This window comes from Anabrus simplex, chromosome 1 (genome assembly GCF_040414725.1).
Source record: "Anabrus simplex isolate iqAnaSimp1 chromosome 1, ASM4041472v1, whole genome shotgun sequence".
Taxonomy (NCBI): domain Eukaryota; kingdom Metazoa; phylum Arthropoda; class Insecta; order Orthoptera; family Tettigoniidae; genus Anabrus; species Anabrus simplex.
The window spans coordinates 1,688,533,392-1,689,681,187 of record NC_090265.1 but is presented as its reverse complement, the minus strand read 5'-3'; the positions used below and the strand labels follow the sequence as shown (position 1 = coordinate 1,689,681,187).

The 1,147,796-nt window shown below is 41.5% G+C and overlaps 1 protein-coding gene, 2 non-coding genes and 1 pseudogene across 9 annotated transcripts; 3 read left to right on the top strand and 1 right to left on the bottom strand.

The window, feature by feature from the left end:
• Positions 1–191,056: 191,056 nt before the first annotated feature.
• Positions 191,057–191,175, top strand: LOC136859418 (5S ribosomal RNA; annotated as a pseudogene).
• A 728-nt stretch (positions 191,176–191,903) lies between these two features.
• Positions 191,904–191,976, bottom strand: TRNAS-CGA (transfer RNA serine (anticodon CGA)). Its single transcript has one exon. It is a non-coding gene; the product is annotated as a tRNA-Ser (tRNA).
• A 125,293-nt stretch (positions 191,977–317,269) lies between these two features.
• Positions 317,270–1,065,869, top strand: LOC136858688 (uncharacterized). Of its 7 annotated transcripts, none has more exons than XM_068225668.1 (12): positions 317,270–318,710; positions 902,563–902,673; positions 959,053–959,151; positions 989,027–989,218; positions 1,020,694–1,020,911; positions 1,045,515–1,045,641; positions 1,053,757–1,054,037; positions 1,055,633–1,055,840; positions 1,055,925–1,056,196; positions 1,056,353–1,056,675; positions 1,058,107–1,058,345; positions 1,063,371–1,065,869. In XM_068225668.1, exons 1-12 carry the CDS (start codon positions 318,351–318,353, stop codon positions 1,065,042–1,065,044), a joined length of 4,104 nt encoding a protein of 1,367 aa, XP_068081769.1. In that variant the 5' UTR covers positions 317,270–318,350; the 3' UTR covers positions 1,065,045–1,065,869. The 7 variants fall into 7 exon arrangements, with proteins under 7 accessions (XP_068081769.1, XP_068081768.1, XP_066994521.2 ...); XM_068225667.1 differs by having other exon boundaries at positions 989,024–989,218; XM_067138420.2 differs by lacking the exon at positions 317,270–318,710 and adding an exon at positions 743,871–744,104 and having other exon boundaries at positions 989,024–989,218.
• On the top strand, positions 861,332–861,438 carry LOC136859300 (U6 spliceosomal RNA). The gene has a single exon (XR_010858946.2). It is a non-coding gene; the product is annotated as a U6 spliceosomal RNA (small nuclear RNA).
• Positions 1,065,870–1,147,796: the final 81,927 nt, after the last annotated feature.

The window sequence follows — 1,147,796 nt, the reverse complement described above, 5'->3', positions numbered from 1 at the left end:
TAGTACTACCACAGATGTTTATAAACACACAAATAACACCAAGACAAGACAGACCATACCCCGCAAGAGACGTACTCAGTAGTATAAACCACTGTATAAATAAATAGTAAATGATGTAACCTGTGAAATACAAAATGGATCGTATTACCTAACACATATGTTACAAATACAAAACAAAATGGACCTAAAAACTATAGCCAAGCAAGAGGCACCACGAAACAACAAATTTACCTTTAAAAATGTGTAAAATATATAACTTGTGCTTGCTATGTAATTATTGTAAATTAGTACATATGTAGTGAATACGATCAGCAAGAAGGACTTAAAGACTCTAACCAAAGAAGAAGCTCAAGGAAACAATTATCAAATGTAAATATATGTAAATACAAATGTACAAAGAAAGAATTCAATAAACGGGGTCTAGCGGGGGAAGACTATGGGGGGGGGGGGTGTGGTGCGGGTCCTCTCCGTGGGTTGGTTCCCCTTGGTGGTCCGTCGATTTCTGCGCCAAATCAACAATAAATAATGACGTATGTACAACAAATACAACCACGTTTAAAGCCAAAGTATCAATAAATCAAAAATCAAAGGCCAAAGAGCTACTAGTTTAGCTGACGGCCCGCCTGTCAAAGAACAGGAATGAAATAACCTCAGCAGCAGCAACAGCAGCTACTTCCCAGGACTCCCCAGTGTCCAACGCTAGATTACACTGAAAGTCGAACACGGAGGCTATCCCTCTTAAACATGTGTATCGAACAGGTGGACTGAATTCTGGTTGTGAGGTTTCACCTCTGGCACTGCCTCACCTCCCGCTTCCTGTAGTCACGTCGAGCTCCGATGCCAGTATTTTACTCATCCCTCAGTCCTCACTTATGCTCCGACATCAACATTAGTATTCTACTAATTGTGAATATTTATGTCAGTTCCTGACAAGCCTGCAGCAATTACTAGCATTCTGTTAGTGCGAACTTTCATTGCAAGTTACACTCTTAATTCTACAAGGCAGATAGTTTTCGACTATCTTGAACTCTCCTTTATTTGACAGACTATCTCCTCAAGATAGATTCGTGTGTATATAGAACTCTCATGTGTATAAGTGTATATTTCAACAGATCCTCAGTCTACTGTTAATACCATCATTAATTGCGTGTAAGTTCATCCAGCTTCAAGAGAAGTTTAGTTATATTTATGTACATATTGTGTAAAAAAACTTATTGAAGCAATAAATTTATGTTGTGTTTCTGTATACCGAATCCTTGTATACAACATCAAAAAAGATAGGATTGTCATCTAGCTCCGAAGAAGTGCACTGATACATTGTATCATATATCATTAGGGTTCCGAAGTTGAAGACCTATAAATTTCCTAAAAAAAGACTTATCAAAATGTGTAAAATATCAAAAATTAGGACCTAAAAATTTCTAAAAGTCGTAAACATGCGATCCAAATTCATTCATAATTTTAGTTGTAACTACATGTAATGTAATGTTTTAAAATGTAAAATTCTGGTGTTATGCAACAGAGTGCAGACATATCAGTGAAATACTTTTTTTCTTTCACAAGTATATATTTTTAGGTTATCATAATTTAAAACAAGGTGGTGGTGGTGGTGATTATTGTTTTAAGAGGAAGTACAACTAGGCAACCATTCTCTATATAACACTAATCAAAGAGAAAAAGTGGAAAGGGTCCGACACTTCAAAAAATGAAGGTATCGGCCAAAGGAAGACAAGAGCCGCGAAGGGCATGAAAATTAAATACTCCCTAGGTCTCGCAAACCTAATACCGTCGGGGTCGGAAAAGAACAAGAATTGACCAAAGGAGGTCGGATAGGTTAGATGAAATTGAGGAGCCTGGCACAAGTAAGTGGAAGCAATGCCAGGACTCAGCTAAGCGCCCCGTGCTCGTCATCCCATGCTCCAAAGTTCAGAGCCCCTGGGGTCCCTTACGACAGTCAGTTTTATCAGGCGAATTGGACGTGCGGTTAGGAGCACGCAGCTGTGAGCTTGCATCTGGGGGATAGTGGGTTCGAGCCCCACTGTCGGCAGCCCTGAAGATGGTTTTCCGTGGTTTCCCATTTTCACACCAGGCAAATGCTGGGGCTGTACCTTAATTAAGGCCACGTCCGCTTCCTTCCCATTCCTAGGCCTTTCCTATCCTATCGTCGCCATAAGACCTATCTGTGTCGGTGCGACGTAAAACAAATAGCAAAAAACGACAGGCAAGGGATACCGTGGGTATTATTCTACCGCCCCCACTCACAGGGGGATTTAAAACAAGGAATTTCGCGTTTGTTAAAAAATACTTGCCCGCAATGGACGTCCTGGAGAAATAAATTGAAATTAGTATAACAAGAATCATATTTTCTTTAACCACACTAGGGTTACAGAATGGAATTCGGAAACCTTGACTCAGTTCGCTTTGCAGAATATCACAAGTTATCTCCGGGTTGTTCGGTGTAAAGTATCGTCAGTTTTCAAACAGCACGTTGTGAAACATCGAGAAATCTCCCTTCACATCAACGGATGTTAAGGGTTCATAGATGAATCACATCACAATTTTCTCCTTTCAATATTTCACTTATCTTGCACATAATTTGATACCGCTGGATATTTTCGAGCACTAGTTTCATTTTTTGCATTTCATTTCATTCCATTTCCTCTCTTTTCACATATGGTTCAAATATATGGATTTCTTTTTCCTCTTTATCTGCTTACCCTCCAGGGTCGGTTTTTCCCTCGGACTCGGTGAGGAATCCCACCGCTACCGCCTGAAGGGCAGTGTCCTGGAGCTTCAGAGTCTGGGTCGGGGGATACAACTGGGAAGGATGACCAGAACCTCGCCCAGGCGGCCTCACCTACTATGCTGAACAGGAGCATTGCGGGAGGGATGGGAAGTTTGTAAGAGATAGACAGGAAAGAGGGAAGGAAGCGGCCGTGGCCTTAAGTTAGGTACCATCCCTGCATTTACCTGGAGGAGATGTAGGAAACCACTGAAAACCACTTCGAGTATGGTTGAGGTGGGAATCGAACCCAGCTCTACTCAATTGACTTCCAGAGGCAGAGTGGACTCCGTTCAGCCCTCGTACCACTTTTCAAATTTCGTGGCGGAGCCCGGAATCGAACCCGGGCCTCCGGGGGTGGCAGCTAATTACGCTAACCACTACACCATAGAAGCGGACATATGAATTTACTATACAAAAGATTTTGAACAGATTGAAAAGATGTGAACACATGATGATTCGAATAGTGATATGTATGGACTCGGCTTAATCATGTCCGATTTACTCCACTGCTAGGCTTTTTCTGATATCGAATAAACTCTCTGAACTCTTAACTGTCTTCGGCAAAACTCTACATTGTTATTTTGCTGTTACATCTTTTTTTTTCTTTATAAATCATTTTAAAACGGTATATCCGAGTAATCCTCTCTTTCTTACAAAGTGTTAAAACAGGTTACGAATGCACAATTTCTTCATCCTGTTGGTACGTGCACTGCTTGGCGCTGTTTATGACCAACTCGGCCTTTAAGCGTTTGATAGCTTCGCATTAAAACTGTTGTTGGCGCAGGCTTTGTGCTTTGTCTTGAGGCCGTTCGAGGCCAACCACTACTCTACTAGTGAATATTATTAAATAATAATATAAAATACCATCTTAATGTGGGCCTCCGTAGCTCAGACGGCAGCGCGCCGGCCTCTCACCGCTGGATTCCGAGCTTCAAATCCTCGTCACTCCATGTGAGATTTGTGCTGGACAAAGCGGAGGCGGGCAGGGTTTTATCCGGGTACTCCGGGTTTCCCTGTCATAATTAATTCCAGCAACACTCTCCAATATCATTTCATTTCACCTGTCATTCATTAATCATTGTCCTAGAGGAGTGCGACAGGCTTCGCCAGCCGGCACAATTTCCTATCCTCGCAGCTAGATGGGGGCTTCATTCATTCCATTCCTGACCCGGTCAAATGACTGGAAACATGCTGTGGATTTTCACCATCTAAATGTCTTATCGACAAAGCACAACAGTAACAACTAAACCCAAAAATTGGAGAATTCAGAACATGCAGATTGTGCTCAGACATCAAACAGTTTCTAGCAAAAGTGGGTCTGCACATTTCATGACTTCAAAAGGTGCCTAAGATTCAGTTGATCGCGAATCACTAAGGTATATGCTAAAAGAACAAGCTTTGGTCCTCAAAACCCTTGCAGTAACAAAACAGACACAAAGTCCAGTGCAAAGTTCAATGGAGAAGTGTCAGAACTCTTCAAAAACAAAACAGGAGTTAGACAAGGAGACGAACCGTCTCCAGTGCTCTTCAGATGGGTCCTCGGATAACTAATGCAAGAATGGCCGAAACTGAAATTATTTCACGAATCACGTTAAGCAGAGGAAAATTAGAGATAACCCGTCTAGCATCTGCAGACACAACAGTCCGTAAACAGTTCTTTTTTGCTAGTTGCTTTACGTCGCACCGACACAGATAGGTCTTATGGCGACGATTGTCAGGAGAGGGCTAGGAGTGGGAAGGAAGCGGCCGTGGCCTTAATTAAGGTACAGCCCCAGCATTTGCCTGGTGTGAAAATGGGAAACCACGGAAAACCATTTTCAGGGCTGCCGACAGTGGGATTCGAACCTACTATGTCCCGAATACTGGATACTGGCCGCACTTAAGTGACTGCAGCTATCGAGCTCGGTCATAAATAGATCAAACTCCTAAAAGAAAACAGCGGAAACATTCGGTGTCCGGATATCATTCGAAAAAACAGAATGGATTGCCATCAATAAAGATATTCCGAAATACTAACAAACAAAATACGATAAAATCAGAAGAGTCCCACAACCTCAATATCTCTGTGAAACAATCCAGGAAAGCAAAACTTAAACAAAGACAAACGAAATTAGATACTAGCATATCGACTCACACGGAATATGTGCCAAAAAAAATGTGTATTTGCCAACACGCAAGTACGGTAATTCAACCACCGGGGTGAATGGCTCAGACGGTTGAGGCGCTGGCCTCCTGACTCCAACTTGACAGGTTCGATCCTGACTCAGTCCGGTGGTATTTGAAGGTGCTCAAATACGTCAGCCTCGTGTCGGTAGATTCACTGGCACGTAAAAAAACTCCTGCGCGACAAAATTCCGGCACCTCGGCGTCTCCGTAAACCGTCAGAAGGTAGTTAGTGGGACGTAAAAAACAATAATATTATTATTGTCATTAAACAAGAATGTCTATACGGATTGGGAACACTAACATGAATGTAGAAATCGAAACGATTCAGAATAAAGAACGCAATATTTTGAGGCAGACATTCATAGAGACATTGGAAGCGCATGCATCAGAAGAACGAACCCTGACAGACTCACAAAACTAACAGTCGAATTCTAATGAAAGCAGGAATAGAACTATTACAGACATTAGCATCCGGGGGATAGTGGGTTCGAATCTCAGTGTCGGCAGCCCTGAAGATTGTTTTCCGTTGTTTCACATTTTCACACCTTAATTAAAGCCAGCCGGGCTGAGTGGCTCAGACGGTTAAGGCGCTGGCCTTTTGACCCCAATCTGGCAGGTTGGATCCTGGCTCAGTCCGGTGGTATTTGAAGGTGCTCAAATACGTCAGCCTCGTGTCGGTAGATTTACTTGCACGTAAAAGAACTCCCGCGGGACTAAATTCCGGCACCTCGGCGTCTCTGAAAACCAAAGTAGTAGTTAGTGGGACGTAAAGCCAATAACAAAAAAAAAATTAAGGCCACCGCCGCTTCCTTCCCATTCCTAGGCCTTTCGTATTCCATCGTCGCCATAAGACCTATCTGTGTCGGTGCGACGTAAAGCAAATGGCAAAATAAGAAAGAAAACAAAAGTACAGACGTTATGAAATAGATCGGTGAAATCAAGAACGACCTTAAATTGGCAGGAATCGCACAAAATGGCATCCAAAACAGCGCAAGACCTGCAGTTCCAAAATTTACACACGGCAATTTGACCGAGAGGTCAAGCCGAACAATGCGATCGGAACGACTAGGACCAAAGAGAGGAAAGATCGACAGTAAAAGAATGAAGGAAATGTGAGTAGAAAGGAATTGCCAAAATTAGGAGTACTATTTTTCTTATGGAATTAAGGTCTAGTTATGTTAACTCACAGAAGTCGCAGGTATCTTCAGGGAATATTATTCTCTGATAGGATTATGAGATCTAGTAGGGCTCCTTGGCTCAGTTGTCCGTTCAGAGAGCCCCGAGCTCGATTCCTGGTCGTGCGTGTCGGGGATTTTAACTTCGTATGATTAATTTATTCCTTGCTTGGGAACTGAGTGTACGTTCGTTTCAATTCCCATCTGAATATAACACAACACACCACACTACTAACCACCACAGAAGCACGTAATAGTGAATACGTCCCTCCACATAGGGTTGGCATCAGGAAGGGCGACCGGCTGTAAAACCAGGCAAAATTCGCACACCAAGCCGACCGCAAGAAATTGAGAAAAGTAGAAGGAAAAATATTATTTCTTCCTTTTTTTTAAGTTTCGATCGTCGAGTAAAACTTCTGCGTTGGCCGCAAGGTTTCTAGCGTAGAGTATGTCTTTCTGACAGAAATGAACTAGACTGAGTAAGAATTAACAACTTAGTGGTAAATCCTTTCAAACTGGCCCTTCCGATGTGCCTCCTCTTCTCGGGTCTGGTCATCCTTCACGAGTTGCTGGTGGCCAGAAAAGGTTTGCAAAAGGTCCTCAGCGACTTCTTTGTTTTCTACAGCCGACTCCCAGTCCACAAACTCTATTGGTGCCGTAGAAGTGCCTAGTTGTACGTCCTGTAACGCGTATACCTCGACTTTCTTGCGCTGTCGATAGTCTCTGGTGCATTCTTCTGCAGACTTCTTGGGCTTAATCTATTCCTCAGAATTCCCTCTATCATACTGAATCATATGAGTAAAGGAGTGGAATCGGAGGTAAGGCTTTTTGCGGATGATGTTATTCTCTATAGAGTGATAAATAAGTTACGAGATTGTGAGCAACTGCAGCGTGACCTCGAAAATGTTGTGAGATGGACAGCAGGCAATGGTATGTTGATAAACGGGGCTAAAAGTCAGGTTGTGAGTTTCACAAATAGGAAAAGTCCTCTCAGTTTTAATTACTGCGTTGATGGGGTGAAAGTTCCTTTTGGGGATCATTGTAAGTATCTATGTGTTAATATAAGGAAAGATCTTCACTGGGGTAATCACATAAATGGGATTGTAAATAAAGGGTACCGATCTCTACACATGGTTATGAGGGTGTTTAGGGGTTGTAGTAAGGATGTAAAGGAGAGTGCATATAAGACTCTGGTAAGACCCCAACTAGAGTATGGTTCCAGTGTATGGGACCCTCACCAGGATTACCTGATTCAAGAACTGGAAAAAATCCAAAGAAAAGCAGCTCGATTTGTTCTGGGTGATTTCCGACAAAAGAGTAGCGTTACAAAAATGTTGCAATGTTTGGGTTGGGAAGAATTGAGAGAAAGAAGAAGAGCTGCTCGACTAAGTGGTATGTTCCGAGCTGTCAGCGGAGAGATGGCGTGGAATGACATTAGTGGACGAATAGGTTTGAATGGCGTTTATAAAAGTAGGAAAGATCACGATATGAAGATAAAGTTGGAATTCAGGAGGACAAACTGGGGCAAATATTCATTTATAGGAAGGGGAGTTAGGGATTGGAATAACTTACCAAGGGAGATGTTCAATAAATTTCCAATTTCTTTGAAATCATTTCGGAAAATGCTAGGAAAGCAACAGATAGGGAATCTGCCACCTGGGCGACTGCCCTAAATGCAGATCAGTATTGATTGATTGATTGATTGATTGATTGATTGATTGATTGATTGATTGATTGATTGATTGATTGATTGAATTCGTTTACAAAACTGAGCCCGACAGCTCAGTCCTGAAGATGGTTTTCCGTGGTTTCCCATCTTCACACCAGGCAAATGCTGGGGCTGTACCTTAATTAAGGCCACGGCCGTTTCCTTCCTTCCTTCCTTCCTTCCTTCCTTCCTTCCTTCCTTCCTTCCTTCCTTCCTTCCTTCCTGCTCCTAGCCCGTTCCTGTCCCATCATCGCCATAAGACCTACCTGTGTCGGTGCGACGTAAAGCAACTTGTAATTTTTTTAAAAAAATCGCATAGAGTCGTTTCTGATCCACTTACGCCGAAGTTATTGAGATGTTCTGTAAGTTTACCGCAATTCTCCGTGTTTAAACTGATCTACTTGAAATACCGCGTCAAAAAAGAAACGTGGCCCCTACAGCCCATGGTGGGCCTTGGTAGCCTACGAAAATGATTACTACACATCTACATTGACTACAAATGTTTGGGAGTACCACATCTTCAGGATGGCCACGACATTGTTACAAGAATCTCATGCATAAGGTGGAGGTCCGTTAGGGAAAATAACCAAACGAAGAAATAGATCTACCAAGCTGTTACGAAAATCTGACAACGTTCATTCTCGTCAAACGTGAGAGATACGAGGAATATGGCCGGTTGGTTTGTCATGCAGTGGCGGGTTTCGCTTACGGTTTTTTTTTGGGTTTTTTTTGCTACTTGTTTAAAATCCCACTAATACATCGAAGTTTTTGGGCGACGGCGGGACGGGAAATGGCTAGGATGGGGAAGGACGTGACCGTAGCCTTAATTAAGGCACAACCCCCAAGATTTCCCTGGTGAGAAAATGGGAAGTCATCTTCAGGGCTGCCGACAGTGAGATTCGAACCCAATATCTCCAGAATGCAACCTCACAGCTGGGTGCCCCTAACCTCACGACCAATTCACTCGGTTTGCGTACTATTATCGCCGTCTTTTACCAGGTACGAATATCTAAAGGAGCAGATGTATTAACAGAAATTAAATGTAACAAACAAGCCTAGGAAAGAATAATATATCATTACATTCAACTTTGTTGTTGTTTGTACGTCGTTAGATTGACACTATGCGACATTCGAGTCCTCGGGACGGGAAACAGATCATTGACTTTCTGCATTCGTGTGCGTGGATATAATGAAGCTTGTCCTCAATAATTAGGTGTACTTGCAGCTTCCAGCGCCCCTAGAGCGATAGTAGGGGGCTTTGGCCAGCAAGTAACTGACTTTCTCAACAGGAAATTCTCCGCTAACAAGAACATTGCTCTCATATTGCAATATATACTAATAATTAATGGGTAGATATCTGACATGATGTTTACTGTTTCTAGTGCAGTTTTCCATGCTGATTTCAAATCTGGAAACCGTTTACCTCTATCACGTCAGGTTTTGAAGATGTTGACGAAGTTTTTTATGTTTCACGGAACAGCGTCCATCGAAAATGGTTTATATTGTTTTTCGTCATTTTTTCATTTGCTTCTTTTTATTGTCATTGACAGTGGATATTAAAGCGTCCATAAGTCAGCGCCGGCGACAAGGAGGGCATAGTGGGCCCGGGACCAAAAAAAATAATTAAAAATAAAAATGTAATTTCATTCAACAGTGTTGACTATAAGGAGGGTTGAAAGAAAAAATTCAGTGTATTTTGGGCGCGAACTTGGTGCAGAAATCGTCTGTACTTCATTGTTGGTGTAACTATGGTTTAAAATATCACTTCTCTTGCACCAACTTCGTTCGTGTAAAAATGGTGTAGGATGTGAAAAAATATGTAGTATAATTATAGTGCAGTTTTGATGCATTTTTCATTGGTGTTAAATCGGTGCATCCATTGTCGCTTTTGCATCAAATTAGCACCTCTGATACACCACGTTTGCTCTGATAAAAATTTTGCGCTAATTTTACACCATTGTTGCACCTATGTTTGGTGTAAACTCCGCTGCCAGGGGCTGATAATCAGGTACGACCTGGTTATAAAATAACCTGTAAGTTCGCAGTTGCCCAGGGGCCCGAGAATCCTGTCACCGGGCTTGCCAGTGGTTGCATACAGTTACCAGATCTGTTTTGCTACGTGTGTAACAGACAAATCCAGTGAGTGGCATGTGATGCATTTACGCTAATCTTACCTAAAGCCATGTTCATCTGTATGCCATGTAGCAAAATGCTACACGTTAGAAAACCTTTGTTTATTGCATTCGTGGATTTAGAAAAAGCTTTTGATGATGTGAACTGGAATATGTTAATGAAGATTGTGACTAGTGTTGGTCTAGATTTTAGAGAGAGACGAATAGTATATGAACTCTATAACAACCAAAGAGGCATCATAAACATAAATGGTGAAGTACGGGAGGCTTATATAAACAAAGGGGTACGACGGGGATGTAATTTGTCCCCAGTGCTGTTAAACCTGTATATTGAGAAAGGCATCGAGGAATGTAAAGAGGATATTGAAGGGTAAAGATAAATGGAGTAGAAATCAAGATGATAAGATTTGCTGATGACATAGTTGTCAGAGAGGAGAACGAAGAGAAACTACAAAGTGCATTAATAAGAATGAATAAGATATTGAGAGGTAAGTATAATACAAAAAAAGACCGAAATCATGGTATGCAACCGCCAGCATATTGCAGTCGACATCAGAATTAATGATATACAACTAAGGCAAGTAAATGTCTTTACCTACTTAGGAAGTAAAATCATTCCAGATGGCAAAAGTTCAGTCGACATAAAGAGCAGAATTCCCCAAGCAATGATAGCTTTTTACAAGAAAAGGATACTACTTACATCAAGGAATTTAAATGTGGAGATTTATTAAGTGCTTTGTCTGGAGTGTGGCCTTGTATGGCTCAGAAACGTGGACTATTTGTGCATGTGATACGAAACGTCTGGAAGCTTTTGAGATGTGGTGCTGGAGGAGGATGGAAAAGATCTCATAGACAGCAAAACTCACCAATGAAGAAGTTCTTAGACGAATAGGTGAAAAAAGATCCTTTTTAGCAACAATAAGAAAGAGAAGATACGAATTAATTGGCCATCTCCGTAGGCACAACGGTTTCATAGTTAATGTCATGGAAGGAATGATTCAAGGTAAAAGGGAGAGGAAGACCTAGACTGCAATATTCAAGACAGATCAGCGATGACGTAGGAACAGGCTCATATGTGGAAATGAAGAGATTAGCGGATTACAGAGAAGAGTAGAGAAGACGAATTGCTGCCAACCAATCTTAGGATTGAGAATTGAGAAGAAGTAGCAATAAGCGCTCTAGTGAAACTTCTGTCGACCGAGCAAGTTGGCCGTGCGGTTAGGGGCGCGAAACTGTGAGTTTGCATTCCGCTTGTTTCTATAAGTATTCTCACAGAAACCACTCAACTGATGTAAGTAATTTTTCACAATTAGAAAGCTTACTTATTACGAGGTATTAAGGGCTATATACGATAATGGTAGCTTCTGGGCATGTATGTTGGGTATTCAGCCCAAAGGCTGGTTTGATCCTCCACAGCTCCACCAACAGCTGTCATAGATAGCCTAGGCATCACTGAAGAGGCGTACTAGGGAAATGAGTGAGGTGTTTTCCCGTTGCTTTCCTCACTAAGCCAGAAGTTGCTATTACATAACAGTCTACCAATCCCACTGAAATGCATGCACCAACCGACACTATGAGTGATATTTTCACACCATTCATAACAGGGACTGGCTGCATAATGAATGGTATTACTAGCATCGCTCATACCTCGGTCACTTTCATATTGTCAAAGTCCGGTTTCATGGCTAAATGGTTAGCGTGCTGGCCTTTGGTCACAGGGGTCCCGGGTTCGAATCCCGGCAGGGTCGGGAATCTTAATAATTGGTTAATTTCTCTGGCACGGGGACTGGGTGTATGTGTCGTCTTCATCATCATTTCATCCTCATCACGACGCGCAGGTCGCCTACGGGAGTCAAATCAAAAGACCTGCACCTGGCGAGCCGAAGTCCTCGGACACATCCCGGCACTAAAAGCCATACGCCATTTCATTTTTATTTTATTTTTTCCATATTGTCAAAGCCAAGGATGAGACTGAAACAGGTCAATGAAAGTAACAAATTCATTCTAGCCCATACCAGAAGACATAGTGCACTGTAAATACTACATCTCGCCACCAAAGGCATCTTCTGGGAATATACAATTTAAATTTTTAAATAGGGTAGTCGATAAAATTCCCCGCGGTATAGTGGTAGCGTGCCTGCCTCTTAGCCGGAGATCCCGGGTTCGATTCCCGGTCAGGTCAGGAATTTTTACCTGTATCTGATTGCTGGTTCGAGGTCCACTTAGCCTACGTGATTACAATTGAGGAGCTATCTGACGGTGATATGGCGGCACCGATCAAGAAAGCCAAGAAAAGCGGCCGAGAGGATCCGTCGTGCAGACCACACTACACCTCGTAACTGCAGGCCTTCAGGCTGAGCAGCGGTCGCTTGGTAGGCCATGGTCCTTCGGGGCTGTTGCGCCATGGAGTTTGGGTTTGGTGTAGTCGATAAAATTGCGTATCTGGATACCTTAACCCTGGAAGCGTACACCGGGGCACTGAGTGCCGCAGGGAATTTTTAATTCACAGTAATTTAGTGTCCGCAACTCGTAAGTTATAGTCTCCCACCTTCATGATCTTTGTTTGGCCTACGCACTCCCTCAGCTCGTGCACTAAAACTAACGAGTGACGATTGCTTGTATGTTTGGGGCATACCGTTACCCTTATACGGCTAATGAAACTTTATTTCTATGTATCCAGTTTGTTTTTCCATAATTTGTTAACATCTACCTTTTGTACTTTGTGTTAAGAGTGTTTGAAATGGATTGCCTTGAAAGCGGTGAACATACTTTACCAGAATCATATAGGTCTGAGCCTGGTATCCTTGATGACTTTTTCGATGCTCTACTGTAGTCTAGACAACGATGGAAATAAATGTTGAAGAAGATGAATGATGATAGAATATATATTTTCCCTTCGTGCTTCAGATGAACTTACTTTTACGTTAGCAGAAGAAATAGTGAGGCCCTGGGAATGACAAGGACTGGAAACCCCAACAACATGCTGAGGAATCCTCCTTTCTTTGCGTAAACTATGGTACTCACGATACCCAGTCAGCCAACACCAGTCAGACTGAGGTCTGGAATATGTAGTAACAACTGTACAAAGAGTCTAAAATCACTATTACCTGCAGTGAACAAAATATATTTGTATGCAAAAACTATATGCTGGAGTTGTGCCCAAATCTTCCACCTTATAGTAATACCGAAAACCAACAGGTAGATTTTTCAAAGTGTCCTTTTTATTTTATTTCATTACCAGCGATTACTATGCTGTTCTAATTTGCAAGTATATATTCACATATTGAAAATAATCCATTTCTCTGATTTAATGAGGTTTTAAAATAAATCAAGTTTAAATTTGTAAAATACATGGGTTTTTTCTGGGGTACTGAGAGCCCCAATGTACGATTTCAGGGTTAAGAGCGAATCCACTGCTTAAAGTGTTTCAGATACATCAAACTTAAATAGCTAACTTTTCATTAAATCCACACACAAAAAAGAAGAAAAATCCCGCTTCTGTTCACTATTGATTACTGAATTAGAGACATCTAGACTGTTACAATGCTTATTACACTTATCCCGGGGGATAACAAGATGAGTCAAAAAATTGAAGTTGTCAGAGGTAGTATTTTATTCTTTTTAAACAATACGAAATCACCGATTCACCAAATGCTGTCAAACCATTCTACGTAATATGAAACAATTTTTCTTAATAATAGTTTTGGTTTGATTTTGTTTAATTCAAAATATTAATTAAGTGTCTGTTTTGGATCTTGAATAAATGTGACTTGTTATATATTGACCAGGAATTTTCTGATGTGGACCAGTCAAAACCAAAGTGGTGTAAGTCACATTTGTGTATTGTTAGCTAGTAAGATTTAACACCTCTCTTTAACACAGGCAAATGTGTAAATTCACTACCAATAATTCATTTACAACGCAGTAATATACCACACACAAGCCAAACTGCTTATCTGGTTGAAGCCTCTTCTATATAAATAAAATCGTAACCATCGTGTGTCCGTACATTGACTACTTTGGCGAAATTTTCGTGCACTTATCCGTTTCAAGTGTAATAATGACCATCTGAATATTTTTTAGCTTTGCTGTCTTTTTGTTTGTTTGTTTGAGTTCTTATAACTAAAAAACTACTGGATATATTTCTACCATACTTGATATTTAGAATCCACTTGTCGTTGGGTAGGTTTTAGGGCCAATATTATTTCTGATTCCCTAAATTTACTGGGAGTTTATACGAAACCGAAACCGTGATCTTGCACTCTCACAAAATATGCATGACCAACATTAATGGAAATCTATCAACCTTAATGGAAATCAATTTCAAAAACGTTTTCCTCATGTGCACCTTTCGATGGGAGCAATAATAAGGGCTGTTTTTCACTCTAAGTCCCAGTGGAATTAGCCCAAAAGTGGGTGAAATTTCTAATTCAGGATTGTGTTACCAGGTGCATATGACGTCATCGCATCATCTGGAGTTGGCGTTTATAGAAATAATATTCCCAGTATCTATATATATAAAATAAGAGTTTTGTCTGTACATTGCTCAGAATGTTAAAAAGACGGTATTTCTCTATCAGTCGTGTCCACAGTAACAAGGAAATACACTTTTTAATTTTCCGTAATGTCTGTCTGTCTGTCTGTCTGTCTGTCTGTCTGTCTGTCTGTCTGTCTGTCTGTCTGTCTGTCTGTCTGTCTGTCTGTCTGTCTGTCTGTCTGTCTGTCTGTCTGTCTGTCTGTCTGTCTGTCTGTCTGTCTGTCTGTCTGTCTGTCTGTCTGTCTGTCTGTCTGTCTGTCTGTCTGTCTGTCTGTCTGTCTGTCTGTCTGTCTGTCTGTCTACACACATCACGAGAAAACGGCTGAAGAGAAATTTAATGAAATCGGAATACAAAGTCGGGGAATAAGTCGCTACAATCTAGGCTGTAAATAATTGATTTACGCTGAGTGAAATGATAGTTTAAGGGAAGGCCTAAAATTTAATTCTCAAATATTTATGTTATTATTTTTCGTATCTTAATGAAGATCGGTATGCGAAGTCGGGCAATTAGTCACTATAATCTAGGTCATAAATAATTGTATTCATGCTGAGTAAAATAGTAGTTTAGCGGAAGGCCCAAAAATTTAATTCTCCTAAAATTTAATTCTCAAATATTTATGTTATTTGTGGTCGTATTGATAAATACTACTACATAACTAAAGTTATATAGTATTAAATTTCCGATCATTTATGTCTTATACATTGTTACCGTACCGGCGATGATCACAGAAATATTCATGAATTTGTATTTTTCTTACTAAGTCCATATCAGCGCCGAGTCACAAGAAAATGGGTAAACAGAATTTAATGGAAATTTGTATGTAAAGTCAGAGAATAAGGAACTACAGTCTACGCTATAAATAATTTTATAAAACGCCCTAACATCACAGAGTCGAAAAAAAAAAAGGTTAATGTGAAGGCCTACAGTAGGCGGATAAAATTGATCAACAATAACATTACATTGACCATTGTTTGTTGTGATGTGCCTTATGTATTCTGTTGCGACTCATCTCCGACAGAGAGGATTATTGCTGAGAACCAAGTATTTTTTCAAATTTGTTTACCGCGCACCGAAACAGATAAGTCTTATTGCGACGATTGGATAGGAAAGGGCTATGAGTGTGAAGGAAACGACCTTGGCCTTAATTAAGGTACAGCCCCAGCATTTGCCTGGCGTGAAAATGGGAAACCAAGGAATACCATCTTCAGGGCTGCCGATAGTAGGGTTCGAATCCACTGTCCCCCGGATGCAAGCTCACAGCGGCGCGCCCCTAACCACACGGCCAACTCGCCCGGTCGTACCGAGTGTAACAGCCTGCCTGATTATTAGCAGGAAGTAGCTGGGGAGTTAAGATAACTTTCTTTCTTATCATGACAATCCTCTGGTTCATAAATTGCCTGATACTACTGGTACCGGTACGTAACACACTGGTTCATCATAGCATTCGAGCTATTCAATCCCTTTTGTGAGGCACTGATTGGAATGAGCAGTGTGCAGAGGAGTGTCCACGACTGTCTGCGGCCTGGTCGTTCCAGCTCTGGAACTTTGGACTATTAGATCGGCACCGTAGTTCTGTTCGTTAAAAGTGAGAAAGTGTGCGGTTTTTCATTTGATCGAGTATTTTATATGATAACATTGCTTTCTATCGCTACATTCCTACTGACGTTTTTGTAATGACCTATGTTACAAACTTCAGTTAGGAAAACCACAAAGTCAGTCTTTCTGAAATTCCCGTAGCGAAGCAGGGTACATCAGTTAGTATATATATATATATATATATATATATATATATATATATATATATATATATATATATATTCAATTTGGTCCATCAAAAGACAGTATATAACGTACGTTTAAGAATATGTTACTTCCGTTATTTTACGCTGTCTACGTAGTTGTCGTACAACGGTAAATAATGGAGATGCTTATGAAATTTCTGATTTTTAATCCAAGTACCGTGGAACATTTATTGCACATCACTTCAAGTTGGGTTAACGGGAATAACTAAAGAGCCATTTTACTGTTTTCGATTGAACGGATAATAAGAGAGGTTATCATTAACCGTGGGTTTCATTAGTTTTCAGCCACAGCGCCACTCCAGCGATCAGAGAAACAACAATATGTAACCGAGAAGCAAGGAGAATTTCGCACGACTTCGTACCAAGAACTTCACCGTACAATAAACTCTGTAATCGTCCTCATTCTTTCTCGACTTCGTTCATCTTGATCGTAATTCACGTTACGTTCCCGTTTAACATGCCGTGTAAAACGTTTGAATACTGGCATCTAAATTCGCATAAATTCATGAAAACCTATATCTTTCTTTCTTAATCTGTTTACCCTCCAGGGTTGGTTTTTCCCTCGGACTCAGCGAGGGATCCCACCTCTACCGCCTCAAGGGCAGTGTCCTGGAGCTTCAGACCCTGGGTCGGGAGATACAACTGGGGAGGATGACCAGTACCTCGCCCAGGCGGCCTCACCTGCTATGCTGAACAGGGGCCTTGGTGGGGGATGGGAAGATTGAAAGGGATAGACAAGGAAGAGGGAAGGAAGCGGCCGTGGCCTTAAGTTAGGTACCATCCCGGCATTTGCCTGGAGGAGAAGTGGGGAAACCACGGAAAACCACTTCTAGGATGGCTGAGGTGGGAATGGAACCCACCTCTACTCAGTTGACCTCCCGAGGCTGAGTGGACCCCGTTCCAGCCCTCGTAGCACTTTTCAAATTTAGTGGCAAAGCGGGAATCGATCCCGGGCCTCCGGGGTGGCAACTAATCACACTAACCACTACACTACAGAGGCGGACTAAGAAAACCTATATTCCATTACAAATTCCCATGCGAAGAACGGGTACAAATGCTAGTTTATTAACAATATTCAAAATATTAACAAGATAATTCAAGTTATCTGGTTCTTACCGGTTACTGTTTTGTATTTTTGAAAAATCTGGAAGTGAAAAAATTGCTATTTCTTCAATATTATGACGAAATGATTTATCTTGTTAGTGTCAAAAGATAGAAAGCAATGACCTTTGTAGGTTACTGCAAAAATTTTTTAAAAAAGAGAGTGAATACAGTTTATAGAATAGCGTGAAGTCCGTTCTTCCTCGTTCACAGTTTGAGCAGCCCTGAGTGACGCCAGACAAGCGTCTTTATTTGTGCGACCAAGAGCTATAGAAGTAAGGTTACAATGTATGTATCTGGACGGCATGAGCTTTGTAATCTGCAAACTACCATCACTGCTTTATATGGAGTTAGCTATTAAACCAGCTTTGCTAAAGCTCTTGATTAACATTAAATTATTTTTAATTGCTCTTTCTAAAGAATGATACATTTTACTATCTCATTCTTCACAACAAGTTTTTAACCTGATTTGTCTGTGGAAGGAGAAAAAGCCAGGGTTCATCTCTTCGCTCTTCTTCTTCTTCTTCTTCTTCACCGTCAACAACTTCAAGGTTGATTCGATTTTCCAGTTAGTCCTCATCAACCAGTATGGCTGCAGTTCATCGCCTTTGTGCGAATTCATGTCATTGAGACTTCACTTACAGATGATTTCCACGAAATAGTTTCAACTTGTTTCAATGAAATTTCCAGTTATACAGTAAAACATCGTTAATCCGTACCTCGATAATTTGGATTTCGTATAATGCGGAAAGAAGAAATAAAAAACATCCCAGGGATATGAGCTACGAATTTCAGGTGAATAATATGTAATAAAGTATGAGAATATTTTCTTTATTTATTCCTGAACATTACCATTTTTTTCTTAATCATCGTTATCCGGTCGATTAGATCAGGCATCGTCAGTCGAGAGCGAAATGCCTTCGGAGCCAGTTTGCTCCCCGCTATCGAGGAATGAGAGCAGCTTAGCGAGCAAGCAGGGGAAGAAGTAGGGGAAGTGCATGACGTAGTACGTACTGCAGGCCAGTGGCGCAAAGGTATAGTACGGGCGCGGTATGCAACCCGCCTGTCCGCTGCTCTCTTGTCACGTGACAAACAGCCGTCCCGAGCGGAGCAAGTAACACCGGCTCCCTAGAGCAACTACGTGATGACGTCTGGATTAGATTAGCTGTTTCTTTCTACCATCATGTATGTATGTATGTATGTATGTATGTATGTATGTATGTATGTATGTATGTATGTATGTATGTTCAGTCTTCAGCCCTAAGGTTGGTTGGATCCTCAACAGCTCTGCCATCAGCTGTCATAGATGGCCTAGGCATCACTGAAGAGGCGTAGTAGGGAAATGAGGTGTGGGGTAGTTTCCCGTTGCTTTCCTCGCCGAGCCAGAAGTTGCTATTACATATCAGTTTGCCAAGCCCACTGAAATGCATGTACCAACCGACCCTATGAGCAACATTTTCACACCATTCACAGCAGGGACTGGCTGCACAAGGAATGGCATTACTAGCATCGCTCATACCTCAGTCACTTTCATATTGTCAAAGCCAAGGATAAGACAGCGACAGATCTATGAAAGTAACAAAATTGCTCTAGCCTATACCAGAAGGCATAGTGCACTGTAAACACTAGGTCCTGCCAGCAAAGGCATTTTCTACCATTAGGGCGCCTAATGTGCGTCAATGCAAAGTTTCACTTTAGATTTTGTAACTACACTCGGTGGGGGCATTTTTTAAAAAATCGAAAAACGCTTCACGGTACACATTACAGAAATAATTATGTAAATAAGTTAATTTGGCTGGGGTTTGAATAAAAAAGAAAACTAGTAAAGAAACAAGCGATTTTAGGTTGTTTTTCCGTAACGGCATTTAGGCCGGAAATGTTCTTCGATTTTCTTTTTGTTGTTTGATAGAGATATCCAAGATTCAAAGTTTGAAAGCTTTCCAGACCATTTAGCCCTTCAACTTTCGGCACAATTGAGGAAATTGCTTAATTTTACGTTGTTCGTAGTATGGTGGGGATCATTACTTTGCTAAGAAGTGTTTTCAACAATAAAAAGAAAGGAATAAATAAATGCCTTAAAAAACGCATGTCGGCAGCCCTGAAAATGGTTTTCCGCGGTTTCCCATTTTCACACCAGGCAAATGTTGGGGCTGTACCTTAATTAAGGCCACGGCCTCTTCCTTCCCGCTCCTAGCCCTTTCCTGTCCCATCGTCGCCGTAAGACCTATCTGTGTCGGTGCGACGTAAAACAACTAGCAAAAAAACCGCGGAATTTGTAAAAGAAGGCGTAATTCAACAATAGCATTCATCACATAGCTCCGTGGTGTTATGATGGTTTGCCCATTGTTATGGATAGGCTACGCAGTAGTCAGTTATTTAGCTGTAGCCTGAAACGCAAAGTTAACGTGTTATTATTCCGTCATTCAGTAAGCCCTTTCCTGAACAGAACCATAAACACAAGGGCCTTTCTATTCACGAAAAATTGGCAATGATAGAAGAACTTGAAATGGGTCCATGCCTGATATCTGTGCTGAGTACAGAATTACAAACCAGACTGTCTCGAATATTGAGAACGAAATTGAGCCGTTCACGTTTTCGCTAAAATAAAAATGAATGACAAAGTTTGCAGAGCAAAACCTCCAAGGTAGCAGCCCCGAAGGGCCATGGCCTACCAAGCGACCGCTACTCAACTCGAAGGCCTGCAGATTACGAGGTGTCATGTGGTCAGCACGACGAATCCTTACGGCCGTTATTCTCGGCTTTCTAGACCGGGCCCGCATTCTCACTGTCAGATAGCTCCTCAATTGTAATCACGTAGGCTGAGTGGACCTCGAACCAGCCCTCAGATCCGGGTAAAAATCCGTAACCTGGCCGGGAAACGAACCCGGAGCATCAAGGTATGAAGCAGGCATGCCACCCGCATACCGCTGGGCTGCCATGATATGTTCTTATACATTATGCAATTTAATTTGGCTATTAACTCCATGCAAATGCCATTTCAGTTTCATATTAATGTTATCAGAATCAACTCACATTCTATGTTCTCTTCAAACCGCTACAAAACGCTAAATTACAAATGTATAAACGTTCCAGAATGCTAAATTTCTGATCTCAAAACGTTAAAATTAAACACCCCTAAATGTATCTTGTCTTTCACCCAGCGAGGAGAGGGCAGCCCCTAGGAAGGCGTTAATTGTACGCTTTTCGCGATCCTTTATTTCCATTCCACGAGCTTGCCTAGGAACTTTAGAGGTGCTTCCGTCAGTTGTCAGTTTTACATTATCGTAATAAGGCTGATGATTGTTTCGTAGGCTATGCATTCTTCCTCCGCTTGTTTTGCAAATGGGAACATAATGATAAGTTGTTTGAAAATGTGCTAATGAGTTTCCTGTCCCTTGGCAAGTCTTTTCTTGATAATATGCCCAAGGACAAATATTGTCCATAGGTAGCAATGAAACCTGCTTGTTGTCCACTGGCTTCTTACTGCTCGCAAAATACGCACACCTGAAGCAGTGAGGTTTACCATCGCGCGCGCACAAAACAAGAAAACACTTATTAGCTATTAGAGAAAAAGACACCAGAGCACCAGGTGTAAGAGCTCTGCTCGTTAAGGCAACGAGACTTCCGACTTATTCCCAGAAACAGTTCCTTTCATTGGCAGTCTTATGGCCAAGAGCTCCTGGGCGGTCTGCATTAGCATGTCTGCTAAATAGATCTCGGATTTTTAGGTCCTTAAAAAATAAACTTTTAGACACCTAAAATGCCATTTCAGGCAGCCAATAAAATAGCATTTTACACACTTGAGATGACAATGACTTTTTAAACAGCTTGGATATCGAACCCTGGACCCTCGGAACAGAAGGCTGCTACTTTGACCATTCAGCCAAAGAGGTAGACAAATTTATTTATTTATTTATTTATTTATTTATTTATTTATTTATTTATTTATTATTTACAGTGAAGGCACAGATATATGAAATGAAATCATCGAACACAACAATGTAAATTAAACAAAGTGTTCTGTTCCTGCTGGTCACGTGGCCCGGAAAGGACTTCTCATTGGCTGCATGGATACGTTATATTCTGGCCGATTCACCTCGTGAATTAATCGTGATCTTCAACGCTCTGTTTGACGTGGATTGGGGCCATTTTCAATGTTTCCCTTTCTTTCACATTATAGAGCTTCCTACCAACGTATGTTTCCTGTCATATTCTCAGTTTGGATTTTTTCTAATTTGGTACGTTTTGGAGAAAAGCTTCTCAAATATGCGCATGATGTAAAGTGATTTGTTAGAATCTGATGATGTCCTTGTAGAACGAAACATGTCATTCTTTGTTTAATAGTGTGGATTTTTTTTGACAGGTATGGTATAGTTATATATTATACTAGCTTGTGCTTCGCTACGGATTGTATACAGAATTCTAGATGAAATCGTGTTAACGTTGTGAATAAGATTTTATTAAATTGCATAATAACATAGGTATTTAAAATTAAATTTTAGGCGCCTTCCACTAAACTACCTTTTCATCCAGCGTGAATAAAGTTATTTATAGCCTATACTGTAGCGTTTCTTTTTTCCGGACTTTACATATCGGTTTTCATTTAATTCTCTTCACCCATTTTCTCGTGGCTCGGCATTGATATGGACTTCGCAACAATAATCGAAATTATTGAATATCTCTATTGTCACAACTGGTACGGTAAAAGTGTGTAAGACATAAATTATCGGAAATGTAATTCTATATAACTTTGGTTACGTAGTATTGATCTATAGCACCACTAATACCATAGATATTTGTGAAGTGAATTTTAGGCTTTCCCCTAAACTACCATGTCACTCAGCGGAATAAAATTATTTATAGCCTAGATTTAGTACCTCATTCACCGACTTTATATGCTAATTTTCATTAAATCATCTTCAGGCATTTCCTCGTGATGCGCGTACATACATACATACATACATACATACATACATACAGACAGACAGACAGACAGACAGACAGGTCGTAAAATTGCAAAGTGCATTTCCTTGTTACTGAGGACATGACCGATTCAGAAGTACAGTACCATTCTTTTTAAATTCTACACAACGTATAGTCAGCACTCTTATTTTCTATATATAGATTTTAAACTGGTGTGTTCAATAGACTGAAAAATCTTTTAAGTTAAAATAACTAAGACGACACTGGAAATTATGGCTTCTTTCTTTTAAAAAAATGTTTACTACTATACATATTTACCTTTAAGCCTGACATTAAAGTTCAAAATTTAAGTAGGTACAACATAAAATACAGTATTAAATTTAATTAAAAGAGGGAGGCGGGGTTTGTCTGCAGCAGTTTCCGAAGGACGATGACTGAAGGGGGGAGGAGTTTTTGTAAAGGCGCCAAATCCGAACCCCGACTAATAAGTGTTCCAAGCCACAATAGCGGTCGGGGTTCGTAGAAAATCTTCATTCAAACTGAGATTTTAAGTCTCAAATGTGGAGGTGAAACTTGATGTACGTAAATGGTGAGGTACGGCCAAGGCTGTACATATTCTAAATGTATTTGAAAAGACAAACAAAAAAGAATTGGCGGTAGGTTGTCACTATAGCAACGGCCGCAGGGTTTTGAGAATTTCGTAGACTTACTTATTAGAAATAAAAGACAAATATTATGCGGGTAATGTATTTTGTTCAATAGAACGTGGTGCACTCGGAATGTGGTAATCACTCGGTGTTGTAAGGGTCTGTGATACGAGAAATAAGAGATATAATTTAAGAATTTCGGGAGTAATATTACGAATAAAAGTAAGATCAATAAATGAATTGCCCAATGTGCTGGGATAGTTGCTCGACACAACTTTCAGATTAAAGTGATGTTTGAGAAAATCAAATGCCTTTTTATTTATTTGGATATCTATATTAAAATCGGCCATCGTGATGATTGGCACATCAACATCAATATCAAACTCGTCGTCAATCATTAAACTTGATTCAGAGTAACGCACGAGTGCACTAAAGAAAAACAGTTTCAAATCGCCAGAGTTGATGGAAGGATGAATATGGAGGCAAATATAAGTCCAGGTTAAATTTGATTGTGTGAGTTAAATCTTTCTTTTCCGTGATTAAATTTGTTATTTCTATACAACTGACCACGATGTATTCACAACGAACTATGCGCGTGAGTCAACACAGCGCCATCTTATAACAAAGTATGCGTGTGACGTCACATATTTAGCACAAATTTTGCCTTACTTTGAAGCGCTCTTTCATGAAAACTACGTATCAGATTTGTGTGTGTGTGTGTGTGTGTGTGTGTGTGTGTGTGGCAACAGCAAACAGCAAAAGCGTCTTAAAAATCGTTCTTCTCATTGTTACCCGTTGTCGAGGAGCGTAAGTCTACATTAACATTCACAGCGACACATTCAAAAGTTATTACACAGCCCATATGAATGTGTTAACAAATCTGGTATGATTAATGAACAGAACGGTACTCTTCCACCGAACTTGAGAAGGAATTGCATGATCCCCAAGGATAATAATGTTCATCCTAAAAGATACAGATTTTTCTAAAATCTATACTGAGGAATCAATATCAAACCCTAGCAGAGTCGAAAAAACAGAAATACGAAACAATATTTTGACTTTCTTTGATTTCACAAGCGATGAAAGTACTTCACAATCTGTTCTCTGTACACTCCCGTCGAAGAAGGAAACGGCATTTTTGACACACTGGAGGGCTGCAAGCTACGCAGTACAGTATTGCTTACAATTTGTCCCATTCTGCTTCAGAATTTCCTAATTGAATCTCAGGATCCACCCATCTCTTGCATTGCTCCCATCGTAATAACTGTTCACAAAGTCTGGATCAGTGATATAAACCTTTCCTCGAGATCTAAACATGAATAGAAGATGTGATCTTCAATATTTCCACGAAAAGTTGAAGTTTATGGCATCGAATACGTAGTATGTAATAAGTAGATTTAAATACATTCTACTTACACAAACGATGAGTTGTGATCAATAATGGCAGCAAATTATTTCAACAGTGGATGGAACGAAGGCGGACAGCAGTAAACAGCTACTTCGGGAGGGTGAAGTACAAGGAAAAGTCGATCTGAAGGAAGACATCAATTTGCATCGGACGACGGCCTTTATGACTGGGTACAGTTTATGGTTCCACCAACAGCCCGCAAGCGTTTACAGGAATAGGATTCACTGTCTCGACAGTTCTGATGATTTCCTTTGAGGTACAAAATGTTCTACTATAATTTTTGGCAGGTGACCCGTTATCATTTCATCTCGAAGATTCCATCCACAGTCACCACTAAGCACCTCAAATCTCCCCTTTACCAACTCTACCAAGTCAGATACCAATATATGTCTTTTTCACGAGACTTTAATCCTGATGTAAACACGGTATGTCCACCACGCCTTCGCTAACGAAAGAGTTGTGATTAATTTTCCTGAGCGTGTAATACCTACCTCCATCCCGTCAACGTCTCGTGTTCGGACGTACAGTGGCATCGCACAGGACAACAGTGTGAAGATCTGAAGTTCTAAATAAACGACTAACCCTGGATTCTGTTCACTTAGTTTATTGAACACATGCACGATGCACTGCCTGTGGTCACTTCTGAACGGTTTTCCTCTTTTGTGCTTCATTACACGCCTCTTGCTCCATTTCTCTCACTAAGAATACCGTCTCACTGACTGCTGGAAGATGCAACACCTTGTCTCCACACTGTACAGTTTGGGACTTTCCCCCACTACGAGACGACTTCTTGTAATAAACCACGCCTTGTGCCTTCATTTCTCGTTATTTAATCACTATTTTATAAAAGAAGCATATGTATATACCGGTATATATTAAAACCATATTTTAATTTCATTACGCACTCTTCCAAACTCTCTAAAACTCTACTAAAATAAAAATAAAAACGAGCTCGCATACCGTCTAGTGAGTGCGACGGTTGCTTCTCCAATCAACTGCGTGTATGTCCACATGCAAAGGCAGGGCGCTCCGCCTATTTGTTTACATCAGGATTAAACTCTCGTGAAAAGCGGTATAGTCTCATCCATCATCTTCACAAGTACACTCCAATATGCGCCTCATTTTCTCGACGCACTATCCCTCACCCCCACCCCCACCCCCACCCCCGCCACGACAATCCCCTCCCTCCCAGAAAGAAGTACATCGCCTCCTACCGTTCGCACTTTAATTAGCAGCCTTCTCGCTTTCAATTAGCCACTCTTCCTTTCAGCCTTCCGAAGAACTAGAAGCAAGGATCGCCAAAGCGGTGCACATATAACATGCTCTTATACCCCTCCCCCCCTTTCCCTTCACTTCTTTCAAACAATGGACGTTACCATTGGACTGCCCGTAAAGTAGAGCTTCACAATGTGATGGTGGTCTGTCTTCTAAAGAAAGGGAGGTATGAAAATGTAAATCAATGTAGACTTCGAACCTGATACAGCTTAATTTGAAAGAGATCAAGAAGGTTGGATAGAAAAGATGCAAGTGGGGAGCCTACCACAAGCAAGTGGAAGCATTACCATACTCAGCCACAGGGCCAATGGTTGCCCAGTCTTTGCTATAATCACGATATCGACATAAAGCAGAAGCGTAGTGTTCGTGCCTCTCCTAGGACTTTCACTCTCGCACCAAGTAGTCAGTGGGAATGACCGTTCGTGTAGTAATAATTGTTCTTCAACGGTACACTGATCGCACTTGTCACTTTCTCTTGTTTCCGGCATCTCCATTAGAACTTTTTCTTGCTTTCAGCTCATGTTGTTACCTCTGTTCTCTGTAAGTCAACTCGTCTACTTACACGTTGTTATCTCTTCCTGACCAGTCTGTCCTGGTTATCCGAAGAGATAGCTGATTTGAGTAGTACCGATGCCGGTGCGCCCTTGACACTTCTCTGTCGGTCTCCTTTGTGAGTGGCTGAGGTTCAGCTTGAGCTATTTTGATAGTAATAAAAAGTTCAAGAGAGGTGTTAGTTTCGAGTGGTTTTATATTAATATGTTCTTATTATATGTGTAGTGTGGCAGGGCAGTCGGCTTGTTTCGCAGCAACGGTGGCATGGCTGACACTGTATTTGAGTGAGCCTCTATGTGGTAGACTTGGACGGTGGCCCATCCGGGTACTGACCACGCCCAGTGTTGCTGTAGAAGTGCAAAGGGAACTGCGTGTAACTTAATATTGAATAAGTTGTTAGCGGGTGGTAAGAATTTTGATAAACAGCGTAATCTTACCGGTGGTTAGCAGTGCACCGCCTCGGCTTGCCGGGGTTCCATTGCTTCTGATGGTTATGTCAGCTTGTGTTGATAAAAGAAGTGAGATTTGGTACGCCATGGTAGAGTACTTGGTGGGATGTTGTTTGGGCTTGATGGGGAGGTGGGAACGTTCTTGTATGCCCTGGCTACGTCATTGTGTAGAGGAGGGAGTTGGTTGGATGGGATCTGGGATGTGAGGAAGTTTAGCAGTAGGGGGCTGGGGGAGTGGTGACTGATCAGACATGGAGGTGGGGACAGTTGATTTTAATGTTGGAGTCCTGGGTTCGGGTGGAAGAGGTTTTGAGGTCTGAGAAGAGGAGGGAGATTTGTGGTTGCGAATGTGAGGTGAAGTGCCCGACCAGTTTGTCCATTGCTCAGGCAGATTTGGAGCTCTAAGTGCATGGGACTATTGTCTACGACTTCCCAAACCTGTGATTCATTCCAAAGTTACTGGACAGGTTAACCAAGCGAAATGTTAACCGATAAATGAAAATATGGCAAGCACACATAATATCATGATATCTTAGGACAAAAGATCCAGTCACCTGAGCTGGACATGTGCGTTAAACACTCCGTTAGGACGAACAACAAGAAGAAGGATTGTCACGAAAAAACTGCAAGTCCACATGAATCTTTTAAGATAAGAATATGTTCTGTTTTTGTTTAACAGTCATTATGATCCTACGAGAGTACGGCGAATAATGTTCGTTTCTTCAATTTTGACATAAATATGACTTATAGCTGGGGCTTGTTAAAAATGAATTCATACTTTCCAGTGCCGACTCAGGTCTTCACTCTGTCGAACACACAATTTCAATTTAAATATTACACAATAGCTGTAAAAAGACAACTTATTAGACAACGAATAAAAATATACACTATTATTTTTATGACTTTTAAGTTGCGTTTACAGCACAACGCTATATTTATATATTTCCAACGCCTCAACGATGTTGAAAGCCAGAACGAAGGTCACAGTATGCAATATTACTGCGTCCGGTCCACTTGAGATGAATGATCTCACTGACTGATGCTCCTTGGTCACACTCTTATGCCAACACTGTGCCATTTGTACTCGGCACATTCCTACGCCTTATGTTGCACCGGTTCTAGGGCTAGAATTAGCTTTTTATGTAAGTCAGTGATGGATCCAGAACACATTTAAGTTGGCGGGGGGAGGGGCGGCAAGGAACATATTTCAATGTTCAGTTTTGACATAAATATGTCTCTTTTTTTTTTTTTTTTGCTAGTGGCTTTACGTCGCACAACACAGATAGGTCTTATGGCGACGATGGGATAGGAAAGGCCTAGGAGTTGGAAGGAAGCGGCCATGGCTTTAATTAAGGTACAGCCCCAGCATTTGCCTGGTGTGAAAATGGAAAACTACGGAAAACCATTTTCAGGGCTGCCGACAGTGGGATTTGAACCCACTATGTCCCGGATGCAAGCTCACAGCCGCGCGCTCCTAACCGTACAGCCAACTCGCCCGGTATAAATATGTCTAACAGGTGGGGTTTGTTAAGAAGAAAGCCATACAATCAATCAATCACTACTTTTAATATTTTTTAATTTCGTGTGGCTATTTCTAGCCGAGTGCAGCCCTTGTAAGGCAGACCCTCCGATGAGGGTGGGAGGCATCTGCCATGTGTAGGTAACTGCATGTTATTGTGGTGGAGGATAGTGTTATGTGTGGTGTGTGTGTTGCAGGGATGTTGGGGACAGCACAAATACCCAGCCCCCGGGCCATTGGAATTAACCAATGCAGGTTAAAATCCCCGACCCGGCCGGGAATCGAACCCGGGACTCTCTGAACCGAAGGCCAGTACGCTGACCATTCAGCCAACGAGTCGGACAATCAATCACTACTGATCTGCATTTAAGGCAGTCGCCCAGGTGGCAGATTCCCTATGTGTTGTTTTCCTAGCCTTTTCTTTTAGATTCCACAGAAACTGGAAATTTATTCAACATCTCCCTTGGTAAGTTATTCCAGTCCCTAACTCCCCTTCCTATAAATGAATATTTGAACCAATTAGTCCTCTTGAATTCCAACTTTATCTTCATATTATGATCTTTCCTACTTTTAAAGACACCACTCAAACTTATTCGTCTACTAATGTCATTCCACGCCATCTCTCCGCTGACAGCTCGGAACATACCACTTAGTCGAGCAGCTCTTCTTTCTCCCAAGTCTTTCCAGCCCAAACTTTGCAACATTTTTGTAACGCTACTCTTTTGTCGGAAATCACCCAGAACGAATCGAGCTGCTTTTCTTTGGATTCGTTTCCAGTTCTCGAATCAAGTAATCCTGGTGAGGGTCCCGTACACTGGAACCGTACCCTACTTCGGGTCTTACCAGAGACTTACATGCCCTCTCCTTTACAGCCTTACTACAACCCCTAAACACCCTCATAACCATATGCAGAAATATGTACCCTTTATTTACTTTCCTACTTTTAAAGACACGACTCAAACTTATTCGCCTACTAATGTCATTCCACGCCATTTCTCCGCTGACAGCTTGGAACATACCACTTAGTCGAGCAGCTCGTCTTCTTTCTCCCAAGTCTTCTTGGACTCTCTGTATGACTTCTGAAATAAAATGGCATCCTATTCCATCCTGACTATTCACAAATAAAATATCTCCACGTATTTGACATGCCATAAAATACCTCGATGATAGGATAACTGTTGTCTTATTGACTCCCTCTAATATTTTATAAATGCGGCTTCGGTGTCCCAGTGACTATTAATACTATCTCACTGAATCAAAACCGCAGACCATTTCAGCATTCATATGAGCATACGATGCGTGGATCGGTACTATTCTTTCATCATCATGATCTTATTCTATCGTTCCTCAATTGCATCACTATCATCCGTCGTAGATTCCTTATTATTCTTTCTTTTATTCCTTATACGTCGTCGATTCATTTATTATTTATCCTATAGTCACGTAAATATTACCCCAATGAAGATCTGTCCTTATATTAACACCTACGAGCTTACAGTGATCCCCATTAGGAACTTTCACCCCATCAACGCAGTAATTAAAACTGAGAGGATTTTTTCTATTTGTGAAACTCACAACCTGACTTTTAACCCCGTTTATCATCATATCATTGCCTACTGTCCATCTCACAACATTATCGAGGTCATTTTGCAGTTGCTCACAATCTTGTAACTTATACAGAATAACATCATCCGCGAAAAGCTTTATCTCTGATACCACTTCGTTACTTCCCAGTGTCGACTCACTTAAATGCAACTCAAAAGCTTTTCATTCTGTCGAACACACGATATCAGTATAAATATTACGCTATAACATATCTGTAAAAACGCACTATTAAACAAGTTATAAAAATACAACTATAATTTTTATAACTTCTAAGCAGCATTTATAGCTGGAGGTCTTCTAAAAGTAGCGATACTAAATGTGAAACGCGATGTTACCTAGCAACTGTTGATGGATTGACATGACCAACAGACATATGAGATGATGTTGGTGGTGATGATAACTGTTTTAAAAGGAAGTGCAAATGGTAACCATCTTCTATTTACACGAATCAGAGAGAATTAATTAAATATGTGGATAGTGACAAAGCTATTGGTCAGACTGGTTAGGTCTGGCTAAGGACAAAACAATTGGTCAGGATAAGTAGGGCCTCGCCGAGTTCAAGGCGGTGGCCAATGTCGTTGGTTTATTCGTGGGCGGAAAAACTCGTTTCTTGCCGATTCAAAACAGTTATTGTATGATATATGTTACTTTGCGGTCCTGTGGTGTATTCTTCCAAAACCCCTCTTCCCTATTGCAAAACTGCAAGCGAGCTGTAGCCTTCACTTCATTAGGGTGGGATTCGTAGCAAGTATTATTGTTCTGTATTCCAGAGTGATTCCTTTACATCTTTTATTTACTTGTGTTTATTATACTGCGCGCGTTGGTAACGGAATCTGTGAGTGTTGCTTTCTGGGAATGACGTCATATCCCATTATAAGTCAGCCAATGGCATTGCTAATAGGCGCTCAACTAATTGTCAATGCGGCTAGGGGCGCACAGTTACCGGGCGAGTTGGTCGTGCGGTTAGAGGCGCGCGGCTGTGAGCTTGCATCCAGGAGATAGTGGGTTCGAATCCCACTGTCGGCAGCCCTGGAGATGGTTTTCCGTGGTTTCCCATTTTCACACCTGGCAAATGCTGGGGCTGTACCTTAATTAAGGCCACGGCCGCTTCCTTCCAACTCCTAGGCCTTTCCTATCCCATCGTCGCCATAAGACCTACCTGTGTCGGTGCGACGTAAAGCCAATAGCGAAAAAAGGGGGCACACGCAGCCATGAGCTTGCATCCGGGAGATAGTGGTTTCGAACCCCACTGTCGGCTGTCCTGAAGATGGTTTTTGCTGGTTTCCCATTTTCACACCGGAAAAATTCTGGGGCTGTACCTTAATTAAGGCCACGGCCACGTCCTTTCCACTCCTAGGCCTTTCCTATCCCATGGTCGCCATAAGACCTATCTGTCTCGGTGCGACGTAAAACAAATTCTGAAAATGAAAATTCACAGCCTGTTTCGAGTCATCTGAGCGGGTCAGGAATGGAATGAATGAAGCCCCCTTCTAGCGGCGAGGATGGAAATTGTGCCGGCTGCCGAGGCCTGTCGCACTCCTCTGGGACAATGAGTAATGAGTGATTAATGAAATGAAATTATATTGGAGTGTGTTGCTGTAATGGAAGATGACAGGGAAAACTGGATTACCCGGAGAAAAACCTGTCCCACCTCCGCTTTGTTCAGCAAATCTCACATGGAGTGACCGGGATTTGAACCCAGCGGTGAGAGGCCGGCCCGCTGCCGCCTGTGCCACGGAGGCTCCTAAAACAAATTCTGAAATATATATAAGTATTTCTTGGGGCGGATTCGGTGTGTCCCTGGCTATCGCAATGAGTACATCTGTCCTCTAAAAGCAATTCCAGGGAACATTTGCATCATTTAAACTTCCTTATAATGTTTTGTTCTTTTTCCTCTAGTGGTTTAACTTTGCACTAACACACTGAAAAATTTTGGCGACGCAAGGATGGGGTAGGTAGTGGCCGTGGCATAATTAAGGTACAGCCCCAGCAAATCCTGGTGTGAAAATGGGAAACCTCGGAAAACTATCTTCAGGGCTGCTGACGGTGAGATTCGAACCCAACATCTCCCGAATGCAAGCTCGCTGCAACGCCAGTAAAACCGCATGGCCAACTCGCTCGGTACTTTATAATGTTATTATGGTTGGTCGACGGATGGTGAAGTTCTACCAGACACAGTACAGCAGCAGAGGACACAACTAGAGTGTGGGTCAGCTTCTTTATTATAATATGAAAGAATGGGATGAAATTCCATAATCTATTACTTCACTAGTTTCCTTTTCCCCTTAATGTCAAGAACAAACGATAGGGAGTTGGGAAATAATAACATTTAATAGGAGGGAAGAATTTTGAATTGTTAATTATGTTTATTTATTTCATTTTTATTTATTTCATGTCTATTTATTTCATTTTTATTTATTTATGTATTCATTCATTCATTCATTTATTTATTTGTAACAATTATTGTTGAACACGTTTTAGATATAATTGGTATAGGCTAATGCGAGTTATAATGTAATTACTTTGGTTGGTGAAAAAATCCACAGCCTGTTTCCAGTCATTCGAACGGATCAGGAATGGAATGACTGAAGCCCCCATCTAGCGGCGAGGATGGGAATTGTGCCGGCTGCCGAAGCCTGTCGCGCTCCTCTGGAGCAATGATTAATGAACGATTAATGAAATGAAATGATGTTGGAGAATGTTGCTGGAATGAAAGATGACAGGGAAAACTGGAGTACCCGGAGAAAAATCTGTGCTACCTCTGCTTTGTCCAGCACAAATCTCACATGGATTGACCGGGGTTTGAACCCAGCGGTGAGAGGCCGGTGCGCTGCCACCTGAGCTACGGAGTCTCGCTACTTTGTTTGCTACTGAAAATATTTCGTATTCAATCAATTAATTCTATACTGATATGTCCCTAATATTCCATGCTTTCATTTTAAACTTCCCATCTTGATTAAATTAAATAGTTCTTGTTTTGGTTTCTGGTTCTTATCGAGGAAAGCACGTCAGTTTAGTTTTCGAGGGGGATGGCCAAAACCACTGCTGATGGAATTTTACGCACCATCTCTAAATTGACGTATTTTTCCTCATTAAGGACCCAGAAAACAAAATAAGATCCATTAAACTTATTCAAGTTGGGAAGTTTTTAAATGAGCGTGCGGTATATTGAATGTTAACATTAGTGTAGGGTTATTTGCTGATGTATGAACAACAACTATCACAAATGCAATGGGCCTGCACTGCTAATGTTATCGTCCGCACAGCGCCCACTCCAGGATATCGGGCGCCAGAGCACTCTGTTATGGCGTCATAGGACGCTGAATTGAAGCTGCTTTTCTTAAACGATCCAAGGTATTTTACGTGTGCACACAAGGCGGTACATTCGGAAGAGAATTTTTCTGTAATAAAATAGTGGTGGTGGAGATTGTTGTGTTGGTTTTTTTTTTTTTTTTTTGCTAGGGGCTTTACGTCGCACCGACACAAATAGGTCTTATGGCGACGATGGGACAGGAAAGGCCTAGGAGTTGGAAGGAAGCGGCCGTGGCCTTAATTAAGGTACAGCCCCAGCATTTGCCTGGTGTGAAAATGCGAAACCACGGAAAACCATTTTGATTGTTGTTTTAAGAGGAAATGCAACTGGGCAACCATTCTCTCTTAACAACAGTCACAGGGGAAATAGGAAAAGTTCTGACAGTTCGAAGAATGAAGGTATCTGCAAATGAATGCGAGGGTCTAGGAAGAACGTGCCAATAAACTACTCCTTAGACCTAATTCCGTCAGGATCGAAAAAAAGCAGGAATTTAAATGAAATCGGGTAGGAAAGGTGAAAGCGAGGAGGCTGTCACGAATTATTGGAAGCAATTTCTGACTCAGCTAGCGCCGCCGTGGTCGTTAACCCACGCTCTCAAGTTAAGACCACCTCTCAGTTACCCCTTACGACAGACTGGAGATACAGAGAATGTATTGTGATGCCCCCGCCCACATGGGAATAATAAAATAGAATAGCCGGACTCAGTGGCTCAGGTTGAGGCGCTGGCCTTCTGACCCCAACTTGGCAGGTTCTATCCTGATTCAGTCCGATGGTATTTGAAGCTGCTCAAATACGTCAGCCTCGTGTCGATAGATTTACTGGCACGTAAAATAACTCCTGTGGGGTTAAATTCCGGCACCTCCGCTTCTCAGGATACCGTAAAAGTTGTTAGTGGGACGCAAAGCAATTATTATTATTATTATTATTATTATTATTATTATTATTATTATTATTATTATTATTACATTAGGCCTATTGTCCGGCTCCTTGACTAAATGGTTAGCGTGCTGGTCTTTGGTCCAGAGGGTCCCGGGTTCGATTCCCGGCTGGGTCAGAGACTTTAACCTTAAATGGTTAATTCCCTGGGCTCGGGGACTGGGTGTTTGTGCTGTCCCCAACATCCCTGCAACTCACACACCACACATAACACTATCCCCCACCACAATAACACGCAGTTACCTACACATGGCAGATGCCGCCCACCCTCATCGGAGGGTCTGCCTTACAAGGGCTGCACCCGGCTAGATGTAGCCACGCGAAATTCTTATTATTAAGCCTATTAACAAAATTAAGAAAAGCCAAATCTCATATAAATATTTCATTTGGGAGTTTAAGTGCTACATCTTGACCTTCAAAACCGCATGCCGAACTTAACACGTTTGTGATATTTTGTGCTAACAAAAAAAAAAAAAAAAAAAAGATCAACTGTAACGAAGGTTACTATCTAGCGTAGAGCTGTACAGTCTCTCTTGATAAAGTGAATTGAATCTTTTCCACTCCAAGGTGGCCGAGCTGAACATCGATTGGACGAGGTGTTGGCAGGAGTGACTTCAATCTTGGAGTATCAATGTCAATGTATCTTATGTACGCTTCATTACTCGGCTCACATTACCAGGTGTCTCTTCTAATGATATGGCCCGCTGAGTAGCGCTCACTGTGCCGGATCGAATACCTCAAATCTTAGCTAGCATTTGAAACTCTCAAACAGACCAGTGAGTACCTTAAAGAACCCTTCTTCTGCATTCTTCTGCACTGCAAGGAAATGTTAGGGCTGCATCATAAACTAATTTCGTTATTACTAAGTTTCGTCTAGCTCGCTCTTACATAATGTAGCGAAAATAACATAAATTCTGGGGCTTCTTAAGGGCCGCACCCCTAAAGTTTATGCAGCACTCATAGCGTAACCATTCTGCAGGCTAGACTATATTTGTTACTCGCTTTAGTAAGCTTGCATTCTAACCTATTACTGCCTAAATGTCCGCTCTCTGATTATAATTGAGACCACGGTCGCTTCCATTCCTGTCCTAGCCATGCCCTATCCTATCCCATCGTCGCCAAGAGACTGGTCTGTATCGTTGTGACGTTATAATACATCCACAGTATTCCCCGCTTGTTGTAAGAGGCTATCTCCAGGAGCTCGTATTTGCGGAACTTGGTTGGTGACCGCGGGACCTCTAGCTGAATCTGGCATTGCTTCCACTTTCTTGAGCAAGGCTCCTCACTTTCATATTTCCCATCTGACGTCCCTTGCCCTTTTCTGGCCCTGATGGTATTAGGTTTGCGAGGTCTAGGGAGTCTAATTTTCACGCCCTTCGTGACCCTTCTCCTTCTTTTTCCGAAACCTTCATTTCTTCTTCCCTTTTGATTAGTGTTGAGAAAGAATGGCGGCCTAGTTTTACTTCTTGTGAGAACAATAGTCACCACCACAACTACGCTATTGACACAAATATACTCAGAGACTAGAATGAATGATCAAGCAAGAAGCTCTGAGTTAGTGAAACTGGGTGGCTAATATTTTCAAATGAATATTTTTAAGTTTGCCCGAGATAAAGAATACGCTAAGAAGAAGAATAAGAAGACGATGAAGAAGAAAAAGAATATTATGGTCTCAACTTTTGTAACGTCGAATACATAATCAGGTCTTTAAAATACTTAATGGATAATATCTTCACTGATACTGTATATCCCTTGTTGGCAACAGCTGCAGAAGATGCAGTGAGACTGAAACTTCACATCAGCTTTTGGGTTCTTGTTCATTCGGTAAATCCCTTCGAAACACAGACATCTTCAGGTCGTCCATTGCGCAGTCGCTCCGTCAGAAAGGATTTCAAGTGCATAAGGAAGTCCATGGCGTCGGAATAAATGGCAGCACGATAAGGATAGACATGATTGCCATGAACGGGAAAAAGTATTTATATTAGATCCCACAGTAAGATTAGGAACAGGGGCCGATGACCTAGATGTTAGGCCCCTTTTAAAACAATCATCATCATCATCAAGATTCGAAATACACTCTGTCCAACCAGACGAATTAAACAGAGAATGGAGGTCCATCTGCCTGCCTACAGTGCCGTATTATAAGAATAAATACGAGCAGGTCGACGTGGAATTGAGAGGTTTCATGATACGTGAGAGAGGGGCAGTCCCTTGAACAGAAGATGATATAGTTGATAAGACCTTCAACATCGGTATCAAGGACTTCTTCGACTGGGGGCTGAAAGCGCTCCGATGTTCTCATCTGTTCCTCAGACTCATTTTCATGAGATCGTAGACTTTTAAATTACTTTAAATTAATTACTTTTGAAATGAAATATTGTTTTAGCGTATTCTTTAGCTCACACTGTGGATCGGTGGTAGAGTCTCGGCCTCCGAACCCCAAGATAGCGGATTCAAACCCGCAGTTCTAGTCGAATTTTTGAAGGGCGGAAAAAAAATTATTCGAAATTCCATGTCGTACGATGCCGGCATGTAAAATATCTGTGGTGACACATTTGGTGTTCACCCGACAAAATTTATTTAAACTCAGCCATAGACTCCCAAGAGAGATTCGATTTACTCGGCCATCTAGTGGGCCTAGAGTAAAACGAACGTCGAAATTGACGAGCAAGCAGCCAGATGGCGTCCAATTAAAATGCTTGCTCACGGTAGCTGAGGCCATACTATTCTTCTTATTATTGTTAGCGCATTCTTTGACTTGCGCAACCTTTGAAATATTCATTTAAAAATATGAGCCACCAAGATTCACTAACTCAGGGCTTCTTGTTTAATCATTCATTCTAGCCTCCGGGTATATTTGTATCAATAGTGTAGAAAAATGTCGAGTGATGGGGAACAACGGAGATATTTGCGTATGTGGTTTGAGTTACGTTGCTGTAAGCTTGAATTGAAGAGATGTTAGGTTCGAATCCAACCGTCGGTGGTCCTGAAGATGGCTTTGGGAGGTTTTACGTTTCGACATCAGGATAACGCTAGGATTGTATCTTAATTAAGGCTACGGCTACTTCTTTTCCCCTTCCTTGCATTACCGAAAACTTTCTCTGTGTTAGCGCGACGTTAAACTGCTAGCAAACAGAGGAAATACCAAGGTGAAAAACTGAGAATAGCGCCTGTGGAATCGGCAACCCACGTTGCAGTTGTCTGCGACCTACTTTAAAACAAACCGACATAAAATATCTGCTGTAATTAAGACAGCTGGAGGTCGTGGCTCCAGTGGTCCTCTCAGTTCAACATTTCAAGTCTTCGTGTTTATTTGTAGAGTGACGGCAAAGACTTTGTGGGTTTACACGGGTCATAGACCTCCGTTCCCAGTTGTAGCTCCTTATGAGTGAAATGAAATACTCTGCAGCAGGTGATGTACTGCCTTACCTTATCGTAAAGGTCGGTATATTCATTGTCTTGGAAAGCGAAATGGAGTGCGAGAAATAGAAGTATTCATAGCATGCTAGCTGCACAGCCTCCTCTTACAGCGATTAATGCTCGCAAGTATTTGCCGTACGTGTTTAAAGAACAACGACCTTAAGGGTTCAGCAACCTGGCTAACTAATGTATTCACATATCAGTTATGTCTCTATTGGGAGATAGCACACTGTCAACACTAGTACTCATAAGGCTGCTGGTTTTTTTATTTTTTTATTTTCGCACGAGACGAAGACATTCCATATGTAACTACAGCTCTAGCTTCAAAGCCGACAAGTTCATGCTCAGCGTCCACTTCTTCAGTGACGTTGATATGCAAGTATTATCTGCACCCTCCTCTTAGGCTCAGCCGGTAGAGCGCTGGCTTTCCGAGTCCAAATTGATGAGTTCAATCCAGGTCAGACCGGTGGTATCAAAGACTGCAACTAGCACGCGGGAGACATGTCACCCAGTTCAGTTTGGTAATGTATTGTTGTTATAAGTAGAATAAAGATTGAGAAAGTATTGTAAATATATATCTGTTTCCAGTCATATGAACGAGGCAGGAATGGAATGAATGAAAACCCAATCTAGCGGCGAGGATAGGAACTGTGCCGGCTGCCGAAGCCTGTCTCACTCCTCTGGGGTAATGATTAATGACTGACAGATGAAATGAAATGACATTGGAGAGTGTTGCTGGAATGAAAGATGACAGGGAAAACCGGAATACCCGAAGAAAAACTTGTCCCATCTCCGCTTTGTACAACACAAATCTCACATGGAGTGACCCGGATTTGAACCCCGGAACCCAGCCGTGAAGAGGCCAGCGCGCTGCCGTCTGAGCCACGGAGGCTGTTTGTGAAAAACATCAACTTTATTTATCAAAATAATACATACCGATGAAGCAAAAGTAATATAAAATGGGGAATTTTAAGGCACTGCAGTAACTACACCCCCGTTATTACTGCTCGTACGTCATGGGAAGACGGGGGGGGGGGTTCAATCAATCATCAGTGATCTGCATTTAGTGCTGTTACTCAGGTGGCATGTTCCCTATAAATTATTTACCTAGGGTTTTCTAAAATGTTTTCAAATAACATTTCCCTTGATAAATTACTCCAATCCTTTTACTCTTCCTCCAAAAATGAATATTTTCCCCTTTTTGTCCTCCAGAATTCCAACTTCACCTTCATATTATGACCTTTTCTACTTTTAAAAGCTCCACTCAAGTTAATTCGTCTACTGCCGCGCCAGCTCTCAACTGAAAGCCTGAAACGTACCATTTAGTCGAGCATCTCGTCTCTTTACTCCCAAGACTTCCCAACCCAAAGTTAGCAACATTTTCGTAACCGGTATCTTCCTTGATGGAAACAAACACACTTAACACGTAGGCTGCTAAGCGTTACACCGCTCACTCACATCTCGAATCTTCTTCTTTATCTGTTTTCCGTCCAGGGTCGGTTTTTCTCTCGGATTCAGCGAGGGTTCCCACCTCTAGGTCAGTGTCCTGGAGCTTCAGACTCTGGGCCGGGGATACAACTGGGGAGGATTACCAGTACCTCGCCCAGGCGGCCTCACCTGCTACGCTGAACAGGGGCCTTGCGGGTGATGGGAATATGGGAAGGGATAGACAAGGAAGAGGGAAGGAAGCGGCCGTGCCCTTAAGTTAGGTACCATCCCGGCATTTGCCTGGAGGAGAAGTGGTAAACCACGGAAAACCACTTCCAGGATGGCTGATGTGGGAATCGAACCCACTCATTTGACCTCCCGAGGCTGAGTGGACCCATTTCCAGTCCTCGTACCTCTTTTCAAATTTCGTGGCAGAGCCGGGAATCGAACCCGGGCATCCGGGGGTGACAGCTAATCACACTAACCATTGCACCACAGAGGCGGACTACCTCGCGATTCAATAATAAAAATACATAACATCGCGATAATGCTCAGCAGTTGTATTGAAAACATTGTAACAAGAATGCTCGCGTGGATGATTATTGTCAGCCAGCCGACATTTAAGACGTACCTGAACGAAAATGGGCAAGCTAATAATTAACACAAACCAATAACAGTATTAGGCGTTATGGTTGTGCCGGCCCCGCGGTGTAGGGGTAGCGTGCCTATCTCTTACCAGGAGGCCTCGAGTTCGATCCGAAACCAAGTCGGGTATTTTTTTATTTTATTTTTTACCTGGATCTGAGAGCTGGTTCGAGGTCCACTCAGTCGACGTGGTTGCAATTGAGGAGTCATCTGACGGTGAGATGGCGGCCCCGGTCTAGAAAGCGAAGAGTAAGGGCGGAGAGGTTTCGGTGTGCCGACCACACTACACCTCGCAATCTATAGGCCTTCGGCTGAGCAGCGGTTGCTTGGTAGACCCGTTCGTTGCTGTTGCGCCATGTGGTTTGGTTTAGTTTGGTTATATGTTTGTGTAAGATTAGCTGAAATTTGGGGCGTTTACCGCACCTTCGTTAAGAGCTTTGCACTTGGGAATATACCAAGACAAACGATACCACACTGGGTCGGTAGATGCAGAGTGGGTCTTGGCCCATACGTGGCCACGGATGGTCCTTGGTTCAACAGCTCTGCACTCTGACCGGCCAACCAAGCTGAGGAGGGGTGGCCACGGCTCTACAGTGGCTCTACACCTCTGCATTCGGGAGACGGGACAGGGTTGGACCTCACCGGCTGGCCCCAATCGTCGGCTGTCCCGAGAATGGTTTTCCGTGGTTTTCCATTCTCCTACCGGGACAGTTCCTTGTATAGGCCACGGCCGCCAACCCCCTCACCTTCTCTGTGCATCTCCTTTGCCGTAACAAATCTCCCGGCCTGAGAGACGGCGTCACCGTCTAAGAGGCCCCCCTCCCCCTTCAGGGAAGGAAAGAAAATATTTTAGTAGCAGTAGTAGAACCACACTGAACTTAGATACACATACAGTTTCGCCTTCCGATCGACCTGAACAGTTCCGCATTGACAGGCAAAACTGACGCGCATGATGTCTCCGGAACGGAAGGACAACCACTGACTGACTAGGGGCGGGCCACCTAGAAGGTTACGCCTTCTTTCTGGCCAGGTGATTTGGCGGGGTTTGGGGATTTAATGGGTTGGAAGATAAAATGAGGGTGCTTTTTAATTTTGGTGATGTGGGGGATTGGCCTCTTGGCTAAGGGTGCAGTCTCTGCTCTTGTGCTTTTTATTAGATATACTTTGATACATACATTACAAGTTATTAAGTTTACATTTATAAGATACATTGCATATTACAATTGGTGTGATGATTGGGTTACAATTGGTGTTTGTTCAGCTGTTAGGGAGTAGTAGGTTGAGGATTTGTTGGTAGAAGAGGGTTATGTTGGCGAGGGATATGAGTAGGAGGTGTAGGAGGTGGGATTTGTTAGTTGGATTCGGTAGGTGGTGTTGGGGGGGGGTTGACCGGGACGGTTGCGAGGTGGGTGGGGGCGGGTGGTAGGTTGTTGAGGTGAACGGGATGTTTCCATCCTGTGGTGCCTTCCAAACAGTTGTATTCCTTGTTGAATAAGAAGTTGGGCGTCTTCTTGAGGTTGGAGTACAAGGCGCACCATGTACGTGGGCCCGGCTGAGTTGTATATTCTTGTTGCCTTCTTCAGTTGTGTTCCTGAACGTTGAATTTCGTTGTTGCTTGCAATTGTCCGAAAGGTGCTGCTTGTCTCGCATGCCAGTCCCGTAGTTTAGAAGCAGCGTGTTTGTCTTTTTCCCATACGGTGCCAGACGGGTGATTTCCGACAACAGAGTAGCGGTACAAAAATGTTGCAAAGTTCGAGCTGGGAAGACTTGAGAGAAAAAATACGAGCTTCTAGACTAAGTGGTATGTTCCGAGTTGTGAGTGGAGATATGGCATGGAATGACATTAATAGACGAATATGTTTGAGTGGTGTCTTTAAAAGTAGGAAGGTTCACAATATGAAGATAAAGTTGGAATTCAAGAGGAAATGTTGGGGCAAATATTCGTTTATAGGAAGGAGAGTTCGGGATTGGAATAACTTACCAAGGGAGATGTTCAATAAATTTCCAATTTCTTTGCAATCTAAAAGAAAAGGCAAGGAAAACAACAGATATGGAATCTGTCACCTGGGTGACTGCCCTAAATGTAGATCAGTAGTGATTGATTGATGATTGATTCATGAACTCCCGATTCTCCAAGAATTTTACTACGAGTACTCGATCAAGTGCTGGAACGGGGTGCGCTGAGACACATGAGAACAGTGTATGAGATGACTGATACGAGAGGCTGTGGACTTGGTCATGAAGTCAAACTGTACGGCTAGGCTGTGACAGTCTAGAATCAATGGGTTATGTGTGAGCAATAAATATAGTACCCCGCACGTACACTTGCTTGCAGAAAATAAGAACTGCGATGAAGTTTGGTAATGAAGTGTATAACAGACCCGCCTTCCCTAGCGTCCACCACATTCGCCGGGCTAAGTGGTTCAGTCCGATGGTATTTGAAGGTGCTGAAATACGTCAGCCTCGTGTCGGTACATTTGCTGGCACGTAAAAGAACTCATGCGGAACTAAATTCCGGCACCTCAGAGTCTCCGAAAACAGTAAATGTGGTTAGTGAGACGTAAAGCCAATAACACTATTATTCCACCACATTCTCCCTGTTGATAATTCCAGCAACATGACTGACAAGTTCTTAACACCCCGCCCAGTTGATGAGAACTTCACCCTCTTTCCTCTAAAAGATCGAGTCTATAATCATATTACACACGGAGCGAGTGGCAGTGCAGTTTGGTTCCCGTAGCTATCAGCTTGCATTCGGGAAGTAGTGGTTTCGAAACCCACTGTCGGCAGCTCTGAAGACGGTTTTCTGTGGTTTCCCATTTTCACACGAGGCAAATGCTGGAGCTATACCTCAATAAAGGCCACGGCCACTTCCTTCCCACTCCTAGCCTTTTTCTATCCCATAGTCGCCATAAGACGTGTCTGTGCCGGTGCGACATAAAGCAGATAGTTGTTAATCATATTACATCGTCGATCATTCAGTCATTCATCTGCATTTAGATCCGTCGCCCCGGTGGCAGATTCCCTATCATTTGCTTGCCTAAAATGATTTCGAAGGACTTGGGAATTTACCCAACATTTCCCTTGGTAAATTATTCCAATCCCTAATTCCTCTTCTTATAACTGAATATTTGTCCCATTTTGTTTGTTTGTTTGTTTGTTTGGGACAAAATGCCTGCTACAGAGCTTTTAGGAAGAAACAGGCTACTATGGATTGGACATGCAGTCAAGATGGACAGAAGAAGAACAGCAAGAAGTGAGAGAGAAGAGACCAGTAGGGAGGCCAAGGAATCGATTGATAGATACAGTGAAATCGGAGGTCAGCAAGAGGAATGTTAAGTGGAAGGACATAGAGGAACAGAAACTATATTCTGACAGGAAGAAGTGACGAGCACTTGTACACCACACCGGGGAAATTGGAGCTGGAAATGATAATGATGACAGTGACGATGATGATGATGATGATGATGATGATAATGATGATCATGTGAAACAAAACCCACTCAGCCAGTTAACCTGTATAAGAGATTCGTTTATTTATTTTATATGTTAATGGGAAACATGAGAAATGGTCCATCTTCTCTCATAAGGTGGTGGTGGTGGTGATTATTGTTTTAAGAGGAAGTACAACTAGGCAACCATCCTCTATATAACACTAATCAGATGAAAAAATGGAAGGGATCCGACACTTCGAAAAATGAAGGTATCGGTCAAAGAAAGACAAGGGCCACGAAGGGCGTGAAAATGAAAGACTCCCTAGCCCTCGCAAACCTAATAGCGTCGGGGTCAGAAAAGAACAAGAGTTGACAAAGCGCGGTCGGATAGGACAGATGAAAGTGAGGAGCCTGGCACAAGTAAGTGGAAGCAATGCCAGGACTCAGCTAAGGGCCCCGTGGTCGCCAATCCACGCTCCAAAGTTCAGAGCCCCTGGGGCCCCTTTTAGTCGCCTCTTACGACAGGCAGGGAATACCGTGGGTGTTATTCTACCGCCCCCACCCACAGGAGGGTCTCTCATAAGGCCCTTCATAACTTAGTGTGGTAGGCCATGGCACAAAAGGAGGTAGGAGCGGAATAGTTTTGGTATGGTAAGATCGATGCTAGTTACAGATGTTAAATATGCAAACCAGTATCAGAGAGAAATGCGCATAGCTCTAGGCAGGCAGACTGGTCAGTTTTGTGGAAAAATGACGTGAATAGGCGGTGATTTTTATTAGACAAGCAGTGCGAGAAAAGTGGCGTGGACATCCAAAGAATATGTGATTAAGGTCTGCGACTGCATTAGCTGAACATGAACAGCACGGAGATCGTAGTGCTTGAATTTTGTGTAGGTGCTGAGGGAAACCACCGTGATGAAATGTCATACTTGCGATTGCTGTAATGAATTGGCGCCAGTAGGGACTTTCAGAATATCTGAATGAATAGTGGAATAGTGTTTTCCACGTTGTTTGGAGGTACCATGCCACTCGTTGTTCCACGCCGTTAATTGACTTCAACGAAGCAAGGAGGTGTAATCCGATGCTGGAACTGTAGTGTATAGCTGTTGCCCGTCAGCAGCATCTCATCACGCTGCTTTGTTTGCTAGTTCATTGCCTGGGATTCCAGCATGGGCTGTTACCGACACAAATGTTACTTAAATTTGTCCTCTTGAATTCCAGCTTTATCTTCATCTTTACTACCTTTAAAAGCTCCACTCAAGCTTATTCGTGTACTAATGTCATTTCACGCCATCTCTCCACTGACAGCTCGGAACATGCCGCTTAGTCTTAGTCGAGCAGCTCTCCCCATCTCTCTGTATTTACTCCCGCTATAACATTCCGACCTCTCTTCATGATACATCAGAGCATAGCATCGTTCAGTGGTTTATCTTTGTTTCTCCTGATTTTCTACAAGCCAGTCAATGAGAGCCGGGCTGAGTGGCTCAGACGGTTGAGGCACTGGCCTTCTCACCCCAACCTGGCAGATTCGATCCAGTCCGGTGGTTTTGAAGGTGCTCGAATACGTCAGCATCGTGTCAGTACGTAAAAACTCCTGCGGGACTAAATTCCGGCACCTCAGCCTCTCCAATACGGAAAAAGTAGTTAGTGAGACGTAAAGCAAATATCATTAATTATTATCCACTCATTGAGAGAAGTGTCTGGTTCCTTGGCTGAGTAATCAGTCCAGTGGCTTTCTGTTCACAGGGCCCCAGGTTTGATTCCCGGCCGGGTCAGGGATTTGAATCTTAGATGATTAATTTCTTTGGCTTGCGGACTGGATACCTGTGCTGTCCCCAACATTACCACACACAACACTATCATCCACCACAATAACACGCAGTTTCCTATACACGGCAGACGCCGCCAGACAGTCTGTCTTACAAGGACTGAACCAAACTACCAATAGCCATACGAAATATTATATATTTAGAAAAGTGGTAAGGGAAGATTGGAGGCAAGTGTTAAATGTGACAACCTTACGGAAGAGAAATAGTTATTTACGCAACTGCTACGGAATATATATTTTTCAAAAGAGGTAAGGTAAGGTAAGGTAAGGTAAGGTAAGGTAAGGGTGTATTCTTCTCAAAGGCAGGTCCGAACCTCCGCAGAGGTGTGCCTGAGCCGGAGTTTACGTACGGTAGGGTGGCCATTTCCTCCTCCATTCTCTTACCCCCACCAACGGCGCGTGGTAAAGCCATCCAGATATTGACCACGCCCAGTGTTGCTTAACTTCGGAGATCTCGCGGGATCCGGTGTTAAACCACGGCTACGGGCGTTGGCATCAAGGCTAGGAAAACAACATATAGGGAATCTGTCACCTGGGTAACTGCCCTAAATGCACATCAGTATTGATTGATTGATTGATTGATTGATTGATTGATCGATGATTGATTGATTGATTGATTGATTGATTGATTGATTGATTGATTGATTGATTGATTGATTGATTGATTGATTGATTGATTGATTGATTGATTGATTGATTGATTGATTGATTGATTGATTGATTGATTGATTGATCAGTTCACAAACCGTGAATGACCACAAGGATCGTGAATGTTTACAATTTACGCGATGATAACCCAAAATATTAAAATTATCGTACAGAAAGGAAACACTGAATGATTTATCATTTAGGAGTAGTATAAGTGATGCTTTAAAATTGTCACCGAAACTTTAAAATGTCCACTATAATTTTTTCCAAAGTCGTGTGCTGGATTTCAAGCTTTTTCAAGATTTCCCACGTATGCTTAGCTACGCTGCCTCTGCTTCCAAATAGCAGACCTATCATGGACCAGTTTCCTGGACGAATGTTTATCGCTCACTCAGATATGGGATGCATGGATTATAAATGCTCTTCTCTTTCTGGTCAGCTTCCTTGGCCTCGGATAAGTCTCTTTTGAACCGGATGTTTGGATCGAGAATAACAGCTGTTCAAGTCTGCTGGTGGATGACAACAATATCTGATCTTTTGTTGGACCCCGTGGAAGAGATACAGTGTACTTCTTCATAAACTCTCCACTTGAGATCGCTCAGTGAAGTGGCTAAGGTTGCTCTCACTCTGTGATGACGGGTGTTCCTGAACACTTCTGCTTTGCGGCAGTATCCTAACACATGACCAAGAGTTTCATTGTCATGTGCCAGCACATCTACCAGTACCTGCTCGAACCGCTGAGATGTTGCACGAAATTTAGAGAGCATTTGCCTATGCAGAGTTTGCCAGATCGTTCTTATTGCTTATCCAGAAGTTTGCTTTAGAGTGATCAGTATAAACTTCAATGCCTTTCCTCTTAAAGAGTGTAGTGTCCAAGTGCGGAAGCTTTATTCTCATAGTTGTTTACGGATTCGCCGACCAGTCAGTGGATTATTAGTATCATCAACTTCTCTGATACTGACGTCTTTTACGTTACGAGTAAGATGTTAACGTCGGAATGTCGAAACGAGTAGCGTAAACAGTACTTCAGCGGCTATTGTGTTAAATGACGATGCCGAGAAATAAATATTATATGCCAGAAAACTGAATCTTAATGAAGCTCGTTATAGTTCAAGTTTTATTATAATACAGGTTTTCCACCAATCAGAGTTCAGTTTTCATTATTGCGCCCATCCTGCGTCCAGGTACGACACAAATAAAAATACTCCGGTAGCTCGTTAATCTCTCAGGGTAAATCTTCATGAAATAACTCGGCTTAACGTGAATTCCGAAGAGAAATCCGACCGCGTGCGAAATAATTCAGTTCCGGATGAACGTGTCCATCCTACCGCATGTATCATCAACGCAAGTGCCATAAGAAATCGTAAAAGTCAACTTAAGACTAGGTTATCCTTCGACAATTATCTACAAATCACTTACACATATAAAAAAGCTATGATAAGAAATTTATTAATCTAAAGCAATTCCAAAGAAAAAAGAAAGTTATGTTTTCAAATATTCATCCAATAAATCACAAAATAAATTAACACTATGCATGCATTTCATTTATGTCAGCGCTGGCTTAAAAAATTGAATTTCAATCCGGGCATGAGCTAACATCTCGTTTCACATCTCCATTTGATATTTAAATATTAAATTAATCAATCAAATTATTTCAATAATAATCAAATTTAAAAGAAATAAAATCAATCATATCACTGATTAATATAACATTTTATTCATCTTCAAATATTTTCTTTCAAGTCACGCAATCTAAATTGTTTTATGAATATTGCTTCATCTCCGTTGCTTTTGTTGAATGACATGCTAAGGTTACTAATCCCTATTGCCACTTATAATCTTGGCACCTACCATCCTAGTCTTACTATGTTTACGTATTTGTAAAATCATCAAGTGTCTTTCAAAAATAATCTAAACCTCGTTACTAACTCCACTAGTTCTTAATTAGCCATAATTTCATCCTCATATTCCATGTTTGATTTTACATGAAGCCTTATTTACGATGAAAAGTTAAGCTAAGTGACTCCTCTCAGTTTTAATATGATAGCTCAATATTATCTCTGACGTCTATGTTATTCTACGCAGCTACACACTCATCTCATATTTCAATTCATGTATTACCTCTGTATGATATTTGCTATGGATATTTCCTTACAACAAAGCTTTATTTTAATATAGCAGAAACCATCTACTCTGATATAAGCGTCTGAGTTTGTCATGCCTACCTTGTCTTACGATATTCCCTCGAAGTATTACTCATTCCATGTATTATCCGCACACTTTATGTTGGTGCATTTACACCCTAGTGCTGAATCGGTCGACCTCGGCGATCTTCGAGATTCGTACTGGCAACCTTTGAAACACAAACTATGAATCGCTTAAGCATCGTTGTGCGACATCTGGCGTACACTTTACGTACTAGTACTGTTGTTGTTTACACAACAAAGCCAAAGTATAGAATTCATGCTAGGAACAAGATTCGCATCGAGAAATGTTTTATAATGTTATATAATGTGTATGTGACATAGTTGTTGGCTTAAGATGATAACGGTTTAGAAACTTCGTATCGATGGATCATATTCTCGATTCAATTCAGATTTCATTTTCCTTCGGTTGGTAGCACTATCGATACCGGGACACCTCCCTCCTTACTCCTCACCCCCGTACACAAATGCACCAACATAAAGTGTGCGGACTATACTTGCTTCTTATAATTGATCCATAATATGAATATTTACATTTAGCATCCCTCATTACATCTTCATTGCAACTATCTTCCTGAAACACTTCATTTCAATTCCTTCATGTAACTCCATTCACTTCCATATATCGCTCAATTCAATCAGTTATAAACATCAACATAACAATTTTTCTTCATATCATAACCTCTTCATATGTAACACAATTCCTACGACGTGTTAGGCTTCGTTGCATCTCTATTTACTTCATTGGATCATAATTCATCTCACAGAATAATATTTAACCTCTAGTATTTCATAATACCATTTCATGAAGTACATCGGCAAGGAATAACTCATATAATCTACACTCCCTTTTCATATCATTTCATTATGACGCTTAATTAGCATACTCGGCTTCCAAACCCATTTAAGAAATCTAATACACGTACACACTCTCATTATCCTGGGAGAAATCTACACTCCTTCTCGCAAATAATCATAATTTAATTAGCTACCACAATACATTTAACATATGTATAATTAATTCTTCGAGATATATCGATTTTATCACGACTTAATATTGTAAGATATAATTCAAACATTGCGCTTCACTGAGTCACTTGTTATCTTAAACACTTCACAATTACTATAAATTTCATTCGATTACTACATCTAACTTAATTAAGAACCATTATATAGCAAACTTAGCTTGTCATTCAGCGGGTATGGCGACTTTGTAGCGCTCAGCGCTACATCTATAGTCCTTGGCGAGCTGAATACTATGGGTCAGCCGGAGCCCTCTCCTTCATCAGGTTTGGTCGGTTGGCTGGTTACATATTCACCTCCAGGTCAAAATTAGCAAGTCATAATCATCTTCTCTCTTGAGCTGGTGTTAAAATATAATAATCCCGGCAAGTAAGAGTTCATTTTAGAGCGTCTTAAAAATCAAAATATATCGTCAGTACTCTTGTACTTTGATTATTAGTAATGACTTTTGCCAAATATTTGACAGTGGGTTCAGTGTATGTTCGATTTTATCTTTGCCTTACTTTTTATATATAATTTGAAATTATAATTCAGTTCTTGAAGGCTTAATAATCTCTGAATTTTGCTCCTTGGCAATGATTCTTGGTTATTTCTCTGTCCTCCAATCTTTATTCTTAATAAATTTCGACGTGTCGTATCGCTCCTTGTCTGTCCAGTTGCTGTACGTATTTAATTCAAATCTTCTTATTTCACGCCGCAGCTCCTTTCTTCTGCGCTATATAATGTGCACTGCGCCGTATATTTTCGTTTACAACGCGTAATAAATGAGTATTTCGTTTTTCTTCTTTTCCGACGCATTTCAAATGGTTCGTGTCCGTCCAGTATCTCGGCAGATTAGTAAGTGTAGTAATAATATATTAATATTTACTTGTTTCTTTTCAAACAATCCAGTTGATATTTTTATGTTCTCGACTCACAGCCCTTGAAACTGTGCGCTCTTTACTCGGTCTTAGCCTCCTGTGAACGTTTAAAGTATAGTTCACTTTATATAATTCTGGTCTATGTGGTCTCCACTTTGGCGCCATTTTGGAACACGTCAGGAAATGCAATGGGCACATTATGATGCAGGTTCTCCACCAATCAGACTTCAGATGTTCATTATGATACAACTGTTTGACCAATTGGGTAAGGATAGCATCGCACCTGCGCTCAACGCACTAGCTTCGCACTTGTTTCCAAAATCAAACATGTCGGACAAAAACATCAGTGCACCTTCTACTTCCAATCTTCTACAACCACACGGCACATTCCCGCAAATTCACTTCACCAACTGTACAATAAAAAAATTATATTTGAAATAAAGCTAGATTATGATAACATTCCTTCTGGGAGCCTCTGTGGCTCAGACGGCAGCGCGCCGGCCTCTCACCGCTGGGTTCCGTGGTTCAAATCCCGGTCACTCCATGTGGGATTTGTGCTGGACAAAGCGGAGGCGGGACAGGTTTTTCTCCGGGTACTTCGGTTTTCCCTGTCATATTTCGTTCCAGCAACACTCTCCAATATCATTTCATTTCAGCTGCCATTCATTAATCATTGCCCCAGAGGAGTGCGACAGGCTCCGGTAACCGGCACAATTCCTATCCTTGCCACTAGATGGGGGCTTCATTCATTCCATTCCTGACTCGGTGGAATGTCTGGAAACAGGCTGTGTATTTCCATGATAACCTTCTATCAAACCTCTGAAAACATGTGACATTGTCAAGGTCTCTGATCCACTCACGGAAAATCAATAACCTAGCGCATGGCTCTGCGCTCTGTTCAGTAAACTCAACTGTCAAGAGACATCTCGACAGAAATTTATGAATATTTAAAAAATAGAGTTATAAATTTATAATTATCGTCTAGCATAATCAGCCGTATGTAACTCGCCTATAATGGTATGTACTGTAATTAAAGACACTCGTATGGAAATTATAAAACTCGCTTCGCTCGTTTTATAAACACACTCATTTCTTAATTATTACCATTATAGGCTTGTTGCATAATGTACTATAATTCATACTGTAATTAATTCACTTATCTTAAATTAAATTAATTATAAATAATTTTTATTCGTCGCGACGGAAATCCTCCATATTAGGTCCATGCATTGATGTTTTCTTGTTTTGTTGTTCGTGTCTTGCTAAGGAAGATATAAGAGGTGTGTACAGGTGGTTATGTTGTGAACAGTCCACTAAGCTACCAGAGTCGTAAACATGGTCCTCAGGTCCATGAAGGCAATTCGAACTAATGATGTATACGATACTTATCTGTAGGAAATGGATTAACCTACAGTATACATTAGTCAGTATTATGATGGCGGCAGATTACTTGAGGTGGGAATGTAGAGACCCCTACTTTTGTGTAGATGAGTATGGAACCACAGTGCTGCAGTCAGGTGGAGAAACAATTTAACAAGGTTAAGTTTGGTCATCGCCGTCTCGATCCTCATACTGCCTGCTCTGTGCCGCTGGTTTAACCGAGTTTAACCATCGCCCTCTACTATGACTGCGCTAATACACCTTCTCATTCGCCCGGTCACACATATAAACGAGCGAACACGGCGTAGTTACCAGTTCAGGCGCGTGGAGCGCTGAGAAGCTGGCATTAGTCTACTTGATGAGACACGCTCAGTGATTATTACTAAGAGTACTTGTGTAATTTTGAGCCTGTATTTACCTTATTTGGTTATTTCTTTGGTCGTGAACCGTTTTAATGTTTATGTACACAATATTGTTTACTGTTGTGTGCCTTAATGTAAGATGAAAAGTAGATTGGAAAGTGGGATTTTGTTTCATGAATTTCCTCTCAACGAACAACGTCATAAATGGCTAAATGTTATTTCAAGAAAGGATTCTTGCCGACTTTCAATTCAAAATCATCGAAACGATATGTTTGCCACGCCGAATAAATCCACACTTTCACGAAACGTAGCAGATATAAACTGCGAGACTGGAATGGTGACTCGTTGGCTGAACGGTCAGCGTACTGGCCTTCGGTTCAGAGGGTCCCGAGTTCGATTCCCGGCCGGGTCAGGGATTTAAACCTTAATTGGTTAATTCCAATGGCACGGGGGCTGGGTATATATGTTGTCTTCATTATTTTATCCTCATCACGACGCGCAGGTCGCCTACAGACGTCAATTAGAAAGACCTGCACCTGGCGAGCCGAACCCGTCCTGGGATATCCCAGCACTAAAAGCCATACGACATTTCATTACTGGAATGGTAACACTCTTAGTAAAGGAGTGTCTCTTAGCAGAAAGTCGGTGCCTAAATGGAACAGAGAGATTGTGATTGTTGGTAGTCCTTCGAACAGCAGATGTTATATGACAAGAAACTCGACACCTTCTTTCAACAGAAAGACGCTTCATTCCACGTTGAGCGAATAAAAACTACTCAAGATGACCGTCATCCAAGCGAAAGTAGAAATCGAATTAACCTAGTTAATAACTTTTTCTGTTTTATAATTTCTGCTGTGTCTACAAAATAAAGGTTACAGCAGCATTTTTCTTCTTTAAGAGGCTTTTAGGAACGGAGCTGCATACTTTAACACTCAAAACAATAAAGGAAGTCGAAGCTTGCGGTTTTTTCGTGTTGCGCATTTTGAGTGACAATCATAAGACTAATGTTAGCATGATAAGAAGAATATCTTCTTCAAAACACATTAAACTGATGATCTGTCATCCTGTTGACAGTGAAATGCCTCTTCTTGCTTTCGACAAATGGCACATTCTGAAAAGTAAAAAATTATTTAGCCTACTCGAAAGATCTATGTTTGATGGTTCCCAGGATATAAATTGTGATTTTATCGAGAAACTGTATCAGATGCAATCAAATGAAACTGTGAAACCGGTTCATTTACATACAAAAACATCGATCCGTCTAAGTTTAAGAAAATGAATGTCCTCCGCGCGAAATATATTTTTATGACTGAAGTAATAACAGCCCTATAATATTTAAAAGACGATTCGTATACAGATATGCACGAGTTTTTAATGCAGGTACCACTGTCAAATACAAGTTATCGATAAAAGAATTGATTCGACATACGTGTCAGTAGCACAAATGTAGCAACATTGCAGCCGGACAAGATGCTTGATTTTTTTGAGAAGACCCGCAGACCAACAGTGCTAATGGACTTGATTTACTCGTATAAAAGAGATTTTAAAACAGCAGGCTGCAGCACACATCTGATTTGCCACTGTGGATTTTGAAAGTTATTCATGATTTTGTATTGAAAGCACAACCATTTGTGCATAAAAATCCTGTTGCGTCTATGAGTGACTAGTTAGTGCCTGTGTTGCGTGAATTTCCTCACTTCACTTTTCCTGAAATCGGACATTCATAGTTGAGTGAAGTTATTTGCAAGTGTGCTATTCCTGTATTCTTAAATAACATAGCCACATCAATAACAGAGATCTTTGGAAGATTTAAACGCGAGAACGGGAAACACTTAAACAGAAAAGTGTGTGAATATATTTATTTCCTACAGTATTTACTACCTACCGTTAACATTATTTTGTACTGTTTTTCCGCTGCGGAAGGGTACGTTCTTCAAAGAAATTAACTTTATTAAGGTGTAAGGTGCGATTCAAATATGTTTATTGAGTGATTGGCTTTATATTTTAACAGAAATATACAAAACACTTCACGTGTGCTGTTATGAACAATCGTGTTTCAATGCCAGCGAAACAGCGCTCGGTGGTAGAAATGGGAACTAGGCCCGTATCGCCACGGCCGACTTGATGCGTCGCTCTAGCTAGCTCCTTACCGGCCTTGACAATCGGGTCCACGCACTGTAATCGGAGTAGTTACACAACTCGACACGTGGCGCTGGCGGCCGACCTATTTGCTGTAGAAATGCATACTTCTTTATGGAAAATATATTGACTTTGGTTGCCGATTTATCGTAATTTAGAGTTATGGAGAATATTACATGGATTAATACTGTTAAACTGATTAATCCTAAAGGTTACTTTCCTTGATATTTTCCAAAATGATGTCGTGAAATGAAACTGCGGGGAGATGGCTTAGTCGAGCTGACGTTCTGATATTGACTCTGGTTGCCGATGTATCTTAATTTAGGGAATAAAATAGTATGTTACATTGACTAATATTGTTAAAATGATTAATCCTAAAGGCTACTTTCATTGATATGTGCCAAAACAACGTCGTGAAATGAAACTGCGGAGGATGGAGTAGTCCAACTGACGTTCCTTAATTGTGAGGAATAATAGTAATCGTTTTTATTATCATGGCATTTAGATACATAGCAGAAATTACCACAATGCTTTTGTCTTCTGATGCTAATATTGAAATTAAGAGTCATTGTTCAATTAGAGTTTTAAAATTCTTCAAGCGCTGCTCTCAGGAAGGGGGCTGGACAAAACATAAGAGTCTTACTTTTCCATATTCGTTGTATGCAGGACATAAATATTTTGACTCAAACATGTTTAAATGTTAATTTCAATATATATAGTTTCAGATTACATTTCATTCATACCTTTCACTAGAATATTAAATACCGGGCAAGCTGGCCATGCTAAATGCAGAAAATAAATTTTACTTGAAATGCAGTAGGGTGGAACAAGTTGGCCGCGCGGCGTGGAGCTGTGAGCTTGCATCCGGGAGATGGTGGGTTCGAACCCCACTGTCGGCAGCTCTGGAGATGGTTTTCCGTGGTTTCCCATTTTCACATTAGGCTGTACTTCAATTAAGGCCACGGCCGATTCCTTTCCACTGCTAGCCTTTTCCTATTCCACCGGCGTCATAAGACCTGTGTCGGTGCGACGTAAAACAAATAGCGAAAGAAGAAGAATTTTAAATAAAAATTCAGTGAGATAAAAGTATTTTGAGTAAATAAAATGTAAACTGTTCTCTGCTCGATGATGATGATGATGATGATGCTTGTTGTCTAAAGGGGCCTAACATCTCGGTCATCGGCCCCATTGCTCAGGTAACAACACTTCATACGCTGGCCTTACCGTTATAGCAGTAGTGATTCTTACTTGTCAATGTTTAAATGTTAAAGTTCAGATTATCTTGAACAAAAATGTGTTGTGTTGCTGTCATATGGCAAATACGACACCGCCTAAAGGATTTTCTATGAAAGAAAATTCATGGGTAAAAATACCTGATTAGCGTGATTAGCGGCCACTCACGGAGGCCCGGGTTCGATTCCTGGCCCTGCCACGAAATTTCAAAAGTGGTACGAAGGCTGGAACGGGGTCCACTCAGCCTTGGGAGGTCAACTGTGTAAAGGGTGGTATCGATTCCCACCTCAGATATCCTCGAAGTGGTTTTCCATATTTTCCCACTTCTCCTCCAAGCAAATGCCGGGATGGTAACTAAAGGCCACGGATGCTTCCTTTCCTCTTCCTTGGATATGCCTTCCAATCTTCCCATCCCCGACACAAGGCTCTGTTCAGCATAGAAGTTGCGGCTGCCTGGGCGAGGTACTGGTCATCCTTCCCAGTTGTATCCCCCGACCCGCAGTCTCACGCTCCAGGATACTACCCTTGAGGTGGTAGAGGTGGGATCCCTCATTGAGTCCGAGAGAAAAGCCAACGCTGGAGGGGTGAACAGAGTAAGAAAAGAGAAAGAAAGAACGAAGGTAAATACCCGACATAGAAACGGAAAACTAAGACGAGAGTGTCACCTGCTTTTAGCCACTCCGTAGTTTTGTCCTGGTCTACAGAGAATTTGTAAAATGATAGTGTCCCTTTGCTTTTATTTCCTGTTCGAAATACAAAAAAGGCACACAGCAATATATATTCGAATATTTCCTAACACAGTTAAAGAAAAGCAAATCAACACAATATTAAAAAACGAATTAGCACATAAATTAAAATCCTTGTTCAGGACGAAGTTACAGCGAGAAATCACGTTGTTCTTGTTTCCATAAAATTTCTGCTCGAAGTTCAAAAAGGTGCACAAGAATGTCTCAAAATCCAAGATTTGTAAACACAATTTTAAAAATATAATCACCACACTACACAATAAAAAATAAACTCACTAGCGCATAACTATCAGAATTCACTATCAAGCCAATAAGCACCTCACTGCGAACACATTGCCAACATTTACGACAGCAAAACCAAAAAATAAAACTGGAAATGCGGCAATTTGCGGTATACAGCTTCCTGTCAGTGGGTAGTAGGCCAGCGCTCCAGCGGCATTATAGTGAAACTTTCCAATTACAGCTTTATGCTGGGCTTCACAAGCGATTGTCAAGGCCGGTATAAGGAGCGCAGTGAGGTATCCAGTCGGCCGTGGTATCGCTCATATTGCTGTATTGGGAAGGCGTATTAGCGCAGTCATAGTAGAGGGCGATGGTTTAACCGTTGCCTACGAGATATACAAGGCCGGGACATAGCTACTAATTTGTCGCTGAAAAAGCAGCCCGACCATGTTCACGCTTTGGCCGCTAGATGTCAGGTTTCCGTTCTGTTCTTCCCGGACTTTAACATTGTGATACGCGGAGTAATTGTGATGCTGTGTTGATTTTGTCAATATTGTTTCTGTCGGTGAGTGTCTGTGAGGTTGAGAAGAAGGTGCACTGTTGTGTACCTCTCTGTATTTCGGATGACACTAAAAAAGCATGAAAACTGACGTTCCATAGTTTCCCTTCCGAGTGCGGTTTAAGGGAGAATGGAAGCAAACTATTTCTAGGCAAGGTGATATAGTAGGATCTCTTTAGGTACCTAGCAATTCTTATGAAACAGACTTCAGAGTAAGCACATCAATCAAACTTCCTTTTGCTTTCATTGTGTATCCTGTTCACAAACAGGAAAATGTCAAACGCAGGAAGTGTCCAGCTCCCAAAAATGATGTATTGCTATCACAATTTAGTAAAAGTTCCGATTCAGATAACGATGAACATACCATATCTTCATACGTCAGACACAAATGAAAAAACGAGTACAAGTCTCGTTTCTGTATCAAGGAAAGTCTACGAGTATCTCTGTTAAATCTAAAAAATATACGGATGAGAAAATTAAATGCCAGATTACAGAAAACAATCTGTAAATTGAGAAGTAGGATACGGGTAATGAAATCAGAAAAAAACGTTTTACGGTATCTGAACTTGACCAAAAAGCAAACCAAATTGAAAAGCATGCTAAAATTGGTCATTTAGGAGCTTTATTCTTGTTAGAACGAATTTAATTTTCTTGTTTCTTCATCCGTTTACCCTCCAGGGTCGGTTTTTCCCTTGGACGCAGCGAGGGATCACACTTCTACCGCCTCAACAGTAGTGTCCTGGAGCGGCAGACTTTGGGTCGGGGGATACAGCTGCGGAGGATGACCATTACCTCGCCCAGGCAGCCTCACCTGCTATGCTGAACAGGGGCCTTGTGGAGAAATGGGAAGATTGGAAAGGACAGGCAGGGAAGAGGGAAGGAAGCGACCGTGGCCATAAGTTAGGTACTATCCCGGCATTTTCCTAGAGGAGAAGTGGGAAACCACGGAAAACCACTTCGAGGATGGCTGAGATGGGAATCGAACCCACCTCTACTCAGGTGACCTCCCGAAGCTGAATGGACCCCGTTCCAGCCCTCGTACCACTTTTCAAATTTCGTGGCAGGGCCGGGAATCGAATCCGGACCTCCGGGGGTGACAGCTAATCATACTAACCACTACACCACAGAGGCGAACACAAATTTAATTTTACGGGAAGAAAAAAGATAAATACGGTGAAACGACGCTAAATATTTGCGTCCTCTGGCATAGGAAAGCACTTACCAGTTACAGATTTCTGTGATCCTCGCACTGCCTAACTCTACCGTATTATCAGAAGACGCTAAAAAATTACATAGGATTTTCTAATGGCGAAACGGGCATAACATCGCGCACCAAACAGCGGCTTCAATACGAATGTCAAAACATCAGATGTACGGAGGAAAAGATTGGATCGCTGATAATTGGTGAAAGGGCGATTAAACCCAATGTTATTTATGACCGCAATCTCGATCCGTTTATCGGATACTCTGAGGTACAATTAAAGGAATCGGTAAGAAGTGACAAACTCGCTATCAAATTTCTCTGCTTCTTTCGTGAATTACTTATTTCGTTTAAACATATTGTAAGAAATACGTTGTAGAAAATAAGTCAAACAATTGCTCTTGGTCTATCTTTGATCTCATATCTGTTTGCTGCCTTCTGAAATGACTAGTTTTAATGATTTTTTATAGTTTTTCATATTCGAACGTGTTAGCGCAGTCATAGTAGAGGGCGATGGTCTAGTGTGCTGTATTTACCGGCCGTGTGTATCTCGTAGGCAACGGTTTAACACTGGAAGAGGCGAATTACGGCAGACTTGATGGGTCGCTCTAGAAGGAGCGCAGCGAGGGATCCAGTCGGCGGTGGCGCGAATACCAATGTTTCTTAAAGTCACCGTAAGAGTGCAGTCATGGACGCACAATCTTCGCAGTCAGTGTGGGCGTAGCGTTGTGTTACCGATACATGTATGTGTGTGAAAAAATGAGTTATTTCCTACAATGAGTAAACTTGCCTGTTCACTTCCGTTTGTACAAGCGATATTTTGTATAGAACTGTGAAATGAATTATCTTGTGCTCATATATATTTTAAAAGTTATTTTAAAGCGTACTTGTTTTCTTGCGTCTCTGCAAGTTATATATATTTTTCTTTGTAGAACTGAAACCAGATTTTCCCCCCGAAATATTCAGTGGTTGTGTACCACTTTGCAAATCTCGGCAAAGTGGTTTGCAGCCAGAATAGATACGATTCCATAAAATACCGTCTAAAAGGGTATAAAGAGAAAATGTACCCTACAGGGCACATTAATACTGCAGGATGATACCTACCTGCTCTTCTTGTTCTTGCATACGGGCTCCAGCTCAGCTACCATCGGCAGAAAAGGGTCGTTGATTTTGGGTTCTTATGACGAGAGGATCATGGGGAACTCTATACTACATTAAACTACTAAATGAGGAACACATTCGCTATGATCAGAGTTTTGAGCATAAGTTTGTATTCATAACACAAGTTAATTACAAGGATTGCACCTGTAGTGCCGAAATACGTGCGCCGAAGGCTCACCTCTACAAATTAAAATGACCACAAGCAAATACAGACTGGATGATGACGTTATGCTGAGATTTATCGATCCGTGAACCAAGGAAAGGAAAACCGGATGTGTTCTTGGAAACTACATCCCTATGTCTGCGACATAACATGATATAATGGTAGAACCAGGATACCTGCAGAGATTTCCACTATTAAGAAAGTTCCTCCCATACAGGGATATTTACATACACAAAAATTAGCAGCACAATAGGTAAATAAAAATAAACTAAGATAACCTACTCTAGCGCCCTCAACATTATATTTACATGGACGTGAACCCACGTCCACCAGGCAGAAACATGTGCCAACAGGGCAATCATACTAGTGGTATAGTGCCAAGATCACATTAGTAGACTACCCAACTCTAATAGTATGAATCAAACAAGAAAGGAAATACAAGGTAAAATGGATAAAATTAAATGACGCATGGTTTGGCAAATTACTCCCTGCCAAAGGAGAATGACCGACCTCCAAAGCACTTTAAAAATGGCCGAGCGCACCCCAATACATAGCAGGCGAACGTTGACCTGAAGTCAGGTCTGGAGCCCCCTTCCACACACAAAAAAACGTAAACAAACTCCCGCTAGACGTCTTACCCTGCATTCTTTCACAAAGGGACTTTCAAGCTTCTACACATACCATCCAATGGCATAAAATAAGTGAGGAAAAAACACATCTCACATCACGCTCCTGACTTCAATTAACCACCCACTCGGGTCGCAGTCGAATCCCATAAAGTGTTCTACCATTCAATCATATCAAACCATCACCGCCAATATGCGGCGTGACAACAGTAATCTCGGGAGTCAGAGGTTCAAGCCCCACATTTGGCAGAGTAGCCCAGAGTCGAATAGCTTTAAAACCTGCGCCTCCGCTATAGTTTACGCCCGTCTAACACACGTAAGTAGAGCCCCTTTACTAAATAGATGTCATCAGCCTGCACACCTTACACAGCGCATGTATATCGGCCCTTCCCCTAGAATATAATGGGAATTACCTATATTGCCAAATCCTATAAGTAACATGTATTTCACGATCGACCCCAAGGAAAAATATCCGGACAATAATACGCAAACAAATATGTATCACAAGGCACCTCACATCTTGCCGCGATAACAAATATTACCTCATTGTCCACTGTGTATAAAGATACAAGAAACAAATCTAACTACTCTTACCCGTAGATATCAAACAATCTTAATATGCAGCCTGATGGGCCGCCATCAAATCCTATATGAATATTTACACGTTTAACTCTACTATCTCTGCGTGATACCTTAACTCTACCATACATCTAATAATTCATTGATTCACTTATCTTAATTAGTCTCCTCGTCTCTCCCTCCGGGTATGGCTAGCATGATTTAGCACATCATGATGGATGTCTCATCCAGGTTCGATCCTTGGAGTCCATTCTTCCTGTCCCACTGGTCCATAGTGCCGCCTTCTTTTTGAGGGATGCCTCGTTCAAGGTGACGTCTTTGCAGCCACGTTCTGAAGTTCTAGCCGCTCACTCCCCTCGGAATACCTCGACTTCTTACTATAATGAGAGATTCACTTTAACCACTACGCCACATTCTGGACATTTACTTAGGTTGAGCTAGCACACAGCGCTAACACCTTGCAATGCACACTCCTCGTCCTCCCTTCACATATAACTGCGTATTCGCTAACTTGTGTACTGTACCACAAACTATTTTCTGCTCTAGAAACTATCCACTCAGTTATTGTTTTACGCCCGCTTAATTTGGATTCAACACTCTATCAGAGAATAAATATAGACCTCCTCAGTCTATTGTCTACACTTCCTCTGCACCTCGGGAGCTTCGCCCCTACCGCTATTTCATTGAGTCTGCAAGTACAGCTTTCTATGGTTACTGATAGCATTAAGCACACGCGATCTCATTGATAAGTATCTGAATATAGCGCCACTTACAGATCCACACCTGTCTCCGTAAGTCTCCTATTCACTGGATCAAAGTTATCGCACTGTAATAATTAATCGCACTGAAAAATTATGCACTGTCTTTGTTCTGAACAAAGGGTTTCTGGAGCAATCTAGGCAGACGTGCGACGCGTGCCGGCAGCAATATGATAGTCAACTGGCTGATCTCCCCCCATATCACACAGCTTTTATATGAGGACGCACACCTAAGGACGCCAGGGGAAGTCCCGAGAAACAACTTGAGTCTGGAATGTGGCCACTACAGAGTTTCCCACGGTGGTTTTGCGTGGAGCATATTTATTGATCTAATCCTATGTTAATAATCTTAGAGGTATCTACCGTTTCGTAAAATTCTAGTAACCATTTCCATCTTTTTATTTTCTTGAAAAACCTTCAATTACGGGAATTACGTCTCAATTTCCGTAATGTGGTGGGCCTGTCTGCTCCCGCTAAAATCTCTGTTAACATGGCAGGTCTCTCCCTCCGACAAAATCCCATCTCTCTTCTCTCTTCCTCATATGTTCTTTCTTCGTCACACCTGACGCCGCCTTGCCTCGGGAAATCACCTTCTCGATTCCCGCGCTCTGTATAGCATCACGCCCTCACAACGGCGCCCTACTGAAAAAATTATTACTGCGTTAAATATCCATGCTTGCGGTCAGATATAATGGTACAGAAAGTGGCTGTCGGCTATATTCGGGGAAGGTCCTAATAAAGGATATCCTCAGATTACTCTCGCATCTGTAGTCTTTACACCTTTACATCTTATTTCAGAAGGTGATTAAAGCCGTGGAGGATAGTGGATTCCTTGTGATAAGAATTGTGACGGACGGACGGACGGACAATCACAAAACAAACTTCGTCATGTTTAAACATTTTGGACAACCTCAAATATCCAAATGATAATGTCCCAATTAATCTAGAAACAAAAAATCAATTCCTAATTGGTTCATGTTGCTGGAGAGAGGATGGAGTGTGACATTTGCATCAGCAACATCTCACTGCACAGAGCTTCGACACAACTGAATGGAACGGATTATGCATAAGGGCAGAGGAGGGCTTTTATACCCGAAACCTTGTTTTGTTGCTCTGATGAAGCATTGCAGGAGTTTGTTGAAGCTGCTATGCCCTATGGTCGGAAGTCCTTCAAACTTACCGTAATACGAGGACAGGTAATATTATCATATTTAATATTACTGACGTAATTCACGAGCTTCAGTGAACATATCACTATACTGCATAGTGTTATGTAGGCCGTCGTCCATAATAACGCGTTAAGAACTTTGTGCCTCTATGCCTGCCATCTAGCGGAGAATTTTTGTCGCAGCCTATTCGCGAAAAGCCTTGCGTAGAGCAGGCACTAGGAGGGTTGAGATGGCGGTGAGTTTGGTGTTCCTTGATTCATGATCTCACTGGCTATCGGTGTTTAAATTACCCTGAAGTGGAGTTCAACCAATCAGAGTCAATTTGTAATAACACATTGCCAGTGCGGAAAGTAATTACGGTACGGTAGTGTAATTTTCCGTACTCCTTTGAGTGCAAGAAGAAGAAATTACGACATAGTGAGAAAAAAACATTATTGTCATTTGCAGGAATAGACCTGATTCTCTGCACTTGTCTCACCTGCAGTTTTGTGTTACATGGCATGACTAGTTCAGTGCAATGTGCTTGTAATAATTCGACATTTACAAACACTTACAGCAACTATCCAACGTTAGTTACTTTAGTTCTTCTTCCTCTTCTTCTTCGTCTTCTTCTTCTTCTTCTTCTTCTTCCACCGCTTTACTCAAACCCTGGTGAGGTCACGGGTGTGAACTGTGGTGCACACGTGGACTTGAAACTGTGTGAAGCGTCATTTTCACCATTGCGATTCCCTGTGCCAATGGGTGCGACTTACAGTTTCTTGATGGACGCTGTATTTTTTCACCCCTCTCTTGGCTCAGATCAGAACAAAATATAGCTTCCACGAAAGTCTCAGTCTCGTGTATGGCAGTGACAGTATGGGAGCTGCTGTGGTGGTGGTGGTGATCATTGTTTTAAGAGGAAGTACAGCTGGGCAACCGTCCTCTATTAATGTATCCGGATTTCCAAAAATGAAGGTATCGGCCAAAGAAATACATGGGCCACGAAAGGCCTCGAATGCTCTAATACCGTCGGGGTCAGAAAATAACAAGAGATGACCAAGGGAGGTTGAGAAGAAAGTGAGTCGCCTGACACCAATGTCAGAATTCAGCTAAGGGCTCCATGGTCGCCAACCCACGCTCCCAAACTGACAGCCCCTCGAGGCCCTTTTAATCGCCTCTTACAACAGGCAGGGGATATTGTGGATATTATTCTACCACCCACGCCGACAGGAGGATGTGTTCACTGACTCTGTTGTTTGGAAATGTTTTCGAATTATTTAAGAAAATACCAGATAAACAATTGTTAGGGAATCTGCTGATTGTAAAGCTGTTCGGTATTCAACCAGCCTGCAGGCTGTGAACTTACAGAGGAGCTACTGAAAAAAAAAAAATTTAATTTCAAATTTCATAAAATGCGTAATAATAATGTTATTTGCATTACTTTGGGGGCCGGCCCGGAGGCCCCGGGTTCGATTCCCGGCCAGTTCAGGGATTTTTACCTGCATCTGAGGGCTGGTTCGAGGTGCACCCAGCCTACGTGATTACAATTGAGGAGCCATCCGACGGTGAGATGGCGGCCCCGGTCTAGAGAGCCAAGAATAACGGCCGAGAGGATCCGTCGTGCTGACCACACCACTCATCCCGTGATCTGCAGGCCTTCGGACTGAGCAGCGGTCGCTTGGTAGGGCATGTCCCTTCGGGGCTGTTGCTCCATGGGGCGGGGGGGGGGGCATTATTTTGGGGCAACGACCCGCCCACTGATAATTGTTATACTTGTGTGTTATACTGCTGCGCCAGTGTAAATAAGCTGAACAATTATTAGTTTCATGGTTAGGATGTAGACGCCCCGTCACCAGTAATAATAATAATAATAATAATAATAATAATAATAATATTAATAATAATAATACACCGAGCCGAGTGGGAGTGCCCGCGCACCTTAAGACGCTACGACTATGGAGCCAAACACCCCATTTCAGAGACCCGTGGGTTCGAACCTCACCGTCGGATGTCCTGAGAATGGTTTTCTGTAGTTTCCCATTTTCACTTGCAGGCAAATGCCGAGACAGTTTCTATTCATAGGCCACAGCCAATTCCTTTCGTCTTCTTACCCAATACCATTCACCATCATTCATTTCATCTTCATTAGCTCCTCAACTGAGGCTGGTTGTCAGGAAGGGCATCCGGCCGTAAAACTTACCGTATGAATTTCAACTCCGCTCATCCCCCACCCCGTATCAAGAAACGGGACTAAGAGCTGGACAGACTATACACAATAATAACGTATAATCCCGTTTCTCTATCGGCTCAGGTATGAAGCGAGATACATCTTCGTAACGAGATTTTACGACCGGATGCCCTTGTTAATGAGATGAAATGAATGACTGGACATACTGTGTGATGGAAGGAAGTGGGAGGGTAAAATCCGGTGCTGGCACAGAGCCTATTCTGTCGAATAACACCAAAATGTCTGCTCAAGGCTTAACGTCTCAATCCTATTGACGAACCGCCATCAGCAGCGTCGTATGCCCCCACTCCATATGAACACGGGGGAGAGGCTTGGAATTAAATCCAGACTTGTGGTTCGCAAACTAGTGATTGGAAATTGTATACTTCCACTCTCCTATCCTGCCGCCCGGCTCCATTGCTAAATGGTTAGCGTGCTGGCCTTTGGTCACAGGGGTCCCGGGATCGAGTCCCGGCAGGATCGGGAATGTTAACCATCATTGGTTAATCTCGCTGGCTCAAGGGTGGGTGTATGTGTCACCTTCATCATCATTACATCCTCATCACGACGCGCAGGTCGCCTACGGGAGTCAAATCAAAAGACCTGCACCTGGCGAGCCGAATATGTCCTCGGACACTCCCGGCACTAAAAGCCATACGCCATTTCGTTTATCCTACCCTGCCGGCCAACATCCTGATGGTGATTTTTGTTTCCACCAACGGCACTCCAACCAGCCAACCACGGCCATTTTATTGACTTAACGCCTTAACAATCATGACCATCAGGTGGGCTAATGATAATAATAATAATAATAATAATAATAATAATAATAATAATAATAATAATAATGGCCGCCTCTGTGGTGTAGTGGTTAGCGTGATTAGCTGCCACCCCCGGAGGTCCGGGTTCGATTCCCGGCTCTGCCACGAAATTTGAAATGTGGTACGAGGGCTGGAACGGGGTCCACTCAGCCTCGGGAGGTCAACTGAGTAGAGGTGGGTTCGATTCCCACCTCAGCCATCCTCGAAGTGGTTTTCCGTGGTTTCCCACTTCTCCTCCAGGCAAATGCCGGGATGGTACCTAACTTAAGGCCACGGCCGCTTCCTTCCCTATTCCTTGCCTATCCCTTCCAATCTTCCCATCACCCTACAAGGCCCCTGTTCACCATAGCAGGTGAGGCAGCCTGGGCGAGGTACTGGTCATACTCCCCAGTTGTATCCCCCGACCAAGAGTCTGAAGCTCCAGGACACTGCCCTTGAGGCGGTAGAGGTGGGATCCCTCGCTGAGTCCGAGGGAAAAGCCGAACCTGGAGGGTAAACGGATGATGATGATGATGATGATGATGATGATGATGATGATGATGAATAATAAGGCTGCATCTGCCGTGTGCAGGCATTTTAATTTGACACTATTCTGGCTGCCGGCGAGTCAGTTTTGACGTTCTGTTTTGCTCTACTAGATGGCATACAAGCGGTTATTTGATTGGCTGGGCTGCAATTACTTTTGTTGAGTAAACATCAAATATATCACCATGGATCTTTTGCATGTCAGCACACGTCATAGAGTGTCGAATGGATATATATATATATATCCATACTCCCCAGTTGTATCCCCCGACCAAGAGTCTGAAGCTCCAGGACACTGCCCTTGAGGCGGTAGAGGTGGGATCCCTCGCTGAGTCCGAGGGAAAAGCCGAACCTGGAGGGTAAACGGATGATGATGATGATGGTGATGATGATGATGATGATGAATAATAATAATAATAATAAGGCTGCATCTGCCGTGTGCAGGCATTTTAATTTGACACTATTCTGGCTGCTGTACTTCGGAAGTCCGACTACCTATGCCTGGTTTGAACTAGCGATCTTCGGATATTTACCTCTGGTCCACAGAGGGAGCTTGTCATCACCACTTGTAATCTGTGTTGAACTTGGAAGAACTTGTCTCGCCTTTTGAAGTGGGTACGCGCGACGGGAAGTGATCATATACTGGTGCTGAAGGTCGGATGGTACTGCTAGTGACCTCATTACAATAGTAGAGTATTGTGTTGTTGTGGGGTCACGCGCGCTGGATTCGCGCCAATCTGTAGGCCATCGTTAGGCGTTGTCGTCACACACTGAACTGGATAGGGTCCTCGAGCCTCTAGTGTCTTGACACCTCCGGTGCCCGCAAGGACGCGAACGTTACCGTACTCGCAGCGAGGTGCGATTATTGCACTCACCTGCCGGAATGACTCACTAATGTGCTCTCGTATCCATAACGAGACGTGTTCTGGAGATCCTTAACAAGTGGACTGATCGAGTGTTGAACCAGGAGGCGGTTAAGGGCTTTAACAATCTCCATCAGTTAAAAGCATGGAAGCAGAATCATTTTGCAATATGTATCGTCCAAGTGTTTGAGCTCGTATAACAACTACAATTACAAGAAATTGAAAGATACATGGTATGTCGTCGCAACATACAGATTTCGACAAATGAGAGCTTGTAGCAAGAACTGTTAGTAGATATGATATCATGCCAAAAATACGGGTCGTGAAAACATCAATCTAAATATTAGGACTGTCTTAATCCATAAGCAATCTTGTACGTGTATGTAGAAGAGGGCTGTTTCGTGTGCTGTAATTTTGCATTCAATCTAAAACAATATGCTTTTAATAAATATTTAATTTTTTCAATGCGTATTCAAGCCGAATTATTTTTCAAACATACGCATTGAAACTCCACTCTTCTATGCTGTAATATAATCATTCACTGTCCGAATTTAAAAAAAAAAAAATGCCTGAGCTTCTGCATTAATCTGTGGCTGCTGAACTTAATATACGATAATAATCTTTTTGTCTTCATGGCAGCCTGCATTTTATGTAGGCAGTATTAAATACAAATAACCTTTGGAAGATACTTTGCTAATAGACTGTACTTGGCTTGTAATTCGCGACAGTTGTCTGGTATTTGTGGTGAAATGGATCGTACGCGCTCTGTGGACGATGTGTGAACTTTTCAACAATGCAAGTGTCTCAAGAATGAGTGACGTGCAGTGTCTTGTAGTTACGAGGTGTGAGATGACAGTGTGTTCAAAATGATGTCCCTGCTCGTCTTCCTGAGAGGGAATAAAGCCAGAACGGTGAGTTCATCAGTTCTATGTACTTAATATTTGCAACTGTAAATATTAGGTGTGCCATGACTTAGTCGTTATCAATGCCACTGCATTCCAATACGGAGGTTTCACTAAATTTAAAATTCTCCTCCTCCGTATCGCCATCAGTGCTCTGGACAATTGCAGGTCCAATGTGTTAACTTATGTCTTCTTCCATTCCTTCCTATCTTGTGCTGTTTTTTCATCTTCTGATTAGTTATTTAATCGCCAGCAATACAATTACGCTATACAGATTAACGGTGAAATGGATAACAAGCCATAGAGAGAGAAAATACCTGTCATATCAATACTTGAGCTCTTCCTCATTCAGTCGCTTCAGTAAAACTTAAATGGATGACGATCATGTCCTAATATTTCCGAACGTTAAGCACTTTTTAGCACTTGGAGTTATTTGTTGAATACACAATACAGCTGTCATTCCATATCTCTGAGGAACAGACCTTACGATAGCCGACTTCTAATTCTTCTTGGAGATGATGACCGGTATCAAGCTTGTAGTAAACTGATCTTAGCCCTCGTTGGAGCTTAGTGAATAATTTTCTGAAGGGATGAACTCGTTACTTGTGCTTATTTCTAGTACATGACGTATTACGAACTAGGGGGCGTTGACTGCGATGCGGAGGAATTTGCTGATTTTTTCTTGTTCTCGTAACTTCATTCTTTCAAGTCACCTATGAATTTCGTGCAGGTTGTGAACTATTCAGGTCTTCTTTTTTGACAACTCCTGTTTTCCCATATTAGAGCTGGAACCTTCTTACCACGTCCAGTTTACTAGTTTTTCTTCTCCATATCCGTATCTGAAAGGCTACCAAACACTGCATTTCACTTTTCTTGATGGTCTCTGATGGCGAGGAATGACTTTTTTTTAAATAAAATAAAAAGGTATTTGTTCGTAGCGTCGACCTCTGTAGATCGTTTGCCACTACTTTCACATTTGAGAGGAACCTGCGTGTAAAGGGAATTGCGGAAGTGTAGAGTGTTGAGTGTGGGGAAAGGGACGTTAAGGACGGCATAAACAGCCAGTCTCCAGGCCAGGGATATTAATCATTTAGAATTAAAAACCCCTGACCCGGCCGGGAATCGAACCCGGGGCCGCCGGGTGACAGGCGGACGCGATGCCCCCTACACCGCGGGGCCGAACAGGAATTACATTAGTAGACGAATGAGTTTGAATGAACCTATTAAAGGGAGGAAAGATGTAGTTGGAATTAAAGAGGACAAATTGGAGCAAAGATTACTTTATAGGAAGAGAAATTAAGAATTGGAATAATTTACGAAGAGAAATGTTCGATAAATTTCCAATTTCTTTGACATTATTTTTAGAACTAGTTAAACAATTGATAGGTAATCTGCCTCCTTGGTGGCAACCCTCATTGTAGATGATTGATTGATTGATTTATTTATTTATTTATTTATTTATTTATTTATTTATTTATTTATTTATTTATTTAATTAATTAATTATTTAATTATTTATTTATTTATTTATTTATTTATTTATTTATTTATTTATTTATTTATTCGTACAACAGCACCCTCCTTTTTGGGGAGGGGGCGAGTAAAAGGAGAGTCCCGGCCCTCTTACTCATCTGTTTTCTAGGGTTATCCGATGAGTCGGAAAAATCTCTATTTTACTGTACTGGCGGGGAAGAAAACAATCTGGCTTTGAGGCGGTATTTTTCCTCCAAGCCGGAGCTGAAACCCCCTCTTCGCTGAATGAATTTGGATATGAACGGTAGTAGCCTAATTTAGTGAGTGTGAGGGGTGGCCAAGCTACCGAAGAAACGATCCTTTTCAGGGTCAATTTTGATTTTATTAGTGAGGTAGGGTGTCAGTTTGCAATAGCCCGAGAATTAACTTGAACCAGGTCCAAAGTGAGCCAAGGGCCGGGGTAATTGAGTCGTGTGTTCGGCTTCTCGGTTCTTAAGACGTGTTTAAGAATGGAGATGCCCTGGTCGGTTGACTGAGCTTCCAAGATTCTAGACTTGATCATCTTGGCTAGCTCTTACTGCAGTTAGTCAGTAGCTTTTGGAAACTTATTTTGCCATTCGAATCCTTGCTTTTATTTATTTGTCATGTGTCCAGTCCTCTGACACAAGAGTATCAAAAATATATATTCTACCCGTCATATGTTTTGGTCTTTAAGGTTGACATAAGGTATAAGGTATATTATCTTCTCAACCTTAATTCCCACCACTTCGGATTTCTTTCCGCTGATCAACAGCCAATTTTTTCTGGCTTCTAGAGCATATCTTGTTATTGCTGGGTGCTATTTTCTATGAACCTATGTCGTGTAGAATGAAGTAACTTATTGATGAACGAGTGTAGCTCTGGCCTGTGTAATTAATGATTGGTATAAACCTCGGTTTTTGTGTAAATATTTAGTTCCTTTAAATGGTGGTGTAACTAATAACGTATGTTCAAATTTTTGTCAACTAAGAGCTACTGGAAGCTCCCTGTAGTCCCCAAAATGACCAAATTTGAGAGCTTAGTGTAACTAAAAAAATGACACTTTTCGGGTTTTACATCAATCAATAGCTTCAAAGCATCAATTAAGAGGGGAATTCCTCAAGGCAGTATTAATGGACCTTTATGTTTTCTTATATATGTCAATGCTATGTGTAAAGAAGTGGAATCAGAGATAAGGCTGTTTTCAGATGATGTTATTCTGTACAGAGTAATAAATAAGTTACTAGATTGTGAGCGACTGCAGGGTGACCTCGATAGTGTTGTGAGATGGACGGTAGGCAATGGTATGATGATAAACGGGGTTAAAAGTCAGGTTGTGAGTTTCACAAATAGGAAAAGTCCTCTCAGTTTTAATTACTGCGTTGATGGGGTGAAAGTTCCTTTTGGGGATCATTGTAAGTATCTAGGTGTTAATATAAGAAAAGACCTTCATTAGAGTAATCACATAAATATGATTGTTAATAAAGGGTACAGATCTTTGCACATGGTTATGGGGGTATTTAGGGGTTGTAGTAAGGATGTAAAGGAGAGGGCATATAAGTCTCTGGTAAGACCCCAACTAGAGTATGGTTCCAGTGTATGGACCCTCACCAGGATTACTTGATTCAAGAACTGGAAAAAATCCAAAGAAAAGCAGCTCGATTTGTTATGCGTGATTTCCGACAAAAGAGTAGTGTTACAAAAATATTGCAAAGTTTGGGCTGGGAAGACTTGGGAGAAAGGAGACGAGCTGCTCGATTAAGTAGTATGTTCCGAGCTGTCAGTGGAGAGATGGCGTGGGAGGACATCGGTAGACGAATAAGTTTGAGTCGTGTCTTTAAAAGCAGGAAAGATCACAATATGAAGATAGAGTTGGAATTCAAGAGGACAGATTGGGGCAAATGTTCGTTATTAGGAAGGGGAGTTAGGGATTGGAATAACTTACCAAGGGAGATGTTCAATAATTTTCCAATTTCTTTGCGATCATTTAAGAAAAGGCTAGGAAAACAATAGATAGGGAATCTGCCACCTGGGCGACTGCCCTAAAGGCAGATCAGTAGTGATTGATTGGTGATTTTTTTCCTTCTGCTCGGTGACAAAAATCGTAACTCAATTCCGAACAGTCTTGTACGTAATACAGACCGTAACTACAAAATATGATGGTATATTTCATGTTAAATAAACGTATTACCAGTTAAGAATTTTGTTGTGAATAAAAACCTCGACATTTTAAGGTGAAACAAACGCATGGACCCAATACAATAACTTATTCATGTCAGTTAAACAGAATCAAACAGGTGAGGAAGAGGATATTATGGCTTTCTTTTTACAAGTTGCTCTACGTCGCGCCGACACAGATAGGTGTTATGGCGACGATGGGACAGGAAAGGGTTAGGAGTCGGAAGGAAGCGGCCGTGGCCTTAATTAAGGTACAGCCTGGTGTGAAAATGAAAAACCACGGAAAACTGTATTCAGGACTGCCGACAGTGGGGTTTGAATCCACTATCTACCGATTACTGGACACTGGCCGCACTTAAGTGACTGTAGCTATCGAGCTCGGGGGGCTTTCTTTTAAAACCTCATATGTCCCTATGCTCTTCCTACCCATTATATTCCTTAAGACTGGTCACGCCTCCCAGCCATATGCTGTCCATCAGAATAATTGTCGTTGCGTTCATTTTCCTATGCTAATGTATAAAGGAAAATGGACCTTACCATGCCGTATTGTAGGAATGTTGTTTGCATGGCGAATTTACACACTTCTGCAGTATATTGTATATCGTGATGTACAGTATTGCTGATATTCCACATATGAATGAAAGCAAATGTACTATTTCTTTAAGAAGCAAAACAATCACATATTAAGAAACGCAACTTTTTCTTAACTATTTTCTTCATTATTATCACTACAACATACATTTTGTTTCAGCTGTAGAGTATAGTAACGTTAGTTTCACGTCCAGTAATTTAGCTTTCGCTGAATAGTCGGAGTACTCACCTTCGGTTCAGAGGGCCCCAGGTTCGATTCCCAGCTTAGCCGAGGATCTTAATCGCATCTGGTTAATTCCTGTAGCTCATAGGCTGAGTGTTTGGGTTCGTTTTAATATACTTCTTCAAAATACTTACATACATACTACTGCCACAGAAACACATAATAGTGAATACATTCCTCCGTACAGCGCTGGTGACAGGAAGGGCATCCGGCCGTAAAACTATACTAAATTAATTAAAGTGCCTAACCAAGATAATTGAGAAAAGGCCAGGAAGAAGTGCATAACATTCCTAAATTTCAAACTCTGTGATGTGAAGAGTTATAATTTATTACTTTGTACTCTCCTTAGGAGAGAAACCCTGTTTAAGATTTCTTTTTCTATAATGCAGACAGTATTACTTCAGTAGTACGTATTTCACCCGAATAGTACAAAACTATAATAATACCGAGGGAGTTTGGCCGTGCGGTTAGGGTCGCGCAGGTGTGAGCTTACATTTGGGAGCTAGTGGGTTCGAATCCCACTGTACCCCTGAAGATGGTTTTCCGTGGTTTACCACTTTCACACCAGGCAAATGCTCGGGCATTAGGCCTACATTAATTAAGGCCACGGCTGCTAACTTATAAATCCTAATCCTTTCCCATCTTTGCGTCGCCGGAAACCTTCCATGTGTTAGTGCGACGTTAAACAAGTAGCAATAATAATAATAATAATAATAATAATAATAATAATAATAATAATAATAATAATAATAATAATCGAGGTTGTGGTATACAATTTGCAATCACTAGCTTGCGTGCCAAATGCCTAGATTCAATTCCAAACCTTCCCCGGTGTTGATACGGAGTGAGGACATAAATGACGCAGTTGATGGTGATTCATCCGTCGGATGGGGACAGTAAGTGATTAGCATACTGGTCGATGCTATTAGACGGGAATTGTCTGTGTGCCGGCGCCAGGTTTCACCCTCTGGCTTCCTACTATCATCTATCACATCATTCGTTTCATCTCATTAACTAATCTGAAGATCTTGACGTCAGGAAGGGCATCAGACCGTAAAAACTCGCCACGAAGGTTCATCTCACTTCATACACTATCCCGTGGAGGAATGCGACAAGGATTGGACATGCAATAATAATAATAATAATAATAATAATAATAGTAATAATAATAATGTATGTTTAGTCATCAGCCCGAAGGCCGGTCGGATCCTCAACAGTTCCGCCATGAGCTGTCATAGATGGCCTAGGCATCACTGAAGAGGCGTACTAGGGAAATGAGGAGTGAGGCAGTTTCCCGTTGCTTTCCTCACCGAGCCGGATGTTGCTATTACATATCAGTCTGCCAAGCCCACTGAAATGCATGCACCAACCGACCCTATGAGCAATATTTTCACACCATTCATAGCAGGGACTGGCTGCGTAAGGAATGGCATTACTAGCATCGTTCATACCTCAGTCACTTTCATATTGTCAAAGCCAAGGATAAGACAGACAGATCAGTGAAAGTAACAAAATTGCTCTAGCCCATACCAGAAGACTTAGTGCACTGTGAACACTAGGTCCCGTCAGAAAAGGCATAATAATAATAATAATAATAATAATAATAATAATAATAATAATAATAATAATGAAGTGTCGTATGGCTTTTAGTGCCGGGATATCCCAGGAGGGGTTCGGCTCGCCACTTGCAGGTCTTCTATTTGACTCCCGTAGGCGACCTGCGCGTCGTGATGAGGATGAAATGATGATAGAGACAACACATACACCCAGCCCCCGTGCCACTGGGATTAACCAATTAAGGTTAAAATCCCCGACCCGGCCGGGAATCGAACCCGGGACCCTCCGAACCGAAGGCCAGTACGCTGACCATTCAGCCAACGAGTCGGACATCATAATAATAATAATGCTATTTGCTTTACGTCCCACGAACTACTTATTTACGGTTTTGAGTGACGCTGAGGTGCTGGAATTTAGTTCTTAACCGTCTGAGGCACCCAGCTCGGCAATATTGATATTGGTTTCTCATCCTGCTAAATACTTTTTATGGATTTCGGAAACCCCGAGTTGGTGGAAGTTTGTCTCGCGTAAGCTCTTTTATGCTGCGGCAAGACTTCAGTCGTGAGTCTGACGTATTTGAGTACCTTCAAATACCGCGGGAATAAGGCGGGTTCCAGCTTATGCTGAGAAGAGCAGAATTCCACCGTCTAAGCCAGTCACAGAACTATTGCGAACAGACAGACACCAACAACAGTATGCTGTATTATATCGTTTGGAAGGAAACGTAACAGGCCCTGTCCGTCTGTACTGTAATTCACACCTTCAGTTTCGTTTGACTAGCGGCGTCACTTTGAAATACTATCTTTCCCGTACTTTTACTGGTCTCCCAAGGATATCAGTTTACATATTTTGCGGACGACGCTGGCGGTACACAGCAGATAAATACTGAGAAACAGTCCAGGTAGCAAGGAATGAAGAAATATGTTCAACTGTTAAATTGTTTCTGGCGATGTAAGCGATTTCAAATTACCAAGCAGGCTATTCATATCACCATACCAAGAATTAACGCTATCATTAAAACAAGATAAGTAGACTACTAAACCAAACGCTATGATGAAACAGCACCGAAGGGACCGATTCTAAACCCAAAAGCCTGCCGATTACGAGGTGTCGGTGGTCGGCACGACGAATCCCCTCGGCCATTATTCTTGGCATTCTAGACCGGGCCGCTATCTCACCGTCAGATAGCTTCTCAGTTGTAATCATGTAGGCTGAGTGGACCTCGAACCAGCCTTCAGATCCTGGTAAAAATCCCTGACCTTGCCAGGAATCAACCCTGAGGCCTCCGGGTAAGAGACAGGCACGCTACACCTACACCATGGCACCGGCATGAGTAGACCAATAATACTATAGCTCTTTTTTACTTCGTGTAATTGCAGCACTGTCTCCATGAGGGGCAACAGAGACAGGAAACACCTCACTAAAAACCTAAATTCGTGAATTTCTCTACAGCCCGTACGATAAAAATGTTTGATATAGCCTACATGATTGCAAATTGTACTTTCTGTAACATTTTTATATGCAAGTTTTAAGCTGAGCAAATATATTCAGAGATATTTGGTGAAGCGGTTAGTGTGAATAGCTGCCACCCTCGGAGGCCCGAGTTCGATTCTCGGCTCTGCCACGAAATTTGTAAAGTGGTACAAGGGCTGGAACGGGGTCCACTCAGCTTCTGGAGGTCAACTGAGTAGAGGGATGTTTGATTCCCACCTCAGTCATCCTCGAAGTGGTTTTCCCTGGTTTAATGTAATTATTAAATTAATGTAGTAATGGTCCACCTTTCAATACTGTAATATGTAATATTCTAAATTACATTAATTAGGGACTAGTTTCGGCCTGGGCTGGCCATCTTCAGCCTTAATGTAAAACACCTAATAACTAAACAAATGTACATGCACACAATTGACATAAAAACAAATGAAAACAAATATATACAAAGTGACATTAAAAACTGGGATGGAATATGAATAAATTTGAAAATGAACTAGGTTCTAACATCTTGAGTATGTTCATCATTGAGAATAATTTCAAGTATTAAGTATTAATTTATATACACAGAACTGTTAGTTCTAATACTGCTGATCATTTCAATAGGAACTGGTAAATGTTGATCCTGTAGTTTGTCATCAAATCCATATGTGTGGTGTTAGCTATATGTAATCCATTGGACACTGTTGTAAATAACCACTAGCTGACAGGGAACTGTTAGATGTTGTTTCATCTTCAATCAAAATAATAAATGAGATGCTCTCATGGTGCTTGATTGAAGATGAAACAATTAATTAATGTAATTTAGAATATTACATATTATAGTATTGAAAGGTGGACCATTACTACATTAATTTAATAATTACATTGTACTTGCAATTCAATACGGATCAGAACCATGAAGTTTATAACCTATGATTTCCCTGGTTTCCCACTTCTTCAGTGAAATGCCGGGATGGCACCTAACTTATGGCCACGTCCACTTCCTTCCCTCTTCCATATCTATCCCTTCCGAAATCCCCCCCCCCCACAACGCCCCTGTTCAGCATAGCAGGTGAGGCCACCTGGGCGAGATACCGGTCCTGCTTCCCAGTTTCATCCCCCAACCGAAAGTCTCACGCTGGAGGACACTGCCCTCGAAGCGGTAGAGAGGGATCAACTAGGAAAATCCCTCCTCAAGTGAAAGAGTAAATAAATAAATATACTGTACATTTTATATAGATATTTATTATCATTATAAACCGATTCGAGTGGCTGTGGAGCCAGCCCTGTATTCGGGAGACGAGTGGGTTCTAACTCCATCGTCGATTGTCCTGAGAATGTTTTTTCTGTGGTTTCCCCTTTTTACTTCCGGCAAATGCCGAGGTAGTTCCTGTCCATAGACAAGAGGCGATTCCTTTCATCTCCTTACCCACTGTCATTCATTTCGTCATTAGCTCCTCAACTGAGGTTGGCGTTAGGAAGGGCATCTGGCCGTAAAACACGCCATAAATATTTCGTCTCACTTCATCCTCGACCCCATATCATGAAACGGGAAACATGCATTTATAATCATTATAAAAACAGGAAAACACCCAATGGATTTTCGTAGTCCAATATTTGAAGACAAAAGCCCATCCAAAGAAACATGGATCGGACGAGTTGGCCGTGCGGTTGGGGCCGCGCAGCTGTAAGCTTGCATCCGGGAGATAGTGGGTTCGAATCCCACTGTCGGCAGCCCTGAAGGTGGTTTCCCATTTCCACACCAGGCAAATGCTGGGGTTGTACCTTAATTAAGGCCACGGCCTCTTGCTTCCAAATCGTAGCCCTTTCCTACCTATCCCATCGTCGCCATAAGACCTATCTATGTCGGTGCGACGTAAAGCCGCTAGCAGAAGAGAAATGTCCGCCTATGTGGTGAAGTGGTTAGTGTGAATATCTACCACCCGCGGAGGCCCGGGTTTGATTCCCGGCTCTGCCACGAAAATTGTAAAGTGGTACAAGGGCTGGAGCGGGGTCCACTCAGCTTCGGGAGGTCAACTGAGTAGAGGGGCGTTTGATTCCCACCTCAGCCATCCTCGAAGTGGTTTTCCGTGGTTTCCCACTTCTCCTCCAGGCAAATACCGGGATGGTAACTAACTTAAGGCCACGGCCACTACCTTTCCTCTCCAAGTCTCTGCCTTCCGAAATTCCCATCCCCCCACAAGGCCTTTGTTCAGCATAGCAGGTGAGGCCACCTGGGCAATATACTGGTCCTTCTTCCCTGTTTTATTCCCACGACCGAAAGTCTCGCGCTCCTGGACACTGCCCTTGAAGCGGTAGAGGGGGACCCGTCACTAAGTTCGAGGTAAAAATCAACCGTGGAGGGTAAAAAGAAATAAATAAAAAAGGAAGGGAAAATGTAGCCTAATACTATAGTCCAATGTTGCCAATTCGTTTCTCACTATGGCCGTACAAACCAATTAGAATGACCCCACATCTACTCTGAAAATTCCTCCTCAAGTGAAAGAGTAATTAAATATACTGTACGTCTCAAAACGTTAAGAATTTCACCTTATTTTCGTGACCCGGCATAAGCCCAAAACCCTATATCATGTCTATAAGGACGGGCCGTGGAAGCATCAATAGCAATAGACCATAGTATGCTGCTAATTAATAGATAAAACATAATACCGCGGAAAATTTAATCCAAGTCTTCTGTTGTTTTTGAACATAACGAAAACCATGTGTGAAGATTTAAATTACAGAAAATGAGCAGTAAACGCATGGCAGTGTGTCGTACCGAGTGATATGTGTTAACATTTATAATTATTAATTTAAACACTTTTTACCAGAAAAAAAGAGACAAAGAGACACGTGAAGGTGTTTACTCCATTCTGTCTAACATGATGATAAACACTGAACATTTCTTACAACAAGAACTGCGAGCTTGCATTCGGGAGATGGTAGGTTCGAACTCCACTGTCAGCAAGGCTGAAGTTTCTTTCCCGTGATTTTCCATTTTCACACTAATCAAATGCTGGAGGCTGGTCCTTAATTAAGGCCACAGTCGCTTTCTTCCCATTTCCAGCCCTTTCATATCCTATTGTTGCCGTAAGTCCTGTCTGAATTTGTGCGACGTATAAACAATAGAGAAAAAACCTGGTAGGTCTAATCAGAAGAGCTGTTGTTCTTTCCTTTGTCGTGGAGATTGAATCGTTAGACTTTTGAGCCTAGCAGCAAAGCAGATAAAAGTGCTATAAGCATTGCCCGTAGTATGGATCACGAGTGAAAAGTCTTTATTATCTGCTGGTCTACGCTCTTTGTCCTTAACTTGATGTAATAACTCGCATTGTTTTACAGTTTCTGTGAAGAAACTTCCAAGACGCAATACCACCTCACTGGATTTAAACAGTGAAACGGTTATCTGGTGTGGAACTCTTCATTGTTAGCATTATTGATGAGCATTTGAACAATATAGGTCTTATTGTGGCAATAATAGTACAGTAGGTTCGTTAAAATACTGTAGGTGTTTCCATAGCTCAGGGCTGGAGAAATCAGAACAAATTCTTGGAGCCAGTAAAATTTGTTAGGCGTCAGACATAAACTATAATTTGCGTACCTCTATAACATTAAATAATGGGCTCAAATGTACTAAACCACGAACAGAGCTTACCACATAGCAGTGCAGTACACAAAGAACATAACTTAGAAAATCTGGCCACAGACCAGCCAAAACTGAAGGTTTAGCTTGTCGACGTAATGGTTACAGGCGATCATGAGATATGTCGAACACTCATATCGATTCGAGTCCATTATTATTTTTATTAGGCTATCACTCGTTGACAAGTGTTTTTGTCTTATAGAGGTAAATTTCAAATCACAGGAGTTCTCTGATGGCTGTATACTATAATCCATTTCTGGAATCACAGACTTCCACAATGTTGGCACACGGTATCTTGGGTAGCTATTGGTCCTTGAGGGCTGATACTTCTGCTATTCATACGCTCTTTCCTAGCATTGCGTTTGTCGGCCAGAAGTTTCCTCCGTTGTAGTTAAAAAGGATAGATGCCCTTGTTAGACGAGGCAACGCCATTCTGGACGAGTGGATGCCACAACCTCCCAATTTTCAGTGTCAGTTTGACGTTTCTTTAGATTCGCCTGCAGAACGTCTTTATAGCGTTTTTGTTACCCACTTTGTTTTCTCTGTCCGCCCTTCAACTGACAGTATATGATTTGTTTTGGGAGACGTGACTCAGGCATGCGAATTACCTGACCTGTCCATCGAAGCTTGTGTTTTGAGTGCCTCAACGCTGATTGTATTAGGTCTAACTCGTTGGCTGAATGGTCAGCGTACTGACCTTGGGTTCAGAGGGTCCCGGATTCGATTCCCGGCCTGGTCGGGGATGTTAATCGCTTCTGATTAATTCTTCTAGCTCGGGGACAGGGTGTTTGTGTCCGTCCCAACACTCTCCTCTTCATATTCAGACAACATACCACACTACCAACCACCAGGGAAAGACGCAATAGTAATTACATCCCTCCATACAGGGTTGGCGTTAGGAAGAGCATCTGGCCGTAAAACAGGGCCAAATCCACATACGTGTGACGCACAGGTGTGGGGAAAAAGCGGTAGGAAAATAAGAAGAACGCTGGTTGTATTAGCTTGCGTCAGAGCACTTACGTTAGTGCGTCTGTTTTGTCATTTTATTCCTAGAATTCTCCTAATGTAGCGTTGATGTTATTTTCCGAGGCATAGTAAGTGCCTTCTGTATGTCACCCAAGTTTCACAACCATAAAGTTGAAACAACAACGAGTACTGGTGTTATGGCTGTCAAACACCCTAATTCGCATACGATCATAGGCTGCGCTGGCACATTTGAAACGATATTGAATTTCAGCATCAATGTTCGCATTTGTTGAAAGGTGACTGCTCAGACAGGGGAAGTGTTCAATATTTTTTAAGCTAGTTCCGTTACAGGTTGGTGCAGGATGATATAAAATTTGCGTTTTACTGGTGTTTATGTGTACACCAATGCTCCTATATGCCTCGTTAAATGCATCCAGGGTATGCTGAAGATCAACTTCATAGTTTTTTCAATATAACATTATCGTCTGCATACTGGAGTTCAGGAATAGAAATAGTAGATACATACCTTAACGACAGTGGACCTGGAGAACCATTTAAGATGCAACGGGTGTAAGACAGGGCTGTGTGATTGGCCCCACACTGTTTTCAATATACAGTCGATCGCATAAGTATTCGTCCATATGTCCTTTTCATACACTGAACTCCAAAACTGCATTACAAGTCTTCGGATATGTTCAGAAACAAATACGCAGTGAATATGCAATATATATGTACCATAATACCGGCAGAATATACCTCTTGCACGTCAGTACTCTTTGATAATAAAGAATGAGTGTGGTTGGGCTAGGAAATGGCAACGCAAAAGTATTCGTCCGCCTTGTGCATTATCTTGTGTAACGAACACAGCGTTGAGGAAGGGGGTCACATCACCAAGCTCAGTCCATCAGTGATACGGACAGTGTCGGTGAGACAACATCTAGTGCATGCCCCGAGTACGATGGGAAAGATAAGGAAACGAACTGTTGTTGAACGCCAGCGAATTATCCAACTCCACATACTTGGTAACTCGTGAAGAGTAATTGCTGAAAAACAGGAATACCGCGAACTACAGTCGCAAGTATCATTCAATGATACAAGACCAGTGCAACTTAATCAATAGAGCAAGAACTGGGCGGTCGAGGAAGCTGACAACACGCGAAGAGCGAAGCATAATACGCACTGTCCAGAAAAATTCCCATGTGTCTGGACCTGTGCTTCGAACAGAAGTACAAACCTCCACTGGGAAGAACATCAGCACCGACACCGTACGACGTGTGTTACACAGAGCTGGTTTACAGGGGCATACAAGCCGGAAGAAGCCCTGGATAAGTGAGGTGAACCATAAGAAGAGGCTGGCGTTCGCCAAACAGTACGTTATGAAGCCACCAGCATTATGGAAACGCTTGTTGTTTACGGACGAGAGCAAATTCTGCTTATTCATTTGCTCTGGAAAGCGACGTGTATGGAGAAAGAAGAACGCCGAGCTCCAAAGTAAAAATCTGCAACCAACCGCAAAATATAGAGGAGGTTCCATAATGGTATGCGGGTGTATGTCAGCGGCTGGGGTAGCCAACTGCCATATAGTACCTGAACGGATAGATAAGATGGTATATTTGAGTATATTAAAGCAACACTTAACACCTAGCGTGGCAAAATTAGGTCTTAGTTGTGGGTACTTCTTCCAGCAAGATCATGACCCTAAGCATACTGCTCGTGTTGTTAGGGAATAGCTACTCTACAATTCACCTCATGTGCTGCAGACACCACCCCAGTTCCCAGGCTTAAACCCCATAGAGCATTTATGGGCGGAATTAAAATGTACACTGAGCAAGCAGCGTATTCCAAATAAAAAAGCTCTGAAGCAATACTTTATGGAAGAATGGCACGAAATAGGCCCGGAAATGACAGAAAAACTGGTGACATCCATGCCGAAACGCCTTCAAGCCGTAATTGGTTTCAAAGGACGTTCGACACACTACTGATATTTAGAAAACGATTGGACATTCCTTGACTTCTTATTGTGGACGAATACTTTTGCAACGTTGCTTTTCTGCAAGCAGTGAGATTGTTTTTTATTTGTTCCAAATGCCAGTGCTTGGGGTGCTATAAATTATGTCCTCAGATGTTCAGGTGGCAAATAAAACATACGATTACTTGTTTGCAATTAAATTCTTTATTATATTGGTGCTACTGGCTATTTTCCTCACATGAAGAGCGCGGACGAATAATTTTGCGAGCGGCTGTATATTGGTGTCTTACTTTATTTGGTCAAAGACAAATTTCCAAGGGGGGAGTAGAAATTGTTTGTAGGACAAAAGGAGGACTATTCAATCCTAGCAGACTGCGAGCAAGAAATAGTATATAGGACAAATGGAGGACTATTCAGTCCTAGCAGACTGCGAGCAAACATTAACCCTCTAGCGCCAACGTCCTGTTGAAAGCCCGTTTGGTTTTCGTTTCAAAAGGACATTCAGTATTTATTTTTTATTATTAAAAGTAACAGTCATTTCCTTTCAGAATTCCCCAATATAATTAGTTATAAAGAAAGGAAATCCACAGTCTGTTTCCAGTCATTCGACCGGGTCAGGAATGGAATAAATGAAGCCCCATCTAGCGGCGAGGATGGGAATTGTGCCGGCTGCCGAAGCCTGTCGCACTCGTCTGGGGCAATGTTTAATGAATGACAGATGGAATGAAATGATATTGGAGGGTGTTGCTGGAATGAAATATGACAGGGAAAACCGGAGTACTCGAAGAAAAACCTGTCCTGCCTCCGCTTTGTCCAGCACAAATCTCACATGGGGTGACCGAGATTTGGACCGCGGAACCCAGCGATGAGAGGCCGACGCGCTGCCGCCTGAGACACGGATGCTCTATAATTAGTTAAAGACTTACTATTTTTGCAATAAACAGCCTATTTTATTTTCAAAGCCATAGTTTCAGTATATCAGTCAAATCAGTAGGCATATTGGTTATTTCATTTAGTGTGCAAGATGTATGAGACAGGAGAAGTCCCATCCGATTTTCAGAAGAATGTTGTTATACCTATTCCCAAGAAAGCCGGTGCTGACAGGTGTGAAATCTACCGCACCATTAGTTTAGTATCTCATGCCTGCAAAATTTTAAAACGTATTATTTACAGAAGAATGGAAAAACAAGTTGAAGCTGAGTTGGGAGAAGATCAATTTGGCTTCAGAAGAAATGTAGGAACACGTGAAGCAATCCTGACTTTACGTCTGATCTTAGAGGATCGAATCAAGAAGGACAAGCCCACGTACATGGCATTCGTAGATCTAGAAAAGGCATTCGATAATGTTGATTGGACCAAGCTATTTATGATTCTGAAGATGATGGGGATCAGATACCGAGAACGAAGAATTATCTACAATCTGTATAAAAATCAGTCTGCAGTGATAAGAATCGAGGGCTTTGAAAAAGAAGCAGCAATCCAGAAAGGAGTGAGGCAAGGCTGCAGTTTGTCCCCTCTCCTTTTCAATGTTTACATAGAACAGGCAGTAAAGGAAATCAAAGAGAAATTTGGAAAGGGAATCACAGTCCAAGGAGAAGAAATCAAAACCTTGAGATTTGCCGATGATATTGTTATTTTATCTGAGACTGCAGAAGATCTCGAGAAGTTGCTGAATGGTATGGATGAAGTCTTGGGTAAGGAGTACAAGATGAAAATAAATAAGTCCAAAACAAAAGTAATGGAGTGCAGTCGAACGAAGGCAGGTGATGCGGGAAATATTAGATTAGGAAATGAAGTCTTAAAGGAAGTAGATGAATATTGTTACTTGGGTAGTAAAATAACTAACGATGGCAGAAGTAAGGAGGACATAAAATGCAGACTAGCACAAGCAAGGAAGAGCTTCCTTAAGAAAAGAAATTTGCTCACTTCAAACATTGATATCGGAATTAGAAAGATGTTTCTGAAGACGTTCGTGTGGAGCGTGGCATTGTATGGAAGTGAAACGTGGACAATAACTGGCTCAGAAAGAAAGAGAATAGAAGCTTTTGAAATGTGGTGTTACAGAAGAATGCTGGTGAGATGGATAGATCGAATCACGAATGAAGAGATACTGAATCGAATTGGTGAGAGGAGATATATTTGGCTAAATTTGACGAGAAGAAGAGTTAGAATGATAGGACACATCTTAAGACACCCAGGACTTGTTCAGTTGGTTTTTGAAGGAAGTGTAGGGGGTAAGAACGGTAGGGGTAGGCCAAGGTATGAATATGACAAGCAGATTAAAGCAGACGTAGGATGCAATAGTTACGTAGAAATGAAAAGGTTAGCACAGGATAGGGTGGCATGGAGGGCTGCATCAAACCAGTCTATGGACTGATGACTCAAACAACAACATTGGCGCGCTTTACTTGGCGTGGCAACAACACCAGCAGTCTAAGGACTGCACCATTCATATCATCACGCAGTAATCGAAGAATCTGTTCAGGTGTAGCCGATGCTTATAACCACTTCTAAACCTTATAATATCCGTATTTAGATACGCTAGAGATATAACAGCAACAACAAAAGGAAACCCGAGGCCTCCAGATAAGAGGCAGGCACGCTACCCCTATACCACGGGGCCGGCACAATTGATAAGTACTGCATAATGAAAAATTTAATAAAGAATATGCAGGAGCTCGTATTGTATCTTACAGCTAATGTTTGTAGCTAATAGTGTACTATCTGTTACCTACAAGCTGCTGCGACTTCTCATCAGACGCAGATAGTACTTTTACGGTTTTCGGAGACGCCGAGGTGCCGACATTTTTTTTTTTTCCTGCATGTGTTCTACCGACACGTGAATGGCTTACTTGACCACCTTCAAATTCGACCCCAACTTAGCCCCCCCCGCCCTTAATAATACTGAAGAGAAATATGATTTTGCGTTTCGACAGTACAGACCTGAAGTGTGACCGTGACAAAGGGGTGCCACCTGGTGTTATTCTGTTGGCAGTGTCCCAGAGCGCGCTGCCCAGTAGTTCAGTGGAACACTCCTCTGGAATTGGATATTGCTCATTGCCAGGGCCATATAACTGTCTACGACATTCCTTATTGCCTGACCGAAGTGACGACATGACACTGGAGAATGTCAATGGGCTCACATCGTGTATTCTGAGTCTGGCATGTCATCCTATCCTCCCAACTTCTGTTGTCTTCCAACCTCGATGGTTCTTTCAGGCTTTGTTATAGCTCTTAGCCGATATAGGGTATACAGTGAGTTGGGGTTGTGCTTATAGTCGCCCCTAATGCCAGAGCTCCTTAACAGTCTGGTCATCCAGAGTCAGGACGGAACTCCGGAAATGGTGCTGGCACCGGTGCTGGAATTGAGCTCCTCTAGTCGTTGTGGTTATGTATTCTTCGTTGTGCGTCGGATGAGGATTATTCAAAAGGGGGGATTTTTTAAGATCGCGATGTATTCTCAAAGGTTTTGATTTAATAGGGATTTGTTTTCAGTGGGAATGTTTATCAGGGTCCGCCTGTGTGGTGTGGTGTAGTGGTTAGTTTGACTAGTTGCCAGCCCTGAAGGCCGGGGTTCGATTCCCGGCTCTGCCACGAAATTTGAAAAGTGGTACGAGGGCTGAAACGGGATCCACTCGGCCTCGGAAGGTCAGCTCAGTAGAGGGGGGTTCGATTCCCACCTCGGCCATCTTCAAAGTGGATTTCCGTGGTTTCCCACTTTTCCTCCAGACAAATGCTGGGATGGTACCTAACTTAAGGCCACGGCCGCTTCCTTCCTTCCTTCCTTCCTTCCTTCCTTCCTTCCTTCCTTCCTTCCTTGTCTATCCTTTCCAATCTTCCCATCCTCCCCCGCAAGGTCCTGTTCAGCACACCAGGTGAGGCCGCTTGGGCGAGATTCTTGCCCTACCCCAGTTGTATCCCCCGACCCGAAGTCTCACGCTCCAGGACACTGCCCTTGAGATGGTAGAGGTGGGATCTCTCGCTTAGTGCGAGGGAAAAACCAATCCTGGAGGGTAAGCGGATTAAGAAAGAAAGAAAAATGTTCATTATGAGGTGTAAGGATTCATGTAATTGTTTTAAGCTTTGAATTAAGGGAGGTCAGTCCCGCGTTCTAAGGGTAGCGAGCCTGCATTTTGCCTGGAAACCCTGGTTTCGATTTCCGAACAGGTCACGGAATTTTATCTGAATCATGCCTGGAACGAGATCCACCCATCCTACATAATTCCATTTGAGGAACTATCTGACGGTGAGATAGCGTTTCCGATCTAGAAAGCCGAAAATAACGATCGCGAGGATTCTTCGCATTGACCACGCGCCACTTCGAATCTGGAGACTTTCCGGCTGAGGAGCGTTACGCTTTTGTACGGCTCGTAGTCGATACACTGATTCAGGTAAGTTAGGACCATATTAATATTCATCCCGTAACGCTACCCTTGCTAAGAGGGGCTTAGTGGAGCGTTAGGTGACCGTTGGACAGTCGTAGTCAGTAGGGGTTTTCTTGCCATGTGACTCTTAGGTTATTATTATTATTATTATTATTATTATTATTATTATTATTATTATTATTATTATTATTATTATTATTATTATTATTATTATTATTAGCGTATGGCAAAGTACACAAAACAACATACATAAACAGTAAGTCCTTATATGCAGTACATGTATACATTATAATACACACATTATAACAGCTGAAACAATCATGCAAGCCAAAGGGTGTTCAGAGATCTCGATCTAAATTTTCTAACCATCGTATGGTCTCAGTAGAAGTCCTGTGTTGATGCAGCAAAAGCCCTGCCAATACATTCGGTGAAAATATGGTTGATAGTCTGCTTAACTGTACCACAGTCACAGGCTGGGGAAGATCTCATACGCCACTTAAACATCTTTGATCTGCATCTCCCGTGGTTAGTGCGGACTCTGTTGAGTGTAACCCATATATTGCGGGGCAAATCAAAGCAAGCTGGAAGATTCTTAATGGTGAACAATGTCTGCCATTGAGTCGGAGCTACACTGTTCCACTCTGTTGGGTGAGCGTTAGGGACGACTATGAATATGGGACATTTAACTCCTTTTCGAAGTCTATTGTGTGTTTTCCATATTATCCAATTCTCCCTTGGTTACATCGAGTTTAGGGCGCACCAGAAAAATCCTGGGCTGTACGTTAACTAACGCCGAGGCCGATTCCTTTCCACTCCTAGCCCTTTCCTATTCCATCGGCGCCATAAGACCTATCTGTGTCAGTACGATGTAAAGCCAATTGTAAACAAAAAAAGGACATATTAATAATAATTTCACGTGGCTATTGCTAGCCTGGTATATTTCTTGTTTCCTGTAAGTCAGACCCTCCGACGAAGGTAGATGGTATCTGCCTTGTATACAAAACTGCATGTTATTGTGGTGGGGGGATAGTGTTGTGTGTGGTGTGTGACTTGTAGGGGTGTTCGGATGTTGGGGACAGGACTAACACCCAGTTCCCAAGTCAAGTGAATGTAAGATTACAATCCCCGATACGACCGGGAATCGAACCCGGGGCTCTTAGAACCGACGGCCACTACGCTGACCATTCAGACAAGGTGCCGGGCATGTATGAAAGGATCAGTTCTTTCCTTCATCCCGGTACAAATGGACTTTCTCCAAGTTTTTGAGCTTGGTTAGAGAACGATACCTTTCACAATCTCCTCTCCTACTCTCACTTTTGTGAAGGAAGCATAATAATACAAGTTATTAACCTATTCAGCTCGCAAGTTAATGAGGGTGAAAAACTCGTGAATCTTCAGATATCTTTAGGATGACTATATTTTCTCTGGCTGTGGTGGTGTTTTTTTTTATTTTTTATTTTTATTATTATAGAGGAAATGAAACTGGGCAGTCACTTTCTCTTAACGCTAAATAGAGGGATAAACTTCGCACTCTTACATTTTCTCTGTTACACGAAAAAGGATAGAATCATGGATATGTTTTTGGGCTTAAAGGGGTCTAACATCTAAGGTCATCGGCCCTAGAAGACGAGAGAGCAAGTCCAGATGCACAGTTCTATGCATTTCCGTGTATGAGTATCTGTAATACAGAGTGTGAAAATTATTAGAATCATTTGAAAATTTTGTATCAAATCGCATTTTGTCCCTGATATTTGAAATCAATTGTATGTTTAGTGTTTGTATGCGTGTCCTTCGTGGTTTTTATGATGAATTCTGTGCGATTTGGCATGCTTTACGCAAGTTTCTTGCAGAAAACTTTAACCATTCGTTAGAATAACTGAATCAATAAAATCCACGACAATTAAATTAAACAAATTAGATTAAAATAAACAAATTAGGCAAGAGAAATCACTAGGGAAACTATAGTAGCATCTAGCAATACTCGTAACATTACTACAACAATGACTTAACCTCACCTATGAATTCAGCTGTTCAAACACACAGTTTCAAAAAACGTTCCATGTGTTTTGAAATTAGTCTTGAGTAAGTGGATACATATGCCTTAGCTGGCAGGACCTAGTGATTACAGTGCACTATGTCTTCTGGTATGGGCTAGAGCAATTTTGTTACTTTCATTGATCTGTCTCTGTCTTATTCTTGGCTTTGACAATATGAAAGTGACTGAGGTATGAGCGATGCTAGTAATGCCAATTCTTATGCAGCCAGTCCCTGCTATGAATGGTGTGAAAATGTTGCTCATAGGATCGGTTGGTGTATGCATTTAAGTGGGCTTGGCAGACTGATATGTAATAGCAACTCTGGCTCGGTGAGGAAAGCATCTATGACAGCTGATGGCAGAGCTGTTTAGGATCCCACCAGCGGCATCGCTGACGGACTGAACATACATACAAGGGGATACATAACCCAAATCACATTTAAACTCATAATGAAAGTGAATTAGTACACCTAATTAGGAGATATAACAAACAAGTGATCTTAATCACAATAATTTTTACACCTCTATAGAGAAGGCCTATGTGAAGGTAGTCAATTACTTCAGCCTTATGTCGGTAGATTTACTGGCACGTAAAAGAACTCGTGCGGGACTAAATTGCGGCACCTCGGCGTCTCCGAAAACCGTCAAAGTAGTTAGTGGGACTTAATAGCATTATTATTAGAAATAAGCTAACACATATTTCGGCTTATCCGTGGACACGCGACCGTTTTCAAGAAAATGACGGTCGAAGTTCTCGACGTGCTTTCAGTGCCCTTTGCAGCGTAAAAATTTCAACTGACGCAGTGGCTATCGCCGCGGCTTCACACTTTTGCGATTCTGCTTATGTCCATTGACGATTATTACATGCCATGTATGTTTCTTATCGGGTTAGTGGATTGTAAAATTACAACTCAGTTTCACAATATCTAATCCGTTTACCATCCAGGGTTGGTTTTCCCCTCGGACTCAGCGAGGGACCTCACTTCTACCGCCTCAAGGGCAGTGTCCTGGAGCGTGAGACTTTGGGTTGGAGATACGACTGGGGAGTAGACCAGTACCTCACTCGGGCGGCCTATCTGCTATGCTGAAAAGGGGCGTTTTGGCATTTGCCTAGAAGAGAAGTGGGAAACCACAGAAAGTCATCTTCAGAGCTGCTGTCAGTGGGGTTCGAACCCACTATCTCTCGAATGCAAGCTGATAGCTGCATGACTCAAGCCGCACGGCCACTTGCTCAGTGCATTACTTAACCTTGTCGCAGCCGCGTTACGCGAAGTGCTCCCCCCCCACCTTAGACCTAATAAAAAGGACCTCTTACCTTACGACCTTTACTTTAGTATCTACAGTTTTGGTGCCACTTCTTTAGCCTATGCAGACACGAGGAAGTATATTATGTAAAGTATCAACTACGACCTTTTAGGCGACTGACCTGTGTAACCTGCTCTTCCAGATCCAGGTGTCGTCATGAAGGTCTGTGGCCTATGGAACTCTAGTTCTCGTTTGTAAAGAGCAGCTTAATGTATTTCGGAACATGAGCTAAACTCGCGTACTAGATTTATTTCAACCTGATTGTGACTTCTTGACCCTTTCGATCCGTGCTATCCTGATTCGAGGAACTTCGATCCACATTTGATGTTCGTCATGAATTTGGTCCTTTCTTTTGAGTTATTATTATTATTATTATTATTATTATTATTATTATTATTATTATTATTATTATGTTTCACTTGCATACGTTGCCTCTGGTTTGATGACGGAGTTATAATGGCGACATTTAGCATTAATAGAAAGAGACTGTTTCTAACTTGGCCGTGTAATTTGTTGGGCTCGTCTCAGTTTTCGAGTTCTGTTATCTATAGATGCTTTTTCATTAGCATCAAATGTGACAGTTTCACCAAGATATTTAAATTTATGTACAACTTTTATTTTCTGAGTATTATGTAATAATATGTGGAGTGTCCGACTCGTTGGCTGAATGTTCAGCGTACCGGCGTTCGGTTCAGAGGGTCCCGGGTTCGATTCCCGGCCGATTCGGGGATTTTAATCGCTCCTGATTCTTTTTTTTTTGCTAGTTGCTTTACGTCGCACCGACACAGATAGCTCTTTTGGCGACGATGGGACAGGAAAGGGCTAGGAGTGGGAAGGAAGCGGCCGTGGCCTTAATTAAGGTACAGCCCCAGCATTTGCCTGGTGTGAAAATGGGAAACCACGGAAAACCATTTTCAGGGCTGCCGACAGTGGGATTCGAACCTACTATCTCCCGAATACTGGCCTGATTAATTCTGCCGGCTCGAGGACTGGGTGTATGTGTCCGTCCCAACACTCTCCTCATCATATTATGACAACACGCTACACTACCAACCACCATAGAAACACGCATTAGTGGTTACATTCCTCCATATAGGGTTGGCGTCAGGAATGACATCCGGTCGTAAAACAGGGCCAAATCCACATGTGCGACACAGTTCGCACCCGCGACCCCAGGTGCGGGAAAAAGCGGTGGGCCATCTCTGGACCACGTTTAGCCTATTCTTTTCTGATTCCTGTCCCTTCCGCTTCTAATACTGTACATCTTCATGTTTTGACTTCTGGCATATTTTCTTCATCTACGTGTGAGGAATGCGTTCTAAAACTTTGGCCGTACCTCATTGTTATATCCTAATTTCACTAATTGAAAAGTTCTCTCAGGTTTAATTACTGTTTTGATGGGGTGGAAGTTCCTTATGGGGATCACTCTAAGTACCTAGGTGATAATACAAGGAAAGTTCTTCATTGGGGTAATCACATAAACGGTATTGTAAATGAAAGGTACAGATCTCTACACATGGTTATGAGGGTGTTCAGGAGAGGGCGTATTACGTCTCTGGTAAGACCCCAACCAGCGTATGGTTCCAGTGTATGGGACCCTCACCAGGATTACTTGATTCGAGAAGTGGAAAAAATCCAATGAAAAGTAGCTCGATCTGTTCTGAGTGATTTCCGGCGAAAGAGTAGCGTTACGAAAATGTTACAAAGTTCGGCCTGGGAAGACTGGGGAGAAAACAGACGAGCTGCTCGACTAAGTAGTATGTTCCGAGCTGTCAGTGGAGAGATGGCGTAGAACGGCATTAGTAGACGAATAAGTTTGAGTGGTATTTTTAAAAGTAGGAAAGATCACAATATGAAGATAAAGTTAGAATTCAAGAGGACAAATTGGGGCTAATATTCGTTTATAGGAAGAGGAGTTAGGGATTGGAATAATTTACCAAGAGATATGTTCAATAACTTTCCAAATTCTTTGCAATTATTTAAGAAAAGATTAGGTAAAAACAGATAGGGAATCTGCTACCTGGGCGACTGCCCTACATGCAGATCAAGTGGTGATTGATGATGAATTGAACTGAAATGAAATGGCGTATGACTCTTAGTCCGCCTCTGTGGTGTAGTGGTTAGTGTGATTTGCTGCCACCCCCGGAGGCCCGGGTTCGATTCCTGGCTCTGCCACGAAATTTGAAATGTGGTACGAGGGTGGAACGGGGTCCACTCAGCCTCGGGAGGTGAGCTGAGTAGAGGTGGGTTCGATTCCCACCTCAACCATCCTGGAAGTGGTTTTCCGTGGTTTCCCACTTCTCCTCCAGGCAAATGCCGGGATGGTACCTAACTTAAGGCTACGACCGCTTCCTTCCCTCTTCCTTGTCTATCCCTTCCACTCTGCCAATCCCTCCGCAAGGTCCCTGTTCAGCATAGCGGGTGAGGTCGCCTGAGAGAGGTACTGGTCATCCTCCCCAGTTGTATCCCCCGACCCAGAGTCTGAAGCTCCAGGACACTGCCCTTGAGACGGTAGAGGTCGGATTCCTCGCTAAGTCCGAAGGAAAAACCGACCCTGGAGGGAAAACAGATAAAGAAGTAGTAGAAGAAGAAGTGTGGCTTTGGTGCCGGGAGTGTCCGAGGACATGTTCGGCTCGCCAGGTGCAGGTCTTTCTATTTGACTCCCGTAGACGACCTGCGCATCGTGATGAGGATGAAATGATGATGAAGACAAAACATACTCCCAGCCCCCATGGCAGAGAATTTAACCAATCTTCTTCTTTTCTTCTTTTTCTACCGCTTATCCCACACCTGTGGGGTCGCGGGTGCGAACTGTGTCGCACATGTGGATTTGGCCCTGTTTTACGGCCGGATGCCCTTCCTGACGCCAACCCTATATGAAGGGATGTAATCACTATTGCGTGTTTCTGTGGTGGTTGGTAGTGTAGTGTGTTGTGTGAATATGAAGAGGAAAGTGTTGGGACAAACACAAACACCCAGTCCCCGGGCTAGAAGAATTAATCAGAGACGATTAAAATCCCCGACCCGGCCGGGAATCGAACCCGGGACCCTCTGAACCGAAGGCCAGTACGCTGACCGTTCAGCCAACGAGTCGGACGCAGAGAATTTAACCAATGGTGGTTAAAATTCCCGACCCTGTCGGGAATCGAACCAAGGGCCGCTGTGACTCAAAGGCTAGCACGCTAACCATTTAGCAATGGAGCCGGACATTGAATTTAACTACTTTTACTCAATGTTTTCATTCCTCCCCTGAATGGGGAGGTGAGTCTCGTGTAGGTGACACCGTCTCTTAGGCCAGGAGATTTGTATCGGAGATGATGTGCAGAAAAGCTGAGAGGGACAGGAGTTGACTAACAAAGTGAAAAGAATCTGGATCCAGTTAAATGGAAAGTTCTTTTGAGCGTTCCTTGGGGAAATAGCATCGTTATCGAGGGATACCAAAGTAACCTGCCCTGAGATAAGAATAAGCCATTCCATGAGACGTTTTCTTCTTAAAATTTGATCTTTGCAAGCAATTGCCTTTGTGTTGCGTTTGTTGCTGTGCGGCAGCGGTTGTTCTGGAGATCACAGCTTTCATGAATCCATCTTCCAGTGAATTCATTGCTTGACACGTCAGACAGGAGCATCTACTTAATGTGCTACGCTTCCCATTAATACTCGCAATTAAATCCCGGAAACATCCGTTTTTCTGCCGTTTATTTCTTAGAGGCAAAAATGTGCTTTCATTGTTTGTTCTTGAGAATTATCCAACTCGTCAGCTGGTGGACATTGCGCCATAACTTACGGAGCGAGGTCATCGCTCTTGTCATATCTACACAGCTCCGCGAAATACTCGTCTTACACTTCTTTATTTGGAGTTAGTTTTCAGTTACTTCATTAATTTTCAGCCTCTGTTAGAGCGCTTGTTTTGTACAGTACGAACAGGATTTCAAGTAAATCTTAGTAGGTTTCTTTGTGTTGTCATTCCTTCTGAGTTTCTGCAACAAAAATTAGAAACATGTAAATTAACGAGAATCGATCGAAAGGTGATGGAAATGGTGAATAAATATGCATATGGTGAGGATGACCAGGTGCAAGTAGACAAAAAGAAGACGACAAAACTATTTAAAAAAGAGGACACAAAAATCCTCCAATGAGAGTCTGAATTTAGACATATATTCTACATTTCACATACAGTACATAAAACATGTTTATCCGGTGACATATTATACACTAAGTTCTTATAAAATTTAAACATGAAACTAGTTTACACGCCTTACTGGTACTTCTCTGTAGATTCAGTTGCCATTAGGAATTTTTGAGTGTCTAACATATAAAAAGATACACGTGTAAATTCAGTAGCAGCGATTAGGAAGGGGGGCAAGTTCTGGGAATTTCCCCGCCCCCCCACTTTTTGGAGAAAATATTACATTTTATTCGTATTTTAGTCGGCTGAAACTAGGAATTATAGGAATTATTTTTTAAAAAGCAATTTGTACAAGCCCTGTTGTCTTATCCGCTAATTCTTTCCTTTATTTAACTTAATTATTAACAACATTATTAGTGGAAATACGCACAAAATGTCCTTCGTCCCGGCTAACCGATTTGTATAGCGCCACAGCAAGTAGTGGAGACTTCGCACGTGCTGTGAGAAAGGGTAGCAGTGTATTATATTTCTTTATACCAAGGCCATGGACACCGGTATGATTCATCCGCTTGCCGCGCGCATTCATCAGTCTGGCATTCTCTTTAGTGTCTAGTAGAGTGTAGTGCAGGGCCTCTCAAACGCCCAAAGTCTCACGCGTGCAGATAGAGGCGCAAGAGCTCCGTGCACTGGTCATCGCTGCCGCTCGGCATGGCTCGGATCAACGCTTCGTCTCTGGGCTACTCGGCTAAGCTCGACTCAACTCGCCTATACTCGGCTCAAGTCAGCCCGGATTTGGAGCGTTACGGCGCAAGTGGGGCAGAGGGAGACAGGCGGAACGAGCGAGACAGGCGTGAGGAAAGAGAGAGTAAGCGCTATTGCTCCAAATCAAGGAGTGGGGGGTCTGCACTCTGGTCAACCAAGCCAAGTCGTCTTTTGCACCGTGCACAGTGCATGCACCACGCGCATGCACCCTGAGAGGCCCTGGTGTAGTGTGTAGTCAATTACTAAATTATTTTAATTGTATATTCACGTCGTACTTCTATTTAATTGTAATAAATGCGTAATAATGTTCCTATGGTGAAAGTTTTATTGTGTAGAAATGAATCAAAGTCTTAAAAAAACTATTATTACCGGAATTAAATTGGTAAACTGTCAACCTTTACCTTTTCTTTCTTTCTTTATTTCTTTCTTTTTTTCTTTCTTTCTTAATCTGCTTACCCTCCAGGGTTGGTTTTTCCCGCGGACTGAGCGAGGAATCCCTCCTCTACCGCCTCAATGGCGTCCTGGAGCGTGAGACATTGGATCTGGGAATACAACTGAGGAGAATGACCAGTACCTCGCCCAGGCGGCCTCACCTGCTATGCTGAACAGGGGCCTTGTTGGGGAATGGGAAGATTGGAAGGGATAGACAAGGAAGAGGGATGGAAGCGGCCGTGGCCTTAAGTTAGGTACCATCCCGACATTTTCCTGGAGGAGAAGTGGAAAACCACGGAAAACCACTTCCAGGATGGCTGAGGTGGGAATCGAACCCACCTCTACTCAGTTGACCTCCCGAGGCTGAGTGGACCCCGTTCCAGCCCTTGTACCACTTTTCAAATTTCGTGGCAGAGCCGGGAATCGAACCTGGGCCTCCGGGGGTGGCAGCTAGTCACACTAACCACTACACCACAGAGACGGCCAACCTTTACCTCTCTGTCGAAATTCGCTCAGAAAGCATCAGAAAACTTTTTTTTTGCTTGTTTTTTCAGTTTTAATGTATACACCTCACCACCCCCACCCCCGTCCTCTATATACCACAAACCGGGGTTTATTATTTAGCGTATGGCTTATACAGACAATGTCAGTTATATACATAGAGTTAGTAAATAATACATTAGAGGTAGCATTGGCGCTGCAGTCGCGTGCGAAGTTGAACGAGCGCGCTGTTTGGCAAAAGCTGGATTGTTTGGCACTGTCAGTACTGGAGCATCCCGCTAAATTTTAGTATATACTTCTCTCAAGGAAAATGCCAGTCTCCTGTGCAGCTTAGGGCTGCATAGAGAGGTTCATGAAGGGCAGTGGCGTATCATTTCACAGGTACGTTTCCTTGAAATTCATTTGCGTGCGTATAAAATAATACTTTGCGTGACACTTATAGTCATATGAATTGGCCTTCGTGGGCTGACTTAATGACTGATTCCCCTGTCGGCGTGAATGAGATTCTTTGGATCTTTCCTTGAAGACTGAAATTAATGTTTTAGGAAATATAAGGGATGACATTTTCCTTTCAATGAAAGCGAATATCCAGAAAAATCGTGTGCATGATACCGAGCGAGTGGCTGTAGGCTTTAGGTCACACAGCTGTCAGCTTGCATTTAGGAGATAGTGGGTTTGAACCCCACTGTCGGGAGCCCTGAAGATTGTTTCCAATTTTTACACGAGGCAAATGCTGGGGCTGTACCCTAATTAAGGCCACAGTCATTTCTTAGCCCTTTGCTGTCCCATAGTCGCCGTAAGACCTATGTGTGTCGGTGCGACATAAAGCAAATTGGTACAAAAAAGAAAATAAGAAAAGATGTGCATGATAGCCTGGAATTGTGCTTCTTTTTTCACTTTCTGTGTGTATTTATAGCATTCAAAGCTATTGATTATATTTTCTGTATATACAGTTTGTTGCTTTCCCTTCGTACAATACGTGTAGCAGTCCCCATTCATAACTTACCAGATTTTAAAATGTAGACACTATTATAGATGTCCTGCACCGTGTGAACATCTGAGTCCTTTACTTTAGTCAATATTATTCCCTGAAATATCATATAGAGAGATAAGCATAATAAAATATTGACCAAGCGAGTTTACCGCGCGGTTAGGGCCACGCAGCTGTAAGCTTGCTTTCGGGAAATAGTGGGTTCAAACCCCACTGTCGGAAGCCCCGAGGATGGTTTTCCGTGGTTTCCCATTTTCACACCAGGTAAATTCCGGGGATGTACCTTAATTAAGCGCACGGGCGCTTCCTTCCCACGCCTAGCCTTTTCCTATCCCATCGTCGCCATAAGGCCTATCTGTGTCGGTGCGATGTAAAATAAATTGTAAAAATCATTATAAGTATTTTTTCAGTTCTCTTCAATTTCAGTTCCATTAACGGAAATCATTTTATAAGTTAAAATCTCAAAGCAATTCATGCATTTCTGGAAAAGCTAAATAAAAACTCCATAATAGTCTGAAACTACAACCGAGTGTCGTATTTCCACTTGTAATCGCGTTTAGAAAATATCGACAATAATAATAATAATAATAATAATAATAATAATAATAATAATAATGGATTTACGTCCCACTACCTACTTACACGGTTTTCGGAGACGCTGAGGTGTCAGATTTTTTTCCCACGGGAGTTCTTTCATATGCCAGTAAATATATCTACAAGAGGCTGACATATTTGAGATCTTCAAGTAGTCTATCATCGGACTGAGCCAGGCTCGAACCTGCCAACTTGGGTTTACAAAGCCAGCGTCTGAACCAGCGATAACAATATTTTGTCTACTTTACCCCAAAATCTCACCAACGCTTTTAGACCTAAAAACTCGCTCATCCGCTTCGTACGAGAGAGGACATTTTCGGTCGTTGGGCAGAACTATGCCAAAGTCCTGGTCATTTACACAAAAGATAGCGAAATATACGTGCCCTCCTTCTAAATCTATGTTGTTAGAAGACTTAATATGAACAGTATATTGATTTTGTGTTTCTTAACTGCACCTGAACACCGTGCTCTTTTATCACGCATTTCTCCTGTATTTATGCTTTTAGGGCTTTCTTTTTTACTGGAGAGAAGCATCGCAAGGATACTGTGAATATCTGAGAATGTTTACATGTAAGAATTTTAAACCATATCTGTATCCACACAGTTTTAAAAGTCCCTTATTTACATTGGTGAGTACAGCGGAGTGAGCTTTTTGCCAAACAGCTGCAATTTCAACATGCTCCGCTCGCTACAGTGATTCTCTCGTGGACGGTGGCGCCAATGCTACCTCTAGTGTATAATTTACTAACTCTATGGTTATATACAGAGTGTTTCCGTAAGAGCGTGCAAAAATTTTACAGGACCTAGAGCACTCTCCACCGAACAATTTGACGTAGGGAACCTGGGGTCGAAGAAGCCAACATAGGCCTAAGGATAAATTATGTAAGTAATCTTGTCTACCGCTTTGTCTCGCATTACTGTTTTCCAGCCACTTGACCTGAATCTCCTTGATTATTTCCTATGGGGATATCTAAAGTCACTTGTATATTCCCAGTGGATATGGAGATGAAATTAGTTGCCAGAATTGTAGCTGCTTGTCATGTGATTCGAAATACACCAGGGATATTTGTCAGAGTGCGTCAGAATCTTGTTCACCGATGTCATGCTTGCATTGAGGTTGATGGCCGTCAGTTTCAGCACATTCTGTAAGATACAGTGCAAATGGTACGTTCATTGTTCAGTGATGGTATTTGCAGTTAACTGTAAGGTAAGGGTGTATTCTGCCCGAAGGCAGGTCTGAACCTCCGCAGAGGTGTGCCTGAGCCGGTGTTTACGTACGGTAGGGTGGCCAGTTCCTTTCCGCTCCTCCATTCCCTTACCCACCAACAACAGCGCATGGCAACCCATCCAAATCTTGACCACGCCCAATGTTGCTTAACTTCGGAGATCTCACGGGATCCGGTGTTTCAACATGGCTACGGCCGTTGGCGCAGTTAACTGTAACTAATATAAATTTAAAAAAGTACACAGTAATATGATTGTATTCCTATTATCTCCTGTTGACTTGATTAGGTCTGGGCTGTTCATTTCTATACATATTTCTTCAGTTTCATGCCGAGATTATTGTGAAATTACTAAGAATGACAAAAAGACTGTTAACAGCACTTCAGAGAAAATAAAAACATATTGAAATTGAAAGAAATGGTACGAATAATTAAATAAACTAAATTTGTTCCTACTTGTTTTACGTCGTAACGACGGAGACAGGTCTTACGGTGACGATGAGATAGGGATTCGAACCCAACGTATCCCGAATACAAGCTCATAGCTACGTGACCCAAACCGCGCGGCCAATTTGCTCGATACTGTAAGTTTCAGTCTGATATAAATATTAAGGCATGTATTAATAAACCGCACTATGATTTCAACATAATAATAATAATAATAATAATAATAATAATATAATAATAAAATAATATAATAGTATCATTTTGAAACGAAGTTTATGTCTGCCTCTGTGGTGTAGTGGTTAGCGTGATTAGCTGCCATCCCCGGAGGTCCGGGTTCGATTCCCGGCTCTGCCACGAAATTTTAAAAGTGGTACGAGGGCTGGAACGGGGTCCACTCAGCCTCGGGAGGTCAACTGAGTAGAGGTGGGTTCGATTCCCACCTCAGCCATCCTGGAAGTGGTTTTCCGTGGTTTCCCACTTCTCCTCCAGGCAAATGCCGGGATGGTACCTAACTTACGGCCACGGCCGCTTCCTTCCCTCTTCCTTGTCTATCCCTTCCAATCTTTCCCATCCCCCGCAAGGCCCCTGTTCAGCATAGCATGTGAGGCCGCCTGGGCGAGGTACTGGTCATTCTCCCCAGTTGTATCCCCCGACCAAGAGTCTGAAGCTCCAGGACACTGCCCTTGAGGCGGTAGAGGTGGTATCCCTCGCTGAGTCCGAGGGAAAAACCGAACCTGAAGGGTAAACAGATGATGATGAACGAAGTTTATAAGTTGTAGAATACGAGCCCGTTGATTTCCTCGATCGCACATCTGTCCCGTATTTTGATTGCAGGTGTCTGGCAACACTGCTGAGAGCTTGCATTCGAGATATGGTGGATTCGAACCCCATCTGTGTCGGTGCGACGTAAAACAAATTGGAAAAACAAAAATCCACAGTTCTTCAGACAAACAACTCAGTGTTGAAAACATCCTAGGGATATAAGCCACGAATTTTAGGTAAATAAAGTGTGAAAATATATTCTTTATTTATTCCTAAAAAATGACGATCCTTTTAGATATGATACTGTATTGGCTTTTGGGCTTATGCCATGTCAAGAAAATTGTCTATAAATACGGGCTGTGAAAGCATCAATGGCAACATTACAATCCTTTTCTTAATCATCATTATCCAGTCGATTAGATTAGCAGTTTACCGAGCTCGATAGCTGCAGTCGCTTAAGTGCGGCCAGTATCCAGTATTCGGGAGATAGTGGGTTCGAACCCCGCTGTCGGCAGCCCGGAAGATGGTTTTCCGTGGTTTCCCATTTTCACACCAGGCAAATGCTGGGGCTGTACCTTAACTAAGGCCACGGACGCTTCCTTCCCATTCCTAGGCCTCTCCTGTCCCATCGTCGCCATAAGACATATCCGTGTCGGTGCAACGTAAAACAAATATCAAAAAATAAAAAGATTAGCAGTTTACCTTCTCCTATCACTACGAGCGCTAATGTGAGTCTGTGCAAAGTTTCACTTAAGCTCCTATAACTACACTTGGTGTGAACATTTTTCAAAAACTCAAAGAACGCCTGAGGGTATTGAACCAAGGAACACATTACAGAAAGATTGATTTAAATAAGTTAATTTGACTAGGATTTGAATAAAAAAGAAAGCGGGTAAAGAAACAGGCGATATTGGGCTATTTTTCCGGAACTGCATTTAGGCCGGAAATGATTTTCGAATTTTTTTAGTTTGATAGAGATATCCAAGACTCACAATTTGAATTCATTCCTGACCCTTTAGCCCTTCAGCTTTCGGCACAATTGCGAAAATTGCTTAATTTTACGTTTTTCGTAATATGAGGACCCCTATTTTGGTAAGAAGTATTTTCAACATTAAACAAGTATTGACGACCGTCATGTCCTTAGCTCTGGTCTACAGTAGAACAGTGCCTTCTCTAATTGAAACATCAATCATATTCGCGCATAACTGCGAACTCGCTTTGCTTCGCCTCTTTCTGCTTTTTGCATTCCCTGCAATTAAAGCGGCTGTCGCAAAGTCAAATACTTGTAACGGGATTTAAGTGAAAACAGTTTGCCTGGTATGAGGATTATATGCTTGTCATCAATGACCTTAGCTCTGTGGTATGCTTTCTTATGAAAGGAATTCCTGGCTTTGAGTTTGCGAGTGACAGCTTGTAATAGACCAGTTCTCAACTCGCTCACTACAAGGCAAGAACAGCTTGTAGCACCGGGGATATGTAAGAACAATGAAAAATTTTCGTGAAAACGTCATAAGTAAAATATGTTTTTAATTACAATTAAACGACCCAAGAATGTCATTTTTTAAAGATGTTATTATCCAACTTTACTTCCTATTTAGAGGAACTTTCCCTTATCCCAAGAATGAACTACCAAGGAATTAGGCTCTGGCTGGGTCCGGTAGACCCAATATAAGAAATTTATGTAAACCTTTTCAGTGGTTCATTTTCACTAAAAGACCGGCATGATATCAACATCCTCAAAACATTTTTTAGAATCCTTGAGTTCATAACAAATTCAAAAATGTAAACTGAATATTAACCTAACATTTGGGGTTCAAAACACACACGGATATGAACATTTTTGGCGAACAGTATGTACTAAAAATATCTGTTAGTTTTAACAATTTTTTCAAAAATGAACACTATGATTCTCAATATGTTATTATTATTATTATTATTATTATTATTATTATTATTATTATTATTATTATTATTATTATTATTATTATTATTACCCTCCAGGATTGGTTTTTCCCTCGGACTCAGCGAGGGATGCCATCTCTACCGCCTCAAGGGCAGTATCCTGTGCGTGAAACTTTTGGGTCGTAGATACAACGAGGGAGAAGGAACAGTACATCGCCCAGGCGGCCTCACCTGTTATGCTGAACAGGGGCCTTTGTGGGGGGTGGGAAGATTGGAAGAGGGAAGGAAGTGTCCGTGGCCTTAAGTTAGGTACCATTCCGGCATTTGCCTGGAGGAGAAGTAGGAAACCATGGAATACCGCTGTGAGGATAGATGAGGAAGGAATCGAACCCCCTCTAGTTAGGTGACCTCACGAGACTGATTGACGCCATTCCAGCCCTCGTACCACTTTTTAAATTTCGTGGCAGAGCCGGGAATCGAAGCCGGACCTCCGGGGCTGGCAGCTAATCACACTAACCACTGCACCACTTAGGTGGACGATCTTCAATATGTCGAATATATTGTAACATTTAAATAACACTTAAAGATGTTCCAGCCGAGTCAGATCCCCCCCCCCCTTTTTTTCTGTCGTTTTCAACAAAATAACGAGGAAACCTACCTCCATTTGAATTCTCTGTAATCATCTTAACACTGGAACCGGTTCTAGTGGCATCTCTGATGTCTTCTTCTCCACCTTCAATAAATTCACTGTTGGTTTTTATGATCACTGGTTATCACAAAATCCGGGCCAGCGTCTGAATCGTTAAATTCATCATCATATATACATTTCGTACATATATTTCACATATTGAAATCTTTCCACTTTATATCGCCATGTTCAAAACTTCATGGAAACACTAATGTTATTCAGATTCAGGTTAAAATCCCTGACCTGGCCGGGAATCGAACCAGGGGCCCCCGGGTAATAGGAAGGCATGCTACCCCTACACCTCGGGGCCGGCACTACTACCACTTCTACTACTAAATGTTTTCATCCCTCCCCTGAAGGGAGAGGCGGGTCTTCTAGACAGTGACGCCGTCTCTCAGGCCAGGAGATTTATATTGGAGAAGGAGATGTGCGGAGAAGATGAGGAGGTTGGCGGCCGTGGCCTATGCTAGGAACTGTCCTGGCATTCATCTTAGTGCAGGAGAATGGAAAACCACGGAAATACATTCTCAGGACAGCCGACGGTGTGGACCAGCCCTCTCCGTCTCCCGAATACAAAGGTGTAGAGCCGTGGCAACCCCTCCTCTGCTCGGTTGGCCGGTCGGAGTGCACAGCTGTTGGAATATCAACCGGTCGTGACCACATGTGGGCCGATACCCACTCTGCATCCGCCGACCTACAATGAAACGACCCAAGAATGTAAATGTACACTGACTGACAGAGCAAATGCAACACCAAGAAGGAGTGGTCAGAACTTTATGCCAATTGCAGGGTAGACTGACGTCACTGAGGTATGCTCATGATGTGAAATGCGCCGCTTGCTGCGCACGTAGCGAACGATAAATGGGACACGGCGTTGGCGAATGGCCCACTTCGTACCGTGATTTCTCAGCCGACAGTCATTGTAGAACGTGTTGTCGTGTGCCACAGGACACGTGTATAGCTAAGAATGCCAGGCCGCCGTCAACGGAGGCATTTCCAGCAGACAGACGACTTTACGAGGGGTATGGTGATCGGGCTGAGAAGGGCAGGTTGGTCGCTTCGTCAAATCGCAGCCGATACCCATAGGGATGTGTCCATGGTGCAGCGCCTGTGGCGAAGATGGTTGGCGCAGGGACATGTGGCACGTGCGAGGGGTCCAGGCGCAGCCCGAGTGACGTCAGCACGCGAGGATCGGTGCATCCGCCGCCAAGCGGTGGCAGCCCCGCATGCCACGTCAACCGCCATTCTTCAGCATGTGCAAGACACCCTGGCTGTTCCAATATCGACCAGAACAATTTCCCGTCGATTGGTTGAAGGAGGCCTGCAGTCCCTGCGTCCGCTCAGAAGACTACCATTGACTCCACAGCATAGACGTGCACGCCTGGCATGGTGCCGGGCTAGAGCGACTTGGATGAGGGAATGGTGGGGCGGAACGTCGTGTTCTCCGATGAGTCACGCTTCTGTTCTGTCAGTGATAGTCACCGCAGACGAGTGTGGCGTCGGCGTGGAGAAAGGTCAAATCCGGCAGTAACTGTGGAGCGCCCTACCGCTAGACAACGCGGCATCATGGTTTGGGGCGCTATTGCGTATGATTCCACGTCACCTCTAGTGCGTATTCAAGGCACGTTAAATGCCCACCGCTACGTGCAGCATGTGCTGCGGCCGGTGGCACTCCCGTACCTTCAGGGGCTGCCCAATGCTCTGTTTCAGCAGGATAATGCCCGCCCACACACTGCTCGCATCTCCCAACAGGCTCTACGAGGTGTACAGATGCTTCCGTGGCCAGCGTACTCTCCGGATCTCTCACCAATCGAACACGTGTGGGATCTCATTGGACGCCGTTTGCAAACTCTGCCCCAGCCTCGTACGGACGACCAACTGTGGCAAATGGTTGACAGAGAATGGAGAACCATCCCTCAGGACACCATCCGCACTCCTATTGACTCTGTACCTCGACGTGTTTCTGCGTGCATCGCCGCTCGCTTTGGTCCTACATCCTACTGAGTCGATGCCGTGCGCATTGTGTAACCTGCATATCGGTTTGAAATAAGCATCAATTATTCATCCATGCCGTCTCTGATTTTTCCCCAACTTTCATCCCTTTCGAACCACTCCTCCTTGGTGTTGCATTGTCACTGTCAGTCATTGTATTTATTATATTTTACTATCGAACTTGACTTGTTTTTAAAGGAACTTTCCCTTGTCCCAAGTTGTTTTCTTAATATTGCTTAAATCCCACCACACACAGGTGCTATGTTATGAAACCCAACGGAAAAATCGCTCCAATAATGTTATATGGAATGGCACACACAGACTGCTAAGCTACCCTAAATGCAAAGCAAAATTGTACAGATCACCAAGGAGGCGATTTTTATAGCTGTAGCTGGCTTCGCGAATGCGCCCTTTTTTTTTTCTGGCCCGGCTTCTAGCAAACAGTCGTTTTAAGTATGTGGCTTTCGTGAATTATCTCAATACACAAGCCATTATATTACTTAATTGTTTCTGTGCTTGTTGAAGAAATACAACAATATACTTGTCTCAAATTGTTAAAGAGATATAACCATGAATGCAACTGTTTTCAAGAAATAAATGAAACTCTGGAAATTGATTGTACGTATCATTTGTTTTACATACTGTACATTTTTACCCTATATTCTGTAATTTGGGTACTTCATATTCATTTTTTCTTATATCATCCTTAGTACCAGCAGCAAGTTTATGAAACTGTTTCTGATTTAAATGAAAGTGATTTTTCATTATTCATCATTTCCATGCAGTGCTCCAATCAAATGATGGAATTCACCTGGAATTATTCTCCCTTCTATTTCACGTATACAGAATCTTCTATTTCTATTACTTTTTCTTTCTTCGTCTTCCATGACAGCGGCCAATAAGAAAATCTTCTCTTCAATCAATCCGCCATATTTCAACGGCTGCCTCGCTTAGTTTAGCTTAGCTTTTTATTCGTGACATAGCACAACATAGCTTAGCATTGCTTAGCATAGCGTAGCTTCAACGTAGCTTAGCTTTCTATGTGTGGTGGCCTTAACGGTCGCTTACCAATGCTAAGTAATACACCGATGCACACCAATGGCGGGGGTCAGCACTTAACCCTACGATTTTTATATATATATTTCGTTTGCTAAGCCATACAAAATATACATTTCTTTGATATTCGTGATCTGGAAATCCAACATATTACCTTCCCGGTTAACAGACTTGGTTCAACTAAAATGTGATATGAGTAAAGAAGTTTTTCAATGAACTTTTCGTCATTAGCAAGCATTTATTAACAAAATTTAGTTCTGGTATTACGTGCTGGCTACCAATGTATGGAATTACTTGTTATTATCAACAAGGTATAACAGGTGTTTTTATGCCATAAAACCTCAGTGAAATCCAAAAAGAATTAGTTGAAGGAATAAGAACAAAAAATGTCCATACATTCATCAGTTTCACAGGATGAACTTTTACGTAAGAAAAATTAAAGAAAAAACCATGACGCAATTGCCCCGAAGGGCCATGGCCTACCAAGCGACCACTGCTCCGCCCGAAGGCCTGCAGATTAGGAGGTGTTGTGTAGTCAGCACGACGAATCCTCTCGGTCGTTCTTCTTGCATACCTGCCAACTTTACAATACTAAAAGTCAGGAGATTTTAATATGAAAAGCAGGAAAAATCAGGAAATACAATTGGTCAAAACTGCTTATTCTACATTTCTTGCGCAATATAGGAGTACTATGTTTATATACTACAACACTTATTGTTTCAAAACCTACCTGTTGGTATACATGGCTAAAAGGCCAAATATTACACATCTTTATTTATTACCCCACAGGAAGTATGTGAGTCTCTGATAAGCCTTCCGGAAATAGAATGAAATCATGATTCACACGTGCGAATCAGTCATGCACTTAGTAAATGCACAGATTAATATATTGTATCACGTGCCCGCGCGATTAGTATATGCGAAGCGCAATGCTATTTTTATCGAGTAATAAATTAAACTTCAACAGAATTGTCTCCAAATAGCTCATAAAATCTCTAGAAAAGTCACTAGTCGCTATCTTTGAAATTCCGTCACTAAAGTAGGTCGAACTAAAAAAGACTCCAAATCTAGCAACTAGTCTCTACAATCGACTAATATGAAAGAACACGATATACAGGTTTCAGTAAACATCGCACGTTCACGCGCATTTCTCGTGTTAATAAACGTCGATATTTCATTTGAAAGTGACCAATGAGCGAAGGACTTCCGCCCACTGGTGTACAAAGCTGAACTGGTGAGATTTGGGAACAAATATTTGAAGTTCACCAAAAATTAAGCTAAAATCGGGAGAAATAATGGAATATTCGGGACGCGGGAAAAAACTATCGAAAGTCGGGAGTCTCTCACCTAAATCGGAAAAACTGGCAGGTATGTTCTTGGCTTTCTAAATCGGGGCCGGTATATCACCGTAATATAGCTCCTCAAATTGTAATCATGTAGGCTGAGTGGACCTTGAACCAGCCCTCAGAATTAGGTAAAATTTCTGACGTGACCGGGAATCGAGACCGGGCTCTCCGGGTAAGAGGCAGGCATGCTACCCATACTTTCAAGTAAACTGCAACCGAGTTTTCGAGTCCCTCGCGAATTTCTTCCTCAGTCTCCGTCTATTATACATTTTTGGGCTTACGATGTAAACAGAACTACTTCTTCCAGCACTGCACTATTTACTGACTGTTCCAGCTGCACATTCAAACACAACAGTAGCAGTAACGCAACAAATAAATGTTACCGGATGCTTTCATTTTTGTCACCCCACAGAATATTCGTATCCCAGCTACAATACACATCCAAATACAAGAATAGTAATAACACAATAATGAACTCTCATCTAAGGCTCTCGTTCTCATTATCCCAAACCAATCGTACGAGAGTTAAGACCAATAAATGTCATTGAGATCAATGGCTGTCACCCTCGTTTGGTATGCGACTCTTTAACTGTTTATAGTTTGTTTTCCGTCGGCCGGAGACGTTAAGCCTTGAGTAGGCTACATCCGTTGGTGTTATTCGACTATTATAGGGTATATGCTGGTATCGAGTTTCGCCCTCTTTCTATCTGGTTATTATTATCATATTTCCATATCCAGACGCGCAGGTCACCCATGGGTGGTCAAGTGGAAAGACCAGCGCCAGACGAGCCGAATATGTCCTCGAACACTCCGGGCACTAAAAGCCATAGGCCTACCATTAATAAATAGTTACACCAATGGCGGTTTGATTGTAACCTCAAAAAAGAGGCTTCGCTTCTCCTATGATGTACTGTACGTTCCACCGTTTCTGTTGGTGCCTTCTTCACCTCGTATACCTATTCTCCGTATCACCTAGAGTATGTTTCAAATCTACCAAAATGAGCTATATTTTGTTTTATTAATAAGGGGCTGCCTAAATTAGGTGGTAAAAGCATTTTCGGTTCACCCAAAGGTCGTGAATTTGATTCCCTGTCAGTACGTCGAAAAATTTAGAAACGACATTCTCGCTTATGGAGAGCACGGGAGCCTTACAATGGACGTGTTACACGTTTGTGCTTAAACCTAACTTGAAACTTTGGCGACATAATCGATACACTACGAGAAAACCGTCATTCAAGAAGATAGCTGCCTATTTTCGCTATTAGGCCCCGAAATAAATCCTTAAACTACGTATTTAATCAGTAGAAAAGTGTTAATAGTCATTACTGGGGTTGACAGGTTCTTAAAATGCCAATAAGTGACACGACAAAAAAGGAAGACATATGCTTACAATAATTTGCTGTTTCATTTTCTGCACAAAAGTTTTAAAAACCCCGTATTTGGTTTCGCTGTTAGCTTTTTTTCATTAATGCTGAATCTTCCTAATTAGCACATGATAACAACACTAGTATGAACTCTCTTACTTTCCCCACCACAATACAACACAAATTGTCAGCTTTAACAATTCTGCTTAAAAACATTTGAAAACGAAAGATTGCCGTGTTTCACACCAGATGTCCCTGTGTCTCGTTCCCGCTCCTGGAATCGGCGCTGTTGGTTCGCTCGTCTACTACACGTTTTGGTCACAGTGTAGAATCGCTTGATGAAGAATAATGAACCGAAATGCAGGATCGGTAACTGCTACTGCAATAGATAATTTTAACCATGGCAGAAGTGAGATGTTTAAATATGGGAAAAAAGGGCGTCTCGTATGCTGTTAAAACGGTTGCCAGATATTTGCTGTCACGGACATTTGCGGCCACTTAGATATACTTGTGCCCACTCACAGACATTTCCCGGCAGTCACAGGAGATTTGCGGTTATTGCAGCATGGGGTGGGCTTTATTAGCTTAATCTCGGGGTATCCTCGCTATCCTGCCTGAGATCCTGCTCCCTCGTTCTAGATTAACATTCTGGATAAAGTGTAATGAGAATCAGCACTTTAAAACATACAATTTACTGTCGACCAAATTATATGTACTCAGTTTGGTGGTTGTTCATTACATAACCAATAGGCCTACCGTAAATTGAATGTCGTCATCATTTTCCTCGCTTCATTTTAAGTTTCATTTTACGTTAGGTTTCGAATTCACATTTTTTGTCGCAGGTGCCCCTTTTTTAAATGTGTTTCCCCCCCATGACACTACATCCCTTGAAGGGCCTTGGCCTACCAAGCGACCGCTGCTCGTCCCGAAGGCCTGCAGATTACGAGGTGTCGTGTGGTCAGCATGACGAATCTCTCGGCCGTTATTCTTGGCTTTCTAGACCGGGGCCGCTATCTCACCGTCAGATAGCTCCTCAATTCTAATCACGTAGGCTGAGTGGACCTCGAACTAGCCCTCAGGTCCAGGTAAAAATCCCTGACCTGGCCGGGAATCGAACCCGGGGCCGGCTTAAATGTGTTTCAGTCATGCGTCAGTTATAAGATATTGTTACTAAAAAGCACGTCATGTGATCGAATCTACTTTTCAACATACATTGGGATGCTTTATACTTCGTTTATAAATTGCAGAATTGCATGTTTCCAAAAACATGACATGACTTGGTTTTCTCCTTCAAACACACCCAGGTGACAATTCTACGTTTACTTTTTCTAAGCTTTCTGTACATATAACCTTTGTGCACAGTGATGGCGGAAGGTGTCAGTCTCTAAATAATGCGCGCGAAAGAAAAATGTTGTTTTTGAAGCGAGCGAGCAGGAGCCCAGGCAGGTTAGTGGTGATACTCCGAGATTAAGCTAATGAAGCCCACCCCTTGCTGCGTTGACTGCAAATCTCCTATGGCTGCTGGTGAATTTCAGTGAGTGGCCACATGTAGCCTATACCTCAGTGACCGCAAATGTCCGGACACCCTTCAGACATTCTAACACTGAAAATCCCTTATAATACGGGACACATGGCAACCCTCGTCGTTACAGATTGATTCTACAGACCCCACTTCCCACTGTGGACAAGCCAGAAAGTAGAGCGGTGAGCACAGTAAGACAGGACTGGCCAACTTTGCCCCGTTACCGTCTGGCCATGTGGGATTCCAGCTTCGATTTTGGGGTTTTGCCGTGGAAATAGGCAGCTGATTTCTTTGTTTGAATGTTATCTTCTCGTAGTAAATTGGCTATTGTACACACAAAAATGAGTAGCGGGTTAATTCTTAGTAACAAAGGCGGTTCTCTTAATGTCGAGGTTACGGGAAGTGGAAGCCTGTATCTTCCACTTCTCCAACAGTCTTACGAGACTCCCGTCGTGCCCCCAGCTGAGTGCTTCACAAATTAATGATGGTTCCTGTATTGCTCCTATGTCAAAAGTGAGCTGTATTTTCGCACCCTTGCCATCTTTCTCATTCCTGTGTACGCAAGCTACTGCCTGTGCTTGTTGAGTGTGTTCACAATCTGTTCGGCTCACTGTCAAGCCGGTGGCATCACACTGAAGAGCTTCTGGGAAAGCATCGTACATGTATAGGATTAAACTTTGAACTTTGTATGTAATTGAAATGAGTTATTCGTTTTGGTGTTATCTACATACTAAGAAATGTTTAACGTTGTCATTACTACGGGATAAGTAGCCGAGGAAAGTATGCCATATATAACACAGTGACTGGCATGTTGGTATTAAACTCGCTATAATCACTAATGTCTGAGTCATTCCGCATTCATTAAATCTTCTGTACTGGGTGAACAGGCTATGCGATTCGCTCGTGTAACCGTAACCTTGTATTTGGGAGATGGTGGGTTCACACCCAACCGACGCAGCGTTTCAGATTGCTTTTCGTTGTTTCCTATTTTCACACCAGGTTGTATCTTACTTGTAGTTAACACCTGTGTCTTAAATATGTTTTTTAAATGTTCTCTATTATTTTAAATATAAGTTCGGATATATCCATGTATGTCACTTGTAACGTTACATTCTATCACAAATGTTCGTTCGTAATTCGGAAACTATTGACGACCTTATTTTGCCATAAAGATGTCTTATGGCTGGAAGTTGTCTGAAAATTTACGTTACGAAATTACCGTCACAAAGTGTGTGATGGAAGTGTAACCCTAGCAATCGTGCAGGGTGTGATGTAAGGTACGGATGAATGGCCTGATCTCTATATCTATAGCTGGTGGTCATCTGAAATTAGCAACCGGTGATGGATGGCCATGACCGACAGATACATGTATGATCATTTTTGCGTACCAAGCGAGTTGGCTGTGCGGTTAGGGACGCGCAGTTGCGAGCTTGCATTCGGAATATAGTGGGTTCGAACCCCTTTGTCGGCAACCCTGAATATGGTTTTCCGTGGTTTACTATTTTCACAGAGGAAAATGGTGGGGCTGTACCTTTCCGGAGGTGCATATGGCCCTGAGGTTCACTCAGCCTACACCAAAAATGAGTGCCAGGTTAATTCCTGGAGGCAAAGGCGGCCGGCCGTAGGGCTAACCACTCTACCCCATCACGTGCCGAGGTTAACAATGGTGGAAGCCTTTACCTTCCACTCCTTCAGGGCCTATACGGAGGTGACTTTGCTTTGCTTTTGTCACCTTAAAACCTATCTGTATCGGTGCGACGTAAAGGGAAAAATTGTTGCATTTGTTTCTTCTTCTTCTTCTGCTTCTCCCCAAATATTTGGAGTCAGCACTCTGTGCGGATCAAGCCCAGTTTTACGACCGGGTTCCTTCCCTGACGCTAGCCTTATGTGAGTATATTCAGTGTCGCTTTTATAACTACCGAACAAGTTGGCCGTGCGGTTAGGGTCGTGCAGCTGTGAGATTGCATTCGGGAGATGGAGGATTCGAATCCCACAATCGGCAGCCCTGAAGATAGTTTTCCGTGGTTTCCCGTTTTTATACCGGGCGAATGCTGGGGCTGTACTTTAATTAAGGCCACGTCCGCTACCTTTGATGTGTTGGTGCGACTTTAGACATGTAGCAAAAAAAAAAAAAAAGCTTTTATGACTGGGCAGATGCCCCAGGGCGCGTGAGGTTTGGGGGCACATTAAAAGGAGAAAGTTGAAATTAAAGCCAACAGCGGGTTTAGTGAAATCGGAGTTTTTAATGACCTACCGATCAAATACCATAATACCGACTTTTGGAACACTAATGAATACAGCTTAATAGTTACGTAGCTAATTTAATTTTCCATGGCGGTCGAAACTGAGAATTGGGCATTTGTGATCACATTAAATATTATAGAGTTCGCGGAATTAATAGACAAATCAAGATAACATTTACGAGTTGAGATTATTATTATTATTATTATTATTATTATTATTATTATTATTATTATTATTAGCTGACTGGAATTAGCTCAGCAATAGGACCGCGGGTAACGAATCCATACTCCGGAGATGCCGTGGGCTCGAATATGTATGACTGAATTTATTACATTTGTCATAATAATAATAATAATAATAATAATAATAATAATAATAATAATAATAATGTTACATTGCTTTACGTCCCAATAACTACTATTAAGGTTTTCGGAGACGCTGAGGTGCCGGAATTTTGTCCCGCAGGAGTTCTTTTACGTGCCAGTAAATCTACCGACACGAGGCTGGCGTATTTGAGCACCTTGAAATACCAGCGGACTGAGCTAGGATCGAACCTGCCAAGTTGGCGTCAGAAGGACAGTATGAGCAGCTCAGCCCACCTTTAAATTTGTAAGTTTAAATTATTAGCGTAGACAATTTTGCGTGGATGGAAAACCGACACCGTCGTAACCAGGCAACCAGTGTTCGTCATCTGTCTATATTAAGTCTTCGCGTTGCCTACGAGATATACAAGGTCGGGAAGTGGACCAGTAGAAATGCAAGTAGTTTTAGGAACGTCCGCTAGAGGTCTCGACATTGTGCTATGCTGTTCGCGCGAAATACATTCAATTAATAGTACATGTTGGTTTTTAAAGACGTAAAAACTACAAATAATCAAGTTAGGACCACCTAAATGTGATTTAGAGCGATTTGATGTAAAGTAAAGCACATTTAAGTGAGCTTTTCAACACATACTAAATGTAGGTGCGTAACACGACCTAATAAGTGATATTTGGAATTATTTTAGGTGAAGTCAAGTGCATTTAATAATAAAAGCAATACATTAAAATGACTTACGATGATCACTGCTCGTATCACTCACATTTTTAAGATCTTCCAACTTAAAGCTTTGTCCTGAAGTTCTTTTCCAAGTCAAGAGCATCTGTAATTTTATGAGCTTCATTGTCGAGTATTGGTTTTAAAAGTTTTGTAATGAGAGTTGCAGTCAGTGCTCTCTGATCACACTCGTCACATTTGAATTCCTCACTCAACTTTGAAACAACAAAAACGTTAAGCTTTTTAAACTAAATTCGTATTGCCCAGATGACGTAAGGAGTGACGCGTAAAATTCAACATATTTTGCAGAAAGTAAACAAATTTGCTTGAGGGGTAGCTTAATGCTTCACGATCTTTCATCCTAATAATGAGGCACATCAGCGGACTGTTAGTAGTGGCCGAGGATATCTGTCCCAAGAATGATTCACAATTGGAATTTTCTTCCGCAACTCGAACAAGATAACCACCTATCATGGTCAAGGAAGACAACTCCAGAGTGACAGTTTTCTCTGAAAAGGCATGGTGTCATTCTTAATATCAATAGCGTCTAAGATAATATAAAACTTGCAGATATCTTAGGTCTATTAAAAATAGTACATCTGAAAGAAAATACAATAATCGCGAATTGATTAGTTAGTTTACCTTCGAGCGTCTCATCAAATAATTCCAAAACTATTGCTGGTCAAGATTACGATTATAGTATACTCTGGGCTTGATAGCCATTTCATCTATGAGAAGGGATCCTAACGTTTCCTCCACGCATGTCAAGTTCATGGCTTCGTAATGGAGCCTTCCTTTAATGAGGGATGTTATTCAGTTTCTTCATTCGTAAAGCCGGCATAATTCTTAAGTGTCTTTTGATGCAGAAGTCGGAGGCAGTGAAGTGATCTAATGAATCTGTAGTCCATAAACTGAAGTTTCAATATTTAAAATGTAAATTACAGACTCTGGATGACATCCCAGACGACCAAAGGGAATCTAATTTGCCCCTTGTCTGGATATAGCAATTCTCCACTTCTCCTTTAAAACTGGATGGGGAGGAAACGATTAAAAACTCCAATATTCTCCTTTCTTTGACGAATTGGATTTACAGTACGATATACAATATGTATAGGTGTATATTAAATATACTTGGAGTTCATTTGAACACTAACAATAAGTGAAATGTATACGTAAACGTATTAAAAACACTTTTCTCCATATGTTAATACACTACAGCACATGCAAACTATAGCACGGTGTCGAGACATCTGGCGGCGGTACTACGAACCTGGTTGGGAACGGTTTTTATGCTCGGAACTAGCGCACACTTCCCGGCCTTGTATATCTCGTAGGCAACGATCTTCGTCATCTTCTTCCTCACGTTATTACTGTGTGCCAGAACTATCTCTGCCTTCTACAGGATAAATACAGTCGGTACAAATCGCTCCGTGTTTTAAACGTGGTTCCACTGTATTGGACTTGCGTTTCGTCTACGACACAGCAAAGCCCCTTAAACACGGTAACGTCACCAAAGGCAGCAGAATTATTCTAATAATACGTATCCTGTGAATATTTATGGTCAGAAAATTGTGTGCTAAATGAGCGACCAGTTTGTTGGACGTAGATCTTGATAGGTGGGGCTTACCTTGTGACATGGCATGAGAAGGTTTTGTGCCGGATCAGCTGCCGTATTGTTGGACGTGGATCATGATGCTACATATTTCATTCGATTTAGCGGAACTTTTTATCTCCCCTGTGGATAGAGTGAAAGGATGCATTATCTGTACCTCTGCATGTCGTAAGAGACTACTAAGAGGGGACCAACCATAGAATCCGTACTCGTTCTCTCGTCTTCTAAGACCCAAAACATATCCATGATTCTATGCTTCTCTGTGTAGCAGATAAATGCACGTATATCTTATGACTGAAATCATGGACACCTTATTTTGATCAATAGGGACTGATGACAACGCGAGTTTGTAATCTGGCGAAGTTAACAGTGGTCACGACTCAGGGAACATTATTACCTGAGAATTGTGTGGCTCCAACGCCGACTGGGTCACGTCTGTTTGCCGTTTTACCTCACACGAAGGAGAGAGAGACTTCTCCTGCATATTAATGAGTACTTCTCCTCGGACAGCTTAATTACTATTTAAAGCTGAACTTCTCTAGAATTCCATTACCTTTCTTTTTTAAATGCCGAGTGGCTAGATTGATAATCAACTTGGAGCAATGTCTTCAACTGTTGGAGCGCCCGAAGAGAGCTACTGTCCCAGGTATCAAGACAACAAATTGTGTTTCAAATCTGCCTGAGATATTGACATAAATCTGTCTTATGGCTGGTGATAATCTGAACATTTGCGTCACGAAATGTGTGACGCGATGTTACCCAGCAACCGTACAGACTATGATGTGAAATATTGATAATGTCCATGACTTAAATAAATTTCGTGTGGCTATTTCTAGCCGAGTGCAGCCCTTGTAAGGCAGACCCTCCGATGAGGGTGGGCGGCATCTGCCATGTGTAGGTAACTGCGTGTTATTGTGGTGGAGGATAGTGTTATGTGTGGTGTATGAGTTGTAGGGATGTTGGGGACAGCACCAAACACCCAGCCCCCGGGCCATTGGAATTAACCAATTAAGGTTAAAATCCCCGACCCGGCCGGGAATCGAACCCGGGACCCTCTGAACCGAAGGCCAGGACGCTGACCATTCAGCCAACGAGTCGGACATGTCCATGACTGAGAGATATACAGACGGTTCTTTTTATCAAAGAGACCTCATCTCATTATTCTCTAGAGGGGTATAGTGCGCATTCGTATCCCTGAAATATCACTATAAAATTTGTCACAAATGGAACATAATAATTGCTTTTACACATATCAAGTGAAAAATCTGCGGCAAATTAAGAAATATTTGATTTTTGGAGAATGTTATGTATACGTACTTTACCACTTTATAAGTACATTTGGTGTTACGCTCACAGTGACACACGTATGTCTTTTGTCTTACGCTTTCAACAATTTCGTGTATATCTGTGTTCACTGAAGTTCTTTGCTTTCGTTTCATTGCTTCAGTTGTCAATGACATCATTTCCTGAATTGTATCGCGATATGCAATACTTAATAGGCGACAAAATGGTATGGCCAGTGTACATAAGAATAATTCTGTGGACTAGTGATTTATTGGTCCAGGGATCGAGCTACTTTCGTTCGAACCAAAAATAAAAATATTTATTGGTCCAGGGATCATGCTATTTTTCTGTTGACCTCCATTTTGCTGTTTGAACTGGCCGCTCTAGTCATATGGACAAAGATAATGAGAATCCACAGACATAGCACTCCCATTCCACGGTGCTAGCCCTGGACCTGAAGAAAGTAACAAAAGACGGCACCAGCAGCGGAGTACGACATAAACCAGTCCTGTCTACAAGCCTTAAGTATGTTTTCATATTTCTCAAATAACGACGGTATTTCTTAATTTGCCGCAGATTTTTCACTTGATATGTGCAAAAGCAATAATTATGTTCCATTTGTGACAAATTTTATAGTGATATTTCAGGGATACGAATGCGCATCGTACCCCCCCCGGACTCTTTTCAATTCATTGAATCCTACACTTGTCGACTCCAAATTCTATACACATGTCTCTCAAAAACGATTCTTAAGATGAAAATAAAATGAATCGTTATCAGTTTGAGTTCAATTAATTGAAAGACATATTTGTGATCATTTGATTATCACGAAGGGAAATTTGACACTATTTTTTCTCATGTGAAATTTACACGAAAGAGAAAATTCGGAAATAGAAATGGATTTCGTGCTCAGAGCGCATTCCATTACTCAGTTCTGTAAACTTAATATTTCTCCGTCGGAGTTGGATGAGAACAAAAGTTGGCCAGTAAAGTGGGATTAGGAAGGCGAAATCGAGGAGCCTGTAACAAGTAAGTGGAAGCAATTCTAGTCCCAACTAGGGAACCCATGTTCGCCAGCCAATGCTCCCAACATGAGAGCCCTTGGGATTCTCTTTTACAACAGATAGGAGACACTGTGTATATATTACACCGCTCCCACCCACAGTGGGATACGTTAACCATTCGGCTATGAAGTCAGATATTATACAGCATGTATCAAAATTGTGCCGACAAAAAAAAAATCAGGGAAATATTTCGTGTTATATAAAGAATGATGGTGCAATCCGGCAGCCTCCGTGGCTCAGGCGGCAGCGCGACGGCCTCTGACCGCTGGATTCCGTGCTTCAAATCCCGGTCACTCCATTTGAGATTTGTGCTGGATAAAGCGGAGGCGGGACAGGTTTTTCTCTGGGTACTCCGGTTTTCCCTGTCATATTTCATTCCAGCAACGCTCTCCAGTATCATTTCATTTCATCTGTCAGCCATTAATCATTGCCCCAGAGGAGTGCGACAGGCTTTGGCAGCCGGCACAATTCTTATCCTCGCCACTAGATGGGGCTTCATTCATTCCATTCCTGACCCTGTCAAATGACGAAACAGGCTGTGGATTTTCATGATGCAATCACATTGGCGGAGAATTTTTTTTCCTTTCGAGAACATGGGGCTTCATTGAAATGGACAAACTCGCCGTATTTGCTGTGCCAGAGCGCAGACCGCTGCCCGCTGCTGTGCTTTTGGGAAGAAAGGGGAAATGTAGTGATAATGCTCCGCGCGAATGCACAAGTTTCTCGTTCGTTTAGCGCAGGCCCTTCCCACCCCCAGCAGGCTGTTCTGTCCATATTGTCTACTAAATTTGCGGTATAAATTGATGAGAATGGTTCCGTTTCGGTACATCAACGAAACAATGGCGGATATGCACCAAGCCTATGGCGCAGCAAAGAGCAACGGGAGAGAAGCCGCACGGATTTGTGGCGTCCGAAAGCCCCATCGCCGCCAACCTCATCATTCAAACTTCGCGTCTATTAGAAGGTGGCTGCTTGAAGGAGAGGAAGAAACCCCTCATGTGACAGTAGTGCAACATTTCAGGATCGGTTTAGTGTCAATATTTGGTGACTACTTGCGCCGCATGTCCTTCCTCCTTGCCTGAACGGTGAGGAATGCTACCGTTTCTTGGTGGTAGAATCACTGCTGGATTACTAGAAGATGTTCCTCTGGGTATTCGGAAGTGAATTTGACTGCCATAGTGGCACTCCACCGCATTTCACTCGCCGTGCCATACAGGACTTAAATGATCATATTCCAGCGACATGGATAAGCCGTGTTGGGCCTGCTAAATGACCTCCGCGCTCGGCCGATTTAACTCACTTGGACTTTTCTTGTTGCGTGAAGATCGAAGTAGAAGGGGAAAGAACATTTACTGTAATGAAACCATTGGGGGTATTTTTTCTTTCGTTCAGTATTTCGTTCCTTTTACAATGTTGTGAGTAAAGGAATGCACCATCGTGTGGCGGCAGCGATGTATCTTCGCGCATGTTAAATAATAAAGAATGTTACTGAGACCAACAGACGAGAGGAGAAATAATCGGGTGCATCGTGTGTCTTAATTACAATTACGGCTGTTTAATAAAATTTTAATTTTAAAAGTGACGTAGGCTATACATGTATTTTTTCATGTTGCTTTACGTTGGACCGACACAGATAAGTAGGTCTTACGGCAACAATGGAACAGTAAAGGGCTAGGAGTGTGATGGAAGTGATCGTGGCCTTAAGTAAGGTACAGCGCCTGCATTTGCCTGCGTGAGTTGATCGAAGAAATTTGTGCATTCGCGCAGAGCATTATCACCCCATTTCCCCTCCCTTCCCTGAAGCACAGCAGCGGTACAGTATGCGCTCTGGCACAGCAAGTAATGGTAAGCTCGTCAATTTGAATCGCGCGCCCTGAAGTAACCAAGTAAGCTCAATTTCAGGAAAAGAAAAATTTTCTTCGCTAATTCTATTGCGCCATCGTTCTTTGTATAACACGAAGAGCACCCCTGATTTTTTGTCGGTATAACTTGGATACGTCCACCTCTGTGGTGTAGTGGTTAGGGTGATTAACTGCCACCCCCGGAGGCCCGGCTTCGATTACCGGCTCTGCCGCGAAATTTGAAAAGCGATATGAGGGATGGAACGGGGTCCACTCAGCCTCGGGAGGTTAAGTGAGTAGAGGGGGGTTCGATTCCCTCCTCAGCCATCCTCGAAGTGGATTTCCGTGGTTTCCCGCTTTTCCTCCAGGCAAATGCCGGGATGATATCTAATTTAAGGCCACGGCCGTTTCCTTCCCTCTTCCTTGTCTACCCCTTCCAATCTTCCCATCCCCTACAAGGCCCATGTTCAGCATAGCAGTTAAGGCTGCCTGGGCGAGATACTGGTTCTCCTCCCCAGTTGTATTCCCACGACCCAAAGTATCGCGCTCCAGGACACTTCCCTTGAGATGATGGAGGTGGAATACCCCGCTGAGTCCGAGGGAAAAACCAACCCTGGAGGGTAAACGGATTAAGAAAAGAAAGAAAAAGATCATTTGGATACACCCTGTATATTTTTCTATTTAAATAATCGAAAACCTGTTCTGAAAAGTTGAGGCTTATGACCACGCGGGTTCGTGTCTGAGGATAACGAAAGGATAGTTGATCATTTCACTCAGTCCATCTCTTTCCTCTATACGTCACAGATCTGTTTATATGCAGTATTTTAAAGCAGTTCTTTTGTCAAAGCTCGTCAAACGTCTTTTTGTTCTTACTGACACAGTTTAGAACCGGTTACAGTTCATAACTAAATTCCTTCTTAGTATTTGATGTGCCTGAGCAATGAGCATGTCTGTGATGTCACTTCCATGTCTTGCTGTAGACTGCTTCATTGTTACGAGCCTGGATAGTCTCCTTGCTTCCCGTGATTGCTCTTCACCCAAGAGCAGAACAAGAGGCGCTGTGGACACTAAATGAAAAGTTTCCATTCCTTGAAGAATGAAGGCCCACGAAAATAAAAGGCTCCATAGGCCTGGTTAGTCTAATGTCGAAAAAAAAAAAGAACAACAGTTTATCAAGGAGGTCAGATGGGAAAGATTTATTTGTTTATTTATTTAACTAATTTATTTATATAATAATAATGGTGTTTCGTCCTGCTAACTACTTCTGGCTATTTTCGAAGACGCCAAGGTGCCGGAATTTTGTCCCACAGGAGTTCCTTTACGTGCCACTAAATATACTGATAAGAGGCTGACGTATTTGAGCACTTTCAGATACCACTGAATTGAGCCAGAATCGAACCTGCCAAGTTAGGTTCAAAACGCCAGAGCTCTACCGTCTGAGCCACTCAGCCCGACATTTATTTATTTATTTATTTATTTATTTATTTATTTATTTATTTATTTATTTATTTATTTATTTAGTTAGTTAGTTAGTTAGTTAGTTATCGTGTGATGAATACGATATTATCTATCTATATTATTAATAAAATGATATTTTGTTTGTTTGTTTGTTTGTTTGTTTGTTTGTTTGTTTGTTTGTTCGTTCGGGATATGCTGGAAAACTACTAGACCGATTGAGCTGAAATAACTGAAATTCAGAGTCATGCAAGGAATGGTTTTTATTTTGATATATTTCTCCGTTTCGAACTAGTGGAGAATTTTACACGGGCATGTCCCAAATTTGGGCAATTTATGTCCTACATCAACTAAATCTTCTTCTTCTTCTTCTTCTTCTTCTTCTTCTTCTTCTTCTTAATCTGTTTACTCTTACTCTCCAGGGTTGGTTTTTCCCTCGGACTCAGCGAGAGATACCACCTCTACCGCCCCAAGAGAAGTGTCCTGGAGCGTGAGACTTTGGATCGGGAGATAAAATTGGGAAGGGGGACCAGTAAACTTACTTCTCCCAGGCGGCCTCACCTGCTATGCTGAACATGGGCCTTGTGAAGGGATGAGAAGATCGGAAGGGATAGACAAGGAAGAGGAAGGAAACGGCCGCGGCCTTAAGTTAAGAACCATCCCGGCATTTGCCTGGAGGAGAAGTGGGAAACCTCGGAAAACCGCTTCGAGAATGGCTGAGGCCGGAATCGACCTCCCTTTACTCAGTTGACCTCCCGAGGCTGAGTGGACCCCGTCCCAGCCCTCGTACCTCTTTCAGAGCCAAGAATCGAACCCGGGCCTCCAGGAGTGGCAGCTAATCATGCTAACCACTATACCATAGAGGCGGACATCAACTAAACTAAAGGGTAAAATGATGGCCCTATCAAAAAATGAAGTGCACCATGTTGCCTTGAAATTACATGTTCTGCAAGAAACGTCACGTGCATTTTCTAACCCTTTCCTATTCCTGCGTCGCCGAAAACCTTCGATGTGTTAGTGTGACGTTAAACCACTAACCTACCAATCTGTGGTCGGCACTTTGTACAAGTAAATAGATAATACAGTACTTCAGTTTTTTTAGAATTCTATACATAGTGTACAAGCGGTGGAGCATCTTGCAACAAAATTTCGTGGCACACAAAGCTTGTAACTTTCAATAACCTGCTTTCATTATTAAAACATAGCACTTTACCTATTTAAACATGCTGTAAGATTACAAAATTGCATAATAATAATAATATAATAATAAGCTTTATTACATTTCAGTGCAAATCGATCTTTATAGAGTAAGAATACGCAGGTTTTACAAAAAATATTTTAATAAAGAAAACCCTTTGCAAATCAAAGTCTGTTAAGCTGTTATGAACGTAAGAAAACAATGTATCGAAGACAGTATTTCTCTGCAACAATACACAAGGAATGAATGAATTAGTGATTCTTATTAAAACATTTCCACACCAGGCAAATCTTGAATGTATTAGGACTACGTTAAACTACTAGCAAAAAGAAAACTATAACATAGTCACTAAAGGGAATGAAATTGCCGCGTGATTATCAAATGCCGTCCTGTGCCACCGGTGGCGCAAAAAAAGAAATTGCATCACTGAGCATTGATCATAGGGTTTCATGTAAAAGAACACGTTGCTTGTATGAAAACTGGATGTCGGCTTTTATGGAATACAATGCTAAATACAAAGCAATTATTGAGAATTAAAAGTTTTAAATCGTGTACCATCTGGATAAACGTGTTATGGCTAGTTCACACTAAAATTAATAAACAATGTTAACAAAACAAAGTTAAGAAACAATGTTAATGAAAACATTTCTCAGCATAGTTAATAGACATTTTGTTAATAAACTTCTTCAACATTATGTCCACCCCAGAAAAGCTGTTTGTAAGGTTACGAAGAAGAAAATAGACGCAAAGTGTGGCGAAGAAAAATATTGGAAAGGCGTTTAGAATTAAGTTTGAAGAGAACGCTCATGTCAGAACTTTTAATTAATGATGCAGCAGGCTTTCAAAATTTTCCTGTAATGCCCCCACATGACTCAGTTCTTGTTGACAGTAATTGGGCCTGAAATTGCAATAAATGATACAGATTATCGGAAAGCCGGCTCCACTAATGACAGGCTACTTTTTTATAGTAAGATTCCTAGCAACTGGTGACGCGGGACATATTTGTCTAGAATATCAAAACAAACCATTTCAGTTATTGTGCCTGAGGTGTTTGAAACTTTATACAACAATCTCAAGGAATTGGTAAAGGGACGAAATAAAGAAAATCTCCACTTAACATAGTTAGGATAATATTATTTTCATTATATACAAGTGATAATGGAAGGTTAGGTTCTTCAGCGAGGAGCGAAGTTGGGAATGAAACTACGTTAGAACACAACTAAAAGAATATCATACAGAAATAACTCTCTCTCTCTCTCTCTCTCTCTCTCTCCAGTCGTTCCACTCATGACTGAGTATCGTGACCCAAGGACTTTGTTATGTCTTTTATAAGCTTATACCATTCTTTACGTACTTGCGTTTTCAGGACAGTAACGCTCCATGGTAAGTCCATGATCTCTCTTACCTGATCAACCCATCTTTTTGCGACCCGTCCTCGTCTCCTTGTGCCAGAAACGTTTCCTTGGACAATTAATTTTTCCAGGTTGTCATCCTCTCTTCTCATAATGTGACCAAAGAATTGCAGGATTCTCTGGTATACAACCTGGCATAAACTTTCTTGTATTCCAATTTCCCGGTTGACAGAATCATTTGTTCGCCTGGCTGTTCACGTTATTCGCAACATCCATCTCCAACACCACATTTCAAAGGCGTTGATTCGGTTCCTGTCTTTAGCTTTTATGGTCCAAGTTTCGCATCCATACAGGAAGATCGAGAACACAAGCGAATGGACTAATCTTTTCTTCGTATTCATAGATATTGCTCTATCTTGCCAGATCTTCTTTAATTTTGCCATAGCTGTACGTCCTAGAATGATGCGACGTTTGATTTCTTTTTCGCAGCTAGTTTTACCCTCGATTATTGAACCAAGATAAGGAAACTGACAGACTATATGGAGATTTGTTAAGGTGCTGTGGCAGCTGAATCTCTGCACCTTTGTTGACAGTCATTAGTTTTGTCTTGTTCCAATTAATTTCCATGCCAAGTTTGTGACTTTCCTGTTGTACACGATCCATTATCTCGACAAGCTCCTGTACACTGCTGGCTACAAGTGTGGTGTCGTCTGCAAAATGGAGGTTATTAATTCTCTTCCCACCAATCGAAAATCCTCCTTCCCAACTGTCGAGGGCATGCCTGATGATATATTCACCATAGTCAGTTTTTAGAGGAAATAAGAAAGCATCGTATTCCGCGCTACGAAATTGCGTGCTCTAATTGCGTCCTTGTGCATGTGTGGACCGAAATGTTAACGAAAATGCGATACGTTAATGAAAAGTTATATTCACAAAAGTTAAAGATTGTTTATCAACATGCTGGAAAAGTTAATCAACACGTTATTTCGTTTATTAACAGTCAAAAAAAAAAAAAAAAAAAAAAAAACCGAGCTCGATAGCTGCGGTCGCTAAAGTGCGGCCAGTATCCAGTAATCGGGAGATAGTGGGTTCGAGCCCCACTGTCGGCAGCCCTGAAGATGGTTTTCCGTGGTTTCCCATTTTCACACCAGGCAAATGCTGGGGCTGTACCTTAATTAAAGCCACGGCCGCTTCCTTCCCACTCCTAGCCCTTTCCTGTCCCATCGTCGCCGTAAGACCTATCTGTGTCGGTGCGACGTAAAACAACTAGCAAAAAAAAAGAAAAACAGTCAAAAATGTCCATGAACATTGTTAGTTAAGTGTTTATTTACAAAGTTACCGAAAACATCTTGGTGTGGACGCACCTTAAATGTGCTTGTAATGAAATTAACGTATAAAGTGCACGTTGAAATAAACGGAGATCAGATCAGATCAGATCACGAACTTTTGAAGAAGAAAGCTGCACGTTCGTTGTAGGAAAGTGTCGCATGCTGGTCTGGTGAAACATTCTCGAAATATTTAAATTCAATTTTCTAGGAATTGGGTTGGAGTTGCGGCTTGTAATTCGAACCGGTGAAAGTTTTCACAATGGCCCGCCAGTATACTGGAAATGGATTAAAACTGGAAAAGACCAGCATCTGACTGCTCCGTATCGTAATAAAGACCTGCTCTAGTTCATGAGAACCGTGTAACGGTCTCTTCACTAATCATAATATTGTTTTAACGGGATCCTCAGCTGAGTCACGCCCCAGTACATTGTCATTGTTTTGTGGACTTTCTTTCTTATTCATATTATACCACTATTATTACAAGGTATATACCAAGAGTGTTAACGCCTATCAGATGTTTTCCTCAGAGGCCCGCCCAGCTCATCGGAGTGGAATGTAAGTAGTGAAAGCTACAATATTTTGTATGAGGACTAGGCTAAGAGCATGGACAGTTTTCAAATTCGCTCCATGGGTCCATTCTTGGAAGGACTAGTTGATACTCGGATTTACGACCAAGGATTAAATTGGTTGAAAGTCCACAGCCTGTTTTCAGTCGTTCGACCGGGTCAGGAATGGAATGAATGAAGCCCCTATCTAGCAGCGATGATAGGAATTGTGCCGGCTGCTTTCGCAGTCCTCTGGGGCAACCAACGATTGATGACTGACAGATGACACGAAATGATATTGGAGAGTGTTGCTGGAATGAATGATGAGAGGGAAAACCGGAATACCCGGAGAAAAACCTGCCCCGCCTCCGCCTTGTCCAGCACAAATCTCACGTGGAGTGACCGGGAATCGAAGAGCGGGACCGAGCGGTGTGAGCTAAATTAAATTTGAATTATTAAGTCGCTAAATATGAATCCTAAATGTACATAATATTAAAAAGATAGAAACAAGGGATATAAAAATAATGTCATGACGATGATAATTGCTGCATAAATAAACTACAGCCCACAGCAGTTCTCAAATATGGATTAGCACGCTTAACACTGTCAACAATACAACTGTAGCCTAGAGATGTGTCGTTTCTGACTGAACTGCTCCTCGGGATGAGTAACTCTTCAAGGAAGGACTAGCTACGGAGTTGTAGTTCTTTAAGTCCCAACCGACCAATGAGACTCTTGCATGCGATATGAGTGGGACATGGTGGAACTAAGAGGAGGAGTAAGACTAATCAGAACAGAAGGTTGGCCAGTGATTAGTGAAATATAAATTTACTTGTGTTGATTGATTGTATTATGTGATACCAGATGCGAAACCATAAAACTTGGCGTATATTTATGTGTCGACGTAATCTTTTTTATTTTCGTGTCGGGACAGTAGCTACGTACTTGTAGTTCTTTTAGTCCCAACCAACCAATGAGAGGCTTGTATGCGATTTGAGCGGAACGTGATGGGACTAGGAGTAGGAGTTGGAGTTGGAGTAAGACTAACCAGAAGGTTGGCCCGGGACTCTTCTACAGGAGTGCGCGGAGAGAACTTTGTAGTGAAATGTAAATTTACTTGTGTAGATTGATTACAATACGAAACAACAGAAGGGAAACCATAAAACTTGGACTAAATTTATGTAAATATCAATACAATTTTTTACATTTTTGTGTTCGTGGTGTAAAGTACTCAAAGCTAAAGTAGGCCTAATTTTTAGAGGGTTTGACACTATGATCGTTAATTTTTAAAGGTACATTCGGCTGCTGTAGTGTGAAGCGCGAGCAGGTATAACATACCCACGTGCCGGTCACGGGCCATTGTCAGCAGCCCATCCGCCTGGGACTCTTGCGAGCGAAGTTACTGAGGAAGAATAGGAAGTAAAGAACTGTTCCCAAAGAACTATTCACTTCAGGCACTGAGCAGTTCTGACACTACTCCTTCCGGTGAACTACTCTTACCCATCTCTACGTAGGCCTAGCCTCCAAAAGCTTTCCGCAAAATGGCGCGCTCTTTCTTCAGCCGTTGCCTACGAGATTCACAAGGCCGGGAAATACAGCACACTAGACTCGTCCTCGAGATACTTCCGACAAGTGCCGCTAGAGTTCTCTTTACTGATCTGTCTCGCCCGCTCATTGCAACACGTTCGAATATGAAAAACTATAAAAACTCATTAAAACTAGTAATTTCAGAAGGCAGCAAACAGATATGAGATCAAAGATTGACCAAGAGAAATTGTTTGACTTATTTTCTACAACGTATTTCTTACAATATGCTTAAACGAAATAAGTAATTCACGAAAGAAGCAGAGAAATCTGATAGCGAGTTTGTCACTTCTTACTGATTCCTTTAATTGTACCTCAGAGTATCCGATAAGCGGATCGAGATTGCGGTCATAAATAACCTTGGGTTTAATCGTCCTTTCACCAATTATCAGCGATCCAATCTTTTCCTCCGCACACCTGATGTTTTGACATTCGTATTGAAGCCGCTGTTTGGTGAGCGATGTTATGCCCGTTTCGCCATTAGAAAATCCTGTGTAATTTTTTAGTGTCTTCTGATACGGTAGAGTTAGGCAGTGCAAGGATCACAGAAATCTGTAACTGGTAAGTGCTTTCCTATGCCAGAGGACGCAAATATTTAGCGTCGTTTCATCGTATTTCTCTTTTTTCTTCCCGTAAAATTAAATTTGTGTTCGCCTCTGTGGTGTAGTGGTTAGTGTGATTAGCTGTCACCCCCGGAGGTCCGGGTTCGATTTCCGGCCCTGCCACGAAATTTGAAAAGTGGCACGAGGACTGGTACGGGGTCCACTCAGCCTGGGGAGGTCAGCTGAGTAGAGGTGGGTTCGATTCCCACCTCAGCCATCCTCGAAGTGGTTTTCCGTGGTTTCCCACTTCTCCTCCAGGCAAATGCCGGGATAGTACCTAACTTAAGGCCACGGCCGCTTCCTTCCCTCTTCCCTGTCTGTTCTTTCCAATATTTCCATCCCTCCACAAGCCCCTGTTCAGCATAGCAGGTGAGGCTGCCTGGGCGAGGTACTGGTTATCTTCCCCAGCTGTATCCCCCGACCCAAAGTCTGGCGCTTCAGGACACTAGGTACCCTTGAGGCGGTAGAGGTGGGATCCCTCGCTGAGTCCGAGGGAAAAGCCGACCATGGAGAGTAAACGGACGAAGAAAGCAGAAGAAAATTAAATTCGTTCTAACAGGAATAAAGCTCCTGAATGACCAATTTTAGCATACTTTTCAATTTGGTTTGCTTTTTGGTCAAGTTCAGATACCGTAAAACATTTTTTTCTGATTTCATTACCCGTATCCTACTTCTAAATTTACAGGTTGTTTTCTGTAATCTGGTATTTAATTTTCTCATCCGTATATTTTTTAGATTTAACAGAGATACTCGTAAACTTTCCTTGATATAGAAACGAGACTTGTACTCCTTTTTCGTTTGTGGCTGACGTATGAAGATATGGTATGTTCATCGTTATCTGAATTGGAACTTTTACTAAATTTTGATGGCAATACATCATTTTTGGGAGCTGGACGCTTCCTGCGTTTGACATTTTTCCTATTTGTAAACAGGATGCACAATGAAAGCAGAACGAAGTTTGATTGATATGCTTACACTGAAATCTGTTTTATGAGAATATTTGCTAGGTACCTAAAGAGATTCTGCTATATCACCTTGCCTAGAAATAGTTTGCTTCCATTTCTCCCTTAAACCACACTCGGAAGGGAAACTATGGAACGTCAATGTTCATGCTTTTTTAGTGTCATCCGAAATACAGAGAGGTACACAACAGTGCACCTTATTCTCAACCTCACAGACACTCACCGACAGAAACCATATTCACAATAAATTGTTCAAAATCAACACAGCATCACAAATACTCCGCATATCACAATGTTAAAGTCCGTGAACACGGTCGGGCCGCTTTTTCAGCGACAAATTAGTAGCTATGTCCCAGCCTTGTATATCTCGTAGGCAACGCTTCAGCTTCACACGAATGGTGGCGAATTATGACGAATATGGCTTCACGTAACCCTCTCATAAATGCACGAAATGAGTAGCATATTTATTAGGGAAGGCGACCACAGCGAAAACATAAGAAAGCTAAATTTTCTCAAAAACGGTTAAAGTTACGAAGAAAATGTATGTGACGTTACTTGTCGAAAATGTAATTTCAAGACCACTTGCAGCACTTCGTTTTTCGATAGGGCCAACAGTTTACCCGTTATTTTTATTGGTATACGACTTCAGGCCATACCCTAACCAAATTTCAGATCGATCGGTCCAGCACTTTTCGAGATTTTTGCGAAATAGTTGGGCTGAAACCAGGTATTGGTGGCCCGCGAGGGAAGTCGCTAAACTCACAGCTCACTGTTCTCTGGCGGATAGGCGGTATCTGGAGGTTAAAAATGTTATTTCTCAGCTCCTAATTAACTGGCTGAGATTTAAACTAAGTGAAGGGAAGTTCTTGGCGTGTCAACTTCAATACTGACAAGTTTCCTGAAAAAATTGCTTTTATTTTGTAAATAGAACAATAGGCAGGCGGACAGATAAAACTTTCAAAAATGATGGGTATCGTGTATATTATTGGCCCTCTCAAAACAGCAACAATGAAACGAATGTAGACAAACAGTACCACACATTATTATGGTTAAAGCCTGGCTCCATGGCTAAATGGTTAGCGTGCTGGCCTTTGGTTATAGGGGTCCCGGGTTCGATTCCCGGCAGGTTCGAGAATTTTAAGCATCATTGGTTAATTTCTTTGGCACGGGGGCTGGAAGTATGTGTCGTCTTCATCATCATTTCATCACCATCATGAGGAGCAGGTTGCCTACGGGAGTCAAATCGAAAGACCTTCACCTGGCGAGCCGAACATGTCCTCGGACACTCCCGGCACTAAAAGCCATACGCCATTTCTTTTTCATTATGGTTAAAAAACCTAGCGAGTTGGCTACTCGTTTTGGTTCACGTAGCTGTGACCTTGCATTCGGGAGAGTGTGTTCGACCCCCACTGTCAGCAGCCCTGAAGATGGTTTCTTTTTGTTTCCCATTTTCACATAAGGCAAATGCTGGAGCTGTACAGTAATGAGAGCCACGGCTGCTTTTTCCCCACCCCTAGCCCTTTCCTATCCCATCGTCGCCATAAGACCTATCTGTGTGGGTGATACGTAAAAAAAAAAAAAAAAAAAAAAAAAAAAAAAAAAAAAAAAAAAAAACCTTTTCCCTTTGCGACAATAATATAATCATAAATATGTCTCCCGATCAACAGCTCCTAATTTCAGCTGGCAACCAGCCATAAAACATAGCTTACGCGGTTGCTCGGTAACATTGTTTGGCCATCCGTCCATAGCTTACATCACAGCCTGCACGGTTGCTATGGTTACACTTACGTCACACATTTTGTCGCGTTACGTTACACAAATTTTTGGATGACCTCCAGCCATAAGACATATTTATGTCAAAATATTTGTCCTAGAAATAAAAAGACAGCTGAAAGCTCCAGACAAAACGTAAACAACGGGATAATTTTTTTTTTTTTGCTAATTGTTTTGCGTCGCACCGACACAGATATGGGACAGGAAAGGCCTAGGAATGGGAAGGAAGCGTCCGTGGCCTTAGTTAAGGTACAGCCCCAGCATTTGCCTGGTGTGAAAATGGGAAACCACGGAAAACCATCTTCAGGGCTGCCGACAGTGGGGTTCGAACCCACTATCTCCCGAATACTGGATACTGGCCGCACTTAAGCGACTGCAACTATCGAGCTCGGTCGGGATAAATTAAAGACACGTGACTGTCGAATTCATCACTGCCTTCTGAATACTACTTTGAATTGCTTTCAAGGGGAATAGTAGCGGGAAAAACGAGCGTCAAAAATCGCTGTTTCGAAACGAAGGATTAGTAATGGTATACATGTTATATTACAATACCACGGTAAGAGTTTCACCATGATTTCGTAAGCTTAATATTTACCGAGATTGGTGCATCGTGGCAGAAATATAATCTCCGTATGCTACCATTGTTTCTAGCTATTGTCCGTGGACTGACCTTACTTTTTTTCAAAATTTAATAGTTTTATTCAGGGTTTTATATTTTAATGTTGTCTGTTTCTTGAAATTCTCTCCGTCACTTGATATCCGCGTATTTCAGTTGTTGCTACTGCACTTGTAGAGATAACGGTTACACTTTCAATAAAACTGATCTAAACCTCCATAACTCGCTAGTCTGAGTCTGGCTGGACCTTGGGGTTATTCTCCGCGTACATCACGGACAAAACCTGCTATTACTAGTGACAGGGAAGGTTTGAACGTATGATCTGTGGTTGGAAAGGGGAACTGCTCTCTTGAATTCTTGCCCAATAAATTGAATATCCTACTTATCGACCGTACTTTCATATTCGAGAGACGATGTTCGGGTAATAAATGTGCTTTCCAAGCAGTGTCTCTGATGTAGGCTACTAATTATAGTGTTCACTTGGTGAGAAGGAAGGGGTCGGCGTCCTATTGCTCTCAGAGATGGGGCGGTTCTTCCCCCACATTATAAAGTTACACTTATGATTGCTATTTTATTTTGTGTACAGTTATTTATTTGTTTATCGTATGGCTTTTAGTGCCGGGAGTGTCCGAGGACATGTTCGCGGCTCGCCTGGTGCAAGTCTTCGTATTTGACGCATGCTGGAGAAGAAGGTATACAGAAGTTGAAAATTGGATCAGTTCAGTTGTATTTGAGATTTATTGATTGACTATACTGCTAATAATAAGAGTTGGCGTCTGGCATTTCTTAGAGGCAGGTCCGTTTACTGCCTGCCGAGGCGGGATAAAGGGAGTGGCTGTGTGGTTGCCATGGAAACGAGGGTGGGGCGACTGCGGTTGCCATGGAGATAACACTTCAGGGCAGCTCGTCTTGCTAGGAGTTGCCAAACCTGTCACTGTCACTGATAAGAACATGATTGTTTGTATAAGAGTGATCGCAAATGGGACGACACCGCCTGGCCAGATAGTCTACAACAGATCACAGCGGCCAGAATGAAGGAGGGAACAAGTGAGCCGGAAGCGAGGGGTAAGAGTATGTAGAAAGGAATGCTGGAATGTGGCAACATCGTGAAATGGCACGTGCAGTGCTCCTCCTTCCAACCTTACCTGTCAGACACCAACTCTTATTATTAGCAGTATAGCTGATGTATCCGTGTTTCGCTACGGAATTCTACAATGTATACAGAATTCTAGGTTAAGTAGTGTATACGTTGTGGGTAAGAATGTATTAAGATGCACAGCTCTCAACGTTACAACAGAAACGCAACGAGGAGTCACCATACGTCTTTTCTCATGTGAAGACTGGGTCAGGAATTAGTCAGTGTAACGGCAGCCCCTTTTGCCTATTATCAGTCGCTATCAAGTTGGGGAAGTTTCGTTATGATGGTAGGCCAACTTGCCTACTGCCAGTCAGAACCGAGTTGGGCAAGTTTCATTATAACGGCAGACATTCACTCTCTACCTGCCTTTTCACATCCTCAGAAAAACTGTCTTTGACGTTTTCCCAACTGAAGTCTACATAGGTCATTACAATGACGTCAGTAGGAAGGTCACGATTAAAAGCAATGGTGTCATGAAATACTCGATCAAATGATAAACCGCACATTTTTTCACTTTTAAGGAGCAGTACTACACTGCCGATCTAACAGTCCAAAGTTCCAGAGCTGGAATTACCAGGCCGTAGACAGCCATGAGCACTCCTTTGGCATTATACCGTTAAGTGTGCACACTGCTCATTCCATTCAGTGCGTCAGAGTAGGGATCGGATAGCTGGAATACTATGATGAAACGGTGTGTTACGTACCAGTAGTTATCAGCAAATTTATGAACGAGAGGAATGGCATGCTAAAGAAGAGAGTTATCTAACTCCCCAGCTACTTCCCGCAAATACTCATGCAGGCAGTAAAAAATGAAATGGCGTATGGCTTTTAGTGCCGGGAGTTTCCGAGGACATGTTCGGCTCGCCAGGTGCAGGTCCTTTGATTTGACTCCCGTAGGTGACATGCGCGTCGTGATGAGGATGAAATGATGATGAAGACGTCACATACACCCAGCCCCCCGGGCCAGCGAAATTAACCAATGATGGTTAAAATTCACGACCCTGCCGGGAAGCGAACCCGGGACCCCTATGACAAAAGGCCAGCACGCTAACCATTTAGCCATGGAGCCAGACTGGCAGGCTGTTATGCTGTTATACTCGGTACGCAGCAGCAATCCCATCTATCGGAGATGAGTGGCAGCAGAACACACGCAGCTCATCACAAAAACCAATGGTCAACGTATTGTTATTGTAGACCAATATTATGAGCTTTCTATATTATAGGGCTTCACATTTAGTTTTCTTCCGATTCTGTGATATCAGGGCATCTAATAAAAAGTGAGTCCTCCTTTCTTTCGAAGTATCGGACCCATTCCATTTTTTTTCACTCTGATTAGTGTTAGAGGATGGTTGCCTAGTTGTACTTCCTCTTAAAATCATAATCACCACCACCACCACCACCAATCTTATCCTAGTCGGTACGGTAAAACAGAATAAGACATAAATGATCGAAAATTGTATTCTCCATGGCATATGTAGTACTATTCGACAGGACCAAAGTTAATTTTTAAAAATTTGGTGCCTCCCCCTAAAATATCATTTCAAGCAGGGTGGATAAAATTATTTATTGCGTAGACTGTAGTTCCTTATTTCCCGACTTTATATACCGATTTTCATTAGATTCTGTTTACCCATTATTTTGCGGCTCGGCGTTGATATGGACTTACAACAAAAACCCCAATTCATGAATATCTCTGTTATAATAGCCGGGACGGTAAAAATGCATAAACCGGGTGAGTTGGCCGTGCGCGTAGAGGCGCGCGGCTGTGAGCTTGCATCCGGGAGATAGTAGGTTCGAATCCCACTATCGGCAGCCCTGAAGATGGTTTTCCGTGGTTTCCCATTTTCACACCAGGCAAATGCTGGGGCTGTACCTTAATTAAGGCCACAGCCGCTTACTTCCAACTCCTAGGCCTTTCCTATCCCATCGTCGCCATAATACCTATCTGTGTCGGTGCGACGTAAAGCCCCTAGCAAAAAAAAATGCATAAGACATAAATGATCGGAAATTGTATATTATATAACTGTTATGTAGTATTTATCGACAGGGCCACTAATAATATAAATAGTTGAGATTTAAGTTTTAGGCTTTCCTCTAAACTACCATTTCATTCAGCGTGAATAAAATTATTTATGGCCGAGATTGTAGCGACTTATTCCCCGACTTAACATACCGATTTTCATTAAATTGTCTTCAACCGTCTTCTCGTGATGCGCGTACATACATGCATACATACATACATACATACATACATACATACATACATACATACATACAGACAGACAGACAGACAGACAGACAGACAGCCATAAATTACGGAAAATTAAAAAGTGCATTTCCTTGTTAGTGTGGACACGGCCGATACAGAAATACTCTTATTTTATATATATATTGATTGATTGATTGATTGATTGATTGATTGATTGATTGATTGATTGGTTGATTGCTTGATTGATTGATTGATTGATTGATTGATTGATTGATTGATTGATTGATTGATTGATTGATTGATTGATTATTAGATAACGGGAAAACAGCTTAGGAGAATTTCTCGAAACTATCACTAGTAGCTAAATACTGTATATTACACAACAAAAATTATTTACTGTGTGCGTGTTTTTAAATTGTTTTACTCTCCAGTCATTATGATGAAGGTTAAACAACGGCAAGTCTTGACAAAGAACATATCCAAAAATGTATGTTGTTGATTCTGCATAAGTATATGTTGCTAGATGTTTGAAAATCCAGTTAGAAAGGTTCCGGATATGCGCATTTAATCTCTAATTATCAGGAATGCAGTGAAAAGCATGCCTACTGCAAGAATTTCCCACAACTTGCCCAGTTTTCCCGCTTTCTTCATATAACAGTTTGTTTCAAAATGAAGTAATCAGTTGGTACTAGTGATAAACAAACTGAGCTAACTAAAGATATTGTATTTGAGCCTTAAAATATTTCTACTACTGTATATTGCAAAGTTTCTTCTGTCGAGGTAGTATTTTTTTCAATACAAGACAGGCTTTGATTGGACTTAACAGTCCCGGATTTCACCTGAAATCCCAAACTCCCCATGACTATTAAGTTCCTATGTGACGGAGTTATGTGAAATTAAATAGATTATTTTTTCAAAATGAAGTTAAACACAGTGGTAGGAAGTTATAAGTACTTCAACAGACTAAACTCTACGATTTTCGCTGGTGGTATGAGTGCAACTTCTAATTCTAATTCGTGAACAACACTTTGTTGTTATTTTATTTTATGTTATGTTATGGAGCGACCATTTTCCACTTCGTAAACTCGTTTCTTTTGCCATGTTTTTTAAAGCAGTTCTTTTTCTTTACAGGTAAGTTCTCCTTTTCCTCATCTCTGTGGCGAAACGTTGTATGAGGTGAGTACAGGGCCAGTAATTAATGAGTCTAACGCATTCTTTCAATCAATATTCCTGATTTCTATCCTTACTTAGGTGTTTTTCCTATCTAAATTTTGAGGACTTGAGATTATTAGAACAAGACAATTGTTTCTTCTTCTTCTTCTTCTTCCTTTGTTTACCCTCCAGGGTCAGTTTTTCCTTCGGACTCAGCAAGGGATCCCACCTCTACTCCCCTCAAGGGCAGTGTCCTGGACCGTCAGACTTTGGGTCGGAGGATACAACTAGGGGGAATGACCAGTACCTCGCCCAGGCGGCCTCACCTGCTATGCTGAACAGGGGCCTTGTGGGGGCGATGGAAAGTTTGGAAGGGATAGACAAGGAGGAGGGAAGGAAGCGGCCGTGGCCTTAAGTTAGGTACCATCCCGGCCTTTGACTGGAGAAGTGGAAAAGCACGTAACACCACTTCCAGGATGCCTAAGGTGGGAATCGAACCCACTCATATGACCTCCCGAGGCTGAGTGAAACCCGTTCCAGCCCTCGTACCACTTTTCAAATTTCGTGACAGAACCGGGAATCGAACCCGGGCCTCCGGGGGTGGCAGCCAGTCACATTAACCACTACACCACAGAGGCGGACCCAATTGTTCCTTGACTGAAAATGAATTCGCAACTGGGGAAAGCTGCAGTCGCTTAATTGCGGCCAGTATTCAGTATTCGGGAGATAGTGGGTTCGAACCCCAATGTCGGCAGCCCTGAAGATGGTTTTCCATCGTTTCCCATTTTCACACCAGGCAAATGCTGGGGTTGTAGGCCTACCTAATGAAGGCCACGGCCGCTTCCTTCCCACTCCTAGCTCCTTCCCGTCCCATCGTCGCCATAAGACCTGTCTGTATCTGTACGACGTAAAGCAACTTGCAAAAAAAAAAAAAAAAAAAAAAAAAGAGGCATTTAATACTAAACATTCTAAATTGTAGTGCAATATCCATTACGGAGAAATCGTTCGTTCGTTCGTTCGTTCGTTCATTCGTAACCTGTTTACCCTCCAGGGTCGGTTTTTCCCTCGGACTCAGCGAGCGATCCCACCTCTACCGCCTCAAGGGCAGTGTCCTGGAGATTCAGACTTTGGATCAGAGATACAACTGGTTAGAATGACCAGTACCTCGCCCAGGCGGCCTCGCCTTCTATGCTGAACAGGGGCCTTGTGGAGGGATGGGAAGATTGGATGGGACAGGCAAGGAAGAGGGAAGGAAGCGGCCGTGGCCTTAAGATAGGTACCATCCCGGCATTTGCCTGTAGGAGAAGTGGGAAAGTACGGAAAACCACTTCTAGGATGGCTGAGGTGGGAATCTGACCCACCGCTACTCAGTTGACCTCCCGAGGCTGAGTGGACCTCGTTGCAGCCCTCATACCACTTTTCAAATTTCGTGGCAGAGCCGGGAATCGAACCCGGGCCTCCGGGGGTGGCAGTTAATAACGCTAACCACTACACCACAGAGGCGGACGATATCAAACCCCAATACGGTATATTCAGTTACTTTGTAAAGAGTGAAGCGGGTTAGTAGAATTAGTGATCTCGGTGTTCCGGTTACTAACCTAGATGATTTATCATTATCTTTTAATAAACATGTGTTTAATACCATTAATAATGCATTCCAAACATTACGCTTCCTTGGCGGTAGGCTGTCATTATTGTAACAGCCGAAGGATTTTGAGGGCATCTTAGACTTACGTCGTAAATTATTTTCACTGTTTCGGTTTCTCATAGTAACGCCTATTACGCTCTTTTCGTTTCATTTATTTTATTCCTTCATCATTCACTTTTCTCGTTTCAACTCTTACTTTTTCCCCTTTTTGCCGAATCCTAATCAAATAGTTATTTTCTATTATTAAATTTGTTATTCTATACAACTGACCACGATGTATTCACAACGACAGCTAACTTGCAACTGAGCACGCGAGTCAACACAGCGCCATTTTATAACGGAGTAGCCGGGTTGAGTGGCTTAGGCGGTTAAGGCGCTGGCCTTCTGACCCCAACTTGGCGAGTTCGATCCTGGCTCAATCCGGTGGTATTTGAAGGTGCTCAAATACGTCAGCCAGCCTCGTGTCGGTAGATTTACTGGCACGTAACAGAACTCCTGCGGGACTAAATTCCGGCACCTCGGCGTCTCCGAAAACCATTTAAAAAGTAGTTAGTGAGACAAAAAAGGTATTATTATTGTTATTATAACAGAGTATGCGTGTGACGTCAGCCTTTCTTTTCCATTGACCGGGCGAGTTGAGCTCGCATCCGGGAAATAGTGGGTTCGAATCCCACTGTCCGCAGCCTTGAAGATGATTTTTCGTGGTTTCCCATTTTTACACCAGGCAAATGCTGGGGCTGTACCTTAATTATGGCCGCGACCACTTCCTTCCCATTCCTGTCCCGTCATCGCCGAAAGACCTAATCTGTGTCGGTGCGACGTAAGGCAAATATGTATATTCCATTATTACAATCTTATTCTATACAACTGACTACGATGTATTCACAACGACAGCTAACCTCCAACTAGGCCTATGCGCGCGAGTCAGCACATCGTCATCTTATAGCAGAGTATGCGTGTGACATCACATATTTAACACACATTTTGCTTTGAAGCGCTATTTCATGAAAACTACGGTTTTCAACACTTTTTTAATGCAACAGGTAGCTTCGTCATTTATCTGTTAATTGAGACATTAGACATAAATACTCTCAGCAATATGCGTGTTCTACCCACACATCAAAAGCGACTTAAAATATTTCTTTCCTTGTACCCGTTGTCGAGGAGCGTAAGTCTACGTTAAAAGAAATTCAGGTATTTTCATTGAAAACTCTATATTTGTCACTTGTGCGGGTATATTAATAATAATAATTGTTCCGGAATTTTGGTGGACCAGCAGAGGTGAAAGAAGGTGCTGGGTGGAATGGGTCTAACTTACGAAATTAAAGTTAATTTAAAACTTTAACAAAGGTTATATTTTCTTTTCAAGATCAAGAAATAACAAGTATGACAGGTACTCAGTAGCATATCAACAAATTAAGAATGTACAATTGCAATTTGTTAATGGATTTGGGCTTCGAGCCCCCAGACACGCAATCCTTGAGCAATGAGCCCAACTTTACATATGAACAAAGTTCAACAAAGGGGCAGAAAACCCCAATCATGCCAAGGAGCACTACCTCCCAATTACCCAGTTAAGCCTGCTCGAGGCACACAGAAACCAAATTTAAGAAAGAGCAACCTGCTCACAAAGTTCAAGCCTATTCAAAGGCCACACCAAACTCAACCTTCAAGCTGCCCTCCAGGCACATAAGAACAGGGGTAAAAATACCCAACCTACTGAGGCCTATTCAGTAAAGAAACAGGACAATTACGTGGCCCCAAAATACCAACTTGAGTGGAGGCGTAACTTGCACTCCTAATACACCTTTTTAAAACCTATTTGGCACTAGGCCGCTTATGCAAGGGCTAATCCCATACTACGGAGGTGACACGATAGGAAAACTTTATTACATTACGAAGAGAGGGGAAACTGTTATGAAAACGTAGTCACCTCAAAACAATATGAGTGGGAGCTCGAGAGGGTTAGGCACTCTCTATCCCAATTTGTAGTTAAAGAGACAGAATTTATACCAAGTGTCTTTTACATTTTAAAGGAAAGTTTCATGATAAAAGTTTCGAACCTGCCCCGAGGGTTAAACTGCTGAGCTAGAGAGCAAAGAAGTTATTAAAAGGCCATTACCTGATGGATGAACTGCTGCCCGAAGAAAGAGGCGCTTCCCGCCCCCTGCTACATAATCACACTGGGATAGATGTTACTGAAGTGGCCCGGAGACCAGAAAATCAGCAGTTGAAATACCCTCGTGGAACATTCGAGACCTTTCAAGAATGAGAACCCACAACCCCCTCAATTTTATTGGGTAGCTTAAAGCAACATCTCCATATCGGAAAAGACATACTGTACGTTATTGGTCAAAATTTAATAATGAAATACAGGATTGGCTAAATTCAAAACAGGCGGAAAGAGAAGGGTTATACTGCCAACCCAAAAAATAACTGATGACATTTAACAAAGAACAAACTTAACTACAAAATTTCTTCAAAAAAAGTTCCTTCACTTCGCACTAGGGTGCACAATTGTAGTTCTTAAGTAGTGCCATCTAGGAGAGAATGTTCACACTTCCTACTACAAAGCAAACAAATATAAATCGAAAAAGACACAGTTCAGAACTCTTCAAAATTTACAATACCGACATCTTCTGAGAAACTTTAGAATTAACATGGTTGTTAAAGTTCAGGCTTCCTCCAGTAGAGGAGGTTCAACTGGCGCAGTGTTTGAATTAGCGGCGCGGAGGTGTACCGCCCGGTACAATAATAATAATAATAATAATAATAATAATAATAATAATAATAATGAGGGTGGGCGGCATTTGTCATGTGTAGATAATTGCGTGTTTTTGTGGTGGAGAATAGTGTTGTGTGTGGTGTATGTGTTGCAGGGATGTTGGGGACAGCACAAACACCCAGCCCCCCGAGTCATTGGAATAAACCAATGAAGGTCGGGAATCGAACCCGGGACCCTGTGAACTGAAGGCCAGTACGCTGTCCATTTAGCCAACGAGTCGGACACTCGTGCGGTGGAGTATAGAATACTAATTTAAGGTGGACTCCTACATAACAATACTTAACAGATGCCTTAGAGCGAGTGCAGATGATATTCTGAAAATGGATATGTGCGAAGTGTTTGTGTACGAAATTGTCCTCGGTAGATCATGATCTGCTCTGTTCGGAAATCTAAATTGAGTCACTTAGAACTCGATGTAGGTATGTGATTGCCCGTTTCATTCACAAATGTGGAGGTGACTTGCTAGATTGAGGTAATTTACTGCATTTACTACCAATTCATATTCCTTCCCGTAACAACAGACAAATTGCCACCTTTCGCTTACCGATGTGTAGATCTGAAACACACCGGAACTCTTGATTTATGCAGGCCCTAAGGTCTATGAATGAATTAGTTGGATGGTGGACATACACTATTCCACTCGTCAGTTAGTGAAATTCGTAGATATCCTACAGTTACATTCTAGTCCTCTATGTTGTTGTTGTTGTTGTTGTTGTTGTTGTTTGAATCATCAGTTCTTAGACTGGTTTGATGCAGCTGTCCATGTCACCCTATCCTCTGCTAACCTTTTCATTTCCACGTAACTACTACATCATACATCTACCCTAATCTGTTTATCATATTCATGCCTTGGTCTAGCCCTACCGTTCTTACTGTCTACACTTCTCTCAAAATCTAACTTAACTAGTCCCGCGCATCTTAAGATGTGTCCTATCATTCTGTCTTGTCTTCTGGTCAAGTTTCGCCAAATCGTCTTCCCTCTCACCAATTCGATTATCTCTTCATCTCACCTTCAACATTCTTTTGTAACACCACATTTCAAAAGCTTCTATTTTCTTTCTTTCTGAGCTAGTTACTCTCCATGTTTCACTTCCATACAATTCCAAAAACATATTTCTAACTCCTATATCAGTCTTTGCAGCGAGCAAATTTATTTTCTTGCTATTTGCTTTACGTCGCACCGACACAGATATGTCTTATGGCGACGATGGGATAGGAAAGGCCCTGGAATTGGAAGGAAGCGGCCGTAGCCTTAATTAAGGTACAGCCCCAGCATTTGGCTGGTGTCAAAATGGGAAACCACGGAAAACCATCTTCAGGGCTGCCGACAGTGGGACTCGAACCCACTATCTCCCGATTAGTGGACACCGGCCGCACTTAAGCGACTGCAGCTATCGAGCTCGGTAACTTATTTTTTTAAGAAAGGCCTTCATTGCTTGTTCAAGTCTGCATATTATGTTTGCCCTCCTTAGTTCTTACATACTTATTTACTTACTTAATCTGTTTACCCTCCAGCGATGGTTTTTCCTTCGGAATCAGCGAGGGATCCCACCTCTACTGTCTCAAGGGCAGTGTCCTGGAGCTTGAGACTTTGGGTCTGGGATAAAACTGGGGAGGATGACCAGTACCTCGCCCAGGCGGCCTCATCTGCTATGCTGAACAGGGACCTTGTGAGGGGTTGGGAAGATTGGAAGGGATAGACAAAGAAGAGGGAAGGAAGCGGCCGTGTCCTTAAGTTAGGTACCATCCCGGCATTTGACTGGAGGAGAAGTGGGAAACCAGAATGGCTGAGGTGGTAATCGAACCCACCTGTACTCAGTTGACCTCCCGAGGCTGAGTGAACCCCGTTCCAGCCCTCGTACCACTTTTCAAATTTCGTAGCAGAGCCTGGAATCGAACCCGGGCATCCGGGGCTGGCAACTAATCACACTAACCACTACACCACAGGGACGGCCCTCGTTACTTCTGCCGTCGTTAATTACTGTACTACCCACGGAACAATATTCATCTACTTCCTTTAAGACTTCATATCCTAATCTATGTTGCATCACCTGACCGTTCAACTGCGTTTCGTTATTTTTTATTTAGATTTATTTACCTTCATCTTGTACTCCAAGACTGTGTCCGTACCATTCAGCATTTTCTCCAGATCTTCTGCAGACTCAGATAAAAAATCATCGGCAAATCTCAGGGTTTTGATTCCATTTCCTTGGATTGTGATTCCCTTTTCAAATTCTTCTTTGATTTCCTTTACCGCCTTGCCTCACTCCTTTCTGGATTGCTGTTGCTTTTTCAAAACCAAGATTCTTATCATTGCAGACTGATTTTTGTGCAGATTGTAGATAATCCTCCTTTCTCGATATCTGACCCCAATCACCTTCAGAATCTCAAATAGCTTGGTTCAATCAACATTATCGAATGCTTTTCTAGATCTGCGAATACAATGTTTGGGAGGGGGGGGGGGGGCGTACGTGGGCTTGTCCTTCTTAATTCGATCGTGTTCTATGTAGAAATTGAAAATTATATTTCCTTCTTTGTCCGTCATTTCGTATTCATATCCTCTTCTTCCATATCTGTTTTGTAAATGTGTGTATACTGTGCATTATTGTGTTTTTTATAACACTAGCACGTCGTTGAAGGGACAATGACTTGCCACGTGTATGATTATGATCACATTTTTGTCGACCCCTGATGTTTCTGAGGCTACTTAGGCGGCTTGTGACATACTCGCTCCCTGGCGTTCAGTCCTTTTGCAGGGTTATTTGTTTTCGTTTTTTTGCCGTACCGCGCTTGGGGTCAATCGTTAAAACTTCGGAACTGTTAGTCCGATTTTTACAAAGAGAGTGTCGTTCGGAAGCCTATGCATTAACCTATATGACGACTTAAAATTCATTTCAGTTTATGAAGCCGATAGCGACGGACATTTCCTTGAAGAAAATAGTTTGTGGTAGTTTCTACAAATGTTGTCCGGCTCCATGGCTAAATGGTTAGCGTGCTGGCCTTTGGCCACAAGGGTCCCGGGTTCGATTCCCGGGAGGGTCGGGAATTTTAACCTTAATTGGTTAATTTCGCCGGCACGGGGGCTGGGTGTATGTGTCGTCTTTATCATCATTTCATCCTCATCATGACGCGCAGGTCGCCTACGGGAGTCAAATCAAAAGACCTGCATCTGGCGAGCCGAACTTGTCCTCGAACACTCCCGGCACTAAAAGACATACGCCATTTCATTTTATTTATTTCTACAAATGTTACAAATGAGATATGTGTGTCTATCAACAAGGCGTGACTCACGCAGCATGCCCTCTACATCCCAGCGAGTGGCGTATCGATTTCTGTCTTATGCCAACACATATGAAACCCTTTCATATCTCAAAAAGTTCTCGTTGTATTTGCAAAATAATCACATCGCTGAACCTGTCCCTCGATTCTTAGTTGTTCTATTGGGTAAAATGAGTATAGTCCCACTTAAGAAACAAAGTTACTACCGCTTTCTAGGTAATTACGTACGTTATGGTGATGAATTGGACAGTGTTTTATGAGCCCTTTGATAACATTTAGGAACTTAAAAACAGAATGTTTATATTTTTAAAGGATGAGAAGGTGTTTGGAGCGGACTAGTTGAATATATCACCGTCATCATTTCTTCTTCAGACCCTAAATTTATATTTGAAATGATTCACTGTCTAATACAGTGTTTCGGGAGTCGATGGTGGTGATTATTGTTTTAAGAGGAAGTACAAGTAGGCAACCGTTCTCTCTGAACTGTAATCAGAAAAAGATGGAAGAGGTCTGATTCTTCGGAGAATGAATGTATTGGCAAAATAAAGGGAAATGCCACGAAGGCCGTGGAAATGTAAGATTCCCCAGACCTCGCAGACCTGTTACCGTTGCTGTCGGAAGAGAACAAGAATTGCCCAAGGGAGGTCGAATAAGAAAGATTAAAGTGAGGAGCCCAGGACTTTTTTTTTTTTTTACATTTTTCACGTCGCATCGACACAAATAGGTCTTATGGAGACGATTGGATTTGGAAGAGCTAGGAGTGCGAAAGAAACGACTCTGGCCTTAATTAAGGTGCAGCCCCAGTATGTGCCTGGTGTGAAAATGCGTAAACCGGGCGAGTTGGCCGTGCGGTTAGGGGCGTGCAGCTGTGAGCTTGCATCCGGGAAATAGTGGTTCCGAGCCCCACTATCGGCAGCTCTGAAGATGGTTTTCCATAGTTTTCCTTCTTCGCACCAGCTAAATGCTTTGGGGCGGTACCTTAATTAAGACCACGGCAGCTTCCTTCCCACTCCTAGGCCTGTCCTATCCCATCGTCACCGTAAGACATATGTGTGTCGGTGCAACGTAAAACAAATGGTAAAAAAATGGGGAAACCACGGAAAACAATTTTCGGGGCTGCCGACAGTGGGGTTCGAACCACTGTCTCCCGAATGCAAGCAACGTGACGCAAACTCACAGCAACTTGCTAGGTAAAAGCCCAGGCCAAGTAACTGGAAGCAATGTTACGCTGAGCTAGGAGTCCCGTGGTAGCCAACCCATGCTCCCTATTTCAGATCCCCTTTTACGACAGGCAGAAGTTACTATGGATGATTTTACAACCTCCCTCCCCACATAGATACACAGAGATTGAGTCGAATCCTGTACCACTAGGATGGAAATATTAGAGTTCTCAGAAATAATGAAGTGTATGATGACATTGATGACTTTCACTTGTTAAGGGAAAGTGTTTGACTGATGTACATAACTGTGTGATGGAACGATATGTGATTCATTATCTCAAGAGCAGCTTATACCGTGACTTCACTCAATGAAGAAGTCTGGAGATGGTTATTGCAATCCAAGAAGCTACGGTCGTTCTTACTGTATAATGTACATTCTCTCTTTCAGATAAATCGATTACAATGCTTGTTTCCTTATAGAGAAATAGTGAGTACATCAACTGTACTTCCTAGAGAACGGGATGGTCGCACTTCAACTTTCACCTGTACTGTATTGAGACAGTTCATAGTTGTTGAACCTTGGACTGTGGAAACACACTTACGAACTCGGTGCCTCTCGTAACACTTCAGAAGTGCGAACAACTCTCAATACCTGAGTAGTGTAGGCTTGGACTTTCCGGCTTACAAGGCTCTACCATGGCATTCGGGAGATGGAGTGTGGCTGGTCCACACCGTCGGCTGCCTTGAGAATAGTTTTCCATTATTTGCCATTCTCCTCAGTACGACGAATGCCGGTATAGTTCTTATTATAGGCCAGGGCCGCTCCGCTCTCACCTTCACCGCACACCACACTTCCGCCACAAATCTCCTGGCGTGAGAGAGGGCATCTCCCTGTTGATGGCCCGCCATCCCCACGGGAAACCTCACCAGGCCCTGCACCGGCAGGATTGACAGACTGAGAGCTCTTTCTTGATTCAGTGGGTGGTGGTGCATGGCCGTTCTTCGTTGGTGAAGCGATTTGTCTGGTTAATTCCTACAACAAACGAGACACCAGCCTGTTAAAATGTCGCATCCGGTATCCGTTCATGCTAATGGCGGAAGCGTTCATCTTAGACAGATAGGCGGCTTTTAGCCGCACGAGATTAAGCAATAACAGGTCTTTGATGCCCTGGATCAGGGATGGCGAACCTTTTCTAACTAATATGCCATTTTAGGTCTGGATTATTATTCTCAACTGTCTACTGTGCCACTTGTTATTTTCGTTTGTAACGGATACAATCCCCGCTCTCACTCACCGCCGCCACCACCACCGACTTCCATCCCTAATTCCAAATTATGTTTCATAGTATGTTATTACATATATATATGCATATTGTAAAATACCAAATACATGTGATTGCATGTTTCATGGTCGTATTTTGCGAATATCGCAAAAATACTTCGTAGCTTTGTCATTTATGTTAGGTTCAAAACTTGTCTTCACAACGTTCATTGTAGAAAATAGCTGCTTGCAGGCAGTAAGTAGCGCTATAGCAAGTTTCTTCATGGCCGAAAACTTTTGTGGGAGACCGTTCCACTGTTCAAGTATTAAGTTCTCTGGCTTCTGGAGAGAGTATTCACCATCAACAGCACACTCGATTTTCACTAATGCTTCATCAAGTTGTATGAAATGTTTCACCCATACATGCTTTCTTAAAATGCAGTCAACTCCATTTCTAAACTGTCAATATCTAAATTTAAAAAAACCACCTCATTTGTGCAATATGAGGTTTTGAAATAAAGTGCGATAGTTTCTCCAAATCTCGAAATTGGGATAGTTTCTTGGCAAGTATTTATCTTACAAAATTCACAACAGTAAACAGTCGCTAAGAACAATTACGCGATGCTGGCAACCACACACAAGCCAAACTTCACTAATTCACTGATGTGGGTGAGCGAATGGCTCGTCGGCCGCATCTGACATTTATTTCACTTGACTTCCGGACCTACTAGTGTTGTAGTGTTACCATAATGCACGTTGGAATGGAACTAGAATTTCGATTTTCGGTATTTATTTCTTAAAACTGAAACACTATGACTGTACGATGCACGAGCTATGTAAAGTCTACAGTATAACACGTACGTAAAAATTTTAATATGTGCATGTGGTGTGCCACCAAAATCATGTTCGCGTGTCACCTAATGACACGCGTGGCATAGATTCGCCATCCCTGCCCTAGATGTTCTGGGACTCACGCGCGCTACACTAAAGGAATCAGTGGCGACCCGTCGAACTTCCTCCGTGGTAGGGATTGGGCTGCAGTTGTTCCCCTTGAACGTGGAATTCCCAATCAGTGCGTGTCATAAACTCGCGTCGAATACGCCCTTTCCCTTTGTACTACCGATTGAATGATTTAGTGTGGTCTTCGGACCGGTGCGTGAGATATCCTCCGCGCAGTTTGCGATGTGTCGGATGTGTTCCCATCAGAGACGGAATGAATGAAGTCTCGTATTATAGTACTCTACGAAGTGCTCCCATTTAGTAAGGAAGGGAGTCTGCGTTTGATGGAGGTGGTTTGTTTCAGGCTGAAGTACAGCTGGACAACCATCCTCTCTTAGTACTGATATGAGTTCTGAAGATGGAATAATAATAATAATAATTTCGTGTGGCTATTTCTAGCCGAGTGCAGCCCTTGTAAGGCAGACCCTCCAATGAGGGTGGGCGGCATATGCCATGTGTAGGTAACTGCGTGTTATTGTGGTGGAGGATAGTGTTGTGTGTGGTGTGTGAGTTGCAGGGATGTTGGGGACAGCACAAACACCCAGCCCCCGGGCCATTGGACATAACCAATGGAGGTTAAAATCTCCGACCCGGCCGGGAATCGAACCCGGGACCCTCTGAACCGAACGCCAGTACGCTGACCATTCAGCCAACGAGTCGGACTGAAGATGGAATAGGTCTTACCCATCGAAGAATGAAGATATTGGCAAAAGACGGGGAGGGACCAATCCCTAGGCCTCAACAATTCTAATACCGTCGGGGTCGGAAAGAACAAAAGCTCAAGTTGAAGTTCAGTGGTCAAACGGGAAAGAGGAAAGCGAGGAGGTGATACAAGTAAGTGGAAACAAAATGCCAGACTCAGCTAGATGCCCTGTGGACGCTACCCTCGCTTCCAGATTGAGGTCATCCTTTAGTCACATTTTACGACAAGCAGAATACCCGTGGATGTATTCCATTATACCCACCCACAAGGGGCTTTTATATATACCTTAATATTAAGGCCACAGGTCCACAGCGTACTCCTGTCCTCGCGTCGCTGACATCCTGTAGGGTTACAGCGTCGTTAAACACAGAGCGAAAAATAAGAAAATATCAATATCATCATCATATTCATCATAATCGGAATTGGTTCCTTCCGCTAGAAGCGCATGGGACTGCAAGCTTTCGCCAATGAGTCCCGTTCGAAAATGTGTTCTCGATATCTTAGGTCTTCTTTGAATCTTTGGCACCCTGTTTGGCGTGGTCTGCTTGCCTTCCGCCCGCCTCCTGGTGGTTTTCATCGTAGTCGGCGGTAGCAGAGTAAATAATGGTCCGTGGTCCGACAGCTCTGCACTCCGACCGATCAACCGAGCAGAGGAGGGATGGCCGCGGCTGGCTCTACGGCTGTGCATCCGGGAGACGGACAAGGGTCGGTCCCCACTGTCGGCATTCCTGAGAATGGTTTCCCGTGGTTATCCATTCGCTTGCACTAAGGCGAATATCGGGACAGTTCATAGCATAGGCCAAGGCCGCCAGCCCTCTCACCTCCACTCATCTCCATTACCACCACAAATCTCCCGGCCTGAGAGGCGGCGTCATCGCCTAAGAGGCCCGCCTCCCCCTTCAGGGGAGGAATGAAAACACTTTAGTTTTGTTAGTCTCATCGTATAGCAGCTTTCGTGTATCAGCTGTCTGGTAAGCGAAGAATATGGCCTGTTGGATGCAATTAAGATTCCGCCACAATATCTTGTAATTTCATGGAGCCACTCTGTCTCAAAATGTCCTTACTGGTAAGTCGATCGTGTCAAGTGACATCCAAAATTTTGCGTAAACTACGTAGATGGATCACATTGAGCCTTATTGCTGTCCGCGCCGTAATTTTCCAAGATTCGCTGGTATAGATCGCTGTTGGTACATTCGATGTTTTAAAAAGTTTGAGTTTCTTCTCTGTATCGATCGTTGAAGCGGTCCAGACGGGTCGCAAGCCTTGAAAGACTATTGAGGTTTTGCCAATTCTGTAGCTGACATCGACATCTACACCGCCATCTATATATATATAAAATAACTTGTACTGACTGACTGACTGACTGACTGACTGACTGACTGACTGACTGACTGACTGACCGACCGACCGACCGACCGACCGACCATCGCCGAGCCAAAACTACTGGATATAAAGAAATGAAATTTTGGGGATATATTCATATTAAGATGTAGGTGATCGCTAAGAGAGGATTTTTGGATATTCCGTCCCTAAGGGGGTGAAAAGGGGGGTGAAATTTTAAAATGAGTGTATCTATATCTCAAAACTATAAAAGTTTACAGATGTAAAAATTGGTATTTAGAATCTTCTTTAAAAATAAGGAAACACGTATTTTTTTGTTTTCAGAAAATCCCAATAGGAGGGGTGAAAAGGGTGAAAAGGGGGTTGAATGCCTTTAATCAGGATACCGGTACTTATATCTCAGAAACTGAAGATATTACAGACCTGAAAATAGGTACTTTTGATCTTAAAAATAAAGAAACACCTTTTTTTTTGTTTTTGGAAAATTCAATTAATGGGAGGGTGAAAAGGGGGTTAATTTTTAAAATGAGTGCATCTATATCTCAAAACTTTTAAAGTTTACAGATGTAAAAATTGGTATTTAGAATCTTCATTAAAAATAAAGAAAAACGTGTATTTTTGTTTTCGGAAAAATCCAATAGGAGGGGTGAAAAGGGGTGAAAAATGGGTTGAATACCTTAAATGAGGATACTTATATTTCAGAACCTGAAGATATTACAGACCTGAAAATTGGCGTTTGGGATCTCCTTTAAAAATAAAGAAACATGTATTTTTTGTTTTTAGAAAATACAATCAATGGGGGGGGGGTGAATTTTTAAAATGAGTGTATCTATAACTCAAAACTTTTAAAGTTTACAGATGTAAAAATTGGTAGTTAGAATCTCCTTTAAAAATAAACAAACACCTATTTATTTGTTTTCGGAAAATCCCAATAGGAAGGATGTAAAAGGGTTAAAAGGGGGGTTATATGCCTTTAATGAGGCTACTTATATTTCAGAACCTGGAGATATTACGGACTTGAAAATTGGTATTTGGGATCTACTTTAAAAATAAAGAAACAGGTATTTTTTGTTTTTGGAAAATCCAAATAATGAGGGTTGAAAAGGGGGATGAATTTTTAAAATGAGTATGTCCACATCTTAAAACTTTAAAAGTTTACAGATGTAAAAATTGTTATTTAGAATCTCGTTTAAAAATAAAGAAACACGTATTTTTTTGTTTTTGGAAAATCCAATTAATGGCGGTTAAACAGGAGTGACAAATTAGGGTAAATTTTTGAAAGACTATACCTACAGAATAGCTGAGAAACGTAAAATGTTACAGACGTAAAAAGTGGGTATTTGGAATCTCCTGTAAATGTAAAGAAACATAGGTGATTTGTTTTTGGAAACACTACTTAAGGGGAACTAAAAAGGGGTGAAATTTTAAAATGAGGATTTCTACAGTATATCTAAAAAACTTAACATGTTACAGAAGTGGAAAATGGTATATTTTTATCTCTATTAAAAATAAGGAAACGTGTATTTTTAGTTTTCAGAAATACCACTTGGGTGGAGGGGGGGTGGAAGTGACTGAAAATGTTGATTTCTTTTAATTAGGCTTCTGATATCTCAAGAATGAAGATGTCACAGACGTGAAATCTGATATTTGGAATCTGCTTTAAAAGTAAAGAAACACGTATTCTCGGAAAATCCAATGAATGGGGGGGGGGGGGTTGAAAGAATTGAAAAATTAATTGTATGAGAATACATACATCTAATAAAAACTAACGTTGTTACAGACGTGAAAATTGGTATTTGGATCTCCTTTAAAACAAAGAAAAACGCGTTTGGCGGGGGGGAACCATCTTGGGGGCGGGAGTTAAAAGGAGTTGAATTCCTTTCTGAGGACACATAAATAAAAAACTGAAGAAGTTAGAGTCGTGATAATTGGTATACAGAAGATCCTTTACTATTAAAGAAACAAGTATTTTATGCCGCAAAATTCACTTGGGGGAGGGGGCGAGGAGTGTGAAAGGAAGTGAAAAAAGTGAATTATTTTAATGGGGATACTTATATGTCAAAACTGAAGGTAGTAGACGTGAACATTGGTGTTTGGAATCTCCTTTAAATATAAAGAAACACTACTTCTTTTAATTTCTTTGGTGGGGGGTAAATAAACTTAACGGCGGGGGGGGGGGGGGTTGTGTAAAAGGAGGCGAGACCAATTGATTTTACTGTTCATAAATGTACTTAAAAGGAGCCTCCGTTGCTCAGGCGGCAGCGCGCCGGCCTCTCACAGCTGAGTTCCGTGGTTCAAATCCCGGTCACTCCATGTGACATTCGTGCTGGACAAAACGGAGGCGGGACAGGTTTTTCTCCGGATATTCCGGTTTTCCCTATCATCATTCATTCCAGCAACATTGTCCAATATTTCATTTCATTTGTCATTCATCGATCATTTACCGCTAAGTAGCGGCCTAGCATCTTGCTGTGGGGTCAGAACATCTATAATAATAATAATAATAATAATAATGTTCTGGAGCGTCGTCAAATGTACGGACCACGCTGGAAACGGGTCCTGGACGGGTAATGACTAAGAATGCAGTCCGGCCGCGGGTTCAGTACCGCCAAGGCACCCAAGACGACAACACCACGCCGGATCTCCTGAAGGATTTGATCCATATTAAAAATGCTTATAGGAAAAGATGGCAAAGATTTAGGGACCCAACTGACCGGGTGGAATACCTGGACCTAACCCGGGAAGTACGAAATCGATTGCTGGAAAGAAAGATTGAAAATGGGAGGAAACTCGCCGTAATCTAATAGAAAACGTGTCAGATCGCGAATTTTGGCGGATTCTCGCAGAAAACGAGTCAGATCGCGAATTTCGGCGGATTACATATCTATAACAATAAGCATTCAATTATAAATTTCATTATAATACCGTAGCGAAGCGCGCGTATCTTGCTAGTATTGCGATAAAACACTACCAAGGTAAGTGAATTGTTTTACTTGTTTCGACTGGCTGCTGTCCGAAGGTGACCGATGTGTTAGCAGCATGATTACTAATCAGGACGACTTTTGTCTTATTAACACTAATACCTAGTCCAGCTTTCCCAGCCTCGGTGTCTAAGCTGCTAGTCATGTTTCGTAGAAGAGTATTAGTTTCCGCCAGCAATGCGACGTCATTGCCAAAAATCGAGGTCAGTGAACTGTTTGTGATTATTCCACGAAATTCCAGCGCATGGCCCATTCAGTGTCTTCCACATAATGAAACAGATGGTGAAGAGAAACAGAAAGGGTGACAAAATATAGCCTTGCCTGACACCTGTATCGATAAAGAAGTTCATTGTCCCTCTATCGGTCCTCATACAACAGCTGCTGTTACGATACAGGCTTTTGAAGACGTTGATAAATCTATCTGGGATACCATAGCTTCTTACGATGTTCCACGACGAATCCCGATGTATGCAAATAAAAACTGTCTTAAAATCTATAGAATTGAGAGTAAGTGGTCTTTTTGGGAACATGATACACTGTTCGATAATGTTAGGCAGCGTGAAGATTTATTTGTGCGGTACCTAGTAGCCGTAATTCCGCCTGTTTCTCTCTCAACAGGTCATCAACTGCTTTTTCAAAACGCCTGAGTAGAATGATCGAGAATACTTTACCAGGTACCGAAAGAAGGGTAATTCCGGGCTGTTATTGCTGTCAGTGGGATGTACTTCCTTGGGAATCTTTACAATAAGAATAATAATGTCCACCTCTGTGGTGTAGTGGTTAGTGTGATTAGCTGCCTTCCCCGGAGGCTCGGGTTTGATACCCGACTCTGCAGCGAAATTTGAAAAGTGGTACGAGAACAGGAACGGAGTCGTCTCAGCCTCGGAAGGTCAACTGAGTAGAGGGGTTTCGATTCCCACTTCAGCCATCTCGAAGTGTTTTTCCATGGTTTCCCACTTCTTCCCCAGGCAAGTGCCGGGATGGTTCCTAACTTAAGGACACGGATGCTGCCTTCCCTCTTCCTTGCCTATCCCTTCCAATCTTCCCATCCCCCTCCCAAACTTCCCATCCCGCACAAGGCCCCTGTTCAGCATAGCAGGTGAGGTTCCAGTCGTCCGTCGCAATCTCACACTCCAGAAGGCGGTAGAGGTGGGATCTCCAGGAGAGAAATCAAACCTGGAGGTTAAACTGATAATAATAATAATAATAATAATAATAATAATAATAATAATAATAAATACAGTAGTACAGGCTATTCTTTTGGAAGAGATAGCCAACAGAACAGGTTTAAGAATTTCTGTAGAAAAACAAATTTAGGGCAAATATTTAAAAAAATGCTCCAGGTTTTCTAATAACAGAAATTGGTCGAATAAGGAAGGTAAATAAATACAAATATTGGGAGGGGGGGACAGTTCAAGAAAGAGATTTCGACAAATCCACTGTAGAAGAGAGGATACACAAGATGGAAAGAGCATACAGTAAAACTAGAAATATCTACAACAAAAAGTGTTTATCTAAAAACCTCAAATACAACACTGCAACACAGTAGCCAAACCGGAATGTCTATACGCGAGTGAATGTCTATATATTACCGAATTAAAGTTGAATAAATTAGAAGTACTAGAAAGAAGAATTATACGGAAAATACTCGGTCCGCTAAGAACTATGAAACTCTGGAAGTTAAGAAGTATTGATGAAATATATCGGAACAGAGAAAAAAACAATGCGAAAGAGGCGATTGATAGTTTGTGGACATTTATACAGAACGAGTGACAGTAAGTTAACCTAAGAGATCTTCAACTACCGTTATGTTCGGGACGAGAAGTCAATAACAACCTGGATTCATGAAGTCGAGAAAGGTTTGGAAAGAAACTATATAAGAGAGGAAGAAACAACACAGAGAGAGAGAGAGAGAGAGAGAGAGAGAGAGAGATTTTTAGAAAGAAAGTCTTGAAAATGGAAGGATTCCATTGTTAAAAGGTACAGAAAACAGGCTCAAAATGGTCCGAGAATAGGAAAAGGAGACATAGTGAGAAGATGAAGAAATATTGGAGGAAGAAGGAAGAACAACAAAGGATGAAGCATTGACATTTGCACAAGGTCTCTAACGGAGAAATAAATAAATAAATAAATAAATAAATAAATAAATAAATAAATAAATAAATAAATAAATAAATAAATAAATAAATAAGTATTATTATTATTATTATTATTATTATTATTATTATTATTATTATTATTATTATTATGATAAGTTGAATCTCCAGCCTATACAAGGAAGGAACAGGCAGGAATAGTGTTAGGAGCGTGTGCTAAAACCACCTATGAGACCAAGACAAAGTGACAGACTTGTTGTACTGATGATCGCTTCACTGGAGTGTCATGTGTGTCAGAGCGCATTAGTAGTCTGAGGTTGCGCCGCGCCGTGCTCTTCTCGTATGCGCCGAGGTGTTTGCTCGTAAATGTGAGGAACAGGCGTACAGAATATTCATGACGTGCTACCTGGCCTTTAGGAAGTAGCCGTTCCCAGGACGCTAGGTTTCATCCCCATAGCAGTGTCTTTCTTTCTTTCTTTCTTTCTTTCTTTCTTTCTTTCTTAATCTGTTTACCCTCCAGGGTTGTTCTTTTGCCTTGGACTAGGGGATCCCACCGTCCTGGAGCGTGAGACTTTGGGTCGGAGGGACAGAACTGGAAAGGAGGACCAGTACCTCGCCCAGGTGGCCTCACCTGCTATGCTTAACAGGGGCCTTGTGGAGGGATGGGAATATCAGAAGAGAGACAAAAATTAGGGAAGGAAGTGACCGTGTCCTTAAGTTAGGTACCATCCCGGGATTTGCCTGGAGGAGAAGTGGGGAAAACACTGAAAACCACCTCGAGGATGGCTGTGGGGGGGGGGGGGATAATCGAAACCCCCTTCTACTCAGTTGACCTCCCGAGGCTGAGTGGACCCCGTTCCAGCCCTCGTACCACTTTTCAAATTTCGTGGCAGAGCCAGGAATCGAACCCGGGCCTCCGGGGGTGGCAGCTCATTACACTAACCACTACACCACAGAGGCGGTTACAAATGTTGTGGTGTAATCCGTGCACTGAAAAACGTGTTCAGTGGATCTCAGTTCAAATCTTCAACTGAAGTCATAGCCGCCGTAGAGTAGAACTCCAACCATATGAGTTTCTTCTTCTCTTTCATCTATCGCAATATTGCTTCGCTCTGTGAATTAGATGGTAACATCATCATGGATCTCAACTCTTCTATAAAGAAAAACTCTCTCGGTAACTCATAAACCAGCCTCGAAGGTGAATATTTGGAGATGCAAAGTAGTGTCTTTAAATCCCGGCTAGTGCCCATAATCGTTAAGGCGTTGAAGTCTATAAAGTCTGGCACTGTGGTTAGCGGCTTCGAGTCCTGTTGGTCGAAAACATGTTCACCGTCAGAATGTTGGCCGACAAGGTAGTAGAGGTGATGGTATACAATTTCTAATCACTTGATTGCGTGTCAAAAGCCTGGACTAAATTCTAAACGCTCTCCGCAGTGTTCATATGGAGTCGGTGATTTGTCCGTCGGATGGAGACGTAAAGCCTTGAGCAGACCCCTTGGTGCTATTCGACAGGAGTAGGCTATGTGCCAGCACAAGGTTTCTCCGTCTCCCTTCCCACTATCATACATAACGTCATTTATTTCATCTCATTAACTCAGAATTCATCTCAGTGGATGAAGATATGCTCTAAATAACAATACTACAGAAACTAAGTTCTTGGTATTTGACAGATACAACCATGGACGTGTCTCCATGTCATTAAATAGTAAAAACATTGAACGAGTGAGTTATTTCACATACCTTGGGAGCACCATAACAGACAATCTGGACCATTAAAAAGAAATCAAGCGCCGTATTGAGACTTCCAGATCATCTTTCCAAAAGATGAGGTCATACTTTTGTGACGATAATCTAAACCGCAAACTCAGGCAAAAGCTGTTGTGAAGTTACGACTGGTCAACACTGCTTTATGGAGTAGAGATTTGGACTCTCAAAGCTTCCTCCATGGACAGGTTAGAGGCCTTTGAAATGTGGATACATAGGAGAATGCTCAGAATAGCCTGGACAGATTTTGTAACCAATAATGAAGTGTTAAGACATGGCAGATGACATGGTACTGATAGCTGATTTTCTTGAAATGGCAACAATGCAGGTAAATTGCCTCAGGAAACAGGCTGCCAAAGTAGGTCTTCAAGTGTCGCTGGAGAAAACAAAATTATTCTCCAACATCAAAGAAGCTAACAGAGAGATGTTACTAGAGGAGGGAAACATCAAGAGGACTGAGAAATGTAAATATTACGGCGAATGGATTGAACCTAACTTATCAGAAAGAGTATCACTATCCATGAGAATCAACAAGTTGGAACTAGCCTATCGACTAAGAACACCTACAACAAGAAATGCCTGGCGCGCAACCTGAAACTTAAACACTACACATCAGTCATACGACCAGAAGCCTTGTATGCCATGGAATGTCTCTCCTTGAACCGAAGAGGTCTGGTAGAGAAATTGGAAGTCAGAGAGAGGAGAATCCTCAGGAAGATCCTAGGCCCGGTAAAGGAAGATGGGAAATTCCGAAGGCGACATAACTCTGAGCTCTACGAACATATTGAAAGGTTCTCTGACTGTACAAGGAAAAGAAGGGTAGCTTTCTATGGCCATATTGCAAGATTGCCTCCAAACCGACTAACCAACCGTCTGTTCACCTTCTTTCAAAATAAGAAGATTCGTACCACTTTGTTGACGGAAACCGAGAAGGATATTAAAGAACCGGGAATTAACAGATCTCCAAAACAGACAGTCTGTGAGATGCACCGTGAAGGAAGTCCGTGGATTTCAGGAAAAACTCCGAAAGAAAGGTGCACCCTGGACAGAAGAGAGAAAGGAGTTACACCAGCAGAATAGGCGACAATACTGGGTAAAGATCAAAGCCCAACAGTTGAACAAGCGTGGTCCAAACTAGGCCCATTCAAAAGAAGAAGAAGTGTTAAGAAAAGCTAGAGGTTAACGTGAGCTGGCTAGCGTTTAGTTCCGCATTGGTGCATCATCAAAGCCAGAAAAGCAGCTCATTTAGACCATGTTCTACGAGGTAGAGGGCACGGGCTTCTACACCTTATATTACAAGGAAAGATAGAAGGCAAGAGAAGAGCTGGTAGACCACCGATGTCATGGCTCCAAAACATCAACTTGCATCAACAATACCGAACGACTCTTCAAGTTAGATGAAGAAAGGATTGCTTTCTCCTGGGTGATCGCCAACGTCCGGGGGACCGGATATGGCACTTGAAGAAGAAGAAGAAGAAGAAGAAGAAGAAGAAGAAGAAGAAGAAGAAAGAAGAGGTTGGCTTCAGGGCATCCGGTCGTAAGAACTCGCTACGAAGATTCATCTCACTTCATACCCTACCCCGTAGAGATACGGGACAGGGGTTGGACACTCATACAAATTTTCGGATGACTCCCAATGTCAAAATGTTAGAGGGAGAATCAAAGCATCCTGGAGGAAATGGAGAGAGGAGAAGTCTTCCTCGTGAACAGTCGACATTTTCTTCTGAAGATGCGGAGCAAAACTCTCTGCGAAGCGTAAAGAATTTTCTTGACACGGCAAAAGCCCAAAAGCGTATATCATGTCTAAGGTAAGATAGAAGATAGTCCGACTCCTTGGCTGAATGGTCAGTGTTGAGGTCTTCGGTTCAGAGGGTCCCGGGTTCGATTACCGGCCGGATCGGGGACTTTAGTCGCTTCTGATTAATTCTCCAATGTGTGAATGCGGTGAGGAGGAGCAGACCATGGACCATGCCATCCTGCGCTGCCCTCTTCATGCCTACTCCGGAAGCCCCAGCGACCTGATTCATCTTTCAGAAAGTGCTGTAGAGTGGCTGAAACACTTGGACCTGGACTTATATATGTGTGGTTATAATCAGCATACGATTAAAATAAATAAATTCTTATGGCTCGGGGAATAGGTGTTTGTGTTCGTCACAACACTTTCCTCTTCATATTCGGACAACACATCACACTACCAACCACCACAGAAAGATGCAATAGTGATTACAGGCGTTAACGTCAGGAAGAGCATCCGGCCGTAAAACAGGGCCAAATCCATATGTGCGACACGGTTCACACCCACGACCCTACAGGTGTGGGAAAAGCGAAAAAATAAGAAGATGGATACAAATATATAGTTTTTATTGGCGGTTCCGGGCCCCATTTTAAACTTAATCACTGTTTCATAATTTGACTAAAATGCTACAAAATTAAACAATACAACTAATAATAATAATAATATTGGTTCTACGTCCCACTGACTACCTTTACTCTTTGCGGAGACACCAATGTGCCGGATTTTGTCGCTCAGGAGTTCTTTTACGTGGCAGTAAATCTAACGACACAAGGCTGACGTATTTAAGTAATTACCTTCAAACCTGCCAACTGGGGCTCGGATAGTCAGCGCTCTATTTGGAAGCCCGGCTCTCAATTAAGACTTTGGCTGTATCTTTCCCGGTACTACCCTTTTCCTAGCCCGTCGTTGCAGAAAATCAATGTGAGTTAATTCGATGTTTGATGACGAAAAAAAAAAAAAGAAAGAAATAAGGCGAGACGGTTTTTCTTTCTGATTTTGCTGTCCAGATCAAGCGCCCGGCAGGTGGGTTCCTCTTTTCTTTGACTCCGTTCTTCGCAAGGAAGTTTTTTCACCCACTCGCGAAAGTTCCGGTTTCTCTGAAACAAGCCGTAGTAGTTCCACTCATTACAAGTATTACACGACGATCCATCAGTCCGCTGATTAACTTTCACTTTTCTCGTTACACCTTCACCGTGAACAAGTCAAGTTCAACACGGCACGCCCGTATGCCACGTCTCGAGCCTCAGTGCGACATTTCAACAACTACTCGTACTAGAGGCGTTGTGTCGTGAGCGACACCCAGATCTGCTAACCGTCAATATCAGCAAAACTCTTTGAAGCTAATAGCTTTGAAATCCCAGGGACTGATCTTTAATCTTCGGTCTTAGTAATGGTGTCGCCACGTGTCAGCCAGTTACCGAAGCATTCAAGCATAATTGCGAACAACTGTCTATGATGCCTCATTCATCTATCCATGTGCTTGTTTTGTTTTGTGTAAGTCGTGTTGTTGTTACGGAAATTTGAATATGATTAATCGTAAATTTTATTTCTTTATAGTCTTGAAAAAGGCTATAGAGCCTCTGTCAGCGCCGTAAGAAGCTGTTTATTTTTAAAGAGCTCATTTATTCGAACAATGTCGGTAGTGATTAGGTTATCAATCAATCAATCAATCAATCAATCAATCAATTAATGATCTGCATTTAAGGTGGTCGCCCAGGTGGCAAATTCCCTATCAGTTGTTTACCTCATATTTACATGCTATGACTCGTTGGCTGAATGGTCAGCGTACTGGCGTTCGGTTCAGAGGGTCCCGGGTTCGATTCCCGGCCGCGTCGGGGAATTTAACCTTCATTGGTTATTTCCAGTGGCTCGGGGGCTGGGTGTTTGTGCTGTCCCCAACATCCCTGCAACTCACACACCACACATAACACTATCCTCCACTACAATAATACGCACTTTCCTACACATGGCAGATGCCGCCCACCCTCATCGGAGGGTCTGCTTTACAAGGGCTGCACTCGGCTAGAAATAGCCACACGAAATTATTATTATTATTATTATTATTATTATTATTATTATTATTATTATTATTATTATTATATGGATTTATAATTGTTTCCCAAGCTTTTTTAAAATATTTTCAACAAACTTGGAAACTGATAATTTCTTCCAATTTATTCTTATACTTATGTCATTCGAGGCCAACTCACCACTGACAGCTCGAAACATACCGCATACTCGAGCATCTCGTCTCCTTACTCCCAGGTCTTCCCAGCCCAAAGTTTGCAACATTTTAGTAACACTGCTCCTTTATCGGAAATCTGCCAGAACAAATCGTGCTGCTCTCCTTTGGATGTTTTCTAGTTCTCGTATCAAATAGTCCTGGTGATGGCCCCATACACTAGAGCTATACTCTATCTGCGGTCTTACCAGAGACTTATACACCCTCTCCTTTACATCCGTACTACAACCCCTAAATACTCTCATAACCATGTGAAGAGAGCTGTAACCTTTCTTAACAACCTGTTAATATGATTACCCCGAAGAAGATCATTCCTAAGTACTTATATTGTTCCACATGATGTACTATCACACCATCAACACAATAATTAAAACTGGAAGGACTTTTCCTCTTGGTGAAACTTACAACTTGACTTTTCATTCCAAATACATTCATACCATTGTCTGTTGTGTCACTACATTGTTTAAGTACCACTGCAGTCGCTCACAATCCTGCAATACATTTACTACTCTGTATTTAGGGCAAAAACATCATCCGCAAATAGCCTTATCTGTGATTCCTGATCTTTACTCATATCATCTATGTATATAAAGTAGGAGTTTTATTTGTACGTTGCTTCAGAATTTAAAAAAGGTTGGTATTTCTGTATCGGTCATGTCCACAGTAACAAGGAAGCGCACTTTTTACTTTTCCGTAATGTCTGTCTGTCTGTCTGTCTGTCTGTCTGTCTGTCTGTCTGTCTGTCTGTCTGTCTGTCTGTCTGTCTGTCTGTCTGTCTGTCTGTCTGTCTGTCTGTCTGTCTGTACGCGCCTCACGAGAAAACGGCTGAAGAGGATTTAATGAAAACCGGTATGTTAAGTCGGGGGATGAGCCACTATAATCTAAGCAATAAATAATTTTATTCACGCTGAGTGAAATGGTAGTTTAGAGGAAGGCCTACAATTTAATTCTCAAATATTAATTAGTGGTTCTCTCGATGAATACTACATAACTGAAGTTATATAGAATTAAATTTACGATCATTTATGTCTTATATTTTTTTACCGTACCTGTTATGAATCAGATATATTCATGAATTTGTATTTTTGTTGCTAAGTCCATATCAACGCCGGGCCACGAGAAAATAGGTAAATAGAATGTAATGAAAAGCGGTGTATAGAGCCGGGGAATAAGAAACTACAGTCTAAGCTATAAACAATTTTATTCATCCTGGACGAAATGGTAATTTAGGGGAAGGCGCCTAAAATTTAATTTTTAAATAGCTATGTTATTGGTCCTATCGGAAAGTACTGCATAACAAAAGTTATCTGTATATATAAAATAAGAGTTTTGTCTGTACCTCATTGGCTGAAAGGTCAGCGTACTGGCCTTCGGTTCAGAGGGTTCGATTCTCGGCCGGGTCGGGGATTTTAATCGCTTCTGATTAATTCTTCTGGCTCGGGAACTGGGTATTTGTGTCCGTCCCAACACTCTCCTCTTCATATTCACACAACACAACACAACACAACACAGCACACTACACTACACTACCAACCACCACAGAAACACGCAATAGTGATTACATCCCTCCATATAGGGTTGGCGTCAGGAAGAGCATCCGGCCTTAAAACAGGGCTAAATCCACATGTGCCACGCAGATCGCAGCCGCGACCCCACAACTGTGGGAAAAGCTGTAGGAAAAGAAGAAGAGTTTTGTCTGTACATTGCTCAGAATTTGAAAAGAATGGTATTTCTGTATCGGTCATGTCCACAGTAACAAGGAAATGCACTTTTTACTTGTCTGTCTGTCTGTCTGTCTGTCTGTCTGTCTGTCTGTCTGTCTGTCTGTCTGTCTGTCTGTCTGTCTGTCTGTCTGTCTGTCTGTCTGTCTGCGACAAATTGTGTGATGGAAGTGTAACCATAGCAAGCGTGCAGGCAGTGATGTAAGGTCTGGATGGAAGTGAGACACTGTTAACTGGCAACGGTGCAGGCTATGTCTTGTGGTTGGTTGCCATCTGAAATTAGCAGCCATTGATAGATGGCCATGACCGGGAGACATATTTATGACGAAGGGAAATGTGGTTTCTTTGTATATAAAATAATTCTTCGTTTAGATTAGTTAACTAACATATATACCTTACGACTGGTCACCTATCTGGTGTTCAAATAAACTTTGTTTTTCACATCCTTCTTCCTCGTCTGTCACTGTTCCAGATATTTACAGCTGTCCACTTACTTTAGCATGTTTGATCTTCTCTGTAATTCGATCACGTTCAGATATCTCTGGACTAAGCCGGAATCGAACTCGTCAGCGTTCTCCCGTCTGAATCGCTCAGTCTTTCAGATCTATGATAGTAAAGCTACTAACATGTTCAAGAATCATTTTTGGAAAAAAAAGTCTAATAATCAGGCGTCCATTAAAATATATACGAAGCGACGTTGAATGCATAATAATAATAATAATAATAATAATAATAATAATAATAATAATAATAATAATAATAATAATAATAATAATAATAATAATAATAATAATAATAATAATTGTACCGGGAGGTACACCTCTACGCCGCACATTTAAATCTTGCGCCTAAAAGAACTCCTCTACAGGAGAAACAGTGAACTTAAAAGCTAGACCTACTTAAACTTTTTCTCAGAAGATGTCACTACTGTAATTCAACGTAATTTTGTTATTGTGAAGTTTCCAATACTGTGTGAATTTCAACTTGTTTTGTTTTCCGTTCATCAATAAGTTTGGACATTCTCTCATAGATGTCACTGCTAGAAAACTATGATCATGGACCCTGGTGCGAAGTGAAAGAACTTTTTTGAAGAAGTTTTGTACTCATAAGTTTGTTTTTTACTAATAGATGTTGATTTATTTTTGGGTTGGCAATATTTATCTTTTCTTTCCGCCAATTTTGAATCCAGCCAGTACCTAATTTTTGTAATTAATTTCCAAAAATCCTGTATTTCTTCTTCGATTCGGAGGGCCACTTATAAATTTGACCAATAAAATTGTGTGGGTGTGTCTTGATTATTCATGAAAGGTCTCGAACTTTCCCCGAGGGTTTATAAACTGCGGATTTTCACACCTCTTGGCCATTTGATCAACATCTAACTTAGTGTGTGTGTGTCAAGCAGGAAGCGGGAGGTGCCTCTTTCATCAGGCAGCAGTACTCCGACAAGGTATGGCCACTTAACATCTTCACCTTTTGCTAGCTCCGCAGTTTAACCCGAGGGAAAGGTTCGAAACTTTAACTATGTAACTAACTTCTTTAAAATGTAAATCTCTTTCGGCTCATGTGAAAATTTCATAAATCTTTAACTGTAAATCGGGGATAGAGAGTGATGCACCCTCTCGAGCTCCCCTTCATGTTGGTTTGAGGTGACTGCGTTTTGTAACTGGTTTTCTTCCTTCCGTAAAATCTTAATCTTTTTTTCTTATACGAGTCACCTCAGTAGTTTGGGAATTGCCCCTGTGTCATCGGCCTCGCCTCCATTCTATTTGTGTGTAGGGCCATTTACTTAACCATTATTCGTGTTCCATGAAGGCCCAGTAGGTTGGGTACAAGATACAACTGTTTCATTTTTTTGTAAGTTGTGCCTTGGTGGCAAGTAATTGTAAGTTTTCTGATATTGCCTTGAATAGGCTTGAAAAACTGAGAGCGTGTCAGCTCTTTTCAAGTGTTGTAAAAGTGCCTCTGGGAGGCTTGATATTTGAAATTGGGAGCAAGTGCTCCAGGTATTATGGGCTTTCTGCCCTTTGAACAAATTTGGGCTCGTCTGTAAAATTTGAGCTGGGAACTCAAAATTGTAATACTAGGGGCTTGTAGCCCAAGAATGTTAAAGTCTGGAAACTTGGATCTTTCTAAGTCTTGTTTCTAAATTGCTATGTCATTGTTATCTCACTAAGTGAAAAGTTGCTAAAGTTTTGTTGTTTTTCGAAAATATAACCTTTGTTAAAATTTTAAATTAACTTTGACTTTGTAGTTAGACCTATTCATGCCGGCACCTTCTTTCACCTCTGCTGGTCCACGGGTAGCCCCGTAACAATAATAATAGTAATAATAATAGTTAGAAATCCCATCGGATACGATGTAAAACATACTTATTGACCCACTGGAAGTTGGACCCATTCATCTCGTTTTCAGTCTCTCAGCTTTAATACTTCATACATGAAAGTCCACAGCCCCATTTCAGTCATTCGATTGGGTCAGAAATGGCATGGATGAAGCCCTCGTCTAGCGGCAAGGATAGAAACTGCGCCGGCTGCCGAAGCCTGTCGCACTCCTCTGACTGACAGATGAAATGAAATGAAATGATGTTGAAGAGTGTTGCTGGGATGAAAGATGAGAGGGAAACCGGAGTGCGTGTGGTGGTAGTGATTATGGTTTTAAAAGAAGTACAACTGGGCAACCATCCTCTATTATCAACACTAACCAAAGGTAAAACAAATGAGAGATCTGACTCATCGAAGATACACGGCATCGGCAAAAGAAAGGTAATTGCCACGAAGGCTGTGAAAAAAGCAGACTCCCTAGGTCTGGGAAACCTAATTCCGTCGGGATCGGAATAGAACAAGAGTTGATCAAGGAAGGTCGGATAGTTTGGATTACGATGAGGAGCCCAATGGAGAGTAATTGGAAGTAACGCCAGACAAAACTAGTCAATTAGGGAGCCCCGTGGTCGACAGCCCACTCTCCCAAGTTGAGAGAAAACTGTGAGAGGGGGCGGTAGAATAACACCCACGGTATTTTGAAAAAAAAATATAATTTAATATCTAGCAATATCAATAAATTGTTTTGATAATGTCGGCATATCGATATTTTCATTAAGTGTCGATATCGAATGAAATGTCGATATTTTAGTATATCGCAATGTCCTGTACCACAGTAGCTGACGTAGGATGTCCACGGGGTCAGTAATATTACAGCCAGTGGAACAAAACGTTTAAGTGCCGTTTCACCTGTACTGAAGTGGCAGTGACCCTCAGTAGACAATGCCTTGAGCCACACCCGCCCGACATTCCTCTCTGTAACCGACTCAGTGCGGGGGAGTCTACGGCTAGTGACGTCAGCTAACGGAGACGGCGCTTCCACCCACTGCAACTGCACCCTCAGTCGCGGAGACAGAGCTAGGATCTTCAGACACTCATTCACCAGACCTCAAACAGATGTGCACGTTACCGAATTACGTCATCAGAAATGTATTTATTTTTGTATTTATGTATTTATTTTCGATGAGGCCTGCTAGGGACCACATGTCAATTTCAATGAATCCTTCCTAGTTATTACGTTCTTTCCCGCATTCCTTCATCGTTGCACTGTGCTTTATTCTCCCTTCCACAGACCACGTTGGACCGGGTTTCCATTCCATTCTTCCTTGGAATACTTCCATTCTTAAAATTTCCGTATTTTTAATCTCTCTTTCTATAGTGTCTTCGTCTCTTAATGTGTTCCTTTCTAAAACTGACTTGACCTATTTTATCTAACTCGTTGTTGACTTTTTCTCCCAAAGGTACTTGAATATCTGTTTCGTCAATCTGTTATCGTCCATTCTATAGACATATTAAAAAAAATAGCAGTCTTCTTTTTCTCATTGTTTCTGTTATATTTTCAATGCTCTGGTTTATTTATTTATTTATTTATTTATTTATTTATTTATTTATTTATTTAATAACTAGCTATGAAGCGTGATTAGATCAGCAGCTTAGCTGCTGGCTTCCCACCCAGAAGGCTTAGATTTTAATCCCGGTCTATCCTACGTTGAGATTTTCACCTTAAAATATCACATGTTGTCAGGAATAGCATCCGAGCTTAAATCATCGGGCAAAACCAAAACTGGGTGGGTCGGCCATGCGGTTAGGGTCGCGTAGCTGTGAGATTGCATTCGGCAACCCTGAAGATGGATTTCCGTGGTTTCACATTTCCACACCAAGCAAATGCCGAGGTTGTACCTTAATTAAGGCCACGGTCACTTCCTTCCCAATCGTGGCCCTTCTTCTTCTTCTTCTTCTTCTTCTTCTTCTTCTTCTTCTTCTTCTTCTCCTTCTTGTTCTTAGGGCACCCTCTCCCTGCGATTATGATTATGATAACTCTCGAAACAGCGGCTCGATAGATTTCTGTATAAATTCGTCCATACCAGCGGCGCAGGTCTTTAAGCCAGGAATTTTTTCCGTCTCCCAACAGACCGTTTTCTTTCAATTTTCCCCTGGATGATGAGTTGCAGACGTTCATACCGTTCACCTCTCACGATGTGTCCGATGTGCCTGAGCTTTCGCTCCTTGATGGTTGTTGGAAGCTCTTTTATTTTAACAAGTTGAGGACTTCCTCATTGTTCTTTCTAAATCCGTTGACCGTCCAGGGTTGGTTTTCCCTCGGACTCAGTGAGGATTCCCACCTGTACCGCCTCAAGAGCAGTGCCCTGGAGTGTGAGACATTTGGGTCGGGGATGCAATTGGACAGGAGGACCAGTACCTCGCCCAGACGGCCTCACCTACTATGCTGAACAGGGACCTTGTGAGGGACGGGAAGATTGGAAAGGATAGACAAGGAAGAGGGAAGTGGCGTGGCCTTAGTTAGGTACCATCCCCGCATTTGCCTGGAGTTGAAGTGGGAAATAACGGAAAACCACTTTTAGGATGGCTGAGGTGGAAATCGAATCCCCTTCTACTCAGTTGACCTCCCATGGCTGGTGGACCCCATTTCAGTCCCCGTACACTTTGTTCTTTTTTTTTTTTTCTATTGGCTTTACGTCGCACTGACACAGATAGGTCTTATGGCGACGATATGGGATAGGAAAGGCCTAGGAGTTGGAAGGAAGGGTGTCCTACGAACAAGAAGAAGAAGAAGAAGAAGAAGAAGGTACAACCCCGACATTTGCTTGGTGTTAAAATGGGAAACCACGGAAACCATTTTCAGGGCTGCCGACAGTGGGATTGTAACCCACTATCTCCCGGATGCAAGCTGACAGCCGCGCGCCTCTAACCGCACGGCCAACTCGCCCGGTGCAAATTTCGTGGCAGAACCGAGAATCGCCGGCCCTCCTGGGCTCCGGCCAATCACACTAACCACTACACCACAGAGGCGGACTACAGCTAATATTAACGAAGGAATTTGAGATTTCCTATGTTGGGCCACACAATATTGCTACGTCACAGTGCATTAATCAAAAATAATGTATGGCCTATGTGTAGTGTGACTGAGTAGAGATCACGCGAACTGTTATAATTGTGTGTACAGTAGAGATAGGCAGAAAGTAACGCAAAACTTATTTTGGAACTGTTCCGGACTCGGAACTGTCTTAAAGTGAAATGTATGCCGCAGCACCGTGTTCCGAAATAACAGTGCTCCGTATCGCCTGCACTCCAGTGGGATTGATCTAGCAGCGCCGCGGTCTAGGTGTTTGAGAAACTCGCAAGCACCGGTGATTGGCTGATTGTTCCGACTATGCCAGAACATAAGTGCTAGTTCTCTACGTTATTTTCGGTGTTATTTGACCAGAAAAGGGAACCCGAAAAATATGAATATGTAAGAGGCGCGGTCTTCGTAAGCAATTCGGCAGATAGCGAATTCGCGTAAATATCAACGACATGACACTGATTAATTATGAATACTCACTCCTTTTAATTGCTTCCGTGGCTCAGGTGGCAGCGCGCCGGCTTCTCAGCGCTGAGTTCCTTGGTCCAAATCCCGGTCACTCCATGTGAGATGTGCGCTGGAGGAGGCGGGAGAGGTTTTTCTCCGGGTACTCCGGTTTTCCCTCTCATCTTTGATACAAGCAACACTCTCCAATATAATTTATTTAATTTGTCAGTCATTAATCATTGCCCCATAGGAGTGCGACAGGCTTCGGCAGCCGGCAAAATTCCTATCCTTGCCGTTAGTTCGAATGACTGGAGAGAGGTTGTTGATTTTCATTCATTTTAATTCTCACTGTGGTAAACCACGAACATCGTCAACTACCAACTACTCTCACCGTAACTATTCCCCTCAAGCGGACACCTTCCTATCTTGAGGCCTCTGTACTGTATCAGCCTGAGTTTTGTGCTGGTGTGCTTGTTTAGTTGTGTAAGCAATTAGTAGTTAGTTAACCGGGCGAGTTGGTCGTGCGGTTAGGAGCGCGCGGCTGTGAGCTTGCATCCAGGAGATACTGGGTTCGAACCCCGCTGTCGGCAGCCCTGAAAATGCTTTTCCGTGGTTTCCCATTTTCACACCAAGCAAATGCCGGGTTGAACCTTAATTAAGGCCACGGTCGCTTTCTTCTCACTCCTAGGCCTTTCGCCATAAGACCTATCTGTGTCGGTGCGACGTAAAATAAACAGCAAAAAAAAAGTAGTTAAGAAATCCTCGAATAAACGCTACCAGTTGTGTTTATTTTTTTATTTACCCCCTTCCCCTGGTCCGCCATGTTTAAAATACAACTATCGGTATATTTCTTCGGTGTGTACACAAGGCCATTTTACGTCAGTATTAGAAACCGCATGTTTAAGGCATGTTTAGGTTAAAATACAAACTTCCTGAAGCGAGTAACAAGTATACGCTAGCCCGGACAACGTTTCTGCTTTGAGAGTTGCATAAAGAGTAGGGGCCTGGCGTATTAGATTCCCTAGAATTTATGTTACTCTAGTTTCGTTACGAAAGAGCGAGCTAGGGGCACTTCCAACTACCTAAACATTCATTAGCTGCTAACTGACCTCAGTCGCCACAGCAATTAATTATGACACTACTGTTGATTTTACGACAAGGCGATTATTACCATAATTAGTTGATCATTGACCCAAGCTCCATTGACTTCTGTCAGTTCCGCTGTGAGTGGTAGAAAATGCTGCCTATTACGTCAATTGTACTTCGGACATGAAGTACCGTGTGGTGCTGGGAGAACACTGATGGCAGTGTGGCAATGTGCTCATTAGCTCTTAATGAATCTCTCTGAGTGTTTTGACCTTCGATGGAGATAGTAGTACAGGTGAAGGATTTCCGGATGGAGGTAACACAGGTGCTGTTACGTAAAGAGTCCACACCTCTGGAATTAGTGACCCTGTGGGAGAAGATGAGCTCTCACTTTCACTGCGCAGTGTAAAGGTGAGCCCTCAGGGGACTTTGAGCCTTTCTTTATTGTTGTTAGCTTGGAAAGTTCCCTATCGTGGTACTGACTTCTTCCTATTTCTAAAGCCCGTTATATACCCTTGGCCAGGTGTTTTCATCCCTGCGCTGGCATGGCTGTTTTGTTATAGAAGCTACTACTACTACTAGGCGGAAATTCTTCAAAAAATAGCTGCTAAAACAGGCTCGTGAAAAGTCCGACTATATGGATTCGGAACAGACTCCACTCACAACATTGAGAGGGCCTATGGGATTATCCGGAGCACCATAAGATTTAAATACCTTAGCGAGATTTTAACCCCCAATGACAGTTACATTGAAGCACTCTAGTGAGGGTGGGGGGAGGGGTAAGGAAGACGGTATTAGTATTAAAAAATGAGCCATGATGCTTAACCATCGTCCGACTCGTTGGCTGAACGGTCAGCGTACTGGCTTTCGGTTCAGAGGATCCCGGGTTCGATTCCCGGCCAGGTCGGGATTTTAACCTTAATTGGTTAGTTCCAATGGCACGGGGGCTGGGTGTATTTGTTGTCTTCATCATCATTTCATCCTCGTCACGACGCGCAGGTCGCCTACGGGAGTCAAATAGAAAGATTCCAAGGATTTAGTTTCTCCTGTATTTCTGCTTCAGTTTGTCCCCAGATGAGAACATCATCTACATATATTAGATTTTTTGGCTTCTTGTAATGCACTTTGACGAATTTTATGATCCGATCCATGACAATGATGAACAGGAGTGGTGACAAGGCACTGTCTTGCTGGACTCCTCTCTCGGTTTCAAACCACTCTGATCTTCCATCCGATACTTGGACACAACTAAACCATTTTCGATAGAGCATTTTTACTTTATCAGTCAGGAAATTTAGCACACATGTGCCAATTATTACGGATTGTCCGTAATTATTATAGATTTCACCTCACGATTACGGCATTAAGTCAAAGGAGAATTTATTACGGAAAAATATATTATGGCGAAAAAATAAATTTCTGCGGGGAAAGATATGTTTAATCCTTTTGAGCATTACTGCTCAACCCTCCTAGTTTCAGTGCTTGTGAGTTGGCATCTATACTTATTCAATCGTTACTTCCTTTGGCTATCCATGAGCGTTGTGAAATTAATTGTGAATGAAGGAGCTTTACTTTGATCTTCTTCCCTATAAGACCTTAAGTAATGTTGTATTTGCAGTGTTAAGTGTACCTGACAGTAACTCTCCCACAGAAGCAGTTTTCAGTGTCGATGGGAAAAATCAGGCATTTCAGGCCTACATTAAAGCACATCTGCATTGGAATAGCATATAATTGAGAAGGTGAAAATGTCATCATAAGAGGGAGGACGTTTCAAGGAAACCTACACTGAAAATTCAGCTAGTAACTGAGAAAGCAGTACCACGTACTGTTGGGAGATCACAAGAATGCACATGCCCGGTGAGGCACGGGGCGGAGGGCTTTTCACCAGGAGAGCCAGTGACGCAATGGTTACCACTGCAACTCCGCTACTACCACGGCGACTTTATTTTATCTTCTACTGGCAACTCTTCGCTCTTGTCAGCTGTAATCCAGCAAAGTGCAAAGTGTGAGTCAATGTTTTCGTGTAGCAGATACGAGTAGATAAGAGCCGATCTGTCTGGGCAGAACAGGAAGTTCATGCTTGCAGGCCACATTCCTCATTCTTGCATTCTTCTCATCTCTATTTGACAATGCTCTTCCTATACATTAATTCTCACGAGGCTGGTCACGCCTCCCAGCCACATATGGATATGCAGTCCATCAGAACAACGTTCGTTGTGTTATTTTTCTATGCACAAGTGTAGAGGAAAATGAATCTTACCGTATCCCACTGTAGGAATGTATGTTTGGATGACGTATTTACGCACTCCTATAGCATAATGTATTTAACGTTGGGTGCAAAGCAAGCTATAAAGGATCTTTTTTTATCACAGAACTAACAGGCAATGTGCAAATTTATTATGTAATATGATATAATTAAGAATAGATTGCTGTCGGGAAGCGCAAGCGGGGTGCCATTATCGAGAGGGGAGAAGCATGCTTTGGATTTGACACCATTTCCTGAGGAGGTGGGGGATTACTGATGACCCACTTAAAAGGTTCACACCTTTGCTTCTAGGCATTCCCAGGTCATCTTCCTTGTGACACTGTCGTATTAGTAGTAGTAGTAAGTACCTTTTTCAGATGTCGAATTTGCGGCAATGTGGAGACCAAGACGTAGCCTGCATGCCGGTACATGAGACAGCCGTGACAGAGGTGCGTCTGCATGGCACGTGCGTGACTTCCGCTTTGTGTACCTCAACGATCAACATGCTGTTGTTGACAACAGTTTCAAACGAAGCTTCGTTATTTCTCGTTATCATTCATAAGTCATAGCACCGCTGTTGTTGGCGGTGAATGCCAAGAGGGGGAGTTGACACTTGAGCCTGAATGAGACTCGACTTCCATCATTCCTTCCCTGGTCATCCCTAGAGGCTCTTAACTTGGGAGCGTCAGTTGGCGATCACAGGGCCCTTAGCCGAGTCCTGGCATTACTTCAACTGACTTGTGCCAGGCTTCTCACGTTCATCTATCCTACCCAACTTCCCTTGGCCAACTCTTGTTGTTTTCTGACCCCGACGGTATTAGAGCATTTGAAGCCTAGGGAGTCTTTCATTTTCATGCCTTTCGCGGCCCTTGTCTTTCCTCAGCCGATACCTTCATTTTTCGAAATGTCTGACCCCTTCAAATTTATCTCTCTAATTAAGGCAAATGCCTCTTTTGTTCCTTAAGAAATAACATGCAAGTTAAAAAATATGTTGACGTTTCGTGATGAATCCTTTACATTCATAGAGTCTTATAGTGCCCTAAAATGCCTGTTTGGACCTTTAGAGCCTATTTTACAGTTTTAGTGCTTAAAGTGCCCGTGTTGTACATTTAAAATAATATTCAACATCTGTAATTTTTACAATCATATAATGTACATCCCTGAATGAAGAGCAGAGCAGGAGAGTTTGAGTTTTATGGGATGAAGTAAGAGACAAGTGGGCAAGTCTACTGCGGAAGAATCCAGGTTATTCAGCGTTGAAAAGGGTACATCAGGTAATGGGTGGAGAAACGGTAGACTTACGCAGTGAAACTGAACTGAAAAATGTAAGTAACTTTTCCAATGCCACTTTAACATCTGTGAGTGTGGAGTATTCTTTTTCTGATTTCAAAATAACTTTTACAGACAAAAGACACAACCTGGATCTGGAAAATTTGTAGAAGATTGTTGTTGTGTATTGTAAAGCAAACTACGAATGAAAGTGCTGTAGGAATGTTCCTCGCAAATAAGCAAACACATACTCCATTCGCGTTTACACCGTTATGGGATGTTTACAGTGCTGTAGTTGTGATCAGCGATTTTAGTATTAGGGTTTTAGTTCAGTACTGATTATAATTTTTCTTATAATCGCTAAGCGTTTTTGACAAATGTCTTTTCAATTCTCTCTTAATTGTTTAGTCATTTTTGTTACGAAAAGGTACCCCACGTTTCTTAAAGTAATATAAAGATCACTTTACAGTTTAAGTGTACTGTATATTGTAATATTTTAAAGTCTACTTTCTGTCTATTTACACATTTTAAAGGATTTTCTTTTTAAAAAGCCTATTTTAGGTGGCTAAAACTAATTATTTTAGAGCCTAAAACCCCAGATCTAGTAATTACATATTTTCTTCCTTTACTTGTAGACAAATGAAAAAGAAAAAATCGGCGAATTGTGGTTCTGATTTATACCTATGTTTCATTTTACATAAAAACCAAGCCCCATGGCGCAACAGACCCGAAAGGCCATGATCTACCAAACGAAGGCCTACAGATCATGAGGTGTCGTGTGGTCAGCACGATGAATCCTCTCGGCCGTTATTCTTGGCTTCCTAGACAGGGCTCATTTTATATATTTTTACATATTATGTGAATAAAGTTTTGTACATATCTAAGTAATTATTCAAAAATGTTTAAAAAATTTGTCAGCTCGTTTAATATTTATACTATATTAAAATAAGTGGCGAATTTCGTCTCGTGTAGAATATATTTCAGTAGCTAAAGTTGGCTTTAAAATTCCTTTAAATGGGTTTTCTAACCCTTTGCCTGCGAAATACAGTAGGACCGAGTTCCTACAACAGCACTAGTCCTTTCTCAGAATTTGAGATGGGTAGGTGCCTTTCATTGGCCAGAGTTTGTAACAAACTTCATCTAGTCTTGAAATGAAATCTAGATTATTGAAGCTCTCTGTCTGTTTGCAAGATCATTAGTGGTACACGAGAAGAGATCCGGGAATATATTCCTACCAGCGTGTTATATATATATAGAATACTGTATACACCGGTGACATCCTGCTATGTTGAAAGGTCCTTCTCAGCCTGCAAGAAAATTTTATCGGATCAGCGCTAAAACACTCGTTGTCTGAATGGTCAGCGTACTGGCCTTCGGTTCAGAGGGTCCCGAGTTCGATTCCTGGCCGGGTCGGGGATTTTAACCTTCATTGGTTAATTCCAGTGGCCCGGGGGCTGGGTGTTCGTGCTGTCCCCAACATCCCTGCAACTCACACACCACACATAACACTATCCTCCAACACAATAACACGCAGTGTCCTACAAATGGCAGATGCCGCCCACCCTCATTGGAGGGTCTGCTTTACAAGGGCTGCACTCGGCTAGAAATAGCCACACGAAATGATTATTATTAGCGCTAAAACATCACAGTGGGGAACATGGGGAAGTACTCGGTGACGTGACACACTGCACATCATGATAAAAATATTACCGTACTAATTGTGTTACTTAACAGGGGTTTAAAGACAGATTTTATATTAACTTTATTTAGTAATATTTTCTTGTTTCATTTTCAGGGCATGAGGGTAACAGAAAATTAGATATAACAATATATTGTGTAATATACTCCGCGATTTGCAGTTCATAATATTATTTTTTAATATTTGAAGTAGTTTAATTATGCCTTTAATTTGGTTATTTAATATTGTCAAAATTAGAATATAAATTATATAAATTATATAAAACAAGGTATTTAAAAAAAATTATTGTCACACATCGCAACCATAAGTCATAATAAAAGGAATATGCAAACATATTCGAAAATTTAGTGCGGTAATACTATTACATATTTTTAGAATATTACGTATTTCATTATTTATTTCCCTGATATTTACTACATTTTTATGTAGGCTACATATTCCTCACTTTGATATTAGAAAAAACAGAGCTCGATAGCTGTAGTCGCTTAAGTGCGGCCAGTGTCCAGTAATCGGGAGATAGTGGGTTCGAACCCCACTGTCGGCAGCCCTGAAGATGGTTTTCCGTGGTTTCCCATTTTCACACCAGGAAAATGCTGGGACTGTACCTTCATTAAGGCCACGGTCGCTTCCTTCCAATTCCTAGGCCTTTCCTATCCCATCGTCGCCATAAGACCTATCTGTGTCGGTGCGACGTAAAGCAAATAGCAAAAAAGATACTACAAAAAACGCCATACCATACTGATTAGTGTTGATAGAGGATGGGTGCCCAGTTGTACTTCCTCTTAAAATAATAATCACCACTATCACTGTTCCCTGATCAACTCTTGTTCTTTTCTGAAGTTTGCGTGACCTTTATGATAAAAACATAATAATGGCATCGTCGCCCTAAGATCTATTCTGTGTCGGTGCGACGTAAAGCCAATTATAAGATGATAATAATAATAAGAAGAAGAAGAATATAGTTTTACCGACCAAGAGGCTGCGCGGTTTGGATAACGTAACTATCACCTTGCATTCGGGAAACAGAGGGTTTGAACCCCACTGTTGGCAGACCTGAAGATGATTTTCCGTTGTTTCCCATTTTCACATCGGGCAATTGCTGGGAATGTACAGTAATTAAGGCCACAGTTTCTTCCTTCTCACTCCTCACCTTTTCCTATCCCTCCATCACCATTTTATACGAAAATCTGTTGCCATTAGAGACTATAGTTTAAAGGTAGCTCTACCAGTTCGCAAAAGAACGCAGAGTTTCATGGTTTATAACTTTCGAGTCCTTGCAGAGTCAGTGACTCAGGACCTTAGTGCAAAGAATGGCTGATAAGAGAAGTTTGAAACATGTTTCCACGCAAAATGTTGCCTCACACTCTTTCTGGAATGACCGGTTCATTTATAGGTTAGAATGCAAACTTCCTTACGCGAGTAACGAGTGTACTGTAGCCCACACAATATTTCTGCTACGAGGTTTGCATAAACATAAGAGGCCGGCCTTAATAGAACTCCTAGAAGTTATGCTACTTTCGCTACCTTACGGAAGTGCGGGCTGGACAACAATTCATTGTAGCCAAGTTAGTTTGCAATTACTGCCTAAACATCCAGGCTCTAATTATCACCCCCTTAATCCACGATGCAGCGGCTGATTTGAAACGTTGAATTAGTCGGAAAAAAGGGATTTCTAAACAAGGAACAACTGCCTTCCCGGGTAGAAATGTTTTATTCATTTACGGAACCGTCCCTTAAAACATGGGACGCGTGGCAACCCTGCTGAGAAGTGTCTAATGGTATGTCAAGTGGTATACATGGGCTTTAACGGGAAATAAGTCTTGGCGGGACCATCCTATTGGTTCGTGACCCTGGTAACGGCATTGTGTCGGAGCGCAGGCATGGTAATAAGGTCTAGCAATTGAAGCTCATTAAATAACACCAGTCGGCTCCACCCAACCTACCCTTCCATTTTGTAGAAAAGCCTTGAGGCAGTGATGTAGACATTACAGGATAGAATGATTGAGGATATTAAATTACAAGAAAGCTCGATACATCAAACTGATGAATAACAGATGTTACTGAGACTGCTATGAACAGTTACGGTAGCTTCCAGCGCTCGTATAGTTTATTGTCGATATTATTGTGAACCCGTCTCTCTTGGAGGTCAAGGAAATACAACGTTGTTCACATCGTTGAAGAAGCCACGCAATGTCTTGTTTGCATACTCAATGTAAGCTGATAATAGCGCATATTTATTTATTCATTCATTTAGTTAGTTAGCTAGTTAGTTAGCACTGCAAAACTCGCGCGAGGGACAATAGTCAACCACAGTTAGTCTATATACAGGGTGGTCGAAAATAACGTGAACCGAGTATATGAGCGTTAGAGCTTCAATCGTATTGATAAGTAATTTGAAAAAAAAAAAAAACGTCGATATCTCGCGCTGTTGTCATTTCATCAGTTGTTGAAGTTAGCCAATCAGATCGCTTCGCGGGCGAATTCAAATGGGCTTTACAAGGCGGTGTTGTTAAATCTTCATGTGGCTTAGTCAGGCTAGAGAACCATGCCGCTAAATGAATATCAATATGGCTTCAGCCAATGCCAGTGTCCTTGTTCAAGTCCCTCCCCTGGAGCAGTTTATTTTTGCTATTGGCGCTACCGTAACCATAACATTTAAGCTCTGTACGAAACACGTTTGGAAAAGTTAAATCTGTCCATTTCACCATTTTTCTATTGCACAGTTTTCTTCTAGATGTCGTTCTTTGGTTTTCTTGGCAGTTTTTGGTTCGGAGCCAGAGTCGACATTATATGGCCGAATGTAAGAGACTCCTTGTACTGTTCTCAAGAGGGATGTCATGAGTGTGATTTCTCACGTGCCTAGACGAAACATGATCAGTGTTAAAAGTCTGGCATTACTTTTCTCCTTCTTAGAGCATCGCCAACCCTGATCACCAGTAAATTTCACTTTCCTGTAATGTCTGAATATTAAATTTTTATAAAGTACGAGTGTCTGACCCCTTTCACTGCACATTAGTTTTACACTGTTCTCCATTTCAGTATCACTCTCCTACACATCTAACAGGATTTTTCAGTACATCTGTCAGCAATAGATTCACCTCTGCTATGCACTTCTCTGCCACCAGGTACAAGCTAGCCGGACGTAAAAGGCAAGTTGCGGAATTTGGGCAGGGGGATTAGTGGACACTTCCTCGACCTTTTCTGAATTGCGGAGTTCGTGTCCGTCCCAGGCATCACTGAAGAGGCGTACTAGGGAAATGTGGAGTGAGGTAGTTTTTCCTCACTGAGCCAGAAGTTGCTATTACATTTCAGTCTGCTAAGGCCACTGAAATGCCCGCATCAGGTGACCCTATCATTAACATGTTCACACCATTCATAACAGGGACTGGCTGCATAAGGAATGGTATTACTAGCATCGCTCATACCTCAGTCACTTTCATATCGTCTAAGCCAAGGATGAGACTGAAACAGGTCGGTGACTGTAACACATTTGTTCTAGCCTACACCAGAAGACATAGTGTACTGGAATCAGTAGGTCTTGCCAGCAAAGGCCTAACTTAGCTTACAAACTCTAATGCTCTGGTCTTCACGACAGTGTCAGAGTAACATCCTGCCTAGTAGCGAACCTTGTGATTTAGCATGATGTTATTTTATAGCGGCGTTTGAATAGATGCAAGAAATACTTACTGGCTTTAAAATTTGGAATGTCAACCGAGAGAGTTTCTTCGACCACTTCTTTAAATGCCAGTTCTGAATTCAACATTTCGGGATTTGGTGTGCATATGCTCGCGAATCGAATGTTTTAGCGTCCCACTTCTCTCCAGCGCCTTTACTATTTGCCTCCAGAGGACACGAACATTCGTATGGCAGACTACGTTTTTGAAACGTAAGGAAGTATGAATATAAAGAGCATTGTTTTACAAATGGCCATAGTAATTTCGGTCGCAGTAATGCCTAGGGTTGCCATGATTCTAGAAGCAATTACGGACTTCTTTTCCCCGTTCCGAAAACTAATAAGATCCGACCTCGGAAATTATGTTTATTTATTTATTTATTTATTTATTTATGTATTTATTTATTTATTTATTTATTTATTTATTTATTTATTTATTTATTTATTTATTTATAAAGTGGCAAAGTTAGGGCTCTTGGCCCTCTCTTGGACTTAACCACATACAAGTTTTAGTCTTTTACAGCATTAATTTAACATATCTTGGTAATCACTTACGGTTTATGAGAGAAGATAAGACGAGTAAGTCGGATAAAGATTAACAATAATACAATTAAGATTACTATTGATGAAAAAATCATGAGATAAATAGAGATTGGACAATAACAGGAAGATATCTAATTAATAAGTAAATTATATACCTACTAACTAGCTTAGAGGAAAACTTATTCTAATATGGGACCAAAAGAAATTAACTGAATATTACTATGATACAATCTGAGTTCACTAAAAACCATGTTACTGTGTTATCTATTTCTAGGAATAGTGCATAGTCTTAAATGAGAAGAGTAAAAAACGTAAATGGGATAGCCTAAGATATCTAATACGTAATTTTTGGTTTTCATTCGCACGTCATTCCCCCATACATTCTTTCGAGTCAATCATAGGTACTCTGGAGGAATTTACGGTAGGCTGTTTTAAAAGTCCTAGACGAGCAAGACTTTTTAATATCTACCGGGATCGTATTCCAGTAACCTGTTATGTTTCCGCGAAAGGAAAGTGCGCGTTCAGTATTGGACGCTATAGCCGACAGAGTTCGGGCATTACGCATTCCTCGGAATAAATTCCTTCACTGAGAGAGAACGTCCTTCCACAGAACTTAACCACGTACTGTTTAGCATATGACAGCCATCCTATTGTTTCATTCTCAACATTTCTTGATATGACATTTCCGAGAAATGAAACACTACAATGCGCACGTGTGGGTAGCCAAAGACCGCACAGTAAGTGGAGCGCGGCTATGTCCTAGCTACTCACAGGCATCTTCAGGCCCCATGACCTGCACTACGAGAACTATTCCATAAAGGAGGTGCCAATCTGAATGGCACTGTTCCCAAGAACGCGGTCTCTATTTCGGCTGAGGTAGATGATAATAATGTTATTGGCTTTACGTCCTACTGACTACTTTTACCGTTTTCGGAGACACCGAGGTGCCGGAATTTAGCCCTGCAGGAGTTATTTTATGTGCCAGTAAATCTGTCGACACGAGCCTGGCGTATTTGAGCATCTTTAAATACCACCGGTCTGAGCCAGGATCGAATCTGCCCCTTTGGGTCACAAGACCAGTGCCTCAACCGTTTGAGCCACTCAGCGTAGCAAAGGGGTAGATGAGAATTGAGGGTATTTAAAGGAGACATTTCAATGTCGGCGTCTCCGAAAACCGTGAAAGAAGTTGATGGGCTGAACAATCACGATGGTACGGCTGCAATGAGTTACCAGGTTTGTGTCTTCTGAGATTGCACCCTAATGTCTATATTGAGGGGAAGGGCACAAGAAACCGCATTTACACTTTATATCGCACATAGGAAAAGTTTCCACAATTACGTATCTTTTTCTATAACATTGCAGACCAAAAGAAGCGTAACACTTGGAAAAAATATTTGCCTAAAATAGTTCGGTTTTACAAATACGTTCATTATAATTTGTTTTTATTAATTTTTATCTTTATTATAATTCATGCCAGACTTCTTGGCTGAAACAGTCAACATTGTTGTCTTCGGTTCAAAGGGTTCCGGTTTCGATTCCCGCTCGGGTGGGCATTTTAACCACACCTGGTTAACTCCTCCGACTTGGGGACTGGGTGGTGGTTTTTGTCCTTATACACACGTCTTCGTTTTCACACAACAGACAACACTACCAACCACTACAGAAACAAACAATACTGAACACATCTGTCCACATAGGATTGGTGTCCAGAAGGCCATCCGGTCATAAAACAGCGCCAAGACCACTTGTACGACACGATTTGTACCCGTGACTCTATCAGGATGTGGGAAAACCACTAGAAGGAAATGTCTTGATTGTATTATTTATTTATTTATTTATGTATTTATTTATTTATTTATTTATTTATTTATTTATTTATTTATTTATTTATTTATTTATTTATTTATTTATTTATTTATTTATTTATTTATTTATTTATTTATTTATTTATTTATTTATTTATTTATTTATTTATAACTTTGGTTTCAATAAATTCATATTGTTTGAAAACATCCTAGTGACACGCTTTCTTTTTGGTGACAGTGTATCTAAAAATCTATACTGTCGCGATGAATACTTTAGGTGATAAAACAGGGCGAGTTGTCCGTGCGGTTAGAGGCGCGCGGCTGTGAGCTTGCATCCGGGAGATAGTGGATTCGAATCCCACTGTCGATAGCCCTGAAGATGGTTTTCCGTGGTTTCCCATTTTCACACTAGGCAAATGCTGGGGCTGTACATTAATTAAGGCCACGGCCGCTTCCTTCCAACTCCTAGCCTTTCCTATCCCATCGTCGCCATAAGACCTATCTGTGTCGGTGCGACGTAAAGCCAGTAGCAAGAAAAGAATTAGCTGATAAATGAAAGGCCAAACAATACGTACATTATTATTATTATTATTATTATTATTATTATTATTATTATTATTATTATTATTATTATTATTATTATTATTATTAATCATTTACTACATAGAGAGGCATCGTTGTTCCTAATATAACACAATAAAGCGAGTTTACAGCTTTACGAGACTGTTACTATCGTTCTCATAGCCGCTCAGTTTTACTTGCCGTCTAAACCATGGGTAACCCTTTTTCGAAACACACAAATCTCGCGTGTATGGACTGATGTTCAAACCGGGACTGTCGAGGTGAAAGGTTGATTACCATGCCGGCCAAAAGTGAGACTTCATGACTAGACCTCGGATTTTAGGCAACAACCTATTTTATTCCCTTTTTATTCCCTAAGAGATACCCTAGTCCGCCTCTGTGATGTAGTGGTTAGTGTGATTAGCTGCCACCTCCAGAGGTCCGGATTCGACTCCAATCGCTGCCATGAAATTTGAAAAGTGGTATGAGGGCTGGAACGGTGTCCACTCAGCCCCGGGAGGTCAGCTGAGTAGAGGGGTTCGATTCCTTTCTCAGCCATCCTCGAAGTGGTTTTCCGTGGTTTCCCTGTTCTCCTCCAGGTAAATGCTGAGATAGTACCTAACTTAAGGCAACGGACACTTCCCTCTTTCTTGTCTATCCCTTCCAATCGTCCCATCCCTCACAAGGCCCCTGTTCAGCATAGCAGGTAAGGCCACCTGGACGAGGTACTGGTCCTCATCCCCAGTTTTATCCCCTGACCGAAAGTTGTGCTCTTCAGAACACTGCCAATGAGGCGGTAGAGGGGTATCCCTCGCTGAGTCCAAGGAAAAAACCAACCCTGGAGGGTAAACGAATTAAGAAAGAAAATTAAAGCTGTCTGAAAGATATTTTAGAACCTATTTTTTTCACATTTCAGTATCTATTTTTGGGTACCTACTATAATAACATTTTAATCGCCTAAAAATCCGAGGCCTATTAATGATTATATCCTGTCCGCCGTGCCTGTACGAACCCACTGAGTGGATGGAGCTTCTTGTTTGAAGACATTCCTCCAGTAAATTGCGAAGACTAATGTGGTGTCGGGGAACACAGAGTAAGTAGATATTATGGTGAGATGACAGGAGATAGGCCGGCTCACAGAGCGACCCGGAAACCGAGCTACAGTCATAATGGATGTTGGTTCCTCATCTTCGTTCTAATCAATCTCACAGCTCATTTGATATCATCTGTTTCGGCTCTGGACAAGACTGCTCAGAGATCGTAGTTCTCTCGCCAAGTGCACATGAGATTTCATCATATAAGTGGCTTGTGAAGGAAGTTATTGCTCAGGAATAAATCATGCTTCCGAGATAACGAAGTATGACATTGAGAGGAATAACTTGACACAGAGGAATACTGTTAGAAAACCCTCTTTTAACGTGGTTGCCTCTCAATGAAATTGCCCGATATTATCTCTAGCAACATAGAATGCTTGCATTAGTCGCAAATATGATCCATTAAACTTGCTTTCTGAGTGATGATAGTGGTACGTTCCCACGCGGGGTCGTCTCAAGGGGTATGCAAATGTATCGTATTTGTTTTCAGTGAGCGGTTCCGGAATGAGTTCAGCCTGCCCATCTTCAATAACATATTGTTTTGATTTAGTGTTTTGGTCTACCACTACACAGTCCCCTTGACCGACTCCTGCCAGGTCGGGATGTTGATGGTACTTACATTAGGCTATTGTTACGATGAGGTCGCCACTCCCAAAGGTATTTTAGGGCTACTGACAGCAATTATTCATACATGAGAGACAAACGCTGATAGTAGTGTACTCATACTATTCCCCAAGTTCTAGTCTGCCTCTTCCGCAATCTCCATAGTTCCGAAGTCCATCTTCTCCGCTGGATGAGGTCTTCACTCGTAACCCTGAGCTGGTACCCTTACCAAATGCTACATACCGGGTCAGTGTGCTTTGGGACATAATTTGTACCTCCCATTGACTAGGTATGTAAAAATGCTAACTTATACTGCATTGCTCTTTTTTAAAGTTTTTGTTTCGACATCCACTCATTCATGTCCAGTTTTTCGGTAGCAGACTATATAGAACAAAATAGTAATTGTTGGATTAATAATACTCGTATAATATATAGCGATGCTAGGCAATGAAAACCTCGTAATTCTACTCACGAGAACCACGTTTCTCTTGTAACGGCTTGCCGCGTTGCCGGAGAAGGCAACAGAAGACTCGAGTGGTCGAATAATTGGGCTATCCTTAAGCAATGAAAATTCCAGGAATAGTTCTCCTCTGTAAACTTTACTCCGAAGGACGTATCCCTTGCCCAGCCACGATTATGTATAATACATTACTGTTATTTTTTGCAAGTTGCTTTACGTCGTGCCGTCACAGGCAGGTCTTACGGCGACGATGGAACAGGAAGGAGGTAGGAGTTGGAAGGAAGCGGCCGTGGCCTTAATTAAGGTACAGCCGCAGCATTTACCTGGTGTGAAAATGGGAAACCACTGAAAACCATCTTCAGGGCTGCCGACAGTGGGGTTCGAACCCACTATCTCCCGAATACTGGACATTGGCCGCAATTAAGCGACTGCAGCTATCGAGCTCGGTATTACTGGTATGATTGGGGAAGAGAGTGGTGTAGTGTCATAGCCGCTTGCATGTCATTCTTGGTGTTGCTGGGGTGGAATTTTCAACTGAAAATCCCGTGGTGTCAGGAAGGGCATGCGACCTTAAATCAGGTGACGATGATGATGATGATGTTGATGATGATTGTTGATATTATTTGTCATCCAGCAACAAGCATTTCTTATTTTTGGTATAATCGCAATATACTCGTACTTCGGGGTACGAAAGTAAAACAAATGGATTGGGGGGTTTGAATACCACTGACGAAGCAGATATGGCAGTGTATTTACCTGTATATTAAATTTTATGTAGCAAAGGTAACTCCATAAAATCTTTACTATGAAGTTTCAAGCCACAGCTCCCCCTAGCGACTTCTCACTACTGTTTGAAGCTGGCGATTCTCCCGGTATCTATATACAGCTCTTGCAGGAAAATTGTATATTAAAAATAATGAATAAATTAGTGCATAGTAGCCTACGGTATATGACCCTATGTAAGTAACTGTTAAGGTACTCACAAGTAATGTTCGCAAGAAAAATCGAGTTCATTTCGCTATCCCTCAGGGAAACGAAAGTGCCTTGTCACTTCTCTGCCAACTGTATTCATAGTTTTATAAACTCAGCGTTGACTTCGGATGTTGCAGCAAAACTTTCTGAATTATTTAAGGCGGTTATCATTTCCTGGCGGCTTGGCGGAATTAGATCATCGTCCTGCCACATTAAGAATTCCTGCTTATTTAAAGAATCTGTATATTGATGGAATTACAAATAGCCTATATAAAGCAGAATGCCTGTCTGTCTGTCCATTTCTTATACAAATTTATACCGTTTCACCAATTTGAACCATTTTTTTTATACCTGTCCTTTAGGACCCTGCGGGTAACCCTGTATACAAACAGTCCTCTCCATTCCCTCGATTTATGCCCTTTGGTACATTAGCATAGGCTAATATAGGCGAAATATCGTATTTGTAGCACAAGGACGAGACAAAGCTCATTTTAAGCCTCACGACGCGAATAACAAAACTTGCTGTGACCGGGACACCGCGTTTTAAGGCCCTAAAACTATCCGTTTTTGAGGTAGTGGCACCACGCTAGCTCTCCTGAGGAATCGTATGAAGAAATGACCGGCTATAACCATGCCAATGTCACCTGAAGGATTCTACAGTAGAATACAGGCCCGGTGTTCAAAGTAGACACGTGCGAGGCCAAGGAGAGATTCTGTTACGTTTTAAACTCTTGGCTAACGTTAATGTACCGAGATGCTTACGGCTTCTGGATCCACACTTGCATATTCTTATCAGCATAATGAAATGATTGTGAATAGCACCAAAAATATTTTGAAACTCATACTGTAGGCATCGTTAATCTACCGAGATACTCTTACCCCCTGTGGGTGGGGGCTGTAGAATAACACCTACGGTGTCCCCTGCTTGTCGTATGAGGCGACTAAAAAGAGTCCCCAGGGGCTCTGAACTTTGGAGTGTGGGTTGGTGACCGCGGGGCGCTTAGCTGAGTCCTGGCATTGCTTCCACTTACTTGTGCCAGGCTCCTCACTTTCATCTATCCTATCCGAACTCTCTTGGTCAACTCTCGTTCTTTTCCGACCTCGACTGTGTTACGTATGGAGGCTTAGGGAGACTTTCATTTCCACGCCCTTCGTGGCCCTTCTCTTCCCTTGGCCGATACCTTCATTTTCGAAGTGTCGGACCCCTTCAGTATTTTCTCTCTGATTGTGTTATACAGAGGATGGTTGCCCAGTTGTACTTCCTCTTAAAACAATAATCACCACCACCATCACCACGATATATTCTTACGGTTACTGGATCCACATTTCCATACTCTTATTCGATAATGATTGCATCGAAGTATTACTTTCGCTATTTACAAGGCCGAAAAATAGAAGGAATTCTCCCGTCACACACATTAATGTATGAATAGAAGTTTTTATTCTGCGTTGTCGCAATTCGTTGCCTCAGTCTTATTTGACCTTCTTCTCTCTTCGATCATTTCTATTTTAATTATTTCCATATGATCCTGTGACCTATCTTTTGAAGTATATACAATGTAATTCGACAAGATATGTGCTATGTTACAAGCGGTCCCGCAGTGTAGAGGTAGCGTGCCTGTCTCTTACCCGGAGACCTCGGGTTCGATTCCCGTCCAGATCAGGGATCTTTATCTGCATCTGAAGGCTGGTTCGAGGTCCATTCCGCCTACGTGATTACAATTGAGGAGATAACTGACGGTGAGGTAGCGGCACCGGTCTAGATAGCCAAGATAACGGCCGAGGGGATTCATCGTGCTGACCACACGACACCTCGTAATCTGCAGGCCTTCGGGCTGATAAGCGGTCACTTGGTAGCTCGTGGCCCTTCGGGACTGTTGCGCCATAGGGTTTAGTATAAGTTCAGTCCGGATGTTTAGCGAGTAACAAGTTAAACGGCAAACTAATGTGGGTAGTAGGAAGTGTCGCCTATCCTGCTCTTCCGTAACGTAACTAGACTAACATAACTTCTAGGGGTTCTAATAGGCCTAGCCCCTACTGTTTATACAAGTCTTGTAGCAGAACTGTTGTGCGGGCTAGTATTTATTATTTATTTAGCGTATGGCAAAGCAACTAAAAACAGGAACACAAAAAATACACAAAATATACACACACAAAAATACAATATATACAGAACAAGAATGTTGGTAGGATTCACATTCACAGAGCAATGTTCAATTGAGCCAGTCAAACTAGGAAAGGAGGTTCAGCGTCAATGATATCCTGGAATGGTCCATCGTATTTTCTTAGCGTATTTTCTTCACGATGTGCTCCACAGTCTGTGAAGGAGCTCCACAGTCACAGGCAGGAGAATCCCGTAGTCCCCACTTATATAACATGGCGTTAACTCTGGCATAGCCTGTTCTTAAGCGGTTTAGTTTAGCCCACTGATGTCTTTTTAGATGGAATCCTGGTAGGGCAGTAGTAGGGTCTTTGACCATTTGATGTTCTATAGGTGCATAATTTCAGCTTTCACGCCATTTTTCTTTGATGTTGAAGTCAGTTACGCCATACCATATTGGGTTCCTTGAGCTAAGACGAGTTGGTGGTAGGTTTTTAATGACCTCAAGAATTGGGAGGTCTTGGAGATGGTTAGGATGGTGTAATTTTTTCTCCACTCACGTACTGTTGCTTCCTGTCCTCTTAGTTCTGGTGGAGGTATGTTGCTGATGGTTTGTAACCAGGGTATTGGGGTGGATTTTAATGTGCAAGTTACGATTCTCATGCATTCATTCAGGTGAAGATCGATCTTTTTGTGTGAGCGCTACTGTCCACACTGGAGCTCAGTCTTCAGGTGAGGGCGGTTGTGCGCAATGAGGTTGCATCAGCTCCCCATGAAGTCCAGCTAGTTGCTTCATGATGGGCTAGTGTATATTTGTTATTCGCTTCAGTTTGTATTCTGACCTATAAATGCCTAAACATTCAATCTCTGGTTATAAGGTGAGTCTGGTAATCTCTGAAAAACAGTGATAAAATCCCGATCATTTGGATATCTTCAGGAATCGAACCTGGGACCTCTTGGAGCCTTTGTAATCGTTAGACCGAGCGAAGTCAGGTACAACAGCTAGTGTTCTTATGAAAATGAAATGGCGTCTGGCTTTTAGTGCCGGGAGTGTCCGAGGACATGTTCGGCTCGCCAGGAGCAGGTCTTTTGAATTGACCCCCGTAGGCAACCTGCGCGTCGTGATGAGGATGAAATGATGATGAAGACAACACATACACCAGCCCCCTTGCCAGCGAAATTAACCAATGATGGTTACAATTCCCGACCCTGCCGGGAATCGAAGCCGGGACCCCTGTGGCCAAAGGCCAGCACGCTAACCATTTAGCCATGGAGCCGGACAGTGTTCTTATAAATGTGTGAGACGATGTCATCGTCCCGTGAGAGGAGTCGGCCTTGTAAAGGACGCTGCCGCTGACAGGGTATCTTCATTACACCTTGTTAATAATGCTGGAAGAATAACCGGAAGTGGCCATCAACAGGGATGCTTCATCTGTATTCATGTAGGCTTGGTATTTCTGAATACCACTGAACCGAGCCGCTCCTCGTGCCAACACTCTTTGTTCCGGTGCTGGCAAGCGCCACGAGTTTGACAGGACATGTCCTCTGAGTATTTCAGATGGTGAGGTGCTACAAGAACGAGTCAGCTAAGGATTTGGAAATTTCTTAACTCAGGAATCAGTCATCTCCAAGAACTTCCAGACAATTGATTTGTAGTCTCTGAAGAACAGTGATAAAAGCCCGATCACTTGGATATCTTCAGGAATCGAACCCGGGACCCATTGGACCAACGCCCAGCACGCTAACCATGGAACCGGACATTACACCATGTGTATTCACAGGGCAGTCGGAAACAACGTGAACCACGTATGTGAGCGTGAGAGGACCCCCTGTGGGTGGGAGCTGTACAATAACACCCACAGAATCCCCTGTCTGTCGTAAGAGGCGACTAAAAGGGGCCCCAGGGTCTCTGAACTTGTGTGCGTGAATTGGCGACCACGGGTCCCTGAATTTTGGCATTGCTTCCACCTACTTGTGTCAGGCTCCTCACCTTCATCTAGCCTATCCGACCTTCCTTGGTCGACTCTTGTTCTTTTCCAACCCTGACGTTATTACGTGGCGGTAGAATAAAACACACGGTATTCCCTGCCTGTTGTAAGAGGCGACTAATAGGGGCCCCAGGGGCTCTGAACTTTGGAGAGTGGTTGGCAACCAGGGGACCCTTAGGTGAGTCCTGGGATTGTTTCCACTTACTTGTGCCAGGCTCCTCACTTTCATCTATCCTATCCGACCTGCCTTCGTCAAATCTTGTTCTTTTCAGACCCCGACAGTATTACGTATGGAGGCCTAGGGAGTCTTTCATTTTCTCGCCCGTCGTGGTCCTTCTCTTCCTTTGGCCGATACCTTCATTTTTCGAAGTGTTGGATCCCTTCCATTTTTCTCTCTGATTAGCGTTATATAGAGGATGCATGCCTAATTGTCCGACTCATTGGCTGAATGGTCAGTCTTGAAGCTTTCGGTTCAGAGGGTCTCAGGTTCGATTCACGGCCGGGTCGGGGATTTTAATCGCCTCTGATTAATTCTTCTGGCCTGGGTACTGCGTGTTTGTGTTTGTCCTAACACTTTCTCCTTCATGTTCATACAACACACTACACTACCAATCACTACAGAAACACGCAATAGTGATTACATCCCACCATAGAGGGTTGACGTCAAGAAGGGCGTTCGGTCGTAAAACAGAGCCAAATTCACATGTGCGACGCAGTTCGCACCCGCGACCGCACAGGTGTGGGAACAGCGGCAGAAAAAGGAAGAAAGATAAAAAAAGAGGATGTTTCCCTAATTGTACTTCCTCTCAAAACAATAATCACCACGACCACCACTCCCACCTGAGAGTTAGAGGGTTGGTCATACTAATAAATAATTTGAAATATATACTGTAATTTGATATCCCGCGCTGCTGTCATTTTATCAGCTGCTGAAGTTAGCCAATCCGATCGCTTCGCGGGCGAATTCAAATAGGGATTGCGAGGCGGTGTTGCTAAATGTACACGTGGCTTAAGGGCACCAATCGAAGAAAAAAACTTGGTCAGGGTTGGAACGAACACGGACCTGCGAGGTGACAGGATCGCGCCACACACCAGTTGAAACTGACGGTGTGTTTGTGTTCGATGCTGATATCTCGGAATGGCTCTCAAGACGGTCTTAAGCCATGTGTAGACTTAACAACACCGTTTCGGAAAATACTTCAGTTGATAAAACGACGTGAGATATCGAATTGAAAAATGTAAATCCACAACCTGTTTCCAGTCATTCGACCCGTCAGGAATGGAAAAATGAAGCCCCCACCTAGCGGCGAGGATAGTAACTGTGCCGCCTGCCGAAGCATGTCGCACTCCTCTGGGGCAATGATTAATGACTGACAGATGAAATGAAATGTTAGTGGAGAGTGTTGCTGGAATGAAATATGGCAAGGAAAGTTGGAGTACTCGCCTTGTCCAGCACAAATCCCACATGGTGTGAACGGGATTTGAACCATGGAACCCAGCGGTGTCGGGCCAGCAATTATTTATCGGTATGACCCTCTTATGTGTTTCAGACCTTCCTGTATATGAATAATTAAAAGTAGAATTTTGTTTGTACATTTCAAACTTTAGCCTCGTACATAGCGCTCTTATCTCGGATTAGATATTTTTAAAAGTGGAATGAGTTCCAGTTCATTTTTTTTTTTTTTTTTTACAATTTTGCTTTATGTCATATCGGCACAAGTAGGTCTTATGGCGACGATGGGATAGGAAAGGTCTAGTAGTGGGAAGAAAGTGGCCGTGGCTTTAATTAAGGTCAGCCCCAGCATTTGCCTGGCGTGAAAATGGGAAACCACGGAAAACCATCTTCAGGGCTGCAGACAGTGGGGTTCGAACCCACTATCTCCCGGATGCAGGCTCACAACTGCGCGCCTCTAACCGCATGGCCAACTCGCCCGTTTTTTTTGTTTTCTGTCTGTTGATTTGTTTGTTTGTTTGTGTGTTTGTTTGTTTTTGTTTTGTTTGTTTGTTTGTTTGTTTGTTTGTTTTTTGTTTGTTTGTTTCTTATATCACGGAAAGACGGCTCACATATTATCTTGAAACTTAATGTATACGTATGAGATCAGGTATAGCCACGTTATGCACTAGGCTGTATGTTCATTGATTACTATACAGTAGCGTAGCAATATTAATGGAGTCTAAAGAGGAAATGCACCGAGTGAGTTGGCTGCGCGGTTTGGGTCACGTAGCTGTCATCTTGCATTCGGGAGATAGCGGGTTCGAACCCCAGTATCGCCAGCGCTGGTTTTCCGTGGTTTCTCATTTTCACACCTGGTTGTACCTTAATTAATGCCACTGCCGCTTCCTTCCCAGTTGTAGCCCCTACCTATCATCGTCACCCTAAGAAATATTTATGTCAGTCCAACGTAATATAAATTGTAGTTTTTTAAAGAGAAAATATCAAATTTATCCGTAAATATTAGCTGTATCTAAAAACTGAAAATAATACAAGTTGCAAACAATACATTTCAGAACGGTGCCGTATTTACTTTTCTTTCTTTCTTTCTTTCTTTCTTTCTTTCTTTCTTTCTTTCTTGATCCGTTTACCCTCCAAGGTTGGTTTTTCCCTCGGACTCAGCGTGGGATTTTGGGTTCGGGGATACTACTGAGAAGAAGGACAAGTACATAGCCTAGGCAGCTTCACCTGCTATGCTGAACAGGGGCTTTGTGTGGAATGGGAATGGGAATGGTAATATCGGAAGGGATAGACAAGGAAAAGGGAAGGATGTGGCCGTGGTCTTAAGTATCATCCCGGCATTTGCCTGGAGGGGAAATGGGAAACCATGGAAAACCGCTGAGGTGGGAATAGAACCTACCTCTACTCAGTTGACCTTCCGAGGCTAAGTGGACCGCGTTCCAGCCCTCATACCACATTTCATATTTCGTGGCAGAGCCGGGAATCGAATCCGGACTTCCGGGGGATGACAGCTAATCACACTAACCACTACTCCACAGAGGCGGACGTCCGTATTGAGTTACACTTCTCAAATATTAATTTTTAAAATAATTTATGTGTCAAGGACCCACCTCTTCAATACAACTTAAACTAAGGACTAAAATTGAGTGTTGAATTTACTCATATATTAAAAAAATCAGAATATGTTTCAACACTTATTGGGCCAATTTAAATTTAAAGACACATCTTAAAACCTACACGAATACATAAAATTACGATACAAATGATGATTGATAAAGAACATGGCTGCTTAAAAAGTTATTTTGAAATGCAACTTGAATCTTAAAATACCTTATTTTTTCAGACTTAGCAAAAGTTGGCAATATTGTTATGGAACATTCCGGTCATAAAGCTGGTCCGGATATTTAAGAGGCTAAGTTTGGGGGTGGGACTCATCTTGTTCATACGTCGTGGTAGACATAACTTATTTTATTTTTCCTGCGAGTCGCATTATGTTTCCTGCAGCAGTGTCCGAATGCAACCAGCTCAACAGAGCACCTTGCCGTGTTGCTTGATTGGTAGGCACTACAGGTAGTTTCTGCTGAATGTAAAATGGATTAGAAGACAAAAGAATAAGCAATATACAATTGAAATACACACCTTCTTGCTATTCTATTGTCAACTCTTCTGTGTTGATTTAGTTCGTACATCCGGGAAGGTTGCGTTTACATTGCTACATTAGGCGGAGAGCGGCCACGCACTGATTTATAAGCGAGGTAAATCCACTTTACGGTTCATGGAAATTCACTGATAATTCTAAGGGCGGTGTCGCACTAAGCTACCATGGCATTGACACCAACTGCGATGCCACGGCGCTCCAGGTACCGGTAAAGTCGCCACATAGAGTGTCAGAGAAGCTACCACCTTTGACGCCGGTCCAGCGAACAACAGATTTAAAATAGGTGTTGATGAGATGGTAGCAGTAATTGTATAGGAAACAAAAGTTTTAAAAAAATGTATCGGAACAATTTTTTGACGTAAGTATGCCATGCGAATGGAGGGATTTCAAATAAAGATAGTTCTTTCAATCAACTGTGTGGAATTGAGCTTCCATGGGTTAGGCGGCCTCTCACGCGGGGTTCCGTGGTTCAAATCCAGCCACTCCATTTGTGATTTGTGCTGGTCAAAGCGGAGACGTAATAAGTTTTTTCCGGGTACTCAGGTTTTCCCTGCCATCATTCATTCCAGTAAAAAAATGTCGTATGGCTTTTAGTGCCGGGATATCCCAGGACGGGTTCGGCTCGCCAGGTGCAGGTCTTTCTAGATGACTCCCGTAGGCGACCTGCGTGTCGTGATGAGGATGACATGATGATGAAGACAACACATACACCCAGCCCCCGTGCCGTAGGAATTAACGAATTAAGGTTAAAATCCCCGACCCGGCCGGGAATCGAACCCGGGACCCTCTGAACCGAAGGCCAGTACGCTGACCGTTCAGCCAACGAGTCGGACTTCATTCCAGTCAACACTCTCCAATACCATTTCGTTTCATCTGTCAGTCATTAACGATTTCCCCAGAGAAGTTCGACAGGCTTCGGCAGCCGGCAAAATTCCTTTCCCCGCCGCTAGGTGAAGGCTTTACTCATTCAGTTCCTTGCCCGGTCGAATGACTGGAAACAGGTTGTGTAGAGAAGACATCCGGCAGTCGCACTCACGACCCTGCAGATGTGGGGGAATTCGGCAGCAGAAGAAGAAAGAAGGAATAAAATATTGAATGAAATAGGCTACTGTAGTTTTATATAATCCTTGAAATGCTCGCTTCGAGGCCAAACGGCGTTTTCGCACTTACATTGTTGTCTCTCCCTGTAGAGTCTGCTCCGTTCGGCGATGGTAAGTGACGCTAGGCTCCATGGCTTAATGTTCAGCTTAGTGGCCTTCGGTTTAAAGGATTGCAGGTTCGATCTCTGGCCGGGACACGGATTTTAACTGTGTATGGTTCATTTCTCTGCCTCGGGAACTGGGTGTTTGTGTTCGTCTCATGTGTATAGGCCTAAGTTCATATAATCAAGTCGTTTCACGATTAACAAAAGTAGTTAATGAACGGTCTAATAGACTTAATGTCGAATTTTTTTAAATGGAACGTTTTTGGAATGGCCGCGGACTGCTTTTTTCTAACGGTCGTTTCCTGAAATTGCGCTTCTATAAATTTGTCATATGCCTCGACATCGTCAATTTTTTAAACTATTTTTTAACTCTGTCTGTACTCCAACAGGATTCACTACAATTCACTATATTGCAGTAGAATTCATCCACGGTATCCTCTGCTTGTCAAGGACTACTGGAAAGTGTCCCTGGAGGCTCACATCTTGGGAGCGTGGATTGGTGACCACGGGGCTCTTAGCTGAATCGTGGCATTGCTTCCACTTACTCGTGACAGGTTCCTAACTTTCATTTATTATATCCGAAATTTCTTGGTCAACTCTTGTTCTCTTCCTATCCCGACGGTAATAGATCTGTGAGGCCTAAGGAGTCTTTCGTTTTCACACCCTTAGTGGACCTTCGCTTCATTTTGCCGACACCTTCACTCTTCGAAGGATCGGACATCGTACATTATATCCTTCTATTTTATTGTCAATAGAGGATGGTTACCGAGTTGTACTTTCTCTTGATAGAATAATAACCACAACCATCAGTTTCACCATGTTCTGCGGAAAAAAAAATGTCTCATTAATGCGTTGGCTATGTACCCTCAAGCCAACGGCCATACCATGTTGAATACACCGGTTCTCGTCCGTTCACTCCAGTTAGGCAACATTAGGGGTGGTCGGTACTTGGATGGGTGACCGCTTGGGAACACCACTTGCCATTGACTGAGTTCCCATTTAGGTGCTGCCTGACCGAGGCGGTAAATGCGCGCTCGGCTCACATGGAGGGACATGGATTCGCTTCCCCGTCAGGAAGTCGAATAATTCAAGAAACTAGATTTCCAGTTCCGAAGGTGCACATGCCCCTGAGGTTCACTCTGCCTACACCAAAAATGAGTAGCAGGTTCATTCCTGGGGGCAAAGGCTGCCGATCGTCTTTCGATCAATGCGTGATTTAAATTAATCATTTGTTGGCCATAGCGTTGTGCATTAACGGTTTCGCCGGGCTTCGAGAGTTCATAATACACAATACCGCTATCAGAGCGCGCACTGGCTTTCACATTGAAACCACTCTACGCCATCAAGTGCCGAGGTTACGGATAGTGGAAGCCTTAACCGTTCACGCTTCTTAGGGCCTATATGGCTTGTACGGAATGACTTCGCTTTTCATACACTCTCAAACTAGACTGGCCGCCCGGAACTTTCGTGAAGTGCACCGATTTCTCTTCGTGACTTTGGATATCTTCGAGAACTGTTATTCCTGGCCTCTTGCTCTACATACAGAGTGGTTGGAAACAACGTGAACCGGGTATGTGAGCGTTAGAGGGTTGGCCATCCTGACAAATAATGTGAAAGAAATACTTAGATCGAAACCGACTTTCAACCTATTAGGTCGTGTTACGTACATTTAGTACGTCTTGAAGAGATGTTAAGTACAGAACAAAAATGGCCAACCAGACACCAGTGGGATCCGAACCCACAACCTCCCGATTTCGCGTCGGTTGCTCTACCAATTGAGCTATGGTGTCTGGTTGGCCATTTTTGTTCTGTACTTAACATCTCTTCAAGACGTACTAAATGTACGTAACACGACCTAATAGGTTGAAAGTCGGTTTCGATTACAATGCGGTCGTGAAAATTCAATATTCAAATACTTAGATATTTCTTACCGTTATCATGCTATCCGCTGCTGAAATTAAGCAATCGGATCACTTCGCGTAATTTAAATGGGCTTCGCGAAGTGGTGTTGTTAAATCTGTACTTTGCATAAGATCGGCTTGAGAGCACCATTCAAAGAATAAAACTTCGCCAGGGGGCAGGTTTGAACACAGTCCTCCGAGTTGACGGGATCGCGCCGGAGCAAGTCCGCTACGGTGGCACCGGCTGAAGCCAACGGTGTGGTTGTGTTTGATGGTGATTTCTCGGCGTGGCTTTCAAGCTCTCAAGTCACGTGCAGATTTGGCAACACTGCCGCGCAAAGCCTATTTGAATTCGCCCGCGAAGCGACCTCATCGGCCAACTTCAGCAGCTGATAAAATGACACCCGTGCGAGATACTGAATTATTTCTTTCAAATAATTTATCAGAGTGACCAACCCTCTAACGCTGATAAACCCGGTTGATGTTGTTTCCGACCACCCTGTATATGCATGCCCAACTTGACTGTACCGTGTGCGGATTGTATCTTATAACGTTTTCAATTTATTTTCGTTTTGCTGATCTTTAAAGCTGACCTCCCGATTTATAAGATGTATTCACGTCAGAAAGAAACAGTACTTGTGGGTGCATCCGTGTTGGACTGGTAGACTTGATTTCTGGCTCTATTTAATGTTCATTCATTCAACACTGTCTACATGTAACGCTGTCGCCTAGGTGGGAGATTCCCTGCCAGTTGTTTATTTATTTATTTATTTATTTATTATTTAATGTATTTTATTTATTTATTTATTTATTTATTTATTTATTTATTTATTTATTTATTTATTTATTTATTTATTTATTTATTTATTTATTTATTTATTTATTTATTTATTTATTTTATGCCTTTGTATGTGGCGAAGTTAAGGCTCACGGTCCTCTCTTACACTTAACCACTACGTACAGTACATAATCCCACACTTTGATAAAATAACATTAACAGTCCCTAGGAGCTACCTAAATTTATGGAGTACCGGTAATATTATAACAGATTATAATTGTTATTTTTAATGATTAATATTATCTAGCCTATCTACATCACCTAACAATAGTTCTAAATCATGCTTGCACTCATACACACTAACATTCACACACGCTGATCACGTATTTAAGAGGAAATCTCGACAAGACCGTTTAAATGAGACTGTTGAAGTGCTATTACGTATACTGACAGGGAGTGTGTTCCATAGCCTTGCCCCAAACACTTGGAAAGAGTGGCTGTATACATTTTTTTCTTAATCGATTTCAGAGAAATTTATTATAGATTTCCTTTGGTAAATTATTCGAATCCCTAATTTCTCCTCCTATACCAGCCGTATGCATAAGGTTTTGCCGGGTTTTGTGGTAAAGAAAACACATAATTTTCAAGGGAAAATCTTGTTTGTTTATTCAAAATATTGACCATCGGCTTTCTAGACCCTTCGCCCATCTTTCAGGTAAGTCATGAATACCATGCAAGGGAAACTGCTTGTCTTTTGCAGCAAACCATTCATCGAGCCATTTTCCAACTTCCTCGAAATTGTTGAAGTGCTGCTCTGCGAGTGCGTATCCCATTGATGCGAAGACGTGATAGATGGTGCCAGGTCGGGGCAGTACGGCGGGTGCGGAAGGATGTCCCATCCAAGCGATTTCAAGGTGTCTTTCACTTGTTTTTCTGTGTGAGACGGCGAATTGTCGTGTAACAAAATCACTTTGTCATGTCTTCTGGCCCATTCCGGTCATCTTTCGATAAATGCGTGATTTAAATTAATCATTTGTTGGCGATAGTGTTGTGCATTAACGGTTTCGCCGGGCTTCAAGAGTTCATAATACACAATACTGCTACCAAAGCGCGCACTGTATTTCACATTGAAATCAAAACGAATAAATTGTCGAAACTATATCTGACATGTTCTAATCGACGGAGCGTGTTCACCATAAGTTTCTGCCAGCAAACGGTGACTTTCCACAGTCCTTTTCTTTTGATTAAACAAGAAAAGCAATTCGTGCCGCAAATGTTCTTTTTCAGGCACAAACGTTGACATGATCACTGACCGATACAACATAGACGCTAGCGTTTGGCGGGCTCGACTTGTGTGTGTTGGTAGATTAATGTCAGACGAACAAACTGACGAATGTATCAAATTCATACGCTGCGTACTGTTCGCTGGCGCCATCTATTAGTGAAACGGAAGTAAACTTATGCATACACCTAGTAATCGAACATTTGCTCCAACTTACAGTCTTAAATTACAACTTTATCTTCATATCCTTATCCTTCTTCTCCTTCTGATTAGTGTTAATAGAGGATGGTTGCCCAGTGGTACTTTCTCTTAGAACAATAACTACCACCACCACTATATTTCCTCTCTTTGCATATGCATTTCCCCTTACAGCCCTTCGGTTCCATCATATTATAAAATTGATATCACCGAGCTCGATAGCTGCAGTCGCTGCAATGGCCAGTATTCGGGAGATAGTAGGTTCGAACCCCACTGTCGGCAGCCCTGAAAATGGTTTTCCGTGGTTTCCCATTTCCACACCAGGCAAATGCTGGGGCTGTACCTTAATCAAGGCCACGGCCGCTTTCTTCCCATTCCTAGCCCTTCCTTGTCCCATCGTCGCCATAAAACCTACCTGTGTCGGTGCGACGTAAAGCATCTAGCAAAATTGATCTCTGTAGATTACGGGCCTCGTACGAAAAAGGATCACTGCCCTAACCAGTTCCAAGAGGCACGCGGAGTGAAGCCGCTCTCACAGATGTAGAGTATTATATATGCAGACGGTGACTAATTGCACTCTATCTGTAATACCGCACTTAACATTTATAAATATACCGAGTGCTATAAATTTTAGACTTAGGGAGCTCTTGACGTGCTGCCCACACTTTCACAGCCTGTCCTCTGTTCACTTATCAACGGGGCATCTCGCTCATCAGTCCATCTTGCTTTTGATTTCCAACTTTATCTTCATATTCGGGGTGCGGGCCAAGTGTTGGTATTATTTGTGGCGATTATGGGAGTGTTTAAGATGTGGGGTGTGAGTGTACTGATAGCGGGAGTTTGGAGGATAGGGGAGAGCGCTGAGACACCATTGCAAGCCTCCTATGTAAGGCAAAGCAGTACAGTGCCCTTGTCTTTTATAATTGCGAGATAGTGAGTTCGAACCTCACTGTCGACAGTCCTGGAGATGGTTTCCTGTGGTTTCCCATTATTACACCAGACAAATGCTGGGGCTGTAGGGCTGTACCTTAATTAAGACCACGGACGGTTCCTTCCCACTCCCAGCCCTTTTCTGTCACATCGTCGTCATAGGACCTATCTGTGTCGGTGCGACATAAAGCACATTTCTTTTAAAAGAAAACGTTCCGAGGAGGGAACCATAATTTCACCAGTCGTTAACATCAAACTATGCAAGCTCTTTGAGCTTCTTCTTGCCGGGCTGAGTGGCTCAGACGGTTGAAGCGCTGGCCTTCTGATCCCAGCTTGGCAGGTTCGATCCTGGCTCAGTCCGGTGGTATTTGAAGGTGCTCAAATACGTCAGCCTCGTGTTGTTAGATTTACTGGCACGTGAAAGAACCCCTGCGTGACCAATTATTCCCGGCATCTCGGTGTCTCCGAAATCCGTAAAAGTAGTTTGTGGGACGTAAAGCAAGTAACATTATTATTATTATTATTATTATTATTATTATTATTATTATTATTATTATTATTATTATTATTATTATTATTTTAGCTTCTTCAATCTTAAAATTACCAGCGTTTCGCCCCATTGTGGTAGTGGGCTGCTCAGTTGGATTACCACATCCTTCCAACCAAAGGCACCTATTTATACACTTATGTCCATAAGTTAAGAGATATTGAAGTTTCACGAGAGATCGTAGCATCATGGCGATGATGTACGGAGTAAACTGTCGCTGTACAACACGAAAACACGTGGCAAACATGGCAGCTGAGTACAAGACCAACTAGTGTGCCTGAAACAGTGCGTGTCGGCAGAGTTCTTGTGTACAGTGGTTCTAACTGCGTTTTGTGTGCGTTTGCCACACAGTATTCGAGTCGTTGGGAAGCAGGATGCCATTACTCGTGGTCGGATCATCGGCAGATTAGAGACTGGCCACAGTCAGCACCAGGTGGGCCAAGAAATGAATTCCGCCCGTATCACCACTCAACGGCTGTGTAGATTCCAGTGGGGGAAGAAAACATTCAGTGGCAGTACGGGCAAGGTCGACCACGTGTTGAACCCATCGTCAGGATCGTTATCTCTCTCATCAGACTGTGTTTTGTCGGCTTTGTCTGTATGCTCGGCGACTTGCCAGATGCATTCCCTTCACACAAAGGCACCGCGTGGCTCGTCGAATGTGGTGTCTTGCTCGTCGTGACTGGACTCAGTAACAGTGGGGTAGTGGCCTGTTCACGGATTAGTCTGAAGAGTTTTTCTCGCCGTCTGTTCATCTGGCGTGCCTCTGGGACACGTTCGAACCCTGCCAATCTTATAAGGGTGCCAGTGTTCTCATCTGGGTTGGCATCATATTAGAAGCACCTACCCTACTGCACTTGTTTCCTATGGATACTTTGACGTATGGCGTCTATAGGGATGATATCCTGCAACAGTGTGTGCGGTTGTTTCGTGATGTATATGGATCTGGGTTCCATTTGATAGACGATAACGGCCGCCCACATAGTGTTGGCCTGGTGGACGAGTACCTGCAAGATGAGGACATCACACGTCTAGAGTGGCCACCTCGCTCCCCGGACTTAAATCTGATTGAACATGAATGGGATGCTCTAGGCCACCACAGACCATTGTTATCCTCCAAAGAACGCTTGGTCGGCAGTGGGATGCGTTACTGCAAGCCATGCTGGACGGCCTGATCCACCGATGCAGTGCCTAAAGACCTAGAAACCTTAATATACGCAATCGGTGAAATTAAATTGTGGTTTCCTCCTAGAAATTGTATTTTTCTGTGATGAAAATGAAAATCCATAGCCTGTTTCCAGTTACAACCCGGTCGGGAATCGAATCGAATAAATGAAGCCACCATCTAGCGGCGGGGATAGGAACTGTACCGGCTGCCGAAGCCTGCAGTCCTCTGGGCCAATAGACTATCGAAAGAAATGAAATTATATTGGAGAGTGTTGATGGAATGAAAGATAACAGGTAAAACTGGAGTACCCGTAGAAAAACTTGTCGCGCCTCCACTTTGTCCAGCACAAGTCTCACGTGGAGTGACCGGGATTTGAACCACGGAACCCAGTGGTGAGAGACTGGCGCGCTGCAGCCTGGGCCATGAAGGTTTATTTCCTCTGATATCTATTACTTTAGTAATGATCATGCAGCTGATCATAGCAATCTTCTTCATCTTCCAGCCTGACATTTATTCTTGAATACCCATATCCCCAGGGTTCGGTATGGTACACCTATCTCGAGAGATAGGTGTTAGTGTTGTGCCGATGCCGGTGTCTCTTCGAGACTCCTCTGTCGGCCTTTAATGTTATGTTGCAGTTGTGTGAAAGCTCGTATGTTTGATTTATTTGTTGTGTGTTATTTTCAGTAAATGGTGTTGTTAATGTATGTGTTTTGTTGATGTATGTGTGAGTGTACTTGTTGTGGTCACCCATCCACTGGGTGGCCATTCCCGATGTTGCTTAACTATTTGTGTAAGTAGTATGTATGTGTGTTGGTACCTAGGAGAATTTACATTCAGTAACCATGGCTAGCACAGCTGTTTTTGTGGACGGTGTGGCTCACCCTGTTGGAGCAGGGTTTGCCTAGCATATGTTACGTTTGGAAGTCTGTAACGCTTCACCGTGTCAAAGGTTCGCAACTTGCACTTTTACTTTAAAAGTGCAAGTATCTGCGGATGTTAAGTAATAATTTTACAGCATCTGTAGGTGTTAAGTTTGAAAGTACAGCATTGTTAAGTAGCAGTATTTATGTAGTGCTCCCGCCTCGGTGTCCGTGTGTTCCAGTGTTTTAAAGGAAGTGAGAAGTGAGGTCATTACTTGATCTGGGCGGGACGGTTTGCTGGGCGGGATTTAATTAAGGATTAGTTGCTTGGCTGGCATGGGAAGTAGAGGCTGATCCGGGGCTGTTGACATGGGGGGGTGGGGGTTCTGGTTATGGGTCGTGAGGAGGTTTAGCAGTAACAAATTAAGTATGGTGGAGGTATCTTGACTGATTAGGTTGTTGGGTTGATGGATGTAGGGTCCAGGGTTTGAGTGAGGTAGGGTATTGGTGGCTGTGTGTGCTGTAGGTTTAGTAGTTGAGTGTAAGTGTTTGGAGTGTTTGTAGTGTTCCTTCACTGCCTTCTTGATAAAGGGGCAACCAGGGAATGAGGCGGCATGACTGCCTTGGCAGTTTGCGCACCTCGGCTGGTCCCTCGGTACCGTGCAATCAGTGTGTCGGTGTGAGCCTCCACATCTGTTGCAGCGGGTAGCTGCAGAGCAAGCAGCTGCTGAGTGATGGAGTAGAAGGCAGTTGAAGCATTGTGTAACAAGGGAGGGGCGGGTTGGGTCATGGGTTCGAGTCACTGTTTTGGTGGGTGTATGCGTTGGCTGTCTGGTAGGCCCAAGGGCGGGTTTTTTACGTCCGCGCCTGGTCTGAGTGTATTTGTTTGCTGTGTCCGTGCCCGGTTGTGAGACTAATGAGATCTCAGTCCCGGGCTCGGTTGCTGGTGGGGGGGGGGGGGGAAGGGGGGAGGTGGGAGGTGCATCAATTATAGTGTCATCTGTTTGTGTTTCTGTGTGCTGTATGTCAGGTTCTGTCTGTGCTGATGTTTCCGTGCCTGTGGTGAATTTAGAGCAGACTCTGTATTGGATGTTCACAGCTCTTAAGTGTGCAAAGATTGCATTATGACTTTGCTCTCTGTCAAGAGGGAAAATGACAATACATCCATTACAGAGCTCTTGCGCCATTTGAACATGTTGGATGACTGGTTTTATGGCAATGTATGTGTTTTTTCGGTGGTCGTACAACCGTTTTGGTGTGATGTCCCTGTATGGGTCGTATGGAACTGGGAAGATGAATGGATAGGAGCTAGAATAGCGTTCCTTGGTTTTGATTTCAAAAGGTTCATTGAAGTTGGGTGGGTCCATGGTTTGTAGTGGGAAAGGTCGGTGTCTCGGCTACTCAATCCACCGAGGTGGTCCCGACAGGGCTGGGTTAGGGCTGAGGAGGCTTGAGTGTTTGTTATAAAACACTGGAACGGTCAAACTCTAATGAGAGGACCGGCGCGCTGTTAGGTGCTCACTCAGTGGGCACGGTCGGAACAAGTGTAGTTTTACCGTGTCGCAACGGGACGAGTTCCGAACCAGTGACCACACTGAGGGCTCTGACAAATTGCTCAAAACAGGGCTCTGACAAATTGCTCAAGGGTTGCTTGGTTCTGCCTATTCTTGGCTGGCAGTTGGCGATTGTTGGATTCAAACAGGCTGTGTGGCAGGTGGCCTGTTCTCCGTGAGCTAGGGGCTATCTGGTGGCTGGGCTTCGTTGCTTGGTTGGTACTGAGTACCGTAGTTTTCGCAGTAGACGGAGTGAGCTAGCTTTCAGGGTGCTAGTCTCTCTGGAGCTTGGTGCTGGGAGCGTCTGCACAGTGCGAGCGCTGGACTGCGAATCGCGAATGTGAATGTGCGAATGTGCGAATGTGAATACCCATATCTTCCATTTATATCTTTTTTTTTTTTCATACAGCTCGGTCAGCTATCAAGGGCGACAAATTACTTATAGTAGAATTCTAAAAGTTGTGTGATTCAGTATGTACATGCATCATCATCGTATTATTATTATTATTATTATTATTATTATTATTATTATTATTATTATTATTATTATTATTTCTGTGTTATGCCTTATTAAGGAGCGCGATTGAGTTTGTTTAGCTGATGTCGTTGCATTTTGTTATCCCAATATCTCTTCATCTTCTCGCAGTGGCTATTAATCCGATCTTCTGACCAGACGTTGTTGGTGTAGTGCTTGGATGGTCTGCAAAGCGATAATAGTCGACTAATTTTCTGAACAATTTTTGAAGATATTTTCCAACTTCGAGCAGCCAATAGCTTTTTTTTAAACTTTCATAGATAGGGCAAGGTTCAGAATACTTTTGGTTAATCTCTGATTACTCATTCTTTGAATATGCCCGTAAAATTTCAAACGTCTTTCCCTAAATATGTCTGATATTTTCTATGAGTGTTGGTATAAGACGTGATGAGATTTCCTTATCATCCAACCAGATTCCCGATGCCCCTTTCTTTTTTTTTGCATCTTTAATCGCATCGTATTCTTCTTTCTTCTTCGTTATGTCCATTCAAAGACCATGTTTGAACTTGTTCCTTGGCCGGATGGTTTTCGCCTTCTTATCCTCCTAAAATCTCATGAATGCTCTGTGTTGCTGTATCTTGCGTTCAGTGGCCCACTTGCTACCAGTTTTCTTTTTAGATTTCCCCGTGAATTTGTGCTTGGCTACCATTGTGCTAAAAGCTCCACGATCTTCTATTATGTCGCCCAGATGTTTATTTCTTGGACCGAGCTCGATAGCTGCAGTCGCTTAAGTGCGGCCAGTATCCAGTAATCGGGAGATAGTGGGTTCGAACCCCACTGTCGGCTGCCCCTGAGGATGGTTTTCCGTGGTTTCCTATTTTCACACCAGGCAAATGCTGGGGCTGTACCTTAATTAAGGCCACGGCCGCTTCCTTCCCATTCCTAGGCCTTTCCTATCCCATCGTCGCCATAAGACATATTTGTGTCGGTGCGACGTAAAGCAAATAGCATTTCTTGTAGGTCGGCCTTATTTTTTCTAGCTATTTTATTTTGACCTTCTTTGAGTTTATTACTTTAAATAATCTTTTAGTGAGTATTATTATTTTTAATTGTCTTTTCGGCCTCCTACGGACAACTTTTAACAATATTTGCTGTATATTTTGTCTTTTCTGCCTTCACTCTCTGCCATTTCTGCTCTTCTGTAGAAGACCTCCCTTTCCTCCTGGAATTCGCGGCACGTTTTGACGAGTTGTCTAAATTGATTTCTGTCCATGATATAATTTTCCGGAACCCCATCTTCGTCAAGTCCAACCTAACAACTCGAAACTACTACTACTATTATTATTATTATTATTATTATTATTATTATTATTATTATACCATAAATACGACCAGATTTCTTGTCTTTAAGTCATGTTTATTTTTATTTGCACTAAATGTGTTTTATGAGGTGTGTGTGTGTGAATCCCAGTTTAACAGGCTCACTTTTACTCTCTGTTCACAGGTAAGTTCCTGCTGCCCACTCTGTGTACATTTACGGTAAGATCTTCATTATCTATTACATTTTTTTTTTTGTTCGACGTGTTCTTCATGTCGGCTGCCGCTCAACAAGAGAATAAACAACTTTCTCTCATACTCCTCACTTAGCTCTTAGCTGAAGAAGCAGCTACTGACAAGGAAACCCTTTTCATCTGTAAGTCTTCGATCTGATTGAAATTTGGTACAACGATTTTAGTAGAAATGTTTTATTCGTCCATATCGAAATTAGATGCCTGGTCATATACACTGACTGACAGTGACAATGCAACACCAAGGAGGAGTGGTTCGAAAGGGATGAAAGTTGGGGAAAAAACAGAGACGGCACGGATGAATAATTGTTGTTTATTTCAAACCGATATGCAGGTTACACAATGCGCACGGCTTCGACTCAGTAGGATGTAGGACCACCGCGAGCGGCGATGCACGCAGAAACACGTCGAGGTACAGAGTCAATAAGAATGCGGATGGTGTCCTGAGGGATGGTTCTCCATTCTCTGTCAACCATTTGCCACAGTTGGTCGTCCGTACAAGGCTGGGGCAGAGTCTGCAAACGGCGTCCAATGAGATCCCACACGTGTTCGATTGGTGAGAGATCCGGAGAGTACGCTGGCCACGGAAGCATCTGTACACCTCGTAGAGCCTGTTGGGAGATGCGAGCAGTGTGTGGGCGGGCATTATCCTGCTGAAACAGAGCATTGGGCAGCCCCTGAAGGTACGGGAGTGCCACCGGCCGCAGCACATGCTGCACGTAGCGGTGGGCATTTAACGTGCCTTGAATACGCACTAGAGGTGACGTGGAATCATACGCAATAGCGCCCCAAACCATGATGCCGCGTTGTCTAGCGGTAGGGCGCTCCACAGTTACTGCCGGATTTGACCTTTCTCCACGCCGACGCCACACTCGTCTGCGGTGACTATCACTGACAGAACAGAAGCGTGACTCATCGGAGAACACGACGTTCCGCCATTCCCTCATCCAAGTCGCTCTAGCCCGGTACCATGCCAGGCGTGCACGTCTATGCTGTGGAGTCAATGGTAGTCTTCTGAGCCGGCGCCGGGAGTGCAGGCCTCCTTCAACCAATCGACGGGAAATTGTTCTGGTCGATATTGGAACAGCCAGGGTGTCTTGCACATGCTGAAGAATGGCGGTTGACGTGGCGTGCGGGGCTGCCACCGCTTGGCGGCGGATGCGCCGATCCTCGCGTGCTGACGTCACTCGGGCTGCGCCTGGACCCCTCACACGTGCCACATGTCCCTGCGCCAACCATCTTCGCCACAGGCGCTGCACCGTGGACACATCCCTATGGGCATCGGCTGCGGTTTGACGAAGCGACCAACCTGCCCTTCTCAGCCCGATCACCATACCCCTCGTAAAGTCGTCTGTCTGCTGGAAATGCCTCCGTTGACGGCGGCCTGGCATTCTTAGCTATACACGTGTCCTGTGGCACACGACAACACGTTCTACAATGACTGTCGGCTGAGAAATCACGGTACGAAGTGGGCCATTCGCCAACGCCGTGTCCCATTTATCGTTCGCTACGTGCGCAGCACAGCGGCGCATTTCACATCATGAGCATACCACAGTGACATCAGTCTACCCTGCAATTGGCATAAAGTTCTGACCACTCCTTCGTGGTGTTGCATTTGCTCTGTCAGTCAGTGTATTTAACTCCTGTTTTGGGGTGCCAGCTTTGCTCATTTGAGCATCGCATAGCCAGGAGTGTGTGTCGGGAACCCAAGGCTAGGGAAGTAATGTGTGTACTGGTGACTGCCCTTGAATAAAGCTACGAAACCTGACCAACCCAGCAGGCCACGAATCCCGTCCTGTCTACAGGTTGCTGAGAGTTGTGATCTAGCCTAGAAATGAAAAATGAAAATCCACGGCCTGTTTCCAGTGATTCGAACGGGTCAGGAATGGAATGGATGAAGCCCCATCTAGCGGCAAGGATAAGAATTGTGCCGGCTGCCGAAGCCTGTCGCACTCCTCTGGGGCAATGATTAATGACAAACATATGGAATGAAATGATATTGGAGAGTGTTGCTGGAATGATCCGACTCGTTGGCTGTATAGTCACCGTACTGGCCTTCGGTTCAGAGGGTCTCGGGTTCGGTTCCCGGCCGGGTGGAGGATTTTAATCGCTTCTGATTAATTCTTCTGGCTCGGTGACTGGGTGTATGTGTCCGTCCCAACACACTCCTCATCATATTCAAACAACATACCATACTTTCAACCACCACAGAAACACGCGATAGTGATTACATCCTTCCATATAGAGTTGGCGTCAGGAAGGACATCCGGCCGTAAAAACAGGACCGAATAGATATGTACGACGCAGTTCGCACCCGCGACCCCACAAGTGTAGGGAACTGCGGTAGCAAAGGAAGAAGAAGAACAAGGAGAAGAAGTGTTGCTGGAATGAATTATGACAGAGAAAACTGGAGTACCCGAAGAAAAACCTGTCCCGCCTCTGTTTTGTCCAGTACAAATCTTACATGAGTGACCGGAATTTGAACTACGGAACCCAGCGGTTACAGGCCGGCGCGCTGCCACCTGAGCCTCGGAGACTCGTTTAAACTGCTATGATACCGGTACGCGGCTAGTCAAACAATACACTCTGACTAAAATATAGAGGTTGTTTATACTTATATAAGGAATATTCTTTGCGGTCGGCTGAGGATCTGTTGCCCGTCCCAACTACGGTATACCTAAGTTCGCTTTTATCTCGTCATTCCCAGTACCCTCCTATTATTGTCCCATCTGTTTACTCTCGCTACTTTCATGTTTGTTACTTCCAACTTATGAATAAGATACCCTGCGTGCACCCAGCTCTCACTCCCGTACAGTAAAGTGCGTCTGAAAACAGACTGATGTAAGGTTAATTTCATCCGACAATTCACTTCTTTGTAACAAAATTCAGTTGATTGCAACTGCGAGTTCATTGCCATTAACTTTCTTGCGAGAATACACATGTTAGATACTTGAAGTGATCCACATGTTCAAATTTTGTATTCCCTACGAGAAATTCCGTTAGATTTCTCCCCAGTTGGCATCACTTTATTCTCGGAAGTACTCATTTTCAAACCATACTCCCTTCACCTGTTTCCACTCTCCAAGATAGCGGACTTTCAACACAGTCTGCCATTTACTAAACTGTCCCCGGCCCTCCGAATGAGTGGCTCGGACGGTTAAGGCGCTGGCTTTCTGAGCCTAAGTTGGCAGGTTGGATCATGGCTCAGTCCGGTGTTATTTGATGGTGATCAATTACGTCAGCTCCATGTCGGTAGATTTATTGGCACGTAAAAGACTTCCTGGGGAACAAACTTATCCCACCTCGGCACGGGGCGTAAAACCAATTATTTTGTTTTTGTTGATTCATTATGCTCAACTACGGAGCGCGTTTGTATTTATTAGCACATTTTTATTTTTCTTCTTCCTTCCCCACCATCTCTTCATCCTCTCGCTATGTTCCTTTTCACGATGTTCAATCCATCCTGTAAGTCTCGTAGCTTTACAGAATTAGTGAATTATGTTTCTGAATATTATTCTATCTTGAATGGTTTCTTCGTTAATGCCAATTTCATTTAGGTCTTCACTAATTTCTCTTAGCCAGTTATTGCAATTTTTCATTGATAAGGCTAAGTTTAAAATTTTCTTTGTGATCCCGTTATTATCCATTCCATATAAGTGACCATAATATTGTAATCGCCGTTTCCTGATTTTGTCTGTGACTTTTTTCTGTAACTCGATAGATTTCATGTCATTTCTTTTTCATCCAAATTCCATCTTCTCATTTTGGTCCTCAGATTTTTCTGACAATTTTCCTTTGTTGTTTTTCATGTGACTCTTCTAACTACTGTAGGCCTACTTTGAGACAAGAACTCGTTCTACTATTATTTATCACTCAATTAGTCTATGAGGATGTGGTCCTATTAATGATTTCTAATATTGAAGATATCACAATCACTTAGCCCCCGAGCCAGACAAATTAACCAATTACCATAAGGTTAAAATTTCTGAGTCGGTCTGAATCGAACCCAGGACCTTATGGTGGACCAAAGGCCAGCGTGATAACCATTTAGCCATGGAGCTGTAGGGTGTGTTTAACAAAATGTATGGCTTTTAGTGCCGGGAGTGTCCAAGGACGAGTTCAGCTCGCCAGATGCAGGTGTTTAATGAACTCCTGCAATAAAAAAGACATTACCATAATGTTTGTACACTGTTACATTTAGGAATAATCAGTAATCACACCAAGTTGTGTCCGGCTCCATGGCTAAATGGTTAGCGTGCTGGCCTTTGGTCACAGGGGTTCCGGGTTCGATTCCCGACGGGGTCGGGAATTTTAACCATAATTGGTTAATTTCGCTGACACGGGGACTGGGTGTATGTGTCGTCTTCATCATTTCATCCTCATCACGACGCGCAGGTTGCCTACGGGTGTCAAATAAAAGGACCTGCATCTGGCGAGCCGAACTTGTTCTCCGACACTCCCGGCACTAAAAGCCATACGCCATTTCATTACACCTAGTTGTAGTATTTTCGCCAAACAGTTGTATTACGCACGCATTATTAATACATAATTAGAATGTTATTTATTATTTTAATGCAGAAATAGATCGTCTTCGTATCAATTTAGTAATTAATTGCTTAATCGCTAGTTATATTAGGCGATAAATTAATGGGATTTTAAACTTAAGCCTAGAAAACATCGTAATATTACAGCTTGGTGGTACGGCGAAAATATGATTATTGGTTTAATGGTATTATACGCCAGTCTAAAGTTTGGGAACCCCTGATTTATAGCGATGTGAACTTGCTTTGCGTGAGCGGAATTTCGCCAATCTGAGAACGTCACGGTACTCGAGGCTCTTAAATTCTGAATGTGCTCAGTATATCTGTTTCTCAGATGTCTTGGGTTCACGGTTGAAAAAGAAAAAGGAAAGCTGGACCTTCCTTGACGTAGTCGAAACGGAATTTGTAAATCATGGACTGTTAATGCTGCGAAAGAGTTTCCTTCCTCTTGTCTTTGTTCCACTCCTTGCACCTGACGTGCCACGCCCGCAGAGCAGCCCACACGTGTCTCTGTACGCAGCCTGGCTCGTAAACTAGCCAACAAGTACCGAGCTGTTCTCGACTGTATCTGAAACTGTGGCTACCGGACCTCAGATATCGTGGCTTCAGTTTCTTTAGAGTTAAAGATTTTCCTTTTACTTCAGTTGTCTGCAGAAAATTTCCAAGTTTCTGAAAGTATGTACGCCAGAATAATTCCAAATCACTACAAGAAACGGTAAGGTTGAAGGTTTATGCGACTGTTGATATCGTGATCATAGCCACAGGAACTCCAGTTCTAAGTGACTGTTGATATCGTGATCATAGCCACATGAACTCCAGTTTTACATGACTGTTGGTATCGTGATCACAGTCACAGGAACTCCAGTTCTGAGCGACTGTTGATATCGTGATCATAGCCACAGAAACTCCAGTTCTAAGCGACTGTTGATATCGTGATCATAGCCACAGGAACTCCAGTTCTAAGCGACTGTTGATATCGTGATCAGAGCCACAGGAACTCCAGTTCTAAGCGACTATTGATATCGTGATCATAGTCACAGGAACTCCAGTTCAAAGCGACTCTTGATATCGTGTTCATAGCCACAGGAACTCCAGTTCTAAGCGACTGTTGATATCGTGATCATAGTCACAGGAACTCCAGTTCTAAGCGACTGTTGATATCGTGATCATAGCCACAGGAACTCCAGTTCTAAGTGACTGTTAATATCGTGATCATATCCACAGGAACTCCAGTTCTAAGCGACTGTTGATATCGTGATCATAGCCACAGGAACTCCAGTTCTAAGCGACTGTTGATATCGTGATCATAGCCACAGGAACTCCAGTTCTAAGCGACTGTTGATATCGTGATCATAGTCACAGGAACTCCAGTTCTAAGCGAGTGTTGATATCGTGATCATAGTCACAGGAACTCCAGTTCTAAGCGAGTGTTGATATCGTGATCATAGCCACAGGAACTCCAGTTCTAAGCGACTGTTGATATCGTGATCATAGTCACAGGAACTCCAGTTCTAAGCGAGTGTTGATATCGTGAACATAGCCACAGGAACTCCAGTTCTAAGCGACTGTTGATATCGTTATCATAGTCACAGGAACTCCAGTTCTAAGCGAGTGTTGATATCGTGATCATAGCCACAGGAACTCCAGTTCTAAGCGACTGTTGATATCGTGATCAGAGCCACAGGAACTCCAGTTCTAAGTGACCGTTGATATCGTGATCATAGCCACAGGAACTCCAGTTCTAAGTGACTGTTGATATCGTTCTCAATAGACGTTTATTACTATTCACTAAATTAGAGTTGCGAACTTTGAAGAAAATAGAGACCTAAGACGTTGTCAAACAAATCAGTTACTAAAAAGCAACTTCAGTCTACACAAAAGTTAGGGAGCTTAGAGTAAGTGTATTTTGAGACAAAGTTTGCCTCACCAAACATCTTTCCGTCATGTTTAACAAGATGTAAATATTCCTTGCATGAGTAGTTGAGTGGTGATTATGATTATAATTTTAGGAGTAAGTAAAACTTGGCATCCGCCGAGCGAGTTGGCCGTGCGTTTAGGATCGCGTAGCTGAAAGCTTCCATTACGGAGATGGTGGGTTCGAATCTCACCGTCGGCAGCCCTGTAGATGGTTTTTCGTGGTTTCCCATTCTCACACCAGACAAATTCTGGGGATGTACCTTAATTAAGGCCACGGCCACTACATTCCCAGTCCTAGCTCTTTCGCATCCTTGCTTCGCCAAAAAACCGTTGATGTGTTAGTTTGACGTTCATGTACTAGGAAAATAAAAGAACTGGGCAACCACCCTATATTAATACGAATCAGAAGAAGAATGGAAGAGATCCGACACTTCGGATGACCATGGAGTGCGTGAGTGACCCGTCCAGAATTACGTTGTACTTTATCTGTTAATTTACATGTTGACCCACCCATGACACCTTCAGTTTCCGTCTTGCCAATTTTGAATGTAGAAGCCTCCTCGAATATTGTGAACATAACGTGAAAATATGAATGGCAGTTGGCCGTACCATGGTATTGAAAGTACCATTATGAATGTTGTAAAATTACTTTAGCTCTAATAACTAGACCTCGGATTGTTGGCAGTAATAAGTTAGAGTGGGAAGCCTCCGTTGCTCAGGCGGCAGCGTGTCGGCCTCTCACCGCTGGGTTCCCTGTTTCAAATCCCGATCACTCCATGTGAGATTTGTGCTGGACAACGTGGAGGCGGGACAGGTTTTTCCCCGGGCACTCCGGCTTTCCCTGTCATCTTTCATTCCAGCAACACTCTCCAATATATCATTTCATCTGTCAGTCATTAATCACTGCCCCTATCCTCGCTGCTAGATGGGGCTTCATTCATTCATTCATTCCATTCCTGACTCGGTCAAATGACTTTAAGCAGGCTGTGGATTTTCAGTAAGTTAGAAAGCAAACTATTTGTTTATTAGGAAGTGTTGACCAGCCCGTTCTTCCGTTATGGAGCGAGAGTAACATAAATTCAAGGGGTTCTGATGGGCCGCATCCCTAACGTTTATGCGAATTCCATAGTATAACCGTTGTGCAGGATAGACTATACTTGTTACCCGCTTCAGCAGGTTTGCATTCTAACCTGTCTGGGCATAAAAATTCGGGCTGTAGTAATAACTGTGCGCATGGCAACTACTACTACTACTACTACTACTACTACTACTACTACTACTAAATTGTTTTCTCCAGTAATCGGAAGATAGTGGGTTCGAACCCCACTGTCAGCAGCCCTGAAGATGGTTTTCCGTGGTTTCCCATTTTCACACCAGGCAAATGCCGGGGCTGTACCTTAATTAAGGCCACGACCGCTTCCTTCCACTTCCTAGGCATTTCCTATCCCATCGTCGCATTAAGACATATCTGTGTCGGTGCAACGTAAAGCAAATAGCAAAAAAAAAAAAAAAAAAAAAGTTTTACGCCGTCTCTCAGGCCAAGAGATTTGTGGTGGTGATGGTGATGTGTGGGGAAGGTGAGGGGTTCGGCAGCCGTGGCCTATACTAGGAACTGTCCTGCTATAAGCGTTAGTTCAGGAGAATGGAAAATCACGGAAAAAAACATTCTCAGGACAGCCGACGGTGAGGGTTAGCCCTTCTCCGTCTCTCGAATGCAGAGGTGTAGAGCCAAGGTAGAGCCGTGCCCACCCCTCCTCTGCTCTGTTGGTCGGTCGGAGTGCCGAGCTGTCGGACCACGGATCAGCCGTAGCTATTTGTAATCCGAAATCTACTCAGCAACCCGGATAGCAATAACCCTATGCCACGGCTGACGAAAACCTGTGCGTGTTACAGCGACTTTGAACTAACAGGCAAAAGAAAACAAATATGTGCCAGCAGAAATGAAAACCCAACATTAAGTAAATCGGTCCCTTGGTAGAAATGATGATGTTTTATAATTAGAGAATAAGTTAAAAGCACTACCAATTGCTGTTGTAAGTATGGAGAGACTTGCTACAACAGTCGATGGGAACATGGAATGCTGTCGGCTCAGTCACACGGAAGATGTGAGTCAGAGCCAGCGCTAAAATACGCCCAGTTTTTATCATCACACGTCTTAATGTGTTTGAGCGCTTCAAGTTTAAATGTGGCCGCGAACGAGATCACGTAGCGGAAGAAATCAGATACTAATCTTATAAATTCGTCCAGTATCCATCTGTGGTCTTGAACCAGCTCTTAACTGCAAATAGTGCAATTAGATGTGAGAGAGAAACAATGTTTCTCCTCTTTGCAAATAGATTTACCAGCTTATTATCCGTAAGCGTTTAAGACACTATCAGCCCTTTCATATGTAATAACAACGCTGCAACAACGCGTTGTTTGCTTCCTTGTAGCAGAACGATGCATTTTATTTCAAATAACCGTTTCATTAACTTTAAAAAGATTATTATTATTATTATTATTATTATTATTATTATTATTATTATTATTATTATTATTATTATTATTATCAAAGCGTTGTCCCAAACTAAGGAGCGTGATTGAATTTATTTAGAAGTTGAATATACTCTCTTCTCTTCCAAGAATATCTTCATTCTCTCGCTGTGATTTTTTTTTGCCGTCCATGCAATGGTAGTTTTTCACCAAAATTATGTTTTTTCGCCACCGTCCTGTCCCCATATAATTTTACCTCTTATGATGATTTCTGAAGGTCATTTTTAATTTAGAATATCCAATTATTCTTGACTTTCATTGAGGACGCATGATTAAATATCCTTTTAGTAAGTCTTTTATTGCCCATTCTTTGAATATGGCCATAAAAATTCAGTCGTCTTTTTCTAATAGAGTTTGATATTTTATCAATATGCTAGTATAACTCAGGAAACCACCTTTTCATCCACACTCTTTCTATACATACTGGGCCAAACATATTCCTAAGGATTTTCTTTTCGTGTTTTTCTAAATTTTTATTTAGTGACCTGTCTCCAGTGTCCAGTCTTTCTGACGGGCATAATGCTTCAGGCTTCATCACAATGCTGTCGTGTAGCGTTCTGAGATATTGATAGCCTATTTTGCTGTATCTATTCCATGCGATTCTATAGCCTTTTTATAATTTAGAAATTCTCTCTTTGTTTACACGGGTTAATCCGGATGGTTGGATGACTTCCCGTAATCACACTGCATGACAAAAAAAATTGAAACTCCCCCAGAAGGGAACGAAATGGAACCTAACGTGTTGAGAAGGTATGTGATGCTACTTGAGTGATTACAAAATTGAATAAAATTTACAAAGAACTTGGCAATACGATCCTACTTATCAGTAAGTCGTTGCACCCCATCTGGCCTGGATGCATGCACTGAATCGATTGGGAAGGGTGTCATAAAGTAGATGTATCCTCTCCTGAAGCAAGCTAGCCCACAATTGTTGTAACTGATCCTTGATATCCTGGATATTGGCACTGGGACGTAGTTGACGTCCGAAATGGCCCCATACATCTTATGTCGGGGACAGATCTGGGAATCTTGCCGGCCACGGGAGTACCTCATGATCACGCAGACAGTTCATAGAGACACGTGCCGTGTGTGGACGAGCATTGTCCTGTTGAAAAATTGTCCCAGGATACTGTCGCATGAGAGGGAACACATGAGGACGCAGTATGTCCGTGACGTACCGTTGTGCCGTAATATTTCACTGGATCACTACCAGCCGTACCTAAGGTCATGCTCGATGGCTCCCCAGACCATGACACCAGGAGTAACACCGCTGTGCCTCTCTAAAATATTGGAAGAATGGGACCTACACCAGGTCGCCGCTATACTCACAGATGAAGGTCATCCGAGGTAATGCAGAACCGCGATTCATCGCTGACAACAATGCGGCGCCATTCGATGTGATTTGGAGTCCATTTTTAAATACAGTTGTATCAACTTAACTTTCAAGGTGGTGTCAGTTTCTGTCTGATCTTTCTTCTTGATTCGTTATATGCCCACTCATAGAGCGCGTTGGAACTTGCTCAGTGGCTTGATGACTTTCGCATTCATATTCTTCAAAAACCTCTTCATGAACTCACTGTGTTGCTTCTTGCGTTCTTCTGGCCACTTTGTACCAGTTCTGCTGCTAGTTTTCACCATAAATATGTGTTTATTAACTGAAGACCTTAAAGACAACGCAATTACTCATGATATCTTCCCCGATGTTCACTTCATTTAGATTTCCTCCAGCCAGCTTATTCTTCCGTTTTGAGAATTAATTACATTGAATAATAATTATCGTAATCTTCTTGTTAGTCTATTATTATCCATCCTAAAAATGTGTCCAAAAAATGTCAAACATCTCCTCCGTACTGTATTGATGACGCTAGCTGTGTGACTATAGAAGCTGCAGTTTGCCTTTTGATCCAGATTCCATTTTCTTGTGTGAGGCCGAAAATGTCTAAGAGTTTGTCGTTCTTATTTTTCAATATCTGCAGTTTTAGTTAAGGTTTTTGATGCATGTAGAGCTTCAGATAGGATAACTATTTTGTTATGTTTCAATTTAGCATCACGTGACATTCGTTTATTGTAGTGATCCCATGTTAGTCTAAATGCTCCCTGAAAGTTTGAGTCCCTTACTGTATTGGCCAAACTGCCTAATCACGAAGGAAAAATTATGTCTTCGAGGTATTTAAAAAAGTTATATCTGTGAAAGTGTACCATATACCGTTTCAGTTTTATCATTCTTGCACTTTTGCTGAAAATTCTGCATATACTCGGTTTTTTAATGATATCTGAAGGCCTGCCTGTGATGCTATTCTGTGTGATGTCTCGATAGCATACCTAGTTTCCTCCTTTTCTTAGTGATGATCGCTAGGTCATCTGCGAAAGCCAAGAATTTCACTCGAATTTTGTTCGCAGTAGTCCCGATGTCTATGCCTGTGATATCCTTTTCCTACTCACTGACGACTTTATCTGAAATCATGTTAAACTGAAGAGGAGAGAGATCATCTCCTTGCCGAACACCCGTGTATGCTTCAGAAAAATCTCTACTTATTTCTTATCTACTTTATTATTATTATTATTATTATTATTATTATTATTATTATTATTATTATTATTATTATTATTATTGTAAATTGTTAGAGTCTAGGAGCTTCAGATCCCCTGTTCTCCCCGACTAACTGTGCCCCGGACTCTAGCGCTTCGCTACTGATCGGAACACTGCCCTGTGTCACTGTCTCCTAGATAAACTCGCTACCCATTAATAACCGTAAGGCCAGCTATTAGCTATGGAGATTTGTTTCGTTCAAGAGCATGACATTAACCGAGACTAAATGTTTTCACATCAAGTGCACATTAACATGTTTAATGAGTTTCGTAATGTAATAGTGCTTCTTTGCATCTGATTGTCATTTCAGAAGTGCATAATTGATGGCGTTCTTGCTGTAAACAAGTGGTTCTTAACAATAAGAAGGTGCCTGCAAATTGCAGTCACGGAGATTAGTGCTGTGCGATCGAACTCGTTCTGAAGGACGACGCTGAAAACTGAAGGGCGTTCTTCGCTTCTAAGTATAAAGATCAGTTTGACTTCAGAAGAGTGACGTGAAGCAATTCTGATTTTACGTCCAATCTTAGAGGCATTCGTAGATCTTGGAAAGGCATTCGACAGTGTTCATTATACCAAGCTATTTGACATTCTGTAGGAGATCGGGATCAGATACTGAGAACGAAGAATTACATACAACCTGTATAAAAACTAGTCTGCAATGATAGGAATCAAGGGCTTTGAAGAAGAAGCAGCACTCTGGAAAGGAATAAAACAAGGCTGTTGATTGTCCCTCCTCCTTTTCAGTGTTTATATGGAAGAGGCGGTAAAGAAAATAAAAGAAATTGGAAAGGGAATCACAGTCCAAGGATAGGAAATCAAAATACTGTTATTTTATCTCAGTCTGCAGTAAATGTGTAGAAACTGCCGAATGGTATGCACAAAGTCTTAGAGAAGGAGTACAAGATGAAAATAACTCCAAAACAAAAGTCATGGAGTGCAGTAAAATTTAGATTATGAAATGAAGTCTTAGAATAAGTCGATGAATATTGTTGCTTAGTAAAATAACCAGCGATGGCAGAAATAAGGAGGACATAAAAAGCAGACTAACACACGCAACGAAGGTCTTTCTTAACCCTTTACTGCATACTGTTGCCCTCAGGCAACATACAACTTTTTCACCTGTATAAATGGATACAGATTGTGGACAGAGGTAGTTTTCCGGCACACCTTTAACTGTACAGTCATTTAAAGACATATACCACTGATGCTTTTTTTTTTTTTTTTTTTTTTTTACATAAGACAAAACAGCCCTACAACCAAAGGTACTTCTTCCACCCCGTCAGCATCCACGCGAACCAACCACCGTTTATTTTACGTGGGCCCTCCCCATCACATTACCACAGGCTTCAGAAGTACCTCTGGCTCAACCTCAAAGGCATTACTGACCTACGGTATACTTGCGCCCTGCAATACGTACCCATGGCCAGTAGGCAGTAATGTTCGGTCTTTGAATGTTAAAAGCTTAGCGTGAAATCGTGAAAAATCGTATATATACCCCGTTATGGCAATCCACATCACATACGAGTGTTAAGTTATTAGCCCCAGTTAAGAATTGCTGGTAAATCTAGAACACTGAACGTAAGTTGAACATTGAAGCTTGAAATTTTCTTCACCAAACGTAAACGAAAAATAATTCATGCAGTAAAGGGAAGAAAAGAAATTTGCTCACTTCGAACAGTTATATCTCGGAATTAGAAAGATATTTTTGAAGACTTTCTTGTGGAGCGTGGCATTGTATGGTACTGAAACATGGACAATAACCAGCTCAGAAAAAAAGAGAATAGAATATTATGAAATGTGGTGTTACAGAAGAATGCTGAAGATGAGATGGTAGATCGAATCATGACTGAAGAGATACTAAATCGAATTAGTGAAAGGAAAATGATTTGGCGAAATTTGGCCAGAAGAGGAGAGAGAATGATAGGACACATCTTAAGACACCCAGGACTTGTTCATTTACTTTTTATGGGAAGTGTGGGTGGGAAAAACGGCAAGGGTGCACCAAGGTATGAATATGACAAACAGGTTGGAGTATATGTAGGAAGTAGTAGTTACGTAGACATGAAAAAAGCACAGGGTCGAATGGCATGGGGAGCTACATGAAACCAATGTACGGAAATGTGAACAGAACAATTCTGTTCAGGGTTAGTATGAAACTAACATACCTACAAAACTTAAACTTTTCAGGAGAGAGAAAAAAATTGTAAAATACTTACAAAATTGTTGATATTTTTCATTTCTTTACGGAATCAGGACATCACATGTAAATTAAACATTCTCTTTATAAAACATATTTAGAATGTTGTTAGACATAAGCAAAGACAAGCATGTGAAACACATCGTTGTCATCAAACAAGACGAAATAAGAAATAATAGTACGTTATGCAACAAGCATATAATGGCAATTATTAAGACACGAGTATGTTTATAAAACGAGATGTCGCTGGGTTATTGATTTTCCGTGAGTGGATCAGAGACCTTGACAATGTCGTATGTTTTCAAAGCTTTGATAGAAGGTTATCATCACCTACCTTTATTTCAAATACGAATTGTTTATTGTACAGTTGGTGAAGTGAATTTGCGGGAATGTGCCGTGTGGTTGTGGAATATTGGAAGTAGATTGTGCACTGATGTTAATGTGTGTCTGGTATGTTTGATTTTGGAAGTGCGAAGCTAGTGCGTTGAACGCAGGTGCGATGTTTTCCTTACCTAATTGGTCAAACTGACGTATCATAATGAAAATCTAAACTCTGATTGGTGGAGAACCTGTATCATAATGAAAATCTGACTTCTGATTGGTGGAGAACCTGTACCATAATGATACTTGAACTATAATAAGCCTCATTAAGATACAGGTTTCTAGCATATAATATTTATATTTCGTCATCGTCGAGCATAAAGTTACATAAAGTTTTGTTTGAATTTACAAAGAAATAGCTGGTCCCGTATTCGATTCCCGGTCAGGTCACGGATTTTTACCAATTTCTGAGGCCTGGTTGGAGGTGCACTCAGCCTCCTCAAACAAGTTCAACTCGGGACACCCAATCTACCACAGTAACGTACACTTTTAAAAGATTTTGCTCGTTCACTATACGTAGTAGGCCTATGTTCTCATTTCTTTATAATGCTATTGAATGCTGAAATCCTCAGCTGTGAATGGCCCTTCAACGCAGCCATAGAAAGTTCTTCAATCTCCTTGCGATAACCGCCGAGCATTGTCCCGGTTCCCAAGACATTGTGGATAACGGGGAGCTCCTTACTTTCAATACCTCCTTTCCTTTTTTTTTTACGTGGCCTAGCGCCACTGCAGGAGGAGAATAGAACTGTTGTAGTTCATTGGACTCCCGCTGAGTAGCGTCTCGGTCCGCCTGCTTTCTATGTAATGTTTGAATTGTCGTGTTAACTTCTATTGTTGTGAATTGTGCAGTTCCGTATCTTTTTTTAAAAAATACGAGTTCTGCCTCAAGAAGCGGCAGGCAATCACTTGAAATTATATCGTCAACGGAGGTTCCAGTAACGTAACAATGTTGCCACCTTGATCTAGTATAGTCTGTGCTAGTGCGGTCTCTGTATTTGGAGCCACAAACGGCCATAACTCGGAGTAGAAATGGGACTCTAGGACGCAATGTTAAAAAATTTCGAATGCAGCCCTTGTAAGGCAGACCCTCCGATGAGGGTGGGCGGCATCTGCCATTTGTAGGTAACTGCGAGTTATTGTGGTGGAGGATAGTGTTATGTGTGGTGTGTGAGTTGCAGGGATGTTGGGGACAGTACAAACACCCAGCCACTGGAATTAACCAATGAAGGTTAAAATCCCCAGCCCGGCCGGGAATCGAACCCGGGACCCTCTGAACCGAAGGCCAGTACGCTGACCATTCAGCCAACGAGTCGGACATTTTAATGTTGAAAACATTTCTTAACAGACCAAGTAGGGGACCCCATACTACGAGGGCCGATGACCTTGCTGTTAAGCCGCTTTAAACAGCAAAATCATTATCAACAAACCATACTAGGAAAAACGTAAAATTAAGCAATTTCCTCAATTGTACCGAAAGTTGAAGGGCTAAAGGGCCCGGAATGGTTTCAAATTGTGAGTCTTGGATAGCTCTGTCAAAATAAAACAAATTTCGAAATTCACTTCCGGCCTAAATGCAGTTCCGGAAAAGCAGCCTGAATAGCTTGTTTCTTTAGGCCCTACTCGTTTTCTTTTTTATTCGTATCCTAGACAAACTAACTTATTTCAAATCTAATCAAATCTCTTTATTTGCAAATGAGGTGTCTACCTCGGTGGCAAATGGTACACTAAAATACATTATTGTCAAGCACTAAATTTTAAATTAACAAGAGAAGAATTTTTTATTCTAGAATACAATAATATACAATTTATGCCAACATTTTTTTCTATTAAACACACAGCTCATCCTTAATAAATTTATATTGTTTACAAAATTCTACTTATAATATCTCCTATCCTTACAAACATAGTCAACTCATATACCGTATGTGGAATTACTTCAAATAATACTATGCAACTGGTATAAGATTAAAATTTACATTGCATTTATTTACTTTTTTTTAACCCATTTTGGAACCTAAGTAGCATAACGACCTGCTGCGTCTTAACCAGAGCCCCCTTTTGCCACCACTTTTCAGAGTTTACACAATTATTTCTGTAATGTGTTCTTTGGTTCAGTCCACACCGAATGTAGTTATAAGGGCTTAAATGAAACTCTGCATTGACTCACATTAGCGCTCGTAGTGGTAGATAGAGTAATAAATAAGTTACAAGATTGTGAGCAACTGCAACGTGACCTCGAAAATGTTGTGAGATGGACAGCAGGCAATGGTATGTTGATAAACGGGGTTAAAAGTCAGGTTGTGAGTTTCACAAATAGGAAAAAGTCCTCTCAGTTTTAATTACTGCGTTGATGGGGTGAAAATTCGTTTTGGGGATCATTGTAAGTATCTAGGCGTTAATATAAGGAAAGATCTTCATTAGGGTAATCACATAAATGGGATTGTAAATAAAGGGTACAGATCTCTGCACATGGTTATGAGGGTGTTTAGGGGCTGTAGTAAGGATGTAAAGGAGAGGGCATATAAGTCTCTGGTAAGACCCCAACTAGAGTATGGTTCCAGTGTATGGGACCCTCACCAGGATTACCTGATTCAAGAACTGGAAGAAATCCAAAGAAAAGCAGCTCGATTTGTTCTGGGTGATTTCCGACAAAAGAATAGCGTTACAAAAATGTTGCAAAGTTTGGGCTGGGAAGAATTGAGAGAAAGAAGAAGAGCTGCTCGACTAAGTGATATGTTCCGAGCTGTCAGCGGAGAGATGGCGTGGAATGACGTTAGTAGACGAATAAGTTAGAGTGGCGTTTATAAAAGTAGGTGCCAACGGCCGTAACCGTGTTGAAACACCGGATCCCGTGACATCTCCGAAGTTAAGCAACATTGGGCGTGGTCAGGAGTTGGATGGGTTGCCACGCGCTGTTGGTGGGGGGTAAGGGAATGGAGGAGCGGAAAGGAACTGGCCACCCTACCGCACGTAAACTCCGGCTCAGGAACACCTCTGCGGAGGTTCGGACCTGCCTTCGGGAAGTATAACCCTTACCTTACCTTATAAAAGTAGGAGTGATCACAATATGAAGATAAAGTTGGAATTCAGGAGGACAAACTGGGGCAAATATTCATTTATAGGAAGGGGAGTTAGGGATTAGAATAACTTACCAAGGGAGACGTTAAATAAATGTCCAATTTCTTTGAAATCATTTAGGAAAAGGCTAGGAAAACAACAGATAGGGAATCTTCCACCTGGGCGACTGCCCTAAATGCAGATCAGTATTGATTGATTTTGATTTGAAAAAGGCAAACTGCTAATCTAATCGAGCGGATAACGGTGATTAAGAAAAATATTGTAATTTTTAGGAATAAACTAAGAATATATTCTCATACTTCATTATGTTTTATTTACCTGTCCCTAGGATGTTTTCAACACTGAGTTGCTTGCCTGAAGGACTAGAACTGTGGATTTTTGCCTAGTTTGATATTCAACTCCGCAACACTCCTAAACATACCGAGAACATTCTCAAAAGATTAGTCCGCTCAACCATTTCCAGTAGTGCTGCGATACCGGGAAGGACTGGTTATGAATGAGAAAAGGCATAGAAAAATTATATGGAACTACGTCTGATGTAGCGGAGAGGAGATACACTTCCTTTATATTTGCCATGGACCCACTAACCCTTCTCAAGAAGTATCTCCTCCTGGGTGGGGAAACGGTAGAACTGCACCCACAGTGTCCCTTGCCTGTCGTAAGAGGTGACTTAAAGGGGTCCAGGGGCTCTTTACTTGGGAGCGTGGGTTTGCGACCACGGACCCCTTAGCTGAATCCTGGCATTGCTTCCACTTGTGTCAGGCCCCTCACTTTCGTTTATCCTATCCGACCTCCCTTCGTCAGCTCTTGTTCTCTTCCCATCCCAACAGTATTAGAGCATTCTAGGCCTAGAGAGACTTATTTTCACGCCCTTCGTGGCCCTTGTATTTCTTTGGCCGATACCTTCGTTTTTCGAAGTACCGGATCCGTTCCCTGTTTTTTTCCCAGTGATTAGTGTTAACAGAGGACGATTGGCTAGTTGAACTTCTTCTTAAAACAATAATCATCACCGCCATCACTCTCAAGAAGTATTCTCACTCGTATAGAAGAATTAAAGCCAAGACTATGTAAATGTGCGAAATGCAACCTTTGCTGTGTTCCTATTGGCCCCTGCCTGTCGTAAGAGGCAACTAAAAGTGACCCAAAGAGCTCTTAATTTAGGAGCGTGGGTTGGCGACCACGGGGCCCTTATCTGAGTCGTAGCGTTGCTTCCACTTACTTGTATCAGACTTCTCACTTTCATTTATCGTATCCAACCTCCCTTCGTCTACTCTTGTTCTTTTCGCATCCCGACGGTATTAGAGCATTCTAAGCCTACGGAGACTTATTTTCACGCCCTTCATGGTCCTTGTCTTTCTTCGGCCGATACCTTCATTTTTCAAAGTGTCGCATCCCTTCCATTTTTTTTTCTCTCTGATTAGTGTTATATAGAGGATGGTTGCCTAGTTACATTTCCTCTTAAACAATGATCACCACCATCACCATCCTATTGGCCGGCTGTGATGAAGACGAATTTCCTATTGGGTCGACCACATTCGATAGAAATAGACACACCGGGCGAGTTGGCCGTGCGCGTAGAGGCGCGCAGCTGTGAGCTTGCATCCGGGAGATAGTAGGTTCGAATCCCACTATCGGCAGCCCTGAAAATCGTTTTCCGTGGTTTCCCATTTTCACACCAGGCAAATGCTGGGGCTGTACCTTAATTAAGGCCACGGCCGCTTCCTTCCAACTCCTAGGCCTTTCCTATCCCATCGTCGCCATAAGACCTATCTGTGTCGGTGCGACGTAAAGCCCCTAGCAAAAAAAAAAAAAAAAAAAAGAAATAAAGACACTTTGTGGGAGTGTCCAGGCCAGTTTGTCACCATACTCTCCCAACAGCAATGAAAGAAAATCATTGAGTAGGCGTTTATGGATTAGGGATAATGCGCCGATGTTGGCAAGCCTTGTTTAGTGCATTGTGACGTCTTCCCAGCATGTTGGATTTCTAAGCTGTCTTTCGCCTTCCGGGTATCAAATGGTATAGTTCTTATTGAGCCACATTTCATCAAGTCATGCCCGCTCAGCTTAACCTCCTGGTGAGTGTAAATAAGGCAGTTAGTAACCAGGTTTCGAGATCGCACTCTGTCCATACAATCCTGCGTGAATGGCAGCTTGGGATTGGTTAGATGTCTCTTTAGCTACCCATAGCCACTAGACTAGAAGGCGCTGAAGTGTCAAGTTAAACTCTTGCGGACCTAAATTTTATCTTCGGTTAGAAAGAGATATTCTTGTATTAAATGTGACCTCTTTAACAGACACGAGTTGAGAACTTACTTGACTTATTTCATGTTGCTCCTTTGGGAGCATAGGGCCTTGGCGATATATCTCTGCACAGTACGGTTCCTGGCCATTTTCATAACTTCACTCCAGGTCTTGTTCACGTAGTTATCCTCTTCATGCCAAAGGTCGTCATTAGGTTATCCGTCCGGTTTTGTAATTGTGCTTCAGTTTCTATAATCAGATTATTTAAGAAGAACAAGTGATTAACCCACTGCTTCCGAGTGCCTTGATGAGGCTGCTATCTTAAGCCTGAGGCACCAGGCTGATTTTCTGTCAGGGTTTCTTCCCTTAGCCTTTGAAGTTCCCACTTCTACTGCAAAGCAGCAGAATAGGAGGATTGCCTCTTCCGCCAGTTCCACCGTTCCGAAGTTCCTGTTCTCCGCCTTCAATGCTGTTGAGATCTTCACAGCAATCCTGGCAAGGGACCTTTACGTAGGACTACCAGGCGGATCGGTTGGACCAAGGTTTTTTAAAGAGGTGTTACTCCTCTACCACTCCCCACTTTGTCCTGACTTGTGACAGGCAGAGCTTTACTTCCCAAACATTGGGCCCAGGTTGGTGGGGTTACGAGATGAGAAACATCCTTTAAATATCAAACGAATAGGGGGGGGGGGGAGGGGGATCTGTGTGGAAGACATAGCCGCAGGTCCTATGGGCGTAGAATACGTCTTGCTAGTGTTGGATGGATATTAGAAAGAAGTGAATGCCCAGAGTTTAGGTTTAGAGAGTTTTGTTTTTGGCAACACTTTCTCTGCGAATACTGCAAATATTATAAAGTCACACAATTTGCAATCCGTCCGACTCCTTGGTTGAATGGTCAGTGTTAAGGCCTTCGGTTCAGAGGGTCCCGGGTTCGCTTCCCGGCAGGGGGCAGGGATTTTAATCGCGTCTGATTAATTCTTCTGGCTCGGGGACTAGTGTTTGTGTTTGTCCCAGCATTCTCCTCTTCATATTCAGACAACACACCACACTACCAACCACCGCAGGAACACGCAATAGTGGTCACATCCCACCGCATAGAGTTGGCGTCAGGAAGGGCATCCGGCCGTAAAACAGGGCCAAATCACCATTATGTGACACAGTTTGCACCAGCGACGCCGCAGTATGGGAAAAAGCTGTATTATTATTATTTATAGTAGTAATAGTAGTAGTTCAACACACAGTTTGCAATCTCCAGCAACTCGATTACATCCTGTTGTTTGTTTTAGCGCTTATCTATCTCCAGAGATATTTAGATATAGATTTAGATATACTCGTTTGCGGCCAGGTATTTACTTGGACCGTATTAGTATAATTTATTTCCCACAGTTATGAGCAGAAATATTGAAGCTTTAGAGCAAGGGTTTCCAAATGGCGGCCCGCGGGCCACATGTGGCCCGCGAAGCCATTTTTACGGCCCGCGAGAGCACTGTAAGAAATAATGTGAAGAAAAAAGTCATAAAGATATTTATTAGCTCGATCAAAAACGTATTAATTTCTATACACCTTATAGACCCACGTCAGAACTAATTATTCTTTAATATTAGGTCTTCTCTTCTAGTATTCACTTGTTCTCAACAGATTATTTTGGATTTTAAAACATTTAAAATCCAAACTTCAGGTAGGGCCTAATGTTATTATTTTTGCATCCTACTGACTAATTTTGATGGTCTTCAGAGACGCCGAGGTGTCGAAAGTTTGCCCCACAGGAGTTCTTTTACGTGCCAGTAAATCTACTGACACGAGGCTGAAGTATTTGAGCACCTTCAAGTACCACCGGACTGAGCCAGGATCGAACCTGCCAAGCAGGGGTCAGAAGGCCAATGCCTCAACTGTCTCAGCCATTCAGCCCGGCTCCGAATTTCGCTCTTTTATGCAATTTTAAAATAGTTTTAAACAATTAAAATGATCAAACCCTCATTTCAATTGAAGTATGCATATTATTTCATAATGGTGCTTCTGTACTATTTGCAGAATTTTACGAAAATTGGCCTATTCAAGTGCGGCCCGCGAACACGACTAAGGTTTCCAAAATGGCCCTCGAGCCCACAATTTGGAAACCCCTGCTCTAGCGAAAAGGGGTGAACCACATGTACATATAAAGTGTTCCCTAGATCTATCTTAAGATGAGATCATATTTGTAATATTTACAAGATTTACAAAACACTTAAATAGTACTGTGTATGATATACTGTACATGTATACTTAATTTATCACTGTACTCACATGCTTCCTTTAGCCACGCCTGCCTACCCATACCCACAAGACCAGAACGCACCGAAATGTCAATTCACTTTATCGGACCTAAATATTATCCACGCTGTCGTTCACTCATTTCCGTTCACATTCACGGACACATGCAGCAGTTCCATTAAATAATATTTTTCTTTACGCACATCTGACATTTGATATCCCCTGATAGCGAATTCCATAGCTTTGTGGAGTGCTAGCAAAAAACCCTTCTGAAGGGCAAAGGTACGGGTGAAAGGCGCGAAAGAGGTAACTCCTTTGCCTCTCTGAGCTGAGCGGTAAAGAAGTGATAGACTTTGGAAGGGATCACCATCTGTAGAGGCAGAAAGGGACTTCCGGAGAAAGATCAGCGCAGTTTGTTTGACTGTTGTTTCAATGGAAGGTTACCTTATTGCACGGAAGGTAGAACGGCGCGGCGGTTAATTAGCCTTTCCCCACAGCGCTGTACTCTCTGCACCAGTATAGGTAACAGTCTTATCGGTACTCCATGGAAACAGACAAGAAGAGCATAGTTTTCGCTCTGGGGCTCACAACCACTTGTCCAAAACAACAACAACAAAAGCAACTATCTCGGCCTAACAATGGACAAATATATAACATGGAGAAGGAATATAGAGCAGGCCCTGCAACGAGCGTCAGCACGCGTAGCTGTCCTAAAACCACAGATTAAATATATACTTTCCGCTATTAAGAGAAATATTGATTTTTCACATACTGTTGTGCGGGTGTGGGGCCTGGTGCTATATACCTAAAACTCCTTTTTTAAATTAGAAGTTTTCCAAAACAAACTATTAAAAAGAGGAACCAAAGCCCCTCGCCTGAGATCTAACAGAAACATACGATCTCATCTTTGTATTCCGAATCTTAGAACGCAGGTAAAATTATAGCTAAGATGACCAAGTCTAGAATATTGCAAGCTCAGTCAACCAACCAGGGCTATCCATTCTTCAACAGGTCATAAGGACCAAGAAGCCGAACACGTGACTCAACCCTTGGCTCACTTATGACCTGGTTTAAGTTACCTTTCCAAATTTGCACCCTCACTAATTTATAACAAACATTGACCCTTAGAAGGACCGTTTCTTCTTCAGTTTGGTCACCGCTCATATCCACTAAACTTATTAATTCATATTTTCGAAATTCAAGTAGAGAATACGGGGTTTCATCTCTGGCTTGGAGATAAATACCGTCTCCAAGTCAGATTGTTGTTTTCCCCGCGAGTGCAGTAAAATGGAGATTTTCCGACTTATCGGGTAACCCGAGGAAACAGATGAGTAAAGGGGCATAGTCTTCGCCCTGGGACTCTCCCATCTACTCGCCCCCAACAACAACAACAACAAAAACAAAAATAAAGTACTCTCTGCAGCTTGCTCATGTTCTCCGGAGTTGTGGGGTGCCAAAGAGGCAAGCCACACGTCAGTAGGGGTCGAACCATGTAAAGAAACATCCTAATTTTCATTGCTTTGCACCTTGACTCCCCACACTGCATGTTCCACTTTAAATTGTCACAAATAGTAGTTTGAACATTGAAACATAATACTCACTACACCGAGCTCGATAGCTGCAGTCGCTTAAGTGCGGCCGGTATCCAGTAATCGGGAGATAGTGGGTTCTAACCCCACTGTCGGCAGCCCTGAAGATGGTTTTCCGTGGTTTCCCATTTTCACACCAGGTAAATGTTGGGGCTGTAGCTTAATTAAGGCCATGGCCGCTTCCATTCCTAGGCCTTTAGTATCCCTCTTCCTCTTCACTTTTATTAAGTTCTACATTCATTTTATTCAAAATTAGCAGTGAAGTGGGGGTTTCTCCTCTGGCTTGGAGGAAAAAACTCAGATACATTTATCCGCCAGTGTAGTGAATTGAGGTTTTCTGACTCATCGGGTACTCCTAAGAAACAGATTAGTAAAATGGCATAGTTTTTGCCCTGGGACTCTCCACTACCCGAAGCTCCCTCCGATAAAAGACTACGAGGGTTCACGGATTACGGCTGTCTGCGGCCTGGTCTTTCCAGCTCTGGAACTCTGGACTGTTAGATCGGCAGCGTAGTACTGTACTGTTCGTTAAAAGTGAGAAAATGTGTGGTTTTTCATTTGATCGAGTATTTCATGTGAAATCATTGCTTTTGCTCGCGCCATTCCTACTGACGTCATTGTAATTACCTACGTTCATTTCAGTTGGGAAAACCACTAAAAAAGTCTGGATGTAAAATGGCGGATGGAGAGTGAGTGTCTGCCATTATAATGCAGTTCCCCAACCCGATTGTGACTGATGGTAGGCATAGCGGGCCTGCCATTGCAATGAAAATTCCCTAACGCAGTCTTCATATGAGAAAAGACATGTGGTGATTTCTCCGTTGCGTTTCCAGGGTAACGTTAAGAGCTATGCAATTTAATACAGTCTTGCTCACAACGTGTACTCTACCTAACCTACAATTCTGTATAAAATGTAGAATTCCGTAGCGAAGCTCGGGTACATCAGCTAGAATATGGAAAGTAACCTATGTCACTTGTCAAAAAGGAAATGAAAATGTATATGGAGAATATATGGAGTATTCTATGGTTAACTGGCACAAAAAGGTCAGCGTTCAAGGAATTTGTTCTTTCCGAAGATACAAGATAGGATGAAAAGTAGATTAACACATAACCGCATTTTAACACAGTTTATGCCATGACATGGGCAATTTGGATCATATTTTGAGAGGTTTAAAATTAATATCCAGAATCCCTACACTTGTACCTGTGAAATGCCACAATCTGTTTATCATCTCCTATTTGACTGTCCCATTTATGAAAGAAGTGGATATGAATTCGTAATTCACTTAAATATGTGATACACAATATTAAAATCTTTATTTTTTTTAAAAAAAATTGCTGTTATAACGCATTTACTAAATTTCTCCATTCTATATACTAGGCCTCCCAGTTTTAAGTTTTAGTTTTAATTTCATGTACCTAGGTATTAATCTAGTTTTGTTATCTATAGCCCTAATATGCCATGTGCAAAATAGTGTTTGTAATTAGATAATCAATTATTATTATTATTATTATTATTATTATTAATACGATAATAGGCGAAACGCTGCGCGGGCACATAGCCTACTCCTGTCGAATTACACTAAGGGGTCTGCTCAAGGCTTAACATCGCATCTGACAGACGAATCAGCATCAACAACGTCATATGCACTCACTCCATATGATCACTGTGGAGAGGTTTGGAACTAAATCTAACATTCTGATGATGACAGTGTTTTCGACCAGGGAGTCGGACCATATAGACTTCTCGCCTTAACGATCATGGCCATCAGGCGGGCTGTGACTGTGTATGAATCTAGGGTTAAAATGCTCATGCAGGACAGCATTGCTACACGTTGGCCTCTCTTAAAATATATGAGTGAAGGGTTAAAAATCGGGCTCATAAATGACATCTGGACTCTTAAACGAGGCCTCAAGCGTTCTGCTATAACTCCGGAAATGCTGAAAGCAAGAAATATCAATTAAAGCAGCAGGACTCCAAGACTTGCAAATCAGTGTTTAGCTACCAGGATCAGGAGAGGAAGGAAAGGCTTGACAAATTCCGCCTCTCTGTACAGGAATTTACAGGTTCAATGGAGGATTACAAGCTAGTTCTAGAAGGATGAATTAATTGTATCAAGTAAGTACCAGACATGACATGAGAGATCTTTTGCATGGTGACATCCTACCACATAAGCTGCCTCGATGGATCAAACTTAGTGTGCCCGATTCACGATCGCAATTTCTAGGTTCTTTCCAGGCTGAACGGTAACGAGGCTGTCTCTTACAGGGAAGTGCCGGGTTCGGTTCCCGGCCAAGTCAGGGATTTTTTCTACATTTGAGGGCTGGTTCGAAGTCCACTCTGCATACGTGAGAACAACTGAGAAGCTATCTGAACAGTGCGGTGGCTGCCCCTGTCTAGAAAATCAAGAAGAACGGCCGAGAGGATTCGTCACGCTGACATGAGCTACCTCGTAATCTGTAGGCCACCGAACTGAGCAGTGGTCGCTTGGTAGGCCAAGGCTCGTCAGGGCTGTAGCGCTATGGGGTTTGTTTGTTTGTTTGTTTGTTTGTTTGTTTGTTTGTTTGTTTGTTTGTTTGTTTGTTTGTTTGTTTGTTTGTGTAGGAATCGTGCAGTAAAATTTGGAACCACACTCTAATTGTAGTCTTACCAGAGACTTACAGTACATGCCCTCTCCTTTACATCGTTACTACAACCCCTAAATACCGTTATAACTAGAGCCCGGATTTTCATGCATTAATAGGTTAGAATGCAAAGTTTCTCAAGCGAGCAGCAAGTATAGTCTACCTTCACAACGATTATGCTATGGGGTTTGTATAAACATTAGGGGTACTGCCCGTCAGAACTCCTATAGTTTGTTACTCCTGCTACATTATGGAAGAGCGGGTGGCGGACACTTCCTATTAACCACATTCAGTTTGCAATCTAACCTGTTACGACATGAAAATCCGGGCTTTAGTTATAACTATGTGAAGAAATATGTACCCTTTACGTACAGTCCCAGTGAAGATATTTTCTACCGGGCGAGTTGGCCGTGCGGTTAGAGGCGCACAGCTGTGAACTTGCAGCCTGGAGATAGTGGGTTCGAACCCTACTGTCGGCAGCCCTGAAGATGGTTTTCTGTGGTTTCCCATGTTCACACCAAGCAAATGCTGGGGCTGTACCTTAATTAGGACCGCGGTCACTTCCTTCCCACTCCTAGGCCTTTCCTATCCCATCGTCGCCATAAGACCTCTCTGTATCCAAACAGAAACCAAACCCCATGGCGCAAATGCTCCGAAGGGCCTGGGCCTACCACGCGACTTGTGCTCAGCCCGAAGGCTACGAGGCTCCGACTACGAGGTACCGTGTGGTCGTCACGACGAGTCCTCTCGGTCGTTATTCTTGGCTTTCTAGACCGGGACCGCTGTCTCACCGTCGGATTGCTCCTCGGGTGTAATCACGTAGGCTGAGTGGACCTCGAACCAGAACCAGTCCTCAGTTTCAGGTAAAAATCCCTGACCTGGACGAGAATCGAACCCGGGGCCTCCGGGTAAGACGTAGCCACGTTACCCCTACACTACGGACCCGACACTTATATGTATCGATGCGACGTAAAGCAAATTATATTTTTTAAAACCTAATACCGTCGGGGTCGGAAAAGAACGAAAGTTGACCATGGGAGGTCGGATAGGATAGATGAAAGTGAGGAACCTGGCACAAGTACGTGGAACCAATGCAAGGACTCAGCTAAGTGCCCACGTTCCGAAATTAAGAGCCCCTGGGGCCCCTCTTACGGCAGACAGGGGATACATTTGGATGTAATCCTACCGCCCCCACCGACAGAGGGACTCGGTAACTGAGGCCATACAATGTTGTTATTATTTTACTAGTTACCAATGTTATCGAATGAGCACCAAATTTATCACCAGAGATCATCGTACGACTTGGAACTAGAGAGTCAACTGTTTTCTGCCCGTTAAATATTCAACTACGTCCACCAAATTTAAACGCGTGATCTTGCGGTCCCACTGATCCACAGTTGAGGACCTCGTGGCCATCAGCTCCGTTTCAGCTATCAAATTGCCTGCCACAAGCGATGCCGTCGCGTCCACTTCCTAGTTCGCTCGGCCATGGAGGTTCTTGCGGTCTCATGTCAAGCTGAGTGGGAGAGTGAAGACTACTCGGCGTGGGTGTTATTTGTCCAGGTAGCAGAGCGGAAAATGAAGCCGAATGCTGGCTGACGTTTTCGAGTTGAAAGTACCGTTCGGAACTCTCTTTTATCAACATCAAGTAGTGAAGGTACGTGTAACACTGGTGTCCGTAGCGAATCGGCTGTGAAATTAGCTTCTCTTTTTTTTTCTTCTTCTCATCATTCATTTTTCAGGAATGTGCTCTTATTGGTACAAGCACTAGAACACGATTCCCTTCCGGTTACATCGCCCAGCACGCGTGCGTACATGACGTGAGGAATGTTCTGATTTATGATACGCGTGCTGCAAGAAATGTTCTCTCTTATTAAGTTATAAACAACGGTTTCCTTGAAACATTTAGACGTGGAATATTTCATGGCGTTCTCGACTACAAGAGGAACATTTAAGAATCGCCACAGCATTATTCTATGCGGCGTAGTTTTTCTCTCCGTGTGACAGGATTGAGCTAGCATCCTTTTTATCCCTGACATATGGTCGATGGCCATTGAATCCACAACGCTGGGAGTGTATGTAAACTCCTAGAAATTGTGCGAGATAGATAATTTGGAGGCCGGCTCCGCGATGTAGGGGTAGCGTGTTTGACTTTTACCCGGAGGGCCGGGGTTCGATTACCGTCCAGGTCAGGGATTTTAACCTCTACCTGAGCTTTGGTTCGAGGTCCACTCAGCCTACCTGAGCTATCTGACGGTGAGATAGCGGCCCCGGTCTAGAAAGCCAAGAATAACGGTCAAGAGGATACTTCCTGCTGACCACATGACACCTCGTCATCTGCAGGTGGTCTCTTGGTAGGCCATGGGGTTTGGTTTTGGATTCTTAGACAATTTGGAGATAAAAATATACATCTTCATTATAGGATGTTATGCCTTACAGCGTTCAGTCTGCAACCCTCTGTGAATTAAGTGCATCCCTCCACAATTTCCTATTTGTAACCAGCTCCCTGGCCTTGCCTTTAAATAATTAAAAACTGAGCCTAAACATCGTCGCCTGGTTCTACCTGTACTTCTCTAACCCTTCATGACTGAGTCGATTATTTTCCTTGGTAACCTTTCATCCTCCATTCGTATCACATGACCCCACCACTGAAGCCGATTTATGAGTACAGCTTCATCCATCGAGTTAATTTCTAACTTACCCTCTATTCCCTCATTCCTATTCAACTCCTGCCATTGTTCCCATCTATTTGTACCAGCAATCATTCTTGCTACTTTCGTGTCTGTAACTTCTAACTTATTCATAAGTTATCCTGATTCCACTCAGCTTTCACTTCCGTAAAACGAAGTTGGTCTGAAAATAGACTCCTGTATAGATAGTTGCGTCCGGAAGCTGTCTTACAGAATAGTATTGGTTGCTGTGCTTCATCATGATTGAGTGTCACTTACTGTACTACCATCCTAGGAGAATACACACCCTAAATACATGAAATGATCTATCAGTTCCAGTTTTGTATTCCCAATCTGACATTTAATCCTCTTAGGTTCGATTCTCGTCCGCATCGGAGATTTTAGCTACGTATAATCAATTCCTCGGGCTTGGGGACTGGATGTCTTCATACACATCTTAATTCACTTACAGCATTCCATACTACCAACCACCACAGAAACATGCCATGGTCAGGACATTCCTCCTCAGGGTTGGAGTCAAGAAGGGCATCCGGCCGTAAAACAGGGCAAATCCACCTGTGCGACACAGTTCGCACCCGCGACCCCACAGATGTGGGAAAAGAGGTAGAAGAGAAGAAGAAATGTAGCAATAAATGAGACAGACATCGGTGGAAGCCACATGTTGCTATTACTTATGACGATATAATCCATTAACTATTTATGTCCGGCTCCTTGGCTAAATGGTTAGCGTGCTGGCTTTGGTCCAAAGGGTTCAATTCCCGGCCGGGTCGGGGATTTTAACCTTAATTGATTAATTCCAGTGGCTCGGGGGCTAGGTGAGTGTGGCGTATTCAGCATTAGAAATCATCCTAGGTAGGACCCTCATCTTCACAGACATGCAGGTCGCCTAATAAGCCGTCTACGAGAAAAAGACCCTCATCAGGCCTCTCCGGAGGCTATACGCTCCACCTGGACCACACTCAACAGGATACGCTGCGGAGTAGGAAGAAGTGCTTCTGCTCTGCATCAGTGGGGCTGCAAAGACTCCCAGCTTGTGACTGTGGTGCTGAAGTGCAAACCATCCTGCACATTCTGAAGGACTGCCCTCTGCGAGCTTTTGCTGGTTCCATCGAAAACCTTCGCCGAGTGACCCCTGAGGCACTTTCTTGGCTGAAAGAGCTGGACATTCGTCTCTAAGAGATTGAAAGACCCCCCACATTAACTTTTTTTAATGTGGAGTTTGTAGACTATAAATAAAAGTCATTTTTTGTGCCTGTTAAGAACTTGTACATAATAATAATAATAATAATAATAATAATAATAATAATAATAATAATAATAATAATAATAATAATAAACCCAGTTACGTCTAGTGTTAGTATTTTTCTTGTGACAGTCCGTACTAGGTTTATAGGGCACGGGGAGTCCCATCACACTTTCTCTACCCAAATATTATCTTTTTTGGTGGAGGAGGGAGTAGGGGCGGGGATAGTCTCCTCATCAAGAAGCTGATAATCGCGCAGTCCCACAGCTCTGCAGCTGAGTGCTCGCACTAAGCACCAGGACCAGATAGCATCACGGAAGACCAGCCCTGCCTGCGGTGACAAGAACGGCCAAAAATATGACCGCTCGTTACATTAGCGAGCAATAAGCCTGCCCACTGGACTGAGTCGAACTGACGGTCTTTGGAAGGAAGAGCTTGAGGTGGGTCGATGTCTTCACTTGTAGCTCTCTTCATATGTTTAGTGTCGCTTAGCAACTGGCACTGTGCAGGCTTGAGACATGATGAAGTGAAGTCAGACACGTTAGTTTCATTTGAGCATAGTTCGTCCTGACTGCAAATAATGTGCGTGAAGAATATGTGTTTTGGCTTTTATTAATAACGATCATGTATGCCGGCCTGGTAGCCATAATCGTTAAGACGTCAAGTTTTTATGGTCTGACATTGTGGGTAGCCGGTTCGAGTCCCGTTGGCCGAAAAATGAATACTATCAAAATGTTGGCCGGCAGGGTAGAGGAGGTGTTGGTATACAATTTCTAATCACTAGATTGTGTACCAAAAACCTGGATTCTTTCCAAACCTCCCAGCAGTGTTCATATATAGTGAGGGCATACTTATGAGGCTATTGATGGCCATTCGTCCGTCGGATGGCGAGGTTCAGCCTTGAACAGACACTTTGGTGTTATTCGACAGGAGTAGACTATGTACCGGCACCTGATTTCACCCTCTTCCTTTCTCATTATTATTATTATTATTATTATTATTATTATTATTATTGTTACCGTGTTTTAGCGGTAGGTAGAGGCGTAAGAAGGTGCGGGCGTGAATGGGTTTCAAACTACGGAATCAAAGTTAATGTAAAAGTAATTTAAAATTTAACTAGGTTATATTTTCTTTTCAAAAACAAAGCAATAACAGACATGGCAGGTACAATGTAGCAAAACAAGGGGAGATACAATATTTACAGGTTTTGGGCTTCACGCCCTGACTTCTGCGATCAGCTCAGTTTTACCACAAACACAAGTTTTAACAGAGGGGCAGAAAACCCCATTCATCCCTAGGAGCCCCTGGCTCCGAATTACACAGAAAAGCCTCCACGAGGCATATGACACTCCATTTTCAAAAGAGCGATCCGCTCTTAAAATTTAAGCCTCTCAAAGGCCACACCAAACTCTACCTTCAAGCTGTCCTCTAAGGACGTATTCACAGGGGTAAAATACCCAACCTACAGAGGTCTATTACATGAAAAGAAGGTTGATTACATGACCTCTAAAATAACAATTTGAGAGGAGGCGATCTTGCACTCCTAATACACTTTGTTTTTTTTAAAACCTAATCTGGCTCTGGGCCGCTAACGCAAGGGCTAATCCCATACTACAGAGGTGACTTAAAGGCAATTTACATTACATTACGGGAGAATTGGTTGAGAAAAATAAGTTCACCTCAAGACGATGTGAGTGGGAACTCGAGAGGGTTAGCACTCTCTATCCCATAATGTAGCTTTACAAGAGAATAGAAGAAAAGAGTAGTTACATTTTAGGAAAAGGTTACATGATGGAAAACGCTTCGAACCCGCCGCGAGAGTTAAACTGCCGACCTAGCAAGAAAAGAAGATATTAATAGGCCATTACCTGGTAGTAGATCGCTGCCGAGGAAAGAGGCGCTTCCCGCCTCCTGCTATGTACTTAATACACTGAAAGATGGAACAGAAGTGGCCCGGAGACCCCAAAATCAGCAGTTTATATCCTCTCGCGGAAGATTCTAGGCGTTAGGGGAAATAAAACACCCTCCCTCAAAGTTTTTATTGGCTAGGGAAACGAAACCCCTACATAGAGGAAGAAGAAACACATTATTGGTGGAAAATTAATTAAAGAAATTCGGGATTGGCTAGATCCAAAATAAGGGGAAAAAGAGGGGTATACAGCCAACTTAAACCATGACAGAAAGAAATTTAACAAAGAACAAACTCTTGAAATAAAAATTTCTCCAACAAAATAGTTCTTTGATTTCGCACTAGGTTGCACTATTGTAATTCTTCAGTAGTGTCCTCTAGAAGAGAAAGTTCACACTTCTTACTTCAAGCGAAACAAAAACACATCAAAAATGACACAGTTCACAAACTCAAAAATTTCCAGGTAGTGACATCTTCTGAGAAATTAGTAGATTAATAGTGTAGATAAAGTTCAGACTTCCTCCAGAAGAGGAGTTTCAACTGGCGCAACTTTTAAATAAACAGAGTAGAGGTGTACCGCCCGGTACAGACCTCCCCCCCCAAAAGTTCCTCCAAGGGGTGACACATGAAATCAGTTTGAAACAAAGTCCAAGTAATGATGTTGATACGAAGATAGATAGCAGAAGCATTTACAGGATTTCTTAATTCAGTTTCAAAATATTGTTGTTGCAGGTGAAAGTCTTTATGTTTGTAGAATTTGAATTTCTGAAGATAAACTTTTAATGCTTAAAAGTGAAGAAAAGTTTTGCGATGTCCACCAAATATTGTTGTTAAATTCCCAAATGTAATTATTGCTTATGGTGACTGTCCATGTAGTTGATGTAGATTGAGTCGAATGGCCGGACCGGCCGTTGCAGCTTGCGTCCAACGGAGGCCGCTCGGACCCCTCAAGTACCCTGAGATACCGCTCGCCCGCACTATGAGGGGAGCAGAGGTGTTGAAGTACGCCGCGCCCGCGGTGAACAGATACAGGCTGCGGGCATGTAGTAGGTCGTGCGCCGCACATCAGCCTTGGCCGGGAGGAGAGCTCCGGCTCGCCGTGCACATGTCGTCCTCGCTGGAGAGGAGGGGGCCCATCCCCCTCCCCAGTCGCTGCACGGTGCTGCGCGGCTGCGGGGGCGCTGAAACATTAAAGCTAGGCGGCAGAATTGTGTTGGACAATCATTTTCTTTGAGGGCACAGGCTTGTAGAGAGAGTGAGGGGCCAGCGGCGTGCAGATATTCATGGTATTCATTAAGCCACTGTGTAGAGTGGAGCAGGAGACGGGAGCGTGGTAATGGCCGTGGCAAAGACAGGATGGCAGTTTAATGGGTCGGGGCAGGTTTCACAAACATGCTTACATAAGAAACAAAATCCTATAGAAGGGGCAGAATGCCTTAAAAGTGAAACTCAAAAAAAAATATAACCTTCATATCCTTTCAAAATAATATGGAGCAAGTTAACACAGAAATTACACCGGTTTCACCTGGGACAGGTGAACTCTAAATATCCGCTCGGTGGCTGGATTACTTAGCAATAAGGTAACCGGCGTAAGAAAATCGAGAATGATACAAGGCCCATGAAATCTGGGGGCAAGCTTGCCCGCGGGAACAAAATTTTTGACCATGACCTGGTCACCTACCTTCAAAGTGGTGGGTCTCCGTCCACGATCATACCTTTCCCTAACCTTTTCATGAGACACTTTAAGATTGGCTTTAGCCTTCTTCCAAAGATCTTTAATGTTGTCCGGATCTATTGTCTCGGGCAGAATGTCATTCAGAGACCAGAGGTTAGAGAGCGGCGTGTTGGGAACGAACTTAAACATCAAAGAAGCTGGAGTAAATTTGTGAGATTCATGAACCGCCGAATTCAAAGCAAAAGCTAACCAATGCAGGGACGTGTCCCACCTAGAATGATCTTCATGATGATAGGCAATAAGTGCGGACCTGAGATTACGGTTAACCCGTTCAGCCAGAGATGGTTGAGGGTAATAAGCAGATGTAGTTACATGAGAGATGGACAAGTCAAAACAGAATTTACGAAATAAATTAGATGTAAAAGCCTTAGCATTATCAGATACAATATATCGACACGGACCAAAAGAAGCAAAAATAGAATTTAAGCAAGTAATGGTTGACTGAGCGGTAGCCAGCTTAGTCGGAAATAACCAGGAAAATCTTGTAAAACCATCTACACACACAAAGATGAACTTGTTGGCATTGCCCTTTGACTGGGGGAAGGGTCCCACATAATCAATATACAGGCGTTCCATGGGGCGCGACGCTTGATGAGAAGACAAAAGGCCTACTTTAGTGGACATGGTTGGTTTACTAAGCAAACAAGATTTACAGGCTTTTACAAGTTCACGAATTTCACCGTCCATACCTTTCCAGATGAACCTTTCACGAATCTTTTCACGGGTTTTAAAGATTCCAAGATGCCCCCCCAATGGGGTCTCGTGATAGTATTTGAAGATCATAGGCACGAGAACAGCTGGAACGACAACTTTCATCATTTTGTCATGCCTCGAAGGGCAACATAAAACACCATTCCTCAGAACATAAGGGACGACATGCTCCCCAGAAGAAAGGATTTCCATTATCGGAGCCAGCGTCGGATCTTCACGTTGGTATTTCTCGATATCCCTAAAGAGCATGGGAGCATCTGTTAAGATGGCATTAACACCAGATAGTATGGACTCGGAAGGTGATGAACTGTCGACCGGTTCGTGGGTCTCTACGTCGTTATGAAACATACGGCTGAGTCCATCGGCAACAACATTTTCGGTACCTCTGATATGTCGTACATCAAATTGGAAGGCAGAAATACGGATGGCCCAACGGGCTATACGACCAGTACGACGCGGCCTACCTAAGACCCAGCTTAAGGCTTGATTATCTGTCTCCAGGTCGAATTTGACATGTTCCAGATAGAGACGGAACTTTTCTAAGGCGAATAAGACTGCCAACCCTTCGAGCTCATAGATGGAATACTTGGCTTCTTGAACCGATAGAGTCCTAGATGCATAGGCGATGGGACGCCTCCCTAGTTCAGTCTCTTGAAGAAGGACTGCAGCTACAGCTGACGACGACGCGTCCGTTTGGACGATGAATTTCTTCGAGAAATCAGGCATAGCAAGTACAGGGGCATTACAGAGAGCTAATTTAAGATCTTCGAAAGCGGCTTGTTGAGAAGGTCCCCACTCGAATTTGATGCCTTTCCTACGAAGAAGGTTTAAGGGCGCCGCTCTATTAGCAAAATTAGGAATAAACTTCCTGAAGAAATTCACCATACCAATGAATCTAGCGATACCTTTGATGTCCTTAGGAGGTTTAAAATCACGGATGGCCTGTGTTCTAGAATGATCGACAGCTACCCCATCGGGTGACACAATATGCCCTAGGAATGACATTGAGGGCTTAGCAAAGGCAACCTTGGACAACTTAACAGTTAACCCAGCCTTACGAAGGCGATCGAGAACTTCTCGCAGATGATCTAGATGTTCTTCAAAGGTCTCGGAAAATACGACGACATCATCCAAGTAGTGATATAAGTACTCAAATTTGATGTCGGAAAAGACCCTATCTAGTAGCCTAGTGAGCACAGCTGCCCCCGTGGGGAGCCCGAAAGGCACGCGGTTGTATTCGTATAAGTTCCAGTCCGTGGCAAACGCTGTAAGATGTTTAGACTCTTCGGCAAGGGGAATTTGATTATAGGCCTGATTCAAGTCCAAGATGGTGAAGAACTTGGCCTTACGAAACCATGAAAAGCAAGAATGAAGGTCGGGAAGGGGCACAGATTGCAACACCACCTTCCGATTGAGAGCCCTGTAATCAATGACAGGCCTGAAGCCTCCTTGGGGTTTCGGGACTAGAAAAATAGGCGAAGAATACGCTGACTTAGAGGGCCTAATAATACCATCCTTCAACATCTGATCGATGATTTCTTTCAGAGCCTTCATTTTAGGTGGAGATAGCCTATACGGTGGAAAACGGACAGGAATCGAGTCCGTGACCTCAATTTTGTATTCAATAAGGTCAGTAACACCAAGAGTATCAGAGAACACCTCGGGAAACGACTGACACAGTTTGCGAATACTATCAGCCTGCTCCTCAGGTAGATGTCTAAGGTCTAACAACATCTCATCCTGGGTAGGCGAAATAGATGAACATGATACAGAATTACACTTTAATAGTGGGATTTTATAACTAGAAGCAAATTTGAATGTGCACGACCTAGACCGGAGATCGAGCACAAGACCAGTGTGAGAAATAAAGTCAGCTCCCAATATAATGGGGCAAGACAATTGCTTGGCCACAAACAATTTAACTTTCCATGTAAACTTAAAAACACGAATTTTGACCAGTAAGGAACCTAGAATTTCTAATGGAGATGAATTAGCCGAAACGTATTGAACAGGAGAAGAGACATAGTCAGGGAGTTTACAAACAGATTTCAATTTAGAATACCAATCAGCCGAAATAATGGAGCAAACACTGCCTGAATCTAAGAGAGCTGTTATAGGCTCGTTATTTAACTCAATCTTAAGAAAAGGAACAGGTGCGGGGGTATCCGCCGCAATCCTAAGACACTCTCTGGGGCATTCAAAAAAAGAATTTGAAGATTGCTCATTCCCTGAATTCTCGACCCTTTTGCCCGGGGCTGAGCCTTGGAAAGCAGAATTAGTCGACTCAGCCGAAGCCGCTAGTCACTTTTTATTATTGGAATAGCTGGAATTTGCACCAGAAGTTGAGCAGGAGGGGGTGCTATTTGAGTTTGGGCAATTCTTGGCGATATGTGAGAAAGCCCCACATTTAAAGCAGCCTTGTGATGAGCCAGCTCCATTCCTAGTCCCACTTGGCTTGATCAGTGGACACTTGTTGCGCAGATGGTCAGGCGACCCGCAAGCATAACATTTACGGAGATTGACTGATCGGCGAGGTGGAGGCCGAGTGTTACTAAAGGAAGGCGGGGGTTCTTTCGCTACACGCAAAGAATCGGCGTATCTAACTCCTTCCGCTGAGACGGCCAACGCTTCAAGTTCAGAGAAAGTTTGCGGGCATGCCGCAAAACACAAGTATGATCTATAAGATGGTGATATGCCTTCCACAATAGCTTGTACAATTTGATCCTCAGGGAAGTGAAGAGCAAACACCCTAGTGTAGAATTTGATATCTTGTATGAAATCAGCCAAGTTTTCATCCAAGCGCTGTACACGGTAATAGTACTTCTGAATCAGGGAGGACCTGGCCCTAGCCGGGATGAAGTTAGCTAGCCAATGGGCATGGAAATCCTCAATAGATGATTGCTCGGCAATGGCTCTTACGATTTTATCAGAGAGAATACCAATAGCATACGGATAGATAATTTGCAAAATTTGACATGGCGAAAGAGAAAAAACAAGAGCATGATCCTGAAATTCCACTAGAAATCTTAAAAATGAAATTACGTCACTGGTGGTGTTGACGGAAAACTTAGAGATACCTCTAAGCAACATTGCCAATGGATGAGGCAAGCTGCTGAACCCAGGTGTCATAGTCGTTAAAGGTTTCAAGGGCAAAGAAGTTAATTCAGAGCGGATGTTACTCAATGACGCACGGCGTTCAGATTCGTTGTTCGATGGGGCAGAGATAGTTTGAGCAGCAACGGTTATCCTATTGACTTCTCCCTGAGGAGGCTCTTCCTCGTTACCTACATTCACCGTGGCGGGTTGATCAGTTTTGGGAGGAGCTTCGCCGGTTAGCAATTGAGTGACCTTATTAGACAATTCAGAAATAGTTTCAAGGAGCGTATTAGCTTGCTTCCTCTGAACGTCATTCACCTTTAGAGACAATAGATCATTAACTCTATTTGCAAAGTGATACAGCCTGCCTTGCACACGCTTAATTTGATTAGGAGATGGATCGTTTTCATCAAAAAAGCTGACTACCGATGCTAGCCCAGTAATATTCTCGACAATCGTGGAAAGAGAGTCATCAATTTCTTTCTCTCCCAAATTGGGGATGGAAATGGGCAAATCAAGGGACTCTCTAAGCTTGTTAGTATCTATTGCAACCGTGCCTCCAGATTGAACATTTCTGATAGTTAACTCATATATCAACTCCTCTTTGCGCAAGTAGTTAAGGAGGAGAACATCGCGAGGGCCGGGCATGATGACAGAACAATTTTGAAAAACTCAAAAAATTCCAGCAACTGAGAAAATTGTTAGAGTTCGAATCAAAGCAATGTTTAGCCGTCAAAAGGGGCTAAATTGAGACCCATTCAACCACGCTCTGCTACCACTTGTTACCGTGTTTTAGCGGTAGGTAGAGGCGTAAGAAGGTGCGGGCGTGAATGGGTTTCAAACTACGGAATCAAAGTTAATGTAAAAGTAATTTAAAATTTAACTAGGTTATATTTTCTTTTCAAAAACAAAGCAATAACAGACATGGCAGGTACAATGTAGCAAAACAAGGGGAGATACAATATTTACAGGTTTTGGGCTTCACGCCCTGACTTCTGCGATCAGCTCAGTTTTACCACAAACACAAGTTTTAACAGAGGGGCAGAAAACCCCATTCATCCCTAGGAGCCCCTGGCTCCGAATTACACAGAAAAGCCTCCACGAGGCATATGACACTCCATTTTCAAAAGAGCGATCCGCTCTTAAAATTTAAGCCTCTCAAAGGCCACACCAAACTCTACCTTCAAGCTGTCCTCTAAGGACGTATTCACAGGGGTAAAATACCCAACCTACAGAGGTCTATTACATGAAAAGAAGGTTGATTACATGACCTCTAAAATAACAATTTGAGAGGAGGCGATCTTGCACTCCTAATACACTTTGTTTTTTTTAAAACCTAATCTGGCTCTGGGCCGCTAACGCAAGGGCTAATCCCATACTACAGAGGTGACTTAAAGGCAATTTACATTACATTACGGGAGAATTGGTTGAGAAAAATAAGTTCACCTCAAGACGATGTGAGTGGGAACTCGAGAGGGTTAGCACTCTCTATCCCATAATGTAGCTTTACAAGAGAATAGAAGAAAAGAGTAGTTACATTTTAGGAAAAGGTTACATGATGGAAAACGCTTCGAACCCGCCGCGAGAGTTAAACTGCCGACCTAGCAAGAAAAGAAGATATTAATAGGCCATTACCTGGTAGTAGATCGCTGCCGAGGAAAGAGGCGCTTCCCGCCTCCTGCTATGTACTTAATACACTGAAAGATGGAACAGAAGTGGCCCGGAGACCCCAAAATCAGCAGTTTATATCCTCTCGCGGAAGATTCTAGGCGTTAGGGGAAATAAAACACCCTCCCTCAAAGTTTTTATTGGCTAGGGAAACGAAACCCCTACATAGAGGAAGAAGAAACACATTATTGGTGGAAAATTAATTAAAGAAATTCGGGATTGGCTAGATCCAAAATAAGGGGAAAAAGAGGGGTATACAGCCAACTTAAACCATGACAGAAAGAAATTTAACAAAGAACAAACTCTTGAAATAAAAATTTCTCCAACAAAATAGTTCTTTGATTTCGCACTAGGTTGCACTATTGTAATTCTTCAGTAGTGTCCTCTAGAAGAGAAAGTTCACACTTCTTACTTCAAGCGAAACAAAAACACATCAAAAATGACACAGTTCACAAACTCAAAAATTTCCAGGTAGTGACATCTTCTGAGAAATTAGTAGATTAATAGTGTAGATAAAGTTCAGACTTCCTCCAGAAGAGGAGTTTCAACTGGCGCAACTTTTAAATAAACAGAGTAGAGGTGTACCGCCCGGTACAATTATTATTATTATTATTATTGCCATCATCGCACACTCAGACGGGCAAGGGTGTCAACTAAAAAAATAGAAACATGCTTCAAGCCTCTCCGGAAGGCACACATCATATTACGCCCTATCTTCTTCTGGAGCCATCTCCTCACAGAAATTTGGTGACCGTCGTGAGGCTGGGTTTATTTTCTTCCTATGTTGTGTTTCCCTAACAGAAGTGCCGTATCGTGGTTGTCAAACGACTGTGGTGGTGATGTCTAGTATGAGAAATAGTATAACCGGGCAACCAACTTCTCGTAACTCTAATGAGAGAGAAAGTGGAAGAGGTTCGACACTTCGAAGAATGAAGGTATCGGCAAATGAAAGGGAAGGGCTACGAAGGAAATAAGAATGAAAGAATCCCTAGGGAACAAGAGTTGGCAAAGGGATATCGGGCAGAAGCCTGACACAAGTGGAACACTCGAGTACGGGCGCTATGGTCGTTAACCGATGCCTCCAAGTTAGGATCCATTGAAGGGTAAAAGCTTTCACCCGCCTCGTACGATAGGCAGGGGATACCGTGGGGGCATTCTGCTACCCCTCCCACAAGGGGTTGCTACTTGATCTGCCGGTGGTCGTGTCATTTGATGGCTCGATTCCGGCATGCGTAGGAGGGTTTTAGAAGACGTGTAATCCATAGCACAATATTCTAGAGGACTCATTACGACTGAGCAGGTGGCTGTGCGGTTTGGGGCACGTAGTTGTTAGCTTGCATTCGGGAGATAGTGGGTTCGAACCCCATCGTTAGCAGCAATGCAGATGGTTTTCCGTGCTCTCCCATTTTCATACCAGGCAAATGCTGGAGCTATTCCATCGTCGCCGTAAGGCCTATTTGTATCGGTGTGACGTAAAACAGTTTGTAAGAAAGAGAAACCCTTATCATGTCGCCCTGGTCTGTAGAGAGTTCTCTGTTTCTAACCTACCACACAGACTGTGAAGTGCTTTGTTGCAGAACACTCTCGATTGTCCAAGTGGTCATCCCACTGCCAAACGTCCCAAGCACTTGGAGAAAGTAAACGTACTTGTTTTCAGAGAGCTTTTAAGAGAAAAGACCAGAATTATTTTCTGCGCAGCAGATTGCATGGTCAATATTTACACTGTGATGGGTAGTGAGATCATCTGTGGCTTTCATTACAGCGGTAAGTCCCTTCTCTTTATCTCCGTTCTATTCGCCGGTCCCGCTGTCTATGGGTAGCGAACCTGCCTCTTATCCGGAGGTTCCCGATTCTTTCCCGTACTGGTGAAGAATTTTTAACCTGAATCTGAGGGCTGATTCGAGGTCCACTCAGCCTACGTGATTACAGTTGAGGAGCTAACTGACGACGAGATAGCGGTTCGGTCTAAAAAGCCAAGAATAACGGCTGAGGAGGTTCGTCGCGCTGACCACACGTCACCTCGTAATCTGTAGGCCTTCAGGCTAAGTAGCGGTCGCTTTGTAGCCGATCATCAGGGCGTGATGGGTTTTTTGTTGTTTTTATTTATAAACTGGCGACCAGCCACGGCTTCACACGGGAGCGAACTTGAATGTATAGTTATAGTCAGACTCCTTGGCTGAATGGTCAGCGTTGAGGCCTTTCGTTCAGAGGGTTCCTGGATCGATTCCCGGCCTGTTCGGGAATTTGATCGCGTCTGATAAATTCTTCTTGCTCGGGGACTGGGTATTTGCATTTTCCCAACACTTTTTCTCCTCATATTCAGAGAACACACCACACTAACACGCAGTAGTGATTACATCACTCCATAGGGTTGGCGTCGGGAAGAGCATCCGGCCGTAAAACAAGCCCAAATCCACATGTTCGCACAGGTGTGGAAAAAAGCGGTAGAGAAAAAAGGTCGTAAAAGATTTCCTTGTAGACAACATTCGTAGTTTTAACATGGATACGTTTGTGGGCTAGAGATCTATCAGGAATTAGTCATCAATTCCCGAAACCGTTGTAACCATGGCAACCACTGTTCGTCTATGTACACTAGATCAGTAGCGTCATCTTCTCACTGTGCTCGTTCTTCTTGTAATTAAGAGCTTGAGAAATCTCGTAGCAAGTGAACCCCGTTCTACTCCTTAGTCCAGAATGCAAATAATCGAACTGGCCAGAAAACGATCCCAGGGCCTTGAATAAGAGACAGGTACGGTGTCTCCACACCACACGGCTGCTTAATAATAATTATTATATGAGAAAACCAGTCTGCAAATTACTACAAAATAGAGGCGGGATTCAGAGGGGAATTCTAAGTGTTTCTTTTAACACAGTTATACAAGAGTTCATATAACAGAAGTTGTAAGGAATGAGCGAATATATTTATTTTCTGCTAGGATGAGCGATATCGGAGACGTTTTTTCACAATGAGAGACTGTCAGGTCTGTTTTGAAAGAAGCACAGACAGCTGAGGGACTGGGAACATGAGGGTACGGCTATTGTGAGGCAGCAGCTGTTCCGCCCGCATTAGTCAAGTACACTCGTGTCTGTCTTTCTTACCTCTAATTTTCTCTTTTTTTCTGGACTTATCGTCATCATGTTGTACCGACAAACAGTCCGAAAAGAAAAAAAAAAGATCGTTATCCCTTGAGCCATTGTAGCCGTACAGTAACGACAGTAGTGACTGAAAATAAAACTCTCACAAATGAATCACGGCATTACGTACCTTAATTCCTGTTTTACCGAGCTCGATAGCTGCAGTGCGGCCAGTATCCAGTATTCGGGAGATAGTAGGTTCGAACCCCACTGTCGGCAGCCCTGAAAATGGTTTTACGTGGTTTCCCATTTTCACACCAGACAAATGCTGGGGCTGTACCTTAATTAAGGCCACGGCCGCTTCCTTCCCACTCCTAGCCTTTCCCTGTCCCATCGTCGCCATAAGACCTATCTGTGTCGGTGCGACGTAAAGAAAGAAAACAACAACAGCAACAACAACAACAACAATAAACCTATTTTCGTTTCTGAACGACTCGTCGGTAGATGCAGAGTGGGTCTCGGCCCATTAGTGGCTGCGGCTGGTCCGTGGTCCAACAGCTCTGCAGTTTGACCGGCCAACCGAGCAGAGGAGGGGTGACCACGGCTCTACCGTGGCTCTACGCCTCTGCATTCGGGAGACGAGACAGGGCTGGACCTGAAGGCTGACCCCAGCCGTCGGCTGTCCTGAGAATGGTTTTCTGTGCTTTTCCATTATCCTGCAAAAACGCGAATGCCGGGACAATTCCTAGTATAGGCCACGGCCGCCAACCCCGTCACTTTCTCCGAGCATCTCCTTCACCGTAACAAATCTCCCAGCCTGAGAGATGGCGCCACCGTCTAAGAGGCCCGCCTCCCCCTTCAGGGGAGGAATGAAAACATTTTAGTAGTAGTGGTAGTAGTCTGAACGACTTCGTCGCCAGCTCATCACTAGACCCTGCGCGGATATACAAAATCTTATCCGCATCCGCGCTTCCTTCATCCGCATCCGCGAAAGGTTATCCGCGGATATTGCAACTATTTATTTTTTTATTTATTTATTTATTTATTTATTTATTTATTTATTTATTTATTTATTTATTTATTTATTTATTTATTTATTTCAAAAGAGGCATCTGAGCCAAGGCTCATAATAGTGCAGTACATTAATTGCATTTCACAACAAAGATGAAATGTGAGAACACAAGCTTTTAGGACAAGAATATTGTACAATGAATTCGAATATTGAAGTGCCATAGTGATAGAAACGAAATACTGTATTAGTGGGCCTACTGTATAGGCTAAAAGTTTTCACTTTTAGAAAATTAACATGCTTGGTTTTAAAGATTGTTTTTTTTTTTTTTTTTTTTTTTTTGCAACTGGCTTTAAGTCGCAGATAGGCCTTACGTGACGATAGGATAGGAAAGGGCTGGGAGTGGGAAGGAAGCGGTCGTGGCCTTTATTAAGGTACAGCCCCAGCATTTGTCTGGTGTGAAAATGGGAAACCATTTTCAGGCCTGTCAACAGTGGAGTTCGAACCCATGATCCCGAATACAAGTTCGCAGCTGCGCGTCCCTAACCGCACGGCCAACTCGCTCGGTATTTTGGCAATTTAGTAGCTTCTCGAATATGCTCAGGAAGGCTATTTAAAAGCTTTACAGAGTAATGCCATAAAGAATTAGTGCCATACTTGGTAGACTTTGATGATTTACATTGAATTTTTGTAGATTGTCTTGCACTGTATGATGTATATCAGAATTCAAGTTGCATAGAGTGTTGGAATGAGCTCGTCCATTTTTCAATGTATACAGCATAATAGCTGAAGCTATTTGACTATATTACACCTATGGTATTGAAACGGATAGATCTGTCAACGTAATAAAATAGACCTGATACCTGAACACAGCCCCCTACATTGACACGTTTATGAGGGATTTCCTCTTACAACTAGTGACATATTGAGCGGTTCACTTTCGGAAACTTTGTTCCTTCCTTTCACTAATTCCGGTCCAGACCCAGTTTGGCTTAGGTCAGACTTACGGCTTTATGGACTCAAGGCTCTTTATAACGTACATCACTTTTTTCCCATACCAATGTCAATCAATCAATCAATCAATCCATCCATCCATCAATCAATCAATCAATCAATCAATCAATCAATCACTACTGATCGACATTTAGGGCAGTCGCCCAGGTGGCAGATTCCCTATGTGTTGTTTTCCTAGCCTTTTCTTAAACGATTGCAAAGAAACTGAAAATTTATTGAATATCTCCCTTGGTGAGTTATTCCAGTCCCTTACTCCCCTTCCTATAAACAAACATTTGCCCTAATTTGTCTTCTTGAATTCCAACTTTAGCTTCATATTGTGATCTTTCCTACTTTTAAAGACACCACTCAAACTGATTCGCCTACCAATGTCATTCCACGTCTTCTCTGCACTGACAGCTCGGAACATACCACTTAGTCGAGCAACTCGTCTCCATTTTCCCAAGTCTTCCCAGCCCAAACTTTGAAACATTTTTGTAACGCTACTCTTTTGTCGGAAATCACCGAGAAAAAAATCGAGCTGCTTTTCTTCGGATTTTTTTCCAGTTCCTGAATCAAGTAGTCTTGGTGAGGGTCCCATACACGAACCATACTCTGGTCGGGGTCTTACCAGAGACTTATATGTCCTCTCCTTTACATCCTTACTACAACCCCTAAATACCCTCATAACCTTGTGCAGAGATCTGTACCCTTTATATACAGTCGCATTTATGTGATTACCCCAATGACGATGTCACCCCACCACAAGCAAAAATAACTGCATGAAATGTAGGAAGGGCTCACTTGTCGAGATGTCTAGAGTATACCTGAGTGACAATCAATAAACATAATTATTTAGAAATTATCAGCAAAATTATCCGCACTGCCATACAGTTTTCATCCTCCAAGACACTAACTTCGCAGTTTTCCGCTCCGTTCAGAGCTCTACGTATCTTATTGGTTGTATGACATCTTACGCGAGGTACTGGCCAGTGCTCTCCGCAGTGAAGGATGAGTCGTCTGGGAAGAATTACATTGTATGCCTAATAATGGAAGCAGTAGACGAATATACAGTATTGCCATCAATCATTGGATTCACACCTATTCAAAATGCCGTGACAAAAATAAAGGACATCAATCGTGGGAAGAAGATTGGAGAAATATGTAGCAGGGTTAGAAAGAATGAACGTGTCTCAGGTCTGTATGGGGTACTTGATAGAAATACAGAATTTGAGATCCAAAAGGGGCTGACACATTCGAGCAAATAGACATAAATATTAAATCAAAATTTAAAGTTGCTACGGGTTTATCACCCTTTCTCTTAAACAAGGATTTCAAAAAATACACAAAACAACACTATATCAACTATATTGTCTACTTTAGAGATGTTTTGTTATTGCTAGTGGTTTAACGTTGCACTAACAGATCAAAGGTTTTCGGCGACGCTAGGATTAGGAAGGTACAGCCCTAGCATATGCCTGGTATGAAAATGAGAAACCACGGAAAACCATCTTCAGGACTGCCGACTGTGAGATACGAACCCGCCATCTCCTGAATGCAATCTCACAGCTTCTTCTTATTCTTCTTCACAGTACCATATCAGGTCCCCCTGACGTTGGCGATCACTGTGGCGAATGCAGTACGATCTCTTGCAAGGTGGAAAAGTCTTTCAACACTGTGAAACTGTCCATTCTTGGACGTTTCCATGCCATGATGTTCACCTCCTCCAGACACCTCTTTGACCCTGTATTTTGCCTTGTACAATCCGCTGTAAGATGAAGTAACGGTCATTTCTAAGGATGTTGCCAAGGTAAAAGATCTGACAGCTACACGACGCTAACCGCACGGCCACTCCCTCGGTTTAGAGCTACTAAATAAACCTACAGTATCTTGAGCTGGAAGATCCCCACTAGAATAAATGCAAATTTTTACTATTAGGCCGCAGAAAAAAAAAACTCCAATGTATGATAATTCAATTTAGACAAAAAAACATAAAAAACAAAAGGCGAATTCATTTAAAAAAACTGAACTACAAAGAGTGAACCTAAACACCTGCTCAGTTGTAATGGCCCAATTTCACATGGGCCAATCCCATGTTACCGAGTTACATGGAAGTCAATAGAGATGCCACGAAATATACAGATGAAGGGGCTTTCGAGGATAAAATACTCATCAACCCAAGCTTAAGACCACAGCACAACAAATCCTAAGTGGGCACACAACCCGTTTATTCAGGTGCCAGTCTCAATTCAAGAGCAAGAATTACACATTTTTTTAAACCGGAGAACATCCATTGACAACAATATTTCGACAACATTCCGCAAACATAGTAGTTTTTATGGATTGTATGGTTATCGTTAACTTTTTTATTAGTATCAGTACGAATTAGACGAGTGAACATTTTTCAATTTTTGTTAAGTTTTTGCCGGCCCCGTGGTGTAGGGGTAGCGTGCCTGCCTCTTAACCGGAGGTCCCGGGTTTGATTCCTGGCCAGGTCAAGGATTTTTACCTGATCTGAGGGCTGGTTCAAGGTCAACTCAGCGTACGTGATTAAAATTGAGGAGCTATCTGACGGTGACATAGCGACCCCGGTCCAGAAAGCCAAGAATAACGTCCGAGAGGATTCGTCGTGCTGACCACACCACACCTCGTAATCTGCAGGCCTGAAAGCTGAGCAGCGGTCGTTTGGTAGGCCAAGGCTAGGGCTCTAGTACCATGGAGTTAAGTTAGGATAACCATTTCACTGTACTTTGTCAACACTTCTGCGATGCTCTTCACCACTTCCCAGATATCCTAAGGGATGTCTCCAAGAATGCAGAACTCTTCATATAGCACTTCCATTTCAACCTAATCGGTTAACTTTTATTTCTTTTATAATATGTGCTTTACGCCCCATTAACTACTTTTAGGGTTTTCAGAGACGCCTAGGTGCCGGAACTTCGTCCCACAGGAGTTCTTTTCCGTGCCAGTTAATCTACTGACACGAGGCTGACGTATTTGAGCACCTTCAAATACCACTGGACTGAGCCAGGATAGAATCTGGGGGTAGAAGGGCAGTGTCTCAACCTCCTAAGCCACTCAGTCCGGCCTCGGTTAACTGAAGACATTCTATTGCACTTTCCAAACAAGAAGAACGAGTGTTTTTTCTTCAAACTGAACTCTTGTAGATTTGTTTGAACGTAGTCTTCATAAAAATTATGGGGCTGAAAGTGATGTTTTAAGAGCTTCATCATAAAATTGCATGAAATTCCCTCTAGTTTTCTCCTTTCTGAAGAAGTTATTTCTTATATTTTATTATTGAAAAATAAAGGGCAACAGGGGACACGTCAGTTTTGCCTAAATCACGGGCTATTGTCTACCGTACATCAACATATATCTCATTCATGTTAAACGTAGCGTTAACTCAAAAAGTCGGTCACTAAAACATGGAACTTGTTTATTACGAACAAGATGTGTAGTTTCGAGCAGGCCAAATGAGTATCATGTTCACAAATAGAGCCGCGAGGACACGGCTGTAATTCGAGCCGTATCGATTTTCATCTGCTGCTCAGTGATCGCTCTTCGGCGGCTCGAGATCTTTGGGAACAAGGCAGCGGTGCTTTCGTCATTCCCTTGGAGAGAGAATCAGGAATACAATCCGCAGCCCTTATTGCAGAAATGGGGAGAAGGCGTCGAGTGACAGCAGTAGACGAATTAGCTTGAGTGGAGCTTTTACAAGCAGGAAAGATGATTTGAAGGTAAAGTTTGAATTCAAGAGATCAAATTGAAGCAAACATTCGTTTATAGCAGGGCCTCTCAAACGCCCAAAATCTCATGCGTTCAAATCGAGGCGCAGAGACTCCGTGCACTGTGCATCGGTACGACTCGGCTCAACTCTGCTTGACTCGGGCGGTGTAGTGTGATGAGAGCGACGAAGCGTTCGGTGATAGACGGCTTGTTTATCAGCGAAATATATAAGCGCAAGACAACGGCGTAATAATCGAGCAACCTGTTTCGAAGAAAGCAAAGACTTCCGAAAGTTCACTTCAATCGCACTGGGAACTTTTTATTGTTAGTCGTGACGATAAAGCCAAATGCTTAATCCGTGGGACAATAATTATGTGATAAGTTAATCAAAAAGATCTATTTTCTAATACAAAGGCTTTGCTCAAATTCTACGAGAATTTATCGAAGGAAGATTTTCCTAAGCTGCATCGAGAAGCAGCTAAGATTATTTCTATGTTCGGCTCCACATACGTATGTGAAAGATATTTTTTCTTGTGTTGACTTGTATGAAAACTAGATTGCGTACGAGTAGGCCTATTTCTAATTGTAATTTAAAGAAGGCTCTCAGAATTGCTGTCAGCCGGTCCCTTGTTCCAGGGATAACTGGTATCATTGCAAAGATAAAGGAAAAAAAGAGCCAGAGAAGATAAATTGTCTGCTCATACCAAATTGAAAGAAGAGTATTTTAACACTGGTAACATTGTCCCATACAACAGTGTCACCGCTCACCGGGGAAGGTGGAGAAGGCGAAGACAGGCCGAACGGGTGAGACAGGTGTAGGGGAAGTGGAGTGGGGGTTTGCACTCTGGTCAACCTAGTGAAGACGCCTCCTGCACCTTGCACCGTGCAGTGCACGGGCGCATGCACCCTGAGAGGCCCTGGATTATAGGAAGAGGACTCAACGACTGGAATAATTTACCAAGTGAGATGTTTGATAAATTTCCAACTTTTTCGAAATCATTAAGGTAAAGATTAGGTTAGGAACTGACAGGGAATCTGCCAGATGAGTGAGGATCAATGGTGATGAATTTTGAACCCCACTCCCCAAGATCAGTAAGAAACGAAGGTTTCTCTTTTTTATGTTTCCCATATCGTGGTTGTCGAACTACTGTTGCAGGTTCCTTGTCCAGGATAATCTCCCTCCATGTCCCCGTTTCCCTTCTACGTGGATAAATTGTATGAGGCTGTACTTGTCATTTCGGAAGACGTGACCGAGGTAGTCGTGCTTTTCTGCCGAGAAATCAGCATCAGACACAGCGTAGGTTTCAACTAGTGTCATCGTAGCGTACTTGCTTTGGTGCTGATCCTGTCAGCTCGGAGGTCTGTAATCAGAACCCTCACCTCAAGCCGGTCTTAAGCCCCGTGGGCTACAGATTTAGCAGCACAGCTTCGTGAAGCCCATTTAAATTCGCCCATTAAGTGATCTGATTGGCTAACTCCAGCAGCTGATAAAATGTGAACGGTGTGCGATGTCGTATGATTTCCTTTAAATTATTTATGAGCGGAGGTGTGACAGGTTTTTCTCCGGGTACTCCGGTTTTCCCTGTCATATTTCATTCCAACAACACTGCAGTATCATTTCATTCCATCTGTCATTTATTAATCATTGCCCCAGAGGAATGCGACAGGCTTCGGCAGCCAGCACAGTTCCTATCCTCGCCGCTAGACGGGAGCTTCATTCATTCCATTCTTGACCGGGTCGAATGACTGGAAACAGTCTGTGGATTTTCATTTTTCATTTTCATGAGTACCACGAACCCTCTAACGCTCATATACCCGGTTCACTTTGTTTCCGACCATTCTGTATATTTATTTATTTATTTATTTATTTATTTATTTATTTATGCCTTTTTTTCAGTGGCGAAGTTAGGGCTCGAGGCCCTCTCTTCCATAATATAGGTTTTTGGGCTTATGCCGTGTCAAGAAAATAAGGTGAAATTCTTTAAGTTTCGCAGAGAACTATGCTCTGCGTCATCAGAAGAAAATCTCTACTATCCACGAGAAAGGCTTCCGAGACAATGAGGTTTGAATTTAGACGTTACACAATAGAAGTGGAAATGGTACGCTTATGCGTCACCAGATGGCTCCTCGGACGCGGTACAGCGCTAGCGTTCGAAGCGGAAACTGGCGGAACCATCAGACTCAGTCTGAGAGGGTCAGATAACATAAAAGGCGTACGCACATATGAAGATATGACCTTGACAAGCCTGCAATGAAACATCTGGCGATGAGGTACGTACAAATTTACGGACAAGACTTCCTTTCCTTCCTTGTAGTGTAGACATTTCCAAAGATCCCGCGCGAGAAGATGCTTTCTCTCAATTCGTAATCTGTAGCTTGCGGAAGTCGAAGTTTGTTAAAACGTGGAGTTGAATTTTTTCCTTGGAGAATTTTGGAGTGAAATTATTAATTAAGCTAGTGTATTATTTAATTCTAAAGTAGTAATGAATAGCCTGGTGAAAATATTTGTAAGTAGATGTATGTCTTTCATAATAATATTAGCCATCTTTAGGATGTATGTTTTTTTGTTGTTTTTTTTTTTTTTTTTTTTTGTTGCTGTACGTTGCACCGACACAGATATGTCTTACGGCGACGATGGGACAAGGAAGGGCTAGGAGTGGGAAGGAAGCGGCCGTGACCTTAATTAAGGTACAGCCCCAGCATTTGCCTGGTGTGAAAATGGGGAAACCACGGAAAACCATTTTCAGGGCTGCCGATAGTAGAGTTCGAACCTACTATCTCCCGAATACTGGATACTGGCCGCACTTAAGCGACTGCAGCTATCGAGCTCGGTTTGAAAAGCTCAAGCAGAGGGAGAGTGTGGCTAAATATCGTATCACGACGATGATGCACGAACTTAGCCCATGACGGTTCCCGAGTGTCAGGCGCTAGAACAAAGTGTTCTACAGTGATAGGCCGTATCTCTAACGTTTAATGAAATCTCATAGCACAACCGTTGTACGGGCTAGTGTATACTTCTTATTTTCTTCAGTAAGTTTGCATTGCAGCTTATTACTGCCTAAAATGTCCGGCTCCATGGCTGAATGGTTAGGTGCTGGCCTTTGGTCGCAGTAGTCCCAGGTTCGATTCCCGGCAGGGTCGGGAATTTGAACCATGATTGGTTAATTTCACTGGCACGGGGCTGGGTGTAGGTGTCGCCTTCATCATCATTTCATCCTCATCACGACGGGCAGGTCGTCTACGGGGGTCAAATCAAAAGAGACTTTCATCTCTCGAGCGGAACTTGTCCTCGGACACTCCGGACACTAAAAGCCGTACGGCATTTCACTTTTACTGCTTAAAATTCAGGGTTCTAATTATTACTGTATCACGGTGCAGCATTATTAATAGGACCAAAAAAAAGGTATGTCAAATTTCTCCATTAATATTTGCTGCATCGAACAATCTACAAAGTTATTTACTCATTCGAAATAATTCGTCTCTTAGAATAACGTGTTCATCATCATCATCATCATCATCATGTTTACCCTCCAGGTTCGGTTTTTCCCTCAGACTAAGCGAGGGATCCCACCTCTACTGCCTCAAGGGCAGTGTCCTGGAGCTTCAAACTCTTGGTCGGGGGATACAACTGGGGAGTATGACCAGTACCTCGCCCAGGCGGCCTCACCTGCTATGCTGAACAGGGGCCTTGTGGAGGGATGGGAAGATTGGAAGGGATAGGCAAGGAAGAGGGAAGGAAGCGGCCGTGGCCTTAAGTTAGGTACCATCCCGGCATTCGCCTGGAGGAGAAGTGGGAACCACGGAAAACCATTTCGAGGATGGCTGAGGTGGAAATCGAACCCACCTCTACTCAGTTGACCTCCCGAGACTAAGTGGACCCCGTTCCAGCCCTCGTACCACTTTTCAAATTTTCGTGGCAGAGCCGGGAATCGAACCCGGGCCTCCGGGGGTGGCAGCTAATCACGCTAACCACTACACCACAGAGGCGGACAGAATAACGTGTTAGTCGACTGAAATGCGCAAGTTCTTCATACCTAAGCTTCTCAACAGCCTTGCCAAATGTTTCCCATGAAATTTTGCCGTGCAAAAGAGATAATGACACCATGATGGGCCCAAGAAGAACACCGGAGAGGAACGAACGGTTAATTGCTACGACAGACTCGCAATACTGGGGACAGAAATTTCGCAAAAGCGAGATGAATTGCGAGTTAGGAACCATATTGCAGTTGTTCACAGTAATCAGTGAGACGTGGAATGAGGGTCAAGACGTCATCTATCAGTAATACAGACAGCGTTGCGAAATGTCCACTGTCTGCCGTCTGCCTTCCATCAGTACACTTTAAATGATTGGCTCGTACTTCATCTTTACCTTAGAGTGTTGTTGTTGCTGCTGCTAGTGGTGCTAGGGTCATCAGTCTATAGAGTGGACTGATGCATCTCTCCATGCTGTCCTATCCTGTTCACTTCAACACAGTTACTACATATTTCATCTATAACTCTTTTTTCTTGTTCGTGGCGTCGACCTATGAAGATCTTTTGCCACTAATAATAATAATAATAATCGTATGGCCTCAGCTACCATGTGCAGACATTTCAATTTGTCGCCATCTGGCTGTCTGCTCGTCAATTTCGACGTTCCGTTTTACTCTCGGCCACCCTAGATGGCAGACCGAGTTAACCGAAACTCTCTTGGGCGTCTATGGCTGAGATTTAATGAATTTTGTCGAGTAAACACCAAATGTGTCACCAGAGATCTTTTACATGCCGACATCGTACGACATGGAGTGTCGAGTGGACTTTTTCCCGCCCTTCAAAAATCCGACTACCTCTGCCGGGTTTGAACCCGCTATCTTGGGATCCGGAGGCCGACACTCTACCGCTGATCCACTACTTTCACCATTTGAGAGGAACCTGCATGTAAGTGGAATTTCGAAGAGTGTTGAATGTGAGGCAAGGAACGTTAAGGACGACACAAACACCCAGTCCCCAGGCCAGGGATATTAATAAATTACAATTAAAAACTCCTGACCCGGCCGGGAATCGAACCCGGGGCCCCTGTGTGATAGGCGGACACGTTGCCCCCTACACCACGGGGCCGGCCTCATCTAAAACTCTATTCTGCTATATTCACTTCTACCGTTCTAACCTCTATACTTCCTCAAATACTAACTGAACCAGTCCTCCGTGTTCCTGTATGATGGTCGCCAGTCTTTTGTGATCATAAATGAACAAGTAAGAGTTTCAACCCTTCGAAGTTCGAAAGTATCGGTAAAAGAAAGATGATGGTCATGAAGAGCGTGAAGAGGCCTCTCAGGCCGCGTTCAGAAAAAAATAAGACTTGACGAAGGGAAGTCGGATAGCAAAGCTGAAAGTGAGCGGTCTGACACAAGTGGGGACAATATCAGACTCGGCTAGAGGCCTCGTGGTTACCAAATTTTCATCCCAAGTTGAGAAAACCCTACCCCCACCCTGGGTCACCTCTTCTGACTGAGAGGATGTATTGTACCACCCCCTCTCACAGAGGGAACATTAATAGAAGAAGTAGAAGAACGAAGAGGTCCATGTATTGAGAGTTTGTAGAGAGACGGAGGCAGTTAGAGTAAAATATCTAGGAACAGAATATTTTTTTTGTTAGGGGCTTTACGTCGCACCGACACAGATAGGTCTTATGGCGACGATGGGATAGGAAAGGCCTAGGAGTTGGAAGGAAGCGGCCGTGGGCTTAATTAAGGTACAGCCCCAGCATTTGCCTGGTGTGAAAATGGGAAACCACGGAAAACCATCTTCAGGGCTGCCGATAGTGGGATTCGAACCTACTATCTCCCAGATGCAAGCTCACAGCCGCGCGCCTCTACGCGCACGGCCAACTCGCCCGGTGGAACAGAATATAAAGAAAAACTAAAAAGAGATAAAGAATTCTGCACAATCGTTAAATCATTGCGTAAGGAATGGATTACACCGGGAAGAACTGCAATTTTTTTTGTATTCTAAAAAGTATGTGGCAAAAATAAAAATAAAATTTTTATTTTTTTTATTTTTGCCACGTACTTTTTAGAATACAAAAAAAAACATTAACGAAAAATAATTACTAGTAGGTTTTGAATAAATGTAGCAATAGATAAACTGTTGTGCTGTAGTATCCTTATTCTGTTTTCTTAAGTGGGGAGACCCAGCCTAACACGGGGAAAATAGGCCAATATTCATTCGATTGTTATATATGCCACAAACGTTGTTGAGAAATGCTGCTCCTATACCAGTATTGGAATACTTCCTAGCAATCAGAAGCACTTCAATAATGTCAAAATTCTAATGATAACCCTTTTAAATAAAATGTTCAACATTTCCCGCCTTTTTAACAATATATCACTGTTTCCTATATAACTATCGTACTGTTTCATGGATAATTACGATTTTTTTCAGGGTTTCCTCTCATAGTGTTGTACTGCAATCTGTACCTCATTCAGATCAATAGGATTTATATTAGATTTTATACAACACATTTATTTTTAAAAATATTATATTTCAGGTGCTTGGAATAAAAACTCGACAAAAATATATAAATCACAGTCTATGTTAGTGATTGAGGTTCATTTTGTAGGTGGAGGTTTGATACACTAAAAAAGGAAAAGTACGAAAATTCTTATAAACTTGGAATTTATAAGGGAAACAGTGAGACATTGTTAAAAAGGCGGGAAATTTTGTACATTTTATTTTAAAATATTATAATTATTAGAATTTTGACATTATTGAAGTTGCTTCTAGTTGCCAGGAAGCATGCCAATACTGGGATATGTGCAGCAATTATTGTCAACAACAATTGTAGCATATTTAACAATGAAATGAATATTAACCTTTTTTTTTTTTTTTTCCTTCGTTAAGCTGGGTCTCCCCACTAGTTCTTTCTGAATATGCTTACCCTCCAGGGTTGGATTTTCCGCGGACTCAGCGAGGGATCCCACCTCTACCGCGTCAAGGGCAGTGTCCCGGAGCGTGAGACATTGGGTTGGGGGATACAACGGGGGAGAATGACCATTACCTCGCCCAGGCGGCCTCACCTGCTATGCTGAACAGGGGCCTCGGTGGGGGATGGCAAGATTGGAAGGGATAGACAAGGAAAAGGGAAGGAAGCGGCCGTGGCCTTAAGTTAGGTACTATCCCGGGATTTTCGTGGAGGAGAAGTGGGAAGCCACGGAAAACCACTTCCAAGATCGTTGAGGTGGGAATCGAACCCGCCTCTACTCAGTTGACCTTCCGAGGCTGAGTGGACCCCGTTCCAGCCCTCGTACTGCTTTTCAAATTTCGTGGCAGAGCCGGGAGTCGAACCCGGGCCTCAGGCGGCCGCAGCTAAACACACTAGCCACTACACCACGGAGGTGGAATATTTTAATTTTTTAAAATGGTTTTTTATGGTTCATGTTTGTGGGTTACTGTAGTCACGTCCTAGTTCGTGAACCATGGGCAACGGCTGAGTGGCCTAGTAAGTGGTCCGGAGAGTCGGGATACCAGTTGCTATGGAATGGGAGTGGGCATCTCGGACATATTCTGAGTCGTGGCCCTCCTTGTGCTCAGGCGGCTAGGACTATACAATTCACCGGTGGTCCATAACCCGTTAGAGGAGAGATCCTCACTTGGACTATGTGCAAGTAGGGCAGCATCCTGCTTCATGAATTTACCGAGCTCAGAACACTTTAAGCAAGCCTCGGACCTATGGGAGTAATGGAGTCCCACTCCCATTTGACAGGCGAGGGACTCCTTGGAAACAACTTGGCGAACGAAATGGAATTCGATGGGGAGCTATCAATATTAATGGGGCTTATGGAAGAAAGAAGGTAGAACTGGCTGAGTCAGCAAAGAGGATGCATCTGGATGTGCTAGGAGTAAGTGATATTCGGGTAAAGGGAGATAAGGAGGAAGAGATAGGAGATTATAAAGTGTACTTGACGGGTGTTAGAAAGGGAAGGGCAGAGTCTGGGGTAGGGCTCTTTATCAGGAATACCATTGCACGCAACATAGTTTCGGTTAGGCACGTAAATGAGCGAATGATGTGGGTAGATTTGTCAGTGGGAGGAATTAGGACAAGGATTGTGTCTGTGTATTCACCATGTGAGGGTGCAGATGAGGATGAAGTTGACAAGTTTTATGAAGCATTGAGTGACATTGTGGTCAGGGTCAACAGCAAGGATAGAATAGTGCTAATGGGCGATTTCAATGCGAGAGTTGGGAATAGAACTGAAGGATACGAAAGGGTGATTGGTAAATGTGGGGAAGATATGGAAGCTAATGGGAATGGGAAGCATTTGCTGGACTTCTGTGCTAGTATGGGTTTAGCTGTTACGAATACATTCTTCAAGCATAAGGCTATTCACCGCTACACATGGGAGGCTAGGGGTACCAGATCCATAATAGACTATATCTTAACAGACTTTGAATTCAGGAAATCTTTTAGGAATGTACGAGTTTTTCGGGGATTTTTCGATGATACAGACCACTATCTGATCTGTAGTGAACTAAGTATCTCTAGGCCTAGGGTAGAGAAAGTGAAATCTGTCTGCAAACGAATAAGGGTAGAAAATCTCCAGGACGAGGAAATTAGACAGAAGTACATGGATATGATTAGTGAGAAGTTTCGAACAGTAGACAGTAAGCAGGTGCAGGATATAGAAAGTGAATGGGTGGCATACAGGGATGCTGTAATAGAAACAGCAAGGGAATGCCTAGGAACAACTGTGTGTAAAGATGGGAAAAGGCGAACATCTTGGTGGAATGATGAAGTGAGAGCAGCCTGTAAACGTAAAAAGAAGGCTTATCAGAAATGGCTCCAAACAAGGGCCGAGGCAGACAGGGATTTGTACGTAGATGAAAAAAAACAGAGCGAAACAAATAGTTGTTGAATCCAAAAAGAAGTCATGGGAAGATTTTGGTAATAACCTGGAAAGGCTAGGTCAAGCAGCAGGGAAACCTTTCTGGACAGTAATAAAGAATCTTAGGAAGGGAGGGAAAAAGGAAATGAACAGTATTTTGAGTAATTCAGGTGAACTCATAATAGACCCCAGGGAATCACTGGAGAGGTGGAGGGAATATTTTGAACATCTTCTCAATGTAAAAGGAAATCATCATGGTGGTGTTGCAAACAGCCAAGCTCATGGGGAGGAGGAAAATGATGTTGGTGAAATTATGCTTGAGGAAGTGGAAAGGATAGTAAATAAACTCCATTGTCATAAGGCAGCAGGGATAGATGAAATTAGACCTGAAATGGTGAAGTATAGTGGGAAGGCAGGGATGAAATGGCTTCATAGAGTAGTAAAATTAGCGTGGAGTGTTGGTAAGGTACCTTCAGATTGGACAAAAGCAGTAATTGCACCTATCTATAAGCAAGGGAACAGGAAGGACTGCAATAACTATCGAGGTATCTCATTGATTAGTATACCAGACAAAGTATTCACTGGCATCTTGGAAGGGAGGGTGCGATCAGTCGTTGAAAGGAAGTTGGATTAAAACCAGTGTGGTTTCAGACCACAGAGAGGCTGTTAGGATCAGATTTTCAGTATGCGCCAGGTAATTGAAAAATGCTACGAGAGGAATAGGCAGTTGTGTTTATGTTTCGTAGATCTAGAGAAAGCATATGACAGGGTACCGAGGGAAAAGATGTTCGCTATACTGGGGGACTATGGAATTAAAGGTAGATTATTAAAATCAATCAAAGGCATTTATGTTGACAATTGGGCTTCAGTGAGAATTGATGGTAGAATGAGTTCTTGGTTCAGGGTACTTACAGGAGTTAGACAAGGCTGTGATCTTTCACCTTTGCTGTTTGTAGTTTACATGGATCATATGCTGAAAGGTATAAAATGGCAGGGAGGGATTCAGTTAGGTGGAAATGTAGTAAATAGTTTGGCCTATGCTGACGACTTGGTCTTAATGGCAGACTGTGCCGAAAGCCTGCAGTCTAACATCTTAGAACTTGAAAATAGGTGCAATGAGTATGGTATGAAAATTAGCCTCTCGAAGACTAAATTGATGTCAGTAGGTAAGAAATTCAACAGAATTGAATGTCAGATTGGTGATACAAAGCTAGAACAGGTCGATAATTTCAAGTATTTAGGTTGTGTTTTTTCCCAGGATGGTAATATAGTAAGCGAGATTGAATCAAGGTGTAGTAAAGCTAATGCAGTGAGCTCGCAGTTGCGATCAGCAGTATTCTGTAAGAAGGAAGTCAGCTCCCAGACGAAACTATCTTTACATCGGTCTGTTTTCAGACCAACTTTGCTTTACGGGAGCGAAAGCTGGGTGGACTCAGGATATCTTATTCATAAGTTAGAAGTAACAGACATGAAAGTAGCAAGAATGATTGCTGGTACAAACAGGTGGGAACAATGGCAGGATGGTACTCGGAATGAGGAGATAAAGGCTAATTTAGGAATGAACTCGATGGATGAAGCTGTACGCATAAACCGGCTTCGGTGGTGGGGTCATGTGAGGCGAATGGAGGAGGATAGGTTACCTAGGAGAATAATGGACTCTGTTATGGAGGGTAAGAGAAGTAGAGGGAGACCAAGACGACGATGGTTAGACTCGGTTTCTAACGATTTAAAGATAAGAGGTATAGAACTAAATGAGGCCACAACACTAGTTGCAAATCGAGGATTGTGGCGACATTTAGTAAATTCTCAGAGGCTTGCAGACTGAACGCTGAAAGGCATAACAGTCTATAATGATAATGTATGTATGTATGATTTTTTTTTTTTTTTTTTGCATGTGGCTTTACGTCGCACCGATACAGAGGTCTTATGGCGACGATGGAATAGGAAATGCATAGGAGTTGGGAGGAAGCGGCCGTGGCGTTAATTAAGGTACAGCCCCAGCATTTGCCTGTTGTGAAAATAGGAAACCACGGAAAACCATCTTCAAGGCTGCCGACAGTGGGATTCAAATCTACTATCTCCCGGATGCATGCTCAAATCCGCGTGCCCCTAACCGTATGGCCAACTCGCCCGGTCTTAAGTTATAATTATTAAATTGCATGCGAACTGAATGAGAACATTCATCCATTCGTTCAATCATGAAACTCTCTCGCAAGTTAGTGGTTATTCGTGACTGGGAGAGAGGACCTTTTATTTTTTATACAGTTCCTACATTAATTCGTCCACTCAATAATGGACTCTCTTCCTAGTTGGTGACTATCCGTGACTGGGTGAGAGGAGTGTTTATTCATTCATTTATGAATGAACACGATTCAATCATGAAATCATTCAATCACCGATTCATATAGTATAGGCACTCACTAATTGTCCGGCCCCATGGCTAAATGGTTAGTGTGCTGGCCTTTGGCGAAAGCGGTCCCGGGTTCGATTCCCGGAAGGGTCGGGAATTTTAACCATCATAGGTTAATTTTGCTGGCACGAGGGCAAGGTGTATGTGTCGTCTTCATCATCATTTCATCCTCATCACGACACGCAGGTTGCCTACTGGAGTCAAATAAAAAAACCTGCACCTGGCGAGCCGAACATATCCTCGGACACTCCCGGCACTAAAAGCCATCCGCCATTTCATTTCATTTTTTACTCACTCATTCTTTCAGCCGGGCTGAGTGGCTCAGACGGTTGAGACCTTGGCTTTCTGACCCCAACTTGGCAGGTCCTGGCTCAGTCCGGTGGTATTTGAAGGTGCTCAAATACGTCAGCCTCGTGTCGGTAGATTTACTGGCGCATAATAGAACGCACGTGGGACAAAATTTCGGCACCTCGGCGTCTCCGAAAACCAAAAAGTAGTTAGTGGAGCGTAAATCCAATAGCATTATTATTATTATTATTCTTTTAGTCATTCATCTCAATCGAAATGTATGTTGTAATGGGATAACTCTATAAAGACTGATACGACTTATACAACTTCGGGAGGGATAGATACATGTTTGTCCTAGACTATATAACACTGCTAACTTCTAGGACAAAATAAATAAACTACAATTTAAAAACTGAATTGAAATAGTAAGTTTAGTTGTAATGTTTAATGTATTAATAGGGAAAATAATTCTTGGTCCGCCTCTGTTGTGTAGTGGTTTAGTGTGATAAGCTGCCACCACCGGAGGCCCGGGTTCGATATCTGATTCTGCCACGAATTTGAAAAGTGGTACGAGGGCTGGAACGGGGTCCACTCAGCCTCAGAGCAACTGAGTAGAGGTGGGTTCGATTCCCACCTCAGCCATCCTGAAAGTGGTTTTCCGTAGTTTCCCACTTCTCCAGGCAAATGCCGGGATGGTACCTAATTTAAGGCCACGGCCGCTTTCTTCCCTCTTCCTTATCTATCCCTTCCAATCTTCCCATCCCCTCGCAAGGCCCCTGTTCAGCATAACAGGTGAGGTCGCCTGGGCGAGGTACTAGTCATCCTCCCCAGTTGTATTTCCCGATCCAGAGTCTGAAGCTCCAGGTCACTACCTTTGTTGCGGTAGAGGTGGGATCCTTCGCTGAGTCCGAAGGAAAAATCCCTGGAGGGAAAACGGATTAAGAAAGAAGAAAATCACCAAATAATGACGTATCATTTTGGAAAATGACAAAAAAAGACCCAATAAATTAGCAATGTGAGAACTTTTATCAGGATTTCTTCACGACTTAGCAATGTCTGTTGTGAACCAATTAAAAGATCACATGTTATCAAAATCGTAGCCCCGGTTATCACCGAAGTGATTTTTGACGGTAGGCAGACGAAAGCATTCAAAATGTGTTGATATCCTGCGTTTACAGTGCCATCCATACAGTCCTAAAAGAGGGCATAGTCCATGCCATGAGAAACATCCCCACACGATAATGCCACCTCCTCCAAACTTCACTGTTGGTACAAAACATTCAGATCGGTAACGTTCCCTGGAAATTTTCTGTATCCATATCCTCCCATCAGATTGCCGCAATGTATAACGTGATTCATCACTCCAAATTGCCTGTTTCCACTGTTCCAGTGCCCAGTGGTGTTGTTGTTTACAAAACGAAACCTGGAAAATATTTGGTTTATGGTCACCTACTCGACGTTGAAACTCTATTACTTTTAATTGCCGGTGCACAGTTATAGGGCTGGCTATACTTTGCGTAGCGCTTCGAAATTCTCCGTTGATTCATCCTACAGATAACCGACAATTTTCTCACACCACACTCTTTAATGTTCGTTGGTCCCTGGGTGTCAGTATACAGTATGTGGCCGACCAGATGATGGTGCTGTGCTTGAACCTTTACGTTTACAATTATACGGGACAGTCAATTAAAAAGAGAACACCCACCATAACACACATTCCGCGCGAAAGGTGGCAACACTGTTGTTACGTATCGATACTGCCATCGCTGCAGTACAGTAGAACTGCATAGTCACAACTCACAAGTGCACGCAGTTGTTGGATTATGTCTTTGTTGGTGCGCGGACTGGTCTAGAGTGTTCGTCCAGCTGTAGAAATGGAGGCAAGCAAAGAAGTGCAGAGAGAAAAGTGGTTTGTTTTCTGGTGGCTGAGGGTGCTGGAATACGCAAAACTCGTCACATATCTGCTGTGTATGGCGAACACTGCATGTTCATGACGAGTGTGCACGAGTAGCATAGGAGATTCAGACAAGGGCGCACGTGGTTGCACGACCATGCGTGCCCAGGACAGGTCCATCGAGCCATTACTCCTGATGTGATAGGGCCGATTGATGGCCTTATCCGGGAAAACCGACGTATCACGGATGAAGAAATTCGAGTTCAGTTCGGCATTAGCCATGGCTCTGTGTATGCCATTATCAAAGATCACTTGCCCTGGAATGCTATCGGATAGAGTCATCCAGTTGCAAGATAATGTCGCCCCCATACTTCCAATCTGGCAAAGGCTACGGTTCAGTGATTTGGTTGGGAAACACTTCAACATCCTCCATAGAGCTCGGATCCTCCACCTTGTGATTTTCATATTTTTGGCGATCTGAAGAAAGATACTCGTCGACGTCTGCTTATTCGGACGAGGAAGTGCTGGATCCGTCAGCGATCTACCTCTTTCTACAAAACTGGAATTGATCATCGCGGCTCCCAGTGCAACAAATGTATTAACGCTTTTGGTAAATACTTTTGAATAAAACCATTCCATTTTCACGTTGTAGAGGGTATTCGTTTTTCATTTGACAGCCCCTTATACATCAGATAGTCGATTTGGGTACATTCATACGGTTAGAAATGTTCCTTACATATTTTTTGCTTAGGTGGCAGCCATTGATATCCCATGTTGAACGTCACTAAGCTCATCTAACTTACCCATATTGCTATTCCGTAGTAGACGAACAAGATAAAGTTGGAATTCAAGATAACAAGTTGGGGAAAATATTCGTTTATAGGAAGAGGGATTAGAATAATTTACTAAGGGAGATGTTCAACAAATTTCCGAATTCTTTGCAATTATTTGAGAAAAGATTAGATAAACAACAGATAGAGAATCTGCCATCTGGGTGACTGCCCTAAATGCAGATCAGTGTTGATTGATTGATTGATTGATTGATTGATTGATTGATTGATTGATTGATTGATTGATTGATTGATTGATTGATTGATTGATTGATTGATTGATTGATTGATTGATTGATTGATTGATTGATTGATTGATTGATTGATTGATTGGCAAGACAAGTCGGGGAGGCTCTCTTCTTGAAGACTTCCCTCATGTACAGTTACTGTTTGTTCTGTTTTGAAGTGATTTCTGTGAGGTTCTTTACAAATTCTAGGGTTTATTCACCGAACCACGAGGCCCTTTGTTGTCAAGCTCTGGAGGGCTCAAGAGCTGGTAGGGATCTTCTTGCGCAGGTCAGAAATATTCCACTTAACATTTTTTTTTTTTTTTTTTTTTTTTTTTTGCTAGTTGCTTTACGTCGCACCGACACAGATAGGTCTTATGGCGACGAAGGGATAGGAAAGGGCTAGGAGTGGGAAGGAAGTGGCCGTGGCCTTAATTAAGGTACAGCCCCAGCATTTGCCTGGTGTGAAAATGGGAAACCACGGAAAACCATTTTCAGGGCTGCCGACAGTGGGGTTCGAACCTACTATCTCCCGAATACTGGATACTGGCCGCACTTAAGCGACTGCAGCTATCGAGCTCGGTATTCCACTTAACATACCAAATCCGAAAACTGGAGATAACTCTTATAGCACAGTGTGATATAAAAGTAGCAAGATTGTAAAAAGAGCGTCAGAATAAGATTTTTTTTTATTTTTGTTTTGCATTTAAGTAAGAGATTTCCATTAAGCGGGTCGAGAAGAAGCCTGGATGTTCAACAGAACAAAAAGATACTCCCATGGGCTAGAGGTCTGGTGAACCTTGGCCTACCAAGTGACCGCTGCTCAGCCCGAAGGCCTGCAGATTACGAGGTGTTATGTGGTCGGCACGAAAAATCCTTTCGGTCATTATTCTTGGTTTTCTAGAATTAACTGGTAATACAAATCCTAAAATTAAACATTCAAAAAGGCGCGAGTATTACAGATAATTTCAGATATAATAACTGATGCTGTCCACAAAATATCGGCCACACGTGTGTGGTCTTCAACGAACAGCAATTCAGATGATCAACGAAGGATTCTGTTCTCACGCGGCGCACGCACGTTCCTGAGCGAGCTGACACTGTGCATTCCTTTCGACTGCAATGGAGCGTACTGAAGCGTCTTGTTCCAGTGCCAGCAATTGCGTAGCAGGAGCGGCGAGGGGGTGTGCGTTAGTTACCAAAATGATGGTAGAACACAATGAAGGCGCATGAGTGACTGAGAACACTGATACTAATGAATTACCGAGCTCGATAGCCGCAGTTGCTTAAGTGCGGCCAGTATCCAGTATTCGGGAGATCGTGGGTTCGAACCCCACTGTTGGCAGCCCTGAAGATGGTTTTCCGTGGTTTCCCATTTTCACACCAAGAAAATGCTGGGGCTGTACCTTAATTAAGGCCACGGACGCTTTCTTCCCACTCCTAGACCTTTCCTCTCCCATCGTCGCCATAAGACCTATCTGTGTCGGTGCGACATAAAGCAACTTGCAAAAAAAAAAAAAAAACTAATGAATTGCATATCTTTTGGTTCTACAATAATGACTCTGAATGTTTATTTAGTTTATTGTTTATTGTCAGTTTCTGATTATTTTCTTTTTGTAAAAGTTCCATGGGAGGGGGTTGTTCTAGGGATTTCTAATCCCCAGTAACCCCCCCCCCAGCTACGCCCCTGAGTGCTAGCAAGCTACAAAATTCACGTTCGTACTTCACCCCTGCAGGCAGTCCTTTACTTCATGGCGTTGCCCGTCCCCTACGACCTGGATGTGGGGTGGAATTTATGGGAGACTATTTCTTACTCTTTCCTGCATAATCTGCATTCCAGGTTCTTTTTTAAAATTCCCATTTTATTGAAGTGCTTCTTCACTGGTGCATGTCAAGTCAGGAGTTATACTGGACTCTATTCCAGTTAACTAGTGTTTCAGTTGGTTTCTTACATGATTCTACAGTGATGGTGGTGCGTGCCAAGTGAAAGGTTAGAGCTGTCAATCAAGAATACGGAAGAGTCGCCCGTTCCAGGTAGATGCCAGCGAACTGAAGACATGCTGTGAGGACTAGAGGCTTTGTAAATAGATTCTAATTAGTGAACTTTAGTAATTCATTTTCAAGTGTGTGTACTGATTGTGTCATCGTAGATTAAATTAGATCAATAAAACGGAGAGTGTGGTCCCCGGCCTAACTCGCTCATTCATTTCTTCCTGAAAATACCGAAGAGAGAGCTACAAACAGTGCTGACAGTTGAATCCCTTAGCAGAATGAAGACACCCAGTCTCCAAATCAGGATTTTAAAATTCTCCACCCGGCCAGGAGTCGACCCTGGGACTGTCTGAACAGAAGGCTTATAATTAAGTTGGCTATTCAGCCAAGGAACCCAACTGGCTGGTATTGAATTGTATTGATATTGTCTGTATGTTATTGGTCAGTATTTTCACAGTGATGGTCCCATTTTCTAGTTTCAACTGTCTCTGCACTGGGAGGGCTATGAGTAGATACGGTGTGTAATGGAGGAGCACGTGTCTGAAAGGAAAAGACGATGAGAATATTTGAAAGTAAGCTTCTGGATTATTATCTTGTGAGACAAACCACTTTGTGGCGACTGCTCCAGCTGATCGCTTTAATCGCGATGTGAACTGTGTCATGAGAGTAGAAAGTGAGAAACTAGAACTTGCTCATAATGAAGTCAATATGCATGGCTCTAAATATTTATGGTTCTCCTTCAGCGCCCTTCAGAAAAGTAGCTGCATTCACAGCAATCAGCGAACAGAAACTCACCGACGCTGCCATCACCCTGGGCGAATACACCACTCAAGGCTGTTGGCTAACTCAAGAATGAGATGCTGAAGCAGAAATCAAAACTAGAGTCGGCAGTACAAGAGGTCTTCTTCTTCTTCTTCTCCCTCCAGCTTTTCCCCAGGTACCTGAGGTCAGCACTTTGCGTGAATTTAACGCAGTTTTACGGCTGGATGTCTTTACTGACACCAACCCTGTGTAGAGGGATGTGTTCACTATTTAAAGGAGCCTCAGAAGCTCGAAACTTGGAAACGTGACTTGGCGACCACGGGGCCCAGCTGAATCCTGGCGCTGCTTCCATTTCCTTGTGCCAGGCTCCTCACTGCCATCTATCCTATCCGACCTCTCTTGGTCAGCTCTTGTTCTTTTCCAACCCCGATTTATAAGGCCTAGGAAGACTTACATTTTCATGCCTTTCGTTGCCCTTGTCGTTGTTTGGCCGATACCTTCATTTTTTCTAATTTTCTGGCCTCTTCACTCTTTTCCCTCGGATTAGTGCCCTTCCTAACGCCACATGATATTTGAGATAAAAGTGTCCACCCAGAATTGACCAGTATTCGAACCTCATCCTTCTGGATGGGGAACTAGCGGCTAATCCACGCCTCCCATGTGCTGTATGTAAATGGAGAGGTTTATTAAGACGAACACAAACTCCAAGTCCTCGAACTAGAGGAATAAACCCGACGAAATTGAAATCCCCTACCCGGCTGGGAGTCGAACCCGGGACTCTCTGAACCGAAGGACATGTTACCTGACCCCCTCCCCCCCAGGCGAAGATTTTTTTCTCGCTTAAGGATTGTCACTATATTAAAGCTCAGTCCTGTTCCGTTCAGAAGATTCTCGCCAAGTAGACCAGTAAGATGTGTATCATATTTCTTATCGTCCTCGATTCTCACACAAAAGAGAAATCTAATTAGCTATAAAAGTGAGCTTGTCGTACACCGTAATTTGGACTCAAGTGACCCACTGGTGAGCAACAAACCTCAGTGGGAAATGGGAATTACATTCAAACAATAAAATACTGTATGTATGTCCAACCCTTGCCCCCCTTTTCTCTACGGGATCAGATATGAAGTGAGACCGGATTTTTAAGACTGGATGCCCATCCTGGCGTTAATCCCATCGGAAGAGTTTATTTTTATATCCGACTCCAAGAACACTACAATACAACACGAAATGCTACATTTTGTGTGTCCAATATTCAGCAGCCCGAATGGCAGCGTAATTCGCTTTGAACAAGTCTTCGATATCACGCAGCTTCTTCAACTTACTGGAAACCAACAGGTCTTCTCTCCACTCACACAGTTCACCATCACTGAAACCCCACTTCTTCAAATTAATTTTTCACCGTGTCACTCCAGTTCTCAGTCTATTGAAGGTCCTCTATAGAAGTCCCATATTGAAGATCCTAGCCTGCTAACAGATACTGTTTTGCTGCCCGCAACCTTCCAGGGGACTTCGTTCTCCACAGCTCAATTCGACGAGCTTCGGCTGAAGCTGGAGGAGTTAATGAGATGAAATGAATGTCAATCAATCACTACTGATCTGCATTTAGGTTAGTCGCCCAGGTGGAAGATTCCCTATCTGTTGTTTTCCTAGCCTTATTGGTCTACTAATGTCATTCCACGCCATCTCTCCACTGACAGTTCGGAACATACCACTTAGTCGAGCAGCTCGTTTCCTTTCTCCCAGCCCAAACTTTGCAACATTTTTGTAACGCTACTCTACTCTTTTGTCGGAAATCACCCAGAACGAATCGAACTGCTTTTCTTTGGATTTTTTCCAGTTCTTGAATCATGTAATTCTGGTGAGGGTCCCATACACTGGAACCATACTCTAGTTGGGGTCTTACCAGAGACTAACATGCTCTCACCTTTAAATCCTTACTATAACCTTAAATACCCTCATAACCAGGTGCAGAAATTTGTACCCTTTATTTACAATCCCATTTATGTGAAGATCTTTCCTTATATTATCACCTCGGTACTTACAATGATCCCCATGTGTAACTTTTACCCCATCAACGCATTAATTAAAACTGAGAGGACTTTTCCTATTTGTGAAACTCACAACCTGACTGTTAACCCCGTTTATCATCATACCATTGCCTACTGTCCATCTCACAACATTATCGATGTCCTTTTTACAGTTGGTCACAATCTTGTAACTTATTTATTATTCTGTACAGAATAACATCACGCGCAAAAAGCCTTATCTCTGATTCCACTTCTTTACTCATATCATTTATATATATGAAAACATAAAGGTCCAGTAATACTACTGCCTTGAGGAATTGCCCTTTTAATTATTACAGGGTCAGATAAAGCTTCGCCTACTCTAATTCTCTGAGTTCTGTTTTCAGAAATATACCCATTCAGTCACTCTTTTGTCTAGTCCAATTGCACTCATTTTTGCCAGTATTCGCCCATGATCTACCCTTCAAATGCCTTAGATAGGTCAATCGCGATATAGTCCATTTGACCTTCTGAACCCAAGATATCTGCTATATCTTTCTAGAATCCTGTAAGTTGAGCTTCAGTGGAATAACCTTTCCTAAACCCGAACTGCATTCTATCTAACCAGTTATGAATTTCGCAAACATATCTAATATAATCAGAAAGAATGTTTTCCCAAAGCTTGCATGTCAAACTGACTGTCCTGTAATTTTCAGCTTTATGTATATCACCCTCTCCTTTATACACAGGGGCTACTATAGCAACTCTCCATTCATTCATTTGGTATAGCTCCTTCATGCAAACAATCGTCAAGTAAGTACTTCAGATATGGTACTGTATCCCAACCCATTGTCTTTAGTATATTCCTAAAAATCGTATCAATTCCAGCTGCTTTTCTAGTTTTCAACTGTTGTATCTTATTGTGAATGTCGTTATCATGAGTAACTGTTAATACTCCTTTTGTATTAGTCACCTCCTCTATCTGGACATTGTGATATATGATAGCAGAAAGGAAAAGGGTGAAACCCGCTGCCGGCACATAGTCTACCCCTGTCGAATATCTCCAAGGGGACTTTTCAAGGCTGAACGTCTCCATCCAACGGACCATCAACATTTTCATATGCCCTCACTCCATATGAACACTGCGGAGATATTTGAAATCGAATTCAGGCTCTTGGCACGCCATCTAGTGATCAGAAATATGTACCACCACATCTCCTACCCTGCCCACCAATATTCGGATGGTTTTTTTAACCAACAGGACTCGAACCGGATAACTGATGCTTTAAAAATCATACCCATCAGGCGGGCTTCAGACAGTAAGATAACCCTTTTTTAATATTCTTAGAGTATCAAGAGAATATTCTCGTATTTTCTGGCTATCCAATCTTCGTACCAGAGTGGATTTTTTTCTCAGGGCTGGATTAATTGTTGCAATCTCACGCACTCTCTCGGTTAACGGTGGAGTGTCCACCTGTGTATCCCCAGCTCGCGGATTATGAACCCAAGTGTTAGAGTACCATTTCAAGGGTGAGGAAAGGAGAGGTCTATTAGACACTCCATGTCGAACGATGTCGGCATCATCCTTCGCTGCGCTGCCACGCCAGAGTGCGCTTCGGAGAGACTGAGCCCGGAGACTCACCACCGGAATCCGGAAACCCAGTCCGCCTTCCTCCAAGAGCCCAGCGCCGCCGACAATCGCCGACCGCCTCACACGGTCAGCTGCGATATACTGCAGCTACGAGCCACCTAGGTGGCAATAGAGCATTTGTCAAGCAGCTTGTGTCCTGAGATCGTGACTTGCCCGTGGCGAAATCCACGTAAAAATAACTAGCCTGCCAAGTGCATACAGACTTAATTTCCATTCGCTCGCTTAGCCTTCACCCAAACCAAGCAAATTCCTAAAGAAAATCTCAAAAAAATGAAACACAAAGAAAGTCAAACAACAACCAAAAGAGGCCATCTCTATGTCTCTCAAAATACCCAAACTGACTCTACAATGTCAGTACCCCTGCTACAAACTCCAAAAACCATCCAAACAGACACTCAGTCACCAACAATACCAACAAACCCACTTGTCGCTAATGCACCAAACGTCTCCTCTTCCGGCAATAAAAGTGCAAGTACCGAAAATCAAACTGGTACCCCCACACCCAAGGCTCGCCTGCAACCTTCCGTGGTATTTATGTGCTATAAATGCCTCCAATTAAATCACACAGCAGCAAATTGTACCAACGAGACCCGCTGTAATAGACGCGGGGATTCTCACTACCATTCCGTATGCCCAGTACCACGTGACCAACCAAAATGTGCAAATTGCTCCGGAAAACATGCAGCTTCCTACCCTGGCTGCCCTTTTAACAAAAAGGCAGTCAGGGTTATACCAGAAACAAACACCTTACTTCTCAACCTACAGGAACAATTACCCCGTCTCTCCACAATCTTAACAGAAATCCCAGTCACCCAGCATCTATACAAACCCCACTCACCTCAGAATTAATCAAACGTCTTCTAACTCTCCTCTCCTCTCTAACCAATGTTAATCAAGTATCCAACTGGCCGGGTGTTCGGATGCCGGCACCAGAATTACGTTTGTGTGGCTCCCCAGCCACATGGGCATAGAGGGAAACGAGTTAGCAGATCAGGCTGCCAAGGATGCAGTTACACTGCCCCCGTTGCCTTTCAAGGTTCCAGCAAGTGATATTCGCTCTCAGCTGAGACATCTGGTTATGTCTCATTGGGAGATGGAGTGGCAGGCCATCCCACTTCCCAATAAGCTGAGAGCTATAAAAGGAACAACGAAGGTATGGAGGACTTCCCTTCGGGCTTCGCGGAGGGAAGCCGTGGTATTATGTCGCCTTCGGATCGGCCACGGTATCTTGACGCACTCCCATCTACTGAAAGGAGAACCCCCTCCGGTGTGTACCTGCGGCGACCATCTTACCGTGGTACACATCCTTACGGAGTGTGTGGACCTGATCGATCTGCGCCGTAGTCTTAACCTTCCGAGTACTATCTCCCTTATCTTGCGCGATGACGAGCAGTCAGCAGACCTCGTCATCCGCTTTATGAGGGATAGCGGTCTGTTTTATCGTGTGTGATGATGTCCTTTGTCCTAGTGTTGTTTATGTCAGTTGCGCTTTTATCTCATTTACTTCATTTTAGTTTGTGTTGCGCATTTTAATGTGTTATTTGAACGTCTAACGTAAATTATGTGTTAATATCTGTATTACTGGGCAATGCCTTATTCCTTCGATTTCCTGTACTTTCTCTTATTTTAATAGAACATAAGGCATTGCGTATTAGATCCACTGACTGTTTTAATCTCACCCTCATTTTTCTTCATCACCATTCTTTTTTAACTCTAGTCAGTGGATACTTTTTAAAATTTTAACTTCATGTCTCATGTCATTCATTTCGTTCCATTAGGGGCCGATGACCTTCGATGTTAGGCCCCTTAAAACAACAAGCATCATCATCATCATCATCATCAAGTATCCAAAAGCCAAGTCGCACTTCAGACCAACCCAGCAACCCAGAAAAATACTGTATGCTGAAACTGCAAAAATGCACCCACGGTCTCCTCCTGTAGATCTAACTGCCTGCATGACAGATGGCAGGTGTCTCTTGTGTGTCATCTAGCTGGCAAATCCCAACATGCTAAAATCCCTTATTCCCAAGTCTCCCAACTAGGTCAACATCCCATAGTTCACCAAATATGGTCAATCTATTGCCGAACACCACATTTCAAAATCGCCACCACCATATTTCAATATCTCACGAAATGCTGGAATATTGCAACAAAATGCCGAATACAATAAGTAGCAACATGCAAATTACCACCCCTAGGTAAGGGACATAGGACCATATAGGTCGGAGGTCCCACCTTACAATTCCACTGGCGGGGCGGCGCTGGAGGGTAGCAAACGAGTTCGGATCGGATGTCGGCATCTAAATAATCTCTGTTAGAGCAAGCCGTATTAACCCGACAACATTCTTTAAAACTCAGTAGTAGGTTGTCTAAATCAGTTCCTATTTCTCTGTTTTCAGAGTAAAATGGAGCAGCAAAATTGACATGAAGGTAGTCCAAATAGTCCCAAATGATAATAGATTTATATGGTAGCTAATGACAGATATATGGCGAAAATCGAATGTAGAATGAGGCATATGTATGGCGAATATAGAATTTAAAATGAGACAGATATAAGGCGAATATCGTATTTAGAATGGGACAGATATATGGCGAATATCGAATGTAGAATGAGATAGATATATGGCGATAATCAAATTTAGAATGAGGTAGATACACTGACTGACAGAGCAAATGCAACACCAAGAAGGAGTGGTTCGAAATGGATGAAAGTTGGGGAAAAAACAGAGACGGCACGGACGAATAATTGATGTTTATTTCAAACCGATATGCAGGTTACACAATGCGCACGGCATCGACTCAGTAGGATGTAGGACCACCGCGAGCGGCGATGCACGCAGAAACACGTCGAGGTACAGAGTCAATAAGAGTGCGGATGGTGTCCTGAGGGATGGTTCTCCATTCTCTGTCAACCATTTGCCACAGTTGGTCGTCCGTACGAGGCTGGGGCAGAGTTTGCAAACGGCGTCCAATGAGATCCCACACGTGTTCGATTGGTGAGAGATCCGGAGAGTACGCTGGCCACGGAAGCATCTGTACACCTCGTAGAGCCTGTTGGGAGATGCGAGCAGTGTGTGGGCGGGCATTATCCTGCTGAAACAGAGCATTGGGCAGCCCCTGAAGGTACGGGAGTGCCACCGACCGCAGCACATGCTGCACGTAGCGGTGGGCATTTAACGTGCCTTGAATACGCACTAGAGGTGACGTGGAATCATACGCAATAGCGCCCCAAACCATGATGCCGCGTTGTCTAGCGGTAGGGCGCTCCACAGTTACTGCCGGATTTGACCTTTCTCCACGCCGACGCCACACTCGTCTGCGGTGACTATCACTGACAGAACAGAAGCGTGACTCATCGGAGAACACGGCGTTCCGCCATTCCCTCATCCAAGTCGCTCTAGCCCGGCACCATGTCAGGCGTGCACGTCTATGCTGTGGAGTCAATGGTAGTCTTCTGAGCGGTCGCCGGGAGTGCAGGCCTCCTTCAACCAATCGACGGGAATTGTTCTGGTCGATATTGGAACAGCCAGGGTGTCTTGCACATGCTGAAGAATGGCGGTTGACGTGGCGTGCGGGGCTGCCACCGCTTGGCGGCGAATGCGCCGATCCTCGCGTGCTGACGTCACTCGGGCTGCGCCTGGACCCCTCGCACGTGCCACATGTCCCTGCGCCAATCATCTTCGCCACAGGCGCTGCACCGTGGACACATCCCTATGGGTATCGGCTGCGATTTGACGAAGCGACCAACCTGCCCTTCTCAGCCCGATCACCATACCCCTCGTAAAGTCGTCTGTCTGCTGGAAATGCCTCCGTTGACGGCGGCCTGGCATTCTTAGCTATATTCGTGTCCTGTGGCACACGACAACACGTTCTACAATGACTGTCGGCTGAGAAATCACGGTACGAAGTGGGCCATTCGCCAACGCCGTGTCCCATTTATCGTTCGCTACGTGCGCAGCACAGCGGCGCATTTCACATCATGAGCATACCTCAGTGACGTCAGTCTACCCTGCAATTGGCATAAAGTTCTGACCACTCCTTCTTGGTGTTGCATTTGCTCTGTCAGTCAGTGTATATGGTGAGGATCGAATGTAGAATGAGATGTATGGCGATAATCGAATTTAGAATGAGGCAGATATATGGTAAAGATCGAATGTAGAATGTCTTCACTATTGAAGAGGTGGATATTGAGACAAACACGAACAACCAGTCTCCGAGTCAGAGAAATTTGCAACCCGCGAGAAATCAACCCAGAACCCTCTGAATCGAACACGTCGACGCTGACCGATAGTCAAGGAGCAGGACCGTCCTTTCTTAACACCAACATCAAGATGAATGGAAGAGGAATGACAGTATAAGAAGACGAAGGGCGTGAAAATGAAAGACGCCGTAGGTCTCACAAACCTAACACCGTTGAGGTCGGAAGAGAACAAGAGTTGACCAAGAGAGGTCGGGCAGGAAATATGAAGGTAAAGATCCCGGCACAGCCCAATATGTTGAGAAATTATGGAATGGGACATATATGCAGATCTTCGTCCGATAATATGAAGACAGCTAGGGAAGAAGGAACCACGGGGCCGACAAGGCACACCCATACGGTAAGTGCGAGCCAGTGAGAGTCTGGTCCGGACCCCGGTTATGATTTCTACCAACGTCCTGGTTTACTAATCGAAACTAGAACGACAGCGAGATGTGTCGTTGAAAGCAAGAGCAGTAGTACGCACGTGTGCTACTTTCCTCTAATAAAATCGCACGCCACAGGCACAACCAACAATTCATTTCGAACTGGGACCGCTTATTAGTATGAAAATAAAACATGCAAATGGAAGGCTAGGAAGAGAACAGAATTGGCCACGAGCCTCACGTGAATCAAAACTGAAGTACAACTTACGTTCAAATTGTTCGCAATTACTGCCTTCCAAACCGAGCGTTCGTGTTCGATTCCCGGCGAGACATCGGATAGGGTTTCCAGGAGGACCTGCCCACGGCGGAAGCAAACGCATCGTCCTGAAAAACCTGGCCAAGTCCCACATTAAGAATTGAAATATATAGGTGGACGTGATAAACTCATTTGCTTACCTGATTGTTTCCCACTGGGAAGACTGAGATTCGAATCCTTGTTGATCCTGCGTCGAGATTTTCATCTCAAAAATTCAGGTGGCATAAGGAAGGGCCCGGCCTGCACCAAAATGAGCGTCGATGGCTCCGACCTCGGAAATAGCTGGGATAAGCTGAAGAAAGTAATTACCGAGCGGACTGACTATGGAGCCAAGCTCTGCATTCGGGAGACGCGTGGGTTCGAACCCTACCGTAGGCTGCCATGATAATGGTTTTCTGTCGTTTCCCATTGTTACTTCCAGGCAAATACCGGGTCATTTCCTATTCACAGGCCACCACTGATTCCTTCCACCTCCTTACCCAATTTCATTCACCACCAATCATTTCATTTCCATTACCTCCTCAACCGAGGTTGCCGGCCCCGCTGTGTAGGGGTAACGTGCCTGCCTCTTACCCGGAGGACTCGGATTCGATTCCCAACCAGGTCAAGGATTTTTACCTGGATCTGAGGGCTGGTTCGAGGTCCACTCAGCCTACGTGATTACAATAGAGGAGCTATCTGACGGTCGCTTGGTAGGCAAAGACCCTTCGCGGCTATTGCGCCATGGGGTTTCGTTTCAACTGAGGATTGCATCAGGAAGGGTATCCGGCTGTAAAACATGTCATTTTCCGGGAGATAGTGGGTTCGAACCCCACTGTCGGTAGCTCTGAAGATGGTTTTCCGTGGTTTCCCATTTTCATACCAGGCAAATGCTGGGACTGTACCATAATTGAGGCCACGGCCGCTTTCTTCCCATTTCTAGGCCTTTCCTTTCCCATCGTCGCCATAAGACCTATCCGTGTCGGTGCGACGTAAAGCATCTAGCAAAAAAAAAACAAAAAAAAATGTCATTTAAATTCATCTCACCTCTTCCCAGACCTTTTATCAAAGAACGGGACTAACAGGTAGGCATATATAACTATGTAGTTTCTTGGACCCTTTTCTTTGCTCTAAGCCTAGTTTTACGGCCAGATGCTCGTCCTGTACGTGGAGAAATGTATTCACTTCTGCGTGTTTCTCTGTTGGTTAATAAGGTGATGAGTTGTGTGTAGACGAAGGTGTAAGACTATCACAAATACCCAACCCTAGAGTTAGGGAAATTAAGCAAACGCGGTTAAAATCCCTATCGCGACCGGGATCTTACCCGCGGTCCTATGAACCAAAGACCACTCCCCTTTACATATAGCCAAAGAGTCGGACGTTTCATATATTTTTTCATCCGAGGCAGTGACCATACGGCCAAACCAGAACCAATGAACTTCTTCACATTCCCCACACTCAGTACTCAATACTTCAACACTCTTTAACAATATTAATAGGAGATAAGAGCTTGATATAGCATCAGATAAAACCATATTCGAGAGCGGTGTAAATAGTCTCGTCGAGATAAGTTGATGTGAAGGGATTATACCGTCATCTTGACCCACGACGACTTGGCTATGAACATGGACATTCTCATGGTTTTCGATTTGGACAGTTGTTATTAGTAGGCTGTGTACCTGTATCTTGTGCTTCCTGAATAAATAAATAAATAAATAAATAAATAAATAAATAAATAAATAAATAATAACATCGACATTTACAACCATTTTGATTTATTAATACACATACAGGATCTTATTTATTTATTTATTTATTTATTTATTTATTTATTTATTTATTTATTTATTTATTTATTTATTTTAATTTATCGAGTGGCAGCACTTTAGAATATTCCAGGAAGAAGAATCAACTCTCTGAAATGTATCGGTAGTAACTTTCACGATAGAATACAAGCTCTACAGCATCCACGGTTTTGTTTAATAACAATAGTAATAATAATTATAACAGAAACCTTGATCATTGGAAGCAGATCACTAACTAAAACTTTAGGAATACAAGAAACAAAAAACTTTAGGAAAACCTTTGGCCTATATGCATAGAAAGAGTGTGGGTGAACAGGGAGGTTTCCTGAATTATACCAGCATTCTAAGAAAATATCAGATACTCTTTGAAAAAGACGACTGGAATTTTATGGCCATATTCAAAGAATGGACAGTGAAAGACTGGATAACTGGATATTCGAAATTGGGCACAACGGTGTGAAAATAAAATAACAATAGAGAATTGATGATCTATTTTGAAGGCAGAATATTTTCCCACACCAAGTGCCCGTAATATCTTGGGGTCACTTTTTGAACTCTGTCAACAGAAAAAGGCTTCGTTCTCATCACCCTCCACTCAAAGCTGCCAGTGAACAACGATTTAACACAAACGGCCGATGGAAGTAAATATGGCAAACAAAAGCTACACCTGAACAGCTTAAAATGTACTGCATTTGATTTAAATCGTAGAACCTTGTCTGCTCTCAATTCGGTAGGACCAAATGTGGCTGAGTCATTGCATAAATGGAGCACATCATCCTCTCCAAGTTGCGATTGTAGAGCAGAAAAACAAACAGTCAGCAGATAGTTTATGAATGCTCCTTTAGATCCTTTCTTGGTGACTCAGCTAAGCGCCTGAGAGGCATCGTGCAGGTCTTTCGAGCTGGCGACCTGCGCGTCTATGAGGATGGTGCCCTACCTATGATGGATTATAGTGATCAAGACGTCACACACACCCAGCCCCCGAGCCATTGGAATTAGTGAATGGGGGTTAAAATCCCCGATCCGGCTGGGAATCGAACCCGGGACACGCTGGACCAAAGACCAGCACGCTAACCATTTAGCCATGGAGCAGGACACGGCCATATAGCAGTAGGAAGGAACACACCAACGAATAACAATTAAACAAGACGAAACTGAAGTCTTGTACAAATGAATTAACATTTTAAACCAGACCTACAGTACGTAATGCACACGGTCCTAAGGCAGTTGAACTGTCGCTGCAGTGCTCCGGATGTAACCCGGGAGTCAATTCCAACGCGAATTAGTTTTCTTGGGAGCTAATTCGAACGGTACATTTCATTCTGGTAGCCAGCTCGCATCCAGTCGAAAGTTTCAACCAGGTGAGGTGTAGACCTGTAGATGTTGCTACACAATCTAACTAACTTTTCATGCTTATGGGCTACCATTAACGCGATATTCGCCCTGAGAGCTGCACTCCTCGTGAAGACAGCCAAAGACACGCCACGCCAAACACATTACGCCATCCGCGAATGTGGATTCCAACCGGACCCTGTCGGCCAGGTGTTAGCTTGTGGGGGAAGAGAGGAGGGAATGCCCCTTGATCCCTGCTATAAGCTAGACCTTTGTCTGCTGTCCTCAACTCAGTTCGTTCTTCGTTTTGGACCAGTCAGTGAACTGTTAAGAGTCTGCTGTAGGGGTAATAGAGTTGCCGCCCGTCCCATATTTCAGACAAAAATGATTTCTCCCGTATTATCTGTTGTTATTATGTCCGGCTCCATGGCTAAATGTTTAGCGTGTTGGCCTTTGGTCACAGGGGTCTCGGGTTCGATTCCCGACAGGGTCGGGAATTTTAAGCATCATTGGTTAATTTCTCTGGCACGGGGCTGGATGTATGTGCCGTCTTCATCATCATTTCATCCTCATCACAACGCGCAGGTCGACTACGGGTGTTAAATCGAAAGACCTGCACCTAGCGAGCCGAACATGTCTTCGAACACTCCCGGCACTAAAAGCTATACGGCATTTCATTTCATCTGTTATTATTCTTTATTTTTCAATAACAAAATTTAAGATATTTTCTAATAATGGTCCTTGGAGAAATTTCGTAAGATCTTTGATACATGGGGAAGCTCACGTACTTCACTCTAGAGAAAAGTAACATATTAATTTTTCTTGTCTGGAAGGTGACGGCGAATATCTTCAGTTAACCAAGATGATTGATACGGAAGAGCTATGCACTTCTGCATACACCTTGCAAAGTGGTGAAGATGTATCACAGAAGTGGTTAAAGTGTTTACAAAATATAACGAAGTGCATAAACATGTTGTTGTTGTTGCTTGGGTCATGGGCCCATAGACTAGTTTGTTGGAGCTCTCCATGTTACCCTAGCTTGAGCTAACCTCTTCATTTGTACCTAAATGCTACATCTTACATCTACTCTAATCTGCTTACCATTCTTACCGCCTACTTTCCTTAAAAATAACATGATGATGATGCTTGTTGTGTAAAGGGGCCTAACATCTAGGTCATTGCCCCCCCCCCCCCCCGAAAGTCATCAGAAACGTCTTCCTAATTCCTATTGTACCCGATGCATTTACTGGACATATTCCAAAATGGCGCCTACGGAAGGTAGAGACCAGCCAAGGTAAAGGAATGTGTAGCAGAGTATCGATATTTAAGTATGTTAGAAGGCCATGACTGATTTAAACCTACCGCACTATGAAGGCAATGTGCAACAGAGTAGAATCGACTGAATTGTTTTAAAAAAATAAGAAGGATCGAACGGATTATTAGAAAAATTTACTTAAAAAATTGACTTCATAACGACAAGACGTGCTGAACATTGCTCTGAAGAATTAAGCAAGATTGATAGTTTCTAACGAAAATATTAGGTTGAGACGACGTTAATATTGAAGGAAACAACGTGCTAATCCCTGAAATACTGTAAGGAGGATATAAACCCCGGAAATTCTGGAAATTTCGTCTGGATACTTATACGCTAATCGTCTTGAAGCATAAGGTTGACGAGACGCGAGAGCTGAAGATTGAACTACAACAGGATAAAATAATAGCAACGATATCGTAAATAGAGAGGCGATCATTGGAAAATTATACTTCCCAAAGGAAAATAAGCTAACTTTGAATATACGATTAAGACGAGGCAAATAATCTTCTACTGGCCTCAAGGAATAAGAAAATATTTCTGCAGAGGAAGGCTAGCAAAGATATATACAGTTATCAACGATAAATACTAAGATTTCAGAGAACCATGATGAATACATATGTTTCAGAATTGATGTATATTATCCACAGTATTCCTGAGGAAATGATGGCTTGCTAAATCGACATAGACCGACCTGGAGAGAGATGTCGTCCTGGCAATTAAAACCACCCGACTCGAGAGGAGGAGGTCACTCAACCTGAGCTACCAGAGATGAGGATCCGTCCAGTTGTCGATCCATGGTCTGTGACCAAACCATGGAGCAGTTGAAGAAGAGCAACTAAGGCCCGAGATATTGAATGGCGAGCTAAGTAATAGTAATAAGTAGTATAATTTCTTATGTAAAGTATTACCAGTATGTGCAATAGAACTGAATAGCCTAAGCGTGAAATAATTAAGTGTGCAATTAATATAAGGAAGTGCAGTGTGAAATATCTAAGATGATATTAACATATATTAAGTCAGTGTGAACTTAAGATGATATCTCGTGGCATAATGGTTACATATTTATTATATTATCTTAACCAGAGGAGTGAAAATACGATTTTTTAAAAAGTGACATAGTGTAACAGATGTTTGCAAAGAATCCCAGTTAGCTAAAAAGATCTGTGAATGATATAGTACCATCCGAACCCAGATTACGTCATAGAGGGACGCATATTTTGAATTGTTTAATTTAGGTTACCATTCACTTTGCCGAATGATTATATTGGAAGAGTGGACACCGTATTTGGGGTTATGTGTGGAATTATACGATAAATCGTGTTCTGAGGGATGAATTCTGCGCTAAAAGAATGTCATGTCTCGTTATATTTAATGATTATTGGAGGCTAAACGCGTTAATTGCAGATGTTGAATAAGTTAAATATAAGTTGAAATGAAGGTTATACATGAAATAATGGAAGTATATGTGATGTTTTAAGTGAAATATTGCGCAGATTGGTAAGAAATGAGACGTATATGATATAAATAATATGCGGTATGTGGGCAAGAGTATGGCAACTACGGAAAGGAAATATGCCCGAGGGAAGAACTATAGCAAGGTATGGTTAGTAAAATTATATATGTATTTAGATGAAGTTTGAGAGTGATTTGACAGTAGTAACAACTGGTGATGGGTAGATTTATGCATGATTATGTCGTATTCTGAATGAATGTTGATTGCATGGAAGATGAAACTATTATGTAACCAGTATGATAATATAATACAGAGATATCGTAATGCAGGCACTTGCACACATGTATATGATAAATGCTTATTGGCTGTGTGCACATTGAGCTGAGATACGTTACATAAGAAATTATCTAGCTAGAGTAGGGAAATAATATGAGATTTACATAGGATATCATCGATGTTTTTAATTTGAAATACTATAAAAGCGAATATTAAGCTAGGAGCCGTATTTTAAATGGCAATAGGACCAAGAAACTTAGTACGTCATTCGATTTCTCATTTTCTTCACTTTATTCAGCACCAACGAATTCAGATAATTTTTAATATAATTCAGATCACTGATATTAGAATTCAGGACACTTTTATTGAAATTCAGATCATTCTTACAATAATATGAATACTGTAATGGTAGCAGTTTTGATGATGATGAATATTTAACACCGCAAGTGATAGAATTATTTATTGAAATACTGAACTTTGACTGTGGTCAGAAGATTATGATATATCTGTGTACATAAATGACCAGACTTAAGTTTTGATAGTAAGATGAAACAGTATTTGAATTCATTTCAGGAATACTCGACCCAGAGTGTGGTGATATGCAAATTTAGATTAGAAATAAGCCAGCGCTGACTTGAAATAACTGATTCAGGAGTTAAAATATTTGTTTTATTAGGTTAATGACTGAAAGTTCATGAACTTGTTTTGACACTTAACCATTTCTTTCGCGATTCTCAGTAATTTAATAAATATGTTTTTAGATTATGTTTGATATAATTGAATGAGTTCTCATTTGTAGTGATAGATTGTAGTTATATTTAGTGAATAAGGTACTCGATAAGCGGACATGTCTTAGAAAATGTCAATTGAATTATGCGTATGCGAAGTTCATGATTGAGCGTTGAATTACGGAATTTTGAACCGCGTAGGGTGTCACTATCTCTCTTTGGACGCACGTAAAATGGAATTGTAGAAAAATTAACCATTTTTCTGGAAACATGGATACCCTGAGACGTTTATCTGACTAGTTGGGGAAATAACTGTGGTCACCCTGACCCGAAGGGTGCACTATATCAATGTTCGAATTGAGCAAATTCCTTTTCTCAAGAACGCCTTCCTTGCTTATGTTAGTCTACATTATCTACCCTTCTTACTTTTGCCAAAGTTGGTAACAATATTCATCTATTTCTTTTAAGACTTCATTTCCTAATCTAATATTTACCGCATAATCTGACTTCATTCGACTGTATTCCATTACTTTTGTATGGGATTTATTTATTATAGACTGTGCACATACCATTCAAGAATTTATCCGGATCTTCTACAGGCTGAGATATAACAATATCATCGGGAAATGGTTTTCTCTTCTCGGATTTTGACTTCCTTTCCAAATTCCTCTGATTTCCTTGTCGCCTGTTTTATATAAACATTGAACAGTAGAGGAACAGACTGTATGTTTGCCTCATTCTTTTCTCTGGATTGCTGTTTCTTTTTCATAGCCTTCGATTCTTATCACTGCAGACTGATTTTTGTACAGGTAGCAGATAATTATTTTTTCTCGGTATCTGATGCCGATCACCTTCAGAATCTCAAATAGCTTGGTCCAATCAACGCCATGTGCGTGGGCCGCATGAGCCAAAGGCTCTTATTTTTCGCTACCTGTATGGTGTTGAATGGTAAATCTTTTATCTGCTGCCATTTTTATTTCATATAGTTCTCAGAAAAAAAAAAAGTATCCTCCAAAACATTTTATTATTTATTATTTAATCCCTTTTACCGTCCAGAGTTGGTCTTTTCCTTGGACTCAACGAGGAATCCCACCACTACTGTTTCAAGGGCAGTGTGCTGGAGCGTGAGTGAGACATTTAGTCGGGGATACAGCTGAAGGGGAGGACCAGTACCACGCCAAGGCGGCCTCACCTGCTATGCTAAACAGGGACCTCGAGGGGGATAGGCAAGGAAGAGGCCGTGATCTTAAGTTAGGTACCATTCCGGCATTTGCCTGGAGAAGAAGTGGGAAACCACGGAAAACCACTTCGAGGATGGCTGAGGAGGGAATCGAACCTTTACCTCCCGAGGTTGAGTAGTTAGTGACTAGTTACGCATGTTAGGTACCAAAATGGGTAAAAAAATATAAACGTAAATCTTATTGCAGTTGTAGCAGTATTATTTGAAGTGACCCCACATGCTGTATATGAGTTGATAATGTGTGTAAGTATAGAAGATATTATGAGTAGAATTTTGTAAATAATACAAATTGATTAAGGATAAGCTGTGTATTTAATAGAAACATTGTTAGTGTAAATTGTACAATATTGTATTTTAGGAAAATGTCTTCTTTTCTTGTTAATTTAGTGCTTAATATTGTATTTTTGTGCATCATTTGCCATCGAGGTAGACACCTCATCTGCAAATAAAGTGATTTTGACTTTGATTTTGAGACCCCGTTCCAGTCCTCGTACCACTTTTCAAATTTCGTGACAGAGCCTGGAATCGAACCCGGGCCTCGGGGGGTAGGAGCTAATCACACTAACCACTATACACAGAGGCGGACAATAACAAAATAATTAGATAAAATAACAAAAACTGAAATTTAAAATGACAAAAAATAACGAAAAATAACTTCAATAAAGACAGGGGGTCATGATGAGGAATTATTTGTAAGTTAACAATGTGTATGATGGGCCAATTAAAAGATGACATGTTATCTCAATCCGGGCTCTGGATATGACATAAGTCCGAGTAATACAACACATGCCAGCGACGGGTATTACCCAATAAAATAGATGGTAATGACAACAGTGGAAACTCAATAGTCTTTCACAGGAACAATAGTAAAATGAATACAAAACAACGTTTAAAATTATTCCGTTGTCCATAGAACAAGAGAAGTGCTATGTAGGTTGCTTATCATCTCAGCCGCAAGTAGGTGTCAATATTTGAGGACATTCGTGAAGAGAGTAGGAGAAACTCGTGTTATCTCAGACGTAGACTACACCCGGATCCTGTGTCTAAGGGACCTTGAACCAACCCGGCCTGTCTGTTGCGAGGAAGATTCCTGCGCTGCCAGACCTTCTTTTATCTTCAGAAAAAATATTCCGCATCTAGAGTCGCCTTTAAAGTTTCAAGGGAATGTGGGGCGCTGGCTGTGGAGTAGGGTGAGCCGCAAGTTCCTTCCCCTTGTCTCAAGACCAGCTGCAGCGGTCAGTGGCGGTCCCACAACAATAACGAAATATTTATAAGCAGCTTTGAGGTGGTATTTTGAGAAAGGATAGTGAGTTCTAGGTATTCCAGGTTCACCTTGGCGTAGGGAGTAGAAATTTGATGGGTACTGGATATCTTGCACGCGATTGCTGGACATATCTCGCTTGTTTTCATTTGTCCGTATGTCCGGTACGAATTTAATTTTTTTTTATCTTGTTGCTGCCTATAGTATTTTTGTAATTGCGGTGGTATTGCCACCTGACAGAGTAGAAGCACCTAACACTAGTCATTCAGTAATTGTTACTGTTTGCAAGTTTTACGAACTTAGGACATAGCGGGTATCACATTTTGTTGGGCTACTGAGGATTAAGCTTCCAAAATACTACCCCCCCCCCTCCCCCCACTCTGCCGCATTCACTATTCGAGTGATCGTTCCTTTACATTTTTTTCCCGTTTGGATAGATATATAATAACCACGTAGTTTTGACATTTCAGTCGCTACAACAGTCATCACCATCACCTACCTTCCCAAGCGAACCAGTCAGTTCCTTTGCTTTACGTCGCACCGACACACATAGGTCTTATGGCGACGATGGGATAGGAAAGGGCTAGGAGAGGGAAGGAAGCGACCGTGACCTTAATTAGGGTGCACCTCCAACATTTGCCTGGTGTGAAAATAGGAAACCACGCAAAACCATCTTCAGGGCTGCCGGCGGTGGGTTTCGAACCCACCACCTCCCGAATGCAAGTTCGCATTATTCCTTTAACCCCTTCTGCCAAAAGAAGTAAGGGACACTCTCTCTCTAGTCTTTTCACTCATGACTTGAACCCGAATTTTTAGGCAGTAATAGGTTAGAATTACTTGTTCCGTGGTTCAAATCCCCGTCACTCCATGTGAGATTTGTCCTGGACAAAGCGGAGGAGAGAATGGTTTTTCTCCGGGTACTCCAGTTTTCCCTGCCATCTTTCATTCCAGCAAGGATTCCGGCGAGAATAGGAAATGTGCCAGCTGCCGAAGCTGCTGACTGAATACTTCTCTCTTCTGTAGATCCTCGCATACACACTCCCCATGGGCTGTAGTTCTAATTTGCTGCATCCATTGTCGTTGCAGTGGCAAGTTTCTACCAATACTGCTTCCTTAGCAGCATACTTCATCATTGATATCTAAAAACTATATCAACAGTAATATTACGCTTCTCCTTCTGCCAATTTTTCCAACTCGCTGATGCGGGCGCGAGTGCGAACCATGTTGTATGTGTGGATTTTGCCCTGTTTTACTGCCGGATGCCCTTCCTGACGTCAACGTTATTTATTCTCTATTGGGCGTTTTGTAATGATTGGTGACGTGATGTAGGTACAACAAGAGGTGTGTATTGAGATTAACATAAGCACTCAGTCTCTGTGAGAAAGGATTTAACCGGACGCAACTAAACTCCTCGACCTGGCCGATAATCGAACAGGGACCCTCTTCTCTGAAGTCCGTGACGATGATCATTCATCCAAGGAACCAGACAGCATTACTCTGACTATTTTTAATTGACTTCCTGCCACTTATCGCTTCTAGATAGCACTAATTATACCATGACGGGTAGGCTACAGCAGCTGGTAGTACCTATGTATGAAGTACACTTGTGTTGACCGTGATATCCCAAGCAGTCGAAAGTTGCTCGCCTAATGGGTGAGGAGAAGTCCGTCATGACTCACCTGGAAACAATGGACTCCTGTTAAAACATTCTTGAAAACTGGTTTCATCTCACAGCAATGATAGAGTAGGTTTTTTTACTGGAAAACTTGTTTTAATTGCCCCTAATAACTTTCTGGGAAGTGACAGTGTGTTCTGAAATTAACCTTGAAATGTTCAAACCGACAGAGCAAGTGAGATATGCTACTAGGACTAGGACAGCTTCTGGAGACAGGGGATATTAAGGAGAGTTCTTTAACGACACTGAGATGTCATAATATTTTAACAGAGCGCAGGCAGGATGAAATCCACGAATCTGGGAACAGAAGGTGTCTGTAGTGTGATTAACACCGATTTTGTCAGCTATCGCGAGGTTAATCTACTGAAGGGGGATCATACAGTAGAAAATGCACAAAAATGTCCAATTTTTTTTGTGTGTGTGTGGGGGGAGGGGTGTCATATGAAATGTTATGGCTTTCTGTATGCACAAGCAAAATTTTAAGGAAGACGTGTACGTTTTAGTAACAGCTTGCACATTGCAAATGGGCGTGGCAATGGATACCAATGACACTGAAGTCGGCAGAGAAAAAGGCAAGAGAGTTAATTTGGATGTTAGATGATTCAGAAGACGACTTACAGTAGATTGGAAGAACGTGCTATGAATATTCTAACCCATGCCAGTGGGGCCTTGTAGGATAAAATGTGAGTGAAAATGTATTCAAAATGTACAATCATTCTTTTTATATGTAACTTTTCTCACACGCGAAACATGATGTCTTGAAAACTGTTTGTCTGATTTCAATGAAACTTTAGCAAAATTTAGACATTAAAAAAAAAAAACAGAAATTTGCTTAAATATATATAACTCTGTATTTCTAAAATAAGTTTTTTTTTACCAGTTGATTTACGTCTCATGATAGGAATGGGAAGGAGGCGGCCGTGGCCTTAATTATGGTACATCCCCATCATTTTCCTGGTGTGAAAATGGGAAACCATGGCAAACCATCTTGAAGGCTCCCGACTGTGGGATTCAAACCTACTATCACCTGACCGAGCTCGATAGCTGTAGTCGCTTAAATGCGGCCAGTATTCGGGAGATAGCGGGTTCGAACCCCACTGTCGGTAGCCCTGAAGATGGTCTTCCGTGGTTTCCCATTTTCACACCAGGCAAATGCTGGGGCTGTACCTTAATTAAGGCAACGGATGCTTCCTTCCCATTCCTAGCCCTCTCCTATCCCATCGTCTCCATAAGACCTATCTGTGTCGGTGGGACGTAAAGCAGCTTGCAAAAAAAAAAAAAAAAAAAAAAATGTGAATGAAGTCTCCGTGGCCTTTAAGAAGGTGTGTGTATATATGTTCAGTCCGAGGCGTAACACGAATGCACAGTCGGTATTTACTTGGAATTGAAATGAGAAACCACGGATGGCCGACGGGGGATTCGAATCCATGTGTCTCTCGAGTAGAGAGCTAGTAGCCATAACTGGCCGTGGAGCAACGCGCTGAGCTACCCTGTTCGGTGCATACAAAATATGATCGGTGTTCGTGTAGAGCTGATGGATTCTTCTATACAAAAAGTACTCAAAAGTATTTTTATTTGTCCAATACTGGTTTGAGCTCTCTGTGGGCACTTTCTCAGAAAGGTGCCGAGTGTGAGGAAGGAGACGCGAGTTACGCAATATAAAGTGGGACAGACCCTACTTTAGCTCCGCCGACTAATTAAAGTCTTGTAAGGTTGCTTTCAAACAACATCCATACACAGCTCGGCAATCTCTTTCCTTTCTAGGAACATCTGCGGAATATCTGCACGTCTCCGATGGAGATCGGGACTGCGTGAACAAACGTGAAAATATTGAAATCATAGTTGGAATAGCAAGGAGAGAGGTCACACTACTGAAGATACGTTCTAACTTTCGAGTATTAACGTTGTTTTTTTTTTTTTTTTTTTTTTTTTTTGGAAGAAATGCTATTTTTTGGAGCGTCGAGCTATGAAGATCTTTTGCCCCTACTTGCACCATATGTGAGGAACCTGCGTGTATTATGTACATGGCGGAAGTGTAAAGTGTTGAATGTAGGAAGGGAACGTTAAGGACGACACAAACACCCAGTCCCCAGGCTAGGGATATTAATCATTTAAAATTAAAAACCCCTGACCCGGCCGAGAATCGAACCCGGCGCTGCCGGGTGACAGGCGGACGCGTTGCCCCCTACACCTCAGGGCCGGACATTAACGGGTATAAACAGCGTTGAAACATAAACGTTTCTGTATTTCTAAACAATGTTCGTCAATTAAATAAAATAGACTAAACAGCGTTTAAACATAAACGTTTCTGTGTTTCTAAACAATGTTCGTCAATTAAATAAAATAGATTAAATAGCGTTTAAACATAAACGTTTCTGTGTTTCTAAACAATGTTCGTCAATTAAATAAAATAGATTAAACAGCGTTTAAACATAAACGTTTCTGTATTTCTAAACAATGTTCGTCAATTAAATAAAATAGATATTATTTAATAAAATACGATTATATTCTTTCACGGACGACAGATGTTTCATAGTGTGTTCTTTTTTATTTATTTATTTATTTATTTATTCTTCTTTTATCGATTTTGGTCATCTGTGGACCACGCAAATAACTCCTCATGATTTAAGTTTCCTTTGGCGCCAGTACTCCTTCATCCTCCTACTTGCTGCTACTTTCCTTTCAGCCGTCCACTGTTGCTTCTTCTTGGTCGCTGTTTCTGGCACTAGGAAACTCTTAAATGTGTGTAACTTATTTTCTGAAGGTGGTTCTGTTGTGGATGTCTTGATGTTCATTTCTTGCAAATCCTTCTTCGTGTTAACAAACCATTTTTCATAAGAACTGCCTTTCCTATTGGGCTTATTGAAGTGGTTAAATATTTTCTTAGGAAGTCCGTCATCAGGCATTCTTGAAATATGTCCAAAAAATTTAACTCTTCGCTTTCGAATGGCATATGAAATTCTACTGTATGTTTTATACATTCCTTTGTTACTGCGTAATCGATATGTGTTAGTACATTTCTTTGGACCGAGGATTTTTCTTAAAATCTTTCTTTCCTTCTTTTCAATTTCTTCAATGTCTTTCCTGTTTGTTAATCCCAGGCATTCTGAAGCATGCAAGCACTCTGATTGAATTACTGCCTGATAGTGGCGTAGTTTTGTCCTAATAGAGATCGTTTTCTTCTTGTATGTGTTTTTTGTAAGGTGGAATGCAAGCTCCATTTTTCTGGCTCTCTCGCGGTTTGCTTCTTTATCAAGCCCATTAGGTTGTATTATTTAACAACTTTATTTACCTTATCATTGTTTGTTGTTACTATGTATCTTGGGGCTTCTTTTATGTTGGTCATGAAATGTGTCTTTTCAAATGATATCTGCAGGCCGATTTTCATTGCTACGTCTTTTAAAGTGTTAACTTGTATTATCGCTGATTCAGTATTTTCTGATAACAGCACAAGATCGTCAGCAAATGCTAAGCAGTTGATAGTGATGTTCTCTTTCTTGTATCCTTATTTGGTCTTTAATGCCTTTTTCTGTGAGTTCTTTTACCCATTCTTTGATGACCTTATCCAGGACACAAACAGCAGTCTTGATTTCAAAAGGTTCAGATATCTCTCCCATAAACTTAACATTTGAGTACGTGTTTGTTAAAGTCTCCTTTATTAGCTGTAATGTCTTGTTATCTGTACCCATTTCTCTAAGGATGTTAAACAATGTACTCCTATCAATTGAATCATGTGCTTTTCGAAAGTCACAAAAACTGCTACATACTTCTTGCCCGTGGCAACTCTGTCCTTCAGTATTGTCTTGAGGTTTCAAATTTGTTCCATACACGATCGTCCCTTCCGAAAGCCTCCCTGGTATTCGCCGATTTTGTGTTCATATTTATTTATTTATTTTATTTATTTATTTATTTATTTATTTATTTATTTATTTATTTATTTATTTATTTATTTATTTATTTATTTATCTTGTTTAGTAGCGAAGTTAGACTCTAGGCCCTTTCTTAGACCTAACCACATTTGGACTATAATCTGAAATAATTAAAAGTGGTTAGTGTAATTAGCTGCCACCCGCGGAAGTCCGGGTTCGATTCCCGGCTCTGCCACGAAATTTGAAAAGTGGTACGAGGGCTGGAATGGGGTCCACTCAGTCTCGGGAGGTCAACTGAGTAGAGGTGGGTTCAATTCCCACCTCAACCATCCTGGAAGTGGTTTTCCGTGGTTTCCCACTTCTCCTCCAGGCAAATGCTGGGATGGTACCTAGCTTACGGCCACGGCCGCTTCTCTTCCCTATTCCTTTTCTATCCCTTCCAATCTTTCCATCCCCCGCAAGGCCCCTGTTCGGTATAGCAGGTGAGGCCGCCCGGACGAGGTACTGGTCATCCTTCCTAGTTGTATCCTAGACCCAGAGTCTGAAGCTCCAGGACACTGCCCTTGAGGCGATAGATGTGGGATCCCTCGCTTAGACCTTCGAGAAATCAGCATAACGGATGAAATTATATCGGAAAAGACTACATTTTGAACGTTGGTGGACAAACATCATTTTGCTGAAAAACCCAAGACGAGAACCAACACTGCAAGGGCGCAAGAACGGGAGAATCATTATCACATCCGACCGCTCTTAGGTCTGCTATTACCGAGCTCGATAGCTGCAGTCGCTTAAGTGCGGCCAGTATCCAGTAATCGGGAGATCGTGGGTTCGAGCCCCACTGTCGGCAGCCCTGAAGATGGTTTTCCGTGGTTTCCCATTTTCATACCAGGCAAATGCCGGGGCTGTACCTTAATTAAGGCCACGGCCGTTTCCTTCCACTTCCTAGGCCTTTCCCATCCCATCGTCGCCATAAGACATCTGTGTCGGTGCGACGTAAAGCAAATAGCAAAAAAAAAAAAAAAAAAAAAGTCTGCTATTGCTCTCTTAATCTCTTCCGTAGTTATCTTAGAGCCTCTGTTATCCTCATCACGCCCTCCTCTGTTATCGGTCTGTTATCTGAGTCGTATAGTTCTTGTATGCACGTGTTCTACGCAGCCTTCATTCCTTCTACATCATATGTGTTCATCCACGATACCCTTCTTGCTTATTGCAGAAGATATTGTTTTGTTTGGTGAATCATGTCACGAGATTGAGGCAGTCCTGGAACTATGGTGAGTAAAACTAAAGGCAAATGGATTAAGAGTAAGTCGCAAGAAGACAGAGTACATGTTCGTCAACTTTGCGCAGCCAGGGCAAACGGGCCCACACAACACTGTCTTCCTTGCTGGTGAACCACTTGATGATGACCGACCGATTTGTTGGTTCAGTCATTACAACTGGTGGTAATATCGATGCAGGTGTCAAGCACCGCATCATTGTTGGTTGGATGAAATGGCGGTCTCTTACTGGAGTTCTGTCTGATAAGCGGATGTCAGCCAAATTAAAGGGCAAAGTATACAAAGACACTGTCCGGCCTGCCCTCATGTACGACTCCCAATGTTGGGCAAGGCAAAAAAAGCATGACCAGCGAATGCATGTCACAGAGATGTAGATGTTGCGATGGTCGGCGGGAGTCAGTCACTCTGCATGAGAAAGTGCGCAATGAACATCTCTGAGGATCCTTTAAAGTTGTGCCCATCGGCGACAAGATGGAGGAGAAACAGCTTCGCTGGTATGGTCACGTCAGAAGAAGAAATGAACACCATTTAGTATAGAAAGCTCTTGCCATCAAAGAGACGAAGAGGGTGTCCTAAGGCAACATGCAAACGAACTGCTGAGGCTGTTTTAAGGAAAAGTGAAGTGCCATTAGATCTGGTACAAGGACGTCGGACATACCCTCTCCGAGTCACACGAGATGACCTTGAGTGAGCTTGGGAGTGCCCGTTTTATGGATGCATGTATGGCCAGGAAAGGAGAAGAAGAAGAAGAATAAGAATAAGAAGAAGAAGACCCTTCTTGCTTATTTGTCTTGAGTTTCGTTTACTCATGTTCTTTGCTAATCTGTACGTTTCATGCATTTTGCCAGTCTTCTCAAATTTTTCTTCTACTGCCCAAAAAATGCATCTCAGAATTGTTCTCCCAAAGCTACCAAGCTATCTTTCATCAGATGGTGGCAGAGGCCACGTTTCAGAAGCATTTGATATTAATGATCACTGTATCCCACTGTCGGCAGAACTCAATATGATTTTCCGTGGTTTCCCATTTTCACACCAGGCAAATGCTGGGGATGTACGAAAATTAATGGAGTACAGTCGAATGAAGTCATGTGATGCAGGAAATATTAGATTAGAAAATGAAGTCTTATAGGAAGTAGATGAATATTGTTACTTGGATAGTGGAATACGTAATGATGGTAGAAGTAAGGACATTAAATGCAGACTAGCACAAGCAAGGAAGGCCTTTGTTAAGAAAAGATATTAGCTCACTTCGAACATTGATATAGGATCTACGAAGACGTTTTTGAAGACTTTGTCTGGAGGGTGGCATTGTATGGAATGAAACATGGACGATAGCTAGCTCAGAAAGAAAGAGAATAGAAGGTTTTGAAATTGTGGTATTATAGAAGAATATTGAAGGTGAAATGGATAGATCGAATCACGAATAAAGACATACTGAATCGAATTGGTAAGAGGAGAACGATTTGGTGAAATTTGACTAAAAGAAGAGATAGAATGGTAGGACACATCTTAAGGCACCCAGGACTTGTTCAGTTGGTTTTTGAGAGAAGTGTAGGCGGAAAAAACGGCAGGGGTGTACCAAGGTATGATTATGACAAACAGATTAGAGTATATGTAGGATTTAGTAGTTACGTAGAAATGAAAAGTTTAGCACAGGATAGGGTGCCATGGATGGCCGCATCAATTAAGTATATGGAATGACGACCCAAACAACAGCAATTATCATGTTTTATCAGAAAGTATCGGGACAGTGATCATACAATATCTTAGGATCAGCGATGGAGTTGTTGGCGACGGACTGGTCATGATACTAGAGTAGTCAGATTCAGGAATGAGCCAAGCGAACGTATGGTGCCACTACAGAATTTATTTGACGTAAAGGGAAATAAATCAAGATTTTATGACAATATCACTCCCTGTGTTTCCTTACTTAGACTCAGCTCCGTGGTTATAAGCCCCGGTGTGTGATATCGTAAACACTGGTGCCTACAGTGGACTCAGCTCGAGGTCCGTTACTAAGAGTCCTGAGAATAAGGAATCCAAAGATGATGTTCATACAGTCTCACTTGTACGTACTAGTGTTGGTTAAGTGCCTGGGAGAAACTTTCTTTATAACGAGGCCAGGAGAACTCTCCTTCCGTCAATATTGGTTAGACCAACTTACGTAAATGCGGATGTACGTCTCGAGTATTACTTTAATTGCATTTGTGTAATTCTTGACTTGACATAACCAGCTACGAGTGCCTGATCATCGCGGGCTTGGAGATCATTACATCGCTTCAGAAGTGACACAACTCAAAATTCACCAATCTTCAGTAGAAGGCAAAACAAAATAGCTTGATACTGAAATGCCTGAGGTGAAGAAATGCATTCACATACAATTTTCATTCAGCTTCTGTAGCGTGAGTCTAACATTGCTCATTGCGAAACGACTGGTTCAGGTTCATCAACCTTATGGAGGGAGTGGGGGAGGCAAGTTGTGTCATTTCTGAACTGATACTTCTTGAACAAAATGTTGAGTTGTGACACTTTCAACTTTTTACCAACTTAGAAGTGTGTCTATCCACCTCTGTGGTGTAGTGTTTAGTGTGATTAGCTGCCAACCCCGGAGGCCCGTGTTCGATTCTCGGCTTTGCCACGAAATTTGAAAAGTGGTACGAGGACTGGAACGGGGTCCACTAAACCTCGGAAGGTCAACTGAGCAGAGGAGGGTTCGATTCCCACCTCGGCCATCCTCGAAATGGTTTTCCGTGGTATCCCACTTCTCCTCCACGCAAATGCCGGGATGGTACCTAGCTTAAGGCTACGGCCGCTTCCTTCCCTCTTTCACGTCTATTCCTTACCATCTTCCCATTGGCCACTGCCCTTGAGGCGGTAGAGGTGGAATCCCTCGCTGAGTCCGAGGGGAAAACCAACCCTGGAAGGTAAACGGATTAAGACGAAGAAGAAGAAGAAGAAGAGTGCCTAATCCTGAAATAAAAAACCAATGGAACGAAATGACGATAGTCAACTTGAGAAGGGAACTGTATCCGTACCTCCGTTCTGACATCTTCAGTTTTAATATAGTAACACAAGCCGGAAGGTATGTGGAACTGGGTGATGCAACAATGGGTTAGGTACTATTAGTAAGCAGAGGCATTTACGGAAGAATTGCCGAGCAATTGGTTGCGTGGTTTGGGTCGCGTAGCTATCAGCTTGCATTCGGGAGATAGTGGGTTCGAATCCCACTGTCGGCAGCCCTGAAGATAGTTTTCCGTAGTTTCCCATTTTCATACCAGGCAAATGCTGGAGCTGTACCTTAATTAAGTCCACGGCCGCTTCCTTCCCATTTCTAGGCCTTTCCTGCCCCATCGTCGCCACAAGACCTATCTGTGTCCGTGCGACGTAAAGCAAATAGCAAAAAAAAAAGTAAGGAGGAGAGGAAATGAGGTGATGTACAGTACCGGTCAAAAGTTTAGGACCACATTAAAAAATCACGAAGTTCCATCTAGAACCTACAATTGTGCTACTAGACCTCTATATATTTTTCCCTGAGCTCTTGCATCTAATATGATATACGTCGCCTGATTTTAATGATTTACGCTAAGTTTTGTATAAGTTATACATTTTTAATTGTTGGAAGGTCACATCAGAAAGTCAACATTTTTGGAAATATTATGTACTGTGTCCTCTAATTGGTTTTAAGTATCACCACCAAGATTCTTTTATAAACTTAGCAGTAGTTTGGGGGTCATTTTGGTGTAAATATAAAAATTCCGTAAAAATGCGGCGCCGATTTTTGTGCGTTTATTTTTTTCAAACCAGTACTAAAAATAGTCAATTTTTCCTTGTTCTTGTCATAGGTGTCAGTGGGAGCTATCGGCATCAGAAACGTGTTCTTGGATGCCATACGCAGAGTGCGAATCAAACTATCAGGGCAGATAAGTTTACGCCGATAGCTCGTCCTGACACCTTGGGCCATACACGACAAGGCAAAGAAAAATCAACAATTTTGGCCCCGGTTCAAAAAAAAAACACGCAAAAAAACCAGTGTCGCATATTTTCGGAATGTTTATATTTATACTAAAACGGCCCCCACCTATTCCTAAGTCTACAAAAAAATCTTGGTGATAGTTGCAACCAATCAGAGTATTCAGTACATTATCTTACCAATTTTTTTGATTTTTGGTGTGACCTTCCAAGAGTTAAACATTTCTTTATGTGGTCCAAAACTTTTGACCGGTACTGTAGGTATTATCTACATCTGACGAGAAGTCCCTGCAGCTTATAGGTACGCCACGAGTAACACACTCTTAGCTACAAACATCAGTCATGACAGACAATGCGAGCTGTCTGAATAAATGCATATTCATCATCAAACTGTTCATTGTGCAGTACTTGCAGTAAATGTGTAATTAAAGCACTACCACTTTGAAACTTCACGCCAGCCCCTCAATTCGCAAGAGTCATCGCGAACGGAACAGATGTTCATTGTCAGGCCTTGAGACTTGATATAGACGCATGCGCGGCAGCGAAGCTTACCCCTCGCACCTCTCACCCCGCATGCGCGTGACTTCTCGTCAGACGAGCACAGTACTCACACAATCAGAAGGATCTTGCTCAGCACTTATCGGAGCAAGTAGGGATACACATACAAAATTTGTATTTTATTGATGTTCCATTGAACACACTGTCTTGACAAACCTTACAGTTCCGTGTTCAAACTGACACGAATTGAATACGAAACAATTAAGGGTTTTCACATGCGGCTTCAGAACTGTCACAACTCGAAATGAATGTCATTCCTACAATTTTATTCACTCTAAAACCATGTTCACCGCAATTGAATTTAATGTGTAGTCATTATTAACAAAAATAACACCTTAGCGAACAATCTGTGTGACACAATTTGCATAATGACTCCGAAATAGTGTGCAGAAAGGTACACAGCTCAAAATAACGCGCCAACCCTCTGCGACTTCTCGCGCGCTACTGGTGTATTCAAAGATGTGTTGGTTCAGCTGGCGAAGAACACCTCTATTTCGCGTTGCTCAGAAGTGACACTATTGCCACTTGTCGGAATATGCTGGAGGTTGCTGAGATATGTCGTTTTACCTTAATAAGGAGACCGCTTTGCCTGTTTCGGGTACGTCATTAACAACAAAACAACAAATTTTGCGTAGTGTCACTTCTCAAGCGGGGTGCGACCAAAATATTTTGTGCATTCGAGTTTAGATGTTGTTTATGAAATAACTAATTGGCCTACAGAAAATCCATTAACGCAATAATTTTTCTCGTTTCATTTCACATTATTTCATGTTGGTTTGCAATTTTTAATGTATTTTAAATATTTTTTACCTCAGGTGGAACGTTAAAGGTGTTCGTTGTTAAACGTGTTTCAACGGTGCGTCAACTTTAAGAAATTGTTTCTCAAAAACTCGTCATTTGAACGAATCTAAATTTTAAAACAATGCATTTTGGAATATGTTATAATTTGTTTATAAATGCTAGAATTTTATGTTTCCGAGAATAAAGCCGCTAGCAATTTTGTAAGGTAACTTTCTATCGGTTCGGGGTGGTTGAAAAATCGCGTTCTTAGTCGCGTTGTAATCTTTACATATCCAATGGTTATGCTGTATGACTGTGAAATACCTAAATGAATTCACTTGTTTATATTAGTTTCTGTTTGTATTGGGTAGAATGATATGGATCAGTAGCTGGCCAGTGCAGAGAAAGCCGTGTCCAGCGCGATCCCTATCTCCTGCGGTCATTGATTTTTCGAAAACGATAATACTATAGTGAAAGACAACCGCTGATTGGTTGTAGTTCCTGACATTATATCAGATTGGTCATTGGAGCCATGAGCTAAACAGTCCATAAAATTTTCTCCAAAACTGCGCATTTAAAACTTTCATTGACGAAGTTGTGCAGAAAATTATGGCACTATTCTTTATTTTGCGATTTAAAAAATATCGTATGGTTTTTATTGGCGGGAGTGTCCGACGGTATGTTCCGATCGCCTGGTGCAAGTCTTTCTATTTGTCACCATGGGTGACCTGCGCGTTTGGATGTGGGATGATGATGGTGATATTGAGGTAGGGTAAGGGTGAAACCCGGTGTCGGCACATAGCCTACTGCTGTCGAATAACACCAAGACGGGTTTGCTTAAGGCTTAATGTCTCCATTCGACGGACGAATCACCATCAACAGCATCGTATGCCCTGACTCCATATGAGCACTGTGGAGAGGTTTGCAACTGAATCCAGGCTTTTGGCACGCAATCTAGTGATTAGAAATTGTATACCATCACCTCCACTACTCTGCCGGCCAACATTCTGATGGTGAACATGTTTTGAACAACGGGACACGAACCGGCTAACCACAGTGTCAGACCGTATAGACTTGACGCCTTAACGATCATGACTACCAGGTGGGCTACCAGTAATTGCCATTGAACAACATTAATAATAATAATAATAATAATAATAATAATAATAATAATAATAATAATAATAATAATATCCGATTCTTTGGCTGAATGATCAGCTTTGAGACCTTAGGTTTAGAAGGTCCCGGGTTCGATTCCCGGCCGGTTCGAGGAGTTAAATCGTGTCTGCTTAATTGCACTGTCGCAGCGACTGGGTGTTTGTGTTTGTCCCAACACATAGGGATGGCGTCAGGAAGGGCATCCGGTCTAGAACAGGGCTAAATCTACATGTGCTACACAGTTCGTACCCACGACCTCACTAGTGTGCGAAAAGCTTTAAAATATTATTATTATTATTATTATTATTATTATTATTATTATTATTATTATTATTATTATTATTATTATTATTATTAACCCCAACAGCATTGTACGTAAGAGTCCAATGCCGCAGGATAACCCTAGGCTATCCACGCACTTGTCCAAGTTATGCTGTAATTGATTGCTCTTCTTGAGAAGATTCGCAAGCAGTATTGTTACATCTTCGCCTCGCAGATGACCCCGATGTTTGAAGGTGGTAGTAGCGGCAGGGAAAGCAGTAGAAAGTAATAGGACCAAATCAACCGTTACACTGTCACATCATAATTAAAAACCTGAAACACTCGTGAGCCGAGAATTATGAGCTAGTGGGTCGTCTTCCTTCCGTGTTCTCTCATTTCACATAATCAGATCATAAAGCTCTTATTTTCTTTTGTACCTCTTAAGAAACTAGTTTAAGCGGCCGACATTCAATTTACTCACATCTCGGCCTCCTAAAGCCATGTAGCGTGAGCTGGGCTCATCCGTTGAGGAGGATGATTGAATTAAAGTGTAGTTTACACTTGTCAGATCTTAAGAGAGTTAATTTTATGTGTTTAAAGAAACAGTTAGAAAAATTAATTCATGGTAATCAGCAGAATTGGGAAGTAATTGATTAAAATAATCGGTACTAGTAATTAACAACTACTTATTTAGTAATTTTTACTTGTAATCGATAATTTTTTTTACTTGTAATCAATACTTTTCGCAAAAATGTATTTTTTTTACTCGTAATTTACTTCTTGAAATAGAATTGTGATCGTTAGATTCTAGTAATCGGTATACATCGCATCGAGTTTTCGGCAAATTTGGAGCCCCATCACTTGCAAGGCGTCGAGCCAAAGATATAAAACCAAATATACGAGGCGTACGTGTTCATTTATTCCCAGCTTGTTTGTGGTGACGATACCCGTAATATTAAAAGAGACCGAGCTCGATAGCTGCAGTCTCTTAAGTGCGGCCAGTATCCAGTATTCGGGAGATCGTGGGTTCGAACCCCAATGTCGGTAGCCCTGAAGATGGTTTTCCGTGGTTTCCCATTTTCACACCAGGCAAATGCTGGGGCTGTACCTTAATTAAGGCCACGGCCGCTTCCTTCCCACTCCTAGCCCCTTCCTACCTCATCGTCGCCAAAAGACCTATCCGTGTCGGTGCGACGTAAAGCAAAAAAAAAAATTTTAAAAATTTAAAAGACGCATTTTGACAAATAGAGCTGGAGGGAGGAGCATTGCACCTTCCATTGCACGGTGTTGCCACATTTCTGTGTTCCTTTCTCTTTGCCTTCGCTTCCGGCTCACTTGAATGGCTCATTTCAGAAACTATATAACTCATTAACAACAACTTTCGGGGAAAGTAGAAAAAACTGTATGGTTTCTAGAAAACTTCAATAAAAATTATGAAAAAATATAAAATTGGTATATGCTATCACTCTTAAGATTATTGTCATTTATAATGATTAATGTTTTTTACAACGTGGCAAATTTAACTTTTTAAAACTTGACTTATGATGTTTCTAAAATGGACATGGATTTTCAAAATAAAAGTCATGTTTTTTAACATACATATATTTGCAATACAAAATAGGTATAAAACCTGGTTACATCAGCACTTTTTTAGTTCTCCATGTCAACTTCTTCATTTTTAAATTTTTGATACGAGTTGCTTTACGTCGCACCGACACAGATAGGTCTGCTGGCGACGATGGGACAGGAAAGGGCTAGGAGTGGGAAGGAAGCGTCTGTGGCCTTAATTAAGGTACAGCCCCAGCATTTCCCTGGTGTGAGAATGGGAAACCACGGAAAAACCATTTACAGGGCTGCCGACAGTACGTCAGAAGGAAAACCCGCAAGGAAATCTTACAAAGACTCCTTCTTCCCTGGCCATTTCGCAATTTCCTACGGTAGACCCGAATGTGGATTAAACACAGTTTTACGACTAGGTGCCCTTCCTTACGCCAACTTTATATGGAAGGATGTATTGTGGTGCTTTGTAATGTGGTGTGTTGTATGTAGATGTGTATTGAGACTATCACAAACACCCTTACCTCGAGCTAGAGGACTTAAGCAATTAACCAAATACGACTAAAATCCCTGGCCTGGTCGCAAATCGAACTCGACGCCATCTAAACTAAAGACCACTACGCTGACCATTCAGCCAAGGAGTCGGACAAATCTTATGAGCTTGCATTCGGGAGATAATGGGTTCGAACCCCACTGTCGGCAGCCCTGTACATGGTTTCATGTAGTGTTCCATTTTCACACCAGGCAAATGCTGGGAGCTGTATCTTAATTAACGGCCACGACCGCTTCCTTCCCACTTCTAGCCCTCTCCTATTATATCCTATACTAGCCTATCCTATAGGCCCTATGTGTCGGAGTGACGTAAAGCTAATTATAAAATATACAGTGCGGGACATAAGTATTCGTACAGATGGGTTTATATGGAAACAACATATTATCAGATTTAATTATACAAGAGAACGTAGTTAAGTAACGAACATCTGTTTATTACCATCTTGACTACCGGGCGAATTGGCCGTGCGGTCAGGGGCGCGTGGCTGTGAGCTTGCATCCGGAAGATAGTGGGTTCGAATCCCACTGTCGGCAGCCCTGAAGATGATTTTCCTTGGTTTACCATTTTCACACCAGGCAAATGCTAGGGCTGTACCTTAATTAAGGCCATGCCGCTTCCTTCCAATTTCTAGGCCTTTCCTATCCCATCGTTGCCATAATACCTATCTGTGTCGGTGCGACGTAAAGCCACTAGCAGAAAAAAATCTCGACTTAAACACATATATATACAGAAAATCATCACAAAATGACTCCTTACTAAATCAAAAATACAATTCGTTGGAATATCAATTTTACGTAGGACATAAGTATTCATACAAGAACAAAGGTAGGCCTATGTTGTTTCTATAGGTAACACCTGCACCAAATCGCTTCTTAATTCTTTGTATGCATTCCTTTGTTATGGATAACTTGTGCAAGCCGTTGTGGCATGGGATATACCAATTTCCTTGTTATTTCGGAATCAATTGCGTTCCATTCTTGTAGTAACAGTTCCTTCTGGTAATGTCATGCTTCCTTACACTTTTCCCCAGCTCGTTCCACAAATGCTCGATTGGATTGAATTCTGGGTACTGAGCTGTGGTTTTCAGGGTGTGTGATGTATGATAGAGCAGCCTGAGACAGAAAATTTCCGCAGTACGTTTGGGATCATTATCTTGCTGGAAATAGAAATTGTCCCCAATGTCCAGTTTGTCCACACTCTTCTGAATATTTTCCTTTGGTACATTCAGGTAGGCCGCCTCTGTGGTGTAGCGGTTAGTGTAATTAGCTGCCACCCCCAAAGGCCCGGGTTCAATTCCCGGCTCTGCTACGAAATTTGAAAAGTGGTACGGGGGCTGGTACGGGGTCCACTCAGCCTCGGGAGGTCAACTGAGTAGGGGTGGGTTCGAATTCCACCTCAGTCATCCTGGAAGTGGTTTTCCGTAGTTTCCCACTTCTCCTCCAGGCAAATGCCGGGATGGTACCTAATTTAAGGCCACGGCCTCTTCCTTCCCTCTTCCTTGTCTATCCCTTCCAATCTTCCCATCCCCCAACAAGGCCCCTGTTCAGCATAGCAGATGAGGCTGCCTGGGCGAGGTACTGGTAATCCTCCCCAGTTGTATCCCCTCACCCAGAGTCTGAAGCTCCAGGACACTGGCCTTGAGAAGGTAGAGGTAGGATCCCTCGCTGAGTACGAGGAAAAAACCGACCCTGGAGGGTAAAGAGATAAAGAAGAGGAGAAGAAGAAGAAGAAGACATTCAGGTAACCAAATCTGTCTATAATTCCATCAATGAAAACTAGTTCTACTCGTAAAGCTGCCATGCAGCCCCATACCATTACTCTACCTCCTCCATGCTTCACAGTAGCCTAGATTTTGTTAATGTTCAGCTCAGTATTAGGGCTTTCTCCAGACCAACACTCGTACATCGTTGTAAAATATATTAAATCTACTTTCGTCACTAGATAAAACCGGGTGCCAAAATCCATTATATTTTCCTACATACTCATTGGCAAACTGCAACCTGGCTATTTGATGTTTCTTATTAATGTAGGGTTTCTTCCTGGGGACCCTAGCTCTATACACCGCGCGATGAGGGATTCTTCTGATGGTTCTACTTGTGACTTGTTTACCGTAATATTCTTCCACATGGGCTTTAATTTCCGTCATACTTATCTTCGGATTCTTCATGACTGTTTTCACTACTTTCCTCCTTTCTCGAGTCGTCATTTTTTTATGGTCGGCCTGATCTGCTGTTTAGAAGCGTTCTGTTTGTTTTTAATAGCTGTATGATACTTCGGACAGTAGTACGGCTTATTCTTACTACATTTGCGATTTCAGAATATGATTTATTTTGATTATGAAGCCGTGCCATGATCTCTCTCTCTCTCTCTCTCTCTCTCTCTCAGCAACCGTAGTTTCCTTGGTTTGGGCCCCATTCGGATAACAGTACCAGCTTTTACTCTGTACTGGTGCTGTGCACTGCTCATCGACGTCTAGTCAACAAGTTCAGGGCACTAAATAGGGAGGAGGACGTATCCACATCCTGTATAGTTGCAGGACAAACCAGGTGTACCGGGCGGTACACCTCCACGCCGCTAATTTAAAATTTGCGCCAGTTGAAACTCCTCTGCTGGAGGAAGTCTGAACTTTATATACGCTATTAATTCGCTACCTTCTCAAAAGTTGTCACCACGTGGAAAATTTTGAGTTTTTGAACTGTGTCATTTTTGATGTGTTTTTGTTTTGCTTGAAGTAAGAAGTGTGAACTTTCTCTTCTAGAGGACACTACTGAAGATCAACAATAGTGCACCCTAGTGCGAAGTCAAAGAACTATTTTGTTGGAGAAATTTTTATTTCAAATGTTTGTCTTTGCTAAATTTTTTTCAGTTATTGTTTAAGTTGGCTGTATACCCCTCTCTTTCCCCTTGTTTTGCATTTAACCAATCCGGAATTTCTGTTATTAATTTCTGACCAATCGTAGGTATCTTCCCCCAACTTGAATATGTTGCTGTATCATATCCAATAAAAAGTTTGTGGGAGGGTGTTTTCATTCCCCTGACAACTAGAACCTTCCGCGAGAGGATATAAACTGCTGATTTTAGGGTCTCCGGGCCACTTCTGTTCCATCTTTCAGTGTATTAAGTACATAGCAGGAGGCGGGAAGCGCCTCTTTCCTCGGCAGCGGTCAACAACAAGGTAAAGGCCGATTAATAACTTCTTTCTTTGCTTGCTCAGCAGTTTAACTCTCGGGGCGGGTTCTAAGCGTTCCACCATGTAACCTTTTCCTAAATGTAACTACTCTTTTCATATATTCTATTTTAAAGCTACATACTGGGATAGAGAGTGCTAACCCTCTCGAGCTCCCACTCATATTGTTTTGAGGTGAACTTATTTTTCTCAACCTATTCTCGTTAACGTTAAACAAATTGTTCTCTTCTTAATTCACCTCTTTAGTATGGGATTAGCCCTGGTATTATCGGCCTAGTGCCAAGTAGGTCTTAATCAAAGTGTATTAGGAGTGCAAGTTCGCCTCCTCTCAAATTGTTACCTTAGAGGTCATTTAATTAACCTTCTTTTCATTTTATAGACCTCAGTAGATTGGGTATTTTACCCCTGTGTTTATGTCCGTTGAGGACAACTTGAAGGTGGAGTTTGGTGTGGCCTGGGAGAGGCTTAAATTTGAGAGCGAGTGGCTCTTTTGAAAATTGAGTGTTGTATGCCTCGTGGAGGCTTTTCAGTGTAATTTGGAGCTAGGGCTCCTAGGCATGAATGGGGTTTTCTGCCCCTCTGTTGAAACTTGTGTTTGGAGGTAAAACTGAGCTGATTGCCCAGGCATTGTGTTTTCAGGGCTCGAAGCCCAAATCCTGTAAATATTGTAACTACCCTTTGACTTGCTACTTTGTACCTGCCATGCTTGTTATTTCTTTGTTTTTGAAAAGAAAATATAACCTGGTTAAATTTTAAATTAATTTTACTTTAGTAGCTTGAGACCCGTTCACCACCCCGCACCTTCTTTCACGCATAACTACCACAAAAACACGGTAACAAGTGGTAGCAGAGCGTGGTTGAATGGGTCTCAATTTAGCCCCTTTTGACGGCTAAACATTGTTTTGTTCCGAACTCTAACTATTTTCCCAGTTGCTGGAATCTTTTGAGTTTTTCAAAATTGTTCTGTCACCATGCCCGGCCCTCGCGATGTTCTCCATCTTAACTATTTGCGCAAGGAGGAGTTGATCTATGAATTGACTATTAGAAATGTACAATCTGGAGGCACGGTTGCAGTAGACACAAACAAGCTTAGAGAGTCCCTAGATTTGCCCATTTCCATCCCCAATTTGGGAGAGAAAGAAATTGACGACTCTCTTTCCACGATCACGGAGAATATTACTGGGCTAGCTTCTGTAGTTAGTTTCTTTGATGAAAATGATCCGTCTCCGAATCAAATTAAGCGTGTGCAAGCTAGGCTGTTTCATTTTTCCAATAGAGTTAACGATCTGTTGTCTCTAAAGTTGAATGACGTTCAGAAGAAGGAAGCTAGTACGCTGCTTGAAAATATGTCTGAATTATCTAGCAAGGTCACTCAATTGTTAACAGGGGAGGTTCCTCCCAAAAGCGATCTACCCACCACAGTGAATGTAGGTAGCGAGGAAGAGCCTCATAAGGGAGAAGTTAATAGGAAAACCATCGCCGCTCAAACTATCTCTGCCCCATTGGACAACGAATCTGAACACCGTGCATCGTTGAGTAACATCCGTTCTGAATTAACTTCCTTGCCATTGAAACCTTTACCTACTATGTCACCCGGGTTTAGCAGCTTGCCTCACCCATTGGCAATGTTGCTCAGAGGTATCTCTAAGTTTTCGGTTAATACCACCAGTGAAGTAATTTCATTTTTAAGATTTCTGGTTGAATTTCAGGATCATGCCCTTGTGTTTTCTCTTTCTCCATGTCAAATTTTGCAAATCATCTATCCTTATGCAATTGGTATTCTTTCTGACAAAATAGTAAGAGCCATAGCCGAACAGTCATCTATTGAAGATTTTCATGCACACTTGCTTGCAAATTTTATTCCCGCCCGCGCGAGGTCTTCTCTGATTCAGAAGTACTATTATCGTGTACAGCGATTGGATGAGAACTTGGCTGATTTCATACAAGACATTAAGTTTTATACTAGGGTGTTTGCTCTTCACTTCCCTGAGGATCAAATTGTACAAGCTATTGTGGAAGGTATTTCACCATCTTATAGGTCATACTTGTGTTTCGCGGCGTGCCCGCAAACTTTCTCTGAACTTGAAGCGTTGGCCGTCTCAGCGGAAGGAGTTAGGTACGCCGATTCTTTGCGTGTGGCAAAAGAACCCCCTCCTTCGTTTAGTAATACTCGGCCTCCACCTCGCCGACCAGTCACACCCCGTAAATGTTATGCTTGCGGGTCGCCTGACCATCTTCGCAATAAATGTCCATTGGTCAAAACTAGTAGGGCAAATAATGGAGCTGGTTCAGCACAAGGCTGTTTTAAATGTGGGGCTTTCTCACATATCGCCAAGAATTGCCCAAACTCGAATAGCACCCCCTCCTGCTCAACTTCTGGTGCAAATTCTACCTATGCCAATAATAAAAAGTGACTAGTGGCTTCGGCTGAGTCGACTAATCCATCTTCCCGAGACTCAGCCCCTGGTAAACAGGTTGTAAATTCAGGGAACGAGCAATTTTCAAATTTATCTTTTGAAGGTCCCAAAGAGTGTCTTAGGATTGCGGCGGATTCCCCCGCACCGGTTCCTTTTCTTAAGATTGAGTTAAATAACGAGCCTATTACAGCTCTCTTAGATTCAGGCAGTGTTTGTTCGATTATTTCGGCTGAATGGTATTCTAAATTGAAATCTGTTTGTAAACTACCTGACTATGTCTCATCTCCTGTTCAATATGTTTCGACTAATTCATCCCCATTAGAAATTCTAGGTTCCTTATTGGTCAAAATTCGTATTTTTAAATTCACTTGGAAAGTTAAATTGTTTGTGGCCAAGCTCTTGTCTTGCCCCATTATATTGGGAGCGGACTTTATTTTTCACACTGGTCTTGTGCTCGATCTTCAGAGTAGGTCTTGCACTTTCAAATTTGCCTCTAATTGTAGCATCCCTTTATTAAAGTGTAATTCTGCATCATGTTCTTCTATTTCGCCTACCCAGGATGAGATGTTGTTAGACCTTAGACATCTACCTGAGGGGCAGGCTGATAGTATTCGTAAGCTGTGTCAGTCGTTTCCAGAGGTGTTTTCTGATACTCTTGGTGTTACTGACCTGATAGAATACAAAATTGAGGTCACGGATTCGATTCCTGTCCGTTTTCCACCGTATAGGCTATCTCCACCTAAAATGAAGGCTCTGAAAGAAATTATCGATCAGATGTTGAAGGATGGTATTATTAGGCCCTCTAAGTCAGCGTATTCCTCGCCTATTTTTCTAGTCCCGAAACCCCAAGGAGGCTTCAGGCCTGTCATTGATTACAGGGCTCTCAATCGGAAGGTGGTGTTACAATCTGTGCCCCTTCCCGACCTTCATTCTTGTTTTTCATGGTTTCGTAAGGCCAAGTTCTTTACTATCTTGGACTTGAATCAGGCCTATAATCAAATTCCCCTTGCCGAAGAGTCTAAACACCTTACAGCGTTTGCCACGGACTGGAATTTATATGAATACAACCGCGTGCCTTTCGGGCTCCCCACGGGAGCAGCTGTACTCACTAGGCTGCTAGATAGGGTCTTCTCCGACATCAAATTTGAGTACTTATATCACTACTTGGATGATGTCGTCGTATTTTCAGAGACTTTTGAAGAGCATCTAGATCATCTGCGAGAAGTTCTCGATCGCCTTCGTAAAGCTGGGTTAACTGTTAAGTTGTCCAAGGTTGCCTTTGCTAAGCCCTCTATGTCTTTCCTAGGGCATATTGTGTCACCTGATGGTGTAGCCGTCGATCATTCTAGAACACAGGCCATCCGTGATTTTAAACCTCCCTAGGACATCAAAGGCATCGCCAGGTTTATTGGTATGGTGAATTTCTTCAGGAAGTTTATTCCTAACTTCGCTAATAGAGCGGCGCCCTTAAACCTTCTTCATAGGAAAGGCATCAAATTCGAGTGGGGACCTTCTCAACAAGCCGCTTTTGAAGACCTTAAATTAGCTCTTTGTAATGCCCCTGTACTTGCTATGCCTGATTTCTCGAAGAAATTCATCGTCCAAACCGACGCGTCGTCGTCAGCAGTAGCGGCAGTCCTTCTTCAAGAGACTGAACTAGGGAGGCGACCCATCGCCTATGCATCTAGGACCTTGTCGGCTCAAGAAGCCAAGTATTCCATATATGAGCTCGAAGGTTTGGCAGTCTTATTCGCCTTAGAGAAGTTCCGTCTCTATCTGGAACATGTTAAATTCGACCTGGAGACAGATAATCAAGCCTTAAGCTGGGTCTTAGGTAGGCCGCGTCGTACTGGTCGTATAGCCCGTTGGGCCATCCGTATTTCTGCCTTCCAGTTTGATGTTAGACATATCAGAGGTACCGAAAATATTGTCGCTGATGGACTCAGCCGTATGTTTTCAAACGACGTCGAGACCCAAGAACCGGTCGACAGTTCATCACCTCCCGAGTCCATACTATCTGATGTTAATGCCATCTTCACGGATGCCCCCATGCTCTTTAGGGATATCGAGAAATACCAACATGAAGATCCGACGCTGGCTCCGATAATGGAAACCCTTTCTTCTGGGGAACATGTCGTCCCTTATGTTCTGAGGAATGGTGTTTTATGTTGCCCTTCGAGGCATGACAAGATGATGAAGGTTGTCGTTCCAGCTGTCCTTGTGCCTATGATCTTCAAATACTATCATGAGACCCCATTGGGGGGGCATCTGGGAATATTTAAAACTCGTGAAAAGATTCGTGAAATGTTAATCTGGAAAGGTATGGACGGTGAAATCCGTGAACTTGTAAAAGCTTGTAAATCTTGTTTGCTCAGTAAACCCACCATGTCCACCAAGGTAGGCCTTTTGTCTTCGCATCAAGCATCGCGCCCCATGGAACGCCTGTATATTGATTATGTAGGACCCTTCCCCCAGTCGAAGGGAAATGCCAACAAGTTCATCTTTGTATGTGTAGATGGTTTTACCAGATTTTCCTGGTTATTTCCGACTAAGCTGGCTACCGCTCAGTTCACCATAACTTGCCTAAATTCTATTTTTGCTTCTTTTGGTCCGTGCCAATATATTGTATCTGATAATGCTAAGGCTTTTACATCTAATTTATTTCGTAAATTCTGTTTTGACTTATCCATCTCTCATGTAACTACTTCTGCTTATTACCCTCAACCATCTCTGGCTGAACGGGTTAATCGTAATCTCAGGTCCGCACTTATTGCCTATCATCATGATGATCATTCCAGGTGGGACACGTCCCTGCATTGGTTAGCTTTTGCTTTGAATTCGGCGGTTCATGAATCACATAAATTTACTCCAGCTTCTTTGATGTTCAACTTTGTTCCCAACTCGCCGCTCTCTAACCTCTGGTCTCTGAGTGACATTCTACCCGAGACAATAGATCCGGATAATATTAAAGATCTTTGGAAGAAGGCTAAAGCCAATCTTAAGGTATCTCATGAAAAGGTTAGGGAAAGGTATGATCGTGGACAGAGACCCACCACTTTGAATGTAGGTGACCAGGTGATGGTCAAGAACTTTGTTCCCGCGGGCAAGCTTGCCCCCAGATTTCATGGGCCTTGTATCATTCTCGATTTTCTTACGCCAGTTACGTTGTTAGTAAGCAATCCAGCCACCGAGAGGATATTTAGGGTTCACCTGTCACAGGTGAAACCGGTGTAATTTCCGTGTTAACTTGCTTCATATTATTTTGAAAGGAATATGAAGGTTATATTTTTTTTGAGTTTCACTTTTAAGGCTTTCTGCCCCTTCTATAATATTTTGTTTTATATGTAAGCATTTGTGTGAAACCTCCCCCGATTTGTTAAACTGCCATCCTGTCCTTGCCTCGGCCATTACCACGCTCCCGTCTCCTGCTCCAATACACACTGTGGCTGAATTATATTAAATGCCATGGACATCTGCACGCCGCTGACCCCTCAACCTCTTCACCAAGCCTGTGCCCTCAAAAAGATGATGGTCCAACACAATTCTGCCGCCTAGCTTTAATGTTTCAGTGCCCCCGCAGCCGCGCGGCGCCGTGCAGCAACTGGGGCAGAGGACGGGCCCCCTCTTCTCCAGCGAGGACGTCAGGTGCACGGCGAGCCGGAGCTCTCCTCCCGGCCAAGGCTGATGCGCGGCGCACGACCTGCTACTTGCCCGCAGCCTGTATATGTTCACCGCGGGCGCGGCGTGTTTCAACACCTCTGCTCCCCTCATAGTGCGGGCGAGCGGTATCTCAGGGTACTTGAGGGGTCCGAGCGGCCTCCCTTTGGACGCAAGCTGCAACGGCCGGTCTGGCCATTCAACTTAATCAACATCAACTACATGGACAGTTACGATAAGCAATGACTACACTTGGGAATTCCACAGCAATATTTGGTGGCAATTGCAAAATTTTTCTTCACCTCTAAGTATTAAAAGTTTATCTTCAGAAATTCAACTTCTACAAATATAAAGACTTTAATCACCTGCAACAACAAAATTTTGAAACTGAATCAAACCAAATTAAGAAATCTTATAAATGCTTCTGCAATCAATCTTCATATCCACAGCATAACTTGGACATTGTTTCAAACAGATTTCATGTGTCACCCCTGGAGGTACTTTTGGGGGGGGGGGAGGTCTGTACCGGGCGGTACACCTCCACGCCGCTAATTTAAAATTTGCGCCAGTTGAAACTCCTCTGCTGGAGGAAGTCTGAACTTTATATACGCTATTAATTCGCTACCTTCTCAAAAGATGTCACCACGTGGAAAATTTTGAGTTTTTGAACTGTGTCATTTTTGATGTGTTTTTGTTTTGCTTGAAGTAAGAAGTGTGAACTTTCTCTTCTAGAGGACACTACTGAAGATCAACAATAGTGCACCCTAGTGCGAAGTCAAAGAACTATTTTGTTGGAGAAATTTTTATTTCAAATGTTTGTCTTTGCTAAAATTTTTTCAGTTATTGTTTAAGTTGGCTGTATACCCCTCTCTTTCCCCTTGTTTTGCATTTAACCAATCCGGAATTTCTGTTATTAATTTCTGACCAATCGTAGGTATCTTCCCCCAACTTGAATATGTTGCTGTATCCTACCCAATAAAAAGTTTGTGGGAGGGTGTTTTCATTCCCCTGACAACTAGAACCTTCCGCGAGAGGATATAAACTGCTGATTTTAGGGTCTCCGGGCCACTTCTGTTCCATCTTTCAGTGTATTAAGTACATAGCAGGAGGCGGGAAGCGCCTCTTTCCTCGGCAGCGGTCAACAACAAGGTAATGGCCGATTAATAACTTCTTTCTTTGCTTGCTCAGCAGTTTAACTCTCGGGGCGGGTTCTAAGCGTTCCACCATGTAACCTTTTCCTAAATGTAACTACTCTTTTCATATATTCTATTTTAAAGCTACATACTGGGATAGAGAGTGCTAACCCTCTCGAGCTCCCACTCATATTGTTTTGAGGTGAACTTATTTTTCTCAACCTATTCTCGTTAACGTTAAACAAATTGTTCTCTTCTTAATTCACCTCTTTAGTATGGGATTAGCCCTGGTATTATCGGCCTAGTGCCAAGTAGGTCTTAATCAAAGTGTATTAGGAGTGCAAGTTCGCCTCCTCTCAAATTGTTACCTTAGAGGTCATTTAATTAACCTTCTTTTCATTTTATAGACCTCAGTAGATTGGGTATTTTACCCCTGTGTTTATGTCCGTTGAGGACAACTTGAAGGTGGAGTTTGGTGTGGCCTGGGAGAGGCTTAAATTTGAGAGCGAGTGGCTCTTTTGAAAATTGAGTGTTGTATGCCTCGTGGAGGCTTTTCAGTGTAATTTGGAGCTAGGGCTCCTAGGCATGAATGGGGTTTTCTGCCCCTCTGTTGAAACTTGTGTTTGGAGGTAAAACTGAGCTGATTGCCCAGGCATTGTGTTTTCAGGGCTCGAAGCCCAAATCCTGTAAATATTGTAACTACCCTTTGACTTGCTACTTTGTACCTGCCATGCTTGTTATTTCTTTGTTTTTGAAAAGAAAATATAACCTGGTTAAATTTTAAATTAATTTTACTTTAGTAGCTTGAGACCCGTTCACCACCCCGCACCTTCTTTCACGCATAACTACCACAAAAACACGGTAACAGTTCTACTTGTGACTTGTTTACCGTAATATTCTTCCACATGGGCTTTAATTTCCGTCATACTTATCTTCGGATTCTTCATGACTGTTTTCACTACTTTCCTCCTTTCTCGAGTCGTCATTTTTTTATGGTCGGCCTGATCTGCTGTTTACAAGCGTTCTGTTTGTTTTTAATAGCTGTATGATACTTCGGACAGTAGTACGGCTTATTCTTACTACATTTGCGATTTCAGAATATGATTTATTTTGATTATGAAGCCGTGCCATGATCTCTCTCTCTCTCTCTCTCTCAGCAACCGTAGTTTCCTTGGTTTTGGGCCCCATTCGGATAACAGTACCAGCTTTTACTCTGTACTGGTGCTGTGCACTGCTCATCGACGTCTAGTCAACAAGTTCAGGGCACTAAATAGGGAGGAGGACGTATCCACATCCTGTATAGTTGCAGGACAAACCAGGTGTATGAATACATATGTCACTGGGTTAATCCAGACTAATGACGTACTTCGTTATTACTTACTAAATTTTTTCGTTTATTCACGTTGTGTTGTTTGCGATGTTTAGTGATGACGCATTCTGCGTTTATACTCTAGTGATCTGAACTGTGTACAAAAGACAAGTTGTAATTTCGTGTCGATATCAGGCTGTGTGAATACTTAATGTCCCCTACTGTATGTATCTTATGAGGCCTACCACTATAAAATCAATTTTTCTCCCACGCAAAGCCGGGGTGAATCGCTAGTAAATAAATATCGTAAATAGAGGATATCTCAGAGAGTAGCTTGGTAACTGCGAGTGTCTTCGAACAGTAAGAGTTGTCTTTACTATTGATACCGTACTGTAAATGTGGCGTGGAAGGTAAACAGCAATGGAGAGCTGATGTTAAAACAGAAACCTGTAGTTCAGTTTCCCTCTTGACCGACATCGGGGAATACAGTACATACAAACTCTACACATCGCCCGACATGTGCGTGCCAGATTCACCCTTTCCAGGTGTTTGGTGTCTTTCTGAGCCACTCTCTCTCTGTGACTGAAACATTCGAAATGAGGAACCCGGCTGTCAAATAAGACTCGTCACGTCTGATACAGCATGTCTATATTGGGTGATTCAAAGGTTACGCATGAAGTGAAGTAGCCCATAGAGAGGTAAAAACACAACTACTTTCGAATAGGAATGTATCGTTTATTACGGAACCCTATGTCAGCGCAAACCTAGGAATGTCAGGAAGGCCATATAGGCAATATTGACATAAATATCTCTTATAGCTGCGAGTTTTCTGAAATTAGCGATACAAAATGTGTAATGCCATGTTACCTAGCAACCGTGCAAGATGTGATGTGAAGTATTGATGGATGGCCATGACCGAGAGACATATAGAAGGCGCTTTTATCAAAGAGACCTCGTATAATCCTACTTTATAGAGAACTGATTATTTCATTGGTCGTAGTTCCATAGGCCCTGAGTGAGTTTCCCCCTTTCGATGTACAGTACTGAATTCTACACTTGCCGACTCCAAATTTCATACAGGTGTCTCTTGAAAAAGATTCATTAAATGCAAATAAATTCACCTTTATCAATTTGAGTTTCATTTTTTGAAAGACTTATTATGAACATTTGATTTTCCCAAAGGGTAATTTGAAATTGAAAGAATACCGTATTCAGTGTTCAAGGTTCACGCGACTATAACTTCACTGATTGCCAGTTCTGAATTGTATAGGAATACAGCAACTAATACATCACTAATCTAAAACCGGTGATATTTCGAGGCGGTTTTCTAATATTTAGAAATTATTGTACAATATAGGCCATTAGATTCTATAAGGAAAAAATAGTGAGTTCTCTGGAGAAAAGTTAAGGTTCTAGGTAATATTACTGGTTTTTGAATGTGGTCTAAAACTATTAACCAGTACTCTAGTCCTCAGGTTTCTGATAGTAGTTTCCACTCCACCATGGGCTTTCATGCCCTCTCCTTCTGGAGATAGCTTTGGTTTGTGCAGGCCTGGATTTCGCAGTAGGCCACCAAGGCTCGAGTCTAGACCGGCAGCATTATTGTCTCCGTCTAAAGAATAAGTAACCTTTTTGATGTCCAGCCCCGCGGTGTAGGGAGCAAGGCGTCCGTCTGTCACCCGGCGGCCACGGGTTCGATTCCCGGCCGGGTCAGGGGTTTCTTATTTGTAAATGATTAATATCCCTGGCCAGGGGACTGGGTGTTTGTGTCGTCCATAAACACGTTACACTTTCGCCATTTCCAAATACACGCAGGTTCACAACATATGGTGCTGCTTCTGCTGCTGCTGCTGCTGCTGCTGATGATGATGATGATGATGCTTGTTTTTAAAGGGGCCTAACATCGAGGTCATCGGCCCCTAATGGTACGAAATGAAATTTTAAAAAGTTCAAATTCATCCACTGATCAAAATAAATAAAAATGTCATGAATAATGAATGGATGGACATGAACCCAACAAAAGCAAAAAAAAAAACTAGTGGATCAGACTTTAAAAAAAAAAGATCGTAAATAATAGTATTACTGACCAAGGGACCACTTATAAAGAACAATGATGCTTGATGTCTAAAGGGGTGCAAAATTCGGGTCTAAGGCCCCACAGAATGGTACATGTCGCGAGTAAAGCAGAACCATGGTATTTGTCATGTTGGGGTACTAATCAAAAGTAGCGAAGACTCACGGTGTTCCACACAAGATGGTACTACTCACAAGTATTGCACTTCGTACAGGGAACGCAGACCTATGGTGTTTCTCACACAATGGCGCCACTCATAGCCAACGCAAACCGATGAGGTTCCTCACCTAGGTGTACTAACCACAGGGACTCGTACTATCCCGTGGTGTTCCTCACATAGTGGGTACTAATCACAGGCAACGCAGACCCACGGTGTCGCTCATATAGCGGTACTACTCACAGGTTACGCCCAGACCCGCGGTGTTGCTCACATGGGTACGACGCACGGGTACTGGAAACCCCCAGGCCAGCCTCTTTACTGCTATTAATCACAAACCTATTTCGTACCTAATTTAGTGGTACTACTCGCAAGTACAGGCAACCCATGGTGTTCCCCGCATGATGGTACGAATCAAAAGTAGTTTCATGGTTCTAATTCTATCAACCCTTGGTCGCCCCTTTTAGTCGCCTCTCACGACAGGCAGGGGATACCGTGTGTGTATTATTCGTCTGCGTCCCCCACCCACAGGGGTGTAACGAGAGAGAAAAAAGAAGAAAGAAGGGATCCATCACTTCGAAAAAGAAAGGCAAGGGCCACGAAGGGCGTGAAAATGAAAGACTCCCTAGGCTTCGGCTCTAATACCGTCGGGGTCGGAAAAGAACAAGAGTTGACCAAGGGAGGTCGGATAGGACAGACGAAAGTGAGGAGCCTTGCACAAGTAAGTGGAAGCAATACCAAGACTCAGCTAAGGGCCCCGTGGTAGCCAATCCACACTCCCAAGTTGAGAGCCCCTTGGGCCCCTTTTAGTCGCCTCTTACGACAGGCAGGGGATACCGCGGGTGTGTTCTACATGTGCGTCCCCCACCCGCAGGGGGTAACATATGGTGCAAAGTAGGGGCAAAAGACCTTCTTAGGACGACGCCCCGAATAAATAACATTTTTAAAAACTTATACTTTTATCATCTATAATAACTTCACAGTTACAGATTAATTTCGTCGAAGCTAGAAAAGAAATGGCTTGCATTATAAGAAACAAAACCCGTTTGTTTTAAACGCATGAATGACTTCATGCAGCGTTCTAAACATCATGAGGAATATTGTGAAGAGATAGGTTTGCAACACTCGGGTCCGACTCCTTGACTGAATAGTCAGCGAGGCCTTCGGTTCAGAGGATCCGGGTTCAATTCGCGGCGGGTCGGGGAGTTTAATTGCGGCTTATTAATTATTCTGGTTCGGGAACTTGGTATTTTTGTTTGCCCGAGACCGTCACAACCATCACAGAAACACGCAACAGTCCACATAGGGTTGGCGTCAGGGAGAGCATCTAGCCGTAAAACAGGGCCAAATAAACATGTACGACACAGCTCGCACTCGGTACCCCACAGATGTGGGAAAAGCGGTAGAAAAGGAAGAAGAAACAAGGCTACCAAAAATAATAGCTGCAGTCTGCTTAGTTGTCAGGAACTGAAAAGTTTAATGGATCGTGACATAATTTTGTTCGATGAATGTTTTGGTATGAAATTTTGTCTGCTTTTTCTAATGGGGATTGAGGGGAAGGGTGCGAAATTGTCTTATGTCAGCTTCTTCTTTCTGGAAGTTCGGTATGTCATAAACATAGATATTAAAAGTATTTTTTCGGACAGTGCAAAGAAATCCGGTCACCTACTGTTTGTGTATAATAATAATAATAATAATAATAATAATAATAATAATAATAATAATAATAATAATAATAATAATAATAATAATAATATAATAATAATAATATCTTGTATCTTAATTAAGGCCACGGCCGCTTCCTTCCCATTCCTAGCCCTGTTCTACCCCATCGTCGCCATAAGACCCATCTGTGTCGGTGCGACGTAAAGCAGCTTGCAGAGAAAACACGTATAATCTTATACTGTAATAAGGTTATAATCTTATATTACAAATTCTGTAGTTTTATAGTTTAGGAAATAATTTCGGCATGTAGACCTAAAGGTCTCCAAATTGGTAGATTTTCTAATGTTTACTGGTATAGAGTTCCAGAGTGTGGCACCCGACAGTTGGAACGACCGGTTGAAAATACTGTAGTAGGTTGTTGGGAATGGCAATGGTGTAGTGGAACGCTCTTTCACAACTTTGAAGCGCGAAAATACCTATCCGATTGTGAGGTCATCGATGGGTGAGGGCCAAACTTCGGTTTACGCACTCATCATTGAAGGAAACTTGAAGCAGAAAGTGGAATTTGATGACTGGAATGGTAAGTTTGAACGCTATGAAGTAAGGAGGAAAGGAAGTCTTTACGTTAACATACTTGTTGCAGTTCTTCTTCTACCGCTTTTTCCACAAGTGTGGGGTCGCGGGTGCGAACTGTGTCTCACATGTGGATTTGACCCTATATTACGGCCGGATGTCCCTCCTGACACCAACCCTATATGGAGGGATGCGTTTTTCAGTGTCTGGTAGTGTAGTATGTTGTCTGAATATGAAGAGGAAAGTGTTAGGACAAACACAGACACACAGTCCTCGAGTCAGAAGAATTAATCAGATGTGATTAAAATCCCCAACCCGGCCGGAAATCAAACCCGGGACCCATTGAAGTAAGGCCTCACCGCTGACCATTCAGCCAAGAAGTCGGACACTCGAAACAATTAAACTATGTATTTTATGTTGTATCGCCCTGCTACATTTTTTAAAATCTTCCATGTACTATCGCGATTGCACGCCGTTAATAAAATTAATGACTTTCATTTTTGAAAAACATGGTAGTGGGTGACAGGGGTTGTTTGGCCTTGGGGCGGCAAAGAGGTAAATCCGGTCCTGACATTGTCGCAATATCGCACTGGGGCACGATGGACCATTTTATGTCCCATTAAAAATTGATGTGTCAGTCGAGCATAGTAACAATAAATGAAGCGTGTGTTCACAGACGTCCTAGTTTTTGGCTTGTTTGGATGTCGCAAGCAGGTGGCGAATTTCGTTATTAAGAAAGCAAGTGGTGCTAACTGCAGGTCCCTGTTTCGAAGTAGGGTTCGGCCCGGACATGCCTAAGATACCTCCTCCAGTGCTCGGAAGTCTAACCGATGTTACTCGAAGAGTACCGACGTTGGTATGATGTACCTGAAGAGGGGCGCACGGCAGGCAGGAGAGTGTTTGTGGAGGGGGAAGGTCTGCAGTGAAGCAAGCCTCTCTGACGAGGCCAAACCAGTCCGTCGAGTTTGTTAGTTGCTCTCAGTGGGTTAGAGACATGGCGGACCAGCGTTGTCCTCCTGCAGCAGCTTGTTGCTAGTTCACGAAACAAGTGTTTGTGATGGTAAACACGCGCTTCACTTAACCTAACACCTGACCATCGCCTGCGACTTGTACTGTGTACTAACCGTGTGGATACTGTGTATGGCTACGATTATTTGAAAAATGTGTAACCAATTTGAGATGTGACGAGGAATCTGTGTTACACAGTGGACTTAAAAAGCCCGAGGGCACGTGCTTGTGTTACGGGGAAGGTGGCCAAGTTTGAAAGTTCTGTGTTGTGAGTGGTTTTGAGGTTAAGTGATGGCTGGTGACATATTCGAAGGGACTGTTTCTGTTCCACAGCAATAATTACCGATGAGTTCTCGTATTATTTGTGTGTTTTATTGAGACGTGTGCGGTCTTGTAAATGAAGCGAATAATGACAGTACCAGCAGTGGATTATACGAATCATTAACCTGAAAAGCAAAGTGTGTCAGTAGTGTTTATTAATGCATTGAATATTTCAAAGGCTTTGCTATAATTATATTGACAAAGAGAAAGTTAGCGGTTCGAATGGGAGAATGAGACACGGATCATTTAACAGTGAGTAATTTGGTTAATTAAGTGGTTGTGCTTATTGACTGGGTCGTGATTTAACATTCAAATCTGGATTACGCTTTCATTCGGTGTTTATGAAATTTGTTTCGGGACGAATTCGTGAATGCCCTCAGGTATTCCATTGGTATGCCAGTGTCTTAATGTAAATGAATCGAACCAATATTTGAGTTTATAACCGTAGAATTCAGCGCATGGTCGCTCTTGGCACGAAGTGATTTTTCATTGGTCACCACGTCAAATGATAACATTATCGACAATAATGCGTTTTGTGGAAATGTGTTGTTGTGTATGACAAGCAGTACGGTTAACTTTCGGCAGTGTAAAGGTGTTGTCATCAATTGAATTGTTTTCACCGACTACTATATATTATTTTTGACAGTTGTGCGGCTGTGAGGAATGTTGATGGTACGATGTTCGAGTTGTAAAACACAATGTTCGGTAGTTTAGTTCAGCGCCTTCAGTCTCTGAGTCCGTTGGGTTCCCCAGTGACAAGCCCTGTCAGTTCACCCAAATCATCCCGACGACGGTTTAAGAGCCCGCGGCGAGGATCGAACAAAGAAGAGTTCAGGGAAGTGCAGTCTGACCCCGAGGGGGATGAAGCGGACGCCAAGAAGGGAGGGCGGACTAGCAGACACCTGTTGGATAAGCGGAAAGGCAAGTCGCGAGGGAGGAATCTCAACATTACGGAGCCTATACTGCAGACTACTGTAAACACTCCTACCAAGTGCACTCCTGGTTTTGCACCGTTACAAGGATCCAAGTCCCTTGGTCGACTGGATGGTCTCAAAGAGGTAGGATTCTGTTCTTGCATGTTACAATTCACAGAGCTTAGCAATTTTGTATGTTGTGAAAATGGATTGATATTACTAATTTTCCACAGATTTTTTGTGTGTGGATTTTTTACACGTAACACCCACTCAGAGAATTCTCATGGCGACGATAGAGTAGGACTGGGAAAGAAATGACCGTGGCCTTAGTTAAGGTGCCTTGTGTGAGAAAGCACCCCACCCATTCGACAACAAATACAGAAGCTAATTAGTATGACGAAATCTCTGATTTTTCTCCCCCAATCAAACGAAGAGGTCATCGCCCTGCAAAAAACGGTTCTCACGACTAAGAAGCTCAGTACACGTTTCAGATACTGTGGCCCTTCGCTCCTTTATTATTATTATTATTATTATTTAATCCATTTACCCTCCAGAGTTGGTTTCCCCGCGGACTCAGCGAGGGATCCCACCTATACCGCCTCAAGGGCAGTGTCCAGGAGCGTGAGATATTTGGTCTGTGATACAACTGAGGTAAAGGACCAGTGCCTCGCCCAGGTGCTAAACAGGGTCCTTGTAGGGGGATTGGAAGGGATAGACAAGGAAGAGAGAAGTAAACGGCCGTGGCCTTAAGTTAGGTACCATCTTGGCATTTGCCTGAAGGAGAAGTGGAAAAACACTTCGAGAATGGCCGAGGTGAGAATCGAAACACCCTCTACTTAGTTAACTTCCCGAGTCTGAGTGGACCCCGTTGCGGCCCTCGTACCGCTTTTCAAATTTCGTGGCAGGGCCGGGAATTGAACCCGAACCGTACTTTTTCCAAGAGATCGAGTACATGGGAGCCCCAGAGCGATGGTTAAATACCATTTTAATGAACGGTTTCCGAGGTTTACCTGATGAGACAGAAAAAATCGCTTGTTACCCACACTAGCGAAGGAACATCACTGTCCTGGCGGTGTTTAGCAGGTAAGAATTGAAACTCCCCCCGTCGCTGGGTCAGTGGTAACTTGGAGGAAATCGGTCTTTTTAAGACACGAAAACTTGTGCCTTTTAAGACGCTGTTCTATAAGATTTGGAAAAGCCGAAACTTTCATAACTTACTAATATAGGAGGTCCGCCTCTGTGGTATAGTGCTTAGTACATAATTAGTTGACACACCAAAAGTAAAATGGAAACCGCGGATATGCACCTTCATGGCTGCAGATAGTGGGGTTCGAACCCACTATTTCCCGAATACAAACTAATAATACCAACACAGATAGGACGATGGGTTGGAAAGGCCTAGGAGTGGGAAGGAAGCGGCCGTGGCGTTAATTAAGTTACAACCACAGCATTTGCCTGGTGTGAAAATGGGAAACCACGGAAAGTCGTCTTCAGGGCTGCCGACAGTGGGGTTCCAACCCACTATCGCCCGAATGCGAGGTCACAGCTGCGCGCCCTTAACCGCACGGCCAACTCTCCCGGTAAACTAATGATAGCTACACGCCTCGAACTGCATAGCCAACTCGCTGGGTAGAAATATTTTTCCCTCATAAGTACATGGATTACCGAAAGGTATGGAATGCTAGGGAGAGATAATGAAATGAAGTGGCGTATGACTTTTAGTGCCGGGAGTGTCCGACGACAAGTTCGGCTCGCCAGATCCAGGACTTTTATTTTGATTCCCGTAGGCGACTTGCGCGTCGTGATGGGGATGAAATGACGTCGCACCGCCATAGAGAGGTTTTATGGCGACGATGGGACAGGGAAGGGCTAGAACCTACTATCTCCCGAATGGTTACACTTTCATCACACGTTTTGTTAAATGACACTATTTCGTTCCAAAAATGTTCGGACGACCCTCAGCCCTAAGGCATATTTGTATCAAAATAAGGCCTTCTCTTACCCTGGAATGAAAAAGAAATTTAAAGAGTTTTACTTTCCGATGTCGAGTACTATCATCTGCCTCTAGTTGTGAAGTTGATTTGGTCTGCTCTGCGGTACGCTCCAGTCGTGCCAATTTGGTTGAGAACATATTGTGGTAAGGTATAATCATGATAGCATTCTTTCACACGCTTTAAGACCGGCACATCAGTAAGGAATGAATTCACCGTGTTGGTTTTAAGGCTATTTCTCAGGGTGGTTTTCATGGTGTTCAGGATACTTGAGGTGTAATTCGTAATAATTTCCGCCAGAAAATCTGTCAAAGACTTTTTCCCCGCCGTCTACGTTGAAATTCCGTCAAATTTGATGGAAATTTCGCCAAGTTGGCAATACTTACAGGAAATGCAGAACAGCTAATGGAGTGCGCCTGCAGTTGCGGTCAAGGATATTCTGTAAGAAAGAAATGAGTTCTTTGACGATACTATCGGTTTGTTTTCAGATCGAATTTTCTCAGGATGTCTTATTCATAAGTTAGGAAGTAACATATAGGAAATTAGTGAGAATGGTTACTGTTATAAACAGGTGGGTTGGAATGGCAGAAGGTACTCGGAATGAGGTGTTAATGACTAGGGTAGAGTTAAACACGGTGCATGCATGAACCAGCTTCAGTGGTTGCGATCCTATAATACGATTGGAAGAGGATCGATTGCGTATGAGGATAATGGACTCGGCCAAGGGGGTAAGAGAGGTAGAGGGAGATCATTGTGATATGGTTAATCTTTTTTTGTGACAAAAGTTCTGGAACTAACTGAGGCCATTGAGCTAGTTGCAAGTAAGAGAATTGTGAAAGTGCTTATCAATTAACAGGGGCTTGCAGACTGAACGCCGAATAGCATAACAATCTATAATGAAAATGCATGTATTAAGTTATTTACCATCCTCCTGACAACAGAAATAAGGAAAGCCTTGTGTGCAAAAGAACATCCACCACATAAGTTAGGTTCTAAGAAAACTTCCTAGACCTGGGTCGGGATTCGAAACGTGGTCTCCAGGGTTACAATGAATCTGAGCTACTATATCCCTCTCCATCCTCTCTCCCCTTCCCGTATCAACGTAACGTATACGAGCAGATGCAGTCGTTTTTGAATGGTTATATTATTATTATTTCTTTTCCAGACAGGGCTCTAAATTAAAAAGTTGATTCAAATAAAGGATTTTTTAGCGCTATCGCTTACACGCATTACTGAACACTGTAATAAGGTTTTACCTGTCTGTATATTAAGGCAGAAAATGAAAATCCACAACGTATTTCTAGTCATTCGATCGGGTCAGGAATGGAATGAATAAAGCCCCCATCTAGCGGGTGAGGTTAAGAATTGTGTCCGCTGCCGAAGCCTGTCGCACTCCTCTGGGGTAATGATCAATGAATGGCATGAAATGAAATGATATTGGAGAGTGTTGCTGGAATGATATATGACAGGGAAAACCGGAGTACCCGGATAAAAAAACTATCCCGCCTCCACTTTGTCCAGCACAAATCTCACATGGAGTGATCGGGATTTGAACCACGGAACCCAGTGGTGAGAGACCGGCGTGCTGCCGCCTGAGCCACGGAGGCTCTCATATTAAAGCAGAAGTAAATCTCTAAACCTAGAATTTGGTTTGTTTTCACCTACGGTTTCAATGATCCCATTTATTTCATTCAGTATATGAATTGTTGATAATGATATGCACTGCTAGTTACTCCTTTTCCCGACGAGAAAGTTGTAGCGTCCTTGTCTCAGCCGGTACTAGCCTGCATGTGGCCTGGCAGAATGCTCCGGTGGGCTGCGTATGGTTACCTTGGAAACGTCACCACCAGCCGGAACAGTCAGCCAGGGAGGGATACTTGCACGTATGAAAAGCAAGTCGCGGTGTGAAGGAGTGGCCACGCAGATATCTCTTGAGGCCTCAGGTTGTCTACCTCAAACCTGTGCGCAAATAATTTAAACATGGAGATGTTTAAGGGCTGGGGGTCTATTTGGAAGTAGCGTCATCAATTTTGCGTGGAGAGAAAAAAGACACCGTGGTAAGCAGTCAACCCGTGTCCATCAATGCAAAGTACCTTACACACAACGTCAGCGAAGGTAGCAGAATTGTTCTCATAAAACGCCTCTTGGGAATATTTGTTCTTAATCCGTTTGCCCTCCAGGGTTGGTTTTTCTCTCGGACTCAGGGAGGTATCCCACCTCTACCGCCTCAAGGGCATTGTCTTGGAGGGTGAGATTTTGGGTCGGACGGATACAACTGGGTAGGAGGACCAGTACCTCGCCCAGGCAGCCTATCCTGCTATGCTGAATAGGGGCCGATGACTTAGACGTTAGGTCCCTTTAAACAATAAGCATCATCATCAGCTATGCAGAAAAGGGCCCTTGTGGGGGGGGGAGGAGATTGGAAGGGATATACAAGGAAGAGGGAAGAAAGTGGCCGTGACCTTAAGTTAGGTACCATCCCTGCATTTGCCTGGAGGAGAAGTGAGAAACCACGGAAAACTGCTTCGAGGATGGCTGAGGTGGGAATTGAACCCTCTCTACTCAGTTGACCTTCCGAGACTAAGTGGACCCCGTTCCAGCCCTGGTACCACTTTTCAAATTTCGTGACGGAGCTGGAAATCGAACCCGGGCCTTCGGGGGTGGCAGCTAATCACGCTAACCATTACAATACAGAAGCGATCTTGTGACATGGCATGGGAATGTGGAGTACTCGATCAGCTGTCCTATTGTTGGACGTAGATCATGGTGCTACGTATTTCTTTCGATTTATCGGAACTCTTTACCTCCCCTGTGGGTGGAGTGCATGTCACAATAGGTTACTAAGTGAGAGAACAAGCAAAGAATCTGTACTCGCTTTCTCATCATCTAAGCCCAAAAACATTTCCATGATTCTATGCTTTTCCTTGTAGCGGAGAAATTTACATATGTCTTTTTGACCGTCTGCTTCTGAGTCCCAAGATCGCAGGTTCAACGTGGCAGAATGAGTCCAATTCTCGAAGGGAGGATTTTTTTTCGACACTTCATGAAAAAAGCCAACGGCCGTAGCCGTGTTGAAACACCGGATCCCGTGAGATCTCCGAAGTTAGCAACATTGTGCTGACACATTTCTTTGCCTACCCAACAGAGTTAACCCATCTGCTTTTCGGTTTTCGGAGACTACGAAATGCCAGATTTTCGTTCCATAAACGAAAGGTCAAAGTGCCGCGCAGGCAGCCTACATGGTGTCCAATCAGAAATCTTGCACTCAGTAGCGAGACCTTACAATTATAGTTTTTACGAACACTACGATGGCAATGTAGTGACTGCACTCTGCTATTGACTAAAATGTTTTTGTGTGTCCGAAAAGAAAGCAACAAATTCTTCGTCCTTTGAAGCCGCTTTCAGAGTGAAATGTTGGTGGTGAATATTGGTTTAAGGGGAGATATAACTGAGTAACTACCCCCTTGTGAACTCTAATCAGTGGGAAATTGTGGAAGATATCCCACACTTCGAAGAAAGTGTGGAGTCTCAAAGGACATCGTACGCCTTGTAAATTTTATATTGTCGGGATCAGAAGAGCACGAGAGCTCGACGAGGGAGGTCGAATAGGAAAGATGAAAGTGGGGAGCATGGCACAAGCAGGAGGCTTTGTGGTCACCAATCCTCGCGTCCAACTTGTCACTCTCTTTTAGTAGCGTCTTTCGATGGACAGGAGGATACAGCAGGTGTATTCTCCCGCCTCTACTACATTGGAAAAGAGTGAAATCGGCCGTGTTACTAACGTACGGGTATTTACACCTCTTGGCAGAAATAACTTACGTTGTCACTTGCTTTTCCATCATGAACTGGAGTTGTGCCCTAGGTGTTGTCTAGGAGTAATAATAGGGTTCTAGAATTTTGCAATTTTGCTATGAGAATGGATCGTTCACCACTAATTGCATGATTTATTCTTTCAATATTTAAATGTAGTTATGCCAGTTTATTTTAAATATTGTTGGGCCTGTGTGACGTGATGTGATGTACTTGACGACTTTCTCATTCATTCATTCATTCATTCATTTGTTAGTGATCGTGTCTTGCTTTTGCCATAGAGGAGAGACTTCGCCGTGCATTTTGAAAAGGTTTTATATCCCACAATGCAGGAGCAACATAGGGAAATACACGTATTTTCAAAACAGAGATGAACTGCCCTGAAATTCAGAAGTAAAGCATTCCCCATACGTTTTTTGAAGAGCTTACTAAAATCACCGCATTCGTCTGTACATTGCTGAACATGTAACTTACCTTTTTTAAATCACGCCCAACCCTCATCGATAGAATACCCCAACAGTCTCGTGCGATCTGTGGGTGATAACGGTAATACGAAACTTCGATACCGAGCAAGTGCCTGTGCAGTTTGGGTTACATATCTATCAACTTTCATTCGGAAGACAGTGGGTTCGAACCCCACTGTCGGCAGCCCTGATGGTTTTCCGTGGTTTCTCATTTTCACAGTAGGCGAAGTGTTCAACACCTGGAGTCCACATTGTATCTCAGTTACTGTCCTACTTCTGAGTGGGGCTGTACTCTAATTAAGGCCAGGGTCGCTTCCTTCCCACTCCTAGGCCTCTCCTATCCCATCGTCACCATAAGACCTATCTGTGTCGGTGCGACATAAAGCAGACTGTAAACATTAAAAAAATTGATGACTTCATACACGATTCTTCACATCAAACTGTAGAAGAGTCACTTTATAATGATAGTTTGGATGTGGGGAAGTGTGTGGGCGGGGAGGAGTGAATGGTTGTGTTATTTTTGTTTCTTGAGATCCACCAATGGAATTATCTGGGACTTCATATTGGGTGAGTATATTATTACTGAACATTAGGCTATATGATGTGGGGCCTTGCATTTCTCTTCTGGCCTCTGACGTTCACATTGCGTTATAGATCCGCAGCAACAGTACCTTTGCGAGATCTGTTGTTGACCTCCCAGGCCCGCAAGAAGATCGGTGTGCCTCGGGACAAGAATTACAGAGAATGGCCTAATCAGTCCAAGACCACATTTGGGATTCTCTTATTGGAGCATATTAAACGTAGTTTCACAGCATTGTATGAAAATCCTCCTCCGGTAAGAATGAAATGGACGAGCTTCTAGCGACGGTTGGTCTGAGACATACAGTATCTGTCCTTGAGGCTCCCAGCGGGCCACCGGCCTAGACAGTGCATTGTCCTGACGAGTGTTCAACACCTGGAGTCCACATTGTATCTCAGTTACTGTCCTACTTCTGAGTTTATATATCTAATCTAAAAGCAAACTAGCCAAGGGACCTACAGTTCAAAGTGGAAACTGAACCACGTCAATATGACTTTCCTAGTCATATTCAAAGTTTGATCGATTTGGTCAGAAGCTACATCAATCAATGTCATGTGTGTCGATCAGAAGTGAAATGAAATGGCGTATGGCTTTTACTGCCGGGAGTGTCCGAGGACATGTTCGGCTCGCCAGTTGCAGGTCTTTTGATTTGACACCGTAGGCGACCTGCGCGTCGTGATGGAGGGGATGAAATGATGATGAAGACGACACATACACCCAGCCCCCGTGACAGCGAAATTAACCAATGATGGTTAAAATTCCCGACCCTGCCGGGAATCGAACCGGGGACCCTTCTGACCAAAGGCCAGCATTTAGCCATGGAGCCGGACTGTCGATAAGATATTAATTGTTGACAGGTTAAAAATATTTTGCCGACGTTTTACCTACGGATTTCATGTATCAATTGTGATAAGAACTTTTTTTTTACATAATTATGTTTTAATGGCTTGGAGTCATCTGGAAATTTGCGTCACGAAATTAGTGATACAGTGTGACGCGATGTTACCTAGCAGCCGTGCAGGCAGCGATGTGAAGAATTGATGGATGGCCATGACAGGACTAGCGAACCTGTCTCCATACTTATCTTTGTGAAATGATGCAAATAGACAATCGTGGCCTGTCATTATTGAGGACCAAACATTTTTATCCGTTCGAGCATCAGTAGACAGATAACTTCAGGAAAAAGCGAACCTGTCTGCCCAGCCTCAATGATAGACAGCCTGCTTTCAGCTTTAAAGAACTGTTCATCGTGAAAGTTGTTTGTTTACCATGATGATTCTCTGTTCAAAATGCATAACGTTGCGACTAATGACAGGCATGTTACGACTTTCCAGCGTTTCCTTTCGGTACTTGAGATGTATTTATTTATTTATTTATTTATTTATTTATTTATTTATTTATTTATTTATTTATTTATTTATTTATTTATTTATGCGTTGACTCACATTAGCGGTCGTAGTGGTAGAAAAAGGCAAACTGCTAATTTAATCGACCGGTAACGATTATTAAGAAACGGATTGTAATTTTTAGGAGTAAATACAGAATATATTCCCGTACTTTTTATTTATTTACCTAAATTTCGTAGCTCATACCCTAGGATGTTTTCAACAACCAAACACCTTAAGAACGAATTTTATTGTCGAGTTTTAAAATGCCATTTCCAGAGTGAAAGTAAATTCTGAAAATATTGGTTTTCCTCAGATTGTAATTTAGCAGTAACAATTTGAAAATTTTAGGCGTCTACACATTTGTTTCCGTCTCCCTGGTGACAGACCGCCTTGGATTTGTGATGGTACAAATATCTCAAAACCACCAGTTATGTGGCATGTTTCTCTTTTCCATTGGGCTCAACTGCACAGATATTTACAGCATAAGCCAGCAATTAGCCAAAGTTAAGAGCTACAAATTTCTTTCATGAAATAAAAAATAGGGTTTTTTTCCTTTTCCTTTCTGACTTGCACGGAAGACAGATCAGTTAATTACTGAATGAGACCTTGACGGAACTAGTTATTAATAAGGCAGTATCACCGAGTACCAGCACGTGGATTTATGTGTTGCTCTTTGATGGACGGGAGTGCAGCGACCAGAATGGAAGTAACCGGTTTGTTATATATTCCTAGCCTGATATGTGTCAGTGTATCGCTAATACGAACTGTGATCATACAAATGTTACGCTATTGTTATTGAAGCTCGGCATTTTCTACTAGAGCTCGATTCTAAACAGCGCTTCTCTCTCACTCTCCAAGGAGTGGCATGAGTCGTACACACAAACTCTTATTCCTCACGTGTTTTATCATGGATATGTTTTCGGGCTGGAGGATAGACAAACATTCTCGAGCCGGTGGTGAACCCAAGAGACATGTTACTGGATTTAACCCCTAAACCGTCCGACTCGTTGGCTGAATGGTCAGCGTACTGGCCTTCGGCTCAGAGGGTCCCGGGTTCGATTTCCGGCCGGGTCGGGGATTTTAACCTTCATTGGTTAATTCCATTGGCTCGGGGGTTGGGTGTTTGTGCTGTCCCCAACATCCCTGCAACTCACACACCACACATAACACTATCCTCCACCACAATAACACGCAGTTCCATACACATGGCAGATGCCGCCCACCCTCATCGGAGGGCCTGCCTTACAAGGGCTGCACTCGGCTAGAAATAGCCACACGAAATTATAATTATTTTTATTACCCCTGAACCTACGAACTTCTCTTTTTCAACTTAAATATAAAACAACGAATACTAAACCTTATTACATTGACTATATTCTTTATAATCACTAGACTGCGTGCCAAAAGCCTGGATTAAATCCCTAACCTCTCCGCCATATTCATATGGAGTGAAGACATATGGCGCTGTTGACTGTGATTCGTCCATCGGATGGGAACGTAAAGCCTTGAGTAGACCTCTTAGTGCTATTCGACAGGAGTATGCTGTGTGCCGGCACCGGGTTTCGCCCACTTCCTTCCTATCGAGAATGTAAGCCAATAGCTGTTGGGGTTATAATACCGTAACTAAGATTGGCGGGAAAGAAAATGCATGTGCTTGAAGGGTTTTGATGCTGGCATTCATTTACTAGGTGTAAGTTTGCTATACTTCGTATTTGAATTATCATTACTTTATTTTTAGATGTGTCTTATAATAAAGTAAATTAAAATGAATTACATTAAAGGTATGCCTGAGATGGTAGCCAGTAAGAACACCATTATAACTGAGCTCCAAATACTAGCCAATGAGAGCAAGAAGAGACGCTGGTGAGTCTGTCTACTGGCAAAGTCATAGTTCCACAGTCAGCATCTACAGATAGCATTAGCGTTGCTCTATCTGAAAGCTTTGAAAATCAAAGGGAACATACACAGAATAGACAGCGTCTACTTTCGCCTGCGTTCTTCGTGAAACTGACGCGAGCCCTAGCATTGCTACGAAAGTGAGTGAAGCGGGGAATACAATAATGTCATGAATGAGGAAATAATGAATGTTCTAAAAAATAATGGAATTAACTAGACAATAGTTCGTTCACAAAATATTAAGGGTACACGCTGTCTACCCCGTGTTCCCTGACGCTTCGCTCCTGGTGTCAATCGCTCGCAGCTTAAAATGTGTGACAATCACTCCCAGTCCTAGTCCAGTCCGGCTGTTCACCATGGACAATCTGCCCTAGAAGGGGCCGTTCTCATTAAAGAGTATTCCTAAGGGTTTTACCACCACCTCTCTTTACTACTATTTAAATCCAGCTGTGTTCGGCAGGCCAACTACGTACGGGAAAAGTGTTACGCTGACTCTGCGAGTCCATCATATGTGTTCAGGTTAGGTTAGCGCTTCCCGAGACTGTTCATTGAAACTTCCATATCAAGCACTACTAAAATACACTGAACGATTACGACCAAACACTATGACACTCGGAGCGAAAGTGAGAGGAAGCGGGTCTAAAAGGCAAGTGCAATTTTTTTGAGTGAAAGGGATAACAGTCCTGTGGAATTTTCCGTGGTTATTCCAGTGGTCATTGTCTCAGGGGAGGGACCCGGACAGTAAGTGACGCGCAGGTGTAACCAGTTAATGGACTATAGGTGGGCCGGCATAAGGTTGCACTTGACAGTTGTAAGTCATGTTGGCACCACTACAAAAGTGAAATGAAGAACGTCACCCGTCAGTCAGAATCACCAATCCACAACTTTTTATGTCAGGTACAGTTGCGCATTTTATTCATGTTAATTCGTATTTAATTCCGTATAGTGTTCATAATATTTTATTTGCCTACACAAATATGATCATTTAAAATATATTATAAGGTTTAAACGAGCTACAAAACAAATACGAACTATTTTCAGTTGATTGTTGTTGGCAATATAGGTAGTATAGTGGTGCCATCTATAAGTAGCTTGACTACTGTATTGAAGTGTTGCCGTTTTGTCAGTCGCCGCTAGCACGTGGTCGGGTGTGATTCGCGCGTTTATGAAAGTTTTGTTTTCATTTTGAGATAATTGTGAAATTTTATTTTAACGAATGCAGTGCGATGTCTCGGAAATGACAACATAGTCATGAAGCGCGAAGTGATAATCCTTTGAGCCGCGGAGTGTCCCTTAATACTCAGGCATTAGAATTAGTGCGGAGAACTCGTGAGTTTTACGAGAGGGAGACGAAATTCGTACGCATGTATAGCCGTCTCTCAGTTCCTGTAGATCATGTTGTGGATCGCATATCTCAAACATTAGGGCTTTCAAAGCGTACTGTCATTCAAACAGGTGTTCGCCTCCAAGAACAGAAGGAAAAAGTGACTGGGGTACATAGCAATAGCGAAAACGAGGCTGATAGTAGGGACTTGTTTCACAGCACTCCGGGAAAGAATCGAATTAAGCTATCGCCTGTAATAGGAATTAATTCTTTCCAGGCTGATGCAATACGAAGACACGAGTACGATTTTTACAGCTCAAAGTCCCATCTGTCATTGTTATGGACAATGCACGTTACCACTCCGTAATAATGGACAAGACCCCTTCTTCGAGCGCCCGTAAAGAACTGTAAGTGGAATGGCTGCAGTAAAGAAATATCCCAGCGCATATGTGTACGACTAAATTAGTCGACACCGGGCGAGTTGGCCGTGCGGTTAGGGGCGCGCAGCAGTGAGCTCGCATCCGGGAGATAGAGGGTTCGACTTCCACTGTCGACAGCCCTGAAGATGGTTTTCCGTGGTTTCCCATTTTCACTCCAGGCAAATGCTGGGAGTGTACCTTAATTAAGACAACGGTCGCTTCCTTCCCATTCCTAGGCCTTTCCTGTCCCATCGTCGCTTATAAAACCTATCTGTGTCGGTGCGATGTAAAGCAAATAGCAAAAAAAAAAAAAAAAAAAAAAAAATAGTCGACGAGGTAGCGAAGGAACAAGGGCACGAGGTTATTAGGTTGCCGCCGTACCACTGTCACTTCAACCTCATTGAGTTGGTACGGTATGGGGTGAAGTAAAACATTACGTACGCACTTATAACAAGTCCTTCACAGTTACTGAAGTGGAAGGACTGTTCCGGGAGAGTATTGCTCCAATGGATGCGGCTTTGTGCAGGAAGAAATTTAGCCATGTCGCAGCATTCATTAATTCGGCAATGGCAATACATGGCATCATCAGTGACTCTCAGGAGTTGATGATCTGTCTAGACGATGATGACAGTGACAACGAAGGCGACGGTAGTGATGGCAGTGAACTGGAGGGTATCGAGCCTCTGCCTTTGTGAATCAGGTATGAAAATAAGGTTTCTGAATTTTCGTAAATTTTATAGAATTTACTTGAAACATTTTGTGTTAGCACCGGTGTATATTATTCTAACATTTATTGGTGAAGGTGTATATGAAGTGAGATCCTTGTCGGCCGATTTCTTCCGTGTTTTCTAACATCGCGACAATAAGAACTTCGTAGTATATTTATCTCGTATAATTTTGTGTGATGAATAATCGGCGAGTTGAAAGTTCAATTTTTGTCGGCAGATTTCATTTGTATTGTGTATCATCGCGATGACATTAAAAACATTTCTCCCATGTTTTTAAAAACACATGTGTCGTGCAATCAGCTGTTGTTACAGCGGCAACATCGCTTCGTGCGCCATTGCAGTGTGACCAACATTGTGCGCAGCTGTCATGTGCAACCTTACGCCGGCCCACCTATAGTAGCGATTGTCACTGGTGGCGAATGGCATATGGTATATTCAAAATACCCTCGATCACCCTTGACAAAAGTCTGCGTATGCCACTCTATCCATCTAACTCTGATGACCAACCAATTCAGGAGATGGCCGATGCTGAAATGTACAGTATTGATAAATAATATAGCAATTTTACATTTGATCCCATTATTTATGTTGCTAGTTGTTTAATGTCGCAGTAACTCATCGAATGTTTTCGGCGACTGAAGGATTGGAATGTAGTGGCCATGGTCTTAAGGGATATACCCAGCATTTGGCTGATGTGAAAACGGGAGACCACGGAAAACCATCTTCAGTGCTGCCAACAGTGGGATTTGAATCCACGATATCCCGAATGCAAGTTCACAGCTACGCGACCATAACCGCGAAGCCAACTCGCCGGTTTGTGACCATTAAATGAAGCGTCCAGAGTAGTGAATGTGATTTAACAGTGATTAAGATAGAGATCGAACTGGTTAATATTATAGAGGCAAGCAAATTATTTTTATTTTTTATGTTTGGCGCCTAACATTTTTTATTGGTTCGTACACATTTTTATGCCGGGCTGAGTAGCTCAGACGTTTGAGCGCTGGCCTTCTGACCCCAGCTTGGCAGGTTCGATCCTGGTTCAGTCCGGTGGTATTTGATGGTGCTCAAGTACGTCAGCTTCATGTCAGTAGGCTTACTGGCACGTAAAAGAACTCCTGCGGGACAATTTTTCGGCACCTCGGCGTCTCCCAAGACCGTCAAAAGTAGTTAGTGGAACGTAAAAACAATAACTTTTTTTAAAAAAGTTGCTTTACCTCGCATCGACACAGATAGTTCTTATAGCTACGATGGGATAGTAAAGGAGTGGCAAGGAAGCGGTCGTAGCCTTAATTAAGGTACAGCCCCAGCATTTTCCTGGTGTGAAAATGAGAGACCACGGAAAAAAATTTTCAGGGTTGCCGACAGTGGGGTTCGAAGCCACTATCTCCCGAATGCATTTTTCTGATTTGTCCAGCCCTGACATGCCCGTACCATCAGTTACGAACTACAACCACGTAGCTCATGCTCATTTCCTGTAAATATAGAATGTCATAGTTTTGATTTTCGGACACCCGTAGTGGAAAAGAGCCCCATGCCACATGTGTTGGTACTGCTATGAGTCAGCGTTTCTTATTAGTCAGTATGACTGAAATAAAGGCTACGGAGTTTAGGGATTTGCAGAGCTTACTGCAGTTTGTACAACCTATTTATCCTTCTTTTATCAGTCACTGAGATGTGATAATAGAGCAGAAAGACTTGCTCTGGAAAACATATGTGTGGAACTGGTCTTAATCAGCGAAGCCTTAATTAGTCAACAAACTGCAGTACCCACCATCATCATAATATGTATTATTTCGGTAGTATAGATCCCTTTAGCGGCGCTTACAAGTAACCGATCGTAACAAATGAGCATTCAAAAGAAATAGAATAGACATTAGCAGTGACGAATTGCACTCTCATTTCATAAATATAGATAATTTACTTAAAATACGAGTTTAAAAAAGTGTACGAAGTGTGCGATTTGCAAATACTGTTGCTGTAGGAAAATACGCTCCATCATTGCTGTCCACTTCACATTTTGGCCGCTGGGATGCCTGTTTTATGTCATAATATGCTGTAATTATCAGTTAAGAAAAGAATGATCGTAAAAGCAAAAATTACTTCCGGAACGTTCGTCTGTATGCAAATGCACTTGCATTTGCTTCCATTCAAGTTGTTACCATAACTGTTAAAAAAAATCTAAGAGTATGTCTGTCTGTTAGGTCATCAGCCCAGAGGCTGGTTGGATCCTCAAATAACACCACCAAAAGTTATGCGGTTATAAGGAAACCGCAGTAAGACTGTCTAATACTGTACTGATTTGTATATTCCTTTGTTCACCAGTAGTTCACCAGAGGGCTACTCCACCACATACTTTATGAACATGCGAGATTTCTCGCACGGGTTTCCTGGTTTATATAAATAGAATAAGAGTTTTGTCTGTACTTTGGCAGGATTTTAAAACTGGTATTTTTGTATCATCATGTTTAGAATAAGAAGGAAATATAATCATTAAATGTCCTGAGCCAGTCCCGTGATGTAGAGTAGCGTGCCTGCCTCTTACCGGGAGGCTCCGTGTTCGATTGCCGGCCATGTCAGGGATTTTTTACCTGGATCTGAGGGCTGGTTCGATGTGGACTCAGCCTTCGTGACTATAGTTGAGGAACTATCTGACGTGAGATGGCCGCCCTGGTTTAGAAAGTCAAGACTAATGGCCGAGAGGATTCGTCGGGCTGATCACGTGTCACCCCCTAATCTTCAGGCTGAGCTGTGCAGTGGTCACTTTGTAGGTCAAAGGCCCTTAAGGGCCGATAGTGCCATGGATTTTTTTATTTATTTTTTTGGCGCTGGAGGGTCTAAGAATTAGCGTTGTCAGTTTCCCGACACCATTGTAACCATGGCAACCAGTTTCTTCTTTCTTCTAAAAGCTAGACCTACCTTGTATTTCTAGGGTTCCCACCCCCTGTGGGTGGGGTAGCAGACGAATAATACACTCACGGTATCCCCTGCCTGTCGTAAGAGGTGACTAAAAGGGGCGACCAAGGGATGATGAAACTAGAAGCATGAGACTACTTGCGATTAGTACCACCTTGTGATGAACACCATGAATCTATGATACCTAGTAGTAGTACCCTTATGTGAGGAAAACCACGGGTCTGGGCGTTGTCTCTGATTAGTACTATCGTGTGTATCCCCACCAAGGCGGAGGGGTGGGCACCCGGCTGCGCGGACTGATGTCCATGCGAGAAAAGGTGCCGTACGCTGCGCTGCAATGTGTCGGTTCCCCTGTGTTCAGAATGGGTCTGCGTTACCTATTAGCAGTACTACTATATGAAGAACACCACGGGTCGTGTTGCCTGTGGGTGGTACCATAATGTGTGATACGCCGTGAGTTTGCATTGCCTATGATTAGTACCACCAGGTGAACGGCACCAAGAGTATACGTGGGCTGTGATTAGTTTCACTACGGTATGTGAGGAACACCACGGGAATACCGGCGCCCGTGATTAGTTCCACTGTGTGAGGAGCACATGGGTCTGCGTTGCTTGCGAGTGCTGCCCTTATGTGAGGAACACCATCGGTCTGTGTTACCTGCGAGTGGTGCCATTATGAGTGACATACCATGAGTCTGCATTACCTGTGATTACTTCCACCATGCGAGGAACACCATGAGTCTACGTTACCTGTGATTAGTACCACTACAGGTTCTGCTTTACCACTGATTGGTATCTATTATTATGAGGGGCAGGTGACCTGGAATTTGGATCCCCCTTTTTTAACAAGCATCATATCAGAAAAAAGAAGGCATAATGAATTGAATCCACTGATTGTTTTGGATTCATGGTCATTTTTCTTCATGGTTTTATATTTTAGTCAGTGGATACATTTTGAAGTTTTAATTATCGTTTCATTTCGTAGCATCTCGTAAAATTAGGGACCGATGATCTATCTGTTAGGCCCCTTTAAATAACAAGCATCATCATCATCATCATCATCTAGGGTTCCCTGAAAGGAAACAAAATAAAATAAAATTGTGAAACACTGGTATAACCACTGAATTCTAGCGTTTCGGCCCAATCACACTGTTTGTTTTGCTAAGGAAGTGGGGGAATTGAAATAAGACTGCACGAGGTCGAACATCTCTTACGATATTTCATCTCGCCGGCTATTAAACATAGACTACGTGCTAAAATGAATACAGTATTCTAAACACGCCAGGCCGAGGCCTACGAGCGATTTTGGAGTTACTACTCAAATTCACTGAAGTAATGTAAAGCAGTTCTCACGGATACCTTCGCTACTGAGCCACGCTCTTGAAATTTAAACAACAATATGGCTTGTGTCTTACTTGTTTGTACACAGCGCAATTAAACAATGACTGTCAACTCGCTTGCGTCACAAGAGTACGTCTAACCGCCGTCAGAGAAACAGCATGATACGTAATAAACATTTTCGAGTAGAGCTGCGAATATCCAGGAAGAAAGTAACAATGGTATTTAGATTTTAGAAGATCAGAATTTCCAATTCATCCTTCATTGTTACAAAATAATTCTACTTATACTTCCGCGTTTAGTATCTTTTTTCCTGATCGCCTTGCGGTATTGTCTCTATTATCTTCTGTTGTGAGTTGGCAGTATTTAGCTTGTGTTCGTTTGGTGTTGGTGGTTACTGGTTTTAGAACATCTGGACAACCATCCTTTTTTGAATGGAAGAGGTCCGACACTTCGAGAAAAGAAGGTACCGGCCAAGGCAAGTATAGGCCCACGAAGGACGTGAAAATGAAAGAATCGCTAGGCCTCGTAAACCAATACCGTCGGGGTCGGTAAAGAGCAGAAGTTGGCCGAGGTAAGTCGGATAGGTCAGATGAAGGCAAGGAGCCTGACACAAGTAAATTAAAGCAATGCCAGACTCAGCTAAGGGAACCGTGGTCGCCAGCAATGGTCATAGGTTGAATACCTCTGGTCCCCCTTTTAATCGCCTCCTACGACAAGTAGGGGATACCGTGGATGTTATTCTACCGCGCCCACCCAGAGGTGGTTGTAGTCATGAGTAAAACTGATTAGAAACAGCTTTTCAGGGTGGCTTATTCCGTGGTATTCCCATTTAGTGCAGGGGGGAAGTACGTTTTTGTGACATGCCATTATTGATTTTACATTTATGCTGTGCTATTTTGTCGCGCCTGAATCTTGTAGATTTCTTTTTTTTTTTTGGAAATTGGCAGGTGTTAACTAGTATTGCTCATACCTCAGCCACTTTCATATTGTCAAAGCAACGATGAGCCAAAGAAAATTAGGGGATGGGAATTGTTCTAGTCTGTACCAGAAGATCAGCATTTGTTGACAGGCCTAAGACTCATCAGTTGCCATAAAACATTCCCGGATTATCTTGTGATTTGCCGCTTCCTTCATTGAAACATAATTCCGTGCCTGGCTGTCAATTAGAATCTTTAAGGGAGGTATTTCTAGGTCTTCCTCGTGGATATTTTCCTGCATTGAGGTCTTCTGCCTCAGATCTCATTAAATTGGAATGGCACATTATGCGACTCCCCACCTTGCAAGAAAAGGTTACGGATAGTACAAAGGATTGATTTCCGTTGGTTCTCAGTCTCTAGAACCCTGGTGTTTGACACTTTATCTCTCCACCTCACATTTATCATCTTATATCTCAGAGACTTCAGGACGGTTCTTTTATTATTTATTTAGTATCCACGTTTCACAGGCATGCAATGCAACTGTCCATGCAAACGCATATAGTATTTTCATTCGGAGGGAAAGACTAATGGTAATTTCCTCTTCTGCATTAAAGTTGTTTCGCCTGAGCAGTACGGCATTCGATTATAGCCTGGTGCTGACCTTGTAAGGTAGACCCTCCGAAGAGCCTGGGCGGCATAGGAAACTGCGTGTTATTGTGGCGGAGGATAGTGTTGTGCGTGTGATATATAAATTGCAGGAATGTTGCGGACAGCACAAACACTCAGTCCCCGAACCAAGGAATTAACCATGACGGGGAATCGAACCTAGGGCCCTCTCAACCGAAGGGCCATTCAGCCAAGGAGCTAGACGGAATGTAGCGTACAGTGCACTGTAAATACTTTTATCTCACCAGACTGTATGTTCTTCGTAAACGCGATAATAATGGTACGAAGATTTCGATAAGTACTGTAGGTCTCCTGTAAGTTACTTGTTGACATGACGGACAGGGCTGGGATCGAAATGGTCACGTACGGTAAGGGAAAATGAGTAACCTGCCTGTCTGTCAATAATATTAATACTAATTATAATTTAGTTATAATATAAGTTGATGTAATGAAGGAGATAGAGTAGAAGGTTTGACAACACTTTCCTGAAACGCATGGCTAAAGCCCGTGTTTTTTTCCCTTCAATAACGAGAGAAGTAAACCAAGAGAAGCGATCATATCGAAGCGGAAATATTTGCGGTGTTTTATATAAAAGTAAACAGACATAATGCCGATTATCTTTTGAGTTAGCCAAGCATTCAAAGGGAGCCAGTCTTACATTAAATTAAGTTTTCTTTCTTCAGTCATGTATTGTTTCTCGTCACGGTGTTAAACCTCCAACAGGTGTCCCCAATCTTCAGCCCCTTTTTGATCCCACAAGTGGCATAACCTTCGATAGATACCATAATAGAACCCCATTGCGTGCGTAATAAATTACTTCTCACCTTCTTTTAGAAAAACACTGCCAGGCTAAGTACCTTATACTGTAGAGCGCTTGCCTTCTGAGCTCACATTAGCGGGTTCGATCGCGGCTCAGTCCGGTGGTATTTAAAGGTCCTGAAATACACCAGTCTCGCGTCGGTAGATTTACCGGCACGTAAAATAAATTTCTGTGTGATAACATTCTGGCACATCAGCGTCTCCGAAAGCCTTGCAAGAAGTTAGTGGGAAAGATATTGTCCAGTACGAGCAGTGTTTTTTGTTTGTTAGCTGCTTATAGTAATGTTTTTAATTTTGCGTCCCGCTAACTACTTTCTTACGGTTTTCGGAGACATCGAGGTGCCGGAATGTTGTCCCTCAGGAGGAATTTGACATTTCCTGTTTGACCCCAGAAATATGATACGCCACTGTATACTAACTAAATAATATGTTGGCTGATACACAACCTGGCTATCGCTAAACTTGCTCCAGAGGAGTGCGACAGTCTTCGGCAACAAGCACAATTCATATCTGGTGGGGGGCTTCCATTCTTGACCTCGCGCGAATGACTGGAAACAGGCTGTGGATTTTTTTTTTTTTTTTTTCTGTGATAAACTTCAGGTGTGTCATTTTTTGGATACTGAAGCTTCCGCATTTAGGGCACTTGGAAAGCATGAGTTTGCAGGTTGGCAACAGTTTGGGAAGAAGGAATATGGACGAGACCTACTTGAGCTGAATATGCCAAGTAACGTCCGGTCGGTGATGATGCTGCCACAGACTAACGAACACGTTCTGATTGCTCTGGTCAGTGACTGAACCCTGCTAAGTATCTGGAACGTGTTTTATTGTCATTTTTCGCAGCCCCAGACCTACCTAAGAGATGTTCCTCCTTCATCAAACTCTTGGAGATAGAGGTCGTTTCAACTTTTGGAAGTTCCGAGTTCATTGTTTCATTTCTCTTCTATGTAACATGAATATTAGCTCTGTGCGTAAGTAAAAGTGTAATTAATTAATTATCTTAGCCGGAGATCTCGGGTTCGATTCCAGGACAGGTCAGCGATTTTTTCTTGGATGAGTGTTGGTTCGAGGTCCACTCAGTCTACACGAGATGGTGGTGAGATAGCGGGCCTCGGTCTAGAAAGGCAAGAATAACTGAGGATTTTTCGCAGTCAATGCCAACAGCCGTAGCCGTGTTGAAACACCGGATCCCGTGAGATTCCCGAAGTTAAGCAACATTGGGCGTGGTCAGGAGTTGGATGGGTTGCCACGCGCTGTTGGTGGGGGGTAAGGGAATGGAGGAGCGGAAAGGAACTGGCCACCCTACCGCACGCAAACTCCGGCTCAGGAACACCTCTGCGGAGGTTCGGACCTGCCTTCGGGCAGAATAACCCTATATATCTCACAGTCAATCACCTCTTCCGGGCCGAACAGCGGTAGCTAGGTAGGCCGAGGCCTTTCAGGGCTGTAATACCATGGGCTGTGAGTGGTTTAGGGCATACCTTTAGCCACGATGCGAGTAACTCATAAATTCGACATCTCGCTATCGTCGAATCTTAGGCTTATTATGATATGTGTTATGATTGGCCAGTGTTTCCTACTGACGGCCCCTGAAGCTTTTTCTTTTAAAAACACATGAATTTAGGTAATAGATATTTATATCATTGCCGAAGAAACGATGATTTGTGGTTTGACGCTGTGAAGAAAAAGATATTACAGGCCTATTTATTTTGCAGTAAGTGATAACGTCAAGGAAACCATGTTTTAGATATAATTTATATCAGCACATTATCCCTGTATCGTTCCGCCACTTCTCTACATGGAATGAATCCGTCGACCACTGCTGTACAATTCAATGTTGTTTTTTTTTAAATAATCACCGATTTACATCTCTTTTAGTTCTAATGTTAAATGCAGTTGTTTTTCTACTTACTACCTACGTTTTAATTTGAAGGATTTCGCTGAAGCTAAAATGGTCTCTTTTAAAAACTGAAATTCTGGTACTATCTGGAAAAATCTAATCGTAGGTCTACAAGATGTAAGCAAAACGAGTAACTTCTAAAATTAAGAAATATAAAGGAATGTAAATGTTTACATGTATCTATATATATTACAGTTCTGTTCATAATGTCCTATATTTGCTCATTAAAAGAATTCAAACCATTCTGCGGCGCTACACTTAGTTGCTACTGTAGCTCTCTGGCCTTTTGGAGTTGGAAACACGTTTCCCTGAGCACTGGGAAGTAGACTCACCGTACTCTACCGGGAAAACAACTGCACTTACAAGCAGTTAAACACTCCATGTGCTGTCGTAATAATATTCTTGCTGGAATTTTTCTTTTTCACCTGCGATTTCATCATATTTCACGTGCGAATTATTTCGAATTACGTTTGTTATATTTTCCGAACGATATCCTAGCCATCCAATATACTGTAATTCTTGGGTGATTACTGGTTTGTATTCTCTAGTAGCGTAGCCAGGATCGGCCGATGGGGGGTGGGTTATAGTTATGAAGTTATGATAGAGCACAATGAAGGTGCTTGTGTGGTGCGCGCATGCAAGACTTGTCATTATAAGGACACTGGTGCAAGTTAATTATGTTGATATTCGGATTGCAGTGCAATATAGAAAAATACGTACAATGACAACAGTTTTACAGTGATGGGCATGTTCAGTTTACAATCTAACATCCACCTTTCGAGGCTTCTTAGAAAATACACTGACTGACAGAGCAAATGCAACACCAAGAAGGAGTGGTCAGAACTTGATGCCAATTGCAGGGTAGACTGACGTCACTGAGGTATGCTCATGATGTGAAATGCGCCGCTGTGCTGCACACGTAGCGAACGATAAATGGGACACGGCGTTGGCGAATGGCCCACTTCGTACCGCGATTTCTCAGCCGACAGTCATTGTAGAACGTGTTGTCGTGTGCCACAGGACACGTGTATAGCTAAGAATGCCAGGCCGCCGTCAACGGAGGCATTTCCAGCAGCCAGACGACTTTACGAGGGGTATGGTGATCGGGCTGAGAAGGGCAGGTTGGTCGCTTCGTCAAATCGCAGCCGATACCCATAGGGATGTGTCCACGGTGCAGCGCCTGTGGCGAAGATGGTTGGCGCAGGGACATGTGGCACGTGCGAGGGGTCCAGGCGCAGCCCGAGTGACGTCAGCACGCGAGGATCGGCGCATCCGCCGCCAAGCGGTGGCAGCCCCGCACGCCACGTCAACCGCCATTCTTCAGCATGTGCAAGACACCCTGGCTGTTCCAATATCGACCAGAACAATTTCCCGTCGATTGGTTGAAGGAGGCCTGCACTCCCGGCGTCCGCTCAGAAGACTACCATTGACTCCACAGCATAGACGTGCACGCCTGGCATGGTGCCGGGCTAGAGCGACTTGGATGAGGGAATTGCGGAACGTCGTGTTCTCCGATGAGTCACGCTTCTGTTCTGTCAGTGATAGTCACCGCAGACGAGTGTGGCGTCGGCGTGGAGAAAGGTCAAATCCGGCAGTAACTGTGGAGCGCCCTACCGCTAGACAACGCGGCATCATGGTTTGGGGCGCTATTGCGTATGATTCCACGTCACCTCTAGTGCGTATTCAAGGCACGTTAGATGCCCACCGCTACGTGCAGCATGTGCCGCAGCCGGTGGCACTTCCGTACCTTCAGGGGCTGCCCAATGCTCTGTTTCAGCAGGATAATGCCCGCCCACACACTGCTCGCATCTCCCAACAGGCTCTACGAGGTGTACAGATGCTTCCGTGGCCAGCGTACTCTCCGGATCTCTCACCAGTCGAACACGTGTGGGATCTCATTGGACGCCGTTTGCAAACTCTGCCCCAGCCTCGTACGGACGACCAACTGTGGCAAATGGTTGACTGAGAATGGAGAACCATCCCTCAGGACACCATCCGCACTTTTGTTGACTCTGTACCTCGACGTGTTTCTGCGTGCATTGCCGCTCGCGGTGGTCCTACATCCTACTGAGTCGATGCCGTGCGCATTGTGTAACCTGCATATCGGTTTGAAATAAACATCAATTATTCGTCCGTGCCGTCTCTGTTTTTTCTCCAACTTTCATCCCTTTCGAACCACTCCTCCTTGGTGTTGCATTTGCTCTGTCAGTGTAGATTAAACAGATGTGTTGGTTCTACACTTATGTCTCTGGATGTTTATTTGGTTTATTGTTAGTTTCGTCCGCCTCGTTGGCTGAATGATCACCTTACTGGCCTTCGGTTCAGAGGGTCCCGGGTTCGATTCCCGGCCGCGTCGGGGATTTTGTTAATTCCAGTGGCTCGGGGGCTGCGTGTTTGTGTCCGTCCCAACACTCTCCTCTTCATAGTCACACAACACACTATACTACCAACCACCACAGAAACACGCAATGTGATTAGTGATTACATCCCTCCATATAGGGTTGGTGTCAGGAAGGGCATCCTGCTGTAAAACAAGGCCAAATCCACTTGTGCGACGCAGTTCGCACCCGCGACCCTACAGGCGATGGAAAAGCGGTCGGAAAAGAAGAAGAATTGTTTATTGTTAGTTTCAGTTTATTTTCTTTTTGTAAAATTTCTATTGGGGGTTCTAACCTGTAGTAACCCCCCTCCCCCTCCCGGCTTCGCTCCTGTTATTCTCCTAAACGATCTGTTCTTCTGATCATTTTACAACATCGATACCAAAATTCGATCTTACCTCCCTGATACGTATTTTCATAAAAACTAGGAGTCCATCTTCCTACTTCCCCTGTGGGTGGGGACGGTAGAATAACATTCGCGGTATCCCCTGCTTGTGGTAAGAGGGGACTAAAAGGGGCCCCAGGGGTTCTTAACTCGGGGGCGTGGTTTGGCGACCATAGGAACCTCAGATGAGTCTTGGCCTTGCTTCCACTTTGTGCCAGGTTCCTCATTGTCGTCTACCCTATCCGATTTCCCTTGGTCAACTCGTATTCTCTTCCGACCCCAGCGGTATTAGGTTTCGAGGCCTATGGATTATTTCATTTTCACGTCCTTCGTGGCTCTTGTCTTTCTTTTGCCGATTCTTCGAAATGTCAGACCTCCATTTTATCCTCTCTGATTAGTGTTACCCAGTTGTTCGTCTTCTTAAAATAGTAATCACCACCACCGTCTTCTTACAAACGATCTCTCAGATTCTCAGGAGGTCGCTCTAACAGGATTGGTGAAAATTACATGGCTCTTACTCAGTATGATAAAATAAAGCATGGAATTAGGGTAATCCCTCATTATGGTCTTATTCTACTCTTTAAAATTATTGCTCGTTAATTCCGTGTAAACCGTCGGTTGAAGAGGCACATTTCCTGTAATTGAATGCAGGCCACTGAAAAACCCCACTTACATACTCAACTCATATTATGTATTTTTTATGGCAGGCCGCGTGATTTTGCAATCTGTTTCATGATGGTATCAGAGTACTTGTAATATTAATAGGTCGTCATAATCCTTATAACCGGTTATGTGGGGTTCAGTACTTTTACGTGTGCGATGAGATCTCCTCTGACTAAAACATAATATTCCTTTCATATTAACAAGCCCGTCTCGATTTGTAATTATATCTGACAAGGCCATGCAAGCGGTCGCGTGGTAGTACAGAGAGAAGAATCCTTTCATACCTTAGGCTAGAGAATATGATAATGTGTTTCGTCTGTATGCAGAGGAGGTTGTATCAGGGGGCTCTTGTGTTTTGTTTGCAGGCTGCAATATGTTATCAGCGCACAGCCAGACGTGTTGCGCGCTATTCTCCTTCAATTGTTCTGCTTTATTAATGAGGTCATGTGGGAGTTAAGCGGTGTCTTACATTTTTAATTGAGGTGTTGCTTGCTACTAGTATGTAGAATAAATACCAGGCTTGAAGTGGTCCGTAATTTAGACGTTGAGAAACGTGTAAGTCTTGTAAACCATGCTTTAACTGTCGTCTCGTTGATTTCATTATACTACGTTTTATGGGGTTGTTCAGCTGTTACTTTACACGCCCACTATTTCCATCTGTCTGATCCTGCTTTTACGACAGGTGATGCTTTTCTATAGTCTCATACAACTCCCACTTGTGTTAGCGAGAAGACCAATAATCATCCTACTGGTGGAGATAGTTCTGTCGTTACTCATTTGGACAGCCAGTAGGAGTAGCGGCGATTGGTAATTAGAAGGGCATCAAAACTGGAAGGAAAAAAAAACTACAAAATGCGGTTTTTAATGCTATCTGCGCGAATTTTGACAAAGAGGTAAAGGTGTTCATTTTTCCAACTTAAGTGCGGTAATAATAGTTTCTTGAGATTTTTATTCAATACCGTACAATAAAACTTTCACCAAAGGAAAAGTATTACACATTTATTACAATTAAATAGAAGTAAGGCGTGATTGTAGAGTTAAATCATTTAGTATTCGACTACACACTAAGAATCTAACAGTGTCTAAAGGGACTGCCAGACTGATGAATGACCGGACGAGTTGGTGGCCGTGCGGTTCCTTCCAACTCCTAGGCCTTTCCTATCCCATCGTCGCCATAAGACCAATCTGTGTCGGTGCGACGTAAACCCACTTGCAAAAAAGAAGAAAAAAAGGACTGATGAATGCGCGTGGCAATCGGGTGAATTATACCTTAATCTTCGCAAAAAACAAAAAAAGATCTGCTACCCTTCCTCACAGCACATGCAAAGCTTCCACTATTTGCTGTGGCGCTACGCAAATCGGTTAGCTGCGACGATCGACATTTGGTGCCTATTTCAGATAATAAATTTAGAATGCTGATCAGAACATCCGACACTGTCCAGTCACTGACAGCCAAAACACTACGTCCTGGAGTGGGAGTGAACTGGACTCAGGAAAGGAATGCAATCCACAGCGCAAAGGTGAAGGAATACTGGGCTAAGAAGAAAGCTCACCAGACTTAGGAACCACGTGGTCCAAAGGGCTTAAACGAATCAAGAAGAAATTAAAATAAAGGAAAGAGGAAAGAATTACCTGATAATACAACAGGGCTTGAACAAATTGCTTTCTTAATAATTCCTATATTTCTTAGTTCCGGGCGGCTAAAATGGAATAAAAGTGTAATGTTGAAATGTTTTCTCCACAAAGTAGGTGGGTTGGGGGGGGGGTGCTCTCCCCTCGCCACCCCTAATCACCGCCACTGGCCGCTGTATGTATGTTTAGTCCTCAGCCCGAAGGCTGGTTGGATCCTCAACAGCTCCGCCATCAGCTGTCATAGATGGCCTAGGCATCACTGAAGAGGCGTACTAGGGAAATGAGGAGTGAGTTAGTTTCCCGTTGCTTTTTTCACCGAGCCAGAAGTTGCTATTACATATCGGTCAGCCAAGCCCTCTGAAATGCCTGCGCCAACCGACCCTGTGAGCAACATTTTCACACCATTCATAGTAGGGACTGGCTGCGTAAGGAATGACATTACTAGCATCACTCATACCTACGTCACTTTCACTTTGTCAGTGCCAAGGATAAAGCTAAGACAGATCAATGAAAGTAACACAATTGCTCTAGCCCATACCAGAAGACATAATGCACTGTAAACACTAGGTCCTGCCAGCAAAGACATTAATTAACTCTAATCAGATGTGAGATAGAAGAAATCCGACATTTCGAAGAATGAAGGTATCGATCGGTAAAATAAAAGGAAGGGCTACGAACTGCGTAAACCTAATACCGTCGAAGTCGGAAGAACACAGTAGATAAACAAGGGAAGCCTGACAAGAAACACGAGAGCGAGGAGCCTAACACAAGTGGAAGCAGTGCAAGAGTCGGCTAGGGGAAACGTGGCCACCAACCCTCGCTTCCAAGTTGAGAGTTCCTGGTTTCCCTTTTAGTCTCCTTTTACGACAGGCAGGTTGCAACGTGAGTGTATTCTATCACCCCTCCCCCTCGCGGTCAACTCCTTATCATGCTTCTGTAACCTCAGTTTCCATCATGAGAATAATATATAGGCTTCTTGCCGAAATACCGTGCACAGTGCTGAAGTCTTCACACAAGCTTGTTCTATACATAGTTATGAAAAAGTCAGCCGCTCATATTCACTCCTGTTATTTTATGATAACATCCGGTAATTCCTCAGTAATTAAAACTTGTTCATCTAATTTTATATTCCAAAACTATCTGCTCTTCCAGTCATATACAATATCGATACCCAAGTGCGAACAGACCTCGTTGGTTGCGCACTTTAATGCAGCTAGAAGACCATGTTTTTACGTCTGGTTTTCGCACGTTTGTAGTAAACTTTTACGAAAACATTCAACGTACGATCCGCCCCTGCTTTGCAGTAGGTAGTGATTAGCTGCCACTGCCAAAGGTCCCGGTTGGATTCCCGGCTCTGCCACAAAATATGAAAGGTAGTACGAGGACTGGAACGGGGCCCGCTGAGCATTTGGAGGTCAGATGAGTAGAGGAGGTTCTATTCCCACCTCAGCCATCTTCTAAGTTATTTTCTGTGGTTTCCCACTTCTTCTACAGGCAAATGCCGGGATGGTATTTAAGGCCACGGCCGCTTCCTTCCTTCTTCCTTGCCTATCCCTTCCAATCTTCCCACCCTCTCCTCAGGGTCCCTGTTCAGCATAGCAGGTGAGGCAGCCTGGGTGGATGTTGGTCCTTCTTCCCAGTTGTATCCCCGACCAAATGTATCACGCTCCAGAGGTGGGATCCCTCTCTGATTCCGGGAAGAAAACAAACCTTGGAGGGTGAACGAATTAATTGAATAAACGTTCTGCTTACAATAAATCATCTCGTATTTATATTGGATTTATCTGAACAGACGTTAACTACTTTCAATTTATTTTGATGAATAATTCGTTTGTAGTACCGATTGCCAGTTGCTCCTGACGATGCCGATTAAGGGCACCTGGAAGTGAAACTTTTATGTTTTAAGGCCCGTTTTGTAGGTTTATATCTAATACATTATCTGTTTCCAAACTCTGCTGACAGTTTTACATCAAGTAGGGCAAAATGCATGCATATCAACTACAGTACTTTGTCTCCCTTAGTTCATAAACACGGATGCAAATAGTAAGACATCACATTTAAAAGTTCAGATATCTGACACAGCTGTACAAGTATCACCGAGTATGTTATTTTATGAATTATAATTATTTTTGTTTTTATGCAAATTAATAACACAAGTGCCTACAATAACGACAGATGTATCTTAAAAGAATGTTAGCCTATTAAAGTGGGGTCTTAAAAATGGACGGGGGTTATTGTTTTATTTTATTTTTTGTTAGTTGTTTAACGTCGCGCGAACACATCGAAGGGTTTTTCGGCGACGCAAGGATGGCAAAAGGGCTAGGAATGCGAAGGCAACGTCCGTAGCCTTGTTTGCATGTTTTGAAAATGGGTAGCCGCGGAAAGCAGTCTTCAAGGCTACCAACAGTGGAATTCGAGGGAGGGGGTTTTAGTGTGATACCACAACTTATATTTTATGCAGCTTTTAGTTTATTAAAGAATTGTATCCTACTGAGTTTTATTTCTCTAGCTGTTATGGTGCCTGAAAAGAGAAATTCAAGATTAAAAAATAATCATTTTCTGAAATGCAATGCGAGAAGTAGCGGTTCTGCCATATTTAAATAATAATTTAAACTACGTTTTTGATTTTTGGATTTAGCAAAGATTAGTAAAAACCCGAAAAATATTTCGGGTTTTGTTAATCTTTCTTTTGGGTGTCTATAACATCTACATAAGTGCCCTTAATAATCATACGATAATACGGTGCAAGTTACTACCCGTGACATACGTACTGCATCATTGTAGTCGTCAAACGAATACGCGCACGATATTTGCTGAGGTATGTACGAAACGTTGAACTACTGTTAATGGTGTGCTGTGAGCACGTTCTGAACATTGATTTGCTTCGGCGGCTTAAATTCACCGTGTTAGAGAGCTGTTTAGAGAGCGGGGTTTGATATTCTAATTAGTCTTGTTACTAGCGCAGGTTCTGTATGAATATTACATTGAGAAGTGTGGAGAAAACGCTGGTAAAAGTATGTCAACTGACGAGACTGCCTCACAAAGATGGAACAGTTGCAATTAAGCTACTTGGTTGCCCTATAAATAAACTATATCTGGTAAAAATATCATGCAAGTCAATTAATTACATGGCTCCACATATTGTAATTGTTTTGTCCACAAGTTGCTGTGGCGGTTAGCGCCCCCTTAAATAAATCCTGCTGGACAACATTGAGGTTAAATTTTGCTGTATGTTGAACAATAATTGTTGATTTGAAATGTGGACTGCTGATCACTCAAATGACCACTTGAAATGAAATGGCGTATGCCGGGAGTGATCGAGGACAAGTTCGGCTCGCCAGATGCAAGTCTTTTGATTTGACACCCGTAGGCGACCTGCGCGTCGTGATGAGGATGATATGATGATGGAGACGACGCATACACCCAACCCCTGTGCCAGGGGAATTAACCAATTATGGTTAAAATTCCCGACCCTGCCGGGAATCGAACCCGTGACCCCTGTGACCAAAGGCCAGCACGCTAACCATTTAGCCATGGAGTCGGACAAGAGAAAAATTAATTCACCGAAATGATGTGCATTTTATGATTGGAGGGTGTACAGCCAGAAGTTTAATAATAATAATAATAATAATAATAATAATAATAATAATAATAATAATAATAATGCTATTTATTTTATGTCCCACTAACTACTCTTTTACGGTTTCGGAGACGCCTAGGTACCGGAATTTAGTCCCGCAGGAGTTCTTTTACGTGCAGTAAATCTACCGACACGAGGCTGACGTATTTGAACACCTTCAAATACCACCGGACTGAGGCAGGATCGAACCTGCCAAGTTGGGGTCAGAAGGCCAGCGCCTTAACCGTCTGAGCCACTCAGCCCGGCAGTCAAAAGTTTGATAACTGTTTATTACCTATGCTTTTGAAATATTGTGAGTGATCCCATATTGGTGTAAATGTTATTGGAAATAGCGTCCTTTTTAAGACGAGGAAGTCGAGGATCATGATCAATGAAGAAAGCAACAGGAACAGCGGTAATGATAATTATCATATGGACTCATCTGCCATTTTCATGTGGAGTGAGGGCATATGGCACTGTTGATGGGGACGGTAAGCCTCCACCAGCCCTTTGGTGTTATTCGACTGGAGTAGGCTATGTACCCATATCGCCTTTCGCCCTGATCCTCTCCCTGGCTCAACCTTCATCCCCCAACCCGCGCACGCGCGCAGGTCTATGGAAGCCAATTAGATCTTCACCAGACTTCTCCGGCGGCTGCAAGCCATCATCATCTATCGTCTACAGGCATTTTGATTTGATGCCATGTAGGCTACCTCCGTGCCAATTTCAATGTATCGTTTTACCCTCGTCAGGAAAACTGGAACGCCGTTGGGTGACCTGTGGCTGTATTTTAATTAATTTCGACGGGTAAACACCAAATGTCATCAGAAATGTTTTACAAGCCATCATCATAGGACACGGAGTACCGAAAGGACTTTTACCCGCGACCTTGGGATCCGGAGGCATACGCACTTCGATAGATCCACAGATATCATGATTACATTAGGTCGAAATTGGCGCGGAAGTAGACCAAGTGGCATCAAAATAATTCCGACAGTTGGAACCATATACCATATTGTTGTTGTTATCATTAATAGTTCTATCTACTCCTTGGCTGGATGGTCATCGTACTACCCTTCGATTCAGAGGGTCACGAGTTCGATTCCCGGCCGGGTCAGAGATTTTAATGGCTTCTGATTAATTCTGCTGGCTCGGGGACTGGATGTTTGTGTCTGTCCCTACACTGTCCTCTTCATACTCAGATAACACACCACACTACCATCATAGAAACACACAGTAGTGTAGTATAGGGTTGGCGTCAGGAAGAGCATTCGGCTGTAGAACAAGGCTGAATCCACATGTGCGACGGAGTTCGTACCCTTGCCTCCACAGTTGTGCGAAAAGCGATTATTATTATTATTATTATTATTATTATTATTATTATTATTATTGCAAATTGCTTTACGTCGCACTGACACAGATAGGTCTTACGGTGACGATGGGACAGTGGGAAGGAAGCGACCGTGGCCTTAATTAAGGTACAGCCCCAGCATTTGCTTGGTGTGAAAATGGGAAACCACGGAAAAACATATGCAGGGCTGCTGACAGTGGGGTTCGAACCCACTATCTCCCGAATACTGGATACTGGCCGCACTTAAGCGACTGCAGCTGTCGAGCTCGGTATTATTATTATTATTATTATTATCATCATCATCTTTTATCAAATACAGGTATGTGTGTATCGTAAGCTACATACTGTTAAACTCGCATTTTTGTTCTTCAAATGTTCTCCCGAGCGAATTTGAAATATTGTAGTTGTCCAGCCTTCATAATTTCCAGTGATCGCTCAGCGAATTAATACCGTTCATTCTGCAATCCAAGTTTTCTTGTTTGTTTCCTGAGGCCTGAGAATTGATTTGTGCAGACTTCGAGCTAATATATTGGAGTGACATAGTAGAAAGTACATTGTTAACTAGGTCATATTAGCAGCTGGATGCTCGAGCATTGTATGTTAACAATTACTTGGAGTATTACGTCAACTCTTTAATGTGGTCGACCTGCATTGTTTCTTTTTAATTGGCTATGAGAACTTCATACATGAATAGTAATGGTAATTCCTTAACAATATACTGTACCGGTATTGTGAGATCTCTTTCAAGCCATCTCTAAAGTTGCTCTGACGGTGGAAGGATTTATTTCGTGACCGAGTTTCCGTTTGTTCTGAAATTCATATACGAGGGTTGATTCAGAAATCATGGCAACTATTTTGTGTCTCTCGAAAAAAGCTTCAACAACGGAAAAGTAGTAAGTTAATTTGAAAGTGTATGACTCTTTGACGTGCCAGCCCCGTGGTGTAGGGGTAGCGTGCCTGCCTCTTACCCGGAGGCCCCGTGTTCGATTCCCGGCCAGGTAAGGGATTTTACCTGAACCTGAGGGCTGGTTCGAGGTCCACTCAGCCTACGTGATTAGAATTGAGGAGCTATCTGACGGTGAGGTAGCGGCCCCGGTCAAGAAAGCCAAGAATAACGGCCGAGAGGATTCGTCGTGCTGACCACACGACACCTCGTAATCTGCAGGCCTTCGGGCTGAGCAGCGGTCGCTTGGTAGGCCAAGGCCCTTCAAGGGCTGTAGTGCCATGGGGTTTGGTTTGGTTTTTTTATGACTCTCTTACAATTTGTTTTACGTCGCATCGATTTATGCCGACTTACGGCGATGATGAAATAGGAAAGGGCTAGGAGTGGGAAGTTTTTTTTGCTAGGGGCTTTACGTCGCACCGACACAGATAGGTCTTATGGCGACGATGGGATAGGAAAGGCCTAGGAGTTGGAAGGAAGCGGCCGTGGCCTTAATTAAGGTACAGCCCCAGCATTTGCCTGGTGTGAAAATGGGAAACCACGGAAAACCATCTTCAGGGCTGCCGATAGTGGGATTCGAACCTACTATCTCCCGGATGCAAGCTCACAGCCGCGCGCCTCTACGCGCACGGCCAACTCGCCCGGTGGAGTGGGAAGTGACTGTGGCCTTAATTAAGGTATAGCCCCAACATTTGCGTGGTGTGAAAATGTGAAACCACGGAAGACCATCTTCAGGGCTGCCGACAGTGGGGTTCAAACCCACTATCTCCAGAATACAAGCTGATACCTTCGTGACATAAACCGCACAGCCACTTGCTCCGATGAGGGTGGGCGGCATCTGCCATGTGCAGTTAACTGCGTGTTATTGTGGTGGCGGATAATGTTATGTGTGCTATGTGAGTTGCAGGTATGTTAGGGACAGCACAAACACCCAACCCCCGAGCCATTGGAATTAACAAATGAAAGTTAAAATCCCCGACCCGGCCGAGATTCGAACCTAGGACCCTCTGAACCGAAGGCCAATACGCTGACCATTCAGCCAACGAGTCGGGCACGGAATATCTGGTAAAGTAAAAGGACAAATAAATTTTGAAATCAGTTGTTTTATTGGTTTTGTAGTCGTGTAACCTGTACGGAATCATTCGTGACTCCCAGAGAAGAGTGACATAAATACCTATTTGGCCAAATTCAGATTATGTTCTGTTTCGATTGGTTTAGGTCACACTTGGTGAGAGAATAGTGATAAAAGTCAAGGTTAATATAAAGAGAGTGAAATATTCGTGGCAGATTATGGTATAACTCATTTTGTTGTGGTTTTGAATGGAAGAAAAAGGTATAACTAAACGTATGTCAGCAGTGACTTACTGTGCGTGACTTTTCCCTGGAGCTCACGAATGTATGTATCGTACAAGCTGTTTAACAGTACGGTACAAAGTATAGTAGTCTCCTAGGTAGTCTGTGGTTCGTCTTGCCGGGCTAAGTGGCTCAGACGGTTACGGCGCTGCTGGCCTTCTGACCCCAACTTGGCAGGCTCGATCCTGGCTCAGTCCGGTCAAATACATCAGCCTCGTTTCGGTAGATTTAATGCTACGTAAAAGAACTCCTACCGGACAAAATTCCGGCACCTCGGCGTCTCCGAAAACCGTCAAAAAGAAGTTAGTGGGACATAAAAGAATAGCATTATTGTATGTGGTTCGTCGTCATCGATGAGGAAGACGGAAAGTACCATGAGATTCGTCAATGTTCACAACCTTACGATGAAATGCTCGCACAAGCGATGCAGTGTTTGTTGTGAAAGCGTTTCCCACACAATGGCTCCTTTACTTTAGAAATAAGATGGAAGTCGCACGGCCTAAAGATGTACGAACGCTGCTTGACTTTGGTTACTTCCACTACGCAGCGCCGTCATCGGACAACCGAGATATGGAACGCCATCACGGGCAGAATGTTGCGTCCATACCCCACCTGCCGGCAACATTACGAAGTTCATGCATCGTACTTCGAAATGCATGTTTGGCATTGGCAGCATTTCAGGAAATAAAAAATAGTTGTCATGACTTCTGAATCAACCCTCGTATGTTGTAAATTCTCCATTACAGTATGTTCACCTCTGTGATCATCTGTTCATTAGTCCGGAATGACTCCAGCAATCTCTTGGTGAGATACATATACTGCTTACAGTGTACTGTATTTTCTGGTATAGGCTAGAGCCAACTCGGCAACTGAGCCGTACCGTAGGTGGCATTGGCCATTATTGGGGCTGATTCGATTCGCAGCTCTCTCGTCAACACAGTGAAAGATGGGACAAGAAGGTCGCATTTTGTGATTGCTGCTTTTAAATATCCAAAGAACTATTCCTCCCGCTCACTGTGAAAAAAATTACACTTAACATTTGAAGCACTCATTATTACATAATGGAATGGCGTATGGCTTTTAATGCCGGGAGTGTCCGAAGACAAGTTCGGCTCGCCAGATGCAGCTCTTTCGATTCGATGCCCGTAGGTGACCTGCGCGTCGTAATGAGGATGAAATGATGATGAAGACTACACATACAAGCAGCCCCCGTAACAACGAAATTAACCAATGGTGGTTAAAATTCCCGACCCCGCCGGGAATCGAACCCGGACCCTTGTGACCAAAGGCCAGTATGCTAACCATTTAGCCATGGAGCCGGACATTATTACATAAATACTTAATGATCAAGATGTCAGCGTTAGAAAACAGCTTAAATACGGTGAACTAGCCAGCGAGGGAAATTCAATTTCTGCCTGTGACTTTCAATACAGACTAAGCGAAACTAGGCCTAAACACGGCGACAAACTGACAAGAGTATCATTCCAGGGAATTGGAACCTTACCAGCATTACTTGATTCGAGAACTGGAAGAGATCCAAAGGAAAGCAGCACGATTTATTCTGGGTGATCTCCGGCAAAAGAGTGGTGTTACGAAAATGTTGCAGATTTAGTACTGGAAAGATCTGGGAGTAAAGAGACGAGCTGCTGTACTAAATGGTATGTTCCGAGCTGTCGTGGAATTAGTAGACAAATAAGCTTGAAGGGAATTTTTAAAAGGGAAATATGATATGAAGATAAAGTTGGGACTCAAGAGAACAAGTCTGGGGCGAATACTCGTTTATGAAAAGAGGAATTAGGGAATGGAATGGTTTACCAAGGGAGTTGTTCGGTAAATTTCCAACTTATTGGAAATTATTTAAGAAAAGTCTAGGTAAACAACTGATGGGGAATCTGTCATATCGGCGACAGATTGATTGATTGATTGATTGATTGATTGATTGATTGATTGATTGATTGATTGATTGATTGAAGATTCAGGTTAAGAATGGTCGAGAATTCCAAGATTTTAAGATCGACTCTTGAAATTATGCGATGATCGATCGGTCAGGATAGTTGAGAATTTCGAGACGTGAAGATCGACTAGAGAAGGTGTGCTGATCGACCAATCGATTCAGATCAATGGATTGAGCACCGCTGGGGTAGCGTGCTATAAGGAGTAGTATGATTTAGACTAGTTTGTTATTTGGGTTTAGAGCGTGGTGCATGCAAAGTTCACTCGACGTGCCATGTGGGATCAGAGCCCTCAACACAACTGTCACCACCGCCTTACCACCTCGATCTAATGTTCATCGAGAAGTTTTGCTTTGTAATGTAAAAGTTTTTAACGTGGTTGGCGTGTTAGAGCCTTCGTGTTTTCATCTGGCATTTGCTCCAGGGAATCTTTTTACATTGATGAGAACTGGTGTGCTTGCGAGTTGACCGTGCTCTCTCTGCTGCATGATCTACGTTTATATCACGTAATCCAAATCTAATATAAACGAGCGTGTCGTTACATGAAGTAATTATTTTTTCCGTATTCTTGTTCATTCTGTAGGTCGACAGAAGAGTTTGACATTTGAAGGAATCCCGCTCCCCACTAAGGTTGTAATACTGAAAGGAGCATTCTGACATTTTTTGGAGGGATGTCCATTTACTGCCTGCCGGGGTAGTGAGAAGGGAGTATGGTTGCCGTGGGAATGTGGGCGGGTCCACTGTGGTTGCCATGGAGATAAGCCTGCTCTCGTGTTGCTGGAGTTGCCAAACCTCTCACTTCTGAGTTACGTACAACACAGCACAGCGGTCTGAACGAACGAACAAGTGAGCGGAAAGCCAAGGGAAGGAGAAAGGAATGCAGGAATGTGGCAGTGGCAGGTGCGATGTTCCTTATCTGTCAGATTGTTTCTTTCAATATTACGGGTATATTTGATGTGCACAAGGAGACATGGGTGTCTTAGCAGTAGTGTGTGTACCGAACGAGTTGGATGGGCGGTTAGGGGCGCGCAGCTGTGAGCTTGCATTCGGGAGATAGTGGGTTCAAACCTCACTGTTGGCAGTGCTGAAGACGGTTTTCCGTCGTTTCCCATTTTCACTTCCAGGAAAATGCCGGGATAGTACCTATTTATAGGCCACGGCCGATTCCTTCCACCTCCTTATCCAACGTAATTTACCAGCATTTATTTCATCTTCATTAGCTCCTCAACTGAGCTGCTTGTCAGGAAGGGCATCCGCCCGTAATAATGTCATATAAATTTCTCACCTTATCCCCGATTGCGCATCAAGAAACGGTACTGAGGGGTAGATAAGCTTCTTCTTCTTCTTCTTCTTCTTCTTCTTCTTCTTCTAGGAAGGGCTGCAGCGTGCAGGCATTTTGATTTGACGGCGTAGCGAGTCTGCCTCTTATCCGGAGGCCCCAGGTTCGATTTCCGGCCAGGTCAGCTTTTTTTTTTTACCTGGATCTCAGGGATAGTTCAACGTCTACTTAGTGTACACTATTAAAAATTGAGAAAGTATCTGACGGTGAAATAGTGGCCACGGTCTGGAAAGCCGAGAATACCAACAGATATGATTGGTCGCTCTGACCACTGAGCTGAGCAGCGGTCAGTTGGATGGCTTAGGCCTATTAGTGCTTTAGCGCAATGGAGTTTGTATTTAGCCATGTAGGCTGCCTGCGTGTCACTTTCGACGTTCTACTGTACTCAACCAGATAGCAGAGAAACTGGAACTCTGTTGGGCGACCTGTGGCTGAGTTTTAATCAGTTTTGTCGGGGAACTACCATATATGCCACATGCCGACATTAAACAGAATGGAGTGTCAAATGGACTTTTCTTCGTCCTTCAAAAGTCGGCCTACCTTTGTCGGGTTTGAACCCGCCGTCTTGGGATCCGGAGGCCGACACTCTACCACTGATCCACAGAGGGAACTAGTATTTCAGCTAAAACAAGCACACATACCGTCAATGACAGACTGAAAGCATACAGGTGAGTTTAGTTGTATGAATCGTAACATATCCAACCACAGAGGCACATTATTATTTGAAACAACAAATGATTTAATGACTATTCGTATGAATGAGTCCGACTCTTTGGCTGAATGGTCAACTTTGCGGCCTTCGGTTCAGAGTGTCTCAGGTTCGATTCCCGGCTGGGTCGGGGATTTCAATCGCGTCTTATTAATTGTTCTGGCTCTTCATATTCATACAATATACTACACTATCAACCACCACAGAAACACGCAATAGTGATTACATCCCTCCATATAGGGTTGGCGTCAGGAAGGGCATCCGGCCGCAAAACAGGCTCAAATCCATATGTGCGACACAGTTCGCACCCGCGCAACCCCACAAGTATGGGGAAAACGATAGAAGAAGTATGAATTAACCATCTGTCACCGCCTTTGACCCAACAAAACCTAATCAAAACATTTCTCAAGAAATTACTTCCGTCTCTCTGTAAACTGTAAATCAGGTGAGAAAAATAGAGTACAGATCGTTTGGTGGGCCTTTCAATATTCATTGCTTATTTGCACCCCCTGAATTATCTAATTAGAATTCAAATGCAGATGTCATATTAAGTGTAGGTTCTCAAGTAACTGTTTCATTGCCGTCCGCATCTGACGTTATTCATTTGAAAACTTAACAATAGCAGATTTGCTGCTGAATAATTTCATCGACGCTCACTAAATTTGTGTTCTCAGGTTAACTCTTTCTCAGACAAAGAGCATTCCTAGCTGATACTGTGCTCGGAGAGTGAAAGTTAATTCCCACCATTATACATTCGTTCCGGAAATAAACGTATTTAGTACTTATCTTCTTGTCCTTACAATCCTATTTCCACAAGATTGTCTCGAACCCAATGGCAGCTGCTCATTGTAGTTGGTGTAACCAGTACACGTTGTACTTCATACATGTCAACTTCTTGCCAGTAATAACATTTCACAGACATTTTCCACTACCCTATATAATTATATTTTAAATGTCTGCCACTGGTTGTCTGCGGAGAAGTTATTAAACCCGATTTTTCTCTGTTACAAGTTGCTTTTAAAGGGAATGCAGGTGTGTACCCGCCAAAGTTAGTATCATAATTGCACTCATTTAATATTTAAACATTTTGCAAGTACATTCTTATCATTTGAACTCTGCAATTTGTAGTGTTGTGGTTGAAGAGATCGTTTAATACCGGTACCTTGAAAGTTGTGCATCTCGATTGTAAAAGTAAACGGACGATGTTAAATCTACGTAAAATGTAAGAGATGATAATAGAAATCAAGAAGCATCAACGTAAAAACAAATTTTTTAACGTATTTATTTCGCCTTTTATTGAGAACGCAATAGATATCTTCAGATCAAATAAATGCAACTTCTATACACAGTATAAGACTTTCTGATGAGAATGCAATATTGGCTTGGAACGAAAAACACATACAGAAAACTGTTAAGTATCTTCTCATCACTTCAGAAGACATTCCCCCTTAATATGGGCACCTGACTTAGGATCATTCGTAAATAAGAAAGTAGCCCCAAATATCAAATTTGGGAATATTTCTTTCTTTCTTTCTTTCTTTCTTTCTTTCTTTCTTTCTTTCTTTCTTTCTTTCTTAATCCTTTTACTCTCCAGGGTTGGTTTTTTCCTCGAACTCAGCGAGGGTTCCCACCTCTACTGCCTCAAGGGGCAGAGTCCTGGAGCGTGAGAATGTGGGTCGGGCAATACAACTGGAGAGTAGGACCAGTACCTTGCCCAGGCGGCCTCACCTGCTGTGCTGAACAGAGGCCTCGTGCGGGGATGGGAAGATTGTAAGGAATAGACAACGAAGAGGGAACGAAGCGGCCTTAAGTTAGGTACCATCCCGGCATTTGCCTGGAAGAGAAGTGGGAACCACGGGAAACCACTTCGAGGATGGCTGAGGTGGGAATCGAACCCTCTCTATTGAGTTGACCTCCCGAGGCTGAGTGGACCCCGTTCCAACCCTCGTACCACTTTTCAAATTTCATGCCAGAGCGGGAATCGAACCCGGACCTCCGGGAGTGACAGCTAATCATACTAATCACTATACCACAGAGGCGGATCATTTGAGAATATTAAAATACAAAAATTTGACAAGTTCGTGGTCCTATGATCGCAAAGTTGTTAATACATACATGTACTATGGAGCTTGTGAAATGTTTTACCTGTGCCCATAACGTTGTCGTTAATCTGCCCTGTCTTTCCTGTTGTTATTTTACTTGGTCAAATTCCGATTTTTTAATTTTTTATTTCCTGATTGCTAGCCTTGTGCAGTCTTTGTAAGACGAACCCTCCAACGAGGGTGGGTGGTATCTACCATGTATGAAAACTGTAGGTTACTGTGGTTGAGGATAGTGATGTGTGCGGTGTGAGAGTTGCGAGAATGCTCGGGACAGCACACATACCCAGTTCCCGAGCTAAGGAATATTTAAGGTCAAAATCCTTCGACATGACCGGTAATTAAACCTGGATCTCGGAGGACCGAAGGCCAAGACGCTGGCCACTAGCCTTGAAACTGGACATAGTACTCACATTTCGATATCGCTGAAGAAAGTCTTGAATTGTCAATAAACGTGAGACTCTGCGGTTACAAACTTTTAGACAGTCTTAAGCATGCAATCACTTCCTGCTGTGCACTTTGTCCCACTGCTTGTTTTGCTCCAGTTGTATCCAGAGTGACTCGTCTATCTTCTTTAATGATGTTGTCGACTCTTTCCGTGTTGCGTTCAGTCGAGGCAATTCGAAGCCTACGAGGCTGTTGGTGTTTCCATCTTTGTTGTGCTTCGCCCATTTGGTTAACTGTGTTAGCACCCATGCACAGTACGGCTCCATGGCTAAATGGTTAGCGTGCTGGCCTTTGATCACAAGGGTCCCGCGTTCGATTCTCGGCAGGGTCGGGAATTGTAACCATCATTGGTAAATTTCACTGGCACAGTATGTGTCGTCTTCATCATTTCATCCTCATAACGATGCACAGGTTGCCTACAGCCGTCAAATCGAAAGACCTGCAGCTGGCGAGCCGAACATGTCTTCGGACACTCCCGGCACTAAAAGCCATACGCCATTTCGTTTCATTTACCCATGCACACATCTGCAAATGCAAAATGAAGTCTGTGGTGAATTTCAGCAGCAATATTTGAGGAATTTAATGACAGCACGTTGCCAGAAGAAAACATCCCTGTAGGTCATTTTGTAACAACTGCCTGTGCTCACGCGATAGAAGCCAATGATGTCACAGTACATCAGCATGTATTAACGGAGGGGCTTCTCGAACCAGCTGCTCTGATATTTTATATTTATCAGGACTAATTGTGTAAGGAACACTGTTATATGTTTTTTGTCATGCTGTTTCCGATAAGAAAACATTAGTATTATTTCAGAAAATGTATAGAAAATTGGAAGAAGGCATACAAAATCCGCTGCGGGCTCGTGCACCCACCGCCTCCTCCTTGGTCATGCATAAGACAGATTTTCTTGAAGTACAACAATAATGAGTGAATGTGATTTGCACAGAGCGCCTCGTTGAATAGTAGTTACGATTCTTACTTGCCACCCTTGGGGTCTCGGGTTGGATCCCTGGCTCTGCCATGACTAGTCTGAGTGTATAGACTGGAATGGTGGTGGTTATGATGATGATGATGATGATGATGATTATGATTATGATTATGATGATGCTTGGTGTTTAAAGGGGCCTAACATCTAGGTCATCGGCCCCTATAAACTGGAATGAGAAGTTTCTTTTATGATAGTTTGTAGCAAGGACCTCACAAATGTGATTTCTAAATTGCAATGTTGGTCAGAATGATGTTATTTGTCCGTTGGAGGGAAATATACTGTGTTACATACAAAGAGACCATTGTCACCTGGATGGTTTGCACAAGAAAAAACGTACTTGCCTTGGAAACTGTATTGGGGAAAAAGCTTAATCAAAAGTGTGAAGTGTGTGAAGAACCAAGTGAAGGAAGAGGAAGTTGTGAGAAATGTGGTGTGGAAGAAATGAAAAGCAAGAAACTCAAGCTCATCATTTTTAAACTCCAAACGAAGATGTACTATTTGCAGAAAGCATGTTAGTACAAAGCGCAGCGTGAAAACGGTTACATGCCGTAAGTGTAGCAGCTCGCAAAACATTGACTGGTAGACTATTGCGTTTGATGGAGAATAGAAAACTATTTTACGGTAGAGTGCATTATATTCTACATTGCTAGAATGCAATAGCTGTATTTAGTTGAATTTCACAGCTATTAACAAGTAAAATAAGTTTCTTAAATAGAAATGTATGTTCTACTGAATGGCCAAAATATGGCTTCCGATTGAGATAGCTAAAAATAAAATTCAGGAAACTCAATCGTCAAAAATTACCAGTGTTTCGCCCAGAGTACAGCATGGGCTCATCAGTTGGATACCGCAGGTATTATTATTATTATTATTATTATTATTATTATTATTATTATTATTAATATTATTTATTATTATTTTATACATGGAGTTGAGCCTCTATGGACTGTGTGGTAACAACCAACTTCATTTTAGTGTCTAGGTCTTGTTCATATTCCGGCTTTGACTTCCTGCCAGTGTCTTCTGAGCCCAGCGACGAGTGCCTGTTTATGCTCTTCAGACAAAGGTCCTTTCCGTCTTCTGGAATTTGATGCCATTTTGAAACGTTGATAGTTGTTCACCAACATTCTGAATGCGTTCCTGTCAGAAATTTCTTGACCGAGCTCGATAGCTGCAGTCGCTTAAGTGCGGCCAGTGTCCAGTATTCGGGAGATAGTAGGTTCGAACCCCACTGTCGGCAGCCCTGAAAATGGTTTTCCGTGGTTTCCCATTTTCACACCAGGCAAATGCTGGGGCTGTACCTTAAGGCCACGGCCGCTTCCTTCCCACTCCCAGCCCTTCCCTGTCCCATCGTCGCCATAAGACCTATCTGTGTCGGTGCGACGTAAAACAACTAGCAAAAAAAAAAAAAAAAAAAAATTTTCTTGGTCTGAAATACCAATCTGCTTCAGATCTTTTTCGCATTCCTGGAACCATCTCAGCCTGCCTTAGATTGAATAAAATTCCATATTCTTTTTGTTAGTTGATCATGTCATCCTTAAGAGATGACCGTAAAATAATAGCCGTCTCCTCTTAATTGACGCTGTGAGAGGTTCTGTCTTGCTGTACAAATCCTCATTTGGTTTCATTCGCCATTGTCCATCAACCCATCTATTACCTAGGATTTTTCTTTGTATGCTGCGCTCTCTTTTTTCCAGCCGGTCAGCTTGACCTTTACTACTTAAGGTCAAAGTTTCAGACGCGTAAAATCCCTCAGGTTTTACAACTGTGTTATAGTGTCGGAACTGGGCCCCTATACTCATAGACGTTTTATTACAGATATTCTTTGTCATTTGGTATGCCTGGTCTTACTTCCTCATCCTGACATTGATTGCTTCCTCTTCTAATTATTATTGTGTTGTGTGTGGTATTGACACATTTTCCTTCAAGCTTATGTTAAAATGTTTTAAGTTTGTATATTAAATTATAATGCTCTTAAGGTCCGCACGGGGCCCTTAACTGAGCCATTGCTCTGCTTCCGCTAACTTTTGCCAGGCTCCTCACTTTCATGTATTCTATCTGACCTCCCTTGGCCAACTCTTGTTCTTTTCCGACCCCGACGGTATTAAAGCATTCGAGGCCTAGGGTGTATTTCACTTTCACGCCCTATGTGGTCTTCGTCTATCCTTGGCCGATAGCTTGTTTTCGAAGGCCGGGGTGAATGACTCCGACGGTTGGGGCGCTGGCCTTCTGACCCCAACTTGCCAGGTTCGATCCTGGCACAGTCTGGTGGTATTCGAAGGTGCTCAGATACGCCAGCCTCGTGTCGGTAGATTTATTGGCACGTAAAAGAACTCCTGCGGGACTAAATTCCGGCACCTCGTGGTCTCCGGAGACCATAAAAGTAGTTAGTGGAATGTAAAAGCCAGTAACATTATGATTAGTATTATCATTTTTCGAAGTGTTGGATCCCTTCCTCTTTTTCCCTCTGATTAGTGCTATTAGAGGATGATTGCCCAGTTGTACTTTCTCTTAAAACAGTAACCATCACCACCACCACCATTACCTTAAGAGCCTGACTCTCCGTCTGACTGGTCAGCGTAGTGGCTTTTGATTGAAAGGGTCTTGGGTTCGATTCCCGGTCGGACCAGAGATTTTCGCTGCATCCGCTTAATTCATCTAGCTCGAGGACGGTGTGTTGTCTCAGTGCATACCTCTTCATATTCACACAACACATACTACCGACCTCCCTAGGCATGTAATAGTGAATTCATCCCTCCGCACAGGCGTCAGGACATCCGACCGTAAAACACATTTCTCACCCGGAACTCTACAAAGGTGCGGAAGAAGAACAAGAAGAAGAATTTCATATCTGCTATCGTGGTAGAGCGTGTAGTGTGAGGCGTTGATCTGTAGCGAGATTGGTAACTGGAACAGAATCGCTCCCCTGTGGGTGGCCAGCAGGCGAGAGGCTAGCTCTTCCTACACACACACACACACACACACACACACCTGTAACAAATGGGCTCCTGTTGAGCCACCTGCTGAAGGGTACTGACCAGTAATCGCCTACCTCTAGCCTTAGTAATGTCATGGTTGTCAGTGAGAACAGTTCGGTATGGTTAGTTTGCAGAAACTTCCGCGTCTCTTCACAGGTCTGTCCATCATGTAATGACCGATACCTTAAACACCTGGTGGTTGTCGTGGACTCCGGCTATAAAATATAAGTTCTGAAAATAATGCTGCTTAATGTGAAGGTTAAAGATTAAAAATACAAGAAGCCCTGGGTGAGATTTGGCTACTCATTGTGTACGCATTTTTAAGGATATAAACGAGCGTTTGAAGTTTAATTTCGTATCTCTAGTTTCTGCTGTGGATCGCTGGTAGTGTCCGCCTCTAGATCCCAAGATCGCAGATAAAGTCCGGCGGACACAGTCGGAATTTTGAAGGAGGGAAGGAGGTCTATTTGACACTCGATGTCGTGCGTTGTCGGCATTTCTGGGGACACATTGGTGTTATAAGACAAAATTAATTCGATCAGCCACCTATCGCCCAACAGAATTCCAGTTTCTCTGCTGTCAAGCCAAAACTCCTGCACCACACGGTAGCTGAGACCGTACGATTATTTATTTATTTATTTATTTATTTATTTATTTATTTATTTATTTAGTGTTGGCAAATCGGCCGGCTAGATACCACGATAAATTTCCTTATACATTTTGGCGTTTATTCACTTTTTGTTTGATCCAGTTGGTATTCATTAACTCGTTATATCGAACACTGCGTTCACCGGACCATTTTTTACCAGTTGCCTATTTATCATCTCTGAAAGGCCCAAAAGTCACGATGATTGTTCTGAAAAGATCTCATTTCTGTGCGTCTTCTGGTCGTACGCTCATTTCCAGACATCTTTCTTGACGTTAATATACCAGCGGAATTTTGTGTTTGGTTTTGAGTCAAAATTGTTAAAAACGCGATTTGTCCTTCGAGAGTCGTCCGTCCGTCCCACGTGACCGTAAAAGCGAGCCTTGCATTTGCGTGTTGCCTGGTGTGAAAATGAGAAACCGCAGAAAAAACATCTTCAGGGCTACGAGTTACATACTTTTACGAAATTAACATGGGGGAATCCTACGACGACAGTAGCGAATTTTTTACTGACACATTGTTCATAATTTTTATGTGCAAGAGGTTTGGGTGCCAAAGCTGATAAAAAGCAAATCAGTGGGTGACATTGAAAAAAATTCCTTTCGAACGCTGCCAAATATTATGCACAAATGAGCAGAAGCTTCTGTCAATTTCAAACGGCCGTGCGCTAGAGACGCGCGGCTGTGAGCTTGCATTCGGAAGATAGTAGGTTCGAATCCTATCGGCAGCCCTGAAGATGTTTTCCGTTGCTTCCCATTTTCACACCAGGCAAATGCTGGGGCTGTACCTTAATTAAGGCCAACTCCTAGGCCTTTCCTATCCCATCGTCGCCATAAGACCTATCTGTGTCGGTGCGACGTAAAGCCCCTAGCAAAAAAAAAAAAAAAAAAATCAAACTACTTTCATTTATGGAATGCTGCAGAAATGAATGAATCTTCTCCTGTGGTCTGTCGGTAATTGATAAGTACCAATACTGTAATACGAAACTTTGACGAATTAAAATTCGATTTTGCCACATCAGAATATGGAAAAGCCACTATATAATGTTAGTTCTACTATGGGAGACTTCTGGACAGGAAGGAAGTAATTGTGTTGTTATTTTTGTTTTGAATTTAATTTTCACATCCACCAGTGAAATTACTTGGGACTTCAAAATCGGTGAGTACAATTATTACCGAGTGAGTTGGCCGTGAGGTTAGGAGCGCGCAGCTGCGAGCTTGCACTCGAAGATAGTGGGTTCGAACCCCACTGTCGGCCACTCTGAAGATGGTTCTCCGTAGTTTCTCATTTTTTCACCAGGTAAATGCTGGGGGCTGTACCTTATTTAAGGCCACGGCCGTTTTCTCCTAGCACTTTCCTATCCCACCGTCTCCATAAGACCTATCTGTATCTGTGCTATGTTGGGGGTAATTGTAGAAAGATTATTATTATTATTATTATTATTATTATTATTATTATTATTATTATTATTATTATTATTATTATTATTATTATTATTATTATTATTACTGAAGGGTAGGAAATGTGATGAAGGGGGGCCTCGTATTTCTCTTCGAACCGGGTGGAAAGATGGTGTTGATTCTACGCTGTCTGTGATTATGATCAGGATATCATCAGTTGCGTAAGGCTACGAGTTTTCTTTTCTTTCTGTAGCTATTAATATTGTAAGTCGTGTTGTAGTGCAGGAGTTGTGCCTTCAAAAGAACTTTTGAATGAAGTAAAATGGGTACTTCCCATTTAGGCTTTCTCGACCATGTTGGTGTTCGACTTCACATCCGTGACTCGAAAAAAAAAAAATCTTACCAACAAAGCTGATGTTTATGTGAATGATTAGTAAGTATTCCGAGTGCAAGTGAAAATAAACTTGTGAAATATGGAGTGGACAGACGCCTCACCATCGCCGAGAACAAATGTAGAGCAAGTAATACTCTACCCCACCTACATCGCGTGCACATTCGTTCTGCTTCATGATTTAAATTATGCAAATGTCTTTTCTGTGTTAAGAGTCCAATGTCTAGCTCGTCCGTTGCAGATGGTCAGGATGACAGGGATCGCACCACACCTAGCCTTCGTCACGTTTGTCGGTGAAAGATGGAACTGGGAGGCCACTTGCAGCTGTTGTTGATCCTGTTTAAACTCTAACCGCAAGAATGAAGTTAGTAGGTCTTTCAAAGAGTTGTCAAAGAGGGAGTGATTATCACCGTGACAATTAGGTAGGTGATAGTGAAAATGAAAATCCACAGCCTGTTTCCAGTCATCTGACCGGGTCAGGAATGGAATGAAGCCCCATCTAGCGGCGAGTATACGAAATGTGCCGGCTGCCGAAGCCTGTCGCACTTCTCTGGGGGCAATGATAAATGACTAACAGATGAAATGTTAATGAGCCGCGGATGCTTAGGTAGTTGATAGTATTGGCTGCTATATTATTGGTTTGCCTGAAGTCTCGTGTACATTTGACGAGTATTCGGCCGATAGAGTGAACTCAATATGAACACAAGGCACACAATTTTGGTTTTTCCTCATCATACTACGAATTCAGAATTCATCATAGGCAGGGCGGAATTCAACTACTGGGAACGCCTCTGGGCACAAATAATTTTGCGACCCCATTCCTTAAACTTGATAAGACAAAATTGCAATTACTATTAATTTTATGTAATGAATAAAGTAATACAGCACAATATCTTAAAGGTAAAATATCAAACATTAATACCAGCAAATGCGGAACCTCCGTGGCACAGGCGGCAGCAGGTCGGCCTCTCACCGCTGGGTTCCCTGTTTCAAATCCCGATCACTCCATATGAGATTTGTGCTGGACGAAGCAGAGGCTGGACAGATTTTTCTCCGGGTACTCCGGTTTTCCCTGGCTTCTTTCATTCCAGCAACACTCACCAATCTGTCAGTCATTAATCATTGCCCCAAAAGATTGCGCCAGTTTTCGGCAGCCGGCACAGTTCCTATCCTGGGCGCTAGATGGGGACTTCGTTGCATTTATTTTTATTCATTCATTCCCGACCCGGTTGAAACTGGAAACAGGCTGTAGCTATTCTTTTTTTTCGAATTTAGCTCGTTATGACCGCAAGGCACTCCTCTGAATACCGGGCGAGTTGGCGGTTAGGGGCGCGTAGCTGTGAGCTTGCATCCAGGAGATAGTTGGAGCCCTTCTGTCGGCAGCCTTGAAGGTGGTTTTCCTTGGTTTCCCATTTTCACACCAGGCAAATGCTGGGGCTGTACCTTAATTAAGAACACTGTCGCTTCCTTCCCATTCCCAAGCTTTTCCTATAGCATCCCCATTTTCTGTGTCGGTGCGACGTAAAGCCTATTCTAACAAAAAAATACTCTGAATATTCATTTGAAGGAAAAGGAATTAGGGATTAGAATAATTAATCGAGGGAAATGTTCGATAAATTTCCAATTTCTTTGAAATAATTTAAGAAAATACTAGGTAAGCAATTGATACGAAGTCTGCCACCTGGGCGACAGCCCTAAATTCACATCTGTTTTGATTGATTGATTGATTGATTGATTGATTGATTGATTGATTGATTGATTGATTGATTGATTGATTGATTGATTGATTGAGCAAAGGTAATATTTAGATTTTTTCTGCATAGTAGGCCCTATAAACGTAACTGTTGCAGTCACCATCTGCATAGATTGGTGGCACTCGTCCTGCTGTACATACGTAGTAGAATAGAGGTGATGGGATAGTGCAAGCTGTGTTTATGTTTTCTAAAATATAGAGACATTTAGGGTGTTCCCAAATATGTGTGAAATGATCTGGGGGTGGGTAGTACACTCCAAATCAGCAGCAAAACTCTTTATGAACATACTCCTTACGGTCAGTCGTTTACGACTTAACACCTGCTTTAGTTGTTAGCTAGAATGGAGAGATAGTTCGTATTTAGGGTTAAATTTGGAGTTCATTATGTTGTTACGGACATTGCAATACTTCACCAGCATGGTGGAACTAGGTTGCCATCGAATACGTGCAATACGTGAGTGTTCGAACGTGTCCGACAATCAGGAGTACATGCGTACATTTTTGTTCAATTTGCTTTACGTCGCACCGATACAGACAACTCTTATGGCGACGATGGGATAGGAAGGCCTGGGAATTGGAAGGAAGTGGCCGAGGCCTCAATTAAGGTACAGCCCTGGCATTTGCCTGGTGTGAAAATGGGAAGCCACGGAAATCCATCTTCAGGGCTGCCGACAGTGGGGCTCGAACCCACTATCTCCCGATTACTGGATACTAGCCGCACTTAAGCGACTGCAGCTATCGAGCTCGGTCCGTACAAAGTTAGAAAGTGTGTAACTTTTAAACCATCGACCGTAGAGCATGTGTTCATTTTGATGATGATGATGATGATGATGATGATGATTGTTGTTTAAAGGGGCCTAACATCGAAGGTCATCGGCCCCCGTGTGTTCATTTTAGGAATAGTTACGTTCTAGTAATGGATACACATCGCATAGAAGCAGAAAGGGAAAACATGTGGTGTTGAAGTTATTTTTTTCAGTTCTGCCACAAAAGAACAAGTGGCTTCACCAGTGCGAATGAATTGCGTTCTTACCTCTTCAGTACTTTCCTAACTACTACTACTACTACCACCACCACCACCACCACCACCACCACCTTATCCTTCTCCGTGTACTTTTCTCAACTCGGGTAGAAATCACAGTACAAGAGTAACTTTTATTTCACATAGAATTGTAGTTTGTTTCGAAATTCTCTTTTTAACAAATTTAGTGTTTATGCATATCTTAAAGTCTACTCCTTTTCTCTAATATTTGTACTGTTTAGTACTGTTAGCTATAGTGTAGTAGTTCTAGATAGTATAAGTTAATGATACGTTACTTTTTAAGAATTGTAATTGGTTATTTATCAATGTAATTCTGTTACTGATCAAGTGTAAGACAGGGGCAGCTGTCCCTAACTTTTGCAGGATAAATGTGATCTATCTAAGAATATCCACACTGCTGGGGCATATTCTTGAAATTAAACACAGGGATTCCTTTAATTACCCCCGTAGAGCGTCTTTTCAGCAAATGCAGATGTATTTTGCCCCAAGGCTTAGCGTCGAGAATTTTAAGAACTAGGCGTAATTATTTTGTAAAGTAAATAACAATTGAAAAATATCGCTAACTAAAGTAAAAATCATGAGAGAAAAGTCATTTTGAAAGTTCCACAATATCATGTTTAGTCTTACTTCGTGATGGTAGCCACCCGTCCCTAAACACGAACTGATTCCCCCCCCCCCCCCAGCAAACTTTGGTTCCAAGCAAAAAGAAATGTCATCAATTTCCTTACGACCGGCGTTCTTCGAAGAAATTATTATTTTATTGATTACTTGTCGAAAAAGTAATTTGTAATCCTAATTGTCTAAAATATTTCTCATTCACACTTTTTTCTTGTACTTTTCCTTGCGCTGATTAACTTCAAGTCAGGAGAAATCGAGATACATCGATTCCTAATTCGCAGCTCACTTAATTTAGGTGTGGAGAAAGAGATAGCTAAAATGTGAATTGAGTTGAAGATGTGACGTGTTGGTTCCTGCGTTCATGTTTTATTTATTTCCTGTGACAATGCAGTTGTTAGTAATATGTGACATGCGTGCGTTGCTGAAACCGTGCTGGCTAACTAATTATGTTTCTGTTTTGTCCACAGGTAAGTTGACCCTCATGCGATTGTGATTTCCAGTTAACCGGCTGGGTTACTCCTTTTGTGGTAAGTTGATTCTCCTATAATGTCTGATAAAATACATGTTCGCAATTCTGTCAAATTCGTAGAACTTCGTTGGCAGGAGACTTTTGACTTCGAACAAATTATACAGACTGAAAGTGAGTGTATTACTAGAAGTCCCCACGCGACGTTCTTTCAAGAAAATGACGCTTCTCCTCTCCGTTGTTAGCGGATTTTCAGTCGGCTTGCACTTTTCGACCATTTCCTGTGTGCAGCGATATGGCAACGGTCGGAGAGTACAAATGTAGGACTGGAACTGTGGAAATGGGAAACCATGGGAAACAATCTTCAGAACTGCGGACAGTGGGGCTCGAACCTATCATCTCCCTAATTCAAGCTAAGAGCTACGCGGCCTAAACCGTGCAGCCAAGGCACTCAGTGGATTAGAAGGTGTACGAGTCCCCTTAAGAGTTTGCCTGTAGCACTGCTAGAGTTCTTCACTCCTGGGGGTACTGTGGTGAGATGAAAGTATGAAATGAGTGAAAGGTTGTTAAGAGGTCTATGACTCTTCCAATCGATTAGTGCCACTTTCGAGACAGTTTTATATTGATGCGGTGTGTACGTCGCGGGTTAGACTGGATGCCCTGTTATTATTTTAATTGATGTGGTGAAGGTTCGGAGTTCAACTCTAAAGAATGCTGGTGCACCTAACAAGGTTATGCTAACAGCCTCGCTGGTCACACAGACTGTAGGCATTTTCTTCTGGCACGGCCTGCTATGACTGGAACAGCCCACAACATACAGGTTTGAAGTGCGTGGTGTTTTTATAGCAAAAATAATAATTTAGAGGTCATCTATTGAACCAAAAACGACAGCAATATGGAGAAATATGTAATTTGTACGTTATGCGTCGAAAAAAGAAAAAAAAAGTGATACTGAAATTATTGATCATCTTTTGTCCACGCTTCCCTGGTAACGAAGTATTTATTTATTTATTTATTTATTTATTTATTTATTTATTTATTTATTTATTTATTTATTTATTTTATATAATAGTTTGGCATATGAGTGAAAGGTTGTTAAGATGTCTATGACTCTCCCAATCGATTAGTGCCTCTTTAGAGACAGTTTTATATTGATGCAGTGTGTACGTCGCGGGTTAGACTGGATGCCCAGTTATTATCTTAATTGATGTTGTGAACGGTCGTGAGTTCAACTCTAAAGAATGCTAGAACACCTAACAAGGTTATGCTAACAGCTTCACTGGTCACACAGACTGTAGGCATTTCCTTCTAGCACGGCCTGCTATGACTAGAACAGCCCACAGCATACTGACTCTGAAGTGCGTGGTGCTTTTGATAGCAAAAATAATAATTTCGAGTTCATACATTGAATCGAAAACGACAGCAATAGCGTGTGCGGCAAAAAAAAAAAAAAAAAAAAAGCCCTGAAATTATTGCTCATCTTTTGACCACGCTTCCCTGGTAACGAAGTACTTATTTACTGTACGTAATAATAGTTTGGCATATTTTAAATTCAGAGGAGAAGCTGTTTATTGTGGAACATTATTTCCGATCATACTGAGTGGGGTGTCCGAATGTCAGAATGTTAGCTGTCGTCGACACGTTCCGTCATACAGGATCAGTCTTATGTAGAGTTGACAAGTGTCCCGTATAGTAAGGGATTTTCCATATTTGAAGGTCGGAAGGACTGTCCGTTTTAACACCATACGGGACGCCCTTTTTCCATATTCAAACAACTCACTTCTGCCATTTCAATTCATTATTCTTCATCTAGCGATTCTGCACTATAATCGAAACGTGTAGTCGGCGAGCAAACCGCCGGCGCCGAGCTCAAGCGCGGGACACGCGGTAGTTAGACACAGAAGGCATCTGGTTTATATCAACGCAACAATTAACGAAACCCTACATTCTTTTATTTTTGAACTATGTTATCAGAAATTGTTAAATCCGGCAGTTTGTCTTGTGCTAAAAATGAAATTAAATAGCGTATGGCTTTTAGTGCCGGGAGTGTCCCGAGGATATGTTCCGATCGCCAGGTGCAGGTGTTTCGATGTGATTCCCGCAGGCGACCTGCGCGTCGTGATAAGTATTAAATGACCGAGCTCGATAGCTGCAGTCGCGTAAGTGCGGCCAGTATCCAGTATTCGGGAGATAGTAGGTTCGAACCCCACTGTCGGCAGCCCTGAAAATGGTTTTCCGTGGTTTCCCATTTTCACACCAGGCAAATGCTGGGGCTGTACCTTAATTAAGGCCACGGCCGATTCCTTCCCACTCCTAGCCCTTTCCTGTCCCATCGTCGCCACAAGACCCATCTGTGTCGGTGCGACGTAAAGCAACTAGCAAAAAAAAAAAAAGTATTAAATGATGATGAAGGCAACACATACACCCAGCCCTCGTGCCAGTGGAATTAACAAATGATGTTTAAAATTCCCGACCCTGCCGGGAATCGAACATGGAACCCGTGTGACCATGGTGACCATACTAGTGTTGTTCTAACGTGCGATTACGGGACATTCAGCATTGGTTGAAAAAAGGCTACAAGTGAATAAAAACACGGGTTTTTATGTAGAAAATGAAATAGCAAAATACTGAAATAAAGTTTATGCCTACAATGTAATTGTACCTAATACATTAAATTATACCTCCGTGTTTTCTTGAGCAAATGACGTTATGTCATATGGACGTGACCTATCCCTTATTGACATTTCAAAAGCCTGGCAACTGTAGTCTTATGTCAACGAAAGGGGATAACAGGGCGTCCAAAAATAGTCACCATGAACCAGACGAGAATCATTGGCGACTTCTCCAACAGGTGCTCCACTCTCCTAAGTGTGGGGGGGAGAGTCACTTACTGTTCAGCAGCGACACTTGAGAAATTGCCTAATTTATCGTGGTACTCCATTCCTGTACCCTTCCAGGTCTTCGGTTCTCACAGGCCCAGAAAGAGTCGGTTTTCAAGACTGATGACCCACCTACAATTATTCCCGAATTATGCAAGTAGGTAACGTCATTTTTTGTGTGTTTGCGACAAGCTTTCTTCATCAACATGTTCAGTAATCTTCAGAAACGTTATGGACAAGATCCGGAGATTGATGACATATATTTTAAAAATCTATCAGAAATATTGCTAACTTTATATAGAAACGTCTGTCATAACTCTTAGATTATAACAGTTTTTAATTATAAACTCACCGGGCGAGTTGGCCATGCGGTTAGGGGCGCGCAGCGGTGAGCTTGCATCCGGCAGATAGTTGGTTCGAATCCCACTGTCGGCAGCCCTGAAGATGGTTTCCCATTTTCATACCATGCAAATGTTGGGGCTGTAACCTAATTAAGGCCACTCCTAGCCCTTTCCCATCCCATCGTCGTCATAAGACCTATCTGTGTTGGTGCGACGTAAAGCCACTAGCAAAAAAAAAAAAATTATTATAAACTCATTTTTGGTCATTTTGACATATGTCTTATGGCTGAGAGTCATCCGAAAATCTGTGTAATATAACACGACAAAATACTATTATCACTATTTTGTTTTTTAAATATTACTAATGGCGTGTCCTTGGAAGACCATGCGGCCAGCATTTGCAGAGTGAGAGAGCATTCAGTTATGGTGCATGATGGTCAGACAATGTTACCTAGCAACAGTGCAGGCTATGTCTTATGGCTCGTGGCCATCTGGAATTAGCAGCCGTTGATGGATAGCCATGACCGGGAGACATATAATATTATGTTCATTTGATTTTCACAAAGGAAAAAGTGGTGTCTTTTTGTTATTGTTAGACAATTGTTTAAAAATTTTGTTCCATTTTATTGTCATTGTGAGTTTTTTCGCGGACAAGATACTTTCGGGCCATTTTCTTCTTTTATACTGCGTGCTATAGATTATCTCGATCCACAAGGCTGAAGAGGTATTTGTGTCAGTCAAGAACTGTTTTCAAGAAATGATGTGCAAGCAAAACTGACGTACAACAAAGCAAACTTCGGCTCCTCTTCGTCAACTGTCGCGCGCATGAATTTCGTTATCTGATATGTATTAAAGTAAAACTTGGTCTTGAGGAAAACTTCGGCTATAAAACCTTGCGCTCTTATACCAAGGTTTTGACAGGGGAAGATCTTACATTGTTTAATACTGAAGAGGAGCTAACACCAGGGGACTTAAATTTCAAGTTTGCCCCCATCGCGCCCCTAGACAAATCTCATTTTGCACTTCAGTGTGGGACTAAGTACTGTGTAAGGTGCGGCATTTCATTGTAGATGAGGCCTTCATTTTGGAACTGGGAGGGATGCTCGATGCTTACCATGTGTGGTGGTTGTTCACCGCCTTGTTTAATGCCGTCGGTGAAGGCTATTATTAATTCTGGCTATCAGTTATATATATCATGCGAGAACAGGTAGTTCCTAGGATGTAAGCTTTCATGGCTGGCGCAAGCTATAATTTTCACTAAATGTGAAGAAGTGCTGGAGAAGATGAAGAGGCACGTGGTATCTAGCAAGAGTTAATGGGAACGAGTTTTACGGCTATTGTAATGACGTTAGGTTCACACGGAATTTTGCTGGTGAAAGTAACAGCTAGTACTATATAATTCAGTTAATGCAGTCAGTTTTATGGACTTATTGCAGATGATGAGGGAGCTATTGCTGTAACCACTGAATTAGATTCCCAAATTTACAGTCGTGATACCATTTCTCTGTGTATCGATTTCTCTTTCTCGAGATCTCTATCTGCCTTCTTAGAATTGTATAGGCCCTACCGGGCGAGTTGGCCGTGGGCATAGAGGCGCGCGGCTGTGAGCTTGCATCCGGAAGATAGTAGGTTCGAATCCCACTGTCAGCAGCCCTGAAGATGGTTTTCCGTGATTTCCCATTTTCATACCAGGCAAATGCTGGGGCTGTACCTTAATTAAGGCCACGGCCGATTCCTTCCAACTCCTAGGCCTATCCTACCCCATCATCGCCATAAGACCTATCTGTGTCGGTGCGACGTAAAGCCCCTAGCAAAAAAAATAAAAATAGGCCCTACCCCTCCTTTCTGATATAATTTGTTCTGATTTTTTAATGTGCAAACCCAAAAATTAAAAAGCCGGCCGAGTGCTCAGGTGATAGAGGCCAGACCTCCTTACTCCAGATAGGCGGGTTCGATCCTGGCTCAGTTCTGTGGTATTGGAAAGCGTCGCAAAGTGGGGCTTCTTTGCACCTTCAAGGTTGAAGAAAAATTCTTGGCCCAAAACTCACTGGCGAACAATACAGACTCCGTAATAAACAGGATATCGAAACGACATTTTACGAACACATCAAACGAATGAACCCTGAAGATTCACGAAACAAATAGTCGAGCTCATTAATAATAATAAGTAAGGTAAGGGTGGATTCTGCCCGAAGGCAGGTCCGAACCTCCGTAGCGGTGTGCCTGAGCCGGAGTTTACGTACGGTAGGGTGGCCAGTTCCTTCCCGCTCCTCCATTCCCTTACCCCCCCACCAACAGCGCGTGGCAACCCATCCAAATCTTGACCACGCCCAGTATTGCTTAACTTCGGAGATCTCATGGGGTCCTGTGTTTCAACACGGCTACGGCCGTTGGCAATAATAATAATAATAATAATAATAATAATAATAATAATAATAATAATAATAATAATAATATCTGACCTCCGGAGAGGTCTGGTGCAGGTCTTTTCGAGTTGACGTTTATAGGCGGTCTGTGAGGATGAGGCCCTATCACTGATGAATTCTAATGCTGAAGACAGAGCGAGCGCGCACACACACATCCAACCGCCGAGCCATCAGAATTAAGCAATGAAGGTTAAAGTCCTGATCCGGCCGGGAATCGAACTCGGTACCCCTTGGACCAAAGACCAGCATGCAGACCATTTAGCCATGGAGACGTAAGTCGAGTTCTATGAAAATATGAATCAGATTTAATGCAATGGATCAGCGAAATTAATGAAAAGACCTTAAATTGGTTGGAATTGTAAACGGGGTGTTCTTTATATCCAAAGTTCACAAATGGCACGTTAAGCAGGAGAATAAACGGAAGTAAGTGGCGAGAACAGTTTGGAACAAGGAGTGGAAAGAATTCCACATCAAAAGAAGGAAGGCAAACTCACTCCTGTAATTACTTTACGTAGTCCTAAATGCGCTTCTTCGTAAATGATGTTAATAATACTACTACTACTAATAATAATTTTTATACGGTGAGATTTACGACAGTGCCACATAACTCTTATCATATTGCACCGGACGAATCTTCAGAACGTATGTTAGTTTGCGATCCCCTGCCAAGATATAGCCTCCACCTCTTGATATCGGAGCACATTATCTTGTAATGATGGTGTGAATGACATCGTCTACAACACAAGGGCGTGTCCAAGGCTAATTTATTATATATCTCCGTCTTTGGAGTGCTGGCTTTCATTCTATCCTGCCTTAGACATTTGATCTATGTCTTAACTTTTTATATGATCTTGGAAAGCTTCAGATACTTGGCAAGCGAACCGATGCAGGATGCAGGATTTTACACGGAGATCAGCTAAAGGATACATCAAGGAACTTGATCTGGAAGAAGGGAGTAGCGAGGTGATTTGTCTCATGCTGACATGCACAGCAGAATCCTGACACTGACGAAGACAGGAGAGTAAAATCCTTGCCAGTTAGATGCTATGTTAAAGAAGTGACAGGAAAGACAAGCTGGGAGGAGTTAAGAAATGAGGACGTCAGGAAGGAAATCAGAGTGGAAGATCTTTGAGACAGAATGGAGATGATAAACTGTGATGGTTTGGACATGTTAAGAGGATGGAACAGGGAAGGTTGATGGAGGTTAAGATTGACGGAAGAAGAACATGAGGTAGACGTAAACTAAGGTGGATTGGAAGACACTTGAAGACAGGCAATTGTGGTTGGATACAGGAAGATGAAAGGTGCCATTAACGATCCGGCAGTTGCTGTGGGAAAGGGAAATTATTGATGATGATGGAGATATAAATGGCCTTGGAGCACATTTAGCCATCAGTTTTATTTCCTTGTGCGTGACAACTATCGCATTTCTTGTGTCATTGTGGTGTTGTTTGTAACTATATTTGTTGTTACAGTTGGCTTTACGTCGCAACGACACAGTTACGTCTTATGGTGACAATGGGATAGGAAAGGCCTAGGAGTTGGTTAAGAAAGCGACCGTGGGCTTAATTAAGGTACAGCCTCAGCACTTGCCGGGTGTGAGTATGTGAAACCACGGAAAACCATCTTCAGGGCTGCAGGTAGTGGGGTTCGAACTCGCTCTCTCCGTATGCAAGCTCACAGCTCTGCGCCCCTAACCGCACGGCTTAATTGCTCGGTAACTATATTTATATGGGCTTACATTTGAAATCCTGGGCACCTACAGTACTGTTCAAACGTTTGAAACCACATTCGAATACCATGAACTGGCACCGAAAAACTGAACATCACCGAGCTCGATAGCTGCAGTCACTTAAGTGCGGCCAGTATCCAGTAATCGGGAGATAGTGGGTTCGAGCCCCACTCTCGGCAGCCCTGAAGATGGTTTTCCGTGGTTTCTCATTTACACGTCAGGCAAATGCCGGGGCTGTACCTTAATTAAGACCACGGCTGCTTCCTTCCAATTCCCAGGCCTTTCCTATCCCATCGTCGCCATAATACCTATCTGTGTCGGGGCGACGTAAAGCAAATAGAAAAACTGAACATCTGCACAAAAAAGCTCAGTGTTTTTTCTCTCTGCTCTTGAATCTAATAAAAAAGCATTGCCTATATTTAGCTCAATTTCACTAAATTTGGCCTTGTATTGTGCGATTAGGCCTAATGAATTTTTAAATATTAAAAATTACAAAAAAAATTGCTGCTTTTAGAGAAAATATGTATTTTGAGCTAAGTCGCCGCACGTATTGCAGCCATTTTTTTTTTTATCAGATGGGGTATTAGATGATCTTCTCTCCGAGATAGAAAATAAAATGCTGCACGTCTTATTTTTCTGCAAAGTTATACAGCGATTCACTGAACTCAATAATAATAATAATAATAATAATAATAATAATAATAATAATAATAATAATCATGATCATTTAGCCATCTCCATTTTCCCGGGTATGGTGTAAGAGCGCTCTCCATTTCCGTCTGCACAGGTACATACCCTCCTCTTCAACTTTACATCATTCTACGCCTCTTCCTTGCAGATCTTCTTTTATTTGGGATGTCCGACTCCATGGCTAAATGGTTAGCATGCTGGTCTTAGGTCAGGGGGTTTCCGGGTTCGATTCCCGACAGTGTCTGGAATTTTAACCACCATTGGTTAATTTCTATGGCACGGGGGCTGGATGTATGTGTCGTCTTCATCATCATTTGCATCCTCATCACGACGCGCAGGTCGCCTGCGGGAGTCAAATCAAAACACCTGCTTATGGCGAGCCGAACATTTCCTCGGATACTCCCGACACTAAAAGCCATACTCCATTTCATTTTCATTTTTATTTGCGATATCCATCTTGTCCTTGGCCTGCCTCAAGGTCTCTTGCCCTCCAGGTCCCTTTCAAACGATTCCCTTGCTGCTCTCTTTCGACCCATTCTCTTCATGTGACCAAACCATTTCAATCTTGATTGTGCTAGAGTTTCGCAAAGTGATTCCATTTGGACGTCCTTTTGGAAGATTTCATTTGTGATATTATCTCTCCATGTTTTCTGAAGGATTGACCTCAGAAATTTCAGATAAATACAGTATGAACCCAATAATTGCTTAAATTGCTAAGTAAATCAGTAGTACTTCCACGCGTGCCTCTCCTGGGATCGTGGTGGACACATAGAGACAATCGGAAATGGAAAAGCAGATCTACTAGCAAAAGAAGCTTCAAAATATACTATCGAAGTTTCATATAACAGAGCTCCAATATGTTACTTGAAGAGAAAGATGTGGAATAACACCTAGACCGCAACCTTGAAAGGACCCTTTACGAGAGAAATGCTGTATTCTTTCCTGAGATCCAGCATCAATTTCATTGTAAAATACTTGTGCCAAACTTCGTGCTTAATCATTTCTTATCCGGCCATGGCGAATTTAAAAGTCATACTTCGAGTGATTTTAGTTCAATGTTCTGATGATTACCGTATTCAAGCTTTTGTGGGTGTCCTCAAAGTGTACATCACCTATTTGTTGACTGTCCTATACTGTATTTGGAAGAACAAGACATAATCTAGACATACTTGACGTATTGTAACAGTGAAGTGTTAAAACCCTGCGGCCGTTACAGTAGTGAGAGCCTACTTCCATTTTTTTCTCTCATTAGTGTTATGTAGAGGATGGTTACCTGGTTGTACTCCCTCTTAAATCAGTAATCACCACTACCACCACCACCTTACTTGTATTCACCTAATTACGAGTTGAAGGTAATATGAATAATGCACATATTTACTCCTCTCGGCAAATATATATTTTCCTTCATATTTTCGAGTCATTTTCTCTCATTTTAAGTAATTTTTTGAGAATTTTTAGATCATTTTATAGGTAACTTTTGGGCATTTATTAGGTCATAAAAATACGGGCCCTGTTGACGAGCGTTGGCGTGGAGCCTATGCTAACACATTAAGAACTATCAGTAGCTGCATCGTTGTGTGTATATAATTATACTGTTATTATGGAGATTACTAACCGCAGCGTGACACGATTCAGAAAGGCGCTGTGAAATTCGAGAAGGAAATGAATACTTGTTTACAAACGTGAAAGTCTGTTCTCTAAATCGATACAAGCCATCGTTACATTGTTTTTTATTGCGTACAGAATACAACATCCCTTCCCTGTTATTTTTTAAATTTAGTGTAGCCTATAGTAAGGAAATTGTGTACGATATATACATTGTAATGACATGCCTGCTTCGCCGTCTTGAGGCAGCGAGACTGCCTTTTACCGGGGAGATTCCGGGTTCTATTTGCGGCCGGGTCGGGGATTTTTACCTGGATTTGAGGGCAGGGTCGAGGTTCACTCAGCCTACATGAGAACAATTGACGCTGAGATAGAGGACGCGGTGTAGAAAGCCAAGAATATTGGCCCGAGAGAAACATCAGTTGACCACGCGTCACCTTGTAATCTATAGGCTTTCGGGTTAAGCAGCAGTCGCTTGGTAGGCCAAAACCCATCAAGGTTGTAGCGCCATGGGTTTTTGACGTGGATGGGGACATCTGAAAATGTGTGCAACGTAACGCGACAAAATGTGTGACGGAGGTGTAACCATGGCAACCGTGCAGGCAGTGATGTAATGTATAGATGGATGGTCAGGCAGTGTAACCTAGCAACAGTGCAGACTATGTCTTCTGGCTGGTGAAATGAGCAGCCGTTCATGGACGTTCATGGCCGGGGGACATTTATGATCATTTGATTTTCGTAAAGGGGAAAGTGGTTTCTTTTCTATGTACAATATATACGCAGTAACAAAAAAGATGAACGCACATTAACCGTCAGCGTGATGTCATAGCTGAATATCCAATTTCTTAATCCACAGTACTGTTTCTGCTATTGGTAGTGGGGAGTGTTCCCAGCTATGTGGATAAGACCGAATGGTCTGACGGTGGGCTCTACAATCACATTTTTTTGAGGTGGCACGATGTTCCATTTGTGGAGGGAATCCCTGCACATGTCAAGACGTGTCTGAATCTTGTTCAGTCAGGTCAGGCAGTTGGGATCAGCTACAAGTTTGCTCTCCAATGAAGACGTTGTGCGGTGTTTCCAAGAAGATGGAGAGCAAGTATTGTATATCGTCTAGGGCAGATAGCTTCTTCCCTGTGAATAATGTAAAGTGTAATTACTCACGTCCAACCATGTAATGCTTGCTTATGCAAATTCTACTCATTGTATTCCTCAACATGCTTATGAGTATAACTGTACACTGAGTCCTTCCTACCTTCATCGAATGTATGGGCGACTACTGGCAAAAATGAGTGTAGTTGGACTAGACAAAAGAGTGACAATGGGTGGCTATATTTCCAGATAAGAGAACTCAGAGAATTAGAGTAGGTACAGCATTATCTGAACCTGTAACCATTGAGAGGAGAATTTCTTATATAAATCAATGATATGAGTAAATAACTGGAATCAGAGACAAGGCTTTCTGTGGATTATGTTATACTGTATAGAGTAATAAATAAGTTACACACCGGGCGAGCTGGCCGTGCGGTTAGGGGCGCGCAGCGACGAGCTTGCATCCGGAAGATAGTGGGTTCGAACCTCACTGTCGGCAGCCCTGAAGATGATTTTCCGTGGTTTCCCATTTTCACACCAGGTAAATGCTGGGGCTTCATCTTCATTAATGCCACGGCCACTTCCTTCCCATTTCTAGCCCTTTCCTATCCCATCGTTGCATTAGGCCTATATATGTCGGTGCGACGTAAAGCAAATTGTAAAATATATATATATTTAGGCTGGCCTGCAAGATTGTGAGCAACTGCAAAAAGACCTCGACAGTGTTGTGATATGGGCAGGAGGCAATGGTATGATGATAAACGGGATTGAAAGTCAGGTTGTGAGTTTCACTAATAGGAAAAGTCTTCTCAGGTTTAATTACTGCGTTGATGGGGTAACATTTTCTTATGGGGATCACTGTAAGTACCTGGGTGTTAGTACAAGGGAAGATCTCCATTGTGGTAATCACATAAATGGTATTGTAAATAAAGGATACAGATCTCTGCATATGGTTATGAGAGTATTTAGGTTGTAGTAAGGATGTAAACGAAAGGGCATATAAGTCTCTAGTAAGACCCCAACTAGAGTATGGTTGCAGTGTATGGGACTCTCACCAGGATTACTTGATTCGAGAACTGGAAAAATCCAAAGAAAAGCAGCTCGATTTGTTCTGGGTGATTTCCGACAAAAGAGTAGCGTTACAAAAATGTTGCAAAGATTGGGCTGGGAAGAGTTTGAAGAAAGGAGACGAGCTGCTCGACTTAGTGGTATGTTCCGAACTGTCTTTGGAGAGATGTCCGACTCGTTGGCTGAATGGTCAGCGTACTGGGCTTCGGTTCAGAGGGTCCCGGGTTCGATTCCTGGCCGGGTCTGGGATTTTAACCTTCATTGGTTAATTCTAATGGCCCGGAGACTGGGTGTTTGGGCTGTCCCCAGGACCCCTGCAACTCACACACAACACTATCTTCCATCACAATAACACGCAGTTACCTACACATGGCAGATGCCGCCCACCCTCATCGGAGGGTCTGCCTTACAAGGGCTGCATCCGGCTAGAAATAGCCACACTAAATTATTATTATTATTATTATTATTAGTGGAGAGATGGCGTGGAATGACATTAGTAGACGAATAAGTTTGAGTGGTGTTTTTTAAGTAGGAAAGATCAAATTAAGAAGATATAATTGGAATTCAAGAGGACAAATTGGACCGAGCGTGTTGGTCGTGCAGTTAGGGGCGCGCAGCTGTGAGCTTGAATTCGCGAGATAGTGGGTTCGAACCCCACCGTCGGCAGCCCTGAAGATGGTTTTCCGTGGTTTTCCATTTTCACACCAAGCAAATGCTGGGGCTGTAACTTAATTAAGGCCACTGCCGCTTCCTTCCCACTCCTAGCCCTTTCCTATCCCATCGTCGCCATAAGACCTATCTGTGTCGGTGCGACGTAAAGCAAATTTAAATAATAATAATAATAATAATAATAATAATAATAATAATGAAAGGACAAATTGGGGCAAATATTCGTTAATAGGAAGAGGAGTTAGGGATTGGAATATTTTACCAAGGAGATGTTCAATAAATTTCCTAATTCTTTGCAATTATTTAAGAAAAGACTAGGTAAAAAAGAAACAGATAAGGAATCTGCCACCTGGGCGGCTACCCTAAATGCAGATCAATGGTGATTGATTGATTGATTGATTGATTGATTGATTGATTGATTGATTGATTGATTGATTGATTGATTGATTGATTGATTGATTTATGTATTTATTTATTGACTGTTTCGAAATAAAATAGAAATCGTTCCTCGCTTCTTTGCATGATTTGCGGAAAGTTGGTTTTCTGTTTCGTAGGGCATCTGATGTTCCACCTGAAGGTATTATAGATTGCAGATTACGAGATGACGCGTCGTCAGTGCCACGAATTCTCTTTGTTACCATGACGACTGTACCTTGAGCGATGTTCTACAGCCCGCCTGATAACGATGATTGTTAGGCGTCAAGTCGGTTCGAATCTCTTGGTCGAAAAATTTAACCATCAGAATGTTGGCCGGCAGGCTAGGAGAGTTGGTTGTATACAATATTCTAATCACTATGTTACATGTCAAGAGGCTGGATTCAATTCTGGACCTCTCCGCAGTGTTAATATGGAGTGAGGGCATATGGCGCTGTTTACGGTGATTCGTCCGTCGGATGGAGATGTTAAGCCTTGAACGGACCCCTTGATGCTATTCCACAGGTGTAGGGTATGTTCCGGCAGCGACTTTTACCCACTCCCTTCCTAGCATCACATTTCACGTCATTCATTTCATATTAACTCCTGATAAGGTTGACATCAAGAAGGGCATCAGGTCGTAAAAACTCGCTACGAAGATTCATCTCACTTCATACCTAACCCCGTAGAGAAACGGGACTAGGGTTGGACACACACATTGCTGGTGTTGAATTACAGAAGAGTCAAGCTCAGGTTGGTTAGCGATATATAGTTTAATTCTCTATAATCATCTAAAATAACAGGGACAGTGCAACTGGTGTCCTATAAATAATGTATTTTGATTCATATATTTATTCAAAGGCTGTCGTATTTACATCTAGTTAATATACGTAACGCCAACTTCAGATGAAGGCAGTGTATTATTTTGTCGTCGGACTGTAAATAAAGCACATCATTAACTTCGAATGATGTCGGAGACGTTCAAATACCAAGTCTGCCTTGTTGTGGCCATCTGCAGCCGCTGCGTAGGAAGGACAGCCTTTTCCTACACGCAGCCTACTTCTTGCTACTGCGGCAAGGCGTATACCGCGGAATACCTGGAAGACGCATACAGTGGATCGCTAGGAGTTATTCAAATTATTAATCTAACGCGAAAGAGAAGCTTAAATCCACTTCTTAGTATACTTTAATGTTAAATTTCTGAAAACAAGTCATATGAGGTATTCCATGTAGTAAGGGCGAACTTCTCAACAGTTCGTCTGTCTAATTTTCTGCATTATTATTCCTCGAAATATTAGCTGATTCATCCCGATTTATGCAGGAAGCAAGGAAGGCACAAAGATGAAAATATGAAGTAGGCCCACTGTTTTTTCTGCCGGTACGCAACACCGGCGCCTTCTTTTTGAAAGAGAATTCTAAGTTGTTGACAGATAAATTTATTATAAATATGGTACTGTGTTGACAAATTGAGTTTTGAGTTTCGATTCTGGCAGGTGTGTATTTCGGCTTCATACGTTGGTAACGCAGCCGGAAACAGGAAGTTATAATTTGCTTTACGTCGCACCGGCATAGATAGGTCTTGTGGCGACGATGAGATAGGAATAGGCTAGGAGTGAGAAGGAAGTGACTGTGGCCTTAATTAAGGTACAGCCGTACCATTTGCTTGGTGTGAAGTGGGGAAACCACAGAAAACCATCTTGAGGGCTGTTGACAGTAGGTTTCGAACCCGCTATCTCCCGAATGCAAGCTGATGGCTACGTGACCCAAGCCGCACGGCCACTTGCTCACCTTCCGATTGTTTCCAATGTCAGACTATCAGTTCTATATCCGCTCTGCAACATTCATGTGTTCACGTGAGTTTTAAATGAATGGACTTTACGTTAAATCAGTGGAGTCATTGTTCCAAATGAGTGAAGTAAATAAGGAAAGTAAGGGTGGGAGGGGGTGTAACAACATGCACCACTGTGTGTGGGTGTAAGTGTGATGGTCTGAGCTGGGAATGGGAAGAAAGCGTCCGTGGCCTTGAGAAAGTACCTGCCGGGCATTTCCTTAGAGTTGAAATGGAAAACCATTTCGTGGATGGCCGACGGAGTTTCGAACCCAGCTGTCTTTAGAGTACGGAGGCGGAAATGAAAGCTCTACCCGGAACGCCTCATGATGATGTATATTAAGTTCTCATCCCTAAGGTTGGTTGAATCCTCAACAGAGCCATTATCAGCTGTATTAAGTAGCCCAGATGTCAAAGAGGAGGCGTACTTGGGAAGTTGGGTAGCTTCTCGTTGCTTACCACATGAAGCCAGATATTGCTGTTACGTATTAGTCTGCCAAGCCCACCCATTGACTCGATGAGCAACATTTTCACACCATTCATCATAGGGACTGGCTTCATAAGGAAAGACATTACTGACATTACTCATGCCTCAGCCACTTTCATATTGTCAAAGCCAAGGGCGAGTCGGAGACAGGTCAATGAAAGCAATAAACTTGTTCTAGTCCACACCAGGAGGTGCAGTGGCTCAGTTCTCCCCTTTCGATCCACTGAATCGACTACAAATACCATATATATATATATATATATATATATATATATATATATATATATATATCTCAAAACGATTCGGTAGATGCAGATAAATGAATCCTCAGTTACCAAAGGCATAATCGAGGGCATACGTACTCAGGTCTAATCCGACAGGCCTCTATATGCTTTTGCGTACTACAAACAAGTGAATTGCCGGGCGAGTTGGCCGTGCGGTTAGAGGCGCACGGCTGTGAACTTGCATCCGGGAGATAGTAGGTTCGAATCCCACTGTCGGCAGCCCTGAAGATGGTTTACGTGGTTTCCCATTTTCACACCAGGCAAATGCTGGGGCTGTACCTTAATTAAGGCCACGGCCGCTTCCTTCCAACTCCTAGCCCTTTCCTATCCCATCGTCGCCATAAGACCTATCTGTAACGGTACGACGTAAAGCCACCAGCAAAAACAAAAAAGGTGAATTATTAAAACGGATCCAAAATTAAACTATACACGCTGTGTCATGCATACAGGGTTATTCAGCTAAGTTGTTCACCTCAAATATCTTCTGATCCTTTAAAGATACAGACATTCTGATTTCAAATTATTAAATGGTATTAAGGGGCTCATAAAAATGCTGTCCAATTCGTTTCCATCACGTACGCAATTGCCGAGAAAACTGTACCAACTTCGACTTTTTTATGTGGGAATATGCTATAATAATAATAATAATAATAATAATAATAATAATAATAATAATAATAATAATAATAATAATAATTTCGTGTGGCTATTTCTAGCCGGGTGCAGCCCTTGTAAGGCAGACCCTCCGATGAGGGTGGGCGGCATCTGCCATGTGTAGGTAACTGCGTGTTAGTGTGGTGGAGGATAGTGCTATGTGTGGTGTGTGAGTTGCAGGGATGTTGGGGACAGCACAACACACCCAGCCCCCGAGCCATTGGAATTAACCAATTAAGGTTAAAATCCCCGACCCGGCCGGGAATCGAACCCGGGACCCTCTGAACTGAAGGCCAGTACGCTGACCATTCAGCCAGCGAGTTGGGAATATACTAATTTCACCCAACAGAAAAACTAAGAATCGAGCGATAAGTTCAGAGTGATGTGCTTATTTTACAAATCCGACCGAGTACTTAGTGATCTGAAAATATATGGAAAAATAGTAAACAAATCAGAAAATACAAGTGATTTCTTGACTATTTGGGACTCTTGTAGTCCCAAGGATCTGACTCGAGGTTGAATATTACTTTCATCAAACTAAGTTCACATGTTTAATCAGTAATGCTTATAGCTCATCAATGCTTCCTCGAGCCATCCACTGATTGCACGTTGGGTCTGGAAGACCGCGCAAAAAAACATAAAATCACTCGATGTAGCAGCTGACGGTAAACTGCTCCTTCAACAACGTACGTATCAATAATATTAAAGAACACGACGCTATTTTCCGGTCACTTTGAAGTAGAGAAACACTCACTGTTCCATCCCGCCGGGCTGAGTGGCTGAGACGGTTGAGGCGCTGCACTTCTGACCCCAACTTGGCAGGTTAAATCCTGGCTCAGTCCGGTGGTATTTGAAGGTGCTCAAATACGACAGCCTCGAGTCGGTAGATTTACTGGCACGTAAAATAACTCCTGCAGGACTAAATTCTGGCACCTTGGCGTCTCCGGAAACCGTAAAAGTAGTTAGTGGCACGTAAAGTCAATAACATGAATTATGTTCCACCCCGTGCGTTCTCGCAGACCAGTCCTGGGGATTTGCGGGTTAATCGTTAACAATTGGAATTTCAGTTACTGAAAGACATGTATGATCATTTGATTTTTCCAAAGAGAAATTTGACACCATTTTGAATCAATCACTCTCTCACCAGTGAACTGCATTTAGCGTTGTCGCCCATGTGGCAGATTACCTATCAGTTGTTTACGTAGGCTTTTTTAAAATGATTTCAAGTAAGTTGAAAATTTATGGAACAACTCCTTTTGTAAATTATTCCATTCCCTAATTCCTCTTCCTGTAAACGATTATTTGCCCCACGGTTTTTCTCTTTAATTGCAACTTTACCTTCATATTATATTTCCTTCTTACCGGGCGAGTTGGCCGTGCTGTTAGGGGCACGCAGCTGTGAGCTTGCATCCGGGAGATAGTGAGTTCGAACCCCACTGTCGACAGCCCTGAAGATGATTTTCTGTGGTTTCCCATTTTCACACTAGGCAAATTCTGTGGCTGTACCTTAAATAAGGCCATGGCCGCTTCCTTACCATTCCTAGCTCTTTCCTGTCATATCGTCGCCATAAGACCTGTCTGTGTCGGTGCGACGTAAAGCAAATTGTAAAAATATATCCTTCTTTTAAAATGTCCCATCAAAATTATTCGTCTATTAATATAATTCCACGCTAGCTCGGAACATGCTCGTACCATTTAGTCCTGCAGCTCGTCTCCTTACTCCCATATCTTCGCAGCATAAAGTTTGCAACATTTTCATAACACTACTTACTCTTTTTTCGTAAATCACCCGGAATAAATCGTACTGCTTTCCTTTGAACTTCTCCAGTTCTTGAATCATGTAATGCTGGTAAGGTTCCCATACACCGTGCGCGTAGAGGCGCGCGGCTGTGAGCTTGCATCCGGGAGATAGGGGGTTCGAATCCCACTGTCGGCAGCCCTGAAGATGGTTTTCCGTGGTTTCCCATTTTCACACCAGGCCTTAATTAAGGCCACGGCCGCTTCCTTCCAACTCCTAGGCCTTTCCTATCCCATCGTCGCCATAAGACCTATCTGTGTCGGTGCGACGTAAAGCCCCTAGCAAAAAAAAAAAAAAAAAAGGTTCCCATACACTGGAATTATAGTCTACTGTAATCGTCAGTCTGTCACCGTATTTAAGCCTAGTTCCGCTTAGTTTGCGTTACAAGTGTCCGGCTACATGGCTACGTGGCTAAATGGTTAGCGTGCTATCCTTTGTTGACAGGGGTCCTGGGTTCGATTCACGGCAGGGTCGGGAATTTTAACCATAATTGGTTAGTTTCGCTGGCACGGGGATGGGTCTATGTGTCGTCTTGATCATCATTTAAACCTCATCATGACGCGCAGGTCGCTTACAGGTGTTAAATCAAAAGACCTGCACCTGGTGAGCCGAACATGTCCTCGGACACTCCCGGCACCAGAAGCCATACGCCATTAAATTTAATTTTTGTTACAAGTTACAAACATAAATTGAATTTCCGTCGCTGGTCAGCTCACCATATTGTAACGGTTTTATAGTGCCGACATGATCATTTATGTAATAATGAGTGTTTTAATGTTCAGTATAATGTTCATAGTGAGTGAGAGGAACAGTTCTTTGAAGCAGTCACTATATGCGGCCTTCTTGTTCCATCTTTCACTGTGTTTGTGCGGTTTACGACAGAGCTTCGTATCTAACCAGCCACAATAATGGCCAATGCCACCTACGGTACGGCTCAGTTGCCGTGTCCGCTCTAGCCCATATCAACACTACTGTTTACAGTGTACTGTACCTTACAGAGATTGATCTGTGCTCATTCCGGACTAATAAACACGTTATCACAGAGGTGAACTTACTGTAATGGAGAAGTTCCTTTTTATAACACTGCTTTTGTAACACCATTGCTTTTGTGATATCACTTAACGCAGGGAATAACAAGATAAGTCAAAGAATACAAGTTCTCAGGGGAAGCATTTTTTGTTTTTAACCAATACGAAATCACCGATTCACCAAATGTTTTCAAACCATTCTGCGTTATATGAATCAGATTTATAAATAATGTTTCTGGTTTGATTTTGTTTAATTCAACATATAGTATCCGCTTTGGATCGTGAATAAAAGTGACTTGTCTTATATTGAAAAGACATTAGATTTTAACAGTTCTGTTAAACAAAGGCAGCTGTGTAAATTCACTGCGAATAATTAATTTACAAGATAGTAATGTCCACGTCCACAACAGAAAATACACTACACACAGGACGAACAGACTTATCTGGTTGAATCCACTTTTATTAACTTCTTTTTCGACCGCTTTTCCCACACCTGTGGGGTCGCGGGTGCGAACTGTCACACATGTGGATTTGGCTCTATTTTACGGCCGGATGCACTTCCTGACGCCAACATTATATGGAAGGATGCAATCACTATTGCGTGTTTCTGTGGTAGTTGGTAGTGTAGTCTGTTGTCTGAATATGAAGAGGAAATTGTTGGAACAAAAACAAACACCCAGTCCCCGAGCCAGAAGAATTAATCAAACACGATTAAAATCCCGGCCGGGAAACGAACCCGGGACCCTCTGAACCGAAGGCCTCAACGCTGACCATTCAGCCAGTGAGTCGGACTAATCCACTTTTATTAACAATATTCAGAATATTGACAAGGTAACTAAACTTATCTGGTTCTTACCGATGACTGTTTTGTGTTCTTGAATAATTTGGAAATACAATTCGGTTTTTTTTTCAGTATTATGACGAAATGACTTATCTTGTTCGTGTCAGAGAGAATTGATCGTAGCAGGTTACTGTAAAAATTTAAGAAAAAGAAAAAGAAAAAATGACTTATCTGGTTATTCCCGGGGATGAGTGATATGTCAGTTGATCGTTTACTCATGTTTCAACCCAAACTATTCTTCTGTTATTAAGATCAGCCGTGGAATTCGTTGGTTCAAGAACCTCTGAAACTCTTCAATAAGCTAGAGGTCTCATGCTGCCCACGAGCCAAACTGTCTTCTGAGCTGCTTCATTCTGTATGGGTTCCATTTGACTTATTCACTCGCCGAGCGGATGTTACTCATCCGTGTGCGTATTGTTTAATGAAGTATGCCTTCCTACCGGTTCCCGGAGAGTTATGAAACATGTTCCTGCGTAACTTTTTCTACGCACTTTTCTTACATTCTAAGTAGGAGGACAGATAGTTTGTTGGCTACCTCACGACATCTGCTTGTAATTGACATTCGGAAATTCTAGTATCTCACAACTTTTCGGAGAGAAGACAGTGCTCTGTTTAGACTTCTGAGATGCTCTCTTCTCTTCTACTAAGAAAGATGGAGGATCGACGAAGTAGATTACATCTATTCGTCACCAGAGTTGGCAAGTAAAAGTAATCTAATTAGTTGTAACGAACACTCTTTTAGTAATTTTTACTGAAATCGTTACTTGTAATTTAATTTAATTTAATTTAATTTAATTTAATTTTTACTCGGAATTTTCTTCTCGATTTTTTGATTGAACTTAAATACAGAGTTTTGAGAAATTCTGTATGGCCCTTTTCACGTTAAATGACAAGCACAGTGATAGACAAAAATTGAATTGTCCCTATTTTCGACATTTTTATACTTAGTCCGAGATAAAAAGCGAAGAATGAGCAAAAAATTTGAAGTGTACAGATACAGTTATTATTTACTTATTTATTTATTTATTTATTTATTTATTTATTTATTTATTTATTTATTGTCTGTAACAGAGCACAGCTCCAATTACAACAGACTTAAAACTACAATACATTTTATACACTCAAGTACAAATTATTTTCAAAATAAACACGAAAATAGACAAATAAATCAATCCAAATTAACTTATAAAACTGGAACAGTTGAACAATTATTTAAAACATACTATTTACAAATATAAAAGTCCCCCTGTGTGGGCTAATGTTTAGTGTGATTAGCTGCCATCCCCGGAGGCCCTGGTTCGATTCCTGACACTCACGAAATTTGAAACGTGGTACTAGAACTGGAACGGGGTTCACTCTCCCTCGGGAGGTCATCTGAGTAGAGGGGGCTCGATTCTACCCCAGCCATCCTCTAAGTGGTTTTCCGTGGTTTTCCCACTTCTCCTCCAGTCAAATGCCGGGATGGTACCTAACCTAAGACCACGGCCGTCTCCTTCCGTCTTTCTTGCCTATCCCTTCCAGTCTTCCCATTCCCCACAAGGCCCCTGTTCAGCATAGCCGGTGAGGCCGTCTGAGAGGGGTACTGGTCCTCCTTACCAGTAGTATCCCAGACCAAAAGTCTTACGTTCTAGGACACTGCCCGTGAGGCGGTAAAGGTGGGATCCCTCGCTGAGTCCGGGGGAGAAACCAAAGCTGGACGCTAAACTAAGTAAAAAAAAAAATGTTTAAAAAATAATCATGCAAATTAGTTATTGAAATATGCGATGTCATCAACTGAAAATAACCTCTAACGATATGCTGATATACTGTGCGTAATAAAATATAACTGGCTAAGTAATACGATTGCAATCCAGTAGACTATTTAACGGTAAAGCTAGCTAGTTGCTTTACGTCGTACCGACACAGATAGGTCTTATGGCGACGATGGGACAGGGAAGGCCTAGGAATGGGAAGGAATCGGCCGTGGCCTTAATTAAGGTATAGCCCCAGCATTGTCCTGGTGTGAATATGGAAAACAACGGAAAACCATCTTCAAGGCTGCCGACAGTGGGGTTCGAACCCAGTATCTCCCGGATGCGAGCTTACAGCTGCGCGCTCCTAACCGCACGGCCAACTCGTCCGGTTAGGGGTAAAGCAAAAGTCTACCGGCTTCCCCGATGATGCTTAGGTACTTATTATACTGTAAGTCTCACGCATTCTTATTAAATGAGACTTCTTATTTCCCAATTTACGTGAACGTGTATAATAAAATAGTTGACGCACACGCAGATTGGACACGTTGGCGTTGAACTATACGCTTCCCAGAAATTCTGAATTGTCAATGACAGCGTTAATATACATTAATTATGAAAATATACCAACTGTATTCTTTTCCCTCCGCGTACTTAAGGACTCGCTTTTAAATTCTTCCAGTAACCACTTCTATGATCTCGTCCGGTATGAAGAACGCTGTTATTTTAAAGATAAAGATAACGCAGAAACTTATTTTAATGATAATAATAATAATAATAATAATAATAATAATAATAATAATAATTTAAAAAAAGAATAATTGCTTTACATCCCACAAACTACTTTTACGGTTTTCCGAGACTCCGAAGTGCTGGAATTTAGTCCCGCGGAAGTTCTTTTACGTGCCAGTAAGTCTACCGACACAAGGCTGACGTATTTGAGCACCTTTAAATACCATCGGACTGACCCAGGATCGAACCTGCCAGGTTGGGGTCAGAAGGCCAGCGCCTGAAACGCTCAGTCCGGCAGAAACGTACTTCGAACCCTTTCAAGTTTACTTATTTCTGACTGATAATAAGGTGTTTATATTAAACAGACTCAAGTTTACTTCTAACCACTTAATTAAATAATAGTAAGAAGAAGAAGAAAGCTATTGGCTTTACGTTCCACGAACTACTTTTATAGTTTTCGGAGACGCCGTGATGCTGGAATTTAGTCCCATAGGAGTTCGTTTTGATAAATTCTAATGTTCTATATGTCATTTTCTCAATACATATATTGAAAGAGAGGCTATCAGTGATGTAGATAACGTGAGCCGCTCCCGCGGTCTAGGGGCAACGAGCCGCCGCTTTTAACCCGGAGGCCCTGGGATTGATTCCCAACCAAGTCTCAGTATTTTTCCTGAATCTGTGGGATGCTTCGAGACGTCCACCCAGCTTACATGAGAAGAACCGATGAGCTTACCTACAATGAGTTAGCGGCCTCGGTCAAGAAAGCCAAGAAAACGGCCGAGAGGTTTCGTTCCACTGACCACGCGTTACTCCGTAATCTGTGGGCCCCTCGAGGCTTTGGCGCCATGGAGTTTGTTTTTATGTATAACGTGAATTCACCCGGATACTGAACCAGAGAATTGCCTATTTTGCTCCTTTGTGTGGAGCCAGTCGTGTTTATGGACTACTCTTAACAGTTCTGCTGGCAGCAGCCACATTTCTGCATTTTCAATAGCGTTCTTATTACGAGGAGGTGGGCGCCACGAACTCGTGACTTGTCTCTGGGCCAACAATTACCTCTTAATGTATAATCCATCTCTGAAGTGAAAATCACCTGCACACGTCAAGTCTTGTGTCAATAGTAAATAATTGGTCGTGTCTTTTCTTACCCACGCCTGGGGGACATGCTACGTGCTGCTAAATAATTTATCGTCCGTTTCACTGAATATACAAGTCTTGTATGGGCTTAACGTGTACATGTTAGTGTCTCCAATGACAGTATCTCAAGAGGAATGAAGAGACTTTAAACTAACAGTAATTCTTATACAAGATGATCGTGATGATTCTTTAAGGTGTCAATAAATCCACTAACACGAGTATTTCGCATTTGATTACTCTTGACCCAGGACTTTAAAGAGAGGGGATTCGTTGAACCCACAGTTGTATACAGGGCGATTTAGAAAGTGAAGTAGCCAACAGAGGAATCGAAATACAAACACTTTCTAATAAGAACGTAGGATTTCGTTCTACACTCGCTCTGAAACACCTGCTATATTAATTTTCCAGACTGAGTAGCTCAGACATTAGACCAAACACCCTCCCAAACACACCCCCATCCCTCGTTCCCACCCCCATCAACCAAGTAACCAGTAACCTACTCTTGCTATTCATCAACCTCCTGAATAATCAAAACCTTCCCAATTCAGGACCAAATACCTCTCCCCCCCACCCCCCACCAAGAAACACCCCGCCAAGACCCACCATGAAAAGTCTCACTTCCTCCAAGCTTAGCAAAACTTCTTCAACTGTCTTCTCGCAACAATTAAGCCATATAATACAATATGCCAGATGAAGTACTGGTCCTCAGGAATGAGGTGTGGTGCGACGCAAATGACGATTATTTAAGCTGCTATTTTCAAAATTCATCTGCATACTGCATGTTGTTGTTGCTGTTTGAGTCATCAGTCCATAGCCTGCTTTGATGCAGCTCTCCATGCCACACTATCCTGTGCTTACCTTTTCATTTCTACGTAACTATTGCATCCTACATCTGCTCTAATCTGCTTGTCATATTCATACCTTGGTCTACCTCTACCGTTCTTACCACCAACACTTCCTTCAAAAACCAGCTGAACAAATCCCGGGTGTCTTAAGATGTGTCCTATCATTCTATCTCTTCTTCTCGTCAAATTTAGCCAAATCGATCTCCTCTCGCCAATTCGATTCAGCATCTCTTCATTCGTGATCCGATCTATCCATCTCACCTTCAGCATCCTTCTGTAACACTACATTTCAAAAGCTTCTATTCTCTTTCTTTCTGAGCTAGTTATCGTCCATTCATATAAACCACAGTTTATATAAATGTTAGTCACTGCGTAACATGCAACTGGTATAGTCCCCATTGCAAACCCAATAGCAACATTGGGCGTGGTCAGCACCAAGATGGGAGGCCGTCCAGGTCTATCACATACCGAATCGCATTGTTCGCTGCGCCAGCCTGGTCGACGAGCAATGCGAATACGCTTTTTGTCAATAATTCGCAAAACATTATGCACATTTAAATTCTCTACACACACCAACAGACAACCCTAAAACTATCAAAACTCCCCTTAAACTATTTAAAACATTTAATGAACACAATACACATACAGACCGACAAAGGAGTGCAGAAGCGCATCGGTATCGGTAGTTCACAAACCACCTATTTCTGGGAGAGAGATGGCTCGTACAGATGACGAATAGCTCAGACAGGCGAACCCTGGTTTTACGAGCCCAACTAGGTGGATTCAATCCTGGTTCAGTCCGGTGGTATTTGAAGGTATACAAACTCGTCAACCTCATGTTGGTTGGTTTATCGGCACGTAAAAGAACTCTACGGGACAACATTCCGGCAACTTCGCTTCTCCAAATACCCTAAAAGTAGTTCTTGGGACATAAACCCAATATTATTAGTATTATTATTTTACAGCCCTTTCCACTTCTCTGTCTGTTGGAATAGAATCACGCCAAGCTATCGGGCAATATATTCTCATATCTTATGCCCAGTTTCATTCGTGCCCGGTGTCCGGTCTATCGCGCTATTGTATTTCAGTTGTTAACCGTCTGCTGTAGAATTGGTGCTGACACTCTTGGAGAAGACGATGAGGTTTTTCCAGGTCATGGACAACCGCAGTACGCTGTAATCAAGACGACAAAACTACTCCTGTAGAATTCTCCAACGCGTTGTGCAGTTCCTGTTCACCATGAGACATTGTGTAAGCTTCCTGTTGAGATATCAAGATAATTACAAATGAATGTCTGTCATTTCTCACGGTTCTAGGTCTCACATTCGGAAGTAGCTACTAGTGCTCCAATTTCCGCATGCTTTCATCTGTGTTATTGTGCATTACTTGCTTATTCCGTGCTTATGGAGTTTTATTATAGTATTCCAACCAGCCTTGTAGCTATGGTCGTTAAGGCGTTAAAGTCTATATGGTCGGACACCATGCCCCGCTCGTGGAAAAAAGAAATCACCATCAGAATGTTGGCCGGGAAGGAGAGGTAGTGGTTGGTACACAATTTCTAAGCACTAGATTGCTTAAAGCCTGGGTTAAATTCAAAACCTCTCCGCAGTGTTCATGTGGGGTGAGGATATATGACGCTGTAGATGGCCGTGGCCTTAATTAAGGTACAGCTCCAGCATTTGTTCGGTGTGAAAATGGGAAAGCACGGAAAACCATCTTCAGGGCTGCCGACAGTGGAGTTCGAACCCACTATCTACCGGATGCAAGCTTACAGATGAACGTCCCTAACCGCACGGCCAACTCAGCCGGTTTTATATTTTTTAATGTAAGAAACTCATTCACTGGTAAAATCTGTTACAATATCGATAATAGAAGCCTAGTAGCAAGGCAATGCCACGTAATCTCCGTACAGCTCAAGAAGGTTCTTTAAGAAGTTGAAGGCAAGGGCTTGAAGATTGCCACAGCTCTGGTCTCTTTTGTTATAGGTTGATGTTTCATACATCTAAACCTTCCTCGATTTTATGAATAAGCGTATGACTTTTCTGTACATTGAACGCATAATTACATAAAGCAACCCCAACTTAAACCTTGAACTCTGGACATATGCAATTGCCTGAGGGTTAAGAAGAGAAAGCCTGTCGGATCTCCTGCGTAAACATACTATAGAACAGTCTAGTAGCCCCACATTCACACTGTGGAGAAGAAATGTTCTTCCATTTGAACAGGAGGTGCCCACATACTCCTTGGTTATTCCATATGCGGTAACTATTGACCAGGCTCTGCTAGGTAGAGCAAAACCAGGAACACGTTCTGTAATGCAAGGTATGTTCCGAAGATGAGGATATTTGCCATTCCTAGGACCATTGTTCGTTCACTTCGAAATTCCTGGCAATGAGGTATTCAGTCGGTCGAAATGGATGGCGCCTTAACATAGTTTGCCAGGATGCATGCCTTTGAGATTTACATGAATGGGCAGTTGTCGATTGTGAAGTATTTTTTTTTCTCGAGTAAGAGCACTGCATCTGCGAACATGTGGTGGAGGAATGTGGCTTAGGATAGGGAGCCATTGTAGGAGGGTACTCTTTAAAGTTCCTGTGGATCAAACGCATGGAGTTATTCAGTTGGATATCAATCTTCTTCACATAAGGGTTGTTTATCCAAACAAGTGCACAGTACTCCGGTGCAGATTACGCAAGTCTTCATCTCTTTTCAAAGGGAATCTACATTCTTGCATTCTCGGGGGGGGGGGGTTCGTCATCCTATTGATCTTACTGATTGCTGAATCAATGCAATTAACAAAAATGACCAAGTCGTCCGCAAAGGCCAGGCAGTCGATGTACTCCTCTTTGAGTTTGGTTGGCTCAACATCTTCCTCCACTCTCGAATGACTTTTTTCCAGAGCACAATTGAAGAGGAGTTGGGATAGGCCGACACCTTCTGTGTGGGCCTGTTTTGATCGTAAACGGTTCCGAGTTCTCACCCATGAATTTCACTTTCGACATATGTTGGTGAGCGTCTGTTTGATCAGGTTTATGGATGTGTCATCCACCCCAAACTCTTCCGGAACATTTATTAGCGATTTTCGGTCGATTATTATTATTATTATTATTATTATTATTATTATTATTATTATTATTATTATTATTATTATTATTATTATTATTATTATTATTATTATAGCGCTTTTTCCACACCTGTGGGATCGCGGGTACGAACTTTGTCGCACATGTGGATTTGGCTCTGTTTTACGGCCGGATGCCTTTCCTGACGCCAACGCAATTAAAATCCCCGACCCGGCAGGGAATCGAACTGGGGACCCTCTGAACCGAAGGCCTCAACGCTGATCATTTAACCAAGATGTTGGATTATTATTATTATTATTATTATTATTATTATTATTATTATTATTATTATTATTATTATTATTATTATTATTATTATTCACCCTGTTATTGTTTTCCAGGACGGAAGCACAAGTTCATTGTTATCTACATGCCCGACGAAACTATCCAGCCGATGTGGCACAAAATAAGACTCGCGAAAAAGCAATGACCAAGTGATGGCTTGCTTTAAAAAAAGTTCTTAACGCAATACTCGAATGTCGAAACCGGTTTCTGTCGTCGTGTTCCTTAAATAAGACAACTTTTTTCTTTCTGTAAATTCCTGAATGCTAGAGCACGTATCCTTGTCTCGGACATGCTATCGTACTTTACTTTGAATATGTATGGGAACAGTTCAGGGTTCAATCCTCGCTTCAGGTTAAAGGCCTGGGACGGACTTTTATACTCTAACAAGGCGTCGTCGTTGTAGACTATAAGTCGTCCATGAGCACTCGAAGAATGGTGTACAGAGAATGTTCAATTTCAATACTAATAACAATAATGATAATACGGTATTTAAATTTTATTATATAGCTTCGGCTACCGTGTGCAAATGATTTAATTTTAATTCAGTCTGCCTGCATATCAATTTCGTTCCATTTTACTCCACCAGTTGGTGGAGAAATCGAAATATGTTGGGTGATCTGTGTACCTCAGTTTGACGTTGTGTGTCTGTAGTTTTGTTCCACAGACACTTTTCTGTGTCTCAGGAATGTTTCTATTGATGGGTGTTAGGATACCCGTGGAAATGCTAAATGTCAAATAGCCGCTCATTCTTTGTCCGGCAAGATGTGCGAACTTCCAACACATTCAGTTTCCTTTCCTGTGTTTGTATCCCGCGACGGTAAATCACGTCCTTTTCCCATTGTTAACAGCGCACCTTGCTCATCCTCCGTCCCACTTGCTCGTTCATGGGTGTTGGCACCAGATAGTGTCACGTCATCTGGGAAGTATGAACACGATTGCAATAATTCTTGGGTGTGGAAAAACATTACGTGTTTTGTATGCTACCAGCAGACAGTACACGTGCCTGCCTTCTCGCTACCAACTTATGAATATTTTATCAAGGGTGTTCGGATCAGTTTGTTATAAACCATGGCGAATCGAGTAAAATTACCCTCAAACTCGGAAACCTGGCTAGCGGGCCCGGTATACATGGTGAAGCCGAACTCCACCGACAAACTGTCGGTGGTTTGTTCGAGGATACCTTCTGAGTTTATTGGTATAAGGAACCCCCACGGGTTCGATACTGTGGCTCGTTACAGTGTAAAAAATGTAATTACGATTTAAAAACATTTAATCTCTTTACGCCTTTTCAATCGTGAAATTACCAGCGTTTCGCCCCAGTGTAGCTGAGGGATCATCAGTTGGATTGCTACACCTTTCCAAGACGCTGGCCTGAAATGACATGGCGTATGGCTTTTAGTGCCGGGAGATCCCAGGACGGGTTCGGCTCGCCAGGTGCAGGTCTTTTGATTTGACTCCCGTAGGCGACCTACGCGTCGTGATGAGGATGAATGATGAAGACAACATATATCTAGTCCCCGTGCCAGGGAAATTAACCAACATTGGTTAAAATTCCCGACCCTGCCGGGAATCGAACCTGGGACCCCTGTTATCAAAGGCCAGCACGCTAAACCATTTAGCCATGGAGCCGGACTATGCTTCCCCTAATGCACCGTCACTGCGTTGTCCTACACAAAAAGCAGTGGTGTCTCAACGGAGCACTAGCTGCCAACGTCTTGAAAAGACCGAGCTCGATAGCTGCAGTCACTTAAATGCGGCCAGTATCCAATATTCGGGAGACAGTAGGTTCGAACCCCACTGTCGGCAGCCCTGAAAAGGGTTTTCCGTGGTTTCCCATTTTTAACCAGGCAAATGCTGGGGCTGTACCTTAATTAAGGCCACGGCCGCTTCCTTCCCACTCCTAGTCCTTCCCTCTCCCATCGTCGCCGTAAGACCTATCTGTGTCGGTGCGACGTAAAAGCAAGTAGCGTCTTGGAAAGGTGTAGCAATCCAACTGATGAGCGCACTGCTACACTGGGGCGAAACGCTGGTAATTTCTTGATTGAAAAGGCCTAAATAGCTTAAATGTTTTTAACAATTGCAATCAATGAAATTAAATTATGGTTTCCTTCTGGGAACATATGAAATAAATGAAAACCTACAATCTGTTTTCGAGTCATTGACCGGATCAGGGATGGAATGAAATGAATGAAGTCTCCATCTTGTGGCGAGGATATGAATTGTGCCGGCTGTCGAGGCCCGTCGCACTCCTCCGGGGCAATGATTAATGACTGACAGATGAAATGAAATGATATTGGATGGTGTTGCTGGAATGAAAGCTGGCACGGAAAACCGGAGTACGCGGAGAAAAACCTGTCCCGCCTCCGCTTTGTCCTGCACAAATCTCACATGGAGTGACCGTGATTTGAACCACGGTATTCAGCGGTGAGAGGCCGACGCGTTATTATTATTATTATTATTATTATTATTATTATTATTATTATTATTATTATTATTATTATTATTATTATTAGAGGCAAATAGATACGTAACTACGGCGGCTTTTTTGCTGTAGAAACGACGCTCTTCTGTGGCATTCCGCTTCATCGTGCTGTCTTTTGTTTCCTTTTCGAGGTCCAGGGCTTGCACCGACGAATGGAAGTGCTATGTCTGTGAATTCTCAAGATCTTTTTCCACCATGACTAGCGCGGGCAGTTCAAACGGAAATATGCAGGTGAAAAGTATACCGTAAGTAACAAAAATTATTTTTGATGAAAGAAAAATAGCATGATCCCTGGATCAGTATTTATATTAAGTAATGAGCTATGGGCATATGTTGATACGACAAAAAAAAAAAAAATACCTCAACCAACGTGCCGCTCCGCCTGTCGTCAAGGGCATTTTGTACTTACTGCCAGGGTTTCTTGAGGCCGCCCCTAACATGGGGAACAGACACCTTTTGCAGCCGCTCTTAACAAGGAGAACAGACATTGCACGGTGGTTTTCAGTTACATTTCTTCCAACTGAGGGACCACCATCCTCGCAAAGGAGCTCCTCCGCCCAAAGCCGTTGGCTCCAGTGTGTAAGGTTATTTCCCGCCGCCCTACACTCGACGTAGAGACGCTGTCTGCACAGTCTACTCTATTACTGTGGCAGGACGAAACCTGGCCAGACAGTCAAGGGGCTTGACTCGACTAGACCATATCAGAAACAATGCTGTGCGGAAGAAATTCAAGATTGCCCTAATCACAGACAAAATTCGTGAATCACGTCTGCGATGGTATGGGCATGTACTCCGTAGCAGTGAAACCTCTGTTGCAAAGACTGCCCTTCAACTGGACGTAGATGGTCGCCGACCTCGAGGGCGACCTCAAACACGCTGGCTGGATAGGGTGAGAGATGAGATACGGCTCACCAAACTCAGCCCTCCGCACGCTATGGATCGATTGAAGTGGAGGAAACATTGCAAGAAGGCAGACTCCCCACATTAAATGGGAAAATGCAAAGATGATGATGAATGAGTTATGGGCACAAGCCAACAACTCGCCCCACCAAGTAATATGAAGCAAAAATTAAAGAGTTCAAAGAAGTTAAGTGAGCAAAGACTGAACACACAAAAGTGTTACATAAATAAGAGACATACTGAAGCGCAGTGATGTAGTAGAATTCACAGTCGTAATGTGGCAAAAGTATTTTTGTGTATATTTCTCTAGTAATAAGGGTATTTATTAATTTCCCGCTAATTTTAATCTTATTTTGCATAAAGGCAATTATCTTCCATTTAAGACCAAACTTATAACTGTTATGAAAACCCAATGCCTTTGCTGGCGAGTTGTAGTGTTTACATTGCACTATGTCTTCTGGTATGGGTTAGAATAAATTTGTTATTTTCAGTCTCATCCCTGGTTTTGACAATATGAAAGTGACCGAGGTATGAGCGATGTTAGTAATAACATTCCTTATGCAGCCAGTCCATAACTGTTCGTCCAGCAAGTAAGTCAACATAGGAATAACGCGTTCGGCGTAATATTTGAGTAAGTTCTTAATTCTCATACTTTTGTGACGATTACTCATTTTCCAAAAAGTGAACCGTTTCGTTCTCTGTAAACACCTACTCGATTAAGACTTACGTTCGGTCGAGTCATACAGCGAGTGTCTCCTCACATTTCGTAGCAGAATGGCGGGTCAAGTTAGAAATTCACCTGGCTAACCGCCGATCACATGGGAATTATTAGTTCATTTGAAACTTTAGTTAACATTCCTGTTCCTGTAACGTTCACAGAGACTGCGCAGCACGAGCTGTGTAATTTGTACCAGTTTACACAACACACGTTTTGATGGATCAGTAGCAGAGATATAATTACAGTTATGGTTGTAATTGGAATTAGCTGGGAGCAGGGTTCAAGGCCCCGTTTACTTCACAGTCGGTTGGTTGAACAGCGTAATGTGTAGGAAATATTTTCCACATCAACTTTAGCTTATCTTTAAAGTGTAAGTTATGTAAGATGTCGTTAATTATAGTTTTCCGCATTGACGTATCACGAGAGTTCCTGGTATTAACCACGGTCATTTAACAATGATGTGAGAAGCTGCACCTACTTCCTCCTCATTGCACCGATTAAAATCACTTTTATAATTTTCTAGCTGACTGGATCTCAATCCAAGTGCAAAATACAGTCTATATAAGCAACTAGCTGTATATCCGTCACTGAACAACGGTTAGCCAGAGAAGCCATCAGATACCTCTCTTGTTAACTTGAAAGCCCTTGCCATGTACCCAAACGGTGATATTTCTGGTATCTGCATAATCGGTTTAGGATAATGACCAGGGAGTTTTGCTCCTGATAAGACAATCACGGCAACACCCACAACCAACACCAGTTAGCTTGTTGTCATGACGATTGAGCGATATTTCTATGGCAGTGATGACGTCCGTTGATGAGCTTCGCAATGAAAATCTAAATTCGTGATATCTCCATTACTATAACTAGAGCTCGGACATTCAGGCAGTAACATGTTAGAATGCAAACTAATTTGGTTATCAGGAAGTGTCATCTAGTCTACTTCCATAATGTAGCGACAGTTACATAAATTCTAGGTTCTGATAGGTCGTACCCCTAACGTTTATGCAAATCTCATAGCATTACAGTTGTGCAGGCTAGAGTATAGGGGCCTACTTGTTACTTGCATGAGTGAGTTTGCATTCTAAGATACAGGATGACTCAAAAGTCCGTTTAACATTTGCCGATGCAATACTTCTCGGACTATTGGAGGTAGAGAGGTAATAATTGACATACATGAATGGCATAAAATGGTTTTATTGGCACCAAAGTAAAGTACACCAATTGACCAACAGATGGCGCTGGACAGCAACACGTCGGGTACAAATGACTACACATGCTTGGTATGACATAGGGTTTTATTGACACCAACAACAAGTACACAAACAGGCTAACAGATGGCGCTGGACAGCGACACGTCAGTGATGCCGCAAGGGGCCCGTGTGCGGTATAATAAGAGCTGTCGTGAGAGAGGGCTTCAGATGTGCCTGCAATAGCAGCATGTTGACGTTACCAGAAAAGGCACTGTTAGTGAATATTTATTGTATCGGTACTTTATTTTGGTGTCAACAAAACCTCATGTCATGCCAATCATGTGTGGTGTTATTACCTCTCTACCTCCAATACTCCGTGAAGAATTGTCAAATGTTAACGAACTTTTGGGTCATCCTGTATTACTGCCTAAAACTCCGGGCTCTAATTATAACTCCTACGGTAAAAATGTATCGAGTGTAAAAGATTGGAAATTGTATTTTCTATCATTTTTGTCATGTACACTTTTTAGGTAAAGCTGATATTTCCGGAGATATTTGAAAGTTTCTGAAAATGATAATAAATGGGAATATTTAGATTTCTTCTTGTGCGATAAAAACGCATGTACAATAAAATATCAGAAATTGTATTTTACATTATTATTATTATTATTATTATTATTATTATTATTATTATTATTATTATTATTATTATTATTATTATTATTATTATATACAGTTTTCAATGCAGCTAGTATTAATGAGTATTTACCGAGCTCGATAGCTGCAGTAGATTAAGTGCAGCCAGTATACAGTATTCGGGAGATAGTGGGTTCGAACCCCACCGTCGGCAGTCCTGAATATGGTTTTCTGTGGTCCAGGCAAATGCTGGGTCTGTACTTTAAGGCCACAGTTACGTCCTTCCCACTCCTAGGCCTTTCCTTTCCAATCGTCGCCATAAGACCTAAGAAAGAAAGAAAGAAAGAAAGAAAGAAAGAAAGAAAGACATCTCCCTTCTGAATTACCTTGCGAACAAGTCAACCGGAAACGAAGGGAAGGAGAAAGGAATTAGGAATATGGCAACACCGTGCATTGCTCCTCTATCCAGCCCTATCTGTCAAAACGCTTCTTTTAATATTACGGGTATATGATCCTGTACTTTTCATTCCGCATCACGTGACCGAAATATTTACTGTATACTAACCGAATAATATATAGCCTGTAGTGCACAACCGGGCTATCCTAAAATTTAAATAGACCGAGCGAGTTCGTCCTGCGTTTTGGGTCGCGCAGCTGTAGTGAACTTGCTTTCGGAAGATAGTGGGTTCGAATCCCGCTGTCGGCAGCCCTGAAAATCGTTTTCCGTGGTTTCCAATTTTTACATGAGGCAAATTATTAATTAAGGCAACGGTTTCTACCTTTCTCATCCTTCCGTCGCCGTAAACCTTCGATGTGTTAATGCAACGTTTAACAGGTAGCAAAAAAATAAATAAATAAATAAATAAATAAATAATCTTTAATAGGCTACCAGTGTGTTTAATTTTTTCCCGTGATTTAACAGACAAATAAACCTAAATATTGAACTTCAATCCACTTTGACTTTGACTTTCACGTACCTAATCTGAGATAAAACCGAAGTATCAACAAAATATATGAAGAGTCCGGACAAAATTATAAGTTTATTTATACCACTCTTCCTATTCTTGTGCAAAATTTTTCACAAGGTTTATTCAGAGCCAAAGTTTTCAGTGCTGCCTTGTTGTCAGTATTGAACAGAATTATTATTATTATTATTATTATTATTGTTACCGTGTTTTAGCGGTAGGTAGAGGCGTAAGAAGGTGCGGGCGTGAATGGGTTTCAAGCTACGAAATTATAGTGCATGTAAAATTAATTTAAAATTTAACAAGGTTATATTTTCTTTTCAAAAACAAAGCAATAACAGACATGGCAGGTACAATGTAGCAAAACAAGGGGAGTTACAATATTTACAGGTTTTGGGCTTCACGCCCTGACTTCAGCGATCAGCTCAATTTTACCACAAACACAAGTTTTAACAGAGGGGCAGAAAACCCCATTCATCCCTAGGAGCCCCTGGCTCCGAATTACACAGAAAAGCCTCCACGAGGCATATGACACTCCATTTTCAAAAGAGCGATCCGCTCTTAAAATGTAAGCCTCTCAAAGGCCACACCAAACTCTACCTTCAAGCTGTCCTCTAAGGACGTATTCACAGGGGTAAAATACCCAACCTACTGAGGTCTATTACATGAAAAGGAGGTTGATTACATGACCTCTAAAATAACAATTTGAGAGGAGGCTAACCGCACTCCTGATACACTTTGATTTTTTAAAACCTACTTTGGCACTAGGCCGTTATTACAAGGGCTAATCCCATACTACAGAGGTGACTTAATAGCAATTTACATTACATTACGGAAGAATTGGTTGAGAAAATAAGTTCACCTTAAGACGATGTGAGTGGGAGCTCGAGAGGGTTAAGCACTCTCTATCCCGATATGTCGTTTTAAAATAGAATAGATACCAGTTGTTTTTACATTTTAGGAAAAGGTTACATGGTTGAACGCTTAGAACCCGCCCCGAAAGTTAAACTGCTGAGCAAGAAAAGAAAGAATTTATTAATCGGCCATTACCTTATTGTTGACCGCTGCCGAGGAAAGAGGCGCTCCCCGCCTCCTGCTATGTACTTAATACACTGAAAGATGGAACAGAAGTGGCCTGGAGACCCTAAAATCAGCAGTTTATATCCTCTCGCGGAAGATTCTAGGCGTTAGGGGAAAGAAAACACCCTCCTACAAAATTTTTATTGGCTAGGGAAAAGAAACCCCTACATAGAGGAAGAAGAAACACATTATTGGTGGAAAATTAATTAAAGAAATTCGGGATTGGCTAGATCCAAAATAAGGGGAAAAAGAGGGGTATACAGCCAACTTAAACAATGACAGAAAGAAATTTAACCAAGAACAAACTCTTGAAATAAAAATTTCTCCAACAAAATAGTTCTTTGACTCCGCACTAGGTCGCACTATTGTTGATCTTCAGTAGTGTCCTCTAGAAGAGAAAGTTCACACTTCTTACTTCAAGCGAGACAAAAACACATCAAAAGTGACACAGTTCAAAAACTCAAAATTTTCCACGTGGTGACATCTTCTGAGAAAGTAGAGAATTAATAGAATAGATAAAGTTCAACCTTCCTCCAGAAGAGGAGTTTCAACTGGCGCAACTTTTAAATAAACGGTGTAGAGGTGTACCGCCCGGTACAGACCTCCCCCCCCAAAAGTTCCTCCAGGGGTGACACATGAAATCAGTTTGAAACAAAGTTCAAGTAATGATGTTGATACGAAGATAGATAGCAGAAGCATTTACAAGATTTCTTAATTCAGTTTCAAAATATTGTTGTTGCAGGTGAATGAAAGTCTTTATGTTTGTAGAATTTGAATTTCTGAAGATAAACTTTTAATACTTGAAAGTGATGAAAAATTTGGCAATGTCCACCAATTATTGTTGTTGAATTCCCAAGTGTAGTTATTGCTTATGGTGATTGTCCATGTAGTTGATGTAGATTGAGTCGGATGGCCAGACCGGCCGTTGCAGCTTGCGTCCAACGGAGGCCGCTCGGACCCCTCAAGTACCCTGAGATACCGCTCGCCCGCACTATGAGGGGAGCAGAGGTGTTGAAGCACGCCGCGCCCGCGGTGAACAGATGCAGGCTGCGGGCATGTAGCAGGTCGTGCGCCGCACATCAGCCTTGGCCGGGAGGAGAGTTCCGGCTCGCCGTGCACATGTCGTCCTCGTTGGAGAGGAGGGGGCCCATCCCCCTCCCCAGTCGCTGTACGGCGCTGCGCGGCTGCGGGGGCGCTGAAACATTAAAGCTAGGCGGCAGAATTGTGTTGGACTATCATCTTCTTTGAGGGTACAGGCTTGTGGAGAGGTTGAGGGGCCAGCGGCGTGTAGATATCCATGGCATTTACTATTATGAAGCCACAGTGTAAGGTGGAGCAGGAGACGGGAGCGTGGTAATGGCCGTGGCAAGAACAGGATGGCAGTTTAACGGGTCGGGGCAGGTTTTACATAAGGCTTACATCTAAAACCAAAATATTACAGAAGGGGCAGAATGCCTTAAAAGTGAAACTCAAAAAAAATATAACCTTCATATCCTTTCAAAATACTATGAAGCAAGTTAACACAGAAATTACACCGGTTTCACCTGGGACAGGTGAACCCTAAATATCCTCTCGGTGGCTGGATTACTTAACAATAAGGTAACCGGCGTAAGAAAATCGAGGATGATACAAGGCCCATGAAATCTGGGGGCAAGCTTGCCCGCGGGAACAAAATTTTTGACCATAACCTGGTCACCTACCTTCAAAGAGGTGGGTCTCCGTCCACGATCATACCTTTCCCTAACCTTTTCATGAGACACTTTAAGATTAGCTTTAGCCTTCTTCCAAAGATCTTTAATGTTGTCCGGATCTATTGTCTCGGGCAGAATGTCATTCAGAGACCAGAGGTTAGAGAGCGGCGTGTTGGGAACGAACTTAAACATCAAAGAAGCTGGAGTAAATTTGTGAGATTCATGAACCGCCGAATTCAAAGCAAAAACTATCCAATGCAGGGACGTGTCCCACCTGGAAGGATCTTCATGATGATAGGCAATAAGTGCGGACCTGAGATTACGGTTAACCCGTTCAGCCAGAGATGGTTGAGGGTAATAAGCAGAAGTAGTTACATGAGAGATTGATAAGTCAAAACAGAATTTACGAAATAAATTAGATGTAAAAGCCTTAGCATTATCAGATACCATATATTGGCACGGACCAAAAGAAGCAAAAATAGAATTTAGGCAAGTAATGGTGGACTGAGCGGTAGCCAGCTTAGTCGGAAATAACCAAGAAAATCTAGTAAAGCCATCTACGCACACAAAGATGAACTTGTTAGCATTACCCTTTGACTGGGGGAAGGGTCCTACATAATCGATATACAGGCGTTCCATGGGGCGCGACGCTTGATGCGAAGACAACAGGCCTACCTTGGTGGACATGGTGGGTTTACTAAGCAAACAAGATTTACAAGCTTTTACAAGTTCACGGATTTCACCGTCCATACCTTTCCAAATGAACATTTCACGAATTTTTTCACGGGTTTTAAAGATTCCAAGATGCCCCCCCAATGGGGTCTCATGATAGTATTTGAAGATCATAGGTACAAGAACCGCTGGAACAACAACTTTCATCAACTTATCATGCCTCGAAGGGCAACATAGAACACCATTCCTTAGAACATAAGGGACAGCATGTTCCCCAGAAGAAAGGGTTTCCATTATCGGAGCCAGCGTCGGATCTTCACGTTGGTATTTCTCAATATCCCTAAAAAGCATGGGAGCATCTGTTAAGATGGCATTAACACCAGATAGTATGGACTCGGAAGGTGATGAACTGTCGACCGGTTCGTGGGTCTCTACGTCGTTATGAAACATACGGCTGAGTCCATCGGCAACAACATTTTCAGTACCTCTGATATGCCGTACATCGAATTGGAAGGCAGAAATACGGATGGCCCAACGGGCTATACGACCTGTACGACGCGGCCTACCTAAGACCCAGCTTAAGGCTTGATTATCTGTCTCCAGATCGAATTTGACGTGTTCCAGATAGAGACGGAACTTTTCTAAGGCGAATAAGACTGCCAAACCTTCAAGCTCATATATGGAGTACTTTGCTTCTTGAGCTGACAATGTCCTAGACGCATAGGCGATGGGTCGCCTCCCTAGTTCAGTCTCTTGAAGAAGAACTGCAGCCACTGCTGACGACGATGCGTCGGTTTGGACGATGAATTTCTTCGAGAAATCAGGCATAGCAAGTACAGGGGCATTACAGAGAGCAAATTTAAGATCTTCGAAAGCGGCTTGTTGAGAAGGTCCCCACTCGAATTTGATGCCTTTCCTACGAAGAAGGTTTAAGGGCGCCGCTCTATTAGCGAAGTTAGGAATGAACTTCCTGAAGAAATTCACCATGCCAATGAACCTGGCGATACCTTTAATGTCCTTGGGAGGTTTAAAATCACGGATGGCCTGTGTTCTAGAATGATCGACTGCTACACCATCAGGTGACACAATATGCCCTAGGAATGACATAGAGGGCTTAGCAAAGGCAACATTGGACAACTTAACAGTTAACCCAGCCTTACGAAGGCGATTGAGAACTTCTCGCAGATGATCTAGATGTTCTTCAAAGGTTTCGGAAAATACGACGACATCATCCAAGTAGTGATATAAGTACTCAAATTTGATGTCGGAAAAGACCCTATCTAGTAGCCTAGTGAGTACAGCTGCTCCCGTAGGGAGCCCGAAAGGCACGCGGTTGTATTCATATAAATTCCAGTCCGTGGCAAACGCTGTAAGATGTTTAGACTCTTCGGCTAGGGGAATTTGATTATAGGCCTGATTTAAGTCCAAGATGGTGAAGAACTTGGCCTTACGAAACCATGAAAAACAAGAATGAAGGTCGGGAAGGGGCACAGATTGCAACACCACCTTCCGATTGAGAGCCCTGTAATCAATGACAGGCCTGAAGCCTCCTTGGGGTTTCGGGACTAGAAAAATAGGCGAAGAATACGCTGACTTAGAGGGCCTAATAATACCATCCTTCAACATCTGATCGATGATTTCTTTCAGAGCCTTCATTTTAGGTGGAGATAGCCTATACGGTGGAAAGCGAACAGGAATCGAATCCGTGACCTCAATTTTGTATTCAATAAGGTCAGTAACACCAAGAGTATCAGAGAACACCTCGGGAAACGACTGACACAATTTGCGAATACTATCAGCCTGCTCCTCAGGTAGATGTCTAAGGTCTAACAACATCTCATCCTGGGTAGGCGAAATAGATGAACATGATGCAGAATTACACTTTAATAGAGGGATTTTACAATTAGAGGCAAATTTGAATGTGCACGACTTACTCTGAAGATCGAGCACCAGACCAGTGTGAGACATGAAGTCCGCTCCCAGTATGATGGGGCAAGACAAATGCTTAGCCACAAACAATTTGATTTTCCATGTAAATTTAAAAACACGAATTTTGACATGTAAGGAACCTAGAATTTCTAATGGAGATGAATTAGCCGAAACATATTTAACAGGAGATGAGTCATAGTCAGGGAGTTTACAAACAGATTTCAATTTAGAATACCAATCAGCCGAAATAATGGAACAAACGCTGCCTGAATCTAAGAGAGCTGTTATAGGCTCGTTATTCAACTCAATCCTAAGAAAAGGAACAGGTGCGGGGGTATCCGCCGCAATCCTAAGACACTCTCTGGGGCATTCAAAAAAAGAATTTGAAGATTGCTCATTCCCTGAATTCTCGACCCTTTTGCCCGGGGCTGAGCCTTGGAAAGCAGAATTAGTCGACTCAGCCGAAGCCGCTAGTCACTTTTTATTATTGGCATGGGTGGAATTTGCACCAGAGCAGGAGGGGGTGCTATTTGAGTTTGGGCAATTCTTGGCGATATGTGAGAAAGCCCCACATTTAAAGCAGCCTTGTGATGAACCAGCTCCATTCCTAGTCCCACTTGGCTTGATCAGTGGACACTTGTTGCGCAGATGGTCAGGTGACCCGCAAGCATAACATTTACGGAGATTGACTGGTCGGCGAGGTGGAGGCCGAGTGTTACTAAAGGAAGGCGGGGGTTCTTTCGCGACACGCAAAGAATCGGCGTATCTAACTCCTTCCGCTGAGACGGCCAATGCTTCAAGTTCAGAGAAGGTTTGCGGACACGCCGCGAAACACAAATATGACCTGTAGGATGGTGAAATACCTTCTACAATAGCCTGCACAATCTGATCTTCAGGAAAGTGCAGAGCAAACACCCTAGTGTAGAATTTGATATCTTGTATGAAATCAGCCAAGTTTTCATCCAAGCGCTGTACACGGTAATAGTACTTCTGAATCAGGGAGGACCTGGCCCTAGCCGGGATGAAGTTAGCTAGCAAATGGGCATGGAAATCCTCAATAGATGATTGCTCGGCAATGGCTCTTACGATTTTATCAGAGAGAATACCAATAGCATACGGATAGATAATTTGCAAAATTTGACATGGCGAAAGAGAAAAAACAAGAGCATGATCCTGAAATTCCACTAGAAATCTTAAAAATGAAATTACATCACTGGTGGTGTTGACGGAAAACTTAGAGATACCTCTAAGCAACATTGCCAATGGATGAGGCAAGCTACTGAACCCAGGTGACATAGTCGTTAAAGGTTTCAATGGCAAAGAAGTTAATTCAGAGCGGATGTTACCCAATGACGCACGGCGTTCAGATTCGTTGTTCGATGGGGCAGAGATAGTTTGAGCAGCAACGGTTATCCTATTGACTTCTCCCTGAGGAGGCTCTTCATCACTACCTACGTTCGCTGTGGCGGGTTGATCAGTTTTGGGAGGAACTTCGCCGGTTAGCAATTGAGTGACCTTATTAGACAATTCAGAAATAGTTTCAAGGAGCGTATTAGCGTCCTTCCTCTGAACGTCATTCACCTTTAGAGACAACAGATCATTAACTCTATTTGCAAAGTGATACAGCCTGCCTTGCACACGCTTAATTTGATTAGGAGACGGATCGTTTTCATCAAAAAAGCTGACTACAGATGCTAGCCCAGTAATATTCTCGACGATCGTGGAAAGAGAATCATCAATTTCTTTCTCTCCCAAATTGGGGATGGAAATGGGCAAATCAAGGGACTCTCTAAGCTTGTTGGTGTCGATTGCAACCGTGCCTCCAGATTGCACATTTCTGATAGTTAACTCGTATATCAACTCCTCTTTGCGCAAATAGTTAAGGAGGAGAACATCGCGAGGGCCGGGCATAATGACAGAACAATTTTGAAAAACTCAAAAAATTCCAGCAACTGAGACAATTGTTAGAGTTCGAATCAAAGCAATGTTTAGCCGTCAAAAGGGGCTAAATTGAGACCCATTCAACCACGCTCTGCTACCACTTGTTACCGTGTTTTAGCGGTAGGTAGAGGCGTAAGAAGGTGCGGGCGTGAATGGGTTTCAAGCTACGAAATTATAGTGCATGTAAAATTAATTTAAAATTTAACAAGGTTATATTTTCTTTTCAAAAACAAAGCAATAACAGACATGGCAGGTACAATGTAGCAAAACAAGGGGAGTTACAATATTTACAGGTTTTGGGCTTCACGCCCTGACTTCAGCGATCAGCTCAATTTTACCACAAACACAAGTTTTAACAGAGGGGCAGAAAACCCCATTCATCCCTAGGAGCCCCTGGCTCCGAATTACACAGAAAAGCCTCCACGAGGCATATGACACTCCATTTTCAAAAGAGCGATCCGCTCTTAAAATGTAAGCCTCTCAAAGGCCACACCAAACTCTACCTTCAAGCTGTCCTCTAAGGACGTATTCACAGGGGTAAAATACCCAACCTACTGAGGTCTATTACATGAAAAGGAGGTTGATTACATGACCTCTAAAATAACAATTTGAGAGGAGGCTAACCGCACTCCTGATACACTTTGATTTTTTAAAACCTACTTTGGCACTAGGCCGTTATTACAAGGGCTAATCCCATACTACAGAGGTGACTTAATAGCAATTTACATTACATTACGGAAGAATTGGTTGAGAAAATAAGTTCACCTTAAGACGATGTGAGTGGGAGCTCGAGAGGGTTAAGCACTCTCTATCCCGATATGTCGTTTTAAAATAGAATAGATACCAGTTGTTTTTACATTTTAGGAAAAGGTTACATGGTTGAACGCTTAGAACCCGCCCCGAAAGTTAAACTGCTGAGCAAGAAAAGAAAGAATTTATTAATCGGCCATTACCTTATTGTTGACCGCTGCCGAGGAAAGAGGCGCTCCCCGCCTCCTGCTATGTACTTAATACACTGAAAGATGGAACAGAAGTGGCCTGGAGACCCTAAAATCAGCAGTTTATATCCTCTCGCGGAAGATTCTAGGCGTTAGGGGAAAGAAAACACCCTCCTACAAAATTTTTATTGGCTAGGGAAAAGAAACCCCTACATAGAGGAAGAAGAAACACATTATTGGTGGAAAATTAATTAAAGAAATTCGGGATTGGCTAGATCCAAAATAAGGGGAAAAAGAGGGGTATACAGCCAACTTAAACAATGACAGAAAGAAATTTAACCAAGAACAAACTCTTGAAATAAAAATTTCTCCAACAAAATAGTTCTTTGACTCCGCACTAGGTCGCACTATTGTTGATCTTCAGTAGTGTCCTCTAGAAGAGAAAGTTCACACTTCTTACTTCAAGCGAGACAAAAACACATCAAAAGTGACACAGTTCAAAAACTCAAAATTTTCCACGTGGTGACATCTTCTGAGAAAGTAGAGAATTAATAGAATAGATAAAGTTCAACCTTCCTCCAGAAGAGGAGTTTCAACTGGCGCAACTTTTAAATAAACGGTGTAGAGGTGTACCGCCCGGTACAATTATTATTATTATTATTATTATTATTATTATTATTATTATTAAACTTTTCAGAATTAATTTTCGCTTTAGCTTGTACATCAGCATTGTTACCAACAGAAGTGAGGCAAGCTGGTCACCTGGTTCACCCACCAGACGTGCTGCAGGCTCGAGGCAGATGGCTTTGCATGAAGCCCAGCCAACATCTGGTGCACGGCTTCTCTGTTCCATTCAGCCTTCTCCCATATTCCCACATTGATTCTATCTGTAATGGGGCTCCCTTTATACAGAACGTACCGAACGATTATATAAGTTATTTAGTTTTCTGCTGCGGGTTCTTTTGAAACCTCTTCAAGGTGAGTAGTAGGATAACTCATGCGAACAGTCACGATGATAATAATAATAATAATAATAATAATAATAATAATAATAATAATAATAATAATAATAATAATAATAATAATAATAATAATAACAGGGCATAACAGTATATAATGAAGACGTATATATTATTTATAGATCTATACACGTATGCTATTTCTTCAAGGCCTCCCCTTCTGTGCCATTTACCGGGTGAGTTGGCCGTGCGGTTAGGAGCGCGAAGCTGTGAGCTTGCATCCGGAAGATAGTGGCTTTGAACCCCACTGTCGGTAGCCCTGAAAATGGTTTTCCTCGGTTTTCTATTTTCACACCTTAATTAAGGCCACGGCCACTTGCTTCCCACTCCTAGCCGTTTCCTATTCCATTGTCGCCATAAGACCTATCTGTGACGGTGCGACGAAAAAAGCAAAATTGGGAAAAAGAAAATCAAAGCAATTTTTCTGCTGGAACACAAATAATCGATAACTTTTATGCTGAAGAATGAAGTCGCATAATATTTACGTAGTAATGACGAAGCGCATAGACATAGTCGTTTCGACGTTTCGCTTATCGCCGATATAAATGTCATATTCTTATGTAGTCTTGGGCTAGGAACTGGTATAATGACAGCTGGGTCCGGAATCCGCGTAGCGCACTCTGCAAAATGATTTACCTGAAATAAGGGGATTCGAACCGCACATTGCGGCCAAGAATTGTAAACCGTGAAGTACAGAGGTATCTTTGAACTTCGGTAGATAATTCCTGCGGTGTTCTGAGTGTCTTGTGTTAAGAGTTTGCCGTAGATCAGCGAACTGAGACACGGCAAAGAATAATTATATAGGGTGGTCGGAAACATCGTGAACCGGTTATATCAGCGTTAGAGGATTGGTCATACTTGATAAATAAATAAATTGAAAGAAATAAAGAAATAATTCTGTATCTTTTACCGTTGTCTTGCTGACATTAGCCGATCAGATAGTTTCGCGGGCGAATTCAAATGGCCTTTGCGCGGAACTGTCGTTAAATGTATACGTGGCTTAAGGCCGGCTTGAAAATCAGTATCAAACACAAACACATCGTTGCTTTCCGCCAGTGTCACCGTAACGTACTTGCTTTGGCACGATCTTGTCAGCTCGGAGGTCAGTATTCAAACCCCTCCCCTGGCGAGGTTTTATTCTTCGACTGGTGCTCTCATGTCGATCTTAAGCTACATACAGATTAAGCAACAGTGCCGCGCAAAGCAGATTTGAATTCGCCCATCAAGTAATCTGATTGGCTATCTTCAGCAGCTGGCAACGGCGCGAGATATCGAATTATATTTTTATTTCTTTCAATTTATTTATTTATTTATTTATTTATTTGTTTAATTTATTTATTTATCAGTATGACCAACCCTCTAACGCTGATATAACCGCTTCACGTTGTTTCCGACCATCTTGTACATATTTGGTTTCGACGAGCTCCTTGACTGAATGGTCAGCATTGATGCCTTTCGCTCAGAGGGTCCTGGGTTCTATTCCCGGCCGTTTTGGTTCATTCAATAATAATAATAATAATAATAATAATAATAATAATAATAATAATAATAATAATAATAATAATAATAATGGTAGTTTGAGCCACTCAGCCCGGCTTGATAGTGTGAAGCGGTGTGTGTGAATGAAGATAAGTGTAATAAAACCAGATGAACTAAGCAAGCGGGGCTGAGTGGCTCAGACGGTTGAGGCGCTGGCGTTCTGACCCCAACTTAGCAAGTTCGATCTTGGCACAGTCCAGTGGTAATTGAAGGTGCTCAAATATGTCAGCCTCTTGTCTGTAGATATACTGGCACGTAAGAGAACTCCTGTGGGACAACATTCAGGCATCTCGGCTTCTCCGAAAACCGTACAAGTGGTTAGTGGGACGTAAAGCAAATAACATTAATTAATTATTCACACTATCAATCGCCAGAGAAACACCCAGTAGTGAATACTTCCCTCCACATAAGATTGGCTCAGGAAGAACATCCAGCTGCAAAACTGGGCCAAATAGTTTTGGTGTAGGGGGTGGGGGAGCGGAACTATAGAAAAACGTAAGACAATTGAATAGAGAAATGGGATCGAACCGTGTAAGTGGCGTTCTATTGTACACTTCATCGGCAGATCTGTCTGACACGTAGGACACGACCAAGTACAGTACAGAATATTCACTCATTCCAAGTACCCGGAGATGAACCGACCTAGACGTGAAAGGCTGTAACGTGGTCTCGAGGCCACGACCTCTGCCAACAGGATGAGATATCTTCGGGGAAGGAGGTTAGACAGGTGCTCCAGTCATTCATACTTGCTCGTGGAATTGTCAACGTGTTGGAGAACTTAATTCATTGACAGCTTTATGATACGCCTGGTTAGTCTCGGAGCTCGTAACATGTCTGACGAGCGTGACAGGTGAACTTTACACTCGTGAAGCATTCATTCTATATTATTGACACGGCAACCTGCTGAACATGTCTCTTGCTGAGATGAATTCTCATTAATACAACCTTCATGTTGGTATTTTGAAAAATAAATTGTGATTTACACCTATTCAGCTCACAGAGAAAACAAGTTGATTTGTTTGTTTATCATCAAGAGGGACAATACTACCATTAATAATATAAGAAAGCAATATATGCATAGTTACGGAACACATGCAGGAGGAGAACATGAAAACAGAAAACTACATGTATCAGGTGTATGCATACGTTTTTGCCGGTTTTTGTGGTAAAGAAAACACGTATTTTTCGAGGGAAATTCATTTTTTTGTTTATTCAAAATATTGGTCATCGGCTTCTGCACACTTCGCCCATCTTTCAGGTAAGTTATGAATACCATGCCAGAAAATTGCTTGTCTTTCGCGGCAAACCATTCGTCGAGCCATTTTCCAACTTCCTCGATATTGCTGAAGTGCTGCTCTGTGACCGCGTGCCCCATTGATGCGAGGAGGTAAGTTTCACCAAGAGGATAAGTCCTCTTCGTTTTAATCACCGTGTTGACGCAGTGCCAGTACCTCATGGGAATCAATGTAACGACCTTGGAGCTATTATGATGAAATATTTTAATTGGGGTAATCACATTTACGAGGTTGTATGTCTCTTCATATGGTTATGAGAGTATTTAGGGGTTGTAGGACGGATGTGAACGAGAGGGTGGATAAGTCATCTCCCTACAGGCCATGAAGGCCCTGCAGGAGTGGAAGGTAAAGGCTTCCACTATTCGTATCCTCGGCACGTGATGGGGTAGAGTGGTTAGCTCTACGCCCGGCCGCCTTTGCCCCCAGGAATTAACCTGGTACTTATTTTCGGTATAGGCTGAGTGAACCTCAGGGCCATATGCACCTCCGGAAGTGGAAATCTAGTTTCTTAAATTTTACGTCTTCCTGACGGGGATTCGAAACCACGTCCTTCCGGGCGAACCGAGCACGCCGTTACCGCCTCGGCCAGGCAGCAGAGGATGGATAGGTCGCTTGTAAGACCTTAATTAGAGTATGGTTCCAATATATGGGACCCCTCACCGGAATTACTTTATTAGAGAACTAGAAAAGATCCAAAGAAAGCAGCACCATTTGTTCTGGATGATTTCTGTCAAACGAGTAATGCTACGAAAATTTGTACAAACTTTGAGCTAACGAGCAAGTGACTGCGTGGTTTACGTCAAGTAGCTGTCAGCTTTCATTCGGGAGATAGTGGGTTAGAACCCCACTGTCGGTAGCTCTGAAGATGTCTCCGTAGTTTCCCATTTTCGCACCAGGCAAATGTTGGGGGTATGCCTTAAGGTCATGGCCGCTTCCTTCCCACTCTCAGCCCTTTCCTGTCCTATTGTCGCCATAAGATCTATCTATGTCGTTGCGACGTAAAGCAAATTGTAAAATAATAACCAAAAACCTTGAGTTGAGAAGACTTGGGAGTAAAATGACGAGCTGATCGATTAAGCCGAATGTTCAGAGCTGTCAGCGAGAGATGGCGGGAATGACATTATTAGACGAATAAGCTTGAATAGAGTTTTTAAAAGCAGGAAAATTACAGTATAAAGTTGGCATTAAGGTTGACGGTTTGAAGCAAATATTCGTTTACTGGAAGAGGAATTAGGGATTGGAATAATTTACCAAGGGTGAAGTATGATAAATTTCCAATTTCTTTGAAGTAGTTTAAAAGACAAGACTAGGTAAACAACTGATAGGGAATCTGCCACCTGGGTGACAAACCTAAATTGAGATCAATCATTGATTGATTGATTGATTGATTGATTGATTGATTGATTGATTGATTGATTGATTGATTGACCGCTACCATCTTCAACTTATGCAATAATAATAATAATAATAATAATAATAATAATAATAATAATAATAATAATAATAATCTATACAGCCTCAGCCATCGTGCGCAGGCATTTCCATTTCATTTCCATTTAGGCTGCCTGCGCGTCGATTTAGAAGTTCCGCCTTACTCCGCCAGATGGCAGAGTAAACCGGATCTCTGCTGGGTGACCTGTGGCTGACACCTCATGTGTCACCAGAGATGTTTTAGGTGCCGACATCGTATTACATGGAGTGTCGAGAGGACTCCCCCCCCCCCCCCGCAGTTTATTAGTGCGGCTTTGAACTCGTGAATTCGGGGTCCAGACGTGGACACACTGCACTCTGATTCAGCTTATCCAGTTATTTCTGGGGCAGCTTGGGGTATCTGGCTCATTTTCGGTTTTGGCTGGGCGTTTTTGATACTGTGTGATTATAAGGTCAAAATTCCACTTCAGGATTCGACATTATTCTAATTTCGGCTGTCGGCGGATACAGAAATATCCCTTCTGCTCGAGATCCTTGCACTGTTGTGGAAGTATCGGCGAGCTCTCATTTGGGCTGCTGAGTAAATTGTTCCATGTCATTGATAGGTGTGCGCAAGGCCCAACGGACCTCGCTTCTTCACCTGCTCTCTGGCAACGAAAGCGGAATTCTACCGGAACGGATACAGTGGTTGAGTTAATTTAATTTTGTCGGCTGGCTCTGAGTGCGCCGCCTACAACAATGACATAGTGCCAAGATTTTTGACCCCCTTCAGTAATCAACTACCTCGGCCGAGATCGAACCCACGGACTTTGGGTTATGAGTCGGACAGTCTACCACTGATCCACGGAGGAAGCGGGTGTGAAAATGAGAAGCTTCTTCAGGGTTTCCGACAGTGGTCTTCACCTCACAATATTGTCGAGATCTTTTTGCAATCGCTGACTATCCCGTACCTTATTACTCTATAGGCCTACAGTATAGCATCATCCGCAAAATTCCTTACCTGTGATACCGTATATAAGAAAACAATGGTCGTAATGCTGCCCTGTGAAATCCTCATGTTAACCTTTACAGAATCAGCTAATACGTCTCCAAGTCTATTTCCCTGAGTTCTGTTTTCTAGAAATTTAGGCCCCATTTAATCAGTCTATTTTCTAGTCCAATAGCTATCATTTCCATCAGTAGTTTCCCCTGACCTACCTCAGGTCTGTTCAACGCAGCGCCCAGCGCCATGGCGCCTCTGGCATACTTTCTTAGCGCCTTCCAAACGCAGATTTAGTTGTACGAACATCAACAATAGCGGAAAGTTTCGGAATATTTTTGAACATACTAGTAATGGTTAAACTTTTCCCAGACATTCCCACAATTCTGATTCACCTCTTTCTCTTCATACTTTCAGCAGTAGTCGTTCTACAGACCACACCCTCTGATATTTAAGGTGCTGTGTGCTTTTGGAAGTACACCGTGTATTGTGGCAACTCTGTAGATTGTAATACCTGCTTTCTGTTGAGTGCTAGGCGTGAATATGTTGAGACTTGGCATTTCCCAGTTAGAACACTTTTTAGGAAACTATAGTATTTTGAATGTTTCATAAATCCTTCGTCCTCAACATTCCTACATTCTCACGAAGCACGGACGTGGAACAGTTTCACGGAATCCTCAGTAGAATTTGGATTGTATCGTGACCAGAAGCAGCGTGCTATTTATCTATAAGTGCATTTTATTTGCTCTTCTCTAACTTAAATTTAAACAGTGTTCTCCCTACGACCTTTTTAATACAGACCGCCGGGTTAATGTCACCTAGTTACGTAATATTAATACAAATTTCGGTCATTGGGTACTCAAAATAAAAATACTGTAAAACTGTTTATTTAAATGTTAAATCTTCATTATTGTCAGCATAATTGCATCAATTACATCGGAGTTTAAATATTTAGCTTGACTATCACGTATTGTCGTCCGCGAGCCGTGTCTGGATTATCGTGGAATCGCATGCGAGCACTCCATTCTGCATGACGTCATGAATCCGTATGGCGCTCCACGCCAGGGTAACTAGAATACTATCCTGCACAACAACCTAGTGGTGAGCCCCGGCGTTACATGATTATGAACGAGCAAAATACTAGACGACAGTTAAAAATACTCTCTTATGTCTTGTTCGTGATAATAACACTAAACTATTTCAATTCTGCAGTTAATGTTTACCTGTCTGATATTATTGTTAATGTCCTGAGGGGAATAAATAGTAATTTTATCACATTCATGTTTTTAAGTAGGTGCTGCCGTTGGTTTTTGGGGTTTCCGTATAACCTTTGGTAGTGCTATTTGAGGATCCAGCCAGCCTCTGGGCTGATGACGTAACAGACAGACAGACAGGTAACTTATTCGTCGTCCGGCTACTCATTCTTGCCACCCGGCCGATGAGAATTTCTGGGGAGAACGCTGAACTTTATTTATATTCAGTTTCACGACTTCAGTTTTCATTTGTATTGACTGCGAAATTTATGCATCAGTTATGAATTATTTTATACAGTGATTCTAATCATGTCTACATATTTACGAACCTGCAGTTTTAGTAGTGTAGGCCTATGTGAGGAGCAATACACTTTCTTAACTTACAGCGAACATGCGATGCCCGATTTCACACCAAATACGTAAGAACAGTACGTTTAAAAATATTTATTTCAGTATTAGCTTACATTTTTCTATATTATTATGATTCTTCTTCTTCTTCTTCTTGTTTTCGAATAGGTCTACTATGGACCACGTTAAGCATCATTCATTTACGGTTCTTCCTCTTTCGATCGGCCCAGTACTTCTTCATCCTTTCGGAGTGGGCTTCTTTACGTTCTCGTGACCAGTTGTTGCCGGTCCGTTTTTTGCTACTTTGATCTTGGAATACCTTAATTTTGTTGATGATTTTTCTGTATTCCTGTCTGTTGTACACTGCCTGCTGTGATATATTATTTTCCTCCATATCCTCCTTGACCCCTTTAAGCCAGCTAGTTTGTGTCTTCCTGTTCTCCATGTATTCCAGAATTCGCTTGGCTGTTCTCTCTGGTGGCATTCTTTTAATGTGTCCGTAGAAGCAGAGTCTTCTCTTCTTGAAGGATGTTGTGATTTTTTCGGTCCTTTTGTATAGTTCCTCATTTGGTCGCAGTCTAAATTCTTGACCCACTTTCCTGGGCCCTAGTATCTTCCTCAAGATCTTCCTTTCTGTCTTTTCAATGTTTTCTAGTAAGCCCTTCCTGTTCAGTGGAATACATTCGATCGCATATAGACTTTCTGGTTTGATGACAGTGTTGTAATGTCTGATTTTTGCAGTGAATGAAACTGATTTTTTATTGTAGACATTTCGACATAACTGGTATGCTGCTTCCATCTTTCTTGCCCTTTCCTGTAATGCTATTCCTGGTAGTCCTGTTGGGGTTATCCATTCCCGTAGATATTTAAACCTGTACTCTTTTAATTGTTCCATATTTGGTGACAATATTTTGTGTCGGATCCTTTTTGTCCTGAATCATTAGTTCCGTCTTTTCGAAGGATATCTGAAGTCCTGTCTTTACAGCAGTCTCTTGAAGTGTTTCAATTTGTACCTTGGCTGTTTCAGTGTCTTCTGCCAGTATTGCCATATCATCTGCGAATGCTAGACAGTCAATTTTGACTCCAGATCTTCCCAGTGATATTCCATTTTTCACCCCTAATTCCGTCAGTCTCTTCCTCCACTCTCTGACCACTTTTTCAAGTATAACATTAAACAGAAGTGGTGACATCCCGTCCCCTTGTCGGACACCTGTTTCGATCTTGAATGGTTTTGACAACATAACCTGTGATGTAGTGTCAGTGATGGTTTCTTTGATTAAATTTCTAGTTTTTTTATCTATCCCAAACTCTTCTAACGTGCTTATCAAGGTTGCTCTGTCGACTGAATCATAGGCTTTCTTAAAATCCACAAATACAATCACTAGATTTTTGGCTGTGAGTGCACGTAGTTGTATTATGGAGATTAGGTTGAAAATTTGCTCGCTGCATGATCTCCCTTTCCGGAATCCTGCCTGGTATTCACCAAGTTCTTTTTCTATTATCCCTTCAGTTCTGTTTTGTAGTGCCTTGGATAGAATTTTAGAGGCAACTGGTGGTAATGATATTCCTCTGTAATTGTTAACGTTTGTTCTGTCTCCTTTTTTGTGCAGCGGGTGTATTAATGATGTCTTCCATTCCTTTGGGATGCTCTCGGTCTGCCAAATTATTATTATTATTATTATTATTATTATTATTATTATTATTATTATTATTATCATCCTCATACTCATCAAACGGCGTCCGCGCGTCCTCAGCCAAGAGTTAGGTGCGTCCCTTACATGAACAGTTTGAACAGCCCTGCCTACCATATTACAGGCCTTAGATACATCAATAGCGATGAAGTCCATTTTTCCCCCTTAGTCTAACATATCTACTATATCTTGTTAACATCCTGCACGTTGAACCTCAGTGAAAACCATTGTTGTTTTAAGATGAAGTATAGCCAGGCAACCATTCTCCTTAAATACTAATGAGAGGGATAGATACACGAAGGGTGGGAAAATTACAGACTGCTCGGGTTTCAAAAACCTAATGCCGTCGGGGTCAGAAGGAAGAAGTTGGCCGTAGAAGGTCGGATATAAAAGAAGAAAACTGCTTCTTCTTCTTGTACCATATCGTCATTGGATGTCGGCTGTCATCAGGGCCTGGTTCTTGTTCTCAGCAACTCTGAAAAGAGAGAGAGAGAGAGAGAGAGAGAGTGTGTGTGTGTGTGTACTGAGCCCATGCCATTCTCGTAGATTCCGTAGCCAAGATATTCTCCTTCTTCCCCTTCTTTTCCTTCCTTCAATTTTACCTCGTAAAATGTCCGGCTCCATGGCTAAATGGTTAGCGTTCTGGCCTTTCGATCACAGAGGTCCCGGGGTACGATTCCCGGCAGGATCGGGAATTATAACAATAATTGGTTAATTCCGCTGACTCGAGAGCTGGTTGTATGCGTCGTCTTCATCATAATTTCATCCTCATCACGACGCGCAGGTCGCTTTGGGGAGCCGAATCAGAAGACTTGCACATGGCGAGCCGAATATGTCCTCGGACACTCCCAGCACTAAACGCCATACACCATTTCATACCTTGTAAGATGAGCTGAAGGAGTCTATATTTATCATTTCGAATTATATGACCAAGGTACTCAAGTGTCTTCTTTTTGATGATGTGCATCTCCCAGATGCAATATCATCACCATCATCATCATCATCATCATCATCATCATCATCATCACGTGGTATATTATTTATTTTTATGAATTATCACTGTATGTTCGTTTTTAGAATGTTGTTGGTGTTTCACTCTGCTTGACACAGAACCACCCTGTGCAGGGCCCACGGCACTTTCTCTCTGACACGTACCCGGGGGCCCTCCGAAATGCTGCCAACTTAACTTTCTCTTCTTTCTTCACCTGAACGAACGAAGGCGGTAATGAACTAAACACGCTGCGCCCTGCGGCCTCTCACCTGTGCAGCGCGAAACTGGGTTAGATAACATCCTTCAGATCACAGGTGACTTGAGTGGCGGGCTCTTCCATTCATTTTCGAAGGAACGCTGGGAAATTGTGGCATCAGGGATAGGTTTATGAAAGGCATGAAACAACAGCATGTGATTCACTTGGGTGAAAAATGTTGTGGTTGTGCAGATGATTCGGTCTCAGTGGGAGCCAATTTGTGGTGAAACTTATGGACTAAAAATGTCGTCGAAGGCAGTGACTGATGATGTTCGCGAGTAAATACCTTGCTCAAGTTTTGGTATTTAATAGATGTTCATAATCGTTACATTAGTGTAAGAGTGATCAGAAGTAAATATTTAGATCACCTACTATATTCTTGTAAGTAAGATACCCGACATTATTTCCGTGGTCCTTGTGTGAAGTGACGAACTATAGAGATAACCTAAAACCCTTTGTTGACCCACTCAAAATGGCCACCTCTCTTGATAGAGGTCGGCAGTTATCGAATTCAATGAATGAAAAAATCAATGATATTTTTCCTCAACAGACACCATGCAAGCCAACAAATAATAATAACAACACCGTAAATAACCCTCCACATCCTAACAGTGCATCAGGTAACCAAATGACAACCGTCACAAGTAGGCCTAGTAACGAACGTAATCCAAGGTTAAGCTATTCTGCTGCAATACAGTCGTACCCCTCCAAAGAACAAGCTATTGTAATCGAATCTCATGACGGGATCAGTATCAAGGATTATGTGCTAGCTATAGGTAAACTTACAACCCCTAGCAACATTCGGTTTGTTTCACGTATATCGAACGGAAGGATATGCATCTTTCTCTCTAGTAAGAAAAATGTCGAAGATCTGATATTGACAAACCCTAAGATCTTAATAAACAATGTATCACTGGAAATACGACTCCTTCTAACAAAAAACAAGCGTATTATATTATCCAACGTCTGTCCTGTGATCCCAAACTATGTTATTGAAGAGGAATTGTTAAAACTCGGTGTGAAAATCATGTCTAGGATTACCCCAATCAGAGCAGGTTTGTCAATTCCTGGATTCTCCCACATTTTAAGCTTTCGAAGACAAATGTACATTCAGAATGAAGACTTTGATAAACTCCCCGAATCCCTTCATCTCGAATACGATGGTACAAACTACTGGATTTACCTATCATCCGATTCACCCACTTGTTTTCTTTGCCATACCGAAGGACATCTGGCCAAAGATTGTCCTAACAACGTATCACTTCCAAAAGATGAATCCTCTTCCAATAATTTTCCTCAGCTCCAAGAGATTTCACAAAAGTCACAGGTCGAAAACCCCAAAACAGACATCGGTACTTCTAGCTCTTCTAGCTCACTCCCAAAAGATAGGCCTACTCAAGAAGCCACTTCAGTGACCAACCCTGACTTAGCACTTAGCCAAGTCTGTAATGATCCTCCCTCCTCCAGAATTCAAATTGAGAGAGAAATTGCAGCACCTATGGAAACACACGCCACCCCTACAACAGTGAATTTTCCTGGATGTAAAAGGCCAATTTCACTAGCTAGCAGTGAAACAACTAATCCAAATCCTCCTGATGGCAACAAATCCATACTGGCCTCTCCTGAACAAATAGAAAACCGTAAGACAAATCACACTTCCAAGAAACCCAAGACAGACACGCAAAAATCAATAAGTGATATGCTCCTGCCAGTAAAACAAGTTTTGGAAGCTGACCCATCAATATTCCCCCTCAGCTACCTACAGCTCCAGTCCTTCTTTGAAAATACAGTTGGTGCCAAGGACATATCAGAAATTGCTTCAAACTACACACAAGACTTAGAAGGTCTTGCTAAAGCCCTTCAAAAACTCTATCCTTACTATACCGATAAAAGCATAAAAAACAAAAGCACTCGAATAGTAAAAAAACTACTGAAATCCGCCAGTCAAAGTGAAGACCCAACGCATATCAATGTAACGCCAGACTATTCCAGCGACGACAATTCCTTCCCAGTATAACAATGGAGATAAACCTCGTTCTGCTTTTGATCATTATTATGGCAACATTACTCCAATGGAATCTTAACAGTTATCGATCACAGTTAGAATATCTACAACTCCTAATAAACAAACACCAACCATCTGTTATCTGTCTCCAAGAAACAAACTTTCAGAACGACTTTGCTGCCAATCTAAGACTCTACAGTGTCTACCACAAAAATAGAACTAATGTGAATCATGCGAGTGGAGGAGTAGCTACTTATATCAAAAACAATATCTATGCAAAGGAAATTACTGTTAACACTAATTTGGAAGCTGTAGCAATTTCAGTCCATCTACCACCTTCTCTATGTATCTGCAATGTTTATATTCCAAACAGTTATTTGTTTCAAGGTGACGATCTACGAAACCTTATCCACCAACTACCTAAACCATTCATCCTAGTAGGCGACTTCAACAGCCACAACACGTTATGGGGTAGCCATAGTTCTGATGCAAGAGGAAAAGAGATAGAAAAGATACTTGATGAATTTGATTTAATTCTAATGAACTCTACTGCTCCAACTCGCTTTGACATAGCCCACGGCACCTGTAGTAGTATAGACCTAACCATCTGCACACCGGACGTAGCAACCCTTTTCAACTGGTCTGTTTATTCAACACTCCAAGGAAATAGTGACCACTTCCCGATACTAATCAATAATGAAAATTCTTCTGTCAACTCCTCATTTATTAACAACTCCAAATGGAACTTAAATAAGGCAGATTGGACAAAATTTAGGCAGACAGTCAATAACCACTTAAAAGACTTAACCCCTCCAAATGATTTCCCTTCTAAGCACATAAATATCATTGTTCAAGATTTCACAGAAGTTCTTGTTAAATCTGCAGACATGAGTGTTCCAAAAGTAACCTCAAACTCCTTTAAGAAAAAAGTACCTTGGTGGAATGACACTTGTAAGGAGGCTATTAAGAATAAGAATCGTGCTTTCTACCTCTACAAAAGAAAACCCACACCTGAAAATAAAGCCCAATTTCAGAAATATAGAGCAATCGCTCGAAAAGAAATTAAACTCAGCAAAAAAGAATTCATGGCTATCATTTGTCTCCTCGCTAAGTTCCCAAACCCCACAAAAGGAAATGTGGAATAAACTTCAAAGAATAAATGGCAAATATAATCACTTCTACATTACTTCCCTCAGAAACTCTGTTGATGGAACCTTCATAAACAAACCTCAAAACATCGCTGATAAATTAGCTGACACATTTGCCGAGATCTCTAGTGACAAAAATTATGATCCTGAATTTCTCCATACAAAGAAATCCAGTGAATCCGTTGATCTAAGGAAAGCTATCTCTGACCCTAACTATAATCTAAACGATACTTTTCAACTACAGGAAATAATTACTGAACTTGACAAATGTGGCAAATCTAGTCCTGGCCCAGATACAGTCCCTTATGAATTTCTAAAACAGCTTCCACTAAGTGCAATAAATTATCTTCTGGCCATTTTCAACCACATATGGAGCTCTAAGACATTTCCTGACCAATGGCGAAATGCCATTGTAGTTCCAATCCCCAAACCAGGGAAAGACAACTCAATTGCAGAAAATTATCGCCCTATTGCTTTAACTAATGCGATGTGTAAACTCATGGAGAAAATAGTCAACAAAAGATTACGCTGGTATCTCGAGCACATAAATTTCTTCAGTAATGTGCAAAACGGGTTCCGTAAAGCACACTCCACAACAGACACTTTGATAAGTCTGGAATCTGAAATACAGGAAGCGTTTCTCAATAACCAACACCTAATAGCAGTCAGTTTAGATATTAATAAGGCATATGACATGGTATGGAAAGACTATGTAATCAAAGTTCTAATGACACATAATATGTCTGGAAATATCCTATATTTCATTTATAATTTTCTCCAAATGCGCCGAATTCAAGTTAGAGTAAATGGAATGCTGTCAAAGGAAGTAGTAATCAACAATGGAGTCCCACAAGGATCAGTTATCAGTGTAACACTGTTTCTTGTGGCAATTAATGGTATAGTCTCTAACATCCACTCACCAGTTAAGTGTTGCCTTTTTGCTGACGATTTGATAATCTTCTGCCCAGGGAAAAACATTACAACGACTCAACTCCTATTACAAGAATCAATTGTAAATATTCAAAACTGGACTAAAACCACAGGATTCAAATTTTCTAAAACTAAAACCAAATGTATTCTCTTCTCCAAAAATAAACATACTATCGCTAACCCTGAATTATATATGGAAGACCATAAAATTGAATCAGTTAAAACTATTAAAATTCTAGGACTTCTATTTGATAACAAGCTCACCTGGACCCCATACCTTAAAAATCTTAAAGACGAGTGTCAAAGAAGAATGAATATCATGAAAATTCTCTCAGCAAAAAACTGGGGAGCAGACTACCATGTCCTAATGAACACATACAGAGCCACAATCAGAGCCAAACTGGATTATGGCAGTATAGTATATTGTTCTGCCAGACCATCTACTCTTAAGATCCTTGATACCATCCAATCTTCAGCTCTTCGAATTGCCCTAGGAGCCCACCGCACCAGCCCCATAGCTAGTATAGAGATTGAAGCCAACGAACCACCACTTGAAATCAGACGTAAACAGCTGAGTTTGACATACGCACTCAAGATAGCTGGTACAAGTAACCAACACTTGAAAAAACACCTAATTTCAAAGAGACATAAAGGAAAACTAACTGGATCTCAACCCCAACCCTTTAACATCAGAATATCCAATCTTCTCAAAGAAATAAACCTCAGCCTTCCACCCATTTTATTTCCACACAACTCACTAGATACCCCTCCATGGAAAACTCATTTGCCTCCAGTCAACTGGGAATTGAACAACAATCTTAAAGCTCAAACTGACACAGCAAAATTCCAACAGTTATTTAATGAAATTTGTAATAGATACTCATCATATAGTGCAATTTATACTGATGGATCAAAATTCAATGAGAGAAATGGTTGTGCAGTGAAATATAAAGACTATAGTAAGCTATACAGATTACCAGATCTTTTTACAGTGTTTACAAGTGAACTGTATGCTCTTAAACAGGCCATGATTCATATTTCAAAAGCAAGCTACAACAACTCATTCATAATATTCTCTGATTCCAAAAGTGCATTAACTTCAATACAAAATCCATCAACAACACACCTACTTGTTAAAGAAATTCAAATGCTGTACCACAAGATCAAGATCGCAGGAAAAAATGTTATTTTTATGTGGATCCCATCTCACAGAGGAATACCAGGCAATGAATCAGTTGATCAAGCAGCAAAAGAAGCTACTAGTCTCCCAATCAACGACCGTCAAATTGCTACGCCACATTCTGATATCATCGCTTATATCAAAATCAAACTTCCACTAGCAACCTCCAAAAAATTAAAATGATATCTACAAGAACATATCCTCTCCAAAACCTCACCAGACATGAACAAGTCTTAATCTCCCGACTAAGGATAGGACATACGAAGATCACCCACAACTATCTCCTAGAAAAGAAACAACCTCCCACCTGCAGCAAATGTAACTGCTCTCTCACTGTCAAGCATATCATCTCAGAATGTCAACTGTATGACCATTGGCGCCAACACCACAACATACCTAAAGGAATGGAACTGACACTGTCTTCTCCAGCACTGAGTCATCAAGTCATCAACTTCCTCAAAGACACTGGCTTGCACTCCAAAATGTAATTACATTATACTTATTTTTTTTCTTTACATTTTTATAATTACAATATTATTATTATTATTACCATTATTCTGTAATCATATGTAAGAGTCGCGATAAGACCTTGGAGTTAAAGCGACTATAAACAACCCTAATAATAAAAAAAAAAAAAATGTCGTCGTAATCTGTTTACCCTCCAGGGTCGGTTTTTCCCTCGGACTCAGCGAGGGATCCCACCTCTACGGCCTCAAGGGCAGTGTCCTGGAGCTTCAGATTATGGGTCGGGGGATACAACTGGGGAGGATGACCAGTACTTCGCCCAGGCGGCCTCACCTGCTATGCTGAACAGGGGCCTTGTGGGGGATGGGAAGATTGGAAGGGATAGACAAGGAAGTGGGAAGGAAGCGGCCGTGGCCTTAAGTTAGGTACCATCCCGGCATTTGCCTGGAGGAGAAGTGGGAAACCACGAAAAACCACTTCCAGGATGGCTGAGGTGGGAATCGAACCCACCTCTACTCAGTTGACCTCCCGAGGCTGAGTGGACCCCGTTCCAGCCCTCGAACCCGGGCCTCCGGGGGTGGCAGCTAATCACACTAACCACTACACCACAGAGGCGGACTGACTAAAAATGTACCTGGCATTATAGGAGAGGTTCAAAGTGATGTCCCTCAGCTCTCAAACACGTTTGGTACCTCCTAAACAGGTTTGCATGTACTCGACGAACCTCGTGCTGTGAGATGTTCAGTATAACTTGCCGAATGTTTTCCTGTAGTTCTCTTCTTATGTACGGGTTGTTCGTTTACACTTTTTAATTTTTTGTCAACATATCACATCGTATTCATAGTGTTCATTTTAAGATCTCATAGTACTTAATTATCAATACGTATGTTAATTAAATGTACAGTGCCTAACAAAGGTTTAAGACTACCGGCGAAAATCAGTTAGTGTACTCCTGGTCCTACGTGTATGGTGCCAGTTGGCCTGCATATATTGTTTGGCGTATTCTTTCTTTCTTTCTTTCTTTCTTTCTTTCTTTCTTAGTCCGTTTACCCTCCAGGGTTGGTTTTTCCCTCGGACTCGGTGAGGGATCCCACCCGTACCGCCTCCAGGGCAGTGTCCTGGAGCGTGAGAATTTTTTTTTCTAGTGGCTTTACGTCGCACCGACACAGATAGGTTTTATGGCGACGATGGGATAGGAAAGGGCTAGGAGTCGGAAGGAAGTGGCTGTGGCGTTAATTAAGGTACAACCTGTTGTGAAAATGGGAAACCACAGAAAGCCATCTTCTGGGCTGCCCACAGTGGGATTCGAACCCACTATCTCCCGAATGCAAGCTCACAGCCGCGCGCCTAACTCGCTCGGTATTTGAGGCTCTAATAAGGATGTAATAGAGGGGACATATAAGTCACTGGTAAGACTCCAGCTAGAGTATGATTGTAGTGTATGGAACCCTGGTGGTGGTGATTATTGTTTTAAGAGGAAGCACAACTAGGCATCCATCCTCTATATAACACTAATCAGAGATAAAAAGTGCAAGGGATCCAAAACTTCGAAAAATGAAGATATCGGCAAAAGAAAGACAAGGGCCTCGAAGGGCGTGAAAAAAAGAGACTCCCGAGGCCTCTACACCTAATACGGGCCGATGACCTTCGATGTTAGGCCCCTTAAAGCAACAAGCAAGATACAAAATACGTCGGGGTCGGAAAACAACGAGTTGATCAAGGGAGGTCGGATAGGATAGTTGAAAGTGAGGAGCTTGTCACAAGTAAGTCAAGCAATACCAGGACTCAGCTAAGGGCCCACGCTCCGAAGTTCAGAGTCCCTGCGGCCCCTATTAGTCGCCTCTTACGACAGGCAGGGTATACCGTGTGTGTTATTCTACCACCCCCACCCACAGGGTGTATGGGACCCTCACCAGGACTACTTGATTCGAGAACTGGAAAAGATCCAATGAAAAGCAGCTCGATCTGTTCTAGGTGTTTTCCGACAAGTGAGTAGTGTTACGACAATTTTTCAAACTTGTGCTGGGAAGACTTGGGTGTAAGGAGACGAACTGTACGACAAAGTGGAATGTTCCGTTCTGTCAGGGGAGAGATAATAATTTCGTGTGGCTATTTCTAGCCCTTGTAAGGCAGACCCTCCGATGAGGGTGGGCGGCATGTGCCATGTGTAGGTAACTGCGTGTTATTGTGGTGGAGGACAGTGTTATGTGTGGTGTGTGAGTTGCAGGGATGTTGAAGACAGCACAAACACCCTGCTCCGGGACATTGGAATTAACCAATGAAGGTTAAAATCTCCGATTCGGCCGGGAATCGAACCCGGGACCCTCTGAACCGAAGGCCAGTATGATGACCATTCAGCCAACGAGTCAGACAGGAAAGAGATGGCTTAGAATGTTATTAATGGACGAATACGCTTGAGTGGAGTTTTTAAAAGTAGGGTAGATCATAATTACAGCATGAAGATAAATTTGGAATTGAAGAGGACAAATTGGGGCAAATAATCATTTATAGGAAGAGGAATTGGGGATTATAATAATTTACCAAGGGAGATTTTTATAAATATCTTAACTTCTTTGATACTATCTGAGAAAAGACTAGGTAAACAACTGATAGGGAATATGCCATGTGGACGATAGTCCTAAATGCAGATTAGTGGTGATTGATTGATTTATTGATTGATATTCTAATGACCAGATATAGTTTTAGGAAGGCCTGTGATCGGACTGAGTGGTTATTGACCTAGAATTTCTCCCCCTCCCCTGTGGATGGGGCGGTACAATAACAGCTGCGCTATCCGCTGCCTGTGGTAAGAGGCGACTAAAAGGGGCCCCAGGGGCTCTTAACTTTGGAGCGTGGGTTGGCGACCACGGGGCCCGTAGCTGAGTCCTGACATCACTTCCACTTGTGACAGGTTCCTCGCTTTCAACTATCTTATCCGATCTCCCTTAGTCAATTCTTGTTCTTTTCCGATCCCGACGGTATTAGAGTACTCGAGGCCAAGGTAGTCTTTCATTTTCACGCCCTTCTTTGGTCGATACTATAATTTTTCGAAGTCTCGGATCCCTTCCATCCCCCCCCCCCTTCTGATTAGTGTTGTATAGAGGATGGTAGCTTAGTTGTACTTCGTCTTAAAACAATCACCACCACCACCTGACCTCGAATCTAACTTTTCTGACAGCGCTCGATGGTCGCAGAATTTGGAAAGTGATTGTTAATTTTTTTTTTTTTTAATTTTTTTTTTTCAATCCTGGTAGAGTTAGGAACAGCTGTCCGTGCCTTACACTTAATGAGTATCGTCATATTATAAATTTGATTTGTTTCCTCCTTTTAAATATAGTATGTAATGCTTTCTGAGTATTAAAGTAGAATCACACGCTAGGGTCGTTGGTGATGATACTGTATCGAACAGTGCTCTGGGCAGTGGACGTCGGACACGCAATTTCACACTTATTTGCCCATGGCGTGGCAGCGTAACTGCTTGTTTGGTTATTTAATTATTCTGTAGTTGGTAGCTTCAAGCATATTCTGGTTTTCTAGTCGTGGAGGAAGAAGAGAAGCTCGCCTCACCATTTTTGCCTGGGACTTGTGGAATAATGAGGAGGGCGTGAATAGCGCAGTGGCTGAGCTGCTGTCTTTTTACCTGTCCGACTCATTGGCTGAATGGTCAGGGTTGAGGCCTTCGGTTCAGAGGGGCCCAGGTTCGATTCCCGCCCGGGACGGGGATTTTAATCGCCTCTGATTAATTCTTCTGGCCCGGGGACTGGGTATTTTTTGTTTGTCCCAACACTTTCCTCTTCATATTCACACAACACACTACACTACCAAGCACCACATAAACACACAATAGTCATGACATCCCTCCATGTAGGGTTGGCGTTAGGAAGGGCATCCGGCCGTAAAATAGGGCCAAATCCACATGTGCGACACAGTTCGCACCTGCGACCCAACAGGTGTGGGGGAAAAAAAGGGTCGAAATAATAAAGAAGAAGAAGAAGACGTCTGAAGTTCGATTCCTGGTTATAGCAGCATCATTCGGTAACCACTCAGTGAAGCAGAAGGAGACCAAGGTGATGATGGTTAGACTCGGTTTTTTGTGGTTTAATTTTATGGAAAATCCATGGATACGGGTGTGAGAGTCGCAACAATTGTTTAAATAATTACAGTATAATTTTCGCTAACTTGGAAACAATACAGCTATATTTGCTCAGTAACCTGACTAATTAAATTGTTTCCTACCACTGATTTCATGTTGTTGTTTGAGTCATCAGATTATAGACTGGTTTAATGTAGCTTCCATGCCACCCTATTCTGTGCTAACGTTTTTTATTTCTACGTAACTACTATATCCTACATCTGGTCTAATCTGCTTGCCATATTAATACCTTGGTATACCCCTACCATTCTTAACGCCTACACTTCGCTAAAAAACCACGTGACCAAGTCCTGAGTGTCTTGAGATGTGTCCTATCATTCTATCCCTTCTTAGCCAAGTCGATTCAGTATCTCTCCATTCGTGATTTGATCTGCTCATTTCACCTCAAGGATTCTTCTGTAACACCACATTTCAAAAGCTTCTATTCTCCTTTTCTGAGCTAGTTGTCGCCTATGTTTCACTTCCATACAGTGCCATGCTCCATACGAAAGTCTTCAAAAATATCTTTCTAATTCCTATATCCATTTTCGAAGTGAGCAGTTTTTTTGGATTGTGTTAGTCTGCATTTTATGTCGTCCTTACGTTTGCCATCGTTAATTCTTTTACTACCCAAGAAACAGTTTTCATCTACTTCATCACCTGACTTCGTTCGACTGCACTCCATTACTTTTGTTTTGAACTTATTTATTTACATTTTGTACTCCTTCCCCAAGACTTTCTCTCCGTACCATTCAGCAATTTCTCCAACTCTTCTGCAGATTCAGATAAAATAATCTATCGGCAAATCTCAGGGTTTTGAATTCCTCTCCTTGGATCCGACCTCCCTTGGTCAACTCTTGTTCTTTTCCAACCTTGACGGTGTCTTCATTTTTCGAAGTGTCGTTTCCCTTCCATTTTCCCCCTCTGATTAGTGTTATATAGAGGATGGCTTCCTAGTTGTACTTCCTCTTAAAACAATAATCACCACCACCAACACCTGTGATTCCCTTTACAAATTCCTCTTTGATTTCCTTTACAGCTTGCTCTATATACTGTAAGAATTGAAAGGGAGAGGGGACAAACTGCAGCCTTGCCTGCTTCTTTTTCAAAGCCCTCGATACTTATCACTGAAGATCGATTTTTGGGTAAATGTTCCGTACCTGGTTTTGTACAGATTATAGATAATTCTTATTTTTCGGTATTTGATCCCGATCACCTTCAGAATCTCAAATAGCTTTGTTCAATCAACTTTACTGAATGCCTTTTCTAGATCGACGAACTCCCTGTATGGGGGCTTGTACTTCTTAAATCGGTCCTCTAAGGTCAGACATGAAGTCAGGATTGGTTCACGTGTTCCTACATTTCTTCTGAAGCCAAATTGATCATCTCCCAACTCAGCTTCAACGTTTCTTTTCATTCTTCTGTAAATAACACGTGTTAACATTTTGCAGGCGAGAGATACTAAACTAATGGTGCGGCAGTCTTCATACTTGCCAACATCGGATTTCTTGGGAATAGTTGTAGCAACATTCTGTTTAAAATTAATTTCATAAATTATTTCGTAACGGTAAAAAATGAATTAGGCCCTACCCATGGCTACGTATGGGGCAGGAAAAGGAGAGTACTTTCGTGTCTGTGAAGTTCAATGCCTGATTTCTGTTACTTTACTCTTGAAAAAGATCATTATTTTTATACATGTACCCAATGTCTCACCAGTTTGGATTTCCGTCGCAGTTAGTAATGAATAAATAATCTGAATTATTAATTTTGTAATCTGTGGTTACAAGTGTAACGTGTTCCTCAATTACACGTCATTTTCTCAAAGGCTATGTTAGAAAGGGTTCTTTTATTACATTTTATTTCAATGTCATGTATTGCCTACTATTCAGAATTCCTTGCTGAGGTAATTGATTGTGACTCGCAATATATTTCATTGGAATATAACCAAACTTTTTTCGACCCCTTCACTTATTTTACCGCTTAACTACGGGCGTTAACATTTTGTATATAGTAATTGACGTGAAATCCCACGATCCATATTGGTTAGAAAATGCCCAGGTATCGATGTTGATATATTAACTATGTGATCTAATAAATTACACATTACTGAATTAAAATTGAATTGAACATAAGCAGTTAATACCAATATTAAAGCACTAAAAGGAATATCACTTGTAAGGTTTAAGTTTCGACTGTACAAAACAAGAGGCTTCGGAAATGTATTTGCAGTCTGTAACACACATTTACATAACTGCATCGTAAACGAAGTGTTCACACAACGGAGCATGTTAATAGGTGCTTAGAATAAATATCACAAACAAGAGAAAAAAAATGTGTAACACTTCCTTTCTTTTTATAAATGTAACACCTCTTCCGAGATTTTTTGTGAAAAAAGAGTCCCTTTGTTTACAAAACATGGGTCCATCAGTCTTATTTTTAACTGTATAGTCATAGCAAGTAGAAGGTAACTCGTTGTTGTACAGGATTATCATCCATAGCCCTATGCCAGTTCAATGCGAATGCCTGTACTTTACAAATGAAAGTAAACTCGTGTTCTCGTCCCGAGGTGGTGCAGCTCCTTTCCCGCACACTCCCGATAGAGGTGAACCGCTTGTACCAATTTGAACACATGCCAGCCCTCGTGCTATTTTTGAATCTGTGGCAGCACTGAAAATTGAACCCGGGCCTCTAACGACGGCAGGTAATAGTGTTAACTATTACACTACGGATGTGAGGTCCCGGGGACCGAGCTGTTACAAGAGTCAGTTCCATAAAACACTGGAGACTTTGATCGCAATGTGAACACACAGAAGACTGGATATAAAGAAACTAGACAGAGAGATTTTTAAGACCACTGATCAAAGTGAAGGGCGGAAAATTTGGAGCTGAACAGTCTTAGGAACCTCACGTCACTAGTTAAGGATTTTAAGTTCCATGAATCATTTTCCCTATCTATGACCTGTTAATGTTTCCTAAAACTATTTTTAGGAACAACGCATATTTTTTGCAGTGTAATGGTACTAATTTAACCATTTGAGTTGAAAGAATATTAAAGTAGACACATTTATCTACATACTGAGGTACAGCAGGTTGCTGCAATCCAATATTTCATGTTAACACCAAATGTCGTATATTCCATAGATATTCCCGGTAAGGGTTGTGTAAGTCGACGAAGCCGAAGAGCTAGTTGCAAATAGAGGAGGGAGGCACTTATTTAATTCACAGGGGCTTGCAGATTGAGCGCTGGAAAATGTAATTGATGAGTGTACCAGGCAGGGTGTTCACTCGCATTTTCGAAAGGACGCTGAGTGGAGAGTAAGTTGGATGAATACCACTGTGGTTTCAGACCACAAACGGGCTATCAGGACCAGATTTTCCCTATGCGTCAATTAATTGAAAAATGCTGCGAGAGGAGTAGATGTTTTGTAGATCTGGAGAAGACATATGAAAGAGTACTGGGAAATTTTGAGGTAGGTTGTTACAGGCAATCATTGGACTGCAGTGAGAACTGGTGGTAGAATGAGTTCTTGGTTTAGTGTTGTTACAGCGGCTACACAGGGCTGTAATATATCACCTCCGTTGTTCATAGTGTACATCGATCGTATACTGAAAGGTATAAAATCGCAGAGTATGGATTCAGTTATGTGGAAATGTAGTAAGCACTTTTGCCTAAACCAGCGACTTGGTCTTAATGATGGCAGACGGCGCTGAAAGCCTTCAGTCCAATATCCTGGAATTTGAAAATAGGTGCAATGAGATTAATATGGAAAATTAGCCTCTCCAAGAGTAAAGTGATGCCATTGCGGGGAGAAATCTATGAGGATTGAATGTCAGGTCGGGAATAGAAAACTGGAATGGATAGATCATTTCAAGTATTTAGAATGTACTGTATATGCTCCTAGCGTGGCAGTGTAGTAAGTGAAATAATGAAGGGTCAACAAAGTTAATGCAATGGGCTCGCAGTTGCGATCAACGGTATTCTGTAAAAAAAAAAAAAAAAAAAAAATACAAAAAAAAACAAGTCAGCTCCCGAAATCTTTACATGGGTCTGTTTTCAGACTGACTTTGCTGTATGGGAGTGAAAGCTGGGTATACTCAAGGAATCTTAATCATAAGTTAGGTACAAACTGGTACAAACAGGTGGGTGCTCGGAATGAGGAGGAAAGGATTACGCTAGGAATGAACTCGATTGATGAAGCTGTATGGACAAACCGGCCTTGGTGGTGGGGTCATTTGAGACTAATGGAGGAAGATAAATATATTTGTATACAATAATAATAATAATAATAATAATAATAATAATAATAATAATAATAATAATAATAATAATAATAATAATAATAAATTAGGAAAATAATTAAAGACCTTCAAGACTTTAATTTCCATGTTTCCAAGACGAATTCTGTGCACATTGTGCGCGAATCTTAGCACTAAAATTGCAGTAGACAGGCTAATCTGTCCTCCATTGAAGACTGTATTTCATGGAACCCCAGAACCAGCTCTGTGGAAGTTTAAGGTTCTGCGGAACACTACTTCGAGAACCAGTGCTGTATTGGAGCGTGGTTCTTGGCAGGCTTTGTTGTAGTTCGCCATTTGGCAGTTCTGTTTATACGAGTCTTGTCAATATTTACTCTCGGGATCTTGTTTGAGAGACGTAATACAGTGGCATTATTCCAACAGAGCGTACTTTGTGTGCGGTATAATGAGCTGAAGGTAAGTGGATGTGTTCTTTATATGTTGCATGACTGCTTGGAGGAGTAGCGTGGAGAAAATCGCTTCTCAGAAATACTGATTATTGAGCTCTGTTTTTTAGTGCAGGAAGCCTTGCTTCTTATATCCTGTCACCGCCATGCAGCCTCCTAACTGAAAAAATTGTCCGCGAAGATCTGGGCTAGCATGAAGATAAAGTACACCCCTATATGCTTTTCTTTCTTTCGTCAAATCCGTCAGAGCTCCTGAGGATTAAATTCCGGATCTTCGACGCCTCCAAAAGTAGTCAGTGGGATGAAAAGACATTATTATTATTATTATTATTATTATTATTATTATTATTATTATTATTATTATTATTATTATTATTATTATTATTATTATTTGCGAATAAGCCGGTTTAAGACCACGCACCGAGCAAGTATCTGCGCGGTTTGGGTCACATAGCTGACAACTTGCATTCGAGAGATAGTGGGTTCGAACCCCACTGTCGGCAGCCCTGAAGATGGTTTTCCTTGGTTTCTCATTTTCACACGAGGAAAATGCTGGTTGGGGCTGTACCTTAATCAAGGCCACGATCGCTTCCTTATCACTCCTAACCCTTTTCTCTCCCATCAGCACCATAAGACCTATCTGTGGCGGTGCGACTTAAAGCAAATTGTAAAAAATAATATAGTAGGACCACGCAAATAAATTACAAACGCTTTCCTTCCATTGTAGTCATATCTCCTTTTCTGTCTTTGTTTCAAGTTGTTCCCGCCATTTTTCTTCGATTTGCCCTCTGACAGAGAAAACGGCCGTGCGGTTAGTGTCGCGTAGCTGTGAGCTTGCATTCGGGGAACGGTGGGTTCGAATTCCACCGTCGGCAGCTATGAAGATGGTTTTCCGTGGTTTCCCATTTTCACACCAGGCAATTGCTAGGGCTGTACCTTAATTGAGGCCACGGACGCAACCTTCCCATCCTAGCGTCGCTGAAACCGTCGATGTGTTAGTGCGACGTTATAGGTCTACCACTAAAAAAAAAGAAAAAAAATCGTGATCAGCTTGGCGTTTGCAAACCGTAGGTTGTAAAGATCTTCCCGTTTCAAGTGTCTTTTTTATTTTTATTCCTGCCAATTTAAAGTCGTGTTTTATTTCGTCGATCCATTTCAAAATTTATTTGTTTTCATAGAATTCGACTGTTTATTTAGTGAGTCTGTCGGGTGGCAGGGTACTTTCTTTTGATGTGTTCGTAAAATTTGCATCTGCGTTTTCTTATGCCTGCCTGCCTCTTTGTCCCGTTTCCTGATGCGGGATGGTGGAAGGTGAGATGAATTTATATATTTTTACGGTCGGATGATGTTCTTAGCTCCAACCTCAGTTGAGCGGCTAATGAAGATAAAATGAATGATGGTGAACGAAATTGGCTAAGGAGATGGAAGGAAGTGGAAATGAGAAACCACGAAACCTTTCTCAGGAGGGCCTACGGTAGTATTCGAACGCATGCCTCTCCCGCATGATGCAGAGCTTAGCGTTAACACGCGCGGTCATTCTGCTCGGTTCTTGTGTCTGTATACTCCTGTTTTTCTTTGTATGTGAAAAAGCCTCCGTGGCTCAGGTAGCAGTGCGCCGGCCTGTCATCTTTGGATTTCGTGGTTCAAATCCCGGTCACTCTATGTGAAATTTGTGCTGGAAAAAGCGGAGCTGGGACAGGTTTTTCTCCCGGTACTTCGGTTTTCCCTGTCATCTTTCATTCCATTAACATTCTCCATTATCATTTAATTTCACCTGTCAGTCAGTAATCATTGCCTCAGAGGAGTGCGACAGGCTTCGGCAGCCGGCACAGTTATTATCCTCGTCGTAAGATGGGGACTTCATTGTTTCCATTCCTGACCCGGTTGAAACTGGAAACAGGCTGTGGATTTTTCATTTTCATTTCCTTTGTATTGTTAACTCCCTGCTTTCTTATTCATATAATGACTAATGAGTGTTTCTGACCCATATAGACGACGATCTTGTTTAATGACCGTACCTAATTTCTTAAGTCTCTGTATTTCCGACATGCATTTCTTTTATGAATGGATTCCTGAACTGGACTATAGAGAACTCATGCTTAGTCTTAGTAGATCGCTAGATACTTGGTTCTCAGGTCTAAGAACAATTATTTTTCCGATTCTGTTCGTTGTAAACGCATCATCATTACCTTCTTCCACAGCTTATCCACTACTGGATCACATGTTGGAATTTCATTCGGTCAGAGACTGACTGCATGGAGAGCAGTTCACCAGCTGTTCTCGTTGATATCCAACTTAGTATTTATTTATGTGTTACTTGTTTAATGTCGCACTAACACATCTAAAATTTTCGGCGACGGAGAGATGGAAAAGGGCTAGTATCGTGGAGGTTGCGGCCGTGGCCGTAATTAAGGTACAGCCCCAGCATGCCTGGTGTAAAAATGGGAAACCACGGTTAACCATCTTCTGGGCTACCGGGGACACGAACCCAACTTCGTATGTTTTTGAGCAAAACATGTTTCTCTTCCTTCTGCACTTCTCTTGCCATACAGTAACACAGGCCAGAGTTAGCATCGCACGTAGTTCACTCTTAATTTCGAATGAATATTTGCATACACACATCTCTATTATACACTGTTACGCCTTTTGAATATCAGTCTGAAAACCTCTGTGGATTAGCTAAGCGCTTTCACAATCCAGTGTGTCGCATGCCTGTCGTAAATGGCTACTAAAAGGGGACCCAGGGGCTTTCATCTTGGGGTGCGCGGATTGGCGAGCATGGGTGCTTTGGCTATGCCTGGAATTGCTACCAGGCTGCTTGTAAAAGAATCAGCTCGTGACCTCGACATGCCTGCTCATATCATTAAAAACTGAGTTTAACCATCATCACCTTGGTCTCACTCTACTTTTCCTTCCCTCCATTGACGAGTCCATTATATCCCTTGGTAACCTAACTCTCCACTCGCCTCACTGTCAACGAATCAGATATATTTGTACAGCTGTATTCGTCTCGTTTATTACTAATTTAGCCTTCATATCCTCATTCAGAGTACTCTCCTGCCATTGTTTCCACCTGTTTGTACCAGCAATCATGTATGTTACTCCAACCTAATCCAAATTAATTTCTCAGTAATACAAAAATCTTTTTTTTATATCATCACCTATTAATCATCACGTCATTAAAGTGACGATGCTAAGCTGCTTAAAGTAAATAATATAATAATAATAATAATAATAATAATAATAATAATAATAATAATAATAATAATAATAATAATAATAATCCCCATGGTCAAGCGTTGTCAGAGTATTCTCCATACTACTTACAGGACCTTGCTTGTTATGACCTACAGTGCTCACTAAAGCAGGTTCTCATTGCCGTTCTGAAATTTACCAGCACTTTATAGGCGGTCGTGATGTTCCGTGACGCTGTCAACAATACGTCTATTATAAACTGGCGTTTCTTAAGAATTCTCTCTGACGAGATACCATCTGTTGTCTACACGTGTGCAGGCATAACCTTGACGATAATGATGATGATAGGGCACAGCCCTACACAATTAAACCATTTGATTCTTTCCCTCTATAGAATGTCGTACAATTTAGAGTGATAATCTTACTATCTATCTTCTTACTTGAGGTTAAGTGGTGCCATCTGTTTGAAAGTGCACAATCGGACGGACATAATTGGATAGGAAGGCAATCTCTTAGTCTCATGTTCGCAGACAGTTGAACGTACTGTTTTAATGAAACCCTCCATACAACCCTATCCTGCCCTATACCAGTGATCCCTCACTAATTCGGGTGAATGGGGAGAGACACCTAGTCCGAACTATAGAAATGTTTTCTAAAATAGTTATCTGAAGCTATAATTAGGAATTTAATACATACCGTATACAATGTATGTAATGGATTCATTACTTTAACCATAATGGTCAATTATCTTTGATCCGTATTGACTCAAAATTAATTATACATTGATTTATTTAAACACTTTTAAATACTTGTTTCCACCTTGTCATTACTATTAACAGACTATTATGTCAATTGGCAGCAAGGTCATACTTGTTTTGGTGTGTAAGGCAGGTTAAAGGTGATACGTTACGCGACAAATTTTGTCTGTTTAGCAAATCTTTGTTCGCCCACTGAGGAAGGGGAGGATATGTTTATCTGGCTCGCATGATTTCCAAATCAATAAAGGTCAACATCTTGTTGAATTTTTCAAGTATTTGACACGCAGCTTTCTCACTAAGTTTCTAACAGCATTTGAATTTTGAATATATAATTATTTTTAGTAGTAAGATATTGGAATTAAGTTTGTTCCGTTCTATATGCGTTTTAGAACGAGGGAAAGATTACAAAGGACCATGAAGTAATTAATGATTGAGAGGGTCAACAGTAGGAGCTGCTAATACTTATCTTTCGATGCATTAATTTAATTGTTTTTATGCAGATGCAGGCTCTTTTAACAAAAAAATTCTTATTATGCACTGTGTTTTGTAACGATATTCTGATATTAGAATTAGATGTTTATATTTTATAGGTTGATATATTTAATGTTAAAAAAAAAAATTAACCAAGAACTGTTCAACCTTTGTTATAAATGTTTATAATTATTGTAGTATGTTAAGCATAAATTAAGAATTTTTGATTTTGGGATGTAACAAATCGAAGAGAATATTGGTGATTATGCCACTGAAGAAGAGAACATTGTAAGTTCTCGAAACATGTACGGCCATTAGTAACATAATAGACAGTTAATAGTATTGACTCTACAGTGTATTTAATTTAAAAGCAACTCATTTTATTACACTAATGAACAGTAGGATTAAACATATTAATGTTGTAGTATTGTAGTATTCAAGGGTTACAATTAAATGGGCTTGATAATACACTACTGTACATACACAGCATGTAATAAAAAAATGAAGTCTGTATTGGAAATGCATATGCTACATTTACTGTAGAATGGTACTTCACCATTTACTCGCTGTTGTCATTTGAATCTACGTTGATATGGATTGCAGCAGCCTAGGAGGCACTACTTCCTGATGTTGATGCTAGGACAATATCGCCATTCCCAACATCTGTTGATAATGGCTTAAAGAGAAACTTTCTTTCCGGGCTGAGTGGCTCAGACAGTTGAAGCTCTGGCCTTCAGACCCCAACTTGGCAGGTTCGATCCTGATTCAGTCCGATGGCATTTGAAGGTGCTCAAATACGTCAACCTCGTGTCGGTAGATTTACTGGCACGTAAAACAACTCCTGTGGGACTAAATTCTGGTACCTTGGCGTCTCTGAAAACCACACATGTATGAGTAGTTTGTGGGAAGCGACATTATTAAGAAACCAATTTTTTGTCGAGACTCTTTTCTGCACCGTTCTTTTGTTACATGTCGCATCTCGTATTCTGCATTAATGTCAGTAAAGCTGGTAAGTTAATTGTGCCCAAATTTTCACAACTTGATTTACGTCGCACCGACACTTGTAGATTTATGGCGGCGATAAGATAGGAATAGGCTAGGAGTGGCAAGGAAGCGACCATGGCCTTAATTAAGGTACAGTCCCAGCATTTGTCTGGTGTGAGAGTGGGAAACCACAGAAAAACATCTTCACGGCTGCCGAAAGTGGGGTTCGAACCATCTATCTCCCGAATACTGGATACTGGCCAATTTTAAGCGACTGCAGCTATCGAGCTCGGTAACGCTGTATGTATTTTGCTCTAGTTGGTGTTAAAAGGTGAGTGAAGGTTGGTAGTCATGGAACAAATCAGTTTTTTTAGATATCTACCCACAAAATATGCCTTAAAACATGAAGTTTCACATCCAGATGTCTCTTGGTCAGACGGAAAAGTTAATATTTTTCCACTGATCTGTTAAAAACTGGTACTATTCTGCTTCTCCCTTGCGTGCTCCTTTACTGAAAGTAAAATTATTATTCGCCGATTTCTTAAAAACGTGCAGTGAAAGTAGCTTCCTGTCATAAAAACAGAAGTCGCTGACACGTCCCTCAGTCCGTAATGTGAAAGCATTTCATCGTGCGAGAGATGTAGCAGGTCATTGGGGAAACTGGCTCTCTTCTTTCATCATCTCGAAACCAAAAGGAAAGTGTTCCTTGAGGAAAAACTGTCTGAGTCTACACTTTTATGACCTCCCTTGGTAAACTCTTATTCTTTTCCGACCCCGAAGAGCATTCGAGGCCTAGAGAGGCGTTCATTGTCGTCGGGCTGAGTAGCTCAAGACGGTTGAAGCGCTGGCCGTCTGACCCCAAATTGGCAGGTTCGATTCTGGCTCAACCCGGTGGTATTTGAAGGTGCTCAAATACGTCAGTCCCGTGTCGGTAGATTTACTGGCACGTAAAAAGAACTCCTGCGGAACAAAATTCCGGCACCTCGGCGTCTCCGAAATCCGTCATAAAGTAGTTAGTGGGAAGTAAAAATAATAGCATTATTATTATCTCTCATTTTTCACGTCCTTTGTAACTCTGTGTGTTTTTTTTTTTTTTGGTCGATATCTTTACTTTCGAAGTGTCGGACCTCGTGCAATTTTTGTACTTTCTTCTTCATTGCACTATTCCCGTATAGTGACAGAATCCCTTGTCGGCACAAACGCCTCAATTTGGACCCTTCTAAGGCATTTTCTGGGTTGCCGGATATTTGAGGTCACGGACATTTGCGGTCACCGGACATTTGTGGTCACTGAGATAAATTTGTGCCCACTCACAGAAATTCCCCAGCAGTCATATGAGATTTTCGGTCACTGAAACAGGGGGTGGGCCTCATTAGCTTAATCTCGGAGTATCGCCGCTAACCTGCCTGGGCTCCTGCTCGCTCGTTCTAGATTAACATTCTGGATAAAGTCTGATGGGAATCATATAATTTACTGGCGACCAGAATATTATAGTACCGCAGGCGCGGCTCCGTAATACGATCTGCAGAGCTGCAGAACCGCCACAATGAAAGATATACAGTAATGTAATATATAGCGATTAGCGATCCCATCCTTCATATTGAGTGTGTATATCGAGCCAAAGATCGATACCCACGCAGTGTTGATGATCTGGCAACCCTGTTTAGATCTGTGAACGACAGAATATTAGGAGAGCACACTTAACTACAGCTTTCTTCCGGTAGGTGGCTAAGAGTCACCCATAAGGTTCTGTATGAACTGCACGCCTTGCAGTACGTCTGGCCTATTCCCGTGACCATAGAGTTAGTAAATAATACACTTGACAGCGCCACCATCCGTAAGAGAATCGCTGCAGCGAGTGAGCCTGTTGAAATCTCAGCTGTTTGGGAAAAGCTCCCTCCATTGTACACACCAGTGTAAATAGACAACTTTTGAACTTTTAAAACTGTGTGGATATTTTAATGGTTTAAAATTCTTACATGTCAGCATTCTCACATACTACAGTAGAGTTGTGATGCTTCTGTTCAGTAGAAAGAAAGCCCAAAATGTTTAAATACAGGATAAATGCGTGATAAAAGAGGATGGTTGTAATTAAGTAACACAAAATCAATTTACTGTCCATGTTAAGTCTTCAAACAACGTACCTTATGATTGGGGTGTGCATATTTTTCTATCTTTTGTGTAAATGACCAGGACTTCAGCAAAATTCTATCCAACGACCGAAAAATTCTCTCTCGTAGGAAGCGAATGAGCGAGTTCTTAGGCTTACAAGTAATCATGATTATGTTTCTTCGTTATGGTAGTGAATTCTTCCGAGTTAGGTAGTCATGAAAATGAAAACAGAAACACTAGTACCATCAGATGATGTTCCCCCTCTATTAAGAAAGCCGGCTGCCAAAGATGTATGCAGGTCTCGGAACCTTTGTAAATATGAATGTGTCGATAAAGCAACTTTTTTTTTCGGTAAGCGGAAGGGGGCTTTATTTTTTGTAAATTTTAATTGTTGTTTTTTGTACAAGTCAGTTATATTAATATTCGGTACATTTTCGAGAACTTCACACTGATGGGACAAGGAGAAAGGCGTTTCCGCGGGATTGGAGGACGTATTCACACGAGCTCAGCTGACACTTCCTGTATACAATACGAATTTAGATTTGTCTATTGCACTCACTGCAATGGACTGGGCGTCACAGAGCAGAACCACCAACATTATTCAGCACGAGCCGTCACTGTAGTACCAGTACTCTATTCTGGAGGTTGTTCGTTAAATAACCAATAGGCCTACAGAAAATCTAATGACTTCATCATTTTCCTCGCTTTATTTTAACTTTTATTTACGTTAGGTTTTGAATTTGTAATTATTTTAATATTTTTGTCGCAGGTGGAACGCAAAAAAGTACCAGTTTTAAACGTGTTTCTACCATGCGTCATTTTTAAGATGTTGTTACTAAAAAACAAGTCATCTGATCTAATCCAGCTGTCAACACAATATACATTGGGATGTTTTATACTTTGTTTATAAATTGTAGAATAGGATGTATGTTTCCAAAAACATGACATGACTTGTTCTTGTCCTTCAGACACACCCAGGTGACGATTCTATGCTGACTTTCTCTATACTTTCTGCACATGTAAGCATTGTAATGTATACAGTGATGGCTGAAGGTATCAATCTCTAAACAATGCGCGCGAGAGAAAAATGTTTCGAAGCGAGCGAGCAGGAACCCAGGCAGGTTAGTGGGGATACCCCGAGATTAAGTTAATGAGGCCCACCCCCTGCTGTATTGACCACTGATCTCCTGCGAATTTCTGTGAGTGGCCACAACTATATCTCATGGACGCAAATGACCGTGATTGTGTGGTATCCGCAAATGTTCGGACATCATATTGTGCGGTGGCGTTCACATATTTCATGTCGTCCTCAAGTGCGATCCATCCACCATTTTTCACTCGACCACATGGTCGCTAGCCCTCAGGTTCCAGACGGATGGTTTTCCTCGCTGCAGAGTTCTCTTAGCTGCGAACGACGTGTCTATTCCATCTAAATCCTCCTTCCCGTAGTTTCTCTACAATATGAGCGACTGTCGTTCGTCCTGGAACATCATCATTCCTCGCATGGCTTAATGCTCCATCTGAGCATTCTCATTTGCATTTCTATTTTGTCGGCTATCGTTTTCAAGCTCCGGTTAAACAGACTCTGCCTTTAAATTTCGCATTATTTCGGTACTGACCTATGAGTGTGTCATTTTTATGGAATTAACTTTAATGTGATCTGGTTCGGACCAATGCTTTGTTCATAATGCTTAAGTTTGTATGCAAAGGTTTTGTGCATGAAAGCCATTATAATGCAAATGGCACCTAGGAAAGTGTGCAGGCACTTCTAAATTTTTATCTGGAGCTCTGATAATGTTATATATAAATGTTCAGAAACTTTTAAAATCTTGAAAACAGTAACACAAGAATTCTCACTCCTTTCCACCCACAAGTTTTCCCATAATGAAACTACCAGTATAGGGTGACAATTCTATAATATGATGTACTAAAATCATGTACAGTAGCGTATGTGGAAAAATCAAACGGCACTAAAATTACAAACATGCTCTGACTGACTCGGGATTACCGGGCGAGTTGGCCGTGCGGTTAGGAGCGCGCAGCTGTGAGCTCGCATCCGGCAGATAGTGGGTTCGAATCCCACTGTCGACAGCCCTGAAGATGGTTTTTCGTGGTTTCCCATTTTCACACCAGGCATATGCTGGGGCTGTACCTTAATTAAGGCCACGGCCGCTTCCTTCCCGTTCCTAGGCCTTTCCCGTCCCATCGTCGCCATAAATATGTGTTGGTGCGACGTAAAGCAAAATAGAAAAAAACAACTCGGGATTTTGGTTGCCAACCCACGCTTCCAAGACATGAACCCATGGGGCCCCTTTCAGTCGCCTCTTACGACAGGCAGGGGATACCGCGGGTGTTATTCTACCGCCCCCACACACAGTAGTTATTATTAGTCGGCCCTGTGGTGTAGAGGTAGCGTGCCTGTCTTTTATTCCTTGGCCCTGGGTTCATTTTCCGGCCAGTTCTGGACTGAGGAGTAGAACGGAGTTCCTTGATACGAGATATCCTCAAGCTGTTAGTTACAGGAAGAAAGCACAGAGTGAGAAGATGATGCTACTGACCTAGTATACACAGACGAACACTAGTTGCCATGGTTACAATGGTGTCGGAAAATTGACGATGCTAATTCCAGATAGATCACCATCTCAAAAACATATCCGTGCTAATATTGCAACCACTGATAAGTAGCAGCAGGCGAAGAATGAACCATACCCAGGCAAAATCTGAGTCCCGGGGCTGACCATTCAGCCGTGGAGCTAGAGCCCCCTATTTAATCTGTATGTTGCTGGGAGCTAGTGTTCGTTCTGTGTTTGCTCAGAGAACCAATTACTGCACATAACTGGACTTCAAAATCTGCTGACTTTTTTTATTTCTAACCCGAGTGTGAGGAAAGACTCTGCTGGAGTTAATTAGGATGAGAAACCATAAATAATGGCTTGCCGGTCGTTCGCACTAGCGCTATGAGGGTGTTCAGTAAACCTCGTTACGGAAGTCAGTGAAGTGGAAAACTTGGTCTCCTGCACTCAGCAGCTAAATTAACGTGTTCTCGATATTCCTGAATTCCTAACTGGAGCATGCAGTGCAATAGTGATACAACCCTAATATTATTCTTAATGAAGACCACCTAGACCAGGGCTGGACAAATCAGAAGAAAACAAATAGGAGCCATTACTACCTCTGTAGTATTAACCAGTTCAATCTCTCCTTTCATCTTAATCTTAAATCACATAAGGCTTTATATTTAATTGGTACAGGCGGGCTGAATGGCTCAGACAGTTGAGGCGCTGGCCTTCTGACCCCAACGTGGCAGGATACTGGCTCAGTCTGGTTGTATTTGAAGGTGCTCGAATACGTCAGCCTCGGGTCGATAGATTTACTGGCATGTGAAAAGAACTCCTGCGGGACTAAATTCCGGTACCTCGGCTTCTCCGCAAACCGAAAAAGTAGGTAGTGGTTCGTAAAGCCAATTATTATTTAATGTGTACAAATTTGGTCGTGGCACAAACTTACTAAACCCCGAACAGTACTCGCAACTCATAGTAGTGTACTGTACAAAGAACATAACTGACGCCAAGACTAACGTCAAGACAGCTTCGCGATGCAATGGTTACGAGCTGTCACGAGATATATAGTGTAACCGTACAACAGGGTTACAGACTCCATTCTGTATTTATTATTATTATTATTATTATTATTATTATTATTATTATTATTATTATTAACCCGATTAATTAGATTTTATATATTCTGTTTCTCATCATTTAGACTGTAATAATTAGGTATCGCGTATATTATTGTATTTAATCATAGGTTAAGTGAATATGTTTGTAATTATTCTGTATTGTAGTAAGTGAGATTTGTTGGTTTCATATTGTCATGCTGTGGCTTGTAACTTTGGCTAGATGAGCTGGCATAGTATTTTGCAATCGAGGCTATGTTTAACTGGGAATGTTGTGTACAAGGAGTTTTCCCGGTGACGCATTCGGTATAGTCATTCTTGGTCCGCTTGGGTACGCTTAGACAGCGCGTGACTGATGACATCAGTGCGTGGACACGTGATTGCGACCAAGTGTCAGTATTCGCCAGCTACTGTATGTGGAAGTGGAAGGGATGAACAGTGAGTGGGGAGATGAGTCGTCATCGCGAGGTGATATAAAGTCAAGGCGACGGTGGGGAGAGGTATTCTGTTCTTACTCAGTTCATAAGCAGTTGATATCGTGCAGAGTATATGTAACAGTCAGATGTATCAAATGGAAGAAGTGGTCTTAGTGTGATGGTCAGAGCTAAGAGTTGTGTTTGAAGAGGTAATCATCGAGGAAGTCTACAAGTGGTGCTTGTATCCGAACAGAGACGGGTACTATGCTGATAAAGAAACATCATCTTCTTGTGAGGATGGACTTCACAAGATGTTTCAATAATATTTTCCAATTATTTAAAATATATTGAGTGGACGTAATTACATTGGAGCTCCCTACACGCGTACATGGTATGTAGGCCAACTCCTTGTGACATAAGAAGATTACAGCAGACGGCTCCCGACTTCAGCTCACAGGTTTTCCCAAGAATTTTCAAGTTCAACAGCGGTGTATGCAGACAACAGGTAATTAAAGCATCAGACATGTTATGCATTCATAACATGAAGAAGAGTGTAATCAGCGGCGATATCACATCTCACTTCAAGTTCATGCCAATAGCTTTTTTTGTTTAGATTAAATTTTCCTTTTCTTTGTACCGCAAATCTCACGATATATTTCTTTTGTTAAATTAAAAGACGTAAATGATTGTTCATTGTGACGTAAATTTAGTCATAAACTCAGTTTTATTTTTAATTATAATAAGTGATTCCAGTTCCATGTACAATCCTCAATTGTGGAAAAGCAACAGTAATTTAATATTGTCCTGATCCATATCCCTGTATATTGCCAGATATGTGAGTTTATCACCTCACGCCTTGAGATAATTGATATAAGAGGTATGCTCTACCGAATTTTGTTGTTTTTCTTAAAAAAGCAACTGGCGCTCAAACAAATGTTATTTATATTATGTGGAAGATATGAAGGTATAAGAGTAGTGGTCGGAGTAGCCACAATAGAGCGCTCATATCGATTATAATCACCGTTCCGTTGTAGCCGAGGCTTATAACCATTTTCAAATCTTATACTCTCCGTCTTTAGATATGTTAAAGGGTCGGCAGGAGAGAGAGAGAGAGAGAGAGAGAGAGAGAGAGAGAGAGAGAGAGATACTTTAGAAATGAATTTTACTGTAGAGTTTTTTAAATGTCGCCCAATTATTTTTTCATACTTTATTGTTTTCGGAGCGGGAATAATACCGAAAACGGCCTCAAATTGGAATTTAGCAGGTACAATTTAAACATTTTAGGCGTCTTCGATTTTTCAAGCCCTAATGAAGACAAAATGGGGACAGATTAAGACACGATTTACTTCCCAGATTAAGATAGACGCTATGTGTAAGGTCATTCGAGAACAGTTCGCATTATTATTATTATTATTATTATTATTATTATTATTATTATTATTATTATTATTATTATTATTATTATTATTAATAATAATAATAATAATAATAATAATAATAATAATAATCACATGATGTAATGTCGCACTAACTCAGATAGGTTTCCGCGAGAAAGGAGTACGAAAGGGGGAAGCGGCCGTGGCTGAAAATAAAGTACAGCTGGTGTGAACGTGGAAAACCACTGAAACCATTTTCTGGTCTGCGGACGATGGGGTTCGAACCTACCAACTCCCGATTGCAGGCTCAGACCTAATCATTCCACACCGTGCAGCCAGGAACAGTTTTACTCCCAAGGCAAAAACTTACCGATCTTTGGCGAGAGTGCAGAGATAAGGGCATTAGTCCGCGTGACGGAAGGGCAGATAGATGGTGTAAACGTGGCACACAGATGGCCGTATCGGTGAATGAATGAATAATAATAATAAGAAGAAAACAAAGAAAGAGTACAGAGAGAGTTAGAAATACTGTAGAGGATTGTGGAGGCGCTTATTATTTCGCAAAAGCAGACTGAACACTAAAGTCATCAAAGTCTGTAATGAAGATGTATAAAGAAAGTTTCGATGGTGAATCGAACCCGTGCACCTACACCCCTGCATTACGGGGCCAACACCTTTTCCAAAGAGCCAGCTCTTGGTAACACATAAGTAGAGCCCGGATTTTGAAGCACAGTCAAGAATGAAGTAAAACGCAGGGTAGTTGGCAAGGAGGTCCTTATTACTAGAGGAACGTGGACTTCAGTGGTATGGGCACTTTATGAAAATGAAGAGTGAGAGACCTGCTAGCAAATTCTTCGACCTTACTGTCCAAGGAGTCAACGGCCGTAGCCGTGTTGAAACACCGGATCCCGAGAGATCTCCGAAGTTAAGCAACATTGGGCGTGGTCAGGAGTTGGATGGGTTGCCACGCGCTGTTGGTGGGGGGTAAGAGAATGGAGGAGGGGAAAGGAACTGGCCACCCTACCGCACGTAAACTCCGGCTCAGCAACACCTCTGCGGAGGTTCTGACCTGCCTTCGGGCAGAATAACCCTTACCTACCTACTGTCCAAGGAAAACGACCACGGGAAGGCCAAAGAAATGCTGGATAGACGCAGTAGAGGAGGGAGGTCTCAAATAGGAAGATGTTCTGGAGCAAAATATAAATGCAGACAGGAAGAGACGGTGAGCGCTTGTACACCACACCCGGGGAACTGGAGTTGGATGATGATGATGATGATGATGAATAGGTTAGAATGGGCACTTGTTTGGCAAGTAATACGTGGCACCCAGCCCGCTCCACAGTTAAGTAAATGAACTGCATACATTTTAGGGGTATTTTCCTAATAGTTATGCAAAATGTACTGCAGAAGCTTTGGCTAGAAGATACTTGCCACTCACTAAGTTGGCATTCTAATTTATTAGTGCTTGTATATCTGGGCTCTGCACTTAGTCCGCAGAATTCCCCTTTGCCGTGTTGGTGGGGCTCCAACGTGTATCCTGATGGTCTCAAGAATTCCTTATTGTTGCCCATGACAGGCTGGGCCGGTCCGGTCATCGCCGACAGCGAGGCCGCGGCCGCCAGAGAACCGTTGTGTGGGTCACGGGGCTTGCCGAGCAGCGGGTCAGGCGCGCTCAGCACCAACATGACACCCTAAACCTCGTTGTGTGATGTTTGAGATCCTCCTCTGGGATAGGGTTAGGGCACTGTGGCATAGAACCGTCCGCAGGTTATTCTTTTTGATTAAACATCTGTCATATTCGAGGGGGGGGGGGGGGGACGTGTTAAGCTGTACAAGATAGACCATCTAGCGTTATTATGTACGTGAAAAGTCTCTCGTGTATTGCAATTATAAATTATGAACAGCCTGACATTTTTACGTTTTATTTATTCTTTTAAATTTTCACTTTTACTCAATATTTAGCAATTATCAAAATTTAATTAAAGTAAACTCGTATTCTGCTCCCGAAGTGATGCTGTTCTTTTCAGGCATACCCTCAATAGAAATGCATGTACCACTTTACCAAAACACCAGCCTTCCTGCCATTCCTAAATCTCTAGCAGTACCAGGAATCACACCCAGGCCTCCGAGGACTGTAGCTTATAGCGTTAACCATTTCGCTACGGAGGCGAAAATAATAATAATAATAATAATAATAATAATAATAATAATAATAATACTGTAATAATTTGGTTTCAGCTACCGTGTGCAAGCATTTTAATTTGACGCCATCTGGCTGTATGCTCGTCATATTCAATGTTCGGTTTTAGGCTACTCTAGGCCTACTAGATGGCAGAGTAAATCGAATCTCTCTTGGACGTCTGTGGCTGAGTTTTAATTAATTTTGTCGGGTAAACACCAAACGTGTCACCAGAGATCTTTTACATGTCGACATCGTACGACATGGAGTGTCGAATGGACTTTTTTTTTTCCGCCCTTCAAGAAAACCGACTACCTGTGCCGGATTTCAACTCGCTGCCTGGGGATCCGGAGGCAGACAGTCTACCACTGATCCACAGAAGCAGCTTAAATATATATATACAGGGTGTAACAATAAGGCATGGACGAACTTTCAGGTCACATTCTTCACACCCAGAAGAAGAAAATATGTTTTATTGACATGTGTCCGGAAAAACTTCGTTTTCACATTAGAACTCATTTTCTACAATTTTACCGAGGGAAATAAAGAGAACCAGAACGTACCAGCATACCACTTGAAACTCTCTTCTTATTTATGAAATGTTCAAAATTCCGTCAGTTAGCATTGATACAAATGTACGCCAACGATACATTTGCGCGACGGGATTCAATGCGACGGCGGGTTGATTCGTTTTGAGAGTTCAAATTCAAGTTCAACCTCCTCATGTGGAGACAGTAAGGAGGAGAACGCCGGTGCACGAGGTGGGTTGGAAGATTATTTGGAGGGGATCGAACCTATCCCTACTGATTAAAAAAGAAGTCCAAACGGTGAGTAAAAGTTCGTTCTTCTTCTTGAAACGCACTGTGCTTTCGCGGGTGATGCAGCCTGTGTGATATGCAAAGTACTGTACTTCTATATTTCTTGGTACATATGGTCATTATTCAGATATTTATATTTTAGCTCGCTGAATATCACGCGTATCTCGCAGCGAAGTGCGCCGTACTCGCACTAGTTGTAGTCACAGCTGCAGCTGTCAAAACCCTTCTCTTATTGAACAAGCTGTAGCGTATCCACCTCTTAAATATGACACAAGTATTATGTTTGTATAGTTATGAATTACATTCAGGGGGAAAATAAGTTTAGAGTAAGTACTTCTCAAACCGAGTCAAACAGAGAAGCGGTTACCAATGACAGTGACTATAAAATACTTGGTGACTTGAGGAGAATATTGAAAACCTTTGGCTTCCGCAATGTTAAATGGATTTCCTCTGGTTTGAGAAGTAGTAACTCAAAAGAACTCTCTCTCTCTCTCTCTCTCTCACACACACACGCACACACACAATGTATTCATTTTCAGTCCTTCTTCACTACCGTATTTGATAGAAAGTCGCATTCACGTTTTCCTTTTCTTTGCTGGTGCAGTACCAAACATTTTCCTCGTTTCTGTATATTTTTGTTAAAATCCTCTACCGCATAATGATCGAACTTAGAAGATATGTTCAATCTGCTTATCTTGATGTTCAATATTGCTTTCAGATCACAGCACATAGGAAAAGATGCACATTTACTGTATAATTAACAATTTTCTTCATTGGGAAATATGCACCACCGAGCTCGTTAGCTGCAGTCGCTTAAATGCGGCCAGTGTCCAGTATTCGGGAGATAGTGGGTTCGAACCCCACTGTCAGCAGCCCTGAAGATGGTTTTCCATGGTTTCCCATTTTCACACCTGGGGCTGTATCTTAATTAAGGCCACGGCCGCTTCCTTCCCACCCCTAGTCCCTTCCTGTCCCATCGTCGCCATAAGACATCTGTGTCGGTGCGACGTAAAGTAACTTACAAGAAATGTGCACCATTTTGCATTATACATTGCGTATAATGCCTGTATAAGCAATCAAGCCTACAAATTAACTTCAAAACATCAAAGCAATGCGTTCATTGTGGGGAAGTGCGCGCTTGAGAAGAAACTAAAGTTTGATCACATAATCCTCGCGGGCGTAGAAACTAAAATGGCGGTTAAGCATACCCGTGATAAAGAGCCTTGGGCCCTTCGTCTACCGGTGCAACGCAACTGTGATCTGACTCAATAAAATGTCAAATGAGCTTTGGACGGGGAGTCGTTTCACACCCTGTTAACTGCACAATTCTCATCCATCTGCACGACTGCAACGCACTCGTCAATCAACTCGCGAACGACCAACTCACAAACGACTGGTTTGTCAGTTACTGTACATGCCCCGGCTCGAGTCAGACGCTCCTGTTACTTTTCTTAATTCACCACTCCTATAATTCAGTTGTATTATGCGAAATGGTGATCAGGAGTTGTGTATACAACTCTTAGAAGCAGTAAAATAGCACCCTTGTTTATTCAAATATAGTTTGCCATAATCCTGAAAGAAGAAAGCTCAGGAAAAGGAATGGGAAGCTGTAGCCAAAGAAGTTGATACGAGTGGTTAGTACATTATATTGCAAGTGTTAAATATCCTATTATTGGGTGTTTAATCGTATAGCTTATAAAATAAGTGTTTTGTCTGTACATTGCTCAGAATTCAAGAAGATTGGTATTTGTGTATCGGTGAAATAATAGTTTAGGGGAAGGCCTAAAATTTATCTCAAATATCTATGTTATTAGTGGTCCTATCGATAAATATAAGATAACCCAAGTTATAGATAATACACTTTCCGACCATAGTTCATTAATAAATTTATACGATATCCCACCTCTGTATACAAAAGAAACACATCAGAATTTTTCACTTTACTAAAGTCGTTTACAATGGAAATAAAGCAGATCTATGACATAGTTCCTAGCCAATGTATTAAATGAGACGATTAGAGTAATAACGGCAGATCCCGACTGCCATTGAAGTTGTGGATGAAAGTAGGACTTGTAGACTTCTTAGACTCCTGCAGCAGACTGACAGACTTTTGACCTAGGGCCTAGGAAATGTTTTCATTCTCCTCCCCTAAGGGGAGGCGTGGATTAACTGGGAAGGTAACGCCTTCTCTCTGGCCAGGAGATTCGGCGAGTTTGGAGATTTGATGGAGTTAAGGTGAGGTGGGGGGGGGGGGCTTGAATCGGTGAAGGAGCTGGGTGGGGTTTTCGGCCTCTTGGCTAAGTGCTTCAAAATGTACAATTTGACATTACATGGTTTGACATTTTTCTGTTTACCGTTTGTTTTCTATTTTTACAGTGTGGTTATAATTTTGGTTTTTACAATTTAACATCATTTTCAGTTTACAATTTCATGTTTACAATGTGATTGTAAACTTTTGATTTGACCGTCAGAGGAGAGTTGTGTCAGTGGAGGAAGAACGTGCAACGCAACTCTGGTACAACTGTCCTAAACAAGTTGGGTTGCGTTGCACCGATAGACGAAGGGCGTTAGTATGGAGTGAGACGTCACGTCAAGAGACCAGGATGAAAATATAACATGTCGTAGAAATTCGATCCCTAGTTATTTGTTTGAAACCACTGTTATTGAACATAAGATGGTAAGTTAAGGTTATAGGAAATAATTGTAATGGGAATCAATTTTAATAAACGTAATTAGCCTGGGTACTACAGGCTTAAATAACGAAAATGACCGGGTTTAATCTGACGAGCAGTGTGTTCCGCCCCTGCGCTGGAGGAAGCAGTTGGTACAGGGGTGAACCAGTCACGTACACTTTTGACCTAGAACGGCGAGACGGTCACGTCCATCGCTGTGGTCATCTCATACGAGTGGAATGAACTTGTGGACACACAGAGATATTTATAATGTTCACTGCGGGCATCAACCTCGCGATTTCCTTCCTTACGTGCTAAGGTCGTTTTAATGTGTTTATCAATGGCGAAGTTAGAACTCGCGGCTCACTTAAATTACAAGATGAAAAAGTGATATTGATATTTAGTTACAAAACAAAAGATTACTACGCAGATAATAGATTTATTAACGGGAATGAAAGCATTGCTCTACGAAACAAGAAAACATGACTAGGTAAACAACTGATAGGGAATTTTCCACCTCGGCGACAGCCCCTCGTGACTGATTGATTGATCTGATTATCTATGATTTCAAAGAAGTTAGTTTTACAATTTAGCATCATTTTCTAAATTACATTTTCAGTTTACAATTTCACGTTTACAATGTTATTATAAACTTTTGATTTGACCGTCAGAGGAGAGTTGCGTCAGTGGATGAAGAACGTGCAACGCAACTCTCGTACAACTGTCCTAAACAAGTTGGCTTCAAGTTCGGTTGCGTTGCGTTGCACCGGTAGACGAAGGGCCTTAGTGTGGAGTGAGACGTCACATCAAGAGACCAGGATGAAAATATAACATGTCGTCGATAATTCTATGGCTTGGTTCTAAAAGGGCCAGTGTCAAAAAAAAACTGTTTTTGAGCTATGAACATTTGAAGTTTTGCTTATAGTTTTCCAATTATTGTTTTCAGCAACTAACTTTAAATAACTTTGTACTTCCTTTGTGGAGGTCACCTTATTAAACGCTAATTTTTGCTGTCGTATTCTTCAAAAAGTGCCAGGTCTCTAATCTTTATTGGTAATCTAATATTATTGGCAAGGGCTTATTTAATTAAACGTTAACTGTTCGTTTAGTACTCAACAGAGACACTGGCCCTTTTAACATGTTGCAAGACAGGATAAAACGCGTTTGTATCAGTTAATATCTCAATTTCAATTAAAAAAATGACATTGGCCCTTTTAGAACCAAGCCACAGAATTTCTATCGATAATTTCTCTTGATAAATTATTCCAGTTCCTAATTCATCTTCCTATAAACGAGTATTTGCCCAAATTCCAACTTTATATTCATACTATGATCTTTCCTACTTTTTGCAACTTGCACCAAAATTACAATCTCACTCGCTGAAGATTGAGAAAGAAACGAGCATTCGGAATTCCACTTCGACCGAATCATCTACCATGGGAATACCTACAACGAAGCAACCGCGAACAACTCCCCAAACTCAGTGGTTAGAGTTATAAATGGAGGTAATTTCGCTGTATACGTCAAAATGGTGAAGATAATACGTTCACTTCACTAATATAAGGTACTGTATTTTACACTAAATAGTTCAGATATGATGGTCATCATTGTATTGTTCTTGTAACCTATACCTGGTGCCAGTTTCAGCCTTCTTAGTTCCCGTTTTCTGTGTATCATAACAGGACTCAAGTATTGTAGTTCGAACTCATGCCGACAAATGGAGCTGTGCGTGTCAACATGGCGAATAGGATAGCCCAATCGCTTCGCTGAAGGAAACATATTTTACTTTAAGAAATTCAAATATTGTAGTCGATCGAAGTTCATTTTATTTTTTCGTATAAAATCGAGATAACAATCTATTACCGGTTACGAATTTCAGCTGTTGAAACATTTTCATTTTCTCAGTATCGCTGTGTAAAAGCATATTAGATTAGAAAATGCATTGAAATGCTTCATTCTGGCTTTGTGTGAAACTGCACATTTTTATTCTTGAAACTTGCGAATATAAAACATGTCTGCGTTTGGAAAGTTCCTGGGCCGAGCTGAGTGGCTCAGACGGTTGAGGCGCTGACCTTCTGACCCCAACTTGGCAGGTTCGATCCTGGCTCAGTCCGGTGGTATTTGAAGGTGCTCAAATACGTCAACCTCGTGTCGGTAGATTTACTGGCACGTAAAAGAACTCCTGCGGGACTAAATTCCGGCACCTCGGCGTCTCCGAAAACCGTAAAAGAGTAGTTAGTGGGACGTAAAACAAATAACATTATTATTAAAGTTTCTGGAGGCTGACCCTGTCACAGTAAAAGTCTGGTAGATGGCCTGCAACCACTATCTTCTCATTAACATGGCACTTGTGTTTAAATGTAATTGAATCACTCCTTTGGAAAAGTGAACAACTGACTTTTTATTCCTTTCAGATTTTTGGTGTTGACCGCCAAAGTGCGCTCGCATCCGTTCTACATTGTTTCATGTTGGAAAAGGTTACATATCACATGCTGTTCATCTGTAAAGAACACGCTTCCTCTGTAGAGGTGGCAGTCTTTGAATGCTAGTGACGGAATACCACGTCATGCGTCAGCTTTCTATTTTGTTTGTAAACATGCCGTACTTAGTTGTCTCTTCTATCACTGAGGTTTTTTGGCAAGAAGGCTCATAATGATCACAAAATGTCGTTTCAAGCAAAAACTTCACCGAGTTCTGGTATTCTAAAGAGAATCCCAGTAAAGTAACTGTATTCACTTTCATTCACTGTTGGCAGCTCTGAAGATGGTTTTCTGTAGTTTCCCATTTTCAAACCAGGCAAATGCTGGGGCTGCAACTGAATTAAGGAGATAGCTGCTACCTTCCCAATACTACCCCTTTCCCATCCTTCCATCGCCGAAAATCTAGGATGTGTTAGTGCGATGTTAAGCCACTAACAAAACAATTTTCATTGAAGGACTGATGACCTAGTGTTTTTCATTAGTACGAGTAAAAGGTGAGAATGTAAACTTATTCAATTTCCTGCTTATTCTTGTAAACTGCCTATCAATCACAAGAAAATTGAAAACCACGATAAACTGCTGAAGTACATTCCAACAGAAGAAAGATGATTACTTGTCTGAGATGGTCGTGCCTGCAGAAAATTTCTAATTATGGCAAGTGTGTGTGTTGATCATACCAATCCAGTTATTATATTTTCGCAATATTTCACCACGTTTTGTTAGAACAGCAAAATTTCAATAGCAAATTTTACTTCATAGTCATATGATTAGTGATATGTTTAGTGTGAAAAGGCAAAATATGCTGAATATTTAACTATTCTACTAATACAGAGCACGCTAAGCAGCACAGAACCATTGCTTTTTGTGTATAATTTGCACATTTATATACATATTTTGAAACAATTTTGAACTTTATATACTTTTGTTCCTTCTTCGGGTTAAATTTGCTCTTGTGCACATAATTACCTGTTCGAAATATTAAAATGTTTTGTTGGTAGAAATTCAGTAACTGCACCTCAAGTTTTATAACAATAGATTTGAAATAGTACAAACCTTACGTGGGATACTCTATAGAGGAGGGACCAACCACCAGCCCCCAGAAGTACATTTACTTTTATAACCTAATGTGATTTAGCGTTCGTCATTCTTCATTGCTGAAGCACCCAGTAGCATTTCCATTGGCTGAGACACAATCGGATATGACGTCATTCCCAGCAATCAAATCAAATGCATTCCGTTACGAACCAGCGCACAATAAAAACACAACTAATGATTTTGTCTCTAGCCAGACCTTCTGGAGGCTTACGCCCCCAGCTCCCCTTTTGCTGGATGACAGTCCAGTGGTTTTATGACTAACTGGACCTAACCAATCCACATCAACGGCTTTGTCACTAGCCGGAATGATAAATTAAAGTTTAAGAGTTGGCAGCCTTGTGCACCAAACAATCGCGCCCAGATGTTTCTGCTAAAAAATTTGCACAGTAAATGAACTTGTGCCGTTTTGCTATGTGTAGATCGCAATCAGTACATTGTATTAGTTAACGTGCATTAATAAATCTGTTTTTATATTGCATATAGTTATTGTATATTTTTCATAATGGTTAGGTGTTAATGAATGTAGTAGCACAATGCTGGTCTTAACGGGAGAAGGGAGATCACACTATACAGAAAGTTGCCAGGCCTGGTTTGGAACAGAAGTCGCCACCACGAGCATTATTTGTCCTTAGTAAGGGGGACAACATGCTTCCCTGGTCCTAGTGTATTGATGTCAGCAATCTGCGAACGGAGAGTCACAGTTCGTTCCCCGGAGCGTTGCGTGTGGAGCACAGGATGTGCGTGACAATGTGCCTGCTGTAAACAAAAGGACAGAATTGGGGAAGAAATCCACTAGTGGCCTTGATATTTAAGTTCACTGGTGTGAAAGCAGTAGGCAGTGTTCTGCGATCATTAATACCATCTATTGTGATACTTGTGTAATTATGAGAACGTTCTCAGCTTCACAATTTTATGTAGTTCTACGGATTTGTGGATATTGTTCTGTATTATTTTGTGTGTTAAGTTTATGGAGTTAGCTTTTTCTCAACATTTCACGGGAAGTAATTACGTCGATAATTGATAGTTAATGCCATATGTGGGACACTAGGTTGTAATTTTTAACAATTAGTTTCATTTATGTAAATTATAACGTGTGTGGTAATATGAAAATGTGCCAAATTGTCATCGACAACTGGGAAGGTGTAGCATCTGATTGTCCGATGTAGTCCGACGTTAATGCATTGTGCCTGCGCTTGTATACTCTCGGATGCATAGTCGGACGTAGCACAGAGCGCGTTCAGTGGGTTGTCCGGAGACTTTTGGCTATATAGAATATAAATATATTTATTTAAAGTTAATGAATTTATTGGCTGTAACTAACTGCCACTGTAACTTAAATGTATCAATTTATACACAAAATCTAATAAAAAGAATACATAAAAGGGCGTACGATACATTTTCCTACTGGGGGTTAAAAAAGATTAAAAACTAAACAGCTAGAAGATTACAATAATAATGTTACCATTTTAGAAACTATACTATACTAACAAGGAGGAGAAGACATAAGAGAAACCTAAGATACATTTATAGTGCATATAGCTGTGAATTGTTGGCATAATGAAGACTGATGGTTGTGATGGCGTTTGGAAAGGACATTCAACATTCAAAATCTTAGATTTAATTTTCATAATGAGCAAACAGAAGTTTAAGAGGATTAGGCACAGGCTACATTTAACAAGCTAGCACTGATTTTTCTTTTGCAGTTTCGGAACATTTACAATGTTTTTACAATATTTGCCAGCCTGAGTTTTGGAATCTGGTACCTTCAGCCATCTAAAATCTATACATCGATCATTCTAATGCACTCAGAAGACATCATTACACTCGTTAGCGAGTGAATGCTTGTGATTTCTTTCTAATTTTTGAAGGCCATTTTAATTTTCGACTTAGAAAGATTGGTACAACTGTACCAACGACGACAACTGGGAAGCCAGCAGCCAGGTCTTTAACCACAGAACAGATATGGTGCTTTCAGCAGGATTCAAACCCACTGCCTCCCGAATTCAATCTTTCACTTACACGGTCCTACCGTTAGCAAGCTCGCTCCTAGTCGAATATTTGAAACCCATTACCTAGCTGCAGTTGACATGTTCATTGCTTGGCAATCCAAGTGGTGTAATGTGCGGTTCAACTGGGAGAAGCTACATTTTCAATTGCGGTTGTAGTGTCAAGACAGCAAATTGAGAAGAATGTTTTGCAGATGTCTGGGCACTATACGTGTAGCCACAATTTGCCACTTTGCAATTGGTCACGCAGCCGCCGACAATCAGAAAGAGGGAAGATTGCTGCTGCCACCCGATCCTAGGCCAACAAAGTCGATCGTCTACATCGGCAGAGTAAAAAACAAGTGGATGACTAAATGGAAGTGGTCTGCTCGTTCTGCATCATACATGCTTGTCATAACGTGATATAAAGCTTTACGGTGCAGTATAATGCCATTAGCTTGATCAGGTTTCAGAGATGTCGTCGTCTCTTCCTTGTTCCGGCAGGTAGTCGTTCATCATTTGCGGTCGAACTTTACAAGGCCTATCCGCTACTAATGGAATGGAATCTAATACATCCGCAGATAAATTTCCTTTGCAATGTATATGCCATTAACTATAAGTTATCTACGTAAATTCTTCCCGTGAAATAGTGAGAAATAATATATTCCATAAAATCAACGCACAACGTACCCCCACTGAACAATATGTACAAACCTATAAAACTTCGAGGAAACGAATTGCAGAGGTGCCAACTATTACGGACTGTCTGTAATTATTACGAATTTCACCTCACGATTACGGCATTACGCTCAAAGGGGGAATTATTACATTAACACGAAAAAGTTACAATGAATGTTTTATCACTGAATTAACAGGCAATGTACAAATGTTGTTGTGTAATATGATACACTGTAGAATAGATTGCTGACGGGAAGGGAAAGGGGGTATCATTATCGAGAAGGGAGGAGCGTTCTATGGACTTGACTGAAAATTTTGCTAAGGGGCGGAGTTTGATTACTGTGAACCCACTTCAAAGGTTGCTAGTTGAACTGGTCAGGGGACTAGGTGTTTGTGCTTGTACCAACACTCTCCACTTCATATTCGCACAACTCACCATACTACTACCAACCACCACAGGAAAACGCAATAATAATTACATCACTCCATGTAGGGGTGGCGTCATAAAGGGCATGCGGCTGTAAACCAGGGCCAAACCCACATGTGAGACACAGTTCGCACCTTCCCCTCTGAGGCGCTTTAGGGCCCTATTGTCATCTTCAGCTCTCCGGTCTAGCGTGTGTACGGCCTAATAGGGAGGTAGGGGCTGTAGGCCCGCGTTCGTTAGGCCCAACAACTCAAGGTAATGGCAGACATCTCTTAACATGTAATAGCTCTTGGCAGATAACTTGAGGGGAAGGTTTGAAATTTATCTGGTTAATGTAAGGTTCTAAAATCACTGTTTAAATGTGAACTTTCGGCAAGTTGTTCAAATCTCTGCTGGGAAACATGCAATTTAGGGAATCAAGTGTTTTCACCCTGTGTTAATTCCTATGCTACTTGGTATGGGGTGACGAAGATTTTCTAAAGCCTCTATATTCTTCACTCTGCTTGGGTACTTGATATTTCGCATCTAGTCAACCCTCTGTAGTATAGACTTAGCCTCTGCAACTTCGTGCCATAAGCCCATTTAGGATTTTAATTGTATTTCAAAAAGAAATGCAAGTGTTTCGCCTCGTAGCCTTTTGTTCATGTCCGATCGTCTTAAACCTTTTATTTTGTACATTAAGGCCATTTAGAATGGGCACTCATTGCCCCTGTTTAAATTGTAATTATTTATAGACGAGTGTGTAACAGACTGTCGAGCAGAAATTACAGTAAACGTATTATCTGAAGTTTGTCAAGCATGATTGTGCCTCTAAGAGGCTGGATTATATTAACTTTTGAACTAAGTGATTGGAGCAAGTATGCTCTTGTAAAATACTGTACCTTCAGAGCTGTATTGCTCATCCCTTGTAAATTACTGTGTCGATAATTTTCTCTATTGTACCTGATTTTTGGACTATAGTCCACCCTCTTTATCCGAGCTGTCGAACTCTTTAACTGTTGTTTGTTGTTGCTTATTCAGATTATCTATACAATTTTAAACTCGAAAAAAAAAGGAAAGAACTAAAATGTCAAAATTTAGTGCTTTAACTTACGCTCTGGTCATTTCTCTGTCCACCCATTCACCCCGCCTTCTTATACTCCCTGTTCCACAAAATCACGGCAACAATTATTATTATTAATAATAATTATTATTATTTTAGTCCTTTTACAGGAGAGACGAAAAACGTCACTTAAAGAGAATTGTTGCTGCATTATGACATAGGCAATAAATATTCATCATTGTTCTTGATGTATTTTCTATAGTTTTGATCACGGAACACATTCATTAATATAATTCACACTTAAAATGGTTAATTATTATTTTATTGCCATAAAAATAAAATGATAGTGGACTTACTTTTATATGGCTTTAGGTTTCATAAAATGTGACTTCCGTTGGTTTGGCTCTCAAATACAGATATGTCTTGGACTAATGCAGCTTCCATCAGTGATTTTTCTGTTGCCATAATCCTTTACGCCACCTATGGTCATTGCCACTAAGGCTCTCCAGGATGGATATTAGGGAAGTGAACATTGATGTACCTTCATCAGAAGTTGATGAGACATTGTTTATCATGAACATTATCCTGTTAATGGAATTCTTCCCTCGGATGAGTGATTTGCGAGTTGTAGATGCTTGTTTTTAGCTGCCTCAGAGAAATTCATTAAACGAGGGAGTGCATTACATTTCGATTCGCTTTGAACCGATGTTACACTTCTCACCATATCATTGAGTTAACGAAGCGAAGAAAGTATAAGCTTCTTAATTAAAAGGTTCCCGTCCCACAGGATATAATTCATAAACCTTCATTTTCATATAACGAACTTTCAAATGCTTATTCTTGAAAGTAGGTTAGTAACTCGTTCGGTGGACGGTTTGGTAAATGTTCCTAATTTGCTCAAGTACTGTGGGTTCAAAACTCAGTTGACACTCATTTCTTGTAACATTCATTCTATCATTGCTTTATAAATGTATATCATTCGTTTAGTTTAACGTCCTCGTCCTCATGGCAATCACACCGCGACCATTGGCCCTCATGGCCCTACGAGCGTACGGAGGACACCATCATCATCGTTGACGTTATCATAATCAGCGAGCGAAGCAGACTTCTGGATCTCGCATGCACTAACACGGTAGTCGTAAAATCTAGTGATGAGAATGTCAGAGAACTCTATATTTTTAATATTTCTCGATGCATCTCGAGTCGTGATAAAAAGATTCAGTGCTTCTCGGTCATCGTCTTTGAAAATAATTGAGACTAGGAGTTATCGGGATATATAGAATGTTTTGTGCTGCTCTACTCAGGGAGAGATTTGAGCGTGTACATGTGGTATCTGTGCGACAATGATGTTGATTGCTTTATGGAGCGTAACTTCTAAATCATCGGTCTTTTTAATAGTGTTCTGCAATTAATTGCATACAGTACACCCGAAACGAAAGCATCCACCACAACGTTGAAATCCCTTCGAATATTTACATCCTCTTGTTGGTTACTTTAATCAGTTTCTTTAAGTAGTACTAATGTCCTTTAACGTGTCAGTAAATCTACCGACACGAGGCTGACGTATTTAAGCACCTTCATATACCACCAGTCAGAACCGGGATAGAACCTGCCAATTTTAGCTCAGAGGCCAGTGCTCTACCGCGTGAGCTTCTCAGCCAGGCAGTTTCTGTAACACTTGTTCCGAATAAATTATACTACTACCTGCACAATTATTATAACTGAAAAATTTTCACTGTACGACATCTACTCGTAAGTACTACATTAATTTTATGGTATATTAATGTTCCGCCATGGCCATGGGGTAATTGTTCGAATATATTTGATAATTTCATTGTATATTTGGCTCAGTTTTACGGCCGAATGCCCTCCTCACGCCAACCCTATGTTGAGGAATGTGTTCACTGTTGCTACTCCTTGTGGTGGTTGATAGTGTGATGTGTTGTAAGTAGAAGATAAGTTTATTAACGCGAACAAAAACACCCGGTCCTCGAGCCAGAGAAATTAACCATGCGCATTGGAAATCCTCGGCCTGGCCGAGAATCGAACCCGGGGCTCTATGAACCTAAGACCAGAACACTGACAATTCAACTAAGAAACCGGACATGTGTATGATTATATTACTTAACTGTCAACTACCGAGCTAGTCCGATTAGGGTCGCTTAGCTGTGTGCTTTCATTCAGGAGATGGTGAGTTTGAATCCCATCGTCGGCAGCTCTGAAAATGGTTTCCGATAAACACCAGGGAAAAGCTGGGGCAGTGCCTTAATTAAGGCCACGTCCTCTACCTTCCTGATCGTAGCCCTTTCCCATACTTGCGTCGCCGAAAACCTTCCAATGTGTCGGTGCAACGTTTAAGCACCAGCAAAAATAGTCAACTATCGTTTTATTTTTCCTATGCGTTTTTGAGGAAGCGAATTATTTTAAATATTGTAAGTTACTATACTGTACGTCGAAGTGGAATTGCAACCAGTAAATATTTCTCGGATAACTACGTTTCTTTGTTTGAGTGAAGCATTTGCGTGTAGACAAAACCAGTATTCGAGTTACAAAGATTATGTTTATTGTAGCATTCGAGAACATTGTTTCGAATACAAGTTTCTGTTCTTAAAAGTTCTCGAATGAATTGTATGCCTATTTCATTATAAAAAGTATTCGCTTCTGTCCGGCACTAGTAAAAGCTATCGGTTCATTATGTACTTCGGGGCGTACGTTATTATTAGAGATGCACTTTTTTCTTTAAGTTACTGGTCTACGGGAAATGTTTTTTTTACAATCGACTTGTATTTCTAAGAGCCTGCACATATTCTCACAGATGCCACATACTCGTACAATGTTCTCCTCGAGCCTGCTGTGTGTACGTACTGTGGAGTTTTGTTATTCGTATCGACGTCAACGAAGAATCTTATATTTTTCATCTGTGTGGGGAAGCGGACCACGTAAAGGGTAACGCCCTGTTCACAGTATGATGCTATCTGACTGACTCCTTGGTCTCCCTGAGGATGGGGCCTGTAGAATACTTCCACGGTAATCCCAGCCTATCGTAATAAGCGACTAAACGTGGAGCCAGGGTATCTCAGCCAGAGAGCGTGGGTTGCCGACCATGGTTCTCTTAGCTAAGTCTGGGATTTCTTCCACGTACTTGTGTTAGGCTTGTCACTTTCATCTTTCCTATCGGGCCTCCTTAAGTCAATTCTTGTCTCTTCTGACCCCGACTTTATTAAGTTTTCGAAACCTGGGAAGTCTTTCTTTTTTGCGCCCTTCTCTTTCTTTTTTCGATACATTCATCGAAGTGTCGGATCTCTTCCATGTTTCTCCTGGTTAGTGTTAAGAAAGGATGGTTGCCCAGTTGTATTTCCTCTTAAAGCAAAATGATTAGCATACTGGCCTCCGCTTTAGAAGGTCCCATGTTCGATTCCAGACTGGGTTAAGAAATTGAACAGCGCCTGATTAATTCCTCTGCATCAAAGCCGTACTCAGGATTTTTTCGGAGGGGGTTCAGGTATGGTACGGGGGTGGCGGGAGGGAGGGGTCTTCCGAAAATGAAAACTATAGTAACCATTCTTTTTTAAACTTTCAAACAGAATTTGCAGAAAGAAAAGTCTTACGGCGACGATGGGATAGGAAAGGGCTAGGAGCGGGAAGGAAGCGGCCGTGGCCTTAATTAAGGTACAGCCCCAGCATTTGGCTGGTGTGAAAATGGGGAAACCACAGAAAACCATCTTCAGGGCTGCTGACGGTGGAGTTCGAACCCACTATCTCTCGGATGCAAGTTCACAGCTGCGCGCTCCTAACCGTTCAAATGATTGATTGTATAATATTTTTGATTTATTGTACGCTATTTCAAAACCCGTATAAGCTGTTTAAATTTGTGAAGTTCACTTACATTTAGGGGGGGGGGGGGTTGAACCGCCTCCCTCCCTCCCCCTCGATACGGCCTGGCTCTGCATCCTATAGAAAAATGTAATGGGACTTCTTCCGGGTTAATATTGCTAAAGCTCAGAATCATCAGACACAATATTAACGATAAATGAAGACATGGGGCCCAGACCGGTAGTGTTAGACACAAAAGGCGCTATGTAACAAACGTGCAAGTCAACGTCCCACATCTTCACAGAGGTTCGGTTCACGCTTACGTTAGCACTTTGAGACGTGCAAAAAGCAAGCTTAGCGATATTCTCTGCATACCAATGATGTGCGTTGACTAGCACTCTGACAAACATACGAGCGAGGCGGTGAGAATACATCATGTACTCGAATGTTTCTTACTGTCTCAAGTGCTTTTGGGCTGTGAAGTGGCAATATTTCATTTCTATGGTCACCACGTCTTTGACTTACTATTAATCATATGAAAGGAAACATGTGATGTGCAGGACGTGAACCCGTAGCGAACTTCTTACAGACTTGAAAAGAACAATGTTCAGGTTTACGGGAGGAGACTGAAAGAGAATATGACTTGCGGCGGCGTCCGCGCGGTGGTAGTTTCCAGTGTTAAAAAAAAAAAAAAAGAAGTCTAAATTTCCCTGTGGGTAAATCAAATGATCATAATTATGTCATTCAGGAAATTAAGCTAAAATTAATTCATAATGATTAATGTGCATCTAACGAATCGCTTTCGAGAGATATGTATGGAATTTGGAGTAGACAGGTGTAAAGTTGTGCATCCAAAGGGCGAAATAGACCCAGGACTACCACGTATGAAATAATCAGTTCTCTGGAATATGAGATGAGGTGTCTTTGATAAAAGAGCGTTCTATATGTCTCTCAGTCATGGCCATCCACCAATACTTCACATTGCAAGATCACACCGACCATCTGTACTCTAACGCTCCTCTTTGATAATGTGTCTCTCAGGCATGGCCATCCACCAATACTTCACATTGCAAGATCACACCGACCATCTGTACTCTAACGCTCCTCTTTGATAATGTGTCTCTCAGGCATGGCCATCCACCAATACTTCACATTGCAAGATCACACCGAGCATCTGTACTCTAACGCTTCTCTTTGATAATGTGTCTCTCAGGCATGGCCATCCACCAATACTTCACATTGCAAGATCACACCGAGCATCTGTACTCTAACGCTTCTCTTTGATAATGTGTCTCTCAGGCATGGTCATCCATCAGTACTTCACATCACAGCCTGCAAGATCACACCGACATCTGTACTCTAACGCCTCTCTTTGATAATGTGTCTCTCAGGCATGGTCATCCATCAGTACTTCACATCACAGCCTGCAAGATCACACTGACATCTGTACTCTAACGCCTCTCTTTGATAATGTGTCTCTCAGGCATGGTCATCCATCAGTACTTCACATCACAGCCTGCAAGGTCACACCGACCATCTGCACTCTAACGTCCCTCTTTGGTAATGGGTCTCTCAGTCATGGCCATCCATCATTACTCCACATCACAGCCTGCATTGTTGCTACGTAACATCGCGTCACACATTTTGTATCGCTAATATCGGTTGACCCCCAGCCATAAGACATAGGATGCAAATGTAGAACATGCAGCGTGTGAGAATGCGCGGACACATTTTGTTGCAGATGACGTAAGAACTGGTTTAAATAGCAAGGCAATATTACGTGCATTATGCATTGATACGGGTGTCCAGCTCCTTGGATGAATGGTCAGCTTAGTAACCTTCGGCTTGAAGGGCCCCGGGTTTGATTCCCTGTCGGACAGGAGATTTTAATATTCCTCTACCTCAGGGCTGGGTATTTGTGTTCATCTTAATGCAGATCTTCATTTACATACGACACAGACCACCAGAGACACACGCAATAGTAAATACTTCACTCCACTTAGGGTTTCTCCCTATGAGTGGGTTTGGTAGAATTTATCCCCAGTATTCTTTTGCCTGTAGTAAAAGGCGACTAAAAGGGGGCCTAGGGCCTTTAATGTTTGGATCGTGGGTTCGCGACCATTGGTCTTCTAACTGAATATGGCATTGCTTCTAAATACTTATCTGGCTCTTCGCCTTCGTCTTTCGTGTCCGACCTCCACTGGTCAACTTCTCTATCAACCCTGACGTTATTAAGTTTTCGAGGCCTCGGGTGTATTTTTATTTTCCTTTCTTTTGCCTATACCTTCATTCTTCTCTACCGTTTTCCTTCTGATTATTGTTAACAGAGGATGGTTACCAGGTTGTAGCCCTACTTCCTCTTAAAGTAGTGATCACCACCACTATACATGGTGTTTTCAAACATATAGGAATTAATTGGGGTGGGGGTGGGTGAATCACACCATCATCATAATCATTAATCGATTTACTCATTTCTGAGTGTTATGACCCCACTGGCTTTGCTGGTTATATCTCTGCTGTAACTTCGCCGTCCCGGACGATCTTCGGTTCTCCTTGGTGCATATTGGAAAGACAAGCCGGGGATAGTCTTAACTTGTCCTATCCACCTGGTTGCAGTCCTTCCCCGTGGTCTACTGCCCTCAACCTTATCTTCTATGATTAATTTCTCTAGATTTTCTCCAGGTCGTTTCGCAATTTATCCAAAGAACTGAAGAGTTCTTTCATTGATACGAGAAGTAAGGCATTTTATAATCATCAGCTCCTGAAGAATGAACGCATTGGTTCTTCTTGCTGACGAAGGCACACGTAGCATTCTACGCCAGCACCACATTTCAAAGGCATCGATACGTTTTCTGTCCAAAGCCTTTGCGGTCAATGTCTCACAGCCATGTGAGCAAACAGAAAATAGAACGGTGGCAGCGAAACGGATCGTTGTATTATTAGTAATTCTCCTCTTCTTCCAGATCTTAGTTAATTTCATCACAGCTACTCATCCTAGCAACATCTTTCTCATTATCTCTTTCACGGAACTTCCCTTATCACTGATAGTTGACCCAAGGTATACGAAGTCGTGCACTGCCATCCAGCTCTTTCAGACGACCTATAAGCCCGACCTGTACTGCTCTGTCAATCACCATGGATACGACACCCCAAAAAACACAAGAAGTTCCTTTGAACATTTGTCGTACGGTCGATCCTTTACGAGCTACGCCTGTATTATTGTCAGAATAATCAAAGAGGCGTTCTGATAGCTAGTGCAGGAGGCTAAGGGTTACTGTAGTGCCGTTACTGAAAAGTGGAAGGCCTGGTAATTCCAAGTGGACAGCAGACTCGTCTCCATGGCGACCGCAGTGGGTCCGCGCACGTTTCTATGGCAACCATACCCCTACTCCCTTCTGTCAGCCATGAAGACAGTTAACAGACCCTTCCTGCGCTAGCTGTCAGATCGCTTATTTCAATATTAGGACTATAATTATTGGCTAGGATAGGGAGTGGGGGAGGCGGGAGTTCGTATTTAGAATTAAGTTTGGAGTCGGACATTACGGACATTGCTGTACTTCGCCAGCGTGTACAACAAGGTTACCATTGCAGGAGTGTTCGAACTAGTCTGACAGTGGGGCAGCGTGTTCAAGCGTGCATTCAGGCATTTTAACTTGGTGACAGCTACTTGACATGGCATGTGCCAGGTAAGGCAATTACCAACACTTCCCGAACGAAGTTGGAACACACTGTATGTTATTCCAGAACATACTCCAATTGTGCGTGAAACTCAGTCTGTATTCATTAGGTCATTTAGACGTGATGGCTCTAATAACACTCACATACATTTTCACGTTTATGATATTAGTAGGCGGCGAAAGCAACGGACGGGAAACTACATCACTTCTCATTTCCTTGCCAAAACCATCTGTGACAGCTGATGGCAGAGCTGTTGGAGATCCAGCCACCCTTCGGGCTGACTAGTAAACATAAATATTAGTATGTACTTTTATTACACAAAATATCCAACTGCATGGCTAAATGGGTAGCGTGCTGGCCTTTGGTCCAGGGGGTTCCGGGTTCGATTCCCGGCCGGGTTCGGGATTTTAACCTTCATTGGCTAATTCCGATGGCGCGCGGGCTGGGTATATGTGACTTAGCCATTAAAATTCATCATAGGTGGAGCCTCGTCCTCATAGACACGCAGGTCGCCTATACGGCGTCAACTCGAAAGACCTGCTACCGGGCCTCTTCCGAGGCTACACGCTATAAATAAAAATAAATTACACAAAATCGGGACTCCATAATGGACTTCTTGAATGGTAATGTAACCCAAAACAGGAAGATGTGGAACAGACTCATTTGCAGCAGGACCTGAGATAAGATTGGTATTTGAAAAACAACATTGAGGACAAAGGTAGAAGAGAAAGAGAGGAATGTCTTGGCTTGTCATAGGAGACTTGAGATGACGATGGAAGAAATATAGGAAGACCTTGAGGGCATTCTCAAGTATTGCAACGTAACACATCCAAGTGGCAGATCACGTGGTACGACACTGTGACAGTACTGCGCTGTAAGCATGTGTATGGGGCTGACATTCCACTTTCTTGTGCCAGGCTCCGCACTGTAATCTTTCTTATCGGAACTCCTCAGACTCGTATTCCCCAACGCGACAAAAGCTTTTATCTCGGTTTAAAGCTGAGAAAACCGAGATAACAGTTACGTTTGTATTCACCAACAATAATATCTCGGTTTACCGGAGAACGGTTGGCCGGTAAGATAGAAAATCTAAGATAATAGCCTTCCAAGATGGCACCTTACCGAGCTCGATAGCTGCAGTCGCTTAAGTGCGGCGAGTATCCAGTATTCGGGAGATAGTGGGTTCGAACCCCACTATCGGCAGCCCTGAAGATGGTTTTCCGTGGTTTCCCATTTTCACACCAGGCAAATGCTGGGGCTGTACCTTAAGTAAGGCCATGGCCGCTTCCTTCCAACTCCTAGGCCTTTCCGATACCATCGTCACCATAAGACCTGTCTGTGTCGGTGCGACGTAAAGCCACTGACAAAAAAAATCTTACCCGACCCTGGAAAGAAACAGGACAAAGGTTGAACATTTCTTCTTTTCTTCTTCTTCTTCTTCTTCTTCTTCTACTACTACTACTACTACTACTACTACTAATTATTATTATTGCCGACGGTCGTAGCCGTGTTGAAACAAACACCGGGTCCCGTGAGGTCTCCTAAGTTATGCAACATTGGGCGTGGTCAACATTTGGATGGGTTGCCACGCGCTATTGGTGGGGGGTACGGTAATGGAGGAACGGAAAGGAACTGGCCACTCTACCGTAAGTAAACTCAGGCTAAGGTGGATGAGGGGTTGGGGACTTCATACTATTTTTCTTCTCACCGGGGAGCCAGGAAAGTATTTATTCGGTCCTGGGTAGGAACACAAAACCTGTTGTGTGAGGGGAATGACTATAATGTAGCCTGAGAACTCAATGAACCACCGTATTGCCGTCATCGAGTGTTGAAAGCTGATAGTAATAGCGTGATGCTTGTATGAGCTAACTTAAGCGTGCACATTCTGTAGGGAGAGTGATTTCCCAAGGCCTGACAAAAATTTCCTCTATCTCTCTCACCTACTCCAATTACGGAGATTATCACGGTTTGTTTGTCATGGAATTCCAGCGTTTCCTTTCTCTCGCACGCTGATGCAACGGCTGGCTTAGGTTCGCACTTTCCGTGTGACAGGAGTTGTCGGGGCGATATTCATTTCTCACCGCCTCATTTCAGTACCACCTCCTTTTCTTTCTATAACGACTGGCATTGTAAAATCTTATAGGGAAGCTTACCTGTAAAAATTTGTTTCCATAATTAGTTACGTAAGACTAGGCCTAGTTGTATGACCACGTTCCTCAATTTTCAACATTTAGGTACATTAATTGAGGATTCCAGAATATTTTTTAGACTTGGAAGTATTCAAGGTGGGAAGTGGGAGGGGGGGGGGCATCAGCGCTGAAGTTGTTATACGAGAAAGTCTTATTGCATTATGAAGAAATGATTGAAAGCCAATAATCATTATCCGAGAAAAGTGGTCTCGTGAAACAGACATTTCTAAAACCGCTGTGGATGTTATCTGTTTAGTTTTTTTTACAATTGCCTTTACGTCACACAGACACAGATAGGTCTTACGGCAACTGTGGGACGGGAAAGGACTAGGAGTGAGAAGGAAATGGTCGTGGCCTTAATTAAGTTGCAGCCCCTCGCCCCGACCAGTATTTTCCTGATGTGAAAATGGGAAACCTCGGAAAACCATCGTCAGGGCTGCCGACAGTGGAGTTCGAACCCTCCCGAAATCAAGCTCTCAGCTCGCTCGGTGACTGTTGTCTCTAGACAAACTGTATGTATTCACTTAATATCTATGTTCATCTGAAGATATTAGCAGTTTTGTCAGTTTCAGCTGCTTCTCCAGAAAGAAGTATTTTTCCACACTGGGACAATCAGACATATCTGAGAAGTATTTGGTCTAAATCATAAGAAAATGGACTTGTCTTGCCATCGTTTCATTGTGTTCCTAATGATACTTTTGATAGCATTCCAAGAAAATTGTCTTTTGTACATTTAAATTGTTTCCGAGAAAATATTCAAGGCTATGTGGATAGTTGTTTTCCATATTTGTCAAATCCGCGTTTTTGATGATGATGATGATGATGATGATGGTGATGCTTGTTGTTTAAAGAGCCTAACATTTAGGTCATTGGCCCCATCCACGCTTTTAGGATGTTGGCCTACATCACACAAAATGGAAATTTCTCCGTACATCTCTTAGATAATACGCGTATATCTACCCTTTAGTTCCGTTTCCTGATACGGGTCGGGGATGAGGTGATACGAAAATTAAATGGCGTATTTTATGGCCGGATGCCCTTCCTGATGCCAACCTCAGTTGAGGAGCTGATGGAGACACAATTAATTATAATGAATGAAATTTGGGTAAGGAGCTGAAAGGAATCGGCTGTGGCCTCTGCAAAGGAACTGTCCCGGCATTAGTCTGGAAGTGAAAATGGGCACTCATAGAAAATCATTCTCATGACAGCGGACGGTGGGGTTCGAACCCAGTCGTCTTTCGATAGCAGAGCTCGGCTCCATAGCCGTTCTGCGTTAACACGCGTGGTCGCTCCGCCCGGTATCTCATGGATTATACTGTACTTGTTTTGAAGAATTGTTCTTGATAATAATGTGTGTATAGGCCCTATCTCAATATGTAATATCGTTATTCCTCTGTTCTAAATTTGTATTCCCCCTACACACACACACACACACACACACACACACACACACACACACACACCACACCACTAGTGTCTAGTGGCTATCCTGTTATAGAGTAGGCTATGTTATTTCTTGCCAAGCTCTTGTTCCGTCAATCCATTCAGTTTCTTGATTTTTTTTAAATGTAGGATTATAAGAAGGTCCCTTTTTCTGGCAATATTTTGTTGGAAACGTCCTTTAAAATAATATTTTGATGTAAGAATCTCTTCTACAGACGAACTGAATGACTGGAATTAATTGACACCATTTATTGCAGCTTGTCATTTTGAGTTGTTGGTTAGGCAACAAGAAATGGGTGTGAGATGTTCGAAATACTTGAATTGGTTCATAAAGAAATGGCATCAGTCACGTTGTTGTCGAAATTGAGTTAACACTGAATTTGTCATCTTGAATGGTCATCACATCGTTTTATAAAGAAAAGAGATCAGTCCAGCCTCTCTTCCACTATGATATTGTGATTGGAAAGTTGGCATTTTGTAAAGGAAGGGCATCGATCCGGACTGAAGCTCTACTTTTATGCTACTCATTTCTGAACCTCTTCTATCAAGGAAGGTCATCAGTCCACAAGATTCAGAAATATAATTCAACTACTGATGATAAATTCCTGAATATGTTCAGAGGGATCTTAATATGTTTTCTCTATTCGATGGTAGCAATTTTTACATTTCTATTATGATAGTAAAAGTTGTAAACATCTTTTATAAAGAAAGGTCATCAGTCCACAAGATTTTAAAAAATCTGTATAATTCAACTACTGGTGATAAATTCATGAAATATGTTCAGAGGAATCCTAATATGCGTTTTTTATTTAATAGTAACAGTTTTTACATTTATACTATAATAGTTAAATGTCCAGGTAGATTTTCTTGATTTCTCAACAATTAGCTAAAACGGACTGAAGCCCTTTCTTTATGAACCAATTCGCTTGAGAAGTTCTTTAATTTTTGTTGTTTGTTTGTATCCATCACTAACACTAATTAGTTCTTTTTCTCCTTCATGTACGGTCTCCTTCCCCCTGTGCATGGTGCGGTAGAATAGTCACCTGTAGTACCAGGTGACAAAAAGGGAGACTCCAAAAATTCTCAGCGTAGGGCTTTGGGTTGGCTACCACGGAGCCCCTAGCTGAGTCCTGGCATTTTTCCACTTATTTGTAATAGGTTCCCGACGGTTTTAGGTTTTCACGTCCTTCTAGAGTGTCCGTCTAGAGTGTCTTTTGCCGATACCTTCATTCTTCGAAGTGTCCAGATTTCTATGGTGTACCTGTGTGAAAATCAGTAAATATAATTATTTTTAAATTATCAGCGAAATCATCCGCACTGCCGTATTCTCGTATAAAGTGAACCCCGTTCTAGATCTCAGTCCAGAATTAAAATTCCTGAACTGGAGGAAAAGGAACCCAGGGCCTTGGAATAAGAGACAGGCACGCTACTCGTGCACCACGAAGCTGGCTAATAATAATAATAATAATAATAATAATAATAATAATAATAATAATAATAATAATAATAATAATAATAATAATATTTACGAGGTTTAGAGTGTCTTTCATTTTTTGCAGTTCATGAACCTTTCCACTTCTTTTATGGTTACATTAATTTTTCTTTCGATTTACCGGAACTCTTTATCTGCCCTATGTTTTGAGCCAAAGGATGCATTATCTCTACCCCATGCATGTCGTAAGAGGCTACTAAGAGAGGAGCAACCAAAAAATTTGTACTCGCTCGCTCGTCTTCTAAGCCCATACGCATGATTCTATATTTTTCCGGGTAGCGGAGAAAATGTTTATTATTATTTATTTCGTCGTTGGGTCGTTAGGACCTTCTAAGGGACCTCGTGCCAATTTTAATGCTTCATCCTTTGGTGTTCTTCTTCTTCTTCTTCGTCCACTACTCCTTCATCTTCTCACTATGTCTCCTTTTCTTCTCGGACCATGTTGAGCGTGTTTTCTTGGAACACTTCCATTTTTAACACTTTATTCTAAAAATCTCGCTAACTGCTTCTTCTTCTTCGTCTCCTATATTGTATCTTTTCAAATCTTTCTTGATTTCATGAATCCAGGTTATTGTTGACTTCTTGTTCCAAAGATATTTGAAAATCTGTTCGTTTAACCTCTTGTCAACCATTCTGTATAAATGTCCAGAAAATATCAGTAGGTTCTTGTGTATTGTTTCTGTTATGTCTTCTATGTTCCGATATATTTCATTGTTGGTTCTTGATTTCCAGAGTTCTGTAGTTGTTAGGGGACCGAGTATTTTCAGTATAATTCTTCTTTCCAGTACTTCTAGTTTATTCAGCTTGTAATTCAGTACTAGACATTCACTCGTGTAGGCTATAGGCTACTGTGTTGTAGTGTTGTATTTTGACGTTTTTAGATAAACACTTTTCGTTATATATATTCCTAGTTATATCGTATGTTCTTTCGTTCTTGTGCATCCTTTCTTCTAAAGCGGATTTTTCAAAACCGTTGTCTTGAATGGTTCTCCAAAATATTTGAATTTCTTTACCGTCTTTATTCGACCAATTTCTCTTTTAGAAATTCTGGCGCATTTCGTTATATTTGTCATACGTTTATTTATTTTTTTTCTACATAAATTCTTAAACCTGTTCTGTTGGCCATCTCTACCAAGAGATTGACTTGTATTTGTGCATTTGTCCGGTTTTCTGAAAGTATGGTGAAATCATCTGCAAAAGGTAGAGTGTTTATTTCAACACCCCTGTTCTTTCTTCTCGATGTTATTATTATTATTATTATTATTATTATTATTATTATTATTATTATTATTATTATTATTATTATTATTATTATTATTATTATTATTATTATTATTTGCTAGTGGCATTACGTCGCATCGACACAGGTAGGTCTTATAGCGACGATGAGATAGAAAAGGCCTAGGAGTTGGAAGGAAGCGGCCGTGGCCTTAATTAAGGTACAGCCCCAGCATTTGCCTGGTGTGAAAATGGGAAACCTGAAAATGGTTTTCCGGGAAAATGGGAAACCTGAAAATGGTTTTCCGTGGTTTCCCATTTTCACACCAGGCAAATGCTGGGGCTGTACCTTAATTAAGGCCACGGCCGCTTCCTTCCAACTCCTAGGCCTTTCCTATCCCATCGTCGCCATAAGACCTATCTGTGTCGGTGCGACGTAAAGCCCCTAGCAAAAAAAAATGGGAAACCATGGAAAACCATATTCAGAGCTGCCGACAGTGGGATTCGAACCCACTATCTCCCGGATGCAGGCTCACAGCCACGCGCCCCTAACCGCACGGCCAACTCACCCGGTGATCATTATTATTATTATTATTATTATTATTATTATTATTATTGTTATTATTACGTTTCATCTTTCGCAATATTCATATTCTGAGATATACTTCTCGCCCGTAACTGGCTGACTCCGTAGCGATGTTGGTACATTGGACTATTCAAAAATAAGGCAGCCTGATATCTCATAAGTAGGGCTCGGATGTTTAGGAAAAGTCATATTGTTTCTTTGTCTATATTTTCTTGCCTGGTTTGATTTTAGTGCAAATCAGATGATAATCGTCAAAATTAAGTGATTTTTATTTGTCATATAAATGCATATTTTGGCTATTTTTTGTCATAAGGTCATATTTTGAGCTATTTTCGTAGAAACGTCATATTTCGGCGGTTTGCAACAGCTGTAGCTGTGCAAAATCAACGTCAATTTTCCGAATGAGAACTAGTATTCACAAAACTGCTTTTCCGTATCACATCTGTAGTTAATGCAAGTGGAATAGCTTCTCTTCTTGCAAGAATGTGTTAAGTGATAATCGGGGGTCTTTCGTGCGTGATGCTTTGAAGATGAATCTTGTCATACACTTCAATACCATCCGCGGAGAAGAATGAAAAAGTCATGAGTTTGCACTGTTTGTCCTGCCGCCCTAACATAATGTATCGAAATACATCTACTTAATTCGTTTCGTGGTGCTCAATTTAAACATTAACGCATTTGAGTAATATTAATGTAATCTTGGTTTAAACGTTCCAAAATATTTTTTAAAAATAGATTGATTTCTAGTTTTAGCGTATTTCAAACTTCCAATGAAGGGTGCAAACATGTTCTGCCTTTTAAAATGTTGTGTGATCAGATAATATTAGCGAAGTTAGTACTTTAAAGCTATGTTATCACAAATGTTTGATAAGTGAATTGAGGACAAGAGACTGCGAATAACTGCTAAACATGTATGTTCAGAAAATTGATATGAAAGTAAGAATAAAGATTTTTTTTTTTTTTTGCTAGGGGCTTTACGTCGCACCGACACAGATAGGTCTTATGGCGACGATGGGATAGGAAAGGCCTAGGAGTTGGAAGGAAGCGGCCGTGGCCTTAATTAAGGTACAACCCCAGCATTTGCCTGGTGTGAAAATGGGAAACCACGGAAAACCATCTTCAGGGCTGCCGATAGTGGGATTCGAACCTACTATCTCCCGGATGCAAGCTCACAGCCGCGCGCCTCTACGCTCACGGCCAACTCGCCCGGTAATAAAGAATTTAGTTGACAAATATGTATCAAAGGCAATGCCGTTTCGATGTATAACTTATTTTAAAATGGCCATATTTAGATTAATGGTTTTCGGGTCATATTTTGTAATTTTTACGTCATATTTCGTAACTTTTGTGGTCATATTTCATCACTTTTGAGGTCATATTTGCTTGCTTATTTGGGTTAGTTTTAGGACGTAAACATCCGAGCCCTACTCATAAGTCATAGTCATAACCAGCTCTAACGGAATGGATGTGAAACATATTATAGATCTTACTCAGAGCACTATCAATTGTGGTTCATTCTCGTGATACAATGGCCACCTGTAGTTCCAAGCGAGGAAGGCAGGCGAATTACTGGTGGCACGTGGGTGCTATAACGGGATCACGTGGCGGTCACTGATTGTCGTCTCTCGAGGACCTGCTCCCTGTCCGACCTTTTCAGACCCAGGACCAGACGAAGAGAAACACGAAGTCTTTTTCTTTTCTGACCTAAAATTAGGGTTGGTGATTTTTAACGGTTTGAACTCAGAAATTTAGCATTTAGATTTTGTATATTTGGCACTTTGTAGCTTGTATGGATTTTTAACTGAGTTTTATAGCATTTTGAAGAAAAGGATAAAATTTGAGTTAATTCTTAAAGATAGGTAATGCAGTTTGATAACAATGAAATAAAATAAATAGCATTTGCACAGAGCTAATAATAAAATACAATAAAACTGTAGACTATATGTAGCTATAGTAAATTTATATAGGCTAAAGCATAACAAAACAATTTATTGATGTAAAATCAAAGTAATGAAAATAAAATATTATAATTATAATAATGCCAAGATGTGTGGTAAATAATATCAAAATAAAATTGTATAATGTATACTGTGCTTACATATGAATATTAAATTCGAGTCATTGTAAATGACAGTGATGCTTAAATAATCTGAGAAGTACATTTACTAATTAATAGAACACATGGAAAAGATACAAGAAGATGCCGACTTATGGAAATGAACTCGGGCACAGGGCTAGTCGCTAATAGAGGATTATGGAGGCGTTTAACTAGTTCAGAGGCCTGCAGACGTTCATGCATGACAGGCTATAATCAAGATGTATATGTAAGTAAATTATAGCATTCGCTGTACCCTTTTCAAACTGAATAATTGTATTTCAAAAGGTTAAGAAATATTTGAATTATTGTTTCGAACTCGTCAATATCGGAGGCTCACTGTCGTGTACGCTCAGATCGAGCTCCTTTAGAAACTACCGGCCCCTCATCGACAGAGGAAAAGAAAACATGCGAGACGGTGAAATTTTCGATTTCTCGCTCTGGAATGACGAGTCCATTGTGGTAACTGTAACCAGAAGCGGGTCAGTTGTAATCGGCGTGGACACGACTGTGGTGGACTACTGAGGAGTCTGCCTCCTTATGCAACAACTCTTTCAAATGACATTTAAAGACTGCTTCTCGCAGTGAATCTCCTCGCGAGTGGTAGTGGGGGTGGTACCGTTTTAAGAGGAGGTACAACTGGGCAACTATTCTCTCTTACTACTGATCAGAGGAAGAATGGAAGAGGTCCTAACCTTCGAGGAACCGACAACCAAGCGACCGCTGCTCAGCCCGAAGACATGCAGATTACGATGTGATGCGTATTCAGCGCGACGAATCCTTTTGGCCATTGTTCTTGGCGTTCTAGACAGGCGCCGCCTTCTCACAGTCAGATAGCTCCTCAATTTTATTTGTAATAACGTAGGCTGAGTGGACCTCGAACCAGTCCTCAAATTCGGGTAAAAATTCCCGATCTGCTGGGGAATCGAAGCTGGGGCCTCCGAATGAGAGACAATCACGCTACCCGAAGACCGCGGCGCCGGCCTCCTATTTCTTCCGCAACACACACATTCCTTTAGGGATTAAGGGCCTCTCAGAGTCATGAATGTGATAAAAAGGGGAGACTTGGCAATTATTGTAGCTAGGAGCCGTGAACTAGGACGAACAATAGTTATTACAGCCCAAGAATCCCGTTTCGAATCTCGGTATGAGCAATTGTCATGCATGACTGACGATTATTATAGTTTCCTCTGTGTGTAGCATAATGCAGACGTTATAAATCAATCCATTCTGTATGCACGTCTAACGAGAGAAATTAACTTCGTGCCTTGGCCACTTCCTGTCTGCACACATATTGAGTATACCTCGCTCCCTTTCATGTCCAGGTTGCTGTATTCTTAGGCGTCCTTAACAAATGGTATGTATGCATGTATTTTTTTATTTTTTGCTAGTGAATGAATTTTGTTCTAACTCGGAATAGGAAAGGACTGTGATTGAAAAGATAGCGATCTTGACCTTTCTTTGAGCTTTTTTTCCCATACTCTCATAATCTTTTCCGAACCGGACTGGGTTAGGTTTGCAAGGCATATAGAGTTTTATTTTTTATTTTTACGCCTTTCATAGACTTTCTCTTTCTTTTGCCGATACCTTCATTCCTCTAGGGGTTGGAACACATCCTCCTGGCCTAGAGGTCTGTCGCCCCAGGGGCTCTTAACTTGGGAGCGTGGGTTGGTGACCACGTGGCCTTTAGCTGAGTCCTGGTATTGCTTCCATATAATTTTGCCAGGCTTCTCTCATCTATCCTATCCGACTCCCCTTGGTCTTCTCTTGTTCTTTTTCGACCCCGACTGTTTTAGAGCATTTCAGGCCTAGAGCGTCTTTCATTGTCACGCCCTTCGTGGCCATTATCTTTCTTTGGCCGATAGCTTCATTTTTCGTAGTGTTAATCCCCTCCATTTTTCTCTCTGATTCGTGTGAATAGAGGATGGTTTCCCAATTGCACTTCCTCTTAAAACAATAATCACCACCACCAGAAATCTGGTTATCAGCCCGGAGGCTGGTTGTATCCTCAAATAGTACCAAGGAAGGCTATACGGTTGTAGAAAAACCGCAAGAAAGCGAGGCGGCCCTCTTAATGGGACGTCGGGGCAGGGTGAGGAGTAGGTAGTTTGTCGTTGCTTTCCTCACCAAGCCAGAAAGTGCTGTACAGCATGATTGACCCTGAGCAGCACCTTCATAGTATCCAGATGTACTGTACTAGTCGTGCTCTGAATATCATTTCATTACTCATCACTAGGACCTGGATGTTGATGACCTAAAAGTGATGCGAAAATGACCTGTAAAAATCCCCTAAAATACTCTTAAAATGACCTCAAATTCTTAAAAATTGACCTAATAAAAATTATCAGTCTCTTTCATAATAATTTAGACAAATAAGGAATACCTGGTTAGAATAACTGTATTGTAAAACAAGCAATCTTAATATAATGTCAATCAATAAATTAACAATTATCACTAGCCTAGGTCAATAAAATAATGTGAAAATAGTTATTTACGTAACAGCTACGGAAAGTGATCTTTTATGTTACGAGTGAGTTGTTTACCTAATTTAGAAACGAGTAACGTAAACTTCTCAATGTAGTGTCTGTTGCGAACAATATATTTTTAAATTTTTTTCTTTACTTATTTTTGTAAGTTGCTTTACGTCGCACTGACACAGATAGGTCTTATGGCGACGATGAGATAGGAAGAGGCTAGGAGTGGGAAGGAAGCGTCCGTGGCCTTAATTAAGGTACAGCCCCGGCATTTGCCTGGTGTGAAAATGGGAAACCACGGAAAACCATCTTCAGGGCTGCCGACAGTGGGATTCGAACCCACTATCTCCCGAATACTGGGTACTAGCCGCACATGAGCGGCTGCAGCTATCGAGCTCGGTATTTTATTTCTTACTACGGTGAATTTACTTATTTTGTATTAAATGAATTATAAATAATTTTCATTCTTTGCGACGCAAATCGTCCATGTTTGATCCATGCATTGACGTTTTCTTGTTTTGTTGTTCATATCTTGCTGTGAAAGATATAAAAGTTTGTACGTGGTGTTATCTATATAAATAAAATTGTTTCTGTTTGTCTGTTTGTCTGTCTGTTTGTCTGTTCCACCATCACGTCGAAACGGCTGGATAGATCTCAACCAAACTTCATATTTAGAGTATACTGACCCCGGGGAAGGTTTCGATATGCATATCATTTTAAAATCTTTGAAAAGACGGGGGTTTTATAGGAAAAACGGTTTTCCTCCATTTTCTCTTATACTATTATAGGCAAAATATCGAATTTGTCGTATAAGGACGAGACAAAGCTCAATTTAATCCTCTTGACGCAAAGAACAAAACTCGGTAAGCCCTACGGGCCCGAAAACCATGTTTTAAGGCCCTAAAACCAACCGTTACGGAGATATTGGCACCACACTACCCCTGCTCTAGGAATCGGATAAAGAAATGAACTGCCGTAACCATGGCAACGTCAGCTCCAGGATTCTAGAGCAGTGAGATTATGCATGTACGTTTGGGCATAGCTGTCAACCAAAATAGGTACAAATAAGACTTAATATCTGGGAAAAAAATATACTGTTGTGTAAGGCACTCATAGGACTCCTTTGGGCGGGGATGGAAAGGGGGTGAAGAACGAGTGTAAAAATCTATATAAATAAAATTGTTTCTGTTTGTCTGTCTGTTTGTCTGTTCCACCATCACGTCGAAACGGCTGGATAGATCTCAACCAAACTTCATATTTAGGGTGTACTCATCCCGGAGAAGGTTTTGATATGCATATCATTTTAAAATCCTTGAATAGACAGGGGGTTTATAGGAAAACCAGAATGGTTTTTCCACCATCACGTCGAAACGGCTGGATAGATCTCAACCAAACTTCATATTTAGAGGATACTCATCGCGGGGAAGTTTTCCATATGCATATCATTTTAAAATATTTGAATATATGGGGGGTTTATAGGAAAATCAGAATGGTTTTTCCACCATCACGTCGAAACGGCTGGATGGATCTCAACCAAACATTGTATTTAGAGTATACTAATCCCGGGGAAGGTTTAGATATGCATATCATTTTAAAATCCTTGAATAGACGGGGGGTTTATAGGAAAACCAGAGTGGTTTTCCCACCATCACGTCGAAACGGCTGGATAGATCTCAACCAAACTTCATATTTAGAGGATACTCATCGCGGGGAAGTTTTCCATATGCATATCATTTTAAAATATTTGAATATATGGGGGGTTTATAGGAAAATCAGAATGGTTTTTCCACCATCACGTCGAAACGGCTGGATGGATCTCAACCAAACATTGTATTTAGAGTATACTAATCCCGGGGAAGGTTTAGATATGCATATCATTTTAAAATCCTTGAATAGACGGGGGGTTTATAGGAAAACCAGAGTGGTTTTCCCACCATCACGTCGAAACGGCTGGATAGATCTCAGCCAAACTTCATATTTAGAGTATACTCATCCCAGGAAAGGTTCCGATATGCATATAATTTTAAAATCTTTGAATAGACGGGGTGTTTATAGGAAAACCACAGTGGTTTTCCTCTATTTTCTCTTATACTATTGATTTTCTGTAAACTTCGTTTACCGTACGTGAAACGTCTCTTCATTATAAACAACTTTCGTTATGTTCATAATTTACCTTACTCTTCACATGACGGAGAAATTTACAATTTTCTGCTGGTATCATGCTCTGCATTTAGTGACCGACAGACCGACAACGAACCTACAGGTTACCATGGCAACGTCTCTGACTGCATGCCAGTAGGGAAGTAACGTATTGCCATTTTCCTCATCATGCTTTTAAATTCGTGGTTGTTCCTTGGGTAGATGGCAAGAGAGGCATCAATCGGCTCATCTGCGGGATAATGGCGGAATATCGTTGGAGGTTATAACCGCCCTCGAATAGATTAAGTAATAACACCATTAGTCATCTTCATATTTGTTTACCTAAGAATCACTGAACCTAAATTTCTCCTCTGTTAGCGCTTTATTATATCCATAACTCTCGGCATTTATTTATTTGTCGTTATCCGGCTGTCCTCAGTTATAATCCATTTTCTATTAGTTTCAACATTCTTAACTGTATTATTTTCTTCCTTAATTACGCCGTATGTACGTGAATGCTAGAAACTACTGGATGCATTTCCACCAAGATTCGTATTTAGAATACACCTGTCCTTGATAGGTTTCAGGGCAAATATTGTTTCTAAATCCCTGAACTAACTGGGGGTTTATACGAAACCGAAACAGTGATTTTGCACTTCCAAAAAATATACACAACAAAAGTTTATGGAAGTCTACCTACCTTGGTAGAAATTAATGTCTAAACCTTTTTTTCTCATGTGCATTATTTCGATACGAGGATCAATAAGGGAGATATCATTAAAGGACCGTTTTTCTGTACAAGTCCCATCGGACTTAACTCACGAGCGGGTGCGTGTAAAGCGTATTCCTTACAACTTGAAAACTACTGAAGACATTCGAAACAAAATTTATATTTAGCATCCACCTGTCCAAAGGTAGGTTTTAAACGTAAATAACATTTCATGTTCCGGAATGGACTGGCGGTTTATAAGGAACCGAAATGGTGATTTTACTCTTCCACAATATATACAGAACAAGACCAACCTGACTGGAAATCGACCAAACCTGATGGAATTCCACCTCTAAACCTTTTTTTTTTCATGTGCATTTTTTCGTCAGGAGGATTAATAAGGGAGATATCATGAATGGTCACTTTTGCAGGTTAAGTCCAGCGGACATAGCCCAAAAGGTGTTTTACATGGAGCAGATTCCTTATCTATATAAATCAAATCGTAACGACTGTGTACCTCTACACTGACTATTTTGGCGAAATTTTCGTACAGCTTTCCGTTTAAGGGGTAATAATAACAATCTCCATAATTTTTGATTTCCTGAAAGTCCTAATTTTTACCCGCCTCGCCCAAAATCCACATTGTGGCATAATCTGCCAGAAGAATAAGAAGATAATTGAAATTTGACAATATTATACGTTTTAGCCTGTAACGAATGAAAAATCCTATATCATTAAATTTTTCATTTTTTATCCCCGAAGAATATCGAAATATGCAGGCAATTTTAATGATGGTGCAGACCTTCGGAAATTCCTATCACGTAACGGATTGCACAATCTCCGTTCAATTTGGAATGATCTACAACCTTGGTCTTATGACTTTATGCCGTATCTGTATCCCTTTTACGTTTGATTTTTCTCTATTAATCGATGTTAAGTCAATTTGGAATTTTCACATGCATTATTCATACTTTCAATTACTTATATGAAATACAGAATCATCAAACTCTTCACGAAAATTGGCCCACTCAGTAGCCATATGTGAGCCAAATGCTACGTATGTAGCTGTCACATTATTATCCGAAAAGTAATGTAATGTGAGATGATCTTACAAAACCTTTACCCTGTTCCACGTTTCTAAATCTGACCCAAGAATAGATGACATATCATTGGACCAGCCATTTAGGCCACTAAATCCGGCGTGTCTTATGGTATAATCCTTTGTCGATATGACGTACGTTTAGTAGCAGTTAATCTGTAAATGAAGGTCTTCAATATTGTAAACACGCATATACTTTCGTATGTCGATCTATATATATTCACTGATGTCGATTTAGCGATCGAGAAAGGGTCGGTCTGCTATTGTAATCAGTACTCCCCACACCGACTTTGACTGGCAGTAGGAAAGGGTTCCTTCTCCAACTCCTGTGTAACTGTCATTAGTAAGGAAGGCCTACAATTGTAATGAATAGTTCCCTTCTCGATTTGACTTGCAGAAGGTAAGTGAGCATGCAGTTTTGTTTAAAACTCCCCTACCCGATTGTGTTTGGCAGTAGGCAAGGGTGCCCGCCATTATAAAGAAATGTACTCATCTAAAATGTGACTGGCATTAGGCATAGTGGCCTGCTATTTTGATGGAAACTCACCAACTTGGTGTGACTGGCAGTACGCTGGCTGGCAGTAGGAAAAGGGGCCTGTCATTATAATGATAACTGCACAACTCAATTTCGAGTGATAGTAGGGTAATTGCCTGCCATTATAATAAAAACTGTAATCTGTCTGGAGGTAGGAAAGGGGGGCTGCCATTTTAACGAAAACTCCCCAAATCGATTCTGTCCGCATAGTAGGCAATGGGGCCTGCAATTATAATGTAAACTTCCCAACCTGATTGTGAATGCCAGTAGGCAAGTGAGCCTGCCGTTATATCACAAATCCGTAACAAACACTTTACATTGGAATAAACGTACGGGGACCTCCCCATGCTCTTTCTCGGATAACGCTAAGAGACATGCAATTTTAAAACTATCTTATTTACTGCATGTACACTATTTACTTCGATATTCGAATACAATGTAGAATACCGTAGCGAAGCACGGGTACATTCGCTAGTGTTCTAATAAAACGTAAAAATTCATATTATTTGAAGCAGTCCAGTAAGCTACCAGAGTCGTAAACATGGTCCTCTGGTCCTGGATTAATGAAGGGAATACGAACAACGGGCGAGTTGGCCGTGCGGTTAAGGACACGCAGCTGTGACCTTGCATCCGGGAGATAGTGGGTTCGAATCCCGCTCTGAAGGTGGTTTTCCGTGGTTTCCCATTTTCACACCAGGCAAATGCTGGGGCTGTAGGCCTACCTTAAGGTCACGGCCGCTTTCTTCCCATTCCTGGGCCTTTCCTATTCGATCGTCGCCAAAATAAGTGTGTTGTGCAACGTAAAGCAGATTGTAATGTGGTAATACGATCGTTGTGATATATGCGATATTTATCTGTTAGAATTGTATTAATATAGCTTCTTGGGTTAAGGTAGGTATATTCGTGATAAAAGTATGTCCGCATATCACGAATAAGTATTATGTGTGTGCCAGAACGTGATGAAGACCAATGCAAGTGGCTAAACTTCAGTGGGAACGACTAAGTGGTATGTTCCAAGCTGTTAGCGGAGAGATGGCGTGGAATGGCAGTAGCAGACGAATAAGTTTGAGTGGCGTCTTTATAAGTAGGAAAGATCACAATATGAAGGAAGGGGAGTTAGGGATTGGAATAACTTACCAATATCAATAAATATCAAATGTCAAATTTCCAATTTTATTGAAATCATTTAAGAAAAGGCTAAGAAAACAACAGATAGGGAATCTGCTACCTGGGAGACTGCCCTAAATACAGATGAGTATTGATTGATTGATAAGAACTCAGGAAAGTAGTAGTAATGTTGGAATGTTTAGTTTGCAGTAGGGTAGTTTTGATATCAAAGATTTATCACGAACTTACCTGTATCACGAATATACCTCCCTTTACCTTACATTAGTCAGTATTTGGCGACAAATTACATGAGCTGGGTATGCAGAGACACCATTTTTTGTGTAGATGGGTATGGAACTACGGCACTGCAATCAGGCGGAGAAATATTTCAACAAGGTTAAGTTTGGTGTTTCTTGATTCATGATCTCTGACTATCCGTGTTTACATTACTGTGAAGTGTAGTTCAACAAATCAGAGACGATTTGTAAAAGAGCAGTGCGGAAACTAATTACAGTGCGGTAAAGTGTCATTTTGCCGGCCCCGTGGTGTAGGTGTAGCGTGCCTGACTCTTACTCGGAGGCCCCGGGTTCGATTCCCGGCCAGGTCAGGGATTTTAACCTGGACCTGAGGGCTGGTTCGAGGTCCACTCAGCCTACGTGATTAGAATTGAGGAGCTATCTGACGGTGAGATAGCGGCCCCGGTCTAGAAACCAAGAATAACGGCCGAGAGGATTCGTCGTGCTGACCACACGACACCTCGTAATCTTCAGGCCTTCAGGCTGAGCAGCGGTCGCTTGTTACGCCAAGGCCCTTCAAGGGCTGCAGTGCCCTGGAGGTTTTTTAAAGTGTCATTTTCTGTCCTCTTTTCAGTACGGGAAGAAGGCAATAACGTCATAGTAAACAAAATATATTACTAACTAAACATACCTTCCTGACCACTGTAATACATCACCCTAGTCATCCTCAAATTATCAACAATGAAGGAACGGCGGCTGTCAGCTAATACTGTTTTATACTTTGAGAAACTCCTTTCTATTTGCATTGATGTATTGGGAGCATATTTGGAAAACATTATGTTACTGGCTGTTAAATCCTCTTCAAAAATAAATAAATAAATAAATAAATAAATAAATAAATTAATTAATTAATTAATTAAAAGTTCTGAGTAGAAACAGCCAATGAAATCAGGCGAGCAGCGCAGAACTACAGGCAAGAATGGTCACCTTGATATATGTTTTGGAGTTTAGATTTACAGATACTATAAAACTGATGTAAAAATGAATATTCAACATATCCGATAAAAGAAGACCAATTTAATTTTTTAATTTAATTTCGTGTGGCTTTTTCTAGCCGGGTGCAGCCCTTGTAAGGCAGACCCTCCGATGAGGGTGGGCGGCATCTGCCATGTGGAGGTAACTGCGTGTTAATGTGGTGGAGGATAGTGTTGTGTGTGGTGTCTGAGTTGCAGGGATGTTGGGGACAGAACAAACACCCAGCCCCCCGGGCCATTGGAATTAACCAATGAAGGTTAAAATCCCCGACCCGGCCGGGAATCGAACCCGAGACCCTCTGAACCGAAGGCCAGTACGCTGACCATTTATTGCAGAATACACTTAATTGCTACTAAGCATCGTCTGTGAGTACTCAAAAAAGAAAAAGAAAGAAAGATGTCTTTTCATCCATATTCGGGCTCTATTGAGCACCGTTAGTACCCCTATAGCTTGGATGTTTTCACAGCTATAAATGAGATAGACATCAGTGGAAGCAAATCCTGCATCCAGCAAGAAATGTATAGGCTAAGAGCGGGGGAACTGTATCTTTCTTTTGAAAAATATATTTACCAACATTTACGTGATGGATTTGACAGTGTGTACCATCCCATGACCATTGTTCCCAGTTGCCTATATCCTTGTTTGTGTTCATTACAGTTCTGTCTTGGCTCTCGTCTCTCGTGCGCTTTCTTCGCAGTTACTTGTTTATGGGGAGAGGATTTCCTTGACTCTCTGTCTGATTGCTCGGGTGATAGGTGCTCACTTCACGACAGACCGGCCATGCGTAAGCTCGACGTTGCACACACACTTCCGGCATTCGGAAACAAGTGTTTCCCGCCTTCCTCACAGAGTGAAACCTGCCGCGTAAAGGACGTCCGACACACTGCACATCCTTGTGACAACAGAGCCATTCTGTTTATTGTCCAGATGTTGTATCATCAATTGTATGTACAAGTGATAGCCTAACGTAATAACTCAACGGATGGAACGGATGCAACGTCCACAATCACTGTCATTATTTTATGTACTTAATAATAATAATAATAATAATAATAATAATAATAATAATAATAATAATAATAATAATAATCAGATAATGATTCACAACAGAAAAGAATTTAGAAGCCGAGTGGACAGCATCAAAACATTCCAGGAGAAACCACCAAAATGTAGACCCAAATTAGTCATATCTAAGAAAGGAAGATCAGAAGTGAAAGGATGAAGAGGTTCTCGGAGAAGAAGAAGAAGAAGAAGAAGAAGACGACGACTTGAAGTTAAATGCTGTCCATAGGCGGCCAAATTCGGAAACAAGAAGAAGAAGAATCAGATACAGGCACGAAGCACACCATTTTACAGGGATTGTATAAAAATAGAAAATATTAACAGTAAGAAAACAATGATATGTAACAAGTAGGAAGCTTGATAGTAACGAGTTCTGGCCGTGTTATCGATAGAGAGTTGAGAGTTTACACCTTAATTATAATAGTACACATTTCAATTCGGTTTTGAAGGGATCATAAGACGTGAAGATACCAACTGTATGTAGGGCATTTGCTTTTATTGGAAGTCGGTAGAATATGGAACGTTGTTAATGTTTTAGACGCAAACTTGTAACGAACGGTCTATTTGGAATTCTACGAGGATGAACATGCGGCGCGAAATTAGATCAAAAATACTGTTAACAATCCCGTGTTGAAAGTGACAGGGGAAGGTGGAAGAGACTAGTCTCGCTCGTACCTGCGTGGAGTCGGGCTCTTTTTAAAAAATTTTCTTCTGTTTAGAATTAAGAGGGTATGATTGCGTAATTTTTTTTGAAACTATAATGGGGCATTGAATTTCTGTCGTACCTGGTCCTTTCGTTTATTTATCTGATATCTTCTAATGAGATGCATTTTCAGAATAATGACACATTGCCTAAATTGTTTAAAATCGTTAACACATCTTCAGGAAAGAATGAAGGATATTTTTATGAACCCGAATGTTTTCTACGGAGAGAGGTTATTCGCCGAATATGCTCCATACTGCCACCGTCTCTTCCCCCTGCTGCGTGGCCGAGGTTATCTGAAGATGCTAGTGTTGTGATCAACCTCACCAACACTTCATAGGGCATACCAACAGCGGTTTGGAGACGAGGACTGTAATAACGCCAACTAATGAAAACTAGATTTTCTCTTCCGCAAAGTTAATTTGGTAGGCAGTTGGCGGTACAGAGAGGGAAGCTCGTTTATTATTCGAATTGTACTAATGATCGAGAACCACATTTTCTTGACGATAACTGTGAATTCTACACTTAAGTGGACAGTCTGGAGATAAAAATTGATATTTCGGTAATTTTTCTGAAAACGCGTGGTTCTGATTTGTTACTTGGTTTGGATGTTGGAATCATAGAAAAATGCTGTTTTACGACACGCGAAGTAGAAGAAAAAAGGGATCCTTCCCTCGATGCATACCAGGGCCTACCAACTCGCCCCTAGAAGTATTTTCTTTTTTCTTATATAGAAGAATGAGTATGGATACTGTGTAAATTTGATATTTGCAACCATTTTCGGTGCTGCATGTCCTCGGACACTCCCGGCACTAAAAGCCATACGCCATTTCATTTCGTACTGACATATGAAATGACATGATATTGGAGAGTGTTACTGAAATGAAAGATGACAGGGAAAATCGGAGTACCCAGAGAAAAACCTGTTCCACGTCCTTCCGCTTTGTCCAGCAAAAGTCTCACATGGAGTGACCGAGATTTGAACCATGGAACCCAGCGGTGAGAGCCGGCGCGCGAAGACGACACATACACCCAGTCCCCATGTTATCGGAATTAACCCATTTCTTAATTTATAAAGAGAAAATTAAAGTAATATTCTAACGTTGAAGCGACGGGAAAGCTTCTCGTAACGAAGGCACCACCTGCTTAAAAATGACTGAAACATACTTGTCATATAAACGACATGAAGGTCGTACTCATTACCTTGAATGGTCAATGTCCCGGCCGAAAGTTCAGAGGGCCACGGCTTCAAGTTCTGGTGGGGTAGGAGATTTTAGTCGCGCAAGTGAATTTCTAAAATTTTAAAAAGGCCAGCTAGAACAAGATGTGACATGAAGGGTTTTTGTTGTCGCTTTATAAACGTAAAGAGAATCGCTTTAGTTATCAAAATGGTCAGTTTAGGAAAGGAAAAACTGACCCTGTCAAGTTGAATAGGACGTACTGTGGCGGGCGATATTTATTACTCTAGTGTCTGAGAGCTGTTTTCTCAGCGAACGCTTGCACACAGGAGTGACTGATGCATTTCTTCCGTGATCTTGACTGTGAAATCGTATGCACGAATTGTGCGAGTGTGTTGGGATTATTGCCAGTGTCTCACCCACAAACATCCGCGCATACAAACAATCCACCTGTACTGGTTCATCTATAGCGATACTATATCCACACATCAAACCTGTTTCCGCATACGATACATGTTAACGAAGGTCACATGAGGCAAGCGGCATTGAACTCTCTCTCTTTGTAACACATCAGGTGTGACGAGTATTAGTAAATACATTGCAACTGGGAAATATCTCTGTGTTAATGTCTGCTTATAGTACTGTAGCAGCAAAATTAAAATATAAATTACTGTACTTAACAACAACTAAGGGAATATAACAACCAATTACACGTAAAGAAAATATTACAAGGAATTGTAGATCATCAAACAAGAAATGTCATTATAAAATAGAAGGAAAAAGAAATATATTTTTATGTCTAACCCTTAGACGCATTTGTAAATACGGGATCGAAGATGAGGTGAGATGAATGTATTTGTCATGTTTTGCGGCTGGATGCCCTTCCTGACAACAACCTCAGTTCAGAAGCTAATGAAGATGAAATGAATGATGGTGAATAAAATTGTGTAATGAGGTGGAATGAATCGGCTGTGGGTTGTGAGTGGAAACTCCACCGACATTTGCCTGGAAGTGAAAAGGGGAAACCACAGAAACCAGGACAGCGGACGGTGAGGTTCAAATACACTTGTCTCCTGTACGTAGAGCTTGGCTTCATAGCCGTAGCGCCGCATTAACAAACGCGGCCAGCCCGCTGAAAAGGAAATACATTAAAACAAAAATGCTTGACATTTAAAACTTAGTTACGAGCAGTGTTTGTTTGTCCAACCTTTGTCCCGTTTCTCTACAGGGTCGGGTATGAGATGAGATGAATCTGTCGTGGCGGAACATTATTAAAAGCAGTTGCCTAGAAAGTCATAAGAAATTACTGAAAATAATTCCTAACTTGCAGCTAGGGTGACCAACCGTCCCGCATTTTAAGGTATTTTCTTGGTGGGCCCTGTATATTAAATGTTTAGTTTACCTATTTGCGTATTATAAATGCTTTTAGACCGAGCTCGATAGCTGCAGTCGCTTAAGTGCGGCCAGTATCCAGTATTCGGGAGATAGTAGGTTCGAACCCCACTGTCGGCAGCCCTGAAAATGGTTTTCCGTGGTTTCCCATTTTCACACCAGGCATGCTGGGGCTGTACCTTAATTAAGGCCACGGCCGCTTCCTTCCCACTCCTAGCCCTTCCCTGTCCCATCGTCGCCATAAGACCTATCTGTGTCGGCGCGACGTAAAGCAACTAGAAAAAAAAATTGCTGTTAGAGAAAATAATAAGTCTTAATAATAATAAATAATATCGCATTGTTAGTAGTATGTTAAATAACGTCCGAGCTCATAACTTGGTAGCTGGCACTTGGATATAAGCGACTTACTTATCGTATGGCTTTTAGTGTTGGGATGTCCGAGAACATGTTCGGCTCGCCTGGTGCAGGTGCGTATAATACATATGGGCTACCTGCGCGTCTGAATGTGGGATTTCCATGATATTGAGGTGAGAAGGGTGAAGCCCGGTGTCGGCACGTAGCCTACTCCTGTCGAATAATATCAAGGGGTCTGCTTAAAACTTTACGTGACCATCCGATGAACGAATCACCATCAACAGCGTCACATATCCTCACTCCATATGATCACTACGGAGAGGTTTGGAATTTAATCCAGGCTTTTGGCACGCAATCTAGTGATTAGAAGTTGTATACCTCCACTGCTGGCCAACATTCTGATGGTGATCTTTTTTTTTTTCGATCAACGGGACCCGAACCGGCTTACCCCAAGGTGTCAGACCCTATAGACTTGACGCCTTAACGATTATGGCCACGAGACGGGCTAGAATAAGCGAAAGTTCTTCTACAATGGAGTTAGTAATGTCGGAAAATAAAATGTTATCGACAGCATAATCATCGTTGTCATTTATTGCATTTAAACAGACCCACGACAGAAGAAAAAACATACAACATCTAGGAAAATTGAAGTTCAAACATGACAAGGTATGTGAGTTACTTCTCCAGTATTTGTAGCTCCCTCTGCAGATCAGTGAAGGTGTCCGCATCTGGATACCAAGATCGTGAGTTCAAACCCAGCAAAGGTAGACCAATTTTTGAAGGGCGGGTGGAAAAAGGGCATTCGACACTCCATGTCTGTATGTAAAATATCTCTAGTGACACATTTGATGTTTACCTGACAAAATTCATTAAAACTCAGCCTTAGACGCCCAACAGAGATTTTGTTTACTCTGCCAAATACTGTAGTAGACCTAGAGTAGTTTGACGAGCAGACAGCCAGACGGCGTCAATTAAAACGCTTGCACACAGTAGCTGAGGCCATAAGATTATTAAATCATTATCACAAGTATTTGTCAACGATGTTGGCCCATTTACTTCTCTCTCTCTCATCCTCAGTGTTGATTCGACTTGTTCCAAAGTCAACAGTACTCTATCTTTCCACCTCGTCCTTGGGCGACCTCTTGGACGTCTTCCAGTTGGCTGATGAGTAAATACACGGTTGGGGAGAGTAAGTACCCTCTGATCTAAAAACATGTTCTAGCCACTGCAGTCTTTTTCTTATGGTAATCCTTCCCATATAGCTTCTCTTAAACCTCTGGTACAGTTCTTCCTTGCACATTTTTTCCCATCTTCTGGACTCTGTGTTGTAGATATCTTCTTATTCTTATTCTTCTTCACGAATGAGTCACTTAGGACCACATTTGTTGAACTTTCCTCCTTGCCTAGTAATTCTTCATTTTCATCGGTTGTTGTAATTTCTGCTCCTCCGACTAAGTACGTCATGTTGATTTCTTCTCATCTCATCAAGGAAAGCAACTCCATTGATAAATAAATAAAATGTATGAGATTTTACTTTTGTATCAATGGGAGAGCAACCTCAAATTGTTCTATCGTGGAATCTGGAGATGTTGATTTCTTAGTATTTATTTTGTGATCCCAAAACATTCCAACTTGAAATAATATCAGAATTGAATCGAACGAGATCTCAGTTACAGCTCTCAAAGGTACAACAGTCATTCTCAGCCAGCATGCATACGAACCCTAAATCTGACTCATTGACCAATGTGTGAAGATTATACTGTTAAAATGATTATTATATATTGTATTAATTAAATTTGCTATTTTCGGATTCGTAAATAAAGTGACATTTGTGAAACTGAACCATTATGGTTTTCAAAAAAATTGTGTTACGGTACTCTGTTTTTGGGGGCATTTAGTGGTTGCAGGAAGATTTTAAATACACCAGTTCTTCTTCCTTTTTCTGCCGCTTTTTCCTCACCTGTGAGGTCGCACTTGTGAACTTTGCCGTTTTACGGCCGGTTGCCCTTGCTGACGCAACCCTATATGAAGGCATGTAATCACTATTGCTTGTTTCTGTTGTGGTTGGTAGTGTATTGTGTAGTCTGAATATGACCCAGTCCTCGAGCCAGAATATTTAATCAAAAGCGATTAAAGTCCCCGACCTAGTCGGGAATCGAAGCCGGGGCGCTGTGCACCGAAAGCCAGTACGCTGACCATTCAGCCGACGAGTCGGACATTTTAAATACATCTGTTAATAAATAAAATAGGAGTGTGTTTAAAATGTATCCTGAAATAATAAAAAAATTCCAGCCCAGTTGGTAATCTTCATGTTTATGAATTTTGAATTACATTTGAACTGATAATGTTTTACTTGCTTGAGGTTAATATTTGTTTTCTTTTCTTTTCAGGTGAGTTGATGTACCAATACTAGTACGCGGTAAGAAAGCCCTCACTTTATCTTCATGTTTATTTCAACTAACTGCGCTACATGTAGAATCACTGTTTGCGTTATTATGTGCGATTTATTCTGAGAACAAAGGGAAGGATAGAAATTTCTAAAACGCGAATGGTGTCTCGCTTCTCGTGAATAAAACTGGAAGGAGGATATATTAGTTCGTGCAGACATGGCTAACACGTCGAACGCGCTCGACCGATCTATCACTAAACTGTTTGTGAGCGATAAATATGCCATTCCCCGAAAATCGGATACTTTAAATTCCTCACATGCCTTACACTCGGACCCTCTGCCGCAGATACAGTAGAGAAGCAGAAATCTCTACCATACAATCGGCAGCTCTTCTCATAATGGTTTACGTTTTAACTCACGTCACCATAGACTCAAAGGAGAGAGAGATTTATTAAAGAAATAAATCATCCGTCCTCCAATGAGGGTGACCATTTGGATCCGGAATAGAGTTTCAATTCAATGGAGTTTAAAAATATCAAGAAATGAAAATTTAATCGTTGAAGCTGTTACCTTCTATTTTCCCAGGGTTAGTGGGGGAGAAATGTCAATCACGTTCTCAGGTACAGATGGAAGTGAATGATTTGCAGAGTGTCCCTCAGTATCTGTATTACTATTTTTTCAAATTCAACATAAACTCTTGGCTAGTAAAGGATTTGACTGCAACGAAAAAGTCTTCGCAGTAGATTGTGATGATTCTTTTTAGTTAAAATTTGCTTTACATCGCACCGACACAGATAGGTCTAATGGCGACAATGGGATAGAAAAGGGCTAGGAGTGGGAAGGAAGCGCCCGTGGCCTTAATTATGGTGTGAAAATGGTAAACTATGGAAATAGTGGGTTCGAATCCCACTGTCGGCAGCTTTGAAGATGGTTTTTCCGTGGTTTCCCATTTTCACATCAGGCAAATGCTGGGGTTGTACCTTAATTAAGGCCATGGCCGCTTCCTTCCCACTCTTAGCCCTTTCCTTTCCCGTTGTCGCCATAAGACCTAACTGTGTCGGTGCGATGTAAAAGAGATAGTAATTGTAAACTAATTTTTGAAATGTATTTCCTGAGAGAAATATGACAATATTAGAATTGCAGTGAGCCGGTCCCGTGGTGTTGGGGTAGTATACGTGATTCTTACCCGGAGGCCTCGGGTTCGAGTCCCGGCCAGGTCAAAGATTTTACTTGGATCTGAGGGCTGGTTCGAGGTCCACTGAGCCTACGTGATTGGAATTGAGGAGCTATCTGAGCGTGAGATAGCGGCCCCGGTCTAGAAAGCCAAGAGTAACGGCCGAGAGAATTCGTCGTGCTGACCACATGTCACCTCGTAATCTCCAGGCCTTCGAGCTGAGCAGCGGTCACTTGATAGGCCAAGGCCCTTCAGGGTTGTAGTGCCATGGGGGTTGGTTAGAATTGCAGTGAAATGTTGCATTCTTGTTGCATATTTGAGTAAATCTGCATTTTCATACTTGAAACTAAGGAATACAAAACATGCCTTCAGTGTAACGGATCTGTATTTGGGAAGTTCCTTCAGACGTGCCTAGTTTTGGGAGCTTGGTAGATTACAAGAAACTGCAATTTTCTCATTAACATGACACCTGTCTTTAAATGCAATTAGTATATTAAAATATTTTGTTTTTTGATATAAGTATGTCTTATAGCTGGGGATCATCCGAAAATTTGTGTAACTTGCGTCAGAATGTGTCACGGAAGTGTATCCATAGCAACCGTGTGGACAGTGATGTAAGGTATGGATGTGTCGTCAGAGAGTGTTACCTAGCAACCGTGCTGCAGTCTATGTCTTATGGCTGGTTGCCATCTGAAATTAGCAGCGGTCGATGAATGGCATATTTTTGATCATTTGATTTTTGCAAAGGGAAAAAGTATTGTTGTTTTTTTGTACTGGGTGGACCAAAAGTTGATGTTTAGAATGAAATAACGTATTTTTTCGCATGCGTTCTGAAAAGTTGGCGTTAATTGAGATTAATGTATATCCTTCTCGCATGATTCTTCAGTTTTTCGGTAGAGGACAGTCAATTATAAAGCGGTTTCCAGTGTGGGTCTCCCGGAAGTCCAAAGTTAAGAAAATATGACAACTGGTGTGTGTTCTTTAGTGAAGGAAAAGATTAAGTAACTCCGTTAACGATTTGAAAGAAGAAGAAACTTGTGACGTCAGAGTGATCGCTCCCCAAATGCTGGATAGGGTCAGGAAGATCAGGTGTGGGTTGAGTGTCATACCACTGAGAGCTAAAATGATATCAGTCTACAAGGTGTTTTCTTTTTGTGTCCTCTTTCACTCTAATGAATCTTATTCAGTTCACTATAGTTTTTGCATTAATTGTCATATTTGCCTTTTCCCAAAAACTATCATATAAATGTCCGATGGTGATTTTTGGCCCAGCCTGTAGATCGCAATCATTATTTTGTATAAGATGTATGAAAATCGTACGAAAAAGACAGAACTAATGATTCAGGACAGAAAAGAAGCAACACAGAATATTGTCGTTAAGTATGGAACAAATAACAGAGTACAGAAGTTTAAGTATCTAGAGGAGTGGATAACTCCTAGAGAGTGACCAGGAATAGCGTTACAAGAAAGGGCAAGAAAGATAGAAAAAACACATCATCTATGCCGCAATGTAAATAACAAAAAATCAATCTCAATCACTGCAAAACTCGGGCATCACAACACTGTGATAAAGCCAGAAAGTTTGCATTCGGTCGAATGCCTTCGAATGCATTTCATTGAACAAGAAGGGCTTACTAGGAAACAATGAGAAAAAGATATTGAAGGAATATATTTAGGTCTAGCAAAGTGGGACAAGAAGTTCCATTGCGACCAAATGCGGAATTTTTTAAAAAAGATAGATAAAATCACATCATTTATTTAAGGTACGTGTGAATTTGTATATGCTGGTGTTGTAATTTTAAGCTAGTAGTAAGCTCTACCTGTAGTATTGTAAGCCGTGATATTAAGCACTGGAAAGACTTACGTTGTGTGTGAATTTGTATATGATGGAATTGATTGTTGTACTCTTGTTGTAGTTGTTGGAGATCAAATGATCAACCAATATCATACGAATAGGAAACGGACCGGCAAGACCGTAAAGGTGGCCATTCTGAAAGGATGAAGAAATACTAGGCTGATCGAAAGAAGAAGAACCAGAAATGAATTATGATTAACGCGGTTCATAGCAGACCCTAACGACAGCAACAGAAAAAACAACAACAATAAAAATGTATGAAGAAATGTTTTGATAGTTTTCAATTTCTGGTTTTGAGGAAGAAGGGGGGTGGGTAGATTTAGTAGCTCTCGGCTCTTCTTAACGGGGAAGGATAGATCGCATTATAAGGTGGCTTGCCTTGGAGGGTAGTGTGTCACCTTGTAGTAACTGGATGAGAAAAATGAGCTGCAAAAGTTGCAAACGCTCTATTCAGTACCGCGCACCACGTGTACTATGTGCACTCTCCTTGTCGATAATCAGCGCTATAATGTCTTTCTCATAACCTTGCAGAGCGTCAGTTGCATTCGTCATAACACATGCACCATCACTTTCCCACGACCAGTTCCTGTGGCGTACTTCCGGTGTCTACCCTCGCGCTGAACTGACAACCAGTGGGTGGATGAGCTTCTGCCACGACATTTTATTTTGCTCAACCTTCGACAGTGCGAGGTCTCACAACTTCTGAGACATCTGGTTCTGATTGTTGTTGCTACCGGGTCTCCGGCAGTGTTAGATTTGGGGTGTTAGTGCATATTTAAGGAAACTTTATCGCTTATTTCCTGTACATATATTATGCACATTTCCCCTCCCCCATCATACCTTCTAAAATAACTGATACATTTTAATCGTTTTTCTTGTATTCTTAGGTATAATGACTACAAAAGTGACCAGAATCTTGTGTCTAGGGTTGCAAGTAGTTTGAATAAAAGTTATGCAAACCAGTTGATCATACTCTGTTGGACTATATTGAAATAACAAAAAAGTCAAGTTACAAAGTTTGGAAATATATTTCTGACAGCTTTGTAACTGTGGTTTTAAACAGTGCGTATGTTAGTTAATAATAATAATAATAATAATAATAATAATAATAATAATAATAATAATAATAATAATAATAATAATAATAATAATAATAATAATAACCGGGCGAGTTTATCGTGCGGTTAGGAGCACTCAGCTGTGAGCTCGCATCCGGGAGATAGTGGGTTCGAACCCCGCTGTCAGCAGCCCTGAAGATGGTTTTCAGTGGTTACCTATTTTCACACCAGTACCTTAAGTACGCTGCCGCTTCCTTACCATTCCTAGGCATTTCCTGTCCCATAGTCACCATAAGACCTAACTGTGTCGGTGCGACGTGAAGCAACCAGCAAATAATAATAATAATAATAATAATAATAATAATAATAATAATAATAATAATAATAATAATGTTATTGCTTAACTAATTTTACGGTTTTCGGAGACGCTGAGGTGCCGGAATTTAGTCCTGCAGGAGTTCTTTAACGTGTCAGTAAATCTACCGACATGAGGCTGACGGAGTTGAGTACCTTCAAATACCACCGAACTGAGCCAGAATCTTTTTTTTTTTTGCTAGGGGCCTTAATTAAGGTACAGCCCCAGCATTGCCTGGTGTGAAAATGGGAAACCACGGAAAACCATCTTCAGGGCTGCCGATAGTGAGCCAGAATCGAACGTGCCGAGTTGGGGTCTGAAGGCCAGCGCCTCAACCGTCTGAGCCACTCAGCGCGGCTTATGTTAATAAATGGTCCGGCTATGAGCGGAAGAGGTGAACATAGACACGTAATACATAATTTTAATAAATTTGTGAGTTTGGTAATGCCTATGTCAGTTCTGAAGTGTGTGATTCTATTGTAAACGTGCAGTATTTTTTAATTAGAAAGATTGTTACACATTGTTGCACTGAGATGCGAAATGTCTTTAAAATGATGAGGTTTTTTTAATATGTTGTAACATATACAAATCCTGAGCAATAAAACCCGACATCTTGGAGTTAGACTAACGATAAACCAGAATATAAATGCCTCAGCGTTGTGAGATCTAAAATATATATATTTTGGGAGATGTCTGCAGATGTAAAAATTAATTGTAGGATTAACACTGATATAGAATTATACATCTTCGTTCTAGATGTCGTTCTTGGAGTGTGTTTCAGTATTATCAAAGAACACACTGATGTAAACGTGTGAGTGCAGAGGGTGGCATTTCGCGACTGCTGTCTATTCATGTGGCAGCTCCTTAAGGAAACATCCTTGCTTGTACTCGGTCACGAACCCGGGTCGCTCCTCCCAGCTGCCTTGACTTGCGCGTGTAAATATTTAAGTGGGCAGTCTACATAGCTGAGAAGATGTGTGCATGTCGGCGTATCTGCCGATTCATCATCGCTAATGATTCATCTGACGTTTATTGGCGGTATTGCTCACAGCATATGGGACAACTTCCTTCGCACATCGTCTGTTCTGTACGGCGAACCCATTCTTAGAGTAACTGACCCTAGAGTTTGACATTAATTGGAAGGTACTTGCATGTACAGATATCAAACAGCAATCTGTAAGCCGCTGTAACTAAATATGAGCCTCCACAATCCTCTATTTGCAGCTAGCTTTGCTCCACACCACTTATAATAATAATAATAATAATAATAATAATAATAATAATAATAATAATAATAATAATAATAATAATAATAATAATAATAATAATCGTATGGCTTCATCTATCGCATGCAGTGATTTTAATTTGATGCCATTTATGCTGTATGCGCGTCAATTTTGACGTTCCTTTTTACTGTGGTATCTATTGGACGAGCTGTGGCTGAGTTTTGATTAATTTTGTCGGATGAGTCGCGAGAGATCTTTTACATGTCGACATTGTACGGACATAGATTGTCTTAATGTAATTTCTTTCACGGTTCAAACATCTTACTATCGGACGAGATGGCCGTGCGGTTAGGGTCACGCAGCTGTGAGCTTGCATATCCGGGAGATAGTGGGTTCGAACCCCACTGTCGGCAGCCCTGAAGATGGTTTTCCGTAGTTTCCCATTTTCAGACCAGACAAATGCTGGGTCTGTACCTCAAATAAGGCCATGGCCGCTTCCTTCCCACTCCTAGGCTTTCCCTATCCCATCGTCGCCATAAAACCTGTCTTGTGTCCCTGCGACGTAAAGCAAATACAGTGGACGCCGCTTATTATGATCACTCTGGGACGCAGATATTTGATAACATTAACCGGCTGATAACAGTAGTCGAAAAATAAAAATTGATAGGTAGCTACTGTATTTATTCATAACGTATATGCACTACAATGAAACAGATACCGGTACACAGCACTGCAATGCCGTTAACTGTTTTCAGCTATGTAAAATAGTCTCTAATCGTTGTCTGCTTCTTGTTTTCTCTCAAAAGTCCATTAATATCTAGCGCCTGTCTCATTTCAGCATTCGTTGGTGTTGGGAAGTTTCGGCAACATCGTCATCATCAGCATCGCTATATTCTGCTCCGTGTTCTTCACCTCTCATATCTAATTCTGTGGAAGTAACTGCCTCGCATATGTCGTCTTTGTTTCGCATCAGTAATGATGCCCTCATCAATGTTCATCCATTCCTGAAATTCATCTTCCTTTAAGCCTGTTGGACAAAAGTTCAACGTCCTCGTCTACTTCTGGTAACTCTCTTAAAAATCCCCCCCTACCGGGTGAGTTGGCCGTGCGCGTAGAGGCGTGCGGCTGTGAGCTTGCATCCGGGAGATAGTAGGTTCGAATCCCACTATCGGCAGCCCTGAAGATGGTTTTCCTTAGTTTCCCATTTTCACACCAGGCAAATGCTGGGGCTGTACCTTAATTAAGGTCACGGCCGCTTCCTTCCAACTCCTAGGCCTTTCCTATCCCATCGTCGCCATAAGACCTATCTGTGTCGGTGCGACGTAAAGCCTCTAGCAAAAAAAAAAATCCCCCATACCAGAAATAGTTCTTTACTGTATTTGCTGAGACATTATCCCATGACATGGCTAGAAGATGCATGGCGACAATACGCTTTCATGGTGCGAATGATTCCTTGATCGCATGGTTGAATTAATGAAGTCGTATTGGCCGGTAAGGAAACCACATTGATGTTCTTGAGCTCACAATTCACAATGTGTGCTTCACAGTTGTCAACCAGCTAAACTATTTTACAGCCCAGCCTATTATCCCACTTCAGTAGCCATTCTTTGAAAATCAGGGCAGTCATCCATGCATTAGAGTTGGAATGATAGTCCACTGGAAACTTATTGATGGCTTTAAAACAACGTGGGTTCTTAATTTTCCCAATCACTAACAATCTTTTCTTTTCACCAGACATACTCGCACAACATAACACGTTTACTCGTTCCTTGGAAGTTTTACAGCCTTTACCACTTTCATATTTGAAGAAGTGTGTTCAGGCGAGGCGCGATAATAGTCGCATACTTGAGAACGAAATACTTGAAAACAAATATGATAACAAACCGAATTCATGATCACAATAAACGGAAGATTTTCAATGTTTTAGTATTTGTCCGTACGGGAGTTCATAAAAGTGATTATATAATACGGCGTCCACTGTAGTAAAAGTCTAACTCTCTCTGCCGGGTGTGAACCAGTGGCGGTGGACTCTTTACCATTGATCGATACAGGGAGCTATCACTAGATCGTTAACAGTTGAAACTAACCATCATCGTCTTGTTCTCCCTCTACTTCTCTTACCATTTTTTTCCTCGTAGGTAACCTTTCGCCCTCCACTTCTCTCGCATGACTCCCACCATCGTAACCGGCTTATACGTACCGCTTCATTCAACAAATTTATTCCTAAATTGTCCGGCTCCATGGCTAAATAATTAGCGTGCTGGCTTTTGGTCACAGGGGTCCCGGGTTCGATTCCCGGCAGGGGCTGGCTGTATTTGTCGTCTTTGTCATAATTTTATCCTCATTAGGATGCGCAGGTCGCTTACGGGAGTCAAATTAAGAGACCTGTACCTGGTGAGCCGAACTTGTCCTCGTCACTCCCGGCACTAAAAGCCATATGCCATTTCATTTTTCATTCCTAAATTAGTATTTATCTCATTCCGAGTTTGTGTCAGCAAACATTATTGCTACTTGTTTATATTTTAAATGTTCCTCCAAATTCGAGGAATTTTTCCATATGTTGTGTCTGTACAATTATACTCACAGATTCACATGACTTGATCACCGACGCGAGTACTGGAAGTGAGGCTATCGTCAGCCAATTGTCGAGATCGCAAAATATTACTCGACCGCTGAAAAATATATGTACGAAAAATATATATTTGGATAGTTTTCGACTATTTCTTTATACGAAATCACAAATGTTACACCTAATGCAATAATACGGATACCAAACGAATCATGATATCTAGTTATGCAAATCTGAGAGTATAATTGTATAGACCCAATAAGTGGAAAGAAGAAGAATAAGGAACGAATTTAAAGCAGAAAGTACTCGAAAACCAGAAGCTACACAAGAGAAAAGGCGAGGATCCGGTGCCCGGAAGCTGGTTGAATCTGACATCTGACACGACTACAGTGCCAGTGTTACCCCTGGTGTTTACTGTACTAGCTGTATTTGAGTCCCGTCTACCGTGCGGTAATTCAGTATTGTATCCTATCAGCCGGTCAACAGGTTTTTGTTTTCCCTTGCGGGTGGGAGCAAAAAATATATCCGTGATATCTGCTGAAAGAAGCGGCTAAAAGGGATAACTTCCATGGCTCTCATCTAGTGAGCGTGAGTTGGTGACTACGGGGCCCTTGGCTGAGTTTGATATTGCTTCCACTTACTTCAACCAGTATCCTAATTTTCATCGTTCCTGATTTCCTTGCTCAAATCTTGGTTTGCAACGCCTAACGCCCTTCGTGGTCCTTCCTTTTCTTTTTCCCATATCCTCATTCTTCGAAGGATCTGACCACTTCCTGTTTTCCTTTGATTAGTGTTAAGAAAGGATGGTTGCCCATTTGTACTACCTCTTTCACCTCCCAGTTTTGTTGGGAGATTTTCCGCACCTAATAGAAAGACTCCTCAGACACTGTTAGTCCTGTCTGAAAAGTTTAATTTTGTTGGTATTTTTCTCAAATATACTTACACATTGGATTGCCTGTTGAAAGCAGTGCAGTTAACTCCACTTACCCCGAGCGGCGTTCCGTGACCCCCCTCTTCCTGGGTCAACCGATTTCGTTACACAACGGGAAATGAAAGCATGTGTGATCATACCTGAGTGCACCGACGTGAAATAGAACGGACGTTCACAAGTCAGTCATCTGAATCGTTCAGTGATTGAGGTACTGATGGCATTGGGTATGTAGCTGTAGAACATTGACGTTTAGTACCGGTAGTGTTTCGGTCAGTGTAAGAATCATCATTAGTAATATTACCTGGTTGTTCTCCTATCTGTTGACTAATTGCGGTAATAATCCAGGGTTCACGTTCCACGTTGTTGTCTGTTAATACCTGAGAAGGATCTTCATAAGATAACGGCTAATGTAGCGGCATGCGAGAGCTCCGTTTTTTAGGGTCACCATCTCTCTTTTTTTTACAATTTGCTTGACGTCGCACCGACACAGGTAGGCCTTATGGCGACGATGGGATAAGAAAGGGTGTTAGGAGTGGGAAGGAAGCGGCCTCAAGGCACAGTCTCGGCATTTGCCTGGTGTATAAATGGGAAACCACGGAAAAATATATTCAGGGCTGCCGACAGTAGGGTTCGAACCCACTATCTCTCGGATGCAAGCTGACAGCTGCGCGCCCCTAACCGCACGGCCAACTCGCCCGGTCTCTTTATTTTAACAGAGAAACAGATTAGTGGACACTTTTTCAAACTATTTTGGCCAGAACTCTTGCGTTCAAAACTAATTCAGCCACGGACTGTTTTTCCAAAAAGTGTATATATTACATTGCATATTCAAAACAATTTTTCCGAATAACATACTTCTGCGGCTTCCTTTTCTGTGTTTACTTTTGCAGAATGGAATTGTTTCTTTAGAGCGAGTATTGCAACAAATTTTCTTAAAATCTATCCTTTTGTGAACGTATGGCTTTTTGTGCTCGGAGTGGTGGTTGCGATTATTGTTTTAAGGGGAAGTGCAACTAGGTAACCATCCTCTGTTAATACTAATCAGAGGAAAAAAATGGAATGGAACCGAGACTTTGAAAAATGAACGTATCGGCCAAAGAATGGCAAGTGCCACGAAGGCCGTGAAAATGAAAGACTCCCTAGGCCTCGAGTGATCTAATACCGTCGGGGTCGGAAAAGAACAAGAGTTTACCAAGGGAGGTCGGATAGGATAGATGAAGATGCAGAGTCTGGCATAAGTGGAAGCAATGCCAGGACTCACCTAAGGGCTCTGTGGTTGTCAACCCACGCTCCTTAGCTAAGATCCACCTGAGGCAGTGCTCGGAGTGTCCCAGGATACGTTCATCCCGCCTGTTCTGTAGCTGCTTTTCCGGTACCATCGTAAACCCTTGATGTGTTTGTGTGACGTTAAACCACTAGCAAAATTAATTAATTAAATAAATAAGTAAGGTAAGGTAAGGGTTGTTCTGCCCGAAGGCAGGTCCGAACTTCCGCAGAGGTGTTCCTGAGTCGGAGTTTACGTGCGGTAGGGTGGCCAGTTCCTTTCTGCTCTTCCATTCCCTTACCCCCCACCAACAGCGCGTGGCAACCCATCCAACTCCTGACCACGCCCAATGTTGCTTAACTTCGGAGATCTCACGGGATCCGGTGTTTCAACACGGCTACGGCCGTTGGCAAATAAATAAGTAAATAAAATAAATTCAATAATCACCACCATCACCTTCCTCTTCAAAGTGAGATATTGAACAAGTGTCGTCGCTCGTGTTGTCCAGACATTATTTCTTTCTTTTTGGTTGCTTTACGTCGCACCGACACAGATAGGTCTTACGGCGATGATGGGATATGAAAGGGTTAGAATGGGAAGGAAGCAGTCGTGGCCTTAATTAAGGTACAGTCCAAGTATTTGCCTGATGTGAAAATGGGAAACCACGGAAAACCATCTTCAGGGCTGCCGACAGTGGGGTTCGAACCCACTATCTGCCGAATGGATGTTCATGTTTTCATAGCGCTTGTCGGATCAAGTACTTTTCCGAAATCGCGGACATATGCTAATTCAAAGTACAGAATGTTAGCGATAACAGAGGAGGATGTGCGACAAAAAATTGGAATTGGCATTCTCATTTCCATGATAGCTATTGAGAGAGCGAGCACCCAAGGCTGTTCAGATGAACAATGCAGCGGAAGGAAATGGAGCCAGGATGCTGCTGGCTGTCCTCCACGCTGAATGGTCACATTGCTACGTACTTCTGTTGTTCGATTCGTGGAAATCACTTTGAACGGAGCCATGATTTAGAAGCCTACTTCCTCGATGTGGATAATCCAAAGTGTTTGAAGGTTTCTACGAAATTAAAACATAACTGTCTGATCTTGGTTTTCCACTGTGTCAGGCTCCTCACTTTCATCTTTTCTGCCCAACCTCCCTTGGTCAGCTCTCATTCTTTTCTGTCTCCAACGGTATTAGGTGTCGAGGTCTGAGGGAGTTTTTCATTTTCACGCCCTTCTTGGCTCTCCCCTTCCTTTTGCCGATACCTTCAATCTTCGAAGTGTCCTCTTCCCTTTTCCTCTTTGATTAGTGTTAGTTGAGGATGGTTGCCCATTTGCATTTCATCTTAATAACCACCACGACTACCACCACCATCACTCCGTAGCTCAATTGTTACCGTCGAGGCCTTCGGTTCAGAGGGCCCCGCTTTCGATTCCTGGCCGATTCGGTGATTTTAATCACTGCTGGTTAGTTCCTCTAACTCGGGGATCGCCTATTTGTGTTTATTGCAATACACTTTACTTCATACATACTCAATGCACCGCAGAAACACACATTAATGAATACAACCCTCCACATAGGGTTGATGTAGCTAGGGTATCCGGCCGTAAAACAGATCTGTATCCACATGTGCGATGCAGTTCGAACCAGCGACTCACCAGCGTTTAAGAAAAAGCGGAGGAAGATGATCTAGAATCTTTCTTGTGCGAGTCAAAATGCCATGCACGCTATATATAGTAACGGAACTCAAACTTTTATCTGTTGAGTGCGAGAAGGTTAAGAAATGAGCTCCAGTTTGTGGAAGAAAACTAGATCAGCACTGCACTGTCTCAGGTTAAGACGCAAAACGCGAGAGTGGGACACCAATTAGAGATAATTGTTTGGTACTGCCTCACTAGACCCTGAGGAGGTGTGCTGGGTGGTCGAGCTGCCCCTGGACCAACATAAGATTTACTTTGTGCTTTTTCTGTGATGAAATAGTCACTTTAAAACAAGTCTTAGTCAGAGGATAGCTAGGTGGTGTTTCAGGATTTCCGAGTACGATGCCTCAATTTCACACGTATTTTGTCAACTATCCATTGAATCAAATGCTCATACGTAGGTCGAGTCATAAGTCATGGCGACTATTTTTTTTTTCTCGCGAAGAGGAGACAACACGGAAAATCTAAGATATGCATTTGGAAACGTACGGTATGTACTTGCGTATGATGTCACTTGATGGTGTATGTAAACACCAGTGTGGATCTAAGCATGCCCCCAAGTTCAGTGTGTGAGTGAGAGCGTCACAAAATGGAAGTCAACAAGCAGGAGCAACGATTGTATATTAAAATAGCAGTTCTCTGCGACAGAAATGCACGCCAATGCCATGCAGAGTTGCTGGAAGCATTAGGTGGACAACGGTTTGCTAACAAAGGGGACATCGTAACAGCAATTCGGAGAGTGGTGTCACACGTTAGCGATACATGTGCAGCGAATGGTATTCAACGCCTGCCCCACCGCTGACAACGCACAGTGGAAACCTCGGGTGATTATTTCGAACGTCTGTAACTAGTGGTGACCTGTCCTTTGTTCGTAGTCTTGTGTATTTGCTGTCTATACCGTAATAATGTTTACCAATGGCCTGTGTTCTGTCACTTGAATCTCCTGAAGTCAGAATTTGTCTTCAGGCACTATGTATAAGTAGATGCCCTATATTTTCAAATGCATATCTTAGATTTTCCGTGTTGTCTCCTGTTCGCGAGAAAAAAAAAGTTGCCATGACTTATGACTCGACCGTCGTATTTTTCAGAGTGAGTTGTTTCTTCCACTAGCATATCGGCGCTGAAGAAACAACATCGCGTATTGCCAGTGCTTTTCCTATCGTTTATTTTAAGAGTGGTCACACCTCCCTGCCACATAATATGGATATGCAGTCCATCAGAACAATTTTCCTATGCTTATGTGTAAAGGAAAATTAACCTTACCATACTGTAGGAATGCATGTTTGCACTCCTACAGTATACACATACTGAAAGAGTTTCTTAAAAACATTTTCCAATCCGCCCGTCTGGTCTACTGGACCAGTTTGCTGCTTGTTTGTTTTATCCTCTCCGGATTTACCTGCCTTTGAATCAAGCATTGAGAGGTCTTTATGTTCAGTCAACTTTGAATAATTATAAAATCCAATCATTAGGCCACTCCAATTGCAAGTTAAGGCGTGCCCCTAGCCCGCAGTACATTCTGTACTTAGTGGGTTGCTAAGATATTGACACTTTTATTCTGCTACTAGAGGACCCGTCCTACTCCTCAGCATTCGTTATAAATAGGTCAGATATCACTCGTCTCGTTATGCCTGTCGCAGTCGTATTGTTTTGCTTGCCCTTTTCAGTGGTTTTATGAACATTTAATTTGCGCGTTATGGTATGTCGCAATTCGTAGTCAGAATTCATCCATTCTGACGCCATCATGCCGTCTGTTTGGTAAAACTCTGTCCATAGATTCGCTTTTTTATCGTGCAGTTCTTGATGTAAAGCTTGGTGTTGTGTCATAGAAAGCATGGCATTTTTAATCGCATTTCTTCTATATAGAAGGGTTGTCTCGAAGGAGCAACTTTTGCCTGGCAGAGAACTATTAAAATATACATGACCTTCATTCTTTCGAATGTAGTTGGGTTGTCCTTCGATAGGTGTTCGCAGATAATGTCTAAGACGTACCGGTATGTCATGATGGGGTCTGTTTATACGCAGACTATTTTTCTCTTAGCAGCATCAAATAGCTTAATATTAAACTATTTGGCAGCATGAACGTTATTAGGAACGCTCTGCCATCTGTTGAATATATTTGGGACCGGGCGAGTTGGCCGTGCGCGTAGAGGCGCGCTGCTGTGAGCTTGCATCCGGGAGATAGTAGGTTCGAATCCCACTATCGGCAGCCCTGAAAATGGTTTTCCGTGGTTTCCCATTTTCACACCAGGCAAATGCTGGGGCTGTACCTTAATTAAGGCCACGGCCGCTTCCTTCCAACTCTTAGGCCTTTCCTATCCCATCGTCGCCATAAGACCTATCTGTGTCGGTGCGACGTAAAGCTCCTAGCAAAAAAAAAATATATATATATTTGGAAGCTGGGGAAGGTTAGAGAATCAAAGAGTATCTAGCAGGGTATCTTATTCGTCCATTATCAAAGGAGTTGTATACTCTCTGGATTGACAGATAGTAATCAATCATTACTGCGTGCAGTGACATTACTAAGGATGAAAATTATATATCAGAATATTATTGAAAGTATTGGTCGCTTAGCAACCTACTAAATAAAGAATGTATTGCTTTTAGGGTAAGCCTTCTCCTGCAATTATTGGAGTGGTCATTTAATGATTTGATTTTATGATTACTCAAAATTGGCTGAACCTAGGGACCTATCAATGTCTCATAATTCACCGGAGGTAATTCCGGAGAGAAGAAAACAAAAATGAAGCAAATCGGTCCAGTAGGACGGACGGGCGGACGGACGGACGGATTTGCCAAAGCTATTTTAGTAAACTCTTTTACTTTGTCGATAATTATGTGAATCGATTTGTTCTGGGTGATTTCCGACAAAAGAGTAGCGTTACAAAAAATGTTGCAAAGTTTGGGCTGGGAAGAATTGAAAGAAGGAGAGCTGCTCGACTAAGTGGTATGTTCCGAGCTGTCAGCGGAGAGATGGTGTGGAATGACATTAGTAGACGAGTAAGTTTAAGTGGCGTTTATAAAAGTAGGAAAGATCACAATATGAAGATAAAGTTGGAATTCAAGAGGACAAATAGGGGCAAATATTCATTTATAGGAAGGGGAGTTAGGGATTGGAATAACTTACCAAGGGAAATGTTGAATACATTTCCAATTTCTTTGAAATCATTTAGGAAAAGGCTAGGAAAACAACAGATAGGGAATCTGCCACCTGGGCGACTGCCCTAAATGCAGATCAGTATTGATTGATTGATTACCGTGCTCGATAGCTGCAGTCGCTTAAGTGCGGCCAGTATCTAGTAATCGGGAGATAGTGGGTTCGAGCCCCACTGTCGGCAGCCCTGAAGATGGTTTTCCGTGGTTTCCCATTTTCACACCAGGCAAATGCCGGGGCTGTTCCTTAATTAAGGCCACGGCCGCTTCCTTCCAATTCCTAGGCCTTTCCTATCCCATCGTCGCCATAAGACATATCTGTGCCGGTGCGACGTAAAGCAAATAGCAAAAAAATGATTGATTGATTGATTGATTGATTGATTGATTGATTGATTGATTGATTGATTGATTGATTGATTGATTGATTGAATCTCTGACCTTCCCCAGCTTCTAAATATACTCAACAGATAGAACGTTCCTAATAACTTACAAGCTGTTTAGATAAAACAGTTGATGTACGCACGGAGGGGAAGTTATCAAGTCGACTAGCCTTCTGTATGGCCATTAATAAAGCGCAGGGACAAACTCTTGAAAAAGTGGGTAGTCTACTTACACGAACCAGTATTCAGCTACGGCCAATTCTGTGTTGCATTATCTCGAGCAAGATCGTTTGAAAATGTTAAGATTCAGATACGGCCGAATGGTCGAAGCACAGTGAATAATACTGCACGGAAAGAAGTGTTATAAACGACATTACCGGTATTAAATGTTCAGAGCAGAGCTGCACGGGTCTACTGTTAATGTATTTAAGGTTCATTTTTATTTACACAAAAGCACAACCAAAAGAAAAAAGAAGAAAAGAATTGATAGGTAGGGCCTTATCAGATACGCGGTATTGTTTCTTCAGCGACGATATGTGAACGATTCTTCTTCTTAGTCCCGCCGAGACGTGGGGTCGCTGATGCGGATCCGTCTCCTCCATTCATTTCTGTTGTACACTAGGTGCTCCTCCAAGTTCAGTTTTTTAAGATCCGAGATGACAGAGCCCGTCCTTCTTTTCCCGGGAGGAGGCGTATCTAAGAGGTTCCTCTTACCATGATGTGGCCAGACCAGTGTTGCCAAATGTAGGGACATGCACCTATGCATAGTTACATTCTTCTTGGGAACGGATTTCATATAGTGGCGGGAATGTAGGGATTTAAACGAAACCTAATCAGTGACAAATAAATTAATAGAATTCAGGGCTAGTACTGGTAATATGCAACAAATTTATAGCGTGGTCAGAAAGAACGTGAACAGGGTATATGAGCGTTAGGTGGTTGGTCCTACTGATAATTTGAAAAAACGATATCTCGCGCCGTTGCTATTTTATCAGCTGCTGAAGATAGCCAATCAGATCGCTTCGTGAGCGCATTCAGATGGGTTTTGTATGGCAGTGTTTGCTAAATCTGCATGTGGCTTGATAGCCATGCCGAGAAATCAGCATCAAACACACACACACCGTGGGTTTCTGCCGGTGTCAGCGTAGCGTACTTGCTATGACACGATCCTGTTAGCAAACAGGTCCTTGTTCACATCCCTGCCCTGGCTAAGTTTTCTTTCCTTCGATTCTCAAGCCGGTCTTAAATCACGTGTAGATTTACCATCACCGCCTCGAAATTCACCCGCGAAGCGATCTGATTGGTTAACTTCAACAGCTGAAAAGAAAATGACAACGGCGCGAGATATCGAATTATTTTTAGAAAAGTTATTGATCAGTATGGCCAACCCTCTAACGCTCATACACCCGGCTCATGTTGTTTCCAACTACCCTGTATATTTGGTCCAGAATACAGCAAATCAACAGTCAGTACATTGCAACTGTTCGTCTATTTCTGCCACTGCCGCATCTGGCTCGTATATTGTCCTCTCATTGTTTTCGTCATGGGCGCTTGTTCCCGTTCCCGCCAAACTCATACTTCCTACAATACACGTTTGCCATTCGAATTCTCTGCCCCTGTCTTGACATACGCAACATTGCTGTCTGCAAGAAAGTGTATTTACATTTATGTCTTTTTTTGTAGTGATGGAACGTAGATCCTTAAGCAAATAGCATTCATATTTTGATATTTGATTTATACATACATAAAAATGTACATTATCTTAAAATGACGTACGTAACAATGAATATTCATGTGATTTACTGAATGACACTACCGCAGTTTGTGCAACTCACTTGCAAAATCAGTTCTTACTCTTCGTCATTCAAATGTGGAAACAGAGCGAAATTTTTCTGTACTGAGGGATACCAAAACTAAAGAAAAAGGAATAAAATAGGACCAGATCTTCTTCATTAATGTTTAGTTGAAAGTTATAATTCCTCTCCGAAGGCACGAAACAAGAACGGTAGAACTGTGGCATTGCGGATCATTGCCGGTATCTCCACAATCAGAATATGTAAAAGACTTCGCGGAAGCATATCTGGGGAGTTCAGGAATACTGATGTAATCGAATAGTAGTACAAATTATGTATAACAGAATTTTGATGAAATAAAATACGTTCGTTTTTAATATTTAGAGTATAATTTTGTAGGGGCATAGTCTTCATTCGTGGATCTTGTCTGTAACGCTGGTCACCTTTACTTGGTACCGTTTGGTTTAATTTCTGATTCTGTCCTTCCTTGACACAGTGCATGCCCATCGTAGCATTTTCATTTCTGCCACTTCCAGTTTTCTTTCAGAGGCTGTTGTCATTGGCACGTGTTTCGTAACCTTATGTAAAGACAGTCTAGTCATAGTCTTAAAAATAAAACCCTTGATGTTTGATGGTATCTTTTTGTCACATAGCACTCCCATAGCTTTTCTTAATTTGTGCCAGCCAGACCAGAGACTTCTGCTTATCTCGCCTTCCGTTTAACCATCATTCTGCATCACTGAACCCTGATATCTCAAGGATTCTGTCAATGGTACAGATTTCTCTTGAAAAAAAGAACAGTGGGATCTCCACCAGAAAACTAATACTGAAGATTCTTTGAGCTGGTCAGATGGAATAAAATACTAAGGGACTCCTAAACTTGAGAGTATGGAGTAGAGGACTTGTAACCGAGCAACCGTTTTCTCTTAACAGTAGTCAGAGTAGAACGTGGAAGATCATCATCATCATCATCATCATCATCATCATCAAGGGGCAATTAAATCTCTCCGACCTCCACTCATCTTCGTCTTGTTTTAAGACGAAGTAAAACTAGGCAACTTTTTTAAAAAAAGAAACGTTTCCCTTTGCGAAAAGCTGATGATTATGTTTTTCAATAAATGAAATTCAATGAATCAAGGAGAACTGCAAGTCTACGTCAAAGGAACTTGTAGCCGCAGCATCTTTGGCGACCAAGGCCTACGGTAACTATTGTGACATCACTTCCATCACACATTTTCGGATGACCCTCAGCCATAAGACATATTCATGTCAACATCAGAAAGGAAACTTGAAGAGGTCCGACCCTTCGATAATTAAGGTATCGGCAAAACAAAATAAAGGAAAGGGCCACAAAGTCCATTCGACACTCCATGTGTTACGATGTCGGCATGTAAAAGATCTCTGGCGACACATTTGGTGTTTACACGACAAAATTCATTAAATCTCAGCCATAGACGCCCAAGAGAGCTTCGGTTTACTCAGTCTGCCATCTAGTGGGCCTAGAGTAAAACGGAACGTCGAAATTGACGAGCAGACAACCAGATGGCGTCAAATCGAAATGTTTGCACACGGTAGCTGAGGCCATACGATTATTATTATTATTATTATTATTATTATTATGCCGGTCCCGTGGTGTAGAGGGAACGTGCCTGCTTCTTACCCGGAGGTGCCGGTTTCGAGTCCCGCCCAGGTCAGGGATTTTTACCTGAATGTGAGAGCTGGTTCGAGGTCCACTCAGCCTACGTGATTACAATTGAGGAGCTATCTGACGGTGAGACAGCGGCCCCGGTCTAGAAAGCCAAGAACAACGGCCGAGAGGATTCGTCGTGCTGACCACACGACACCTCGAAATCTGCAGGCCTTCGGGCTGAGCAGCGGTCGCTTGGTAGGTCAGTGCCCTTCAGGGCTGTAGCGCCATGGGTTTAGTTATTATTATTATTGTTACCGTGGTTTTTGGTGGATTAGCAGAGGTGAAAGAAGGTGCTGGGATGAACAGGTCTCAACCTACAAAATTAAAGTTAATTTAAAATTTCACCAAGGTTATATTTTCTTTTCGAGATCAAGAAATAACAAGTACAACAGGAACTTAGTTCAGTAGCAACAAGGTAAGAATACACAATTACAGTTTATTAATGTATTTTGGGCTTCGAGTTCCAGAAACAAAATCCCTGAGCAATGAGCCCAACTTTACTTATACATAAGGTTTGACAAAGGGGCAGAAAACCCCAATCATGCCCAGGAGCACTCGCTCCCTATTACTCAGAAAAGCCTGCTCGAGGCACATAGAAACCAAATTTCAAAAAGAGCAATCCGCTCTCAAAGTTCAAGCCTATCAAAGGCCACACCAAACTCCACCTTCAAGTTGACCTCCAAGCACATGGAAACAGGGGTAAAAATACCCAACTTACTGAGGCCTATTAAGTAAAGAAACAGGACAATTACATGGCCTCCAAAATACCAACTTGAGAGGAGGCGTCCTTGCACTCCTAATACACTTTATTTAAAACCTATTTGGCACTAGGCCGCATATGCAAGGGCTAATCCCATACTAAAGAGGTGACACGATAGGAAAACTTATTACATTACGAAACGAAGAAAAATGGTTGAGAAAACGTAGTCACCTCAAAAACAATATGAAAGGGAGCTCGAGAGGGTTAGGCACTCTCTATCCCAATTTGTAGTTTAAAGAGATAGAATTTATACCAAGAGTCTATTACATTTTAGAGGAAAGTTACATGATAAAAGGTATCGAACCTGCCCCGAGAGTTAAACTGCTGAGCTAGCAAGAAAAGAAATTATTATAAGGCCATTACCTTATTGATGAACCGCTGCCCGAAGAAAGAGGCGCTTCCCGCCCCCTGCTACATAATTTACACAATGATAGATGTTACTGAAGTGGCGCAGAGACCCGAAAATCAGCAGTTTATATACCCTCGCGGAACATTCGAGACCTTTCATGAATGATAACACCCGCCCACAAGCATTTTATTGGACGGCCAAAACATTACAAGTCAAAACTGAAGAAGACATCTAGGATTGGTGGAAAATTAATTACAAAAATTACTCATTGGTCGAATTCAAAACTGGCGGAAAGAGAAGGGTTATACAGCCAACCTAAACAATGACTGAAAGAAATTTAACAAAGAACAAACTTATGCATACTAAAATTCTTCAAAAAAAAGTTCTTTCACTTCGCACTAGGGTGCACCGTTGTATTTCTTCAGTAGTGCCATCTAGAAGAGAATGTTCACACTTCTCACTACAGAGAAAACAAAAATAAATCGAAAAAGACACAGTTCAGAACTCTTCAAAATTTACAGATAGCGACATCTTCTGATAACCTTTAGAATTAACATGGTTGTTAGAGTTCAGGCTTCCTCCAGTAGAGGAGTTTCAACTGGCGCAAAGTTTGAATTAGCGGCGCGGAGGTGTACCGCCTGGTACAATTATTATTATTATTATTATTATTATTATTATTATTATTATTATTATTATTATTATTATTATTATTATTATTATTATTACACTTTTCTTTCTCCTGCCGAGAGTACTGTTCTTCATGGAGCTATAAATCCTACAAATTGATGCTCTAGTAATCTTGTAGTTTTCGACTCTCGGAAATGGACGGTTTGCGTCACGTTAGATGACATTCGAATTCCTTTCCATTTTTCGTGTTCGAGTGGAAGTCACCGAGTGGAACAGTTCTGTACCAGTGACCTAGAGATCCTTGTCTACCAGCAACACGTTTAGTTGCGTAACAGCTAATAACTGCGAACTTCAGAGCACTTCCCTGGTCTGTAGGCTTTCTGACTGGGAGTGAATGAGCTTACACGAAGACCCACTGTTGGAAATCATTTTCAACCACAGGTCACCTAGCTGAGTCTGCAACTGTTTGTACTAATACTAGGGGACTCATTTTCATATTTCCTATCTGACCTCCCTCGGTGAACGTTCGTTGTTTTCCGATCCCGTTGAGACCTAGAGAGTCTGGAATTTTCATGTCTTTCGTGTCCCTTCCCTTTCTTTTGCCGGCATCTTCATTCTTCAAAAGATTGAAAAAATGGAAGAGGTCAGATATTAAGAATGAAGGTATCTGTAAAAGAAAAAAACAGGGAAACGACACGAAGGGCGTGAAAACGTAAGACTCCCTAAGCCTCGCAAACCTAGTAACCGACGGAGTCTGAAAAGAACCAAGGGAGGTCGGTTAGGATAGATGAAAGTGAGGAGCCTGACACAAGTAAGTGGAAGCAATGCCAGGCTCACCTAGGAGAACTGTGGTCGCTAATCCACGCTCACAAGTTGAAATCCTTGGGTTCCCTTTTAGTCTCCTTTTAAGACAGACAAGGGATACCGTGTGTATTATATCCCCTCCCCCCACCCACAGGAGTGTGTAATCTCGGCGCTCCATTTTACACTACCAGATGGCAGAAAAACATATCTCTCTTGAACTATCAGTGGCTGAGTTTAAATTAAGGTTGTGCGGTAAACACGTAATGTGTCGCCAGATATCTCTGACATGCCGAACTCATGCCAACCACCGAAACGTACCTAGCATCCACTGGACCTCATTTCTAAGGCTGAACGACGAGCATGTGACATGTGGAATGAAGAGTGGAATATATCCAGACAACATTGTGGACATTATTATTCTCAGATACAGCCTCATGTACCGTGGAAACCCTGGTTCTCTAAATGGAATGGAACAGGCGATACATTATCAGAATCAGATTGAACTATGGTAGCTTCCCCAGCCATCTATTTCGTATTCATGTTGCCGACACCCCGTATTGTACATGTGACAGAGAGTCGTTGGATAATCCAGAACATAACATTTTTTCAGTGCTACCAATTTACTTCTCAACAACAAACACTTCTAAAGACAATAGTTGAATCACATGAACCACTACCAAGTGCCCTATTTCATAAACTCGACAGGTGCAACCATTTCGACAATTATGTCAGATTTGACAAATTTGTAATTATGTCATAATTTCCTGTTTCTGAAATGTTTCACGTTTCCCTTACTTGACAGGCAAAATACTGTATAGTAATTTGTCAAACTCAAAGAACTTGTTTCATAAATGCGACAGTTGTATGTCAGACACGACCATTTTATGTCAGACGTAGTAAGTTTAGATGACTCTGAAGAGCGATATCGATCATTGGATGCGATGAATAATCACTGAAATTGAAGTTTACGTTAATCATTTGCCCCAAAACTTGGTGTGGTTTCATTTAAATTTCTTCACGCTCACTACCTATTTCTGTTACTGGAGTTCACATCATCCACAAGAGAATTTAAATCACATAACATTCACGAAAATAAACTCCCAACTTATAAAGTATTTCGTCCCCTTAGCAGATTTGTACTTGTAGAAATTCAGAAATATTATGGACAAGGCTAGAAATTGGTATGTATATTACTGAATATATTCATCATTTTCAATCAATACTGATCTGCATTTAGGGCAGTCGCCCAGGTGGCAGATTCCCTATCTGTTGCTTTCCTAGCCTTTTCCGAAATGATTTCAAAGAAATTGGAAATTTATTGAACATCTCCCTTGGTAAGTTATTCCAATCCCTAACTCCCCTTCCTATAAATGAATATTTGCCCCAGTTTGTCCTCTTGAATTCCAACTTTATCTTCATATTGTGATCTTTCCTACTTTTATAAACGCCATTCAAACTTATTCGTCTACTAATGTCATTCCAAGCCATGTCTCCGCTGACAGCTCGGAACATACCACTTAGTCAAGCAGCTCTTCTTCTTTCTCTCAATTCTTCCCAACCCAAACATTGCAACATTTTTGTAACGCTACTCTTTTGTCGGAAATCACTCAGAACAAATCGAGCTGCTTTTCTTTGGATTTTTTCCAGTTCTTGAATCAGGTAATCCTGGTGAGGGTCCCATACACTGGAACCATACTCTAGTTGAGGTCTTACCAGAGACTTATATGCCCTCTCCTTTACATCCTTACTACAACCCCTAAACATCCTCATAACCATGTGCAGAGATCTGTACCCTTTATTTACAATCCCATTTATGTGATTACCCCAATGAAGATCTTTCCTTATATTAACACCTAGATACTTACAATGATCCCCAAAAGGAACTTCCACCCCATCAACGCAGTAATTAAAACTGAGAGGACTTTTCCTATTTGTGAAACTCACAACCTGACTTTTAACCCCGTTTATCAACATACCATTGCCTGCTGTCCATCTCACAACATTTTCGAGGTCACGTTGCAGTTGCTCACAATCTTGTAACTTATTTATCACTCTATAGAGAATAACATCATCCGCAAAAAGCCTTACCTCCGATTCCACTCCTTTACTCATATCATTTATATATATAAGAAAACATAAAGGTCCGATAACACTGCCCTGAGGAACTCCCCTCTCAACTATTACAGGGTCAGACAAAACTTCTCCTACTCTAACTCTCTGAGATATATTTTCTAGAAATATAGCAACCCATTCAGTCACTCTTTTGTCTAGTCCAATTGCACTCATTTTTGCCAGTAGTCTCCCATGATCCACCCTATCAAATGCTTTAGACAGGTCAATCGCGATACAGTCCATTTGACCTCCAGAATCCAAGATATCTGCTATATCTTGCTGGAATCCTACAAGTTGAGCTTCAGTGGAATAATCTTTCCTAAAACCGAATTGCCTTCTATCGAACCAGTTATTAATTTCACAAACATGTCTAATATAATCAGAAAGAATGCCTTCCCAAAGCTTACATACAATGCATGTCAAACTTACTGGCCTGTAATTTTCAGCTTTATGTCTATCACCCTTTCCTTTATACACAGGGGCTACTATAGCAACTCTCCATTTATCTGGTATAGCTCCTCCGACCAAACAATAATCAAATAAGTACTTCAGATATGGTACTATATCCCAACCCATTGTCTTCAGTATATCCCCAGAAATCTGATCAATTCCAGCCGCTTTTCTAGTTTTCAACTTTTGTATCTTATTGTAAATGTCATTGTTATCATATGTAAATTTTATTACTTCTTTGACCTTAGTCTCCTCCTCTATCTTGACATTATCCTTAAAACCAACAATCTTTACATACTGCTGACTGAATACTTCTGCCTTTTGAAGATCTTCACATACACACTCCCCTTGTTCATTAATTATTCCTGGAATGTCCTTCTTGGAACCTGTTTCTGCCTTAAAATACCTATACATACCCTTCCATTTTTCACTAAAATTTGTATGACTGCCAATTATGCTTGCCATCATGTTATCCTTAGCTGCCTTCTTTGCTAGATTAATTTTTCTAGTAAGTTCCTTCAATTTCTCCTTACTTCCACAGCCATTTCTAATTCTATTTCTTTCCAGTCTGCACCTCCTTCTTAGTCTCTTTATTTCTCTATTATAATAAGTTGGGTCTTTACCATTCCTTACCACCCTTAAAGGTACAAACCTGTTTTCGCATTCCTCAACAATTTCTTTAAACCCATCCCAGAGTCTGTTAACATTTTTATTTACCGTTTTCCACCGATCATAGTTACTTTTTAGAAACTGCCTCATGCCTGCTTTATCAGCCATATGGTACTGCCTAACAGTCCTACTTTTAAGACCTTCCTTTCTATCACATTTATTTTTAACTACCACAAAAACAGCTTCATGATCACTAATACCATCTATTACTTCAGTTTCCCTATAGAGCTCATCTGGTTTTATCAGCACCACATCCAGGATATTTTTCCCTCTGGTTGGTTCCATCACTTTCTGAATCAGCTGTCCTTCCCATATTAACTTATTTGCCATTTTTGGTCATGTTTCCTGTCGTTCGCATTTCCTTCCCAATTTACATCTGGCAAATTCAGATCTCCCGCTACAATCACATTTCTTTCCATGTCGTTTCCCACATAGCTGACTATCCTATCAAATAATTCCGAATCCACGTCAGTGCTACCCTTTCCCGATCTGTACACTCCAAATATATCAAGTTGCCTATTATCTTTAGAAATGAGCCTTACACCTAGAATTTCATGTAAGCTGCCTCTGTGGATCAGCGGTAGAGTGTCGGCCTCCGGATCCCAAGATAGCGGGTTCAAACCCGGCAGAGGTAGTCGGATTTTTGAAGGGCGGAAAAAAGTCCATTCGACACTCCATGTCGTACGATGTCGGCATGTAAAAGATCTCTGGTGACACATTTGGTGTTTACCCGACAAAATTAATTAAATCTCAGCCATAGACGCCCAAGAGAGTTTCGGTTTACTCGGTCTGCCACCTAGTGGGGGCCTAGAGAAAAACGGAACGTCGAAATTGACGAGCAGACAGCCAGATGGCGTCAAATTGAAATGTCTGCACACGGTAGCTGAGGCCATACGATTATTATTATTATTAGAATTTCATGTGTCTCATCTTCAACTTTTTCGTAGCTTACAAATTCTTCTTTCACCAGAATGAACACTCCCCCTCCCGCCATTCCTATCCTATCTCTACGATACACACTCCAGTGCCGTGAGAAAATTTCTGCATCCATGGTATCATTTCTCAGCCATGATTCAACTCCTATTACAATATCTGGAAATTACTTAATTCTATTCCTTTCTTTACAATTCTACTACAGTTCAACACTAACAATTTTATGTCATCCCTACTTGATTTCCAGTTCCCTGTTCCCTTATCACCGCTCCCTAGGCCATCCCGTTTCCCTGAATGTACCTCCCTATTACCCTTCCAAACAAATTTCCTAACTTATATGTACCACTGCGGTTTAAATGAAGGCCATCTGAGCGCAGATCCCTATCTCCTACCCACCCATTAGGATCTAGAAATTTCACTCCCAGTTTCCCACATACCCACTCCATAGTCTCATTTAAATCCCCAATCACCCTCCAGTCAGTATCCCTCCTACACAGTATTCCACTAATAACAATCTCCGCTTTCTTAAACTTCACCCGTGCTGCATTTACCAGATCCCACACATCTCCAACTATGTTGGTACTTATATCAGCTTGCCTTACGTTGTTGGTACCAACGTGAAACACTACCACCTTCTCCTTCCCCTCCTCCCTCTCTTCTACTTTCCTCAACATCTGCCTCAACCTAATTCTTGGATAACATTCTACCCTGGTTCCTTTTCCTCCACACACTTTCCCCACGTGTCTAACGATGGAATCCCCCATGACCAGAGCCTCAACCCTCCCCACCTCATCTCATCCCCTTCCCTCCTGGTCAGCCCTATCTTCTCTCACTGCTGCAGAAGCTACTTCCTCCTCCCTTTTCTCCTTCCCATGACCCTGTTCCACCTGTCTTTTCCTATCCTCTACTCTACATTTCCCTTTCCTACCTTTTCCCTTCCTCCTACTTCCACGCATCTCAGCAACAGTTCCCTGTCCCTCATCTTCCCTCTGTTGTTCTACCTGGAGTGACTCGTACCGATTTCGCACAGACACCTGTCCTGAATTCTGATCCTGAATAGAGCCCTTAGCCTGCAATCTCCTTCCCCTTAGAACATTAGACCACCTGTCTTCTACAACTCCTCCCTTTCCTTCCCCTCCCTCTTGTACACCTACTATAACCTGTACATTGTTTGAGGGAGTCCTATCTTCCTTCCTGTCTTCTGTGAGAATCCTAATTATCTCCCTCAAACTTTCCAACTCCTCCCTCATACCCCTCAATGCCTCACCACACCCACAATAAGTACACTCGCGCTCATTAGCCATTCTTTACGGGGGGGAAAATTAAATTAAAAAATAAAATAACTTATTTGCAAAAAAAAAATGAACGAAGGGATATATTGTCTGGGATAGTACACAACAATAAGGTAATTAATATACGACTACACTACAATACTACTTAGTTGTGCTCTATTTTTTTTTATTCTACAACCCCTAACAGGATAAAAACTGCTGTTAATTACTGAATATCGAAAGTAATACACAAGAACTACACAATTCCAAACTGCAATTAAGCCTATCCTAATTACAACAACAGTATTTTAGTAAGAGTTTCTACGGATACCTCTACTACACCGGTACTACACAAATATTTTACAATAATAAAATAAGCACACTAAATTCTAATAGGATATTACTCGTATACTACTGTACAGTACACTACAGTAATTTTTAAACTACTTTCAGACGTATCCTAATTTCGATACCGGTACCGTACCGTATGTCACTACTGAGCACAACAGAAATGAAATTTGCAAGAACTACTGTACTCAAAGATAACCAACGAAGCTAAATGCTTAGACAAATTATTATTAGTATTACGGTCTAATAGATACACACAAAAAATAACACACGAATATAGCAGGCAAGATACGGCACTATCTAAATGTACTGTATCTATACTACAATGTATCTACACTACACTACACTACACTGCGTTTGGTTAAATGCTTAAGTATCAAAAGGTTTGCCGTACACGAAGAAAAACACGAATATAACTGGCAAGATACTATCTAATATATTATACCTTATCTTCACTACAATTCGACTGAAATGTGGTTATGTGATTATTACAGCTGGTGGATTACTATTATTTTCCCTACTCCACGGGACGGAGAAAAAAAAAGTGTCCTTAATTAGGCCTGCTGAAAAATACGAGGTTGTCTACAATAATTTCTCAAATATTTCTATCAAAACTACTACTCCAGGGACTTGAACTGCAATTACTGGGATATATGAACTTTATTATTATTAGCTAACCGCTCATTGATACTGAAAGATCGAGGGAGCGAAATATAAATTACGGATACTAACTACCTACTCAGAAGTACAAATGAATGGAATACAAGGTCAGCTGATTTTTATTTATATTTACTTGACTACACTACACCCTTTGTTCACGACTGTAGCCAACAATGCAATATTTGAATATGAGGAGCGACAATAATCAATAACAATACAACGATTGTTAACTATTACCGTGTAATCTCTTTAACTTCTTTTTAAATGGAAGTTTACAGGCGTATCGTGTTTTTTTTAAATGTAGTAAATGTAGTAATGTAGTAAATTATTACCTTCGCGATAGTTTGAACGGATATCTATACGAAATACCGGAGAAGTTGCTGCAGAAGTTACGGTACTATTCCTTATGATAATCTGCCTTTGTAAGTACAACCAACGAACCTACAGATATTTACAAATATTTTTTTAAAGTTAATAGTATTACCTAAAGTATCTCCTAAACCTAAATTCGAAACAAGGTACACCTAGCTAGCCTACTTAACCTAGAAAACGTAATTTACTGAAGACCAACTGAATTACTTGTTACGAAATTTAAATAAATATCACTACTCCCAATTTCTACCAACAAGCACTAAACACCACTATATAAACAGCACTAAATGAATCAGATATACACAAAATTAAGCTATTTCAATAGGTTTTCACTACTTTATCACTACAATAATGCATGAGCTCTCTCAACAGCCAACCGTTCTCAAGCGCATCCAACCTTTTTACGGGCAAGTTACAATGAAACTGTTATAACGTAAGGTATTCAATATTTGACATAAACATAAGCACTACAAAAACTAAACTATCATAAATGTTTTCATAATTTCGTCCCCCACCAAATGTATAAAAAGTACAATTAATTTTAATATGCTTTTTCCCTTCTAACCTTACCAAACACCTTCCCTATAATGAATTACTTGAAGGTCATTTATGAAAAATGTTGTCTTGGTATTATTTTTAAAGTTTTTCAGCGTTGCTCGTGGGATGTTAAAAGCCTTACTTGCACATTTGTAACCCTTTGTCTTACTCCTCACTGCGTTAATAGCTTTTTTTTTTTTTTTTTTTGCTAGGGGCTTTACGTCACACCGACACAGATAGGTCTTATGGCGACGATGGGATAGGAAAAGCTTAGGAGTTGGAAGGAAGCGGCCGTGGCCTTAATTAAGGTACAGCCCCAGCATTTTCCTGGTGTGAAAATGGGAAACCACGGAAAACCATTTTCAGGGCTGCCGATAGTGGGATTCGACCTACTATCTCCCGGATGCAAGATCACAGCCGCGCGCCTCTACGCGCACGGCCAACTCGCCCGGTAATAGCCTTTTTAACATCCTTCTTATCCCACTGCTTGCGTTTTCCCTTCTGAAAATAATAATAAACATAAATAACAACTAAAATGAATGGGGACGAAATTACGAACATTTCCTGATTTATTGCAATGGCCGCTACAGTAATGAAATGGCGTATGGCTTTTAGTGCCGGGAGTATCCGAGGACATGTTCGGCTCGCCAGGTACAGGTCTTTTGATTTGACGACCGTAGGCGACCTGCGCGTCATGAGGATGAAATTATGATGAAGACGGCACATACATCCAGTCCCCGTGCCAGCGGAATTAACCAATGATGGTTAAAATTCCCGATCCTGCCGGGAATCGAACCAGGGACTCCTGTGGCCAAAGAGTCGGACGCCGCTACAGTGACTCACGCCAACCATCTCACTATAGCGATTACACGCCAGGAACTACACCACAGACTGAAATGCAGTCCAGTATTTCATGAACACATCAGTTCTCACTCTAGAAATAACAGGCTCTTAATTTGAATGCTGCAGTAACTCAGCTCAGTGTCCGCCTCCGTAGCGTAACAGTTAGTGTTATTAGCTGCCGTCCTCGGGGGCCCGGGTTCGATTCCCGGTACTGCCCCAATGGGGGTGTGCCTGAAAAGAGCTGCACCACCTCGGGATGAGGACACGAGTTTAGTCCGACTCGTTGGCTGAATGATCAGCGTACTGGCCTTCGGTTTAGAGGGTATCGGGTTCGATTCCCGGCCGGGTTGGGGATTTTAACCTTCATTGGTTAATTCCAGTGGCCCGGGGGCTGGGTGTTTGTGCTGTCCCCAACATCCCTGCAACTCACACACCACACACAACACTATCCTCCATCACAATAACACGCAGTTACCTACACATGGCAGATGCCGCCCACCCTCATCGTAGGGTCTGCCTTACAAGGGCTGCACTCGGCTAGAAATAGCCACACGAAATTATTATACTCAGCTCAATATGAAAAATGAATCCTCCGTGTACACGGAAACTAAACGTGGTGCACACAACCAACTCTCAAGACAAGACAGCAAGATGAGGCTAAGCGTGTGCGTGTGACTAAACATTAGGTGCCAACCGTGCAAACTGGAAATCCCTAGGGGGACGAAATTAGGTGCGGCTACAGAATTTGCCCCCCCCCCCTACCTTATACTTACTGCAGGTTGCATATGCAAGAGATTACCTGTCACTTCTGCAATACAATTCTGCAAATTTTTAATATGTCAAAAAGTAATGACATACGTCTGTTTCATAACACTACATGTAGTCTACACTTTGACAAATGTGTCAGACTTTTACCTGTCAGTCCGAAGGTTTTATGAAAGAGACATTTGTAAAATTGCCATGACAATTTTGTAAACTTGTAAGCTTTTATGAAACGGGAAATTGTCAGTATGTAAACCATTCTGACTATTTCCTGTCACCTGTCAAATTGTAACTTTTATGAAATAGTGCCCAGAATATCAAATTACAAAACGCGCCGCAGTGTACTCCGCTATCCAGAAATGTTTGAAGAATACTGGCCTCTGTTTATAGCGCACTCTATGACCATTTCTCAAGAGCTCATTGTGTACATTGTATGTTATATGTAATCGTTATGTTCATTTTCAGTGTATTTTACTGTGGTGTAGAAAATGTATCTGTGCTAGCTGTATGGCCATCACCAGGCTGAAATTAATTTTTTTTTAAACCTAAATATGCGACCTCATACGGTATGGACATCTTTCCCGCCTTTCAAACATTGGACGACCTCTGCTGGGATTGATCATGGGAGATGCGCACTGATCCACAGAGGGACCTAACATTTATCGTCTTAGACGTACGGTAAATTGGTTTATAATAACGGAAATACCCCAGTTGAAGTTGACTCTTGAGGTGCAGGAATAAAGGAATAATTCCTTGCATCTCTGAGGCTGACACTGGCCATCGTAGGAGGTGAATCTAGTTTTTGTGTTTTCCCATTACCACGCCACAACACTACAATGTGGTCTCTTCTTGCCCGGCATGGGCGGTGAAGCATAAACAATCTGTGTGTGTTGTAAAAAAATAATATTAGACCTGCGTCCAGCGCGCTCTCTGGCGGAGACACGCCTCTTGACTGAAATGGAGCGTCATCTCCTGTAAATATGGAAAAACCGCCTCAAGCCATTAACGGTCACACCAATGATGGTCTTCTTTTTCTGCGTTTTTTCCGAAATCCCTGGGGACGGCACTTTGTATGGATTTAGCCCAGTTGTTGTTTTTAATTACAAATTGCTTTTACGTCGCACCGACACAGATAGGTCTTATGGTGGCTATGGGACAGTAAAGAGCTAGGAGTGGAAAGGAAGCGGCCGTTGCCTTAATTAAGGTACAGTCCCAGCATTTGCCTGGTGTGAAAATGGTAAACCACGGAAAACCATCCTCAAGGCTGCCGGCAGTGGGGTTCGAACCCACTACCTTCCGAATACTGGATTCTAGCCGTACTTAAGCGGCTGCAGCTATCGAGCTCGGTAGACCAGTTTTACGGCCGTATGCCTTTCCTGACGCCAACGCTATGAGGAGGGATGTATTCACTAATACGTGTTTCTATGGTGGTTTGTAGTGTGATGTGTTGTATGTTAATGACGATTTGTATTAAGATAGATACAAAAATCCAACCCCAAGGTAGAAGAATTAACTAGACAAAGTCCCCGACCCGAAAATCGAACACGGTGCCCCCTGAATCGAATGCTTGAACGCTGACCATACAGCCAGAAACCAGACATGATGATAATAGTTTTTATTCATTGGCGTGTGGCCTCCGGAGAGGCCTTGTGCAGGTAAAAATATGGCATATGGCTGTTTTAGTGCCGGGACATCCCGGGACGGGTTAAGGTCAACAGTTTACCCGTTATTTTATTTGATGTAGCGCAAAAATTGCCCAAATTTGGGATATAACGCTGTAAAATTACCCCAATAGTTCGAAACGGAGAAATATATCAAAATAAAGTCTCCATTGCATACTTCGGGATTTCAAACTATATCCTTGCTAAATTTCAGCTCAGTCAGTCCAATAGTTGTGTATCCAGAACAAACATACACCATCTCATTGTTATAGTAGGCTATAGATTACGACGAGTCGTTCTTTGAGTTATCAGTCCATAGACTGGTTTGATGCAGCTTCCATGCCACCCTAGCTTGCACTGACCTTGTCATTTCTACGTAACTACTACATCCTATATCCCACATCTGCTCTAATCTGATTGTCACATTCATTCCCTAGTCTACCCCTACCGTACTTACCGCCCACACTTACCTCGAAAACCAACCGAACAAGTTCTGGGTGTCTTAAGATGTGTCCTGTCATTCTATCTCTTCTTCTCATCAAATTTACCCAAATCGTTCTCCACTCACTAATTCGATTCAGTATCTTTTCATTCGTGATTCGATCTATCCATCTCACCTTCAGCATTCTTCTGTAACACCACATTTCAAAAGCTTCCATTCTCTTTCTTTCTGAGCTACTTATCGTCCATTTTTCACTTCCATACAATGTCACCCTCCAAACGAAAGTTTTCAAAACAACCTTTCTAATTTCTATTTCAGTGTTCGAAGAGAGCATTTTTATTTTTTATTTTTCCTGAAGAAAGCCATTCCATGCTTGTGTTAGTCTGTATTTTATGTCTTCCTTACTTCTGCCACTGTTACTTATTCTACTACTGAAGTAACAATATCTTCTACTTCCTTTAATAATAATAATAATAATAATAATAATAATAATAATAATAATAATAATAATAATAATAATAATAATAATAATAATGTTTGCTTTACGTCTCACTAACTACTTTTACGTTTTTCGGAGACGCCGAGGTGCCGGAATTTAGAAACGTAGGAGTTATTTAACGTGCCAGTAAATACTACTTCCTTTAAAACTTCCTTTCGTAATATAATATTTCCTGCCTTACCTGACTTGCTTCGACTGCACTCCATTACTTTTGTTTTGGACGATAGATTACGATAGAATTACTATTATCATTAGTAAATTCGTGTCCTCATCTCGAGGTGTCTTATCAGGCACACCTCCAGTGGAGATGAGCTACAGGTTCCATTTCAACAACATGCCACATACCATTCTTAGATCTGTGGCAGTACCGGGAATCGAAACCAGACCTCGGAGATGGGAAGCTAATAACGATAACCGTTATGATACAGAGACGGACATTTTTATTAAGTTTTTGATCGATCATCCTATTAAATTTTATTGCGATATTATGGATACGGAGCCACAAATGTATAAGTGATTCAACTCAAGCGCATCCCTTGTGAGCGGAAGCGAGTCTCTTTGCTGTATGAAGTCAAGACAGTCAAGTCTTCCCCTAAATGGGTCGTCTGAACGCAATCCTAGTGTATACAGTATTTCTGTTGTGTGTGGCAGGGTCACTGGACCGCTAAGGTTATTATATGGATCCCTGGTCTTACTCACTCAGTACGGTACCTCTCATCTGCATGCAGTTTACGGCGCGGATATTGCAGGGTAATTACTCGTGGATTACGCTCTCTCACGGGTAACGGGGAAAGTGGAGGCTGCACCGTGAGAGAATACTACTTCAGTTCCTGCAATGAAAATTTAGTCATTAGGAAATTATAGTAACACGTGGGAAGTCGTCAATCGTGACGTATTTACTTACAGCGGGGACATTATATCAGGTAAGTAATTTGTCTTTTTAACCTTCCGTCCGATTAATGCTGCTGCAAATAAGGCAGCCCTGTCGCTAGCTGTTTCTGAACTACGTAGTCTACTCACTCGGCAATAATAATAATAATAATAATAATAATAATAATAATAATAATAATAATAATAATAATAATAATAATAATAATCGAGGGCTATGAAAAGGAAGCAGCAGTCCAGAAAGGAGTGAGACAAGGCTGCAGATTGTCTCCTCTCCTTTTCAGAGTTTATATAGAACAGGCAGTAAGGAAAATCATAGAGAAAGTGAATCACAATCAGAGGACAAGAAATAAAATCAAAACACTTAGTCTGCGAAAGATCTCGAGAAATTGTTGAATTTGATGGGCACAATCTTGGAAAGGAGTACAAGATCAAAATAAATCAATACAAAACAAAAGTAATGGAATGCACTCGAACGAAACCAGACGATGCAGGAAATATCTGATTAGGAAATCAAGTCTTCAAGGAAGTAGATGTTTAAATAAGAAGCCTTTCTCGTCGACAGTCGAGATTTCCTTCTGATGACGCAGAGCACAGTTCTCTGCGAAACGTAACGAATTTCACCTTATTTTCTTGACATGGCATAAACACAAAAGCCTATGTCTATAAGTACGGGCCGTGAAAGCATCAATGGCAACATAGATGGATATTGTTACTTCAGCAATAGAATAACTAACGTTGACAGAATAAGGAGGACATAAAATGCAGACTAGCTCAAGCAAGAAAGGATTTTCGTAAGAAAATAAATTTGCTCACTTCGAACATCGGTACAGGAATTAGAAATATGTTTTTAAAGACTTTCGCCTGGAGTGTGGCATTGTATGGAAGGGAAACATCTTACGATAACTAGATCAGAAATAAAGAGAATGTATTGTAAGCTTTTGAAATGTGGTGTTACAGAAGAATGCTGAAGTGAGACGGGTACATCGAATCACGAATGAAGAGATACTGAATCGAATTAGTACGAGAAGAACAATTTGACGAAATTTTACCGGAAGAAGAGATAGAATGATAAGGCACATCTTAAGACACCCAGTACTTGTTCAGTTATTAAGGGAAGTCTAGGTGGTAAGAACGGTAGGGGTAGACCAAGGTATGAATATGACTAACAGATTAGAATAGATGTAGGTTTTAGTAGTTACGTAGAAATGAAAAGGTTGTCACAGGATACGGTGAAATGGAAAACTTCATCAAACCAGTCTATGGACTGCTGATGCAAATAATAATAATTCCGGGCGAGTTGGCCGTGTGGTTAGAGGCGCGCGGCTGTGAGTTTGCATCCGGGAGATAGTGGGTTCGAATCCCACTGTCGGCTGCCTTGAAGATGGTTTTTCCGTGGTTTCCTATTTTCTCACCGGGCAAATGCTGGGACTTACCTTAATTAAGGCCACGGTCGCATCCTTCCAACTCCTAGGACTTTCATAGTCCATCGTCGCCATAAGACCTATCTGTGCCGGTGCGACGTAAAGCCACTAGCAAATAATAATATTAATAACAATAATAATAATAATAATAATAATAATAATAATGAAAACCGTACAAATAGTTTGTGGAATGTAAAACCGCTTTCATTCTATTCAAAGAATGAAGATGTTAGCTGAGGTGGGAAGATCGGCTAGATAAAATGACAACCGTCTGACACTAAGATATGGAAGTAAAACTGGTGTTCAGCCTCCCCTCTGTTGTTACGAACAGATCAACATTTCATCTCTTTAGGTTTCCCGGCCATTTGTGTTTTACGACCATGACCGAGCACAGGCTTGGTTATAGCTTTTCTCAGGAATATCGTGATACAATTGAAAGCTTCTTCTGCCATTGTGATACAATTGAAAGCTGCTTCTGCCAGTTGCGTCATTGAGTTCAAATCTTGGAGTCGGATCTGGGAAAGAGTTTGTTCTTTGGTCCTCTTACCTTGTTTCCTCTTGTTTGTTGTCACTTCTTACTCTCTGGTATCGCTCTGACGGTTGACAATTTCACAGACACTCGAGAATCGCAATTACCCCCCCCACCAAGAGGGCTCACAACTTGGGGGCATGGGTTTGGGATCGCGGGTCCGCTAACTGAGATTTGTATTATTTCCACTGTCCGGCTCCATGGTTAGTGTGCTGGCCTTTGGTCACAGGGGTACTGGGTTCGATTCCCGGCAGGGTCGGGAATTTTAACCGCAATAGGTTAATTCCGCTGACACTGGAGCTGGATGTACAGTATATGCCGTTTTCATCATCATCATTTCATCCTCAACACGACGTGCAGGTCGCCTACGGACGTCAAATCAAAAGACCTGCATCTAGCGAGGCGAACTTGTCTTCGGACACTCCCGGTACTAAAAGCCATACGCCATTTCATTTCCACTTATTTGCGCCAGTCTCCTTTCTTTCATCTTTCCTGTTCAACCTCCCTTGATCAACTCTTGTTCTGACGTTATTCGGTTTGCGAGATCTACAGTCTCTTTCATTTGTCACTCCCTTCGTGACCTTTCGCTTTCTTTTGCCGATACCTTAATTCTCCGAAGTGTCAAACCTCTTCCAGTTTTTCCTGATTAGTGTTGTACTTCCTCATAAAACAGTAATAATAATAATAATAATAATAATAATAATAATAATAATAATAATAATAATAATCAACAAGCACAGAGAGGCACAGGTATGGGAGTGAGGAAGGTAGCGAATGTATTTGAGGAGCGTCGGAAGAAATTAAGATAGTTTTGCTACACTCGTATTTTCGTGTTTCAGGGAGGAGTTGTGTGTTAAAGACGATTAGACAAAAATAATTAAAACTCATTAAATCGTCTGAAATGCGTAGGTTGGATTACAAATCGATAAATCCAGCGATTAAAGAAAGAAAAGGGAGGGATTAAAGAGGAAGTTGTATGATAATGAAAGGACTGCATTATGAAACATTCAATTTCGCGGAGTGTTATACAAAATATATGCATGCAACAATCGACGTCAAACTATGTTATTTAAAAAAAAAAAAAAAAAAAAAAAAAAAACCCAGAATATTTCAAGGAAAAGGACAGAGAAGATAAACATTATTAAAGTAAAATACTGTACTTTGTAGGAAAGAGTCTCTTCAGGAAAGGAAGTGGTTTTGTATTTTCATGGAGTGGGAGGGGGGAGGGGGGGGGGGAACCATTCACAATCTTTGAAGACATTAAAAAGTCTAATAGCTGAAAATAAATAGAATATGATCGGTTTTATGGTCAAGCAATTTGGAAAGAACTGGACGAATCTTGTGTGGTACAGGAATCTGCTGTAGGATAATAAAGACTACGAAGATGACAAACAAATAAATGAAGATGAGCAGTGTGATTGTTTGGGATATGACATTTCACCTTTACTGTTATAAAACTGCATTCGTTTGCAATAAACTAAATGATGTTCTCAAGGGCAAATGCTTATGTATTAGCTACTTGGCTAATTACAACCACTGCAGTCTGATCACAGTCTGATAATTCCAGGCTGGCGGATGAAAACCAGATATCCCCATTTCCTGAGTTTAATACCTGGGTAATGAAAATATATATTTCACGTTTGATTTGACTCTCGGACTAGTGTTCCTGTTTCTCTATTTTTTTTCATAACTTGAGCAATCACATTGTTATGGGTGTATGTTACATTCTTTAGCACCGGGCGAGTTGGCTGTGCGGTTAGGGGCGCGCAGCTGTAAGGTTGCATCTGGGAGATAGTGGGTTAGAATCCCACTGTCGACAGCCCTGAATATGGTTTACCGTGGTTTCCTATTTTCACACCAGGTAAATGCTAGGGCTTACCTTAATTAAGGCTACGGCCGCATCCTTCCAACTCCTAGTTCTTTCATATCCCATCGTCGCCATAAGACCTATCTGTGTCGAAGCCACATAAAGCCACTAGCAAAAAGAAAACATTATCTAGCCTAAATGTTTTCCTGTATTTATCGGTTGTTGTTCTGACGCCCCTCATTTGGGAAATGAAGGAATACTTAAATGCAGTTTCCTTCCTTTCAGCTTCCATACATTTCCGCTTTATACGACGGAAGTGACCTTCGAGTGTGCTCAATCGGAAGCTGCTGGAATGTTGCCTAAGTTTCTCCTTGATCGATCAAAACGGGCCAGGAGGTCAGCCGTCGTTATAAAGTATAGATTTCCAAGAAATGGCACTAACACTGGTTTATTGATTCCGCTCTACTTAATGAACATCCGCCATCAGTGTAGCTCGAGTACTGCACACGTCCTAGCGACTGACGTATCCACTGCTGAACGAACTTACTTCTCCATTAGGAAGCGAAGAGTAGTTCAAAGATCTGAACTGGAATGAGAAGTTGAACCCATTCTTCTTTTTTCCTGGTCTCATCTCTTCACAGAATGTTGACGACCATCATAGAGAATTTTTAACATGGACATGTTTTGGGGATGGGGGTCTATCTGGAATTGGCGTAAGCAATTGAGTGTCGACAGTTTTGCGTCGACAAAAACCGACACCGTAACAATCTGCTTTACGTCGCACCGACACGGGTAGGTCTTATGGCGACAAAGGGGTTCGAACCCACTATCTCACGAATGCAAGTTAATAGCTACGTGACCCAAACCGTACAGCCACTTGCTCGGTAAAATGAAATGGCGTATGGCTTTTAGTGCCGGGAGTGTCCAAGGACATGTTCGGCTCGCCAGGTGCAGGTCTTTTGATTTGTCTCCTGTAGGCGACCTGCGCGTCGTGATGAGGATGAAATGATGATGAAGACTACACATACACTCAGCCCTAGTGCCAGCGAAATTAACCAGTGATGGTTAAAATTCCCGACCCTGCTGGGAATCGAACCCGGGACCCCTGACCAAAGGCCAGCACGCTAACCATTGAGCCAGACACTTGCTCGGTAAACCGACACCGTAACCAGGCAAGCAGTGCACATCATATGGATAGAAGAACGAAGTCATTTTGGCGGACGGAAAGACATGACCACGAACCTACTACGCTGGCGAAGCAGGGGGAGAGGTGGTACTCCCACGTGGCGTGTCCCAGGTGGCGAATAGGGGGTCCTAACCGGCTTGCTGGCGGACTTGAGCGAAATAAAATAGCTCTCGCGGACCAAACACACTTTCCCCTGTGTGTGGGGGACGCAGATGAAGAATACACCCACGGTGTCCCCTGCCTGTCGTAAGAGGCGACTAAAAGGGGCGACCAAGGGATGATCGAATTAGAACTATGAGACTACTTGTAATTAGTATCACCACGCAGGGAACACCATGGGTCGCTTTTACTTGCGCGTAGTACCACTATGTTAGGTACATAATAGGTTTGTGATTAGTAGCGACAGTGTGTGCCTTCGGCTTTTACTGTATCTGTGATTAGTACCACTATATGAGCGACACTATGGGTCTGCCTTGCCTATTTTTAGTACCCACTATGCGAGGAACACCACGGGATAGTGCGACTCCCTGTGATTAGTAGACCTATGTGAGGAACACCATAGGTTAGCGTTGCCTGTAAATGGCGCCGCAATGTGAAAAACACCATAGGTCTATGTTACATGTGTGAGTAGTACCATAATGTGTGCAATACCGCGCGAGTCTACGTTACTTTCGATTAGTACCGCACCATGACAAATACCATGGTTCTACTTTCCTAGCGATAAGTATCATTATGAGGGGCCGATGACTTGGATTTTGGACCCTTTAGACTGCAAGCATCATCGATTCAGTATTGTGCTTTAGAAGCAGTCCCTTGGTCAGTAATACTATTGTTTTACGTCAGTTTCTGTGAATGTGAGGCACTGAGGGTCGGATCCACTGATTGTTTTAAATTCATATCCATCCATTCATTCTTCGTCCTCACGTTTTGAATTCTGGTCAGTGGAGGATTTTGGACTTTTAATTTATCATACATTTCGTATCATTTCGTACCATTAGGGGCCGATGACCTAGATTTTAGGCCCCTTTAAAGAAAACGAGCATCATCATCCTCATCATCGTATTTTGTGTTTCCCTATCAGAGTTGCCGAATAGTGGATGTCCAGCCACTTTCAGACGTTCCGTTTCCAAAATAATCTTCTTTCTCCACGTCCACGTTTCCCTTCTATGATCAGTTATATCAGACAGTATTTGCCCTTTTTGGAAATATGTGATCGAGGTGGGCTGCTCTCCTGTGTTTTGCGGGAGTTGTGACATCAAGTGACTTCCCGGCACGACGAACACGATCTCGTTGGTGACATGATCTGCTCATGGGAGATTCAGCGATACGTCCACATTTCAAAGGCGTGCAGTCAGTTCATTCACACCAACCTACGACATCATAAAACATATCACTTCATGATCCACCACCAAGTTTCCGATCGAAGGTCGTGATTCACACAATATATTCTAATTTCAGAAACCCTCTTCTTTCAATGCCAATTCCGCTTTTGATTTCTACATACAGATACCATTCTTGTGTTGAGTCCATTGCAATGCGGAATTCATGAGACAGTGGTTTTCTCTGCTTACCTAGACGTCAGTGAAGGTGAAGGAAGTCTATTGAAGTTGCTCCATCACTTTTATTGTGTAACTCGAACAGTTTACACAGACAAAGAAGAGGAAGCCTCGTGCTCTTGACTAAGCAGACATCTCACGTACCAGTGCAAAAGGCGGAGAAAATAGACAGAACTTTAATCCTTATGTACGGTTTAGTTGTTTCTTTTTTATATTTGTTTAATCACCACGTGGTTGGCTCTGACTATCGAAGGTCTCGTCCACAGCGAAGCACTGCAACTTGCACCATTTTCAGCACAGTCCTTACCATGGACCGTAGCCCGCCTGGTGGCCATGATCGTTAAGGCGCCAATTCTATATGGGTCTGACACTTTGGTTAGCCGGTTCGACCCGTTGGTCGGAAAAAAAAATCACCATCAGAATGTCGTCTGGCAGAGTAGGAGAGATGGCAGTATATAGTTTTTAATCACTAGATTGCGTGAATTCACTTACAGACCTCCCCTCATATGGAGTCAGGGCATATGACGCTGTTCATGGTGTTCCGTCCGTCGGATGGAGACGTAGCACTTTGAGTACACCCTTTGGTGTTAATCAGCAGGAGTAGGCTACGTGCGGATACGGATTTCACCGTCTCTCTACCTTATTACTATCACAATCTCACATCTAGACACACAGGTCGCCTGTGGGCGTCAAATAAAAAGACGTGAACCAAACGAGCAGAACATGTATTAAGTAACCTACGCAACGAGTGAAATTCACCACGCGTTAATTGATTGATTCGTTTTGGAATGTGGCAGAGACCTGGAAATTAACGTGTGGGGAAGTAAATTATTTTTCATGTGCAAGTTCAAGCGCTCGGTCAAGAAGGGTACCTTTTTTGAAAGGAAACCTTTCCCCTTAAATGTTCATTGTTTCGTACTCTACCGGTTACTGGGGAGAGGGCGATGACCTAGCTGTTCGATCCCTTTAAACAACAAGCAGGTTCCAGTCGAATTGCTAGGGAGCACATTTCATCCTCTCCATACTAGGTAAGTCAGTGTTCATTGTGTCCACTGTCGAACGTAGAATGCGCTGATCTCATGTTCTTGTTACATTGACTCTATATGTACAGTGTGGCCAACTCCAGTCCAGCCGCCATGTTTTAGCCAACTACTCACTCAGATGATAGAGGAAGGAGAGTAATACGATTACTGTTTCAATAAAGAATAAACGTAATACACTGCTTTAAGATGCTGTTTGTTTTACTTATATTATGTATATAAATCAGTATTTATTATATTTAAAGTCTGACTATCTGACATAAGACTTCAAAAATTTAGCTGTATACCTGGTATACAAGAAATGACAGTTATTTAAGAGGGCATGGTTAGAAATTCTGTGTTGGTAAATAGACCTATAATAACATTTATATTATAATACAGGTGGCATGACAAAATATACTCATTGTCTTAAATAATGTATGTGATGACCGTACATTTAGAGAAACACTTTTCACATTATCATATTCCTGGCTGCATGGTTTTACATATCAGAATATAAAACGTAGTATCATCAAACTATACATAGAAATGCAATATTGTGTGTATGGCTTATCGGCACGTATATATTCTTAACACACGCAGAAAATAGAAACTAATTATAATTAGTTTTTCTTTTTCTTTTTGCTAGTTGCTTTACGTCGCACCGACACAGATAGGTCTTTTGGCGACGATGGGACGGGAAAGGGCTAGGAGTGGGAAGGAAGCGGCCGTGGCCTTAATTAAGGTACAGCCCCAGCATTTGCCTGGTGTGAAAATGGGAAACCACGGAAACCAATTTTCAGGGCTGCCGACAGTGGGGTTCGAACCTACTATCTCCCGAATACTGGATACTGGCCGCACTTAAACGACTGCAGCTATCGAGCTCGGTAATTATAATTGGTTAACCGATGGGTAGACAAAATTATATTCCCTAACTCCATATTTAAATAACAAAATATACTGTACCATTCTACTCATGGCACTAATATAACTAATCACGAAACCTGCTACTCATTAGTGCTGAAAAGAAGCAACTGCCGTTGTCCCATGGTAGTTGTGTACAGTGCTCTGTTAATGACGGCTACGGTTTGACTCCCGCAATGAGCAATTAAATATATATAAATAAATCAGTATTTGTTATATTTAGTGTCTGACTACCTGACATAAGATTTCAAAAATTAAGGTGTATACGTGGTGAAATGAAATAACTGCAGTACTGGTATAGTTTGAGAAAATACTAGCCTACTTGTTGCTCGGTGAAAACAAGCAGTTATCCTTGGTCGCGGAGTACTTGTATTCAGGAATCGGTTACCGACCACCCGCGGTTCGATCCCCGTGATGTACGACTAATTCTGTGCCCCGGTTCGATTAGAATTGGTAGATATCCGCTGTATTTTAAACATTCTATTTGCTATCGGTTTTGCTAATACATTGCTATCGTTATCTTCTTATTCTACCGCTCTTCCCATAACTGTGGGATCCTGGATGCGACCTGCATTGCACATGTGGATTTGGCCCTGTTTTACGACCGGATGACCTTCCTGACGCCAACCCTATCTGTCTAGGTATATATATCACTACTGCGTGTTTCTGTGGTGGTTTGTATTGTGCTCTGTTGTCTGAATATGAAGAGAAGAGTGTTGGGACAAATGGGACCTTCTGAACCAAATGGCAGTACGCTGACCATTCAGCCAAGGAGTCGGACTATCATTATAATGTATGGGAAAATTGATGCTTGATACTTATAACCTGGTTCTTCAAGAGATGAATAGCCATAAAACCTTGAATTCGAGAATATATCAATCATGATAGCTCATAAGGTGCATAAATAATCGGAACTGACTTTTCCTGTAACTTTTGTTAGTATCAGATTTTAGATAAAACAGATATTTAGGGGGATATTTGGAAATATCGGAAATTATATTCTAAAAAACTTTCGTTTTGTACTGGTTTTCGATAGGCTAATATTAATGGAGATATCTGACATTTACTGTCTGGGCCTCCTTAAAAACACTAATCCATTTTGTTATTATTGTTACCATTATAATGCATGAGACAACTCTACTCGTTGCTAGGTGCATCTTATAACGTGCTACTTTCAGAGCTGAAAACAACCAATCGTCCAGTTTCATTTAAAAACCTTTTCCGAATCTGTTTCTGCACCCATACGCACGACAGCCCGGCATAATTTTCTTCAAAAGTCACTTCAGAAATACGTAAATTCACACTCACTTCAAAACGAATAATAATAATCCCCCGTGTTTAATGAAAACACATTTTTGGTACTATTGAAGTTAAAACAGGTGGCCTACACTTCACTGATCTTATCCTGTGGGGAGTACATACGTTTAAATCAGCTGACGGGACATTTGGCTAAAAGATGGCGGAGCCAGTCAGAATGAAGCACTCGTTGGCTGCACTGTACGTATAGAGTCACTGCGGTTCTTGTTACTAACCAATAATCTAACCGCAATCAGACCAATGATCTTGTCACTGGCTGCACCAAGTTGGCAGCCTTGTGTATCGTCGTGCGAGCCGCTACATGTTGGGTTCCTGAGCGTTCTTTTGCACCCCACCGCACCCCCAGTAAAGTTTTACCGAAATATCGTTTGTGCAGGACTGACGCTATTAGCTTATATTTAAGAGAAACACAAGCTAGAGTATTCAGCTAGAGGCGACTAAAATCCCCAGCGCGGTCTGGAACCGAAGGCCGTTATGCCGAACATTCAACCATGGAAGTATGAAGTAATTTCCTAATACGGTAATTAACTGTTAAGTTAGCTGAAGACGCTGGTTGGAGGACATTACTCACATCAGGGAAGACACACTCTGGTTGGTCACTCGAGCAGTGCTGCGAGAATTCCTGTTGTTTCCTGGATGTCAAGCTTGTAGGTTACACATGTATGTTGACAGAATTATCTTGTCCTAGTTCTGCTGTCATCATTGACCTACTACTATATACACATTAAATAATTATAACCATGACCGAATATAACCAAATCTAATAGCTAATATTGTTTTCTTTTCTTTTTTTCAGGTAAGTTTACAACTAGGAGACTACAGTACGTCAGTAGTTCGTAAGTAGAAGTTTCTCACTGATTATATATACGTCAATCATTATATTCATATCTAGAGAAATGGCTATTTCGTCTGTTGTAGCCATTATTCTATTCATCTGTGCATCAGTATGCACAAATAAAGTAGGTATGTCCTAGCAATTTTATAATGCGTCTTTTCAAATTGCAGGGGTGTAGTGTGCCCTGACGTGGGCAGGGGTGTTTTTTTCTGGATCTGAGGACTGGTTCGAGATCCATTCATTATCAGCCTATTTTAGTTTGACGAACTGTCCCGGTTTATCCGGGTTAGAACCGATTCTCGCGGTTAACCTTTCCTAGGGAAGCCAAAATTTCCCACGTTATATATCATAAAGGTTTATCGTCAGATGGAGTGAACTACTAAGGGATAAGAATGTTATACTGAGCGCTCCTACATGACGAAGTTGGCAAACGGTATAGGAGTGGAGTGCCTGTATTTTACCCGGTGGCCCCGGGCTCGATTCCCGGCCGGGTTAGGGATAGTAACTGTATCTGAGGGCTGAGTCTAGGTCCACTCAGCCTACATGATTACAGTTGAGGAGCTTTCTGCCGGTGAGATAACGGCCCCGGTCTAGAAAGCCAAGAAGGCTGAGAGGATTCGTCGTGCTGACCATGTGTCACTTCGTCATCTGCACGCCTTCTGACCGAGCGTCGGTCGCGTGGTAGGCCAAGGCTGTCACGCCGTTAACGCGATGTCTTGCATTCAGTGAAATAGTGGCTGAAAGAAGAAACCAGTGGAGTTTTGCTCAGTTGGAAAGGTCCATCGTGTCTTTTTTTGAACGTGGTAATTTCGGCTTGTCTCGGTCTGGATCGTACTGTCTCCTGGGACCTTTACGTGATACACGTGAGCTGTGCTATGTTTGGCGGAGAAAGTCAGTTATTTCGTACAAATTGGAGTATATTCATCTTGTAGTGACATGTCAAGGTTGTCGTGCCTCAAGTAGTAATCCAAGTTGGTGGATTCGATCCTGACTCAGGTGATCAGATACAGCAGAGTAAAACATCTGCAGTGAGACAAAATTTCTGGCAGCTCGGCGTATTATAAATCTAGTTGGTATGGTATATGATAAAACGAGTCCCTCAATGCAAGACCAACCTGAAGAAATGGGGGATCCTTCCAGCAAACGCACACACCTCGTGTGAATTGTGGTGATGAACAAGACCCAAGCCACCTGCTTATCTTCCCCTCCTGGATAACCCATGCACATCACAAGATGTTTTAGAGGAAACAACAAGGCCATCGCAGCTGCAGTTTTTTGGAAATGCTGATCGGACACGGAAATAAATAAATAATATTATTTATGAGATGTAGAATGTTTTTCATTTTCTCACAATTAATGAGCCTTACCATTCTTTCGTGTATACACTCATTTTTGTTTCGATTTATCAGATTTGAATGGAGATTTTAAAAGAAGGAAAGATCACAACATCGAACTCAAGAGGGCAAATTGGTACAAATATTCTTTCATAAATTTACAATTTCTTTGAAATAATTTAAAAGAAATACCATGTAAACAGTTGATACGGAATTTACCACCTAGGCGTCAGCCGTAAAAGCAGATCAGTGGTGATTTGTCCGACTCGTTGGCTGAACGGTCAGCGTACTGGCCTTCGGTTCAGAGGGTCCCGGGTTCGATTCCCGGCCGGGTCGGGGATTTTAACCTTAATTGGTTAATTCCCATGGCACGGGGGCTGGGTGTATGTGTTGTCTTCATCATCATTTCATCCTCATCACGACGCGCAGGTCGCCTAAGGGTGTCAAATAGACCTGCACCTGGCGAGCCGAACCCTTCCTGGGATATCCCAGCACTAAAAGCCATACGACATTTCATTTTCAGTGGTGATTTGATTGATTGATTGATTGATTGATTGATTGATTGATTGATTGATTGATTGATTGATTGATTGATTGATTAGATTTCTAACCTATCGTTAATCATAATCTCGAGTAATTTCATTTTTGAGGCTGAGTTAACCTTGTGTCTGAGCCATAGAACCGGAACGACTTCTCGGGAACTGAAAGGACAAACCGCAAGTAAATCCCGTGACCAGAGGCCACACCTTAGTGACTCAAGCACCAGTTATTTCATCTTCAGTGTGAAATCTCCAACTATTATAAAATTATTCTCGATTTATGACCTATGACTAAGGGAAAGCAGGAAGGCCTCGGGAGAAGTGGAGAATATAGGCTTTTACTATCCATAATGTCTGCACTCTTGCGTTGTGGGTGTGGGCGGTAGAATGCATCCAAGGTATATCCTGTCTGTCGTAAGAGGAGACTTATAGAGACACCCCCAGAGACTCTTATATAAGCGAATAGGCTGCGCGGTAGCGGTGAGCATTCGGGAGATAGTAGATTCGACTCCTACCGTTGATAGGCCTGAAAATAGTTTTTTTGATTTCCCAATTTTACACTGGCCAAATGCTGGGGTTCTTTAATTAAGGCCTCGGTCGCTACCTTCCTTGTTTTAGCCCTTTCCTATCTTCATGTCGCCGAAAACCTCGAATTTAAACCACTAGCAAAAAAATCGTCTCGTTTGTGCCTGTTGGCGACCACAGGAATGCTAGCTGAGTCTGACATTCCACTTACTCTTGTCAGGATACATCACATTCCTCCTTCCATTGCGACCTCTTCGTCAACTCTTGTTCTGGTCGGTAACAGGTTTGTTAGGCCGAAGGAGGCCAAGCTCAGCAGAAAGTCTCGTCGTCGTTAACTTTTAACTCCTATTTGAAAGCGCCCGGGGGTTATTTATTTATTTATTTATTTATTTATTTATTTATTTATTTATTTATTTATTTATTTATTTATTTATTTATTTATTTATTTATTTCGTTGAGGCCCCTTGGACCACGTGGTTCCTAACTCTGGAGAGCTTTGTCCTTAAAAATTCTAGGTCTTTTCGAACCAGTTTCGTCCATTTACCATTTATTCCCTTCCCTCTAGAAAGGGTGTTGGGAGATTTTTGAGGTCAGTCTCTTGATGTCCATTCTGACTATGTGACCGTAGAAGATAAGTCTCCTTTTTCTCATGGCTCTCTAAATGTTGGTAAAGCTCGTTGTTATGCCTTATTCTATATTCACCTCACTCTTTAATGGGGCCCATGATTTTTCTCATGATCTTTCGTTCTTTCAGTTACGAATTCCTGAGTTATCCCTTTTTGATCATGTTCAAGCATTCTGAGGCCTCGTACAGTACCGGAGGTTTTACTACGGTTTCATAGTGCTAAAGTTTGAGGCAAAGTGAAAGGGATTTGGACTTGTAAATGTTCTTACAGAGATAGAAAACTCTCTCCAGTTTGGTACACCTGGCTTTCATGGCTAGATCATCACTAACGCTCGAGGTAATCCTTTCTCAGAGATATTTGTCTTCTTTATTACTGTATTCCCATGTGGGATTTGAGTTGGGTGCATCTCTGATGTTGGCGATGAATTCCCTTTTGTTAATGGCAATCCTCAACCCTACTTTACCTGCTATTTGACTGAGGGCGGAGAGTTGGTATGTAGCTTCCTCCATACTTGATGTTAGGAGTGTGGGGTCATCTGCAAAGGCCAGTCAATAAATTATGTTTAACTTGTCCTTCTTGAAACCGATTCTCAACCCCGAGTTGTCTGGTAGAATTTTCGTTGCAGAATGCAGTTGAAGAGGTATAAACTATCCCCTTGCCTAACACCTGTTCTGATATCAAAGCTTTTTGATAGTTCCCCTCTGATTTTTTACCTTTGACTTGGTGTTTGTCAAAGTTTTACGAGATTCAGGATCTTATTATCTAGTCTCATGTCAGCAAAGTTCTGAAAGAGAGATTGTCCATCTAGAGTGCTGTGGAATCATAAGCTTTCTGCAAGTCAACGAAAATTGCCACAAAGGGTGAAGAGCTCATATTCTTGTGAGAATAGTGTTGAGGTTCAGGATCTGTTCTGCACATGATCTTGATTTCCTAAATCCAGCTTGATACTCTCCAATGCAGGAATCCAGTTGAGCTTCTAATCTTGAGAGAAGTATCTTGGAAAAGATCTTGTAAGTCACCGAGAGGAGTGAGATTGCTCTTTAGTTGTTTAGATCAGACTTGTCTCCCTTCTTGTACAGAAGGTGGATGATAGCCGAGGTCCAATCACTAGGTATTTTCTCTGTTATCCAGATGTCAGATACAATCTCATGGAATCTTCGACTGCATATTTCCCCAGTTGTGCGATGATACCATCTTCACCCGCTGCTTTGTTGGACTTAAGCTCGGAAATGACTTTCCGGATCTCCATCGTTGGTGGAGGGAATTTGTGTACTAGGCTAGGCCTATTATGCAGTGGCATAGCAATATTAAGGTAGCGAAACAGGAAAGGTTAATATCACCTGTATCGAAAATCTTTAGAAATGAACGTTGTTAAAATATAATTTCCCATCCTTTATGTTTCAAGGGCTTTTCACCTTAAGAGGATAACAACGTTGATATTCGTGATTATTAAGGAGGTATTAGTTCTATCGAATGGAGTTTGAAAAAAAGGCATTTAGCGATTTATTTATTGTCGAATGGAGTTAAAAAGCATCTAGCGAATTTATTTATTTATTTATTTATTTATTTATTTATTTATTTATTTATTTATTTTATTTATTTATTAGCTATAGTAACCGGCTCTGTTCTGTCACTTTCTTTGAATGTTTAATTTTAGGATTTGTATTACCTGTTCGAAGTGGCTTTTTTAAAATATAGATTTCTTTATTGTGATGTCGACTGATAGTTTTCGAACTCTTTTGTAAATTAAAAATTATTGTTATGTGTTTAAGATAATTTCGTGTTAAACTATTTGCTTGTGGCAGCGCAGATTGTCAGGGAGGTAGTTGGTCCTTTTTTTAAAAAAAAATAGAAGTTGCAACTGTACGTTTTTACGCCTCGTGCAATATATATTATGTACACGATTCCAACTGTCACTGGGACTGGCATATTCTTGTTCACCTCTTCTCAACACCAATACCGATGGAGGCTGAACTAGGACTTAAACGGCACCCAGAGTGTCACAATTTACCTCAGCGTCCCCGTAAGCCATGGATTTGACACTAATATCGATCGTTTTCACTTATTTTTACATATCAACCCCTCCCCTAGGGGTGCTTGTGGTGTCTTACCTTCACAGTATTTTATTGCGGATTACGCATACAAGAGTCGAAATCAGGTTCAGTTTAATTTTTATCCGCATTGTGCACTAGGTTAGGCCTATATATTACTGGATTACTATGCAGTAGCGTAACAATATTAAGGTACCGGTACCGAAACAGGAAAGATTGATATCAGCTGTATCGAACACCTTTAAAAGTGAAAGTTATTAAAATACAATTTCTCATCCTTTATATTTCAAGGGCTTTTTACCTTAACAGGAATAACAACTGAGTTATTCGTGATTATTAAGGAGATATTACTTCTATCGAATTGAGTTTTGAAAAAACATTTGGCGGTTATTTATTCTACATTATTGACTGATGAGCAGTCTACCAACAGGGGCATAGACCAAAAGCTTTTATGTCAAAAAAGTAATGTCTAAATTAATTTCTCCTGCTAATTCTGTTGGTCTAGACGTGGGCATTCGAAGCAACGGCTAATCGCGGTCGTTTGCGATTATTTTTACATTTCTTCCCCTCCCCTAGGGATGCTAGGGGTGCCTTGTCCCCACAGCAATTTTTTCCAAATAATGTCATATTTGTACCAATCAGTAGCATCGAATCCATAGTTTTTGGGGTCGCTAAGATGAAATGTGACCCTCTGGATGCCGTATAAGTAAAAGTTCAGTAAAAAATTGGTGGTGTAATGAAAAAGTTATAATTTTCTTTATTTAGATTGCAAATATTCTTCTTATAAATGTTGAAGGCTTAAATAAAATTAGGTCTATATGACATTTTTCATCAATGTGTTGAACTTTGTGATGCATTCTATTCTGTTAATTCATTTGAAAGTCTGGCTTGATGATGTACGTAGTGGCATTTAGTTTATATGACATTGTGTTTGATTCCCGGCTTGGCTGGGGATTTTAGCCGCGTTAGGTGAATTCCTATAGCTCGGGACTGAGTGTTCGCGATCTATTCACCACACATCTTCATATGCATAGAACACATCGCAGAAGCAGGCAGTAGTGAATATATATCCCTCTACATTCGGTCGGCGTCAAGAAGTGCATCCTGGGCTTAATCCACATTCACAGTTGGGAGAATAGCCAAGAAGAATACTGAATTTTATGTCTAGGATTTTTAGATGGTATAAACTTTTATTTTACAGTTCTGTGCTTAAAATAGTATTTTTAGGTTTTGCTTCGTTGATGCGGCCATTGATGTGTTCTAAGAATGCTTTCATGGCCGGGTTGGTTAGCACGTTCTATGGGACGTTTGCGTCCCAACACCTGCATAGGCGAAAGTTAGGTTATCTTGGGGATAGTCAACTGTGGAAGAAATATGCGTTTGCTTACTCTTCCTGCTGGAATTATTTCTTAAGCTAGACTAGCAATGAGCGCAGCTGCAGATTGCAGATTTATGTTTACACTTAAACTGAATATTAGAAAATAGAAGTCGTAAGTAAACTTCAGCAAGCGTGCTAGGGTATTGCAGTGTAGTTTTTAGGTTGGTGGCGGGAAATTTACTCGCTTGGGTATCCGTAGCAATGCATTGCTCAATTTAGGTATTGTTTCGTTATACAACAATTAAAGTTAGAGAAGTATTGTAAGAACCATTCACCGCTCTGTACTCTCTGTGGACGACTGGAGAAGTGGTGGACATAATTTTACGGTAGGTTACAATAAGGAAATAACATAATTCATTTGAAGAAGGCAAAACAGCTATTTAGGTTATTTTAGGTGTCAATCCCTCATTAAGATATTTTCAGATACAATTAAATTTACATATTATGCTTCAGGAAGTGTGAAACGAATGTACATCTTGAAATTTATTAACCTTCCTTTAGTCGCTCACGGAGATTTCCTCCGGGCCGATTACATTTTGCCGGGCTGAGTGGCTCAGACGGTTAAGGCGCTGGCCTTCTAACCCCAACTTGGCAGGTTCGATCCTGGCTCAGTCCGGTGGTATTTGAAGGTGCTCAAATACGACAGCCCCGTGTCGGTAGATTTACTGGCACGTAAAAGAACTCCTGCGGGACTAAATTCCGGCACCTCGGCGTCTCCGAAGACCTTAAAAAGTAGTTAGTGGGACGTAAAACAAATAACATTAGATTACATTTTGCACGGTACTGAACTTCTCAGTTGAACTGTTGGTCTCCCCACCCCTATACCTTTCTCCTTGTTCATTTGGACTCGTCCTGTCAGCATTTCGGCGCGATCGTGCATCCTGTGAGCGAATGTGGGATCATTGTTGTGACAAGTGACATCACCTGGACGTTTCGTCCGTGTGCAAATAAGCAAAAATCCTTATATTTTAGTGCATATTATTTACTTTCTAAGACGAGGACTTTGTTGTTCTGTTCTTCTAAACGTATTTTAGAAAAATATTTCATATTTCGTATGATGTGATCGTCGTAGGTAATATCATAAGACCATTCGTCACATTTAAGGTCGACAGTATTCTGATTTTAGATCAAACAAACTGTGTAAGAATAACCTACTAATACATAAAAGGGTTTTTTTTAATTATACCGAAGAATACTGCAAACGAACATGCCAAAACAACATCTCAAAGGACGAAAATTACGCGCATTTTTAGCCCTGGCGGTTATCTCCGTGCACGTCTAGTAACGTAATAATTTTCGCGCTACTAAAGAAGGGTTAATTGAATGGTGAGGAAAAAATAGATTTAAACCTAAAAATCCGGGCCCTTCTTATTTCATATGAAAACTCCAACTGTTTGCAACTGAGCACGTGTAAGCTATCATTGACGAGAATGAGAATGAGACACCATAGAGTGGCTAGAACTTCGGACAATGGACGTGGTACAAACCAACAGAAGCATTACATAATTACGATTGTGCTGTAAGAAGTTTGTCCCGGAGGAGAAAGGTACACAGTACAATGGCAGTAATAAGCTGTATTCCGAGGTTAAAAAAAGTACTCCATATTCCCTCGCTACGCAAATTGGTAACCCTAGAGCCTTCACAAATAATCCCGTTGGGCTTCAAGCATGCATAATGGTAGGAAAATAAGAGAAGTGAAGTGATTGTGGGACCAGCTTTGTGTTCGAGTCTGCACGCAATAGGCTGGTGCCAGTCAGCTTCTTTGCGGGGCATACAACGGCTCCTCGAGTTCTTACACGTGTTGCTAGCGGGGAATATCACTCGGCCATTTTTACAGCTGTTGTTGTTGTTGTTGTTTGGGTTATCAGTCACTAGACTGGTTTGATGCCACCCTATCCTGTACTAACCTTTTCATTTCTACTGTATCATAATCCGTTTGTCATATTCATGCCTTGGTCTACCCGTACAGCTCTCGCCACTTCCCTCAAACTAACTGAGCGAGTCCTGAGTCTATCTCTTCTTCTGTTGCACATTTCGCCGGATGTTCTCTCTCTCTAATCCGATTCATTATCTCTTCATTTGTGACTCGATACCCCATCTCATTTTCAGCATTCTTCTGTAACATCACACTTCAAAATCTTCTTTTCTCCTTCTTCTTGTACTACTTACTCCACACAGTTCCATGTTCCGCACAAAACTCTGCGGTCTACTGTGTGTTTGATGTGAACAAATGTATTCTCTTAAGGAAGGGCCGTTCTTGTTTGTGCCAGTCTGGATTTGATGTACTCGTGCCCACCTGGTGGCCATGACCGTTAAGGCGTCAAGTCTTTATGGTCTGACACCGAGGTTAGCAGGTTCGAGACTCGTTGGTGGAAAAATGTTAACCGGCTGGTGTCCAAGTTCTAATCACTAGATTGCGTGCCGAAAGCTTGTATTCAATTCCAAATCTCCCTGTGGTGTTCTTGTGAAGTGAGAACATATGACGCTACTGATAGTGATTTGTCCGTCGGATGGAGACGATAAGCCTCGAGCAGAATCATTGATGCTAATTCGACTGGAGTAAGCTAGACGCCGACACTGGTTTTCATTCTCTCCTTACCTCATTATCGTTGTTATTAGCAGCACCACTAAAAGCAACACAAATAAATAAATAAATAAATACATAAATAAATAAATAAATAAAATAGTATTAAAATATTTCTTTTCTCTTGTGGAGGTATTCTGCAAAACTCTAGCGGTAGCCTTCAATTTGGTAAATAAAATAATTAATAATTTAACAGATTTTCGACCGGGTGAAATATTTTTAGCCAAGTTCGTTTAATTCCTCTAGCCTCTGGTGACTGGGCATTTGTGATGGTCTTAATACTTACCTTCATTTCCATAAAACATACCGCATTACCGATTTCCATAGGAACACGAAATATTGAATACATGTCTCCGAAGGCGTCAATAAACGCTTCCCGCCGTAAAACGGGGATTAATCCACATGCGTTGTTGAACCCAAATAATTGAAATAAGAAACCACTTTCCCTTTGCGAAAATCGAATGATCATAAGTATATCTTCCGGCCATGGTCAACCATCAGCGGCTGCTCATTTGAGATGGCAACCAGCCATAACTCACAGCCTGCACGGTTGCTAGTAACATTGTCTGGCCATCCATCCATACCTTAGATCACTGCCTGCACGGTTGCTGTGGTCACACATTTTGTCGTGTTACGTTACGCAAATTTTCGGATGACCCCCAGCCATAAGACATATTTATGTCAACATGGTCCGGACGAATAAGAATACAGCATGGCGGCAGCAGATCTTTGTCTTCTACAGTTACAATGTATTTTTTGACTCAGGAAGCCATGGGTTAATTAATTTGATTGCTTTGGCATTTCTGTCTATTGAGGTCTGTACGCCATTGCTCTTGATGACAGGTCTGGCAGCACAGTTTGATATGTCATTGCTATATTTATGTACTGACTATACCACCTAATGCCAGCAATTCTCTCTCTCTGAGAAAAAACTGCAGACATAATATCCGCAGGGCCAAGAAATTCTCTCTCAGGTCGGAGATTTCTCAGTCCAGATCGACCACCAACCAAATTTGGACTGCAGAATTTGGCTGCGTGTTCTCATGTGAAATGCGGAGAAAATGTACTAGATTTTTGTTTTGTTACTGTTTTTTGCGTCTGAAACATGGCAGACAATATGAAAAGGTCACAGTGGCTGTCAGAAATTTCATATCTGTATGAGACAAAGATTGAGAATGACTAAATATTGCGAACTAAAAATGCTGAAACATGGAAGCGGATTTCACGGAGGTGTTTAGTGAAACATAAAACAACCTGTCATAATACAACTGAATAGTAGTAATATTTAACTGTATATTAATTTAAGTTGGGTTCATATCTCACCGTCGCAGCCCTGAAGGTGGTTTTCCGTTTTTTCCCCATTTTCACACCAGCCATAAGCTGGGGACGTACCTTAAGGCCACGGCCGCTACCTTCCAAACCCTAGCCCTTTTCCATCCTTGCGTCGTGGAAACCTTCGATGTGTAGGTAGGCTTTAAGCAACTAAAAAAAAAAAAATTCATTTAAAGCGCATATTTTCAAACTTCATTACAAAACAGTACGAATATTCACATATCAATAAATTCATAACATTCAATATCATCGTCCGAAGAAAAGACTGTTTTAATATTTAGATATTCAGGCCCATAATGTACAGTCGCTCGAACAAAAAATGAGCTCATGCTATTGTATAAATAAAATTCCTCCAGGTACATTTTTCACAGAAACAATTGAACGTATAAAGTTTGTTGTGGGTATCCTTAGGGTATGCATCTACATTGGAGGGGAATGATATCTAAATAATAATAATAATAATAATAATAATAATAATAATAATAATAATAATAATAATAATAATAATCAACACTGTATCTAGAGGGAAAGCAACAAATGCCAAATGGACGAATTTAGTACGGAAAGACCTACAATACCTAAACATTGATCACATTGACATTTACAACCGAGATAAATTCAGAAAGTTAGTCAAGACATCTGACTCTCTCCAGTCACTAACAACTAAATCACTGCGTCCAGGAGTAGGAGTGAAATGGACTCAAGAAAGAAAAGACATCCATTAGCGCTAGAATGAAAGAATACTGGGCTAAGAGGAAGAAAAGAGCTCACCAGAGTTAAGAACCACGTGGTCCATCGTAGGCCTAAACGAATAATAATAATAATAATAATAATAATAATAATAATAATAATAATAATAATAAAAGGAAATGTATGTCTGTGCGCGTATCTACGATGCCCAGCCAAATCTACGGCAGAGTGAACCCTTGAACTTACCATTCCATCGTTGGTCGGCCACGGCTGCTACAGTAGAACAATATAGAACTCTTAAATCATGGGTCGTTGCGGGAATAAATTCGGTCACGATCTTAACCAAACGATGGGGTTCAGAAGAGAGCCTAACTACTTGAAATGAGGAGCAAATATGTGCTTACTAACTTTTATTAAAATTGAAATTCACGACAACATTATTATTTTAATATAAATCCTTGAAATTAAAAAAAAATTATTATTGAATGTTTCAAACGCAGTCACATTGCATAGCGTTGATTTATTTCTCACAATATCGAAGAGTTGCTTCGGAGAAATTAGTACATTAGTGGACAGCGAAACTGAAAAACTGAAAAAGGAAAGACCTGAAAACCGGGCACCTATTACTCCAAACGAGAACTGAGAATTAATCCACACGATCCGTGGAAAATCTGACTTTCAACAAGTAGAACGCCTGATTTTCTCTCAATTAAGGTTATCCACCAGTCGAATACCCTTTACGGATACGGAACACCCGCCGAATGGACCCTTAATCGAACCAAATTGACTATCAGTTGCTTTGGATAGGTTGCGAAATATTATGGGAAAGCATGGTGTTCACTACGAGTTAACAGCATCATTCACAATTGAAATAAAATTCCACCATGTATTTGTCATTCATGACACCCTTAAGTGATAAGGTAATCCCGATGCTGAATGTGCATCACCCAAACAGCTGTTCGGAAGGAACCAACAACGACATGATCCGCGAGGATCTTACGTTACGTCGTTCTAAAGGAACAAAACTGCGAAATGCAGGAAACACTTATTCATCACGCATTTAGAATAAATGCCAAACACTGAAGTTAATTACAAAAAGTGGTAAATCACTTGAAAAGTATTATCAAACCGATTTTCAGGTTAGAAATGGTTTTGTTACGCTTAATAAAATTACCAGTCCACATTGAAAAATATTACAACTTTAAGGAATTCTTTCCTTTGAAAAACAATGACTACCATTACAGATCCATCTACTTGTTGTCTGTCCCAACACACTACCTATAAAGTGATTATTTAATCGAATTCAAGTACGAATAAAATGAAAGTACGACAAAGATTGAAAATAAAATAATATTACTGGCTGACGAATCGAAACCGCATTCGTAACTCAAGTCTCACACTAATACACTGAGTGTCAATATGCACACTATCAAAACGAAACGGACGTCAGAACGACAAAACAATTAAGTCCGTAAAATAAAATAACATATCGAAGTCATTAAACTCAACACGCATGGAGAATTACAGTAAAAATATTTAATCTCCATCAGGTCGATATCCAATATTTGGGCAACCCTCATTCACCGATAGCGGCCCCGTTATCTTAAGGAACACCCTTCAGCTGTTGGAGCTACGCACTAGTTGGCCTCATTATACCGATCTAACCCTCTTCATATTTCATATTTTACTGTAGGTGCTACCTTCGTCCAGGTCACTTCGCAAAAACAAAAGAAACATCTAATCTGAGACTTGAGTATGTACAGCTGACATCCCAGACCTATCGTCGGGCTCACTTAAAATCTGTACATCCTAACACTAATCTCTATGTACACGATACCTTCCAAATTCTATCGTCGGGCGTGAACTAGGACATCTCATCATCAGTAACTTCAAGGATAACATGTGACGTCCTAATTCTATGGTCGGGCGTAAAAATGGGTCGTACTACGCATCCCTTAGCATATCAGGCGAACTAACAATTTCAAACCAACTCTGACATTTCAATACACAAGGAACCACGTCTCTTACTATTAAACGAATGCAAGTCGAAAAATGCAGTAAGTCTCCATCTCGTTACAATACGTGAACTCGAAAATAAATATACGTGACGAACAATTCTCCAACTCAAACACAATCTCAGCCTGTGCAATGAAGTTTTTAGGGAAGCAATGATAACTCCCAACACACGTCTACCATTTAGTGGATGTATTCAAATAATAATCATCACTACCGCATTAGAAACTCTCAAATCGCCTACCGTCAATTCCAAATATTTATATCAATGACATATCCAGTGAAACGAAATTCAATACAACACCAACCATGTATTCTAAATGCTCTTTTATCCTTGAGGTCACATTATCTTAATATTCATACGGGCATTACGTAACCAGTCACCTGACTTTTACTACCAAGATTTTTAACCTTTTACTAGTCGTTTTCACTTGGGATCTTACTAGAAATCTACGATGCCTCATACAGTACACGTCTCAAATTTCGGATTGGTAGCGGAATACTCTACAGCCTGTCACAATACAGTCTGTTTCACAAATACTTCCTCGGCAAACATAGCCTGTCTCAAACTCATTCTCCTCGCCTTATCCCAGCGGTATCACTTAAAATCCAGGCTTCATTTCATCTTCAATATTCCTATCCCTCTCATCTCCACATATATAAATTCTTCGCTCTCAATCCATTTTTCTTATATTTCCAAGACCCTTTTTATTTTTCAATCCTCTAGTGAAAACAACCACCATTATAAAATACACCTCTTTATTTTACTATTACTACGACTTTCGGACCTCGAGAATCCAAGAACACACCGCGATTTTCCGTATCATTGATATACACGATGTCCCAAAATTTTTACTTCCCATGAATAAATATAACTCTATCGAATTTTACTGGAATTATCTGAATGCCTGCGATCCTTGTAAAATATACCGGTTAAATGCACTTTTAACATAGAAAAATTTCTTTATCCCGCGGTAGACATTATTATTATTATTATTATTATTATTATTATTATTATTATTATTATTATTATTATTATTATCATCGACAAACATTTCTGAATTCAACTGATATTTCAAATTAAGACATTCGCCACGACTATTTTATCAATATAGCTTTCCGAATTTTCCTCACTTTGGACAATATCTCATAGAACATTAACACCAGATTTAAACGTCGCATTTTTGCGGTTTCTTGACGTGAAATTTACAAACTAAAATTTTCACACGCTGACCAAAATTATAACACTTTTCGCCTGATAATTACAAATATCAACCCGACAATCATCTTGAAAAATTTGTTGGGACAGAACAATAAAATCTAACTACCACATAATACAAATATAGACAGACCTGCAAAATGGAGTCATCCTCAGTATTCTGGCTACATTGTTGCCAGATGACCTCGTGCCTTTAGCCGTACATTGGTACAAATAACGTAATCTTCTTCAACATATCAATCTTACAAACACTGCCTTTTCACACGATATTAAATTACAACACAAATCACGCACTTTCCTCGTTATAATTTGTACCACGAACCTCTCTTGTTCTGCAATCAACTGCGACTGTCTGCTTTCTTCCCAGAGTTGTCTCTCCCTGTCACCCACCACACAACAGGTGTTCAACAGATAGCGAACTCAGAACTACTCTGACTAGCTTCCCCAACTCTCTTACCACTTTCAAACGCACATGAGGTGATATAATAAAATCTGCTGTGTAGACTACTTTAACAGACGCCTATACTTTCACAGTTTTTCGGCAAAAGTTCAGAAATTTTCAGTCACCTTCCCTTTCTAACCGAATATGTGGACCTCAGCCACTAACATGTATTAAGTTGTTTGTAGATCAATCTGGTACAATTTTCTGCTGACGACGGGCGTAAGCTACCGCCGCTTCAAAAACCAGATCGACACTGAAAAATATGCAATGGGGGGTTCCTCTTATAGTCTTAGGAGGGACGCTACACACACTACTAAGCTTGATTGGGTAATCTGCTAATTTCGCGTCCAATAGACCGATTTTTATGAGACTTGTCCCAGAATTCCGGACAGACTTGTAATTATTTTAGATGTTAATCGCATAATTTTACCACACTCGCAACAGGTGAAATAAATTATTTCTGCCCGGACGTTTCGCGCGTTTTCTTCATCCATTGACCTTGGCACGTGGAGCTAGTTCACTGATCTGACGCGGATTTGTACTTAGGCTTAACTGCATTTATAATTTACCCTGGGGGATCTGTCTTCACGTAGGGTTTAAGAATAATTTAGATTATTTATTTCTTTATTTACTGTATTGCCAAAATCCCTCGTTACGCAGAATTCCGTGAATTTAAGGAATTATCGGGCACTCGAAGTCCGCAGAGGTGTCACGGTATTTCACGAGCCTGCCGCGGGTGAGATCTTTCCCACGCGACATCGAGGCTCTTAGGAGCGCAACATGGCTGCCCTGAAAAATAAAAGTAGCTTGTTGATTTGAAATAAATATTGAGAAAAATAAAAAAATATTTTTCTCATCGTAGAATTATGGGTTCAATAGGTAGATGGAATGGCGGTCTAAATGCACCTCGAAGCCGGATTTTTAATTTTCGCTTTCGTTGGTGAATTATGGACGAAAAACTGGCTGAAAACGTGTGTAGGGATATGACAATCCAGGATTAAATACATAAATTCACTGTCGCTAGGCATATGTACATACAGTAAGATAGGTAATACAGGCCAAGGAGCCATTTTCGGTCCCCGACACGAGGAGCCACATTCAGTCCGTAATATCGGAACTGTTTGTGTGTATGTGTATCATGTGTGCAATGCCCGGCCAAATCTACGACGCATAGGCGTATTCTTAGATGAATCTTTACACAGGTGAAGACCTGCTTTCATTATTACTTTTAATCGCTTTAATTATTTATTTCATATTTACCCGATATTCATTTCATTCACTTAAAATGTTAGGGAATAAGAGGATTTCGCCATACCAGCAATACAACGTGAACCGTAATTTCTTTCAACTAACTCAATTTTATATTTTATTATGTTATATATTTAGAGGAAAGAAAATAGTGCGTAAGATAGATAATAATAAACAAGGGATAGTAATGCATGTATCAGTCAAGGTGCCCTTGTCGTTAAGTCCGTGATATCCGGAAGTGTTTGTATGTACGCATTTGTGCGATGCCCAGCCAGATCTACGGCACACAGAGATCCAAAATTTTTGTCCTAGGTGGGCACAGCATCTCGCAGATCATGTATGGCAGTGTTAGAGTAATTCTTGCTCCAAGAAATAAAGCTGTCAACGTCATTAGCAAGCAACCCAAGTCTATCGGCACGGCATGTAATACTGACGTGGCTGTCATCTATACGACAGAGCTTTTGAACTACTTGGAGCGGACGATTGTAGCACCGATTATCCTTATGAGGAATATGAATCCATCTTCCCTCTGCAACGGAAAACGACTCTCGGTCAAGAAACTGATGCCTAATATTATTGAAGCCACCATCATGACGGAGCATGAGGCGGCGAAGTAGTTTTCATTTCTTGAATTCAAATCATCCGTTCGGATAAACCGTTTCGATTTAGACGTCTGCAGTTCCCCGTTCGTTTCAGTTTCGCTGTGAGCATCAACAAGGCACAAGGATAAGTTGTAGGACTAAATCTTCGGAAACCGTCTTCCCCCATGGTTAACTGTACATAGGTTGTTCAAGAGTTGGAAAAGCAAACGCACTACACATCACAACTCCAAATTGAGAGAGACTTAATATAGCTTATCCGGAAGCTCTATAAGGATAAACTAGTTTGTTTTTTATATAATATGGTATTTTATATTGTTTTAATATTTTTAAATTATTATTTATTATGTTGATAATAAATTACATTTTGATAAAATATTAAATGCGGAGAACATGCAATATTGTGTGTTTACTCTTTCTTGAGTGATTATACAAGGCAATGTAAATGTAAATAAACAATCGATAATTGCTCCCCAAGGTTTTCTTTGCGAGTGTATGATCAAGTCAAACTTTTCTCTATCGAGTACCGGAATCTCTCTCATGTGTCAATAGCGCCGAAGTTTCATTGTGAAATTTAGCGTCGGAAATACTTGAGTTATTTGTGAATTTGTATATGATGATGTTTGATTTAGAAAGTTACTAGTATTACGTGTAATATTTTCTTTGGTAATTACAGTAGGTTATAACTTGTAATGTTAAGCTAGGGGTAAGTTCAACCTATAGTATTGTAAGCCGTAGGATTAAGCACTGGAAATACTTAAGTTGCGTGTGAATTTGTATATGATGATGCTTAATTTAGAATGTTGAACTACCAGTATTTTTTGTAGACTAATATTTTCTTTCCATGGAATTGCTTCTTGTACTCGTCTTGTTTTTTTTTGGGGGGGGGGGTAATTATGTTTACTTTACTTTGTTATCACACTACTGTAAGTGACCATTGACACCGGTATATTTCCCATTTGCGATGTATTTGTTAATAATAATAATAATAATAATAATAATAATAATAATAATAAAATTTACGGTCTAAGGTATTGTTTTCCTTCTCCTGCATGAAGACATTTTCTATTGCTTGCTGTCATGTACTGGTTTAAAGACAACCAACTTTTCGTTCTTTTTCTCGTCCATTCACTAGGACGTGTCGTGTTTTGTCGGAGCCCACCTGTTGCGTGTTCTGTTTGCGCTGCTCCAGACCGGAGATAATAAGTGAGCGGCCAACACAAACGCTTCTTGCGTGTCCTTGGAGGGTACAGCCAGATCTCGCGATAGAAATATATTTATTAACAGCTGCTGCCGTACGCGTGGAGTAGATTCAATTAAACACAAACGGAGAACATGATTTTAAATTACACTTACATTCCAATGCCAGACAGTTATACAGTATTTATGGTCATGTTTTAAAATTGGACGATCAATATAAAATAGGTATGATTTAATGTTCTATTGTAATTTAGGTACTAGACTTCGGACTGCGGACGAACATTTGAGGAGGGAGAGCTGTTTTGCAATTACAGTACTTTGTATTGAGGTATTGCATTACAACAAATAGAATAATAATAAGAGCCTGTCAGTAATGAAATTTATACATTCAGTTTTATGTTATCGAATATAAATGCTTGCCAATTTGCTCACTTCTAAGACCCAAGCATTCATTTCCATTGCTCAGTGTTGAGGATCGAATCCGACACGGTCGATTGCTATTTAAAGAAACCCTTGTGCGAGCAAAATGCCGTCGTTCCAACATATCTTGGGGGAATTTAACGGTTATGAAGCCCAATATGTGTCATCATCATCATCATCAGCAGCATCATCATCGTCATCATCATAATCGTCATCACTGTTCAACAAAGAAAAAAGGTCTAGGAGGTTTTTAACCAATTTCTTGTATGCCGACGGTACTGAATTCAGAATGGAACTTAATTTTGTCGAATTGATTCTTGTTTTTCCTTTATATAGAATCTTATCATTTTACCCCACAATACTGTATTTTATCAACCTCATCCATAATTGTTTTGCAATTTATCGATGCCAATGTTCGAAAAAACGTCCATTTTCGCTGTTTTCTACTCTATTGACATTCCAAAAATCATTCTCGTCCCGCTCGATATACTTACTATTGGACTGAGTAGCAATTTTTAGGGCACTAAACGAAGATGGCGATTGCTTCAAATATATTTCTAGATTCCTTCTCCGATTCAGTATGGAAAAATTAAAACAGGAATCTTTGATGACCCTCAAATTCGTAAAAACATCAACGATTCAAATTTTATGAACTGCATGACTGAAGCTTTCGCCGGGCACATCTCCTTCATGGTTCTCAAGAATTTCTCTGGTAACCATAAAGCACAAAATTACGAGGAACTTTTACAAAATATGCTGTCGAAATTTAAAAATCTGGGTGATAATATTATTGTAAAGGCAAACTATCTTCATAACCACTTGCAAATATTTCGAGAAAATCTTGTTGATTTGAGTGAGGGATACGGGGAGGGGTTTCATCAAGATATAAAATTGATGTAGGAAAGGTATCAAGGCAGATGGGGCAAGCATATTATAGCGAACTATTGCTAGAGTTTTCAGCGTGATTGTTCTGATGGCCCACATAGAAGGAAATCATACAAACGGCAATTTTAAACACTATATAATTGTGATAATTTGTGTAACGTGCGCGACAAAATGTATGACGGAAGTGTAACCATAGCAACCGTGCAGGCAGTGATGTAAGACAATGTTACCTAGCAATCGTGTAGGCTGTCTTATGGCTGGTTGCCATCTGAAATTAGCAGCCGTTGATGGATGGTCATGACCAGAAGACATATTTATGGTCATTTGATTTTCGCTAAGGGAAAAGTGGTTTCTTCTTTTTATAATTATCCTTGAGTGTTGTATAGGTTTATAATTTAATGTGACTTATGAATCACTTTGTTTATTCGAATTTTAAAACAGTTTTACGTCTTGGTAAGTAGTAACAACTGTATGGGAAACCAGGCATGGGGCTTACAATATTGTAGCTGACTTCACACGTAACAAACAGTTGGGCAATCACTGTCTGACGCCACAGGAAACGGTCCGCTGATGGCGCGAAAAACTAATCTAGGTTCCAAGTTTATTGGGACCTCCTCTGCCCTATTTTCGGTTCATGACTCACTGTAATGTTAAACTGTTCCTTGAGCTTCCGCTACAACCTCCAAGGTATTAACGGAAACGGACACTTTACTTTCATTTTGTTACACTGGGGCCAGTACAAGTACTGATTGGAATAGTGTGGGTACTTTTCCTTGCGAGCGACTGGCGGGTTCCGATAATACCAGTCCACCTAGGTCATGAAGGTACAGGTCTTAGTTATAAATGATGTATATATACGTGCAACATTATTATCCTGTCTTTCTTAAACAGCCTGGTGTAAAAATGGGAAACTACGGAAAACCATATTCAGGCCTGCGGACAGAGGGGTTCGAACCCACTATTCCCCGAATGCAAGCGAACAGCTACATGACCCAAACGGTGCCGCTACTCGCTCGGTGAGTATTGTCGGGTAAAGACCAAATGTTTCACCGGTAATCATTTACATGTCAACATCATACAGCATGGAGTGACGAATATACTTCTTTTCCGCCATTCAAAAATGGACTACCTCTTGTCGGTTTTGAAGTCGCGATCTTGGAATCCGGAGGACGACACTCTACCAGCTGCTCTATTTAATGATTGTCGCTCTTTGTCAGTCGCTGACAGATAACTAATGTAGTTTGATGACAGCTGATGACGGCTATAAAGATGCTCGTAAACCTTGTTCCAGATTACCTCCAACTCAGGTAGGCTGTCTCCACGCTGCTGAAAAATGACTCTCCTCTTTTCAAATTAGAGGGGTTCTGGAATTTTGTAAAGCACGCTTCTTCCTAAAAAAAGAAAAAAAGAACAGTAAAACATATCTATCTTAAGTGAAGGTTGTAAACAGGGTAGGGAGCAGGTAGATAACGAGAAATACTGGACCTGGAGAACAAAGGTTTTTGTTCTACACGACTTGACTACTTCGTCAAATAACCAGCCCGTGAACAAAACAATGTTATTTTTTAAAATATCTAGCTCAGACGGTTGAGGCGCTGGCCTTCTCACCTCAACTTGGCAGATTCTATCCTGCTTCAGTTCGGTGGTATTTGAAGGTGCTCAAATACGTTAGCCTCGTGACGGTAGATTTACTGGCACGTAAAAGAAACTCCTGCGGGACAAAATTCCGGCACCTCGGCGTCTCCGAAAATCGTACGTTAGTGGTACGTAAAGCCAATATAATAATAATAATAATAATAATAATAATAATAATTTATTATTAATATTTTAATTTTTAGTAACAATGCTGAACATATTAGGGTTGAAAAGATTTCGGTATTATTATAAAAAAGGGTGATTAGAGAATGCAAACATTAAAATAGTAGAGAAAAGTAGAGCAGCGGATGCTAAAGCTTGCACTAAGAAGTATTTTAGGGAAGCTTCTGTTGATATAAGATTTTTTTGTATCAGTTATTAAGGGAATAAAGGATAGGAGGTTAATTTCTAATCCTATTCCTATTATTAATATTTTAATAATATTATTAATCATATTTATTATTATTATTATTATTATTATTATTATTATTATTATTATTATTATTATTATTATTATTATTATTATTATTATTATTATTATTATTATTGTCTGAAAATATTTGTGTAATGCGTACTATAGTCCTCCGGATGTAAGCATAGTCACTAAGGGAACAATCTAACTCTTTCTCCCCTATTAATGCTGAAGGTGGTGTTTTATAGTTATTTTCTGACTGTTGGGTTCGATTCATTGTCGCCAACCATACAGTTTAAGGACCCTAATTTCCTGTACGACGTCTTACAGTTACCGTTCATCTCGCATGTTGGCACTAGGTAGTCATTTTTTTCGTGACTTGCGAGATTATATGTACTGTCACTAGCGTGTAATGAAAATTACTACAGTAGTTACATTTGCGAGTATAAGTAAAGGGTTTGTGTAGGATTTGTAAATACATATATTTGGATAATACCCAGCAAGTAGAATAATTGTGGCAAGTTCGAATAATGCATTTAAGAACGTAGTCGGTGTGAAATGACAAACGGTGCATTTTATTTATACGGTCTTATTTCGGCCAATTCTTCCCTTATTGCTTATTGAAGAGAGACGAAAATATTCACGCAAAAGAAAGGACAGACATTAAATAAGTTCTGGAACTTTTGAAAATCACACTACAAAGATTTATTTTAAAAATTGCATCGTTCAAGATGTATCCCTCTTTTAGGGAATACAGTATAGCAATGCGCATATCAAAATGAAGACAGAAATGTATAACAAATTGAGTGAGGGCGAGAGTGTGCGTGTCTTTCATTAATTCCGCATCGAGTTAAAAACAGACTTGATTATGAATATCTTGATTTATTTCATCTTAAATTTCATAATTTACTTGGGTAAGGAAACCTTCATTATTGATGTTTACGTTGAGGTTAGTTTCTTATAGTTATGTTTGGTGATTTTAATATGTAACTAATTAAATTAGCAGCAATGATGAGACATTAGCAAAAAAAGCCAGGTCGTAGGCTTTCGACAACTGTCAAGTCTCGGCGTCTCTTTAAAAATCCATCTCAACTGAAGGGACGATAAACAACGGCGGCAGAGAGTGTTAAGGTGAACGACGTGACGCTTCACTACGCCTTTGTAACCTGAATACTCTCAAAACATAGTATTGTTAATAGAGATTTTAATAAGAATGTTGGGGGCTGTTATGTTTTAAGTTGGGTAGTCGTCGTCGGTGTATGAATTCTTTCGTGATCGTCTGGAGTGATTTGAGACGAGGAAATTTTACATTTTTCCAATATCTGCTATCTGTGTAGCAGTTTTTGATATGTGATTCGTTCTTGGCGCCTTTGGTAAGAAAGTCACAAAGTGCATGCAGACAAAAGACAAAGAAGCTGGTTGGAAACTAAATAACAGTCTTGCTGGCTTTTTCTCCTATCTCGTGAGTCAGGGAGGCATTAGAATAGTGAGGTTTGTATATTTTGACTAGTTCATTCACAAAGTCGTACCGAAAATTAGAGGAAGTAGCGGAAGAGCTGCCTAATTACCTTCGTGCTGAAGGTGAAGTATCTTCATAGAAATCCCAATTTACTGTTTATTTTCCATAAAGTAAAGTCAGGCTCGCCGAGCTGTACCTGGAACCTGGTCAAGGTTATGTCTACTGCTCTCAGAAGATGCGTCGTAATAAGTATAAGGTGTTCCACAAATTGCTGCTCTTGTTCTTTTTATGTTAGGGGGATGTTCACTCTGAGGAAGTATCTGAGAGGGATTAATGATTCCAGTGCTGATATTTTTTCAAATATCTTCTCGGCGTACGCCTATTGTACCTGTCGTTGTCCGGTTAGATTTTGCACAGGCATCGTCGGGATAGTAGCAGATGGAAACAAAGTAAGAGTTGAGCTTGTGCTTCACAATGCATGAGGTCGAAGGGTAAGCACAGGTGCGTTGAGGTGGTTTACGTTGAAGCTTCTAGCGCAATGCTAGACAGGTTAGTTAGAGGTTTAGGTTCTGGAGATCAGTTGAAGCACGACACATACAGTTCGTTTTAAGCAATGAGGAATAAATTACAAACCCATGTTCTTAATACTTTTTGTAGGTTTAGAAGACTGTTATAGTTCATACATACGTTCTATGAAAGGAATTTTTGTTTTAGGAACTTCAATCGCTCAAACGAAAATAAATCAACTACGTAACAAGTTTAAATTTATCCCGCCTGGTAGCCACGATCGTTAAGTCTGTGTGGTCTGTCGCCGTGGTTAGCCAGTTGAGTCCTGTTGATGGCAAAAATGTCACCACCAGAATGTTGGGAGGCAGGGTTGGGGATATGCTGGTATACAATTTCACCGAGAGAGTGGCCGCGCGGTGTGGGTCACGTAACTATCAGTTTGAATTTGGGAGATTGTGGGTTTGAACCCCACTGTCGGCATTCTAAAGATGATTTTCCGTGGTTTCCCATTTTTACACCAGGCATAATTAATTAAGACCTCGGTGGCTTCCTTCCCACTCCCAGCCCTTTCCTATCCCATCGTCGCCACAAGACCTATCTGTGTCGGTGCGACGTAAAGCAATTTAAAAAAATGTATTTCCCTAACTCGTCTCATCAGGGGAGTACATAGTGTGGCAGACACGATTTTTGTCGACTTTTAAGAGTTTTAAAATGGTATTTCATTTATTGACCTTTGTTGGGACAGTATTTGGTTATCTTTTGTGTACTGTATATTTGACACAAAATACAAGAACAGATATACAAAAATATGAGTGGCAGCACAAAGCATTTAAAACTCCTAGGTTAAACAAGTATAATATTGGAGGAGAGACGGAGAACCCGCTGGTAACAACGCAGTCAGATTCTCAAATCATATCTTAAAAATAAATAAAAATGTCCTCACTGCATTAAGTACTGAATTGCTTTGTCCTTGTAACATTAATGTAACACTGATTGGGAACGGCACTAGTGGATATTGCAATTCAGATAAAAAAAAATCTTGAGAGTTAAACTTTTCTTATGGAACAGCTGTTATAAGTCGCCATATAAGTCAGCGTTCTGTTGGCGTAGTGATCATAGTTCTAGTTCCATAATGAAAGATGCACAGGTCATAGTCTCTATCAATAATTCATTCTTCGAAGCGTCGAACGCCTCCCGTTCGTTTCCTCTGATAGGCGTTCAGGGAGGATGGAGTTCCAGTTGTACCTCCTCTTAAAATGGTAACCACATTACGCTGTACTTGGGAACGTCGGTTGGTGACACCCATAGAGTTAGTAAATAATACTTATAATAATTATTTACTAACTGTATGGTGACACCGGCCTCTATATGAGTCTGGCTATACTTCCACTAGTGCCAACGTCCTCGCTTATATTCACAATAAAGAAAGAAAAATATAATATCCACCTTTTCAATACTATATATTACGTGAAAATTTTACATTGTTAAATCATTACGTTTTTTGTACATCTGGTACCGGTTTCGACAAGATTCCATCAGCCAAGAACAAATTGAATTTGTTCTTGGCTGCTGATGACATGGAATCTTGTCGAAACCGGTACCAGAATTTGTTCTTGGCTGATGATGACATGGAATCTTGTCGAAACCGGTACCAGATGTACAAAAAACGTAATGATTTAACAACAATGTAAAATTTTCACGGTGGATATTATCTTTTTCTTTCTTTATTGTGAATCTTGATTCAGTACGGAACCTGAAGAATGAAATTCTTCTCGCTTATATTATCAGACTTTCGTAGATCAACTCTTGTCTCCTGGCCCCGACGGCGTTAGGTTGGCGAGGCCAAGGTGTCGTTCAATTTCACGTCCTCTGCTGTTCTTCTCTTTATTTTTCCGATAACATGATTCTTCGGGGGATCGGACTTCTTCATTTTGATCTCTTTTGAGTAGTATAAAAAGTACGGTTGCAGGTATGAGTGAGTTACCATAACTTGCCGTGCAGTAGATCTGTTTTAATTTTGTGGGGTAAATATCGAATGTGTCGCCTGAGATCTTTTGCATGTCCTTCTACCACTGATCCATAGAGGCAGCGTATAACCAAGTTTTTGCAACTTACTCATGCACTGTCTGTTCCTGGGTGTAGGCCCCCCCCCCTCTCTCTCTCTCTTTCTCTCCGTGCGCGCGCGCGCGTGTGTGTGTGTGTCAATAAAATCTTCCGAGACATTAAAGAGAAAGCTTCCTTTGTATCACAGATATGAAGCCCAGTGTAGGTGTCAGAATGTGACATGAGTGAATGTGCTGTCTAGACACAACTGTCGTCTGTCTCGTCTTCTTAATTGCTGCTGGATGTTACCTAGCAGTTCTGTGCTCGATAATCTAATAACCAGTTAACCTCAAGAGTTCTGGGGTTAAGGTCACGGCTTCTGTGTGCCATTAATGTTGAATTGTTAACCGTGGGCATAAATCTTTCTTTACCTGACGTCAAAAATGTGTACGACCTCTCCTGGTATCATCTCGCCTCATGGAGTGAATTCTCCTACTGTGTTTTCTACCTTATCAGAGTGCCACATGGAGGATATCGAACCACTGTCTGGTGTTGCCAGATCTAAAAATCATGTTTCGGAAGGTCTAGTCAGAATTTCGGAAGATGTTTTTAAGAATATAGTTTTTTTATTAATTTACGGAAATGAAATGGTGTATGGCTTTTAGTGTCGAGAGTGTCCGAGGACATGTTCGGCTCGCCAGGTGCAGGTCTTTTGATATGACGCCCGTAGGTTACCTGCGCATTGTGATGAGAATGAAAATAATGATCATGAAGACGACACATACACCCAGCCCCGTGCCTGCTGAATTAACCATGATGGTTAAAATTCCCGACCCTGCCTGGAATTGAACACGCGACCACTGTGACCAAAGGCCACCACGCTAACCATTTAGCCTTGGAGCCGGACTATTAATTTACTGACAAATGACCATACAGTGAGCAGTAGAACTGAATAACTTTGTCATTTATCTGAGGATCTTTTTCGTTCTGACGAAGACGTTGATCATTTTAAAAAGGGTCAACGCCTTTCTTCTTATTCTCCGTGCTTACATGTGTGTCAAGTGTAGAACCACCGTACCACGTTCGAAATACCAGCAGGATTTTACTCTTAGATTGCCCCTAGGAATAATGTGGTAGGTCATGCATTGATATCCTAGCTCAGTCAAGTGTTATTTAAGGGTGCGCTTAAATTTGAGAGGTCCGTACCATAGGCACATTACGGATGTCATTCTCATGCTCGGGTGCGTCACCTCGGTTACGAGTTGACCGTGGTAAAATGGATAGCTTACCAGGGTTAAGTTGTATTTCTGTCGCATCAAGCCCGGTTTTGAAATATGTGACGTTTTACCGCGGTTAAAAGCTAACCGGTGTCCTCCGTAGCGTTACGGTTAGTGTAATCCTTGTTACAATTAATAGGTGACCAACTCCAGTGAGCATTTCCGTTTCAAATGCACTACGTTGTATATTAGCTGCCGTTCTCGAGGGCCCCGGTTCGATTCCCGGTACTGCCAGAAATTTAAGAATGGCAGGAGGGCTGGTGTGTGGTTGAAATGGTATATGCAGCTCACCTCCAATGGGGGGGGGGGGAGGGGGGTGCTGAAAAGAGCTGCACCACCTCGGGATGAGGACACGAGTTTACTTAGTTAACCGGTCGTGAGCGAGCGGTTAAGCAGCTAACCGAGGCTTTAAGGCCTACGTACGTTACGTAGCCTCACGAGTAAGTTGTATATTTCGTGCATCAAAAGTGTCGTGATCCGATTGAAAAGTTTACCGGTCGTGAGTGAACGATATAACCTCATGTTGCGTGCATCTAATGTGCCGTGATGGTATCGTCAAATGGTTTTGGTACCATATAGGCTATCGTATATCTACAATATCTTGAGGATGATGAACAAAGAGAAAGAGACTGCGGCGTCCTTGTTACAATTAATAGGTGACCAACTCGAGTTCTCAACACATAGAAATTATCCTGTTTCGCCAAGAAGTCAGTGAGCATTTCAATTTCAAATGCACTAAAATTTGACGTTCTCGTTCGCCCTTCCGTTTCCATATCGGCTGATACTAATAGCATAACCTAACGAAACAAAATTAATTCATCTTGAAATAAAGGGCTGTAATGGAAGATCTAATAAAAATTACTGCAATGATGCTGACAAGAAGAAAAATGATTATAAAACTTTTTATACAAGCGTAAACTGATTAAATAATATTCGTCCTAAAAATGAAAATACAGCTGATGATTCCAGACAAAATGTAAACTGGGAACTGGATAAATTAGAGACACGTGACTGTCGAAAATGTCACTGCCTTCTGGATAAATTAAAGACAGGTGACTGTCGAATTCATCACTGTCTTATGAATACTGCTTTGAGTTACTTCCGTGGGAAACAGCGAGAAAAACGACCGTCAGGAAACCGCGGTCTCCAAACCAAGGATTAGCAATGGTGCAACAGGTAAGAGTTTTACCACGGTTTCGTAACGCCTGATATTTATAGAGAATGGTGCATTCGGGCATCAAGGTTATACCAGCATCATACACCAGATTCCCCTAAGACTGGTGGCAGCTGAAGTGAAGTTAAACATATAATATTGTGTATTGATGTGCAAGAGAGAAAATCCATAAACTCCCTAGAACAAGGGTACCGTGAGGTCTCAGCATCAAAGCGATAGTAATTTACTGTAATGCCATTTAAATTTGTATACAGTATTTATAGGACAAAATGAGCGTATGCATTTTAAATTCTGAAACACCTCTTTTTTACAGCTGTCCCGGGGAGGAATACTTTATTTTTCTTTGCATATTCCGTATAAATGGTAACTTGGGTCCACTGTTAACAGTGAATTACATAAGACATATTACGGAAACAAATATATTTTTAAAACGAAGCAGAAATACCAAAATGAGGGAAGAAATTAACTGACAATGTTGTGACAGATCCTCGGGCACCGAAAAGCAACAGTCACCTCACAGCAACTGGCGGGTACGTGATATTTTTCTTCAAAGTACAGTGAAATCCCTCACTTTTGACACCCCTATAGCCTGGACAACCCTTCTGATTGGACATATAAATGTACCGTTTAATTCCTTATACATTTACATGTTAAAAATCCTCTGTACTTCGGTCACCCCTCAACTCTGGATATTGGACAGCCTTTAAATGACAGTTTGGACAGGTATAAAACTATTTTATTTTGCTGTTTTGTAATGTTTTAGTGCAAGCAAATTTAACATTGTCATTGGAAATGCTGCCTGTCCGTTAAAAACAATGCAAGTGTAACAATGCAATCGAATTTACACGGGCCTTGACGCACTCTTGTTTAATAGTAAATGTTGAGGGGTGATTATGTTTTAACTTTATTATAAGTTGTGTCCGCCTCCGTAGCGTAACGGTTAGCACTATTAGCTGCCGACCTCGGGGGCCCGGGTTCGATTCCCGGTACTGCCAGATATTTAAGAATGGCGGGAGGGCTGGTATGTGGTGAAAATGGTACATGCAGCTCACTTCCAGTGGGGGTGTACCCGAAAAGAGCTGCACCTCCTCGGAGGTTGACACGAGTTCAATTAGAAATTGTAATATTAAGATAGTAGAAAGCTCAACCTATAGTATTGTAAGCCGTAGTGTTAAGCACTGGAAGTACTTAAGTTGCGTGTGAATTTGTATTTGATGATACTGGATTTAGAATGTTAAACTAGTAGTATTTTTTGTAATATTTTCTTTTTATGGAATTGCTTGTTGTATTCTGTTGTTGTTGTTGTTATTGGGTAATTATGTTTTAACTTAATTATTACACTACTGTAAGTGACTATTGCCACCGGGATATTTCCCAATTGCGATGTATTTGTTAATAAATAAAAAAATAAGTAATTTGCTGGATCCGTGGTGCTTCGATGGATGTGTCTAAGGAAATAATTGTGAAGTGGTCCGACTCGTTGACTGAATGGTCAGCGTACTGGCCTTCGGTTCAGAGGGTCCCGGGTTCGATTCCCGGCCGGGTCGCGGATTTTAACCTTCATTGGTTAATTCCAATGGCTCGGGGGCTGGTGTTTGTGCTGTCCCCAACATCCCTGCAACTCACAGACCACACATAACACTATCCTCCACCACAATAACACGCAGTTACGTACACATAGCAGATGCCGCCCACCCTCATCGGAGGGTCTGCCTTACAAGGGCTGCACTCGGCTAGAAATAGCCACACGAAATTATTATTTTTATTATTGTGTGTTAACTCGGGAATTGAGATATCTCTTTGAAGTCCTCCGCAGGCGTTGGGCTTTTTAGTGAGTTCGATAATGTGTTGGAAGTCCACGATGATATTCCTGGAACAGTTTATGGGTTGTTACAAAAAGTGATTTTTTTCAGAAGAAATATTGTCTTTAGAAGAAGAAGAAGAAGTTGTTTCTATCCCCGAGGAGCCACCTACTCATCAAAAAGCTGGGCAATATATATATATTTGCTACTTGCTTTTGCGTCGCACCGACACAGTTAGGTCTTATGGCGACGATGGGACAGGGAGGGGCTAGGAGTTGGAAGGAAGTGTCCGTGGCCTTAGTTAAGGTACAGCCCCAGCATTTGCCTGGTGTGAAAATGGGAAACCACGGAAAACCATTTTCAGGGCTGCCAACAGTGGGGCTCGAACCCACTATCTCCCGAATACTGGATACTGGCCGCACTTAAGCGACTGCAGCTATCCACCTTGGTGGGCAATATATTAATGAGTTGGAACATTATATGTTTGTGTATAACCAACCAGAATTGATTGAAACTGTTTGAATTACGTAGGAAAATTGAATCAGAATGAGTACGTACAAAACTAGGAAAATAAAACATTGTGACCGATTTTTTTCTCTCAGTAAAGGGCGAGTACTATACAGTATAACATGCCAAATAAAATATATGACAATACTGAAGGAATGAAATTAAGGCATGACATTAGTGTACTGTACTGTGTGTAAATTGAAAGAACGACTGTTTTCATTATGTACTGCATGTACAGTACGCACTAGCTCAGGATTATTCCTTTCCTGCACTGTGAATATACTTTTGAAAGACTGTACACACACCCTGTAGATTGGACACCCCACTACATTGGACACATTTTTTAACGAACCCTAGGTGTCAAACTTAGAGGGGCTTCATTGTACTCAAAACATTGTTAGTAGCGCCTCTTCTTTACAGAATGAACTTCCTTGACCTGTGAACTAAATACCGCAGATTGTGTACCGAATCTGGAAATCACGGGCACGGGAAAAAAAGTATTCAGTGGAGGTGACAACTTTGATCAGGATGAAATATGGAGAGAGCTTATACAGTACAGTACAACGAAGTAAGTGTTTTGGGTTGTTGATTCCACCACGCCTATTCGTCTATTGCGATTTCAAGTACATGCTTATGAGCGTTGTGATAAAGTTTCGCGGAGCATTGCTCATGTTGTGCAAGTGGTGTAGTCCAATCACTCATGGTTAGCTTGAACCCCTGAAAGATGTAATTACTTCTGTAGTGAAATGTTACAAGCTTAATACATTCCTTCAGCTCTGTTGCTTGTTGCTGGCAGTTGAATGCTGCAAAGGTGAACGCATCGCTGGGTCAAACGTGTCATCACGATGGAGCGCGCTTATAGGCAGTTCCAAGGTTGTTTATCAAATAACCACCTGCCACCATAATTTGTTCTCTACTTAGAGATATACCCCTCTACTAGTGAAGCAAGCTTCCGTAGTCATCTTCGTACAGGCTATGAAGTCCCTTGGAGGGGTGGAAGGTAAAGGCTTCCACTATCTGTAACCTCGGCACTTGGTGGGGTATAGTGGTTACCTCTTCGCCCGGCCGCCTTTGTCCCCAGGAATTAACGCGATACTCATTGTTGGTGAAGGCTGAATGAACCTGAGAACCGTGTGCTTCTCAAGAAGTGGAGATCTCGTTTTTTCAATTTTCTGACTTCCTGGCGGAAAATCGAACCCACGTCCTTTCGGATGAACCGATCACATTTTTACCACCTCGGCCAGGATGGCAGTGGTGGATTACATTCATGGTGTCCCCTGCCTGTCGTTAGAGGCGAGTAAAAGGCAACGCCCAGGAACTCTTAGCATACGAGCGTGTGTTGGTAACCACGAGGCCCATACTTCAGCGGAATTTTTGCTCTTGTGCCAGGCTCCTCACCTTCCTATCTGACCTCCCGTAAGTTCTTGTACTCTTCCGGTGGCGAGGCTTAGGGTGTCGTTCATTTTTGCCCGCCTTTCGTGGCTCTTCCCTGCCTTTTGCGAATGCCCTCTTTCTTCGAAGGATCTGACCTCTTCCATTCTCCTCCTTGCTGGTGTTCAGATGGGAGGAATGCTTAATTGTACTTGCTCTTAAATAATAATCACTGAGGGAGTTGGCTGTGAGGTTAGGGTCGCGCTTGCATTCGGGAGGTTTGGCAGGTCCAAGGAACACGAGTCGGCAAACAGGCTTACCTCCAAGTCAACCGCACTGGGTCCGCCCACGTTTCCATGGCAACCATACCCCCTACTCCCTTCTCCCCGCCCAGGCAGGCAGTAAACGGACCTCCCTCTAAGAACTGTTAGTGGTGGTGGTGGTGGTGGTGGTGATCCGCTGGTAACACTAATCAGAGAGAAATAATGAAAGGGATTGACACTTAGAAAAATGAAGGTATAGGCCAAAGAAAGAAAGGGCTACAGAAAGCGTGAAAATGCAAGACTCCCTAGGCCTCCATACGTAATACAGTCAGGGTCGGAAAAGAAAAAGAGTTGACCAAGGGCGGTCGTGTACGATAGATGAAAGTGAGGAGCATGGCACAAGTGGAAGCAATGCCAGGACTCGGCTAAGGGCCCGGTGGTCGCCATCCTGCGCTCCCAAGTTCAAAGACGCTGGTGCCCCTTTTAGTCGCCTCTTACGATACGCAGGGGATACCGGGGTGTTATTCTACCGCCCCCACCCACAGGGGAGTAAGAACAGTTAGAACGCATCTTTCAATATTACTTCAGGCCTCCCAAACCTAATACTATCGGGATCGGAAGAGAACAAGGGTTGACCAAAGGAGGTCAGACAGAAAAGATGAAGGTGAGGAATGTGGCACAAGTATGTCAACAGCAGTGTCAGACTCAGCTAAGGGAACCGTGATCGCCAATCCACGCTCCTCGATCGTCCTTTTAGTCTTATGAGGGCGGGGATACCCTGAATGTATTCTACCGCCCATTGGAGATTGGATGTTGCGATTCTTGACCAAAAGAATCGAATTTTCACTTTTAACCTTAATTATTCTCCATTTTTTCTTGTTTTGAATCCCGTTATCATGTTTAAAGCTCTGAATGCCGTATTTACCGGGCGAGTTGGCCATGCGGTTAGGGGCGCGCAGCTGTGACCTTGAATCCGGGGAGATAGTGGATTCGAACCCCACTGTCGGCAGTCCTGAAGGTGGTTTTCAATGGTTTCCCATTTTCACGCCAGGAAAATGCTGGGGCTGTACCTTAATTAAGGCCACGGCCACTTCCTTCCCTATCCCATCGTCGCCATAAGACCTACCTGCGTCGGTGCGACGTAAAGCAACTAACAAAATAAATGCCGGACTTAAAGGGTAGTGGCACGGCGTATATAGGATAAGCATACGCCCCTTTTTCTCACGTTGACAGACACAATTGGCTTCAAAGTTCTTTCGGACTACCATTTCAATAATCCCACTGGAATATGTTTACCTTGTAGTAGGCCTACTCTGTGCGTAAGATGAGACAGAAATCCGAGAAAGCAACTTGTAAAAAGAAATTAAAACATTATAACCCCAAAGTAATTAAAACTTTGCCGCAACGAGCATTTCCATGCAATATAGCCTATAAAGAATAAATATTATTTGTTGATAACTTTGCAACAAATTAACTAATCAACTTCGAATTTTGTGTGGTGCTCTATCTTATTATAGGCGTATACTTGTGTTTTAAATTTGGTTGTGATAAGTGGTAAATTGTAGACTTTCGAAATTTAAGTTATGACTCCCTTTAATCAAACTAAATATGGCTGACCTTCCCTTGAATTGCGAACGAATAAAGTGAAGCGGGAGTGCGTGTAGGAAGCGCTCCCTGGGGTGATCCTACGCGGGACTACGGTACTCCAGTAATTAAGCCATAAGAGTACGGCTGTGCGGTGGGCGGTAGCAGATCCAGTTACTGCACTCTCGACCCTCTCTGTCCGTTATAAAGCCTGTAAGTGCACCTCTAGGAACAATTGTAGTAATAATAACAATAATAGTGTGGCCGGGCTGAGAGGCTTTCTGAGCCCAACTTGGCAGGTTCGATCCTGGCTCAGTCCGGTGGTATTTGAAGGTGCTCAAATACGTCAGCCTCGTGTTGGTATATACACTTGAACGTAAAAGAAGTTCTGCGGGACAAAATTACGGCACCTCGGCGTTTCCGAAAACCGTAAAATTAGATAGTGGGATGCAAATTCAATAACATTATTATTATTATTATTATTATTATTATTATTATTATTATTATTATTATTATTATTATTATATGTCCTGCTCCATGGGTAAATGGGTAGCATGCTGGCCTTTAGTCCAAGGGGTCCCGGGTTCGATTCCCGGCAGGGTCGGGAATTTTAACTTTCATTATTTAATTCTTCTGGCTCCGGGACTGGGTGTTTGTGCCGTTTTCATGATTAGAATTCATCCTAGGTAGGGCCTCATCCTCACAGATGCGCACGTCGCCTATAAGGCGTCAGCTGGAAATATCTGCACCAGGCGCTACGGAGGCCACACGCTATTATTACTGTATTATTATTATTATTATTATTATTATTATTATTATTATTATTATTATTATTATTACGGGGATACCCGTGGAGCAAAAAGAGGTTAAAGAAGGTGCCGGGGTGAATGGGTCTATTTACAATATCAAAGTTGAGTTAAAACTTTAAAAGATATTTCTTTTCAAAAAACAAACTTAACAATATTTTTCACTGAGTGAACATAACAATATATCAGGTACAAAGCAATCTTGAAACAAGACTAGGAAAATCCAAGATTCAGAACTTTAACAATTTTGGGCCTCAAGTCCCTATTTTACAATGCCAGAGATACCGTTTCAGTTTACCAAAACTTTAATTCAAACTAAGGAATCATTTATCCAAGGGCAGAAATCCCCTTAATTCAAGAGTACTTGCTCCCTCGATTACTGTACAATGTCAAGCCTTCCAGAGGCACCCTTCACAATTACAGAACTTTGAAAAAAGAGCTAACAAGCTCTCAGTTTCTTACGGCCCACTCAAGGCATTCATCAAAATTTTACACTCTCTGGCCTTCCATGGCCCTAATTTGAAACAGGGGTATCTAGTACCCAACCTATAGGGCCTTTGTGAAAATGAACAGGTTAAGTAAACGGCCCGAAACACAAACTGAATGGAGGCGAACACTGCGCTTCAGATAATGAAATATTAAAACCTACAGGGCTCTCGGCCGATGAAGCAGGGGCTATTCCCAAACTACTGAGGTGGCTCGCACGGAAATCACTTTAACACATTACTGGAAGAAAACCGTTACAAAACGAAGTCACCTCAAACCAAGATGAAGGGGAGCTTGAGAGGGTAACTCACTCTCTATCCCAGATTTACAATTCAAGATTTTATGAAGTTTTTACATTAGTCGAAATAAAGGTTACATTTTAGAAAGGTAGATTACATAATTAAAGATTCGGACCTTCCCCTCGGAATAATTTTCGGCTACAGCAAGAAAGGTGGAATTATGTGGCCATTACCTTGTAGATGTTCTAGCTGCCGACAAAAAGAGGCCGCCCGCCTCCTGCTTGAACACACACACTCAGATAGACGACGATCAATTGGCAAGGAAACACAAAAAGCCGCAACTTATATACCCTCAGGGAATGTTCAAGAGAATTCAAGACTAAACTAGCCACACCCTCTCAACTTAATTGGTTAATCTCAACGTTACACTCAGAATCGAACAAGAAGCCTGTGATAGGTTTAAAATGAATTACAGAAATTTTTGATTTGCCAGATTCGAAACTGGCGGAAAGAAAAAGGAGGGTTGCCAACCCAGAAATAAATGAACATAGATCAGTTATGCAAAACAAAACCTAGAAATACAAAACTTCCTTAAGTTATAAGTTCTTTCACTTTGCACCAGAGTGCATGATCATAGTTTTTAGAAGTGTCATCTGTAGAAAAATATCCAAACTTCTTGATGCATAGCAAAACAAAACAAGGAGAAATTCAGTCAGTTTAGGAAACTGCACAATAACAACATTACTTAATATTTCAGTGGAGACATCTTCTGATTAAAGTTCCAACTTGTTGTGTTATTAGTTTCACTTTTTGATTGATAGAGGAGTTTATAAAGGCAGTTATTTTGAATGCGCGGCGTTGAGGTGTACCTCCCGGTACAATTATTATTATTATTATTATTATTATTATTATTATTATTATTATTATTAAAGTAATTGTTTGGCCTCAGCTTCTGAGTGTAGGCATACTGATTTAACGTAATTTCAGCTGCCTGCATGCCAAATGATTGTAGTGGTGATGATTATTTTCTCAAGAGGAGGTGCACCTAAGCAACCATCCTCTTATTAACACTAATCAGAGGGTTGAACATGGGAGGGGTCCCACACTTTGAAGAATGAAGATATCGGCCAAAGAAAGAAAAGAGCCACGAAGGGCCTGAAGATGAGACTCCTAGAATTCGCAAAACTAATACCTTCGGGGGTGGGTTGGGGGTTAGAACAAGTGTTGACCAAGAAACGTCGGATAGGGCAGATGCAAGTTAGTAGAAGCAATGCCAGGACTCGTCTAAGGGCTGCGTGGTCGCCAACCCACGCTCCCAAGTTGAGAGCTCATGGGCCCCCTTTTAGTCGCCTCTTACGCTTAGCAAGAGATGCCCTGGGTGTTATTCTACCGCTTCCATCCAAAGGTGAATACTGTGTATGGTAAACTACTGCACGTGTTGTTGTACTGGAGGATAGCGTTATGTATGGTATGTGAGTTGCAGGGATGTTGGGGGGACAGTACCAAAACGCAGTCTCCTAGTCAAGTTAACCATTTACGGTTAAAATCCCCGACCCGACCGGGAATTTGATCCGAGGCCTTCTGTGCCCGAACGTGACTACGCTGACCATTCTTCCAAAGAGCCGGGCATTGTAATGATGTCAATAGTCGTGTAGCCTCAAATACTCTTTGTAGACATTGTAGGCGTATTTTAGGCTGCCTGCGTTACAATGTCGACGTTCCGTTTTATTCGACCCTTTTCGGATATCCATGGCCTTTTCGGAAATCCATGGCTGAGTTTTAATTTATTTTGCCTGGTAACCACCAATTGCGTCGCCAGTGATTTTTACATATCGACATCGTAAGACATGGAGTTTCGAGTGGCCTTTTTTCCGCCCGTCAGGATACCGACTCTACGGATCCTGACGGCGGCACTCTACCAGTAAACCACAGATGATCTGCTGATATTAACCGTGTGTGTGTGCCAAACCATTGTCCAGTTTCTCTGCCGAGCGAGTTGGCTGTGCGGTTACGGGCGTGCAGTTGAGAGCTTGCATCCGCGAGATAGTGGGTTCGAACCCCACTGTTGGCAGCCTTGAAATGGTTTTCCGAAGTTTCGCATTTCCGCATCAGGCAAATGTACCTTCATTGTGGCCACGGCGACTTCCTTCCCACTCCTACGCCTTTCCTATCCCATCGTTGCCATAAGACCTCTTTCTGTCGGTGCGACGTGAAGCAAATAGTAGTCTTAAAATTCACAATATCATTGTTTTGAGGAGCAACAGCAAAGTATCCACTCCCAAGAAGTAATAACACTGTGTTTCTAAAATGGCTCATGATCCTCCATTATTTAGGTCTAGGATACGATCTCCCCTCGTGGAGACGGCTGACATCCTAACTTGTCTCGTGCTGTGCCAGTATTTAGCAGAACAAAGCTGGACATAAAAAAGGAAGCCTCTACAGGTTACAAAAGCAGATTCGCTTTGGTTCTTGGAAGTGTTGAGGTCGGAGCCAGGAAGTAGACCGCAGTGCCAACCACGTCCACAGTAGCTGCCCGTTACCTCCTCTGTCATTGGTATACCCATCGCCCGGCCATCCTGAGCCCGCGCTCTTCCCCGTATATTTGTTCTAGTTTTAGAAGCAGCTGATAGCTTTATTTCGAGATTCACTTACCGGTGCCCACACGATGAAATGATTATGTTTGATGCAGCTTTCCATGCTAAGCTAACTTGCTAATCTTTTGATTTCTACGTAATTACTACACCCTACATCTACACTAATTCGTTTGTCATATTCATACCTTGGTCTACCCCTACCGTTCTTACCGTCTACACTTCCCTCAAAAATCAACTGAACAAGTCGTGGTTGTCTTAAGATGCGTCCTATCATTCTGACCCTTCTTCTCGTCATATTTCCCCAAAGCGTTCTCCTCTCACCAATTCAATTCAATGTCTCTTCATTCGTGATTCGATCTACCCATCTCACCTCCAGCATTCTTCTGATACACCACATTTCAATAGCTTTCCTTTTTCTGAGCTGGTTATCGTTCATCTTTCACTTCCATACGGTGCCACGCTCCAGACGAAAGTCTTCAAAAACATATTTCCAATTCCTATATCAAGGTTCGAAGTGAGCAAATTTGTTTTCTTAAGAAATGTCTTCTTTGTGCTTGTTCTAGTCTGCATTTTATGTCCTCCTTCTGCCATCGTTAGTTATTTACTACCCAAGTAACAATATTCATCTACTTCCTTTAAGACTTCATTTCCTAATCTAATATTTAATAATAATATTGTTTTTATCCCACTAACTCAATTTTTATGGTTTTTGGAGACGCTGAGGTGCCGCAGTTTCGTCTCGCAGGAGTACTTTTACGTGCCGTAGATCTACCCACACGAGGCTGAACACCTTCAAATACCACTGGACTGAGCAGGATCGAACCTGCTAAGTTGAGATCAGAAGGCCAGCACCTAAACCGTCTGAGCCACTCACCTCGGCAATGTCCAGCTCCATGGCTAAATGGTTAGCGTGCTGGCCTGTGATCGCAGGTGTCCCGGGTTTGATTCCTGGCAAGGTCGGGAATTTCAATCGTAATTGGTTAATTCCGCTGACACGGAGGCTGGGTGTTTGTGTCGTCTTCATAATGTTTTCATCCTCATCAAGACACGCGGTTTCCTACGGGCGTCAAATTAAAAAAAAAAACCTGCACCTGGCCAGCCGAATATGTCCTTGGACACTCGCGGCGCTATAAGACATACGCCATTTCATTTTACCCGGGCAATCTAATATTTCCTGCGTCACCTGACTGTCCAGTTTCTCCAGATCTTCTGCAGACTCGAATGTTGTTCAGTCCTCAGCCCGAAGGCTGGCTGGATCGTCAACAGCTCCACCATTAGCTGTCATAGATGGCCCAGGCATCACTGAGGAGGCCTATTCGGGAAATGGGGAGTGAGGTAGGTTTCCGTTGCTTTCCTCACAGAGCCAGAAATTATTACATATCAGTCTGCCAAGCCCCTTGAAATGCATGCACCAACCGACCCTATGAGCATCATATTCGTATTGTCAAAGCCAAGGAAAGGATTGTGACAGATCAGTAAAATGAACAAAATTGTTCTAGCCCATACCAGAAGACATAGTGCAATGTAAACACTAGATCTCGCCAGCAGATGAAGTAACAATATCATCGACAAATCTCAGAGATTTGATTTCCTATCCTTGAATGTTGATTCCCTTTCCAAATTCTTCTTGGATTTCCTTAACCGGCTGTTCCATACAAACATTGAAAAGGAGAGAGGAAATACTATATAGACCCTTAAAACCATGGGGTGTTTCGGAATAGTAACTTCTCTTAAATTAGCATGCAGACCTTGAATGGTTTCATGCATCTCTGAAACAACTTGAAGTAAAACTGAGACTCTGTAATGGCTCAAGGATAGACTCGGCAGAATCTAGCCAAAGTCGAGCGGAGCTGCAGCCTTTTATTTACTTGCCTCAACACACATCTCCTGTCCTTCGTTGGACAGTTTATGCTAGGCTCAGTACATATCCTTTCCACGTTACGTCATGGTTCTTTAAAATGAGTTAGGCTGCCTGCTCAGAATTATTGATGATATGGATGACGCGAGATATTTTTTTAACTAGCACAAATTTCATTCGTAGATTTTTTAAAACATGTTATTTGACTGCTATCAATTAATGCCCGTTACTTAGCCTGAAGTTTAATCCAGTCTTGTTCAATGGGCCATAAACGAATTATTCTGGAGTTTAATCTGGCATTGCATACATATAGACATGCTGGCACCGATTTGCTCCGGTGAGAAACCCGCTATCGTAGATACCGAATTCCTCATGCTTGGTTTCATCGACAGTTATTAGATGAATATAAATAAGTTGTTTCTTAACTCTGTGTTAAAAATTAAACAGTGTCTTACGATTCTTGCATTTCACCAAGAAAAAATGAAATGGCGTATGGCTTTTAGTGCCGGGAGATCCCAGGACGGGTTCGGCTCGCCAGGTGCAGGTCTTTTGATTTGACTCACATAGGCGACCTGCGCGTCGTGATGAGGATGAAATGATGATGAAGATAACACATACACCCAACCCCCGTGCCAGGGAAATTAACCAATGATGGTTAAAATCCCCGACCCTGCCGGGAATCGAACCCGAGACCCCTGTGACCAAAGGCCAGCTCGCTAACCATTTAGTCATGGCGCCGGACATATCACCAAGATTTTGCTAAGAAGTGTTGGTTTATACGTCGTTAATTCTCGTAAGAATTCCAAACAACACTAACGCAGAAGGCTGTGGTAGAACTATGCTGATTTTGTGTGTGCTTCGTCTGGCTTTTGTTTAATGCTGTTAACAATTTATTTCGTTCTCCGGAACCTGCAGCCTTCTTTTCCCTACCCGTCCCATCTCGCAAAATCAGGATAAATCCACCCCTTCATATTCCGTATTCGTTGCTCTTTCATTTATTTTTTAAAGTTTGCATTGTGCTATTCTATTGTAAATATATTTTTCATTGAGGAGCTCTGTAATTTGGTATCTCGCTCTATTGGTTTTCCACATAAAAAATAAATACAGTTGTAAAACATAACTGCCGGCCCTGCGTTCTAGTGGGTAGCAAGCCTGCCTCAGAGCCAGGTCAGGGATTATTGTTTGGATCTGAGGGCTGGTTCGAGGTCCTCGCATCCTGTGTGAAAACAATTGAGGAGCTACCTGACTGTGAGATAGCGGCCCCGGTGTAGAAAGCCAAGAATAACGGCTGACCTTGTGTACCTCGTAATTTGCATGTCCTGAAAGTTCGGTGGTAATTTATTGTTGCATCCTGTATATTATACCAATATAGTTTGTCCATTATTGGACATTATAAATTTTCCAGCTAACTCATTCCTGGTTGCCAGCGTTTCGCCTCATAGTGCTAAGTTGGGCTCATCAGTTGGTAAATAGAACTTCTACCAAGACGCATGGCTAGTGCATATCGTAGAGGCCAGTAACGAACCAACTATATTGGTATTATAAATTTACTCATTCGGGACAAATATTTCAGGTTCACTCTGGGAATCAACGTCTATATCATGTATATTAGTCGAAAGAGGTTGATGACCCCCAAGCAATCCTCCCACCTAGTTCAGATATTGTTTTTCACACCCCTTTCATTGTACAAATATTCAAAACTGCCTACAAAAGCGTTACTTGCCTGCATTATTGATCAGAATCTTTCTGAGAAATATCGGCTTATGATTAACGTACCTAAATAGACAAGGGGCCGGATCTTCTGATGGTCCCCACCTTGTTGTTATGCTGTTCGTGGAATTTCACGTGCTGTGGCTCGTTTATTTGCTGGAGGAACCTCTTCATTAGCTTGCGTGGTTCTTTTTCAATTAGACTTAGTTTTGCTTGTTCCAACGACATTTCTCTCTGCGTGGGAAGTTCACAAACCAAGCGGTTCAGAACTGCTTTATGCAAATGAGGTCGCATGCTTGTGATTCCCGAATGCTGGCAACAAAAAGAGAAACACTCCAGCGCCGGGAGAGTTCATCTCCTGAATAAACTAAGTTCATAATGTACCTGACCGTTTGTAAGATTATGTTGAGTCCTTAGCCTTTGTCCTTCTTGACACTAGACTGACCTTTCTTTTGACCTTTGTCCTCTCACCCTTATTAATAGATTGGACTGCGAAATATGTGTGTGTTGTAATTAGAGAGGCATTTATAAGTTAGAATGCAAACTTACTGACGTTGATAGCAAGTGTATACTAGCCCAGACAACACTTCTGCTATGATATTTGCATAAACGGTAGGGGCCTGGCCTATTAGAAACCTTAGAAGTTGTTACGCTAGTTAGTTTACGGAAGATAGTTACGTACGATAGTTTGCATTCTAACTTATTACGGCCAGGACGTCCGGGCTCTAGTGTAACCATCTGCCCGATGTAAACAAATACACGTGGAATGGTCATATTCTAATTGGCTGCCGGCTCTGCAGCGTTGTTTAACCAATATTTCGTATTTTATGAAAGGTATTACAGCTAAATGCATTCCAGAGTATTATATTTGTATAGTAACCTTCAGTAGGTCCGGGCCCGTGATGTAGGGGGCAACGCGTCCGCGGGTTCGATTCCCGGCCTGGTCAGGGGTTTTTAATTGTAAATAATTAATATCCCTGGCCTGGGGAATGGGTGTTTGTGTCGTCCTTAACGTTGCTTTCCTCACATTCAACACACTACACGTCCGCAATACCAATTACACGCAGGTTCATATCATATGGTGGAAGTAGGGGCAAAAGATCTCTATAGGTCGACACCCTGAACAAATAGCATTTTTAATTTAAAAATATAAACCTTCAGTAGTAAATTTTGTGGGGACAGATTGCTTTTTTTTCTTTTCTTTCTTTTTTTTTTTTTTTTTTTTTGCTATTGGCTTTACGTCGCACCGACACAGATATGTCTCATGGCGACGATCGGACAGGAAAGGGCTAGGACTGGGAAGGAAGCGGCCGTGGCCTTAATTAAGGTACAGCTCCAGCATTTTCCTGGTGTGAAAATGGGAAACCACGGAAAACCATCTTCAGGGCTGCCTACAGTGGGGTTCGAACCTACTATCTCCCGAATACTGGTTACCGGCCGCACTTAAGCGACTGCAGCTATCGAGCTCGGTGGGGACAGATTGTTTCGTAAAGCAAACATTGGACCAAGTCTGACTGAACGTACAGTCATGTTTAATTAAGAATAGGGTCGTTGTGTGAAGATAGCGGAAGTTGTAAAACATCGGTCTGGAAAGGTGTGAAAAGTGGTGAAAAACGTGTCCTACAAATTTTGTGAAAAGTTTTTTTTTTGCTAGCGGCTTTTACGTCGCACCGACACATATGTCTTATGGCGACGATGGGATAGGAAAGGCCTAGGAGTTGTAAGGAAGCGGCCGTGGCCTTAATTAAGGTACAGCCCCAGCATTTGCCTGGTGTGAAAATGGGAAACCACGGAAAACCATCTTCAGGGCTGCCGATAGTGGGATTCGAACCTACTCTCTCCCGGATGCAAGCTCACAGCCGCGTGCCTCTACGCGCACGGCCAACTCGCCCGGTGGGAAAAGTATCAGACATTAATGGTGAAAGAAATCGATTCGTTATGGCGGAATTTGCCAGTGTGTCAGGAAGTAGTATTCCGGAGCACAGCACACATTTAGGTTCATGCAACAGCTCAGAAAAGGCAGGCGTGTATCTGTAGGAATTAAGTGGGATTACGATCTCTGTGTGGGATTACGATCTCTGCGGTTAACCAGTTCATAATTAGTGTAAATGATTCATCGTCGTCAAGTGTAGGCGAGGACTCCGTCACGGATGTGGAGCGAATCAAACCACTGCCAGAAGACTGTTAATGAGTGTCTTGTTTATCTAGGAGTTATTTCTGTCTGTCCTTGCATTATTTATTCTGATTTTTACTGACAATAGAAGTTCATTTACGTGTCATAGTGAGGTTTGTTTCTACGAATGTAATATTGTATGTTCGATCTCGACGTAATTTCGCTTTTACGAAGTTAGTTCGTTTTCATTTTGGAAGCGTACGAATGTCGTCGAGTGAATATAGTTCTTTCCTCACTCGGTAGGCTGTACTTCAGATAGCGAACTTTTAGTGGTTTAGGAGACCTATTTTAAATTTAAATTCACTGTACACCTTAGAGCCTCCGTGGCTCAGGCGGCAGCGCGCCGGTCTTTCACCGCTGGGTTCCGTTGTTCAAATCCCCGGTCACTCCATGTGAGATTTGTGCTGGGCAAAGCGGAGGCGGGACGGGTTTTCCTCCGCGTACTCCGGTTTTCCCTGTCATAATTCATTCCAGAAACACTCTCCAATATAATTTCATTTCATCTGTCATTCATTAATCATTGCCCCAGAGGAGTGCGACAGGCTTCGGCAGCCGGCACAATTCCTATCCTCGCCGCAAGATGGGGCTTCATTCCATTCCTGACCCGGTCGAATGACTGGAAACAGGCTGTGGATTTTCATTTTCATTGTACACCTCTCCGGGTGGAGAGACTTTTCTAACCAGTCAGAGAAGTTTCTCGGCGGAGGGATGCTCTGTGTGTTTACATCGGGCAGCAGACTGCACCGAACAGACCATACACGATGTCGAAGGACGGGAACCCTGTTTGGGACTCATTATGGCGCCTAAGAAATTCCACTGAGTCTGAAGCCACAACGAAGCATCGCACCTTGCACGGCCCTTTGCGCAGAATTTAGTCCCTCGCTGAATTATAAAATGAGACATGTTATCAATTAATCAGTCTTAATAGAGCATCTCACTATCTTAGTACCAGGTTAGGCACCAACCTTAGCACTGCTGTATTAATTTAGTAGTCATATATCACACCCTCCATTAGTCTGGAGCAGTTCCAAATTAGCATCACTGCTAATGGGAGTGCTAATGCTACTGGCATTGCTGCCACGAAGGCCAAGGTTAAATCCACATCACAACACACGGTAGTCCATGTGTGCAGTGTATTTCGTTGAAACGTTTAGACAAGTTTGACAAGGAAAGATTGATAGTTGAAACTCAGTCCCGACCATCACTATGGGATTCATCTGCTTTTGAATTCGCACACCGGGACTTCAAAACAGAACCTTAAAGCTGATAGACTTTCTAAGAACGGTATCATGTTCTTTAACTGAATGATCAGCGTAGTGGCCTTCGGTTCAGGGGTTTGGAGGTTAAATTCCCGGTCGGGTCGGGGAATTTTAACTTCGTCTGGTTAATTTATCTCGCTCGGAGGCTAGGTGTTTGTCTTCGTTTTAAATGTATAAGTTGAATTCATTAATTTATTTAATGAAGAATCCTCAGCCTGTTTCCAGTCATTCGACCGGGTTAGGAATGGAACTGATGAAGCTCCCATCTAGCGCCCAGGATAGGAATTGTGCCGGCTGCCGAAGCCTGTCGTACACCTCCGGGACAGTGATTAATGACTGACAGATGAAATTAAGTTATATTAGTGTGTCGCTGGAATGGAAAATAACAGGAAAAACCGGAGCACCCGGAGAAAAACTTGTCCCGCCTCCGCACAAATCTCACATGGAATGACCGGGATTTGAACCATGGAACCCAGTAATGAGAGGCCGGCGCGCTGCCGCCTGAGCCACGGAGGCAGTGAGTTAGTTCATAATTAATAATAAGACAATACAAAATTGTAGCTGGCTGCATGGTCGATAATACCGAAAGGTTTAAAAAAACAAATAGCGGCATGCCTATCTTGTTTTCTCAAATCATTTTCATGATCCTACGTTTAAACATAGATATCTAAATAATGTATCAGGGTAATTTCTTTTGCAAAATATTCCACGAAACTATGCACCCGCAATGTCTATTTCTTTTACAACGTTTGTTTCCTGCACTATTTGACGACATGCAGGCTGCATACCATTCTGTCTCAAGGCTCTCAGCACTCATTTATACGTAAATTTGCGTGAATAAACATAACCTCAAAAGCTAAAGAGTTCATTGTTTGTTTAATTATAGCTTACCTCTTAAGTTCTCTGATAAAATTAGTACGGCTGCTGAGAATATGTCTATATCAAGAAAAATCAAAATATATCACGTCACGAAAAATTGTTTCCCATATCTCAAAATACATTTATCACTCTAACTTCCATTCTTCAACAGAAATCACCATAAAACTCCGTCAGCTCACTCTGGTGGCAAATTGCTACAACTGTCTTGCAGATGAGCTGCCAACATACATGTTGAGGACATATCACTGGTATCTTAAGCCTCCCTCCTTCTCAACACTCCCCTCCTTCCCCTACTTCATGGAGTGTCGAATGTATTCTTTCATTTACAGGGGGAGCTCGTTCAATATAATTGTCTTTACGTCGCACCGACACAGATAGGCCTCATGGCGACGATTGGATAGGAAAGACCTAGGAGTGGGAAGGATGCAGCCGTGGCCTTAAGTAAGCATTTGCCTGGAGTGAAAATGGGAAAGCATGAAAAACCATCTTCAGGGCTGTCGACAGGCGGGTTCGAACCCACTATCTTCCGGATGCAAGCTCACAGCTGCGCGCCCCTAAACGCATGGCCAACTCGCCCGGTCGGAGCCTGTTCATGTGTTGCATAACAATAAATAAAGATAAATTAATTTTGTAGGGCATAATATAATGTAGTAATTGTGTTAATCACGCAACCACAAACATCCATCAATTTTTCTGATTAGTGTTACGAGAGGAGCATTGCCGCGCTGTACTTCCCCTTGAAGTTCTAATCACCGTCACACCACCAAAAAGGACATTTCCTTCCAGCTCACCTGGTTCAAATTGGTGATCGCTGTGGTTTCGTTTCTGTTGTACTTTCTTACATTTTCTTGTGGTTTTGTTTTGTATCCTACCCACGTTATTTGGATTGCTCTTATTAAGGAAGACTTAATAGCGGTGATAGAAAACATAGCCTCTCATAGAACACGTCCCAGACATTCCACATCAGGTCGGACAAAAATTTGCAGAAAATGTTCCCGAGTTCTTGAAAAAATACGAAAATCCCAGAATAGATACAAAATAACTTCAATATTAATATTTTCTGAACTGTACTAGCGCTCGCAGAACAAGTTGTTAAAAATGTATCATTATTACACTGGTGTGCAAAATTTTTTTCTACCTGCTACTAGGCAAATTTGAAGAGTTTTATTATGAAGGAAGCCAAGCTTTCCGGTCTGTCGAACGCACAGTTTCAATATAAACATTACACTATAACATAACTGTAAAAAAACACTAACATACTAGTAATAAAAATACACACTGTTAAGCAAAGAATGACATGTTTCGTACCTAAAAGAACATCATCAGGTTCTATCAATCCACACTCAATATTTGGAAATATTTACGTGGGCAGTTGTCTGCTGGGGTGAAGACAAGGCAGGACTTCATTAAGATAAGTTCCAAATTTCAAATTCCTAGCTGTTGGACAGAAATAAATATTTCCAAATATTGAGTGTGACTTGATAGAACCTGATGATGTTCTTTTAAGAACTAAACGTGGCATTCTTTGTTTAATAGTGTGGATTTTTATTCCTCGTTTAATAGTGTTTTTTACGGTATGTTATAGTGTAATATTTAACGTGTGTATTCGATAGACTGGAAAGCTTTTTAGTTACATGAAATTTGAAGTGTTTCATGCTAAAATGGATGCGCTGATTCCGGATATTCAGATTTATATCACGTCACGTTTTTTAGTTATAGGCCTGTAACTTTAATTCTAAATCTTACTCTTCAGTATAGGCCTATATCTATAAAGTCAGAGCTATGAATAGGGCTTAGTTTATATTTTATTCTTTGCAAATTGTTATATTATTTTTAAATACATTTATAAGAAGATATACATTTACAATATGTAGTAATCACTAAAGGCTCTGTTAAAAGTGTTTGTAACCTTTGCTTTCCCGCTTATGTTGGCATGTGGTTGATCACTGAAGTAACCAGCAAAAATCCCCCATCATGCTCGGACCGTCTCGAACCTGGTACCTGGATTCTCTCTTGATATATCCTCATGGAATATCTCACCATGCTCGTCACTTATAGCGCCGAGATTTGATGCAGAAAAGTCACGGTGTGAATGAAGAAAGTGCATTTTTAAAGACATGCGACAACCTAGATTCTGAAATGCTGTACGCATATTATATATTAGCTTGATAATTTCCTAAGAACCTACTTGACACTAGTACACATGTGTCCCAAGTTACAAAGAGCATAAAGCCGTTAATATTGCTTCTGTTTTTTTAAATGAATTTCAAAGAAACACTCACTTTAGTGTAAATAAACGATTTTAGAGGCGCGCTGCTGTGAGCTTGCATCCGGGAGATCGTGGGTTCGAGGCCCACTGTCGGCAGCCCTGAAAAGGGTTTTCCGTGGTTTCCCATTTTCACACCAGGCGAATGCTGGGGCTGTACCTTAATTAAGGCCACGGCCGCTTCCTTCCAGCTCCTAGGCCTTTCCCAACCCATCGTCGCTATAAGACCTATCTGTGTCGGTGCGACGTAAAGCAAGTACCAAAAAAAACCCCGATTTTGTCGCGTAAAAAGAATACCCGTGGCGAGTAGCTGCTGAAATGTTGAAACATCTGACTAGTGAAATCATGTAAGAGGCAATTGACTTCATTGAAGATGATCTCATATATCTGAAGGTGCAGTATTAATAAAATAAAATAGATCTAATATATTAAAATAAGAATTAATAATTGTTATTATTTTACAATTGTGACGTAATAGAAAAAAACGAACTTCGGATCTGTAATCAAGACACTCAAATTAGAGTTGGTACTTTTTGTTCAGTAGCAAAATCACTGTAGACGAGTATTATTATTCGTGGCTACCAAGGCCCATATTTCGGTAGTTATCCTAAGAGATAAACATTGAATGAGGTTTTATCTTCACACATATAATATAGGCTTTTTAATTAAATGTACGGTAGATCATTTGTGGTGTTCGCTATGTTATTCAGATAATCATTAAAACAATTCATAACCGGGCGAGTTAGTGGCGCGCAGCTGTGAGCTTGCATCCAGGAGATAGTGGATTCGAACTCCACTGTCGGTAGCCCTGAAGATGGTTTTCCGTGGTTTTCAATTTTAACACCAGGCATGCTGGGGCTGTACCGTAATTAAAGCCGCTTCCTTCCCACTCTTAGCCCTTTCCTATCCCATCGTCGCCATAAGACCGGCTTGTGTCGGTGAGACGTAAAGCAAGCTTTAAACAAGACATTAATTTAAAAAGTCCACCTCTGTGGTGTAGTGGTTAGCGTGATTAGCTGCCACCCCCGGAGGCTCGGGTTCGATATCCGGTCCTGCCACGAAATTTGGAAAGTTGTACGAGGGCTGGATCGGGCTCCACTGAGCCTCGGGATTTCAGCTGAGTAGAGGGGGATTTGATTCACACCTCAACCATTCTTCCAATCTCCCCATCCCCTACAAGGCCCCTCTTCAGCATAGCAGGTAAGGCCGCCTGGGCGAGATACTGGCCCTCTTCCCAGTTGTATCCTCTCGGCCCAAAGTCTCACGCTCCGTTGTTTCCCATTTTCCCACCAGGCATGCTGGAGCTGTACCTTAATTAATGCTTTCTAGTGGTTATAGAAGTGGAATCCCTCGCTGAGTCCGGGGGGAAAAAGCAACCCTGGTGGGTAAACAGATTAAGAAAGAAAGAAGGAAAGAAAAAGAGAGAAAGAAAGATTAAGTTTTTAAATATCCAAAATGGAAAAATATCTGAATACATAAATGCGTTTAATTTTGGCTGATGACTGAATCTGTGTTCTCAAAATTATGGGGCCTTGAATGATATATTAATTTTAAAATGTAACAAATAATTACTGTTGTGATGTTGATGTCCACAAGGAGCACGTGGCTACTCAACGAGCGGGTAGCAGATTAATTCAGGGAGCGTTCAACTGAAGTTCGGTGAGATTGCTCGCTATGGAGGGTTGCGTACTTTCTCTGAAAACAATAATCACCACTACCATCACCTTCCATTCGTTTCACCTCCGAAGCTGACTTATTCACACAGCTTCATCCAGGTTGGCGTACCTGCCTCTCACTCGGAGGCTCCCGGTTTGATTCTCGGCCTCGACCTGAGGGTTCGTTCGAGGTCTACTCAGCCTACGTCATTTCAATTCATGAGCTATCTGACGATGTGGAGGTTACTTCGGTCTAGAAAAGACAAAATAACGGCCAAGAGGATTCGTCACACTGGCCATGCTACACCTCGTATCTGCAGGCCTTCGGGCTGAGTAGGGGTCGCTTGGTAGGCCAAGGCCCATCAGAGCTGTATCACCATTGGGTTTCGTTTTTTTTTTTCATCCATCGAGTCATTCGTAATATCATGTATCTCCTCATTCCGAGTAACCTCTTGTCTGTACGAGCAAACATTCTCGCTACCTTCATGACTGTAACTTGCTGCTTGATAATAATAATAATAATAATAATAATAATAATAATAATAATAATAATAATAATAATAATAATAATAATTGCATTGTTGTTGTTTGGGTAATTAGTCTATAGACTAGTTTGCTTCAGCTCTCCTTGCCACCCTACCCTGTGTTAACCTGTTTATTTCTACATACAGTAACTACTACATCCTTCATCTGCTCTAATATGTTTGTTATATTCATACCTTCGTCTGACCCTACCGTTCTTTTCATCTACACTTCTCTCAAAAACCAACTGGACAAGTTCTGGGAGTCTTAGGATGTGTCCTATAATTCTCTCTCTTCTTCTGGTCAAATTTCGCGAAATCGTTCTCGTCTCACCAGTTTGATTCAGTACCTCTTCACTTGTGATTCCACGTACCCATTTCATTTTCAGCATTGTTCTGTAACCCCACATTTCAAAAGCTTCCTTCTCTTTGTTTCTGAGCTAGTTGTCGCTCGTTTCACTTCCAGACGCTGCAGACAAAGGTCTTACAAAAACATCTTTTTAATTCCGATATCAGTGTTCGAAGTGAAGAAAAATTCTTAAGAATATCTTTCCTTCTTGTGCTGGTCTGCATTTTTTGTCGTCCTTCCGTCATCGTTTGTTATTCCACTAGCAAAGTAACAGTGTCGATCTACTTCCTTTACGACTTCGTTTCCTAATTTAATAGGCCTATTTCCTGCGTCAGCTGACCTCGTTCGACTGTACTCCGCTACTTTTGTTTTTGATTTAATTATTTATTTTCAACTTGTACTCCTCCAAGACTCTGTCCATACCATTCAGCAGTTTGTCCAGATCTTTTGCCGACTCAGGTAAATAACTACATCATCGGCAAATCTCAGACTTTTGATTTCCTTGTCTTGGATTGTGAATAATCATAATTAGTAAATAAATAAATACCACCGAGCTCGATAGCTGCAGTCGCTTAAGTGCGGCCAGTATCCAGTATTCGGGAGATAGTGGGTTCGAACCCCACTGTCGGCAGCCCTGAAGATGGTTTTCCGTGGTTTCCCCTTTTTACACCAGGCAAATGCTGGGGCTGTACCTTAATTAAGGCCACGGACGCTTCCTTCCCATTCCTAGGCATTTCCTGTCCCATCGTCGCCATAAGACCTATCTGTGTCGGTGCGACGTAAAACAAATAGCCAAAAAAATAAAATAAATACCGAAATAATAAACAAATTGGTTATTGTGACCAATGCAGAAAGGTAAGTTTCAGCCAACTGGGTATTTCCTTCAGAACTTGAAGTGTTCGACCCAAGCCTAAATAATTGTAAGCAGGTTGTGTTTGTCGAGCACTTTGAAGTACGATGTACGGTAACATTATGGCTGCTTTTAGCGAATTGTGTATTGTACCAACGGTTGTGTATCCCTTACATCTTGCGCTATTCATTGCAAGCACGCACATCATTAAGAAGCTGAGTTAATGCGTCTTATCGCGGATAATATATTACTAAACGAGTTTATTGGACATGCTTTTAATCGCGATTTAAATATTTATAGAATGCCGTACCCGCTGACTTGGGTGTGTAGCCAGCCTCATGTTGAAAGGCAGCCAATAACAGGAATTACAAGTTTTGCTCATAGTTTAAATGTACACACCGGCAGGAGATCCGCGAGCTAGCCTCTTTCTTATCTCGGATTGGACCGTTTTCTGAACGTAGTGTATGTTTTCGTACGGAGGACTCACTTGGACAGGGACTGTGTTAAAACAACCGTATAGCGCATGCGTATACTCTCCCGTGGTCAGTTTCTGTAAGCCATTGCCAAATGTAACTTGAGAGTGTGAAAAAATGGTGTCAAATTTCCCTTTTGGATAATATATTGAATGTCTTTCAATAAGCGAAACTCAGATTGATAACGATTTATTTATTTGCTTCTAACCAGTCGTTTTCGAGAGACATTTGTATGGATTTTGGGATCATCAAATGTATGTTTTCAGTGTATGATGAGGTGAGATCTCTTTGATAAAAGTGCCTTCTATATGTGTCTGTCATGGCCATCCAACAGTACTTCACATCAGAATCTGTAAAATCACATCGGCCATTTGTACTCTAACGCCCCACTTTGGTAATATGTCTCTCGGTCATGGCCATCCATCAGTACTTCATATCACATCTGCAGGATCACATCGACCATCTGTACTCTAACGCCCCTCTTTGATAATATGTCTCTCAGTCATGGCCATCTATCATTACTTCACATCGCAGGCTGAATGGTTGCTAGGCAACATCGCGTCACATTTTTTCTTTCGCTAATTTCACAATATGTATTTATGTCAAAAGCAATTTTTACTTGTAATTGATATCTTGATATGAAATTTAAAATGATGAAGAAGACAACTTTTTAAGTTTTACTAAATCAGAACCGGTATGTTCACCAGTGCTGCATGAGGTACTTTCTTACCTTTGCATTACTTTCAAAGACAGCATATTGTACGTTCTTAAAACTAAACACAGGTACTCTTTTAAGTGCCCCTGTAGGGCGTCTTTTCAGAAAATGTAAAAGATGTATTTTACCTCAAAGAGGTCGAGGTGAGAATGTTAAGAATAAGTTATTTCATTTGTAAAGTAAATGAAAAATTATCTGAAACGATATAAGTCATTTACTAAAATAAAAAATGTGGAGAAAGATAATTTCGAAAGTCATATTAAATAAAAAATACACTTTAACCAATGAACAGCATGTTATAACCATGATACACGTACATATCTTTACAGTCAGTCTACTGCATTAATAGGCCTATCGCGGAAAATAGGATCGTTTATATTATTTTATTGTTATGCCTTTAAAAAGGTTTCTAGAACTTTTCTCTGGCAGTGAAAATGTCACGTAACCGAGGCTAGTTGTGTCAGACTACTGGACTTGTCGGACTACTTAGACCATACTGTTCATGCCAATATTCTCGGCACGTTTCGAGAAAGCTGTGAAAACGACTGCCATGATACCTAAAATTATTACCAACATACTGTACATATCCGGATGTGGACGACATTTACTAATATTTACTATTTTTTGATATGTAATGCCAGCGTTTTCTGAATTTGTCGTTATAATATACAACTGTTAAGCAATGTCTTTCTTAGCTTTGAAATAGTTGAACGCTCTGTGTCCCATAGAACAGTTTCTCCCAATCGTGGGCAGACTCAGATAAAATAACAGTATCATTCACAAACTGTCCGCCTCCGTAGCGTAACGGTTAGTGTTATTAGCTGCCGTCCTCGGGGGCCCGGGTTCGATTCCCGGTACTGCCAGGAATTTAAGAATGGCAGGAGGGCTGGTATGTGGTTGGAATGGTACATGCAGCTCACCTCCAATGGGGGTGTGCCTGAAAAGAGCTGCACCACCTCGGGATGAGGACACGAGTTTACTTTACTTTATTCACAAACTTTAAAGTTTTGTTTTCCTCTCATGTCATGTATGTCTGTCTGTTAGGTCATCAGCCCAGAGGCTGGTTGGATCCTCAAATAGCACCACCAAAGGCTATGCTGTTATTGGATAACCACAAAAACTAATGGTAGTACCAACATGAGGCGTACTAGGTAAGACGAGGTAGTTTGCCATTGCTTTCCTCACTGGGCCAGACAGTGCTATTGTAGCACAACTAACCCTACGAGCAACACCTTTCATAACATTCAGACACATTGGTTGTGCTCTGAATGTCATTACTCAGCACCAATCATACCCCAGCAGCTTCCGTATTGTCACAGCCAGGGATGAGACTGGTACTGCAATGGAAGCTTCACTTTACTCTGGTCTGTGCCAAGGGATGGATGCGGAAGTACTGCATCCATCAAGAAATGACAGCAGGCAGATGTCCTGTATAAACACTAAAAGGTGAGGTGAAATGAAATGAAATGGCGTATGGCCGGTAGTGTCAGAGGACATGTTCGGCTCGCCAGGTGCAGGTCTTTTGATTTTACTCCCGTAGGCGACCTGCGCATCGTGATGAGATTGAAATGATGAGGAAGACGACACATACACCCAACCCCAGTGCCAGCGAAATTAACCAATGATGGTTAAAATTCTCGACCGTGCCGGGAATCGAACCCGGGACCCCTGTGACCAAAGGCCAGCACGCTAACCATTTAGCCATGGAGCCGGACTAATGTGAGGTAGGGGATGGGGCTTATAAAATATAAATCTTCCTGTATCATACCATTCGATTGTTATTATTGCAGTTTGATTTTTGTACAACCTTAACAGCTTTTTTCTCTTTATTTTATTTCTATCACCTTCGGAATCTGAATGAGCTTGGTATATATGGGTTATTAACAGGTAAATACTAATTCATATGTAGGGCTCAAGATAATGTCTTACTCGAGATTGTTTTCCGAAGTTACTTATAGTCGTGGAACACCTCTCTCTTTCAGTGGATGTAGCAGTTTCTTGCTGAGCAATTGAAATGATTCACACATTATAAAACCGGTTTCGGGGGCATCAGTTAATGATTCGACACGTTCTATATACGAGCTTATTTTTTCATAGGTTCTGGAGCCATATTTAAAACGTTACAAATACCGGTACTATAGAGACAAATATATATTTCTTAAAGTTTTAGAATTATTGGAAATCACAAAATTTGCTTCAACTAATACTTGCTGAAAATAATACAGAAAAGAAAAACACAGCAAAGCCACAAAGACATTTGAACTCCTTAGAATATACTGGGCAGGAGAGACTGGGTTCGAACACCACTGTCGGCAGCCCTGAAGTTCAACATCACTAAGTCAATCAATCATCAATGATCTGCAATTAGGGCGGTCGCCCAGGTGGCAGATTCCCTATCAATTGTTTACCTAGCTTTCTCTTAAATATCTTCAAGGAATGCCTTTGCTGGCAGGACCTAGTGTTTACAGTGCACTATGTCTTCTGGTATGGGCTAGAGCAATTTTGTTACTTTCATTGATCTGTCTCTGTCTTATCCTTGGCTTTGACAATATGAAAGTGACTGAGGTATGAGCGATGCTAGTAATGCCATTCCTTGTGCAGCCAAACCCTGCTATGAATGGTGTGAAAATGTTGCTCATAAGGTAGGTTGGTGCGTGCATTTCAGTGGGCTTGGCAGACTGATATGTAATAGCAACTTCTGGCTTGATGAGGAAAGCAACGGGAAACTACCTCACTCCTCATTTCCCTAGTACGCCTCATCAGTGATGCCTAGGCCATCTATGACAGCTGATGGCAGAGCTGTTGAGGATCCAACCAGCCTTAGGGCTGAAGACTGAACATACATACAACGAACTTGGAAATTTATCGAACATTTCTCTTGATAATTTATCCTTACTCCTCGTCGTATATATGAATATTTGCCCCAATTTGTCCTCTTGAATTCCAGCTTTATCTTCATATTATGATCTTTCCTACTTTTAAAGGCTCCACTCAGACTTATTCTTCTACTTAGGCCTACGTCATTCCACTCCAACTCACCACTAACAGCTCGGAACATAGCTCTTAGTCGTGCATGTCGTCTCCTTGCTCCCAAGTCTTTCCAGCTCAGAGTTTGCAACATTTTAGTAACACTACTCCTTTGTCGGAAATCACCTAGAACAAATCGTGCTGCTTTCCTTTGAATTGGATGGTTTCCCATTCACACCAGGCAAATGCTGGGGCTGTACCTTAATTACGACCACGGCCGTTTCCTTCCCACTAGCCCTTTCCTATCCCTGTGTTGGTGCTGCGTAAAGCAGCTTGTAAAAAAACCTCAGGATGTTTCCTAAAAACTAAAACGGTTTCGGAATGCTCTCACTGAAATGACGGAGTAGATATTTGGAATTATTAGATAATAATTATTATTAATACAGTTAAACAGTTCCGTTTTATTTTTAAGGAGCATATCAATAATGATTGGAACTTGTATTCACTACAACTTTTTTTTACGGTATGTAATACTTTCCGATAGGATCAATAACATAGCTATTTAAAAAAATACATTTTAGTCGCCTTCCCCTAAACTACCATTTCATCCAGCGTGAACAAAAATTATTTATATCCTAGACTGTAGCACCTTATTCCCAGACTTTAGACACCGATTTTCATTGATTTCTGTTCTCCCATTTTCTCTTGGTTCGGCGTTAATATGGACTTAGCAACAAAAATCGAATTTCACGAATATCTCTGTTAACATAGCCGGTTCGGTAAAACATATATAAGACATAAATGATCGGAAACTTAATTCTATATAACTTTAGCTGTGTAGTATTTATCGATAGAACCATTAATAACATAAATATTTGAGAGTTAAATTTTAGGCCTTCCCCTAAACTACCATTTCACTCAGCGTGAATAAACTAGATTGTAGTGCATATTTCCCCGACTTTACATACCGATTTTCATTAAATTCTCTTCATCCATGTTGTCGTGATGCTCGTACATACATACGTACATAAATTACGGAAAAATAAAAAGTGCATTTTCTTGTTACTGTGGACACGACCGATACAGAAATACAATTCTTTTTAAATTCTAAGCAATGTGGAGACAAAACTCTCTAATTTTATATATATATATATAGATGATGGGCGATAATTATTTACAGAGACAAACCAGTTGTAAATAACACAGTAATCTCCGTGTGTAATGTAGTGTAGTGTACTTCTGCGTTAGTCTAACAATATTTGAAGTAGAAATATAATTCATTTGATATTACGAGCCGCACAGGCAGTGCGTGCTTGTATACGATGGACTGTGAAATACGAGAAAGGGGGGGAGGATAATATCATCTCTGGTTACCATCACCCAGCAACTTGCTGACATGTTCATAATTTCCTATTAAATTGTACTGTTAGCAGTCTGAAGCTGACCTCTGTCCACCCACACTTTACTACAAGGCCATTGACTCCACATTGACCTCATATACACAGTATACGGCTCCTGTTATGATTTCTTCTTTAATTTCACGCCATACGCGTAAGGATGTTCGTCATTAATGTTAGACATCACAGCGAAGGCTTGCAGAGAAGTTAAAATAATGGTACGGTGATCTTAATCACTGGATTATTGTTTTTTTTTTACAAATAATTTTTAAACATTATAGGACTTGCTAATTTACTCACGATAAAACTCGTAGATCATAAAAGGTAATGCAGACTTACAGGCAGGGGTGAATTTAGCTACTTGGCGCTGCTAGGCAGAAAAAAATAAATTTCCGTTTCGTTCATGGGTAGATGCATCTGATCGACCACGATACTACCACTAAATTCTCCTTTTCGAAGTTTTTGATTACATTGTTAATTTCAATTTGTTTATATTTTATTATGTTTATTTTACCATTTGTCAGATATTAATGTGAGTGCTCTTCTTAAAAATTAAGTTGTTCTGGGTATAATAGTTTTTGTTTATTTCAAATTTCACTATTTTGTCTTTCTTTCTTTCTTTCTTTCTTTCTTTCTTTCTTAATCCGATTACCCTCCAGGGTTGGTTTTTCCCTCGGACTCAGCGAGGGATTTCACCTCTGTCGCTTCAAGGGCTGTGTCCTGGAGCGTGAGACTTGGAGTTCGAGGATACAACTGCGGAGGATGACCAGTAACTCGCCCAGGCGGCCTCGCCTGCTATGCTGAACAGGGGCCTTGTGGTGGGGATGGGAAGATTGGAAGGGATAGGGAAGAAAGCGGCCGTGACCTTAAAGTTAGGTACCATCCCGGCATTTTCCTGGAGAAGTGGGAAACCACGGACAACTACTTCGAGGATGGCTGAGGAGGGAATCGAACCCCCCCCCTACGCAGTTGACCTCCCGAGGCTGAGTGGACCCCATTCTAGCCCTCGTACCACTTTTCAAATTTCGTGGCAGAGCCGGGAATCGAACGCGGGCCTCCGGTGGTGGTGGCAGCTAATCACACTAACCACTACACCACAGAGGCGGTTCACTCTTTTGTGCAATTGTAAAACAGTGTTTTAAGCAACCAAGAGAAGAGTGACGTAAGTCCCTAGCCCCAGGGGCTCTGAACTTTAGAGCGTGGGTTGGCGACCACGGGGCCCTTAGCTGAATCCTGGTATTGCTTTCACTTGTACAGGCTCCTCATTTTCATCTATCCTATCCGACCTCTTTTGGTCAATTCATGTTCTTTTACGACCCCAACGGTATTACGTATGGAGGCCTGGGGAGTCTTTCATTTCCACGCCCTTCGTGGCCTTTGTCTTCCTTTGGCCGATACCTTCATTTTTCGAAGTGTCGGATCCCTTCCATTTTATTTTCTCTCTGATTAGTGTTATATAGAGGATGGTTGCCCAGTTGTACTTCCTCTTAAAACAATATTCACCACCACCACCACCATTACCACCACCACCACCACCACCACCACCACCACCACCGTAAGTCCCTATTTCGCCAAATTCAGTTTATTTTCTGTTTCATTTGGTTTAGGTTATATCTTGCTGTGAGAATAGCGATATACGTGAAGGTTAATATAAAAACAGTGATATATTCATCGGAAAAATGATATAGGTCTAAGTAATTTTCTTGTGGTTTTGAATGGAGAAAAGAGGTGTAACTAAATGTATGTCCGCAAAGATTTATGTTGCTTTTCCCCGGAACTCACATACTAGTACCTCTGTTCTATTGCATTTGTAGAATTTTATGAAAATTAGGCCATTATTAAAAGTGCGGCCCGCGATCATGTCTAAGGTTTCCAATATGGCCCTCTAGCCCTTTAAAGTTGGAAACCCCTGCAATATGGTAAAAAAAAATGGTAGTAATGCGTACTCGGAATGTAAGGATTCCGGAAACTTAGTTAAATGTGATCGAAGCGCCTCGCCCTGGCCATCTTAAGGGCGCGTCTCCCTACACTTACAAGTTTCTCCTTCTCTAACAACAAAAACACATTAGTAGGCGAACAAAGTGGGTGTCTTTCGCAACACCCAGCCAATTAGCATGGTGAACCGTAAAGAGCAACACGCTGTCCAACGCGTTTTGACTTCTACAGGGACCTTCTATCGGACATGGTCGAGTGTTGTCGACGGTATCCTCTACCTGTCTTAACGGGAGACGTGCATGATATCCTTCAAAAATATGAACTTGTTTTTGTTTTGTTTCTGTTTGTGCTGAAATTGCTACCTTATTGTGTTGGCGATCTTCTTTTAAAAGTATTTGGTTGAATTCAATATATAAGTGCACTTTAAAAAATTAATTCCTAAGCATGCGCGTCAGATGCCAAGTCCCCTTTTTCATGCATTGCTATTTTTCATCATTGCTGAACTCGTTTTGGTCAGGCAGATGACAGTATCGCACTTAGGAGTATTGAAGAAGGCTGTGAAGCATCATTTCCGGTTGATCAAGCATGGCAATTACCGCGGAAAGTTTGTTTTGAATTGAGACGAACAGTGCGAAGTTTCGTATTGAGAAATTCAACTGTCATTTCTTGGACTTTCTTGTTCCATGACAAATGTACCTTTTTCTTTTGAACTAGTAAAGATAGCAAACTGAAACTTGAAGACAGGCAGATTAAACACTTTCACACATTTTACTGGAAGGGAAGTACAAAATATGTCATTTTATGGACTTCAGAGTTTCATATATACGTCTTTTTTTGTGAACTTTTCAAATTGAAAGTTAATATATTTTTTAAAAAATAGGCATGAAGCTCCTCACGTTCAATTTTCCTAATGGACCTTCTTTCGTCTACTGTTGTTCCCTTCAGATCGTAGTGGGCTATGACTTCAGACCCTGAAGTAGAGTATTCGAGGCCTATACTTGGGCCCACGGAAGTTGGAGTCTGACATTTGAGCTCCCCTTGTGGGTGGGGGCGATAGAATAACACCCACGGTATCCCCTGTCCTTCGTAAGAGGCGACTAAAAGGGCCCTCAGGCGCTCTGAACTTTGGATCGTGGGTTGGCGACCACGGGGCCCTCAACTGAGTCCTGGCATTTCTTCCACTTGTGCCAGGCTCCTCACTTTCATCTATCCTATCCGACCTCCCTTGGTCAACTCTTGTTCTTTTCAGACCTCGACAGTATTACGTATGGAGGCCTAGGGAGTCTTTCATTGTCATGCCCTTCGTGAGCGTTGTCTTCTTTTGCCCGATACCTTCATTTTTCGAAGTGTCGGACCCCTTCCATTTTTTTTCTTTCTGATTAGTGTTATATAGAGGTTGGTTGCCCAGTTGTACTTCATCTTAAAACAATAATAACCACCACCACCACCACCACCACTGACATTTGAGCGACGAAAGCTGTAACTGTGACGTGCGTGGTTGCCATAGTTACCTCCATCTGCGGCATATCATCCTTTAATACAGGCTGAGTGTTTAATAAAACATGTTGCGTAATGCACTTCCTAAGCTCGAGCTAATAATTTCAGCATTTTTAGACGGACCATATCAATGCCGATAATTCTGAGAGTTCATAATTAATAACAAAACCATCAACTGCTGATAACATCAACAAATTTAAAACATAAATAAAATAATATCAGTCAGGGAATAACTTATATCTATCATTCACTCATAAGAAAGTTGTGTTATAGTATAGAATGGAGCACTACCCACATTGATATTTGAATTACTTAACGCCAATTGTTAACGGAACACTTCGAGGATAAAACTAAGAAAATTGTACAACTGCCCACTGATTAACTAACAAAGATAACTAATAACACAACAATAACACAGCTAAGACAGCACCACTCCAAATGTTATAATACAAGTGACTGAGAAGAAGCCAATCCACATAGCGATAGTATCGCTAAAATCGCGGCATCACTAGGATCGTCACCAGTCCGCCTGGTGGCCATGATCGTTAAGGCGCTGAAGTCTAAAAACGGTCTAACACCGAGGTTAGACGGTTCGAGTCCCGTTGGTCGAAAAAATTTTCACCATCAGAATGTTGGCCGGCAGGGTAGGGGAGGTGGTGGTATACAATTTCTAATCACTAGATTGCGTGCCAAAAGCCTGGATTAAATTCCAAACCTCTCCGTAGTGCTCATATGGAGTGAGGGCATATGACGCTGTTGATGGTGATTCGTCCGTCGGATGGGGACGTTAAGCCTTGAGCAGACCCCTTGGTGCTATTCGACAGGAGTAGGCTATGTGCCGGCACCGGGTTTCACCCTCTCCCTACTATCATATATCACGTCATTCATTTCATCTCTCATCTCTCTTCTTGGCTACTCCTCTGATGAGGTTGACGTCAGGAAGGGCATCCGGTCATAAAAAAAACCCGCCACGACAAATTCATCTCGCCTCATACCCGACCCCGTAGGGAAACGGGACAAGGGTTGGACAAACAAACTAGGATCGTCACCATGGCAATAGACCGTTTCGGAGCAGCGTTAGTCAATTTTTTCTCATTGCATTTCATGGCATTTTGCCGATACCTTCATCCTTCAAAGGGTCGGAGTTCTCCCTTCTTTTTTTTCTTCGAATTAGTGTTAATAAAGAATGGTTGTCCAATTTTACTTCCTCTTAAAATAAACACTACTCGGCAGAGATAGCTGGATTTTTGGAAAAATAGAACTAAGTCCATTCGGCATCCATATAGTGCAATTTTGCTGTGTGGAAGATCTCTGTTGACACATTTCGTGTGTATCTGACTAAAGATTAATTTAAAACTCCGCTATCGATCACCCAATAGAGTTCAAATTTTGTCTGTTACGCTCATTAGTGGTAAGGTAGGATGCTTATCAAGTTGTGGCCGACTTCGTAGTCTAGGGGTAGCGAGCCTAGCTCTTACCCGAAAATACAACCTTCGAATCCTAGTCAAGTCGGGATTTTTACCTGTATCTGAGGGTTGGTTCGAGTACCACTCAGCCTACGTGAGAACATTATTTAGGAGGTGAAATGGCGATCTCGGTCTAGAAAACCAAGAATATCGGCCGAGAAGAATTCTCACAGCGACCTTGCGTACCTCATAATTTGCAGGTCTTCGCGCTGTACAGCGGTCGCTTAGTGCCAGGCTGTACGGCCATTAGGTTTATTTTGTTTCGGTTATCTAGTTGTAATTCCTCGTAAAATAGTAATTACCACTGCCTCTCCTTCGCTTCGAACACAATACTGTATTACGAGCTGTAACAGTAAAACTCAAGACTATAGCGACTGAATACACCTGCGAGTGAGGGAGCACTTGAAGGTAAAGGTCTAGAGTTTTAAGTCCTTCAGACAACTCGGGAGGAAGATGACAGAGAAGTCATTGTGCAGTGGACCAAGGAATACGCACGTAACATGCGTAATAACGAACTCGGCAGCGGCTGCATTCCTATAGGTCATTTTTCGAGTTGGAGTTTGACGTTGGCGCTGGTATTGCGAAAAATGGCGCGTTAGGAGAATTTTTGTTTAGAATTTGCGAACATAGCCTAAAAGCCTCCTTATAAATAAATGAGTGGGGATTTTATTGTTATTGTCACAGCAACAAGCACCTTATGATACTCAGTTGTTTTCTTTTCTCCGATCACGACGCCATTAAACACAGAACTGGAAACGTGTTAACAAGTCGCTACCTTGAGCCCTGTGGCAGGTTGCTGGCCCACTTGTGATGAGAACGATCTGCAGGGCGTCTGACATTGGCTCGATGCCTGCACGCCCGGGAGCTAACTGTTCTGCTCGCTTGATATGACGACACACCTTCCCTGTGGAAATATTGAAGACCTTTCCTCTCTTATCTCCCTTGTCCCTTCCTACTTGGTGAATATCAGGTCCTTGGAGCGTGTTGTTTGTTGCTTGATCTTTCTTGCCTCTACTTTCGAACAGCGAAATCATGCCTCATTCATCTGTACCGGCTCTGGGTCCTCTTTTGTTCAGTATATTGAAGATTTTATTTATATAGATATCGCCAAAAATTTATAAATCTATTTGATTTATTGACAGAAAACCTACACGAGTGTAGGACTAATTATAGAATTACAGACGGAAAATGTTAAAAAGTAAGTATAAGCTAATCCAGTGGAAAAATACTATCAAAAATGACAAACAACCATCTTACTTAACTATCATACCACGCAAGATCAGTCGAACGGAGTTCCCCCCTTGAGGGACCCCTTTGTTCGTCAAGGGCCACCACAGGCGCATTAATTCATTCAACCACCTGGATACTTTCTTTTAAAGGTCATAGCGTCGTTTCTCTAGAAGTTATTGTTTTTGATTTCAGGAATCACTGTTTTGGGGAATAATCTCACTGTCAGTGTGCATCATTGGAGAGAGAGATTCTGTTTCTTTATGGTATGGGAAACCTCTATACAGGTCGACGCATTTCCGTGTAACAAATATTATGCCGAAGTAGCTTGAGTTGTGATTGTGTAGACAGTCAAAGTTCTACATTGGTTTTGATTGTGATGACATGTGATCTCCGAAGAGTTCTGGGGCAAGCCTTTCTTCCAGATGCCAGTGGGCGACCTACGCCCTACGCCGATGTGTGTGTGTGTGTGTGTGTGTGTGTGTGTGTGTGTGTGTGTGTGTGTGTGTGTTAGAGAGTATGATTGATACCCCGGGTGACGATATATGGCCCACTTTTGTCGAATAACACCAAGGGATCTTTTATGGCTTAATGTATCCATCCGACGGACGAATCACAATCAATAGCGTCATATGCCCTCACTCATACGGGCGCTGCGGATAGGTTTGGATTTAAACCCAGGTTTTGGCACGCAACCTTGAGATTATAAATTGTATACCGCCGCCTCTCCTACCCTGCCAACCAGTATTCTGACAGTGAATTCTTTTTTCCACCAACGGGACTCGACCGGCTAATCGTGGTGTCAGACTAAAGACTTGACGCCTTCCAAGCGGGTTTTGAGTGAGTAAGATCGCAGTCTCACAGAAGTGTACCACAAAGAGTGTCTCGCCGTTTTGTATGAGAAGTAGTTGTGCTCCTGCAACTGCAGGGGTCTGTAAATGAAGCACATCACACCTCTTAATTTTACGCTGTTTTTCTGTGGTTGGTTCTATAGGATTCCTCTTAACAATATCACATGGTTTTACGCCTAAATTGAAAGCATGTCAGGTGCTCTTAGATATTCCGCTTCTCCTGAAGGAACTGGAAAACGAATGGTGAGGGTTTCGAATCTACTTGCTTACAGACTGAAGAATTTGTTCAGGTACAATGTAGAGATTTTTTCTTTCAGGATTGAATCCACTGATTGAATGGAATTTATGTATAAATCTAAAGCTATGGAACCGGGAGAGTTAGCCATAAAGGTTGTACCTTCCATTTTTATTGTAGTCTGCCGGGTGTATGCATAAGTTTTTGCCGGTTTCTGTGATAAAGAAAACACACAATTTTCAATTTCCTTATGCATTCTCGTTGCTGACTCAGGCAGTTCTACTTTCTTTCTTCCACAAGCCCCATTAATATTGATAGTTGCCCATCGATCTCCATTTCGTTCGCCAAGTTGTTTCCAAGGAGTTCCTCGCCTGTCAAGTGAGAATGGGACTCCGTTACTCCCATAGGTCCGAGGCTTGCTTACAATGTTCTGAGCTCGGTAAATTCATGGAGCAGGATGCTACCCTACTCACACATAGTCCAAGTGAGGTTCTCTCCTCTAACGGGTTAGGGACTACCGGTTGATTGTATAGTCCTAGCCGCCTGAGCACAAGGAGGGCCAGGACTCAGAATATGTCCGAGATGCCCACTTCCATTCCATAGCAATTGGTATCCCGACTCTCAGGACCACTTACTAGGCCACTCAGCCGTTGCCCATGGTTCACGAACTAGGACGTGACTACAGAAACCCACACCATGAACCATTAATAATAATAATAATAAAGGGCACTAGGAAAGTTTTGCAATACGCAAAAACGGTTGGCTGGACACCCCTGTTATGGTGAGGGATGAAAAGAGGGGTGAAAACCGGTCTAGGAGACAGCAAGGCGCGACCTTCACACCAGTTGTTACCAAGCAGTGGCATTGAAAGGAAGTTAAGATGTCAGTGTGGTCTAAAGGTGAATATCGCGCAGTTATCCGCTACAATTTTGTTCGTGGATTAACTGTTGACCAGTGCCTGGAGGGAATGACTCCTGTGTTGGGGAAAGACTGTCTACATCGGTCAACAATTTTCCGCTGGTACAAAGAGTTCCAGAGGGGAAATATTGGGGTTGAAGACGATCCTCGTTCTGGGTGACAGTCTGAATCAGTGACTGAGGAAAACATTGAAGCTGTGAGGAAAATGTTGACCAGTGCCTGGAGGGAATGACTCCTGTACTGGGGAAAGACTGTCGTTTTAAACACAGCACCATTTGTACCTATCGTGGATAGAAGGCAGTGTTCTGGCTTATGGTGATAATGTGAGGAGCAAGATGACGAAGATTGGTTGCCACTGTACCCGCTCTAATTCCAGGTGGTAGTCCCCCAGCCGAAAGACATCCATGGTAAATTGTGCGAATAAAAATTGAAATGAATAAATAACACGACGTAAAAATTTCAGCTCGTTTATTATTTCAGATTACAATATACATTTCAGGTAAAGAACTCCAGCGGCTATACCTAATACAGCCTGACACGTCTTTGACATGAATATGTCTCATGGCTGGGGGTCAAACGAAAATTTGTTTACGTAAGGCGACAAAATGCGTGATGGAAGTGAAGTCATATTAGTCGTTACCGTAGGTCTTGGTCGCCAAAGATGCTGCGGCTGTGGATTTGTATAAATAGTGTACCGTCAGTGACGTCACATTAGTCGTTACCGTAGGCCTTGGTCGCCACAGATGCTGCGGCTACAAATTAGGTTCCATCTCTATGTGAAATGATTATGCAAATAAATAGTTCCTTATCCAAATTTTAGTTTCATTTTCCTTTTCGCAAAGGGAAAAGTTTTTCTTTCTTGTTTTAGCCGGGCTGAGTGGCTCAGACGGATGAGGCGCTGGCCTTCTGACCCCAACTTGGTAGGTTCGATCCTAGCTCAGTTCGATGGTATTTGAAGGTGCTCAAATACGTTAGTCTCGTATCGGTAAATTTACTGGCATGTAGAACTCCTCCGGGACAAAATTTCGGCGGTTCCGAAAACCATAAACTGTAGTTAGAGGTAAATATAACCAATAACATTAACAAATTAGAACTATGAAATATTTTTGGAAGAATGTTGAAAAGGAAATGTAAAGAAGGTGAAAACAGAGAAAATACTGTAACTACAAGTAATTCCATGTTAAAAGAACCACTGATCTTATGGGCCTACAAGGAGTGAACACACCCCCTCTTAGACACTAATCCCTCGTGATTAAGGAATATTATAATGCGCTTTACATTGTATCATAGTCCGCCTCCGTAGCGTAACGGTTAGTGTTATTAGCTGCCGTCCTCGGGGGCCCGGGTTCGATTCCCGGTACTGCCAGAAATTTAAGACTGGCAGGAGGGCTAGTACATGCAGCTCACCTCCATTGGGGGTGTGCCTGAAAAGAGCTGCGCCACCTCGGGATGAGGACACGAATTGTATCATGAAAGAAAGAAATTCTAACACCTGGGCGTCTCTGAAAATTGTAAAAGTAGTTTGTGGGATGTGAAGCAAATAACACTATTATTTTTTTCTACCACTGATTTGTTTCTTACTAACGTTATATGGAAGCAGGATGGAATCGAATAGAGGAGCCGCGCACTCCGGAAGGAGAGGAAAGTCCATATTTCCATGCGCCTGATGTTGCTATGCACCACCAGGCGGTCAAGAGCAGAGACCGGGCATGCCTTTACAGTGACGTAACCCCACAACCAGACAAGGAACGATCTACTGGCTGCATTCCGCACTACAACCCTCTCTGCAGTCAGAAAATAAAAATAAAAAGGATACAAAAGGAGTCTCGTCCTTCCCAACAAAGGAACTGTGTGACATGAACACACTTTATAGGGCGATTTAAAGGAAAGCAAGCTTATGGTTGGTACGTGGCTGTTGATATCGTGATCATAGCACAGAGACGGGACTACAAGCGGATTACGACAGCCAAGGGTTAGGCTGGATGGAGTGGTGCTGATTGTTGTTTTAAGAGGAAGTGCAACTGGGCAACTATCCTATCTTAACACTAACTAGTGGAAAATTGCGCAAAGGAATGGGAAGGGTCGCATACCAGTTAGCAAGCAAGGACTAATTTTATATCCCACAATACGCTTCGAGTCGCACGTTGGCCAGGGCGAAGTGGTGGTCGCCGAAAGAAGTCAATTTGCCAGCCAATGGGATTCTCTCGGTCTTAACTGGACACGACCTCACGACATCGCTACCGCCGCAATACGAAGTTTAGTAACCATACTCCGCAATCATCTATATAACATTTGAAGAACCATATTGCAAATTTATTCCTGAGCCTTGTGGTGGTTATTTCTATCTGGCACACTAGCAAACTCAACAGTAACTTAGAAGACAAAATACTGTATAGTCGACATACTTTGTCCTTGTGGCAGCCTCCGCATGGGGGAAGTTGTATTAATAGACTAATAAAAATAAAAAATAGGTCTCGTAAACCTAATACCATCGACGTCTGAAGAGAACAATAATTAACCAAAGGAGGTCTGACAGGAAAGAAGTTGCTGGCACAAGAGAGCCAATGCCAGGCTAAGCTAGGGGCCTCGCCAACCCACGTCCTCAAGTTAAGAGCCCATGGAATTTCGCCTCTTACGACAGGCAGGGTATTCTGTGGATGTATTCTACCGCGTTTGCTCGCTGATCACTATTTAATTGTCACTACGATGATTCATTTCGTAAGGACTTTTTTTCAAGCCATAGTAATAATATGTGTTTAGCCTCCCTTCAGAAGCTACGGATTTTAAGAGTCGCTGAGATTCTCACTTTCCAATTTTAAACAACCAGTACACGGAAGAGAATTGAATGCCAACCGATTGTGCCAAGTTTCAGTCGTGCAACCTTGAGCCACGACCAACTATGGTACAGTCTTCTCACAATATTTCCCTTAAGGGAAGTATTCTACCAAAAAAAAAAAAAAAAAAAAAAAAAAAAAAAAAAAAAAAAAAAAAAAAGCCTATAACATCAATGTTAAATTCAACAGATTCGTTTTACTTTTTCTGTGTAACAAAATAATGTGAGGAAACTTTCACAGGATATAGAATTGTATCTTCTACTCTCACTGTTTTTGTTTGTTTGTTTTTCATTCAAACTTTAGTTTGTATAGTAACATAACTTGTCCTATCTCTAGGGCCAGAAGGCCAGCGCCTCAACCGTCTGAGCCACTCAGCCCGGCACGTTTCAAGAACTCTTCAATTGAGGGAGTGCGTTCTGAACTCTCACATTGGCGGGTTCGATCTCGGCTCATTTCAGTGGTACTGTGTTTGAAGATGCTCAAATACGCCAGCCTTATGTCCGTAGATAGTGGGACGTAAACCCTATAACATTATTTTTCTTAAATTGAGAATATAGAGTGGCGACGACGGGGCCTCTTTATGCCTGATATTGTTTGAACCTGTGCCACGCTCGTCGCTTTCATCTTTTTCCCCGTGTGTCGTAAGATACAACCAAAGGGGCTAACTCCGGGGTGACCTCGAGGCCCTTAGCTGAGTCTGACATTACACTTTCCAGGCTCCTCACGTTCATCGTTGCTATCCGACCTCTCTTCATCGGCATTTGTTCTTTCCCGACCCCGCCGGGATTAGTTTTGTGAGGCCTTCGGGGTCCTTCCCTTTCGTTTGCCGATACCTTCATTTGTCGAAGTGTCGGAACGTTTTTCTTTTGTTGTGAAGATAGATTTATCTATGATTCGTGAACTATAAGGCAGGTCAGAGCAGAACGTAGAGAAACGCCAAATGCCCATTCATTATTAAGTATGGATCTGATCGTTTGTTTGAATTTTTCTTTTCTGATGGTGCATGGACGATTTTGTGGTTCTCGGAAGTTACTTCTTAATCGTATATAGTTTTTCGAAAGACCAATCCATTATTAAGGTCTAACACAGGTTATATAACTTAAGAATTGCTAATATTGCTGATGCATGGTTTTCTTTACTTCTTTTCCTTTGACTTTTTATTTAATTGCTTCTTATATAAATATGCAATACTAACTTCAAGCTAATTTTTCAACGAGGTGGTAAATTCACATATTTCTGACTGGGAAATCACTTTTTAAACTGATTCTTCAGCCATTTTATCACCCACAGTTGCAACTACATGACAAAAAAAATGGAAGAATTGAAACAATTGAAAGATTATTCATTGACCTTAAGCTTCCATTTATCCAAACACTTCCTCCAGGCCTGAAGATGGTTTTCCGTGGTTTTCCATTTTCACACCAGGCAAATGCTGGGGCTGTACCTTAAGTAAGGCCACGGCCGATTCCTTCCCACTCCTAGCCCTTTCCTATCCTATCGTCGCCATAAGACCTATCTGTGTCGGTGCGACGTAAAGTAAAAGAACACATCTCCTCCAAAGTTTAAATAGGCCTAGTAAATATGATTTAGGCAGAGATTTCAAAATAATAGTCTCAGCTTGCAGGAAGTACGATAGTCGTAATGGTTTTTCTTTAAAAAAATATAGTCTGGGCGTTACAGAGTTAAGAGTGGACGATTGCCTAGTTGTACTTGCCCTGAAAAGCAACAATCAATTATTATCGAATAAATAATTATCATCGAATGAAAAGCCAAATGAGTTGTCATATATCGGGGAATAATCTTTTTTGTAGCTCTTCGTAACTGTTTCATCGTTCTTGGCATAGGCGGTCTTCTGAAGATTGTAGTCGGATGTCTCATAGAAACGGCATAAGCTTCGGTAGATAAATGTGATTTCAAAAGGAATTTAAAAAAAATCCTTTCTTCAGCGATATGCTTGGACGTAATCGGCGAGCATCATGTCAGTTAATGGATTTCAAAAGAACATTGTGTGATAAAATTCTTGGCGTGTCGTTTATCAAAGAGGCTTCACCAAACAAAAGAACATTTTGCATAGCCGAGGGTATTATACTAAATTTCTTAAGCATTATGATACAAACCGTAAATAATTGTTTCCTGAGTCATAGAAACTTGGCGTCAGACCGGTTTACAATATTCACAGCTATCGCTCGATCTACGTGATTGATAAAATACTTCTTTCTGGTCTGTTTGCTCGCAGTGGATTACATAGTTGCGTCGGCATGTGAAGTCATTTGCACTTACCACTCCCATTTACTGTATCTCCTTGCTACAGATATTTTATTTCAGGATTTGAGTGTACATTTTGGGGATTAATGTCTTCCTCTTTTTGTTCTTATTTTGTGTATGCTGTTTCATGCTACAAATATCTCTGAAAATTCCGGAGCAAATTTTGAAAATGTACGAATGTAGAGTCATGTAGGGAGCGTATGGAAATGAAGATGGTGGTGGTAGTGGCTAAGAGGAAATACAAGTAGACAATCATTTCATCTTGACGTTCAGAAAAGGGAGACAAAGAACGAGCTTCACCACTCGCATACGATTCTTCCAATCGAAGGAGATAGCTACACGGTTCGGGTCGACAGGAGTTGGTAGGTTCGAACCCAACCATCGGCAGCCCTGAAGATGGGTTTCCATACTGTCCCATTTTCATACCAGGCAAATGCTGGGGCTGTGCCTTAATTGACGCCACAGTTGCTTCCTTCCCAGTCCTAGCAGTTTCCTATTGCATACTCGCCGAAACGTTAAAACACAATAAGAATGAAAAAAATACAATCAGCCTTGTCAACTTTCCTAGTTTGGAGAGATTAATAATTGATCTAATTGGGTGGGTGTTTTTCTTATATATTTTATTTACGGTGTGAATCGTGGAGCTGAGCTATTCCATTGCTAAAGAAGGTATTGTGTTAACTCTTCAGAGATTGATGACCTTGGCTGAAGTTATAGTTGGAACTTTGAAGCAGGGAAAATTAAAATAGACTCTATCCTTTACTAATATATCATCGTGAGCCTCAGCAAGCGTTCTAGAATGGGAGAATGATTACATCGAAAGGTCAGAAGATTGAAGGACGTCAGAATGCTCGCATACGGCCTCAAATAGCAGTGAAGCCATGATTCACAAACTTCAGGATCGATTAAGGACACTTTGCCACCATCACAGGAATGAGACTTGCACAACCGATCGAGTTGACCGCTCGGTTAGGGGCGCACAGCTGTGAACTTGCGTTCGGGAGATAGTGGGTTCGAGCCTCACTGTCGGCCGCCCTGAAGATAGTTTTCGTGGTTTCCAATTTTCACACCACGCAAATACTGGGGCTGCACCTTAATTACGGTCACGGCCGCTGCCTTTCCACTCCTAGCCCTTTCCTATCCCGTCTTCGCCATAGGACGTAAAGCCAGCTGTAAAAAAAGAAAAGATTTGGACCTGGCTACTATCCTGATCACTTCTTCCTAAGAAGGACAGTCCACTCACCGATGTGAGAAACAGACGAAAACGAAGCGACAGGCGTCAACCACATATTGAAAATCCTCAGCCTGTTTCCAGTCATTCGACCGGATGAGGAATGGAATGAATGAAGCTCACATCTAGCGGCGAGGATAGGAATTGTGCCGGCTGCCGAAGCCTGTCGCACTTATCTGAGGCAATGATTAATGAATGCCAGATGAACTGAAATGGAGAGTATGGCTGGAATGAAAGATAACAGGGGAAACCGGGGTATCCGGAGAATAACCTGCCTCACCTCCGCTTTGTACAGCACAAATCTCACATGGATTGACCGGGATTTGAGCCACGGAACCCAGCGGTGAGAGGCCGGCGCGCTACCACCTGAGTCACGGAGTCTCACTTCAACCACATATTATTAAGATTAAATTTCGCCCGAAAGGCCATCTGAGAGTTACAAGTTAATCTTTACTGTACTCCTGCAGAGATTAAGTCCTCGTTGAGTAATGTGATAAATGATATCCTCCGAATATGTTGTCGTTCAATTCATATATACATCTGTCATTAGGTTAATGAAAGTGTTTTCTTCTGCACATTTTGTGATGAAAACGCCGGGCTGAGTAGCTCGGACGGTGGAGCGCTGGCCTTCTGAGCCCAGCTTGGTAGGTTCGGTCCTGGCTCAGACCAGTGGTATTTGAGGGAGCTCAAATACGTCAGCCTCATGTCGGTAGATTTACTGGCACACTGAAGAACTCTTGCGGGATAAAACTCTAGCACCTCGGCGTCTCTGAAAACCGTAAAAAATGTAGTTAGTGGAATTAAAAATCAATATTATTATTATTATTATTATTATTATTATTATTATTATTATTATTATTATTATTATTATTATTATTATTTAATGAAACCCGTGAATGGCATATCTCGTAACAACATGTGTTTGGTCTCGATTTTCTCCCGTCCATATATATACTCGTACATTCGTCTCTTGTTCCAAATTTGAACAGCCCCAAAATAAACTCACAAAGCAGAACGTACATTTCCTAATCAGTGTATCAGTATTATCATCACATAACCCACTGATCTACCTAGTACTAGTGCAATATCTACCGAACGAGTTGGCTTTGCGGTTTGGCTCGCGTATCTCTCAGTTTGCATTCGAATGCGTTCGAACCTCGATGTTGGCAGCCCCGAAGGCGGTTTTCCGTAGTTTCCCTTTTGACACCAGACAACTGCTGGGTCTGTACCTTAATTAAGGCCACGAAGAAGTTTGTGAATTTGTTGTTCCGGGCTGGAATAATATGAAAACCAATGGAAAAGGTTTAGCAGATATGAAGTAGGCTATAATTTTTTAAATATCAAGATGAACTCTCAAATCGAAGTACATTTAATGAAATTGGCCCTCCAATAAATGCTGACTAATGAGAGGATGCACCCAAAATCGACTTCATTTGACTTGTCGATAATATCGGACGAGAAGAACGATGATACAGAGCTCGATAGCTGCAGTCGCTTAAGTGCGGCCAGTGTCCAGTATTCGGGAGATAGTGGGTTCGAACCCCACTGTCGGCAGCTCTGAAGAGGGTTTTCCGTGGTTTCCCATTTTCACACCAGGTAAATGCTAGGGCTGTACCTTAATTAAGGCCACGACCGCTTCCTTCCCACTTCTAGCCCCTTCCTCTCCCATCGTCGCCATAAGACCTATCAGTGTCAGTGCGACATAAAGCAACTTAAAAAAAAAAAAAACGAAGATGCACGGTAAGTCAGTTTTGATTTTAGTTTTTATTTATCGTATGGCTTTTAGTGCCGGGTGTGTCTGAGGACATGTTCGGCTCGCCTCGTGCAGGTCTTTCTGTTTGACTCCTATAGGCGACCTGCGCGTCTAGATGTGGGATGATGATGATGATGATAATGAGGCAGGGAGAGGGTGAAACCCGATGTCTGCACGTAGCCTATTCCTGTCGAATAACACCAAGGGGTCTGCTCAAAGCTTTACGTCCACATCTGACGGACGAATCACCATCAGCAGCGTCATATGCCCTCACTCCATATGACTGCGGAGAGGTTTTGGAATGTAATCCAGGCTTTTGGCACGCAATCTATTGATGTTGTTGTTTTCATCAATGCATAGACTGGTTGTCCGACTCGTTGGCTGAACGGTCAGCGTACTGGCCTTCGGTTCAGAGGGTCCCGGGTTCGATTCCCGGCCGGGCCGGGGATTTTAACCTTAATTGGTTAATTCCATTGGCACGGGGGCTGGGTGTATGTGTTGTCTTCATCATCATTTCATCCTCATCACGACGCGCAGGTCGCCTGCGGGAGTCAAACAGAAAGACCTGCACATGGCGAGCCGAACCCGTCCTGGGATATCCCGGCACTAAAAGCCATACGACATTTCATTTCATAGACTGGTTTGATGCAGCCCTCCATGTCACCCTATCTTGTTACCTTTTCATTCCTACGTAACTGCTGCGCCCTACATCTGCTTATCATATGCATACCGTGGTCTTCCCCTACCGTTCTTACCACCTACACTTCCCTCAGAAACCAGCTGCACAAGTCCTGGGTGTCTTAAGATGTGTCCAATCATTCTCCTCTTCTGGTCAAATTTAGCCAAATCCATCTCCTCTCGCCAATTCGATTCAGTATATCTTTATTCATGATTCGATCTATCCATCTTCACCTTCAGCATTCTTCTGTAACACCACATTTCAAACTCTTCTATTCTCTTTCTTTCTAAGCTAGTTATCGTCCATGTTTCACTTCCATACAAAGCCACGCTCGAGACGGAAGTCTTCAAAAACATATTTCTAATTCCTGTATCAATGTTCGAAGTGGGCAAATTTATTTTCTTAAGAAAGGCCTTCTTTGCTTGTGCTAGTCTGCATTTTATGTCCTTCTTCTGCCATCGTTAGTTATTTTACTATCCAAGTAACAATATTCGTCTACTTCCTGTAAGACTTCATTCCCTAATCTAATATATCCTGCATTACCTGACTTCGTTCGACTGCACTCCAAGACTCTGTCTATACCATTCAGCTATACCATTCAGCTATTTCTCCAGATCTTCTGCGGTCTCAGATTAAAAAAAAAACACCCGATAGCATCGGCAAATCTTAGAATTTTAATTTCCTCTCCTTGGATTGTCATTCCTTTCCCAAATTCTTGTTTGATTTCCTTAACTGCCTGTTCTATATAACATTGAAAAGGAGGAGGTTTTGGGGGGAAATTGTACATGGTAAGTCAGTGAAATCCTGTATGACAACTGAGATTTTCCGCGACAGTTTTCGGCACACTGTGCCGACAATTTCCTGTGCCACAGCGCGACGTTTGCCGAAAGAGTTTTAAAAACCAGTTTACGATATGCTTGTCGAGAAACTTCGAGTGTAGGAGCCAGATGCCATTTGAATATCGTTGTTTAGTCACTTAAAGCTACAATTACCACTACTACTTCCAGGTGGGAATTTTGTGTTCGAAGAACGCACTCATGGGGGGGATCAGTAACCGCCTGAATCTTGTGGCTCTCACTGAGCCTTCACCTGACAAAGAAATGCGATAGGTCGAAGAGCCACGTCATGCATACCTCCCGTATCTCGAGCGAACAGAGTCCCATTTAGACGCACTGGCTTTGGTCGTGACGTTATGTAGATATCTGAATAATTCTTTACGTACATATTTTATTACCTTTCAGCGTTCATTCAGCCGTTATCTATGTTTAAGTACCGGAAGATCCAAATATCTCGCCATGGGCACCACGGGGAGAAAGCGTCATCCCCTTTGTAAAAGGTGAAAACGAGCTCAAATGAACATACTTAGTGGTAAACTGTTTGATTTTAATATTCAGAGTTTCCTGAACATCTTGATTTATAATTCATTGCTTGAAAGCTCTCTATAAGTTTGCTTTTTTATTAGTTTAATGATAGTAGTAGGCGTACATAGACAAAACGTTTCCCTCGGCCTGGAATATTTAACGTTATCTGGAACCTCTCGGTCCAGAAGGCTGTGGTTTTATCTCTTCGCCAATATTGTGTGCAGAATGTAGCAACCCAGGGATGAACATTCTTCAATACCGAGCGAGTTGGCCGTGCGGTTGAGGTCGCGTAGCTATGAGCTTGCATTCGGAATCCCACCATCGGCAGCCCTGTAGATAATTTTCTGTGGTTTCCCATTTTCATACCAGGCAAATGCTGAGGCTGCACCTTGATTAAGGCTTCGGCCGCTACCTTCTCTATTTTAGCCCTTTGAGCCCTTTCCCATCCCTCCGTCGCCGAAAACCTCCGATGTGTTAGTGCGACGTTAGACCAAAAAAAAAAAAGTTGAACTTTCCATCAAATGATGTATGGGTTCGAGATAGTTGGGGCTCTCAAACAGTAAATAGCACATGGGGCAGAAGAAAACGGGAGTTTGATTATTCAGCATGAACAGGATGGGGTCTGGGACAATTTTCTGACTATGAGTAAGGCTATTTTTAGGGGCCATTGCCCAAGTTATTTGTGTTGTACTCTGAATCCAAGCCGGCGTGGTAGCCATGGTCGGTAATACGTCAAGTCCTTATGGTCTGACACAGTGTGGTTTCCACTTAATTTGTTCAGAGAGGTTGGTTACCCTGTTGTACTTCTTCTTTAGAAAAATCACCGAACTAGTTGGCCATGCGGTTAGAGTCGCGTAGCGGTGAGCTTGCATGCGGGAGATAGTGGGCTCGAATCCTACCGCCAGCAGTCCTGAAGATGGTTTTCCGTGGTTTCCCGTTTTCACAACAGGCAAATGCTGGGTCTGCACTTAAGGCCACTGCCGCTACCTTCCCATCCTTCCGTCGCCGAAAACCTTTGATGTGTTAGTGCCGCGTTGAATCACTAGCAAAAAAGAATCACCACCATCTCCCGTTGGTGGAAAAAAATCACTAACAGACTGTTAGCTGGCAGAGTAAGAGAGGTGGCGGTATACAATCTCTAATCACTAGATTGTGTGCCAAAATCTTGGATTAAATTCCATACTTCTCTGCACTGTTCATATTGAGTGAAGGCATACGACGTTGTTGGTGATGATTTGTCCCTCGGATGGGGACGTTACGCCTTGAGCAGAACTCGTGGTGATATTCGACAGGAGTAGGCTATGTGCTGACACCAGATGTAATCCTTTCCCGCACCCAGATGCGCAGGTTTCCCATGGACTTCTAATATAAAGGTCTGATGCAGGCGAACATATCATCGCACACTACCGGCACTGAAGTAGAGAAACTCTGATTTATGACAATTTAATTTGTTTTCACATACCTGACTTCCTATCTTAAAAACCATCGGAGAGGAACAGCCATTCTTGTGTTTTTTTTTTTCCTCATGGAATTTCGTTTTAACGTGTTCTAGCCATTGAACCACCAAAAAGAATTTGTCCTGCATATTCGATATTGAGAGAGAATTCATTACGATGTCGGTTGTTAAAAATATGTAGCAAACTAAAAATGAATTTTTAGAAGTATTTCCTCAAATCGCGTAATTCTTCTTCAATGTGGATGCATAGAAAAATTGTATTTTGCAGTGGTAGAAATGTCAAAGCTCTAACTTCGACAATTCCTGGATTATAGGCCTCGAAAGATTCAGGGGAAAAAAGTTAGGTGGTTCGGCCATGTGGAAAGAAGATTGGAACATTGGGCGGGAACGAGTGTACGGGGGGGGGGGGGGGGTGTGCCGGGACGAAGAGGGATTGGCACATCCAAGCTGAGGTGGGGAAATAGAATAGAACATCTGAGAGAAAGAGAGAGGCCTAATTGATGGAAATGTCCAGTGTGGAACAATATTGATGTTTTAACATTCATTTACCAGACAGAACATTAATAGACGATAAAGCAAAGCAAGCAAAGTCACCTCCGTACAGGCCATGAAGGCCCTTGGAGGAGTGGAAGGTAAAGGCTTCTACCATTGTTAACCTCGGCACGTGATGGGGTAAAGTGGTTAGCTCTACGCCCGGCCGCCTTTGCCCGCAGGAATTAACCTGGTACTCATTTTTGGTGTAGGCTGAGAGAACCTCAGGGCCATATGCACCTCCCGAAGTGGAAATCTCGTTTCTTAAATTTTACGACTTCCTGACGGGGAGTCGAACCCACGTCCTTCCGGGCGAACCGAGCACGCCTTTACCGCCTCGGCCAGGCAAGCCCTAATAGACGATAAAGGTCAACGATATTTCAAAATACATTGAACAAAACCATTCGTGTAGTAATCGTCAGTGGTCAAAAGTAAATAAATGAAAAAGAAAAAACCATCGGGATTTGAACACGGAGCACAGACGCGTGAGGTCGCGGCGAAAGCCACTGAACTTGCTACGCGCTAATAGGCACGTAAAGCACGGCGGCAACTTCGACCGCCATTTTCTCGAAAACGGTCGAGTGTCTACGGATAAGCCGAAACATGTGTTCGCTGTTTCACTGAGCGAAGTTTCTGGGAAATCAGGTTGTTGCACTTGGCGGGTTCCCCACCTGAGTTTGTTTTATTTTATGTAGTAGCAGCAATGAGATGGAGTGCCGAGATTTTTGACCTCTCCTGGGATCAAACCCGCGAACTTGGAATCCGCCACGGAGTCACCGAGGCAGCTAATGGTCAATCTCATCTAGACGACAGCAAATACTAAACGTGGCATACATCCCGCACTTTGTCTTTGTACGACTTCGCCTTTGTCATGGGAGCCTGTTAATTGGAAATACCGGTAGTCATGGAGAAAGGATTGCTAAACAATTCGCAGAGAAGGAGAAATCAAGCTGCTAGAATTTATGTAGGCGTCCGTATTAATAAAGTACGTACAAAACATTCCAGTCGAGTATGTGAAGAAAAATACAAAGGGAAAGGTTAGTAGTTGTGGCACGATTACAAAATAGGCTATAAATCAGTTAGTACACTGGTCGTGAGCTTGTCACTGTTGAGAAACTGCTGCTGTGCCACCACCACCTAGCTCGACCGGACTAGGGTGAAACCTGCAGGATTTTATATTCGATGTCGTATTTTTATCCCTATTCCTAGATTTGTAGTTAGCCTTTAAAATACATAATTTAGCCTTTAAAATACATAATCATTGCCGTAGTGTGATCGATCAGAATATAGCTTTTGGCACCGTAACGTAATTTTGCTTCTAAATTTACATAAAAATACATCTTGGAGTTGGGGGGCCTTGACAGCTGCACAGGCCATCCATCAATACTTCACATCACAGCCTGCACGGTTGCTACGTAACATCGCGTCACACATTTTATTGTAAGACATATTTATGATCATTGATTTTTCCGAAAGGGCTTAATTTTTAATTAAGGACTGTATAATTTGTGTTCAGGTATTATGCAAGTAGTGTGTGGAAATTGACCGACTAAGATATTTTTGAATACGATTGTTGAGTATAAAATTAATATATTCTTCTATTAACTTACGTAACTTATTTTTGGAGAAAATGCAAGGTAATAACGGCCAATTGCCATCATGGATGAGCAAAGTAAATTAATGACAGAGAAAGCTGGAGACAATCAGAATTACTCAATGGGTGGCTGCACAGATGAATTGAAGAGTACGGTTCTAAAACTCGTGATGAAATAAATTGTGATTTTGATGAGATAAAACGTGATTGGGATGAAATAAGGGATATATGAAACCGGACTGTGGGCTGCATGTAAAAGTAATCCTGAATTATTTTATTTGCCAGTAACAAACCACAAAAACTTGAATGTGAGGAAGTTCCGTCAGAGAACGTGGTACAAGTTATTACAATATATACCATGTATATTTCTAGCACTACCGACAAACTCGCTGAACATATGTCCGTTTTACAACATTCTTTTGCCATGTTTAGTATTAGCTGGTGATTATTATTCCTGGAAATCTTTACTACAAACTTGTAGGAGTTCTAAGTTACACTTAACTCGCAGCACGAGGAAATTCTTTGTCACCGAGCGAGTTCAATACTCCATAAGCAGCACTCTGTTAAACATGACTGTTATCTAGTCTTCCTTCTTGCTCATAACTGGTGCTTTCAGTGCAGCAAAGTGTTTCTCTACAGGATGCAGAGAAACTTTCTTTCGTTAATTAAAGGAGTGTTTGTGAACATCATTGTGACTTCAAAGCAGTCCGTGCGCCGTAAATCACACATTTCTTTTTGATATGTATATTTAATTTCTTACGTTCCTAACTATTGTAGGTTATTTACTGTATTTATAAACTTGTTCCAATATTTTGGATACCTGTCATTTCAGACAAATTTACAAAAAAATAAAAAAATAAAAATTTATTTAGATTGTTTTGCTTGATTCCGACTTTAGTACGTGCAAGTGCAATCGTTACGAGATAATGGTGGTTATTTCCACTCAATGTTACCATTTTCCATAGCCCACTTCGGAAAGCAGAAAAATACGCCGCTATCTTCATTTTTGCGTCATCCGGTAGTCTATCCATGGTATCCACTTGAAACTCGAAATCATTATCGACTGATAGCAGTAATCGAGTTCAACCTTTGTTTCGAGAGCAAATATTAAGTTCAGGTGCCGAAGGATCAACTTAAAGTGCACGTTCAAGGAATATATACACTGACTGACAGAGCAAATGCAACACCAAGAAGGAGTGGTCAGAACTTTATGCCAATTGCAGGGTAGACTGACGTCACTGAGGTATGCTCATGATGTGAAATGCGCCGCTGTGCTGCGCACGTAGCGAACGATAAATGGGACACGGCGTTGGCGAATGGCCCACTTCGTACCGTGCTTTCTCAGCCGACAGTCATTGTAGAACGTGTTGTCGTGTGCCACAGGACACATGTATAGCTAAGAATGCCAGGCCGCCGTCAACGGAGGCATTTCCAGCAGACAGACGACTTTACGAGGGGTATGGTGATCGGGCTGAGAAGGGCAGGTTGGTCGCTTCGTCAAATCGCAGCCGATACCCATAGGGATGTGTCCACGGTGCAGCGCCTGTGGCGAAGATGGTTGGCGCAGGGACATGTGGCACGTGCGAGGGGTCCAGGCGCAGCCCGAGTGACGTCAGCACGCGAGGATCGGCGCATCCGCCGCCAAGCGGTGGCAGCCCCGCACGCCACGTCAACCGCCATTCTTCAGCATGTGCAAGACACCCTGGCTGTTCCAATATCGACCAGAACAATTTCCCGTCGATTGGTTGAAGGAGGCCTGCAGTCCCTGCGTCCGCTCAGAAGACTACCATTGACTCCATAGCATAGACGTGCACGCCTGGCATGGTGCCGGGCTAGAGCGACTTGGATGAGGGAATGGCGGAACGTCGTGTTCTCCGATGAGTCACGCTTCTGTTCTGTCAGTGATAGTCACCGCAGACGAGTGTGGCGTCGGCGTGGAGAAAGGTCAAATCCGGCAGTAACTGTGGAGCGCCCTACCGCTAGACAACGCGGCATCATGGTTTGGGGCGCTATTGCGTATGATTCCACGTCACCTCTAGTGCGTATTCAAGGCACGTTAAATGCCCACCGCTACGTGCAGCATGTGCTGCGGCCGGTGGCACTCCCGTACCTTCAGGGGCTGCCCAGTGCTCTGTTTCAGCAGGATAATGCCCGCCCACACACTGCTCGTATCTCCCAACAGGCTCTACGAGGTGTACAGATGCTTCCGTGGCCAGCGTACTCTCCGGATCTCTCACCAATCGAACACGTGTGGGATCTCATTGGACGCCGTTTGCAAACTCTGCCCCAGCCTCGTACGGACGACCAACTGTGGCAAATGGTTGACAGAGAATGGAGAACCATCCCTCAGGACACCATCCGCACTCTTATTGACTCTGTACCTCGACGTGTTTCTGCGTGCATCGCCGCTCGCGGTGGTCCTACATCCTACTGAGTCGATGCCGTGCGCATTGTGTAACCTGCATATCGGTTTGAAATAAACATCAATTATTCATCCGTGCCGTCTGTTTTTTCCCCAACTTTCATCCCTTTCGAACCACTCCTCCTTGGTGTTGCATTGTCACTGTCAGTCAGTGCTTTACGTCGCACCGACACAGATATGTCTTATGGCAACGATTGGATAGGAAAGGCCTAGGAATGGGAAGGAAGTGCCTGTGGCCTTAATTAAGATACAGCCCCAGCGTTTTCCTGGTGTGAAAATGGGAAACCACGAAAAACCATCTTCAGGGCTGCCGTCAGTGGGGTTCGAACCCACTATCTCCCGATTACTGGATACTGGCCGCACTTAAGCGACTGCAGCTATCGAGCTCGGTAAGGAATATTTTAAAACTTACTCCCGGGAAGGATAAACTCTATGTGAAGCAGAATATTAGATTTGCAAATTTCCTAAACGGATATTCTGAAGATAAATGTACTCAACCGATGATAAATGTGAAGTTTTTACTTTGCAGTCCAGGCCTATACCGCAACTGAGGAAATGATATTCTCCTTAATAAGGAGAAATGGGCTATGTTTAGGGTGAATCAAGATTTTCTGATTGTCTCGTACTTGTTCTCAGTTCTGTGAGGGCATCAGATCTAGAAATGAGTTTGTTCGGAACGTTCTAGAGTAGGGGTTTCCAAATGGCGGCCCGCGAGGGCTTTTTTTAATTTTTAAAAAGAAATGTGAAGAAAATTTACAAAAAATATTTCACAGCTCAGTCAGAAATGTATTAATTTTTATACTCGTTACAGACCCAAGGCAGAACTAAAAATGTAAAGTCCAAACTTCGGCGGAAAATGATGCTATGAGAACCATGCCAATGAATACCAAGAAATACTTTAATTGCTAGAATTTTAGGCTCTTACACCTGTATATCATTGTTCCCTGCACACTACTTCCACTAAAATTGTCCTTCCTTAAGCTTTGTTTTGCCGGCCTCGTGGTGTAGGGGTAGCGTGCCTGCCTCTTACCCGGACGCCCCGGGTTCGATTCCCGGCCAGGTCAGGGACTTTTACCTGGACCTGAGGGCTGGTTCGAGGTCCTCAGCCTACATGATTAGAATTGAGGAGCTATCTGACGGTGAGATAGCGGCCCCGGTCTAGAAAGCCAAGAACAACGGCCGAGAGGATTCGTCGTGCTGACCACACGACACCTCGTAATCTGCAGGCCTTCGGGCTGAGCAGCGGTCGCTTGGTAGGCCAAGGCCCTTCAAGGGCTGTAGTGCCATGGGGTTTGGTTTGGTTTTAAGCTTTGTTTTAAGTACATTATTAATTTCAGTTTGTCTTTGTCTTTTTTGTCGTTTTTCAAATATTAATTCAAATGAACTGACATTGCTGGGTGCTCTTCTCCAAAATTCAATTGTCCTGAGTATAAAAGTTTATATTTTTAATTTCACTCAGTTATACAATTGTAAAATAGCGTTTTAAGTAAATAAAATTATTAAACCTTGTTTCAGTTGAACTATGCACACTATTTCATAGTGGTACCTCTGTTCTATTCGCGGAATTTTACGATAATTGGCCTGTTATTAAAGTGCGGCCCGCGATCGTACCTAATGTTGCCAATGTGGCCCTCGACCCCTTACAAATTGGAAAACCCTGTTCTAGAGAATAAGATACTTTCTTTTCTCAAAAAGATGTTTGATTGTTGTATGTTTATAATTATTGTTAGAATTAAGGAGGTGTGATATTGCCTTCTGACTACCAGTTGTTGTTGTTGTTGTTGTTGTTTTTTTCTTTCGTGATTGAACATGGTAGCCCTACTCCCACCAGGTGGTGATTATCATTCTCTTTATTTTCAGGTAAGTCTGCGAGCCGTCATGACTCTACTGCATTTACTGTAAGTACCTACTCTTCTTCTTCTTCTTCTTCCTCCATTACTCCTCATCTGCTCACACTGCCTCCTTTTCCTCTCCTAGGACCATTTTGAGCCTGTTTTCTTTCCCTCCAGAACTTGGAATCCTTCCATGTTTTAACACTTTCTTTCTAAAAATCTCTCTCTGTTGTTTCTTCTTCCATTATGTTGTTTCTTTCCAAATCTTTCTTGACTTCATGAATCCAGGTTATTGTTGACTTCTTGTTCCAAAGATCTCTTTGGTTAACCTGTTGTCATCCATTCTGTATAAATGCCCAAAAAATATCAGTCGCCTATTCCGTATTGTATCTGTTATGCTCCGGTATGTTTCATCATTACTTCTTGATTTCCAGAGTTCTTAGCGGACCGAGTATTCTCCGTATAATTTGTCTTTCCAGTACTTCCAGTATATTCGGCTTGTAATTCAGTACTAGACATTCACTCGCGTATAGGTTTTATTATTGTTATTATTATTTAGAACATTAGGAAGTGTCGGAGACCCAACAAGGTGTCGTTTGGATCCTGTTGGTATCTGTGCGGTTGCCGAAGACCGCAGGAGCTCAACGGGTCCACGAGGAAGGAAGGAGCTAACAGGAGGTTTTTGTGCCTGTGCAGCACCGAGACGCAACAAATCAATTAGACTGCAGTGATGCGTCCATCCGCACGCCGCTACAGAAACTGCTGAATCACGAGTAATTAGCCAGCGGGGACTGTCAGGCTCCCTAGAGCCTGTCTACTATCAGAAAACTGAATGGTAACTTTGTTTGACGGCGATTGTATTTATTTACTATTGGCTTATGGCTAACATCACATTACTTCCCACATCTGGACAGTGGGTATCCACAGTACTTATAACTGAACCACGCAAGGAAGATCACAGACATTATCTAAATAAACTTATTCAATTGATTTATGCATCGCCAACAGAAACTCCTCCTGGTTGCCCAGAAACAGTCGCATGCATGTCTGTTCGGTAGTGGTGGTGGCGATGGTTATTGCCGGTCTGAGTGGTTCAAGCGGTTGAGGCGCAGGTTCGATCCTGGCTCAGTCCGGTGGTATTCGAAGGTGCTCAAATACGTCAGCGTCGTGTCGGTGGATTTACTGGCACGCAAACGAACTCCTGCGGGGAAAAATTCCAGCACTTCGGCGTCTCCGAAAAGCGTAGAAAAGTAGTTAATGGGACGTAAAGCAAATATATTTTTTTACAAGGTATTTTACGTCGCACTGACACAGATAGGTGTTAACGGCGACGATGGGACAGGAGAGGGATAGGAGTGAGAAGGAAGCGTCCGTGGCCTTAATTAAGGTACAGCCCCAGCATTTGCCTGGTTTGAAAATGGGAAACCACGGAAAACCATCTTCAGGGATGCCAACAGTAGGGTTCGAACCCACTATCTCCCAAATACTAGATACTGGCCGCACTTAAGCGACTGCAGTTATCGAGCTCGGTAATATATTTTTTAAGAGGAAGTACAAGTAGGCAACCATCCTCTATTAATGCTAATCAGAGGTAAAACATTGAAAGGTTCCGACACTTCGAAATATGAAGATATCGGCCAAAGAAAGACGAGGGTCACGAAGGGCGTTAAATAAAGATTTCCTAAGCCTCGTAAACGTAATACCGTCGGGGTTAGAAAAGAACAAAGGTTGGGAGGTCGGAAAGGATAGATGAACGTGACGATCCTTTCACAAGTAAATGGAAGAAATGCCAGGACTCAGCTAAAGGGCCCCATGTTTGCCAATCCGGGCTCTCAAGTTAAGAGACCCTGAGATCCCTTTTAGTCGCCTCGTGACGGGCAGGGTATACCGTAGATGTTATTCTACCGCCCCCACCCACAAGGGGAGTCTGTTCAGTCCTACAAAACCCGTTTATACAATGAGTCGGCGCATCTTCGGCAGTTTGTCCATATTCTGTTAAGGATGGGCCAGATCTTGTGTTGTTGCTCAGAACTTGGTGGCTCTGTTGAGGTACAGCTTGGTTAGCACTTCGACCAACGGTCTGTTAAATAATAATAATAATAATAATAATAATAATAATAATAATAATAATAATAATAATAATAATAATAATAATTTCGTGTGGCTATTTCTACCCGGTTGCAGCCCTTGTAAGGCAGACCCTCCGATGAGGGTGGGTGGCATCTTCCATGTATAGGCAACTGCGTGTTATTGTGGTGGAGGATAGTGTTCTGTGTGGTGTGTGAGTTGCAGGGATGTTGGGGACAGCACAGACACCTAGCCTCCGCGCCATTGGAATTAACCAATGAAGGTTAAAATCTCCGACCCGGTCGGGAATTGACCCTGGGACCCTCTGAACCGAAGGCCAGTACGCTGACCATTCAGCCAACGATTCGGACTGTTATATAATGATACTAATAGAGGACAATGGAGAGGACCATCTTTAAGAAGAAAGTTGCGGGGTTGAGGGATGATCCAGGGAAAGAACCTGCTAAACCGCGGATTATCTTGGCGTAAGAATGGCTGAAAAGGAGCGTGAAGTTGAAAAACCTTTGGTTAAAAACAAACTAAACCCTATGGCACTACAGCCCTTGAAGGGCCTTGGCCTACCAAGCGACCGCTGCTCAGCCCGAAGTCCTGCAGATTGTGAGGTGTCGTGTGGTCAGCACGACGAATCCTCTCGGCCGTTATTCTTGGCTATCTGGACTGGGGACGCTATCTCACCGTCAGATAGCTCCTCAATTCTAGTCACATAGGCTGAGTAGTCCTCGAACCAGCCCACAGGTCGAGGTAAAAATCCCAGACCTGGCCTTGAATCGAACCCGGGGCCTCTGAGTAAGAGGCAGGCAAACTACCCCTACACCACGGGGCCCGCGTACCTTTGGTTACAGCCTAAACAAAGAAGGTTTGCAAGCCTAGGAAAGGGAGGCAGGTAGCTTGTGTAATCTGTAGTCCAAGGTTAGCCGTAACGATGTAAATAAATAATTTTTACGGTTTACGGAGACATCGAGGTGCCGGAATTTTGTCCCGCGGAAGTTCTTTAACAAGCAGGTAAATCTACCGACACGGGGCTGAGTTCCTTCGAATACCACCAGACTGGGCTTGTATCGAACCTGTCGACTTGGACTCAAAAAGCCTGCGCTTTAACCGTCTGAGCCACTCGGCCCGGCTGGCCTTTTGTATTACACTGCCACCGTTGTTATTCGTAATCTGCTTGGTTTGTAGTGAAAGTCTGTCTTATTGGTGGTAGGAATATCTTGGTGAACAGGAAGGTCAGGGTGAACAGTTTTATGAGAACACATTTACTACTGGCGCCAGACAATTATTGTGGTATACTCCCATTTATCACATCAATACTGCATAGTCAGTCACAGTCCTTTTCAGGACCATCTGTAGAGATATCTCATTCCCAGCGTTACAGTGTGTCTACCGACCGTCAAGGTACTGCAGTAGTGTAGTGAAAATGTTAAATTCTACACACGGTTGGATAAAAATGTTTGACGGTGAAAGAATTATCTGGTGCAAAAATAAACTTTTTGACTTGATGATGATGGCTGTGTTGTACACTCGCTTTCTATATTATCCTACGGGATCGAATTTCGAATCTGCACGAGTGTAGAGAGTGGCTCAAGGAGTCGTGGAGTTAAGCTTCACAGGCCTCTCTATATCTTGCACCCTCCTACACAGGCCTTAGTTTAAGAACACAACGACGTTGGCCACATTCGGTATGCTACTTTTATTTTATGTAACTGTAAATTCAGTAGGACCTCAGGAGAGGGAATGTCCGTGGAAAAATTCGACAGCCGTCCTACAGACATATGATATTAGTTGAGGTTTAAACTTGACCACAAACGATGAAGAGGTTCACATCTGCGCCGCTGAAGCTCAGCTGGACAGCACATGTGGGCTTATGTCAATGTTTCGTTGTGATCCCATTCGTGCGAATGACTAGGGACTTGGGTCTTGCTGAAGGCGGTGCTTCGTTGTGAAGGATGCGTGAGGCGGTCGTCAAAGCACTGGAAGTTACCGTGTCAGTCACAAGTGACCCTCTCTTTGGATATCTAGAGTAGCGATCAGCTGACATGACACATGCGGTATCAGGTTCTGCGGCTACCAAACACGTTTTCCTTACCCGGAGTGCGTAATGTTGTAAGCTTCAGGCTGTTTTCGTTTTAATTAGAAATTTCCTTAAATAAGCTCCTTGAAGAACCACCAAACAGTAAATTGTCTTACTATCTACAGTTACGAGATGATGTCAGACAAGCTTTAAAATGTTTCCAGTGGCTAGTGACGTTAACTTGTTCCCTCCAGCGATATTACACAGACCTATTTTATTGTAGCTAAGTGTCACTAATGTATTTAGTTATTTTTATTTATTTCAGCCTCCGTGGCCCAGGCGGCAATACGCTGGCCTCTCACCGCTGGGTTCCGTGGTTCAAATCCCGGCCAAACCATGTGAGATTTGTGCTGGACAAAGTGGAGGGGGGCAGGTTTTTCTCCGGGTATTCAGATTTTCCCTGTCATCTTTCATTCCAGCGACACTCTCCTATTTAATTTCATTTCATCTGCCACTACTAATCACTGCCCCAGGGCAGTGCGACAGGCTTTGGCAGCCGGCACATTTCCTATCCTTGCCGCTAGATAGAGGCTTCCTTCATTCCATTCGTGACCCGGTCGAATGAGTGGAAACAGGCTGATAATATTTATTTATTTATTTATTTATTTATTTATTTATTTATTTATTTATTTATTTATTTATTTATTTATTTATTTATTTATTTTTATTCTTCTTCTTCGTTTAGGCCTACGATGGACCACGTGGTTCTTAACTCTGGTGAGCCCTTTTCTTCCTCTTAGCCCAGTATTCCTTCATTCTAGCGCTATGGATGTCTTTTCTTTCTTGAGTCCATTTTATTCCTACTCCTGGACGCAGTGATTTAGTTGTTAGTGACTGGAGAGAGTCAGATGTCTTGACTAACTTCCTGAATTTATCTCGGTTGTAAATGTCAACGTGATCAATGTTTAGGTAATGTAGGTCTTTCCGCACTAAATTCGTCCATTTGGCATTTGTTGCTTTCCCTCTAGATACAGTGTTGAAAATTATTTATTTATTTATTTATTTATTTATTTATTTATTTATTTATTTATTTATTTATTCATTCTTCCTTCGGATGGGCCTACTTGGGACCACTCTTAATAATAAGATGTAGTGTTTGCAGTGCTCTATGTCTTCTGATACGGGCTAGAGCAATTTGTTACTTTCATAGACATGTCTCAGTCTCATCCTTGGCTTTGACAAAATGAAAGTGACCGAGGTATGAGCGATGCTAGTAATACCATTCCTTATGCAGCCAGTCCCTGTTTTGAGAAGAAGAAAAAAAAGCTACAACCTGTTTTCCAATCAATGACCGGGTCAGGGATGGAATGAATGAAGCCCCCATCTAGCGCCGAGGATAGGAATTGTGCCGGCTGCCGAAGCCTGTCGCACTCCTCTGGGGGCAATGATTAATGACTGACAGATGAAATGAAATGATAGCGGAGAGTGTTGTTGGAATGAAAGATGACAGGGAAAACCAGAGTACCAGGAGAAAAACCTGTCCCGCCTCCGCTTTGTCCAGCACAAATCTCACATGGAGTGACCGGGATTTGAACCGCGAAACCCAGCGGTGAGAGGCCGACGCGCTGCCGTCTGACCACGGAGGCTCTTCCCTGTTATGAATGGTGTGAACATATTGCTCATAGGGTCGGTCGGTGGGCATGGCAGGTTGATATGCAATAGCAACTTCTGGCTCGGTGAGGAAAGAAACTACCTCACTCCTCATTTCCCTCGTGTGCCTCTTCAGTGACGCCTAGGCTGTCTATGATAGCTTTTGGTGGAGCTGTAGAGGATCAAACCAGCCTTCGGGCTAAATACCCACCATACATTTGTTTATTCACAAAGCACAAGCTAGAACTACATTGAGAATTATGGGTACAGGGAAGTCACACATTACATTAAGTCCATGTTCGTGCAAGAAGCTTCATTTGTGAGATAACACGTTTTGTAGGAGAAGAACGTCTCTTCTGTTACATTCATTTTTACACCTTCCTCACTTCTTCAGCAGTTTTCCTCTTTTAAGAAATTCAATAATGCTACCGTCTTCCGCGCTAATAAGGAGATTAGATATTGCTAAGCTATCAGCCCTTTCCAGATTCATTTTTAATTTGCCGCAATGAATTTCAATTGTCTTTTCTTTATTACCCATCACTTATAGCAGCTTATGAGAATATTTATCCTTCGTGTACCCATATGATTCTTAGAAACGGCTGATGCTGGCTGGTAATGACAATATGAGCATGCTCAGGCTTCAGTGTTGTTATACTTTTGCTTATTTCTCTCTTAGTTGTCACCTTGTCATCAATTCCTCTTCATTGCCGGCATAGTACGAGGAAGGATTAGAAAGTAAAAATTGTAAAATATTAATTCATTATGTTGTAGCACCGTACAACTCTTTAAACGAAAAATAGCATTTATATAGCATACACTGTATTTAAATAATAATAATAATAATAATAATAATAATAATAATAATAATAATAATAATAATAATAATAATAATAATAAGTGCACATTCTTTCCCCAAGTGTGTTTATTAACAGCAAAATTATTACAGATATTCGAGCAGAAAGTACCGTGTTCATACCGTGTTCACAAATCGAATTTTCAGTTTTGCTTCTCGCAGCTAAGTAGCATGCTTCTATGTTTCATAGCTTCATAGATTGGTAACGCAGCCGGAAATAGGAAGTTTTTTTGTTCACTTTCCGATTGTTTCCAGTGTTAGACTAGTAGTTCTATACCCTCTGTCCAACATTCACGCGAGTTTTGAATAAATCTACTGTAAGTACGTGCAATCATTGTTTATAATGAGTAAGGCAAGTACTGTAGTTAATTTATGTCAATGAGCAAAGTAAGGAAGGTTTACGAAGTAGAAATTGTCAGATGTACTTGTGATCCTATAAAACATGAACTGGCACTGAAAATATACGTGGTGAACAGGATCTCAAGACCAAGACCGAAGATTCACGGGGTCAAAAGGAAACAGATACTGGTAATGACTGGCCAGACCGTTGGACACTTTCACAAAAAGACAGTAGCTTCTGCGATAGAAAGGAAGTGGGTGGTGATGACGAGGGTATATCGGAGTGTATGTTAGAAGTGTGGAAGTTTCTGTAATAGCACCGTTTTTCCGAGAAAAAGACCACTGATGATGATGATGATGATAGAATAAGAAGATACGGGTCGATACTCAGCCAATATTCACTGTGTGAACGTCCACTCACTGTCATCTTACAACTGGCGTAGTGAGAAAACTGGTCTTAGGGTTCTGAGCACGATGATGTCTGTACACAGTCTCGTGTGACAAAAACGAGGTCGAAAGCCACTAGTGGCAGTTTTTGACAACGCTGCTGTAGACCGAGGTCGGACGGGAACAAGAGTTAACCAACGGAAACCACAACTAAATACTGTAGGTTTAGTTTTTTAATGGCGTATTGCTTCTGGAGAGGCCTGGTGCAGGTCTGTAGAGTTGACTCCCATGTGATGTTGACGGCGCGCACACACACACACGGTCCCCGATTGTGGTGCTGATTATTGTTTTAATAATAATGATATTTGTTTTACGTCCCACTAAGTACTCTTTTACGGTTTTCAGAGACGCCGAGGTGCCGGAATTTAATCCCGCAGGAGTTCTTTTACGTGCCAGTAAATCTACCGACTCGAGGCTGACGTATTTCAGCACCTTCAAATACCACCGGACTGAGCCAGGATCGAACCTGCCAAGTTGCGGTCAGAAGGCCAGCGCCTTAACCGTCTGAGCCACTCAGCCCGGCGATTGTTGTTAAATGTGGAAATAAAACTGAATAACCATCTTCTATTAACACTAATCAGAAGGAAAATGGAAAGGCTCCGACACTTCGAAACATGAAGGTATCGGTAGAAGAAAGAGAGATGCCACGAAGGGCGTGAAACTGAAAGACTTCCTAGACCTCGCAAACCTAATAAGGGAAGAGGCGGAACAGAACAAGAGTTGACCAAGGAAGTCGGATAGGATTGATGAAAATGATGAGGCGTCTGGTACAAGTAAATGGAAGCAATGTCAGGACCCAAGCTAAGGACCCGGCGGTCGCTAACCCACGCTTCCAAGTTAAGATTCCTTGAGGTGGAGGTATTCACCAATGAAATTTAAAATCCCCGATCCGGTCGGGATTCGAACCCAGGACGTTTTGGACCAAAGCTAACCAGTTAGTTACAAAGCGGGATAACTAAATGGTAGCTATGCCAGATTGAGTAGGAAGATTACAAGTACTCAGACTCGGTCACAGTAAGACATGTCGTAGCGGGCTGATACAAACAGAATACTTTTGACTAAACGTTCCGGTATAGAGTCCGAGATCAGACTCTGAAATGAGTAGTTAAGAAGCAGAGGGGACTAACTCTGAGATTTCAGTCTGAGTACCAACCCGTAGTGTGAAAGGAGCTGGATTTCTTTTTAATAGAATTTGGTATAAAACTCACATTTAGTTTGATCAGCCTCGAAAGTAAGTTAATACGTGAACCAACATAAGCACTCTGTTGGCGAAATTAACCAAGCAAGCCTACAGCGGACTACCCAACTTTAGTATGAAATTCGAAACAAAACTATTGATGCAAAGTGGCAGGATAGTCATTTGATATAGATGTTGATTCCCATAGGGAATCTGAAATACTTGTCCCGAATGAGTAAATTTATAATACCAATATAAATGGTCCGTTATTGGACATTATACATTTTCCAGCTAACTCATTCCTGGTTGCCAGCTTTTCGCCTTCGTGTCCTAGGTTGGGCTCATCAGTTGGTACCTATTACACCTAGCAAGACGCTGGCTAGTGCATACCGTGGAGGCCACTGCGTAGGCTACTTGGGAATCAACATCTATATCATCCGATAGCCAAGCAGGCATCAATTTTTGGTAAAGTGCATTGGCACTGCCGGTGGCTCCAACTAGCCTACGCAGTGGCCTCCACGGTATGCACTAGCCAGCGTCTTGGTAGGTGTGCTAGGTACCAACTGATGAGCCCAACCTAGCACATGAGGGCGAAACGCTGGCAACCAGGAACGAGTTAACTGGAAAATTTATAATGTCCAATAACGGATCATTTATATTGGTATTAGGATTGTCATTGTCAAATAAAATTATTCAATATTGATTACTGACAAAACGTTTTGTTATTTCAACCTACCTATTACGCTGTGTATTAACCTTGCTACATCCTTGTAAGCTGGGCTGAGTGGCTCAGATGGTTGAGGCGCTGGCCTTCTGGCTCAGTCCGGTGGTATTTGAAGGTGCTCAGATACGTCAGCCTCGTGACGCTAGATTTATTGGCACGTAAAAGAACTCCTGCGGGATAAACTTTTTGTACCTCGGCGTCCCCGAAAACCGTTAAAATGTAGTTAGTGGGACGTAAAATATTATCATTACATCGTTGTACCCTTCTATTTCCCAACTATTATGGGACAAAACCCCAAAAAGCAAAAGTATACCTTTCTAAGACCTACTCGCTAACCAACCTAACGTATGGACTGAAAACTGCAACACTGACCAGTATGGACAACAGAAATTAAGGTCCTTAGGTAAAGAATGTAGAAGACCAGAAGAGACAAAATCAGAAACGGATCAGTCTGCTTCCGACTAGAGATGCAACAATGTGCTTAATATTCCAGAAGAATCACTGCTGAAATGAAAAAAAAAAAAAAAAATGAAATGGCGTATGGCTTTTAGTGCCGGGACGTGTCCGTGGACTTCGGCTCTCCAGGTGCAGGTCTTTTGAGTCGACTCCCGTAGGCGACCTGCGCGTCATGATGAGGATGGAAGATGTTGAAGACGTCACATACACCCAGTCCCCGTGCCAGAGGAATTAACAATTTATGGTTAAAATTACCGTCCCTGCCGGGAGTCGAACCTGCGACCCATGTGACCAAAGGCCAGCACGCTAACTATTTAGCCATGGAGCTGGACACTGCTGAAATGAATAGGTCACATTGTGAGAATGCAATGGATAAGAATGCCTAAGGCTTACTTTTAAAGAAAGTTTACTGAAGAGAAGACCGTGATGTAGGCGTAGAGATGGCTGGATGAAGGAGATAGAAAAAGAACTGGCTAAAAGGAGCACAGAATGGGAGAAGATACCGGAAGAGAAGTGGCAACAAGATAGATGTATGAAGCAGGCCTGTTCATTTCTACAACCGGCATGTTGGAGGTGGTGGTGGTGGTGTTTTTGGTGTAATGATGACGATGATGATGATGATGACTAACCTGGGAACTAAAACGGATAAACCCATGCATTTAATCAGAGCTGACTAAACCACTTCAAGGAGTCAAAGTCTGAAGTAAAGAGAATTCTTCGTATTACGCTAAATTCTATAAAATTGGACATAAATGTGACTTATGGCTGGGGGGGGGGGGGGTCATCCGAAAATATGTGTAACGTGACACGACAAAATGTGTGACGGAAGTGTAACCAAAGCAACCGTGCAGGTAGTGATGTAAGGTATGGATGGATGGTCAGACTGTGTTACGTAGCAACCGTGCAGAGTTATGTCTTATGGCTGGTTGCCATCTGACATTAGCAGCCGGTGATGGATGGCCATGACCGGTTAGGTCATCGGCCCAGATGTATTTATGATCATTTCATTTTCGCAAAGGGAAAAGTGGTTTCTTATTATCTTCAAATTGGCTGAAACGGGTGTGTGACATGCGCTACCCAGGGTTTTTTTTAGAGGTGTGTAACTTAAGATTTAGAGGTCAGTCACAAATTGTGGACAAAATTCCGGCGTTTCCTCGTCTCAGTCGCTTCGGACAGGACGTTATTATTACTGGGTACTAGGAGCTCTTGACCAGGATCCCCTTGTGGGTGGGGGCGGTAGAATAACACCCACAGTATCCCCTGTCGTAAGAGGCGACTAAAAGGGGCCCCAGGGGCTCTGAACTTTGGAGCGTGGGTTGGCGACCACGGGGCCCTTAGCTGAGTCCTGGCATTTCTTCCACTTGTGCCAGGCTCCTCACGTTCATATATCCTATCTGACCTCCCTTGGTCAACTCTTGTTCTTTTCCGAACCCGACGGTACTACGTATGGAGGCCTAGGGAGTCTTACATTTTCACGCCCTTCGTGGCCCTTGTCTTCCTTTGGCCGATATCTTCATTTTTCGAAGTGTCGGATCCCTTCCATTTTTCCCTCTGATTAATGTTATATAGAGGATGGTTGCCTAGTTGTACTTCCTCTTAAGACAATAATCACCACCACCACCACCACCACCACCACCACCTTGATCAGGATGTTTCCAACCTTACCATATACATTCACTGGAGCACAACGAATCACATTTTTTGTCATTGTTTCGTGTCCCTGCCAGGCTGAGTAGCTCTGACCGTAGAGGGCTAGCCTACTGAACTCAAGAGGCGAGTTCAAATCTCGGCTCAGGCCGGTGACATTTCAAGGTGCTCAAATACGCCAATCCTTACCGCGATACACATCCTTACGGAGTGCGTGGACCTGGTCGATCTGCGGGTACCATCTCCCTCATCCTGCGAGATGACAAGCAGTCCGTAGACCTCGTCATCCGCTTTATGAGGGATTGTGGTCTATTTATCGTGTGTAATGATGTCTTTGTGCTAGTATATTTGTGTTAATTGCGCTTTTATCCCATTGACCTCATTTTAGTTTGTTTTGCGTATTTTAATGTGTTATTTCAACGTCTAACGTAAATTTTATATATATCTGCACTTCCAGGCAATGCTCTATCCCTTTGTTTCCTGTATTTTCTCTTATTTTATTAGAAAATAAGGCATTGCGAATGAGATCCACTGATTGTTTTAATCTCATACTCACTTTTCTTCATCACCATTTTTTTAACTCTAGTCAGTGGATATATTTTTAAATTTTAAATGTCATATATCATGTCGTCCATCTCGTTCCATTAGGGACCGATGACCTTCGATGTTAGGCCCCTTAAAAAACAAGCATCATCATCATCATCATCATCATCATCATCAAATACGCCAATAACGTATCGGTAGATTTACAGGCATTGTAGTCCGGCTCCGTAACTAAATGGTTAGCGTGCTGGCCTTTGGTCACGGGGTTCTCGGGTTCGATTCCCGGCAGGGTCGGGAATTTTAACCATAATTGGTTAATTCCGCTGGCATGCGTGCTGGGTGCATGTGTCATCTACATCATAATTTTGTTGGCTTACTAAGAAAAACTTGTATATCCCAATGCTCTTCCTAGCCATTATCTCCCTTAAGACTGGTCACGCCTCCTAGCCACATATGGATTTGCAGTCCGTCAGAACAGTTTTCGTTGGGTTCATTTTCTTATGTTAATGTGTAAAGGAAAATGAATCTTGCCGTACCGCACTATAGGAATTTATGTTTTGGGGCGTATTTACGCAGTCCTACAGTATAATGTATTGAAGGTTCAGTTTCCTTTACTCTTTCGCATAGGAAAATGAACACAACGAAAATTTTTCTGATGGACTACATATCAATATGTGGCTGGGAGGCGTGACCAGTCTTAAGGGAAATAATGGACAGAAAGAGCATTGGGAGTTGCAAGGTTTTCTGAGTAAGCCAACGATTTCATCCTCATCACGATGCGCTGGTCATAAAGGCGTCAAATCAAAAGACCCGCATCGGGTGAGCCGAACATGTCCTCGGACACTCTCGGCACTAAAAGTCATACGCCATTTCATTTTCGTCTCCAAAATCTGTAACAGTAATTAGTGGACGTAAAACTAATAACATTTTACTATTCGTGTGTGACTTGTTGGCAACACTGCTCCCTCAATTGTATCTGATTTTATTTTACAATTGGCTTTGTTGTCTTGCAGTAATCCAGCCGAGCACTGAACTCGAGGAATTCTTCAGCCAGATACTTGACTTTTTTTTCCCCTTTCAATTAATGTCCGAAGATCAGCTGATCACCTTGACCCACGTGAACTGCGCTAAGCAAAGCACACACAGTACGTGAGCTGGAAGGACAAGAGAACAGGTGGAGCAGGGAGCTGGCGAAACCTGTTGGCCGATATTGCAACTGGCTTGCTCAAGGTCGCGCTGCCCCTCAGAGCTCTCTGGCGGAAAGTAGTTAAAGTTAAAGTTCGTGGTTCTCGTGACCTTACTATTGTTCGTGCCAAGGCTCCCCTAGACAGTGCTACGGGCTACCTAGAACTGTACATGAGCATTAAAATGCGGAAATGAAAGCTAGCTCGACCTGTAATACAATGGAACTATCTTCGATTTTTGTCAAGTCTCGGAAGGGAAGTCATGTTGCAGATCTTCACATTAGGACAATGACCAACGAAAACAAACTGATATACTCGTACAAATGATATTGCGTGCATTAACTGATGTATTATTATTTAGTGGAGTCGGAATCCTAAAAGTTGAAAACTTAATGACGATTTTGGTACCCCTAAAAAAATAGAGCGAAACTCCGTTAAAACGTGACGGCTGTGAGCTTGCATCCGGGAGATAGTGGGTTGGAATCCCAGTGTTGCCAGCCCTGAAGGTGGTTTTCCGTGGTTTCCCATTTTCACACGAGGCAAATGCTGGGGCTGTACCTTAAGGCCACGGCCGCTTCCTTCCAACTCCTAGGCCTTTCCTATCCCATCGTCGCTCATAAGACCTATCTGTGTCGGTACGACGTAAAGCCATTAGCAAAAGAAAAACACGTGATGGGACCGAAATTCCGGTCGAGCCGTCAAAATATAACTTTTGGGCCGTGTAAGATAAAATCAGTATAACTTGGTAAACGTAAGAGACTTTTTAATGAAAAACGAATTTCTTAACAAATGATGCACCAACTTTATCACTAGTTCTTTATTTTTCAATTTGCTACACAGATAGGTCCTACGGCGATGATAGGACAGGAAAGGGCTAGGAATGGGGAAAAAAAGCGACCGTGGCGTTGGTTAAGATACAGCCTGCTGTGAACATGGGGAAACCACTGAAAACCATCGTCAGGGTTGCCGATAGTGAGGTTCAAACCCACTATCTCCCGAATGCAAGCTGACAGCTCTGTGACCCAAACTGCGCAATCACTCGCTTGGTCACAAAGTTCTAAATGTTCAGCTAGAAAAGGAAGTCTTCCAGAAACATATCCTAAATTGTAAGTCTAAGTAAAGCTATTTGCATATATTAACAATGTATTTTACTTTAAATATTTGACGTATCAATTATTATTATTCCCGCAATTACAAAGTTCTGTCCGTTTTCCTAGATTCCCCTACTACGTGAAGTTGTCCCTAGATCTTCCAGTACCACTTCCCAAACGATTAAGAGACCTCCAAGTAGCCCAGCTGAGCAGAGTTGTATCGGTAATCAGTACACACTTTTCAGTAAGACGGGTACTTTTAAACGCTGAGTGTAGTAAAATTTCGACTCAGGAAATGAAACTGTGAGATAAACCATACAATATCTATTGAATGTGGTTGGCACAGAAAACAGTACGTTGTAAGCGATTTTTGACTTCCCAATTCAAATTTAGGACACGCGAATTAGTAGGTAAATTTAATTTCGTGTCCTCGTCCCGAGGTGGTGCAGCTATTGTCAGCACATCCCAATGGAGGCGAGCTGCATGTACCATTCTCACCTCGTACCAGCCCTCCTCAAATCTCTGGCAGTACAAGAAATCGAACCCAGGCCCCCAAGGATGGCAGCTAATAGTGCTAACCATTACGCTACGGAGCTGGACATGCGAATTAGTAAAAGTGAGATACTTTCATTTTCATGGCATGAAAAATGTTAAAATTAGTTTTACAGTATTGACCTTTTATTGTTGTTAGATGAGGTGTGCTTTGTCTCTTCTGCTGCAGCTCATCTCCTTTAGATGGCATTACTGCTTCAATTAAACAAAAACTACCCCAATAGCTAGTTATTTATAAACATTTAATTTAATGGCGTATGGCCTCCGGAGAGGCCTGATGCAGGTCTTTTTCTAGTAGACGGCCTAGAGGCGACCTGCGTGTCTGTGGATGGGGCCCTATCTAAGATGATTTCTAATAGTGAAGACGGCACACACACCCAGCTCCCGAGCCATTGCAACTATCGAAGGTTAAAATCCCCGATCAGGCCGGGAATCGAACCCGGTGCTTCTTGGACCAAAGGCCAGCACGCTAACCATGTAGCCATGGAGCTGGGCATAAAAATGTAATTAAGAGACTGAGACGTATTGAAAAGCAGATGTTAATGAGCCTTAGATAGTATACAGTACTATTTAAAAAGTATTTTAAAAAACGGTGTAGAAAGTTAACAAATATGTATACTAATATCAATATGTATTACTATTAAATAGTATACTATTTTTAAAAAATATTTAAAGAAACGGTGTAGAAAGTTAACAAATATGGTTGTGGTTTGAACCCGCTCCAATGATGTGGGATTTTAAAAATGAAAAGTCCCATGCTTTTGGTTCTGTCGCTGTGATCACGATCTCAACAGTCGTATAAGTCTGTTTTGTTGAGGTGGTGACGATTGTTTTAAGTGGAAAAACAACTAGGTGAAACTCTCGTCAGAAATGAAGTAGTAGTCCGACCTTTCGAAGAATGAAGATGCCGCCAGAAAAAAAAAAAATCTATATCTCGCAAACCTAATACCGAAGGGGTCTAAAGAAGGACGAATTGACCAAGGAAGGCCGGATACGAAAGATGAAAGTGAGGAACCTGGATCCGGCGGAAATAGTCCTAGACTCAGCCAAGGGTGCTGTGGAGTTCTCCTCTTACGCCAGGCAGGCGGTATCTTTACTGCCCTCCCCCCCCCCCCCTCCTCCACCATCTCCTTGTGTTGTGGTGGTGATTGTTTTTAGGAGGAAGTACTGGAGAAAAATAAAATGTTGTCAAACTTTCCCTTGCGAAAATCAAATGATCAACTTTCCTTTGCGAAAATCAAATGATCATAAATATGTCTTTCAATAAATGAAACTCAAATTGAAAACTATTGTACCTATTCGCATCTAACGAATCGCTCTCGAGAGACATCTGTGCGGAATTTGGAGTTGGCAGTGCACTACCACGAATGAAATAATCATTCCTCCAGAACATGATGAGTCCATATGTCTTTCTTGGCCATCCATGAATACTTCACATCACAGCCTGCAAGATCACATCGACCATCTGTGCACTAACGCTCCTGTAACTTGTCTCTCAGTCATGGCCATCCATCATTATTTCACATCACAGCCTCTGCTGTTGCTAGGTAACATCGTGTCACACATTTTGTATCGCTAATTTCGTGACGACATAATTATGTAAAAAAACCCTCTCTTAACACTAACCAGGGGGGGGGGTAAAGAAATAATAATAATAATAATAATAATAATAATAATAATAATAATGGCTCTACGTCCCACTACCAACTTTTACGGTTTTCGGAGACGCCAAGGTGCCTGAATTTAGTCCTGAAGGAGTTCTTGTACGTGTCAGTAAATTACCGACACGAGGCTGACATATTTGAGCACCTTCAAACACCACGGGACTGAGCCAGGATCGAACCTGCCAAATTGGGGCCAGAAACCCAGCGCCTCAACCGTCTGAGCCACTCATCCGGCAAAAGAATAAGTCCTACCCTAGAAGAATGAAAGCGGCAACAAAAGAAAGAGAAGGGTCACTTAGGGCGTGAAAATGAATAAAAAAATATATAGACCTCATAAATCTAATACCATCGAGATCACAAAGGAACAAGGGTTTGAATCCGCAATCTTGGGATTGCTCACGCGTCGAGGAAGCTTTTTTTTAATTTTAAAGTGCTTTTTAATTTTGCACATTTTGTGTGTCAGATATTTATTTGTTTGAGTCGCGTAATTTTTGTATGTTTCCGTACTGAGTAACCGCCTTATGAGACATATTACTTCTTTTGATATTTCATAAACTAATTCCCAGTAATGTGAACCATAACGTGTTTCTTGGGACGATTATTCGACAGGTCTTCGGTCTTCGCGGAAGCGTGGAGCCATTGGAATGAAAATGTATTTATAACTGAACAATGGATTTTGCTGACGTTCGTTGCGCTTGTTCCTCGGAAATACGAGGGGAGAACAACGCGCAACTTCCGTCGTGCTGTTCTCAGCAGTGTTTCCTTATCGCTTTCTGATCGGAGAGAAAATTGTTTGGCACTTCAGCGGGACAGATAATATAGACTTAGTATTTACTTAATGTGGGTGAAGAACTGTCGTTGTAACTGACATCAATGAAATGTACTGTTACTTGTGAAGCTTCTGGGCTCCGTGATGGAACTTGTAATGTTTCTGCTGTACTTTCGCTGAGAATGAATCACCACATTCTTAGGGTACGGTAAGTGCTTTTCCAGACGGAGGTGCGGCACAGTTGAATATAATGCTGTATTTCTGTAGCGTATGGCTTCATCACGGCGAACCTGTTCTCTTAATTTTTAAAATTAGAGAAATCAGGCCAACTTTTCAGTGCTTAAAAGGGACAGATCTGTGGTGTAGTGGTTAGTGTGATTAGCTGGCACCCCCGGGGTTCCGGCTTCGATTCCTGGCTCTACCACGACATATGAAGAGTGGTACGAGAACTGGAACGGGTTATACTCAGCCTCGGGAGGTCAACTGAGTAGGGGAGGGGGGGGGGGGGATTCCAGCCTCAGCCATCCTGGAAGTGGTTTTCCATGGTTTCCGACTTCTCCTCCGTGCAGATTCCGGAATGGTACCGAACTTAAGGCCACGGCCGCTTCCTTACCCCCTCCTTGCCTTTACCTTCCAATCTTTCCATCCCCCATAAGGCCCCTGTCCAGCATAGCAAATGAGGTCGTCTGGGCGAGGTACTGATCTTCCTGCTCAGTTGTATCCCCCAGACCCAAAGTCTCACGCTGCAGGACACTGCCTTGAGGTGGCAGAGGTGGGATTCCTCGCTGAGTCCGAAGGAAAAACCAACGTTGGAAGGTAAATAGATTAAGAAAGAAAGAAAATAGGACCGATTAAAATATTACCGTATCTGAGTCTGCAGATCTTCATAAATTGCTGAATTGTGTGGACAGATTCCTGGAGAAGGAGTACAAAATTAAAATAAATAAATAATTGAACCAAAACCGAAAGTAATGAAGTGCTGTCGAACGAAGTCTGGTGATGCTGGAAATATTAGATTAGGAAATGAAGCCTTAAAAGCAGTAGATTAATATTGCTACTTGGGTAATAGAATAACTAGTGATGGGAGAAGTCAGGAGGGCATAAAATGCAGAGTAGCACAAGAAAGAAAAAAAAAACCTTTCTTAAGAAAAGAAATGTGCTTCCTTCGAACATATAGGAATTAGAAAGACATTTTGAAGACTTTCATGTAGAGTGTAGCATTGCATGGAAGTAAAACATTGGCTATAACTAGCTCAGAAAGAAAGAGAATATAAGATTTTGAAATGTGGTGGTACAGAAGAATGGTAAAGGTGAGATGGGTAGATCGAATCACGAATGGAGAGATACTGAATCGAATTGGTGAGAGGAGAACTATTTGGTGAAATATAACTAGAAGAAGAAATAAAATAATAGGACACATCTTAAGGCACCCATGACTTGTTCAGTTTGAAGGAAGTGTAGGTGCTGAGAACAGTAGGGGTAGGCCAAGGTGTGAATGTGACAAACAGATTAGAGTACATGTGGTATGTAGTAGTTACGTAGAAATGAAAAGGTTAGCAGAGGATAGGGTGGCTTGAGGACTGCATCAAACCAATCTATGGATTGATGACCCAAACAACAGGGCAAAACAAACGGCACTGAAATATTATTTAATTGCTTTGGTACAGTGTGTTCAAAGTATGTACCATCACGTGACACACATTGCTGATAGCGTTTGTGAAGATTATTGAACAAAGATTCCTGTAAGGACACAAAAAGTGCCATTATCTTCTCGCGTAATTCGGGAATATTTGTAGGTGGGTCACCTGTTTTGGAAACTGTCCTTTTCAACACGCCCCATATGTAGGCATCTGGGGGTCCGTGGGATCCGGATAGCAGTAAGGGAACGGGAATGGATTTCCACGAGAAATTATGCGATCTCCAAAGTGCCGTTGTAGAAGGGTTAAGTGACTTCCTCGAGGTGTAGACTGTAGTCCCATCTTGCTGCATCCATTGTCATTGGAGGAGTAAATTCCTGGCACGACAGAAAAGGCCGAAGAGGTTGGGGGTAAAAATGAGGTCTCTCTAGACACCTGATCCACTGTATTTGGATTCCGTGCTGCATCCTCGACGAAATAAGGGCGCAGTATTCCATGACGACACACGGTGCACCAAATCACAATCCACGCTGTGTGTACTGTACGCGCACTTTTTCTTGAGCCCGGAGCTCCCTAGTGCTGAATCGGTAGACCTCGGTTAGCTTCGACATCCATATCGGCAACCTTTGAAACACAAACTATGAATCGCTTATTCATCGCTGTGCGACATCTGCCGTACACTTTGCAAACTAGTACTGTTGTTATTTACATAGCAAAGCCAAACTATATAATTCATGCTAGTAACAGATTCGCATTGAGAAATGTTATATAATGTTAAATAATGGATGTGTGACACAATTGTTGACGTAAGATAATAAATGTTTAGAAAATTCATATCGATCGATCATATTATCGATTCAATTCAGATTTCATTTCCATCCAGTTGGCAGTATAACAGGAACTGGCAGCACTCCCTCCTTGCTCCTCACCCCGTAAAAATCGGGCTCAAGAAAAAGTGCTCGTATAGTAGTGGTTTCTCCATAACAACATCTAGCCGTTCAAACCTGTATAAAAAGTAAACCGAAACCACTCTTTCCATTGCGAAAATCAAATGATCACAAATACGTCTCCCGGTCATGGCCATTCATTCAATGGCTGCTAATTTCAGACGGCAACCAGTCATAAGACAAAGCCTGCACGGGTGCTACGTAACATTGTTGCAACCATATGTTGCAGAGAAAAAAATCTGGCATTTCGTACACCATGGACAACACATGGCTGCAGTACTATAATCGGACTCGCTCATACCTTTCTGTTAGACGCTGAGCAACTTGAATGCGGTATGCAAATCCACTCAGCTCTTTAAACATCCGCCAAGCAGACATATCGCCCAAACTGAGTTCCAGCGATGATTGACGTAGACTACGCTCTGGGGACTGTAACACCCGTTGGAGAAGTCCATTATTCTCATTTGAGGTGACGGATCTTGGGCGCCCTGTTGTCCCCTTTCGTTGAAATAAGACTAATTCACGTATGACGAACGTGTCAACGACAGGAAGCATTGTTCTGTTATTTGGTGCTTCCGTATTAAATCGCTCCTCGTACTGAAGCAAACTCGGCCCATTCTGACGTCCCACTCTGTATAACGGGGAGTAATGTTCCACGGTTAACACCTCCTCCGTTGTGAGAAACATAATAGTTTATTTCTGCAACACTTAATTCAAAATATACCAGGGTAAGTCATAGCTACTATCACTGAATTCGAAGTATACGAGGGTAAATCATAGCAACTATTTTTTCTCACATTTTCACGGTGTTACCATACAATGGTCATATGCCCTGGAAGGCATGACGTTTATAGTACATGGACACAGCTCGAGATAGCGGTGTATTGGACAGGTACAACGCACAGTGCGATGGGACAGCAGTGGTGAGTCAGGCTCCGTGCAGAATGGATGTGACGAGGCATGAACAGCGTGGGAAGTACTGGAACACCCACCATGCTTACCGGACTTGTCTCCGGGCTATTTTGATCACATCACCATAGTGAAAGAACCATTGCGTGGGAGAAGGTTTGGGACATGAGAGGACATTTACAACTCTGTGAAACATGGGACTGCAAAATTCACACATGGCGAGGCGACTGGTATCTGACGTCTCCCGCATCATTGGCAACGAGTTGTGGATAATCTAGGGGACTACTTTGAGGGTTAACCATAAAGGTTACTCTACTCTCTGAGAGTAAACAGTATGTAGCACAAGGATTTGCTACGGGGCGAGATGGCCGTGCAATTAGGAGCGCGCAGCTGTGAGCGTGCATCCGGGAGATAGTGGGTTCAAGCCCAGCTGGCGCGAAAAAATGCCGAAAATCCCCTACGAATGGGGTTAAAATGAGGTCTCTCTAGACACTTGGTCCACTGTTTTTGGATTCCGTGCTGCATTCTCGACGAAGGGCCCAGTATTCCATGACCACACACGGTGCACCAAATCGCAACCCACGATCTGTGTAGCGGTTTCTCCATAACAACATCTAGCCGTTCAAATATGTATAAAAGGTAAAAAATAAACCACTTTTCCCATTGCGAAAATAAAATGATCACAAATATGTCTCCCGGATGGCAATCCATACAGCCCGGATGATGGTTTTCCGTGGTTTCCCATTTTCACACCAGGCTGTACCGTAATATTAAGGCCATGGCCGCTTCCTTCCCACTCCTAGACCTTTTCTATCCTGTCGTCACCATGAGACCTATCTGTGTCGGTGTGGCGTAAAACAATTTTTTTTAAAAGGATTTGCTGACTGACACATTTGTCGCTTTGTATCCTACACCTGATAAACCTATTCGGCATTTTTCATACATTTCCCTACACCGTACGCTCGTCAATCCAATCTGTATATTTCCAGTTCTCCGGTAGATCCCGCACCCGTGACAATAAAAATAGTTGCAATGACTTATGCCCCAACCGTCGTACAATAAATAAATAAATAAATAAATAAATACGTCGTTGATAGGGAAACATGGTTAGCAGATGAGCAATAATTTCAGTGTCGTTTCCGCATACTGTATTACCTACAAAAATGATAATGGGAATAGAATTAGGCCTATATAAAATTAAGTACTGAATTTGAACAACATATGTGCACACAAATGTATATGCTGGACATTAATGAGTTAATGATTAAATGCATCACGAGTCAGGCTGCGGCACTGTGTTCCCCGGTAACCTGATCCGTCGGCATTGTGTATGGCTTCACGCTCTGCCAGTCAGTCGTTAGTGACATGGCGATCATCGGAGTGACTCTGCTGGCCAGCGAGAACAGCAAGGCAAGTATAACCAAAGTAGTGTGAATCTTCTTCTCTTACTTGTGAAGTTTCGAAATTGAATTCGAAAACAATTTCCTGTGAATTTCTCCGGTCGTTGTTATGCGGATTGTACTGTGTTGATTGTTGGTGTTTATTTTTACAATTGTGTATGTAATTTTACTCCACAAAGTCTGGTTAAGGGGAATAGATTGGAATTCACACTATTTGTACTATTCTGATTAGACAACGTAGACAGTATAATTATTATGCGTTTGTGTATCTTGAATCTTGGATCATGTGTTGTTCACTGAAGGAAACTACTATGAGCTATGAGAAGAGCTAGAGCCCGGATATTTAGGCAGTAATAGATTAGAATGCTAAGTAATTTGCCTAGTAGGAATTGTCGCTTAGCGCGCTCTTCCTTAATGTAGCGAGAGTAACGTAACTTCTAGGAGTTCTAATGGCCGGGCCCCTAATGTTTATGCAAATCTTATAGCAGAACTATTGTCCGGGCTAGAGTATACTTGTTATTTGCTTCAGTAATTTGCAATCTAACCTATTCTCATAAGTTTAATAATAATAATAATAATAATAATAATAATAATAATAATAATAATAATAATAATAATAATAATAATAATACTTAAGATAACCTTTCTCTTACTCCCACATAACACCTGATGCACAGGCGATACGTTCGCCTGACCTCTGAACTACTTATGGGTTCAATTTTCTTGAAAATAAGTGCATTTAACATGACTCATTGCAAATATCAAATGCTCAGTACAAGACGTGTCATCGCAATCATTATCCTGTCCAGTGAGGACGTCATAGTCCAACAACATTGTTACTGGCGTTTTACCAAGTTGACTGCGGTTCGAATCGCGGGCAGTGTAAGTGGAATTTTGAAGGAAATGCTCCCTGCAAGCGTGTTTTGGTTCTGTTTCAGCGTGGCGAGATTGTGCATGAGGCTGTTTTTATTTTCATCAATATTTCAAGTACAAATACCATCCTAACAGTGAGTGGAAATGTTTAAGGGGAACAATGAGGATAACTTTTATGAAAAACATACGAAATATAGTTTTTCAGTTACCTCACTTTACCCTGGCCGCTGTATATCAATTAGCGGTAATATTTCCACACATACCGAGCTCGATAGCTGCAGTCGTTTAAGTGCGGCCAGTATCCAGTATTCGGGAGATAGTAGGTTCGAACCCCACTGTCGGCAGCCCTGAAAATGGTTTTCCGTGGTTTCCCATTTTCACACCCGGCAAATGCTGGGGCTGTACCTTAATTAAGGCCACGGCCGCTTTCTTCCCACTCCTAGCCCTTTTCTGCCCCATCGTCGCCATAAGACCTATCTGTGTCGGTGCGACGTAAAGCAATTAGCAAAAAAAAAAAAAAAAAATCCACACATACTATCTTTTTAAATGTCTAGCGTTGATTTTAAATGAGCGACGAGTTGTCCTTTTCCATTGACTTCCCGCGTTTATACCGCCTTTCTTCTGGCTATTATGATCCTGGCCTTTTGAAATTGTTTCCAGATTACTGAGTTTTCGTTGTTCTAACAGTGAAATTCAAGTGAATGGTCGTTTAGCAGCTTGAATGGATGTGTTTAAATAAGAATACTCCGTGACCCCTTGTAGGACTGCAACACTTTATGCAGTTGGCTTTAGCGGGTAGTGGAAGGCTGGTGCACAGGTAGCTCATTCCTGTGCTGCCAATGACCCGCTTGTGAGTCTTAGAATGATGTATAGCGGGGCGGGTCGTTAGAGACTTGTAAAGAGAATTTCACTTATAATCGGATTAAAGGATGTTGGGAACATTGGATATATTTCGGCCCTTAAATAGTTCAGAGGTCAGGCGACAGATATCGTCCGTGTGCTCTAAGCCTCAAAAAAGCTTAACGTATGATCTGTGCATCAGGTGTTATGTAGGAGTAAGATAACGATTATTGAGGCTATTATTATTATTATTATTATTATTATTATTATTATTATTATTATTATTATTATTATTATTATTATTATTATTATTATTCAGCACAGATCCATTCCTTGTGTGACAGTGCTTACAGTGGCAAGTTTGTTGCTTTCAAGGATCTGTCTCACCCTTGGACTTGGTGGTGGTGGTGGTGATTAATAATGTTGTTAATATTCTAATAATTGTTATTGGTGTTACGTCCCACTACTACGGTTTTCGGAGACGCCGAGGTGCCGGAATTTTGTCACGCAGGAGTTCTGTCACGTGCCGATAAATCTACCGACAGAGGGGTGACATATTTGAGCTCCTTCATATATCACTGTCCGACTCGTTGGCTGAATGGTCAGCGTACTGGCCTTCGGTTCAGAGGGTCCCGGGTTCGATTCCCGGCCGGGTCGGGGATTTTAACCTTCATTGGTTAATTCCAATGGCTCGGGGGCTGGGTGTATGTGCTGTCCCCAACATCCCTGCAACTCACTCACCACACATAACACTATCCTCCACCACAATAACACGCAGTTACCTACACATGGCAGATGCCGCCCACCCTCATCGGAGGGTCTGCCTTACAAGGGCTGCACTCGGCTAGAAACAGCCACACGAAATTATTATTATTATTATATATCACTGGGCTGAGCCACAATTGAAACTGCCAGCTTTGGCTCAGAAAGCCAGCGCCTTAACCGTCTGAGCCACCCAGCCCGTCACATCTGCTTCTTAGTCTAGGTGTAGCAAAATTCAATACACAAACTTCTAGTGATGATAGAAGGAACCATAAAAAAAAAAAAAAAAAAAAAAAACAAAAAAAAAACAAAAAAACACATAGGTCAATAATTGATCATCTAGGTACTTTCGATGTCGTCAAGAATGAAGCTATTACATTTCAATGTATTGTAATCCTTTACACAAACTCTTCAAAAATGCTTTAGTACAGGCTTGTTCTCCCGATCTCATCCCATTGGTGGCCATGATCGTTCTCGTCCTTATGGTCTTAAAACCATGGTTAAGTTAGCTGGTTCGAGTCCCGTTAGTGAAAAATAATATCAGAATGCTAGCCAACAGGGTAGAAAAGGTATTTGGTATGCAATGTTTCTAATCATTAGACTGCGTGCCACAAGCCTGTATTCAATTGCCAACCTTTCCGCATTGTCCATATCGAATGAGGGCATATGACGCTGTTGATGTTGATTCGACCGTCGGATGGCGACGTTAAGTCTTGTGCAGACACCTGGGTGTTATTAGACTGTAGGAGACCATGTAATGACACCGGGTTTCACCATCTGCCTACCGCATTTTCACCACCACCGCCACCACACATCCAGACACGTAGATCGCCCATCATCATCATCATCATCGGTCATTCTGCCAGTTGGCAGGTCTGCCAATGGTCTGTCCCTCCATGTTTTACAGACTTAAGTAGGTCGTATCTTCTAATGTGGTCGACCAGCTGGAACTTTCGCCCTCTTCTCGCTCTCTTTCCATGTACCGTCCCTTCTATTGTACTTGTCATCAGGCACTCTTCTCAAGGCACTTCATCTTTCCATTTTGTATCTTTCGTAGGATCTCTCTTTCTTCTCCCAGTCTTTATTTCTCACTCGGTCTTTACAATTCACCCCCTCAATCTGTCTCCAAATCCTTATATCAGTAGCTTCCATCCTTCTTTCATCCTCTTTCCTAAGTGTCCCTGTTTCTGCTCCATTCCTTAGCATACTCCAAACATAATAGCACTTTGCTAGTATATTTTATCAGATCTTTGTTCATTGGTCCACGCATCAGCCTTCGTTTCCTGCAGAATGCTTCCTTTGTTATAGCAATTCTAGTTTTTATCTCTTTTGAGCAGTGCATAATATATGTGGTAGCGTATCTTCCTAGGTATTTGAAATTGTTGACTTGATCGATTTCCTCATCTTTCAATGTTATACTGATATTTTCCTGTTGCCGGACTGAGTAACTTGGACGGTAGAACGCTGGCCTTCTGAGCCCAACTTGGCAAGTTCGATCCTGGCCCTGTCCAGTGGTATTTGAAGGTGCTCAAATACGTCAGCCTCGTGCCGGCAGATTTACGACCACGTAAAAGTACTCCTGCGGGACAAAATTCCTAAAGCTCTTTCAACATCTGTTGAACTTGCTTTATACTTTCCGCTAAGATTACCATATCATCCACAAATCTTATACACTCTTATTTATCTTCCTCTAGGCTTACTACTTTTTTTAGAATTTGCTTTACACCGCACCGACACAGATAGGTTTGATGGCGACGATGGGATAGGCAAGGCCTAGGAGTGGGAAGGAATTAGCCGTGGTCTTAATTAAGGTACAGTTCCAACATTTTCCTGGTGTGAAAATGGTAAACTACGGAAAACTATTTTTAAGGGCTGTCGACAATGGGTTTCGAACACACTATCTCGCGGATGAAAGCTCACAGCTGCGCGTCCCTAACCACTTATTCCATCAAAACATTATATAATGATTTTCTCTAAATATCGCCTGTCGCACATTTCAAATCTAATGTCTTGTGTTATTTCCTCTCCAATTTTCACTCCCACATTCTGGTTTATATCTACATCTTCAATTAGTCTTCTCTTTCCTATCAATTCCCATCTTCCTAAGTATCAACATTAGCTTATTATTCCAACGGCGCCAAATAGAAATATCTGCCCCAGGTCTCTTCGGAGGCCATCACATTATCCCACTTGACCTTTTTATGTGGGAGCACTTGATGAGCCTGGTGTATGAGAATCCCAAGAGCTCGTCGCTGAGGTGCTCACAAACAGTTCCACGTCCTGGCCGAGCTCCTCATTTGAGTCTATCCCGGGCCATGTATGGCACACGTGCTACGTGCTCTAACTGCTTCTGAAATGCAGACTCTGTCGAGGAACTTTTATGACAAGGGTTGTACATTTCCACAATAGATAATACTCGGCCACTCCTGTTAAAAAGTGGCCATTTCATTGCCTTCTGCAGTGTACAACTCTTGAAAGTACTTTTTCTCTGTTAGGTCTCATTAATGCCGAGAAACTGTGTCTCTTTTGTATTCTGCTTGAGAGTGTGTAATGACCGTACGCACGTGCCCAAGCCGTCACGGCCATCTTGGTTGTATCAAGCGGCACTCTCTCATTTGTTTGGCGTGACAAGATAATGGAGGACTTAACACTGCATTCCTCTCATCGGGCCTGCAGTTATCAGTGCAAGTGTTTCATGTTTTACACCCCGTACAAAAAAGTACAACATAAACGTTGGGCACCATTAAGATCAACTTCCAAATAACTATAAATTCAAAAAATAAATTAAATACGTCAAAGCTGAAGTTAATAGAACTCAGTCAGGGCGTGCCTGATAGATCCGATGAAATATTTACTCTCCAGTTTATACAAGAAATGACAGACATAAAATACTCCACTCATAACATGAATTTGCCTAATAAGCAACTACGACACGCATCATCAACTGGCTGTACTGTAGTTTTGTTTTGTGGACCGCTAACGGCTGAACAACGGTACATGCTCTTGGTTGACGGAGTGCTACACGAGCAGCGATACCTAATATTGAAGAGTTGGTGGGAGGCAAGACGAATTCAGAAGTCAAGAAAATCTAGCCCTAATGCTAAAGTAAAATAATTTGTCTTTGCAGTGATCAGAGGATGTAACTTTTTATTACTCTATTTATTTTTTACATTTTGTTTTACGTCGCACCGACACAGACAGGTGTTATGGCGACGATGGTATTGGAAAGGCTTAGGAGTGGGAAGTAAGCGGCTGTGGCCTTAATTAAGGTACAGTCTCAGCATTTGCCTGGTGTGAAAATGCGAAACCACGGAAAACTATTTGCTGCTTCATTCCCAGCCTCGCCCTTTCCTGTGCCGATGCGACGTAAAGTTTTTAAAAAAGAGGCCGGTGTAAAGATAGATCCCTGCATGGATGCGGATATCCGCGAAGTTAGTGTCTTGGCAGATGCAAACTGTACGGCAGTGCGGATAATTTTGCTGATAATTCTAAGTAATGAAGTTTATTGATTTTAACAGTTAATGGAAGGAAGGAACAAACGGCAATATGTCGGTAGTTGTCGCAAGAGAAAATCCCTCTTAAACTTGTGACTGTAGAGGTTCTGGTGCCAGATATCATGCCTGTTATATTATGTTAACAGATCTGTCCGCTTCATTACCTTGGGTGTAATATTCTGTAGTTAAATATTTACAATATCCGCGGATAGCCATTCGCGGATGCGGAGCGGATGCGGAAAATATTTTGTATATCCGCGCAGAGCTCTAAAGATAGTTTCCTCCGGGAGTTAGCTGACTTCTTTCTTACAGAATACTGTTGACCGCAACTGTGAGCTCACTGCACTAGCTTTGCTGCTCCTTCATATATCTCACTTAATATACTACCATCCTGGGAAAATACACATGTTAAGTACTTGAAATTACCTACCTGTTCCAATTTTCTATTCCAAACCGGACATTCAGTTCTCTTAGGTGTCTTTCCTACGGATATATCTTTAGTCTTGGAAATTCTAATTTTCGTATCATAACCATTGTATCTGCTTTAAAGTTCCAAGATAAGTTAGTTATTAGACTGCAGGCTTGCAGCACAGTCTGCCTAGACCACGTCGTCGGCATTTCCATCTAACTGAATCCTTCCCCGCTCATTTTTATTAAATTTTTAATTCGTGTCTGCATTTTAATACAATAATTTGGTTTGCTGTGTTGAAAGAAAGTTTATTTTCTATCAAGGTGTAGAATGATTTTTGTTTTGTTGTAGTGTCAGATCCAAATGTTTCTTTAACAATTAAATTTCTTATCAGTCATATATTAAACACAAGAATTATATGATGCAAACATGCTATTTCAAAAAAATGCTGCTTTGATGATCACTGTTTTTATGTTCACAATTACTGTAAAACGGTAATAGCTGTTTCATTCTAAATTATTGTAATAATAATAATTTTCCTTGGATACAACAAACAAAAGCAGACATGAAGAACTCACAAATTCTCTGTGAAGACATTTTGAATCGAAATATATATAGAAAGAAAATTGACAATTGGGAAGTTACCCCAGAGAATGAAGTACCAAAAAGATCAGGTACCAAGTGGACAGAAGAAAGGAAAAGGATCTTTAGTCAACAGATGAAAGCATCCTGGATCCTCCGCAAACGAAATCATAAATAAAGCTTCGTGTGTTCCGAAAGGGACCATTCACGCATAATAATAATAATAATAATAATAATAATAATAATAATAATAATAATAATAATAATAATAATAATAATAATAATAATAATAATAATAAGAAGAAGAAGAAGAAGAAGAAGAAGAAGAGGAATAAATATTATGATGCCTGTCCCAAAATGAAAAATATTATCTCATATACTTTAAAATAAATCATGCGTTATTGCTTTATTTGCATATATTACAGTGATGATACCGATTCACTGGTCGACTGCCTGGCGGGTCGTCACTGTTATAACATAATTTAACCCCCTCCACCTTCCCCTGCTGCACGTACGCCGCGCCGCTTGAAGTATAAGATTCCTAGCATCAGCTGTTAGTTAATTGGGACACGAATTGTTATTAACGTGGTAATACCATCGATCTAATGTGGATGTGTTATCGTCTGCACCCATAGGAGAAGATGGAGCTGTTCATTTCATAGTATATAATCAGTACAATTTTAAAGCGGTTATGAATCAGATGAAGACCTAATTCTTTTCAAAGAATAATTTGAGAGAAATGTCTTCGTCGAATTTGCGTGTTGAAATGCCTGGTGATGTTTCCCGTGAATGAGCTTTCTAATCCATATACAGCCTTGGTGTGTACACACCTGCTCACCTTGGTCGCAGTCTTCCGTTATTCTGTGTACTTACTCCTTGCGTTGGTATTTCGGGTGGGATATTGTTGGAAGCTCATATTCAAGAACCAACTTTCTTCTTGAATGCGAGCTATGTGTTTGTTAATTAATTTGTCGCTTTGGAAGTGAACAGGTAGTAGGCCTAGTTCAGTACGTTCTTAACACGTCAATACTTATAATACACATGCAAATGAAATAAAATACGACATAAAAACAAACATAACAAAGGAAAAAAACATATAACATAGAAGAAGAAGAAGTTAATAGACATACAGATAAATTAATGATTTAACCCTCAGCAAGCGTTGTGTCACTTGTGGAACATAACCGGTGTTGTGAGGTCCGAGGGGACCGCACATGTTTAAGGCTGAATAAGATTTTCAGTTTCTGAAAAATGTCATTAGATTAACAATACTGTGTTTAGTTATTATTAATTCTAATCAGCTACCCTAATTTCACTAAGAAATAACTCCATAGGGCAGTTATCAACACGTTTAAAAAAATATAATGTAGCTAATGCCTACTTCAAGAAACAAAGTTATGTGGAAACCAACAGATTTTACATTTTAGGTAATTTTGAAACATTTCACATAGTCATTCATTCAAACACTTGGAAAATTAATATATATCCTCATAACACCAAGATGAAATATGTAAGTCTGTTCTTTCCCCATTCATCTTAATCGAAAGCTAAAATATCCTTTAATTTGAAGATCACCTACAAAAATACACTACCGTATGATAATCAGTATCGTCTTTGTCAGAATTATCTACGCCACTGGTGCATTCATCTAATATTGCTAACACATCTTCAAAAGAAGCACTGCCAATACACAATTTTGATGGTCCGGGTTTAGCCATAGTTATAACTACAAAACGACTTTTGTACAGCAATGAAGAAAGTCGCACCCGAATATACATTTTTCATAACCGGCGTTGTGAGGTCCAGGGGACCGCTTGAGTTATGTAGTTAGTACAACAGCACATTCCGATATTATTGCAAGAGATGCCGGAAGCTAACTGATTAGCTTTAAAAGTAATGCGACTGCCAAAGTAATTAAGTAATTGCTCGAGAGGAATGGCACAGAGCAAACAAACAAAACTGAACCAACAAAAAAAGCACTGAAAGAAATTTCTCTTTGGGAAAATAAAATGGTCATAAATATGCCTTTCACTAAAATGTGTGACGCGATGTTACCTAGCAACCTTGCAGGCTGTGGTGTGAAGTATTGATTGATGGATGGCTATGACCTGTACAGCTATCAGGGTGCTGTTGCTAGCTAACGGCGCATCACGCGTTTTGTTATATGCCACTGTTTCGTTACACATTTTCGGATGACCCCCGAACTCTAAAACATATTTATGTCAACAGAGATAGAAGTAAAACCATACGTGATTAAATGTATGTGCAGTCCACAGCCCTAAGGCTGGTTGGATCCTCAACAGCTCCACCATCAGCTGTCATAAATGGCCTAGGCATCATTGAAGAGGCGTACTAGGGAAATGAGGAATGAGGTAGTTTCCCGTTGCTTTCCTCACCGAGCCAGGAATTGCGATTATATATCAGTCTGCAAAGCCCACTGAAATGCATGCACCAACTGACCCTATGAGCAACATTTTCACACCATTCATAAGCAGGGACTGGCTGCATAAGGAAAGGCATTACTAGCATCGCTCATACCTCGGTCACTTTCATATTGTCAAAGCCAAGGATAAGACAGAGACAGATTAATGAAAGTAACAAAATTGCTCTAGCCTATACCAGAGGACGTAGTGCACTGTAAACACTAGGTCCTGCCAGAAGAGGCATACGTGATTAAAAGCGACGGTAAAATAAATACTTTACCGAGCTCGATAGCTGTAGTCGCTTAAGTGCGGCCAGTATCCAGTATTCGGGAGATAGTAGGTTCGAATCCCACTGTCGGCAGCCCAGAAAATGGTTTTCCGTGGTTTCCCATTTTCACACCAGGCAAATGCTGGGGCTGTACCTTAATAAGGCCACGGCCGCTTCCTTCCCACTCCTAGCCCTTCCCTGTCCCATCGTCGCCATAAGACCTATCTGTGTTGGTGCGACGTAAAGCAATTAGCAAAAAAAAAAAAAAAAAAAAAAAACTTTAACGGAGCACAGCTGATGAGAAAACAAAGAAATAACATCTGAATTTGTAAAATGGAAACGCCGACCCTTAATACAGTATTTTATCAATTACAGTGTGTGTTCCTGAAAATAAATATATCCTGCAGCTAAAGTGTTATCAAAATATAGCATTTAATAATAATAATTGAATGGCCTCACCTACATAAAAAGAGATAGGGCAATTATAATGCCCTGTTTATTTTGTTTAACGTTTGTATACTAGCCTTGTAAGGTAGACCCTCCGATGAGGACAGGCGGCATCTGCCGTGTATGGCCCTGCGTGTTATTGTTGTAAAGGTATGGTATATGAGTTGTAGGGATGTTGGGAATACCACAAACACCCAGTCTCGGAGCCAAGGGAATAAGATTAAAGTCCCTGATCCGGTCGGGATACGAACCTCATGCCCTCTGAACTGGCAATTCAGCCAAGGAGCCGGACATATGTTGCAATGCAAGGTTAGTTCAGAAGAGAGAATTCTCCAAATGTTATAATTAATTAAAATCCTAACTACCAACGAACGTCTCTTCTCAGATGGGAAGTGCACCCTGCTTTGGGCCCCAGAGCTCATTTTCATAACCTGTCGTGACAGTTGCCAAATTCCATGGCAGTCGTCTTGTTTATGTCATAGTGTAGCTTGTGCTCAGCAGGCGGCCTTAGGACAATACTGGGCGGGGCTTGAACCCGGGTCACACGCAGCATAACTGTTATCGTGCTACTGAAGAACCTCCTCTATCAGCTATCTGTGCCGGGTCATTGGGGTACATTTAACTTCTTACACGGTATTCTGCGCGCCGTACTCTTGTGCAGTATTCACACTTTCGTTAGAGACCCCACGTTTGAGTTGTTCCTGGTAGAACGTGATTTTTTAAGCTACATCAGTGCCATGCACCCGACAATCTCTGCGATAAAAAAACAGTGATCAGTAAGCACACAACGCTTGACACACTGCCTCCGGGATATCTGCCGACTGTAATATATTTTTATAATAATAATAATAATAATAATAATAATAATAATAATAATAATAATAATAATAATAATAATAATAATGTCCGCCTCTGTGGTGTAGTGGTTAGTGTGATTAGCTGCCACTCCCGGAGGCCCGGGATACGAGGACTGCAACGGGCTCCACGCAGCCTCGGGAGGTCAACTGAGTAGAAACGGTTCGATTCTCACCTTAGCCATTCTAGAAGTGGTTTTCCGTGGTTTCCCACTTCTTCTTCTTCAGGTAAATGCCGGGATGGTACCTAGCTTAAGGTCGCGGCCCCTTCCTTCCACCTTCCTTGCCTATCCTTTCTAATCTTCCCATCCTCCACAACGCCCCTATTCAGCAAAGCAGGCGAGGCCGGCTGGGCTAGGTACTGGTCATCCGCCCCAGTTTTTTTAACAAAATTTAAAAAGTTATTGGTATGTCGTTTGGTGCGTGCGAAACAATCACAAATTTCTCCGTGAATATTTTTAAACGGTTTCGACTCCCTACGAATATCCTGCAAGATATGGCAACTGCGATTTTGTGTTTTGGTATTTTTGTCAAAGTAGTCAAATAATCCACCTCTACCGCCTCAAGACTAGTGTCCGGAAGCGTGAGACATTTGGTCGGGAATACAACTGACACAGAATACTGCATTGTATTCGAAACGTCGGCAAACTGTATGGAATGTACAGAAGTCGAACGTTCCACAATTATCAACAACACGGTTCAACCCGGAAGAAGTTCTCTCTAACAAGGACTTTAATATCAATTCCTTCTCCGTTTACTTCGGTATTGTGTGTTTTCTGTCTTTGTGGTGCCTAGACTTGGACCCTAACAGAGAACACCACCAATAAACGTCAGGCCTTTGAGATGTGGTGCTAGAGACGCCTGCTCAAAATATCATGGGTTGACAGAATACGTAATACTGAAGTACTCCAACACCTGAACAAAGAACTAAAGCATAAAAAAGAAAGAAACGTGAGTACTTTGGCCATATCATTCGAAATGATAAATATAGACTCCTTCAGCTTATTTTACAAGGTAAAATTGAAGGAAGGAGAGGTAGGGGAAGAAGCAGAATATCTTGGCTACGAATTTTTTTTTTTTCGCTAGTTGCTTTACGTCGCACCGACACAGATAGATCTTATGGCGACGATGGGACAGGAAAGGCCTAGGAGTTGGAAGGAAGCGGTGTGAAAATGGGAAACCACGGAAAACCATCTTCAGGGCTGCCGACCGTGGGGCTCGAACCCACGATCTCCCGGATGCAAGCTCACAGCCGCGCGCCTCTACGCGCACGGCCAACTCGCCCGGTGGCTACGAAATCTACGAGAGTGGTATGGGCTCAGTACCCGAGTTGCTGAGAACAAGAACCAGATTTCCCTGATGACAGCAGACATCGAATGAAGATATGGTACTAGAATAAGAATAAGAAGAATTACAACTTAACGCGTAAACTTGTAAATACTTTTTAGGAACTAAATACGCATTAGCCCAATTTATTTATTGATTCGTGTCAGAAGCAATAAATCATGTATAAATTATTAGCCCATTAAAAGTACATATCATTTTGTTCAGAAATCTTAGGGAGTGGAAAAAACAAAAACAAAATTGTCTTTTTAAACATTTTGCACATATTCGGGTTCCCATAAACGAGTAACCATGAGCCGACGTTCTCGTTGTTCATTTTCCTTGGGTTGGTGGCACAAGACTCTGGTGAGTAACAACGATCGACCAGAGTGTGATGAGTTTATGCACTCATTGACAGGACGTGCTGTTGTTGGGGCTTTACCAGATGTGTGCCATTAGTCGCCAACACCTGCACCGTGCCGTGCCCATCACTCATTCGGCAGGTTGTATATGAGAAAGTAGCAGGATGACAGGTGCAACTTTATGATGAGTAGCCAAGTGCGTGAGCTATAGCCTTTCCCCTGGATTACTGGCTGTACCCTCCCCGTTAAAGTTCTGGAAACATTTAGATCGGAACACGGGGGAATATGGACAGGGATTTCCATGGTTCATGACCTTTCATTGCGGTATTCAATGAATAGGAATACTCTTCTCTCCCAGTAGGGGATGACCAACAAATCAGGGAAGTGTGTTTATTTTTTTAAATCTTTACTTATACATGTGTAGTTAGTTGTTAATAATAGAAAATACTAAAGATACTCCAACTAGCAAAATGTTAAAAAAATAATTGAAATAAAATTTACTTTTAATATCCTATAAATCCTATGAAAACCAGTGTGGTTTCAGACCACAGAGGGACTGTCGGAATCAGATTTTCAGTATGCGCCAGGTAATTGAAAAATGCTACGAGAGGAATAGAGAGTTATGTTTATGTTCGGTAGATCTAGTGAAGGAATTTGGCAGAGTACCGGTACCGAGGGGAAAAAATGTTCGCCGTACTGGGGGACTATGGGATTAAGGGCACATTATTAAAATCAATGAAAATATTGACAGTTGGGCTGCAGCGAGAATTGATGGTAGAATAAGAGTTCATTGTTCATGGTACTTACACTCTTTAGACAAGGCTGTAATCTCTCACCTTTGTTGTCCATAGTTTACATGGATCATCTACTGAAAGATATAAAGTGGCAGGGAGAAATTCAGTTAGGTGGAAATGTAGTAAAGAGTTTGGCCTAAGCCGACAACTTGGTTTTAATGGCAGATTGTGCCGAAAGCCTGCAGTCTTATATCTTGGAACTTGAAAATAGGTACAATGAGTGTGATATGAAAATTAGCTTTTCCGAGACCAAATTGATGTCAGTAGGTAAGAAATCTAAGAGAATTGAATGTCGGGTTGGGAATAGAAAGCTGTAACAGGTAGATAATTTCAAGTATTTAGGATGGAGCCCAAGATGGTAGTACAGTAATTGAGATTGAACGAAGGTGCAATAAATCTAATGCAGCGAGCTCATAGTTGTGATCAGCAGTATTCTGTAAGAAAGAAGTCAGCTCTCGGACGAAACTGTCGTTACACCGGTCTGTTTTCAGACCAACTTTGCTTTACGGGAGTGAAAGATGTGTGGACTCAGGATATCATTTTTGTAAGTTAGGCATAACATACATGCAACCAGTGAGAATGATTGCTTGTACAAATAGGTGGGAACAATGGTAAAAACAACAGATAGGGAATCTGCCACCTGGGCGACTGCCCTAAATGCAGATCAGTATTGATTGATTGATTGATTGATTGATTGATTGATTGATTGATTGATTGATTGATTGATTGATTGATTGAGGGTACTCGGAATGAGGAGATGAAAGCTTAGTTAGGGCTGAACTTTATAGACGAAGCTGTACGCATAAACCGGTTTCGGTGGTGGGGTCATGTAAGGTGAATGGAGGAGGATAGGTGACCTAGGAGAATAATGGACTGTTATGGAGGGTAAGAGAAGTAGAGGGAGAACAAGACTACGATGGTTAGTCAGCTTCTAACGATTTAAATATAACAGGTATAGAACTAAACGAGACCACAGAACTAAAGTAGACGATTGTGGCGGCAGAAAATTCGCAAGAGCTTGCAGACTGAACGCTGAAACACATAACAGTCTATAATGAAAATGTATATATGTCCTATAAATCCTTCTTGTGATGTACCGTACCTTAAATAAAATGATACTTCTGAAATATTCCCTAGAACTTCATCACAAACACGAACTCTCTCTCCCATTGCAATAATAACTAAAACAGGCTTAGCTCTTATACGATCGGCCACAGGGTATATTTTCAGAAGGACACTTTGCGTTGTTTTGGGGTGTAGAACCCCCCCCCCAATTAATCCTCACGTATTTGGGAACACCCTGTGTATTAGCTGATGGGAGTAGGGCTGGAGATGTTCGTCGTGTGCCCACGCAACTGCACCGCGACCGGTTCTCAAACAACTTTCGCAACTCAGGGCCGTCACGTGTGTTTTAACTACCACTAAATCTTCATTGCGATCACTATCCAGTATTTGTGGCCAAAAGAAAAGGTATTTATTTATTTATTTATTTATTTATTTATTTATTTATTTATTTATTTATTTATTTATTTATTTATTTATTTATCGTATTATAATACCAACATTACTGACAACAATTTAAGCAGAAAATGCAATGCCCGGCTGAGTAGCTCAGACGGTAGAGCGCTGGCCTTCTGACCTCACGATGGTGGGTTCAATTTCAGCTCAGTCCGTTGGTATTTGAACGTATTCAAATACGCTATCCTCGTGTCGATAGATTTACTGTCACGTAAAAGAACTCTGCGGGACAGAATTAGTAAGTGGGACGTAAAACTAATACATTATTATTTTTAAAAACTAAAAGAACTAAGTTACATATTATTTATAAATTGTAGAGCTTGTGGAGTAGCATCCAGGAAATCCAGAAAATTTCCAGAGCGGGAAGACAGGGGGACATTAAAGCGACAGTATGTTCGAGGCTACATGGTATTAACGACCGCGAACTTTTCCGTGGTTTTAGCGACCTGTGAAACTTGAAGCGTCGCAGAAGAGGCCGTCTTCACTGACTCCTTGTCAAAAAATCGTGTACCGGGCGAGTTGGCCGTGCGGTTAGGAGCGTGCAGCTGTGAGCTTGCATCCGGGAGATAGTGGGTTCGAATCCCACTGTCGGCAGCCCTGAATATGGTTTTTCGTGGTTTCCCATTTTTGCACCAGGCAAATGCTGGGGCTGTACCTTTATTAAGGCCACGGCCGCTTCCTTCCAACTCATAGCCCTTTCCTATCCCATCGCCGCCATAAGAACTATCTGTGTCGGTGTGACGTAAAGCCACTGGCAAAAAAAGAATAATAATAATAATAATAATAATAATAATAATAGCGTATTAATAATACAATTCTCACTAATCCACCATAAACAACTACCCCTCTAGTTATGTTTTACAATAAAAAAGGTAATCTTCTAAATGGTAAGATTACCTCAAACTAAATTATTAAACATTTTCAATAAGAAAAATATTTTTTAAAATATGGTTAGGTTATCTAAAACATCCCAATGTACCAGTTAATGTTAATACTGCTGGAACAAAACTTACATATGAGGCTGTTTTGAAAACTCTATCTGTTTTATGTATCTCACGTCAACACTAATCTCTTGTTCGGAATCTGGACGACTTTTGCTTTGTTTGCAATCTGGACTGTTCGCAATAAAGACACAACCGGTTCGAACCCCACTGGCGGCAGCCCTGGAGATGATTTTCCATGGTGTCCCTTTTTCACACCAGGCAAATGCTGGGACTGTACCTCAATTAAGGCTACGGCTGCTTCCTTTCCATTCCTAGGCCTTTCCTGTCCCATCGTCGCCATAAGACCTATTTGTGTCGGTGCGACGTAAAGCAAATAGCAATAATAATAATAATAATAATATTAATAATAATAATAATCATCATTCCTGCTTGTTCAAGGAAAATGTATCATGGAACGAACTAGAGGGTAAGACACTGTTTTGTTTTATGCTACACGTGCATTCTGGCATAAGTCATAATATAAAAATAGGGTTTGCCTAGTAGCTCTCAGCACATATAACAAGAGAATTACTGATATAGACTGCTAAGAACGAGAGGGTAAGAACAAAATATTAAAATGCTATTTTGCCAGAGCATTTCGGTTAAGCCGGGTTTCGGTTAAGCGGGGTTTCGGTTAAGCGAAGTTCGGTTAAGCGGGGTTCTACTGTACAGTATTTGATTGTAATTTAACGAAGCACTACTAACTCATATAGTTTTTCGGTCACTATGTGATAGGATACGCCAAGGGCTAAAACGGGTAATGAAGCTCCCCCAGCCTTAATTAAGGTGCATCCCCGCCTTTGTCTAGTGTAACCATGGTAACCATGGGAAACCAACCTCAGGTGTGCGAATGGAGTCTTACAGCTGCACGGTGCATCCAGCTCGCTCGTATCTGTACACCTAATTAATAACGGTCAGGAAAGAGATTTTTGTTGGCTTTAGTTGGTATCTTAATTAACATTCTTGGAGGTCACGACCTCTGACATCTCACCCGAGCACGTCTCGACCAAGAATGCACATATGTCTTCATTTATCTGTGTGTTGTGTTCTCTAATTCGTCGTGAGGATGAAAAATTTCTCTTTTAAGAGTCTTAACAGATGTAACTCAGTAGTGAACGGGGGTGTACAACAACAAAACTTGCGACTGCCTCTGTATTGTTTTTACAAATTGCTTTACGTCGCACGGACACAGATAGGTCTTATGGCGACGATAGGACGGGAAAGGGCTAGGAGCGGGAAGGAAGCTGCCGTGGCCTTAATTAAGGTACAATTGCCTGGTGTGAAAATGGGAAACTACGGAAAACCTTCTTCAGGGCTGCTGACAGTGGGTTTCGAACCCACTGTCTCCTGAATACTGGATACTGACCGCATTTAAGCGACTGCAGTTATCGAGTTCGGTAGTAGGGTATTGAATCGTTACTATGTGTTTACTCTTAAACGCCTTCGCGATTCTGTTGTATCGGGGAATGCTACAATAGGAATCCAATGGTACTGTTCGCAGGGTTTCCCTCAATATACCGCTCTGGATGGGAGCAAGTTTAATAATAATAATAATAATGTTATCTGCTTTACGTCCCACTAACTACTTTGACGGTCTTCGGAGACGCCGAGGTGCCGGAATTTAGTCCCGCAGGAGTTCTTTTACGTGCCAGTAAATCTACCGACACGGGGCTGTCGTATTTGAGCACCTTCAAATACCACCGGACTGAGCCAGGATCGAACCTGCCAAGTTGGGGTTAGAAGGCCAGCGCCTTAACCGTCTGAGCCACTCAGCCCGGCAGAGGGGGGGAGCAAGTTTGAATTTATGGTCATAGGCAGGGTTTGAAAAAAGTCTTCTGTAAACCAGGCGCTACGAAAATACGACAAAAGTGTAATGTAAATGCCTACATGTTTTGATCTTAAATTATAGTTACTGGAATAAATAGGGTTTCGTTCTATAGGAACATCCTCGGATTCTATCAAATCACTTTTACATGTACATGGAGTTCGCCCGTTTTCTCTAGACCTTCCGTTTTTCTGTTTCAGACTTGTAATAAATAAAATAATACTAATATTAATACCCAAACTTAATAAGTTTAATTCTTACCTGATGACCTGTACAGTTCTATACATATTCCCACCAGTTTTGAACCATTCCGGTGAAATTCACGGAACAGTGGCTTAGCCGCCTGATTAGGTCGATCCGACAACTGTGCGTCGCAGATAACTGTGTAACGTTAAACAGGATAGGCTAAAGGTACGTCCACACTTGTATCAAATCAGCGTATCTGTTTCAAGATCTGATACGCGATCATGATACGGCCGTCTTTTGACAAGGCTGCCCGATCTGTATCACGTATCTGTATCATCTATTCGTATCTGCTACGTTTTCCACACATCGGTGTTGTGTCATATGTTGAGTGTTGGCGCCGATATAAAGCGACAATGTTTCTCTAGCTACAGTTAGCTGCTGCCAGCTCTGCTAAGAGCCGTGATCAAATACACTTTTTTTTTTTTTTTTTTTTGCACTGTTCGATAGGGTTCCCAATGTATTTTCGCGATTTCCTCCCATGCGTCATTCTTCTTCAACGGATTTTATTGGTGCGGATTCTTTGGATCCCACAAAACGGCCTTCTGTTGATAATAACTTATCAACATTACTGTTGAACGTTTTCCATGGACCACTCCGAATCCATTTTTCTTCATATCGGAAGATCTCCAAACAAAGGTTGACACAAAACTGAACGAAGTCGGAAGGACGGTGAATAGAGAAGAGTGACGGGGACTCGGACCATGCGCAGCGCACGAGCCGATGATGTGGAGTGCTGACCGGGGAAACACTCCGTCCACTCTGTCAGTATCTGTATCACGTACCTTGCCTTTGATGTGACGGCAGAAGACCGAACATCCCCGATCTAATGATTGTATTATATTTGATACACGATCTTGATACAGAACTCTGTTTTCACAAGGCCGATCATGATACAGATACGGTGATCTGATACAAGTGTGGTTGCACCTTTACCTGTTTATTGAAGTGAATTGTCCAAGATTTAAATGCTAAGGTCCAATTTCTAATACTGTTCTCTTTTCTTTGTAGGTGAGTACGAAGCCGCATGACTGAAGACCTGAGAATCTTCTCTCTGTGAGTTACTGAGTTTGTTTCCTTAGAATTTACGACTACTGTCATTGCGTTGTTTTAATTGTGTCCCCACCAAGTACGAGGGGGGATCAAACACAAACGGCATTTTATTTTTCATTTATTGAAAAACACAAGGCAATTACAATTTATTTTTCCACATTGTTTCCTTCTTTGGAAATGTATTTGTCCTAGCGTATGGGCAGCTTTTTGATGTCCTCATCGTGAAAAGAACAGGGTCGTGTCACCAGTCAGTTGCGCACGGAGTCTTTGACACTCTCGTCATCTTCAAATCGTTGCCCGGCTCCATGACTAAATGGTTAGCGTGCTGACCTTTGGTCACAGGGGTCCCGGGTTCGATTCCCGTCAGGGTCAGGAATTTTAACCTTAATTGGTTAAATTCCCTGGCACGGGGGCTGGGTGTGTGTGTCGTCTTCATCATCATTTCATCCTCATCACGACGCGCAGGTCGCCTACGGGAGTCAAATAAAAAGACCTGCATCTGGCGAGCCGAACTTGTCCTCGGACACTCCTAGCACTAGAAGCCACACGCCATTTCATTTTTTTTCAAATCGTTGCCCTCCTAGGGCGTCTTTAAGCTATCTCAACAAATGGAAAGCGCAGGGCGATAAGTCCGGGCTGTAAGGAGCATGATCAAGTGTAGTCCAGGGCTAGCTTGGAGACAGAGCTGCAGAATGGGGCCGCGCATTTTCGAATCGGTTGGTCTCGTCTTTTGCGGCGATATGCAACCCTCGCCGTGTTCAACAGCTCGCAGTAGTAAGCAGCATTGATTGTGCGTCGCTTATGCAAAAAAATCAATCAGCAAAATGCCTCTTCGATCGAAAAAACTGTTGCAAGAACCTTGCCAGCTGACAGTCGAGTCTTGGGTTTCTTTTTTGCTTTACGTCGCACCGACACAGATAGGTCTTATGGCGATGATGAGGCTGTAAGGGGCTAGGAGTGGGAAGGAAGCGGCCGTGGCCTTATTTAAGGTACAGCCCCAGCATTTGCCTGGTGTGAAAATGGGAAACCACGGAAAACCATCTTCAAGGCTGCCGACAGTGGGGTTCGAACCCACGATCTCCCGAATACTGGATACTGGCCGCACTTAAGCGACTGCAGCTATCGAGCTCGGTAGTCTTGGGATTCACCGGTGCTGCCTCCCCTTTCCTCCGCCACTCCGTACACACACGCGTCCTTGACAGTGTTTGATCACCGAACTGTGCAGTCAATCTCTAGGAAATTTCCGCCGCTGTAACTCCTTCACGAGCAAGAAATTGTATAATTATGCGTTGCGCAGTGGAGGGGTGCACCTGTTGCTCCGACATCGTGAGCGTTACTGACGAAACGGCGGGAAGTATTTAACAGCACGCTCTTCCCCACTCTTAACGGTCCCGCCTAACCATAGCAGAAACGCGGGGCCAGTCCTACCAACTGTTGGTCGGAAACAAAAATCCCGTTTATATTTGATCAACCTTCGTACGTTTGCATTCTTGACAGATATTTTCCATAGGCTATTGCTAAAGCGCTGACGTAAACTGCACTTCGTGGATAATCGCTTGAGGATAAAACTCTGACGACATCCTGACATATTATTGTGATTGTCGAAGCATGTAATAATTTGGGACCAGATCTTTATACACGAAAAGCGATTAAAATATGCGTGCCGTTATATATTAAGATTTAGAAAATATGCATTAAAAATGAAAAAAATATGCACTTAAGAATAAGTCAGTTTTATTGTTTCGCTTTTTGCATGCATCATTTACTGCAAAAAGAAGCATCACAATAGATAACTGCAAGTTTTCCTATGTTTTCTGGAGACAAATTACGACTGTAGTCGGTATTTTATATCGAGTCAGCATACATAAGTTTAAAATTAAATATAAGGAAAAACATAAAACATAATATAAATACTTCAGTGACGAAGAGCCACCACATTAAACTATGTGAACCCAAAACCTTGCGACATCAAGTGCATTTGGCTTCGCTTTAACCAGATCTTCTGTTGTGTAGCTGAATGGGCATGAACTACATTGCAACAAATGGGCTGTGGTCTGCTTTTCTCCACATACACACAAGGTACTGTCCACTTCGAAACCCCATTTCATCTGGTTGACCCTGCACCGCGTAACACCAGAGCGCAGTCTATTCAGTGCTCTCCAATTCACCCAATCGGTAACATGGCCGCGACGGAGTTCTTCTTTTGGGGTCATCCATTGACTACTCGTATGTTGACTCCTGACGCGCCATTCTTGAATTCAGTAGGGTGTATTTGCATGTGATATTGTTATACATCCGGGTGTCTCCTGGGCAACGGACTAGGACTCTTCCTAGACGGCTGATTCTCTCACACCAGAAGCACAAGAAGAAGCAGAAGAATAGTCGGTAAAAATGAGTTTATAAGCCGAGAATGCCCTTTTTACATCAACTGAAGTGATGGGACAAAATGTATACACTGGCACCGAAGGTTCTTAACATTCATCCGGCAAAGACGCCCTGATTCTACTCAAGTACTTACTAATTGTTTGAATGTTCTTTATTCCTGGGTTATTTTGTTTACTCAATATTTCTTCAGAAATGATTGTAGAACCGTATTGTTTAATTTATTCCACGGATTATTGCTGCATACTAAAGTCTTACAAATATCGGCTGAAAATGTTTTATTTGCTTTTAAGAGGCAGTTGTAGTGTTTTGTTATTATTTCCCTCCTTTGCCGTAATATGTACAGTCCTTTTTGAATGTTTTTCAAGTTGAAACTTCTTTTCATATTCCACTTCCTTCGAGCACACTTGACAGTAGACAACGCCATCAGTTGAATAATCGTAATCACTATTACCTGACACCCACTGATTTAATAAGTACTGCTGCTCTTCTCTTTAGGCATTTTGAGCAGAGGATATGCAGACTATAAAGTGATTAACTGAAGAAATTCCCCGGGCTACAGGCTGACCAGATGGTAAAAGGAATGTCCCACTCCATCCCTTTCTTGAAATAGCCAGGCAGCGCGCTTGCGCAAAATTTACTGTTATCTCGTTATCTGTTACTCAGAAAGTTTGCTTGCAAGGGATGTCCAACAAGCAGGCGAAACCAATTTGGTTTCAGATGTTTTAAATTATACTTAATTTCAAACGTATATGCTGAAATATTATATTATGTTTAGAATCCCTAGCACCTCTAGGTGTGGAGATTGGAAGGGAATGGCATGTAAGAATAATCGAAAAGACCAATATTATTTTCGAACCCATATTTTTCGTGGTCGTAAGGATGAACACACACATTCCGGATGTCGTCTGACAAGAAAGTCAAAGTACGTTCGAGTACAATCCCATCGTCGTGGGAAGTGAGAAGCGATGAGACAGAAAACCCCCAAAATGATCAAGATTATGAATATACGTTCCACCATAACTCTCAACCAAACTTGGTACACACATGACTTACTACCTGAAAGAAAAAAAAAAAAAAATATTATGGAGGTGAGAAATTCCTACACCCTCCCCCCATTAGGAGGAGACGACATGTATAATTAATGAAAAATAACCGATATTAATATGGAATCCTCTGTTCATGTGGCGCTGAGATGAATTGTGCCGCTCTAGATACCGTTTAAGCCCATGTTCAGCCTCCATTGGGACTGGGGCTTAGACGGGGTGAAAAGTAAATAGTCTAAAATTACCTATATTAGTGTTTAATCCACAGTTTTTGGGGTCGGTGACAGTCTTAACGACAGTTGGTATCGTGTACGCCATATCGATAGCGCGACGGGTATACATATTATACATTTTTTATCCAATGGATCTAATATTTCCCAGTCAATTCAGGCTTCCACGACGACAAAGTTTTACTCGAAAATGAAATGATCTAAAACATGAAATCGAACACATATAAATAACTCTAAACTACATAATAGATCGTAAAATATCAATCATGGTCTCAATAAGGAATTCTACAAAAATTGACTTCACATATAATTAACGATAATACAAATCTTAACCTAACCGGATAACACCGGATACTACAGCTAGCATGCAATAAATCCAATAAACTTACAAAATATGCATTTTAATATGCGCATATGCATTTTGAAAAAATCCGGTCCCTAGTAATAATACTCTCGCACTGTATCTTCGAGCTACGGTCCTTCGAAGAATGAGCGTATTGGGCAAAATAAGATTTCCAGGGCGAGAAAATTACTTCCTATGCCTCGCAAACATAATTCCCTTGGGGTCAATATAAACAGTAGTTGACCAAGGGAGGTCAGATAGGAAAGATGGGGAGCGTAAGAGGAAGCACCTGGAACCCCGTGGTCGCTCACAAGGTGGAGGGAACTGCTATTCTCGTTTTAGTCAGTGTTCGGGCTGTGTCGTATTACCAAGGACAAACAAAGCAACACGCGTAGCTATTTGACTGTGATCGCGTACGGAATACTAATGGCTGTTCAGTACCGTCGTGGGCCACACAAACCGGAACCTTTCAGCGGTTCTTGTAAACTAAATACAACAGCCATATGAGTCCCCTCTTAGAAATTAGACTGATGTGTAGGAAGGGACTGTGGACTAGTGGTTCTTAACTTTTGTTTGTTCACGGTACACTATCGTACTAGTTGGCAACAGTTCAGTCACTCGTTTCGAGGACGTTCATTTGACACTTGTATGTATTACAAATCCAACATCTAAGCTCTGTAACATAAGTTTACGATTAAGGTGAGAAAAGTTGATGGCGAATCAGTGACAGAATCTAACAGTAACAAAAGTGAGAACGAATTGCATCGTGAATGCAGTGAAGAGGGAAACGAGATGTACAAGAAACCTGGAAGACTTCAGTCAGTTGAACAAGAAATCTGTATGTCTCTTCAGTTCCACCAGGTATTGTGTAAGGATTAGTTTATCGTTAAGTACTCAAATCTTTTACTGTAAAAACAAAAAAAAATCCCCAGTAAAGTAAATATGTTAAAGCTCTTCGATATTTTTCTCTTGTACCTTTTTGAAAACAAATATTGAGTGAAATTATTTTAATTACTGTCATCAGCTATACCACGAAGGCTTCGGAAGTTCCTTGGCACACCCGTTAAGAAACTCAGCTGTTTGTTAGGCTCACCCAGCACTCACTTTGGAATCACGGAAGGCCACTTCGATGTCGACTGTTGTAATTGTAATCTGAAGACAAACGATGCTCCATTTGAGAGCGTCACATCAAACCTTATAATAAATTGCTATTTCCTCCTCCCCGCACCCCCGGGTTTTGTGTTCTTATCGTCTTGTTAATCACTCATGTTTTGATTGGATAGTGTATTTTGTACTCGTCCTGACACCAAAACCTAGCGGACCACGGTAATCCTGTGCTACGGTTTTTGCTAATGAAATATTCCCGGTCTTACACTTCAGTATACATTCGACCTACGTACACCTCGCTAATAAACTTCCGTAGTCGGCACACAATACCTTTAAACACCCTCAAGCGTAGTTTCATTTTGTCTCTATCTCTAAAGACAGCACTGTCTGTTCGAGACAGCCCTTGTTAGCCAACTAGCCAGTTAGTGGGATGTAAAAACAATAACATTATTATTAACTAATTACTTTTACGGGTTTTGGAGAAGCTGAGGTGCCGAAATTTTGTTCCGCGGAAGTTCTTTCACGTGCCGCTAAATCTACCGACTTGAGACTGGTGTATTTGAACACGGAAAATCGCCAAGGGCTCCCGACAGTGAGGTTCGAACCCATTATCTCCTGATAGCTACGTTACCCAAACCGCGCAGCCACGTGCATGGTCCCAAGATTTTTACCCCCACCCATGGCGATAGGATGTTTTGGTTTAAGAAATAATTTTGCTGTAAGGTTGGTGAAATGCTCAAATTTTAAAACACCTTGGGTTTTAAAATAAAGCATACTGGGCGACTTGGCCGTGCGGTTAGGGGCGCGCAGCTGTGAGCTGGTATCCGGGAGATAGTGGGTTCGAACCCCACTGTCGACAGCCCTGAAGATGGTTTTCTGTGGTTTCCCATTTTCACATTTGGCAAACGCTGGGGCTGTGCCTTATTTAGGCCACGGTCGCTTCCTTCCCACTCCTGGGCCTTTCCTATCCTGTCGTCGCCATAAGACCTATCTGTGTCGGTGCGACGTAAAGCCAATTTTTTTTAAAAAAAGAAGCATGGCACAAGGGCCTGGTGGGTTTTGGCCTACTCAAGTGACCGGTACTCACGCGAAGGCCTGCAGATAACGAGGTGAGCGCGACGAATCCTCTCAGGCGTTATTCTTGGCTTTCTAGACCGTGGTCTTGGATGTTGATTACGTTAACATTTCCCGAAAAGCGTACGAGTTGGTACTGGCCTTAAATATGCTCAAATTGGACAGAAGAATAAATTTGTTTCGGTAGACTGAAGAACCTAACAGTCATAAAATGGTCTTTACTCTGCTACCCTTCTACAGAGCAACTACGAGAACGGAACGCTAGAGAGAGCTGCTGTATATTGCACATTCTACTACAGTCATTAAGTTAACGATCACAAGTTTTGTTCTCTTCGCCAACATTGGAACTGTTCAGAACTTTCACTTTCCGAAATTGGCACTCGATCGGTTAATACACTGAAAGTGAGTTCGTTGACATGTGAGACTCGTACTCTTCACAGCTCTCCATCCTGTTTCTGCCTTTTTCCTGGAGCCACCTGTTTTACCAGCACCGGCTGTTTGTTTCCCTCCTCCTGGCTCCCTCTGTGTTGAACTCTTGATTCCATGATCGCAGATTCAAATCGGGCAGAAGTAGTCGGATGTTACGGAGGAACGTAATTCACAAATAGCCCGACTGGTAGCCACGATCGTTAAGGCGTCAAGTCTGTATTATCTGACACCGTGGTTACTTGGTCACCATCAGAATGTTGGTCGGCATGGTTGAGAGAACTACCGTCGGCAACCCTGAAGATGGTTTTCCGTGGTTTCCAGTTTTCACACCCTAGGGTTCATACCTTAATTAAGGGCACGGTCGCTTGCTTCCCACTCCTAGTCCCTCCCTATCCCATAAACGGAGTGGGAAGGAAGCGGCTGTGGCCTTCATTAAGGTACAGCCCCAGCATTTGCCTGGTGTGAAAATGGGAAAGCACAGAAAACCATATTCAGGGCTACCGACAGTGGGATTCGAGCCCACTACCTCTCGGATGCAAGCTCATAGCTGCGCGACTCTAACCGCACGGCCAACTCGCCTGGTACCTTTCATTTTTCATTGGCATTATAGGGACCTACGCTGTTGTAGAATAAATGTGTGACAAAAGTTAAATGTTCTGCAAAATTTGTGCATGATACGATCTCAGGTGCACTACACGTCAAGCACGTTTCATTTCTTCTTCTTCTTCTTCTTCTTCTTCTTTATCTGTTTACCCTCCAGGGTCGGTTTTTCCCTCTGACTCAGCGAGTGATCCCACCTCTAGCGCCTCAAGGGCACTGTACTGGAGCTTCAGACTCTGGGTCGGGATTCAGATGGGGAGGATGACCAGTACCTCGCCCAGGCGGCCTCACCTGCTGTACTGAACAGTGGCCTTGCGGGGGGTGGGGGAGATTCGAAGGGATAGACAAGGAAGAGGGAAGGAAGCGGCCGTGGCCTGAAGTTAGGTACCATCCTGACATTTGCCTGGAGAAGAAGTGGGAAATCACGGAAAACCACTTCCAGGATGGCTGAGGTGGGAATCGAACCCACCTCTACTCATTTGACCTCCCGAGGCTGAGTGAACCTCATTCCAGCCGTCGTACCACTTTTTCAAATTTCGTGGCAGAGCCGGGAATCGAACCCGGGCCACCGGGGGTGCCAGCTAATCACACTAACCACTACACCACAGAGGCGGACAAATATCATTTCTAACTAAAATATATTTTCGTATCAATTTTCATTGCTGTAATTATTTTTCAATAATTTGGTGGGGGTATTTTCTGAGGAACGCGTCGCGGTGTTGCGAGAGATGGGAAGGGTGTGCATTGTTTACAGCTGTGTTACACCCAACATAATAAACTGCTGCTAGATGCAACCAAGTGGCAATTCCTCTACGTACAAACTGTGAAGAACAAAACCCCTGTTTCGACTGATTCTACAAAACCGTCCCAATCATTTCCGTGAAGAGTGACATATTTATACACTTATTCGAGAAGTCTGCGGGGCCCCTTAAGGCCCGGGCCCGCCTGTCTGCATTGCAGGTCCTAACGTTATGACCCTGACCGATATCAGTCATTTTGAAGAAGGATTATCATTGCTTAGTGACAGATTTTTCTTTCCGGTTCTTCGTTGCTGCTTCTTTTTTTTTTTTTACGTCGCACCGACACAGATATGTCTCATGGCGACGATGGTACAGGAAAGGGCTAGGAGTGGGAAGGAAACGGCCGTGGCCTTAATTAAGGTACAGCCCCGGTATTTGCCTGGTGTGAAAATAGGAAACCACGGAAAACCATCTTCAGGGCTGCCGACTGTGGGGTTCAAACCTACTATCTCCCGAATACTGGATACTAGCCACACTTAAGCGACTGCAGCTATCGAGCTCGGTGTTCTTCGTAGCAGTCAGGGATCTTTAAGTGGAAAGCTTCGTTGAATAAACAAGTGCTTTAACCCACAGATAAATGAATCTGATAGAACATCGTCATACTGCAGTGTTAATACTTGTTTGCTGACCTGTTTGGGGTCACGGCTTGCTGGAGGATGGGCGGGCTTAGAATGTTCATTGCCCCTCCAGTTCACTTCATTAGTGATCAGAAATTATTATTCATAGCAAAAGCCGGGACAATTGGCTTGCCGGTTCCGTGGGCGGTCACCATTGTCTTCTCTCGGTTGAACAATGGCACCTCTTGCAGTCCCAGTAATGCTAATTCCTGGTCCCACATTCCACTCGTGTAATCTATGAGATAGGTAAACAAGTTTTGAAATTGCTAACTTTATTTCAGTGACCTTTACAAAGAAAGAGTCAAATGAAAAAAGAGTTGTTTTAGCAGGCGATCTGCCCTTCGTAACTTGAGACGGTAAATTACCTCCCCATGTCAGAAATGAAAGAGACGTAAACTGCCTTCTGTTTACATGAACTACGGTACGTCAATTTCCTCTTGTTTACATGAGCTGCGGCGCGTAAATTGCCTCGTGTTTACATGAGCTACGACCTAGCGAGTTGGCCGTGCGGTTAGGGTGGCGTGGCTGTTAGCTTGCATTCGAAAGATGGTGGGTCTGCAACATTGAAAAGGGTTTTCCATGGTTTCGCATGTTCACACCTGGCAGATGCTGGGGCTATACCTTAGAAGTGGCCGTGGCCTTAATTAAGATACAGCCGCAGCATTTGCCTGGTTTGAAAATGGGAAACCACGGAAAACCATCTTCAGGGCTGCCACCAGTAGGATTCGAACCCACTATCTCCCGGATGCAAGCTCACAGCTGCGCGGCCTTCACCATACGGCCAATTCGCCCGGTCCTTTGATGTGTAGTGGACGTTAACCCACTAGCAAAAACAATACATAATAATAATAATAATAATAATAATAATAATAATAACAATAATAATAATAATAATAATAATAATGGTGTATGTGCAGTTATCTCGAATTGATGCCCATGGACGACCTGCGCGTTTGTGAGGATAGGGCCCTACCTCGGATGAATTCTAATGTTAAAGACGGGGCATACACCCAGCCCCCGACCCAGACGAATTATTATTAATCAGTGATTGTTAAAATCCCCGCCCCCCTCCCGGAATACATCCCGTTATCTACTGAACCAAAGGCCATTACGCTGAGTATTCGGCCAAGGAGCCGGACAATGGGATATCAAATATTATAAATAGCATTCCTTATGCACATGTTTGTATCATCTCATTGTTCCAGGCAGTTGTATTCTACGCTTGATGTTTTCATGACAGTTGGTTTTTTGACAGTGAAGTAGAGCAGATTTCCCCGACTTCTGAAATGGTGTATCGGCTTCTGTTTGCTAATCACCATGAGTTTTGTCTTCTTTATTGATTTTTAATTTTAACTTTCGTTGGGATATATTGTTCATGTTCACGTCCTGAGCCTGCTACAGTTGCAGTATCATCTGTAAACCTGTCCACGTGCCAAAATGTCTCGATTTAATATGGAAAATTCCTTGTAATAAATTCCGGTAACCAAGCTATGGCATGCCTATGCATACCGTACAAAACAACCTGGGAAATTCTTCTTCTAACATAAAACATGTTGAGTTTATATTTATTCCTATTTGTACATAAAAAGAGAGCGCTCAAAACAAGCTTGTTGTCGAGGTCAGTCTCTCTGAGCGAGGTTGTAGAAATACGTGGCCCATCAATGAGGAGCCTGGTATTCCCAAAAAGTTATGTTAAGTTATGTAAATAAGTTTATTTATCCAGGCATCTGCCATTAACCAATAACATATTTCAAGTGTAAAGATAACGAACTTATTACTTGCCGCATATGGATAAGGTGGCCTTTTAAAAAAAAATGCAAACTATTGGAATAGAGAATGTTAAATATTTGCGGTAGGCGCGTCTCTGTGCGAGTTTGGTTGTCCAAGAGAGTGTTGTTCATCTTACCACTTTGAAGGTCGCATTCCAACCACACATCCCATCTCGACAGCGCGTGCATGACGCGTTCAAACAATTGGACGTGCTCGCACCAAAGTTACGCAATGAGTATTGCGTGGCATGCTTGACAGCTTGATTGAAGTAACTCTATGTCGTATGGTGTCAGGCACGTGAAAGATCGATCTCTAGTGTCACATTTGGTGTTTATCTGTCAGTCTATACCTCTATAGTGACAAGGGGAGGATCTTACATGTGCCTCACTGATTTTGATAAAATTTTGCAGGGACGTTCTGTATTGAAAGTAAAGAGAGACGTGTTTCGGCGGTTTGCTAGACACTCCCTAGTTCTTAAAAAATCGAGATCAAAGTTGATGGCGGAAAATATTGTTTTCAATACTATACATCGAAAGATAGTTTAAAAACATATTTATATAATATGGGGCCCTAAGTTAATAACGTGAAGAGTTATTAACGTATTTGTGTTTTCATACTGTACCAGAGCGAGATCGGCGTCAGACTAGCCGACCGCTGGTCCGTGTTCGATTCTCGGCGTGTTTTTTTTGTTTTCATTCCTTTTTTTTCGGTGAATCGGATAATATTCTGATAATCAAAGTTTTCTCTGCCTTTTTGTGAAGTAAAAATCGGGAGGTGAGATTAATAATCAAATGAGTAGGCTATTTATAATGTACTTACAGTTATTTCACCATGTATAAAAAATATTATTGCGTAATCTGATCGTCTTTTCGTGAGCGTTCTCGCAGTCATTGGGGTGAAAGCGTAGAAACAGGCAAAACATGAATATTTCTTGCACCATGCGCAACACACGAACGAAATCTGGCCACATTGACATGTTTCCCGGTACTGTACATTCCGATACAGCATGAAAACGAAAAACATTAATAACTCTAATATTATTAACTTTGGACGTCATATTATAAACTAAAACATATTTTTGACAACCTTTCGATGTATAGAATTGAAAATATGATTTTCCGTCAACAATTTTGATCTCGATTTTTTTCAAACACTAGGGAGTGTCTAGCAAAACGCCGAGACACATGTCCCTTTTTTCATTATAGAACGTCCCTGAATTATTTTTATCAGAATCGGTGAGGCACATGTCGGACCCTCCTCTTGTCAGTTTGTATATGCTGGGCAATCACATGAACCACTCAACTGATTTCAGTAATTACTTAACCATTAGAAAATTATTTCTTCCTGATTATGATAGGCTATATACAGAGCGTATCAGAAATATTTGGACAAACGGAGGCGAGTTCGTCACACTAAAGCGAAGAAAATATATCCTATAAATATACACCCTGAAATGCTTCGTTTTAGAGATTATTAATATTATTATTAACTCGATTAGGCCATCCTAGACCCACATGATACAGTTTTCTTTTTCCTGTCTTCCCAAAACTTTCTTCAACCTTTCTCGGTGTTATTGTTTTCTTTTTTCCATCCATTTCCTGCCTGAACTCTTCTTGGCTTTCTCTGGAAATTTACCATAAATATTGCTTTCCTTATGTCTTTCCTGTTTGCAATGTTGCTGCAGGTCATCTGAAAATTTGCGTTACGAAATCAGGTGTACAAAATGTGTGATGCTATGTTACCTAGCAACTGTGCTGGCTGTGATGCGAAGTATTTATGGAAGGCCATGGCTGAGAGACATATTGTGAAAGAGGGGCATTATAGTACAAATGATCGAAGAGATCTTGCAGGCTGTGATGCGAAGTATTTATGGATGGCCATGGCTGAGAGACATATTGTGAAAGAGGGGCATTGGAGTACAATTGGTCGAAGAGATCTTGCAGGCTGTGATGTGAAGTATTTGTGGATGGCCATGACTCAGAGACATACACAGGATGTATCAGCACAGGCCAGAGTAAAGTGTAGCTTCCACCGAAGTCCCAGTCAACATCCATGGCTGTGACAATATGGAAGTTGCTGGGGTATGGGTAGTGCTGAGCATGACCAGTGTATCTGGGTGTTATGAAAGGTGCTGCTCATAGGGTCATTCGTGTTGCAATAGTACTTTCTGACTCAGTGAGGAAAGCAATGGCAGACTACCTCACTCCTCATCTTGCCTAGTACGCCTCATTTTGGTGCTGCCATTGGTTTTTGGGTTTTCCTTATAACCTCATAACCTTTGGTGGTACTATTTGAGGATCCAACCAGCCTCTGGGCTGATGACCTAACAGACATCAGTGATGATGTTACAAAGTTTCATGGATGATGGAGGACGGCAAATGTATCAATTTAGGATAAGGAACCATATTCTGGAAACGATCGAGTCAAAAGTTAAGCAAAATTCTACTCATTTTAGTCCGTTTTCCTGCACAAGTTTCACAAGCTGCTCCATTCACCACAAATGCTCGAAATGGCGTCACCCTGGGTCAATGCGTCGCACAAAGTCCTGCCATACCTCGTTCGATTATCCCCACTGTCGTTTGAACAGCGACGTTAAACATCTTGGTTTATTAATAACGTTTGTCTCGAACGTTTTCGGACTACGGTTCGTTATCTCAAATTGATCCATTTGACGTCCTCCATCATCCCTAAAAGGTTGTAGCATCATCACGGATGCACCCTGTAGAAGACTCTTAACAAAGAGAAATGATTATTTTATTCGTGGTATATTTATAGGTCATGAGTCGGTTGCCCGCTTACGATACACTGAATCGTATACTTGTCGACTCGAAATTCCATACACATGCTTCTCGAAAACGTTTCGTTCGATGGAAACAAATAAATTGTTATCAATTTCCGTCTCATTTATTGAAAGGTATATTTATTATCATTTGATTTTCCGAAAGTGAAATTTGGCACCAGTTTTATATAACGCTGCTTATTAGGTGGCCCAGTGAATATTGATCAACTGATGGCCACTTTACATTCATCAAGGATAATGTAAGAGAGATTCTACTTGGTTCGTATGACTATAACTCATAACTAGAGCCCGGATTATAATTATGTAATTACATATTTTGTCCCCATATATGTAGCTACAAGAAAAGCTAAAATGTCGGTGAATCACACTAAAAGGACCATTATTCCAGGAGTTTAAAGTTACATATTTTTACATATTTCGATGCAAAATAAATATTTTGATAAATCTTACATATTTTAAATATTTTGAAGGATATTGCGCATCTGAAAGAAAACACTTTTTTTTAAAAAAATACGAATTTTACATCGATTTAAGTTTATTAATTAAACACTTGAAAATAGTTTAAAAAGTCTGTACGTCTCTAACATCTGAAAATAATTACTCAATAATTTAAAGTGAAGTATTCTGTCAAAGAACGCAGTCCTTAGCTATGTTGATGGTTTGTACATCCCTTAAGAAGTACCAGTACGGTGTGAAGGGTGGGTCAATGCCAATGTCGCTGCTACTGCGGAGAAAGAAAATGAGAATTTATCTTCTAGTATCATTCCTTATTCGAAATACGCGCCAGTGACTTCATGCGAAGTGAAAGGTCTTTTTCTATAAGTTATACTGTATATAAGAACATCCTAACAGACAGCAGGCATTCGATGACCGCAGAAAATTTGGAAAAAAATTAGTTATTAATTGCGCCCCCAAATGAAAATTAGAGGTTGAATAACGCCTTCACTTTAAACTTTTTCCGGGTTTGTTTCCTTTTCTGTGTACAAGAATATGTAGATTTTAAGTTACATATTTTTTAATTATTACATATTTAACTACATATTTTGTCAATTTTAGCTACATATTTATGTACATATTTTTATTGTACATATAAACCGGGCTCTACTCATAACGTGCTGATAAACACCGGCTGCAAATGTCAATAGTATAGCACGAAGCAAACATGGCGCTCGCTCATAGTGTGTCGAGGTTAGATCTAATGGATACCAAAATCCGGCCTAGGGCTGGTATTGCATAATACAGAACTTCGCGGGACTGAAGCTTTATTTCCTCCATTACCCAGTTCTCTCGGCTACACTGAACAAAAGACTCTCGACATAATATGGCTTCCGTATGTTACGAAGTAAAACAGTTCCAATGCATTCTACATGCCTGGAACCCATCAAGAAAATGTCAATGAACTTTCAAGATCGGACTTCCTACAATTCAGTTCTTCTTCTTCTTCTTCTTCTTCTTCTTCTTCTTCTTTTCCTGCCGCTTTTCCCACACCTGTGAGGTCGCGGGTGCGAACTGCGTCGAACATGTGGATTTGGCCCTGTTTTACGGCCGGATGCCCTTCCTGACGCCAACCCTCTATGGAGGGATGTAAGCACTATTGCGTGTTTCTGTGGTGGTTGGTAGTGTAGCATGTTGTCTGAATATGGTGAGGAGAGTGTTGGGACGGACATATACACCCAGTCCCCGAGCGAGAAGAATTAATCAGAAGCGATTAAAATCCCCGACCCGGCCGGGAATCGAACCCGGGACCCTCTGAACCAAAGGCCAGTACGCTGACCATTCAGCCAACGAGTCGGACACTTCCTACAATTCAGTGCGTGTGTAATATAAATCTGTTGTAAAAGTGACACCTGTGGAATCGAGTTAACGACACCCCGAGTACCTGTTTGTTGTCATCGAACAGTGTAATAAATATAATAATGTTATTGGTTTTACGTGCCACACTAACTACTTGTAGGATTTTCAGAGACGTTGAGGTGTCGGAATTTAGTACCGCAGGAGTTATTTTAAGTGGCGATGAATCTACCGACAGGAGGATGACGGATTTGAGCACCTTTTAAATACCATCGGAGTGAGCCAGGATCGATCGAACGATGTATAGATTTCTAAAATAACGTACACCGTGTATCGCTGTACAACATTTTACGCATATCCGGAAATGTTGATTGCTTAATCAGTGTTTTTCGGAACGCCGGGCTGAGTGGTTCAGACGGTTGAGGCGCTGGCCTTCCGACCCCAACTTGGTTCAGTCCAGTGGTATCTGAAGGTGCTCAAATATGTCAGCCTTGTGTCGGTAAATTTACTGGCACGTAAAGGAACTTCTGCGGAACAAAATTTCGGCACCTCTGCGTCTCCGAAAACCGTAAAAGTAGTTACTGGGACGTAAAGCAAATCATATTTTTAAAATAATGTTTTTCGGAACCTATATCTACGTTGGAGCCCCTGTGGGTGGGACAATAGAATAACACCCACTGTATCCCCTGTAAGATGCGACTAAAAGGGGAGCGGGAGCTCTTAACTTGGGAGCGTGTGTTGGCGACCGTTAGCTAAGTGCTCACATTGCTTCCACTTACTTTTGCTAGGCTCCTCATTTTCATCTATCCTATCCGACCTCCCTCGGTGAACTCCTGTTCTTTTCCGACCCCGACAGTATTAGGTTTCAAGGCCTAGGGAGTCTTCATTTTCACGCCATTCGTGGCCCTTGCCGTTCTTTGGACGATACCTTCATTTTTCGAAGAGTCGGGCCCTTTCCTCTTATTCTTTCGAGGAGTGTTATATAGAGGATAGTTGCCTAGTTGTACTTCTGTTAAAACAATAATCATCGTCGCCATAAGACCTATCTGTGTCGGTGCGACGTAAAACAACTAGCAAAAAAAAAAAATCACCGAGCTTGATAGCTGCAGTCGCTTAAGTGCGGTCAGTATTCAGTATTCGGGAGATAGTGGGTTCGAAACCCACTGTCGGCAGCCCTGAAGATGGTTTTCCGTGGTTTCCCATTTTCACACCAGGGCTGTACTATAATTAAGGCCACGGCAACTTCCTTCCGAGTCCTAGCCCTTTCCTGTCCCATCGTCGCCATAAGACCTATCTGCGTCGGTGTGACGTAAAGCCAATAGCAAAAAAAAAAAAAAAAAATCACCACCACTACCACGCCTATCCGTGACTGGGTGAAGAGTGTTTATTCATTTAATTCGTACACGTACGCAATTCTATCTTGAAATAATTCACTCACTAATTAATATAGTCATTCACTCATTCATTCAATTTATTCGAAATGTATGTTATAATTGTAGGATAACTCTATAAGGACTGATGATATAAATGTAAGCATTAATACAACTTAGGGAGGGTAAGATGCATGTTTGCCCTAGACTACATAACTCGGTTAACGTCTAGGACAAAATAAATAAATTAACTTTAAAGAAAAATTTACAGTTTAGAAATTGGACTGAAATAATTAAATTTAATTGTAGTATTATTTAATATAGTAATATATAAATGGTAGTAATAGGGAAAAGAATTCATGTATCAAGACACATTTTGGATTACAGTAAATGATTACTCCCTTTCAAGTTTTAGGTGATCTGAAACTGGGGGATGGGAGTATTCTGTTCTGTTCTATTCATCGCCTCCACCACCACCTTCTTACTGTAACCGCTACATGTCCTCATAACCATATGAAGAGATCTGTGACCTCTATATACAATCCCGTTTGGGTGTATTTCGCAATGAAGATCTTTATTTATTTCAACACGTAGGACTGAGCTCGATAGCTGCAGTCGCTTAAGTGCGGCCAGTATCCAGTAATCGGGAGATAGTGGGTTCGAGCCCCACTATCGGCAGGCCTGAAGATGGTTTTCCGTGGTTTCTCATTTTCACACCAGGCAATGCCGGGGCTGTACCTTAATTAAGGCCACGGCCGCTTCCTTCCACTTCCTAGATCTTTCCTGTCCCATCGTCGCCATAAGACATATCTGTGTCGGTGCGACGTTAAGCAAAATAGCAACAACTCAACACGTAGGTACCTACAATGATCCCCATGAGTTACTCTCACCCCCCTCTACACAGTAATTAAAACTGAGAAGAGGAATGCACAGAGTTACAGATAACAAGACGGGCGCCATGCGCACATTGCCGACCCCTGCCCTAAATGACACCACTATACCCGACCTTGTTTACTGTAGATGAGTTATCTGTGCTATGTCTTTCCTGTGTATATAAATTGGCTCGTGTGTCCTAGTTAGTTGTATTTTACGGCATGTACCTGCTGGTTACGTGCCATCTCCTGTTTAAATCTTTGTCACAGTTTGAAATTTTTCTTAGTAAGCGAAACTGGTTCACTGATAAGTGATAAGTCATAAATTCAGTTGAACTTCATGTGTCCAAGTTAAAAACAGTGTTCCAACAAGAGCCGCAATGTTAATTGCACCGAACGAGTTGACCGTGCGGTTAGGGTCGCACAGCTATGAGCTTGCATTCGGGAGATAGTAGGTTCGAAACCCACTGTCGGCAGCTCTGTCGTTTCCCATTTTCACACTAGGCAAATGCTGAGGCTGTACCTTAATTAAGGCCACGGCCGCCACATTGCCACTCCTAGCCCTTCCGATCCCATTGTCGCCATAATACGTATCTGTGTCGGTGCGACGTAAAGCAAAATTGTTAACAAAAAATTAAACAAAATTAAATGTTAATTACCCATACTACTGTATTCTTCATAAAAAATACTCATAAAAATGCTGTGCAGTGTATTAATGAGTTGGAACGTTATGTGTTTGTGTATAAGCAACAAGGAATGATTGAAACTCTATTTGGATTACATTGTAAAATTGAATCATAATGGGCGCATACAAAAACGAAAAATCAAAACCAAGTCTTGTGACTGATTTTTTCACTAAGCAGTAATAAGTGAGTTCTGTACAGAACAATATGCAAAATAAAACATAGGACAAAACTGTAGTGTTTTTGTCACAGTTTCAATAGGCATGAAATGCAGTGTACTGTACTGTGTACAAAAGCAAAGAACCGCTGTTTTTATTTTTCATATATACACAGTATACTGTACACTTGCTCAGAGTTTTCTCTTTGCCGCACTGTTAGCGTACGTTTGAAATACTGTACACTCACCCTGTATATACGTAGACTGTACAACCAACTACTTTGCACACATTTTAATGAACCCTAGGTGTCGAACTTGGAGGGGCTCCGACACTTCTATTTTCCGTTTTACCGGGCGAGTTGGCCGTGCGGTTACGAGCGCGCAGCTGTGAGCTTGTATGCGGGAGATAGTGGGTTCGAAACACACTGTCGGCAGCCCTGAAGATGGTTTTCCGTTGTTTCCTATTTTCACCCGAGGCAAATGCTCGGGCTGTACCTTAATTAAGGCCACGGCCGCTTCCTTCCAACTCTTAGCCCTTTCCTATCCCATCGTCGCCATAAGACCTATCTTTGTCGGTCCGACGTAAAGCCACTAGCAGAAAAAAAATCCGTTTTGGGCGGGGGGTAGAAAACAGCCATCCACGGTATCCTCTGCCAATTATAACAGGAGGAACAGGGAACCTGAAAAACCCTAGTTCGGTTTGGCATTAGTTCCATTTTTCCTGTGTCAGGTTACTCACATTCATCTTTCGTATCCAACCTTCATCGTTCAACTCTTATTCTCTTTCGACTCCAACGCTATTACGTTTTCGAGGTCTAGGGAGTATTTCATTTTCACGACCTTCGAGGCCCTTCTCCTTCTTTAGTCAGTACCTTCATTCTTCGAAATGTAGGACCTCTTCCATTTTCCCTCCGATTAGTGTTAATAGAGGATGATCAGACTCCTTGGCTGAATGGTCAGCATCGAGGTCTTCGGTTCAGAGGGTCTCAGATTCGATTTCCAACCGGGTCGGGGATTTTAATCGCATCTGGTTAATTCTTCTTTCTCGGATACCGGCTGTTTGTCCCAGTACACTCCTTCATATCCAGACAACACAGCATACTGTCAACCATCACAGAAAGTCCCATACACTAGAACTATATCCCTTTCGGACCTGAAAGAAAACTAGAGGTGTGAATTTTTGTTTGTACGTCAAAATGCTCTCAAATACATGTTTTTACAGTTTATTTTTCAAAATAAGAACTATCGACTGCAAAACAGAACCCACACAATTGTGCGTGTCAGGACTTAATTCACTGCTTACAAAAAATTAAAAAATCAACTCAGTACATGTGAATATACACATGTACATGATCAAATGTTCTATTTTACAGTGCGGAACTATTTTAAACAATTAAAATCTTATACATTACATTTCTCACGTAGAGTACGAGTTCTGCTTTCACAGTCCTTTTCGTGGCAGCACCCAGCTCTCCTGCATGCATTGCCTGTAGGGAAACCTAGCGCGCACAATTGTGCGTATCAATATTCAAAACCTTGTGGTATTATGCACGATATTGTAAGTTCACAATTTACGTTCGCTAAACAATTTGCACACTTCATTGATTATATTCTGATATTCAGTAAAGGTTCTAGATTAATATGAATGCAATAAATAAATAAATAAATAAATAAATACTTACTTTAGGCATTGCTGCTTCCCGCCATCTTGCCGATGAACTGTATTTTTAAAGTCTTCTTCCTGCCCCCTGGTGGTCAAGCACTAAATAAAAACAGCTGAAGTACATGCTACGTGTACCGCACAAACACTGCAGTCCGGTCTAACTCCAAGAAAACGTCAAATAAGCTCAGACATGAATAAAATACGAACCCGCACAATTGTGCGTGCACGGTCTTGCGCTCTCTCCTTTACATCCTTTCTACAGCCCCTGAATACCCCCATAACCATTTGAAGAGATCTATAACTTGTATTTACAATCCCGTTTATGTGTTTACCTAAATGAAGATCTTTCCTTATTTTAACACCTAGGTACTTACAGTGATCCTCATGAGATACTATCACCCCATCAACACAGTGCTGGCCCCGTGGTATAGGGGTTCGATTACCGGCCAGGTCAGGGATTTTTACCCGGATCTGAGGGCTGGTTCGAGGTCCATCGAGGAGCTATCTGACGGTGAGCTAGCGGCCCCGGTCTAGAAAGCCAAGATCAACGGCTGAGAGGATTCGTCGTGCTGACCACACGACACCTCGTAATCTGCAGGCCTTCGGGCTGAGCAGCGGTCGCTTAGTAGGCCAAGGCCCTTCAGGGATGTAGTGCCGTGGGGTTAGTTAGGTTAGTTCATCAACACAGTAATTAAAACTGAGAGGAATGTACAGAGTTACTGAATACAAAATGGACGTAATGCATGCATGCATTGTCGACCCCTGCCCTAAATGACACCACTGTGCCCGACTGGTTTACTGTAGATGAGTTCCACGTAGGGTTGGCGCCAAGAGAGAATTCGGCCGTAAAACATGACTGCATCCACATGTTTGACACGGTTTATGCATTCGCTGTACTAGAAGAATGAGACGTTTTAAAAGAGAGGGATGGTTTGTCTTCCCTTTTAAAACAATCGTTCGTCACCACCACCACCACCACCACCAGGAGGGTGAGCAGGTGATCATGGTTCGATGACTTCAAGGATTGGACTGGTATCGGTAGGATACTGAGCAAGTTGGCCGTGCAGTTAGGGGCGCGCAGCTGTGAACTTGCATTCGGGATTTAGTGGGTTCGAACCCCACTATCGGTTGCCCTGAAGATACTTATCCGTGGTTTCCTTTTTGCACATCAGTCTGTACCTTAATTAAGGCGACGGCTGCTTCCTTCCCTCTCCTCGTCCTTTCCTATCACATCGTCGCCATAATACCTATCTATGTCGTTGCAACGTAAAGCAAGTTGCAAAAAAGTATCAGTAGAGCTAAGAAGCAGGTAGTGGACAAGGAAACATATTCCAGAGTGATCACTGATCACCAACCTCCGCGGGACCGAACAGATTGTAAGAGGAGGTTGAGATGAATGCTGTTTAGCGTTTCGTTCGGCTCCTCTTTTCTTTTTCTCTCATCACTTTCTTTTTGTATCCCATTGTGATCAACTTCACGCTTATGTAATTTTTGATAAATTATGTTATCCAATGTACATCATAGTTCGTCATGCATGAGCCTCTTGATATCTTTGACGCTGGACACAGCTCCAACAGTTTTCGATATTAATTTCGATTTTGTGATTGAAATGATGCTTATAATGTGTGCTCTCTTTCCTTTAGCATCTGAAACACTTTCCATTAGATTTGTTATTACAGATTTTGACTAGAATTGTCGACAGTGTTGCCGATCACATATTACTGAGAAAATGCCAATACTGGCGAAGGTTGTTCTTCTGATGTCGGCTAATTACAAACCCCTGTGGATGGGGGCGGTAGAATAACACCCACGGCATCTTCTCCCTGTCGTATGAGGCGACTGAAAGAGGCCGTAGGAGATCTTAACTTAGTATCGTGGGTTGGCGACCACGATGGTAATAGGTGTGCGAATCGTAGGGAGTCTTTCATTTTCACGCTTTTCGTGGCCCTTTTCTTTCCTTGATCGGTACCTTCAATTTTCGAAGTGTTGGACCCCTTCCATTTCCCTCCTCTGATTAGTGTTAACAGAGGATGATTGCCCAGTTGAACTTCCTCTTAAAACAATAATCACCACCATCATAGGATCTTCAACATTCTGCGATACATCCACATTTCAAAGACCTGAAGTCCATTTACCGACGAAGCCATTGGTGTTCATCCATAGATACAGAAATGCAGCACGGGTACACGTAACACATCACGACACGAAGACAGTATTGCCAAAATTTGATGTTGGTACCGGAAGCCAAATGATATGTAGATAATATGAACAGTGGTGCTAGTCCTTCGTGGCTCATGCGGCAACTCGCTGGCCTCTCACCGCTGGCTTCCCTTGTTCAGATCCCGGTCACACTATGTGGGATTTGTGTTAGACAAAGGGGAGACGGGACCATGTTTTACTTCAGGTACTCCGGTTTTTCCTGTCATCTTTCATTCCAGCAACACCCTCCATTAACATTTAATTTCATCCGTCAGTCATTTCCCCAGAGGAGAGCGACAGGCTTCGGCAGCCGGCACAGTTTCTATCCTCACCGCTAAATAGGAGCTTCATTCGTCATTCCATTCCTGACCTGGCTGTGGATTTTCCTTTTCATGTCCATTGGTACCTCTGCGTGCCTTTGTGCCTGTGGACTAGCCACTGACTAAGTAGAGTATCCGACCTTGACTTTGAAATCGAGATTTGAAAATGTCGGCCACATTAGGACCACGCTGCATGCTGGGAGCGTACCTGATGAATTTCATGGTCTCAAGACAGAGATTAAATAGAGTGTGTGGAGTCGTAATTTATGTTCAGAGTTGGTCACACGGGACGCGAGGAGATTTTATAGAGGTCGTTCAAGCATTCGTGCAGGATTGTCAAGGGTACTAGGCATATTGAAGCTGAACTGATAGGACGCATGTGCCTCGCGTACACTTACTGTGTGTGAATTATATCCACGTTACTGGTTTGCTCTGTGGATCAGTGGTAGGATCCCAAGATCATAGCTGGCAGAGGTAGTCGGATTTATAAAAGGTGACGTTGTACACGTCGTACCATGTCAGCCTATGAAAGATCGCTGGCGTCACGTTTGACGTTTACTTAATAACAAAATTATGTAATTAAAACTCAGTCATAAATCATCCAACAGATATTCGTTCCTCTCCCATCAAATAGAGTGAAACGGAACTCCTAAACATGATTATCAGGGCCGGACACATCGTGCACATTGATAACTGATATATAGAAAAAGTGATCATGGGTCCCCCGATTGCAGAAATGGGTATTAAGTAGTCATTGTGGGTTTCTTTACCATTTTGACATGAATATGTCTTATGGCTTGGAGTGAAAATGAAAATTCACACCCTGTTTCCAGTCATTTGACCGGGTCAGGAATGGAATGAATGAAGCCCCATCTAGCGGCGAGGATAGGAATTGTGTCGGCTGCCTGTCGCGCTCCTTTGTGAAAATAATTAATGACTGCCAGATGTAATGATATTTGAGAGTGTTGCTGGAATGAAACATGAGAGGGTAAACCGGAATACCTGGGGAAAAACCTGTCCCGCCTCCGATTTGTCCAGCTCAGATCTCACATGGAGTGACCGGAATTTGAAACACGGAAGACAGTGGTGAGAGGCAGGCTCGCTGTCGCCTGAGCCACGGAGGCGAATGCCATCCGAAAATTTGTGTAACTCACAAAATGTGTGACGGAAATGACGTCACATTAGTCGATACCGTAGGCCTTGGTCGCCAAAGATGCTGCGGCTACAAGTTAAGTTCCTTTGACGTAGAGTTGCAGTCGTTGCAGTTCTTTATATTGTTTGTCAGATGTAGATGATTGTCTCGTGTAATAGAATATTAAATATTTATACAGTTAGGTCAGGTGTAGTTTGAGAGACTTATTCATGATCATTAGCTTTTCGCAAAGGGAAACGGTTTCAGTTTTCACTTGTACATTACATCTTTTTTTGTTGTTGTTGCCTTATTGTCATTTTCAGCTATTCGTTATATTGAATGGTTATCTTTAAGAAATGTTTCTTTGTTCTGCGTTATTATTTGGTCATTTTTACGCATTTACGTTGGGTAATCAACATACGATAGAACCTCTGTTATCCGAAACACTTTTAACAGAAATACCGTTTAACCGAAACGATCGAAAAAAAGTTCGTTAAATTACAAAAACGAAATAAGAAACATAATTTGTTATGTTATTCTGACGTTCTACTAATGAAACGGTGCCGTGAGATAGCGGCTAGCAAACAATGGGGAAAATTAAAAAAACGAAAATAGAAGACATTTTTAGAAAAAATATGAGACCCTACTGCATATTTACAGTACATGCACTGTCGAACATAGTTTTGTTTTGTAAATAACCGGGCGAGTTGGCCGTGCGGTTAGAAGCGCGCATCTGTGAGCTTGCATCCGGGAGATAGTGGGTTCGAACCCAACTCTCGTCAGCCCTGAAGATGATTTTCCGTGGTTTCCAATTTTAACACCAGGCAGATGCTGGGACCGTAGCTTAATTAAGGCCACGGCCGCTTCCTTCCCACTTCCAGCCCCTTCCTATCCTATCGTCGCCATAAGACATATCTATGTCGGTGCGACGTAAAACAAATTCTAAAAAAAAAAAAAAAAGAAATTTTGCAAATGCAATTGGAGAGTTCGGGTTTCCAGTATTAAAATACTTTGTCAAAAGTGTATGATATATATAGCACATTGTCTTCATTTACTTTCATCTAAACCTTCAAAACCGATTCTTAACCTCTAAAAATGATGTTCAGTATTTACCTATCCGAAATTTTGATTATCCGAAACCCCCTTCCTACCTACCTTTGTCCCGGTTAACGGAGGTTTTACTGTATGTGAGTACCACCTGAGCTTTCAATAATCGAGAATACTTGAACACCAAAAAGGTCCAATACTCGGTTCAACACTTTGGAAATCCGCTACCCTTGAGAGCGACGAGACATTGCTTCTAACTGGATGAGAGTGGAAGGTATCCTTCACGGTTGTAAGCACCTATTTACATTTAAGTCAGGTTGTTGAAGTGCCTGGGTACTAATATACCTACATGTACGTGCTTGTTAGTTTCTTTTAACACTGTGCGAGTATTATTTGTTCGTGTGTGATTCGCTTCAAATGTTGGAATTCCAAAGAAAAAGCTTTAGCTGCCCATTGAAGGTAAATATTTCACGATTCGGCGAGTTAATTTTTAAAAAATGTAATTTGTTTAATTTTCGACCTGGGGATGGTCAGCTCAGGTACATTTTCTAAAACACAGACAAATACACTGAAAATGAACATAACAGATACAAAATACATAAAATATACACAGCGAGCTCTTGTTGTCGATGAGGTAATGTGAGAAACGTTCATGGAGTATGTTGTAAACTGAGGCCAGTATTCTTCGAAAACTTCTGTATAGCGGAGTAAACTGCGGCGCATTTTGTAGCGAGCAAAGTTGACATTCTGGTTGGTAGCGGTTCGTGTAATTCTACTGTTGTCTTTAGAAGTGTTTTTTGCAGGGAAGTTAAACGGTTGCACGGAAAAATTATATGTTCTGGATTCTCCAAAGACTCTCTGTCACCTGTACAATATGGGATGTCGACAACATGAATACGAAATGGATGACTGCGGAAGCTACCATGATTGAATCTAATTCTGATGATGGATGTGATGTACCGGTATCGCCTGTTCCGACTCCATTTAGAGAACCATGGCTTCGACGGTGGATGAGGCTGTATCTGGGAATAATAACGTCTGCACTGTTTACAGATGGTCAGATTCATTTCTGAGAAATATGTGAAGTGAAAGAGACAGCAGATAAAGATTTACCATTTAGTAATGTGTGGGTCCCGACAAACAAGAGATATCCTGAATAAAGTGGATGATATACAGATGCTCAGTTATTTTGCTTGTAAGAACTGTATTTTTTTTAAAGAACTGAAGTAGTATTCTCTCAGGTGTTTCTGTAATAATAATAATAATAATAATAATAATAATAATAATTAACATTAATTATTTCTGTTTTCTTCGTTACGCCCGACTGAGGAGCGCGATTGACCTTATTTAGGCGATGCTGTTGCCTTTTTCTTCTCCCAAAATCTCTTCATCTTCTCGCTGTGGCTTTTCTTGCGATCTCCTGAGCAGGTTTTGTTGGTAGTGTTTGGATGATGTGTAAAGCGGTGATTATCGACTAATTTTCTGAACTTAAATCTGTCTAATACAATGTCATCTGTGATGCCTATGTCCTGAAGATCTTTTCCAACTTCGAGCAGCCAGTTGTTTATTACTTTCATTGATAGGGAAAGATTCAGAATTCTTTTGGTCAGTATCTGATGACTCATTCGAGAATATGTCCGTAAAATTTCAAACGTCTTTTCCTAAGCATGTCTCAGATTTCCTTTGAGTGTTGGTATAAATCATGAGATTTCCGTATCATTCAGATTCACCCTGTACAGACTGGTCCAAACATTTTCCTTTCTTGCTTTCCTACATCTTTAATCAATGATCTGTTGCCAGTGATCAATGTTTCAGATGCATATAGTGTTTCAGGCTTGATTACAGTGTTGTAATACCTTAATTTTGCATTTCGTTATGGATATTTTATTATATCTGTTCCAAGTGAGTCTGTACGCTTTTTGCATTCTTCTTCTTCTTCTTGTTTCGTTTCGGCCAACTAAGGACCACGTCATTTCAACTGTTTCCCTTGAGCTTTAATGTTGGTCCAGTATTCCTTCGTTCGTATACGGTGTTGCTCCTTTCGTTCTTCCGTCCATGCCTTTCCAGTTTTCATCTTCGACTTTGGTAGGAAACTGTGATGTTTTTCTTAAGTGGGACACACTCCTGGATATCTTCAAATGAGATCCCAATCTCCTGCAGATCTTTCTGTACCTCACTGAACCATGCCCCCTTTTTCTCTTGGAGGAAAGTGAAAATGCGGTTGGTTAACCGTGTTGAATTCATTCGGGCCATGTGTCCATAAAAAGTAATCCTTCTTTTTCGCATCACATCAGTTATTTTCTCCACATGCGAGTACAACTCCTGGTTTTGCCGTCTCCTAAACTCGCCGTTGTCTTTGACTGGACCTAAGATTTTTCTCAAAATCTTTCTTTCCTTGGCCTCCAATTTCTCCATCATGCCTTTTTTGTTCATGGCGAGACATTCCGCTGCATATAGAGCCTCTGGCCGGATAACAGTGCAATAGTGCTTGATTTTTGCCTTTTTGCGTTATTATTATTATTATTATTATTATTATTATTATTATTATTATTATTATTATTATTATTATTTTGGCACTAATTGCATTCACTCCATTACGAGTTAAATGTAATGCGTATAATGCATTTATACTCTGATTTAATTATTTGTATAAATATACATGTTCCTTCATATGTTTGGGTCATTTTCGCAGTCATTGTTTTGAGGATTGTTAGGTCATTGTATAGTTCATTTTTTAGCATTTATTAGGTCATTACAATTCGGGCACTGTTCATTATGCACGATGAATGAAATGAAAGCTGCTCATAATTTTCATGAACTGCTACGGAATAGAGAGAGAACATTTAATATGAACTCGTCGACCCTCACAGCCCTAGTGCGTGCCCTTGACCGTGGTCGAACCAGTGACCCTGGGAACCAACCCACTAGTGTTGTGTGTGACGATCCCTCACCCACCTCATTACAGGTGTAGGAATGTGCGGCCGCCTCGCGGATGTCGTCCCTGGCAATGTGCCGGGCCAGGGCAGACCTCCCAGATCCTGATAGGCTACTAACCCTCAGTCCGCCGGTCCATTGCTGACTGTACCCATGTGGATGAGAGATGACTAAAGGGGGCGATCCTCAACACCCTAGCATGGGGTGTCTACTTCGGAGGGTCCGTACTGAATCTGGCATTGCCTCCACTTACTGACTGTCTCCTCTGTAGATGGGCGTTTTAGAATATCCCCCACCTGTCGTAAAAAGGAGACCCAGTGTCTTTCACGTTGGGAGAGTGGATTGACGACCACGGGTCTCCTAGATGAGTTTGACAAACTTTCATTTACTTATGTGAGGCTCCTCGCTTTCATCTTTCTTATTCGATCTCTTGTACAACTCTTGTTCTTTACCGACCCCGACAGTATTAGGTTCGCGAGGCCTAGGGAGTCTTCCATTTTAATTCTCTTCATGGTCTTTATCTTTCTTTTCATTTATCGAAGTGTCGGACCTCTTCCAGTTTTCCCTCTGATTAGTTTTACTTTTTTTTTTTTTTTTGCTAGTTGCTTTACGTCGCACTGATACAGATAGGTCTTAAGGCGACGACGGGATAGGAAAGACCTAGGAGTTGGAAGGAAGTGCCCATGGCCTTAATTAAGGTACAGCCCCAGCGTTTGCCTTGTGTGAAAATGGGAAACCACGGAAAACCATCTTCAGGGCTGCCGACAGAGTGATTCGAACCCATTATCTCCCGGATACAAGCTCACAGCCGCGTGCCCCTGACCGCACGGCCAACTCGCCCGGTATTGGTATTACTAGAGGATGGTTGTTGCTTGGGTGAACTTCCTCTTAAAACAGTAATCACCGCCATCACCACCTCCGGAAGGGTAGAATACATCCACGGTATCGTATCTTCTGGCTATTATAACTCCAGAATCTCTCGAAATCGGAGTATGGGTTGAAGACCACGGGGCACCTAGCTGAGTCTGTCATTGCTTCCTTTAACCGGAGTGGTTGAACTGGTGAGGAAGAGATGGTTACAGTTCTGTGGACAGTTGTTGGAGATGGACAATAAGTAACTAACGAAGGGAATCTTTGAATTCTTCAGGAAGAGGACTTGACGAAGCTAGGGGTCCGGAAGATTATATCATGGACAGAAATCAATTTAGACAACTCGTCAAAATGTTCCGCGGTTTCCAGGAGACTGGGGAAACGCTAGAGAAAACAGGAAAGAGCAGAAGGAGGTAGGAGAAAGGATGAAAATATACTGGCAGAGAAGACTAAAAATACTACGATTTTCAAACATGGTCCATAGAGGCCGAAACGAAATTTTAAACAAAAATTTTAATAATAATTATCTTATTGGTTTTACGTCCCATTAACTACTATTAGGGTTGTCGGAGACGCCGACGTGCCGGATTTTTGTCCCGTTGGAGTTCTGTAACGTGCCAATAAATCTACCAACATGAGGGTGACGTATTGAGCATCTTCAAATAACACCGGACTGAGATGGGATCGAAGCCGCCATGGCTCTACCGCCAGAGCTACCAAGTCTGGCTCACTAACTAACTTGTGTCTGGCTCCTCTCTTTTCAGGAATTTTCAAACGAATTCTAAAACGTTGATTTTTCATCTTTGATAACATGAGACGTAGAAAGGATGTCCGACTCCCTAGATGAATTGTCAGCGTTGAGGCCTTTGGTTGAGAGGTTCTCGGGTTGAATTCTCGGCCGAGTAGGATTATTTATTATTATTATTTTTTGCTATTGGTTTTACGTCGCACAGACACAGATAGGTCTTACGGCGACGAAGGAACAGGAAAGGGCTAGGACTGGAAAGGAACGGCCGTGGCCTTAATTAAGGTACAGCCCCAGCATTTGCCTGGTGTGAAAATGGGAAACCACGGAAAACCATCTTCAGGGCTGCCGACAGTGGGGTTCGAACCTACTATCTCCCAAATACGGGATACTGGCCGCACTTAAGCGACTGCAGCTATCGAGCTCGGTATTATTATTATTATTATTATTATTATTATTATTATTATTATTATTAGAAAGGTATCCTGGGACTTCAGTTCTGCTGATGCGATCCCACAATTTTCCTCTCTTGAGTCAAATCCTTTAATGACATATGTTTTTGAATTTAGACGTGGGATGTTGCGTTCTAACTGCAAATTACTAGTAATGGAGAGGAGATAATGATGGCCGGTTTGGAATGTGTCATTGAGGATATTACGTCATGTCTCTTTGCAAACACACGTGTTCAATTGTTTTTGCAATCATTAAACCTGCCATGAATCCTATTGTGATCATGATGCAAGCGGGATGGCAAAGTGCCAGTGATATTCGCGGCAGGTACTTCCTTTTTGTCTCTCTGTCATTCATAATCACCTTCAGTGATAAATTATGCTTTGTAAAACGATCATTGTATATTTATCTTGGCTCTCTCCTTCTTTTAAAGTTCACGCTTTACAGAACCTGCACTTATTCTTCCTGACCAATGTCTTGAGATCGGCTCTTCGGATGCACTTTCTAACGCCAAGCCTAGATCTTTGACCAACCTGCATCCAACTCCACCACTATGTGTCCCACAGTCAGAGTCTAAAGAGAAGTTCTGCCGAAAGCTGTGCACCTCCCGTACCTTGGTAGCCATCTCTCAGCCAATGCACATATTGATATCTAACACCGCCTCAAATGTGCTAGCATGGCTTTTGGGTGCCTTCGGGTAAGGGTCTTTGATAATCATAATATTACTGCTTAGACCAAACTTTATGTGTACTAAGGTATTGTTATACGATCTCTTACATATGGGTTTAATTTAATTTCGTGTGGCTATTTCTAGCTATTTCTATTGTAAGGCAGACCCTCCAATGAGGGTGGGCGGCATCTGCCATGTGTAGGTAACTGCGTGTTATTGTGGTGGAGAATAGTGTTATGTGTGGTGTGTGAGTTGCAGGGATGTTGGGGACAACACAAACACCCAGCCCCCGAGCCATTGGTTAATGAAGGTTAAAATCCCCGACTCGGCCGGGAATCGAACCCGGGACCCTCTGAACCGAAGGCCAGTACGCTGACCATTCAGCCAACGAGTCGGACTTCACATATGGGTGTGAAACATGGACTACCTACAGAAGAGACATACGATGCCTAGAAAAAACATCACCAGCGCTGCCTGAGAAGGATCCTGAAAGTGAAATGGCAAGATTGGCATAACTTTAGTGTCCTAGAAAAAGCAAACTGCACTAGTATTGAAGCAATGATCATCAAGCACCAACTCCATTGGACAGGCCATATTATTCCGTCTGGCAAAATGAATTCTGTATTCTCAGCTAATGGGTGGTCAAAGGCGACACGCAAGACCACAGAACTGACACCTGGGAAGCTAATGGACTTGATCGTCCTGTATGGCGCCGTAATGTCTTGGAAGGAACTCAGCACTTTGAGCAACAACGTCAGAAAATAGAAATTGATAAGCGCAATGCTAGGAAACAACGGGAACTTCTGAAGAAAAACAACACTATACAGCCAGCTACCCACCAGACCAAATAAATGTCAACAATGTGGTAGAATATGTGGCTCCAAAATTGGCCTTTATAACCATCTATTTTTTTTTTTTTAAACTGAGTTTTGAAGAAGACAATTATACTCGTCAGTGAGTGATAGCCCATCATCATTAAGATGAACACAAACGCCCAATCCCCAAGGCAATTAACCATATTATGCAGTTAAAATTCCAGCCCCGACTGGGTATCGAACCTGGTGTCCTTAACGGATGGCCACTTACACCCACCATTCAGCCAAGGATCGGGACACTGAAAACCTACACCGATCGCAGAAAATATCATAATTTTCCTTTTTAGCTCACAATTCGGGGGCACTCCCACTCGGTACTGGCTGTGAAAGCCTCAAGAAAATCAATCTTCTACAGGTTGTTCTGAAATGATAGGTTCTATTATTTAGAGAGGAGATAGTATCAAAACAAGAAATAACAGCACCGCCTTCGATTCTCTTTTCAACTCCGGAGTATCTGCAAAACGTTTTTCCCTTTCGGCTCCCTTTTCATCCGGGGAAATTGAAACGATATCACAAGGTGTGAGGGTATCTGGTGAATTGGTTGGGCGAGGAAGCGGCGTGATGCGGTTTTACGCCAAACCATCACGCACAGAAAAGGCTGTGTTAGCTGGAGCATTATCATGGTGGAAGAACCAGTCTCCACTCTGCAACAAATTGGGCCGATTCAACCGTAAACTCTCGAGCAACCGCCTCAACACTTGGGTAGAAGTCTTGGTTCACCATTCACAAAATCACAAACATTGGAGAGGTCGAAAAACACGTCGCACAAGAATTGTCGCAGCCGGACTGAATGGCTCGGACGGTTGAGGCGCTGGCTTTCTAACCCCAACTTGGCAGGTTTGATCCTGGCTCAGTCTGGTGGTATTTGAAGGTGCTCAAATACGTCAGCCTCGTGTCGGTAGATTTACTGGCACGTAAAAGAGTTCCTGCGGGACTAAATTCCGACACCTCGGCGTCTCTGAAAACCGCAAAAGTAGTTAGTGGAACGTAAAGCCAATAACATCAACTGAAACTGTCACATGGGCTCGCTACAACCGTCTCAAGCCATGTCGGTTGGCATACTGGCTCAGGAGGGGTTACTTAACACCCATCTACAGGGAGAAGCCCGACCTGCAAGAGCGACGTGCGCAGCGAATTATATACGTCCGGTTATTTTTGGGTACCCCCTCGCAATGTTATTTGTTTTGCGTCCCCCTAACTACATTTTTGTTTGTTTTCGGAGACGCCGAGGTGCCGCAATTTTGTCCCGCAGGTAATAAGTCTACTTATACGAGGCTGACGTACTTGAACAAGTTGGCCTCAGAAGGCCAGCGTTCTACCGTCCGAAGAAATAGAAGTCCTGTGCACACGGGTCCTTCTGAGAATGACCTTTCCCTTCCCTTCCTTACACTGACTCTTCGTTCTTGCAAGGGTTCAATCTTTGCATTTTTCCCTTCTGATTAGTTGGAACGGTTGCCATGTTGTACTTCCTCTTAAAACAATAATTACTACAACCACCACCATCACGGTCCTTTGAAGGACGAATAATAATATTAATGGCGTATGATCTCTGGAGGGTAGCAGGGGAGGTCATTTTCGAGTAGTCGGCCTATTGGTGACCTGCGTGTTTGTTCGGATGGGGCCTTACGTAAGATGTTTCCAATGTTGAGGACATCCCTAACACCCAGAACCCCCCTTCCCCAGCCAGACGAATTAACCAATTGAGGTTACAAACCCCGACCTGGCCGGAGAGCGGACCCAGGACTCCTTGGACCAAAGGCCATGGATCTCTATCTTTCCTAGCGTTTATCCCAAAGTATGGGGTCCGCTGTTTTGCTACATCTCCTCCATTTCATCCTATTGCTGACATCTTCAGGTTTTAAACCAACGTCGTGCATCTCGGCCTTGATATTGTCAGTCCACCGCTTTAAAGGCCTTCCACATGGTCATATTCCTTCCGGATCAACTTGGAGAGCTGTTTTAGCAACTGAGCCGTCCTGCCTTCTCATAACGTGACCGTACCAGCGGAGAGGCGCTTCCCTCACTTTTCCACATTTGGAGCGACGCCAAGCCTTTGTCGAACATCTCCATTTCTTATGTGGTCACATCGAGTCAGTCCAAGAGTCCATCGAGCATCTTCATTTCCATTGTATGAAGGGTCTGCTCATGTTTTTCTGTCATTGGACGACATTCTGCCACGTAAATAGCTGCTGGACGTACCACGGTCTTGTAGAATTTTGCCTTTAGATGGCGAGGCATCTTTTTTGTTGCAGAGGACTCCGGTGACTTGTGTCCACTTGAGCCAAGCTGCATTTACCCGCGCTCGGGTATCAAAAGTGGCATCACATTTCGAAATGATAACTGACCGTAGGTACTTAACATGCATGGTTTTCTACAAGTCTTGATTATTGTTCCTTATGGTCCCACTAGTTTGGGGGTCACATTCTAGGTATTCGGTTTTCTGTGTGTTGAGGCTCAGAGCATTCTCAGCTAATTTGTCGCTCCAAGTTTGCGTCTGTCGTTGGAGTCCAAGTTGTGTTTGTTTGGCAAGTAGCACATCATTCGCATGAAGAAGAGTCCAGGGATGCGATGTCTGTATATCAGCCGTTGCTGTATCCAAGCAGAGGATAAATAATGGTGATAACCGTTTAGCCATGGATAAAAATAAATAAATTAACCATGACAGATGTGAAAGTGAATGACTTTCTAGATCTCTACGAGGACGAAAGAAAACAAGAGTTATCCTAGGGAGGTCGAATAGGAATCTTCCCAGGCAAGCGTCGCCCTCGGCTTACCTTTGTTAGTGTGATAGCTAGAAGATGAAGATAAGGAGCGGCCTTTGTCTGTGGCACATAATAAGTTTAAAACTTTCACTAGACCCTGCCCTCCTCATCTCTGACCTTTAATAAATACCGCTTAAGTCGTAATCAATCCATCTAATCTGTTCCCCATTACGCATATTGGTTGGTACCTTTCTCTAGCCACAACACAGCGGAGATTTTAGCCCCAAGTTTTGACATGTAACCGTAACTAATAATTATTATTGTCGGTTCAATTACATAAGACATAAACAGGTGGCTAGGCGCACCTTGTCGAGGAATGTCGAGATTTGTGTCCCTGGAATCCAGGAAGACCACTGCGCCATTCATTCGCTTTCTAATCTCAAAGCGATTGCACATGTGGCAATTGTTTCCTTCTGTCAGTGGTAGTAGTAAACTGGTTTCTTTCTCAATACAATCCCGAGGTCAACGCAGGACAGGTGTGTTAGTGGCTCGACCTGTCATCGGTCTTACATCATATCTCCGGCTGTTCAGCGAGCAATGAACAGGTGCAATTCGCTAGCTACGAATACGTTATTCATGACTTTACTTCATTATCTTTGGTAACGACAATTTGTTCGTTACCTCTCTTGTGCACGGATTTTCATTTCGAAGCGAGGATGTTTTCCCAATATTTTAAAAGAAGTTTTATGTCCCTCTAACTAGTCTTTTTACGTCTCTTTCTCATGGTATCTGTGATTTTTTCTGTGAATTGAAAAAATTCGTGTGGTTTCTTTTTCATCCAAATTCTATTTTCGAACTTCGGTCCTAGGATTTTTCTGAGAATTTTCCTCTCTTGTTTCTCAATGCTTTTCATTTGTGACCTGCCGCCAATGATCACTGTTTCAGATGCATAAAGTGCCTCTGGTTTGATGACTGTATTGTAGTGTCGTAATTTTGCATTTTTTGATATACATATTTTGTTGTGTGTGTTCCATGTGATTTTGTAAGCCCATTGCAGTTTAGCAGTTCTTTCTTTGTTAGCTTCCTGATTTAACCCTGCTGGCTGAATAATTTCACCTAGACTCTTGAATTTGTCTACTTGGGAAATTATTCCACATTTGGTGATTAATGGTTGATTGTCGAATCTTGATTTAGTTCCTTCCATAAACTGCGTCTTTTCAAATGAAATTTGAAGTCCGGTTTTTGCGGCTATTTCATACAATTTTTCTATGGAGTGGATTGCTTCTTGTCTGTTGCTCCAAAGGATCGCAAGGTCATCTGCGAAAGCTAAGCAATCAAGGTGAATTTTGTCTTTAAGAAGTCTGTCAATGTTTATACCTTTAGTTTCTTTTCTCCATTCACGAATCACTTTTTCCAAAACTAAATTGAATAGTAGTGGGGATAGTCCATCTCCCTGTCGGACACCAGTTCTGATTTCGAACGGTTCAGAAATTTCTCCCAAGAACTTAACTTTTGATGTTGTATTGGTCAGAGTTTGTTTAATCAATTCCCTCGTTTTCCTGTCGACTTAAATTCCTCTAGTATGTTGAACAGGGTCTGCCGATCTATGGAATCATACGCGTTTTGAAGTCAACAAAGGTGATTACTGTTTGTTTGGTTTTGCGAATCTGTAGTATGGTTTTAGGTTTAGGATTTGTTCTGCGCAGGATCTCCCTTTTCGGAATCCAGCCTGATAATCTCCGATCAGCTGGTCTGTTTGTTTCTCTAATCTGTTAAGTAGAGCTTTAGAGAAGATTTTATATACGAGTGAGAGGAGAGAAATTCCTCTGTAGTTATTAATATCTGATTTGTCTCCTTTCTTGTGAAGTGGGTGAATCAATGCACATTTCCAATCCTCCGGAATTTCTTCAGAAAACCAGATGTCCTGTAAGATTTTTGAATACTCTGGGCCAGTTTGTCACCACCAATTTTCAACATTTCAGCGATTATTCCATCTTCTCCTGGTGCTTTGTTGCCTTTTAAATCTCTGATTATTTGTTTGAGTTCTTGTAATGTGGGGGGTTCTGAATCTGGATTAGGTGTTGGCTTTTCATAAGGTGAATCGTTCTTTAAGAGATTCACAGTTTAAAAGGTCCATGAAATGGTTTGCTAGGAGTTCACGATTTCCCCTTATTACTTGTTTCCAAAGTCCCATCTGTACGTTTGAAACAGAGACTAGGTGCCTGGTAATTGGATAATTCTTCTCTGAATGTTCTGTAGAAGTTCCGTATGTTGTTTTTCTTGAAATCTTCTTCGATTTCTGCCAGTCTGTTTTGATCATATTTTCGTTTTTCAGATCTGATGATTTTTGAGGTTTGTTTCTGTGTTTTGAAGAATTCATCACGATTTTGATCAGTGTTATGGGAACTCCAGTTTAGCCAGGACCTAATTCTGACTTCTATGGCCTTCTCACAGGTGTCATTCCACCACCTGTGTTTGCGTTTCCTTGGGGGGTTGCTGATGTTTTGTGAAGCTTTCAAGAATGTCCCCTTGAGTTCTAGCCATTTTGAAGGAGCATCGTTGGAGATATTCGCAAGGAAATTGTCTGAGTTCTGTCTCAGAAATTCAGGATCGATTCTTGGGTTTCTGATTGTTTTGGTTTTCTTCCTGTTGGGTTGAAACTTTACTTTAACAAGATATAGGTGGTGGTCGGAGTCAATAATTCCCTTTTTGACTTTAACGTTCATAATTTCATTTTGTTTTTTCTTGGAAATAGCCAAATGGTCTAGTTGAAATTCTCCTAAATGCGTGTTCGGGGATCTCCATGTCATTTTCTTTTGTGGAAGTGCCAGGAAATGGGTTGACATCAATTTTAGATCGAAATTCTCGCAGAAGCCAATTAAACGTTCTCCATTTTTATTGGTTCTTTTGTGAGCAAGGTAAAGTCCTACAGTGGTCCTAAATTTCTTCTCTTTGCCAATTTGTGCATTGAAGTCCCCCAGCAGAATTTTGACATGATGTTTTGGAATTTTGGCTGTAGTTTCTTTTAGTAATTCCCAGAAGTCATCTACCTTCCGTGGGTCTTTTTGATTGTAATTGTTTGTAGGTCCATATGCATTGATTAGTGTATAAGCTTTGTTTCCTGATTTGATTGTCATTAGCGAGATTTGGGAAGCTCCAATACATTTCCGCAAGATGTTCTCGGTCCCCCAGAATCCGATGACCGAGAAAACCTAGTATGAATACTAGGGCCTGGGGGTAGTAGTATCATTAACTGACATTGCCATCATGCTAGTAAGTTGAAGATAATGGGGAGATTGATCTTTGTCAATCTCATAGTTACAACTAAGGTATTGAGCCTCAGAGGTTGCCTCAAGATGTTTTCTGGCTGTGCCTGTTTTTGGTCCACGAGAGGTATTTTATTTCCCTCAAGCCCTCCGGACAAGTCCGGCGAGCCCCCCGATCCGCCACCTGGGACGCACCCGATAGGGGAACAGGCAAAACCTCACACGGGATTATTATTATTATTATTATTATTATTATTATTATTATTATTATTATTATTATTATTATTATTATTATTATTATTATTATTTCGAATTGGTCAATCAAGGACCACGACGTCTTTCTTTCGTGGTGGTTTGTTCTGGAGACCCTTTCGTCTTAGTGTAATATCCTTCTGTGAGGTGATCGGACTCTGTACTGTTAGTTCCTGCATGTCTTTAGTCGCTTCTGTTAGCCATGGTGACATGATCTTTAGGATTTTCAAGTGAGTGAGTGAGTGAGTTTGCCCTCTTCTTTGACTGGTCTCATATAGTATCCCTCGTATCCTCCTTGACGTCCAGTTTGTCCGGCAGTCTTTTTCTGTTACGTTTCAGACACCCATTGGCGTACAGGGCTTCTGGGTGGCATAATAATAATAATAATAATAATAATAATAATAATAATAATAATAATAATAATAATAAAAATAATAATTAATGAAAGCAGCATATTTATTCTAGCTCGTACTAGCACGATGCATTGTAAACACTAGGCTGTGTATCATCAGCAATGGATCTGGGCATTGGTAAGAAAAGTCTCTACTGTATAAATTAATTTTTACTTTATGTCGACGTATTTAATTTACTTCAGTATGTGTGGCATATGTATATTTCGCGAAAAGGAAACAATTTTTCGCGTTATTTCGCAAAATAGGGCTGACCTCATCGCTTTAATTTCGCGGTAATCATTTCCTAAACTATTCATAAAAAGTTTAATTCGTGAGATTTGTGAATTATTCCTGTAAAAAATAAAGAGAAACAATATTGATAATAATTTATTATTCCTTATGTAATCTTGATGAGACTAGGCCTATAATATAGCCCTAATCAAGATTACATAACAAATTACCCTTTGACCCTATATGGCCATACCATTAAGCTATTTTATACAATATTAATACGAAAAAATACTTCCTGTCGAAATGAGAAATCCTTATTCTGTCTCCTGTTTCTCTTCACATGCGTGATATTGGAATACAATTTCAAGGCTGTTATTTTGCATGAATTTCGCTGCAGTTTCGCACTTACCGCAAAATAAATAAATTTCGCTATAAATAGGCCTTGTCGTGTAATTCGCGAAAACAAAATCACTAATTTCTTAACTAGAATCATATGATTCGTTAAGATATGTCAAAATCGCTTCAAAATATTTCTTGTCGCGCTTATCGTTAATGCGAAAAAATCATGCCTCTGCATATGTAACACAACAGTTCGATAGGCCCCAACAGTGTTCTATGCTTCAATGGTTGGAATTTAGGTCGAGCTAGTACCACTCCTTGTGAAGTCATTATTTTGCATGCATTCGTCAAGGGAAGCACGAAAGGGGGCCTTGAATAGAAAGCATATTAGAGTTCTCATACAGTATTATAGAGGTTGTGCATACGGTAGGATTAACTATGAAATAAGGAAGTTCCTTATTGACGCGTTCCACACCGCAGCCCGTTAATGGAATCGCCCGAGCCAGTGGACGTCAGACGCATAATATGTAGAAATACTATCTTTTCCTTGTCGGCTTGAAGTTCCTCCTCCTTCCTCTACGTCGTCATTTGCCTCTTTTTGTGGATCGTTTTCTTGCTTCTTATTAATTTTCCTCCTATTGATTCACCTCTACAGCGTGTACGAATAACTTCATCCAGTAACCACAGACCGTGATAAAGGGGTTGGAAAAAACCCACTTAAGTTCGCAAATTGAACGCAGAGTCAGCTCGATGAAAGTACAGCAAGAATTTGTCACTTACAGGGTTAAATTTGCTCTTCATGTATCTATAATTACGGGTCGAGAGAAATATGCGAAACTTGTTTTTATTACTGTTACCGCGATTCCGTGGCTCGCAGATGAATAGAAAGCGTCTGGGTTGAATTGCTCAACAGGGGATTCCATATAACGAACATTTACTTTAACAAAATTTGATATTTTATTTTCCTTTTTTTAAATTCAGAAGGAGTAATTCAACGAAAGAATAAGGAACAGTAGAAATATTAACAACGAACTCGTCAGCTCCAACAATGCATTATTAGAAGTCCTAAATAAGATCAAAAATTGGGAGAAACTCCCAGTCATTAACGTACATACGAAAGAGCGTAACTACTCCTGACAGGTACAATATTAAGTTGCTCCGAACAGGTACAGTTTATAGGAGTCTCAGCCTCCAAGATACAAGAGGCTAGCCCCAATCAGGCAAAGAGTGGATTTTCACAATCTTAAATAAACTAGACAATCCTTAGGGTGATCCCACTTCATAGTGTGCATACACTGGTTCCCCCATGATGGGCTTATATTATTATCAAGTTCCACAATTAAGTACTGTTTCCAAAGGGAACCAAAACGTAGACACGGTAACTCTAAGAACTATAAAGAAAATATAGGGGCATAATTGCCCACACTACAAGGCCTTAAGAATAAAAGGAAAAGGTTACATACTACATGCCCTAACAAAAGGCCAGGAGGAGAACACATGCACTCCTCAGCGAACATTCAGGAAGAGACGAGAACCTACGTGGGCTTAAGGCCCAATGCTGCAGAGGCTAATCCCGTACTAAAAAGAGTGACTAATGGGGGAGAAAATGTAAAAGGCGAGACAAGATTTCCAAAATTTAGTGGTTGAAAACTTTAGTCACCCAGCTCAAAAGTTGAAGCGGAGATATCTGAGAGTCACCGCTCGTGCTTCATTACATTAAAGGTTCTACCGGTAGGGAATATAAATAGAGTCCGAAGAGTGCGCAGAAGGTCCTACTACATTTCAACCCTAACAAGAAAATATTACAGGTTAGATATTAAGAAAACTGCAGAAACTTTTCCCTCGAATTATCCGCAGGCACAGTCACATGTTTAGGTACATTTTGCCATTACCTTGTAGCGCTGGATCATCTTCAATCCGGCCGCACCCCTGCCCCTGCCCTCTCTAACCTCCGTCAAGTCGCACTTTCAATATCCGGAGCAAATCAAACAAGATAGCCCTAAAGTGCTCTCCTTAAATAGTTCCGTGGAGGAAAGGTCCAGATTAAATGGAAATACAAAGCGCTCATAGGCTAAATTTCCATACACACCCTCGGGTTTGATTGGCTAGAGAACGTAGTTACCGGCATGCGATAGGCAGATTACATTAGAGGAGGAACCAGGTGAAGTGTTGATAACTTCGGTACATAAAAAAAAACAATAATTAGAAAAAAAGGTTTACCAACTACGACAACGAAAATATCTTCAGCAGTCAGTTTGTGTTTAGTGCATCAGATATCACTAGAAAATAGATGGCAGAGCCATCTCACCGTTGGAGAAGAAAGAAAGATTTTAAAAGTTCGTATTCCCTGACATAGATGGCCACAGAAAAGGCGTGTCGTTTAACTCTCTACTGCATACTGTTGCCGTTAGGCAACAAATAACTTTTCACCTGTATAAATGGATAAATATCGTAGACAGAGGTAAATTTACGGCACACCTTCAACTGTACAGTCAATTAAAGACGTATATCAGTGATGCCTTTTTTTCTTCGTTGTTTTTACATAACAAAAACAGCCCCACAACCAAAGGTACTCCTTCCACTCCGTCAACATCCACGCGTACCAACCACCGTTTATTTTACGTGGGCCCTCCCCATCACATTACCAGAGGCTTCAGGAGTACCTCTGGCTCAACCTCAAAGACATTATCGACCCATGGTCGTGCAAGTTGTACTTGCGCCCTGCAGTACATACCCATGGCCAGTAGGCAGTAATGTTCGGTCTTTGAATGTTAAAAGCTTAGCGTAAAATCGCGAGAAATCGTATATATATCTCATTATGGCAATCCACATCACATACAAGTGTTAAGGTATTAGCCCCAGTTAAGAATTGCTGGTAAATCTAAAACACTGAACGAATGTTGAGCATTAAAGCTTCACCAAACGAAAACGAAAAATAATTCATGCAGTAGAGGGTAGTAGCCGGCGAAGGTACAATTAGTGTTAATACACTGCAATTGGGAGATATTCCAGTGGCAATGCTCCAACAGTAGTAGAATAACGAAGTAAAATTACAACATAAATTACGTGACGGCAACGAGAACAAAAGTACAACAAACTGTTCCATGAATAGCAGATATTACAATAAATTATATCGAAGCTAGAAGTTTCACGATGACAAAATAATAATATACCGAACGAGTGGCTGCGTGGTTTGAGTCACGTAGCTGTCAACTTGCATTCGGGAGATAATGTGTTCGAACTGCACTGTCGGCAGCCCTAAAGATGGTTTTCTGTGGTTTCCCATTTTCACATCAGCCAAATGGTGGGACTGTGTCTTAAGGCGACGTTCTATTCCTTCGCACCCCTCGCCGTTTCTATCGCGCCATCGGCGTGTCGGTGCAACATAAAGCAAAATATTCCGTTGCAAGTAAAGTCATCTCCGTTCAGGCCATGAAGGGCCGTGGAGGGGTGGTAGGCAAAGACCTCAACTATCCGTAACCTCGGCACATGCTGGGGTAGAGGGTTTAGCTCTACACCCGGGCGCCTCTGAATCCCTGGAGTTATTTATTTATTTCTTCTTCTTCCTTCGTTATGCCCATTCATAGAGCGCGTTTGAACTTGTTAGTTGGTTTGATGGTTTGTGCCTTCTTATCCTCCCAAAATCTCTTCATGAATGCACTGTGTTGCATCTTGCGTTCTGTCGACCACTTCCTACCAGTTGTCTTTTTTGGTTTCTCCCTAAATTTATGATTAGCTACTTTGGTTCTAAAAGCTCCACGATTTTCCATGATGTCGTCTGTAATATTTATTTCTTGGAGGTCCGCCTTAGTTTCCTCTAGCCATTTTATTTTGACCTTCTTTGAGTTGATTACTTTGAATAATCTTTTAGTTAGTCTGTCGCTGTTCATTCTGTAGATATGGCCATAGAAATTAAGGCGCCTTTTCCGTACAGCATCAGTAAACCTGTCGGTGAAGGAGTAGAGGTCCGCTGTTTTATTTATTTATTTATTTATTTATTTATTTATTTATTTATTTATTTATTTATTTATTTATTTATTTATTTATTTATTTATTTGCGTATTAAGTGGCGAAGTTAGGGCTCTTGGTCCTCTCTTACACTTAACCACATACATTTTTTTTTATTTTTACAGTATTAATCTAAAATATCATTGTAATCAATTACTGTTATGGAGATATGTAAGTCAGATAAGGAATTACAATAATACACTTAATTAAGGTTAACCTGGTACTCATTTTTTATATAGGCTGAGTGAACTTAAGGGCCATGTGGGTCTCCGGTTGTGGAAATCTCGTTTCTGAAATGTTTTGACTTCCTAATGGAGATTCGAAACCACGCCAGGCAATCCCTATTCAATTACAAGTAGAGTACCACAATAATAATCATTATAGTAACAATCCAAGTCAGGTATAAAACAACACACATTAAATATTTCCCATGCCTTAACACTACGACTTACGGTAAATTGAGTGCTACAATGACTGACTACTAGCTTAACATAGTAAATACAACACCGTCACATAGAAATTCTAATTTATTTTGTTCCATCACCTCTGTCAGCGCGCTGCGCTGGTGTTCTTCAAACGCAGATGATAGACCTGGTTCTTGTTTTTTAATTTTTTTATACAGTACATACTTATACATGGGCGCGTTTAAATGACGCGGTGGTTTTATAGTGCGTCGTTACTTTGACCAACAAATCAGATTATATAAAGCAGTCTCCCCTTCGCCACGGCATTCCAGAGAGTTGTAACGTGGAAGATGTTCAGTCCGACAGGCGAAGCTGCGGTGAGGGTGCGACGGTACGCTTCCTCTCATAAAAAGTAAAAGACTCAGCGGTTCTCAGTCTTTCTGATATTGTGAGCACCACTCATACGTAATAGTACATCTAATATCTTTGATAAATAGAAGAGTTGCCGAAAAGAATCAATCAGTCACCATTGATCTGCATTTAGCGCTGCCGCCACGGTGGAAAATCCTCAATATCAGGTCTCTACGTACTATTTTCTTTTGATTTCAAATCAGTTGAAATGTATCAAAACCTCTCCCTTGATAAATTATTCCAATGCCTAATTCATCTTCCTACAGATAAGTATTCACTCCAATTTGTCATCTTGAATTCCAACTTTAACTTCATTTTATGTTTTATTTTCTTGCTTTTAAAACTGCACTCAAACTTTTTCGTCTGCTATCATCATTCCAAGCCATCTCTCCGCTGACAGCTCAGATCATAGAGCCTACCATTTAGTCGAGCAGCTCGTCTCCCTAATTCTAAGTCTTCCCAGCCCAAAGTTTGTAGCATTTTTGTAACACTACTCTTTTGTCGGAAATCACCTAGAACAAATCATGCAGCTTTCGTTTGAATCTTTTCAAGTTCTTGTATCAACTAATCCTGGAGAGGGTTCATTATACTAGAACCATACCCTGATTGGCGTGTTACCAGTGCCTGTCGGTAGAGGTGACTAAAAGGGGCCTCTGGGGCTCTTAACTTGGGAGGGTGGGTTGGTAGTGACCACGGGACCCTTAGCCGAGTCCTGGCATTGCTTCGACTTAATTGAATAATAATAATAATAATAATAATAATAATAATAATAATAATAATAATAATAATAAAGTTAATTATTTTCTTTACGTGCCACTAACTACTTTTACGGGTTTTGGAGACTCCGAGGTGCCGGAATTTTGTCCCGCAGGAGTTCTTTTACGTGCCAGTAAATCTACCGACACGAGGCTGACGTACTTGAGCACCTTCAATTACCACCGGACTGAGCCAGGATCGAACCTGCCAAGTTAGGGTTAGAAGGTCAGCGCCTTAACCACTTGAGTCACTCAGCCCGACTTCCTTGTGCCAGGCTCCTCACTTTCATCTATGTGATCTGACTACCTTCGGTCAACTCTTGTTCTTTTCCAATCCCGACGGTATAAAATCATTCGAGGCCTAGGGAGTCTGTAATTGTCACGCCGTTTGTGGCCCTTGTCTTTCTTTGGCCGATACTTTAATTTTTCAAAATGTTAGATCCCTTCCAATTTTTCCCTAATAGAGAATGGTTTCCCAGTTGTACTTCGTCTTAAAACGACATTCACCAACAACACCTCTTACCGGGCTCAGTGGCTCAGACGGTTGAGGCACTAGCCTTCTGACCCCAACTTGGCAGGTTCGATCCTGGCTCAGTCCGGTGGTATTTTAAGGTGCTCAAATACGTCAACCTCGTATCGGTAGATTTACTGGCACGTAAAATAACTCCTGCGGGATAAAATTCCAGCATTTCGGCGTCTCCGAAAACCATTAAAAAGTAGTTAGTGTGACGTAAATACAATTCCGTGGTTGCCCATTTTCATACCATGCTGCACCTTAATTGAGGCCTCCTTCGCACTCCTCTCCCATCGTCGCCATAAGATCTACATGTGTCGGTTCGGCGTAAAGCCAATTGTAAAAAAATTGAAATGTTCAGGAACGTATGCCAATTTTAGAACCACAAAAATCTCAAAAATGAAAAATCCGACTATAGGTCCCTTTCCGCACAACGGGTCACGCATTATGTCACCCGTACATCACTCTACTTCTCGTATTCCAAACAATAAACCATTACAGAAACAAACAAAAGTCTTAGTTTCATTTGAGCAAGTCTTAATTTACAACTGAACTGGTTAACCCCCACGGGCTCTGAACTTGGAAATGACCACGGGCCACCAGCTGAGTCTGGCATTGTTTCCAGTTGTGCTAGGCTTCTCACTTATATGCTTCTCCTTCAACTTCCCGTGGTCAGCTGCTGTTTATGTCCCACCCGACGGTATAAGGTTTGCGAGGCCTAGGGAGTATTTCATTTTCACGCCCTTAATAGCCCTTTCTTTTCTTTTGCTGGTACCTTAATTCTGCGTAGTATCGGACTTCTTCCTTCTGATTAGTGTTAATAGAGAGAGGATGGTTGCCTGCTTGTACGTCCTCTTAAAAAAATAACCTCCACCACCAGTGGTAGTATCTGCCAGAGGAATGCGATGGAGGCTATTGTCGAGTGCCCAACTCAGTAAGACACTGATTTGTTCTAGATTATGTTATTTAAATAGGTTCAGCTGATTGTTATGATATGATCAACCGATTAATTGATGTCCAGATTGATTAAGGTGGCTTATTTTCCCCCTCGGCTAGTTGTCATGTCAGATGACAAGGGTGGTGCGGTAACCCACAACATTCAGCCATCCGCGTCGCTCGGTCGCGCACGTAGACCGCGGGGTCGGCTGTCAAGACAGCTCATTGTAAGAGCTCAATAAAGAGCTTTTGGCAGGGGTGGTTTGTGTCCTCGACGGGAAACATTCCTTTCAGACTGCTCTACTCTAGCCTACTTGATAAAACAGGGTCAGAATACATCGGTAGGAGACAAAACATGCCCTCACTCTCCAAGATTATACTCTGTATTTGAAGTGTTGCCTTTTCTTTTCATTTTTTTTTTCCATACTACGTCATACTTTGGTCTCGGTTACGTTCTCACTTTTGGATCTGGACGTAGAATACATCCACGACCTGTAATTTGCTCTGACTCTCCAAGTGTCTCTCAACCTTTAACTAACGTGGTGATGTACACTCATATTTTGGATATAATGTTAATAATTTCGGTTTTTTTTAAAGAGCGTGGTTTTAGATATGAACGGGTAATAAATATCGAACAAGAAACCTTAAGACTACAGAAACTATAACTTATTATTCACCATCAAAAATATTTATAAATGAATCAACGAAAAATCGGCTGCAAACTATTTTTAAAAAATACCTACATTGGAGTTTTTTGCAATTGGTTTATCGTCTCACTAACACATTGAAGGTTTTCGGCGACGCAAGGATGGAAAACAGCTAAGATTGGGAAGGAAGCGGTCGTGGCCTTAATTAAAGTACAGCCCCAACACTTTCCTGGTGTGAAAATGGGAAACCACTGAAAATCATCTTCATGGCTGCCGACGATGGGATTCGAACCTATCATCTCCCGATGCAAGCAAACAGCTACGCGACCATAACCGCACGACCAACTCGCTCGGTACATTGGACTCCTCCTCCTCCTCATCATCATCGGTTTACAGTCCTAATACTGATAAGTTGCCATAAAACATTTCCAGATTATCCTGTGAATTTCCGCTTCCTTCATTGAAACATTATTCTGTGTCTGGATGTCAAGTATAATTTGCTTAAGGAAGGTATTTCTAGGTCATCGTCATGGTTGTTTTCCTTGAGCCAAGCCATTTGTCACAATTTTTATTAAATTGGAGTGGCACTATGTAATCTCACCGTGCAAGACGACGGTAACGGATAATGCGAAGGATTGATCTCCGTTGGTTCATAGTGTCAAGCACTTTCTTGTGTGCCATCTTATCTTTCCACGTGACATATATCTCCTTACGATAGCATCACATCTCAAAGGCATCGAGGCGGTTCTTTTCATTTTTATTTAGTGTTCATTTTTTTCCATTGGCATACATACGCATGCAGAATTCTCATTCGGAGGCAAATACTATGTACAGGGTGAAGCGTAATTCGCGCACTCGGGTGTCGCAGCGCGACTCCTCACATGCCAGCAATAAAAAATCTCTCTTACAAAATTTCGTCTTGCGAGTATATCGGGCAGAAAAACGACGTTGATGAGTAGCAATCTGGCAACATTGTAACCACATGTAGGGTAACTACCTCTGTCAGGAGAAGTTAGTCGTATAGTACAGCTGGTGCAGTGGATAGAGTTTTGGGTTAGCATGCAGGAGGTCGAGTGGTCGATCCTGGGTTGAGGCGTATGTTTTTTATTTCGTAAGTGTAGTTCAGGTGGTATGGTATCTGGCATCTTAATCGTCAACAGCGATTGCAGTGGGTCCTCTAGAAATCATTTGCCCTTACATACTACGTTCCTAGAAATGGACGAACAATCGTTTTCATTTGTCAGCTTTGAAAGGCGCCCTTTGCACGTCGTGGGCGTGAATTTATTCGCACCACTTCATCTACTAGATGTGAAACCTGTTTTCTTTGTACCCTTCTTTGTACCCTCCTCCAATGGTCCCATAGATTAGTACCAACTATTATTCTTGCCTCGTTCAGGTCCATTACATTTCGTTAGGGCCTTACGTTACGTTGTTTTAGCGTTACAGAATGTGGTAAATGTAGGATACATGTGACCTTTGGAAACGGTGTCTTACTGTATTACAGTAGGTAATGTCAGATGGAAATTAGCAAATAAAAAATGCGCCTCAACCCAGGATCGAACCATCGACCTACTGCATGCCAACCAAAAACTCTACCCTCTGCACCAACTGTACAGTACGACTAACTTGTGCTGACACAGGTAGTTACTCTACATGTGGTTACAGTGTTGCCAGATTGCTACTCTTCAACGTCGTTTTTCTGCCGGATATACTCGCAAGACGAAATTTTGTAAGAGACATTTTTTTATTGCTGGCATGTGAGGAGTCGCGCTGCGACGCCCGAGTGCGCGAATTACGCTTCATCCTGTATATTGGTATACAGTAATCTGCTGTTCTGCATAACAGGTGTTTTCGCCTGAGCAGTATGGCATTTAACTTCAGTGGCTCATCTTCCGCGCTCTGTAATTTTCTTACTTAAGTGAAAGACTTGACTTGTTCTGTATGTGAATTATCAATTTTTAAGCGGAGAGGTTTTGGAAATTTCGAAACCGTAATGCACTTTGTCTTCGGGCTAGAATAGGAGAAAAACAAAGAAGACAATATTTCCACTTCTCTGCCTTGTCGATAACCCAAGAATTCAGAAAAAAACCGCATCTATTTTGATATAAAACTGAAAAACTCTAGAAAATGAAATCCTTAAAGTTACTCTTTTCAATTTAAAGTTTGAGAAGTTTTTTCAGCATTGTTCGTGGTCCTGCGAACAATTCTGCATGCAGACTGGTTTCTAGCAGACAAAGCGTGCATGAAAATAACCCTTTTTTTACTTGCCTGAAAATTCTGCATGTTTTCTAGCTATTAGGGCCCACTTCAACTTCCTTTACTTCTGCAGGTGGAGCGTCAAGTCGGAGAATGCGACGAAGTGTGACCCGTAACTTCCGCGGGAAAACTTGCAATCTGGGCCCGTCTTTCCAGCGAACTAACTCCTTGAACATAAAGTGTTATGGTCATTCAAGGGAGAAAGAAAATTCTTCAGAGCAGTCATCACAATCACTAGATTCTTTTTCATCTTCAGAGCCCTTTTTCTTTTTTTCTTTACGTCGCACCGACACAGATACGTCTTACGACGACGATAGGGTAGTGGGAAGGAAGCGACCGTGACGTTATCCAAGATACAGTCCTAGCAGTCGTAGCATTTGCCTAGTGTGAAAATGGGAAACAGCGGGAAACCATTTTCAGGGCTGCCGACTGCGAAGTTCGAACCCCCATTTCCCGAATGTTAGTTCACAGCTACCTGTCCCAGACCGCATGGCCAACTTGCTGGGTACAGATTTATGCTGATGAGAAATCCGGACAGGTCTGGTGCAGGTTTTACTAGTTGACGCCTATAGGCGATCTGCGCGTCTCTAAGTATGGGGCCCTATCTGTGACCCTATCGAGCCATTGGAACAAACCAATGAAAATTAAAAATCCCGTTCCCAACGGGGAATCGAACCCTGGGCTCCTTGGACCAAAGGCCAGCACGCTAACTATTTAGACTTGGAGCCGGACGGTTATGTTCATGAAACAGTAACAATGTTGAACATACTTGAAATTGTTCTTCTGTCATTTTATCTACATTGTTGGTAGGATCCCAAATACATTAGGATCCCAAATACATTGCAGAGCTACTTAGACAATTATGCGTGGCATTCCAAGGGTGCATAAACTCCTCGGGACCAGGCTAAGTAGCTCAGGTGATAGAGCGCTGGCCTTCTGAATTCAAGTTGATAGGTTCGATCCTGGCTCAGTCCAGTGATGATCAAAAGTACTTTGATACGTCAGACTCGCATCGGTAGATTTACATGTATCTAAAAGAAATCATGCGGGACAAAATTTCGGCAATGAATACCGAATTGTAATTGAAAGTCGGTTTCGATTACAATGCGGTCGTGAAAATTCAATATTCATTGACTTGGGTCCTCAACGGGCGACTTAAACGCACTCTACAGTGTGATGGCAGTAGTGCCAGACCTGTAGCTTAGATCCTTTCCAACAGAAAAAAGATGGCCTAGGCAACCATAGCTCAACTGGTAGAGCAACCGACGCGAAATCGGGCGGTTGTGGGTTTGGATCCCACTGATGTGCGGTTGGCCATTTTTGTTCTGTACTTAACATCTCTTCAACACGTTTTTAATGTACGTAACGCGACCTAATTTGAAAGTCGGTTTCGAAAATTTCGGCACCTTGGCTCGTGCGAAGACCGAAAAAATAGTTACTAAGACGTAACATCAGTAACATGATTATTATTATTATTATTATTATTATTATTATTATTATTATTATTATTATTATTATTATTATTATTATTATATTGAACTCTTCGGTTTAAGTTTCCGAAAAGAGAAAGAGGAAAGTTTAATTTGAAAAAAGTATTCGTCAGTCCAGCTCTTTACCTGAATGGTGAGCGTAATGGCTTTCATTTCATAGGACCCTGAGTTTGAATCCTACGTTTTGTTAAATCCTCATTCACACACATTACACTATGAACTACCACAGACTGAATACATCCCTCCACATCGGGTTGGTGTCGGAAGAGGCATCGAGCAGTAATAATAATAATAATAATAATAATAATAATAATAATAATAATAATAATAATACCATTAAGGAGCGGGCGAGAAAAAATGGAAATGGCATTTCAACTGACTAGCGCTAAATTGAAGCATCTTGACACCGTTGTTAAACCGGAGTGCCTCTATGCACCAGAAACATAGAACATGATTGAAAAAGATGGACTTGAATATATCCGGAAGAAAGAAAGAAAAATGCTAAGAAAAAATCTAGGCCCAAATGTAAAAAAAAAAAAAAAAAAAAAAAAAAATGGGGAGAGGAGACTCAAGTCTAACAAAGATCTGTATCATAGAACTGAAGGAGTGGTTGGACTGATGAGAAAAGGTTACACTTCTGTGGACACTTGTTGAGGATGGACAGTAACAGACCGACAAACAGAATCTTTGAATTCTTCGGGAGGAGGAAGACAGAACTGGAATGGTTTCGAGAAGTGAGGTTGAACTTGACGAAGATGGGGAACATTCCATCATGGACAGAAATCGATTTAGACAACTCGTCAAAATGTTTCGTGGTTTCCAGGAGATTGGGGAAACGCTAGAGAGGAAAGGGAGAAGAAAGGAAGGAAAAACGATGTTAGAAAAAGGATGAAAAGATACTGGCAGGAAGAGAAGGCTAAAAATACTGCATAGACTGTCAAACGTGGTCCATAGACGGCCGAAACGAAAATTAAAAATAAAAACATAATAATCGTATGGCCTCAGCTACTGTATGCAAGCACTTTAATTTGATGTCATCTGGCTGCTTGCTCGTCAATTTCGACGTCCCGTTTTACTCTAGGCCTACTAGATGGCAGAGTAAATCGAATTTCTCTTGGACGTCTTCGGCTGAGTTTTAATGAATTTTGCCGGGTAAACACCAAATGTGTCACCAGAGATGCCGACATCGTACGATATCGAATTGACGTTTACCCCGGCCTTTAAAAATCCTAGTATTATCGGCACACTTTATCTGGATGCATTTACACCCTAGTGCTGAATCGGTCGACCTCGGCAATCTTCGAGATTCGTACTGGCAACCTTTGAAACACAAACTATGAATCGCTTAAGCATCGTTGTGCGACATCTGGCGTACACTTTACGTACTAGTACTGTTGTTGTTTACACAGCAAAGCCAAAGTACAGAATTCATGCTAGGAACAAGATTCGCATCGAGAAATGTTATATAATGTTATAATTATAATGTGTATGTGACACAGTTGTTGGCTTAAGATAATAACGGTTTAGAAACTTCATATCGAACGATCATATTCTCGATTCAATTCAGATTTCATTTTCATTCAGTTTGCAGCACTACCGGAACAGGGACAGCCCCCTCCTTACTCCTCACCCCCGTACACAAATGCATCCAGATAAAGTGTGCCGATAATACCTCTACCGGGATTGAACTCGCTATTATGGGATACGGAGGCCGACATTCTACCACTGATCCACAGAGGGAGCTATCAAGCCATGAAATCTCCATTATTGCGGACCCAAACAATTGGGAAAAGGGCCAGGAAATAATATTTGAAAAATCGTCAGTTTTGCATGTTGCTGCCTCGGAGGATCAGTTTCCGGGATCGCGGTTTCGATCCCGGCTGAAGCAGTTGGTTTCTGGAGGACGGTCAAAAATCTCTGCTTTCTATGTCGTTGTTGTCGGCAAGTTGGAAGTTCTTTGCTAGCGCACTCAGTCACCTCGCAAAATTAATTTAACTCAACCATATAATATTCGTTCCTGCACCACAGTACGTAATAATAATAATAATAATAATAATAATAATAATAATAATAATAATAATAATAATAATTTCGTGTGGCTATTTCTAGCATAGTGCAGCCCGTTGTAAGGCAGACACTCCAATGAGGGTGGGCGGCATCTACCATGTGTAGGTAACTGCGTGTTATTTTGGTGGAGGATAGTGTTATATGTGGTGTATGAGTTGCAGGGATGTTGGGAACAGCACAAACACTCAGCCCCCGGCCCATTGGAATTAAGCAATGAAGGTTAAAATCCCCGACCCGGCCGGGAATCGAACCCGGGACCCTCTAAACCGAACGTCAGTACGATGACCATTCAGCTAAGGAGTCGGACACCACGGTACGTGAGATCATATGACGATTACTTGATTATTTGTATAAAATTCGCATTTTATGTCATGTTTGAAACACATTAAAATGCGATTTGGAGGTCGTGAAAATTTAAATACTGAAGTATAGACCGTTATAAACATTTCGCTTTTGCCAAAAAGCACCACCCCTTTTCAACAACAGTCCACGCGTCTCGATGTTTATGTGGATGAGACCCAGATCCATTGAGCAATTTTAGCCCTTCGGCCTTGTGGGCCTTGAGTGCAACCTTCGACAGATTGTTAGCTGGACTACATAGATGTAGGGGGTAGTGGTACCTTGTGCGCAGTCTTCGGTTTTCTTTATTTTGCTCACGAAGAGTTGCATGCAGTCAGTGACAGTATGTAAAGACCAACCATATTTGAAACTTTTTCTTCGCTGTGTGGGGTGCGCTAGTCGTCCGCTTTTCATTTCTTGATGCTGTCTGTGGGTGCGCCGTGTCTGGCTGGGAGTGGAGTTTGGGCAATTGGATTATGCGGTGTCTGGTAAAACATTGCCCACACACCTGGCGCGGGTCAAGGCTGGACCGTCCTTAATGACCATCAGTCTTCTTACTACTTGTTTCACACCTTCGTCGTTCTATCATTTGGGCGATCGAATCCCTGTGAGGTCATAATATGGTCTCCCTGGGATCATTACATTATAATGGCGTATGGGCTACGAAGAGGCTTGATATAGGTCTTTCGAATTGACTGCTATAGCATCTTGCGTGTCTGTGACGATGGGGCCCTACCTATTATGAATTCTAATGTTTAAGACGCATACACACCTAACCCTGAGCCAAAAGAATTAACCAGTTAAAACCTCTTAGACTAAACATCAGCACGCCAATCATTTAGCCATGGAGTTCCCTGAGCTTAATCGCCGAGTGATGAGGTCGATTTTGTTTAAAGTTCTGCTGGGATCTTAAATTCCTTATTCTTGTACATCACCTGCGTAATCTGCTGTCCTTATTGCATATTTTGAGACTGTTTTACTCAGCGTCATTCGGGATATAGTGGGTTCGAACCCCACTGTCGGCAGCCCTGAAGATTGTTTTCCGTGGTTTCCAGTTTTCCAACCAGGCTGTACTTTAATTAAGGACATGGTCGCTTCCTTCCAACTTTTAGCCCATTCCTATCCCATCGTCGCCATAAGACCCATGGCACAACAGCCCGGAAGGACCATGGCCTATCAAGCAACCGCTGCTCAGCCTGAAGGCCTGTAGATTACGAGGTGTCGTGTGGTCGGCACGACGAATCATCTCGGCCGTTATTCTTGGCTGTGTCGGTCCGACGTAAAGTAAATTGTAAAAACAAGTGTACTGCATGGGTATGTCCATGTGCTGATGAGCAGGGTTGCGAAATCTGCGACTTTTAAAATAACAGCATAAATTTTACCTCCTAGCCAGAAAACTAATGACATTATGAAAAACACCTAGGTGTTGCTGTAACAGGGTTCTAGTTTATTGTATATTCATATAGTGTACGTTTTAGGTTTTTTTTAGTTTATAAAGCGTGGCATTTAGTTCATTTTGTCACAATCTCATTTTCGGTATGAAGTATTTTATCTAACTTTAAAATAGAACTACCGGTGTATTTCTACAGTGCATACACGAGGTCATTCTATTTAATAATTAGTTAACTACTTCAAGCCACCCAGCTACTTGCAGCAATTAATTTTAATGAAATCGTTGGTTTAACGGCAAAATTATTATCGCCATTCACTTTGAAAATGAAAATCCACAGCCTGTTTCCAGTCATTCGATCGGGCCAGAGATACAGTGAAGCCCCATCTAGCGGCGAGGTTAGTAATTGTGCCGGCTGCCGAAGCCTGTCGCACTCCTCTGGGGCAATGATTAATGACTGACAAATGAAATGATATTGAAGAGTGTTACTGGAATTAAAGATGACAGGGAAAACCGGAGTACCCGGAGAAAAACCCGTCCCGCCTCCGCTTTGTCCAGCACAAATCTCACTTGGAGTGATCGGGATTTGAACCACGGAACCCATCAATGAGAGGCCGGCGCGCTGCCACTTGAGCAACGGAGCCTCTATCGCTATTCAGTGTAGGATATGTTAATTAATATATTAATCTGAAATCTGTCAGGTCTAACTCAGAAAGTTCCCTTGTTAGAGCTCTTCAGGTGGAATTTCGCTGTCTTCGACTGGAGTGTTCAATGGTGCGGGTTCTCTTGTCCTCTGATTTACAATCATTTTCGTTTCATTGGTCGTTGCGGTAATCCATGCATGTCACGAAGCAGAAAACCTCCAAATATTTCCTGTTCACATTAAGTTCATGAAATACGGTCGAGATCCTTTAGTACCGAAGTAGTAAATCGGTGCTAGATAATGGAGAGCCATAAGCCACGGTCTGAGTGGGAGTGGGAGTGCGACCTTGTCTCGGACAAGATAAACCACCTTGCGCCTCCACAAGGAATGTGTAGCTGCCTTCTTTAAAATGAATTCGGACGTGACGTGTCATTGTCTTCTAATGGGCGTCTTCAACATTAATTTTTATGTTAAGACATTCACCTTACTTGTTTAATCTGTTACACTGCCCATGTTCTTTGAAGACCTGGGGTTATAAACAATCCAAAGAGAATTCGTTTTCAATTTAAGGTTGGTCGTAACATTTGTCGTATATCTTGTAGAGGTCACAGGGATGCGGAAGAGAAACTGATACTTAAACAAGAGGTTTGGAAATGATCTGGGGTTTTACTACCCACTGTTGAGGAATTCGCCTACAAGGGAATAATAAACCACACCAAACCCCTTGGCACAACAGTCCCGAAGAAACATGGCCTTCCAAGCAATCGCTGCTCAGCTCCTGTACATTACGGGGTGTCGTGTGGTCGGCACGATGAATCCTCTCGGCCGTTTTTCTTGGCTTTCTAGACCGGGCCGCTATCTCACCGTTAGAGAGCTCCTCAAATATAAGCATGTAGGCTGAACGGATCTCGAACCAGCCCTCAGATTCAGGTAAAAATCCCTGACCTGGCCGGGAATCGAACCCGGGGCTCTCTGAACGAAGGACTCGACGCTGACTATTCAGCCATGGAGCCGGACTAAGTGGCGTTAAATTAACATTGCTTGTGCGTGGCAGCTCAAGCTCTAGATGATGATGATGGTTATTATTAATTAATTAATTATTAATTAATTAATTATTTCATTCAGTGGATTAGGCCATGTTAGGACCACATGAAACAGTTTTTTTCTTCTTGCCTTCTGAAAACTTCTTCATTCTTTCTCGGTGTTGTTTTCTGCCTTCCGTCCATGTAGTGCCTGATTTCTTCTTCGCTTTCTCTGGAAATGTACTATCAGATATTACTTTCTTCAATCCTTTTATATTTGCAATGTGTTCTTTGTTGATGTTGAATAGTTCCAAATCTTCTTCGGCTTCTTTGAAGAATGGTGGTTTGTTTCTTATGTGCATATTATTATTATTATTATTATTATTATTATTATTATTAAACACCGAATGAGTTTTCCGTGCAGTTAGTATCGCGCAGCTTTGAGCTTGCATTCTGAAAGTAGTGGGTTCGAACCTCAATGTCGGCAGCCCTGATGATAGTTTTCTGTGGTTTCCTATTTTCACACCACGTAAATGATTGGGGTGTACGTTAATTACGGCCACGGTCGCTTCATTCCCACTCCTAGCCATTTCATATCCAATCGTCTCCATAAGACTTGTATATGTCGGTGTGCCATAAAACAATTCGTAATATATGATATATATAATTACCAATTAAAGAACTGCTACTTCTGTACCGTCGATTATCTTGTATTTTATTATATTCTGGTGCCTAGTCTCAAGGAGGATTACTTTTATTTTTTTTCTGCGTGTGCCATTCCTTCATCGCCTGGGAAATTTACATTAAATGATTCCTTAAGGCTGGCTGAAATTGCTACTTCTACCCCTTCCATTAATAACAGAAGACTCTTATATCACTGTATTTACTACCAAAAATCTCCAGGCAATTGGGTAGGTAATACATAGGTAACAACATCTCCGTCACACAGACCATGTATAGTAATGTAATGAAACTGGATCGTTAATGCGGTCCCGTTATTCCTTAGAATTGGCAGTGGAGTGTCTGTTGTCATTTGGCTGTGCGTTGAAGTAGCCTAATGCTATAGCTCGTCATAAAATCTTACTCATCTGTTCATCTCCATCGTACTAACCTGTTCTGAAAGAACAAGTCCGCATCATTTTCGAGAACTCGTGTAGTCCATCGTTCTGGTCCAGGGACCAACAGTGCAGCTTTTCCCTCAATTGTTCCGAATTCGGTTCTCGGCTATGTGACGAATTTGAAAACAATATGAGGGCAACGGAGTTTGGAGGAGAAGAGGATTTTCTGGGGCTTTTTTTGTACCCTCAAACCCGACAATTAAATTCCAAGTACATCCTGACATGATGTCTGAACCACAAACGTAACTTCGGCGATTTACCCACTCACTGTGTGTCTCCAGTGTCTCCACTTGGGAGCATGGGTTGGTGACTGCGGGGCGTTCTCTGAGTCTGAAATTGCTTCCACTTGTGTTAGGCTCCTCGATTTTGTCTTTGCTGTCCAACCTCCCTTGGTGAAGTCTTGTTCTTTTCCGTCCCCAGGGAGGTCTAGGGAGTGTTTCATTTTCATGCTCTTTGTGGACCTTCCTCCTTATTTTTGCCGTTACTCTCTTTCTTTGAAGTATCGGAACGCCTCCATATTTTGTCCGAGCGTTAACTGAGGATGGTTACCCAGTTGTACTTCCTCTAGAAATTGAAATTACCACCAGCACCATTCTGGAAACCACGCACCACTTTTCTGCCTGTGGGAGAGAACGGTTGAATACTTCTTCGGTATCCCATACCTGTCGGAAGAGCGGTGGGTTGGCGACCACGAGTCCCCTAGCTGAGTTTGGTGTTTTGTCCTCTTGTGTCGGACTCTTAAGGTTCTTCTTTCATAACCGACCTCCCTTGGCCACCTCTTATTCTCTTCCATTTTTAACGATACTAGTTTGGCGAGACATAGGGAGTCTTTCATTTTCACCTCCATGGCTAAATAGCGTGCAGGTCTTTAGTCCATGCGGCACCGGGTTCGATTCCCGGCCAATTTGTAATATTAACCATCATTAGTTAATTCCGATGGCTCGAGGGCTGGGTCTGTGTGCCGTCTTCAGCATTAATATTCATCATACTGGGCGAGTTGGCCGTGCGGTTAGAGGCGCGCGGCTGTGAGCTTGCATCCGGGAGGTAGTGGGTTCGAATCCCACTGTCGGCAGCCCTGAAGATGGTTTTCCGTGGTTTGCCATTTTCACACTAGGCAAATGCTGGGGCTCTACCTTAATTAAGGCCACGGCCGCTTCCTTCCAACTCCTAGGCATTTCCCATCCCATCGTCGCCATAAGTCCTATATGTGTCTGTGCGACATAAAAGCCACTAGAAAAAAAAAATCATTATAGTTAGGGCCCATCCTCGCAGGTTACCTATAAGGTGTCAACTCGACCTGCACCAGGCCTCTCCAGAGGCCACACGCCATTATTGTAACCCGCCTGGTAGCCATGATCGCTAAGGCGACAAGTCGTTATGATCTGACACTGTGATTAGCCATTTCGAGTGCCGTTGGTGGAAAAGTATTCACCATCAGAATGTTGGCTGGCAGGGCAGGAGAGGTGGTGGCATACAATTTCTAATCACAAAATTGCGTGCCAAAAGCCTGGATTATATTCCAAACCTCTTCGCGGTGCTCGTAAGGGGGTGAAGGCATATGAAGCTGTAGATGGCGAATCGTCTGTGGAATGGGGACGTTAAGTCTTGAGTCATTGGTGTAGGCTGCGTGCTGACACGGGCTTTCATCCTCTCTCTACCTCATCACACAGACGCATGACCCTTCCGATTTTTTTGCCGATAACCTCATCTTGAAAAGGCATTTGATAATGCTGATTGGACCCAGCTATTTGAGATTCTAAAGGTGATCGGGATCAGCTACCGAGAATGAAGAATGATCTACAGTCTGTATAAAAATCAGTCTGCAGTGATAAGAATTGACGGCTTTGAAAAAAAGCAGCAATTCAGAAAAGGAGTGAGGCAAGGTTTGCAGTTTGCTCCCCCCCAACCTCCTTTTCACTGTTTATATAGAACAGCCAGTAAAGGAAATCAAAGAGGAATTTGGGAAGGGAATCACAATCCAAGGAGAGGAAATCAAAACCCCGAGATTTGCTGACAATATTGTTATTTTCTCTTAGAGTGCAGGAGATCTGGAGAAATTGCTGAATGCCATGGGCAGAGTCCTGAGTGAGGGGTACAAGATGAAAATAAATAAGTCCAAAACAAAAGTATTGGAGTTCAGTCGATCGAAGTCAGGTGATGCAGGAAATATTAGATTAGGAAATGAGGTATTAAAGGAAGTAGATGTATATTGTTGCTTGGGTAGTAACATAACTGATGATAGCAGAAGTAAGGAAGACATAAAATGCAGACTAGCACAAGCAAGGAAGATCTTTCTTAAGAAAATAAATTTGCTCACCTAGAACATTGTTATAGGAATTAGGAAGATGTTTTTGAAGACTTTCGTGTGGAGCGTGGCATTGTATGGAAGTGAAACATGGACTATAACTAGCTCAGAAAGGAAGAGAATAGAAGCTTTTGAAATAAGGTGTTGCAGAAGAATGCTGAAGGTGAGATGGATAGATCGAATCACGAATGAAGAGATACTGAATCGAATTGGTGAGAGGAGATCGATTTAGATAAATTTGACCAGAAGAAGAGATGGAATAATAGGACACATTTTAAGACACCCACGACTTGTTCAGTTTGAGGGAAGTGTAGGTGCTAAGAACAGTAGGGAAAGACCAAAGTATGAAAATGACAAGCAGATTAGAGCAGATGAAGGATGCAGCAGTTACGTGGAAATGAAAAGGTTAGCACAGAATAGGGTGGCATGGAGAGCTGCATGGAACCAGGCTGCGGACTGATGACTCAAACAACCACCTCATTCTCGAAGAGTTGGGCCCTCTTTTATTTTTCCTCTGATTAATGTTAAGAGAATATGGTTACCTACGTGTTTTCCATCTTAGAACAATCACCACAACCTGTAGCACGCCACTCGACAGTAGCACTCTTTAGTATTTTCAGATTTCATGAATACGAGACTAAAATATCCAACGCTTATGAAATAAAGCAAGAAATACTTGTATAAAACATTTGTTGTTTGTCTTAAAAGGGAAATGTTTGCTTTCCCTCTTGTATTGCAATTCTGGATATTATAGAATTTCTTTGTGCGGATCCTGCTTACTTCATTGTTTTTACCTTTTGATTTTCAATAGAAGATAGAAATTACACAGGATTTGTTTCATTAGAGGTTGTGAAAGTTCCATTGCGTGATTGTAAGGCATTTTACGTTACGTTCGACGTCCGGTCTAAGTTATGGAGAAATTTTGAATATAGCCTTGAAACTAGGACTAGACATCTGCACACCGGGAAAGTTTGCTGTTATGTAGCTGTTAGCTTACATTTGGGAGATGGTGGTTTCCGTCCACCGCCAGCAGTCCTGAAGATGGTTTTATTACCCCTTGTGGATGGGAGCCGTAGAATAAACCACCTCCTCGTAAGATGAGACTGAATGGGGACCCTCAGGAGCATTCCTCCTGTAAGCGTGGGTTTGCTACAACGAGGCCTCTAGCCGAGTCTAACATTACACCCACTTTCTCGTTCGATCTCCATTGGTCAGTTATTGTTCTTTTCCGATCCCCACGTTTTGAGTTTTTCAGAAAAAACAATCTCTACGACGAACTATTCCTGATAAAATTCTCAGTATACTGTTGGGATTACTACATTCATTTCTAAAATTCCACTTCAGTTGAATTCCAACCACGGGCGCCTTGTGAGAAGCTGGTGATTATGTCGTTCAGCTACCATACCAACTGACGTAGTGTTGCCGTATTTAGGGAGGAGCTACTATGGAGAGTTAGTTGCAGGAGTAGGAGGTGTTTTCCGGCTCTCACTGTTATGTTCACAGTACTAGTCAATGTAAACTGAGGACATTGAGGGACTAAAAAACTCCTGTTTTAAACAACCTAAACCAAACCCTATGGTGCAGCAGGCCCGAAGAGCCTTGGCCTACCAAGCGACCGCCGTTCATCCCGAAGGCCTTCAGATCACGACGTGTTTTGTGGTTTATTCTTGGCTTTCTAGACCTGGCCAGCTATCTCACCGTCAGATACATATTGAATTATAATCATGTAGGGTGAACTGACCTCGAATTAGCCCTTCGAATCGGGTAAAATTCCCTTTCCTGACCGGGAATTGAACCCGTACCTCCGAGAAAGAGGTTAGACAGTCTAAATAGGCATTAAAAAGGTTTAAGAAACGTGTATTAGCATCTTCTTCCACGCGTTTCCCACACCTTGGAGGCGTCACGGGTATGAATTTGGCCTAGTTTTACGGCTGGAAGCCCTTCTTGATACCAGCCCTATGCGGAGGAATGTATTTCACATTCAGTCTTTCTGCATTTTATATATATATATTGCAAGTTACTTTACGTCGCACCGACACAGATAGGTCTTATGATGGCGACGATGGGATAGGAAAGGGCTAAGAGTAGCAAGGAAGCAGCCGTGGCCTTAATTAAGGTGCAGCCCCACCATTTGCCTGGTGTGAAATGGGAAACCTCGGAAAACCACCTTCAGGGCTGCAACAGTGGGGTTCAAACCCACTATCTCCCGAATACCGGATACTGACCGCACTTAAGCGACTGTAGCTATCTAGCTCGGCCCGTCTTTTTGTAGTTGTTGTTGTGGTGATGGTGGTATGTTGGTGTGCAATATTTATATTCAGGGGAGTGTGGTGGGACAGTCACACAGTCCGTAAGTCAGGGAAATTAAACAGACGCTTTAAAAATTCGCGACACTGTCGGGAATCGAACCCAGGGCCGTCTGAACTAAAGGCCTCAATGCCAACCATTCAGTCTAGGAATCGGACTTTGTTATTAATTATTTAACTATAAAAAATAGATTATCTCGTAAACAATTTGATTTATTTCAATGTGGTGGTTTGTTTGTCTGAAACAAAACTTAAACTATAATAATTGATCATTCTGAATAAACCACACGTGCAATGTGCGCCAATCTCTACACCGCCGATGTAGGACGTCGTCAGTTCAAACCCCTTTTGTATTTTAATGTACGAAGTTATGCTCTTGTTGGGTTGTGGACGTTTCTTGCCAAAATGTGGAAAGCACGCCCTTCTCCATATCCGAAGCTTTGCCAAACGTTGACGCCCCACAGCGCCCAAACCATGGATTTGCAGACATAGTCCCTCTTGCAAAATAATCAGTTTGCCGTCTCGCACAACATACTAAACGTTGTGGGTAGTTTTTTAATTATCCTGGTATTGATATTGTTGATGCATTAAGTTACATGTTTTATATTTAAAAGTTCTGTATTGCTGGTTTTATTTTACCAATTTCATTAGTTTCGATGGAAACTGTTCCTAGGATTTTATACAGAATATCGACATCAGATATGTGTCTACGTGACGATCACGTTAAGGGCGATGACCTGCTTGTACTTGAAATATTTCCTTAATTATGAAACCCTTTAAGAAATGAATGGTACTGCTTCCTGCTTGTTGCGAAATTTACAGTTGTAAGAGGAATTTCTTCTTGAGGCAGGTGCTTGACTCGGTCAGAGGCGTTCCCCTTCTACTTCTAAACAAGCTCGATGATTGATGGACGGTTTCCAGTCTGACGTGGACAAGTACGGCAGACGAAAGGAAACGTGAGTTTCGAAGGGGGTGAAGGATAGTGGTAAGAGTTAGAGTGCATTCTACATGTGTTAAACACGGGCAATTATGATTTTGCGACGTAGAATCTATGTCTATAAAATAAAAAGAAAGTTTGTTTTGTTTGTTTGTTTGTTTGTTTGTTTGTTTGTTTGTTTGTTTGTTTGTTCATTATACAAATCTACACACCTCCACTGATAAGTAGTGCCTACCTAAAATTACGCATGAGCCACTCGGACGGGTCGTATTGTCAAATTCATATTTGAACTCCATGTTGTAAGGGGCACAAAACAGAATCCACCAAATGAGCAACATATCAAAAGCTGTCGTAAAAGGACTCGGGTTGTTGCGTTATTATCAAGATGAGTAAATATCGACACTGTTCTGTCGATATTAAATACTCCTGTATCGATACTTTATTTCGATATTTTTGTGGTATCGATACTCTGCTATGACATTATCGATATTGAAAAGATAGTTGGGGAAAAGTTATTGAATAGTGATATCAATGAAACATTTCATGTGGGGGTAGTCTATTACCGTAAAGGCATATAGAAAAAGGATAGTGACCAGTAACAAGGACTTTCGGCCTCATATTGTTCGACATCTGTGTTCTGTGTGTATGTTGCGTGGGTTGTTGCATGTTGCAGACAATTTTATTTTACGGGTAAATCTATTATTCATCGCATTCTGCATTGGTGTTTTTTTTTTGTTTTTTTGTTTTCGTGAAAGTTACTTTCAGTTGCGAAATTGCGAAAAATGGCTCCTTTAACTAGTAGGGCTACAGTATGGACATACTTGATAAAAATAATGAAGTGTCACAGTGTGCAAACAATGTTCTAAACATGCGAAGTTCAGTGGACATTTCTCTTGGAAATGTCGTGATCCCAAAATTAACATAATTCAGTATTATTTCGAATCATTGGATTTTGGAAAAAAAAAAAACATTTGATATCGATAAATGAAATGGCGTATGGCTCTTAGTGTCGGAAGTGTCCGAGGCCAAGTTCGGCTCGACGCAGGTCTTTTGATTTGACACCCTTAGGCGACCTGCGCGTGGTGATGAGGATGAAGATGACACATACACCCAGCTCCCGTGCCAGCGAAATTAATCAATTATGGTTAAAATTCCCACCCCTGCCGGGAATCGAACCCGGGACGCCTGTGAACAAAGGCCAGCACACTAACCAGTTAGCCATGGAGCCGGACATAAATATAGATTTTTTTTTATATCAGAGAGTCCTTAAGATGGACTACTAGTACTAAATTGTTTTCTCTAGGACGGTGACGCTGTCTCTCAGGGCAGAAGATTTGTGGTGGTGTTGGAGATGTGTGGGGAAGGTGAGCGGGTTGGTTGGTGGCCGTGACTTATACTGGGGACTAACTCGGCATTCGCATTAGTGCAAGAGACAGCTAACGGTGGGGACCAGCCCCTTCCGTCTGCCGAATGCTGAGGTGTAGAGCCACAACACAGCCGAGGTCTACGCTCCTCTCTCGGTTGGTCGGTCGGAGTGCAGAGCCTCGGAATATGGGTCAGTTGTGGTCACTTGTAGGCAGAAGCCTACTCTGCAACCCCTGCCGTACAAGAACCGGACACACATCAGTTTTCGGCCCTCACTACGAGAATCAGTCTACTCTGCAAGTCCCATTAGGACTACAGAAACAATATTTTAAGGCCAAAAATAAACTGTTTCCGAGATATTAAAAAAAAAATCCTCTCCGCTCTTGGAAACTGGTCAACATGTTCCATTTAACTTTCCCTCTAGCTATGTAAGAGGCAGTGCCCAAAAATGGCAGCTACGTATTTTGTGGTACCATCACTCGACGATTTCAAAATACTCTTCTTCAAGTCTTAAAGGCATGCTGGGGATAACTTTATAGGTGGATTTTGCTCTATGATATAATCTAGCTAGCCTTTCTCTGGAAAATTAACCCCAATTCCGTGAATGAGTATTGAATGGCTGTTTTCAGGTGCGGATTACTTGTTTCAATTGTATACACCATAGTTTTGCATTTCCTCTTCGTTTCTTAATTCTAAAACGATATTTATTACGTGGTTTCTTGATTATTTCAAAATGTAAATGTATATTCTAGTGTTTGTTGGCATAGTATTACATTATATTACAACAGTTCGTATGCGTTATTTCATTAGCTCAAAACTTTGAAAGTACATCCGTTTGGACCTTAATGAACAACGTGATGCATTGCGGATATAGCACGAGGAAACTGCTAGTACGTCTAAAGTTTCGGAACCGTACTTGGGTGGGGGCGGTAGAACACACCCACGGTATCCCGTGCCTGTCGTAAGAGGTGACTAAAAGGGGCCCCCAAGAGCTCTCAACTTGGGAGCGTGGGTTGGTGACCACGGGGTCCTTGGCTGAGTCCTGACATTGCTTCCACTTACTTGTGCCAGGCTCTTCACTTTCACCTATCCTATTCGACCTTTCTCGGTCAATTCTTGTTCTTCTCCGACCCCGACTGTGTTAGGTATCAAGGCTTAGGGAATCTTTCATGTTCACACCCTTCGTGGCCGTTGTCTTTCTTTGGCCGATACCTTCATTTTTGGAAGTATCGGACCCCTTCTATTTTCTCTCTCTGATTGGTGTTGATAGAGGATAGTTGCCCAGTTATACTTCCTCTTAAAACATTAACCACCACCACCATTTAGCTATGAGCCCCATGGTTGCAAGCCCAAGCTGCCAGGGTGATAACCCCTGGAGACTCCACTTTCAGTCATCTCTTAAGACAGGAAGGGGATACCATGGATGTATTCTGCCATTCCCATCTACAGGAGGTTAACGATATTACGTCATATGAGCCAAGAATCGGGGCACATTGTACTGCTTGATAGTGGGTTAGACATCTGTAGCTTGTTCTGAAGGGATGCTGGAGTCTATAGCTAGGCCTACTCATCTTGAGCAGAATTTTTGAAAGAAGTGAGCGTGGAGCACACTTTTGGCAGCAGTTGCCAGGCTTACACTAAACACTTCGCATACAAATATGTTGTCAGCAGCGGGGAAATCCTTGTGGATGTGCTTGGAACAGACAGGCGTTGGTGGCTTGGAGGAGTGCTCGCCGAGCGTAGGCACGGGTCCGTGGGTTCATACACCGTCCATGTGCCTATGATTAGTCACATGCCTAGAGTGGGATCAATATCCACTTTTTCCTATTACAGTGATATCACGGAGCGTGTTTACTTTAAAATTCTACTGCAGTTCTGGTTAGTGTATTGGTCCCCCTGTGGGTGTGGGCAGTAGAATAACACCCACGGTATCCCCTGCCCAGGGGCTCTCAGCCTGGGAGTGTGGGTTATCGACCACGCCGCCCTTAGCTGAGTCCTGGCATTACTTTCACTTACTTGTGCCAGGCTCCTCACTTTCATCTGTCCTATCCGACCTCCCTTGGTTAACTCTTGTCCTTTTCCGACCCCGACGGTGTTAGGTTTGCGAGGGCTAGGGAGTCTTTCATTTTCACGCCCTTCGCGGCCCTCGTCTTCCTTTGACCGATACCTTTATTTTTCGAAGAGTCAGACCCCTTCCATTTTTTCTCTCTGATTTGTTATATAGTGGATGGTTGTACTTCCTCTTAAAACCGTAATCACCACCAATCACCTTAGTGTATTAGTAAGACAGTGTATCTTCCCATTTCTGCAGCGTTCTATTCTGGGCCACCACTCGAATATTCTGCGACGGATTTTCTCCACTAATGTGAGAAATGTTTCGGCTGGATATTAGGCTATTTGTAAACATTCAGCCACGTAATAATTAAAATATAATTTACTAATATATATCCCATAAATACTTCTTTGATGTATGTTAATTAGTTCAACAAAGTTAGCATTGTAAGGTACTTCCCAGACCAACTGTCGACCAAAATATTACGAACATTCAAGTTTGGAGGTTGTTCATGAAATAACCAATAAGCCTATAGAAAGTTCTGTAACACCACCGTTTTCCTCGTCCCATTTCACACAATGTCAGATAGGTTTGGAATTATAAATTCATATATTTTGTCGCAGGTGGAACGCAGAAAGTGTCCATTTTAAAACGTGTTTCAGCCCGTACGTCAATTTTAAGTAATTGTTCTCAAAGTCCCGTTATCTGATCGAATCGAAATTTTCACAATATACATTGGAATGTTTTATATATATTTTTATACGTTTCAGAATTTTATGGTTTCAAGGAAAAACTGTTGTCAATTTTGTAAGGTAACTTTGTCTCGGCTCATGGTGGTTGGAAAATTGCGTTTTTGGTCGCGTTGCAATCTTTACGTTATGCTGTATGCTTGTGGAATACGTAAATGAATTCACTTTTTATATATTGTTTATACTGTATTTATAGAATGATATGACTCAGTAGCTGTCCTCTACAGGGAAAGCCGTGCGACATGCAGCGATAGCCAATCACATTTTTGTCGACTGTAGGTGATACAGTCCAGGATACCTTCTCACGAATATCCGTATTACTACAGGTCATCCCATGTTATAATAATAATGATTTCGCGTGGCTATTTCTAGCCAGATGCAGCCCTTGTAAGATAGACCCTCCGATGAGTGTGGACGGCATTTGCCATTTGTAGGTAACTGCGTGTTATTCTGGTGGAGGATTGTGTTATGTGTGGTGTGTGAGTTGCAGGGATGTTGGGGACAGCACGAACACCCAGTCCCCGAGCCAAGGGAATTAACCATTTAAGGTTAAAATCTCCGACCGAGCCGGGAATTGAACCCGAGACCTACTGGACCAAAGGCCAGCACGCTAACCATTTAGCCACGGAGCCGGGCATTCCATGTTAATGGAAACGATATTGCTCTTACGACAACAAGGTTGTCATATTGAACGGTTCTGCTCGTTACCATCACGGGAAAATTGCGGCACATATGTTGGTGAAACTCTGTATTTAATTTCAAGATAAAAGGGAGAAGAAACTAACCGGAAATTATTTTTACGTATGTAAGGGAATGGTGGGTTTAGAGAAAACTCATTTTGGTTTGCACAGCGATACGAGGAAAAGGTGGAACATACATTTGTGAAACTCACTACGTAAGTTCAAGATAAGGAAGAACCTAAGCTGCACATTATGTTTATTAACTCAAGGGGATGGGGGGTTTATTGGGAGCTCATTTTGGTTTTCAAAGCAATGCGGAAAAACAGTGGCACGTGTATTTGTGAAACTCAACAGTTAAGTTCACTATAAAAGCGGGACGACACTAAGCTGACAATTATTTTTATTACCTCCGGGGGACGGGGATTTTAATGGGGACTCATGTTGGTTTTCACAGCTATACGGGAGAACAGTGGCAAAAATAAAATGCGCTTAAGAAAATCCAGCTAAATAACAAAACTAAGATCACATAAGTCCGCCGCTGTGGTGTAGTGGTTAGTGTGATTAGCTGCCGGGGTTCGATTCCCGGCTCTGCCACGAAATTTGAAAAGTGGTACGAGGGCTGGAACGGAGTCCACTCAGCCTCGGGAGGTCAATTGGGTAGAGGTGGTTCGATTCCCACCTCAGCCATCCTCGAAGTGGTTTTTCGTGGTTTCCCACTTCTCCTCCAGGCAAATGCCGGGATGGTACATAATTTAAGGCCACGGCCGCTTCCTTCCCTCTTCCTTGTCTATCCCTTCCAATCTTCCCATCCCCCTGCAAGGCCCCTGTTCAGTATAGCAGATGGGGCCGCCTAGGCGAGGAACTGTTCATCCTCCCCAGTTGTATCCCCCGGCCCAGAGTCTGAAGCTCCAGGACACTGCCCTTGAGGCGGTAGAGGTGGGATCCCTCGCTAAGTCCGAGGGAAAAACCGACCCTGGAGGGTAAACAGATAAGAAGAAGAAGAACAGATAAGTCACAGTGAATTCCTGTATCGGTACAAAGCCCTGCCGTGATGTATCACTGCATACCACAGTTCAAAATCTTCAGTAACAACGTCTGTACTGTAGAAGAAAATTACAGGCCATGAAGGCCCTTGGAGGAATGTAAGGTAAAGGCTTCCACCATTGTTAACCTTGGCACGTGATGGGGTGAAGTGGTTAGCTCTACGCCCGGCCGCCTTTGCCCCCAGGAATTAACCTGGTACTCATTTTTGGTATAGGCTGAGCGAACCTCAGGACCATATGCACCTCCGGAAGTGGAAATCTCGTGTCTTAAATTTTACGACTTCCTGACGGCGATTCGAACCCACGTACGTCCGGGCGAACCGAGCACGCTTTTACCGCCTCGGTCAGGCAGCCCCTCTTCGTTACCTGCATGCACCAGAGTATTTTTTCTTTCTTTTCTCTGTAGATCTTTTGCCACTGCGTGTAAGTGGAATTGCGGAAGTGTAAAGTGTTCAATGTGAGGCAAGGAATGTTACGGACGACACAAACACCCAGGCCAGGGATATTAATTATTTACAATTAAAAGCCCCCTGAACCGGCCGAGAATCGAACCCGGGGCCGGGTGACAGGCGGACGCGTTGCCCTCTACACCGCGGGGCCGGACATGCATCAGAGTAACTCAGAAGGAAAATGAAGGAAGGCAACAAAGCGATGGCTGTTCCCGTCATTGTGCTTCTTCCCTGCGAAAGTACTGTATTTATGAAATAGCGAATGTCAAGTAGTTATTTTAGTAACTGGCGGGCAAAACATGCCTCATCCTTTTTCTTTCTTTCTTTCTTTCTTTCTTTCATGATACAATGTAAAGTGCATTGTGAGGGGGTGTGTTCACTCCTTGTAGGCCCATATGAGCAGTAGCAGTATCTATAGCTACAGTATTTTCTCTGTTTTTACCTTCTTTACATTTCCTTCCCAACATTCTCCCAAAATGATTTCGTAGTTCTAATTTGTTCTTGTTTTTATTTATCTCTAACTACAGTTTGTGGTTTTCGGAGCCGCCGAAAGTTTGTCATGAAGGAGTCCTTTTACGTGTCCAGTAAACGTACCGACACGAAGGCTGACGTATTTGGACACCTTCAAATAAAACCGGAATGAGTCAGGATCGAACCTGCCAAGTTGGGTTCAGAAGGGCAGCGCTCTACTGTCTGAGCAACTCAGCCCGGCTTTCGTAGTTCTGCTGTTCTCCCTGGTTTCTTCCATTCGCCGTTTAATAGCTTAACAAGAGTATAAACTTCAGGTTCATCTTTATATGGTTTTCTCAGATTAGTAAAGTAATGAATAGCTTTTGTCCGCTTTTCCTCCGGAAGTGAAGAAATATATTGCAAACGTTTTTGGCGCTGATGTAAGCACAAAAAATGATTCTACATTCAAAGAATTTTGGAGAGGAAGTAAGGAAAAGTTTACATATATATCTCTTTCTTCCTGCTTCACTCACTCCCGAAGAGATATAATAGATCGGAAATTGCATATTTCTTTAGATACAGCCAAACTAATACTTGAGAAGATTTGAAAGTTTCTGAAAAATGTAATAATGTCGAATAACACCGTTATTAATCGTCTTACACTAAAAACGTACAAAACACGAAATGTCGCAAAGTAGGCTACATGTTCCACAACTTTCATTTATGTACCTGCTAGTAGGCACAGGTTTCTGATACAGATAACCTTAACTGAGAAATTTGACGTTTCCTTTTTTACCCTTTCATACTCCTACGTCACTGTATATTTAATAAAATGACATATAGCCCCCAGGGCACAATCCAGTTGTCCCTAAACTTAAGAACCGTGTTTTGAGCAATTATGTTAAACCGTTTTCGTGTGATAGTTGATTTTATAATGGTTTATTTCGTTACAAACAAACGCAAAAATTGAACTGAACCTATCTTTCACTTTTGTATACTTAATCAGAGATGGACACGAAGTATGAAGCAACAATTTGAGTTTTATTTAACTTAGATTAAGGATGCGATTTAGAGATATGATACATCCACAATATTGTGTGGTTGACACGTGAAAATATTCCAGAAACACATATTATCTTGTATAGCCGAGGTTTTCAAGCTCTAATAGGTTAGAATGCGAACTTATTTAAGCGAGTAGGATTTTTTTTTTAGTCCGCACTACGATTCTGTTGTGATATTAGGGACATAGCCCCAGGCGAGTTGGCCATGTAGTTAGGGGCGCGCAGCTATGAGCATGCTTCCGGGAGATAGTGGGTTCGAACCCAAATGTTCGCAGCCTAGAAGATGGTTTTCCGTGGTTTCCCATTTTCACACTGGCCGCAGGGGCTCTGAACTTCGGAGCGTGGGTTGGCGACCACGGCGCCCTTAGCTGAGTCCTGGCATTGCTCCCACTTACTTGTGCCAGGCTCTTCACTTTCATCTATACTATCCGACCTCTCTTGATCAACTCTTGTTCTTTTCCGACCTCGACGGTATTAGGTTCCTGAGGCCTAGGGAGTCTTTCATTTTCACGCCCTTAGTGGCCCTTGTCTTCCTTTGGCCGATATCTTCATTTTTCGAAGTGTCGGATCCCTTCAATTTTTTCCCTCAGGTTAGTGTTATATAGAGGATGGTTGCCTACTTGTACTTCCTCTTAAAACAATAACCACCACCACCTCCCATTTTCACACCAGACAAATGCTGGGGCTGTGCCATAATTAAGGCCACGTCCGCTTCCTTTCCACTCCCAGCCCTTTCGTATCCCATCGTTGCCATAAGAAATGTCTGTGTCGATGCGACGTAAAACAAAATTCAAGAGATACACCTTATTAGGACCCCTAGAATTTATGCAGCTCGCCTACATTTATTATTTACAGAAATATGGAAAGTCAATTTGAAGCTGAGTTGGGAGATTAGTTTGGTTTCAGAAGAAATTTAGGAACTAGTGAAGCAATCCTGATCTTAGAGGATCGATTTAAGAAAGACAAGCCCACGTATATGGTGTTTGTAGATCAAGGAAAGACATTCGACATTGTTGATTGGACGAAGTTTTTTGAGATACAGAAGGTGATCAGAATCATATACGGAGAACGAATTATCTGCAATATGTACAAAAATCAGTCTGCAGTGATAAGAATCAAAGGCTATGGAAAAGAAGCAACAATCCAGAAAGGAATGAGGCTCGGCTTCAGCTTGTCTCATCTTCTTTTCACTGTTTATACAGAACAGGCGGCAAAGGAAATCAAAGAGGAATCTGGAAAGGGAATCACAGTCCAAGGAAAGGAAATCACAACTCTGAGATTTACCGATGATATTATTTTATCTGAGTCTGCTGAGTGCGGTAAATGAAGTCACATGCTGCAGGATGTAATTAGATTAGGAATCGAAGTCTTAAAGGAAGTAGATTAATATCCTTTCTTGGGTAGTAGAATAACTAATCATTGCAGAAATAAAGAGGACATGAAATACAGGCTAGCAAAAGTAAGAAAGGCCTTCCTTCAGAAAAGAAATGTGCTCGCTTCGAACTTTCATATAGGAATTAGAAAGACGTTGTAGAAGACTTTCGTCTGGAAAGCGGCATTGTATGGAAGTGAAACATGAACATTAACTGGCTCAGAAAGAAAGAGAATAAAAACTTTTGACATGCGGTGTTACAGAAGAATGCTGAAGGTGAGATGGGTGGATCGAATCACGAATGAAGAGATACTGAACGAATTGGTGAGAGGAAAACGATATGGCTAAATTTGACGAGGAAAAGAGACTGAATGATAGGATACATCTGAAGACACCCAGGACAGATTCAGTTATTTTTTGAGGGAAGTGTAGATGGTAAAAACGGTAGACTAAGGTATGGATGTGACCAAACAAATTGGAGTAGATGTAGGATGGCCGGGCTGAGTGCCTCAGACGGTTGAAGCGTTGGCCTTCTGACCTCAACTTGGCAGGTTCGATCCTGGCTCAGTCCGATGGTGTTTGAAGGTGCTCGAATGCGTCAGCCTCTTCCGGTAGATTGGCACGTAAAATAACTCCTGCGGGACGAAATTCCCACACCTTGGCGTCTCCGAAAACCGTAAAATTAGTTAGTGAGACGTAAAGCAAAATAACATTATTAATAGATGTAGGATGTTTTAGTTATGTAGAAGTGAAAAGGTTAGCAGAGGATAAGATGGCATGGAGAGCTGCATGGACTGGTGACCAAAACAATAATCCCTACATAACTGGAGAGCGAGCTAGAGGCCACTTGTTGTGACCGCGCGAGTTGGCCATGCGGTTAGGGGCGCGCAGCTGTGAGCTTGCATCCGGGAAATAGTGGGTTCGAATCCCACAGTCAGCAACCCTGAAGATGGTTTTCCGTGGTTTCCCATTTTTACACCAGGCAAATGCTGGGGCTGTACCTTAATTAAGGCCTCTCCTATCCCATCGTCGCCATAAGACCTATCTGTCGGTGCGACGTAAAGCAAATAATAATAATAATAATAATAATAATAATAATAATAATAATAATAATAATAATAATAATAATAATAATAATAATAGACGCAAATTGTTGTAAGCCAAGAATACGTTCCAACTATTAGAGCATAAAAATGTGGGCTCTAGATCTGTCACTTGGTTGCCGTTACGTAATTCCTTCTGCACGCTTATGCTTCGTCACGAGTGCAAGTCCCCGATATGTATGGAGAGTGGGCTAATGGAGTACACTTTCCATAGCACACATCTCTGTCAGGAACACCTCTCTCTTTGTTAATTCCCAGCGACGTTTCCCATGGCCGGAAATGAAAATATTCTTTACGATATTGCCCTCAGTTAAGATAATTAGCTTTAACTTTCAACTGTTCTCTTTTTCTTTTGTTGTACCAGTCATTATTATTGCAATTAAAGCTAATGCCTTATTCAGACCTAGAGGTCAATCGGTGTTTTCACTGAGCAGGAATTTACTCCTGCTAGGGCACCCACTTTCTTTCCATCTACCTCCACCCGTCCACTTCGTTACCACGACATATGTTATTTAACTACCGGGGGAGTTGGCCGTGCGGTTAGGGGCACGCAGCTGTGAGCTTGCATCCGGGAGATAGTGAGTTCCAGTCCCACTGTCGGCAGCCTTGAAGATGTTTTTCCGCGGTTTCCCATGTTCATTCCAGGTAAATGCCGGGGCTGTACCTCAGGCCACGCCGCTTCCTTCCCACTCCTAGGCATTTCTTATCCCATTGTCGCCATAAGATCTATGTCGATGTGACGTAAAACAAATTCTAAAACAGATTCTGTTATTTAACTTCAGAAATCGAGATGGCCCAGTTAGAATTTAATGTTCTTCTATAACCTTTCGTTAATTCTACGAAGTTGTTTTCTAAGAAAAACAAATACTAGGTGTTTCTAATTATGTTTATACTAGCTTTTATTTGTAACTCCGGCCACGTTCACCAGGTTTTGTGAATCCAACGAATTGCCCTTGAGTTTCGTAAAGAAGTCACTAATTGAAACACAATGGTGTACCATTTTTAGGTAGCGTTAAGATGAGCCTCAAGAGTGCTCTTCCTGTACCCAGCGCAGGGTTTCTGCTGTTAAAAGATAAAATATCTACTGTGAGCGGCCGCAGCTCTTATTTTTGGGAGCGTGGGTTGATGACCACGGGGCTCTTAGCTGAGTCCTGGCATTGCTTTCACTTGTGACAGGCTTCTCGCCTTCGTCTTTCATATCCGACCTCATTTGGTCAACTCTGGTTGTTTTCTGACCTCTAGTTTCCCGAGACCTAGGGAGTCTTTCATTTTCACGCCTTTCTTGGCCGATATCTTCATTTTGGGTATGTCGGACCCCTTTCATTTTCCCCCCTCTAACTAAACATACATACAATTAGTGTTATAGAGGATAGGTGCCCAGTTTTACTTCCTCTTAAAAATGTACCTTAGGCCACGGCCGCTTCCTTCCCACTCCTAGGCCTTTCCTATCCCATCGTTGCCATAAGATCTATGACGGTGTGACGTAAAACAAATTCTAAAACATATTGTGTTATTTAACTTATGGACGACTTTTTAAAGATACAGTTGATATGTGATCCCGCGGACATTTCTTGCTCAATATCTTTATCGTTTTTAGGCAGCGTAAGTCGAGAAAATGTTCGCGTGGTGTCATTTTCTGAATTATGTCGCATAAACAGTTACTTCTCAGCTTCCTTTCATTACAGCTCAATAGTTAACACACGGAAACCTTCACTGGAAGATTCCTTGGGCAACAACGAAAACCGTATAACTGTCTATCGTCCGTACATATATACAGACAGACAGACAGACAGACAGACAGACAGACAGACAGACAGACAGACAGACAGACAGATGCGAGTTTTATATCCGTAAGTAGAGAAGACTCTTTTTTTTTCGTAGATTGTTGGTGTATTTTCATCTTTGATATCCTTGCTTCGTACTCATTGGTATGAGAACTGTTGATTATGTTAAAATCTGGTGTTGTTAAGACCATTTGGGGACTGCATGGGGGTATTAAGAACTCTTACTTCTCACGGTATGCACACTGCAGATGCAATTATCATGATTGGTGTCGCTTTTGTTCTTATTGTAAGAAACAGTCGCCGAAGTCCTTTCTCTGTGAGCTTGATGAAGGTCAAGAAGATATTGTTAGTTTGTTCAGCATAATGAACTAGGCCATTTCCCTAGCTTTTGAGTTGATAATATGTGTGACTAACTCTAGTTCATGTTTTTTCTCATGTAATCAGGATACAGTATTTAAAATCTGATGATAAAACTGATAGACCAAATACACTTTCAAATGAACCGAGTGAGTTGGCTAGGCAGTTTACGTCGTGTAGCTGTGAGTTTGCTTTAGGGAGGTCGTGGTTCGAACCCCACTGTCAGCAGCCCTGAATATGTTTTTCCATGGTTTCCGATTTTCATACGAGGCAAATAATGTGACTGTACCTTAATTAAGGTCGCGGTGGATTCCTCCCATTCCTTGCCGTGACCTGTCCCATCGTCGCCATACTGCCTTCCCGTGTCTGTGCGACGTAAAGCAGTTAACAACAACTAAACAAAACAAGTTAACGTGATGCTTTATTTATCGTACGTCTTTTGGTATCGGGAGTGTCCGAAGGCATGTCCGGTTCACCTGCTGCAGCTCTTTCTGTTTGATGCCCGTGGTCTAGCTATGAGATGATGGCAATGAGGTAGGGAGAGAGTGAAACTAGGTGTCGGTCTACTCCTGTCGAATAACATCTAGGTGTCTGCTCAAGATTTGAAGTCCACATCCAACGGACGACACCATCAACAGCGTCATATGCCCTCACTGCATGTGAACACTGCTGAGAGGTTTGGAATTGAATCCGGGCTTTTTGGCACAGAGTCTAGTGATGAGAAATTGTATACCACCTCGCCTCCTAACCTGCCGCTCAACATTCTAATGACAGTTTTCTCTACCAACGAGACTAGAACTAGCTAACTACAGTGTCAGACCATAACGATTTGACTCCTTAACGATCATGACCACCTACTTTAGTAAGCCGTCTGCTTTTCACTTACTGTATTTGATGATATTTGGACTTCGTCGCAATGGCGCAAGACTAGCATTGCTAATAATGACACTGAGGCAACTGAAGGAGTGCATTACTTTTTACCTGGACTGGTTTTCTTGGTTGATTTGTCCGTGACCGGAGCCTATGTGACTTCCAAATGACGGTGGTTACTGTTTTAAGAAAAAATTGAAATTTGTTGCAATAGCGCAAGACTAGCACTGGTCAGCACTGTCTTAAGAAGACTGCGATTCGGTCGTACACGGGCCACTACGGAGAGGGAAGACCGCCGTATTCGCTGCATGGCTGTGGTGGATCGTATCGCATCTGCAGCAGCAATTAGAGCTTCAGTTAATACCAGAGTGACACAGCGAACTGAAACAAGTCGATTGCTTGAGAGACAGCTCTGAGCCAGACGCCCTGAAGCGTCCATGCTACTAACTCCGAATCACTGCCACCTGCAACAATACAATCAATCAATCAATACTGATCTGCATTTAGGACAGTCGCCCAGGTGGCAGATTCCCTATCTGTTGTTTTCCTAGTCTTATGATTTCAAAGAAATTGGAAATTTATTGAACATCCCCCTTGGTAAGTTATTCCAATCACTAACTCCTCTTCCTATAAACGAATATTTGCCCCTATTTGTCCTCTTGAATTCCAACTTTATCTTCATATTGTGATCTTTTCTACTTTTTAAGACGCCACTCAAACTTATTCGTCTACTAATGTCATTCCACGCCATCTCTCCGCCGACAGCTCGGAACATACCACTCAGTCGAGCAGCTAGTCTCCTTTCTCCCAATTCTTCTCAGCCCAAACTTTGCAACATTTTTGTAACGCTACTCTTTTGTCGGAAGTCACCCAAAAGCAAATCAAGCTGCTTTTCTTTGGATTTTTTCCAGTTCTTGAATCAAGTAATCCTCATGAGGGTCCCATACACTGGAACCATACTCTAGTTGGGGTCTTACCAGAGATTTATATACCCTCTCCTTTACATCCTTACAACGCCTAAACACCCTCATAACCGTGTGCAGAGATCTGTAAGCTTTATTTACAATCCCATTTATGTGATTACCCCAATGAAGATCTTTCCTTATATTAACACCTAGATACTTACAGTGATCCCCAAAAGGAACTTTCACCCCATCGACGCAGTAATTAAACCTGAGATGACTTCTTCTATTAGTGAAACTCACAACCTGACTTCTGACCCCGTTTATCATTGCCTACTGTCCATCTCAGAACACTATCAAGGTCATGTTGCAGTTGCTCACAATCTTGTGACTTATTTATTACTGTATACAGAATATCATCATCCGCAAAAAGCTTTACCTCTGATTCCACTTCTTTACTCATATCATTTATAAGAAAACATAAAGGTCCAATGATACTGCCTTGAGGAATTCCCTTCTGTACAGGGTCAGATAAAGCTTCGCCTAGTCTAATTCTCTGAGATTTATTTTCTAGAAACATAGCCACCCATTCAGTCACTCTTTTGTCAAGTCCAATTGCTCTCATTTTTGCCAGTAGTCTCCCATGATCCACCCTATGAAATGCTTTAGACAGGTCAATCGCGATGCAACTTTAGTGTTTTCAATGTAGATCTCATTTTAGGGCGGAGTGGAGATCTGTTGTGTTCTCAGATGAGCGCCGTTTCTGCCTTGGTGCCAGTGAAGGCCATAGGTTGGTAAGGAGGAAGCCAACTGAGCGCTTGGAGTCAAGCTGTCTGCAGCGTCGACACACTAGACCTACAGTAGTAAATACTTACGGTCTGGGGAGCAATTTTCTTTGACAGCAGGGGCACTCTCGTCGTTGTCCCAAGAAGCTTGACCGCGGATTTGACCGGTATTTGAACCGGTTGTGCTGCCATTCAACGGGGTGTTTTTTCAAAAGTATAACGCTCGTCCTCATGCCGCTGCTGTCACCCAGCGTACTGTACAGAGTGTAGATCAGGCCTTGGCCTTCGAGATCACCAGATCTTTAGTCCACTGTGCGCGTATGGCACATTGTGGAAATAACAAATCCAGTGTTATTCAATGCCAGCATTAACCGTTGCTGATTTGACTGCGCGAGTGCTACAGGCATTGAACTTCATCCCACAAAATGATATACAGCGCCTGTTCGACACAATGCATGTACGTTTGCATGTTTTCATTCAAAATCGTGGCGACTACTGCGGCTGTTAATGTAGATATATCGCATGGCTTCTCGCGCGTACCTGAACCTGTGACCTTTACACTGAAATCAAATGAACATATTACGTAGACAATTGCTTAGCCTAGATTGCATTCCTCTAATCTGTCACTTTTGTGTTAGGATTTCTTTCGTCAGTGTATCTAAACGAGAGGAATATGATCATTGTTGTTCGTTTCCTTGCTCCTTCACGGGATAACGAAGGTCCTCCTCATTAAAGGCCCATTCCCGTAAGATAATTTATCCCAAGATATACTGCGCTTAAGAAAACTAGGAGTGCTGTCCCATTTATATATCGTGAAGATTGATTCGTTCTTAGCGCATTTCTTGCGTGATAAAATAACAGAAAAAACTTGAAAGTAAAATTTGATATTTGTTATTCAGTCGAGCTCTACAATAGAACGAATTCTCTTATTTACGGGCAATGAAGGAACGTAGCAGTGTGTCCGTATCTGGGAGGTGTTCTTCAATTGGAGGAAGGTTGTCTAATCTAACTGTAAATTCATAGCACGCGTTAGGCCTTAACCTCCAAGCGATCACTGCTCAGCCCGAAGCCCTGCAGATTATGAGGTGTCGTGTGGTCGTCACGACGAATCGTCCCGTCCGTTATTCTTGGTTTTCTAGACAGGGCCGCTCTCTCACCGTCAGATAGCTCCTCAATTGTAATCACGTAGGTTAAGTGGGCCTCGAACTAGCCCTCACATCCAGGTGAAATTCTCTGACCTTGCAGGGAATCGAACCCGGGATGTCCGGCTAAGAAGCAGCGACGCTACCTCTGCACCGCGGAGCCGGCAATAACTGTCGGTACAGTCACACATATTTTCAGTTTCAGAAACGTCAACAACGTTAGTACCCATGGTACTTCTCAGCCCTCAGTTTATAAACACCTGCAAGTCATCATTTGTATAAAAGATCGTAAAATCGAAGAAGAAATCGCCCCTGATATACAACATTTTGAAATATATGCTATTAGACGATCTATGTGTGAATTGAAATGAAATGGCGTATGGCTTTTAGTGCCGGGAGTGTCCGAGGACAAGTTCGGCTCGCCAGGTGCAGGTCTTTCGAATTGACGCCCGTAGGCGAACTGCGCGTCGTGATGAGTATGAAATGATGATGAAGACGACACATACACCCAGCCCCCGTGCCAGCGAAATTAACCAATTAAAGTTAAAATTCCCATCCCTGCCGGGAATCGAACCCGGGACCCCCGTGATCAAAGGCCAGCACGCTAACCATTTAGCCATGGAGCAGGACTACGTGTGAATTGAGAGACTGTATCTATGCACTTCACGTAATACCGCATCGTCTTCCAGGAAGACGGTCCGCTGTTCTAGGTTTAATGATGCTGTTGTGGGAATGGTGAACACCGGTGCTACTGCCATAAACTCACAATCCTGAAAAGCAATTCGCAACACTTTCTTCGCTGCATCTTTTCTTACAGACAGGAGTCTGACATAATATGGATACGGTTCGTGTGATTGCTTAATTTTGTCTGCTGGTTGTTGTTCATTGTTACTACAATAGAGCTTCTATTGGCTTACTGCAGTGGATTATTTTCCTTTATAAAAGAAAAGTTAAGTTGTATATTATAACTGATAGTTGACGGATCAGTTACTTTCTTCTATTCTTCTTTCTCGATTTTAACTTAAATGATGCTAGAATTTATTATTGAAGTCTTCTGTAATGACTCTTCCTCTCGCTGGGAAGTAAATTAATCATATATCATTAAAAATGCTCCCCTCGTTGTGTTTTCTTTTTCCCATCAATTACGACCGGACAGGTAGTTGTGTCAGGTGCAGGTTTGGTTCACGCGGCTTTCGTTTGTAGCGCTAGCGTCCAACTCAACACAGGGAGCAAGAGAGAGAACGTTGACAGTTGCCAACGTGCAAGCGTGAATGGCGGTTGATACGTGTGGTGAAACAGTGAAAAACAACGTGTTTGCTGTTCCGAGTGATTCTACTTTCCTCTAGTCAAGGAATAATTATTTCTGGACTGCTATTTCTCGACAAGTGCAGTGAATGAACTCATTAATAAGGATGTATGAGAGTGTTCTGTGAATAGAAAGATTCCGCGGTGAGAATCTTCATTTTATATCAAGCTAAGTTGGATTCCGAACACATTGAGATCAGAAAGCCCGCACTGCGTGTGACTGTGTTCTAATTGACTTGGTGGAAGCTGGTTGGTTGATTGGATTTGTTGGATTTCAGATACAGTTTCATCTGTTAGGTAAGTTCCCAAGACACAAGTTTGCACTATTTACATAGCCTTCGTTTGTTGCTTGCTACGATTGACAGTTAAATAATGTCGTTATCGCTCAGTGGTGGTGGTGATTATTGTTTTAAGAGGAAGTACAACTAGGCAACCATCCTCCGTTATCGCTCATACACCATTCTACTGTCGTACATATTTTGTGATAAATGTTAGTTCCTAAGAACACGTCCTGCGGAGGAATGTAATTTTTTTTTTTTTTTCGGGCGGAGATATTTCCTTGTTAGCCTTTGATAATTATATATAACATTTGACCATTAAACTGAAAAAACTATCATAGCTTCTCTGAAATTGAAACATGTTTTTGTGTCGATTGTTTAGAACCGTTATGTAGTCACTACAGGTGTAGTTTGTCCAGACTCTATTGTTGTGGTTGGATAATAGAATAGGCTCCTTCCTTTGTGTTGATAGTTTTCTACAAAGTTACTCTGATCGCGTTCCGTGTTCCTCAGATACACAGCTCGCTATGTTTTAAATGTAGCCATCCCTCGTATGCTCACAACTTGCGAGACACGTATGACAATAATTACTGGGCCTCTGCAAGGTCTGGTGTTGCTTTTTCCTATTTGTGGTTGTTCCTTTCCAGCCTTCATGATAGAGAGTTCATTTCCGCGTATTTGAGCGTTTTCCTTTTTCTGATATTCTTATTTTTCGAGGAATCGATGAAGCTGAAAGTTTTGTTTTACTTCTTGTAGCAACATTTGCCTGCAGACCGAGAAGCTGCATCCTTTGAGGGATTGAGGTTTGAATCTCGGAGCAAATGGCGACCATCCTCAGTTTGGCTCTTCCATTCTGATGCAAGTCCTGGGTTTGTACCTTTTTGTTTTGTAGAGCGTGTAGTCGGGTGGTGTCGTCACAGGCTACTGATCAAGGCGGCTGCGGTTGAAATCATGGCCAGGGCATATGGGATATTATGAAATGACAAGTTTGGATCCCATGCAAAACTAGGAAGTCCCGTGGTTATGATTATAATATCAAGAGCCACGTAAAATTACAATATTGCTTGCTTTTCAGTCGATAGCCGTTGCTGGCGAGATGTAGAGTTTACAGTGCGCTATGTCTTCTGGTATCTGGCCCTAGGGGTTCTCAACTTGGGGAGTGTGGATTGGCGACCATGGGGCCCTCAGCTGAGTCCTGGCATTGCTTCTACTTACTTGTGCCAGGCTCCTCACTTTCATCTATCATATTCGACCTCCCTTGGTCAACTGTTATTCTTTTCCGACCCCGACAGTATTAGATCACTCGAGTCCTAGGGAGTCTTTCATTTGCACGCCCTTCATTACCCTTGTCTTTCTTTGGCCGATATCTTCATTTTTCGAAATGTTGGATCCCTTCCATTTTTTGTCCCTGATTAGTGTTATACAGATGATGGTTGCCTAGTTGTACTTCCTCTTTAAAAAAAATCACCGCCACCACCTCTTCTGGTATGGGGTAGAATAAATTTGTTACTTTCATTGACCTGTCTCAGTCTCATCCCTGGCTTTGACAATATGAAAGTGACTGAGGTATGAGTGATGGTAGTAATACCATGGCTTATGCAGTCAGTCCCTGTTGTGAATGATGTGAAAATATCGCTCATAGAGTCGGTTGGTGCATGCATTTCAGTGGGCTTGGCAGGCTGATATGTAATAGCAACTTCTGGCTCGGCGAGGAAAGCGACGGGAAACTACCTCACTTCTCATTTCCTTGGTATGCCTCTTCAGTGACGCCTAGACTATCTATAGCAGCTGTTGGCAGAGCTGTGGAGGATCAAATCAACCTTCGGGTTAAATACCCAACATACACACATATAGTACGCGCACTTTTTAGTGATAGATATTTGTACTCGGGTGAGGAGTAAGAAGGGAGCACTGTCGGTTCCGGTAGTACTGCCAACTGAATGGAAATGAAATCTGAATTGAATCGATAATATGATCGATCGATATGAATTTTCTAAACCTTATTATCTTAAGCCAACAACTGTGTCACACACACAATAAATTATACTATATAACATTTCCCGATGCGAAACGTGTTCCTAGCATGAATTCTATAGTTTGGCTTTGCTGTGTAAACAACAGTATGAGTACTTAAAGTGTACGCCAGATGTCGCACAGCGATGATAAGCGATTCTTAGTTTGTGTTTCAAAGGTTGCCAATACGAATCTCGAAGATAACCGAAGTCGACCGATTCAGCACTAGGGTGTAAATCTATCGCTAAAAAGTGCGCAGATAATACGTGATTATAGCCGTACTTGTAATAAGGCTACGTTAGTCAAATGTGATCGGATTGATTTCAACCGTAGATGTTGACACTTTTGATGACCAATACCTTTTAGTCCACCGAGCGAGTTGACTGCGCGGTTCCCATGTAGCTTATAGCTTGCATTCGGGCGATAGTGGGTTCCTACGTCACTGACGGTAGCCCTGAAGATAGTTTCCCAAGGTTCCCAATTTCCATACAGGCAGATGCTGGGGTTGATCTTCAACTAAGACCAATTAGTCCCAGTCCTAGACCTGCCCTGTTCCACCATTTTCATTGCACCTGTCTTAGACTCTGTCAGTGTCATGTAAGACCAGTACCGGTATAAAAAGAAAATTCTAGCTCGAATAGACGATTTTTTTTTTTTTTTGTATGGTGGAAATGTTTGCTAACATTGCGAGTATATAGGCCTACACTTGTTACTACAGTATTGTTTAAGACGTTGGAATTGTTGTATTTTTCATTATCTACCACTAAACCTCTGCATCTGTTCGTATTACAGCGGTAATCAGTTTATCACAATTTGTAAAATGCATCGGCAGGATACGCACGAGAAAACATATTGTGATTTTATTCATTCCTATTGGGTAAGCGAATTAACTTATCTGCAAAACGTGCGCGCTGCGAACTGTAGTGGTATGGTTAGCTTATTTGTGCAAATAAATACTATCTTATTAGACACTCGGTCTGCACCGGCTAGTTTAACCACGAACTCTTGTCGCTGACTGGTTGCTACGCCCAAGACCTCTTCACGTTTCACAGGTAATTCGCTCAACCTTTGTTTAGGGAGAGAGCTAAGGCGATCGGAATTCGGGAACCCTTTGAATGTTTTGAACAGTATTTAAATTACTGGTACGTTTTTATTTGAAGATGTTAAAAGAACTCAGACACTCCTAATTCAAGTAGAAAGGTGTTCGTGTGCTACGGCGTGACTTCACCAACACGTTGAAAGCAAATTTGCATGAATGGTAACTCCCGAGTTGCATATGCGTATTTGGTTAAAATACGTTCGCAAAATTTCGTTGAATGCACAAATATTTCAGTACACATCCATCTTTATTACATAGGCTACCGTGCGTCTCTGTGCGTATTGTCTGCAATGCTCTGTGAATGAACTTCATAGCCCTTTTATTTGCAGCTAGCATTGCGGCTTCTTCTGGTCTATCTGTCGTTTCTTGAAATTAGTCCCTCTGTGGATTAGCGATAAGAATGCTGGTGTCCGGATCACAAGATTGTGGGGATTCAAATCCGTCAGAGTTAGTCGGATTTCTGAAAGGTGAAGAAGAGTCCATACGCACTCTATTGTCGTAGTTTAGCCTGTAAAGTACCTCTGGGGACAGATTTGGTGTTTACCCGAGAAAATTTATTTTAGTACACAGATAGGTCACCCGATCCGTTTCTCGGCCCTCTGGCAGAGTAAAAAATGCAACGTCGAAATTGATACGCAAGTAGCCTAAATTAAAACGCCTACCTGGTGTGCATGATCCTTAAGACATCAAATATGTATGGTCTTGACACCGTGGTTTGGTCGTTCGAGTTCCGTTGTAGAAAAAGAAAAAATCTCCATCAGAATGTTGGCCGGCGGGGTAGGAGAGGTGGTGGTATAGGCTACAAATTCTAATAGCTCTAACTAGATCGCGTGCCTGGATTCAATTCCAAAACCTCTCCGCGCTGTTCGTATGGAGTGAGGCCATATGACGCTGTCGATGGTGATTTGTCCTTCGGATGAGGACATTAAGCCTTGAGGAAACCCTTAGTGTTATTTGACAGGGGTAGGCTATGTGCCGGCACCGGGTTTCACCCTCTCCGTGTATCATCACCATGACCACCACATCCAGATGCCCAGAAAGACCTGCAGGAAGTCTCTCCGGAGGCCACACATCAATCTGTTATTATTATCATTATCATGTTGAAATCGTAAAAGACATAAGTCTAACCTTCGTCATCTTGCTCTCTTGCCGAATTTATTATTGTCTTAGATAACAAATCCCTTCCATTTGCCTCACATGACCACACCACCGAAACCGGTTCATACTCTTAAGTTACATCCATTCCTTCAATTCTAACTTAGCCTGTATCCTTTCATTGGAAGTGCCATCTTGACGTATGTTTTTAGAAAAAATATTAACATTCCTGTTTGATAACAATAGTTACACTGTTGATGTTCATGGATTTAGTCGTCCGTGCGTAGTGCCTAGGACAATGCCATCCCGGTGCTATCTCAAGCACTATTTCGAATCTGCGAGATGTATTAGCAAATTTGGCTCCCGTATCTCAAGTTTGACGAACACGCCACTGGTTACGAGACCACCCAGTGATTACACCGAGCCCAGTGAGACACCGGTTCTCTTCTATAATTGATGGGCGGAGCGATTGCTCGCATAGCAACGGCCAAGACTTTCACCTTCCGGCCGGCACAATCTGTTTCATTCACGTGTCTGTGTTTTGATCCAGCATCCGTCTAGTTTCCCTGTTTCCGAGTGTGAAGTAGAATTACAGAAAGTTGCCTCTGTTTCGAAGACTGTATTGTATTTAAGGATAAGTTGGTCGTCAGTGCATGGCTGAATGGCCGTATTACTAATGTTTACGTGGTTCTGGAAATTAATTGGTATCCAGTTAGAATAAGGAGTTAATCCCGAATATTATTGACGGAATGTGAGGATAGCGAGGTAGAAAACAGAAGAGCTCGCTCAGCTTTTACTGATAAATTTGACCCTCGATTTCTGTGTACGATCAGGTAGTAAAACATGCATGCAAAAATACACGAAAATGAAAGATACATTTACACCGTAATATGCGAAAAGAAATAAACTGTTTGTTTTTGTGGAGAATCTTACCTTACTCTTAGCTGTTAGGGTAAATAAGGAAAGTTATTCTGAGGTGGTGATGGTGGTGATTATTGTTTTAAGAGAAAGTACAACTCGGCAACCATCCTCTGTCAAGTTGTTCTGAGATAATCTACTGTTAAAGCTCCTATGTCTGTCAAGGAAAATGAATTTATACAGTGAAAGTGTCATTTCAGTCTTCATATATCAACACGTAGTTGAGCTGAGATTCTCTGCAAGAGACTGACGGCATGCGGGCAACCATCAAACCACGTTCTCACATGCCTAGGACTGATTGGATTTGCTTTGACTGTACAACCCGTGATGAGGGTTATCTAGCTTCGCTCGTAATCTTGCCTGCATAATATTATTTTGCAACAAGAATAGGTATTCCCATGTTACACAGACACTCACTAGTTTTTAATGCGACTCTGTAGGTCAAAACTCGCTCAAAACCGTTTGGCAAACTTCTTCCATTGACGGAAGAAGTTAACTGTGGTTGTTAACTGTGTGTGTTCATCCGGAATTACGAACCGATGGAATGGAAATGAATCTAAACCCAGACAACGTTTTTTTCCAACATTGGGGGAGAGGGAGAGATATTCCACCACTTCTTAAGAATACTCTTGTCCATTTTTTCTGATTTTGAATAAGTTGTACATGTTAGGAGATCGGATCATGTTTTGTTGCATAAGGTGACCAAATGCGCCACGTGGTTCACGTAAGGCAACCCAAGTGAAAAGAGAAGTTTACCTTCCATGGGTACATTGGGCTGAATTGGATGCGAATGTGAACCGGGCAGAGTGGCTCAGACGGTTGAGGCGCTGGCCTTCTCGCCCCAAATTGGCTAGTTCGATCCTGGTTCAGTCCAGTGGTATTTGATGGTGCTCAAATACGTCGGCTTCGTGTCGGTAGATTTACTGGCACGTTAAAGAACTCCTGCGGGACAAAATTCCGGCTCCTCGATGTCTCTGAAAACAGTAAAAAGGTAAGTTAGTTACTGTGATGTAAAATAATAATAATAATAATAATAATAATTATTATTATTATTATTATTATTATTATTATTATTATAGTAATGATTATTATTATACGAATGTGATATTCCAGACTCCAACAATTGTTTCTCTTTCATCGATGCTAGGTAGTATGCGCTCTCTGTGAATGTCATGGTTTAATTGAGATTGTATTCGGAATTTCAGCTGATAAATAGTCAAAGAATTCAATACCGAATGTAAGAACAGATTCTCAATCTCTTCTTGCAATTGAGCATCTTGTTAACTGCCTTGAAATTCCAAACTCGGGTCGATCCAGCTTTGAAATTTATTCAATCCAAGCGCTGTAGCTTTCGTGCGTTCCCGCTACTATATATCAATATCATGCACGGCTGTTAGATTAGCCCTTGCCTCTTGAAAACACACGTACTGCGATATAACTTCGAGTTTCTCACGTTTTGTTCCTTGTTCGTAATATCTCTGATAACGGGATAGATACCTGCTCTGCCGAGAGAGATGGCCGTGCGGTTAGGGACGCGTAGCTGTGAGCTTGCATTTGGAGGACGGTAGGTTCGAATCCCACCGTCGGCAGCCCTGAATATGGTTTTCTGTGGATCCGTGGTTTTTAATACCCAGCGAGTTGGCCATGCTGTGAGGGTCGCGAAACTGTGAGGTTGCGTTCGGGAGAGAGTGGGTTCGAATCCAATCGTCGGCAGCTCTGAAGATGGTTTTCAGTGGTTTGCCAAATACTGGGGCTGTACATTAACACCATGACCGCTACTTTCCCAATCCTAGCCCTAGGAAAAAAAGAGAGATAGCTGCTGTCCGTGACCCTCCTGAAGTGATGTATGATTGTTTTCAATGACCATCCTTTTTCAGTTTTAATTACTTTCTTGACATAATCGGAAGGAATGTAGTCTTTAGCTATATTATCATTTAAAGATTCATACATATACTCCAAATCAGTAGTTTCCTCCGAAGGCATTTGTACTAGTTATAGTGTTTGCTATTTCGCTTTCCTCCTCATGTACTTCACGTGATGAAGAGGATTCACTAATTACAGATCTCAGCATACTCTCACAAAGGTAAACAGATACTTTGGAGTAGTGCGTTATGCGCTGCCGCAGCAGTATGCTGCTGCACTCACGGATTACCTCTGAATTGTTTATCTTTATCGAACGAATCAGTATGGACAGCTCAAACTTGCTTTACTGCCATCTCGTTGTTGATTTATGCCTGTTTACAAATGATGAGATAAATACCCGACTGGCACTCCGCGAATGTTCCTAGCTAGACGTAAAAGAGGGACAGACAGGTCCAGGAACCATATAAATTACTATTGAAATGCCTGGAGTCTTTCTTTTAAGGGAATTTGCCCTCCATCGGCTTCTCTTTGACGCACGTATTGTTTTCAGAATCGGCATTGACAAATTCACCAAGATCTCCATATTATTCTCGTAAATCTAAGGAGATTCCAGTGTTTGAACTGTTTACAGCACATTCGTTTTTTATAATATGCGCATTTTCACCTGTATACATATGGGAACATGCAATTTTTATTCGTACGTTTGGAAATACAGGATCGACGACGGACTAGTCGTATAATATAGTATCTTCATCATCTTCTTCTTCTTCTACCGCTTGTCCAACACCTGTTGGGTCGCCTTTCCGAATGGCCTTCCTACGCCAACCCTATGTGGAAGGATGTAATCATTATTGTTTGTTTCTGTGGTGGTTGGTAAAGTAGTATGTCATCCGGCTTCATGGCTAAATGGTTAGCGTGCTGGCCTTTGGTCACAGAGGTCCCGGATTCGATTCCCGGCAGGGTCAGGAATTTTAATCATAATTGGTTAATTCCACTGGCACGGGAGCTGGGTGTATGTATTGTTATCATCATCATTTCATCCTCATCACGACGCGCAGGTCGCCCACGGGAGTCAAATAAAAAACCTGCACCTGGCGAGCCGAACGTGTCCTCGGACACTCCCGGCACTAAAAGCCATAAGCCATTTCAAGTAGTCTGTTGTCTGAATATGAAGAGGAAAGTGTTGAAACAAACACCCAGTCCGTGAGCTAGACTATTTAATCAAACAGATTAAAATCCCCGACTCGGTCGGGAATCGAACCCGGGACACTCTGAACCGAAGGCCTCAACGCTGACGATTCACTCAATGAGTCAGACAGTCGTATAATATAGTAATTATCTTGTACTCATTTAATACTAACAATGCTATTTACTTTACGTCCCACAAACTACTTTTTTAAACTGTTTTTGGAGACGCCGAGGAGCCGGAATTTAGTCCCGTGGGAGTTCTTTTACGCCAGTGTAACTACCGACACGAGGCTGACGTATTTGACTACCTTCAAATACCACCGGACTGAGCCAAGATCGAACCTGCCAAGTTAAGGTGAAAAGGGCAGCGCCTCAACCGTCTGAACCTCTCAGCCCGGCTTGTACTCATTTTGGTGATACCATATTTTAAGTGTGATTACTGTTATTACCATTGGTGTCATAGCTGGAACTTACATGTCTTCAGCTGATGGTGGCTTAACGCAAATGCCGTTTCTGAATCAAAAATGAACCTAAGATCAAGATAATGGCTCGGTTTTGAGAGCCCCTAACTCCACTGCCATACATCTCATGTTTGAGTTTACTCACGATATTCATTAATGGTTATTTCTAGAAATGCGGCCGGCTTCAAGAGGAAGGAGCACGTGAAATTTGTTTTGTCCCATGAAACAGTAGTCGTCATCTGTTTATAATATTTTTGTGTACACAATTTCCCTTTCGCTTACAACACAGTGAAATGTCTATGGTCGGGTGTTATAAGCGGAATATTGTAGCTGGCTATTTTTTTTTTCTTTCTCTTTCCGTACTGCGACCGCCACACCTGCCATTCTTTTACTGTTTGTTTTGCTTTTCAGCCGTTGTCTTCTTAACACAAGCCTCACCAAGCCTCCACTGCAATTGAGCTGATAAAGATTGTGGAAAAATCATTAGTCATGGCATGTATACTCACCTCGCAAAGAGAAGAGAGGGATGATCCCTCGCTCGTATCCACATTTCCCGAAGTATGCAATTTCTTCGTTGGTTACATAGTTGTTTAGCTCTCTGGATACCAGTAGGTCGCATGTGTATTAGTTGCACTCGGAAGTTTCAAGATGATGTTCATATTGTGCAACATTTGCTTTATAAATAATTCTTGGAAACTCGTGAGCGCTGTTGAATTTCATTATTATGAACCAGTTCTCCTCTTCTCGTGGAAATAACCCAGAGTGAGTGAGTGTTCCGGTGTAATTTGGATAATTACAGTAAAGAACGCGCATACCTCCGCGTTTAACGGTAAGCGTAAAGTGAGATGGAACACCATATTCCAGTCGCGTTGTTTTGTATTTGAACTTCGCGCAAGGCCGTTAGATTGCTGGAGATAACACTGTGTGTCGTATGTCTGAAATATGACGAATTCGGTGACAAGTTAATCCAAGATGTAATAATAATAATAATAATAATAATAATAATAATATAATAATAATAATGTTATTGGCTTGAAGTCCCACTAACTACTTTTTGACGGTTTTCGGAGACGCCGAGGCGTCGGAATTTTGTCCCGTGGGAGTTCTTTTACGTGCCATTAAATCTACCGGCACGAGGCTGACATATTTCAGCACCTTCAATTACTACCGGACTGAGCCAGCATCGAACCTGCCATGTTGGGGCAGAAGGCCAGCGCCTCAACCGTCTGAGCCACTCAGCCCGGGAATCCAAGATATACGAATTCTCTCCTCTCTGAATCATCCACGGTATGGCCTGCCTCCCGTAAGAAGAGATTAAAAGGGATTATTCCCCAGATGCCCTTGGAAGATGATGGTGATAACCTGATAACGATGATGATAGGTTGGCAACCAGGGTGACCATTGCTAAATATGCCATTGCTTCCACTTGTGTTAGATACGGCAGTTCCATCAATCTTATCCAGCCTCCTGTGTTGAGCTTTTATTTTCGTTTCGGACAATATTATGCTTACGAGACCTCCTTTTGCACCGAACGAGGTGGCTGCGCGGTATGAGCCGCATAGCGCTAAGCTTGGATTCGAACCTAACCATCGGCCACTCTGAAAATGGTTCTCCGTGTTTTCCCATTTTCACAACAGGCAAATCACGCGGCTGGGCCTTTATGAAGACCACGGCTGTTTCCTTCCTAGTTCTGCCCCTTCCACATCCCTTCACCTTTTGTGAGCCTAGTTCTGCTTCTTCCACATCCCTTCACCTTTTATGAGATAGCAAAACAAGGATCGGATCTCATGTGATTAGAGTGGTAATCCTTTGAAATAATGACCACCGCCATTCCAGTCAGTCACTACTGGTCTGTATTTAGGGTGCCAGATTCCCTATCAGTTGTTTACCAAGTATTTTCTTAAGTTACTCGTATTTCAAAGAAGTTTGAAATTTACCGAACATCTCCCTTGGTAAATTATTCCAGTACCAAACTCCTATTCCTATAAATGAATATCTGTCCTCTTGAACTCCAACTTGTTCTTCATATCGTGATCTTTCCTACTTTTAAAAACACCACTCAAACTTATTAGTCTACTAATGTCTCTTCCGCGCTCTCTCTCCACCGACAGATCGGAACATACCGCTTAGTCGAGCAGCTCTTCTCCTTCTCCGAAGTCTTTCAAGCCTAAAGTTTGCAACATTTTCTTAACACTACTTTTTTGTCGGAAATCACCTAGAAAAATCGGGCTGCTTTTCTTTGAATTTTCGAATTGCGTAATTCAGCACATTAGAATCATACTTATTTCGATCTTACCGTCTGACTCCATGGCCGAATTGTCAGCGTAATTAGAGTTCAGAGGGCCCCTGGTTTGATTCCCGGCTGGGTCGAAGATTTTAACCTTAGACTACTATGGTTATTTCCCCTGGCTCGGGGACAAGGTGTGTGTTCTGTCCCCAACATTCCTGCAACTGACACAACACACGCACTATCCTTCACTGCAAAAACACGCAATTTCCATACACGACAGATGCCGCTCACCCTCTGTGGAGGGTCTACCTTGCAAGGGCTGCACCAGGGGAGCCGAACATGTCTTCGGATTCTCCCAGCACTAAAAGCCATACGATAAATAAATAACTAATGTGGTCTTACCAGAGATTTAAATGCCCTCCCTTTAAATAACCTGATTTTCACCCCGTTTACCGTCCGGCTCCATGGCGAAATTGTTAGCGTGCTGGTCTTTGGTCCAGAGGGTCCAGAATTCGATTCCCGGCAGGGTCTGGGATTTTAACCTTCATTGGTTAATTCCAGTGCCTCGGGGGCTGTGTGTGTATGTGTGTCTGTGTGTGTGTGCGATATTCAGCATTAGAATTCATCATAGGTAGGGCCCATCCTCATTGACGGGCAGGTCTCGTATACGGTGTCAACTCGAAAGACTTGCATCAGGCCCCTTCGGACGTTACACGCCATTATTATTATTATTATTATTATTATTATTATTATTATTATTATTATCCCGTTTACCATCGTACTATTACCTGCTGTCGATCTCACATTGTCGAGGTCTTTCTGCAATCGTTCATAATCCTGCAACTTATGCATTAGGCCTACTCTATACAGTGCAACATCATCCGCAGAAAGTCTTATTTCTGATTTATTTCATTGTATGTATATAAGAAAACATACAGGGTCCAATAATACTGCCCTGTGAGACTCTCCGTTTAATGATTACTGGATCAGATACTGCTTCCCTTCTTCAATGCTGAGTTTCATTTTCTAGAAGCCCATTCCGTTTTTTTAAGCTTTACGAGATGTGGGTGTAGTTTCCGTTCGATCTAGGTTTTTATGTCCATTCCAGTATAATAGTCATGTCTGCATAAATGAACGGACCGTGATTATCAGCCACAGTTAGTCTGTAGTAAACGTCTCTTTGCATTCTCACCACAAGGAATTGACGAAGAAATATGAAGATCCTGATTCTGACTACCGTCACTGTCTCCCGCTAGGGGCAGTTAGTCATTAACTGGCCGTAGGTGTTCGTGGAACTTTTGCTTCATCTTTTCGGAGTGTTTCCAACGAATTCATATTTCATACTGCGAAGATCGAAAAGACGTAGTGCTGCACGTCTGCGCTACCTTCCTGCCGTGGGTTGGGGCGATAGAATACTTTTGCGGTATCTCCTGGCTGTCATAAGTGGCGACTAAAAGGAGAAGGGGCTCTTAGCCTGGGAACGTGGGTTGGCGATCACGGGGCCCCTTCCTGAGCCCAGCATTGTTTTCGCTTATTTGTGCAGTCTTCTCACTTTCGTCCCTTCTACCCGACCTTCCTTGGTCAGCTCTTATTTTCTTCCGACCCCACCGTATGGCCTTGTAGTGTCGGGAGTGTTCGAGAACATGTGCGGCTTTCTAGTTGACGTTCATGGGTGACCTGCGCGTTCCACACTCTCTCATTTCATTTACAACATATGAACACTGCGGAGAGGTTTGCAATTGAATTTAGGCTTTTGGCACGTAATATACTGATTATAAATTTATACATAGGCCTACTACCACCTATCCTACCCAACAAGCCATTATTCTGTTTTTGAACTTTTTTCTTCTTCCAACGTTATTCTCCCCGTCTAACCACGGCGTCAAGCCGTGTAGACTTGACGCATTAATGGTCATGGTCACTAGACGAGCGCTACATCGAGTGCTGGTCCTAAGAAAATTGGCAAAAGAGGCTAGATGGGATGGTTATCTACTTGTGCTTTCCTTTAAGATAATGGTTACCGCCGCTATCTTTTGGACGTCTCGAGATGGGGGTTTAATTACATTTTCTGTCGGTCATAGTTTTGGTAGCCTATTCGCCCCAGTTTAGTTACTTATCTCTACATAAATGAAAGTACGGTGATGATTACTATTGTTCATGTTATCACAGTGTGGTTGTAGGTGTATACCGACAAGAAAAGGAACTGATAGCGCACTGGAAAGATCCTCCTGCTGGCTGACGTGTCTCCGCTTGGGGCAGTAACTAGTCGCTCTGATGTGATGATGAAACATGCCTGTTTATCAGATGATCGCGGGACTTACGGACTTTCCCTTAGAGTGTTCGCCAACATATTCTTATCTCCTGCCAAGATCCGAAAGGTGTCCATGAATCTTTCAGGCTGGACGTATTTGAACACCTTCAAACACCACCGGACTGAACCAAGATCGAACCTCAAACACGTCAGCCTCGTGTCGGTAGATTTATTGGCACGTAGGACAACTCCTGCGGGACTAAATTCCGGCACCTCGGCGTCTCCGAAAACCGTAAAAATGTAGGTAGTGGGGCGTAAAGCCAATAACATTATTATTATTATTAAATATTTTTATATCAAAGAAAGCGAAGTGAGGTGCCTTTCGGTGAGTACAGCAACTGGCCGTTTCTAGGACTCCCACAACTCGCTTGGCGTGCCAGACGGCTACAGCCCCCAGCTGATGTTAGCAGTGCTCCATTTATTTTGCTAGGCTCTTGTAATTTCCTATCTGTCCTCTGTTGGTCAGCACTCGTTCTTGTCCACTCCAACGATATTAGATTTGTAAGACTTAACACTGTTCCATTCCCGCTTCTGTTCATGGCATTTTCCTTTTATCCTCATCCTTCGAGGATTTAATTCACTTACTGTTATTAGGAACTGATATTTACGTTATTTATCCGTTGAAACGACTAGGAATTTCTCTGAAGATTAGACGCTGACAAAGTATTCGTGAATGAAGAAAATGTATTAGACAATTTCGTGACATTGGCCTTGTATTTGGCTCTCTTCCCGTTCAATTGAAATGGGAGACAGAGAAAGTCCGCGTCGGCTCGCCGCACCTTTAACCTCGATCTGAAAGTTGCGCCAGTCCTTAGTTTATAGACTTTCATACAAAGGAGCCCCTGCGCCAGTTGCTCTGTTATAGAGGGTGGCACCGCACTCTGCTACAAGGGAACTGTGTGGGTTTGAGCAGGCAGATGTCAATGAAATTTGGGCGAATGATCTATTAATTTATTCTAAAGTTAATGGGAATTATATCATTTTACCGTAAAATCGACGATAGTGTATAGTGAATTGCTGAAAATTAACTGAGCGGCTCGGAAAAGTTCACTGAAGATGGCGAAGAATTACTTTAGATATGCACTGTAATATTATATTGCTATTTCTCTTTTAAAGTTACATAAAATCCGAGAAAGAAGGATGATCTACAATCTTTTCATAAATCAATCTCGAGGGCTACGAAAAAGAAGCAGCAAACCAGAAAGGTGTGAGGCAAGACTTCAGTTTGTCCCCTCTCCTTTTCATTGGTTGTATATAACAGGCGGTAAGGGAAATCAAAGAGGAATTTAGGAAGGGAATCACCATCCAAGTAGAGGAATTCAAAACTCGTAAGATTTGTGGTGGTGTTGAGTCATGATATTAAGAGTATGCCTAGTGCGTTTGGAGGTTATGGAAGTATTTGTTATTCATTGGGCCTGTCGTGCTGCATATTAGCACTTCGTGGAAAGCAATTACAAATCACCTCATTCATCTTGTCTATTTTATCAATAGATTCTAGTAATTTCTTGTCTGTCCTCCGTTGGTCAGCACTCGTTCTTGTCTACTCCAGCGTTATTTTATTTTATTCGAGTCTGCAGAAAATCTGGTGAAATTCCTTAGTCCTATGGGCACAGTCTTGCAGAAGGAACACAGGATGAAAATAAATACATCCAAAACAAAAGTAATGGACTGCAGTCGAACGAAGTTGATCGAGGTTGTGGGTTCGGATCCCACTTCTGTCCGGTTGGCCATTTTTGTTCTGTACTTAACATCTCTTCAACACCTAATTGTGCGTAACACGACCTAATATGTAGAAAGTTGATTTCAATTACAATGCGGCCGTGAACATTCAATTGTTACTTGTGTAGTAGAATAACTAATGATGGCAGAAGTAAGGAGGACACAAAAAGCAAACTAACAAAAGTAAGGAAGGCCTTTCAAAGAACAGAAATTTGCTCATTTCGAACACTTACAGGAATTAGAAAGATGTTTTAGAACTCTTTTATCTGGAGCGTGGTATTATATGGAAATGGAATATGGATTATAACTAGCTTAGAAATAGGAGAATAGAAGCTTTTGAAATGTGGTGTTACAGAATTTTTATGGTGAGATGGGAAGATGGAATCACTTATGAAGAGATATTGAATCGAATTGGTGATAGTAGAACGATTTGGCAGAATTTGACTAGAAGAAGAAATAAAATGGTAGGGCACATCATAAGACTCCCAGTACGTGTTCCTTTCGTTTTCGAAGTAAGAGTAGTTGGTAAGAAAGGTAGAGGTAGACAAGGTATGAATATGTCACATATTAGAGTATGTGTAGTACTTAGAAATGAAAAGGATTACAAAGCTTTTTTTAAAATCAAAGATTGTCAAGTTTGTTTAATCCAGGTTACTTGTATCAAAGTTCTTTGGCAGTGTAATACTAGTTTTAACATGACAAATTTGGCCGTTGTTTTTTTTTCGCGGGGAGTTGGATTGTCGTCGATGATTTTCTTAATTTGAAGTGTTGTAGTCTCCTGAGTGATGATCTTCAAGTCGATGTGGATATGGTCCTTACTGCTGCCGTGTTTAGAGTACTTGTTACTGACCCCTTGCAATGTACTTCTCCCAGAATCCTATTAGCGCTGAGAAGAGTATTGAAAGCATGGCTGTTGAGTGTGTGACTTCCATATTCTCTGGAAGTATCTGCTTCACTGGCTTAGTATGTAGTAACGTAATCTGTCGCGATACCATCAAATGGCTGCTAAAATGTAATTCATGTGACCCCTAAATGCTGAAAGTCAGAGGTCATGGCAGAAACGTGTCATTTTAGAACTTTTAAATGACCCTCCGTTGGTATGCGTATGTCTTAAAGGCGAATTAACTGGACTCGGTGCATTGCTCTATGAGACAAGTTGTCGCGCTACAAGAAACGGTGACGCCTTAATTGCCCTTGCGTGGGTCGTGCATTAGTTTCGCTTGGTCTCGCTGCCGGTCGGTCGCTGGTTCAAGAATGCTTACTTTTATAACGGAATTCAAGTAGATCAATTCTGGCTTGCACTTTTAATATCCCTGTTGGCAAAGAAGGTCCAAAGTAGCATTAGCTGTTTAAAAATGACCATATTTATGTGCATATTAAAAGACAGTCTAATATGTAATATAATTTCTTAAAAACGTTCGATGTGATAGTTTCCAGTTTATAATAGCTAATACTTGTGTAAAAAAAGTGCTTATTATATTTTTTACACTTTTTAGGTGGTCAGAAGATCGAATGTTTATATTTTTTCTGTTTGAAATGATCTGCGAATTTCTGTGAAGGTAAATATGTGTGTGTAGACTGTTGAGAGCATTGTTGAACTGGGAATAGAAAGCTTCAGGAGTATTGATTGTTTTGTTGGAAGTTAAGGGATTTTGAAGTCCGTAAGTATGGTGGGAAAATGGTGTTTTCTCCTATGTAATTATCGTCAAAACCGCGTGAAAACGGTGACATTGACATAAAATCGTTCACAAAAGTTTTCTTTATTTCAGTTTAATCCAGGTAGGCCTACACCATTCCAAAGGTAAATGTGCATTTCGTACCTACTCATATCTGGAAAAATGGTTAGAATTGCCCGTAAGTTCTTTAACGTGTTGAAAATTAAACGGAAAGGAATTGTCGCATTTGAACATCGTCAGAGCTTGCCTTCTTGTATATAAAAGGACCGTGATTAATTGATAGCGTTATAATTACGATTATTATTGGTGCCATAATTTATCAGCGTGTTTTAAATTTCTGTAATCTTTATAGAGAGATAGCGTAGCCGAGGCGGTAAAGACGGTCTCGGTTCATCCGTAAAGACATGGGTCCGATTCCCTGTCAGGAAGTCGAAAGATTAAAAAAAACGAGTTTTCCACTTCTGGAGGTTCGCGTGGCCCTGAGGGTCTCTCAGCATACATCGAAGATGAGTTCCAGATTAAATCCTCGGATTAAAGGTGGTCGGCCATTGGGTGAACCGCTCTATCCTAATTAGTACCTTTCACTCTTCCAAGGGCCTTTATCTCCTGTAAGGAGATGGCTTTACTTTGTAATCTTAACAGAGAACTTTAAAATACAATTTACTGGTCCACCTTCCTCCGTGCTTTTATACGATAATGCGTCCCGGTTTTCTTCTTTTCCCTAAGGCTGTTTGAACGTTTCGTTTGCGGCCCCTGTCGCTGCAAAACACCGAAGATACTACGAAAATCTGTTCAGGTCGTATATTCTTAAGTTTCCAATATCGGTGACCAGAAGTTGCTTGTTGGCCCGTAGTGTTATCCGTTTAAATGGAGAAGAAAATACTGCAGCAACTCAATAGAATGGGCCGTGTCTGGTTTACATCTTGTAGATATCCATCCTTTTTGTTTAAGATTGGAATTTGCGTGATTGTTGCTTCCATTGTAATGAAATAACTCGTAACCCTATATGAGAATTCCCTGGACCATGTTTTTGCTTTATACTTGTAATTAGCGGGATAGAACGCATTTCTTTCTCCTAATTTAGCAACCTACCATGATTCTGTTAACATACTGAAGTAATGGCTATTTTGACAGATTTGTTGTACCATTCGCCTTGCTCGTTTAAAGATTGACTTTCACTCAACTTTCTACTCATACCGAATACGCTAATAGCTGTCGCAGGGATTGCTGGGGCTGTGAAGTGTTTCAATCATACTGGGCCGTCACGCAGGTGAATATATGGAGTAGTCGTTTTCTTAAAGGTCACAGAGCAGTAGCTGCACTTTGCTATATGGAATTAGACACATCACCTCATTACTGGCTGTTGCTTGTGACCAACCCAGAAGACACAGTTCTTCGTGGAGGAATTTTCCTTACTGAGCTACTAACTGTAATTACTGATCTTTATTGTATGCAGTTGGCTAGTTCTTCCTGGCGAGTATATTTCATATGTGAGTATGGACACTTAGAATCTTTTCGACCTAAATTGAAATAACGAAGTTTGTTTTTAAAGTATTTTTCCGTTAATTTCTGTTAACTGGCTTCAAATCAGGCCAAGAAATATCCTGCACAATAACGGCCATATTCCATTAATAATAATAATAATAATAATAATAATAATAATAATAATAATAATAATAATAGCAGTATTAAGACCCGTGTGGCCTCAGCTGCCGTTTGCAGGCTTTTTTTTGATTTGACGCCATGTTTAGGCTGCCCGCACATCGATTTCGACGTTCCGTTTCACTCTACCAGACGTTGGAGAAACAGACCTCTATAGCTGAGTTTGAATATTGTCGTTTAAGCACTTAATGTCTTTTACATGACGCTTCGAGTGCTGAATGGACTTTTTAAAATCCACCTTAACTCTGGCGGGTATGAACCTACGATCTTGGGATTCCGGAGACGACACTCTGCCACTGGCCCATAGTGGGAGCTATTCCATGCACGATATCCAACTATTCGAAGGGAAATTACTTCTTTCTTATAGAATACTGTTGATCGCAACTGTGAGCTCGCTGCATTAGCTTTGCTGTACCTTGATTCAATCTCACTTAATATACTACCATCCTTGGGAGAATACACATCCTAAATACTTGAAATGATCTACCTATTCCAGTTTTGTATTCCCATATTGACATTCAGTGCGTGCTATTTCGTGTCTGTATAATCTTCGATTTGCCGGAACTTACTGAGATGTTCAAATCTTTATAGCCTATTTGTAAATTCCTAGAATAATACATGATCAGAGCAGAATGTAACATCAAGAGGACACTAGCCGAATTCTGTCAGTTAAGTACTCAGTGCATTTAGCACTACTAGTGAAAGTTATTTAGGTTTGAATTGCGGAGAAGATTCTAAGATTAATCCAACTATTAAATACGTATAGTTCAAAAATTAGGGGAACATGTTTTTTAACGTCTGGTATGTGAAGGTTAATTTGGTAGATGGGGTTCCAATGGTCGTACAGCATACCTTGAGACCTTAGCTACTCAGGGTATGTCAAATCGAAGTTAACGCCATTTATAGGCGTAGCCATGCATTAAACTGTCAGGTGACCCCTCAAAACAAAGGGAATAGCGGTGCGTCCGTGGGTCGTTGTGCGGTACACAGACTACTGCGGTTATTTGAGCACGTTGTTCGTGAACCAGCACATCCCTTGAGACATCTTAACGAAGTTTAAGTCGCAAGCGCCGTCACTTTGATCCAGGAAGGATGGACTTTTCGTCGTGTTGCTGTGGATTTCGATGTCTCTCCGTCAGTAATTCAACGCCTGCGGAATCGCTACAGTGAGACAGGTCAGTTAACAAGGAGGGTTGGACAAGGTCATAGACGCATGACGACCCTACAGGATGACCGATATCTGACCATCTGTGCTTTGCGGCGTCGTTCAGCAACTGCCAGAGAACTGCAACAAGACCTCAGGAGGGTCACTGGAGTCACGATGTCTGTCCAGAGAATAAGGAACAGGTTAAGAGAAGTGTCCTTACTACCCAGACGTCCTGTTCGAGTGCCCCGTTTAACGCAGCAACATCGCGCAGTTCGCCTTCTGTTTGCCCGTACCCACGTCAACTAGCAACTTCGCCAATGGAGGGAGACCTGTGTTGTTCACAGACGAGTCCAGATTTTCTCTGACAGCGTGATGGACGTCAACGTGTATGGAGACGCCGTGGTGAGCAGTACATGCCAAATGTCCAGGAAGGCGGCCGATTCGGACAAGGTTCTGTGATGGAGTGGGGTGGCATCAGTATTTATGGCCGTACGGATCTTGTCGTCGTCCGTGGTAATCATACCGCTGCGGGTTACATCGAGCAGATACTGCTACAGCATGTGTTGTTTTCTGCATACGGTGTTGGCCCTGCATTTGTACGTATGCACGACAATGCCAGGGCTCATGTAGCGCTCGTCACCACAGCTGTCTTGCGAAAACTGGACATTCAAGAGATTGAATGGCCAGCAGTGAGTCCTGACCTTGATCCCATCGAGCATGGTTGGGATAGGCTTGACAGAAGTGTTCATGGGCTTCAGTTCCACCACAGACTCTCCAAGACCTCGAACAGGCTCTCAAGAATGGGACCTGATACCGCAAAGTGACCTCCGTCGACTTATACGGAGCATGCCACGTAGTTGCCAGGCTGTGATAAATGCTCGTGGAAGACATACACCATACTGAAGCTCTCCAGCTATGATAAAAATCCACCCTGGAGGTCTGTATCGCTTAGTTTTCGCCCCTGTTTGGACATTTCCGTTTGTGTTCTGAAAATGAACGCGAATACTTCGATATTCTTTTGTATACTTAAAGGGTAAATAATAAAGGTTTAGTTGGTAATATACCTGGGTGTGAGGTATTGTTTTGTGGAGCATGGCATACGTTCAAATACATGTTCCCCTTATTTTTTTGAACTGTGTAGTATATCCAGAACCGGGTCTATACGAATGATGTTCCGTATTTTTTTTTTTCACGAACTCGTTATCGTATCAAAGTGACAGTTAAGTATCAGCGAAGAAAACTATCTATTGTTGAGTTTCCTCAGTCGTGAGGAGTGGCTTAGACGATAGAAGCGCTGACCTTCTGAGCTCAAGTTGTCGGGTTCGATCCCGGTTCAGATCGATGGTATGTGAATGCGCTGAAATAGGCCAGTCTCGTGTCGGTAGATTTACTGGCACGTAAAATAACTCTTGCGGGACAAAATTCCGGTATGTTGACGTCTCCGAAAACCGAAAGTTTTATTATTGAATTTCGTCTTGCTTTCATCCGAGTCCATGACTAATGTTTCTTAGTCTTTACACTCGTTAGTTCGGTTTTTTTAAACATTGGGTAATGGTTATATTTATTTACTTCAGAATGTGATAGGAAGGTATGTGGAGTGAACATTAATTTGCACGAAATTTATTTTTTTGCATTGTATTGCATAGCCGTGAACTATGAAGGTGCGAAGATTGCGTGCAAGAGAAGGAGCGGATGAAGTAGAGGCTGGTCTGTCAGTTCCCGGCCAGCCAAGGAATGTTGTCTCCCCTGAAAGCCCGCGGCCTGGGTCATACACGCGTCTGGATGGAACTTGTGGTGGGTCAGACACGAGCTTCGTTGGGGCTGTGGGAGTGGGTTCAAACTTTGTTTACGACAGGTGGTCGCCGGCAATAAACTGCTGAGCTACATGTTCAAGAGTTACTCGTCATTTTGAAGTGAATACTCGTCGATCCAGTGCCGTTTACGCTGTTCGTTACTTGTTCGTAGTATTCCGGTGTTTCATGGTATGTTAGCCCGCTGGTAGTTAAGGCGTCAAGTCTGAGACCTTGGTTAGCCAGATCGAGTGCCGTTTGTGGAGAAAAAATCACCATCAGATTGTTGGCCGGCAGGTAGGAGAGGTGGTGGTATGCAGTTTCTAATCCTAGATTACGTGCCAAAAAGTCTGGATTCAATTTCAAAACTCTCCGTAGTGTACTTACTGAGTGAGGGCATATGACGCTGTTGGCGATTCGTCCGTCGGATTGCGACGTTAAGCCTTGAGCTGACCCCTTGGTGTTATTCGACAGGATTAGGCTACGTGTCGACACCAGGTTTCGCCGTCCTGCCCCATTATCATCCTCTCACACCCAGACGCGCTGGTCGCCTATGGGCGTCAGTTAGAAAGATCTGCACCAGGTCTGTACGGAGGCCACACGGCATTAGTCAATCATGGTGTATAGATAGATGTTTGTTCATATCTCGGAGGATATGACAGTTGCGGAAGGCATTAACATCTGATTTTTGAAGAAGGGAATGACATGTCTACTACAGTAGAACCTCATTAATATATATAATAAGAGTTATATCTGTACATTGCTCAGAATTTGAAAAAAGATCGTATTTCTGTATCAGTCGTGTCGACAGTAACAAGGAAATGCACTTTTTAATTTTTCGTAATTTCTGTCTGTCTGTATGTATGTATGTATGTACACGCATCACGGGAAAACGTCTGAAGAGAAGTTAATGAAAATCGGTATGCAGAGTCGGGGAATAAGTCGCTACAATCTAGGTTATAAATAATTTTATTCTCGCTGAGTGAAATGATAGTTTAGACGAAGGCCTAACATTTAAGTCTCAAATATTTATGTTATTAGTGGCCCTATCTTAATGAAAATCGGTATGCAAATGCGGGGAATGTCGCTATAATCTAGGCTAAAAATAATTTTATTCACGCTGAGTGAAATGGTAGTTCAGGGGAAAGCCTAAAATTTAATTCTCAAATATGTATGTTATTAGTGGTCGTATCGATAAATACTACATAGCTAAAGTTATATAGTATTACATTTCCGATCATTTGTGTCTTATACATAGTTACCGTACCGGCTATGATCACAGAGATGTTCATGAATTTGAATTTTTATTACTAAGTCCATATCCTGCCTGCTGTCATTTCTTGATGGATACAGTACTTTTGCATCCATCTCTTGAGACAGGCCAGAGTAAAGTGTAGCTTCCACCGAAGTCCCAGTCTCATCCATGACTGTGACAATATGGAAGTTGCTGGGGTATGGGTAGTGCTGAGTAATGACATTCAGAGCACGACTAGTGCATCTGAGTGTTATGAAAGGTGCTGCTCATAGGGTCAGTCGTGCTGCAATAGTACTTTCTGACCCAGTGAGGAAAGCAATGGCAAGCTACCTCACTCCTCATCTTTCCTAGTATGCCTCATTTTGGTGCTGCCATTGGTTTTGGGGGTTTCCTTATAACCGCATAACCTTTGGTGGTGCTATTTGAGGATTCAACCAGCCTCTGGGCTGATGACCTAACAGACACAAGTCCATATCAGCGCCGAGTCACGAGAAAATGGGTAAACAGGATTTAATGAAAATCGGTATGTAAAGTCGGAGAATAAGGAACTACAGTCTACGCTATAAATAATTTCATAAGACGCCCTAATATCACAGAGTCGAAAGCTCATAAAATTGATCAACAATAACATTGCATTGACCATTGTCTGTTGTGATGTGCTTTGTGTCTTCTGTTGCCACTCATCTCCGATAGATAAGTTTACTGCTGCGTACTGAGTATTTTTTTTAAATTTGCCTTACGTCGCACCGACACACATAGGTCTTATGGCGACGATGGGATTACGAAAGGGCTAGGAGTGTGAAGGAAGCGGCCTTGGCCTTAATTAAGGTACAGCACCAGCATCTGCCTGGTGTGAAAATGGGGAAACTACGGAATACCATCCTCGGGGCTGCCGACAGTGGGGTTCGATTCCACTGTCTCCTGGATGCAAGCTCACAGCTGCGCGCCCCTAACTACACGGCCAACTCGCCCGGTCGTACCAAGTGTAACAGCCTGCCTGAATATTGGCAGAAAGTAGCTGGGAAGTTACCGTAGATAACTTACTCTGTAGCATGCCATTCCTCTGGTACATAAATTTTCTGATACTTCTCGTACGTAACACACGGGTTCATCATAGCATTCGAGCTATTCAATCCCTACTCCGAGGCCCTGATTGGAATGAGCAGTGTGCATATTTAACGGAATAATGGCAGAGAAGTGTTCACGGCTTTCTGTGGGCTGGTCATTTCAACTCTGGAACTTTGGACTGTTAGATCGGCGCTGTAGTACTGTTCGTTAAAAGTGAGAAAATGTGCGGTTTTTCATTTGATCGAGTATTTTATATGATTGTTTTTAATCGCTACTTTCCTACTGACGTTTTTGTAATTACCTATGTTGACTTCAGTTAGGAAAACCACAATGTCAGTCTTTCTGAGAATCCCGTAGCGAAGTACGGGTACTTCAGCTATTCCGGAATAATTGAGGCTTTAGGTTGTCCGAATTAGTGAAAGTCCGCGTTAAACAAAATAGCTTATGAAATGAGCCAAGATACACTTTTAAACACGCTTTTCAGTAATAAGAACGTGTACAGTACAGCATTTTAAATTTAAGAAGACGTAGGCACACCTTCACTGCCCATACTTGACGCTTTTACTGGTTTGAAGAAATTGCTGGTCTTGTGTTATCTTCCTTTTGATGTTCATTTCTTTAATAATTAACTCACGCAGATGCCTCAAATTTTCGTAAAATGCAGATGTTTTCATCGTTGTTATCTTCAACGTATTTAATGACAATGTTTAGATGGCCTTTAATTTCACTATGTTTTGGTTTAGAGTGAATAATATCACCTGATTCATCCTGATCATATTCATCCGTCTCGGGGCTCTCTGTAATTTCATTTCTGTATTATTATTATTATTATTATTATTATTATTATTATTATTATTATTATTATTATTATTATTATTAAACAAGTGTCCGGATTAAGCGAAGTCCGGACTAATGGGGTCCGGATTAATGAGGTTCTACTGTACCTTCGTATGGTCCGTTTTATGTCAGCCTTCTGTGAATTCTGTTCGTTGTACTTTCTGTGCTGTTAGATGTACGCTTGTATACATAGGAGGTGTATTGAACGGCTCTTGGAGTACTGCACGAGATTTACAAAAACAGCTAAAAATAAATACCGTTCCCATCCCTGCAGTGTGGTAACGTTTCATTCGAAGTCAGTGGTATTTGAACCCGGAACACTTGAATTGGGAATTGTTTAAGCTGCAGGGGCGTTAGCTTGGTCAACGTGAGTTTAAGCTGTAGGGGCGTCAACTTGGTTAACGTGAGTTGGTGACCATAAGTTGGTGGTGTGGTGGTGGTTATTGTTTAAGAGGAAGTACAACATGCCAATCATCCTCTCTTCACACTGATCAGAGAGAAGAGGAAAGAGGTCCGATCATTCGAAGAATGAAGGAATCGCTCAAAGAAATGAAAGGTCGTGAAAATGAAATATTCCCTAGGACTCAAACCTAATAAAGTCGAGGTCGGAAAAGAACAAGAGTTGACCAAGGGAGGTCGGGTAGGAAAAATGAAAGCGAGGAGACTGACCTAACAAAGTGGAAGCAATGTCAGGGCTCAGCTAAAGGCCCCGTGATAGCCAACCTACGTTTTCAAATTCAGAACCCTGGGGCCCCTTTTAGTCGCCTCGTAAGACACGGAGTCCAATCGATGTATTATATCGCCCCCATTCATAGAGGAACGACCACATGTGCCTTAGCTGAGTCTGGTATTGCTCGCTTTTTCTTTCCTATCTCACCTCTCTTGATCTTCTCTTCCGACCTCAGAGGCGTTATTAAGTTTACGGGGCCTACGGACTATTTTATAGTCACGCTCTTCGTGACTGTCCCCCCTCCCCTTTTTTTAAATACCCTCATTCTTCGATTGCGTGCTTCAGTAGGAATTTATCAGTATGATGTCATCAATCAAAAGTACGGGGCATTTGGCAGAAATAAGTAAAAAAAATGTGTTTTAAGAACAGTCAACGGATTTTTCGTAGGTTTTATATTTTTTCTAAGCAGACACGCTGATTAATATGGGTCGGTGTACCACCATGGCAAGCAAACTAGGTCTGATGTTTAGACGTGTACAATTTGTTTTCGAGGCCTGAGATATCTCCGATGGGAAGACGGTGCAAGAACTCTCCTATAACTTTTGTTGTATTTTAATACCGGTACGTATATAGATATTTTTATATGGCTTTATGTCGCCAATCCGTTAAATTCTATACAAGAGTAACAGTATCCATATGCCTTTTTAAAGCAATAGAAGGACTTTCGTGCATCTGTCGAGGAACTCTGTCACACACGGCTGAGGAAGGGTCTAGAAGGGTCGCATTCCTCACAAATTATAGTCTCTCTCTTTTTCACCCCGTTTCTTGTTAGTGAAATTGTGTCGCAATTAGGGCTCTGTATAGGGTTACTCGTTTGTTCCAGTATCTTTCTACCACACTGAGAACCATATTTCAAATTGTGACGGCATCACCATAATTTACTCCCTGGCAGTCCTCATTTCCGACTGAGAAGGGAGATGATTGGGTTGGACCAGACATTCCAATCAAGAATAAAACATCAAAAACGTAATGGCAATAGTCATTCTGCTGTAAAATAATATTCACTAAAAAATCATAATTTGGTGATGTAATTTAAAATGTAACTTGGTGTACCGAAGGCATCGATTGAGATGAAACTTGATAAGAAAATCAAGACATCAGAACATCCCTGCACGCCTGCCGTTGCTGCATAGGCTGGCTGCAGAATGACAAAATGAGTGATTTTGAACCGGAATCCTGCATTTTCTTCGTTAGTCAATCAAATTACCACTGATTGTATTTTAGGGCTTTTGCCCACGTGACAAATTCCGTATCAGTTCTTTACATAGTCTTTTTTCTTAAGTTATATCCTTTGTTAAATTATTCCAGTCCTCAACTCCTTTTCCGATAAGCGAATATCTGCCCTGATTTGTCCTCTTGAATTCCAACATTCTTATTGTGATCTTTCCCACTTTTAAAAACTTCACTCAAGCTTATTCGTCTAGTAATGTCATTCCACGCCATTGCTTCCCTCACAGCTCGGAACAACCTACATAGTCGAGCATCTCATCTCGTTACTTCCATCTCTCAGCCCAAAGTTTTCACCAAATTTGTAACGATGCTCTTTTGCCGGAAATCGCCCAGAACAAATCGTGCTGCTTTCCTTAGGATCTTTTCCAGTTCTCGAATCAAGTAATCTTAATGAGGGTCCCATACACTACAACCATACTCTATTTGTGATCTTACCAGTGACTTTTATGCCCTCTCCTTTACACCCTTGTTACAACATCTCAGTACCCCCATAACCATATGAAAAGATCTGTAACCTTTATTTACAATCCCGTTTATATGATTACCCCATTGAAGATCCTTCCTTATAGTAACACGTCGGTACTTACAGTGATCCCCATGAGATACTTCCACCCCATCAACACAGTAATTAAAACTGAGAGGGCTTTTCCTTTCGGTGAAATTCACAATTGCAGCATTTATTAGACTTCTGTGTACAGTGTATCATCATCTGCAAGAAGCATTTTATCATTGGCCAACTGCTCCGAGCCGACCAGTTATTTTTCGGGTACTAATTATAACACTGTCGTTTAGTTTACGGCAAAGTGATTTAGGATATGTTGTTTGATCTTTGACACAAGTTTCATTGAAATATATTTAGGTCCCTTTTGAAAGCCTGCGTGTGTGTTCAGTGGATTATCACCTCTTCTTAGTACTCTTAGTTGCTTCTTAATTGCAGCTCTCTTGAGCACTGAGATATGAGTTCAGATTCTGCATCTTCCCGCTCCTAAAAGGACAACTAGGGAAGAAGCATTTTGGCAGTTCGAAATTCCCTTAGAACTACCTTGCTACCGTATTGGTGCGTATGCTTAATGAGTTTACTTTCCAGAAAATGTACCATAATGTACTATATCGGTGGTCAACCTCCGCGTGGGTAAATTGCATATACGGTAGGACCTAGACTCTAGCTCAGTGTTGATCTAGGTTAGAGAAACGACAGCATTCATACGTCTTGTAACTCCGTTATTAGACTTCTTTGAGCACCTATAAGAAACGGAAACGTTGACTAATATGGGCCTATCAGTCGTGCCTGTTATATCAGTTTTTTCAGTTCGATGCAGTTATGACGTCTGAAGAAATCTTGTACAAGCCGACATGTGTTTCTATACTGACTGAACTTGTTCGTTTTGTACGAGAAGGGTTCGCCCTTATTCTAACCATTTTATGGGCACTGCGGCGTAAAATCTTTATGTTTTTAGGTCCGTTTTGCAGCTTCATATCTAAGAAAGTATTTGCTCCAAGACTACTAAGCTTTGCTCACCTTGCTCTAGGACAAAATGGATGCACAATACAATGTCTCTGTCTTAGTTCATCGACAAGGGCGGAAATAGCAACAAATCACATTTGAAGATTCAAATTTCTATCACAACTTTAAGTACAGTTTTCGCGAAAGATATTCCTTTGAGTCATAATTTTGTGTAAAAATTAATAATAAAGACGTAGGGTACAAATGTATCCAAAAAAGTATTTTTCTCTATTAATATGGACCCTCAAAAAAGAAAATAGTTTATCTTCAAACGTTTGGAGGACATTTGTCCCATACCGCTTGTGTTTTGGGGAAATGTACTTTATTTTTTTTGGCAAGTTTCGTTGTAGTTTTTAAGCACTTTAAGAAGTGTACTGAGTTTCTTGTTCCTGAGGAATATGTAGCTAAAATGTAAAGTTTAACACCCTTCTGGCCTCCTTTACTTCTGGGTTTATTTTATCTTTCAGTCCAGCTCGTTCTTGATATTTTGCGCCATACCCACATTTCTGCTACTTCGTGTTCATAAAATCCCGCTTTTATTTCCCTAAAGCAGTGTGGTCCATATAAATTATTTTGGAAAAGATTTCGTACTCTCTTTGTTGTTGTGTTTACTAGTCAAAATACCTCCTTTTGCCATAAATGCCTACTTTGCCAGGGCTATTCTTCTCTTCAGTTAATTTCATCACGCATATCTTGTCTTTTCCCAGATAACTATGGTTCTTTACTTGATCAGTCTTAGTGCTATTCATCTGTGTATTGATTTTGATTTTTCTGAGATTCTTCCTTACAACCACTGTTGTCTTATGTACGCTCAACTGCATAAAAATTGGCGGCAAAGAAATATTTAATTGTATACATTCTCGAAACTCTAGGATATTCGTAAACTGTGGACAGCCGGTGGCCAAATAGATGATGCATGGAATTCCTACCACCTGCACAATATGTTCATCCTGACTCAACAAGAGGATTTTGAAAGGAAGTCATCTTCTGAGACGGCCGATTTTTGTGCGATTGAGTGTACATATCATTATTACTGTATCATGTGTGACACTTAAGAACGGTCCCTATGAGGAAGGGGGCAAGTTGTAATGATACCAGCGTATTGAATTGTTGGGTTGGTATATTTAACAGAGATTACTTCAACAGACTTGAGGTCAAGCATGTTTCTTTGATTGTAATGTACTGCACTTTAATGAGCACCCTGTACGTCTGTGGTTGGCCTTATTGCTTTCAAAGCACGCCCATGTAGAGGTATGCTGTGGAACTGCAACTGAGGAAGACTATTATTTTTCTATCGAGACCTGGCTGTGTAAGTAATTCGAAAAGTTCTCCTTATATAGCACTATACATATTTCTGGTTCTAGTAAAACTTTGTTCTTGTAACCTGTATGATCCTGAAACCTCCCAGTCAGCGCTAAATTCGGGTGGTAGAAACTCTACAGTGAGATAGACAAGTCATATATTTTATCATTTAAAATCTATTCTATGTTTTTTTCGTGAGTGGCTGCATATAGCCGGACATCCCGTACAGTACTTTCAAAGAATAGTAAGGACACTGATAATGGAGTCCGTCGCCATTCTACGCCATCACTTACATAGTTCTCAGGATTAGTACCTAATCTTTTGTCTCTTTCGTTCTCCTTTTCTGTTTTGTTTTAAATTTATTGTTATTTAAATATACACTATATCAAAAATGATCGATGTCATTTCCATATTAAAATTAATATAAAACTTGAAAAAAAAATTCTGTTAGGTAGTCCTTGAGTTACGTAAGCAAGTAAATAAACAAATAAGATTATAATTTTGTCTGTACTCTTCAAATTTTTGCCTCGTACTTCATTTATATCTCAAAAAGTAAAAAAGTAGGTTCAGTTCAATTTTTGTTGTTTATTGCGGCATTGTGGGGAGACGATGAATCATAATTTCTTGAAATTCGGTATTTAAGTTGAGGGACATCCGGGTTGCTCACTAGGTTGTATATTATTCTATTGTTATACAGTGCAAGAATAATTTTCAATTTGCAATGTTTCTTGCGATTTTGCTGCACAAGGAGATACTTGCTCTTATTACATTTTTCACAAACTTCCAAATATCTCGGAAAATATTAGTTCTATCTAAAACATGTACATAGCAAGAAATATATAGAATCCAAATTTCAATTTTATATTGGCGATATTCGCGAATTTAGATTTTACGGTTTTATTCCTACATTATTGCTTCACCGGAAGTTATTTTGGCATGTGACAAGGGCCTTCATGCCAATGGAGTGTTGTTAATTTAGCTCTACAGAAACAGATACTGGTGAATACATCCTCCCTCCACATACCGTTGGCGTCAGGAACGCCATAAAACTGGGCCAGGTCCGCATTTAAGGCACAATTGGCATCCGCATCCCCACGAGTGTGAAAAAAGCGGTAGAAGATAAAGGTATTGGCATAGCAGATATGAGTAAGTTACAAAGGTCGTCAACATTCAAGAATCGTATTGTAATAATAGCGCGGGGCACACGTGCATTGATTGGTTTTTAAGTCCACGACTGGGAAGGATACTATTGTCGACCCTGTAGGATGAGTCCTTACTAAGTATGTATCGTGCGATCCTTGTTCCATTCTCTGCTCATTTGCTGTGTCATCCCTATTTACTCGAGCACGATCTAGCTCCCTCTCATGTTAGCAGTGAAGTCGCTTGTCACGCTTACACTGTAGAAGCCTCCTGTCTTGCTTTTTTTTTTTTTTTTTTTTTTTTTTTTTACTCTTTCGTATTACCGCACATTTCGGTGTTAATACTGTTCTCTGTTTTGTTTCAGGTAAGTGACGTACTCTTCGCCCACTTTCTCTACACTCGTCGAGGAACCCTGATGAACGGTAAGGTTCTGCAGGCATTAACAAGAGAATTTGCAGTGACTGCCCAGAAATATTATATCCATATCGTGAAGAACCATATCTCCCAAACCTTTTAATGCTACAACATATGTCAGATGTGCTTACCAACCATGATGTAATCAAATCGCAATTACCTTTAATATTCATCTTGTTGTTTTGTATACTTTGTCTTCAGGGGCGCTCTCCAGTTGGGGAAATTGGAAATAAATAAATAAATAAATAAATAAATAAATAAATCTGTTCAACAGCGTCTACACTAACGCCAGTGAGTAACAGGATTTATGTTATAAAGCCATCATGGACAATTGTTCACAAATTATTTGTTTCTAGAACTTCCATTATAATAAATAACGATCTGTTCAAGCTCTTTAGGCTTTTTAAAATACTGACATTTCCAGCGTTTCTATCCAGTATGGCAGCGGGCTCATCAGTTGGATTGCCACACCTGAGCGCCGTTGAGACATCGCTGCAAGCCTCCTTCGAAGCACAACGATGAGTCATTTGTCACACTGGGGTGAAACGCTGGTAATTTCACGACTGAAAAAAGCTTAGAACCTGAATTTTTTTCAATCGAGGGCAGACGTAGCCTGTCGCACATCTCTGGGACGAATAAGAGTTATTGATGGTATAATTTTAAAATACAGTACTGGCATGCAAGGGAAACCAGAGATCCTGGTAAGAATCTATTTCGTCTTCACCCTTTCGAGCACCCGGGATGTAACGCTGTTAACCGTTTGGTTCGCAGGAGTCCCTTCTTTACTTTCTTTTCTGATAGTATAAGTTCTATGTTTTTTGTAGTACGGCATTGCATGTAAACCTGCTTTGTCAGCAGCACACTTACAGATGCATCTTGGACGTCCGGATGATTAAGATAATTAAGAGCTTTAGTACATTAAGTAGAAGTGAAGTAACAGTTAGGTGACACAGAGACAGTCCTTGCCGTGTGGGTGCTGCATAACGGTGGAGGACATCTCTCGTCCTCCGACCATGGTAACGAGGTATTGTTCCTGTTGCGGTCATGACACAAGCATGCAGTGTTGATCTTCAAGGAGAGCATCCATCCTTACTTCTCTATGCGCTATATAGTTCATATCAGAACGTCGCCTAATATACATTTTACTATATAAATGGTACATTTTATGAGGATCTCCTTAATGAATTTGTTTCAGATTTTTCGGGTGTGTTTACCAACGTCATCTGCTGACATTAACAAGGCCGTTTTTAAATAGAAATGCTCGTGGAATGAAGTACCACATTAAGACTTACGGCACAGATGATTCACATGATGAAATACAAGAGCAAAATATATTTTGCTGGCACTAACAGTGCATCCTTCAAGAAATCGAGGATGGTTGTCCATTGGCATTTTTGTCTCAAGATAATGATCACCACCTCCACCACTACCATTCAAAAGATCCCTGGGGTTGGGTTCCATTTATTTAAAACAAAATATATTTTCTAATTTTTCAGGCGTTTATGTGCTTTTAGACTTGGACTAGAATTGGACTACAGTACGTAATTCAATGCTCCTTCAGCCCCGCCATCTTACGTAGATTTCGTTTCGTGTTTTATGGGAGTGAAATGTCGAGTAGTGTGTTGTGCGTTATATTACGACTAACCTGGAGAAGATTTTCCACACATTCCGTAACCTGTAATCGAAGTGGACAACTTTGTTGGAAGCTGTGGATGTGTGTGATAAAAGTTATTTCACCTATTTGTGCACGGCACGTTTCGGGTTGCAGCTTCATTACCTGTTTCAGCGTCGTATAGTGAATGGCCCGTTTCTATTTTAAGGAGATTACAACCCTCTTCAAGCAGCTCAGTATCAAATGATCGGCTGAACGGTTTGGTTCTTCTGTAAGTTCTTCGAGATATAGAAGTCAACCCAGACACTGTTGCTAGATATTTTTAGAAAAGTTAACTGCCGCCTTCTTTTGGTGCTATAATAGTGATTTGTAATGTTAATGTTTTCTTTTCTAATTAAAACATTATTCTGTATCATGTTTGTTAAATGTGTTTTAGATATGTTAATTCTGTCTTGTATTTCAGTTTTCGTACGGCGTGTGTTATACTAAATTGACCAGTCGCTGTTCGAGATCGTACGTATGTACATACTACATCACCCTTCCATTCCCACCCCCATCCTTCCCCGAAATTATTTTCTGGGTACGCCCTGCGGGGACTGTCTGGCTCACAACACCAGGAGAATACTTAGAGAAGCATATATCTCTCTGAACGCCAGAGCGGCAGCTAGTTATGAGTATTCATAGGTAAAACAAGAAGTTGGCTTAGGTGAACAGAGCAGGGTTGAAAAAATGTTCTTTAGGTGACAGACAAGACAGGGTGAAGGCTGCCACAAGGACAAAGTATGTCGACTACATAGTATTTTGTCTTCTAAGTCACTTCTCTGAACTGTCATGGGCGCCCTGTTCAGTTTATTTACTGTTTTCCTGGTGTGTCTGCTGTTTTTTCTTTTAATGGAGGAGGATTTTATGGTGGACAGAGCACTGCTTGATCTTATATGTCGACCTGTTATTGATAAGGCACAACATACTGACTGTTATAATGAAATGTGGACAATGAGGTGTGGATGATCGGGAAGAGTTGGTGAATTAAATCGCTGGGAGTATCGGAGGTGTGTGACCTTATGCACTCGATTTTGTCATGCTTTCTCATGGTTAATAATATGTTCCTTGCTTAATGAGTCACTGAATGCGGTACGTCACCGTTTGGTGTTCGTGACCCGTTACTGATAGAGACGCCGTGCAATGACCGAGCAAAAACTCGCCGGAAGATGTCAGGGCCAACGGAAGCGACGCCCATTACTCTTCAGCGTCCCTATTGTTTGATTTATGTGATTGGTTCCATGTTGGCTTCGTCGATCGAATTACACTCAGCTAGAAAGTTTTTGTCTTTGTCCATTCAGACTTTATGAAATTTGTGGAAGGTTTGTAGCAGAAGCGAGGTAGGCAAAGATGATTGCCAAAAATGCATGCTAGAATACTGGACACACGTTAAAGCTCAAGGAAAGAAGCAGTTGAGTGTGGCTATAAGATAAAAGAGAATAAACAAATTCCTGTTCATGGTGACAGCTCAGAAATTAGTTGGTATGTTAATCCAGAAATCCTTGACGCCGTCTCTCACCAGTAGTATCCAGGGATAATTAATTAATTCATTTTTATGTATTTATTTTTGCCAATTGTTGACGTTGCACCAACTCGGGTTTTTTTTGCGACGAAGGGGTAGGGAAGTGTTTGGACTGGAAAGGAACCGACCGCGGCCTTAATTTCAGATACAGCCCCAGCATTTGCAAAGGGGGTTCGAACCTACCATCTCCCGAGTACAAACTAACAGCTATACGGCCCGAATTGAACAGGCAACTTGCTCAGTGATTCCTGGAATTTGAATTATTGCTTAACGGGAGAAGGTGAAAGCTAACCCATGGCGTTGTGCTGCCTCGCTACATTTAATGGAGCAAGTTGCGATTGGTGCTGAAAGTCATACTGTAAAACGTATGTAAGGTGCTACCAGAGTGCTTTTGATGGGAAAATCTAACGAATTCTTTAATCTACGTTCTGCGTCTCCACTTTTATCATAGGGATTGATGAGTTATATCTGATGAATATGCTTCCTCCATGGATCAGTCATAGCCTCCGTATCCCAAGATCACGGGTTCATTCACAGCAAGGCAGGTTTATTTTGCTATAGAAGTGTATCAGAATAACTATTCCTAATTTTCTGATATGATAAGAGGACATGAAAATACGCATTTTTTTCTTGATAAAATCTCCGGAAATGCTTCTTTTATAAAAGATAGAGCTCATTATTCGCATTATGGCTATATTTGTTTCATCTATTCTTGTTGGCATAGAAATAATAAACAGGCGTAGGTAGGCTAGTTCGTTTGTTGCTCTATCTTCTGTGAGATCTGTTAATTTAACTTAACCCTTAAATGCGAAATTTATTATTTCTTTTAAATATGATTGTTTTTCATTCCAAAAGTAAAACATTATTAACAGAAAAATATTTAAAAAAATATTTGTCGATATAAATAAATTTCTATTTATTTGAATCAGACAAAATGTTAAGAGTTTTGTATGTTTTACTTACCAGTATATGCAAGGTTGTACGATTTCTGTAGCTACTGCCACAGTTCAATCTTACAAGGGGGCATTCCCTACTCGTCACCACCGATTTCGCTCAAATTAATAGAACATGCTGGGCTTGGCTAGAAATGAAAGTACCCGAAGTGGGAACTCCAGATGGCCAAGCGTATAGAAAATAAAAATGTTGACGCGACTCCCACACCGTATAAGTCACTTACGCTAGGTCGCACGCCGAGCAGTTGTTGGCGTAGCGGTAAGAGCTTGGACTAGTAATTCGATGGTCATGGATTCGACTCCCCGTGTGGAGACTGGTATTTTTCTGTCAAATTTTATATTATTCATTTTCGAATTACGCAAAGAGGTGAATAATTCATTTTATTTATTTATACGCAAAAGGCATAGAAAAGGTAAAAAAATTGGAATTTCATTGTCATTGTCTACCTGCGCCAAGAATCTTTTTGTGTACAGCCGCCAGGAGCAACCTTCACTTGTCAGGTGAAAACGAATTTACAGCGAAACGACTATTCACGTTTATGGCCCATTCCCCAAGGAGGGGAGAGAGCCAAGAAAGGAGAAAAAAGAATTCCTGTTTGAACACGTCGGGAAAGTTAGCAACTCCAAATTTTCTACAATTGTGCGCTCATTAAAAAAATTACGTCCTATATGCCTTTTGCATAAGTAAAATAAATTAAAATAAATGAATAATATAAAAATTGAGAAAAATATTCTCCACACGACGAGTCGAACCCACGACCATCGAATTACTAGTCCAAGCTCTTACCGCTACGCCAACTACTGCTCGGCGTGCGCACTAACGTAAGTGGCTTATACGGTGCGTGAGCCGCGTCAACATTTTTATTTTTATTTTCTATACGCTTGGCCATCTGGAGTTCCCACTTTGGGTACTTTCATTTCTAGCCAAGCCCTGCATGGTCTATAAATTTGAGCGAAATCGGTGGTGACGAGTAGGGAATGTCCCCTTGTTAGGGATGTCCTTGCTTACGAATTCTCTGAGGTAAACATTTTGTTTGTTTTACCTTAGCTGTAGTTAACACCACACTAGCTGATTAGCAAGAAATGTCATGAAATAAAAGATTATTCATTTTTTAATACACTAGTGACTCCTTTCGTGTTCGTCTGCAAGGTGGAAGTAAATGCACACTTGCAAAATCGTAAAACATATATAACAAGAAAGTAAACTCTCCTTTGCACATATGCAATGCTGTGTGCATTTAAGGGTTAAAGTATTAAAATGCATCGGTATACAATATCATTTTCTTAACATCTGATATTAGATTAAAAAGTTACTGTATGTATAATCATGGAAAGTAAATAAAGTAATTTTTCAAGTTGAGATTATTTCACTTTTCGTTCATACAACTATATACAACTTAAAAACGAAGCATTTCTGGACATTACTTTATTAAAAAAATGTTAGTTTCATCAGAAGATTAGGAATACTTGCTCTGATATTACCTGTTGTGAGCCAGTGCTGTGTTTGCATTTCTTTCACAACATTTATACTATTTTGTGCGATTGTTATGTAAGTGCTCTAATCCACAGTGACTCTAATTTTCTCTGCTTGAATAATTGAAATTTGGCGTATTTAATACGTTGTGAATAAGAGTAATACTTCATAACCAACAAACATAAATGCAGCTGTCAGAGACATTAAAACTGTACAGGAAAACACACGCACACTAAGTTAGAATGTTGTTAATAATTTCAAAGTACTATCTCCTGATTCTCCACACGTTGGCTGCCACACGTTTGTGTCCAACCACCGTGCTAGAGTTTTTTTTTTTTAATGTTGGATACTATGACTGCGTGGACGAATCTGCTGATTGAAGCTAAGTTTTTTATAAGTAAAGTAATGAGTACTGATGACCATAACATGGTCCTTAAAGGGAAACAGCAACAACGTGTTACTTCCAGCTCAGTTATTAGATAGTGGAGAGAACGTTCACCTCTTGAGCGGAATGACAAGGCCAGCTGAAGTGCCAAGGATCGGCCCCTTAAAGCACACTTTATACGCCAACTTATTCCGTGGTTGCGGAGATGGAGCCAACCTCTCCGTTTTACGTCTGAACAGGACACTTCACTTTTATGAATACTTCACAGATGTTCAACTGCGTTCTTCGTCATATTACCAATGATATGGCTATTCGTATTCGCGACTGATAGCTGGAATGCGTTGGGTGATGGTGAACCAGAATGTTTAATGTTTATCAGTTCAAGGCTACTGATTTCGATACGTGTGGTACATATCGGGATATTGGAAATGTTGGTGGGCCTGGATGTCTATTGTCTGTGTAGTTGGTTAGGTGTTGTTAAAGTTCTGATGCAGTAGACTCCTTATTGGTAAAAAACCTTCGTCAGTAGATTTAAGCAGCTTCTTTTCAAGGCAACATTCTGGCACTTTGGCATCTCATAAAATATGCAGTCATTCAGGAGACGTGTAACTCTTTACAGTACAGAAAATATCCATCTCTCGTGTCCCATCATGCACATAATTATTTTTTCCCTTCCATAATCATGCATCACAATTTATTATAACATAACAGTGTGTTAGCGAGTTAAAATACATCGGTTTTTTAGATAACTGAATTAATCTATAATAGTGACTGTTCTAGACTAATTTTTATTTCGAAATGAGCTACTTTTACGGCCTCTATAAATATTCAAACTATTACAAACCTTTCGTATACTACGTTCTCTCGTACAACTTCTTGGACTTCCGCACCATTTTCTATACAGTATATTGGAAATGTTGGATTCATTCATTTTTGAACAGAATCTTGATAGTTCTCTCTTGCTACAAGCTTAGACGCCGATTCACACATCTCCGGGACGTGACAGTGATTTTCCATTTCCGTATCGCTTCTTGTCGCAATGAATGTTTCATATCTGTTCTCACAATTCAGTTCCGTGTAGTGTTCGGTCAATGATAGCTATAATCTCGAGAGAAGAGATCGAAAGGGAGATACAGTGAGTTCATCCTGTTTTGAAACCCAAGGGATTAGAAGGAAAGTTTTCTACTCGACATAAATACTTGATGGACGACGAAATAAAATGAATCCAAATACATTCAAAGTGCTGCCGAAGAACTTTTAGCTGCAAAATAGGACACTTCTTGTCGATTTGCAATGATACCGAAGGAAAGACTGGCCTACGGTGGTTGACCTAGCCAATAGTGGAGTTTTCAAGAGAGTTGTAATGTACGATTGGGTGTGACCAGTATGGCCTAGTATTCACGTACCCGCATTAGTGTTGGAGTTTACGGGAACGTCTGTGTTGTTATTCATATCCCGTGACAAAGCTGAGCTGTAGTTAGTACCAATTGTGACTACTCGCACGAACAATTGAGAGCAGAGGTTGATGGGTGAATAGATTAGTGATGCTCAGTGATGAGGAGAGACTAATGGCATAACAGATCATATTTAAAATGTTTGCGATTCTTTCGTACATACTGTGTTTTATCTGAAAAGTATAGAATTGTCATATGTACTTTCTTAATGTCATGCATCTTTCTTGCAGTAATCAGGTATATGCTTGTGGTTAGAAGAAACTAACCAATGTTTTCGTTTCTACTTGTGGCTCCTTTCGGTTTTATTTGGCTTTTAAGTGAAATCCCTTCGCCACTAACCAGTCTTGAACGAATTAGTTGAGAGTAAGAAGGGGAAACGGAAGGGAAATATTTAATTTAGCATGCTGATTACTAGGCAATCAAGGTGAAAAGTATGCTTGGCAGAATACTGTCGTGGATTTTTTTTTGTACAGACACACGAGTTAATACCTTAATAAAATATTTATCCTTTGTGTCACATAAAAACAAGCCACACCAACATTTATCTTATTTTATTGTACGTTTAATTATGTGGACTATATATTTTTATCGTACCCAGTTAAAATTTTAACGCAGGTTGAACAAAAAAGTGCCGTTTTTTCTTGTTATTTCCGCTTCGAAAATCATAACTTAATAGTATTGTTCTGATGGTTACCAAACGTTAATACATCTTAAAGTAACTTATTGTTGATCTGTATACCAAGTTTTTATTTCATCTGAAATGTGTGAAAAAGGTTGTTTGTACATTTTGTGAAATAACGTTTTCTCATTACTGGGTGATCATAGCCATAAAAAATACTGCTTGTTAGAAAGCTCATGGGAATGTGAGGCTAAAATTAGAACTGCTTTTTGTCTGATTTTATATCGAAGAGAAGCTGAGTAAGAAAGTAACTATTAGAGTGAAAGCTATTAAGAAAGAGATGATCATGTCAGAATATAGGAACTAAAGACCATTACTAGAATTCTGCAAAATTATCCAAAAAAGTTTCAAGGAAGAAAGACGAATAGAGAAGTAAGGGATACGGTGTGGTGCTCAATGGATATCTATAAAAAATAAGAATAAAGGTCAAAGAGAGAAACATGACGAGAGTCGTTGTTCCTTACGTGTAGAAAGAATGAAAGAGACAATGACACATTGAGAGTACCGGTATGTAGAGAGAATAGTTTGAGTCAAATCTCACCGAGCTCGATAGCTGCAGTCGCTTAGGTGCGGCCAGTATCCAGTATTCGGGAGATAGTGGGTTCGAACCCCACTGTCAGCAGCCCTGAAGATGGTTTTCCGTGGTTTCGCATTTTCACACCAGGCAAATGCTGGGACTGTACCTTAATTAAGGCCACGGCCACTTCCTTCCCAGTCCTAGCCCTTTCCTGTCCCATCGTCGCCATAAGACATATCTGTGTCGGTGCGACGTAAAGCCAATAGCCAAAAAAAAAAAAAAAAAAAAGTCACATCTCTGGGTAGTAAATATAAAGCAGAAAAAAAACGAGCTAAAACTGCGTACAATTGTAAAATTGTTAAACTATTACTGTTATCACACCGGGAAGAACAACAGTTTCTTTTGTATTTATATGTGGCAAAGGAAGATAAGGTAAAATCAAATAAGGACTAACTTAACCAGTTACATGTTTGTTCTAGAATATTGTAACACTGTATAACACGAAGGACAAACAGATTGCCTCCGTGGCTCAGACGGCAGCGCGCCGGCCTCTCACCGCTGAGTTTCGTGGTTCAAATCCCGGTCACTCCATGCGAGATTTGTGCTGGACAAAGCGGAGTTGGGACAGAGTTTTCTCCGTGTACTCCGGTTTTCCCTGTCATCTTTCATTTCAGCAACACTCTCCATTATCATATCATTTCATTTCATCTGTCAGTCATTAATCATTGCCCCAGAGGAGTGCGACAGGCTTCGGCAGACGGCACAGTTCCTATCCTCGCCGCTAGATGGGGGCTTCATTCATTCATTCATTCATTCATTCCGGACCCGGTCGAATGACTGGAAACAGACTATGGATTTTCATTGTAGTAATAGACAAACTAATTGTAATAGTTCAAGATGAAATATAGAAATGGCGAGACACACTACAAATCTTCTATTGAATGAATATCATTTTATGTGTGTTATGATTACGACCATAATAATAATAATAATAATAATAATAATAATAATAATAATAATAATAATAATAATAATAATAATAATAAAACAACAGAAGTTATTTCGATTTTTTGTAATTGATGCAATAATCTCATCTAGCGGGAAATAGTGGCACCGGAAGAGACATAACACACCTTCACTAACTACACTAATCAGATGCTGTAATATTTTTGTTGCTATAATTCCTTCCCCCCTTTCATTCTTCTAGTAATTATTCTTTCGCGTTTTCTTATTTCGATAGTCTGTCTTCATAATCTTCATGATCAGTAGGGGCTAGTGACAGCGTATTCGCAGCTTTGAAAAACAATCACACCTGCTTCCATCCTTACCACGACGACTGAACAATGTATCCACATCAGCGATGCTCACTGCTGATAGATATGATATTGAAAATTAAATTCGTGAATTCTCTAGTATTATAGCTCGTATAATAAACATGCGGATATATTACTTGTACCCAAAGAGTAACAAAACTGTTGTAGAAGATCCAATTTTCAGTCTGTTGTATTGGATACTAAATTGTTTAAGGAGATAAAGATCTTGTAAACAAGATTGAAGGTTTGTTGTATTGTTACACCACTTCATTGAACTGTCATGGGGCTCACGACTTGTGGGCTTATTTTACAATCACGAGACACCAGACGAATCGATATTGCTTTCATATGCATGCTCCAGGTTCCTCTTCTTTAGAAAATCCGATTGTATTACGTTGCAAGGCCTTATCCCGCCTTTCCTTTCTGTACCCGGCATCTTGGATCTTTAAATGCCCAGAACTCGTTTGCTGATTGATGACGTTAATGAATATTGTGTTGCAGTATCATTGAAATCTAAGAACGACCACTGTACACTTGAGCTGGGTTGGAAAATCCCAGCTGCCGTAGCGACAAGAAAAATGTGTAAGTGCCTAAAATTTTGTAATATTGTGACTACTTACAGTAATTCCAGTCCAGGGGCAACATATCTTTGGTATTCCTTTCCGCTCGAGAAAAAATAGCGCATAAAAACTAATTTGGTGGAGTCCAAAAATCATGACAGTAAATTTCGTTTTTAAAGTATTTATTTACCGTCATCTCTCTAGCATATCTATAGACGGAGATTACACGATTATAAGTATCGCCTTTCACTATTACGTCGAGAAGCTTAGTGGACGATCAGTCTTGACGCCAGATATGTTCTTAAGGTACTGCACTGGTATGTAGTAAATACTGTTCGGGATTAAGTACGTCAGTACGTCACCTAATGATGATCAGCATGAATAGCCAAGCCTAGAACCGACAGAAATCAGTAGAATACTGGTATTTTTAAACATAAATAGACGTGTTAGGAAGGGCGAATAAGGGAGCAGTTGTGACGGCTGAAGGTGATGACATCGGACGGTTAATACTATAGAGGGAAGGAAGTTGATTTTATTTTTTACGGCTCGCTTCTGGATATTTTACTGATTTATCCAGCCCTGGATTATAGGAGTAAGGTGCCGCGCCTGCCTCCTCTTGAGGATATTCAGGTAGCGTAGTCAAGTGAGTGTTGAGCAATGCGCTCAAGGTAGTATGAATCAAAGAGTGAGAGAGACTTCGCTGGAAAAGTCGTGAGTGACGCTGACGTCATTTCAGGCACTTGTGAGTGCGTAGGTACCTGACTTAAGGTGGTATTGTCTCTCTCGCAGTCGGGCTGCTCAGTTGGACAGAAGACTTTTCTGTCTCGTGGATATAGGTGACTGTGATCCATTCTGCTGTATAATCTGATATGAGAGATCCTTGGCAAAGAATTGATCTGGAAGTCTTCCAGAGATTGCAGGTTGTGTGCCATTTCGTGTGCGGAGGAGTGTGTGTTTAACAGCGGTCGTTGGTACTTTCGTTCTTGCAGACACGCCTTGGGCCTCTTCTCTCCGCACAATGACCGGAGCTAAATAGTTAGTATTGACATCTTCCAGTGAAAGCGAATGCTAATGAATTACTTGCAGTGGAAACAGCTTCAGTGTGTGTCTTCGGGTAGTTATGAGTGCGGGAACTGCGAAGAGAAGCTGTGTGCTGTGAAAACGCATATCCTCCACTGTGTATTAAGACGGTTTAGTACCCATCCTTCATATAGGAAAAGATAATTAACAGGATATTACTTGTGTGTGTTTATATATATTATTTGCTTTCCTAAGGAGAAAAGTAAACAATTTACCATGTTCTAACCGTGTGTTTACTCCAATTAGCAGAGTCATTCAGTAATTTGTGACATCTCCAAACAAGGTGCGAAGTGCTTTGCTTACTTATAGTCCCGCTGTGAAATGCATTGGACTGTGTGATTGCTAAAACTCGAGAGGAATCTTCGGAGAAGATGAAAGATATGTGTGGCAGCGTGTGAACTATTGAATCCGGGTAACATGACCACCAGCATTCTAATAGAAAAAAGCAATGACGTCATGTTTTATTGACATTCGCATAATCATCTTTAGACGATTTTGATTGAAAATTATCCTTCTAGTGTGCAGGCTGCAACAGAGGATACTTTCTTCTTTATCCTTCATGTTTGAATAGCATCCTGTCAGGTGGTGTTCGTTTTTATTTGTTACCTTTCTTTAAAGTGATCGGCCTCCTACTGTCCGAAATGTGGATGTATGTAGATGGGCATGTCACCGCTCTCGTGAGCCCGGAAGTGATGTCAGATACGGAAGAATCTCTACTGGGACCCAATCGCTTCTTGTATCCTCTCCCCAGGAGGGTTCGCCCTGGTACGTCGAGACGTCGTTACCGCCACCGACATAACAAGGTGAGAAGTTTGCCTAATTGTCTAATCTTCTGACCGTTTAGGCTCATTAATTTTGTAACATAGTTTCTAGTTGCAGTTTTGTGTGTGAGAAAATGATAATAGTTTGCTGTCAGATTTCTAGTGGACCTCTAACATTTTAGTATACCCAAATATATGGAATATTCATTTACTCAGAAAGTGCTCAAGTTTAGTGGCCACTGGCACCGGTAGAGGAGTTTATAAAATACTAGTGTTCTCAAATTTCTTATGACCGCCAGCCACGTGTAAAAAGTAATTATGCGAGCTCTGTGAAATCGGAAAGCTTTAATACATACATAATCTCATCAGGTTAATGTTATCCTCGAGCGTGAGTATTTTTGAGTAATGCCCAGAGAGAAGTCATTTGTAGTTACACGTAAACAGTCCTGCAGATGTGAATCATTTAATTGTGACCGTACTTTGTTCTTGATATTTTTTTTCATAAGTGAGAAAGTTGCTTTACATAGGTAGATCGTCCCGAAGATAGCCCCATCTTTTAGAATAAACATTCAGAAGTTCGAATTTTTTGGTGTCTTCTGCTGTTCGAAAGGCTACTTTGACTACCAACTTAGCATTTTGTTTATGTTATTAATGTTTATTGTGGAAGCAGCAGCGACATTTGACACTATGTAATACTATGAGAAGTTTAGTTGACGTACAGATTTATATAATTTTAAGTAGGTATGCGTGTATTAAATGAGATTGCTTGATAGTTCGGGAATTTTATTTATTTCATGCTATATCGAAAGTCATGTGTTTCTATTCTTGAAAATAACGTGGAAAGTTATTTTAATGACCTGGCAGCAGGTCTTTGGAGTTGACACCTATAGGCGACCTGCGCGTCTATGAGAATGGGGCCCTCTGTGAGGAATTCTAATGCTGGAAACGGCACACAATCCCAGCCCTCAAGCCTTCAGAATTGACCAATGACGATTAAAATCCTCGACCCAAGTGGGAATCGAACCCGGGACCCCTTGTACCAAAATCCAGCACGTTAACAATTTAGCCATGGACCAGACATGTAGAAAGTGGAACTTGACGCTTACGACTCTCAGTTTCTAACAGCATAAAAACATTCCATCAGAAACGGTTAATGAGGTACTAACCAGATGGCTACACTGCGTCATGTGGGTGATTCTAATTATATTCTCGTGAATGGTATCAGTTCTTTCACGGATGGTGGACCTGAACTGAGCATAATAATGTTTGAACAGCGGGCCCTTAACCGAGCAGCAGAATGTACTTGGCTTAATATTAAGTAAAAATAAAGAAATTGAAAAATGCTATAACTTGAAATATTGTACATTAGAAAGAAGAAAGTGTTCACGTATTCGTCTCGAAATTCCGGCCGAGCCGTCAAATCCTCACTTTTGACCTTTGTATCATATCTCTATTTCACTCGTCCGACTCCTTGGCTGAATAGTCAGCGTTGAGGCCTTCGGTTAAGAAGGTCCTGGGTTCGATTCACTGCCGCGTTTGATTGATTCTTGTGGTTCGGGGACTAGGTGTTTGTGTTTGCCCCAAAGGTCTCTTCTTCATATTCAGACAACTCGCAACACTACCAACCACCACAGAAACACGCAATAGTGAATACATTCCTCCACATAGGGTTGGCGTCAGGAAGGCAATCTGGCCGTAAAACAGGGCCAGATCCATACGTGCGACACAGTTCGCACCCGCGACCGCATAGGTGTGGGAAAAGCTGTAGAAGAAGTTATTTTTATGCATGGTCTCCATCGATTTGGTTTGAACGTAGGATGTGTAGTATGTTCCTCGGCGTTACGGCAGACACTGGTATGCTCTCATGATTCAGCTTCGTGCACTGACGAGCAATTGAATAAGATATACCCTGGCTTGTAATGTGCAACACTTCCTTTCGCTCTGATGACCGAGGCGATGTGGCGTGGCGTGGACTCCCCAAGACTCTGGAAGCAGTGTGGAGCCGTACTGATTCACGACCACTGCATAGCCTCCCACAATGCACAGTAGATTGTTGAGAGCATGGTGCAAGCTGTGTATATCCTTCTTGAAAGCATCCCGGATTTGCTGAATAGATTTGAGGTAGGGTGACCATGGGGACAAGGCAAGCATCCTCGTGATCCTCCTGTGTTTATCGAACAAATTGGCTAAAAATAGGGAGCGATGGCTCGATGCATTGTTTTGCTGCATGTACACGTCTCCTGCAGTGTGCTGGAGGTAATAATAATAATAGTAATAATAATAATAATAATAATAATAATTTCGTGTGGCTATTTCTAGCCGAGTGCAGCCCTTGTAAGGCAGACCCTCCGATGAGGGTGGGCGGCATCTGCCATGTGTAGGTAACTGCGTGTTATTGTGACGGATGATAGTGTTTTGTGTGGTGTGTGAGTTGCCGGGATGTTGGGGACAGCACAAACCCCATCCCCCGGGCCATCGGAATTAACCAATGAAGGTTAAAATCTCCGACCCGGCCGGGAATCGAACCCGGGACCCTGTGAACCGAAGGCCAATACGCTGACCATTCAGCCAACGAGTCGGAGGGTCCAATTTCATCCTACGTGAACAGTTCCCACATGACGATACAACCACCACCACCACCAGCCAGGACTTAATCCTATCGTATTCACAAAGGCGCACGCATTAGATGCTGTCAATTGTGCACACTGTTTTATTTACAGATTATATACACATTATACACACACATTAATGTACCACCATCTTGACAAAAACTTGACTGCTACATTAGCATGTCAACCGATTACCAACACAACAAAATCACAACATGAGTTCACACACTCGACTAACAACTTTCACTAACAAGTCAACTAACAACACTACTCCCAAGACTGTCCGTTTATATACCTTGCCTGGCCAGGCTTCTAGAAAAGTACGGCACAATATGTTTTTCTCGTATCTTCTCCAGTCTCCAGTAGCCTATATACAAATGGATGGAATGTTCTATAAAGCTCGTGTGACAAGGATGCGTTGTTCTACTCTATTACCTTGTGTTGCACACCATTACATTGGATTTATACACTATACTAGCTGATGTATCCGTGCTTCGCTACCGAATTCTACATTGTGTACAGAATTCTAGGTTAGGTAGTGTACACGTTCTGAACAAGGTTGTATTAAATTGCATAGCTCTTAACGTTACCCTTGAAACGCGACGGAGAAGTCACCAAACGTCTTTTCTCATATGAAGACTGGGTTAGGGAATATTCATTGTAACGATAGGCCCGCTTGCCTACCATCGGTCACAATCAGGTTGGGGAGTTTTCATTATAATGGCAGACACTCACTCTCCACCTGTCTTTTTTACATCGTCAGAAAGACAGAGTGGTTTTCCAAACTGAAATGAGCATAGATCATTACAATGACGTCAGTAGGAATGGCGCATTTAAAAGTAATGCTTTTGTATGAAATACTCGATCAAATGAAAAGCCACACATTTTCTCATTTTTAACGAACAGTACTACGCTGCCGATCTAACAGTCCAAAGTTTCAGAGCCGGAATGACCAAGCTGCAGTCAGCCGTGATCCGTGGACACTCTTCGTCTTTTTTCGGTGGGGGGGGGGGGGGGGTCAAATAGTGGAGAGTCCCAGGGCAAAGACTACGCCCTTTTACTAATCTGTTTCCTAGGAGTACCCGATGTGTCGGAAAATCTCAATTCACTACACTGGCGGCGGAAAATTTTGACTTCGGGGCTAATTTTTCCTCCACGCCAGACTAGAAACACCCTGTTCACTGCTAATTTGGAATAAAATGAATGTAGAATTTAATAAATGTAAAGAGCAAGAAGCTTTTCTTAAGAAACGGCACTTTTCTTGGTTGAATTTTGAGTTATTTAGTGAATTATGATGCTATAATTTACAATAGGCCTAAATAGTAATTCTAGACCAGGTCCCACTACTACTACTATTACTACTAAGCGAGCCTCTGCCTTAGGCCTAAGTGTGCACACTGCTCATTCAAAACAGCGCGTCAGAGAAGGGATCGAATAGCTGGAATACTATGATGAACCAAAGGAATGACATGCTAAAGAAGAAAGTTTTCTAACACCCCAGCTATTTCCCGCCAGTATTCAGGCAGGCTGTTATACTCGGTACGCAGCAGTAGTCCCATCTATCGAAGTTGAGTGGCAGCATTAGAGACGAAGAACATTACTACAAATAATGGTCAATCTACTATATGCGAACCTTTTCTTGATACCAAGTTTTACGTGGTTGAGGAGTAAGGAGGGAGCTCTCCCGGTTCCGGTTATACTGCCAACTGAATGGATATGAATTGAATCGATGGTATGATCGATCGATATGAGTGTTCTTAATCTTTATTATCTTAAGCAAACAACCGTGTCACACACACACACACACACACACACACACACACACACACACACACACACACACACACACACACTATATAACGTGTCACATTTCTCGATACGAATCTTGTTCCTAGCATGAATTCTATAGTTTGGCTTTGCTGTGTAAACAACAGTACTAGTAGGAAATGGCGTATGGCTTTTAGTGCCGGGAGTGTCCGAGGACATGTTCGGCTCGCCAGGTGCAGGTATTTTGATTTGACACCCGTAGGTGACCTGCGCGTCGTGACGAGGATGAAATGATGATGAAGACGACACAGACACCCAGCCCCCGTGCCAGCGAAATTAACCAATGCTGGTTAAAATTCCCGACCCTGCCGGGAATCGAACCCGGGACCCCTGTGACCAAAGGCCAGCACGCTAACCATTTAGCCATGGAGCCGGACGAGTACGTTAAGTGTACGCCAGACGTCTCACGGCGATGCATAAGCGATTCATAGTTTGTGTTTCAAAGGTTGCTAATACGAATCTCAAACATAACCGAGGTCTACCGATTCAGCACTAGGGAGCTCAGGTATCAAGAAAAGCTTCGTGTACTATACTGTTATTGTTGATCAATGTTATGCGCTTTTGATATTGTAGGCCTTCACATGTAGTTTTCTTCAGACTCTGAAATACCACACTAATTATCATAGTCGGTACGGTAAAACCGAATAAAATATAAATGATCGGAAATTGTATTCTGTATAACTTTCGTTATAGGCCTATAGTACTTTTCGATAGAACCAGTAACATAGGTATTTAAAAATTTAATTTTAATCCCCCTCCCCAAAACTACAATTTCATCCAGAGTGAATAAAATTCTTTATAGCTTAGACTGCGGTTTCTTATTCACGGACTCTACATACCGATTTTCGTTAAATTCTGTTAACCTATTTTCTCGTGGCTCGGCGTTGATATGGACTTAGCAACAAAAATACAAATTCATGAATATCTGTTATCCTAGCCGGTACGGTAAAAATATGACATGATCGGAAATTTCTATATAACTTTAATTATGCAATATTTATCGGTAGGATCACTAATAATATAAATATTTGTGAATTACATTTTTAGGCTTTCCTCCAAACTACCATTTCATTCACCGCGAATAAAATGATTTATAGTCTAGATTGTAGTGGTTGATCCCCCGACCTTACATACCGATTTTCATTAAATTCTCTTCAGCCGTTTTCTCGTGATGCGTGTACATACATACAGACAGACAGGCAGAAATTACGGAAAAGTAAAAAGTGCACTTCCTTGTTTCTGTGGACATGACTGATACAGAAATGCCATTCTTTTCAAATTATGAGCAATGTACAGACAAAACTCTTATTTTTTATACACAGATTTACAGGTAATAATAAATCACTATTAATTACGTGTTCTTACATTAAATAAAGTCATATTAATATACATACTATGCCTTTGCTGGCAGGACTTAGTGTTTACAGTGCACTATGTCTTCTGGTATAGGCTAGAGCAATTTTGTTACTTTCATAGATCTGTCTCTGTCTTATCCTTGGCTTTGACAATATGAAAGTGACTGAGGTATGAGCGATGCTAGTAATGCCAATCACTATGCAGCCAGTCCCTGCTATGAATGGTGTGAAAATGTTGCTCATAGCGTCGGTTGCTGTATGCATTTCAATGGGCTTAGCAGACTAATATGTAATAGCAACTCTGACTCGGTGAGGAAAGCAACGGGAAACTACCTCACTCCTCATTTCCTTAGTACGCCTCTTCAGTCATGCCTATGCCATCTATGACAGCTGATGGCAGAGCTGTTGAGGATCCCACCAGCGGCATTGCTGACGGACTGAACATACATACAATATACATACAGCAGACGTATTGTGACATAACCTCACATGTTTTGTTACACACGACAGATCATACAACACACAAATAATAAATGATACGACCACAATTTATACGAAATAAAGTCCGTACATATCTACGTAAATAATAATAATAGACGTAAACAACTTCATAGCCTCTCAAGTCGTAATAATGATGATGATGATAATAATAATAATGATAATAATAATAATAATAATACCACCTACTAATCAAGCTCGATATTTTCACTATTTACCCATGGGTTTAGAGAATTGTTTCTAAGTTATACTAGTACATTTGCATCAGTCCATTGCCTCATGTGCTTGGCGACGCACTCTACCTTGCCGTCGGCTTGTACCAATTAATATCTCGGCTCATCTGTCCAATGAACTGTTTTTTCCATGTTTCCGAAAGTCCAATGGCGGTGTTCCATCGGCAATGTTCCTTGTTATGTGATATGAACACAGGTGCCCTAGTGGTATAGAGGCTTATGTATTTCAGTGCGAGGAGATGGTTCTTGATGATATGACTGCTTAAACGTCATTCTTGTTGGGCGTTGAATTTGCTGTGCTGTGACCTGTCTATCCGCGCTTACCTCCCGAGTTAGCCGACGGTGATCCCTGGCATCAACACATTGAACACCTCGGCATTGGACCCTGATGCCGGTGATTTTTCCTGAATACATGTACTCATGGTACACTTTTGACAGTGGCTCACCGGGCGAGTTGGCCGTGCGGTCAGGGGCACGCGGCTGTGAGCTTGCATCCGGGAGATAGTGGGTTCGAATCCCGCTGTCGGCAGCCCTGAAGATGGTTTTCCGTGGTTTCCCATTTTCGCACCAGGCAAATGCTGGGACTGTACCTTAATTAAGGCCACGGCCGCTTCCTCCCAACTCCTAATCCTTTCCTATCCCGTCGGTGCGACGTAAAGCAACTAGCAAAAAAAAAAAAAAAAAAAAAAGACAGGTGCTCATACAAAGCCCAGTGCCTGTATGAGTTCGGAGATAAAATAGCCAGTACGTCTGGCATCAACAATCTGTCCGCGATGAAATGCACTGAGATCTCGTGTCTTACCCATTCTGTGCTCGGTTGTTAGTCACATGGCCAGTGCGAGGTCTTGACGACAAAACTTGGACAAGACAACTACATACCATGCCGTACTGTTAAATATGCCGGGCCGACCACAGAGCCATTGTACCAGTACGGTATCTAATTCAATTCATCATCGGTTATACGCCAAACTCTGGAATTTGTAGGATAATTTAATTGACATTCCATAATGCACTGGAGATATGTACGAAGTGTGATACACGATGACATTCTGTTTCGTCTGGTCTGTTTCCTACGTATACGTAGCTCCTTTACAACCCGCGGCAACGTTTCATGCTTCTCTGTCCAACTCATGATCTCTGTGTGATGTATCGTGTGTTTCTGTTGATACACTGTATGCTTATGGAGTTAGAGTATGTAGGAGGGTCTTTCCCAGAATTTCTAAATATGTTGTAGAAGCTCTGCTTTTTTCTCGTGTAAACAAAGGTAGCTGGAAGCAACTGCAGAGGCTAATGACGCATTGTCCCACGCTTGTCCCGTTCTCTTTCTTTACATTGGCGCGTATCGCATGGCTGGATGTCTGGAGAAAAATGACTGCCGAGAAGTCTTATATTTCTCCAGCACTGGTAAAATGCGAAGAAGGATTATTTGTGTTTGAGTTCAATGGATGGGGGTGGTAGAATAAATCCATGGTGTTCCCTTTGTGGTAAGATGTGACTAAAACAGGTAACCTCCTGGGACTCGCACCTTGGGGAACATGGGTTGGTGACCACGGGGTCTTTACTGACTGTGTTATTGTTTCCACTTGGACCAGGCTCATCGCTTTCATCTTTCTGAAGTTTCGTGCTTCGTCATTGAATAACTAGTACAAGCGGATGTTCAAGGGGTAAAGAAGACAATTTTGTCAGCGCACAGGTTAGGTTGGCGCTGGTCTTGAAATGTAACAATTATAAAAATGTTATCCTTAGATCTTCCAGTTATAGAAAGTTAAAAGAATATGGCCCTTCATGTGAATAATGAATTAGCCAATAAGAAGTGGATTCATGACTTAGCCATCGTTTTTCGGCAATTATTTTCTGTGAGTTTGTATGCTCTGAAGTGCACGGTTATATTTAGTTTGTTGAAATAAATTCCGTACCTGTTCTCCAATCTTGGAACTTAACAAAAATCTTGCTCGCTTGGTATCTATTGATTGATTGATTGATTGATTGATTGATTGATTGATTGATTGATTGATTTACTCTGTACAAATCAAATAGCTTTGTCCATCATAAGTGCATTAAAGCAGTGAACCTGAAATGACACAAGTTAATGGATGGACGAAAGTCACTTCCATCTTCTTGCCGCTTAAAATCTTTTATCCCCGATATTTTTATGGGATCTGCTGTTTTTTTTCACGCCAAAACATCGGACTTATATTTAAATATTAAGGTGGGTGCACACCAGAAGAGACGAAACGGCTTGAGGCGAGTCATGTTTTGCCAGAGACGACCGATTCGGCGATGAAGTTAACATTGTTAGGAGTCAGCAGCTCTCAGGCTGTGAGAGGCTGTAAGGGACCAAACAATAAACGTGCCTGGAATTATGTCTCGTTTCTAGGAAACTAAACACTTTTCACTTTGCTTATGATCCGTCTTCGCGCTTTAATTCAGCAATCAAATGATTGCGCACCTTTGAATAGGACTCTAAAGATGGACTTGAATTTTGATAAACATCTTTTGGTTCAGTTCTGCTGTATCTGCTGAGAGATCATGCTAAAAGGGGTGCTATTGACGACAGCCTCTGGGAAGTGTTCTTAAAACATAAAAACAATTGAGTTATATAAACCTGGACGTTGGTGACCTAATCACTGTCCTCAGCCAAACCGCGGGCCACAGGCGGTGAGGTGGTCAGTTCCTTCTACTCCTCCAGCACGTGAGCCTGCCAATCCAGTTGGTGACAACGATCAGTGTTGTTTAACTCTCTCGCGGGATCCGATGTTTCAATATGATAACGCCGTTGGTTTTGGGAAGAGTAGTTCACATCTGAAAGCATGTTAAGGTTCCTTTTTTGGTTAAAAGGATGTGTCCAGTAGATCCGAACTGGTTTTTCATCCAAACGCAGCAGATAATAATATAAACTAACAGCCACTTCTTCATCAGACGCCACAATGACCAAAATGAAATGAAGTCGCGAAGACTGTCTGTGACTTTGTGAAGCGAAGTATTTAGTCTCCGATGTTTTTGTGTCATATGCGTCCGACCTAATAAGTGAGTCTTACTTTAATGCTATGCTCATCTCAACTGCAGTGACTAAGTTATGTGTGGTCGTGTATTACGTTTCTCATCTGCATGTAGTGGAGTGTAATCTTGCAAGAATGTTGATAATTTATTCACACTCCTGCTGTGAGCTTGCTCATGACGTGCATTCTCTTATCATACTAATGTGCCTGCATGTGTTTCAGACTCGACCGTAATTCAAGTGACAAATCACGTCATTTAGCATACAGTTGAAGAAACATTCTATGAGTGCTGGAATTATATTGGGCTGATTGTCAGTTAGGAATCAGATTGGCTGATATTATATATATTATAATAATTATATATTGCATGGGCCATTCCGTCTAGAAGTCATTTAGACGTACTTGGCATTGATCAGTTGCCCGCGATCAAGTTCTGTATACCCTGACAAGTTAATCTGAAACCCCTGCACATATGCGAGTTACTCGAACCTCTCCTCTCGCCCTTGATCGCGCCGTAGTTGTTACACGTACAGCGGATGTTATGGCGCCAATCTTGTACTTCTGGGGTGTGTTTACGAGAGTAACCAAGAGGGCAATATTCATTTGCACTTTCTCCTCCTCAAGAAAAGGGATGTACGAATGAATACCTTTCTTCAGTCAGCGTGTAGCCCTGGCAGAGAAATAATATATTTCCTGTGACAGAGCAACACAACAGGTGCTCATATGTGGCCCTTTCGAGGAAAGCGACGGCCCCTAGCAGTGCTCTTATTCTCTCAGTTAACTAGCGCTGTCGTTACTCGCTCATCAGTGTTTACTTCATCTTGTCAAACAATACATATTAGTTGCCCGTGTGTGCCTGAATCTTCATATGCCTTTCCTATATATTCTCGATCTGCTTCACATTCAGGCTATTCGAACGCCAAATATCTTGTTAAGGCAATGAAATTTACTGTGAGATTTCAGTCCTGGAGTAGGCAAGGGTCGTATTCATTATAAATACTGTGTAACGTGTCCAAAATTAATAAATATATTCGTCTTTTGTTGAGGAAGAACTGCGCGGTGATTTCACTTACAACGTACATGAATCCACACTCGGAATAAATGGTGATTCATGTTTTGTTAAAGCAGCACAAATCATACCCGTACAATTTCTTAAATGTTTTACAAATATTTCCCTGCTATCAGGGCCGTATGCCTACAATTCATTTCGAAAGTGTCATTTAATCGTACCGCTTGCTCTGTTATTTTATTTCCTGTCTTCCTGCCTGGAAAAGAACGCAACGAAACTAAGTCGACTCGCTTAAAAGCTAGACGGGTAAAGTCTATTTTTACGAAAAATGAGATGAAATGAATATTTAGCATTTTGTAACGTTTATACCTAGTGTTTACAGTGCGCTATGTCTTCTGGTATGGGCTAGACAATATGAAAGTGACTGAGGTATGAGCGATGCTAGTAATGCCATTCCTTACGCAGCCAGGGCGTGAAAATGTTGCTCATAGGATCGGTTGTTCCACATGCATTTCAATGAGCTTGGCATACTGATATGTAATAGCAACTTCTGGCTCAGTGAGGAAAGCAATGGGAAACTACCTCGTTCCTCATTTTCCTTGTATGCCTCTTCAGTGATGGCTAGGCGATCTATGGCTGCTAATGTTGGAGCTGTTGAGGATCCAACCAGCTTTAAGGTTGAGGACTGAACGTACACATACACAATAACCTACCATCACCTCCACAATCCCTTATTTCACCTTGCTCTATTGCCTCTTTTAGTTCCATATCACTTACCATTAAAACATTAAAAATCGAGTCTAACCATTGTCACTCTACTCCTCTTATCCTCCATGGCCGAATCCATTATTCTCCATGGTAACCAACCCTTCTACGTTAAAATGATGATGGTAATACGAACACAACCTTGATCATTGAGGGCATATCACTAATTATAGACATAGAAAACCAAGAAAGACAATTTTCTAGAACAATCTTCGACCCAGTCTGCATAAAGGGAATGTAGATGAAAAGGAAATCCCACGAGTTATATCGGCACTCTGAGAAAATCTCAGGCACTTTCAGAAAAAAGGCGATTTAACTTATACGGTCACATACTCATAGTTAAAAAGACGTGCGGTAAATCGACATCACAGGCTAAACTGTGCAGGAAAGATCTACATTCAGGACAGTAGTCGACAGTCGCCAATTTCCAGAATAAGTTTGTTTACTTTAAGTTGCTTTACGTCGCACCGACACAGATAGGTCTTACGGCGACGATGGGACAGGAAAGGGCAAGGAGTGGGAAGGAAGCAGCCGTGGCCTTAATTAAGGTACAGCCCCAGAATTTGCTTGATGTGGAAATGGAAAACCACCTTAAGGGCAGCCGACAGCGGGGTTCGAACCCACTATCTTCTGAATACTGGATACTGCAGCTATCGAGCTCGGTAAGTGTATTTACTAAGTATGAGTAAGGCCCGAAGATCTCTAAGTGTAAGTACACGTACAATTTTCTGTCATAGCTAGAGAAGTATTTGCTCGAGTATTTTTAAGATGAATAACTGTTTAGGAAACAGAAACAATACATTATTTCTGAAGGCGAACTGTTGACCTAGTTGTGTTCCATCATGTTTGCCTAGGGAATATGTCCCTGTTGCTGTAGGGATACATACAGACTTCGCTTATTTGTTCACTGCGAGATCGTGAGAAGTAATGCTGTAATATTGGTCTCAGGAGAGTTTTGTCCTCCAGCAAGTCAGCATAGACGGTACTGGTTAAACTTTTTCTTTGGCAAAAGAGCGCGCGATCGAGCGAGGCTTGCATTCTAAGCATGGACGTACAAGGCCAACACGTAGTCTGAAGCTTCATCAGACTCACAAGTGTTGTAGCTACACATATTGGGTGCCGAACGTGATCCGCCTGTCTCCAGGTTAATATGAGGTGCTCATTGTTAAGGTGTGGATTGGATGTTGCCTGATATGGTCGGTATTGTTAATATCATGAAAATGTACGATTCGTTCGACATTGTATAGTCAGATATGTAGGGCCTACTGCAATCTTGAGCGAATACATAGTGTAATAATAATAATAATAATAATAATAATAATAGTAATAATAATAATAATAATAATAGGGGGCTTAGGGAATGGTGAACTTGCCTCTTAGCCGGAGGCCTTGGTTTCGATTCTCGGCTAGGTCAAGGACTTTACCTGGATCTGAGGGCAAGTTTAAGGTCCACTCAGCTTATGTACCGAGTGAATTGACCGCGTGGTTAGGATCGCATAGCTGTGCGCGTTCATTCGGTAGATGTCGGGTTCGAATCCCACCGCCGGCAGCCCTGAAGATGGTTTTCCATGGTTTCCCATTTTCACACCAAGCAAAAGATAGGACTGTGCCTTAATTGAGGCCACGGCCACTACCATCCCAATCCTAGACCTTTCTCGTCGTTGCGTCGCCGAAGACCTCGATATGTTAGTGGGACGTGAACACACTAGCAAAATAAATTAAATAAATAAATAAATAAATTGGCTTACGTGAGAATAAATGAGGAGCTATCTGACGGGGGCAGCGTTTGCTTGGAAGGCAAAGTCCCATCAGGGCTGTAACGCCAGGGTTTTACGTTGTTTATTATTATTATTATTATTATTATTATTATTATTATTATTATTATGAGTGGTTTTACTTCCCACCAATTACTTTTTACGACTTTCGAAGACGCCGAGGTGGTAGAAACTTTATTCCGCAAGGATTCTTTTACATGCTAGTAAATCTGCCGACACGAAGCAATCATATTCGAGCACCTTTGGTTACCACCGGACTAGTGTCGAATCCACCAATGTAGGCTCAGAAAACCAGCGCTGTACCGTCAGTGCTCTTGAAGTATGACACCGACGTAAGTTTGTTTTACTCTCCAAAAATTGGCCGGGTGCAGTGCACCGTTAATAGAGCATGTCTTGTTAACTGCAATAATTTGAATGCCTCTGTGGAAATGAGTAGAAGATATTAAACGTATTGCGTGTTTAATGCATGATTGGTTTTCATCTCATTTCTTCAGTGTCAGTGAAAGCTCCCGTGTTGCCCCTCTGGCGAGAGTGAAAACAGATCCTTAATACCGCATGCTTGGTGGCCAGGTCACTCAACCTGTCATTGATCCGGCGTGGGTGTAAGCTTCTTAACGTATTGGATTTTTGTTTTTCTTTCCGAATGTAAAAGATCTGACTAGCAATAAGTTGTTTGGCAGGCCACTCAGTCTGGTATGGGCGTGGGAGGTGTATGTCTTCTAGTTCATGAAGATGATACCTAGGTCTCTGGTGCGAACTTAAAGGAGTTCACCGATCGCGAGGATATATTTTATTAATGATGGAATTGTGTTAAAAGTCCCAGGAATGTATTTCATTAATATTAGAATAGGCATATCCTGAAAGTGTAAGTAATGCAGGGCACGACAAATCCCGGGCGCCTAAAATTCTTTCTTTGGCGCCTTATTTTTTGAGCTGAGTATAATCTCCTCCTTTATATGTTTAATTCTCTGTTTGGTGTCGCTGAACTGTTGCAAATCGCATAAACCCCTTGACACTCCGCGCAATATCTGCTTTGATATGAATGTTATTTCCATTTTAAATAGTAATCAAGACCGCATTATATAAGCAATGGAAGAAAAAAGAATTTTTAAGTACGAACGTTTGGGTGTTGAGGAGATCTCTCGTAACGAAAGTATTACCGACATAGAAATAACTCAAATACACGGTGCTGTTTTACTATCAAAATAGTCTTGTTTGCTTTTAAATTGTTTCAACGGAGCTGTGATTTTAAAGTGACATGATACGTACTCTCGCAGAATTTATTTCCGGATGTTGACAGGATACGAAGCTCCTAGGCATGTGCATGGAAACAAAAGGCAAAATAAGGATGTCTTTTATAGTATAAGTTGTTTTTGTATCAAATTTGTTTTAGATAGGTAGAAGATGTTTACATTTCAAGTTATTAATCCTTTAACATGAAGGAATAATATATACAAAGGTATTGAGCAATTTGGTGTTTTTGACAATATTGACGTTGCTGTTTACAATACACAAGTTTCTTAGAACACTATCAAAATATAAGTATGCAACAATTGGCTAGTTTCGTAAATTTGCACACATAGTGGTTAAGTCTTATTTAGTCCAGTATCCTGCTGTAATCTGTTGTAGTGTATAAAACTATAAAATCACAATACATATTGCTATTACTGCTGTATTTTATTTTACAGAAGGCTAGACGCCAGTATATTAACGATGCGAGTAGTGGAAAAATTACCTGGCTCTTAGGTTTGAGTGCTGGCTCCTAGATTGTAAAACATTTGTCCTGGTTTGAAGTAATGCATTTTATTGATGTGGGCTTGTCCTTAAAGTCAATCTTTTCATCTTGTCCAGAGATACTCAGGGTGATTCCGTAAGTGATGCTACGTTCCGTCCATGTCTTTTTTTTTTGTACCGAACGTGTAGTGCTTGCATTTGGGACGTTGTGGGTTTGAATCCCGTCATCGGTAGTCCTGAAGGTGTTTTTCCATGGTTTCCAATTTTCAAACTAGGCGAATACTGGGACTGTTCCTTAATTAAGACCGAAGTTGCTTTCTTCCTATGCTTTTGTCGCCTGATAATCCCGTTGTTTTTAGCCTTCAGCCACTACTATCATATCGTCGTCATCATAATTTAATTTTGCAATGCAGATAGACTGTATTTTCCTTCCGGTCTCATCTTGACTTGTTGAAGGAATAGCATATTTCTGTCGTGGCCCTATTACTACTAACTTACTACTACTCAGGAATGTATACGTCTCACGTCGTCCTTACCAATAGCTGGTTGTTCCCAGCGACCGAGACTGCTTGGGATTGGTTGAGCAGTTTACCTTGATCGAAGTCTCATTGAGACACTCGCTTTGTTTGGCGGTCTACAACGTGCACATAGAATAACATACACGTTTTCCTTTATTGGCGCATTATTATTATTATTATTATTATTATTATTATTATTATTATTATTATTATTATTATTATTATTATTATTATTATTATTATTATTATTATTATTATTATTATACTAGCGGCAGCTGTAGTACCTGAGACATATAATGACAGTGTGGAAGTATGAGCTTTTGCTTATTATTGTTATTACAGAAATAATCCCAGGGAAACACAGCATTGGCCGATGTCGGAAGGACTGAATTGAAATCTGAAAGATAGGGTTGGATCATCACCCTAGAGTCTTTTACGAACAGCAATTCACAGAGGGGTTGTTGCTATGTGATTGGAAATGGTCATATAAGATCACTTGATAATGTTAGTTTTTCACTAATTCGTCCTCTATCTTACCTGTCTCTGGGCGCTATTTCATGATGCTCTTTTGTGGGCGGTTAAGATCAATTTTTTAAAACTCTGGTCATTCTAAACTAGAGACAGGGCCTGAATGGCAGCATTTATAATTAATATCACTATGTTTATCCTTCAGGACAGTTCTGGAAAATGTTTATGTGGATCAGCTGATGATAATTCATTGCTGTGCATCAGTAAGCTCGGGCGTTATTGTTTTAATTACTAATACTACTACTACACTCGTCAAAAAGGTTAAGCATAATTGCAGTATCTTAATATGTTTAATTTTTGGTTAGAAAGTAAGTACGTAAGAAAGTCAACCCTGCCTTCTTCACAGCTAGGGGCATTCGACTCACGACTGGTAAACAAATCCAGTACACTCGAACTGAGGTGAAGTCCAAGAAAACTTGTCAGTGTACCTCGCTTCTATGCACTGTACGTACACTTCAAGAAGACCCTTCGGACTCTTTTCACTTGGGCTCGCGTTGGGTGGGCTAGAGCACATTAGACTTGGACACGAGATTAATGGTCCAGAACGGTGTTCACTGATGAAGTGCGAATTGATTTACACCCTGATTACAGCTGTCTCCATGTGGAGAGCGGAGGGGAACGTTACAGTGAATCATTCTCACCAATTGCTTGGAGGTTCGGCACTATTCTGGGCCTCTCTACACGACTGGTTCATATTCAAGGAAACATGGCGGCTTACGAACACAGTATTCTCCGACACATAGTGGTTTTTTTTTTCAGAGATTATAGGATTATAGGTTTACTCTACCGGACGATAACACTCGTCCACATCACGCAGCAGCTGCGAATGGGATGCCTGGATGGACGTGGGATTCGCAGAGAATGGACGTTTTCAATTAGATTTAAGTCGCACCGACACAGATAGGCGACTATGGGATAGGAAAGGCCTAGGAGTGTGAAGGAAGTGACCGTGGCCTTATATAAGGTACAGCCCCAGCCTTTGCCTAGTGTGAAAATGGGAAACCCCGAAAAACCATCTTCAGGGCTGCCGACAGTGGGGTTTGAACCCACTATTTTCCGGTTGCAACCTCACAGCTGCACGATCCTAACCGCACGACAAACTCGCCCGGTGCAGAATGCACTGGCCAGCGCCTTCTCCGGAAGTGAACTGCGCAAAGCATTCGTGGATCTTTCTCAGTTTTCAACCGTCGACTTCTTCCGCTACCGTATCAGGCCATAAAAGATGCTGCCTCAAGAAATGCTCAATAATGATGATTTGAAGATAACCAGAGGGTTCGTGGAGGACCAACACGTGTTAACTTATGTGACTGCATTGAAAACTGTCTTTACTTTGTGATGTTCCAATTGAGGAGGTTCCTTATTTTGTTTGGTTTAATCATATACTGGGTTCAAAGTTACCGAGAAGTGTACGTCTTTGCTGTATTTACTATTCTGAGTTTCATTTATATATATAATAACATGTCCTGACTGACTGACTGACTCATCATCGCCCAGCCAAAACTGCTGGACATAAAGAAATGAAATTTTGACGATGCATTTATTTTACAATGTAGGTGCTCATTAAGGCAGAAATTTTGGATATCCCTTCGCTAAGGGGGTGAAATTGGGGGTGAATTTTTAAAATGGGTGTATCTATATCTCAAAAACTTAACAGTTTAAAGACGTGAAAATTGGTACTTGGAATCTCCTTTAAAAATAAGGAAACGAGTGTTTTCTTTCTTGTTTTCGGAAAATCCTCTTAAGGGGATGAAAGAATGTGAAAAGGGGGTTGAATGCCTTTTATGAGGATACTTAAATCTCCATAACTGAAGATGTTAGTCATGAAAGTTAGTATTTGGACTCTGCTTTAAAAATAAACACGTATTTTTGTTTTTGTTTTTGGAAAATCTACTTAAGAGGAGGTAAACAGTAGTGACAAAGGGGGTGAATTTTTGAAGTGAGTATATCTACAATATATCTCAAAAACGTAACATGTTACAGACGTGAACATTAGTCCTGTATTTTAAATCTCTTTTAAAAATAAAGTAACAAGTAGTTTTTGTTTTCGGAAAAAACATTTAAGGGCGGGGGGGGGGGGTTGATATTGACTGAAAAATGGGGTTGAATAATTTTTATTAGGAATCTGGTATCTCCTAAACGTGAAAATTGGTGTTTGGAATCTCCTTTGAAAGTAGACACCCGTATTTTGTCAGGGGAGTGATGGGTTGAATTAACTTAAGGGGGTGTAAAAGGAGTTCAGTTCTTTCTATGAGGATACACATAAGAACCCCTTTAGGGGTTTTTGAGTGGGGGTGAGGAATGATGACAGAAATACGCATTTATATCAAACCGTTTGAATTATGAACATTTCAAATGATATCCTAGGTGTTAAATAACAGAAGGTTTGAAACAAATTTAACTGCTCTGAGAGTCAAAGGGGGGTTAAGACCCGAAAACAAATATATTCATTCCTTCCTCCGAAATGGTTTAACGTATGAAGCCAAAATTCCAAATAGCGGTATATATTTTAAATCCTAGGTGTGAAGTAGGAAGTATTTTTTAACGTTCCACCCCTTAAGTGTTAAATGAGGTTAGTTCCGTAAACGAAATTAATCGTCCCTCCAAAACCGTTTGACGTACAAAGTTGTAATTTTACGTGAAGGGTCTTCTTTTATGTCCTAAGTATAAAATATCGTATACTTCAAAATATTTCTTACCTAAGGAATTTAGACGGTGGTTGACTACCAAAAACACATTCTTCCGAAACAGTTTCAGGCACGAACTTAATTTTTTTCTGCAGGGTAGTTTTCTACATCCTAGATGTTAATAATAAATATTTAAAAACATTCACCCCTTAAAAAGTATTCATTCTTCCATTACTCTTCAACGTACAAAATGAAAATTTCACGGATTGGTCGCTTTAATATCCTAGAAGTTAAGTAAGATAGGGTTTAAAACATTCAAATTCTTCCGTATGGTGTTCAAATGGGTGTTAGATCAGAAAATAAATAATAATTCCCCCAAAACAGTTTGATTTACGAACTGAGGGCGTAGTTTACAGGCTCAGCTGACAGTGGACTCTCCGAAATGTAAAACTTTGAATAATAACTTTCAGTTCAAAACCGTAGCGAAGCACGGGTATCTTGTTAGTTAAATAACATATCGTTTCCACCCCAACACAACAAAATCGGATACACTGTATGCTGAACTTTTTTGGATGAGTGTAATAGACAATCATAATTTTTCTTAACAGTGTTTAAAATGCAAAAATCACTAACGAAATGTGTAATGTGTAGATATGTCTTATTTTTCACACTCTGAAGTTCTGCTTAACAATGCTTTATGGTAACTATGCTCCGGGTACCACGCACGCGCTGTACGGTTGTTGATAACATTGTCCGAGTGTCACAGCTTTCGACCATCTATTGTACGTCCTCCGAAACAACGTATTTTTCGTTAAAAACTTTTATTTGTTGTTGAAGTAGCCTCGCAAGCCACCATGTGCTGACATTGAGCCTGTCGTGAAGCTGGGTTTAAGGAAACGAAACTTCTTCAGGTAGAGTATTGGGTAGCCTCTGGAATATAAAATATTATGGTAATAGTGGTGTAAATCATTCCGTAATCATTGTAGCTGGCAGTAGTTGTAACTGAACGACGTATGTTCTCAAATTTTATGACCTCTCCAAGATCATCCCAGTTGTTTAATCTCCCTTAGGCGGGTCGGGCGGAAGTTGATATAAATTTTCTTCTGACACATTATATGGAAATTACCTTTAAGAAAACCGAGTTCAGTATTGACGAAGGCGAGGAATGTTCTCATCTTCTAGGCACACCTGTCTCAGATCAATAGACATTTCTACCTGTCTTATGTGTATCAGAGTGTGAACATCATAACTGAAATGTTAGCCTTTCTTCGTGTTTTTTCGCCAATTATTGATTTTGTAAGTCACCCACCTGCTTCACAAACAGCCGTGATTGGGCTGATTTACAAACTTTTACAACTTTTTATTTATTTTTCTGGTTTGGTATTCAGAAAGCAGACTATCATGTGTTCAAACATATGTGCTTCTAAGTTGAGTTGACATTTTGGAAGCCAGCCAGTTCAAAAATTATGATCTCACTTAGGTGTCGTAGTTGTCTGATCCGGTTTGAGGATTATTTAAAAGTACACTTTGCCAGAGTTATCTTCAACCTTGGGTGTTCGTTAGGCGGCAGGTGGCATATGCAAATTTTAGTGGGCCCGTTCCGTGATGATGTAACTTTCTGGAGTTTTAGCATAATGGTGTAACATTTTTGTAATTTCTCCCGTGTGCGGCGATAATGATGCGAGTCAGGAGCGGTTGACATAATCAGTGCCGAATTAAACCCTGTGGAAGCCCCTAGCCTGTAGAAATCTCGAGGGCCCCCTTCGCAGATTATATCCTTTTACCGAGCAACAATTTTAATAAACCAGTTTCTTTACAATAACTAACGTTATGAAGTAAAAATGTTACACAAAATGTATTCAACATTAGCCCTGTTAAACGAAATATTAACAAAAAATAAAAATATTAATTTTAATATACAGAAAAAACCTTCAAATATTCACTTTCCTTAAAAAGAGTATTGTCATAAACTATTTCAGAACATCTTTGAGGTTTATCTCTCATCACTGAAATATCTACAACTGAAACTTACGGTGTCCGGACATTTGCGGTCACTGAGACAAACTTGTGCCCACTCACAGAAATTTCCCAGTTGTCAGAGGACATTTCGGTCACTGCAGCAGGGAGTGTGCATCATTAGCTTAATCTCGGGGTACCCCGCTAACCTGCCTGAGTTCCTGCTCGCTCCTTGCAGATCAACATTTTTCTCTCACAGGCATTATTTAGAGACTGATATCTTCAGACACAAACACAATTCTATATCGAAACTTCCCGGTGTAAGTATTTACTGTTGTGTCCTGTAATGGATTTGACGGTTACTGATAACGCAAATGGTTATATGCACAGAAAGTATAGGGAAAGTCAACAAGAAATCGTCACCTGGGTGTGTCTGAAAGAGAAGAACAAGTCATGTAATGTTGTTGGTAACATACAATTCTGTAGATGATAAATAAATATATTCCATTCTATATCCTATCCGGCCTCTCTTGAATAACTCTTGTTCTCTTCCGACTCCCACGGTACGATATTTGCCAAGCCCAGGCAGTCTTACATTTTCACGTCCTTCGTAGCCTTTCCCTTCTTTTTCCCTAAAAGAGAGTCGGACCTATTCGAACTGTTTTATGGTTAGTTTTAAGGGAGGATGGTGGCACCGATCTACTTTATCACAAAAACAGTAATCACCACTATCACGTAAAGGTCCCGTGGCTACCACGATATAAACAGTGACGCAGATGTACAAGCTCGTATATTTATATTTAAACTCTAGTACACCACAAAGTGAATTTTTATGTACAAACATCGGAGGCTAATTTAAAAAATCCTACTTATTTATCGAGGAATAATTAAAGGTAGAAGACACTGTTTTATTCCGCACCAGTACTTCATTTTTAGAAAAACAAAAGTTAATACATCGTTAATTAATTTAATTAATTTATTTCTGGTAGTCGAACGTCACGCTAACATATTTTTCGGAGAAAATATGATGGTAAGTGTCGTTATAATGTTGTTCCTTTGTACATACCTATTTACATTAGGATTACTTGAAGCAGCAAGAAGATTACGCTAGCTTTTCTATGTAAGAAATTGCCTTTAAACAGGACCTGATTTCATTGGTTTCTTCATATTTCTTACGGGTTCTTTCAATTTTGTCATCTTTTTTCACATATTTCGTCTTCCTCCTCTTACCTTCAAGACTGAGCTACAGCACACAATAGTATATGCAGTACTCACACCAGGAAGTTTCGGTATAGAATGGTGTTTGTGGCTGAAGGCATCAATCTCTATAATGCCCGCGAAAGAAAAATGTTGATCTGCAAGGAGCGAGCAGGAACTCAGGCAGGTTAGCGGGGATACCCGAGATTAAGCTAATGAGGCCCAACCCCTGCTGCAGTGACCGCAAATGTCCTGTGACAACTGGGAAATTTCTGTGAGTCGGCACAAGTTTATCTCAGTGACCGCAAATGTCCGTGACCGCAATTGTCCGGCAACCAAACTTACTACCTTCTAGTCAGGCACCGGGAGAACCACTTTATGTTCACTTCAGGCGTAAATTGTCGATACGTTGGGGAGGCACCCTTTTTCGGACATCGCCTTCTACCCTATTAGGGTTATCTGTTTCATTTTTTATGTACCTTTGCCCTTTTTTCATAAGGAGTTACAATTTGTTAAGAGTTCGGTTGCACTGATATGTTTTACGAACTGGCAGCTGACAGACTGAAAATGACGAAGTGTATGTGAACATGACGTCTGTTGCTAACAGATAAATTGCATTAATTCAGTATCTTCTTGATAGAGTCTGTAATGTACAATACATAGTTGTCGTTTCTTTGAGGTAATTCTATTTTTCTCTTTTGGGAAAGAATTAAGAAAGCTTGATTGTAATTTTCTTTCAAGATTAAGTCGGTGTTATTTTGTTCCGTTGTCGCAGGGCCACCCAAAATGCCTGTTTGGTAATCCCATACTGAATATAAAATAGTACATGAACTCCATGTTTAGCGGATCGCTCCGTATGATTGTAATGACCACTTATAGTAGACTATAAATATTGGGAAAATGTTTCGGTTTATACGCGTCACAACCCTTGGTCCGAGTTTATCGTTGTTGTTTATTCTCCCACATAAATGAGAGCTTCCAATAGCGTTAATCTTACGAGAGCAGTTCAGAAGCTGTCTAATACGATGCTCAGTACTGTGCGAATGATAGCAGTCGTTGGTAATATTACGACGCACTTTTTAATTTCTGGGATCCACAAACGATTTGCTTACCTGAATTATGGACGTGCGTTGGATTTTCTTTCACTTTTTAACATGCACGCCTATAGAACGCGTGAAGTCACTTGAAAACTGCGAATTGATCTTCATCTTAAGAGACTTCGAAGTCCGCCAGCAGGGCGTGCCTGTGGTTTGCCCTTAAAATAATCATTCGCTAATCGTGTGTAAGATAATTTTGTGACGTAATGAGAACTAGCTGTATAAATGCGACTACTCGTTGAGTGGTTGTCTTATTATATTGTCTATTTACTTCCATGGAAAGGACATCTTGTAATTATGCGAAACCGGCTGAAAATGGGAAGATGTTTATACCTACCATTCGGGTAAGATTTATTTGTTTTTCCGTACCAAGCCTCTTGTAGTCTGAATTGTATTTTGTTTCATAGAAGAGGAAAATATCGTTATGGATATATTTAAGTTCCTTCTCGAATTTTTAATATAAGGAAACTGCCCTCTTTCACCAAGCATTCTCCATAAGTTTAGTTAATTAAAAGCTTTGGACGTGGATGTGTTTCGAAGGAGGTGGTGGTATTGATTTGTGTGTGTGTGTGTGTGTGTGTGTGTGTGTGTGTGTGTGTGTGTGTGTGTGTGTGTGTGTGTGTGTGTGTGTGTGTTGGGGGGGGGGGACCAAACAAATAGCTTGTCGAATTTTTAACTGAGAGAGGGGAGAGAGACAAGTACAGAGTCCATATAGGTTGAGAATAAAGAAAGAGAAGGGTCATTGAAAGCTAATACTGTCACGGTCGGAAAGGAACAGGAAGTAACGAGTGGAGAACGGACGGAGATAATGAAAAAGAATCCTGGCTTCAACATTAGAGGGAAATCTGTCAGAATTTGATGGAGTATCGTGGTGACCTCACAGTATGCTACTAAAAGAATTGTATCCCTATTTGAAGGCAACATAGTGTTTTCCCATTTTCACACCAGGTAAATAGCGTACTTAAATTAAGACCGCCATCGCTTCCTTCCCTGCCCTGTACTATCGTCTGCATAAGACCGGTCTGAGTCGGTGCGACGTAAATGAAATAGAAAACAAAACAACATATAGCTTCTTGTGTTAGCTGATCTGTATTCTTCGAGCATCATTGGTTTGACGCCATCAATACAGGAGAGACATATTTGAGGTTTACGCTGCCAGAATGACCTTGTAGCATTTTCAACATTCTGAGATCAGAATATAGGAATGACTTGCGTTGTTTGGAAAGGAGAAGTGCCCAGACTTTCTTCTGTCGCTCGCTCTCTCCAAGGTGTGGCTGTCGGAGACTTGATACACTGCACTTGTCGTCATCGTATAGGAGAAGAATGAATTTTGGGAAGTATTTCTAAAAAATGTCCCACTCTCTCAACTTTCTCTAGAGCTCAGTGATAAATTGCTTAACAGGTGTCTTACATGAGATCGGTCAAAGAGTTTTTCCTTAAATAATATTACCGAGCTGGATAGCTGCAGTGGCAGTGCGGCCAGTATCTAGTAATCGGGAGATAGTGGGTTCGAGCCCCACTGTCGGCAGCCCTGAAAATGGTTTTCCGTGGTTTCTCATTTTCACACCAGACAAATGTCGGGGCTGTACCTTAATTAAGGCCACGGCCGCTTCCTTCCACTTCCTAGGTCTTTCCTGTCCCATCGTCGCCATAAGACCTATCTCTGTCGGTGCGACGTAAAGCAAATAGAAAAAAAAAACATTAAAATAATAGCCCAAAATCACGAGTAAGATACGCAGATATTAATCAAGTAGTTATGCGAGATATACGTTTAAGGCCAATGGAGGTTTCCTCTTCATTCCAGGTGATAGCGGTACTGTATAACAGTATTGTGATTATTCCCCACTTGGGATACTAATTCATGAATGATATGTCAATATCAAGTACGGTACTTTGATCACTGAATATTCCCTCACCCCCACTGTTCATACAGTTAGAAGAGATGCCCCGAACAATTTTCTGTGTAAATACATCAGTAGCTGGTTTCAGTACCTTTTAATGGATACATCAACGTTCGAATAACGAAGCCAATAACCTATATGTGATATTGGAATTTGTTAAAGCATTAAGTCGACATAAGGAAACTAAATGTCATAGCTCAAGGCTCTGTTGTACTGTTATTATGTTTTGGTCCTGCACGCATAGCCTGGCAATCCTCAGTACCACCCCTTTCCCGCACCAGCCTTGGTATTTCTCAACACTTTCGCTTTGGTGTTCCATCACTACCTTTATTCACTATCTCTTCAGTCGTGATCCAATCTACCTATCTCACTGTCAACTTCTTCCTTCCTTCCTTCCTTCCTTCCTTCCTTCCTTCCTTCCTTCCTTACTTACTTACTTTTTCTTTCTTTCTTTCTTCAAATGCTTCTATTTTCTTTATGCACCAGTTATTGGCAGTTTCATTGTAGATATATGTTGGTCACAAGTACCATCGGGAATGACTTTCTAATACCTGGATGCTTGACATGGGCTCCGGAAAAATTTGTCTTGCCGTAAGTGTGCACTTAATGTCTCTTCGAATTTGCTCCCATTGATTCTGTTAGTACCCATCGTCGCCATTATCATAACCCATATGTGAGAATTGGTACGACCGCGCGAGTTGGCCGTGTGGTCAGGGGCGCACTCTGCTGTGAGCTCGCATCCGGGAGATAGTGGATTCGAACCCCACTGTCGGCAACCCTGAACAAGAATACGAAACATTTAAAAAGATAAAACTTACATCTTGTATTGCAGTTAGTTATACGAAAGAATTGCAGTTTTGTACTGTCTGTTACTACTTCCACAAAAAAAAGTCTCCTCAAGAGGAAAAAGAACTGGACACATCTGGTTCAAGTGAGGTTCGGATGTGTGGTTCATTTCAGGGGAACACACCTCCGATGAACTTATTTGTTAGAATGTAGTCATCACCTGAAATAATTGCGTGAGGTGCAGGTGAAAACGTGGATCTGTGGGCGTAACTGGATCTAGTGCCAGTCAGCTCCGTATTCTAACTCGTTCATCACTATCCTCTGCACTTGATTTATGTTTTAGTTTTCTTGACGGACTACGTAAATGAATAGTAAAACGAACCATAAAAATATTCCGTACTGTTTGAATATCTTCTGAGAGGAAATCTGAACGTGGCCAGGCGGTACTTAACTATAGTTCGTAACGTGTATCCCACGGTGGGGAGGTTTATTTCTTTTCTTATGTTACCTTCCTTTGATGCATGTATTGTGTGAAGTAGCTGTACGCTAGCTGAATCTACATTGTTTCTGTTTTCTTGTGCCAGGACCTTCACTTTCATCTTTACAGCCTGGCGTTGTTCTCGTATGACTGCTATGATACTAGGTTTCTGAGCCCTATGCAGTATTTAATCTTCACGCCTTTCATGACCCTTCGCTTTATTTGGCCTATACTGTCATTATTTAAAAGGAATCATTGTTTGAAAGGGCATCTTTATTTCTCTTTCTGCTCTGTGAGATGATTATCTTGTTGTTCCTCCTAAAACAGTGATCGCGATCACTTACAGCTGTACTTCTAGCTGGGTAGTTAGATAAACTTCTGATACTACTGATCGTAACAAACTGGTTCATCATAGCATTCGAGCTATTCAATTCCTACTCTGAGGCACTGATTGGAATGAGCAGTGTGCATATTTAACGCAATAATGGCAGAGAAGTGTTCACGGCTGTCTGCGGTCTGGTCATTGCAGCAGTGGAACTTTGGATTGTTAGATCGGCACCGTAGTACTGTTCGTTAAAAGTGACAAAATTTGCGGTTTATTAATTTGATCGAGTATTTTATATAACATTGCCTTTAATCACTGCATTCCTTCTGACGACTTCAGGTAGGAAAACCACAAAGACAGTCTTTCTGAGAATCCCGTAGCGAAGCACGGGTACATCAGCTAGTATTAAAATATATTTGCATGTGTGTTATCTGGAGAACTGCAGGACAGATTTGTATGCATTTTCGTTATTGTGTAGAAGATCTCCCGTGGAAGGTTTCCGTGTATTAAATATTGAACAATGATAAAAGAAAGCAGTAACAGTTTCTGCGAAACAACTCTGAGAAAATGCTACTTGTGAACAATAACCCTGCTGTAACCATCAGTTCCATGTCTTCACCCATGTCAACCAAATTGGTTTGCGAATCTGTCTTAAAACAATGAGATGGCAGAATGAATATTTCCATGCAAGTGGAGGAGATGCGTGAAAAAGCTAGTTTTAATAATCTAGCCCCCTCTGTGGATCAGTGGTAGAGTGTCGTCCTCCGGATTCCGAGATAGCGGGTTCGAACTCCGGAGGATTTTTGAAGGATGGAAGAAAGTCCATTCAGTACTCCATGTCGTACGATGTCGACATGCACATTATCTCTGGTTACGCATTTGGTGGTTATCCGACAACATTCAGTAAAACTTAGCCATAGAAGTCCAAGAGAGATCTGGTTTGCTCTGCCATCTGCTAATCTTCTGCGGGACTAAATGCTGGCACCTCGGCGTCTCCGAAAACCGTAAAAGTAGTTAGTGAGACGTGAAAAGAAATAACATTATTTAAGGTTTTCGGAGACGCCGAAGTATCGGAATTTTGAAGCATGAGTTCTTTTACGTGCCAGTAAATCTACCGACACGACGCTGACGTATTTGAGCCCCTGCAAATACCACTGGACTGAGCCAGGATCGAACCTGCCAGTTTGGGCTCAGAAAGACAGCGACTTAACCGTCTGAGCCTCTCAGCCCGGCATTTCTAATACTAGTATGGCTACTAGTTTCCGTCTAACCTATGACAGTCAAGCTTATTGAAATACATTTCACTGCAGTAGCTGTAACTGGTACACCTTTTATGTTTCACTTCGTGGTTATTTAAGAAACTCAAAGGCCACAGTCGCTTGGATTCGCAAAGCCTGGTCGACATGGGTAGAGGCTGGTTGGTTGTACTGTAATTATTTGGGGATACAATTGGAAATTGTAAGGTCTGTTGCGCTTGTATGTAATGAATGTGGAAAACTTACAGAAGGGCCCATTTTCAGATACCCTGTGTGAACCTTGAATCTCCGGACAATGCTGCCTGGTTTATCACTTCAGCAAGAAAAATCACGAAGACGAAGTTTGTTTACATTATTGTGTAGTAGTTTGTTCCCAGCAAGGAAAACTAAAGCGTTGAGCCTGTCCGTTGTATTATTTCTATTTTACAGCTGGTGTGGAGCTGTTATACCTGTCGAGGAATAGGAGTCCATTAGTCAGTGGTAATGGCTTCTCTCCAGTGATTGAATTGTTCAGTTGAGCTGCACAAAGAGCCATGGCCGAGGGGATCAACAGAGTAGCTGATTGATGTACGATTAGATAGCGCAAAGTGTCTGTACTGTTGTTTAAACCTCTTCATTAACTGACATTGCTACCTTATTGAAAAAAAGTAAGTGAATGCCGTTTCCTTTCCCATTCTGGTAGTGGCGTTACCGTTGAACGATGAATGCTGAGATATTCTTGATGTCTGTTTATTTATTTTTATATATTTTCTGCGTCATTAGTTTAGCGATAAAAGCCAAAATATCCTTAAAAGCGTCATTTAAAATTAAGAATATTTTTATGTAGGGCGTACATATGTGAGAGGCTGCTTACAAAAGCTATGATCGTCGAAACCCTCAATTCGTTGACGCGTTTAATTTTTTTCGCAGACGGGTACCTGTTTTATTTGTAAAATCATTGTTATTTCTTGTTGGAGAGTTGTTATTAACAATACATTCATTTTCATTATAGACTGTTATGCCTTTCAGCACTCTAACTGCAAGCCTCTGTGAATTAACCAAACACCTTCCCCGTCATCTATTTTTACTAGTTCTGTGGCCTTGTTTAATTCCACATCTCTTATCAATCATTAAATAATTAAAAATCTACCGAGCTCGATAGCTGCAGTCGCTTAAGTGCGGTCAGTATCCAGTATTCGGGAGATAGTAGGTTCGAACCCCACTGTCGGCAGCCCTGAAAATGGTTTTCCGTGGTTTTCCATTTTCACACCAGGCAAATGCTGGGGCTGTACATTAATTAAGGCCACGGCCGCTTCCTTCCCACTCCTAGCCCTTTCCTGTCCCATCGTCGCCGTAAGACCTATCTGTGTCGGTGCGACGTAAAACAACTGGCAAAAAAAAAATAATTAAAAATCGAGTCTAACCATCGCCGCCTTAATTGTACTTCCTTTTAAAACAATAATCACGACCACCATCACACTCTCCTTGTACTTCTCTTACCCTCCACGGCAAGGGTATATAATTCTCATATGTAGAAAGGAATTCAAAATCTTGTGGTGTTAAGTCGTCATTGTTGATTAAAGTACGAATTCAAAATTTCATATTCGGCTTCATTTAAGTCCAGATATTTGATTGAGACTGGGAAATCCATTCTTTTATTTTAGTCCAGTTCTTCGTCCTAAAATAAGTCAACTGTTATTACGAGAGAACACGTGTCTTGCAGTTTGGTTTTAGGCAGGATATTATATTGAATGGAGTAAGTCTCAGGGTAGAACAGGCCAGCCAATCCTGACAAGTAATGGCACCCTCTACTCTAGAACTGTCTTCTACGTCTGCATAGCTTGAACACCTAATACTAGTCACTTCACTTTACTCGTAACGAGAGAAGAAAAAGTGGTGCGTCAGGTCCTTATTTTCATTCAACACGAGATGCTGATGGCGTTCTTTTGTGCAGACATTCCGCCTGTCTTACCATCGATAATGTGAAAAGAATTGAGACGTACCTTCTGGAACCAGTGAACTTTAATTAATAAAATGTGTATGCAGAAAAGTGTACGTTTTTGTGGGGTTGCAACTGAGTCATTTAATTGGCAATTTGGCCTGATATTACTTCGTGTGGATCGAGGTGAAGTGACAGGACAATACAAGGGCGAGGCTATCAACGAGAATAAAGCTGATCCACGGTTCCTGGAAGCCAATCAGGTGACGCGTGTCTCGAGACGCGCCGAGGAAATTGAAATCGAAGCCTGCCTCTTACAGCACATACATGGTGCAACGTTGAGAGTCCGATATTCGTAAGAAAGAACAAATGTGCCGCGACAGTGAAACTGCTGAGCTGTGTTGCGAAATCGAATCTGCTGATTTGAGAGCTATTTTTCCACATCCCTTAAATGTTGTTTTAATTTATAAATAATCATCACTCGAAGTTTAGTATCGGACCACGTTTCCGGAATGATGATGATTACTGACTGTTCAAAACACGCTAGGCTCGAAACAATTTCAACCCCCTCCTTCCCCCACCTTCCGATGTAGTTGGTGCTTTACTGTACACATGGGTATTTAATGAATCAATTTTTCTTCTTAATGAATTAACCATTTAATCAAGAAGCTATACATCTTCATTGGAGCATCATTTATTTATTTATTTATTTATTTATTTATTTATTTATTTATTTATTTACCACAAATCGTACGGATTTTTATAGATGGTCTAGTGAAAAAGGGCAAGCCTTATGTACAATAGCTGCTTCACAGTCCCACGACTTGGAAAGCAGAAATGTCTAAGCACTGTGGTAGAGGAAAACATGCGTTTCAAAACAATGCATTTGAATTATATTCTTAAATAAAATATTGTGGGGTTTTTTTTTGACGCCACGGCCAGATGAAGAGGGAGAATTTTCGGCCTCCCTCTGCAATCAGCCATCGTTCGATATTCATAAATATGAACAGTTATAATAAGTTATGATGATGATGATGATGATGCTTGTTGTTTAAAGGGGCCTAACATCTAAGGTTATCGGCCCCTAGTCTAGCGAGCGGCTCGAAAACCACATTGGTACTCGGACAAAAGTCCTTGTTTCTCCAGACACCACACAAGTCGGCAATTTATCATCCTCTCAAATAGCTTACACAAGCAGTTAGTGAGACAAATAGGTCTATAGCTTCCTGCATACTTAGGATTTTTGTCAGGCTTGAGGACAGGAATGACTATGCCCGCTCGCCACTGAGACGGAAAGTCACCCTCTATCCAGATTCCATTGAACACTTGAAGGAGATATAATAGACTATCCTCACTAAGGTGTTTCAACATCTGGTTATGGACATTGTCTGGCCCAGGAGACGTGTCCTTGCAAAGCGCCAAGGCGCTGCGGAGTTCCCACTCCGTAAAGGGCACATTATAGTCCTCTGAAGCTTGAGTGGAAAAACTAAGGTGATGACGTTCTGCCTCCCGCTTCAGAACGAGGAAATCACGATGGTAATTCCCGGAGCCAGACACATCCGCGAAATGGCTAGTTAGATGGTTAGCAATCGAGAGTGGTTCAGTGACGATACTGCCTGCAGTGGAAATTTCTGGTACAGAAGATGATCCTTGGATACCCGAAATACGTCGAAGTTTAGTCCACCCTTTAGATGATGGATATGTGACGTCATAGACGATACGTATCTCTCCCACGAAGCTTTGTTACTTTGGCGAATAAGAACTCGCGCCTTACGCAGAGTTTTTTAAATGTTACTAAGTTGGCCATAGTAAATTGCCTACGATAACGTTCATGAGCGCGACGGTGTTCTTTGATAGCTGCTGCAATTTCTTCGTTCCACCAAGGAACGAGTTTTTTGGCGAGGAGTCCCTGAGAAGGAGGGAATGGACTCCTCAGCAGCAGCAGCAAGGATAACTTGTGTTATGTAAGTTATATCGCCGTCTACGGTCCGCCTGGTGTCGTCGTTAAAGACAGCTAGTGATGTGAACTTTGGCCAATCAGCATGTTTGAGAATCCATCGAGGAGGAGCCTCGTCAGATTTTTGTTTCAACAAAGTAAGAATAATGGGAAAATGGTCACTCTCACAGAGATCATCGTGTGTATTCCACCGAAATAGCGGAACCAACGTTCGGCTGCATAGTTTTAAGTCTATGCGAGAGTATGTGCCGTAACGTACACTGAAATGATTTGGTTCACCTGTGTACAAAATACATAAATCCAGCTCTGTTACTAATGTTTCCAACTCCCTTTATAGGGTGATGGGCGTTTACATCGCCCAATAAGAGGAAGGGAGGAGGAAGCTGATCTATAAAATCAGTGACATCATTTATGTTAAGAGGCTGGCCTGGTGGAAATAAACATTACATACTGTTGCTATGACAGGCAGCGGTATCCGCACCGCAACGGCTTCCAGTAGGGTTCTTAGAGGAACCTCTTCGCTATAGGTATCAGACCGAACAAAAATACCCACGGCACGGGACGCTCTGTGAGCATAATATCGTTCTGTCGAGTATAGTCTGAAATTTCTCAAGACCGTATGATGACCTGGTCTGAAGTTTGTCTCCTGATTACAGACTTTACTCGCCGCGACCTCAACTAATGAGCTGGCGCAACTCCTTAAGATGCCTGTCATAACCGTTACAATTGCACTGTAAGAGTGCCATAGTGTGGACTATAAAAAGAATGTTAGGTTATGAGCGACAAGATGCTATTAAACCTAAACACTATCAACATCTACATTCGAGGATGTAGATGACAGTTCGACGTCCATCCCGTCATCGACAGACGGCGGGACTGACGCCGAGAACTTCGACGCTTTCCGGGGGGCGGGAAGTTTCCCTACGAGGGGAGGATGCAGGTTTTGGAGCAGGCGCACCTGCTGGCGCAGACTCATACCCTACAAATGGAGGGCATGATTTCCCCTCCGCCTTCTTTTCGAGTTTAGACGGGCTGGGAGATAATTTCCCAGCCCTGGTCGACGATGCCACCTCCGCCGGCTTGGGCACGGCTTTCGCCGACCTCTTAATGGGGAGGAGACTTAGCCTCCTCTCCCCGCACCCCCTGCTGTGCCGGCTTAGGACTGCCAGCTGGCACAGACTTCTTGTTGGTCGAAGGTTGGGTGGTGCCCTCCTTCGAGCTTTTACTCTTTACGACTTTGCTCTGAGGAGCAACAGTCGCCTTGGGCGCAGCGATCATCACGGGTAACGATGTCGTGAAAGACGAACCTGGGAGACTGAGTTATCGTGCTGTAGTCTAGTGTACTGGCAGGTTTATTCGTGAAATTAAACTTACGGCGCGTTTCCTGGTAGGAAAGACTATCCAGGATCTTCTTCTTACTCAGATACGTCGGACAATTCCGATCTCGAGGAGAGTGAAGACCAGAGCAGTTAATGCACCTTACGGAGTTGTGCACTTCTCCGCGCCATGAGCTACTCTTCCACATGTACCACACACGGACTGATTCGAATAACGAGATACCATATGTCCGAATCTCTGGCATTGATAGCATTGCATAGGAGGCGGGATGTACGGCCCCACATCTCAGCCATAAGTTGTTACCTTGACTTTCTCTGGTAACACTGAGAACTTGAAAGAGACAATGAACGCACCAGTGGCAACGTCTTCACCGTTGACTTTGCGCAGAATGCGCCGGATGTGTCACGCCATAGTTCTTCATGTCTTCTATCTATCAACTCTTCGTCAGTGTTATAATAAGGTCGCGGTGGAAGATGACTGCGCGAACCAGATTCAAGTATTTGTGCTCCTCCACTTTGACGGGGATTTCGCCAAAGTGGTCGCACTTAAGCAACTGTTGGACTTGCAGTGCTGTACGAGTCTTCAAAAGCAAGCTACCGTCGCGCATTTTCTTGAGATACTCAAGTTCGCGGTAGACGCCTTCAATGTGTCTACTAAAAAGTATTGATTTTACCAGCTTAAAATCGTGCCCATCGGTTCTGATAGGAACTAGAAACCTAGGGAAGCTGGATATCATTCCTTCAAGCTGCGCATGTTCCCAGGGAGTTGAACCTCTCAAGGAAGCAAAAGTTAGACTTCGGTGGGGGACCACCTTGGGCAGGTCGATGACGTTTCGAAGCCTTGTCCGAAATCATCCTCCCCGAATGCCACCCACTCCGATCAGGGGTCTCTGTAGCCGAACCAACCAGCCAAGGCAATACTCACCTGGTCATAGCCGGTACTGCCCAGGTTCTGATGGTGGACGATGCCTAATACGGGATGACTGAGGCAATGAGCACTAGGACTCCCTTCCTCCAGGCACCCCCAACAGCACGTACCCCATAGCGTATACAGAGCGCTAAGTATAGAAAGAAAATAAATAAATAAATAAATAAATAAATAATAATAATAATAATAATAATAATAATAATAATAATAATAATAATAATAATAATAATAAATGTCCTCCTGGCATTCGGCTGTGCGGGGACCTGTGTTGTCAGGCGGATACTACTGCAAGGGTACATGGTGTTCCCACCCGCCGCTTCCGGGGTGGTTATTGCACGGGCTTTCTGGCGTAAACGCACACGTAAGAGGCCCATCTCCGAGCAGCACGCGCATCAAGAATTTATAATCGGTCTACAAATAACTCTCAAAAAACAATAAAAAGTAAAGAGGGGATCATGGCCACATGGCCCTTTTAGTAGCCTTCTACGACAGGCAGGGATTACCTGTGAATGTATTCAGCCCCTCCCTTCCACAGGGGGTCCAACACATTGTACCAAACCGCAATCCATGTTCGCGCCTAGGTCGCCCCTTTTAGTCGCCTCTTACAACAGGCAGGGGGATACGGCGGGTGTATTTTACATGTGCGTCCCACACCTGCAGGGGGTATAATAAGTTTTACTAAACCCAAAGAATTGAGAAAAGTCGCTAATAATGTAGGCCCCTATGGCAGATATAATTTTATTTTTATTGAGATAGTAATTATATATCATTACCATACAATTAGTAACTTTGTAATCGACTATGTGATGTCAGTAGCACTCCTGATTTTAAGGTTGGTCGAATGGCTATTTTGAGGCATTCGATGCTTTAGGTTGTGAAATTAGTTATTTGGTCACTTGGTGGTACCTCTTACCTGGAGACTCTGAATTCGATTCCCGGCTCGTCCAAGGATTTTAATTCTGAACGGCGTTCACTTAGTCTCGTGAAGTCAGCTGAGGAGCTGTTCGGTATGAGGGACAGCGAACCTAGCAGTTCAAGTGAGATTCGTCTCAGTGATCCCGTAACACTCTAGGTAGAATCTCAACAGGTCGTGTGAAACATGAGTTTAGTTTCGTTCGTTTCCTAAAGAAGCTTCAAGTAGTTAACTAGTTGTTAATATTTACAGTTAGTTAGTGCAGATTTAAACATGGTAACTTAAATTACACACACTAATCATGATTACGCCTATGCCTCAGCTGTCGATCAAAAAGTGCTAACCTCCGAATCCTAAGATCGCGTGTTCGAACCCGGCAGATGTAGTCAGATTTTTGAAAGGTGGTAAAATGTTTATTCGGCGCTTCATGTCGTACGATGTCGGCATATAAATGATCCTGAAATACCTCGAAATCTGCTATTAGTCTTAATTAGCTCCATAATTGGGCGTTAATTATTGTAATACTACTTTTATTACTTTACCTCACAGTTTGAGTCATTTGTAACTTACTGATTCTACTCAATAATAATAATAATAATAATAATAATAATAATAATAATCCGAAATTCCGGGTAAATGGGTTCCAGAGGTCTCAAACGATCCCTCAAATTTGAATAATAATAGTGGTAGAGCAAAAGAAAACCTCATCCCTGATCGCGTATTTAAATTGGAAATCTGGTATTATGTTGGGCCTTACCTAACACTCCCCGAGGAGAGGCATGCTACAATTATTTCTCCACGAAGAATCGACAAACAAACAAACAAACAAACAAACAAACAAATTCAGAATATATTCATATATATAATGTATTCAAATGAACATGAACATCTCAAACAACATGCCAAAAGGAATACATAACAAAAACCGTTCATAACGTCATTCATAACATTTGTTGAGAATTTATATATATTTCTGTATTTCCGTCGCAATTACATTGAGGTCTTTTAAGTCGACAGACATTTTAAAAGGCCCACATTTGTCCTCCCACATATCTCATTCCATAATGAGATTCGAGTCGTCTTGTAGATTTTTACCACGCCGGGAAACGTAATAGTTGGCATCACGTTCTACCTCCGTGACTCTGAACAGTTTCCGATTAAATTGCTGACAAGCTCGACTTGAACTCACTGAACAACATACAGACTGTCATACCAAAACGAGCTATTAATCTTGAAGATGAATGCCGTTAACACTGCTGTTACATTATGCATTTCTCTAAATGAGAACTGGTAGGAACAGACTAATTTGCGCACTGTGAAATTAGTTTACACGCATATGTGCTTGAAAAGCAGTAGGCCTATTAATTCACAAGTTAATAACTTTTAGGCATAACCACTGTCCCGACATACACTGGCTGAAAACGAAATCCCTGTGCCAAGAAGACGTTAGTTTAGAGGAATGCAATTTAGGCTAAACAATTGTCTAGTAGCATATTCATTTGATTAAGGATTCCATGTCGTAGATTCAGGTATGCGCGAAACAACTCGTGACATGGTAGTATATTAATAACCTTTGTAGTTTGCTATGATTTTGAATGCAGGCATACAGACGTGCATACATTATGTCATACAGTTGCCGTATTTCATTTTGTGGATGGAATTCCATGCCTGTTGCACTTGGTCAGGCAAAAAAGAAACTTTTGGTATTCATATTGGATGAGGCTGGATTTGTCGTCCTATAATGTCCTTTACGTCGTCAGTTGGCGACAGGTCTAGTGATCTCGCAGACCAAGGCAACTGGTCGACACTCTAGAGCACTTTTGGTGACAGCAGCGGTGCGAGGACGAATGATATGCTGTTTGTAAACACCGTCTTCAATATCACAAATGAATGGCCGCACAACCAGTTCTGTCACCAGTCTGACGTACAAATCCGCTGTCAAAGTTCTTGTGGTAACGACGAGAGTGCTCCTGCTATCAAAGGAAATCGCTCCCCAGACCATAACTCCTCCTGTAGGTCTAGTGTGTCGACGCCGCAGACAGCTTGCTTCCACGCGCTCAACTAGCATCCTCCTTACCAAACTATGACCATCACTGGCACCAAGACAGAAATGGATCTCACCTGAGACAACATATCCCCACTCCACCCTCCAATGAGCTTCAATGAACGACACTGAAGTCGCAGATAGCAGTGATTCGGAGTTAAAGGTATGAACGCTACAGGACGTCTGGCTCGGAGCTGTCTCTCAAGTAATAATCGGTTTGTTACAGTTCGCTTTGGTGTCAACTGAAGCTCTAACGGCAGCTGCAGACTCAGTACGATCCACCACAGCCATGCGGTGAATACGGTGGTCTTCCCTCTCCATAGTGTCCCGTGTCTTCTTGATGCAGAGCCTTCCCGTGACCATTATTGCCAACACCAATGCACTGTGGCTACACGCCAAGTCTTTCTCCATTATCGCGGAAAGAACATCCACCTACGCGTAGCCCTATTATATCGCCTCGTTCAAACTGTCTCCTACCTCACAACGTCAATACCGGACGATGACTAACGCTCACGAAGTGTACAGCGCATATTTAAAACAAACTTTCTTTGCAAGGTTATAGTGGCGCTGTTAGCACCACTCTTCGTCGACTAGCGCGCAAATTTGAATAAGCGTCCTTTTTCAGATGTGCGAACACGTCTCCTGAATTTCTTTTATCTAACACAACTCCTTTCTGGTGTTGGAATTTCATTTTCCGCCAGTGTATTTACCTGCGCTGTTTCACAAAGAAAAATGTACCGTGTGAACAGCGTCACAACCTCACTCATTCACTGCTCCAATGTCATTCGCAGAGCTAGTGCAATGCAAGCGTTCAGCGCTCAGTACTTCCTTCGTCCCAAAATGTCGGGTTATATACAACATAAACAATTCCTAGCCCTTACAAATACAATTCACCAATGTGATATTCGTCAGCTGCAATATTTAAATCCATTTTAGCACGTACAGTATTTAATTTAATAACTTTAAAATATGCATACATCAATCGTAATATATGGCGGTTGGGGTTGTAATGTTAACATTTTACAGTCTCTGATGAAACATTTGATGTTTAGGAGACAAAGTCTAGCAAAACTGAGATAATGAGATAAGGGACGTGCCAATTATTTAATATTTTTTTATTATTTTTTAATAATAATAATAATATGCAGTGCATGCTCTGCAGCACAAAGGTGTGTGTGCTAGGCACCTGGGGAAAGAATAATAACAATAAAAAATATTATTTTCAAGCCATTGCCCGTTATATATTTTATAAGTGACATCTAACTGGTGGTGTCAAATTTTTCCTACAGATCTTTTACGCACCGCAAGCCAACGACACTGGGTTGTCGTGTTTAAGCATCATCACATACCGGATCTCGATTAAGATCGGACCGGCTATCTTGAAAACACTAACTGCTTACATTGCGTTACATTAGATCATGGACGACGAGGACTCACTACAAATATTTCGTTCATTACAGTCTATCTTATCCATTACCATTTTCTATAATATTCAGGTAACGACAGCATGTTCTGCATTGATTCATTGCTTTATCGTAAATGATGATCTGATTCCTGGGAACTGTTTGGTTCCAGTTTGATTAATAAGGCAGTGCATGCTCCGCAGCACAAAGTTGTGTGTGCTAGGCATCTGGGGAAAGAATCGATATGAAAGTTGTCTGTGGTCATGCTCATGAGGAAACGCTCGCGTTGTCATAGTTCCCCATAAATTAAATAGCAGAATTTTAAGTTTCGTTTCTTGTCTTCTGTGAAATTGGCCTTCTGCATTGTTTCATCACGCCCAGTGATGAACGCACTCCTAAGAATATTTAGTTGTGTTGTCTTGATGGACATCGGCGAGCAAGCAGAAAATCTCCTACGCTGTTATCATTCTGGACGGTATCACTTTTGAAAGGGTGTCCTATTTCTGGTACCTAGATTGTTGGCTAACAAAAATAACTTCCCACTCGTACATTTCCTCCGCTACACGGAAAAGCATAGAATCATGAATACGTTTTTGGGCTTAGAAGACGAGCGAACGAGTACAGATTTTTTGGATGTTCTCTTAGTAGCCTCTTGCATTGTACAGCGGGTAGATATAATGTATCCTTCTTGAGTCCACCGACAGGGGAGATGAAGTCTTCCGATAAATCGAAAAGAAAATGAGTGTACCCACGAAGGTTTATGAATTATTATTATTATTATTATTATTATTATTATTATTATTATTTTACGTCCTGAACAAAACCAAACCAAATCCCATGGCACATCAGCCCGAAAGGGCCATGGCTGCTCAGCTCGAAGGCCTGCAGATTACGAGGTGTCGTTTGGCCTGCACGACGAAACCTCTCGGCCGTTATTCTTATTAATGATTATAGAAGGCAAGATAGAGGGAAACGAAAACGTGGATGGTGGAGAAGATTATCCTGGACATCCACGATACAACTCCTATACGGGACACACAAAATAGATAAGTTTGCTCGATGATGATCGCCAGTCTTCCGTGAGGAGAGAAGAAGAAGAAGAAGAATCTTAAATCTTCAGTCATAATATCGGAAGTTAAGTCTAGCCAATGATCTAGTGGCTACGTGGTTTGGTTCACGTAGCTATCAGCTTGAATTCGGGAGATAGTTGGTTCGAACCCCACTGTCGGCAGACCTGAAGATGGTTTTCCGTGGTTTCCTATTTTCACACTAGGCTGTGCCTTAAAGCCACGGTCGCTTCCTTCCCACTCCTAGCTCCTCCCTATCCTATCGTCGCCGTAAGACCTATCTATGTCAGTGTGATGTAAAGCAAATTGTAAAAGAAAAAAAAAATAAGTCGAGCCGTTTTCAGTGATGCATATTTCTGCCTTACGAACAGATATCCTGTTTTCTTGTGTAATAACCATTACATTTCGTATCAGTAGGAAGCAACTCGTGTTCTAGGTGAGCGCTCTTGATGGAGAGAGTTCTGTTGACATTCACTTTCTCTCTCTCAGGGGACACAGGGTGTGTTACTTGTTCTCTCTTCACCGCGCTAGTTGTTGGTAAACACCATATGATAGCCATATCACCATACGGAGTAAAGCATTTTGTTTCTCTGTTTAGGTACTGTATTTTACAAAATTTATTGTATAAAACTGTGCAAATGAATATTAATGAAATGTGGGCATGGACCAACAGCATCCGGCTGTATTTGTTTGGCATCTAGCCATCAACCGGCCATAATTTTCTCGGATAGCGAGATTCTGTCATCATTATTTCAAGGCTACTTTTCACCGTTGCAACTATTCCTTTTTTTTTCCCCTTTTTTTTTTTCTTTGCTGTCCATTTCCTGCTAATTCGGACATCTGGTTACCTCCATTGTATCTTCAGTCATCTTTTTACATGGTCGCTGTTTTCTTCTTGTACCCAGAACTTCCCCTTCTAACAAGTTGGTTATAAAGCCAGATTGTGTCTAAAAAGTGGGAAAATATTTTGTTTTCGTCCTCTGGATATTAGCTTTGAGGTTCTTTTGTACCTTTTTCTTCTTTAGAATGTCTTCATTGTTTTTTTTTGTCTATGTTCTACCCCATTTCCATTGCTTCTAAAAGCTTTTGTTTTTTGTCAAAAGAATAGGCTATCACAACCATATTACAGTACATTCCGAATAAACGTATTCGGGATAGCTTGTACTGCGAAAATGTAGTTCGATAGGAGCGGCGATTGTTATTCGAAAATGAGAAAGAAGAGCTCCGAACTTTCAGTTACAGAAAAGGGAAGTGCATGAAAGACGAGAAACGACCTCTTACAACTGAAGCGTTTGTAGTAGTCTGTATACATGTCTGTATAGGATTGAGATACACTATATGTGGTCTAATGCCAACATTAGCATAGATTGAATGTGCAGAGAATGATACCCACCGAGAGTTCTCTCTATATATCATGCTTTAGCGCCATCTCCCACCTGCCGGCGTTTCGGCAGTAACAACAATGTTTAATTATCGTCACGGCTTCCTGCTCCAAATATGCTTTTTGCATGAACTCGGTTTTCGTGCTCAGCTGTAATTTATCTCCGGAAGCTTGACGGAGGATTTCGACGGCGGCGTGTTCTTGAACTCAGAGTTTCCCGCTGAGAGAGTATTTATTTGAATGAGTAGATTATTCACAGTCTTACTCTTAGCCATATGTATGGGTTAGCGAAGAAGTTGCGACGTGACCCGCGTTGGAGGTCAAGACGGCAGATGAAGTCCTGCTGAGAGCGATGTACTTTCGACGGGCCTTAGCGTAAAGTCTACGGATGAGCCCATGTGCGGCCCCGAAACTTTCAGACGATCATCTAGGTTCGACCCAGGAAGTTTTAGGTTATTGCCAACGTTCAGCCTGGGAATATCTGTAACAGTGTTACGAGAGTTAGGAAGCTTTTGTATTTTTAATAACATTTCAGTTTCCTATGCGTGATTATGTTACAGTTACTTTTTACTGTTTGATTTGAATGATTTAATATAAAACATGAATTCTCGGTACAAACTCAATCCATTCCGAATGTCATTGTGATGCCAAAACTTTTAACCGTCTTTCACGATTAAATCCCCCCTCTTTTGAATTATCAAACCATGCTGTGTGCTTACATTGGACAACGGACACTAAATCTGAACAAAACTGCAGCGAGAGTTGTGTGTACTGTGAATCTGCACCTAGCGATCCATGAACTTTTCTATCTCCATAGATCCCATAGAGTGTGACGACAATGCCACCCTCTAGGTTGGGTCACAACTGGACGGTCTCCAAAGTCTATTACTCCACTGTTGTTTTTTGTATGCTATCCAAGAGACTACTGGGATTCATTCTCTCAGTACAGGAAAGGTGTCTTGATCATTTTCCTTTACTTTTTCTAACAGCAGGACATAAGCACGATGTAAACTTGGCTTGACATATAAATACAAGAAATACAGTACTATGGAGAATGAAATTAATACCTAGCAGTATCGCTAACAGCTGCGGCTGACAATAATTGCCTCTCATAGTCTATTTAATCGAGGATACATTGTGTGACGTTTTGAAATTGGTTGTTCTTCTAGAGGTGTTTCCTCATTCTCTGTTTATATTATAGTCAACTCAATAAGAATTGCCTGGAGGTTTGCCAGGCCTAGGGAGTCTTCGTGAGTCTCCCTCATTTTGCCGATACCCTCATTATTCCAAAGGAGATACAAATGACAGTATGTGTAGCATTTAAGATCTCGATCAGAAAGGAGTCTTACGAGCCTCGAGGTGAAAATAAAGTCCACGGTGAATGTGAAAGCTGTGGGAAAGAGAGGTCTCTTCCGTAAGTCGTCATGATTCAGATAGGTGTAACTCAACTTCAGCCTTAGTCCTACAGTGGCAGCAGAGATACCACGTTCAACCTACAGTAATTGCAGGATTTACTTGTAATTGTAGAATGATCTTGTACTCATCTCGAGGAAGCGTAATTATAGCTGGTGACATCTGCAACATGAGAAATGAGATATGTATCTAGTTAACATCCTTTTAAAATGCTAATCCTGAATCTACGTGGTTCATCTACACATTACCTATCAATGAGTAATCCAGTGTTTTGATTTTTCATATGTACTTATAGGTTGAACTTAATATGTAACTCACTATGATTATGATAGTGGAGATTGTTCCATGATTAGAATCACAAAATATTGTATATTCCCAAGAATGTTTCTAATGCCGGTACATTTTAAAATGTACACTAGTATTATTTCATTTTTCTATGTATTTACCACTAGCCGGATTGAGTGGGCCAGACGGTAAAGCGCTGGATTTCTTGAGTCCAATTTGATAGATTTACCCGCCGTTAATGAACTCCTGAGAGACAAAATTCCGGCATCTGGATATCTCTGAAAACTATAAAATAACGGTATATGTCGGGCTAATATCATTCCCGCGCTTCCAAAATTATCAAGCAGATGTACACTGTCGGTTGGGGACCACCGTTAATCCCATCCCTTTCTCAGTGACTGGCCGATAGGATTTACTCTTATATAGTCCACTGTTGCTGTAACAAACAAAAACTCCATTTTTTGGACTATTTATATCTTATTTTAGGGTATGATTTTAGTTCCGGGAATGTCCAAGGACATGCTTCATGGTACACCCCCTGGGGGTGAACTATGTGTATCGCTGTGTGTTGGTGTTATTGTATGCGCTAACACTGGGAAGAAAACAGAAAGAAAGCCTTGAAAAAGTTACCGTCATCATTCACCGCTAATCTGCATTTGGTGCTGTTACCCAGAGGGCAGATTCCTTATCATTTATTTGCCTTGTCTTTTCTTGAAAGAAGATGTAAATTTATCGAACATCTCCCTTATTTAATTATTCCAATTCCCATTCCTATAAACGAATAGGCCGTGCGGTTAGGGGCGCGCAGCTGTGAGCTTGCATCCGGGAGATAGTGGGTTCGAACCCCACTGTCGGCAGCCCTGAAGATGGTTTTCCGTGGTTTCCTATTTTCACACCAGGCAAATGCATGGGCTGTACCTTAATTAAGGCCAGGGTCGCTTCCTTCCCACTCCGAAGCCTTCATATTCCATCGGCGCCATAAGACCTGCAGTATCTGTGTCGGTACGACGTAAAGCAAATTGCAATATATGTATATAAAAATACGAATATTTGCCTCAATATGTTCTATTGAATTCCAACTTTATCTTCATATGATGATCTTTCTATTTTAAAAAAACTCCATTCAAGCTTATTCGTCTACTAATGTCATTCCACGCCATCTCTCCGCTCACAGCTGGGAATGTACCGCTTAGTCAAGCATTTGCCTGGGGTTGAAATTGGAATCCATGGAAAACCATTTCGAGGAGGCCGACGGGGGATTCGAACCCACCTATCTCCCGAGTACAAAGCTAGCAATCATAACTGACCGTGTCGCAAATCGCTGAGCTAATCTGTTCGATTCTTCATTTGAAAGCAGTATTTGGAACTCTCTGTAGTGTTCCCACAGTATGAAGTGATTTTTAAATCACATTGTCCTTACAATCCATACCGAATTTTCGCTTGTAAATAAGAAATTTTGTTGAAATTATGTTCAGCTTATTAAAAATATAGACACCAGCGACAGACCACTTACACTGGTTTAATTCGGATTGCTCGCTTTATTGGACAGAAGTTTAAAAATTAGATTTCAACTGAAGCTGTACATATAGGCTAATACACTCACCTTCACAGCCAGAAATTAAAATAACTTTAATTCCGTGATTTTGAGTTCATAGTTGTCCGAATTTATGTTCCCGAATTGGTAGATTATAAAGATGTCAGTTTTCCCCTCAGAAGATGGCAGACATCATTACACCTGAAACGCATGATCAGTGAATATAAACGCAGTCTTAAAGTGGTCATGCTGGTGACTGCGATAACGGAATGAAAATTACTTGACGTTGGGAAAGATACCCGAACTTAAACCCAACCTGAGGCATTATTACTCCAGTAACCCTAGGAATAAACTGAAGATCCTTCGTTTGTAGCAAAATCTTTTAAATTAGTGTACATCCCAATTTTTAACAAACTCACGATTCTTACATACAGCGCGATGATAATCTCTTGTCTTCATATTTGCGGCTTCATTGATCTTGGGATCAGCGTATTAACTTCCTGTCCAGATGGCTCTGACATGAAAGTATGCTGGTATGGGTGTTTAATTGATTACACGTGTGGACAACTAATCCTTTAATTTCCGACGAATACCGGAATTGTGTCTAATACAGGCTTGATTTCCAGTTAATTACAATCCCACATTGTCAGTCGCTCAAAACACACAGGCATATGTAGTTGAAACACTTGAACGTTATTTTGTTTATTTAATTTGATAAAGTGTATTCTGTATTTTATACAAGAATGATTTCGATTTCAAGTCCATATTATACGTATTAAACTCGCACTGTCAAGCCTAGACCATACCATCCAACATAGGGAAGCAAACGCAGGGATAGGTAGGCAGCCCGCGATGGTGGGAAGGTTGGAGGGTAGCCGATGCCTCTTACGCCACGGCGCTTGCTCATTCACGAGCAGAAACAATATCGCACGCTTCCCAGATATTAAATACAGAATTGGGAACGTAATTCTGTAATATTTACCGTGCTTTTTTATATACATTGAAGTAGCCGGTGGCAATACAATCGTGAACAGAAGACGACCGTTCTTTTGTTAGACAAAATTACATCTTACTATCTGAAGACTGTAAATCAGGTATGTGTATGTATGCATTCCCATTGGTTACGCTGATGTAACTTAGAGGAGTGGTAGGTCAGACTTGTTTGATCACGCCGAATGTGTCAACTGAATGGGATGACCGTTTGTGTTTGTTATCCATAACCGATCTCTCTCCGTCCAGGAGTTGTAGCTATGAGGTAACTCTTGAAGATTCTTCTTTCACAACAAACCACTTTGTCACCGGCTGTGCTGTGTGTTGCAATTGTCCAACTGACGAGTCCTCATTCCATATCAATAGTCATTCACATCTGGTTCCGGGAGTTGTGCGTTTAGTAGAGTGAAAAGTACAGCACAAGAGCTTCTTATCATTGAATAATTTATTATTCGGATTGTTGTTTATTTATTTATTTATTTATTTATTTATTTATTTATTCAGGATCAGCAACAGCATAACGCCGAATTACAAAGATCCGAGCTGTGTACAATAGATATGAATCTAAAATGAAAGATATATAAATATTTACAATGAACACAAATATACACAATAAAAACTGTACAATCATATATAATACATATTTACATAAACAACGATATTAACAAAGAAAAATACATTTACAATAAATACAGGAGCAGAACTGGAAAGAACACGTATAGAATACGTGGAATACGTATAGAAAGGGACCTTTGGGTGAGAGAAAGCCGGGAGTAAGGAATATGGAATAGGGTCTTCATTCTGGTACTACAGGATGGGACGTGGAGGGGAAATAAGGAAGCTAAATCTGGAGACCTAAATAGACCATTAGCTGCTTTGTATAGCAGCTTTAGGTCGAAGAAGTGGAAGAAGTTTTCGTTCGCCTTTTGTTGATCGATCGATTAGGAATGGAACTGGGCATATTTTCTGTCAGTCTTTCAAACATCCTCTCCGTGCGATTTGAACAGCAAAGTATTTTGAATTGGCTAGACTGATAATTCCTAGTTTTCGGGATATTGAAGTAATTTTGAATGTCTTTTCAATTATTATTCTGAGTTTAGTGGCTCTTGTGTTATATGACAAACGAAACTGCAGTAAGTCGAGTTTAATGCTGGCTACGTACTAAGATTTTTGAATTGGTTGTGGCTCAGTCCGGTGGTATTTGAATGTGCTCAAATACGTCATCCTCGTATCGGCAGATTTACTGGCACGTGAAAGAACTCATGTGAAACCAAATTCCGGCACCTCGGCGTCTCCGAAAACTGTAGAAGTATATAGTGGGACGTAAAGCGAATAGCATTATTATTATTATTATTATTATTATTATTATTATTATTATTATTATAGTACGTGTGTTTCCTTTCAAACAAGGTAACTTCATTGTTTATTGTTATTGTCCTCGTATTCTGTCTGATTAATCCGCTAGTAGATATGGTGAACGAATAAAATCAAAAATGGAATTCGCATGACTAAATATTATCATTAAGCTACATGACCTACAGTTTCACGTAAAACCCCAGTTTCAGGAACATGACGTTCCATTTCGAAAGTCTCATCTGCATCGACCGGGATTCGAACCGGAGCCATCTTGATGAGAAAATAGCCACGATATAGCTGGGTTCCGATGCATGGGTATTATTCAGCAGTACAAAGCCCTTTACATTTAACTACTTGTTTTGGAGATGAAAGAACGAATCGTCCCAACCTTAGCAGTTATACCGCATAGAAATTCTGTACTCTTGTCAACCGCATGCGTAGCTCAGTTGGTTAGGTACTGCCTCCTGTGCTTACGATTACCAGTTCTAATAGCCGAACGACAGCATCGATTGTTTCTCTCCAAGGCGGCTGCAGCTAGAATACCGATCAGTACACGTGAGAGTTTTGAACTGTGATTCGGATGCCACGTAAAACTTGAAAGGACGATATCGACCGTCACGTAAAAATACGAACTTGCTAGTCGATATTCACGTTAAAGTACAGTTGTATTTCTGTAGGTGAAATTGAATAGACTTGTATGGAAAGCTTCAGCAGTCAGTGACCGTAACAACACTGCACCCTTCGGTTATAAGTGTGGTGTTTATTGAGACACGAAATGTTTTATTGGTGACTAGAGGAATCTGCTTTTTCGGTTCATATTCATTAGGTATTGGTTCACTAGATGTCGCAATTTTCTCCAGAGGAAGTGTTTTGGAGGAATATACCAGTATTGCACTCTACATAGAGCTAAATGAGGTTAAGAATCTTAGAAGCTTTTAGCTTGCTTTCTTTCTTTCTTTCTTCCAAGGATATATCTTTACATTTCGCAACGTTTCGATAACTGCGTTGAACACAGCATTGTTTCAAAGAAATTATGTCATCTAGTCAAAAGCGATATCTAATGGGTTGGCTAAAAGAGATGGAAATAACAACAGTAAAGGGATTATGACGAAATATATTATGGTGAGAGACGTACATGGGTTAATGCAGTGTTCTACCCTGAGACACCGCAACAAACTTCCAACTCCGACCTAGGTTTTATTGGGAAACGCTGGCCTTGTGTTGTTTGCACTTGTGTAATGAATGAATTGAACGAGATACAATTTGTACGTTTTGCAGATCATGAATTGGTGATTAGATGTTTGATATTCGTATCTAAGGAGCTTAACGCTTCATCTGAAGGGCTTGGGCCACCTTAATTATCATTCCTACTACTTAGTGAGTACGAAATTTCGTCCGATAAGCTGTGTCGATATAGGATTCTGTATCTGAATCATAGTAAACCAGGGCTAGGATATGTTGCCATCGTTGGAGCTATATTTAGAAAATTGTGCTATGATGGCCGATGGTGGAATTACAACCCACTTCCTGAAATTAGCGCATCGCGTTCCAGCATATCAATCCAAAATTCATGGCAGAGCCAGGAAAGTAATTCTGCTTGGCAAACCCCGAAGTGTCAAGTAGCATTTGTGTCGTTGTAGAGGTGAGGGAGTCTAAAAGTCTTGACCAACAGGATATAAACATTAACCTATCGAGAAGGAACTCTTTCAACAGTGAGAGTCGATAAGGGCCTTTACGAATGTTCACGGGAACATTATTTAACCAAGAAAGGTCACATAGAGAGTAGGCCTATGTACGTAGCACTGGAATCCTGTTGTCATCACTTTGTTAGGGTACAGAGCTTCTTTATGTAGTAAAGCATTTGAGAATAGTTTCAGATTATGGAACAGACTTCACTCAGTACAACACTATTTGAACTGAAAAAGATACAGTATTTACCTCCTTCATTCCAACCAGTAAGTCAGCCGTCGTCCTGTAAGACCTGGCCCATGGAGTTTGAATAGCTAAAGGCGATCTCCTGACCACCAATATCACTTCAAAACTAATAGAAATTAAGTTGAATCTTTTCCTATCAGGGTTGCCAACCTAGGATTACAAAGGTATCTTACCGAGTCTTCAGAATGATGGATGTCATATAAATATTATCGTGCGTTTTAGGAAAAGGTATTTTATTTCTCACCGTCAAGGCAAACTTAAATTCGTGTCCTTGTTCTCGAATTGGTGCAACTCTTTTCAGGCACATTCAGCCCTCCTGCCAATCTTAAATTTCTGACTTGGGCCGCCGAAAACAGCAGCTGGTAACGTTAACGCAAGTGGCAAGGCGTCTGCATTCAGTCAGCAAAACTGTGCGAGGTACCAGGGCCGCAGGGTAACTCACTGAATTTGTCTAGGAAGGGGGAATTCCCTAACGCAAAGGTCACAAGATTCTTCTCAGGTTTTCCTCGTTTTTTCGGTAGTATCATTGAAGGCTACCATGGATTGCTACTGAGTAGAGTTATACTTCCACTTGGTTTCTCTCCCTTACCGAGCTCGATAGCTGCAGTCGCTTAAGTGCGGCCAGTATTCAGGAGATAGTAGGTTCGAACCCCACTGTCGGCAGCCCTGAAAATGGTTTTCCGTGGTTTCCCATTTTCACACCAGGCAAATACTGGGGCTGTACCATAATTAAGGCCACGGCCGCTTCCTTCCCACTCCAAGCCCTTCCCTGTCCCATCGTCGCCACAAGACCTGTCTGTGTCGGTGCGACGTAAAGCAACTAGCACAAAAAACAAAAAAAACAAAAAAATGGTTTCTCTCCATAGCATGATAATCATTAACTGCCTCACCGTGCTAAGCGTACGAACAAGAGAAAATCCTGTAGTATGAGCACACGGGCGGTATTGTCACTATTTTTTTAAAAGTCGTATATTTTACCAGAATCGTACATAATTATCGTGTAGGCTGACTTCCCTGTTTGCACCGAGATTATTCCAGGAACTGAAGCAGGTGGTTGAGATCTGATGCACCTTGCTAGCGGCGATATACAAAGAGCTTTCACTGCCCCTGCTTGGCGAGTGGGTTTCACTTTCAGCAGACACTGTCGGTATACACACATACAACTTTCTCAGAGAGGGCTCTCAGACAGAGAGAGCTCACACCAGGGCGGAGTAGGACATTGCACTGTTCTTCCTATACTACACACAGAGTCGAGCAGGTGGCGTAAATATCAGGAGACAATATATGCCATGAGTGGTTTAGTCCTTCCCAGCCCAGTTATATCCAGTGGACATTATAGTTTATTTATTAATTAAAAAGCTATGTGGCATCATAATATATTTTAGGCCATGGTCAGTCCAAAATTAAGTCATTTTCATCTACCTGTGGGTGGGGATTGTAGAATAACATCCACTGCATCCCCTGCCTGTCGTAAAAGATGACTAAAAGGGGAACAGAAACTCTTAACATGGGATTATGGGTTGGCGACCATGGGGCCCGTAGCTGAGTCCTGGCATTGCTTCCACTTGTGCCAGGCTCCTCACTTTCATCTGTCCTATCCGACCTCTCTTGGTCAGCTCTTGCTCCTTTCGACACCGATGGTATTAGGTTTCCGACCCTAGGGAGTCCTTTTCACGCGCTTCGTGGCCCTTTCCTTTCTTTTGCCGATACCTTCATTCTCCGAAGTGTCGGATCTCTTCCATTTTCCGTGCGATTGGAGTTAACATAAGAGGATTGCCTGGTTGAACTTCCTCTTAAAACAATACTTACACCCACCACCACCCTACTCCTCCTAAGTATTTTCAGAACTGATAGAACGTACAAGAGATGCTACTCTTAAAACTTAGTGGTTTATATCGACGTAAGTTATATTAATTTTCACTTCAAATTGAAGGAAAGATTCTGTATAAATAAGGCACTTTTATGTTTAGTTATTCGTAGCTAACGCTGTGCTGTGTATCTTTGTTGATTTATTTAGACCTAACATTGTCCCGTGCGCTTTCGTGCCTTCTATTTTATTCCACTTTTCTCCAGACACGTGGTCTTTAACACGTATCAAAAATACATTTCGATTAAAGGATTAAAGGATATACCTATTTAATAGAATTTTTTAAAAAAGTAATCTGCCCTGTGACGCTACATGGCGTGACTAATATTTAAACGAAAACAGTCTGAAAATGAAGTGAAATGTCGTATGGCTTTTAGTGCCGGGAAATCCCAGGACGGGTTCGGCTCGCCAGATGCAGGTCTTTCTATTTGACACCCGTAGGTGACCTGCGCGTCGTGATGAGGATGAAATGCTGATGAAGACAACACATACAACCAGCCCCTGTGTCATTGGAATTAACCAATTAAGGTTAAAATCCCCGACCCGGCCGGGAATCGAAGCCGGGACCCTCTGAACCGAAGGCCAGTACGCTGACCGTTCAGCCAACGAGTCGGACTCTGAAAACGAAGATGGAAAGGTACGGTATGTACCTTTTCCAATCACTCGAAATACGAGTAATTTGGTATGGAAAGGTTTCAAATCAGTCCGAATCGCTAACAATGAGATGTCTGTTGAATGAAATGAAATGGCGTATGGCTTTTAGTGCCGGGATGTGTCCGAGGACTTCGGGTCGCCAGGTGCAGGTCTTTTGATTTGACTCCCGTAGGCGACCTGCGTGACCAGCGCGCTAACCATTTAGCCATGGAGCCGGACAGAAGTCTGTTGAGCTTAGTGTTTGTATGGATTAGAGAACACTGTGTTTACCAAATAGAATATTTCTTATGACATTCAACAATTACATCTTACTTTTTCCTGTCGAATTATAGTTAGCTCGCTCGTGTAGCGGACGTGTTTTATGACTTGAAACCACCGTTTTACCTTACCGTCCTTGTTTAAAATCTCTTAAAATACGTCTGTGGACACACCTGAAATTTAAAAACAAAACTTGTTTTGTGAGGATGGAGTGTTGTCTATTCAAAGCTCTTCGGAAGAGCTATTTGGAACAATTTGTAGGAAATGGGTTCTTGAAATCGATCAAAGACGTGCAGAATACGGCGTTAACTTCATACTTATGAAGACAAATTCATTTATTTTCTCATGTCTAGAGAGAGCTTCAGAAATGTATTAAAACTCAGAATAACTTACTTTCTTGGTTCAGTTCCACACTGATGTCTCTCCATGTTTCCGCCTTTATCGCAAAATTTTTTTCAATTCCCTCACTATTTCTAATAGCTATTCCGTATCCACTGTATGCAGCCCACAACGTTAGAACTACCTTCAAGACCACCGCCGGCTATGCTTCAAATACTAACCAAGGCGGCTGGCGGCAGATTATCTCGTCAGACCGCTGCGTATCACAGGTGCACGGTCTCCGCGTGACGGCCATCCGCGGCAATCGACGGCGATCTCTCTGACCGAGCACAGCAGAACTCGAATACCCCGTGCTATCATCGTCGTGAAATGTTTCATTTGTTCGAGCTGTGGAGCTTTATAACATCGTTTCTCCGTTAAGATCATTAGGTTGAAAAACTGTAAAGATCTGGAGAAAATAAAGGTTTGTAAGCTATGTAAGCTTATAACATCGTTGCCCTCAGACTCGTGGACTGTCTCTTTCATACATTAAAAGAAAAATGAAATTTGAAGGAACCAGCGACTATTAGAGACTACGGGATTCGGACCGTGTCACCTCGTGATTAGTTCGCTAAGCTATCTTTGCCCTTGTGCTGGCTAGAGTAGTAGTGTGGTGAGTGAGATGAGCTCTGTGTATGGAGCCATTTTCTTACGTGGTATAATTGTTGAGGAATCGGAAGTATTTCTAGTTTGTCTGGAACAGTTCATCCGGACGGAAGCCTGTATGTATAAAGTAATAATGTATTAATACCCTAAGGCTATAACTATAATGAAAGTTAAGGAAGTTCGGGCTGTCGAACCGGATCTAGCGCCCGACCACTTCCTCGTAGCTCATTATTAATGAGACGAAAATTGCTTACACGTTGACCCTCTTTCGATAGACAGAAGCTGTGAGTGGTGAAATCTACCAAACCTAACGCCGCACTGATTTAAACTTGAACAACGTGGCAATTTCAACAATGTTACTGCCAGAGGTTTCTGGACCAAGTTGCAAATTCTCTGTCATCATATTAGTTTTTATGTTGAGGGAATGATTCATTTACAGAAGAAAATTCTAATCGAATTCTGAGACTTTTTTATAGTAACGATCAAAGAGTAGACTACGTCTGGTGACATAAGTTATGTAGTGCGTTTAACAGCCGTATTTAGAAAACCATCTTACAGATATTGGTCATTTCGAAAGTAACGCCAGTATGAAGATATGATTTTATGAAACCCTTGTTTTTTTATTAATATATTCTGAGTCAAGTTGGTTCATTTCCCGTAAAGTAAATATAACTATCTATATTTTGACATAGAATATATTTCTTCATGCTTAAAAATAGGTCCTCTCTGTACAAACGCCCTGCCATGTCATCCCTGCGGATCATTAGATGAAGTAACGTTGGGGTATTCTTACTTTTATGCTACGTTTCTTTGTGCTGGAGAATGTCCTTGTAAAGAGTTATGTCGAACATTCAGCTTGTACCACTCGATATGCTGTCCTTGTGACCAGATAAGAGATTCCGTTATGATCATAAATATTGCTTCTCTTAGTGCGTATTATGTTATAGTGATGAATCTAGTAATGCTATCTCCTTAAGGAAAGGATCGTCAGTCTCGTGTGCATGTGCTAGCGTGGTTTGTTATTTGATGTAATAATTTGTGTAAATATTTCGGCAGGTAGGGTTGATAAGTTCCAATTATAAAAGTATTTTACCGAATCTTCAAAATTATAGATATATTATAATTACCGCACGTTTAAAAAACAAGCACTTTTAATAAAAGATAACCACAGTATTTTATTACTCACCGTCAGTGTGATGACTAGAGCCCAGATGATTGTGCAGTAATAGGTTAGAATGCAACTTACTGAAGCGAATAACAGGTATATTCCAGCTCTGTGCTATGAGATTTGCATAAATATTAGGGGCTCGGTTTATTAAAACTCCTGAAAGTTATATTACTCCCGTTACAGTACGGAGGAGCGGGCTAGACGACACCTCCTACTCGACAAATTAGTTCACATTCTAACCTAGTACTGGTCCGGCCCCGCGGTGTAGGGGGCAACGCGTCCGCCTATCACCCGGCGACCCCGGGTTCGATTCCCGGCCGGGTCAGGGGTTTAAAATTGTAAATGATTAATATCTTTGGCCTGGGGACTGAATGTTTGTGTCGAACGTTCCTTTCCTCACATTCAACACTTTACACTTCCGCAATTTCCAAATACACGCAGGTTCCTAACAGATGGTGCAAGTAGGGACAAAAGATCTAGATCGACGTCCCGAACAAATAACGTTTTAAAAAATAAATAAATAACCTAGTACTGCATAAACAGCCATTCTTCGCTGAGCAGAGCTACTGAGCAGACATGTGTGGTAACGATTCGGAAGTGCAGGGAAAGCAGTATGGGTGTAACTGTGCAGCGGTATAGGAGTGCGATAGAGCGATGGCGCAGGCGGGTCAAGTTGATCAAGACGCAGTGCAAAATAGGAGTTAATAAAAGAGTAGGACTGGCAGAATTGTTGATGGCGGCAGCTATAGGGGCTACTCTATTAGTAATTGGAGGCGTTGAGATGAACCCAGGCCCATTGTCATGGGAGGACATGGAGAAAATAAAAGAAGCTGAGCGCGAAACGTCTCATGTTGACCAGACCAAAGAAATGTTCGAGGTGCAGTCTCAACAAATTAAGGATATGAAGGACAGCTTAACATAAAGGAGAAGAAAGAGCGATACCAAATCGGAGGATTAAGGCGCTGGAATTGGCTGTACTGAAAGGGATATACTGTAGATGATTTGTACGGGATGGAAGAGAATAGGGAAAGAAGACCTGTTAAAATTAAATTTGCTCTTTACTAATGACAAGTCGAATTTTGAATAGTGCGCGGAACTTGAAGGGCAGCAAGGTTTGGATGAAAAGGGAAATGGACAGAGCAAAGAGTTCTATAATTTCATTTACGACAAGCTAAAATGTTGAATCTACGGACATAAACATCCGGGCTCTAATGATGAAGAAGATACCCAAGTGACTTGGCTTCGGCATTCAGTTAGCTTAAGTAAGCGAGGCGCACACGGCAGGTGCCTGAATTTGTCTTAGAAGAGGGGATGCCCTAACGACGAAGCCTGGAACCAGGAACTTCCATTGCCGCTGCCGTGGGTTGCTACGGAGGGAAGTTGTACTTCCACATAGTTTCTGTTCATAGCATCATGATAATCAACAACAGCTTGACCGCACTTGGAGTACGAACAGGAGAAAATCGTACAATGAGAACGCGTTATATAATCAAGAGTTCTGAAAATTATCGTATTTTTTGCCAGTATCGTTCATCGTACCGATTTTGAGATTATTTTACAGTTTGGCATCCCTTGATCATTCTGACAAGAGATGCCAAGAGTCATACTGAGTCTTATAGTTTTCCTGATACATCATGAAAAATGTCCTTGTTGGGCTGCCTTTCCTCCACTCTGAAAACCAAAGAAGTAAGGTAAATGGAAATCTGAAGTCATAAAATAAGATCATTGCACTGGCGTTCTTCAGAAACAGCCGCGGACAGTCGGTAATAGAGTAGCGAGGCGTAGAGAGCTCGTGTGTTGCGTGACCCGTGGGAAGTGAAGTGCGATGACCGGACTAGCTCCCGTAATATAAAGTGCGTGTTGTAGTCACGTAAACCAAAAACGATTTAATGTTATTTGGATCTGTTAATCGTTATCATCATTGTTCTAGGTTGTTGTCACTGACCAGCTCGCCCAACGCCGCAAGGCTGTTGTGAATGCTAATGAAGTGGAAGGTGTGCCTTTAACGAGATAATAACCAGTGTCTCCCAATTCTACATCCTATAACAAAAATGCAGACATAATTCACACACTGAACTGATGGCTACGATTATTTCGTAATATGTCAACTCACAAAACAAACATTTCTTCACTACTAACATGCATCAGTGCCTTCATTAGGTAATCATTCTGTTATTCTGTGGTCGTAGATAACTATAAATCTGGGAAGCGCTGAGGAAAGAATGCAAGGAAGTAACTTGAAATTCATTCAGACTTTTGTAAGCTGTTGATGAAAGTTCTGGAAAGAGCCGAGAATTGTTGCTTTCAAAGGTGACAATTTTGTATGATCTCTGTGATTGCGGGTGGTCTATTACGCCCGCGATATCCCCTGTCTATCGTGAGAGGTGACTTGAATGGTTTTCATCATGGGAGTGTGGATTGGCAACCACGGAACTCCTAGCCTACTTTGACTTTTATTCCTCATGTGCCAGTCTCCTCGCTTTCATCTTTCCTATCTAACCTCCTTCGGTCAACACTTGTTTTCTTCCGACACAGACTGTATTATGTTTGCGAGGCCAAGCGAGTCTTCCATTTTCATGCCCTTGGTGTCCCTTCCCTTTCTATTGTCGATACTTTCCATCTTCGAAGAGTCGGGCCGTTTCTTTTTTTTCTTCCTGATTTATGTTCAGAGAGGATGGTTGCTCAATTGTTCATCATCTTAGACCAATAACCACCGTCACTGATTTTGCATGAAAAGACTAATATTACTGAAAATCTGGTGGTGAATTAGAAACCTGCTACTTGAGCCTATTTGTCGCAGCCTCTCTGACATCTTTCCTGTCCGATCTCACTCCTACAGAATACCTGGTCAACCTTTCTAACCGTAAAGGTAATGTATTGGACCTCTGTCAGGACTCAAACTCCTGGAGAGAAGAACCACATTCATCTCTAATGTAAAAAAAAACAACATTAAACTGATCTTATGGGAGGATGCTGTTAGTTGGTAGCAATTTAAAATGAAAATGAGGAGTACGAGGGATAGGATGATGGGATATTTGGAGAAAAAATACCTAGTTCGGTTTCGCTTGCTGCCAGTTGTATAACGGAGTATTTACTTCTTCTTGAGGTAATCATATGCATCTTATTTCCTTTCAGCTCGACTTTCTTTTCTTTCATAACGGATTACTATATTCTGGTTGGTGTAATTTCCATGTTTAAATGTCTATTATGCTGAGCAGCTCATTGAGACTGCCATTGCAGCTTAAATTTGTTCTAGTTTCTTTGCGGACTCATAAAGAACATTTTCTAGAAAGCTAAGAGGGAGTAAATCACTAATATTAAAAACTGTTCTCTTAACTAAGAAGTCGGAGTTTAGGGGTGTTATGTATAAGAATATCGCCTACTTTGAGACAAATTAGTAGTATGTATTTTTGAGCAGGTATATATTTGAAATAATATATTATTCATGAATTTGAAACTGTCTGTGTTGCTTCTCTTTGGTTGTATCTACCTTTACATTGGTACGTGGGAAAGATACTCCAAAGAATGAAAGTAGAGAAGCAATACCATCCGAATCTTCTGCTCCTTAGTCTTCTCGACGTTAGACCACCCTTATGACTGCCTCGTATGCTGTCTTACATCGATCTGACATACGGCGAGGTAATTCCAAGCGATGAGGTTGAGAAGGATATAAATATAACGTCACTAAAAAATAAAAAAGGAATGCATGTTATTATATAACGTCCTCGCAGATACACGTTTCTCAAAAACAGTCGACCCATAATGTTTGTTGTATCTACATGGGAAGTGAATTATATTGTGATAATTATGATAAAATATTAAATGCAAGAAACACACAATACCATGCGCTAATTCCTATTTTTTGACCGATTATGCATTGGTTTCTGGAAGGCCGGTAAGAGTTCTCAGCGTACGGCCGTGAACAAATACGTAAGTGCTGGTACACGCCGTTCAGTGCGGGTTCGAATACCATCAGAGCCAAATATTTTTATTCGCACCCGGAGCTTCGCGGATTAAACACAGTGTTGCTCGTGCCTCATTCGAGGAATAGCATACATCTTTAGTTAAGATACGAATTCTTTCGCTGTGTATTCAACGGACGAGTACGTATATATGCTCTCCTCATCTACGGTGAAGTCAGAGCGAACGCACAATAAGCACAACGTGTTTACCAGGAGACAACAACCAACCACAAATACATTAAATAATTTGGAGTGACGTTTGTGTATAAAAGCGTCACTTTCATTAATACTTTCTGTTAGAGAGGCGCCCGTAACGTCCGGTGATACTGCTGAGATTGTCTTGGACGCTCTCCACGGGAATCCTCACACGAGTATCCGGGGAGTAGCACAGCAGACCAACATCAGCCACTCGTCTGTTGTAAGGATCTACATACCCAATCACTTTCACCCCTATCACCTGCAGCTGCATTAGGAGCTCCATGGGTGAGATTTCGAAGCTCGGGTTGATAGTTGTGCATAGATACTGAGACATGGCGAATAAACATTCGGTCAGACGGATAGGCATAATCTTCATCGCCATGTAGAGGACATGTTCAGGCTTCACCCCGCGTCTGTCTCGTCTATGAATTTTACTCATAGCCATCATAAACGGAGTGATGTGCTCGATCTTGAATGTACCGGGCGAGTTGGCCGTGCGCGTAGAGGCGCGCGGCTGTGAGCTTGCATCCGGGAGATAGTAGGTTCGAATCCCACTATCGGCAGTCCTGAAAATGGTTTTCCGTGGTTTCCCATTTTCACACCAGGCAAATGCTGGGGCTGTACCTTAATTAAGGCCACGGCCGCTTCCTTCCAACTCCTAGGCCTTTCCTATTCCATCGTCGCCATAAGACCTATCTGTGTCGGTGCGACGTAAAGCCCGTAGTAAAAAAAAAAGATCTTGAATGTACGCGGTTCATCGGGGTAGATACTTGGGAAAGCTGCAGGTGCTGTTCTTAAAGAGTTGAGGTGGGCGAGAGTGAAAGAACAAAAATTGCCGAAACAGTAGGCGGACTATTGGATGCTTGTGAGAAACCCTTGCATGGTTTGCGGAGGAGTTGTGGTACGAGAAAATGATAACAATAATAATAATAATTAAAGTTCGTCGTAAAACAAACTGATCGATTTCTGTGCAATGCCCGGTGCGAGATATAAATACTCCTACTATTCCTCCGTCCACTTTAGTGTATGTTGCTTAGTGAGAAGCAATTTGTGTAGAACTTCTGGAATCGAACTAAGAGCTTGCGTTCTGATAGAAACGAATAAACAACCTATAACTAAGAGTTTGCTTTCTTATAGACGTATAGATGACACTACTCACCTAGTGTATATATAGGTGAATAATACTCGTTGCAATGATTACAGTGGTGCGGGAAAATTGATAATGACCGAGCAGTTAGGGTTGCGCAGCTGGGAGCTTGCTTCTCGGAGGCGGGGGTTTCGAACCCCACTGTAAGCAACCCTAAAAATGTCTTTTTCCCCCCGTAGTTTTCCATTTCACACCAGGCAAATGCTCGGGCTGTACTTTAAGTAAGGCCACGGCCGCTTCCTTACCACTCCTAGCCCTTTCCTATCCTATCGTCGTCATAAGACCTAGGTCCGGCTCGATAGCTAAATGGTTAGCGTTCTGTCCTTTGGTCACAGGGGTCCCGGGTTCGATTCCCGGCAGGGTCGGGAATTTTAACCATAATTGGTTAATTTCGCCGGCACGAGGGCTGGCTGTGTGTGTGTCGTCTTCATCATAATTTCATCCTCATCACGACGCACAGGTCGCCTGCGGGCGTCAATTCAAAAGACCTGCACCTGGCAAGCCGAACTTGTCCTCGGACAATCGCGGCACTAAAAGCCATACGCCATTTCGTTTTTTCATAAGACCTATGTGTGTCGGTGCGACGTAAAGGAAATAAGTTACTAAAAACGTAAAAATGATAACGCTAATTCTAGATAGACCCATGTTAAAAGTAATCGACAAAATAACATTACAGCGACTACCGTTGATTGAGATTAGCTCTGCCTTTCTGCCATTTATGTCCGCTAGATGGCACAAATGGTAGCCCACAAGTCAAGGGAGTGTTGGTTATTTCAGAAGCTGTTATGTTTTCTTGTTTATTACGACGCATTTTTTTGTGTCGGTCCGGAAGTATAGTTAAACGTTGAGCATTATTGTGGTACGTATCGGCCCTCTAATGGTACACGACTTCTCGTTTCTGCTAATGGTCCGGAGCCCTCGCCTGTCTGTAGCTAATAGCCGTCTGACGTCGGGCGCGCCGGCGGGAAGTTAAATCCTTTAGCGCCTCACGGTGGCGCCTCTAGTCCAAGTCTGCTATGTACTGAATTGAACCTTAAATCATTCATTACCTTTGGGTCTCTTATGCTACCTGTAGGTATGCTCCTTCTCAGAATATAGTCACATTTTCGTGTGTTTATTTCTAGCCTGCTGGAGCCGACACTCCGATGGTAGGCTGCGTCTGCTGTGTTTGAGGAAACTGCGCGGTGTTGTGGTGGAGGGTAGTGTTGTATGAGTCGCCAAGGAAATTAACCGTTTACACTTAAAATCCATCGACTCAGCATGGACCCGAACTCACATGAATGATCTGTCGGAATACATTTTAAATGAGATTTCGCGTTTGTCTGTAACTAGGAAGTTTTTCCCGTCTCTTTTTTCGTCAGATGTTCATTTATTTGGCTGTTCTCCTACTCATAGTCAACATTCTCATTTAAAATGGTGTAATTAAATTTAAACTCATTAATTCAGCTGAACATTATTCGTTAACAGAATTAGTCACCGTCATCAGTCGATTGTCTCTTCATTCCTCTTCTTTCGTGACGTTTTCCCAATTATGTGGGATAGGTATCGATGGAGCCCAGTTTTACGGCCGGATGCCCTTCCTAACGCCAACCCTGACTGGAGGGATGCATTCACTGTTGTGTGTTTCTTTAGTGGTTGGTAGAGTCATGTATGTAAACGAAGAAAAACACCTGCCTCCGAGCTACAGGAATTAACCAAATGCAGTTAAAATCTCCGACTCGACAGCAGTCGAACCCGGAGCCCTGTAAACCGAAGGCCACTATGCTCAACATTAAGCCAAGGAGCCGTACCATCGGTCGGTTTAGCGTCTCTAGCCTAATGTACTGAATTCAGGATCGATGAACCGATTCCTTTGGACGACAAAATGTGTCATGAGGATGATTTACTTCCAATGCTGGTGACTATTGATTTACATGGAAACGATCTATGAAAGAGAATTACTTACTGTCAGTGTTTGGCACCGAGTACATCTGTTACAATAGTCTTGTGTTCACTTGACTTGATTATATATAGCAGCCCGCGGTCCCCCACCCTCCACCCTTTCAGAGACAAGACTTACACTTCGGAATGTCTCGATTGTTCCTTGCTTGCACGGTTTCAGATCTTCCACGTTTGTTCGCTTAACCGTGTTACTCTCTCCTTGGAGCACTCATTTGAATACTCGCCTCTTCCTCCAAGTTCCAAAGGAAGATGAATTTGAGTATAGTTGGATGACACAGACTGCATTTGGTTTTAAAAACCGAGACAGTTTTGCTATTTCAAAATTCCATTAGAGTTTACGTAGGGCGTACGATGGGAACAGCAGAGATATCTTCATCAACTCTGCTGTTTTTGAAATGTGGTGTTACAGAAGAATGCTTCAGATGAGATGGGTAGATGGAATCATGAATGAAGAGGTACTGAATTGAATTGGTGAGAGGAGAACGATTGTGCGAAATTTGACAGAAAGAGATAGAATTATAGGACACGTCTTAAGACACCCAGTTGGTTTTTGAAGGAAGTGTAGGTGATAAGAACGGTAGAGGTAGCAAACTTTGAATGTGACATAGATTTGAGTAGATGTAGGATGCAGTAGTGTTACTTAGAAATGAAACGGTTAGCACAAGATAGGATGACATGGCGAGCTGCATCAAACCAGTCTAAAGGTTGATGACCCAAACTTTTCTGTATGACGAATATAAGAACAAGACAGTCTGTGGTTTCACGTCTCCGAGTCACTCCATAATACAAAACGTAGGCTGTCATTAAAAAGTCCCTCATGATATACTCCAAGTGAAAGGATCTTGTTTTTATATTTAATTTTCTCAAATTGATTGCCGATTGTCCATTATTGGGCTGTTTTCCAGGGCATTCCCCGTTTCATACAGCATATCAAGGGATTTTTTAGGGTTAACAGTCTGGTAAAAGAATCTGTACGCCCTCCAGCAGAACCATACATAACATTAACTTCTTTTCGTTCGTGTCAAACTACCGAACTTTTCTGTATGATGAATATAAGAACAAGACAGTATGGGTACTCCTCGAGTTCAAGCGCGCCCTGCCAGGTAGCGCTCGAGTGGGCAAGCTCCACAGTACCGATCAGCAGGTTTTAGGAATGATGCCAGAGGAAACGTATTACTCCGTAACTGATAAGTATATACACCGTCTTTTTAAAAACAATGAGAGATTACAATTAAAATACCACGGCAGGGTACAACGGTAAAAATCATACATGGAAATAAGAGCTACGGCCTTCTTCACATGTTGCGGAAAGCACAGGTTACTGGAGTGTAGATCTACAGGTAAGGAACACCCATGAACTATTTAAAGGTAAATACTACTCTACTTACTAACTCAATTTGTCGGTTACTGGACTTTCGAAAGCTTGCGTGAGGATTTGGCGGATGATAGAGATTGTAAATCTCGCCGGATTTCCTTCGTTCTGAAGAAAAATCGGCACTTCAATAATGATAAACATTTTGAGGCGCCTTTTAAGCGATAATATTGTCTTTTCGGCATCGGAAAGCACACTAGAATAACCCAAATTTTGATCAACATTAGACTCGCCTTTTAATTCCTCATTCGCTGCTACACTTCCGTCTTACTGTTTTCCTGATGGTGTCTAGGTTCTTTTTCCTGTTCTAGTATCACGGGACTTCATCTCTCTTGAAAGGTATTTCGGCAAATTACGGAAAATGTGAGGCACTGCTCCTGGACATAATTTCCGTCTCACACGGGATATGTCCATTTTTTCACCATTCGCTATAAAATTATCTCATTTCACTATCATATCATCACAAAAATGAACATGACAGATTTCGCTATTACGCGTTAACTCAGTATCCTTACGTAGAATAGTTCTGGCCTATTTTTCAAATTGATTTTTTCTTTCGGTGGTGAAAAAAGTCGCATATCATCAACTACTCTACCATAGCTTGACTTACAGCCAGGCGCAAAACAGTACGGCATGCCGAACTATTAAATTGATCATAAATGCTTGAAGTACACAGCACACAATTAACTGAGTTTAGGAACTGAAAGCAAAGAAAATTCAACTTATTCGCTGAAATATCTTGCACAGTAACGTCTCTCGCACTTTTCTATACCCGACTTGCCGGAACTGCTGGTACACGTGTTGGATATAATCGCTTGCAGTACTTACAGTGATAGGACCACAAACTACCATGCTATAATGGCTGAGTCCTCACACTTGGTCTTATATTCGCCATGGTTAAGGGCTACGTGGATATCTATATGTATAAAATAAGAGTTTTGTCTGTACATTGCTCAGAATTAGTAAAGAATGGTATTTCTGTATCGGTCATGTTCATAGTAACAAGGAAATGCACTTTTTACTTTTCCGTAGTTTCTGTCTGTCTGTCTGTCTGTCTGTCTGTCTGTCTGTCTGTCTGTCTGTCTGTCTGTCTGTCTGTCTGTACACGCATCACGAGAAAACGGCTGAAGAGAATTTAATGAAAATCGGTATGTGAAGTCACGCTGAGTGAAATGGTAGCTTAGGAGAAGACCTAAACTTTAATTTTCGAATATTTATATTATTAGTGGTCCTATCGATAAATACTAAATAACTAAAGTTATATAGAATTAAATTTCCGATCATTTATGTCATATATTCTTACCATACCGGCTATGATAACATAGATATTCATGAATTTGGTTTTTTTGTTGTTGTTGCCAAGTCCATATCAACGCCGAGCCACGAGAAAATGGGTTAGCAGAATTTTATGAAAGTCGGTATATAGAGTCGGGGAATAAGAAACTACAGTCTAAGTTATAAACAATTTTATTCACCCTGGATGAAATTGTAGTTTAGGGGAAGGTGCCTAAAATTAAATGTTTAAATACGTATGTTATTGGTCCTATCGAAAAGTACTACATAACAAAAGTTATAGAGAATACAATTTCCGACCATTTATGTTTCATTCAATTTTACCGTACCGACTATAAGAGTGGTATTTCAGAGTCGGAAGAAACTAAATATGAAGGCCTACAATATTGAAAGCGCATAACATTGATCAACAACAACAACAACAACAACATTACATTGACCATTGTGGTGATATTTTTTGTCTCTTATGCTGCCGCTCAACTCCGATAGATGGGATTACTGCTGCGTACCGAGTATAACAGCCTGACTGAATATTGGCGGGAAATAGCTGGGGAGTTAGAAAACTTTCTTCTTTAGCATGACATTCCTCTGGTTCATACATTTTCTGATACCGTACTGCTGGTACGTAACACACTGGTTCATCATAGTATTCCAGCTATTCGATCCCTTTACTCTGACTCGCTGTTTTGCATTAGAGTGTGCACTCTTAAGACAAAAGCTCACTTAGTAGTAGTAGTAGTATGACCTGGTCTAGAATTACAATTTAGGCATATTCCAAATTATAGCACGACAATTCACTAAATAACTCAAAATTCAACCCTGAACAGATCCGTTTCTTAAAAAGAGCTTCTTCCTCTTCACTTTTATTAAGTTCTACATTCATTTTATTCAAAACTAGCTGATGTACCCGTGCTTCGCTACGGAATTCTACATTGTATACGGGAATTCTAGTGTACACGTTGTGAGCAAGATTGTTTTAAACTGCATAGCTCTTAACGTTACCACAGAAACGCGACGGGGAAGTACCAAACATCTTTTCGCATATGAAGACTGAGTTACGGAATTTTCACTGTGATGGTAGACCTGCTTGCATACCATCAGTCACAATCAGATTGGGGAATTTCATTATAATGGCAGACACTCACTCTCCACCTGCCTTTTTACATCCTCAGAAAGACTGTCTTAGTGGTTTTCCCAACTGAAATTAACATACATTACAATGACGTCAATAGGAATGGCGCGATTAAAAGCAATGCTTTCATATGAAATACCCGATCAAATGAAACACCACACATTTTCTTACTTTTAACGAACAGGACTACCCTGCCGATCTAACAGTCCCAAGTTCCAGAGCTGGAATGACCAAGCCGCAGACAGCCGTGATTCGTGAACACTCTTCATACATTTTCGGCGGGGAGAGGATCGAATAATTGCTTTTACTCCCGCCATTCCTACTGACGTCATTGTAATGACCTATGTTCATTTCAGTTGGGAAAACCACTAAGACAAGTCTTTCTGAGGATGTAAAAAGACAGGTGGAGAGTGAGTGTCTGCCATTATAATGAAATTCCCCAATCTGATTGTGACTGATGGTGCGCAAGTGGGCCTGCCATTACAATGAAAATTCCCTAACGCAGTCTTCATATGGGAAAAGACGTTTCGTGATTTATCCGTCGCGTTTCTAGGGTAACGTTAAGAGCTACGCAACGTAATACAGTCTTGCTCACAACATGTACACTACCTAACCTACAATTCGGTAGCGAAGCACGGGTACATCAGCTAGTTAGAAATAAAGAAATTGACGCTTTGTGAACAAAACAGAAAGATGCAGCATGAAAAAAATGCTTGCGAAGCCGCTACCGTTGTACCAGGTGTTCTGGACATGTTTTTAAACTCACCGAAAAATTCTGCGTTGAATTGTATCAGTGACGTCATTATATTCGATGGTTACCGATGGATGAGAAGTCTCTGGACTATAGAACGAAATGTTGAAGAACGAATGTAAATGGTTGTTCAGATGTTCATATAATACTAAAATGGGTTAAAATGTGGGGTCATGGCTTAGTCACCAGGAATACTGTAGTAGTCCTATTGTGCTTAAAAAAAAAAAAAATCTTATATTTGTACCTCCACCGAGTCCGGCTCCATGGCTATAAATGGTTAGCGTGCTGGCATCTGGTTCAGAGGGTCTCAGATTCAATTCCGATATGTTAACCTTCATTGGTTAATTTCGATGATAGATAAGGCTCAATTCTCACAGACGCGCAGGTCGCCTGTAGACGTCAACTTGAATGATATGCACCAGACCTTACTGGAGGCCATACACCATTATTTACCTCCAGTGGAAGTCGGTATCCCTGTACTGTGCCAGTAGAGATACGCACGTTTGCATGCTTCTGACGACCTGTCGCTGTCATTTCACTAGAACCATACAGTGCTGAAAGTGCCCTGGAAACAAAAACGCGTCGGTCAAATTAAGCGATGAGTTAAACAACGCGTGGATGGATAGTTGATGGATGCGCATGAATATGCAATGAGTTTTAAAACACTCCTTCTGTGTACGCGGACTCCACAGCAGTTGAAAATTGCGTACGAAGAAGAGGCAAAAAAAAAAAAAAAAGTACAGGCTGCAGATATGTTTTGTCACGTTGTTGGTTAAATAATGTTAAAGTTCGTGTTTATATGAGTATTAATATGCCAGAGATTTTAGTCTTTTGATTTGATTTGGGGTAATTTGGTTAATATTACCGCGTTCTATGTTCAAAACCGGTAGGAGATTGAAGTTAACGTGGAACTAATTACTGTATCGATAACAGAACCTCATTTCGTGATTCATAATATAATTACATCTTGTACATGAGCTTGAATTTATTATGCATTATGGTATGTTTGAAACGGTTAATCATATTTGCATGTGTGTATTTTAATGACTGCACGCACTGATGGAGAATCAGCGCTTGGTCAAAATAAACTTGCCGGTCACATCTAGACTGATCTTCAATCAAACACTTATTGTTTCTTCTGCAGTTGAAATAGGATGACTGCCCATCATACTCCAGTCACGCTGATTGGCTTGTCTGCAAACTCCCTTTAACTTAAAAAGTAGTGTTGTGCTTTGCTACGTAACTTTGAGCCGGGCGTAGTAGCTCAGGCGGTAGAGCGCTGGCATTCTGAGCTCAGTCCGGTGATATTTGAAGGTACTCCAATACGCCAGCGTCGTGCCGGTAGATATGCTGGCCCGTGAACGAACTCTTGAGGGACAAAATTCCGGTACCTTAGCGTCTCCGAGAACTTAAAAATGTTATCAGTGGGACGTAAGGCCTATACCATTATTACATAGCTTTGAACAAGGCTGACACTCCAGTGACTTCTGCCGTTTAAGAATCGATTTCTTTCACAGATGAGATGAGATAACCTCCACAAAATTTGTGGAATACGTTTAAAACTAACAGTGTCTGAACACTGGCCGATACTTCACAACTTCCGCCATTTTTTCACGGCGCTAATTTGTAACTATACACGAGTGTACGTTCAGTTAGCCGTGGACAACCATGTCCCACAAAATTTGCGAATTATGGCTCTAAGACAAAAATAATATTCTGGGATACAACGCTACAGAACTGGCAGCCAATCACAATACGACCTTCCCTCGTGTACTTATTTACGACGAACTTCAGTTTCCACCAGACAAAATGATTGTTAGAGCTTTCTTAGAGAGTTTGTAAATATATACTCGCTTACATCGCCATGGCATAAAACTAGCTGTTGGCATTCATTTACTACAGTCTCCTTGGTTTGAGAAATGTTTGGGCAGTAATGTTTCAGCTTATACCTTGTGCGAGAAGAGCTGTACGTCCTACTTTGTTGAAGATATGATGTATAGTTTGTTGAGGTGGGGAACCACCATCTCCCGACGCGCCGTCTGCAGTGTTATCGCTCTCTTATCTGGCATTGTTCTCTGAAGCAGTTCCTTGTTTATATACACGGCGCGCGAGTCACGTAGTCACTTTATTATCGTCTACACGTATAAGCGAGCGTTTTGATTGTATATTTATGTCCCATCAATTTGCTAGGACACTAATAAGCTTTGATATATGCTGAATACTTTGTGAACATCTCACGGGAAGGCCACGCACAAATTGATCATTTGTGTTGCAACTTAACTTGTGCAGTAAATGAAGAAGAAACTGGAGAGATCCGGTCAAAACAAGTTCGGCTATATGACGAGTTACTTGAATCTTGTGACCCTCCTTTGAAGTAAATGCTCTTCAACAGATGTGTCAAAGCTCGACGAATGTTCATGTGTCCTCTGTGGGTGGGGGCGGTAGAATACATTATGGGATCCACTGCGATTAAAAGGAAGAAGGAAGGCCCCAGAGATTCTCATCTAGGAGCGTGGTTTGGTGAACTCGGGCCCGTAGCTGAGTCTGGCATTGTTTCAACGTAGTAGTACCAGTCTCCTCGTTTCCGTCTTTCCTATCTGGCCTCTCTTGTTCACTTCTAACACTTCGAGGCCTAGGGAGTCTCAGTTTGTCTTCGAGGCCTTACTCTTTCCTTTGCCGGTACCTTCATTCTTCGGAGGATGGGGCCTCTTAAATTTTTTCATTCTGGTTGGTGTTGAGAACGGTTGCTCAGTTGTACTTCGACGGTGCGCGAGCAATACCTCGTATCTCACAATGCTCTTCCGATTTATTATTAATGCGTAAAGGAAATTAACCTTAAATGCATTATAATGTAGGAGTGCGTTAATACTTAAGAAACATAATACATTCCTACATTACGGAACAATAAGGTTCCTTGTCCTTTGCCCATTCGCATAGGGAAATGAACGCAACAAACATTGTTCTGATGGACTGCTTGTTCATGTGTGGCTGAGAGGCGTGACCAGGTTTAAGTAAAATAATGGATAGGATATACGAGGTATTGCTGGTGCATCGTCGACTTCCTCTTAAAACAATAATCACCACCTACAGACATACAAAACCCAAAGGCCTGCAGATAACGAGATGTCTTGTCGGCCGTTATTCTTACCTTTCTAGACCGAAGCTGCTATTTCACAGTCAATAACTACTGTACGTAACTGTAATCACGTAGGCTTGGTGGACCTCGAACCAGCCCTCAGATCCAGGTAAAAATCCCTGACTTAGCTGGGAATCCAATTCGGGACCGCCTCCTAGCGCTGTATTGTACGGAAATGAGCAACAAAATAAAACAAAAACTCGGTTAGTTACCTTGGTTTAGATATTAGCAACACAGAAAATAATTTTAAAAATAAACAGCAAAGCATTTGACTCTGTAGACCATGAGTTGCTCCTATCCAAACTTTATCACCTAGGTTTCTCCTACAGTACTCTGAGATGGTTGGGAGCTTATTTACACGAACGTCAACAACGTGTCACCAATCAAGGTGCATTTTCTTCGTGGCAATATGTAAAAAGAGGTGTCCCACAAGGGTCAACCCTTGCTCCTTTGCTATTTTCTGTCTATATCAACGACCTAGCTAAACAGCTGACACATTGTAAACGTCACATCTATGCTGACGACGTGCAATTGTACATCCATGCAAAACCAACAGACGTTTTGACAGCAATCGAGAAAATTAACATGGATCTAGAGGCCATAAGTAAATGGTCTTACCAGCATGGACTTATTTTGAACCCAAAAAAGTCCCAAACTATAGTAATTGCCCACCCAAGACTTATTTCCGACAATTTCCGCATGTCCATCCCCGACGTACAACTTCAGAATCAAGTTTTGCCCTTTTGCAAGAGCGTAAAAAATCTCGGAGTAACCATTGACCAGCACCTCTCGTGGACGGATCAGATAATATCTGTGAGTAGACGAGTTTTTGCTACGTTGCACACATTAAACAATTTCAAATTTACTTTTCCGTTCAGTTTAAAGAAGAAACTAGTTGAAACCCTCGTTCTTCCTATATTCGATTATTGTGACGTAGTTTACAAAGATGTGAAAACCGAGCTTCGAGATAAACTACAACGTGCACAGAATGCCTGTGTAAGATTTATATGTAATCTGAAATTTTCAGATCATGTTACCCAGTCTTACGTCGACCTCGGCTGGCTACGCCTTGAAGACAGACGCAAGCTGCATACCCTGACTTCATTGCACCGAATCCTTACCTTACAATCCCCATCTTACCTGTATGAACGATTTCATAGCCTTTCTGAACACCATGATAAAAACACCAGAGCGCTGAGCTCGACATTGCTCGCTATTCCTAAGCATAAATCCTCAACCTACAACAATTCCTTCACTGTTGTGGCCAGCCGTGAATGGAACTTCCTTCCGCAGAAGGTCAGAGGGATATCAAACCACGGAAGATTTAAAAGTATGTGTTCAAAATATCTCTATGAAACGAGCTCGTAGTGCGACAGTCTTATTCTTCTTCTTCTTCTAATGGTCATTCTTCTTCTTCTTCTTCTTCTTCTTCTTCTTATTATTATTATTATTATTATTATTATTATTAGTATTATTCATCAGTAGTGTTAGAAAGTACTCAGCTGTGGTTTTCCTGCATAGTTATCCTTATCCCTATCCCCATTTTGCAATGTTTTTCACCCACAGTAAACTCATGAAAACTGAACATTTCGTCAATGTGATATACTTCTGGAATTGGACAAATTAATTGTAAATATTAGTAGGTTTATCTATATTATTATTATTATTATTATTATTATTATTATTATTGAAATTGTAATTCGTTCTTTGTTGTATGTTAATTTCTTCGCAGGAAGCAAAATGTTAATTTATACTGTGTATTATAATAGTTATTTTTATGTACAGCAGGATAGCATAGTACCGTAGTAATTTGTTTCATTCTCTTTTTTTCATTTATTCAGTATGTTATATATTTTTATGTTAATTATGTATTTCACTGGTTAAGTGTAAGACAGGGACACGTGTCCCTAACTTTGCCAGTTAAAATAAATCATGTCTATCTATCTATCTATCTATCTATCTATCTATCTATCTATCAGGCTCCGGATCTCAAGATCGCGGTTTTAAATCCAGCGGCAGTAGCTGGGTTTTTGAAGGGTGGAAGGAAGTCCATTCTGCATCGGATGTCGTACGATCTCTGCTGAGTTATTCAGTGTATACCCGACTAAATTAATTCGAATTTCGCAATAGGCCGCCTGTCTGGTAGAGCTAAGCAGAACGTTGATTATTGACAAATAAGGCAGCCTGTATGGCGTCAAATCAAAATGTCTGCTCACTGTAACTGAGTCTATATGATATTATATTATTGAATAAGTTGAACCCTCAAATGAATGAAAATACTGTTACACTTTGTTTGGAGTGCGCGTAGTTTTCAGATTTGTTTCCCAAATTATATTTCCCTTACGTTCTTTTTTCATTCTGAATAATAACCTATAAATGCAGACGTGTGTGTGCTATTTATGGGCCGAGCAAGGCGTAAGAAAATTGATGTAATATTAATTCACATTGACTACACTCCACGTCACTTCTATATCAAGACATAATTTAGATCCCACATTTAATCTGGTTATCGCCTGCGTTTTACTTCCACTCAGAGCAACTTCTAGAATATAGATTACATCAGAATGGTGTATAATCTCCTTTCGAGATGAGCTGATTCCTCTACTTTTTTTCCCTTCTTTTTCTTTCCAGAAGAGTCGGAGTAAATTACATTCCCTCTTACAGTTACGACACGCCTACCTGTACCGTAATTATAATTGTTAATCTGATATTTACTCCCTCACTTCATGTATGTTTTAAATTTATTTTCATCCTCTGTTTAATGGATTTGCCATGCTACAAACACTTAATCCACTCTCCATTCGGAAGAAATGATTATACCATCCACTGGGGGTTTAATCTCCACCATTTCCTATATCATTGTCTACACAATAACTGGGATATCACGTTGGAATCTTACCTCAATGGTAAGATTGGAGGCAATTTAAGACACAGCGACATTTGAAGAGAGTCAAGAATCGAAACCATTTGAATGTGATCGACGGGAAAGGAATATCGCATTCATAAAGTGAAAGCACCAAGAATGATTACTAGAGTGAACAGGCGAGTACTTCGGCAGTGAAGAGTTGAAGGTAAGCCCAAGGGAAGAGTATCCTAGGCTTCCATGGTAATGTTAGTTGAATGAAGCAGGGTAGGTTGCATGGGATGGGTTCAGAGAGGCTGAGGGAGACTTTGTATTTAAATGAATGCAAGGTGAAGAGCCGCGGATGCCCTCAGTGCAGACTGAACGTGTGTGTAGATAATACTACAGCCTGCTTGTGCTAATTTCCAAACTGGTGACGTGAAGGAGTGGTGGCACTCCTGCGCTCCTTGCTCTGCTCAAGGTCAGCCAGCCACCTGCCAGCTACAGGAATGTACGTGTATACAGGACGCGCAACAAAAATGGAGTAATTCCAAATTCCACCGTAGGGTAGTTAAGAGAAGTACCTATCCAAATTGTATAAGGATGGCATTGCTATTAGTACGAGAGTATTGTTTGAGCGACAGAGAAGGATATGACTCAAACATAAATTTACCGTACATATGAAACCTTGCTATTTCCAGTTTCTGTGTTTTAATGTAGATCACTGTTTAGATTACATATTTTCAATTAACCAACCAAACAAAGGGAGATAACAATAACACCAGTAAAACTAATGGCCAGTTACTAAGTCCCACTCTTCATGCAAAGTACAACCCTCCCGTTTCTTCAGGAAACGATACTCTCTTATCCATTCATCGTGAAGTAACATCTGTTTAGTTTGTTCGGCTTCCTCTCTGCAGTTTTTTTTTCTGTATCTTCTCCGATTTTCACTTCTTTTTCCAGTTTCTTTAGCGATAGTATTCGTTACATCTGAATGCAGCATTTATTTTTTTCTTTCAGTAATGCAAATTCTCCAGCATTGGAAGTCTGGGTTGTATCAAAACGGACTGCAATAATGTATTGTACAGTCTCTGGATACTGTCGATTAAAGAGTGACATAACTAATTAATGGTGACCTTTACCTTGTATTTACAGCAATATATATAAGGACATACACAATACGACTGAAGGAGAAATCTTGAGATAACAGAAGAATGTTTTGTCACAGTGAAAATATATTACAAAATATGAATGTCCTGTTTAGTAGGAAGCTTGGTCACCCCTATTTCTGGGATAAATTTGCCTTGGAAAATAATCGGATCATGTTATATCTTCGATACGATGTTTCAGGTTCATATCTACAGTATAATTTCTCATCGCTAGATTAATCACCCGATAAAATGTTACCGAATCAGACTATTCTGGCGTAGACGGCACAAATACCCAGCCCTTGGCAAGAGAAATTAACCAATGAAAGTTAAAATCTCCGATCCGGCAGGGAATCAAACCCGAGACCACTGGGATGATACCTATTTACCAATTTAGCCACGGAGCCCGACATATAATAATAATAATAATAATAATAATAATAATAATAATAATAATAAATAATAATAATAATAATAATAATAAATCCTCAGCTACTGTGTCGATATTTTTTATTTAATGCCATGTAGACGGTCTGCGTGTCAATTTCGACGTTCCGTCCTAAGTCTACTCTTCCAGATGGCAGAAAAACAGATCTCTGCTGGTTGATCTGTGGCTGAGTTTTAATTAATTTCGTCGTGTAAACACCAGATGTGACCATAGGCCGACATCGTACTGTATGGAGTGCCGAATAGAGTCATTCCCGCCCTTCAAAAATCTGACTACCTCTGCCATTTTTGAACCCGCGATCTTAGGATCCGGCACTCTCGAAGCATTTTATATATCGGTCCAGGGAACCAGACAACGAGGACGAGTACCAACACGATGGATTGACAAGGTGAACGGCCCCCTACAGTGTTCTCTCAGAGTAACCACATTGAAAGCTTTAGATAGGGAAGAATGGCGGAGTATGGTTCATCGGCTAGAGGGCTGAATATTATGATAGTCACGACGCCTCAGTCATGAGGCAAAACGAAGAAGAAGAAGAGTAAGCTATGGCCAGGCAATGTGATGGTAATTGACTGTACAGCGTGTTAATGTAGAAAGTTGATTTTCCGCTTCGGCAGCAATTAAGACAAAAATTTAGATTTAAACTCCTTTTATCCAGCCACTCCCGATAATTAGAGTACAGAATTTCGATGGCCCTCCAATTAGAGAAGGTTTATTAATGACCAAGGAGACAGAGCATGTTCAAGCTGAATAAAGAAGTGGTCATTTCCTCTAACCCTAACTTACTTTTTTATCATTATTATTATATCCCGCAATCTGTTGATTTCCTGGCACAAATCTCACATTCAAATGTGTATATAGGCAAATTAAAAAATCATGGCGCTACAGCCCTTATGAGCCGTGGCCTACCAGGCGACCGCTGCTCACCCCGAAGGGCTTTAGATTACGAGCGGACGCGTGGTCAACGCGGCGAATCCTCTCGGCCATTATTTTTGGTCACTGTATCACCGTCAGGTAATTCCTCGATAATTGTCCTCATGGTTGAGTCGGCCTCGAACCAACCCTCAGTTCCGAGTAAAAATACCTGGACTGGCCGGGAATCGAACCCGGGGTCTCCATGTAAGAGGCAGGCTCGCTAGACCGACTGGTCGTCACCAAATGACTATGCATGACCTTCTGTATTTGGTTATGCTATCCCGTACGTTGACAACATAATACTGATTTTAGTGGCCCTCGTCTGATCACTATAGTTACGCAACATTGGGTGTGGTCAGTACTTAGGTGAGTGACTGCATTGGATCGTAACATAACGTTTACTCAATTCTCTTCTTCCGCAGTGACCCACAAGTTGTAAAACATGCCTGGCTGTCAGTCAGAGTGTGGCATTGGTTTCATTGTCTGTCCACACTGCGTTGTTTATCCCTCGTCTGACTCGCAAATTATCGCTGTGGTATTTTAACATAAGGTTCCTCTTTGAGACATTCTCTCTCTGAAATGCCATACTTTTCATTGTCGACTTGTTAACAGTGAGGATGAAAAATAACCCAGTGGGTTGAGCGCATTACATTAAATTAAATATTGAGACGAAAGGCTACAAGTAAACGTTATTAAATACAATGTGCTGATGTAAACATGTCATAGTGTTGGAGTACACGGTTTAAATATTTCTCACACTTAACTTAAATTGCTGCTCCTCTCTTACAACAACACAGCTTTTGTATCATACTTTGTGTTCGACCGATTGATACCAGTCATTATCAGACAGTGAGAGAATGAAGTCTAAGTTATACTTTCACATTTCCTGTGAGAAACTGAAGCAGTTTTTTAAGTGCTAATCTGGCGTAGACAAATATCACTCACAGTTGAGTTCTGATTAAATATTTTGGAGAAAATAACTGCCAAGAAATTTATGATCTATTATAGGTTGTGTGGGTTCCATAACATATCCAGCATGTTTTATGCTTTCTGGGAAATACTAAATCCTTGAGGTTCCCTTTATTTCACTAAGTGCGCGTACTCGCTTCGGCGGTACATATACTAAAATTGGAACGATACAGAGAAGATTAGCATGGCCCCTGCGCAAGGATGACACGCAAAATCGTGAAGCATTCCACATTTTTAAATGTAAAAATCAAATATAAAAATCCGAAATATTGTAAAATACTGTAAAGTTCTGTATATACTGAAAGATCAATAAATACTTAGCCGAGAGGTCGAGACCCCCTCCCAACTCCTTCACCAATACAAAGCTCCGTCCCTCTATTCCAACTCCAGCAATCCCCCAAACCCGCCGAATCTCCTGGTCAGAGAGAAGGCGTTACCTTCTAGGTGGCCCGCCCCTTCCCTTCGGGAAGGGGAATGAAAACTTCCCTCTTGGTCCTTGGTGAAGCTTATTTTTATCTCCAGTTTATATTGCTCATTTCTGTTCTTCTTAAGGCACGGAGTTGTTCGTGGACTCCTCTCACATACTTTCCTCAAATCCCCATTAACAAACAAGATTGTGTCCATTCTTATATCTTCATGAGTACCTTCAGCTTCCCTTCATATCATACATCGCAGTAAGTATTAAGACGATCTTACTTTAAGAGTTTCAAACAATTCAGTAGTTGGTAGACCATAGCTTTCAGCATCGGTACAGTGTAAGGAATTTACCTGTACGTAAGAGTTTCAATTATTTTGCTATGTGATCGACTTTGTCTGTTCGAATTGTATTCTGTTCAACAATACAATTATTCTATTATATTCTCGTTATAATGGTTGTCATCTAGCAGTGGCCTGAGGAAAGCGCCATTCTGTGGACTTCATCGAGTTAAAATGTAAAATCAGCAAAGCTATAGTCGGGGGTATAATTGCTACCCTCTCTTATTGGAATCCCAACCAATGCATTTGATTAAGTGCTCTGATTCATTACTAGAGTCTCGTTTGCTGCAGTGTTTGAACCCTCTCGCGCCCCACATGTTCTAAATACTGAATTCTATTTCTAGGTCACCGCTCGTAGGTGAAGGTAAATAAGAGGAACTCTCGCACCCGTTGACAGCTTCTTCACTTCCTCTTCCTCTGTTGCCGGTCCAGGATAACTCGGCACTGGGTGGGTTTAGAATGGTTCTTCGTGAGGTCCCGACGGCTTCCTAGTTCCATGTAGTTCATCAAATAGCCTACTGATGACATGCGGTCAACCTAAAGGATACCACCGCCATTATTTTCAGTTCATAGTTCAAGTTCGGTTTATTTTTTTAATTAATATTTTCTTAATTCACTCGTAATCCAGAACCTCAGACCTGTTTTCAGAGCCTGGGTTAGAATCCATGGTCTCTTGATCGGTAGACACCACAGTATTGTATAGAAATTAAAGACGAACTTCTACATCATTACCAATAATATTACATTTTACATGTTCCGTATCCAAACCTCTCAGATGACTTATTGTAGATTTGACTTTGAACGATTGCTGGAAACGATTTGTGCTGTCCTTGCCGTGGTAGTGCTACCATCTGTAGGCATTCCGTGACTTAACAGTGTCGAAGTGTAACGATCCACTGTTGAAATTCTTTGATGGAGTGTCATTAACCAAATTGAGGAAAAGAATGTGGTTAAATGAATCTCCCCTAATGCGTGTCTCTTCTGAAAACTTTCACGGCCTGTAGATATAAAATCCAGCTTCCTTCATACCTGAGCGCGAGAAGACTCTCTCCTTAATGTACCTGATGATGATGATGATGATGATGATGGATACTACTACTACTACTACTACTATTAATAATAATAATAATAATAATAATAATAATAATAATAATAATAATAATAATCGTAGGTCCTCAGCTACCGTACGTAGGCATTTTAATTTTACGCCATTTAGACTGCCTCATTGTCAGTTTCAACGATCCGTTTTACTCTACCAGATGACAAGAATTAGATCTCTGTTGGGCGATCTCTGCCTGAGTTTGAGTTTTATTTTTGTGGGGTAAACACCAAATGTGTCACCAGATTTCTTGTACATGCTACATCGCACGACATGGAGTGTCAATGGACTATCTTCCACCCTTCAAAAATCCGACTACCTCTACCCGGTTCGAACCCACCACAGTGTTGCGTACATACATCTTCATTATAGACTGCTATTCCAGTCTACAAGTGTATATGAATCCTCTGTTTACAATTAGCCGTTCACTTACAAGGGAATGTTAATGCTGTTTTGTAGTAGCTCATCGGTAACGTAAGGTTTAAAGGGATGGTTCATAGTTTTACAGCTGTGTTCTAGTTCGCCTTCAACTTCCATACGCTTCTCTGTTTCCTGATTATCCATATTTTCAATATAGCGAGGCTCAAGGAAGGTCCTCATTTTCAACTATTAGACCTGTATCAAGCAAGTTAAACATGCATGTACACTGCGTTGTAATCACTGAATTCCGACCGGCAATATCTACAATCGCCCTGAATGTGCAGGATGTTTTCATGTTGACGATGCAGATTTTCAGCGATGCTGGAGAAAGGTATGTGTATCAACTTGAGATAGGGAACACCGGTCCGGACGCGGCTCAGCCGCATCTCCAAAGCCGTTCATCGAAGATAGCAGGTTTGTCAACGCATGTGGGTTCAACATAATGGGTCTCCAGCCCACTTTTCACATGCCGCTCGTCAGCACCTTAATGAGATTTCCCTTAAAAGTAGATAAGAAGACAAGATCCTATTGCATGGCCAGCTCTTTCGCCTGATCTGACTCCACTTGATTGTTTCTTATAGGATCGTGTGAACAGTCTTGTGTACGAGACACCTTTAGAGACTGAAGAGGAGTTGCTGGCAATAATCCTCTCTGCCTGTGAAATATTTAGAATGCCACCAGAGTCGTCGACCGGATACGCCGTAACTCACCGCGTCGTTGTCATGCCTGCATCGAAGCTGGTTGCCATTTGAAACAGCTGTTGCAAATGGCTTCGTATCGTGTATAGTGTGGATAAATAAAAATTACATCTCAGGCAAAGATTCGTAAGTTTTTTATATCTCATGTTCATAGGTATCCCAGAACAAATTCGGCTTATATCCGGCCGCTGAGGCGTTTCCGAACCGGGAATCCCTATCTCCAATTGATACATGTCTCCTTCTCAAGCATTCCCGAAATTCTGTATCATCACTTGCATATTGAATACGTTAAAAGCCAATTTCGTTTCAACAGTTGTGGATGTTTCCTTCATATCACTGTGTTGTAAATCGAGAACACCTTCATCTCTTGGAGTACTTTGTATGTAAGAACCGATCACACACTCTTATGGATATAAAGTACAACTTCTTTATTTACACTAGTGAATACATTGCATTGTTACCTGCCACAAGTTATTGTTAATCTTCTTCCGATCGAACCCCGCCAGCTGTCAGCGTTAAATAAAAAGCGTTAAATGTTAATCTGGGCACATGCGGCTTTCGAGTTCGGAATGTACACTAGCTCCACTAAAAATAAATTAATAGCCTTGTAAATCCCCTATAGGCTATGGCCTCCTGCAATGCAGGAACAATGCTCAGTTTAACTCTCAGGTGGGCAGATCCTAAGGAGCATTATTTTATAGGTTATTTCCCAGTTTGTTTCGTAGAAATGCATTACTGCATGTTGTGCACTTGTGTAGTCTCACGTCCGAGTGGATGCTATTGTGTCTTTCGCGACCAACAATTCGCGAAAACGTATTATTATTATTATTATTATTATTATTATTATTATTATTATTATTATTATTATTATTATTATTATTATATTCTTGACACTTGTACAGTTTTCCCCAAGGAGGGTTGAGATTCCTTCTTTGTGGAGGTTTCTTATAAGTCTTGAGCTTTTCCCCCACATGGAGAACTACTTGCACTTAAACTTTGAAGATATTCTTTGAACGTAGTGCTCAGTTCTTACAGAATACCGTTGATCGCAACTGCGAACTCGCTGTATTAGTTTTGCTGTAAGTAGAGAAATAACGTGGCAATACGATATGTTTTGTATGTTTTATGCCTGGGGGTCATTCGAAACTTTGCGTTACGGCAGTTAGCGTGACGGAAGTGTAATAATCCTAGTAACCGTGCTGACTATGATGTAATTTGTTAATGGATAGACAGACATTGTTACTTGGCAACGGTGTAGGCTATGTTTTATGACTGGTGGTCATCTGAAATTGGCAGGCGTTGATGGATGGCCGTGACCGAGAATTTGATTTTCGCAAAGGGAAAAGTGGTTTCCTTTTGTTTTTATTCATACGACCAATTTATTCAACGTTATTGAACGTTGTGTACTGCAGTGTATACATTTGTAAATTATTCCAGAGACTTTAAAGTGTCACTGTGTTGTGGTAGGGGGCCAGTGTGTTACCGCGAGGCAAGCTGAGCTTGTCAGAGCCGCCTGCATGCTCACTGAGACAGCGGAATGTTTCGTCACGTTACGTTAAGCCTGTTTCCATCCACACCATAACATATTTTGTGAGTTACAAGGTTACTACAAAAACAAGTTTGAAAAATAATCATAATAATACAAAAAGGAACAAGGATCATGAGGAAGAGATAATAACAAGGAACAAAAAACACATTGAGGAAAGATGTTTGTGGCTCCATGAAAGGCGAGACTGGAGCATGATATAGGACATGGGGCCAGCACACGTGCATCACCACAAAAAGATGTGGGGATGACAGAAGCAATTTGCCTTCAGGCTTGACTGGACTTACTGTAGTGATACAGAGAGGTTACTGATCAGGTTTTTAGTTTTCTTTTAAATGATCTCAAACTGCTCTCTCTCTCTTGTGTATGTAAAAATGGAATAGGGTGAAAATTGTGAAATGAGAGATCACGGTAGACCTTCTTTGTGAGTTAAATTATGGCAAGGTTGCTACATTCCATGAAATGTGTTTCTAGAAACCAATCTCATGGACACCGGTCGATCACAGATCTCATCCAAACCAGCAACATTTTCGCCTTTGTCATTCATTCGTTTTAGCTTCTTCCTGACCTTTTCCCCAATTTAATAGGGTCGGCACCTCCTGCGAATTTTGCCAAGTTTTGTGGCCGGATTCACTTCCTGACGGTAGACCTCTGTGGATGGAGGTATTCTCTTTTGTGTGCTGCTTTGGTGGTTGGTTATGGTAAGTTTTGTGTATGTAGATGAAAAAAAGTGTAATAAGACGAGAAAAATCACAGTCCTCGAGCCAGAAAAAACTCTGGGCCGGCCAAGAATTGAATCCGGGACCATCTGAACCGAAGGCAAGAACTCTTAACCATTCAGCCAAGGAACCAGAATATTGTACTCCAGTAATCCATGCCCTTTTTCTAGTAAAACTCTACGCAATATAAACAAAAATGCTGACACTGAAGTATTACTACAGTACGGGAGTAATTCAGTAAGAGTAATTCTCTTTCAAGTTACAAATTAATAAACATATGTTGAATATATCTGTATACTGTACAATCATTCGAAAGGGGACAATTTGCGGGTAAATGTTGATGTCTAGCTTTAACCTTAATAATGTCCGCCTATTAGCTGCTGTCCTCGAAAGCCCGCGTTCGATTCCTGGTACTACCATAAATTTCAAAATGTCGGTGCGACGTAAAGCCAATAATAATAATAATAATAATAATAATAATAATAATAATAATAATAATAATAAAAATTGATTGTAAAGAATGTTCCACCTTCACGACTTTAAGTAGAGCCTCAGCGTTTGCCTGGTACGAAAGTGAAAAACCAGCTTTAGGGCTGCAGTTCGAAGCCACGAGCTCCCGATTGAAAATTCAGAACTTGGCGGCCCATTCCACACAGCCAACTTGGTTGATGATATGTATTGTATAGGTTTATTAGCAAAATTATGGCTGGAAATTAATTAAACTATCCATTGGACACTTCCATCTCGTATGATGTCTCCAGTGATGCATATGTTGTTTACCCGACAACATTAATTAGAACTCTGCCATAGATCGTGCTCCAGTTCCTCTGGCATTTGGCAGAGTAAAACGAAACATCGAAATTGACATGCAGGCAGCCGAAATGACGTCGAATTAAATGTCTACACGCAGTAACTGAGGTCATCCGATTATTATTACTTAAATAAAGTATGAAATCCCGTCTTAGAGATCAACGCCAGACTACAAGAAAACTGATGTTTAGTGTCATCCAGGCCTTGTTTCTTATACAGAAGTAATTCTTGGAGAGAACTAACTGTCTCGTTCATTTTAACGTACATACGATGCAGAGACGCGCAAAGAGTTCTGTTTCAGGCAAAATCAATGTGTGTGTGTGTGTGTGTGTGTGTGTGTGTGTGTGTGTGTGGCTTAGTTCTGGCCCCTTAGAGGAACCTATTTGGAAAGTCAATTCATCATGTTTCACAGCCATTCAGACATTGGGTGCTTTCGGATGTAAGTTATCCTGAGAAGTTGGCCAGTGAATACTCCGACTTGTTTCCATTTTGCTATGTTAACCATCTCTAGCTCCCTCGGCGGTAGTGTCGGCGTCCGGATCCCGGATTCCGATTTAGCGGATTCAAACCGGGCAGAGGCAGTCGGATTTTTGAAGGGCGAAAAAAAAATCCCTTTGGTACTCATATCGTACGATGTGCGCTTATAGAAGTTCTCTGGTAACACTTTTGGTGATTTGCTATTTTCCCTAGAAACATTAATTAAAAACTTTGTTAATATTACACTTACCTCTAGATTTTAGGGGCCAACGAGAGCACCTGCTTCGGACAATTATTGTTATTATTATTATTATTATTATTATTATTATTATTATTATTATTATTATTATTATTATTGTATGGAAGTGAAACATGGACGATAACTGGCTCAGAAAGAAAGAGAATAGAAGCTTTTGAAATGTGGTGTTACAGAAGAATGCTGAAGGTGAGATGGATAGATCGAATCACGAATGAAGAGATACTGAATCGAATTGGTGAGAGGAGATCAATTTGGCTAAATTTGACGAGAAGAAGAGATAGAATGATAGGACACATCTTAAGACACCCAGGACTTGTTCAGTTGATTTTTGAAGGAAGTGTAGGGGGTAAGAACGGTAGGGGTAGACCAAGGTATGAATATGACAAGCAGATTAGAGCAGATGTAGGATGCAATAGTTACGTAGAAATGAAAAGGTTAGCACAGGATAGGGTGGCATGGAGAGCTGCATCAAACCAGTCTATGGACTGATGACTCAAACAACAACAATTATTATTATTATTATTATTATTATTATTATTATTATTATTATTATTATTATTATTATTATTATTATTATTATTATTGTCACTCGACGGGGAAAATGAGAACTCATCCGCGTTGGCTTAAAGCAGTGCGCGAAGATGTAAAGGAAGGAGGCAAAAGCCAGAAAAAAAATGAAGACATAAGCATCTTCCGGAAGAAAGTTGCGGATTTGAGGGAGAATCCTGAGACACATCCTGCTAAACAACGCAACATCTCAGCGGAAGAGCGATAGAAGAGAAACGTGAGGTTGAAGAAACTTCGGCTACAATGTAAAGAAAAAAGTGAAAGTCTCAGGAAGAAAAATAGAGGTATATTTAGCTTGTTTAGACGTAGCCCTAGCTTGCTGTATCGATGTATAATAATAATAATAATTAACGCCGTTCAACTATCAAAAGCAGATCCTTCCTAACATCCCTTACAGAAGCAAACCTCATTGAGACCAGGAAATGTTCCGACGAATGCAAGATGGAGTTCAGAAAAAAACGAAGGATTACTGGGCCAACAGAAAAGCTCAAGGTACCAAGATGAAAGCAGCAGCCAAACCCACCATCAAGAACACCGGAAGCGGCAAACATCGACAATACCAGAGCTAAACCACAAACACCGTGTCCTCAGGCGGCCCAAACTAACTAAAAAGATAATAATAATAATAATAATAATAATAATAATAATAATAATAATAATAATAATAATAATAATAATAATAATAAAGATGTTGACTTTGTTGACTTCAAAAAGGCGTATGATTCCATAGATCGGCAGACCCTGTTCGACATACTAGAGGAATTTCAAGTCGACAGGAAAACGAGGGAATTGATTAAACAAACTCTGACCAATACAACATCAAAAGTTAAGTTCTTGGGAGAAATTTCTGAACTGTTCGAAATCAGAACTGGTGTCCGACAGGGAGATGGACTATCCCCACTACTATTCAATTTAGTTTTGGAAAAAGTGATTCGTGAATGGAGAAAAGAAACTAAAGGTATAAACATTGGCAGACTTCTTAAAGACAAAATTCATCTTGATTGCTTAGCTTTCGCAGATGACCTTGCGATCCTTTGGAACAACAGACAAGAAGTAATCCACTCCATAGAAAAATTGCATGAAATAGCCGCAAAAAACCGGACTTCAAATTTCATTTGAAAAGACGCAGTTTATGGAAGGAACTAAATCAAGATTCGACAATCAACCATTAATCACCAAATGTGGAATAATTTCCCAAGTAGACAAATTCAAGTATCTAGGTGAAATATTCAGCCAGCAGGGTTAAATTAGGAAGCTAACAAAGAAAGAACTGCTAAACTGCAATGGGCTTACAAAATCACATGGAATACATACAACAAAATATGTATATCAAAAAATGCAAAATTACGACACCACAATACAGTCATCAAACCAGAGGCACTTTATGCATCTGAAACACTGATCATTGGCGGCAGGTCACAAATGAAAAGCATTGAGAAACAAGAGAGGAAAATTCTCAGAAAAATCCTAGGACCAAAGTTCGAAAATGGAATTTGGATGAAAAAGAAACCACACGAAATTTTTCAATTCACAGAAAAAATCACAGATACCATCAGAAAGAGACGACTAAAATTCTACGGACACCTACACAGAATGGATAACATCAGGCTGACAAAGAAAATTCTAAATCTAGCTCTAACCCTGAAAATCCGCAACAATTGGTTAGCAGAAATTCATGAAGATCTACAAGAAATGGGTATTGAGGACGAAACTATTCAAGATGGAATGAAATTTAGAAGCTTAGTAAACAAACATAAATTTGCAGAGAAACCAACAAGAAAAAATACAGACTGGACAGAAACACGCTGAAAGGAACACAGTGAAAAAATGAGGAGATATTGGGAAGAAAAGAAGAAACATTGTGCAAAATAAGTTCAAACGCGCTCCACAGTTGGGCACAACGAATAACGAATCCAAAAAGAAAATGTTGATTTTTACGTCCGACTAACTAACTACTTCTCTTTTACGGTTTGCGGAGACGCTGACATGCCAGAAATTTTGTCCCGCCGGAGTTCTTTTACATGCTGGCAAATCTACCGACATGAGGTTGGCGCATTTGAACATTTTACAAGTACCACTAGACTGAACTGGAATGGAAGCCATCAACTTGGGTTCACGGAGTCGGTCTAACCAATCAAAAAAAAAAAAAAAGTGCCTGTTATTAGTTGTCATTGAATGGATGCAATCTCGGAATGCAGCGCTCAGCTCCCAGGAAGTTATGGGCGTGTCAGTCAAAACAAGAAATTGGAGCGGATAATTGGCGCTCTCGTTCCCCTCTTGCATCACCCTCACTAACGAGGCCGCTCTTCCTGTGTGACGTTCGTTTTAACCACTGTTTCTAGCGTTTCGTTTTCTTTGTTACTCGTTTAGCCAGTGTTCAATCCAAAGGGAATGCCGGAGCTTTGATCCGTTATAGATGACCATGTAACGCCACACACAGTTGTGCTTACACTAAACTGTGAAACTATGTCTGTTGGGCTCGTGCCGGGTTCACAGTGACTTTCCTCGTGCATTGGTAAACCAATAGTTGTGTATTAAGAAGTTTCAAAGGAGAAAATGAGGCTGTAAATTTGTAGAATCTAATTCCTTCCTAACTGGCTGCAAATGCTTAAAATATCATATCATGAGAACATCTATCAACTCAATATTTATTAAAGGGAGCTTTCCAGTTTCAGTACAGTTGCGTGAGACTGTGAGTAATAAAATGACCAAGGGCATCACTGTTCTGTGTGATACACTGAAACATCACAAATCAACATTTTAGTTGTAAGCAAAGATGGCAGGAAAGTTAATACAAACATAAGAATAGGAAATTTCAAAATAGAACAAGTGCAACATTTCTGTTACTTGCATTATCATTGAAGACAACAGATGCACCAAGGAAATCAAACTTGCTAAACAGGCCTTTCAAAATAAGTCTTTTAACAAATGCCCATATAAGTTTATAAACAAGAAAGGCTTTTGAAAAATCCTTTAGAGTGTACTACTGCGAGTATCGAAATAACGGTTGTGAGAGCTGGGTTATTGGAAAAGAGGAAAGAGATTCATTGGAAGCACCTGAAGTGTGCATTTGGAGAAAAATGACGAAGACATGCTGGACTGAGAAAAAGATGAATCGAGATGTTCTAAAGGAAATCAGTGAACTACGTAGACTGATGAACGGTATGAAAAGAATGAAGATAAAACTTGTGGGTCATATCCTGAGATATAATGACTTCCTAGTAAACGTCTTTGAAGGAAAAGTACTAGGAAAGAAAGGAAGAAGAAGACCAAGGAATACATACTTCGAGGATGTGAAAAGCTTGACGGGATGTAAAAATTACAAGGAAGTGAAGCAGGATTGAAAGGAGAATGGTTGCAGCGACAAGAAAAAAAACCCATGGAACTACAGCCCTTGAAGGGCCAACTACCAAGCGACCGCTGCTCAGCTCGAAGGCCTGCAGATTACGAGGTGTCGTGTGGTCAGCACGACGGATCCTCTCGGCCGTTATTCTTGGCTTTCTAGACCGGGGCCGCTATCTCACCGTCAGATAGCTCCTCAATTCTAATCACGTAGGCTGAGAGGACCTTGAACCAGCCCTCAGGTCCAGGCAAAAATCCCTGACCTGGTCGGAAATCGAACCCGGGGCCTCCGGGTAAGGGGCAGGCACGCTACCCCTACACCACGGAGCCGGCGCAGCGACAAGGCTTAGCCTTTATTGTATGATGATGATGATGATGATGATGATGATCACTGTGCTCCTTCAAGTTTCATTTTAGAATATCGATTAAAGTTCTGGCATACGAGTGCTGATACAGTAGACTTGTACCACCAGTAAAGAGAGACTGAAAATTAGTGGTCTTGAAATACCAGTTGGGTTACTCGTGCTCCATTCTCAGTTACGAGATTGCGAGGAGACGGGCGGAGTGGTTCATATCTCCAATATATTTATGACTTCTTCAATGACTCTATACCCCAATCGCCTCTATTTTTACGCCCTGCACAGCATAAAAGTGTGAATGTGACGGAATGCAAAAATCAGCCAGATTTGAAAAATAGTTATCAGGACTTACAGATAGTAAGAACACAATAAGTGGCTAGTCTGGTACTACATGTCAAATCATCTCAAGTACAGAGTCACTCATATAGCATTTCTCTAGTTGCAAGAAATGGATTAGATTTACTTAAGTAAGGTGCTTTAGTATAAATTGAACTTCGTTAGATTGTCTGTCATGTATGGGAGCATCTTTTACATTTTAAACGTGCTACTATCTCAGAGTTCTACAGTCGAGTAATTCACTTCACCACTGTTTGCTACTAAATGTTCGGATCCTTAGCTGAATGGTCAACGGACTGACCTTCGGTTCGGGAGACCATGATTTCATTTTCCATCTGGGTCTGGGATTTTAATTTCATACGGTTAATTCCTCTGGCTGGGAGGTGGGGGGACTGAATGCTTGGGTTCCTCTTAATACACATATCTTGATTTACCTTCAACACACCTCACTACCAACACGCAGTAGTAAATATAACCCTCCATATAGGATTGTTGTCAGGAAGGGCATCCGATCGTAAAACTGGACCAAATCAATATCACATGCTGACCCCAACAAATTAGGAAACAGCCAAGAAGAGGGAGGGGAATGCTATTTGCTGTTAAATATTAACGTAGTTCAGTAAATGAATTTTCTTTTGAAAATGACATAATTAATGTTGTACTGTACATGAAGTTGATGTACAGTCATTTTTCCGCTATATCAGTCAATCAGTCACTACTGATCTGCATTTAAGGCATTGTAATCTACAAGACGTTGAAATGTTGAGAAGGGAAGGCTTGGCCAACTTGGACCACCTTCACCGCCACCCATGAAGAGTAGGCCTGCCTGGTGTGAGGTAGTGTAAGACTGAACACATGCTGGTCGAAACAAACGTTCCCGATTAGCCAGTTACAGACACCGAACGTCGTGCTGCGAGAGTTCATTGGCCGCAACAGTACGTATTCTACAGGTGTATGGAGCTAAACTTTAACCTCGATTAGCATACACGGCGTGAGTACGAAATAATCATCTTAGTTGCCAAATCAAGAAACATTGAACAGGCATTCCTATCAGACAATAAAAATTCGTAGATTTAGAAAAGGCATTCGATAATGCTTATTGGACCGAGCTATTTGAGATTCCGAATGTGATCGGGATCAGGTATCGAGAAAGGAGTATTGTACAATCTGTACAAAAATCAGCCTGGAGTGATGAAAAAGAATCAGTACTCCAGAAAGAAGTTTGGCAGAGCTGCAGTTTGCCCCTCTTCTTTTCATTGTTTATATAGATAGTACAGGCTGTAAAGGTAATCAAAGAGGAATGTGCAAAGGGAATCACCATCCAAAGCAAAGAAATCGAAACTTTGAGATATGCCGATGACATTGTTATGTGATCTGAGTCTGCAGAAAATCTGGAGAAATTTTTGAACGGTATGGGCACATTTTTGGAGAAGAGAGTACTGGGTGGACAAGGGCGCCCATACCCGAGGGCAAGGTGGGGCCGCGGCCCCCCTCTAGCTCTCAGGGAAAGGCAAAAATCTAGTGTAGTCAGGTGTTTTCCTTTCAAGAAAATGATTTAAAAGTCAGTATTACGTAGAAGCGGTAGTACCGTCCACCACCAACAGGCAGCGGATACCGTGGGTTATTCTACCGCAGAATACAAATCGCCATTTATCTTCCAAAATATTCAAATTACTACGTACCCCCAGGTCTGGGCCCCCTCCAGAAACTGTCATATGGGCGCCCATGATAGGTGGGTACTGTATATCCAAAACAAAGTAACTGAATGCAGTCGAATGGAGTCAAGTGATGCAGGAAATATTAGATTTGGATATGAAGTTTCAAAGAAAGTAGATGAATACTTTTACTTAGGTAGTACGATAGCTAATGATGGCGGAAGTAAGTAAGACATTAACCCATATCTGCCCAAATTATTTTTCTGTGGAATATTGCGATATATTTCGTAAGTACAGTTGTTTGTAACCTAAATGAAAGGCTTATTATGATTTTAGGTTTCATTAACATATTTTCGCGGAGATTTACCGTGTCGACATATGTTGACAGTGAGCATGAACGGGTAGGGTAAGAGACATGCTCAAAAAAAGGAACTTTTCTTCGCATTTTAAGGGTATATGAATGTAATAATTAATCCGTTAGTGAACATCAGTCACATAAGTGTTGAATACGCAGAAAATATTTTAAAAACTTGATTCAAAACATAAATGTGGAACAGTTTCGTCTCAATTTAGAATGCATACTGTTTCAAAACAAAAGGACAATCCTCGTATGTTTATAGTACTTGTTATACACACAATACCAAATTTTGAGCCAGTATAATCACTCTGAAAACAGCAAAAAAGGAAAACTACGAGTAGAATTTCAAAACAGTTTAGTCTGCGTTTTGAGGTTACACTCTGCTTCTCTTCAACCAGTCTTTTTAGCGCGAGTGAAATGACTCGAAGCAAAGGACGTGGCGGCCAACGTTACATTTTTGCACTGTTTGCATTGTTGTAGAGGAAGGTCCTTTATTACACGAGGAAGGTTATTAACGAATGAAGAGATAAGGAATCGATTTGGCGAAATTTGACCAGAAGAAGAGAGTGAATTATATGAAATGAAATGAAATGGCGTATGGCTTTTAGTGCCGGGAGTGTCCGAGGACAAGTTCGGCTCGCCAGATGCAGGTCTTTTGATATGACTCCCGTGGGCGACCTGCGCGTCGTGTTGAGGATGAAATGATGATGAAGACGACACATACACCCAGTCCCCATGCCAGAGGCATTAACCAATTATGGTTAAAATTCCCGACCCCGCCGGGAATCGAAACCGGGACCCCTGTGGCCAAAGGCCAGCACGCTAACCATTTAGCCATGAAGCCGGACAGTGAATTATATGATACATCTCAAGACACCTAGGACTTGATGAAAGTGTGAGCAGTAGGAACAGTAGGGGTAGACGAAGGCATGAATATGACGAACAAATTAGAGTAGATGTACGATGTAGTTACGTAGTCCGACTCGTTGGCTGAATGGTCAGCGTACTGGCCTTGCGTTCAGAGGGTCCCGGGTTCGATTCCCGGCCGGGTCGGGGATTTAAATCGCTTCTGATTAATTCTTCTGGCACGGGGATTGGGTGTTTGTGCCCGCCCCGACACTCTCCTCTTCATATTCAGATAACATACCACACTACCAACCACCACAGAAACACGGATTGGTGATCGCATCCCTCCAGACAGGGTTGGGGTCAGGAAGGGCAGCCAGCCGTAAAACAGGGCCAAATCCACATGTGCGACACAGTTCGCACCCGCGACCCCATGTGGGGAAAGTGGCAGGAAAAGAAGAAGAAGAATTACAATGCATTTACGTAGATATGAAAAAGTTGGCACAGGATAGGGTAGCATGGACGCAGCTGCATCAAACCATTCTTTTGGCTGATGACCTAAACAACAAGAAGATAACGCACACTTTCTAATATCGACCAATAGACGTGAGATTTTTGGAATGAAAAGTCACGTTCCAGTGATTCTGCTACCACGTAAATCTGGAAGTCTGTGGCTATGATCATATCACTAGCCACGTTCAGGCTTTGGGGTCCCGTATTGAGCTCAGTCCGACACCGCTGATTCTCAGTTCAGGTCTTTATCGGACCTGGTGTGACCCAACTTTATCGTTAGATTTATCGTAAATTTGCAAGAAAATACTTTGTATGGTGTATAGCATAGCTATCCCTCTGTACAGTGCTGACATCTGCGGTTCATTTGTTTCATTTCGGAAGTGTAGTTTCTGGAAATAGCCTACAGCGTCTGTGGAATAATGTTTACGTACTTCACCAACATAGCGTGTACTACCCGCGGCAAGTATACCGAGAACATTCACGAAGGGTTATATAATACCAGTGATTCTATTGTTGATTCCTTCGTCTCAGCGGTAAGCTACACACTGCCCGAGAGGACAATGAAATAAAGGCACAGACAGGAAAGTGAACGGTTTTAGAAGAAAGACGTCATTTTTCTACACAATCTGCCCGAGTGTTTCCGAAAGTACCACACAATAAAAGTCTCACTGCAAGTGAATCGTTTTTGCAGAAACAGCACTTCTCCACTTTTTGACACTATATGAGTTATTAATACTGTCATGATTAATGCACGAAGGGCTACCTTTTTGTGCAGAAAAAACACTTCTACCATATATCTCTGCCTGTCAGTCGCGAATGAAAGTTTCCGTTTTGTGCAGAAAGAACACTTATCCTGGAGAGGTGTTGTTTTTTACTTCACTTGAGTCCCTAGGAAGAGGTGTGAAAAGAGATGCAAAAGTCGCGTTTCATAGAAATCAATTTATGGAGTTTCAGTATGAGGCAAATCATGTCTTAGGAAAATACTGTATTGATGGACTGTGCGTTCATACTTTCAAGTTGCTTATTTCTGCAACCCGTCTCCCTGTGTTACCAGCTAGACTTGCTTATCCACAAGGCTGTGTTCCATTAAATGAAAAGAAATTAGCAGACATAAAGAAGTTGGAATCTTATATACCTGAAGAACACCATGAGTTTTATAATGAACTGTTTGCATGGGCAACATCAGCGCAATAGAAGTGAGAAGCATTGTTCAGAGATAAGAGACTTACATGTTACTTGTATTATATTGTGTTGTTTTGTTTTATATATATTTTGAACTTTGGAAAGGGACATAAAAGGAGTATTCTTCTGTTAATTTTTCTATACAATGTGGTATAACCATAATATGTGCAAATAAGTAAGTCTTACAAATAACTATTAAATAATGGGTTTAAACACTGTATTTCCTCGGCACAAAATTTGTACTTTATTTAATAAATTTCCGTTTGAAATTGAAATGACGTTAAAAATCAATGTTACACTTCCTTATATTCTCATTAATGGTGTTTGTTGCAGAAACAGCACGTCTCCACCATTTTCAACAAAGTCTGTAAAGGAACGTATTGGACTAATTCATACAAACAACCTATCTGTCATAGTCATTTCAACAGTAGAATAAGCATAATAATTTTCGGAAGGATAGAAATGACATTACACACTACAGACAGTTTTTCCTGTTTTCTGAACAATTTGGTACGTGGGAGAAGTGTCGTTTTTGAAACAAACGATTCAAGTGTTGTTGACTGACCGACAACGTAACATTTTGTACAGCTTTACTTTCGAAGTGTTAATCATATAAAATAAATAGTTGTGTATTCTTTCCCCATCTTCACCTGTCTTTATATTGCAACTGTGGGAATGGAAAAATAATAGAACTCGAGAAGATTGTCATATTAGTATGTTGCATACGAACATACGAGACTTCTACCTGACTGACCAGTTATTTTAAAGCAAGCGTAGTGTCGTGCTTGACGTTCGTTTGTTTTTGTTTTGCTTGTTGTAGTTGGACTCAAACAACAACAACAACAAACGTTTTAGAACAGAAGTGTGGAAGCCGTCAAGCCCGATGATACTATTTGGCGTTTGTGGGAATTGTGTGTTTGTAAATTACTAACTTAAGGCTATATAACTCTATAAAATGGAGTGAAAATCCACACTAAGGATGACAGCGACTCAGAATTCTGATGGCACACGCATACTTGCGGACGTGATGAGATGCCTATTTTTTTGTTCTCGTCGCCCACCTTTCTCTGCGCTCATTAGTATAGTGCTTTCCTTTCCTTTTTCTGTAATTTAAGCAACCAGAGAATGAGGAGAAATCTGTGCCTGTGAGGGTACCTGCCCACTTTCGGTGACTTGGAATAGCGGTCGGGTTCGCTTTTATGTCAATCTATGTGAAAATTTGAAGGGGAAAGCAAGATTTTTGTGGGTTGAGATGATGAAACTATGGATTCCGGAGCGTGCTCCGTATATTTTGAAGGAGAGTGTCCTCAGATGAATCCAAAATTACACGGAATGTTCCTTGCATCCGGGGTTTTGCCGCGATTTTGGCATCAGGAGGTCGGCACTCCATAACACCGATCCACTGTAGGAGGATAATGGCAGTTATTTCTCACTGAATAGGTACGAAGGCTTCCTGGCAGAATGGTTCACAGGACCGCGGGTTCGATTTGCGGGGTGGGGTTATAACCACGTCTGATTAATTTCTTTAGCTCTGGAGCTTGGTATTTGTGTTCGTTTTAATACATGTTTCATTTACGTACAACTCATCGCACTACCAACCACCGAGGTTTGGATCACGTAGCTTTCATCTTACATTCGGGAGATAGTGAGTTTGAGTGGTTTCCCATTTTCACACCAGGCATATGCTAGGGTTGTACCTTAATTAAGGCCACGGTCGCTTCCTTTCCTATCCTGACCCTTTCCTATCCCATCGTCACCAATTATCCACTACCACAAAAACACGTAGTAGTGAATACAATACATCCCTCCATATAGAAGTGGCGTCAGAAAAGGCATCTGGCCGTAAAGCTGGGCTGAATCCACATACCGTGCCTATCGCTAATATTGTAGTTGGAAAAAGTCAGGATAACGGTCTAACTCGTCATTATAAGAGGGCGGTTTGAAAGGGAACCACTTCAATTGAGATGAGACCTGAATTAATTGTGAATTCTGCTGAGAGGTAAAAAGCAGTTGATAGCCACATTGCTACCGTTCTGATCGTTCAGCTAAAATTACTTGCTGCGCTCTAGTGCAGAACATTGACACCCTCGACTCTTTAAATCATATTTCAGCTAAATCCCATGGTTATTCTAGAAAATATACGAATATTGAAGGAATAAAAAAGCGCTACAAATTGACCTTACGTTCCACAAAACTGACATGGAGAAGGTTTCATTCCTCCATATCTTGTTGGAGGCATCCCGAGAGAATATCCACTCCAGATTTTAGCCTAAGGTTTAAATACAATCTCATTATTTTGAATCTTGCAACAACAGGCACCAGCCATCACCGTTCTCCCCACTTTCATACTTTCAATCCGAATCCCCTTGATCAACCAGCGTTTCCTTCCGACCTCGTTGGCCTTATTAGATTTGGGAGCCGTGGGGACCCTCTATGTTTTGCCAATGCGATCGAGGGGTACCGGGCTGCCTTTAACCCAGCAGGCCCGGGTTCGATTTCCGGACAGACCAAGGATTTTTACCTGTTTCTGAGTTCGAGGTCCACTCAGCCTACGTGAGAACAGTTGAGGAAATCTCTGACGTTGAGATGACGGTCCTGTTGTAGAAAGCCAAGAAAAACAGCCGTGAGGATTCGTCACGCCGACATGCGTCACCTCGTAATCTGCAGGCCTTCGAGCTGAGCAGTGGTCGCTTGGTATGTCAAATCTCATCAGGACTGCAGCATCATTGGATTTGTGTTGTTTGCTTTCATTATCAATTATTCGGACCTCTTTCCCTTCCTCCTTTGACCGAAGACTGTATATTTCTGTAACAACCACCTTCACATTATGAGCCACAAATGGTATCACGTTTTCCACCGTTGGGCGTGGCCCAACTTCAAACACCAGTGGACTATTTCGAAAGACCCCTTTATCAATCGTCTTTACTTGTGAGCAGTAAGAAACTGTTAAGTAAATACATTTGCATGAGTAATACGTGCATGTAGAATGCGAGATCGGATGGCGAGCTCAGATGCTTTTAAGCCAACTTGATGTCTCCATTGAAACAAGAATAACGAGTTGTCGTATATCGCGATTTTGAGTGTAGATTTTTTAAAGCCTGGCTCAATGTCGGACCAAGTGAAGAATCTTCATTAGGCACCTCAAATTATGCCAATATACTAAGCCTGACACATAACTTCTGTTCTGAAATATTACTGTATCAAGGAATCGGAGATCCTAGATCCGAAGCCACCCGTAATATCCTTACTCTACTTCAGTAAAGGTATTATGGTGCTGTGCTGTTAATTGAGGACCATTTGTTTTGAGAAAGGATTGTTTGCCAACATCTCTATTATCTTCATCTGATCGGGCGACAATGAACGTAATGAGCCAGCAAACATTTCAAGGCCTCCTAATTGTGGAAGAGTAAACTTTAAGCAATTAACTGGAAGAAAGAAACTGCCTTGATCTCGTACTTAACAGAGTCAGTCTGGCTGCTCATTTTAAATGTTGAATAACGCCCAGTGGTAGCTTCAGTTATCTTTTGTCTGCATCACCCTTAAATGACTCGATACTAAGTGATTGTGATGGGACTGGGTTGAAAATTGACTAGAGATTATAATATATACGTAGGCGAGAACTTTCAGTTGAGTTTCACTTATATTTTTAAACACGTTGATTTCGTAAAAGACTTCATAAATCTATATTCATTGTAGATTTCATTTTGAAGTTTGTCGCGCTACTGTTTATTTTTTTGAGTCCGGGTTGTGAGCGGCTTACGAACTGTGCTTTTTAACTATTAACGGTATATCGATGTGTTCTATTAAGGTGACATGAAGAAGGAAGGGCGACAATTCTTCCATTCAGATTGCTTTAAAGGTTTAGGAATGTAATATATGTCGTGATGTGTTCCACAGTCAGTTGATCATTGATTTTATCCACCCCCACCCCCCCTGTGGATCAGTGGTAGTGCCGATATCTGGATCGTAGGTTCAAAGCTGGCAGAGGTAAAATAGTTGAATTTTTGTGACAGAAGAAATCAATTCGGCACTTGTCGTATGACATCGGTATGTAAAAGATCTCTGGTGACATATTTGGTGTTGGTACGACAAAATTGATTAAAACCCAATAGAGATCTCTGCCCTCCAGTAGAGTAAACTGAAAGGTCAAAATTGACGCGCAGGCAACCTAGATGGCGCCAAGTTAAATGCGTACACAAAGTGGCTGAGACCAATCGATGATTTATTTATTTATTTATTTATTTATTTATTTATTTATTTATTTATTTATTTATTTATTTATTTATTTATTTATTTATTTATGTATTTATTTATTTATTTATTTATTTATTTATTTATTTATTTATTTATTTATTTATTTATTTATTTATTTATTTATTTATTTATTTATTTATTTATTTATTTGCTGAGTCAGCAAAGAGGATGCATCTGGATGTGCTAGGAGTAAATGATATTCGGGTAAGGGGAGATAACGAGGAAGAGATAGGAGATTATAAAGTGTACTTGACGGGTGTTAGAAAGGGAAGGGCAGAGTCTGGGGTAGGGCTCTTTATCAGGAATACCATTGCACGGAACATAGTTTCTGTTAGGCACGTAAATGAGCGAATGATGTGGGTAGATTTGTCACTTGGAGGAATTAGGACTAGAATTGTGTCCGTGTGTTCACCATGTGAGGGTGCAGATGAGGATGAAGTTGACAAGTTTTATGAAGCATTGAGTGACATCGTAGTCAGGGTAAACAGCAAGGATAGAATAGTGCTAATGGGCGATTTCAATGCGAGAGTTGGGAATAGAACTGAAGGATACGAAAGGGTGATTGGTAAATGTGGGGAAGAAATGGAAGCTAATGGGATTGGGAAGCGTTTGCTGGACTTCTGTGCTAGTATGGGTTTAGCTGTTACAAATACATTCTTCAAGCATAAGGCTATTCACCGCTACACGTGGGAGGCTAGGGGTACCAGATCCATAATAGACTATATCTTAACAGACTTCGAATTCAGGAAATCGGTTAGGAATGTACGAGTTTTCCGGGGATTTTTCGATGATACAGACCACTATCTGATCTGTAGTGAACTAAGTATCTCTAGGCCTAAGGTAGAGAAAGTGAAATCTGTCTGCAAACCAATAAGGGTAGAAAATCTTCAGGACGAGGAAATTAGACGGAAGTACATGGATATGATTAGTGAGAAATTTCGAACAGTAGACATTAAGCAGGTTCAGGATATAGAAAGTGAATGGGTGGCATATAGGGATGCTGTAGTAGAAACAGCCAGGGAATGCCTTGGAACAACTGTGTGTAAAGACGGGAAAAGGCGAACATCTTGGTGGAATGATGAAGTGAGAGCAGCTTGTAAACGTAAAAAGAAGACTTATAAGAAATGGCTCCAAACAAGGGCCGAGGCAGATAGGGAGTTGTATGTAGATGAAAGAAACAGAGCGAAACAAATAATTGTTGAATCCAAAAAGAAGTCATGGGAAGATTTTGGTAACAACCTGGAAAGGCTAGGTCAAGCAGCAGGGAAACCTTTCTGGACAGTAATAAAGAATCTTAAGAAGGGAGGGAAAAAGGAAATGAACAGTGTTTTGAGTAATTCAGGTGAACTCATAGTAGATCCCAGGGAATCACTGGAGAGGTGGAGGGAATATTTTGAACATCTTCTCAATGTAAAAGGAAATCATCCTGGTGGTGTTGTGAACAACGAAGCTCAAGGGGAGGAGGAAAATGATGTTGGTGAAATTATGCTTGAGGAAGTGGAAAGGATGGTAAATAAACTCCATTGTCATAAAGCAGCAGGAATAGATGAAATTAGACCTGAAATGGTGAAGTATAGTGGGAAGGCAGGGATGAAATGGCTTCATAGAGTAGTAAAATTAGCATGGAGTGTTGGTAAGGTACCTTCAGATTGGGCAAAAGCAGTAATTGCCCCTATCTATAAGCAAGGGAACAGGAAGGATTGCAGCAACTATCGAGGTATCTCACTGATTAGTATACCAGGCAAAGTATTCACTGGCATCTTGGAAGGGAGGGTGCGATCAGTCGTTGAAAGGAAGTTGGATGAAAACCAGTGTGGTTTCAGACCACAGAGAGGCTGTCAGGATCAGATTTTCAGTATGCGCCAGGTAATTGAAAAATGCTACGAGAGGAATAGGCAGTTGTGTTTATGTTTCATAGATCAAGAGAAAGCATATGACAGGGTACCGAGGGAAAAGATGTTCGCCATACTGGGGGACTATGGAATTAAAGGCAGATTTTAAAATCAATCAAAGGCATTTATGTTGACAATTGGGCTTCAGTGAGAATTGATGGCAGAATGAGTTCTTGGTTCAGGGTACTTACAGGGGTTAGACAAGGCTGTAATCTTTCACCTTTGCTGTTTGTAGTTTACATGGATCATCTGCTGAAAAGTATAAAATGGCAGGGAGGGATTCAATTAGGTGGAAATGTAGTAAGCAGTCTGGCCTATGCTGACGACTTGGTCTTAATGGCAGATTGTGCCGAAAGCCTACAGTCTAATATCGTGGAACTTGAAAATAGGTGCAATGAGTATGGTATGAAAATTAGCCTCTCGAAGACTAAATTGATGTCAGTAGGTAAGAAATTCAACAGAATTGAATGTCAGATTGGTGATACAAAGCTAGAACAGGTCGATAATTTCAAGTATTTAGGTTGTGTGTTCTCCCAGGATGGTAATATAGTAAGTGAGATTGAATCAAGGTGCCGTTAAGCTAATGCAGTGAGCTCGCAGCTGCGATCGACTGTATTCTGTAAGAAGGAAGTCAGCTCCCAGACGAAACTATCTTTACATCGGTCTGTTTTCAGACCTACTTTGCTTTACGGGAGCGAAAGCTGGGTGGACTCAGGATATCTTATTCATAAGTTAGAAGTAACAGACATGAAAGTAGCAAGAATGATTGCTGGTACAAACAGGTGGGAACAATGGCAGGAGGGCACTCGGAATTAAGAAATAAAGGCTAATTTAGGAATGAACTCGATGGAAGAAGCTGTACGCATAAACCGGCTTCGGTGGTGGGGTCATGTGAGGCGAATGGAGGAGGATAGGTTACCTAGGAGAATAATGGACTCTGCTATGGAGGGTAAGAGAAGTAGAGGTAGACCAAGACGACGATGGTTAGACTCGGTTTCTAACGATTTAAAGATAAGAGGTATAGAACTAAATGAGGCCACAACACTAGTTGCAAATCGAGGATTGTGGCGACGTTTAGTAAATTCACAGAGGCTTGCAGACTGAACGCTGAAAGGCATAACAGTCTATAATGATAATGTATGTATGTATGTATTTATTTATTTATTTATTTATTTATTTATTTATTTATTTATTTATTTATTTATTTATTTATTTATTTATTTATTTATTTATTTATTTATTTATTTATTTATTTATTTATTTATTTATTTTAACGTCAGTATAGCATGGCTCTTTCCTTCCTTCTTTCGTTACCTCTCAGTATTGGAGAGAAACCTTTTATTCCTATTTTTTTGAGTGCTGCAGTTTTTCTGCCTCAGTGTATCATTGAAAGTATAGGTACCACCACTATAGGTGGACCTGTACACATTCTGAGATCTCATTTGTTCGGACCTCCATAATTTAAAAACAATACTCCCAAAGATTAAAAAAAAATCTGTTCCCTGATAGGCTATACTTTGTCCATTGTGGCAACTCTTAATTGCGGGAAGTCGTTGATTCATTTAGTAAATATATACCATCTTGATCATGACTGCATTGATACTGTAATGCAAGAATGTCCTGTTAAAGAACTGTAACATCAGTTACCATGATTCATCCTAAGATAGATCCGTATTTGTCAGTCTCTCTCTACGTACTTGCATCTTTCCTGTCGAGTCGTCCTTGGTTAGCTCTCGGTTCTCTTCAGACCGCGACGGCGTGTTACGCTTCTAAGGCTGAGACATTCTTTCATTTTCATACCCTTCGTGGTGTTCCTTTGTTTGAAAATTCGGACCTTCTTCATTTTCTCATCTGAATTAGTGGTAAGAGGGTGTGATTGCCTCGTCGTATTTCCCATAAAATAATACTAATAATCACCTCGACAAACTAGCTTCTATAATGTCTTGCCGTCAATCTAGGTTAGTCCCAAGGCTCTCTTTGTTATACTGATTTCCTTGTGCCTCTCTCCAGTTGATGATGATAATAATAATAATAATAATAATAATAATAGTTTTATGTCACACTAACTACTACTACGATTTTCGAGGAAATTCCGGGTGCCGGCATTTTGTCCCGCAGGAATTATTTTACGGGCCAGGAAATCTACGGAGACGAGGCTAGCATATTTGAGCACCTTCAAATACCACCGGATTGAGATGGAATCGTACCCGCCAACTTGATCTAAGATGACCTATGCTTCTACCGTTTCACCACTCAGCCCAGCTCGCATCGTCTACAGTCCCCGGTGTTGTGTGGGGTAATCTGGAGAACCACCTCAAGTATGTGTGGAAGAATTGTTGTTGAGTATAAAAAGCTCTACAAAAATCCCACAACTGTGTATACATATCTGTAAAAGGTAACCCTCAGTGCACGTTTTTATGTTGTAGGTTGTACTTTAAAAATCAACCTACTTTGAAAATCAACCTAAAAATAATTTTCTTTCTTTCTTAATCAGTTTTCCCTCCAAGGTTGGTTAGGCTCAGCTAGGGATCTCGCCTCTTCCGCCTCAAGGGCAGTATCCTAGAGCGTGAGACTGTGGGTCGGAGGGATACAACTGGGAAGGAGGACCAGTACTTCGTCCAGGCGGCCTCGCCTGCTATGATGAACAGGGGCCTTGTAGGGGGGGGGGCGAAATCGGGACAACCGGAAGGAATGGACAAGGAAGAGGGAAGGAAGCGGCCGTGGCCTTAAGTTAGGTACCATCCCAGCATTTGTCTGGAGCAGAAGTGGGAATCCACGGAAAACCACTTCGAGGATGGCTGAGATGGGAATCGAACCCCCTCTACTCAGTTGACCTCCCGAGGCTGAGTGGACGCCGTTTCAGCCCTCGTACTACTTTTCAAATTTTGTGGCAGAGCAGGGAATCGAAACCGGGCCTCCAAAGTTGGCAGCTAATCACACTAACCACTACACCACAGGGGCGGACAACCTTAAAATTAAAAATTTACCTTGAGAATAATCACGCAATCCTTATCAAATTAAGTTGTTTCTTAAACTTAATCTTAGTAACACAAATTACTGTTTACAATATATAATTTGCATGGATGATTTAAGGTGGGATTAACACCTTTGGTGGTCCAAAAATGTCATTTTTCAATTTTTTTCATGTACTATGAAATATCATTTTTGAATCAATTTTCAAATTTCGTCGGTATCTATAATATTTTCCACGCTATGACCTAAAGAGTGCATGCCCGTCACCTTAGCCTTTTAAATTCAGTAAGCTTTCCGAGACGTAAGTTTGTCGCTAGTTTTCTGCAAAGCGGTTTTTCAAACCTGTTTCCTTGATAACTCCCGGAGTTTTTAAGATACTCAGTTAAAATTTTGTACTCTTCTGCAGTGCGTAGAGAAGAACAATCCATAGTAGAACTGAAGATCTGTCTTTTAAAGTTTAATTTTAAAAAACAACATAATTTTGGTGGAAATTTGAACAAAATTTTTGTGTTTAAAACAAGTTGATAAGAAAAAAAGCATTAATAGTTCACATAATTCACTTATTCTACTAGGGCGTTTAGATACAACAATGATAAGTAGATTTTAAAAGAATCATTGAAAAGTATTGATATTCATAAATGTTATAAGGAAAATGTGTGTACATTATACAGTCGCCATTTTGAATAAGTGATTTTCTGTAATGACATGCACTACTTGACATTTACAGGTATGGTCATGTTGTGAAAGAATTGCACATTTTCGTCATAAAATATCATTGTAGTCGCCCTTTCTGCTGCTGAGAAAGAAAATGTGGCATTAAGTGAGCTTTTTTCTTCGTTAAAGGTTTTGGTCCTCCCTTAAGAGTTATAGTTGTTTTAGTGAAAGCGCGGCATCGCCTGGGGAGAGCCTTCTGGGACAGCCTTTGAAAGACGTCGCTCTGAGCTACGTAAAACAAACAAACAAACTAACTAACAAACAACTGATGTATGTAAGGACAGTTTTTGGGCATGTCTCCATAAATTCAAAATTGCTCCCGTACGAGGCCGCAACGGGTCGCTGGTTTTACAATACTGGTAAATGAAACATCCATCCTCTTTTCTTCCTTGTCTGAATTCTTCCTTGCTCTCTTTTTTTTTTTTAAGCTTCACCGTGCACCAGAAGTTTTTTCAACTGCCAGCAGCATTCAGAATTCATCACCGCAGGGACCTGTATAAATCTGATCAATCTCCGCCGCGAAACATGCATTATGTATTATAAAATACATTGTTAATGGTAAAGGTATCTACGTAATAAGTACCAGAGTTTCCGGTAATGGTAAATATTTCGCATTTGCATCGATAATTTGACTAGTCAGAATTTCAGCTCTGACTAATGATTACTGAGAGAAAAGGCTCGTCGTGCCGTAATAGCAACCTTCTCTCTGCCGTATGGCCTCGTTTTATCAGGATTCTGCAGCTGTTCGGTCACTTGCTCATTATTTTAAAAACTATGACAGAAAATTATTATTATTGTGCTATCACCTGGAAGAAAGGAACTTATTTCCTATTTCACGTCGTATTAAACTGATGGTATTTGCTGTACTTTTCAGGCTTAATTTTCAGTAATTTCGTACATACATACATACATACATACATACATCTTCATTATGTTCTGTTATGCCTATCAGCGTTCAGTCTGCAAGACTATGTGAATTAACTAAGCTCCTCTACAGTCCTAGTTCTGTGGCTTCATTTAGTTCCCCACCTCTTACCTTTAAATTATAAATCGAGCCAAACCATAGTCGCCTTGGTCTCCCTCTGTTGCTCCAGGAGCTCTGAACTTTGGAGTTACTTCGAACTCAGTTCTTTCTGTGATGACGCACTTATGGCGTTAAATTATGAATTTTAGCTGACGACTTTTGATAAGCATTTGGGCGTAGTTCTCAACGTATTCACGAAGACTAAAACAACTTTTCCCTGACATAAATACACTAGGGCAGGCCACGCAGCTGGGGATGCAAGTGTCTTGTTTGAACGGGGCTACAGCTATTTGTTACTAGCAAATTAAAATGGCACGCTCAAGTAAGCTCGTTTACAGAAAGGAAAAGAAAGAAAGGCCAAAAGTTTATTACTTGAGTCCTCCTGTAGAACGTGGATGGCATCGTGTGTTAAATGTGGGACGGTAGGAACTTCAGCCATTTAATCCTTGCCCTTTTGTTCCCAAGACACACACACCAAAAACACTTTTGCATCACCATTTAACTGTGTTACTCAAGATGTTTTTAAACATAAATTGCGAGATCTATGCCCAATCACCATCGAGGATGGGACGATTTGGACCAACGTTATCTTGATGAACTAATGGACGATATGCCAAGACGAATTCAGGCATGTATCAGTGCAAGGGGACGTGGTATCCGGTGCTGGTGTGTGTTGTATCCAGCAACTGAAATTCAGAAAGCAAAGCTGTATTTTAGAGGCTCTCATTTGTTTTGTTGGACATTAAATAATGCTGAAATGATACCTCTGTATGTCTCTTTAAAGGAAGAGCCATGAACTCTTTGTTTCGGGGTAATGCAAAACTGTTTTTCATGTGTGTAGCAGGGCCCGTCTTTTTTTTTTTTTTTTACATCGCACCGATACAGATAGGGTATATGGCCACGATGGGGTAGGAAAGGACTAGAGTGGGAAGGCAGCGGCCGTGGCCTTATTTAAGGTACAGCTCCAGCATTTGCCTGGTGTTAAAATGAGAAACCACGGGAAACCATCCTCAGGGGTGCCGATGATGGGGTTCGAGTCCACTGTCTCCCGAATACAAGCTCGCACCTCCGTGCCCCTAACCGCACGGCCAACTCGCTGGGTAGAGTTCCCTCTTTTCTGAGCTTGCTGGTATTGGGAGATGTCGTTAACCTGGTAAGTGCCAAAGATCTATATTTTCGACAGTCTCGACTGCTCTTTAGTGCCATTGTCGATAAATTCGACGTTTAGTCAGACAGCGCTTTTGTGATTTTTTCTGTAACATATAGTTGCATTTTGCCCAAACTACGCTCTGAAGGTAAGTTCTGGAGATGATCAGAGCATTCTTTGTTTCCTCTCGGACTTCTCGTTTTGTCGTATTTTGGCATTCAAGTATGTGTGTTCTCCTTGGAGACGGATGATATTCGCAATACAGGTGGCTACCAAGAACCTGAACCAAGACCGACAACCTTGCTTGAATATTATTTACGACAGTGAATAAATAATGGAACAGTACACTATTTATTCAAACGTTTTTTCTCTTCATAATGTTTGAACTTCTTTGTTTAGTTCAAAATTATTTGAGAAACAATTTTAGTCCACATATTAATCTATTTCCAGAGGTGTAGCACATAATATATCCTTCTTTAAATCGTTGCACTGAATGTCGGTATTAAGTCTACATAGTTACTCAGAAATGAAACTGTTCGTGTGGCGCTACATCCTGTAGTAAAAGACCATGAATTCATACAAAAAGGAAGTAAAATAATATATAGTTAGGATACTGAAGAACTTGGCTTGATATCATCTCTGCTCTACCGTCAAAACGATGTACGATGACAGATAATCAATGCCCAAAGTTGAATTTGGTATCGGAGGAACGAACATGAAACCTCACCATATGCTCTGTCCGGCTCCATGGCTAAATGGTTAGTGTGCTGGCCTTTGGTCACAGGGGTCCCGGGTTCGATCCCCAGCAGGGTCAGGAATTGTAATCATCATTTGTTAATTTCGCTAACACGGGGGCTGGGTGTATGTGTTGTCATAATCATTTCATCCTCATCACGACGCGCAGGTCGCCTACGGGAGTCAAGTCAATAGACCTGCACCTGGCGAGCCGAACTTGTCCTCGGACACTCCCGGCACTAAAAGCCATACGCCATTTCATTTTACCATATGCTCTTACGTTTAAAAGTTTGTTGGTGATTGAGATCTTTTTGCAAGATTTTTTTCACTGCTTTCATGACTGGAGATGTATTGCGAACGAAAGACAGTGTGCCACAGCCTCAACCGGCGTCCATCACGTGCTTGCTGAATGCTGAGGTCAGAAGCAGAGACACGCACGCAGTAATAAACTTAACAAGTGGTTCAGTGGCTTTGCGCCTAATTTGGAGCCGTGCATTTGAATCTGGAGTTCTGTTAGCGCACGTGTTCATTGTCGTATATAACTCTCTAGTAATGTTGTAAAGTTCCGAATGCATGAACAGCTACGAGCATCGTATCTTAAACTTGCAATGCCTCGGGATGTACAGGCACACTAACATGGCACCATCAAGATTGTAAATTTTTCTTGTGTTTTATGGCCTCTTTTGTTGGTTCATACGTAAGAAACTATTTGTTCCAAAACTTTGCTCACGTTTTAACATACACTAGGGCAAAATACACGCATAATATCAACTATCGGTTTCCCTTAGTTTGTGAACAGGGATGCAGATAGCGAGAAATACATTTAAACATTCCGATTTCTGCTACAACTTTAGCTACAATTTTCACGAAAGGTATTATTTTTGTACATGTTAATAACACTAGTCAGAAAAAAAAAAGTACTTACACAAGAGAAAGGGTCGTAAAATGAAATATGGTTTATCTCAATAATTAGGAGGTGGTTACTACTTATAGTTTGGGGAAAACATACTTTTTGAAAACTTCCTTGTTAACTTTTAGGCAATTAAAGAGGTATGCTGAGTTAGTTTGCTGTAACTCTCATGGGTGATCAGAAAAGTACAGCAACGCAATCGCAATTGGTTGGCAAGCCGTCTAGATGACACCATTTAAAAGACTGTAACTCGGTAGCTGAGGCAATGCGTTTATTATTATTATTATTATTATTATTATTATTATTATTATTATTATTATTATTATATAATTCGCTGGGGCCATCAAGGACCACGTTAAGTCTTCTTGCATTTGACACTGAACTTGGCCTTCTTTAGAGCCAAAATTTCCTTCATTCTTTGTTAGTGGGCCCGCTTACGCTCCTCTGTCCAAGGGGCAACGTGTCTTCTCTTCGGTTGCTCGTCTCGGTTTAGCCCGTTCGTCAATATTTTCTCGCGGAAGCAATCTCTGTTAAGGGTATCTTCTGCTGAGATATGTAGCATTTGTAGGTCTTCTTTGGTATTTCTAATCCAGGGAATTGTGGCTTTGGGATTTGAATCAAAAAAGTGAAAGATCTCTTTAGTTAACTTCCGTCCCATCTTTTCTGATGACCGTAAAATCGTGCTGCCCGCCTTTTTCGGATTGTGTCAGTAATTTTCTCTATTTTGCTGTAGACTTCTTCGTTGGATCTCTTTTGATGGATTCCATTTCTGTACTTTGATCCCAAGATTCCTCTCACAATTTTGCGCTCTTTTTTCTCCAGTTCTTCAAGGAGTCCTTTGTTGGCATTTAGAGACAGGGTTTCAGCTGCATATAGAACTACTGGCTTCAGAACTGTTTCATAGTGACGTATCTTGATATTTTGGGAAAGGCATTTTTTGTTGTAGACTGCGCGGGATGTTTGGTAGGCTATTTCCAGTTTGCGTACTCGCTTCTGAAGTGCTTCTTTGTCCAGTCCATTTTTCATGATGATCTCACCCAGGCATTTGAATTTGTCTACTCGGGTGATGTCCCCGTATTTTGTATGGAGTTTTGGTGGGGCATCTTTGATGTTAGTCATTCTGTTTTTTCAAACGATATCTACAGACCAGTTTGTTCGGCAATTTCCTTTAATATTTCAACTTGAGCTCTAGCGGTTTCTACGTAGTTTGAGAGAACGGCAATATCATCGGCAAATGCTAAGCAGTCTGTTGTGATCCCCTTAGATTTGGTTCCTATTGTTAGTGGACTGTAGTTGGTTTCCTGTAATCTCGCCCGCCAGGTTCTGATGATCTTTTCAAGAACGCAGTTGATGAGTATCGGGGATAGCCCATCACCTTGTCGGACTCCTGTTTTGATGTCAAAGGAATGCGAGAGACATCCGTGGAACTTCAACTTGGATTTTGTGTCGGTCAGGGTAGCTCTAATTAATGCCAACAGTTTCAAATCATCTCCAAATTCATTTAAGATGTTTAGCAGGACTTCCCGGTCAATGGAGTCGTACGCTTTCTTAAAGTCAACAAAGACAGACACATACTGCTTGGACCTTAGTGTACAATATCTGATGATCGTTTTGAGATTTTTGATCTGTTCGGCTGTTGAGCGACTTTTCCTGAACCCTCCTTGGTATTCACCTATTTGATGTTCGACTTGTGCCTCCAAACGCTCCAGGATGGCAAGTGATAGAATTTTGTAAGTCACGGGTATCAAAGATATTCCTCTGTAGTTGTTGATGTTCTTCATGCTGCCTTTCCTGTGTAATGGATGGATCAAAGCTATTTTCCAATCTCCGGGTAGGGTCTCCTTGCTCCAAATTTCTTCTATTTGCTTTTGCAAGATATCAGGTGATTCCTCTGGGGCATATTTCCATAGCTCTGCTACTACTGAGTCTTCCCCCGGCGCTTTGTTATTTTTGAGACGGGCAGTGTGGCGCTTGATTTCATCTTTGTCGGGTGGTCTGGAATCTGGGTACCTGAATAAGGGTTCATTGGTCTCAATGGGGCTTTGCGGTTTAGCCTTCTCCTGGAACTCCTCGACCCTTTGCCGAAGTGTATCGTTGTCGAAGCGTGTGATCTGTTTGGTAGTCTTCCTTGTGTTTGCAGGAATTGGTTTGAATTTCATCAGAGACATATAGTGATCTGAGGCCACATTGATGCCTTTCTTTACTTTGACATTCATAATCTCAGGGCTGTTTCTCCTGGAGATTGCCACATGATTTATTTGGAACTCTCCGAGAGTTTGGACGGGAGAACGCAAAGTCCTTTGCTTTCTGGGTAGATGGCGAAAGTGGGTTGACATGACCTGCAGGTTGTGTTTTTCGCAAATGGACACCAGTCTTTTGTCGTTGGGATTGGTTCTTTCTTGTACTTCTGTTCACGACCTAGTTGGGCATTGAAGTCACCAAAAAGAAGCTTGACATGGTGTTTGGGAATTTTGTTTAATTTTTCATCCAGTAGCTCCCAGAAATTATCAACTTCGTCTCGATCAGACTTGTTTTTATCGTTTGTCGGAGCATGTGTGTTAACTAGGGCGTAGGTTTTGTTCGCGCATTTAATTGTTAGTATAGACAATCTGTCATTCACTGGTTCGAAATTTGCAACCGATTTAAGGATCTTGGTTCTAACAGCAAACGCGGTTCCAAGCATTACAGCTCCATTGAGGATTCCTTTTTGCGCTTTGCTCTTGAAAAATCGGTAGCCTTCAAATTCAAGAATCTCTTCATCCGGGTACCTTGTTTCTAGTAGGGCCATTGTGGATATCTGATTTTCGTGAGGGTTTTCAACTTGCCAGTTTGTGTAAGTGAATTTATATTTAAAGTTGCTAGAAAGGTTTTGGATTTTGGCCTGAGTTTTTGACTCTTCGGGGTACACCGAGACACTTCGACTCGCCTCTTGCATGATGTCGAGTCTCCCCCAGAATCCGAACGAGACTCGTGCGCCGTGGCATTCACGACGAGGGATTTATCCGAAGACTTACCCCCTGGGGTATGTTTCTTGAAATGTTGTACCATCATGCTTCTTGACTTGACTTTGTTTTGGACGGGTACCCATCCTTTTACAACTAGGGTTGTTAGCCCTAGAGGTTGCCTCAAGATGTTTTCTGGCTTCTGGTCATTTACCAGTCTTCGCCGTAACCCTGGCAAGGGACCAGTTTTTTTTTTCGCGGTGGTATTTCATTTCCCTACTACCCTCTGCTGGCAGCAGAGCCAGCGAGCTTCCCCAATTCCAATGGGACGCGCCCGATGGAGGTAACTGGTAAATCCCCACACGGGTATTATTATTATTATTATTATTATTATTATTATTATTATTTCCCTAGTGGTTTACCAACAGCCGTAGCCGTGTTGAAACACCGGATCCCGTGAGATCTCCGAAGTTAAGCAACATTGGGCGTGGTCAGGAGTTGGATGGGTTGCCACGCGCTGTTGGCGCGGGGTGGGGGTGTAAGGGAATGGAGGAGCGGAAAGGAACTGGCCACCCTACCGCACGTAAACTCTAGCTCAGGAACACCTCTGCAGAGGTTCGGACCTGCCTTCGGGCAGAATAACCCTTACCTTACCTTACCGTGGTTTAACGTTGCACTAACACATTAAGGCTTTTGGGCTACGCAAGGATGGGAAAGGGCTAGGATTTGGAAGGCAGCAGCGGTGGCCTTAATTAAGGTACAGATCCAGCATTTGCCTGGTGTGAATCTGGGAAACCACGGAAAACCATTTTCAGGGCTGCCGACGATGGGATTCGAACCGACCGTCTCCCGAATGCAAGCTCGCAGCTGTGCGACCCTAACCGCACGGTCAGCACGCTCATTATTATTATTATTATTATTATTATTATTATTATTATTATTATTATTATTATTATTATTATTATTATTATTATTATCCCATATGCTGGTAGGTACACCGGTGTGAACGGTGTCTCATATTGGCACAATTTTACGGCTGGATGTCCTTCCTGACGCAAACTCTGTGTGAAGGGATGCATTTACTATTGCCTGGACGACCGAGGTTCGATTCCCGTATTAGAATTTTCACTTTTAAAAATGCGTGGTGTTGGTAAGGGCATCCGGCCTTAAAACTGACCTTAATCCGCATATAGTGCAGAAATGGGAATGGAAAAAGATCAGGAAGAATATTATTATTGCTCACAAGTGGACAGCATTGCCTCTTTCCTGTCGCTTCTTCCTACCTTATGCTCATTTCTGCTCGGTTTTCCTTTGTCGGTTCGTTTTCATTTACTGCCCCAACATACTCATTCATCGTCGAAGACTGTTAGCAGGAAGAGGTCCAAAATACCTTCTGATATATCTGTCTTTTCAGTATGACGGATGTACGTGTGTTTCTTGTAGAAACAACTCTGAAAGGGTTGGATGTTAAGTTTCTTATAGGCAACTTGTAGGATGAACTGGCGACTTCGGTAAATTACTGCCAAGTGAAGAAGTTACAGATCAACGTAAGTGTGAGTTACAGTTGGCATGGTCCAGAACACTTTCTGATATACGTACATTATCTGTATTTCCATTATGAAGGATTTACGTGTGTTTCTTCTAGAAACAACTCTAAAGGAGGATGGATGTTAAGTTTTTTTATAGGCAACATGTACGATGAACTAGCCACTTCAATAAATTACTGCCAAGTGAAGAAATCACAGATCAACGAATGTGTGAGTTACAGCTGGCATGGCAGCGTCCCCGCCGTTGATGAAGACTCTTCATTGTTCTGATTGCAGCCAACGCACGCTATATTGTGACTGACACGTGCATTTCGTTAGTCCTCGAAATGTATCATTTAAAATACTACCATTTATTTATTTATTTATTTATTTATTTATTTATTTATTTATTTATTTATTTATTTATTTATTTATTTATTTATTTATTGTCGCTTAGCGGAAAGGGTAGTGTTGTGGTTTTTAATATATTTGTGTTGTTTTGTCTGTATTTCGTTTTGTGGGACTCTTGTGTCATTTATGCTGCACAAATGATGAAAAAGAGACCTCAGAATAATGACTAACGTACTGTATATCTTCTTTGGGATACACAACCAGTGGAATTGAACTTGGCTCTTCTCATGAAAGATTTATGACCACAGTTGACAACTTTGTGTGGTTGACTTGTTTTAATTATCGAAGTAAGAGCTCTGCTTTCCACAATTGGAAGAAACATAGCAGTTAGTTTTTGACATCATTCTTTTCTTCGATCAACAAATAGGAAACTCACTGAAGATGATTCTGACCGTTTCAGTCAAATTTGTTAGGAGCGCGCAACTGTGAGCTTGCATCCGGGAGATAGTGGGTTCGAATCCCACTGTCGGCAGCTCTGAAGATGGTTTTCGGTGGTTTCTCAGTTTCACATCAGGCAAATGCTGGGTCTGTGCCTTAATTAAGGTCACGGTCGCTTCCTTCCTTCCTTCCTTCCTTCCTTCCTTCCTTCCTTCCTTCCTTCCTTCCTTCCTTCCTTCCTTCCTCCTTGGTCTTTCTTATACCATCGTCCCTATTATTAGACCTATCTGTGTGGGTGAGACGTAAAACTAATAATAATCAAACAATTTGCCGTTTACGTGACAAATACAATAATTGGTTCTCAACATTCTCATTGCTAAGCCTCGACCTACTTGGGGGGAAAGTACATATGCATTTATTGAAAAGACACCCTACAGGGGCACTTGAACGAATACCTGACTTTAATTGTAAGAACATCGTTGGGATAAGTATGATGTCTTTGGAAGTACCTCATCCAGAAACGGTGAAATTCTTGGTTCTGTTGTAGTAGAGCTAGAAAAATTATCATCATACTATTTACTTTTCCTCCGTTTCTGCTTCCGTGCGATGTATATCAATTACCAGAAAGTAACAGTTACTAGAATGTAACGATTACAATTTTATTTGAAGAATTTAATTACAAGTAAAATTACATTTTTGTAAAAAGTAACGATTACAAGTAAAAATTGCTAACAATGCAATCGTTACAAGTAATCCGATTACTTGTACTCAGTTACAGTACTTCCCAACTCTGAATATTCCTTTGTAAAACCGGAATGCCTTAATATCGCTCTCCGTTTTAGGTTGTGGGTAAAGTAGTAGGTCTGCCTGACACTTTGCAGCTCGCCCGTTCCATCACGTTGTTATCGATCAACCCTAGGTTTTTTTATTTTTATTTTTTTCACTCGATGTTAGGTCGCTTCTTATTGTGAATTTTGCATAGAATGTATTTTCCCTCCTAAGCTTTCCTCATTGCTAATGCGATTTTCTACTTGCCGTTTCTGAACGTGACAGGTAAAGATTGTTTAGATAGATGCAGTGGTTAACTGGAGTTGACTTCCTTGTCATTTTGAAAGTATGGCGTCGAAGAAGTAGGGAGGGCCTATACAAGGGAAGATCTTTATCATAAATACATCTTAGAATCCCTCTTTTTTATCTTCTTTAATATTTCTTCTCGAATTACGGTGTGGCGTGGGGGGCAGAAGTCTGTCTGCTTGTAATTCTATCCAGACGGGGTGGATGATGGTCCAAGTCTGTCCACTCTTGACATGTGAATTCAGTTAAGGTGTGTTAACTGGCCTGTGGAACGAGGTTGTAGTAATTGCAACTTTAGCCTTGAAGTCGTACGTGCGGTTTATAGTCATTGTAAGAAGTTGGGCTGTGTCCGTCGTGGTTATGTCCCAGGCTGTGGCGTACGCAGAATATATTCAAATGGGAAGAGATAATTTTTTAAAACAGATTATTCAAATTAAATTTATCGGCATTTTAATTGTTTCATACTACTCTACTACTACTACTACTACTACTAATACTACTACTACTACTACTAGGTCTGAAACACGCCAATGAATTTATCAAAAATAAGTGGAATAAATGAAAGTATGAAATTCACTCAGGGTGATGAAGACTAATGCTGAATTCCCACGCTATGGACATTTATTACTCATTACTCCATTTTAGTTTTGTGTTGAATGTAGCTGTTAACAGTAAGTTCTGATACATAATGAAATATAGGTATATTATGTTTAGGGACAAGTAGACATGTATGCGGGGCCCTACCTAGGATTAAATCTTATGCTGAAGACAAGCGCAACCAGGAAGTATCCACTCAAGGCTAACATTCGGGACCGATGACCTAGATGTTAGGCCCCTTTAAACAACAAGTATCATCAACAAGCAACATTCCCGACCAGGCGAGGAATCTAATCTGGACCCCTAGGTGGACCAAAGCCACGGAACTGGACAGATCGCAGGTTCGAACTTGGGAGGAGTAATCGGATGTTTGCAAGGCAGAAACATTTTCAGTCGACACTAACATGTTTACTCGAGAAAGCCTCCGTGGCTCAGGCGGCAGCGTGCTAGCCTCTCACCGCTGGGTTCCGTGGTTCAAATCCCGGTCATTCGATGTGAGCTTTGTGCTGGACAAAGCGGAGGCGGGACAGGTTTTACTCCGGTTTTCCCTGCCATCTTTCCTTCCAGCAACACTCTCCAATATAATTTAATTTCATCTGTAATTTATTATTCATTGCCCCAGAGGAATGCGATAGGCTTCGGCAGCCGGCAAAATTTCTATCCTCGCCGCTAGATGAGGGCTTCATTCGTTCCATTCCCGACCCGGTCGAATGACTGGAAACAGGTTATGGATTTTCACTCCCATGTTTACTCGCCAAAATTAATCAAAACGCGGTCATAAGATTGCTTAACAGGGTAAAAATTATCCTGTTTTTTTTTCGGGCCGGCTGAGTGGTTCAGACGGTAGAGGCGCTGGCCTTCTGACCCCAACTACGCAGTTTCGATTAAAAGAACTCTTGCGGGACAACATTCCGGCTCCGAAATTCCGAAAACTGTAAAGGTAGTTCGTGGGACATGAAACCAATAAGATTATTAACTGCTTTTTGATACTATTGTGAAACTGGAATATCATGGAAAATAATTTACTGGGCTTCGAAAGTGACACATCATCTCCCAAATGCAAGCACGCATCTACTCGATCCGCAAAGCATATCCAACTAGCTCGGTGATTTCACTCAGTTAGTTCGAAATGTTACTCTGAATCAGTTCCCTAATAATTTTTCTCTGTTGATCAATATTTTTTTCACATTTCTACAACTTCATTTTTCAATAATTAAGGGTATATCTTTATCGTGTGCATAGTTTCCCTAAATAGTAATGTATATCTGTAGTAGGCCTACTACATTCATTTAACGGAGCCTCACAGCCGTATTTTCATGGATTTTGTCCAGCGTACGAGAAGTTAACTCGTTACTTTGTCTTGCAGCTGGCGGCTTCTCTATTTTCCTTTCATTTATATTGCAGTACGAGCGACCCGCCCTCGCTTTGCACGGTAGCAATTTTGAATTTTTGATTATAGTCCTTGCAAGATTTCCTTTTCCGCCCGTCTGCCTATTAGCTTGCCATACCTGCGCTTTATCTGAAACGACAGTCACTCCTAAAGCATACATGCAAATTACCTGCTGTTCAGGAGATTTTTATTTTAATAAGATTGTTGAGATGAATAAACAATTTATTTTGATAACGATAACTTGATTCATCTCGAATGTTTTCTAAGTTTAAGGTTTATTTTTTTACTATACATTATAACATGAAGCATTTATTGAGGACTACCTTTTTACAGATAGGTGTTTACCGTCCGGATCTTTCTTGCAGGACTTTTCGTGCCCAGCAGTTCTTCCACGCTTGAGGTCTATCTTTGATGTTTTAGGCAACGTCAGCCAAGAAAGCGCTCATGACCGATTTTTCCCTAAAATCGCCACTGTTTGGCTTCCTTTATCACCTAAAAAGTCTTCAATAAATGCTCTGTACTACGGCGAGAACCACATCGTAATTGGCTCGGTGGTTCTATACATAGTCCGCTTAAACAACAGACTCGCATCTACCGGAGATTTTATTTTGTAATATGTATGGGTATTTGGTTGTTCTGACAGTACGCAAGTTGACGGGGTTGGGGTGAGTTTCTTTGGTGCATACGGGTACATTAATTTTCAATATAGTGTGTTATGCCTTTGGCCATTCAGTGTACACGGCTCTGTGAATTAACAAAACGCCTCCAAATTTCTCTTTTTGCAACTAGCAATGTGGCCTCATCTAATTCCACATCTCTCATTTCCAAATAATTAAAAACTGAGTCTAACCATCGTGGTCATAGTGTCCTACTTTTCTTACCCTCCACGCCCGAGTCCATTATTCTCTTAGGTAGCCTACTCTCCTCCATTCGTCTCGTATGACCCCATCACCGAGGCCGGTTTATGCGTTTCATCCATTCAGTTCAGTCCTAACTTAGCCTTTATCTCTTCATTCCGAGTTCCCTTCTGCCATCGTTGCTGTAATGTATTTTTACCAGCAGTCATTCTCGTTACGTTCATGTCTTTCGTCCAGCTAATGAGCAAGATATCCTGAGTCTACCCTGTTTTCACTCTCATACAGCAAAGATGGTCTAATACATTCGTCCAGGAGCTGACTTCTTTCGCACAGAATACCGTTGATCACAATTGCGAGCTTGGTTGATATTTGGGGATATATTCTATGTCAGGAAGAAATAGGAAGATGTGAACTATGCTCTAACGTGTACTTTGGAGCGGATGAGCAAGAACACATTCCAAGTTTCTCCATCTGGTTATGTCAGTGTATTGGGAAGTGCTCAAGATTTTCTCCATTATAATATATTCAGCAGCAGCAAGTGAGCGTCCCCCCGCCCCACTTGTTACACGTTAAAAGATAAGTTTTTCGTTTCCTGGAATTCAGATATTGTTTCGTAAATGGATTCACAAATCGCAATACAAGCCTTAGCTGACACACAAATAAGGAAGTGAAGGGGCCTTATCAGGAGATAAATATTTACTTTCTAGATTAACTGAGATAACAGAAGTGTTCTGAATTCGTCGGGGAGAATTGTGTTGTCGACATTAACTTGTTCATGGGAGACCATGGTATTGCGGTAGCTTTTTCCTTTTACAGCTGGTTGCTTACTGCCATATATCATAAGTAATTAAATAAATGAATAATAGCTATTTGACCAGGAAGTTTCTCCGGTTGTTCATTTGTTCCAACTTATGGAAACGAATCGACTTTCTCTTTGGAGAGGAAACACCAGTGGGCGCGGATTTAGACATGCCTGTGTGTTCATGGGATTCCTTAAAAAAATCTTATTCTGTATTTCTTGCGGTATGGCATCTTCGATGGATCGTCTATCTTCCGATTACATTATCAATACTTTCTCTCTCCCCCACGTCTGATCTATAAACGTTTCACATTTGGGTTCAATCTCATACTCATTGGCTTTTTGCGACGCTGCCTTGTAGAAGACTACTGGTCGCCTGGTGGAATTTGGGAAAGGACGAATGGAGTGTATTATAGAGGGCAGTTTAATGATAAACTTACGAAAATTCATTTCGACGATGGTTGACAGTAGAATTAAAGTACTTCTCATCTGAGTCATGCAATATCCTTGGATTCTCTTCAGTGAGCTGCACTTATCTGACCTATGGATCTTACTAGTAGGATAAAAACGGGTAAATTTCGTATAACATCCTTTTCAGGGATTATGACGGGATATATTCTGCTCTCTTAAGATAGGTCGGAGAACCAGTATTTCTTCTGAAATGCGCACTTTGAGATGTCTGTAAATGTAATGCGAACCATTGCATGGCTGTCAAGGAACAGCTGGAATTGTGCCACGATTTATCAGAATACGATGACGAACAATCTGGTTTCTTCTCCGTAATTTACCTTCCTTCAGTCTATTCAGGGATTAACTGTGTATGAATTTACCAAGTCGCAGGAGTTATATACTCCTAACTAATTTTGCTGTGGCCACTTTGACTTGCGGGTGGTTGTTTTTAAAAACATTGTGTTTCGAGGACCAAACAAGGGATTTCTAAAGAAGTTAGAAATTTCGGAATATACATTAAGTTCGTTATGATTTAACCCCTTCCCACCAGACTCACACGATCGTGTACTAACGCATGAACCCGGACGGCAATGATTGTGTGAATCTCGCAGTTTCTATATTTTCTGTTGCTGTGAATTTGCCAGCAGGTGCCAGGCCTGCAATTAGTCGATGTAAACATAGAGGTAAAATGTGATGTCCCTTCGCCTCTTCAAGGAAAACAGCCATTTTAGAATGTTTCACACGCATGTGTAATAAGGAGAAACGACTTAAATTCAGCGTCTCATTGGATCTTTTCTAGACCATGTTTGTACCCATCCCATAAATGTATTTTTAAAGGAAAGCTCAACAAAGAAGTTTTCAAGTGGAAACATTAATTTTTAATGGAGTTATGGTGCTCCATGAGGTAACCAGCCGTCTTCGTGGTCCAGCATGCTAAGAAAAGTTCTACAACACAAGTGGAAAGCCAGACTAAAGTAGTTTGATCGCCGACTGTGCTGACGTTTTGTGCGCAGATTTTCTCGAAGACATTCCTTTACTGGTGGATTGGCATATCTTCTAGGCTCAAATACGTACATTTTCACGGACATCGCGTGGCCACTTTTATTCGTTGTTGAACGCAATCCTTGGTTCTACTTCTGTAGTTCTCTGCTCGCCTTCACTTTTTGCACATGATACTTATTTAACAAAAATATGACAAAGGTGGTTTAAAAACCAAGTTTCATTTCAATGTTTTCTAAAATACGACAGAGACTATATTTGTATTGATTAGATCCTAGAACTGAAATCATTGTATGAAGTTGTCATTGTTTAAAAATATACGAGATGTGATCACTTGCTATTTCAGGTGCAGCGATTGGCACGATACGAGCAGTACTTCCAGTCCATCCTTCGCGAAACCCGTGAAGACCATCCCGACTGCGATGACCTCTCGCGAGCCAAGACGAAAGCCAAACAGGTGAGTTGTAACATAACATTTTCTAGGAGACTGTTGATCAATGGTGACCAACCCATTTTTTGTGTTCGAAATTTCGAATGTGGCACTCCACATTTTCACCACCCTCCTCTGCCTTCGCCAAGGATGCTAGAAATGATTAATGTTGTTTGTTTCTAATTACAGTATTTCTGTATAATTACATTAGAATATATTGCAGGAAGAGAAAAGAAATTATATTTGAATTAAAACTAATAGCATCCTGCCTGGTGGCCATCAAGTTTATATGGGCTTGATACCATTGTTAACCGGTTCGAGTCCCGTTGGTCCAAAAAGATTTCACCATCAGAATGTTGGCCGGCAGGGTAGGAGAGGTGATGTTATTCCAAATACTAGATTGCGTGCCAAAAGCCCTGATTACATCCTAAACCTCTCTCATATGGACTGCGGGCATATGGCGCTGGTGATGGTAATTCGTCCGTCGGATTGAGACGGTAAGGCTTGAGAAGATCCCTTTGTGCTATTCAACAGTAGGCCATGTGCCGGCACCGCGTTTCACCCGTATGCCTTCCTACTATCATTCATTTCATCTCATTACTCCTCTGAGGATCGGTAGGAAGATTCATCTCACTTCATACCCGACCCCGTAGAGAAACTGGACAAGGGTTCGACACACACAACTCTAACAACTTCTAATTAATGACTCCTACATGTTCAATGAAAAGTATATATTTTCCTTATAAATAATCATTCTAGTAATAATATATTGAAACTATCTTGCAAATTAAATAACATTCAACACTGGTAGCAGTGACATGAAACAAAAATAAACTTAGTTCTTAGTAAGGCTTTTGGGCGTTATTTTTGTTGATCAGTTCTTTAGTATTCGTGCTCGTAGATGATGTTGCCAAAAGCAACAGGTTTCTTAAGATGCCGGACACCATGCTCAGAGCAGAAGAAGTGTTTCCACATATGTATGTCGACTCAAAACTACAGCAGTACCGCAGGGCCATGTCCCGCAGCGATGGAAACTGACAGGCAAGAAGACACTATTCTTGAATGGCTGGGTTAGAACTGGACCCGTCCTCGAACGACGTGAGATAGTAGACTGACTTTAAGAAAGGGGGAAGTACTGAGAATGCTCAACTATAAACGAACAAAACTACAACAGTGGCGTGCAGCTTAAAGAAGTCTTTCAATTCCACTGCTGGCACGCATGCTTCGATTGGTCACCCCTGTTGTAGATGAAGATAGAGCATTTCTTTTGACCTAACGTAGCTATGGTACAAATTCAGTTGCCCACCACTAGAGTTCGTTAGGGCTCGCTATTCTTCTAGCTGATAACATAAAGTGTTATCAGTGAAAAATTATCTTCCAATAAAAGGAGTTTGGAATATAATTAAGAAGAAAGTTAAAAAACCCTGTTTGCAGTAATGTTCGCCAAATAAAAAAACATTTCAACAAATATGGCAAAGTGATGACGCTATTACAACATTGGTGCTACGGAGCATCGAAAGTGTATTCAAAATATTACTATGGCTATTATCAAAACTATTCCACTTACCCGTCAATCAGTTATTGAAACATCCAACCTATCATCAACCGGCACATCGCAGTCATCGAGGAAACACACAACTGTCACCTCCTCATCACTCCAATCAAAAACCGATCAATCCCCCTCATCCTCAGCATACTTCAAAAGGCAGGTATCCCCGCCCCAATCCAAATCAACCTAAAATCCGACACTACCGCCAGTAATGACCTCCCTCCTCCTCCCACTGCTACTACTGAAACTTCCGATTCATGCACCTAAACCTTCCCCCTCTCCCCCCTTCCACCCCAAATCCAGCAAGATCACTCAGACAGACGGGACCGAGGCTGAACTATCTCCGGAAACAGCCTCTAACCCACCCACATGCACAGACACTCACCACAATCCCCCCTCACCCCCCAACCTACCGCGGAGCCAGGGAGTGGGATCTCATCAGTCCCACCACCGAGCACGGATACACTGCAAAAATACACTCAGACTAAGGGCACAGGCGTAAAAATCCTGCTCACAAGTCCAGCAGAACACCAACACGTAACACCACTACAGGGACTCGAACCCGTATCCCCCCCCCCCCGCAGACCCGCACTCGTAACACCGTGTTTTAACTGTCTAAAATTACATCACTCAGCTGCTACGTGCTTAGAGCCTACCCGCTGTAACAGATGTGGTGGTTCTCACCGCCACACTGCTTGCAAGGTGCCACGGGACCAGGCGAGGTGCGCCAACTGTCAAGGCAGTCACGCCGCCTCATTCCCTGGATGGCCCTTCATAAAAAAGGGCAGTTAAGATACACTACAGACATGCACAACACTTATCCTCACACAATAAACCTCCCCCGCTCTTAAATCTTCCAGTCCCTCCACCCTCGAACCCAGGACCTTCCGTCCCAGATCTCTCTACCCAGTCCAACCAGGACGTTTCAGCCCTGCTCAACATTCTCCTACTAAAACTACTTTCGGCCCAAAATCAGACTCCACACACCAATATGCCCTCCAGACAGCTAATCATCAACTAACCCCCCAACCACCAAAAATCCCCCACCAAGACAAATCAAGTTCTCACTTCCTCAAAGCACTGGAACTCGGGTATAGCCGAGGCGGTGTGCCACCAACTGCAAATATTAGATGCTGATTTTTTTTTTCCAAATTTAACATCTCCAGATGCTGATTTTTCACTTAACATCCGCAAAAACTTGCTCTCTTAATATGCTAAAAGAGCAAGTTGCGAACTTAACATACGATGCAGCGTTGCAAATATCCGAACGCAACACTAAGCTAGGCAAACCCTGAATTCCAACAGGGCGAGCCACATCGTATACAAAACACGCTGTGCTAGCCATGTCACTGAATGAGTACGTTACCTTAGGCACATACAAAACACCACACACATACAGACACACTACACACTTACACAGTTAAGCATCATTGGGCGTGGTCACCCACTGGATGGATGACCACAACACATACACAAAATTCCTACCACAATACGGCAACAATTAACATACTGGAAATCCAAAACATAAATTTAGCTAAATTACATATTTAAAAAAATACACTACAGATAACTAACACTACAGGCCGACAGAGGAGACTCGAACGACACACCGGTATCGGCAAGACACAAGATGGATATACAGAGACTATGGTCAAAGAGGGATGCTACATAGTATTACAACTTTACGTGATTCAGAAATAAGAATACTAGATTTAACCACTCAAAATCTGATGAAATAAGGTACAAACTGTGTACAAACTGAAATGAAATAATAAAATACCAGAATTTTCATAATTTTCCATAGTCATTGTCCACCCACCGTATAGGCTTTTCAGGTGCTTCTAGCGGCCGATGGCCTGGATATTTTGCCACTTAATACAACAAGGTTCAGAAGTCGCAACCTTCAGTGTGATGGATTCGTGCTGTAGTGTTACATCCAGAATACATTTGAGTACCCCCTGGATCACCGTGTATTGTAAATGGAAATTCCAAAAATGTGTGTTTCTAAGCATAAGCGTTCGTATGTTACTCTGCTGAATCTTTTCTTCATGTTTATTAATATAATTTATTTCACCTCGCATCCTTTTATATTTTTACCACAATTAAACTCAAGTGAACTTCCACCATCTATAAAATTAAGAGTTATCAGTCGCGCAGGTGCCGCGTGGGAGTCACCTCGAAATACCTGCACCAGAGGCTATACGCTATTAATAATATTATTATTATTATTATTATTATTATTATTATTGAGTTATGAATTAAAATATACTGCCATGGTTTGAGATTTGAAGATTTAAACCAACTCCAGCCTGCCGCGCGTATATTAATCACTCGTATTTTCAAAAATGTTTTTAGAAACAAGTTACATCATAATTTCTGCGGTTTTCAAGATAATAGCAGGAAATTTTGCATGACGGTTCTTCCTAGTACTTTTTATAACCTGAACCTCAAGTATTCAACAGGAAATTGATTATAAAATATTTTCTAATAAATATTACGAGATAATTTCGAAATTCTTAAAATGGCAGTAAACTTTAGGTTGTTAATTTGACTATTGACTTCAGGACTACTAGAAAATCACTTCAGATTGTAAAAAAAAAAAAAAAAAAAAAAAAAAAAAAAAAAAAAAAAAAAAAATTCTTGGAATTGTAAATTTTACAGTGGCAATTTTGAAAAATCTAGCAAACAAAAGCTCTTAAAAAGTAGGACAATACATTTCTATGTACATTGAGGAGCTAGTTTCAAATATAAGGCACGTTGAATTTCATTTTGATAGGGTTTTTAGGACGGAACAAAATTTATAACGTGGTCCCCCCGGGCTGAGTGGCTCAGACGGTTGAGGCGCTGGCCTTCTGACCCCCACTTGGCAGGTTCAATCCTGGCGCAGTCGGTGGTATTTGAAGGAGCGATACGTCAGCCTCGTGTCAGTAGTTTATTAGCACATAAAAGAACTCCTCCGGAACAAAATTCCCGCACCTCGGCGTCTCCAAAAACCGTAAAAGTAGTTAGTGGGACGTAAAGCCATTATTGTACTATAACAACGTGATGTAATTTTCAGTTTTAGAAATTGTATATGCCCCCTTAAGAGGCTCAATTTTAGATATCTACAAACTTTATTGTGGTGAATTAGGAAACTGACATCCCCAAGGACTGATGAAAAAAAATGATATGTCTTTAAATTGTTCGCTTGGACAGTCATTTGTTTTCTTGTCATCTGCATGTGTGATTAACCATATATACAGATCATAGATAACAGTGACTCGCAAATATTTGGAACGAATTTAGTTTAGTACTCGGAAACAATGATTTGTAGTTTCCAGCAGTAGTATTTTGAATGATATTCGAAGGAAGTCTGCTGGAAATGTGGTTTCGTACACAATTCGAATTTAAGCGTAGGAGAATCCTCTATACTTTCAAACTGTTGTTACACTTGAAACATTAATACTGTAATTAGAAATTACAATTGAAGTATAAGTCATCTCTAATCACCCCATGAAGAACCATGGAGGTGTAACTAACCTGTTGCTCATTTCTGTGATGAATTTGTGGAATGGTCTGCAGAGTCGGCATACCAGTTAACTATGGAATAGGAACGGTGATTTCGGACATATTCTTGAGTCGTTCCCTGGTTGGGCTCGGACTATCCAACCCACTGCTTGAGCTGTGTTATCCAACGGAAGTAACGATGCGTGGAAAAAAGGGTGTTGTCCCAGGATCTAATGAAGGAAATGTGTTCTAGAGATAATTATTTTGCGGAGGTAACAAGGACAGGAGGGAGCATTGTTTTAGACAGTCTGTGGGATCTGTTTCATGGCCACTGGGAGAAGATGACACGCGGAACAGTTATCCAACAGGGTCAGTTACCAGCCGTTACAAGCACTGCTGTGCCACCTCGTACTTTTATGATTGATTACTTGGATCATTTGTTTCCATCATTTGTCTAGGCTACATATTTAGTCCAATTACTTAATGTTCGCTTCTTTTCAAGGTGGACTATTTCGAAGGACGACCAATATACACAAGTGTTTCGCCGTGGAACATTTATCTGCTGTTAGGGTTCCTAGTAAAATAATTTATAAGACTTTAAGTCGTGTATGCTTGCTGGCTGGAGATTAGAAATGACTCGTCGTCTTCTTCTCCTCCTTCTTCTTCTTCCTGCCATTTTTATAACTTATTTAAGGATGACACTGTGTGTGTGTGTGTGTGTGTGTGTGTGTGTGTGTGTGTGTGAGAGATGCTTCGTTTTACGGCCGGGTGCCCTTCCTGACCCCAACCTTATTAGGAGGGATGTGCTCACCATAACGTATTTATGTGCTGGTTGGTAGTAGTGTGATGTGTTGTATGTAGATGAACCCAAACCAAACCCCATGGCACTACAGCCCTTGAAGGGCCTTGGCCTACCAAGCGACCGCTGCTCAGCCCGAAGGCCTGCAGATTACGAGGTGTCGTGTGGTCAACACGACGAATCATCTCGGCCGTTATTCTTGGCTTGTTGTATGTAGATGAAGATACGTATTAAGACGAACACAAACACCCGCCTCTTGAACTAGAGGAATTAACCAGTCGCGGATAAAATCCTCGGCCTGGCCGAGAATCGAACTCGGGCTACTCTGAACGGAAGGGCAGGAGAGAAATATAATGTAATTTAACCGATTGCGAATATGGATCGTGAAATTACTAGTTTTACCCCACTGGGCTCGCCACACCTCTCCAAGACGCTGGTGGTTAATGTGCATAAAGCCTTCTTTGTAGGACAATGCAGGAAGATATGTACCTACACTTGTACGCCACACCTCGCAGTAAATTTACTGGCTTGTCCACACTAAATATTGAGATCGTCTGGGAAGCCAGTGCACAATGATGGTAATATAACATATAGGCTGCAGTACTAGTTTCAGTCTGTCGAAACACGAAGTGTAACACTATAGCATACGTGAAAAAATGAACAAATTTAAGTAGGATGATAGGTTTCGTTCTACAATAACATCCTCATATTCTGTCACATTGCTTTTAATCATGCGTATATATTATATTAAATATTGATAACGTTGCATACACTTTGTCAGTGATTGAGAATTAGTGATATTATAAACAAGTGAGTTGAATTATGAATGTAGAAGCCCTTTTTTGGCATTTTAGTAACTTTCAGAAAGTTTTTGTACTTATCTTAAACCAGTTTCTGTAGTGACAACTGTTGGATTGTGGTGAATAATCATTTTCCTATAGCACTACTTCGTGATTCGCCCAACGGACTTCGTGATACCCCAATGAATGGACTTCCAACGTACGTTCCATGAAGCATTCTATGCCTACTGTCAGCAGCAGACCATCGTACGCATTACCCGGATGAAGCCCAATGAAGCTTGGCTGAAAGTTTTTTTTTTCTTTTTCCTAAAGATTTCTTAAATATAAAGTATACCGAGTACTTTGGTGATATTATAAACATGTGAGATGAATTATGAATGTAGAAGAGAAGAACTCATATACATTTGGCTTTAATCCAGAAATAGTATTTGTTTACAGTAATTGGAAAGCTTCATACTTTCGGAGTTACAAAATTTCATGTGTAATAGATAAGCTGCTGCGGTGTTTTACATGACTCTTCCTTGAGATCTGTAGCGAGGGAGGAGTAACCTTTACTCCAGATCTCTCAGTTTGTGAGATGAATGTTTAATTGCACCAAACTTCAAATTTCTGTACGACTATTTTTTCATCAACTCTTCTTGTTCTAGGTCCGCAGGGTGCTGGGTTTATGAGACTAAGCGAGTCCCTTTTCAGTTTCTCCCCTCGTCATGGCCTTTTCCTTTCTCTTCCCGATAACCTCACTCTTGCAATGGTCGAATTTTGTTTCTACTGTGTATTACACTGGCGGAAAATGAATTTTCAGCACCAAGAAGGAGTTGTGCTGGATAAACGAAATTCGGGAGGCGTGTTTTGTACATCTCAAAGATGACTCATATTCAAACTTGTGCTGTAGTCGACGGAAAGTGGTGCTAGTAGCACAAGCAAGCAAGTTTGTTTTAATTACGCGCTGTACACTTCGTGAGCGTTCGGCATTGTCCGGTGTTCACGTTGTGAGATAGGTGCGAGTCAAACATGCCTTCAAGGAGACTAAGAAGGCAGTATCAGCAGCTTACTGAATTCGAATGAGGCCGTGTAATAAGGCTACGAGGAGGTGGCTGTTCTCTCTGCGATATTTCAGAAAGACTTGGCAGGGGTGTATCCACAGCGAATCGCTGTTGACAACAATGCTCACGGCAAGGCACTGTCTCAGGAAGACCGGGGTCCGATCGCAAATTGCCACTACGGAGAGGGAAGACCACCGTATTCTCCGCGTGGCTGTGGTGGGTCGTTCTGACAGTGAGCCTGCAGCTGCCATTAGAGCTTAAGTTCACACCAGAGTGACACAGCGAACTGTAACAAACCGATTACTTGATGGATAGTTTCGAGCTAAACGTCCTGCAGCGTTCATGCCACTAACTCCGAATCACTGCCATCTGCGACTTAAGTGGTGTTAAGCTAGAGCTCATTGGAGGGCGGAGTGGGGAACTGTTGTGTTCTCAGATGAGATCCGTTTCCGGGTTGGTGCCAGTGACGCCCGTAGGTTAGTAAGGAGGAGGCCAGTTGAGCGCTTAGAATCAAGCTGCCTGCGACGTCGACACACTGGACCTACACCAGGAGTTATGGTCTGGGTAGCAATTTCCTTTGACAGCAGGAGCACACTCATCGTTAGCCCAAGAACCTTGACCGTGGATTTGTACGTCACACTGGTGATCGAGCCGGTTGTACTACCATTCTTTCGCAGTATTTAAGGGGGCATTTTTCAACTGCAAAACGCTCGTCTTCATACCGCCACTGTCACCCAATGTGCTCTACAGAGTGTCGAGCAGTTAACTTGGCCTGCGAAATCACCGGACCTTTCGCCCGTTGAGCACGTACTCGTACGAGACATTATGGAACGACAAATCCCGCGCCATCCAATACCGGCATTAACCATTTTTGATTTGACTGACCAAGTGCAACAGGCGTGGAATTCCATCCCACAAAATGACATACGTCAGCACAACGACACAATGCATACTTTCATTCAAAATTATGGTGACTGCAGCGGTTATCAAAGAACCACCATGTCACATATCTTCTCGCACATACTTGAACCTGTGGCCTGGAAACTGTAATCAAATAAATATTACCCAGATAGGTGTTTAGTCTAAATTGCATGGTACCTTATGTTGTGAGTCATGTTCCAAACTATGGTTTCATGCTTCGTACTGCTGAGGTCACACACAGTTTCATTCTGTGAAGTGTCCTTCTTCTGCAAAGAATAATTCCGGGAATCACTCTTTTAGAATTAGTGAGTAGGCCTCCACCGCATCCGAAGGAGTAAATTTAGTTTTTGCTGTTGGCTGTACTGCCGTAATCATTCGCTTGTAGATGTTATGTGGTTTTTACATTAAGGTTATGTGCTCGATTATGTTAGTTGTCACAGATAATAATGGCTCGACCAAAAGGCCTTCGGTAAGCGAAAGTCACGCAGGAAACAATACACAAATAGGAGCTCTGTAAATGAGAATAACACATTAGTGTGAATAGCTGGCAAGTTTTAAACCTACAAAAATACAACTATTAATATAACTTTTAAATTGTTCAGTCTATCAAAGCACGCAATATAACACTTAGAAATATAAAACGTACATGTTAAGAAGACTCTTCTTAGTAGTAAACAAAATAAATACAGTATAGTATTCCGAAAATTTATTTACATTATTTTGACAGTAGGCTGGAATTTTTGTCCAAATCGTCTTTACAGTTTTTCAAATTACTTTTAACGGGTAGCGCAGGACAACGTTATGAACAGTATAAAATTCAGTGTTTAGACAATGAGTGTGCAAGGTAGACGCTACTTGGTCTCTCAAAGAGGGAGTAACTGGTTGTTTTACCCCTTAACCTTCAAGCACACGCGCCAGATCTTAGGACACAGACACACGCGTGGCGGTGCTTTCCACCCCACATATCATTGTATTGTAAAATATGGATTACTGTATTAATTGGAGATTTTAAGGTAGAGTATGTAAGAATGACTCTTTCCGCGGGGATCCAGCCAGAAAGGTACAAGAGCGGGGAGAGCACAGAAAAATTATTTGTACATTTCACTAGGAAATAAAATGACCTGAGGTGGATTCCACCCCATACGCGTGTGTTTGAGGGTTAAACAATATCATCACGTTATGGCTGTATAAAGGAAGAAAGACTTTCTGATCATCGGACAAAGAAACGGAAGAATGATAAAGTGCGGGAGAATGAATGTGTTGCTAATCGATCCAAAGCTAACAGCGTTCGTTTTTTCTTAATGCCATTGTCCAGGTAACGTTCTCTCGTAAGTTCTCCTTTCTTTGTCTTGATATACAAGAAGAGTTTCGAAGTTAAGAGTTATGAGCACTTCATGGATGGGAAGATCGTGACACATCTGATTAGAAACCTCAAATTTTCACTATGTTGTGGTAAACCTCATATAATTTTCAGGTAACTCTGATAGTGAGGGAAGGTTTCATCTTGATAACATTCAGTAACCAACGTCTCGCGTCAGTATAGTGTAGTAGTGTACCATGATTTTTGGCGTTTAGGGGAAGCAATGTGTCGTTCTGGGCATTGTAGCTGCAACGAGCAAGTCCCAGTTCTTTGAGGGAAAAGTTACTTCTCCGTCTCCCTTAGAATCGAGGATGAATACCAGGTGTATGCATAAGCCGTTTCCGCTTTCACTAAGAGATGGCGCCAGCGAACAGTTCGCAGCGTATAAAATTGACACATACGTCAGTTTGTTCGTCTGACACTAAGCTACCAACACACACAAGTTGAGTCCGCCAAACACTAACGTCTGTGTTATATTGTTCAGTGATCATGTCAACGTTTGTGCCTGAAAAACAACATTTGCGTCACGCATTATTTTCTTATTTGATCAAAAGATAAAGGCTGCGGAAAGTCACCGTTTGCTGGTAGACACATAATATGGTGTGAACACGCTCCATTGGTTAGAACATGTGAGACATGGTTTCGACAATTTAAACGTGGTGCTTTCATTATGAAAGACAGTGCGCTCGGTAGACCACAAAAGTGCAAAGACGAGCAATTGCAGGCGTTACTGGATGATGACCCAATTTAAACTCAACGCTATCGCCAACAAATTATTAATTTAAATCACGCATTGATCGAAGGACGACCGGAATGGACCAGAAGACATGGCAAAGTGATTTTGTTACACGACAATGCGCCGTCTCACACAGCAAAACCATGAAAAACGCCTTGAAATCGCTTGGATGAGACATCCTTCCGCACTCGCCGTAGTGCCCCGACCTGGCGCCATCTATCACCTCTTCGCATCAATGGGGCACGCGCTCACAGAGCAGCACTTGAGTAATTTCGAGAAAGTTGGAAAATGCCTCAATCAATGGTTTGCCGCAAAAGACTAGCAGTTTTTCCGGCATGGTATTCGAAACTCACCTGAAAGATGGGCGAAGTGCTAGAAGCCGACGGCCACTATTTTGAATAAACAGAAAATGAAATACATGTTTTCTTTACCACAAAACCCGGCAAAAACCTTTGCATACACCTGGTACTCTTAAATTGCCAACCATTTAGCCATGATCCGTATTGTTTACTCGAAGACTAAAACAATTTTTTTTTTTTTTAATTACCGAGCTCGACAGCTGCAGTCGCTTAAGTGAGACCAGTATCCAGTATTCAGGATATAGTGGGTTCAAACCCCACTGTCGGCAGCCCCGAAGATGGTTTTCCGTGGTTTCCTATTTTCACACCAGGCAAATGCTGGGGCTGTACCTTAATTAAGGCCACGGCCGCTTCCTTCCCGCTCCTATCCCGTTCCTGTTCCATCGTCGCCGTAAGACCTATCTGTGTCGGTGCGACGTAAAGCAAAATTGTGATCTGGGAAAACTAATTTATTCATATACTCTATATGATTATTATTATTATTATTGTTGTTGTTGTTGTTACACAGTTCAAAAAATTAGGGGAACATGTTTTTGAACGTATGCCATGCTCCACAAAACAATACCTCACACTCTGGTATATTACCAACTAAACCTTTATTCTTTACCGTTGAAGTATACAAAAGAACATTGATGGAACACAAGCGGAAATGTCCAAATATGGGCGAAAACAAAGTGATAACAGTTCTCCAGGGTGGATTTTTATCACAGTTGGAGAGCTTCAATATGGTGTAGGTCCTATGTCCTCCACGAGCATTTATCACAGCTTAGCACTTACATGGTATGCTCTGCACAAGTCAACGGAGATCACGTTGCGGTATCTGGTCTCATTCTCCAATGAGAGCCTGTTCGAGGTCTTGGAGAGTCTGTGGTGGAACAGGACGCCCACGAACACTTCTGTCAAGCCTATCCCACACATGCTCGATGGGATTAAAGTCGGGACTCACTGCTGGCCATTCAATCTCTTGAATGTCCAGTTCTCGCAAGTCAGCTCTGGTGATGCGCGCTACATGAGCCTTGGCATTGTCATGCATGAGTACGAATTCAGGGCCAACACCGTATGCAGCAACCAACACATGCTGTAGCATTATCTGCTGATGTACCCCGCAGTGGTAAGATTACCACGGACGACGACAAGATCCGTGCGGCCATCAATACTGATGCCACCCCACTTCTTCACAGAACTGTGTCCTTCCTGGACAACATTAAACATGTACTGCTCACCACGGCGTCTCCATACACGTTGACGTCAATCATGCTGTGTCAGGGGAAATCTGGACTCGTCTGTGAACAACACAGGTCTCCATTGGCGAAGTTGCCAGTTGACGTGGGTACGAGCAAACAGAAGGCGAGCTGTGCGATGTTGCTGCGTTATTAAAGGGGGCACTCGAACAGGACGTCTGGGTCGTAAGGACACTTCTCTTAACCTGTTCCTTACTCTCTGGTCGGACACCGTGACTCCAGTGACCATCCAGAAGTCTTGTTGCAGTTCTCTGGCAGTTGCTGAACGATGTCGCAACGTACAGCTGGTCAGATATATGTCATCCTATGGGGTCCACAGCAACACGACGAAAAGTTCATCCTTCCTGGATCAAAGTGACGGTCCTTGCGACTTGAACCTCGTTAAGATGTCTCATGGCATATGCTGGTTGACGTACAACGTGCTCAAATGACTGCAGTAGTCTGTGTACCGCGAAACGACACACGGTCGCACCGCTATTCCCTTGTTTTGAGCGGTCTCCTGACAGTTCAATGCATGGCTACGCCTACAGATGGAGTATAACTTCGATCTGACATACCCTGAGTAGCTAAGGTCTCAGAGTATGCTGTACGACTATTGGAACCGAATCTACCAAATTAATGTTCACTTACCAGACGTTACAAGACATGTTCTCCTAATGTTTTTGAACTGTGTGTTATTATTATTATTATTATTATTATTATTATTATTATTATTATTATTATTATTATTATTATAGCTATCAGCTTGCATTCGGGAGATAGTGGGTTTGTACCGCTCTGTCGGCAGCCCTGAAGATGGTTTTTCGTGGTTTCCCCATTTTCACATCAGGCAAATGCTGGGGATGTACCTTAAGACTACGGTCGCTTCCTCCCCACTCCAAGCCCTTTCCTATCCCATCGTCGCTATAAGATCTATCTGTGTCGGTATGACGTAAAGGCGATTTAATGATCATGATGATAATAATAATAATAGTAATAATAATAATCTGGCTTCTTTTGCTTGGTTGGATGTCTTTCGATTGGTTGTTATTTGGACTACCCGCGTACGAATTGGTCTCATAGCGAATTGGAACTTTGCGGGACGATTTAATGCTGACTTACTTTCGTTTGACTGTGCTGAGTGCGCAGTTGACATGGAGTGCTAAAGCTCTCTGTGGATCAGCGGTAGTATCGACCTCCGGATCCCAAGATCGCGGGTTCAAACCCGGTCGAGGAAGTCGGAAAGAAGTCCTTTCTATACTCCCACATCCGGTGTTTATACGGTGAGATTAATTAAAACTCAGCCATAGACGCCCAAGAGAGATCCGGTTTACTCTGCCATCTGCTAGAGTAAAACGGAATTGTCGAAATTGACGCACGGGCAGCCTAGATGGCGTCAAATCAATATGCTTGCACATGATTGCTGAGGCTTTACGGTTTGTATTATTATTAAAGGTATTGAAGGTGTCTCATCATTCCACACCTCAAGGGAGTCATATTGCTGGTGTGTTTCTACTGATCCATTCTTCCAGTTATAATTGAAAAGTACCGTATTACAAACTTACTGTACAACTGCCGTAAGTCTCAAAATCGATTATGTAGTTCCAAATAATCTGTATGTTGAAATTATTATTTTCAGGCATTCATCTTGCATTATTTTAATGATTTTAGTATCGACGAGTATAAATAGCACTTGGTAAGAATTAGTTTGTTTTGTTGAATAACTCTCTGATTCGAATTTCAGTTTACATCATACGTCATACAAAGAACGTCATACGTCATACAAACTCTAATTATACGATTGAAAACTGGCAAACTTGTGATCTTCGGCACTAAATATAATTTTAAAAATTGTATCTTATTAATTTGCTAGCACTAACGAAAATATAAAGGAAGAAAACATAATAGGATCATTGTCAGGTTGGTTGTGAAGTTCGGATTAAATTCTATATGGAACTAACTAGTCGAGTGTTCAGAGATGACCATGCAATTATTGTATTAGCACTTATTGATAAGTTGGTGGCGTCAGCTGGAGGTGTTATCGCAGCACACCGTAACCCGAGACGGGACCTTAGTGCTGAGGGCGGATGCTGGGTCGGCGCGGCGGGTTCAGATGACACCCATGTGATCGCCAGATAATGCTCGCTGATTCTCGTGCCCCTCCAGTCTTGTATGTGCTGCATACGAGTTAGTTCTTTGACTAGATAAGTACGAACTCTCTTTACTGCTGTATCGCATTTAGCCTGTTTAACAGTATAATTAATACATGCGGAAATAACACTCTTAAACTCGTGAAGATTCCTATAATGAACACTTATAATAGAAGGTACATTGGTGGGCTATGAAATGAATATCTGCTGGATTGAAGGAGAAATTTCTGTCTGGCCTGGCGTTTTAGTGAGTTCACAGTTACTTTTTTTGGCTACCTAATCCTCCTTCTTCATCTTCTTCTACAGCTTTCCCCACATTTGTGGGGTCACGCGCGCGAACTGTGTTGCACATGCTTATTTGGCCTTGTTTTGCGGCCGGATGCTCTCCTTGACGCCAACGCTATGTGGAGGGATGTAATCACTATTGCGTGTTTCTGCGGGTGTCGGTAGTATGGTGTGTTGTCTGAATATAAAGAGGAAAGTGTTGGGACAAACATCCAGGCCCCGAGCCAGAAGAATGAATCATTGGCCCGGATTCGAACCAGGCCTCAACGGTGATAAGCCTGGTTGTCGGACTTTGGCTACCTCATCTCCTCACATTAAATGTGCTCTCCACGAAACCTACATTTGAAGTGTTTATGATCTTTCTTTTCTATTAAAAAGAGGAGAGAGGAAGGAAACCTTATTCTGCTTTACAACATCCTTCAAGAATTGCCCGGGAAGTGGCACATACCCCATAGTTTGCTGGACACATTGTTGTCCCGTTCTACCATCTGCAGGTTACAGATTATTTCCTTTCAATGTCCTCCGGGTTTCACTACTTTCAGTTATCTGAAGGTTAAACAATCGGACACTTCAAGGTTCAGATACCTACCAGGTATTTCTAATTAGCCGAAACTTGTTCGCCGTTTGGTGATCATGGAGCTGGTCAAATAGCAGTTAAGGAGCACAAATTTCTAGTAGTAGAAATGTTAAAATTCTGTGGTTCCAGGATATTATTATTATTATTATTATTATTATTAGTAGTAGTAGTAGTAGTAGTAGTAGTTTGTATTTAATTAGACCATTTTTTGTCTTTAGCTTTTGCCTAGAGATCTCAAATCAACCTAATATATCCAGAGCTTGACAAGTTCCCTTTGATTCTGAGAGACGCTATTCATTAAGTACCGTATCGTAAACTATTTAAGATTTGGAAATTCAATGTTGAAACTAAAGAGAGCCTTTGATTTGTGCATAATTACTCTAAATTACTGTCCACTGAGAGCAATAGCGTGCCGGGCGGTTCAGTGGTTTCTTTTCAGAGGAGAATTGAGTTGTTATTCGGCCTCCTGCTTCGAGTGAATAGTAGAACCGTCTTGAAGTCGTCAACGTATAACCTTGAAAGACTTGACTACTAATTTTATTTCGTAACGTTTGGTGATACGAAGATTACATAGTTGAGAGATTTGGAATGTATTCCTCTTCTACGAATAGTGCCTTGTCACTACTGACAAATAGACTGTTCGTCTCTGTGTATGGGATCCGAAAATAGGACAGCACTGTTCGACAGAAGATAGATCTGAAGTGTGTGCCAGTCTAGTACATTAATGTTAAAACAGGAATAATAATAATAATAATAATAATAGTAATAATCATGTATGGCTTCAACTACTGCGTTGCAACCCTCTATTTAGATGACCTGTCACGTTTTTAAAACATTTTTTTAACGTCGTACCGACACAGATAGGTCTTATAGCGACGATGGGACAGGGAAGGGCGAGGAGTGGAAAGGAAGCGGCCGTGGCCTTAATTAAGGTACAGCCTTGTGTGAAGATGGGACACCACGGAAAACCATCTTCAGGGCTGCCGACAATGGGGTTCGAACCCACTCCCGAATACTACTGTAGATACTGGGCGCACTTAAACGAATGCAGCGATTGAGCTCGGTGTCCTGCCGTGTAGGAGCGAGGCAGAGCCCTACTGGACGGTTTATAATGGTGTATTAAACTAATTAACATGATGATCATAGCCACTGGGCCTCCAGCTTTAAACCACAGGGACCTTATAATGTTTGTTGGGTGTATGCCAACGATGTTATAACATGGAATATTGATATTTCTGTTCACTCTTCAAATATAAACTACAACCCGTTCCCCTCTCAACAACCCCCCCCCCCCCTGCCTTTGTTAGTCATCTTCGTTATCTTTCTGAACAATAGGAGCTGATGACCACGCGATTTTGCATCTCATAAAACAGTATCTTACATCTACCACTACCTTCGCCAGCTAACTCGTTACCATGCCGACTGAATAGTATTTTGCTGTTGATGAACTAAATGCGGTATATTTTCGTTGTAGTTCTTGTGGTAAATATGTATAAGACGTAAAGGATGAGAATTTGAATTTTCTACAATTTTTCTTACCGGTGTTAATGATTATATAAGTAATAATAGCGAAGATTTTTGGAAGTTTTTTAATAATACAATAATCATGGACGTATTCTCTAGTTGAGGCGGTAAAGGCGTTCACCCGAAAGTACATGAGTTCGATTTTCTGTCAAGAAGTCGAAACAGTTAGAAAGGGAAATTCCACTTCTGGTAAGGCACGTGATTTTGAGGTTCATCTGCGTCACCAAATATTCCTAGGGGCAAAGGCGTCCAGGTATTGGACTTTCCCACTTAGTGTGGAGGTTATGAATAATGGACCTTCATGGTGTATACGAAGATGGCTTTCCTTTAATTTTACAACTTCTGCTATGTACAGTTTTGAATACAAATAATATAACTTATAGCTTGTTCAAAATCCGGATATACCTCAACTTAAACACCGAGTTTCCCAGAAATTCTGTCAAGGCATTTTCCCGTGATATATTAACAAATAAACAAACAAACAAACAAATAAACATTGCAGTGAACTTACTTTCGATTTCTGTGTAGCTAGTGACGCAAAAATATGATTGAACAGACAAAAGTATAACTTCATTCATGATCTGTTATTCCGTGAAAGAAGGGGGAAGACTCCCATTTTGGAACTAAATTACTCGTGATGATCACTAGCTATTTACATGAACATCGGCGAGGGAAACGTCCCATTGACTGCTCTTACATTTTTCGGAGACGCCGAGGTGCCGGAATGTTGTCCCGCAGGAGTTCTTTTACTTGCCAGTAAATCTACCTACGCGAGGCTGACGTATTTGAGCATCTTCAAATACCACCGGAATGAGCCAGGATCGAACCTGCCAACTCGCAGTCAGAAGACTAGCGCTCTACCGTCTGAAGTACTCAGCCCGGCTCTCGGGGAGAGACTTGTGTTCGTCAACCTAATAATGTGCTACTGCAACAGGAAATGATGTTAGCATACTCTGGGAATTCGACACCACCTCTACTGCTGCACCGAGAGATTTCGAGATTCAGCAAGGTTGTTAGCTGGGTTCGTAACGATCTTTAGAGTGTTTGCTATTGTTTTCTTTCTATTTTCAACCTTGTTTGTACCTTTCTCTAGGACGTGGCCGCTTCCTTTTCAGTACTAGCCGCGTAACTGATAATAGAACCTTGTGCACGTAGTAATAATGACCACACTGTGTATTGTGCGTCTAAATTACTGTAGCTTTTATTTGTATTAGCAGGTCAGTTGTTTTGTTAAGTAATCTCGAATTGATATACTGGGAAAATAAATTGATCACTGATAAGATCTTTTTTCTCTATGCCTCTGAATCAACAGCGATATCAGTCAACTGATTGTGGTCCCAGTGCAGTCAGTCGCCGTGAGTGTCCCTAGAAGAATGGGTGTAAATGTGATAGCAAAACTACTTCAGCGGAATAACAGGAGAAGAATTTACAGGATTTCTCATTACAAGAATAGAAGGAACAGCTTCAAACGGCAGCAGTCTCTCACGGTATTTATTGTCCTGGACACATTCCATTTACTATTGTTTCCTGCCTCTCATACCCTTCATTGGTCTTCTCGACACTTACCTTCTTCCTTTCCCATACCAATATCTCAAGTTATCTAAGCCAATACATTCACACAGCTCCTCTAGCATTTCTAGTCTTAACAGACTTCCTTTCTCTTTGTTACGAATATTGTCCTGTCATTATTTCTATCTGTCCATACTCTTGGTCAGGGCTGTGCAATTACGCGCATAAAATGGTTTTCCGTGTGACACTGAAATTAAGCGCAAAGCGCATAAAATATGTTTACAAATGTACGTAGAAAGAAACATAAAAGTGAAAATGAACAATGTTCTTGCGATGGTTATTGTTATGAAAACAAAAAAAAATGTTAAAAAAATATTTTCCTCCGAATTTGAGTTCTTGAATACCACAATTAGCGTATCATGGATTTAAAACATATAAAGTATAAGATATAATATTTTAAAAGTCAAAATTAACATAATTACTAAGTGCGCAGTGATATGTCGAGTCTTGGAAGAAAAACATGTATTTTTAAAGTAAGTACGTTGTAAATATTCCGTGGAAACGCTTTCTTTTTAGTATGACGTATAACAATCTGTTCGTTTCTTTTGTTCCGTTTTATATTTATGAAAATATTGTGAAGAAATTTGAAGTTATTGCTAAAATGTTGACATACATACATACATACATACATACATCTTCACTATAGACTATTATGTCATTCAGCGTTCAGTCTGCAAGTTTCTGTCAATTTACAAACGCCTCCACAATCCTGTATTGTAACTAGCTGTGTAGCCTTGTTTAATTCCATTCCTCTTATTTTTAAATTATTAGAAACTGAATCTAACCATCGTCGCCTTGGTCTCCGTCTACTTCTCCTACCCTCTATGACCCGAGACCATTATTCTCCTAGGTAACCTATCCTCTATTCACTTCACGTGACCCCGCCACCGAAGCCGGTTTATGCGTACACCTTCATCCATCGAGTTTATTCCTAACTTAGCCTTTATCTCTTAATTCCCAGTACCTCCTGCCATTGTTACCACCTGTTTGTACCTGCGATCACTTTCGCTACTTTCATGTCTGTTACTTCAAAATTATGAATAAGATATCCTTAGTTCACCCAGCTTTCGTCCTGTACAGTAAAATTGGTCTAGACACAGACCGGTGTAAAGATAGTTTCATATAGGACGTGACTTCTTTCTTACAGAATTCTGTTATCGCAACTGCATTAGCTTTGTTGCACCTTGATTCACTATCGCTTACTATACTACCGTGGTGGAAGAAAACACATCCTAAATATTTAAAATAGTCTACCTGTTCCGTTTAATAATCCCAACCTGACATTCAGTTCTCTTAGATTTATTCTCGGCTGATACGACTTTTGTTTTCAACATGCTCATTTTCATATCATACTCACTGATTTTCAAGTTCCAAGATATTAGATAGCAGCCCATTAAAACCAAGTCCTCGGCATAGGTCATTTCAATGTTTCATGTTGAAATTCTAGCCAGATAAATTGTCGTTACATAAACAATAGTGCAACGCTTCCATACTCAGTTCGGAGAGGTAGTCATAAAGACGTGCAGTACAGAGTGAGTCAGGAACGAACATTATTTGAACACATTTGATTTTGTAATATAATGTGATGCATCTTGAAGTTAATTTGTTCGTACGAGTGGAATTCTAGTGCTGTGATAAACTGTGAGTTTTGGCTTCTGTATATCTTTTTTTTTTTTTTTTTTTTTTTGACATTTCGTGACGGACAGATTGCGTGGTGACGGTTGTTAAGGTTTGTTTTTTTTTTTTTTTTTTAATTTATTTGGCTTTAGATCAGTTACAGACCAAACAGCCACCTGGATATTACAGTACGCTGGTTTGAACTTTACAATTCATTACAAGTAATTGTCACAGTGTGAAATATATACATATACATATAAATGACATAGACATTGCACATCATTACACTGAAATCACATAATTTCACAAAAAAATCAATCAAATTTGTAGACAAGTTGTTGTTACATAGTTCCCAATAATAGTATACACTTTTCTGTTTTTGGTCGCCAGTAGTGTATTTACACAGGTTGGTAACTGTTGCTTAGCGTGAAGCAGAGCTGTAAGAAACACATTTTGTTGTTGGTGGTAATGAGCACATGCGAAAAAGAGATGGTTTAGGTCCTGAATCGACTGACCATCACAGGAACAGTATGGTGTGTCCACTACGTTGATGCGATAAAGGTGACTTCTAAAACTTCCGTGGTTGAAGCGCATTCGGGTGATAGTCGAGATGAATCGTCGTTGAGTGTTCCATTGTGCAAACCAAGGACGTCGCGGGGGATTCTGTTCAATCGTTGAGTAAAATTTACCTTTGTGGCTCTTTGTTTCTTCCCACTTCTGTGACCACTGACTATAGGCTCGTTGGAACATAATCACTGTATAATCCATGAAGTTGCTGGGAGTATTCAAGACCTGTCCACTGACACATGCTTTCTTCGCTAAGTCATCTACATATTCATTATGTGGTATCCCGATGTGGGCTGGGACCCATACGAAGTTTACTCTAGAACCGCGTCTTTGGAGTTCATATGTTTTTTGAATAATACTGAACTAAACCTTCTTATGTCGGTACAACATGGCTTCCACTCACTTGTGCCATCTTTTCAACCCGACCTCCCGTGGTCAGTTCTTGTTCTCTCCCACCCCGATGGAATTAGCCTTTCATTTTCTGGCTTTCATAACCGGTCCCATTGTTTCCTAATACTTCAGTTCTTGGAAGGTCCGGAACTCTTCCACTCTCCTATGATCAGCGTCGAGAAGAACGGATAAACCCGGCTAGCCTCCTTCAGCTTTGATTTACTTCCATATTGCCTCCTCACTGGCTTGTTACCGTGTTGTTTCTGTCAATTTGTTGCCCAAACACTCCAGTGCCGGGACTTCCTTGTTACAGTCACATCATCGAGGACCTCACAATAACACAGTTTACTAGGCAGTTTGTTTTCATGTATACACCCTGCGGGGTGTGATGTCCGTCGATGTTCCAAACTCTGAACTACTTTAGTATTACGTTCGACATTCACTTTAATATGCTCCACTCAGAGGCGTAACGTTAGGGCCTGCAAGACCTTTAAGGGGCCCCGAAAACTCCTTGCGAAAATAATATATATGTAGCTCACTGTCACTCTGCACGGAAATGATCAAAGCTGTTTTGTAGAATCAGTCGAAAGAGGTGATGTTTTTATATATTTTTAATTACGTAGACGAATTGCCATTTGGTTGCATCTAACAGCAATTTATTGTATTGAGTGTAACACAGCACAACCGTAAACATCTCTAGCCATCTCTCGCAACACCGCGACACGGTTCTTAAAAAAAATAAAATTTAAAAAACCTGTAAAATTATTCAAATATAATTACAGCAATAAAACTTGAAATCAAAATATCGTATTTTCGTTAGAAAATGATACTTTATTGATGTGTAGTGCAGCTGAGGTGGTATTTTTTTTTTTTTACAAATTTTGTTGAACATTTAACTTTTGTCACACAGTATTCGACAACAGTGTATAGTGCTAATAAGAAGCTGGTGTAGGTTTTCTTTTAGAATTTGCTTTACGTCGCACCAACACAGATAGGTCTTATGGCGACGACGGGATAGGAAAAGGCTTGGTGTGGAAAGTAAGCGACCGTGGCCTTAATTAAGGTATGATGTGAAAATGGGAAACCACGGAAAACCATCTTCGGTGCTGCCGACAGTGGGGTTCGAACCCACTATCTGTCGAATGCAGGCTCACAGCTGCGCGCCCCTAATCGCTCTTTGCCCGAAGTTAATATTATACATTTGTATTATTTTAGACTTACCAGTACCGGGCGAATTGGCCGTGCGGTTAGGGGCGCATCATCGGGGAGAAAGTGTGTTCGAATCCCACTGTCGGCAGCCCTTAAGATGGTTTTCCGTGGTTTCCCATTTTCACACCAGGCAAATGCTGGGGCTTTACTTTAAGTAAGGTCAGGGCCGCTTCCTTCCAACTCCTAAGCCTTTCCTATACCATCGTCGCCATAAGACCTATCTGTGTTGGTGCGACGTAAAGTCACTAGCAAAAAAAAAAAAGAAAAAAAGAAAAAGAAAAATAAAGACTTATCAGTTGTGCGGTTTGATATTTTTCGAACTTCATTTGAACAGTTTTTATTTGTTTGTGTTATCGAATAAATTAATATAACCGAGACTTCGGTATCGGTTACAGAGTATAGTTGTGTCGTTACTGAAAAATGAAACTAACTAGTTAAAAAGGAAGATCATAGTGGTGCATAGTTGGCAGTTCAACAGCTTAGCCGTTAAACCATGGAGGCAGTCAAATAAAACCTATTAAACATTATTTTTAATGATCTTACAACAATGAATAATCCCTTTCTCGATATAACTTGACAGTATATTCCATTAATTCTACCTGCTGTAATTCAATTTATATTAGGTATTCGTACGTTTTTACATTTTATTTGAGGGGACCCGAATGTTTATTTTATTTTGGCAGGTGGGCCCGTATTTGTTAAGCCCCTGGCCCTACTGAGATTGAATGGTTGAGCATGATGTTCTCTCACTATCGTTTTCCGATTAAGGATTTAGTGCTCTAAATACAGTAGCCCTGTGACTCATTTGTCATTCATAGGAGTTTCGTGGTTCGCGGAGTAGCAGATATCACATTACATAACCAGCTGTCTTATCAATGTAGTGAGAAAGTAAATACCAAAGTTCACTTATGTCTTAATGAATGGTGATGCATCTGGTTAAAATTTTATCGGCTGATTTGGTTCCAGAGTTGCATTAAAGAATATACGTTAGAATAGACTAAGAAAGTACACTCGACGTGTTTGCCCTGCATGGTATGTTGTGAAAGAGTCCACTCATGGTAAGCTTATTAGTTACAAAACCATCTGCATAGCATACGTGCAATGTCGGAAACAAGCATATCATCTTGATAGTGGAATGGGAGCTCATCAATTGCTCTCAAGATTTAAACATTTTTTTTTTTTTTTAATGCGCTTGGTGGTCAGTTTCCGCGCTGCAGCATTTTCGTTCCCATTGTATAGAGAGGTTTCTCCGTGGAGCAATTTGCTATCAACGGGTATATTAGAAAGTGCGGTTTAAAATATTCTTACCAGTAACTTTGTACTCATCAGAGAGTTTAAAATAATTCATCCAGTAACGTGATTCTCATTAGAGAGTTTTAAATAATTGGAACAGAATTAATCGTTATGTTTATAATAATGACAACCGCTTTTGAGAAATTTGTGTTTTTGCTAGTTGCTTTACGTCGCACCGACACCGATAGGACTTATGGCGACGATGGGATAGGAAAGGCCTAGGAATGGGAAGGAAGCGGCCGTGGCCTTAATTAAGGTACAGCCTCAGCATTTGTCTGGTGTGAAAATGGGAAACAACTGAAAACCATTTTCATGGCTGCCAACAGTGGGGTTCGAACCCACTATCTCTCGGATGCGAGCTCACAGCTGCGCGCTCCTAACCGCACGGCCAACTCGCCCGGTTTTTGAGAAAATGTGGTGGACTAATATTGCCTTGTCTGTATTGGCAAATACACTCTTAAGAGGTACTGGGTTAAATATATATGCAGTATGTATTGAATTGATTCTATTAGAATTGTCCGTGCCGTTCAATTTAATATAATGTACTTGTTTGTGTTTGACAGCGTCTAAAAAATTATAAATACGTAGATGTGCACTGCTAATATTAAGTGAAAAAGCTCTGTGAAACGCCTCACATGTATTTGTAATTCTTTTGGAAGTCATTGTATTAGAATCGCAAATCTTGAGAGGAAATAGTGCATCAAATACTATGAAACTTGTAACCAAGTACTCGGCAAAGTCTGAGAGTTTTGGACCGACTGGTTGGGTGCTAATCAATCTTCTGCCGGTTCGAACAATTGTTGATAAACTTAACCATAATAGGTATTTGCTCTGATCCTGTATTGACTTGTCTGAATCTATTAAAGAAACTATTATAGTTTTATTTTGAGTCCACCTCCTCAGTACACCTTATAATGATAGAAAATGATTAATTTAACATACATATTTCGGAAAAACGCCCGCCTGGTAGCTATGATCGTTAAGGCGTTGAAGTCTAAACGGTCTGACACCGAGGTTAGGCGGTTCGAGTCCCGTTGGTCGAAAAAATTTCACGATCAGAATGTTAGCCGGCATGGTAGGGGAGGTGGTGGTATACATTTCTAATCACTAGATTGCGTGCCAAAAGCCTGGATTAAATTCCAAACCTCTCAGCAGTGCTCATAAGGAGTGAGGGCATATGACGCTGTTGATGGTGATTCGTCCGTCGGACGGGGACGTTAAGCCTTGAGTAGACCCCTTGGTGCTATTTGAGAGTTGTGGGCTATGTGCCGGCACCGGGTTTCATCCTCTCCCTTCCTACTATCATATATCACGTCATTCATTTCATCTCATTAACTTCCCTGATGTGGTTGACGTCAGGAAGGGCCGGTTATAAAAGCCCGCCACAATAGATTCGTCTCACCTCACCGTAGAGCAACGGGACAAGGTTTGGACAAACAACATGTTTCGGGAAAACATGTTTTATTCCTTGAACTGACATCACTGATGAACGGAATGGATGATTTTCCCGAAACATGTATGTTAAATTAATAATTTTCTATCATTATAAGGTGTATTGACAAGGTGGACCCAAAATAAAACTATAATAGTTTCTTCAATAGGATGGAATGTCAACAATGTCAAACAATGTCAGTGTCAAACCGAACTTCCTCTGTGACCGAGTGTCAGTTTGAGTGCTCTTCATATTCATACGAAAGAGCCGGCGAATGCGTCTACCTTCACCACACCTGAGTAAATGAAGTCTACACCCTACGATCGATGACTAAGACCATACGTTATTTACATTCTCGGTAGTTGAGATAAATGTGCCCCGAGCCAGTCCGAGCGCAACTGACGTACACTAAGTGGAAGCAGAGTTAATACGAGCAGTTGATAACGTGACGAATGAGCCAAGAGAAATATGAACTGTTTGAAAGAAAAGTTGATTTTAGCCACTGAATAACAACTTCAAGTATCTCTAATATTAGTACTCGTTCTTATTCCCATGTTTTAAACGTTACGTGGAAATCATTAACTGCTAACGACACGTTCCTGCAAAATTTCGTTTTCAGGTCAGAAGGAACGTTTAATTTAGAAATAGTTTAGATATACTGTATTTGCGAGTAGAAATTGTTTAGGTATATTTGCGTGTGGTTTGACGTCGCACTAACTCATTGAAGATTTTCGGTGACGCAAGGATGGTAAAGGTAATGACCGTGGTCTTGATGGTACAGCCACACCAGCATTTGCATTTGGGAAACCACGGAGAACCATCTTCAGGGCTATCGACGGTGGGATTCAAACCAACCATCTCTCGAATGCAACCTTAGAGCTATGCGGCCCTAATCTCGCTTGTGTGTGTGTGTGTGGTTTTTTTTAAAGTGGCAATATCTGCTGTATTACATGGAAGTACTTGTTCCTTTGAGGAAGCGTGCGACGTGTAACTTTCAACGAAAATAATATTTAAAATATCAAAAGGGCTGCCTGATCGAGGCGGTAAAGGCGTGCTCGGTTCGACGTGGGTTCGATTGCTTGTCAGGAAGTCGAAAAATTTCAGAAACGAGATCTCCACTACCGGAGGTGCACATGGTCACGAGGTTCACTCAGCTTACACACACACACACACACACACACACACACACACACACACACACCGGGTTAATTCATGGAAGCAGAGGCGGCCAGTCGTAGAGTTAACTACTCTACTCCACTAAGTGCCGAGGTTACGGATATTGGAAGCCTTTAACTTTCACTCTTCCAAGGGCTTTCATTGTTTTGACTATATAAGTACAATACTGTATAAAATGTTGTGACTTTTAAAATAGTTCTTTGAGAATGAATACTCTTCGAACTACTCACCCAACTAGTTTGTCATATCCACAGTGGTAAGAGCCTCGCCAGAATACGAAGATTGGCATCGCTAGAAATGGACTTCATGTCTATCATAAGATTGTGAACCTTATTTCATACATGAGAGTTTCTTCTAAATAGGTGGAGGTAATGTCTCATTCTTCTCTTCCCATGTTGATAATCTGTTGTTTTGTTAATTGCATGTCTCTCTCCAAGGGCATCAGAAAGAATTACAATGTTTTTTTGTGCCTCGCAGTTAATAGCATACACTGCTTGCATAAATAAAAATTTCCGATGCTCTTGTTTACGTCTTTAACGATTCAGCTTGAGATAACAATACCAGTAAGCGCTCAGTTTTTATCATATTCTACTTATAGATATACGATTAAAGGAGTATCCTCTGCGTCAGCTCTCAAGAGACCGAGTAAGCAGCGTAACCTTGGTGAGCGACAGGACAATATTTGCGTGAAGAAGATAAAATGTGGAGGGAGGAGAATTAAAAGGATAATTGTGTCATGGTGAAGGATTCGACACCCCGACGGTAGGGAAGTGGAAGACGCATTAGTTGTCCAAGTACTGACTCACAGCGCCGCGTGGTGACCGTGTCATAGGGCTTATCACATCGCTACAAGATAACAACCTGTAATAAGGCGAGAAATTTCCGTTGTCAAGGCAAACTCGACCAGTAACTTCAGTATTAGTGTCCGTGTTCTACAGTGTGGATGTTTCATAATTATGTTCCAGTTTATATGGAATCTATTGACCAGCAGTACCAGGCTGTTCCTGGGTCCGCAGTTAGTAAGTAGCATGAAGTTAATGAACTAATTCACTAAATGCTTTCATTTCATTCTTAGTTTTTCAGTCCTTGTCAATGAGCTCGTTGGTTAAAAATTCCGTCTATGTGCTGTCCCAGAGTTTTGAGTAACGCAATGGACACTCAAATCTCGCTGTGTCAGGGACGTTGCAAGAAATAGAGTAATGCTGTGTGATTACTGGTCTGTAATTTCGAGAAATGAACTTTACACCAGTAGTACGTACATTTCTCAGTTTGTTCTCGTTTCCTTTCTCGGAAGAAACTACCCTTCTCATGCATTCGTAGAATGGCCATGCTTTCCTGTTGATGAGTACGAGTTGTCGCTATCTAATGCCACCACGGCACGTATGAGGTTTTATCCATTAGGTAGATTTCCTTTTACGTCAGGGAATGGAGATAACGGAAGTAGAATGTCTTTCTTAATGACTTACGTTCCTGCGGAGGTGTAAACATTGCCGAGTGCTAGTGTTTGAGTTGGAATTTTCCACCTCTTGAATTATATTTTTGAAGGTGTCTCTTCGTATTCTCTGTATACCTCTTCTAGTGTAATCTAATATCTAATCGCTCCACCATCACTACTACTACTACCGCCTTGATCTGGTGGGCATCCTACTGTCATTAGACAATACTTCAGAAAACTAGCATTCCGAGGTTTCAGTTATCTGTTGTCATTGTTACATCAAGGAAAAACAAACCGAATTCCTGACATGAATTACGTTTACCATATCTTCCGTGTTCTTCGTCTCGAGGAGTAATTCATTTTCCTTGTTCATTTTTAAAATCGTCTATCGAAGCCACTTTTCCTTAATGAACACTATTTTGAAACATAAATTTATAGGCCTACCCAACATACTTGTAGTTATGGCTCTGCGAAATACTCGCCTTCTCCCCTGTAAGTTGTAATCAGTACTTTGGCACACATGTAATGACGATATTACTTTTTCGCGTATAATACGGTTACAACGGTGACCTGTCGTTTATTTAAAGTTTAAAGTTGTTTTCCAGCTTTTTCGTTAGCGTTTATTTACTTTAAATATTGCCCAGCGGTCTTGCTAGACTAGTAGTTCTGAAACTGTGTCACATACACCCCGATGCTTTTGCGAGCTACACAAGCAGCTTTCAAGGGATAATGTTATACCGTGTGGAGTAATAAATAAGTTACATGATTGTGAGGGACTGCAAAACCACCTTCACGAAGTTGTGAGATGGACAGTAGGCAATGGTATGGTTGTAAACGGAATGAAAAGTCAGGTTGTGTCACCGAGAAAAGCGTCCCAGGTGGCGGATAGGGGGGGTCCTAACCGGCTTGCCGGCGGACTTGAGGGAAATAAAATACCTCTCGCGGAACAAACACACAACCCCTTGTGGGTGGGGGACGCAGACAAGGAATACACCCACGGTATCCCCTGCCTGTCGTAAGAGGGGACTAAAAGGGGCGACCAAGGGATGATCAAATTAGAACCATGACACTACTTGTAATAGTACCACCACGCAGGGAACACCATGAGTCGCTTTTACTTGCGCTCAGTACCACTATGTTAGGTACACAATAGGTTTGTGATTATTAGCGACAGTGTGTGCTCAGGATGCATTTTAGAGTACCTGTGATTCGTACCAGTATATGAGCGACACCATAGTTCTGCCTTGCCTATGATTAGTACCCACTATGTGAGGAACACCACGGGATAGTGCGAGTCCCTGTCGTTAGTCCACTTATGTGAGGAACACCATAGGTTTACGCGCCGCGGGGCCTAAATCAAGATTCTACACCAGGGCCTCTCAGGGTGCATGCGCCTGGTGCATGCTCTGTGCACGGTGCAAAAGACGACTTCGCTTGTTTGACCCGAGTGCAGACCCCCACTCCTCGATTTGGAGCAATAGCGCTGTCTCTCTCTTTCCCCACACCTGTCTCGCTCGCTCCCCCTGTCTCCCTCTTCTTTACTTGCTCCGTAGCGCTCCAAATCCGAGCCGAGTTGAGCCGAGCTTAGCCGAGTAGCCCAGAGACTAAGCGTTGGTCCGAGCCGAGCCGAGCGGGACCGATTCACTGTGCACAGGAACCTTGCGCCGCTGTTTGCACGCGTGAGATTTTGGGCGTTTGCGAGGCCCTGCTCTACGCTGCCACATACCCTGCCAAGCTCGTTCCCGCAGCGTAGAGAAGCCATGCCAGGCTCAGCGTCGACAACTACAACTGACTTGCTACTAACTTCGAAATTCCAGACTCAAGCACGCTGGAACACCGAACAGCAATTTGTCAGGGCGGCCCGGTGTCCTGTGTTCGTGACTTGTCAGTGGCGTTAACCACTTAAAAATACTAGCCCTGTCACGACGCAGATTACGGGTTGCCACTTGGTCTGTCCGCCAAGTACGTTTGACCACTCAGGTATTTCTGGTGTTTCAAGCGCACCCCCCGTCGCTCATGGAACCTCATCCCAGGTGCCCACTATTGCAGTTTGCCCTGCAAAGTTGGTCCTTTCTCCCTAGGTCAAGTTGGAAATACCAAGTATCTGGGACCTCTCCCCCTAACTCATGGAACCCCAAAGGGATGGGGGTAGTCTGCATTCGGGCGCGTGTCCCGTGCTGCCCATGTTACGGCCGATGCGTCGCGATCCGGAACATGTGGTGGACGGATCGTGCCTGTTTCGAGCATTCCCCCCACTCCCGACCCCTAAACACCCTCCACTTCAACGAAGTCAAAAACAGAACCTCACCTCTCCCCTCTCAGGGCCACCTCGGTGGATCGAGTAGCCGAGACCCTGAGCCAAGAATCAAAAATAATCCCCCACCAAGAATTCATCTACCCGCCAAGTCAACATGAAAATCCACACATCCCCACCAAGCACCTACCAAAAAGTTCTCACTCACTCTATAAGCCAAGTACTCCACCTTTTAGCCTTACATCCACCACAGCCGAAAACCCAAAACCTGTTAAAACCACAACTAAATCGCCAAACCCATCCAAAGAGAAACCACCACCTATACAGGAGCACCGGAAACGGAGAAGACGCCGAGGTGGGAAGCCCACACACGCTGCAAAATACATGCTGTACGTTTTTTTTTCAAAATTTTTAGTGCTAATAACAGCAGGCACGCGAGAATTAATAATGTTCTCTTGCAATAACAGCGAAAGGGCTCACTGATGCTGATACTGCTACTCCTGCGGTTAAGTAACATTGGGCATGGTCAGTACCCAGATGGGTGACCACTCAGGTCTACCACCTGCCGCTGAAACAAAACTCATTAAAAACGGACACACAGCCACGCTACAACACACAGCGAGGTTAATCAGCCAAATTAACTTTTATAAACAGACTTCTCCTACGAATGCCACATTCCAGTGAACATCTATGATGATGATGATGATGATGATTATTATTATTATTATTATTATTATTATTATTATTATTATTATTATTATTATTATTATTATTACCAATAACCTATATTTATTATTCTTACACCTATTTCCCAAACAGCCCAGGTGAGGATCGCTAAAGCAAAACCGGTACTGGGACCCGATTAAATTACTGCTCTATTTGCTCCATAGGTTTACGTTACCTGTATAGGTTTGTGTTGCCTGTAAATAGTGACACAATGTGCGAAACACCATAGGTCTGCGTTACCTGTGCGACGTACAATACTTGTGACTAGTGCCATAATGTGTCGAACACCGGGAGGTACGCTGCTTTTGATTAGTACCACAACTAGAGAAATGCCATGGTTCTACTTACCTAGCGATAAGTACCATTATGAAGGGCCGATGACCTGGATTTTGGACCCGTTTAGACAAGCATAATGGATTCAGTATTGTGCTTTATAAGCAGTCCTTTGGTCGGTAATACTATTGTTTAACGCTAGTTTCTGGGAATGTGGGGGCATTGTGGGTCGAATCCACTGATTGTTTTAACTTCATATCCATTCATTCTTCGTCCTCACATTTCGAATTCTGGTCAATGGAGGATTATGGATTTTTAATTGTCCTTACATTTCGTTTCATTTCGTGCCATTAGGGGCCGATGACCTAGATGTTAGGCCAGTTTAAACAAGCATCATCATATAGTTATGAGAGCATTTAGGGGTTGTAGTAAGAGTGTAAAGAAGAGGGCATATAAGTCAGTGGTAAGATTTCAAGAAGAGAATGGTTTTAGTGTATGAGGCCTTCATCAGGGTTACTTGATACGAGAACTGGAAAATATCTAAAGGAAAGTAGCGCGATTTGCTCTGGGTGATTTCCGACAAAAGAGTAGTTACAAAAATGTTACAAACTTTGGGCTGGGAAGATTTGGTAGTAAGGAGACGAGTTGTTCGATTAAGTGGAATATTTCGAGCTGTCAGCGGAGTGATGGCTTGAATGATGTTAGTAGACAAATAAGCTTGAGTAGAGCTTTTAAAAGTAGAAAATATCATAATATGAAGATACATTTTGAATTCAAGAGGACAAATTGGGGCAAATGCTCGTTTATAGGAAGAGGAATTCTGTATTGGAGTACTTTATTAAGAGAGATGTTTGATAAATTTCAAACTTCTCTGATATAATTGAAGAAAAACTGAGTAAAGAACCGATAAGGAATTTGTCACATGGTCGATAGTCCTAAATGTAGATCAGTGGTGATTGCTTGGATTAGTTAATTCAAAACTTGGAGAACAAAAATGAAAAGAAATACGAATAATGTGAAAATATTTATTTTTAAAATCCTCGAATTGCTGACCGTGTCATCAAGTTCAGCAACGTAATCTATGCGAGAGCATGTGTGCCTCAATACGCTAAATTTGGAGCCGGACCTCCGCACCTGCACATTATAAAAACCGAGTCAAGCACACCCTCTTCTTTGAAACTCTCTTGTTCTTAGTTACTATTTCACCGACCAAGTGGCTTTGTAGTTAGAGGCGCACAGCTGTGGGCTTGCATTCGGGAGATAGTGGGTTCGAACCCCACTGTTGGAAGCCCTGAAGATGGTTTTCCGTGGTTTCCTATTTTCACACCAGGCAAATGCTGGGGTTGTACCTCAATTTAAGACCACGGTCGCTTGCTTCCCACTCAGCCCTTTCCTATCCCATTGTCGCCATAAAACCTATCTGTGTCGGTGTGACGTAAGGCCAATTGAAAAAAAAGTTATTATTTCATATTAAGTGTTTTATAAACCTTCATACAGACTGAGAATGATGTGTTATTTATCATTGCATAATACTTTATAGAGACACAGATTCTTAATACTATTGTGATCTGCCTGAGTAATTTGCCAGGTACTCGCATTTTTAAACCTGTCATTTAGGATAGTTTTGTCGTGGGGGTACATTAAACCTTTAATCATGATTGAAGGGTACAACATTTAACAAGTTTGAGAACCTCTGTCCTGGACAACAGGCTGAGAAATGTTTGACTACGCAATATTCCCCTGTACAAGCGAACAGTTAGTTGATGGCGTATATAATTCAAGTTGCCTCGTCCTTGCTGATTGCTCGCTACGTAGTTCTTGTACTGGGCGGCCACATCAGCACACATGTATAGAGTTGCGCGACCGTACTTCCGCTCCACGTTAACAATCACGTCAAACAAATTTTTTTTTAAAAAGGAGACAGGATGGTGTGTCCTAACGACCTTGTGCGTGCAAGCTTGCAATGACGTTGCTATCTCATCGTAATTTGAGCAGTTTATTTCAGGTGCTACGGTATTGCTGAAATATTAGTCGTACTGCTTAAGTTGCACATTAACAAATACCAGATACTGGTCGGAAGTATGCGACATTGTTAACACGTCGAACGTTCCACATTATCAATCTGATTGCATAGCAAAAACTCACATTTATTACTCAGCAGCTGACACAGGTACTGATAGTTTTAAAAAATCAGTATCTTTTCATCTGGATTCTCCTGGCAATATAACTGTTGACCTGTCTTCTTTCTCAATCCTCTCGCTTCTGTTAATTCCCACACCAAAGCACTCAAAACCTGCAGAAAATGTGTATCTCACAATCATATCCTCCTTGTGAATGACGAGAAAAGTGCAAGAAAAACGTAATTGGGACGGATTTACAGTTACCTAAGAAATATTTTACTGAATTGTACTTTTTCAACAAGTAATTAGTAAAATTACAATTACTTTACGGAGCGCCAGTATTAAGGAAATAACTGACTTTTTTCCGCATGATACTAAGGGAAAAACGTATTTTTTAGCATAGAAGCATGGTGGTGGTGGTGGTGGTGGTCGTGGTCGTGGTGGTGTCGGTGGCGGTGATTATTGTTTTAAGAGGAAGTATAACTTGGCAACCATCCTTTATATAACACATCAGAGAGAAAAAATGGAAGCGATCTGGCACTTCGAAAAATGAATGTATAGGCTAAAGAAAGACAAGGACCACGAAGGAGTGAAAAATGAAAGGCTCCGTCGGGGTCGGAAAAGAACAAGATTTGACCAAGGGAGGTCAGATATGATAGATGAAAGTGAAGAGCCTGGCACAAGTAGCAGCAATGTCAGGACTCAGCTCAGGGCCCCTTTTAGTCGCCTCTCACGGCAGGCAGGGGATAACATAGAAGCCTTAAGTGAGACTTGGGAATTTCAGAAATTTTTATTTCACAATTCATATTATTTACTTAGGTCTACTGACTTTTAGCATTTCAGATAATTTATAAAATAATTGGTTGTTAACATTTTCATTGCTAAACCTAGACTTCTTCTGGGAAAGTGCATCTTTGCATTTGCGAAAAAAAAAAAAAAAAGGAAAAAAAACACTCCACAGAGATACTGGAAGGAATACCTGTGTTTAATTTTAGGAACATCTCCAGCATTGATGGTTATAGTAGGAAACGTTTGATGTTTTGGAAGTACTGGGAGGCAAGAAAGTACCTCACCCAGCACTGGTGAAGCTACTGATCCAGCTGTAGCAGAACTGAAGTAGTTATCTGCAGCATTACTTATTTTTTCCCCCGTTTCTGCTTCCATGTGATGTATATCTGTTAGAATGTAATATTGTTATACCTATTCCCAAGAAAGCCGGTGGTGACAAGTATGAAAACTACCGCACCATTAGTTTAGTATCTCACGCCTGCAAAGTTGGGTGAGGATCAATTTAGCTTCGGAAGAAATGTAGGAACATGTGAAGTAGTTCAGACTTTACGTCTAATCTTAGAGGATCGAATTAAGGACAAGCCTACATAAATGGCATTCGTAGATCTTGAAAAGGCATTTGATAATGTTGATTGGACCAAGCTATTTGAGATTCTGAAGGTGATCGGGATCAAATACCGAGAACGAAGAATTATCCACAATCTGTATAAAGATCAGTCTACAGTGATAAGAATCGAGAGCTTTGAAAAAGAAGCAGCAATCTAGACAGGAGTGAGGCAAGGTTGCAGTTTGTCTCCCCACCTTTTCATTGTTTGTATAGAACAGGCAGTCAAGGAAATCAAAGAGGAATTTGGGAAGGGAATCACAATCCAAGGAAAGGAAATCAAAACCCTGAGATTTGCTGATGATATTATTTTGTATGGGACTACAGAAGATCTGAAGAAATTGCTGAATGGTATGGACAGAGTCTTGAGTAAGGAGTACAAGATGAAAATAAATAAGCCCAAAACAAAAGTAAAGGAGTGCAGTCGAACGAAGTCAGGTGATGCAGGAAATATTAGATTAGGAAATGAAGTCTTAAAGGAAGTAGATGAATATTGTTACTTGGGTAGTAAAATAACTAATGATGGCAGAAGGTGAGGAGGACATAAAATGCAGAGTAGCGCAAGCAAAGAAGGCCTTTCTTAAGAAAAGAAATTTGCTCACTTCGAACATTGATATAGGAATTAGAAAGATGTTACTGAAGACTTTCGTCTGTAGCGTGGCATTGTATGGAAGTGAAAAATGGACGATAACTAGCACAGAAAGAAAGAGAATAGAAGCTTTTGAAATGTAGTGTTACAGAACAATGCTGAAGGTGAGATGGAAGGATCGAATCACGAATGAAGTAGTACTGTATCGAATTTGCGAGAGGAGATCGTTGTAACTAAATTTGACGAGAAGAAGTGATAAAATGATAGGACACATCTTAAGACACCCAGGACTTGGCTGTTGTTTCTTAGGCAAGTGTAGGGAGTAAGAACGGTAGGGTAGACCGCTAAGGTATGAATATGACAAGCTGATTAGAGCAGATGTGGGATGCAGTAGTTACGTAGAAAGGAAAAGTTCACCATTGTGTAGGGTGGCGTGGAGAGCTGCATCAAACCAATCTATGGACGGATGACTCGAACAACAACAACAACGATTACAATTTTATTCCAAGAAATACATTACGACTAAAAATTACTTTTTGTGAAAAGTAACGATTACAAGTAAAAGTTACTAAAAACATATTCGTTAAAGTAATTCGATTACTCAGTTACTTCCCAACTCTGCTCCTTATGCTAGTCCGAGAATTCTTTCATGTCCGACCTCACTTTTTGAAAATCTTCTACCGCGACACTGTGCACTGGCCTGTACGCCCTATATCGTGTTAAACATACAGTATGTTATACTTTGTCATTAACAAGCCACAGTGGTTGAATACAAATTGGCGAAGTAGTCACTCTCTGGTAGGCACTGTCTTGACAGTAGTATCAGCTAGGAGAGAGGAGCAGTCTAGTGCAGATGAACCTAATAATAAACTTCTTCTTCTTCTTCTTCTTCTTCTTCTTCTTCTTCTTCTTTCCTAGCGCTTTTCCCACACCTGTGGGGTCGCAGGTGCGAACTGTGTCGCACATGTGGATTTGTCCGTTTTACGGTCGGATGTCCTTCCTGATGCCAACCCTATGTGGAGGGATGTAATCACATTTGCCTGTTTCTGTAGTGGTTGGTAGTGTAATGTGTTGTGTGAATATGAAGAGGAAAGTGTTGGGACAAACACAAATACCCAGTCCCCGGGCCAGAATAATTAATCAGAGGCGATTAAAATCCCCGACCTAGGAACCTAATAATAAACTATTCTTAGACAATTAAGATTTTCAGTTTGTTAAGACATCGTTATATTTTTAGTTCGCTAGACATGGGGATTTTACACCTTTTTACATTTTTTTTTAATTTTATACAAATGATGGAATATGATGCTTAAAGATCATGAAAGTAGCCGGATTTGACTACAACTCAAGTATCTCCTGTTTATTAAACAATGTTACATTAGCCTACCTCAGCGCGCACTTGGTCGGTTCTCATGATAGTGGGTTCAACTCCGATTGAGGTTAACTGGAGTCATAATTAGACAGGAGCCAAAAAGATCAGGAGGCAGGGAAGCAATAAAATGTTCATGTCCAAACAACTTTCGTAAAGTGATAACTATCTTACGACTCGATTAAGGGATGTTTCGTACTGCGATGAACCGTGGGCACTGTTCGTCACGCTGTTATTGTATTTTGATTTCAGAGAAAACGTTCGGGATAATTCGGCACCATTCGTTTTTACGCTAACTGTTTTTAACTGCTAAATAGGCTTAGTTGCTGTTTTTGTGGATTTTGTGTTCGCGTCGTCACATGTTTGTTCATTTTCACTGCAAATATTTATTTATGCAATTCTGTTTCATACTACTCAGCTGGAAGGTCGTTTAGGACCTTGGAAGGATTAAACATGATTTACAATAATAATAATAATAATAATAATAATAATAATAGATGCTGCTTGTTGTTTAAAGGGGACTAACATCTAGGTCATCGGCCCCTAATGGTGCGAAATGAGACGAAGTGTTATGCCAATTTAAAAATCCCAAAACATCCACTGACTAGAATTCAAAACGTGATGACGGAGAATGAATAGATGAATACGAATTTAAAGCAATCAGTGGATCCGGTCCGCAATGCCCCACATTCCCAGAAACTATCGTAAAACAATAGTATTACTGACCAAGGGACTGCTTCTGAAGCACACTCCTGAATCGACGATGCTTGTTGTCTAAAGAGGTCCAAGATCCAGGTCATCGGCCCCTCATAATGGTACTTTTCGCTAGTAAATAATAATAATAATAATAATAATAATAATAATAATAATAATAATGGGAGCCTCCGTGGCTCAGACGGCAGCGCGTCGGCCTCTCACCGCTGGATACCGTGGTTCAAATCCCGGTCACTCCGTGTGAGATTTGTGCTGGACAAAGCGGAGGCGGAACAGCTTTTTCTCCGGGTACTCCGGTTTTCCCTGTCATCTTTCATTCCAGCAACACTCTCCATTCTCATTTCGTAGCATCTATCAGTCATTAATATATCACTTTGGGAGTGGCGACCCCATCGTACTAACAGCCTATATATGCTTAATTCATGACACCCCTGACCCGGTCAATGACTGGAAAATAATAATGGCTATTACTAACCTGATGCAGTCTTTGTAAAGCAGACCCTCCGACGAAGGTGGGCGTCATCTGTCATGCATGGGAAACTGCGTGGTGTCCAGCTCCATGGTTAAATGGTTAGCGTGCTGACCGTTGGTCACAGGGGTTCCGGGTTCAGTTCCTGGCAGAGTCGAGAATTTTAACCATCATTTGTTAATTTCGCCGGCACCGGGGCTGGGTATATGTGTCATCTTCATCATTTTATCCTCATCACGACGGCATGTCCTCGGGCATTCCCGACACTGCGTGGTGGTGTTGGGTACAGTGTTGTGTATGGTCAGTTGCAGTCAACATCTATGTCATTTGCAGGGATGTTGGGGACAGCACAAGCACCCAGTCCCCGAGCCAAGGGAAATTGGCTATTTAATGTTAAAATCTCTGACCTGGCCAGGAATCGGACCCGGGGCCCTCTGAACCGAAGACAACTTCTCTGACTGACTTCCTGGACTGAACAGCGCTTGTATTACGAAGATATCGTACACGATTTGCCATATGAAAAAGCAAAACAGAAACTATTAAGTTAGTGATTACTCTCATTTAAACTATTAAGTTAACGTGTGTGTGTATATTCCAGAGCTTTGAGAAATGAGACAGAGGAGCATGATTTCTTGGGCTCATCGGTGCTGCAAAGGTTAAATTCGGTCCTAAGGACATTTGTTATTTGAGGGTGTTTGTAACTTCCGGCACTTTGAGGTCAACATCGGAACGTTAAAACATCTAACATTATTATTATTATTATTATTATTATTATTATTATTATTATTATTATTATTATTATTATTATTATTATTATTTTGCTATGGGCTTTACGTCGCACCGACACAGATAGGTCTTATGGCGACGATGGGATAGGAAAGGCCTAGGAGTTGGAAGGAAGCGGCCGTGGCCTTAATTAAGGTACAGCCCCAGCATTTGCCTGGTGTGAAAATGGGAAACCACGGAAAACCATTTTCAGGGCTGCCGATAGTGGGATTCGAACCTACTATCTCCCGGATGCAAGCTCACAGCATTATTATTATTATTATTATTATTATTATTATTATTATTATTATTATTATTATTATTATTATTATTCGGCTGGATGTTGTTGCAAGTTCCGAAGGTGAGCGTTTTGCCTTTATAATGTTAATGGATTGGAGATGTGGCATTATCATGTCGTGTCAGCGTTTTATACTATGGTTGTTTTGTAGGACAGTGCAATGAAATGTTCCAGCCTCTCGTTACATTAATTGTAGAAAGGAAGAGTGTATTACCCATGTCAGAAGAAAACGAAGACTGTTTTCATTTTTTTTTTTTTTTCGCGCTTTGGACATGTTATCTCGCTTACCAGGAAAACCAAAAGTGAATGGCCCAATTCCATGTTATGATGTCCCATTTCTTATACCGGGTCGTCTCATCAACTTCACGTTTTGTTGTTGTCGGAAACGTTATTCCCTGGGAATTGTCCCACGACAAGGCGCGATGCGCCGCATTGCGATCACACTAAATACTTTTACGGTTTTCGGAGACGTTGAGACGTCGGAGTGCCGCAGGATTTTTTTTTTTTTTTTAAGTGCCAATAACTCCTGATACAAGACTCGCGTTATTGGGCATTTCTGAGTCAGGATCGAACCCGCTAAGTTGAGCTCACCGTCCGAGCTACTTATCCCGATTCTCAGCACATTCCGTCATGTCAGCCGTACTCTTGGGTAGTCCTAGTTTTCCTGGACGCCAGTAGCAGCGCCCAACAACGGTCCATAGCTCGACTGTCCACTCCCCATGCTGTTAGAGAGCGTGCCTGTTGAGAATTAACATTTCGCCTCGATGTAAGTCGTTGGCGTTAGCGCAGGGTATTAATCTTTTATAATTTACGTCGTTAAGCCCAGCTGCGGAACACGATACCAGCATCTTAATCGTCTTTCTTAAATTGTTCTTCCAATCTTCTTTCCAGGTTCTATTGGTTGTCAGTTTGGGTTTGTCTGCAAATTTGTGTGATGTTTTCGGAATGTAGATAATTCTGTCCTACACAGTTCACCTGTGGTGCTGATTTCCTGGATTCCTCCTTCAATTTCAATTAGCCCCTTTTTTTTTTCAATTTGCTTCACGTCGCACCCACACAAGTAGGTCTTCTGACGGCGATGGGATAGGAAAGGGCTAGGAGTGGGAAATAATCGGTTAATTAAAGTATCTACAGCCCCAGCATTTGCCTGGCGTTAGAATGGGAAACCACGGAAAACAATCTTCAAGGCTGCCGACAGTGCTCTTCAAACCGACTGTCTCCCGAATGCAAGCTGACAGCTACGTTATCAAACCGCGCAGCCACGCGCTCGGTGGCTAATGTTTTTAACTTGCATTGAGATGGCAAGGTTGAGAGTTCTTTTGGTCGGTCTATCATAAGTTCATTCTGAGATTGTAACTGTAATATTTCAGTCACCTTTCCCTGAAAGTAATTATGATTTTTTTCAGTATACAGATATAGCTCATGAGATGTACTTTTTATCCAGATTCTTCTAGGCAAACTGGGCTGAAGATTTTCGTTACCGGTACTCTTTTCCTTTCTCGCTTTTCCATGTATTTAATTAGCCTACAGTGATGAAGGTTTCCGATGCGTATAATGCGTCTGGTTTGTTTACTCTGTTGTAGTGTCTTAGGTTATTTTATTATTATCATCATTATTATTATTATTATTAATATTATTAATAAATAATAATGTTATTTGTTTTACGTCCCACTAACTACTTTTTTAAGGTCTTCGGAGACGCCGAGGAGCTGGAATTTAGTCCCGCAGGAGTTCTTTTACGTGCCAGTAAATCTACCGACACGGGGCTGTCGTATTTGAGCACCTTCAAATACCACCGGATTGAGCCAGGATCGAACGTGCCAAGTTGGGGTTAGAAGGCCAGCGCCTTAACCGTCTGAGCCACTCAGCCCGGCATTATTATTATTATTATTATTATTATTATTATTATTATTATTATTATTATTATTATTATTATTATTATTATTATTATTATTATTATTATTATTATTATTATTATTCAATGCACCGAACCGCAGTCGCTTTGATGGCTTGGTTGTAGGTGTAATTTCGACATTACAGGTTAATGATGACAGGATAATGTTTTCTTACGGAGCCCTTCATAGTAAATGATGGTGCCGTTCGCTGTGGTAGAATGAAACATCGTAGATTGCAGTAGCAGAGTGTTTGTTAAGGTCTGTTTGGGAATGGTTTCCTTTCTTGTCTTTACCGTGCGTCGGCAACGCGCTTTTGATGTCTGCAGGATTGGAGTCATAGTTACACTTTGCAAGGAACACGGCTAGTGTTCTTGCTAGCCGCTAGGTACCCCCTCGATCCATGTGCCCATAACTACTGGTTCAAATTTCAAAACAGTCGATTGCATTTAAGAGTGATGTGAAGAGACCCGACAGTCCGGTGGCTCTTGAGGCTGTAATGAATTACTCCTCTCGCACCATGTTTGCTTGGATGGGAGCAGTGAACCCTTTCGTCATGTTGCAAGCACCAGCAGCACCTGTTGATGTAATGCAAGGTTATGTCACGTCGGAGAGTATCCGTACTATTGCGACCAGTTACTGGCACATTAGGTTATGTTTCCTTCAGGCATTCCTGATGGCAAGCGTGTTCTTTTTTTATTACGTTATGCTTCATTTTTAACTAGCTAGGTTCTTCTCTTTTTATTGTTATTTGGTGGAAAAGTTTTCACAGTAAATGCGTATTAGATGACACTCGATTACTGGGAAGTGCGCTCTCTCTCTCTCTCTCTCTCTCTCTCTCTCTCTCTCCTGACTGAATGATTGAATCAGGCATATCAGACGTACCAACTCCCCTGATTTAAACGGGAGACTCCTTAATTTTGGTCCTTCCTCCCTCTCTCCTGATCGCAGAGACTTATCTCCCGATTTTGAGAACAGATTTAGCATTCCTGTATTTTTTTTAAATCCCAAGTTTTTCCTCGTTCTTAAGTAGCTGGAGAGAATTGTTCACTGGGCATTGGCATGCCAGATGCAATCAGCTGGTGGTGTTCTTAAATATGACAGAATCTCTAACGTAAAATCATTTCCACATAGCAATGCCGACTCTGAAACTGTATTTTAGCATATATACAAGGACAAAAACTGAATTCAGATCAAAGTTTTCCAAAAAAGAATTCTGAAAAGAATTAAACCTTAAAACCCGTTCAGCAAGGCCAGTGCTTTGAGCATAAGCATAAGGCAGTTACAATGAAGTCATGTGTTGTAAAGCTCAGATACATGTAGTATTCCAGGATCTATAAATAAATGATTTTTTTTTTTTTTTTTGCTTTACGTCGCACCGACACAGATAGGTCTTATGGCGACGATGAGACAGGGAAGGGCTAGGAGTGGGAAGGAAGCGTCCGTGGCCTTAATTAAGGTACAGCCCCAGCATTTGCCTGGTGTGAAAATGGGAAACTGCGGAAAACCATCTTCAGGGCTGCCGACAGTGGGGTTCGAACCTACTATCTCCCGAATACTGGATACTGGCCGCACTTAAGCGACTGCAGCTATCGAGCTCGGTAAATGAATAAATAAATAGATGAATAAATAAGAGAAATTACGTAGTTGAGTAGTATAATGTTTTAAATATTCTTCAAAGTTAACGTAATCAATATTATTTCGTAACCTGCCGGTATATGCAGCAAACAAGTCTCCTGAATTTTTACTTTTGAAAGTTGGCACCTCTGGGCATTGATCTGCTTCGTGTCAACTTCCATCAACTTCCTGTATTTACTGGTTGCCACTGTGGACAAAGTGAACTATTACAATTTAAAATATAGGCGTACGCAATTGTAAATGTTATAGTTTGTGTTAGAAGAATCCAGGAAATCGCGTGATGAAGGATTGAAGAATTCTCATTGCCCCGGTGAAACTTTTAACACTAGCAGCTAAGCCGATGGGTTCTATCGTAGGATTTGACAAGAATGAGAGAGTGTTGTTCCGATCCATCGCCTGCATTTCAACCTTGTCGTTTCATCAGGAAGAGAGTAAATTGAGTGTATTTAAGAGTGTTTGCTGGAGCTTTCTGCTCCAGTAGGGCGGGTAATAGCTGCTTGTGGTAGCTTGTAGTGTTCGGAATTTGTTGCCATAGAACGAGTGAAAATACCAGGAGCAGTCAAGGTTAATGACGAATACTGATAACGGTGGATGGTTGCTCACTGTCTACGTACGGTGTATGATGAATTTATTTGGTAGCCTACATTTACAGTCAGGTTCCTCTAAAATGATTTACTGCTAGCAGAACGTATCCATGGTAGACGGGCTGATTGGTGATGTCTCTGACTTCTTCTTTTTATACGTCGCACCGACACAAATAGGTATTATGGGCTATGGCGACGATGGGATAAGAAAGGGCTAGGAGCGAGAAGGAAGCGACCATGAACTTATTTAAGGTGCAGCACCAGTATTGCGTGGTGTGAATCGCTGATGATCTGTACTCTTCATTGCCCTGTTTTTTGTTGTTTCTTGCAACATTTGTACACTCTGGTGTCTAGTCTGTATTAGCAGCAGCTACTGAAAACCGGCAATACCCAGCCGAATAGCGTTCGGTCTGCAGGTCCTGTGGAACACGTGCTTTAAGATATAAAAGCCGACTTCACTAATCTTTACAGAGAATAAGGGAGAAACATCCAATATTTTGGTATATTACCTTTTTTGAAATTGAAACAGTTGTATAAAAATTGTAGAAATTTGGCTGAAAGTAGAAATAATCTTATCCCTGATCAACTGGTCCTCAGAACTCGACCTGTTGGAGCTGAACGCTCATTTGCATCCTGTACGTGCAGGTTGTAAAATACGACGCACGGAATGTAAAAGTACGGCAATTAAAACTTGTTCCTGGAGGAGGATATTTTACCCGTCTGCGCTAACTCACGCAATCTGTCTTCATTTCACCTGCCGCCGGATCGCATCGTGGTAATTCGCTCTCCTGACATGCGATTGATTAGTGTAATCGTGGGTTCGTGTACGTTCTTTAGCGATGAGGCAATATCATATGACTGTATTATTTATAACGTTAATTAGTGCAAGAAATGCTCCAGTTTTCGTAGGATTACACTTTCAGCGAAATTTTTTCACAATTCTTGACTCCGAATGAGTAATACTGTAATTTTGATCGATAGGAGAAAAATGGAACGGGGAGTGTTTGGTGAGGTATTGAATAAATAGTACCGAATTCTTAGTATGATCGAGCAAGTTGGCTAATTCGTTAGGGTTGCATAGCTGTGAGTTTGCAATCGGGAGATGTTGGATTCGAACCCCACTGTCGACAGCCCTAAAGATGGTTTTCCATGGTTTCCCCATTTACGCGAAAATGCGGAGGTTGTGCCTTTTACTTTGTTAGTACGACGATAAACCCTTCGAAAAAAATTCCATATTGTTTATTGGCTGAAAGTGCTCGAAGACATGAAGATGTCTTGTACGGCTGAGGGGACACGGGATGCCGCATACTCAAAATGTTAAAATATGCAGCGCACTAGGAACTTCCACGACCTATGAAAGTTTTTTTTGTTTTTTTTTTTTACTGGCCATACATGCATATTTTTGCTTGTAACTTAAATAATTGATTTAAAAGGGGAATATTAGGCTATTGTTTATGATTTTTTCGGAATACCTTTTTAACACTTTTTCTCAGTTTTATTAATACCTTTATATTTCTTAATATCTGACCTATCACCAAAATATCATTTCATCACATGGATGATAAATATAAAAGAAATCAGGTAGTTTCACATCCCTGCCTTTTAAAAAAGGCTGAAAAATATTTCTTAAATATAAAAAAATTGACATACGGAAAATTGTAATTATTCTCATTGGTCACACATATACATGTCTATATGTCTTTTATATTTATCAGCGGGCGAGTTGGCCGTGCGGTTAGGGTCGCGCAGCTGTGAGCTTGCAACCGGGAGATAGTGGGTTCGAACCCCATTGTCGGCAGCCCTGAAGATGGTTTTCCGTGGTTTCCCATTTTCACACCGGGCAAATACTGGGACTGTACCTTAAATAAGGCCACGACAGCTTCCTTCCCACTCGTAGCCCTTCCCTATCCCATCGTCGCCATAAGACCTATCTGTGTCGGTGCGACGTAAAGCCACTAGCAAATATATCTTATGTAGTCATAACTTTAGTACTTGCCTTTGCTGGCAGGACCTAGTGTTTACAGTGCACTATGTCCTCTGGTATGGGCTAGAGTAATTTTGTTTTCATTGATCTGTCTCTGTCTTATACTTGGCTTTGACAATATGAAAGTGACAGGTATGAGCGATGCTAGTAATGCCATTCCGTTTGCAGCCAGTCCCTGCTATGAATGGTGTGAAAATGTTGCTCATAGGGTCGGTTGGTTCATGCATTTCAGTGGGCTTGGCAGACCGATATGTAATAGCAACTTCTGGCTCGGTGAGAAAAGCAACGGGAAACTACCTCATTCATCATTTCCCTAGTACGCCTCTTCAGTGATGCCTAGGTCATGACAGCTGATGGCGGAGCTGTTGAGGATCTGACCAGCCTTAGGGCTGAAGACTGAATATACATACATACATACATACATACAACTTTAGTACATGGATAATTTGAATTTTAAAAATACATGTAGTGGAGGTATTAATAGAGTTTACGCACTATTTAAAAGTGAATTAATCACTGATTCAAAATTAAATTTTTCATACTTTAGGGGTTAAAAGGTGTCTAACCGCAGATTTATTTTAGAAATATAGGTGGTGAGAATCGTCATAAATTTGTTCCTTGATCCTGCTACAAACGATAGGCTCAGGAAAATGCTTTCTACTGCAGGTAAATGATTTACTAAGTAATTATACCTTTCCTAATGACCGTAGGAAAACAGATTTTCTGTCAACAATACAAAACATTTTCAGAAGTCGTAGTGACTGCTCCGTGAAAGCCGTATCATAGGTATGTACTTTACTTAGCTATCCTGAATTCTATGTTGAGGATATATTGAGATGAAAAGACGCCAGCTCAAAGCGCGATCACCACATGGATTTCTTACTTAAGAAATATGAACAGGAAATAAGTTACCGAGACATACGTATTCTGTCTTTCAGCAACTTGCTTTACCACGAGCGATAAAAACAGTTTCTAGAACGAAGTGCCTATGTATTGTTAAATACCGTTAGCAGATTGTTTTAGTCCCGTTCAGTTAAACTCTTCATGCGTGTGCTTGGAACGACGAACTTCTCTTGAAAGTAGCCTGCCAATTTCGAGTGGTTTCTCTATTTGTTGTTCCTCTTTCTGTACTAGCCGAACACGCCCTCCTCCACAATAGGGTCGGTGCATTACCCAACTATTAGCGAAAATCCAGAGTGTGTTCCTCTCAGGGAATTTTCCGCCCTCACGCCTTATGTCAAAGGATCATCTTGCATCAACGTAGTGGACACACCATACTGTTCCTGTAATGGCCAGTCAATTCAGGACCTAAGCTTTTTTTTTTCATTTTTTTTTTTTTTTTTTCATGTGCTTATTACCACCAACCGCAAAATGAGTTGATTGCATTTCTGCTTCATGCTAAGCAACAGTTACCAACCTGTGTAAGTACACTACTGGCGACCAAAGACAAAAATGTGCATAATATTATTAGGGACTATTTAACAAACATTTGTCTACAAATTTGAGTGATTTTCTATGGAGATTTATGTGATTATAATGTAATGATGTGCAACATATATTATATGTCTTTTATATATATTTAAAACTGTGACACTGACTTGTAATGGATTGGTTAAAACCAGCGTATTGTAATATCCGGGTGGCTATTTGGTCGATACTGACCTAAAGCCAACTTTTTTTTTAAAGATCATCTCATGAATCAGCTTATATAATGAGGCCATGATATACGTGTAGATGGTAGGTTACCTGCAGAATATAGACTTGGGACACGATTGTTTGACTCGCATTAGCAGCTCTACAGTAAATGGGTCAAAGACGAGGCTGTTCGTTCCAAATAATTTCAGACGTCCACAATGTTACTAACGTTGCTATAACTAGCGAGCTGTTTAGGTTTGACATACCTACTGCAGTATTAATAGCATACTTTTGTAGATGCATTTTCGGACCCATTTATCATAACCCTTTTTTCTTGTCTCTGTGTGAGGAGTCCATTTCTGAAGTCTTCCTGTTGCATTTTGATACTCTATAGATGACCAAGATTTCGTACTATTTATTTATTTATTTATTTATTTATTTATTTATTTATTTATTTATTTATTTATTTATTTATTTATTTATTTATTTACTAGCAAATGTACCCGTGCTTCGCTACGGTATTCTACAATGTATACGGATATCGAAGTAAATTGCTGTACATGAAGTAAATAAGAATTTTTTAATTGCATGTCTCTTGTCGTTATCCGAGAAAAAGCATAGGGAGGTCCGCAGACGTTGTTTCCAATGTAAAGTGCTAGTTGCATAGTTGTGATGTTAACGACAGGTCCACTTGTCGGCCGCAATTCACTATGCGTAACGTCAGTCACATTTTGATGGGTAAATTTGTTTATAATCGAGGGCACCTATACCCAATGATAAAGAGAATCAGGTAAAAGAGTTTTTGAAAAAATATGCACGCTCCCTTGCTTTCTGCTAATCAAATCAAGAAGGGAATTATACATTACAATGGTCCACAGGCATTGGAGAAGGACCCCATTGCTATTACTAGTTAAAGTCGATGTGAGGAGTACTGATTACAACAGAGGACGCCCTCCTGCTGACAGTCACAATTGATTTGTAAAGTATTAATTACAATGTAAGACACACACCCCCTTCTAGATCGCTACAAATCGACTTAAATTAATAAATTTAGGTCGACATACGGAAATATATGCATGTTCACCTTCATTTACAGAATAACTGCTGCTAAACGGTGCATTCATATTGAAAAATGGATAGTATGAAAAGACCCCTCTGGCCTCATTTAGCGATTTAAATTGCTTTGCCTATGATATTTCCTCGTACCTCATCTATTTAAAGGCAAGAGTATTTTAGAAACGTTGAATAGGGTGAAATTTGTGTAAGGTTTTCACACAGTGAATTACTTTTCAGATACTTATGCGACAGCTTCAAACATAGAATTTGGCTGGGTGGGCCAATATGCGTGTAGAATTTGATGATCCCATCTTTCCTATAAGTGAATCAAACCATCAATTATACGCGTACAAAGTGCAAAATTTAAGTAAATCCAGAAATAGAGCCAAATTTAACATAAGGGATAGGGATACGACAAAAAGTCATAGGACCAAAGTTGTAGATCACTCCAAATTGAACCGAGATTGTGCCATCCGTTTTGTGATACTATTTATCATTTAGCCACCAAATACCTCGAAAGGAAGGTCTGCACCGTCATTAAAATTGCCTCCATATTTCGATATTTTCCGGGAGTAAAAAATGAAATGTTTAAACATCTCGTAAATTTTCCGTCGGTTACAGGCTAAAAGATATAATTTTGCCCAATTTCAATTTTCTATCTCGTCTGGGAGATCGTGCTGCCGTCTTGATATGGGGAGGGGGTAAAAAATTAGGACTTTCCGGAAACTTTTAAGCCCATGAAACCTATAGGTTATCGTTCTGGATAAATATCACCGACTGTGTTCTTATGCAGATTTGAAACTCCCAACGTGTCTTTCTCAGAGAATTTTGAGAATTTTAGATTTTTCTAGGGATCCTGAAGTCATCAGGTTGCCTGGTACCAAGTTTTAAGTTTCCAGGATGCCTAGAACGGTCTCATTAATTCACGTCGGTTTTCATTTTTATGCCTTAATTTATATATATAGTATATAGTATATATAGTACGGTATATATAGATCGCGCCAAACTGATTTCTATTTATTAATATGGATTATATTTCACCCGCTTCCGTAGTGGTTCTAGGGGCGTCTTACTCCCACAGTATGTTTTCCAGGTAGTAAGTCCTACTTGAGAGTCATACTGGAACATACACACGTCTATCACCTTGGGCATTTTTGACAATTTATTCACCCTTTCTCACTCTCTATGCCAAAGGGGGCTGAAGTTGGTAAAAATCCGGAATGTTACTATTCATCTCAGCGACCCGGAAAACTATGGATTAGGCAGTATATTCGATTATTATTATTATATCTCACTCCCCCCTCCCTCCTAAAGGGGGTTAAACTTTGAGTTTAAAAAAATCGGGAGTGTTACTATTCATCTCAGAGACCCCGAAAACTATGGCTTCGATACTATCTTAGATTATTTTTAAATCTGAATTCCCTCACCCCCCACCAGAAAGGGGGATGAACTTGGACTTATAAAATAACCAGAGTCTCACTCTTCATCTCAGCGACCCCGACAACTATGGATTCGACACTATTTTCGATTAGGCCTACTTTTATATATATCATTCTCCCATCTCCCCCACCATGATGGAGGCTGAAATTGGTCTTAAAAATTCCGGACTGTCACTGTTCATCTCAGCGACCCCAAAAAGTATGGATTCGACACTACATTCGATGATGTGTATATCTCAGCCCCCTCGCCCCCGCCCCTAATGTTTCCTGGGGTGTATTACCCCCACGTGGTTTGCCTCCTGATACTAAAATTCCGGAGTGTAACTATTCATCTCAGCGACCCCGAAGACTACGTATTGGATAGTATTTTCTATTATTTCTATATATCACTCCATCATTCCCCCCCCCCCCCTCCAACGAAGAGGGCTGAACTTGGACATTAAAAAATTGCGGAGTGTTGCTATTCATTTCAGCGAGCCCGAAAAGTTTTGATTCGACACTACTTTCGATGATATTTATATCTCACCCCCTCGTCCCCCCCCCCGCCCCTAGGCCTTTCTGTGGTGTCCTACCCCCACGTGGTTTGTCTCCTGATACTAAAAATCTGAAGTGTACAATTCACCTCGGCGACCCCGAAAACTATGTATTCGACAATATTTTCGATTAATTTTATATATCACTCACCCCTCGCCCCCACCCCAAAGGGGGATGAACTTAGACTTATAAAATATCCGGAGTCTCACTATTCATCTCATCGACCCCGACAACTATGGATTCGACACTCTTTTCGATTATTTTTATATATCACTCTCCCATCGCCCCCTACCACGAAGGGGGCTGAACTTGGACTTAAAAAATTCCGGAGTTCAACACTACTTTTGATGATTTTTGTATCTCATCCCCCTTGCCCCTCCCCCCTGCCCCTAAGGTTTCTTGGGGTATATTACCCCCACGTGGTTTTTCTCCCGATACTAAAAATCCGGAGTGTCACCATTCATCTCAGCGTTCCCGAAAACTGTGGATTCGACACTATTTTCGTTAATTTGTATATCTGACCCCCGCCCTTAAGGGTTCCTGTGCTGCCTTACCCCCATGTGGTTTATCTCCTAATACTAAAAATTCGAAGTGCACAATTCACCTCGGCGACCCCGAAAACTATGTATTCGACACTATTTTCGTTTAATTTTATATATCTCTCCCCTCTCGCCACCACCCAAAAGGGGGCTGAACTTGGACTTTAAAAAATCCGGAGTGTCACTATTCATCTCAGCGACCCTGAAAAGTATGGATTCGACACTATTTTCGTTAATTTGTATATCTGGACCCCCTTGCCCCCATGTCCTTAAGGTTTCCTGGGCTGTCTTACCCCTACGTGGTTTGTCTCCTGATACTAAAAATCATAATTCACCTCGACGACCCCGAAAACTATGTATTCGACACTATTTTCGTTTTTTTTATATCAGTCCCCCCTCGCCCCCCATCCAAATGGGAGCAGAAATTTGACTTTTTTTAAATCGGGAGTGTCACTATTCACCTCAGCGACCCCAAAAACTATGGATTCGACACTAATTGCGATTATTTCTCACCTGACCCCCCTAATCCCCCACCCCTAAGGGGGCTAGAGGTGGCTTACCCCTACAGTGCTCGTCTCCAGATAGCAAATAATAAGTGTTCAAAATTTGATTGAAATTGATCCAGTGGTTTAGGAGGAGATGTAATCTACACACATACATACATCCATTTTTATATATAGTAAGAAGATTTATTTATTTATTTATTTATTTATTTATTTATTTATTTATTTATTTATTTATTTATTTGTGTGTTTTTATTTATTTATTTATTTATTTAATAGTTGCCAATTTATGGGTTACCAGTCAGGCTCCATGGCTAAATGGTTAGCGTGCTGGTCTTTGGTCACAAGGGTCCCGGGTTCGATTCCCGGCAGTATCGGAAATTTTAACCATAATTGGTTAATTTCGCTGGCACGGGGGCTGGGTGTATGTGTCGTCTTCATCATCAGTTCATCCTCATCACGACACGCAGGTCGCCTATGGGTGTCAAATCAAAAGACCTGCATCTGGCGAACCGAACATGTCCTCGGACACTCCCGGCACTAAAAGCCATACGCCATTTCATTTATGGGTTACCAAACATGACAAAATATGCCATATCAGTTGCGTTGAAAATCATAATGAACACTGGTTGTTAAAATGGATTGTAAAGGTGATAGCGAATAATTTGAAGTGACCCATTGATCGCTAATATTGATACATCTAGGATGTTACTATTAGGATAGCCCAGATTTATCTGATGTTTAACACAAAATTTCAGAAGTAAGTATTTATTTATTTATTTATTTATTTATTTATTTATTTATTTATTTATTTATTTATTTATTTATTTATTTATTTATTTATTTATTTATTTATTTATTTATTTATTTATTTATTTATTTATTTATTTATTTATTTATTTATTTATTTATTTATTTATTTATTTATTTATTTATTTATTTATTTATTTATTTATTTATTTATTTATTTATTTATTTATTTATTTATTTATTTATTTATTTATTTATTTATTTATTTATTTATTTATTTATTTATTTATTTATTTATTTATTTATTTATTTATTTATTTATTTATTTATTTATTTATTTATTTATTTATTTATTTATTTATTTATTTATTTATTTATTTATTTATTTATTTATTTATTTATTTATTTATTTATTTATTTATTTATTTATTTATTTATTTATTTATTTATTTATTTATTTATTTATTTATTTATTTATTTATTTATTTATTTATTTATTTATTTATTTATTTATTTATTTATTTATTTATTTATTTATTTATTTATTTATTTATTTATTTATTTATTTATTTATTTATTTATTTATTTATTTATTTATTTATTTATTTATTTATTTATTTATTTATTTATTTATTTATTTATTTATTTATTTATTTATTTATTTATTTATTTATTTATTTATTTATTTATTTATTTATTTATTTATTTATTTATTTATTTATTTATTTATTTATTTATTTATTTATTTATTTATTTATTTATTTATTTATTTATTTATTTATTTATTTATTTATTTATTTATTTATTTATTTATTTATACAATTGGCTTAACGTCGAACTGACACAGGTAGGTTTTATGGTTACGATGGGATGGGAAACGGCTAGGAGTTGGAAGGAAACGGCCGTGGCCTTAATTAAGGTACAGCCCCACCACTTGCCTGTTGTGAAAGTGGGACACGACGGAAAACCATCTTCAGGGCTGCCGACAGTGGGGTTCGAACCCAATATCTCCCGAATGTAAACTCACAGCTATGCGCCCCTAACCGCGCGGCCAACTCGCTCGGTCAGAAGTATTTGAATTATACCTGACCTGGTTGGGAATCGAACTCAGGGGTGGCACGTTCATAGATTAGCGGTCAGTATTTGCCATTTGTTTAGTTTCCCTCTAGGTATCACAGCGCGAAGTGTCTGATGCAGGTGCATTCCAGCAATGATTTGCAAAAAGTATGTAGTAAATAACGTGTGTTTAAATTTTGAATTTGTCTCTTGTTATGATATTTGTACAAGTGAGTGAGTCACCTTGAATTCAATATTCTCTTCACATCATTTTGTGTGGCATCAGAGGTAACAAAAGAAGTAATACGAATCTCATCGGTCTGTTTACTGTGGCGTTAATATGATAGCCTACAACCATTTCTATGAATTAGGAATTGGAATCCTGTTTATTCAAATGTAGCATCGAATTGCCACTTCGTGTTATTTTCGAACAAGTATTCCGAACTTCTGAGAAGATGAATCATTTTCAGGTGTCTATTTCTATAGAAAGAGTATTTCAAAATATACGAGCAACACAGAAAATTTCCATGAGATGTGTTGACATTCATTTCCTTCGCTAGGTTTACCTTTCCTTCTTTACTTTTTTCATGGCTCATTATCGGTACATTTATAAACAACGAAAGAGTGACATTCCCTTCTACCATGAACGTTAGTAAACTGTTGTTTAATAGTTGTCAGTTAAACTAGTAGGTGTGAAATTGAGTTGAAACTGTTATCTAGGAGTTAGTTTTTCGGTATTGCAGTACCAAGTCTTCTAACATGCCATCTCACTTCTTATTTTTAGTCCTGTAATTAATTGTAAGGCTTTTCAGGAGTTTACTATAAACCAGCGTTTCGTCTTAACGCCTAAAAAGCCTTTCATCTAATTTTTGAATTGCTCTATTGGTGGAAAAAATATCTAAGTCCCTCATCGGGAACTTAGACTTCCATTAGTCAGATAATTCATCTCAGTGAATAATTCATTTCACACCAAGATTCCTCTAGGAATTGAACTGACAGAAGATCCGACTTATCGATAAAATAGATTCAGTCCCATTCTTTTGGAGTAGAAAAGGACTTCGCTCTTACATTAAAAGGGAGTACATTTTATGTCAGGATTCTTCAGCCTAAGAAAAGGCCCTGTGTAAACTAGACGCATGTATATATAAATACTCACCAGATATTTAGAGCCCTAATTCCCGCGCCTGTGTTCTTGACCATTCTTATCTTGAGCATTTGAAGAGGGCGTTATCATGCACTTACGTAGGCCAAGCGACCTAGGTGCACTTTAATTGTCTTCCCACCAATGGCTGCCCAAGTGACTTTTTGTTATTGTTAGTCTCAATAGACCGGTTCCATTAACCGACACGGCCTCATCTAGTCGGCGCAGTGGCTTCAGTTGAATAAAATGCACATTATTTAACAAGAACAGAGATGTGGGGATAATCCACTTCAAAAGGCATTTCACCTTACATTGCCTCTCCCTCCGTTTGTGCATATTGATTTTGTATGATGGAGTGTTTTGTGCCTGAAAATTATATTTACAGGATTTCTATGCAAGGGAATGAATCAAAATGATGTGCAATAATTTCTATTTGTTTCCTATCTTGACCATACTTCCGAATCAAACAGTTTGATGCTTGCCTTGTAGTGATCGCTTGTCTTCATACGAATTCTGGTTTCGAAGTATTTACAGAGGTTAGACAAGGCTGTAACCTTTCACCTTCGTTGTTCATTGTTTATATAGATCATCTACTGGCAGGTATACAGTGGCAGGGAGGGGTTCAGTTGGATGGAAATGTTGTAAGCAGTTTGACCTGTGTTGACGACTTAGTCCTAGTAGCAGAATGTGCTGAAAGCCTGCAATATAGTAAGCTATATTGGGAACTTCAGAATAGGTGCAATGAGTATGATAGGAAAATTAGCATTTCCAGTGCTAAAGTGATGTCAGTAGAGAAGAAACCTAATATAATTGAATGTGAGGTTGGGAATATAAAACTGGAACAGTTTTTTCTCTCAAATATTTAGGATGTGTATTCTCCCAGAATTGTAGTATAGCGAGATTGAATCAAGGTGCAGTAAAGCTAATGCAGTGAGCTCGCAGTTGCGAGAAGTTGTAAGAAAGAAGTCTGTTCTCGGACGAAACTATCTCTTCACCGGTCTATTTTCAGACCAACTTTGCTGTGAAAGCTAGGTGGACTCAGGATATCTTATTCATAAGTTTGAAATAACAGACAAGAAAGCAGCGAAAATGATCGCTGGTACAAATAGGTGGAAACAGTGACAGGAGGGTAGAGCAAGTCGAAGACGACGATGGTTAGACTCATTTCTACTGATTTAAATATAAGAGTTGTCGAACTAAACTAGGCCACAATGCTAGTTACAAATAGAGGATTGTGGAGGCGATTAGTATATTTACGGAGGTTTGCAGGCTGAACGCTGAAAGGCATTTCCAGTCTAATGTAGGTATGTATTTCAGTTAATGAAAGGTGAACACCTGTAGCCATTATTTAGTGCAGCATGGAGATGCTCTGTTCATATAAATTTTGTTACACTCCGAAGAAAAAAAAAAAAAAAAACCCTCACAAGAGAACAACTGCAATAGTCCAAGGTGTTAATTAGTAATAATTATCAGTGCCCTGTTCTTAAGATGTTTCGTATTGGTTCAGTTTAAAGATCATGATGATGCAGACATGATACGTAGGTTATATTGTCTAAAAAGAAAATATGATTTTACGTTATTCTTTTAAAAGCTCAGAATTTCTTTCCAATAGCGTAAAAATGCATTTCCTCCAGATAGATCACTTCAGTGGCGCTAACGTTAGAGAGTACATGGTAAAGGGCTAAAATTTCTGTTTAATAATGTTGATACTTGTTTACGAAGACATTGTCACGATTGCCAGCAGTAAAAGTAGTAATTTTCGAGTCTTTTGTTTCGTGGAGTTCTCTCGTTCTTTTCTCTTAAGCTGCTCTTTCCTGCCTATATAGATATCGCACTGCCATTGTCTCTCGGACTGCTAACAGAGGGTGAATCAGTATGCGTTTTACAGTACCCGTGATTAGTATCATTGTGAGAAACACCACAGGTCTGGGCGTTGCCTGTGATTAATACCACTATATGAGCGACACAATGGGTCTGCGTTGCCTTTGATTAGTACCGCTATATGAGCGACACCGTGGGTCTGCGTTGCCTGTGATTAATACCCACTATGCGAGGTACATCGCGGGATAGTACGAGTCCCTGTGATTAGTGCACCTAATTGAGGAACACCATGGGTTTGCGTTGCCTGTGCGTAGTACACTAACCGTGAGTAATATCACAATGTGTGGAACACCGTAAGTCTACGTTACTCATGATTAGTATCGCCATAAGCTATGAGAAATACCATGGTTCCTACTTTCCTAGCGATAAGCACCATTATGAGGGGCCGTTGACCTGGATTTTGGATCCCTTTAGACAACAAGCATCGTCGAATCAGGATTGTACTGTGGATGCAGCCCCGTGGTCAGTACATATTGTTTTAAGATAGTTTCTTGCTGCTGATGATGATGCTTGTTGTTTTAAGGGGCCTAACATCGAAGGTCATCGGCCCCAAAGATAGTTTCTGGGAAGGTGGGGCATTGCGGGTCGAATCCACTGATTGTTTTAAGTTCATAATCATTGTTCATCGTCTCTTTTTTAAATTCTAGTCAGTGAATTAATTTTGGAATTACTTTTAACTTTCATTACTATTGCGAGTTGGATCCTCTGATTATTTTAAATTCATATTCATCCACTCATTCTTCATCATCACGTTGTGAATCCTGATCAATGGAGACTTTTAAATTGTCATTGCATTTCCTCTCATTTCGTACTATTAGGGGCCGATGGCCTAGATGTTAGCCCCCTTTAAACAAATATCATCATCATCAAACAGACATTGTACAACTTTATCATGTACTCTCTAATGTTAGCGCCATTGAAGTGATCTATCTGGAAGAAATGCATTTTTACGCTATTGGAAAAAAATAGAACCATTGGAGTGTGCATTCTATTATTGACCAAACTTGAGTGAGAACATTAATCATTGTTGACTTCCTTGCTCTTGGCTTGCTCCTCCGACGAAGGTCTGAATCCCTGTATGTGCGTGCTGTTTCACTGATATTGCATTTTATGTCACAATTGTTGTAGTTATATCTCATTGCTTAACAGTGTTTGGTTGTGGACTGCTACTTAATCTAAAACAATCATCTCATCGGCTAAGTTATACCAAGGTTATACCGGAAGAAAGGTGTTCGGTCGACAGCCGGATAGCCGCTTGTTATTCTGCGTCACTTTTGTCTCACCATGTCACGGCTTCTCTGTTCCAGGCGGTGAAGCGGGGGCAGGAAGACAGCGACCTCGAGAGAATCCAGGATCTCTTCCCTAATGACTGCCTGAGGCTGTACGACAAGGATGTCCTCACCATGGTAAGTCATAGCTCACTTCTGATTCTTTTACTTGAATAAAATTAATTGTAAAGATAGAACAGGACTGTGATTAAGGATGGGAATTCCTTCCCAGATTGACATTTTAGTGTTACACATTGCTTTTGTTTGTCAGATCATTCGAAGTTGAATTGAGCCTGAAGAGTCACCTGCTTTTACAAAGGTGAGATGGTCCAGTGAGAGACTTGCATTACAGTGCGTTAGGTTATTACTACTTTACCCACATGTATAAACATTCGAGAGGTTTTGGGCTCATATAAATTCTATGTAGAGCAAGAGATGTTCTACAGCAGTTCCAAAGCTAAGAATATGACAGCCCTGCTGGGAAGATATGGTGTCGTGTGATTAGATCCAGAGGTGAAGGATGAGCTGATTGAAGGACCTATAAGTATGTTTCCCTAGAAATAATAGAACGCCGAGATGAAATTCGGACACTCCGCGATGACTGTTTAACCGTGCGTCATACGTTGTATTGTGGTATTGTTAACAAGCGGACATCTATTAATTATTTTTGCGATCAGCACTCCTGTATCCTGTACTCAACAGCTGGGGAACTACTTGTGTCCTGTTTATATATCATGGTGTATTCATGTGATAGCTTATTTTACAAAATGCTAGTTATGATCAGGTGAAATTATATCTTAGGACTACACACTGGCATTGCATACCATTATCCCAGGATCATAATTATGTAGTCCTAGATCAGTGGTTTTCAAAGTACCACTAGCGATACCTCCGCGGGGTCGTTTCAAGGGGTACGCAAATTTATCGTAGCTTCCAACTGTTTTCGATGAGCAGTTCAGAAAAGAATTTTGCCAGCTCATTTTCAATAAAATCTAGGTCTGATAACAGAAACAATGCGGAAGAGGCCTATTATATTCTTTGGCCATTTATGCAGAATGTAATATCTATGGAACAAAGAGTCAACAACAACCTGGATTCATGAAGTCAAGAACGATTTGGAAAGAAACAATATAAGAGAAGAAGCGAGAGAGAGAGAGAGAGAGAGAGAGAGAGAGAGAGAGAGAGAGAGACAGAGAGATTTTTTAGAAAGAAAGTGTTAAAAATGGAAGAATTCCAAGGTCGATAGGGATAGAAAACAGGCTCAGAATGGTCCGAGGAGAGGAAACGGGGACATAGTGAGATGGAGTATTGGAGGAAGATGAGGAGGAAGAAGGAGAAGAAGGAACACAAAGGATGAACCATTGAAATTGTCACGTGGTCCCTAGAAGACCCTAACGGAGAAAGAAAAGAATAAATAAATAAAACCGGTGGACAACACGTTTTGCAAATGGACTACCTCTATTGCAAGTGGTATTCAAGTTAAAGTTCCGTTACGCAGGAGTAGGTATTGGCAAGATGAAGTTATATTTGTGTTATTCTCCAAATAGAAACGAATGTTTCTTGTGCCTTACAGACTACTTCAGATGTTATCAATACATTTGCGTCGTGCGAGTTGGCCGTGCAGTTAGGGTCGCGTAGCTGTGAACTTGCGTTCGGGAGATGGTGGGTTAGATTCCCACCGTCGGCAACACTAAAGATGTTTCTCTGTGGTTTCCCATTTTCTCATCAAGCAAATTCTGGGGCTGTGCCTTAATTAATGCCATGGCCGCTACCTTCCCATCCTTGCGTCACCGAGAACACTTAATAAGCGTGACGTTAACCAGTAGCAAAATAAATAAAATAAAGTTTGACACAATTAGAAAATTACGTTTTCAGTGTAGTTACCAGCGTATTGTTTAAGATGCTTGCGTGAAGACGGTCTTGTATGCAAATCCGGTAGGTGATTGTGATTTGGATTTCCTGTGAGACAGTCAGTCATGTCTCCGCCTTAGCTGTGATGATTTTTTTTTTGTAATCATTATTGTTGTGAAGTTCAACAGATGAACAGCTGCTATCTACTGTAGCAGTGTGTTAGAAGAATCTTATGATTTTGTGTTAAAATGCTTCCTTTCCCTTCTCAGACAGGAAACCCATTTTCTGGAAAAACAGGGAAAGCACAGGGAAATAAAAATACAGAAAATATACAAGGAAATTGCTTGTCACGTCAAAAATCAAGCTTTCTGTGTAAAACTGGATCCAAGCAGAATGATGAGCGAAACTGATATGTAGAATAATACACCACTCAAAGTCAGTGTTAAAAATCTAAGTCCGTCTTGTCAATACAATAGAAAGGTATTTAATCTGTATCAATAAAATGTTCTTAGTTCTTAATGTTCCTTTAAAAAGCCCAGTGTTTTAAAACCTACCCATGTAATTTGCATAACGTACAGGTGATAATTATTATGAATTGCCCATAAAATTATTATGGACTAGCGAATGTACCCGTGCTTCGCTACGGTATTCTACATTGTATTCGAATATCGAAGTAAATAGTGTGCATGCAGTAAATAAGATTGTTTTAAAATTGCATGTCTCTTAGCGTTATCCGAGAAAGAGCATGGGGAGGTCCCCGTACGTTGTTTCCAATGTAAAGTGTTTGTTATGGATTTGTGATATAACGGCAGGCTCACTGCCTACTGCCATTCACAATCGAGTTGGGACGTTTACGTTATAATTGCAGGCCCCATTGCCTACTATGCGGACAGAATCGATTTGGGGAGTTTTCGTTAAAATGGCAGCCCCCCTTTCCTACTTCCAGACAGATTAGAGTTTTTATTATAATGGCATGCAATTACCCTACTACCACTCGAAATTAAGTTGTGCAGTTATCATTATAATGTCAGGCCCATTTTCCTACTTTCAGCCAGCTTACTGCCAGTCACACCAAGTTGGTGAGTTTCCATCAAAATAGCAGGCCACTATGCCTAATGCCAGTCACATTTTAGATGAGGACATTTCTTTATAATGGCGGGCACCCTTGCCTACTGCCAAACACAATCGGGTAGGGGAGTTTTAAACAAAACTGCATGCTCACTTGCCTTCTGCAAGTCAAATCGAGAAGTGAACTATTCATTACAATTGTAGACCTTCCTTACTAATGACAGTTACACAGGAGTTGGAGAAGGAACCCTTTCATACTGCCAGTCAAAGTCGGTGTGGGGAGTACTGATTACAATAGCAGACCCACCCTTTCTCGATCGCTACAAATCGACATCAGTGAATATATATAGATCGACATACGAAACTATATGCGTGTTTACAATACTGAAGACCTTCATTTACAGATTAACTGCTACTAAACGTACGTCATATCGACAAAGGATTATACCATAAGACACGCCGGATTTAGTGGCCTAAATGGCTGGTCCTATGATATGTAATCTATTCTTGGGTCAGATTGAGTTAGAAACGTGGAACAGGGTAACGTTCTTGTAAGATTATCTCACATTACATTACTTTTCGGATAATTATGTGACAGCTATATACATAGCATTTGGCTCATATATGGCTACTGGGTGGGCCAATTTTCGTGAAGAGTTTGATGATTCTGTATTTCATATAAGTAATCGAAGGTGTAAATTATGCATGTGAAAATTCCAAATTGACTTAACATCCATTAATAGAGAAAAATCAAACGTAAAATTGATACAGATACGGCAAAGAGTAATAAGACCAAGGTTGTAGATCATTCCAAATTGAACGGAGATTGTGCAATCTGTTATGCGATAGGAATTTCAGAAGGTCTGCACCATTATTAAAATTGCCTGCATATTTCGATATTCTTCGGGGATAAAAAGTGAAGAATTTAATGATCTTGGATGTTTTCCGTTCGTTACAGGCTAAAACGTATAATTTTGTCAAATTTCAATTATCTTCTTTTTCTTCTGGCAGATTATGCCGCAATCTGGATTTTCGGCGAGGCGGGTAAAAATTAGGACTTTCAGAAACTAAACCAAAAATTATGCAGATGGTCATTATTACCCCTTAAACGGAAAGCTGTACGAAAATTTCGCCAAAATAGTCAGTGTAGAGGCACACAGTCGTTACGATTTGATTTATATAGATAAGGAATCTGCTCCATGTAAAACACCTTTTTGGTTATGGCCGCTGGACTTAACCTGCAAAACTGACCATTCATGATATCTCCCTTATTAATCCTCCTGACGAAAAAATGCACATGAAAAAAAGGTTTAGAGGTGGAATTCCATCACGTTTGGTCGATTTCCAGTCAGGTTGGTCTTGTTCTCTATATATTGTGCAAGAGTAAAATCACCATTTCGGTTCCCTATAAACCGCCAGTCCATTCCGGAATATGAAATGTTATTTACGTTTAAAACCTACCTTTGGACAGGTGGATGCTAAATATGAATTTTGGTTCGAATGTCTTCAGTAGTTTTCAAGTTGTAAGGAATACGCTTTACACGCACCCGCTCGTGAGTTAAGTCCGATGGGACTTGTACAAAAAAACGGTCCGTTAATGATATCTCCCTTATTAATCCTCGTATCGAAATGATGCACATGAGAAAAAAGGTTTAGAAATTAATTTCTACCAAGGCAGGTAGATTTAAATTAACGTTGGTTGTGTATATTTTGTGGAAGTGCAAAATCACTGTTTCGGTTTCGTATAAACCCCCAGTCAGTTCAGGGATTTAGAAACAATATTTGCCCTAAAATCTATCAAGGACAGGTGTATTCTAAATATGAGTATTGGTGGAAATACATCCAGTAGTTTATAGCACTCGCGTACATACGGCGTAATTAAGGAAGAAAATAATACAGTTAAGATAGTTGAAAGTAATAGAAAATGGATTATAACTGAGGACAGCCGGAAAACGACAAATATGTAAATGCCAAGTTAATGTATTGGAAAAACAAATGCCCCTCCATAAATTATGCTAGTGTGAGTTATGGATATAATAAAACGGTAACAGAGGAGCAATTTAGGTCCATTGATTCCTAGGTAAACAAATAATAAGAAGATGACTAATGGTGTTATTATTTAATCTATTCGAAGGCGGTTATAACATCCAACGATATTCCGCCAATATCCCGCAGATAGGCCGATTGACGCCTTTCTTGCATTCTACCCAAGGAACAACCAAGAATTTAAAAGCATAATGAGGAAAATGGCAATACGTTACTTCCCTGCTGGCATGCAGTCAGAGACGTTGCCATGGTAACCTGTAGGTTCGTTGTCGGTCTGTCGGTCACTCAATGCAGAGCATGGTACCAGCAGAAAATTGTAAATTTCTCCGTCATGTAAAGAGTAAGGTAAATTATAAACATAACGAAAGTTGTTTATAATGAAGAGACGTTTCACGTACGGTAAACGAAGTTTACAGAAAATCAATAGTATAAGAGAAAATGGAGGAAAACCATTCTGGTTTTCCAATAAACACCCCGTCTATTCAAAGATTTTAAAATGATATGCATATCGAAACCTTCCCCGGGAGGAGTATGCTCTAAATGTGAAGTTTGGTTGAGATCTATCCAGCCGTTTCGACGTGATAGTGGAAAAACCATTCTGGTTTTCCTATAAACCCCCCCGTGTATTAAAGATTTTAAAATGATATGCATATCGAAACCTTCCCCGGGATGAGTATACTCTAAATATGAAATTTGGTTGAGATCCATCCAGCCGTTTCGACGTGATGGTGGAAAAACCATTCTGGTTTTCCTATAAACCCCCCGTGTATTCAAGGATTTTAAAATGATATGCATATCGAAACCTTCCCCGGGATGAGTATACTCTAAATATGAAGTTTGGTTGAGATATATCCAGCCGTTTCGACGTGATGGTGGAAAAACCATTCTGGTTTTCCTATAAACGCCCCGTGTATTCAAAGATTTTAAAATAATATGCATATCGAAACCTTCCCCGGGAGGAGTATACTCTAAATATGAAATTTGGTTGAGATCTATCCAGCCGTTTCGACGTGATGGTGGATAAACTATTCTGGTTTTCCTATAAACCCCCGTGTATTCAAAGATTATAAAATGATATGCATATCGAAACCTTCCCCGGGATGAGTATACTCTAAATATGAAATTTGGTTGAGATCTACCCAGCCGTTTCGACGTGATGGTGGAAAAACCATTCTGGTTTTCTTATAAACCCCCCGTGTACTCAAAGGTTTTAAAATGATATGCATATCGAAACCTTCCCCGGGACGAGTATACTCTAAATATGAAATTTGGTTGAGATCTATCCAGCCGTTTCGACGTGATGGTGGAAAAACCATTCTGGTTTTCCTATAAACCCCCCGTGTATTCAAAGATTTTAAAATGATATGCATATCGAAACCTTCCCCGGGAGGAGTATACTCTAAATATGAAGATTGGTTGAGATATATCCAGCCGTTTCGACGTGATGGTGGAAAAACCATTCTGGTTTTCCTATAAACACCCCGTGTATTCAATTTTTTTTAAATAATATGCATATCGAAACCTTCCCCGGGATGAGTATACTCTAAATATGAAATTTGGTTGAGATCCATCCAGCCGTTTCGACGTGATGGTGGAAAAACCATTCTGGTTTTCCTATAAACCCCCGTGTATTCAAGGATTTTAAAATGATATGCATATCGAAATCTTCCCCGGGAGGAATATGCTCTAAATATTAAGTTTGGTTGAGATCTATCCAGCTGTTTCGACGTGATGGTAGAAAAACCATACTGGTTTTCTTATAAACCTCCGTGTAATCAAAGATTTTAAAATGATATGCATATCGAAACCTTCCCCGGGATGAGTATACTCTAAATATGAAATTTTGTTGAGTTCTATCCAGCCGTTTCGACGTGATGGTGGAAAAACCATTCTGGTTTTCCTATAAACCCCCCGTGTATTCAATGATTTTAAAATGATATGCGTATCGAAACCTTCCCCGGGAGGAGTATACTCTAAATATGAAGTTTGGTTGAGATCTACCCAGCCGCTTCGACGTGATGGTGGAAAAACCATTCTGGTTTTCCTATAAACCCCCCGTGTATTCAAAGATTTTAAAATAATATGCATATCGAAACCTTCCCCGGGATGAGTATACTCTAAATATGGAGTTTGGTTGAGATCTATCCAGTCGTTTCGACGTGATGGTGGAAAAACCGTTCTGATTTTCCTATAAACCCCCGTGTATTCAATGATTTTAAAATGATATGCATATCGAAACCTTCCCCGGGATGAGTATACTCTAAATATGAAATTTGGTTGAGATCTATCCAGCCGTTTCGACGTGATGGTGGAAAAACCATTCTGGTTTTCCTATAACCCCCCCCCCCGTGTATTCAAAGATTTTAAAATGATATGCATATCTAATCCTTCCCCGGGAGGAGTATACTCTAAGTATGAAGTTTGGTTGAGATCTATCCAGCCGTTTCGACGTGATGGTGGAAAAACCATTCTGGTTTTCCTATAAACCCCCCGTGTATTCAAATATTTTAAAATGATATGCATATCTAATCCTTCCCCGGAAGGAGTATACTCTAAGTATGAAGTTTGGTTGAGATCTATCCAGCCGTTTCGACGTGATGGTGGAAAAACCATTCTGGTTTTCCTATAAACCCCCCGTGTATTCAAATATTTTAAAATGATATGCATATCGAAACCTTCCCCGGGAGGAGTATACTCTAAATATGAAGTTTGCTTGAGATCTATCCAGCCGTTTCGACGTGATAGTAGAAAAACCATTCTGGTTTTCTTATAAACCCCCCGTGTATTCAAAGATTTTAAAATGATATGCGTATCTAAACCTTCCCCGGGATGAGTATACTCTAAATATGAAGTTTGGTTGAGATCTATCCAGCCGTTTCGACGTGATGGTGGAACAGACAAACAGACAAACAGACAAACAGAAACGAACAACTTTATTTATAAGATTATTTTTATACCACTCCCCTCGCCCCCTGCCAAAAGGGTGCTAGGGGTGTCTTACCCTCACGCGGTTTGTCTCCTGATACTAATTGATAAGTGTACCACGTTTGGTGAAATTGCTCCAGTGGTTTAGGAGGAGATGTGTCATATACACACCCACACCCACACACCCACGCACACACATACATCAATTTTTATATATAGTAAGAAGAAGAAGATAATATTTCTATATGTAGTTTTTCGATTAATTTTATATCTCACCCCCTTCGCTCCCCACTTGGATTTGCAAAAAATCCGGAGTAATACTATTCATCTCAGAGACCCTGAAATCTATGGATTCGAAACTGTTTTTAATTATTTCTATATCTCACCCCACCCCCCACCCTTTGCTCCCAACCTAAAAGGGGGCTGGATTTTAAAAAAATTCTAGAGTATCACTTTTCAACTCAGCGACCCCGAAAACTATGAATTCGACACTATTCTCGATTATTATTGTAACTACCACCCCCCTGACCCTCTCCCTTAAGGGCGCTAGGGATGGCTTACCCCCCACAGTGATCGTCTCCCGATAGTAAGTGATTCGTGTACCAAGTTTGGTTGAAATTGCTCCAGTGGTTTAGTTGGAGATGTGTCATTTACACACACACTTCCATTTCTATATATAGTAAGATTTTTACACTCGTTCTTCACCCCCTTTCCATCCCCGCCCAAAGGAGTCCTATGAGTGCCTTACACAACAGTATATTTTTTTCCCAGATATTAAGTCTTATTTGTACCTATTTTGGTTGACAGCTATGCCCAAACGTACATGCATAATCTCACTGCTCTAGAATCCTGGAGCTGACGTTGCCATGGTTACGGCAGTTCATTTCTTTATCCGATTCCTAGAGCAGGGGTAGTGTGGTGCCAATATCTCCGTAACGGTTGGTTTTAGGGCCTTAAAACATGGTTTTCGGGCCCGTAGGGCTTACCGAGTTTTGTTCTTTGCGTCAAGAGGATTAAATTGAGCTTTGTCTCGTCCTTATACGACAAATTCGATATTTTGCCTATAATAGTATAAGAGAAAATGGAGGAAAACCGTTTTTCCTATAAAACCCCCGTCTTTTCAAAGATTTTAAAATGATATGCATATCGAAACCTTCCCCGGGGTCAGTATACTCTAAATATGAAGTTTGGTTGAGATCTATCCAGCCGTTTCGACGTGATGGTGGAACAGACAAACAGACAAACAGAAACAATTTTATTTATATAGATTTTGCCTCACTATTGAGGAGAAATTATTACAGAAAAGCGAAATTATCACAGAAATATTCTACAAAGAAAGGAATGTGTCAATGGTGCTTCTTTCTATGCACAATAGTTGACCAGCATATGTATTCGAACAACACTTCCATTTGCTACAGGACTTGGGATCTTATTCCTGAGTTTCAGAACACTAACCCATCATATGCTTCTCTTTAGAAACTGGCACGCTTACTTATGCCAATTTCAAGAATAAGTTCCTGATGAACACAGCCGTTATTTTGAAGAGTGAGTGACTGATGGCTTGTTGTGATCAATGTAGTTCATTTTTGTTGGTTGTAGTGTTTCTGGGCTTACTGCTAACCCACTTCACAGATTGGCACTTTGTGATAAGGTGTAGCTTGTTTGACTTATGATACATTTGTTTCAAGTTCTTTATGCCATTGTGATTGTGCAAAATATGTTTCAAGATGATGATTCCAGTGTATGAAACACATACTCGAGCGTCACTTTTGAGTACCATCTCCCGCTAAATTGAATGCAGGGAAAACTGGAATATCCCAGGGAAAAGACAGGGAAAATAGTTTTAGGTTATTAGCGGGCACCCTGTCGGATGAGTTGGTCACATTCAAAACCTCGTTATTCAAGAATTTAACTTGTGGGGAAACAAACATCTGAATAATTAATACTGTAATACAGAGATTTATATATATTTGCTTCTGAAACGGAAATTTTGATTGAAGAAGTCATGAAAACATTTAATGGCCTCGTATAAAATGTTACAATAGTGTTTGTGGACTGGTTTAAAAGTTCGTATTTGTGGTATTACAAAACACTAATTAATATGTGATCATTATATTTATACAAACTACAAATCCGGGTTCCGTTTACAAATTGACACATATATATCGCAATAATATGTTGAATTATACTGTTCATCTTCTCAGAAAAATTATTCACATTTTAGTTCGTAACGAATTGTGCTGTTGTTGTTGTTTGTATGAAATTCTGAAATGAACATCCTTTTCAGTCCATCTCCCTGTCTGGGATATCTCAATCAAACAGTTGATCAGAATCGTTTGAATTTCTTCTTCACTAGTAGGTATCCTTCAATTTGTTTTTAAATCCAGATCCGTTCTTAACACCAGACTTGTAGCATTTCTGCATAGAATGATAAGTTGACGTAATTCTCATTTTCTCACATAAAGCGAAAAAAGAGAAATTGTTGACTTACGAGGTTTGTGAAATATCAGACTCCGATGTTTATACGATTAAAATCAATCTTACTTTCCTGTATATTTGTACGTGTAGGTATTGATAACTTGTGCGAGTGTGGAGTGTATGTATCCAGGAACAGAAAGCAATCTAATATGTTCCTAACGGTAATAGAAAGATGCACGAGATCACACGAAGGGGGCGTACCTTGTTTAAACGATGTACCGTAGGTTAGATACTGTGGCCAAAAGATTGTCAACGTTTTTTCCATAGGAGAGGATTTTTAAAGCATGACTCCTTTCTCTCGCTCTTAAATATCCGGACTTGCTCTACTAGTCTTTCATCCACGTGCAACAAGGTCCAGTGTGGAGTAGTGATTTTGTTCAGTGAAGCAAAGTGAAAAATGACCTGTTAGTAAATATTCAAGGCCATTGCAGACGACAAGACAATATAGAACCGTGGTTAATATCGTGGATTCGATCGCAGCAGAGATTGGTTGGTTTTAAAAATCCGAAGTTCGTCTTGTCGTTTACGTCGGCATAAAAAAATGCGTTTGACTTCAGATGGAGTCTGCAGTTCTGCTGCCAAGAGCACCGACTTCTTAACTACGGTGGTGCGATCTCTCACAAAGGAACTCTTTGGGTTGGACCTGACATATTTAATGAAACATGGGTGAATGAACAGTTGACTGGACCTGAGGGCTGGTTCGAAATCTCCCCACTCAGCCTACGTAATTATAATTGAGGAACTATTTGAAGGTGAGATAGCGGCCCCGGTCTAAAAAGCCAAGAATAACGGCCGAGAGAATTCGTCAAGCTGACCACACAACACCTCGTAACCTGCAGGCCTTCGGGCTGAGCAGCGATCGCTTGGTAGACCAAGGCCCTCGGTGTTTGTTTAAAACATTTTCAGTTTAAAAAATATGATTTTTCTTGTAAAACAAATAGTATTTCTTGCTCTATGAAACTATTTTACTAACACGCACAATAGATGGATATATCAAATCATTTGCGTTTTAATACTTCTGTATGGACAGGTATTCTATTAATATAATCTTTCATTAGTGCAACTGCCGGGATTGTTGTTCATAAACACTCGTTTTGTGATACTGTGGAGAGCCTGTGAAACATCGGTAGGCGTTCAGCGATATTCTAATGAAGTAATTGATTATCCTATAAGGTTTAATTGGAGTCGGTCTGGGCGAACCAAACAGTTCCCTTGTGAGTGAGAACAGATCATCGAAATAGACACACATGTTGCCGAGGCAGACATCTGCACTGCGTAATTGGGAACATGCATCATTTTCAAAAATATTTTTTTTGAAAAGTACACTAATGAAATAGTACGTAAACGTATTAGATTGTGGTATGTTGCCTTGTTTTCTACCATTAAAAATATTTAATAGTGCCTTTCCGCAAGGCGAGTGAAACGGCCTCTGACGTAAGCGGCGCGCTGTGACGTCACGATCCAGTACCGCATGGAGCTCTACCAGCCGTTGTGCATCAGCCGTTGCTAAAAGCCGATTGTTTATTATTCATGATCGCGAATAACTTCAAAATGACAGAAGAAAGGTTCAAAACAGCACAATCAGACAATCTATCATGTGTAAATGTCATCATTCTTGAAAAATAGTGACTTTTGTGGCCGCAGAAATTCGCGGATAACAAGCAAGTTTGTAAGTGGCGTCTTTTATATACGTGCAATGTACTGTAACCCATAGTATTAGGATAACAACGAACCTGGATAGATATCACATCACTTTCAACATTTCCTTCTAGACTGATTCCCCTATTAAAGAATAACATTACATTTTCGGGCTTTCAGCATTAGTAAAGTAAGAAATCGGATTTCAGCACTAAACATAAACATATAGGTAGCATTATAGTACTAGTCCGCTTCTGTGGTGTAGTGGTTAATGTGTGCCACTCCCGGAGGCCCGGTTTCGATTCCCGGCTCTGCCATGAAAGTTGAAAACAAATAGTACGAGGGCTGGAACGGGGTCTACTCAGCCTCGGGAGGTCAACTGAGTAGAAGGGTTTCGAATCCCACCTCAGCCATCCTCGAAGTGGTTTTTCGTATTTTCCTACTTCTCCTCCAGGCACCTAAGGCCACGGCCGTTTCCTTCCCTCTTCCTTGTATATCCCTTCCGATCCTCCCATCCTCCAACAAGGCCCCTGTTGAGCATAACAGGTGAGGCCGCCTGGGCGAGGTAATGGCCCTCCTCACCAGTTTCATCACCATACTCAAAGTCTCACGTTCCAGGACACTGCCCTTGAAGTGGTAGAGGTGAAATCCCTCGCTGAGTCCGAGAGAAAACCAACCCTGAAGGATAAACTGATTAAGAAAGAAAGAAAGAAAGAAGGAAAGAAAGAAAGATCATAGTACTATAGGGCTATAATCTATCATTCCCCCAAAAATATATATTTATGGTTGGGACAACTGGCCTACCCACTTCCGGGGCCCATGAAAGAGAATTAAATATCTTTGTGGAGGAAAAAGTTAAACATGATAAAGATAAATATGACTTCATCTAGTTTTCACAAGTCGGGCTGAGTGGTTCAGACTGTTGAGGTGGTGGCCTTCTGACCCCAACTTGGCAGGTTCGATCCTGGTTCATTCCGGTGTTAGTTGAAGGTGCTCAAATACGTCAGCCTCGTGTCGGTAGATTTACTGGCACGTAAAATAACTCCTGCAGGACTAAATTCCTGCACATCGGCGTCTCCGAAAATCGTAGAAGTAGTTAGCGGGGCGTGAAGCCAGTAACATTAATTACATTTGGCTTTTAACAAGCTGAGCATATCAGGAAAGAAAAGTGTCCTGGTGACATTTTAGTCGCTCAATACAGGAATGTCTTTGGGTGCTGTGACTTTTTTTTTTTTTTTTTTGCTGTTTGCTTTACGTCACACCGTCACATATAGGTCTTATGGCGACGATGGGACAGGAAAGGCCTAGGAATGGGAACAAAGCGGCCGTGGCCTTAGGTACAGCCTCAGCATTTGCCTGGTGTGAAAATGGGAAACCACGGAAAACCATCTTCAGGGCTGCCGGCAGTGGGGTTCAAAACCCACTCTCTCCCGGATGCGAGCTCACAGCTGCGCGCTCCTAACCGCACGGCCAACTCGCGCGGTACTTTTACCCTTCGGTTTATTGACTTGGCTTGTATAACCTAAAACTTAGGCTAAGTTGGATAATATTTTAAACACCTACATCACTATTTTCACCTGTGTGCAATTATGTTATTTATGTCATTAATATTATGATAATTATTATAATTGAGCATTGTTAACTTATAAGACCCCAACAGACAAGCATTGGTTTTGTGTGGAGTTATACATTTGTTAAATTCACGTTGTTTCCTTTCGTGATGTACACGCCTATTCTTTGTTACATTATAGAGTATTTAGATATAGCCTAAATTTCTTTACCAATTAAGCTCTTCAATAAAGACATACATAAATGTCCCATGCCAAGATATATTGGTAGAATTAGAGCTGTCAAAATGGTTCATAACCCCTTTGATTTATTATCTTGACATGGATCACTCAAAACATAGGTTAGGTTTGGAGAATACTTTAATAATCAGCATTATTTAATGCACTGTTTATTACTTTCATATTCCAAGATGTAATTGAAGCATTTAAATAAAGCATCATACATTAAAATTTAAAGTTTTACCACTAGAACAGCTGACATGGAAAAGTGATTTGAAAATTCAAACAAATTCATATTACGTTAAAATCTTCCAAAAAAATAAACTGTAGACTTTTCCGATATATCACCAGCATTTATCCAGCTCGCCAAAATCCATTTCTCCCTAGTTTTAGCGTCTTTGGAACGTTTATAAACAACTTGTTTGGTATGGTATGCGAAGTGCTATTGCACATCGGAACTCTACACCATTTATAAGTTTTCTGCCTCACTGTCTGCGCAGGATTCGTTTTGAGTCTAAAATATACCACTCAGATTATTATCCAATGTATAGATCTCGAATTTAACCATACTAGACACTAACGTAAAGTAGAAATACGCGAAGTGTATCCTGCTTCTCACAGCACACTATGTGTTATTTCGTCTGCTAATTCAGTCAACCTGTACGATGACGTCAGGCCAATGAGATCGCGTACTTGCGTGACGTGACATTTTCGTAGATTTTTATCATATTTGGAGTTATTATTTGTACATTCTGATCACATTTTTTAATTCTGCATGCAATTTTGAATCAGATTAGCATATTTATAATTAAAACCCCGGATCATGCATGTTCCCTATTGCAGTTGAAACAGTTATATTTTGATGTCCTTCAATAGTTATAGTCATATGACTTCCACCCAAGCTCGTTGAGACGTGGCTGACTTTCTCGGCCAGTAATTTTCGACACTTCTATGGCACATTATACCCAACCGCAGTTCACCTAGTCAAGTTAGATAGCGCCCATATGGTTCAAGTAGGCAGAGTAGGTACCAACATACAGTATGAGCCCCACGACAGCAGAACAAAATAACATTGACTTGGTCTTGAAATAAAATTTGTTAAGTTTTTAAATTGTTTCTAGAAAATACGAAAAAATGGGTCAACTCAAAGAAACGAAAGCTTTAAATTAAATACTCCGTAGACAAACTACTGTATTAATATATTGCGCCTATTAACAATTTAATAAAAACACCGGGTTCACATTACAAGTTGTCTTTCAGTGTCACAAGAACGAACTCGCCATTATGGCTAGTGGATAGGACATCGTGCATAAGAGAGATCTGAAAGATTTCACAAGAAAGCAGTAGGAAAGGGTTTTTTGCTTTACGTCGCATCGACACAAATAGCGACGATGGGATAGGAAAGGCCTAGGAATTGGAAGGAAGTGGCCGTGGCCTTAATTAAGGTACAGCCTCAGCATTTGCCTGGTGTGAAAATGGGAAACCACGGAAAACCATCTTCAGGGCTGCAGACAGTGGGGCTCGAACCCACTATCTCCCGATTACTGGATACTGGCCGCACTTAAGCGACTGCAGCTATCGAGCTCAGTATTTAAAGTTTTATTGATTTATTAAATATAACGTTTTTAATGTTTGTTTAGTAATAATATCATTTAACAGGTCCAGTATTCTACCAAGTTTGTTAGCTAACGTATTTTAATTTGTTTATTAATCCGGTAATGATGGTAAATAAGTAAATGACATATGGCTTTTAGTGCCGGGAGTGTCCGATGTTCTGCTCGCTAGGTGCAGGTCTTTCGATTTGATACCTCCAGGCGACCTGCGCGTCGATGATGAGGATGAAATAATGATGATGAAGACGACACATACACCCAGCCCCCGTGCCAGCGAAATTAACCAATGATGGTTAAAATTCCCGACCCTGCCGGGAATCGAACCCGGGACCCCTGTGACCAAAGGCCAACACGCTAACCATTTAGCCATGGAGCCGGACACTGATGATGGTAAGAAGTGTTCAATGAATTCTGTGAGGACATCGCTTGCGTAATGAGACTAAGCAGTCTCGGTACATCTGTTGATAAGTGCATGTTATGTCAGTGAAGATGCTTACGACATAAAACACCCTCATCTAATAACATAAACAAGGCTCGTTTATAAACGTCGTAGGACACGAGGAGCTGTAAGTGCTGTGGACCAGATGTTCTTTATGACCGAACATGTAATGGAGCTGACCGTAAAGCACGGCTAATATAATGTCTGCCCAATGTTTGTTACGTAACGTCTGATTTAATAGACGTTCTTGCCACATGTTTTTTCCTCATGACTGGGTTGTGACAATGAATGTATTAACTTTATTATTTCAGTGACGATTCAATTGTGTGGAAACGTCAGAGTTGCAGATGAAGTATGGTGCTGCCTTCTGCTACTCCAGGATCATAAGCGTAGGGTGTGAATTTACCTTTCCTACAATTTATTCAGCACTTTTAAAGTGGAATTTCAAAAAAGTAAAACTGATTTGGTTCACAGTACAACAGAATGGGTTATATTTAAAGGCCCATAAATGATCCATTTTCTGGTGATGCAACAAGGGAAAATAGGACGACATGGGGAACCTGGCGGTCCAAGAACTTTGTGGCTTAAGAACCCGAGGGACTTGGTACCAGAAGAACGTAGGTGAATTTTCCCGTGCTGCAGTATCCAGAGTACACATAGCTGTGATGGTCGCCAACCTCTATAGATGATGGCACACAGCTGAAATAAATGCTGGACTCAGAGCAGAGCTAGCCACAGTTTATACTGCAGGATGAAAAGTCCCTAACGTCGTGCTAACTACGTGGGGATTGCTCTCGCGGTGAGAAGAAGCTATTTAATTAATGCATGCAGTGCGCTAATGTGTGTTATGGTGTCATTGACCTTTCTCTCCCACGACAGACCCCGACCATGCACTTCGTATTGCATTCCTTTTGTTTACTTCCGCACGAAATCTCGTTCATTGAAGTGTGTTTTAGTATTTAGTGCTGTAAGTGTATGTATTAATGGGGTGAGGTTAAAGCGAGTGGTATCGTCATTGGCTTTTGGCGCAGGTGGTCACGGTTCGAATTTGCCCGGCAATGCACGTGAGTTTTTGGTTATATTCCATGTAAAACTAGAGGTCCTGTGGCTTTGATCACAATAGTTGCATAAAACTACAAAATTGCTTGCTTGCTTTGAAAACCTCGCTGCAGTGTTTACAGGTCACCATGATAACAACGAATACCAAATACAAGACGAAGAAATAATTATATGGAAGTAAATATTTTGAAAGAAGTAGAAATAGATGAGTAAGCAGGTGACTAAGCCATTAAGACACGGTTCTCTTATGGTCCATAAGTATGGTTCCTAAGTACAATTAGAGTAACGGATGTAATGAAGACTGTGGTGAGGTCAAACCTCCCGCAGAAATCAGCGGAGAAATTAGGGATGGTTTCTCTGAGTCCTATAATTAAACCAGTGAAAGTCGCAGACTCGAGATTATAGTATTTAATTGTAGGTTCGTAAATACGTCTCTTTTCTGCGTCAACTTCTTCCGGTTGGCTCTCCTGGGTCTCGAATGTGATGATGGGGTCTATAATGTATCCATGAGGGGAATGCGACTGAAAGGCGATTGCTGCCATTGTTGGAAAGACCATGACCTCTTCCTCCTTCAGTGCATTGCCGATTGATGATTGGCTGTATGATAACGCGTGTACCGTAAGAGTTCACCGTGTGGAGAGGCTTCCAGAACATGACCAAGCGCCGAAAGAGGTAGTCGTTCTGGGGTCTGTTTGGTGTACTACGAACAGCTGGTAATTCGCGGTCATTTTAATGTCTTCTCCCCTTTCATAGCTTGACAATTAATCGTGTTCTCGGATCCATTTGTTTGCCGGAGTGTACAGCTTAAACAAGAGCACGCCTTTACCCCTGCGCTCCTTCTTACTCCAGTTCTCGAAGAATTTTAATCGTAACTCTCGGCGTACGTTGCGCGTGTCTTATTTGGTCATGCTTGATGAAATACCGGGCGAGTTGGCCGTGCGGTTAGAGGCGTGCGGCTGTGAGCTTGCATCCGGTAGATAATGGGTTCGAATCTCACTGTCGGCAGCACTAAATATGGTTTTCCGTGGTTTCCCATTTTCACACCAGGAAAATGCTAGGGCTGTACCTTAATTAAGGCCACGGCCGCTTCCTTCCAACTCCTAGGCCTTTCCTATCCCATCGTCGCCCTAAGACCTATCTGTGTCGGTGCGACGTAAAGCCACTAGCTTGATGAAATGAAAGTCGCCTCGAAGAATTTAAGAGTAAGTTTAGATGGTTTGATTTCAGTACACATTCTTACCACCGTCGTTGTTTTATTCCTACTCTAGGAATGAGCAGCAACTGCCTTATGACTTGGCCCTTAGTGCTGAGCATGTTTTCAGAGGAGTGATGGTGGTGGAAAAGAACTGACGTACGGTATAACATTTCCGGTGCTTCGACGTCTCCAAAAACCGTAGAAGTAGTTAGTGGGACGTTGACACCAATAACGTAATTTGAGCCATCAGTCCATAGGTTTGATGCCTCCCTATTTTGTGACTGCATGTTCATGTCTGCGTAACTTGTACATCTTATATCTACTCTAATCTATTTGTCACACTTCCTTCAGAAACTAACTGAACAAGTCTTGGGTGTCTCATGATGGGTCTTATCATTCTCACTCTTCTTCAGGCCAAGTTATACCAAATCGTTCTCTCACCAACTCGATTCAGTAATTCTTTGTTTGTTTTGCGACCTACACATCTTACCTTCATCTTTCTTCTGTAACAACACATGTCGAGTGCTTCTGCTCTCATTATTATTATTATTATTATTATTATTATTATTATTATTATTATTATTATTATTATTATTATTATTATTATTCCGGGGTATCCCGTGGAACGCAGAGGTGAAAGAAGGTGCCGGGGTGAATGGGTCTAACTACAATGTCAAGAATTGAATTGAAAACTTAAACTGAAGGTTATATTTTCAAAAACTTCAAATCTAACCATTTTACAGGTACAAGTAGCAATCGTTAAACAAGATGGGGAAAATTCCAAGATTCAGAATCTTAACACTTTGGGATTTAAGCCCCTAGCTTTACATTTCCTGAGCTATAAGCTCAAATTTACAAAAGAGCACAAATTTATACAAGGGCAGAAATCCCCTAATTCGTGGAGCACTTGCTCCCTAAATACAGTATCAAGCCTCCCAGAGGCACTTCTACAACACTTGAAAAAGAGCTAACGTGCTCTCAGTTTCTCAAGCCTACTCAAGGCAACACCAAAAAAATCTTACACTCTTTGGCCTTCCATGGCCCAACTTACAAATTGAAACAGAGGTATCTCGTACCCAACCTATAGGGCCTTTGCGGAAAGGTTGAGTAAATGGCCCGAAACACAGACTGAATGGAGGCGTACAGTGCTCCAAGATAGTGAAAACTTAAAAACCTAAAGGGCACTAGGCCGGTGAAACAGGGGCTATTCCCAAACTACTGAGGTGACTCGTATAGAAAGTAATTTACCACATTACAGAATGAAAAATAGCTATAAACGTAGTCACCTCAAACCAAGATGAAGGGGAGCTCGAGAGGGTAATTCACTCTCTATCCCCGATTTACAGTTAAAGAGCTTACGACGTTTTTACATTAGTCGAAAGAAGATTTACATTTTAGAAAAGTTGGTTACATAGTTAAAGATTCGGACTTTTCCCTCGGGTTAATCTGCGGAGGTAGCTAGAAAGAAAGAAAGATGTTATGTGGCCATCGCCTTGTGGATGTACTGCTGACCGACGAAAGAGGCCGCCCGCCTCCTGCTTTGACACACATCCTCAATAAGATGACGATCAATTAGCCCAGAAACGAGAAAATCCGCAGTTTATAAACCCTCGGGGAATGTTCGACATCATTCAAGATTAAACTAGCCACACCCTCTCACGTTTATTGGTCAATTTACACTCAAAATCGAAGAAGAATAAGAAGAAGAAGACTGTGATTGGTAGAAAATTAATTGCAGAAATTAGGGTTTGGCTAGAGTCAAAACTGGCGGAAATAAAAAGGAAATATTGCCAACCCAAAAATAAATGAACCTCAATCAGTAAAAAAAAAACAACTTATGAATACAAAACTTCTTTGAATAATTTCTTATACCTCGCACCAGGGTGCATAATCATAGTTTTTAGTAGTGACATCTGTGGAAGAATGTCCAAACTTCTTGATGGATAGCAAACAAAACTAGTAGAAATACAGCCAGTTCAGGAAACTTCACAATAACAAAATTACATCATATTTTAGTGGTGACATCTTCTGAGTAAATTACTAAGTATTATTATTATTATTATTATTATTATTATTATTATTATTATTATTATTATTATTATTATTATTATTATTATTATTATTATTATTATACACTAACTACAGGCCAATCCAGAGATCCTAAATCGTTTCAAAATCCAGGGTAGGTAACCCAGTCCTAACATTAAACAGTAGGTCTAGGTCTGACACTAACTCAGCTAGCAGTCGTAAATGCTTCTAGTTAGATTGTGTCGCTCCACATCTCAACCTGCGAAATTCGCACCATGTCACACGTGTGGGACAACTTGAATATGCTATAATTTCCTCTTGTTTGTGCTAGGTTTCCTTAGTACGGTATTATTTTCTTCCGGCCTGTGGACCCGTGGAGTCTTCCTCATTCTTATGTGTCAACACCTTTGTCGTTCTTTCTGCTTATGGTCTCAATCTTCTGAGAGGTCGCTACTCCTCCGCTAGTATTACGACCACGAGCGTCAACAGCCTTCTGAAATAGGTGATAGTTCTTTGTTCGCTCTCGGAATCGGCATTTCATTCGACTTGGAAGGAAATATTTCTTCGAATTGAAAGACTCCAACAACTGCCTGTCGGTGCGGGAGGTGGAATTCATCCACGGTATCCCCTGTCTTGTCGTAAGAGGTAACTGAAGGATGACACCAAGTGCTTTCACCTTGAGGGCGTGGATTGGCGATCACAAGGCTTTAGCTTCCACTTAACTTTGTACGGCTGCTGACTTTCATCTTTCCTGTCCTACCTCCCTTGATCAACTCTTGTTCTTTTCCTTAGGTTTGCGAGGCGTAGGGAGTCTTTCTCTCCTCTCATAGCCCTTTTCTCTCTTTTTTCTGACACCTCCATTCTTCGAAGGACTGAACCTCATCCATTTTTTCCTCTGATTAGTGTTAAGAGAAGAAGGTTACCCAGTTGTACGTACAACTTTGTCGGCTGTACATATGTCTTATTGTTCCTTGCTGTTGTGGAGAAGAAAGTTGTATAAGCTGCACGTGCTGTCTGGTCTTCTGTAATTACTGCTTGCTTATAGGAACAGATTTAGCAAAAGCATTTCGTTAAAACCAGCGTTGGTAGTCGAAACCGGTTTACGCTGAAAGAATGTGACTGTATCTTTTTTAAAGTTATTTTTTTGGCCTTGGAAGTTCATACCTACGTTTATACAGAGCCATCTTCGATATGCAGTTTATAACATCGTTAGGGTTAGCTTCGTATAATGGGAATCTACGGGACATATAGATTCTTCAAAATTAGGAATAGATTTGGATACATATGAGACTTTTCGGGTACCTACCTAATACGGGGGGCTGCATGGAGGCTTGTTTCGAGGAAGCGCAGTTTAAAAAATACGTTGTGTGTGGCAAACTCAGAAACTTCGTCTTTTCCTTTATTATTATTATTATTATTATTAGTATTATTATTATTATTATTATTATTCCTCGAATTTTAATAGGATACATGATAGCTCAAGAAACAAAAATCAGCTTGTAGTTTTTTCTAACTTTATATTGAGATTATAGTCACGGGACCTAACGTTTTACGTGGAATCTGAACCACTGGGACATAACTATTCATTTCATATATCCCACTTGCATTGGCCGGGATTTGAACCGCGGCCGTCTTTGTGACAAGCCTATGACGACTCCACTATGCTTCCCTCTGTGGTTGAGAGCGATGGAATACCGTCCCGCTATCCCCTGCCTGTCGTAATGGGAGACTGAAAAGATTGTCAGTTTGAGTTGGTGACCCACGGGCCGCCTAGCTTCCACTTTTGCTAGGCTCCACCCCATCATCTTTCCTATTCGGTCTCTCTCGGTCAACTCTTTTTCTTTTCCGACCCCGACAGTATTAGGTTGCGAGACGTAGGGCGTCTCTCCTTTACACGCCCTTCGAGGCCCTTCCCTTTCTGTTATCGATACATTTGGCCTAGTTAAATTTCATCACCATCATCACCGCCACCCTTATGTCACGCCCGCCACGGTAACTCAGTGGTCATTGGAATTTACAGGGATGTAAGCAATACGTTGTTCGATTTTAAACAGCGACATTCCCTGCACTTCAAATCGAAATAATGTTTTGGATGATTAATATACATAGTGTGTTCCTAAATTTCATCATTTTGAGTAGTATAGTGCAACTGTTGGAGTAGGCCTACCTTCTCCAGGAAGTTGTTAATTCTTCATTTCCGGTGCCCGTGAGAACAGCTCCACAATATACATTACTGAGTCACATATCTGCAGCCTTAATTCATTTCCGTAAATATGAGTAATTCGTTATTACTCTCAGCAAGTCCTACTACTATGACTTTCATTCTGTCCGGAGTCATCTTCTAGGTAAGTAACAACAATTTAAATTGGTTTGAACCTACCGGCCGTCTTTCCGATAAATTTCTAACACAGTCTTTCAACTTATAGATAATACCAGTCGAGTTTTGACGCGTTGAAGAATCCCTAAGTTACTAGAATAACATTTTGTAACTATAGTGTAAGTCGTTATTGGAGCGTTAGGCACTTGTTATTTCAGTGTTATACCCAATTGAGGAGTACTATTGAACTTATTTTGCTGATGTGTTTGCATTCTTCTTTTCCCAAATCTCTTCATCTTCTCGCAAGTTTGCCCGTTCTAGGTTTGAGTTTGTCTGCAAATTGGTGATTGTCGGCTAATATTCTGAATGAAGATCTGTCCTGCTTAGTTTCGCTTGTGGTGTCGATTACCTGGAGATCTCTTTCATTTTCTATTAGCCAGTTGTTCTTGACTTTCAGTAAGGGCAAGATTGAGAATTATTTTGGTCAGTCTATCATTTTTCATTCTGAGAATGTGACCGGTAGAATCTCAGTCGCCTTTTTCTGAAAGTGTGGAGATTTTTTCTGAACGCGATGCAGTTCGTGAGATGTTCTTCACATCCAGACTGGGATATTGGACTGAAGATTTTTCTGTCTTGGTTTTCTATGTCTTCAATTAGTGATCTGCCTCCGATGATCAAGGGTTTCGATGCCTCCTCGTATAATGCTTCGGGTTTGATTAGTGTGTTGCAGCGTCTTACTTTTGTGTTTTTCGGGATATTGATTTCTTGCTATCAGATTATTATTGTTTTTGTCATTATTTTTTAAGGTTATTGGCTTTACGTCCCATTAACTACATCTTTATGGTTTTTCGAAGACTTCGGGGTGCCGGAATTTAGTCCCGCAGGAGTTCTTTTACGTGCCAGTAAATCTACCGACACGAGGCTGACGTATTTGAGCACCTCCAAGTGCCACCGGACTGAGCCAGGATCGAACCTGCCGTGTTGGGGCCAGGAGGCCAGCGCCTCAACCGTCTGAGCCACTCAGCCCGGTATTATTATTATTATTATTATTATTATTATTATTATTATTATTATTATTATCTATTACAAGAGATTACTAAACACAGTTTTGGCAAATCCGTTCGTTTGTTCTACTGGACCGATTTGCTTCATTTTTGTTTTATTCTCTCCGGAATTACCTGCCGCTGAATCATAAGACATTAATAGGTCTCTAAATTCAGCCAACTTTGAGTAATCATAAAATCAAATCATTAAATGATCACTCCAATAATTTCAGGCGAAGGCTTACCCTAACCCGCAATACATTCTGTACTTAGCAGGTTGCTAAGCGACTAACACTTTCATTAATATTCTGGTATGTGTGATTTTCATCCTTAGTAATGTAATTGCTTGCAGCCATGTTTGATTACTACCTGTCAAGCCAGAGAGTATAACTTACACTTCCTTGCTAGGTACTCTTTGATTCTCTAACCTTTCCCAGCTTTCATATATATTCAACAAATGACAGAGCGTTCCTTATAACTTAGATGCTGCTAAGAGCAAAAAGTCCACGTACAAACAGACTCATGATATACGCCCTAGACATTATCTGGGAACGCGTGTCAAAGGATAACCCAGCTACACTAGAAATAGTGAAGGCTATGTATCTCTGCCTGCCCCCCCCCCAAAAAAAAGGGGGAAAAAACGCCCCTTCGAGTAGTATAGTGCAACTGTTGGAGTAGGCCTACCTTCTCCAGGAAGTTGTTAATTGCGATTAAAAATATCATTGTCTTCTACGACACAATACCAAGCTTTACATTATGAACTCCAGGATAAAAAAGCGGTTATGTATGATTATACCAAACAGACGGCATTATGACGTCAGAGGGATGAATTCTGACTACGAACTGTGGTATACCATAACGCGCTTATTAAATTTTCATAAAACCATTGAAAAAGGCAGACGAAACAATATGACTATGACAGGCATATCAAGACGAGTTATCGGATCTATTTATAACGAATGCAGCAAAGCAGCACGGGCCTTCTAGTTGTTATTATTTATTTATTTTCCACAAGTTGTAGATACAATTCAGGGATGGAGAATGCAGAAAGGGCATAGCCCCACGTAGATGAAGTTGTCTCCATTCCCACCACCACCACCACCACCACCACCACCACCACCACCACCACAATCACCACCACCATCCGCTGGCTAGGTATCTCTCACACCTATGTCTACAGCTGGTGTTATATGAATCACAGCGTGATACGAGATAATTTAAGGAAAATTGTTAGTTTAATTAAGGGTGTTCGTTTGTCCCAGGGAATACCAGTCCACTTCACTTGGGTTGTCTTATTCTGTTCTAGACTGAAGGCTCGTCGTGCCTGCTACAAATTAGGCCTAGTTTTGGTCCCCTCCTGTAATTAGAGACGACCAGCCAGCCATGAATACCTATTAGCTCATCTGCACTCATTATACGGGCTATTCCTACATTTCCTTTCACTTCGAGACTCCACCCTTTTCTCCTGATGAGGTCATTTCAGTCTCTGTTCAATAATAAACCTTCATGGAATGTTGAGATACAATCTTGTGAGGCTCTGTGACAACATCACAATGTCATACGACTTAAATTTAGTCTTTGATGGTGATTTATATCACAACGTTCGTCACAGAGATGTGTCGGAATGTGCAATCCTTTTATCACTTTCAGTGTCAAACAAAACAAACTTTTATTGTGGAGCAACTGAACAGTTGCAAATACCGGACGTTTTCCAAAGGCCAATTCTCGAATAGAACAGTTGAGATGTTTGTAAAAGGAAACATCCAATTGTAAGAGCTCAAAAACCAAGATTTACCGCGTTTTCGAATGCAGATCATTTGAACAGTTATTGTTTTGGACTTGAACAATATAATTGTGTCATGTCCTTAAAACTTTCGATTTTGGAATTTAAAAATGCTACCAGTGCTTATTTTGATTTTTTTAAATAAACGCTAATCTATTTGAAAATAGATGCTAATTTTTTGTCCTTTATGGACAGTAATAAAGAAAGGAAGGGAGGGAAAAAGGAAATGAATAGTGTTTTGGGTAATCCAGGTGAACTCATAATAGATCCCAGGGAGTCGCTGGATAGGTGGAAGAAATATTTTGAAAATCTTCTCAACGTCAAAGGGTTTCTTTCTTTCTTTATTTCTTTCTTTCTTTCTTTCTTTCTTTCTTTCTTTTTTCTTTCTTGGGATGTCGCAAACAACCAAGCTCATGGGGAGTAGGTCTCGTATCACGAATCTATCCACTTAGGCATTCGCAGCTGCAAGCAGTATACACGCGAGTGATTCTTGTTGATACTCCTCACGTTTTATCAGCTCATTGTCCCACTTTCGTCCTCTTTCGTGGAAGGTTAAGGGCTCGTTCCTAAACATATTCTTCTTATTCTTATTCTTCTTATTCTTATTCTTATTCTTATTCTTCTTGGCCTTTTCCCTGTTACCAAGGACTGAAAAAATTAGTCTGCCAGTTTCACTCTGTAAATGTGTCTGTAGTTCGATCTAGTGTCTTACTTTGTTGTGTCACGCCAAACTTCTATTTAATTGTAATGCATGTGTAATTATTGTCCCATTGGTGAGTGTTATTGTATAATACTATTATTACCTACCGGGCGAGTTGGCCGTGCGGTTAGGGGCGCGCGGCTGTGAGCTTGCATCCGGGAGATAGTGGGTTCAAACTCCACTGTCGGCAGCCCTGAAAATTGTTTTCTGTAATTTCCCATTTGCACACCAGGCAAATGCTGGGGCTGTACCTTAATTAAGGCCATGGTCGCTTCCTTCCCACTCCCAGGCCTTTCTTATCCCTTCGTCGCCATAAGACCTATCTGTGTCGGTGTGACGTAAAACATATAACAAAAAACTATTATTACCGCACTAAATATAGTAAACTCAACCTTTACATCTCTATCGAAATTTGCTCAGGGAGCATTATAAAACGTACCATTTTGTAGGTTGTTTTTCTTTCCATTTTTAATGTCCCCCCCCCCCGCGCCCCACTACTATAGCTCTCAGACCCGGGTACTTTTTTTTATTTTTCGCCCAATCGCCGCTACTGGGTGCGATCAGTAGTTGAGAGGAAGTTTGATGAAAACCAGTGCGGTTTCAGACCACAGATGGGCTGTCAAGATCAGATTTTCAGTATGCGCCAGGTAATTGGAAAATGTTACAAGAGGAATAGCCAGTTATGTTTGTTTCGTAGATCTAGAGAAAGCATATGACAGGGTACCAAAGGAAAATACATTCGCCATATTGAGGAACTAGGGAATTAAGGGTAGATTATGAAAATCAATCAAAGGCATTTATGTTTACAATTGGGGTGTAGTGATCATTGATTGAGAATGCGTTCTTGGTTCATGGTACTTACAGGGGTTAGACAAGGCTGTACTATTTCACCTTTGTTTTTCGTAGTTTACATGGATCATCTATTTAAATATATTAAGTGGCAGGGAAGGATTCAGTTAGGTGGAAATGTAGTAAGCAGTCCTGCATTTGCTGACAACTGGGTCTTAATGCCAGATTGTGGCAAAAGCCTGCAGTCTAATATCTTGGAACTTGAAAATACGTGCAATGAGTATGGCATAAAAATGAGCCTTTCCAGCACTAAATTGATGCCAGTAGGTAAGAATCCAAGAGAATTGAATGTCAGATTAGTGATACAAAGCTGGAACAGGTAGATAATTTCTAGTATTTAGGATGTGTGTTCTCCCAGGATGGTAATAAAGTAAGTGAGATTGAATCAAGGTGCAGTGAAGCTAATGCAGTGAGCTCGCAGTTGCGATCAACAGTATTCTTTGGAAGGAAGTCAGTTCCCGGACGAAACTATCTTTACATCGGTCTGTTTTCAGACCAACCTTGCTTTACGGGAGTGGACGCTGGGTGGACACAGGGTATCTTACTCATAAGTTAGAAGTAACAGACATGAAAGTAGCGAGAATGACTGCTGGTACAAATAAATGGTAACAATGGCAGAAAAGTACTTGAAATGAAGATATAAATGCTAAGTTAGAAATGAACTCAATGGATGAAGCAGTACGCAGAAACCGGCTTCGGTGGTGGGATCATGTGCGGTGAATGGAGGATAGGTTACCTACGGGAATAATGACTCTCTTCTGGAGGGTAAGAGGGGTAGAGGGAGACCAAGACTTAAATAATATTAATCTTGTTTTACGTCCAACTAACTACGCTTTTTACGCTTTTCGGAGACGCCGAGGTGCCGGAATTTAGTCCCGCAGGAGTTCTTTTACGTGCCAGTAAATCTACCGACACGAGGCTGACGTATTTGAGCACCTTCAAATACCACCGGACTGAGCCAGGATCGAACCTGCCAATTTGGGGTCAGAAGGCCAGCGCCTTAACCGTCTTGAGCCACTCAGCCCGACAGACCAAGACTTCGAAGGTTAGACTCGGTTTCTAACGATTTAAAGATAAGCGGTATAGAACTAGACGAGGCCGCAGTGCTAGTTACAATAGAGGATTGTGGCGGCGTTTAGTGAATTCACAGACTCTTCCAGACTGAACGCTGAAAGGCATAACAGTCTGTAATGAAGATGTATGTATGCATGTATGTATGTATGTATGTATGTATGTATGTATGTATGTATCAGTTTTTGTGGCTTTATTTAGGGATGAATCAATATATTTCAAAATTGTGGATGCTTAGGCAGATAGGCCAAGTGTAGGCGTTCCACTTGATGAGCTGGGAATCGAAGCCGTGGTTTCTGGGCGAGATGTAGACATGCTAGCCGTAGACCACGGGACTAGCCATATTAAGAAAGGTCATGGGAAGTAAGTATTTTGATTCACTTGTTACAATCTGAATCCCGACCAGTGCATGTAGGATTGATGAAACGAAGAGTCATGTACCTGTGGTTCGAGTTCTGTGTTAAACTGGAGGGTCTGTGACGAAGATGAAAACAAAAAACCAAACAAAGAAGTCAACCTCCATGACTGTGCATCCTTGACGGGAGGCCTTTGGCCTACCAAGCGATCACTGGTCAGCCAGAAGACCTGCAGATTAAGAAGTAGCCATTGCCTGCCAGCAATCCTGTCTGCCGTTATTCATGACTTTCTAGACCGGGGCTGCTATTTCACCGTCGGATAGCTCCTAAATTACCTCCTGTGGGTTAGGATGATCTTTAACGGTATTCCTACCTGTTGTAAGAGGCGACTAAACGGAGTAACTACCAGAGGTCCTCGACTTGGGGGCATGGTTTGGCGATCATGGGCCTCTAGCTGAGAGTGGCATCGCTTCCACTTAGTTCTGCTAGACTCCCCACTTTGTTATGCTATCCGGCCTCCCTTGGTCAACTCTTGTTTTTTTCCCGACCCCGACGGTATTAGAGCATTCAAGGCCTAGGGAGTCGTTCATTTTCACACCTTTCGTGGCCCTTGTCTTTCTTTGGCCGATACCATTTTTCGAAGTGACGGACCCCTTGAAATGTTTCCCTCTGATTAGTGTGAAGTTGTACTTCACCTAGTTGAACTTCATCTTAAAACGTGATCACCACCACCACCACCACCACCACATTTCAAACCTTTCCTATTCAACTTCCCTTGGTCAACGTATTCTTGCTCTCTCTGACCCCGACGGTATTAGGTTTGCGAGTTCTAGCCAGTCTTTGATTTTCGTGCCTTTCGTGGCCCTTCCCTTTCTCTTACCGGTACCCTCTTTCTTTGAAGTGTCGGGCCTCTTCCCTCCCCCCCCCTCCATTCTGATTAGTGTCAAGAGGTTGTCCAAATGTGCTTCATTTTAAAACAATAAGCACCAGCAGCTCACGCAGGCTGATTGGACTTCGAACCAGCTCTCAGATACACTTTAAAATTCCAGATTTAGCCGGGAATCGAACCAGGCCCTCCGGGTAAGGGGCAGGCTCGCTGCCCACGATATCAACAGTCATGTAATACAGGTATGTCGAGTTTGAAATTAACTTGAGACGACAATAATGTGTTAGAAAACGTATCTAAGGTGATCAAATCTAGGCCCATATCCTTAGAATACCATTCTGAGCTAAATATCTGCCGTTGGTGGCTGTGATCTCTGTAAGCGGTGAGGTGAGCGCGCGCTATGCTGGGCTGTGGGTAGGCTTTTACTGCGCGCAGTCGTGCAAGTTGGAGCGTTAACAGTCGCACTGCTCGCTGGGCTTGTGTTGGGAACGTGTGTTGTTATTCGGACGTAGTCGCTATGAATGTAAGTTCGCCAAACAAGAATTTATTTTATCAGTTCTTTCTTTTCTCTGCCTTAGAAGTTATTGTAAGAAGGATTCAATGAACATGGTTGAGATCCTAGCAGGGATTTCTGACATTTATCAACGAAAGATTCTGATGTAACACTATTTTTCTTCCTTTTCACTCGATTTCACGTTTAATTTTGTACCTACATTGAATTTAGCAACGTTTACAGTTTTTTGTTTCTTCCTTTCACGTCTGTAATATTTAAAACCTATACTCGGCTTTGTTGTTGCTTGAAAACTGAAGTGTTTAACTTAGGTTTAAGGACATTATACTGTCCTTGTTACCTAAGTTTTTATCATTTTTTGTTTCAGAAGATGAAAGGACTGATAAGGAAGAGGTCGACTACGACATCGCGGTTGCAGAGGGCGCTGTCCGCCAAGGCGTTGCGCCCTGGCGCCGCGGAGGGTAGTACAGGTGACCCACCTTCGTCCCGGGACCAAGCCTTGCCCCGGACCGGCCAGGACAAGAGACAGTTCTTAATGGAGGCGCCAGTCCAGTTTACCACGGTAAGATTCTTGACATGTTTTCGTCTAGTCTGAAAATCAGTTCCAGTGGTGGTAGTAATTCCCTGTTCTGGTGTGATTCATTCTAAGATCTGCGGTTATATTTTCCGAAATTAAGTGGACAGGAATTTGGTATGTTATGCTACTGCTTGATTAATCTGTGGCTAGTTCTTGAAAAATTCCACATGAATTTCGGAGTCCTGGTTGGGATTGGGACATGATGTCTTAGACAACTTTTGTAGGGTTGCCAAACATACGGTTTTACGGAATTTTGCTTTTTTGTTCCACGCACGGTGAAAGTCTTAAACCGTATGCCATATGTTCCGATTTTGAAAATGTCTGCATGACTACTAGAGTGTTTTTAAATCTAGCGGCGTAGTTCGTACACGCTAATGCGAACGTATTTTGATGGCAGCTGTGACATATTTGACATCAGAATTGCTTTGCCCTACCGCAAGAGTTTTCTCTAGCGATGTGACGAGTCGAATACAAACTCTGCCAAGTCGAGTTTGGACTCGAGTTGACGAATCGGTGGGCAGGAGGGGGAGGGCGAGTAAACGCGGCAAGTGAGGGAACTCGAATGTTTTTTGTAGTCACAAAGTTTCCTCGAATCCATGTTATGTTTATCAATATACAAGTTCATTTGAGACGTGACACTGAAAGCAGTCATATTTACTAATAATGTATTTTCTTCCAGAAATTACGTATATGTTACATTAATATTGTCAGTTACGATGACTATTAGGAAATCGCAGCTGTGAGCTTGCATTCGGGAGATAGTGGGTTCGAACCCCACTGTCGGCAGCCCTTAAGATAGTTTTCCGTGGTTTCCAATTTTCACACCAGGCAAGTGCTGGGGCTGTACCTTAATTAAGGCCACGGCCGCTTCCTTCCCACTCCTCGCTGTTTCCTGTCCCATCTTTGCCCTAAGACCCGTCTGTGTCGATGCGACGTAAAGCTAGTTGTAAAAAATAAAAGTTTATTAAAGCCTGTCTGTTAGATCATCAACCCAAGGCTGGTTGGATCCTCAAATAGGGAAACTTCAAAACGATGGTGGCGCCAAAAAAGGCGTACTAGGCAGAATGGGGAATGGGGGTAATTTGCCATTGCTTTCGTCACTGGGTCAGAAAGTGCTGTTGCAGCAGGACCAGCCCCATGAATAGCACCTTCATACACACTCGAAGCATAATTAGTGTGTACGAAGGTGACTAAGTTAGCAACATGGCGCCTGGTCTGAGAAAGGGCGTCATCCTCCAGGAGGCCTGCAGTACCCCGTCAGGGTACGAAGAAAACAGTTTAGTAGTTGTAGTGAATTATTTTTAAAAATAGTCTAAATTCCTTGTAGAGAAAACTATTTCAATAACATATTTGCTAGAACTAAAGCGAAAAGTACAGTAATTGTAAAACGAAAGTTAAGTTTCTTGTTTAGGTTAGGAATCAGTCAATTAACAGAAACCATTCGACCGCATTCGAGGCTATTGGTGTGATATCGTATCTCTGACAATGCTCGAGCGGACAAGCGATTTCTCTACTCGAGTTAAACGAACGAGTTGAAATATTCGATTCGTCACATCACTAATTTTCTCTTATATATGTACAATTAATATAGAGATGAGCGAAACATCTACAATTGATTGTCTGAAAAATGAGTTGTACACTTATTTCAATTCCATTAAAGTTAGAGACTGTTATAAAAAGTGGCAGTAAAAAAGTGTTGAAAAGTGCATGCTCGAGCGGAAAATATTAATTTGTTTATATAGCAAAGATTCGATGCTAAGCATTCTGTTAGCAAATCATATAACAATAATTCGTATTTATTCCGGTAGAGAAATAAACAAAGCAACTAAATAACAATTAATGCAGTTTTTAATCTGCTCATTCAATGTGGCACTGAAAGTGCAGTCTCGGTACATGTCTTCCCATTTTACCTCTCCGAAATCTGGCAACTCTGAAACATAACTGGCGTCTTTTCTCTAAATTCAGTCTTATGTTGAGACAGCAGTGAGACAAAATAATTTTTCACTCTTAACCAGCATGGATTATTGATTACATCAAGCAAGCAATTTCTCGAAGACATTCCGGTGTATTGGAATCGGAGAACAAACTTGGCTAAGACATGCGCGTGCGACACATCTGGTTGCCAAGTTGAAAAGTGCTGAATATTGGAGTAGTATGACGTCTACCGTATCAGTGTTTCAAGGAGTTCCTAGTATCGCATGAATCACGGGTATCTCTTCTAGGAGTCGTTGAAATACAGTATTTGGCATTGTTAGAAGAAACAGATTCAAGATTCGTAGTAACTCTGTGGTTCCAGTAGCTCTATACTTGATCTGCACCAACGTAAAGTTACAGTAGCAAACTTCCGATAAGATTATATATTTCAACTAGCGAATGTACCCGTGCTTCGCTACAGTGTTCTACATTGTATTCGAATATCGAAGTAAATAGTGTACATGCAGTAAATAAGATTGTTTTAAAATTGCATGTCTCTTAGCGTTATCCGAGAAAGAGCATGGGGAGGTCCCCGTACGTTGTTTCCAATGTAAAGTGTTTGTTACGGATTTGTGATATAACGGCAGACTCACTTGCCTACTGGCATTCACAATCGAGTTGGGAAGTTTACATTATAATTGCAGGCCCCATTGCCTACTACGCGCACAGAATCGATTTGGGGAGTTTTCGTTAAAATGGCAGCCCCCCTTTCCTACTTCCAGACAGATTACAGTTGAAGAGTTTCTATTATAATGGCAGGCAATTACCGTACTATCACTCGAAATTGAGTTGTGCAATTATCATTATAATGCCAGGCCCATTTTCCTACTGCCAGCCAGCTTACTGCCAGTCACACAAAGTTGGTGAGTTTCCATCAAAATAGCAGGCCACTATGCCTAATGCCAGTCACATTTTAGATGATGACATTTCTTTATAATGGCGAGCGCCCTTGGCTACTGCCAAACACAATCGGGTAGGGGAGTTTTAAACAAAACTGCATGCTCACTTGCCTTGTGCAAGTCAAATCGAGAACGGAACTATTCATTACAATTGTAGGCCTTCCTTACTAATGACAGTTACACAGGAGTTGGAGAAGGAACCCTTTCTTACTGCCAGTCAAAGTCGGTGTGGGGAGTACTGATTACAATAGCAGACCCACCCTTTCTCGATCGCTAAATATCGACATCAGTGAATATATATAGATCAACATACGAAAGTATATGCGTGTTTACAATATTGAAGACCTTCATTTACAGATTAACTGCTACTAAACGTACGTCATATCGACAAAGGATTATACCATAAGACACGCCGGATTTAGTGGCCTAAATGGCTGGTCCTATGATATGTCATCTATTCTTGGGTCAGACTGAGTTAGAAACGTGGAACAGGGCAACGGTTTTGTAAGATTATCTCACATTACATTACTTTTCGGATAATTATGTGACAGCTACATACATAGCATTTGGCTCACATATGGCTACTGGGTGGGCCAATTTTCGTGAAGAGTTTGATGATTCTGTATTTCATATAAGTAATTGAAAGTATGAATTATGCATTTGAAAATTCCAAATTGACTTAACATCGATTAATAGAGAAAAATCAAACGTAAAAGGGATACAGATACGGCAAAAAGTCATAAGACCAAGGTTGTAAATCATTCCAAATTGAACGGAGATTGTGCAATCCGTTATGTGATAGGAATTTCCGAAGGTCTGCACCATCATTAAAATTGTCTGCATATTTCGATATTCTTCGGGGATAAAAAGTTAAAAATTTAATGATCTAGGATGTTTTCCGTTCGTTACAGGCTAAAACGTATAATTTTGTCAAATTTCAATTACCTTCTTTTCCTTCTGGCAGATTATGCCACAATCTGGATTTTGGGCGAGGCGGGTAAAAATTAGGACTTTCAGGAAACTAAACCAAAAATTATGGAGATGGTCATTATTACCCCTTAAACGGAAAGCTGTACGAACATTTCGCCAAAATAGTCAGTGTAGAGGCACACAGTCGCTACGATTTGATTTATATAGATAAGGAATCTGCTCCATGTAAAACACCTTTTGGGCTATGTCCGCTGGACTTAACCTGCAAAAGTGACCATTCATGATATTTCCCTTTGGTCACGTTTGGTCGATTTCCAGTCAGGTTCGTCTTGTTCTGTATATATTGTGGAAGAGTAAAATCACCATTTCGGTTCCCTATAAACCGCCAGTCCATTCCGGAACATGAAATGTTATTTACGTTTAAAACCTACCTTTGGACAGGTGGATGCTAAATATAAATTTTGGTTCGAATGTCTTCAGTAGTTTTCAAGTTGTAAGGAATACGCTTTACACGCACCCGCTCGTGAGTTAAGTCCGATGGGACTTGTACAGAAAAACGGTCCGTTAATGATATCTCCCTTATTAATCCTCGTATCGAAATGATGCACATGAGAAAAAAGGTTTAGAAATTAATTTCTACCAAGGTAGGTAGATTTCCATTAAGTTTGGTTGTGTATATTTTGTGGAAGTGCAAAATCACTGTTTCGGTTTCGTATAAACCCCCAGTCAGTTCAGGGATTTAGAAACAATATTTGCCCTAAAACCTATCAAGGACAGGTGTATTCTAAATATGAGTCTTGGTGGAACTACAAACAGTAGTTTGTAGCACTCGCGTACATACGGCGTAATTAAGGAAGAAAATAATACAGTTAAGAAAGTTGAAAGTAATAGAAAATGGATTGTAACTGAGGACAGCCGGATGACGACAAATATGTAAATGCCAAGTGAATGTATTGGAAAATCAAATGCCCCTCAATAAATTATGCTAGTGTGAGTTATGGATATAATACAGCGGTAACAGAGGAGAAATTTAGGTCCAGTGATTCTTAGGTAAACAAATAATAAGAAGACTAATGATGTTATTACTTAATCTATTCTCGGGTGGTTATAACATCCAACGATAATCCGCCAATAACTCGCAGACAGGCCGATTGACGCCTCTTTTGCCTTCTACCCAAGGAACAACCACGAATTTAAAAGCATGATGAGGAAAATGGCAATATGTTACTTCCCTGCTGGCATGCAGTCAGAGACGTTGCCATGGTAACCTGTAGGTTCGTTGTCGGTCTGTCGGTCACTCAATGCAGAGCATGATACCAGCGGAAAATTGTAAATTTCTCCGTCATGTGAAGAGTAAGGTAAATTATGAACATAACGAAAGTTGTTTAAAATGAAGAGACGTTTCACGTACGGTAAACTAAGTTTACAGAAAATCAATAGTATAAGAGAAAATGGAGGAAAACCATTCTGGTTTTCCTAAACCCCCCGTGTATTCAAATATTTTAAAATAATATGCATATCGAAACCTTCCCCGGGAAGAGTATAATCTAAATATGAAATTTGGTTGAGATCTATCCAGCCATTTTGACGTGATGGTGGAAAAACCATTCTGGTTTTCCTATAAACCCCCGTGTATTCAAAGATTTTAAAATGATATGCATATCGAAACCTTCCCCGGGATGAGTATACTCTAAATATGAAGTTTGGTTGAGATCTAACCAGCCGTTTCGACGTGATGGTGGAAAAACCATTCTGGCTATCCTATAAACCCCCCGTGTATTCAAATATTTTAAAAAGATATGCGTATCGTAACCTTCCCCGGGATGAGTATACTCTAAATATGAAGTTTGGTTGACATCTAACCAGCCGTTTCGACGTGATAGTGAAAAAGCCATTCTGGTTTTTTTATAAGCCCACCGTCTATTCAAAGATTCTAAAATGATATGCATATCGAAACCTTTCCCGGGATGGGTGTACTCTAAATATGAAGTTTGGTTGTGATCTATCCAGCCGTTTCGACGTGATGGTCGAAAAACCATTCTGGTTTTCCTATAAACCCCCATGTATTCAAAGATTTTAAAATGATATGCATATCGAAACCTTCCCCGGGATGAGTATACTCTAAATATGAAGTTTGGTTGAGATCTAACCAGCCGTTTCGACGTGATGGTGGAAAAACCATTCTGGTTTTCCTATAAACCCCCCGTGTATTCAAAGATTTTAAAACGATATGCATATCGAAACCTTCCCCGGGATGAGTATACTCTAAATATGAAGTTTGGTTGAGATCTATCCAGCCGTTTCGACGTGATGGTGGAACAGACAAACAGACAAACAGACACGAAACGTAAAAACCACCGATTCGGTCTTGAGTTGACCTAAAACGGATAAATATCTAAAAAATTGGCAAACCAAAAGAAATTACAGACAGCGGACCCCCTACAATTTTATTTATATAGATTCGTTTCCACGTATTTATTTGCTGTGTAGTAACGTGCTATCAAATATCCAGTACTGAATTCATGTACAGTTACGAAAGAGTTATAGTGGCACCCTCCGTATTTATTCTACAATTAATGCTTCGGAGGGCTGAGAAACAAAGATATGAACGTGTTATTTACCATATTACATTTTATATATAACCGGCCCTATGAATTTGCTAATACAGTACTTCCGCAGTCGATGCACATCAACCGTCAAAATAAGGACATATTACTCCTTTGCGGAGTACAGTAGTATGTCTGTGGAACTGATTGAGTGTTCCTTCCCTAACTGCGTCATCTCTTAAAGTCCTGTGGCCTTCGTACACTTTACCACCTGCTTTAATTGCAACAAACGTAACAAAATCCAAAGTAAGTGTTGTGCAAATTACATTACTGCCTATGTTGGGCCGGTTATCCACGAATCACCCTGTCGGTGTATCATTTGCCACACGTGGTGTGAAGTCCAGAAGACAATCGTCAATATCGACAGTGAAGTACACACTTTGAAATGATATCCGCAGATGTGTAAAATGATTTGTTCGGCTCGACCCAGTTCTCCAATGGTGGGAATAAGTCATCTTGTTTTGATCGTTTAATTTTCTCAATTTATCAGTGTCTATTTCTTCAGGGTAGCTTTATCGATCGGTTTTGATTGAAGAATCTGTAACTTACAACGCAGTTGGAATTTGCCCACACAAACAGTTTCATCAGGTGTTCTAAAACGGGCACTTTCAACGTTTTACAGAAGATATGCCAGAAGAATCCAGAGACTCCTGCTCACCGAAGCAAGAATACTAAGCGACATGCTTAATGACCTTGATTAGAGAGCACGTGATGATTAACAAATGCATTGTGTTGCCCACATAGCTTCACGTTCAAGGTGCGCAACCAACCACTTGACTCACTCAATACTTGTAACTTCCGTCTACAAGACAACTTCAGTGGGCGTGGTAACGAGTGAAGATGATTAAAATGACGTACTAGCCTAGACTTGTATGGTCAAAGAGATTTCGGTTTCAGAGTGAACTCTGGAACAGGAAACGTTCAGACGCGATAACCATTGAGCAATGAATGAGCTTTTGAAAATGGCAACAATATTTCACTCCCGCTCTTTTAATTAATTTACGTTTTTGGGTCGTTTTCTTTGAACTTGAAAGTGTTTGTTCTATTCAAAATATTCCGTATGTCAGCTTCTGGTCCAGAACAAGTGTACGGAATGGTTCCATAAGTAGATAATAATAGTTTTCTAAATATACAGTATAGTCAGTTATACATTCGACTTGACAAAATATTACTAAATTGGAGGACGTGAAATTGTTTTCTTATGTCGATGCAAAACAAAAATAATTTAAAACAACATTAAATTACAGTCTCAACATTAAGGGTGCCAATGCCAAATAGCTTAGTATTAAGCTATTTGAGGGTGATTAAATATGAGGGACCCGTGTCAACACGTTAAAGAATTCCATTTCACTTCTTCGTTGACGTAGATACGTCGGTCACATGGACTTAGCAGTTGAGCACCGTGGTTATAATCACGCATTCGAACTATGTGAAGTGCGTCAGATGCTCTGTAAATGTAATATTGTATTAATGAAATATAGTCTGGCTCCATGGTTAAATGGTTAACGTGCTGGCATTTGGTTACAGGGGTCCCGAGTTCGATTCCCGGCAGGGTCGGGAATTTTAACCATCATTGGTTAATTTCTCTGGCACGGGGGCTGGGTGTATGTGTTGTCTTCGTCATCATTTCATCCTCATCACGACTCGCAGGTCGCCTACGGGTGTCAAATCAAAAGACGTGCACCTGGCGAGTCGAACATGTCCTTGGACACTCCCGGCACTAAAAGCCATACGCCATTTCATTTTCAATGAAATATAATGGATTATTATTATTATTATTATTATTATTATTATTATTATTATTATTTGTTTTACGTCGCACCGACACAGATAGGTCTTATTGGGACGATGGGATGGTTAAGGGCTAGAAGTGGGAAGGAATCAACCGAGGCTTTGATTAATGTACAACCCCGGCATTTGCCTGATGTGAAAATAGGAAACCACGGAAGACCATCTTCAGAGCTACCGTCAGTGGGATTCAAACCCACAATCTCCCGAATGCAAGCTAACAGCTACGTTATCCAAACCGCACAGCCACTTGCTCGGTTTTGGAGGTTCAAGTGAGCTTTGCGTTATACCAATTTTTGGTGTGAGTAAGCCTACTAGCAGTCTTCCCTAGAATTCTTGGTGACAGAAGAAATACCAGCTGGAGGGAACATGAAATGACAAAGTTTTGTACGTGCGTGTCAAGAATTGCGTAAGGGTGATGCTGGGATTTCCTCTGCAATTAGAGCTGTATACTCGAAGTGTAATTTTGGATTAGGTGTTTGGATAACAGCCTTGTTCCTAATGACTTAGTTAAAGGGAGGGGCTTAACGTCGAGTTCATAAGTGCCAGTTAAGATAGGACATGAACACATCGAAGTGTGGCAATTGGAGCGTTATAAGAAGTGGAAATTGAATACTTACTGGCCCTTATCCTACACTCGACATCGATATCGTTCATTTGGATTTCTACCACTTGCGAGTTCCTAAAGACGAGAAGCTCACTTCATACTTTGATAATGCCATAAAATTCATTTCCCAAATAATTGTACGTTCAGAAGTCGGAGTACATGGCAAGAAGAGGCGTCTTCCTGGATAATGAACCAAACTCTGGACGTCAAAGGTTATCTTCATAGTGGATAAATGTTAACAGGAATTCAGTATTACATGGGATTTTTTTAGCTACTAAGTTAATGTTGCGCTCCCAAATACACTGGAACATTCATAACTGAGGAGATATCATAAGAGTATCATAAGCGGCGATGACAGGTAATCTTGGAAAATAGAAACAGAGTTGGTGATGGTGTTGATGATTATTGTTTTAAGTACAACTCGGCAACCATCCTCTATTAACACCAATCAGAGGGGAAAAATGGAAGGGATCCGACACTTCGGAAAATGAAGATATCAACCAAAGAAAAACAAGGGCCACGAACAGCGTGAAAAATGAGGACCTCGACGCCTAATACCGTCGGGGTCGGAAAAGAACAAGAGTTGACCAAGGGAGGTTGGATAGGATAGATAAAAGTGAGGAGCCGGGCACAGGTAAGTGGAAGCAACGCCAAGACTCAGTTTAAGTCCCCGTGATCGCCAATCCATGTTCCTAAGTTAAGAGACCGCGAGGTCTCTTTTAGTCACCTCTTACAATAGGCAGGGGATACCGTAGGTGTTATTCTATTACTCTCAACCACACGGGAGAAAGAAACAAAGGGAGACTAAGGCAACGATTGTTTGCCTCGTTTTTTTTTTTAGAAGAGGTTTGGAACTAATCGAGGCCATAGAGCTTTTGCTAGGGGCTTTACGTCGCACCGACACAGATAGGTCTTATGACGACGATGGGATAGGAAAGGCCTAGGAGTTGGAAGGAAGCGGCCGTGGCCTTAATTAAGGTACAGCCCCAGCATTTGCCTGGTGTGAAAAGGGGAAACTACGGAAAACCATCTTCAGGGCTGCCGATAGTGGGATTCGAACCTACTATCTCCCGGATGCAAGCTCACAGCCGCGCGCCTCTACGCGCACGGCCAACTCGCCCGGTGCCCTAGAGCTAGTTGCCAGTGGAGGACAGCCATTTTGCTCTTTTATGTGACACCGACTCGGTCAGTTCTTACGGCACCGATGGGATACGACTGGGGAGGAAGCCTGGCATAGCATGGTGTGAAAGTGAGACACCACACACAATTAGCTCCAGGGTCGTCGACAGTGGGGTTTGAACCCACCATCTCCCGAGTGCAAGCTAACGGCCGCCTGTCCGAACCGTGCAGCCAACACGCTCATTATAGATAATTGTGGAGGTACTTAGTTGATTCACAGAGGCTTGCAGACTGAACACTGAAAGGTATAACAGTTCGTACTGAAGATTTTTTGTAAACGGACGATATCTCTCGCTCTTAAGATTTTTTTCTTTCTTACAAGTTGCTTTACGTCGCACCGACACAGATAGATCTTGTAACGACGATGGGATAGGAAAGAGCTAGACGTGGGAAGGAAGCGGCCGTGGCTTTAATTAAGGTATAGTCCCGGCATTTGCCTGGTGTGAATATGGCAGACCACGGAAAACCATATTGAGGGCTGCCGATTGTGGGGTTCGAATCCACCATCTCCCGAATGCAAGCTCACAGTTTCGCGCCCTTAACCGCACGACCAACTCGCTCGGTTCCAGAAATGTACGATCCGTTTAGATACTTCACGACTCTGCAAAGGAAGCGACGACTATCAGGTATGATGGCAACGTTAACATTACAATTTTCTCATTCCATGTGATCTAACTCGAACAAATAATTTCTGCTCACTGTTTAACGTCGCATTAACATAATAATAATAATAATAATAATAATAATAATAATAATAATAATAGTATGTTCTACCGTGGAGCAGGCCTTCTGACGACCCGCCTACCAATTTCGACATTGCGATTGTGCTGCTATCTATCAATGAAAGTGTAATTTTACTGGAACATATACTATGACAGAGTTACTTTATTTTTTGGTGGGGGGGGGGGGAGAGGGCTATACATTGAGTGCGCTTCCAGATATCTTTAACGTCAGCATGAAGTGATAAGATCTTTGACCGTCCTTCAAAAATCGACCATCTCTCAGGCGGAATCGAACCCACGTACTTGGAATCGGACATTCGATCACTGATCCTCGGAGGCAGCGACTAACGTATAGAGTTTCGGTGACGCTGGTGTAAGAAAGGGAACGTAGCGGCTATGGTCTCTAATAAGGCACATTCGTCATTTGCCTGCTCTGGAAAAGAGACGGCTCACGACCATGTGGTCGAACCCAAACTATGACCTGTCCCGCGTATACAACTTGCATGATATACTCAAATGAGAGAAGGCTTTAACATTAGTTGGATTTGATTCTTTTACTTCGCACGACCTACCGGAAAATTAAGTTATTTGAATTCATTTGTTAATTGCAACGTTTCAGAGAAAGAGAGAAACACTGTGTTGAAACTCTTCTACTTCCACGTCTCGCCAGAAAAATTAAGAGTTTTGTACAGATAGTAACGTATTAACCGAGCGAGTGGCTGCCCGGTTTGGGTCACGTAGCTGTCAGCTTGCATTTGGGAGAAAGTGGGTTCGAACCCCACTGCCGGTAGCCCTGAAGATTTCTTCCGTGGTTTCTTCTTTTCATATCAGACAAATGCTGAGGCTGTACTTTAAGGGTACGGTCGATTCCTTCCCCTTCCCTGTCCCGTCGTTACCGTAAGACCTATCCGTCGATGCGACGTAAGGCAAATTGTACCAGTAGCGCAGCCAGGAGCCGTTGGGGGAGGGGGGAGCTTGTTTTACGAAATTCTGGCAGAACACATTGAAGGTGCCTGGATGACTTTTATCATTATAAGGACCACTGATACAAGTGAATTACAGATCTGTCGGTTATACTGTTATGTCTCTGAATGTTTATTTAGTTTATTGTCGGTTTCTGTTTATTTTCTTTTTGTAAAAATTCCATGCGTAAAATTCCCAGTAACGACCCTCCCCTCCCCACCTTACCCCCTGGCTATGCCCCGAATTGTACTCACTCATTAACTTATTCATTTATGTTTTAGATTAATACGCTGTTTCACTTGCAGCGCCTTCTAGTATAGAAACTACTTCGCAAAATGATGGCACCTGCTTTCTTCGGCAATTCCATATCCTGTGAGCTTCTAATATCGTGTACTCGCCAGCGATTGGACCTTTTTGAAACTATTAGCCAAAATTAGAAAGTTAAGTAGGATTGTAATTCAGTCCTGTTTCTCTTGACACGCGCTTTTTTCCCCCCTCACACACAGCATTTCCAAGTGTCTTAATGTGCTAACACTTTCTTTTTTCGGCTTATATAAATCATCATCATGAAGCTATTCACATTGTTCCTGTGTATTGTTTGGTCGTCAGCTCGGAGCCTGATTGAATCGTCAGATAGCATCACTGAAGGTTATGCGGTTGTGAGGAAGATGGTAAAAAACAGTGGTGATCACAAAAATGAGGTGTACTTGTCAGGATGAGGAGTGAGGTAGTTTACCTTTGCTTTCCTCACTGAGCCAGAAAGTGCTATTACAATACGACCGGCCTATGAGTAGCACTTTCCACCCGGACCCATCACCATACATACCTCAGCAGCTTCCATACTGCCATCAATGAGACAGACTTCCGTGGAAGCTAGATTTTGCTGTGACCTGTGCCATTCTCCTGTGGGTGGGGGAGGTAGAATAGAACACACGGTATCCCCTGCCTGTCGTAAGAGGCGATCGAAAGGGACCCCAGGGGCTCTTGATTTGGGGAGCTTGGTTTGATGATGATGATGCTTGTTGTTTAGAGGGGCCTAACATCGAGGTTATCGGCCCCTAATGGTACGAAATGAGATAACAACAAAAAATGAAAAGCATCCACTGACCAAAATTAAAAAAATGTCATGAAGAATGAATGGATGGACATGAACACAACAAAAAAAAAACAGTGGATCAGACTCAAAAAAGGATTGTGAATAATAGTATTAGTGACCAAGGGACCACTTATAAAGCACAATGATGCTAATGGCACTTATCGGTAGTAAAGGAGAACCATGATATTTCTCAAGCTGCGGTACTAATCAAAGGTAGCGTAAACTCACGGTGTTCCAAACATTAAGGTACTACTCACAAGTATTGTACGTCGTAAAGGTAACGCAGACCTGTGGTGTTTCTCACACAATGGCGCCACTCATAGCCAACGCAAACCGATGAGGTTCCTCGCCTAGGTGTACTAATCACGGGCGCCGGTATTCCCGTGGTGTTCCTACAGAGTGGGTACTAATCACTGGCAACGCAGACCTACGGTGTCGCTCGTTTAGTGGTACAACTCACAGGCAACGCCCAGACCTGCGATGATGCACACATGGGCACGACTCGCGGGTACTGGAAACCCACACTGAACCCCACTCGAGTGCTACGAATCACAAAACTATAGAGTACCTAACAGCGTGGTACTACTCGCAAGTAAAAGCGACCGATGGTTTTCCGCGCGTGATAGTACTAATCAAAAGTGGTTTCATGGTTCTAACACAATCATTCCTTGGTCGCCCCTTTTAGTCGCCTCTCACGACAGGCACGGGATAACGTGGGTGTATTATTCGTCAGCCTCCCCCACCCACAGGGGGTGTGTGTTTGGTCCGCGAGAGGTATTTTATTTCCCTCAAGTCCGCCGGCAAGCCGGTTAGGACCCCCACATCTGCCACCTGGGACGCGCCACGTGGGAGTATCACCTCTCCCCCTGCTACGCCTGCTTGGTTTGGTGGCCACAGGGTTCTTAGCTGAGTAGTGGCATTGCTTCCACTTACTTGTGTCAGGATCCTCACTGTCATCTATCCTGTCTGACCTCCCTTGGTTAAATTTTGTTCTTTTCCGACCCCGACGGTATTAGGGCATTCAAGGCCTAGGGAGTCTTATTTTCACGCCCTTCGTGGCCCTTGTCTTTCTTTGGCCATACTTTAATTTTTCATTTTTCGACGCATGTGATCCCTTCCATGTTTCACCTTCTGATTAGTGTTAATAGAGGATGGTTGCCCAGTTGTACTTCCTCTTAAAACAATAATCAGTACCACTGACCTGTGCCAAGAGACGGATGAAAATAATACTGCATGCAAGAAGAAATGGAAATGGCGTATGGCTTTTAGTGCCGGGAGATCCCAGGACGGGTTCGGCTCGCCAGGTGCAGGTCTTTTGATTTGACGCCCTAGGCGAACTGCGCGTCGTGTTGAGGATGAAATGATGATGATGAAGACAACACATACACCCAGCCTTCGTGCCAGGGAAATTAACCAATGATGGTTAAAATTCCCGATCCTGCCAGGAACCGAACCCGGGATCCCTGTGACCAAAGGCCAGCACGCTAACCATTTAGCCATGGAGCCGGACATGCAAGAAGAAATAGCAACAGACGCTACGGCTCGTGTATATAAAATACGTATTTCATCTCTTCAATATTCTCTTAAACCCGAATGTTAGTGTCAGCCTCCGAGCAAAAGTGTTATTTTTGTTAGATTGCCAGTTCATTTCCTCACCTCCGAACCATTGGAAAGTAACAGTCCATTCATCTTCTTATCATACCCAGTTCCGAAACCTCACGGAAATTAACGTGTCAACACGATCATTCTTGCTGTAAGCCAATTACTATTGTTGAGACATCTTCTTAATGTGCTATACATAGCTCGCTCTCTGTCGGTGATGGACAGCTAGCGGGTCTCTGAATTTTCCTCTGTCCGTTTCATCAAGACTTTGCCTTCATTACATATTCCGAAACTCTCGATTATTCCTTCTAATCGGTGTGTAGTAGAAAGGAAGTGAACTTGCCGCAGGGTTCTCTTGGCTTTACGTGGAATGCGAAGTAGAGGTACGTTACTTCATTTCAGAAATTCTACAAGTATTGGCCGAGTTGATGAGTAGCCATTAACGATACTGTTACTAACTACTCTTCATACTGTCTTTCTCAGACACATACTGGGTAGGGTAATGTGTCAAAGCCCTCCACGTTATTCTCTCTTCCCACCATTCTTCTTCCGATCACTGTGCTTCTGCCTACACCTCTTGCTTAGATGCTTTCTACTATAAAATCCTTCCGTCTCATTCACGGTCGTACTATATCTCTTTATCCAGTGATCACTGTCTTGAAGGCTTTCTTCGGAATCCTCTTGCTTATAATAATAATAATAATAATAATAATAATAATATCAATCGAGAAAGTCCAAGTATATGCAGAATTTTCAGCAACAGTCTAAGAAAGATAAAATTAAAACGACATATGAAACAGTTTCACAGGTATCTTTTTTAAATACCTTGAAAAGTAATTCTTCCGTCGGGATTAGACAATTTGGCCCTCAAGACTTCAGAGGGCATTTAGACTTACATGTGGTCACTAAAATAAACAAGTAATGTCACATAACGCTAAACCGAAACATTACAAAACAGTTACCCTACCGGAAGCTCTATATGCATCAGAAACCTTAACTTTAGGAGGTAATTTTAAAATCGCAGATATTGAAAAACAAGAACGTGAAATTCTTAGGAAGATTTTCGGCCCCCTACAGAAAAAAATGGAACGTGGATCAAAAGGCGATCTGGAGACCTTTATAGTCACACAGATAGCTTCATCAGTACTGTACGGAGGGGACGTTTGAATTTTTTTGGACACATTTTTAGAATGGGTAGACCTAATAATAGACTCACAAAAAGATTCTTATTGTAATTGAGTCCCAGAACAGGGGAATAAATTGGCTGGAGGAAACAAGAGGACCTAAATTAATTGAACGTCAGGGAAGACATAATGAGAAAACTCGAAGTCTTCAGGACCTCAGTAAATAAACACACATTTTGGTGAAATCTAGCAGCAAAGCTGGTGCAAAGTGGTCAGAAGATCGGAAGAGGCAACACGGTGAGTTCATGAAGAGTTATTGGAAGAATAGGAAGGCGAGCCAATGAACAAGTCCCGACATGCTCTATGAATGGGATTGACTAAACAACAACAACAATAATAATGGTATGACTTCGTTCCACGGGATCTCTGTTGATTGATCTTTGGCTGAGATTTAAATTAATTTTGTCGGTTAAACTTTAAATGTGTCACCAGAGATCTTCTACAGTACATGCCGACATCGTACGACATAGTGTTGAATAGATCATCTTGCGTCTTTCAAAAATCCGACTACCTCTGCCTGGTTTGAACCACTGATCCGCAGAAGGAGCTTGCCAGTGATGATAACTCGCAATTATTACCCCTACCCCTCTAGTGTACATTCCGTAAAAAAAAAAAAAAAAAAAAAAAAAAAGCGTGTGCGGTACCTAACGTCGTGTTTAATGAAGTTTCGTATGAATAGACACGTGTCCACATGGCGTAGAAGTGGAAGCTTCTGTTTTAAGTTTGCACCGTTACGCTTGTCCCTCGTGATGGATGTCGCGTGTCGTACATACACAGCCGAGTGCAATATACGGAATACACCAGGTCGGTAGCATTGAACTGTGGAGCTTGCTTTGACACTCGACCAGCGGAGTAAATCAATCGTACCTAAAATGGGGTACTGTGAACAGATTTTTGTATTAGTTTTAGTATCTGAATGAAAGGCCATTAATAATAAAATTGATACTTTATTTCCAAAAAAATATACTGTAATAATTTTCCTTCCATCAATCAACTGTTGTGACCCACTGTCTCGAAACGTGACACATGGCGCCTACACGTTCATCTGACAACTGAACAACCACGTTCATTATTTGTATATCATGTGCCAAGGTTGTACCCGAAGGGGGCAGGATGATGGTTACTGGGTTTCAAACACATTCCCACCCCTACATAAATTTAGCGAATAACTAATTTAAATATAACGTACCATTTTTCGAAAATTGAACCCAGTAAATCAAAACTGTTGGGAAACCAAGCATTTTCTCTATCAGTGTAGTTAACATTTTTTTAAGAATAAAGAAATGAACATTTTACATTTTGGTGAGAAATGTGGACTGGTTTACAAAATAAAAATATGCACCATTATTCGCTTATTTACACTCTATATCAAGTTATTCATGGCTATGTTTTTCAGCGAGCTTTTTATTAGCGTCGTATAAATACGGTAAACATAAAGTCTATTGTCTTAATATTAGAAGTGTTGAAATACGTAGGTTATAATTATATTTGAATGGTTATTTTTTAATATTTTATTTAATCAGTTTACCGTCCAGGGTTGGTTTCTCCCCCGAACTCAGCGAGAGATCCCACCTCTATTGCCTCAAGGGCAGTGTCCTGGAGCGTGAGACATTTGGTCGGGGATACAATTGGGAAGAAGGACCAGTACCTCTCCCAGGTGACCTCACCTACTATGCTAAACAGGGGCCTTGTGAGGATGAGAAGATTGGAAGGGATAGGCAAGGAAGAGGGAAAGAAGTGGCCGTGGCCTTAAGTTTGATACCATCCCGGAAAACCACTTCGAGGATAACTGAGGTGGGAATCGAACCCCCTCCACTCATTTGACCTCCCAAGTCTGAGTGGACCCCTTTCCAATCCTCGTACCACTTTTCAGATTTCGTGGCAGAGCGAGAAATCGAACACGAGCCTCCAGGGGTGGCAGCTTATCACACTAACCACTACACCACAGAGGCGGACCTTAAACAATTGATAGGGAATCTGCCACCTGGGCGACCGCCCTAAATGCAGATCATTGATTGATTGATTGATTGATTGATTGATTGATTGATTGATTGATTGATTGATTGATTGATTGAATGGTCATAAGCCTACAAATTTTGTGGTATTTCTTTACCTTCAATTTTTGACACATCATTATCAGTTCACGTGGATTATGTTTCATATACAGTAGCCTATACTTAATGCGTGTGAAATTATATGAACCGGTAAATAGAGGCAGTTTTCCATTGTCAGTAGAAACGAATTCAGACAACCGATTCATTTTCAAACAATATAGCCTATGCAGTTTGTAGTGTCCAATTCTTCAGTGTTCTAGACTTCGTGTCGAATAGCTGTCGCGCTCGTGTTCATAAATAAAAATTAATAGTTCATGGGAATTACTAAAACATTATTTCTTTATTTAAACATTTCCTTTGAGTAATTGCATTTTGTAAAACCCTTACCTGACTCAGCCGATTAGCAAAAGGCTAAACCCTAACTGAGAAGCACGAAAATAGGCTCGCTAAAGAGAACCTGTAGCGCGAGAGAAACTCAGCGCATGCAGTACGCAATCAGACGCACACAGATTTTGAGGAAAATCCCAACAGGTGTGAGGCACCTTTTCCTCGTCATACTATGCAGTAAGTAAATGCAGAAATGAAGCGAAGTTAGTCTAAATTCGTATTCGGTCTTTGAAATTAGTTATCACGGCAAAGAATGAATTTTCTTTCGTGTAGTTTCAGGTACAAAATGTGTCATCGATAATTTCATTTACTATTTGTACATTTATTAAACTTAAGAATAATATGACCCAAACGTACTTTTGGTCTTGATTTTTTTAATGCTACAGAAAAGATAATTGTTTTCATGTTCACAATTAGGCCTATTTTAAAACAAATACACCTATTCGGTTCTAAGTATTTTAATAAGAATACGTTGTTGTGAATCCTCTCTTAACATGAAAAGCAGTTCCTTATATCCTTACCTTTGAAATATATAAAAAAGAAATAGCGTATAACTTTTAGTGTCGGAAGTGTCAGAGGACAAGTTCGGCTTGCCAGGTGCAGGCCGTTTTAATTGACACCCATAGGCGACCTGCGCTTCGTGATGATTAAATTATGAGGAAGACTACACATACACCCAGCCTCCGTGCCAGCGTAATTAACCAATTATGGTTAAAATTCCTGACCCTGCCGAGAATCAAGCTCGGTACCGGGTACCCGGTACCCTGTGACCAAAGATCAGCACGCTAACCATTTAGCCATAGATCCGGACAAATAGTGTGTGATTTAATTGTATCAATTTAGTACGATATCCATTCGGTAGCTGAGTACCATACAGGAAACCACTGTTCTCACCTGACTCATTCCCCCCTCCAGTGCTTCACATACGCCGCTTGAAGGACAGGCCTGTATGAGTAACTTCAGCCTACAGGATAGGGCACTTGAGTTGAGGCAGTGACGTGCTTCCTTGGACTCACTCGAGGACTAACAGAATAAGAATTAAGCAAGGAAATGGAAGAGGAAAAACGACACGGAGTCCTGGCACAAGGACTCGTGCTATGGAGAGTCGTGAAGTGTTTTGTCAATATGTCTCATGCATACTCGTAAGTGCATCACCGATCATGAGTTATTCGTGGAATGATGTACCTTGAGGAAGGCAGTGTCATTCAGCTCCCTGTAGAATTACTCCTGCTTCCGCGTTGATTAGTTTCTGGTATCACCAAGGCACACGAATAAATAAATTCAGTAATTAAGTGAATCTTTAAAGAAAGAAACTTTTAATTATACTGACCTGGAGTATGGAGTTGATGGACAATTTAGAATAAATTATTCGTTGTGACTAACGATAATACAGCATTTCCTTTCTAGCTTTGTCCGTTGTGGATTTTTTGGGATATTGTTTAAGGCAGATCATGTCCTTCGAGTTCGAATACGTAGAATTAAGGTATACGGGGAGCCCCGAGGCCTTCAGCAAACTCTATACTCTTAAAACTCGTTCGTGGACTTACTTTGGGCATTACTTTCAGAACATCGTGTCCTTCTCCAAGAGGCACTTAAAGCGAATGACTGAAGTTTAACTTAGTATTATTGTTAATTCTTGATCCAAGAGGAACTGCACGGATGTTAAGAAGCTGCTAGTTACTGCATCTCCCGGAATCAGCATCCTTCTTGACAATTCATTGACATTATACTTCTATAAAAATATCAATCTTTACCAGCGAAGAGATTATGTTTCCCTTGTACCTCCGAAGGGCGTTGGAGGCCTCGTGATTGTAGATTTACTGGCACTTAAACGACACCTCGGCATCTCTGAAAACTGTAAAAGTAGTTAGTGGGACTTAAAACCAATAACATTCATATATATTTATTATTCTAAGATTAAGGCCATTGCCTAGATTGAACCTTGTCTCCTGTCTAGAGTCACTGATGTGGATCGAGACGTGTAGGTGCTTGGGGTACCGCGCGGAAGGGGGCGGGCACCGTGATTTTACATCTCTGATTAAGAAAGCATCGTCTTGGGGTGGACAGGAAGTACATTTATTATGCCTTCCACTGTACTTCCGCCAGCGAAGGGTGCGTACTATTTGGAAATGATCTCCGGGTTTGCTACCTGCAACCTGCTACCTTGTTGCTTACCATTCCATTAAATTGATCTCTAATTTGAGCCACATCTTCTTGCAAACGTTAATGTGGAGAGCCCCAGTTTTACATCCTAGTGCCCTTCCCGACGCCAACCCTATATGGAGGAATGTATTCTCTGTTGCGTGCTTTGCAGTGTGACGTGTTGAGTGTAAATGAAGATGTATATTACGACGAACAATAACATCCAGTCCCCGAGATAGGCCAGTCCTTTTTCCGGCCGAGAGGTCCTCTGAACAGAAGGCCTGTACGTTAACCATTCATCCAAGGATTCGTAAAAATATCAGGATACCACCATTGCCATGTAGGATTGGGTGTTTACAACGCGGTTCTTCGCCAGAATTTCATCACAAAACCCTGTATTGACAGAGTTTATGATGTCTAATTGATCATCCTACTAAGTTTCATTGAAATGGGTTTGATCCAACCCGGATAATTCCCTGGTTAAAAACGAAGGTATCCCATATGCCTTTCCCTGTCTAAGTTAAACCAGACTCGTGTATATCAGAGGTTATGTAGGAGCTACAGTGAATCACCTTAATATTCGGACACCGGATGGCATGTGACAATCTGAACTTTATATTTGTATTTTCTTGAGCATACAGAAAGGAAAGTTTGACAATACAAAACACCAATGTTTCCAATATGATTACATAATAATACAAGTGCATCAGAACAAAAATGACTTGTAGGTAAAAAATCAGTCGTCACCTTATCATATAACAAAACCACTTTAATATTCGGACACAAGGATCATAATGACCGAAACTATAGCGTAACATGGAACTCAAACCAATCTAGTACTTGGTGGCATTGCCACGTTGTTTTATAACAGCTTTCAGTCGTTGTGGAATAGAACAAACTAACTTTTCCGTGTCCTTAGGGCTTATATTAGCCCATTCTCGTATCATTCTTCCTTGCAGTTCCTTCTTTGACATTATTTTGGACTTCCTCGCTCTCTTGTCAAGTTCACTCCATAAATTCTAAATGGGATTAAGATGCGGGCTCTTGGGTGGAGTTTCGAGCACCTTTGGGCAGTTGAACAATAGCCACATTCGGACATTCCACGCTTTATGCTTAGGATCATTATCTTGATAGAAATGAAATGTGCCCCTGATCCCAAGCTTTTTTAGAACTTTGGTGTAAATTCTGCTTCAGGATGGCTAGATACTGTTTATGGTCCATTGTATGTTCAATAAACGACATTTCACCCACTCCAGCAGACGAAACGCACGCCCATACCATTGTATTCCCACCTCCATGTTTGACAGTTGGTTGCAAATGTTTCGGTTTTAATTCGTCATTTGCTTTCCGCCAAACCATTCTCCTCCCATCCGATCCATAAATATTAAATTTGCTCTCATCACAAAATAACACATGTTTCCACCATTCTGTGTCCTTGTGTACATATTGCAAGGCAAACTTCAATCTTTTCCTTCGGTTCACTTCACTGATAAATGGCTTTTTCCTAGACACCCCCCCCCCCCCCCCGTTAAATCCGGCCTTTCGAAGAGTCTTGCGCACAGTTTCAGGGTGCACTGATTTTCCAGCTTCCTCTTCTAACTCCCCTGCAAGTTGTGGCGCACTCAGTTTAGGATCGTTTTCTATTTTTTCTTAAGAGAAGTCTTTCTTCACTATCAGTTAGCTTCTTCGGTTGACCCGTTTGCGGTATAGACTCAATCCTGTCCTCTTCTTTAAATCGCCGTACAATGTCATTGACAGTACTCTTACTCATACAAAACATTCGCCCAATATCTCTGCAACTGCGTCCCTTTGCATTGTGGAAAATAACCAGTTGACGCTGTTCAAACGTTGTGTTTCTGCCTTTGCGCCCCATTGTACGTACAGACTAATCCCTGTCGTTCTGTACAGCGCTGCTCACTGCAGTGAAGTTCAGGGATACGTATCCTACTGCTTACGTTTCTCCCTTGCCGCAATTGGGTCAGGTAGTCACGTGCAAATGGAGTAACGATGACGTGTCCGAATATTAAAATGATGTGTAGTATCTCATTATTTCCTTTTCTATCACTATCAGAACACTTCACCAATTCGCCTGACATTTAATCTTGTTGTGATACGTGCGCTAAATACTCACGAATTGTTGGACGTATGTTTGTTGTATACACATTTGTTTGCGAACAAATTATGCCAGGAAACATTTCATTATCATAGAAATGCTTGTTCGTTCTGTTTGCCCCTGGAGTTGCAGGATATGTGCAGCACAGAAGTGAGTGGCGCGTCCTGGACTTACCGGCCTGGTATTTCCTAGAATTATCCTGTGGACACCTGGCACTTGCACAAGCAGAAATCCTCTTGGGATACTGGGGCTGCACAGAATGGATTGAATCTGGTTTCCATCACAGCCTATGCGTACAGTAGCCTTTAAGTAGAGGCATGATTTTTTCGCATTAACCATAAGTGCGACAAAAAATATTTTGAAGCGATTTGGAAATATCTTAACGAATCATATTATTCTGGTTAAGAAATTAGTGATTTTGTTTTCGCGAATTAGAAGCGACAAACCAACTTTAAAGCGAAATTTACTTATTTTACGAAAATGAAGCGAAATTAATGGAAAATAACGATCTTGAAATTGTATTACAATATCACGTGTATGAAGGGAAACAGAAGACAGAATAAGGATTTCTCATTTCGACAGAAGCATCTCTTCGTTTTTATGATCATATATGGCGAAAGCTATGGTCATGTAAGGTGAAAGTGTAATTTGTTATGTAATCTTGATTAGGGCTATATTATAGTTCCACCGGGCGAGTTGGCCCTACGGTTAGGGGCGCGCAGCTGTGAGCTTGCATCCGGGAAATAGTGGGTTCGAGCCCCGCTGTCGGCAGCCCTGAAGATGGTTTTCGTGGTTTCCCATTTTTACACCAGGCAAATGCTGGGGCTGTACCTTAATTAAGGCCACGGCCGCTTCCTTCACACCCCTAGGCCTTTTCCATCCTATCGTCACCATAAGACCTATCCGTGTCGATGTGACTTATAGTTCTAATCAAGATAACATAATGCATGACTATCAATATTGCTTCTCTTTACGTATCTATCTTTCATATAAATAATTCACAAATCTCACGAATTAAACTTTTTTCATGAATAACTGTAGGAAAGGCCTAAAGCGAAATTAAAGCGATAGGCTCAGCTCTGTTTCGCGAAATAACGCGAAAAATGATTTCCTTTTCGCGAAATCGAACACAAATCAATGCGAAAAAAATATGCCTCTGAGTATATGGTAGGCTGTGATGCAGTTACGATTAGATTTCTGGAAGGACACCAGACCACACAGCATGGGCATAGTCCGGCTCCATGGCTAAATGGTAAGCGTGTTGGCCTTTGGTCACAGGGGTCCCGGGTTCGATTCCCGGCAGTGTCGGGAATTTTAACCATAATTGGTTAATTTCGCTGCACGGGGACTGGGTGTATGTGTCGTCTTCATCACGACGCGCAGGTCGCCCACGGATGTCAAATCAAAAGACCTGCATCTGGCGAGCCGAACTTGCCCTCGGACACCCCCGACTCTAAAAGCCATACGCCATTTTATTTCAGCATGGGCATAGCCAGGGGAATGGAATGTTTACAAAAATAAAATAAACAGAAACTGATAATAAACTAAATAAACATTGTGACATAATTGTGGAACCAACAGGTCTGTAATTCACTTATATCATTGCCCTTGTAATGATAAGTCTTGCATGAAGCTTCATTGTGTTCTACCATCATTTTGTAACTATACCCCCCACCACCACCACCACCACCACCACCACCACACCACATCGGCCGATCCTGGCTACGCTACTGCCACACAGTACGTGCTCCTGCTTTCAACGGATATTAATATTCGTAATCTTGTGACTGGGAAGAGGGAGAGAAGCTTGAGTACTTAAAACTCCCGTTTTCTCTTTACCTGGTTTATGTTCACAAAGAGAACTCCCCATGATATTTTCCCAGTAACAAGCCACTCTCAGTAGGCGGTGGGCTATTCAAATGTATACTTTTGTTACCTGTGCAAGCAGTCCATCAGTTGTTACTCGTAGAAGCTGGATGGTGAGATGCAGAGTATAGAGACATAATGTCGTCCTCTCACTAATTGCTGTCTCCCTGCGCAAGGAAGAGTTTGAAGTATTTATGAAGAGTTTCTCTGTCTGGCGACAAATGGTAGCAATAGACGTATGGGTATTATCGTCATCAATTAAAAGAGAACACAGCAGAAATCATTGATCCAACCATTCGGTTTGAGCAATCGCTAACTCAGCCCAAAGAAGTGGACAATGAGCAGAAGAACGTGTAAGAAACAACTATACCACACTTTGTTCAGTCATATGGTAGAAGCTGATAACTGTGACTGATTTATTTCTAATAATAATAATAATAATAATAATAATAATAATAATAATAGAGCCTCCGTGGCTCAGGCGGCAGCGCGTCTGCCTCTCACCGCTGGATACCGTGGTTTAAATCCCGGTCACTCCATGTGAGATTTGTGCTGGACAAAGTGGAGGCGGGATAGGTTTTTCTCCGGGTACTCCGGTTTTCCCTGTCATCTTTCATTCCAGCAAATCTCTCCATTCTCATTTCATAGCATCTATCAGTCATTACTAAATCACTTTGGGAGTGGCGACCCCATCGTACTCTTCTTCTTTTTCTTCTTCTTCTCTCGGTGCCTATCCGTTTCGGATGTTGGCGATCATGATGGCTATTTTCGTCCTGTTTGTGGCAGCGCGGATCAGTTCAACTGATGACATATTGCACCAGCCTCTAAGATTGTCAAGCCAAGATATTCGTCTTCTTCCAGGACCTCTTTTGCTGTTGATTTTCCCCTGGAGTATTTTTTGGAGTAGGTTGTATCTATCTGTGTTGCGCATTATATGTTCCAGATACTGCAGCTTTCGGCATTTCACTATCTTGATCAATTGAGGTGTTGTGTGCATCCTTCTCATTACTTCCACGTTTGTCATTCTCTGGGTCCAAGATATTCTCAGGATCCGCCTATAAAGCCATGTTTCAAAGGCCTCCAGCTTCTTGTCGTGTTTTTATTTAAGGTCCATGTCTCTACACCATATAAAAGAACAGAAAATACATAACAGTGCAGAAGTCTGATTTTAGTCCCTAAAGTTAGATTGTGGCTTTTAAACACATTACTCATTTTCTGGAACACACTTTTTGCTTTTCCAATGCGTACCTTGACTTCTTGTGAGCAATCCCAGTCTTTATTTATTATGGTTCCAAGGTATGAATATTGTTTTACCCTTTCTATACTCTTTTGATTTATAACCAAGTTTATTCCGGAAATATTTTCCTTATTTATAACCGTGAGTTTTGTCTTTGCGGTGTTTATTTCAAGCCCGTATTGGCTGCTGAATACTAGCCTATATATATGATTAATTCATTACATACCTGACCCGGTCAATGACTGGAAAACAGGTTGTAATAATAATAATAATAATAATAATAATAATAATAATAATGCTATTTGCTTTACCTCCCACTAACTACTTTACTACGGCTTTCGGAGATGCCGAAATTTAGTCCCGCAGCAGTTGCTTTACGTGCTAGTAAATCTACCTAGACGAGGCTGACGTATTAGAACACATTCAAATACCACTGAACTGAGCCAGGATCGAACCTGCCAAGTTGGGGTCAGAAGGTCAGCGCCTCCAGCGTCTGAGATTTATTTCTAGAAGCTCGTGGTACTTTAACAGAATTATGAAAAAACTGGTGTGCGGCAAACAAATCAGAAAAAAAGTCGTAAGTGAAATGGGAAAAATGACCAATTCGCGATTGTTTTCTGTTGGAGCAGTGCAACGGTATAGCATGCACCACATTAATGAGATCGATATTGTAGTTTTGTGATCCACTTTTATGTGGAATTAAAACCGCATGGTCATGGTTTTTTTTTTTTTGTTTTTTTCGGCATCCCGGCGTCTCCGAAAACAGTAAACTTAGTCGTTCGTAAATACAAACTCATAATAATTGGGTACAGTATACTTTTCTTTAAATTTGCTTTACGTCACACCGACACAGATAGGTCTTCTTGCGACGATGGAACAGGAAAGGACTAGGAGTGGGAAGGAAGCGCCTGTGCCCTTGATTAAGGTACAGCCCCAGCATTTGTCACGTGTAAAAATGGAAAACCATCTTCTAGGCTGCCGACAGTGGGATTCGAACCCACTGTTTCCCGAACGCAAGCTCACAGCTGCGCGGCCCTAACCGCATGGCTAACTCGCTCAGTGGTATATTATGTTAAGGTTGGCAGTATCATGTATATAAAATAAGCCATCATGGCGCGTTGCTCTCTCTTTTTTAACGACTACAACCGTTGAGTGTAGTGATCTTGTATTTACGTTAAGCGTGCAATAAATCGTTTAACATCCCTTGAATCAGTCTGTTGGTGAACTATCATTACGTTACTATGCTTTAAGTATCGTCCGTATTCATTTCACGATGTTAGAACGTTTTGAACAAGTTCAGAAGTACCTCATTTTGGAAGTATCGAAGCCAGATATTTGGGAAGAAACCAAAAAAGAAGAATGGCATATAACAAAGCAGGATAAATCTTCCTAAACATGATTCTACGTAAAACAGACTTAACTGTAGACAGAACACGGGACTTGGTCGATAGGTGACCGCACACAGCTCTACTCGAAAAGAAGAATCAGAGCAAATACGGAGGAACATGGAGCTGAGTACTGTAGGCTGTCTAGAAACAGGTCTTTCGCGACAGGTGGTACTCACGTTTTCTCAACGGAGGCCAGTAATGATTTATTTTAAGGAGTTATCTGCAAATATGATTATCAACCTTGTACAGTCTGTAGTATCTTGATGTAGTATCTCGATGTAGTATCTCAACCTATCATTGATCCATCAATGTTTACAGTTACGCGGTGCCCTAACCTATATTATTATTATTATTATTATTATTATTATTATTATTATTATTATTATTATTATTCAACTTCGCTAATCGGCCAACTAGGGACCACGATAAGCCTCACTTTACATTCTGGCATTCGTTCTTGGTTTTTTCTTTTTCTTGATCCACATCGTCTTCATTAGCTCACTGTGTTTAGCACGACGTTGTTCTGTATATTTCGCACAATTTGCCCGTCTTTTCGTCCCGAAAAGTCCCAAAAGTCTTGATGGCTGCTCTGAAAAGATTTCGGTTTTGTGCATCTACTGCTTGTTTGCCCCGTTCTTTAAGATCTTTCTTGACATTAACGTACCATGGCATTTCCGTTTTTTTTGTTTTGAGTCAAATACAGTGGAACCTCGACATTTCGAATCACCTCAGGAGCTAAATTTTATTTCGAGTTATCGAAATTTCGAAATATAGAGAATATCGTTTATGAACATGTAGAGCGCATAATTTAAACATATGTATCTACGGGCTTTAACAGTGTTTAAAAAATATACAAACTCTATTTTACGGGATCACTTTAATTATAACCCTTATTATAGTAACTTTTTAGAACACAGGATATGGTAGCGAAACAAGAAACATACCTCGGTTAAAGCCTTTGGAAACAATCCGTTAGTCTCTTCTGTTTGTTACTGCTAACCTTTCCTCCCTTTACGTTGAAACTTCTCGTCAGTACCACGCAGCCGAGATTCGTAAATGGAGCTTGTCATCCGCGACTTCGAGGTTTGCATTCGTACGTGACCGGTAATTACAGTAATTCACACTCGAGAAACAGGGAGGCTTAGCCGATTTTCTGATCATTAGAAGTTTTAGATTTTCGGTTTCCGTTATGTTGGTTCTCAGCATCACTGTAAATCTTTCTTTACTTGTTAACTGTTCCTCACAAACCACAAATGCCGTATTGCACAGTTATAATGTTGCACAAAATTCGAGTTAGAGAGTATTTTTTTGTTTGAAGGGAGGAAATGTTTGCTTCGAGAAATCGAGAAATTCGTGTAACCGAAGTTCGAGTAAAAGAGAAGTGCTTACACGTGAAGAATAGGACATACGGCCGGAAAATTTAAATTACTTCGAGATACTGAAAATTCGTGTAATGGAGGTTCGATATATCGAGGTTCAACTGAATACTGAAGATACGTTTCGTCCATCGAGAGTCGATCATCCGTCGTATATGACCGTAGAAGCGAACTCTGCATTTTGTGCATTGTGTCCGTGATCTTCTCTATCTTAGAGTGTACTTCTTGCCTGGATTTTCTAATGTAGATGCCATTCTTATAGTTTGGGCCAAGTATGGTGTGTAGGATCTTTCTTTCTTTCCTCTCTAAATCCGCGAGAAAACATTTCTCGGACAGGATAAGGCATTCAGCGATACTGGTTTGATGACATTGTTGTAGTGTTCAGAGAAAAGCACTTTTTGTTGTATATGTCGCGGGTGGTTTGGAAAGTGACTTCCATTTTCTTGATTCTTGCTGCTATGGCCTCTTTGTCAAGTCCATTTTGCTGGATCCTTTCCCCCAGGTATTTAAACTTATCAACACGGTTTATCGTTCCATATTTGGTGTTTAGTTGTGCCGTATCATATTTGATGTTCGATATTACTTCTGTCTTTTGAAAAATTGTAAACCTGTTTCTTCTTATTCTTCTTTTACAATTGGCTTTACGTCGCACCGACACAGATAGGTCTTGTGGCGACGATGGATAGGAAAGGGCTAGGTGTGGTAAGGGAGCGGCCGTGGCCTTAATTAAGGTAATATAAGATGATTAAGGTACATTTACCTGGTGTGAAAATAGGAAACCGCGGAAAACCATCTTCAGAGCTGCCGACAGTGAGGTCCGAACTCATTATCTCCTGAATGCAATCACACAGCTGCGCGTCCCAACCGCATGTCCAACTCGCTTATTATTATTATTATTATTATTATTATTATTGTTATTATTATTATTATTATCCAGTTGTACTTCTTACTTAAAAGTTGACACGTCTAGAGTGCGATGTCATCGTTCACGAGATAAGTTGGAGGGTCGTGGGAAATGATCTCTGGGTTTACTCTGGGAGGAGATAACGCTGTCTGGCACACGGTGACCATCACAATAACTTATGCGTTCATTTCAATTCGTGAGCTGAAACCACATACCAGTGATATCAGTTTTAAGTACATATCCCGCTATTGCTTTCTTTCAGATTTATACCATGCTACAATCTGAACACCGACGAGTAGTGAATGCATCATGAATTCATGATATACGGAACGGAAAGAATTATGTCCAAGTTATTGAGCATCAAACCGTGGTCACGACGAAACCGAGCCTCTAAGGTGGTAGTGGTGGTGATTGTCGTTTTAAGAGGAAGTACAACTAGGTAACCATCCTCCGAGCCTCTGAGCCAATCCTTCCTTTATAATCCTTTCCTCAATATTGAGGCTCGTGATCTCCATAGAGATTGCTGTTTCCGGTTCCGAGCCAGACGCAAAACGATGGATGTCTGACAGGGATGCCAACCTGTACGGCATTGGTAAAACGTACGGTAATTTTGAAAACTGTTTATATAATATCGCTCATGCGTTCTCATTGAGCACTTTTCTCCTGTTCGTACGCTTATTGTGTTCAGGCTGTTCATTATTATCATGATGTAGGTGCTATGAAAGGAAAGCATCCGTAACAATCCATAGCGTTGGCAATGGTAGCCCCTGGACCCTGCCTTCAGTGACACAACCGAAGCTTTCAGAAGAATAGAGTCGAACCCGTGGAGGCCTTAACTGTTGTGTCGCGATACTCGTATTAGGAAACTCTCCCTCCTTCTAAAACGAATTCAGGCAGCTACCGTTTTACCGTGGTGCCTCATTTGCCATAATTTCGCTGACTGAATGTCAACATCGCGTCGTCACCTGCGTATATTCGTCATCTTGACGGCGGGTATTACAGTATTTCTCTAAATTGAACGTGCTTTATTTTTTTTTCGGAATGTATGATAATATTGATTAAAAGTCCATAATTTTGAAGACTGGGTGCACTACTTTCATAATTCGAGGTTGGCAACCCTGATGTCCCTGTTGCTTGATTTATGATGTTCGATCAGCGTGTAGGTGCTCGTCCATGCTTTACTCTTAAAACAAAAAAATCACCACCACTACCATACCTCTTGCCAGGGATTTACTTGTGTTTTCAAGGCTCTCATCTCCACGTCGGGACCATATACCCAAATAACTTGAGAATCCTTGATTTGCATATTATCGACAGTCTGGTTTTGATATTAAGCTCCTCAAGAACACAATTATTTGTGCAGAATACTTTCAAAGGTATACAGAGCATTCTTCTCCAACACCACATTTCCGAGAAGTCGATTCTCTTTAGATCTGCAGCACAGAGAGTCCATGTATCTGTCCCATAGTCCTGCCCCGCGGTGTAGGGGGCAACGCGTCCGCTTGTCACCCTGGTTCGATTCCCGGCCGGGTCAGGGTTTTTTAATTGTAAATGATTAATATCTCTGGCCTGGGGACTGGGTGTTTGTGTCGTCCGTCCTTAACGTCCCTTTCCTCACATTCAACACTCTACACTTCCGCAACTCCACTTACACGCAGGTCCCTAGCATATGGTGAAAGTAGTGGCAAAAGATCTACAGAGGTCGACGCCACGAACAAATATCATTTTAAAAAATTTGTCCCGTAAATGGGTACTGAGAATGCTATATAACTAGCTATCCTCAGTATTAGAGGGAAAATTAAAGGAGATTCTTCACTGACTAAAGACTACTTAAACTTTAGTGTAAACGTGAAATGGAGTAACATACTCTGTCACCTCGAGCGATCATTGAAGTATGCGATATATCTAGTAACCGATGTACAAACAGAAATGACACGCAGAAGTAACTTAGTACTCAGAACCGAGATTCAGTTTACCTCATCCTACTTTGAGGCAGGTTGTTCATTGGGTAAGAAACGAAACATGGTGAGGGGATGATTGGCTGATGGCAAAAACGAAAAGTTTTATTACTAAAGCTTAGAGCCTGATTTCATAGAGAACTAAAGTTACGCTTAAAATACTATTTAATGATTAATATTACTTTATTATTTTGTTTTATTTAAAATCCTGCAACAGCTACAGGCTGCCAAGGACGCAGAGTACCGTAATACGTTTTTCTGAAAACCTGACCTTAATTACATATTACTATTTTAAATGGTGAAAGACAGCGTTGGGTTTCGAAACAAACCTAATGTTTGAATTCTAGGAATTTTGTGAAAAATATGACTAAACAATTATTGCCTTATTGCTTATTCTGTGATAAAATGAAGAAATAGAGCAGCGTTTATGAGTATCTTATACTGTACCGTCAATTTGAGAGTCGTGTTTCTTGGGCTGTTCTCAGGGCCTGCAGAACCAGGAACGACATCTGTTCCTCTTCAACGACCTGCTGCTGGTGGCCAAGGCCCGCTCTGGAGGGAACTTCAAGCTCAAGGACAAGGTTCGAGTGTCGGAGCTGTGGCTCACTCGCTGTGCCATGGATGACGTTACCGAGGTGCACAAGTCGCTGGAGACTTCCTTCGTCATGGGCTGGCCAACTACCAACGTCGTCGCTACGTTCAAGTGAGTGTTACACATTTCTAAGTGTCCTGTCAAACAAACACTAATAGAACGACATTGTGCTCTATATCTAAAGGTTATTTTTTCTCCAGTTCGTAACCCCAGAGTAGAACATTATGCTAATTCTTCTTCTTTATTCCACCTCCTTCTTAGTCTCCCCCTATTTCTAGTCCCATCCACAGTCATATTCATCACTCTCCTCCCTACATAGCTTTACCCTTTTATCATTAATACATTAAATTTTTTAATTTTTATTATTTGCTAATCGGCTAACTAGAGACTACGATAACTTTTATTTATACATTCTGGCGGGTTATTCAGTTTTCGATTAATCCAGTACGTTATCATTAGCTCGCTATATGGAGAATGGCGGTCATCTGACCACTTTGCACTAGTTGTCCACTTCACATCTCGAAAAGTCCCAAAAGTCCCAATGCTTGTTCTGAAAAGGTCGCGTTTGTGCGCGTAATCTGGTCATAGGCCCATTTCTTCGAGGCCTTTCTTGACGTTAACGTACCAGGGAGCTGTTGTTTTTGGTTTTGAGTCAAAATGGTTAAAAATGCGTTTTGTCCATCGAAAGTCGTCCATCCGTCGTAGGTGACCGTAGAAGCGAGCCCAGAGTAGATTTCTTGTCGGAATTTTCTTATGTACATACCGTTTTTTGTACTTTAGGCCAAGAATGTTTATTATTATTATTATTATTATTATTATTATTATTATTATTATTATTATTATTATTATTATAAGAAATTTGACTAAAAGTGTATTGTTAATATTCCCATAACTACAGACCTCTAGCGTTCGACTAAAATTCAGTCAAATAATATCTTCATGGACCTGTGGTATCACAAAAGCAACACTTTTGTTTAGGAATAAAGTTTTCATAAATCACGTCCCATACAGCACAGGTAGCTCTCATTTAAAGTAATTTGTAAACAGTGAATGAGGAAGCTGGATCACACACAATTCGAAGGGATGGTTGTCTAGTTGAGTTTCCACTTAGGACAGTAATCACCACCACCAACAATCACACTAGCAGACTACTGCAGTATGTGATTTGTGGTATTCTTAGCTTAATCATCAGGCGGTGTTGTTCCAGTGATACCGGTTCCATTCTACTTCCTGTGTATGTCAATCTGTTGTTGGCCATTCTCTGTAAAATTCCGGCAGTTCAAAGTCAAAACATAAAGTGAACCCATAGCAGACCCGTCTGTTTACTCTGTGCATAACTGCAAACTTCACTTTGTGCCATTGTTAACCTCGCTACATTGTGTCTATTATTTTATGCGATAACATGTTTGTAGCATTTTTTTTCGTACAATAATGATTTTTCCGGTTTTATCTCATTTCGATTCATTTTCATGTAGGGCTGTTCTGAATTATTTTAATTTTATGTTTTTGCCTTTTTTTATATTATTGATTTATGCGGAAAAAGACTTAAAGGAATTAAAGGATAATTTGTGATAACAGAATAAAGTATTTTTCACGATTATATTCAAAGTGGTATTATTTTCGACAACACGACATCATTTATGGTACAAAAACGTCACAACGCCGTTTGAGAGTTAACGGGGTAGTCAACATTAGAATTTATTTTTGTGTTTTTGTGACCTGAAGGATTCCCTACACCTTGCTCTACAACAAGCTTGTTAATTGTCACTTTACACCATTTTTAATTTTATGTGGGCATATTTTTTAAATGGCTGTGCGTTGGAGAATCTGCAAAGCGCACAACGTTATCAAGAAATGTAGACCTTGAAGCGCACTATCGGCAGTCGGGTATTTTTGAACGTCAGTAGGAAGACTCATCGTAGAAATGCTTCATTCCGTGCTTATCAGGACCATATAGTAGGTGTCGAAGGACTATACGAGATCACGCCGATTTCTGCAATGAGGTGGAATTGTTGATTTAAAAATTTTTTGAATCTCTCAGTAGCCCAAATGACATAGATGTTTATTGCAACCCACTGATTGAAAAGAGCAACAAAAGGACACGTGTATGGGTATGGGCTGTTTTCAGTGTTATTTTATTCTTTCTCAGACTGCATTTACTCGTACTTATCTATGCTTCTCTTCCTTCAGTCACAGTTTTACTGTAAGTCTATGAGGTTGAAATTTGGTACAGATGCCCATCAATGTACAGAGAACAGACGTGTCTTTGGAACTAGATGTCGTACTATATAAGGGTATGTTTTGATTTGAGTTGCTATTTTTTGTGAAAGGAAAAAAATACATTAATGATTTAAAAGCCGACATGGCAATCATAATAATAATCATTGTATGTAAAAACCAAATGCGAATTATATAAAGTGACATAAATATTGAACCTATGGATAAAATACTAATGTGATATAATAAATTGTTGCCTAAGGGACTTTAAGTAACACAGCAATTAATTTAATAAAATATTCAGTAACCCAGAAATTATAATCGCAATTTACTTGACATTTTGTGGGTATCCTTACAAAATTGATACCAATTAGTCGCAACAATTTCGAGGAAAAAGTGTCCATGTTGAGAAATTTCAAGTCTAATAAATTTAGATACAAACAGTTATCCGTTGTTTATTTGCAGACTTATATACATCTCATTTTTTATCAGGAACAAAAGGCATTTATCGAGAAACATTTCGATCTGTGGTGAATATAGAAATCCCCCTTGCTCGTCTTGATATCTGGTGTGATGGTATGTGGTTTGTTGAACTTGGAAAATGTTGTCTCGCCTGACTTGCTTTATTTTCATGGACCGTCATTTCGATCGAGTGCAAGCGGTCTTCGACTGCAGAGATAATGCCACTCCTTATCTGAACAAGTTGAAAGGTCACAGAAGTTGAGACATTTTCCCCTGTGAGGGTAGCGTGTGGCTTCTCACGTAGCCACTCATTCTCATTTATGTTATGGAAGAAGAAGAAAGATAAAGAAGGCGGCTAATTGTTGTTTTCTCCGGAAGGACATTTTTAAAAACTATCGTAGAATAGAAAAGGTTATATATACCTCGAAACTACTACTAGCCAGGAATCCCGTGTTGTTGGTCACGCTGCACTCCTTTGCAATCACTTAACTTGGAGGTGTTTTTGATCGCACACTCATCAAAACGCAGCCTTGACCGTCAGTGGAAAGGTGGGAAAGTCTCCGATAAGAATAGTCTCCTATTAGTACAATGTTACATACCATTGGGAAGGTCTCACATTTCATACATAATTTTGGGTGAAAGGGGAGGAAAATTTGGCCGGGGTTGAACGGGATTTAATTAAAGCAGATCTAGTTTCATTGAAGTTACAATATTAGGCTAATTATTTCGTGCAGTATAATACCAAACTGAACTGAACAGAACATTTCTGTCTTTGTGGAGATTTTAAAAAGTATTCATTTTATTCTAATGCCATATTTTACGTTTTTTGTTGAAGATGTACTCGGAAAAACTTGCTGGGTGGGGACAAGATATGGTGATTTTTAAAGAATGAAATCTATGCATGCAGACACTCGGATTCGTGTAGCCTTCCTTCTTGGTAAAAGCTATTCGCCTTGAAATTCGAGTTGCCTCCATTGATAAGATGTTGGCAAGAAGGGCGCAGCCAAGTGTCGCCGTTGTGCCCCGCTGTTGTTGTCCTGCCCTTGACCGCTGTCCTTCGTGTAGATGCTCACGTATTCCCCATTTGCCGTCGACCGACCTCCAAAAGTTAGCTCGTTATGAGAATAAGAGTGTATCTTATCAGCTTTGCTATATAGGCCTAAATATTACCTTTTGTGGTCTTCTTCGATATCAAGTGACCCAGAACCAAGTTCGCCGGTTTTATCTGGCATAGGCTGCATTCAAGAGGAGCTAAAATTAACTGTATCACATCATGTCTTCATTAATGTTATCACACAACGCGCTTGTTCTGCAGTGTGTGACCCAGGCAAGGCTTTCTAAGGAAGTTACAGAGTACTCTTTTTTTTAAAAAAAGTTCGTCGCTTAAAGCAAGCACACTTGTAGTCATCGCTGAAAGTTGTTCGGTGGTGGTAATCCTTTTAGGTGAATGTTCAAGATTTATACTAATATAGTATTTTCTATTCCCTTTATCGATGTCGACATCCGGCTCCATGGCTTAATGGTTAGCGTGCTGGCCTTTGGTCACAGGGGTCCCGGGTTCGATTCCCGGCGGGGTCGGGAATTTTAGCCATCATTGGTTAATTTCGCTGACATGGGGCTGGGTGTATGTGTCGTCTTCATCATCATTTCATCCTCATCACGACGCGCAGGTCGCTTACGGGTGTTAAATAAAAAAGACCTGCACCTGGCAAGCCGAACATGTCCTCGGACACTCCCGGTACTAAAAGCCATACGCCATTTCTTTTTTTTTAATCGATGGCGACTTTCCTACAAGTACTGTAGTAATTCATTTGTCCGGCTCCTTGGCTGAATGTTCTGCGTAGTGGCCTCCGGTTCAGAGGGCCCCAGATTCGATTCCCGGCTGGGTCGAGGATTTTAACTTTGTATGGTTAATTGCTCAGGCTCAGAGACTGGGAGTTTGTGTTCATCTTAATACACATCTGTTCATTTACACACAACACACCATACTACCAACCACCACATCTGGCCGGAACATTGGGCCGAATGGACAGTGCTGATTCCAGTAAACTGGGGAAAAGGTCAAGAATAAGAATAAGACTCTAGCAATATATTTGTAGCCCAGAACAATGGATCTTTTAAAATCTCTGTACCACCGAAACGATAAATATCATAACTACTGTAGTTTGTTTTAAATATCAATAAATATTTGTGGCTACTGTAATATGGTGTCTTTTAAACTGAGTTCGGCAGATCTTCCAGTCTCCCCACGTAGATTACCGAAGTATTTTATCCACAAATGCTCGGATTTAGGTTTTATGACGTAAATCTTTTCTTAGGAAGATTTGCTACTTTGAAAATGTCCAGATATTTTGTTAAATAAATCTTGAGCTTCAAAATAAAACAGAAGCGACAAGTACATCCAATATTTCTCAAGATATTAAAAAAGTTGTGGGAAAATAAAAAAGAAACTCCACAATTTATATTAAGGTCTTCAAACCCAAAAATAAAAAGTTCCCCATGATGTCACTTAAAACCATATTTATTTTTTGCTTTTCCGAGTGTAAAATAAATTTTTGAAAATACCAGACTTTGGCCCTTTCACAAATAAACCTCATAATCATGCGTGAATGTATTTTTCTATATAAAAATTAAAACTACGGTTCAAAATGTTCTACAACTTATGCATTAACCTCTCCTCATTATTGTACTGCATTCTTATAATATGTAACAATGATCAATGTATTAAAATTGAAATTTTCTTTCGGAATCCTAGTTTATTTCCTTTGTTGGCCAATGAAGAATCTGGCATAGAATCCTTGGTGTTCGGAGGGAGGGGGGGGGGGAGGAGGTGATGGATGTAATGGAAAACTTTATTTGTGACATTAACTTTTTTTCCAATATTGGCACTTCTGTAGGATTATTCACAAGATTTTGTGGTTTGTGACGAAGCACGAAGGTATGTTGCACAATATCAACAATGTATATGAAGCAACTGTGCCTTTCTTCGAGCTATCATACCAGAATTTCATGAAGCTGGAAATTGTGAAGTCTTGCTTCTGACTCCGAGAAACAGTTTTAAACTGGCGTTCGAATGAAAAGTTTTTGTTTGTTTGTTTGTTTGTTTGTTTGTTTGTTTGTTTGTTTGTTTGTTTTGTAATGTTTAGGCCACCATGACTTGAAGTCCAGAACGTCATCAGAGGTTATCATATTGGCAGTGAATTTACCTGGAACACTTGCAGATGTAGTCAATTCACAGATTTCTATTGGTTCATAAAATTTGATCAGGCGCATTACCATTCCAAAATCACGACGTATTGGAAACCGGTGAATAATTTTGTCAAACTTATTAGGCCGGCAAGCAATGAGCAGAATCGTATCATGGAATGATTCCTATTTCGGCCTCCACATGAATCACTGTACAGGTGAAGTTCTTTGATTCTAGCAGGCACATTTTCATTTATGTAGTTATGAAGGAACGAGCAAATTTAGTTCGACCCTTTGTTTGCCTGCTTTTCTGTTTTAAGGTTGTGTATGACAAAGGGGAATACCGATAGCTAGCGATAGTAAAATAGCTCTTGTACTGGAATGCAGGGAAGCATGTAATGCATGTAATCAAATGTTAATCCTAAAACACATGCTTTTGGTGTCTTTCATACTCGTGTAGAACTTCTTACTCCTTTCATGAATGACCAACTCTGCCACAACTACACGCTTAACACAGTCATTGAGGTTTGGATTTTTAAATCTTGACTTTCAGTTGTTCACACTCACCACATATATCAATCTGAGATCCACCAAAGTGAACATTGAAATTTTCTTTGAAATCTTTTAACAAAATCTTGTAATACTATTTTACCTTAGAATCAGGATATTTCTCTTTTAACGTTGTATATATCGTCGTTATATTCAACTGTGCATCAAGATATTCAATTTCCTTCAAGGGGTAGTGGCCTACTGTGGCAGGAAATGGAGATACTGTATGCGGTCCTTGATCTGCGTTGCGATATGAGTGGGAATTGTCTTCCTATTGTTTTGCTGTCCCCGTAAGTCTTTGGGAGATTTTCCAAGTAGTAACAATGTCTGAAGTTGCCTTACCCTCTTTGCAGATGTCTCATATACCGGAAGAAATGAATTATTGCAAACATTTTTTTTTCTATTTTCTTCAGTCGGCACCGGTACATGAAATTCGAAAGTCGAAGGCATTTTACCCGAATCTCCACCCTTCCTCTGCTGACGATGTTTAATTGGCACAAATTCATTCAACCAATAAATCATTCTTGGTTGAAAATATCAATATCAGTCGTGTCATAGCATTTCCTGGCACATCTACTAAAAAAGCGTTTCATTAACACCAGTCCTGTGACAATATTACCCATTAAGGACATTATTAAATAAATTAATTACTTATTAGATTAGGTTGCAATTTTAAATTATTTTAAAAGTTTATATGCTCACCACTTAATATTTAACTTACGCATTTACTGTTCTCATCCCTTCAACGTCCATCATGAAATTGGCGTCGAAGCTGGCAGATTGTCTGGTAGTTTATGTGGCGTCTTTCCTGGTAACTTAGCTGGACGTTATGACATCATTGTACGATACGGACCTTAGTGATTATGACCAGTATTTACGCACATAATCTGTAGAGTCTTTCTTACATCTGGCATGCATATACGTAGCGCTTAAAAGGTTTTGAGCTGAGCCTTAGTTTGCTCCCACTTATGCTTAGTTCCTCCCTTTTACAAGCCATCAACGCTATTATCTTCGGAAGGGGGTGGGTAGCCATGTGTGACCTTGAAGACTTTCCTCTCGTATTGCATAGAAAGTGTTAAGTTTATGTAATGCAGGTGGTTAGATAAACTAGTTCCAGGAAATCATACTTGTACTTCTATCTGTGGGAGTTTTCTTTCTGTCCACTCTTTTATCTGGGAGATAACAGAACAGCCTTTCTTATCGAGATTCCGAAAACTCTGGAGCCTGTCCACTAAACAGAAACATGCGTCCCGTATCGCTGCACACTGGTCATACTTCTCGGTAGTGGGACGCGACGTGAGAGAATGTTCTCAACAGTCTCGACTAGAGATGATGATGATGATGATGATGATGATGATGAACGACAATACTATCATTATGGGACCGCACAGCCAGACATGTTTGGGTAGTTGATTTTGCAGTGACGTGTAATACAAATATTCAGTGAACATCGAAGTAAAAATAAAGAAATAAATATCGAGTGTGTTAAAGATCAATGGCGAGTAGACCAAGCAACCATCCTACAGTTATGGCTGGAGCAGCAGGAGTCCAGTAGCCGTGATTAGGGAGGCGAGGGGCCGGGGAGGGGGCGCCTCCCCCCCATTTTTTGGAGAGGGCCGATGACCTTAGATGTTAGGCCCCTTTAAACAACAAGCATCATCATCAGTTTTTGGAGAAAATATTACATATTTATTCCATTTTAGCCGACTGAAACTAAGGTTTATTAAGAAAAGCCATTTGTACAAGCGCTGTTGTCTCATCAGATAAATTCTTCTCTTTATTTTCTTTAATCATTTCCAAAATTATTAGCGGAAATACGCACACAATGTCCTTCGTCCTGGCTAACAGATTTGTATAGCGTCACAGCAAAAAGTGGAGACTTTGCCTGTGTTGTGAGAAAGGGCACCACGGCTATATTTTTTTGATAAGGATATAGACAATGAGGTATGATTCACCACCTTGTCGCGTGCATTCCTCAGTCTGGCAGTCTCTTTAGTGTATTCGTTTTTACTGTATAGTCAAATAATAAATGGTTTTAATTGTATAATCCGCCGTATTCCTTTTTAATTAATGGCGAAAGTTTTATTGTATAGTATTGAATCAAAATCTCAAAAAAATACTATTACAGCATTCATGTTGGTAAACTGTCAATCTTTACTTCTCTGTCGAAATTCGCTGAGAGAGCAGGAAAAACTTAACATTTTATGTTTTTTTTTTTTTTTTAAATGTTAATGTATATACCCCCTTGCCCCCATCCTTCACTATATCCCACAAACCCGGGTACTGTTTGTTGTCTGTATATTTTTTAGCCCCCACACTTTTCATTCCCAATCGCCGCTACTGAGCAGGACTGATACGTAACAACCTGAAAAAGTCCTTGAAGAAGTTTCCGCTGCCCATCAGTCTGTATGCAGACATCTAGAAATCAGTAATTCTCAGCATCTGTTGAATTATGCGTAAGTTCGTCAATGAAAGTTCAAGAAGAATTTAGAAGATAGTCTGTTGATGTATTTAAGTACGATTGTGTCCGGCTCCTTGACCGAGTGTTCAACGTAACGGCCTCCGGTTAAGACGGCCCCGGGTTCGATTTCCGGCCTGGCCAGGAATTAAAAACTGAAATGGTTAATTCCCGTGGTTCGGAGATTGTGTATTTGTACTCTCCTCAATATTCCTGCAATTCATAAACTACACACAACACAATAACACGTAGTTTCGCCATACATGGCAGATGCTGCTCTCCCTCATTGGATGATCTACCAAGCACCAGGCTAACAGCAGCCACACGAATATAACTTAATAAGTGTGGTTGTGATTGATAATTATTTATCCGTTCATTTATGCTAATGTACCAGATGAGAAGTCGAAGTAAGGAAATGATAATACAGTAATTGTATTGTAATATTTTACGGCCAACATAGGACCGCTCCAGTCAATTATACAAAGGTAATTTAGCTTGTCTATGCTTTCAATATATTTCTTCATCCTCTCAGATGCCGACATCCTTTCTTCTGCTGAGAACACTCCTTGCTTTTTTATTAATTTTGGTTGTAGTCTCACATATGAGTAATTGAGAATCTGAAGTTTTTTCTGTTTTGTTCTTGAGATCATTTATTGTTATTTGTAGTTCATTAATATCATTCTTTATTTCTGTGATCCATTTCATCGTTGTATTGCTATTCCATAATTTTTCTACCAATTGTAGTTTCTGGTGTTCTAATAAGATGTCCAGAAAATGAGATACGCTTCTTTCTAATTGTGCTCAATACTGGTTAGATTTAATAATAATAATAATAATAATAATAATAATAATAATAATAATAATAATAATAATAAATAATTTATTCAGTTAGTTTTCAAGTCCATAGTTCTTTATTTTCTTAGAATTATTCAGCCCATACTTTGTGGTGAACATGAAATGCAAGCATCTGACAACGTCATTGTGGCGTTTCTTGTAGTCCAAATTAAGCATTCGTCCACATTGTGTTGCCAGATGATCTAGTGTCTTATTGCCCTGGTTGCAGTGTGGGCACCTCTGAAATATACTCCCATGACCAAAGAAGATGTTTCTGTCTTGTATCTTACAGAACATTCCTTCTTCCTGGGGATATATATTCCCCCTCATTAGCCATAACGATGACTGTTTTACGTCTACAAATTTCTCCTGTTCACGGAACTATGTGGAATGCACTGACTTAGCCATGATTCGACCCATTCGCATCTCTTTTTGTTTCTGCTTAACTACTTTTACCGTTACATCGTTTCCTTCCTCAGTTAGGTACTTCCGTTTCAGATGTTCTTCAATCAGTCCAAGATGGGTTGCATTTCTTCTTTCACTTTCTGCGATAAACTTCGTTCTTGTGTTTGTTGACAAATATTTACATAGTTTAAGTAAAATCAATTCGGCCTTCTCAGAAACATTTTGTAGTCCTCTTCCTAACTCATGTCTTTTCAGGTACAGTCGTTCCATATTACCTGCTGTTCTGACGATATTATGCTCTCTCAAGATTCCTCCCACCTTCAGATCAATGTTGTTAAATTCTTCGTGCTCGTACGAGATCAGGTCAATATAATAATTAATAGTTGGCAATGCATACTCATTTATTGCTGCAAACAGGTTTCTCGCGTTCAACTTTGTTTGGCATACGTTTGTTACCCGTGATTCGATCTTGTTGGCTATGATAACTTTATTCTCAGGTTTAATTACATTTCTCGAGTCTTCTAATATTCCTAGGCATTTGTATCCTTCCACGTCCTTCTCTCCAAAGATACGGTTCGAATTGATATTGTTCGCTGACTTTTGCTTATTGATTGTAAACTCTCCAAAGATATGGTTCGAATTGATATTGTTCGCTGACTTTTGCTGATTGATTGTAAAACCCATGTTGTTGAGACATTGATTCGTCCACTGGCTCAGCTCGTTCAATGCCTGCACATCTTTGGCGAACAATTTGATGTCATCGATGAAAATGAGGTGGTTGCACTCAATTCTTCCATGTTCATCTGCTTGGATCTTCTCGCAGTTCTTATTTAAGATTCTGTTTAACGATTCCATAGCAATTACGAACAACTTGGGTGATAGAGCATCTCCTTGTAGTATTCCTCTATTTATCTTCACGTCACCGATCACTTTATTTCCACATATTAATGTTGTTCTCTGTTTGTCAAGTGTTCTATTGACAAATTTAATGATGTTTTCTGGCATATGTATTTTCCGTAGGCATTCAATTAGATATTCATGTGACAACGAATCATGTGCGTTTTGAATGTCCACCCAAGCAGTACACAATTTATTATTGTACTTTTCGTTTATGGTTTTGCTTATAAGTGCTTGTTCCTTAGCGCCTTGACATCGGTTGCGTGTTCCCATTTGATTACTTGAGATAATATTGTTCACGTCACAGAAATCATTGACTATTACCGCGAACACTTTGCTGATTAATTTGAATAAATTCGAAAGACGTGTAATTGGCCTCAAGAGCTGTGGTATGTTTGCATTCGGGAATTTTGGAATCAAATGTGTTATCCCAACATAAAGCTCTTCATCGATCAAGTCTGGGTTTTGAATTATTTCGTAGATTAGTTGTTGTAATCTCTCATGTAGTGCATACATCCTCTTAATAAAGTAATTATATACAAAATCAGGTCCTGTTGCTTTCCAGTTCGCTAGGTACTTTATACACCTGGATATGACCTCCTTTATCTTATTTCTATCCATGTCTACCTCCACTTCCGCTGGACTTAGTTCTTGGATCAGTTGTTCATAATCTTGTCTTTCATCATATTTCCAAATTGTAGTCCAAAAGCGTTTAGTTTCTTCAAGATTAATATCTTCACTTACTGTAAATCTATCGCCTTCAAGGTCACGTTAGAAGGTCTTCCTATTAAACTCAAACTTTCGGTTTGTGTTCCTAGATGCTATACGATTTTCAGCTATCACTATCTTCTTCTTGTAAATAGCTATTTTCTCAAGAATCGTATCACGCATCTTCTGAATATCACTACTCTTGTTTGAATGAATTCGATTCTCTCTACACATTCTAATCAACACTTTACTTGCTCTTTCATTTGGGCGGTGGGCATCAATTATTTCCTATTTTCTATTCAATTTGTCGATCTTGGCTTCGATAGAGCTTTTCCAGCCAGATACCTTCTTTTCTTTAGCTGTCACCATCTCATACATCTGTTGGCATGCATACAACACATCATTCATTTCGGCGATCGTGGTTATTTGCTGTTCTACTCGTTCCGATTTTGTGATTACGTTCATCATTTCGAGTATTTCTTGATTTATTTCCTGGCTAAATATTTTCTTAGTTCTTGTTTTTGCCTCTTTCTTCTTACAATATTCATCAATATTTGTCAATAACGTTCGTTTCACTTTGAGAAACAAGCCTGTGTTCTTCACCATAGATGGCATTTGTATTGCATTATTTTCTTTGAGGTTGTCCGTTTCACATGCATTAATATTCTGACTCTTGTGTCTGAATCGATTGTATACATTCCTGACGTCAATTTGACGAGCTCCTTGGTCAAAGCGTTGTTGAAACTCTTTGGTTATTTTCGGCCACCATTCTCGGGGCATCCTGCTAAACCGTGCATCAATCATCTGCTGCGATCTTTCGATCCATTTTACTTTGTCGCATTATTTAATCTCATTGACTAATGTTACAAATACAAGCTCTTTGTTTTGTGTTTCTGCCGCCTCGACCATGTTTGGGTTATCTTCCCCCTCTCTCTCACCTTGTTGTACAGCTGTAGATAGGCTTATTAGGTCGGTATCTCGCGAGACATCGTTTGATGATGATAGTAGTAGTAGTAGTAGTAGTAGTAGTAGTATGGCCTCAGCTTCCGCGTGCAGATATTTTGATTAACACTTTGACACCACTAGGCTGCATGCGCGTCATTTTCGACGTTCTGTTTTACTCTACCGGATATCAGAGAAATCGGAGCAATGTTGGGCGATCTTTGAGTTTTAATCAATTTTGCCGGAAAAATACCAAATGCGTCTCCAGAGATCGTTTACATGCCGGCATCTCACTTGGGAGTGTCGAGAGACTTACCTCCGAACGGAAACAACCCGACTACCTCTGCCGGGTTTGAATCCACGATCTTCGAGTCCGGAGCCCTAGCACTGATCCACAGAGGAAGCTAAAAATAAGCGATTAGACCCGGTGAAGAATGACTGTACGTATTGGTTGGATTGTGAAAGAAGCGGCCATGGTCTGTATGAAACGTAGCATCTCAGCAGTTGCCTGGAGTTGAAAAAAAAAATCACTTAAAACTAGAGGTGTGATATATATCGACAATTCTTCTTCTTTGTCGTTAAGTTCTACTGAGGACCACGGGGTTCGTATCTACTCTTCGGTAAAGTTGTTGCTTTCTTCTTCTTCTTCTTCATTTGCTGATTTTGAGCCAGTTTTCTCTCCTCTGTCCACTTAGTTCCTGTAGTCTTCTTGCTTGTAAGGGACTTTGGGAAAACTCCGTGTCGGATGGCTTGACGGAACAGTAGTCGGTCATGAGTTTGTCCCAGTGGGATATCTAGTTGTTCCATATCCGACTTAACTGACATGATCCGTTTGTTCTTAGAAGCATCTTGGTGAATTAAGGGAATGTGAGTCTAACGGTAGCGAGCTTGTCTCTTACCTGTACGGTTCGATTCCTGGTCAGGTCAGGAATTTTTACCTGGGTCTGAGGGCTATTTCGAGGTCTATTCATCCTATATGAGAACGAGTGAGGAGATATCTGGCGATGAAATAGCGGTCTGGGTTTAGAAATCTAAGAATAACGGCCGATTCTTCACCTTGTAATCTCCAGGCCTTCAGGATTCCCATCAAGGCTGTAGTGCCATTTTTTTGGTGTATAATAACGTATGTAATCCATTTTGCGACTGGAGGACGAAATGTCGCACTTACGTGAAGCTCCAGTCATCCCAATTATATATTTGACCGCCTTTATCCACATTTGTTGCCTTTGTTTATGTTGGCCCGGTATCGTGATTATCATGTTACATTTGACATTGTAAAGGCAACTTCCTTGTTTATGACTTGAAACGTTATCGCAAAATTGTTATTTACTGTATACATAGGCGACTGGCTATTTCATTCAAACACTTGCGGACAACTCATTTTCATGTTCGTTTCAAGTGTAGCACAAAATGACAGCCGAAGTGTCTGGACCGAGTGAATTGGCTACGCGGTGCGTATTGCGTAGCTGTTGGTTTGCATTTGAACCTCCTGGTAGATGGTTTCCCATTTTCATACCAGGCAAATGCTGGGGCTGTTCCTTAATTAAGGCCACGGCCGATTTCTTCTCACTCCTAGGCCTTTCCTATCCGATCGTCGCCATGAGACCTATCTATGTCTGTGCGACGTAAAGCAGGTTGGAAAAAAAAAGACGACGTTTCCCGTCGTTTAGTCTTAATGCAAATAAAGTGTCTGAATGATGATGTTTTAGGGGGAAGATATTTTGAACTACTCTGTGGTGTGATAATTCCCACCGTTGCTGTACAGTAGAATCTTTCCTTTTCATTTTTGAACGTTGCATGGTAAACTCCTCGCTCTGAGAGTTTAGGGCTCCTACGATTCATTCCCTTGATTTCCCGCTAAGCATTATACGTACTCACAGTCGTGGTCTACGTCCCTCCTTGTTTGTTCTCGTATTTTTTCAAAGTTTTGTTCATGGAAGATTGGAATAAGCTACCCCCGGCGCTACTCACCGTGAAAGAAAGAAAGAAAGAAAGAAAGAAAGAAAGAAGATGAAAGGATGTGAATAAACCAGTATGCGGTCTATTTCACGACGTTGAGCGTGAGTTTCTATCAGTTCGTGAGAGAGAACGTGTACAAACGGTGAAGTAAAAAAAAAAAAAAGTTAAATTAATAGTGACCTGGTCGATAGATGGTTCAAAATCTGACTTTTTTTTTTTTTTTTTTTTCTAGAGGTTTAATGTCCCACCAACTCGGACATGTTTTCTTGTGTGTCACAATAGGACATGCCAGAGTTGGGACTGGGAAGGAAGTGGCCGTGGCCTCAATAAAAGACAACACTTGCCTGGTGTGAAAATGGGCTACCACTGAAAATCACCTTCATTGTCGCCCATATGCCGAATGCAAGGTTACAGCTAATTCGCTTGGTCAAACTGCAGTGAGTAGAGGAAATCTCAGACTCAGAAGGGCAAATGTTTCATTACAGCGAGTCTGATCACTCTCTCTTACAACGGAACATAACACAGTCCTTCTGTTCACGAAGTGGTGATATCAGATGAGATCGGTGGCATTTGGCAGTGTATGCATGCAGCAATTCTGTGTTGGCTCCTAGAACTCTTAGGGGACAAAATTTGGCGACGATGAGGACCGTTAGCATTTAAACAGCAACAGCAGTTATTATTATTATTATTATTATTATTATTATTATTATTATTATTATTATTATTATTATTATTATTATTATTATTATTATTAACGAATGATCTCACCGTTGCCACAACAATGGGAACAGCAATCCAATCATACATTTCTGACATCTACTCTGGATTGTAACTTCGCTTACCCCAAGTGATCATGGAGTTTGCAGAACCTCGCCAAAGGATTCCGGTACTAAATTACGTTTGATCTGCCGACCGTATTTGAACTGTACTTTGTCCCATGTTTGAATGCATGTCCCTCGGTTGAAATAATTGCAGTAGTTCCTCGAATGTCTAAATATATACTACTTTATGTTCGTATTCTTGGAAACTTATACCTGCTGCAAGTAATATTGTTTTCTAGGTAGGCTCTGGTGAAAGGATGCAGGAGTGTTGGCAGGAAGCTGGGGGTGAAGTTTCTTGCATGCAGTGACATGGAAACAAGCAGAAAATAATCTCTTCCTCCATCCTTGTGGCATTCCCTGTCTGTCGAAGACTTTCGGGAACTTACACTGCGAAATGTTCTTGTGATTTGCGAAATACTGCTTAGTACACTCATTTTCAGCTGAAGTGACAGAAGAAGCTGTCTCACTACCACTCCTGGTTTCCAGCATTGGTGGCTTCCTTTGTACATGGGTCACTATACCGAGAATTACGGTCTATTTATTGACCACAGATGCTATGAACAGACTACAGGACCCACCTTGGATTTTAGGCGGATGACCTTCCTGAAACCACAATTTTTTAATTTTTTAAGGACAATAGTTCACCTTCGATCCATCGGGATTCGAGCTTTGGGGATCAAGACACCTGTATTTCTGTTGATAGCAAATTGTCTGTCGAACGGAAAAGTCCCTAATCCTTCTAGAAAACAATAAAGTTGGGTTAGAAATAAACTACTGTTGATAAACTTTGAAGCTCGTTTTGGGATGTGATGTGCAAGAATTTTCGGGATGCCCGAAAGTCACACATCTTTTACGTTAACATCATTAAGAGTTTTTCCGCGACGAGACTTTTAAAATGCGACTGCTGTCGATACCCACTATGACGATACTACTCGAACCTGTTTAGTCACGTCGCTGTGAGTTCCTTCTTCTACTTGGTGCTAGTTTGAGGATTTGTCTAACCCTCTCTGACAGCGATTTTGCGCTTCTTCGCGTTTTTGATGTCCTGATTAGGTCAGAGTGGCATTAGCGTTTAACTTTAAACCTGTAGGTTATAATGCGGAGAACAGTGATCAGTAGTGTGCTTGATTATCAGGGACAAGATCGTCAGCATTTCATACACTGTTAACAAAAAAAAAAAAAAAAAAAAAGAATACAAAATGCTTTTGTTCCACCTCACCGGACTGGTTTCAATGTTTGATTTATTATTATTATTATTATTATTATTATTATTATATTTTTTTGCGACCAAAGAGAAGAGGAACAAACCGAAGTCTTTTCGGAGACAGCCAAATATTAGGTTAATTCCTGTTCTTTGTTATCCCATTGTGCTAAATGCGGTTGATCGCATTTCGTACGCCTTCATTCTTCATAGATATTAAGCCTCTTTATCTCACAGGTTGATCTCACTATGCCCGTCGTCTCACATTTCCCGAAACATCAGTTAAAAATTTCGTCATCGTTCTGTTCTAGATTTACATCCTTGTTCATATTCTATTAAGATATCGGTTACCTATTCCTAAACATGGGTATTTTTTCACTGGGTTCGTCAGGAAATTCAGTATGTGACTTTCCTGGTTTCAGGGAAGATCTAGCGGCTAATTTGTACTTGGTGGAACGAAAGAAATCCATGTTTATTTTAGAAAGAAATGTTTCAAGAATGATCCTGGACGCTGTATTTTTTGCTTCAATGCACTTTCTCAAGCTTCGCAAGATGTAAATGTTGAATAACCGTCAGAATATTGTAAAAAATTGCTTATACACGCGAGGCCTTTTAAGGAAGGCGTCGCTTACATAACGCGAATGGGACACAAATTGAAGTTCACGCTATTAATTCATAACGTTGTTAAATTTAGTTGTGAACGTGACGGATTCTTTAAATGTTGCTGAATGGAAAACCTATCCTCTATGTTATAGATTGACTCTCGCAAGTTAGTTTTATTGTCCTGCCACGAGTACCTCATGTAATGTTAATTCTGTACACCGTGAACATCGGCTGATAGTTTAACACCACACTTCATTATTATTATTATTATTATTATTATTATTATGTAAATTTCCCACCTAAATATGTACATTTTCTCTTCTACAGAACGCCACAGTTTTCTCATGTAGAGTCTAGGTTGCTTCTTTATAATAATAATAATAATAATAATAATAATAATAATAATAATGGTTTTATGTTTTTCGGAAACGCTAAGGTGTCAGAATTTTGTCTTACCGGAGTTATTTTACGCGCCAGTAAATTACTGACATGTGGCTGGCAAATATTTGAACACCTTGAAATATCACCGGACTGAGTCAGGTTTGAAGAGAAGCGCGGTTTTCCATTTTCTACTGACTATCTTTACAACAGTGTGATAGTATGTGTATTGGGCTACGTGCTTAAGTGAAGATGTGAAAGGATTCCAATTTCCTTATTTCGAAAGAATGGCTTTCCAGAGGCTATGATGACTTCGCTAGCGGTTTTCTCTTCAGTATTTTGTTCAGAGACTGCATAAGTGGACAGCTTGACGTGCATCTGTTACCGTATATTGTGAGAAGACAACTGTGCCAGTTTAATAATTCGATCCAAGAATGTCGAATACTTCGATTCTGAGTCAGCTTGTAATCTCTTCCTAGGTATCCAGACTCTCGAGACCGAGCGAAATGGCTGCGCGGTTCGGGCCTTGAAGCTGTCTGTTGGCATTCATTCGGGAGGTGATGGGTTCGAATCCCATTGTCAACAGCTTTTAAGATGGTTTTTCCATTTTCACACCAGGCAAATGCTGTGGCTGCACCTTAAGGCCACGGTCGTTTTTTCCCTGTTCTATCCCATCGTCGCTATAACACCTTTCTGAGTCTGTGCGGCGTAAAGCCAATAACAAAGCACGTTGTCTAGTGAGGGTTCAAGTGTCGAGGTGAATTTACTACTCATAGCCTACGATGTTTCGACCCTAAAGTGCGCAGCATTGCATATGCGCAAAGGTGAATTTACTCGAGTGTTATGCATTATCTTAGGGAATTGAGCGTTGCTGCTTATACTTTACAAGTTTGCGAAAGTCTTGCGGATGAACTCGCTAGATGTCACTAGTGTAGCGATAATGAGCAACCTGAACAACGTTTTGGTTGAAGACTTCTCTTGCTAGTAACTTTGAACAATGAAGGTAAATGTTAATTGTATGCTGGGTATTCAGTCCGAAGGCTGTTTTGATCCTCCACAGCTCCATCAACAGCTACCATAGATAGCCTAGGTGCCACGGAAGAGGCATACTAGAGGTAGTTTTCCGTTTCTTTCCTCACCGGGCCAGAAGTTGCTATTGCATATCAGTCTGCTGAGCCCACTAAAATCAATGCACCAGCCGACCCTATGAGCGATATTTTTACACCATTCATAACAGAGACGGGCTGCATAAGGAATGGTATTACTAGCGTCGCTCATACCTCGGTCACTTTCATATCGTCAAAGCCAAGGATAAAACAGAGACAGTACAATTAAAGTAACAAATTTATCCTAGCCCATACAAGAAGACATAGTGCACTGCATCTCGCCAGCAAAGGCATAGATGTTATTTATCGCAGAGCATTCATGAGCATGGGCACTCTCTGAGACAGAAATGTCAGTAGTAAGCCTCTAGATAATAACAAAGGTTTGCATGTGCCAATATGAAAAAAAAAAAAAAACTTATGTTTATGCATGACTTTTGGAATGAGAAAAATTAACATGAACATTAAATAATACTTGATTCAGAACTACCTCGTTAAGTATTTAATCAGTTCGTCTTTTCATCTAGATTACAAATTTTCGTTAGGTGTAGTTGAAGTTCTCTACTTTGCCTTCAAGGGATGAAGAAGGGAGGTTGCCTGATGTGACTTGAGGTATTATCAGAGATGGGTGAGACGGTTAAAATTTCTGTTGAGGGTAATGGTTATGTCTGGAGCCGAGAACAGTCTCGTCTATGTGTCTGCTATATTGACAACTTTTGGTGTTTCTCAATTAGGCCTACCTGTGTACCAGGGTAGTGTCGCGCCAGCTGAGCACTGTGAAGTGGTGTGGTGTGGAGTGGCGTGGGGTGGGGTGGGGTGGGGTGGAGTGGGGTGGGGCGAAGCGAAGCGACGATAGTGTGGCGAGACCCGGCGCTCTTCGCCAGTAGCTCGTGTTCGCTCCGTCTGGAGACAAGTGCGTGCGTGTGACTGCGTCCATTGAGTGATGTTTCTTACGCACGAGAAATGCTTCCAGCGTGAATTGAAGTGAATCTATCTGTACAGACTGTGGGATATTTAGTGTTAATTCTTCTCGTATTTCCAAACCGCTACTTCTCCATTACAAAAGCTGATATGGGGACATGTGATATATATATCTCAATTGTATCATAGCGACAATTAGTGTGTTTTGGATCTAGTTGTTGATATTTTGTGAATATCTGAACTCCAGCAAGATCTTGTACGTAATAAGCGGAAGTCTGTCGACTGTTTCCTCAACATTCCGTTCCAATGACGATCCTACGCTGTCTGCCACAAATAATCTACGACGCCGACTGTGAAGACAACTGCTCCAGTACCGGATGTTGGAGCTTGAAGCGTCCAAAACGTGCGCGAGTTAAATCTGTAAGCCAGCTGGAGGATGGGGAGGTTCTCCTCGAATACTGGAAGCAGTGCCGGTTCGACTCTCGCCCTGTCACTCCTGTCCTGAAACCTGCGAGGCGCACCGTGAAGGAAGACCTTCTGGAGACGAGCAAGCGCATCCTCTTTAACTGCAAGTACGAACCTTTTTTTTTCTTTTATTGAACTTTTTTCCTTGTATCCGTGGTTGACATGTCAACGACCAAAGTACTATTTGCGTACTTTATTGCTCCTCCTACAGCCGTTCTATCGTAGTCGCACCCTGTTGATTATTTAAAAAGTAATACAAAGTAGGGAATGCTGTTTTTTAAATGTAGCTTCGTTTTACTAGTAATTTTCGAAAATTACAAATGAAATGTTTTTTCTCTTCCCGTAGTCTCATTCTCTAAAAGGTCTATGTGAAATAATAAGCATTATAATCACAAATCCGTTTTTATATAAAGATATATTCGATCCTTTTTTTGTAAAAGTCTGTTCAACCATGAATGAGATTAAGGTTAAGTTAGAAATAAACTAGATGGATAAAGATGCGCGTATAAACCGGCTACGGTGTTAGGCTCATGTGAGGCGAGTGGAGGATAATAATGGACTCGACTGTGGAGGGTAAGAAAAGCAGAGGGAGACAAAGGTGACGATAGTTAGACTCAGTTTCTAACGGTTTAAAGATAAAGAGGTTTGGAACTACAGAGCTAATTGCAGATAGAGAAGGTGGACAGTTAATTCACATATTCTTGTAGACTGAACAATGAAAGTCGTAATGGTCATAATGAAGATGTATGTATGTGAACCATTATGCGACAAGAGTCCGGCGCAATGGACCAAATGGTTTGCGTAGTGGCCTTTGGCCACAGGGGTCCCGGGTTCGATTCCCGGCAGGGTCGGGAATTTTAACCATAATAGGTTATTTCCACTGGCACTGGGTGTATGTGTCGTCTTCATCGTCATTTCATCCTCATCACGACGCGCGGGTCGCCTACGGGCGTCAAATCAAAAGACCTGCATCTGGCGAGCCGAACTTGGCCTTGGGCACTCCCGGTACTAAAAGCCATACGCCATTTCAGTTCATTGCGATGGGAACTGAAATATGGAAACTAAATAATGGTATGATTTAGGTATTATTTATTATTTTTATATTGCCTATTGTTGTCGCAATATTTATCACAATTATTTTAAAGGGTGTGCGGTGATCGCTATTGAGCACGGCCCGTTGACTGTCTCAGTACTGACTTGCCGAGTGGAGTGGGCAAGAGCACTTTTTCCTTTGGCTCTACGAAGAAACCAATTATAAACCACCTTACCCTGACTTTTGTTTTTGTTGACGTTGGTGCTCTCTGCAGATGGCCCGGCAAGAATATTTCTCTTGAACAGGCTACATGGAAATGACGACTTCTTAAAAGACAGATTTTGCAGTTCATGTTTCTGTGAGCCTATTCTTTTACGATGAATAGGAGGAGAAGTTGAATTCATAAGTATTTTAGTCGTATGGATTTCGGTTTGAGTACAAAACATTCATAGTATACACCAGTTTCGTAAGTATTGAGTAAAACTTACTGTTAATACAATAGATGTGACTTGTGATTCCTTCCTTCTTAAGATCTTTCCATCTATTTGCTATTTTGTACAGCCTTCTCAGAATATGCTCGTCGTGTACGTATTAGTCTGTTTTCTCTTCTCGAGTTGATCTGTGTCTTACTAATGACGTCAGTATACCTTATTGTATTTAAGGAATAATCTGCAATGTTTTGTTTTAGTTCCTCCTTGTTACGGACTAGCCACATTAAGTATGCCGTGTTGTGTTACTTTACATGTGTGATAATGGTGTTTACTCCCTCAAGATGGGATTCGGGAGGTGGGGGGGGGGGGGCATGACAGCCAAGTACTATTGTCACTTACTGGCTTCTCACCCAGGCAGCAGCGGTTTGAATCCTTATCAATGCACCTGAGATTTTTAAATTGTAAACTCAAAAAAAAAAAACACGTTACGTCCTCGTGGCTACAAACACGATATCAACAGGCACGTAAAACTACTTGCTTGCATTGAACCCTTATGTGCCCAAGATATTTCTTGCTTGAAATGTTGATCTAGTTTTAAAACTCCGCTTTCTTTATTAGGAAACATTCTAATATTTTGTATTGCTTTTCTTTCAGTATGCTTTGGCTGTTGACGGTAGTTAATGGTGTTTATTTATCTTAAAGAATTTGTTTTGAAAATTGAAGTATTCATTTTAACAATACTATGCTAGTAAATACGAGAATATTTCAGAACAGTGAACTGAAACGTCTCCTTGTTAACGTTGCACTCTGTACGTTGACAATATTGTCACTCAAGTCGAAAACTGATTCTTTTTTGATCGGGGAAGCTAGATTTGATATTTTTTTTTTTTTACACTTTCGTATCTTTGAAAGTGATGTCTTAAAATAATTCAGTCAGAGAGGATTATGTGGAGTATGAATGAATGTTGAATGTAATTTCGTACTTTGTTGTCTTATCAGGCAACTTAAATACGCTATTAATGAAACTGTCCACGGAGAGAGAATTTAGTAATATTAAAGAAAGTAACATGAATGTTCCAAAATTGGAACAGTGTAGAGATATTGGTTTTGAAGAACTGACCCACTGGTGTCGTGGACCTGTACAACACGAGTGACTCCTTCCACTATGCTATTTTTGAATTACGGGACGTATTACTGCGATGAGGAAATGATGTCGTTATCAACCATATTGACGTCTATCGTTCTGTAAATATTTTTTGATTTTTCGTTTGACTCACCTTTGACTCCGGTCCGTTCTATATTGGGATCTTTCCTGTGTTTTCTCGCTGCTTAGATAAATAAACGCCTTGACCAGTCGAAATCACGCTTTTACGTAGATGTGTGCATTGCGGAATAGTCGAGGTTACAGAATGGAATGTGTTCAGTCATCAGCCAGTATCATTTTACTAAGCTTGTAGACACAGCTTTTCCATTTCCTGTCGGTGCACAGATACTCTTGAGATATCTCTTGGACATTACCAGGATGGCATCGGTTTATTCCTTGTATTAAGCAATGCGATATATTCGCTTTCTGATTGCTGTTACGTATAGAGTAGGCAATTTAGTTGGCGTGTGCCATTTAAATGACGCAAGTTATTATTTTCACGTGGTGTTAACCTGAAATGAAATGTTGTCAAGGAATGAGGTATTAAATAATACATCCATAGTATCCCGTGCACGACGTAAGAGACGCCTAACCTCGGTTGCCTGGATTGGTGACCATAGGGCCCTTAGCTTGAGTTCGGCATTGTTTCCACGTACTTGTATAGGCTCCGACCTTTGTCAGTTCATGTTCCCTTCCGACTTCAACTGTGTTTAGGTGGGCGACACCTGTGGAGTCTCATTTTCACGCCCTTCGTGCCCCTTGTCTTTGTTTTGGCGATATCCTCATTCTTCGATGGGTCAGAACCTTCCATTTTCTCCTGATTGGTGTTAAGAGCAGGGTGTAGGTTCCTTCTAAACAGTAAGCACTATCTCAACTCTCGTATCTTATATTTTAACCTACTTAATTCTTCTTGGTAAAGCACACAGTGTTTACAATGCTCTGTCTTTTGGTATAGACAAGAACAAATTTATTACTTTATTTGATTCGTCTCGGTTTCATCCTTGGCTTTGGCAGTGTGAAAGTGACTGAGATAATAATAATAATAATAATAATAATAATAATAATAATAATAATAATAATAATAATAATAATAATGGCGTGTAGCCTCCGAAGAGGCCTGGTGCAGGTTTTTCGAGTTGACGCCGATTAAGCGACCTGCGCGTCTTTGAGGATGGGGTCCTACCTGCGATGAAGACGGCACACACCCAGCCCCGAGCCATCGGAATTAACCAATGAAGGTTAAAATCCCCGACCCGACCGGGAATCAAACCCGGGACCGCCTGGACCAATGGTCAGCACGCTAACCATTCAGCCTTGGAGTCGGACAGTGACTGAGATACGAGCCAATCCCTGTGATGAATGACCTTGAAAGTCTCGCCAGTAGGGTCGATTGCGGACTTGGGAGACGTAATATAATTTCACCTTCTGGTTCAGTGAAGAAAACAGCGGGAAACTACCTCACTGTTTTCCCTAAAACGCTTTCTCAGTGACACGAAGACTGTCTGTGACAGCTGTTGGGGATCCAACCAGCCTTCGGGCTGAAAACTCGACGTACATTATTGTTATGAATGCTTGAATTTTATTTTCCTGATTACATAACAAGGGATGGGATTTTCCTTTCCGATATTAACATTATACAATATTAGACCTCATTTGACTTTTGTAGGTGTTGAAGACATATCCTACTATACTAGATACTAAGCTTTTCTGAAGACTGTTAAGTTTCTTCTGTAGTCTAAGTCTAGAGACCCGCTTTGTTATTATGCATTTGCTCCCAGGGTTCGTATCTTCTGCCACTCTTCTCTCTTGCCCTCGTGACTTGACCCGTTCTTTGCGTCGTACCTTTTACATTGAAGAGTTTGAACTCTCATAACCCCGTTGTTTTGTCTCTTTAAGCGACATCACAGACTAGCGGTACGTAGATAAGGGGAAAACCTATTGTATTGTGTCTTCCGCCTGTTCATTGGACTCAGTACCGTGTTCTTTGGTTGTTACAGCACGCAAGCTGCGCGGGACCTGTGGTGGAACAAGTTGAACGAGGTGGTGGCTACTGAAAGGAACAAGGAACCTCGATCTACCAACATCCAAGTGCTCTACTACGACCTGGCCACCAGCATTGAATATGTAAGTATCGTTGATGATTTCTTGTTGTGATGTTAGTCCATCTGCAGTGTTCGAACCCTATTACAACTCAAACGAAATCATTTAAACTGGTTTGTTTCAGTCCTTCTAGTCGACAGCTAGAGCCTTATATGTTTCTGGAATTCATTTCAGGGAAAAATTCTGGTTCTCTGACGTTTCTTAATCCTTTACCTCATAGGCCTAAGTCGGAACTAGTGTGACACATGTTTATTCTGAGAATTGCGCGCTGCTTTTGGACAATATCACGCAGATAAAGTAAGAGTTATTGGTCTTTGGTATGGTAACAATGTTATAGGTTTTACTTCTCGCTGATTACATTCACGGTTGTCGGAGACGCCGAGGTGCCAGAATTTACTTGCCAATAAATCTATTGGCTCAAGGCTGAGGTATTTGAACACATTCAGATACCACCGGACTGAGCCGGGGTCGAACCCGTCAACTTGAGTTCTACCGTCTAAAACATTTTTTAGTGAAACTAGGTCTTCATTGAGACGTTTGTACAGAGAGTAAAAGTAAATAAATAGGAACAAACCCAGAAATTGTACATCCAGAATATATGTACAAGTGTAGAGTGTTTTTAGTTTGATATTACAGCCTGTAATAAATTAATACTTTTCCGGAAAAATACATATCAGGAGGGTTATGCAACTAGCCTCTAACTGCTAACGTGATTTTGCACGACAAGGTTTAAAAAAAAACTTGCTTTACGTCACACCGACACAGATAGGTTGTATGGCGACGATGAGATAGGAAAGGGCTAGGAGTAAGAAGGAAGCGGTCGTGGCCTTAATTAAGGTACAACCCCAGCCATGGAAAACCATCCTCAGGGCTGCCGACTGTGTGGGGTTCGCAGTCATTCGCTCGGTACGTCAAGCTTTACAAAGCATTCCACTTCTTCATGTAGTTTAGTTGGTGACTACTCATTTTTTCAGGCCATAACAGGCCATAAATATTACGCGTTTTTTCTCTAGTACCAGTAATATTGAGAGAGCTTCAGGATTTATGTAGGGTCTCGAGCTCGTTTTGTATTTATTTTGACTGTTTAGCGAGGAACTATAGTATTACATGCGGTTTGATAATGGAAATACATAAATATTGAACAAATCAAATACACAGGTAAGTTCTTTGTAACCTATGCAAAACTTATCTTCGTACGTTTGTCCCTCAATGGAGCAGGATGCGCTGATACAGAGAACTTATACAATGTTTTATGTTTGCATTTCACTTCTTTTGGGCTCTCGACTCCCAGTATGTCTGCTTCATTTTAATACCACGGATTTGCCGTGTTTATTGTGCGGTCTGTGTTCAGATGCATTATTGAAGGTGTTCCAGCGCGCAGTCTGATACCTTTATAATAAAAGCAAGTGCACGTAGGTGCGGTAAAATGGAAGTGATAATGCGTAAACTTTTTTGTTTGTTTGGTTCTTAAGAAGGAAGCCATACTTTCCAGTGTCCACTCAGTTAAATGTAACTTGAAAGCTTTTCAGTCTGTCGAATGCACAAGTTCAATAAGAATATTACACTATAGCATTCGTGTAAAAACACATACACACTATTGAAGAAGAATGTAATAGGATGACGTATGACTTTTGGTGTCGGGAGGTGTCCGAGGACTTCGGCTTTCCAGGGGCAGGTATTTTGATTTGATTCCCGGAGGCGACCTGCGCGTCGAGAGAGGATGAAATGATAGTGAAGATGACGCATACACCTAGCCCCCGTGCCAGCGGAATTAACCAATGAAGGTTAAAATTCTCGACCCTGCCTGGAATCGAACCCAGGACCCCTGTGACCAAAAGCAGCAGGCTAACCATTTAGCCATGTAGCCGAGAAATAAAAATACACACTATTAAACAAAGAATGGCTTATTTCCTTCTTAGAAGAACATCATCAGATTTTTATTCGACTGAAATAATTTTCCAAACTATTTCATTAATGTGGTGTAAATTTAATATCTTCATGTTGTGGTTTTCTCCCCCATCGTTTTTCTTGCTTCACCTAGAAATAAAAAGACTTGTTTTAACCAAGATCATTTTATTATACTAGATAGATAGATATGGTTTATTTTAACTGGCAAAGTTAGGGACACATGTACCTGTCTTACACTTAACCAATGAAATACATAAATAGCATAACATATATTTGAATAACGGAATTAAAAACAAGAGACAAACTAATTACTATGCTACTGTGCTATCCAAGTGTACATAAAATATCTATTGTAAAACACAATATAAATTAACATTTCGTTTCCTAAGTATAATAATATAATACCTGCGAAAAAATTAACATACAATGAATTGCAATAATAATAGTAATAAGGTAATAATATAGACAAACCTACTAATATTTACAATTAATTTGTCCAGTTCTAGAAAGTATATCACTAACGAATAAAATTTTTTGTGTTGTTTCGACGAAAAACATTTAAAAATGGGGTTCAGGATAAGGTTAACTATACGGGAACCACAGCTGAGTTCTCTGTAACACTTGTTGATTGATATAATAATAATAATAATAATAATAATAATAATAATAATAATAATAATAATATGAAGAAGAAGAAGAAAGGCCAGGATGAAGAGAAAAAGAAAAAATCTGTCGCACTACGAGCTCGTTTCATAGAGATATTTTGAGCACATACTTTTAAATCTTCCGTGGTTTGATATCCCTCTGACTTCCTGCGAAAGGAAGTTCCATTCACGGCTGACCACAACAGCTCCTTTTAGAAGGGTTTTCTTTTCCTGTGATCTGTATCCTTCAGATTCCATTCCATTGTTGTTCAATAGTGTGTTTTCTTTTGTTAAGGAAGAAGCCATACTTTCCAGATTTGTATTCAGGAACTAATTTAAGTGGGCTAAATTGGGAACTATCAGTCATTACCTAGAGGGAGATTCTACTAGTGTTTTCTTAAGAAATTTTAGGATCCATCATTGGTGTTTTGCACGTTGTTATTTGTCTGTTTGGAAGACAAGGTGGCATCCAGACCATTAAGATACTGTGTCTGGAGATAGTATCATGCAATAGCTTAAACTTACAGTATGCTGGAGAGATGACCTGATTGGTTTGTCTATTTGTGCTGAGACTGGCTTGTTAGCTGGGGGTGACCTGCTTCTCCAAGAACCAGGTTTATTTTTAACTACTAATCGGTCTTCACAGTGGACAGGGCTAGCTCTGAACAAGGTGTTAACAACGTGTAGCTAGAGGGCTGCATGTCCTCCTGTCTGTACATACATCATACTTCGGGGGCGCGCGGCTGTGAGCTTGCACCCGGGAGATAGTGGGTTCGAATCCCACTGTCGGCAGCCCTGAAGATGGTTTTCTGTGGTTTCCCATTTTTACACCAGGAAAATGCTGGGGCTGTACCTTAATTAAGGCCACGGCCGCTTCCTTCCAACTCCTAGGCCTTTCCTATCCCATAGTCGCCATAAGACCTATCTGTGTCGGTGCAACGTAAAGCCACTAGCAAAAAAGCTAGTATACATCGTACTACAAACGTACCCGCAATGTGCGTCAATAGAACGCTGAAATAATCGTCTGTATAATTACTTTAGAACAGTTATCACTGAAGTGGAGAAAGAAACATTTCCGACAAGTTACAAAGTTTACAGTAGTGGTTTTTTTCTCTGTTGCATACTTCATATATTTTATTGAGGGCTCGTGCAGTGGTAAAAGGGCCTCGGTGGTTCAGCAGTATCTTAAGAATTGTCTGACCAGCTCTCCAAACGAGTAAGGGAAGAATTGTCAACAGTAGAGTGTCGGCCTCAGGATTCCAAGACCGGCAGAGCTGGTCGGATTTTTAAAGGGCGGTAAAAAGTAGTACGATGTCGGCATGTAGAAGATGTCTGATGACACATTTTTTGTTTACCCGACAGCATGAACTAAGTATTCAGATATAGAGATCTGGTTTATTTTGTCATCTAATGGAATAAAATGGAACGTCGAAATTGACGCGCAGGTAACATAAATGCCGGTACCCGGTAGCTGAGGCCGTATTATTATTATTAAAAGGGCTGCCTGGCCGAGGCAGTAAAGGTGTACTCGGTTCACCCGGAAGGACGTGGGTTCGATTCCCCGTTAGCAAGTCGAAAAATTTAACAATTGACATTTCTGCTTCCGAAGGTGCACATGGGCCCTGAGATTCACTCAGCATGCACCAAAGATGAGTACCAGGTTAATTCCTGGGGGCAGTCCGGTTCCATAGCTAAATGGTTAGCGTGCTGGCTTTTGGTCACAGGGGTCCTGGGTTCGATTCCTGGTAGAGTCGGGAATTGTAACTATCATTGGTTAATTTCGCTGGCACAGGGGCTGGGTGTATGTTTCGTCTTAATTATTTCATCCTCATCACGACGCGCAGTTCTCCTACGGGCATCACATCCAAAGACCTGCACCTGGCGAGCCGAACATATCCTCGGACATTCCCGGCACTAAAAGTCATTTGCCATTTCATTTCCTGGGGGACGAAGGCGGACGGGCATAGAGTTAACCACCTAGTCAATCAAATGCCGAGTTACGGATGGTGCAAGGCTTTACGTTCCACCCCTCCAAGGGTCTTCATGACCTGTACGGAGATGTCTTTAATTATTATTATTATTATTATTATTATTATTATTATTATTATTATTATTATTATTATTATTATTATCATCATCATCATCATCATCATCATCTCACACTGCCCTAATCTGTTGTCGTTCCATACCGCCTTTCTAAAAACTGCGTTCTAACAAATTAAGATATAAGAGAGGTCCGTTGCAATTTAGACGGTGCTTCTTATTGGAACTATCATGTGGAGCCTGCAGGAAGGATGTTATGTTGGAAGACGAGGAGCATTAAGACGATTTTATTGGATAGCTGTGATCCTCCGTTGTGAAATGATGGCACTTAAGCCAGAAGCGATAGTTGAGGTGTTTCATCGCGACGTGCTGTTTTATTTCAACATTTGCTATAGGTATTGGTCATCTCTGCCGTGACTCAGTGATCTCTACGACTGTCCTGTCTTAATGTCTTCAAACATTTTGCTCGAGGTACATCTCGCTAACATGACCTGAATATGATAGAATAAAACTCGAGGTGGCACGTAGGAGAACGGTTATGTCACTGGTTGATATCAGTCGAGAGTATGGTGGTAGGCTTCAGGAAGTGCCTCTCGGACTTTCCACAGGAACATTTATCAGTTTAAAAATGTGTTTGATGGCCCCATAAACAACGGTTATCGCCATAGTATAAACGCGAAAGTTTTTTAAATTTGCGTTACGACGCAGTGAGGTAAATAGATCTTATGGGAGAAGAAAGGGCGAGTGGGAAGGAAGCAGCCGTGGCGTGCATTAAGGCACAGCTTCTGCACTTTGCTTGGTCTGAAAATGGGAAACCACGGACAACTATCTTCAGATGTGGCGACAGTGAGGTTCGTACCCACTGTCTCCCGAATGCAAGCTCATAGCTGCGTGACCCTAACTGCACGGCCAACTTGCTCGGTGAAATAAGTTAATGGAATAAATCTTAGTTGAGGTCTTGGGGAGGAGCTAAAATGTAGACTGTGTCTTCCGAAGGTCACTGAGCTGACTATTCAGCCATAGAAGGCGGATGCTTTCATCGCCAGTCTTGAGTCTTCTTTTTTTTAGTGTAATGAGAGGTTCATATTGCTCTGCATTATATTTTAATATTTACTTTATTGTTTTGCTTTACTTAGGCATAATAAATCAGTGTGTCTTGCTGTTTTGAATGGTTTGTTTTTAGATAACAGTTTTTCTAATATATCTGAAAGGTAATTCCAACCGTCCCACACAGGCAGTCAGTAGGAAAGTGTCGAGTTCAGTTTGCGTGGAGCAGTTCCAATGTTAACCGGAAGGTCACAGTTCACTGGGGTGGAGTTTACTTTGGCAGTGGGGAAGCGTCTGGGGATCAGAAGGAAAATAAATATTCTTTAGCCACAGTTTCATGTAGAGTGCAGGACTCCTAGTGTGGAAAGAAATATACTGGCTATGTCCACGGCCCGGTGTCTGTCTGGATGAAATTCAATAGACGAAGATATTATTATTATTATTATTATTATTATTATTATTATTATTATTATTATTGTCTCTGTTTTACATAATCAAAAGCGTAAAAAGCCTAATACCTGTGTTACATCGTCACCAAGGCGGCCACAGTTGAAATAGGTGCAGCAAGCTTGCTTGATTATGTTTAAAAAAAATCGTGCGCCGACAGCGGTGACGCAGTTGGTTCATCATCGAGCTCGATTCCTGCTAAGGTGGGTACTGTTTCCATGTTGAACTCGTGAAGGATAAAGTTCCGACTCTCGGACCATTAGCAGTTAGAACTCACGTTAAGTGACCATCATTTTTATTTTATCTGAATACTGTCCTGACCCACTTTACACACTGCTCGAACCAGGCGGAGTGGGTAGCGGCAATTTCACTGCCATACCTTGAGAACGTGGGCCGACAGAAATTCTGATGTCGTCGTGTATTGTCTCAAAATGAATCTTGTACTTTGTATTCTGGGAGTATTTCACTGCACTATTAGCAAATAGTCCACCAGGAAGTGAACATTCTTATGGTTGCTGCTGGTCAGGAAACGTCCCGTATCTGACCGGATGTAGATATTGCAGCAGCCGAGACTGGCGCCTGAGAATCAGCGACTGTGTGCGGAAACAGTCCTGAATTAATTTCAGTGATAATATATATTTTTTTACGTTCCATTTTACGATTTTTAGAGACATAGATTTGCGGAAATTTTGTCCCGAGGGCGTTATTTTACGTTTCGGTAAATGCATCTTCAAATACCGCCCATTTGAAGAGAAATCGAACTAGCCAGCTTACGCTCATGAAGTCAGCTTTAATACGTGAGCCACTGAGCCTGGCAGTCGTTCACGTTCCTTTGCAGTTGGGCTTTAACGTACTATCCATGTGTCCGACAGCTTAGCAGGAGAGCATATACCATCGACCATTTCTGTTGTACATGCAGATGGTGGGACTCGACCAAGTCCCTGCAGTGTGTCATCACAGATTGCTCTGTATTCAGCTCTTTACTAGCTTATAAAATTTGAGTGGAGAAATAAATAGTTAGGATGAATAAATGTCCTTTTAACTGTTTTTGGGTTTAAGAAACTGTTAGTGCCAAAGTTCCACCCTGGAAAGAGGTTTCAGTGAATCTACTGACACGGGCCTCTCACATTTTAATGCTTATGAAATCTCAACTGATAGCAACAAGATGAGATCTCACAACCTTCAGAAAAGGGGGCATGTGTTTAATCAAATGAGTTACTCACCCAGTTAACAGAAATTAGGAGACGACAAAAGTCTTCGTCCATTACCTCTCTCCACTGATGTGCGTAAGGACACTTTTATGCTAGCAGTAAGAAGTAGCAAATTTTGGCAGCTAAATGTGTTGCTTAATCAGATGTCACAATACAACTGTGCTGCTTGTCTGATTACACCTTGCATAATTCTAGCTCCAAGTAATTTAATAAAATACTCAAGTGCACATTGCGCTAACCCAAGTTACGGTTTAGTTTCTACATCCCCTAGTGGGTGGGGTCGGTAGAATACATCCACTTAAGAAGTGACTAGAAGGGGTACCAGGTGCTCTCAACTTGAGAGCGTGGGTTGACGACCACGGTTCCCATAGCTGTGTCTGGCATTGCTTCCATTTGTGTGAGGCTCCTTTCATCTTTGGTCAACTCTTCTTTTATGATCCGACGGTATTAGGTTTGCAAGGCCTGGGGAGATTTCCACGCCCTTTGTGGCCCTTTTTTCTTCTTTTGCCGATACTTTCATTTTTGAAGCGTCGGTCCTCTTCCACTTTTCTTCTGATTAGTGTTAATATAGGATGGTTGCTCCATTGTACTTCCTCTTACGACAATAATCATCACCAACACCACCTGCTGGACTGAGTGGGATAGTGGATGTATTTCTATCCTGCCTCTTCAAGTAGGCCTAACTGTATATTATTGTGAAGGACGAGTTTGGCTGTTTTGACAACTGGAAGTTATTCTGTGTTGTGACTAACTCTCATTACTGACCTTGGTCTCTTTTCTCCTTTCTGAAAATACATATTATATTTTGTTTCTAAATAGATTTAATGTTTTGCTTGTAGTGCAAGACGTTCAGCATCGGCCCTGAAGAGACAGCTCGGTCGTGCATTCGATTGGCTCTGCAACATCTGGAAATGCGTGGTCTTGATCCCGATGACTTCCAGCTGTGGGCCAAGACTGCTCGCGAGGAATCGCCATATCCTCTGATTGGTCACGAGCGCCCTTTTGCCATCAAGCTGAGCTGCTTACGAGATGGACTAAGTACAGAGGAGGGCTTCGATTTGGATCACTGCAACAACGTGCATGGGCCCGACCCTCTGGCCAAATGCCAGTTCATTCTCAGGTGAGTACATGTTTGTAGTAAAATAAGGATGGGCAGGAAGAAAGTGGTAAAAATATAATTCTTCATTGTACAAGAACTCTTATCACATTCATTGTTCTGCTTAGTGATGGGTGTCTGATCTCTCTGAACTAGCCACTTTTGTCTGTTTTATACTATTTTACAAGGTTACTTTAATATCTTAACTATTGGGTGAAATGTTCAGGAATTCTAGGATTAGGGACATCATTTTATTGGAGATAGATAAATACATTTCTTATTTATTTATACTATCCGTAAGCAATCGTAGGCCAAAATTTTCTTCATTACCTCCACTGTCACTGCATCAATCGGCATCCTGTTTTCACCATCTGAAATTTCATCTGCAACTATTTCGTCCAAAACATTCTCAATTTCGTCAGGATTATTAAACGTTTTATTCCATCAATAAATCCCAGAGAAAACCATGTTCTCGGCTTGTAAACAAGATTTACAAGTTCGACTCTGTTTGATTTTCGAGTATATCGAAAACGATGTACAGTAAATGTTACCAAAAAAAAAAAAGAAAAAAAAAGAAAGAACATAGAAACTAACCTCAGGAATCAATATCAGAGTTTCATTGATGGATGTTTTCCTGCTTTTTGATGCCATCAATGGGAAATACAACCGATTATGTGAACCAGTTTTTCTAAAACGTCTATAGAATGCTTGATACAGAAACTTAAAACACCAGTTGATGTGTTCGGCAGTAAATTTTTTAAATTTATTTATGTATTAATTTTATTTCATTTATTTATTTATTATTTTATTTATTTACTTATTTTTTTTGAGCCTCCGTGGCTCAGACGGCAGCGCGTCGGCCTCTCACCGCTGGATACCGTGGTTCAAATCCCGGTCACTCCATGTGAGATTTGTGCTGGACAAAGCGGAAGCGGGACAGGTTTTTCTCCGGGTACTCCGGTTTTCCCTGTCATCATTCATTCCAGCAACAATCTCCATTCTCATTTCATTGCATCTATCAGTCATTAATATATCACTTTGGGAGTGGCGATCCCATCGTACTAACAGCCTACATACGCTTCATTCATTACATCCCTGACCCGGTCAATGACTGGAAAACAGGTTGTAGGTTTTCATTTTCATTTTATTTTTATATTTATTTATTTATTTATTTATTTATTTATTTATTTATTTATTTATTTATTTATTTATTTATTTATTTATTTATTTATTTATTTATTTTCCTTAAATTCTACTTGTACAATCCAGGAGGGGCAGATAGAGAAAGGGCAAGCTCCACATAAATGGAAGTGCCTCCATCCCCACATATGTATGTTTACATGAACTATTTTGAGGATGGTTGCTCAGTTATACTTCTTCTTAAAACAGTAATTACCACCACCACCACCACCACCACCACCACCACCACCACCACCACCACCACATTACCTTACATAAACTCTACTGAAAATTTACAGATGTGTAGGCAATTGCAAGAGTTTTGTTGTTTAACATTTATTTAGCCATAGAGTACAAATATTAAATTGGTTGTTCTGCATTGTAGTATTTTCTTTGTGGTCCATAATACTGGGTTTTGATTAGTGCTCTTTGCCCAACAGAAGTAAGCGTAAAGCCAGTGAGAGCACTCCCAGTTCGGAGAGCAAGAAGGGCAGCAAGAAGAGCCGCAAGACCCCTATCCGTATTCGTCAGGTGTTCCGACGCAGCACCAGCAAGGGGGAAGACTGTGTAGACGCTCCTACAGGCACGCTCTTTGGTCTGCCGCTGTCTCGAGTTGTGAACGGCGAGAACATGCCTCGGCCGGTCATGGTTAGTTCTGTCCTCCACCAGCGCGTTTATCCAACTTACTTCACCTAACTCGAGTGTTTTCTCACTGCTACTTTTTATTTTCAGGCTATGCTGCAGCAAGTTTTTATGAAAGGCCCCTTCACCCAAGGCATCTTTCGCAAGTCAGCGAATGCAAGACTTGTCCGTGAACTGCGGGACAAGATGGATGCTGGGGAGGAGGTGCAGCTGGACCATGTGCCGGTCATGGTGACGGCTACTCTGCTCAAAGAGTTTGTTCGGTCCCTGCCTGACCCACTGCTGTGTTCCCACCTTTACCCTCTTTGGATGGAGGCTCTAGAGTGTGCAGACGAACAGGAGCGTTTGCTGAGAATCAAAAGGTATGTACAGTCACCATATTCTAGAAAAGCAGATTTGAAATTGAGAAGCATGAATTCTTTAAATAATTTCATTTGCAAAATATGGCAGGTGTATAACATTAATTGGATTTTAAACATTAATCTCATGTTCATTGCAATGACTTTGTATTCTTTCAGTGTGTTGGACCAGATGCCAAAGGCAAATTTGTCCCTGTTGTCACTGTTCTTGTGTGTTCTCCACCATATCGCCCGTCGGTCGTCCATCAACCTGATGTCCCCTGCGAACCTTGGAGTGTGCGTCGGTTCAAGTCTGTGTTGGGCGCCGACCCCTGCGGCTCTGACACCAGCGTCCTCGCGGCCAATACCTACCCTCGTTGAGCTGTTGGTGACCCACTGTGAGCTGCTGGTCGGTCCTCACGTTCCTCACCTGCTGGGAGACCCGCCCGAGAGAGATCCCACTCGCCAAGACAGCGGGGCTGAGGAGTCTGATAGCCTACATTGTGAGTTTTACTACTTCACTGTTACTACTATTAATGGCACTAAGGGTTGTGTTCAAGAACAAGGCTTTGAGCGGCTACTTTATAAAGTCTACTTTGATAGCAAAATCTAACTTTGCTGTAAGTCTGCTTCATAGATGCTACTTTCTCCAAAATCAACTTCTGCTGAAGTATACTTTGCAAATTCAGTATTTTATGAACTGTATTTGAGGTTGGCAATGATAATATCTGTAATAATAATAGAAAGCAAGAGAAGAGCGACATGTTTCAAGCATTTTTAGTTATTTCTGATCAAGCCTAGCATATCATAATTTTTCATGGTGAACTTTTTTTCCCATCCATGGAAGAAAATAAAAAGATTGTTAGCTTGTGAAAACTTGACCAAATCAGGTCTTTTTCTGGCAATCGGTACAAATACACTTCTAATTATTCTGCTGACTGTTGGCAGGCTTACACTTCGTAAGTAATAAAAAAAAAAAATAATAAGGCCTATAACTTGAACATTGTGGTTATTCATTTAACATATTAAATCAGTTACATATAAAAGCATTACAGTAAACAATAAATTAATAAGTCTCTTAATTCACACTTACTCGTGGCATAATGTCTTAAAACAATTAGCAGTTGTATCGTTGGAGGAATTAGTAGTCCTCTTTGATTTCATTGAACATGGCAAAGATGTTTAATACTATTCGTTCATATCGAATTTGTATCTACGTTAAATTCGCTATCCCTGTAGAACTCAGGTGGGTTTTGCGCATCTCGTATGACCCAAGGAGGAGTATATGCAGCTGGACATCTTCATGATCTTCACAAACTGGATTATGTTTATCCTCTACAGTCAACTTTGTGAAGTCAAAGTATGGTCATTGACTTTCTGCAGTCTCAACTATGAATAAGAAAATGGTGACTTTGGTGGATATAAAGTAGACTTTGCCTCACAGTCTTGTTCTTGAATAATACCCTAAACTGTTGTGCATTGCATGCTGTACTGTTGAGCAGTATCATGGATGAGACTTCTGAACCTTCCTTAAAATATCAAACTGTTGTCAAAGGTAGTCATACATTCACGTATTTGGAATTTGACTTTCGGCGCTATGTTGTTTTTGATAATGAATGTATGAATAAATGAATAAAAAATAAATTATTACTACGTACATTTAAGGAATAAACATGGAACTCTTTTATTCACCTTCAAATTTGTTCGTTGAATAAAATTTTATTTTTGTTTCCACTTTGTTCAGAGAGGATGGTTGCCTAGTGGTACTTCTTCTTGAAATAAGTCACCCCAACCACCGGTCAACTGAGAATTATGACATTTGATTCATTATTTTCTCTTCAGTTAAATACAAAGACATTTGCTCAGTATAACATGATTTTGATGTTTGTGATATATTCATGTGAAGTACAAATGGGTGTGATTTCCTGTTGCAGCGGGTGGTCTTAGGAGGGATGACTCGTCAATCGACAGCTTAGAACGTGAACTGATGGAACCATGTCCACCTCCTCGTAAGGACAAGATGTCCCTGAGCAGAGATTCTGGACTAACGATGTCGGACTCTCAGTTGTACACGCCGGACGAGGAAGAGAGCGGGTCGACGAGCTCGGGATCGGGGCGAGCCTTGTACCCTCCAACGCAACCTGCGTGCTACGATATGCATGCTCACAATAAGGTAAGCATTCTTGTTGGTGTGACAATAGCAGACGGGTGATTGAACTTACAAGCTTAACTGTTTAAAATCTGAAGTGTACAATCCTTGTATTGGGATTGAGGTATGAGACTCTTCCTTTGTCTTAATTTCCAGTTCTCTCCTGGGTCAGGTTATGAATGAATGACCTCCATCATCCCCTGTCTCTCCACCATTCTCTTCCTGCTTCTAATATTTCTTATATCTTTTGTCCTCCCTTCTATACTCTCCTACACTGTATCCATCCACCTCTTCTGAGGCTTTCTGGATTGAGTTGCTCAAGGCGGTTAAGGTGCTTGCTTTCTAAGCCCAAGTTGGCAAGTTCAGTCCTGACTCAGTCCGCTGGTATTTGAAGGTGCTCAGATACGTCAATCCCATGTCAGTAGATTTACTGACATACTAAAGAACTCTTGCAGGATGAGATTCTGGAACAGTGGCATCTCCAAAAACAGTAAAAGTACTTAGTGGGACGTAAAAAGCAACAACATTATTATTCTGAGGCCTTCCTTGTGGTCTCTTTCCTATTGATCTCTCTGGGCATAATTTCTTTGCAACTTGGTCTTTTCCAGTCAAATCATGTGATTATACCATTTCAGCTTGCTTTTTCCTATCCTGTCCTGTAGTTTCAAAACTCCAATCCTCTTGCTAGTCTCTCCATTTCTAATTCTGTCTTTTCTTATCTTCCCTGCAATACCTCTAAGGAATTTCATCTCCGTCGCCTGAACTGTACTCACATCTCGTTTTGTTGTCTGTGTACCCGTTACATATGTCTATATAGGTAGATACCGCATTTACTCGTGTATTAGACCCCCTCCCTGGCTTTTCCAGACAAAGAAAGTGAAAAAAGTAAATCTCGCATATAAGACCCCCCAACGTAATTCATCAGAGAAGAACAACGATTCCGCTTCAAAGTGGGTACAAGTCTTATTGCAACTCCAATGGCATCGCACAAATTTGTGAATAGTTTCGTTCATACGACCTATGCAATGAAAACGCGTCAAATACATGCGGTACATCTGTGCTTCGTAGTTAAGAAATGTCCGCTTGCATAGCGAAGGTCTACTGCAGCTCTGATGACGTCAGTCGCACAAATAGGTGAATAGGCCTAGCTTCGTGTCCGACCCGCGCATTGCAAGCATGCATCGGTCATGCTATATGTCTGTGTTTTGCAGTTAATAATGTCCGCCAGCGTAATAGCGCAATTAGTTGCTGTTCTCAGGAGTCTGACTTCGATTCCTGGTACCATACTGCCAGAGATTTACGAATGGCAGGAAGGTTGATATAGGATAAAAAGCGGTACATGTAACCCCCCTCCACTGGGGGTGTGTCTAAAAAGAGCTGTACCACCTCGGGATGAGAAAATGAGTTCACTTTAGTTGAGAAATATTCGCATTTGTTGCTGTTTATACAGCAGGCAAGATCATTAACAAAGTATAGGTATATATTTGGAGATAAGTAAGTTTAAAACATGATCAAAGCTATCCAGTTAAAACAATTGTTTTACTCGCCAACGTACCTAACAAATAATAATAATAATAATAATTTTATGTCCCCACGCACTTTAAACGATTTTCGGAGACACCAAACAAAACATATTAGGGTATGCGTTAATAAAAAAAGACGCAACGAACGTTCGGAACTAAACATTATGATAATAAAACGCATTACCACCACACCTGTAGATATCCATAAATATGGTATATTTTCCTGTTATTTGTTTTTATTCTTTCCGTCGAGGAACTTTTGGCACACCTAACCTAAACAATGTGGTCTGTCTTATCTCATGGACAGCTGTTTACATAAATCCTGATGTGATAAATGTGGAGAACAAGCATGAAATGTACTTAAAAATAGGGTCTGTGTTTCAACAGCCGCAGTTCTCAAAAGAATGTTTCCAGTTACTATGTGTTACATTCGGAAGTACAACTCGTAACATATGCTAGTTATCAGCTGATGGTTTGGCATGCCTTCTACAGTACAGCTTTATTCGGAAGAAGTGGCTTCTGCTACATATACACCAACTGGGAATATCAGGGACCATCTCCAGAAACCATTTGGGAATAGATTCACACTGTTTAGACTCTATAGTCGGGAACGAAATTATTTCTAAATGGTTCAAAAAGACGGGACCTTGTATACACTCAATTGCAGTGCATGTCTCAAAGAGAATGAAGCATGGCTGATGTGACTGACGAGATGGCAGTGAAGATGACATCACTTAAATTACCGACATGCCGGTAGCAAGGCAGGGAAGTTGGCGGCGCACGGCGATAATTCAAATGAAAGCAGTGATCAGGTTTACTGTGTGGTAGGCCTACTGCTGAACTGACGGAGACAAATGACTGGCCATTAAATTCTTTTGTATCAATATTTATTTATGTAACACGATACCCTTATCCCTTTTGCTACGGGATCGAGTATGAAGTGAGACAAATCTTCGTAGCGAGTTTTTATGGCCGTATGCCCTTCCTGACGCAACCTCACCGGAGGAGATGTAACAAATGACGTGATATGAGTAACTAAAACAGACTTTTATGTGTACCGTAGGCCTAAAAGTCGTGTTCACCATTTATTGTCTTTTTACGTTTAGAAATGCTGCCTTCCGATGAAAATAGCCAGCATAACTTAAATACATTCTGAGTTTGTTAAATAATAGTATAGAATGTTTACATACACAATTTATAGCTCTTTACAGCCTAGAAGTCATGTGTTCGCTGCACAAAATTTTGAGGTTATCACATATTTGACCCCCCCCCCCCCTTTACTATTTTTGGCTGTAAAAGTCGGGGGAAAAAAGGGGTCTAATATGCGTAGTAATACTAAATACGGTAGTAGGCCTAACTTGAATACTGAACTTCATTGCATTTCCTTCAAATATCTTGGTTCCACAGTACATCCCTCACACTTTGGTAAAAACCATTTGCTTGTTACACTCTTTTTCCAATCTCCTCAGTTATCTTTCCAACCTCTTTGATTACACTTTCATGGTACTTGAAGGTTTTCACAATGTCCATTTGTTTTCTGTTTACTTCCTTCCTTCCTCTTGTCATCACTACTCTTTTACTCTTCTACCACCTTATTCCGTACATCAACTTGTTCTTGTACATCCTTTTCATTTTCTCCCCATCACCTTTGAACATTAGGGCCTTATCTGTCAACTTCTGTTTTACACACTTGTTGAATTCATCCATGACTGTGATTAAGAATATGGCAACAGCAAGCTTTGTAAGTTGTAAATCTCATTATAGAGCTGTATTGGAATTCAGAATAAGAAGTTGATACATTAATATAAACCACCTTTCCAGTACATAGCAATCCTTTATATTTAGGATAAAACCTACCTTGAATTAGGTCATTCTGGCTGGTGATGCTCACAAAGTATGATCGAAACTTGTCCTAATTTTAATATCTGTTAATGATTTTATCCTAAATATAAAGGATTGCTATGTATTGGAAAGGTGGTTTTTATTAATGTATCAACTTCTTAACAGCACGCTTCCCTGACCAAGTCATGTTTCCATACCAAACAATTTTTTCCTCTTATTTCAATCTGTATATTGCTAACTCAGTAGGAAGCTTTTATCATTTGCACTTCTTATTAATATTGATTAATGTTCATTATTAACTTACATTATGAATTCATTGGGTAGCAGTAAATTAAATGATCACATCATAATTACATTTTATTTAGTGTTTTATTTATTTTCTATGTTACTATGGCTTCTCACTCTAGAATTATGGATGATAACATCATAGTTTTTATAAAACCTCTCCCTAAACCTCACATAATCAATACTTAAATGGGAATGGTTTTTTTTCTATTTCCTTTACGTTACGCAGACACAAATGGGTCTTAAGGCGACAACGGAATAGGAAAAGGACTTAGGAGTAGGAAGGAAGCAACCATGGCCTTAATTAAGGTACAGCCCGAGCATGTGCTGATGTGAAAATGGTAAACTATCTTCAGGGCTACTAACAGTTAGGTTCAAACCCACTATCTCCTGAATGCAAGCTGGTAGCTATGTGATATAAGCCGCGCAGCCACTTGCTCGGTAGGAAACAATGTGCATTATGCTTGCACCCGAGTGAGAAAAGATCAACCCATATTATATCGCCTGCAATCATGCAGTCCACCAACCTCTCGCTCATTGGTGAGTTATGAGCCTTTAGTTTGAGTTGGATATTTGTGAAATCAATCTGTGTGACATTCTACTGTATAATTCTCACCGTATAGTATTAATACGTGTGATACTGTAGCATTTTTCAAAATTCCTGCTCCTTGGCTGAATGGTCAGCATAGTGGCCTCCGGTTGGGTCCTAGGTTTAGTTCTCGCCCAAGTTGAGGATTTTAGGCGTGTTTGGTTAAATCCTCTAGCTCGAGGGCAGGGCGCTTTTTATCATCTTGATACAAAACTTCATTTACATGCAACACATCACACTACAAACCACCATAGAAGTACACAACAGTGAATTCATCCCTCCATGTAGGGTTTGTGCCAGGAAGGGCATCTGGCCGTAAAACTGGGTTCAGTCCATATTAGTGCCAGCCCCAGTTGATTGGAAAAAAGCCTGGAAAGAAGAAGTTAGCAGTTGTATCTCATTTCACTTCATTTTCATGCAGGTCTGCTTTAGGTAATTCTGAACTTGTGACAATTTATACTATATTCTCATATTATAGCCTTATGTTGAAAAGTATGCATATTAAAAGATCATTGTTAGATATTTGTGGTAATAACAAAATGAGATATTTTTCGTTGCTCATATCAAAATCGTATAGTTTTTGATACCATTTATGATATTAAAAAAGGACTAGGCCATTTGAGGATTAAAACACTGGTAATGATTTTGTGACTGTTTAGTAGATATGAAGAGCATCATAGCACAGGTTAAAAAAACTATTCCCTATCTGGTAAATTGCTGCTCACCATCTGTTTACTTAACTTGAACTTGTCTAAATATTGTCCTCAATTTGTTAGCTCTTTCTAACATGACACCTTTCTTTTGTTGTAGGTGACACCTTCGTTTTCCGTTCCTGCTGCTACATCAACACCAACAGGAACAGTCCACCAAACAGACTCCAGCCACTCTGCTCTCGCCCCCCCTACCACTCGAGAATACGTTCGTGTGTATGGTGGCTGGGAGGAACGTGTTCAAGAGTGTTGCAGGACAGACGACTCCGTTTATGCCCGCCCGAGCCGTCACGCGAGCAGCAACGGCGTCATTAACCCTAACTTTCAACGTCAAGATTGGTTCAGACAAAGATCCCATCTGAAAAGGCTCAACAGTGGAGGTACGGGTAGTCCAGCCAGTTCAAAATCGAGCCATCAGATGTCCGGGTCCAGCAGTGGCAGTGCATCGTCTGGTGTTGGTGGTCTTCACCACCATAATTATAGAAGTACAAACTCAAGTGGACTTATGAGACGTAGTGCTTCTGAAGAATCTCTCCTCAATGACATTACTGAACCCAGTTCTTATGATGGAAACAGTACCTCGGGACTCAAGAGGCCTGCCCTGCACAGAAAAGGATGTGCTCCTCCACCACCCCCTCCGCTTAATTCATCGACTAGTTCGGATCCAACATTTTCCCGTTACAGTCCAAACACTCCTATAACAAGGTCGAAATCAGCTCATCACTTGTGCAGTGAATCAGATTCCCAGGGACATTCTTATTTGCATCAGGACATTGTTTCATCCGATAGAAATGAGGATAGCAGTCTCAGACTACAACAAGGTGGCCATCGGAAAGCTACCCGAACGTCCATGGAAGACTGGTCTCGTTCCCGTTCGACCCCACACATCTCAGCTTTGGACGAGGTCGACCGCTCGTACGACTCGAGCACGCTTTCCGATGACGATTCCACGCCTCACGTGTCGCGTTCCAACTCTCGAGGCAAGGACTGTGCGGCTGCGAACTCTGCGTGGGAAACCGCTTATGGTTCAGCGCCGTCGGAGCTCCTCGTCCATGCAGCCCCTGTGAATATTCAAGAAGAAAGTTCTAGCGATTCAGAACAACGTGCCATCAAGTCGACCGTTACAACTTCCACTCCGAATTCTCATTACAACAGTGTTGCACAGTTACCAACCTCCTCACCGGTGGCTAGCCGCCATGACACTGTAGCTCCTCCCCTACCGCCGAAACGTACCTCTGTGGACATTAAGTTACGCCATCTGCCACCAGTACATGTAGATACGTCGCCAAACATTACGCCTACCAAATCTCCTGCAGTTCGTCCTCAGAGTTGTTATGCAACTGCTGAAGAGACAATGCAGTGGGAATCTGCTGAAGCACAAACACCAAAGAAAGCTCCGGAACGTCGAGGACGCCTGAGGCACAGGGATGGCGGAAACAGGGCATCTCAGAGATCAAAATCCCTACCTCCTCCTCCCGGTGAGAAAGAAGAGGAAAATGTTAAAGTTACAGAAGAGCCCAATCACACTCCAAATGTTTGTGGTGAAATCTCTTGGAGTGTTTCACAGCTGAGGACACTTTTCGCCAACGGTAACCGACCTCCCCCCTATCGTCCACCCCCAAGCGTGATCCCGAGTTACAGGGCGCCGATCACGTCTTATCATTTGGGAAACAGCAGTCAGTCCGAACGCTATGTCGTGTCACGTCGGCTACTGCTCGAACCGTGTCCGAGATTACGAATGGATTCCACTGATGAAGAAGAGTCATATGTTTAGCAAACCTTATACAGTGCTTCGAAAAACTAATTAGTATCTGAGCATGGTTACCATTGTACCTTTGGTTGGCCACTGGTGTTAATTACATAGAAATCCCGATTATGTCTTGGGAACATTAGCAAGTCCAAAGAGAATTTATTGTTCTTGTTGTTCTTTTGTTTTTCAGTGACTGTAAAATCTGTTAGGAGATTAGTATGTTATAACATGCCTGGGCATCAGCAATGAGATGACTGTTTGTTTGCCAACACATTTTTTTATGTGGTAAAATTGTTTCTTGGTCTTTCTTATATTAGTATTGTAAGCAGCATCAAAACAATGTTGTGTAGATGAAGAATGACTAATATTGGATTTTAGTCCAATAGCATTATAATTGTATAGATTATATAGAAAATAGTAGTTGATAGATTTGTTGACATTGGCCAAAGCTAAAGAATATGTTGTTCATTAGTACCGTCTTACAGACATTGTTCTGTACCACTTATGAAAATGCTTGCTATTGTTGAGAGATGGGACCAGTGTGCAGGAGGAAGAATTAGACAGTCTTTTCGAAGCTCTGTAAAATGTTTTAACCCCGTAACTTAACGTACCTGAAGGACTTGTGACTGTTGTTGTAAACGTTAAATGTAGGTGCTCGACGATAGAAGTAGCTTCGCACTACTTACGGAGACTGCAGTTGACAATTTGCCATTTGTGTTGAATAAATATAGGTGCTAGATATAGACAAGTAGCTTTGCATGACTTGTGAAGAATATTTCGAGACTGCTATTGAATTTGTAAGTATAATTCTATTTGCCATCTTCGTTGAATAAATGTTATTATCTTGCATTATAATGTGTATCTTTATGTGACTTATGTTCTTTTCTCCACTGCCTCCCACACCATCCTCTGATTGCAATGCCATACATAGAAAGAACCACACATTTGAGGACTGCATGCACCATGCATGTAAATAAACGTTATCTGAAATACATCCTGCATCCCTTTGTGTCTGTACAAACATATAAAAAAATAAATGTTGTGCACTAGTAACATAAACTCCTAATTGCATATAAATTAAAAATACATAAACTAATAAGCTATAATTGATGTTAATACATCTTAGGTTGTGCTCAATGATGGAGGAATCCAATTCTGATGTTAGGCCTTACCTTAACCATATCTGAAAATCTGCTTTGAGGGAAAGGAAACTTGTAATGGACAAGTAAAAAACAGAAACTCGTTTATACAGCCAAGTAACATAATTTTACAAGTACCTTGCTTTAGCTCCACATATACTGTATGTTTTGAGACCTCAGTTTTAGTGGTTTTTAATGCCCACTTCCAACAATTCTGTATGGGTTGATTGTTTCTCTACACCCCTGTATGCTTTGTTTTTTAAAAAACATTAAACTTCTATCAACAAACAACAGAACCAACATGATTCAATGTTACTAACAATTTTTTAAGGAATATTGATTGTATTTTGTTACACTGTTCATGAGTTCTGTAAATGTCCATAAAATTAATTTCCTCATTTGAAAAGCTGTGGACAAAAGTGAGTACAAAATAAATTTAATGAAATTCACTAATACATCAATAGGGTACTTAATATGAATATTTTCAAAATGTAGCAGAAAATTAATTGAATTTTAGTGAAAATAGCGCTGCAAGGCTCACATGAATAGGAAATACCCTGTTGAATTCTTCAAGATGATACTAAGGATTCTAGTAGAACAGCAGCTCGAATTGCGCTTGATTGTCTTTCTTTCACTAGATGAACCAGTTGTGTATACAATGAAAAACATGTACAATGCATGTAATCATTGAACACGTACAGCTTGCAAATGGGTGAACTTATGCCTTTTAATGTATCACATGAGAAGTTTTAACAAACTAAAATACAGTCAAAGCTGGTTAGGACATTTTTGCAAGGACCAAAAAGAAAAGTCCTAAAGAGGGAACGTGCTGAAAAATGAAAAACAATTACGCTGTTTAATTTAAGGTTATATTTGAACGTAAAATAATTATGACAAAAACAAAGAAACAAGTGAGGCGTATAGTTTCAAACACGACCAAGTCCATATTTGCACGTTCCGATGTTTTGACTTCCATGGATTCCTCTTTACAAGATGAATACAACGAGAACGAAGGTGGGTTTCAAATCCGGCCAGATCTCATTTAAAATGACAGCAAAGAATGACGTTTCATGTCAAAGTCGGCCAAGTCCCTGTTAACCCGCACGAGCCAATAACCCTGCGCTATCCAGTCTCGTGGTGTCTTCCGGTAAAATGGTTGACTGAAGTTTGTTCGAATCAGATGTGGTGGTTTTGTTTGCGTGTATTTTTATAAATATTTTATAAATAATAAATATATATAATTAATTGGTCGTTTTTAATAGTATTCATATTTTCTGTGCAATAAAATGAAGGAAATAAATAAACGCCATTCCAGAAAGCGGCAACGTGATCCATCTGGAAGCGCACGAGGGAAAAACAGCTGAGATGAGTACAATCAACAACGTGTTGTTAGTGGTGATTCAATCAAGGCTCAGTGATGTGTTTCGAAGGCACGATGGTATTGAATAGGTATAATATGAAGAATATACATTGAAGTAACTATATGAATCTACATACAGTATTTGCAGAATATACACTATTTAAATGTTAACTAGCCTCTACATTGGTTACAATGTTGAGTAATTTTACACAAACATAACGTTTAAAATAAAAATCTTTGAAGATTATTCAATAAATCTTATATCATTTCTAATCATATTTGCTCCAAATAAAGTAGGAAAATAGGCCTAATCTAGATTTCTATTTTCCTTGCGTATTCCACGACGTCTTTACCACAATACCCAACCTGTAGTCACAGAAGAACAAAAAAGTGCAGGCTACTGAAAATGAAAGATATAAAAGACTATCATAGTGCATACAATGCACACCCCGTTAAAGCTATACAAGATGCTTTTATTCTAAGGTACTGTTGCCTAAGCATACCCAAAAGACGGTGAAGCAGAAATAATGCATATTAGACCAAATTTTCTAATCTAAGTTTCAAAGATGGCCAAGTCCAGTAGTTAGTTTCAAACATGTCAAGTCCAAATTTTAAATACATTTTTCAATTCATGTAGTATATTTAGACTGTAAAAATTGTATGGTAATGAATTAGAAGCCTCTGTTAAGCAACATAAAGAATAAGGTGTCGGAATATATACGAATTAATATCCTAAACGAGTTTTTTGCTTCTGAAAAAAACAGCTCAACGGACTTGGCCATGTTTGAAACTATACGCCTCAAGTGTTTACAATTATAATTATTGAAATAAATAATGAAATAATACAATTTAAGAACATCAACATAACAAAAAATCAATGAAAAATGTTTTTAGAGATGCGAACTATACACGTCGCTTACAATTATGTTTTAAAGTTATCGTAGGAATGTCCAACTGATGCTCCCTCCAGCTGTAGGCCAACACTCTAGGGTTGTGAAATATTAGGTTCTCTACCAAATCCGTGGTTAGGCCAGTCGCCGCTGGCGCATCGTGCGTGCAATATGCCTAGGAACGCTAATTTAAATTTCTTATGGTGGGTGTGGGTTACTATAGTCACGGTTCGAGGCTTGCTTAAAATATTCTGAGCTCAGTAAATTCATGAAGCAGGATGCTACCCTACTTACACATAGTCCAAGTGAGGATCTCTCCTCTAACGGGTTATGGACCACCGGTGGATTGAATAGTCCTAGCCGTCTGAGCACAAGGAGGGCCATGACTCAGAATATGTCTGAGATGCCCACTCCCATTCTATAGCAACTGGTATCCCGACTCTCAGGACCACTTACTAGGCCACTCAGCCGTTGCCCATGGTTCACGAACGAGAACTTACTTTCACAGCCCTAGCATGTCGGCCTACAGCTGCAGCGAGCGTCAGTCACTAATGAAGAGGTGTTTTATGATGAATAAAAAGACGGCGAGATCATCTAATAGGCCATATACTTGGACATGATGAGTGATTGAAGAAAATAATAGACAGTTCCATAGAGGAAATAAAATTATAGACAACGATCAAGATTAGACTACATGACGGAAATAGATGACACGAGATGCGACTCCCACAACAAACTGAAACGTGAAGAAAGGAGAGCTGCTGCCAACCAGCTGATGACTAGAGAGAGAGAAGTTAATCGTGTAACAACGTACATAAATTAGGCCTACTTTACTTACGCATACTAATTTGCAAGACATTCAGATATGGAAAAGAAGAAAGCTAGACATTTTAAAAATGATGAAAAATTAGCGAATGCTAATCCACACATGTAACGTGTGCAAATACATTAATAATACATTACAATATAATATATATATAATATATTATAGTAACATTTTAAGTCATTCATTCCACTTACATTTTAAGCCATTTTAAAGATCAATATTTGTTTTAATAGACATAATATAATCTTAAACTACAGCCGCAACTAACTCCCGAGGACATGCAGCTCTCTCTGTATGAATGATGTACTGATGATGGCTTCCTCCCAGGTAAAATATTCCAGAGGTAAACTAGTCCCCCATTCGGATCTCCGGGTGGGGACTACATGAGCGGGGGCGATCATCAGGAAGATGGATACTGACATTCTGCGAGTTGGAGCGTGGAATGTTAGAAGTTTGAATCGTTGTGGTAGGTTAGAGAATCTGAAAAGGGAGATGGATAGGCTAAAGTTAGATGTAGTTGGTATAAGTGAAGTACGTTGGCAGGAAGAACAAGATTTTTGATCAGGCGACTACCGAATTATCAGCACAAAATCAAACAGGGGAAATGCAGGAGTTGGTTTAATAATGAATAAGAAAATAGGGCAGCGGGTAAGCTACTATGACCAGCATAGTGAAAGAATTATTGTCGTCAAGATAGACACCAAACCAATGCCCACCACAATAGTGCAGGTCTATATGCCTACTAGTTCAGCGGATGATGAAGAAATCGAAAGAATGTATGAGGAGATAGAAGATTTAATACAATATGTAAAAGGTGACGAGAATCTAATTGTGATGGGAGACTGGAATGCAGTGGTAGGTCAAGGAAGAGAAGGTAGTACAGTAGGAGAATTTAGATTGGGACAAAGGAACGAAAGAGGAAGTCGGCTGGTTGAATTCTGCACTGATCATAATTTAGTCCTTGCTAATACTTGGTTCAAACACCACAAATGACGGCTGTATACGTGGACGAGACCTGGAGACACTGGAAGGTATCAAATAGACTTCATTATGATAAGGCAGAGATTCAGAAACCAGGTGTTGGATTGCAAAACTTTCCCAGGAGCAGACATGGACTCTGACCACAACTTGTTGGTCATGAAAGGCCATCTGAAGTTGAAGAAATTGAAGAAAGGAAAGAATGCAAAAGGATGGGATCTAGACAAGTTGAAAGAAAAGAGTGTGAGGGATTGTTTCAAGAAACATGTTGCACAAGGACTAAATGAAAAGGATGAAGGAAACACTACAGAGAAAGAGTGGAGAGTCATGAAAAATGAAGTCAGTAGGGCTGCTGAAGAAATGTTAGGAAGGAAGAAAAGATCAACTAAGAATCAGTGGATAACTCAGGAGATACTAGACCTGATTGATGAACGACGAAAATACAAGAATGCTAGAAATGAAGAGGTGAGAACTTCCTAAATTGTCTGACTAACTTTACAAACATATAAATCTGCATTTAACTTGAAAACTCTGAATATTTGCATTTATAATGGAAATTATGAAAATTAACATTCATTAAATAAATTACACACTTGTCGAACCTTGTACTCACACTTACTTGTTACCTGCTTACTTACAGATACGTTATTTGAAGGGCGCCAGCTGTCACTCAGTACAGCAATAATAGAATGAGACTCTTGACTATCTCTAGGGTGTGGGGTAATAAGCTTACTTTTGACAACATACCATATAAGTTCTGGGAAAAGGAGATTGGCGTGCGGTTTCCCCATTAATTTTGAGGTTAAGATATTTTACTGTCAATGAAATGAAACTATGAATTCGTTTGATAGAACAATATATATTCTTTAAATAATATATCAAAAAATAGTGAGTCTTGTTGCGATAAAACAGATGAGAATATGAAATTATGACATTGCAACTGAAAGAAACTAGGCATGAATTTGAATTCTTCTTGACCGGACATTTAACAATTTATACGAAATATTTCCCTCACTGATTCACTTGACTGTACCTTCAACACTTTTAGTGTAATTACGACGTAATCCATTGCTCTGGTGTTTACTGTAGATGTGTCACGCCTAACGTGGTGATACATCCTTGAGACTGCTTCTTCTCCATATCATCTGACTTCTTTGTAAGTCAATATGGTATGACCTCTTGGTAGGTCCAGGGTTGCCCTCTCTGACTCCTTGGTAAGCCTTGCGTCCGCGTCTTCCACTAAGTGACGGACCAACCATTTGGTCTCACTCTCTCAATGACCAATAATGGCTCACTGAGTCTTCACCATCTCTCGTTCACACTGGTTGGCTGACCACCTAAGGCCTCTTGATCTAGTAGACTACTTCACTGTACTGCATCCGTATAAGTAATGACTGACGCTACAATGTGCATCCACCTTATATAGACGTTGGTTGACACAACTACGTAATCTCCAGAAATAACAATGACATACTCCCACCTACGCGACAAATATTACATCCAGTGGTGAAATAGCCCCGCGGCGACGAGTCCGTGCGCGCATTGCTAAATAAATACGATGACGTAGCCAAGGCGCGGCGATGACTTGGCAGAATCGCCAGTGGTGTCGCAATATAACAACGTCACTTCCAATCTCTGATATATACAACAATTCTCACTGTACAGGTATTGAGTGTTATACTACACATACGTATATGTGTATACATCTAAGCGCAATCTTGCAAGCAACAGGCAATTGCAAAATTGAATAAAACGGATAATTACAATAATAGTACAATATCACAGATAACATAATAATAATACTGACATAATAATAATAATAATAATAATAATAATAATAATAAAATACAGATAAAATCATAGAATAATAAAAATACAGATATCATCTTGTAACGGGATTTGAACCGTTACAATTCGCCTCCCTCATAAATAAATCGAAGAACAAAGAATCGATTGATTTATGAACAAAATTATATATATAACACTGACACAGATAAACACTTTAAATGAGTATACAACAATAATTTTCTTTTTCAGCATCCATACATTTTATAAAATGTCACAAAAATATGAGAATTCTTCTCGCACATTGCCATCGTAGATAACTGTCCAGTGTCCCATTCTCTCTCTTTCTCTCATACAAATCACAAGAGTATAGCACTTGATTTAACATACACAAATAATTTTAAATGATTACACTACATTCTTCTTTTTTTTTAACATATCAAAACTTTTTGTGAAATATCACTTATATGAGAACTGTTCTCGCATATTGTTATCGCAGATAACTGTCCAATGTCCTGTTCTCCGTTTTTTTGTCACACAGTACATGACAATGTAGCACTTATTCTTCCAATAAACCAATACGACACTTGGTTCACACGCATATCGCAGATGTTAGTTTTATTTTGCCAGTTTCTCACAAAATTTAATCATCTTATTATTATCTCAACAAATCTCACGTGAAGTACTTCCTTACATGTATTATACTACAAATACCGACAATATCCCCTTCCTGATTTTTTTTAAAGAAGATGCACACTTCCCGATACAGTTCACAATAGTGAAATACCCCTGATACAAAAAATAACTTCAACATATTTCCCGCCTCTGCAGATGATGAAAATGGAACTCTGAGTAGCACTCTGTCACTCAAACTGAATCAATTTTGCCCTTGTAAACTTACATATCTCAAAAAATCACATCCTACTTGGCAACAATAATTAAAGAATCAATATTATGGCTACAAGATGGTTCAATTATTTCGTAATCCAGCATAATGTTTATTTGTTCTTAGACTTCACTAGCATTTTTAAGTTGAATGGGGTACTTACCTCCCACAAACGATGAATGGTCATGTACTACAAATTTATGTTCATATACGTGTTCTTCCTCACTTACCACTAAATACATCTCGATGCTTACCTAACACCGAACACAATTACTCCTCCTGTAATTCACTCAAATTACCTCACGTCACTGCCTCATACCGACTATCCCTCGGATACTGGTCGTACAGGCACGTAACACACCCAACAAAACATTTCCTCTCACTAGGAACAACTTCACTTACCTCTCATATATTTCAAAGAACACACGTCACCAACACACGTACCTCAGACCATCATAATTAACACGTACTTCTTTGCTAGATTACTCCCAGAACAAACACACACTACCTAAATTAAAGTCTATTCTACTTCCATGATTTGCAACCAAGTCATCTCTTTACTCACTATGACTTACCCAACGGCTGTTATAATATCTAATAGTACCTTCGCTTACCTTCACAATTTCCATCATCGGAGTTACTACTTCACTACTTACAGTATATTCTCAGCATTACAAGTACTTACATCACTTAACAGAACACTTCTTACGTCTAACTTACTACTACCATTAAGTACTTCATTATCTACGACTACGTCATTACTTAAATATCTCACTTAACATTACTTCGGTCACAATCACACTGTACTCTTAAATCTACTTTCACTACATAACTACTTATACTACATACCTGTTCATCTACTACCTTCAGACTGTTCACTTAATTTATCCGATTCCCTGTGAATCTGAAATACTCTGGCTCGATGACTATTCCTGAATACCATTCGCATTTGGCCTATTACTCTCTCTCTGATGACTTAAATCCTCACGCCTTCCGTCACTTTGGCCTATAAAGTTTCCACGCCTTCCTTCTCCGGATTGCCCCTGATAACTCTGCTGAACCCTATCACTATTGAAATGTCTATTATTCGTCTGCTGATCATAATTATTCCCTCTCCAGCTATTCTGTCTATAATTCACATAATTCACATCTACACGCCTCCCATCTTCCGATTCTCTCTGGTAACTCTGCTGACCTCTGTCACTATTGACATTTCTATTATTCCTCGGCTGATCATAATTATTCCCTCTCCAGCTATTTTGTCTATAATTCCTCACATAATTCACATCTGCACGCCTCCCATCTTCCGATTCTCTCTGGTAATTCTGCCGACTTCTACCACTATTGAAATTTCTATCATTCCTCGGCTGATCATAATTATTCCCTCTCCAGCTATTCTGTCTATAATTCCTCACAAAATTCACATCTGCACGCCTCCCATCTTCCGATTCTCTCTGGTAATTCTGCTGACCTCTATCACTATTGAAATTTCTATTATTCCTCGGCTGATCATTATTATTCCCTCTCCTCTGATAATTATCTGACCTGTTTCCCGCTCCTTCTACAGTTCTACTTTGCGGTCGATTATCACCTACTCTACCATTCAGAGCCTCGAAACTATCTAACAATACCTCCATTTCTTTGATAGTACTGACTTTCTGCATACACGCAGCTTCCCTAATCTTATCAGAATAATGTTTTAACATAATCCTTACGACATCAACTTCTGAATCAATACTATTAAGATTTTTCCATATAAGCACGTGTGTCAGAAAGTACTCTGTCATACACACTCCCTCCTGTTGTCTATATTTACCAAGCATAATCCGTTCTCTCTCACGATCTTGTATATTCTCATCCCAAAACTTGTCAACGAACTTCTCTTTAAATTCTCCTAAATTAGACATATCATTACGGTACACTTGAAACCAGGTTTTACTTTCACCGATGAAGGAATTAGACAAGATCTCTAACACGTATTCCCATTCGATAATATTATCCCTCAACTTATTTGCAAATCTTTTCTCAACTAATGTGACAAATTCCATAGGATTAAACTGTTTTCCAGTAAACTTAGGCAAATCTTGGTCCCTATTGTATAAACCACTCGTTACTACTATTTCTCTTGTAATCTGACCTTCTCTCATTTCTTGCCGTAGTACCCTCTGGCAATTCAAAACTTTTTCTTCCGCCACTTTCTCCGCATTCTCTTTCATTATTCTCAATTCTTCCTGTAATTTTTCCTCTTTCTCTGTAACCTTCTGCGACCAAGTTTCTTGTTCGTTCTTTAGTTCTCTGACCTTCCCAAGCTCTTTTTCAAACGTTTCTACCTTACTGACATATTCCCTCATATCTTGCCCCACTGCATTATAGATCTTGTCTAGTCTTTTATCTATGATCTCGTGAATTTCTTCCCGGATATTAGAAATCTTATTACTTAACTCTACGATATTCTCTGTATATGTTCCTTTGACATGCTCAATTTGAGTATGAAGATCGCTCCGATTCAACTCCATTTCTCCTCTAAGGTCAACACACTCTTTGTTTAACTTATTTTCTAACTTAGATATTTGATTAGTTACCTCTACTATCTTAGTATCTATTTTAGAATTTAGTGATTCACTTAACCTATCTATTTTAACATTGATCACATTAAAATTTTTGTTACACATATCAATCATTTCTACCATTTTACTACTTAGGGAGTTAATCTGTTTATTACAATTTTCGTTAATAGTATCAATCTTTTTCTCCAACTTACTACAGAAACCAATCACTTTTTCCATCTCTTTCATATACTTTTCGTTATTCTTTTCAATCAGATTCTTACAGTTTTCATTATTGAGCTCGGTCATTTCGGCCTTAAGAAAATTTAAAAAATCTCGGTTCATTCCCCCCACGATTTCCTTTTGGGTTTCAGTGTGCTTCTCAATTTCTGCACTTTCCTGAATTATCCCAGAACCTTCCATCGTATTCACCTGCTCCCTACTCTGAATTTCACCTTGGATGTCCGCCGAAGCAATGACCTCGTCCTCACATGACTTGTTATTGTCTTCCTTGTCCATCTTTGGTTCACTAGTGATAGTACGCGATCTCAAATTAATTTCCCTCTTCAAATCCCTTGACATGTCCCCAAAATACAACTATATATCACAAAATTACACTCCTGAAATTTACCGGTAATAATTTCCGTTCGCTTAAATGCGCATACTCTCCCAAAATGAACCTATGATATGCTGTCATTCAGACCCAATTCTGAATTTCTTCGTGCACCACGTTGCGGGGCCAAAATGAGAACTTCCTAAATTGTCTGACTAACTTTACAAACATATAAATCTGCATTTAACTTGAAAACTCTGAATATTTGCATTTATAATGGAAATTATGAAAATTAACATTCATTAAATAAATTACACACTTGTCGAACCTTGTACTCACACTTACTTGTTACCTGCTTACTTACAGATACGTTATTTGAAGGGCGCCAGCTGTCACTCAGTACAGCAATAATAGAATGAGACTCTTGACTATCTCTAGGGTGTGGGGTAATAAGCTTACTTTTGACAACATACCATATAAGTTCTGGGAAAAGGAGATTGGCGTGCGGTTTCCCCATTAATTTTGAGGTTAAGATATTTTACTGTCAATGAAATGAAACTATGAATTCGTTTGATAGAACAATATATATTCTTTAAATAATATATCAAAAATAGTGAGTCTTGTTGCGATAAAACAGATGAGAATATGAAATTATGACATTGCAACTGAAAGAAACTAGGCATGAATTTGAATTCTTCTTGACCGGACATTTAACAATTTATACGAAATATTTCCCTCACTGATTCACTTGACTGTACCTTCAACACTTTTAGTGTAATTACGACGTAATCCATTGCTCTGGTGTTTACTGTAGATGTGTCACGCCTAACGTGGTGATACATCCTTGAGACTGCTTCTTCTCCATATCATCTGACTTCTTTGTAAGTCAATATGGTATGACCTCTTGGTAGGTCCAGGGTTGCCCTCTCTGACTCCTTGGTAAGCCTTGCGTCCGCGTCTTCCACTAAGTGACGGACCAACCATTTGGTCTCACTCTCTCAATGACCAATAATGGCTCACTGAGTCTTCACCATCTCTCGTTCACACTGGTTGGCTGACCACCTAAGGCCTCTTGATCTAGTAGACTACTTCACTGTACTGCATCCGTATAAGTAATGACTGACGCTACAATGTGCATCCACCTTATATAGACGTTGGTTGACACAACTACGTAATCTCCAGAAATAACAATGACATACTCCCACCTACGCGACAAATATTACATCCAGTGGTGAAATAGCCCCGCGGCGACGAGTCCGTGCGCGCATTGCTAAATAAATACGATGACGTAGCCAAGGCGCGGCGATGACTTGGCAGAATCGCCAGTGGTGTCGCAATATAACAACGTCACTTCCAATCTCTGATATATACAACAATTCTCACTGTACAGGTATTGAGTGTTATACTACACATACGTATATGTGTATACATCTAAGCGCAATCTTGCAAGCAACAGGCAATTGCAAAATTGAATAAAACGGATAATTACAATAATAGTACAATATCACAGATAACATAATAATAATACTGACATAATAATAATAATAATAATAAAATACAGATAAAATCATAGAATAATAAAAATACAGATATCATCTTGTAACGGGATTTGAACCGTTACAGAGGGCAGAAAAGAATACAGGCGATTACAGAATCAAGTGGAGAGAAAGTGCAAGGTAGCTAAGGAAGAATGGCTGAAGGAGAAGTGCAAGGATGTCGAAGGCTGTATGGTCCTGGGAAAGGTAGATGCTGCATACAGGAAAATCAAGGAAACCTTTGGAGAAAGGAAATCTAGGTGTATGAATATTAAGAGCTCAGATGGAAAGCCACTTCTAGGGAAAGAAGACAAAGCAGAAAGATGGCAGGAGCATATCCAACAGTTGTATCAAGGTAAAGATGTAGATAATTTGGTTCTGGAACATGAAGAGGCTGTTGATGCTGATGAAATGGGAGACCCAATTTTGAGGTCAGAGTTTGACAGAGCTGTGAGTGACCTCAATAGGGACAAGGCACCTGGAATTGATGACATTCCCTCTGAATTATTGACTGCCTTAGGAGAAACCGGCATGGCAAGGTTATTTCATTTAGTATGCAAGATGTATGAGACAGGAGAAGTCCCATCTGATTTTCGGCAGAATGTTGTTATACCTATTCCCAAGAAAGCCGGTGCTGACAGGTGTGAAAGCTACCGCACCATTAGTTTAGTATCTCATGCCTGCAAAATTTTAACACGTATTATTTACAGAAGAATGGAAAAACAAGTTAAAGCTGAGTTGGGAGAAGATCAATTCGGCTTCAGAAGAAATGTAGGAACACGTGAACAATCCTGACTTTCCGTCTGATCTTAGAGGATCAAATCAAGAAGGACAAGCCCACGTACATGGCATTCGTAGATCTAGAAAAGGCATTTGATAATGTTGATTGGACCAAGCTATTTATGATTCTGAAGATGATAGGAATCAGATACCGAGAACGAAGAATTATCTACAATCTGTATAAAAATCAGTCTGCAGTTATAAGAATCGAGGGCTTTGAAAAAGAAGCAGCAATCCAGAAAGGAGTGAGGCAAGGCTGCAGTTTGTCCCCTCTCCTTTTTAATGTTTACATAGAACAGGCAGTAAAGGAAATCAAAGAGAAATTTGGAAAGGGAATCACAGTCCAAGGAGTGGAAATCAAAACCTTGAGATTTGCCGATGATATTGTTATTTTATCTGAGACTGTAGAAGTTCTCGAAGTTGCTGAATGGTGTGGATGAAGTCTTGAGTAAGGAGTACAAGATGAAAATAAATGAGTCCAAAACAAAAGTAATGGAGTGCAGTCGAATGAAGGCAGGTGATGTAGGAAATATTAGATTAGGAAATGAAGTCTTAAAGGAAGTAGATGAATATTGTTACTTGGGTAGTAAAATAACTAACGATGGCAGAAGTAAGGAGGACATAAAATGCAGACTAGCACAAGCAAGGAAGAGCTTTCTTAAGAAAAGAAATTTGCTCACTTCAAACATTGATATTGGAATTAGAAAGATGTTTTTGAAGACTTCCGTGTGGAGCGTGGCATTGTATGGAAGTGAAACATGGACGATAACTAGCTCAGAAAGGAAGAGAATAGAAGCTTTTGAAATGCGGTGTTACAGAAGAATGCTGAAGGTGAGATGGATAGATCGAATCACGAATGAAGAGATACTGAATCGAATTGGTGAGAGGAGATCGATTTGGCTAAATTTGATGAGAAGAAGAGATAGAATGATAGGACACATTTTAAGACACCCAGGACTTGTTCAGTTGGTTTTTGAAGGAAGTGTAGGTGGTAAGAACGGTAGGGGTAGACCAAGGTATGAATATGACAAGCAGATTAGAGCAGATGTAGGATGCAATAGTTACGTAGAAATGAATAGGTTAGCACAGGATAGGGTGGCATGGAGAGCTGCATCAAACCAGTCTATGGACTGATGACTCAAACAACAACAATATAATCTTATTGATTATTTTTAAATTGTTAAAATTCGTATTTTATCAATGCAATATTAGATGTTTTTCGTTATATACACCGGGAACAGGGCCCTGAACCACCATGGATTAAGTTATCTTTAGCTGATGATGCTCACTAAGAATGAGCGAAACATGTCCTACTTGTAATTTCTATTAATAGTTTTATCCTAAATATAAAGGACTATTGTGTACTGGAAAGGTGGTTTTATTAATATAATAACTTCTTATTCTGAAATCCAATACAGTTTTATAATGAGATTCATAACTTGTAATGTACATGTTTTCTGGGGATTTTTTGATGATACAGACCACTATCTGATCTGTAGTGAACTAAGTATCTCTAAGCCTAGGGTAGAGAAAGTGAAATCTGTCTGCAAACAAATAAGGGTAGAAAATCTCCAGGACAAGGAAATTAGACAGAAGTACATGGATATGATTTGTGAGAAGTTTTGAGCAGTAGACAGTAAGCAGGTTCAGGATATAGAAAGAGAATGGGTAGCATACAGGGATGCTGTAGTAGAAACAGCAAGGGAATGCCTAGGAACAACTGTGTGTAAAGATGGGAAAAGGCGAACATCTTGATGGAATGATGAAGTGAGAGCAGCTTGTAAACGTAAAAAGAAGGCTTATCAGAAATGGCTCCAAACAAGGGCCGAGGCAGACGGATTGGTACGTAGATGAAAGAAACAGAGCAAAAATAATAATTGTTGAATCCAAAAAGAAGTCATGGGAAGACTTTGGTAATAACCTGGAAAGGCTAGGTCAAGCAGCAGAGAAACCTTTCTGGACAGTAATAAAGAATCTTAGGAAGGGAGGGAAAAAGGAAATGAACAGTGTTTTGAGTAATTCAGGTGAACTCATAATAGATCCCAGGGAATCACTGGAGAGGTGGAGGGAATATTTTGAACATCTTTTCAACATAAAAGGAAATCTTCCTGGTGGTGTTGCGAACAGCCAAGCTCATCGGGTGGAGGAAAATGATGTTGGTGAATTTATGCTTGAGGAAGTGGAAAGGATGGTAAATAAACTCCACTGTCATAAAGCAGTAGGAATAGATGAAATTAGACCTGAAATGGTGAAGTATAGTGGGAAGGCAGGGATGAAATGGCTTCATAGAGTAGTAAGATTAGCATGGAGTGTTTGTAAGGTACCTTCAGACTGGACAAAAACAGTAATTGCACCTATCTATAAGCAAAGGAACATTAAGGATTGCAACAACTATTGAGGTATCTCATTGATTAGTGTACCAGGCAAAGTATTCACTGGCATCCTGGAAGGGAGGGTGCGATCAGTCGTTGAGAGGAAGCTGGATGAAAACCAGTGTGGTTTCGGACCACAGAGGGGCTGTCAGGATCAGATTTTCAGTATGTGCCAAGTAATTGAAAAATACTACGAGAGGAATAGGCAGTTGTGTTTATGTTTCTTAGATCTAGAGAAGGCATATGACAGGGTACCGAGGGAAAAGATGTTCGCCATACTGGGGGACTATGGAATTAAAGGTAGATTATTAAAATCAATTAAAGGCATTTATGTTGACAATTGGGCTGCAGTGAGAATTGATGGCAGAATGAGTTCTTGGTTCAGGGTACTTACAGGGGTTAGGCAAGGCTGTAATCTTTCACCTTTGCTGTTCGTAGTGTACATGGATCATCTGCTGAAAGGTATAAAATGGCAAGGAGGGATTCAGTTAGGTGGAAATGTAGTAAGCAGTCTGGCCTATGCTGACGACTTGGTCTTAATGGCAGATTGTGCCGAAAGCTTGCAGCCTAATATCTTGGAACTTGAAAATAGGGTAATGAGTATGGTATAAAAATAAGCCTTTCGAAGACTAAATTGATGTCAGTGCGTAAGAAATTCAACAGAATTGAATGTCAGATTGGTGATACAAACCTAGAACAGGTTGGGATGTCACATCAATGATGACTGGGACCTTACTCATGAGATCCGATGCAGAATTGAGCAGGCCAGAACTTCTTTTCAGAGACTTAGAAAACTTTTGACAAGCCTGTAAGCATTTGAAATGTGGACGTACCGAAGGATGCTGAAGATACCTTGGACAGCTAAAATGACCAATATAGACGTTTTGCACGATATGAACAAAGAACCAGAAATTCTCACTACCATCAAGAGAAGGAAGCTAGAATACTTTGGTCATATGATGCGGAACTCTAAATACCACCTTCTGCAAGTAATACTCCAAGGGAAAATTAATGGAAAACGTGGTCCGGGGAGGAGGACGTCATGGCTCGGCAACTTGAGTCAGTTGGGTTGGGGTGACAAAGCTTACTCTGTTCAGAACAGCTATGAACAAACAACAGATCATACTACTGATCGCCAACGTTCTGCGAGGACATGGCACGTGAAGAAGAAGAAGAAGTTCTCCCAGGATGGTAGTTTAGTATGTGAGATTGAATCAAGGTGTAGTAAAGCTAATGCAGTGACCTCGCAGTTGCGATCAACAGTATTCTGTAAGAAGGAAGTGAGCTCCCAGACGAAACTATACATCGGTCAGTTTTCAGACCAACTTTGCTTTACGGGAGCAAAAGCTGGGTGGATTCAGGATATCTTATTCATAAGTTAGAATTAACAGAATGAAAGTAGTGAGAATGATTGCTGGTACAAACAGGTGGGAACAATGGCAGGAGGGTATTCGGAATGAGGAGATACAGTTTAATTTAGCAATGAACTCGATGGATGAAGCTGTACACATAGACCGGCTTCGGTGGTGGGGTCATGTGCGGCGAATGGAGGAGGATAGGTTACCTAGGAGAATAATGGACTCTGTTATGGAGGGTAAGAGAAGTAGAGGTAGATCAAGACGACGATGGTTAGACTCAGTTTCTAATGATTTAAAGGTAAGAGGTACAGAACTAAATGAGGCCACAGCACTAGTTGCAAATAGAGGATTGTGGCGACGTTTGGTACAATCACAGAGGCCTGCAGACTGAACGCTGAAAGGCATAACAGTCTATAATGATAATGTATGTATGTATGTATGTATGTATGTATGTATGTATGTATGTATGTATGTATGTATGTATGGGAATATTACGAACGTACTAAAGAGTTACATAAATGTGCTATCCAGGTTTCTCTAACATGTATTGGACTGACACGTTGGAATATTGATGTAATAACCAAGGAAACGTGCTGGAGAGGGACAACTTAACCAATTTCGACTGTACTTGCATACTTCAAATAAGCACAGAACTGCTCATACTCTGTAAAGATTATCTTGTTGATGCACTTGCTTCGTGTTTTCCATAGAAGGCAAATTAGATTACAGGACTGTACTCCAGTCAAGTAAAATATCATTGTGTGAACTGGGGGATGTGTGTACCAGTGACATTTCTTAACAAAGCGTAAAGAGATGTCACCTACATCTTCAAACTGGCTGTGCTTGTTCCTAACACATTTTCACAATATCCCAAAATATTCCATTTTCTCAGAAAGCGTCAATCTATCTTTAACGCATTATTTTCCAAACTAGCCAGTTATTATCAAAAGAGATTACCTTTACCAACATTTCTTGTACTTGTGCTTCAAAATACAGCAGGCTACTGAACATAATGGTACTTTATCAATGCTACATTTTAATTATACATTTTTATTTTTTAAATTTGTGAATTGACCACTGAGGATCACAGAACAATTTCATTTTTTCTTTGACGTTTCCTCTTCCTCCAGTACTGCTTCATATTGGCGCTGTGCTGTTTCTTCTGTTTATCCGTCCAGGCTCTTCCCGTCTTTGCAGTTCTTTCAACTTGAAACCCTTCCAAATTTTGAATCATGGTCCGAAATGTTTTCCTGTCTTAACATCTGGACTGCCTGGATGTTGAACTGCTCTAGATATTTATGAACTTCCTTAAACCAGGCCGTTGTTATTGTCTTGTTCCACAGGTATAGTTGCGTAACATTTTGGTTAGTCTGGTTTTGTCCTTTCTGTACAAATGTCCTAGAAATTATAGCCACCTCTTTTTAATGGTCTCTGAAATTTTCCCCACATTATTGTAGACTTCATTGTTGTTCTGAAGTTTTCAGCCGGTTTCAGTCTGGATTGGCCCAAGATTTTTTCTGTATTATTCTTCTTTCTAGGATCTCCAGATTCTCTAAATTGTAATTCGTCAGGAGGCATTTGCTGGCATAGACATTCTGTTTTACTGCAGTGTTGTAATGCCTTATTTTGACATTCCATGAGATGCATTTGTTTTTGTAGATGTTTTTAGTCAGTCTATAAGCTCTCTCCATTTTTGAGATACGATCGTCTACAGCAGCTTTCTCTAGTCTGTTCTCTTGTATGATCTCACCAAGGTACTGTGTTTGAACTTTTTAACGCTCTGAATTCTTCCAGTCTCTTTTTCAAGGAATTGTGGTCCATGTTTGTCGTTCATCACAAACTTGGTCTTCTGTTTCGAGATCCTAAGTCCCGTCTTGCTAATGATCTTTTCTAGGAGGTTGATTTGTATGGCCACTTCCTCTGGGTTTTCTGAAAGTATCACAAAATCATCAGCGAAAGCCAAGCAGTTGACTTTGATTCCTCCCTATTTTCTTCCTAAGCAGATCGGGGTTATCCCTTGATTTTCAAGTTCGGAATTCCAAATTCTCACAATCTTCTCCAGGACATAGTTGATTAATAGTGGTGATAATCCATCACCCTTATATGAAATAAAACAATCCTAGATATTGTATGGCAGTATGGAATATCCTGTCATTTCACCTCCTCTCCAGTCCGGCTCCATGGCTAAATGGATAGTGTGCTGGCCTTTGGTCACAGGGGTCCCAGGTTCAATTCCCGGCAGGGTTGGGAATTTTAACCATAATTGGTTAATTCTCCTGGCACATGGACTGGGTGTATGTGTCGTCTTCATCATCATTTCATCCTCATCACGACACAAAGGTCGCCTACGGGCGTCACATTAAAAGACCTGCATTTGGCGAGCCGAACTTGTCCTCGGATACTCCCGGCACTAAAAGCCATACGCCATTTCATTTCAGCTCCTCTCCATAAACAGAATGGTTTTGCTTGTGAACTGTGAAATAGCAGCGGACAAATGCATTCATCAGTTGTTAATCATATTTGTGTTGCCAGGTAAGAAATATGGATTTTCATGACCAGCATTCAAAACATTTACTGTATTTTTTTGCACTGTAAGACATCCTGATATTTTGATTAAAATTTAAGTAAATATATAATTTCACTGCAGTTTCAAACAACGTTTTATAGAAATAATGTTTGCATCCGGAAGATATGGGTTCGAACCCCACTGTCGGCAGCCCTGTAGATGGTTTTCTGTGGTTTCCTATTTTCCCACCAGGCAGATGCAGGGGCTATACCTTAATTAAGGCCACGGACGCTTCTTTCCCACTTTTAGGCCTTTCTATCACACCACCGCCATAAGACCTATAAGACCAAAAAAAGAAGTAATTTAATGTATGTGCAAACACAACACAATTACTGGTAGGTAGTGCAATAGTGTTGCTGTTACAAATCACAAGTAGGTATGTACTGTCTTCCTGCTGCCCTATTTCCATGTAATTTTGCATATTCCATAACTTTTAATTTGAATGCTATTTATTTATTCGTGTCAGAGGTACCAATATATACAAGGAAGAGATAATGAATATATGTACTGAATATGAAAGATGTACATGAACAAATTAATCGTATATAGTTATGAATGAAGCACTTGAAAAATTTGCACACAAAGTATAACTAATGGAAGAACATACATAAAAATTTTAAAAAAAGGAGAAAGCAAGTATTACATGAAAATATCTACACTATATATACATTATTTACACAAGTTGTGACCAGTATTTGGCTACATTGATGGCATTGTTTCCAGCCAGTGCCAATTCCAACCCTGTACATGAACCTGGGCATAGACGACAGTGCAGAGGTGCCTAGAATTCTGTTCCTCTCCACATTTGCATAATGAGTCCCCACCATGCACGATGCCCCATTTCACAAGATTGTCCTTAGATCTTGCAACGCCGGTCCGCAGTCTGTTTAACGACTTCCATATACACCATCCCTCAATTTAAATGCTGAGTCATAAAGAAACTTGTACAACTGACATTATGTATGGTAAATTATCAATACTGGAACTTGCTACTGGTTATAAAGTGAAAGTTTTAATTTCTGCCCTTCCTTGAAGTTACCTATAATGGTAGTCAAGGTTGCAGCTCTTTGTGTTTGCCTGGTGCGATAAGGAGGCAGGCGGGGAAGGAGTTGCAAGCCGTCTAGCTACGAATTTCCTGGTAACTCACCATAGCTGCTGTTTCTTAACACTTTCAACACTACTATATTTTTTTAACATGGATCCTGGCAGTGATTCATTCATTCATTCATTCATTCATTCATTCATTCATTTATTTAGCTTCCATAGACTGTACAATTACATATTTTGAAATATGCCAACAGTATAGGAGTTGTCAAGTGATTTCCTAATACTAACAATAATATATGCACAACAATGAACATTTTCAAAAAGAAGAAGAACAGAAACACCACATACCTCAATGTTAGGACAGCACATCTTAATTTTTTTAAATAATATTAATAACCAATATTTACAAGACAAAATAAAAATATATTGGTGTGGTGTTAATAATGTGAACATAGTCAATGTGACATTAACATATTTTTAAGGCTATATACTAGATTACAAGTTAATAAGTAGTAGCATCATTACCAGCACTTCATCATGTATTCTTCTGTACTGTAGAAGCAGCTACTCAGCAGGAGATTTTTTAAAGCTGTGGTAAATGAACTGACGGGACTAATATCTTTAATCGTATTTGGAAGCTTATTATACAATCTGATTCCAACAGAGTCTATATGTCTCAAGGCAATGGTTTTACTCTTGTGCTCGATAAAAATATTATTTCTTGTTCGCGTCTGGTAATTGTGATTGTCAACATTCTTTCTGAAGTGATCAATATTTTTTTTCACGTGTAGAATGCATTGCATGATTATACTTGGTACTGGGAGTATCCTTAGTCTCTTAAATAATGGTCTGCAATGATCTAACCTGTTACGTCTCAATATAATTCTGATAGCTCGTTTCTGTATTCGAAAAATAACATCAAGATTTGATTTGTAACAGCCCCAGAGACCAATAGCATAAGTGATGACTGAATGGAAATATCCATAATATGCCATTCTAACATATTCTTCACTACAACTATTAGACAAAATCCTTAAGGCAAAACAAACAGAACTCAGAGACTTCCCTATTTTTTTAATATGACAATCCCATCTTAATTTTTCATCTATATGGACACCTAAAAATTTTGTGGTCAACGTATTTTCAATTGCATTTGCATTTAATATAAGGTTGTGTTTTTTTGCAGTTTTGTCATGGTAGTTAGATGCCTTGAATTCCATGTATTGGGTCTTTTTAAAGTTCAATGTTAATTTGTTTTTCCTGAACCATGATTCTAACCTAGACAGGACTGTATTTGCTGTAGTTTCTATAGACGTAGGGTCAGGATTATTAATAATTATGTTTGTATCATCAGCATACAGAACTGCTGTTTCTACTTGATTATTGTGAGGAAGGTCATTCACATAGATCAAGAAAAGAACAGGCCCCAAAATACTACCCTGCGGAATACCTAAGTCTATGCTTTTTACCTGAGAGTGATATGTCTCATTATGCCCTTTACTGTTACAATGTGTAATTTCAACAAACTGGGATCGTTTATTCAGGTATGATCTAAACCAGTCATTAACAATTCCTCTAACTCCAATCTGATATAATTTGTGCAACAATATTTCATGATCAACAGTATCAAATGCCTTTGAAAGGTCAAGAAATAGTCCTATCATAGTGTCATCATTGTCAAGAGCATTTACGACCAACTGTGTAAAATGTGATAAAGCAGACAAAGTACTTCTGCCAGCTCTGAACCCATGTTGTGCATTATTTAACAAGTTATATTTGATTAAAAATTTAGTAAGCCGATCTTTCATAGCACATTCAAATATTTTTGAAATAACAGTAAGTATTGATATTGGTCTGTAGTTATGTATTATGAATTGTATCCTTTTCCTGAATTTTAATACATTATTACACAACAGCAAAACATAATACATACATGATTTTTGTATCATATGAAGGTGTCAGCCATTGAAAACAAAGGTGTTAATCAGGAAGTACATATCTGGAGTATTTTAATTATAGTAGTCTTATGAAAAACATAAATGTATGAGAAAAAACTGTTATATTAAAGTTTTACCAATAAGCCTGCTCAAACAATAAAAATGAATCACTTAATGTGACTACTTAAGCCACAAATAAACACAATTACATTTGAAATACACAATTTACCTATTTACGAACAGTTTGTTTTGGTGAACTAGTCCTGAAAACATTGGGCTATGCACAGTCCAATGTTGCACTCCTTGCACCACCGTCTATTTTTTTTCGCCATACAGGTGAATCATCAGCCTGCGTCTCTTCATCTGAACGAAAAAATAAGCCCAAATTTCTGGAGAGGTGAAGTATTTCTCTTGTTTGTATACAGAGTAAAATAATGCAGCTAAAAAAACTTTCACTCAAAAGTGTCGTAACAAATAAAAATCTTGCCCGAATTACCACTTGATATGTTATCTGGTTTGTAAGCAGAGTATTCATCACCGTCATCTATTTCTGAACCGCTTCTCCCAATAAAATATCGAAGATATCTCTATCATTGAGTCGCTGTGAGGACATGTTTGTAGAGTTACAGCTGACAGTGCGACAAAATTGGCATGCTCAGCACCCAGCACATCGAGTGCTTCGGTAGAGGTCACGGCAAGGAGAAAGTATCATTTTTATCGTTTACGTTTGAACTTCCGGATAACTGCTGCTTTCTAGTGGACACTAGATAAACTACTATCTCCAGGCAAGGGACGGAAAACCTATGGGATACGTCCAGCTGCCTTTAAACGCGCGAAAATCACACCCGTATGGTACACGGGTGCCATTCCCAACCAGGAAAGCAGTGTGCCCGTATGCCAGAAAGCCATAATGTTGAAAGTGTAAATTGCAGTAATAAAAGTGGTCAAGTGTTGAGAGTATTGTAAGAAATATTTTGAACATTGGTGAAGCAAATCACATATACTCATTGTCTAAGTATGATAGACCATAAGACGCAGCCTTATTTTAGGCGATATTTTTTGTAATAAAAAGTGCGTCTTATGGTCCAAAAAGTACGGTACTTAGTCAGCATGTGGGAAAAACACCTTTGGAGGAAAACAGCATTGAACTATGACAAAATAAATGTTCAAGTGGTGTTTTAAGTAATAAAATATATCCCTTTTATTGGGATATTTCCACCATTCAATACTAATGCAAATTTCACAGAAATAAAAACAAAATTACTTAACAGAGGACCTGAACACAATTGGCTTAATTTCCTTATTAAAAATAACATTATGATAACCAAAGCAGAACAGGCAATTAAGCCTGACCACCGAGATGTGTTCTCTTGTACGGCAGCATCAGGGTCCAGGCATCCACCAGGTGGAAGGAGAGCCTCGACAAGACAAAGAGAACTGTGGAAAGATGCTAAAAAAGACTGAATTGTCAAATCCACAGCACGACAAATGCCGAGGCCACCAGAACCAACAGGAAGAGAAGCCTGTAACCGGGCATTGCCACTCATGGAGCAATTGAGGATGGTTTCGAAGCCAGTTTTGAACGCACAATCGAATTCCTTCAATAGTGGAGTCTCACGCCAATATGGAGAACAACACAGGAAATACACCAATCATGGGATGGAAAATGAAGCACGGAGCAAGAAGAAGGCTGAATTTGCCGAAACGATCAAAAGGCGTGAAATAAACAACTTAAGTTTCAATGTCTTTTCAGCCAATATACTATATAGAGTTTCAGGGGATAGCATTGGACCAAGTAGACAACTATTGGATGTTGTTAAAAGACTAATTCCAGGGGCAGAAGCACTCAACTTCTCATACAGTATCTCAGCTTGTTCCCGATGAACACGAAGAAAGACTTCGCACTTAGAAAAATTAAGATGTAGACCAATGTTTGATGCTTGTGTGCAAATGTTATCCAGAGATGAAACGTTGAAGTCAGGTTCATCAGCAATGATACCATCATCCAAATACCAAATGTTTAACTCAGTATTAGTGGAGTTGACAGTCGACTGAAGAGTAACCGCAAAAAGAGCAGGACCGAACTCCTCACTGAGAAAGCATAATTTCTTCTCCAAGGAAAAGGTCACTAAGCTGGCAGTAGCACAGAGAAGACATATGGATAGATGGAAGGAAACTCATTCTTCACTGCCAACAACATAGCATCACGAGGAGACGAGTAATAGATACATGAGGTGTGAACAGCAGCTTCAGCTCCATTGGGAGCATACACTCCAAGTTGGTGGGGAGATAAGTCCATAGCTGGTGTACGGATTCTGTAGCATAATATTTTTGCAGCCAGTCATCACCAAATGGTACAGACAGCAATAGGGTGAATGGCACCACATTTCTTCTTCAAAGCGATGAGTGAGGCACCAAAAAAACAGCGGGTGAACTTCCAAAGGAACTCTGCCAGAATTGATGAGGTCAAGTAAACCATGAAAATATCTTATGAGTTGCTCCTTAGAATCATGCTCTTGACATTGGAGAATGTCTTTCAGGACGAACAGATGAAGGCCATCCAGTCCACCAGCAGATCTAGAAGGAAAGAAAGAGATGACATTAAAAAGTTCTGCGATTTTCACTCCAGGAACATAAGTTGATTTTATAATCACAGGAATAGAACCAGCTTTATTCGGAGGATCCAGAAGGTTGTCGGGATCTAAGTGCGCAGGATGTTTCTCACGAAGGGCTTCCAATACAGATGCACCAGGCGTGGTGACAGTGTCATCAGAAATAAGCGGCCGAATTGCTCCACAAACGTCACCATCGGCAAGTTTGTTCTCCACGCTCTTGACATTGACTAAACTGAGAGAAGAGTGGGACTTCCAATCATGTAAAGAAGGGCAGGGTATGGCAACATGGTGGACCTCATTTCAGCATAGAACTCTCAGTTTAACCCACGACGTAAGGTTGGTTACCTTATCTGATTTCTGAGGAACACTGAGAGCAGCAAAAGGAAAAAGATCAGTCCAGGCACTAGCATCATTGGTATCTGCAACACGGCAAATAACTTCACACAGGGTGATAAAGATGTTGATTCCCATAGGGACCCTGAAATACTTGTTCCGAATGAGTAAATTTATAATACCAATATAGTTGGTCCATTATTGGACATTATAAATTTTCCAGCTAACTCATTCCTGGTTGCCAGCGCTTCGTCCCAGTGTGTCAAGTTGGGCTTATCAGTTGGTATTATTATTTAGCGTTTGGCAACACATTGGAATATACAACAATATATAAATGATATACTAAAATAACCAGGGCGTTATTACTATTAGACAATGCACTATGAGAGACTTTGTCTCATTTTCAAGAGTTGATGCCTGCCTGGCTCCAAGTAGCCTACGCAGTGGCCTCCACGTTATGCACTAGCCATGCGTCTTGGTAGGTGTGCTATTTACCAAATGATGAGCCCAACTTGGCACACTGGGGTGAAGCGCTGGCAACTAGGAATGAGTTAGCTGGAAAGTTTATAACGTTTCACCAATCACTACTGATCTGCATTTAGGGCAGTCGCCCAGGTGGCAGATTCCCTATCTGTTGTTTTCCTAGCCTTTTCTTGAATGATTGAAAAGAAATTGGAAATTTATTGAACATCTTCCTCGGTAAGTTATTCCAATCTGTAACTCTCCTTCCTATAAACGAATGTTTGCCCCAATTTGCCCTCATGAATTCGAAATTTATCTTCATATTGTGATCTTTCCTACTTTTAAAAACACCACTCAAACTTATTCGTCTACTGATGTCATACCACGCCATCTCTCCACTGACAGCTTGGAACATACCACATATGATACAGATGTTGATTCCCATAGGGAACCTGAAATATTTGTGCCGAATGAGTAAATTTATAATACCAAAATAAATGGTCCGTTATTGGACATTATCAATTTTCCAGCTAACTAATTCCTGGTTGCCAGCGTTTCGCCCCAGTGTGCTAAGTTGGGCTCATTAGTTGGTAAATAGCACACCCACCAAGACGCATGGCTAGTGCATACCGCGGAGGCCACTACGTAGGCTACTTGGAGCCACCAGCAGTACCAATGCATTATGAGAGACTTTGTCTCATTACGCAGTGGCCTCTGTCGTATGCACCAACTGATGAGCCCAACTTAGCACACTGGGGAGAAATGCTGGCAACCAGGAATGAGTTAACTGGAAAATTTAAATGTCCAATAATGGATCATTTATATTGGTATTAAAAATTTACTCATTCGGGGCAAATATTTCAGGTTCCCTATGGGAATCAACATCTATATCATCTGATGGCCAGGCAGACATCAATTTTTGGTTGCCGGACATGGAACATGTTGCGCTGATCTTCAGGAGTGAGCCACACCCCCACCCGTACCGACAACACACCTACGCATAAAACGCACACGTCGGAGATTCGAGGCGTGGACCTTGACTAGGAAAGGCCAAACACAGCCCTGAACTGGAAACGGTGCTGATATCAAAATCATAATAGGAAAAACACAAAGCTACTAGCAATAAAATCCCCAGAAAATTTAGATGAGGGTTTATTATAATAATAAAATCAAGTGGAAACAAGAAATGAAGCCAGCAATTAAATAAAATATGTAAATGATACGTACGTGTACACAGCCCATCCAATTGAAGTCATGACGCTAGTGATGGGCAACGGCTCTTGCTCGAGACTCTCGAGACTGACGTCGCAGATCTCGAGACTCTCGCGAGAATCTCGAGACCGATTCTCCTGTAGTGCAAGCTGTGCGACGTACCGGTAACTACGACTGTAAACTTGATAGTATACCATTGGCAGTTATTGCGTGAAATCACGTTTTCATATGAAAACGTGTGAGCCAATACATTTTGTCAAAAGCCTGGAAAAGTACTGCAAGTTCAACTATGAACCCCTTAATACCATTAACGAAAGTGAAAACCGAATGTCAGTATCTTAAACTGTTCACGGCTCATTTGAGGTGGACATCTTAGCTGAATAACCCTGCGTAATCTGTGAATAACTGCAGATAGGATGTCCACCTCTTTGGATACTTGAGGGCTGCATTATTCGAACTTCAGATGGGGAAGATGTGCTTTGCTACATATGCAACCCCCATTACACATGAGTGGATCGTGTATTCTAAAATGCCCGACTTTGCTCCAATTCGTTCAGTAGGGGTGATGGGTAACGTTCTCGAGACCGATTCTCGTGTGCTGCGAGCTGTGCGACGCGACGTCCCAGTAACTACGAGTATAAGCTTGATAGTTGTCATCAGCAATTCTCGTATGGAAACGTGTGTGACGATACATTTTGTCAAAAGCATAGTAAAACATTGCATGTTGAACTATGAGCTCCTTAATACCATTAACGAAATAGAAGACAGAATGCTATTATCTTAAACTGTTCACGAGTTATTTCAGGTGGACTTCTTAGCTGAATAACCCGTACAATTTCTTAATAACTGTTATTAGGATGTAAACCTACCTGGATGCCTCACAATCGTTGTCGGCAGGGTAGCTTCTTGTGAATCAGACCGGGCCGGAGGTGTTCTGTGACTATTTCTCTTCATTTATATTATGTGCTTTTAAGTGTCGGATCATCCCAGAAGTATTTCTGCCGACGTATTTTACTTCTTTCGAATAAACAACACAGCGGGCTGTGCTATGCGGCATCTCTTCGAAATAACCGACATCCACGACTTTTGTTGCATTTTGGACATCGTCTTCAAGTTGTCGCCTACAACTAGACACAATTGCACATTGCACTGTCATATACCGGAGTACGTAATTATTATTATTAACAAATACATCGCAAATGGGAAATATCCCGATGGCAATGGTCACTTACAGTAGTGTAATAATAACCAGCATACTGATGTGGGCAAGTTTTTCCTTCACCGGGTGAGTTGGCCGTGCGCGTAGAGGCGCGCGGCTGTGAGCTTGCATCCGGGAGATAGTAGGTTCGAATCCCACTATCGGCAGCCCTGAAGATGGTTTTCCGTGGTTTCCCATTTTCACACCAGGCAAATGCTGGGGCTGTACCTTAATTAAGGCCACGGCCGCTTCCTTCCAACCGGGCGAGTTGGCCGTGCGTGTAGAGGCGCGCGGCTGTGAGCTTGCATCCGGGAGATAGTAGGTTCGAATCCCACTATCGGCAGCCCTGAAGATGGTTTTCCGTGGTTTCCCATTTTCACACCAGGCAAATGCTGGGGCTGTACCTTAATTAAGGCCACGGCCGCTTCCTTCCAACCGGGCGAGTTGGCCGTGCGTGTAGAGGCGCGCGGCTGTGAGCTTGCATCCGGGAGATAGTAGGTTCGAATCCCACTATCGGCAGCCCTGAAGATGGTTTTCCGTGGTTTCCCATTTTCACACCAGGCAAATGCTGGGGCTGAACCTTAATTAAGGCCACGGCCGCTTCTTTCCAACTCCCAGGCCTTTCCTATCCCATCGTCGCCATAAGACCTATCTGTGTCGGTGCGACGTAAAGCCCCTAGCAAAAACAAAAAAGCTTCCTTCCAACTCCTAGGCCTTTCCCATCCCATCGTCGCCATAAGACCTATCTGTGTCGGTGCGACGTAAAGCCCCTAGCCAAAAAAGAAAACGTTTTCCTTCGTCAACAGGACCATAAGGAATTGGAACAAATAACCTGCAGCAGTCTTTGATAGATTATTTTGCGGTATCAAATCGTTTAAGATGATGATCAGTGCTAGTGTAAAGTGAAAAGTAAAAAGCAAAGCAAAGTTATCTCCGTACAGTCCACGAAGGCCCTTGGAGGGGTAGAAGGTAAAGGCTTCCACCTTTCGTAACCTCGGCACGTGATGGGGTAGAGTGGTTAGCTCTACGCCCGGCCGCCTTTGCCCCCAGGAATTAACCTGGTACTCATTTTTTGGTGTGCCGGGCTGAGTGGCGCAGACGGTTGAGGCGCTGGCCTTCTGCCCCAACTTGGCATGTTCGATCCTGGGTCAGTCCGGTGGTATTTGAAGGTGTTCAAATACGTCAGCCTCGTGTTGGTAGATTTACTGGCACGTAAAAGAACTCCTGCGGGACTAAATTCCGGCAACTCGGCGTCTCCGAAGACCGTAAAAGAAGTTAGTGGGACGTAAAGCAATTAACATTATTATTACATTTGTTTGTGTAGGCTGAGTGAACTTCAGGGCCATATGCACCTCCGTAAGTGGAAATCTCGTTTCTTAAATTTTACGACTTCCTGACGAGGATTCGAACCCACGGCCTGCCGGGCGAACCGAGCACGCCTTTACCGCCTCGGTCAGGCAGCCCCTAAAGTGAAAAGTAAAAGCTGTAAACGACGGACACTGAATTTGTGATTTTCTGCTGGATTTAGAATGTTAAACTAGAAGTATTTCTTCTAATATTTTCTCTACATGGAATTGCTTGTTGTACTCTTGTTCTTATAGTTGCATGGTAGTTATGTTTTAACTTTATCACTTGTAGTGTTAAGCTAGTAGTAAGTTCAACCTGTCCTATAGTACTGTAAGCCATAGTGTTAAGTTATGGAAATACTTAAGTTGTGCATGAATTTGTGTATAAAGATGCTGGATTTAGAAAGTTAAACTAGTAGTATTTCTTGTCATATTTCCTTTCATTGTTGTTGTTGTCATTTTAGTTGTAGGCTAATGATGCTTTAACTTCACTTTATTATCACTTGTAATGTTAAGCTAGTAGAAAGCTCAACCTATAGTATTGTAAGCGTTAGTGTTAAACACTGGAAATGCTGAATTTGTTTACAATAATGCACCAACGGCCGTAGCCGTGTTGAAACACCGGATCCCGTGAGATCTCCGAAGTTAAGCAACATTGGGCGTGGTCAAGATTTGGATGGGTTGCCACACGCTGTTGGTGGGGGTTAAGGGAAAGGAGGAGCGGAAAGGAACTGGCCACCCTACCGCACGTAAAACCCGGCTCAGGATACCTCTGCGGAGGTTCGGACCTACCTTCGGGCAGAATACACCCTTACCTTACCTTTATGATGATGCTGGATTTAGAATGTTAAACTAGTAGTATTTCTTGTAATACTTCCTTTCCATGGAATTGCTGCTGTACTCTTGTTGTTGTTGTTTTTGGGTAATTATGCTAACTTTACATATTTCCTTCGTCACCAAAATATCAGTAAACACAAGCAGTGGTCATAATAATTATGATATTGAATGTGGGGTCTGATAACGATGTATTAGCTGTCGAAAGAATTGGAGCAAACTCAAACATTTTAGATTATACATTCCACTCATGCGTAATGGTGGTTGCATATGCAGCAGGGCGCATCTTGCCTTGTCTCGAGTTCGAATAATGCACGCCTCTAGTATCCGGGTAGGGGCCATTTTTTTTTTGCCAGGGGCTTTACGTCGCACCGACACAGATAGGTCTTATGGCGACGATGGGATAGGAAAGGCCTAGGAGTTGGAAGGAAGCGGCCGTGGCCTTGATTAAGGTACAGCCCCAGCATTTGCCTGGTGTGAAAATCCGAAACCACGGAAAACCATCTTCAGGGATGCCGATAGTGGGATTCGAACCTACTATCTCCCGGATGCAAGCTCACAGCCGCGCGCCTCTACGCGTACGGCCAACTCGGCAGGTAGGGGCAGCCTGGCCGAGGCGGTAAAGGCGTGCTCGGTTCGCCAGGAAGGACGTGGGTTCGAATGCCCGTCAGAAAGTCGTAAAATTTAAGAAACGAGATTTCCAATTCCGAAGGTGCATATTGCCTTAAGGTTCACTCAGCCTACTCCAAAAATGAGTACCAGGCCGGGCGCATCATAAGAGCCTTTCTTCAAGTACTAATTCAACAAGAACCTCGACTACTTTACTATGTTCAACCTACTCCTTAATACGATATAAACAAACATATCAGAGTACAAACTGATATATAGAACTTTCCAATGGACACTTTGCTTGCCAATATCAACTTGCAGTGACAACTAATCCATTGGTTATATTGGACAATACATTAAAATTCTTCATTTGTTAAGTCCAAGTTGCAGCCCCATTAGAATAATTTTACTTTTTAATGTGCACTTATTCATATGGAACACTCTGACTAAATGTTTGTTCACTTTTTTTAATACATCAAACATCGCCATAAAGCCTTATAAAATGAATCCGACTGTTCAACAGATAGAAGTAACATAGATCAAAGCTGACAATTGTTTTTTGCTACAAGTAGAATTAATTTCTTTTAACTAGTCATTCTTTTAATTAGTAATACTAAGGTAATACTATAAGCCCGCCTGGTGGCCATGATCGTTAAGGCGCTGAAGTCTAAGACGGTCTAACACCGAGGTTAGCCGGTTCGAGTCCCGTTGGTCGAAAAAATTTTCACCATCTGAATGTTGGCCGGCAGGGTAGGGGAGGTGGTGGTATACAATTTCTAATCACTAGATTGCGTGCCAAAAGCCTGGATTAAATTCCAAACCTCTCCGCAGTGCTCATATGGAGTGAGGGCATATGACGCTGTTGATGGTGATTCGTCCGTCGGATGGGGACGTTAAGCCTTGAGCAGACCCCTTGGTGCTATTCGACAGGAGTAGGCTATGTGCCGGCACCGGGTTTCACCCTCTCCCTACTATCATATATCACGTCATTCATTTCATCTCCCATTAACTCCTCTGATGAGGTTGACGTCAGGAAGGGCATCCGGTCATAAAAAAAACCGCCACGACAAATTCATCTCACCTCATACCCGACCCCGTAGGGAAACGGGACAAGGGTTGGACAAACAAGGTAATACTATAGAAAAACAACCATTTTTATCTCTCTTGGCTGATGATGACATGGAATCTTGTCGAAACCGGTACCAGATGTAAAAAAAAAAAAACGTGATGATTTAACAAAAATGTAAAATTTTCACGTAATATATTGAACCCATGACCTTTGTGCCCTAAGAACATTATGCATAAATCGACAATCATTTAAAAGTTGGATTCTTGATAGCATGGATTTGACACGTGACGAGGGGGTGATTACCTTCGGTCCCACGCTCTGGGGTACGTGACGTCAACCACACGTGCGACGGCGGAAGAATCTCAAGTCATTTTTGTGAACTATTTCAAAGCGCGTGTACATGGCGTGATCCAAACCAAGTCAAAAAAATATAGTGCCTATCAAAGGAGGTCAATCATCTCACAAATCGAACCCGTATACATTTTAAATGTCCATGAACACTACCGCCAGAAATGTAGCAAACATGTAGTCACTTTCAAAACTCTTGAAATTACAGTTTAGGTAAGTCAGAAAATTTATAGAAATTTTCTTGGCGGCAAAGGGAGATATCCGAAGAGAGGGGGTAACTGCCATAAATATGAAGGGACGCCATGACGAAGTCTCCTTCTCCGGCATTTGTGATACAAAGCGGACGAAAAATTGTTGAGCTGCTCTGTGAAATCAAACCAACGAAAGTAGACTGAGTTCAACTGCAGATTTTAGCCATTGTGGCTAGGTCTTGTCTCCATGAGGAGATAGTTTTCTTGAGTGAAATAATTGTACCAGATAGGACGGTCAAAGTACTGAATAAATTCTAATGTGATTAAGTAATTCGTGTGCGGAAATAATTATAGTCCATCGTGTGCGCTCAGCAAACAAGTGAAGGGTATTTTCTTTTTTTTATGCTTTATTCCAGGAAACCTGAAGAAAATTAATAATGAACTGTGAAGCCATGAGTGTAAAAATGGCTAAATAAAATGCCAGGGTCGCAGGTGAGCCCTATGACGATCAATGGTGTGACTACACGAGGTAGGTGACTTTCCATCTTACTACCTCTTATATCTTGTCTCATGATCTCTAAAAGTGTATTTGAATGGGGATATACGACGCAGTGGCCACCCCTACTAAGTTTTGTAAATGTGAGAGTACGACTAAAAGAGTCATTTGTTTTATTTCCCACTTGGATAAATTTTTGAAGTCTTGCGAGTGCCGTATAATGTTGTAAAAGTTATTGAATAGGGTTTCGAAGTGATATCACGTCCAATGTAGATCGTCATCCGTGTGAGTGTACTGCCTATATTTTGTGATGTCAAATTAAGATGTTCATTCGACGTAAAATTTTTCTGTCTGCAATTTGACGTTAATAATAATAATCCATGGTTACTCATTTTCAATCGAGTGGAAGCGCGCTGTCGGGTGAGAACCTAGGGTGATGAATTTGGTCACGGAGAGAAACGTTTTTCTAGGCCCATTTTAAACTGTGTCTGACTGACAATAAAAAGATCTAGTAGAATGTTTCAGTCATTTCTCGTAAAAATCAAGTTATTAAATACGATATCATTTATGAGAAGTTATTCATGATTAATGCATTGTGCGATATTAGACGTCGAGATTTCTAGTGAGGATTTTATTCCAGTTCTTTGTCGATGATAAGTGTGGAGCTGGGAAACAGAGGTTAGTTTTGGTGATATGAGATTTGTGAATCAGGTTGGACCTGTCATTGAAGCCGGGACACGGAAGCCCGAGGAATGTTTTATATGAGTTGAGATGAGATATGCGAATCAGGTTAGAGTCCTGTCATTGAAGCCGGGACGCGATAGCCCGAGGTATATTTTATAATGTTGGGAATGGAAAGAAATTCATAGAAATCCATAGCGGTATTAATTGGCGACGCGTATAATTAGTGTGGGCATCTTGAAGCTTAATCTGTGCATTTTGTTGGTCAGAATATCGTATTGGTTTAATTTTGTCGGCAGAGTTTAAAGAGAGCATTTTGAGAAGCCAGTCAACTGTGAATAAACCAAGTGTTTCATGTTACTGCCAAGCGAACTTGGGGACGAGAGGCCTCAGCTGTGATAACGGGACAGGCGTGGAATTGAGATTGTACTGTATTCTCGGCCGGGGAAAACGTTAAAATGCTGGATTTAGTTGAAATTCATAGCCGGTAATGATCTGAGTATTGTGAAATACTGTAAAATTTGTTTAATTTGGGACGTAATGAACATTTGAAATCACGAACTTTGAGTATAAGGAACAGAGTAACCAAATTCAGGGTTGTCCAAAATATAGAGCGATGGTTGTGATGATCGGTTTGTCTGTGAGGGGTGTGCAAAATTTCATAAATGGTATGACGAGATATGACATCGTAATTATATGGCGAGTTGTTTGGTTTGTACGTAGATTATTAGGATATCCAAGTGTTAATGACGGTTAGGACTAGATTAGATTTTAAAGTGTGAAATCATGAGACAAGATATATAACTGGACATGAATTATGTAACAATTCTTTTCCAGCCAGATAAATATCACAAGATTGAATTCACATCACAGCTGCGTAGGAATTTGTGAAGAAACCATAGTCCGCGGAGATAAAAGTTACTGTTCTTTAACATTTCGTTAAATCATTTAAATTTATTTAAATATTAAATTCAGTGAAACCGCATTTTGAAATAACTTTAATCAAGCGAATAACTTGGAGATGCATTCTGGAAATTTTAGTTTGTTTTCTGGGGAATATTAACATGTAAAGTAACGATTAAGGGGACATATCCGAAGGAAATGGATTTTACTGCCACAAAGTTTGTGAGCATTGCTATTGTTGTAATTATTGAACTTTGATTGATTGAGCAGTGAATGTGCTGGGGATAGTAAAGTGGAAACTTTGGTCATCAACCGATGTAACTTAATTGTGTTTAGTCTTCAGCCTAGAAACTTGGATGGTCAGGGAGTCATCAACCTCAGTGACTTGGATTAGGGCCATATGCCATTGTAGCATCATTTCCTTGCAGTCATCATCCACAATGACTTTAAAGTAACTTAGAAGATTAGATGTCGGTCCATGACATAGACGCAGGTCACATCGATTCAATTAAGGGTCCATGCCATAGAACCACTGTGTGGCACACACCGATTGGACGGCCTTAATTATACGCAGAGTCCAGAGTTCGTGTTACGAGGGCTGGACCATAACGAATCACTATGATGGTACATGTGGTCTCACATGGAAGCCGAATTTAAGGATTTCCAGACTTTCCTTTCTTAAATGATTAATAATTGAGACAATGGTTTCTAGTAAGAATGCCCGTCAGGCAGTTACGTTAAAGTCTCACACCAGTGTTCTGACGTTTATGTAAAAATGATTGTGGTGTCCAATGGACACAATTGACTTCTATGATACCGTTGACATATCAGATTGCTTCAGAATTTTCCTGAATAAATAGGAATCTTATAAACAGTCCTTCCATTCCAGTAGATAGATTAGAATTACTGAACCCTACCTTTACCTCAGCAAGTGACGAAGAACCCGATACGACCCAAGAGACAAATCTCATGAACTTTGCTGATAGGTAAGAAAGGTAGGTATCCCTCAATATGGACCAAAGGGTTCAATATAGTATTGAAAAGGTGGACATTATCTTTTTCTTTCTTTATTGAGGACTAGCAAGATACCCGTGCTTCGGTACGGTATTATAATGAAATTTATATTTGAATGGTTAACGTTTTATATATAATCCGCCGAAATTCGCGATGTGACTCGTTTTCGGAGAGAATCCGCCACTGATTCGTTTTCTGAGAGATTACGGCAAAGTTCCACCCATTATTCAGTCTTTCTTTCCAGCAATCGATTTCGTTCTTCCCGGGCTAATTCCAAGTATTCCACTCTGTCAGTTGGGTCCCTAAATCTTTGCCATCTTTTCCTATAAGCATTTTTAATATAGTTCAAATCCTTGAGGAGATCCGGCGTGGTGTCGTCTCGGGTGCCTTGACGGTACTGAACCCGCGGCCGGACTGCATTCGTAGTTTCTACCCGGCCAGTAGCCTACCCGTTTCTAGCGCGGTCCGCACATTTCGACGAAGGTCCAGAACATTATTATTATTATTATTATTATTATTATTATTATTATTATTATTATTATTATTATTATTATTATTATTATTATTATTATTCATGTTCTGGACTCCACAGCAAGATGCAAGACCGCTACTTGGTGGTAAATTACATCTGCTGCCATTGTCATTGCTGAAAAATGTGACCAGCACTATCGTCGCGCGTAGGCAAGTGCGCGAGATTTCTGGCGACACGAATGATATACTTCCGTGCATTATTGACTTTATTATAGAGGTGAACATTTGCGCGGTCAATATCATTCCTATCGTTTATTTCAAATGTGTTTAAATTTTTATTTATATGCCAGGAGAATCCACTGTAATCTAACTTTATGTTCTCCAAAGGAAAAGATGGCTCTTGAAAACGAACCCAGGAAAAATTTAAAATGATTAGTTTATGATCGGAATAAATACATTATGAACAGTAAAATTAATTGGTCTCAACGCATTTTTCACCCCACCGCCGTTAAGTTGATTTAACCCCCCCCCCCCTTTCACCACCCCAAAGAGGCGCGTTTCTTTTTGTTTAAAGGAGATTCTAAATGTTCACGTCTGTTACTTTCAATTTTGAGATATAAGTATCTCCACAAACATAATTACCTTTTTTTCACTTCCTTTCACACTACCCCCCTTAAGTGAAGTTTCCGGCAAAAATACTTGTTTTTTTAATAGTAAAGGATATTCTAAATACCAATTATCACGACTCTAACATCTTCAGTTTTTGAGATACGTGTCTTCATGAAAGGAGTTTAACACCTTTTCACTCCCGCCCCTCAAGATGATTCTCCCCCCCCCCCCAAAAGCGTTTTTCTTTGTTTTTAAAGGAGATCCAAATTTCAATTGTAGTAAAACTGTGGCCAGTCTCTTCCATATGGGTGCTCATGGCGGAATACTTTTTATGTTTCGAAGCGTTGTAGTGTTCAAGGTATCTGGTCAAAAAGCTACGTCCAGTCTGTCCGATGTAGGAGAATCCACAATGGGTGCATTTAAGCCTATAGATACCAGAGTTCGAGAATTTATTGTGATTAATGTTAACTATATTTGAATTGAAGAATATATTACGGTTCGTATATCGGGTTCTATAAGCGATATTAATATCGTATTTCTTTAGAGGGTTAGTGATTTGAAATAGGCCTGGATTTGTGTAGGTGAAGGGAGTATATTTCGTTTTTTTAGGCTTGTCCGGAATCAATTTCTTTGCGGTTTTTAAATTTATCTTGTTAATGATTTTATTAATCATTAAGTGGTTATAGCCGTTAATTCTGGCCAAATCCTTAATATAGTTTAGTTCTTTTTTGCGATTTTCAGTTGTCAGCGGGATTTTTAATGCTCTATAGACAAGACTAAAAAATGCAGCCTGTTTATGAGATTGCGGGTGTAAGGAATCGTTTCTTATAGTGATGGGGGCACAAGAAGGCTTTCTAAATATTTGAAAAATGAACTTATTATTCTCTCTTGAAACGTTTAAATCCAAAAAGTTTAGAGAACCATTGATCTCGTCTTCTTTAGTGAATTTGACATCATTGTCAAGCTCATTAAGGGATGTTAGCACACTATGACTATCGTTTTTCTGTGTATCTATAATGGCAAAAGTGTCATCAACATACCTTAACCATAATTGAAGACCATTAATATTATTGATTATTTTGTTATTTTCCAAATCATCCATAAAGATATTAGCTAGAATGTCCGAGATCGGGTCACCCATTGCTAGGCCCTTTTGATGATATATTCTATTATTGAAGGCGAAATAGTTGTTATTAAGTACAAATTCTAACAGACTGATGAAATTATCTATTTCGCATTTGCTAAGGTTACTGTGTTTTAAAAGATTTGATTTAATAATCTTGACAGTTTTGCTTACCGGAATATTGGAATAGGCCTACATATTGGTAATATCATAGGATACTATTATATGATTATGCTCAAGATTGAATTTCGATAATTTTTCACAAAATTCAACGGAATTTCTTATATAGGCTGTATTATTGAATTTAAAGTGTTTACTGAGAAAATTATGCAAAACGTTTGAAACTTTGTAAGAAGGACTGTTCATGCAGTTGATAATAGGGCGTATAGGTACGTCTTTTTTTTTATGGATTTTTGGCAAAGCTTTTGCAGTTGGAAGTTTCGGGTTCATTATTATAAGTTTCTGATATTCGTGTTCTTGTAATAAGAACGGCAGATTCTTCAATAGGTTCTTCAAACTTCGTTGGATTTTGGGGGTGGGATCTTTATTAATAATAGTAAAACTGCTATTAGCGAAGAAACCTTCGGTTTTTTTAATGTAATCATCTTTATGTAGTAATACTATGGTGGGACCTTTATCAGCTTTAGTGACGATGATATTATTATTATTGATTTTATTTCTTACATCATGTATTTGTTTGCTAAGGGTCGGATTCGAGGTAGTTTTCAGTTCTTTCGCCAGAAAAGGAAGCTTTTTCTTTATTTCATATTTAATGTCTTTATGCACTTCTACGGGGAGTTTTTGAATGTTAGATTCAATTTCCGCGACTGTAGTAATCAGATCGTCGGTTTTTTTCGGGTTAGGCCAATTGAATTTCAGGCCTTTATCAAGGAAGGATAGTTCATTATCTGAAAAGTCGGTATTAGATAAGTTCACCGTAGCAGGAAAATGATTTAAGTCGGCGGAGGGGAGGTTAGTTTTACTGTTGACACTACTCTGTTTATTCTTAGTGTTTGCAATTGTATCAGTTTTTTGTCTAATGTTGTTTGTTTCTTCTTCACTATGTCATGTACCTTTTCAATGACAAACTTGGAGTATGAACTCCATTCTAATGGGGACATACTAGAGGATATTTCAAGATGCGTCTTATAAAGCTGTAGGTTTAGGAACGATTTCTTTTTGTAATGCGCCTTGATTTCGTTTTTTAACCAAAATTCATTAACTTTCTTTTGAGTTTTACGTAAATCAGAAGTCGAAAAGTTTTTTCTTTGAAGGTATTTTAGAAATTTGGGAATTAGTCCATGCTTCATACATTCTTTTAAAAATTGAATATCTCTAGATATTTTGCTGACCTTGACTTTGAGATTAAGATATCTATTCCTTTTTATAGCCTGGTAGGCAGCTAAGTTACATGTAATTAATCTCATAATAGAACCGTATTGAGGATAATATATTAAAATTATAAAATCCTTTTAATAACAACCACCTACTCAATACATTATATTACTCATTGAATTATAAAATAATCATGAGGTGTCTTAAATAAAGGAACATGTTTCGTTCGACATAGCGAACATCATCAGCCTTAATTTACAAAGATTAGGTCAGGGCCCTGAGCTGAATGATAAAAATTGTTAAAAGAGTGACAATGCCATAATAAAAAGTAAAATGATAACATTAGACTTGAAATTATAACAGGGTACAGATTAACAGCAAGTATTTGTAGAGGAATACTTTGAACGATGGTAGTCTATAAAGTTAAAACAAACATGAGGTTGTTAAAGTAAAAAAGATATAGATATAGTGGATCTTAAAATATATATCAATGCGTGAAGCGTGGATTAATTATTGACTATGGAGTTCTTAAATTGAGCAAAACAAAAGTTGAAATAGAGTTTATTGAATAGTACGAGTCAAACTGAGTCAGTTAAAAGGAGCATGGCGACGAAACTAAGGTTGAAATGGCGTGAACTTCAGTAGTTAAGAATTCTGTAGGAGAGCCAACACAATGCCAGAAGGAAATACAAGTTGAACTAGTCCGTATTTACACGCTAGCAGTAGAATTAATCTTATACAACGTAGGACACCAATGTGGACTCGTTAAAAAGTAACTATAACTTGAAAGTAGGGAGAGTTCTAGCAAACCAGAGATGGATGGAGCAGATTATGGCACAATTGGAGTTAGAAATCCTTGGGACTAGTGTGAGGTGTTCGCTAACGTTGGCTGCGTGAATCAAACTGGCGAGTAACCTTATTGCTGCTTCTAGTATTGTATGTATGTATACGTAGAGGCGGGGAGTGAGTCATGTGAGGAGGAGGGGTGACCGATTCCTTAGGCGGGTCGGGTATTCGTGGAGGGGGTGTCGCATGAGAGGGCAGTAGAGTAGTAGTTGTTGTATTATTAACAGTTGTATAATTAAAGATTCTCGTAAAGTTATTATTATTTATATTGAAAAGAGAGAGTAGTTCTGGAATTTTCTCGATTATTGGACTTTTAATTTCTGAAGTATCATTTAAATTTTGATGCCCGTTAAAATGCTGGTCTAGGAATATGTAAATGTTCTCAAACTCTGTCATATGTTTACTTTTATTGACGTATTTCAAGATTTGAAGGTCTTTTTCAATTGTAGTAAAACTGTGGCCAGTCTCTTCCATATGGGTGCTCATGGCGGAATACTTTTTATGTTTTCTTCTCCTATTCCGTGTCTACCCATGATGATTTCTCTTCCTTCATTTTCACTACCAATTTTTGCATTTAGATCTCCCATCAATATCACAATGTCCTTCTACTTTATCCCTGCCAGTATTGATGTCAGCCTATCATAAAACTCGTCCTTCTCTTCCTCTTCTGCTACCTCTGTTGGGGCATAACACTGTACTATGGTCACCGGTCTAACTTTGGTTCTTATTCGTACAGTAATTATCCTGTGTGATACAGGGGTCCTTTCCATTATGCTGTTTTCTGCTTTCTTTGTGAGTAAGACACCCACTCAACTTGAATGCTGATTATTTTCTTCTTTTTCAGAGTAAATGAAGATACCACCCTCTTTTGTCCTTACCTCTCTGTAGCCTGTCCATCTTGTTTCACTCAACCACCAGGCGAGTTGGCCGTGCGGTTAGGAGTGCGCAGCTGTGAGCTCGCATCCGGGAGATAGTGGGTTCGAACCCCACTGTCGGCAGCCCTGAAGATGGTTTTCCGTGGTTTCCCATTTTCACACCAGGCAAATGCTTGGGGCTGTACCTTAATTAAGGCCACGGCCGCTTCCTTCCCATTCCTAGGCCTTTCCTGTCCCATTGTCGCCATAAGACCTATCTGTGTCGGTGTGACCTAAAGCAACTAGCAAGATGTTTCACTCAACCCAAGTATCTCCAGTTTATACCTTTTCATTCCTGCCATTACATCCCTCAGTCTGCCGTTTTATATATAGTTTTCACATTCCAGAATCCGATTTGTGTCCTGTACTTCATTGCAAAAGTCGTCTCCATAAAATCCGCCCGGCATAAATTCCGTCTGGTTTCTGCAATGAGTTTAATTCAGGTGTGTGTGTTATTAGCCCACAGCACCCTAAGTCCAGTGGAGGGGCTGCCTCCTGTCTGCGCTAGACCGCAGGATTTTTCTGTAGGGATTATTTCCCTTAGCCTTTAAAGATCCCTCTTTACCACAAAGCAGAGGTTTCTTCTTTGTTTGTCCCCAAGAAGAACGACTGCCTCCTCCGCCAGCTTTGCCTTACCAAAGGACTCCTTCTCTGCTGTTCAGGTCTTCACCAGAGCCCCGTTAGCCGTAGGGCCTTCACAGGTACCGTAGTGGTCATGGGGCACACACAGTCCCCACTGTATATAACCCCTATAGGCAATCTCCTATTTCATGTCGTTGCCCACCTCCCACGACGTAGACGAGGGGATGGCCTTGTGGCCTATACATACTCTTCCTTTTCTCATTAAAATTTGTATGACTGCCAATGATGCTTGCCATCATGTTATCCTTAGCTGCCTTCTTTGTTAGATTCAATTTCCTAGTGAGTTTTATTTCTTTCCAACCTGCACCTCCTTCTTTTTTTTTTTTTTTTTTTTGCTAGTTGCTTTACGTTGCGCTGACACAGATAGGTCTTATGGCGATGATGGGACAGGAAAGTCCTAGGAATGGGAAGGAAGTGGCCGTGGCCTTAATTAAGGTACAGTCTCAGCATTTGCCTGGTGTGAAAATGGGAAACCACGGAAAACCATCTTCAGGGCTGCCGACAGTGGGGTTTGAACGTACTATCTCCCAAATACTGGATACTGGCTGCACTTAAGCGACTGCAGCTATCGAGCTCGGTGCACCTCCTTCTTAGTCTCTTTACTTCTGTTATAATTTAGTGAAACTTTACCATTCCTTACCACCTTCAAAGGTACAAAACTATTTTCACATTCCTCAACAACTGCTTTATACCCATCTCAGAGTCATTGTTACATTTTTATTTACCGTTTTCCACTCATCATAGTGACTTTTTTAAACTCCCTCATGCCTGTTTTATCAACCATATGGTACTGCCTAATAGTCCTAATTTTAATACCTTTTTCTTTCAGGTTTATTTTTAATTACCACAATAACAGCTTCGTGATTACTAGTGCCATCTATTATTTTGGTTTCATTATAGAGCTCATCTGGTTTTACCAGCATCACATCCAGAATATTCTTCCCTCCAGCTGGTTCCATCACTTTCTGAATGAGATGCCCTTCCCATATTAACGTATTTGCCATTTTTTGGTCATGCTTCCTGTCGTTTGCATTACCTTCCCAACTGACATTTGGTAAATTGAGATCACCCGCTATAATCATGTTTCTTTCCTTATCGTTTCCCATATAGCTGATTATCTTATCAAATAATTCAGAATCTGCGTCAGTGCTACCCTTTCCCGGCCTGTACACTCCAAAAACATCAAGTTGCCTATTATCTTTAGAGATGAGCCTTACACCTAGAATTTCATGTTTGTCATCTTTAACTTTTTCGTAGCTTACAAATTCTTCTTTCACCAGAATGAATACTCCCCCTCCCACCATTCTTATCCTATCTCTACAATACACACTCCGGTTCTGTGAGAAAATTTCTGCATCCATTATAACATTTCTCAGCCATGATTCAACTCCTATTACAATATCTGGTAAATATATATCTATTAAATTACTTAATTCTATTCCTTTCTTTAGAATACTTCTACAGTTCTGCACTAACATTTTTATGTCATCCCTACTTGACTTCCAGTTCCCTGTTCCCTTTTCACTGCTCCCTAGGCCACCCCGTTTCCCTGAATGTACCTCCCTATAACCCTTCTAAACAAATTTCCTAACTTATATGTACCACTGTGGTTTAAGTGAAGGCCATTTGAGTACAGATCCCTATCTTCTACCCACCCATTAGGATCTAGAAATCTCACTCCCAGTTTCCCACATACCCACTCCATAGTCTCATTGAAATCCCCAATCACCTTCCAGTCAGTATCCCTCCTACACAGTATTCCACCGATAACAACTTCGGCTTCCTTAAACTTTACCTGTACTGCATTTACCAGATCCCACACATCCCCAACTATATTGGTACTTATACCTGCTTGTCTTATGTTGTTAGTACCAATGTGAAACACTACCACCTTCTCCTTTCCCTCCTCCTTCTCTTTTACTTTCCTCAACATCTGCATTAACCTAATTCGTGGATAACACTCTACCCTGGTTCCCTTTCCTCCACACACTTTCCCCACATGTCTGACAATGGAATCTCCTGTGACCAGAGCATCAACCCTACCCACCTCATCTGATCCCCTCCTATCCTGGTCAGTGCTATCTTTCCTGACAGCTGCAGAAGCTACTTCCTCCTCCCTTTTCTCCATCCCATGACTCTGTTCCACCTGTATTTTCCTATCCACTACTATACATTTCCCTTTCCTACTTTTTCCCTTCTTCTTACTTCCACACTTCTCAGAAACAGTTCCCTGTTCCTCATCTTCCCTCGGTTGTTCTACCTGCAGTGACTCATACCGATTTCTCACAAGTCACCTGTCCTGAATTCTGATCCTGAATGGAGCCCTTAGCCTGCAGTCTCCTTCCCCTTAAAACATTAGACCATCTGTCCTCTACAATTCCTCCCTTTCCTTTCCATTCCTCTTTTACACCTACTGTATCCTGTACATTGTTTGAGGGATGCCTACTTTCCTTCCTGTCCTCTGAGAGAACCCTAATTATCTTCCTCAAACCCTCAAACTCTTCCCTCATACTCCTTAATGCCTGGCCACACCCACAGTTCCTTCACTTGCACTCCTTAACCATTCTTTACTGAATAATGAAAAGAAAAGAAAACATAAGGTATCTTATTCTGTGCAAAATAAAAATGAAAGGAAATAAATATTGTCTCGGATAGTACATACAGATAACACGGCAATAAAGTAATTAATGTAGGCTACTACTACTACTACACTATGATACTACTTAGTTGTACGATTTTTATTCCTACACACCCTAACAGGATGAAAATTGCTGTTAAGTACTGAAAACAGAAAATTATAGACAAGAATTACCCAATTCTAAACTGCAGTTAAGTCTACCCTAATTACTACAACAGAATTCTAGTAAGAGAGTTATTACAGATACTACACAAAAACGGATCAACTATATTGATATTTCACACAGGGTGTTGGCTACAGTTGAGTGAGCACCTCTAGGCACATGGTGCATAATGGGAACACCAGATTTCAAATTGACAAACGGACCAATTTTCTATAGTTTCAAATTCTTCAGTTCCATACTGTTAATGGTTATACATCTCGAGGATCCGTGTCAATTATCGTTCTTGATATGAGGTGGCTCAGAATGACTTACTAATATGGATCGCAAGACCCTGGAACCCACAAAGAATTTACAGCAATGAGGATAATGCTTTTCGCTCATACATCTTGACACATTACTAACACTTAATTGTATCCTTGACAAGCTTTACTGAAGCAACTTCATTGTCCTTCATGCTAAAACCGTTCTGAAAAATTGTGTGCAATCGAAAAGAGAGTTCAGTCCCACGTTTAGCACAGAACATATATTTCTTAATAATCTGATTACGGATTCTCAGAAATAATGTAGATGTGTACCATGTAGAAACTTTAGTCCTGAGATTGTAATTTTAAAAAGTCACATGATTAATGCAGAAATCTAGGTTAAAATATAAAATTCTTCTTATTATCTTATGGTCTTGAAATTCGGCATGATGTGTGTTTGAAGTTATTCTGACACAGCGCTATCTGTGTACTAAAGGATACATAAAAACGCATATCATGGATTGTGCAGGAGATGATTGTGATGGTGCTATAAATGAAAGCCGGTAACATTCATTAGTTCACGTTCTTGCCAACTAGCTGCTGCTGTTTTGTTTTGTATTTCTCTTCTCTTAGGAGCGTGGCTTTGTAGATGATTATCTTGCAAGTGTCGATCAATGTCAAAGAAAATAAATCAATCAATCAATCAATCAATCAATACTGATCTGCATTTAGGGCAGTCGCCCAGGTGGCAGATTCCCTATCTGTTGCTTTCCTAGCCTTTTCCGAAATGATTTCAAAGAAATTGGAAATTTATTGAACATTTCCCTTGGTAAGTTATTCCAATCCCTAACTCCCCTTCCTATAAATGAATATTTGCCCCAGTTTGTCCTCCTGAATTCCAACTTTATCTTCATATTGTGATCTTTCCTACTTTTATAAACGCCATTCAAACATATTCGTCTACTAATGTCATTCCACGCCATCTCTCCGCTGACAGCTCGGAACATACCACTTAGTCGAGCAGCTCTTCTTCTTTCTCTCAATTCTTCCCAACCCAAACTTTGCAACATTTTTGTAACGCTACTCTTTTGTCGGAAATCACCCAGAACAAATCGAGCTGCTTTTCTTTGGATTTTTTCCAGTTCTTGAATCAGGTAATCCTGGTGAGGGTCCCATACACTGGAACCATACTCTAGTTGGGGTCTTACCAGAGACTTATATGCACTCTCCTTTACATCCTTACTACAACCCCTAAACACCCTCATAACCATGTGCAGAGATCTGTACCCTTTATTTACAATCTCATTTATGTGATTACCCCAATGAAGATCTTTCCTTATGTCAACACCTAGATACTTACAATGATCCCCAAAAGGAACTTTCACCCCATCAACGCAGTAATTAAAACTGAGAGGACTTTTCCTATTTGTGAAACTCACAACATGACTTTTAACCCCGTTTATCAACATACCATTGCCTGCTGTCCATCTCACAACATTTTCGAGATCACGTTGCAGTTGCTCACAATCTTGTAACGTATTTATCACTCTATAGAGAATAACATCATCCGCAAAAAGCCTTACCTCCGATTCCACTCCTTTACTCATATCATTTATATATATGAGAAAACATAAAGGTCCAATAATACTGCCTTGAGGAATTCCCCTCTTAATTATTACAGGGTCAGATAAAGCTTTGCCTACTCTAATTCTCTGAGATCTATTTTCTAGAAATATAGCAATCCATTCAGTCACTCTTTTGTCTAGTCCAATTTCACTCATTTTTGCCAGTAGTCTCCCATGATCCACCCTATCAAATGCTTTAGACAGGTCAATCGCGATACAGTCCATTTGATCTCCAGAATCCAAGATATCTGCTATATCTTGCTGGAATCCTACAAGTTGAGCTTCAGTGGAATAACCCTTCCTAAAACCGAATTGCCTTCTATCGAACCAGTTATTAATTTCACAAACATGTCTAATATAATCAGAAAGAATGCCTTCCCAAAGCTTACATACAATGCATGTCAAACTTACTGGCCTGTAATTTTCAGCTTTATGTCTATCACCCTTTCCTTTATACACAGGGGCTACTATAGCAACTCTCCATTCATCTGGTATAGCTCCTCCGACCAAACAATAATCAAATAAGTACTTCAGATATGGTACTATATCAACCCATTGTCTTTGGTATATCCCCAGAAATCTGATCAATTCCAGCCGCTTTTCTAGTTTTCAAATTTTGTATCTTATTGTAAATGTCATTTTTATCATACGTAAATTTTATTACTTCTTTGGCCTTAGTCTCCTCCTCTATCTCGACATCATCCTTGTAACCAACAATCTTTACATACTGCTGACTGAATACTTCTGCGTTTTGAAGATCATCACATACACACTCCCCTTGTTCATTAATTATTCCTGGAATGTCCTTCTTGGAACCTGTTTCTGCCTTAAAATACCTATATATATCCTTCCATTTTTCACTAAAATTCGTATGACTGCCAATTATGCTTGCCATCATGTTATCCTTAGCTGCCTTCTTTGCTAGATTCAATTTTCTAGTAAGTTCCTTCAATTTCTCCTTACTTCCACAGCCATTTCTAACTCTATTTCTTTCCAGTCTGCACCTCCTTCTTAGTCTCTTTATTTCTCTATTATAATAAGGTGGGTCTTTACCATTCCTTACCACCCTTAATGGTACAAACCTGTTTTCGCATTCCTCAACAATTTCTTTAAACCCATCCCAGAGTGTGTTTACATTTTTCTTTACCGTTCTCCACCGATCATAGCTACTTTTTAGAAACTGCCTCATGCCTGCTTTATCAGCCATATGGTACTGCCTAACAGTCCTACTTTTAAGACCTTCCTTTCTATCACATTTATTTTTAACTACCACGAAAACAGCTTCATGATCACTTCAGTTTTCCTATAGAGCTCATCTGGTTTTATCAGCACCACATCCAGGATATTTTTCCCTCTGGTTGGTTCCATTACTTTCTGAATCAGCTGTCCTTCCCATAATAACTTATTTGCCATTTGTTGGTCATGCTTCCTGTCGTTCGCATTTCCTTCCCAATTGATATCTGGCAAATTCAGATCTCCCACTACAACCACATTTCTTTCCATGTCGTTTCCCACATAGCTGACTATCCTATCAAATAATTCCGAATCCGCGTCAGTGCTACCCTTTCCCGATCTGTACACTCCAAATATATCAAGTTGCCTATTATCTTTAGAAATGAGCCTTACACCTAGAATTTCATGTGTCTCATCTTTAACTTTTTCATAGCTTACAAATTCTTCTTTCACCAGAATGAACACTCCCCCTCCCACCCTTCCTATCCTATCTCTACGATACACACTCCAGTGCCGTGAGAAAATTTCTGCATCCATTATATCATTTCTCAGCCATGATTCAACTCCTACTACAATATCTGGTAAATATATATCTATTAAATTACTTAATTCTATTCCTTTCCTTACAATACTTCTACAGTTCAACACTAACAATTTTATGTCATCCCTACTTGATTTCCAGTTCCCTGTTCCCTTATCACCGCTCCCTAGGCCATCCCGTTTCCCTGAATGTACCTCCCTATTACACTTCCAAACAAATTTCCTAACTTATACGTACCACTGCGGTTTAAATGAAGGTCATCTGAGCGCAGATCCCTATCTCCTACCCACCCATTAGGATCTAGAAATTTCACTCCCAGTTTCCCACATACCCACTCCATAGTCTCATTTAAATCCCCAATCACCCTCCAGTCAGTATCCCTTCTACACAGTATTCCACTAATAGCAATCTCCGCTTTCTTAAACTTCACCCTGCTGCATTTACCAGATCCCACACATCTCCAACTATGTTGGTACTTATATCAGCTTGCCTTACATTGTTGGTACCAACGTGAAACACTACCACCTTCTCCTTCCCCTCCTCCCTCTCTTCTACTTTCCTCAACATCTGCCTCAACCTAATTCCTGGATAACACTCTACCCTGGTACCCTTTCCTCCACACACTTTCCCCACGTGTCTTACGATGGAATCCCCCATGACCAGAGCCTCAACCGTACCCACCTCATTTGATCCCCTCCCCTCCTGGTCAGCCCTATCTTTCCTGATAGCTGCAGAAGCTACTTCCTCCTCCCTTTTCTCCTTCCCATGACCCTGTTCCACCTGTCTTTTCCTATCCTCTACTCTACATTTTCCTTTCCTACCTTTTCCCTTCCTCCTACTTTCACACATCTCAGCAACAGTTCCCTGTCCCTCATCTTCCCTCTGTTGTTCTACCTGGAGTGACTCGTACCGATTTCGCACAGACACCTGTCCTGAATTCTGATCCTGAATAGAGCCCTTAGCCTGCAATCTCCTTCCCCTTAGAACATTAGACCACCTGTCTTCTACAACTCCTCCCTTTCCTTCCCCTCCCTCTTGTACACCTACTGGAACCTGTACATTGTTTGAGGGAGTCCTATCTTCCTTCCTGTCTTCTATGAGAATCCTAATTATCTCCCTCAAACTTTTCAACTCCTCCCTCATACCCCTCAATGCCCCGTCACATCCACAGTAAGTACACTCGCGCTCCTTAGCCATTCTTTATGGGGGAAAAAATGAAATTAAAAATAAAATAACTTATTTGCAAAAAATAAATGAACGGAGGGATATATTGTCTGGGATAGTACACAACAATAAGGTAATTAATATACGACTACACTACAATACTACTCAGTCGTGCTCTTTTTTTTTTTATCCTACAACCCCTGACAGGATAAAAACTGCTGTTAATTACTGAATATCGAAAGTAATAGCCTACACAAGAACTACACAATTCCCAACTGCAATTAAGCCTATTCTAATTACAACAACAGTATTTTAGTAAGAGTTTCTACGGATACCTCTACTACACCAGTACTACACAAATATTTTACAATAATAAAATAATCACACTAAATTCTAATAGGATATTACTCGTATACTACTGTACAGTACACTACAGTAATTTTAAACTACTTTCAGATGTATCCTAATTACGATACCGGTACCGTACCGTATGTCACTAAACTAAGCACAACAGAAATTAAATTTGCAAGAACTACTGTACTCAAAGATTACCAACGTACGATACTAATCGCTGAAGAGACTAGCAAGCGGCACTTCGAGAGATATGTCACTTGCGATATATTGTGCAATCATGCAACTGTGAACCTTTTTTATCGCCCCCCTTTAGATTTCAAGTATCTGTCTGTGCATATCACGTATCGTATATTGCTTACGATATATCACTTATCTTATATCGCCTTAGTGTGAACGCGGCCTAAGAGAGCAACCATTGGTTAAGTACATCGTATATCTGTGTGGTTATATATGACATGCCATTTTCACCGCCTTATATTTCTACAAATATCAACTAAAATTTAAAAGAAGAAATTAATAATATTTATAAAATTGCCCTTTTCACCAGCTACAATAAAAACTCTGTCAACTGAATACTTAATAAAGTAAAAAATAAACCATCCACTAAATTAATTAGATACACAAAAGAAATAAAAGAACATTCTTACATTCACTTACAACAAAAACAATATTTTTCAAGTTTTGATTTTCCTCTTCTTGCTTGTCTCCTTTGTCATTATTATTATTATTATTATTATTATTATTATTATTATTATTATTATTATCATCAAAAACTCAAACATAGCTTTCAAAACTAATAATACCAATTCTAAATTATTTTTCAACACCCATACCATCAATAATTCTTCTTCTTCTCTTCATCTTATCCTGCTGCAAGCGGGGTCGAAGTTTCTGGCAAGTCTTTTCCACTTTATCCTATCCCACACATCATCTTCCCCTAATTTCTTCTCCTTCAGATCTTCTTGTACATTATCTGTCCACCTCCTTCTTGGTCTCCTCCTATATCTAGTCCCATCCACAGTCATATCCATCATTCTCCTCCCTACATACCTTTCATCCTTTCGTATAATGTGTCCATACCATACCAGTCTTCTTTCTTGTACTTTTTCGATACTTATGTCACTTTAACGGTTCCTCTGATTTTCTCATTTTTGATGCTGTCCATTCTAGTGACACCATTCAGCCATCTCAGCATCTTCATCTCTGCAACATCTAATTTATTACATTGTGCCTTTGTTGTTGCCCAAGTCTCTGCACCATACAACATGGCTGGCCTGACTGTTGTCTTGTAGGCTTTTCCTTTAACAGAAGGCTAGACATTCTTGTCCAGTTCATCCAGGCAGACTGCACTCTGTGATTAATTTCCGTGTTTAGCTTGCCATCCTTAGACAGAAAAACCCTAAATATTTGAAACTGTCCACTGTTTTTAAGCATGTACCATCCATCGCTAACAATTGAAGGGTCAGCAGAAAAAATGCTTTCAGTCCACAACTTACTGTTTTGAATTTTTGATGCTGGTACATAGCTCAGTACCGTCCCTTTGAACCACAAGACTCGCCATTAGCAAAAACGCTCTTGGTCCGCTGTAATAGAGGGAGAAAGATATGGCATGAGCGGGAAGAATGGTTTGAGTCACAGCGCAGATGGAGGAACGATCAGGGTCCTAAGAATGTGGTGGGGAGGTGCAGCTTAGCAACAGACAAGCAGTATCGTGGCTAACCTTGTTCAGACTCAGTTCATTCTTTGTGTGTGTATTCACGTAAAAAGTTATTATTGCGTTAAATTTGCAGTTGTGTTATGATGGAGAGTGTGTTTGAATGTGAGGGAAGTTCAACCAAAGAAGGTGAAAAGCTCGTTTCAAGAACATCAAAGAAGAGAAAAGGTACGGTCGTGTCAAAGATGTGATGAAAAAGATTAGGTTAAGTAGTCATACTACAGGCGAAGATTGCAAGATCCAAAGCTGAAATGCTTTGAAAAAGTTTTATTAGACAACAGACGAAGAATAATATGAGACTTTAATGAACTAGAGATATGATAAACAAAATGCACACTTGGGAGGCCTTATTACAGCTTTGCCTGTGCAAAGGCTTAGGAACAGGAAACCACACGAAGAAGCAAGGTTTAACCAGAGTTCATTTGCATACAGAGTTAGAGTACAAAGTAATAACACTTTTTGCAATGTAACTCTCTGTATAAAGGCCTTTGTTTCTATTCATGGCGTTACTTTGCACAGAATTCAAACAATCAGAGAATGACTGGTGTCTACTGGCTCTGTAAAACCAGAGGAAGGGGTAAGCACAATAAGAGGCCCTACCAATTAAGTGACGAAACTAAGCTTTGTGTCAATTCATTTCTTCAATCCCTAAAAGGGAGAAAAGCACATTATTTTCTAAAAGATAGTGATAAAATTTATTTAGCTGAGGATCTTGATATATGCAAAGTGTGATCAATGTACCAAGGTTTAAATCCCAACAACAAAATTTCCTATGAGGCATTCCGAAGGATATTTAATCAAGATTATAATTTTTCATTTGACTACCCCCGGAAAGACGCATGTAGTACATGTGACGCTAACAACTCACAAAAGGCTGCCTTGGAACAATCTATTTGTACCGCGACGGTGAGGGAAAGGTTATGTTGGAAGGAGACTTGATTAAGCTGTTAACAGAGGAAAGCCTTCATTTATGTCAAAGTGCTGCATTCTACAAGTTAAAAACAATGTACAAAAGGAAAGCTAGGAAGACTCATGACATTGCTATGGATTTCCAGAAAAATTTACATACTCCAAACATCACTACAACTGATGTTTATTATAAGCGACAGTTAAATTATGTATCATTTAATATTCATGTTCTCTCTGATCAAACATCTGTGTTTTACACCTGTGATGAAAGTGTAGCTAAGAAAGGTGCGGATGAAGTGTGCTCAATGACTGACTATTTTGTGACTTCCATTTTGCCTAAGACTGTTCATAAACTAGCAATTTTTTGCGATAGTTGTGCCGGACAAAGCAAAAACTATACAATGATACATTATCTTCATTATTAAGTGACAAAACAGAAGCATTTTGACAATGTAACAGTAATCTTTCCTATTGGAGGTCACAGTTACTTAGAGTGTGACCGTGACATGAGTCTCGTCAATCAAAAGTCCTATGTCGAGGTTCCAGAGGAATGGAGGGAGGTTATCAGAAATAGTCGTGCAAAACCATCTCCATTTATCGTGATTGACTGTAAACAAACGTTCAAAACATGGACTAAATTTTTGAAACCTATGTATGAAACCAAGTGCCTCTACCGACAAGGTGAATCAGATGCCTTTATGCAGACATTTCAACACCAAGGTTAGTTCATCATCGTTCAAATTTCTCTGGTAGTTACTACAGCCAGTCTAACCTAGTCAGCGTTCGGTGACAGACGTATTGTGTGGAGGCGCCAGGAGAGTCAGCGTGGAATGTGAACGGTGTATGGTAAAGTAATTTGAGTGGGAAGAGGAAGATGATTGGAGTGGATCAATATCGTGCAGCTATTGGGAGATGGCAGAGGAAAGGGGGAAAGGAGATAGCTAGAAATAAAGGAGGTATAATGGAAGCAAGAATGATGGACGAGATGATATTAGCGGCAGCAGTGATATTGGTACTACTAGCTATAGGAGGTGTAGAGGTAAACCCCGGCCCGACTTCTAGTGGCAACATGAACTGGGAAGACGTGGAGGTCATAAAAAAAGTGGTGAAAGAAGTGGTGGAAGAAGTATGCCCGTTTGAGCAGATTAAGAATATGATGAAGGAACAAATGAAGGAATTTGAGCATATGCGACGGTGGATACAGGGAAAAACAGACGAGATAATGAGCAAAGTGGAATCCAACGAGAGAGAGATTATAACACTCAAGACAAGAATAAGGGAGATGGAAGGAGAGGTGGTGAAGCTGCGATCGGAAATTGAAGACTGTAACCGAGAACGGAGGAAGAAACACCTATTTATATATGGAGTACCGGAAGATAAAGTAGAAGATAAAGTACTGACAACCTACAAAGTAGTGGAGATTATCCAGAAAATGATGAGAATTAACTTTAGCGAAGTTGACATTGATGATGTGGAAAGGATAGGCAAAAAAAGGGGTGACAGACCGATAAAACTGAAGCTGTTTTCCACCTTGATGGCGGAAGCAGTGTTAAAAGGTGCAGACAACATACGTAGCACAAAAATTTGGATTAAAGAAGACATTGGCAGAGAAGGGGTAAAGAACATTAACACACTGAAGAAACATTTGACCAGGGCTAAATTACAAGGGTTGAGAGCCTATATTAAGGGTTAAAAATTAGTTGTGACTAACGGTATATGGACCAGAGTGTGGACTGCGAAGAAATTACAAGAGATGGAAAATGACAGCAAAGACGAAATGGTAGTGGGGAAAAGTGTGGAAGTAAGACAGGCCAGAGACAGTAAAGTGGGCGAAGACGGACATGGAGGTAAAGAAAGAACCAAGGACAATAAAGCACCGGATCCAAGCTCACAGCAAGAAAGAAAGAAAGGGATGGATGCGATAGCTGAAGTATTCGAAGTAGCGAACAGGGAGGTATTAGCAGAGATGAGGAGGGAAATAAGGGAGACCAGGGCAATATTGAAGGAGTCCAGAACGGAGGCCAGTGGGAAAGAAGAAATAAGAAAACAGGGAGTGATTGTGGGAGTAGAAACGCAGGATGTAACAAGAGCACGCAAACGAAGCGAAAATATGACTGGGAGTCAGGAAGAAGAAGCAAGAGGTGCCCTAGTGAAAGGGAGAAGTTTGAGCCTAAGAGAGATATGGGGCAAAAAGAACAGAGAAGACGAAGGCATAGTGACAAGAAGTAAAAAAGGTAATCTGTAGTTGGAAGTAAATTGCTGCGTACTGGAGAATAGTGGAGTGTGTGCATGTTATACATAGCCATGACAAGAGCGGTTAAATGACAAGTGGGTCTGAAGAGGCGTGATACCAGATGGTGAAGTGTGTAGTGAATGAGGAAGAGAGTGTGTGTAACTAGGACAGGTGCTAAGGAGAAAGTGAATATATGGAGATGGTTGGAATATGAGCTGGCGCTCTAGTAGCCTAGTGATATGTGAGTTAATATGGTTTCATCTTAGTTGACGAATTGCTTGGGCTTTAAAGGTAACTAATATAGTGAAATACTAGATGCTGAAGTGTGATTACCAGTAGAGAATCTTAAGGTGTAGTAAATGGCACTCAGGCATTACAGTGGAGGTAACAAGTAGTCAGGTGTGCAACATAAGTAGAATATAAGAAAGGTCAGTGTTCAAGAGAGAATGCGCTGAATGAGATCCCGGCCGGAAGCGATATACTCTGTGGCCTAAGTGCTGATTCAGCCCGACACAGCATTGTACTCTGCCCAGTTATATGTTGCCAGTTTTAGTTTCCCATTACTAGTATTGCCATATTGTCAAATAGATGGAATTACCTTATGGCAGTAGTTATATTAGTTTTCGTGTTATCCCTTTTTATTAATAGCAATATTGAGATCGTTGATATCTGAAAAGACATCAGTGATGCATTGACATTTGATTATTATTATTTTTAATACTATCAGTTTTCATTTTATCCCTGTTTTTAACAGCAATATTGAGATTTTTTGAGGTTTGGTTTATATATGAAAAGACAACAGTGACTTATTGACAATTGATTATTATCATTTCCAGTATTTTTTTTTTTTTTTTTTTTGTGTTAGTTATTTTTACTATACGAGCTTTATGATATGTGTACAGCAACTTAAGCATACTAGGCTAGGCATTATTATTTTTCTTCCGTAAAGGATCAATAAGGCTTCATTGCTGTAGATCTGGTAGAAAAATAAAGATTACAATTACGATTACGATTACTACAGCCATGAGGTTAGCGCTAAAGAAAACAAGAAAAAAGGTAATAAGGACCATCAGCAGGTGAATGGCTTACCAATCCAAGAATTGAAAGTTTTGTACGAGGCTCCAGTCCCAATCTCTCGAGTGAAGTACAATGACCTGCAGTCATTAACCCGATTTCTCATCAGTACTGAAGCCAAGACCTTCTACAACAATTTGATGTGGGATGGATGAAAGAGCAATGAGCAGCATGATGATGTATATCTGGACTTCATCAACGACCATGATGAGTAAAGGTAAATTTTTATGCACTACAACCTATGTTACCTGTTTTTACGTGATTTACCTGTTTTTATACAATTTCACATTACTATGCACAAATATCAACATTATTTTTATGTACCTTACACACTTTATACACTGATACTCACACTAGAACTGGGTTTTGTTTCAGAATCCTGCCCCAATGAAAAGGGAGTGCAGTTAGAGGTGAAGAGAAACTTTTTTTTTAAACATTCCTGATACAAATGGTTTGTTTTTAGTTGTATGTAACATGTACCATGATATAAAATTAAAATCAAGTTAATAACAAAGTAATGAAACATTATTTTTGAAGACAAACTTTGTTTTTAGTCTCCTGAAAAATTGTGCTGAATGGACTGAAAGCGTTTTTCCCGCTGGCCCTTCAATTCATTCCCCTCACCTCAGAGGCACAAGTATTCAGTTTTCTTTCTATTAATTTTTAGGCCTCTGTCCTCCAAGGATTTTCTCAAGCTTTCCAGCCTCTCTTCCAGTTCTATCCTACTGGTGCTACACAAAACAATATCATCATCAAACATCATGCACCACGGTGCTTTAGTTTGTGCACCATCAGGTAAGACATCCATGGACTCAATGAGGACTGCTGATGCAACCCAACTCCAACTGGTATCCATCCAGTCAACCCTACACTGCTTCTTACTCTCGTTCTATCTCCCTCGTACATATCGTGGATAATTCTCACAAACTTTTTCTGGTACTGCACTGGTCTTCAAACATCTCCAGACTTCCTGACATGGGACTCTCATCATAGGCCTTCTCTAGGTCTATAAAGACCATGTGTAACTTTTTTTTTCTCCCTGTGCCTCTCTATGGTTTGTTGGAGCATAAAAATTGCATCAGTGGTACTTCTCCCAGGCATGAAACCAAACTGTTCATCCCCGATTGCTGTTTCTTCTCAAAGCCTTTTCTCAACAATCTTCTCCCAGATTTTCATCATATGGGACATTACAGTAGTTTTATTCCCCTACTAGCTGATGTACCCGTGCTTCGCTACGGAATTCTACATTGTATACAGAATTCTAGGCTAGGTAGTGTACACGTTGTGAGCAAGATTGTATTAAATTGCATAGCTCTTAACGTTACCCTAGAAACGCGACGGGGAAGTCATTAAACGTCTTTTCTCATATGAAGACTGTGTTAGGGAATTTTCATTGTAACGGTAGGCCTGCTTGCCTACCATCAGTCACAATCAGGTTGGGGAGTTTTCATTATAATGTCAGACACTCACTCTCCACCAGCCATTTTACATCCTCAGAAAGACTGTCTTAGTGTTTTTTTTTCAACTGAAATGAACATAGGCCATTGCAATGACGTCAGTAGGAATGGCGCGATTAAAAGCAATACTTTCATATGAAATACTCAATCAAATGAAAGACCACACACTTTCTCACTTTTAACGAACAGTACTGTGCTGGAATTTCAGAGCTGGAATGACCAAGTCGCAGACAGTTCTGATCCGTGAACACTCTTAGTCTTTTTTTCTGCGGTGCGGGGGGAGTGGGGCGGAAGGCGAATAGTGGAGAGTCCCAGGGCAAAAACTATGCCTTTTTACTAATCTGTTTTCGAGGAGTACCCGATGAGTCGGAAAATCTCAATTCACTACAATGGGAACGGAAAAACCTATTTGATTTGGAGGCAATTTTTTCCTCCAAGCCGGAGGAGAAGCCCCCTCTTCATTGCTAATTTGGAATTAAATGAGTGTAGAATTTAATAAAAGTGGAGAGGAAAAAGCTTTTCTTAAGAAACGGCTCTTTTCAGGGTTGACTTTTGAGTTATTTAGTGAATTGTGGTGGTATAATTGGAAATAGGCTTAAATAGTAATTCTAGACCAGGTCATACTACTACTACTACTAAGTTAGCATCTGCCATAAGTGTGCATACAGCTCATTCAAAACAGCGCGTCAGAGTAGGGATCGAATAACTGGAATACTATGATGAATCAGTGTGTTACGTACCTGCAGTATCAGAAAATGTATGAACCAGAGGAAAATGAAAATGAAAACCTACAACCTGTTTTCCAGTCATTGACCGGGTCAGGGATGTAATAAATGAAGCATATATATATAGGCTGTTAGTACGATGGGTTCGTCACTCCCAAAGTGATGTATTAATGACTGATAGATGCTATGAAATGAGAATGGAGAGTGTTTCTGGAATGAAAGATGACAGGGAAAACTGGAGTACCCGGAGAAAAACATGTCCCGCCTCCACTTTGTCCAGCACAAATCTCACATGGAGTGACCGGGATTTGAACCACGGTTACCAGCGGTGAGAGGCCGACGCGCTGCCGTCTGAGATACGGAGGCTACATGAACCAGAGGAATGGCATGCTAAAGAAGAAAGTTTTCCAACTCCCCAGCTATTTCCCGCTAATGTTCAGTCGGGCTGTTATACTCGGTACGCAGTAGTAATCCCATCTATCGGAGTTGAGCGGGACCATAAGAAACGAAGAACATAACAACAAACAATGGTCAATGTAAAGTTATTGTTAATCAGTAACAAACAATGGTCAATGTAAAGTTATTGTTGATCAGTGTTATGCGCTTTCGATATTGTAGGCCTTCTGAAATACCACTCTTATCATAGTCGGTACAGTAAAACTGAATGAAACATAAATGATCTTTCGATATTGTAGGCCTTCTGAAATACCACTCTTATCATAGTCAGTACAGTAAAACTGAATGAAACATAAATGATCGGAAATTATATTGTCTATAACTTTTGTTATGAAGTACTTTTCGATAGCACCAATAACATAGGTACCGGTAATTAAAAATTAAATTTTAGGTGCCTTCCCCTAAACTACCATTTCATCTCGGGCGAATAAAATTATTTACAGCCTAGACTGTAGTTTCTTATTCCCCGACTCTATATAGCGGTTTTCATTAAATTCTGTTAACCCATTTTCTCGTGGCTCGGCGTTGATATGGACTTAGCAACAAAACTACAAATTCATTAATATCTGTGTTATCAGAGCCGGTACGGTAAAAATGTATAAGACATAATTGATTGGAAATTTAATTCTATATAACTTTAGTTATATAGTATTAGTCGATAGGGCCGGTAATAATATAAATAGTCAAGAATTAAATTTAAGGCCTTCCCCTAAACTACCATTTCACTCGGCGTGAATAAAATTATTTATAGCCTAGATTGTAGCTGTTCATCCCCCGACTTTATATACCAATTTTCATTAAATTCTCTTCAGCCGTTTTCTCGTGATGCGTGTACATACATACATACAGACAGACAGACAGACAGATAGACAGACAGACAGAAATTACGGAAAAGTAAAAAGGACATTTTCTTGTTACTATGGACATGACCAATACAGAAATACCATTATTTTCAAATTCTGAGCAATGTACCGACAAAACTCTTATTTTATATATATAGATAGTTAGAACAGTCCTGGAGGTCTCCCTTCTCTTTGTAAATAGGCACTATTGTTGTCTGCCTCCACTCCATGGGAATTTTCTCTTCCTCATAAATCTGCTGCATTAGATCCCAGAGCATATCCGTTCCTTTCATTCTAAGGTACTTCCAGACTTCCACTGGAATTTCATCAGGACCTGTTGCTTTTCCATTTTTCATTTTCCTAAGAGCAATCATCACTTCTTCTCTAGTAAGTTCAGTTGTTAAACCCTGATTGGGGACACCATCTTCAAAAACCAGTCTTTCATTTTCCTCATTAAGCAGGTGGCTGAAATACTCTTCCCATATTTTTTGATCTGGTTGTCATCTTTAAGAACAACTCCTTCTCGATTCTTCATCTGCTTGATGTGCGTGAAATCTTTCGAAGCCTTATTCCTTGCCTTCACTATCCTGAAAAGCCTCTTTATTCCTTTGGTAGTTTCCAGCTCCTCGTAGCCATCATCCCATGTGGTAAACCTTGCCTATCCTACAGCTCGTTTAACAGCTTTATTTGCCTGTCTGTAAAGTTCTCTGTCATCATCGGACACAGATCAATCTCAGCTCTTCTTAGCAAGCCTTTTGGTCTTGATTGCTTCCTTTACTTCATTATTTCACCACCATGTTTCTTTGTTCCTAGATGCAGCTTTACTGAACGTTTTGCCTAGAACAGCTTCTCCCGCAAATTTGATCACACCACTGTTCACTTCCCACTACTTCTGTACTCCTTGTATTTGTTGATATTTCTGCAAGACTTCAGTTTTGAACTCTTCTCTCATTGCAAGATCTTGCAATTATACCATTGGCACTCTAACACCAACAGCCTGTGTTGTGGGGCTACGTGTTCTCCCGCAATCACTTTACAGTTCTGTACTTCCTTTAGATGTTGTCTCCTTCACATGAGATAATCTATTTGCCTTTCCTTTGCTCCACTTTTATAGGTTACCAGTTGCTGGTCACACTTCTTGAAAAAGGTGTTGCATATAGCAAGGTCTGATCCCAGTGCAAAATTTATCACTCTCTCACCTTCTTCATTTTTTCATCTAATCCTCAGCCTCCATGAACTCGCCTTGATAGATCTCCTCTATTATTGTTACCCACATGTCCATTCAAGTCTCCGCTCAGAATTACTCTCTCTTCAGCTGGTACGCTACTAATTTCCTCTTCCAAATCGCTCCAGAAAGTATCTTTCTCTTCTTCTTCTTCTTCTTCTTCTTCTTCTTCTTCTTCTTCTTCTTCTTCTTCTTCTTCTTCTTCTTCTTCTTCTTCACAACCTATCTGGAGAGCATAGGCACATATGATGTTAATCATTCAATCATGTCACAATGTAGTACTCATTATTCGGTCGCTTTTCCTATTTACATTCACCAGGCAAGAATTCAAATCCTTTGATAGAATGATTTCTACACCATTTCTTCCCAGATTGTTTGCGCTGCTATACAGTAGTTTGTAGCCATTACCAAGCTCTTTAGCTTTGTTCCCTTTCCACCCAGTTTCCTGTACACAAAGAATTTCAACCTTCCTCCTCTCCATTAAATCAGCGACTTCTCTTCCTGGTCCAGTCATTGACCAAACATTCAACGTACCTATTCTAAGTTGAGCTAGCTTCTTTAACCGAGCCCGCCCTTGACTCGGTAGCCTTCGCACACTTTTCACAAGGGGCAGGCGATATCCTTGCATGTGTCCTGAGGGGAACGCCCTAGCTGTTTCTAAGGCTGGACTTACAGAAATTGCCATGTTTGTTTGGTTTTGGCTGGTGTTTTACAGCCGGATGTCCTTCCTGGCACCAACGCATAATCCGTTTGTGGGAAAACAGGATTAACTGAGAATAGAAACTCTCGGTCCTCCAAACACTAGTCTGTTCACTGACCCAGCTTCCCGCTGGGGTTGGATACCCAACTTTCCACTGGGTTGCTTGGCTTAGCAGGGTACACGCCAGGCAGGTCAGGGCTTGGAGTTGGAGTGGAGAGGCTATGAGGATTCTCTTCTTCTGAATCCTTATGTTATTGATGCTGTTGGCCTGCATCATCGCATCACACTTCCGTTTGTCCAGATCTCCAGATTTGCAAGGACCCCCCCTGCCTCGTAGGTTGATTCCCAGGGCCCCCACACCATCAATAATAATGATAAATATTATTATTATTATTATTATTATTATTATTATTATTATTATTATTATTATTATTATTATTATTATTATTATTATTATTATTGTTATTATTATTATTATTATTTAAAAACTCAACTTCAACATAGCTTTCAAAACTAATAATACAAATTCTAAATTACTTTCTAACACTCATACCATCAATAATAATGATAAATATTCTGATTCTGGTATTTACAAACTCACAAATGCACACATTGTAACTCAAGCTAAATAGATCAAATAGGAAGGAACTTTCATGCGCATAATCAAGAACACATAAACATCAAAAAATACAATAGATTTTCAGCCATGAATGACATATGACTAGTTTCTCTCACAATTTTACTTTTAACAATCCTCTATAAAATGCCAAAAGGTACTTTAATGAACATTTATGAAAACATTCTATTAGGTCAATGGTATATGGTGTGGGTTACTGTAGTCATGTCCTAGTTTGTGAACCATGGGCAATAGCTGAGTGGCCTAGTACGTGGTCCTGAGAGTCCGGATGCCAGTTGCTACAGAATGAGAGTGGGCACCTCGGACATATTCTGAGTCATGGACTTCCTTGTGCTCAGGCGGCTAGGGCTATACAATCCACCGATGGTCCCTAACCCGTTAGAGGATATATCCTCACTTAGACTATGTGTAAGTAGGGTAGCATCCTGCTCCGAGAAAACTGAATGTCAGATTGGTGATACAAACTGCAACAGGTAGCTAATTTCAAGTACTTAGGATGTGTGTTCTCCCAGGATGATCAAGCTCCAGTAAAGCTAATGAACTGAGCTCGCAGTTGCGATCAGCAGTATTCTGTAAGAAGGAAGTCAGCTCCCGGACCAAATTATCTTTACATCGGTCTGTTTTCAGACCAAGTTTGCTTTATCGGAGTGAAAGCTGGGGGGACTCAGGATATCTTATTCATAAGTTAGAAGTAACAGACATTAAAGTAGCAAGAATGATTGCTGGTACAAACAGGTGGGAACAATGGTAGGAGGGTACTTGGAATGAGGAGGTAAATGCTAAGTTGGGAACGAACTCGATGGATGAAGCTGTATGCATAAACCGGCTTCGGTGGTGTTGTCGTATGAGGCAAATGGAGGAGGATAGGTTACCTAGGACTCAGTTAAGGAGGGTAAGAGAAGTAGAGGGAGACCAAGACGATGATGCTTAGACTCAGTTTCTAACAATATAAAGGTAAGAGGTAAGAACTAAATGAGGCCACAGCAGTAGTTGCAAATAGAGGATTGTGGCTTCATTTTATAAATTCACAGAGGTTTGCAGACTGAACACTGAAAGGCATAACGGTCTATAATGATGATGTATATATGTATTAGATCAAATAAATAATCCTAGCAATATTCTAAATTAAATTCCTGAACACAACCAATATCCTTTTTTGAAGAACTATTTAAATTTAAACCACAAAAAAAATAAAAAATAAAAATAAAATAAAAATTCCAAATGATCATATTACTTTATAGAACAAGATTTCTCCTACTTCACTCCTCCCCTCCCTCTCACTACTTAAATCGCTTTAATCCAACAACACATTTGCTTAGCAGTTCTTCATTTTCTGTTAAACATCAAAAGACCACATGGAAGGCAGGTTTCCTTTTCTATTTCTAAAAGATATCAAATTGAACATCTCTTTGGAATCCTCCATTTTATTATATATTTCCTTTCTTTATTCAAAGAATATTTTAAGTTCATTGATGATTTAAAAAAAATTCTCAACAATATACAGTAAAACTTTTGGAATCGCAAGGGACCAATTTCTTTTTTTTTTTTTTCAAATTAGACAAGTCTCCGCATTACACCAAACTTTTTGGTCTTAAAACACTAATCACCACTGCCATTACAAAAAAATGATACAGTATACAGTAGTTTTAAATATTATTTATTATTTATTTATTTATTTATTTATTTATTTATTTATTTATTTATTTATTTATTTATTTATTTATTTATTTATTTATTTATTTATTTATTTATTTATTTATTGTCTTGTTTTATATGGCGGGACTCAGGCTATGAAGACCATACATACACCTACATGAAGAGTTATATATACACTAAATTATCTACAGGTTAATATCTTAAGGTATCAATTAAATGTTTTAATTAACCTAATAACTCAGCTATGATCTAATCCTACTATGTTATAAGAAATTATTATTATTCATTAACCAGGTTTGACATAGTTTCTTAAAGCAGAGATGGTTTGACATGCTCCTAATTTCAGCAGGTAGGGAATTCCAAATTCGGCTGGCGGCGACTATAAATGATCTACTGTAGCCAGTTGAGCGGTGAATGGGAATGCTTAGTACTGCGCTGAATGATGATCTGGTAGGAATACTAGAAGATGATGCTAGGTAGTGGAATTATGTGGCAAGGTATTCAGGTGTGTTAAGGTTCAGTATACGATGTAACAGGGAAAGAGTGTGTAAATTTCGTCACTCTCTTAAGCGTAGCCATGAAAGCCTACCAAATGCGGGAGAAATATGGCTAAACCTTGCTATATCTGAAATAAATCGAATGCATGCGTTGTGTGCCTTTTTGGAGCTTGATGGAAGGTGAAGCGTTTAGGTTACTGTATACTACGTCACAGAAGTCGAATATTGGCATTACCATACTTTGGATAAGCAGTTTTCTTACATTTTGGGGGAGTAAATATCTGAGTTTTTTAAGGGAATGTAAGGAATAAAACACTCACTGACATATACCTGTTACATGATCATTCCAACTAAGGTTTTTATCCATTATCATTCCTAAGTTTTTAACTGTGTCTTTGAATTGTAACTGAGTGCCTCTTAATGTTACTGAGGACGTCTGTAAGTCGTGCGTGGGTTTTTTGGGTAGCTAAAAGAATACACTGCGATTTTTGGGCATTGATTTTTAGTGCATGGTCATCGGCCCGCCTACATATTCTTCCTAGGTCGTCATTCATATTATTTATTGCAGTCGGTAAGTCACGAGGATGTGCATGTGTATATATCTGTATGTCGTCTACGTACACATGATATTGACAATGTTTAATTACTCGTGTTAGTCCTGAAATGAAGATCGAAAATAGGAGTGGCGCTAGCACTGACCCCTGTTGTATTCCAGTCTCTACAGATTGCCATGAAGAGAAATTTTTCACCTGTAGATACACACTGCCGGCGATCAGAGAGATAGGAATACATCCAGTATAGTGTGCTTTGTGAGAAATTAAGAGCACGTAATTTTGCTATTAGTATGTCTGTGTCAACGCAGTCAAAGGCAAGAGGCAGCTAGTTCTTGAATTCTTGAATTTTTAGGAAACCTACTCATTCACCCATAACTATTAAAGATTCGTCCTTACATCCTAAGACCCAAAAACTAGCTGCCTATCACAGTCTAATTTATAGGGCACTAAAAATTCCTCTTTTGCCAAAAAGTTTGGAAACAGAACTAAATTACATAAGACAGTTAGCTCGGTTCAATGGCTTTAAAGTAAATGTAATCAATCGGTTAATTAATAAGATCAAAATTAGGCTATCGTCCAACCTAGTCCCAGAGAAATCAAAGGCAAACAGCTACACCACACTTACGTATAATAGCCCGGCTATCCATCATATCACTAATATTTTAAAAAAACACAACGTCAACATAGCCTTCAAGACAACAAATAACAATCAGAACATATTCCTCAACCACAGTAGAGTCAATAATAACAACATTTACTCAGGATCCGGTGTTTATAGGTTAAAATGTGCCCAATGTGAGTTCACATATTTTGGACAAACCGGGAGGAGCTTTTACAGGAGGTATTTGGAACATTAAAATGCTTCCAAGTATAATAAGTATTCGGCCATGAGCCAGCATATGACAGAAACAGGCCATAGATTCACCTCAATAGAAAATGATTTGACGGTCATTAAAAGCCTAGGCAAGGGGAAATTATTGAACGAAACGGAAAACTTGTACATTTATTTGGATCAAACTTATAACAAAAATAATAATCTTAACGATGTCATCGATAACAAAAATCCATTATATGAAACTACTCCGAGGTTAATCCAGGCCGTAAATCAGGATAAAGTTCCCAGTATGTTTAAATCACAGAGCGCATGCACTCCAATAGCCACGCCTAATGCTAGGCCCGTCCAATCCAATTCAAATAACGCCTCTCAGGCAACAATACGTACGCACGATTTGAAACTCACGCCCCCTTCCCCACCATGCTCCACCCCTCCGCTAGAGCATCAATACTACACTAGGAGTAGCAAGCTTAGCCGTTCAGACACAACTGGAACAATTGGTCCCAGCTAACGTCGACAAGACAAGTAAGTTCATATGATAAACACTCACTCTGCAATTATTATCATACTGGGTTCCACATTCATCATTCTAATTCCCCATTTTTCTCTTATCCAGTTACAGACAGCTCATATTCCTCCCAGATTGAACAATGCACCAATGGGAAGTTAATCAACAAGAATGACGTAATTTTTATATTTTTATCCGATAATCAATGAATTATATCAACAATATGTTTCCAACATACACGCTTCAACCTTAAAACATAACCATGCTTCTTTCTAAAGGAATATTCAAACTGATTCAAACCCTGACATGAATGATTTTAACCAAGATTCCGGTTTTGTAACAATTCTTACGACTCAGGCGACCATAACAATTGAAGAAACCCCAACTCACGCAATGATAAATTCTAGTCAATACAATTTGAGAAACCCCAATTCACACTGTGATCAGTCCAATCTACAATTGGATGTCTAGTCATTATAAAATAAGTTAATTTATTGTTCATAAATTCTGGCAAAGTTAATGTACTTATTGTACATATTGTAAAGTATGTAAAAAGCATAAGCGTAAGACAATTGTATTTAGTATTAAGTTAGTTTACTATAAGTTCCAATGTTTATAGTTTTAATTATTGACCTTAAGATTAATATAGGCTGAAGATGCCCATAACTAGGGCGAAACATGTCCCTAACTGGTATTTTTAATTCATGTAGAATTTAATCACTAAAATATATATATTTGTATTGAAAAGGTGGACACAATAATTTTAATCTTGAAAGAGTTTACTTATTGTATCTTCAATACGGAACAAAATGAGATTAGTTACTTGTAACATACCACTCAGTCGAGCAGCTTGTCTCCTTTCTCCCAAGTCTTCTCAGCCCAAATTTTGCAACATTTTTGTAACATTACTCTTTGGTTGGAAGTCACCCAGAAAAAATCGAGCTGCTTTTCTTTGGATTTTTTCCCGTTCTTGAATCAAGTAATCCTGATAAGGGTCGCATACTCTAGTTGGGGTCTTACCGGGTGAGTTGGCCGTGCGGTAAGGGACATATTTTGTTTAATAGCATCAATAAATCTCCTCCCTCAACAACTCCTAAAGTTTTAATCAACACCACCACCTCCCAATTATCCCCTACAAACACGTCCCCACTGACAGACCAAGTACAGAATGCTCCGCCCACCCCTCCTTCTCCTACACTTCCCCTCCACCAAGGAGAACACACAGTTACAACACATAAAGTGTGAGCACAGTGATATCCAATCGAGCCAGCACCGCAAGCGGTTCAAACTTGCAACGAAAGACGAGGAGGTAAGCAGAAAGGTCCAAAGTAGACACCTTATTGTGCCCATTCACACACTTTATTTTCTTTAACAATCTTTTTAATTTTATTACAGATGTTTTAACCTCTTTTATTTCGAATCCAGAAATAACGCTTCACCACAAAATATAGAATCTTTAGAAGTCTCCCATTAGACCAACATCAGCAACTGTGGCAAGATTACATTATTAGCATTTCGATAATCAATCCTACAAATACTACCCACCAAGCTAGTGTTGAAGTTTTGCGAATGATACCGGCATTGACATCATCAATAATAATAATAATGATAATAATAATAATAAGAAGAAGAACAAGGTGTACAATAAGTTTGCCAAACAATTTGCCACAAGACATGATACTGTATAGGCTTTTGCGCTTATGCCGTGTCAAGAAAATAAGGTGAAATTCTTTACATTTCGCAGAGTGGCTATGGGAAGTCCACTTTTGCCCGTAGTGGCTAATTTCTTTATGGAGCATTTTGAGAAGGAGGCTATTGCTTCGGCCCCCGTCAAACCTATGATATGGTGGAGGTATGTTGATGATGTATTTGTGGTCTGGACAGAAGGTCCTGAGAAACTTCATTATTTCTAAACCACCTAAATCAGCAACAACCTTCAATGAAATTCACTATGGAGATGGAGTTGGACGGATGCCTTCCTTTCTTGGATGTTCTAGTAAGAAAGAAACCGGACGGCTCCTTAGGACATACTGTCTATCGTAAGCCTACCCACACAAAGTGCTATCTTCATGCAGATTCTCACCACCATCCAGTACATAAACAAGGCATTCTCACAACATTCGCCAAGAGGGCGAGACAAATTTGAGAGCCATCAAATATCCAGGTGGAGATGGAGATGCTCAAAGTCGCGTTCAAGGGTAATGGTTACAGCGATTTGCAGATTCATAGAGCCCTACATCCCAGAGAAATGACCAAGCAAAGTTCACAGAAAGAAGAAGTGAAGGGAACTGCCTATTTCACAATACCACAGATCGAATTGCCAAGGTCCTCCGCAAACACAATATAAAAACTGTGTTTGGCACCGCCACTAAAATTGCTCACAGTCTGAGTAAAACCAAAGACAAATTGTCCCCACTTTTACATCCTGGGGTACACGAAATTCCCTGTACTTGCGGTAAGGTATACATCGGCCAAATATGCTGGTCCATTGGTACCCGTATCAAGGATATGAAGGTAATATTCGTCTCAACCAGCCAGACAAATCGGCAATAGCTGAGCACGCTCTATCGTCAGGTCATGATGTCATGTTCCAAGATGCTTGAGCTCTTACCCACACTAGACACTACAGGTCCAGGATTATACGGGAAGCTGTGGAAATACGTAGAAATCCTAACAATTTCAACAGGGACACTGGCTATCAATTAAGTACCATAATACCTGGTTGCCAGCCATTAAGAATTTACGTAGGTAGTTCCCTTCCCTGTCCCTTCACTATTGTTATTTTGTCTCGGTGTTTTCCAAATTCGTACGTTCCTCATCGCCAGATGTTTCATTCCAGGCTTATGTCAATGTCATACACCTGTCAGTGTCATATGCTACGTACACATGTTATGTGAACCTCTTAGACTGATTCTGATGGTTTGGTCAGCTTCCGCTTCGAACACTGGTGCTGTGCCACGTCCGGGGAGCCATTTGGTGGCGAATGAACGTACCATTTCCACTTCTATTTCAACAACTAAATTTAAAAAAGTCATTGTTTAAGAAGCGTTTCTTGAGAACAGTCGAGATTTTCTTCTGATGATGCAGAGCCAGTTCTCACTTTACAAAAGTTCAAAAATGAGTGTTCTCTGTGAAACATAAAGAATTACACCTTATTTTCTTGACACGGCATAAGCCCAAAAGCCTATACAGTATTATGTCTATAAGTATGGGGCGTGAAAGCATCAATGGCAACATATTACCACAAATTTAGACAAACTATTTTAAATGTTGAAAGCTATTCTATTTGATTTCACATGTTTAAATATGTAGTCAGACATCAAAGATATGTCTAAATATTTACTGCAGACAACATTCAGACAATTTTAACCAGATTCTCAATTCAGTGAATGATTATTAATGTACTACCTAATTGGTGTTTTAATTGTATAAGATATGTAATTGTGACGTATATTCACTAAGAGACAATGACTTAGAAACCAGAACAGGGCTTACCATCTAATGAATTGTTTTAATGTGTTTCTACTGAGCATTTACCATCCATTTTTAATATGATTTTATAATGAAATAGTACAAATATTCCACTAATTAATTTAAGATTGGCAAACAGAGATGTACATTTTAACTTATATTTCTCATGTTTCATATAATAAAGAAGCCTAGTAATAGACTGTTGGGATCCTTATGATTTTGAGGATGAGGTACAGGCTGATGATGCTCGTAATACGGGGCGAAACATGTCCCAATAAGGATTATGATTTATAATGCATAAGTCATAATGTTCAAATGAATGTATTGAATAGGTGGACCAATTTTTAAAATACATTTGTATATTTTAAGATTATACAGAAATTTATTATGGACCAATAATGAAATTTATTATGTGTAAGTGGTATGTTCTGAGCTATCAGTTGGAGAGATGATGTGAAACATGGGTGCCCGCAGGATCTTTTCCAAGGGGGGGCACATTAACAATTTTCTTGAATATAAATACCAATATAATGTCAGCAACATTAAATTGTTTACAGAAATTTGCGAATATAACAGATGCTAGATGACTGTCAGTAAGTTCAGTTTATGAAATAATCTGGTATGATATTAAACAATTGAACATCAACTTTTTAGAATTCCAGAATTGCGGGCACCCATGATGTGAAATGACATTAGTAGACAAATAAGTTTGAGTGGTGTCTTTAAAAGTAGGAAAGATCATAATATGAAAATAAAGTTGGAATTCAAGAGGTCAAATTGGGGCAAATATTTGTTTATATGGAGGGGAGTTAGGGATTGGAATAACTTACCAAGGGATATGTTCAATAAATTTCCAGTTTCTTTGTAATCATCAGATTCCCTACCTGTTGTTTTCCTAGCCTTTTCTTAAATGATCTCAGGGTTTTGATTTTCTCTCCTTGGATTGTGATTCCCTTTCTAAATTCCTCTTTGATTTCCTTTACTGCCTGCTCTGTAAAAAATTGAAAAGGAGGGGGACAAATTGAAGCCTTGCCTCACTCCTTTCTGGATTGCTGCTTCTTTTTCAAAGCCCTTGATTCTTATCACTGCAGACTGATTTTTATACAGAGTGTAGATAATTCTTCGTTCTTGGTATCTGATCCCGATCATCTTCAGAATCCCAAAAAGCTTGGTCCAATCAACATTATGGAATGTCTGTTCTAGATCTACGAATGCCATGTACGTGGGCTTGTCCTTCTTAATTTGATCCTCTAAGATCAGATTTAAAGTCAGGATTGCTTCATGTGTTCCTAAATTTCTTCTGAAGCTAAATTGATTTTCTCCCAACTCGGCTTCAATTTGTTTTTCCATTCTTCTGTAAATAATATGTGTTAAAATTTTGCTGGCATGAGATACTAAACTAGTAGTGTGATAGTTTTCATGCTGCTGCAAAAAATTTGTAGTATCCTATGCACCTATTCAAAATAGGTCATTAATGTTACTGCTACGTACATATGTGTGCTTATAGCTGGTGTTTGATAATTGTGGATGAGTTTTAATTTGCCACATTTTCAGTCTTCATACTGTCATAAAATGCTTCCATGAATAATAATTATTATTAATCACATCACTCCAAGGAACAGTCACATCTACACCACTGTCTCCACTGTTCAACAAGTAATCCTTATTTTTGCACCAACTCATTCTCCTCATATATAAATGGCCACTAAGTTTACTCAGATACTTGGTTTAAATCCCCAAACCTGCATGTTTCAAGCTCTACACTACACTTCAACACTTGTCAAAACACAGATCATCATACACTGGGAATATTTTAATGTTGTCATTGAATTTAGCATGCAGAGGATTTACTCTCACCAGTAATGACAACACTCTGGGATATGAAGATGCACCCATCTTTGTTACAGTACAATTGAATATGAGCCTTTCAAACCTGTGATATTAGAATGCAGAGAGCAAAATATGCCTTTATCTCATCCTCATTAGTGTCAAACAACATATCATCATCTATCCATATATTTTCTGTTGGGGTCAAGAAGGGGATCATAAGAGGTGGGTAGGGTTGAGGCCCTGGTCATGGGGGATTCCATTGTTAGACTTGTCGCAAAAGTGTGTGGAGGAAAGGGTACCAAGGTAGAGTGTTATCCAGGAATTAAGTTAAGCCAGATGTTGAGGAAAGTAGAAGAGAAGGAGGAGGGAAAGGAGTTGGTAGTGTTTCATGTTGGTACTAACAACATAAGACAAGCAGTTATAAGTACCAACATAGTTGGGGATGTGTGGGATCTGGTAAATGCAGCATGGGTGAATTTTAAGGAAGCAGAGATTATCAGTGGAATACTATGTAGGAGGGATACTGACTGGAAGGTGATTGGGGATTTAAATGAGACTATGGAGTGGGTATGTGGGAAACTGGGAGTGAAATTTCTAGATCTCAATGGGTGGGTAGGATATAGGGATCTGTGCTCAGATGGCCTTCACTTAAACTGCAGTGGTACATATAAGTTAGGAAATTTGTTTAGAAGGGTTATAGGGAGATACATTCAGGGAAACAGGGTGGCCTAGGGAGTGGTGTTAAGGGAACAGGGAACTGGAAATCAAGTAGGGATGACATAAAAATGTTAGTGCTCAACTGTAGAAGTATTGTAAAGAAAGGAATAGAATTGAGTAATTTAATAGATATACAGTATACTTACCAGATATTGTAATAGGAGTTGAATCATGGCTGAGAAATGATATAATGGATACAGAAATGTTCTCACGGAACTGGAGGGTGTATCATAGGAATAGGATAGGAATGGTAGGAGGAGGAATATTCATTCTGGTGAAAGAAGAATTTGTAAGCTACGAAACAGTTAAAGATGACAAACACGAAATTCTAGGGGTAAGGCTCATCTCTAAAGATAATAGGCAACTTGATACATTTGGAGTGTACAGACCAGGAAAGGGTAGCGCAGATGCTGATTCAGAATTAGTTGATAAGGTAATCAGCTATATGGGAAACGATAAGGAAAGAAACGTGATTGTAGCGGGTGATCTCAATTTACCAAATGTCAATTGGGAAGGTAATGCAAATGACAGGAAGCATGACCAACAAATGGCAAATAAGTTAATATGGGAAGGGCACCTGATTCAGAAAGTGATGGAACCAACTAGAGGGAAGAATATTCTGGATGTGCTGCTGGTAAAACCAGATGAGCTCTATAGAGAAACCAAAGTAATAGATGGTATTAGTGATCACGAAGCTATTTTTGTGGTAATTAAAAATAAATGTGAAAGAAAGGAAGATATTAAAATTAGGACTATTAGGCAGTACCATATGGCTGATAAAACAGGCATGATGTTTTTAATAAGTAACTATGATCGGTTGAAAACAGTAAATAAAAATGTAAACAGACTCTGGGATGGGTTTAAAGCAATTGTTGAGGAATGTGAAAATAGGTTTGTACCTTTAAAGGTGATAAGGAATGTTAAGATCCACTATATTATAAGAGAGAAGTAAAGAGACTAAGAAGGGGGTGCAGGTTGGAAAGAAATGGAGTTAGAAATGGCTGTGGATATAAGGAGAAATTGAAGGAACTTACTAGGAAATTGAATCTAGCAAAGAAGTCAGCTAAGGATAACATGATGGCAAGCATAATTGGCAGCCATACAAATTTTAGTGAAAAATGGAAGGGTGTGTATAAGTACTTTAAGGCAGAAACAGGTTCCATGAAGTCCAGATAGAGGAGGTGACTAATACTAAAGAAGTATTAAAATTTACGTATGACAGCAATGACATTTACAGTAAGATACAAAAGTTGAAAACTAGAAAAGCAGCTGGAATTGATAAGGTTTCGGGGGATATACTAAAGACAATGGGTTGGGATATAGTACCATATGAGAAGTACGGTACTTTTTTGATTATTGTTTGCATGAAGGAACTTTATGAAATGAATGGAGAGTTGCAATAGTAGCCCCTGTATATAAAGGAAAGGGTGATAGACATAAAGCTGAAAATTACAGGCCAGTCAGTTTGACACGCATTGCATGTAAGCTTTGGGAAAGCATTCTTTCTGATTATATAAGGCATGTTTGCAAAATTAATAACTGGTTTGATAGAAGTCAATTTGGGTTTAGGAAAGGTTATTCCACTGAAGCCCAACTTGTAGGATTCCAGCAAGATATAGCAGATATCCTGGATTCAGGAGATCAATTGGACTGTATTGCGATTGACCTGTCTAAGGCATTTGATAGGGTAGATCATGGGAGACTACTGGCAAACATGAGTGCAATTGGACTTGACAAAAGAGTGACTGAATGGGTAGCTCTGTTTATAGAAAATAGAAGTCAGAGAATTAGAGTAGGTGAAGCTTTGTCTGACCCTTTAATAATTAAGTGGGGAATTCCTCAGGGCAGTATTATTGGACCTTTATGTTTTCTTATATATATCAATGATATGTGTAAAGAAGTGGAATCAGAGATAAGGCTTTTTGTAGATGATGTTATTCTGTACAGAGCAATAAGTAAGTTACAAGGTTGTGAGCAACTGCAAAATGACCTCGATAATGTTGTGAGATGGACAGTAGGCAATGGTATGATGATGAACGGGGATAAAAGTCAGGTTGTGAGTTTCACAAATAGGAAAAGTCCTCTCAGTTTTAATTACTGCGTTGATGGGGTTGTCACAGGATGTCAGACTGTCGCCCTGGCCCGCCCGATCACCGGACTTGTTGCCAATCGAAAATGTATGGGATATGGTGAAATGATGGATGCAGCGCCATGACCCAATGCCAACCACCAATGATGAACTGTGGAACCATGTGAATGCAACGTGGATGGCTATACCCCAGGATGTCATTTGCGTCTTATACGCGTTGATGCCATCATGCATGAAGCAAGTTATCAGTGCCCATGGAGGACCCAGTGCCTACTAGGCACCGGGACACATGCTGAACCTAGGTGACTGAAATGCTAATCATTTCTGCAGAACATACTAATGAACATGTCCTGTGAATTTGAACTTCCTATCTAGTCGTTAAATGTGTTCTGTTTTTCTTGAAAATGAGTGCATTATAAGGCCAGAAAAAGGAAATGTGATGTTGTTTTTCAGCAAACACAAAACTAGTTCCAGTCCAGGAGAAGCTACCAAGAGAGACTAAGAGAAAGGGAAGGGCAAATATTTGTATCACTTATCTCTGGTCCATTATTATCAACATAAGAAGGCTATTCACACAGTATTTGGATGTGGATGTGGATCACCTCTATGCACTCTAGACAGAAATTGTTTACATATTTTTTTTTCCACCCTCTTTTCAAACCCCATTGATAACACGAAACTGAAATACCCATTGAAAGTTAGCAAAGCTGAACTTATTTAGAAAAACAAAATTTTTAATGTTGTAAGAAGAGGTAAATGCTGCAATAAAGAGAATTTCAGTAGATACGGCCAGTGGTCCCTAACATATCATTGTTTGGACAATTAAGAACAGAATTGCCTATGAAATTATTTCAGTGATTGCTACTAGAATGCTGCAAACTGGCTTTATACCATCCACTCTGAAAAGAACCAGGACAGTTCTCATTCACAAAGTCAGAGACAATGATTGCCCAACTAATTGGCATCCAATAACCATCTGTAGCATTATTCAGAAGGTAATTGAAAGAGTGCTAGACCAAAGGTCTCTCACCCTGTTGGTGGGGATGGTAGAATAACACCCACGGTATTCCCTGCCTATTGTAGTCAATGGGCCTTAGGGGCTCTGAACTTTGGAGCATGGGTTGGTGACCATAGGGCCCTTAGCTGAGTCCTGGCATTGCTTCCACTTACTTGTGCCAGGCTTCTCATTTTCATTTATCCTATCTGACCTCCCTTGGTCAACTCTTGTTCTTTTCCAACTCCGACGGTATTAGAGCACTTGAGGCCTAGAGAGTCTTTTGTTTTCACACCCTTCGTGGCCCTTGTCTTTGGCCAATACCTTCATTTTTTGAAGTGTCAGATCCCTTCCATTTTTCCTCTCTTATTAATGTTATGTAGAGATGGTTGTACTTCTCTTAAAACTATAATCACCATCACCACCAAAGGTTTCATCTGTATATTAGTTTCAATTAGAACCAGAGGGGATTATATAAATCCCCAGGTACACATTCAACACGTTAATATTACAGGCGGCTTTGCATTTCGCTAAAGTGAACAATCGCATGCATGGTATCTGTAGATATCAGAAAAGCATTTGACAATGTGGAACACTTTCATCTAAGGAATACTCATGATTCAGAAGGTATTCCTGATAAATTGATGAATCTCATTATAAATTTACAAGAAGAAAATAGCATGGAAATCGAAGCACGAAACCAGAAATCTGATTCCATCAAATTTAGGTGTGTTACGAGGTTCTCCACTATCTCCTGCTCTGTATAATTTAGCCACAGATCACTTTATTGCAGATATGTCTGATGAATCCATAGCTAATCAATATTGTTTTCTTCTGATCAAAGGAGAACAAAGATGACACGGTAATCATTGGTAAGAGCATGGAAGCAGCAGCTGAAATGACTAAAATTGTCCTACAAAGCTTTCAGAAAATAGGCCTTTACATCAGTGGCGTCTCGTGAAAATATCGTCCTACGTGATACAAAAAAACGCTAAATACGCTGTTTTCAATCTGCATATTGCCATGATGAACAACTCATAAGTTACTTCAAACTTGTTAATAATAATAATAATAATAATAATAATAATAATAATAATTTTAACAGCTTTTCTCACAATTTATAACACAGAACAAACAAAAACAACATTAATTTGGAAGCAGATGAATACTTCGACAATTGTCTTTGAGATAAATATTTCTTTCGAGAAAGATTGATTTTACTCACCTAATGGCGAAATACGAAATCCATACTGGGGCCTTTCCCACCGTCCCCCATGACTCATGGGACCATGTGACAACAAACCAACCCTTTCGGGTCACGAACACATGGGACCATGCTCCACGGAAGTCGATAGTCAAGGGACCTTTTCAGTCTGTGCCGATTTCCCCTCATTGGGATTGTATCATAAATCCACTCACATGAGAAGTCATCGGCCATGCAGCACAGCAAGGTCAATGCTACTCTCCCGTTCCTGAGGTCTAAACACCGGCTACTCAGGGTCGAAGACTGTCCGCGGCGAGTAAAGGCTATAACACTTAAACTATCTTACAGGCTTACAATGAACGGAAGAGGTTTTTGGATGTTTGTTTGTCGGTATAGATAGGCACGAAATAGTTTCAAACAATTTACTAGTCACTTGGGGAAATATTTACAACAATTGTGACATCCTGGATAACTATAATACAAGTGACATTACAAAACATGTATTTTAGCAGCAGAAAAGTCCGTGCTACCATCGACATCAGCAGTTGCCTCCACATTCCACAGAAAATTTATGTGAATAGCAACGATCGCTGGTAATGTCTCTTATACACCAAATTTTCCTTTATGACACGTACATCAATGGTTACCTTCCTCTCTATGAAACGAAGAATGTCCGAGAGGATGACACTACTTCTCCATACTTTCACATTTTATCTCATTGGATTACCTGTGTCCTACATTGTTTACATAAATGCCACATTGGTTTAGATGTGTGCTATATTGGTTTATTTGTGTGCTATCCACCGGTCAAACATAAACTGTCGAGTATGACAACATAATAAAATAACCCTTCAGTATTTACAAAGCAAGCCATGTCCCTCCCAATGCGAGTATTCCATGGGACTAAATCCCGTATTACACAATAAAAATCTATTTACACTGAAAAATTTTCCGCATTAGAATGGTCGGCTAACTTAACTCTACCGCAGAAAATATCAAAAAATCAATTAAAAGAACAAAATTGGAAATAAATGAGTCCATATCAAATATCCATCACTTAAATGCAGAAAAGAAATAAATGGTCTCAAGTCTCCCATATGAAATCGAGCACCGACTTGAAACAAACTTATCACTTGCGATTACTATCAATGGACTCTCACGAAGTCTAAATTCAAATTGACATTGATTAACAATAAACAAGAACACACCCTGAAAAAGAAACATATCAAACACATGTGCAAATAAATACAAGGGCTGTAGTCATTCCGTTGTGACCCGCTGTATGAGCGAGCAGTCGATCCCTTCTGTGCTTACGTGAGGTTTGAACCTGAGACTCTGGCCGTCTCCATCCAGGGCGCTGTAATAAAAACCCTAACTTAGCTAATCGTGTCACAGACAGTCGTCAATTTCTACATTGTTCTTCGGATCAAGGCTAATGGACTGTGTGTGGTGGTTACATATAATTTCGGCCTTATTTCTCACAGTAGAATGCAACATTTTAACAGAAAATACATCCTTGGCAAGGCGAGTTCTTTTGGCTGTGTCCCTCACGGACCTCCCTTCTCGGGGCAATAAGTCACGACTCAAGTATACTCCCTTCACACCACGGCGAGAGACTATTTAACACGCTCAATAGCGGCAGTCACTGGGTCAATAAAATCATTCAATTGAGGTAATGCAGGGTCCACTTGCTTGAACCAACTCATAACTTAGAAGACAAAATACTCTGTAGTCGACATACTTTGTCCTTGTGGCAGCCTCCGCATGGGGGAAGTTGTAATAATAATAATAATAATAATAATAATAATAATAATTATGACCAATAATTATTTCTCACATTAAACAGCCATATTATATCAAAAACTCCCTCGTTTTGCCAGAAGCTGGAATTCAACCACTCATTTCTTCTCGTAACCTAGTTCACACTTTCGTTCGCCTTTCACCGAAGGACAATGCCTCCTAATCTCTCCCGTTTGGGCCGAGATTGTGTACCTGACATAAACTAACCTGCCATTTAAATAGATCGGCATGAAATCATTGATCAAACATGTACAAAAAGAAATAAAATAATAATAATAATAATAATAATAATAATAATAATAATAATAATAATAATAATAATAATAATAATAATAATAATAATAATAATAATAATAATAATAATCAAAAAATTATTTAAATTATCGAAATCCTGCCAAACACTAAACAGAGCTTCTACACGTAACCTCACTAGTGTAGTGTGGGGGGGGGAGGGGGCAAGCGTTCAAACCTCAGCACAGCAATTCTCAAACATCTTCAGTTGCAGCCAAAGCTTACACTAACATGCAATAAACTACTGATTCTACTTTTATGACTATAGTGCTGACTCTATTCCCAATCTTTCTTTTATACGGGCACTTGTTAATGACTCCGTCACCTGCTAATCCCTGCTTGACTTAAGCAATCGCTCAGGTGAGATCTACAACATTAATCTACACGATTTTCTATTCCTTTTTCCCCCTCAATTCCTTCTCAGCACTAAATAAACAAAACTATGATAACATGCAAATATAGCCACTAAAAGGGATCCCAAATTCTATACATTGACATTGGATCACTCCCTTCCCATATCTAATTAACTGAAACAAAATGAATAACGGGTCTCCCGACCATTCTAAGTGGAACTAGCCTATCAAATCATATTATTAATAACCCTATCCTTACATTACTGTTATTTACAAAGGGAAATACTAGCATTGGAGTAGAAACATAACTTGGTACTCAACAGTTTGATGTCTTCGGGCCCACCCGGAGTTCCGGGGGCCTACCCATGTTGACTTATTCCATGGCGCTGGCTCTTGGAGTCCTGGGATCTAGAAGTTCCATAAGATTTCTTGCGTAATCCATTTGAATAGCACAGGGATCACTGAAAATATATTGTAGTTGACACAAATTTACAGCCTTCTTATTCACACGTCACCATTCACTTCCACTACCTCGTTCCTTAACCACCGACGGTTACGTGTTGATAATGGCTAATTTTAGCTAGTCTACTTCAATATGACACAGCTAAGACAGACATTCTCAGCATTCGCATGGTTCATATTTTTTGCCACGTAAAGTCGTGACGCTAGTCAACTGTATTTATTCCTATCTTCTATCTAGTTTATTGGTTCGGGAACACTTCTCTCCGCCTGATGATCAGTGCAATAATCTCACCCTAAGCTTTGTTCATAAATGAGCGTAGATTTACACAGTTCTTCGTCAGACATCTACCTTTCCTTTTTCGAATAGGTCTTCGAATACCATGATTCTATCCCTATCAATTGTTCTCTTTTACAGCTACTGATTATTAGTTTATAAGAGTGTTCTTCGACAGAAGTTCTGCATACTATCGTGTAATCACTTTCTATACAAAACCTACTTCATATTTCATGAACTTACAGTCTACCTCGCGGCTGATATATCAGGTACGTCTCGTTATCATAATCTTACGTTGTCTATCACCAAAATACAAGAGAAAAACACTGAAAATTCACTCCCGCTTTGTTCACTTCATATACAAAGGAGCGGCAAATTCAATAGCGAACCGGCCGTCTTTTCCCGTCTAAAGCTCCTTCACGACTGCTGCTGTCCCCTAGGAAGTGCAAAAACTTATAGGCAAGCCAGGGATAGGGGTGGCCGGCGGACCTCACCCCCTCCCTTATTTTCACATCTTCTAGATCAACCAGCCAGTGGAAATCAGCAATACGCCTGATTTTGTGACTCGTTATTCACAAGTGCGCTATGCCGTGCGGAGTAGAAAATGATCGGCACGTTTGCAGCAATTAATTAATAAGATCGGAGGAGAAATGGGGAATTCCCGAAGGCATCCGGCTTCACCCGTAGCGTCAGTACGCCAAGCCTCCTGTTACGTAAGCTGTTTTTAAGCGCATTTACCTTGGAGAATCTCTTCTACCATAACTCCTGATTTCAAAATTTAGCCAATATTCTTTCTACTGCTCTGACAGATGCATTTTGGTTAACCAAGCCTTATTTAAGCCGAAAATACATTAAAATTGGCCCGATCGCTTTGGCATCGCTGTACGCTGGCATTTGTTTTCAATATGGAGTCACTAAAATAGTGTTCTTCTGCTGCTTCTTCTATGACGTGTGCCTAGTTCGGGGTTTTCTAAGCCACCCACTGGGTGTGTAAGGCGCCGCTCTGACGGGCGTTCTGTTGCGCAATCTGATGCTACTCCCAACATCCACACAAAGAAAGCTTGCAGCCTGCTTCCTTCCCAAGCATATAACTTAAAATAATTATTAATTGTGATGATACGGTCACAATACGGTGATCTTTCTTGCTGCAAAACTTGTCAATCACCTTTCGGCAAAAGTTCTTTATTTCCAAGATAAGCTTTTTCTCAATTGATAGCATCGCTAATGCATTCAACTGTTCCTGACACATAGTATTTCGAAATAAGGTTTTAATCCTTTTAAGACTCGAAAAGCATCTTTCCGGTTCTGAAGTAGTCATTGGAATCGTAATCAAAATCCTGAGTAATTCTGTTATCTGGGTGAAGGTATCTTGCAGTTTGTTCTTCAGGATCAGTTGAAGCAAAGGAACTGCACCGTCAATTTCTCTGAAATCAGTTCTTTCATACAGAACGCTGAGCCCAGTCATTAGTCTATTCTTGTCTGGGAGTCTGTATACGTCACACACAGTGTTAACTCCTCTTACAGAGAACTGTTTTGGATATTCACTAAAATTCATCGAATGTAATAAATTTGCGACCTCTAAATAAGAAACAGACTCAAATGTATGATCTAACTCTTCAGTGATTCGATCACAAACATCCTTAGCATCAGCCGCCCTGTAGAATTCCGTTCTGCGTTTTTTGCTTTGTGGTATTTCTGAAGAAACTTCATTTGCTATTTTATTAACAGAATCCCTGACTGAAGCAACAATCTTCTTAAAAATGCCAACAGCATTTCCTATTTTTATTGCAACTGTCGATCTTGCCTGTAGCTGGGAGTACAAAATATCCACATGAGGCATTATTCTGTGAAAGAAGGACAGCCAAAATAAGTACTCTTCGTCCTCCAAATTGTGTCTGAGTCCACATGCTTCTTGAACTGTCCTTACAGATTTTGACTTTTCCAGGTCCAGAAAGCATTGCAGCAAAGCATCTTTGTTTTCATGCACGACATTGATGGTTCTAGACTTGAAGTTCCACCTTGTTGATGAACATCCTGGAATTCTTCGTGCTACCACTTTCTCCAAAGCTGCCAGACATTGAGGAGATCTGGAAAAGAATACAGGAAATACAGATAGGCTGCAGAAAAATACGCGTGCAGCTTGATTTTGTTCTAATACGAGGTTGAGCTGGTGGGCGTAGCAGTGAATGTAATTAGCTAGGGGATAGTGACCTCTTTCACCACTCATCACAGATGCTCCATCGTAAGTTTGGGCAATAATTTTATCTGGATTAACCTGAAAAATGCTATTGACCTGCTGCAGTATGCACTCAGATATTGCATCTGCAGTTTGTCCATCTGGATTAAAGAATTCCCAAAATCTTTCAATTGTCCTACAAAGCTTTCAGAAAATAGGCCTTTATGTCAGTGGCGGTTCGTAAAAATATCGTCCTACGTGCTACAAAAAAACGCTAAATATGCTGTTTTCAATCTGCATATTGCCATGATGAACAACTCATAAGTTACTTCAAACTAGTTTGAATGCCCCACAAAATTTTATACAATCAATGATTTTAGACAAAATATACCGATTCTTCTCTATTTCTGCATTATGTCTCTGCAAATTGTCATGATATGCCCTACTAAGTTGTGTTGCAATATTCAATACATATCTGAACACAATTGCTAACTGTAGCTCTTCAGAAACATCAGTAGTTTCATCTACCAAGAAAGTAGTGTACTTAGAGTTATGTATTTCCTCCGGTATCTTTTCACAGCAGACTTCCAGCATACAGTCTAGCAATTCATTCTGGATGGTTTTTGATGTGCCCTTAAATATTTTATTGGATTTCATGTGTTCCTTAATGGCACTGTCTAGACTGCTCATGAAATCAACTAATCCCAAGAACACCCCTGGATTTTCACATACGGAAGACTCATCATGACCACATAAAGCTAGTTTGAATGCCCCACAAAATTTTATACAATCAATGATTTTAGACAAAATATACCGATTCTTCTCTATTTCTGCATTATGTCTCTGCAAATTGTCATGATATGCCCTACTAAGTTGTGTTGCAATATTCACATTTCCTAGAGCACTTAGGTCCACTACATTATTGATGTGTTTTCTGTTCAACGAATGCTTCTTATATTCTTGTTTAAATGCCCCAGATCCTTCACACCTTTCATACTCCAGATATCATTATTTCCAAATAAGACACAAGGAAAACAAAACAAAGCATTTCTTATATCACAGCCACATATCCAACTGTTATTGTCGTAAACTTCACAATTGAAATGCCTGATATACCTGGAATTTTGCCCTCTCAAAGCCTTTTGAGTTAAATTTAAGACTGGAGTGGGATGACCTATAATTTTTATGTTTACTTTTTCTTCTAATGTTCTCCTAGAAAATGGTTCTTTCATCAGACTCTCCACACTATTCATGCTGTATACTCACTTCCCAAATAGGATCATGGGAATATAGATCCTCACTAAGAGCACTAGTTTAATATCAC

Excerpts from the sequence above, each read along its gene's own strand:
- LOC136858688 (XM_068225667.1), top strand. The coding sequence starts at position 318,351 with ATGTTCGGTAGTTTAGTTCAGCGCCTTCAGTCTCTGAGTCCGTTGGGT. Across the intron at positions 318,711-902,562 it reads GACTGGATGGTCTCAAAGAG|GTGCAGCGATTGGCACGATA; the intron begins GTAGGATTCTGT and ends TTGCTATTTCAG. Across the intron at positions 902,674-959,052 it reads CCAAGACGAAAGCCAAACAG|GCGGTGAAGCGGGGGCAGGA; the intron begins GTGAGTTGTAAC and ends TCTCTGTTCCAG.